General features: G+C 35.7%; 1 protein-coding gene and 3 long non-coding RNA genes across 11 annotated transcripts; 2 read left to right on the forward strand and 2 right to left on the reverse strand.

Annotated features, from left to right (window-relative positions):
* Positions 1–252: 252 nt before the first annotated feature.
* LOC122674609 lies at positions 253–47,726 on the reverse strand. Of its 2 annotated transcripts, none has more exons than XR_006335007.1 (3): positions 47,197–47,726; positions 10,817–10,955; positions 253–312 (listed from the first exon to the last, which is right to left on the reverse strand). It is a non-coding gene; the product is annotated as an uncharacterized LOC122674609 (long non-coding RNA). The 2 variants fall into 2 exon arrangements; XR_006335008.1 differs by lacking the exon at positions 47,197–47,726 and adding an exon at positions 12,020–12,076.
* Positions 47,727–256,757: 209,031 nt separating this feature from the next.
* On the forward strand, positions 256,758–758,217 carry SEMA3A (semaphorin 3A). 7 transcript variants are annotated; one of them, XM_043871699.1, is made up of 21 exons: positions 256,758–257,230; positions 395,333–395,389; positions 417,925–418,004; positions 490,799–490,910; positions 537,832–538,024; positions 603,075–603,232; positions 610,969–611,031; positions 627,959–628,078; positions 663,842–663,935; positions 672,170–672,289; positions 706,969–707,111; positions 708,848–708,962; positions 709,061–709,130; positions 710,427–710,571; positions 713,703–713,922; positions 718,012–718,103; positions 727,202–727,243; positions 732,446–732,603; positions 735,163–735,230; positions 755,137–755,279; positions 756,661–758,217. In XM_043871699.1, exons 5-21 carry the CDS (start codon positions 537,913–537,915, stop codon positions 757,114–757,116), a joined length of 2,319 nt encoding a protein of 772 aa, XP_043727634.1. In that variant the 5' UTR covers positions 256,758–257,230; positions 395,333–395,389; positions 417,925–418,004; positions 490,799–490,910; positions 537,832–537,912; the 3' UTR covers positions 757,117–758,217. The 7 variants fall into 7 exon arrangements, with proteins under 7 accessions (XP_043727634.1, XP_043727632.1, XP_043727633.1 ...); XM_043871697.1 differs by lacking the exon at positions 490,799–490,910; XM_043871698.1 differs by lacking the exons at positions 395,333–395,389; positions 490,799–490,910 and adding an exon at positions 423,183–423,265.
* Positions 758,218–761,671: 3,454 nt separating this feature from the next.
* LOC122673816 lies at positions 761,672–814,019 on the forward strand. Its single transcript, XR_006334837.1, has 5 exons — positions 761,672–768,713; positions 770,842–771,018; positions 794,482–794,568; positions 804,803–804,962; positions 813,588–814,019. It is a non-coding gene; the product is annotated as an uncharacterized LOC122673816 (long non-coding RNA).
* A 210,071-nt stretch (positions 814,020–1,024,090) lies between these two features.
* LOC122674482 lies at positions 1,024,091–1,026,408 on the reverse strand. The gene is made up of 3 exons (XR_006334975.1): positions 1,026,396–1,026,408; positions 1,024,266–1,024,303; positions 1,024,091–1,024,190 (listed from the first exon to the last, which is right to left on the reverse strand). It is a non-coding gene; the product is annotated as an uncharacterized LOC122674482 (long non-coding RNA).
* Positions 1,026,409–1,087,628: the final 61,220 nt, after the last annotated feature.

Consider the following 1,087,628-nt stretch of genomic DNA (forward strand, 5'->3'; position numbering starts at 1 on the left):
CTTGGCTACTATCCACTAGATATGAATTGGACTGAAAATAATTCAGTCCAAATAATTGGACTGAAAATAATAACTGGGCTGAAAATAATGTTGGAGATACCATCCAAACATCTCATCCTCTGTCATCCTCTTCTCCTGCCTTCAATCTTCCCCAGCATCAGGGTCTTTTCCAATGAGTCAGTTCTTTGCATCAGATGATCAAAGTATTGGAGCTTCAGCTTCAGCATCAGTCCTTCCAATGAATTTTCAGGACTGATTTCCTTTAGGATGGACTGGATGGATCTCCTTGCATTCCAAGGGACTCTCAAACATCTGCAACACCACAGTTCAAAACATTAGCATTTATAATACATTTTGTAATAATACATAAAATTATAGATACCATTATGCCTGAATATTACTGAAAATACAGTCTCATATTTTACAATCTAAAGTCTTATAGTTTATTCTTTCTCTTTAATCCTTTACTTATCCTCTTCCTTAGAGATGAACCATGATATCGCCCCCAGACTTCCTACTGATACAAATAGTAACTCAGCAACCATTTCTATACTTCTCACTTTATGGATTTTTCTGGGATATGATACCCATATTTAATTTCATCTAGATTTATGGAAATACACCACTTTCTAGATGGACTCTAAGGTTTAGAGTCCCAGCCATAGTACACTACAGTTCCCATCTCGTTTTGTTCTTTCTAATATTACCCACCTTTTTCATTTTTGTCTTTTTAACAGGTATAAATTTTTGTCTCTTTTTTTTTTTTGAAGTAGAATTTGTTTGAAGAGATACATAATTTTTTATTATGGAGAAGTTTTATTACATCAAGCTATTTCATTTATTTGCTACTGCTAGACCACAAACCTTCATTACTTTTCTTTAATTTTTGTTGCTTGAATTAAAAATGTGAAATAAATGCATTAGTTATGAAGGCACCACAGTAGAACTCATACTGATATGAATGTCTCATATCAGTAAAGCCAAACAACATTAATTGAGCTAAGAGAAAGAGGCAATTTGATATATCACTTTTGTGTAAACAGTGACATGCAGAGCTGCTATTAGAATTCCTTAATATGTGGATAAGTTAAAACTCATCTTCCACTGCAGATTTAATGGATTACAATAGAATTACAGCAAATGAACCTTGCAGGTCCTTTAAACTTGATCAATCACAACATAATTGTCAAGGCAGAAAAACAATTGATTTTCATTAAGCTAGAAGGTAATTTATACTTGTTGTTAGGGAAAATTGCTATCAAGTTGTGATTTAAGAGTTTTTTTTTAAAACAATTAAAAACCTTGCTTAATTCACTGGTTTCATACAGGCAAGGAAGCTATTATAAAGTTATCAGTCTTACTCCATGTAAAATTGATATTATGACATACAACTATGAAAGTAAAAAATAGCTCTGTGTGTATTGTGTGTTAATGGGTAGCTGAAATATAGCCTGTAAAAAATATTTTATGGTAAAAGCAGGCTGAGTTGATACAATGTTGTTAGATTGGCTTCATATTTTTATGTATTTTAGGTTATCATATTTTTAAGTATTTTACCACTTTCATAAAACTTTATTTTCACTTTAAAAATATATTAGTGCATCTCTAGACTTCTTACAAATAGAAGAATTAGAAATAAAACCTTACCCTAACTTTAAGAATTGGCTTAAACATTCAGGTACTTGGTATTGTCACTGAGCGCTTGCTGTGTTTAGTTGCTCAGTCATGTCTGACTCTTTGTGACCCCAAGGACTGAAGTCCACCAGGCTCCTCTGTCCATGGGAATTCTCCAAGCAAGAATACTAGAGTGGGCTGCCATGCCCTCCTCCAGGAAATCTTCCCAACTGAGGGACTTAACCCAGGTCTCCCACATTGCAAGTGGATTCTTCACCATCTGAGCCCTGATATCAGAGAAGCCCTGATGTTGTCACTAACACATCTGTTTAATTAGAACAACAAAATATATATACTATCTTGAAATCTATTTCTTCCTTCCCTAAATTAGAGTATCATGAGTATAAAATATAGAAAAAAACTTTAAAAAAATTAAAAAATAAAAATAAATAAAATATAGAAAAAAACTTAACATGAAGTTTACTGGGATTCAGCCCTAAGATAATTGTTTAGCAAGTGTGATTTAGTGTTCAGGCCTAAAGTTTAAATCAGAATGGCACATGATTCTATGAATGTTTCCGAAGGCCTCACTACCTTGGGTTTATTCATATATGCTCTTTATGTAAATAAATATGTAATAAGCAGTTTTGTAATCTGCTTCTATCATTTTATTATGCATTGCGGTATTTTCAATGTCAATTATTGTATTTATTTAACATAATGCCATTTGGTGGTGTTGGTGATTTAATCGCTAAGTTGTGTCTGACTCTTATGACCCAATGGACTGTCGTCTGCAAGTCTCCTTTGTCCATGGGATTTTTCAGGCAAGAATGCTGGAGTGGGTTGCCATTTCCTTCACCAGGATATCTTCCCAACCCAGGGATCAAACCTGGGTCTTCTGCACTGCAAGCGGTCTCTTGCATTGCAGGTAGATTCTTTAACAGCCGAAACACCAGGGAAGCCTAATGCCAATTCGTATGCTCATATATAACATGGTCCTTAATTGCAATATAGATTTCCAGTGTATATGTAATACTTTATTTAATTTGTTTTCTATTGTTGATAAATTAATCTGTAGGCCTTAGGATCACCACATAACCATACTTTCTCTCCTGAAGCTACAGGAATCCTAGAGAAATGAAATAGCCTTCATAGTCAACAAAACCATCTGAGACACAGTTCTTGGGTACAAGTCAAAAATGACACAATGATCTTGGTTTGTTTCCAAGGTAAGCTGTTCATCACAGTAATGCAAGTCTATGCCCTTACCACTGATGCTGAAGAAGCTGAAATTGATCAGTTCTATGAAGACCTAGAAGAATTAACATCAAAGAAAGATGTTCTATTCATCAATGGGGATTAGAATGCGAAAGTAGGAAGTCAAGAGATACCTGGAGTAACAGCTAAGTTTGGGCCTTGGAGTACAAAATGAAGCAGGGCAAAGGCTAACTGAATTCTGCCAAGAAAATGCACTGGTCACAGGAAACACCCTTTTCAACAACCCAAGGGACAACTTTACATATGGACATCACCAAATGGTCAATATCAAAATCAAATTGATTACATTCTTTGTAGCCAAAAATGGAGACAATGTATATACGTCAGCAAAAATAAAGATCTGGAGCTGACTGTGGCTCAGATCATCAGCTTCTCATATCAAAATTCAGGTTTAAACTAAAGTGAGGAAAACCACCAGACCAGCCAGTTACGACTTAATTCAAATCCCCTATGAATATGCAGTAGCGGTAACAAAGAGATTCAAGGAATTAGATCTAGTTAATAGTGTGGTGGCTCAGAGTTTAAAGCGTCTGCCTCCAATGTGGGAGACCCGGGTTTGATCCCTGGGTCCGGAAGATCCCCTGGAGAAGGAAATGGCAACCCACTCCAGTATTCTTGCCTGGAGAATCCCATGGACGGAGGAACCTGGTAGGCTACAATCCATGGGGTCACAAAGAGTCGGACATGACTGAGTGACTTCACTTCACTTCACTTCACTTCTTCACTTCAATAGTGTGCTAGAAGAACTATGCACAGAGGTCAATAATATTGTAAAGGAGGCAGTGAACAAAATCATCACAAAGAAAAAGAAAATCAAGAAGGCATAGTGGTTATCTGAGGAGGCCTTACAAATAGCTGCAGAAAGATAAGAAACAAAAACAAGAGAGAAAGGGAAAGGTAGACCCAACTAAACGCAAAGTTCCAGGGAATAGTCAAGAGAGACAAGAAGGCCTTCTTCAATGAATGATGTAAAGAAATAGAGGAAAACAATAGAAGGGGAAAGACTAGAGATCTCTTCAGGAAAATTGGAAATATCAAGGGGAAATTTTGCCCAAATGGGCACAATAAAGAACAGAAATGATAAAGACCTAGTAGAAGCTGAAGAGGTCAAGAAGAGATAGAAAGAATACATGGAAGAACTGTACAAAAATGATCTTAATGAACCAGATAACTACAATGGTGTGGTCAGTCACCCAGAGCCAGACATTCTGGAGTGTGAAATCAGGTGGACCTTAGGAAGCACTGCTGTCAATAAAGATAGTGGATGCAATGGAATTCCAGTAGAGCTATTCAAACACTAAAAGATAATGCTATCAAAGTATTGCACTCAATGTGTCAGCAAATCTGGAAGATTGAACAGTGGCCACAGGACTGGAAAAGATCAATTCTCATCTCAATTCCCAAGAAGGGCAGTACTGAAGATTGTTCAAATCATCAGACAATTGCACTCATCTCCCATGCTAGTAGCATCATGCTTAAAAACTTGCATGCTAGGCTTCAGCATTGCATGAATCAAGAACTTCCAGATGTCCAATCTGGGTTTAGAAAAGGCAGAGAAATCAGAGATCAAATTGCTAACATTCACTGGATCATAGAGAAAGCAAGGGAGTTCCAGAAATACATCTGTGTCTATTTCATTGACTATGCTAAAGCCTTTGACTGTGTGCATCATAAGAAACTGTGGAAAGCTCTTAAGGAGATGGGAATAGCTGACCATCTTACCTGTCTCTTGAGAAACCTGTATGTGGGTCAAGAAGCAAAAGTTAGAACCATGTATGGGACAACTGATTGATTCAGGATTGAGAAAGGAGTACATCAAGGTTGTCTGTTTTTACCATGCTTCTCTGGTGGCACAGATGGTAAAGACTCTGTCTACATACGGGGAACTCAGGTTCGATCTCTGGGTTAGGAAGATCTCCTAGAAGAGGGCATGAAAACCCACTCCAGTACTTTTGTCTGGAGAATTCCATGGACAGAGAAACCAGGCAGGCTACAGTCTGTGGGTTGCAAAGAGTCAGACACAACTGAGCAGCTAACACTTGAGCACGTCATTAGAAATGCTGGGCTGGATGAGTTAAAAGCTGGAATCAAGATAGGCATGAGAAACACCAACAACCTCAGACATGCAGATGATACCACTCTAATGGCAGAAAGTGAAGATGAACTAAAGAGCCTGTTGATGAGGGTGAAGGAGGGGAATGAAAATGCCAGCTTAAAACTAAATATTAAAAAAAAAAAACAAAAAACAAAACTAAGATCATGGCATCCAACCCCATTACTTCATGGCAAGTAGAAGAGAAAAGGTGGAAGCAGTGACAGATTTCCTCTCCTTCGGCTCTAAAATCACTGTGGATGATGACAGCAGCCATGAAATCAGAAGACATTTGCTTCTTGACAGGAAAGTTATGATAAACCTAGATAGTGTGTTGAGAAGCAGAGACATCACTCTGCCGACAGAGGTCTGTAGAGTCAAGGCTTTGGTCTTCCTGGTGGTCATGTATGGTTGTGAGATCTGGAATATAAAGAAGGCAGAGCACCAAAGAATTGATGCCTTTGAACTGTGGTGCTAGAGAAGACTTCTGAGAATCCCTTGGGCAGTGGGGAGATCAAAGCAGTCAATCTTAAAGGAAACCAACCCTGAATACTCATTGGAAGGATTGATGCTGAAGCTGGAGTTCCAGTATTTTGGTCACCTGATGAGAACAGAGGACTCGTTGGAAAAGACCCTGATGCTGGGAAATACTGAGGGCAAAAGGAAAAGAGGGTGTCAGAGGATGAGATGGCTGGATAACATCACTGATGCAACGGACATGAAATTGGGCAAACTCCGGGAGATGGTAAGGGACAGGGAGGCCAGGAGTGCTGCAGTCCATGGGACTGCAAAAAGCTGGATAAGATTGGGCAACTGAACAACAACAATCATATAATAGAATGAATCAATGCAATTATAAATTATCCGTTTTCTTTGAAGCTCATGCAGTTTTCTGTCTTCAGAACTTGAAAGTATTTTAATTTTTTTTAGATAAAATAGATAAAATAGATAAAATAAACCAAATATTCTTTTTGTGATTTTTAAATGTTAAAATGTGTTTTTTATATGTTAAAATGAAAAAGAAATGCATTATTAAATAAATCCCAAACCTTTAAATATACCTTGATTCTTCATTACTTTTTATTTAAGGGAACTGTAAAGTGCTTCTTTCTTATTCTGTTAGGAGGGGCTAGTGGGGCGACAGTATTTTTCACTCACAAAGAAAAAAGTTTGAAAATTGGGAGCAAAAGTAATTTTTTTTCCACCACTTTTCTTTTCCAATGTTATGCTTACCTTTCTTATTATAACTTTATATTTATTAATATAATATCTACATAATTCCCACTTAAAAATGAATAAACAGAATATCTACCTATCAAATAGATATTTGATAACTGACAAAGGTAAAAAATGTCATGAATCAAATTTTACTTCTGCACAACAAACTATCCATAAAACAAAAAGACAACTTATGTAATGAGAGAAAATATTTGCAAGCTACAGATATGATAAGGGGTTAATATCCAAAACATACAAGAAACTCATATGTCTCACTAACAAAAAACCAAATAACTCAATTAAAAAATGGGCAAAGACCCTGAAGATTTTTTTTTTTCAAGACATACAAATGGCCACTAGGTACATGGAAATACACTCAACATCACTACTCATTAGGCAAATGAAAATCAAAAGCGCAATGAGATATTAATTTTTCAGACAACCTGCTAGGATGTCTTTTATCAAAAAGATGAGAGATAAACAAATGTCAGAGTGGTTGTAGAGAAAAGGGACCCTTGCACAGTTGGTGAGAATGTAAATTAGTGCAGAATCTAGGAAAAACAATTTGGAGGTTCCTCAAAAACTAAAAATAGAGCCATTTATGACCCCAGCAGTCCCACTTCTGGATATATATCCAGAGGAAATGAAATCAGTTTCTCAAAGAGATGCTTTCTTTTCCATGTTGAAGGTGATGTTCTTCATAATATTCAAGATATGTAAACAATGAAAGTGTCCAATGACAGTTGAATGGCTAGAGAAGATGTGAAGAGAAGTTATATGTGTGAGAAGTTTTATATACATATACATATATATATGTATATAAATAATACAGAACCTTAACAAAGAAATTCTGAATTCTGATATTTGTGACAATGTGGATAAACCTAGAGAGCATTATGCTAAATGAAATAAGCAAGACAGAAAGAAAAATACTACCTGATATCACTTTTATGTGGGACCTAAAAATAAGAGTTCAAACACATAGAAACAGTAGAATGGTGGTTTCCAGGGCCTGGGGATAGGGGAAATAGGGAGAGGATGGTGAACCAATACTTTCAGTTATAAGATGCATGAAGTCTGAAGATCTAATGTATAATATGGTGACTACCACTATCAGTATTAAAAGGTTAAATTTTTCTAAATAGGCAGAACTTAAGTTCTGTCTCAAAAAAAAAAAAAAATAGGTGAAGTAAGTGTTCAAGTTGGTTCCAGTGTGTGTGTTTTTTTTTTTTTTTACACTTTTCCTGGATGCCTGTTGATTACATAAAATTTGGAAACAAGTATAATGATTACAATGATTCAGAAATCTGAAACTATAATAATAAGATATTTGTGATATCTCAGACATCTAACTATGAAGTTAGTTTACAAAGTACTTTTTATTGGAAAATTTCCTAAATGAATAAAAGTTATGAAACAAGGTTGAGACGTACCACTTTAAATTAATATTGAATAATGAGTTTGATTAATTTTAAAGTGAGTTATCAAAAATTTGCTATATTTAATCAATTATACAAATTGTATGTCATTTATATGTATATATAAACCCATTTTTATGTTATTTATATATACATAAACAATTTATATTTTGTTTGTTTATATTTGTATATAAAATATTTGTTTATATTTATATACAAGCAATTTATATATATATATAAAACCCATTTTTCACCTTGCATTTATGTTAAAATGGGCTTCCCCAGTCGTTCAGTGGTAAAGAATCTGTCTGCCTGCAGGAATCATAGGAGACTCATGTTCTGTCCCTGGGTCAGGAAGATCCCCTGGAGGAGGGCATGGCAACCCACTCCAGTATTCTTGCCTGGAGAATCCCATAGACAGAGAGTGTGGCAGGTTACAGTAAATGGGGTCACAAACAGTCAGACACAACTAAATGACAGAACATGCAAGCGAATAGTATTCCAGTAACAATATCATAAGTTCATAAAAATCAAAGTCCAAACTGAAAATGTTATGGACCTAACAGAAGCAGAAGCTATTAAGAAGAGGTGCAAGAATACACAGAACTATACAAAAAAGACCTTCATTACCCAGATAACCAAGATGGTGTGATCATTCACCTTGAGTCAGACATCCCAGAATGTGAAGTCAAATGAGCCTTAGGAAGCATCACTACGATAAAGTTAAAGAAGGTGATGGACTTCCAGTTGAGCTATTTCAAATCCTAAAAGATGATGCTGTGAAATTGCTGCACTCAATATGCCAGCAAATTTAAAAAACTCAGTAGTGGCCACAGGACTGGAAAAGGTCAATTTTCATTCCAATTCCAAAGAAAGGCACTGCCAAAAATGTTCAAACTACTGCACAATTGCACTCAACTCACACCCTAGCAGTGAAAGTCACTCAGTAATGTCTGACTCTTTGCGACCTCATGCACTATGCAGTCCATGGAATTCTCCAGGCAGGAATCCTGAAGTGGGTAGCCTTTTCCTTCTCCAGGGGATCTTCCCAACCCAAGATCAAACCCATGTCTCCTGCATTGCAGGCAGATTGTTTACCAGTTGAGGCACAAGTAATGCTCAAAATTCTGCAAGCCAGGCTTCAATAGTACGTGAACTGTGAACTTCCAGATGTTCAAGCTGGACTTAGAAAAGGCAAAGGAACCAGATATCAAATTGCCAAAATCCATTGGATCATCAAAAAATCAGGAGAGTTCCAGGAAAACATCTACTTCTGCTTTATTGACTATGCCAAAGACTTTGACTTTGTGGATCACAACAAACTATGAAAAATTCTTTAAGAGTTGGGAATACCAGACCATCTTACCTGTTTCCTGAGAAATCTGTATGCAGATCAAGAAGCAACACTTAAAACTAGCCGTGGAAAAACAGACTGGTTCCAAATTGGGAAAGGGGTACGTCAAGGCTGTATACTGTCACCCTGCTTATTTAACTTATATACAGAGTGCATCATGAGAAATGCTGGGCTGGATGAAGCACAAGCTGGAATCAAGACTGCTAGGAGAAATATCAATAACCTCAGATACACAGATGACAACACCCTTATGGCAGAAAGCAAAGAAGAACTAAAGAGCCTCTTGATGAAAGTGAAAGAGGAGAGTGAAAAAGTTGGCCTAAAACTCCACCTTCAAAAAACTAAAATCATGGCATCTGGTCCCATCACTTCATGGCAAATAGATCAGAAACAATGGAAACAGTGACAGACTTTTTTTTTGCTCCAAAATCACTGCAGATGGTGACTGCAGCCAGGAAATTAAAAGACACTTGCTCCTTGGAAGAAAAGCTATGACCAACCTAGACAGCATATTAAAAAGCAGAGACATTACTCTGCCAATAAAGTCTGTCTTGCCAAAGCTATGACTTTTCCAGTAGTCATGCATGGATACCATAAAGAGAGTTGGACCATAAAGAAAGCTGAATGCTGAAGAATAAATGCTTCTGAGCTGTGGTGTTGAAGAAGACTCTTGAGAGTCCCTTGGACTGCAAGAAGATACAACCAGTCCATCCCAAAGGAAATCAGTCTTGAATATTCATTGGAAGGACTGATGCTGAAGTTGAAACTGCAATTCTTTGGCCACCTGATGCAAAGAACTGACTCACTGGAAAGGACCCCGATGCTGTGAAAGATTGAAGGGAGGAGGAGAAGGGGATGACAGATGGTGAGACGGTTGGATGGCATCACTGACTCAAGGGACATGAGTTTGAGCAAGCGCCGGGAATTGGTGGACAGGGAAGCCTGGCATGCAGCAATCCATGGGGCCGCAAAGAGTCGAGCCACGACCGAGTGAATGAACTGAACTGAAAATACTAAAATAGATCATGCAATAAGTCAATTCACCTGGTAACAAGGGGTGTATTTCAGAGACCTCATTCTGAGAGTCCTGTCAGGAAGAATGTAGCTCAACTAAATCCACAGAAACTCAAAATGTTTTCTCACAGATAAATGGTACAAGAGAGGAATCTTTCTTGCATTTTTCAATATAAAACTTATGATATAGTTTCTATTTATGTTGTATCTTTTGTTCTGGCATCTGAGACCTATATCCTTTGGTGTCCCCAAATGATAGGCTTAAGGTTCTTCAAATTCCTCATAGTCTCCAACAGAAGCAATGTCTGACAGTTGCCTCTGACTTATTGGCATACATCTCCTGCTCCATCTCCATGCAATTCTCCTTGAGGTTCACTGAGTTGTGAACTACACAGTCCTCAAATTGACCTTGAATACACTCCACATTTTTGCCCACTCCCCAGGGTTGAGTTTCTGCTTACATTTTCTCTCTATAGTATTACACTTGTACTCCTTTTCTTGTAGACCTATAATTCTGCCCTGACAACCAACCAGTGTTTGAATCTTTGGTGCCCTTCTTGAGTTTGGTCAGTTCCTTTCTCAGGAAATAGAAATGCCTCTAAGCATCTTGCCAGCTTTCTGCATATTTATTTTGATCCACCTCCCAATAGAAAAAAGTCTAAGTTCTGAAACACCATCTTAATTTGACAGTAATTACTTCTACATTGCCCATTTTGTTGAACCCCACAGCCATAGGCAAAATTCCTTTATTGCTAGAGGTAAATTTGAAATCCTGATACAAATTTTGATTCTACTCAAAAACTGTCATAATCATTTTGGGTTCTTTACCTTTCTTTATCAACACTTGGCTTTGTTTTCCTCTTCTCATGTCTAAGACATGTGGATTATCTCCAAGCATTACAGACAATAATATTCACTTCATGTTTTCATCACCAACTATAACCTTGTACATCTTGCTGTCAGGACTCTGTTAAAACACCAATTTAAAGAATTTATATCAAAAAGAATATTAGCTAAGAACGTTCTATTATATCACCTGTCTAGGTATTCTGAATTCTATTTCACAAGCAAGTTATGTGACCAAAAACTATGCACTTGGAAGTCATTAACTCCTCTTGCAACTTAAAACATCTTCAACAATCCATATTTTAATGTTGTATATTCAGGTTTAATTGTAAGTCAATATAGAAAATAGTCACACAAAAAATATTTTGTATCTTCTTTAAAAACATTCTAAGATTCATTTGAACTAAACATTACTGGAAGTCTAGCAAGAAAAAAATAATAGGCACCAATGATACAAAGTAGATTAAACTTAATTCATTATCTTCAAGGTATTTATAGCCAAAGAATTTGGGAAGGGGAGGAAGGAGAGGAGACAAGGTATGTAAACAAACACTTATGTCACACATTGTCCCTTTGATGACATTCTATATCCTAAATGAATTTTATTGAATTAATAATTTAATACATTAAGTAAATGTATTACTCCCTTCAACCTTTCATTTAGTAATGAGAAACATATTCTCTGCCATTGATGACTTATCAGAAAGTAGAATTTAATTGTAAACTCAAGGTAGGCTATTTATTGGTCACAGTGATAGAAGGGGTTGATTTCTTCTTTATATATATTTTGCTATTACTACACATAGTCTTGGGCTTTCCTAGTGGCTCAGTCGGTAAAGAATCTGCTTGCAATGTAGGAGACCTGGGTTCAGTCCCTGGAAGATCCCCGAAGGAGGGGATGGCAACCCACTCCAGTATTCTTGCCTGGAGAATCCCCATGAGCAGAAGAGCCTGGTAGGGCTGCAGTCCATGTGGTCACAAAGAGTCAGACACGACTGAACAACTAAGCACATCACAGCACACATAGTCTTATTATATACAGGGTAAAACATCATTTTTAAATCATAAAGAGTAAAGCTAAATGGGTTTCTAAAATATGTACTCATAAATTTTCTGAATTTGCCCTACCTACCAGGGTAAAACCCAGTTTTTCCCACTACCAGTCCCTCCTACATGGAAACTTACACAAGCCTCTTAACTTCATCCATCAGAGGGCAGACCGAAGAAGCAAGAAGAACCACAGTCCCAGAGTGGCTAAAACAAAAATCATTTTACAGAAAGTTAATCATGATGAAAAAGCAGAAAGTTATGTTGCAGATGAAGGGACAAGATAAAACCCCAGTTCAGTTCAGTACAGTCGCTCAGTCGTGTCCAATTCTTTGAGACACGTGGACTGCAGAACGCCAGGCCTCCCTGTCTATCACCAATTCCTGGAGCTTGCTCAAACTCATGTCCATCGAGTCAGTGATGCCATCCAATGATCTCATCCTTTGTCGTCCCCTTCTTCCCCTGCCTTCAATCTTTCCCAGCATCAGGGTCTTTTCAAATGAGTCAGTTCTTCGCATTTGGTGGCCAAAGTATTGGCGCTTCAACTTCAGCATCAGTCCTTCCAATGAATATTCAGGACTGATTTCCTTTAGGATGGACTGGTTCAGTCTCCTTGCAGTCTAAGGGCAGTCCAGGAGTCATCTCCAACACCACAATTCAAAAGCATCAATTCTTCAGCGCTCAGTTTTCTTTATGCTCCAACTCTCACATCCACACATGTTCCAAACCATAGCTTTGGCAAGATGGACCTTTGTTGGCAGAGTAACATCTCTACTTTTTAATATGCTGTCTTGGTTTGTCATAGCCTTTCTTCCAAGGAGCAAGCATCTTTTGATTTCATGGCTGCAATCACCACCTGCAGTGATTTTGGAACCCCCCAAAATATAATCTCTCACTGTTTCCATTGTTTCCTATCTATTTGCCATGAAATGTTGCGACTGGGTGCCATGATTTTAGCTTTTAAAGTGTTGAGTTGTAAGCCAGCCTTTTCACTCTCCTCTTTCACTTTCATCGAAGCTCTTCAGTTTCTCTTCACTTTCTGCCATAATGGTGATGTCATCTGCATATATCAGGTTACTGATAGTTCTCCTGACAATCTTGATTCCAGCTTAACAACTAAATGCAGAGGAAATAAGCAACCTTCCAGCAATGGAATTCAGAATAATGAAAGTGAAGGTGATTCAAGATCTCAGGAAAACAATGGAGAAAATGCAAGAAATATTTACCAAAGACCTTACAAAAACCAAAGAACAAACAGAGATGACTAATACAGTAGAAGGAATCAATAGCAGAATAACTGTGGCAGAAGAACAGATAAATGACCTGGAGGACAGAATGGTGGAAATCACTGTGGCTGAACAAAATATAGAAACAAGAATGAAAAGAAATGAAGACAGCCTGAGAGACCTCTGGGACAACATTAAATGTACCAGCATTCACATTTAGGGGTCACAGGAGGAGAAGAGAGAGAGAAAGGACCTGAGAAAATGTTTGAAGAGTTAATAGCTGAAATCTCCCCTAATATGGGAAAGGAAACAGTCAACGAAGTGTGCACAAGGGATGCACAGACAGTCTCAAGCAGGATAAACCCAAGGAGGAATATACCAAGGCACATAGTAATCAAACTGACAAAAGTTAAAGACAAAATATTAAAGCAACAAGGGAAACATGATAAATAACATACAAGGAGACTCCCATCAGCTGTCAGTGGATTTCTCAACAGAAACTGTACAAGCCAGAAGGGAATGGTAGGATATATTTAAAATGATGAAAGAAAGAACCTACAACCAAGAATACTCTACCCAGCAAGACTCTCATTCAAATTTGATGGAGAAATCAAAAGCTTTCCAGACAAGCAAAAGTTAAGAGCATTCAGCACCACCAAACCAGCTTTACAACAAATGCTGAAGGAACTTCTCTAGGCAGGAAACACAAGAGAAGGAAAAGACCTGCAGAAAAGAAACCTGAACCAAAATTACCTTAAATGTAAATGGATTAAATTTACCTATGAAAAGACATAGACTGGCTGGGCAGATGAAAACATATGCATGTATGCACTTCCACTTAGCACATCACTCTGCTTGACCTCCCCCCCCAAATTGTATGTAGTTATTTTATATTGTTAAGTTTACTCAGGTTCACTTTATGGCTTGCAATTATAATTACCTTTTGGGTTTTTTTTTTTTTTTGGTCTGGCTATTGATTGTGGAAACTGATAAACATGTTTCACTATTATGATTATGTAGCTATTACTCACTTGGGCTTCCTTGGTGGCTCAGACAGTAAAGAATCCACCTGCAACGTGGGCGACCTGGGTTAAACCCCAGGGTAGGGAGGATCCCCTGGAAGAGGGCATGGCAACCCACTCCAGTAACCTTGCCTGGAGAATCCCCGTGGACAGAGGAACCTGGCAGGCTGCAGTTGACAGGGTGACAAAGAGTCAGACATGACTAAGTGACTAAGCACACACAGCGCACTCACTTAATACCATTATATCATGATTGGTCAAAAGAAAAATAATAGAACTCTATATCATGATTTAATAGAAAAACCTGTAATCACTTTTAAAATGCAGATGCATATCAGAATTATCTTGAAAGTCTTTGAAAAATACAAATGCCCAGGTACTGCTTTTATATCTCCAGAGACCCAGATATGTTTCTAATGAGCAGTCATGGTTAAAAACATCTGGACTATATGATGATCTTTTTACTTTTATCTAGTTTGTTTTACTTTTTCATATTCAGTGCTTCCATTTCATTTAGTTGATGGTTTACAATTTCTTAATCTCTCTTTTTTTTTTTGATGTTCTTTCTTAAACCTTTATCACATGTAGTAGAAAAGTTTTTGTATATGTATATGTATGTATATATATAGACATAAGTGTCTCTTTCTATATGTATATAGACATAAATATGTATAATATATACATTTTGGAAAATATATGAATTTTGCCTAAAAAAATTTATGACATTTTGATTCCACTTGTTTGACTTAGTATGAATAGAATGCTAGATTTCTAATAAAAAAAAATAGACATGTAGCAAGCAACAAAGGTTTACTGTTTAGCACAGAGAAATATAGCCAATATCTTGTAATAACCTATATTGGGAAATAATTTCAAAAATGATATACATGTATATGAATAACTGAATCACCTCGCTGTGTACCTGCATCATTGTAAGTCAACGATACCTCCATAAAACATATATGTTAAGAAATAAATCAGTTCTGGCTTCAGCTTCAAAATGTAGAAGGCTTGGAATGGTCATCCTTAGAACAAGAAAATTCTCAACAAATTGAAATTCAGTGACTTTTCTGGAACCTGTCAGGGAACTACATTGGCTTGGCAAATTGCCACAGTAAAATCTGAAGAGACATTTGAATACAGAGTGTCACAACTGGGATCTGCTTACTTGGAGCAGAAGCTTCTGGAAATACCAACTGATAGGAATATTTAAATTTTAATTTTTCTGATTTCTTAAAAGCTGAGAGATTTAAAAAATGCCAGGACTGGGAAATGTCCTGTAGTCTGAGTTTGTGGTGATGGTGAGCACACTTTTATGCATTTGTCTCCAGGAATCCCACTAGCTTCTCAGAGTAGAGAGTCAAGAAACATTCTCCTCTCTTGGCTCTGTCAAGAGAAGGGGAAGAATAATTGTTGTGAAATATACCCAGAATATGTTCTCTCTATTAAAAACAAAAATAAAAACTGTACTCTGCAGATGACTTTGCCAGTGCTTTATCCTTTACTGCCGATGGAAGAACATTTCCCTAATTTCACACCCTTATAACCTTCCTGCCCCAACTACAGGGAAGGAGAAAGTTTGGAAACTCTTTGACTGTCATAATACAGGGACACAAGTCCACTAAATGACTGAGATTTAAACATAAGATTATAGAACACTTACCTCCTCCATGCCTAACACCAATGTGACTCTAGTATAACACTCAGTTCAGTTCAGTTCAGTCGCTCAGTCGTGTCCGACTCTTTGCGACCCCATGAATCGCAGCACGCCAGGCCTCCCTGTCCATCACAAACTCCCGGAGTTTACTCAAACTCATTCCCATCGAGTCAGTGATGCCATCCAGCCATCTCATCCTCTGTTGTCCCCTTCTCCTCCTGCCCCCAATCCCTCCAGGCATCAGGGTCTTTTCCAATGAGTCAAGTCTTTGCATGAGATGGCCAAAGTATTGGAGTTTCAGCTTCAGCATCAGTCCTTCCAATGAACACCCAGGACTGATCTCCTTCAGGATAGACTGGTTGGATCTCCTTGCAGTCCAAGGGACTCTCAAGAGTCTTCTCCAACACCACAGTTCAAAAGCATCAATTCTTCAGTGCTCAGCTTTCTTCACAGTCCAACTCTCACATCCATACATGACCACTGGAAAAACCATAGCCTTGACTATCTAGACCTTTGCTGGCAAAGTAGTACCTCTGCTTTTTAATATGCTATCTGGATTTATCATAACTTTCCTCCCAAGGAGCAAGCGTCTTTTAATTTTATGGCTGCAATCACCATCTGCAGTGATTTTGGAGCCCAAAAAATAAAGTCTGACACTGCTTCCACTGTTTCCCCATCTATTTGCCATGAAGTGATGGGACCAGATGCCATGATCTTCATTTTCTGAATGTTGAGCTTTAAGCCAACTTTTTCACTCTCCTCTTTCACTTTCATCAGGAGGCTTTTTAGTTCCTCTTCACTTTCTGCCCTAAGGGTGGTGTCATCTACATTTCTGAGGTTATTGATATTTCTCCTGGCAATCTTGATTCCAGCTTGTACTTCTTCCAGCCCAGCGTTTCTCATGATGTACTCTGCATATAAGTTAAATAAGCAGAGTGACAATATACAGCCTTGATGTACTCCTCTTCCTATTTGGAACCAGTCTGTTGTTCCATGTCCAGTTCTAACTGTTGCTTCCTGACCTGCATATAGGTTTCTCAAGAGGTGGGTCAAGTGGTCTGGTATTCCCATCTCTTTCAGAATTTTCCAGTTTATTGTGATCCACACAGGCAAAGTCTTTGGCATAGTCAATAAATCAGAAATAGATGTGTTTCTGGAACTCTCTTGCTTTTTTTAATATATCCCCTTAAATAGAAACTTTTTCAGACAAAAACTGAGGGAATATATCCCTAGCAGACCTCCCATCAGAGAAACATGAAAAGAAGTTCTTCAGGGAGAGGGAAACTTTTATTGGTCAGATCTACCATGAAAGGGAGAATGTCAAAGAAGGACTAAATTAAGTTAAAACGTAAGACCTTTTATTTTTACCATTAATCTATAATTATAAAAATTAATATAGAATGTTTTTATAAAGCATGGATGTTAGAATAATGCCATTGTTATAGATGTTCTGCTAAAAGAACAAGTGAAATGCAGCCAAGTAAATTAGTCAATTAAAACCAAAGACCTGGAAAAGTAAGCAAACAAGAAAACAAGAGAAAAAAAAAAAAGTAGAAGTAGCTGCAAACATGGTAAGTTCTAATTCATCTATATCAATAATACTTTATTTTTCTTCCAATTTTATTGAGATATAATTGACATGTAGGATGTATAAGTTGAAGGTGCACAGCATAATAATTTGACTTTACACACATCATGAAATGATCACCATGGTAAGTTTAATGAGCTCCATTGTCTGCTATAAATACAAAACAAATGAAAAAGAAAAAGAAAAATTTTTTTTCTTGTGATGAAAACTCTTAGAACTTACTTATTAACAATTTTTCATATATTTTAGAACTTTCATTTTGTGAAAAATGTCATTGGTATTTTAATAGAGATTGCATTATCTATAAATTGCATTTAGTAGTATGGTCATTTTAACTATATTTTCTTCTTCCAGTCCATAAGTATGGTATATGTTCCCATTTGTTTATAGTTGTTTTTTTTTTTTAACTGAGCTTCTTTTTCAAGTGGCAATGGTACAAGTGGGTGTTCTTTTAAATGTGAATTGTCTTAATGCATCAATTAATTGAAATATACATATATCCTTTCTCTACAAATTCCTGTGTTAGACACAGGTAGCCCTAGGAAATATAGTTAAGGGATTCTGTTGTACTTTGATACCATTAGCTTTGTATGTTTGCCTTATGCCATGCTTTTAGATAAATCACAACAGCAGATTTTATATCAGTTCATACATTTTGACTCTAAATGTTTGTGGTTTCTAAATAAAAGTTAAAGGATAAAAGTTGACAGTTTCATGCTAAGTATTATATGGTATCCATTATTTGTATGGCAGTATATCATTGTAATCAAAAGGAGCTGTGGAAGCTGGTATGCATATGGTTTTGACCAAAAAATACTTTCTATTAAAATAAATTATTTTCATTTTTGCAAGATGACCTACTGCCATAACTCATATTCTGCACAATAAAAGAGCAGCATAAGGCTACAGTGTTTATTTTCTAACTGAAATATTTGCTATGCAATTCTCTTATGTTTTTTCCATGAATTTCACATATTTGATTTCTAGTTAATTTGTCACATATAACTTTATCTGCACAACTTAAATCATGTCAGACATTATAAATCTTTTTAAGGACAACTTTCTTTTCTTACAACTCCTTTATGTGGGTGCAAGGCATTTTTCCTATAGAAAACCTAAGTTATTTTCATTCTTTTGGGTCTCCAAATTGGTAGTTTTCTTTGGGAAACTACCCGCTCTACCAATGATGTCATAGTAATATTTGGCAATCAATAGTTTTAATATTGTAAAGCAGTATGCAATGCAACTAATTTACATAATATATAATATGTTGCCTTAGAGACCTATATCATTATGTTTTGGCTTAATTAACATTTTCTTCCAATTACCATTAGCCCTCAGCATCCACAGGGCCCACATCTGTGGATTCAACCAACCATAGATTGCATACTAAAATCATTCCCTGCAAATACATAGGGACAACTCTAATCCATTCTCTGCAACTTTATTTTTACCATATATAGTAAAATGCCTTAATTCATATTATTTAAAATGTGATTCAAAGCTCTTATTTATTAGTGTATGTCATGGACCAGCAAATCTTTTTGTAAAGAACCAGATAGTAAATATTTCAGATTTTGCATGTCATACAGTCTTTGTTGCTGACACGGACAATGAACAAATATATGTCGCTGTGTTCTAATCAAACGTTATTTATGGACCCTGAAATTTAAGTTTCATATGTCATGAAATATTATTTTTAATTTTTTTCAGTCATTCAGTCATTTTAATATAGCTCATAGCCTGTGCAAAAACAAAGACTGGATTTTCCATAAACTGTAATTTGTCCATTCTTATACATTAATAATAATTAAATCTAGAACTAGACTTTTACAGAAAAAAATCAGATTTTTGACTCAGTATTTAAAGACTTTTATGTTACTAAATTTTCATTATACATTAGTTTTTAAAATTTGCAGTAGTTTCTGCCAGACAGAACATTATTACAGACTCTTCTTAAGAAATTTGTGAGAATGAAGATTGCAGTGGAAAAAACTAATTTATTAGAACAAATCAGGTTTGGTTTAAATTTGACCTGGTTTCTTACTAGTTTTAAAAGTTATGCTGCCTTTCTAATCCTCTGTTTCCTTACCTAAACTCTGAAGAAAACATTTTAAAAATTTAAGATAATTGTGAGGATTGAACATAATATATGTAAAGTCATTCAGTAGTTCATAGCTATCATAATAATTATCTTAGGATTATTTTATTGTAAAATTCTGTTCAAAGGAAAATATTTTATAGCATCTGTTATGGACTATCACTGATTCATTGTTAGCTGAGGATTTAAGTTTTATTCATCTGCTTTTATTTCATTTTTTTGGGTGTTCTTACTTTATAGCTAAAAACAACCTAGAGGAATACAACGTTTAAAAACCCGAATAAAAAAAATTTTAAAATCCACTAGCAATATGCCTGTATATGGTAGTCATCTCAATATGACAAATTTTTTTCAACATACATAACATAATTGATATAAAAATTGATTCAATTTAAAACTAGAAGTTTATAGTTATATACTCATAGGCTTATTTAATTATGATTAATATTAAAAATTATTAGAACAACTCATTGTAATTTAAGTCTTCTATGAAATATTATAGCAATGACAAGGTGAAAACCTACAAAGTTAATGAGGCCTCTTTGGTTAGATATATCAAACTTCAGAAATGTATTAAAATCATCATTAATTCTGGATGTGTAACTTAATATCCAGTTTTTATTTTCTTTCAAAATTTTTAATATACATTTGTAATTCAGTAACATTTATTGTTCCAAGTTATAAGTTATTCAAAGGAGTTAAATAAAGTCATTGTGGAATACTCTACCCACTAAAAAACCTGAGCTCAGTCACCAGTACAAAATAGTGCAAGTTTGGACTATAAATTACTATAATTTCATTCTAAATCTCTGTAGAATCTAGTACAACCAGTGTTTGTATTATACGTTTTAGCAGTGTGTTTATCTGACCCAAGGCCTTCATAATGCTGTATTTTAATTGAGCTACAATTTCGGCATGGAATTATTATATCAAAGCTATATAGGACAACATCTTCACATTTTTCTAGAGAACCATATGTATTTGTAAATATTTTAGTGATTGTTTGGCTTAGAAATGACCATGTGGATGTTTGAGTATAAAACACTGAGTCTTAGAACAACAGGATAGAATTAGACATCAATTGTCCACTTTGAATTTTGTTTACTTTGGATAACATGTCCTGTTTTTAAAATAAAATGATGAAAACAATTTACTGGGCAATCAAGTATTTTTTTCCCCCAAACAACTTTTTGATGAGTTAAGTGTAAATGAATCAGAACCATATGGAGAGAGTTTGTGTTACAACACGCACTGCTTTAATGGGAAAAGTGTTTATGAGAATGCATTTTGCTTTTTAAAATTTTGAAAAATATTTTGAGAAATAGTTTAACAATTCCAAATGTGTGGTTTGTTCATCTGTTCTTGGGATAATACACATCAAAAGAAAGTCTTGGAAACAAAAACAACTCTAGGGCATGGTTAATCAGGGTGATATCCCTAAATCTGCAGTTTATCACAGCCTCTTCAAATAGAACACGGCATTGTCTCAGGGAAGTGAGCAAGGTAGTGAAAGAATAGGTTCTGTAAATTTGAAAAAAAATAAAAGAATTTGTGATCATCACACGAACTTTCATTATCATCAAGGCAAACTTTTAGAACCCTTGTAGGGGCGAGTACAAAGCACCTCTCTTCCTCACCTAATTTCTGAAACAATTGAAAAAATAACAAAAGAATCAAGAAGTGAAGAACTATAATAACACTAATATTGCTGGGAAAATACGTCTGAAATTAGAGGAAAATAGGCCTGCTTCCAGAGGACACAAAACAACGATTATGGGAACTTTGAGTTTTCAGTTTTCTGCCTCTGACTGGTCAAGTGGAAGGGAAAGTCAAAAGAGACCAATTATACTTTGTACAGAATTTTCGATATATTGTTTTCCATTAAAAGGAAAGTAGATGAATGCCTATATATCAGTTTGCTAAGCGTACCATAAAAAGCTACCACAGACTGGCTGACTAAAGCCGCAGAATTTTTTTTTTTTTTTTTGCAAATCTGGAGGCTAGAAGTTCGAGATCAGAGTGTTAGCAGAATTGGTTCCTTCTAAGGGCCATGAAAAAAGAATCTATTTCAGGCTTCTCCACTTGGCTTGTAGATGGTGATTTTCTCCTGTGTCTTCAAGTCATCTTCCCTCAATACACGTTCAGTTCAGTTCAGTTCTGTCACTCAGTCGTGTCCGACTCTTTGCGACCCCATGAATCATAGCATGCCAGGCTTCCCTGCCCATCACCAATTGCGGAGTTTACCCAAATTCATGTCCATCAAGTCAGTGATGCCGTCCAGCTATCTCATCCTCTGACGTCCCCTTCTCCTCCTGCCCCCAATCCCTCCCAGCATCAGGGTCTTTTCCAATGAGTCAACTCTTCGCATGAGGTGGCCCAAGTATTGGAGTTTGAGCTTCAGCATCAGTCCTTCCAATGAACACCCAGGACTGATCTCCTTTAGGATGGACTGGTTGGATGTCCTTGCAGTCCAAGGGACTCTCAAGAGTCTTCTCCAACACCACAGTTAAAAAGCATCAATCTTTCGGTGCTCAGCTTTCTTCACAGTCCAACTCTCACATCCATACATGACCACTGGAAAAACCATACTTTTGACCAGACGGACTTTTGTTGGCAAAGTAATGTCTCTGCTTTCTAATACGCTATCTAGGTTGGTCATAACTTTCCTTCCAAGGAGTAAGCGTCTTTTAATTTCATGGCTGCAATCACCATCTGCAGTCATTTTAGAGCCCTCCCCAAAAATCTGACACTGTTTCCATTGTTTCGCCATCTATTTGCCATGAAGTGATGGGACCAGATGCCATGATCATTGTTTTCTGAATGTTGAGCTTCAAGCCAGCTTTTTCACTCTCTTCTTTCACTTTCATCAGGAGGCTTTTTAGTTCCTCTTCACTTTCTGCCATAATGGTGATGTCTTCTACATATCTGAGGTTATTGATATTTCTCCTGGCAATCTTAATTCCAGTTTGTACTTCTTCCAGCCCAGCGTTTCTCATGATGTACTCTGCATATAAGTTAAACAAGCAGAGTGACAATATACAGCCTTGAGGTACTCCTTTTCCTATTTGGAACCAGTCTGTTGTTCCATGTCCAGTTCTAACTGTTGCTTCCTGACCTGCATATAGGTTTCTCAAGAGGCAGGTCAGGTGGTCTGGTATTCCCATCTCTTTCAGAATTTTCCACAGTTTATTGTCAATATATGTATGTGTCCAAATTTCCTCTTATAAGGACATCAGTTATATTGATTTAATCCCACCTTGATGATTGAATTTTAACTTACCCACCCTTATGAAAAGAACTTGTGTGGTCTTTTTCTGTGGTACTAGGGTTGGGATTTCAATGCACGAATTGGAGTCAGGGAAGGCACAATTTGGTCAATGAAAAGTGGAAGTATTAGTCCTCTGTCCATGGAATTCTCCAGGCAAGAATACTAGCCATTCCCTTCTCCAGGGGATCTTCCTGACCCACGGATCAAACCCAGGGCTCCCGCAATGCAGGTGGATTCTTTACCATTATAGCCACCAGGGAGCCCTAAACAACTGTAATTCACTAATCAGGGTCTCAATTCACCTGTACTGGAAATCCTTTAGCAGCAGCCTGGGCTGTCTCTAATTCAAATATAGCTTCTTCAAATATTCAGAAGTTATGTTTGTTCAATTCTAAGTCTCTTTTGAGCTTTATTTTGAAAGAGTCACATATTTGATAGGAAATAGGAGGAAATGGCCACCCACTCCAGTATTCTTGCCTGTAGAATCCCATGGACAGAAGAGCCTGGAGGGCTACAGTCCATGGAGTCGCAAGAGTCGGACACGACTTAGCGACTAAACCACCACCACCACCACGTGGGTAACACAGCACTGGCCCAACCACTACCAAATTTAGAACACAAGCTAATCTTGCTCTGAGTAGCAGTTGTACCTAGCACAATCAGGTTCTGTTCCCATTACAGTTAACAAAGACCATAGTAAGAGTTACATGCTCTCTGATTGGAGAAATGCAGATACAAAATATATTCTTGTGTTTAGTCTCACCAGGATGCTTGGTTGTTTTTGACAGTTGCCCAGAATCCACTAACTGAGAACCAAGGTTGAGTTGAGAAAAAGTTGGCACTATTCATTTACCGTGTCTGGGGAAAATAGCCATTTATGTGTACATAAAGCCTCAGCTCTCAGAGAATAGCATTTGTTGTTTTCTTGGGCAGTTTTGCAATTTACTTTAGTGGCAGCCACAGTCAGAGGGTCCTATTTGTAATTTCTCTGTCTACCTCCAAAATTTTCTGAACTGCCTTAATTACCATTTCCCCTTTGTCATGAAGAATCTAAATAAAGACCCTCCTTAATGCTCTGAATGGATACTGAACTCAATTATTTGCAAATTTAAAAGCAACAAATAATGCTTTGCTTGCTAACACCTAAAAGGCCTTTACAGATCGATCCTTTTTTTCCCTTTAATTGAATCCCTGACTTGGCTGCATCTGCTTGTGGTCTCTAAGGGTGTGAGGCAGCCTATTGCTGGCACACACATGCTAAGTTTTGTTCAAGGTCAAGGTCTGGTATTCTGTGCTCTCAACTTGCCTGCACCTGCTAAAATCATGTGTCAGGGTTAAACAAAATGATGTCTTTGATTTCTTCATGCCCTATATCCCTTTAGGAGTTGTTTTACTTTGAAAATAAGTAATAAAACCTTCCCTTGTACTCAAAAAAATCCAACTTTCTTCAGTTGTTAGTATTTTCCATTTAGAAAATTTAAATTGCTTTGTAATAACTGCTTTAAGCTCATTGGATAGCCTGATGTCTAACTAAAAAATCAGGAAATCTATTTCAAAAATTCTTTTATGAGGATGACTTGTAGCCTGCAATTTATTTGTAGTAAGTCAGTAAGCATTATGGACCACAAAACTAGATTTATTATACATTAGTTTTGTTAGAAAAATTGTGCTAAAATTAATGAAAGATGGAAAGATGTCTTTTGGAATAGCTGTTGCTTTTCTTTTACCCCAAACTCCAATCTATCCGCTTCTTTAGAAACAAGCTGTTCCTGGGGCTATCAGGCAATTGAGTGGGAATGGAGCCTTTGGATTCCTGGTTTTACTGGTAGGCTGGTCAGGCGTTTTGTCACCATACTGTAAGCCCTGAAATGAGTGTGACAGGTTCATGGATGCTCATGGGAAAGGTCCACTCTCTGTGACAAAGAGGGGCCTCTGGTACCAAGAAAGATAAAGAGGATCTTACTGGTGGGTAGACTATCCTCTACTCCTGAGAACTAGAAAAGGATAATGATAGAAGGGGCCCAAAGGCTTCTTAACACTTCTGCAGTAGACTGGTAGGCAGCCTGTTGCCACACCTTTGGAACAAAAACTACTTTATCTTTGAACATTTGAGATAATGGAACTCTAAAACAAGAATAAGACAATAAGGAAAGAAAGAAATTGCTAAGGGAGCTCAGTAGCCATAAGAAGCGGCAATCAACAAGATAACACAGATCATGTTGCTCAATCATTAAATCAAAGCCTTAAACCTGTAGACACTTCAGACCAATTTCTTGCTCTTCTCATGCTCATCTCTGTTTCTGGGACTGATCTTTACAGGTTTCAGTAAAGATCACTCTACATTCTAGTACTTACATTGCCATTTTCAGGTCAAACAATTGTTGAAGTACTTATAACTGTGTATTACTCTCTAGGAAAATGTGAATATATAGTTTTTGTCCCATATAACTTTAATATAATAACCCTATGCTGAAAATACAGCTCAGTTAAAAGCAGCATATGAAGATTACTAAAACCAGACCTTGGATCAGATAAATACATTACTAAAACATGTGTTTCAATGAATATTGGAATAAAAACATCAGTACGATTCGATTTCATAGAGATTTCGTGATAGACATAGTGATTTAATTCAAAAGACTAAGTTCAGTTTTACTAGTGAAAGGAGTATGTCCTTAAGGACTTTATGTAGCTCCCTTGAGTAACTCATAACTTAGGTATATAAATATTATTGAGTAAAAAATTTAGGTCTTTAGGGTGACATATTTGTTATATTGTATACTGGCTCACATTTTTAGAAATTATTCCCTAAAGTTATTTTGCGACAACAACACTGAATAATTAACAGACTCAATAAAATAAAAATATACAAAAAGATAAATTTGTATCCTTCAATATAAACTATGTGTATATAGCAAATAATAATGTATCTGATTATAAATAAAACTTTAATTTTTCAAAATGTTGATTAAACTTTAAAAATTAGAGGGCACATTCGTTAATGAAACTTAAATCTTAGAAATAACTGACCACAGCTTTTAATTATGTGGAAATTATATATGAGTTACTAGATGACTGTTGAATTTAAGAGAAAAATTTAACAAAATAGGTTAAGGGTGATTAGTGGTGCTCAGTCCGTTCCATTTCTTCATTTTCTTATAACAAGGTGTTTATAAGCAACAGTAAATTTATTTTATATCCTTGATGGTCTTGTGTTGGTTTGTAGATTTCTTTCTTTCTTTCTTTTTAAGATGAACTTTAATGTGTCCCAGTGAGAGTGAGTAATTTCCTATATGTGGGAGAGTAGAAATGGAGGATAAAAGGGAGCTAGATGAGACAGGGCAGAATAAGGATATCATGCTTTTTATGAAAATATTAGTTTGAATTTTTGTCCACTTCCTTAGTCAGTCCATCAAATAGGAAGTTGATTTTTCAAATGAAACATTGATTACTGCCAGACAGGATAAGTTAATTCTTCCAAACCCACACAGAATCTATTTTGTACTTATTCTGCTTTTGTCTGAGTGTTCATGTACATTTTGTGAGTCACCTTCCTTGAAATGGGATGGATTTCACCCTGACCTAGCTCCTTTTTGTTGAGCTCCTTTATTGATAGATAAGATGATATGTAATGATTTCTACATAGTAAGAACTGCTAAAAGTAAAAGGCTTGGTCTTTAAGAACATTTTAGTTTTACCTTAACCTGCAGAGTTCTACTTGAAAATAATTTTGACAATTTAAATTTCTTGATTATATAGGGACATTTCACATTAAAGGAAAATATGTAGTTCATTTCTCCTAAAGCTAAAAGTAGTAACAATTTGATTCACCCTGTTTTAATTGATTTAACTTGCTTAAAAGATTGTTTTCTGAGTAGATATGCCAGATAATTTTTCTGCTATTTTTAAAAGCAGACATTTTACAGCTATTAAGATATTACAACCTTACTGAAAATTCTAAATCTAGAAAAATTACTCATTATTTGAACAGACATCTTATTCTTTATTGTCATCATTACTTGACAAACTGATAAGATATTTTTTACTTCCAATAGTCAAAAAAATGAAAAAGGATAGCCAGTTGTATGTCTTCTTATTTGTGTTCATGTTTGTTCTCTAGAAAAGACTCACCAGTGTTTATATTGATTTTATTTTTCACAGAGTTTCAATACTTTAAAATATAAAGACTTCATATTCTCATCACATAGTACTTAATCTATAACCATTTCATATCTACTTTATTATTTTATGGTGTTGTAAATAATTGAAAATAAGTTAAATACCTCAATATTTCTAAAGGGCTTCCATAGCTTAAGGATTTAGCTAAGGTGTAAAATGATTATGCTGAGCTCAGGGAGAACTTTCAGTTTTGTTTGCATGGTTCTTTGCAGTTAATTTACATTTAAAAATCTCAACTCTAAATTTCTAAGAATATGCATGTCCACAATGTATATTGCTCTCAGTCATAGGTGTTGAATACAATTGAATTATTTGGGATGTTCATTTTTCCTGCTAGGAATTTCTATTTAACTTGGAATGGTGTAAGTTAGACATCAGTATATTTTTATTTAGAGTTAACATAAGCTCTTAAGGCTGTAATTGGAGCAAGAAAGTGTATTTATTTTCTTTGGGCATAATTTTGTTAAGATTTTTTAATGAGTCTGGAAATCCATTAAAAGCTAAACTAAAACTGATGGAGACATGTACTGTGGTATAGTTCAGATGAATTCTACAGCCTTACTAAATATATATGGATAAAACATGAAGATGCTGAAAAGCATTCTTGTAATAATGAAATTGAAATCATTGAGACATTGCTGGAAGGCATTTTTCATTATTAAACACCTAAGCATTTCATAATACATTACATAGGTGTATTTACTAAGTGAAGACCAAAAATAAATACATAGTACAAAAATGCATTTGCATAATCTTGTGACATGTTTTAGGATAAAAGTGAAATTCTGAAACATAGGATTTTTAGTGTGTATCTCACGGCTACTTAGCATGCTTTGATGACAGTTAATAAGAGGTAAATATCATACTTTCAGAGTACAAGGTATCTCAGTGTCTACGTTACACTAGGATTAAATATGCTAGTATTTTTGACACATTAATTATGACCTGTTTTCATGTAGTGTTACCTCTGTTTAGCAGTGTGCCACCAATTAGGAATGCCTTGTCTCCCATTTCTAATCTGGGTTTGTGAGGCTGTCACTTTTAAAGCAAATAGGTTTTTAGTGCAGCTCCATCCTACCTTCTCCCCAGGGACTTGGCAGTCAAAAAGTATTTAGAATTCAGAAAGAACTCAACTACAGCCACGTTGTTCCAGCAATGAAACATGAAAAGATTTCATAGGTGGGGCTTTTTTAAGAAATAATGTACAAGTCATGCAAAAACGCTCTTGGGGTTTGTACTTCTCTGCATAACATTATTATTTCCTCCCATTTTCACTCCCTATCTTGTGTATAAGGCTTAAATCATGAAGTATAGTAAGTAGTAAAAGTAAACTGGAAGTAAAAAGCATCTCTATTTCTTCAAAATCTAATATATATATAAAAAAAAAACTGTACATAAAAGTACAAGTCTTTGACTCTTAACTTACTGCCCACATCCATGTAGCCAGAAACCAAATGAAGAAACAGGATAGTATCAGTTGTTCATAAGTCTTTTTGTAAACTCTTCCACTGATTATCTACCCAAAAGTAAACATAATCTTGACATTTAACAACAGAGGTTTGTGTCATTTGTCTTTGTACTTCATATAAATTAAATCATGCTCTTAGTCTTGCTTTGTCTGCCTTCTTTTATTCAAAATGCATTTGTGAGACTCATCTAAGAGTCACATGTACATGTAGAAAAGTACTCCTGTTGCTATAATGTGCTGTTCTTTATGTCATTTATCAAAGTCATAGATTCAATATTAATATACATAATAGACAATGAATAGACAATAAAATTCACAATGACATGAAAAACAGTTCATTGTAGGAATACCTAACAAAGTGTGTAAAAAACCTCTACACTAGAAACTAGGAATCGTTGAGAGAATTTCAAGGAAGCTTAAAGAAAAGGTGAAAATCCATGCAAATATTGGAAAACTCAATATTGCACCATATCAATTATCTTCCAAATTAATCTATAGATATAATGCAGCTCTATTAAAAAGCCCAGAAGGGTATTCTACATAAATTAACAAGCCGATTCTACAGTAAGTATAGACATTTAAAAGGCGGTCATTTACAAAGGAGTTTTTAAAGAAGAAATGTTGGCAAGAAAATACTTGTAATAATGTAAGAAAGAGATGAAGGTCTAAATTTAAGATTGCGGTCTAAATTTAAGATTGCGGCCTAAAAGGGAGAAGAGGGACAGATGGCAAAGACAAGGAGGAATTGACCAGACTTGGCAAATTACTGGATATAAGAAACGAGGGAAAGTTATTATGAATGACTGCAATAGTTCTGACTAAGAAAGCTGAGTAGATTGAAGATGCCTTCAGTCAAATTAAGAAATATCCTCAAAGCATGTGGGGATGAAGGAATGACTTATTTAGGAGTGGGCACTGTTAGTGAATGTAAGGAAGAAAAGCAAATTTAGAGGGGATAATGAAAAAGTTTTATTGAGTTTGATATGCCTTTAGGATTATGAGTTGGAAATTTTATTTGATAACTAAACACAGATGCTTGAGGTCTGGAGTGAGGCCTTAGCTAATGATTTGGATTTCATCATCTTCAGGGTCTCTTACTCCGTCACTGTTCTATCCGTACTATTCCTACACTCGTTCAAACTCACCCAGATTCCACTTCCACTCTCTAACTGCTCTAAATTCCAGTTCACCCTTTGTGCTGCCATCAGATGTGTCTTTTGTTCTTTCAGAACAAATTGTGCCACTACTTCAAATATCATTTTCCTGTTATCTATTATATTTAAAATGGCATTCACACCACTACACCTTTCATCTTCTGTCATTTAGACCCTACCCTATTTTTCACCCGGATTTCCCCACTAATCCTGTATCCATGATCCACATTCTGTAGACAAATACGATCCCTCCAAATCTGTCAAACACAACCTGAATTTAACAATCTTTATGCCTTTCCCATGCTGTTTCTTTCTTTGGAAATGCCTTTTTTATTTTCTGGAGGTGCAGTTCATCTAACCTCCTGTATCGCTTCCTTAGCAAACTGGTAAACATCTGTGAAGAGAGAATATATTCCTGATTTTAAGAAATGAATACAGTCCTTTTGTCCATTTTTTGAAACCCTATCAACTTGCATTTCTGCAGAATTTTGCAATTTATGTTGGGCTATATAAAAAGTATGCCCTTGATTTCTCATAAAAAGTCCCATTTTACAAGACAACTCAGTAAACTGAAATTCAAAGACTCTTAATGATTGCATGATCACAAAGCTAGTGATTGTTGGGACTTGGACTTCACATTGGTCTGGCTCCAAATCCTGAGATTTTCCTTTAAGTTCTTCTCTGATTATACCTACATTCATTCTTGTGACTGAGGTTTTTGCATTATCGAATTCCATTAGTCTCAATCTCCTTGTGAGTAACAGTGTTGCCCCAGTTATCTCTATGTTCCTGGCAGTGCTTAATATGACATTCAATATATATGTATATATATATGATTCAGTATATTTTTTGTTGAGAGATTTTGCAAATAAAAACCAATAGTTTTAGGAGAGCCAGTTTTAAATTTGCCAATAAAAATTACACTGCTACAACAGGAAAAAAATAAGCTTTCATATATTTTCTATTATGCTTCAGCTGTACAATATTATAACTCAGCATCTCTATATACTACAGAGTGATTACTACCACAAGCCTAGTTGTCATCCTTCACTGTATATTTAACCCTCTTCACCCATTTTGCTACCAAGCCTCCTCCCCTCTGATAACCGCTGATTTGCTCTCTGTATCTATAGATTTGATTTTGTTTTATTTTGTTTGTTTGTTTTAGATTCCACATATAAGTGAAATCATATAGTATTTGGTCTTTTCTATCTGGCTTATTTCACTTAGCATAATAGCCTGGTCCATCCAGGTTGTTGTAAATGGCAAGATTTCATTCTTTTGTATGGCTGAGTAGTATTCCGTGTGTGTGTGTGCATGTGTGTGTGTGTGTGTGTGTCTTCCTTATCCATTCATCCATCGATGGATCCTTAAGTTGTTTCACATTTTGGCTATTGTAAATAATGCTGCAATGAACACTAATTTACGTTTACAACAACGAGTGTCCCTTTTTCTTTATTTCGTCTCCAACATTTCACTTTTCATGTGCTGATTAATGAGAAGAAAAACTAATCAGTTTCTTCTCTAATAAAACAGTTAAAGTGACTTTTTCTAGTGTTGAACTAATATTAATGTTATTCTTTTGATAGAATAATAATGGTAGCAAGGATATTAGAATAATTACTTATATGATTCTGAAAAATGATTAAACTGAAATTCATTCACCTGGGAAGGTATAGCTGTTGCTAAAATTAAAACTGTGATATAGAATAGAATATATGTGTTTTTAGTGGGTCAATTAGACTATAAACCTCAGACTGAATTAAAAAATCTGTTTCTTTCTGTCTATACAGACTATGGTCTATTCTAGATATATGAAGTTTTTACTCACCAGTATCTGCTTTATTTCTCTTTTAATTAATATTATCCTGAAGGATAAAGTTTAACCTTAATATAGATGCCTAGCAGGGAACTTCATTGTACTTCTGAGATGTAAATTGACATATTAATTTGGTTTCACAGGCACTCTTTAAACAAAGGAAAATTTGTGTTATCTGTATATAGTACATATACGTATTATAATATAGGTGATATAGTTTTGTCTGTATGATTCTTGTCACATGTTGGATAATGTGGATCAGAACATGACCGTCACTAACGGCTCTAACGGCTGGTAATCTGGTGCTTCAGTGGCCCTGTTCAAAGAACAAAAACATTTTGGTGAACTAGTATATCACTGCAGTCAGTGATTAGGCTGTGGTTTTTCATGTGGAGGAAAGAATATATAATGCTAATATGTCATTCATCTGTTGACCTAAAAAATGAACAACATGAGAGTTGCAAGTTAAGTTTTATTTGGGGCAAAATGAGGACTGCAGCCTGGGAGACAGCGCCTCAGATAGCTGTGAGAAACTTCTCCAAAGAAGCAGAGGGTAAAGGTCAGTATATATGTGATCTTGTTGGAGGAAGACATACAATCAAGCATATATTTTTTCAGGTTTCTGCTAGTCTCTTGAACCTTTTCCCAGTCACAAGTAACAGTCGTCACTGTGAAGGATTTTAGTGTTTTTCTAGAAATGGGGAGATGTAAGAATTGGGCTCATAAAATCGGCTCCTGAAAATATCTAACTATCTGAAGATCTTTCCCGCCACTTTTCCCTGAGCATAGAGTACCTCATTTCTCCTCTCCACCCTTAACTCCTCCAGTAGCACATGATTTAATCCTTTTAGAGGTAGATGACAAATGTCAACTTATAGTTGACACATCAATGCCCTAGATTTCCAATTTCCAAGCAACTTTAGTAAGGGAAGACTTTTTAGTTTACCATGCACACTCCATTTTCTCCAAAGTATTCCATCTTCTGCATGTACCTCCACTTACACTAGTATCTCTCTTCCCAACTTGTCTGGGCAAATCTTGATTATTTTCCAGTTTCAGATTTCAGCTGTCCCAGATTTAGCCACCTCTTCCTTTTTCTTGGGTCAACTCTATGAGCAGAGGAAGTTCCTCTTTTCTCATGTCCAAGAATTGCAATATTTCCTGTTCTTTATATGTCATCATTCCCCTCCCCTCTCACCCTAGAAGAGAACACACCTTTAAAATTATCATTAATACTATTTAAATTTCTAAAGAAATTACTCTGTAGCTCTGATCTTTGGTTTCTTCATATGGACAAAGGACCACTATAAAAATTTAAATAATCTCATAGATGCTAAGATTAAATAATAAGATTAACAGAAAAGGTCCAAATAAAATATATGTTTTTGAGTTATTCTGGAATGCTTCCCCACTCAACAGTAACAAAATTAGGGCTGGAGAAGAAAATGATATGTCACTTAGAAGGTTTTCTACTTCAGGGCAAATCACACATTACATCAACTCTAGGCAGTAGTATGTTGGTGTACCACTTGCAGTTCTATGTGAAAGAGGGATTTTATTATAATAAATGAAAAAGAGGTTAGGAAAGAACTGAGATGAGGATAGGAAACAGGTTGCCAGTGGAGAAGACTTTGTTGAAAAAGATAAGTTCATCTTTGTTTATTATTCTTTCCCTGCCTTCTTGCTGTGTTCAAGAATAAAGAGAATGTTTTCAAAGTAATACAGTTTCTCTGTAGAATTGATAATCATTGTGCAGTTGGTGGTAATTAATCTTTTTAAAAATACATATATGAAAATGGCAACTTTAAGTTGTTTATAACATACCCTAAAATGATTTGCAATTCCTTAATGGTTGCCTGATTATTGAAATTTCAAAGTATTTTCAATTTAGAATCATCACTCAGGCAGCATTCAAAAAAATTAATTTTTGCTTCCCCTCACATGAATCAGGAAGTTCCATTAAGTAGTTTCATTGCCATGATGATAAGAAACTAAGACAAATATTATGATTAAAGATTAAAATGGTCATAAGAGCATGTTAATTTGCATAGATATATACATATATATGCATATGTAAATATTACACACATATATATGTATATATGTCAAAAGGTCACAGAAGCTATCTAAAAGAATTTTAAATGGCTAAAGCTGGAAGATTAAGCAACAAAATAAAGTTGTACCAGATTATAATCCAAAATACAGAATTAACATACATAAATTCATACAGTATAAATGAATGATTGAATAAATAAATTAGAGAGTATAAAATATTTCATGAAGAAAAATTTCAAAAAATTTATGTAGATACTCTGATCTCAGGGAGATGGAGCACAACTTCCTACTCCTTAGGTGTGGACTGTATGTAGTGAATAGTGACTTTCTCTAAATAGTACAATGTGGAAAGGGAAAAAAAAATAAATAAATAAATAAATAGTACAATGTGGAAAGGGGAAAAAGAGTAACTTTACACAACAGAAACTTAACAAAAACTCCTTCTCTCAGGTGATCAAAGTCAAAGCCAGTGACAAATCATGTTGATAGTATATACCCTTAATATGATTTGTTGAGAATAGTGACCCCTCTGATCTTCAATCCCAAATCCCACCTGAGGTATATTCCACAAAACATCTAAGCCCTACTACTCGAAAATATCAGAGTTTGAGAAAAGGTTACAGCCAAAAAAGCCTAAACAGATGTAATAACTAAACCCAATATGATATTATAGAGAAGATCCTGAAATAGAAAACAAGCATTTAGGTTTTAAAAAAAACTGAGATATCTGGATAGAGTATGAACTTTAGCTAATAATAGTGTATCAGTATTGAGTCATTAATTGTAACAAATATTCTATGCCAATTTAAGATGTAACTGGATAAAATACCTGTGGAATATATAAGAATTCTATCATCTTTGTTAATTTTTCTGTAGATCTAAATATATTCTAAAATAAAATATTTATTAAAAATAAAAGAAACAAAATATCCAGTACATTAAATTAAATTCCATGTATATACACTTGATTATGTTTGTGACTGCTTCTCTGAGATTAAGTGTTTGAACCTCTTTACCCATTGCAGGGAGTGGAAAGGAAAGGGTTTCTTTTTTTAGTAGCTTATTTTGTTTGAAGTCAATTCTTATACAGTTGATTTGCAAGGAATCAGTGACCTTTATTTCCCCACTATAGATAGTGAAGGACAAGGGATGTTGGTGCATTTAAACCTCAATTCAATGTGCTTTGCTGCATAGAGAGTGGAAGGAAAGTCTGATTAGGATGGGGCAGGTATGCTCCCCAGATGCTGAGTTTCATTTTCACCTTGCATTAAAAAAACAATCACTGTATGGTACAAGTAGTGGAAAGGCTAACTACATAGGTCAGAGTGTTATTATTACTTTACCGAGAGGTAATCTTTAGTGATTAGTGCCTCATGGATTTTACTATGTAATGAAAGCAGCTGTTGAACACTAAAGTCATGAAGAAGTATATGCAGTTTCAAGAGACTTGCACAGTTTATGTACTTTGTATTTATTTAGCATTTATACACATATATGTACAATGTATATATACATACATACACACATGCATGTATATGCTTACTTATGCTGTATGTACACAGAGTGGATTTGTATGTGTCCATTAATTTAACTTTACTTTCTGTAACATTTTATAAACATGGTTATGAAGAATTGCACTGTCTTTTAATGATTGAAAAAAATGGCATTGTTTTAAGCCTTTTTTAAGAAACTTCATTTGAGCCAGCCATTTGTCAATTACTTTTCCATTTAAAGAAATCATGATGTTAAAACAGAAGGCTCCCTTAAATCAATTCCTCTAGTAGCCCCAAGCCCAGTGAAAACATCAAAGTACCTAAATGAGGCGAGAGGCCTGGATTTTCAGTGATGTGAAGGTAGAAAATAGCCTTTCCACCTTTGAGCATAACATATGCTGTAACTTGAAGGAAAAAGGTCTCAAGTGGTATTCCAATACAGTGTCTTGTAATTAAACTCAGATGTAGGTTTGACCCTTGCACTCCTAACTTCCCTCCAGATACTTGAAAGGAGAGTGAATTGAAGACATTTAGAAGTTTAACCTGTGTTGGTTGCTTTAGAGGATGAGCTTTGTTTTTAACCCAGAGGTGCCTGTATTAGTCATTTCAAAGAAGTTGTTCTCTTAGACAGTTGAGGTCAGTGGTAGTATTCCAAGTGTTGGTAACTTCTTTTATGACTATGTAAAAATGACAAAACTTATGCTAACAGGAAAATGATGAACAGAAATGCAAAAAAGAAATTGGTTTAAATAGTATGAGCAATTTAGATCAAATCTATATGTTCTAATTACTCATTTATTTTAAACCCTCAGTATTTTTGTTAGGTCTACATAATAAAGTGAAAGTAAAAGTTAACAGAAAGTTTTAAATACCTGGGTTCAACAGCTAATCAAGATCCTTCATTCACCTAGGTGAGCACTTGGTATTGAAATTATGTAATTGGTTCTCTCTTCTGCCCAAGGTCTGAATTTCCGCTTGTAGTGCATGTATGCCTGAGTATATGGGCATATGCAAACACTTTTAAGGGTTTTTTTTTTTTAACTTTTAAGGTTTTGAATCAAAAGAAGTTGATACTTTTTATACAAAGTCCTGATTTTTGCATATAGATCACTAAGATTGACCCTAACAGGAGTCACGTGTCTAATTCTTTGCATCAGTGTGAGTGAAAAATATATTCAACAATAGTAAATTATCTTAACCTTTCTTATGAAATACGAATGACTTCACAGTGAGAAAGTGGTTGCGTGAGTCAAAGGCATAAAAATGCCAGCCATAAATAAAGGTGAAAAGCCTTCATCCCCACTGGGATAAAATAACATTACATTCCTGAAATACTGACTGGAGACAGACAATTTCTTTGGAGATTTGCTTGGTCCAGGAGTAGAGAGAAAATAACTTCAAATAATTTATTATCACATATCCCCAAATCATAACCTTGAGTGTAAAAGAAGAAAATCTACTTTCAAATCAATTTTGCATTGACACTTAGGGAACTAAAACTTTGGTGGGAAAAGTTTTCTGTGGTAAGATTTATATCTCTGAAGACAAATGCATTTATATTGTAGAGGTAGTATTTTTATCATACATGTATATGATTTTCTCATAATTTTAGAGTTAACAAAAGAAATCTGAAATCTTTTGGAAAGATTGTCTTCAACCCATTACAAATGACAAACAGCATAAAATGGTAGATCTCATTTTATTTATTCAGGTACTATTTCAGTGGTATTTAAGGAATTATTATGCTTGATCATTGATAAGGATTTACACAGATTTAAACAGAGGCAATAGTACTTTCCCCTCAATAATTGAAACAGTGAAATTTTAAAACTTCATTTTACAATTAGTCATATATTTGAGGTAAAGATGATTAACATAAGATTTGCTCTTAACACTATTTGGCTCTAGAAATGAAGAGTAATTGAAAATGAAGTGAGTAATGACAGGTCCATTGTTTGGTTGTTTTTCATCATCAGAAAATAACAGTTCTAGCACTCAAAGAAACTCCAGACTGCCACTGGCTTGGAAAAGACTACTTTCATGTTATTGCTGTTTTCTTATCTGTCACATGCATTTAATCACACTCACCTTGTTCTACTGTATGTTGTTTGGCTTAACAAATTAATGGCTGTGAAGTGCTTTGAAAATATAAATCTCTATATTAATAATAAAACATTATTACAGCCTTGAGATAAGTCAGAGGAGACAGGGGTTAAAGAGTGATGACTTGTCCTTTAGGATTGTAAAGATTTCAAAGAGTGGAGTTTTTTAACTGACTGTTTCTTACAATTATATAAAATCTTCTCAGGACAGCCTAAAAACAGTTATTGGATAATTTAAGACTGTATAAATAATTGTAATTGAACCATGATGTTAAAAGACTGTCCATGTTAGCCTATAGTACCGTTATAATTAAAATAATAGGACACCCTCCCTTGCCTTTTTAATTAATTATATACTCCTTCAGGTATTATTTTGCATGTGTGCATGTTCTCAGACTACGACATGCTTGATGATGTGGAGATTACAAACAGCTAAACAAGATGATGTCTGGTCTCAGAGTCTTTCAATCTTATAAGGGAACTAAATGTATACAAATTTCCTTAGTATATATTTGGATGTGCTTACTACTCTAAGAACTACAAAAAAAAGAGTTAGTTTAAGAATTGCAGACGGAAGTGAGCTAATTGGACACTGATGTGGCAAGGCAAGACGGGGATATAGGAAAGACAAGGGTATGAATGTTTCTATTAATGAACCAGTACTGGATTTGAGCCTTGGAGTAGGATAGTCTTTGGAAATACAAAGACAACTTGGAAGGCATTCAAAGCAGAATGAAGAGCTTAAGCAAAGATAGATAAGCAGAAAAATACAAAATATATTTAGGAAAAGAAATAGCTAGCAGTTTGGGATGTGTCAAACTAGGTCAGAGGAGATAAAGCCCTAAAGATTAGGTTAAAAAAAAAAAAAGATTAGATTGGCGCCAGGTTGTGTTGTCTCTTGAGTGATAGGTTAAAATGTATGAGCTTTATTTAGTGGGAGATTGTAAACTACCTCTTAAAGTCAAATAAACAGTTTTGTAAGAATTGTTTTAAATAGTCATAAAAAAGACTTTTTATTTAAGATGAGGTTGTATATAATTCATTTAGAAATATCCTTCCTGCCTGTGGTTAGAAAAATAAATGACAGTCATTTTGACAATAGATTTCGGACAACACAGCGATGATGATATTTAGAATAAGGCTGTATTAATATGAAAAGGCAAATGACTAAACTATTCTCAGAGTTTAATGGGGAATTATTTTTAATAGAATAGCAACTCTTTACTTATTAGTGTATTTGAAAGATAATTTGATTTGTGCAGATTTGAGTCTAAATTATAACATCACAAGGGTCTCTATGGATCTTAAATTTTAGAACATTTCCTTTAGATAATTTCAGAACTTGAGAAATGTTTAACATTTATTTTCATTCAAAAGGTGATAAAATTCAAAAAGCAAGGATCTCAGTTTCATGATTAATTGCATGGGTGTGCACAATTGCTCAGTCGTGTCCAACCCTTTGCAACCCATGGACTGTAGCCTGCCAGGTTGCTTTGTCCATGGGATTCTTCGAGCAAGAATACTGGAGTGGGTTGTCGTTTCCTTCTCCCAGGGATCTCTCTGACTTGAGGATCAAACCCACATGTTCAGTGGCTTCTGCATTGGCAGGCAGATTCTTTACCACAGAGCCACAGAAATTTTGGAGAAGGAAACGGTAACGCATTCCAGTGTTCTTGCCTGGGAAATCCCATGGACAGAGGAGACTGCCAGGCTACATTTCATGGGGTCACAAAGAATCTGACAGGACTTAGCAATTTAACAACATGGAAATTTATTAATGTTATTAATAAATTAATATTTAATCATAAACCAACTGGTAGCAACAACTTCCTCTCTGGAAAATTCCTTCAGAAGCAACATTGAAATGAGTTGGGAGGCACCCACCTCGGAAATGATTTGATCCTGGCTTCTTGATTGGAAGAAAACAGATCAAGAACCAGAAATATAAAGTAACTTGCCCAGAGCCACACAGGAAAAAAAACCTGTCAAACTCAGATCTATTTTTTACCTTAAGTGAATGATTTTTCAGTTATAGCATGTTTTCAAAGGCAACTTTGACATATCAGCTTTGTATGAGGCTAAGCCACATCCATGGGCTCGCAAAGGGCTGGACCCAACTGGGCCACTGAACAACAGCAAGCCAAATACAATATTTTCCTTTAATTATTATTTGATTTAAAAACTGGCTTATAAGTAATATCAGTGAAGCTAATTACAAATATCAGTGGCCTGTAATTTTGTGGTTTCTATTGCACACCTTCTTCTCTTAAAATAAAGCAGCGATTACATGACCTCTGAGAAGTTATTCTAAATGAATGCTTTCTTTATTGACTTAAATTTACAATTAAACAAGTAACAAATATAATAAATGTCACTTAATGGATACATACATGATTTTTGAATATGTACACACATATTCAACTTTTGTAGAACTTTTTCTTGACTAGTTGACTTATTAAAGTCATTGCTGACTTTAATGGAATGGAATGGAATATTAATTCCATCTGAATTATGGATTCCACCAAAAGACTAATGAGATTTAGTCTTTGCTAATAGAAAGGATCAACATGGCTTAGGATTTTAGAAATCAATAATGTTTTATGAAATAACAGGGTGGAGTTAGCTATGAAAGTTTTTGATGATGATATTGGTTTTGTAATGTATAGTTATAGAGATATCAAGTTTAATTTTTTTCTACTGATTTTATATAATTGTATTGATTCATTTTTATAGATTTTTTATTTAATTCAAATTTTCTAATTGTTTTCCTAGGATGGCAATTTGTAACCGTAAGTGTATAATTCTACTTGCTACCCAATAGTTCTCAAGGTTTTTTTTGGAGCTTTTTGACTGTCCCACATAATTCTGTAGTCTAATAAACACATATTTTGGTATTGAAGGGGGAGAATATTAAATACACTTCACTTTCTTAACTCCAGTAAATAGAAAGTAACCATGATTCATGACTTATATAAACTCTGATATAAAGATTTGGAAGAGAAGGGAGGATTACATATGCAGAAAAATTAGGAGAGATATAGCATAGCTTTACTTTTCTTCTTCACCCCGATGCCTCAGTCACCTCTTCCTACCCTCCTCTTCTTTCTCCTCCTCCTCATTATATTTATTTGTTGTCACTCTTATCTTTCTGAATGAATAGAGTGTTAAAATAACTCTAAGTGATGGATGAAACTGGAGCCCATTATACAGAGTGAAGTAAGCCAGAAAGATAAACACGAATACAGTATACTAACGCATATATATGGAATTTAGAAAGATGGTAACGATAACCCTATATGCAAGACAGAAAAAGAGACACAAATGTATAGAACAGACTTTTGGACTCTACGGGAGAAGGCGAGGGTGGGATGATCTGAGAGAACAGCATTGAAACATGTATGTTATCAAGTGTGAAACAGATCGCCAGTCCAGGTGGGATGCATGAGACAAGTGCTTGGGGCTGGTGCACTGGGATGACCCAGAGGGATGGGATGGGGAGGGAGGTGGGAGGGGGGTTCATGATGGGGAACACATGTAAATCCATGGCTGATTCATGTCAATGTATGGCAAAAACCACTACAATATTATAAAGTAATTAGCCTCCAACTAATAAAAATAAATGAAAAAAAAAAAGACAAAAAAAAATAACTCTAAGCAATAAGACTACATAATATAATTTGTAGGGCTCAGTGCAAAATGAAAATTTTATTAAAAATTTGTTAAACATTTTGAGATGTGACAGCAGAGTATTAAAACAAGCATGGGGCCCTTCTAAGCATGGGGTCTTATATGACGCTGCAGGTCACATGCTTATGAAGCCATATCCTGCTGCAGCTTTCAAAAGGAGGTGCACAAATTTCTGGCTTTATCTTTTTCTTCTAAATTTCTGACAATTTCTACATGGGCAAATCTCTTCACAGGAACAGAACTGTAGGTTGCTTTGTTTATACACTTTCCTAACTTGCAGGAGCTAATGATTGGAAGAAAATCATTAATTAGTGTTTGTACTAGTTTCTTATTGGTTCTGTAATAAATGACCTCAAACAGTGACTTAAGACAACATGAATTTGTTATCTTACTATTCTAGAGATCACAAATATGAAACAGGTTTAACTGGAAATCAAGGTGTCAATATGTCAATAGAGCTCTAGGGAAGAACCTCTTTATTTGCCTTTTCTAGCTCCCAGAAGCTGCCTCATGAGTCCTTTCTCCATCTTCAAAGCCAATAGCCCTCAAATCTATATCACACTACTCTGGCAGTCTGTTTTCATCATCACATATCCTACTCTAACTCTTTTAAGAACTTTGTAGTTTACACTGGGCCACCTGGATAATACAGGCTACTTTACCCATCTTAAGGTCATATGTGCAAAGTCCCCCTTTAATATAAACTAACGTATGTACAGGTTCATAAGACTAGGTTATAGACATCTTCAGAGTGCTGTCTGCCTAATACAGTAGTTCTTCTTGTACAAATACTTTTTACTGATTATTCTAATTCTATGGGCAATATCATATACTCATCAAAATTTTCTGACTTAAAATTTATCTAAACATAATTTTCCCTAGACTTCCAGTTAACTGGATGCCAAATTTAGTGTAAGATAAGAATGATATCTATTTGTTTTCTCTAGGCAGGAGTTTTCATTTTATCATCAAATATCATCTGTTACATATAAACTTTGCCTTTTATCTAAGAAACACCTAAAAACTAATATTTATGAGGCATATATGTTCTTTCTATACAATATGAATGATAACTCTTTTTTTAGATACACATGTACAAACATACATTTATAAATTCATATTTTGTTACACTCTCAGTTAATAAATTTTCACTAGCAACTTCATTTATCCATAATTGCTTTTTAAAATAGATTCAAATTTTCTAATCATTTAGTGAATTGTAAAACTAGTTATTTCTCACAAACAAAAATTTATTAACTATTTAAAAGACTTGGGTTCATGTATGTGTTCAGTGTTTATTGTATGTATACTCCAATAATTTCAAAGGAATTACTTGGAATATAGAGCATAAATTAAATTTCTAGGGAAAATTATGCAGATATCAAGCAATAGGCGTAAATTCAATAAAACAAGATATACATCAACTCATGAGCAAGGTGGTCCAGAGGTTTGGTATTCATCTAGAACGTATCCGTGGAAAATATTTGCTTTGGAGAAAGAAAGTATTGATGGAATAAGAGGATTTGGCTGAGTGAATAAAAGAAGGTAGTCCTCATGGTAACCGAATAGTGTAGCAGAAACTTCAGGACTGCAAACAGAGGACTAATGAAGGGAAAACAAACATGCATACTCACTGTAATTGGGGGAAAAAAAAACAGCTAGTGTAGCTGCAGAAGAGATTCCTTGTTAAGGATAACCACAACAAGGATCCATGTGTGTGTTTAAGCAGTTGGATTTAATCTTCAAGGTAACACAGTTATCTATTATCAATGTAGTAGTAGTTTTTTTATGTTCAAAGTATGAATCAACTGTGAAGATTTGAAAAAGAAATTATGGAACTTGATAGGTAATTTGGCTGAAAGATTAAAAACAAGCTTGGAGTGAAAACGAAGAGTCTAGGAAATTAAACTGTTAGAATATTTCCAGCACAGCCTAGCCAGAGCTTGGATTTAATGGTTGTAGGTAAGAGAAAGATAGGTAGAAACAGTGAATATTACACACACACACACACACATACACACACACACACACACACACACACACAAACAGGCACAGGAGCTGCTTAAGATGGATTTCATGTTTAGTGATGCATTGAAAGTCACATCAAATGTCTAAACATAAGTGGTGATAGTAATAATGGTAGTTAGCATCAAATATATGTTGAAGATATTTGTAAATGCCAAACACTGACTTTGGGATTTTCCAATAATTCAATCCTGACAATAATTTTGCATAATCCTTTTTAGAGATGAGGAAGATGTAATGGCATTTAAGTGATTTGCTAAAATAACCAGTAAATAGATAACTAGACTTTAAGTCCTGGCTTTTGAACTTTAAAACTTGTACTCTTTCTAGTTTTTCAAACCAAAGGCAGTGGCGTTTGGCTTAAGATGCATTCCTTTGGTATGACCAAACCTCATTTGATGCTAAAATCATTAAATCAAAGTGTCAAAAAGCTCATACATCTCATTTAATCCAAAATTGCATTCTATGTGGGAATCACTACTGCAACCACTATAAGAAATGTTCACTGCTCCTTGAACATTTCCGGGAAAGGAGACTTTATCAACTCTAATTTAAATTTTTGTATGTTCCGGTGGCTAGGAAATGTGTTATTTTGAATTGAAATCTGCTGCCCTGTAACCTTCTCTCTCTAGCTAAGACACTGCCCTCTGGAATTACACAGGAAAAAATGTATCTCTGTTCCACAGACTGCTCTTCAAAGATTAAAGTGACCCTCAAAGGTCTATTCCACATGAAGCGTCTTCAGTTGTCTAAGTCACTGAACAAAGTGTTCATATCCCTCACCATTCTTTACACTGCTCATCATGCTACAGCACGATATAGGTAAATCAGTGCTATTAATCTGTAAGAAAATATGCCTTTTTCTTTACATTTCACCTGGGTCCAGAAGATGATCTATAAAATATTTTGATCAATGTATTAGCTTTCTCTACATGAGCACCAGTCAGCGAAAGCAGTGTACTTCAATCAATACCTTCTCCTTTCCACAATTAAAATAGACACCTAACTTTTGATAAAAATAAGACCTTATTTCCAGCTGCAATATGAACACCTGTGAGGCTAGAACTCTGGAAACCTGAGAATTGTGCAGGCACTTAATCATCGTTTACACTTCGTATCTTTAGTGCTCAGCTGTGAAGTCACAGCCAGTGACCTGCTGACGGCTTTTCCAGTAAAACAGAGGAGACATAAACCAGGGCAAATCAGGTATGCTTAACTAGAGCCTTCTTGCCAGCTGTCAGTGAGCCACGCAGCACTGAGGATACCCAGTCGGAGGCTCTCCTATAGCTGACTTGTGAATAGTTAAAGAGTGTTTGGTTAAACATTTCGAAAAGCGATAGGTGAGTGGGGTCTTGAGTTGAAGTTATGGGTCAAATTCCAGGCTTGCAGTAGCACATAACAGACAGAGAAAAATAAATTACTGGACTTTCAAGTACACATAGACATTAAATACTTCATGGTGTGATTGAAAGCTATGCTCTATTTTATAAGTTAACATAAGTAAGAAATATTGTTAAAGGGAAGTTAAAACTCCTAAAATTTCTTGTCAATAAAATAATCACAAAAGAAAATAAAAGAGAGGTGGATATCAAAGGTACATGAAAGATAAAGCAGGATGTGGACCAAAGAGTGAGGGAAACACATCCCCCTCTTACTTTATCTTAATATCCTGGAGGATATTAATTTAATCTTATCATCCTGTCTTCTCATTCATGATATGTTCAAGTTATTCAAAAGAAAATTAAACATTTAAGATAAATGTATTAAGAGGAAATACATTATTTGACACTCACTTTTAGGATGAAATTTTATAGGGAAGATCTGTTTATCATCTACATAAATTTCTTATAAAAATGGATTTTTTATCATATAGATGTGACCTCTTGATCCTACTTGGGTCTCTTAATTAAAAGTGAACATGTATACATGGAGATGTGTTTATTTGTAGATATGAAAATGTGAATCTATATATACATATACATGAATGGGATAATATTTATTATGTATTAATAATGTGTATTAATGTCATGTATGTTAACTGCACATTTAAATCTATCAATCACCTAAATTAGATATTGTATCACTTTATTGCATGATATTTATTAGAATTAATAATGATAATATGATTATTAGTGTTATGTATTATTAACATATTTATGATATACTGAGGTATTATTGAATCACAAGATACCACTGTTAACTAGAAATCTATATTTTCTCAGAAAGCTGAAAATGCTATTTAACATTTCTGGGTAAATAATTTATAATTAAATATATCTATTAATAAAAATGTCTAATATTAATGCAATTTAGATATGTAAATATTTTTCACAAACATCATCTCATTTGATTCTCTCAATAATGTTTAACCTTCACTTTGCTTATGGTCATCATATTCCCTACTTCAGAGTGGATGATGATGAATTTTTTGGTTATTCAAATGATTAATAAAAGGTAGAGAAAGTATCCAAATTCAGTTTTTCTGACTGTTTAACCTAATCTTTTCACCTTTATAATGAGAACTTATGTGTCCAAAAAAGTAGCTTTTACATGTTCAATCATATAGATAATGCATTCTTAGATTTGCTGTCAGTAAGAATTGATCAATAGAACTGTAATATCTCAAGAATCAACAAAGCTTTCTAGATATCTAAGAATCAATACCTTAGCATGTTTTCTCTGACATTTTTATCCAAACATATTTTATGTAATTTTATGAGGAACAGCAAGAGAAAGAGAGCAAGAGCTCGTCCTGAAGAGTTCTATATTTTGAAACAAAAGCACTTATTTTTGTATTTTAACGAAAACAGTCTTTTCTTTCTAGATTATGTACAGACTAGTCAGAAAAATAGCCCTGGTTGATTTTTCTCCCCTTTGGCTAATGTTATGACTCAGGTGAAAACATTCAGAAACACAGTCCATATGGTTGGCTTTTTGAAGTGCGCTTAGTACTCCATTTGGGAGTCTCAGTTTATACCTCTCAATCTGATTTGGATAACATGCAGGTTCCCTTCCGTGAACAGACCCGGTGCAAACAAGGAGTGGATTAATTCCATAATAAATTATGGGGGCAATAAAGCTTTCTAGATGAGTTTGCCTCTTAAGTAACATCTTTTATGTTGCCTTATAAAATTAGACTTATATTTTATTTGTAAGTCATTCTGGCATAATAAAATGTTTGAATTTGGGGCACTTAGTTTTGGGTCTGAGCATATTCTTTCTTGGTGCATTGTTTTATTATGGTTCTGCAGCCTCTTATTTGCCAAAGCACCTGAAAGTTCCTGGAGGATACTAAGATCTAGTCAAAAGAACATCACACCTAAAGGTGCATGGAAGTATAGACTCCATGTAATGCTGAACTCCAGCTGTTTCTCATCTATTTCCACTTCTATTTACTTTATGTCTAGAGAAAGCCTACCATTTGCCATGCACTGCTGTAATAAGACCTCTGTGCTTTAGTTTTGTGTGAAATTATATTGCACAGAATATGCACTTTAGGCCCTTTATACAATTGCTGTTAGGATAGGAAAGCTCCCTCAGGCAAATAAACAAAATATGGGTTATTTGATTGTATCCTGATGAATACTAGATCGTAGAGATGCCTAGAATAATAATTATTGCCCTTATTGAATAAATTCTTTATTGTACTTAAAAATATCCCTTTTTGTTACCTAAACAACACTGCATGGGATTGTCTTAAACATTTAAGGAAACTTTATTTTGCTTAGTTTTGAAATTCCTTAGGTCTCAAGACCAGAGTTAGTAATCCCTGTTCTAGAACTTTATAAAAGTAAACCAAAGTCAAAATCTAGTCTTTTATAAATAAAGGAGAGTTGGAGATATTGTGCTTGAAAAGCATTCTTGATTTATTAAAATTAGTGGACCTTTCACTTTATATTTCATCAATAAATTTAAAAGAAGTTTTGGAAACAACTGAGGAAGAAGCTAAGCTGTTTTTGATACCCATGAATTCATAGCAGAAATGGCCTAATTCTAATGAGAGATTACCACCTTTACTCCCAAATGCAGTCCAGGAAGACAAAAATAAACAAAAAATAAAATAGAGTCAGATAAACAGAGTCCAAATTTCATGTCTACCATTATATACTTAGCTTCTCAAAACCTAGTTCTCTATTTCAGAAATGGAGATTCATTCAAAGCAGAAGAAAACATTTTCTTAGTACTTTTAATGTCTTTCACTGAAAACAGAGAAATATAAAGCCCTGCCTTTAAGGAATAAACATTTATTATTTTTTCAATGAGTTCTGTCTAGTCTGCTTTATATGGTTCTTGTGAGGATCAAATGAACATGTACATTAAAATGCTTCCAAATCTGTGAAGCACTATACAAATGGAAATAATAAGACATTAAAGTAGTATCAAATTCAGTTAATTTAATTAAGATTTTTAATATTCACTGAATTTATTACATTGATGACCATGAGTAGAAATAAGGTCATGCTTTACCCACCTTATATCATTTCTAAGGGCAGAAGAGCTTCTAGGGCTGGTAAAGAAAATACTTCAGTTAAGGATGTTCCATGGGGGCAAACCTTGTGTCTTTCAAAGTTGATTCTCAATGAATCAGTCTTTATAAACTGTCAGAGTTCTCTATTAGTTTCATAGGGCTGCCATTATAAATTACCACAAATCCATTGCTTACAGGACCAGACATTTATTCTCTCATAGTCCTGGAAGGTAGAAATTGAAAACCAAGAAGGCTCTAAGGAAGAATCCTTCCATGTTACTTCTAGATTCTGTTGATGGCCAGCAAGCCTTGAAATTCCTTGGCTGGTGGCAGAAAATCCACATCTCCGCCTTTGTTTTCACACAGCCATCTTCACTCTGTGTTTCTGCTTGAAACACATCTGTTTGTGTCCAGAGTACCCTCCTTTTATAAGGATATCAAGCATAGAGTTGAGGTAAGGCCTACTTCAACTGACAAAGACCTCAGCTTAACTTGATTATATCTGCACAGAACGTTATTTCCAAATAAGATCATATTCACAAGTACTGGAGTTGAAGACTTCAACATTTCTTTGGGGGGAGACTCATTCAACCAACAGATGAGTCATAGGATTAAAAATTTGAATATGTTTTTAGGTGGAAGCAGCAACGTAGGCAATTTGAAAACTCTGATCCTCAACCACATATGGTTAGTGGTTGCCATGCTGGACATTGCAGGTCTCTCAACTTTGCATGAAGTTACAGGGACATTACTGTGAAATACTGTACTTTTAGGTTTTTTTTTGAAGAGTTCATTGCAGTAATGTTAACAAACTGAAAAAAAAATAGAAAAACAATTTATCTTTTTTCACATCAGTGTTAAATTGTGTGGGATAAGAGGAGAAATGATGAATAATTTTGCTATATCAAAAGTCATTAAAGAATAAAACTTGTTCTGGCACAATTGCTATGTACTTTACAGCTCATTTAACTAACTGTTCATTATCCCATGAAATAGAAAAGCATCTTGGTGCTCAATTCCATCTGGATAACTAGAGGTCACTGAAGACTACTAGAAAGTCAAGTGAAACTGATTATTTCCTACCAGATAAATGCTTACACCTAAACTTCTATTCATATATAAAATACCAATTGGCATCATTTTTTGGAAAGTTCAGCAGAGAAATATTGAAATTAAAATTAATTCTTTGAGAGAAAATTATTCATTTTAGCCACAAGGGAGTTATTTTCCTATAACTATTTTTATTATATACTCAAAAGTATTAAAAAATTGGATTTTTTGTTTTTATCCCTGCCAGCCCATGTTTTCCTTACAAACAAGAATAGTATAATATGCATTTTTTAGTAAATATATGTTTTAATTTAATTGGCATTTTAAAGTGTGCATTTAAAGAACACATGAAAAAATGAATTAGGGTTTATGATTGTCATTTTTTAAAAATGTCACATATCACAATACAGTAATAACTAGACTACTTTGTCCACATATATGAGACTTTTAAATGCTTATCTCTACAGAGTTTTCCAATTTATAATTCACTCTTTATAATTACTTAATTCAAGTGTTTACAGGGTGAGTATAACCTGTAGATATTTTTAAGCTGTATTTGCTACTTAGAGTTCCTTCTTTAACCTCTTTTTACAGAATAGTCTTCATAATTCCTCTCCTTTGGCATCAGAAGATATAGGATGAAAAGGCCAGATAAGTTATGATGTAAGGACTGTGAATCTGATTACTTATTCACATTGATAAAACACACTTTCTATGTAGATAAAAATAAATTATTTTAATTTGGAAGAAAAGTAGTATTCTCTCATTTTGCTCATAAAATTTAATACTTTCATTTTAAAATTTCTACCTGCTTTAGATAGTCTGAAATCCTTCCAGATATATGGTTGTTTATGGAGCAGCAGCACAAGCTCAATCTTCAGAGGGAACTAAGTAGGTTGGCTTTCAGGAACAGAAGAAAAAGCAAACTAATTATTGGGACTTCCAAGGATAGAAAATGTCTTATATAAAGTCTAAAATATTTACGTTTTTCTTAAATTAATTTATAGCTGAGAGAATACAGATAGACGGATTCCTAGTTCTCAAAAATAAACTAAAAGACTTAAAAGGCCTACTTGAATTTGTATGTTTCTTTAAAACAACGCAATTCAAGTGTAAATGAGTCAGAAACATAAGGATTAAATTTCCTCATACTATTTATAACCATAAACAGAGGAAGAAACCAAACAGTTGGCCAAACATACATGTGGGCTTGCCACACAACAATCAATTGACAATTACTTGAGTTATCTACCGTCAATGAAGAGGGTTGGCTTATCTCTCCACGATTACTTTGAATGTGGTGAAAATATCTGTGGAATTTAGTGAACCCCATTAAGGAAATTCTTAGTTCTTTTTTCCTATAAAGCTAAAGTTTCAAATGGTCACCAATATTTAATCATAAATGTGTATAACAACCATTGGGAAAGAAGTTATATTACTTTCTCTTGATTATTTGAAATACTTGCCTTACTAATCAATGAATTTTATATAAAAATGCTATTACATTTGGAATACAGAAAATATCAATAAGACTGAAGGTAAACATTGCTATTTCAATAGTAAAGAATAAATGAATAATGATAATTTGGAAATAATGAATACGCATGACTTTCTGCTATTAAGCAGAGGGTTGAGGGAGAAAGTGAAGACTAAAAAGAGAACAGAGAAATTTTAGGACACTAAAAATTCTATGTACAAATTATAATGATAGATATATGTCTTTATGTGTTTATCCATATTCCTGGACTGTGCAACATCGAGAGTGAACTTTAACATAATCTATGGACTTTGGGTGATTTGCTATGTCAGTTTAGGTTCATCCTTGGTGAAAAGTGTACTATTTTGTTGAGTAAGGTTGATGATGGGGCAGGAGATGCACATGTAGGAGAAGGAAATAGAAGAGTATCCTCTGTACCCTCCCCTCAAATTTGCTGTGAACCTAAAGCTGCTCTTAAAAAATGAAGCCTTATTAATGTATCTAATTTAATCAATAATTTAAAAAATATCAAGTGTTATGTTGCACTAATTAGAAGTTAACTAATGAATAAGTCCTGAATATTCATTGGAAGGACTGATGCTGAAGCTGAAACTCCAATCCTTTGGCCACCTGATGCAAAGAATTGACTCATTGGAAAAGACCCTGATGCTGGGAAAGACTGAAGGTGGAAGGAGAAGGGGACGACAGAAGATGAGATGGTTGGACGGCATCACCTACTCAATGGACATGAGTTTGAGTAAACTCTGGGAGATGGATAGGGAGGCCTGGCGTGCTGCAGTCCATGGGGCCACAAAGAGTCAGACATGACTGAGCGACTGAACTGAACTGAACTGAATTGAATGAAAATGAAATTCAAAATCTTCGTATCTTTTCTGTTCCATTGATTTTAAGAATGTCAGACTTAATGACTGTAATATAAGTTACTGTGTTGGGCCAGTTTAGGGAAGATTAGTTGAAATTACATCTTCTTTTCCTCTTTAATGAATTGAATCTTTAAAATAAGAAGAATTTTAGCATATCTCTTAGAACATTGTCATATATGTGATGGTGTTCATTAAGGTAATAGCTAAGACTTTATGGAGGTGGCAGCCTCAGAAGGAGATGAACCAAATGATACAATACCAGAAATCATGATTTGGATTGCTTCTGTTCTTTTACCTAAACATAAAAAATAAACAATTATTCAATAAATAAATATATTCATATATAAATGAAAACTATTGATAGCTATACAAAATAGTCATTTTATTTAATCAGTTCATATTAATAATTACAACAATAATTTTTCATTCACCCAACAATTTTCAGAGCTAACCATTTTATTCTTATATACAATCCCTGATCTCTGTTGTTATTCTAATAAAAATGTCTTATTGCATCATTCTTATAATTCCTCATCAGACCATATTGAAAAATTACCAGTAGTAAATTACAATAGCCATTATCTTTTTGTCATCTACAGACAGTAGAGACTGTAGAATTAGTTTTCTTCTCATACTTATCTGAAAGCTCCGTCATGTGCTACATATGCAACATGACAGAATTTCTGTCTTCCACAGAAAAAAAGGTAGTCTCTGAGCCTTGTGGAAAAGGACTGTGAAAGGAGCTCTAAATGATTAACACTTTTTTTTTCCCATTTATTTTTATTAGTTGGAAGCTAATTACTTTACAATATTGTAGTGTTTTTGCCATACATTGACATGAATCAGCCATGGATTTACATGTGTTCCCCATCCCGATCCCCCATCCCGCCTCCCTCCCCATCCCATCCCTCTGGGTCTTCCCAGTGCACCAGCCCTCAGCACTTGTCTCATGCATCCAACCTGGGCTGGTGATCTGTTTCACCCTTGATAGTATACATGTTTCGAAGCTGTTCTCTCTGAACATCCCACCCTCGCCTTCTCCCACAGTGTCTAAAAGGCTGTTCTGTATATCTGTGTCTCTTTTTCTGTTTTGCATATAGGGTTATAGTTACCATCTTTTGCAATTCCATATATATGCATTAGTATACTGTATTGGTCTTTATCTTTCTGGTTTACTTCACTCTGTATAATGGGCTCCAGTTTCATCCATCTCATTAGAACTGATTCAAATGAATTCTTTTTAATGGCTGAGTAATATTCCATGGTGTATATGTACCACAGCTTCCTTATCCATTCGTCTGCTGATGGACATCTAGGTTGCTTCCATGTCCTGGCTATTGTAAACAGTGCTGCGATGAACATTGGGGTACACGTGTCTCTTTCAGATCTGGTTTCCTCAGTGTGTATGCCCAGCAGTGGGATTGCTGGGTCATATGGCAGTTGTATTTCCAATAAGCAAGGTGAAAAGACAGCCTTCAGAATGGGAGAAAATAATAGCAAATGAAGAAACAGACAAAGGATTAATCTCAAAAATATACAAGCAACTCCTGTAGCTCAATTCCAGAAAAATAAATGACCCAATCAAAAAATGGGCCAAAGAACTAAACAGACATTTCTCCAAAGAAGACATACAGATGGCTAACAAACACATGAAAAGATGCTCAACATCACTCATTATCAGAGAAATGCAAATCAAAACCTCAATGACTGATACACACCAGTCAGAATGGCTGCTATGCAAAAGTCTACAAGCAATAAATGCTGGAGAGGGTGTGGAGAAAAGGGAACCCTCTTACACTGTTGGTGGGAATGCAAACTAATACAGCCACTATGGAAAACAGTGTGGAGATTCCTTAAAAAACTGGAAATGATTAACACTTCAAAGAACAGACTCTTGGATACAGGCTTCCATGAGACTCCATGGGTATAGGTTTCTGAACATGCATCTCTTAAACAGCTTTCAGACTTCTACCAGTCGATTGAGGTAGGATTTCCAGGACCATTTTTATCTAGAAACAGATAGCTTCACAAAAAAATACTGTTGAACCAAAATGCACAGGAATTAATTATATGATAGTTAATTGATAGAGACATTTATTGATTTTTTTTGGAATAGTTTTGACATTGTCTTAATGTTATATCTTCTGGTTATATGAAAAAATTACTAAATCATAAGCTCAGCTTTTGTGAAATAAAACAAAACATTTTAAACTATCAGATACTCACTGATTCCCTCAGAGTTCAAAAACTCTTACTAAGTCACTTTCAGGGCAAAATAATTATTTACATAGGTTAATAAGAATCTGTCTTCCTTTTAACCAGGATGTTTTCGAGGAAATTTGTGGGAGTGTCCCATTTGAGAACAATGCTCATTTAAAAAGGTTTGACAAACCACTTTTTATGGAACAAAGGTGGTTTTAGTTATGAAGTCAATGCTTACAAAGTCCTCCCAGGAAATCTGGTCTGTTATCAGACTTTACTGGGTCTCATCTTTATAGGTAGTAACAAAGGTCACTGGCTGGTATTCGAGGAACCTACTAAATTTGGGGAACCTTGTGAAGAGAAGAATTTGCCTTAATATATGAGTATAACAGGTGAAAGCAAGTTGGAGAAAATTTGTGGGTTTTGTTTTCCTAGACTTTACATAGTAATTTAGAGACTTTTAAAAGTCTAATCTGAATTTTTTATTATGAATTGTCAAGACAGCATTCATCCTGTGACCTCAGAAATTGTAAGTATTGTATAACTCTAGATTTGCAAAGTAAACTGCAGAACTGTATAGTACATTAATGTTCTTGCTGAAAGTTAAAGTATTAGTCTCTCAGTCGTGTCCAACTCTTTGTGACTCCATGGGCTGTAGCTCGCCAGGCTCCTCTGTCCATGGAATTCTCCAGGCAAGAACACTGGAGTGGGTTGCCGTTCCCTTCTCCAAGGGATCGTCTCAACCCAGCAATGAAACCCAGGTCTCCTGCATTGCAGGAGATTCCTTACCATCTGAGCTGCTAGGGAAGCAATGTTCTTGCTGCCTGCACATACATAATCAGGCCAAAAGTAGTGATCAGACCAAACATATTATGTAATCAAGAATAATCTACATGTAAATCTCATTCACTACCAAATATTATGTAATCAGGAATAATTTATATGTAAATCTTATTCACTACCACGCTAAAAATGTCAGCATTACAAAAATTATATTTAAGATGAAGATCTACTAGAGTTTGATGTTGATTCTATTGCATTTTCCTTTCTTTCCCTTTCTTGGGGTTTTGGATACTGAAAAGCAAAGCATTGAGCTACTGAGAATAAAAACAGTTGTCTTTTTGCTTATAATGACTCTTAAATTTATGTACAAGAATGTTCATCACAGCATTACTTAGAATTTCAAAAATCAGGAAAACCACAAAGGGGAAATGGTTAAATATATCAACATGGTAGATACTTCAGCCATTAAAATATGATCAAAGAATTTTTAGTGACAAGATCCAAGCCATATATTAAGCTGTATCCCAATTATGTAAATGTATGTGTACATATAAACACACTCTCTGACCATAAGCTGCAGCTTCCTTGATCATCTTTCACTGTTAATAATATTCCATCTCCAAAGGATATTTATGATCCCTTGACCTGTTCAGTTTCTCCCTATCCATTGTGCTCTTGCTACATCCTCTTTGATTTCAAGCTGGGATTCATTGTGTACAAATAACCTAACCTAGCATGATTAAATCCTAATTCATAAAATTTTAAATCAAAACATTTCCTATCTACATGCCATCAGAACACATAATTGTAACAAGTTCCTTGTCACTTAGAAGACATCTTAATTAATATTTTTCTAGCTACTTCTATCTTCCAATTTCTAAGGTGACCCATCTTCCTCTCTCATTCTCAGCTGCTAATATTAAATCATAGAGGAAATATTGCTCCTTTTGTCATAGGCCATTTCTCCAGGTCCCCTTGGGAACACATCCCTTCCCCGTTTCCTTTCTGTTAAGTATCTTCTACTTTTCCTTCCACTAAAACCTTTCCTGTAGCAGCAGATTTACTCTCCTCCTCTCACCTCCTGTACACTTCTCAACCCTTTTTCCAACTACCTTCTGTCCCAATCCCCAAACTTTTCCATAAAACTGATTTTGATATGTTTACCAATAATTTCCAAGAGGAACTTACCCATTACCTTACTTGCCTCTCAACTGCCTCCAATACACTTGACTATTTCTTCCATCTTGAAATATTCTTCTCCTTGACTTCTCAGATACTAAAATACTAACCCAAGATGCTTCTCAGATAATTTCAATGCAAGTATGTAGCAAAACAATATAATTTGGTAAGCCTCAAAATTTTAACATTACCACCCCATTTAGTGAGAAACAATAGTGTCATTTTATCATGTCAAAGTCATTTGACAAATGGATTGAAATTTAACATTAAATATGTGCAAAATTTATCATACAAAATAACTGTTTATTTATTGAAATGGTGAAAATTTTCTATTGGAGGTCTTTTAAAATAGGACAGATAGACATGTATTGTTTAGAGGAAGTTCTGCTTTAAGGTAGAAAAGTGAAATAAATTACCTTCCAGCCTTTTTTGCAAGTCTATAATTCTTTCAGATTTCAAAAATCTCTTAATGGACATTTCTTTTTGTAAACTCCAACTTTGAAGAACTTTCTCTCTGGTAATATTTTTAAGTGCTTTCTACTAACATAAGATTTTGATGAGTCTTCTCCCCAGTTGTTGTTTTGTCTGTCCTTTGTTTATTTGTTTTAAACTATGTGACTTGGTTTAAGAGAGATCATCAACATCATTCAGGTTTCCAAAATGTGCATTGGAATGAAGTTCCAGAGTTAGGACATTGAAGAAAAAAGAAAGGGTTGAAGTTACATGATAAAAAGCAGAATTAGTTCCTGTTTAAAGAACACAATTTCTTATTATCCCTAAAATACATTAGATTGTTGATTATGTATATAATTATTTTTTTCTGAAAAGTTGTGTTTTGGATCACATCCAATTTTAATGGTCTCAGGGCTCTAAATTCTGCTAAGTGTAAGTATAGCTCAAAAACCTACTTGAAGCACTTTCTGATAAATATTTAATAGCTGTCATTTACTGTGTCCTTAATAGGTGACTGGTATTATACTAAATATCTTACAAACCAATTTTTTCCTTTAATCTCATTTTTAATCATGAGAACCTTGCAAGATTGATATTGAGAACATGAATTTCATAAATTTATCAAGAGTTTACAGCTAAATAGTGGCAAAGCAGTACTTGAAACATGTGCTTCTGACTTCCAAATGTGATTAAAATTGTATGTAAGTCCCTAGATATTAATTTTCAATGTCTTGCTTTCATGTATACTTTTCCCCTTTATTTTTGCCTAGATCTACTTTTTTCAAAAAATAAAGTTCACATGTGTAAGGAAGGGTGCAATATAGGTTTATTTTATCATAATAATGTTGAATAATTCTCAAGCAATCAATTGCCTTAAGATTTTGAAGCTCAACATAAACTTAAATTTCCATTTTTTACATCCTCTAATCTTATTACAGTGAACCATCAAGCTATAGAACAAACCACCCATCATTTTATAAAAGACTTTTCTGCTTCAGTTTGGCCTTGGGCAAATTGTTGTGTCATCACTACACTAGAAATTAAGCTGTGTCTGTGATGACAATTACTTGTGCAATTTCCTGAAATCCCAGACTAGAGCCGAGACCAGATCCATGATTAAAGACAGCACAATGGAAACATATTCATGAAATATGGAATATATCTGTTGCAAAAATGATAGGACTTTTTCCTTAGAACAACAGAATAAAGAATTCTTAGAGGTGAACTATTAAATTTAAGAATGCCTGCCTACTGCCTAGAGATTAAATATCTTACTTGTTCATAGTTTTTCATGTTCTTCTTTCATGCAAAACTTTAGTTTTAGTCCAAGACCTGCTCCAAATAAAATATTATACCTTTAACCATGTTTCAGTTCTGTGTATCTTGATTAGATTTTCTTTTTGATCAAAGTCCTGATTTTCACATTTGAAATATTAAAGCACTTTCACACTTGCTTCTCATTCTCAATTCAAAGAGGTGAAGAGAAAAAAATTAAAAAAACTTTACAAGCTTTTCCCAGACTCTGGAGGGGCTGATTTGCAAGATCTCGAATTTCTGGAATAACAGTTTAGTTTAACTATAAAAAGAAAATGAATCTTAGATGTTTTCTGATAACCTGTAAATCATCACCCTGATAAGTACATCTTTTTTTTTGTGGAAAGACCAAATGCTTCTGAATTATGCAGGCAGGGAGATAATTAACCTGATTTTCAGTTTTTCAAGCAATAGGTATAGAATCTTAAGCATCAAAGCTTTCAGATCTCTTGTGCAAATTACAGTGGCAGTAATGTAGTCATTTCAATAAGCAATTTTTTTTTTCTGTTTCAAATCCAAATGCTACCATACAGGCTGTAAAATGATCCTAATCTATTTCATTTGAGTTATCTGTTTGAAGGCAGTCAGAATACAAAGTCCCATACGGAAACAATCTTTATTTTCCATTGGCTGCATATGTTGCATGTCTAATGAAATGCATTTCACATATTTATTTTAAGTATGTGATAGAATTACAACACTGACAACTTTCATGATCTTCAAAAAATGAGAAGCATTTTAAACATATGGCGATGCTTCTCTTTGTGATAGAAATGCTTAAATCTAATGTATTTAATTTTGTAAATATGAACATGTAATTACATAGATTTTATTTGTATATCTATGCATTTATATAAATATCAAATGTATTTGATATTGAACAAGTATAGTTTTGAGATACTTGGATTTTTCTTTCATCTTGTTCATAGCAATTTTGTGAATATGACAGTGAAATGTCACTGAAATTCTGCAGGTGGGATCACAGTTGATTGTCAATTTGGATTTGTCTATGACAGACAGATTGGTTGAAAAAGCTTTCTCTAAATCAAGAACACAATAATTTCCACCTATATTTTGCTACAATGTTTTCTCCAGTTTTTCGTAAAACTGAAAAGTCTACCTTCATTTTTCTCCAAGTCTCCAATTTAATGTCATTTATTGAATTTATAAATGCCCATCTTTTAAATACTTTAATGCAGTATGTGGTGTCTCAAAGATTATAGCAATGATAATAGTGTTACTACACCACAGTGTCAGAAATTTCTCTATTGATGACTAATAGACTTCTAAGTTCCAATTTTGAGATTAGCAAAACTCCTAAACTGCACAGGACAATTAGAATTGAAATTTTCTCTTCTTTGATACAGAGGTGCTAAAAATAGTTATACTTAAAATACTCAGTATGGAAGATAATGTTTACAGAGATTTCTACACACACTCATTGTTTTTCATGTGGTTTCTAAGTATATTCAACATTTTTCTGTGAAGACCTTGATATAATACTAGGCAGTGTGAATAATTTCTCTTTCAGGTAAAGTTTATATGCACATCATGTAAAATAAATCCAAGTACTTCAAATATTTTTCAAGGAGAAGGAGAAAGATGTTACTAATAATTTTTTTAAAATTCTCCTTTGAAATGAAAATTGCTCCTAAAACTATTGTGTTTTAGGTCAATCGCTATTTTATGGTTTCATTCACATCCTACATCACCTACTTTGTGAAAGCGGATTCAAAATTAAATAAATGTGAAACATATCTTAGTCTTTTACTACTTTGAGGAGAAAATTGTATATTTGGACAGGTGTTCTTAATTTGGGCTCCATTGACACCTAGGAGTTCCAGGGAAGGGATTCAGGAGGTTCATGAACTCCCTGAAATTTTATGCAAAGTATCATGTGTTTGTGCATAAATGAATTTTTATAGGAAGAAGATCATGGCCATTTACATCTGCAGAAAGTTAAGAGTCACTTGCACTATAACAAGATCTTCAACATTTCTATCTGCAAGTCCTTGAGTTTAGTCTACAAGATATTCATCCCTCAGTACACAATCTTAAGGCTACAAGTGGAGGAAGCTAACTTGTAGCTTTATCAGGCAGTTACCGCTGAGAAAAATCAGTAGCCAAACTTTCTCTTCCTTTTGTTGAGTATTCTAAAATGAGTCAGAGTTCAAGGAAATAGTCCAGTTCTTCTAACCTTGGTCAGCAAAGGCACAGCATGTTGCCTGAAATCCAATGATTTCACAAAATTAGAGTGAGACAATTTCCCCAAAGAGTATTGAGGGGGTGGTCTTAAAAGGAAAAGGAATATGACATCCAAACTAATCTGTACCACATGATATTAAGTGGAACCTAGATAGAACCCACTGTTAGAAGTAGTCCTTTCAAACCCAAATTTAGTCAGAAGTTCTAACTTTCCTTTGTGCCTACGTACAGTTTGTTTGCAAACTCACAGAACTTATAAGTGCCATTAACCATCCAGGATACCTACTTTGCCTGAAACATTGAAATTACCTCTCCACATGTCTCCCTGCATCTTTGTTTTGTTTCTTCTATTTTTTTCCCCTCAGCGGACAGAACAATCTTAAAGTGCAAATCAAATCATGTCACTCCTCTTGGACATTTTTCAAAGACTATGTATTATTTTTAGAACACAATCCAAAGTGCTTAACTTGATGTACATTTTTCTTCCTCATCTGGCTCTTGCTGCATCTCTGTCTCAAGCCACACCCCCTCTATAATCCAGTGACTCCAGAAATGCCAGTGCTTTCTTTGAAGCACAATGCATTTTCTCTCAGTACAACTTTTATTTGAGTTGTCTGTATTGTTCTAGAACTGTGTTGCCATTGCCTTCACTTACCTAATGCCTATTTATCTTTTTCACATTACCCAGTATAAATGTCATTTCCCAATGAATTCTTTCCTAGATTCTAATACCAAATCCCTACTTTTAAACACTGGGTTTATGTTTGAATTTCCTATCATAGTTCTATAATTTCATGTTTGATACCTCTCCAGTAGGGGGAAAAAAAAACCAGTTTCTCTTATCCAGCACCATATTCCCAGCAAAGAGCACAAAATAAAATGATAAATTAATGATCAGTGATATTGAATCTTCTGCAAGAAATCCGATTAGACATCGATCCTAGCTTGCTTTCCCCTAGCATATAACACAGAGCCTGACAAATAATAGTTGCAGAAGGGCTATTTGTTGAATGAATTAAATAATACCACCTTGCATTAACAAAACACCTGCTATATACCAGAAAAACGTTAGGCACAGCACATTTATTCTCATAATTCTCACAACTATGGATGCCCTTATCAACTTCATTTTACAGTTTCAAGAAAGAGTGGCATAATTTCAACTTTGACTATGATCTATTAGATTCCAAAGCTGCAGCATGTTATATGATGCTGACTCAAACAATTATTGAAGTTCAGTTGTGTCCAGCTCTGTGTGACACCATGGACTGTAGCCCACCATGCTCCTCTGTCCATGGGATTCTCCAGGCAAGAATACTGGAGTAGGTTGCCATTTCCTTCTCCAGGGGATCTTCCTGACCCAGGGATCAAACTGGGTCTTCTGCATTGTAGATAGATGCGTTACCATCTGAGCCACTTGGGAAACCAAACAATTACTATTAGGATTTAAATGCTGACTTTCTTCCAACTACTCAGTACCCACTACAAAAAATTGTCTATAGTATTTTAAACATAGATTTTTACTTTATTTTCTGGGACTTTAGAAAGTATGTATATGATAGGGTTAGGTATATTTTAAGTTTAATTTCTGAAAGGTAGAAACCAAATTAAGGCAGATACTTAATTTGCTTTGTATCTGTATGTTTTACACGCTTTCCACGTGCCATAGTCAGTAACTGAATGTTTAGTAAGTAATGTTGGTAATGATACAGGTTTTACGTTTTTCTGAAAGGTGGCGCTCCAGAGAAAAAGCACTTGGATGACAGAGAATAACTCATGAAAACCCAAATCTAGTGTTGTGTGGTTTAGAATTGGTCTATTTGTTAGGTAAATCCTACTGAAGAAGCTGGCTGTCTTGAAATAGGGGTGGTAAAGTACCTGCTAGGTTTTAGAAGCCTTACTTTCAGGCTTATCTCTCTGACTTATTAACCATAATGTTTTGATGAAACTATCAAATCCTCCTTCAGTTAACAGAGTAAGAGATTAGTAATCAAAAGCTCTCTGATTTTGCTTTAAAACTCTGCATGGCTTAGGAATTGAAAACAGAGGTTTTTTGAAGATGGATTGCCATAAATCTCAGTAAGGCAGATTGGTTGAAAATGTTTATAATGAGGATTTAGATGGATACTCAAATCTCATCTGCTACCTTGGTCAGCTTAACAACTGTCTGGTCAACAAGCCCTATTCAGGCAAATAAATTTGGTCAACTCCATTTGTGCTGCCTCACTAAAGACAACGGTGGGTCACAGGAAATATTACAGATGCAGTTAAGGTGAGCAGCTAAGGTGAAAATCTAAGGTCAACCGAGAACTTATAGATGTTCAAGCTGGATTTAGAAAAGGCAGAGGAACCAGAGATCAAATTGGCAACATCAGTTGGATCACAGGAAAAGCAAGAGAATTCCAGAAAATACCTACTTTTTCTTCATTGATTGTGCTAAAGCCTTTGACTGTGCGGGTCACAACAAAATGCGGAAAATTCTTAAAGAGATGGGAATACCATACCACCTTACCTGTCCCCTGAGAAATCTGTAAGGAAGTCAAGAAGCAACAGTTACAACCGGACGTGGAACAATGGATTGGTTCCAAATTAAAAAAGGAGTACATCAAGGCTGTATATTGTCATCCTGCTTATTCAACTAATATGCAGAGTACGTCATGCAAAATGCAAAACTGGATTAAACAGAAGCTGGAATCAGGATTTCTGGGAGAAATATCAATAACCTCAGATATGCAAATGACACCATCCTAATAGCAGAAATCGAAGAGGAACCAAAGAGCCTCTTGATGAAAGTGAAAGAGGAGAGTGAAAAAGTTGGCTTAAAATTCAACCTTCAGAAAGCTAAGATCATGGCATCTGGTCCCATCACTTCATGGCAAATAGAAGGGAAAACAATGGGAACAGTGACAGACTTTATTTTGGGGGGCTCCAAATCACTGCAGATGGTGATTGCAGCCATGAAATTAAAAGACACTTGCTCCTTGGAAGAAAAGCTATGACCAATCTAGACAGCATATTAAAAAGAAGAGACATTACTTTGTTAACAAAGGTCCATCTAGTCAAAGCTATGGTTTTTCCAGTAGTCATGTATGGATGTGAGAGTTGGACAGCAAGGAAGGCTGAGCACCAAAGAATTGATGCTTTTGAACTGTGGTATTGGAGAAGACTCTTGAGAGTCCCTTGGACTGCAATAAGCTCAAACCCGTCAATCCCAAAGGAAATCAGTCTCGAATATTCATTGGAATGACTGATACTGAAGTTGAAGCTCCAATTCTTTGGCCACCTGATGCAAAGAACTAACTCAATGGAAAAGACCCTGATGCTGGGAAAGATTGAAGGCAGGAGAAGGGACAACAGAGGATAAGATGCTTAGAAGGCATCACCGACTTGATGGACATGAGTTTGAGCAAGCTCTTGGTGTTGGTGATGGACAGGGAAGCCTGGTGTGCTGCAGTCTATGGGGCCAAAGAGTCAACACAATTGAGAGACTGAACTGAACTGAAGGTGAAAATAAGAGATACAGTATAATAAACTAAAAGGGAAACAAGGAAACTGTAGCAAACAAAAAAAAGTTTGCAGAGAAGGAATACCCTCAGAAAGACATGAAGCAAGGACAGAATAGTAAGATAGTGGATTATCCAGAGAACAAAAGTGAGTCTTTGGAAATTTAAAAATTGCAATGAAGAAAGAGAGAAAAAAAAAATCAGTAAGAAAATTTTACAGATATCATTTAAAAAATGATAAAGAGAAGTGTTTGGTTATTCTAGTAATGTGACATTATAAAGAGAAGAGAGAGGCTGGAGGGAAAGTTAAGGGAAAAGTTCCTACTGCTGAATGCCATGAGTTAAATTGAAGAGTCTCACTGAATATTTAACACAATTAATGAAAAGAAGAGGCAATTTCAATCTATAAGGTCATTCATTAATTGAATGTGAAGGTTTCATTGACACATTCACATTTTCTAAGGAAAATTCTACACCTGAATTAATAAGTTTAATACAAACATTCATTATGACCTTGATCAAATTACTTAAACTCTGGGTCTATTCCTCCACCTGTAAAATAAAGGAAACAAAAATGTGGATCTCTACCTTAGGGAAATAATTAAAGGTATCACAGAATAATTAAGTAATACTTATATAAGTTCAAGTGTTACGGACACAGGCTCTTATAATTTTTACTTTATTCAGATTGAAACTTTTCATACAGTACAACTATCTGCCTCTCTCTCAAATCAATAATCCATATTTCTGAGTTTGGATAAATAGTTCTCCCTATTCTATCACCATTTCCACTTACACTGAGAGTTTGACATGAAGACAGTTAAGAATAATGATTCTCTTCCAATCCACATGTAAGAGAATCACATGAAGGGAAAGCTTTCTTAGCTAGACCAAATGAATCCCCTAAAAGTATTCCAACCTCAAACACCAAATCAAATTAATTTTTAAGCCTATACAGCCAGTTTGAACAGGGTTTATTTCCTAAACTGTTTTTCATCTAGCTTTAATGATGACAAAATATTATAGGAGGAAATTTGACAGGAGCTATTATAGAATTAATAATCCTGCCCTGGCTTTCTAATTACACCATATTTAAAATTGAGGTGACTGAATTAAAAAAATATGTTAATAGCTTTTATTGAACTAAATCATATAGGATTGTGTGGTTATTTCCCTTTAGAAGAAAAATGAGTTAAAAGTGTCAATTTTTGAGGAATTTTGCACAAACCTGTTCACAGTTTAGATATATCAGTTATACAAACAAAAAAATGAAGGCACATATACATCAATTTGTCTTCTTACCTACCTGATGTCTTCCCCTTCCAAATAGGCTTGGAGTTTCTTAAAGTCAAGCGCTCTTTCTTATTTGTCTTAGTCTTTTCTACTCTGAGAAACATACTTTGATTTGTAGGTACTAAATGAGCAACTGTGGAATGAGTGAATAAAATGTAAGAATATACTGTTATTTTTATTCCTCAGCTAATACTTCATTTCCTTCTCTTTTTTTCATTTCCTTCTTATAATTTTAAACAAGTTTTGAATTTTTGTAGCAAAATTGACCATAACAATCTCAATTGATTTAGACTACAGAGAAAGCACTTGGACTGACCCTGCCACAGATTCTATCAGAATGTAATTCTAATCATTTTAGGTCTTACAAATGATGTAATTGGCATTCCAAAAATGAATATTTCAGATTATGATGATAGTATCAGTCTCTGAATGAAAATTGCAATGATCACTTCTATTAACTAAGACCATGTTAATGTATGAATTCTGATCATCTGTTTTGGTAAAATAACATCATCACATTATTTGTTCTTCCTTTGAATCTTCAATATTTTATTCTTTGTAAGCTCATCTTTATTGCTGCATTGAAAATCTCTTTGATTCTACTGGTAACTGTGGAATGAAGTTCATTAGAGAAGCTTTCCAGAAAAGGGAATATGCAAGCTGAAACCAGAAAGAGAATGGTTAAAATGAGTAGGAGTTAGTCATATGAGAAATGACTGCGAGAGAAGAGGTCAGTGACAATGGAAAAAAAAAAATCTAGGATAAGAAACAATGTGCAAAGGTGAACAAAAACCTAGTCTCTGGATTAAGGTTAGTTATTTAATATGTGTAAAACTTAAAGTAGGAGGTTGTTTTGCAGGATAATGAAGAAGATGGAGCTGGAGAAATCATGGGAGCCAGACCATCCAGTGTTGGCTACAACCTATTATTAAATAATTTGGATTTTATGTTTTGAATAATTGGAGGCCAATGGAGTATCCAATGAAGAAGAAAGGTATAATTAAATTTGAGTTTGTGAAAAATAATTCCTATTGTTGTGTACAAAACACTGTGACAAAAAAAATTAAAAACTGAGGAATTTAGAAATAATCTTGGTGTGAGAATACATGAAATAGGTTACTGGCATTGAGGGTGGAGCTAAGGAGTGAAGAGACTAGTAGAAGATATACATGTATTTACTGATTCATAAAGGATGAAGAGCTTGGCTTAACAATTGGATAGCTGGAGAGAATCATAGAGTAATCAAATAAAAGGAAGGGTAGTTTTCTGACTGAGGACAATGTGTTCATATTTGGAGATACTGACTTATAGAATATCTAAGAGTATTTTGGATTTGGGGACATACTGGGCTTTTAACATTGTTTTGAATATAGGTGAAAATTGTAGTCATACAATGCATGAGACCGTTCAGTGAACACAGTACAAGAAAGCACACTGATGTGTACCAACCTTCAAAAGAAAGACAGGTGAGAAAGAAGCTTGAATAACTAAAGGACAATCAGTAGTGGGCTATGACAGAAGTCAAGGAAGAGTGTTAGGAGATGATCGAACATGTCAAGTGATGTTGTGTGCTCAAGTAAAATCAGAATGTTGTTAGAAGTTCAATTGGTATAGCAATATCAATCTTGTTAAAAAAACCATTGACTCAAGTGATGGGGCCAGGGAAAATTTTTGTTTTGAAGATAACAAGTGAGTGGAAGGCAAGACAATAAAGACAAAAGCTGGTTGTGAGAAGGAGGCAAGAAATAAGACAATGACTGAGGGAGAATGTGAAGCTGGACAAGTTTTGTTTTTTATTTTAAACTTTTAATTTGTTTGTCAGTTTTTAATCTGGGTAGACTAATGAAACAGAAATACGGCAAGTCAGCATTGAGGACCCAATTGAGACTCCCTACTTCATTGCCACTTCTGAAGTTTGCTATAGGAAATATTATTCAAACTTATTTCACTGCATATTAAAACATAAGAAGATGCTCTGCTATTCAGAGTTTTTTTTTTATATTATACAAATTTATTTATATACAAATAAACACAAAACTTTGGATCCTTTCTTGATTCTGTCACTTTGGTCAGATCACTTAAATATTCTGAATCACATATAAAGTCTGTTCTAAGTAATGTATGCAGAAGGTAATATGTGATAATTATATATATAATAAGTAATTATATATACATTCAAGACCAATATAATCCTCTAAGCTCAGATGAAAAATATAATAAGTAATACAACCACTTACTGATATATAAAATATTCCTAGAGGAAATTTTTTTAGTATAGAGGAGATCTAAGATTAACATTTTACCTTTTCACTTTCTTGAGAAGCCTGCTTCTTCTGAAACTAATTATGATGTTATTTAGAATTATTAGGAAAAAATGGCTACAGTAAACTCCCTATTTCATAGGAACATATATCTTGAGGTATTTAGAAAGAAAGCATTTTTTTAATGAAGTCTCAATATTTGTATATTTATAAAAAATATAAAGCAATAGTACTTTTTTCTAATCAATTTCCAGATATGAGGCTTACTTTTTCTTCCATGTGGAACTTTATCACCAGAACACATCTAGTTCTTTGGCACTGAGATCTGATAAAGAGGAAGGATTTGCAGATTCATTTTCCATTCCTTTAAATGGGAGTTTTAACTGTTCATCAAGAGAGCAAATGTCTCTGTAATATTTATTCATGATTTGGTACAGATGCAGTTATAAAAAAGTATTCCAAACTTGAGTGGGTCATGGCAAAAGATTCTACTTATATTTAATCAGGACTAAATATTCACTGGCAACTTAATCATCTAATTTCTTTGTATTATTTCTCTGTTTTCACAGAATTAGTAGATATAAAATATTTAAAATTTGATCCCTTTGTAATAATTGTGTAAAGAAGGAATATGACTCTGGAGATGTGCAAGTAGGAGTAGTTAGAGAAACTATGAACACACCTTTGTTTTTCATTATAATGCTGCTGCTGCTAAGTCGCTTCAGTCGTGTCTGACTCTGTGCGACCCCATAGACGGCAGCCCACCAGGCTCCCCCGTCCCTGAGATTCTCCAGGCAAGGACACTGGAGTGGGTTGCCATTTCCTTCTCCAATGCGTGAAAGTGAAAGTGAAGTCGCTCAGTCGTGTCCGACTCTTCGCAGCCCCATGGACTGCAGCCTACCAGGCTCCTCCGTCCTTGGGAGCTTCCAGGCAAGAGTACTGGAGTGGGTTGCCGTTGCCTTCTCCAAGTGTACTTAATTCTTACAAGCAATAATAATTGGGGCATTTTGAAATGTTAATGCTAGTTTTGTGTCGTAAGTTCATGAAATTCATGAGTAATGAAATTAGTGTGCTTAGATCTATAGACTGTAAGGTATATTTCTTTTTATAATGTGAGCCTATTACTTGTTTTGTGTGGTTTTTTTTTTAATTTATTTTTTAATTGGAGGAAATTGCTTTACAATGTTATGTTGGTTTCAGCTGTTTGGCAATGCAAATCAGCCATAACTATACATTTCTCACCTCCTTCGTGAGCCTCCCATGTACCCCATTCCAGGCCTCCAGGACATTACAGAGCACAAAGGCTGGACTTCTTTATACAACAACGTCTCACCAGCTGTCTGTTAATATAGCATGATGCTACTTTCTCAGTTTGCCCCACTCTTTCCTTCCCCCACTGTGTCCATAGATTCATTCTCTAAATCTGTGATTCCAATGGTACCGATTAACTTGGTTCTGGTTTGAGGTCTTATAGAAATATGGCCACAAAAAGCATGGCAAGATAATCATTGTCAAAGTTTTATTATTATACAGAATGTTATTGTAATGGATGCTAACTACCCACAGTAATCATTGTCATGGTTATTAGTGCTTACTGAGTGCTTATTCTGTATTTATTTTTTTTTATTCTTATAAGATCTCTGTGAATTCAGTACTACTTTCCCATTAACATTTAAGAGAGCTAACATATGAGAACTCACAGTCCCATAACTAACATGTGGCAAAGACATGAATTAAGTCTAGAGATCATGAATATAACTACCATGCAATCCTCTCTCTCACTATTTGTAAGATAAAACAATGGAGAGCCTCAGAATTGTGCCTTTTTAAGGCACACACTTGTTCCCTTTTACCATCTCTCATTACTTTTGCAAACTCCTACCTTCCTTACAGGTTTCAGTATTACCAACTTGTCTTTTCAATATAGATTTTTAACATTCCTCATACATTGCTTAATCCAGATCTTAAATGAATAGATTTAATATACATTGCTTCTAATTGTTTTCTAATATGAAATTCTTATGGACACTCCACAATGGTAAGGAAACGTTCAAGTTACTTTGATTAAAATCGAATAATAATATCTCAGGAAAACTATCCTCAAAAGTAGGCTTATTAAGTAGAATTTAGGCACCTAACTTAAGGTGTTTCTGGTGTAGTGTGAAATACTGTTTCAAGGTAAGATGGTACCTAACATAGGTATCCACCCCAAATCCAAATCTCTGGATTATTTTTCTTACTATCTAGTAGTTATCATTAACTAAGTCACTTATTTTAAAGTACTTTTTAAAATCCCATGCATCTACTTTTCTTCCATATTGCTGTTTGCCCTGTAGAAATTAGACCAGCTTTGCAGAGTGGTTATCAAGAGGCCAAATACACAAAGCCAAGTTCAGGCACATTTTGAGGTGGGCTGTGTACTAACTGGTTGACTTAGCTGAGGGATTGAGGTTGGCAAGGCCAGATTATATCGTAACTGATACTTTCTGGGAGCCTAAAATCAAACCAGAGATCACTGAACACGTGCCTGTGTCCGAGTCTCTGTAACCCTAGTGACTGAAGGCTGCCAAGCTCCTCTGTCCATGGGATTCTCCAGGCAAGAACACTGGAGTGGATTGCCATGCCCTCCTCCAGGGGATCTTCCCAACCCAGGGATCAAACTTGTGTCTCTTACATCTACCTGCATTCCAAGTGGATTCTTTACCACAAGTGCCACCTGAGAAGCCCTCACTGAACCTAGCATGATTCAAAACTAGCAGTAGTACAGTATTGGTCAGAGATGAGATCAAGGACCCAGAGCTATAGGTTGCTGAGTTGGGTACTTGTAAATATGTAGAAACTCTGATTTGAGTTGGAACAAACCAAAAATTACATAAACACCGAGAGGTAAGGTGACTTATAAAGAAACTAAGTAATTTATAAAAGAATTATTACAAGTGATCCATTTGATTGTTTGCTTTAGTAAATAAGGCATATGGGTGTGTCAGACTGTCTCAGTTTGGAATAGATTAAAAATACTTTTATCTCTAGTCAGTGTACCATTCACTTACTTCCATCATATTGAAATAAAAGCAAGTCTTCACTTTTTAATAATAGGAAATTCTGTCACTTTGTCCTCTATTCTGACAGTTGTATACACAATGACAGGACTGATTTTTAAGCTTAATTGAATGTAGCATAGCTTAAATGATGAAGTATTTTCTTTTCTTGCAATTTTTTTTTTTTGTTCAACCAATAGCAACTAATTAGTGGCATTATTTTCCAACTTGTCCTAATATTTGTTACAATGTCACAGTTTTGTAAATAAAGCCAACACATGATTATTTATCTCTCCCTAGACATCTTTATTATTCCTTAGTATAAATCTCAATGTTAAAATTTACTTGCTGTAGGTTTTCCTTAAAAGAATAAAACTAATGATTCCTGAATATGGCTACCAAAGTACATGAGAACAGTTTTTTTATGAATTAAATAAATGTTTATAAATCATTGGTGACACTATTAGAATCTAAAGTTCACAAAAAGTCTTAGGATGTGGTTGCTATGCATGTACTACATTTTTTAAAAGAGGCACAAAAAGAAAAAAAAAATCAATATCCAGCAGTTCTTAATGTTGAAGAACTTAGCAATGTGTTTTTCTTTATTCTTTGACTATAAAACCTTTGTTATACACTAAAAACATATTGTTAAGATCACTGGAGAGAGTGTAAAAAAAAAAAGAGAAACATTGAGAGTATGATTAGTAAAATTAGGTATCAGAGAACCTGGTCCAAATCCCAATTCTGCAATTCATGTAAATAATCTATTTTTTAATTATAAAATGTAGGCTTGGGTCAAATAATCCCTAATAATCCTTTGAGATCCGCAGTAGTACTCAGAGCTAAAATTCTTTAAATTGACAAGTTTTATAATTTTTATTAGTTATGGAGAGAATAAGCAAAGGCAGAAGATATAATTTACATAAAATTTTGCCTGGGAGACAAAATAAATTGGCATTTAAAAAAATGTTTCATTCAACTATGAAAGACTGTACACCACAGAGAAATTCCGTGACAGGTCATCACACAACACTGCTGCTCCCTAACCCCATGCTGGGTAACTGGTCCAGAGCTGACTCAGGGGAAAGATCACCACCTACTGTATCACCCACATCACTTCCTGTAGCACCTGGGTTTTTCTTGGAATGTTTCCATCCAAATGTAGATCATATCTGTCCTTGATCTATTTGCAAGGGCTGATAAGATCAAGCCTGGGGTGTAGTGGCTCTGGTCCATGAATATATAAAAGCATGTTGTTTTTTTTTTCCTAATAGTTATGTAAAGGATGATTTAATCACTGGGCTGGTCACTAACATATGACCAATTGGGATAACTTGAAACAGAATTTCCTTAATGGTTTCCTGGTTGTAAATGAACTCACCAATTTCCCATTAGGATTGATTTTCGTCACAAGCGTTAACACTCAAGATCCTCAAAATTTTTTTTTTTTTTTTATTGTGCTGTAGAAGAGTGGAAACTTACAAACTGACCAAATTCTGGTAAAGGAAAAAAAAATGATGTTCTGGTCATAGGACATACATTAAACAGAATTTGGTAAGCTGTGCTATTTCTGTAATGTTGCTGATACTTTGAGAGAAAGAAGCACAGATTTTTCTTTTCTTTTCAGAGAAAAGAAAAATCTTTTCTTTGCAGAGAAATCTGTAGTTCTGTGGGAGGTACTTTAGCATCATTGTTTATCCATTTAGTAACATTTTCATTAGCCTTGAAAAGATGCAGAGAACTAGTATGCATTCTCTTAAGTAAAAGTAACCATTTTATAAAGTGGAACTAACCAACATTTGCCACAACCTTTTTTAAAATGATATATTTAAATAGATTTAATACTTGAAATGTATTCAAAAGTCTTCACTGATTGTGTAAAACATACAGATTGGGTGTAGTCTTCAAATAGCCAGCTCCTTTTTATGAAAAAGAAAATTAAAAAAAAAAACTAAGAGAAAAAAAACACCCTGATTTTCCAGTTTATTTCCTTATATAGAGACACTTCCCTTTTTTCTTTTGGCTCTGTGAGAGAAATCATGCAGGACAGGATAAGGTCAACACCCTTCAGAGAAAAACTACCGGGAATACATCTTTATAACTAAACACATTGAGTTTAAAATAGCCGAGGGACCATCATGGAACAAGGCCCATACACATTACAGAAGATAATCTGCTTACCCAAAGTCTACCTGTTAAATGTCAGTAATATTTTAAATACCTTCAGAGTAATATATGTAGATGGTACGTGGCCAAACAATTGGACACCAAGCCAAGTTAACAAGTTAACGTTACCTATCACAATGGGTAATCATGTAGTGTCACAATAAGAGAGTATTAGAAAGAATCTACTACAGAAATTGGAGGGCTTTTGTGGATGATTTGGGGGAAGCCTTAAGGAGGCCACAGTGGTCAGCCTGGTGCTGTAAATTGGATGCTCAGAGAAAGTAAGACAATTTTCTGATTGGCAAATTTCAATACATCTTATTTGTAGGAAGAAGAGACTAGGATGAGGATAAAGCTATGATTGATAAAGAGTGGAAAGTTACTCATTTTAGCCAAAAGAGGCAAGGGGAATATCTGTTATTTTGTGGTGACTTGTTTTAGCCTGGACTTTGGTGCAGTAAGTGGACTGGTCTTGTTTTGTTTCACTTTGTCATGGACTCATGCTGATATTCTGTGAGATTGTTTTTGGTAAATGGGAGAACTACATGGCTTAGTGGTAAGTATTAGGCCAGGTTCTGAAGGTAAAATGGCTGATTTTTTTTTTTTTTTTCTTATTCTCTTTTCTTAACAGTAGTTTGACATTTTTTTTGCACTTTTCTTCAAATTACTGGTAGTAGTTGGTTTCTGTTTTGTCTTGCTACACTCTCAAAACTGACATTTAAAAGTAGGTGTACTTTATTTGTTACATGGAACCTGATATAAGAGAGAAATATTTTAGTTTATATCTTCACCTTCACTCAGCTTTTCTCAGTCATTTTGCATTCCTTTCAGTACTATTGCACATTAGTCCATAGCCACAGGACTTGACTTAATAGATGCAATATTTTTTAGTTGTAGGTGGATTATCTGTTGCTAATTCAGCTTTACTAACAGCCCTTACAAGTTTTGCTTTGCACTCAGACAAGAATCCCTTCTGTCTGTGGTTCTCTGTGGTTGGCCAGTAAAAGGAACACAGTGCAATTTGAAAGGCAGAATAGAAGAAATATAGTGGACAGCTGTATTTTGGAAGTGACTGCATATCCACAGAAGGTTCTCAGGCTATATTTGAGAATCACCCACCCCACTATGGCACAAGAGAGAATTCATAGGTGCTTTACAGGTTTTCTTGAGAATTGCAGTAGTTATTCTTTATATTTTTAAGAGCAACCCAGACTAACATGACAATAAAGATCTAGATTCACAAGAATAGAATGAATATGAGAGAAAAAATGAGAATCTGACATAACAGATTCAAAAAATCTGAAACTTAAAGCATCAGCGAGAAAGAGGAGGCCAAACCCAGTTTGTACTACACATCCCCCGGATTTCAGGAATTAGTGTCCTTAGGTCACTTCTCAGTTGACTAGAGAGAAAAGTCTTTCTTCTGTTAACAGAAGAAAGATTGGTTAAAAGCCTGTTTATAAAGCATGTAATTATTCCAATTTTTTACCCTACTATAAGTAGCCAATTTATGGTCCCATGCTGACAGGAGATTGGAGGCTTGTTTTCTGGAGAGAATAAAGCAGATCTGTGAACTGTTGCATACTCTGTACAATTAAGTGTGAAGCATTAACTACAAGTATGTATATTTACAGGAAGGGCTGAGACATCCCTTCTGCCCAGCCATCTTTCTCTTAGCTCTCAAAGCATTGGTTCCAGGCAGAAGACTGAAGAGTCTGCAGAATCTAACCACACCAAAAGACAAAACATTAAGATCCTGACATAGGGATTTTCCAATGAAAATGGCCCGGTCAGATCATTTTTCAATGAAACCCACAGTTGACCACCCACACCCACATGCTCAGAACTTCCAAACAGCATTTTAATCCCTTACTCTTGAATATAAGTAGAAAACTAATGATGAATAGATATCCGAGAAAATTCTTCAATATGGGATTTAGTGAATGATCTAACAGAGGGAAAAAAGTATATAGGGAAAAGCAAACTTCATAAAGTAAATCATTGGTATCCTTAGAAAGACTTTGTAAGCTCATTTAGTAGTGAGTGTCCAAAGTGTGCCTTCCAGTTTAAAAGGGAGATAAGCGCCACAGAGAGGAGAGACTGGAGCATGATTTGAGATCGCTGAGAACAGATGGCATGCACACTAGGCTTGAGCGGAACAGGGAAAGTGCACAGGCTCCAGCTTCTTGCTGTGGCCCTCAGATCTACTCTTCAGCCCGCGTGGTTGTAGAGGGTAAACAATCTTTGTGCTGTAGTAGAAGGACTTCATTCTCTCCTCTGTAAGTCAGAAACACAGAAAGCTGGGAGTCTTCCTGAGGGCTGCTGATTCATGTACTTAACCAGAAAAAGAGGGGTAATACCTTAAATCTGAAACAGTTAATGATATTCACACATGCAGTAAGCTCAGCTAGACTGGGAAGATCTTTTATCAATATCACTTGGTAAGGAAGGGTTCCAGGCCCAAAGTCCATTCTTATGTGGCCAAATGGAGGTCAAAAAACTGAGTGCTCAAGATTACCTTTCCCAACAGATATACAGGACTATGAATTAAATATAGTTTGCTATTTAAAAGAAATGTTCAGATTAAAAAAAAAAAGAGAACAAGAGGAGCATTCAAAAGGGTGCAGCATCCAAATAGTAATAGTTCCATAAGAAAAGAACAGATAAAAACAGAGGAAAAGAAATGATCAAATGATCTCTGTGTTTAAGAGTTATAGTTAATAAACCAAATGCCCAGAGCAAACCATAAAACAATCACTGCAAATATCAAGTAAAATATATTTCCTGCCCTGGGTTGTTATTTTTTATTTTAACACAGACTGTGTGAATTATAATATTGGAAATTCCATGTATTTTTGGTCAGAAGATCTCCTTCCAGGTGAATCTAAACTTTGAGTAGGGAGGTTTTTTGGCAGAAAACATGTAACAGCTTTTCTTCCCCCTTTCTTTTGTGCTGAGTAAGTGCTCTCTAAAAATACATGAAACCCAAATACCAACTTACACTGTTTAGTATACCACAAGTGACACTTATAAATCCAAGTAATAATAACAATAATAAAATGTAAAAGAGGAAAGGAAATCCTGGCATGAACAGCGGAGCCTTGTTAAGGCACTGATGGTGTGGGGGATGCATGTGAGCAAGGAGTGTGAAGGGTAAAGGAAGTCTATGTTCCCTGCATTATTAACTCTTTAAGCGTGGATGTAGCAATTGAGATAACAAGACTGGCCTTGGGCAACCACTGAAGAAGCCCAGATTTTTTTTCCCCTGCAACCTGCCCACTTTCTCTTCCACGTACTGTTTCTCTCCCATTCCCATTCTCCTCACAAACCATACCTCCACAGGTGCTTTCAGACTTCTTAGGGACCTTCTGATTCTGAATCTTGACCTTTATAATCCTTCCCAGTCTACCACACAAAGAAACATTTTTGACCCTGCCACGGAGATCCTCTGTGGTTCCCATGCAAATTTATCTCTAACCATCTCTGGTTCTTTTTTTTTTTTTTTTGCAAACATGTACAGATTTAATCAAATCTTTTCTGTTTTATTTTCTAGGAAACATTTGATTCCAAAGAGCAACAACCAAAACCCAAAGGAATGTATCATCTTTTGTCTTATACTAGAGTAATGCCACCTCACGGACAGCTTTCTGATGTGAGATTATACCATATTTATCTTTGTATACTCTTCATTATTTCTAAAAGTATTTTGGGAATAGTAGGCAGTCAAATATGGATATGTGGAACTAATAGAATTGGACTTCCCAGATGGCACAGTGGTAAATAATCCACATGCCAATGCAGGAGATGCAAGAGATACAGGTTCAACCCCTGAGTCGAGATGATCTCCTGGAGAAGGAAATGGCAACCCACTCCAGTATTCTTGCCTGGAGAATCCCATGGACAGAGGAGCCTGACAGGCTACAGTCCATGGGGTCGCAAAGAGTCAGACACGACTGAGCATGTGCGCGCACACACACACACACACCCCTAAAATAATGAAACAATATTCCCATAGAGATTTTCAGGGAAATGGATGATCTTTAGGCATCTGTCATTTAGATACATTTTGATAATTTTCAAAATATTCTTTGGCTGCTTCACTGGTCAGTAAAGACTACCAGAACAGACGACTGTAGTATCTGATCTGCTTTGGTGATTGTCTCATGCTGTTGGTGGTTTAGTCACTAAGTTGTGTCTGACTCTTGCGACCCTGTAGACTGTAGCCTGCCAGATACCTCTGTCCATGGGATTCTCCAGGCAAGAATACCGGAGTGCATTGCTATTTCCTTCACCAGGGATCTTCCCAACCCAGAAATTGAACCTGGGTCTCCTGCATTGGAAGTAGATTCTTTACTGACTGAGCTACAAGACTGACTCATAGACACTTCCAAAAGCCCATGAGTCTCTCTGTGTCGTTTTGCCCCTCTGTGCCATTAAGTCCTGTTTATCTCCTTGAACTCATCCTGCTTCCTTCTTTTCTAAGAAGTACATGAACTATCTTCTCTACTCATTCTTTGTGGTGTTCATTTGCTTCTGGGAAATTTTGTGATCATTTGGCATCAGCAAAAAAAAAAAAAAGAAACATGAGACAGACCACATGATAGATAGTTCTGCAGTTAATGACATGTCTTATGTGAAGCATTGGACATTATATTATGTTGTTTGTAAGGGCACAATCTCAAGGGAAATTGCTATTCTGTTTGAAGGGCTGTTAATAAATATGGGTATAGTGTCGTCTTTCCCCACAAAACTGCCGTCCCTTCAGGGTATCTGTTAACAAATTCAATATTGGAGGACGCTGAGAGAAGCACTGTGAAGGGAACATTTGCTTATGTGAGTTTTGTCCATGTTTTCTTTGGGAAAGAAGGATTTCCAGGAAGTTTGATAAGATGGCCATTTCCTATTGCACTGTCATGACGAACTTAGAAAGATACCATCCAGGATGCAGGTGTCCAGGTCAAAGGAAATAAAAGGGAAGTTCAAAAGCACTCCTCCCATAGTTGCTGATTTTATATCTCTATTAGTATGTCATGGGAAGTTTCTATGTGAGCATATTGCTGGAAATTAGGCAAAACTTAAATTGCATGTCACGCAAATGAAGCAGGTTAAAAATATCTCTTAAAGATTCATTTATACTTAACAATATTATAATGTTCATTTAAATATTTGTTAAGTGGATATATTTCATACTAAGTATTATTTTTACACACACACATATATACAAAATTGGGGCATGAGGAAACTTTTGGAAGTGAAGATATATTTACTGCCTTGATTGTGATAGTAGTTTCATGGGTATATGTAATATGTCCAAATGGAATTGGACATATCCACCAAATGGAATACAATAAATATGTGCAGCTTTTTTCTATATCAATTCTACTTCTATAAAGTTAATTTTTAAAAAGCATTTAGAAAGAAGTATAAAAATATTTTTTATCTTCAAAATATTGATTTTATTTTCAAATAAATTCATACTTCCTGAAAAGTAGCAAGAAGAATGCAAACAACTGCATACCATTTACTCACAGAACCTTTTAAAGTTTTAGTTGTGTCCCTTATATTGAAAGCATCCAATCCAGGATCATACATATACCCAGTTGCCATATCTTTCTAATCTGCTTCATCCAGGATCCTTCCTCAATGGTCCTTTGATTTCATAGCCTTCATGTTTTTCAAGATTTCGGGCTATCATTTTGTGAAATATTCTTACTTTAGGTTGGCCTGATGTTTTCTCATAAAGAGAGTCAGATTATACATTTTTTTAGAGACGTATCAGGCAAATAATACTATACTTTCGTTTTTATGCATCTTATCATGTAGCACATGGTTGTTTTTGTCTTAATCTTTGTCTTGTGTTAACTTTGTTCACATAATTAAGATGGTATTAGTTTTCTCCACTCTTTTTGCTTTATAATTAAGAATTTTGTGTGGAAGTAATTTGAAACTATATAGATATCCAGTTCCTCATCCCACTGTCATCTATTTTTAGCAGTCATTGATGTTTCTTGCTTGAATGAATTGTGGCTAGGATAGTGTCAAATCATGGTTTGTCATTACTTCTAGTTGTACTATTTCCCATTTATTTATAGATTTGCTTATTTATATCAGTGTGTATTCATTGATTTCTTTTTTATTGTCTGTTAGTATCATTATAGAAACCATTATAGAAATGGTTAGATTGGCCTTTCTTTGGCCAATGTGAACCCTTTAAAACTGACTTATGAATCCTTTTATTATACTCCCATTTTTCTTTGAGTTGTTCCTTACTGTCCCAACAAGATATTTCTGGCAGTACTAAAATCACCTGTTTCTCTAGTAGTCTATGATGCTTTTTAGTGGAGAGTTGGCATTTAGAAGTTGATAAGCTCATTATTAATGTGGTGTTCTAATGTCAAAAATCTTCTAATATTTGTGTCTTCATTCTCTATCATTGAGAAACTTAGTTTCCAATATCCTGAATATATTTAGTCTTTTGATAACTTCCCTGTGTGTGACTAATCTCCCAAAACTTGAAGGCTGCCCTTACTACTTCACTCTGACACACAATCTCTGCATGGGCTGTCATTACTGGCCACATCTGCCCACACTAACAAACTCATTCCACATAAACCCTGTGCCTGCCATCATTACTACCCCAGCCTAATGTCTTTTGGAGACAAAAGAGGAGAAAGGAGAAGGGTTAAGGTGAAGAGAGGATTAAAGGCAGGAGAAGAGTGAAGCAGAGAAAGAATGTATGTTAAACTTCACTTATATTGTAGAATAGATTGAAATATTCCAAGCTGTGTGGGGTTTAGGTAACAAAAACAGATATACATATTTAATAATTATTATGTTCTTCATATTGATAATTGAGATGTTGCTAAAATAAAACTTTCTAAAACATAAAAATAATTTTCTAAAGTAGATTTATTTGTTGAAAAACTGTGAGGGGAAAAAAAAATTATATGTCTTATATTCCAGACTGAATTTCTTAGGTATGGCATTTTCTGCTTATAGCATTTTCTACACATGTTAAAAAAAATTGTAAAAAAATGTCTTGGACTTTTTCTTGTTCAAGAAACACATATTATCAAAATCCCAGCATTTCTCTGTAAACACAGCTTTCCATGATTCCATTATCTACCACTGGCAAGGTCTTAGAAATAATGACACATCCACTAGTATTTAACAGACACATGATGAGCATAAGCTCCAGTCTGATCAGTCAGTGAACTAAATATAAAAGGAATGCTTTATAAAGTGCCATTTAGATTCCAGTGTAATAGAGATGTAATGCATATGTCAAGTTATTGAGTTGTCAACTTAAATAGAAGCCAGTATGTCATCCAGTAATTATTGCTATTTAGGCCTAAGGCATTAGTGCTAATATTAGCATGTGAGTGTTAAGTATGCAGAGTGCAAAAGGGAAAAGATGAGATTATATGAAGCAAATCCTAAAGAACTCATTCTGTTACTAAAGGAGCACAATCTATCCTTTAGATATGTACAGGCATTTTCAAATCAGGAAACATTTTGTAAGAATATATGATCCTTTTGGGGGGGAAAAAGACAACCAGGTGCAAACATTTACCTGTCATTTTTGGAAAATGTTAGTATATTATTGCTACTCTACATAGTTAAGTTGTTTGTGAAGTCATCAGAAATCTATATGAAATTAAATTTGGTGGTTCAGTTTCTGGCAACAATTTATTGCCTGATATTTGCAACTGCACAGTTTTTTTTTGAAAAATCCCTGAAATACAACTTCATATTTGACTAATATTTAAAACCTAACCTTTAGTCCTTATAGAACTCTTCTGCAGCATTCCACCTGCAGGAGCTTGGAGATTACACACACACACACACACACACACACATAAATACTAGATCCCTCTTACAAGCAGAGCATCTAATTTAAAAGCACAGTCACTCTTTCAAAGAGATAGATTGAAACCTGCTGTTTGTAAGTGTATTGTATATATGAGCAGTCCAATAAAAGAAAAGAAAGGAAAAAACACATTCTGGTATCCTTTTCTGGCCCATTCCTAAAGAACATTAAGTAATAAAAGACTCCATGTGAAGATTAAGATAAAATCTAGCAGGACCAACACTGTCTTTCCTAATTCACTATGCAGACAACAGAGTCAGCAAAAAAGATTGGACTATTTCCAAGTCCTTTTAAAAGCACATACTCTCTAAAGCAGAAGGCATCTTTACGTGAACAGACACCGCCATGCACACACTATCCCCATCCTGCCCTGAATTGTATTCTAATGGATTAAAACCACAAGATGTGGGACCACATTCTTCTAAAGGAAGGTTTCTATGTATTTAACTGGAGTCAACACAAGGCAAAGAAGAAAAATGCAGAGTCTGTCTGTAAATAGTTAAATGTCTTTTCACTTCCACTTTGGACTTTGTACTTGTTGCAATGCATGCTTTCCAGAGGCTCCAGTCCTCTCCTTCCTTCAAGGTTCAACTCTACCATCTTCTCTAGGAAACCTTTCCTTTCTGGAAGCACCTCCCAAGGTGGCACTAAGCACCTTTCTTTTGTCTTCTCATTGCACGTTTGAGTATACACTTCTGTGGAAACACCTACCACTTCTGTATACCTCCTTCATGAAACTGTGAATTCCAGCACTACAGAGCCAGTATGTGGCTTGTCTTCCCCATGCCTATTTTACACGGAAAATGGTTACACTGAAGATCAGTGTTAAGGCTGTAGTTTTTCTCAGTCTTTACTGAGAAAGAGCCTCTGCATTCCAAAACAGGTTTAGCTAGTTTTTTTCTCTTTAAAGAAGTAGGGGGAGATTATAATCAATTTTCATTTTCATTGCCTTCCCCACTATTCGTCTATACACAAAACACTAAACCACATAAAAAGGGCTAAAGAAGTTGTAACTACAAGTTTGATCTTAATTATGCCATGTAATTTGGAGGTTTTTTTTTTTTTAAGAAAAAAATGTGAGGAGCTTCCCACAGACAATCTCTCCCTACTCATTTCCTGGTATTTGAACATGTTTCTATAGCAGTAAATATAGTTGTTCATTCTACCCCATTAAAGAGATGTTCAAGATACAAAAGATGAAAATGCAAATATCTTTGTTCAAATGCCAGTTATTAGTTACTACACATATAGTCAGTGAATAACAGATTGGTAGTGTTATATGTTCAAAGGTTGACAGGAAAGGTTAGGTTAAAGAAGATTGTAAGTGTTCAAATGAAGAAAGTATTTCCACATAGAAGCAGCCAGGGTGGTTCAGGGTTTCTTTGCCTAACATGTTTGTTCTTAGCTGAGTAAGGACAAATCTCACTATGGTGAGAGATACCTCTTATGTTTTTGTAGTTTTTAGTACCATAGTTCCTGAGATCTAGAGAAAGATATCTAAGATGGATATCTAAGAAAGATATCTAAGATATCTAAGTGGCATTGTTAGAATGCCACTGATATTTTTCTCATTTTTATAAAATTATTTTATCCCATAGTTAGAGTTCATTTCCTTTAATTGGAAACCCTGAAGTACAAATTAATGCACATTTAACACACTCTGTTGTACCCTCCAAGAGTGCACAACAGAACCCTGTGCACCAGGACCCAGGAGGAAGGAACAGTGACCCCACAGGAGACTGTCCGGGACTTGCCTGTAGCTGTCCGGGAGTTTCCAGCGAAGACGTGGCTCTGTGGTGGCCTGCTGCAGGGTTAGACTGTAGCAGTGCGTGCATGGGATCTTTTGAGGGAGGTCACCATTATCTTCAATACTTCCACCATAATTTGGACCCAGGTAAATAGCAGGGAGGGAACACAGCTCCACCCATCAACAGAAAATTGGATTAATGATTTACTGAGCATGATACCATCAGAACAAGACCCATTTCCCCCCTCATTCAGGCTAGCTCATCAGGGAACTTTCTTAATCTTCTTATCCTTCTCCAGCAGAGGGCAGAGAGTCTGAAATCCACAATGACAGAAACCTTACCAAACTGATTACATGGACCACAGCCTTGTCTAACTCAATGAAACTATGAGCCATGCCATGTAGGGCCACCCAAGATGGATGGATCATGATGGACAGTTTTGATACAATGTGGTCCACTGGAGAAGGAAATGGCAAGCCACTTCAGTATTCCTGCCTTGAGAACCCCATGAACAGTATGAAAAGGCAAAAAGATAGGACACCGAAAGATGGACTCGCCAGGTTGGTAGGTGCTCAATATGCTACTGGAGATCAGTGGAGAAATAACTCCAGAAAGAATGAAGAGACAGAGCCAAAGCAAAAACAAAACCCAGTTGTGGATGTGACACGTGACGGAATGAAGATCCAATGCTGTAAAGAGCAATATTGCATAGGAACCTGAAATATTAGGTCCATGAATCAAGGCAAATTAGAAGTGATCAAACAGGAGATAGCAAGATTTTAGGAATCAGCGAGCTAATATGGACTGGAATGCATGAATTTAACTCAGATGACCATTATATCTACTACTGCAGGCAAGAATCCCTTAGAAGAAATGGAGTAACCATCATAGTCAACAAGACAGTTCAAAGTGCAGTACTTGGATGCAGTCTCGTAAAATGACAGAATGATCTCAGTCCATTTCCAAGGCAAACCATTCAATATCATGGTTATCCAAGTCTATGCCCCAACCAGTAATGTTGAAAAAGCTGAAGTTGAACGGTTCTATGAAGACCTACAAGGCCTTCTAGAATTAACACCCCAAAAAGATGTCCTTTTCATTTTATGGGACTGGAATCCAAAAGTAGGAAGTCAAGAAATACCTGGAATATCAGGGAAATTTGGCCTTGGAGTACAGAATGAAGCAGGGCAAAGGCTGATACAGTTTTGCCAAGAGAACACACTGGTCATAGCAAACACCCTCATCTAACAACACAAGAGAAGACTCTACACATGGACATCACCAGATGGTCAACACCGAAATCAGATTGATTATATTCTTTGAAGCCAAAGATGGAGAAGCTCTATACAGTCAGCAAAAACAAAACTGGGAGCTGACTGTGGCTCAGATCATGAACTCCTTATTGCCAAGTTCAGACTTAAATTGAAGAAACTAGGGAAACCCGCTAGACCATTCAGATATGACCTAAATCAAATCCCTAATGATTATACAGTGGAAGTGGGAAATAGATTTAAGGGACTAGATCTCATAGATAGAGCCTGATGAACTATGGACGGAGGTTCGTGACATTGTACAGGAGACAGGGAGCAAGACCATCCCCAAGAAAAAGAAATGCAAAAAAGCAAAATAGCTGTTTGAGGAGGCCTTACAAACAGCTGTGAAAAGATGAGAAGCAAAAAGCAAAGGAGAAAAGGAAAGATAATCCATCTGAATGCAGAGTTCCAAAGAATAGCAAGGAGGGATAAGAAAGCCTTCCTCAGTGATCAGTGCAAAGAAATAGAGGAAAACAATAAATTGGAAATATGAGAGATCTCTTCAAGAAAATTAGAGATACCAGGGGAACATTTCATGCAAAGATGAGCTCAATAAAGGACAGAAATGGTATGGACCATAACAGACGCAGAAGATATTAAGAAGAGGTGGCAAGAATACACAGAAGAGCTATACAAAAAAGATCTTCATGACCCAGATAATCATGATGCTGTGATCATTCACCTATGGCCAGACATCCTGGGATGTGAAGTCAAGTGGGCCTTAGGAAGCATCATTACGAACAAAGCTAGTGGACGTGATGGAATTCCAGTTGAACTATTTCAAATCCTAAAAGATGATGATGCTGTGAAAGTGTTGCACTCAATATGCCAGCAAATTTGGAAAACTCAGCAGTGGCCCAGGACTGGAAAAGGTCAGTTTTCATTCCAATCACTAAGAAAGGTAATGCCAAAGAATGCTCAAACTACTGCACAACAGCACTCATCTCACACGCTAGTAAAGTAATGCTCAACATTCTCCAAGCCAGGCTTCAACAATACATGAACCGTGAACTTCCAGCTGTTCAAGTTCGATTTAGAAAAAGCAGAAGAACCAGAGATCAAATTGCCAATATCCGCTGGATCATCCAAAAAGCAAGAGAGCTGCAGAAAAACATCTACTTCTGTTTTATTGACTATGCCAAAGCCTTTGACTGTGTGGATCACAATAAACTGTGGAGAGTTCTGAAAGAGATGGGAATACCAGACCACATGACCTGCCTCTTGAGAAACCTGTATGCAGGTCAGCAAACAACAGTTGGAACTGGACATGGAACAACAGACTGGTTCCAAATAGGAAAAGGAGTACGTCAAGGCTATATATTGTCACCCTGCTTATTTAGCTTATATGCAGTGTACATCATGAGAAATGCTGGGCTGGATGAAGCACAGGCTAGAATCAAGATTGCCAGCAGAAATATCAATAACCTCAGATATGCAGATGACACCACCCTTATGGCAGAAAGCAAAGAAGAACTAAAGAGCCTCTTGATGAAAGTGAAAGAGGAGAGTGAAAAAGTTGGCTTAAAACTCCACATTCAAAAAACTAAAATCATGGCATCTGGTCCCATCACTTCATTACAAATAGATCAGAAACAATGGAAACAGTGACAGACTTTTGTTTTTTGTTTTTTTGATCCAAAATCACTGCAGATGGTGACTGCAGCCATGAAATTAAAAGACACTTGCTCCTTGGAAGAAAAGCTATGACCAAACTAGACAGCATATTAAAAAAGCAGAGACATTACTCTGCCAACAAAGGTCCACCTAGTCAAGGCTATGGTCTTTCCAGTAGTCATATATGGATGTGAGTGTTGGACTATAAAGAATGCTGAGTGCTAAAATTTGATGCTTTTGAACTCTGGTGTTGATGAAGACTCTTGTGAGTCTGTTGGACTGCAAGGAGGTCCAACCAATCCATCCTAAAGGAAATCAGTCATGAATGTTCATTGGAAGGATTGATGTTGAATCTGAAACTCCAATACTTTGGCCACCTGAGTAGAGGAGCTGATCATTTGAAAATACCCTGATTCTAGGAAAGATTGAGGGCAGGAGGAGAAGGGGACGACTGAAGTTGAGATGGTTGGATGGCATCACCGACTCAACGGACATGGGTTTGGGTAAATTCCGGGAGTTGGTGATGGACAGAGAGGCCTGATGTGCTGCAGTCCTTGTGGTCGCAAGGAGTCAGAGACAACTGAGTGACTGAAATGAACTGAACTGATACATACCCTGTCTTTTGAAGGGCTTATCCCAGGATGGATTAGATTATGTCTTTTCTGTCTTTACATAATGCGTCTTTTGATGTGGAGTTTTGTTGCTTCACAACCTTAAACTTGGTTAACAAGTGTCACAGAATTTTATATACATAATCATTAGGGAGATTGTTCTGTAAATGCCTTTTGGGTTTTTTGTTATAAAAGCCATGCTCATGTTATAAAATAAAATGAGGAACTTTTTGTACACCTGGGAAAACTTCAGCAACATGGGAATTATCTGTTTTTTGAAGATTAACTGACTCTTTTTGATGATAGTGCTTTGAGTTATACCTCATTTCTTCTTTTGTACTTGTTATATTGAAGTTTTTTATTTCTTCTTGGGAAAATTTTGGACTATTTCTACTTTGTACAAGTCATATGTTTTCCCTGTATTTTATATTCGTTACTTAGTAACATGTAATGATCTCAATTTTTTAAAAAGTCACTTCTTTATGTTTAGGTTTTTTTTTAAAAAATTGTATATATTTTCTCTCTCTTTTACCTTTATTAGAACTTGAAAAGTATGACCTGTATTTGTCTTACTGGTATTTTTAAAAAATAAGTTTTTAAACTTTATTATTCTATTTTGATTTCATTAATTTTAAAGTTCAACTTTTTAAATTCCATTTCCTAGTTTTAAATAATGAAACTTGAATGTATTTTATTACAGTTAAGAGACAAAGCAACTATTATTTTTTATATGGAATATGATATCTAATATTCAAAGGTTTAAGCCTTGTGTCTAAGATATTTCAAATCATCTTTTATTTAATTTATGGAGTTAATAATGTGTATCTCAAATATTCTGTAACTCATTACAGAGTTACAGATGTGTCAAACAAGCGTAAACCTTTATGTCAGTAACATTTGAAAAATATTGATCAATATGCCATAACAACAGTTTTGGTTCTTTTTTTTTTTTTTTTAATGCTGATACACATCTGCTCACATAACTTTCTCATCTTGATTGATGTATTTGTCAGGAATAAGTTCCTATGCCAATGCAAAGGTTAACCTGTTGGGCCTCTCTGTTTAAAAATATAAAGTGACATCCCTTGACCTGCTCTTGGCTTCTTGTATAACAAGAATGTGTGAAAGATAGCAACAGAAAAAGGAGGTCAGCTGGAAGAGGGGAAGGATGAAAAAGCATTCTGTAATTCACCACAATCTCAGTGGTATCTTCTGAAACTATTCCTTTGTGCTGTCCCCCATAGAAAAACCATGTCCCTGCCCCTCCTCCCCAAAGCCATAAATTATCTACTTTGGAATAAATGTTATTCTTATTTGCATAATGTTCTTTTTTAGGTTATTGTAATTAAAGATTATGTGGCTCTTTTACAACTTCATTGAGGTATAATTTGTGTATTATAAAATCTATCCATTATAACTTTACAATTCAATAATTTTCAAATAATAAATAGAATTGTGAATCACAACAAGCAATTTTAAATCATTTTATCACTCAAAAGATTCCTTTAAGCCTTTTTGCTAATAATCCTTTTCCCTATATCCAACCTCCAGGTACATCACATTTTTCTTGGTACATTCCTAGGAGTGGAGCTGCTGGATCATATATAAATTTATATTTAACTTTTAAAGAAACTACCAAACAGTTCTTCCATGTTAGTTCTACCATTTCACCATTTCCTCACTCACACTTGACATTGTTGGCCTTTAATTATAGCCACGCAAATTGGTATGTAGTGGTTTTAACTTTCATTTTACTAATGACTAAAGAAGATCAGTCCTGGGTGTTCATTGGAAGGACTGATGTTGAAGCTGAAACTCCAAAATTTTGGCCACCTCATGCGAAGAGTTGACTCTTTGGAAAAGACCCTAATGCTGGGAAGGATTGGGGGCAGGAGGAGAAGGGGTCGACAGAGGATGAGATCGCTGGATGGCATCACCAACTCGATGGACATGGGTTTGGGTAGACTCTGGGAGTTGGTGATGGACAGGGGGCCTGGCGTGCTGCAATTCATGGGGTCACAAAGAGTCGGACACGACTGAGAGACTGAACTGAACTGAACTGAATGATGTTATACATCTTTTCATGTGCTTATTAGCCATTCATAGATCTTCTTTGGTGGAATGTCTGTTCAAGTCCTTTACTACTTTTAAAGATTTAGTTATTTGTCTTCTTATCAATTAGCTGTAAGAGGCTTTTCATTTTGTTTTGTTTTGAATACATCCTGTTTACAAGTGTTTAATCATATATGTAATTTGAAAATATTTTCTCTTTGTGATTAGTCTATTTTTAATGGGGTCCTTTACACATAAAGTTTTTATTTTTGATGAAATCTTACTATTTTCTTCTATAGGTTGTGCCTTTATTGTTGTATCTAAGAACTATTTGCCTTACCCAGACAGTCATGAAAATTTTTCATATGTTTTTCTTCTAGAAGTTTTATAGTTTTAGCTCTTAAATTTAGGTCTATGATCCATTTTAACTTCATTTTGAAAAGCGTTGCTCATTGTTTTGTTTCATTGCTGTTCAAAGATCTAAATTCATTTTTTGTATGCAGATATCCAACTGTCCAAACACCATTTGGTATGAGACAACCTTTTCCCCCACTGTGTATCCTTGACAACTTTGTCAGAAGTAAATAACCAAAAATGTAAGGATTTATTTTTAAACTCCCAATTCTGTTTCATTGGTTCAAATACCTACCCTGTGGCCAATACCCCCATTACCTTTTTTTTTTTTTAAGTGCAAACTAATTTAAAGAAAACAAGATGTTTTCTGGACTTTTAGAGAGAAAGTGATTGTATATTCTCTTATTACAGTTTAAGAGAAATATTAGCCAATTACATAGATTTCCTGTAGAGAATTTCATTTACAGTTTAGTAATCAAGAACAAGCAGATCATGTTTGGATTTAGTCACAAAGCATTTAATCAATGACATTCATTTGTTTTTATTTATGTACACATTTGACAAAAATCTGTGGGATGTCTATTATGCACAGAGCACTAAGATCTCAGTACCATGTTGTCTTGATTTTTGTAGTTTTATACTAAGTTTTAAAATCAGATAGTATAAGTCCTCCAACTGTTTTTTTTTTTTTTTTTTTTTTTCATTTTTAATGTGACTTTGGCTATTCTAGGCCCTGTGAATTTCTATATAAATTTTAGGATCAGTATATACCCAGAAGGAAAGTCTGCTGGGATTTTGATATATAAATAGGTATTAAACAGACTTATAGCATATTCTAGGGGATATAAACTTTTGTTTATACTTTGTTTTTATTTCGAATATGCATTTACTTTTAATTGCTCCTTACATTAGTCTGACAACGAATTAATTGAAATCTAAAACCTAATTTAGTGGCATGCCATAGCATTTGCACTCTAACAATAAGAATGTGACTTAATAATTCTTATAATATCTACATGCATAAAGCACTATTGTGTTATACAATGCATAGAGCAAGAGACCAGGTGCCGGAGACTTTGGTTCAACTCATATATTTGCCACTTACTAGATGTGTGACCTTAGATAAGTGAGTTAGAATCTTGGAAACTTGACTTCCTCATTTGTAAAATTTGATATTGCCATTCCAGCTCCATATATGCAATAAAATTGCTATAAGAATAATATCAGATACCATGGGAAAGCAATTTCAAAACTTGTAAGAACACTCTGCCACTTATTCAAATGACTTTGTACAGGTTACTGAATAAATTCATGCCTCTGTTAACTAATCTGATCATGAGAGTAACAGTAGGTATTATTTCAGAGTTTGATCCATATAAAGAACTGAGCATATTGGGAGCCTGGAATATTGCTAATACTCAGTAAGCATTAGCTACTTCTACTAAAAATAATGATAATAGAAATAAAAAGTATAATAAAATAATTGACTGGGAATAATACTGGCCTACATGCAAGAAAGGCTGAATATTATGTAAGTCTTTTAAAATTAGTTGATGAATTGAAAGCAAATAGTTTAACCTTTCCAGGACTGAGCATAATCCTAAAATGAGGGTAATAAAAAACAGGATCTCAAATACTGTCCTTGCTCTGAAATTCAGATAATATGTTATCATTATAGGGACTTAGTAAATGAATGTTAAGTGCATCTTAATAAGTATTATGTATTAACCCTCTCTCAGCCTTTATATCATTGCCAATTTCATTTATATATAATATATACAGTATTATTCTCTGCTTCAAAAGAAAAGATTAATCTAGGGAATTAAAGCCATTTCTTTGCTTTAGATTAATTTTCCTTTCTATTGAAATTTTCTTGGAAGAATAAATTAATAGCCTCCTTATAACTATATAATAATGTCGCCTTGATGTTTTTGTAACATGATTAATTCAGTTAGAAAAATTCCTGAATTCTCTGTTCTTAAAGGTGTTATTTCAGTTGTAACAGTAAGACATTTCTCTAATAAAACTTCAAGGCTGAGCAAAACTCTCATTCTCGCAGATGAATAAATTTATATAGAAAGGTATTTATTGCCTTCACAAATTTTTTCCCTTATCTTGTAAGATGAAGAAAGTGAAATAAAAATTATTGATTATTTAAATGCCCTAGTTTGTGAATTGGAAAGGCTGCAGAAGAGATCTATGTAACAATGGAACATGCCCAATATGACAGATTCAATGAATCAAATATTTAAAATATCACTGTGTTGTATACTGAGGTAAACTACGTGAACTGTCATGTACAGATCTACAGTAAACATGAGGTTTGTAATATTTATTATTTTATTTCTTAAAAAAATAAAGACAGGTGTCTTTGGCAGCTTGAACCAACATTCATGTCTGTGCAACTGCATTCTAATCACATTTAACAGATGACAAAAGCAGTCATTACCTGGAATTTTTCACTTGATGGCTCTGTACCTTCTGGGGACAGGAGATAAATGAAGGAAAGCCGACACCTTCAGATGTTGTCTTGATTAGTGTTGACATTTTTCCTTGGGGGTTGACAGCTGCTAATTAATTTAATTTAGACATGAAACAGAGGATAAGAAAATATCTTTTTAAAAAAGTTTTCCTAAAAGAAATATTGAGGCACCTCTATCACAAGTAGTAAGAGCAAGTCTAATTTGCAAGATTGCTGCTATGACACACTCATGTAACTGTATTCTTTCATTCTTAAGTATAACTGCTCAAATGTAGAGAATATAGAAAGTATATGAAGTTAAATCAAAATATTTGCTCTACAGATATGCCATTCAAATGGGCTTTCTATTTAACATTTCTGAATGAAAATCTAAAGGTGTGAAGTATGGCACAAAATAATTTTTATGCAAATTGTCTTTATTCTTAAATTATCTTTAAAAATGATGCTTTAATAAGATATTTAAAAAAAAACAGTTTATAGGCAGACTACTTAAATTTTTTACTCTTTCAACTCAAATTATCTTGTGTTCTAAAGAACATGTGATCATACTTTGTTTTCTGATACAGAAATATCTAAATTTCTAGTTTTCTTTAAAGAATGAAAATAAAATTGAAATGTATGAACGTGTTATCATAATTAAGGGAGAATGTTCATAAAAATGACAAGAAGTATGTGTGTAAACCACATTGTAGCTTGAAAAACACATTTCTAATCTAGGTAAGATCTACATGGACAAGTTGAAATAGTCTCAGAAAAATACAGGACAGGGTCATCTGCTGTGAGGATGAGGATAAGGACATAGAAAGCCGGCATTTTAAAAAGGAAGTTCCAAAGTGGCTTGAGGTGGGGGAGTGAATCAGTAAAGGTTACATTAAGAGACTGATGAGCAGAAGTGCTGCTCTATTTGGAGTAAAGTTCAAATTTGTGGTGAGCCAACAAGTGTTGGAGATTATGAGGACATGACAGGAAGCAGGGGAAAGGAGGGAGTTTCATATTACCCAAAGTATGCATTTATCTCTTGCTTTCCTTGGAGTGCAGAAACCAATGGAATTTAGGATATGAGTAACTGAAGGGGGTGGAGAAACACCCTATTTTTCTCAAACTGTGGCACTTCCAAAGTGAATCACTGTTGTTTTTGCTTGTCAAGAATGAATTTATGTGCTAAAACATGAAATTTCAGAGATCCTTTTGCACCCGATTCATACTCTACTACCACACAACAAGACTTTAAAAAAAATATATTGGAATATAGTTGATTTACAATGCTGTGTTAATTTCTGCTGTAGAGCAAAACGATTCAGTTATACATACACATATATCCTCTTTTCTTTAGATTATTTTCCCAAATAGATAATTACAGAGTACTGAATAGAGTGCCCTGTGCTATACAGTAGATCCTTATTAGTTATCTGTTTTATATATAATAGTGTGTATACGTTAATCCCAACCTCCCAGTTCATCCTTACCCCCATTTCTGCCACCCTCCCCCTCCCGCAACCTGGTAACCATAAGTTTGCTTTCTATATCTGTGAGTCCATTTCTCTTTTGTACATAATGTACAAATGATACATTTGTATCATTTCTTTTAGACTCCACACATAAGTGATATCATATGGTTTTTGTCTTCCTCTGTCTGACTTACTTCACTTACTATGATAATTTCATTGTATATAGTACCACATCTTCTTTATCCATTCATCTGTTGATGGGCATTTAGGTTACTTCTATGTCTTGGCTATTGTAAATAGTGCTGCTGCTGTGAACATAGGGATGCATGTATCTTTTCAAATTATAGCTTTGTCCAGTTATATGCCCAGGAGTGGGATTGTAGGATTATACGGTATTCTACTTTTTAGTTTTTAATCATCTTCTATTTCTTTCATCATTGTCTTAAAGTTTTCAGAGTAGAGGTCTTTTGTCTCCTTAGATACATTTACTCCTAGGTATTTTATTCTTTTTGATGCCATGGTGAACAGGATGGTTTCCTTGATTCCGCTTTCTGATCTTTTGTCCACAAACCTTTCTTTGTGATAACTTATTTTCTAGATGTGGGGTTAGACTGGTAATAATGTAAGCAGAGAAGACAAATTTGAGAAGAGCTGGGATAGCTTATGAAATTCAAACTATTAACTAGTCAGTCTAGACAATAAGCAGAGTGGGATAGATACATTCTGAGAAGATATAGAGTCTACAAGGAAACAAATGTCCAGATGGATCAATTCTAGGGTGCTAAATTTGCAAGTGAGACTGGGGAAACTTTCTTTATTCAAAAAGGGAAAAGGGCTGTTGAGGAAAGCCATGCCTTTTAGCATCAAGACTTTGGTTCCTAAAGGGGGCTTTTCAAGAGAATCTGCGCATAAGATTTTGTTTTCTCTAGCTTTTCACCAACCTTGAACACTCCCCACTTTGCTTCTTTTTGGAGACTAAACGAAATATTCAACAAGGTGTACCTGCAGGTAAGAAAATATATGGTCTGAAGAGGTAACATCATATTCCAAAGTTAAGTTATTCTTGTTGCTCTTATTATTATCACTACAATTTTATATTGTGCCATGTACTGTACTAAACACTTTATGTGGCTTAGTTTATTTAATCCTCATCACAGCTCTACGAGGAGGGTACTGGTATTGTTATAATCTTTAACCACAGGGAGGTTTGAGCAGCTTTTCCTAGATCAGATAACTAATAATTAATAGAATTTAAAATCTGTAACTGGCCCTAGCTGATGAAATATGACTAAAAATTATATGTATCACTTTCAGGTGAACCTTTAAGAACTCATTTTACCACACTCTATTTCTTCCATTATTTCCGAGAGTGACTTTTTCTTGCTTAGGGTGATGGTGATAGTGGGGTAGCAGGAGGGAGACATAGGGTGTGCCAGAAATCTATGTTTGTTGTTTTAAACCTTTGAAATGTAAGAACTATTTGTTATTGTAGCATAGCTTAGAATATTCTGACTGGTATGATGTATTTATTATATAGGTATATCCTAGATCATTTCAGATTATTGTATGAAGGACTGATTATAGGGCTTCTCAATTTCTTTCTGCAGTGTTCAGAGTTTCAATGTGAAAGTACTTTGTTAATTATATCTTTCTTCCTGTTCATTAGCTCATAAGTCCTTATGGTAAAATAAACAAAGGACACTCACTCTTGCATTTCAAACTGTGTAAAACTGAGTAGCAAATTATTTGGGAAAGCCAGTCCTGCCTTTTGTAGTGTGAGAAAGTTAAAGTAGATTTCAAATGCTACCCTTGTTGTTTAAAAAGATTTTAATATTTTTTTCTATGGCAGTAAACTGGTCAGTACAGCATAGATGTCTTATATTAATAGTGTACCCCACACTAAAGAGTTTCATGAACATATAAATTTGGATAAGCAAATTAGAACATGTTTTAAATATGTAAAGCTAAGCATTTGATACAGACTTCATTTTTTTGGGCTCCAAAATCACTGAAGATGGTGACTGCAGCCATGAAATTAAAAGACGCTTGCTCCTTGGAAGAAAAGTTATGACCAATCAAGGCAGCATTTTAAAAAGCAGAGACATTACTTTGCCAACAAAGTTTCATCTAGTCAAAATTATAGTTTTTCCAGTAGTCATGTATGGATGTGAGAGTTGGACCATAAAGAAAGCTGAGCACTGAAGAATTGATGCTTTTGAGCTATGGTTTGGAGAAGACTCTTGAGAGTCCCTTGGACAGCAAGGAAATCCAACCAGTCCATTTCAAAGGAAATCAGTCCTGAATATTCATTGGAAGGACTGATGCTGAAGCTGAAACTCTAATACTTTGGCCTCCTGATGCAAAGAACTGACTCATTTGAAAAGACCCTGATGCTGGGAAAGATTGAAGGCGAGAGAAGAAGGGGATGACAGAGGATGAGATGGTTGGATGGCATCATGGACTCAATGGACATGTGTTTGAGCAAACTCCGGGAGTTGTTGATGGACGGTGAGGCCTGGCGTGTTGCAGTCCGTGGGGTCGCAACTGAGCATCCGAGCAATTCCAACATGACTGAGCGACTGAAATGAACTGAACTGAACTGAAGCATTTGATTGTGTGAAATCTGTATCTCCAAAAGGGTCAAGTGAAAACTATATCTCTTCTCCTCCCCTCCCCAATCCCCAACTTAACTTCTCTCTTCTCTCCTCCCTTCTCTCCCAAAATCTATAGACTTTAATAAACAATTATTCCATATCTTCATGTAACACTATCAGCTATTCTCTCTGGCTGTGATGCTTGAGAGTATGTTTGTTGTTGTTATTATTTTAATCGTTTCATTAACACTTGTAAGTAGGCTACATTATGACTGCAACTGAAGTTTCCATTTTCGTAGATGTTGTGTTCTTGCAACACCCAATTCCTTATTTTGCGTGCCATAGGCATTAGTATATATTAGTTGAAATTTTTCCAATTCTATTATTTGTTAATTAGCACTTTGAGAGAAGTTAAATCGTTCCTGCTTTTCAGGCTCTTAAAATTGAATCTTGCATTTTTAGATCAAGTAATATGGGATTAAGGTAATTTGAGGCTTTGCAGTATAAATATATGGAATAATTGTAATATTTTTGTCTGATAGCTGTTTAACAGATGGACCTCCAAATCCAGTGACTTAATCCAATAAACATTGTTTTCTCAAGCGTCACTTGGTACTGGTCTTCCTGTTTGGCTGGGGAAACAATGTTGTACTTCATGCTGACATGCTGAGTCCCGGTTTACCAGTCTTCCACACATGACTTCCAAGCTTGCTTGGGTAGCCACATCCTATAGTCAGGAGAGTGGAAAACATGAATGATTTCACAGCAAGGTTTTTGAAGCTAGGCCCTGAAATACATTGTCACTGCGGCTTGCTGTTAAGACTCAGTCACATGACTATAAGTAATTACAAGGAAGACAAGAAAATGTAACCCAGGAAGAAGCAGTCTCTTCCATAGTATTTTATTATTACTGTATTTCATCAAGTCCAGAATTTACATTTTTTTCCTTTTTTTTAACCTACTTTGGAATCAAGATGCATCTTAACATTTAAAATATTACAGATTTTTAATATGATTTAATTGGCAATATCTTTTTCTTCTTAGTAGTACATCAAAAATAATAAACTTGACAATTAATAATGTCATATTTTTCAATTAAGTGTAGTAATATCTCAACAATTTCCCAAGTGCTAAGATGTATGAAATCTGACAATTTAAACATATTATCATGCTAAGTAATACAAATGGATTGTTTATACCTTCTTACACTTTCTTGGAAGATATAATCATTGACAATTAGTACCAAAAAGCAATGAGTTTATCCAGTGAAATTTGATTAGGAAAATAAAATACTGAGCAATTCTAAAGAGTAAGGCAGTAATTTATATCCATAAAAGTGCCACACTTTTAAAAATATATTTGATTGATATACATTTCTTGAAAAGTAATTTTGCAATCTATTAAAAGTCAAGCAAGTACAATGGGAAGAGGGATAATTAACTAATATTTCTTTCTAGATATCTTGTAATAAAATGAGTCATATGAAGATACTTACAACCTATCCATATAAGTTATATAGCTTGGAAAACTCCAAAACAGTGAAGAATCAAGGTATTACATGTCCAAAAAATAATGCCTTTTAGCCCATTTCCATTTTGAGTTTATGCTATTTGTGTTAACAGTTATTTAAGTATTTTTGAGAATAATTCTAAAAAATCTAAATACAGAAGTAGAAATGTATGTTGACACTAAATATCCCTAATTATTATGATAAGGAAAGGGATACATTTAGTGGAGTGAAGAGTTAATATTCTGGCTCATTTATTGAAAAGCCTTGTCTCAACTTCAAACATTATATTTTCATAAATTTCATAACTTTAAGAAATTTATTTTCATAAATTTATTTTCATAAATTGAAGAAAAATTTCATATTTTCTTAAAAAAATCCTCCAAAATTTTCATTCTTAAATATTTACTCAAAGAAATACATTTCTTTTTTTTAATCTGATGTTTAGGTTTTTTCTCTCCAGTGTTCTTCATAAAATAATTTTGTGTCTTAACTTGCATTTGATATAATCTATTCTCACTGCAGTTCAGTTCAATCGCTCAGTCATGTCTGACTCTTTGCAACCCCATGGACTGCAGCACCCTAGGCTTCCCTGTCCATCACCAACTCCTGAATCTTGCTCAAACTCATGTCCATCGGGTCAGTAATGCCATCCACCCATCTCATCCTCTGTCATCCCCTTCTCCTCCTGCCTTCAATTTTTCCTAGATCAAAGTCTTTTCTAATGTGTCGGCTGTTCATATTAGGTGGTCATAGTATTGGACCTTCAGCTTCAGCATCAGTCCTTCCAATGAATATTCAGGGCTGATTTCCTTTAGAATTGACTGGTTCTATTCTACTTAATGTATAGATGATTAAAAAAATCCAAGCAATGTTGTGTAAACTATCATCTTTCCAAATTTAAAAAAGAGTGTTAAGTTTGGATATCAATGAAGATATACAGTATTTATATTATCTTATGCTTTCTTACCCATTAATACACCATCAGAATTTTTAATTGAAATAAAGATGACTGATTAAAGCTATAGGAAAAATATTCCTATTCCCATACTCTTTTCTTCTATTGTATGTAAACATTGCTCATTTTTTACTTTCAATTCAATCTTTTATAAGCACTTATCACAAAATGTATTAACTTTAATACATTTATATACAAAAGTGAAAACAGTCACAAAATTAGACGAGAACACAGTTCATATGTTTAGAAAATTGTCACCTTTGTGTAAAGAAAATTCAAAGATTTTTTGACATTTTCTTAATCTTAATCTTGGAAATGAATAAGTGCATATAGCCCATAAATTATCTTACTTTGTTTTACTGGTAGTCCAGATTCCAGAGTGTGCTGATTTAGAAAGGAATTTACCCTCTACATAAGCCACAGGCAAATTGTCCATCTTCTGAGTATTAACCTACAGCTAGCTACCAAATGCAAACGTCTAATTTAGCACATCTCAGTATAGAAAATTTCTATTTTGTTGTCAGTCTCCCTCACTAGACTCTAAGTCCATTGAAAGTGTTTCTGATGCCTGGCATAAAATAGTCACTCAAATGTTTATTGAACTGAATATAAGCTAAGTGAGTAGAATTGTAATTAGAATGTTGAATGAGCTGTTTGGGGGACACATCACATGCTTTTGTTTATGGATGACAACTTTTGTTTTAGAAACTGAGTGAAAATCTGGTGTGTTGAGTATGCTGTACATGGACTGATTTCACTTAACACATAATCTTTCATGTTGCAGGAAACAGAAACTATTTTACACTTCAAAATATTTCGCACTGAGCAGGTTCTCATTTTCTTCATTTGTCTATTAACATTGGAGGGCTTCAGGGCTCAAACCAGATTTGAAAAATGTTTAAGTTCCACTATCAAAGGATAGCTAAAGGATTAAGTTTGTTTTCAGCCATACCAGGCAAAATTGAATCAGTGATCTAATTTTCATACACAGTTTGATATCACAGAAATCGTGATTCTGGGTAATTTGGGGTAAGTCACGTAAACTTTTCCTTTCCTTATTTTCTTGACTATAAAATGAAAGAAATATAATCTTCTCTACCTCTGTCTCTCTCTAAATGCTGTGGGAATGGAATAAGAGAGTAAATTTAAGACATAAATTTTAAAAATGCACAAAAATTGCTAAAATATTTTAAGCATCAGTAAATAACAGTAATAACTTTAGCTCATATTTACCAACTATAAACTTGTTTCCTCAATAAGTTATTTATAAAACCTTCTGTAACACACAACTTTCACATTTCTAAGCTACTTACTGTAAATAACTATTGGAGTAGTTGATGAGAGTAAAAATACATCTAGACTATCCAAGTTTAGAGTTTTTAAGAGAAATAGGATGTGAAATTGCTAGACTTCAGAATAACTGTATTCAAATTTACCTTCTTTAAATTTCCTCTATCTTAAAGAAGTTTCCTTAAAGTCTTACTTATTTTTAAAATAGAAAGGCACACGTATTTTCATGTCTTTCTTGAAAATATCAACCAAGAAAATAATTACTGCCCAATAGAGTACAGAGGAAGAAAATAATCTCACTGATACTGAAGTTTCATTAAAGACAACACTACTAATACTTTCTGGCAACAATAAAATGTTTAACATATGTGTCTTCAGTGTATTTAGTGGAAGCTATCAGATGAAGGCAGAAGTAGTGTTAATAAACAGAATAATCCTCCATGACTTAAGTGTTATTAGTGGGATTTGGAGAGCTTGTAGAGCAAGTATAATCCCATATATGGGGACTGTTCGTTTCAGCTACTCTGGTTGGATTCCCCATGTGTGCTTTGGCACTCTGTGCCGGAAGACGTGTCGCAGACTTCAGTTCCAGCTCATCTCCACTTTTTATCACTAGACTTGTCAACTGGATGAAATGACCACTTCATGCATACCATGTAACATAAGAGAGGAATGTATTGGAGAGGTTCAAAAATTTCCACCCCAAAGAGCTTGTTTCAATTTCTATTTTCTTCTTTTCTGTCACATGCCTACATTAAACCTTCTCTGAGGCTACTGCCTTAACATACTCTGTATGTATATGGTCCATTTCTAACTCTTATGGATCATTTGGAGGGATGTGTTCTATTGTGGAATATGTCCTGTGTTCTTTGGTTGACTAGCTATTAGCAGTTCACTCCTTTTTCTGCTGTATTACATGCAGTAGAAAGCAGGTGGAGCTTTAAAATTGAATTAAATGCATAGGATAGTTAATGCAGTTCTCTATCACCCTCATAGTTCTCTTCTTTTGCTCAATATTTACATTTTACTCTCAGCTAAAGAAAGTACAAGTTAAATGCCATATTCCCTATGTCATTATTATTCTCATTTTCCCTTGTCTTAGGGAGAAGAAACTTTTCTTTGTTAAAACAAAGAAACGTCAAGATTTAAAAGAGAGAAAAGCTTCCAGATTTGGCGAGGCAGCTGATCAGATAGCTGAACACGTTGAAGCTGCTTGATCTGTTGCCTCACCAAATCTGGGGGTACCTTTTCTTCTTCTGAATCTTCAAGGTCTTTATTTTGTTTTAATGAAAATGGCTTTTGTTATCGATTCACAAGCAAATTCTACAGGACTCACCTTTTCAATATACCTACTAGAGATAAGCTAGATATAGTACCTGACATGCAGTAGGCAGTCAATAAATATCTGTAGACAGGTTGAATGACTGAACATACTAAATCCAACTCTAGTCATCTCCTCCATTGTTATGCTTTTGGTCAGGATAGTGTATTGGTCTCCTACCTGCCTTACTGCTTTTGCATATTCCCACTATATTCTGTCCAGAAAACAGTGGCCATGGTGATCCTTTGTAAGTGTTTTTGGATCCTGTCATTCTTCTGTCTAAAGCCTCCAGTAACTTTTCCTCTTGGGGTAAGTGCCAAGCTCTGCAAAATCAGCAAAATGTGAGATACAGTCTAGTTTTTTTGTTACCTTTCTCACCCCTTCTCTTGTATTCTGCTTCTCAATCACCCTGTTTTAGTTTTTGACTCTTCAGATGTTGTGCTCCAATTCTTTTTTTTTTTTTTAATTTATTTATTTTTTCAGTGTGTTTTGTCATACATTGACATGAATCAGCAATAGATTTACACGTATTCCCCATCCCGATCCCCCTCCCACCTCCCTCTCCACCCGACTCCTCTGGGTCTTCCCAGTGCACCAGGCTCGAGCACTTGTCTCATGCATTCCACCTGGGCTGGTGACCTGTTTCACCATAGATAATATACATGCTGTTCTTTCGCATCATCCCACCCTCACCTTCTCCCACAGAGTTCAAAAGTCTGTTCTGTACTTCTGTGTCTCTTTTTCTGTTTTTCATATAGGGTTGTCGTTACCATCTTTCTAAATTCCATATATATGTGTTAGTATGCCGTAATGTTCTTTATCTTTCTGGTTTACTTCACTCTGTATAATGGGCTCCAGTTTCATCCATCTCATTAGAACTGGTTCAAATGAATTCTTTTCAATGGCTGAGTAATATTCCATGGTGTATATGTACCACAGCTTCCTTATCCATTCATCTGCTGATGGGCATCTAGGTTGCTTCCATGTCCTGGCTATTATAAACAGTGCTGCGATGAACATTGGGGTGCACGTGTCTCTTTCAGATCTGGTTTCCTCAGTGTGTATGCCCAGAAGTGGGATTGCTGGGTCATATGGCAGTTCTATTTCCAGTTTTTTAAGAAATCTCCACACTGTTTTCCATAGTGGCTGTACTAGTTTGCATTCCCACCAACAGTGTAAGAGGGTTCCCTTTTCTCCACAGCCTCTCCAGCATTTATTGCTTGTAGACTTTTGGATAGCAGCCATCCTGACTGGCGTGTAATGGTACCTCATTGTGGTTTTGATTTGCATTTCTCTGATAATGAGTGATGTTGAGCATCTTTTCATGTGCTTGTTAGCCATCTGTATGTCTTCTTTGGAGAAATGTCTGTTTAGTTCTCTGGCCCATTTTTTGATTGGGTCATTTATTTTTCTGGAATTGAGCTTCAGGAGTTGCTTGTATATTTTTGAGATTAATCCTTTGTCTGTTTCTTCATTTGCTATTATTTTCTCCCAATCTGAGGGCTGTCTTTTCACCTTGCTTATAGTTTCCTTTGTTGTGCAAAAGCTTTTAAGTTTCATTAGGTCCCATTTGTTTAGTTTTGCTTTTATTTCCAATATTCTGGGAGGTGGGTCATAGAGGATCTTGCTGTGGTTTATGTCGGAGAGTGTTTTGCCTATGTTCTCCTCTAGGAGTTTTATAGTTTCTGGTCTTACATTTAGATCTTTAATCCATTTTGAGTTTATTTTTGTGTATGGTGTTAGAAAGTGTTCTAGTTTCATTCTTTTACAAGTGGTTGACCAGTTTTCCCAGCACCACTTGTTAAAGAGGTTGTCTTTTTTCCATTGTATATCCTTGCCTCCTTTGTCAAAGATAAGGTGTCCATAAGTTCGTGGATTTATCTCTGGGCTTTCTATTCTGTTCCATTGATCTATATTTCTGTCTTTGTGCCAGTACCATACTGTCTTGATGACTGTGGCTTTGTAGTAGAGTCTGAAGTCAGGCAGGTTGATTCCTCCAGTTCCATTCTTCTTTCTCAAGATTACTTTGGCTATTCGAGGTTTTTTGTATTTCCATACAAATTGTGAAATTCTTTGGTCTAGTTCTGTGAAAAATACCGTTGGTATCTTGATAGGGATTGCATTGAATCTATAGATTGCTTTGGGTAGAATAGCCATTTTGACAATATTGATTCTTCCAATCCATGAGCATGGTATGTTTCTCCATCTGTTTGTGTCCTCTTTGATTTCTTTCATCAGTGTTTTATAGTTTTCTATGTATAGGTCTTTTGTTTCTTTAGGTAGATATACTCCTAAGTATTTTATTCTTTTTGTTGCAATGGTGAATGGTGTTGTTTCCTTAATTTCTCTTTCTGTTTTTTCATTGTTAGTATATAGGAATGCAAGGGATTTTTGTGTGTTAATTTTATATCCTGCAACTTTACTATATTCATTGATTAGCTCTAGTAATTTTCTGGAAGAGTCTTTAGGGTTTTCTATGTAGAGGATCATGTCATCTGCAAACAGCGAGAGTTTCACTTCTTCTTTTCCTATCTGGATTCCTTTTACTTCTTTTTCTGCTCTGATTGCTGTGGCCAAAACTTCCAACACTATGTTGAATAGTAGTGGTGAGAGTGGGCACCCTTGTCTTGTTCCTGATTTCAGAAAAAATGCTTTCAATTTTTCACCATTGAGGGTGATACTTGCTGTGGGTTTGTCGTATATAGCTTTTATTATGTTGAGGTATGTTCCTTCTATTCCTGCTTTCTGGAGAGTTTTAATCATGAATGGGTGTTGAATTTTGTCAAAGGCTTTCTCTGCATCTATTGAGATAATCATATGGTTTTTATCTTTCAATTTGTTAATGTGGTGTATTACATTGATTGATTTGTGGATATTAAAGAATCCTTGCATTCCTGGGATAAAGCCCACTTGGTCGTGGTGTATGATTTTTTTAATATGTTGTTGGATTCTGTTTGCTAGAATTTTGTTAAGGATTTTTGCATCTATGTTCATCAGTGATATTGGCCTGTAGTTTTCTTTTTTTGTGGCATCTTTGTCTGGTTTTGGAATTAGGGTGATGGTGGCCTCATAGAATGAGTTTGGAAGCTTACCTTCCTCTGCAATTTTCTGGAAGAGTTTGAGTAAGATAGGTGTTAGCTCTTCTCTAAATTTTTGGTAGAATTCAGCTGTGAAGCCATCTGGTCCTGGGCTTTTGTTTGCTGGAAGATTTTTGATTACAGTTTCGATTTCCTTGCTTGTGATGGGTCTGTTGAGATCTTCTATTTCTTCCTGGTTCAGTTTTGGAAAGTTATACTTTTCTAAGAATTTGTCCATTTCATCCAAGTTGTCCATTTTATTGGCATAGAGCTGCTGGTAGTAGTCTCTTATGATCCTTTGTATTTCAGTGTTGTCTGTTGTAATCTCTCCATTTTCATTTCTAATTTTGTTAATTTGGTTCTTCTCTCTTTGTTTCTTAATGAGTCTTGCTAATGGTTTGTCAATTTTGTTTATTTTTTCAAAAAACCAGCTTTTAGCTTTGTTGATTACTTCTTTATGTTTGTGTATTGTTACTACTGACAGAAAATGTTCTCCCCCCACCCCAATAAGCATAGCTTGTTTTCTTAGTTCCATCAAGTCTTTGTTTAAATTAGGTATTTTCAGGGAGATTTTCTGTGATAGATTATAGATTAGAAATATTTGCTTCTCCCCATCTCATCTCCACAAGAGATATATATTTCCTGCCCCTCCTCCTTGACTTTTGGCCTTTGCTGTATAAATTGACAATGGAATATTACAAGACTGTTCCTGCTTGAAAAACACTTGCAATGACAGATCTTTCCTTTATTACTCCTGCTGTGCAGATGAAAAGGATATGTCCAGGCTGGCCCATTGGCCCCTGGAGGAGAATGACAAACACATGGAGTGAAGCCAAATTATCCCACCTAGCCCAGCCTAGAGCATCATCCTAGCTGGCCACCAGATTGTGAGCCAAAAAATGTTTATGTTTGTACATCAGTGAGGTTTTTTGTGATTGTTTTTTTTAGTACCCTTGTGGCAATAGCTAACTGATTCACCTAATGTGATCAGCCTGTTTAAAACTGAATATGTACAAGATATAAAACCCAGAATGAACAGATGTTTTTGCATCATGCCATCTATAAAATTCTCTTTAATTTATTGACCGTTTAAAAATTTAGTGCACTACTTTTGGGGGGACAAAAATGCACCCTACTTACATGATTTTCCATGAGAATTGAGAGTACTTGCAAGACTTGCTCATGCCTTTATGACCAATCAGAGCGACACAAAGAACAGATGCTTTAGATATAATTTCCCATTCATCTTAGCTTTCTCATCACAATGCTTGATTCTTGCAGTTCCCGGAACAATTCCAGAGTCAGATTCATTATATAAGCTTTGTCAGAAATTTTAGCATTTTAGAATAAACAAATGCACACAGGCTGCTACTGCAGAACAGGCTTGGGGTCCAGAAATTAGAGGACTCTAGCCATTCTCTTGCCATCTTTAGTAATTTCAGAGTTTAATAAAATAAGCTCTTTCCAGCATTCCATACATTTCTTCATCCTTAGTTCACCACTCCTTATCCACAGTTCTCTTGGGTATTCTTTTTAGAACTTAATATTTAAACATGGATATAAAAAGAATTGCCAACATGAGATTTAGCTGTGTATGCAGCATTTTATTTATTTTTTGCATATGGTTAAGAGAAGTCATTGCTTTTTATTGATAGCCTGTTATTGCCCTAAGTGAATCATTCTAGAAGTTCAAATATTGTGTTTCACTCATATGGTTTTCTTAATTTTTACTTCTTGTATTCTGAATCATTTAGAGTAAGAAGCTTTGTATTGTTGCTTAATGGCCTGCTATACTTTTATTAATTAAAAGGTCTTCATTATAAGAAAGATTCTATTAATACAGTCACATATTTCTTTGATTAAGAAGGAAATGTCTTTAAAGTATTTAAGACTTTTAAAATTCATGACTACCAAACCTAGCATGGTTCTATTTTTCTTTTTATTATATTGTCTTATTCTAAGAAAATTAAAGTGAAATACACACACACACACACACAGGTATACAGACAAGTTCCCAACTGGATGCATCGCATAGACAATATTGTACAATCTACTATGCACTATCATTTGGCCAATAGTTAAGTATATTTTAGTTGAAAATAAAAAGGCAGAGAAAAATTATGAAATCGTTCAAACAAAAAGCTTATTACAACCTGTTTCAAATTGCTAACAATATCAAGTGTTAAATTCAAATATGCATCCTTATTCAATGGACAACCTAAAATAAAGTTTTATTTTACTGTCTATGAAAAACTTTGAAAACTTTTTTCAGCTATTTTCTTTGGACGATACTACAAATTTTTTGTATGATTGTTATTCGCAAATATATTAATTTTTTTACATGTCATACATGAAGAAAATAGTCAATGTTTTGTTCTGCTTGTTTTCAGCTACTTCTTTTCAACTCTTGATAAGTTTAATTTTCTTTTAAGGAGCATGACAACAGACAAGTGTGCTTTATGCTGATTTCCAGCTGGAAAAAAATGCATAAAAGCTCCTTTTTAAATTACCCGCCCTTTGAACCCATAGGTATTGTCTTCAGTGAATGGCGTCGTGCTATTTAATAAATCATCATATCAGCAGCTTGGCTGCAATGCACAGATTGGGAGACAGCGCGTAGCTGACATTTCTCTTCTACAAACTCTTGAGCTTACGGACTAGGTTGTGCTGTCAAACTCAGTTTTGGAGCCCTGTCAAGACACACTCAGAAGCACTAAGCGCATTGCTGTCTCTCCTACACTTTTACATCCTTGTGGTACCTCTGTATGAGTTGAAATGTAATAAACTTATTCAAATAAAATTAATCAAATTTAAACATTAAAAATTTAGCAGATTTTGAGATGTTTGATATTTTTAATTGAAATATAGTTGATATGCAATATTATGTTAGTTTCAGGAGTACAGCATAGTGATTCAATGTTTAAATGTATTATGGAATGATCACCACATTAAGTCAGTAATTGTCTGTCCCCATATTCTCTATGATGTACCATGAGATGTTTGATATTTTAATTGCCAATTGATAAGATAACGGACTAACTCAAATATTAAAATACAGTAGATTTGTGATCAGTTAATGATTATACTGAGATATCAACCAGAATGAGCTGAACAAATGTTTTTGATAATGCAGAATTGCTAAGTGGCAGCTGCTCAGTCATCTTTTATTTGTTTACCCAGGGGTACATTTTGAACTTTGTATATCTCAATTTCTTCCCTGCACAAACTTGTAGAGCTGTAGTGATGATTAACTAGATTAATGCATAAAAACAGTAAGTGTAATGCAATGAATATCATGTGCTGAATGAATGGGAACTGAACTCGATAATTGTTTTAACTCTTAGATAAACAAGAACTAGGGACAAGGCTGCTGCTGCTGCTGCTAAGTCACTTCAGTTGTGTCTGACTCTGTGCGACCCCATAGACGGCAGCCCACCAGGCTCCCCCGTCCCTGGGATTCTCCAGGCAAGAACACTGGAGTGGGTTGTCATTTCCTTCTCCAATGCATGAAAGTGAAAAGTGAAAGTGAAGTGCTCAGTCATGTCTGACTCTTCACGACCCCGTGGACTGCAGCCTACCAGGCTCCTCCATCCATAGGATTTTCCAGGCAAGAGTACTGGAGTGGGGTGCCATTGCCTTCTCCAGGGACAAGGCTAGAAATGTCCATTTGTTGAGAATCTTTCTAGAGACTAAGATTTCATCTTTCTTTATATCAACAGTAACACATCCCTCAAAATACTTGAGTATTACATATAGGAATGTAAATTTCCACTATATGAGATTTCACAATATTTGCAATTATGGCTTGGGGTGTTCAGTGAGACAAAGCAGTACTTAAATTATTTATGGACTCCCGGTACTTCAGAATAATGATAATAAGGAAGCTAAGAATTGATACAATGATAAAACACTGAATATTTACAGTTTGAAAAATATATCTTGACTTATAAAATATTATTTCTCGAAAGTGTACAGTTAGTTGTCATGTAACCCAAAATGGGCTAGGTTATATGACAGTTACAAGTAACCCCAAATATTAAGGTTTTAATTCAAATTGCTTGCCCATGTAATATGACCAAGGAGTGACGGCAGGTAGAGACGGTGGTATAGAGGCTCACTGTAATCATTAAGGAACTCACAGTGATGAATGCTCCATTTTGACACGTGCATATCGGATTAGGTAAAGGGAAGGTAGCAATTCACGTACATGTTCTGAAAACTTCTGCCTAGAAGTAAAATGTTGCTTATACTTGTTTTTTAATTGGATAAAGTAAATCACATTGTCAGGCTTAATTTCAAAAGGAATGGAGAAGCATCCTACTAGATGTTAAGAAGGAAGATAAAACATTTCTTAGTAGCCCTGATAACTACCAGGTTACTAATTAGTGTTTAAATTCTTAATTAATTTAATTAATTAGTTAATTAAATTAATTCAATTAATTAATCCTCTCCATTAGACAAAGACTTTGTTTTTAGAACTGTAATATAGATAATGATCTAATCAATTTTTATCAGTTAACAATTTTTTCTTTAACCATAATTCAGTTTTAATTCCACTCATAATTTTTTGAGTTTATATCTAGTCATCTGGAATTAACATTGACGTAATTTTTCTATCACATGTGCCTTGTGTTGTTTTAAACATACATATACTAATATTACTGCTACCGTAATACCTACTGTTTACTAGGTACCTGTTATGTATCATAACCTTTACATATTTTGTACCATCAAATTCTCCCAACAACTCAGTGATATTGTCATTATTATTTTTATTATTGGGAAAAAGAAATTAAGAATTAGAAATATTGATTTTTCCCCTTACTCACATAATGAGAATTCGATAAAGCAGCAGCAATTTAAGTAAAAATCTATATGGTGCCAAATCATACACATTCCAGTATATTTCTCACTTATTCCACACTCAGTTCCATTTTAATTATTCTAAATTTCATTAAGGGGTTACCTAAACTTATATTATTGTTAAAACCCACATACTTCTTTTGCCCTTCACAATGAACAATCAAAAAGACAGATGGCTGAGACAAAAATATGATAGTCTATTTTAAAGAAAAGCTAAAAGTTAGTTAGAATGTCTATAGTTGATCCCTCATTCCTTTATTTTTGTATTATAGAATAAATTTTCTTCCTTTGAGCATTTTCTGTTGTTTGAAGGTTTCCATATTCTCAAGCATAAATTTTGATATTCAGTGAGTACCTCAGGTACACATGGATCAAGGTTTCTTCACTGATTAAAATCTAACTGTGGTCATCATCTCTAAATTCTAAAACAAAATTTAAAATCCCATTGAACTGTGGTGTTGGAGAAGACTCTTGAGAATCCCTTGGACTGCAAGGAGATACAACCAGTCCATCCTAAAGGAGATCAGTCCTGGGTGTTAAATGGAAGGACTGATGCTGAAGCTGAAACTCCAATACTTTGGCCACCTCATGCGAAGAGTTGACTCATTGGAAAAGACCCTGATGCTGGGAGGGATTGGGGGCAGGAAGAGAAGGGGATGACAGAGGCTGAGATGGCTGGATGGCATCACCGACTCGACGGACATGAGTTTGAGTAGACTCCGGGAGTTGGTGATGGACAGGGAGGCCTGGCGTGTTGCGATTCAGGGGGTTGCAAAGAGTCGGACATGACTGAGCGACTGAATTGAACTGAACTGAAAGCTACTCGATGAAGTAGTTGTCCTATCTACCACAAAACTGAAGAAGTAAAGGCATTGCCTTCATCTTTCACTTCCAACCTAGTTCAGAAAAGCCACAACTTAATCAGGGAATAAAGAATATATGAAATCAAATCATTAGCATGCTGTAAAGGATGGATGATGGCCAAACAGGAAAGGAGAAAAAAAAAAAAAACAACTTTCTCAAAAGTTCTGAAGTTCTCATGTTCTAAACAAAATTATTGTCTTTCAATCGATTAGTAAATTAGCATTTGCTAACAGTTTCTGTGTTGTTAAGAAACATATGTTCCACTCTTTAAAACTGCATCCTCATAATCGTTCTAACATCAAGCATAATTAGCTATTTAGTGAAAGGTGGATGGACTCAGACTCCAGCAAACAGTTCACTAAATTTTTTGGGCTTCCCTGGTGGCTCAGATGGTAAAGAATCTGCCTGCAACGCTGGAGACCTGGGTTCAATCCCGGAAGATCCCCTGGAGGAGGGCATGGCAACCCACTCCAGTGTTCTTGCCTGGAGAATCCCTATGGACAAAGGAACCTGGCAGGCTACAGACCATGGGGTCGCAAAGAGTCAGACACGACTGAGTGACTAAGCATACACACATACATAGTTTTTTTTTTTTTTTTTTTAATGTGGCAGTACATGCCTCCCCAAGGCAAGTACAGGAAATAATTCTGTCTGACTTAATGTATACATTCAAACATGCTCAGCATCAAAGTTTGTACAGAGGCAGGGAAAGAGTAAATGTGGTAAAGAATTGCTCTGGAGAAGATGCAATTTGATAGGCAATTTCAAATATATGTGGTCTGTATACCCTTAATAACAAAAATTCTGGGAAATGGTTAGTGCACATTCCAAGAAATTGCAAATTTTTAAAAGCCATTGAAATGACCAAGATTGAGTTAGAATTCAACCCTGAATCTCCAAAGGATAATTTCTTTTTCCAGCTGGCGTTCTCTATCCAAACTGTAACCACAGCAAACTGACAAAACCCACATATTCTGTCCAGTCACCACTGTTTTATGAACATACAGTGCACACAGAAATGGGAAAAAAAATCTGATAGAATAATTATAAATGTATATTCCTTAAAAATATAAGCTCTTCATAATTCTAAAATTAATGTGGAATATATCATTAATTATGAAAGTTATCTTTTATAGTTTTGAAGAACTAATATGTATTGACCCTTACTAGCTGTTTTTTTCAGAACTCTATCCATAAAACTGCTAATATTCTTATGTTTACTATATTTGTGTATGGTAATTGCTGATAAATAAAAAAAGAAAATCAAAGAATAGTTCACTTTGCATTACCTTGGGCCACTTTTCATTGTATGGCCTTATTCCTGTTTAATGTTAATAACAGATGTGGCTTTCACCTCTCCCATCATAGCGGGAATTTCCTTTCATGTGTCATGTCGTTGTCAAGTTTTCATCACCATTATCTTCTTCCATATTCCCCATAGATGGATAGTATTCTAATCCTTGAAAACCATCCAATCTGGTTGTTTAGATATGGACAATGTTTTAACATTTTAATTTCAAAGTGAATTATGTTGCCAGATTTGCAGTATGCCTGCTGGGTGAGTTAGGGTGTGTCACAAAACTTTGCGTTTAAGGATCCAGTGTTGTAACATAGTTATTTGTATTGATTTGTTCTCTGGAAAATGTAATACATCTGTGTAAAATATTATTCAATTGATTTGTTACATGTAAAGGTACCTCTCTCCATAAAAAGCGCTTCCTCAGGGAAATGAAGACTTCCATGGTTGTGAAATATTTTCTTAGCCCTGCATTAAGCACAGCATTCAAATATTTATCCTCTTGTTCCCTTTATGTTCAATGTGTGCTTCTAAATATTTTGGCCACTAGAATATTTACTGTTTTGTTCACTAGGAGGAAGACATGAAAATAAATAAAATAAATAAATAAAGTAAGACATGGTTCTAAGTTTCAGGACAATCGCAACAGAGGGGATTACAAAATGTAACGTAGATAAGAAATGATAAGAAATTAGTGCAAACTATTGTATTGGTTTCATTGATGATAGTATAATATTTAGTCTGACTCCCTAGAATAGATGTAAGTGATTATTGCAAATATACAGTGATACCTGTGAAATAGCCAAAGTTTAGTTGTGGAAAATAAGGGCATAATAATACATTGAAGCCAGGAATAGAGTGGTAAATATGATGAGTCATAAATTTGGTATGGAGTTTCCCAGGAGATAAAACCAAGAAGGGAGTATCATGTCATTAAAGTAAATTTTAAGAGGTAAATGGTAATATAATGTCAATATAAAATGAACATGTGTTAAACATTTTATCCAGCTCACTATATGAGCTGATTTTATTTTATTAAGAGCCAAAGTACATTTGAAACCTGTGCATGATATAATTTTACATGTTTTATACTATAAATTATACAATTCATATAATTACACAAAAATTAAATGTTAGACTTCTGGGTTGGAAGCAAAACTGGTTAATGTCTTATACTGCAATAAACTATAACCTTTGGACCTACCTGGGACATTTGACAGAAAAAATTTGTATCAGTACTGGACAAAAATTAAAACTCAATCTTTAATCAATTTCAAGCCAAGATTTTAACTAAGAATATTTCCCTAGGACAATTTTGGGTGACATCAATACCATTTAGCATTGAAAGAACATATAAGAACATATAAGTCATGTTTTGGCTTTATTTCAGCTTTGTTAATTTTTTTTGTGATGTTAGTTATCAGAATAATAGCTAACATTTATTAAGCCCTATGTGTCCCGTGTCCACTCATTTTCATGTATTAATTTACTTCTTAAAAATACTATATAATGTAAACCATTGTTATTGGCTGAAACCTTATTATTCAAGTTTTATTGAAGTATAATTGACAAGTAAAAATTGTATATATTTAAGGTGTAGACCATTCAGGTATGACCTAAATGAAATCCCTTATGATCATACAGTGGAATATTTAAGGGATTAGATATAATAGAAAGAGTGCTTGAAGAACTATGGATGGAAGTGGTGGCATTGTACAGGAGGCAGTGATCAAGACCATCCTCAAGAAAAAGAAATGCAAAAAGGCAAAACGGTTGTCTGACGAGGCCTTACAAATATCTGTGAAAAGAAGAGAAGTGAAAGACAAAGGAGAAAAGGAAAGATATACCCATTTGAATGGAGAGTTGCAAAGAATAGCAAGGAGAGTTAGAAAGCCTTCCTCAATGATCAATGCAAAGAAATAGAGGAAAACAATAGAATGAGAAAGACTAAAGATCTCTTCAATAAAATTAGAGATACCAAGGGAACATTTCAAAAGATGGGTGAAATAGAGGACAGAAAATGTATGGACCTAACAGAAACAGAAGATATTAAGCAGAGGTGGCAAGAATACACAGAAGAACTATATGAAAAAGATCTCCACAACCCAGATAATTATGATGAGCCAGACATTCAGGTAGTGTGAAGTCAAGTGGGCTTTAGGAAGCATGACTATGAAGAAAGATAGTGGCAGTGATGGATTTTCAGTTGATCTAAGTCAAATCCTAAAAGATGATGCTGTGAAAATGTTGCATGCAATATGCCAGCAAATTTGGAAACTCAGCAGTGAAAAAGATCAGTTTTCATTCCAATCCCAAAGAAAGGCAGTGCCAAAAATTCTCAAACTACTGCACAATTGCACTCATCTCACATGCTAGCAAAGTATTGCTCAAAATTCTCCAAGACAGGCTTCAACAGTACATAAACCATGAACTTCCAGATGTTCAAGCTGGATTTAGAAAAGGCAGAGGAACCAAAGATCAAATTGCTAACATGTGTTGGATTATCAAAAAGGTGAGAGAGTCCCAGAAAAACATCTACTTCTGCTTTATTGACTACGCCAAAGCCTTTGACTGTGTAGATCACAACACACTGTAGAAAATTCTTCAAGATATGGGAATACCAGACCATCTTACCTGCCTCCTGAAAAATCTGGATGCAGGTCAAGAAGCAACAGTAAGAACTAGACATGGAACAACAGACTGGTTCCAGAATATGTGAGGATTACGTAAGGATACGTAAGAAAGGAATACGTAAAGGCTATATATCGTCATCCTGCTTCTTTAACTTATATGCAGAGTACATCACGAGAAATGCTGGACTGGATGAAGCACAAGCTGGAATAAAGATTGCCGGGTGAAATATCAATAACCTCAGATATGCAGATGCATGTCTCCTTATGGCAGAAAGCAAAGAAGAACTAAAGAGCCTCTTGCTAAAAGTGAAAAAGGAGAGTGAAAATGTAGGCTTAAAACTCAACATTCAGAAAACTGAGATCATGACATCCAGTCCCATCACTTCATGGCAAATAGATGGGGAAATAGTGGAAAAAGTGACAGACTTCATTTTTTGGGGCTTCAAAACCACTGCAGATGGTGACTGCAGCCATGAAATTAAAAGATACTCGATTTTTGGAAGAAACATATGACCAACCTAGACAACTTATTATAAAGCAGAGACATTACTTTGCCAACAAAGTCTGTCTATTCAAAGCTCTGGTTTTTCCAATAGTCATGTATGGATGTGAGAGTTGGACTATAAAGAAAGCTGAGTGCTGAAAAACTGATGCTTTTGAACTGTGGTGTTGGAGAAGACTCTTGAGAGTCCCTTAGACAGCTAGGAGACCCAACCAGTCCATCCTAAATGAAATCAGTCCTGAATATTCATTGGAAGGACTGATGCTGAAGCTGAAGCTCCAATACTTTGGCCAGCTAATGTGAATAACTGACTCACTGGAGAAGACCCTGATGCTGGGAAAAACTGAAGGCCAGAGGTGAAGGGGATGACAGAGGATAAAATGGTTGGATGGTATCACTGACTTGATGGACATGAGTTTGAGTAAACTCTGGGAGTTGGTGGTGGACAGGGAGGCCTGGCATGCTGCAGTCCTAGGGTCACAAAGAGTTGGACATGACTGAGTGACCAAACTGAACTGAATGGAAGGTATATAATGTGATTTGTGAAGTGAAGTGAAAGTTGTTTGGTCATGTCCAATTCTTTGCAACCCTATGGACTATACAGCCCATGGAATTCTCTGGGCCAGAATATTGGAGTGGGTAGCCTTTCCCTTCTCCAGGGGACCTTCCCAACCCAGGGATCAAACCCAGGTCTCTCACGATGCAGGCGGATTCTTTACCAGCTGAGCCACAAGGGAAGCCCATAATCTGATGGGTTTATACATATATACATGGTGAAGTGATTACCACAGTCAAGCTTATTAACACAAACATCATCTCACACCATTCTGTTTTGTTTTTTGTTTGTTTGTTTTTTTTACTTTGGGGAGTTTGTTAAGAACATTTAAGATATACTCTATTAGCTCACTTCAAGTATCAACAGAGTGTTATTAATGATGGGTGAATGAAGTCACTTAGTCGTGTCGGACTCTTTGTGACCCCATGGACTGCATGCAGCCGTCCAGGCTCCTCCATCCACGGGATTTTCCAAGCAATAGTACTGGAATGGGTGCCATTTCCTTCTCCGGTCATTAACCAGTCACCATGCTATCCATTAAATCTCCAGAAGTTACTTCTAACAGATTGTAACCACTGTCCAACCTCTCTCCATTTCTGACCCCCCAGCCCCCGGTAACTGCTGTTCTACTCTCTGATTCTATGAGTTAAACTTTTTTGGTTTCCATATATAAGTGAGATCATGGAATATTTGTTTTTTCTGTCTACTTCATTCCTCTTAGCATAATATACTCCAGATTCATTCATATTGTCCCAAATGGCAGGATTTCCATTTTTATAACTGAATTTTATTTGTCTTTGTGATATATATATGTATGTATATGTTGTTCTTTAGTCGCTAAGTAGTTCCAACTCTTTTGCGAGCCCATGGACTGTAGCCCATCAGGCTCCTCTGTCCATGGGATTTCCCAGGGAGGAATACTGGAGTGGATTGCCATTTCCTTCTCCAGGGGATCTTCCTGACCCAGAGATTGAGCCCCCATCTACATTGCAGGCAGATTCCTTACCACTGAGACATCAGGGAAGACCATACATGTATGTTTGTGTGTGTGTTGGTGTTTTTGTTTTTGGTATTGTATGAGTTCTTTATATGTTTTGGATATTAGCCCCTTATCAGAAATATGATTTTCAAATATTTTATCCCAACCTACAGTTTTCATATTATTTTTGTTAATTGTTTCCTTTGCTTTGCAAAAGTTTTTAAGTTTGATACCATCCCACCTGTGTATTTTTGCTTTTGTTTTGTATTTTGTTTCCTGTACTTTTGGTGTCATATGTAAAGAAATTATTGATAAGACTGATGTCAAGAAAATTTTTTCCTCTTTTCTTCTAGGAGTTTTATCCCTTCTGTACTAATTTTGTAAGAGTTTGAGGAGGATTGACATTAATCTTTCTTTAGATCTTTGATAAAATTCACCAGTTAATAAAGGCATCTGATCCTGGATTTTTCTTTGTTGGGAGGTTTTTGATTAATGATTAAATTTCACTACTAGTTTTCATTGCCATTGGTTTCTTCAGATTTTTGTTTCTTTGTGACTCAGTCTTGAGTGAGTCACAGGTGTTTCTAGGAATATATCCATTATTCACAGGTTATCTAATTTTTTTAGTTCTTTTAAAATATTTTAATTTATTTTTTAATTAGCAGAAAATTGCTTTACAACTTTGTGTTGGTTTCTACCGTACAACAACAGGAATCAGTTATAATTATATATACATCTCTTCCCTCCCTCAACTCCCTTCCTTCCCCCCATCCTACCCCTGTAGGTCATCACAGAGTGCAGGCTGGCTTCCCTGTGTTATTTAGCAGCTTCCCACTGTTTTATACATGATAGCGTATATATATATCAGTGCTATTTTTTCAATTCATCCCACCCTTACCTTCCTCCACTGTGTCCACAAGTCCCTTTTTTACTAGGTTCATCAGTCCCCTTTTTTTTTTCTAGATTCCATATTGTTGTTGTTCAGTCACTCAGTTGTGTCTGACTCTGCAATCCCATGGACTGCGCACACCTCAAACCCATGTCTTCTGAGTCGGTGATGCCATCCAACCATCTCATCCTCTGTCATCTCCTTCTCCTCCTGCCTTCTACCATTCTCAACATCAGGGTCTTTTCCAATGAGTCAGTTTTTTGCATCAGGTGGCCAAGGTATTGAAGCTTCATCTTCAGCATCAGTCCTTCCAATGAATATTTAGATTCCATATATATGTGTGTTAATATATAAATTGGTGGCTCCTGCACTGTTAGTGGAAATGTAAACTGATACAGCCGTTATGGAAAACAGCATGGAGGGTCCTTAAAAAGACTAGGAATAAATTTACCATATGACCTAGCAATCCCACTACTAGAAATATACCCTGAGAAAAACCACAATTTTAAAAGACACATGTACACCAATGTTCACTGCAGCAATATTAACAATAGCAATATTAACAATAGGACATGGAAGCAACCTAGATGTCTATTGACAGATGAATCGATAAAGGAGCCATGGTACATTTTACATTGGAATATTACTCATCCATAAAAAGGAATGGCTTTGGGTGAGGTGTAGTGAAATGAATGAACCTAGAATCTCTTATACAGAGTGAAGTTAAGTCAGAAAGAGAGAAACAAGTATGTTATCTAATTTGATTTTATATAATTGTTTTTAGTAGTCTTGTACGATCCTCCACATAGATATTTCTGTGGTGTCAGTTGTAACATCTATATTTTCATTTATAATTCTGTTTATTTGACTCCTCTGTATATTTTTGATTGATCTTCCTAAAAATTTGTTAATTTTGTTTATCTTGAGTTTTTAAATTGTATCTCTAGGCTCTATTTGTTTATTTTGGCTCTAAACTTATTTTCTTTGTTTGTTAAACTTCAGCTGAGAATATTTTCTTAGTTCCTTGAAATATACAGTTAGGTTGTTTATTTGAAATCTTTGTTTTTTCTTATTGTAAACATTTATTGCTCTGAATTTTCCTCTTAAAACTGCTTTCGCTTCATTCCACAAGTTTAGGTATGTTTCCATTTTTTTTTACCATAATTATTTTTCATTTCCCTTTTGATTTCCTTATTAACCCTTTGGCTGGCCAGGAGTTTGTTGTTCAATTTCTGTTTATTTGTGAATTTTTCAACTTTCCTTCTCTTACTGATTTCTAGTTTCAGACCATTGTGGTTGGAAAAGATACCTTATATAATTTCAGTATTCTTAAATTTGTTAAAACCTGATTTATGGTACAACATGTGATCTATCTTGGAAGCTGCTTCATGTGTGCTTGAAGAGAATATGTGTTCTAGTGCTAGTTGATAAAATGTTCTATATATGACTGTTAGGTTCATTTGATCTACTGCCTAATTTAAGTTGATGTTTCCTTATTGATTTTTCTCTCTGGGTGATTTACTCAATGTTGGAAATGAAGTCTCCTATCATTTTTATATTGCTATCTACTTCTTCTTTTAGTTCTGACCATTTTTGCTTTACATACTTTGGTGTGCCAGTGTTGAACACATATATTTTTTCTACTATTATGTTCTCTTGATGAATTCATTCATTTAGCACTATTATACTAGCGACTTTTTTGTCTCTTGTAACTGATTTTGAATGAAGATATATTTTATCTGATGTAAGTAGAGATATCCTCTTCTCTTTTTTTTATCATTTACATGGAATATAATTTTTCCATCCTTTCTATTTCACCTTATGTGTGTCCTTAAAGCTAAAGTGAGTCTTCTATAGTTACAAAATCAAATTGTTGAATCCTGGGAGAATGTTTGTTTAAGACTTTATATTTTTAAAAGAGTTTTAGCTTACAACAAAACAGAGAGAGAGGAACAAAGGTTTTCCATATATACCCCGCCCCGGCAAATGCGTAGCCTCTCCCAATGTCAACATCATTCACCAGAACTGTACTTCTTTCTTTTCAATCAATAATAAATTACAATGACACATGATAATAATTCCAAGTCTGTATTCTTCTGAGGATCACCTTTGGTGTTGAACAGTCATTGGGTTTGGACAAATGTGTAATGACATATACCCATCATTATAATGTATAGAGTATTCTTAGTGCTCTAAAAATCCTCTGTGCTCTGACTCTTTCCCCATTTCTATTGCCCAAAACCACTCTTGATTATTGTACTTTAAAATCTTTAAGTTGTGTATCTTCAGTCCTCCACATTCGATCTTCTTCAATATTATTTTGTCTATTCTGTGTCTCTTGCCTCTCTATATAAACTTTACTCAATATATGTGTTGCTGTGTGTAGATGTGCATACCAGGTATCCAGATTTTATTTTTTCAGAGATGCTTTGAACTTTAGTTTGAAATACCTTAATTTTAAATATAGCATATAATTTATAAATTTTAATATATAAATATATTTGTACATAGTTAGATATAAATGAATATAATATACATACACATGTGTGTATATGCACACACAGAGAAATATAGTTGATATTGCTAGGTTATATTTAAAAGAAAATTTTTCCTACATTTATGAATAGGTTCCATAGTCTGCATTAATGCCAGTTGCTCCAAATATGCTTTTGGTAATGGTTTGGTATCAAAAAGTTTAAGGTTATATTTGTTAGTGAAAACCTAGAGAGTAAATATTATATGTTGCAAATCTAGGGCATATTCTTGATTTGCTGGTAAGGTTGACATATCGCCTTAAGAAAATTATGGTGTCAAAGCAACTCAGGCCAGAAAAGAAAAGGCAGGGCTTTTCTTGAAGTAGGGCTTTATAAGTTATTGCCAAAGTCTTTCTCCACAAAGAGTTCAAGGATAACATTGAAGATGAACAAATGAATAATAGTAGTCTTGAAATTTTCTCACAGTGTTTGGCTGAATTAACACTATACTGGAACATCCTCAGAGCATTTATTACTAATATCTAAATATGCATAAAAATGCATTGTATACATAAAAAAAAATGTCTACTCAGGTTTCCTGCATTGCAGGTGGATTCGTTACCACCTGAGCCACCATTTACTATATTTCAAGAGATACCACCAGACAAAAAAATCAGAAACAAAGCAGCAACTTTTCCTTGCTATGTTGGCTGTTTGATATAAACACTATTGAAGACTTATACCAAGGATTGTTAGTTGTATTGAAGTTTTTTCTTTTGACAATATATGTAATATATACAAATATAACAATAGTCTGTAAGGAAATTTATTTATAAAACAAGAATGAAAAATTTAATATTTTCATAAATATTTAATACTTAATTAAATATTTGATATAAAATATTTAATATTCATTGAGTTTGTGGGAATGCATTATATACAATAACTGACACTTGGTACACACTGAATTAATTCATTTTCTTGACTACTCCCTAGAGACCATTAAGAATGTCTCATTCGATGTGGGATAAGAAATCAAATATCTTTTACACAGGGCTGTGTCTCGTGTTTTGTTCTGAGTTCTTATGTAGTCTCTGCCCCACTGGCTTACACTTCAATCTGGCTGCTTTGTATGTGATGATATATATATACCTTTGTTCTTAGAATATGGATTTCCTTAATCTTCACTGTTCTTATTTTTATCTTGAATCTAATTTCTCAGTACAGACCTTTATATATGAGTTAAGCATACAACATCAATAAGTTAACCATGAATAATATTTTAAGATGTATCAGTACACTAAGCACATGTCTTGATGACACATGAAAGAAGATTGAGTCACATATGTAGCACTCATTGTTTCAAGAACTAGAATGTTATGCTATGAAACTGTTTGTGGACATGTTTTAGGTAAAACTTTAGGTGAAACACTTTAATGAACAAAGATAAATGGATAGATAAACAGACATCAAACAAATAGATGTTGGTAAAGACCACTTATCATGACATACTAAATAGCATTGCATATACTATGATGCAATAGGAGTTCAGAGGAGGAAAGACTAACCAAGAAGAGAGTAAAATAAAGGTATTTGTGCATGTATGTTTGACTTGTAGCATGTAAATAAGATGTTGATTATGAATAAAAGGTAAAATTCCACAGGGGAAGCAACCTAAATAGCAAATCAAAGCAAAGCAAAGCAAAGAATAACTTTGGTAAATATGTGAAAAGTGGCTAATAATTTTGTTTTAATCATTCTTTGATTCATTCAGTCAATCCACAAATATTTGTTGAGTGACTACAATACCAGATACTGTTCTAAGGACTAGTCACTCAGCAGGTAAAACAAACTCCCATTGTAGTATAAATGAGGAGTGAAGAGAAAATGGCAGCTAGTGAGAAATAGTGCTGGATATAAAGGGCTGTAAAATAAAGCTAATGAGCCTGTTTTTGTTTTGTTTGTTTGTTGTTTACAACTTCTTGCTTAAGCTGTTTTCTTTGCTTAGACTCCTTGCCTCTTTATCATCACTGGCTAGCTTACTTATTAATTGCTACTGATTATTAAAATACTGCTTAGGGAAGCCCTTTTTAATATCCAAAAATACACTCAGGTTCTCCTTGTCTTACACCACTATATGACTATTTTCCTTAAGACTTATCACATTTCTTATTTTACGCATTTTATCTGAATATTTTCTGTATGTTTTCCTTATAACTGTGAGTTTCATGAGGATAAAGACAATCTGATTTTGCTTCTTAAATCCTAATGTAAGAAATCATTCAGTTAAACTTTATAAAGTAGGAAAAAAACCTCATAATCTGTAGAACAGGCAGAAAAAGCTATCACAGTCCTTTAATTAAAAATATTCAAGTCTTGTAGGTCCAGAAAAAATATATCATAGGCCAAAATTAATTATGGTTATATAATATCACTCCTGTTTTTTTTTTTTCCTCAGAATTTAAGATAAATGGAAAATAAACAGAAGTAGTAAATTACCTCAGGTTTCAAACTGAAAACATAAGTAAAATTCAAAAATGCCTAAGCTATCTTAGAATTCTTTATTAGGTTCTTAAGCATGTGGTTTATGTGGTCTCAAGAATGTTGAGTATGCTAGAAGCCAGCATGAATTCACTAGGAACAAGCCTTGTCAAACAAGCCTCATTTCCTTTTTTGACTGTATTACTAGAGTGCTAGATCAAAAGATTGCTCAATACATAGGCAACAGTAGTTGTCAAAAAAATCTCTTATGACATCCTTATGGATAAGGGAGATTAATGTGTCTGGATTTTGGAAGAGGTAACGATTGAATAACAGGAAGAATGTATATGCTTGGATTCCAAACTGGATGATGTTTTTTAATGAAGCTGATGTGTTTAGATTTGAGTATGATTTAACATTTTTACCAATAAGAAAAATAAGAAAATAGCATTTCAATTTGCATTTGCAAATGAAAAACAATGATCGTGACAGTTTGGGTTGTAAATCAGTGACAGTCTGGTAGTAAATGGGTAGTAAAATCAAGATGGGTAAAGTGTACAGTCAGCAGCAGGGAATGCAAAGGACCATACTGAAATTGAATTACATATATATTCTATTGTATACAATACAAGTTGAAAATTTGATTTGTGTTGACTTCACATGAAAAAGACTTGAGATTTCACTTTGTCATATACTCTTGGTGCACCTACAGGGAAATCACATGGCAGCAAAAGCAGCAAAGAGAGGGTTAACAGGCTAGGTTCCAGAAAAAACTGAGTAAGGTGTCAAACTTTCACTTCTAGGCATGATAGAGTAATAAGGCATAGATTTAACCCCTTGCTATAAGCAACTAGAACATGTGAGAAGCTATATAAGACAACTCTGTTAAGACTTTGGACAAAAGACAGCAAAAATCTGATCTTCGTGAGAAAGAAAACAAAATAAATGAGCCCTACAATCTCCCTGACTCTCCTCCTAGGACCAACTCCTGAATTATAGGTGCAGAATGGAGGAATTTAAACAGTGCAGAAGGTAAAGATTAGAGTTTGGTGACTCTTATCTGACTGTAAATTGCAAAGTAGATTTTCAGAAAGAATGGAGGTATTCATAAAGAAGGGCTTTTGAAATCTACTCTTGTATCCCTTTGAGTTTTTGCTATTAACCTCCTCATTTAAGCACTGAAATTCCATAAGGCCAGACAAAATACGACAGGAGATTTGTACCAGAAAAATGTTCAGTGCTGACAAAAATTGGGAAGATGTTTGATTCCTCCTGAGATACTTGAGAACCCTCAGAGACTACTCAGTACTCAGTGAAGACCCTGAAAAATCACAGCTTAATAGTTGAGATGTGTTATCTCTAAAATCAATGTTACACTAAACTTTTTCTAAAAAAGCTTAAAAACAGGTCCTCAAAGGATTGAGTAGAAAATAACTTAGATATCTGCCAGAACAAAGTACGTACATTTCTCTTAAAAAGGATGATAAAATCCAGACAATTGACATTATAAAATAATGCCTAACACACTACACAAAGTTACTAGAATTTTGAAAAGACAAGAGAAAGTGATTTATATGAAACAGGCCAAAAGGTAATGATAGAATAATTTTTAAAATGGTAGTCATTTTAAATGTATACAGGTATTTAAAGGACAACATGAACAAAATGAGAATGAAAGATGTACCAATGATCACTAGGGAAATGAGAGTTAAAGCCATTTGTAGTGTCTTATAAAGTTAAAAATAATTATTACATGACAAAAAATTCTACTGAGTATTTACTAAGAAAAATTTATATGCATATATATATACAGACAGTGTTGGCATTAACATTCATAACAACTTTATTAATAATAGCCGAAACCTGGAAATAACCCAAGTTTTGTCAATAGTTGAATGACTAAGCAAATTTTGATATATAGTTTCAATGAGAACTACTCAGTAATAAAAATAAGTCATACTGTTTTATTAAACAGCTTATGTAGATGATACACTGACATACATAACAGTGTAGGTGAATAGTAAAAATATTATGCTGAAAGATGGACAAGACACAGAAAAGTTTATAATGTGGGATTCTATTTGTATTAAGGGCTTCCCAGGTAGCTCCATAATAAATTCTCTGCTTTCAAATGCAGGTGCAAGGGCTCTATTCCTGGGTTGGGGAGATTCCCCTGGAGAAGGAAATGGCAACCCACTCCAGTATCCTTGCCTGGGGAACCATGGAGAGAGGAACCTGATGGGCTACCTACAGTCCATGGGGTCACAAAAGAGTCAAACACAACTTAGCATCTAAACAACAACAGTATTTATATTAAATCATAATATATAAAGGGGCTTCCTGGTAGCTCAGATGGTAAGAATTTACCTGCAAAGCAAGAGATCTGGGTTTGATCCCTAGGTTGGGAAGATTCCCCTGGAGAAGGAAATGGCTGCCCATGCCAGTGTTCTTGCCTGGAGAATCTCATAAACAGAGAAGCCTGACGGGCTACAGTCCATGGAGTCGCAAAAGTCAGTCATGACTGAGTGACTAAGCACACATAACACTTAAAACTATAGTGACGGGAAGGTCAGTGTTTCTTTGGGGCTAAGCACGAGGAGACAATTGAAAAATTGTACTAGACAGTTTCATGAAATGATGGAAATATTTTGGATCTTGATTTATTATAGTGGTTATATAGGTATATGCACTTATCAAAACACATCAAAATGTACTGTTTTGATTGTTGACTTTATTCAGATACTTCCCTGGTGGCTCAGACGGTAAAGCGTCTGCCTACAATGCAGGAGGCCTGGGTTCAATCCCTGGGTCAGGAAGATCTCCTGGAGAAGGAAATGGCGACCCACTCCAGTATTCTTGCCTGGAAAATCCCATGGGTGGAGGAGCCTGGTAGGCTACAGTCCATGGGGTCCCAAAGAGTCGGACATGACTGAGCGACTTCATTTTCTTTGAATCTCAGCTTCACCTTTCAAGACAGATGTAATTATTCTCTCTGAACTTCAGTTTTTTCATATGCAAGGCAGAGATGATCATGAGCTGTAACTCTTAGGATAATGGGTGGAATTGACTGCATGTAATGGTTGGATAAAATGGGTACTCTAGAACTTAATTTGTGTGCATTTTGAGATATTTAATATTATTCAAGGGAAGTATCTGTGACATCCTAGGGACCCCTCTCAGCAGATCCACAGAGCTGCAAATTACTTTCATGCACCGATAGAATTATGGTGCTGTGATGAGACAAGAAAAGGGTTCCCAATTGTAGCACAGTGAGCTCCAAAGGCTAATAACATTATCTGCTAGGAAGCTATAGCTTTATGGTACAGAAAAATTATAGTAAGTGCAATCAAAGAGCCCACTCAGAAAAATCAAGGACCTATATAATATTTGGGTGGCTACTATGAATTCAAAATTTTAGAATGGGCAGATAAGGTCTTTCTGACCTGGAATAAACTAAAAACGACACAGCCTCTACCGTACCTACTATGCATTCAGAAAAATTTGTGCACTGAAATGTCGAAGTTACTATGACCCATTTTACTACTTTTCTACATGTTCAGTTTTTTCCTCTGACATTTATAAATACTAACCTTATGAAGAGAGAAAGGCACTAGATAGATAATTCTGTGATGACACTGCTTAAGTCTTGATGCTTAAGGTTTGAATGGCTTTTTATTTATGTATATTTGTTGTCAGTATTTATTAAATTTTGTGGTTGAGGAGCAGTTGTTTTCCTTACACTTTAGTGCTATTTTGGTGTTATTGATTATTAAATCTAATTTTATCATTACTTAGAGTGGTGGTCATATATATATTTTAAAATATATTTATAAATATAAATATAAATAAATTAGAACATATTTTGCTAAGATAAAATTTTATAGCTTTATGTTTTCAAAGGAAAATCAGAAGGATTTTTTTTGATGGAAGGAAAATGATTATTTTAATTCTGAGGCATTTTTGATTTCTTATGTTAAGTCCATCATGATGGAACAGATATCTTTGGAGCCACATTATGTGAAAAGGATATATTCTGTTTATTCAATGTAATTAAACGATTTAGGATTCTCTATGTTACAGCCAATATGTGCTAACATCTCCTGAAAAATATAGGTTTATAGAGAGATGAGTATATATTGTAAGATTTATTTTTTAACTTAATACAACATGAGAATTGAGTCAATCAGTAATAATCAGCTGCTGAGGAAAAACCACTAAAAAATTGTGTATATAATGAATATAATATATAGTGTATAATGTGTATATAATGAGTAATGAATATAATGAAAAGTACATTGGGAATTAACTTCCTAAATATTTCATTTATTTGATTGCTTTAAAATTTCTTTTAATGTATTATTTATTTCTTGTAAACATTGTTTTAAAATAGTGCTAGTAATACAATCCTACCTAAACACAAAATAAGAATAAAATATTTTTATTTCTTTTAAAGTTGTAACACAATTGATTAACATTATTTAAGGGGTTACTTACAAAACAGAATATGTCTTTGAAAATCATACTTATGTGCACAAAAATTAGTAAAATGTAATAAGGTGTTAGAAAATAAAAGAACTGTCATAATTAAAATGAGAGTCAGAGATCAAGGAATCTGGGAAAAGTAAAGACATGCTAGAATGAATCTGTCTAATACCTAAGAATTTTATTGTTGTTTAGTCATGAAGTCATGTCTCACTTATTAGACTCTATTTTATGACCTTCTTTAGGTTTAATATAAGATTTTTGGCTCACTAGTTTTGTTTCTTGGGACTCTAACATCACATATACAGTTTATTATTCAGCTGATATCTCTGATCCTCCTGTGAACTATAGACACCTATGTCTCTTAAATTTAACAGATAATTTTATGCCACCTACCAAAAAAAAAAAAAAATCCTCTTCTCTAGTGGCTTTTTCCTCTGACCTAGAATCTCTATGGTGCTGTTTTTCTTTAGATTCAAATATAGCAAGGTGTTTGAAGTGAACCTAATTATGCCATTACAGAAGAGTTTGAACCTTTAAAAGATTGACATAGCTGGGTTTGAAGATAGTAATCATTTATTCATTCATCAAATACTTAGAGAGACACAAATGTGTTACGGGTCCTGTGTTAGGCACTGAGAATATCATGTTAAGAAGCTAAAGAATAACTTATGTGATAGATTATTTGGAAGGCTATCAGAATTTTTAAAAAATATGTTAGAGGGAAATCATTCTCTGAAACTTTCTACATAATAGCTATTTATGAGTTATAAACACACAAAGATTTGATTTGATCTGGATCAAGTAGTTAATCAAAATGTTAAAATGTTATGACCACAAAGGGAAATAATTTTACAAAAATTTTAAAAAACATTATTCTAATTTCACAATAATAAAAAATATCAAATAGTGTAAAAATGTGCAGTTATAGACAATGTATAAAAGCTTCAGTTTTTATTCCATGATGATTAGAGTTATTTTAGATGCTTTTTAATTTCTAATAATAAGGAAAATATAATAATGACAAAATACAGGAAGCATCAGATTTTAGATCATTTTCATGAAAGTTGGCATTTTACATAGAACATTGTATGTTACTTTTTTCTCTGTTATGTTGATATTTTTCCTGAGAAATCTTGGATGCTTTCAACACAATTCTTGGTCTTGCAACCCTTTTCAGACATATAAAATAAGAGAACACACTTGGGGAATGAAGGAATTTCTGAAAACCCCTGTTTCACATATTGGGTTACAGAGTATGTATATGTACGCTTTCACTTCCTTTCTGGGAAACAGGGTATAAACTAAGTAGGATGATTTTACTCTGAATTTATGTTACAAGTGTCTAATCATCATGGTAGATTGTTAATGACTAATACTTTTTAATCTGCCTTATGTCTATACAGACACAGAATCAGGTTAAGTCCCCTGAAAATTTCATGGTTTTAGCATTTAATATTAAAGTTGGCAGTGAAATATGAATATTTTGAATGCCACTTTTGGACTGAAGAAAGCACACATCATAAGAAAACTTCTGTCTTTAATTTCTAATTCATTCCACATCACCAGAACATACTCATTTTTAATGTTTTTCAAATATTTTCTGTTCAGAGAAGAAACATTGGGGTTAAAATTAATGTTAAAATCTCATGAAATAGTGTGCTTGAAGGAAATCACTAGAGGTTAGCTGGATGATTCTGACTCACGACAAGGGGTGATCTTGACAGGAATATGATGACCTACCCTCCCAAAACATCTTTAATAAGAAAAATGTGTGCTTGATATCTAGGGAGAGAAAAGAGCATTAGAACAGGAGTTGTAAAGTCAGCAAATCTGCTTATTCTTTTCCTTCTTGGGACCAACTAAGACATCTTAACTACCATAATTTCTGGAGCACCCAGAAACAAACAGTAGATACACATGTATTGAAACTGGCAGGAGCTTTAAATATAGTATTTCACTCTACAATGATTCTAACAATGAATTTCAGTTTAAATTTTCATTCCTTGATATCTGTAAAATTCTCTTCCTAGCGTTTCTATGTCTACTACTTGGACTCAGCGAGACTGACCCATGAAGAGAAGGATTTCAGAGGATTGAATATCTATTCAGGGAGAGTAGCCTGGCTCAGTAAACTAAGAACCAAAAGTAGGAGTGACTACCAATCCCACAGTGATTCAAAAGTAGGCGTGACTACCAGTCCCATAGTGATTTGATTCATATTAGAGTTAACCGCAAAGAAGAGAGTATGCATTCCTTCTGAATTCTTAGAAGACAGGTTAGTCTAGCACAGAGTTTCCCAAAAAGTTAATTGTCCATGAAATGTAGGAAATTCTGTAGTTTTATTATCTTTATAATGCTGGGAAATTTCAAATAATTATTCGAGCATTCAATTAACACAGACTTTCTTATCTTTGTGAGTCAACATTTTTCTTTTCTTTTTTCTTTTTTTTAAAGATTCTTGGGATTTCCCTAGCAGTCCGGTGGTTAAGACTGCACTTCCAATACAGAGGGCTGGTTTCCATCCATGGTCTAGAAACTTGGTTCCCACATGCCCTGTGGCCAAAAAATCAAAACATAAGACAGAAGCAATATTGTAACAGATTCAATAAAGACTTTAAAAATGGTCCACATCAAAAAATCTTTAAAAAAAAAAAAAAAAGGAAAAGGGAAGAAAGATTCCTGGAGACATGTCATTTGTTTAAATCTAATATATCCCTTGCTGGTTAAACATTGTCACAATTTACTTGTTCATATATTTAAATAATGTTCAGACAGATTCCTTTGTGTGCTCTCTAATTTTGCTTGAATACTGTATCCCATTACAGGACATCTGGCTAAATACACAGAGATACAGTGAGTTGAATGTGGTGGTCCAGTTTGCGCATTGACTACAAAGACGCAGTTGCTTTGAATCAGATGATTTTTACAAGTTGCAAGTGTTTCTGTTGTCTCTGTGACTCACTAAAGCTTTTGTGAATCCAGCCAAATATTTCTTACCCAAAGGGACAGTCAGTGGTTATAGAAAGATAAAAAAAGGCAAATGGGTAAAGAGATAGCCTTTGGAGAACTCTGAAGAAATTTCTTAATCTTTCAGCAAAAGTCCCTATGAGTTTTCACCCACTTTTTGTAAAAGCCAACACTCGTTCTTCAACACACACACACACACTCACAATTTTACATAGGAATGAGATGACAATGTATCCTTTTTTTAATATCAAATCATATTTGTGAGTATACTTTTTAAAAATTAATTTATTTTAATTGAAGGATAATTGCTTCATAATATTGTGATGGTTTTTGCTATACATCAGTATGAATCAGCCACAGGGATCCAAGTGTCACCTCCATCCTGTCATCTCCCTCCCACCTTCCTCCCCACCCCATCCCTTCTGATTGTCACAGAGCACTGACTTTGGGTGCCCTGCATCTCACATCAAATTTCCCAATGGCTATCTATTTTACGTACGGTAATGTATATGTTTCAGTGCTATTCACCCAAATCATCCCTCGCTCTCCTTTTCTCACTGAGTCCAACAGTCTGTTCTTTACATCTGTGTCTCCTACCCTCACATAGGGTCGTTGATACCATCTTTCTAGATTCCATGTGTATGCATTAATATACAATATTCATTTTTCTCTTTCTGACTTCACTCTATAATAGGCTCTAGGTTCATCCACCTCATTAGAACTGACTCACCTGTGTTCCTTTTTACAGTTGAGTAATATTCCTTTGTGTATATGTACTACAACTTCCTTATCCACTCACTTACCAATGGAATCTAGGTTGCTTCCATGTCCTAGCTATTGTAAGTAGTGCTTCGATGAACACTGAAGTACATCTGTCTTTTGGTTTCCTTAGGGTATATGTCCAGAAGTGGTATTACTCAGTCATGGTAGTTTTTTTTCCCTAGTTTTTTCTTTTTTTTTAAGGATCTCCATACTGTTCTACATACTGGTTGTACCAGTTTGCATTCTCACCAACAGTAACAGGGTTCCCTTTTCTCCACACCCTCTCCAGCATTTATTATTTGTAGACTTTCTGATGATGGCCTTTCTGACCAGAGGGTAATGATACCTCATTGTGATTTTGATTTGCATTTCTGTAATAATGAGTAATGTTGAGCATCTTTTCATGTGTTTATTAGCCATTTGTATGTCATCTTTGGAAAAATTTCTGTTTACCACTTTTTGATTTGGTTGTTTGTTTTTCTGGTATTGAGCTGCTTGAGCTGCTTGTATATTTTGGAGATTAATTCTTTGCTGTTTTGTGTCACATCACTTCATGGCAAATAGATGGGGAAATAGTGCGAACAGTGGCTGACTTAATTTTTCTGGGCTCCAAAATCACTGCAGATGGTGATTGCAGCCGTGAACTTAAAAGACGCTTACTCCTTGGAAGGAAAGTTATGACCAACCTAGACAGCATATTAAAAAGCAGAGACATTACTTTGCCAACAAAGGTCCGTTTAGTTGAGGCTACGGTTTTTCAAATAGTCATGTATGAATGTGAGAGTTGGACTGTGAAGAAAGCTGAGCAGCAAAGAATTGATACTTTTGAACTGTTATTTTGGAGAAGACTCTTGAGAGTCCCTTGGACTGCAAGGAGATCCAACCAGTCCACCCTAAAGGAGATCAGTCCTGGGTGTTCATTGGAAGGACTGATATTGAAGCTGAAACTCCAATACTTTGGCGACCTGATGCAAAGAGCTGACTCATTGGGAAAGCCCCTGATGCTGGGAAAGATTGAAGGCAGGAGGAGAAGGGGACGACAGAGGATAAGACTCAATGGACATGGGTTTGGGTGAATGGGTTTGGGTGGACTCTGGGAGTTGGTGATGGACAGGGAGGCTTGGCATGCTGTGGTTCGTGGGGTTGCAAAGAGTCGGACATGATTGAGAGACAGAACTGAACTGAAATGAACTGAATTTTCTCCTATTTTGAGGGTTATCTTTTCACCTTGCTTATAGTTTCTTTCATTGTGTGAAAAACTTTAAGTTTAATTAGGGCCCATTTGTTTATTTTTGTTTTTATTTCCATTACTCTAGGAGGTGTGTCATAGAGGATCTTGCTGTGATGTTTGTCAGAGAATGTTCTGCCTATGTTTTCCTCTAAGAGTTTTACAGTTTCTGGTCTTACATTTAGGTCTTTAGTTCATTTTAAGAGTACAATTTTTTAAAGATATTAAAGTCAGCAGGATTTCATTCTCTAGCCATGAAAGTAAATTGTAAACTTTGGCAAGTCTACTTCTTTATCAAACAGTTGCATAGAGAATTTCTCAAAACAATGAAAATTACATAACAGGATTTTTTGGCAATTATACAAAAAATAAAACACTTTTAGTCTCTCATATTTTTGGAGACTATATAGTAAATCTTGAGAGACTGCATGTAATTAATGCTGCGATTGTTTTAATCACTGTTTGTCTCTACTGGAGCAATAAAACAGCAGTCATAAGTACAATAAATGGAGTTGTTAATTATGGAACTAATTATGGAACTAATCATAAGCATACTTTCATAATATAGAAATTATATGATATTAAGTGATTAAGTTAAAAATGGAAAGCCTTAGAGGATTTTATTAGTTTTGTACACTAAACAGTCACAGGCAATGCTCTCCCCCAGAAAGACATAAATATATCTCAACATGTTATACAAAATCTTTCCATACTACACAATGCAAACTTAGTAGTACAGAGAGCTTAGTTTGAAAAAATAAATATATATCATAATCTAGAAAAAAAAATCTAAACAAAATAAAGTTTGCCATTGTTCCTATGTGACATTGAGGTTCTTGACCCATGACCATGAGGACATGCTCTAAATTGTTTTTCTAATACAAGCAATGAATCCCTTTGCAAAAGAAACATATTTTCCTGGCCAGAATAAAACATCCTTGGACCAGAAATAACAGCCATGTTTTTAACAACTGAGTTAATTGAATAGCAGAAACACGGTGTAAAATTTGGGCATTTAGTAGTCTTCTTATTTTAAAATTAAAACTTCACTAGAACTAATGGACTGAGGACTTGTTGCAATCAAGATTTTAATTTAGATGTCTTAACCAACAAGAAAGTTATTATTACTTTTTCCTGAAATTTCCAGCTCCTTTCTTTAACAAGTTATGATGTTTTCAGTAATGCCACGTATCAGAAAATGTTCAAAACCAACAATAATTAACAAAGAGGATTTAAAATTTCACATGCTTAATGAGTATCAGGTAGAGAAATTAAAATTAAAGCAATCAAAAATATGGAAGCAAGGAGTCACAGTAGAAATCACTTGTCTTAATCACTTAGAGTATTAGTTATGTTTCCACAGCCAAGGAGATTAAAATCCAACTGGGGAAAAAAGAAACACACACAAAAACACTTTATAAATGATGGCACATCTCTTGATTTATATCTCTTTGGATATGTTATGAGGAGAAATGGAAGAGAGCTAACATATTAGAGATACTTTAAAACAAAGGACTCAGGCATTCCTTTACTTCATTTATAACTAACCACATTAGTATGTCATTTATTTTTTAAAAATTCATTAATTCATTAAACATTTACTGAGTTCTGGATTTGTGCCAGGTTTTCCAGGTGGCTCAGTGGTAAAAGAATCTACTTGCCAAGGCAGGAGATGAGGATTGGATCCCTGGGTCAGGAAGATCCTCTGGAGGAGGGAATGGCAACCCAGTCCAGTATTCTTGCCAGGAAATACTCATGGACAGAGGACCCTGGCAGGCTTCAGTCCATGGAGTAGTAGAGAGTCGGACTTGACTGAGTGACTAAGCATGAATAAGCATAGCATCTGATTACTTAGGATACTTAGATCAATAAGACATACTCTCTGACCACAAGAAGTGCGTAGGCAGGAAATAGAGAGATACAAGCAAATTTCTAAACTTATATTGGAGAGAGATTGTCTATCCAAAGTGGGAAACATACACAAAGCAGAGACATAGCAAAGAAGAAGCATCTATTAGCTCTCGTGGCTAGATCAGGAAAGGATGTGTAAGACTCTAAATTGCTAGAACAAATGTCTAAATAAGGGACGTTATGTTTAAAATTTAAAAAGACTTACTGATTACTCAGAAAAAGAGCTCTTAAAATTGCTTTGATTAAGTAAAAGAAGAGTTTCACAGAAAAAGTATCTGTTGGCTTTAAAATTGGATAAAGGTGTCAATAAAAGCCATTATGATGAGTCAGATGAATAACTTGATTGTTAATATATCAGTTATCTATTGCATAAGAAACTACCCCAACTCTTAGTGACTTAAAACAACTATAGACTCATCTTTACTGAAAATGTTGTGAATTGGCATTCTGGGTATTTCTTCTGCTGATGTCACTAAGGATCAGTCATGCAGCTCTTTTTATCTGTAACTGTGATTATGTTGGAGAGTTTAACCTGGCCTCAATGCTAGCTGTTTTATGTTCCATGTTCAACTGGGTTGCCCCAGTTCTCATTCATATCTTTGTATCCTCCAGCAATCTGCACTTTTTAACAGCATGGTAAACTCAGGATCCCAAAATAGCAAGAGTGGAATCCATAACATCTCTTAAGTTCTAGGATCTAAAATTAGAACAGTGTTAATTCTATCATATCCTATGGGAAAAAGCAAATCACAAATCCAGCTTCAATTCAAGAGGGAAGAAAATTAGACAAATAAGAAATGAGATTTTGCAATGATTCCAGTCAACTTTATGTGAGACTTTTTTGAATAAGTTAGAATTTTAAATATTAAAAAGGATGATCCAGAGGGTCTAAAATAATTAAAATCCAGAGAAAGAATAAGCTAATCTTAGAAATAGGTTCAGGGATATTGACACAGGCAAGCAGAAAAGCCACAATATAGCCAGAAGGTGTTTGAAGGAATTAATGAGACAGGAGATGACAAAAAAAGTGAAAGATTTAGTTGATCAAAGATGAGATTTAGTATACCTGAAGAACTGGAGAGAGTTCACAAGTAAGGAGTAGGGACTTGAGACTGTGTTAGAGAGAAAGAAAATTAATGTTCTTTTTTTTGGCTAGCTCACTGATGGCAGTAGTCTTGAACTAATACAGACTATAGTATGAGATGCCCCAGAGGTATTTAAATTCATGTTGGAAGGCAAAATGGTTGTCTGAGAAGGCCTTAAAAATAGCTGAGAAAAGAAGAGATGTGAAAGTCAAAAGAGAAAAGGAAAGATATACCCAACTAAATGCAGAGTTCCAAAGAATAGCAAGGAGAGATAAGAAAGTCTTCTTCAGTGATTAGTGCAAAGAAATAGAGGAAAACAATAGAATGGGAAAGACTAGAGATCTCTTCAAGAAAATTAGAGATACCAAGGGAACATTTCATGCAGAGATGGCCACAATTAAGGACAGAAATGGTGTAGACCTAACAGAAGCAGGAGATGTGAAGAAGAGGTGGCAAGAATACACAGAACTATACAAAAGAGATCTTAATGACCCAGATAACCATGATGGTGTGCTCACTCACCTAGAGCCAGACATCTTGGGGTGCAAAGTCAAGTGGGCCTTAGGAAGCGTGACTATGAAGAAAGGTAGTGGAGGCGATGGAATTCCAGCTGAACTATTTCAAATCCTAAGAGATGATGCTATGAAAGTGCTGCACTCAATACACTAGCAAATTTGGAAAACTCGGCACTGGCCACGGGACTGGACAAGGTCAGTTTTTATTCCAATCCCAAAGAAGGGGAATGCCAACGAATGTTTAAACTAACGCACAATTGACCATCTGGTGATGTCCGTGTGAAGAGTCTTCTCTTGTGTTGTTGGAAGAAGGTGTTGGATATGACCAGTGTGTTCTCTTGGCACAATTCTGTTAGCCTTTGCCTGCTTAATTTTGTACTCCAAGACGAAATTTGCTTTGGTATCTCTTGACTTCCAATTTTTGCACTCCAATCCCCTATAATGAAAAGGACATCTTTTTGCAGTGTTAGTTCTAGAAGGTCTTATATGTCTTCATAGAACCGTTCAACTTCAGCTTCTTCAGCATAACTGATTGGGGCATAGACTTGGAATACTGTAATAGTAAACGGTTTGCCTTGGAAACAAGCAAAGATCATTCTGTCATTTTTGAGGTTGCACCCAAGTACTGCATTTCAAACTCTTTTGTTGACTAGGAGGGCTACTCCATTTCTTCTAAGGGCTTCTTGCCCACAGTAGTAGGTATAATGGTCATCTGAATTAAATTTGCCCATTCCAGTCCATTTTAGTTCACTGATTCCTAAAATGTTGATGTTCATTCTTGCATCTCCTGTTTGACCACTTCTAAATCACTTTGATTCATGGACCTAATATTCCAGGTTCCTATACAATATTGTTCTTTACAGCATTGGAATATACTTCCATCACCAGTCACACCCACAACTGGGTGTGACTTTTTGCTTTGGCTCCATGTCCATTCTTTCTGGAGTTATTTCTCCACTCTTCTCCAGTAGCATATTAGGCACCTACAGACCTAGGGAGTATATCTTTCAGTTTCATATCTTGTTGCCTTTTCATATTGTTCATGGGGTTCTCAAGGCAAGAATGATGAAGTGGTTTGCCATTACCTTCTCCAGTAGACTACGTTTTGTCAGAACTCTCCACCATGACCCATCCATCTTGGGTGGCCCTACATGGCATGTCTCCTAGTTTCATTGAGTTAGACAAGGCTGTGGTCCATGTGATCAGTTTGATTAGTCTTCTGTGACTGTGGTTTTCATTCTGTCTGCCCTCTGAAGGATAAGGGTTAGAGGTTTATGGAAGCTTCCTGATGGGAGAGACAGACTGAGGGACAAACTGGGTCTTGTTCTGATGGGCAGGGCCATGCTCAGTAACTCTTTAATCCAATTTTCTGTAGATGAGTGGGTCTGTGTTCTCCCTGTTTTTTGACCTGAGACCAAACTCTAGCGGAGTAATGAAGACATGGCGACCTCCTTCAGAAGGCCCTGTGCCGGCACCATTGCACTCAGTGCCCCTGACCCTGCAGCAGGCCGCCGCCGACCCACGCCTCTGCCAGGGACTCCTGGACACCTACAGGCAAGTCTGGGTCCGTCTCTTGTGGGGTCACTGCTCCTGTCTCCTGGGTCCTGGTGCACAGAAGGTTCTGTTTCTGCCCTCCAAGAGTCCGTTTCCCCAGTCCTGTGTAAGTTCTGTAATCAAATTCCACTGGCCTCCACAGGTCAGAAAAAGGTCAGTTTCCTTTCCTAACCGAAAGAAAGGTAATGCCAAAGGGTGTTCAAACTACTGCCCAATTGCACTCATCTAAACACACCAGCAAAGTGATGCTCAAAATTCTCCAAGCCAGGCTTCACAGTACGTGAACCGTGAATGTCCAGATGTTCAACTTGGTTTTAGAAAAGGCAGAGGAACCAGAGATCAAATTGCCAACATCCATTGGATCATTGAAAAAAGAAGAGTCCCAGAAAAGCATTTACTTCTGCTTCATTGACTATGCCAAAGCCTTTGACTGTGTGGATCACAATAAACTGTGGAAAATTTTGAAAGAGATGGGAAATACTAAAATAAATAATTTTTTTTTAAAAAGAAAGAGATGTGAATATCAGACCACCTGACCTGCCTCCTTAGAAATCTGTATACAGGTCAAGAAGCAACAGTTAGAACTAGACATGAAACAACAGACTGGTTCCAAATCAGGAAAGGAGTACATCAAAGCTGTATATTGTCACCCTGTTTATTTAACTTATATGCAGAGTACATCATGCAAAATGCCAAGCTGGATGAAGCACAAGCTGGAATCAAAATTGCCAGGAGAAATATCAATAAGCTCAGATATGCAGATGACACCACCCTTATGGCAGACAGAGAAGGAGTAAAGATCCTCCTGATGAAAGTGAAAGAGGAGAGTGGAAAAGTAGGCTTAAAATTCAATATTCAGAAAGCTAAGATCATGACATCTGGTCCCATCACTTCATGGCAAATAGATGGGGAAACAATGGAAACTGACAGACTTTATTTTCTTTGGCTCCAAAATCACTGCAGATGGTGACCGCAGCCATGAAATTAAAATGCCCACTTGACTTTGCATTCAAGGTTTCTGGCTTTAGGTGAATGATCATACCATAGTGATTATCTGGGTCATGAAGTTGTTTTTTTTTGTATAGTTCTCTTGTGTATTCTTGCCACCTCTTCTTAATATCTTCATTTTCTGTTAGGTCCATACCATTTCTGTCTTTTATTGTGCCCATCTTTGCATGAAATGTTCCCTTGGTATCTCTAATTTTCTTGAGATGTCTAGGTCTTTCCCATTCTTTTGTTTTCCTCTATTTCTTTGCATTGATCCCTGAGGAAGGCTTTCGTATCTCTCCTTGCTATTTTTTGGAATTCTGCATTCAAATGGGTATATATATCTCTCCTTTTCTCCTTTGTCTTTCACTTCTCTTCTATTCACAGCTATTTGTAAGGCCTCCTCAAACAACCATTTTGCCTTTTTGCATTTCTTTTCCTTGGTGAGTAAGTTAGAGTAGATGATTCCTAAAATCTCTAATTAGCTGTTAGATTCCATAAATCTATTCATTTCTTACAAATTATAGGAAGTATCCATGAAATCATTGATGGGGTGTTAAATTCTAAAGTAATATTTACCACATAATTGTTTTTCTCTCTTTAGCAGTACTGTGATTTTAAAATATACTTGGATATACAACTTCTAATTCATTGGATCAGTGACATCTTATTAACTCCTGTATATATATGTTATGGATGCTATCTAAAAAACTAAATATGTAATCCCAACTCAAAAATTATTTTATTCTCAAAATAGGTAGACATCAGGAATGGGATGATACAACTTGCAGAAGGGTATAAAAAGCAATGATTCATGTAAGAGGTACAAATAAAATAGTAGGTTTCAGGGCCAGAAGAGATTGCTTATGACTGAAGTCTAAGAAAAACATTTATGAAGGAAATACCATTTGAGTTGAACCTTAAAGTTTAATTAGGACTCGAATATGTGAAAAGGAATAAATTGTATCCAATGGGGGAAAAGTACATGAGTAAAGATAGAATAGTTGAGAGTATATATTAGTTTCTCTGTACAGGAATGAAAAAGTGAAATGAAAAGATACAAAGTTGTATAAGTAAGTTTGAGCCATATTGTGGAAGATTTTGAATGTCATGATCTTCATTAATTGTTGGTGGGTAATTCTTACCAATTTTTTTTTAAATGACTATTTTTTTAGATTAATTTAAGATTCACAGCAAAATTGAGAGGAAAGTACTGACATTTTCCATATACTTCCTCCCCCTGCACATTAATAGCCTTCCTCATTGTCAATATCACTCACCAGAATGGTACTATTTTTTAAACCAAGGATGAATCTATATTGATATATTGTAATCACTCAAAGACAATAGTTTACATTAAGTTCACTCTTGGTGTTGTACATTCTATGGACTTTGACAAATGTATTCATCCTTATGGTATTGTGCAGAATACAGAATAGTTTCACTGTCCCCCAAATCCTTTGTGCTCCACCAATTCATTTCTGCTCCCATTCAACCTTTGGCAACCACTGATTTTTTACCTTAGTTTTGTCTTTTTTCAACGCATCATATATTTGAAACCATATACTATGTAGTCTTTTCAGATTGGCTTCTTTCACCTAATATTATGCATTTATGGTTTCTCCAAGTCTTTTTATGGCTTGGTATCTCATTTCAGTTTAGTTCTGAATAATAGTCCGTTGTCTGGATGTGCCATAGTTTATATACCCATTCACCCACTGAAGAGCACCTTAGTTTCTCCCAAGTTTTGGCAAGTAAAGATTTGGCTATAAACATTTGGTTGTAAACATTCATGTACAGGTTTATGGGTGGATGTAAGTTTCCACCTCTTTTGGGTAAATACTAAGAAGTGCAATGCTGGATCATATGTTAAGGATATGTTTAATTTTATAAAAGACCACCAAACTGTCTTCCAGAGTGGCTGTACCATTTTGCTTTCCCACCAGCAATGACAATTCCTATTGCTCCACATTCTTACCAGCATTTGGTCTTATCAGTGTTACAGATTTTGGCCCTTCTAATAGGTGTGCAATGATTATTATTTTAATTTGCATTTCCTGATGACACGTGGCACACCTTTTTGTGTACTTGTTCATCATCTGTACCTTCTTTGGGTAAGATGTTTATTAAGGTCTTTGGATCCTTTTTTTAATTGGGTTGTTTAGTTATTGTAGAGTTTTAAGAGTTCTTTATATGTTTTTGGATAGCTGTTAACAGGTATGTCCCTTACAAATATTTTCTCCCAGCTTGTTGCCCATCTTCTGATTCTCTTGACTCTGACTTTTGGGGAGCAGAAGTTATTAATTTTAGTAAATTCTTACTTAGCCCTTCCTTTTTTCATGTATTGTGCCTCTGAGATTTTATGTAAAAAGGCATCACCATGCTCAAGGTCATCTATATTTTCTCCTATAGTATCTTCTGATCTTATACTTTTATGTTTTAGGTATAGGCATGTGATTAATTTTGATTTAATTTTGGGAAAGGTGTAAGGTCTTAGCTAGATTCTCTCCTCTTTTTTCTGCATGTGAATATTCCGCTGTTCCAGCACCATTTGTAGAGGAAACTATCTTTGCTCCATTGTGCTGTCTTAGTTTCTTTGCAAAGATCAGTTGGCTGTTTATATGGGATTATATTTCTGTCTGTCTGTTCTGTTCCATTGATCTACTTGCTATTTTTTCACCAATGCCACACTTGCAGTGAGCTGTGGCAGCCTTCAACTTTTTTCTTTAGCTTCAATATGATGTTGGCTATTATGAGTCTTTTGTCTCTCCATATAAACTTTAGAATTAGTTCATTGATATACATAAAATTAGATTGAAATTGCATTAAATCTGCATATCAAGTTGATAAGAACTGACCTCTTGACACAATTGAATTTTTTCCCATAAACATGAAGCATGTGTGTATTTAGTTATGTTCAAAATTTTTTTCATCAGAATTTTGTAGTCTTCCTCATTTAGGTCTTGTACACAAAATATGTGTGATGCAGTCTGGTTCAAATACTACGTCTGGGAGTAGTTTGTAGGAACTTGCTATGAGCTTCTTAAGGAGGGTTCAGACTCAGTAGGAACATGCCCTAAACTATATTTTTCTATTTCCTTTTTATATTTTTCCATTTATTTTTATTAGTTGGAGGCTAATTACTTTACAATATTGTAGTGGTTTTTGCCATACATTGACATGAATCAGCCATGGATTTACATGTGTTCCCCATCCCGATCCCCCCTCCCGCCTCCCTCCCCATCCCATCCCTCTGGGTCTTCCCAGTGCACCAGCCCTGAGCACTTGTCTCATGCATCCAACCTGGACTGGTGATCTGTTTCACCCTTGATAGTATACTTGTTTCAATGCTGTTCTCTCAGAACATCCCACCCTCACCTTCTCCCACAGAGTCTAAAAGCCTGTTCTATACATCTGTGTCTCTTTTTCTGTATTGCATATAGGGTTATCATTACCATCTTTTTAAATTCCATATATATTCATTAGTATACTGTATTGGTCTTTATCTTTCTGGCTTACTTCACTCTGTATAACGGGTTCCAGTTTCCTCCATCTCATTAGAAAGATTCAAATGAATTCTTTTTAATGGCTCAGTAATATTCCATGGTGTATATGATGTATATGTACCACAGCTTCCTTATCCATTCATCTGCTGATGGGCTTCTAGGTTGCTTCCATGTCCTGGCTATTATAAACAGTGCTGCGATGAACATTGGGGTACACATGTCTCTTTCAGATCTGGTTTCCTCGGTGTGTATGCCCAGCAGTGGGATTGCTGGGTCATATGGCAGTTCTATTTCCAGTTTTTTAAGGAGTCTCCACACTGTTCTCCATAGTGGCTGTACTAGTTTGCATTCCCACCAACAGTGTAAGAGGGTTCCCTTTTCTCCACACCCTCTCCAGCATTTATTGCTTGTAGACTTTTGAATAGCAGCCATTCTGATTGGTGTGTAATGGTACCTCATTGAGATTTTGATTTGCATTTCTCTGATAATGCGTGATGTATTTCCTTTTTATTTCTATACAAAACTCAGATATGTTGGCTGGGGACTGAGTAAACACCTTATTTTATTTACTTTGAAAATTAATTTTGGAATTTAATACACCTATTTTCATTGCACATTCTAATTCAATTGAATAACTCCAGAATTCGTAGTTCTCTTAGACTACAATCATCTCTTTCCTGTTGGATACAGCAGGATTAAACATGAAGTATATCCCATATATCCCATGTGACAGAATAAGATGAACACTTGGATGGATTTTTAAATACCTTTCATTAAAAAGCTAGAATGACAACAATAAGGATCTTGCTGCTAATCTTGAGATATTCTTTTGCATAGAAAATATGCATCTGCTTTAGTTGCTTTGTAAGGATATTTTGGTTCATAATGAAAGTCTACAGAGATGAGGATAAATAATGATAATAATATTAGTAATACTAATAATAGCAACATAAGTCACCACCACCAATAACAGTAACAACTATAGTTTACTGTGTGCCTGATATATGTGAATGTTAGGGTGAACACATCTAAGCTCATCATATCATTTAATTCTTACACCAACTGCTATAAAGTAGTCATCTTTATTTTTATACTTAATTGAAAAGAAGAGACACAAATCTGCTAAACCATCAAAGATTATACAACTAGGAAATGGTAAAGCCAGAATTTAGTCAAAATTCTTTCTGACTTCAAAATTTGCTAAAGGTATGAATCTCTATGCTTTTCTCCTACTTTGTTTCCATTTCCTTTGATAAGAGAATATTCTGCCATTCATCAAAAATAATGTCAAATTTTCTGTATGTAGTCTAAAACAGAGTTTAGCAAAAGAATCTTAACTTTCACTCATTCCTATAGCATTTTACCAGTAGTTACTAGGTCTAGGTCTAAGTGAGGGCCATAGATCAGAGGGAAGACTTTTGGTTCCTCCTCTCAATATGAATGTGCTCAGTAATAATATTTATTGCCTCAAGTAGAGGGGACTGTGTACAATGTGAATTCAACATATGTAAAATAAAATTCTCATGCAATATTTCACTTAAACTGTAGTATTTTAATATCTGAAATTTACCAAGTCACTGGTTGTTCATCCTGTTATCACCTCATCTTCTTATAGACTTTCTGATCAATAGTTAAAGAGAATTGACCCTAGATTGGTAGTAAATACTCTACATTCCCTCAATAGACATGCATTCTTTATAAATTAAATAATTAATGTAATAATAAGGACGAGTATGCATAGTTTATTCAGGAATAGCTATATGATTATCTTTCTAATTGGAGTCTGATTTTCATTAGTTCCAACTTGATTTATTATGAGACATTAGGCATACTATGACTTATTTCCCTGAACTTCAGAGAAAACTGAGAGTTCTGGTGTAATCAATAATAGTGAAATTAAGTTTCTTAAACATACAGTGTGATTACCAAAAACATGCATAATCACAGCTGCTGTAATAAAGAATCAAAATCATGAAACTCTGAACTGTTTTCTCTATAATTTTATCACTTTGTTTTCTACCTAAATTCGAACAATAACAAGTTGCTTTTCATAAATGGTGCTTTTGCAGAATTTCATGGTCAGCAGTCTAGTGTTCCACATCTGTGTAGAAAAGCCTACCCAGGGAGTTGCTTTAGCTCTAGACTCATGATTAGGCACTGATAGACACATGGCATTTAGTAATACCATTAAAATATTCCACACTGCACAATGGCAACAGATGTCTTAAGTCCTAACAACTAATCAAAGAGCATATCAACCAACATAAAAAACACATCTGGAATCCTAGAAATGGAAGAATTTAGTCATATATTATTCAATATTCTATCAAATTTGTGTTAATTTGTGAAAAAGTGCGCTGGATGTTTTTATGTAAATGAGGCCAAATATACATTTCACTCTGTAATCTTCAAAACCATTTACTATAAAAAGCACTTTGTCAGGTTTTGAAGTGCTTCTTCCCAGGCCTGAGATAACTCAAGCTTTCTGAAATAATTCTCTTATTAAAGCAATATGTTCAAAGTGAGCCATGCAAGTCCACAGGGAACGCTGCTGAGAAAGTAATGGTCTGCTGGTGAGTTGATGGACTGCATTAATGGTCCCAGCCAATCCGGAAACAGGACTGACAGCAGCTCAATTTTTAATATATTTCATATGTAGAACATGTTCAGAGAAGAGTCCTAAATATTAGAACTGTGCATTGGCTAATTAAACTCTTTGCCAATCACAGCATTGTAACCATGAATTACACTCAGGGCATCAGTCTTTAATCATTAGGAACATTACTATCTATGTATTAATAGGAATCATAAAGGCAGATAGATTTACATGGAATATATTCTTACTTTACTTTTACTTACAGTATTAATTTAGGGCTCCAGAAATCCATTTCCTGGGGAAGGGGCAGTATTCTTTTAAGCAATTTTTTTCAATACCAAAAAAAACCCAAAAATGTGTTAAGTATTTGAAAAATTTTCAAGTGATTCTAAATGTTCTGAAAAAATTTTTACAATGCCATGAAGTAAAATACTATATTTTAATGCAAATTGCTGCTAACTCATTCCCACTCAAGAGTTTCAGTTTCACAAAAGAGACTTGGTAAGATTGCAATCCTAATGAATTCCAGTATTTAAAATGATTTATTATTTCTCCATTTTTTAGGCAACTCCACCGGAAAATGTTGCTCAGGCTTATATTGTTTATCCATTAAGTATGTGTAAATAAAGATTATTGTTATCCCTGTTTTAAAATTTTTTTTTGTAAATGACAATGAATATTTAACTATTTAAAATTACTTCTTTGGTGGCCAAATTCTATAATACAGCAAATGTAACAAGAAAGCTGTAGTTATTAGCACACAATTTGGAAGTTACTTTTCATCTTGGGTGATCTTAGGGTATATTTTAAACTATGAACTCAAATTTAACACTGAATTATTGTAGTGATTTTTATCTTTTTAATTTAAGTGTGAGCAAAAAAGAAGAAAAAATTTAAAACACTGGAATTTTCAAGTTGTCTTTAGCAAAACATAGAAATGAATTATTATGCTTCTGTATTGTCAGAATTTCCCTTCTCAATGTTATTTAGCTTTTATCTAGGTAAGTGAGGAACACTTTCTCCCTTCCATGCCATTTTCAGCACCCATGGGACTGCAGCCTGCCAGGCTCCTCTGTCCGTGGCATTCTCCAGGCAAGAATACTGGAGTTGGTTACCATTCCCTTCTCCAGCAGATCTTCCCAACCCAGGAATCTAACTTGGGTCCCCTGCATTACAGGCAGACTCTTTACTGTCTCAGCCACCGGGGAAGACCTTTAGGTAGATGAGGAACACTTCCTCCTTAGCATGCCATTTTCAGCTCTACTATTTTACTCTGCTCCTCTTTCTGGAGCATCTAACCATGAAAATTTCCCAGATACGCCAAGAAATGCTAGTAGTATACATTTTAAAAAGCACAAAAACACAAGTCTTAAACTGACCTCGTCTAGAACATGAAACATACCTCAGAAAACCAATGTCCATGAAATGTTTCCATTGGATGACAGTTTATTTTTGCTAAAAAATAGTAAATGATTAAATTTTGTCTCCAAATAATGACAGTTCACATAAGAAAAACGATGCTTCTTCAATGGGAATACATAGAAGTAATGTCCTAAATGGCCATCTTTTTTGGCATAATTTTAGGAGACAAAAAAAGAGCAAGAAACTGAGAAAAATCTCAGACTGTTAGTCATGGGAACTTCATAGTCTTTGCACAATCATAGAAGCCTTAACGATCCCTTAATACTATTAATTCCTCTAATAATTTTAAAAACTTGTCAAGTCTTACACTTTACCTCTCTACAGCAATGACGCTCAGTCCAAATGAGGCTCAGATTTTTATCTCATACCCTTAATAAAAAACTATGTCACAAGGGTACTTAATAAAAATGAATGTGAGATTTTACTAGAGATAGGAGACACGCCAGATCAAAGTACATCCATTTATGAACATTATAAATGTTTGATAAAATGAATTGTCATGTGATGGCATGTTTATTTCAGAAGTAGGGATGAAAAAATGAAACGTAATTAAAAATAATAAAAACTTCTGCCAGCAGGTGGTCAATAGTGGTAGGGGCATATGGTTAACAGCTGGACTTTATTAAATATCTATTAACTTGAGCACCTCACTGGTGATTCTTTAATAAAGCTACCTTTTTTTCTTTTATTACTAGTGTGGAAGGGTCACACGTTTGCACTCACATGGACAGAAAGGATGTATTTTTAAACATCGCTTTCTATATTATGATCTTTCTCACAAACCATCCACTTTTTGGTTAATGAACGTCTGTAAACTTGATAAGAATAACTCAGTCATTCTCAGTTAAGCTGTCAGGAAATGTAAAGTTCCAGTTCCTGAGGGGTTGTTTCTCCCCTTCCCTGCTTGGCTGTATGGAGGTTTCCACTCCTTATAGTTCCAAGGAAAGGAAGCTCTCTGGCTGATTCTGTGCTCATCTCTGCTGACTGGTCTGATTCCGAATGTCAAAGCCGGCTGCAGACTTCTTTATTCTCTTTCTATTCCTGTTGCAATAGCAACGGTGTTCTCCAAAGTAAATTATGCAACTAAAATGATATTATTCCCATCATACTTGATGATTCAAAGCTTTGTGTAATTGTTGCCAACTAAGTTTTTCATTTTTATTTCCAAAACGTGCTAGAAAAATGTGGTCATCATTTGAAACAGTACAGTGGAGTTTCCAAATACCAAAAGTCGAAAAGACTTAAACAAACCAAAAGATGAATTTATTGGGTCAAATGGGCAAACTCTGAGTGGAGCAGAGGCCTCATTAATGATTGGCTTCAAGGATTTGAACATCTGAAGGACCCCCTTCATCTCCTTTTCCAACTCAGCTGCACTTAGTGTATCAATTTCATCCTTCTGAAAAGCTTCTCCATGAGGTGAGCAATCTCTCAATGGTTAGCTATAAAGGTGTGGTATGCTTGCAAACTTGTGTACAGACTCAGTTGAAAAATAATCAGGAAAGCACTTCAGTTTATTTATCTTAGACCATGAACCTGTCTTTTGGCAGGTAGGCAGTTTACAATATAAGCCACATAAGAATCACATTCTTTGAAGAAACATTTCACAGGGGAAAAGTAGGAAAGGGTGTTAAAATAGACAGCACAATAATGCATACCCTAAGTGCAAGTAATTAATCACTTCATTGTCTATACTTTCAATAAAATTTATTCATTTTCCCCAATTTCTTTCAGAATCTTTAAATTTTAATAGACTTATATCTTAGTATAAGTACCCCTTTCTTGGTTTTTAATGAAATGTCAAAAGATTGACTCTTCAGTCTTAAACAAGAGTTGGCCTTGCTAACTCCTCCAACATTATCGCTACAGCTACGTGAATTGTTTTTCATGTTTCTGAAAACATGCCAACTTCTTTCTTGTCTGAAGTCTTTCAGCCATGCCATTTACTCCTCCTGGCATATATTTCCTCCGTGGTTAGCTCCTTCTTATCTTTCATTTCTAAGCTAAAATACTACACGAAAGAGACCAACTCCTACCACCTTAATTATCATCTTTGTCTGTTGATTTCTTCATTATTCTTCTCTTCCATTGGACAACAAAATCCACAAACACAAGGAACATGCTTCTGATCTACCACTCTGTCCCAAGAGGCTTGTATCAATCCAGGCACATGGCAAGTTCTCAAAAGCCATTTGTCAACCCAATAGTTAATTGTTAAATAATAAAAATAGTTAATAATAATATATTAATAATAGTTAATAGTTCAATTTAACACTTTTCATCTTTTAATTTGTTACAACCCTTCCTCTTTATCAGCCCTTTCCTTCTTAGGTTTCTCCAGCAGTTCTCTCTCTCTGGCTTTGTATTATTATTCTGGCTCTAATCCTTTAGTTTTCCCTCTCTTTCACAAAACATTAGCTTTCTGGCAATCCCTGTTTTCTTCTCCAACTATGCACTCTGACAATTGTGATTCTTGCTTATGATTTTAACTACTGCTCATGTGCTTATGGCTCTCAGATACCTGTTTTTAGCTCTTCTGTCATCAGAATCATTCTCTGTTGCCTATTGACTACCTTGTTTGAATATTTTTTAAATGGATTTCAGCATTCCCCTACCCTCAACAAACTCATTTTGCCTTCCATCTTACTTAACTAGAATACCAAGAGGCCAGTCACCCAAGCCAGAAGCCTAGGAGCTTCATCCAGTAGTCTCACTCCATTCTGTCATTTGCCAGTTATGCCTGAAGTCATATACTCTGTACCAATATTCATTAAGTTGTATTAATTTTAATTAATCATTCCATATAATAATGTAATTTTTAATTATTAATTCTAAAGTGTATCCTTTCTTCTATTACAGTCCCTAATTTGTCTCCTTTTCTCATAGTATTGCCCATGATGATCAATACTGTGTACTGCCACCAGAGTGTATTTCCAATCATGAATTTGCTTTTCATAGGATTTTAATAGTTCAGTTGTTTCCTCTTGTAGAATAGCCCTCATTTAAGCTAATAAAATAATTTCCAACCTAATTTCCAGATATTCACAAAGAAACCTGCTGTTAAACCTACATCCCTAATCACTAGAAATCTCTCAAATATTTTACATTCTTTTACATTTGTGTGGCTTTAAACAGGTTTTTTTTTTTTTTTTGCCAGTTAATTGGCCAATCTAAAAGTTACCCAGTCTGACATAGTGGGTCACCTTTCCATAAAAGCACTTCCTGACTGTCACTCATCAGAAGGACTTAGTTGTATCTCCTCTTTACCATCATAGTGTTGTATGTATAGGCCAGTTATTGCATTTTTCATATTATGTCATAATCCTTAATCTGAGTTAATGGATCCTTTGCACTAATGTTTAGAGCTTCCCCTGGTGGCTCAGACAGTAAAGAATCTGCCTGCAATGAAGTAGACCTGGTTCAATCTCCGTGTTGGGAAGACACCCTGGAGAAGGAAGCGGCTACCCACTCCAGTAGTCTTGCCTGGAGAACTCCAGGGACAGAAGAGCCTGGAGGGCTACAGTCCATGGGGTCGCAAAGAATTGAACACAACTAAGTGACTAATGCACTCAACTTAACTCTGCACTAACGATTATCTGCTTAAAATCAGAACTAACATCTGTTACAGTTCTAGATGATTGGTCATATTGTCCAATGAAGTGTGCTTGTCTGGTGCAAAAGAATAGAACTCATTCAAGCAGGAAAAAAACAAAAGCTTTATATTAATGAAACATGGATTAAAAAGTCAGGAATCTTACATCTTCAAATCTAAGAAAATTTACATCAATCTTTTCACTTTCAAGGCAAGAAGAAGTCCAAGCTCCTCCAAGGTTTCAAAAGATTCCTTTGAGTGGGGAGATGGAGAAGAGACTGAATAGCAATAGGAGGTTAGCACAGAGGTGAAAGCTTGAAATCTTATCTCTTCTCTGTTGCCCTCTTTCCAGACTCTCTCTCTCTCTCTCTTTCACATATACACACAAAGAGATACGTGATTTGTCTTACACAAAACTTCAAGAGTCTGATAGATAGTATGGAAGTGGCAGGGGATAGTTTATATTGCACAACAAGACAAATTTGAAATTTCTGTTTAAAATTTCTATTATTGAAAATCTCTTTAAACTTCTCTTCCACCAGGAATATCTTTTCTTGACCCTTTTTGCTTTGCTATGGATTTTCACTTCTCACTTGCTTCTTTCTTTACTACTTCTTGCTCATTAGGTTCTCCCAGGAGCTCCAAATTCCTCCTCTTCTATTAACCAGAACAAATGAATTCATTCCAGCTTGCAGTTTTAAACTTGCCCTCCAAGCCCATGAAGCTGTTTTATTGATATGTATTTTGCCAGAGATCAGTTCAAAAGTCTTCCATGTTATAGAGAATAACCTTGGGCAAGTTACTTAAGTTCTCTGTACCTTAGTTTCCTCATCTGTATAAAAAGGATAATAGTAATTACCTTGCTTGTTTATACTGATGATTAAATTACTTAACACATGTGAATTTGAATAAACCCTGGCAGAGGCTTCCCAGGTTGTGCTAGCGGTAAAGAATCCACCTGCCAGTGCCGGGGATGCAAGAGATGTGGGTTCTATCCCTGGGTGGGGATCCCTTGGAGTAGGAAGTGGCAATCCACTTCAATATTCTTGCCTGGGAAATCCCATGGACAGAGGAGCCTGGTGGGCTACAGTCCAAAGAGTTAGACACAACTGAGTGAGTGACACACTTCTTCTGGCAGAGTTAGGGACTTAATAAATGTCAACTGTTATGATTGTTATTTTTGTGGTTGTTTACCCTTCTTGTAAAGCTCTTTGTTTATACAGACATTTTTCTCGTTATTGTTTTCTCCTCATCCTCCTCTTTCTTCTCCCTGTCACTTTCTCCCTGTTAAATAGAGCTAGAATGGAATCTCACAAAACTCAATTATAGCTAGAATTACCTGGGTCATATACGAAGAACAGAAAATGGAAAGCAATGTGTTTTTTCTTTCTTTCTTCTCTTAGTGACTTTGACTTCCACTTTTCTTTTAATATGTGCTTTATTAATTTTTTGCACATGACACATGACATATACATAATAATCACTCAAATGGTTGTCAAGGCTCCCAATTCAATATATTCTATCCACTCATTTCAAGCTTCTAGGAAAGTCTTCTTGGTTCATCTTATGTCAAAAGTCTACCCCTACTCCAATTATCTGTGTTTGAGATTAGCAATCACTCTGAATAAAGACAAAATGATTGGCCTTTTTTTTCCCCAAAACACTCCTTGTATATACCTGTGCATGTGACCTTAAGGAAATGCCTCTTGTTTATCTTTTATCCCTAGAATTAAGCACAGTCTTGGTCTATAGAATATATTTAGTAAATGTTTATTGAGAGAATCAGATGTTGATTTTGTTTTGTACTGAATTTCACTCACTAGCAAATTTTGTTAAAGTAACATTCTAAGGTTTTATGTTATTAATAAATTAAACTATCATTGTATATTTAAATTTTCTGATGATTTAATACAAAATAGATGAAGCTTATTGAGAAGATTGAAAAAGTAATCAAAGATGAAGCTGTTAGTTAATAGGGCTAGACAATAAGAGGAAAATTAAAAATAGAATATGCCAATAGCAATATATAGAAAACCAGTAGCACTTTCATTAGTTGTTCTCAGTTATCTAAAGAATAATGAGAATGAGAATTATAAACATTTCTTTTTTTACATATAAATAATCTCGGAAGTAATTTTTTGATAGTCCACTTTTTAGATAGTCTACATAAGTGTCTACTTCTTCCACTTAGCCATATATAAAATTTTTGTAGAAGAGTGTTTCACTTTACCTATTTTTCTAAATATTTTTAGATATATTATTTTCCTAAGATTCTATAAATTTTATTTAATCTGAAACAATTAATTTATTTATTAATAAATAAATTATTTGTTTAATCTATACAATGTGACCAGTATTAATTTGGGAAATTTTGTTTAATAGGCAGCTTTCATAATAAAACATTTTGCTGCAATTCAAGGTATTTAACTTTACATTTGCCTGAACAGTAAGTAGAATAATAACCAGAAGAGACAGGCAGGAGAGAATCTTTAAATATACACATAAATAGTTTTTAGTCCTGATTCTCAGTCACGCTTCTTACCAACCAGAAGTCAAGCCAGCTCTTATTAGAGTGTGATGGTAAGGAAAACATTAAGCCAGCAGCAGTGGAATGGGAATAAAGTGATTGGCAGCCTCCAGGAGAATAAAGCCTTCACTACGGGAAATGAATGCCATTCCATTTTGATTTTGCAAACAGCTTAATTGAAAAGATTCTTAGTGTGTTGGAAAAACTAATCTCCCACTACATAGTTCTCATTCCATAAACCGTTCCTAAAGAAAGAATTAGTGATCAAAACCTAGTTAGAAATCCTGAAATTCATCTGCCTAGAGACATATTTACAGATTTTCAGAGAAGTGGCCCAAGTATTAGTTTTTAAGTACACCTATATACATATACATTTGTTATATATATTATATAACCTTTTTGTTAAATTAAAATCCATTGTTATTCTTTATTAATTAAATATATATGTGGTTTATATATATATGTGTATATACATACATGCATTATATTTATAAATGAAAATGCCTTTCTAAATGTTGTTGGAAACACTTCCCTATTGCTTTTCATAACTTAGAAACCTGTGCCTACCTAACTGATAAAAGTGAAAAATAAACAAGTAATTTACTTTTCCACATTTTTCTTTTGTAAAATGACTCAAAATTGCCCAGGGGAATTGTCAAATGTTATGTTGAAAACTGTGTGAAAACCAAAGAACTAGTTAACTTTTGTTTAATAAATTTTAGTTGTGATGTGTATTATATTAACACATAAATTATTTGGCATAACACTAAAACTGTCCATAGACAAGCATTGTGAGAAGATAAGCAAGTTTGCAAAATACCTGCATTTGAGTTGTAACAATCTAAATAGCCACTGTTCATTCTTACTTCCCTCCATTGTCAGCATCCAAAATTTCCTAGAGTACAAATAAAGGACTTTCTGTAACTGTCCCATACATGACACCTCATTCATAACATACTTTTTTCATCAAAATACATTTTATCAATCCTTGTTTCTTGATGCCAGCTCTCTGCACTCTTTCTTCCTGTGAACATTTAGTTTCTACACTTGAGACAAAAAAGAGATAAAAAATGGCCTAATCATAAAGTGATAGACATTCCAGAATCACCGCTCTTTGGCCAAAAAGAAATACAAAGCAATTTCATCCTTTGTGTAGAACACTTGAAAAACCTGTGGCAAATCAGCATCATTTACAGCAATGTTTGTTAACATCTTACTTTTTTCTCTTGTTCTTTCTCTTCTTCCATCCCCAATAGGTGAAACTTTCTTCTTTGACCTCACCCCTTCCACATATGTCTTGTTATCACTTCCCTCACTTTAGTTCAATTCAGTTCAGTTCAATCGCTCAGTCGTGTCTGACTCTGCGACCGCAGCACGCCAGACCACCCTGTCTATCACAAACTGCCGGAGTTTACTCAAACTCATGCCCATTGAGTCAGTGATGCCATCCAGCCATCTCATCCTCTGTCGTCCCCTTCTCCTCCTGCCCCCAATCCCTCCCAGCATCAGGGTCTTTTCCAATGAGTCTTTGCATGAGGTGGCCAAAGTATTGGAGTTTCAGATTCAGCATCAGTCCTTCCAATGAACACCCAGGGCTGGTCTCCTTTAGAATAAACTGGCTGGGTCTCTGTGCAGTCCATGGGACTCTCAAGAGTCTTCTCCAACACCACAGTTCAAAGGTATCAATTTTTCAGTGCTCAGCTTTCTTCACAGTCCAACTCTCACATCCATACATGACCACTGGAAAAACCATAGCCTTGACCAGATGGACCTTTGTTGGCAAAGTAATGTCTCTGCTTTTTAATATGCCATCTAGGTTGGTCATAACTTTCCTTCCAAAGAGTAAGCGTCTTTTAATTTCATGGCTGCAGTCACCATCTGCAGTGATTTTTGAGCCTCCAAAAATAAAGTCTGACACTGTTTCCACTGTCTCCCCATCTATTTCCCATGAGGTGATGGGACCAGATGCCACTTAGCCTTTAATTGGTGATTCTGTTTTATTGTTCTGTTTTATCTCTTTCTCCCTCAGGATGCTTTTTCATAAGAGATTATTCTTTATCTCTTTCTTGCTACAATTGAAATCTCTCCTCAGTGACCACATCATCATCCTCTCTGGTCTGGTGTTTGATGCTAAATTCTACTTTTTAAATTTTAAGTGCTTGCTTGACACTTTCACCCATTATGGGTCTCTAGTAATCCATAATGCCACCCCCAGCATTTATCAGTTTTAATTATCATTTCCCAGACCCTAACACTTAGAATTTTCCTTTAGCTTTACCTCCTAATAATCAGTTGCTAAATTCCATACTTGTAATCTACTAAAGTCTGCATTTGCTCTGTCTCCTCCATTGATACATATAACTATTTTGGTTTTTTGGCCATACCACACATAGTGTGGGCTTCCCTTGTGGCTTAGCTGGTAAAGAATCAGCCTGCAGTGCAGGAGACCTGGATTCAATCCCTGGGTTGGGAAGATCCCCTGGAGAAGAGAAGGGCTACCCACTCAGTATTCTGGCCTGGAGAATTCCATGGATCGTATAGTACAGGGAGTCATAAAGAGTCAGACATGACTGAGTGACTTTCACGTTCCCATATCATGTGGGGTCTGTTCCTAGATGACCAGGGATTGGAGCAGCACCCCTGCAGTGTAAGTGCATCTCCTTAACCACTGGACTGCCAGGGAAGTTCAATGGATAACAATTTATTAAAGTTATAGTTGATGCCATCTATAATTTTACACTTTCATTCTAACCCCTCAGATGACTTTATAACATTATAGACTCATCTCTTAGAGTAAGATTCATCAGGCCTCAAGTTTATATTATTAAGCACACTGTTAAAACAGACTTTTAAAGGGGAGTTAGTTATGAAACTGGCTCAGTTATGTCTGACTCTTTGCAACCCCATGGACTGTAGCCCTCCAGGCTCCTCTGCCCATGGAATTTTCCAGGCAAGAATACTGCAGTAGGTTGCCATGCCTGGGGAACTTAATTGCACATGTTAGCCTGCTAAATTTGCATAATACCCAAATCTTCAGTATATCATTCACTGTTCCCACACCAATAACTTCTCATCTGTCAAGCTAGCCTATTTATCATCTCAAGAAATACATTCTGAAAGTTTTCTTTGCTTGTAATATTTATATCATCTAGAATGTGCTCTCTATCTCTGCCCTTTTAAGTTCTTATTTATTATTTTTAAAATTATTTGAATTGGAACTCATATTATGAAGTTTTTCTTTTTAAATTTATTTTTAATTGAGGGATAATTGCTTTACAATATTTATGGGTTTTGCCATATAACAATATGAATCAGCCATAGGTATACACGTATCTCCTCCTCTTGAGCCTCCCTACCACCTTCCACCCCATCCCACCTCTCAACGTTGTCATAGAGCACCAGATTGGAGTTCCCTGCATCACACGGCAAATTTCCACTTGCTATCCATTTTAAATATGGTAAAGTGTGTTTCAAAGCTGCTCTCCCAATTCATTCCACCCTCTTCTTTCCCAGCTGTGTCCACAAGTCTGTTCTCTGTGTCTCTATTGCTGCTCTGCTAATAGGCTCATCAGAACCACCCTTCTAGATTCCATATATAGACACTGATAATGATATTTGTTTTTCTCTTTCTGACTTGCTTCACTCTGTTTAATAGGCTCTTGGTTCATCCGCTTCACTACAGCTAACTCAAACGTGTTCCTTTTTATGGCTGAGTAATAATCCATTGTATATGTGTACCACAACCTCTATCCACTCATCAGTCCATGGACATCTAGGTGCTTCCATGTCCTAGCTATTGTAAATAGTGCTGCAATGAACATCTGGGTACATGTGTCTTTTTCAGTTGTGGCTTCCTCAGGGTGTATGCCCAGTAATGGGATTGTTGGTTCACATGGTATTTTTATTCCATGTTTTTTAAGGAATCTCTATACCGTTGCCATAAGGGCTGTATCAATTTACATTTCCACCAACAGTGCAAGAGGGTTCCTTTTTCTCCACAACCTCTGCAGCATTTACTGTTTGTATATTTTTTGATGACGGCCATTCTGACTGGTGTGAAGTGATACCTCATTGTAATTTTGATTTGCATTTCTCTAATAATGAGCAATGTTAAGAAACTTTTCATGTGTTTATTAGTCATCTGTATGTAGCTTTTTTTGTTTTTAACTACACATATTTAGATATAAGTTCACTCTCCCTCTCTCTTGAATTTCAAGAAAACTTAGCGCCACAATAATTTTTCAAGATTTTTTTTACTTTGTTATGCATATATGTGTATATGCATATGTGTAGTGCATGCTGAACTTTGTTCTAAGACTACCCATGCAATTATTAAAATAAATAATTCTAGTATCAATATATAACTTCATTTGGCTTAGTAAATGTTTCCTAGATAATAAGTCTCTAAAGATGTGAGAGGGAGAGGCATGTGAGTATTAAACTGATGGGAAGTATCTGATAACCATATTCCAGTTTCCCCAAATTTCAAAATTCTACATAACACAATGTTAACATAGCTTGCTTAAAATACAGTACCCAAAAACCTTAATTATTCTATGCTAATGTAATGAAACTAAGTATTTAGCTTATGACCTCAGAAATTTTTTTTCATTTTTCAATATTATACATTATAAATTTAATTGGAAACAGTACATGAGACCTACAAAGTATTGGGTTGGCAAAAAAGTTAGTTAGGGTTTCACCATTAGATGTTACAGAAACGGGCTTCTCTGGTAGTTCAGCTGGTAAAGCGTCTGCCTGCAATGCAATATCCTTGCCTGCAGAATCCTCATGGACAGAAGACCCTGGCGGGTTGCAGTCCATGGAGTCACAAAGAGTTGGATACTACTGAGGGACTAAGCAAAGCACAGTTACAGAAAAACCCAAAGGAATATTTTGGCCAACCCAATATTTTCCTAGCTGATATTTATCTGAAAACGTTGTTTCTTGGCATTGTGCTTGTGGTTTCCAAGAAACTATAGCTGTAGAATGAAAAAGGAATAATGTTTCTTACATTGCTTGATAGGATCAATGTACTATATGGTGAGTTTACATGCATTAATTCATTGATTTTGCACAGTGTTGGAATGTAGTTATTTTCCTCATTTTTACATCAAAAGAACCTAAGTGTGAGAGAGATTAACATCCAATATCACACAACTTCTAAAAGCCTTGAGTGACATCTCCAAGTCTGTAATTTTCACTATACTATTGTCTTATCTAGAGAAGCATACTACTCATTTTGAAGATGAACACCTAGTAACAGGATGCAAAGACTTTTGTTGATTTGATTGTTATTTCTACTCTTTTACATAGTATTTATATAAAATAATTATGTATTCAAATATTTAAAATATCAAACAAGATTTCCATTGATTTATGTAATACTTTTTGGATATTTACATATCAGTGGAAATAAACTGTTATTTTTTTCCCCTTTAATTCTGCTGTGTTCAGAAAATACACTGTGATTTTAGTCCTTTAGACTGTACATGAAATAGGTTTTATAGTCCAGCATATGGTCTATATTGACATACATTTTGTGGGTAATTGAAAATAATGGGTATTCTGCTGTTTGCAGGTGAATTGTTCTGTGAAAGTTGATTAGATCCTGTTGATAAATGGTATTGTTGAGTTTTTAATATCCTTGCTGATCTGGTTAGCTATTTCATCAACTACTGAGAAAAAGGTGTTGAAGTCTCCAACTGTATTTGTTGATTTGTCAATTTCTCTTCACACTTCTGTCTGTTTGTTTCATCTAGTTTGCACCTTTGTTGTTTGATACATACATCTTTAGAACCATTATGACTTTTAATGGATTGGTCCTTTTATCATTATGCAGTATCCCTTATAATCTCTGGCAATTTTCCTTACTCCTAAGCATGCTTTATCAGATAGTAATATGCTGCTTTTGCTTTTCTTAAAATTATACAATACAGTATACTAACGCATATATATGGAATTTAGAAAGATGGTAACGATAACCCTATATGCAAAACAGAAAGAGACACAGATGTGCAGAACAGACTTTTAGACTCTGTGGAAGAAGGCAAGGGTGGGATGTTTTGAGAGAACAGCATAGAAACATGTATACTATGAAGGGTGAAACAGATCACCAGCCCAGGTTAGATGCATGAGACAAGGGCTCGGGCCTAGTGCACTGGGAAGACCCAGAGGGATGGGATGGGGAGGGAGGCAGGAGGGGGGATCGGGATGGGGAATACATGTAAATCCTTGGCTGATTTGTGTCAATGTACGACAAAAACCACTACAATATTGTAGAGTAATTGGCCTCCAACTAATAAAAATAAATGGAAAGAAAAATAAAATTATACAGTAGAATAGTTTTTCTCCTAGTCACAGAGTATGTAACGGTCACCACGCTGCACTGTGCTGTGCTGCGCTTGGTCACTCAGTCGTATCCAGTGCTTTGCAACCCCGTGGACTGCAGCCCACTGGCTCCTCTGTCTGTGAGGATTCTCCAGGCAAGAATATTGGAGTGGGTTTGCTATGCCCTCCTCCAGGGAATCTTTCCAACCCAGGGATTGTACCCAGGTCTCCAGATTGCAGGTGGATTCTTTACCATTTGAGCCATGAGGGAAGCCCAAGAATACTGGAGTGGGTAGCCTGTCCCTTCTCCAGAGGATCTTCCTGACCCAGTAATCAAACCAGGATCTCCTGCATTGCAGGCAGATTCTTTACCAGTGAGCTACCAGGGAAGCCCAACCATCATCATACTTGTAATCAATTAATAATAATAATATCATTATATAATAACAGATTATTGTGCTATAATAATTATAATGTGTGTGTGTGTGTGCTCAGCCACACAGTTTTGTATAACTCTTTATTATTCCATGAACTGTAGCCTCCCAGGCTCCTCTGTCCATGGAATTTTCCAGGCAAGAATACTGGAACAGGTTGCCATTTCCTACTCCTGGGCATCTTCCAGACCCAGGGATTGAACCCTCATCTCTTGCATCTCCTGCATTGGCATGCAGATTCTTTACCAGTGCATCACTTGGGAAACATTAATTATAATAGTAAAATAATTATTACAATGGCACTCCTATCTTGATGCCAGTATTACTTGGTGAGGATAGCTGACCCATTAGTACTTGCTGTCACATACCTTGTTGCTGACACTGGAATACTTTACATTCCCTAGATCGTCAAGAGTAACATGGATTACACTCATGAAGACCAGTGATCCAATGTTTAATTCAAATGAGTAAGGGAATGAATACCTTACCCATGGGCCTCCCAAACATCAGCCAAGAGACCCAGTTACTCAAACAAAGGGGCTAACAGGTCCAAAAACAGGCTGCTGTGTCTCTTAAATGCAAACCTGGATGCCTCCAAGATGGACTGGGAACACCTGGGAGGAGCGATGGCTGACAGGCCACTGAGACTCCCCTCCCTGTTTCATTGTAGCCACCTGAATGGCAGTTGTGTGAGTTATAGGAAGGAGAAGAAAGGTAAGAATTGTAGCTGAAATCACCCCAAAAAAGACTGAGCTTGTTTCTCTGTGTGTTGGGATTGGGGGGGGGGGGTGGGATATGTTAGGAAGAGTTTGGTAGAGTTGACGGGAAAAGGCAATGTCATAGCAGAGGGAAATTCAGAGCTCTTTCAGATGGTGGTTTCTATCCGGCCAGCTCTGAGTTGTGGGCCCAGTGCAATGCTGCTGCACTATACTGGTGCTCATGGCTCTGAGCAGCAAAAAGCACAATCTTCAGGGCTATAAGGGAAGATACCCATGGTACCCCTGTGGCCCAGAAAAAGAGGTAATTCAAACCCAATTTAAGTCATAACTAGAGTCCTTCAAACAGTGACCATTGCCATAGATGAGGTTCTTAACCCTGATAAGGTTGGAAGACATTTATAAATATAATCAATGTAAAAAGAACTGCCCCTGAATATATCCAGTTCCTCCCCCCAAAAAGGAATTATATAAATGTACATGCATACATATATACGTACATTATATATAATATATACATTATTTAAGTCCTAGCTTTACTCTAGAACCATATCACTCCAAATGTGTATCTACTCGGGAAGGATCCTCTAGTTCTGCAGTTTAGATAACATCTCTCTGGCCAGGAACTCACTTCAGATGACTTCACCACAGACGCTGAGACCAATGCCTCAGTGATGCTCACAAACTGCTTTTCCTAAGACACTAAAATATTGAACATGGAGCATGTATTGCTTTTCTTCCTTTGTTATTAGAGATTTTACTATATTTCCTGAACTCAGTTTCCATAACCCATGTTATCTGCTTTGTCAAAACATACTGCTCTACACTCCCATGCCTAAAAGGAAGTCTTCTAAAGGTCACTATTATCTATGCCATTTTAAAAATTAATGGAAATTACTGATTTTCCCAGAAACCAATATGGGTCATATGGGTTCGCCCCTTGACCCCATGAGAATGCCTCACTTCCCAGAGCCTTCTCTCATTCCCCCATTCCAGCTTTCCACCACAGCTTCTTGAGCTGTGTCTCTGACCATGACCACCACAACTCTTTCTACTAGGTTGCACCTAACAGGCATGTACCTTATGAACTATCAGTTCATACTCTTCAACAACATAACTGCTGAGCCTGCTGCCCATGCTCAAGGAATATGCCAGGATATTATTCTCATGAAAATATAACATACTTCAAAAAAAGATTCAACTTTACTGAGACTTTATTAGGAACCTCAGACGTTCAGATCTATTTTCTTGGTTAATGCCATATAAATGACATACAAATAGGAAACTTGGTTAAGGCCAGTCTACACTTGTTTCCTTCCTTTTTCCTCTCAATAAAATAGTTGCTAAAGAATATAGGGCAACTTAGGCTACTGTCTGGAAGTCTCCTCTACTATTTGAGCTAAATAACCCAAATAATTGAGTACTGATGTCAAGATATCATGAGCCAATTGGAACATCATTTTAGTTTATCTTGTTTTTGAAACCTTGGCTAGAGACTGGGTCAATTCCTCTTCTTGAGAAGCTGATTAAGTCCACATCCCACACACTTCCCTTAGTGGGCTATCATTCTTTTGGGCCACTACACACCCACCCTCATAGCCCAGTATCCAGGTACCAGGTTGCCAGAAAGAGATCCTATTCCCCAGAGCTTGTGAAACTGTCAACTTAGCCAATCCATAGAGAACTCACAAAACGTGGGTAACATAATCCTTCACCTGCCACATGTGAGCTGCCTCTAGAGCGCCTAGGTGCTGCTACGCTAGCTCCAGGTACAGCCTACTTTGTGGCCCTACGTGCAGACTTCTCTGGTTTGAAGCTGTCAGTGAACAAAGAGCTCTGCCTTTCATCTTTCTGAGCATCACTGTATTGTGCTCTGCCATCAAAAGAGTCCTTAAATCTTGTAAAATAATTATATGCAGTTTAAGCCTTCTGATACACTATCAAGTTAAACAATCTTTTATTAAAATAGTAAAAGCAAGTTAATAAAAGATAACTTCTGTGAGCATTGGGAAGTTCATATTCTTGTTATAAAATTTATACTTTTAGATTTGTTCAGTTAGACTAAATCACATATTTTCATGTTTATTGCATACAGATGATCGATGGTATCTGGGTTAATATAAATATTAGAACATGGACAGGGAAATTATGTTTCAGAAATCATTCTCTAATGAGTATATTTTATTTATAATGAGTATATTTATAATGAGCATAAAAATGAGTATATTTTTCTGTAGCTTTTCACTTTAGCTATTAAACTATAACATGTAACCTAGAAAAAATTATCTAAGTAAAACTGTCACTAGTAATATGACTTCAATTATGAAAGCTTATAGGATTTCATAGATCAAATGTTAACTCACAAAATTAATAAAGGAACTCAAATTTGGCATTGAATTTTTCTTATTTATTTGAATAATAAACATAATAGTTAACAAAAATGCTATATATGTTACTATATAGTTGCCCATGAGAACAAAGTAGAATGAGCTATACAGAGATAATATATCAAACTAGAAAAAGTGAAACCATAGAATTATATCATTATCCATTTCACTGTCTTAAAAATTCAGAAACATGAAAGTGAAAAAAGATGTAAGTTAGCACTTCAAATAGGGTTTGCCTCTATTTTTAGAGATGCAGAGAGATGAGAGAAAACACAGCTAACCCAGGGAGAAAGTCTCACCCTGTAAACACACACCACAAAGCCACAGCAAAGCCCTGAAAATTATAGGGCTTTGGAGGGGCCCAGTGTTCTGTGTAGTGGAGTTTTAATAGACACCAATGAAACATTCTGGCAGAATGACAATTCCATTAAAATAGTGGCTAAGGAGCCCTTTACTTATAGTAACATTTTATTCTTAAACTCCTGTCTTTCAGAGTTAGGCAGATGCTTCTTTGTTTAAATTTGACAATAATAAGGCAATACTGAAATACAAAGATGTTGATTTTAATACATACTATGTTGCTTTGTTATAGGCAACTAAAAAAAATATATCTGATCACCACAGAATGCATTTCAAATAGAGTTGGATACTTTATAAGGAAGGTTTAATAGAAGTAAACACAAAGAAAGCATGGCTTGTTGCAGCTGCATATTGATTTCAATGCTCTAGGTTATGTGCAAAACAGTTACCTTTGTGTCAATACAGTTTATTCTATTACATCAGTAATGATTAATCTTTTTCTTGGAAAAGTCTTTTTCTCTCTTGCTGCATATGCCAAACATTTGTCAGTATTGCTTGCCTTTGAGTAAATGGATCTTATTTACAGAAAAATGATCCAGATGAGAAGTAAGCAGACTACAGCCCTCACGTCATCCCAAATATTGCCCTGCTGACTGTTTTTGTAGATAAAGTTTTTTGGAACACAATCACACCCACAGTCTTGCCCATTCACTTATGAATTGTCTTTAACTGCTTTCACACTACAACAGAGTTGAGCAGATGCTACAGGAACTATACAGTCTGCAGTGACTAAAATATTTAATCTCTGGTCTATTAAGAAAAAGTTTGCCAATTCCTGATCTAGACTAAGGCTGTCCACTGGAGTGTACTTTGGTGATGCACATGTTGTATCTGTGCTGTTCAGAAAGGTAACTACAAGTTACAAGTAATTATTTGGCTATAGATATTTAGGAGCTTTTTTTTTTTTTTTTTTTTTACTAACTTTGGATAACTACATTTTATTTTGGCTAATCACTCCTAGTAATTCTGAAAAAGTTTCATATCTGTCCATGTACATTTGTAAGTATAAGTCACTTTCAATTATATCACTTATTTGTGCCAAAATGATGAAAGCATGTAATGATTATAACTGATTGTTAGTACTGTTTCTCTAATGAATTTCATTTCCTTTTCTGAAGACTACTATACACCTTTCCTCTTTTTCAAAGCTCCAAATTTCTCTTCCTTCCTCCAACCTATTTCATCTTCTGATTTCACCTGTTAATTCATTAAGGAAAGAAAATAAAAGGACCATCATGTTCCCATGATCAAATCTACAAACCAAATTTCCTCCTGCACTCAAATTATTATCTTCCCTCTTGTTATAATCCCTGTTGTCCATATAGCTGTTCATTTACTTTAATCTCTAATTTAGGGCAGCATCACAATATATCTATTTTCCCACTAATATACATTTGATTTTTTAAATTTATTTATTTATTTATTTTTGATATTTAGCTGTGAACATTTAGGGGCTTCCTAGGTGGCACTAGTGGTAAAGAACCTGCCTACCTGTGCAGGAGACCTATGAGACTTGGATTTGATCCCTGGGTTGAGAAGATCTCCTGGAATAGGACACGGCAACCCATTCCAATATTCTTGTCTGGAGAACCCCATGGACAGAGGAGCCTGGTGGACTACAACTGATGGAGTCGCAAAGAGTCAGATCCGACTGCAGAGACTTATCACACACACACGCACGTGAACATGTAGTGAAGCTGACAAGAGTTTTTCTAAGGTACATTCCTAGAATTGATATTTCTGTATTATAGGTTTTGGACACTTTCAATTTTACTTTATATTGCCAAAATGGTCTCCAAAGTGATTGTGCTCACTTATGTTTCTACTAGTAAAGAAGGAGAGATTTCCCAAATCCTTACAGAAGTTAATACTGTGGCAGTTTTATTTTTAATAAATTTTCAAGGTATGAAACAGGATCTTCTTATTGTTTAATTTGCATTTCCTCATTTATAAGTAAGATAAAATGTCTTTCCATCTTTGTAGTTCTAGTTCTTTCATTTCAGCATATTACTTTGCTACATCAAAGAAAAAAAACTGTATACTTATTGACAACATTTATTCTTTTTCCAGTGTTGCATTATTACAAACACTGCTCTGGTGAAAAATATGGAGATGAGTTATTAACTGTACTTTCACTATACAAATATTTGCTATGACTAGCAGAACTTTCTACGCCAACTTTGCTACTGAATCAAGAACATGCACCCCAGTCTAGGTCATAGTCTGCATTGCAGCCATATCTCAGTTGTTTATTCAATAGCATCAGGATCATGCCTTAAGGTTGTTGTTTGAACGTATTGTGAATTAACTTACTGATCTTCTTTGCACAGACTTTGAACCTCTTTCTTTCTTCCTGGTCCCCAGCATACTGTGTCAGTCTCCTGAATTTCTTCACACTTTCTCTTCCTTTGAATTGACAAAAACTTTCTCCTTCCTTATAATATTACTGACGAAGAAGAAGAAAATCTTTAAAACCACTTGTGTCTACAGTTACATGTCAGGTTTTTCTTCCTGCTCCTAGGTATGAAATATAGGAAGACTAATCCCTACCATGCTTTGCTAGATATCCTCACTTTCCCAAGGCTTCATTTTCTAAAGTCTCCATTTTATTCCTCATAATCAAACTTTCACTTTTTCCTGGTTTATTCCCCTCAGCGTACAACTATAATTTATAAAGCTCCCCCTTGGAACCTACATTCTCTAGATACTAACTTTTTATTCTACTCCTCTTTATAGCAACACTCTTTGAAGCAATGATCAGTTCTCTTTTTGTCTATATCCTCAGCTTTCATTCTTTCTTTTTCTTAATAGTTGCACAGAAGTTTACCTGACTGTGGCTACTAATAGTTATCAAATCATCATTTTCTCTCAGTCTTCATCTTATATGACTTCTCAGCAACAATTAATTTACTTGCATCTACCTTGAAATTTTTTCACCTTTTGACCCTAAATTATGTTTCTACCTCATAGCTTATGTTTTCATCACTTCTGTAACCTTTTCTTCTTCTCTTCCATATCTCTAAAATATCAGGTGCCTCTAGGCTCATTCTTGGCCATTTCTTCTTTCTATCTCCATGTACTCCCTACAGAACCTCATCCAGTTTCATTACTTAGGAACCATCTATCTTTGACTCCCTAATGTGCTTCTCCAGCCTTAACTTCTTTCTTGACCTCAAGTCTCTGAATGCAATTGACTGCGTGATGTTTCCATTTGGCTATGTAACACGCATGCCACATTGTCCAAAGTAGAGCTCCCCACCCCCCACATAGCACCTCAGTCTGCTTTTCTTCCCTATCTCAGTGAATGGCACCAGCATTCACTCAGGGTGTTTGGTTAAAAGCCTAGAAGTCATTATCACACTCTCTTTTCTTCATATACTATTGGCCCAAACCACTATCTGCTTAACTCTTTATTTTGCAGTCAATCAGATAAATACTTTGTCTATCTCTACATGTATGAGCCCAGTACCAAACTCAAGTTCAGCTGCTTGCCACTTGAAAGGCCAATAATCCAGACACAAATATTGGTGGAAAAAGAAAAGTTCTTTTATTTGGGATATCAGTAATCTGGGAAGATGGTAAACTAATATCTTAATAGAGTCTTCTAGTTGTTGCCAGTTAGGAAACAAAGGGCTTTTTGTTGTTCTTTGTTTTTAAAATGTTTTTATTTATTTGTTTTTGGCTGCCTTAGGCCTTAGGTGCAGTACACAGGATCTTGCGATCTTTGTTGTGGCATGCAGGATCTTTCATTGCAGTGTGTGGGCTTTTCTCTAGTTGTAGCATTCAGGCTTAGTTGCCCCATGGCATGTGGGATCTTGGTTCCCTGACCAAGGGTTGAACCTGAGTCCACAGCATTGGAAAGCAGATTCTTAACCAATGGCCCACCAAGGAAGTCCCAAAACAATGGTTTTGAAAGCAGTGTGAGGGAATGGGCTGCAGGGTGTATTATCAGCTATTGTACAATTCTCAGATTCTTTGGCATCAAGGTGAAGTTTCAAGCATCACCAATCTTGTGGTTTTAACTAGTCTAAGTTCTATGAGCTTATGGTCAGCAGCCTTCATCTGGTGGGAGCCTGCTTCTTCCTTCCTGTAAAAATGATAGGAATTTATGCCAGACCTTCTTGGGAATTCAATGACTCTGCTATATGGCTGGTTTATAGTCTAGATCATTACAAGTTTCCTGATCCAACAGCTATTCTTTGTTTCTGCATCTTCAAATTTTCTAATCATTACCTTTTGAGTCAGCCTTTTGAGGCACAGGGGAGGTCTGGGAGACCAAAGCAAAAGCCTTTTACTTCGAAGGACAGGGGCACAGAGGCTTGTATGCAGTCTCAATTGCCCCTTTTCTTTGATATTCCTCAATCTTCAGAGGAACAGATGTTGGACAAGAAAGGGAATAACATTTTGGATAAAAAGGTTGATCATAAACTCAGCAGAAGAACTCAGTTTTAGAGGAACTTGGTTTCATATCTTCAAAATGAAGTATAATATTAATAGCTGGCACACATAGGTACTCATCAGATATCTATTGAATGTTGAGTGAATGCAGCAGTAAAATTGCTTTTATGTGAAATATGCAAATCTTTTCTCAAACCAGAGGTAGCTTTCAGAGAAAAGAAAGATTTAGCATTGCTTTCATATACTTAAGTTTAAATGCTTTGAAATAGTCAATGAGGGCTATAATTACCTATGTTTTAAATTGACATTCCACTGGCATACCAGCATAGTGGTTATATTCTTTACTTTTACAGGTGTGTTATTTCTGGCTTTTCTTCCTAGGTGAATTTCCTGATATTTTATGCCATTTCCACATCTTTCCATCTAAATGTATAATTTAAGAAAAATTAGCCATTTGTAAAGAAAATACACTCCCTAGAGACTTTCAAGGGTATCTAGCAAAAGAAAAAGGCACACACAATTATCCAAGATGGATTTATAGTACTTCTGACAGCACAGGTTAAACAAATAGTTAACAAATTCAAAACAGAGCAATTCCAATCCTTCATTAGAACTTTTCAGTTCTATGTATGTCTGGTGATGAGGCATATAGTAGTAGTTAATTATTTTGATTTGAACTATGAACTATTTTAAGCAATAGTAAGGACTAAGAGTACACCGTACTTTATTATGTAAAAAAGCATAGTTTGATGGGTGACAAAATGCTTCAAATATTGACGTTTGAGCATTTTGCCTGGAATATGGTACCACGGTGTAGTGGATATCTGTTATTTTTATCTTCCTGGCATTCTTCTCTTTGCATCCTTTTCTCTAAGAGGAGCAACCCCTTCTCCTACCTGGTGGAGCCTATAATCACCTGGCTTACCTTCCTCAATTTCATGGTGCATATGAAATTAAAGATCCAATTCCCTTTTAATTTATTGATATGAATCTTGGGAAGGGATACTATGCACTTTCCTCTGGCATTGCTAGGTATAGGTATAATCCAGACTCTATCTGCTGATGACAAGGAGGCAAACTTCTCGAGTATGAACTCATCATAGAATAAAATTGAGCAGAGAGGGCATATTTGATTATATTTGATTATACTGTATTCTTAGATTCAGCTATGCCTAAAAGATCCCTGGATTTTTATGTGTCTGGAACAATATTCTAGTATTTATTGACTTTTTGTCTCATAACCAGAACTACCCTTGCAAACACAAGTACTGATACGGTTTCTAAGTAAATATTTATATAATTGTTTTGTTTAATAATTTGTTTTTAAAACATATTAAAATAATTTTCATGGTAGTCAAGTATTACTAGAAACAGAAAATATTACCATTCAGAGCATTTGGATTATACTTGAAATGACAAATATGTCAAAAAATTTTAACTAATTGTACCTGACTTAAATTTGATTCTGATATTGCTGATGCTGACTTGCTACCTAGGAACTGTAGAATTATATAATTGATTGGATTATTGAATGCATATGATTTTATTTACCTTCATGTCCCTGTTGCTTTTAGTCTTCTTTGTGGCTAATTTTCTCTAAGATAATTGCTTTTCTTACTCTTTATACTCTCTTTAGGTTATATCATCCACATATATGATTTCACCCGTGGTGAATATGGTGATGACTCCCAAATTTGTATCTCTCTCTGATTTTCAGGTTTCTGTATTCAAATGCTGCAAACTAGGTATATTTTGTTACAAAATAATGTATAATTTTATTCCATTATTTCTTATTCTCATGTGAAATCATAATTAATATCTGGGTAAACATCAAGAGAGAGGAAATATGGGGAAGTAGCAGCTTTAAAACATATTAGTGTGCAAAACAATGCAGCTAAATGCAACTCAGAAGAGGTTGGTCATGTAAATTAACTCCTTCTCCCCTGGGTCCCTTGCTGATCTGCTTAATGCAGAATAATTAAATCTAACATTAAATGAACAGACCTCGGATGGTATGCCCAACTTATTTCCCACCTTCTTTTTCAATGTTCTTCTAGTCCTGAAGAGGCCATCTATATTAATGGCCACTGTACTCAAATTCTGCTAATCATCATAGATTTGTCCCTTTCTCCAAGGCCTGACAGATGATAAAAATTACCCTTCCTAACATAGGCAAAACACTCTCCGACATAAATCACAGCAAGATCCTCTATGACCCACCTCCCAGAATATTGGAAATAAAAGCAAAACTAAACAAATGGGACCTAATGAAACTTAAAAGCTTTTGCACTACAAAGGAAACTATAAGCAAGGTGAAAAGACAGCCCTCAGATTGGGAGAAAATAATAGCAAATGAAGAAACAGACAAAGGATTAATCTCAAAAATATACAAGCAACTCCTGAAGCTCAATTCCAGAAAAATAAATGACCCAATCAAAAAATGGGCCAAAGAACTAAACAGACATTTCTCCAAAGAAGACATACAGATGGCTAACAAACACATGAAAAGATGCTCAACATCACTCATTATTAGAGAAATGCAAATCAAAACCACAATGAGGTACCATTCCATGCCAGTCAGGATGGCTGCTATCCAAAAGTCTACAAGCAATAAATGCTGGAGAGGGTGTGGAGAAAAGGGAACCCTCTTACACTGTTAGTGGGAATGCAAGCTAGTACAGCCGCTATGGAAAACAGTGTGGAGATTTCTTAAAAAACTGGAAATAGAACTGCCATATGACCCAGCAATCCCACTTCTGGGCATACACACTGAGGAAACCAGATCTGAAAGAGACACGTGCACCCCAATGTTCATCGCAGCACTGTTTATAATAGCCAGGACATGGAAGCAACCTAGATGCCCATCAGCAGATGAATGGATAAGGAAGCTGTGGTACATTTACACCATGGAATATTACTCAGCCATTAAAAAGAATTCATTTGAACCAGTCCTAATGAGATGGATGAAGCTGGAGCCCATTATACAGAGTGAAGTAAGCCAGAAAGATAAAGAACATTACAGCATACTAACACATGTATATGGACTTTAGAAAGGTGATAACGATAACCCTATATGCAAAACAGAAAAAGAGACACAGAAATACAGAACAGACTCTTGAACTTTGTGGGAGAATGTGAGGGTGGGATATTTCAAAAGAACAGCATGTATACTATCTATGGTGAAACAGATCACCAGCCCAGGTGGGATGCATGAGACAAGTGCTCCGGCCTGGTGCACTGGGAAGACCCAGAGGAATCGGGTAGAGAGGGAGGTGGGAGGGGGGATTGGGATTGGGAATACATGTAAATCCATGGCTGATTCATATCAATGTATGACAAAACCCACTGGGAAAAAAAAAAAATTACCCTTCCTATATTTTGCCTGAAAATTGTAGCAAACCTTTATTGGTCAAATAGTACTTTCCTACTGATGTCTTTTATAGAACTCTTCTTGAAATAGTTTATAGAACCCCTATTGTGTGCTTCCCCATCTATGTATTTGGTATCATTGCATTTGTTGTTGTCAGTCCCTCAGTTGTGTCCAACCCTTTGTGACCCCATGGACTGCAGCATGCCAGGATTCCATGTCCTTCACCATCTCTCAGAGCTTGCTCAAACTCATTTCCATTGAGTTGGTGATGTAACCCACCCATCTCATCCACTGTGGTCCCCTTCTCTTCTTGCCTTCAATCTTTCCCAGCATTAGGGTCTTTCCTAATGAGTCAGTTCTTCACATCAGGTGGCCAAAGTATTGGAACTTCATCTTCAGCCTCAGTCCTTCCAATGAATATTCAGGATTTATTTCCCTTAGGATAGACTGATTTGATCTCCTTGCAGTCCAAGGGACTCTCAAGAGTCTTCTCCAACACCACAGTTCAAAAGCATCAATTCTTTGGTGTTCAGCCTTCTTTATGATCCAACTCTTCCATCCATACATGACTCCTGGAAAAACCATAACTTTGACTAGGCAGAACTTTGTGAACAATGTCTCTGCTTTTTAATACACTGTCTAGGTTTGTGATAGATTTTCTTTCAAGGAGCAAGCATCTTTTAATTTCATGGCTGCAGTCACCATCTGCAGTGATTTTGGAGCCCAAGAAAATAAAGTCTGTCACTGTTTCCATTGTTTCTCTATCAATTTGCCATGAAGTGATGGAAGTGGATGCCATGCTCTTCGTTTTTTGAATGTTAAGTTTTAAGTGAGTTTTTCACTCTTCTCTTCATCAAGAGGCTCTTTAGTTCTTGTTTGCTTTCTGTCATAGGGAGGTGTCATCTACATATCTGAGGTTATGATATTTCTCCCAAAAATCTTGATTCCAACTTGTGCTTCATCCAGCCTGGCATTTCACATGATGGTAAATAAGAAGTTAAATAAGAAGGGTGATAATATACAGCCTTGACAAACTCCTTTCCCAATTTGGAACCTGTCCATTTCGCCATGTTCAGTTCTAACTAATGGTTCTTCACCTGCATACAGGTTTCTCAGGAGGCAGGTAAGGTGGTCTGGTATTCCCACCTCTTGAAGAATTTTCCAGTTTGTGATCCACACAGTCAAAGACTTTAGTATAGCCAATGAAGCAGAATTAGATGTCTTTTTTTTTCTGGAATTCTCTTGCTTTTTCTATGATCCAGCGGATGTTGGCAATTTGATCTCTGGTTCCTCTGCCTTTTCTAAATCCAGATTGAACATTTGAGAGTTCTCAGTTCACATACTGTTGAAGTTTCACTTGGAGAATTTTGAGCATTACTTTGCTGGCTTGTGAGATGAGTGCAATTGTGCAGTGGTTTAAACAATCCTTGGCATTGCCTTCCTTTGGGATTGAAATGAAAATTGACATTTTCCAGTCCTGTGGCCACAGCTGAGTTTTCCAAATTTGCTGACATATTGCATGCAACACTTTCACAGCTTCATCCTCTAGGATTTGACATAGCTCAGCTGGAATTCCATCACTTCCACTAGTTTTCTTCATAGTCATGATACGAAGTCAGGTAGTCATGTCCTAAGGCCCACTTGACTTAGCACTCCAGGATGTCTGGCTCTAGGTGAATGATCACACCAACATGATTATCTGGGTCATAGAGATCTCTTTTGCATTGTTCTTCTGTATATTCTTGCCACCTCTTCTTAATATCTTCAGCTTCTGTTAAGTCCATACTTTTTCTGTCCTTTATGTGCCCATCTGTGCATGAAATGTTCCCTTGGAATCTCTAATTTTCTTGAAGAGACCTCTAATCTTTTCCATTCTATTGTTTTCCTCTTTTCTTTGTATTATTCACTTAGGAAGGCTTTCTTATCTCTCCTTGCTATTGTTTGGAACTCTGCATTCGGATGGGTACATCTTTCCATGTTTCCCTTTGTCTTTCACTTCTCTTCTTTTCTCAGACATTCATAAAGCTTCCTCAGACAACCATCTTGCCTTTTTGCATTTCTTTTTCTTGGGAATGGTTTTGATCACTGCCTCCAGTAGTGTTACGAACCTCTGTCCATAGTTCTTCAGGCACTCTGTCTATCAGATCTAATCCCTTGCATCTATTTATTACTTCCACTATATAATTGTAAGGGATTTGATTTAGGTCATACCAGAATGGCCTATTGGTTTTCTTTACTTTCTTAAATTGAAGTCTGAATTTTGCAATAGGGAGTTCATGATTCTGAGCCACAGCCATCATTCATTTAGCAAATATTAAAGTACTTTTGTTTGTCTATTCTTCTAGCCAAGGCTCAATTTACTTTATTATTATTACAGTATGGAAGAGGTAGGCAGATCTTGAGTCTTTTTAAAATATGTAGAATAGCATTTGCCAGGTTTTATTTCAATTTTTATTTAAAGATATGGCTATCTGTCATCTGACCAAAGAAAAATCTAGAAAAGTGAAAGGAAAAGCCACTCAATTGTATGTGACTCTTTGGGACCCCATGGACTATAGATTCCATCAAATTCTCCAGGCCAGAATACTGGAGTGGGTAGCCTTTCCCCTCTCCAGGGGATCTTCCCAACCCAGGCATAGAACCCACATCTCCTGCATTGCAAGCGGATTCTTTACCATCTGAGCACAAGGGAAGCCTGAAAAATCTAGAGGACTTATCTAAATTATCAATATCTCTTTGAATTCCAGCATTATACCAAGGGTTAAAGAGTTTGCTTCTTTATTGCCAGCCATTTTAAATATATTCTTCACCCAGTGGCTATGTGACTTTGTCCTCTGATTCTGTGCCTTTGTAATGTTAATGTTTAATCCTCTAAATTATGATATCTGTAATAAACCTCTATAATGGTTTATTTTGAGTATTGTTGAATTTCACAGTTCAGAATCTGAGTACAAATTGAGACATTCCTTTGATGGAAATTTCCTCCCCAAGATCGTCTCCTTGTCATCATTTTACTCTCTTGTAAAAGGTCACATCTTCTGAAGACCTTTTTAGACTATAATAACAAAATAGCTGCCAACACTCTGTCTTAAAATCCTCAGCACGTCACTTTGTGTCTTCTTACCCTATTTGTTTCCCTCTAAGTACTAATCATTAACTTAAATTTTATTTTCTATTTGTGTATTTATTTCCTCACTTACTACTAAAATATGATCTCCTATAATCAGACTTTGTTTTATGTGCCATGACATTTTATTCCTGGAATCAAGAACACACTGTGGAAGATAATTAGGACTACCACAGTTTTCTTTTTTTTTTTCCCAAAGAAATACTAAAGCATAAAATTATTAGTTTTTCTCTCTGTAGTTCACTAAGATGTTATATTTTTCATTATTAATCATTAGAGTTACCTGTGTCTTCCCCAATTTCAACTATATTATTGAGGTCATTCTTTTCCTATTTAATATGAACATGATACAAACATAATAATTTGCCTTATCATTTTCTTTTCCTTGAGACTATCTGGAAATTTCATTGAGTTAGACGAGCTTGTGATCCATGTGATCAGTTTGATTAGTTTTATGTGACTGTGGTTTTCATTCTGTCTGCCCTCTGAAGGATAAGGATAAGAGGCTTATGGAAGCTTCCTGATGGGAGAGACTGACTGGGGGAAACTGGGTCTTGTTCTGATGGGTGGAACTATACTCCATAAATATTTAATACAATTTTCTGTTGATGGACGGGGCTGTGTTCCCTCCCTGGACCTGAGACTAAACTATGGTGGAGGTAATGGAGATAAAGGCGACCTCCATCAAAAGGTCCCATGCCCTCACCATTGTGCTCAGTGTCCCCAACCCTGCCGCAGGCCACCAACAACCTACACCTCCACCGAAGACTCCTGGACACTCACAAGCAAGTCTAGTGGACGTGACTGAATTCCAGTTGAGCTATTTCAAATCCTAAAAGATGCATCTGTGAAAGTGCTGCACACAATATGCCAGCAAATTTGGAAATCTTAGCAGTGGCCACAGGACTGGGAAAGGTCAGTTTTCATTCCAATCACAGAGAAAGGCAATGACAAAGAATGTTCAAACTACCACACAATTGCACTCATTTCACACGCTAGTAAAGTAATGCTCAAAATTCTCCAAGCCAGGCTTCAGCAATACGTGAATGGTGAACTTCCAGATGTTCAAGCTGGTTTTAGAAAAGGCAGAGGAACCAGAGGTCAAATTGCCGACATCCACTGGATCATTGAAAAAGCAAGAGAGTTCCAGAAAAACATCTATTTATGCTTCATTGACTATGCCAAAGCCTTTGACTGTGTGGATTACAACAAACTGTGGAGAATGTTTAAAGAGATGGAAATACCAGACCACGTTACCTGCCTCCTGAGAAATCTGTATGCAGGTCAAGAAGCAACAGTTAGAACTGTATGTGGAACCACAGACTGGTCCCAAATTGGGAAAGGAGTACTTCAAGGTTGTATATTGTCACCCTACTTATTTAACTTATATGCAGAGTACATCATGCAAAATGCTGGGCTGGATGAAACACAAGCTGGAATCAAGATTGCCGGGAGAAATATCAATAACCTCAGATACACAGATGACACAACCCTTACGGCAGAAAGCAAAGAACTGAAGAGCCTCTTGATGAAACTGAAAGAGGAGAGTGAAAAAGTAGGCTTAAAACTCAACATTCAGGAAACTAGGATCATGGCAGCTGCTCCCATCACTTCATGAAAAGAGATGGGGAAACAATGAGAGACTATTTTGGGGGGTCCAAGATCACTGCAGATGGTGACTGCAGCCATGAAATTAAAAGATGCTTGCTCCTTGGAAGAAAAGCTATGACCAACCTAGACAGTGTATTAAAATGCAGAGACATTACTTTGCCAACAAAGGTCTGTCTTGTCTACTACTGGTTTTTCCAGTAGTCATGTATGGATGTGCAAGTTAGACTATAAAGAAAGCTGAATGCCAAGGAATTATGCTTTTGAACTGTGGTGTTGGAGAAGATTCTTGAGAGGCCCTTGGACTGCAAAGAGGTCCAACCAGTTCATCCTAAAGGAAATCAGTCTTGAACATTCATTGGAAGGACTGATGCTGAAGCTGAAACTGCAGCACTTTGGCCACTGATGTGAAGAACTCACTCATTGCAAAAGACCGTGATGCTGGGAAAGATTGAAGGCAGGAGGAGAAGGGAAGGACAGAGGATGAGATGGTTGGATGGCATCACCGACTTGATGGACTTGAGTTTGAGCAAGCTCCGGTGATGGACAGGGAAGGCTGGCATGCTGCAATCCATGGGGTCGCAAAGAGTCATACACAACTGAGCAACTGAACTGAACTGATCTGAAACTTTCAGTATCTTTAGGTTTCCCTTTTCCCCAGTTTGTTAACTAATTATTCTTCCTCTATTACTCATCTTATCTTTGATTCATCTAATTTTTATACTTCCTTCTTTAAAATCTAGTTTCTTATTTTATTTTTTAGCTAGATTTCAGAGAATGTGAAGAAATCACTTCATCATTAGAGGTTAGGCTGCAGAGAATGTGAAGTAATTGCTTCCTCATTAGTTGTAAGATTACATTTGCATTGAGAATTCTGTTCTCTGTTAGATTCAGCCCTTAAGTTTAGTCTTATGGAGGGAAAGAAAAAAGAAGAAGCATCAACATCACTTCTTAAATTACACTGATGAAGGATGACGATTAAAAATACAGCAAAGGATTGTATAATGACTGTGGAATGACATCCATAGTCCATTCATTTCCCAATGAAAGGCAATTCTGTATAGAGACTGGAAATGACCAAGGTACTTTCAAATTACTGGTTATCCACTTTAAAGGTGAAGAACTGAGAAAAGGTAGTCACAACTACACTAGTTTATACTCCATGGACATTCCATTCATCTGTCACTACGACTGTCACCATGCTTCCATATCTCAAACCTCAGGGGAACTTGAGGTATAGATGTTGGAAAATCAACAAGCGCATCAGGAAGCATATTCTGCTCAAGTTCTTGGTACTTGTCAAACTTGAGTGCTTTGATTACTGTCAAGATTCACGAGTTGGTCTTAAAATCGACTGGCTATTAAATCTGTCTTACCTTGTGATTTTTTGGTTGTCTTTGGGTTCATTTATTTTCTAACTGGTATAAAAAATATATAGATGTGTGCATTTCAGCATTTGAGGAGAAAAGAATGAAGGTGCTGGTGGTATTTGAAATGAACTTTTTTCATATTGGAATGTCCCTCTATCACTAATATATTTAATGTTTTCTTGGTATTTATCAAGAATCAAGGTTTAAAAAAATGATGTTTTGAAAATATATATGCATATACTAAGCTTTATTTTATATATGTACATGTGTATATAATTTGCAATGAAGCTTTCTTGAAAAAGAAGTACTTTTGAGTCTATTCAGGTGGTTAAGGGCATAAATTCCAGAATTATATTGCCTGTTTAAAAATTCTTTGCTCTAAAGCTTACTGGTTACATGACTATCAGCAGGTCTCATTCTTTTCAACTGTAAAGTGATCATAATATTGGTACTTAAATAATAGTGTTCTTGAAGTACTAAAACATGTTACAAGCTGAGAATAGAGGATTACATATTAGATACAATGAAAACTTTGGTGTCATAATTATTTTTCAGCTTTGAATTAGAGGAAAGTAATGTGGTTATTATTTAAGAAAAAATAAAAGCAAATCAAAACATGAATAAGAGAAAATTAAATCACCAACTTAATATGAAAAATAGATGGATGGTTTACTAAGTTTTATTTATTATTCAAATTAGAAGACAAAATGAGTAAAGGACACTAAAACTACTTGTGGAGTAAGCATCTTTAATACAATTGAAATCATTAAAAAAATATTCCATTCTATTTAAAATAATTATTCCACAGAGAATAACTTAATATCTACACATTCCCATATTTCTTTGCAGTTTGGAAGTTTCTCTAAAGTAACAGTGAATACACCAATTTTAAAAAATTGATCAAGTAGGATAAAGTATGCCAGTTGACTTTAACTCTCTGATGTAGTGCCTGGGGCTTCCGTAGTGGCTTAGTGATAAAGCAGCCACCCCCCGTGCCTCCACACCCCACCCACAATGCAGGAGACACAGGAGACATGGGGATTCGGTCCCTGGGTCAGGAAGATCCCCTGGAGCAGGTCATGACAACCAACTCCAGTATTCTTGCTTAGAGAATCTCATGGACAGAGGAGTCTGGCAGGCTATAGTCCATGGGGTCACAAAGAATTGTAAACAACTGAGGTGACTGAGCAGCATACAATGATTTAACTAGAACATCTACAAAGATACGAGGTCAGAGTAGAAAGCTGAATCTCAAGGGAAATCTGGCTTAGAGACAGAGTGGAAGATATTTATGCCTGTAGAAATACTAGCACATCTGAGTGGATTTTAAATATTTTCTTCAATAGTTTTACTTACTTTGAACAAGGGAGGGGACCCTAGTTTTGTGAAGCCTAAAAAATCTTGAGATTCTCTTTTAAGTAAAAAAATGAAATAAAAAGATAAAATTGTAAATACAACATTGAGTTTTAAAGAATATTTTGAATAACACAACAAAAATAGAACAAAGCCTAAATATTTAAAAGCTTCAAATTTATAAAGATCACCTTCACATTACTAAAAAAGAATGATTACAATTGATCATGGTTGATTATAGTTTTTATTATTAAATTAGGAATGTTTATTCAGTTCACAATAGAATTTATTCAATGAAAAGACAGTCATGAATGTCCTTGTTTAGAGATGGTTTATTAATATCTTCACCAGTATACTTTGTATCTAATTGCCAATAAAAATAGTTTTCAGATATGTTCATATATTTCACTCTTATTCATTAATTAGATTATTAAAATCAAATACTCTATTTATTTCTTCCTTTTGAAATAATGCTTTCTTAATAAATCATTATATCAGACATCTGGAAAAGAAATATTAAAAGTATGTTATCTTTCATCCTTTTCACTCTTATTTCATATTTCATAATATTTCATCAATTTTTTTTAGTTGCTAAATAAATAAATTTTAAAATGACAAAAGAAGGCAACCTATAAAAAAAGTGACATGAAAATTGACTACAGCATAAAGTTAAACTGGAGTATTAAGCATTAACCAAAATGCTAATAATATGTGAATATAAAACAAATAGTAGTCATAAATTGATCTTCACTTTGTAGAATCTAAATTCAAAAGGTTACTCATTTAGGAAGGTTTAAAATAAAGAACTATTCACTTTTGATTCACTGTGTATTTTTTGGATTAGAAGATTAAAACTTGATGTAATCAATTATATAATGTTAAAAGTTCCTTTCATTTTATAAATATTACTGAAATAAAAATTAATAAAGCTTAGATAAAAAAATAATGCTACAATGAAATATTTAACCAGTGAGCAAATTTCATGTAGAAAATCTAAGAAAATACAAGAATGTGTGCTTTTTTTAACCCTGAAAAAGCAAGTATTGAAAATACCACCCTCATTAAATCCTGAAATGTACCTTCATTTCTAATCAAATAATAAAATACATTATGCAGAACACTTAGTCCTCTTTTGACATCTTTATAAACAAGGTAAACATTAAAAGATTGATTCTAATATGAACAGGGGAAGTGTTATTTTGAAATGAAGCTGAACATGTTGATAATTCCATTAAGCTCAAATGATATAATTAAATTCAGAAAATTATGAAGGTTGGATGGCTCAGGAGAGTTGTTTTTTTAAATCAGACCTTTCACCTTTAGGTTGCCATTTTGAATCCAAACCAAATAAAAAGAGACTGAAAATTGTTAACACATGAGGTTGCTTGATGGCTTCTAGGAAACTGGTTGGTGGTCTCCACTTAATCCCATGGACGGGCATTCTGTCATTAAAAAGGCCATCAGAGTTTGCAGCAATTTATCTCTTTTCATCCAGGCTTAAAAGAAACAAAGAAATTACTTGTAAAAAATCTCTCAAGGGCAAGAAGGGAATTGATTTGGATAGATTCAGAAAAAAAAAATCAAAACTTTTTTAATAAATGATATCTGAACCATAGAAACTCTAAGATTAATAATTCATTTTTTGGTGAATAACCTATCAATTTCCAAGAAGAAAATGATCCTTTGAATTTGTCAGTATTTGAGGACAACAAGAGAAAACAAGAACAATAGATGTTTGGGCAAAATTATCACAGAATCTGTTGTATGTATGCATGACTATCTATGAATGAATTCCCACAATGTGTATCTAAATTTTCTGAAAACAATTAGCATAGAATTAAACATACACATTTATCTCTAAATATAATAATTTCAAGTCCAAGAGAACTATTTTATAATGTAGACCTGTGTGATTAAAAAAAGATAGCATTTGGTAAACTAAACTTTGGTTCTATAAATGAAAATGTTCCTGAAATTTAGGCATAAAGTATACTTGAACAAGAATTTAAGTCAATTCAGTTAAGCTCAAACCACAGAATTTGAAAATCTCGGACTGGAAACATCCCTCACTACTTCTTTATGCAACTTCATTTATTTCCGACCTAATATTTAAATACCTTGAATTTGTGGTCCTTTTTTCCTCTCCTTCAATACATTTAGAAATGGAGCAATAATTTTTCATAGGACATTAAGTGCCATTTTGAGGTTGCCCGAATGAAGAGTGTTCAGTGTATTGGATTAAAGTATGTATATCCCAATCATATCTCTCGGTAGGTCCTAATTTTGCCTTCTGTGGTGACATCTAAAAAGTAAGTAGTCTTTTCCTCAGTGGTGTTTCAAACAGACCCTACCTTTCAAGCTTATTCAGTTACTGCCTAAGACTAAGTAGCTAACATTTAATAGAGCTGTAATAGAAGCCCTGGCTTGCCACATTCCCCAAGTCTTAATGCTTTTAACCATGATGATACATATGCTGTCTTCACATTGCTGAAAAGAACAGTGATTTTATGAAGAAAAAGAAGTAATGAAACACATGTTGTAGAAATACCACTCTGAAGTCAATGTAATAGCATGTTAAGCAAGAAGACCTGGACATGTGGCTATTTAGAGACTGCAGGTTGGGCAGGACTGCGTATGAGTAATTTACAAATCACATGACTGGTTGGATGTCTCAGTGTCACAGAGGGAGAAGAAGCTAAACTAAGTCTTTGACGCTAGTTTAACCTACTGAGAGGATATCATACAATAAGCTAAGATAGGGTCTCTGGAGGAAGTGGAGATTGTCCATCTTGGTAGAGGTTAGTTTTTCTTTCAGAATTTTATTTATGCTGGAGGTAAGGCAACTTTTTTTCAGCTTTATTGAGGTATAATTGAATGATAAATTGGTAACATATTTAGAGTACAATGTGATCACTTGATATAATATACATTGCTCCTCCCAGTGGCTTCATTAGCATATCCATTAACTCAAATGCTTCTCTCTCTCTCTTTTTATTTTTTTTGGTGGGAACATTTATGTTTTATTCTCTTTCCATTATGCAATCAGTGTTATCAACTTAGTCATCATGTTATACATTAGATCCTTAGACATTATTCATCTTATAACTGAAAGTTTACACTATTCTACCAAACTCTGCCTATTTACCCCAGCCTTTGCCCCTAGCAACTCCTTTTCTACCTTTAAATATTAATATTTATATTGATTTCATATTTCTTTTACTTTTGGATTCACACATAAGTGACGTCTCAGACAGCTGTATTGCATTTTAATAAATTTAAAACTTTAGATAATTGTGATATGAATTCTGAGGCCCAGGTTTGATCCCTGGATCAGGAATATCCTCTACAGTAGGAAATAGCAACCCACTCCAGTATTCCTACCTGAAAAATCCCATGGACAGAGGAGCCTGGCTGGCCAACGTTCAAAGATCGAAAGGGTTAGACATGACTGAGTGACTGAGCATGCGATAAGGATTCTAAGGTAAAATTCCAAGTCAAATTGAACATATTTCTGATGAATGTGTAATTATTTTAAAACATAAGTATTCTACCTACAAACCAATAATATATTCAATCTTTTTCAATTATTTTACAAAATGGTTCTACTGTCAATGTTTGGGTTGTGGCCAAGAATTTCTAATGTGCTAATTATGAAGACTGAAGTTTTCTGAAGGCCTCAGTGGGTCTTTAGAGATCATATGTTAAACTTTAAGAGTCAACTTGTGACAAATTAACAAATTGAAGTGCACAGATAGAGATTTGTCCTCACATACACAGCTAGTAAATGAAAAAAACTAAAAATCAAACCCAGAAAGGTAAAGTAGATAAGATCTGAGACATTTTATACCAACAGTTTTATGCCAAGTAAGCCACCGAGACGCTTGAAGTTTTTACGCAAAGCCTTATGTCTGTCAAAAGACTCTCATCCTACTTTCTTTTGTAATAAAGACACTTACAAGATCAAAGCATTTTTGAAATAATGTAATTGATGGTTTTCTTTATTGAACAAAAAGCCTGCATCCATAGGGTCAAGGTTCTGCACTTTACGAAAGCATACATCCTGGGACGTATGTAACCACTGAGTAGGTCAGGCCCACGGAAGTTGTGCTTGACAATAAGCACAATTCTGTCATTGATTCTATTTAAGTAGAATGAAGGATTTAGGACATAAAATCATTTGCATGATGCATCAAAATATGTCATGCTTATTACAGGTTAACTCATGAAAGAGCAAGTAGCTATCTCTGATAAGTGAAACGAGCTTGGTAGGATAATAGGGAGTAGTGAGGAATGTAGCAAACCAAAGAAACCATACCAGGGCTCAATTTCTTTGAGAATATAAACATAATGTGGCCAGGATCTTTGTTTTTTTTTTTTTCAAGGTCTGTTGGAAATTCTTGGTATTTTAGTTTGTTTTTATTTTATTGGGGATTTGGGGGTAGAAAACACTGACTTTACATCTTAACAAGAAATATACTTTAAAAACCTTCTATTTTGTTGAACTTTTTCAGTTCAACAAGATAGAACCCTAAATTTCACTTAAGCTGGAGTCCAATTTTCCATCTCCATTGTAACTATATAAAATATTTTGGGGGTGATGGAGATAATGAGAGTGAGAGCAAAATATGCAGATTTTTCTAAATAAATCCTATGGAAAACTGTTGAAAATCACTAAGAATCTACAAAAATAATTTCTCTACAAAGAAGAAATTTCTATACTTATTCAGCTCTACTTTAAGAATATATCCAATTATGTTATAAACTAATGAGATTGAGAAATGCTATGTTTATAAATGCTTAATTTCTTTTCACTTGATATACAGTAACTTGCCAATAGTAGTTCATGTTAATAGAACAGTTACCTGGGGGAAAACATCTTCCTGGAAGAAAAGCAGAGCCTGGGGATAGAAATCAGGAATTTGTGTTTCCACACTGACAGTAAACTGCTGTGTCTTAGATAATTAGAGGTAGATTAAGATCCAGAGTCAGAAAAATAAAACTGAATTATCTATCAGGAACAGGAGTCAAGTTACTAGACTGTGCTTGGAAACACAGAAATCAGGGTTATATTGAAAAACAAATGCAGCAAAAAGCAAGTGCGCCTGAACCATAGGAGCTTGTGTCAGATTGCACAATGCAGATGAGACACATTGGAGGTTAGAGGGAGGAGGAGGAGAAGGAGAAACTGGGACTCCATCTCAGAGACCGAAAAAATTTATAGGCAGATCATCAAAAGACAGCAGTGTATCTGGAAGGCTTGCATACCTGGCAGGATACAGTGGTGAATCCCCCACCAAGTCTGGTTCACATTAATATGTGTGTTTCAGCTTGCACACTTCCATCCTTAGCCAGACAGGACAATCTGGGCCTGGAACAGAGGTTACCACATGGCTATATTTTTATACTTCTCTTAATACTAGGTTCTGAGAAACAGACAAAAATCTACAAATAGAAATCTAGTTCAGAGGCCAGAGACTGTTTTCTGTCTCTCCCCTCTTTTTTGTCCGGTTTATCATCCATATATTTGGTCTCCAAGGACTCTTTAAAGAAGACAGTGCATCTCCTCTTTAGTTATGGTGTTGAGAAAAGATATGGTCAGATTCCAGTCTGTTGACCTGTTTCATGTGTCTTGGTTGAGGACCAATAACTGTTTTGAGTGAAAGCTTTGATGGAACAATCTGGTCAAAATTCTAAAGTGCTGTGGCAAGTCTAGTTTCACCAATCTTTGAAGACATTTTCTAAACATGCACTATGTGTCATATATCATTATTGGATTCTGGGATAAAGAATAAAAACATGGTCCTCACTGCCTCAGATCTCAGTTTCAAGAGACAGATCTGTGGACAAATGATTGTAAATGTGTGATGAAGCATTATTAACATAACTATGTGACAAATGCTAGGGAAATACTGAAGAACAAGCTGATATTTACCTTAAAATTAGGGAAAACTTCACACTCCAATATAAAAATAATAAACCTTCAAAATCTTCTATACATTTCTCTTTTACTTGCCCACCAACCACATTTATCTAATTATTATTTGATAGTAATGAATGAAACTGAATTTTGTTACCTTAATTTGCTGGGAAGGCCATAACACAGTATCATAAGCTTAGTGGCTTAAAGAACACAGAAATTTATTTTTATTGTCTCATAGATCTGGAGGCTAGAAATCTGAGATCAAGTTGTCAGCAAGGCCATGTTTCACCTGAAAGCACTAGAGAAAGATCTGTTCCAGACCCCATCCCAGCTTTTAGTAGTTCCTTGGCTTGTGACAGCGTAACTCCAGGCTTCACCCGACACTCTCTCTGTATGCATGACTCTGTCCAAATTTTCCCTCTTACGTCAGTCTTATTGCAGGACTTCCCAAGTGACGCAGTGTAAAGAATCTGCCTGCCAATGCAAGAGATGCAAGAGATGGGGGTTTGATCCAAGGGTCTGGAAGATCCTCTGGAGAAGGAAATGGCAACCCACTCTGGTATCCTTGCCTGGAAAAATCCATGGACAGAGGAGCCTGGCGGGCTACACTCCATAGCGTCACGGAGTGGTACACAAGTGAGTGACCGAGGACCCAGTTTTATTTAGGGGTCCACCGTACTTTAGTACGACCTCATCTCAATTAATTATATCTGCAACAATTCTATTTCCAAATAAAGCTATATTTTGAGGGAGTAGGCATTAGGCCTTCTACTTATATATTTGGAAGGGGGGTGTTGAAATTCAATCTACAACATTTTTTAAAGTCTTGTTTATTTGATAAGAGGCCTAAGTTCCCTCCAGAGCTGGGATACACAGAATCTGAATTTAGTTGCTCATTTTATCAGATGAATACAGATGGAGGTATGCATTCTGTCTACTGAGGGTGCTTGAGAAATTTTGATAATAAGGTCTACAATGGATCTGAAAATTTGAATCGCTTGTGTAAGAAAAATAAATGATTATAGGTGTTTTGAGATCCATATTTAGAGAAAATTTCCCTAGTAATGGTAACGTATGTATTGGATTTATAATTTATTTTTACAAAGTTCCTTTTAGGTTTTGCTGAAAGATTTGTTGAGCTTTTCAGTTATACTAGGAATCCAGCATTTCTTCCACGGTTTCTTGCAAAAGAGAATCTGTGGTAATACAAAGCCAGATAGATGCATTCAATCTGAAAGGAATACAAATATTTTCACCACAACTCAGTATGGTTTGTCTGCCACTAGGTGTTATATTGAAATGGTTAGAAAAGTGAGAGAGACACACTGTTTTATTTATATAAAGAAGGATAAACTATATACATAAGTGTTGGTAGATTACCAAAGAGTGATTGGCATATGTTAATAAGAAACCTATGTTGCATTGAGATTGATTTATCCTATTGAAATATAGAACATAAGCTTTGTATTACAGCAGAGGCCTTTCGCACAGAACATGGGTGGGGGAGCAGGGTTGATAGACTTGTTAGACAGAGAAACTTGTTATGCTTGCTACTCTGACACAAGTGGCAAGTTTTAAGAGGTGACATAACCAATACTGAGATTTGCACATTGTTAAAAATTTGAATCATGACACTTGTGTCACTATTGGATAGAAAAGTTTTTTGTTTTTTGTTTTTTTTTAATAAGAGCAATATTTGGATACTTAGAGAACTCTGTCACTTCTGAGTCATTGGCCTGAGAGCAAAAGACTAGAAATTAGCAGTAGCAATGACATAATCAAATTTGACATTTTCATAGAAAACATTATATCTTTTCAAAGAAAAGTTTAAGAGAAAAAAGAGATTAGTCAGAAGGATCCAAAGGAAAAAGGTGGACAATTAAAATCCATAGGAATAGGATAGAAACTGCTTAAAGATACACTATTAGAGATTCATGAACTCTGATAAAAACAAAAAATAAGGAAAGATATGGGGGGGTTGGTAAGGATGAAAGATAGATGATAAAATCCTACAATACTGACTTTAAAGGATAACGTCAAAACCAAAAAAAAAACAAAACAAAACAAAACAAAAAACAAAGTCATTCCCAAATACAAAAGAAAAAAATCCCCTTGAGGTAAGTATACCAGAAATGTAAAATCCACTGGAGATTGACTTGGTCTATTACACTACTGTGTTGGGAATGAAGCGTTCCGAAGAGACTGCAAATAATGCAAAGGAATCGAATGGTCACTTTGTGCCCGGCCTTCTCTCCAGATTGAAGAAGTGTCTATCCTGGAGTTACTTTGTACAGAGAAGGAAGGTAAAGAGCTGTCAGAGAAATCAAAACAAAGACCTGATTGAAAAAATATGAGAAACTAAGTGGCAATAAATCACTAAGTTCAAATAGTGTTCACTAAAACTTCTGAAGCCTTTAAAGAAGGATGTAGCTAAGCTACCACCAAAAATGTATCAACACCTTCCATCAAAGAGGAGGGTGATGAATGCCCATCCATCCCTAAGAATAGTCCAATGTTATTTCTAAGGTGAGGTTTTAATAAAAAACATGGTGTTGTCTAGAATTATTCATGCCTTTAAAAAAGAGTGTAAGTATTTTTCCCCTTGTGGAAAATCTGTACTTTCACAATTGATTTTATTTTTTTTCCTGGTGTATTTCTTCACACAGAGGCTTTCTTCCCTGTTTTTGTTTTGTTTTGTGTTTGGTGGTTGTTGATTTCTGAGTGTATTTCTTCATGAGTTTGCTATCCTGAACATTATTGAACACAATTTACCAGATACACACTAATGAGTTACCAGTGAGAGAATTGTAATCCATCTGAAATAACTCAGGGCAGTATTTGTTGGTTGTCAACTTTGGTCAGTAAGCAATAACTTTATTATTACAACATGTGGTAGGGCTTTAGATACTAAGCACCATGCTGAGAAGAACACAATAAAACCTGCTTCATAAACTTGATTACCAAAAGCAATGCATGCATCCAGTTGTCTGAGAATTTTCTCACATTTAGTGAGGGTTGTTATTTTTAAATTAGAGTGATTCCATGATGCTCAGATTAACACAAATTAATAAAAGGCTTTTGAGCATATCATTTGCTGGAGATGAATTCAGAGCCTCCCGTTAAAGACCAGGCACTGATTGCACAAGAGACTACAGCTATACTGTTTTATTCTTAGCAGGTGGGCACAACCCAGGCCTTCCCTTCTTGCATTGGCAGTGATCCTTGAACGTGACCTCTCCAAGGGAAGGAGGGGAATTCATTGGCCGTGTTTACTTTATACTGAAACTCTTTTTAGCTGAAGGCTCCTAACTGTGCTGAATTGTTCTTAGTTTAAGAGTGTGAGATGTATGGTGTGGCTGGTGTTTTTGATAATCTCAGGAACAATTATTTCATTCGTAAATTTTAGCCAGCACCAAAGTCATCACTGTACCCAGAGAGGAAGTTCATGGTGGAATTGGATGAACTTCTTAATGGATTTTCATTCAAGTGTGATATTTAACTTCGTTTTGTTAAAAGTTAAGGGGCTTCCCTCGTGGCTCAGACAACAAAGAATCCGCCTGCAATGCTGCAGACCTGGGTTTGATCCCTGGGATGGGAAGATCCCCTGGAGAAGGGAACAGTTACCCAGGCCAGTATTCTTGCCTGGAGAATTCCATGGACAGAGGAGCCTAGCGGGCTACAGTGCATGGGGTCACAAAGAGTCAGACACGACTGACGACTTCCACTTTCACTTTCAAGGAGGGAAGCGATTCAAGGTATCCTCCTACGACTGGCCCATTCTTGGAAATAATAAGCCCAGGACTGCATGGTGTCTTCATAGCTACTGCCTTCTCATCTCAGCAGCTTTATCCAAGCCATCCTAAAACATCTGGTTTGTTTTTTTTTTTAACTTAATGAGTTGGACAATTGTCCCAGGGTAATTGTGAGTATTCTTATTTGCCTTCTCTTGAATCATGTCCCTCTTTCCAAATTATAACATGATTTCTTAAAATACGTATCTATCCTCCAGAAGAAAAAAACTCTCTGAGGGCAGAAGACTGTGTTAGGTGTTCAGAAGGAGCAGCGCTTCAGAGAATAGTCAGGATGTTTGAAAAGCGCATCGTGTGTCAGTCTTTTAGATCACTGGCCAGTTTGAAAATCCAACTATGGACTCATTTATCAGAAAATGAACATGTAAACATTTAGCAAAGCAATTCCAGGTGGTTCATAAACTTGAAATATCCATCTCCAGATTAAGGATGCTGGACTGGGTAACAAATTCATTGCAATAGACTGTGAGTTGGAACCCTCCTTCAGCACAGTGACTCTTTGCCCTCTGCTGAGCTTCAGGAATGTTACCAAGCCACACTTAAACATGCTGTATACTTTCCTATCAAGTGGAAATAGAAGATGCTCTTCATGAATGAGATGGTTGGAACTACTACTACATTGATCATTAAGAAAACTAACCCCAATTCTAACTGTAATTAACTTACTTTCTCTGAGCAATAATTTATCAATAGACTAAATAGCTTAGATGAGGTTCAATCTCAGAAAATTATATGACTACTTAACTTTTTTTAAGAAAAAGTTGCTATACTTTTTAGGTGCTGACTCAATAATAAGAGAAGTCTCAGGTCAGTTGAGAGTAGAACTGTATAAAATTGAACAACTGGCTATTTAAAAAATCTTTAAAATTATCATTTAATTTATATTTTCATGTTTATTTCTATTTATGTCTGCAGCTAGAATTCTTCTATTTATATTTTTATTTCACATACATAATTACTATATATATTCATATGCCTTTTTTAGTTTTTGAGATATATTACTTTTTGCAAGTTTAGTGACAAATATAGAAAATGTATCTTTGAAACAGTAAATTATTCAATTTTATAATTTGAGTTTTATGCTTTTTAGGGAAAAAGAATGTCTTTCTTCTAAATCTATATCTAATTAAGGAGGTAGAACCAAGGGTAAAGGGGTCTCTATATGGTCAGGACCTGGGCTCCTGTTTTTCTTTGCTATTCTCAGCTTGCAGTTTTCATTGTGATGTCCAAGAAGGTTGCTTCAGCTCTGGCCATCATGTCTGTATTCCTGTCACCTGGAATAAGGAAGGGGTGGAGAAGGACATCTTCCTGCTTTTATTTATGATCCATGACTCAATCACAGGCCAGTCTTGGCTGCAAACTTTATGTTAGGTGCTTGTGCCTATCTAAAAATAGGAGTTCCATTACTACAGAAAAAGACAGGGTACATTTAGAGACAATTAGCACTCTTGCCACTAAAAACTGAATTTACTTTTCAAGTAATCAAGATGAATTAATTTCGTGTAAAGTAAAATGCAGTTACTTTATGATTTAGTGATAAATAAGACCAGTTCTCAGTTTCTCCAACAGTCATTAATCCCTCTAATAACAATAACTTTGTGAATTTTTGTAATGTGCCTTTCTTATTATTTCCTTCATTTATTTTGTATAACTGAAATATTTCATCTCTTCAGGAAAATTTCCTTTAACCTCTCATCTTATTCAGATACTTCTTTGTAATTGGATATCTTTGGTATCATACTACAATCTTGGCACTTACAACACTATAATCATTAGTAACATGCCTATATCATTTATAAGAGTATTCCTTGAGGGAAAATGCTACATCTGACATATTTTTGTAACCTCAGCCCCCTAACACATTCCTGGAACATAGTGCATTCAGTCACTGCCTGTTGAAAAGAAAATGCATAGACTATGTGAGGTAATTTATGTGTAGTAGCAATAGAACACTAGAAATTGCTTGATGCATGTAAATTAGAAATCAACTATCAGGTAAACCACACGTATGTGTTTAAGCTATCCTAGTAATATGACAGGCCTTTGAATTATTGCTCTAATTTAATGTAACCCAAAGAATAAGTAGATTAAAAATACCTTTTCCCTCCTTCCTCTGCTTCTCCTGGGTCAGGAAGTGAAGAAAATGATAATCCTGAGCCATGATTTCAGTTTATCCTCTATAGAGAATCATATCAGAATTCTGGCCCATCTTTTTTGTAGCTGAAAGAGTAGATAAACAACCTCTCAGTTTTCAATTCCTTTCATATTCAGACAGGCCTGAAATATTCACTCTGAACTCACTGATAAAGAAAAAGAACTGACACTCTTCTGACCTAACTGCCAAAATGAAGCATTGCTCCAGAGAGAAGAGCCTTGCACATTGTCAGACCATTAAGAAAATATTTTAAAAAAAAGAAAAGAAAATACTTTTCATATTCTTTCTGGATTCAAATCATAATATCTCTGAGAATGGATGCTTATCTTTGGGTGGAGTGTGAATATAAGTATGTTTGTGTGCATGTGTTTGTGTGTGTGTGTATCTTGGTTCTACCATTACTCCTTAGTTAAGTCTCTCCCTGAGTACATGAAATGTATTACCTAAGGTGTACAAAAGTTCTTAGGTGTGACAGGGACTGCAGGTCTAGGCACATTCATGGTACACTGAACTGATGATATTGACCACAGAGTCTCGAGAAAAAACATGCATAGAATGGTCTGATGGAAACTCTGCAACAAACACTTTTCTCTGCCATTTACCCCTTTCTTTCTGCTCATATGGAGATCTTGAGCTCACATTATTAGACTGTTCCTCAAACCTATCCCCAGTTCCTAACTCTGGATTAACCCTTAGCAATCCTCACTTAATACTTCCTACACTCCTCTACAGATGTCAATGACCTCCCTGTACTGCCTTTGAATCCCTTCCCTAAACTGCAGCAACGTTTAGAAAGCCCCAGTCCTGTGACTTTCCTGACTGCCATACACTCTTAACCTGTATGTGTCTTCTTCCTTCTAGAGCTTTTTCTTTGTTTAAACCTCATGAATCCTGTGTTGTAGCCCTCCCTCACCACAATACCTCACCCTCATATTTTTTGTTCAGTCATTAATGATCTAACTCTAATTTTTCATCCTTCTGTACCCCAAAGTGTAGTCCCGTCTCCCACCCAGTGATGGAGTCCTTTTTTACAGGCAGGATGACAGATATCCAGATCCCTCCACTGTTCTTGTCAGACTCCTGCAACCTGGGGTACCAGACCCAGACATGCTAAAAACATCAAGTCTTCACCAGCTACTAATGGTTCTGATATTTTTATCTTGGAGTTTTGTTTTCTTAGTTTGTGTCCCTCAATCACTAGATTTATTTTAAAAGCAGCCCACTTTGTGCAGAATACTCAGTTCTATCACTGCCCTTCTAAGCTCTTCTCTGTACTACAGAGGAGGAAATCTGGGTAACCACATTTCCCTGACTCCCTTGCCTACAGGTTTATGGTTCAGATCCAACCACAGGAAAAACTCATGCAAAATTTCAAAGGCAAAGAAGGAAAAAACAGTGACCTCTGACAGCATCTGTAGGCCAAGCCATAGGAATAAGTTTATAGCAGCCTGAGAATTTGTCAAGGTTTTCTGAGAATCCCTAGCTGTGGGTAGATCAGTCATTGGTTCTAACTTCCTCAGACTCTTTACTCCCAAATTTCTTGAAAGGCACCTTCCTGACTTTTATTCCTCCTGTCCTTTTCACTGGACTCCAGTCTCAATTTTGGCTCCTTAAGACTTCTTCCTCTCAAAATGCTAGAAATGACTTTGATTATCCTGAAAATACCCTGACTACTCATTGCTTAAGTAAAAAGAAATCTATGAATGCTACATGGATGTATCAAAAATGAAAATGGTACATGTTTTACTAACATTCACGACATTTTTGAAATAAGGAAAATAAACAAATTTACTACTTTGCTGGCGGGTAGATTTCAATGTGTATTGTACATGAAGAATCCATCAAAGTCATGGGTTAGCTGGGATCTTGATTAACCATCTAATGGCACCTGGAACATTTCTCTAACTAAAGGTCTAACTAAAGGACAAAAATTCAAATGCTTTTAGGGGGGCTTCAGGTGGCAAAAATAAATAAAACAGGTAGAATATAGCAAATAGAAAATATCAGTTCCATGGCAACCCAAAGACTGTGCTTTTTATCTGAGGAGTATAGCCACTTCACAATATCTGCTAGTTGTTTCTATGCTGCAATAGGAAGATTGGGTTTCTAAATTTTTCAATTTATCAGAAGTAGTCAAGAATCTCACCTTTTATATGATGTCTCCAAAATTTACTTATTTGGAAATGAATTAAAAAACATTTTTGACCCTTGTATTTGCCCCCAAAACTTAGTTACAAGTTGTTTCTAGTCCATACACTGGAATTTTCTGACCTCTGGTCTAAACTTAATAATTCAAATAAGGGGATATGCACTAGTGGAAGCAGCAGAAAGATCACAAGTTGAAATCAATTTCTATTAAAAAGGATTGAAATGATTAAATAGTGGGTAGAAATTTGAAACATGGAAGTATTAAGGAGGAGGCGTCTTTCATGGTGGAATGCACAAACAAGATCAGGGCAGGGGAAGCTACATTAGAACATGTTATGTAATCGTAAGAGACCAGGTTTCTCTCTGTGGCTTTAATTACTAGGTGTATTTCCACTTGAGCTATAGGAACAAATATTTCACATCAGCTGTACATTTTCCCTTCTTAAGTTATTATTCCCTTGAGTTACCTAAAGTCTGAGCTACTCCTACAGACCTGAGAGGTGGTGTGGAGAGTAAATGGGAAAGTAATAAGTGTGTTCTGACCCATCATGTACCAAAAACTCATGACATGAGTCTAGAAGAGCCATGAAGGGACTGCAACAGAAACCAGCAGCAAGACAAGCCACGAGGGGTCCTGCCAGAACCAGAGGCAAGCACACATAAAAGCTTTCAGGAGACCAGACAAGAAGGAAATGAAGTAACTGGAAGAAACTGATCCTTGGAAAGGAGACGGTCGTAAATGCCTGATATGAAATTAGCAAATTTTCAATTTTAAATGCATCTGAAAATGGTTAACTTTTCTTATTTTGATCATAATGCTCTTATTTTACCATAGTTTTGATTAATTTCTCAGAAGAATAAAGCATTTCCTTTAATGTGGTTTTCAACATACAGAGAAAGGTGGTTTAGCCTACCAGTTTGTAAAACTTAATAAATATCCACTAGCTCAAATGAAAGCATTTTGGGTAAAATAGTAAGTTTCAGAGCCTGCTTAGATAAATTCCCAAAATTTACTTTGTATTATAACGTGAAAAGTAAAGTGTTAGTCACTCAGTCATGTCCAACTCTTTGCAACCCAATATACTGTAGCCTACAATGCTCCTCCATCCAAAGGGTTTTCCAGGCAAGAATACTGGAGTGGGTTGCCATTTCCTTCTCCAGGGGATCTTCCTGACTCAAGGATGGAACCCTAGTCTCCCACATTGCAGGCAGACTCTTTACCATAACGTGCCACATGTTAAAAAAAGATAATCTATGTGAAGCAGTATAGTAGTTTTTGAATTTTCTCCACATCTGTGTGAGAGAAAATACTATATTTCTATGGCTCACTCTTATCACCAGCATCTGTCACAACATATGTCACAGAGCAGGGAAGAAGTCAACAACTGGTTGTTGAATGAATGAACAAACAAGTGAATCATGGGAACACTGTCTTGATTTTTCCTAAGTAGGAAACATTCAGTATACAAAGAATCTGCCTTTCAGATTTTTTACTCTTGGTAACCAGAAGCATGACTTTGGAAGGCGAATGTAGATTCAACAGTGCTCTGCACTAAAGTTGGGTGATTGTGAACAGATCACTTAGACCCTTAGTTTCCTTTTAGTCATCTGTATACTTAGAATGACACTGATGTCAAAAAGTTGCTTTGGTATTTAAATAATTATTTGTAGCCTAAAAGATGACTGGGCACATAACAGGCCAGAGTGCTAGAATTATTTAATGTCCACCAATGAATCATGACTACAGGGGTTTCTTAAGACTGCTTAACTAAAAAGCCTAGTTCCTGATGTCCAATGATGATGTCCTTTAATAGTTATCTACTGTTTCTTTTTTCTTTATTTATCTCATTACTTAATTTTCACATTCATTTTACTGCATGCTACTGAAATACAGACACTTTGTATGTTCAGAAAAGCATGGCTATATATTTGAGGTATTGCTCTTGGTTTTACTCAATTTCAATAAAACTCTGTGATGAACTTACCTAAATGGAATAACTTTCAAATAATGCTAAGTTGCATTACTTTCTTATGTTTCATTTGCTGAAGCCTCAGCAAGCTTTACACTATTATTGTCAAATTATTCCTAGGTCAGCTGGTAGTGAATTAAATAATTCATGTTATAGGTTCCCCCACTATCTGAAAGCAGAGCATTCCTTTGTAAGCTGAAATGGTGGAAAGTAAGGAAGCAATTATCTTAGGACACATCTTCTTAATGGATGCATAAAATAAGTCAAGATAAAACACAGGTGTTTATAGACACAGTTCAAAGCAATGGTGGTTTGATGCTGAGATGCTGAATGTAGTTTTGTGGAAGGAGCTTGGGATACCATTCTCACTGCTCAGGGTACATGATGCCTATATACTGGCTCACTGCAGAACCAACACTGAAAGCTATTGTCACATTTTGTTTTTATTGATAAAATGACCAAAGAAGATAAGGCCACCACCTTCACTGAGTTTATAGTTTAGTCAAAGTGAAATACTTGAAAGAAAAATAAAATGCAACTTTGGGAAAAATGATATTGCAAATATATACTTTCAGACTCACCCTGCCCCACATCAAACACACAACCATGATGAATAAAATATAAAAAAGCAAATGTTAAAGAAAGCCACTCCTGAATAATGATGAAAAAGAGATAAATATCTCTATGATCAAGAATTTGAAAAGAAGCAGTGTGAAATAAATTTGAGTCTGATGGCCTGTTAAATTCTAGATCTGGAAGCAGTTGGAAGTTGATAGGAGTTCAACTTCTGTAGAGTAGAAGAGGCTAAGTGTGTTCTGGGTGAATACTGGGAAAAGAGCCAAACTCACTGCTGGAAACCAGTGGCTGGAATGGACTTTCTACCCTGCACATAAAAGAGGGAAAATACTGCTTGTATGGGGCCTCTGCCTAGTATGAAGCAATTTGCTTGGGGAAGCAGGAGGAAACAGGGCCAATCTCCTGAGCAGAAACTGAGACAAATTTTCCATGGTTGGATTCCTGGATCTTTGAACTATTCCCATGGTGTAAATTCCTTAAACTTCCAAAATAATACTTGATTATGGGCTGGGATCCCAGGGACTGGGTAGATGTAACCCCACTAGAGAATAAGAGGTAGAGAAACAGAGAGCATTGAGCATGTGTCTGGAACTCAAAATACTAGACACATGAATAAATCTTATACTGCTAAAAAAAAATTCTAAGAAAAGCAACAATCACAAGATTGTAAAGCAACTATACTCCAGTAAAAGTTAAAAAAAACAAAACAGGATAATCTAAACTTATATAACATCACTGTTCTTGGAATCCTCAAAAATATAACTGAGGGAAAACTGTCAGTTTAAAAAATACATGTGAAACAAAATGAAGAAAAATTAAATATAAATAAGTAAAAATAACTTAGAAATTTTGGAAATAAATATATTAGATTTTGGAAGGCAAATATCATAATATATATAGTAAATCTAGATTGACTAAAAGTGGTAAACTGTAAATAAACCTGCTGAGGAATTAGCACAAAATGAAATATAAAAACACAGGGGTAAGAATATATTAAAAAGCCATAGAAACAAAGATATATTATGATGACTCAACATAAATTTAAGAGCAGTTTAAGAAGACTGAATGTGAAAAATGATACAGAACAAATATTTAATGAGTTAATGACTGGAAAGTTTCCAAAACTGAAGATAACACAAGTTCATCTGATTAAAAATGGACACCAAGTATTGATCAAAATAAATAAAAACAAATCAAATCATTAGAAAAGCTAAACAACATCAATGGTAAAGGATATGAAATCTTAAGTTGTGACATGAATAAAAAACAAATTTTCTTCAATGGTCTTATAACAGACTTTTTCTCAACAATAGATGCCTGACACAATGGGGGTATAAAGTTAAAATCCTAAGAGAAAGATAACTGTAAAAGAAAAATTTTATATCCAGCTGAACAATTGTCCAAATACAAGGCATAAAAAAGGCATTTTTAGACAAGTAAGGAGTAAAAGACTGTACTGTTTGCAGAACATAGGATATAATTCAAGAAGAAATGTGACATTATCAATGGAATGAAAAATTAGTGGTAAGTCCCAAATATTTTAATATGTATTTATCTACTTCATTAACTATTTCTATAAACAAAATAAACAATAACTTTTGATTTTAAGAATGTAATACTAAATTCTAGAGAATAATATAAGAGAGGGTGAAAGAAAGAAAGTTTGTTGGACCTTTAAGATTACTTCGCTGAACCTGCCGTGTGTAGATAATCCACGTCCAAGGTCAGAGAAACCCCAGTAAGATGTTAGGGGCTGGAGTGGCTGTGAGGAGATGCCACACGTCCAAGGGCAAAGGAGAAGCCACACCAAGATGGTAAAAGGGGCGAATTCCCATTTAGAATCAAACCCCATTCATGCCAGAGATGCTGAGAGGGCTCAGACACAAACCTTGTGCAGACAAGGACCCAGGGAATCCACAGAGGCTGAGACAGAACTGGGTTTGAGTGTCTCTTGCGGAGGTATGGGTCGGTGGTGGAGTGCCGCAGGGACAGGGGCTTTGGGTAAAGCAGACTCGGGTATGGCATAAACCCTCTTGGAGGAGGTCACCATTACGCCAACATTCAGTTCGGTGCAGTCGATCAATCATGTTCAACTCTTTGCAATCCCAGAGACTGCAGCCCGCCAGACCTCCCTGTCCATCACCAACTCCCAGAGTTTACTCAAACTCATGTCCATTGAGTCGGTGATGCCATCCAACCGTCTCATCCTCTGTCATCCCCTTTTCCTCCCGCCTTCAATCTTTCCCAGCATCAGGGTCTTTTCAAATGAGTCAGTTCTTCACATCAGGTGGCCAAAGTATTAGAGTTTCAGCTTCAACATCATTCCTTCCAATGAATATTTAGGGCTGATTTCCTTTAGGATGGACTGGTTTGATCTCCTTGCAGTCCAAGGGACTCTCAAGAGACTTCTCCAACACCACAGTTCAAAAGCATCAATTTTCCAGCACTCAGCTTTCTTTATAGTCCAACTCTCACATCCATACGTGACTACTGGAAAAACCATAGCCTTGACTAGATGGATCTTTGTTGACAAAGTAATGTCTCTGTTTTTTAATATGCTGTCTAGGTTGGTCATAACTTTTCTTCCAAGGAGCAAGCATCTTTCTATTTCATGGCTGCAGTCACCATCTGCAGTGATTTTGGAGCCCCCCAAAATAAAGTCTGCCACTGTTTCCACTGTATCTCCATCTATTTGCCATGAAGTGATGGGACCAGATGCCATGATTTTTGTTTTCTGAATGCGGAGCTTTAAGCCAACTTTTTCACTCTCATCTTTCACTTTCATCAATAGGCTCTTTAGTTCTTCACCTTCTGCCATAAGGGTGGTGTCATCTGCACATCTGAGGTTATTGATATTTCTCCCAGCAATCTTGATTCCAGCTTGTGCTTCACCCAGCCAAGCATTTCTCCTGTAGGCTGTTGGATATACTCTGCATATAGGTTAAATAAGCAGGGTGAAATATACAGCCTTGACATACTCTTTTCCCTATTTGGAACCAGTCTGTTGTTCCATGTCCAGTTGTAGCTGTTGCTTCCTCACCTGCCTACAGATTTCTCAAGAGGCAGGTCAGGTTGTCTGGTATTCCCATCTCTTTCAGAACTTTCCACAGTTTATTTTGATCCACACAGTCAAAGGCTTTGGCATAGTCAATAAAGCAGAAGTAGATGTTTCTCTGGAATCTCTTGCTTTTTCAATGATCCAGCAGATGTTGGCAATTTGATCTCTGGCTCCTCTGCCTTTTCTAAAACCAGCTTCAACTTTTGGAGTTCACGGTTCACATATTGCTGAAGACTTGCTTGGAGAATTTTGAGCATTATTTTACTGGTGTGTGAGATGAGAGCAATTGTGCAGTAGTTTGAACATTCTTTGGCATTGCCTTTCTCTGGGATTGGAATAAAAACTGACCTTTTCCAGTCCTGTGGCCACAGCTGAGGTTTCCAAATTTGCTGACATATTGAGTGCAGCACTTTCACAGCATCATCTTTTAGGATTTGAAAAAATAGTTCATCTGGATTCCATCACCTCCACTATCTTTGTTCGTAGTGATGCTTCCTAAGGCCCATTTGACTTCACATTCCAAGATGACTGTCTCTAGGTGAGTGATCACACCATCATGATTATCTGGGTCCTGAAGATCTTTTTTGTACAGTTCTGTGTATTCTTGCCACCTCTTCTTAATATGTTCTGCTTCTGTTAGACCCATACCATTTCTGTCCTTTATTGTGCACATCTTTCCATGAAATGTTCCCTTGGTATCTCTAATTTTCTTGAAGAGATCTCTAGTCTTTCCCATTCTATTGTTTTCCTCTATTTCTTTGCACTGATCACTGAGGAAGGCTTTCATATCTCTCCTTGCTATTCTTTGGAACTCTTCCTTGAAACAGGTATATCTTCCCTTTTCTCCTTTGCTTTTTGCTTCTCTTCTTTTTACAGCTATTTGTAAGGCCTCTTCAGACAACCACTTTGCTATTGCACTTCTTTTTCTTGGGGATGGTCTTGCTCCCTGTCTCCTGTACAATATCACAAACCTCTGTCTATAGTTCATCAGGCAGTCTGTCTATCAGCTCAAGTCCCTTAAGTCTATTTGTCATTTTTACTGTATAATCGTTAGGGGTTTGATTTAGGACATACCTCAATGGTCTAGTGGTTTTCCCTACTTTCTTCAATTTAAGTCTGAATTTGGCAATAAGGAGTTCATGATCTGAGCCACAGTCAGCTCCCAGTCTTGTTTTGCTGACTGTATAGAGCTTCTCCATCTTTGGATGCAAAGAATATAACCAATCTGATTTTGGTGTTCACCATCTAGTGATGTCCATGTGGAGAGTTTTCTCTTGTGTTGTTGGAAGAGGGTACTCGCTATGATTAGCGTGCTCTCTTGGCAAAACTCTACTAGCCTTTGCTCTGCTTCATTCCGTACTCCAAGGCCAAATTTGCCTGTTACTCCAGGTGTTTCTTGACTTCCTACTTTTGCATTCCAGTCCCCTATAATGAAAATGACATCTTTTTTGAGTGTTAATTCTAGAAGGTCTTGTAGGTCTTCCTAGAACTGTTCAACTTCAGCTTCTTCAGCATTACTGGTTGGGGCATAGACTTGTATTACTGTGATATTGAATGGTTTGCCTTGGAACCAGAGATCATTCTGTCGTTTTTGAGACTGCATTTAAGTACTGCATTTAGGAACCTTTTGTTGACTATGATGGCTACTCCATTTCTTCTAAGGGATTCTTGCCCACAGTAGTAGATATAAAGGTCATCTGAGTTAAATTCACCCATTCCAGTCCATTTTAGTTCTCTGATTTCTAAAATGTTGATGTTCACTCTTGCCATCTACTGTTTGACCACTTCCTATTTGTGTTGATTCATGGACCTAACATTCTAGGTTCCTATGCAATATTGCTCTTTACAGCATCAGACCTTGCTTTCATCACCAGTCACATCCACAACTGAGTGTTGTTTTTGCTTTGGCTCCATCTCTTCATTCTTTCTGGAGTTATTTCTCCACTGATCTCCAGTAGCATATTGGACACCTACTGATCTGGGGAGTTCATCTTTCAGTGTCCTATATTTTTGCCTTTTCATACTGTTTATGGGGTTCTCAAGTCAAGAATACTGAAGTGTTTTGCCGTTCTCTTCTCCAGTCAACCACATTTTGTCAGAGCTCTCCACCATGACCCGTCCGTCTTGAGTGGCCCTACACGGCAATGCTCATAGCTTCATTGAGTTAGACAGGCTGTGGCCCATGTGATCAGATTGGTTAGTTTTCTGTGGTGGTGTTTTCAGTCTGTCTGCCCTCTGATGGAGAAGGATAAGAGGCTTATGAAAGTTTCTTGATGGGAGAGACTCACTAAGGGGTAAACTGGGTCCTGTTCTGAGGGTCAGGGCCATGCTCAGTAAATCTTTAATCCAAAAGAGTCCAGAGAAACATCTACTTCTGCTTTATTGACTATGCCAAAGCCTTTGACTGTGTGGATCAAAATAAACTGTGGAAAGTTCTGAAAGAGATGGGAATACCAGACAACCTGACCTGCCTCTTGAGAAATCTGTAGGCAGGTGAGGAAGCAACAGCTACAACTGGACATGGAACAACAGACTGGTTCCAAATAGGGAAAAGAGTATGTCAAGGCTGTATATTTCACCCTGCTTATTTAACCTATATGCAGAGTATATCCAACAGCCTACAGGAGAAATGCTTGGCTGGATGAAGCACAAGCTGGAATCAAGATTGCTGGGAGAAATATCAATAACCTCAGATATGCAGGTGACACCACCCTTATGGCAGAAGGTGAAGAACTAAAGAGCCTATTGATGAAAGTGAAAGATGAGAGTGAAAAAGTTGGCTTAAAGCTCCGCATTCAAAAAACAAAAATCATGGCATCTGGTTCCATCACTTCATGGCAAATAGATGGAGATACAGTGGAAACAGTGGCAGACTTTATTTTGGGGGGCTCCAAAATCACTGCAGATGGTGACTGCAGCCATGAAATAGAAAGATGCTTGCTCCTCGGAAGAAAAGTTATGACCAACCTAGACAGCATATTAAAAAACAGAGACATTACTTTGTCAACAAAGATCCATCTAGTCAAGGCTACGGTTTTTCCAGTAGTCACGTATGGATGTGAGAGTTGGACTATAAAGAAAGTTGAGTGCCAAAGAATTGATGCTTTTGAACTGTGGTGTTGGAGAAGACTCTTGAGAGTCCCTTGGACTGCAAGGACATCCAACCAGCCCAGATCCTAAGGGAAATCAGTATTGAATATTCATTGGAAGGACTAATGTTGAAGCTGAAACTCTAATACTTTGGCCACCTGATGTGAAGAACTGACTCATTTGAAAAGACCCTGATGCTGGGAAAGATTGAAGGCGGGAGGAAAAGGGGACGACAGAGGATGAGACGGTTGGATGGCATCACCGACTCAATGGACATGAGTTTGAGTAAACTCTGGGAGTTGGTGATGGACAGGGAGGTCTGGCGTGCTGCAGTCTCTGGGATTGCAAAGAGTCAAACCCAACTGAGCGTCTGAACTGAAGTGAACCAAAGGTTTATTTTGTATGAAAAGCTTGATAAAGATACTAAATAGTTTAAGAGTTGTAAGAAGAATTTATAGTGAGATAGTGAATATATAAACACACAATGACATTTTATCGGAATGATAAAAGAATTTAGACCCACAACCTCAGCAGCAACCAGCCTGAGAAGCCAATGCACAATCCTTGCAGCAACTGTCCCAGAATGGCCCTCACTTCAGCGACTCTCAGTTTCCTTTATTTTCCCTGTTAACTCACTATCTACCAACATAAGTCAAATGTGCTTCTCAAACCACTCACATAGGATGTCTTACATCTAGTTATAGTTATCTCTAGCTTCATGGGCTAACAACATCCAATCACAGCACACCTGAAACCCTCCCTGCTTTCATTAAATACCTTTTTCTCTCCCCTGCTTGATTTTAAATCTCTGCTAAAATCAAGTGACGATGTCCAATAACAAGCTCTGAATAAATAGCCTCACTAGTTCTCATTTGGGTTGGCTTTATTTCCCCCCCAAAAAATATGCATGACTAAAACCACCAGAGATATTAGTTGAAATAACAGATACACAATTTATAGCTGTAAATCAACAGCCACAAAGAGGATGAGAGGGAGCATTGATATCTTTATTATTTTAACAAATGTCAAGAAAGGGAAGATTAGGTAGAAACAAAAAATATTAGAGAACATAAAATAACATCTAACAACTCTAAACGTGTCAATAATAAAAGGATTAAAATCATGAATTAAATGATAGAACATCAGATTGTGTAATATTTTATGCAATGTAAAATCTATAACCAGTGTAAATAGACATGCATAGCCATCTATAAAGATTGAAGTTAATTTTCATATAAAGTGAAATATAAAGTTTCATTAAAGTTAATTCCCATATTTCATATAGGAAACAAATACATAAAAACAGCTTCTATATTATATCTTATACAGATTTTAAAAAGTCAAAAACATCAGTTGGAATAGAGCTTAGAATTGCATAATAATTATAGCAAAACATAGTATAAATATGTTTCATGACTGTCCATGTTTTAAATAAAATGATCTTGGAATACACAATGAACATTTGACAGTAATCTAAAGAGAATTTTTAAAAGTCATAATCACAGTTGGAGATATAAATTATAGAAGGGTAACAGATTGTATGAAATAGGAACTAATGTATAAAACACAAAAGAATCATCAGGGAATTATAGGGTTTGAATAAAATAGCTGAATGGTTTGATGCAAGGACAACAGAACCTAGTAAAATATAATACAAATATTATGTATAATATATTATGTACTAACACAATATAAAATACAGTGAACAAATCCAATACATTGAAAAATTTGTACCAGTGTTCTAAAATATATGTTTACTAGCAAAATTGTCTCAAGGTGAAAACAAAACTTGTGTAGTTTAGTGAGCATTTAAAAATTTAAAAATTTGTACCAGTGTTCTAAAATATATATTTACTAGCAAAATTGTCTCAAGGTGAAAACAACACTTGTGTAGTCTAGTGAGCATTTAAAAAATGGAATAAGTAAGTAAATGTCTGCTGCTGCTGCTGCTATGTGTATTCTGTTGTGTCCGACTCGTTGCGACCCCATGAGCTGTAGCCCCAGGCTCCTCTGTCCATGCAATTTTCCAGGCAAGAATACTGGAGCAGGTACCAGCAGTACCCACCTCCAGGGGATCTTCCCAACCCAGGGATTGAACCATGTCTCCTGCATTGGTGGGCAGAATCTTGACCACTACCACCCAGGAAGTTCTAAGTAAATGTCTAAGAATATCTTAGGCACTGTTGATTTTAAAGGGTATTTTAAAAATCAAATCTTCAAGAAATAATGATTTTTACAAACAGTTCCAAACAATAAGAGAATGAAATATATCCTAAAAATTTTGTTTAAATAAAATCATATAACATGTGATTGTTTTTGCCTGACTTCTTTCACATAGCATAATGTCTTGAGGGTTCATTCACGTAGCATTTATCAAAATTTCATTTCTTTTCATGGTTGAATGAAATTTAATTGTATGGATATACTACATTTTGTTTATCTTTTCAACAATTTATGGACATTTAGATTTTTTCACATTTTTATATGAAATACATGAAAAGACATTCTATAAGGCAGAAGGCTGTATAAGGAAGGAAGGGTCAATATGTGAGGTGAGAGAATGAGGAGCTTACCTCCCCCACCAAACACATCAAAAATAAAACCACATGTGGAACAATCCTCACTGAAAACTAACTGGCAACCGGCAGAAGGACTCCTGTACAACCAAGGTTGCATAAAGATACATACCTAATGGAGCAGGAAGGGAAGAGTAGTGATCAGGTTCAGACCTGTGTCCTTGGGAGTGTTCTCAGAGGAAGGGGGAAAGTACCCAGCCTCCGTGGGGAGCGAGCATGATCTGAGCCAGAGATTGGGCTCCCTGGTCCTGGGCTCCTGTGTGGGGGACACAAGCCCCCTTGGTTTGTTGGAGGGCCTCTGGGACAAATAGAAGGGCTGAGGGGGCCTGGATACAGCTCACGAGGAAGGCACACACTAAATAACCTCAGAAGCAGGACAGAGGGAAGTCTGCTCTCAAGGATGCTGTGTTCCTAACGCCTCCTCCCCACCTGCCCCGGTCCGAGGTCTGTGAATGCTGCAGTCCCACTCACTCCAGGCTACAGTGTGGCGCTGGATCTGGGTCACCCATGACTGGGAAAAAGGCTCATCCCAAGGACACCGAGGTGACCCAGTCCTGGGGCAGAGCCTGGACAGGGGTGGCGGTGACCACTACTGGAGCTTACTCAAGTGGTGCCTCAGAAGCTCACCTCCAGTAGACATCAAGAATCTATGCAGAATCCCACCAACTTTGTGGCGTGCTTCCACAAGTAAAATAGCGGTGGCAGAGGCTGGGGCCAATGAGCAGCTGTGAGAAACAGGGGGACTGCACCCAAGGCTTTGTCTGAGTGGAGCCTTAGGTACCTACCTACACGGACAATGAACTGGACCTCTGACTGCACACAGGGTCCACTTTCATCAGCACCTCCCTCCTACAGGGCAACGGTCCTGGTGTGGGAAGAGGGGAAACCACACCCTTAAATCAAGTGGAGAGGGAGGTGGGAGGGGGGATCGGGATGGGGAATACGTGTAACTCTATGGCTGATTCATATCAATGTATGACAAAACCCACTGAAATGTTGTGAAGTAATTAGCCTCCAACTAATAAAAAAAAAAAAAAAATTTAAAAAAAAAAAAAGGAAATAGAACCAACTCAGGCCTGACACTGGGTGCTTTTGCTCCAGGAACTTGAGATCAGGCCCCACCCATAATGGGGTGGTGAGAGTCAGTCACTGATCAGAGAGGAAATTCTTCCTCATACCAGGCACTGTGATAACCCCTCCATTTCGAGTTCCACCTACTACCAAGGTGATACCTGCCAACACATCCTGAGAAAACAGTGACCGGTGTCCATGCCAAATCTAGCTCTCCAAAAGAAAATGAATGTCATGATGGCAAGTCACAAAAGAGCCTCTTTTGGGGTGGTAAAAATGGGAAAAATTTCCCTAAGAAATTGGCAGTGAGAAGCAGATTACCAGTAGGAGACAATTTTTCACTCAATGGACTGCCCAGTATTAGCAAGGATTAGGAGGATGGTATAGCCCTATAAATTGCTAGAGGGGATGAAAACAAGTATGCTACAGGGAATGCTGATTTGGTAATTCCCTTTTTTCCTATTATATCATATTTGAGAAAATTGGGAAGAATATGCAAGACATAATATCAGTTATTGGTACAATATTGTGTCCTTAATTATTCCCCTATTATTCTGTTTGTTTGACCAATTTCACTGTAAAATGAATAAGACAAGAAAAACAAAGTAACTAAGTGGTAAGAAAAAATAATAAATTGAATCTACAAAACTGAATAACAGAAGGGATATAACTTATGTTGTTTGGCTAGGACAATCCTCTCTAAGGCCCTAACTTTTAAGCTGAGACTTTAATTATTTAAATAGAAATTTCCAGAGGCACAGTTGGCAAAAGAGTTTTTCAGACCAAACAAAAGGCGGATACTAAAGCTCTGAGAAAAGAAATAGTTGGGACATTTCTAAGGATAGAAAGGAGGCCAGCTTGGCTTGAGTGGAATGAAACATGAAAGGGATCTGAGTGAAGATGACTATGGCAAGGGCATTTATTTTATTTAAGAGAAATAGGAAACTGAATGATTTAAGCAGCGACACATTGAAATCAGGTTTGTGTTTTATAATTTTGTTCTCTTATGAGACTAGATTAAAAAGGTCAAGAAGAGACCAGGAGACAGTAAATTGAAGGTAGTTACCTTTGTCAAGACAAGAGATGATGATGATGTAGACAGAGAGAAATTAACCAATATAAGAAAAGTATGAAGCAGAATCATCAGGACATTATGATAGATAGCATGTAGAAAGTGAAGGAGAGGAAGTTTTTGAAGTATGGCTCTCAGATTGGCTAGAGATCAAGACTTTTGACACCAAAGTAAAGAAAGGTTTTTAAATTCCCAAATAAATATAAAACCAAGTAACGACCAACATAAGATGTATTGCTTATTTCTTTCAGCATTCTTTAAAATGGGGATGTTCACTTCTTACTTTTCAAAATAAATCTTATAATATTTGAGTTCTTTTATGTATTGACTTTTACATAGTTTTGCTGAGTCTTTAGTTGTAATTTTTAAAATCCACTTGACAAATTTCTAACAATATTCTTGTTACTGATTGGATACACTGTAAGTGATTGTGAATTTTATAGTTTCTTTTGGAGAGTATTAATAATTCACTGTTTATGATAAATATATCTTATTAAGCCTTTGACATTTTAAAGATGTTTTTATTTAGAGAAAAGACAAAGAGTTACAAGTAGATACCTGGCAGCCAAGAAGAAAAAATCATGATGTTTAAAGACATTTAATCACATATTTTTCATAAGATTCCATTGAAGATTAATTGATTTTAAATTCAATAATTTGCTTTTTGAATACTATAAGAACTCTGAACCCTAAAAATATATTAAAAAACAATAGCAATCATAAAATTAGCTAACATTTCTTGAGGACATACCATCTGCCTAACATTGTATAAAGCAATTTATAATTATCCTGATAATCCATATGTTAAGTATTATTATTCTCTTTTAGCAGATGGGAAAATAGAAGCAAAGTAGAAAAGATACTGAAAAAAATCTAAAACTAAATATTTCTGTTAGAATGAAATCATCTGCTTATAGTTCTATGTACTGAACAGCCAGACCTTTCACAAACCTCAAATTTGGTGGAAGGGTGTCAGCTGATACTAGCTTCCAGACTTGAATAAAGAAGTGATTACTATCTGGCTCCATATTGTTACAAAGAAAATTGCATTCTCTCAATTTTGAGATTATTGAATAGTGTCCTTAGATCCAGGGATGAAAGTATATTTTAGGTGTCATCATGACAATTGTAACACAATTGTATATTTATTTTCAAAACCAGACTATTGGTTTTACCTAAAGAGGGTAGGAAACACAGTAAAAGCCTAATGTTGTTTCAGAAATCTTACATGAGAAATATGTGTGTGGGGGGGAATATTTAACATGTGTTTGTCTAAAAGAAAGTAGATGTGTATTTATAGGAGATGCACACTTTTGAAAGCAGTATATGATTATATACTTATACTTTTTAGCTAATCAGTCAGTTCAGTCACTCAGTCGTGTCTGACTCTTTGCAACCCTGTGGACTGCAGCATGCCAGGCTTCCCTGTCCATCGCCAACTCCCAGAGCTTGATCAAACTAATGTCCATCGAGTTGGTGATGCCATCCAACCATCTCATCCTCTGTCATCTCCTTCTTCCTCCCGCCTTGAATCTTTCCCAGCATCAGGGTCTTTTCCAATGAGCCAGTTCTTTGCATCAGGTGGCCAAAGTATATATTCTGTTTAATAAATTGGTGTCTACTCTATCCATATTAGATGGATATTGACAAAAATATCCAAAGGAAAAAATGGTGACTCTAATATTCATATAGTTAAAAACAAAATTTTAATAAATGATGTATCAGTATTCTGACAAATTACCAACTCTACTTCCAGGTACTTTTATTGATGAATACTGCACCACTTAACCCAGTAAAGGAATGTAAGATTTTGGTTTGGGATATCAAAACCTTTGTATTTCAAAGTTTAACCAAAGTTTAAAACTATTTACTGTCAATTCATGGAAATTTAGGTATGCAGGGCAGTAATACAGGTCAGTACTTTTATCTTTCCTATATAAAATTCACTTGAGAATTTAAATACAAGGAAGGTCTGTTTATCTGCATAGGCTTTTAAGTTTGCTTTAAAAAAAATGATTACAGGAACTATGGAAACTTAAATTTACCATAGTCTGTCTCTTTTTTTAGTCCAAGCCATGTTTTCAAACTAACAAACTGCTGATTTAGCTTATGTTCAGCAAAAAAATATTTCTTGTTATTTTGTTCTTTGACAGCTTTCATTGACCCAGAAGTTTTGCCAGTTTAAATGTATCATTGCATTTGTAGATATAAGATATAACTGCTGTCCTAAAATGACATTTTTAGGAACAAAATCAAGGTATTTCCAAATACAGAAACTAGTTTTGAACCTCTCTCCAACAGCATCAGTTGAAAAATATTTGCCATCTTCAAATTATTTCTTTGAATTATTTTTTAGTGGCATGAAATTTCCACTGTATTTCTTCCAGGTCTCTTTCAAGGCTCATTTTACCTATCTAATCTTGAAAAGTTTGGGATTTTTTTTCTTTGTTTTTCTTTTGTTATTTTTTACATCTAAATAATTTTTCATTTATACAAGAAGGGTCTGGCGACCACACAGAGCTAGCATATTTTTCTGCATTAGTTTTCCTTTTCATCTTTACCTTGTAGCTCATATCAAAGCTGTAATTGTTTGCTAGCCAGCAAAATCTAATGGCTCCCTCCGGTCAAAAGCTGTCAACAGCAATCTATCCAGCAGTGGGGGCATTGCCTGAAATAGAAAAGCATCGCATATGGTCGTATTCCTTGGTGAGCTACAAAAAGGGCAGGGCTTAACATTTTCAAATACAAAACCATTACTAACCCCACACAATAAGGCTGGGGCACTAACATATCCTTATTAGAGTCTGGTGTATCATTACTAGAGAACATCACTTCTTGCTTCATTACTGTCTATAGGTGAAAGACAAACCAACCATTTATACTGCTTTCTTCTTTCCTTGATTTAGCAATGTGGCAATAAGTCTGTTTCTTAGATGTTAAATCATGATTTATTAGGTGTCCAAAAGTAAACCCATACTCCACAATGGATAAGGAAAACAGGCCTCAAATGATCAGTCCAGATTTCCTGCTAAGTATAAAGACTGCTAAATTCATTAGGGAATCCAACAAAGACAAACACTATGATATTGGGAATAGAAAAAAAAAAAATCTCTCCAAAAGCTGTAAAGCACTGTTTAGGAAATTCTGAGATGGGTGATTTGTTTAACATTTGTGTTATCACAATAGTGTTGGTGATCCTACTGACACAGTCCAGTATAATGACTCTAAATGTCAAAACAACTATTTAGTCTCACGCTGAGTTTCCCATCCAGGCTAATTAGAATCCTTGTCTTCTTAAAACATTTGCACTCATGGAATCCCAATGGCTTTTCCACTTGTGACCTAGCCTTTTTGATATTTCTAAATCAGAATGCACTGACTTCTACTACCTTTATACCACTTTTTTACTTTGTCCTCTTATCTGCATGCCAAATTCTTTTACTAATTCCCCAGAATGAACCCCAAGAAAGAGTTCCTATTATCTTTGAGTCTCAAATTTAAGCAGACAAAAAACAAAGTTTTCATCAAGTAGTTTTCATACATTCTACATTTTGTACATTTATACAAAATTCACTTCTCTCCTAACTGTTCTCAAGTTAGAAGTAAAATTTCTCATACAATAAGCTATACTGGGCTTGGTGTACAGGATAAAATATATGTCTAATCTTAATTCATTGAGAAGACAGATTATCAAAGGTATAGGTTTTAGGGAATAAATTGAAGGAGAAAGCAAAGATAGTGTTAGGTCAGATAGAGGGCTTCCCTGGTGGATTAGACAGTAAAGATTCTGCCTGCAACACAGGAGATCTGCATTTGATCCTTGGGTGGGGAGGATCCGCTGGAGAAGGGAATTGCTATCAGCTCCAGTACTCTTGCCTGGAGAGTTCCATGGACAGAGGAGTTTTGTGGGCCTCTGGTTCATGGGGTCACAAAGAGCCAGACACATCTGAACAAATAACACTATTACTATTACTGCTAATTCAGGTAGAAGACTAACTGTTGCTCATTTGTTCATGTTTAGCATCATGAATAGCAGAGAACTACGTGAAAGTAGGGTGGTGTTGTGGCCTCCTATAAAGGACATAAAGCTTTGAAAGTTTCTGCAAATAAAGCATGTGATGTGTTTTTACTAATTTCTTTTTAATTCAAAAATTTCCATGAATCACTTGTAGGAAATTCATCCCCCAATATAAAATTTAGACAACTCATTAAGTGCTGTCATGTCCTTTAATGGAAATCTTCCAAAAAAAAATGCATACACAATTCTATTTAAGAGGTGAAGCTATTGATAACAATCCTATTGGACCAGCCATTTGCTTAGTCACAGTAATGCATCTCATAGGTGAACTTAACATGGGAGAAGTCTAAATTCAAATACATGAGATTGGCTTTGGTTTAGTGAAAGGGTAGAAATATATTTGGTATTTTGTCTACTTTGCTGACATATAACTCTAAGGTTCAAGAAATTGGTGGTATATTTTGTTCATTATAACATCATCAACACTTCTAAGACATCTGGAGTTTTGGAGACTCTAACATTATCTTGCCAAGCACATTTTCCATTAACATTTGCACCCATATGTAATTTCAAGGAGACAATCTTAATGTTTCTGATTGTGCAGAGCTATTAAATGTGAGAATGGTCCCTTGAATATACTATGATGAGTCACAACTTACTTTTAGGAGATAAATGAAAAGTCATAAAGAATTCAGATTTGCCAATGAACCTCAAATTGAAAATATTTGAATTTTTTTTCTAACCTTAAATCAAAATATTTTTAAATCCTGGGGTTGAGTAAACTACATTCTTGTCATACATACCATCCACATAGTTTCTATTCATTTTGCCATCTCTGTCTAATTTATCAAATCTCATCTAACACCATGACATTTTAAGTACTTTGACAGTATGTCATTTATTACAGTGCTTTTCTGATTGCCTTTTAAGTTGTCTGAGTTGGAAGTAATAGAAACTGTTCAAAGAGAAGGTCACAGTTCAGCCTGCCATAAAAACCCCCAAAACAAAAAATTAGGTAGAATTGTATACGGTGTCCCTTAGGCACTAACGTATATTATGTCAAGTAATTTATTAAATATGTATAGTAAAGTATAGGGCTTCCCTGGTGGCTCAGTGGTAAAGAAGATGTGGTAAAGAACCCACATGCAGGAGATGTGGGTTCAATCCCTGGGCCAGGAAGATCCCCTGAAGAAGGAAATGGCAACTCACTTCAGTATTCTTGCCTGGGAAATCCCATGGACAGAGGAGCCTGGTGGGCTACAGTCCATGGGGGTCACAAAAGAGTCAGACACAAGTTTTAGTGACTAAACAGGAATAGCAAATAGTAATGAGCAAGTATACATAAACATACTGTGGTATTTAAAGCACTGTATTAAGGCATTCCTTGCTAAGTCGCTTCAGTCATGTCTGACTCTTTGAGACCTCGTGGCCTGTGGCCCTCCAGGCTCCTCTGTCCATGGAATTCTCCAAGCAAGAATACAAGAGTGGTTGCCATGCCATCCTCTAGGGGATCTTCCTGACCCAGGGGTGGAACTCAAGTCTCTTGTGTCTCCTGCATTGGCAGGAGGATTCTTTACCACTATCACCACCTGGGAAGCCAGTATTGAGGAGTTAATACTTAGTATATAAAGACACTAATTAGTTCAGTTCAGTCACACAGTTGTGTCTGACTTTTTGTGACCCCCATGACCTGCAGCACGCCAGGCCTCCCTGTCCATCACCAACTCTCTGAGTTCACCCAAACTCATGTCCATCGAGTCGGTGATGCCATCAACCATCGTTATCCTCTGTCATCCCCTTCTCCTAATGCCCTCAATCTTTCCCAGCATCAGGGTCTTTTCAAATGAGTCAGCTCTTCACATCAGGTGGCCTAAGTATTGGAGTTTCAGCTTCAACATCAGTCCTTCCAATGAACACCCAGAGATGATCTCCTTTAGGATGGACTGGTTGGATCTCCTTGCAATCCAAGGGTCTCTCAGGAGTCTTCTCCAATACCACAGTTAGAAAGCATCAATTCTTTGGCACTCAGCTTTGTTTATAGTCCAACTCTCACATCCATACATGATTACTGGAAAAACCATAGCTTTGACTAAATGGACCTTTGTTGACAAACTAATGTCTCTGTTTTTAACATGCTGTCTAGCTTGGTCATAACTTTTCTTCCAAGGAGCAAGCATCTTTCTATTTCATGGCTGCAATCACCATCTGCAGTGATTTTGGAGCCCTTTGTTGCCCTAAAAAAAATAAAGTCAGCCACTGTTTCCACTGTTTCCCCATCTATTTGCCATGAAGTAATGGGACCAGATGCCATGATATTAGTTTTCTGAATGTGGAGCTTTAAGCCAACTTTTTCACTCTCCTCTTTCACTTCCATCAAGAGGCTCTTTAGTTCTTCACTTTCTGCCATAAGGGTGATGTCATCTGCACATCTGAGGTTTTTGATATTTCTCCAGACAATCTTGATCCCAGCTTGTGCTTCAACCAGCCGAGTGTTTCTCATGATGTACTCTGCATATAAGTTAAATAAGCAGGGTGACAATATACAGCCTTGACATACTCCTATTTGGAACCAGTCTTTGTTCCATGTCCAGTTGTAACTGTTGCTTCCTCACCTGCATATAGGTTTCTCAAGAGGCAGGTCAGGTTGTCTAGTATTCCCATCTCTTTCAGAATTTTCCACAGTTTATTGTGATCCACACAGTCAAAGGCCTTGGCATAGTCAATAAAGCAGAAGTAGATGTTTTTCTGGAACTCTCTTGCTTTTTTGATGATCCAGCAAATGTTGGCAATTTGATCTCTGATTCCTCTGCCTTTTCTAAAACCAGCTTGAACATCTGGAAGTTCATGGTTCACATATTGCTGAAGACTTGCTTGGAGAATTTTGAGCATTACTTTACTAGTGTGTGAGATGAGTGCAATTGTGCAGTAGTTTGAGCATTCTTTGGCATTGCCTTTCTTTGAGATTGGAATGAAAACTGACCTTTTCCAGTGCTGTGGCCACGGCTAAGCTTTCCAAATTTGCTGGCATATTGAATGCAGCACTTGCACAGCATCATCTTTTAGGATTTGAAATAGCTCAACTGGAATTCCATCACCTCCACTAGCTTTGTTCATAGTGATGCTTCTTCCTAAGGTCCACCTGACTTCACATTCCAGGATGTCTGGCTCTAGGTGAGTGATCACAGCATTGTGATTATCTGGGTCATGAAGATCCTTTTTGTACAGTTCTATGTATTCTTGCCACCTCTTCTTAATATTGTCTGCTTCTGTTAGGTCCATACCATTTCTTTTCTTTATTGAGCCCATCTTTGCATGAAATGTTCCCTTGGTATCTCTAATTTTCTTGAAGATATCTCTAGCCTTCCCATTCTATTGTTTTCCTCTATTTCTTTGCACTATTACCTATTATAGTAATACTGAAGACAATATTTATCAAAATTAATTTCTTTCTCTTGTGTTTGTGAGATCTAATTGTTATAACTGTAATAAGCTAATGATCAAGTGTTAGTGAAGACACTGAACCTTAACTTTGAAAATCTGTTCATGTGCAAGGCCCGCTATGTGAATCAAACTATGTTCATCTAAGGAACAATAGGTTCCAACCAACTAATTTTAGAGTCTTTTTAGGAAAGAAGGCTTAAAATCTTCCAGAAGATTCAGAAGAATAGTGATATACCAGTTAAAGTGTTAGCCACTAAGTTAATTTCTTAAAACTTTTCAGCATCTCTTCTGTCAATATTTTCTTTAAACTTTGAGAGACACAGTACATGACTTCTCTATGATCTATGGGAGTGCTTTTCAAACTGAGACATATTTTCCCTAGAAAAACAGTTTCCAAGGGAGAGACAGGCATGGATGGTGTTAAGGAAACCACTTTCCAGCTCCAGTTCTCATCTTTATAAATACTCTTTGCTAAAATTTATTTACCTGAGGGCACACTTGCAGTCAAGATGTTGTGTCAGTTCCCTTTTCTTATCAGCTCTCCCACACCATCTCCTACTTACTTTCTCACATCTTGAATCTTTGTATGGCATAGTTGAACCCATGTGTAAAAAAGTCCATGTGAACCAAACAAAGACACCAAAACAGACCATTGCCTGAGAAATCTTCTTTATTATCAAACTCTTGTACAAAAACTATGAAACTCAATAGATCTTAGGAAAACAAAAGTTGAAAATATGCATGACTTTCATAATGAAGTGAAAGTTGCTCAGTCGTGTCTGATTCTTTGTGACCCCGTGGACTATACAGTCCATGGAATTCTCCAGGCCAGAATACTGGAGTAGGTAGCCTTTCCCTTCTCCAGGGGATCTTCTCAGCCCAGGGATAGAAGCCAGGTCTCCTGCATTGCAGGTGGATTCTTTACCAGTTGAGCCCCAAGGAAAGCCCATGACTTTCATAACTGGGTAACAAATGCTTTTATAATTCAAGCAGTTTCCAATGTTTGCTTTTAACAAAATTGAAGAAGGACTTAATTGAGATGTCAGCTAATAAATCATTAAGAGTAATTTTGGTAAAAGAAATAATTCTGGCATACAAAACAGGAGTTTAAATAATTGAGAGATCTCTCTATACAATAACAATGTTAATGCCCATTTAGTTATTTTTGAAATATGAAATATGCTGCTTACTGCAAACATCTTTAAAAATAAAAAAGAGGAGCAAGATTGAGGCTGTCCTGGGTGATTATAAAAACAAATTATGCTAATAAATGTCTGCTTAGAATAATTAGATGAAAAACACATGCATGTCACTAAAAATTATAAAAATCTTATTTTATAATTATTTATCAAAACTTGATTATTGTACAACATGGGAAATATAGGCAATGCTTTATGATATTAATTATAAATGAGGTATATATAACCTTTAAAAATTGTGAATCAGTATATTGTACATATTTCAATAAAAGAAAATTTTAATTAAAAATAAAAACCTTATCATTATACTCTTAAACCATTGTTTGATTAAAAAGTTAAAAACTTAGTTATATTAATTAATTAATTGTATACTAATAATAATATTAATACAACTGAATATAGAAAATCTTTTTAAATCAGAGCTCAAAATCAAAGTTTTTTCAGATTACATACGCATTTTTATTGAATATAGTTCTAGTTCCGTTTTCTTTGCTTCTCTGTAATAAGGGAACAAGTATAAAGGGTAGAGCAATACATGTGTCCTTAAAATGTCTGATCATATGGTTTTGCATAATTTAGATTGGATAGGTTAGACCCTACTTTAACAGTGATGTAAGTAAGTTTTAAAAAAATAAAATTAGATGAAAACACAAAATTAAAGATGATTTTTAGAAGAAAATACCTGCAATTTTAGCTACCTTGACACATACTTTTTCTATTGTTTCAATTCTCTAGTCAATGTATTATCTTTTATAAAATATATCAAACTATTATAAAAAAATTTGTCGCTAAATTTTGTTATATAAAAAATCTCAAGGGAAAAATGCATGACACAGAGAGAGATTGTCTATGCTAATAAATGTAGTAGGTGATTTTAGCATCATTAAGACTAGGTAACCCAGATACTGCATAACTTCTGCTGTAATCTAACATGAAATATATGATTTTGCCAATGATAATTCTGGTCAAAAAATGTCCCATTTGATGCATCAAGCTTTAGCATTTAAAATAGAATAAACTAAAGGACATGAAAGGGAAGCACGCAGGCAAAATCAGAAGGCAGAATATCCTTTTGGACAGCTGGCCTATTTCACATCAACAAGTCAGCGTCAATTAAAAACATACCTCATAAAGACTCTGGAAATGGTCCAAATTGAGAATACGATATTGATATAAGATAAAAATGGTGTCTCAAATCAGTGAGGAAAAGATACAGCTTTTTAATAAGTGAGAATTTGTAATAAGAGCAATGTAGAAAAATACTAGATTTGGATCCAGTCCTCACATCATGTGCTGGGGTAACTTCTAAATGGGTTAGAGTTTTAAATTTTTTTAAAAATTGTATATACCAGTGCTAGAAGAAAACCTAGGTGAATTTTGCGTCAAATCTAAAGTGGAGAAAACTGTCCAAACTTAGATTTGATTTATGGACAGAATAATGGAAAACATGGATAAATTCATAGATTTGTCTACATAAAAATGCAAAGAAAAGTGAACAAAAATCCAAAAAACAAAAGGCCAACACTTCCAGCATTACAAAAGACAAATGAGAAACTTAAATGAATGCAATATATACTATAAAGGGTAGTATAATAAATATATTAAGATCTAAAAATAACAAAAGCCTCAGCACTATAGAAAAATGGACAAAATATACAGACAGCACAAAGAGAATAGAAATATACATGCCCTTAAATTATAAAAAGATGTTCTGCTTTGCTCATAATAAAAAACTGCAAATTAAAACTACCCTGAGATCCCATTTCTCACATATTGAATTGGCTAAAATCCAAAAATTTGGCAATATCCTCTGTGGGTAAAGATGAATAAAACATTCTCCTATGTTGGTAATGGAAATGCAAAATGTTAAAACCACTTTGGAAAGAAATTTAACAATGTCCATCAATATCTATACATTTCTCCTGTGACCCCATAATCCTACCTCTAGGAATGTTCTCAAAGATACACTGATAAAATATGAAAAATAAAATGTTTTCTACAAGGCTATGTATGGCAGCAATATCTAAATAATAAAGTCTAGGAAAAAAACAAATATGCATCAATATGGGACATTAATTTTTGAATACACACAATAAAGCACCACAATAGAGTTATAGGCAATACACAAATAGGAGTTATAGGCAATAGACAAAAGGAGTATGTTTATAAACAATTATGGATTTTTTTCCAGTCTTTATTGTTAAATAAGACTAGGTGAAGAAAAGTGGGTATATCGTGCTATTGTTTACCTAAGAAGGGGAGAGTATAATGCAAAATGTTAAGTATAAAAATAGAAATATGTTAAAATATAATCAACATATATTGGCTGCTAACATATACATATGTATATAACTTAGGTTACAAGTTGGAAAAATAATTTTAAAGCTAAAAGACATGGATACTTAGAGGAATAAGAGAGAGGATAATGGAAAGGATAGAACTGAAATCTCTGAATATGCTTTGTTTTCTATGTTTTTTCCTAGAACCATGTAAATATTCTGAATAATTGTACATCAAAAGTTAGTCAAAGTTGGAAAAATAACAATTCCTAAAAACTGAAAGCAAATTGAAAGAAACAAAACTATGTACTAAATTGATGGTATGGAGATAAAGGGTGGAATTATTCCAAGTGCCCTCTCAATTAAAAATTTTTTTTTGTTCTAGTTCTATGAAAAAAACCATTGATAATTGGATAGGGATTGCATTGAATCTATAGACTGCCTTGGGTAGTATCATCATTTTTACAGTATTGATTCTTCCAAACCAAGAACACAGTATATCTTTCCATTTGTTTGTATGATCTTCTGTTTTTCATCAGCATCTTACAGTTTTTTGGAGTACAGGTCTTTTGCCTCATTTGGTAGGCTTATTCCTAGATGTTTTATTTTTTTTTATATGATGGTGAATGGGTTTGTTTTCCTTAATTTTTCTTTCTGATGTTTCATTGTTAGTATATAGAAATGCAACAGATTTCTGCACATTAATTTTGCATCTTGTAACTTTACCTAATTTATTGATGAGCTTTAGCAGTTTTCCAGTAGTGTCCCTAGGATTTCTTATATATAACATCATGTCATCTGTAAGCAGTGATAGTTTTACTTCTTATTTTCCGATTTGGATTCCTTTTATTTCTTTCTCTGATTGCTATGTCTAGGACTTCAAAAAATATTGTTGGAAGCATTTCTGTGGATGAAATTATATAACAGAAATAATTCAGTTCTGTTTGGGCAGAGCAAGTATGTCTTTTTGGGCTTCCCTTGTGGCTCAGATGGTCAAGAATGTCTACAATGCCAGAGATCCGGGTTCTGTCCTTGGGTCGGGAAGATCCCCTGAATAAGGGAATGGCTATCCGCTCTAGTAAATTCTTCCCTGGAGGATTCCATGGATAGAGGAGTCTAGTGGTTATAGTCCATGGGGTTGCAAAAGATTCAGACACCACTGAGCAACTAAGCACACAGTATGTCTTTGGGGATACAGATGCAACAGAATTGGCCTGAGTTAATTGTTGAAGTTAGCTGGTGAGTACATGGAGATTTACCCTATCTTCCTATTTTATAAATGCTAGAAATTTTCAGTTATACAAAAGTTTTAAAAAGTGGAGAGGTAGGCAAACCTGATAGATTAAAAGAAGTTTACGAAAACATCAAATAAAAATGAAAGGCAATGTTAGAAACAACAAAACCAGAAACAGTGCTTTATCTGGAATTAGGTACTGATTTAAATAATTGAGATAACTTAAATATAATCTGTATACTAAAGAGATAGAAAGTACCACAGAAATGGGAAAACATGGAGATAAATGTGTAGTACAGGAATGAAGAAATGGAGATAAATGATGATAAAAAAGAAACCACAAAGGAGGATGTATAGTATGATCTCAAGATCTGGAAATCAGTAGTCTACTGTGCTTTGGGTTGGGACAATATTAATTTCGTTGTTGCATTTATTTTCTAATTTTCTAAAATGAATATTTACAGGCTCAACATAAGAGTTGTTTTAGAAATATAGCACAGATTGTTTTTAACCCTAAGGCCAGTGATATTTCTCTTACATCTTGATGTAAAATGTAGTCATAATCTTTAAAATCATTCCCTATTTCTCTTGTTATATTTGAGAATGTTAATAATCTATTTTTTAAAAAAGGTCATTTGAAAGCAACAATATAAATCTAATTGCACTGAAATTAAAGCCTTTACCCCTTATTCTTTTATAATTTTAAATGTCTAAAATTTTTCAAATCATTATTTAAAGACTAGTTTTCCTGAATTTAGTTTATTTCTACTACTTATCATTTAAAATCTTTTAGTGTTGTAATTGTTGCTATGGTACAAATCTAGTGATAAAAATGGGACTTTATTTCTACCTGTACTTTTCTTCACAAAAGATAAAAATGCATTTTTACCTTTTTATGTAAGTGGTGAAAAAAATCACCATCACTGCTAATTGATTTTTAAAATATATTAAACTAGTTATTATTATGAAGACATATTCAGTGATACAGACCACACATTAACTTTTTAGGGCAGTATAGTATGTTACCATAATATATGCTGTATCTGCTCTGCCTAGTCACTCAGTCATGTCCAGCTTTTTGCGACACCATGGACTGAAGCTCACCAGGCACCTCTATTCATGGGGATTCTCCAGCAAGAATACTGGAGTGGTTTGCCATTTCCTTCTCCAAGTAATGAAGTCTCAGGCTGTTGAAATCAGATATTATCCCTGGCCAACAGTGTATGCTAAATGACAAAGTTTGAAACTTGTTGATGAGAATTTTTCACAGTCCAGTGACATAAGTACCCCCCCCACCAAATTTTTTTTTTTTTGGAGGAAAGAAAGGTATGAATCCCTTCTCTGCAATTCCTTTTTTCAATAACTCTCCTTTATTAATATCATTATTTACTATAGATGTTTCCAGACTTAACGATGGTTTGACTTTATTTTTCCACTTTGATGTTGCAAGAGTGCTGTGCATTCAGTACACAGCATACTTTGAATTTTTATCTTTTCCCATGGTTGTGGTATATAGTAGAAGTGAGCTGCTCCGAGTCAGCCATGTGATAAACAACTGATACACTTACAGCCATTCTGTACTGGTGCATCTTTTCTGTTTTTCACTGTCAGTACAGTATTCAATCAATTACATTATATCTATATTCAACACTTGATTGTAAAATAGGCCTTGCGGCAGATCATTTTGCCCAACTGTAGACTAATATATGTATTCTGAACACATTTAAGATAGGCTAGACTAAGCTATGATGTTTGGCAGGTTAGGTGAATTAAACAAATTTTCAACTTAAGACTATTTTCAACTTATAGTGGGTTTATTGGGGTGTAATTGCATCATAAGTCAAGGAAAATTTTAATTTGCTTTGTACCTATTGTATTTATTTTTTACATCTCTGTTTCGTAGCCTTTTTCTCAAGTCTTTCCTTCATATTATAGTCAAAATTGGAAAAAAAAGATGTATTTATTATAAGTGATAATACTAAAATTCCCAGAAGCACAGTGTAAAACAAATTTTAAGTACCAGTCCTTTAGCAGACTGACAAGATATTGGAAGTTAAAAAGAGTAATGTATCATCCTCATCCCATTTCTCACTCTGGTAAGCAATAGCTCTTGGTTTTTTTAGGACTGGCAACATTCATTGTCAGTAGTTGTAACTTCAGCATATGTTATTGGAATTTCTTTCTGCTTAGGGCTTGCTTCTGCAGGGTTGGACAACTTTTTGGTTTGGGTATTGTGATTAAGATGAATGTCATTTTGGCCATAAATCTTTTATAGAGACTTTGAGAGCCCAGGTTTACTACTTACTAAACTGTTCTAAAATAAAGTGTGTATCCTTTATAAAAATCACATCTTAGAAGAAAGTGTGATTCTTATAAAAATGATGCAAGTGATTTTAATAAAGGAGCTACAAAAAAGGGAAGCTATAATCTGCTCCCCCTTTTTACGGTGACCCCATCTGTTGTAAATGAATAAAAGCATAAATTGGGTTTTATGCTGAACACTTTAAAGTCAGTAGTAGTTTCAGGTTATAAGAAAATGAAAACCAGAAGGAGACTTGCAAGTTATGCAGACCTATGTGCTTGAAGATTTAAATTTTTACCAGGTAACTATAGTGAGAAAACTGGTGAGAATAAAGCTGGCAAGTTAAAGAAAGCCTACTTCAGTATTACCAAGCACTCTGTATTTTGGAGTCAGTCTGTGAAGAAATCTTGTTGGGTCTGGACCAAATGAAAGTTAAAGATGATATAAGAAAATTTATAAAGCTAAATTTATTTTAATGACATTTTTATTCTTTGCTTCAGGAGACTTTCTACATTTTTTGTTATTAAAATGCCCGGTCCTTTGGGAAATGATTATGCTTAGAGTTCGTATTGCTGTTTTTTTAATTCTTATTTGTAACTTTTTATTTATCCAGAATACAACAGTCAGTAACTGTGTCTAGATTAACAGTTATTTTTGAAATTATACTGACAAGTGAAATGGCAATTTACTCATATAGAAGGGCTTTAACCAACATGACACTCATGTTCTGGCATATCTAACATACCTGTTTGAGGTTGGTAGACTAAATGTGAAATACAGAGTGTGAAACATTGAATAGCTCAGCCCTGAGAAACTCAGGAATAGTAAAGGAAATGCATTTAAGGGCACTATTGCCTCAGCCTGGAAAGCTCCTCAATAAATCCTCACTCTTTGAAAGGTTCTCTCATTTGATGTTTGGGTTCTTTAAGTCTTCTCAGCTACTGCCCTTTAGGGTAAGATCTACTCCATAATGCCACCAGAATATCTTCGTAGAGAGTTCAAGTTCTTTAAAAACAGTTTAGCTCAATACGGACATTTATCAGTTCAAGTGTTGGCTGAGTCAGACTGAGTTTCTCTAACTCATTCTGCCTAATTTGGCTCTTGATTACAATTACTGTAGGTTTTTCCTATATGTCTCATCTCATTTGGGAAAGAAGAAACTGGCCCCTTGTAGTAACTCTGGGCTCTCTTCGTTTGACTTGCTTTCTGCCAAGATAGAAGCAAGGCCTCTAAGTTCAAAAGGTGAACCAGGATATGGTTACTAAATTCTGACCTAATGCTTTTTTCCTACTGACTTAGGAGAATTAAAAAAAAAAAAAAGACTGACTTTATTTTATGAAGATTCATGTATCATCATAGCTTTTAAAAGAGCTTCTCTCAAATCTAGTAAATAATTTCAAAAATTTAAAAGAGAGTAATAGGACAGAAAAAATATTATTTTAAGAGTTTATTGAAGGGTTTCTCTGAAAAGGTTACTTACTTGTTTGCAAATTACCCAGAGGGGCTGTTTAATATGTGAAAAGACAGCATTCATATATTTGCCTAAACTACAGAGACTGGCCAAAAGTGAAAAAGAGAAAAGAAAGAGATAGTAAATTTTCTGCTAAGAAATATTCAGGTGTCTGGAATATTATGAATTCAAAGAGATGGCTCTGAAGCTGCCAAATCTTTGTTTTGGGGATTAAAGTAACAGATGTTAAGCTCTAAATGAGACCTTTCACTGGTCCTCTTAGATTTTTGCTATCTTCTTGCTACCTAGCTCCAGGCTCAAATCCTCCCCAGTGAACAAATCCTTCTTTCGACTTCCTTGGGTGCTTTTTCTTTTTTAAAAATTTGTGCCTAAGTCCTAGAACACTTGTAATGTACAGAGGCTGAAAGCAACACAGTGGTTTCTTCTTTCTTTGAAAATGATCTTATCTGTGATAGGCCAGCTCTGAAATGACAAGGCCTTCTTATATTTTAAGAGGTTTCTCTATTAGCTCAGATGGTAAAGAATCCACCTACAATGCAGGAGACCTGGGTTCGATTCTTGGGTTGGGATGATGCCCTGGAAAAGGAATGGCAACCCACTCCAGTATTCTTGCCTGGAGAATCCCATGGACAGAGGAGCCGGAGGGCTATAGTATGTGGGGTTGCAAAGAGTTGGACACAACTGAATGACAAATACTTTCACACTTCTTACGTTTTACTATTCACTTAGAGAGAATTTCATAAAGGAATCTTGTTCATAGATGAATTGAGCAAAGAATAAGCTAAATATATCAAGAAAGAGGTTTGCCAAGAAGAATGAGAATCTATGTGGTAAATTAGGGGACATTGATAAAACAAGAGACAGTTCAGGGTTTTGAAGTCAGGTAAACATTGGCAAGTGTCTTCTGTATCGGGGATGGAGAGCAATGTGCAAATACAGTAGTCTGTGCTGTTCTTCTCAATATTCTTTAAATACTAGGGTGCATAGAAAATGATGTTTGTTGTTTGTATTGCAGTGGAATAAACAGAATAATTCTGTCATGACTGTAGGCATCCTTCTTAGATATCTTAGGCACTACTCAACAGTTCCTGGACCTAAAGGATGAATGTGTATATGTGTGTGTCTGTGTGTATGTCTCTCTGTGTTTCTGCATATGGGTACCAGTGTACCATTTTTGGTGTGCTAGTTGAAAAAGAGGATAGGCTTCCTGGAGCAGTTTCATTAGACTCTCAACGTGGACACATTTTAGGATTCCATATCCTAGAGAAACCTATCCACCTATAGGGTGGCCTTTGATACCTCTGTTTGTGCCTTTACCCAGCCGCAGAGACACATTGATGAGATGCTGCTTAAAACTAAGAAATGAGGCCCTTTTAAAAAGCTAAGTTATAGATTTTTTAGTTAAATTATTAATGTATTAATATAAGTTAAATTGTCATCAATTCTGTGAATAAAAGCAGCAGTTGCTTTTGTGGTACTGACAGTCTATAATCAAGTGAATAAATAAAATAATTTCTGAGAATGAAAAGCCCTTGGAGTAAAATCAAGCAGAGGCATTCAGAGGAGATGGAGGTTGGGAGGCTGCTTCCGACTGAACCATTGCAACAAGCTTGCCTTAAGGTCAGTTGAGCCCTGCACGCTACAGAGAATCTATGCTTCTATCTGGTGAATTGGATTCCAGCTCAGGGCACAGCAAACTCTAGGTGGGGGGTAAGCTCCACATATTTGATGAACAGAAAGAAGGTTAATGTGGCCAGCAGGTAATGAGATGGAGAATGGGAGGAATGAGAGGTGAGAAAAATAGCTGGGGGCACATCCCCTAGAGTCAAGGTAAAATTTGAGTTGTAGCCAAAAATTAGAGAATTTGAAATTATAAATCAGTGTGATATGATTTACATGTTTAAATGATCATTGTGTGAAAAGTATATTGCAGAGGAACATGGGTAGAATCCAAGACTAGATAAAAGGCTGACATAGCAAATTGGACAAAAAAAAAGGACAGTCTGAACCAACGTGGTAGTACATGAAATGAAGAAAATTAAATTCTAGCTATATTTTGGAGAAAGCATCTTTCCAGAACCAAAAATTCAAAATTGTTAACATCCAAAGTTGATTATATCTGCTTACTTACATCACCAGAGACTGATATATAAAATTAGAATGCTACATTTTTAAGAAGGAAGATAGCTGTCAAAATAGTCTGTCTTTGAATGAAAACAAAAACTAAAAAACTTGGAAGCAAATGATAATTGGGTTGAATGGAAGGTAGACCAGTACTTGTATAGACTCTGACATTGTTGTCCTTTATACCTTTTCTTAAATGGTTTAAAAATTGACAATTCCAATTTGGTGGATTTAAAATATACAGTCTGGTCACAATAGTCATCTCTTTATTTGAGAACTGTTCTTTCTCTTTAAAGAGAACTTGTTTCTCTTTTCTAACCTGCTTATGATATGATCCATTATGACTCAAAGTCCAGTTCTGAGAATACACCATTCTCATTATGGACATATTCTTGGTGAACATAGCCTAGTAGAATGTTCTTGATATTTTAGCTGAAAATAATATTAGGAAAAAATAAATTTCATCTCCTCAATAAAATAAAACATAGTAAACAACCAAAAATATATTCAAAAAAGCCTAGTGTTACACCCCAAATATGGTGGGTAGAGCTCAGAATCTCATGTAGATATCTTGAAGGATGCCCTGAGAATCAGTAAAGGAAATGCTGCTGGAACCAAAAATGTGCATGTTATGAAGTATAGCAACTATTTTTATAACTATCTTATTCATTGTTTAGTGATTAGAAAATAATGTTTTATGTACTTTAGATGCACATTGGTAGTATATTTCTTACACAAACATGCTTTACTGTGTTGTAGTTAACAAATATTGGATGAGGATTTTGGTTTAATATGTAGCTAATTATAGTTTTTCCAACTTGATTAAAAAATGAATCCTCTAGTAGGCTGAATAACACCTTCCAAAGTATATAAGGTTCTAATAGATGGAACCTGTAAATGTTACCTTATATGTAAAAGCAGTCTTTGCAAATGTAATTACGTTAATGAAAGAAGCAAGAAGTAGATTCTTCCCTAGAGCCTCTGAAGGGAGTGTGACTCTACCAACACCTTGTTTGTGGACCAGTAATACTGATTTCAGATTTCTGGTCTCCAGAGCTGTGAGAAGATATTTCTGCTGTTTTATGCCACCCAGTTTGTGATAACTTGTCACAATGGCCACATGAAATTAATACAAGTCCACAGTTAGCATTTTCATAAAGAATCTGAATTTTCAGAAATGGATTTCTGTCAAGTAAATGATGTGATGTATGTATTTCCAAATTTCTTAGATAAAAGCCTCCTTTTGTAGCATATATATCTTTTATGTACCCTATATTGTGATTAAGTTTAGCCATAATTGCTTACTCTGCATTCAAAAATGAACCAATGAACTTTCTCCTGTTGTGACCACTTATTTAAACCTTTGACCTTGTGTTTCTCCAGGCCTCTGATTTTATTCCTAACACACTGCCACCTACCACTTAACTACCTGGCTGGAGGTAAAGGGTGTTATATATTGAAGACAGAGCTTTAGGATATATTGAAAAGAAATCTAGTCACAAATTATCTATGACTTGACAATAAGTCACCTAAAGTTTGATTATTTTGTAACAAACAAAGCATTTATGATGAAGAATAGTCCCATGTTGCTGTAATGTGTTGCCCAAGTATAATTTTCAAAATGTTAAAGACACGACTTTCATGCAAATATAAAATCAGTGCATATCAAAGATATTCCTTGAGTAATACTGTCTTCCCCAGTACCCCATGGCCAACTTGTGTCCTTCTTGGGTCACACTGGTTTGGAATATGTCTTTCAACCCTGTTTTGGCTTCTCCATATATGTAATTTCAGCTAGTGGCTCCTCTCACTCTGCTCATTCCTCACAGAACAATTGCTGCATTTGGAGTTATCTTTTCCACCTAGTGCAGGTCAATTGTATCTCAATCAAACAAAATTAATTTGCACTGCTGTAGACAGGAATTCTTTGCATTGATTAAAGGTGAGAATCATTTACAGTGTTATCAGGTTTCTACCAGTTAATCTCACCCACAGAGCTATAAAACAGCCTAGACAATAGTCACACACACCCACAGAATCAGATAATCTCTGAGAGTCAATTGGATAACACCCAACATTTCATGAAAAGGATACGCAGTAATCTCTTTGGTAAATTGTCCCACGTAGTATTGATTTACTGTGCTGTCACCTGAGTATCGCCACGCACTTTTGTCACCACTCGGTTTATTTGTTTCTGTCTCATTATGGTGGCCCACCCCCATTGTTGGAATAGATCCAGAACTCTCCACCCTCAAAGTGTCGGCCCAGTCTCATACTGCATCCAGATAGACTGTAGCCCTCCTCACCTCAAATCAGAGACCTATAGTATCCTGGACTGTAATCAACCTCTTCCCAAGATTATAAACACTAGGCAAATCCTGTTCTCACAAACTGGTGTGGCTTTCCCCGTGGCCCTGAGAAGGCAGGCAGTCACCTTAGACAGGATGCCGCTGTGGCAACAGCAGGGCGGCGCAGCAGGACGCACAGGCAGCCATTCCTCAAGCAGTCAGCGGGTGACGCACTAGCTGTGGAAAACTGTTCTACACTGCTGTTGGGAAGTGGCAACGGAAGTCAACGCTGATGTTTTGGATGACAGGAGAGCAAAGCTAAACTCCCCTCAAGTAGGAATTCTACATTGAAATACTATAGGTGAAAACGGGTGATTCTTTTTCATGACCATGGTCTAGTGAGGGTCGCAATAAATGGACCATACAGTAACAGGAATAAAAATATTAAACAGTAGTTCCACCAAAGAGGGGAATAGAGTGAATGATTTCCTAAACTAAATAATAGATTCAGTTCAGTTCAGTTCAGTCGCTCAGTCATCTCCGACTCTTCGCGACCCCATGAACCACAGCACGCCAGTCCTCCCTGTCCATCACCAACTCCCTGAGTCCACCCAAACCCATGTCCATTGAGTCAGTGATGCCATCCAACCATCTCATCTTCAGTCATTCCCTTCTCCTCCTGCCCTCAATCTTTCCCAGAATCAGGATCTTTTCCAATGAGTCAGCTCTTTGCATCAGGTGGCCAAAGTATTGGAGTTTCAGCTTCAACATCAGTCCTTTCAATGAACACCCAGGACTGATCTCCTTTAGGATGGACTGGTTGGATCTCCTTGCAGTCCAAGGGACTCTCAAGAGTCTTCTCCAACATCACAGTTCAAAAGCATCAATTTTTTGGTGCTCAGCTTTCTTTATAGTCCAACTCTCACATCCCTACCTGACCACTGGAGAAACCATAGCCTCAACTAAACAGACCTTTCTTGGCAAAGTAATGTCTCTGCTTTTTAATATGCTGTCTAGGTTGGTCATAACTTTCCTTCCAAGGAGTAAGTGTCTTTTAATTTCATGGCTGCAACCACCATCTGCAGTGATTTTGAAGCCCAGAAAAATAAAGTCAGCCACTGTTTCCACTGTTTCCCCATCTATTTGCCATGAAGTGATGGGACTGGATGCCATGATTTAGTTTTCTGAATGTTGAGATTTAAGCCAAAAAGAGTAAAAATTGGTTTGTATAGTTAAATGAGTAATGGTATTAATATCCAAACTGACTTTACCACTTACTTGCTAGGTGACACTGGGTAAATTATGTAATCTTTCTAAGCTTCAATTACTTCATCTTTAAATTTACTCATAGGATTAGATGATATCCTTGAAACATAGGATGGATTATAGAATATTGCAAACAAACACTGTTTGTTACTGCTGCTACTACTTTTTCTCATCCTCCTTCTCCTATTACTATATCAAATACTTTATATTCTCAGGGTGTTTACTATTAGATACACTTATTGAAATAATGGAATTAGGTACAAAAGGAACCTAATTAAGGCAAGCCAAGCAATCTAAAAGAATATCTGTCTTATCAGAAATAAGATGTTAGAGCTCTTTAAAAGTGCTAAGACTTAATTATACCATAAACAAACAATTTTTTTTATAAACAGACAATTTAAATGACAAAATTCTTAACCTGAAATTGAGATTGCAGTAATGGAGCCGTCAAATTTATACTTTTGAGACACTAGCGCTAGTACATAAAAACCAGTATTATTAAGGAGTCTTTTGAAAACCATTCTTCATATTCTTCTACCATAAATACCTAAAAAAGAAGCATTTCTCCTCCCTGAGTCATATTAAATTCTTGATAGTTGTAACATGAGTTATCTAAACTCCTAGATTACCATGGAAGCAATGATTACAAAAGAAAGAAAAGGATCATTTCATCTGCTTTTGTCAAAAAAAAAAAATTCTTTAATCTTGTTCCAAGTACTGTCATTCAGAGCAAGAAAATGTATCAAGGGAGAAAATAGATGCAAAAACATATTAAAGTAATTAGACCATTTGATGGCTTCAATTAATAATTATGCAGTATATGGGAGTATCCATCATCTGGTTTCTAACCCATTAGTAATGACCTAGTTTTGATACTCCCTTTTGCCCTTCTGTTTCCTTCACTTTTTCTCACATGGGTTTATGCTTATAGCACTAGCAAGGTACCTTCTTTACACGGTTTTTGTACCAGCTATGTGGAAAATATTTCTGAACTTGAATACCTACTATGATACCTACTATGTTCTAACATTCAGTACAAAGTCACAGTATTTAATTTTTTGAAGATATCCTATTTTTTTGCTGAACTTTAAAAACTTTTCCAAACGCCCTCAACTGCTTCTGACTTAAACATGTAAATTCATCCTTGATTCCCTCATACTAGATTCAGTATTTAACTTTTACTTAAGTCATTAAATAGGAAAAAAAAAAGTGAATACACAAAGGTGATTTGATTTTTTTAATCAATGTAAGCTTTAAGATTCATTTGAATTTCAGTTTTGCTGGCTACTCTGCCACTTGAAGTGATCCAGACTTGTGGTTTTTTTAACCATTTTCCCAATGGTAAGAAATACTAAATGAGATCACAAAAAAATTCTACCCACTTAAGAGTCTGGAGAAGACAGATAATGATTGCTTCTAGATTAGATTTTCTGAGAGCCTACACAATGGAGGAGGGATCTAATATACATTACTTTTTTCATTTTAAAATAATTCTCTAAATTATACAGTTACAATTATTTTAGAAATGAGCATTCCAATTCTATTGCTAAATCTAAATCAGAGTCTATTTTGGTTTTATTCCTCCAAACTATCCCCTATCGTGGAGGCAGGAGTAAAGAAGTGTAAATAGAACAAATAAATCATGTGTCAAAAGCCACAAAAAAGAAGGAATATATGGGTACAATGGAGAAGGCAATGGCACCCCACTCCAGTACTCTTGCCTGGAAAAGCCCATGGACAGAGGAGCCTGGTAGGATACAGCCCATGGGGTTGCGAAGATTTGGACAGACTGAGCGACTTCACTTTTGCTTTTCACTTTCGTGCATTGGAGAAGGAAATGGCAGCCCACTCCAGTATTCTTGCCTGGAGAATCCCAGGGACAGAGGAGCCTGGTGGGCTGCCGTCTATGGGGTCGCACAGAGTCAGACACGACTGACACGACTTAGCAGCAGCAGCAGTATATGGGTACAACAAGAAAATGAAATGGATAATGACTACTATTACCCATTGAGAAGTAGTGACTCAGAACTTTGAAAAAATGTAAACTTACCTGGAAGGCTACTTCCCTTATGGCAGAAAGTGAATAAGAACTAAAGAGCCTCTTGATGAAAGTGAAAGATGAGAGTGAAAAAGTTGGCTTAAAGCTCAACATTCAGAATGCCAAGCTCATGGCATGCAGTCCCATCACTTCATGGCAAATAGATGGGGAAACAATGGAAACAGTGGCTGACTTTATTTTTGGGGGCTCCAAAATCACTGCAAATGGTGATTGCAGCCATGAAATTAAAAGACACTTGCTCCTTGAAAGGAAAGTTATGACCAATTAGACAGCATATTAAAAAGCAGAGACATTACTTTGCCAACAAAGGTCTGTCTAGGCAAGGCTATGGTTTCTCCAGTGGTCATGTATGGATGTGAGAATTGGATTATAAAGAAAGCTGAGCACCGAAGAATTGATGCTTTTGAACTGTGGTGTTGGAAAAGACTCTTGAGAGTCCCTTGGACAGCATGGAGATCCAACCAGCCCATCCTAAAGGAAATCAGTCCTGAATGTTCATTGGAAGGACTGATGTTGAAGCTGAAACTCCAATACTTTGGCCACCTGATGCAAAGAGCTGACTCATTTTCAAAGACCCTGATGCTGGGAAAGATTGAAGGCAGGAGGAGAAGGGGATGACAGAGGATGAGATGATTAGATGACATCACCAATTCGATATGAGTTTGAGTAAACTCTGGGAGTTGGTGATGGACAGGGAGGCCTGGTGAGCTGCAGTCCATGGGGTCGCAAAGAGTCGGACACGACTGAGTGACTGAACTGAACTGAACTGAATCTGGAAGGCTGTGCTGTGCTTCGTCATTCAGTCATGTCCAACTCTTTGAGACCCCATGGACTGCAGCCTGCCAGGCTCCTCTGTTCATGGAATTCTCCAGGCAAGAATACTGGAGTGAGTTGCCATGCCCTCCTACAGGGGATCTTCCCAACCCAGGGATCAAACCCAGATTTCCAGCATTGCAGGCAGATTCTTTATACTTCGTGGGAGAGGCTATCTTTTATTTTTGCCAGAGGAGCCTGGCAGGCTGCAGTCCATAGGGTCACAAAAGAGTCCAATATGACTTATCAATTAAATAACAACAGCAACAAAATATATGTGTTGTTTGTAATTGTGGTGGCACCTCATAAATATACCCTCACAGATTTAAAATATCCTTTAAGATCATATATATTTACTTTTGTTGTATGTTAAAGCCATATTTTAATAATTATTTGATTTTCAATAAATGTTTTATTAATATTAAAATAATATCTTAGCAAATAAGGTGAAACTGTTCTGAAAAGATATTACTTCATCTTTCATGGGTTTTGCTCTACTATAAGCTGTTCTCTGAACTATCAATACAATTATTCCTTATTCCAAATAGGATTTAATATTAGTGACATTTTGTGTCCACTTGTGTAATAAGCATTTGAACACTTAAAAAATAAATCTTTCATACTGTTGTCACTGATGTTTGATTTCATGGAACATTCAGAGGTTTCTGTGTACAGATGTGATAAACTATAGTTTGGTTGGACTGATCTCAACTGTTCTGTGTACTTGAACTGTTTAATCATTTTTTTAAATTGTATTATTTATGGCAACCCAAACTCAAATTATATGTTAGGTCTTTCTTGATAAACTTGGTCTTGTGTAAAAATAAATCATTAACTAAGTATGTTTAAGAATATGATAGGAAAATTAGAAATCTTGAATGACCAATTTGCCACCAGATTCTCACTTTAGTTAATTTTAAAAGTACTTTTTTTGAATGAATCAGACTTGCATGCATTTGGTTGTCATGAGACAATAAAACTACCTAGTGATTTGAAAACTTAGCTTCTGACCTTAGTGAAAAGACGTTGAACTCAGTATAGTTGAAATACACTGAGGCTCCTTGACCATAGGTCCCAACAGATAGGTAGCTGCTAAAAAATTCCTCCATTTTTCTGAAGACTCCTTATAAACATTTGTATAGCAATCATTCTGGATTTTAAATGATAAATAGATAAATAGAATTTCATTTTGCCTTTGAATATTGTACCATTTTCAACTGTTTTTCTTTTCCCATTTGTTTGGCGCCTTCCATAACCTCATTTATTCCCTCATTATATATATATATATATATATATATATATATCTATTATGCCTTTATGAGATGAAAGCCATTTACTGTTCTCACGTTCTAGGTGCTGGGCAAAGTGTTGGTTTAAATATAAAATCTGTTTCTCTTATTTTCACAAGCAATGAATTTCTTTAAAAGATTTTCACTGTGTATGTAAAATCATCTTACTCAAAAGAATAGGGCTTGAGTCAATATCTTAACTGCAGTTACATTGGAAGAAAGCAGCCAGACAACAGGCTTTGGATTGTATCATTAAATTATGTCTTATTATGCAGTGGTGAATATAAAATATACAGTAGTAATCACAATCCAAGCAGGCATCATTTTAAGGCAGAAATATGGCAGATCTAGGAAGTGCATAAGGGTAAGAGCAGTACAGTAGCCTTTACCAGTTTACATCAAGACATGGAAACGTTTATGTGCAGGTTTGTGTGTGTGTGTGTGTGTGTGTGTGAATTTGCATATTTTCCTGAGGGAAATCTGTAAAGAGATTCCATGAGCAAGGTTTCTTCAATGATGTCTGTGAAGGCATCCTCTAAATTTTCAAGAAAATGATTTAAATAATTTGCTCAAATTGCAAGAAAGTTACAGCATCTGGTTTAAACTCATCTATCATGCACAGTAACATGAATAAATGGAGACATTCATCACTAGGCACACAACAGAAATTGTGTTCTCCTATTGATATAATTAAATACTCATAGAAGCCCAAATGCATAATAGCTTCCAGACCCTTTGTTTAATGCCAAAAATCAATGGCTCCGCTTCCAATGAACTTGATAGGCATATGTTCCTAGTCAGAACCATTGTGAACCCTCTCCAGTTTCTAAACATTTATTGCTGGTACCGTAATAATAAACATCTTGCATTTATAAAATGTAATGTTGCTGAGAATTTTTCATTTTTCAAGAATGCAGAGCACACTATCTAATGGCTCTCATATGTCCACTGTGCCCACGAACAATTTGTCTTCCGAGTGGAGTGTTAATCTGACACCTCAAGGACAGACCTGTTTTCAGAGAGACTGAAAGAAAAGCTAGAAACATTCATAGGCTTCAATAACTACTGAAAATCCTAGTGAACTGTGGCTGGGATTACTCAGAGTTCTGGATCACATTACTTCTTCATGCCATATTTTGCTTAAATAAGAGTTATTAAAGATGCTATGAGATTATTTTTTGACTTACTGCCAAATATGTACACTAAACACACATTTAATTTATGTGCATATATATAAAATCAAGCTAATGATGACATTTATGGTCCAATTGTTTTGTTTCTCATCTGGACTCAGAGATGGGTGTGTAGTAGTAATGTACTTTCCATTTGCTTAAGCCAGTTGCATGTGATAACCCCACAGCAGTGATGGAGGAAACAAATATATTCTTTGGTCATAAACACTGCAGGGCAGAGCAAAATCCCTCCATTAAAGACAAATCCAAGATTTTGATCTCAGGTCAAGAGTAGCACATTAAACATAAGGCTTTTCTATTTTTGTAAATTAATACATCCCCCCCCCCAAAAAAAAACCCACAAAAATTGGAATTTTCTTAATGGCAGTATTCTGCTTGGAGTAAAATCTTATAAACTCATCTCATCAATGTAATAAATGTTGCTCTCCTAAGAAAAATTTAATTGACAGAAAGAAGAAAAATACTGAACTAAAGCTAGAAACAAGGCAAACATATTCACACCTGGATCCATACTATTTGCTTCTCTTATTTGACATGCATTATTAATCTTAACATTCCCTGTTGGCTTGAGTAAGACTTGAATATTCACACCAATATCTTTAACTACAGCAATGTTTTATACAGGTGTGAGGATAAAATAAAAATTATATCCATCAGGCTCACATACACATTTTGCTCATTACTTTGTCAGGCTTTATATTTAAGAATAAGGTGTTTGGTCACCAAAATTGCCTTCTCAGCAATTTTTAACACTCTTTCCATATTTCTTACTCCAAGGAAGTACTTAATTCTATGCTTTGAAATAATGACAGCTTCTCAAATGGAAAAAGCAACCATGCTTCTCATATGTGTTTATCACAATTATTGTTTTCTGTACTGATTTCCTAGGTTATTCACTTCCTACCTACAAGCATGTAGGCAACAGTTATGATGTGCGATATACAAAATGCCAAAAAAATGTTTAAACTGAAAAACATCTTTAAAATGAGTTTAATATTTTAGACCATGTTACTTTTTTACTTAGATTTCAGCTAAAAATGTTTTCATGCAGGCTAAAATGATTCACCAAACTTCCAAAGTTCATCTTTGTGTTCAGGCTCTAATAGTTGAGAATTCAGGGTTAATACACAGTAAGCTGGAAATATCTCTGGAATAAATACGTGGAATGTCTATAAGTTCTGTTGTCCCATCATGAGAACAACAATCTTGTCTCCTGCCTCCTTTTTTTTTTTTTAATTACTGGCGTATAACATTATGTGTATTAAGGTATGCAACATTATAATTCAATATCTGTACATACTGTGAAATTATTACAGCAATAATTCTAGCTAACATTCATCACCACACATAGACTTTTGTTATTTTTCTTGTGATGAGAACTTTTAAGATTTATTCTGTTAGCAACTTTAAAATGTACAATACAGTATTATTAACTGTCACCAGACTGTATGTTACATCCTATGACATTTGTTTTATAACTGGAGGTTTATATCTTTTGATCACTCTCACCCATTTCACACTATCCCCAACCCCCTGCCTCTGGCAATCACTAACATGTTCTCTGTATCTTTGAGGTTGTTTTTGTTGTTGTTGTTTTGCTTTGATTCATTTTGTCTTTAAGATTCCACACGTAAGTAAGATCGTATGGTATTTGCCTTTTTCTAACTTATTTCCCTCAGCATAATGCTCCCACAGGCCATCCATGTCGTCACAAATGGCAAGATTACCTTCTTTTCCTTCTTATTCTCTTTTCATAGTCTATACATTTAATTATTTAACATGTATAACATTATCTTGTGGGTTTCCCTGATAGTTCAGTTGATAAAGAATCTGCCTACAATGCAGGTGACCTGTGTTCAACACCTGGGTTGGGAAGATCCCCTGGAGAAGGGAAAGGCTACCCACTCCAGTTTTCTGGCCTAGAGAATTCCATGGTCTGTACAGTCTGTGGGGTCACAAAGAGTCAGACATGACTGACAAGACTGACTGACATGATAACATTTATAACACTATCTTGTGTCTTTTAAGTAGAGCAAACAAAGTTGAGCCTGTTTAACTTAACCAAAAAAAAAGAAAAAAAAATCACTGTCTGCCAACCCAGTATTATACAAAATCAGCCAGCTGCCTGACACTATGGTGGGAAGAAGCAAGAAGACCGGGTACCCCTGGGCAGGGGACTCAGTGCCAGGAGGGGCTGAGAAAGAGAAGGAAAAGGAGCATCTTGGATGGGAAGGGAATATCTGTCTTAAAGAGAGGGGTGAAAAGAGGGGCTTGAGAAATACGACAGTTCAGCGCTTTCTCCAGGATGGCGTAGTGTGGGGGGCTGAGTGTCGCTGCCTTTCCTAGGGCCTGCCTGGCCCACCTGCCTCCTCAGAACTTGGGGCCCAACTACTACTGACTCCAACAAAAAAGAAGAATCTTCAAGCATTCATGTCCAATTTTTAATATCTTTCAAGACCCTTTTCCTCCAAAACCCAAGTTGATTGGCATGACAAAATTTAAAGCAACTCCAAAAACAACTTCCTATGTCTAATAAGGAAATGATGGTTAATGAGGCAAAACTGAGAAAGAGGTATTTTTTGAGCTAAAGATAGCTTCAACATTCTTTTCAAAGTTTTTTCTTTTTTTTTAATAAATCTTGGCAAAAAGTTTTCTGATCAAATGAACAAATCCAGAACATAGTAAAACGGCCCATATAAGTAGATGTTTATTCTGAAGAAGTTTTCAGTGCTGTGGATGACCTCTTTGTTGAGTTTCTGATTTTATTTGTTACTCTTTACATGCCAAGAACTGGTTAGTTAAAGCCACGTTTATCTGCAATCTTTCTACTGGCGTCATGAAATCTTTTCCATTAGTAAAGTGATAAAGGTTATGGCTCATGAACATGTATAAATATTTTGTTAATTCAACCTTAACACTCCATAGAAATTAAAGCACTTTGCATTTAACTACCAAGTATTTCTCCTCCAAAATAGAATGTGTAAAAAGGGTATACAATACAATGCAAGTATACAATATCTGACAATCAAGTTCTATCAGAGTTGTTATCACTAGTGTTAGACATCTGATTATTGCTTTTAATTTAAAATTTTTTATGTTTTTCTAGAAATATTTGAATTTATGTATATTCCATTAAAAGTAAGTTTATACTTCACATACTATTTTATAATGTTTTATTTGGTTGATATTATAAGAATGGTGGCTCAGTATTAAAGAATCACTTGCCAATGCAGGAGACGTGGGTTCAACCCCTGGGTCAGGAAGATCCCCTGGAGGAGAAAATGGCAACCCACTCCAGTATTCTTGCCTGGAAAATCTCACGGACAAAGGAGCTTGGCGCGCTACAGTCCATGTAGTCACAAAGAGTCAGACACGACTTAGTGACTGAATAACAACAACAAATTATAAGAACGCCTTTCTATGTAAAGAAATATGTACAACATCCTTGTCGGGATCAATTAATGCTTTCTTAATTATTTATCCATTATTCCACAGTTCGGAGAAGGCAATGGCACCCCACTCCAGTATTCTTGCCTGGAAAATCCCATGGATGGAGGAGCCTGGTAGGCTGTAGTCCAGGGGGTCGCTAGAAGTCAGACACCACTAAGTGACTACACTTTCACTTTTCACTTTCATGCATTGGAGAAGGAAATGGCAACCCACTCCCATATTCTTGACTGGAGAATCCCAGGGACGGGGGAGCCTGGTGGGCTGCCGTCTATGTGGTCGCACAGAGTTGGACACGACTGAAGCGACTTAGCAGCAGCAGCATTCCACAGTTAGGCTGTTGGCAGCTTTTTCCTATCATAAATAGTAACATGATAGAATCTTTATAGATATTACTTTGAATCTACAGTGCTTACTTCACTCAATTCCTTTGTATTCATTCTTAGGTGTGAATATAGTGGGGTCAAAAGGAAATATATATTTTGTCAATGTCCTTTATAACTAGTTTACCAAGTTACTTGTGTATAAACAGTTTGACTCAATTTGGTGGGCGATGTTCATAAATGTTGGAAAACATTAGAAGACCATTTAAAATATGCAAATGATAAATTTAAAAAAAATCTGCTCATTTTAAATTAAGTCTACAATTACTTTTTATATAATAAAGATATTTAGTATATCTTTCTGTCTAGATTTCCCTTCTCAATTTTGCTCAGGCAAGATTATAAGCTTTCATTTAGATGATAATAAAATAAATTTGTGGAATTGAAACATATTAAATATGGAAGACATACAGTCCTTTGAAGAGAAGTCACCTGCTGTCTTTTTATAGCCCTCTGTATGAAAGTCACCTCAAGGACTTTATCACTCAGAGTGAATTTCCACATCTTAATCTCCACAAAGTCTGTAAAGTCTACCCTAATTGTAGATCCTTCAAAAAATTGTGATGCTTCTTTAACAGGGTTAAAACATAGCATTTATGATTAATTCCTGGGAACTTAACAGTTCTAATATAAGGCAATACCTCAAAAGTGGTGCAAAGGAATTCTGACCAGTTTTTACAGTAAACTGCTGGCCGCTGCTGCTGCTGCTGCTAAGTCGCCTCAGTCATGTCCGACTCTGTGCGACCCCATAGACGGCAGCCCACCAGGCTCCCCCATCCCTGGGATTCTCCATGCAAGAACACTGGAGTGGGTTGCCATTTCCTTCTCCAATGCATGAAAGTGAAAAGTGAAAATGAAATCGCTCAGTCGTGTCCGACTCGTCGTGACCCCAGAGACTGCAGCCTACCAGACTCCTCCATCCGTGAGACTTCCCAGGCAAGAGTACTGGAGTGGGTTGCCATTTCCCTCTCCATTACAGTAAACTATTTTGTAGGGAAAAAAAAGGGGGGGAGAGATTAACATGGCATCAACATTTTTCGTTTGCTCCCATTGTATGTTAAAATAATTTTTGAGCAAATAAATTAAGGTGGAAATGTTATCTTCCCCACTCACACACTCAGAAATCATACCAGCAAGTTGTGCTGGAGTAAACATAAGGGCAATGTATACTGCCCTTAATTGGTGAATACTCCTTCTCTATGAATAAGAAAGATTCTGTGCAGTGAGTGTCTTAAACATTGGACAGTGATGCCAAAGCCAACTATTCTACTATGAAGTTTTCCTATGGCCATAGAAACTGAATAGTAACAGAACATAAATAGCACTGAGACCATATACATGGCATATTACTTAAATTCCACAATATTATTCATGACTTAGAGAGGGAAATAGGACATGGATGCTATGTAAGTAAGATAAATGACAAGAATCCCATAGTTCCTAGTTCTTTGGTAATATAGGCATCGCTTTGCATCCTCTACATGTAAATGAGGAATTATCATCTCAAATTCCACACAAACAACACAAAAGAGAACGCAGTTCATCCATCTCTGTAGTCTTATTGGCCTTAATTGTCATAGAGACAGATCCAAGGACAGAATAAGATTGTCCTAGGGAAACCAACAGATTTTCCATTAACTTTAGCAAGAATTGCTAGCATAACTTCAGGTGTTGAAAAGTCTTAAAAAAAAAAACTCATGTCAGTCTTTCTGGATACTTTTTTTTCTAGCAAAGGAGGGAGATTGATTGCTGGAAAGAATTCTTTGGCAAGCTGTCTAGTTCTTTCTTGTTTATTTCTTTGTTTTTTTAATTTTGTTGATAAGTTTTAAGACATGACTGTCCATGTTCTGCCATTGGAATAAAAAATGCCAAAAGCTACATTAAAATGACTCAGCAAAATGCAAGTTTGCTCTAAATTATTATGCTCTTATAAGCCATTCATATCATTAGTTACTTCAAATGAAGTGCATGAAGACATAGGCAAAGAACTCAGAAGAATTATTATTTATTTATTTATAGCCATACAGTACTCTAGGCAGTGTTTGATTAGCAACAAGTATGTTGCTAATTGTAGCCTTAAAACAAGTAAAAAACAGAAAAAGATATAAACCACTAATGAAAGTACTATTTTGGGGACAAACACACATTTTTCAGTTTATTTTTCAAAATGTGCTTATTCCATGAGTGGTTTAGCCACATAAAAATTAACAGCAAGCTGTTCCTGTTCTGGCTGGGTAATAATTACTGATACCTATGAAAAAGTACATTTTAAAATATATAATAAAAAGGAAACTAAGAACATTGTTGATTTTTTTTTTCACTGCACCCGCTATGGTTCATGAAATATTATTTTAAATGATGTTGTTAGGCAGGGTTATTTACAAATATATTTTCATTATATATCATATATGCACTGAAAGTCTGTGTTTGTTTATAGTATATTTAAGTTTAGAATGAAAACTGTTGCCCAAATAGAAATTACTTGGTTTCTATTTATTTGTAACTGATATTCTGAAGGTAACTTAAAGTATTGTGTTGAGAAAATAAGAATTTGGTAATTTATTGTACTGATATAATAGTCTTCACAATTAATTTTGTTTCAATTTTGTGATGATGAACCATTATAAAGTAATTTAAAATAACATAATATGTGATGATGATTGGAAATCACACTTGGTAACTTTAACTACCAAACAAAAAAAGAAAAAAAAAATATCTCAAAGTGACTCCAAGATAAATTAGTGTCATGATGAGTTCTTTTAAAAATTAATAGTCTCTTCATTTCCAAGGTAAAAAAGGAAAAACATGAAAATTATACACTTTGATGCCTGAAATGAATGTGATTTTTTTTCATATATTATCAATTTATGGGCAAAGAGCAATAATTACACTGTGAAGGCATTATGGTAGAAAAGACAAGTTCTCAATTCCACCTAACAGACATCTGTTATGAACTTATAATATGTCGAGAGGATGTCAGGTGAATGGACCAATATACAACATATATGATATGCCCTTGTTTTTATAGTTTTATAGTTTCTGTGTAAGGAAGAACTTCACACAAGCCAAGTATAAAGTAAAATAAAAAGTAATGACAAAATTTAGCAATCATACCATATGTTAAAGATTCTCAGGGAAGAAATACAAACAAAATTATAAAAACAATTAGCATATTTGGAGGTTAGACACAAGTTGAAAATTCTGCATTTCTGACTTTTTACATGACTGAATATAATTCTGACTTTCTCAATGGAAAAGTCAAACATTTACAAGCTGAAATTTCTGCACAAAAATGTCAATATATTAACTTGCTTTTATAATAGTTAGGGTAGGCTAAACTGCCATAACAATGAAGCAGTTTATTTCCTGTTCACATAATGATGTAAAGTTGACATTCCTCGTTGGAAGGCAGCTCTCTTTCATGTGATGCAACAACCCTCAGGATCTGCCTTTTCCTAAGACCATTTCACCTGCCACCTCCAGTCAGCAGAAAGGGTAAGTCAGGGTGAAGGAGACACATAAACACTTATTTTTTTCTTTTCTTTTTTTTTTTTTTTTTATTAGTTGGAGGCTAATTACTTCACAACATTTCAGTGGGTTTTGTCATATATTGATATGAATCAGCCATAGAGTTACATGTGTTCCCCATCCCGATCCCCCCTCCCACCTCCCTCTCCACCCGATTCCTCTGGGTCTTCCCAGTGCACCAGGCCCGAGCACTTGTCTCATGCATCCCACCTGGGCTGGTGATCTGTTTCACCATAGATAATATACATGCTGTTCTTTCGAAACATCCCACCCTCACCTTCTCCCACAGAGTTCGAAAGTCTGTTCTGTACTTCTGTGTCTCTTTTTCTGTTTTGCATATAGGGTTATCGTTACCATCTTTCTAAATTCCATATATATGTGTTAGTATGCTGTAATGTTCTTTATCTTTCTGGCTTACTTCACTCTGTAATATGGGCTCCAGTTTCATCCATCTCATTAGAACTGATTCAAATGAATTCTTTTTAACAGCTGAGTAATATTCCATGGTGTATATGTACCACAGCTTCCTTATCCATTCATCTGCTGATGGGCATCTAGGTTGCTTCCATGTCCTGGCTATTATAAACAGTGCTGAGATGAACATTGGGGTGCACGTGTCTCTTTCAGATCTGGTTTCCTCAGTGTGTATGCCCAGAAGTGGGATAGCTGGGTCATATGGCAGTTCTATTTCCAGTTTTTTAAGAAATCTCCACACTGTTTTCCATAGTGGCTGTACTAGTTTGCATTCCCACCAACAGTGTAAGAGGGTTCCCTTTTCTCCACACCCTCTCCAGCATTTATTGCTTGTAGACTTTTGGATAGCAGAACACTTTCTAACACCATACACAAAAATAAACTCAAAATGGATTAAAGATCTAAATGTAAGACCAGAAACTATAAAACTCCTAGAGGAGAACATAGGCAAAACACTCTCCGACATAAACCACAGCAAGATCCTCTATGACCCACCTCCCAGAATATTGGAAATAAAAGCAAAACTAAACAAATGGGACCTAATGAAACTTAAAAGCTTTTGCACTACAAAGGAAACTATAAGTAAGGTGAAAAGACAGCCCTCAGATTGGGAGAAAATAATAGCAAATGAAGAAACAGACAAAGGATTAATCTCAAAAATATACAAGCAACTCCTGCAACTCAATTCCAGAAAAATAAATGACCCAATCAAAAAATGGGCCAAAGAACTAAACAGACATTTCTCCAAAGAAGACATACAGATGGCTAACAAACACATGAAAAGATGCTCATCATCACTCATTATCAGAGAAATGCAAATCAAAACCACAATGAGGTACCATTACACGCTATCCACATATACACTTTTATAAGCCCAGACTTTGTGCTATTAAAGGAACTTAGTAATTAGGTCAATTCACCTTCAAGGAGATTGGGGATGGTAGTTGAGTCCTGTGCTATCTGTTACCCTGGAAGGGAAAAATGCAATTTGGTGGAAAGATGGTGGTATTTGCCACAGCTTTTATTAAAATACTTGATTGATAAAAACATGAGATTACTCTGATTTCTTGACTTTCAGTTTCAGATATCACTAACACAATTAGGTATATTTCAGCATATGCTGTTCATTCTGTCTATAACCAAACTACATCTCTCATATTAAGATCATTTTGGTGAGTGTAGCAAGTGCTATTTATTTTAATAAGTGAATAAAGACTTATATTTGTAACTTATCTGAATTAATTTTTCATAAACACTTTTTTAATTAAAACTCTATATGGTCATATACTATAAATCCTGTCTTCAGTAAACTTCCTTGGTAGAACACTACCCAGTTTCTAATACCAAAATTCCTTAAAACATAAATATATCTTTGATGTAGCTCTCTACTGATACTTGTTGAGGAAAAAATTGTATCTATCTTCAAATGTAAACATTTTACAAAATTATAGGGAGGGGAAGTTTCATGTTACATTCCAAATAGAACCGTAGATTAGCAAAATCACAGGTAGATGTTTTAAAAAGTATTCTGAGTGCGGATGTAGGGGATGTGACCACCAAATGTTGCTACCACTAGAAGGGTCATCATGGAATTACACTTAGTGTCATTATTTTCTCTCCTTGTACAGATATCCTGAACTAGTTTTATTAATGCCTACTTTTACTTAGCCCATGTTTTTGGCTCATGTTATAAATTGTCTTCAAAAGTTTGAGAGAGCTTTGAAGAAAAGTGTGGGGGACTAAGTAAAGTATGTGAGAAGAGTGCCTACAATAGAAGGAAAATGGATATAATATTGCTTGACAATGTAGAGCCACCAAAGACTTCAAGTACATGGTTACTATTTCAGTTACCACCTTATGTACTCTAATAACAAGGAGTGAAAAAAAAAAATAAGCAAAAGGTCATAAAGCATTTGGGGAGTAAAATGTGTACTGGGACAGAAATACACCATTTTATGTTAGAAAAGATTTGGGTTAACCTAAAAAAGGGAATGTTAAGCCCCAGTGATCAAGACCTGATTCTGTACTATGTTGATCAAGAAGTGAATAATGTATTTGAAAAGCTAAAGGTGGTCTAGGATAAACTATTTAAGGAGAAAGTCCTTAATTTTGCTACCTTTTCAAGCCATATTCCTTATTTTTAAAATGGTTGAGAAAGCAGCTGCCCTTAACAGTGAGGTGGATGCCATATTCCTGTTTCATTTATAATAAAAGAAAAATTATTGATGAAGAAGGCTCTATACCACTGAGTAATTATTCTGTGTTCAAAAAAAAAAACAACAACACTTTTGTTTTGGAGTGTATGCGTTTCTCAGCATTTATCTTACAGCAAGAGAAGAAAATATCTGATCACAAAGCCTCTAGGTGAGAGTGACTTAATGGCTGGGGGTTAAGTTCAAACCCTTTCTAGTGATCATTCTGTAAGACTCTCTTCCCTCAAGAAATGCTCAGAACAACACCAGCTGTCTAGAACATCAACATCAATGTTTGTTGATGAGAAGGTTTTTGTGACTTGTATTCAATGCTAATTGGTGCACACCAAGGAGAATATACACACAAAAAATCTCACAAAGAAGGCTTTTCACAATAGCAACAATGTTCCTGGATATTCATGCAGTGTTGTAAAATGGTCACAACATTCAAGCGGCTTTCTTCCTTTCACAGCCCACTTTTTCATCCCATGGAATAGATGAGTATTACATCCCTTAAGACCTATTATATTCATTTTCTTGTGCAATATGTAGTCTAAGTAGGGTATGGATGCCGACTAAGAAAGTTCACCAAAAGACCTTTGGGAAAAAAACCTTTTACAATAAAAAGAAAGTATTAGAGGTCGCTGAGGAGTCATAGCAGAGAGTTTTCAACAAATGATGAACGTTTACATGGACCAACTGAATTCCTTCATTTGTGGCCAATTTAAAAAGCTTTGAAAATGTGGTTGATGCCAATGGGGAAATTGTTGCATTTGCAACCATAACTAACTTGGAGGTGATCAAAGAAAATGATAAGAGCATTTAGATTTCATCCAGAAAAATGGGAATAGTAGTCAGAAGAAGACCACAATGGTAAAATCTTGGAAGAACAGTAAATGAAAACACTGGAAATCAATTTAAAGAAGTATGGATTACGTGACAAAAAGCATCATCTTTGATTGTACCAGGATAGCCTTTCTTTGAAAATGGTCAGATGTCTCATAATACCATTCAAAGATGATGTAATACCATTATTAGAGAACAATAAAACAAAAACAAAAATGGGAGTGTAAGCAAAGCTCCATTTTGTATTAATTTTAAAATTAAAAAGACTTTCTTAAATCCCTTAAATATTTTAAACCTTGTTCAATAAAGCTAACAAAAACATGAAAATAATGGAAAAATCTCAGTTAGATCTTCCGAGTCTAATAGTTTACCTAAAATTGTTTACCTCAAATATCCCTCTTTCACCCAACTCATTGTCTTTCACATCAAGTCACAATTTCTGCTGCCATCCTTTCCCACCTTATTTCTGAACTTTTTCCCAAGTTTCAAGGCCCCACCTCAGCTAGCAAGTTTATTTCTGGAAATTTATGCATAAGACAGAAGACTTTTGTCTGATTATAAATATGTTTAGATAGTAGATATAATCCCTGTTACAATTACCTAATGCTGTCCAACTCAGGTGGCATGGTTGATATTATCTGGGAGCTTGTAGTTTGCCAAATTTCATGATAGATAATGTTCAAATATGGTCAGAGTCAGTGACTTCACTTCCTGCATGTGAATACTGCCCCTGATACCAAGAGGAAACATCTACTCCCCCTCTCCTTTATTTTGAGCTGGCTTTGGTGATTCACGTATAACTAAGAGAATACAACAGAAATAACGCTTTGAGGTTTCTCAGGGCTAAATTACAGATTCTGCCAGAACCTCCTGCAGTGGTTGTTCTTACAGTTTCCTATCTGAAGTTAGCCAGTATGTTGTGAGAAGTCCATGGAGAGACCAGGTGTAAGTGCTCCAGGAAACAGTTCCATTCAGCTCCTGGGCAATAGCCAGATCAACCGCCAGCTATGCGCATGAACAATCTTGGAATCTTTCAATAACTACAATGAAGCTGCCATCTAACTGCAATCACATGGGAAACCCTAAGCTATAATGCTCAGCTGAGCACAATCAACTAACTACTGGGATTGTAAAAGATAGTAATATGGTTTTAAGCCACTTTTTAGGCCAAAGAGATAGCCAGAACTATCATGTAGTATCTTTTAATCAATAGTTGTACATCATTGTCTGCATTTTTTTCTAAAATATGCTCATTACATTGTATTTGACATGTTGTATCATAAATGAATGTTTGTTTTAGGTTGCTTGCAAGCAGTGCAGCATACTACACTTAGTTCTTATTTTTAAACAAGCCATAACATTCTTTTGTTGATAAGAAACTAAGAGGAATCAGGTGGAGAGGGAGGTTCGAGGGGGGATCGGGATGGGGAATACATGTAAACCCATGGCTGATTCATGTCAATGTATGACAAAAACCACTACAATATTGTAAAGTAATTAGCCTCCAACTAATAAAAATAAATGAAGGGAAAAAAAAAGAAACTAATGTTTCAAAACATATTACACCCTATCATGGTAGTTTGTCATTTATATTCTACAGTCATTTTAGAAAATTGGTTGAAGTTTTGAGATTGATGAGTGATATAATTTCTCCCACTGAAACAGTTTGGAATGGGCTTTCAGGAATCATTTTCACACAGAACTTCTGATTTTCAGAAATGAATTGCTGACACTGGTGGAGAGTGCCTAGGTAACCTATTTTAGGCTATAATCATTAGTGAGACAAAGAATATTAAATTTTCCATTATTCAGTCTGCAGACATGGCTCTGTTTAAATACCATATTATTTTATCCATGTGAATAGTTGAGTGAATGAATTCTGGTAAGCTTGTAATCAAATTGCATCCACACTATTTGAATTTTAAAGACACTGGTACTAGTAGATTTAAACTGAGAAGCTATGTGAGTTACAAGAAAAATTTCTGTGTCTAGTTTCTTTAGGTTTTTAATAAGAAGTGACAAGTCTGGGAAATGATTATTTACATGCCCAAAAGTCATTTTTCATTGTTTTCCTGCCACTTCCTTTTGAGTAGAGGGCTGTGAAAGAGAAAGAAAACAAAAACAAAAAGTGTGTACACTGTTTGGCTTTTAATGGGAAGTACATTGACCTAGGCCACTCTTCTGTTTACACTCATTCAAGATAAAAAGAGAAAGGCAAATATGTGATTCACTTATAGTAATATGTAACACTCTGATCGAGAAAAACACAAAATAAAACCATGGTATAGACCCTCCAGCCTCAAGTGAAATGAAGATTTAGTGAAAACACTTGCTCTTCCCCTGAGCATTACTTTGACCTAAATATTTAAAAAATGTCTTTATTCCATTGTAGAGATCTGCAAAAAAACATATGTCAGGCTTGGCTTGTAAAATCAGCGGACACCTCTCTAAGCTTGGGCCAAAACCCCCTGAAACAGATTCAGAGAAAGCAATAGTTCTGATGGGAGATTGCAATATGTTTGAACATTTCATATTTCACCGAGAATAAGAAGCATTCAACTTACCAAAAAAAACTGTGTACCTATGCTTGGAAAAGTTTAAACACCTAAATAGAAGAACAGATGTCATGTATATCTGGATGCACTGTAAACAAAGGAAAAATATCCCAACCTAATAAAAACATAATTTAATACTATTGCTAAAAAGTAAATAGTTACTTATCAGAGTTAAGACTTAATCATAAAATAGTCACAAATTCTATGACATATATTTAAATTGGCATGTGTGTAAAATATGAAGAAAAAGTATGCCACCTATAAGTTAAAAACTTATCCTCAGACTCTATTATCACTGAACTCTGAGAAGTATATTTTGGCAACATTATTGGATCGATGTCCCAAGGGTTGAATTAAAACAATACTTGCACCATATGTAGTCATACAAAATCTTGCTTGTGGGATACCACCATAAATAATATACCACATCCATTTCAACCTCTTGCTTCTTTCTCTGGGGCTCCCAATGGTAGGACAAGTATTTTTCATAAAACAGAATTTCTTCCTAAGTTGCAAGACATAGCAGAGAAATAAATAGAACTGTGACACAAGCAGATACCAGATCCTGGATATCAGAAACCATAAAAATGCTGGTGTGCCCATAGCACTGAGGCAGTATTTAACTGGGAGAAACTCTATAGGCAACAGGGAAAGGCTCCTCAAGGCTACAGCTACGTCTCAAGGAATTTCTTGAAGCAATGTGCTTCTAGGTGAATTTCCACTTCATATTTCATTTGTTTTATTTTTTGATAGGGAAAATAGATAAACTCCCAAATTCTAAATGACTACCTCATAAACTTTAAATACATTTGGAAGTATGTTCACAGAAAATATAAATTTAATTTACAGTACAATTAGCTATTTGGATGTATCATCATTTAATGAAAAACATCTGGATTAGTTTACTTATTAATACATCTGATGACTGAATTGCCAGAATTGATTAGCTGTTGTGTTATCAAGATTCAGTGTGCTGTAAGGAGAAAATTATGTCTGCTAGAAAGGAATTTATATAACCTGGGTTTTATTTACAGTTTCTAATATATTCTTCAGCAGGAAACAGAAAAGACTTTGAAAATAGTCCTTTAACACTGAACATTATTCCGCCAAAACTTGTGTCTGACTACTGCCTAACATGACCTAAGTGAGGGGAAGTGAAGTACAAATCGCTCAGTTGTGTCTGACTCTTTGAGACCCCATGGACTATAGAGTCCATGGAATTCTCCAAGACAGAATGCTGGAGTGAGTAGCCTTTGCCTTTTCCAGGGGATCTTCCCAACCCAGGGATCGAATCCAGGTCTGCCACATTGCAGGCGGATTCTTTAGCAGCTGAGCCACAAGGGAAGCCTGAAGGGAAAGGAAGGGTGCTAAAAACTGCACCATGTCACTGGTCATGAGACAGAATGCTTCACACAGGCTGAGGTTTTAGTGGAAGGTCAACTTATATTTGTGGTAGTGTTTTTGAAACTCTAAATAAGAAAGCTTTAATGTTTCTAGAAAGTGTTTTTCCCCATTCTTGTTGACTATTTTTTTTTTAGAAGCATATATATTAAATGTAGAAACACATGAATATTCTAGATAAGCTATATAATTTTTGTGAGTTTCCAGATTCCGATTATTCCCTAGGATTCCTGGCATTCCTCTCCAACTTTTCATTTAACAACAGCTTAACTGATATTTTGCTTATTTTAGATAGATAAGGTTTGATATTTTAAATTAAATTTTAAAAATCTCTCAGATTAATGTATCACCACTTGCAATAAATTTCCTTTTAAAATAAAAGAACTCAAATCTGGGTTATGATTTTGAGACTCACTGGAAATATATATTATTTTTTTTTTCTTTTAATGGGACAGATACAGCGATGATGTAGTTGAAGTTCACTTCAACTTTCAAACAGCTTGTATACACTTACATGTGGAAAGCTATAGCAACAGGGCAGTAAAATGTTATTGCAGTTCACTTGAGATTTAGCTAGAGCCTTTTACAATATTAGGCAACCTCCTGGAAATGTGATTCTATTCTACCTTTGCTGATTCTAAGATGTACTAAAAAGATTCAAGTCCCTGGAGAACTTCATGCTGCCATAAACAAAATTCACCATTGTTTTTTGAAACTTATCTCATCATTCTTGAAAGATGAGGAAAGATTGCTTTTCTTTCCCATATTCCATCATTATATAAATAATGGAATTTGTAGTAGAGTAACAGTGCTATTTGAATAATATTGGTAAACACAGTGCTGAAGTGCTACATGCAATGTAAATCTTACCAGTTAAAATGAAAACTCAAAAGGAGTTGCTTGAATTTGAATGTGTTTTGTGACAATTTATAATTCAATTATTGATTCATTTTTTTAGAGTAATGTATATAAAAATGGTAACAGAATACTACGTTGATTAAAAGCATTTGGTTTTGGAATCAGAAGAAAACCTCAGTTCCAGAAAGGGCAATCGGACAGATAATTCTAAGCTTAAGTTCTGAAAACTAGGTTCCTGAAATAATGAAGGTCATGAAGGAAAAGTAAGGGGCAGCAGGAAATGGAGATAAAGAGTGAAACCAACATTAGATTCACTTAGTTCTTACATTCATTCACTTACATTCACTGAGTTCTCTTCTGTTTCCATTGTATCTCCATGGTCTTTCCTTTTTATTTTTACATTTTTGAAAAATGTACTTTTTTAAACATTTTGTGAGTTGCTAACTTTCTCTAAACCTGTCTTCACACAGTCTTCTCATTATCTCCTTTTTCCCACAGAGCCACAATAAATGGAGGTGTTATTTTCCATCACTACAAATACCCTAATCTATAAGCTTTAACAGTTTCTAGCTCTCCCTGACTTTTAGTTCCAACATCTCTTTGATCCTTATTTCAACCAACTACTTGGTTCCTGCTTAGAACACACTAGCCTGGAACATTGCCCAGTTCCTGGCCTTTCACCTAACTCTGCTCCCAAGGCTAAGTGGTGACTGCTTCACCGCTAAATCCATATCCTATATTCACAAAATATTCTCTGGGCAGCATGAGCATATTATTTATTGAGCCACCTGGGGTGACCAACAGAAGAGGACTCTGTCTGGAGCAACAAACAGAATCAGAGACAGTTCTGGTCACACCTACATTTAGGGAATATATCCTGTTTAACATGTTTTAGTGTTGTCTCCTTAGTCCCTTGAGAGTATCGTCTCAGGGTTTAAATAGGATGTTTTCACTCAGGGCATTTGGAACTGCAGCAGCAAGAGTAGCAGCAGCAGCCAACACTTAGTGAAGCAAGGAGTATCAGTCGCACACTGCTAAGCATTTAGCTTTACTCTCAGATATGCACATAATTGTATCCATTGGTTTCAAGGGCAGGTAGAAAAGGGCAACTGAAACTTCACTTTACATTTATCTAATGACAAATAAAATAAAATAACTGCTATATATAATCTGAGGGCAAATTCCTCAATTTCCAGTTGAATTGTTTTATATATATATATATAATTTGAAAAAGGAATTACCTTTTTCCTTTTGTCAGAGTTCTGTCAATGTTTTATACAACTACAGGAAAAGCTTCCTTATAATAAATGCAACTGTCTCATAATATAATTCAGCTTAGCCTTTTCTCAGACCTACAGTCAGTCCTTGTTATTCATGATAGTTATTTTCTGTAAAGTCATTGCAAATATTGAATTAATGAATACTGAACCACTGTTCCTAGGGGAAATACAGGCTTAGGTTCCTGTGAACTTCTGGTCACAAAATTGTCATCACATGAACAATAAATAATCTTGTCTTTGGTGTATTTCTCTTAAAGACATGTTATATAATATGAATTGTGGAGTCGTTAACATTGAACTCACAGTCAACATTATTACTCATGATGAACAGAGCTTATCTAACACATATATTTTCCCCTTAAGGCACATCTCAACCTTTTGGAGCTCGGAAACACTAGCCAGCACTTTGGCACTATGCTTGGGGTCCGTTTTAAACAGCAAAATCAGCAACACAAAGCTTGAAAATGTGGAAAGTGTGGCACTGAATGGACCACAAGAAGGGCACACTTATTTACAGCACAAGATCTGAAATAAGTAGACAAACCATCGTCTTCAACAGCAGAGCAAGTGCACCTCTGGAGGCTAAAATTTTCAGTTTTGTGCTCATCTGCAAATGACCAGGAAAGGCCCACAACAATGACTTGGGAGTTACACATAGATTTTAGTGAGTAGAAAAGACGGAACCATGAACAATGAGGGTCCACAAATAATAAGGCTCAGCTGAAATTTGAATTTTGGCACTTTCCCTTGCTTAAAAATCATGTGTGTGTGTGTGTGTAAGGAAATTTGCATTAGAAAGTAGAATAAAATGACTCAGGCCCTGAGTGTTGGGGCTGGGGGGTGGGAGGGGGACAGGGGACAGTATCCTGCAATTGCTTTATAATATATTTGCAGCAATACAGCCCATTTAACGTGGCCGGCAAGACCATGCATCATTATATACTCTATCTACTTTTCAAAATTTCCACTATATCCAAGCACAGTGATTTTCTATGATTCCCTCCCAAATCTCTCTTTCCTACCCTCTTACTAAACTCTAGGCCACAGTCTAACATATTCAACTCCATACTGGAAATCCTGGTTCAGATGCCTGAGAAGCAACTCACACTTGAAGCAAACAGAGCTCGCTCATAACATTTCTTCCCAGCTCTGCTCCTTCCTTACTCTTGCTTTTCACAGTAAATGTCACAGCATCCATGAGGCACTCAGACCACTCCAGCCATTTTCTGACTCTACATCCTGCCAGTCTTATTCCAACTCTGAGACTTGGCATTTGCTCTTTCCTCAGATTGAAATTCTCTTCTGATATTTTCAAGACTATCTTTATTACATTTAGATCAAATGCCACACAATCACTGACTCCTTCCATGACTCCATTCCCTCCAAGTCATACTATCGTATCAGTGTGTTTTATTTTCTTCATAGCATTTCTTACTATCTGAAATCTTTGTGTCACTATATGCTTATAATATTTTTAACTGTGTCATTCCACTGGAGTGTATTTATTACCCTGGAGTAGTGACTTTTTCACTTTTAGGAAAACAAACAGACCCACCCAGTACACAGTAGGTTCTCTGATATCTATTGTTACCTGGCCTTTTCTATTCTATCTAGTATAATACTAACTATTGATGAAGTGCTAAATAGAAAAGTTTTGTGCAACTATTTTGGACCCCTAGATTCAAGAGATGTGTTTGTTTCTCCTGTGTCCTGCTGGCATACAGGTATCATTCCCCACTCCTTTTGCTAAAGGGTTACTATAGAGAGTGTTTTCAGTATTAATTCAAATCACCTTTCCTCTCATTTTTATAAATATATCACCGTTGTGAATCCTTTTAAGTTAGCTCTCTGTCTTGCATTGCACTACCTTGAATTTGACCCATCTGAACTTCATTCAGTTCATTTCTCACTGCTTTTCTAATTTGCTAAGTTCATTTTGAACACCAAATCCGTCTTTCATGAGCAGCCCTGTCTTTATTCTCTTCAGAAGATTGAACTCATCTACAAATTTGATGAGCCTTTTCACTATTTCATTTTCCAGGTCATTGAAGAAACACTTAAAGCAGTTCTGGAACCCAAGGTGACCTCTTCATGTTTCCCCAGGCTGACACTTACTCATCAGTAATCTCTCTCTGGGTATAGACAGCCATTCAGTCCACTGACTATTGCTTGCTCAAAGTAACAGAGCAGAAAAAAACAGTGTTTAGGAAAAGTGTTTTACCTTCTGCTTCCATAAAATACTGTGGAAATATGGATGACTGTTTAGAAATTGAATCTCTTTTGTCTACACAGAATTATATTTTTTGTGCAACTCTGCAGTGTGGCCTTTCATAAACACTGTAATTAGACTGGTCACTCTTGTTATCTCAAGAACAGGCTCATATATTTTCAAGTCATTTTTGTATCTGTATCCTCTGTCTCCTGTATTTGAATAATTACCAAGTCTTGTTCATCATGTTAATCATACACTTCTTGAAATTTTCCTTTGTTCCGTTGTTATAGCCTCAGGTCAAGCCATCACCACCTCTAGCTAACTTCCTGGAAAAAAATTAACTAATGATAATCTACCTCTAAATTCTTGTAATGCTGTCATAGGGAAGTATCTGCCAAATATTATATTGTTTCATGATCCCAGTCTAAGGAACCATAAGTGTTTTCCAATTGCCACTCAAACTAAGATAAACTTCCTAAAGTGGCATTCAGATCCTTTTCCTTGTTGATTTTTACTTTGCAGTATTTAAAACTCACTTCATGCTTAGTATCCAGATAAGCAAGCATGATTACCAATGCAGTGCTTCCATAATCACCAACATTATTTTATAATACTTGTCAGAACTTAGAATATGCTTTTATTATGCATTATCTCACAAGCCTGTTCATCTTTACCAAAGTAATAGTCTCAATTCACTTCAAGTATTCCAATGAAGAACAATCTTGTTGGCACCTGTAACTTGCTGTATACATTCTCTATAGTATTATAATCATCTCTTGATCTTTGAATTGTACGTTTGTCTATGAGTTCTTAATAACCTCTTTGGATCCTTTGGGATAACTCATTAAACTGAAAACAGCCTTGAACACATGTAAAATTATAAGTGTGCTTTACCAGCTAAAATTAAAAAAGAAATATTACTATTACCATCACTGATAATCAACAGCACTGAAAAGAAAAAAGAGACACTTAAAAATATTTATGTGTTTAAAAATTCAGAAACTCAAGATGAAAAAGGAAATTTTTTTAAAAATACTAATAATTTAAGTGCAATTTAATTTTTATGAATAAAATTAGTAATGTTAATTTTAAATGCTACTAACTTTAAGTGTTTACTAATGTTAAACATTACTAATGTTTCAACTTACGTTCACCACACTGTCCTTAATAGATTGCATATAGTAGATTCTCAGTCAAAAAGATGTGGTGGAGAATTATTTGACAGTATAAGTATATAAAGGTCTACATTTCTAACTCCATGTTCCTATATTAGAAATATATTTGGGGAGCTGAGAGAGGATAGAGAACAAGGGAAACTTACAGAAATGTTGTTTACATAGCACCCATTAAACACTGTACTTTGACAATGTAATGGTCATTTTGAGATTCACTAATAAGGGAAAGTAGAAGGATATGTAAAATTATGCATAATGACTTCTAAATTTAAAGAACCACTTTGGTGGAAAAAGTTACTTTCATTTCCTAAGCAACAAAAGAGTACAAGATAAAATTTACATGGACATTGATGCTAAAATAGCACATACTAAATATTCAGTGTTTAAAAGTGCTAAACATTGTAAGAATTTGATTTATCAAGAAAGACTTTCTGCAAAAGACACTGAAAAATAAGATAGAGAAAAAGGCTCATATTTATGGGTAATCTAAGATATTGACAATTCACTTTTTATGAACAAAATAAAGATTGGAGGAAACTTGGATGCATTTCCTACAAAGTTATTAGAAAAAGTTTATAATTGGATAAGAATATATATATTATAATAAAGATTTAGTCCTTTATTACTGCTCTATGAAAATCTGGATTTACTAAATAGGTTGTACTGCCTTGTACTTTTCCATCACATAAATATAATGACACATGTAACATGTCACTGTGAAATGTTAAAGTATTGTACAATGATTATTTGAACAATGAAAACCAGCTTTCACTCCTCTGATACTTCCTGTCTAAAATACTTTCAGCATTTGCTTTAGTGTTTTTCAGATTCCTTCAGTCCCCTTTAAAAAGCAGTGTCTAAATAAGCATAATCAAAATGTGCTGTAGTAAACTTTTACAAGTCATGCAATGAGCTTTACATCTTGATAGAAAAACAGTTTTTTATATAAGCTTAAGGAAGTATTCTTAAAGTATGGGAATACAGTTAACAATAATTTTCTAATATGTATAAGGCATGAGGTAGAGATTTAGCAATCATTCTTGGTTGAGAATGAGAAAACTGTATGCAGGTGAAAAAGCAACAGTTAGAACAAGACATGGAATTACCAACTGGTTCCAAATAGGAAAAGGAATACATCAAGACTGTATATTGTCACCCTGCTTATTTAACTTATATGCAGAGTACATCATGAGAAATGCTGTCCTGGATGAAGCACAAGCTGGAATCAAGATTGCTGGGAGAAATATCAATAACCTCAGGTATGCAGATGACACCACCCTTATGGCAGAAAGCAAAGAAGAACTAAAGAACCTCTTGATCAAAATGAAAGAGGAGAGTGAAAATGTTGGCTTAAAACTCAACATTCAGAAAACCAGGATCATGGCATCTGGTCCCATCACTTCATGGCAAATAGATAGGGAAACAGTGGAAACAGTGACAGACTTTACTTTCTTGGACTCCAAAACCACTGCAGATGGTGACTGAAGCCATGAAGTTAAAAGACGATTGCTGGCTTGAAAGGAAAGTTATGACCAACCTAGACAGCATATTAAAAAGCAGAGACATTGCTTTGCCAACAAAGGTCCGTTTAGTCAAAGCTCTGGTTTTTCCAGTAGTCATGTATGGATGTGAGAGTTGTACTATAAAGAAAGCTGAGCACCGAAGAATTGATGCTTTTGAACGGTGGTGTTGGAGAAGACTTCGGAGAGTCCCTTGGACTGCAAGGAGATCAAACCAGTCCATCCTAAAGAAAATCAGTCCTGAATATGCATTGGAAGGATTGATGCTGAAGCTGAAACTGCAATACTTTGGCCACCTGATGCAAAGAGCTGACTCATTTTCAAAGACCCTGATGTTGGGAAAGATTGAAGGCAGGAGGAGAAGGGGACAACAGAAGATGAGATGGTTAGATGGCATCACAAACTCAATGGACATGAGTTTGAGTAAACTTCGGGAGTTGGTGATGGACAGGGAGGCCTGGCGTGCTGCAGTCCCTGGGGCCGCAAAGAGTAGTAGGACATGGCTGAGTGACTGAACTGAATGAACTGAATTCTCAAAGCAATTGACAGAGCTCAAGTAGTCTCTGTCAAGATTCCAATGATGTTTTTTGCATTAATAGAAACATCAATCCATAAATTCTTGTGAATTTCAAGGGACTTTAGATAACCAAAACAATTGTTCAAAAGAACAGTGTTCGTGGTCTCACATTTCCTATTTTTAAAATCTTTTACACAGTTACAATAGTCAAAACAAGTGTATACTGGTTTAAAAATGGACATAGACCAATGGTGAGCACAGAAATAAATCCTCACATATATCATCAAATAAGTTTCAAGAAGAGTGTCAAGATCATTCAGTGGGGAAAGGATAGAGTCTTTTCAATAAACGGTGTTAGGGAAACTGCTATGGGCCCTTTTTTTCCCCTTCCAACCTTCCTTCAGGTCACCACAAAAAACAATGACCAGAATTCCAGCAGCTACTTTGGGACTTTGAAAATGACATCTATTAGCCAAGAATAACAGAGCAAAAAAGAAAGATTGTTGGTTGTCTAATTGCTTGAAAAATGATGCTATATAACTTGGAATGCTATTTCTGGATTTCTCTTATTTTTGTGCAAAGAAGAAATACTGAATAAATATTGATTTAGTTAAACCCACTATGATTTTCTGTTACTTGTAGAGTTAATTTTCACTAAATATCTTCCTTCAGTTAAGAAGTTTCATTGCTTCTAGCTTTGAAATTTCTTTTGAAGTCTACTGTTTTTTGTTCTTCTTAGTATTTAACACTATTATCACTAGCAAGTACATTTACTGGTCCTAAAAAATAGGGTTTGTGTGTGTGTGTGTGTTTCTGAGAAATACTTTGAGAAATACAAAGTTTGATAAAATATTTGTGACATTGTCACAATTTCATTGAGACAAGGAAGCCCTCCTAAGTGATCAACACAAGGAAAGAGATGAAAACAAAAAATGTGAAAGCCTAGAGATCTCAAGAAAATTAGAGATACCAAGGGAACACTTCATGCAAAGATGGGCATAATTAAGGACAGAAATGGTATGGACATAACAGAAGCAGAAAATATTAAGAAGAGGTGGCAAGACTATATATTAAAAAAAAACTATACAAAAAGATCTTAATGACCCAGATAACCAGAATGGCATGAGCACTCACCTAGAGCCAGACTTCCTGTAGTGCAAAAGCAAGTGGGACTTAGGAAGCATCACTATGAACAGAGCTGGTGGAAGTGATGGAATTCCAGCTGAGCTAATTCAAATCCTAAAAGATGATGCTGTGAAAGTACTACAGTGAATATTCTAGCAAATTTGGAAAACTCAGCAGTGGCCACAGAACTGGAAAAGGTCAGTTTTCATGCCAATCCCAAAGAAAGGCAGTGCCAAAGAATGCTCAAACTACCGCACAATTGCACTCATCTGACTCTAGCAAAGTAATGCTCAAAATTCCAAGGTAGGCTTCAATGGTACATGAACCAAAAACTTCCAGATGTTCAAGTTGAATTTAGAAAAAGCAGGGGAACCAGAGATCAAATTGCCAACAGCCGTTGGATCATAGAAAAAGCAAGAGAATTCCAGAAAAAACATCTACGTTTGCTTCATTGATTATGCCAAAGCTGTTGACTGTGTGGATCACAACAAACTGTGGACAATTCTTAAAGAGATGGGAATACCAGACGACCTTCCCTGTCTCCTGAGAAACCTGTATGCAGGTCAAGAAGCAACAGTTAGAAGCGGACAGGGAACAATGGACTGGTTCCAAATTAGAAAAGGAGTAAGTCAAAGCTGTATATTGTCACGTCACCTTGCTTATTTAACTTATATGCAGAGTACATTATACAAAATTCCCAGCTAGATGAAGCATAAACTGGAATTAAGATTGCTGGGAGAAATATCAATAGCAACAGATATGCAGATGACACCATCTTTATGGCAGAAAATGAATGGGAACTAAAGAGCCTCTTGATGAAAGTGAAAGAAGAGAGTGAAGAACTGGCAAAAACTCCACATTCAAAAAATTAGATCATGGCATCATTTCCAATCACTTAATGGAAAATAGACTGGGAAACAATGGATATAGTGACATACTTTATTTTCTTGGGTGCCAAAATCACTGCAGATGTTGACTGCAGCCATGAAATTAAAAGATCCTTGCTCCTTGAAAGAATAGCTATGACCAACCTAGATAGCCTATTAAAAAACAGAGGCATTACTTTGCCAACAAAGGTCCATCTAGTCAAGGTTATGGTTTTTCCAGTAGTCATGTACGGATATGAGAGTTGGACCATAAAGAAAGCTAAGCACTGAATAATTGATGCTTTTGAACTGTGGTGTTGGAGAAGACTCTTGAGAGTCCCTTGGACTTCAAGGAGATCAAACCAGTCAATCCTAAAGGAAATCAGTCCTGAATATTCATTGGAAGGACTGATGCTGAAGCTGAAGCTCCAGTACTTTGGCCACTGATGCAAATAACCGACTCATTGGAAAAGACCATGATGTTGGGAAAGATTGAAGGCATGAGAAGAAGTGGAGGACAGAAGATGAGATGGTTGGATGGCATCACCAACTCAAAGAACATGAGTTTGAGCAAGCTCTGGGAGATGGTGATGGACAGGAAAGCCTGATGTGCTGCAGTCCATTGGGTTGCAAAGAGTCAAACACGACTGAGCGACTGAACTGAACTGAAGTTTGATAAAATATTTATGACATTGTAGTAAACTGAGTTAATAGATCAGAAATTGAAGATACAGAGAAAGGCATTGATTATCTACCTTAAGCTTATATTCATCCCTTCTATTAAGCTCTAATTAGTGATCTCATCACACTTAAATTTTACAAACAGGGATTGGAAACCCATGTTTTAAAAATGATTTTTGGGGCAGTTAATTTGCTATTAAGTAATGGAATAGTTATTTACATTGAAAAGCTTTTAAAATTCAGCAGTTTCCACTGAACCACAAGCACATGGCATGAACATAGGAATAGAAATGGGAGTGGAATATAAGGAGGACTAGAGTATTTCAGTCTGCAGGGATAGTCCTACTCAGAGGGAAAAGTGATGATCTGGTGAGAAATATAGGTCAGTGCCTGAGTTATTGCAGCAGACTCCAAGGCTGCCTTGCCTCTTTCTAATCCCTTCCAATTAATCTTTCCAAAACATATTTATCATGCCAGGCACTTACCAGAAAACTTCCAACAATGTTTCTTTGTTCTACACAATCTTACCCCTCCCAGACATTCTCCTTGACTCTCCAATTCAAACCCTCTATTTGACTGTTTTTGTCATCATTTCTAAACCACACAGTATCCTTGCCTACCTCAGAATTCATGCAGCCTACAACTGATCTCTCATTTTTCTGACCTTTCATTAAATTTATTGTCTTTATCATCCTTTTTGATCATAAACCCTCATTTAATTTATTGTGTATATATATTTTCAACTCAAGTAGTTTGTAAAATATCTTGAGGTCAGTTGTTGGGTCTTGCTTTGCTTCTCTATGAAGTCTACATCAGTGATAGCTTGTAAGAAGTATATATTATTTGTTTAGCTAAAATAAAAACTGCCTGACAAATCTTGAAGAATGATAGACCTAATCATTTTTATTCTAGATTTTTAGTGTTTGGATTAATCAACTCAAAAATATTTTGCAATAAACTTGCACATTTTCTAGTATTAGCCTAAGTAAATTTATAGGGTTAGTAGAACTACAATTTTAGATCTCTTTCCTTTAATGTGAATTTCCCCACCCCTCTGTTCCTTACTTCCAAACTTAGACTAACTTTGCTATTACCCATATGTGTATTTTTTTCCAAAATAACTTTCCTTGATTTCACCTCCTTAGGGGGATTTATAGCCAATCTGGAGCCTTTTTGATGACTCCTGTGCCTTTTTTAACACAACAGACTATTTATATTCCCCAAGAAAACTCTTCTGTCCTTTGAAGGATGTACTATATACCAGGCTGATGGGGTCAACTAGCTAACATTCTAAAGTAATCCAGAAGATAGAGAACAAATCAAGAAAATGCTCTAGGTAGTAATTTTTACCCTCCCCCTAAATCACCCAGCACGGCTTCCCTGGTGGCTCAGCAGTAAGGAATCTGCCTGCAACGCAGGAGACCTGGGTTCCATCCCTGGATTGGGAAGATCCCCTGGAGGAGGACATGGCAACCCACTCCCATATTTTTGCCTGGAGAATCCCATGGACAGAGGAGCCTGACTGGCTGCAGTCCATAGGGTCGCACAGAGTTGGACATGACTAAAGTGACTTAGCAGCAGCAGCAGTAAATCACCAGCATTTTTATGAAAATAAAATTTTTGGTGAGAATGTTTTTGACCTTGATCAGAAGCATCTTTTAAGGAAGATATTTTAAGATCTAAGACGAAGAAGATGAACAGTGTTGGAAATTGTGTCCCATGCCTCATCTCATAAAAGGAATTCCCCCTAATTATTTGTTAAGTTCTTGATTACACACCCAGGTTACAAGCCTCTGTATATTTGTTCAAATCTGCTCATAGAAATATTTCCTTTGCTCTAATTTTGTGTCCTAGTCTAGTGATACTTTTTCTATACCATTTTAATAATATTATAAAGTCAGTAATAGAATACTTACAGTTTGAGACATACATTTCTTTTCCTGCCTAATAGATGATATTGTTGATGAATCAACAAAAATAAAAAAGAGAGAGAGAGAGAGAAAGCCACCTTTCTCATCTCCTAGAGCTGATTTATTAGCAAAAACATAAAACTTTCTGTCCCATCTTTACCTCACATATAATTGCACCCACCTAAACCGCATAATTTAATGAGCTCCTTGTGTTTTATCTTCTTAGGTTAATAAGGCCCAATATTGAAATCATGGGGTAGAAAACAAAAGTATATGAAATATTTTAAAAGATATTCATATAAAGTGTATTTACATTTAAACATTGATATAGTTTTATAGAAATTCTGACTAGCTGCTAGGGATCAGTACAAGGGATTATTATTATTATTAACTTAAACTCAGAAATAAATAGCTTGAAACTCAAATTATTTACCATTTGGGATTTATTTGACCTGGCTGAGACACATGTTTAAAAACAGAATTAAATTTTGAATCAGATAATTTAAAATGTCATGAATTGGTTTCAATGACAGTTCAGTTCAAATATTTTAAATAGTTGAATATATCAGATAAGAAAATTTGTACACAATTTTTAACAAAATATTTTGTTACCTAGTTGGAAATGGAAGATCACTTTTGGAATTTATTATTAATCTTATATAATTAATATAACAATCTTATTAATAACAAATTCACAGATAATGTAACCATAATAACTATCAGAGAGGTAACTGAAGTGAGGATTGTGTGTAGAAGGGATGGTGGCAAACCCAGTAGAAGTGGGGGGGATAAGCAATGAGAGAGTTTGGTGATAGGAAAATTCTGGTTTCTTACCTTCTTAAAAAAAAAAGAAAACAGCAAGCATTGGATCATTTGTTCATAAATTAGATAACATTTGGTATAAAGGCCTCTCTTGAGAATAGGCATATGTGATGGGTTGTTTAAATTTTAAAAAAGCTGGAAATAAAGTCTGTATGCTTCTCCAAATCAAACTCAAACTTTGTTGGATAAGTTGGACTGGAAACTCTTAAGAACATTGTTTCTTGGGACATTTCCAGTATATCCCATTTTTAGTCAAGATAGAAAAAAAAAATCACTGTGAAACTATTCATAGCATTTTATGTGAAACCATGAAAATATAAAATTTTGTTTTTCCAAAGAAAAATTCTGAAATCTTAAAATCTTAATTTTTGGCTGAACTTCATGAAAGAAACTTCAGGTAGTCACAGATAAACTTTAATCTGGCTTACTGAAGTCCAGTTTGTTTGTTTGTTTTTAAATAATATCAATTGCTCTCCTATGCACTATTTCTGTAGGTGTTTCTTTATCGGTAGTATATTTTTTTATCTGTAGTATATTCATGTATGCTTGCAATGTCTTTAAGATATCAAAACCCTCACACATACATACAGACACTCAGTTTCATTACTTACACACTTTTGATGCTCAGAGAGAGGTGACATAGACAGCTCTAAAGTTTCCATGGGTTAAATTGCTTGAGATAATATGTGGTATGAGACACACCTGCAAGAGGATATTTTCCTAACAATTGGCTTCAGTTATATCTTTAAAAAATGCCCAATTGCAGAATGTCAATCTGTCTGACAGTGTAAATCTCCTTAAAGCAATTTAATTCAGATTTTAAAAGATAACCATGGCTTATACAGCAGAATGAGGGATCTGTTTCAAATCCATCACATTAACATTATCAGTAACCCACTATGACCCATGATTGAGTAGTTTTAATTAAGTTCAGTTAGAGTGTGTGGGGGAGGGGTGCTTCATTTAATCCTTCATTAATAGTTAAAGTGAACATTATAAATATCTCTATAACTTTCGTTGCTCGAACATCTTTCTTTTTTATTGGATTTATTGTTTTCCATGCTACAGAGCAATGCCATTTGGGGATCTCCAGTTCCCAGGAGCTTTAAGGCTATCCCACTTCCAGCACTATAAAACAGAGGCCTGCTGTTTTAATCACGCCTCTCTCTCCTCCAATGTTGTTTGCGCCCTGGTACAACCCATCTGCCTTGAATCTAGTGCTCCGCTGGGGCTGCACACATCTGCCAGCCAGCCTACCTTCGTACACAATTACTCAATCCACCGTAAGGCTCTTTAATAGGAAACAAGTGTGACAACGGCAAGCCTCTTTTTTTTATCCTCCTTCTGCCTCTTAAACCACAGAGTCAAATAGCTCTAATAGAGATGAAGCTTGATAGATCCGCCCAGGTGTAGGTGAAATGGTAGAGCCTCAGGAGTAACAGATTCTGTGCTCTCAGGCTGAAGTTTAGCACTCTGTCCTGACCGGCTCTCAGGCGGCAGCGCGATGGGCTGCTCCTTGAATGGTTACAAAGTCAACATGCTTCTTGCCGCTCACGTTTATGCCTAATCCGGAGGGCAACCTGGAGCTAGGTGAAGACCGGCAGAACCACCCTTTCATTTCAGCGTGTGGACAAAGGACAGCAAATGCAGTAAGTGGAAAATTTATCTTTCCTTCTTTTATTTGGGAATTAATTAAGGATGTTTACTCTCAGGGAATCCTCTGAAGACTGTGCAAAAGTGAACTAGCAAAAAAAAACCTGTGTTGATAACCCTGTGGATTTCCTCCGGTTTCATTTTGCAACAGTGCCTTGGCACTGTCACTGAAGCTTAGGCTCCGCAAGTAACTTCCTCATTCAGGAGGTCTTGGATCTGAAATGTGGTGCTAATCATATTGCTAATTCAATCCTGTAGCCTAGCATACTATCCTCTCTTTCTGGATGAAATGTCCTTTATTGCTGTCAAATGATGATGGGCAACTTTTTTGTCATAGTTCTGAGAATAGGAAAATAATTATTTAAGAAGGCACAAACTCTTCTTGAAAATGGATTTCAACTTTTACACATAGCTATTCTGTTACATCACTAATCAGACATTAATGGGAGAAATATGCTTGTAATTTTTCTTAAATCCATTTTATAGCTCGGTCCCTTACCAAAGAAGTGACCTTAAAAATTCTAAAAACAATATTAAGTGTAGCAGCCATGACAATGATAATGAATTTTTAAAACAAAACAAAAGGTCATTTGTCTAATAGTATAAGAAAAGATATTAAAACCAGATGTGGGAAATCTCAACTTTGACTTTTTCGTCTTTCATGCTTGATTTCAAGCAGCCTTCACATTGCGTTTACTTTGCATTTACAACTTTAGATTCACCATTAAACTATGTTTGAACTTGAAATTCAGATTTGATCTAAGTACAGCCCTGTTCCTTGAGTCCCCTACTCCAAGTTTTACTTGGCTATGGGGAGTCTTTTTACTACTATACCATATATCCTGAATTGTGTTAACAAGCTAACTGTGGTGGACCTTTTCAGGTGGAATGTCAACCAATGTGAAAGAATGTGTTTGCTGTTCAAATGTGTGATGTTCCACGTAGCAAATAAACACAGGGGACATGTGCCCTGACAAAGATTCCAGTTATGATTCCCAAATTCAGTCCATCAAATATTGCACAAAGATGATCATGTTAAAAGAGGATACAATAAAAACTGTCAGCACGTCGTATCTGTTTGTAGTCTTTTGAGGTTTTATCTTTTTTTTTTCTTAATTTAGGCATTTTTTATTTAAAAAATTAGTCTGAAATGCATTGTCATTCCAAAAGACATTTCACATGTATAAGTTACATAGACAAGTGGAATTAGATAAAACATTGTTGCATTGTTTAAATAATTCCCCCCTGGCCGATGTTTTGTTTTTGTTTTCTAACTATTATAGATGGACATCATAAAATTGATGGTTTAAAAGCCATGACGGTAGAATCCTGATGACTCCTTTGTGTATTTTCAGAAATGATTTAGCTTGGATAAAGTTGCTGCTATGAGAGGTTTAATTAATTACCACTAGTTAAATATATTTCTTTAAGAATTGCATTTGACATTACTGATGGCGGAGTAAATGCAGTTTAAAAGTCATTCTTCATGAAATACTTTAACCGACGATTGTTGGCATTGAATAGCGGTCAATGTCTACCCCCTACAGGGAGAGAATCTAATTTCACTGTGCCTTTGCCAGAACATGAATACCACAGAGTACAGTTCACACATGTGAATGCTGTAACCGTGTCAATGACTCCAACAAGTGCCCCTTAATGAAAGGTCAGCTGTGTGATTAATAGGAAGCCAGTTTGAAAGGCTGGACCTCACTTCAGCACTGCATTCAGATTTGTTTCTTCTTGATTTACTTCATTTGCCTTTCAAAGTGTAATAAAAATCAAGTGGAACTATACCACACTTTTTAAAAACTTCATGTTTGATATTACATGATAGAAACACATTGGTTAATATCTTTAGTTCATATAAAAAATAATAATTAACTGAAAAAGTCAGTCAAACCAAACATTGAGGGCATAGGATGATGAATGAGAATATTATTCATTAGATAGTTAGAATATATAACCTTGCTTCAATTTCAGTTAATTTAATAAACTTTAAGAGGCACTCTGGGGGTGAAGATGGAGTGACAGAGAAAGAGTTTGATATTTTTACCTAAGATTTATTATGTTTCAATGCTAACTATATGTTAGAAAGTGAATATAAATGGGTCACTTCCGCTGATAATCTTATGTCACCAATGGTGAAATTTATTGAAGAATATAGCTAAATGGAATTGAAGACAGTATAAACCTAGTGACGTCCTCAGAGAAGTAATTTAGTCATCTAAAACTTATAATCGTGGCTTAGTTATAACTATTCCAATTAAAATTTGTGCTAGAAAGCATTATGGTTAAGTCCAACTTAAAAAAAAATGCTTTTAAATGGAACTGTGTTTTGCTAATAAATACCATGTTAAAATTTGTGAATTCACAAATTAGATGGTCCTTAAATAAGGACCATTTATTTTCATTTAACTATGTGTTTTGTATCCCTGTGGCTTTATCTGTGCATGTTTTCAAGTAAGATTGTAATGAGTAATTAATACAAATAATGTAAGTATATAGAGATATATATTAGATGTGAAAATTCCATATGCTTGGAGGAAATTTTTTAGCATCACAGGAATATATCAACTTATTCTCAGGGATATTCTCTTTTAAATAACTTATTTTTTTAACCTTAAATCAGCAATTACAGGATTTAATAATTCCATTTTCACTTGCATTAAAGGAACTATATTACATATCAAGACAGAAATTATAGGAAAAAGTATAATCCAATTTCAATGATCAATCAAGGAGGAAACAGTGTAGTTGACTTTATAATGGACACAGTACATCCTAGATGTGCTCCTATCTTATCAATGACCACAGCTCTGTCTTCCAGATACTATTCTGTTCAGGATTCTATTTTTCGCTCTGAATTAGAGGCCACCTACTTCCAGATAGGGTACTAATGAATAACATTAGTTGGGAATTCCTCAAGGAACCAGACAGTGTTCTGAGCATTTTGTGCACATTATTTATTTAGTTCTTACAGCCTACCAAAGTAGGTACTGTTTCTATTCATGTTTATAAATATAAAATAGAGTGGTTGAAGGACTTGGCCAGTGTCACACAGCTAGCAGGTAGTGGAACTTGGGCTCAAATTAACTTCCTCCAAGGACAAATATCTCCTCCAACCACTGGACTTGACTTCTTCTCTAACAAGTGACTTCATTATCAGTACAGCTAACTTCATCTCTGATCACTTTAAAAGGACTGCTCAATGAAAGGGATTTATAAATGGAAATAACATCCGATCAAACAAAATTTAAAAAGTTAAACGCCAATAAGCATGACCTCACTTCAAGTTACATCAATCATTCAGCACTTATAGATGCTACTACTTGTCATAGTTTTTTACTATAGCTAAAGAAGGAGTTGCATTTACACCCTAGACATTTGGGGAAGAACTGATCCATTCACTCTTACTCAGTTGCTAAATTTCCATTCCTATTAATACTGAGTCTCTGAGAAGAGTTTGTTTCCTGAGAGTATTTCCAACCAAGCCACTGTTGACTTTCAGAGGTGACTCTAATCACAGGGGCCTCCCAAAAAGAGTAACCAAAACACATTCCCACCTCCAAGGCACTGAAAAATACCAGCTCTCACTTACTTACCCTCAGGGATTTTAGGCCTTAGTTATTCAATAGGACCACCCGGATATTTATTTTTCTTTTTAAAGATAGACTGTTAGTTGGATTTCTCCTTATCTGTGGAGATATATATATATATGTATATATATATGTAAATGTATATATCTTTTTTGTCATGAGAACACAGCCTGGAAAGCACATATCTGAAAATTTTCACTTCATATACAGATTTTCCAAGGACCTGCATTTGTGGTTTCTCTATCAGCTGAAACACTTTCTCCCTAAGACAGACATTCATCAATATGATTGAGAATATTTCTTTGTAGAGAGATCAAAACCAAAATATTTTTGATAAAAAGTGCTCTATTTCATAACAAAACTTGTATCGTTACAGGCTTATGTATTCACTCCCTGATAAAAACAGAATATTCAGTTTAAAAAGATTTTTTCAAGTCCATATTTTTAATTTTTAAGCCAAGACATCAGTTACTTTTATAAACACAAGTATATTTAGGCAAGGCAAATGAAATGAACATGAGGAAATGCCTTTAAAATGTTAGCAACCTCTGCCCATTTTTTTCTGAAAAAGTAGGTAGATAACGTTACTATAATTCTCACATATCCTCTTGGTTTTGATGAAAGGTATTTGAAAAAGATTCTTAAATATGATTGGCATATATAAAACCAGAGACTATTATACAAAAGAAAAAGAAAAACAAGTCGTTTTTTTCAGATCTTAAGATCTTAGAAAAATTAATCTATGGTGACAAGATCTAAAAGTTCTAAATACCTTGAGGATTAATGATTACTTAAAAAACAGTAGTCAAAGACTTCTTCTGTCACTATCATTACTCAAAGAAATCAACAGACTAGCTCCTTGAAGTTAATCTGATCCTCATAAATCCTTTTTGAATTAACCAGAAGCTGCTTTTGTTTATTTGTAGACCCATCTTGAGTGGGAGAGCCTTCCTACCCCGACCCCAACTCTTTACTTGACCCATTCCAAACCTTCCTCCAGGGCACCAGTTCACAATTAATTCTGATGCTAAGTATTATTGGTTCATGTTCTGGGAAATATTAGAAATACTGTAGGTAATACTTTGTGCTGGTGGACAGTTCCACCTATATCTGATGGCTGGTTGTTGTTCAGTTACTCAGTCATGTCCAATACTTTGTGACCCTATGGACTGCAGCATGCTAGGCTTCCCTGTCCTTCACCATCTCCTGGAGTTTGCTCAAACTCACGTCCATTGAGCTGGTGATGCTGTCAAACCATCTCATGCTCTTTCGTCCCCTTCTCCTTCTTCCTTCAATCTTTCCCAGCATCAGGGTCTTTTCCAGTGAGTTGGCTCTTCGCATCAGGTGGCCAAAGTTTTGGAACTTCAGTCTCAGAATCAGTCCCTCCAATGAATGTTTCAGGATTGATTTCCTTTAGGTGGTGGTTGGCTATCTCAACTTACTTCCCCAGCTTCATACATCCTGAATCCCAAGACAGCAATCAAACACAACTCAACTCATGGTCCTTCCTTTTGTATGAAGGGTTCTCATTCCCAGTTTTCCTACACCTACCAGACTTCTGGCCACCTTGTTTCTATTTCTGAAGCCAATATCTAAGAGTTCTTGGTATCTATTCCTACTTAGCAATAAATATTCTCATTTTAGGCCCCTTGAAACCTGTTTTGAGCAGGACATGAATTTTTCATTTTGTTATAAAGTACCATTTATCATAGTTCTATGTTTAAAGTATGTAATGTTAAAATATTTAAAGTATGGTAAAGCTCTATGTTTAGGCTTCCTGATAGACTCATGTTTAAAGTAAAAGTTGCAGGTGTGACTAACTCAAGAATACAGACATCTAATTAGCAGGCAATTTCATTTTGTTTTATTCCTTAATATTGTACATTGAAATTTGGATGAATAGCAGAAAGAGATGATTAGTTTTCTATTGATATTACCATTAGAAGTTTAAGGTTTTTGACTCTGTTTCTGGCCACATGTGCTGATATGCTTAAATTTTACATGCTAGATAGTCATTTTCCCAATAAATAGTATTTTCAGTCATTCAAGAATTTATTCTCCCTAGATTAAACCTACGCTATTAATTGTGTGTATACACTTTAGCTTTTTAATTACACTTGACTCAATTATAAATCTAAAATTCTGCATAAGTGGGTCACTGAATGTGAAGTAAGAACACTGGGGTTGAGATACTGTTTTTGACAACTTGTAACTCATTTTCCAAATGTGGAGAATGTGCATGATGTGACATTTTGGTGATTTACATGTGGAAGAATTTTGCAAAGTTCTTTGTAAAGTTTCCAGGAAGAATTTTGAAATTTTATCATATGACAAAAACATATGAAAAGGCACAAGTCATATACATGAGGATTCACACAAGACTAGCAGGCTTTTAAAAGGATTTTGCATGTAGTGCAGGACTGTATGTTTGATGTAATTTTTATATCACAGAAAGCTTAATATTTATCTTCTCCCTTAGATTAAAATATATTTCAGTGATGTTTAATCAGAAAACTTGTATCTGAATCTGAGTTACACTTAACAATGAGTTTGAATAAATAATTATTTCCTGGACCAAACAACAAGCACTTCTCAAACCTTTTCCCTAATTGTAAATTTAATGAAGAATCCATATTTGATTGTTGTCATTTCTTAATGGGTCTCTTCCTTGTCCAATTTTGAATAATTTAAGTAATGAGAGAAAGTAGATAATTGAAAAAAAGCATTTACCATTTGAAGATGAATCTACAATAATGAATCCTTGAATTAAGTTTAATTTAGCCATTTAGTCACAGCCAACATTGGTTTGACACATAGTGAAGGTGTCTTAAAATTCACATAAAACATTGACGTATATTGTCATCTGCTCCCAGCTAGTCCACAAGATAGGGCAATAACTTAAATTTTTTTTCACTTCAATATTAGATGTATATATTACCACAACAAATGTGACCACATATTTAATTTATACAAAATGAATATTTGAGTAAGATTAGCTTGTGTGCAAACATTTCCCCTTTTTTTAGTGTATAAAAGTATATGTGGGTGAATATAGAGAAGAAACATTAATTCAGTGGCTATGCCCTGTGGTTTACATTATTATATTTAATCTTCATATTGATAGGCAAAAATAGATTTCTAATTTCCATTTTACAAATGAGCTGTGTGTTTTATTTTCTCATTTTTATGAATAACATAACACTAATAAAAATGTTTTTAAGTGAGTAGTATAACACTGAAAGCAATAAAGATGTACAAACATGCCAAGATGCTCACAAAAAGTGTAGGTTGAAACAGAAACTTTTTTTTTACATTTCCAATCCAATGAACTGGAAATTAGAGACTCAAACTATTTCAACATATTATGAGCCTTAAGGATAGCTCATACCTTATGTACATATGGTAAGAGTCATCCTGACAGAAGCATCAATTATCACCATTATATTTTGATTAAAGAAAATACAAGAAATGAAAAAAATATATAAGAAATGAATGTGATATCAAGTAACATCATTTCTTTTGGGATGGCATTTTACTATGGTCCTTTTATAAGAATGAAAATGCTATAGATGGTTTTATCATGTGGAAAATAATATATATTCTATGTCAAACCATCTCTAAATCATATATTTAAATATATTCATTAATTTGTGTTATAATAATGTGTAAATAACTTGCTCTGTGTGTGTATGTAGTTTGTGTGTGAAAGTGAATATGTGGGTATGTGCTAAAATCCCAGTCCCAAATCAGTGAAGTAGTCAAGGCTCATTTTTACCATGGGTAAATTTTTTTAGTGATTCTAATTTTTATCAGAAGAATAGAGCTAAACAGTTCATAAAAGATCAAATTTTCATGAAAAAGGAAAAAGCATGTTGTTAGTCCTTTATCCACAGGTAGATAACATGAAGTTTGAGATTAATTTAAGGATCATATGTGTGCTCAGTTGCACAGTTATATCCAACTCTTTGTGACCCCATGAATTGTAACGCACCATACTCCTCTGTTCATGGAATTTTCCAGGTGAGAATACTGGAGCTGTTTGACATTTCCCACTCTAAGGTATCTTCCCAAAAAGGGATAGAACCTGAGTCTCTTGTATCTTCCTGCATTGGCAGGTAGATTCTTTATCACTTTGCCACCTGGGAAGTCCCCAATTTAAGGAGTAGTATTGCATATGTCCATTCTGTCTACAAAAGCATACCTCACTTTATAGTTTCAGTTAATGCAGAGACCTGCTGTCATTTGTTGTTTTGGTTTTGTTTCTAAAACATTTTAAGCATTTCTGCCTTCTCTATAAACTTTAAAAACTATACACACGTACACACCAACCAATTTTGAAGGGTTGAAAAAGGTCTAGATTCATTAATTAAAATTTCTGAGGAATTTTTGTGTCTTTTATATTTGACTAAATTAGAAAGGTAAAGACTACACTTTAATGGACTAAAACTCAGAGTCAATTATATAGCTGCTTAATATAAGCAAGGCTTTGTATAAGATAGGCATAGAATTGCTTCCAAAGCTCAGTATACCATGATAGTTCTGGAGAAACACTTTTGACATGGGAAGAGGCTAACAGGGCCCATCGTGGCACATCAGCTGTGGCCACACAGGAGGTAAGCATGCCTTTGGGGAAGGATGTGAAGTGGTGAGAAGGAAGCAGTGGACCGAGCAGATGATATCTTTTGAGTTCCTACAACATAATCATTAGCATTTAAGAATTAACTCCAGCTATTTTTGTCTGAAAGGACTATGGGATGGGCAGTTTTAGAGCATCTTGAGTACTTTTATTACTGTGCTTGTCACTGCTAATTACTGGATTTTAAAAGTACTAAGAATTTTAAATAGTGATACTTAAGTAAATGAATGCTAAGAGACTATATGCAATTCAGGTTGACTCCATTAGTTTACTGTTTAGGAACTGATATTAGCTATACAGTTATTATAAAATGTGTGTACATTGTCTTATAATGTATAGAGAATTTACCAAAAGTTCATAGGTTTTACTTGCCAGAAGTTTAAAATTATCAGTATGACCATGGTCATGTCATTTAATTATACTACCTCAATATTTTCAACTATAAAATAAAAAGTTTGAAATAGATGATGTATATAGTTTCTTTTATGCCTAATTTTTAAAAATGTTCATATATATTACTTTGTTTATGATATTTAACATTAATCAATAGTAGTACATAAAACATAATTTAACAATAAACTTTGTTAAAAAAATTACTCTTACAAAGATATATGTTGATTTTTAAAATTTATTTTTATGATACATTTTAAATGACTTAGTCAATCTTGACTGAATTAATAAACTCTTGAGTAATTAAATATCCTCAAGTTACTTGAATGTTAAAAAATGAGGGCATTGATTCAGTTAATTTTGCTAGCTTCTGTTAAGTGCTTATCATGAATTAAGGAATTCAAATGCATTTCTTAGACTTTAAATAGATGATAATTTGGCTTTTTTCTATTAAAGATAATTTTTTATTCTGTCAAGCCATAGACATCATAATCAAATGGAGGTGGTACAATGTAATTAGCTGAAAATAGTGAACTTAATTTATCTTAAATTATGTATAATAAGAAAAAAACCATGCAACCATATTAAGGATGCTATTTGTTAAAGAAATATGAAAATGTATTATAATTATTTCGTATTCCTTTTTGAAATCAAAACTATGAATCTTTAGAAAATTTCTCAGATGTGTACAAAATTTCTGTTACATATTTTTTCTATTCATTGCATTTTTTTATCTGAAATATTAAGTTTTAATATCAGCTCTCTTAATTTGGATGGATAGTATATTTAACACATTTTTTGGACATATTTCAATAAGGCACCTCAAAGTTAACTTAAAAGACCTTTGAAATAATGTTAATTTTTAATTAGATTTGATCCCAACCTGTGCACAGCAAGCCATTAATAATTGAGTCATATACAAAGGAAGATAGTGGTAATGACTATTCCAAAGATCTGCAGATCACTGCAATTTACATTTGACCCAGTATCTTTTCATTGGTCAAACCCACATTCAGAGTGAATCTTTCTGTAAGTAGAAGCATGGAAAACTAGGAAATATGAAGAAGAGGACTGAACTTTGCAAATTTTGAGTGTTATGAACTTTAACTTTGACACTTCCATTCCCTTCACAACTTTCCTAATTCAAGGACAGTTTCTCTTCTCAACAACTGAGTCACCCTCATGTTCAAAATCCAGATTTCCAGTTTCTGCAGAACCTGAACTTGTGCCCAAACACAGTTTTCAGTTCAACAATCTCTATACTCCAAAATAGCCTTTATTCTTTGGCTAGCTGTCATTATTCATTGTTCTCCTCCTCCTGGTAACTTCTAAACCAAAGCACTCATTCCATTGGTGTAGTAATGACAGCCAGCCAATTTACACAGACACAGGAGATTGAAAATACAGTTTGGATACCTTTAATTAATAAAATTTCACCCTTTCTGAGGTTTTTACATTTTAGTAAGAGCTTGACCCTAATTCAGAAAGGGTCTCTAATTTTTTAGCTTCAGAAAAATTCACAAATTCTTGAATTTCAGGACAAGGGCTGAGCACCCTTCCATTCCACCTCTGAGTGACCTTCTGCCTCAGGCAGGCCCTGACCCAGGAAGCTGTTTCCTGACCAACACTCCCACTATCAGGAGATCAAGATCTACTGTAATTCAGTGTCAGTTTTTGGTTCCCCTTTATTTTGTCTGATTTAAGTTCACGCCCTAAAAATTTGGGGGGTTCCCTGGTAGCTGAGACAATAGAGAATCTGCCTGCAATGCAGGAGACCCAGGTTCAATCTCTGGATTGGGAAAATCCCCTGGAGAAGAGAATGGCTACCCACTCCAGTATTCTTGCCTGGAGAATTCCGTGGACAGAGAAGTTGGCGGGCTATAATCCATGGGGTCGCAAAGAGCTGGACACAACAGAGTGACTAAAACTTTCTAAAATTTTGAAATTAACCAAGGGTGAAGAAACTTATTGAATGAAAATAACCTTTAAGAGAAACCTTCAAATTTACTTTTAATGACTATGTGTTATATAAGAGTCTATTTTTCACCTTCTCTACCATTCCAAGGGTTCCTCCGTAGCCCCTAACCCCCACATTCTCCAACCGTAGCATATATTCCAAAATCAGTCAGAAATACAGGGGGAGTGAAAAAAAAATTAAAGAAATACAATATACTCTGACTGAATGTTGCTAATTGAGTGGAAGTGAGGCTGCTCAATGTTGCCAGTGGCTACTGCAGAGATGAACATTAATCTTGTTTTAGTGAACTTCATTTGTGTAATTAATCATGTTGTCATTGAGAGGTTAGTGATGGAGCTTGCTTGGATAACTGCCGGATACTTCAGAGCCTTACACTAGCCTAAACTTTTCAGAGGTGCTTCATCTAAGTAAGTTTATATAGAAATCGAAGTTCGTGTGCTGATGTTACTGTCTCTAGTCATTTTTGTTGTTACTGCTATCTTGCTTTAAACCAATCTTGAGAGTTTCCATGTGAAAAGAACTGCAAAGCTTTGCCAAATACAAGTCTGTGTGCCTGATGCACAGTGAAGTGAAATAAACCAAAAGTTGAAGTTAGGAGCCAAGGTTTATTGTAGGGCCAAGCAAGGGGATTGGGTAGCTCGAGCTCAAAAGACACAAAATCCCTGATGGTTTTCAGGGAAGCATTTTTTAACATACAAAATTTGGGCTGAGGGCTGCAGAGTCTGTGACATTCTTCTGATTGGTTGGTGGTAAGGGTAATAGGGCCATGTTTCAGGAAACATGAGCTGAGTCTGAAGTTACCATCCCCACCTGGGTAGGGACCTTTGTTGTTATTCAGCCATTCAGTCATGTCTAATTCTTTGCAACCCCATGGACTGCAGCATACCAGGCTTCCCAGTCCTTCATTATCTCCTGGAATTTGCTCAAGTTCCTGTCCTTAGAGTTGGTGTTGCCATCCAACCATCTCTGTCATCCCCTTCTCCTCCTGCCTTCAGTTTTCCCAGATCAGAGTCTTTTCTACTGACTCAACTCTTCACATCAGGTGGCCAAAGTATTGGAACTTCAGCTTCAGCATCAGTCCTTTTTTTGAGGATTGATCTTTAGGATTGACTGATTTGACTTTTTTCTGTCCAAGGGACTTTCAAGGGTTTTCTCGGAGACCACAGTTCAAAAGCATCAGCTCTTCCATGCTCAGCCTTCTTCCAACTCTCACATAAACACATGACAACTGAAAAAACCATAACTTTGACTATATGGACTTTTGTCAGCAAAACAGTGTCTCTGCTTTTTAATATGATGTCTAGGTTTATCATAGCTTTTCTTCCAAGGAGTAAGCGTCTTTTAATTCCATGGCTATAGTCATCATCCACAGTGATTTTGGAGCCTAAGATAATAAAGTCTGTCATTATCTCCATTGTTTCCCCCCAAATTTTCTGTGAATGATGGGACCAGATGCCAACATCTTTGTTCTTTGAATGTTGAGTTTAAGCCAGCTTTCTTACTCTCCTCTTTCACCTTCAAGAGGTTTTCTGGTCCTCTTTACTTACTGCCATTAGGGTGGTATCATCTGTATATCTGAGGTTATTGATATTTCTCCCAGCAATCCTGATTCCAGCTTGTGCTTCATCCAGCCCAAAATTTGCATGATGTACTCTGCATGTAAGTTAAATAAGCAGGATGACAATATACAGCCTTGATGTACTCCTTTCCTAATTTTGAACCAGTCCATTGCTTCGTGTCCAGTTCTAACTGTTGCTTCTAGACCTGCACACAGATTTCTCAGGAGGCAGGTCAGATGGTCTGGTACTCCTATCTCTTGAAAAAATTTCCACAGTTTGTTGTGATCCACACAGTCAAAGTCTTTAGCATAGTCAATGAAGCAGAAGTAGATGCTTTTCTGGAACTCTCTTGCTTTTTCTATGATCCAAAGGATGTTGGCAATTTGATCTCTGGTTCCTCTGCCATTTCCAAATCCACCTTGAATATCTGGAAGTTCTCAGTTCATACACTATTTGAGTATAGCTTGAAGAATTTTGAGCATTACCTTGCTACCGTGTGAAATGAGTACAATTGTGCAATAGCTGGAGCATTCTTAGGCGTTGCTCATCTTTGACATTGGAATGAAAATTGACCTTTTCCAGTCCTATGGCCACTGCTGAGTTTTCCAATTTTGCTAGCACATGTAGTACAACACTTTAACAACATATTTTAGGATTTGAAATCGTTCAGCTGGAATTCCATCACCTCCACTAGCTTTGTTTGTCCTGATGCTTCCTAAGTACCACTTGAATTTGCACTCCAGGATATCTGGCCCTAGGGGAGTGATCACACCATTGTGGTTATCTGGGTTATTAATCTTTGTTGTATAGTTCTGTGTATCTTGCCACGTCTTCTTGTCACTTCCACTATATAATCATAAGGGATTTGACTTAGATCATATTGAATGACCTAGTGGTTTTCCTTACTTTCGTCAGTTTAAGTTTGAATTTTGCAATGAGGGGTTCATGATCTGAGCTACAGTCAACCCTCAGTCTTATTTTTGCTGCCTGTATAGAGCTTCTCTGTCTTTGGCTGCAAAGAATATAATCAATTTGTTTTCAATATTGACCATCTGATGATGTCCATGTGTAGAGTTGTCTCCTGTGTAGTTTGAAGAGGTGGGGGCCTCACTTCCCCAGTAAAACTCATTGTTATGTATATTCCTTGAGGAGGAACCAGGATCCTGTTTTTCATCTTTGCAGTTTCTTGATTGCTTCTCTTTGGTTTTGCCTTCCCTTACTTCTTGCTTAGAAACTGTTTGAATCGGTCCTTTGGTGAAACTCAAGGATGGTCTAGGGGGTGGAAACCTTTTTCCTACAAATAAGAAACAGTGGACAAGGAAAGGCGTTTGTACTCAGGAGGGCCCCCCCAGGGTCCTGATCAGTTTCAAAAGGAGTATTTTTTATCTATTGAACTTCTTACTTATTCATATTAGTAATAAATTATTCCTGTACTCTTTATCTTCTGCTCAGTAGTATATCTTCCTACTTTAGATTTTATAGTATGTATCTTTTTTGTTGTTGTTGTTGTTTAGTTGATAATTCACGTCTGATTCTTCTGCAGTCCCATGGACTGTAGCCCACCAGGCTCCTCTGTCCATGGCATTTTTCAGGCAAGAATATTGGAGTGAGTTGTCATTTCCTTCTCCTGGGGATCTTCCCAACCCAGGGATTGAACCTGCATCTCCTACATTGGCAGATGGGTTTTTTACCACTATGCCACCAGGGAAGGCCATAACATATATTAGCTGTGTCATTTACTTGATAGCTCTTTGTACTGAGATTTTCATATTTCCATATCTAGTTCCGTTCCCTGCTAGAGGCTAAACTTCGTGGACACAGGCCATGGCTTCTGCCTCCATGTGTGCGACACTGTCATGGCAAAGTAGGTGTTCACTAAATTCTTGATAGAGAATTGGCAATTCTGTCCTGTAAATGTAGATTGAAGGGTCTTTACCTTCATTCTCTATGCCTCATTTTCTGTTTAATTGGCTATTAGCTGGAACTGATTGATAGACATGAAGACTTTTTTTAAGAGAATTGGCAGCTATGTAAATATAGCACTTAACCTTAAGCACTCAGCCATTAACCTTAATCACTGTCCATTAACCTTAAAGCACCCCAGGTTTCTCCCTTTACAATCCCCCAAAGCAGACCCCCTGAATGCATTTTTTTAGCATTGAAAAGAATCTTAGTAGAATGCTTTTATTGTTCTGTGAGTGGCTATAAAAACATTTGAAAGAGAACATTTGACTCCATTTCTTTGCATAGGTACTAATTCATTTTCCAGGTGTTCAAAGAAAGATTCAAAATGAGAAAATTATTTTGAGGAGATTGTTAGTATATATTTGAGAAAAAGACAAAACAATGCTTTTTTTAATTGAACCGTTTATAAGATTTATAATCATTGCAGTGTCATATCGCTTTCTAAAAACCTATAAATTTATGAAAAATAAATAAACTTTTCCTATAGTTGTTGCTGAAATCTTGTTTAGTATTAACTCCAGACATGGAAAAATAACCAGTTATTTTAAGAATAATGACTGCCTGAAATATTTTCTATCCAATTTCAAATAATAACCGAGAGAAGGCTAAATGGAATTTTTTCTTTAAAAACAATGCTTTAAATTTGTTCTTGTAAGTATTCTTGTTTGTAGATATAGCCAATTTTATTGAAATAATAGCACCCATTTTCACAATCCTTTGTAGTCTGCAAAATTTATATTTTCTCTTTTGGATGTCTCAGGAGAAGTATGTATAATAGCAATAATTGTTATTGGAAAGAAAATGTGTTAATTAATGTATTCCAATTTATTGTGTTTGTTTTATATCATGGTTTTATTTTTGCCAAGATATACATTCACATCCCCTATAAATGTAGTAAAATAATGTTACAAATTTGCACAAAGTTTTGTGTGTAATTTTATATGCAGTTTTGTTTTACAGCTTCAGTCTTAAAAGGAAAACAATAAGTCAGAGAAGTTCTCATTGTATTCTGAACATAATACATCTTAGGATGGTGGCTGGGGCTGAAGCAGTCACAAAGAGCACCTTGCTATATTCAGGAAAGCAACTTGATACTAATGGACTGATTATTTTTAGATTTGCAAAAGTGCTCAGTTTTGCTGCAAGTCCCAGAGGGAACTGAAACTAGGATGTGTGAGCAACTGAGGGCAGAGTAGGGTCTCCTTTACAACTGCATTTCAAGGTGCATTTTATGAACGTGAAGTCTCATCGGAAAAACAAGCCAGTGTAACACTATGACTTCAACTCTAGAAGGATGTTACCTCAACATCAACTGGTTAGCAGTTCCCTTGGAATTTACAGTTACCTGGGAAAGAAGGTGATAATGAGAGGGAGACTTGGCAGGAGAGTCCAAAGGAGCTCCACAAAGGCAAACCAAATCCAATACTGACCATGCATTTTGAGAATTAATCAATAGCTTTCACAGAAAGTACTCTCCATAGGTTTACTTCATTCTGAGCAATTTTGTCATTTGTTCATTCATGACCCAGAGGATGCTCTTACAGGTATAAAGATCCTATGGCTGTAGCGATGAGCTGCTTTTTTTAAATTTAATAGCTTTCATATTCCCATGTCACTATGTATAGCTTAGACATATCTGTATACATTACCATTCTTTTGACACAAAGTGATGAAAAATATATGCAGATTTAGCTCTGACCTTGAGCAAATAACTGGAAGTAAATTTCTGACCGTCTTTGTAAACCTTTCCAATGTATACATTTATTCTTTTAATAATATTACTTGAGGAACCTTGTTACTTCAAACGCATTTTTTTTTGTCATTTCTGTCATTGAATCAGTATTGTAAACATATTTGGGATGTATTTTTTAGGTATTTTATTTTTACAAACATGTTGCAGTTACTGTTTTATAATGCTTTTTACTTGCAGAGGAACAACTAGGAATAATACAAGTTTCTTTAAGATGAATTGAATATTAAATGCTATAATAGAGGCTGGATACTGGAAAACTGATTAAAATGTTATTAATTTTTCTTCCTATAGAAATTGGTTAGGAATAAGAAGTAACGGTAGCCATGTCCCTAAGTTATAAGAAATAGTTAGTTTAATTTGCACTTAGTAGTGTTATAAACTTATCTGGACATCAAGCAAGTTATTGTCTTACACTGGGTTCTCAGGGGCAGTTTAAAGTCTGGATTATAGAAAATGTAAATTATTTTCTATGCTTTTTCTCTGCTTTTAATGTATCACTCTGGAGTATTTGTTGTTTGCAGGAGAAACACAAGATTGTAATAATTTAATAGATGAATATTTAAATAGAAAATCAGTTTACACAGTATTAATAAAAGACATAATTTTTATATTTGCTTATTATGTTTGTCTTTTAACTTGGGCCCCTCAATGCCTTGCATATATTAGACATTCTTATTATTTGTTGAATAAATTTTTTAATTATTCTGATTAAGCACTGTCTGACTAACTTAATAAAGCTTAACTTCAAAGTTTATCACTCTACTGATTATTAGTTCTAAATGTTAGCTCTACATTTGGATAGCTGCAACATATTTAAAACATTATTTTATAGCTCCCTTTTCTTTCTTTTTTTCTTATTTTTAAAAAGATTCTTAAATTTTCTGTGAGGTTGACTTTATTTTCATGCTCTTCCAAAATGAATTTTAACCTAGATTTGTATTAAAACTGGAGATATTCTTATCAGGTGAGCAAAGCAGCCAATAAGATTAATGCTGAAACATTTTAGAGAAAACTACAAGGGTAGAGGCTATTCTATAAGGAGGAATAGAGAGAAGAGCTGTTCTGCTTTGACCCTTGTGTTTCATGTGAGAACAGGAATGAGTGCCCAGGTAATCAGGATTTGTGTAAGTAAATCCATATTTCTGTGCGTATCACCCATCTGCTAACAAAATATTTGCTCAACTCTAATTACTTATCAAATGTTGAGGAAAAGAAAATAAATAGGGATCTTTCCTACTTCCCAACTAAACCACCAGTTTGCATGTCATGTGAATTTTCTTCCTTAAAAACTGTACCTTAAATTCATCTTGATTTTATTTTATCTGTAAAAGTGTTAGGTCAGGGTGTCCTGCGCAGCCCAATGAAGTCTGTTTCAACATCTATGTGACTGCATTTTCTCACTTGATCTTTTTTCAAACATTAAGTAGGAAGGAACTTAAGAAAATGGTATCTGTTTCATATGGGTTTTTCAACCTTAAGACAACAAGTCAACACACCACCATCACCGTAAAACCAATGACAAGACAGTATAACAACTCATCACATGCACAGACACCCTTGCACCAGATGAACAAGCAAACACACAAGCAGATATAAAAAGCAAACCAACTGCAAAAACAGTTTCTGCCTCTCTAACAATTCATCATTGCAAAAAAAAACCTCAGATTGAATGTGTATTGTCAAAATACACTTTCACCAGGGAGTGTGAAAGGGGCTATATCCACCCCCCCCCCCCCCCCCAGGCTCCAGCACTCCTGGGATGCAGGACTCCTGGGGGTGGGGGTGAGAACTCTGGCGCCTTGAGCCCATCTGAGGCCTTCTGAAAGAAAAATGATGTCACAGATGTTTCACTGTTTTTTCCTCATCCTATTTCATTCTCTTGTACTGCTAAAGATTTTGCCTCTCTTTTCAGTCCCTTTTCATTTTTTTTTAAACTTCTCACATTTCTCCAATGCTCTCTGATTCCTTTAAACAGAGGGACAGTTCTTCTGACCCAGTATAAACATTCATTCCCACTGGTCCTTTGTACTTTTTTCTCAGTTTTTGCCAAGGATGGGGCTTTTCCCCCCAGGGTAAATGTGCAGGTGTAGGGATCATCACCTGCTCTTGCCCTACCTAGGGATTTGCTGAAAAACACTGGCTATTAATTAGCATTTTATGATGTACTTTGCACTCTTCAGAGGAAACTATGTAAGTGCCAAATAGTAATAATTCAGTTTTCTCTCATTTGGGTTCTGTATGTACCAGTTCTCACCCTCCTGAGGAGGAAAAAGGTCCTATTCCTTATTATACCTGCCTAGAAGATAAAAATATCAAGGGTAAAAGCCGCTACAAAGAGGAATAGTTGTACTCATTTCAAAATGATTTTAAATACTTCTCTCGAAAAAAAGAGCAGTGAGCATAACTGTAAGAGGAGGAAAATACACCACCCACACCCCAACCAGGCCCAGAATTCTATGCAGTATGAAGGGAGCAGAATTTCTCACCTGTGCTTCCTGTAGTTCTTTCACAATCTGGGAAATCATTTCTATCCTTTATTGTGCTCATCTTTGCTTGAAATGTTCCCTTGGTGTCTCTAATTTTCTTGATGAGATCTCGTCTTTCCCATTCTATTGTTTTCCTCTATTTCTTTGCACTGATCACTGAGAAAGGTTTTCTTATCTCTCCTTGCTATTCTTTGAAACTCTGTGTTCAAATGGGTATATCTTTCCCTTTCTCCTTTGCCTTTAGCTTCTCTTCTTTTCTCAGCTGTTAGTAAGACCTGGTGAGACAACCATTTTGCCTTTTTGCATTTCTTTTTCTTGGGGATGGTCTTGATCACTGCTTCCTGTACAATGTCCTGAACTTCCATCTATAGTTCTTCAGGTACTCTGTCTATCAGATCTAATCCCTTGAATCTATTTGTCACTTCCACTGTATAATCATAAGGGATTTGATTTAGGTCATACCTGAATGGTCTAGTGGTTTTCCCTAGTTTCTTCAATTTAAATCTGAATTTGGCAATAAGGAGTTCATGATCTGAGCCACAGTCAGCTCCCGGTCTTGTTTTTGCTGACTGTATACAGCTTCTCCATCTTTGGCTCAAAGGAATATAATCAATCTGATTTCGGTATTGACCATCTGGTAATGTCCATGTGTAGAGTCTTCTCTTGTGTTGTTGAAAGAGGGTGTTTGCTATGACCAGTGCGTTCTCTTGGCAAAACTATGCTAACCTTTGACCTGCTTTATTTTGTACTCCAAAGCCAAATTTGCCTGTTACTCCAGGTAGCTCTTGACTTCCTAATTTTGCATTCCAGTCCTCTATAATGAAGAGGACATCTTTTTTGGGTATTAGTTCTAGAAGGTCTTGTAGGTCTTCTTAGATCCATTCAACTTCAGCTTCTTCAGCATGCTGGGGCATAGACTTGGATTACAGTGATATTGAATGGTTTGCCTTGGAAAGGAATAGAGATCATTCTCTTATTTTTGAGATTGCATCCAAGTACTGCATTTTGAACTCTTTTGTTGACTATGACGGCTACTCCATGTCTTCTAAGGGATTCTTGCCCACAGTAATAGATATAATGGTCATCTGAGTTAAATTCACACATTCTAGTCCATTTTAGTTCACTGATTCCTAAAATGCCATCTCCTGTTTGACTACTTCCAATTTGCCTTGATTGATGAACCTAACATTCCAGGTTCCTATGCAATATTGCTCTTTACAGCATCAGACCTTACTTTCATCACCCATCACATCCACAACTGGGTGTTTTTTTTTCCCTTTGGTTCCGTTTCTTCATTCTTTCTGGAGTTATTTCTCCACTCTTCTCCAGTAGCATATTGAGCGCCTACCAACCTGAGGAGTTCATCTTTCAGTGTCATTCCCTTCTCCAGTGGACCACGTTTTGTCAGAAATCTAAGATCAACATTCAGAAAACTAAATCATAGCATCCGGTCCCATCACTTCATGGCAAATAGATGGGGAAACAGTGAAACAGTGGCAGACTTTATTTGTTTGGCTCCAAAATCATTGCAGATGGTGACTGCAGCCATGAAATTAAAAGATGCTTGCCCCTTGGAAGAAAAACTATGACCAACTTAGCACATTAGAAAGCAGAGACTTTACTTCACCAACATAGGTCCATCTAGTCAAAAGTATGGTTTTTCCAGTAGTAATGTATGGATATGAGAGTTGGACTGTAAAGAAAGCTGAGCACTGAAGAACTGATGCTTTTGAACTGGGGTGTTGGAGAAGACTTTTGAGAGTCCTTGACTATAGGAGATCTAACCAGTCCATCCTAAAGGAAATCAGTCCTGAATATTCACTGGAAGGACTGACGCTGAAGCTGAAACTGCAATACATTGGTCACCTGATTTGAAGAACCAACTCATTGGAAAAGACCCTGACACTGGGAAAGATTGAAGGTGGGCAGAGAAGGGGATGACAGAGGAAGAGATGGTTGGATGGTATCACTGATGCGATGGACATGAATTTTAGTAGGCTCCAGGAGTTGGTGATCGACAGGGAAGCCTGGTGTTCCGTAGTCCATGCGGTCGCAGAGAGTATGACACGACTGAGCAACTGAAACAGCTTTAGGTTCACTTGTCTCAATGACCGCCTTCACCATACAGAAAGGCCCTGTTCTAGGTGCAGTTTCTGCATGGTTCTATTTTTGGCATACGCACAATTTGTATCTTTCATCTATTTTTTCATTTAAAATATGGGAAGGCTGTTTCTCCTAGCAAGGAAAGTTCAGGTTTAGCTCATTTGTTTTTTTTTCTGATTATATCATCTTTAATATTACATTATGGTCAGAGAAATCTAAGAGAGACATTTTTCCCAAGGCCAAGAGGTAGAGAAAGAGAAAGAGTAGGACTTTTCCACTTGCTAACTGATGGGACTGAGTGCCATTGTTGCAATGATGTAACATACACCACTTTGTCGGGTGTTGAGCTGTACCGGTTCTTCAGTAAGATCAGGAACTGTGTGTCTCAGGCCTCTGGATTCTTCCTTCAACATAGACATGGAAAATAGAAGTATGATTCATTCCTGCCTTAGCATAGTGTTTTTATTTATATTTTCTTTTTAACTTTTTTTAATTTAAAAATTTATTTATTAATTTAAATGCTTTCCTTAGTGTCTTCACTGACTGAATGATTGGATATTTTTATCCATCCATTTTCATGGTAATTACAACATGTATTATATTTGACAAATATATAATACTAAGATTTATTCATGGATGGCATTTTAATGTTTTCCATTTCTCTTGTTCCGATAATCTTATTCCTTTGTAACTTAAAATTATGGAAAATAAAGTGATTATACATAGAAATATTAAAACTTTCAAAAGGAGTAAGAGGGAGGAAGCATATTTAATAAGTAGGTATTGGGTACTCTGCTTAACTCTGTGTATCGTTTGTTAATGTAATCTTTGTGTATGTGTGTGTGTCTGCATAGTTTCATTTTTTTTCTTTTTTTTTTTTTCTTTTTTTCTTTTGGTTTTAAACCCAGGCAATGTCTTCATGAAGAAAACATATATGATGATTCAAAGAGACTAAGTAAATTATTTAGGTTCGTGTCTAGAGTTAGTGGTAGAGCTGAGATTCAAACCCAGACCTGCCTAACTCCAAAGGCCAGTTTGTAGCACTGATATCCCATGTACAATATCCTTCTTATTGCCACTCTCACCGTCATTGGATGTGTTACCAAGGATATGTGTGTCACTCTGAACTTACAGCAATTCAAAATCTGTTGCTATTTATATTATCTGCCATTTGGGGTTGAAGTACTACTTTACTTTATGAATGTCCATGTTTTACTGTGTTTGAGATTTCCCTTTTCTTTAAACCTACTGATATGATTTTATCTGTAGCCTTGGTTTAGTGCACTGATATTCCCCTGAAATAATGTGGTGAAGTGCATTGTGGTAAAAATTTAAGAGCAGAATACTGATTTACCCCTGACTATATTATGTGATCCATTTTGGCACATGGATTTGTTTTTGAAAGAAGATTTTTGTTTAGCTCTAAAGTATTTAAAGTTATTTTGTTTGACAAACATTGAATGTCTTATCTGGTGAAATGGAGGGGCAGTTTTATCTGAAAAAGATGAGAATATAATAGGATAAAAGACAAGCAAAGTATGGATTAAAAGACAGAACAAACATCAGTGGTTAATGACCAGTAAAAATGCAATGAGTTTGAACCTATTTCTCAAATAATTAAGATGTGTCCTGAGATTTCCTCACCTTTAGTGTCTAGATGTTTACTTTAACTCCTCCTTATCCTAGATTCAAATCACATCTAAGTCCAAAGCCTTCCTCAAATTTCTGCCTGTTCCTGAAACATGTTGGTGTAGGGTAATAGGACAGTACAACTTGTGTTTTTCTTTGTACCTGACTTTTTGACTCTCAGCTACTGTTTCTTCAATTTTGAAATATGTTCCATTTCTCTTGATTTCACTTCCATGGATATATAAGCACACATATATATTCACATATGCTTTTTTTCTAGTATAGCCATAAATATTAATATTTTTTTTAATAGACTGGGCACTCAATTTGAAGTGAAGTAATCCCCAGAGCCATCTACTACTGTTCATTGAGTTAGTCTCTTAAAACTCTATTAAATTTAGTTAGCAATCAGTGTCAAGTCAGTGCAATTAATAATGATCCTGGGCATTAACCTAAGCTACTGAGGGAACAAAAATTATGTCAGATGATTTGAAGGACCAGTATTCCTAATGTGTTGTTCACAATTAGAAGCAGCACATTTTTTATTGGAACCGGAGATCTAAAAAAAGGATTTCCCAAGTCAGCTGTAGGTATAAAGCATGTTTCCCTAGAAACCAGGGTGGAAAAAAAAATGCTTAGAAATATGGATGGTTTAGACTATCTCTTTTTGGCTGGGGGAATTGGGGATTTTGTTGCACTCTAGCAATTCCAGGTCTAGGTTTCATAACACTTTCATTCTCTCTCTCACCCATGAGGATATAAAGCCTTTGGGATAGGTTGCTAACACAATCTATTTTTATCCCTCAAAAGACTGGAATTATTGTCCTACAAATCTAAGCTTTGCTTTTTTAACATTACTGTAGATGTCAAGGTCTTTTGATTCTTCTTGCATCTGTTTATTCCTTTGTGCTATGGAAAAATGAGATATATTGAGCAACTATTCCAACATTTTATTAAAAATCTTATATTGAAAAAGACACCTAAAGATACTCCTTTGGGGATTTCCTTGCACTCCTTTAAAACTTTATATATCTGTTTAATAACGGAGATATAAATATGTTGAGTCAGAAAAATGTTATTCTTTTAAAATGATATTGTGTCAAGAAGTCACTCTGATTGCTAAAAAGAAATACTTCTGGGAAAAAACACAGACCCATACAGTTTAATATCATTTTGCTTGCAAGGCCACTCACAAGTGTTAACATTTTATGGCTCGGGACAGAAAAGAAAGATCCCAAAAGACAGGGAAAATTGTTTCATCCCAGTATCTATTGAGCTTAAGGAAACTTTTTCGTGTGTGTATTGCTGGTTTTGAACTTCAGAGTTTTTGCTGGAAAACATGACTAACATAATTCCCCATTTTAGTGTCTCTACTTATTTGTTGGAAGGCCTGTTAAACAAGAGATTTCTCTCTTCTTTTTTTTCTTCCTCCGTCTGCTCTCAGTGTTCCTGTCTTTACTGTTTGCTAGCCAGTAGAGAATCATAATCTATTTTTCCCACTGACCCAGATAAATTTATATATGAAATCCAATTATTTAAAAAAGATATAAAGTACAGTCTTGAAAGAGAAATAATTCAAATCTCACTCAGGCAGCCAAATGGGTGAATGGGGGCAAGACTGGGACAGGCCTACTTTTATCCCTATAGCACTCTTTGTAGAGTTTCTGCTAAGGAATATTGCCAAGTAAGAAGCATCAAAAAATTAAAAGATAATTGGAGGAGGAGTTCTGGGATTTGTGTATAAACTTTACTCTATATTATACATAAGTAACTGTTAGCTCTTAGCTGTATGTAAGCCTCAAGTTTTTAGCAATAACTGACAGTTTCATTTCTAAATTCATTGTGCTTTTCCCTTAAGTTAAGTCACTGAGGCCTAGTATGTATTCTTCCATGTTCTCACCTTCTGTAGTGTGGTTTTTTTTTAAATTTTTATTATTATTTCATTTTCTAGCAATATTTCACAATTCTTACTATCACCTATTGACTACAAGATCATTTATTTCTCCTCAAATTCTTTATCACATAACCTAGCTATAATATAGAATAAAATGTAGCTTTGATTAGGAACTCAAGTTTGGCAAATTAAAGAAAAATAAAAATGAGGATTATTAAGGACTTTGTTTATAAGAAAAGCCCTTCTCCTTAGTTAATTTTGACCTTGAAAATTCTGATAACAGAAACAATAGAGGATTTATGAACTCTTTATGAATTATAACCATACAGGAATCCGAAGAACTTAAGGAATCTCTGAACGACTTTTTTCTCTTCTTCCCATTCTTCATTAGATTATCTAGCAGTAAATTTAGTAATTGGTGAATATTTGGTCATTGTGCTAGTCTAAAACATAATGAAATATTTTATGCTTTAATTTTTGTTTAACTATTAAATGTTTTTGTTTCATTTTACTCTTTATTTCATTAACAATTTTTTGAAAAGATTAATAGCACAGATAGCTGTTATTTCCAATTATTTTTAAGTTAATATTTTTCTTTAGTCTATATTCTTCATGAATAGAACACATATCAGCATGGTTGGGAAATAAAATTAGTTACTGTGATTATATGAAGAAATTGCCTCTTGGTAATAACAACAGATTTATCACTAAGACATCTCATTTTACATAAGTAGTTAAACTACCATATAAAAGCAATGTGGGAAGTCATACAAATTGAACCAAGTTACAGCCATATTTATTAGAAGAATGCTTTTACATCTTTCAAAAGCACTTTTCACACATAGCCCATTTAGCACATGTGGGCAATCATTTAGATTAACAACAACAAAAAACTTCTAATAATCACCAGTTACCATGTAAAAGCACAAAACCCTTCCTTATGTCTGGGGACACAAAAGAAGGAAGTAAGGTAACCTGTACTTTATTATTTTGTATCAGATGGGAAGCTTTTTCTAAACTTTAAATCCAACTGAAAGCAGCTGCTGGAAAAATATCATTACCCTGTACCTTAAGCTACAAAAACCAATTTAATGGTGACATTTTATTTTGTTCAGATGGTCTACTCTTTTCTTCTGTTTAAACCAGTAAATCCTATGGAAACTGTATCTGGATGAAATCACTGGAAGGTGAAGGCCCATGACCAAAAACATTCTTTAAAGATTACAGGGATGTAGTAGAATGGGATAGCAGCACTAACCAAGAGCAAAGGTCTCCCAAAGACAGGAAGTAATATTACATCATTCAGATACACAACCACATTTTCCTTTTCCTAGAGGGGATAGAAAGTTTATTATTCAAAATATCAATACATAAACCATGTAATTACTTTTAAAACACATGTGCTGTGCTTTTCAGCTTCAGCCTGTTTGTATTTGAAATTTTATAATAATTACTTCTAACCTGTCCAGGTTAAAGCTTTTTCATAAATATTTCTTCAATTTTGACCATTTTATTTGGTTTTACTGAATTAAAATGGAAAAAAAAAAGAAAATCACCACTCTCTCTCTTTGCACACGCACACATGCACATATATATAGAAAGTCACAATCAAAATTTGAAAAGCAAGCAAAATGTAACACTAAGACTGACCTAGCTTTTTCAAAAATAAATGTATTTTACTACAGAGAGACAGCTTTAGTAAAAAGAAAACAAAAACAACTCAATATGAATCTAATAGTCACCTTTTAAAAAAATTTTTTAGTTGGAGGAAAATTGCTTAAAAATGTTGTGTTGATTTCTAATGTACAACAGTGTGAATCAATGATAATTACGCATATATTTCCTCCCTCTTGAGCCTGCCTTTCCCTCCCTCATCCGAGCCCTCTAGGTCATCACAGAACTCCAGGATGGGCTCCCTGTCATAAATCTTTATTAGAAAAACCTCAGAACCAGATTGTTTAATCTAGCACTAACTTTCATTGAAAATGATAGTGAGCAGTGTCTCTACTTCTTTCACTAATTTTTGTTTATAATTCATTCTTAACTGGTAGCATGTGTTTGTTCATTCATTTACTCGTTCATAATTTATAGCTTATCCCTGGAAAGGACTTAAAATAAAAGTTATAGATAACAAAAGGCCTTTGACTTAAATAGTTGATAAAAAACAAAGAGAGGGAGCAATTCTGGTCAACACTGTTGCATTGATATGAGCATGCAATAAAGATCCAAGTTTCATTGCATGCAAGAATCTAGCAAAGTGCTTTTGTAATGACCCTAAATGCAGTACACTGAGCACCTGCTGTGGATTGTAGTTATAACCTTTACGTAAGTGAGATAGCTTTGCCCCTTCGGAATGACTCCCAGGTGGTCCTGGCACAGCCTGGTCACATCTGCTAGGTCTTAAAAAGATGAGGTTGAGGGTTCTACATGCTGGCTTTGTGCCATATGACCTTGCTAAAAATTTTGTGCAAGAAAAGAAAGCAAAAGTTCCCATTATATGGAAGAAGAGAGTTCCAAATTAAAAATGCTGTATTGGGTGCCTCCAACGGGTAACTTTTCCTTTGTGGCCCTAAATTTTTTCTAACTCTTAAGTGAGTTTGGAGTGACACATCATTTCCAAGGATTTGTTCTTCTCTCAGAGTTCTTAGCAAGAATTTCATCTCACTAGTGGTGGCTTGGAGCTTCCCAGGTAGCACAGTGGTAAAGAATCTGCTTGCCAATGCCCAAGAGTCAAGAGACTCAGGTTCAATTCCTAGGTTGGAAAGATCCCTTGGAGTAGGAAAAAGCAACTCACTCCAGTATTCTTGCTGGTAAAATTCTGTGGACAGATGGAGATGGAGCTTGACGGGCTACAGTCCATGCGGACACAATGAGCTGGACATGACTGAGCATGCATGTAGTCATAGTCATAATGGTGGCTTACATTGAGTCTGTCATTTGTTCATTCAACAAACATTTCATATAGGGCTCGATTAATTATGGTTTCTATCTCCTTCGGGCTTAGATTTTTAGCAGGAGAAACAGAAGTGTAAACAGATTATTAAAGAATAGAAAATGGTACTATAATATTGTTACTTGAAGTTATGTTGAGGGAAGCATGTAATTCGTCTGGTGAGCTCAAGAAAGCAGCTGTCTTGAATAAGAGTGCAGTATGTAATCACTATCAAGGAAAGAGGGAATGCCATTTCTGGAAGAGAAATGGTCTATGTAAAAGGCAGATGGTGAGGAAAGGTTGAGAAATGAAAAAAGAATTCTTAGAAGGTCAGTGTTGTTGGAATGCACTGGAAATGTGAAAGTGGCTTTAAAAATAGATAGAGGCCAGATCATAAAAGGAATGTCATGAAAATTTTGTGTAGTTCAGTGCTTAGGGTCATAGACCCAGAGTCCAATGCCTGGAATGGATTTCTGACTTAGTCATTACATGGTCTGCATCTTACAAAAATGTATCTAACACCTATTAACCTCAGTTTCCACATGTGCACATGTGATTAGATTTCTCTCTTATAGAATTATGCTAAGGAATAAATTAACTCATACTTAAACTGAAACTTGAAATACACAAGAAAAACTGAAAAATGCAAAATTGCTCATTGAGACACCAAATCACCAAGTGTAGATTTTTAAAGGGAATTCTTGAGCACTGATAATATTTTGAAATACCTTTCACTTTCAAACTGTTTATTGGCTGAATACAAAGAAAGAGGAGAAGGATTCATGAAGAAATTATGATCACAACAAACAAGACCAGAAACTATAAAACTCCTAGAGGAGAACATAGGCAAAACACTCTCCGACATAAATCACAGCAAGATCCTCTATGACCCACCTCCCAGAATATTGGAAATAAAAGCAAAACTAAGCAAATGGGACCTAATGAAACTTAAAAGCTTTTGCACTACAAAGGAAACTATAAGTAAGGTGAAAAGACAGCCCTCAGATTGGGAGAAAATAATAGCAAATGAAGAAACAGACAAAGGATTAATCTCAAAAATATACAAGCAACTCCTGAAGCTGAATTCCAGAAAAATAAATGACCCAATCAAAAAATGGGCCAAAGAACTAAACAGACATTTCTCCAAAGAAGACATACAGATGGCTAACAAACACATGAAAAGATGCTCAACATCACTCATTATCAGAGAAATGCAAATCAAAACCACAATGAGGTACCATTACACGCCAGTCAGGATGGCTGCTATCCAAAAGTCTACAAGCAATAAATGCTGGAGAGGGTGTGGAGAAAAGGGAACCCTCTTACACTGTTGGTGGGAATGCAAACTAGTACAGCCGCTATGGAGAACAGTGTGGAGATTTCTTAAAAAACTGGAAATAGACCTGCCATATGACCCAGCAATCCCACTTCTGGGCATACACACTGAGGAAACCAGATCTGAAAGAGACACATGCACCCCAATGTTCATCGCAGCACTGTTTATAATAGCCAGGACATGGAAGCAACCTAGATGCCCATCAGCAGATGAATGGATAAGGAAGCTGTGGTACATATACACCATGGAATATTAGTCAGCCATTAAAAAGAATTCATTTGAATCAGTCCTAATGAGATGGATGAAACTGGAGCCCATTATACAGAGTGAAGTAAGCCAGAAAGATAAAGAACATTACAGTACAACAAACTGGAAAATTCTTAAAGAGATGAGAATACCAGACCACCTGACCTGCCTCCTGAGAAACCTGTGTGCAGGTCAAGAAGTAACAGTTAGAACTCGACATGAAACAACAGACTGGTTCCAAATTGGGAAAGGAGTACATCAAGGCTGTATTGTCACCCTGCTTATTTAATATGCAGAGTACATCATGTGAAGTGCTGGGCCGGATGAAGCACAAGCTGGAATCAAGATTGCCAGGAGAAATATCAATAACCTCAGATATGCAGATGATACCACCCTTATGGCAGAAAGTGAAGAACTAAAGAACCTCTTGATGAATGTGAAAGAGGAGAGTGAAAAAGTTGGTTTAAAACTCAACATTCAGAAAACTAAGATCATAGCATCCAGTCCCATTGCTTCATGATGAATAGGTTGGGAAACAATGGAAACCATGACAAACTGTTTTTGGGGGGCTCCAAAATCACTGCAGATGGTGACTGCAGTCATGAAATTAAAAGATGCTTGCTCCTTGGAAGAAAAGTTATGACCAACCTAGATAGCATATTAAAAAGCAGAGACATTACTTTGCCAACTAAGGTCCATCTAGTCAAAGCTATGTTTTTTTTTCCAGTTAGCCATGCATTGATGTGAGAGTTGGACTGTAAAGAAAGCTGAGTGCCAAAGAATTGATGCTTTTAAACTGTGGTGTTGGAGGACTCTTGAGAGTCCCTTGGACTGCAAGGAGATCCAACCAGTCCATCCTAAAGGAAATCAGTCATGAATATTCATTGGAAGGGCTGCAATAGCTGCAAAAGCTGAAACTGCAATATTTTGGCCACTTGATGTGAAGAGCTGACTCATTGGAAAATACCCTGATGCTGGGAAAAATTGAAGGCAGGAGTAGAAGGGGACGACAGAAGATGAAATGGGTGGGTGGCATCACCGACTCAATGGACATGAGTTTGAGCAAAGCTCCAGGAGTTGGTGATGGACAGGGAAGTCTGGGTGTGCTTCAACGGGGTCACAAAGAGTCGACACGACTGAGTGTCTGAACAGAACTGAACTGAACCTGTGGGCATCCATTCTCATGGAATAAGGGGTGATGTGGTACCACCTGCATCACTTCAGACCTAGAGAAGGGAGCTGCAGGTGGGAGGGTCCCAGCTGCGAACATCTGAATCACTCCCAAAGATGCTTCGGTAAAGGTGGTCACCTTCTACCACTTTACAGATCCAAAGTACCACCAGCCCTCCAGCCTGAGGCTGACTTGAGCAGGCAGTTGGAAGATCTATTGCTGAGTCAGTTTCATCTTAGTTGGATATGCATATTCTAATACTAAAAGGAGGCTGACTTAAGGTAATCAAATAGTTATCTTTTAAGGGCAGAGAATTCATGAGCTTGTCAGAGTTTTCTTTCATGGTTTATTTTCGCAGGAAAATAAAACCTTCCTTAACAGTGTTTTTGAAAGGGAGTCAAAAATGAAGTTTCATTTTGATATCATAAATGAACTTGTTTTACTTACCGGTTTAACATTAAGGCACCAAAATGAGTGATTGGTACATAGTGATTAAGTTTTGTGGTGTCATCAGCTATGCCAAGCTATGAAGTATGTCCTGGATAAACTGGAAAGCCATTATAAGGGGAGAAATATGATCAGAAAGTTTTGAGATAGTTTTGAGCTGAGGTTTGAACAAGTGTGTTGGGGAGGAGGAAGGAATTAGAGGAGGTCATTTAAGAAACTAATATCTTCCAAAAAAAAGGTTAATGCTTACAATGAAAGCAGTAGCCAAATTGGATGGAGTAGATTTGGCAGATTTTAAGAGGTAGGATGTAGGACTCAAGAACATATGATGGAATGTGAAAAATGAGGAATCACTGACTTTTCTGGTTTTCTGACTTGAGTGATAAGACATAAATGAAGAGGAATTGGTATTTCATTTTTAGTTTCTTAAGTTTGGCATCTTTCTGAGAGTTTCAGATAAACATATAGTTGGAAATCATCCATGACCATGAGTCAAGGCTGCATTAGAAATAAAAAATGAAAATTATAATTATCTATATAGCAATAGCATGCATGAGAACACCTATGAATAATATCTATCAAAGGAGAAAAGAAAGTCAGTGGTAGATCATATAATACTGTATCTGAAAGAAGCCTCAGGGATAAGTTAACAATGATTTTCAATATGCTTTAGCTTTATTCAAGTGAAACAGTACAAATCTAACATATAAAACCAAAAATATGGAGCCAGTTAATTGAGGAGGGAGACATGGGGAGGTCCTTACCTGTACAGTCAACCTTCACCCATTTAGAAAACCCCTCCATTCTTTCAGGGTCAGTCAGGGCTAACAGGAACAACTTGAAAATCACTGGTCTCCAATAATCTTCCCATATTTTTGTGCTATAATTGATATTAACCCCCCCAAAAAAAAGACACGTTTAATGTGTACAATATGATGAGTTTGTAATATGTGTACAACGCCTATTAAACCATTACAACAATCAAGGTAAGAAAAATATTTACCAATTTCAAAAGTTTTCTTCTGCCTTCTTGGTTCTTTTTGTTTGTTTTTTATATGTTTATTTTATGGTAAGAGCACTTAACATGAGATCTAGCCTCTTAACAAATATTTATGTCAATAGTACTGAATTGTTAACTATAGACACTATGTTGCACAGTAGATTTCTTGAACTTATTCATCTTTCACAACCCAAACATTACACCCATTGAATACAAGCTCTGCATTTCCCCTTCCCTTGCCTCATCATCTTTCCATGTAATATGCAAGGAACTGATCATAAAATAAACTAGGTGATTTAAAGTTGGATACAATCCAGATGCATTTGTGTGTGTCATAGAATTCAATAATGGTAGGGTCAAAACTTAAGTCTCTATCTCTCAGAACCATACAGTAGGTGACTTTCATAAGACACTCTGTGGGTCTCTATGTTTACTCCTCAAATAGCTCAGGTCCATGTTAAAATGTAAGGGAAAATGTCTGTATAATCAGGTGGCTTTGAAACAGCACTTCCTACTTCAATCCTCTCTTTTTTTGCTAATAGTAATGTATGCTCCTTCTTCAAAAATTTTAATGGATTTTTATTGGAGTATAGTTGATTTGCAATGTATTAGTTTCTGCTGTACAGCAAACTGAATCAGATATACATATATTCACTCTTTTTAAGGTTCTTTTCTCATATAGATCATTATAGATTATTGAGTAGATTTTCCTATGTTTTATACCAAGTTCTTACATATGTGTGTGTGTGTTCAGTCGCTCAGTCATATCTGACTCTTTGCGACCCCATGGACTGTAGCCTGCCAGGCTCCTCTGTTCGTGGAATTTTCCAGGCAAGAATCCTGGGTTGAGTTATCATTGCCTACTCCAGGTGATTTTCCTGACCCAGGGATTGAACTCACATCTCTTGAGTCTCCCGCATTGGCAGGTGAATTCTTTAACACTGGGCCACCTGGGAATATATTTATAGTAGTGTGTACATGTCAATCCCAATCTTCTAATTTATTCCTCCTCTTCCTTCCCCCTTGGTAACTGTACATTTGTTTTCTACATATGTGGCTCTATTTTTGTTTTGTAAATAAGTTCATTTGTACCTTTTTAAGATTCTACATATAAGTGATATATTTGTCTTTCTCTGACTTCAGAATTTAAAAATATATAGGTGTATATAATAAGTCTTCCCCTACCTCTGTGCATCAAAGGCAACTAAATGAGATTCTTCAGTATCATACTTTTGTAACTTTCCCCATTTTTGCTATCTTTTTTATAGTCTAATCTTTATGCATCAATTACAGTGACTTTTTTTTTAATGAAAGATCATATGATCACTCCATACCACTACTTCATTATAATGATTCCTATTACAATAAGGCAGAAGCAAATTTTTGCCCTGACTCTTAAGGCCCTAGATGGCTTATATCTGTCTATTTCTTTGTCATTATCTCACTTTATGAAACCCTGCATTTACTACTTTTATTCTTAAACCTATCAAAAATGCTGTTTTGGCTTAAGACATTGTAGTGGAACTACCTTCTTTCTAAATGTTCTTCCCCCTATCTGAGAAGATAAAATCCTTCAGAAATCAGCTTAAATGTTCACTGTTCAGAGCACTGTTTGTTGTTGTTGTTGTTGTTGTTGTTGTTTTTCTGTCTTCCCTCCATTGTAACTTGAGTACACAGCTTTGGAGAGAGAGATTTGAGTTCTGCTCTGAACTCTTGCACCACTCATTTGCCTCAGGCCCATGACTTTTCTGGTCCTTTTTAAAGATAAAAATAGGGATATCATTGGTATTATTTTCAGAATCATTGTGAGGTTAAGAATTCAATAAGTTGAAACTGTTATTTATGTTAATCTCTATCTCTTTTAACTAAAAAAGAATTTCAGTTGAGTTTCTTTTATTAGAGTTTAAAATAAGAAAAACTATGAATATGAATATCTCAATGGAAAATGATATTAAAGGGAGATTCAACTTTTTAGCTCACCAGCTATGCCCAGGACCTGGCATTAATTAATTAATTATCCATTAATATTTACTACATATCAGGTACTGACTTTAGTCCCTGTAAAACAGGAGCACACATACTCTGAAAAGGAAGTATGTATGCAGTTATTTTGTAATATATTGATACAGTAGTACAGACAAGTGCAATATTTAATCAAAACATAGAGTAAGGAAGAGAAGGATTTATATAAAGGTTCAGTTTGATTTGATTCTCAGATGTTGAACGAGTGTTCTGAACAGAGGAAACATCATTCCAAGCAGAAAATCATGGGTAGAATCTTAGCCAGTTCTAACACTGAGGAGAATGTAGTGAGAAGGTTCAGAAGGAATTTTTTTTTAGGAATAATTTTAAGGAAAAGTTTTAAGGAATAGGAGTCAATGAAGTCTAACGAAGTCTAATGCTTTTGAGGCTAAACAGTTTAAAATTTTTGAAGTGGTTATAAAATTTGAATTTGTGGAGATAACTGGTAAATTTTTCAAGAATGATTGTCTTACACTAGTGCAGACAAAATGCAGAGTCTGTGTGTTGAGGAATGAATGAAGTTTAAAATGGAAAACAAAGGGTTAAACTACTGTTTCAGAAAGGTTGATATCTATCCAAAGGAGAGATTGAGTGACAGTTGTAGGAATTGGAATATTGATGGAAAATGTGTTAAAATGGAGGAAGTTCAAACTATCAGGGAAGAAGAAAAGTTAGTTTAGAGAGTACATTTGAAAATAAAAGCAACACAATTAATAAGCTAGGTAGACGAGCTCAGAGACACTTCTTTTGTCTCTGGAAAGAAAGGAAGATGCCAATTTTAACTTGGGAGGTTATGAACTGAATAGCTTGTATGGAAACATACAAGGAAGACGGTCACTTGTGTTTTCTCTAGACCCCTCCTTGGGTCCACTCCGATTATGTTCTATAAACATAAACTCTTCTACTAAAGCGGAGTAGGTGTCTACACATGGTAACTTGCTTCTGCATTAGAAGAGGGCATTATTATTACAAACCCATTCAAAATAAAGATCTGAGAAATATGAAAAATCAAGAATGCCAGACTGTGAGGACGAATAAATGTGACTTAAAGAAGCCAGCCAGACAAAAAAACAGACCATAGCTATTCTAACTTCAACAATAAGAGTCTTTAATGATCCTATGGAGCTAGTGTCAGTATCAATGATCATGGAAAATTAGTTCCTCACATTCTTTCAGGGATACTTTGGCTTCTTTACATAAAATTCCTTGGGAAGACTCCAGAAGTCACAGTTGCTATATGTAAAATTTTGTCATTTCCTCTTGCCTGATTAATATGAACCCCTGAATTATATGTTGCACTATAAAATATTATAGCAGTGGTATCCTGAAAATGTAACACAAGCCAAAAATCAGGCCATACATCTTTTGTTAATTCCTCAGAATGCTTCAGTAATAAGGTATATTTTTGTGAGAAAAAAAAATCATTCAGTATGTAACATGTCAATACTTAATTCTGCATGGGAAAACAGCTTATTAGTTCTAAGGTGCTAGTCATCATATAAGAGGCATTATATATTAATGGAGAGATAGGCATAATTAAGATATATTTACTATCACCAGTACTTTAAAAAATTAAAAGCTTACTTGGAAAACAACTCAGCATCAAAAGAAATCCAAATGACTGAACATCACAAAATTTTAACAGTATTGCTAAGGTAATAGAATGTTCAAACCTCTAAATCCTGCCATTGAAGCAATGGTCTCTGTGAGACTGTAAATATATACATTATGAAAGAATTGAACAACACAGAATTAAATGAGAAATTAGAATAAGAAAAGTGAAATTAATCATAAATTTGTTTTTTATAAACATGAAAAAAGTTCATTTAATCTATGTGGTTTAGTTTTCTTCCATTTAAATTGACTCTACCCTAAAGGTAGTCAAATTAGCTAAGCATTAACAGTTAGGTATTCTAAACTGGATTTAACCCTTCTCAGAATGTCTGTTTGCTTTGGTCCCAAAAGGTCTACACAAAATATAAGGGAAGATAGAGAAGATACATATCTCCACTATTTGTCCATGGCCTATGCTTGATTGTAATACACAAAATGTTATCTCTTCATGCACAAGTGCCCTAAATTATGCATCCAAAGTTTGCCTTATTTAAAAGACGTGAAGACAGCTGTAAAAAAGAGTTTTCCAAGTATTTGTGCATCAAAAATACATATTCATGATGGAAAATTATCCCCTGAAATATGTTCTTTGCAAGGGAAAATATAATTTAGCAAAAGTTAAATTATGTCCTCTTTATAACTCTTTAATTGTGTCATTCCTAGTGTGACACAGCAGGGCATTCAGTGGAGATCCTTGAAATTTTGCTCTGTTTGAATGTTTAAACATATTGAACTTAAGAACCAAATTCTAAGGCTATAAATGACTGAAACATAAGGTAGCTGCAGACTGCTCACTAAGAACTTTATCAACATGTTTAATCTGCAATTCATTTCACATCCTATGTATAGAACATCATGTCTATTACATGGCATTTAGAATGGAATATACTTAAAACACATTATGCTTTCTTAAATTAAAAAAAAATGACATATACCCTGTGAATTTTAAGGTTCTATTTAGAATGTGAAAATAATCTTACAAGAAGAAAGTTATTTTGAAAGTATGGGAATAAATAAGTATGCTTCTCAATTGCTGTCTTGGGAATTCTCTTAGTCTGAAATGTAAGGCAATTTGAATGTGTTCATGAAGGCCCTGCAATGCAGCTGATGTGACTCAGTTTTGTACTTTGGTATATTTGGGTTTCAGTTGCAGAGTCACAAATAACTCCTGATACCAGGAGTCTAAAGCCCTGGCTTCTCCACTTCCTACATGTACTTCCGTTTTGCTTTCTTATTCTTGAATGGGAAAATTGATCCATATATAGTCACAGAGTTTAGTGTGTCTTAAATTAGCATACAATAAAGCTTTGGGTAAACTGTAAAACACTGATCAAATGGGACAGCATATTATAATTCAAATTGCTGGTATTCAAAACAATAAATAAACTGGGAAAAGTGCAAAGGCTATGAGACCTTTAGAAAGTGAAAGTGAAAGTTGCTCAGTCATGTCTGACTCTGCAACCCATAGAATTCTCCATGCCAGAATACTGGAGTGGGTAGCCTTTCCCTTCTCTGGGGGTCTTCCCAACCCAGGGATCGAACCCAGATCTCCCACATTGCAGGGGATTCTTTACCAGCTGAGCCACAAGGGAAGCCCAAGAATACTGGAGTGGGTAGCCTATCCCTTCTCCAGAGGATCTTCCCGACCCAGGAATCAAACCAGGGTCTCCTGCATTGCAGGCAGATTCTTTATCAACTGAGCTATGAGACCTTTAGATGGCAAATAAATATTTGCCTCAATTTTACCGAATGGCTAGATTTGAGGGTGGTGGTGGTTTAGTCACTCAGTCTTGTTGGACTCTTGCGACTCCATGGACTGTAGTCCACCAGGCTCCTCTATCCATTGGATTTTCCAGACAAGAATACTGGAGTGGGTTGCCATTTCCTTCTCCAAGATTTGAGGGTAAATGCATTTATATTCTTTGCTTCATAGCTAGATGAAAGACAAATAGAGGCTGGAAGTTTTTTGTTGGTTTTTTTTTAATGCAACTTTTGCAAGTTGCATAGAGTTCGTCCCAAATGATTATTACTGTTGTTATTCATCCTCCTCATGTTTATTTTTTCTGATAATTGTTTAAAAATTACAGCTTCCTGTGCTTCAACATATTTTTGAAACAATTTCCCAAAACTCAAGTTTTGACACAAAGATAGCACTGTATTACTAACTTCTGTATCTGCTGAGTTAAGGAAACAAAGTCAACCTTCTATTCCATTACTTTATTGCCTTGTAATCTGCATTTGTGATTATCATACATTTCTTTAAATTAATTTTAGAATCTCTAATGCCAAGAATTCTTTACATTTTGAAAATGATAATTGCTAGCATTGCTGAGTTGATGAAAACCCTCTCTGAGGGTTTACATGTAACATGTAACCCTCTCTGAAAAGTTACATGTAACAATGAATTAAATTTTATTAAATAAATTAATTTGGAGAAATTTTTTTTCATTAAGATTTATTGGAGTTATACGAGGAAATTAGAAACCTCATATTTAATGCAAAGATTGTTTTTCAGAGTGTCAAGAGAATCTTTAGAAATTTCTTAATTCGGACCCTAGCTTTCTTTGTATTCCTCTGCTGGCATTGTCATGAATATCCTCACACCATTGTCTTGAATTATATCTACTTTCATCTTGTCTAAAATTGATAATATTTACTGTCCACCTGCTACAAGGTTACTGAAGTTATTTTTGTTTGTTTAAAAAACTACTTGAATTTTTAGAAAGAGTTTTAAGACATTGCAACTCATCATTACTATGCTTGTTTTATCATAAAGAAATAAAGCACAAATGAAGTGTAATGATCAGCATTCTGTGGAGAATTTCTTTTGTATTAAGATCCAGTGTGAAATCTTGGTCTTATGGATACTTGACAGAGGGTGTTTAGAAATATGGATATGTATTTTTAACTGCAACTAATTTTACATCTTACATGACCTTTTCTTCCCTGAAACCACAGCTTTCTACAACATGACAGTGAGTCACATGTTAGAAATGTAATGGCTCTTTAGAGGATTTTTATAGAGAGCAAAGACGAAATTGTATATATATGTATGTGTAAAATAAAAAAGTAGGTGCTGGGAGGATGATGGTGTTAGTGCTACACACTCCAAAGAATTTTTTTAAGAGCTAGGAGATGTCAAGTGAAAATGTGAGATCTGAGGGACAGCCAGCAGAGAGGTGGGAGGACTCCTGTAACCACAAAGCCCACAGGATAGGCTCTTTCCTCAAGAAAATTCTAGGCAAAAAGCAAAAATTCTGTGCTCTCATATGGGCAATCGCAGTTCACAAATAGAAAAAATGAATAATTTTGTTAGAATATTTTAGAGAATGCAATCAAAATTAACAAGTAAAATGTTCACCCAATTTATTTGTTTTCATGATTTGCATAGCAACAAACTGACTAATAACTATTTTCTCTGAAATAATGGCATCAATATGTTAAATAGTAATTAAGTAAAATTTTTTTTAAACATTCATTTCTTCTTCTTGAAAAATGAAAGTGGAAGTCGCTCAGTCGTGTCTGACTCTTTGCGACCCCTTTGGACTCCATGGAATCCTCCAGGCCAGAATACTGGAGTGGGTAGCCTTTCTTTTCTCCAGGGGATCTTCCCAACCCAGGGATCAAACCCAGGTCTCCTGCAGTTCAGTTGGATTTTTTACCAGCTGAGCCACAAGGGAAACCCAAGAATGCAAAATAAAAACCACTTCATATGTTAAATGAACAAGTAAGACAAGTTTCTTTTACCAAAAAAGCTATAGAGAAAAAATCACTCTCTTGGTATAAATGCAAGTTACCTGCTTTCTCATTCCACAGACTCAGAAGCTTCCTGGGTGTGTAATGCTTCTATGTTGAGAAGATGAATAGTTATTTATATAATTTAAATTGTCATCTTTCAACATTAGTTAATGGAAGAATTAGGACTAAATGTCAAGTGCCTTTAGGACCACACCACTCACCAAGATGATTCCCCTCATTGCATTTACATTCCTTTGTATGTATGTATCTATTTATTTCCTACCAATATAGAACATAAGTGGATTATTGACTCAATAATTGTGTTTTCCCCCAATGACTGATTCACTAATATATTTGAGAAGAAATTGAAAACTAGCTGGAAACATGTTTTTTCATATTTATAATCAAATATCTTGGTGTTCTCAAGTTGGAACACCTGAAATGGACCTTCAACAATTTATGATGTTAACTAACATTTATATCAATCAGTCATTCAAATAGGAACACTTGAGATTATTGCTTTATTTAGAAGTGACTCATTTAAGCAAACTATATTCTACCTTTATGTTTAAAGATTATTGCAAAAACATTCAATTAGAATTTTTTTAGTAACTATGAAAAATCAAAAGTAGTGTTTACCTACAAAATGTCAAGTTATTTGAATATGTGTGTGTGTGTACACCCACATGTGCATATTTAAATTACTTGAAATTTTGTAAACACTACTTTTGATTTTTCATAGTTACTAAAACAAATATCCGTCTCTAAATGTTAAGTCTTTCATGATCTCTGAGGTCCATTAACTAATTATCAGCATGTGCCCTAGACTTTGCCCTATTCTCAAATTTTGATCACCCATGATAGAACAGAAAAGCTGCAGACCTGAAATTAACAAATTGCCATACATTCTTACATAGATATGGAATATATTTGTATGTAATGGAGAAAGAGTATTATTCTGTACTTAAAGGGTAAATGACTCAAGAAAAGATGGAAAATTGCCACTTTTCTATTCTCCATCCTTTCTGATATTTCGTTCCACAGTGGAGATGTCATTTGTTCATCATATTTTTTAATGATATTAGGTGTTCCTTTGTGAAACTGAAATTAGAGCCCACTTATTTTTATACCAAAATTCATGCCTACTTACATAAGATGCACAGATCAGTATAACTGGTATCTGGAGACCTGAGTTTTGATTGTCCCAGTTTTACTCCTTAGAGCTGGCATTAGACAAGTCACTTATGCCCATTAGCCTCAGGTTTTTATCATCATAGTAGGTAGGAATAAGTCTTTCTAACATATTGTATAAGTGGGGATCTATTTGTTTGTATACCTCTACAAAACACTGAAGTGACAATATAGATATCAAATGTAAGTAAACCAAATACATCATGGTTATTTGTATAAGTTATATGAAAAAAACAAATTTTTTGTTTTTAACTGAATTTTTTTCCATGAAGTGATTTTTAAAAGCTTTACTGTAAAAACACAACTATGCATATATATACATGAATATATTAGTGTTTATTAAACACTAAGTCTTGGAAAATTTAAATCTTTCTACTTGATTGACAATAGGTTCTTAGTTTTCCATGGTACAATTTTTATTATTTTTATATCTAGCCAAATCAAAGTTAGCCATCATAGTAAACAAAGGTGTCTGAAATGCAGTACTTGGATGCAATCTCAAAAATGACAGAATGATCTCTGTTCATTTCCAAGGCAAATCATTCAATATCACAGTAATACAAGTCTATGCCCTACCAGTAATGCTGAAGAAGCTGAAGTTGAATGGTTCTATGAAGACCTATAAGACCTTCTGGAATTAACACCCAAAAAAAGAATGTCCTTTTCTTTATAGGGGACTGGAATGCAAAAGTAGAAAGTCAAGAAACACCTGCAGTAACAGGCACATTTGGCCTTGGAGTACAGAATGAAGCAGAGCAAAGGCTAACAGAGTTTTGCCAAGAGAATGCACTGGTCATAGCAAACACCCACTTCCACCGACACAAGAGAAGACTCTACACATGGACATCACCAGATGGTCAACACTGAAATCAGATTGATTATATTCTTTGCAGCCAAAGATGGAGAAGCTCTATACAGTCAGCAAAAATAAGACTGGGAGCTGACTGTGGCTCAGATCATGAACTCCTTATTGCCAAATTCAGATTTAAATTGAAGAAAGTAGGGAAAACCACTAGACCATTCAGGTGTTACTTAAACAAAATCCCTAACAAGTATACAGTGGAAGTGAGAAATAGATTTAAGGGACTAGATCTGATAGACAGAGTGCCTGATGAACTATGGATGGAGGTTTGTGACATTGTACAGGAGATAGGGATCAAGACCATCCCCAGGGAAAAGAAATGCAAAAAATAAAATGGCTGTCTGAGGAGACCTTACAAATAGTTGTGAAAAGAAGAGAAGTAAAAAGCAAAGGAGAAAAGGAAAGATATTCCCATTTGAATTCAGAGGTCCATAGAATAGCAAGGAGAGATAAGAAGGCCTTTCTTAGTGATCAGTGCCAATAAATATAGGAAAACAATAGAATGGGAAAGACTAGAGATCTCTTCAAGAAAATTAGAGATATTAAGGGGACATTTCATGCGAAGATGGGCACAATAAAGCCCAGAAAAGGTATGGACCTAACAGAAGCAGAAGATATTAAGAAGAAGTGGCAAGAATACACAGAAGAACTGTACAAAAAAAAATCTTCATGACCCAGATAATCAAGATGGTGTGATCACTCACCTAGAACCAGATATCCTGGTATGTGAAGTGAAGTGGACTTTAGGAAGCATCACCAGGAGCAAAGCTAGTGGAGGTGATGGAATTCCAGTTGAGGTATTTCAAATCCTAAAAGATGATGCTGTGAAAGTGTTGCACTCAATATGCTAGCAAATTTAGAAAACTCAGCAGTGGTGACAGAACTGGAAAAGCTCAGTTTTCATTCAAATCACAGAGAAAGGCAATGCCAAAGATTGCTGAAACTACCGCATAATTGCACTCATCTCACAGGCTTGCAAAGTGATGCTCAAAATTCTTCAAGCCAGGCTTCAACAGTATGTGAACCATGAACTTCCAGCTGTTCATGCTGGCTTTAGAAAAGGCAGAGGAACCAGAGATCAAATTGCCAACATCCATTGAATCATCAAAAAAGCAAGAGTTCCAGAAAAACATATATTTCTGCATTATTTACTATGCCAAAACTTTTTACTGTATGTATCACCACAAACTGTGGAAAATTCTGAAAGAGATGGGAATACCAGACCACCTGACCTGCCTCTTGAGAAACCTGTATGCAGGTCAGGAAGCAATAGTTAGAGCTGGACATGGAACAACAGACTGGTTCCAAATCGGGAAAGGAGTACATCATGGCTGTATATTGTCACCCTGCTTCTTTAACCTATATGCAGAGTACATCATGAGAAACGCTGAGCTGGATGAAGCAAAACTGGAAATCAAGATTTCTGGGAGAAATATCAATAACCTCAGATATGCAGATGACACCCCCTTATGGCAGAAAGTGAAGAAGAACTACAGAGCCTCTTGATGAAAGTGAAAGGGGAGAGTGAAAAATTTGGCTTAAAGCTCAACATTCAGAAAACTAAGGTCGTGGCATCTGGTCCCATTACTTCATGCCAAATAGATGGGGACGCAATGGAAACAGTGACAGACTTTATTTTGGGGGGCTCCAAAATCACTGCAGATGGTGACTGAAGCCATGAAATTAAAAGTCTCTTGCTCCTTGGAGGGAAAGTTATGACCAACCTAGACAGCATATTAAAAAGCAGAGACATTACTTTGCCAACAAATATCCATCTAGTCAAAGCTATGGTTTTTCCAGTAGTCATGTATGGATGTGGGAATTGGACTATAAAGAAAGCTGAGCACCGAAGAATTGATGCTTTTGAACTGTGATGTTAGAGAATACTCTTGAGAGTCCCTTGGACTGCAAGGAGATCCAACCAATCCATCCTAAAGAAAATCAGTCCTGAATATTCATTGGAAGGACTAATGCTGAAGCTGAAACTTCAATACTTTGGCCACCTGATGTGAAGAACTGACTCATTTGAAAAGATCCTGATGCTGGAAAAGATGAAGGCAGGAGGACAAGGGAACGTTAGAGGATGAGATGGTTGGATGGTATCACCAACTCAATGGACATGAGTTTGAGTAAACTCCAGGAGATGGTGATGGACAGGGAGGCCTGGCGTGCTGCAGTCCATGGGGTCACAAAAAGTCAGACATGTCTGAGTATCTGATTTGAACTGAAATCAAAGTTAAATGATTAAGAGTTGATTGTTATTCCTTAGTCATTTATTTAGCCACAGTGTATGGCACATAAGTACTCAAAAAAGTTGATGAATGCCTCCTGTATTAATGTAGAACATCTCTTTTTGCCTTCAACATGGTGTAATATGATAGATATGTACCATATTGAGAGTTTATCCACGTTCGCATTCCCAAGTTGACTTGACTCAAAAATCCTAGATGTCTGAGTGTCTAATTTACTTTCATAGCCATATATTTATAAGCATAAGTAAGTAAATGAAGTTGCTCAGTCGTGTCTGACTCTTTGCAATCCCATGGACTGTACCCTACCAGTTTCCTCTATCTATGGAATTTTCCAGGCAAGAGTACTGAAGTGGGTTGCCATTTCCTTCTCCAGGGGATCTTCCCAACCCAGGGATTGAACCCAGGTCTCCCACATTGCAGGCAGACGCTTTACCGTCTGAGCCAACAGGGAACCTTTTATAAGCATAGGGGATTAAAAATAAGAAAGGGGGATATTTTCTCCTTTTTTAAGTAGTTTTCCCCCCATAGGAGAACTTAACAAGTTGTGAGGTACATGAAATAATTTTAGAATATCATCTCAAACATCCTTACATTTAAGCATCTCATTCACAAGTGTTAAATCTACTTTAAGACCTGAATTGTCAAGGATCACATAAATTGGGTGGCTGCCAAATTTCCACTTCAGTTTATGCTGTATAGACAGAACATGTATCCAAATGATCTGCATGAATCAGCATTCAGCTGTCTCACAATCTATTTCAGCCATGGCCAATTAGGTAAGAAAGAATACTCATTAGAATGAAAGGTGGAGTATATTTTGTTTATAACATTGGTGCAAATCTTTTTCTAATCCTTCCTTCTTCTACATACAAAAGAGGAGGTTTGGTCTTGGAATTCATAAAAGTACAACATAACATTTTAAAGTTGTTTATAGTTATTTTTAAAGCAAATTCTCAAATATAGTTCTAAACGCTAAGTAGTAAACTTAAGATTGTTCCTTTAAATTATATACAAATATACTGATAAGAAGCCTCAGACCAATTTGTAAAGAAAAATGCTCACCATGAAAGTTTAGAAATTATATCTTCCAAAAAAAAAAAAAAACACAACTATCCTCCTGTGGGGAAACTGTCCTCGAATGGGGAACTGATTTTCTGTTGCTATCATTAACTCAGATTGCCTGACTGAACTCAACATTTAGCATATGACACCATCTCTTATACCTTTAAGTTTCTGTAAAGAGGTTATAAGAATCTGTTATTTCAAATATATTTGTTCAATAAGATGTAAAGTATTAAATGAAATGGTTATTTTAAGATACATTTGTACTCTCCTTTGAAAGGATTGCATTCAAAGTAATTATCGTAGCCAGTGTTTATACAAAATTATGTTTATTTTTATCTTGAACTTCCTGTTGGAATTTTTAAATATCTTCAAGAGAAGGTATTTGTCCCAACCCACCATATACATTTAAGAAATTAAGAATGAAAGTTCTTTTATTTCTAGCATACTCTTACTTTAAACATCTCTTTCATTTTTTAATCAAATTTAGTCCAAATTTAAATCAAAAGTAATTAATATAGTATCATACTGTCCACTAAATTTGTAGTGAATATTCAGTGTGATAAAATGAAAAGTATCAACATATGAATATGATGCCAGCTAAATTGTTAATTTTTGAGAAAGTCTTATTAACTGTATTGTAATAGTTTCAAAGATCATGTGCTATTTGTTAATATAATTAAAATCACTTTTTATTTGGTTTATACATATAATTACTCAGTATTGCATCCATTACTGGGATCATATAAAATTAATTTGAGCATACTCTGACAGTGATAGAAGATTTAAAGTAAGAGTTCATTGTTTATATGGTTGAATATATATTATCTGAGTTTTGATCTTGCCACCAGATGGCAGGAAAAATCAGAGTCAAATAATTCTGTTACAGTGTGAGTAAAGGATTTTTTTTTTCATTGTGGATGTTTTCTATTGATGTTTTGTACAAAACCTAAGACATCTTAAGTACAATGTGAATAAATATGATACCTGACAACTACTGTGAAAAGTTTTCTGTTTTTTCAATGCAAACATGCTATAAATAATTTTTAATATAATCATAATATAATTGATATGAATTTAAAAATTACAATTAATGTTATTTTAGGAACATTCAGCTTGCTGTAATAGCTGAAGCTGTCAGGCCCTAGAATCCCCAAAGTAAAACAACTTGCTCTTAATTCCTTTATGCATACATCTTTACTTAAAAGAATGATATGACAATGACGCTTATAATTAATGAATACTCAACAAACAGATGATGATAAAGAAAGCTAAACTCTCACCTGAAAGTTAGTATCTGTCAGGTCAAAGCCAAATAGCAACTTATCTATGGCTGATATATGTTTGACTATTTCACAGAGTAAACACTTTCAAGTCTTAGTGTAATGGCACTTGACATCTTCTGTAAATAAAACCTAACTTAATTATAACACAGAATAAAGGCAGAAAGAGAATGTGTTGCCCAAACTGCAGTAAGTCTCCACAGTTCCCTTTATGCTTTTTTCAAGTATGCTTTTCTGTGCTTTTATTTTTTCAAGATCATCTTCACCTTAAATATATGTGGAGAATTGAAGTAAACTTTAGAAAGAATTAAGTCAAATAATTGGTGCGCATGTATTGTGGATACATCTTTCGTTGCTCTAATGATCCTAACAATTGCTTCAATACATCTGCTTCACTTTTGTTATGGTGGTTTTCTTTACCTTGCCTTACAGTGTCACTATAATATCAAGAAGGACAAGTATTGTTTTCTCCTTCTTCTTCTTTTTTTTTATGATTTCATTTGATTATTTATTTTTGACTGTACTGGGTCTTTGCTGCTGCACAGACTTTCCCTAGTTGTGGCGAGCAGGAGCTACTCTCTAGCTGCAATGCCCGGGCCTCTCATGGCGGTGGCTTCTCTTGGTGCAGAGCTCAGGGTCTAGGGTGGGCAGGCTTCAGTAGTTGCAGCATACAGGCTCAGTAGTTGCGGCTCCTAGGCTCTAGATCACAGGCTCAGTAGTTGCGGCTCCTAGGCTCTAGATCACAGGCTCAGTAGTTGTGGCCCATGGGCTTAGTTGCTCTGCGGTGTGTGGGATCTTCCTGGATCAGGTATCGAACCCATGTTTCCTGCAGTGGCAGGCGGATTCTTTACCACTGCGTCACCAGGGCAGTCCTCCCTCTTCTAAAAGAAAAATTGTAACTGGAATTGAGTCCTCTAATCAGGTCAAGTTTGATTCATTGATGTGATCCTTTCTTTGGCGTATTAGCAAATCCACTATTACACTTTTTTTTCCTTTGCAAAGAAAGGCAAACAGCCATTCTTGATAAATTCTAGGTTACTCCTTACTGTGATAATGTTAACAATGGAAGACTATTCAATACAGAGTGTAGCCTTAAGGGAAAGATGAATGTTTCTTTCAGGTGGCTCCATTGTATGCCATTTCCTGACCTCAGCACAGAAGATTGTAGCATTGCACTGTGGATTAGAATGAGGTCCACCTGTCATTCAAACCAAAACAGTCTCACCAACCCTAATATCCTCTGAAACCAGACCTCGAGGCTCTCTTTTTTCCAGGCTTCTCACTGTTTAATTTGCATAACAGCAGGTATTCAGGGTGTATAAAGGTACATTTTTAATTTTCTCCCCAGATTTTTTTTGTCTTTTATAAAGATAAGGCAAAAATTGGGGAGTTTTGGAGAAGGTTAACATAAAGATTTTAAGCTATCACTCATAAAACGATCTGCTACAAATCTAGAAGGATGTTACCATGCAAACTTCCAAAATTAACAAGAGATTGTTAAGAGATTGAAGTGATTTCAACAGTTTATGTAGATTTACTTCTGAAGAAATGACCCCTGTTTACTTGTACAAATGGTCACAGAGTGACAAGTGACCTAGTATACCTAGTTCAGGCAGGTTGCAAATGAAAAAGAAAAATGACACCTGTGTCAGTGACAGATGAACTTTGCATCCATCATGCTGCTGTAGGGAAAACAGGTAGGTGAATTGCTGTTGTCTGCAAGTCTTTCATCAGCAGCACTCCATGAAGCAGTGCCAGGGGCAAAATGCATACTTGCCCTGTGAGTGTCCTACTATGAACTTCGGCTTTTAAAGATAAACTAATTCTCAACGAATAGTTACTTAGCATTATTTATGTTTCATGCTGAGGGTCAATTACTGAGTTGACCAAAGGGTTCTTTGGGGTTTTTCTACACAATGTCATATGGAAAAACCTGAATAAACTTTTTGGCCAACCCAATAAAAAGGAAGCACTAAGTTTAGAGAAAAGTAATGGGATAGAGATTATCATGAAATTTACCTGGGCCAGGAGAACACCAGATTAATATTATTAAATATGCTACCACAAACTACCTTATGAATGCTTCTGGGAATAACACACAAATACTTTCAGAGGGCCACAATTTATTCACAAGATGTTTGACACCTGTCTGCATTGTAGACATCATCAACTCTCAAACAATAGAATTCACTTCTCTATAGTGATTCTCATGAATTTCTCTTTCATTGTTTTACAAAATAAGTATGACAGATCACTAACAGAGTAACATACATCCTAGTGAATTTGTGTTAGTTGTGTTAATTGTTTCAGTTACTATCTATTTCTTAAAATCTGGCCTTAAAATAACAATCTTATGTTGACTTAGTAAGTCCTTGTTCTGCTTTGCCAAACGTTGAACTTGTAAGCTTTACAAAGGGAAGGAACGTAAGTGTGGTCCTAATATGAATCTTTTTATTCAGACTCAAGCCAGACAGTCCAAAAAAAAAAAAAAAAAGGAAAAAAGTAGGCTTAAAACTGTAAAGATAAAAGTAGAAAATTTTAGATAATTTGCAAATGTCAGGTGAAACAAATACTACTAAATTTATTTAGAAATTAGGAATATTAAGAAGAGGAACAGAAATTACAAATTTCTCTCATGTAACTGCTTGTTTATTTTAGAAAAATGTAATGATACTGAATACAGTTGTAGTGGTGGTTGTTTAGTCACTAAGTTGTGTCCAACTCTTGTGACCCCATGGACTATAGTCTCCCAGGCTCCTCTGTCTATGAGATTTCCCAGGTAAGAATACTGGAGTAGGTTGCCATTTCCTTCTCCAAGGATCTTTCCAACCCAGGGTCTGAACCCATGTCTCCTGCATTGCAGGCAGATTCATTACCACTGAGTCGCCAGGGAAGCCCACTGAATATAGTCATGTAAACCAAAAAGGAGGCGGAAAGCCCCAAGATTTCCAAATTCTTAATATTGCCTAACTTGGAAGAGAGGAACTTAGAGGGACAGTACACATTAAAAATATATACTTGTTTCTATTTCCAATGAGCTATTTATTGAAATATGAACTCAGCATACAACTGGATCATCAATGATTTTCAAACATGAATTTTGCCAAGGCGAATGTGCTCTGATGAATTTGCTTTAAATTTTCAAACCATGTCACTTTTAAAGCAGTACTGAATTTCAGGGACTGTAGGACTTAAACAGAAGATCTTAGCTACTTCTGCATTAAATAATTATATATAAAGCATATTTTTATCTATTTTATAATGTATATATGCTATAAAAATCACTACTGCTATTGAAAAGTAGTTTGAAGATCAGGTTAATGATTTAGTTTCATCTATTCAACAATAATTTATGGCTCTAAACATCTGTAGTCAATTTAAGAGTTATTTGTGATAGCTGGGCAAATTTGTTCCAGAATGATTCAGAATTGATGACAGGGGCTTTTCTTCGTGACTTTGATTACCCATGGACTGATTTTAAATATCACCCAAAGGATATATTTGGCTTTGAGAGGAAAGCAAAATAGTTTCTGCATTGGTTTAGGAGAAATGCTATTTGTGTTGTACATATTTTTAACCCAGTAATTTTGTTTCTGATCATTTAAGTGTATACTCTAATCAGTTAGCAAAAATATATGTACCAGGGTATTCATGTTTAAGGGGCTTCCCTGATGGCTCAGTGGTAAAGAATCTACCTGCCAATGCTGGAGATGGAACGTGGGTTCAATCCCTGGGTCCCTTCCTCTGGAGGAAATGGCAACCCACTCCAGTATTCTTGCCTGGGAAATCCCATGGATAAAAGAGCCCAGCTGGCTACAGTCCATGGGGTCACAAAAGAGTCAGACATGACTTTGCAACTGAACAACACTCATGTTTAAAACAGATTTTCCACCTACTCCACCCTTGAACCCCCTCAGCTTAATAGAAGTAGAGAAGGCTGCATTCATGCTGACTGGTCTCTCTTTATTTTTATGTTTTTTAATTTTTATTGAAATATAGTTGATTTGCAATGTTACATTAGTTTCAGGTACAGCAAAACTGAATCTGTTACACATATACATATACCCACTCTTATTTATTTTTTTTTAGTCTTTTCCTATATAGCTCATTATAGAGTGTAGTTATAGTACCCTGTGCTATGCTTTGCAGTAGGTTCTTATTAGTTATTTTATATATTGTAGTATGTATATGTCAATTCCAATCCCCCAATTAATCCCTCTCTCCCTTATCCCCTAGTAACATAAGTTTGCTTCTATATCCTCATTCTACTTCTATTTTGTAAATAAGTCCATTTGAACTCTTCTCCTTAGATTCCACATAGAAGTGACATCATATGATATTTGACTTTCAATGTTTGACTTCACTCAGTATGACAGCCTCTAGGCCCATCCATGTTGCTGCAAACGGCATTATTTTGTTCTTTTTTGTGGCTGAATATTATTCCGCTGTATACGTGTACTACATCTTTATTCTTCTGTGGATGGACATTGAGATTGCTTCCACGTTAGTCATGTTCAGCATTTTTTCATGTGCTTTTAGGCCATCGATATGTCTTCTTTAAGAGATGCTTATTTAGATCTTCCATCCATTTTGACTAGGTCTTTTTGGGGGGACATAGAGCTGTATGAGATGTTTATATATTTTGGAGATTAATCCCTTTTCAATGACTTCATTTGCAAATATTCTTTTTGTTTATGGTTTCCTTTCTGTGCCAAAGCTTTTAAGCTTAATTAGATCTCATTTGTTTATTTTTGTTTTTATTTTCATTACTCGAGGAGGTGTATCAAGAAACACCTTGCTACTATTTATGTCAAACAATGTTCTACCTATGTTTTCCTCTGAGTTTTATAGCATCTGGCCTTATATTTAGGTCTTTAATCTGTTTTGAGTTTATTTTTGTATATGGTGTCAGGGAATTTTCTAATTTCATTCTTTTACATGTAGCTGTCCAGTTTTCCCAGTGCTGCTTATTGAAGAGGCTGTCTTTCCTCCATTGTATATTCTTGCCTGCTTTGTCATAGATTGGGTAACTATAGGCATATGGATCTCTCTCTAGGCTTTCTATCCTATTCCATTGATTTATATTTCTGTTTTTGTGCCAGTACCACACTGTTTTGATTACTGTAGCTTTGTGGTATAGTCTGAAATCAGGAAATCTGAGCCTTCCAGCTTTTCTTCTTTCTCAAGTTTGCTTTGCCCATTTGGGGTCTTTTTACAATTTGTATGGAAATGCAAATTTTTTTTGTTCTAATTCTGTGAAAAGTGCCATTGGTAATTTGATATTCATTGAGATTAATTTGATATTCATTTGAGATTCATTGAGTCTGTAGATTGCTTCAGGTAGTGTAGTCATTTTGACAATATTGATTCTTCCAATTCAAGAATATGGTATGCCTCTCTACCTGTTTGTGTTATCTTTGAATTCTTTCATCAGTATCTTCTAGTTTTCTGAGTACAGGTCTTTTGCCTCCTTAGATAGATTTATCCCCAGGTATTTTATTCATCTTGGTGCAATGGTAAATGGATTGTTTCCTTAATTTCTCTTTCTGAATCTTTTGTTGCTAGTGTATAGGAATGCAAGAGAGTTTTACGTATTAGTTTTGTACCCTGAAACTTTACCAAATCTATTAATGAGCTCTAATAGTTTTCTGGTAGCATCTTTAGTATTTTCTGTGTATAGTATCTGCAAACAGTGACAGTTTTACTTCTTTTTCAATTTGGATTCCTTTTATTTCTTTTTCTCCCCTGATTGCTATGGTTAGGACTTGCAAAACTATGTTGAATAATAGTAGTGAAAGTGGACATCCTTCTCATTTTCCTGATCTTAAAGGAAATGCTTTCAGTTTTTCACCACTGAGGATATTTGCTGTGGATTTGTCATATATGACCTTTATTATGTTGAGGTAGTTTCCTCTATGCCCACTTTCTGGAGGTTTTTTTTTTATTATTATTATCATAAATAGATGTTAAATTTTGTCAAGTTTTTTCTGCATCTATGGAGATAATCATATGGTTTTTACTCTTTAATTTGTTGATATGGTGTACCACATTGATTTTGCATATACCAAAGGATCATTGCATTCCTGGGATAAATCCCACTTTGTCATAGTTTATGATCCTTTTAATGCATTGTTAGATTCTGTTTGCTAATATTTAGTTGAGAATGTTTGCATCTATATTTTATATCATCAGTCTTTTTAAAATTAGCCTTTTTGATGGATGTATAGCAGTATCTCACTGTGTTTTTAATTTGCATTTTCTTGATGATTTATGATGTAAAACATCACTTCAAACCTGCATTGGTTAACCTTATATTTTGTTTAACTAAGTGGAACTTCAAGTCATTTTCTCATTTTTATTACATTGTCTTCAGTTTATTCCTTGGAATATGCTATGTATCAGTTCAGTTCAGTCACTCAGTCGTGTCCGACTCTTTGCGACCCCATGAATCGCAGCATGCCAGGCCTCCCTGTCTATCACCAACTCCCAGAGTTTACTCAAACTCATGTCCAACAAGGCAGTGATGCCATCCAGCCATCTCATCCTCTGTCATCACCTTCTCCTCCTGCCCCCAATCCCTCCCAGCATCAGGGTCTTTTCCAATGAGTCAACTCTTTGCATGAGGTGGCCAAAGTATTGGAGTTTCAGCTTCAGCATCGGTCCTTCCAGTGAACACCCAGGACTGATCTCCTTTAGGATGAACTGGTTGGATTTCCTTGCAGTCCAAGGGACTGTCAAGAGTCTTCTCCAACACCACACTTCAAAAGCATCAATTTTTCGGCGCTCAGCTTTCTTCACAGTCCAACTCTCACATCCATACATGACCAATGGGAAAACCATAGCCTTGACTAGATGGACCTTTGTTGGCAAGGTTATGTCTCTGCTTTATATATGCTGTCTAAGTTGGTCATAACTTTCCTTCGAAGGAGTAAGCGTCTTTTAATTTCATGGCTGCAATCACCATCTGCAGTGATTTTGGAGCTCCAAAAAATAAAGTCTGACAGTGTTTCCACTGCTTCCCCATCTATTTCCTATGAAGTGATAGGACCAGATGCCATGATCTTAGTTTTCTGAATGTTGAGCTTTAAGCCAACTTTTTCACTCTCTTTCACTTTTATCAAGAGGCTTTTTAGATATGTAAATATACATATATATATTGGATAAGACTATTTTGTCAGATGTTTGTAAATATTTTCCTTCCAGTGTTTGGCTTGCTTAGTCCTTATTTCTAAGTGGTGTATTTTGGATGAACAGAAATTTCTAATTTTGATCAAGTGCAGGTAATTAATGTTTTTAAGATTCATTCATTTTTTATCTAAAAATATTTGTGTCTCAAATTTGCAAATATCTTCCTATATTTTCATATTGGATTTTCATTTCTAGCTTTCATATTTAGTTGCATCTTACATCTCAAATTATTTATTTTGTATATTCTGAGGTAAGGGTCATGGTTCATTTTTTTAATATAAACTTACCTGTTTTAACACAGTATATTAAATAGACTTTGATTTTCACATTGAACTCTCCTGATGCCTTAGTGGACATTTGAACATACACATGTGAGCCTTAGCTGGAACTCTTTTCTCTTTTCTCTCACAAATAATCTTCCACCCTCACCACACTGCACTGATGAGCACAACTTTACATGAGCCTTTTAATCAGGTACTCTAGGTACTTCAAAGTGTTCTTCTCTTTTATAGTCTCATTTTGTTTCTTTTATTTCTGTATAAATGCCTATTTCTTCAAAAAAGCTTGCTAAGATTTTGATTTGGAGGACAGGGAAGCCTGACATGCTGCAGTCCATGGGGTCGCAAAGAGTTGGATATGACTGACTGAACAGCAACAACAGTTAATCTGCAGGTCAGTTTGATGAGACTGGATGTTTTAACAATGCTGAATTTCAGTTCATTTAGATCTTAAATATTTTTTTCAGCAATCCTTGGTAGTTTTCAGTGAAGAGGACTTGACAGTTAATTAAGTGCTAAAGATTTTTATATGATTAATGTTGTGGTAATTTTAAAAATATATTTTTAAATTAGTTTTTGCTAGTGTGTAGAGTTTAGTTGTGGAGAAGGAAATGGCAACCCACTCCAGTGTTCTTGCCTGGAGAATCCCAGGGACGGGGGAGCCTGGTGGGCTGCCGTCTATTGGGTCGCGCAGAGTCGGACACGACTGAAGCGACTCAGCAGCAGCAGCAGCAGCAGCAGAGTTTAGTTGATATATATATATATATATATATATATATATATGTATATATTGAACTTGAATCCTGCCATTTATGCTAAGTTTATGTGGTAGTCTAGTTGTCCTCTTTTAAAGCTTTCATAAAGCTTTCTAACTACACAAACCCATTTCTTGCAATTAAAAATGGTATTACTAGTGTTTTCCATTTTTTACTGTTATTTATACTATTTTTTCTTTGGCTTAAAATTTCAATGTAATGTTCTTGGTGAATGGTTGATGATGATAATGATCATGATCATGATGAATGTATTTGGAAAGAGTGGACATCTTTTTATTGTTCCTAATCACAGAGGATAAATATTCAATACTTCACTGGTATTTTGATGCTGATTATAGGATTTTCACAAGTGGTCTTTATAATATTAACAAACATTGCTTCTCACCATAATTTGAGAGTTTTGATCAATGAGAGTATTGCATTTTATCAAAAGCTTTTTAAGTCTCTATAGATATGATCATAAAATTTTCTTCTATTATTATACTGATTGGTGAATTGCATTAATTGATTTTTGAATGTTGTACAGTTTTGCATAATAGAGTTTGTTGGATTGCATATACTATTTTACGTGTTGTTACCTTAGATTTGTTAATGCCTTTCTTGGGTGTTTTCTATGTTCATGACATCAGTCTATAGGCAATATTTTTCTTTCTGTCCTTGTCAGGTTTTAATATTTGGTATGTTGGCCTCATAAAATAAATGTGATTGTGATCTGTTTCCTATTTTATGGATAGATATCTATGGATAGATATCATTTCTTCCTTGGTTTGAAAATACTGACTGGTGTGTCCGTCTGGGCCTGGAGTTTTCTTTGTGTGAAGGCTTTTATAATGAAGTCCATTACTTTAGTTGAATTGGGCTATTCAGCTTTCTTCTTTTCTTAGTTTTGGTAAATTATGCTTTACACAAATTCACCTATTTCTTCTAAGTTGTAAATGTGTTAGTATAACCCTCTTCACTAAATCTTCTTACAGTCCCCCTTTTTTTAATGTATGATCCATAGCAATGTCTCTTCTTTCAGTCCTGTTGTTTATGAATTTGTGACTTTTTCTGATCAGTCTAGCTTAGAAGTTTAACAACTTTAGTAACTATTTGTTAATTTATTAATTAACTTTAGACTTCTTGATTTGTCAGATTTTGCTTCACTGAACTTTTTCCTCTTCTTTCTTCTACTTATTTTAATGTAATTTACTCTTCTTTCTATAGCCTTCTAAGATGACAGCTTAGGTAAATTGATTTCACCTAAGAACGTGATTTCATACCTTTCTTCTTATCTATAAAGTTCATTCAAAGTCCTGCTTGAGCTCTATTTCATACATCTTGGTATATTGTCTTGATTCCCTGATTGAGGAATTTGGGGAATGCTTGGCTGGACACTTCTGGATGAGATCTTTTATGCAGTTAGAAGGTAGCAGAAGCTAGGATAGTGAAATGCTAAAGCTGACCCTCTCCCTCTTCTCTCTCTGCAGTCTGAGTCTCTTCATGTGGTTTCGCCACCACAGTTTCAAATTGCTCATAGTGTGACGAATTTAAGAGATGCATTCTGTTTATGTAATAGCTCAGAACACCAAAGGCAAGTGTCCTAAGGCACCAGGTGGAAGCCTTACCACTTAGCCTTAATGACCTCGCCTTGGATATCACATAGTGTTACTTCAGCTGTAGTTACAAGCCTGCTGAAATTCATCGAATAGGAGACTAGACTTCACGTTTTGAGGACAGAAACAGTGGCAAGATCATATTTTAGGAAGAGAATGCCAGGTGAGATATTGTAGCAGGTTTGGAAAATACAACCTGTTACATCAGCATTTTCATGTCTGCTCCAAATGTTAACTTCCTTATCCCCTTACTAAGCACATGGTAGGTGCTCCTAAATATTTGCATATATACATTTTTTAAAATTTTGTCTCATATATTACAGATTTCCTAATTTGCATTTTCTACTAGCAAATACTTACCTGCAATTTTTCAACTTTTAAATATTTACATGCATTGCCATCTCAACCCTCTTTGTATTGACAGATTTAATTCCTTTTACACTTTGTAACAGTTGGTAATTCCACAAGCAAGCTTTTTATAGTCTTAATCTAAATCTTCTTTGTAGATGGCTAACCTTTGGCAATCACTGTTTGAAAAGTTTCATCAGAAATATCTATTTTCATGGTTCTGTTTTAATACAGACAAAATCCAGAAATTTTCATCTTTGTTGTATTTGCTGTCAAAATAAAGTAATTAAGACCACTGTCTTGTGTATGCTCAAGAGAAACACTAAATAAAAACCAGCACAGCAGTCAGAAATCTAAATTAACAAAAGAGTTTTGCTTCTTGAAATACAATCGAAAGTTAAGAGAGGCATGAAAATAAGACAGATTTCATCCAAGTTGCCACATGAATTTTCCCTTGTCCAAAACCTTTCCTGGTTGTGTGTGTGTGTGTGTGCTTCCTGTATCTTCTTCACTGATATGTAGTATTCTTGGTTTTAGAAGGAAAGAGGGGAATGGAAAAGGAGAATTTATGTAAGTATTATATTCCATCTCTAATTTCTGACTGTTTAAGGACAAGCAGGAAGAAGAAAAGTCATTTGTAATTTTCCTTGAAGTCTTTAAATCACAACAACTAAGATACAGGTAGTTAATGTTCATTATTCCAAGTCCATCCTAGAGTCAGCAGGTAAGTTATTAAATGTAGAAGCTTAAGTTTTTGATGCTAAGTATTTTGTTTCCTCACCCTTATTAAAAGTAAGCATTTTTCTTACCATTGTGTTTCTGAAGCTTTTTAGAAGGGACCTATAGAAGGAAAATTACCAATGATAAGAGGGACCTGAACAAGCGTGTTCCCATCCTATCTTCCTAGTTTTCACCTTATCATTGAAGTCTTTCAACTTGGTCACCAGAACACCATCCTGTTTTTGTCCTTCTGATACAACAGTCTCTGGAGAAAACTCCCTTTCCTTTAGTTTCCTTTGCACAATTGAGGTATATTGATACTTACAAAGTGTTGCTTTATTGCATGTTTAAAAAGCATAAATGATAGTAAGGAAGAAACTTCAATGACAATGTTACAATCTGAATTTTAATAAACTAAACTTTAGGGGCTTCCCTGGTGGTTCAGTGGTAAAGAATAACCCTGCCAATGCAGGAGACACAGATTTGATATCTGATCCAGAAATACCACACATGCCGGGGAGCAACTAAGCCCACAGACCAAAACTATTGAGCCTGTGCTCTAGAGGGGCATGACTATGGAGCCCACGTGCCACATCTGCTAGAGCCCGCATACCCTAGAGCCTGTTCTCCACAACAAGAAAAGCCACCACAATGAGAAGGCCCCAATCACCACAATTAGAGAAGATTCTGTGAAGCAATGAAGACCTAACACAGCCAAAAATAAAATAAATAAAATTATAAAAATATAAACTTTCACCCAAGTTAAATTTTAACCAAATTTAACAATATACAGATTACAGGCCTTCAAGGACCATGAAATCCCAAGGTATAGGTCATTACCTTGATGACAATCTTTGGTTTCTCAGACTTTTGACTGTCTCTGATGGGTGCCATCTTATTAAACAGAGACAATAAAGAGTTTCATTAAAGGACCAGGTGCCAGGATGTGATGGTTGGATAACGTCACTGACTCAGTTTTAGCAAACTTCAGGAGATAGTGAAGGACAGGGAAGCCTAGCATGCTGTGGTCTATGAGGTCACAAAGAGCTGGACATGTCTTAATGACTGAACAACAACAACAATCTTATTACTTGCTGTACAGAAGCAGTATTCAGGAATATGTTCTTTGTCCTTACTCAAACTTGGTAAAATGTTCTTGTTACTCAGTTTTTAGTGTGAAAGGCATTCTTTCCCATGGTTTGCTGGCAATCTTGATGATACACATAATGAAATAGCCCGTGCTTCAAGCTGGCCACAGAATTCTGTCTATGGAAAATTTATTTGACCCATTTTCTGGTCCATGACCCAGTTTCATGGACCGATGAAATTTTGACTATGTGATAGCCATATTTACCATGGCTGACCTAACTATAATTATAGGCTTAATCTTTTATAGATTCCATTGTGTCAGTAACACATTAGTCTGATGCCTTAAAGTTGGAAAAACTAATTGACTTGGTCAGCCTAACATACAATGCATATTATTCTGACTATTTTTATCCTGTTTCACACCACACACACATAATCCCAGAGTCATCTCTAACATACTGTAAGCTTTTTGAGTGCAGTATTTGTATCCCCTTCATTTTGGTCATCCTATTTTATGTCCACAATAGATAGATGGCCAATACATATTTGTTGACTTCTGTAAGAGTAGCACTTAACTTCCTTTTGATCAACAAAGCAGCTGCCATAGTCTGTGGTTTCTAGAAGTTCCTGAAAATGTGAAGCATTTACACAGACTGCTTGGTTCCCAAAGATTTTCTTCCATTATTCACCTGTTAAAAGTCAGCTTTCATTTTCTATATATATATTTTTTAAAATCAGCTGAGTTTAGTAGGGAAGCTGTTAATGTCACATTGGCCTATGGAAATACCAATACTGGACTGGTATATAATTAGAGAAATTATTGAAAAATAGCATCTTGAGATTTACTGATTATGCCAAGTATTTTGGTAGATTCACACCTTATACTCTTTTGATGTTCTATTTGCTTTTATTCTGCCAATCTGATTACTGCATATTTTAAGATACTTTCTTATTGGCATTTTCTGCTTAAAAATTTTGACTATCTGACATACTCTGTTTTCATGTATCATAATGTAATATCCAGTTTAAAAAATTATTTTCTTCAACTCTTTTTAAGCAACTCTCCTATTTATTAAAAGAAGGCTGAGCTAGAAATAGAGAATTAATGCTATAAAATCATCAGTTAATTCTGAAGTTAAATTTATAAATTAAAATAATTGAATATGCTCTACTAAAAGAAAAGTGAAAATTGTATCCAATCCTACAAACATACTGTATAAAACTATCTTAATAGCAGTACTAATTTAAGTAGTCTATGTTTAAGCTAGACTTTTACTGAAAGAAAGATGTCAGGAAGAATGGCCACAGTATGGAGTTACTTTGAATACCACCTTCCATTTCTATTTCAGTTCATCTTATTTTTGTTGGAGCTGGTCTTCCAGGGAAAATTAGCCACTGAAGCTTGCTTGTATTTGGTTTCAGTTCAGTTCAGTTGCTCAGTCATGCCCGACTCTTTGCGACCCCATGAATCGCAGCACACCAGGCCTCCCTGTCCATCACCAACTCCCAGAGTTTACTCAAACTCATGTCCATCGAGTCAGTGATGCCATCCAGCCATCTCCTCCTCTGTCATCCCCTTCTCCTCCTGCCCACAATCCCTCCCAGCATTAGGGTCTTTTCCAATGAGTCAACTCTTCGCATGAGGTGGCCAAAATATTGGAGTTTCAGCTTCAACATCAGTCCTTCCAATGAACACCCAGGACTGATCTCCTTTAGGATGAACTGGTTGGATTTCCTTGCAGTCCAAGGGACTCTCAAGAGTCTTCTCCAACACCACACTTCAAAAACATCAATTTTTTGTTGCTCAGCTCTCCTAACAGCCCAACTCTCACATCCATACATGACCAATGGAAAAACCATAGCCTTGACTAGATGGACCTTTGTTGGCAAAGTAATGTCTCTGCCTTTTAATATGCTCTCTAGGTTGGTCATAACTTTCCTTCCAAGGAGTAAGCGTCTTTCAATTTCATGGCTGCAGTCATCATCTGCAGTGATTTTGGAGCCCCCAAATATAAAGTCTGACAGTGTTTCCACTGCTTCCCCATCTATTTCCTATGAAGTGATAGGACCAGATGCCATGATCTTGGTTTTCTGAATGTTGACGTACCATATAATATTCTTCATTTGACCCCTTTGGGAATCATCTCAACTTTCCAGAGAATCTGTTGTAAAACTCCTTGTGATCTTTTATTCTGAAGAATAATTCATAACAGTATATCGAGCTGAGAAGGAGTTTTAGATGACAGTCCCTGGGATTCTGCTTTGTTTATGTTCCTATCCTGGAATTGAATTATTGGAACTTAACATAAAGGCAGTTTAAAATTATTTGGGAAAGCTGAATCACTATTGAACAAACAATATCAGTTTCAGAAAAAGTAACATTTTCTTTGTTTCCACAAACAATTTCATATTTATCTCTGCAGAGAAATGGAATAAGTAGATGAAGGAAACTGTGACTTAAATTCAGTCACAATAAATTGTAAATGTATTAATATTTTCCCAATTTGCATAAGAGAAGCATTCAGAAATAATTTACCTTCTGATTGACTAAAACGAGTATTTTGTTCTGTGGCTTTGTGTTAAGACATTCATTGGCTCCCAATATTATTAAGCTGTATCCAGACTTACGTGACATCTAGGGATCTGGCTTCTGTTTCCTCTCTACTAAAATCTGCCACTAATATATAGACTATATTTTTTTCATCTATTAATAGCATTCTCCCTCACCACTGACAGCACCTGCTGATGGCATTTTTTTGTGTGTAATTAATCCATAGTCTTCCTTTTCCTACTTGGAAACCTCTATCCACTGTTTAATATATAGTTATAACTACACATTGTCTTTATAATCTGCCGACTCTAAGAGAGGCAGTCACTTTCTCCTGTGTTGCTCTCTGCATGTAGTTCAGTCAGTTTACCTAAAGTGTATCTTGCATTTATGCATGCTAAGTTGTTTCAGTCATGTCTGACTCTCTGTGACCCTATGGACTGTAGCCTGCCAGACCCCTCTGTCCATGAGATTCTTCAGGCAAGAATACTGGAGTGGATTGCCATGCCCTTCTCCAGGGGATCTTCCCAACCCAGGGATCCAAACTGGGTCTCATGCCTCCTGTATTTGCAAGTAAGTTCTTTTCCACTGGTGCCACCTGGAAAGCCTAAGTATTTGCTTATGTATATTGCTCTGCTACTCAACTGCAAGCGCTTTGAAGGTAGGATACACATAAATCTTTGAATCTTTGTAATGTAAATATCAATGAATTCTTGTTTAATTAATGGAATTTACCTCCTTCCCTTCTGCTAATAATTCCTGAAGTTGGCTTCATGTATTATTCTGTACTGTTTAGATTAAATTTGTAGAAAAATAATAAACCCAATCTTATCAAGAAATTTAGGTAGCATTGCTATTCAAACTGATTTTTAGCTTTTTGTAAATTTGTTGGAATACATTCCATATTTTCTATGCACTAGACTAAGTAAATGATAACAAAATACTTTCATTGAATTCAACTCAAATTCAGTGAATTCTGATTGGCAAATGAGTGTAAGCTTTTTGGGAACTAGTTAGATTTTAAGCTTGGCAAAATATGTTCTTGGTTCAGAAAAGAAAAACTTTAAACGGTGAATAGACTCCTAAGACTTAGTGAACATTAAATGGCACATAAAACATTATCTGACTGAACTGAACTGAACTGATTTCATCCTCATCAAGAGACTCTTTAGTTCCTCTTCAATTTTTACCATTAGAGTGGGATCATATGCATATCTGAGGTTGTTGATATTTCTCCCAGCAATCTTTATTCCAGTTTGTGATTCATCTTGGAATTTCACATGATGTACTCTGCTTATAAGTTAAATAAGCAGTGTGACAAGGAGGTCTGACATATTCCTTTCCCAGTTTTGAACCAGTCAGTTGTTCCATGTAAAGTTCTAATTGCTGCTCTGACCTGCATACAGGTTTCTCAGGAGACAGGTGAGGTGGTCTGGTACTCCCATGTCTTAAACATTTTCCACAGTGTTGTGATTCACACAGTCAAAATTTTTAGCATAATCAATGGAGCAGAAGTAGCTGTTTTTCCAGAATTTTCTTGCTTTCTCCATGATTCACTAAACCCAGGTTATACAACTGCAAGTTCTGGATTCACATACTGCTAAAGCCTAGCGTGAAGGGTTTGAGCATAATCTTGATAGTGTGTGAAATGAGCATTAATTGTTCAGTAATATAAACATTCTTTTTCATTGCCCCTCTTTGGGATCCAAAAATCACTGCTGACAGTGACTCCAGCCTTGAAATTAAAAAACACAGACTTTTTTCAAGCCTGTGCCCACTGCTGAGTTTTCTAAATTTGCTGGTATATTGAGTACAGCAATTTAATTGAGTTCAGTTCAGTTCAGTTGCTCAATCATGCCTGACTCTTTGAGACCCCATGGAGGCAGCACACCAGGCCTCCCTGTTCATCACCAACCCACAGAGTTTACTCAACTCATGTCCATTGAGTCGGTGATGCCATCCTACCATCTCATCCTCTGTCGTCCCCTTCTCCTCCTGCCCCCAATACCTCTCAGCATCAGGGGCTTTTCCAATGAGTCACCTCTTCGCATAAGATGGCCAAAGTATTGGAGTTTCAGCTTCAGCATCAGTCCTTCCAATGAATATTCAGGACTCAATTCTTTTAAGATGGACTGGTTGTATCTTCTTGCAGTCCAAGGGACTCTCAAGAGTCTTCTCCAACACCACAGTTCAAAAGCATCAATCCTTCGGTGCTCAGCTTTCTTTACAGTCCAGCTCTCACATCCATACATGACTGGTTTCATGTCCTAATTCCTTTAATATGGAAGAATAGTCCTTCCATTTCATCCTGCTGATTTTGTTTCTCATGATATTGACCTTTTTTTTTTTAAAGAATGCTGCCTATTTTATAGGCTATTCCACCATCTGGGTTTGTCTGTTTAGCCATTATAAAATTAAGTCTAACCAACTTTGACAATACCACAAGTGATATTGTGTACTTACTATAATGTCAGATTCACTTAATGATAGTTTGTCTCTTTTTTTTCAAGATGCTAAGTTTGTTCACATGGTGGTTAAGGTGATTTCTGTTGAAATTTCTGCATTATAATATTCCATTTTATTCCATGCATTTATCAAACTATCTGAGGTATTACTCTGAGACTGTAAAGATCAAATTTTCCAAAAACATTGTAACCAGTGACTTAGCTTGTTGTGATGATTCTTGCTTGGGCCAATATTACACTGATATTTGCCAAACTAATTATTTAATTTTAAAATGTCAGTATTTTTTAAAAATTTATTTATTTTTGGCTGTGCTGGGCCTTCATTGCTTTGAGGGCTTTTCTCTAGCTGTGGTGAGCAGGGGCTGCTCTCTAGTTGTGGTGCTCAGTCTTCTCGTTGTAGTGGCTTCTCTTGTTGCTGAACACAGGCTCTAGGGGGCATGGACTGCAACAGTTGTGGCACAAAGGCACGGTAGTTGCAGCGCCCAGGATCTAGAACTCAGGCTCAGTAGTTATGGCACATGGGCTTGGTTGCTCTGCAGCATGTGGATCAGGGATCAAACCCGTGTCTCTTACATTAGCAGGTGGATTCTTTATCATTGAACCACCAAGGAAACCATAAAATGTCAATATTTTAATGAGCGCTAGAATGGTTAAAGGAGCTCAAGACTGTAATCATAGATATATATACACATGTGCATTGCTTCCAGATTTCAAAAGTGGTAAGTATAAAATATTTTTTAAAGTATAAAACAAGTAAACAAGTATCCATTTTACTTACTTTATAAAATGGTGTCAAAGAAGTTACTCAGGTTAACAATGCGGGGGTTAAGCCATAAATACCATTTTAAGACTCAATAAATAGCAGTCAGGGATCAGTCATTCCTACTGAAGCAGTATGAGCCTAGTTTGCTTATCTGCTAAGTTTGGAATAATAATATCTACTTCATAGGGTTGTATTGAGAATTAATTGTGATACTAGATGTAAAACACAGATCATATATTTTAGAATGTGATCATGGTTTTTAAATCTTACTTATTTCTTCTGTATTACATTGTCCTACCCTTCATGTGACTCAGGATTTTTAATTTTTGAACATTCCTGTAAGATACAAATGAATAGAGGGAATAAAATCTAGGCTGCTTCAGATTTTTTCTCTCTTCATATGCAGTTTCATTTGATGAATTTGTTTTCTACTGTATGCTCTGTTTTTTGCCTTAAATCCTTTGATCATTGTTTTGAAAAGGCCCACATAAAATCCTTGAAAAATGTGACATTCATTCTTAAAGACATTTAGGTAGGAGGTGGCAATAATAACATTATTGTACACATGTGGTAATACATTCTGTGATGTCATAAAAGTATTAGTTACAAACAGTAAGTTCCTATATGGAAGTCTGCTGTAGAAAGAAAGGAATATAAAAATAAGTAGTGGTTCAGGATCATGTTTGGCAAATTAATTAAATGAAAACCATTAAAATATTTAATCTATTTGTAAAAAGTGGTATTTCTTTCCAAAGATAGAAAAGTAACATTTGACAATTAGAAATGGAAGTTTGCTTTCTGCATTAGAAATACAGGTGCACTTGCATGTATGTATGTGAGTGCATGTGTGTGTGTGTTGGGTGCAAGCTGTGCGCTATCCTTATGCAGGACAGTTTTTTTAATTCAGACAGGCTTTCTAAACTTTGAATCATTCCTATCCGGAGTATGATTGACTAGGAAAGTGTCAACCATAGTGTTTGCTTTTGTTTATATTTTTAGTTAAAGTGGAAGAAGTCGTGGTGCTCGTTTAGAAACTTTCAAAATTCCTCATAGACAAATAAATGGGCTTGCTTTTAAAATAACCCATTCAGCCTAATCTTTACACCACTTAGAGCACAACTACAAAGATTGCTCATCAGGAAAGGATAAAAGGAATCTAGTGATGTTTCTTTGTAAATGATCTAGCTCTTTATTTTATTTGCCTCTTACTTTGAACCATTTCTATATCAAAGTCATGTCTAGTAATGAAAGAGCTTTGGGGGGATTTCTGACTGACAGGTACCATTACTAATAAATTGCCTCAGAATGTAAAAATGTGACCCCTCAGGTGGTTCAAATACATTGTTTGCAAACTGTGACTAAGTATCAAATTCCAGCTTTTTTGCTAAGCACTCACCATGGAACAATAAGTTACACTCTTCAATGCTTTGGCGCTGATTGTGTAGGTCATAATTAGAGATTCAGCTGGGGTTGACTGGAGAAGAATACAGCCATGCAATTGACTGTAGCCAATTCTGACCCTGCTTGATCCTCACTCCTTAAAAACCTGTGACCTCCTGTAGCCTCTTGCATGATCCATGTATGTGGTTAGCACTGCCCCCCTAACAGCCCTTTCATCAGTAGGCTGTGCTAGCCATTACTTTGCTTTGTAGCCTTATCAAGGCATTCATTTTGAGCTGTCGTAAACAGCATCTAGTCCTTCAAAGTATGCTCAGCACAGTAAGAAAAGTCACAATGGGTTTCTTAGGAAAGAAAGTGAAAAATGTTGTAGAATTCATGTATATTAAATAAACGCACATTGGAATTAGGGAGCAATTACAAAAGAACGGAATAATGGGGAGAGAGATACATGGTGCCTACTTTATAGAATCCAATCTGTTACCAGGATTCAATTTCACAAGTTTTATTTAATCCATCAAGTTTACAGGTGGTCCATGACCTCTTGATTAAGGAAAGGAGAAAGAAAATAAGCCTGAATCTAAAATAATGTCTTTCTTAATCCAGCTGTTCTTGACAGGACAGAAAAAAAATATGAGGAAAATGATCAACATTTTAGGGAAAATTATGATTTTCAATGGAATTTTTACATATTGTTAATTTTTAAAACTTTAATAAATTTGAGCCCATCCCACTGTATAACATCATATCTAAATATCAAAATTTTAAGACATGGATGTACATATGTTAGTAGTCTATTATTTCAAGTTGGTTTAATATAAAAGATTGATTTGATGGGTTTTTTGGAAACACCATAATGGAAGTCACAGTACATTCATCATAACAAGGAAACAAGCAAGGATAGCATTCTAATGTCTCTCCAAGATCAGTTATTCCTGACAATAAAATGTCTTAATATGTCCCACTCAAGCTTCTCCTCCAGTGACTATGCTTTCTACTTTGTCTCTTAAATATGTTTAGTTGTTAAAATAGAAATTCATAGTCACAATTTCTTACAACATTATAAAACAGACTCCAAGTAATCTGCTACTATCTTTCTCCTCTTCCAGAAATCAAGTATAGCTTAGGGAAGAAGGCTGTCTCTCCATCTTTGTTGATGGTTCTGAAATACAGTTAGCTTTTTCTCCTAAACACACACCCACACACAGGCACACAAATGCACATGCATTCAAACATTTTGAATACACTGACTTACTGCAATCCATATTCTTCTTAAACCTTAATTAAGATTTGGGGACAATGAAAAGTTACATCCCCTCAAGAAAAACTGGAAGAAGTTGTAGCTAATAGGTGCCACTATGTCAATATAAAGCTCGTCTTGTAGATGCAGATATCCTGGGAAAATAGTCAAATGGCTTTTAAGAGCCCAAGTGTGGAGAAATATAAATATTTTGAATGCTTTAAAGGCACAGGGTTAAATGCTCCCCCAAGCAATTTGCTACTTCCGTGTTAATTCAGTGTGTAGAAACATATAATTAGAATCTCTAATACCTGCATTTTTCTTTTCTTTATGAGAAAAACATGTGGTGTACAGAGAGCAATGGATACACTGGGACAGAAACCCTTTGTGGGGTGGTTTTATATCTCCTGCTGAAAGGCCACAACTGAAAACAAAGCAAAATAACACTTTTTTCTTTATTGGAAGCTAGCACCTTTCCTTAAAACTAAAATGAATGCTTTCATGTAGCATTAGTAATTTTCTTCTTTACAGGTGTTGAACAAAGTAGCCTGGGGAGTGTTTAATCTGGGCTGGGAATTAAATCCAGGTTGTTTGCTTAATAATATAATACATAACCATATAGGCACGGGCTGACATTAAAAGAATGCCTTTTATCTTAAAATTATAGAGAAAAAGATGCCCTCTGATGAATAACCACAATCACTACTTACTTGTAAAAGAAAAAATATGTTGTGTATGGTTTATATGCACATACATATATGTGTACATATATATATATATGAATTATATGTGTGTATATTGGTATATAAAAACACAGTGATTCATGTGAATTTATGTTTTCCCGTAAATAGTGAATAATTGATCATACAGTACAAGAAGATAACATTTATTTACTCTTATTTATTCTTATACAGGACTACAGAAATACTTAGCATCTTGTGGTAGTCATTTACTTTGTCTTCCCCAGTAGAAAAATTGTCTTTAAGATCAGTTATCATATGACAACTGCTACTTCATAATGTGATCTATATTAATCATTCTTTCCAAGCAGAGAGAAATGGATAAGTATTAATATTTATATTTCTTTAAGGTATTAACACTCTTGGATTTTACACCTCATAAAAGAAGAAAACTTGGAAATCACTGCACAATTCCTGAGAAATGAAGTTAAGACATAATTTTTAGAGATTCTATCTAAACTAATTTATTTTAAATGATACTTGTTTTCACAAATCATATGCTATCATAGCACAGTTTTTCTCACCTAACTTACTTGGTCCAAAAACGTCAGTGATTTGGAAAACACATTAGCTTTCTCTTTCTAATTTGGGAACAATTAAATCAATCACAAATAAATTATATTTTGTCTTTTAACTCGAGAATAATTTAAAAGTAAGTTTTTTTCTATGCATGAATAAGTAAATGAATTTCAATAAAGTGAACAATCTCCAGCTGTGACTCTTTAGTAAATGCTAAGAAAGAAAGTGAAGTCGCTCAGCCTTGTCTGACTCTTTGTGACCCCATGGACACTAGCCTACCAGGCTCCTCCATCCATGGGATTTTCCAGGTAAGACTACTGGAGTGGGATGCCATTTCTTTCTCCAAGTAAATGCTAAGTTAAAAGCTAATAATATTAAAGTTACTACCCTCGAGTTTTGATCTGAAGGCTTTGGGCAATGTAAAATACTAAGGAAGTAACACAAAATTGACTGACGGGAAAGGCAGCACTGGGATTAGTACAGTGGGGCTGACCTAGGGTGACCATTTAGAGGGCCTTCCTGGGGTGGCTTAAACAGTAAAGAATCTGCCTGCAATGCAGGAGACCCAGGTTTAATCCCTGGGTTGGGAAGATCCCCTAGAGAAGGCAATGACAACTCACTCCAGTATTCTTTTTTTTTTTTTCCCCTGGTGGCCGTGACTTTATTTATTTATTTATTTTTTAATTAATTAATTTATTTTTTTCTTATTAGTTGGAGGCTAATTACTTCACAACATTTCAGTGGGTTTTGTCATACATTGATATGAATCAGCCATAGATTTACACGTATTCCCCATCCCGATCCCCCCTCCCACCTCCCTCTCTGCCCAATTCCTCTGGGTCTTCCCAGTGCACCAGGCCCGAGCACTTGTCTCATGCATCCCACCTGGGCTGGTGATCTGTTTCACCATAGATAATATACATGCTGTTCTTTCGAAACATCCCACCCTCACCTTCTCCCACAGAGTTCGAAAGTCTGTTCTGTACTTCTGTGTCTCTTTTTCTGTTTTGCATATAGGGTTATCGTTACCATCTTTCTAAATTCCATATATATGTGTTAGTATGCTGTAATGTTCTTTATCCACTTCTGGGCATACACACTGAGGAAACCAGATCTGAAAGAGACACGTGCACCCCAATGTTCATCGCAGCACTGTTTATAATAGCCAGGACATGGAAGCAACCTAGATGCCCATCAGCAGATGAATGGATAAGGAAGCTGTGGTACATATACACCATGGAATATTACTCAGCCGTTAAAAAGAATTCATTTGAATCAGTTCTAATGAGATGGATGAAACTGGAGCCCATTATACAGAGTGAAGTAAGTCACTCCAGTATTCCATGACATAGGAGCCGGACAGGCTACATTCTATGGGGTTGCAAACAGACATGACTGAACGACCGACATACACACAGAAGCACAATAGATCATCGAACTCCCCTGTAACTGTGATTTCAAAGGCTGCAACAAGGAACTAACCGAGGAGGTTAGTGATGTGCTTGAAATGTTTGATACTTCTGAAATCGAGAGAAAATACTCTTCTAACAAGTAAATGATCAGAAATGTCACATGCCACAGTAATATTAATCAGGACAAAAGTGAGAAAAAGGCACCAGACTCCTTTATGTTCAATGAAAGAGCATAAAGTTCCTGTTATAGGTAGGTTCTGGGAAATTGCAGGCACACAATAAATGGTAGCTATTATAACTTTCAATAAGAAGAGGTGAAATAAAAGTCAGGTTCAGAGTCTTAAAAGACCAGTTGGAGAGAAAAGTGAGGAAGCAACTGGATTACCTACAAGCTTGGAAGTTGAGAGACAGGAATCAAACATGGAGCATCAGTCAACATGTCTTCTGGTTGTTTTCTTAGTTGGCTTATTTTTACTCTTCAAAATAACTGCCTCAGTCACTTGAAAAAATACATTGACTAAGACATTGATCACCCAGCACAATGCCTTGCATGCAAGTGCAAAGGGAAAATAAAATTTTTGTTTCCCATGCACCATGCCCATTTTTATCAGCTTGCATCATTTATCTCATTTAATTATCATGAAACCCCATGGACTGGGTGCCACTCTGCCAGAAATGACATCTCATTCTGTCAATTTACATTTCAGAAAACAAAGATCCATGAAGGTTAACTAAACTTTAAAACTACTCACCTATAGAGATTTGTCTGACTTTCCACAATGCCACATTACACATTAAAATCTCCCCATGCTGACATGTGTGTAAAATATAAGGGGAAGAAATTCATGAAGAGTGCCATGGCAGAGATTATAGATTATTTTCATGGAAATGCTGGAAGTGTCAACATAAAATAAACTCTTTATAAATGTTTATTGAGCAGATGAGTGATATTTTCTATACTTTTCATATTTACCTTTTCTATATATCACAATTTAATTAGAGCTGGACAAGTGCAGTAACAATAGGGTGAAGTAGAATATTATTTGATATTATGAGCAAAGCTGTAGCTTCGTGCAGTTTTGAATTTCTGACCTGCTTTTTTGGTATGCCTCTAACAAACTTTTGTTATAAATTTGGAAATAAATCAAGATTTTGAAAATCTAAAACAATAAACATGTTTTTGTGTTTTCTTTGCAAAAGAATGTATATGTCATGTTGCCATTTATACAACTCTTTGGATGCAGAACAAAAAATAAAACATACACCTTTTGTTAACTTATATTAAACAATGATACAAAGATGTCATCAAAGTTAATACATACTTACTGACTGTTGGTTATCCTGCTACCAATTTTTCCTTATTTCACACCTAATGAGATATATACTGTCTTGATAAGGAAATCAGGGACTGAAGTGTGGGTTCTAGATAATTTCTCTAAGGCAAGAAAGTAAAATAAAGAGTATAATGTTAGAAGAGAAAGAAAGAAAGCTTTTATTATTATTCTCAGGATTTCTTTCTACCTGTCAAATCAACCAGAAATGCTTCCCAGCTACATATATTTCAGCCTTTGGAATTTAGCTTAATGAGAGTCAGTTGGCAGGTAACTCCCTTTTGGTTTTCCTGAAAACAAATATTTTATTACACCTTGGTACCTGGAAAGATAGTATTGCTAGATATAGAATTATGAATCATAATGCTTATTTTCTGTCAACACATTGAAGGTATTACACTACCTCTAACTTTCATGGTTATTACATCAGTCTAGGAAAGGGCTTATCTTTTTTGTCATTTCTAAAATTTTGTCTTTATCCCTGAGGTTCTATTACTATTTTGTAGTACAACAATTACTATCAGAGTACTACTATATATTTTATTGTTATAGCTTTTTTCATTTACCCTGTTAGTAATTTCTAGCTCTTCTAGGATAAAACATTAGGTTTAATTTATTCTGTAAATTTATATTCATAATTTCATAATTTTTTCTCAAAATTCATGACTTTAAAATTTTCTCTAAATATTGCCTTTTACCTCTTCCATTCTTTCTGTTCTGGAATTTCAGTTAGACTTATATTGTTGTTGTTCAGTCATCCAGTTGTGTCTGGCTCTTACAACCCCATGGACTGCATCACACCAGGCCTTCCTATCTCTCACCATCTCCCAGAGTTTGCCCAAGTTTATGTCCAGTGCACTGGTAATGCCATCCAGCCATCTCATCCTCTGATGCCATCTTGTCCTTCTATCCTCAATCCTTCCCATCATCAGGGTCTTTTCCAATGAGTTGGGTGTTCGCATCAGGTACCAAAATATTGGAGCTTCAGCATCAGTCATTCCAGTGAATATTCAGGGTTGATTTCCTTTAAGAGTGACTGGTTTGATTTCCTTGTTATCCAAGGAGCTCTTCAAGAGTCTTCTCCAGCACCACAGTTCAAAGAGATCAATTCTTTGGTACTCTACCTTCTTTATGGTCCAGCACTCACAACCATAGGTGACTACTGGAAAAACCATAGCTGTGACTACACAGACCTTTGCTGGCAAAGAAATGTCTTTGATTTTCAACACACTGGTTAGGTTTGTCATAGCTTTCCTGCTATGAAGCAATCATCTTCTAATTTCCTGGACACAGTCACCATCTGCAGAGATTTTAAGGCCCAAGAAGAGGAAATCTGTCACTGTCTCCACCTTTTCTCCTTCTGTTTGCCATGAAGTGATGGGGCTGGATTCCATGAAGAGGAGACTTATATTAGCCTACCTAATTTACTTTCTGTATCTTATAACCACTGTTTGATATTTCAACTTCTGTTTGTGGATTGCCTCGTGAATATTTTCTTTAGTTTATCTTCCAGCTCTTGCTTCTACCTTGATGCACTGAAGTTTTTACTTTACTTTCTCCATTTCTAAAACTTTAAGATTCCTTTTTAAGTCTCTACAAAAACTTTAGAGTCCCTTGATGTACACTCAGATTTTCATGCTTGCTTCTACTTTTTGAAATAAGTGAAACATGAATATTTAAATTATGGTCTTATGCATCTAATACCTGATATCTCTGCACATGTACTTCTGCTAGTTTTCACTAATGATATTTTTCCCACCGTGTATTTCTTGGGTTTTGTCTGTGTATGAGAGTATGAAAGTGAAGGTAAGATTTACTAGTGTAGATTCTACATTTTCTTGTTTTGGTTGCCTGGGGGTGCCCCCCACCAACTAACTTTTATAAAGTTGAGGAAATAATCTGCATGAAGACCAAGTTATGGTTATGAATTCTAAAAGGATATTATTTTTCCCTCACACAATACCAGTGACATAAGGAAGTTTATTTATTGTCCCTTCTGCTGTGGGTTTACTGCAGGTGTAATCCTTTGGGAATTCAGCTTTATAGAGCAATCTCCTGTCATATTCTCTACTTTAGTCATACCTGGGACTTTATCTTTTGTCTTGCATACCAAAAACAGCCATAAAAATAGAAAATTAAAGTCCCATGGGTTTGGTTCATCAATGTAAAGTAAAAACTAGCTTTTAAGCACACCTAATTCCTAGGCTTTCATTCTCACTGTTTTTAGCCTCTATGGATTTTTAAATTTATTATTATTACAGGAAGGCATCAAAAAGATGCTTGCTGCATTTTATTTGTAAAATGCAAAATCAAATAAAAAGAAACATATTCTCTTACATGTTTTTATTGGGATGTCTGTTAAGTTTTGTCTACCTGTTTCATTGAAAATCCTATTTTCAAAACTTGAATTATATATGCCTTTTCTTGTTATTATATGTTAAAGTTGTATATTTTAGTTTTTAGAATTTTTGTTTGTTATTTCAATCAGCTGTCAACTATGAATCTTACTAATACTGGGTTCTTTGTTAGAAGTGATACAAAAGACAGATGAATGTTGATATAACATATGTGTGAAATCAGCCTCTAGAGAATGAGAATTCTATGAATGATACCTCAGAAATAACATCCCAGTTTTACCTTAACTATTCTTCAAAGATTAGCAAACAATATACAGAATGCCATTACCTATTGATTTTATATGAAAATCTTTCTTAAAATGACAGTTTATAAATTCTTGATTTTTTAAAATCACATGGTACACACTGGGATGAAGTTGATTTAATGATCTGTCAGTATTTATCATTTAAACTGTGAGTAACAAAATACCTGACCAACAGTAACCTCACAATATAATATCTTTTATTGTTTATTTAGAAACTGTCTAGAGGTAGATTGTTTCATAAATGATTCAGTGATTAAAGAACAGTAACACCTGACCTATTTTCTTTATTTCTTAGCATGCTGATTATTTGTCCTAATCGTTCTTGCATCTTGGCTATAAAGATGGTTTCCATAGCTCTAATAATCACATTAGCAAGGCAGAAACAAAGAGGATGGAGGGATACCAGCAGGCTTTTTTCTTTCATTTCTTTGCATCAAATTATCTTTTGAACATGACCGCAGTAAAATACTTCTTAGGTTACTGTAATTATAACTGGGCCTCATGACTGGTTTTTGCTTCAAGAATGACTAGAGAAATGAGGATCTGTGGCAAATCCATAGGGGGAGGAAGTTGGGAATGGATTGCTGGAGGCAAACTAATGGCATCTGTGATTATTCCCCCCCTGCTATTCAGCATCCATACTCATTTTTTCATGAAAGATCCTCCTCTTCCACAAGAGAGACCACCCCAAAGGTTGATCCAATTACTATTTATTGCATATGGCTCCTTTCCTAAAATATATTGGTGATATGCCTAATCTCTGACAGCATAGATGCTACTACTCATGATCCAGAAACTGAGTTAAAACAGAACATAATTACCTTTAACATGCACAACAAGACGAATAAATGCTATAACTTCAGTTCAGTTCAGTCACTCAGTGATGTCCGACTCTTTGTGACCCCATGGACTGCAGCACACCAGGTCTCCCTGTCCCTCATCAACTCCCGGAGTTTACTCAAACTCATGTCCATTGAGTCGGTGAAGCATCCAACCATCTCATCCTCTGTTGTCCCCTTCTTCTCCCGCCTTCAATCTTTCCCATCATCAGGACCTTTTCCAATGAGTTAGCTCTTCGCATCAGGTGGCCAAAGTATTGCAGTTTCAGCTTCAACATCAGTCCTTCCAATGAATATTCAGGACTGATTTCCTTTAGGATGGACTGGTTGGAAATCCTTGCAGTCCAAGGGACTCTCAAGAGTCTTCTCCAACACCACAGTTCAAAAGCATCAGTTCTTTGGTGCTCAGCTTTCTTTATAGTCCAACTCTCACATCCATACATGACCACTGGAAAAACTATCGCCTTGACTAGATGGACCTTTGTTGGCAAATAATGTCTCTGCTTTTCAATATGCTGTCTAGGTTGGTCATAATTTTCCTTCCAAGGAGTAAGTGTCTTTTAATTTTATGGCTGCAGTCACCATCTGCAGTGATTTTGGAGCCCCAAAAAATAAAGTATGACACTGTTTCCACTGTTTCCCCATCTATTTGCCATGAAACGATGGGATGGATGCCATGATCTTAATTTTCTGAATGTTGAGCTCTACGCCAACTTTTTACACTCTCCTCTTTCACTTTCATCAAGAGGCTCTTTAAGTTCTTCACTATACTTAGATTTTCATTTTAACTGTGAACAATTTGAAGCACAATAATTGTTATAGAGAGCATATATCTTACCCTGCTATTTAGTAATGGCAGGAAATCCTATCCTGGCAATGAAGTAATTTTCCTAATTTCCACTCTATTCTGTCTCCAATTCTGTTCTAAAATCTTTAGTTCTATCACCAGGAGAGAACAACTTTCCTTTTTGTCTTCCTTCCCATTCACATCTGAATTGGCTGCTCCTTCCGGAGGATCCACTGCTTTTAGCATCTCTCTTTGATGCCACCTCAGAGGCCCAGGGATTTTCACAGATGTTTCCTAGCCAGATTTCCTATTTTATTGCTAGTATATTTCCCTCAAATTTTAGTAGGTTCAAATTTATTTGCTTTTAATCAATTCCATGCTCCTATGTCTATGGTCAAAATAGCTTAAACAAAGTATTGAATCTAGACTAGGTAGACCATAACTTGCAGTTGGGTCAAGAGGGTGTGACCCCTTGATGAAAGTTGTTGGGGAGAATATGAGGCACCTTCATATCAAACCTCCTAATGAGACTGATGTTTCAATGCTGGCACTTAGACTAGCTTCAAGCTGGCAAACAGAAGTTGCTTTTTCTAATAGTTGGAAACACTGAATTATGAGATGAACTCTCAGTCAGCCTGGATTACAAGCCATAGACAGAGAGTGTCCGGCCTCAAGGAATAACTAAACACAGGCCACCATTCTGAGTTTGAACTCTTCATTCACCAGCAATTTAACTTCTGCTACTTTGTTGTCTAGTTCCCAAAGTAGTTATGTAACAGTTTGAGGAAATGTTTCATCACATCTTAACAAATGTCCCTAAAAAGCAGAAAGTGTTGATTTCTGGCTCTTGTTCATCCTATTATCAAGCAATAGCACGTTTAGAGGCAGTTCTAAACAGTCTAAGCTGTCAACCCAGTTCTACTCTGCTGAGGATATGTACGGGCACTCACTGAAGCCCTGGGAAACTTACTGATGATTTGATGCATCTGCATTAGAATGTTTATAGTTAAGTGTAACTCTAATTGCGTAGTGTGCTGAACAAGGTAGCAATTTAGGGAGAAATGATTCAGAAAACAGCAGGAAAACTGGATAGTGTGCTCACAGACTGTATTTGTGACAAAAGGATGATTTCTTATTGCTAGTATTAGAAGAGTTAATACTCTCAACATCATTAACATTGACCTAGCAATTGGATCCCAGCTGTTAAAATGATAATAATTCTTGGATATCTCCAACGTTTTTGTTTTTTTCAGTTAGCTCAATTTATTTACTACTAACAAAGCTAGTGGAGCTGATGGAATTCCAGCTGAGCTATTTCAAATCCTAAAAAATAATGCTGTGAAAGTGCTGCATTCAATATGCCAGCAATTTTGGAAAACTTATCAGTAGCCACAGGACTAGTAAAAGTCAGTTTTCAATCCAATCCCAAAGAAGGGCAGTGCCAAAGAAAGATCAAACTACTGCATAGTTGCACTCATTTCACATGCTAAAAAAGTAACTCTCAAAATTCTCCAAGCTAGACTTCAACAATACATGAAACAACAACTTCCAGATGTTCAAGCTGGATTCAGAAAAGGCAGAGATAGCAGAACTCAAATTGCCAACATGCATTGGCATAGAAAAAGCAAGAGAATTCCAGAAAAGCATCCATTTCTGATTCATTGACTACACGAAAGCTTTTGACTGTGTGGATCACAACAAACTGTGGAACATTCTTCAAGAGACAGGAATACCAGACCACATTACCTGCCTCCTGAGAAATCTGTGTGCAGGTCAAGAAGCAACAGTTAGAACTGGGCATGGAACAATGGACTGGTTGAAAATTGGGAAAGGGGTACATCAAGGCTGTATATCGTCACCCTGCTTATTTAACTTATTTGCAGAGTACATCATGCAAAACACTGGGTTGGATGAAGCACAAGCTGGAATCAGGATTGCTGGGAGAAATATCAATAACCTCAGATATGCAGATGACACCACCCTTATGGCAGAAACCGAAGAGGATCTAAAGAGCCTCTTGATGAAGGTGAAAGAAGAGAGTGAAAAAGCTGACTTAAAACCCAACATTCAAAAAGCACAGACCGTGGCATCAACTTCCATCACTTCATGGCAAATATATGGGGCAACAATGAAAACAGTGACAGGCTTTATTTTCCTGGGCTCTGAAATCACTGCAGATGGTGACTGCAGCCATGAAATTAAAAGATGCTTACTCCTTGGAAGAAAAGTTATGACAATCCTAGACAGCATATTAAAAAGCAGAGACATCGCTTCACCAACAAAAGTTTGTATAGTCATATCTGTGGTCCTTCCAGTAGTCTTTTATGGATGTGAGAGTTGGACCATGAAGGTTGAACACTGAAGAATTGATGCTTTTGAACTGTGGTGCTGGAGAAGACTCTTGAGAGACCCTTGGACTTCATGGGTATCAAGCCAGTCAATCCTAAAGGAAATCAATTCTGAATATTCATTGGAGGGACTGATGCTAAAGCTGAAGCTCCAGTACTTTGGCGACCTGATGGGAACAACTGACTCATTGTAAAAAATCCTGATGCTGGGAAAGATTGAAGGCAGGAGGAGAAGGGGATGACAGAGAATGAGATTGTTGGATTGCATCACCAACTCAATGGACATGAGTCTGAGCAAGCTCTGGGAGATGGTGAAGGACAAGGAAAGCCTGGTGGACTGCAGTCCATGGGATCCCAAATAGTCAGACACGGCTGAGCAACTGAACAACAACAACAAAATTAGAAGTAGAAATTAAAAAAAAACTTGTGCTGCCAGATATGCAGGTTGTTTCTTACCCCACTGGCAATGGGATTGGAAGGAACTTTACAAATCTTAAGAGAGCTTAAAAACAGCCAGTGGCTGTACTTGCATTATAAACACAAAAGTGTCTCAGAAATGCAATCATCTATTTTATTGTTATGTTTATTTATTTTTTATTTTAGGCAGAGGATACCTGTGGCTTTTACTTTGACACAAAATAATCATGCCAAACTGAGTTTAATATGTCAACACATAGGACAAGATGGGCAAAAGGATTAGGAAATTACCTAATTCTTTTTATCTCAACTTGCATAGGCAATGTTCAATTATATAAGTTTTTGAGTGCCCTTGAATGTATTCTACATGTTTTACAATCTATAATTTCTCTTTCTCTTCTCTCTCTTTTGTTTTATATGTCTGCAATTTTATCTGTTCTGTTTCATGTTTAAATATTCATTTATCCTCATTCTGTGTAAGTTTACTCATAAGTTTTAGAAGGTAACTGCCAGTATATGATGGCAAAAAAAATAGGTGCAATACATTTTCATTCAAGTGTGCAATTTCTTTCTTTACCATGATGACTACTTTAATGTTTCTAAATAGAATTCCTTAGCTAAACAATGGATCTTATGTTATGCAAAGGAAGGATATCTCTTGTCAGTATTCAGCAGATTATGTTTAAGATCTCTGTACAGTTTTACTAAATTTGACATATTAATGTTACCAGGACTTTAGAGATTTGTGAATTGTTTTCTTACCAGCCTCAGCTAGACTACTCAGAAGCCAGGTGTGTACCGTTGAGTTACACAGTTACATACTTGAAAATCAAAAGGGGGAAATGAAACCATAAAAGCTGAGTATACAGGAAAGCCAAATGCACACTCAGGGTGCATCATTACATACTTCAGACTCAGAAAGCAGGACTTCCTCCTACAAATAGTGGATAGGGGAATCAGAGAGTGCATCCTATTAACAGGAGGGAAGAGATACAGGGAGATTAGATTCACTCTAGCAATTTTCTACCTAAGAGGAGCAATTCCAATATACCTGGAATGTCAAAGCCAAAACAACTCTGATTCTATTTTGTCTAATCAAGAAAATATCTACTATTCATTTTTCTTCACTTGATTGGTACCTGACGAAAGAAGATGTCTCTGCAGAGAACTTTACTACCAACATTTCTAATCCTCATGATGTGAGACATAGAAAAGTGTCCTTGATCTTTTTCCTTCCTCCTCATAAGATTTCCCTTTCATAAATTGTTCCTTGAAATTTGTTCCTTTGTAATTACAAAAAGCAATTTTGACCCCCTAGATTGCTACCTATTATCATAACAGTAAGTGAATACTCCAACTAACTTTCATACTTTTATTTTCCTAGTCATATTAATGAAATTTGTTACTACACAGCCCTTGGGGAAAGCTACACAATCAGGAAATTTTCCTTTAATCATACAACAGAACTTCAGGGAAAGTGCTTCTGAGACTGTTATCAGAAACTAAAAGCTCCTCACATACAGTATCACTCTGATAACTTACTAGCTACTATACAACATATTTATTTTTCTAGAATTTGTGCCTTCATTCTAGGTCTTAGTAAAGTTTTAGACCCACAGAAATTCTTTAATAAAGAGTATTCAGTTTCCCTTTGTATTTCACATTGTTATATAAAGTTGTACAAAGAATTACTAACAATCCTGGTGATACATAGTCCAGTCATCTGGGAATATAGAGAGGTGGATACAATTGACATTGAAAATTAAAAAAATTCTGGGATCCATTCTATAATGGTTTAACAGTACTCTGAATCACTGTTCCCCCACCCCAAATTGAGAAAAAAAAAATGTGCTTTAAAAGAATATGAATTCAAGAGGAAATATCCTGTAATTCTTTCAGTCTTCAAAAAGCACACAATTTTCACCCCTTGTAGAGATAAATATAGAAGCAATGAAGTTATAGTTATTTAACTACCAACTTCCCCAAAACCATTTATATACAAGATGGCTTCAAGTAAATGTTATAGAAAAGCTTTTTAAACTCAGGTTTCTTATATGAACTTAAGAACCTACCTGTCAACTAACAGACTTTTCCAGAGACACTGAAACTCAAGTTTTGAGATTAGAAAAAAAAATCTGTTCCTTTTTTGGTTTGTTTTTCCAGTTTAGAGTAAAGATGTCCTCTACCACAAAATATCCTTTCTTTTCAGGGTCATATTTTAAAGTAAGAAATAAATTGAGTTCTATCTTCTATCTGTATTTTTCATGTTTCCTTTAAATAGGTCATTTCCATTGCACACAGGTAGTAAATTTATCTCACATGGTTTTTATACAACAGCCTAGAATAGCAAGCTCCAAAGAGCAACATCTAATGGTATCATTAAAATGATTGTAAACATGCCTGTTGTGGCAGATGTAAGCATTCTTTCTGTTGAAATACATTCAAATTGTTTGGTAAGATCAAACAAAGTAGAGTTTTAATATGTCAAACATGTCTACATTCTAACAGGTTCTGTTTTTAAAGAGATCTGTTTCTTTAGAAGTCAGGACAGCTATAAAAGAGCCAGACTACAGATCAGATTCAAAGTCGAAACTTATTTTCTCTGATTAGGGCAGAATTCTCTGTATCTGTATCATTTAGCCCACAGTTTTCAAAGAAAAGAGATCAAACAGAATAATATTGCAGGTATTAAATTAAGATGGTAGAGGCATGTGTGCCTATTAATTAACCTTAATTTGTGTTAGGTTTTGCCCAAAACAAAATTAAATATTTTTAGTTATTAAGTCTAATCTGTCCTTTTCCTAATCCTTTCACGTCTCTGCCATCATCCTCTTCCTCTAATTTATAAATTAACTTAGAATAGTGTCACACTACGTGTTCTAATTTTCAGACTATTTAAAATTAATTCCAGGAAAGTCAGTTAAATTTTATGTTCTCAAGCGACAACTTGGCTTTATTTTTTCCAATAACAACATAATTAGATTTCTCTGGCAGGTTCATTAATATGATATCTTAAAATTTAGCAGGAAATTGTGAATTAAATATCTATATTATTAGTATGAGAGAATATACATAGAATGAAGTCTCCAGTTAAAGGTAATAACAATAATATACTTCATAGGTCTCTGGTGTTTTATATAAATTATTTCACTTAACGTCACTGGATCCAAATTACAGAGCTAATAAACCAGGATTATGTAAAAAACCAAAAAAAAAAAAAAAAAACAAAAGAAACTACCCTCTTAACCATTAAAATATACTACCTGTTTAAGTTTTCACTTGAGATAGTGTTAGTTACAGAAGCTTTTTTAAAATAGGGCAACATATGACAGTTTTATCTCTACAAAAATATAGGAGATTTTCTCTCTTGTGGCTGACAGTAAGAATCACCAAATATTCAATTTTCTTCCTTAAATTCCTATGCTCTATTACAATGATTTTAAACCACAAGAATATTTTCAGAGAATAGAGGGAGAAAAAGTGTCATGTGACATTTCTAGGCTGAGACAGCGGATATCTCAGCCTCCATTCTTCATTTTCCCTTTTGCTCTGCTATGTACCTAAGGCCTTGTGTTGTGAACCCAAAACAAAAACAGAAGGGATCACTGAGTTACCGCAAGGTGAACAGTGCTCAAAGAATTGCTCAAATGCACGTTGAATTCAGAATGAACCAGAAGTAAGCCTTTGTTGTACTGAGCATTGTGATGTGGTCATTGTTTCTTTCTATCTAATCTATCCTACCTAGTTCGTCTGTCTTAGCTAGCCTATCCTGGTTGTTGTAGAAGTTAGCAATAGAAGTGAGAGGATGTCTTTAAAAACCTAATCCATTTGGCACTGACCTAGTGATCCAGTAGTGAATGAGCAGAGTGAGAACTGATATGAGAAGCTTTCAAAAGATGGAGATTTATTTTATACAGTAGAAAAGCATTAGAATAATGTGCGCAGCAGATCATGTGCCTAACAAAGTTGGGATCCTGGTTGAAGCAGGATGTTAATAATGTGTGTGACTTGCTATTAACTCTATTCAGTGAGGTATATTAAGTAATAAATGAGCTCAGAATAGAATTGGCTACTTTGTAAGCAAAGGTGAAATGAGTAGAGAAAGTCAATACAAAGTCTTTCAGTGTTGGTAAAACAATCACTTCATAACCCTAATAAATGATAAGGGTACAAAAGCCTTTACAGATAAATGTCTGGTGATATATTTCCAACTGATTAAATTGCCTCAAAGCAAAGAACAGGTTAAGAATGTGGCACTCAATAATTTGGTAAAATGATTCAGGGCAAAGATCAGATTAACAATGTGGCTTTGACCGGAAATTCAAACAGCTTCTATGTAACCCTGTTATATAGAGAGAATTAATAATGGAATGAAAGAGTAGATAGGTACAAAATAGAAAAGAACAGGGCATTTTCTGTGTGCTTGGATAAAATTGGAATGAAAGCTTACTGGATTTTTTTAAGTTCTTCTGGTAAAGAAACTGTGTTTGGACCCACCCCCACCACCACTCCCCCCCCCCCCCAAAAAAAAAAAACTTTACAGGCTTTAAATAATTCTAAATTACCAAACGTTCTGTGAGCAGAAAGCTGGCTGAGCAAACTCCTCAGATTGCAAATAGGGTGTGTTCCCCCAAACCCACATCGAATCAGAACAAGGCTAATGGGAAAGAAAAAGCATCCTTAAAGATGCAACCATGAGCTCCAGAGAACAATGGACTTTGTAGAGGTTCCCAAAAGAGTCTAGACCTTGGGGGAACATTCTCCAACCCCACTTTGGGACCTCTCACCAATGCCTGCTTCCCAGGTGGCACAGTGGTAAAGAATCCACCGGCCGATGAAAGAGACACAAGTTTGATCCCTGGGTCTGGAAGATTCCCTGGAGGAAGAATGGCAACCCCCTCCAGTATTCTTGCCAACAAAATCCCATGGGCAGAGAAGCCTGGTAGGCTATATAGTTCATAGGGTCGGAAAGTGTGGTCATTTAGTCACTTAGTCGTCATTTAGTCACGTAGTCCATCGTCACTTTTCCTATGGAAAAGTCCTTCCATAGGAAATGACTGTGTGACTGAGCAGACACCAGTGCTTGCTCATGGGAAGTGAAATATCTATGTGTCAGTGACTGATGTGTGTCTGTCTTTTCCTTTCTTTTCTTTTTATTGGAATATAATTGCTTACCAATGCTGTTAGTTTCTGCTGGACAGCATCACGAGCCCACTGGATGTATTACATATATCCGCTCCCTTCGAGCCTCCCTCCTGCCCTCCCATCCCACCCCTCTGGATCATCACAGGGCACCAAGCTGAGCTTCCTGTCCTATACGGCAACTGCCTTCTATCTATTTTACCCACAGTAGGATTTGCCTAGAGCCTGTCATACAGACTGAAGTAAGTCAGAAGAGAAAAACAGATATTGTGTATTAGCACATGTATGTGGAATCTAGAAAGATGGTATTGAAAAACCTATTCCTGCTCTATTTTCAGGGCAGGAATAGAGGCAAAGACATAGAGAATAGACTTGTGAACACAGGAGAGAGAAGGAGTGAGGGGGATGAATTGAGTCTTCTTGCTAAGTAGTATCTGTTCTATTTCTGTTCCACCATTATTAGTAGTGTGTTTTATTATCATTTATTATTGACTGTTCATGTATGTGTATGGGGAGGCTCCCTTAACTTGTCTTTTTAGTTCATGTGTATCACTTGAAAGTACTGACATCTGAACCTGATGGAGAGACTTGCATGTCAGTCAGAGTGTTCCACAAGCAGAAACTGGATTGGACCTTTGAGTTATCTCACTTGGAGAGTAATGTTTCTTTGCACATTAATGGGGGGGGAAAAGGATATTGGGTGATAGAAACAGTCCTCAAATAATAATCCCCACATATTCCATTAGTTTTCTATATCCCCTTGCTCCAGAGGTTAGGTGGAGCCAAGAATTATGAAAGCTGATATGGTCAATGAAAGGTGAATAGAATTGACATGTAAAAATTCAGTCCAAGAGAGTTTGTCTCATATTTCATTTTCCAGTCTCTCTCTCTTGCTAGGCAACAGTAAATACTTGTGTTGAGATAATGGTCATGTGGTTGAAGCAGCCTGGATCACTGAGTTGCTTGCTATAGAGAGAATATGGTCTTGGGATGTTATGCATTCCCATAGTGCATTTGTGGGAAAGAGAAATAAACTTTTGCTGTGTTAGGTCTCTGAGGTATTTTGAACTTCTACGTAACCTCACCTTTCTTATCTAAATACTGCTACCACTACATTTAATGTAAATTTTGGAGAGACATACTGCTTTCTGGTTTCAGACTGAAATAATGTTTGAGTAACATTCTTAACAGATGAACATATCATAATGATTATGAAATCAATCTCTCTTCTGAAGTCAAAATGTTGGAATTATTTTGCATTTTTAGAGTTCTATAATACATGGGCCTAAAATAAAGCTTAACACATAATAAAAAAATCAAAAATAGCATGAAACCTACAGATGATAATTATTTTCAATCTCTCAATGTCATAGTAAAGTGATCTCTGCCCTAACATCTTAGTGAAAATAAATGGAACAAGGAACCAATGAGTTATTTAAAGGACTCATTAACTTTCACATGACCCTATTTGTAATTGAGACAGTTATGTCCTAGAAGTACCCTCCAAGAAATGATTAATGAGGTTTTCAAACATTGTAAATTGACTGACATAGAAGGGAGTGATCTCCTTCTTAACCAAATCTCTGTGAGATCCAGGTAAAAGGGAAGACTTATCTCAAATAATTCATGATAGTGCCTCATATTAAACATTCAAACATGTAATTATTTTTCCTAAAGTTTAAAGAGCTCCATAAACTAGGTCAGTAAGGAGGTACATTTATCAAAGTTTTTCTCTAACTTGATCACAGGTAAAGTAGGTTTAAGTCTACAAATCTTTTAACTTCACTCATATTAGTAACAAGCTTTCCACGAATGCATTGAATTGTACATAATAATTTACTAGAATTTTTTTCTGCCCTTTTGTTTTTTGAACGAGTTAGGATTCCATCTATACCACAGCAGTTTGAATGGCAATTTGATATGTTTGATCATAGCATATGGCTCAATTGAATAAATTATAATTAGACCCCAACTTGTATTAAACAGTAGGAGCTAAGGACTGGAATTACACGCATCAGTGGCTCAGCTCTCCAGTTCCCTAGTGTAAGGCGGCTGTAGATGTTAAGAGTGACGTTAACTGTTAAGGGTGACTGTAAGAAAATGTTAATATAGCAGTGTATTGTTACAACTGAACCAAGAAATTCTTTTCCAAATTAACTAAACTTTGGAAGTTTCTTTCTGGTTAAAAATGAGTTAACAGTTCTTACATTTTATCTGTATAACCTGTACTCCTTTTTTAATTTTCCACCTAGTAAATTATAAAAATTAGTCATTGTGTAGTGGGAATATTCAATTGTATCTTATAGCATTTATTTAATATTCTCTAACAGAGAAGTAAATTGGCCTAATATACTTCTATTTTTGTTAAATATATATTATAAATGTAACTTGAATTTTTCCAGTTTATTATTCAAATTAACAGCTCTCTGTAGAACAAGGATTTTTAAACTATTGTTGTTCATGTATTCTTACACTAAAAATTTAGAGAGAATTCTTTTCTAAAAGTATATAATGACAGAAGTGTTTAATATAGATATTGTAAGAAATTATTCTGGTTCACTTTATATGCATTTCCTCAATTATAAGGAAAATGATTTCACTGTAATCAAGAATGAATTTTCTTAAAAGAGTTAAATTTTATAATGTAGGATATTTGTGCACAATTAAACTGTGACTAACTGTAATACCAAACAATATCTAAAATGGTAAAATTGAAAAGAGAAATACTACCTTGAATTTTTTGTAAATTTCTGAATCAAGCCAGTGTTTCTTTCAATTTATACAATTTTGATTTCCTCAACTAATTAATCGCACACCTGGTCTCTAATCCGCATCTCCCCACTGCTTGTTTTTGCTTTGCTTTCAGCAGATGTATATAAACACTCTTCCTAAAATATCTTTTAAATCACTGAAACTTCCTTATTCATGTTGGACTATCAAGACAAAACTCTCTCCAACATATATGACCCTTCATCACATAACTTCAAAATAATCAATTGTATTTCCTATTAAGAGTCATGTTTAACTTCTGTTGTTAGGGATATCTTCTTACTTTTTTCTGTTAGAATTCTAGCTTGGACAAGAAAAGACGGGCCATTCTGAGCAGGGCAGGTATTACAGATCACAGCATTTAGGAGTATGAAGCCAAGTACCCAAATGTAGGTTAGCAAATAAAAGATCAAATTGGGGAATTTTGCAAAACAGTTGGGGCCAGGAGAATAGGAGACAGTGCTAGGCAGAAATCTAATGCTTTTAGCAATTTATTGAGCATTTAAGTCTCTGTGTGTTTGAGGTCTGAATGAGTGCCAGAAGGAGCTATCTGAATTTGACTTTTTTGCAAAAGATATCCACACCTGTTTTTGAGGGAATCTTGATAACCGAGATGACACAAGAGCAGTCCACCTCTTGTCCTATCTGTAAACAACTATCACCAAGGTCATTGTATACTGTACTATTATGTAGATGAAGTGGGGGCTCCTAGATGGAATAATTTTATAATAATGGGCTTAAGTTCTCTAGATGCACATCATGACTAACATGAAGCAAATTACAAAAATGATTAAAATTGAGGTCCTTTTTTTCCCCTCTGCACCTTAGCTATGTCCCCAACCTCCATACTCAAACTAGAATCAGCCTATGTTTATTGGGTGAAGCTTAGTCTAATATAAAGTTTGATAAACAACACACTAAAAGTTAGAAAACTTTAAGAAAAAGGGAGATTATCCCGCCTCATGCCTGTGGTGTGCTAGGAAAATAATGATTTTCAAAGATGTCCACAATCTAATCTTCAGTTCCAGTGAGTATCTTACCTTACTTGTCAAGAAGACTTTGCTGATTTGACTAAAATTAAGTTCTTCTCTGCTGGCTCAGACAGTAAAGAATCTGCCTGCAATGCAGGAGACCTGGGTTCAATCCCTGGGTCAGGAAGATACCTGCAAGATAGCAAAAAGAATGGCTACCCACTCCAGTATTCTTGTCTGGAGAATTTCATGGACAGAGTTGCCTGGCAGGCTATAGTCCATGAGGTAGCAAAGAGTCAGATACCGATTGCAAGGACTTTGTAATAAGGAGATTATCCTGAATCTAATCTAATCTAATCATCTGTGTTCTTAAAGCAGACACCTTTCCTATCTGTGGTCAGAGAGAGATGGCCATATGAGAAGGATTAAGTTCCTGCTGCTCATTCTGAAATGTAGTGGTCTTTAAGCAAAAACCAGAGAGAGACTTTTAGAAGTTGGAAAAATTAAGAGAAAGAATTCTTCCCTGGGGCATCCAGTAAGGAATTTAGCCAGGCAAACACCTAGATTTTAGTGCACACTACGAAATATCTGACCTGTAAAACTATAGAAGATAGTAAATGTGTGCTGTTTTCAGCTACAACTTTTTAAAATTAATTTTCCTCAGCAGCAAAACTAGAAAACTAAGCCCATCCCAAATCCATTTCATTTTTTTGAATTTGTTCATGACCTCTGTCATAGCAGCTACATGCCTTCATTACCTATCCAAAGTGCAGACATGTTCAAAGTTTGGCCTCTATTACTTCACTCACTCTCATTTCCACTCTTGAGCAGTGGTGTCTGTAGCCCATATCATCCGATAGAACCCTGAACTGCCATCTGACGATTTTGTCCATTTTGCTTTTACTGCCAACTAGACTCTAAACATATCACAGATATAATTTAACTTTTTGTTTTGTGTCTTCCAGTGCACCTGGAACAATATGCATTTTTATTGCTCAAAATCATTAATAGTAATAAAATTAATCATTTAATCTTTTTTTTAATCCAGGGATATATGCTTTTATTTTCATCTACTGTCCTATCTTTTATGGTATTGTGTGATAAAGTAAATATTTGAAATAAATTTCATAAGATCAGTCTCATTTCTTTTGATAATACATGCTACACTCAATATTCTGAATCCATCCAAAACTTGCCATGGAATTTCTCATACTGCCTAATAATTCATTGAAACAGTTTTTCCAAAGTCTAGTATACCAAACTCTGCCTCATTCTGAAGTCATAATTTTCATTTACATTTTTTTAGCATTTGACAAATTAGTTACCAAGCAAATCTAATTTATGTTTTTAGCAATTGTGTATGAGTCATGTTGCCAGTGTTTTTGTCTTGTTACAAATTGTCCCTAATTGGAAAGTACTGAGCAGTAAAATATGGAAAGAAAAGCCATCAGTACTTTGAAGTTTATTGGTGACAAAAATGGGATGTGTCTTCCCATAATCATTTTGATGAGCATGGAGCTTACTTTATTGCTTTTCCTGCTTCAGAGTTGTCAGCTCATTTTAGTTGTGGGATAAGCTGGTATTATGGAATTTGCAGGATATTTTTCAAGACCAAACTATTTCCTCAAATAGAAGCTTTGTTCTTATAAATAGATATAATTATGTTCATATGTTCGTAGACAAATTCAATAGTATGAGTTGTTGAACAGAATTTCTCATGAGCAGTTTCCTCAATTCTTTGGAATTTCACTCTTGAATGTGATCAGTAGAGGCAATTCAATCTGAAAAACAATTTTTCATGAAAACTATTTTTTTTTCCATGAACACATACTTCATCTTCTATGTATATACTTAATTGTTTTATACAAGCTCTGTGGACATTAACCATCGAGTTATAAGTTACCTGCATGAATTAAATGAATTCTTAATTATTACAAACCTTAGTGTTTCTTCCAATTTATTAAAACTTGGTACAAATGCATGAAAATATGGTAATCTGTTTTCATTTTTACATTCATAAGAACAAATAAATATTCACCCATTTATAATATTTCCAATTTTTAGTTTTTAAATAAGTATACTGTAAATTCCCTGGTGATTCAGATGGTAAAGAATCTGCCTGCGATGCAGGAGACCTGGGTTTGATCCCTGGATCAGGAAGATCCCCTGGAGAAGGAATGACTACCCACTCTAGTATTCTTGCCTGGAGAATTCCATGGACTGAAGAGCCTGGCAGGCTACAGTCCATGGGGTCACAAAGAGTTGGACACAACTGAGTGACTAACACTTTCACTTTTCACTGTAAATTATATAAAAGTATTTTGTATTTAAATTGATTGCATATGCATTGTTTAGTTTCTTTGTAAAAAGAAGAAACTTCAGGTTGCTATGAATGTTGAAAAAATAGACTGAGGGGAATTGATATTATGGACAACTCCATTTACCCAGAAAATATTGGAAAATGAGATTTTATTTTTGCCTATGATGAAGTGTTGTATCATCTTCTCTTGCCATTGTGTGATAATGAAATTGTCATTCATGGGATGTTCCTAAGGGGAACCTTCTGGACCATGGGGAAGGGCTTTGGGGTATATGGTCAGATGAGCCTTGAGGGGATTTATATAAATTCTATTCCTTAAGAAATTAGCACCTATAACTGGAAACATGGCTATGTTCAGGTAAATGCCTTTTGATCAGTGATAGCTGATAGTTGGAAGAGATTCACCATTAAGAATATGAGTCTCTGCCATCCTAGAGGAGGTCATTTGGTGAATCACAGCTGGAGTTTAATTAGGGCCCTATTTTGGATGGGAACCTCTTCCTATTGCCCTGAGATGTCTTTACATGTCTGAAAGTTCTGAGTTTGGGTAGTGGAGACCTGGGATAAGAATATCTACCACACTGCGTTGGAATGTGGATTATGTGAAGTAACACGCCACAGCACTCTATACAGCTCTGACAAGGAAGAAATTTTCAATCAATGGAAATACATGCGTGCATGCTAAGTCGCTTCCGTCATGTCCGACTCTTTGCGATCCCATGGACTGTGGCTCACCAGGCTCCTCCGTCCATGGGATTCTCCAGGCAAGAACACTGGGTGGGCTGCCATGCCCTCCTCCACACGATCTTTCCCACCCAGGGATGAAACCCACGTCTCCTGCACCTCCTGCATGGAAGCTGTCATCATATAGGTTTATTAGAAGGATGAGCAATTTATCATAAGTACACAATAGAACTTGGTACTTGTCACACTTAATGTCCTCAAAAGTATTACTTTCCCCTTGAAACTACCTCTTTTAAAGTGCTAGGCCATGTTTCAAGCATCCACATCTGTCCTTGAGATTGTAGACAAAGCCATAACACAATTCTGTCACATATAGATGATATGATGGAATGGTTGGTCCAATGCATCCATCTCATCAACATAAGTAAGGCTCTCTGATTCAAATATATCAAGTACTGCATGGCTAGATAAATACCTGTTACCAGTTCATTAGGCCAATTGGGTGCTTGGTTTTTCAACATTTAATTCTAATCCTATAAAATATATTTTAAATTGTTTATCATGATTTTTTTCTGGTAATAATTCTGGAAGATTATTTTGGCCTAATTGTAAACAGAGATAAATGTAAAAATGATAAAATAACCTGAATGCTTATAAGCCAGAGATGTTTTTAAACCGATTAATTGTCCTTTTAAACTTTAAACATTGTTCAGATGAACATACACACATACACACACTCTGTGCATACCATGTTCCACAACTGAGGCCATATTACATAAAACATAAAAAACATATACTGTCTTTTAATTTTTCCTTAACAACATATTATGTGAAATGTACATGTTGTTATTGAATATATGTATAATATGTATATATATAATGTGTGCATATGTACACTAATAATACACATATATACACATACATTCATTAATTATGTATGTAGTTAATATGTATGCATCCTTATAGATGCATAGTGTTCATATTCTGCAACTTACTTAAATATTATTTTTTTGATAAAGGTGTGTGTTTTCCATTTCCACTATTATTAGTGCCGAAGTACACATCCTTATGTAACTGTCTCTATATACCTATTTATTGCTATTCTTTGGCTGAATTCTTTACAATGAAATTGTTGGACAACAGTTATGCACATTAACATTTTTGGGGCACATTGCCTTTGGCAAATCTGTTACTGATTTTTTGTCACCATTGCCAAGGTAGTATCTTAAAGTTTGTATGGCTTTCATTCTCTGCCCCCACTGTTTTTCTCCTTCAGGCTACTGCCCATGAGACGCTGCCTGAGATCCATTACTCTCTTCCTGGTCTCCTGCCAGGTCTTCCTGAGTGATGCTTTCTCAGTAACTCTTTTAGCTGGGTCCTTTCTTCAACACTGAGGACTGTCTTGCGGACCTTCTCCACCTCTTAAGCCAACCTCACCTCAAGGCATATTTTTGACGACTACTTTTTAAAATATATACAAGAAAATAAGGATAAATATTTGGGCTTCCCCGATGACTCAGCGGGTAAATAGTCTGTCCACAATACAGGTGACAGAGGAAACTCAGGTTTGATCCCTGGGGTCAGGAAGATTCCCCGGAGGAGGAAATGTCACCCACTCCAGTATTTTTACCTGAAAAATCCCATAGACAGAGGAGCCTGGTGAGCTACAGTCCAAAGGGTCGCAAAGACTTTGACATGACTGGGTATGCATACACAAAATTAATGAACACAATTTAAACTTTCTTTGAAAATAATAATGCTCATTTTAATTTGCCAATAGTAAGCTAAATGCTGTATATGCATTATATAAAGCATTAATATTTATATATTATTATATATAATATATATATTTTATATATAATATAATTATATAATATTATTATATAAATCAATAATCACTATTATTTATGTTTTCCTTTGCAATAAAAAACTGAAGATTGGAAAATCTTTATTACTTTCCAGGGACAAATAACCAATGAATAGCACACGTATTCTCATATCCATAATTGTATGATTTCAGTTCTACTCTCTCTCTCTTTTTTAATTGAGCCTCCCTGGCGGCTCACTGGTAAAGAATACACCTGCAGTGGAGGAGATGTGGGTTCCATCCCTGGGTTCCCTGGAGAAAGAAAGGGCAACCCACTCCAGTATTCTTGCCTGGGAAATCCCATGGACAGAGGAGCTTGGTGGGCTACAATCTATGGGGTCACAAAAGAACACAACTTGACAACTAAACAACTAAACAATAAAAGAGAACTTAACCTGAGATCTATCCTCTCAGCACAGCTGAAATGTACATTAATGTTAACTATAGGTTCAGTGTTAAAAAACAAATCTGTAGAGCTTATTTATCTTACCTTAACAGAAACTTTATGCCTGTTGATTAATAAGTCCATGTTTCCCTCTCCCCTCAGTCCCTGGAAACCAGCATTCCAGTATTTGACTTTATGACCAATTCTATTCTTAACTACCATGATATATTGCCAGTATTTGGTGATGCAGAAACAAATTAGGGCTTTGCAAGATCTTCAAAGGCAAGATTCTAGAAACTAATTTGACTTATAAATTAGTATGTGATGCAAAATGTAAATTTAGATCAGGATAAATCTAGGCTGATATTATTTTTTGAGAAAATGTGCACATATCCGGAATTGGATTATATTATAAAAGATTATTGCTTATATATTTTATTATAATTGCATATATTTTCTAAGAGATACCTAATTAAAATAAATTCATATAATTATGATGAACTTAGGAATTTAGGTGAGCTTGTAAGTAACTCTGTACTTATCTGACAGACTATTCAGTTTGTACTGAATAACTATTATGGTGTAACAAGTACTGTAAATTCAGTGCCTTAAACAACCATCTGTTCAGACAGCTGGAGTTTATCTAAGTTCCTGCTAGTTTCTTCAGGTTTGCTCAGGTCATTGATCTAGTCTGGGCTCTGTTGGGGCAACCTATCAGGACAGCTCTGTTCCACATTTCTTATTACCCTTCTGGGACCAGTTAGTTAGCCCAGGTATACCCTTCTTATACCAGTGACAAGAACAAGAGAGTAGGTGGAAGCACGTAATGTTTCCTAGGCTTAGAACTGGCACACTCTTGCCTTCACTCTGTTCTATTGGCCAAAGCAAGTCTTATAACCAAACTCATAGCCAAGGGATAGAAATACAATCATCCCACTTTGTGGAGGAAAAAACTGCAAAGTCATGTGGAAAAGAGCATGATGATAAGAAGCGAGGGAGCCCTGGGGACACTAATGCAACCTACCATCAAAACAATTGCATATTATTTAAAAATGTGTTGTAGTTTCCAACTAAACTAATTTTTAACTTATATTCTTAACCACTTGATCATGGGATACAACAAAGCTTTCTGATTTCCTGAGGAAAAGAGGAGATGGTGAAGACGTCTTGGGTTTTGGTCAGGTGTTTTCTTTTTACGAAATGATATTGCTCATGTTCTTTAAGAACCTCTTGCGCATGGCTCCGGGTTCAGTTTTCAGCGCTAAAACCCCTCAGTGCATGACTCATTAAACTAGTCACCACTATATCCACCCCCTCAACCTCATGCTGCGGCCTCCAAATCTGTGGCTGCTCTGTCACATAGCATGAAAACTGTAGAATCTGGAATTCAACTGGTGCCAAAAAATAAAGTCTGAAAATTTGCAAGGAGCATTTGAGGGTAGTTGTCTGTAAGAAAAATAGCTCGATTGCTGGGGAACCTGATCCTAAGGTGACTATTACTCACTCCCAGTGAGTTAAGAGGAAATTGGAGGAGGGAATCATAACCCAGGAGTATCAGTGAAGATAGAGAGCCGGAAATGTCTAAAGCAGCTGAAGGGGTGAACACATTTTGTCTAAAAAGATAAGGCAGCTGAAGAAAGAGTGAAAAGCCAGGAGCCAAATTTACACACACAAACAGTGGAAATAATCTTGCCGCATCCAGTTTGGGAAGAAGTGAGGAAGATAACAGTGCTCTGAGTGGCTAGTGATGAGAGAACAAAGAGGTTAGTGATGCCGGAGAGAGATCAGTAAGGATTCCAAGGTGTACAGTAGTTCACTGGCAGTAGGAAAGAAGTATTCTGTTTTGTCTTTTCCTTTTTTTTAAACCAGTTCACTAAGAAAGTTCAAGCTTTGGTAGAAGTTCAAATATGAAAGACTTTTGCTTGCTTGCCTGCTTGGGTTTTCAGAATATTTTGAAATACATCAATGGAACAATCTTTGAGGTAACAAAGAAAAGTATTCATCAAGAAGAAGCATGTTAGCAGGCACTTTCTAAGAGCTCTAAGACTCTGTTTTTGACTCTAGGTGGACCCTAAAACAGCCTTTAGGAAATTATTAGTATCTTTATATTCTCACAGCCAAAGTCTTCAATTGATCTAAAAGCAAAGTGAAAAATCCAATTAAGTGTCTTCTCATTTTTCCAAATTCAAATTTACAGAGTATCAGTTTTCAATTTCTGAGAGTGAGAGGGCCTGTCTTGATATAAATAAATAAACATATCTAATTAACATGTTTTAATATGTTCATACATAGTTTGACACTATGATCTCAACAGTGAAGACTTAAATAACTTATCCAAAGTCACATGAAAATTTAAGCCTTTATGTCAATAGGATAATGTTTTTAAAAAAATCTACAATATTCTGTTTTGCTAGAAATTATAACTTACCTATAATTTCCATATAGTCCATATTTTATTTAAGAAGGTATCTGTTAAACTATAATATATAATTATGGAGAGAACCTATACATTGATAATATAAAGTATTGGCTAATGTACACATTCCTTATTTCCTAATGAGGCTCTGGAGCTATGGAGCATGAATACCACAGCGTAGAGATGAAGAATATGAACTGTAGTTTGTGTGTGTTATCACATTAAATCTTCTAATGGTTTTAAACACATCTTTCATTATTTCATGCTTATACTCAAAACCTGCAATGCCTTCCGTTACCTGCAAAGTAAGTTACTAACTTGTTGTTAAATTTCCATTCCACTAAGAATCTGGCTACAATCTATCTTTCTGAGGTGTTAACCTCTACTTCTGTCGATAAGATTCTCTACTTTAGTCAGATAAGCCTTTTCATGCCACCCGCAGGCAGACAGCGTCCTCATCTTTATTTTCTTTTTTTTTTTCTTTTTTCATTTATTTTTATTAGTTGGAGGCTAATTACTTTACAATATTGTAGTGGTTTTTGTCATACATTGACATGCTTTCATTCTCATCCGGGATGCTACACGTCTTGACCAAAGGCTATTCATCATACATCTATTGACTGACAAGTCTAACCTCTACCTAGTGGCATTTCTGCACTGTCCTAGCCGATGACTATCACACTGTCATCTGAAAAAGTAATATCTATATTACTAATTGTCATTAGTAGAAGATTAAGAGTTTACTAATTAGTAATAAAATACGATGTGTTTTCTGCTAATATAGAGTTCATTGACTAATATAATGAGTGTTATAAAAAGGATTGCTAGTCTATACATTGCAAATTTTTATAAAGTAATAATGTATTCTGTGGGTTATACTGTTATTCTTTTTCCACACATGTATATCTTCCCAACTGATGGGAAATGAAAAGCAGTGTCAGATGAATAGCAAAATACTATTTATTACTTGAGAGAAGGAAGTATTATCATTTCTTATAACCACAAGTGCCATATCATATCCCCTGAACAGCAGAAACTCAGGAAATAGCTATTTGCTCTTGAAATGCTAATAGTTGAAAATGCCTTTTAACTGTATAGCTTTTCTATACAAATTAAATGTCCCGTTTCTCAACACTTCTCCCATTTTTCTGTGCAGAAGCCGTCACCTCTCACCCAACGTGGACTCCCGGCCTTTGCTTTTGCCTCTACACGGCAGTCTCCCCACAGCAGCTAGAATTAGTGTTTTAAATGTCAATATGAAAATGTCGTTGTCAATCCAGGCTTGTACTTCATGACTTTCATGCTTTGACTCAGACTCCCCCTCACCCTGTCTCCTGCTTTTCTTTCCACTTGAACAAGGCTGGCCCCCTTGCTGCCCCTTGACCATGACAAAGCAGTGTTCCATCACAGACGTGAGCACTGCGCATCCCTCAACTTTCATCACACATTAGAGAGGGCTTCCCCGTCCAGTCTCAAAATATATATCCCTGTCATTGAGTATCCAGTCACACTGTTTTGCTTGTAATTATGACACTTATTACTCCCTGACATTATATTTTATATTACTCAGTCATTTGTTTATCGTCTGTCACCACATTAAAAAAATGAAACATCTGTGCATGTCAAGTCTTTGTCACTTTAGTCACAACACCCTGGTTACCTTTGGCATATACTATATCTTCAATTAATTTATTTTGAATAAATGAATATTTTCAAATACTAGAGACATCCATTTGTCCTTTCTAGTTTGCAAAATTAGGGTTTAATAGAATTTTTTAATCATAATAAGATATCATTTAATGTGATATTTCTTGAAAAGATTTCCTGGTCTAAGCATCCAAAGACGAAGCTTTTCTTTTTTCCCAGGTCTGCAGCTTATTGTATGTAACGTAAACACTCAGTTTCTCTTCATGAAACAATGATGAATATTACTTTCCTTCTTGGTATCATGAAATGGATGAATAAAGTATTTTAAAAACCAAAAGACATTTTCAACAGAACATTATTATTAATTCCTGCACATGACTGGATATAATTCTTCTATTTGATTCCCAAAAAAATGATAATGTACATTTGGTAAAAATCCCCTAGAACTAAGTCCATATAGATACAGGATATTAAAATACATTTTTTAAAAAAGAACTTTCCAGACATATTAAATTGTAAAATGTCTGGCTCCAAGCTGGTTTGAGGTTTTGCTTGGCCTCCAGATATGTTTGTGTGTTTTATATGTTCATCTCTATAATTATTGATTTCTGTTGGGATGCAATTTTGGCAAAGTGGGCTTATTGTTTTCAGGCAGAACAACAATAATATAATTCTAAATGAGATGGATTAATATTGTACTCTAGTGACAACTTCAATTTCAAGGCAGGATGTACATTTGAAAGAGTATCTTAACTAAAGATACATCATCAAGATAAAATCTAGTCACTTAGTAGACACAAATACCAAGAGAGACTAAGAGATAAAGTGTGTGTGTGTGTGTGTATAATATCATATACATATGATATAATAAACAAGGTAAAAGCAATATGTTGTTGATTTGCTCAGTCATATCTGATCTTTTGCAACTCATGGCTGCAACATGCCACACTTCCCTGTCCTTTACCATCTCCTGGAGCTGGCTCAAAATCATGTATATTGGGTCAGTGATGCCATCCAACTATCTCATTTTTTGTCATCCCTTTCCCCTCATCCCTTCAATCTTTCCCAGCATCAGTGTATTTTCTAATGAGTCCGCTCTTCTCATGAGGTGGCCAAAGTATTGGAGCTTCAGCTTCAGCATCAATCCTTCCAATGAATATTCAGGATTGATTTCCTTTAGGATTGACTTATTTGATCTCCTTGCAGTCCAAGGGACTCTCAAGAGTCTTCTCCAACACCACAGTTCAAAAGCATCAATTTTTGGTGCTCAGCTTTCTTTATGGTACAACACTCACATTTGTACATGACTACTGGTAAACCCATAGTTTTGACTAGATGGACCTTTAAAACTGTCTAGGTTTGTCATAACTTTTCTTCCAAGGAGCATGCATCTTTTAGTTTCATAGCTGTGGTCACCACTGCAGTGATTTTGGAGCCCCAAAAAATAAAGTCTATCACTGTTTCCACTGTTTCCCCATCTATTTGCCATGAAGTGATGGGACCAGATGCCATGATTTTAGTTTTTGAATGTTGAATTGTAAGACAGCTTTTTCACTCTCCTCTTTCACTTTCATCATGAGGCTCTTAGTTCTTCTTCACTTTCTGCCATAAGGGTGGTGTCATCTGCATATCTGAGGTTACTGGTATTTTTCCAGTAACTTACTTTCTCCAGTATTACTTACTTACTTGATTCCATATTGTCCTTCCTCTAGCCTGGAATTTTTCATGAGGCACTCTGCATGTAAGTTAAATAAGCAGTGTGACAATATACAGCCTGAACGTATTCCTTTCCAGTTTTTGAATGAGTCTGTTGTTCCTTTCTCATTCTAAATATTGCTTCTTGACCTTCATACAGGTTTTGCTGAATAGAAATTGATATTCCCATCTCTTGAAGAATTTTCCATAGTTTGTTGTGATCACACAGTCAAAGGGTTTAGCATAATCAATAAAGCAGTAGTAGATGTTTTTCTGGAACTCTCTTGCCTTTTCTATGATCCAACGGACACTGGCAATTTGATCTCTGGTTCCTCTGCCTTTTCTAAGTCCAGCTTGAATATCTGGAAGTTCTTGGTTCACATACTGTTGAAATCTAGCTTGGAGAATTATGAGAATTACTTTGCTAGCATGTGAAATGAGTGCAATTGTGTGGTAGTTTGAATATTTTTCGTCATTGACCTTTTTTGGGATTGGAATGAATACTGACCTTTTCCCATCCTGTGGCCAATGCTGAGTTTTCTAAATTTGCTGGCATATTGAGTGCAGCACTGCCACAGCATCATCTTTTAGGATTTGAAATAGCTCAGCTGGAATTCCATCATCTCCACTGGCTTTTTTGTAGTGATGCTTCCTAAGGCCCACTTGACTTCACATTCCAGGATGTCTGCCTCTAGGTGAGTGATCACACCATGATAACACCATCATGGTTATCCAGGTCATTAAGATCTTTCTTATACAATTCTGTGTATTCTTGCCACCTCTTCTTAATGTCTTCTGCTTATATTAGGTCCATACCATTTCTGTCCTTTAGCGTGTATTTCTGTGTATGAAATTTTCCCTTGGTATCTCTAATTTTCTTGCACAGATCTGTAGTCTTTTCCATTCTATTGTTTGTTTTCCTCAATATTTTCATATTGTTCCCTTAGGAAGGCTTTCTTATCTCTCCTTGCTATTCTTTAGAACTTTGCATTCAGATGGATATATCTTTCTTCTTTGCCTTTCACTTCTCTTCATTTCTCAGCTATTTGTAAGGACTCCTCAGACAACCATTTTGTCTTTTTGCATTTCTTTTTCTTGGGAATGGTTTTAATCACTGTGTGCACTGCGTGCAATTTCATGAACCTCCATCCATAGTTTCTCAGGCACTCTGTCTATCAGATCTAGTCCCTTGAATCTATTTGTCACTTCCACTGTATAATCATAAGGGATTTGATTTAGGTCATACCTGAATGGGCTAGTGGTTTTCCCTACTTTCTTCAATTTAAGTCTGAGTTTGGCAATAACAAGCCATAGATCATATCAAGGAGTCATGATCTGAGTCACAGTCAGCTCCTACTCTTGTTTTTGCTGGCTGTATAGAGTTTCTCCATCTTTGGCTGCAAAGAATATAATCAATCTGATTTCAGTATTGACCATCTGATGATGTCCATGTGTAGAGTCGTCTCTTGTGTTGTTGGAAGTGCATGTTTGCTATGACCTGTGCATTTTCTTGGCAAAACTCTGGACATCTTTTTTGGTTGTTAGTTCTAAAAAGTCTTATATATCTTCACAGAACTGTTCCACTCAGCTTCTTCAGCTTTAGTAGTTGGGGCATAGACTTGGGTTACTGTGATACCAAATGGTTTACCCTGGAAACAAACCAACATCATTCTTTCTTTTTTGAGATTACAGTCAAGTACTGTATTTAAAATTTTTTTGTTGACTGTGAGGGCTACTCCATTTCTTCTAAGGGATTCTTGCCCACAGTAATAGATATAATGGTCATCTGAATTAAAGTCACCCATTCTGGTCTATTTTAATTCACCCATTCCGGTCTATTTTAATTCACCAATTCCTAAAATGTCAGTGTTCATTCTTGACATCTCCTGCTTGACCACTTCCAGTTTACCTTGGTTCATGAACCTAATATTCCAGGTTCCTATGCAATACTGTTTTTTACAGCTTCAGAGTTTACTTTCACCACCAGACACATGCATAACTAAGCGTTGTTTCCATTTTGGCTCTGCCTCTTCATTCCTTCTGGAGCTATTTCTCCACTCTTCTCCAGTAGCATATTGGGCACCTGCCAACCTGGGGAGTTCATCTCTCAATGTCATATCTTTTTGCCTTTGCATATTGTTCTTGGGTTCTCGAAGCAACCATGCTGCAGTGGTTTGCAATTCCCTTCTCCAGTGGACCACATTTTGTCATAACTCTCCACCATGACCCATCCGTCTTGGTGGCCCTACCTGGCATGGCTCATAGTTTAATTGAATTAGGCATACCCAGTTTTACTCACTGCTAGTCTCTCCCACCAGGAAGTTTCCACCTGCCTCGTATATTCATCCATCAGAGGGCAGACAGAAAGATCAATATAAAGGAAAGTAAAAGTAAACTTGAACAAAAATAAATGCCTTACCTAAATTTTTAGCATAATAGTCTCAAAAATATTTTAATTAGCACATTTTTCACTAATAAATATTTTCTGTTATCATTTGGCTACGCATCTCTGAGATAAAATTGGATTCAGTGTTTTGAGGGATAAAACCTTCAAATATAAAATATCTGGATTTTCATTTTGTAACAAAATTGTGAAAGTATGATGTGATTTTGACCAAATCAGCAAAATATGAAACTAATAAATCAAAATTCTGGCAGAGCAATGTAATATGTAAATAATGTACAAAATAACTGCATTGGTTTTAAAATGATCTTTATCCCTTTAACCCATATCACAAAGATAAGTAACTTGCTTTTAATTACAATTCAACTAGAAAAAACAATGGTTTAATTCCAGAAGTGAGTTTGATGTACAAGTCACCTCTTTTCGATTGCAAAAAAAAGGATTATATACAATGAGAAATTACTGGCTCCTAGTTAGAAACTCCAATCTATTTTGGTGAGCAAGATTCACTAAAAGTACTTTAAATTAATTTTCATTCTCTTCTTGTAACAAAAAAACAGACTTTTTGAAGTTCTTGTTATATTTTTAAAATAGTATATTGTATTATTTATAAGCTTAAATACCTTGTGCATTACATTTCTCAGAGCACCTAGGCACTGCATCATGATTCCATGTTTGCTCAACAAAACCATAATATCCTTGGGAGCCTTTACTCTGCCTTAGTCATGTTTTTACTTGTAGTACTTTCTATAGAGTATGTGTAAAATTACTATGCATTTGTTGTCATGTTACTAAGAAGGTCTAATATTTTATAAACCTAAGACTTCTTATAGACCGCTTAAAAAAAAACAAGATCGTAGATTTGGCTAAGGAAAATCATATGGCTCTCAAAGAATCAAGACCAATCTCTTTAAACTAACCTTTGTATTTCATACTTGGATTTCAGCCTGCTTTTCCAGCCTGATCTCTCTCTACCTGTATGTGTATAGGTCTACTCATCATTCCAAATGTATCCCTTTCCTTCTTATCTATATGAAAAAAGCACTCCATTTTTCCTGTCTAGGAGAGATGATAGTAGGATTAGTAGGTTCACAGATGTATTTCAAAACTCCAGGAGGTAGTGAAGGACAGGAAAGCCTGGCAAGTTGTAGTCCATGAGGTCACAAAGAGTTGGATACAACTTAGTGACTGAACAGCAACAAACAACATTGTCAAGTAACAAGTTACTTAAATTCTCAGGACTTCATTTTGTATGAAAACTAAACTTGGGATGAGATGAGCCTCCCTTGTAATTTTTGTTTTGTGTTGTCTTTTGTCAATTGAATGAGCTATATGTAAATTATTTTGAACACTGACCTGCTTAACAAACCTTTAGTAAGTTTCTGCCATCATTAAATGAGACCACAATGAGGAATCCTATATAACCAAGAAAATAAATTTTAATCACCTTTTTAATATGGTTAGTTTTGGGAAAATACCTGCCAGTATGCCTGTCATCTTACAAAACCTAGAAAATGACATCTGGATTTTGATTGAACATAAAAGTCTTTTCAGCTGTTGTTTATGACAAACCAAGTAAATCTCGTGAGGGAGCCTGAAGTCATTCTGCCTTGGAATACTCATCTATTAAGGCAGAAAAAAACGTGTGTTCCATGTTCTTGCTTGATTGGGCATGAAGTACAGTTGTGACCTACAAAGTCATACAAGCCCGAGTAAGAATTGGACAGCAAAGATACATTTTCTACTATGGTGGTTTGCTCAGAAGTATAATTGGTTATATTTTTAAATGAATATTTTACTGTATTACAAAATGAATATTGAGCATGTCATCATAGTTGATGTGTTAGTAACACATTTTCGTACACTTTCTTTCACTAGTAATTGTTTAATGCCTCTATTTCTCCACTGCTGCTGCTGCTAAGTCACTTCAGTCGTGTCCGACTCTGAGCGACCCCACAGACAGCAGCCCCCCAGGCTCCCCAGTCCCTGGGATTCTCCAGGCAAGAACACTGGAGTGGGTTGCCATTTCCTTCTCCAATGCATAAAAGTGAAAATTGAAAGTGAAGTCACTCAGTCATGTCCGACTACTAGCGACCCCATGGACTGCAGACCACCAGGCTGCTCCGTCTATGGGACTTTTCAGGCAAGAACACTGGAGTGGGGTGCCATTGCCTTCTCCTTTCTCCACTAGACTGTCAAATTTATAAGAGGATAAAAGAATTTTGCTTTACTCAAAAATAAATATGGGTCTACATATGGGTTTGTGGCGCCTACTCATTTCTTAATAAATATATGATGATGCAAATTTCATTCTTGTGGCTCTATAATATATTCCTCTGGCTAATTGATCAAATTAGATAATCAGCTACAGTAAAATCAATAATTAAAAAAAAAAAAAAGAAAATCTTTGGCTTCCTTCTCCATCTGGACATGGGGGCATGAGGGATATTATAAACCAAGGACCAGAATATCTCTCTTCTGTTTTCTCAACCACATCATGAAAAAAATAATTATTTCTTTGTTTTTTTGAACAAGTTTGTGGTAGCTTCAATGTGAGCTTTCAAAAGCAGTGGAGAGCCTTCATTTTTCCTCATAAATATAATATTCAGATTATTTAGATGAACAGTAATGGATCCAATTCTGTTAGTTTAAATTTTCTAATCATAATTACTCAACTATAATTCTAATATTATATTTGATCTATTTCAAGATAAAATATTTCAAATATGAACTAAAATTCATATTTCTGATCACAGGTATATTATCTATTCACAATCTCTTAGAATTACTTATTAAACTCTTAGAGAAATATTATCTTATAATGCTTGCATGGATCTTAGTATCATAGAGTAGTTCTGGTTCTGCTTATAGAAGTAAATATGTTAAATGTATAATTCATTTAGGAATATCTTATAGTTATTCTGAAGTTGTTTCCTGTTTCCAAAAATAAGGACATAACAAAATGTGAATTTGGTGAGTGATAAGGGGTAACTAGAAGTCACCACAATAAAAGCGTGGTTACCAAAATAAATGAGCATATCAATGGAAAAAATGACAATAATAAGAGTATTAGATACAATTGAACGTAGTTTGGGAAGAAAGAGTCTTCCAAAAGTGAAGGACTAATTTGGGAAATAATTCTTGAGACTAAGGGATAAGAACTTGAAGCATAGATTCACCCCAAAAGAGCTGTGTGCCTTGGAGCAAGTTACTCTTGTCTCTTTTTCAAGTATAAAATGGGCATACCTATAATGAGTGCAAAGAACACAAAATAAATGCTCTCTTCTAACGATAAAGACACCAAAAGATCTTTAATCTTTAATCGTTCTTTAGTTCCAAACTCTAAATATGTGGGGGTTCCCTTCCAATCACGAATATTTCAGTAGCCTGGGTAAGACAGTGTTCTCTCTAGCATGCAGGCTAAGGGGAATGTGAGTATAATTCCTCCTTGTCATATCATTTATTTTCCTGTGGCACAAACTTCACCCAAGCATCCCTCAGCTCTCTCTGCAGGGTTGAACTGACTCTCACCTCCATTTCTAATCCTAAATTACTATTATAATATAATTGTCATGTGTTTTTATTCTCTTTGTAGTGTCATAGTCAGAAAGTAATGGTGAGGCAGCATCCCACTGCTAACTTACTTACTGCGCAGCTCAGCTTTGATCAAGGATTGTAACTCTCCTTGGCAGAAGGCTTCTGTGTTTGTAACTGCCCTCATTCTTGCGGTTAAAAGAATGCAAACAATTCTACAGTTCCACCTCTTTTTTCCCCCTCTTGTCCTGTTGTTTTTTTTTCCTCTCCCTTTTCAAGTCTCTGTCCTCAGGGCCTGCCTGACCGGAAAGGTCTATTTAGAATTCACTAACTTCTTTTGCCCACAGAAATTACTCTTGGTTCTTCCTTTTCTCCTTCTTAGAGAAAGAATTTTACCTCTCATCTGTAATGATTAATTAAAAAAACAGCAACAAAACCCAACAGCACAGTAATGTTAATAGAATATTGGTTTTTCCTGTTTAGAATATGTAAATATTTAGCTTCTTGTATCAAACAATGAAATACATCTTGGGTTATAAAATACTTTGTTTCTTATTCCATAAAACAATGTTCTTCTTTTGTGCCTAAAATAAACACAAAAATTCAAACAATTAGAATGTTAGAAAAATAAATGAACATAGCTTAAATCCAAAAAGATCATGGATTTCTAATCCTAAATGATAAAAATAAATTGTAAGGAAATGAATAAACATTTGATAACACAAAATTAAACTTTCATTTGAAAAAAATTGTATTTATGTGTCTATATTTTCCAATATTCATATTCCAATTTCCAATATTTTCCATTATTCAATATTTACTTAACCAATATTCATGTGCAAACTAAAAATTAAGACAAAAAGTTTTTAAGTACTATGACAAAGGATTATGTTACCATATTAAAGTACTGGTTTCAGGACCTATATATATATATATATATACAATTATTGAAGATCCTAAGAGGTTTTGTTTATATCTATAAATATGTGCTATAATTAAAATATGTGCTAGAAATTAAAAGAGACATTTAAAAATACATATCTATTACTTTATTTAAAATTGTAAGAAACTCATCACTTGTTAACACAAATACCTATTTGAATGAAAATGAATCTCCAAAATCAACTAATGAGAATGTAGCATTGTTTTACATTCTTACACATTTCCTAAACATCTGGCTTAATAGGTTGGTTTTCATATGAGCATCTGTATTCAGTTTGTGGTGACAGCCCTATCTATAACCTCTGGAAAACTGTACTGTACGCTTACCAGAAAATGAGAGCAAAAGAGGCAGATTAGATCTTCACATTATTTTGAAAGTAATTATGAATTTGCAAAGCCCCTGAAAACTTATTGAGGAAACTTGGGATTCTCTAGCTCACATTCTGAGAACCATTGTCCTAAATCAATCAGATCCATACAAGGAGGGATGAATAACTGTCACAAAAGCAGCATTGTTACTACATAATTAAACAGGACTATAAGAGGTGTGAAAGTAAGTCACCAAGTTCTCTAAACTGCACGATTTATTATTTTGTAACCATTCAAACTAGGTTAATCACATTGATTAAATGGAAACATTTATATTATAAAGTTGAAAGCAAAAGGATGTGAAATTAAATGTTTAAAGTGGCCAATTAAAATATCCACAGATATTCCCATTTTTAAAATGACTGGAAGTTAGATCTAAATAAAACTATTTTTTAAAAAAACATTTTTTAATGGAGTGGGGAGAAAAAAACAGAAGCAAATACTCTGTTAGTGATGCCTTTGAGACATAGATGTGTATTTCCCAATGGCCAATGGTGAAAAGAGTGAGAATCTAGTCTCCATCTCCTGGGCTATCATGGAATTTTAGGCCACTGAACTGTTTTCTTCTAGGATTCCTATTTCTCTCACCTAATGAATCAGTTCTTTATTGGTTAGAATTAGACCCAAAGTAGTCATTTTCCAAATAATTCCTTTCCGTTATCTTTGATGGATGGAATTTTCAATAAGATGTGTCAGGAACTTGTCAGATGATGTAACTTTGCTGAAAGGGAATTTCAGCAGATGTCTATAGACTGGCTCTCCCATGGCTGCTGTGTTTGGCCTGTGAGGCAGCTTGGTGATCTGTGTCAGAACACGTCATCCATTTCCTTCCTCCAGCTGTTGCTCCCTGGTACCCTCCCACACTGCTATTTAATTTGCAATTTTCCCATCTTTTCCTCATCCATTTGATCTGCAGCATGTTTCCCTACCTAGATTAATGAATGGATTTCTCTTTCATGCGGGCACATGTGTGTGTCTCTATCTGCTCATTCCCTGGAATAGCTCAAAGTTTTCAGAGTGCTCCTCCAACACTTGGTTACCATTGCAGAGTCTGTAGACAGATTGATTGCTTCTGAGAAAACACATGTGAAGCAAATTTGTGAACGTATAATATACAAAAAGAATGTAGAAATTTAATTTTTCACAGAACTCTCATAATAGTCTTAGTTGTTACATTCTTAAAATATGTTCAGATATTGAACATATTGAATTGGTTACTTTGTCTCAGCTAACATTCATTTATGGTATAGTTTATTTCATTAACCCATTTTCATGTACATGAGCAATTACTTTATGTTTGTTGTTTGAATTATGTTTTCATCATTATTGTGTCACTATGTGATGTGCAACATTAATGTAAAAAAATAGATAAATATACCAAAGCTGGTTGATGGAAATGTAAAATTACCAGGGAAAATTTTACAGTTCTATGTAAGTATATAAATACTAATAGTTAACATAATTCTATTAAAAATGTAGTGTAGAAAGAGATTCCATATGTGTTTGTCCATGTGAAACTTCAAGGCTGTAAATTTTCATAAAAAGCCATGACTGAAAGATAAGATTAGAAAGTATGATAAGGATGAACTCTCAGTGATATATTTGCCCTTGGCCACCATCATATTCATTGTTAAACAATTCTAATCAAATAGTTCCTGGATCTTTCTGATATTTTCAGAATAGTTGCTCAAATATGACTTTTAACATTATAGACGGACCTATAAAAACCTAGAATAATCATAATAAAATTAATCTTTTAAAGCATTTGTTGTGTGGTAGGAATTGAGAATTCTCTGCTTGGATTCTCTCATCATCATTGTGAAAAGAAAAAATCTGAAAGTGTTAATCATTCAGTCATGTCCAAATCTTGCCACCCCATGAACTGTAACTCACCAGGCTCCTCTGTCCATGGAATTTTCCAGGCAAGAATACTGAAGTGGGTAGCTATTCCCTTTTCTAGGGGACCTTCCCAACACAGGAATCAAACCTGGGTCTCCTGCATTGCAGGCAGATTCGTTACTGTCTGAGCCAGCAGGGAAGTCTACTATTTTTATTGCCATATTATAAATATGGTAACTGAGATTGGGAAAATTAAGTAACTTATTCAATGTCATCCAGGTATTTAATGATGAAGGAAACATATTTATCTCAAAGATGTCTTCAGGCCTCCAATTCTTAACCAGTGAATAAGCCATCCAAGGCTACATGAGCATCATTAAAAACAACAAACTATTTTCAAGAACTTATAAAACTATCATAAGGGTGGAGGAAGGGAGAGCCTAGAATCACATTCACCTTCAAATTCACTTGTAGGAACGAAGGAATGAAAATGCAGTATGTTCTCCCAAGTCTTCAATTAACCTCCCAGACCTAACCCTAAAGATTCTTCTCTGGCTCCCAAGATCATGCCATTTGTACCCACATGATTTAGCAATAGGAAGTTTTCTGGGAATTTTCCATGCTGTTCAGTGCATGTCATGAGATTCATCAATATCAGGGCATCATAAGTAGTCAGAAGTTTTTCCTCAACTCTTCTACTTTACCTTATTCCTTTCTCCCAATGATGTCTACTTACCATCTTTGAATATTGACAATTTCTTCACATATAGAAGAGCTAACTCCCATGCTTAGTAAAAATAAATGCATTTATTTGAATATATGCATAAATCCACTGCTCTAGTGGCACAGTCTCCTCTATTATGTGATATCTCTCAATTTTTATTTTTCTATTTTCTTATTTTCATCTGTTCCTGTCTACCATTTAGGAATATTATAATCACTAATTTTAATTATGTATAATTTCTGCGATTCATTATAAATATTCTTTCTTTCAAATCATAAAAGTTTCTCAAGTCCACCTAGCTATACTCCTTCAAAACAAACTCTCACAGCACTTCACAAGGCGTGCTCCTAATTTAGTAATCTCACTATGGGATCATAAGCTCTCGTAGAACTATGAGCCACTATGGTTCTCCTTGGTGATTGCTTCAAATATTAAAAAAAAATGGTTTACTTTTCTCCCCAAGATCTAGTCATTCCATGTTCCAAGAACTCCTGTTTATTTTTTAGTTTTTGTTTTGTTTTGTTTTGTTTTTAACTAGTTTCTGAGATCCACCAGGAACCAATTAACAGTAATTAACACCAGCCTTTCAAAGTCAATTAGTTGTAAACCACCCAAAAATCAGAGCACAAGATCTTTAAAAATTATACAAAATTAATTAAACCCACTTTCTATGGAAAAAAATAATAATCTTGGTTCCTACCAAATCTAAGTTTTCTGTAGGACATTTGAGATCTTGTATTTTCTTTCTGCCTTTGTGGCTTGGCCACCCTGCCAAGAAAGGAAATTACATTTAATTTTCTCCTTTTAAAACTACCCATGCTCTCTGAGATGATTAAATAAATTCTTCCTAATTAACTTCCTGGTTAATTTCTTATACTGCTTGTGAAAAAGTTTCCTGTTTCCTAAAGTTACATGTCTTTCCTATTACCTTTGTATGTGGCTAATAGCATATTCACTGAAATAGTATCACAAAAATCTTTTTTACCCTTCTTGACATTGTTATGTATAGTTACAACTCTTCTGTTGATTTCCCTCTTCATCCTTCTTTTCTTTCTTTCTTTGGTAGACTGCACATTTTTTTACCATGTGTCCTCATGTCTCAAAATTTATTGTCAATTACATTTGATGTGGGAAAGAATGAAGACAACCCAGTTCTAATTTTGTTTTGAACAATTTAATTTCATTGCATTACTACTGAGTAGATGACAAGCAATCTAGAATACCCTGTTTTGCTTCATTCCTATATTGTTTCCCTTCTGACTTGTCATAGTTTTATAGCAAAAGTTAAGTATACTTATATGGGTTAATAAGTCCTGCTGAAAACATCTCTCACAATAAAATTTGTAATAAGCATATGAAGTTATAAGACATTTTCAAAAATTCAAGTGAAACAAAACATAGAAAAACGAATAATAAGCTTTTAATTCCTGATAATAAAAAAGTAATGATATTACAGCTGTACATTCTTAAAATTCAAGTTAGGTTTTAGTTCTTGGTAGCAGAATTTTTAGAGTTACTTAAACTTGTAGTTTTTTTTTTTTTTAAGGGCTGTAGATAAGAGTTGCTGATTCAAAAGTGTGATTTCTCTATTCCTCTTTGAATTCTATGCACATTAGCAAAACCTGACTAGCAAACTATATGTTCTGGATTCCATTCTGATAAGCAAATTTAGGCAAGTGAAATATATGCTAATACCTTTGCAATTAAAATGTATTTCAATGTAACACCTTCAAATATATCAGAGCAAAGATTCTGAGGTCGTTAGTCTGTTTAGGAATTAATTTGTCAACATGAAATAGAGAAAAAGGTGTCATAATGTTCTTCTGTGGTTTTCAGATAGACTTAATCAAAACTAAGCTTCTTTGCGATCATTAAAGTTTGCATAGTAACTTTTTTCTTAACCTGGAGCACAGCATCCATACCTGGAATTTTAGAATCTATCGTTTTCCAACATCATTCAAAACTTAAATATCAATGTGCAGAATTATCACAACTAAATTTTTAATTGTATTAAAATTGTGTTTCATAATAAAATAACTCTATTTGTATTTACTTAAATTGAGGACATTTCAAAAACTAAAACATATATAGAAGTTAGATGAAATGACCCAAGTGAAATCTTTTTATACTTAGACTTTCTTGCAGGTGCAAAAAGTACTTTATATGAAAAAAAATGGAGACTTTCCAAACTGCATATTTTTCTCATTAAAATGCATGTTGTAAAGGTTCTGATTTCATAGTGATTTAGTTTTACTTTATACAATTCAATTTACATTCATTTAATAGGTTTCTAGTAAATCACTGGTTATAATTAAAAAACACATTTCTGAAACTGTTATGTTTAAAGATATATTTAAGATTAACCTAAGGTCCAGGCTATTTTCTTATAATATGGAATACGTTGAGAATAGAGTGCTGTTTATACTTTTAGAATTAGAGTAAATTCAAGTGAATTAGATCTGATTTTGAATTTGATCATAAGAATATATTAGAAGTAAAGTTAATTAGCATTGAGGTATGATAAATAAATGGCTATCTTACCTCTAAATTATCTTTTTAAAAGGACAAATTAAACTTATTACATTGCATACACTATAACATCAGTAGGATCCAAATCCTTATGTACTTTTAAAAGATTAGTTTAAAGAAGAAATATATAATATTTTTAATATCCATAGATACATCATTTAATGTGCACAGTAATCAAATAAGGTCTTTAAAACAAGAAATCAGAAATGTAGCAAAAATTTGTATGGCATTACCATTTCTTGTTAAAAACCATTTTTGGAGACTTTTTCTTAACTATTTCATTTCTTCCTAGAATATTTCCATTTATACCATTATAAAGCACCATGTCACTTGAGACAAAACAGGGTTTTCATTCACATTTTATTGATCAGGGAATACACATTAAGAAATTACATTCTCAAGAGGTTACCAATTTGTCCTTTATTCCTGGTTTTTTGCCTTAAGACGCTTCAACTTGAGCTCATGTATTTTTCAGCTTTCTTTAAAAATTTCCTTAGCTTTGATTATCTGGATTCAACAGGCAAATTTTTCAAGTAGAAACAATATGATCATACCCTTGATCAAAGAAAACATACCAAAAAACAAATCATAATGAGAAATTATTTGAAAGTTAGTTGTTGACTTAGTAAATTCATGCTTTTTAGAAAGCGTTTATGTGGATTCAGATTATCCAGTTATTACAGAATCAACTTATATAAGTGTGGTGTATATCTATACTTGAATATAGGTTAAATTTTAGTTTATTGAAGGAATGAAATTTTTATTTCCTATAAAACAACTGAGAAATTTAGCAGAGCCAAGGACTTCAAAAGCAGCCTTGTTTTTGTTATACTGAACTTGTGAAACACTGGAGCCTTTGTTTCTGGTCAAAACAACTGTTTCTGCCTTCATAATGTGCACATTCTAATTTAGGGAATTCCACTCTGTATACTTAATTTCCCTGAGAATCTTAACTGGAAATGATCTGTTATCCTCAGTTGGTCATGAAGTTCTGGTGTCCAGATGCTATATTTCATTCTCATGAAGTTATGGTAGTAGATTAATTGATTTTGTGATTTGGTTGGAAGACTAAAATTTCCTATGATATAAAGAAGAATGCCATATTTTCACCATTTTTGGAGGAATGGCTTGAATTTAGTGATTCTAAATTATTTATACCTTCTGCATTTTCCTACCAAATACTAACTATATCTATTTGTTTCTCGTGGTGGTACATACACAGCACACGAACTCAGAAAATATGACATATGTAAAGAATCATTTCTTAAAGGACTAGCACCAAATTCTTTTTTTAGAGAAACATTTTTTTTTAAAGTGATATAAGTGAAAGAGTAGTTCCTCCCATCTTACCCTGACCCAAAAGCAGAAAAATTACAGCAGTAGTGCTTTGTCTCTATCTATGTTTGGCGAGATAACACCTGTTGTGCATATGATTCAACATTCATTTGCTGTTGGAAATGCATATATTGTATTTGAAAAATCTCTTAAGAGAAACTATTCAAAATGCTGGCATCTTAATGGGAGATGAAGGGAAAGAAATATGAATAGGAAGAAAGTGGAAACTGAATGGGTAAGATAATGGTACAGATACGTACCTTCATATAGTTAATAATAAAATCTATTTTTAAATGCTATATTTCTCTTGTATTAAAAAAAGAAATGAAAAATGGTTAGTTTATTAAGGGAGTGGGTTCTGAGCCATCATACCACTTAAGGAACTAGCATCAGTTGCAATGAACACAAATCTTTGGTTGAAGTTTTCTTAGCTGTGTAGATCAAGTAAAGATTAAGCAATGACTTCACATGGAGGGAGATACATTGCCAATGCTCTTTAATATATCTCTTTATGTCCGAGAACTCTATGAATGCGTTATTACATCATTATAGTCTTTGCTTTAAATTTTAAATGTTCATAGTGTCATTTTGATGAAATTTTATTTTCATCTAGAACATGGTGACATTTTTATTTCTCTGTTTTTTTCAGAGCATTAAGCTTATAATAAATGACTTGGGAGTAAGCATTAGTGTGTCGAGATAACATATGTTCTTAATAGGTAACTGACACATAAAAGAAGAAAAATGTGATTTAATGAAGCAATTTCAGTATTTGTAACTTAACATATGGTTTGAAAAGAGGATAAAATCAATAAACAATGTGGACTTAAAAGCTCACAGACAAAACTACTTCTTCGGTTAGATTCCATGTTTTATGACACTTTAATGTTGTGCTCATCGAGACTTATGCTTTCTGAAAAATACACAATGGAAGAAAAAAGTGACAGTTGAAAATTTTATTTCAATTCTATAAATAGCATAGCATGTCAGTTTCTACTCTAATATGACAAAGAAAATGAAACACTTTTCTTCCATATTTCATATTAATTCACTCATCTATGTTGAATTACGCTTTACCCATCTGTATCTTTATATCCACTATATATGTTATGTAGGATCATGAAAATATATTAGGCATCTGGAAGATATACAAAGAAATAATTTATCTCATAGGAAAGAGTCTCTTGTGTTGAAACTTCTTATTTTTGCATAACTTTTCTTTTTTTGTTTCAAGATATTCTGAGAACTGATACAGTTGATGAACATGTTTTCAAGTGCTTCTATTTTATTCTAGAAAGGAGGCTATATGTTTATGTATTTTATGTGCATTTACGTATTTATATAAAATATGTTGTGTGTATAATGTAACTGTTCCCAGCATCAGGGTCTTTTCCAATGAGTTGCCTCTTCCCATTTGGTGGCCAGAGTATTGGAGCTTCAGCTTCAGCATCAGTCCTTTCAATGAATATTCAGGGTGATTTCCTTTAGAGTTGACAGATTTGATTTCCTTACTGTCCAAGAGACTCTAAACAGTTTTCTCCAGCACCACAGTTTGAAAGCATCAATTCTTTGGTTATAATGAATCTAAAAGAATGTAGCAGTATGACTCTGATCTGCTTACTTTCTAATAGTTTCAAATGTGTTTCAGGATGCAATAGCATATTGTTACAGGAATCCAAAATCAATGCAGACAGTGACTGCAGCCACAAAATTAAAAGATACTTGTTCCTTGGAAGAATAGCTATGACAAACCTAGACAGTGTATTAAAAAGCAGAGCCATTACTTTGCCAACAAAGGTCCATATAGTCAAAGCTATGGTTTTTCTAGTAGTCTTGTATGGATGTGAGAGTTGGATGATAAAGGAGGCTGAATGCCAAAGAATTTATGCTTTTAAACTGTGGTGCTGAAGAAGACTCTTGAGAGTCCCTTAGACAGCGAGGAAATCAAACCAGTCAGTCCTACAGGAAATCAACCCTGAATATTCACTGGAAGAACTGATGCTGAAGCTGAAGCTCCAGTACTTTGACCACCTGATGGGAAGAGCCAACTCATCGGAAAAGACCCTGATGTTGGGAAAGATTAAGGGCAGGGGGAGAAGGGGGTGAAAGAGGATGAGAAGATAGGGAGGTGTCACCGACTCAATGGACATGAGTTTGAGCAAACTCTGGGAGATAGTGAAGGACAGGGAAGCCTAGCGTGCTGCAGTTGATGGGGTCACTAGAGTCAGACATGACTTAGCAACAGAACAATAACACCAACAGAAATGCATCCTCCTTTTTCTCCAAACCTCTAGCCATGTTACCTAGACATGTTCCTGAGACATTCCACAATCCATGCTCAGTCTTGGCCCTTAATATACTGTCAACATGACCAGACAGTTGCCTTACTATAGGAAGGGATGAACTTAAAAAATCTACTTGAATTTTTGAAGTTCTGTTTGTATCTTCTGAACTAGAGAGGTGAAAGTTATCATGCTGGGTTCTCCTAAAGATCAGAAAACTCTTAATTCCTAATTAAGCACTTGGAAAAATGAATTGTGAATTTGGGGAGCTATCTTTCAAAGGCTTATCCAAGATATGATACCACTGGAGGAAAGCAAGCAGGATCAGTCCATGTGTAAATAAGGATATGGGTCTTATGTATGAGAAGGGTGCGAAAGAATTTTGAAGGCCATCTAAATCATTAAGAATGTTGACATTGTCTTTAATAAAGTACTGTGAATAAATATTTACCCTCTGCAAACTTCCAATACCTGACTATCCAAAAATGCTTTCTAATGCACTACTTTAAAGCATAACTTTGTGTGTGTGCACATGCTTGCACACATGCTTTTATACAACTTTGTATTTATAGTGGAAAATTTTGGCCTGGTTTCCAAGAAGGATCACGGATATGCACACCTCATCTTATCCTCACTCTGTTCAATCACTACTAATTCTCAAAGAATGCCAAGTGTCATGACAGATCAAGATGGCTACATTTCAAAGGTTGCTTGAATTTTTTTTGGAAACATAATTGACAGGTAAGAGCAGTTAGGAAATAGAAGTGATGAAAATAAAATAACAACCATGGTAATTAAGGGGCTTCCCTAGTAGCTCAGCTGGTAAAGAATCCGCCTTCAGTGCAGGAGACCCTGGTTCAATTCCTGGGTTGGGAAGGTCCCCTGGAGAAGGGATAGGCCACTCACTCCAGTATTCTTGGGCTTTCCTGGTGGCTCAAATGGTAAAGAATATGCCTGCAATGTGGAGGCTTGGGTTCAATCCCTGGGTTGAGAAGATCCCCTGGAGAAGGGAATGGCTACCCACTCCAGTATTCTGACCTGGAGAATTCAATGGACAGAGGAGCCTGGCAGGCTACAGTCCATGGGGAAGCAAAGGGTTGGAGAGGACTGAGTGACTTAGACTTTCACTTTGGGCTTCCCTGGTGGCTCAGATGGTAAAGAATCTGCCTGCAATGCAGGAGACCTGGATTAGAACCCTGGGTTGGGAAGATCCCCTGGAAAAGGGGGCAGCTACCCACTCCAGTATTCTGGTGTGGAGAATTCCATGGACAGAGGAGCCTGGCAGGCTACAGACCATGGGATTTTCAAAGAGTCAGACACAAGTGAGCAACTTTCAGTTTCATAGTAATTGAGGATTTATGTATTTTTGGCATGATTATGCCCTGCATCATTCTTTGGTTACAAAGTAGCCTTATTAACAGTGCTTTCTAAGAATTCTAAATTTAGATTTAATAATGGTATAGAATACACTGTATTTTTAAACAAGATGAATGGAAAATAAAAGTGAGTATATCCGTTGTTACTAGTAAACATGTTCAATACGGGGGAAACATAGAATATAAGTAACCCGGTAGCAATGTAAGTGTAATTTGGACCACTGATATATTACTCTCATGGGATACATGTTTAATTACAAAGAAAATTTTTTCCAGCTTTAAAAAAGCGTATTGTGTTAAAACATAAAACATACCTGTTAATACACAAAACTCTATTGTGTTAAAAATATGTGTATTAATTGTTTTCAGTGAAAATCTACTGCTTCATGTATGATTAAAAAGAAATACTATATCACCCCCCACCCCCTCACCCCATTCCCTGCTTCACAAAGCACTTGATCAGGTTCTGTAATGAGTGATGAGAAGCTATAGACAAGTATGTCAGAGCTCAGTGAAGGTGATGATGTGATATGAACAAAGATTAGGAAAATGAAAAAAGAAATTTAGATTGATCTGAGGGACATTCCAGTGATCAGTGCAATAGAGATTGACCTAGATTAACTGAAAGATCATAGAAGTATATTAATGTGGAACATAAGGAAGAAACAAATATTAATGTTAAATTCTAAGTGTCCAGCTTTTCTGAAAGAGCAGATACAACACTGAAATAGGGAACATTAGTAGTCAGGTCAATTTGGGGTGACTCTGGGAAGCAAGAATGTTATTTCCAATTAGGAGATATTGATATATGGTGGAGATATCAAGAAGGCAGACAGAGATATATACCTGGAGCTTAGGAGCAGCCTGGCCTAGAGATCATGTTGTTAAAAATTCTTTAAAGTTTCTCATTGAAATCATAGATGCATGTGAGAATATCTGGAGATTATAGTAGAAAAAGAAAGGACAACTTGTAAAAAAAATTCTAGGAGAAAATATCAATAAAGTCTAATGCTGTTAAGATATTAGATAAATTGAGGCTTGAAAATATACTGTTGAGATTATTAACATAAAGGCCATGGGTGAAAAAGGACACTCAGTTCTGGTGGATCCAGACTGAAGTGGAGGGAAGCTCATTTCTTCATATTGATGATTTTCCTCCAGCCACAGTGTCTGTCCAGATATTGTGTATTATGCAGCCAATATCTTCCTCCCCTCTTCATCTTCCTACACTCACTTTTTCACTAAAACCTTTCTGACCTTACAGCCTAGTCCAAAGCTCTTAATTATATGCTTTTCAGAGCTATTTACCATTCTCCCACTTATCTGAGTGTTTTTTTAAAACTGATATTAGTCTCCTTTCTTAGAATTTAATCTTCAAGAGAGTAAAGTGAAGTTGCTCAGTCCTGTCCGACTCTTTGCAACCCCATGGATTGTAGCCCACCAGGCTCCTCCGTCCATGGAGTTTTCTAGGCAAGAGTACTGGAGTGGGTTGCCATTTCCTTCTCCAGGGGATCTTCCCGACCCAGGGATCCAACCTGAGTTTCCCGCATTTCAGGGAGACACTTTACCGTCTGAGCCACCAGGGAATCCCCTGAGAGGACCATGTCTATTTTTCAGTTTAGTTCAGTCATTCAGTCGTGTCAGACTCTTTGCGACCCCATGGACTGCGGCACACCAGGCTTCCCTGTCCATCACCAAATCCCGGACCTTACTCAAACTCATGTCCATTGAGTTGGTAATGCCATCCAACCATCTCATCATTTGTCATCCCCTTGTCCTCCTGCCTTCAATCTTTCCCAGCATCAGGGTCTTTTCAAATGAGTCAGTTCTTCACATCAGGTGGCCAAAGTATTGGAGTTTCAGCTTCAGCATCAGTCCTTCCAATGAATATTTAGGACTGATTTCCTTTAGGATGGACTGGTTGGACCTCCTTGCTGTCTAAAGGACTCTCAAGAGTCTTCTCTAACACCACAGTTCAAAAACATCAATTCCTCATCGCTCAGCTTTGTTTATAGTCCAACTCTCACATCTATCATGACTACGGGAAAAATCATAGCTTTGACTAGACAGACCTTTGTTGGTAAAGTAATATCTTTGCTTTTTGATATGCTGTCTAGGTTGGTTTTTCTTCAAAGGAGCAAGCTTCTTTTAATTTCATGGCCGCAATCACCATCTGCAGTGATTTTGTAGCCCCCGAAAATAAAGTCTGTCACTGTTTCCATTGTTTCCCCCTCTACTAGACATGAACTGATGAGACCGGTTGCTATGATCTTAGTTTTCTAAATGTTGATCTTAGATTTCTGACAAAACATGGTCCACTGGAGAAGGGAATGGCAAACCACTTCAGTATTCTATTTTTACAGTTCATTTATTCCCCAAGCACCTAGCCCATTTGGGGACATTGTAAGTATTTTAAAATATTTGTTGGGAAAAAAGAGGAGATACAGGAATGAAAAATGAAGGTGCCAAAGGAAGGGAAAAGAAAAGGCAGAGTTAAAGCTATAAAGATTTATTCACTAGGGAAGGGAATAAATGAAGAACAAGAAGCTGGGGAGAATTTATAGACTTCCAGAAAAATAATGAGTAGATTATATAACTTCAAAACAGGAAAAAACTATCTCAGATTGTAAGTATAAACTACATGGATCAAGCGAACAGTTCAGTTACACAATTTGATAAATTATATAAGTTGATATACACAAACTCATGTGACTACTACTGAGATAAATTTATGGAATTCTTTCATGTCAGTTTCCAGAAAACATCCCCTCAATTAAAGCAAGCATTCTGACTTTGATTACTATATATTAGTTTTTCCTTTAATTGAAATTTATATAGATGGGAACATACATATTTACATGTGGAGTCTGGCTTTTACTCAACATTATGAGATTCATTTTGATGTTTGGATAATTATTTTTCTGTAGAAAGTAATCCACTAAAATCTCAAATCATGACTTCAGAAATTTTAAATTATATTTTTACAGATATAATTTCTTTAGGCAAAGAAGATAACAGAAAACTCAGATAATTTTGAGTGAATTTACATTTTGTAATCTATGTAAAAAACCTAATTTTTTTGCTGAATATATATTCAAAACTATTTAGTATCTTCTCTCATATATAATAGTCCTACAAAAGCAATAATCTTAATAATAATGTAAATTTTATCTACTTCTCTTATATGAGTTAAGCCACATTAATTTTTTATGATGAAATTTACCTTTCATCAATATTTGTTGTTGACATTGTAAAAATAGATTTTAGTTTTATAGAGAAATTTTAGGGTCACAGAATAATTAACTGAAATGTACAGAATTCCCATATTTGTGCTTTCCCTCACATGTTGAGCCACCCCTGCTGGCAACATTTACATTTAATTTTAAAATCAGTTTCACTGGATTTTAATGTACATATAATAAAATTTACTAGTTTTAAGTGTAAATTTGATAAGTTTTGACAAATGTATACAATCACCTAGCCACTATCACAGTCATGGGGGGAACATTGCAATCATGTCAAAGTTCCTTATGCCCTTGGGCAGTCAATTATCTCATTTCACCTCTGGCCATTGGCAGTCACTTATGAGTAAGATTTTATGAATCTGAAGATGAATATTTTCTAGGATTCAAAATAGTATCATCGTAGTGGATATATACTATTGTGGCTCATTTTCTCTACTTACGAATTTTTTTAAGAATTTTTGTTGAGCATCTTTTCATGTGTTTGTTAGCCATTTGTATGTCTTCTTTGGAGAAATGTCTGTTGAGTTCTTTGGCCCATTTTTTGATTGGGTCATTTATTTTTCTGGAATTGAGCTGCAGGAGTTGCTTGTATATTTTTGAGATTGATCCTTTGTCTGTTTCTTCATTTGCTATTATTTTCTCCCAATCTGACGGCTGTCTTTTCACCTTACTTATAGTTTCCTTTGTAGTGCAAAAGCTTTTAAGTTTCATTAGGTCCCATTTGTTTAGTTTTGCTTTTGTTTCCAATATTCTGGGAGGTGGGTCATAGAGGATCCTGCTGTGATTTATGTCGGAGAGTGTTTTGCCTATGTTCTCCTCTAGGAGTTTTATAGTTTCTGGTCTGACATTTAGATCTTTAATCCATTTTGAGTTTATTTTTGTGTATGGTGTTAGAAAGTGTTCTAGTTTCATTCTTTTACAAGTGGTTGACCAGTTTTCCCAGCACCACTTGTTAAAGAGGTTGTCTTTTTTCCATTGTATATCCTTGCCTCCTTTGTCAAAGATAAGGTGTCCATAGGTTCGTGGATTTATCTCTGGGCTTTCTATTCTGTTCCATTGATCTATATTTCTGTCTTTGTGCCAGTACCATACTGTCTTGATGACTGTGGCTTTGTAGTAGAGTCTGAAGTCAGGCAGGTTGATTCCTCCAGTTCCATTCTTCTTTCTCAAGTAATTAGCCTCCAACTAATAAAAAAATTAAAAAAAAATAAAAATATAAAAAAAAATTAAAGAAATAAAGAAAAAAAATAAAAAATAAAAAATAAATTAAAAAAAAAAAAGAATTTTTGTTGCATGTAGTCTGCTCCATTTGATTCTTAAGTAGTTTTTCATTGTATGGATATACTATTATTTATCTAGTCACTAGTTGATGGAAATTTTTGTTTTTTAGTTTTAATATAATAATGTTATTAATAATAAAGCTACAATGAGTTTTGAATGCACATCTTTGAGTAAGTATGTTTTCATTTCTTTGGAAAAATTACCCAGCACTTAGACTGCTGGATTATATGGTATGCGATGTGTATAAATTTATAAGAAACTGATCATATTTCTTTGCTAAGTAGCTATACGATGTTGCATTCTCACAATTAACATATGCAAATTCCACATCCTTATCCTTTCTTGGTGTTATCAGCATTTTTAGTGATAGCCAAAAAATAGTGTGTAGAGGTAGCCCATTGTGTTGATATTTTGTTTTTTCGTAATGACTTCATGGGAAATAGATGGGGAAACAGTGGAAAGAAACAGTGTCAGACTTAATTTTTGGGGGCTCCAAAATCACTGCAGATGGTGATTGCAGCCATGAAATTAAAAGACGCTTACTCCTTGGAAGGAAAGTTATGACCAACCTAGATAGCATATTAAAAGGCACAGACATTACTTTGCCAACAAAGGTCCGTCTGGTCAAGGCCATGGTTTTTCCAGTGGTCATGTATGGATGTGAGAGTTGGACTGTGAAGAAAGCTGAGCGCCGAAAAATTGATGCTTTTGAAGTGTGGTGTTGGAGAAGACTCTTGAGAGTCCCCTGGACTGCAAGAAGATCCATCCAGTCCATCCTAAAGGAGATCAGTCCTGGGTGTTCATTGGAAGGACTGATGCTGAAGCTGAAACTCCAATACTTTGGCCACCTCATGGGAAGAGTTGACTCATTGGAAAAGCCCCTGATGCTGGGAGGGATTGGGGGCAGGAGGAGAAGGGGATGACAGAGGATGAGATGGCTGGATGGCATCACTGACTCGATGGACATGAGTTTGAATAAACTCTGGGATTTGGTGATGGACAGGGAGGCCTGGTGTGCTGCGATTCATGAGGTTGCAAAGAGTCGGACAGGACTGAGCGACTGAACTGAACTGAATGGTGAAAGTGAAAGTTGCTCAGTCCTGTCCGACTCTTTGAGACCAACTCTATATGGGATTCTCCAGGCCAGAATACTGGAGTGGGTAGCCTTTCCCTTTTCCAGGGGATCTTCCCTACCCAGGGATTGAACCCAGGTCTCCTACATTGCAAGTGGATTCTTTACCAGCTGAGCTACCAGAGAAGCCCCATGTGCTAAGCCTCTTCTTGTGCTTATTTGCTATTTCGATTTATTCTTTGGTAAAATGATCTGTGCACATATTGTGAATATTGTTAAACAGAGTTATATTAATATTATTGAATTGGAGAAATTCTTTTTACATTCAGGATGCAAGTTGTTTTTCAGACACATGTTTTGAAAATACTTTCTCCCACTGTTTTAGATTAGTTTTGCCTTTCAATTTTGAGTAAGTCTAAGAACTGACGGTTTATATCCTGCTAGGTCTTTCTATGATGGAGAATAAAAGCATGAACTATGATCCTTTAGCTCCAGATTATTTTTCTGTCTACTCTTTATAAAATGATTCTTGCTCCTTCCTTGAGCTGTCTACTCTCACACACGAAAAGATCAGCAGTTCTCCAAATACTGAAGAGACTCCTCTGCAGATACACAGAGGTCTATCTCTTCTACTGTGGAGAATTTTCTTTTCCAGAACTCTGGTCCACAAAGTCTAACTTTCTCAGTTTTTCAGAACTTGGTTCTCTGTATCCTCAACTCAACAAGAACTTTGTTTTATTCTTGAGTCTTCTAAGCCTTTCTGCACTGAAGTCAGTGTTCTCTGTATTTTGTGTTTTCTTTATCTAGTTGTTTAAGGCAGAAGGGTCAGTCTGGCCCCTGTTATTACACATTGGCCAGAAATTTTAGTCTTTATCTTCCATAATGTTGGTAATATTATAAAAAGTCCATATTGAGTAGATTGACAAACATTTCCATTTGAAAAAAATTTTATTGTAAGGAATGTCCATATTCAAATAGATTTTAATAACTTCTTTGCAAAAGTATAATGCAAAAGTATTAAGAATCATATAGCCAGATTGTTTCTTTAAATAATTTGTATGTTTAGACTTATAATTGTCTGTATTTTGAGTGACTCTTCCTTTCCTGATGAATATTGTTAACTTTTTTTGACATCTCCACTTGGCTGTTCCATAAGCACATCAGCTACCTCTCAATACTAGATTATCCTCAATGGACAAGCGTTTCCTTAGAGAATTGGTATTTGGCAGAGGATGAGGTAGGACTCAATAATCACTCTAGAGGATTTAGTTTGCATAAGACTGAATCAAATTACTTTTAAGTATCCTAGCCTAGCTCAGTTATAGGCAATTTAACGCAGTCATAGGCAATTGAATCAATCCACCTTCATTAATTTTCCATATGTTCCACCATAGAAATCTTTCTACAAATTACCTTGAATCCTGTAATCCCCTCCTTACAGACCTTCCAGTGTTTTCCATTGCCTGAAGGACAAAGCTGAAACTCTTAAACATGGTATCCAACCTTCTTCTCAAATGTGACTCAAGTTTTCAGCTTCATCTCTCTCTACCTCACTCTCCTCCAGAATAGTATAATCTGGTGGTTAAATCTGTGGGCTCCAGAGTTCATGTTTTAATTCCTTACCATACATTCATGCAAAATTTACCAAAATGCTCTAATTCTAAATTTAGAGTACTGATTGTCAGTGAATTGAGGTAGTATCAGTAGTTCCTCCTTCACATGCTTGAGAAGGAGAATATACTTCTCAAAATATATAATGTGATATCTGGCATTTGGGAAATTCTCACCACATACATTCTATTTGTATTATTCATTCCCAATTATAAGAATTATATCAGTAACTATTTATAACCATTTTTACCAATTTTACCAGACTGTGTGTTTATTCAACTGATGTGTAAAATTTTAAATTGAAGTAATTCTACTGACAAATATTGTGACCCCATGCACTGTAGCCCACCAGGCTCTTCTGTCCATGGAGTTCTCCAGGCAAGAATACTGGAGAATACCTGCCATTCTCCAGGGGATCTTTCTGACCCAGGAATCAAACTCAGGTCTCCTGCATGGCAGGCAGATTCTTTACCATCTAAGCCACCAGATACATCATGCATGTACATATGTGTGTTTAAAAGTCTCTTTTTCCCTGAGTTTAAAGCTCTCTTATTTTCCCTAAATGTTTATTTAGTTTAAAAATGGAATTTGAAGGCCTAAACTCTTTATAAATTTTAATTTTTTTTCTTAATTTTCTGTACTTATTCAGAGATACAATATTCTTGTGCTCATAGCAATCACACTGTGGATATTAAATAAGTTATCACAAAAATGCATTTACGACCTTTGATAAGAATTCCAAAGGGAAGTAAAAAATATTTCTATGGCAGCAAAGAACAAATGACTTGAGAGTTTAGGCAAGATTTTTTTGAGATGGTGAATCATAAGATGACATGTAAAGAATGAATAAAAGTTCATTTGTTTGGGAGTGGGAAAGTAGGAAATGTATAGTAGACAGAGATTCTAAGGTGTGAGGGAGCATAAACTTCCAAAATGGCAATAGAAATTTTTCATTAAAAGAATGGTTTCTAGAGTTATACTGCTATTTTCAAATCCTTGAAGGGAAGAGGAGCTGGATTGTGTAGGTAGTGTGTCCAGAATAAAAATTTAAAAAATCAGTTTTGTGGAAAGCACTGTAGAGCCTACATTGCAGAGCAGATAGAGTGAATGGGAGAATAAGGAGGCTGTTTCAGTCATTCAGGTTTGAGATGATCAGGGCTTGGATGAAAGCTATCAGTGAAGATGGAGAAACTTAGAGATAATAAAGACATTTTCAGAAGGTATTATCTGCAGGATCTGTTGATGGGATGAATGTGGGGTGAGAAAGAATAAAGAATGACTTCTAGGTTTCAAGCACCTACATTCATGAACTAATGTGAGAATTATAAGTTTGTAAGCAACTTTTTCATGTTTTATCCTTTTAATTCCAAAGAAATTATCTTGGATGATTTGGAATTTAAATGGTGTTTTCTAAAAAAGTAGGAGATATAATCTTACCTTGAAATAGTATTTGAAGATCGATAAAACATACAGGCCACTATTTGAAAGCAATAATTAAATCTTTATAACACACATTTAGAAATTACTTAATAAATGGGTATTAGCTGAATATATCATAGTGGACGCATGATCATATTAACTGCTGGGAGAGCAGAGAGTATGTGTTTATCATATGATTGATATTGTGGTAATTCATGTCTATACAAAGTTGAATGGAGACTTTACTGATCAGATTATTCTAATAGGTTCATATTTTTTCAAGTGACCCTTATATTCGTTTGAAATTGCCTCATTTCTCTATTTTACTTTGTACATGGAGATATAACCACTGTAAAAGTTAAGAAGCTTTGACTCTTAGAATTCTAATTTCCCTATTATAACTTCAATTTTTTATGGAAAATATTTTTAAAACAATTTTACTGTTTTGTTTTTATACATTCAAATGTGAATTAAAAATTTGATATTTTCTCCCAAAAGACTACACATTTTCACTAGAAATGCCAAAGCAGTTATAAATGTGTTAGTATTATAGTTGACCTGACACAAATATTTCTGATGCATAGCTATCCTTTTAAGTACATCTGCATAAACCTATCTTGAACTTAGTATAATCCTACGACTGAATGTCCTAACTAGGATATAAAATCACTTGTTGTTGTTCAGTCACTAAGTCATATCTGACTCTTTGCCACTCCATGGGCTATAGCACGCCAAGCTTCCCTGTCCTTCACTCTATCCCAGAGTTTGCCCAGACTCATGTCCATTGAGTTGGTGATGCCATCCAACCATCTCATCCTTTGTCGCCCCCTTCTCCTGCCCTCAATAAAATTGCTAGACCTAAAAAATATTCTTTAATCACAAGTGTTATTATAAATCAAGGAATAGAATTTGATTGAATTATTAATTAATTTTAATATATTATTTTAAATTTACCTAAAAAATACCACTTTTTCAAATTGCCTCTTAAGAGCATTGAGAATTCATAGCTTATAATTGCATTCATATAAATATTCAATTAAATAGACATCTAGATAATTTAATAATCTCCTGTATAGGAATTATAGAAGTATATTAAATATTTATTTATTTCTATAAGATTTAAATAATCCAAAAATAAATTTTATTATATCAGATCATGGTTGTTTTTGAAAATGTGTTTCTGATACAGAGTTAAAATCACTGAATTTAAAAATTCCTTCTTGCTTTTTTTTTCTCTTTAAAATGTTGAATAATTATCTTAAGTGATGATTTGAGTATTAGAATTATTCTTTCCCAAAAACTAATTCTTATCAGTAAAATACTTTGTCTATGAATGTTGAAGCTTTTTTCAGGAATATCACCATCAATACATTCTTTAAAGATGCTATTAGTGTAAATTATCATGTAAAGGTTTTGAAAACTGTTGTTGAAATTGAGAAAAGGAAACATTCTTCGGGTTTAACATCACATTTTCTCTTGGCTCTATTTATCAAAGAAAAAACAAAATTTAAGCAGCATCTCAGAATATTTTGCCCTCATGGTATGAATGGGACCCAAATGCCCCAATCAAAATAACCACCATTATATTCTTTGACTCCATACCTCATGTGCTCAGACCACAACTATGGGGAAAAGTTTTACAAACATTTTTAAGTCACCATACCCTTTCCACAGTTCTTGCCAACTTCTACACAGTAGGAACTATGAAAACGAGTGCCAAAACCTCACGTTCCTCATATAGCTTCTAACAGCTGCAAACCCTTAAGCTTCAAGTGCAGCTGCCTTGAGTAGAGCTATTGAAAGAACCCACAAAGGCAGATACACAGATTACATATGTTCAATAATTTTAAAGCAATAATAAGAATATGTGGTTATATTAAGGCCATTAGGCAAGAGGGAAATTACACAAGCAGGCTCTAATTGACCTTGCAGGAAGAGTCTAATCTCCTTTTACTGTGCCTTCATTAGTCCCCAAATCATCTACTTTTGTTAGGATTATATATCTTTTCAACACACAAACCCACACCAAATACAGTGTAATTACATTGGTTCAGTTAGTGCACGATCTCTGATTTGTAATTTTCCAAGGGAACACCATTTGGACAGTTAATTCTTGAAAAGTATAAAGCAATCCCTCGTACCAAATTATTACCAGAACTCATACATGTGATATACATATATATATGCACATACTACACATACATAGACACATACACACACACATACACACATGCCAACATGGAGAATGGAACCTACCACAGACATCTGAGCTATACCATATAAAAACAGAGAGAACATTCAAGTAAAACCCCACATCTGATGGAAATAACTTAAAAACGTGTTTTTCTTCCAAACTTTAAAAAAATAGATTTGCCTTGCATTTCTCTTGTTTCCAACAAAGATTAAAGTAAGTTCAGTTAATACTTTAAATACTTTTTCCCTTTGCTTTTTAATGATGATAGAAAACTGAACACTTGTGAATTACTCTTCTTTCAGCTTCTAACTGCCTTTATTCAGTTGAATGAACACTATTAAGTAGGTCCATGTGAAGACAGAAACTGGCATTTAGAGATTTTTTTTCTTGTGGACATGGGCAAGCTGAATCCCCATAGCTGCCATTTTAAGCCTATTATATTAATTTATGTCCAATCTCTGTATTTAAACTTCCCATTTCTTCAAATATTCATCATTAGAGGCAAAGGTATATTTCTGAAATTAGAAACTGAGTGAAGTCTAAGAATAATTTACATGTGAGCTCAGGCTAATGTTTGTTTAAACTCTTAGGCATCATGAGCTTCAACTTATAAAATACAAAAGACATCAACATTGTAATGGTCAACTCTTTCTGCCTATTCTAATGCAAGGCACAGGCACAACGTTAAAATTTGGGAGGGGGGAATAATTCTAAACAGTTACTTAATTTAGGGTTTAACTTCCTTCTCCACTTAAATTTTGCCTGCATGCTTAACCTGTTCAACTCTTTGAGACCCCATGGACTGTAGTGTTCCTGGCTCCTCTATCCATGGGATTTCCCAGACAAGAATACTGGAGTGAGTTGCCATTTCCTTCTCCAGGAGAACTTCCTGACCCGGGGGTCAGTCCTGGGTTTCCTGCAGCTCCTGCATTGGCAGGTGGATTCTTTACCCCTGAGCCACCTGAAAGGCCCTAGGTGAACTTTAGTCAGAGTCTAAATGAATAGATTGGTGTTACTATAGCTTTTTTAATGGCTATCTTTTATTCTGTTCTATTTTGTAAGTATTTACTTTTCATTTATATATATATGTATTTACTTTTCATTTATATATGTATTACATATATATGTATATATATACATATATGTGTATATATGTATATATGTGTATACACATATATGCATATATAATAATATATATATATATATATGGATAAGGAAATGGCAACCCACTCCAGTATTCTTGCCTGGAGAATCCCATGGACAGAGGAGCCTCTCAGGCTAGGTCCATCGTGTTGTAAAAAGGCAGACACAACTCAATCAATTTACCACGTGTGTGTGTGTGTGCACATGCACATGCATGCTAAGTCACTTAAGTTGTGCCTGACTCTTTGGGACCCCATGGACTGTAGCCTGCCAGGCTCCTCTCTCCATGGGGTTCTCCAGGAAAGAACATGGAGTGGGTGGCCATGCCCTCCTCCTGGGATTCTTCCTGACCCAGGGATTAAACCCAAATCTCTTAGGTCTCCTGCATTGACAGGTGAGTTCTTTACCACTAGCGCCACCTGGGAAGCTCATATGTGTATATACGTTTATATATATTATACACTTGTACTCAGTCGCATCTGACTCTTTGCAGCCCTATGGACTGTAACCCGTGGAATTGCTCTGTCCATAGAATTTTCCAGGCAAGAATACCGGAGTGGGTTGCCATTTCCTATACATATATACATAACATTGTGATGAAGATCTTTGTAAATAAAGTTTTAGTTAGGTACAGTGTTTCTGGAACAATGAAATTCTTCTTCAACTTCTGCTTGAAATGTTCTTCCAAAGATCTCACTGCTTCCTGAAATTCATCATTGGAAAATTTGCTATGTTTTTTAAAAAAAATTCTTTCTCTCTTTGTGACTGCTTTGGGTGCTACATGTAGATCAAAAGGAACATGTGCCAGGCCCTCTTTCCCCACACTAAATGCAGTGAGAAGTATGACATCAAACTCCAGCTGCACAAGGCATTTAAAGATCTAGGGAGATTCTTTATCAAGGAGTTTCCGATGATTAAGAATGCAAGCTTTCTTCATTCAGATCTCCACACAATTTCTCTTTCTGAATCTTTTTTATATTAAATAGAATTTGAATCCATTCCTCAGTAAACTTTCATCTTGAGCTAATCATGACTCAATGCTCCTCAGCCTCAATAGTCTTCTGTGGTGTGGGATATGCTTTTAATGCAGTGCTCCTGAATGCAGCGAAATGCTTCACACATGGAGTACTGGCCCAGTGGTATCTGAGGAAATAAGATGAGTGCTCCCTGTCCTTCTTTGAGTACGTCTTTTTTTTTCTCTTTAAAATGCATGTTTAAGAGATGAAATACATAGATATAGAAGCAGTCAGAGGTCTGTGTATGTTTTGTGTTTGTGAACACATGTATCAACAAAAATGTGCTCGGCGATAAAACAGTTTCATTATGTTTCTTGACTGCTATTTTGGAATTAAATCAGATATTGCATAAAAATAGTTCATTGAATTGAGTAACAACAGTGTAAGTAAAATGTATCCACCCTAACTACGTGCCAATCATCTTTAATTTCCTAACCCACAGAGCAATCTAGAAAGTGTCACGGTCTTATCCCCTCTCGAAAATGAGTGAACTGAAGTTTAAGAAGTGTGAGTTACTTTTCCCAAGTCACCTGATGAGCCAGAATTCAGACACAGGTTGTCTGCATAACACATCTTTGTCCTAACCACAACACTGACCCGCTTCTATCACAAAGATACTTTAAGTCTAGAGAAGGTGTTGGCATAATAGAGATAATGACCATGCTATTCTTAGAAAAATTGTGTTTAGGCTGGGTTCCTAAGACAAGTTGAGGTTGTAAATAGTTGCTTTTTTTTTTTTTTCCCATAATTTAACTTGGGCAGGCTATTTTAAATGACTGTAAGACACTACTTTGTGTGTGTCTGTGTCTGTGTGTGCACATATATAATGGTAACATTTGTCATCCGTAGATAGACCTGCTTGGAGAGGTTTCTCCCTAGTGGGTTGTCCTGACGGAACCCAGTTTGTGTGCGGTGTAGATGGCAAGGCCTGCTTGCCGGCCGGTCCCTCCTCCTTAGATGCTTTTCTCCCACAGGCACATAGAACACTGTCCTACTGTATGGAGGTAAAATGGAGGTTGTGAAATGCAGTTCATGTTTTCATTCTTGCTTTGACTGAACATCTGCTCACCCAAGACCAGCTTTTTTTAGTTTCATCTACTCATTACTATGGATACCATGGTATATACTCTATTTTAAGCCTGTATCTGTTGGCGTGTGGCCATTCTCTCTGGGAGGAAAAAAGAGAAAGTTTTCCAGAGCCTAACCGGCCTTCTATTCAGTAAATATGGTAATTTTGCCTATGTTAAGTTTGCTCCCCTCCCCTTTCCTTTTATGTTTGGTGTTCTTCTGTTTGGAAAGGGATCTTTCCATCCAACTTTTTTGTGTGGATTTAGCTACACATTTTCTACTTAATTACTCCCTCTGTTTTGAAAAGTTTCCCCTTAATTGCACTCATATAGGGTTTGTTTCTATAGTCACTGTGATATTTAAATGTGACAGTTGCTTGCTTATATTCTTCTAACTATGGTATCTAGGAGGAAAAAGTTCTGATATTTCTTGAAGACCATTCTGTTAGTTTGTTAGTAGATTTAACCACACTGTAGACCCATATTGCTCAACAGGATGGATAGCCAGGAGTCTTGTTTGATAACTGAGTCTTGATAACCGAGTTCTTCAGTCGTGCTAGTCTGAGTTGAGTTTTGCAGATTTTGAAGCCCTAATAGGAAAGAAAGAATATAAAATAGCTCAATAATCTTATATTGATTGCATGTTGATTGCACAAAATAATATTTTAGTTATAATAGATAATAAAGTATATTATTAAATTAATTTCACTTATTTTTTCTTTTTTTTACATTTTTAGTGATTGCTAGGAGGTTTAAAATTAAATAATGACTCAGAGTGTAAATACTTCTATTAGACTTTGCTGCTTCAACCACTTCTGAGAGTTGAGATGTAAGTAAGCAAACAAACAGATAACAATAATTAGTATATTCATTATTTGGGCTCATGTTGAATTTTTACTGTGGTCTGAAGTAATTTCTTTCTTAAATGCATGTCTCTATAATTCATAAATGTCTGTCATTTAAAGATAATATGTTTGAATATCCTAAGACAATGTGAATCCCATGTAATAAACAGCATGTGTGTATATATGACTTTATAATTGATAGATAATATTATAGATAGATATACACTTTCTCAATTAAACTATTAAATTATTATCTTCCACAACCATATCTTATATATGCCAATGTAAAAATATCTTCTAGCAGGAGTAAACCATCATAGTCAAAATATACATGCAAAAGTCCTGAGGAATAAGACATAAAATTCTTGTATTTTATTATGAAAAGGGAGTGAGTCATCATATCAAAAAAATTAAATGTGTATAAAAATATAAGTATGTACATTTTACAAGCCTATTATTTTAGGTTCTACATGCAACCAACATTAATGATAAGTTTATAATAGGGAGAAAAGAACTACTAGGAAACCATAGGAATTTAGAGAATTTATCCTCCCTCTCTCATAGAATAGACCGAGATTATTTCAAATACTGTAATTTGAAGTTTATACAGGTGAATCTGAGTCAGTAAGGACATTCCAAATTACTTAAAATAGGAATTATATACCCAACACTGGAAATTGGCAATACATTTTAAAAATAATTTAACCCCAAAAAAGACAAAATAAAATAAATTTAATGTTATTTTAAACCATTTATTTAAATGTTTCTTATTTAGTTTTATTTCTTATTTTATTATACATTATAAATAAGCTTTCATTTTCTGGAAATTTTTTTCACCCACAAAGCATGTTCTCAGGTTTTAAAAGGTTAAATTTTCTCTAGAGTTATTTGTAAAATACTTCTGACATTACTTTGAAATCTATTTCATATATATAAATAAATTTATAAAAATAAACTTTATACATAAATGTAAAAATGGCAAACAAAATTGCAATTCCAAAATATTTACTTCTAGAAAAGACCAATCCATACATTTGCAATCATGTAGACAGAATTTAAAATAGTAAATTTAGTCTTCGACTGTGCATGTTTTGCTTTTTCAAAAGCAAAGAAAAGGCAGAGAAACCAGAGATCAAATTGCCAACATCCGCTGGATCATCGAAAAAGCAAGAGAGTTCCAGAAAAACATCTATTTCTGCTCTGTTGACTATGCCAAAGCCTTTGACTGTGTGAATCACAGTAAATTGTGGAAAATTCTGAAAGAGATGGGAATACCAGACCACCTGACCTGCCTCTTGAGAAACATGCAGGTCAGGAAGCAACAGTTAGAACTGGACGTGGAACAACAGGCTGGTTCCAAATAGGAAAAGGAATATGTCAAGGCTGTATATTGTCACCCTGCTTATTTAACTTATATGCAGAATACATCATGAGAAACGCTGGGCTGGAGGAAACACAAGCTGGAATCAAGATTGCAGGGAGAAATATCAATAACCTCAGATATGCAGATGACATCACCCTTATGGCAGAAAGTGACGAACTAAAGAGCCTCTTGATGAAAGTGAAAGAGGAGAGTGAAAAAGTTGGTCTAATGCTCAACATTCAGAAAACTAAGATCATGGCATCCGGTCCCATCACTTCATGGCAAATAGATGGGGAAACAGTGGAAACAGTGGCTGACTTTATTTTTCTGGGCTCCAAAATCACTGCAGACGGTGATTGCAGCCATGAAATTAAAAGACGCTTACTCCTTGGAAGGAAAGTTATGACCAACCTAGACAGCATATTTAAAAGCAGAGACATTACTTTGCCAACAAAGATCCATCTAGTCAAGGCCATAGTTTTTCCAGTGGTCATGTATGGATGTGAGAGTTGGACTATAAAGAAAGCTGAGCGCCAAAGAATTGATGCTTTTGAACTGTGGTGTTGGAGAAGACTCTTGAGCATCCCTTGGACTGCAAGGAGATCCAACCTGTCCATCCTAAAGGAGAGCAGTCCTGGATGTTCACTGGAAGGACTGATGCTGAAGCTGAAACTACAGTACTTTGGCCACCTAATGCAAAAAGCTGACTCATTTGAAAAGACCCTGATGCTGGGAAAGATTGAGGGCAGGAGGAGAAGGGGATGACAGAGGATGAGATGGTTGGATGGCATCACCGACGCAATGGACATGGGTTTGGGGACTCCGGGAGTTGGTGATGGACAGGGAGGCCTGGCGTGCTGCAGTTCATGGGCTCAGAAAGAGTCGGACACGACTGAGCGACTGAACTGAACTGTGCGTGTTTAGTTACTTCAGTAGTGTCTGACTCTTTGTGACCCCATGGACTATAACCCACCATGTTCCTCTGTCCACAGGGATTCTCCAGGCCTGAATACTGGGGTGAGTTGCCATGCCCTCCTCCAGAGGCTCTTTCTGACCCAGGAATTGAACCACCGTCTCCTGTGTCTCCTGCATTGCAGGCAGATTCTTTACTGCTGAGAAACTGGGGAAGTCTTTGATTACCTGCTACCTGTTAGTTAATTAACTTTTAAGAACTAAATATTGTTTTTTGGCATTTAGTCAATTGTAAAAAAAGGCAGGCATGGTTAGTTACTCTTTTTGTCTGTTATACTTGGTGGGCTCTAGGTGTATACTAAAATCTGTTAAATACAGGCCAGTACACAGTCTAGAATCCGAAAATTGTCTAAAAGCTATACCACCTTGAACGTGCCTGAGCTCATCAGCATCTGAAAATTACTTCTCCTCAATACATAGTTTAAATTTCTGGCAGTGGTACACAATGTAAATGGGAAATTTTAAAGTTGTTTCCCTTTAAGTTTTAAAAATAACTTCCTTCATGCCCCAAGGCTTAGAATTCATTTAAATTCTAACAGATACTTAGTCTCTGTATGTATAGCATATGTCTTGGATAAAAGTTTCAAACTGAAAACAAAAGAGAAAAATGTCACTGTTCATAGGCATTATGCCTTTGAAAATTTCCTTTCTCTAAAACATTTCAAATTAATACATGTAAAAGGTGAAAGATTTATACAATCTGAAGAGAAACCAGAGTATTCATGTCAATGTATGACAAAACCACTACAATATTGTAAAGTAATTAGCCTCCAACTAATAAAAATAAATGAAAAAAAAAGAAACATAAAAAAAATTAATACATGTAACAAACTGTATCTTCTGACTTTCTAGCCTTGGAGCTATATTTTTTCATCTGAATTTTTTGTTTCTTGTTTGAAGTGTAGGTTTTTCATGGCAAGCAGAAAGAGTGTGAAATTTGAAATAATAGAATATTTTGGTTTCTTTCTATTAATTAGAAGCAACTACTTTCCTTAGGTTTTGTTTGTTTGTTTTTAGTTTTTTTGAGAGGAGGGATTTATTTGTTAATTTATTCTACAAGTTCTGAGGATTTTGATAAAAGCCAAATGAGTATAAGAGTACACAAGAGTATAAATGAATATGAGAGTATAGAATTCTGAAGCATCATCGTTTTAAGTTGCAGTGTTTTGAGGGTTACAGAGAGCCAGTAGAGAGTCATTTTCTTGTCTTGCATTTCTACAATCTGGTGGAAGTATGAACACTAAAGTATGGGCAATGAAGGGAGACTCTAAATGTATTTGGGATGAGGTCCTTGATTATAGCTTCAGCTGAGGATTTTGGAAGATTGTGATTTGACCCAGTATGTACACTCACATACAGTATGTAGGTACTATTGTCATTTTCCATTTTCCATAAGAAACCATCAAAACTGGATTTTTGTCTCAAAAATAGTATTAATGAAGGTAACTAAAGAGCTAATTAATGGACCCCCCCAAGCAAGCCTGAAACAGTCTTCAAGGCAGTAGTCTTAGATTGAATCATGACTTTTAAAAAAAGGCATTATTTCTCTTACTTAATACAATGTTTCATAACCCTATGATGTTTAATTGTATCGATAACATGCTTGCTATGAGTAGAGACTTGAAAATAATCTTTTTGGGTGCAACAAACTTACTAAACTTATTCCATCTTTAAATATACTCAAGAAATATGAATATTTATTCTAGAGTAAAAACTAGTGTGCAGTGATAATTTTAAATGTTTTTTTTTCTTCATATAATTTTTTTCTATGACAAAGATCTCTCTAGCCACCTGTCTGTCCATCCATCTATCTGTATCTCAAGGCATATTAACACCTATTTCATTAGTTGGCCATATGAAAATAGATAAATATTCCAGTTTATCAGTGCCTTAGATTATATGGTAAGCCATGTGTTAAGTTTATATTCTTTTGACTATACTGAATCATCATAAAAAAAACAAAAGATTGATTTCTTCTTATGAAGAAAATTTCAGGTAATCTTGTCTTAATTTTAGCACTTACTTTGAATGCTGACTCCAGGTTTGGTGCAGGACCTAATATACTGGAATTCATTCATAGACCTTTACTTAGACATTTAAATTTCTACAGGTCACTGTCCAAGAGAGACTAGACTAGAATTAAGTACATCTCTTCATTGGCAGTGCATCTAAGGTAGGTGACTGCTTAGCCGCTCAGTCGTGTCCAACCCTTTCTGACCCCACACACTGTGGCCCACCAGGTTCCTCTCTCCATGGGTTTCCTAGGCAAGAATACTGGAGTGGGTTACCATTTCCTCCTCCACAGAATGTTTCTGACCCAGGGATCGAACCCAAGTCTCCTGTGTTTTTTTCTCCCATGGTCTACATTGCAGGTAGATTCTTTACCTACTGAGCCACTAATATGGGTTCTGTGAAAAAAATAAGAAGAGGCAGTTGTGTTTCCCTGAATAGGCATTTGTAATTATTTACAACCATGTTGATCACATTTTAATGTGCACTGAATATAATGTTGTTGGGTTTTTTTTTTTTTTTTTTTGGTAGGGGGAAATGAGTCATTAGAATTTAGAGTGTTGGGCTTGTTTGTAATATCCTGATAAAACCATCTGGAATGAGCCACTTGTAAAACTCATAATGCCACACCAGTACTTATATTAACATGTTGCGTGATTCAGTAACCTATGTAATCTTTGGATCCTTTGTTAGAACTCCCTCTGAATGAGTACCAGTTAAGGAGTAATGAGTAATGGTAAAAACCAGTTACTGAGTGAAAAAAGGAAGGCAACTGAATCCTGCTTATGACAGTTTTGTGAATGAGCTGTAAAGGTACTAGCAGGAGTCAGAGATTTTATTTTTGGTTCTATACTTCACTCAGGAAAATTGTATTCTTCCTAATGTGCCAAAACATTTTGTTAATAACAGGGAAATACCTCATTGCCAGCGGGTTTGAATAGGCTCTTTTCCACATTCCTATTTTATTTCAGCAGATTGGACTGCCCTTCTTTCCATTTCTCCTCGTTCTGCCACTAAAGGAGCATGCATGCACGCACACAGACTTCATTCTCTCTTATTACTTGCCAGCTGTAAGACTGAAATGCCAAACTCTAAAATGTGTTTTTTCAAACAGCAGCAGCAGCAACATCTGGATCTATGCAGCTTTCATCTTGGCTGCTTTCCTTCTTTTCCTTTTTGGCCTTCCAGGCACCTGTGGACGTCCTGTACATGCACAATGACATCAAACCATAGTTGGAAATCCAATTCTCTTGGTATAATGAACAATGATTAGTTAGAAGCATATAAAACCACAAACTGCTAGTAATAAAGAACATGTTCAATGCATTGTAGATGCGGGGTAATGAAAACTCCACTTAAAGTTAAGTGAATTTAAAACAGTTAATGAAAGCTAGAGTCACCTGAATCATTTATTTTCAAACTTTACTATGAAATTGTTAGCTTGGATTAAAAACAAAAATGCACCTTTTGTTTAAGGGAGAAGACTCGCATAAAATATCAAACTTTGATTTGAAACTAAAAGAACTTGGGAAGGAAGCCAAAAAATTCTTCCAAATACCTCTGGCAGATTTCTTGATCATCTTGATACTTGTGCTTTTTTGATACCCGAAGGCTCCTAATGTCTGTCTTTGTCAACTCCAAGCTAAATGACTGCAAAGTAGGATTTGGAGGTTATTCAGAAAAGAAATCAATAGTTACAAACAGAAAATCGGGTCAGTAGTAGGTATTGACTGCTTGAAACTCCATTTACGTGTAAAAACCTGAGATAGAGACTTTGTTGTGTAAAACCTAGCAGTATGTGAGGCTGGCCTCTCTTTCCACGGTAGGGATTCAGTTTATATTTTCAGTGCTTTGGTTAACTACCTTCAGATATGAATGTCAAAGAGATAGATAGAAGACAAAGTCCATTCCTATACTTACTGATTCTCTGATTTAATAAAATCCAAACCATTCTTACTTCGGAGTACAAAAACAGAATCATTGTTGTTGTTAGCATGAGCTCATGGAAGAGTTGGATGAAAAGCTGTGCTTATAAAATTCTAAAATACCTAATCATTTAAGTGTGCAATGAATAAATTGAATTTCCCCTACCATGCTCCATGTACCATAGGGGGGGAAAAGCTGTGGAAAATAAGTGGTACAATCAATGACAGATGACTATTTTGGGTGGTAAAGTAAAAATAAATTTTGTAATATCCTTTCAGTGGTAAAACATATGTAAAAGGACTTAATTTTCTCCTTTTATCTCCTTACAAACTTTGACACTGTCTTTAAAATGTCTACTTATGGTACTTACCTAAACAGATGATATTCATTGGAAACACTTAAAAATAAGTAGATCTTATTATTTAATGTTTTGTTATATATTGTCTTCATTTTTTTAATTATTTCAAAATTGTGAGTCAGGTTCCCCCATTGTTCAGTAGACACACTTAAAATGTCATTTATCTCACCCATTTTCTTTATTGTTGAGATAGAGATTATTGTCATCCTTATTTCATGGATTATGCTATAAAATATTTAAGAAATTACCTAAATCATATCATAGAGGTGTTTTTCAGACTCATTTTGAATTCCCAGTTTACACAAAATTGGACTATGGAACATATATCCAAGGCATAAAATATTTATTTCTGCTTATTAGTAGCTAATGATGCCATAAAATTGAATATAACTGACCCAATGTTTCTTTTACTTGACTTACTTCTTATGAGACTCTTTTTTCACCCACATATCATACCTTTGTTCATTGTTCAGCCACCGAATGTGACCCCATGGACTGCAGCATGCCAGGCCTCCCTGTCCTTCACCATCTCCTGGAGTTTACTCAAACTCATGTCCATTGAGTCAGTGATGCTATCAAAGCATCTCATCCTCTGTCGCCCCCTTCTCCTCCTATTCTCAGTATTTCCCAGTATCAGGGTCTTCTTTTCCAATGAGTTGACTCTTTATATCAAGTGACCAAAGTATTGGAGCTTAACCATCAGTTCTCCCAATGAGTACTCAGGGTTGATTTCCTTTAGGATTGACTGGTTTGATCTCCTTGTTGTCCAAGGGATTCTCAAGAGTCTTCTTCAGCACCACAATTCAAAGGCATCTATTCTTCAGTACTTAGCCTTCTTTATGGTCCAGCTCTGACACCCATACACAACTACTGGAAAAGCCATAGCTTTGACTATAAGGACCTTGGCAGTGTGATGTCCTTGCTTTTTAACATACTGTCTAGGTTTGTCCTAGCTTTTCTTCCAAGGAGAAAGCATCTTTTAATTTCATACATTTCTTAATCATTATGATTGGTTCAAAATCTCTATAATTGAATAAGTCATATTTGGGGTTCCATCAATTAAATAAGTACAAGCCCTAAATTTGCCAGAACAATAATACCATAAAATCATTTTAGTATAGGACAGTAATTCATTTAAGGGTCACAAAGGACTCATGTGAAGACATAAACAGAGAAATACAAATACATGACTTAACATAACTTTTGGAATTGTAAACTGTATTCTCTTATTTTTCACTAAAGCATATTATGTATCATTGACAGTAATGATTGTTTTTAGATAAATATAGGGTGATAGTATATTTTATAGGGGTTTGGTAAACAAAATCATGGTCCCATGTTATTTCAGATTTTCATTATTGTTCACTTGAACTATTACAATAGTTGCCTGACCTGATGGCAGCTTCTTTCCTTGGTTTCTCAGAAAATATGCTTCCTAAAATTCTGCTACATATAGCTTTCTCAACTCTTTGCCATGGAAACCCCTCAAAATTAATATTTTGCCTACTTATTTCATTAAAATGTTTTCTGAAGAACAAAGCTAGATGTAATTCCTTGAACATTTCATCTTTTACTGCCTCCATGTCTGTATACTTATTATAACCTCGCCTGGAATGTCCTCCTTGAGTCTGACCCTGCGTAGCTACATCCCCCTGTGCCTGGCACAGTCTGATTGAAAAATCCCAGGTTAAAATTACTTCCTCCAAGTAATCTGTGAGCCTGAGTTGGAATTATTCACCCTATACTACCTCTGTATCTTTCCTTTAGTCTTGTTTTTTCTACTCTTCTCTCTAATGAATTTACATTTTCCCTCCTATGGGATTTTGAGTTTCTTTAGGGTGGAAATCACATGCTATATACTCGGGTATCCTGTGTCTAGTAGAGTGCCTACATGCTTAGTAAATTTCATTGGATGAACAAAAAAAGTGAATGGGTTAAAATGAAGAAAAGTCTGTTCAATAAAGGGTGTTTTTGCTGTTTATAAACTTGCCATAGATTGTTGAAATAGATCAGCTATAATCAATTGATTCAGTGTGGATGAAGATATATCTCATTAGAGAAAAAAAACACCTTCAAAGATTTTATGTAGAGCAAGTAATGTTTCATCTTTTACAAAGACAGAAACTTTCCATGTATAAAAGCTTCTTATTCTGAAAATTACCATCCATTTCCTCTCTCTCTCCTTCTTCCCCACTATGATTTCTCCTTTCTCTCTCTTTTTCCAAGAGCTAAACATTTATTATAGACCAGAAACGTCTCTAGAACATGGTGTTAAAGGGGTCATTAATGTTTATTTATGGTTACCCAACTCTCTTGTGACAGTGTAAATGAGTTTTTGAAGTGTAAAGATGGGGACACTAAAATATTTTCCACATAGACTGCCATAAAAAATAACTGGCTTCTATTATTTCCAGTCCTTATGCGTTTGACTCTTTTCTGATTCTCTGAGTAATTTTCCTAAAGATTATATTGGCCCTTTTATTTCTTTATAATTAAAAAAAACACTTATTTGTACAAAGGGAATTATATGGAATCCAAAAAAGCAGACTATTTAAACATAAATAGAACCCCCCATAAATTAAAGATTTAATTCATAAAAGTCAAAACTTTAATCTGCCAACCATCATCCCAACAAATTAGAAAATACTATAAATAACCTTTATGCTTTATTTATTTTGTAGCAAATGCATACAAATATTATGTGGTTGCCATTAATCCAATATTGAATTTTATCACAGGCTAAAGGACCTTGCAAAAAGGAAAACAGCCCTGAGTGCTATCCATTCATCAAAAAGGTCTTGTACCATAGCTGCTTTTCTGTATTGGAGTTTGCAGTATGTGCATGCTTTTAGGCTTGAAATTTGTGATTAAATGCTACATTCTTACATTAGCTAGCAGAGTGAAAGTTACGAAACTGGGACTAGTTGGAAACAATGCTGCTTTGAAAAGATAAACATATCTATAAAATGATAGTTCGAAGGTACAAATAGTAATTTCATAGATTTTTAAAAGGTCTCTTTATAGAATTATTCTAAACTTAACAGGATTCAAGAATATTTTTACATAATCTTATGCTATCACTGTTAGGAATTATACATGTTCTTTGATACTACACTGAATATATGTGAACAATCCTAGTATGAGTCTTGGCATATTTGAGAGTTCAGTATTTCCCAGCTCCTTTTGCCTGCCTGCATTTCTTTCTCCCTTCTCTTTCTCTCTCCTTTTCTCCCCCTACTCATCACAACCACCACCTTCAAAGGAAGTCTTCCCCGATTGTTCCAGTTAAAACTGACCACTTGCTTCCTAACTGCCATTGAACATACCTACCAGATTAGAATTAAGTTATGTTATGAATTTTATCTTGAAAGATCTTTGCTAATTCTCTTATATATAAATTTTCACCTCCCTGGAAATAATGTAAATTGATCAGGGATCATTTCGTTGGCAGATCTTGCACATTTCAGATTATCGTACTTAAGTGAGCCTATCACAGCCTCCAAAAGTATTTTAAGAACAAACATAAAACATTTAACAGACACATATCACCGATAAATCCTGTTTTTTCACAATTTTTACACAGTAAAAATTAATTACTTCATATTTATAGCAACCATAGTGTGACCATCGGTTTTACCTATATATCTCAACCTGAAATAAGTCCAAAGTAAAATAATTAAAAACATTTTATTTCTTTATAGTTTTAAAACACTTTAAATTAACTTATAATATATAATTTTTAATTATAAATTGGCCAATTTTGAATTTAGCCATAAAGTTTTGTTTAGCCATTACCTCTATGAATGCTCTTACATAGGTAATAAACATCTCTCCTCTGAACTAATGAAAAGCCATTTAAATGATCTCCATGCTTGCATAGGAGCTCCAACCTCCTCTACTCTGCTAAGGTGCCAGAGTCCTCTTAAGACATGCCAGATCATATCACTCCTTTGCTCAAAATCTTCCAATTACTGGCAAAGCTCCCATGGCCTGTTGAGTCCTTCAAAGTTAACAAGGCTCTTTATGTTCAAGCTCGCTCATACCTTTCTGATTTCACGCTCCACCATGTCCCTCTCAGGCCACTGCAACCACACAGGTCTCCCTGCTGTTTCTAAATGCTTTGCCTATACCCTTTGAATCTCGATACCTTAGATTCTTCTTTTAGATATCCTTGGCTGACTTTCTCCCTTAATTCAGATCTCTATGCAAATGTGACCTCATTAGAGAAATTTTCCACCTAAAATAACACCTCTTACCACCCTTTCTCTCTTTTACTCTACTTTGGCAGTTTGTTGTTTTTAAATATTACTTAATTTACTTATTCATTTATTTATTATCCCTCTCCTTTCCCTAGAATTCATGTTTCATTAGGGCAAGGACTTTCCTTGTCCATTGCCTTGACTCCAAATTCTAGTACTGTGCCTGCCCCATAGTTGACATAAACTATTTGTTTTAAAATATGTATATAATATATGCATACTATATGATATGTATATGTGTATACACTTGTATATTCTTCTTTGTTGTAGCTGTGTATGACTATTATGAAAATAAAGAGAAATATAAATGATTGCATATAAACCATTTATTATATTAGCTATGATACCCCTTTCATTTTCTGTATTATGCAGTGAATATCTTTTTCCTTTCCACTCAAATATAAACTCTTTCAATGAAGAGTTATATTGACTTACTGTTAGTGTTACCTACAAAACTCAGTACATGCCTTACACATTTTATCAAAAAATATTGTCTATTTAATGTTGAAACCATTATTTTAAAATTATTTTTGTGGTTGAGAATTGTTTACTTTATTGAAGTAGAGTTGATTCTTAGTGCTGTGTTTATTTCTACTGTACAACAGAGTGATCAGTTATGCTATATATATATATATATCTCCTTTTTCATATTCTTTTCAATTTTGGTTTATCACAGGATATTGGATATAGCTCCTTGTGCTGTACAGTAGGATCTTATTGTTTATCCATTCTATATTTAACAGTTTACATCTGCTGATCCCAAACTCCCCATTCCTCCCTCTCTCATATTCCCTTACCCTTGGCAACCTCAAGTTTGTTCTCTATGTCTGTGAGTCTGTTTCTGTTTTGTAGATAAGCTCATTTGTGTCATATTTAGATGTGTGGTTTATGATTATAATGTACTCAGGGATTTTGTGACTCTTCTTACCATTTTCACTGGTGTTGCAGTCTATTTAGCTAGACATGATTTTGATGTGTAGAGTTGTCCCCCGTTCTCCATGATTTCCCTATCCAGGTTTTCAACTGCAGTCAACTGCTGCCCAAAAAATATTAAATGAAATATATCAGAAGTAGACAATTCATTAAACTACCTGCCATTCTGAGAAGCATGATGAAATCTTGTGCTGTCCTGCTGCATCCCTGTGTTCATCATATCCTATCCCTTGGTCACTTAGTAGCCCCCTCCATTCACTGCTGCGATATGACGGTGCTTGTGTTCAAGTAACCCTTATTTTACTTAATAATGTCCCCCAAAGCACAAGGATAGTGATGCTGGCAATTCAGATATGCCAAAGGGAAGCTTTCAAGTGTTTCCTTTTTATGAAAAGGTGAAAACTCAGCTTTAGTTGAAAGAAATGAAATCATATGCCAAAGTTGATAAGATCTACAGTGAGTTTTCTGTATATGAAATTGTGAAGAAGGAAAAAAAAATTGTGCTAATTTTTCTGTCCCACCTCAAACTGCAAAAATAATGTCCACAGTCATGATAACTGCTTAAGTTAGATGAAAAAGGAATTAAATTGTACAAGAAAGTTCAAGAGAGAGAAAGAACACATTCAAATAACTTTTATTTCAGTTTATTGCTGTGATTGTTCTATTTTATTATAATCTTAATACCTCACTGTACCTCATTTATAAATTAAAGCTTATCATATACATGTATAGGAAAATATATAGGATATATAAGTTTTGCTACTATCCACTGCTTCAAGCATCCCCTGGGGGTCTTGGAGTATATCCCCTGAAAATAAAGGGGAACTACTGCATTTCATTTTTTTTAAGAATAGAGGATGTTTTTAAAACAAACACTTCATAATAAATTTCAGTCACTTTGAAAAAATGAATTCAGAAACTATTTTGAAATTTTTGTTAAAGATTTTTAAAAATTACATATTTTGTTATTTAAAATTCATATTTGGTAAAGTATCAATATGATGACAGTATATATATAATCATCATTTTGCTATTTATCTATCAGCCAAAAACAGCATTTGCTTTGTTTCAACCATATGTTCTTTTCTTTTTGCTGTACAACAATCTTGTTTTTGTTCATTCATTGGAGCTGGCAGATAGCTATAAGGGTTTGAATTCCAAAGTCAATTCAGCATTAACTTTATATCCGTGACCAATGTCAAATCTGAACTCTATCTAATAGAAATATTGAGTAATCTCATGTTAATCTTCTCTGGGTACCAGCTCTGACTAGCACTAATGAACAAAGTTTGATTGGAAACTCTAGTAGATTACTATCAGCCTATAGTGTTTACTTTTTAAGAAACCACCCTATGGATTTATCCCACCCACCTAAGTCTGGCTGCTGCATTCAACAGTATTCAAAAAGTTCTTCATACACCCTCTAATTAAAGAAATCCTTGACTCATGGTGCCAGGAATATAAGTGGGTTCAACTCCCCCACTGGTAAATACCAGTTCTTCAGATAATTTTTTATTTATTTACACATTTTGACATTGTTTTATCTGTTTTCACAACAGTTAGAAAAGGTAATTCATAATTTAAGACTTTAAAACAATTTACTTTTAACTGCATTTTTAACAGCTAAAATGTATTTACTCTCTGGAAAGGGAATAAACAGACTTATGCATGATTTTAAAGTCACATTTAAAATAAAAATATTTGACATAAAAATTTTTATTGTGCAGATGTTGTGTTATAGCAAAGAAAAATGCATAGGATATTGCTTTTTTGTCTGTAATAATACCAAAGAAATTAAATGTTGAATTAAAGAATGAAATTCTTAGCCTGTGTTGCATAAACCTTGAATGATGGTAATCAACCATGATGCGTGACTAAGGCACACATCTGTCTATATGATTTATGACAGAATATAATCAGAAAATAAGCTCTCCACTTTTTAAGGGACTATAGTTCATTGTTAGAAAGGATCATGTTTAGCATGGAAGTATTTTTCATTTATATTCTTTCTTTAAGGTTCTTTCCATATTTTTCCTTTAAATTTACTCTTTTTTCATTCATTGCAGACTGCAAGTACCCCATTGTGAACTTCCACTCAGGAAATGACATAATTTCTTCTCATCAGAGAATTGTTTTCTTTTTAAGAAGTGAATAGTACTTATGTTCTGCTTTAGCAGGAGGTGGTCTGTCTGTCATACTTGGCATGTTTGATTATGTAGTGATTAGTGCCAGAAGAGCATATAGATTAAGAGCCTCACTAAAATGAATCTTAGCAAACTTTCCAACCATACCACAGTGAACTGTATCTTCTGAAGAGGAAATCATCCTCCCTTCAAAATTCATGCCTTTGATTGACATAAATATTACAGTACAGAGAAAAATGCACAGTTAATTTAATGTCACTCTATTAGTAGCTGATCTTCAGAAACTATGAAGAGTCTTAGCCTTGTTGTTAATACTTATTATTTCTCATGCATTTAATTATATTCAATATTTGATGATATTTGTTTAAAGATTCATTTAATCTTTATTACAGCCCAATAGGAAGTGTACTACCGTTTCCTTCACATTATGGATTAGGAAAACGAGACTAGAGTTGTCGTCACTTGCCTAAGGTTATGCAGTGAGTAAAGTGCTGGTTTCAAGTTTCCACACCAGTGTGACTCTGTGGACTCAGCCTGAGTGTCAGGGATGAAGCCCCTCTTCTCAAATGTAATCTTAAGGAAGCCTCTACTGGGGTAAAACGTGACTTATATGCTTTTTCACTTTTTAAAACCCCCAAATACTTTTGTGGTATCTTTCTCAAAATGTGTATATTTTTCTTGAATATAATTGAAATACAAATGATAATGACAGTGGTTTATTTCTGATGGTCATTTGCTTTACAAATGCTAACTCATTTATCATCACAACACTACTAGGTAGATAGTATTACTGTTCACATTTTACATAGGAACAAACTAAGGTCACACATTTAGTTACTTACAGAGCAATAATTTGAACACAGGCAGTCTGATTCCCAGAACATGTATCTTAAAAGTGATAATGTTATTATTGCTGGATTGTATTGTGAAGAAAGACAGTGCTTTACTTAGATCTGGAACGCTTTTATAAAGTAGTATCCTGATATTTTAATTTCAGTGATAACTATATCCCATCTTGTTTCAAAAATCATGTAAATGTAACTCAGGAAAAATAATTAGCAAGAAGATAAAATAAAGAGCACATTTACTAATCAGTGAATAGATATTTATTGAATTAAATATGTAATGATATGATTAAGATAACCATGACATAAAAATAAAGATTATGAGATGAAACTAGTTTTATTAATTAGAATCAGCTTTAAAAACTGTTTTCCTCCATTAATTATAACCAAACCACTTGGTTTTATCTAAATAAACTGGAATTTAGGAAAATGATAGTAATCACAATTGTTATTGCACTAAGAGTCCTATTTTCTAAAGTCAACAATGAAGAATAAAATTTAGCTAAATACATATTTGACTAATATTAGGTAACTCACCAGTATTAGTGGCCACTATGTATTTAGCACGCTTGTAGTGCTGATACTTTCATATAAGTCTTATCTTTTAATGTTCACAATAATCTTGAATGACAATCATAGCCATACTCATTTTGTGGAAGAAGAAAATAGAGGCATAAATAAACAAGTAAACTGCACTAGGGGAGCACAGCAAGTAAACTAGAGAAGTCTATCTCATTTCAAATCTCCTACTTTATTATTACATGGTTTCATCCTTTATAATAACACTCACAGTTAAGCAGTTATACATGGTTTAGCTTTTTACTATGAAATATAATGGTTTTGTGCTCAGGTCTTAGTTTATAAAAGTAACTCAGTGACAACAAGGAGCAGTCAATGCCACTGAATGAAAAGTTTAATGGTACCCAGGTTCTCGAGAATGAGAGGCGTGCCACACCACACAGGGCCAGAGGAAGAACACCACGTTTTGGTCATGAGGTAGAAACAGGAGAGAGGGAGGCAGCCTTTAATGGAGTTTTTACAGGAAAGGCAATATTTAAGAGTAAGCCCTTTAGAATTGGCTAATTTGCATAAATTTTAATGACTTTGAGCTTTAGGGAGAGTTCCAAGTTGTCTGGTATCTGGCTGGCTTTGGGTTCATTTGAGTGAAAGTCACTCAGTCGTGTCCAATTCTTTGAAACCCCGTGGACTATAGAGACCATGGAATTCCCTAGGCCAGAATACTGGAAAGAGTAACCATTCATTGCCTTCTCCAAGGGATCGAGCCCAGGTCTCCCACATTGCAAGCAGATTCTGTACCAGCTGACCCACAGGGGAAGCCCTGGGTTCATTTAGAGCAAGGAAACACTGGCTTGATTTCTGAGAGTTAAGAAGGTAAGTGGGAGTGTGGTCTTGGATCTGCTGGTCTGCCATGAAAAGTGTGTTCCAGGCTTCTGTCCACCATTCCCAGGAATTAGCTAGTTCTGGGAGATCAGTCTCTCTTTGGGTCTGTAAGACTCTCAAGAGATGTCAAAACATCTTAAGTTAACAGAAAAAAGATAAATAAAGTGTTGCTCTTTAGTTGCTAAGTCTTGTCCAACTCTTTTGAGACCCCATGGACTGTAGCCTGCCAGGCTCCTCTGTCCATGGGATTTCCCAGGCAAGAATACTGGAGTGGGTTGCCATTTTCTCTTTCAGGGGATCTTCCCAACCCAGAGATCGAACCCACAACTCCTGCTTACATTGGTAGTGGGTTCTTTACCACTGAGCCACATACCCAAAAAAAAAAGAAATCATATCCAATTTACTATTATGAGCTTTCCTTTTATGAAGAAAGTGACTTAATAAAGTCCCTAAGCTGATTATTGCTGCAAATAAAACATATTTCCTTTAAATTTTTTATAAATAATTTGGTATATCCAACTACATGCATTTAATAATATAAGTAACTGATGCTAGCAATATGAAATTTGTAATTGTGCTATCAATAGGAAATACCTTTGATTGGTTTAATATAACTACAGCAATTCTTCTTGGAAGAAATTCCTACTAAAACTTAGGAACTTTTTTTTAGTATACTGAAAGGAGAATATTATTTTTACTATACACAGACAAACTACAAACTCTATAGATAGCAGACAAAGCAGTAATACATCATAATTCTTAGAGACAATGAATCATTTTCTGATAGGAGCAAGAGAATTTAATTGTATGTCTCCTATTAAATATCGTTAGGACTAATGGTATAATAACCACTACCAAGTGGTCTTGATATGGGGTTGGAGTATTAGTGATTCTATCATCAATATAATAGTATGAGTCCAGGAAAGAAGAAAGAGAATAGAAATGGGAATGATGTCAGACATAGTAACAAGTTGTTTAGTTGAGATCTTTGCTACCACCTGGGCTCTTAATTTGGGTTCACGTGCAAGAGATTTACTATTTTCATTTCTCTGGCAGCCTCTTGGACTCTGTGAACTGCTTCAAGTAATGATGTTTTTAGTTCAGAAAATAAAGTATATAGCATTACAAGGAAAAACAATTATATGGAGAAACTTATAAGAATATTGAAAAGAACAATTTTTTATTTAGTTCATTTCAGTTCAGTCACTCAGTTGTATCCAACTCTTTGCAACCCCATGAACCAAAGCACACCAGGCCTTCCTGTCCATCACTAACTCCCAGAGTTTACTCAAACTCATATCCATTTAGTTGGTGATACCATCCAAGCATCTCATCCTCTGTTGTCCCCTTCTCCTGCCTTCAATCTTTCCCAGATTCAGGGTCTTTTCAAATGAACCAGTTGTTCGCATCAGGTGGCCAAAGTATTGGAGTTTCAGCTTCAGCATCAGTCCTTCCAATGAGTATTCAGGACTGATTTCCTTTAGGATTGACTGGTTGGATCTCCTTGCAGGGACACTCAAGAGGCTTCTCCAACACCACAGTTCAAAAATATTAGTTTTTTGGTGCTCAGCTTTCTTTACAGTCCAACTCTCACATCTATGCTGGATCACTACGGGAAAAACCATAGCCTTGACTAGACGGACATTTGTTGACAAAGTGATGTCTCTGCTTTCTAATGTGCTGTCTAGGTTGGGTCATAACTTTACTTCCAAGGAGTAAGTGTCTTTTAATATCATGGCTTCAGTCACCATCTACAGTGATTTTGGAACCCAAAAAATAAAATCTGTCACTGTTTCCACTGTTTCCCTATTTGTTTGCCATGAGGTGATGAGACCAGGTGCCATGATCTTAGTTTTCTGAATGTTGAGCTTTAGGCCAACTTTTTCACCCTCCTCTTTCACTTTCATCAAGAGGCTCTTTAGTTCTTCTTCACTTTCTGCCATAAGGGTGGTGTCATTGCATATCTGAGGTTGCTGATATTTCTCCTGGCAATCTTGATTCCAGTTTGTGTTTCATCCAGTCCAGCAGTTCTCATGATGTACTCTGCATATAAGTTAAATAAGCAGGGTGACAATACACAGCCTTGACGTACTCCTTTCCTGATTTGGAAACAGTCTGTTGTTCCATGTCCAGTTTTAACTTCTGCTTCCTAACCTGCATACAGATTTCTCAAGAGGCAGGTCAGGTGGTCTGGTTTTCCCGTTTCTTTAAGAATTCTCCACAGTTTTGGTGATCCACACAGTCAAAGTCTTTGGCATAGTCAATAAAGCAGAAATAGATGTTTTCTGGAACTTGCTTGCCTTTTCGATAATCCAACTGATGTTGGCAATTTGATCTCTGGTTCCTCTGCTTTTTCTAAATCCAGCTTGAACATCTGGAAGTTCACAGTTCACGTACTGTTGAAGACTGGCTTGGAGAATTTTGAGCATTACCTTGCTAGCATGTGAGATGAGTGCAACTGTGCAGTAGTTTGAGCATTCTTTAGCATTACCTTTTTTTGGAATTGGAATGAAAATTGACCTTTATCAGTTCTGTGGCCACTGCTGAGGTTTCCAAATTTGCTGGCATATTGAGTGCAACACTTTCATAACATCATCTTTTAGGATTTGAGATAGCTCAATTGGAATTCCATCACGTCCACTAGCTTTGTTCTAGAGATGCTTCCTAAGACCCACTTGACTTCACATTCCAGGATGTCTGGCTCTAGGCTGATGATCATACCATTGTGATTATCTGGGTCATGAAGATCTTTTTTGTATAGTTCTTCTGTGTATTCTTGCCACCTCTTCTTAATATCTTCTGCTTCTGTTAGGTCCATGCCATTTCTGTCCTTTATTATGCCCATCTTTGCATGAAAATTTCCCTTAGTAGGTCTGATTTTCTTCAAGAGATCTGTAGTCTTTCCCATTCTATTGTTTTCCTCTATTTCTTTGCACTGATCACTGAGGAAGGCTTTCTTATCTCTCCTTGCTATTGTTTGGAACTCTAATTTAGTAATGCTTGCCATTTTAAATTTAAGCATTTTAAATTTATCCTCTTCTTTAGAAGAGGATATAGTGGAATTTTGGAACACCACCAAAATTAGAAAGAGATGATCAGTATAAGTGACACTGTAAGATTTCTGGAAGAAATGTGATTTGAAAATATCTGATCCATTTTGGTGGTGTAGTTACAGCTCCCCAGGCGGCTCAGACAGTAAAGTATCTGCCTGAATTGCGGGCGACCTGGGTTTGATTCCTGGGTCAGGAAGATTCCCTGGAGAAGAAAATGACAACCCACTCCAGTATTCTTACCTGGAGAATCCCATGGACAGAGGAGCCTGGCAGGCTACAATCCATGGGATCACAAAGAGTAGGATATGGCTGAGACAAACACTTTCACTTTACTTATAATCAGTAAGACCACTGTGCTTTATTATGTACCTTCATAAAAAATGAACAAGAAGCTAAATATCAGTTAAAAATTAGTAAATCATTTTTTTCCCAATCCAAGTTCATTAATCACCTGAATTTTATACTAGGTTCTAGGTGGTCTTTGAGTCCTTGGTTAAGAAAAGTTGGGGTTCTTAGTAATTTCTTTTCATGAGGTTAAAGAAATGGTTATATCAATGAAGTATGTCTTTGACACCATCTGCTTCTTTATTTGCTGTCCCCTTCTAGCTCATTGTGCCCCACTTATCCTCAGAAAAACTATTAGGTGCGTTTTGTTTTTGTTTTACAAAAATTGCCAGACAAGTCACCAGGATCTAACATCACATGAGCTGAACTATGTGCATTTTTCTATCCTTTCATCTCCCCCTTTCCCACAAAATACCCCAGCTGAAATATTGATGCTAAAATCCACAAGGCCAAAGAACTGAGTCTTTGTACTCAGTTTTATAGTCTAATATCAGTTATGTCACTGATTATCCATGTTCATCGAGCTTTCTGTCTTTCAAGTTTTGTTCCTATAAGGTGAATTTAAAATATCTGACCCTAGTGTTCACAGAATTAAAATAGCTAGCTAATTGTCCCAAAGTCCTTGAACAGAATTTGTTTTATACTAAATGCCCAGTAACAGGAGCTACTGTTATCCTGATCTCTGATGTGTAATAAATTGCAATACTAATCAGAATCTATGTGGTAGATGAGGAGAATTGAAATCCCTTCAAATTAGGGTTAATGTTTTACTCAACCTTGTTTATTTGCATTATCTGATGAGTGTGTAACATCTGTAATAATCTTTTACATAATATATTTAAAGAAATGCATTCCCAAGACCATGCCTAAAAGTATAGTAACTTCTGAGTGGCTACATTTCAAGCAAGTTTGGTGGAAATATATCCTGTCATTCACACATAGGTAGGATAAAGTAGCTATATAAAATATGTTATTGAATAATGCAATGGTACATAGAAATTATGTTATGCCAGCTGACCAACTTCTTCTCTTTTATGTATCTTATTGGATACAAAAATAAACAAATCATTTATTCACACAATAAATGCTAAGGACAGAACTTTGAACAATTTCCTTATTTAAACTATGTTTCCAAATTGTGATGTCATTTTTTTCTTAACCATAAGTTGTTATCATTTTGGTTTAACTGTCTAATAGCTAAAGAAAGAATAGGACTAAATATTTTTAAAACCCATAGTTCTATTTTTAAAGCTGTCAATGCTGAAAAACATATCAATTTCATACTAAATGCCCAAAAATTACCTATCTATTCTAATGAATGGGAAAAGAAAGCTCATATGTGACCTAAAAGTCATTTGATGAATGACTTATTTTGCATATTTTGTCATTCATGCTTTGCATATTTTACTGCATAAAAATGTAGTGAATATCTCTAGATCAATAAATTTCAAGAAACAAATATATCCTTTTAAATGATATTTGTTTTGAAGCTTATTTAGCAAGTAGGCATTTCTAATACAATTCTATAGTTTCAGGACTTCCTGAAGTAGTTGCATTTCCATGAAGTTTGTCCCAAGAAATTCTGTCCACCAGAGTAAAGATATTTCAGTTAAATAATTTATTGGCAACTCAGCGACCATAATAACTGATGAAATATGTTGAGACAAGGAGTAGTCAAGTATAGTGAATGTGAAATGTACTGTGAATTTTAGAATAGGAAGAGCATATGCCAAGAAAAATGAAGAATAATACCTATAAAATAGTAAGGTTATATTTGCCTTTATATATTTAAACTGAAGAAATAGTGATATTTAGATAAAGACAAATTTTATTAAAATAGAAGTTAAAACTAAAAGAGCAAAAATAAGCTCTATTACCAAAAAAAAAAAAAAAAAACAGTGTCGGTCTATTACCTTTAACATCGAGATGGGGTGAGAAGCAAAAATAAATGAATTGTGATAACAGTATGTGTCAGTGAATATATAATACTATGGCTAACTATCATGTAGCCCATATTTAATTTTCTATACACAGCAATCTTATCTCTAGAAAATCATGATAAAACTAAGGAAATTAAATGAAGAGAAAGAAGCAATAGTGCATTCTTAAGTTTACTGTTTTAACAATCACCATTGGTGACCCAGTTTTGTTTTGTCTTTTTCCCTTCCAGGGAAAGTATCTATACATTACTTCCACAAGTTTTGTATAAAAGTCCCTCAAGGCTACATGTGACTAATGCTTCTTTGGGACAAATGTAGCCCGAGGGATGGAAAGAGTTTTTAAGGTCCAGAAGCTGACTCTCACATTAATATGGAGAAGTGTCTTATTAGGATGATGGGTTCCTACTAATAGTAGAACTTCCTAATGTGTGAAAAAAATTTTTTTTTTTGCTGGTATCATGAGCTTTGTGCTGGGTGTACTGGTTTATTTGGAGCCCGTTACTTGTGAAAGCTTCACCTTTTCCATTTTTAGAAAATGTGAGGCAGCAAAATGGTTTTTGACAAACTGCAGATCCTGCAGAGTTTAATCAGCTTGATTGTAGGCACCGTATGCCTCTCCTTGTCCCTTCTTTTATTTGACTACTGGCAGTTTGAGAAATTTTTCCTTCTACTGGATTATAGTTTTAAAAGAAAGTAAAAGAATGTGATTCCTGAAAACAAAGCAAAACAAAAAATTGCTTTATCGAAAATCATCAGCAAACAATAGGAAAAGATTCACAGGAGCTCCGAAATGGTAACTTATTTTCTCTCTGTCTCTCAATGTTTCCAAGTATAGTTTTTAATTTATGGACTTAGAACAGCTCTTTTATCTTTTTAAGGACCGAGATGATACAGTTGTAATATACTCTGTGTGATGCAAAAACAAAGGGGTTTTTGTATGTAAGGTAGTTGGTAGATTTTTTAGTTTGTGTACCTGTATTCTTTATGTTACTAAATAAGTCTTTTTCCATGTTTGGCTTAAATTATTATAATTTGAAATTATTGACTGACTTGCTTCCTACAAGTTTCTTTGCATCAGTGGTTAATTTTGGTTTTAATTTCATTACAGTGATACTGAAAGTTAAGAATAGTACATAGAACTTAAGGGACTGTGGTCTTTTTAGTTCAAATAATTTTATCTTAGTTAATTCCTTTCAAATGGAAGTGAAAACTATGCAAGAAAATGGCTTAAAAATGATTTGTATGAAAACAGGGAACACTTTTAAAACAAATAACAAAAGAAAATATATAAAGTTAAAGGAAAAGGACCTCCAATTACAAAAATGAAAATAAAAAAATTAGTAACACAAAAATAGCTGAAATAGAATAACCCCAACAGTTTTAACCAATAAATCTATTTAAACTTGAATAATCAGAATATTGAGTAAATTCATATTCAAAAATCACTAGCTTCAAAATGGCTCGATGTCATAAGATATAGGTATCAAAGTAAGCTATTTGAATATAATTAAAGTAAGTTTTTATATAAAATTTTTGAAAGAATTCTTAACCCTAAACCTGAAATATTAGTTAAATATATTATTGTTGACAATAATATGTTGTTGTTTTTTTTTCATTGTTGTTTGGTTGTTTTAAGTATTATTGGTTTATATTAAAGACGAAATTTGAGAAAAACTTTATAGTCACCAAAGATTGCTTACTTAATTGTTTAAGGAGATAAACTATGACAAGACTGGTTTTAACAGAGGCAGTTTAGTTGAATTCTTACTGTTTATTTCCATCTATGATTTGATGACAATAATCATAACTGGTATTTTAAAAACAGAAGTCAAAATTGTATCTATTATTATTGTGTCAATCATTGAACGAGAGTAGAAAGTATCTAGACTTTCATTTCTTGAGGTCTTTCTTTACTGGGCAATGTCTTCAGTGTGGCATCATTAATATATCAAGTTCTTCAAAAGTTAAAAATATCCAGTGGAGAATACTTCATGCTCTTTTCAGCCTAATAGGCTACATTTGCATATTTTACCAGTTTACTGAGCTGACAAATTGACTGATTAAAGTGATATATTTTAAAATTTCAACTTGATACAAAACTTTGAAGTCTTCTGCAGTTTTATTTTGGTAAAGTTGATTCCCCATTTGGAAATGCATGACTTACCAATCCAATACCACCAGCTAGAGCAATTACTAGAAAATTATTAACAACAAACCAAAACTTCTCCAGATAATGTTATTTTCAGTTAGTTTACTATTTGCTTATTGTCCATAATTCTACAGCACTGTGAAAGATTTATTATGAGATTGAAACAAATCAAACTGCTTTCTCTTCTACTGTTAGAACATTCATTTCTTCTTTTTATACTCAGGGAAAATCAGCTTTTACTCTGAATAATGGCTCTCTGACAAAGTCTTATCTTCCAGTCCGCTGGAATTCCTGCTGTCCTAAGGCAGACAGGGCATAAAGTGAATTCTTTCTGAAGCAGGCATTGCGTGGCTGAGCAAAACTGACTATTGTCTCTGACATGTTTTCTCTACACCTTTTGATTCTGGGCACTTTCTGTTGTATTGTTCAGTCAGTGAGGCAACCCTGAATTGTGCTCTGGTAACAGATGGTCTCAACATCTAGGTGGCTATATAATTTTTTTAAAAAAATTAGTTTGTGCATTACTACCTGTCATACGCCCATCATGGGACAGTTTAGGCTCGGCTTCATTATTCTAAAATAAGGAAGCAGGCCCTGTCTGAGACATACTCATCTCATAGCAGAAGGAAAAGGACAATGGCAGAACCATGAGCTGTGTTTTAAAGCTCTTGCACAAGTGTGGCACATAGTAGTTATAGTCACATGTCGTTGTACAAAGCAAGTTATTTGACTACATATAAAGTCAGTGGTCCTTGAAGTCTAATCCTCCTACAGGGACTGGCGCAGCTGAGAGCAGCAGCTCATAGAGGGACAGGAACACAACCTACCAAAGTCTGGGCACATATATTCATGTTCCTCTCTTACATGCACAAAAGGCCTCTCTAATCCCAGTGTCAAAGTCGGGAACCACATGATGGCACAGATGAGGATCTTAATCTGGAGAATCCTAATTCTGAAATTCTAACTAAAAAGGATCGTTTATATAGTCTTTCCCTCCCCCTTCACCCAGGAGCACACACATACATTTCTAATACACTGCGGTGGAACAGCAGAACACTTAAACAGAAAAGGGGAGAAGTCAGACACGGAGCAGTCACAGGGAGATGAGGCGAGCCTGAATGACAGTGGGCATGCCCCTCTCCTGGTGACGGGAGTGCTCCCTGAGAGCCTCCTGGTTTGATGCCTCCTTGAGGTTGTCCACCCTGTCATCTCCGCAGCTCTTAGCTCTGCCTCTGGCAGATCTTTTCCATTACTCTGCCGGCTCGGCATTATCTGAGGAGGGATTGTGGAATACCCACCTTGCAGGCCAAGCTCCTTTCTTGGCCTGGTTTTTCTGCCAGTAGAAATTTGGTAGGCCTAAAGTTTCTTTTAAATCTTGAATACTCACAGTCTCTTTTATTCCAGGCTGATGGTTCTTTTGGCAGTATAACTTTCTCAAAACATAGCAGGCTTTTTACTTACATAATTTAATTTTATTCACTATCATGTATGAATAGCTACAACCATGATATTCCATCTAAACTCTGGTACCTTGAACTTATTGGGCTTATAGAAGACTTGTATCCTTTTTTATTCTGTTTTCTCTGAGTCATTCTATCCTGCGGAAAGTATTAATGGCTGTTATGATAAATAACAATACCTGTCTTGATTAGAGGCCATGACCAGTTGTAGTTACTTCAAAAAAAAGTTTGTACCCGTAATTTTTGTAGCTATGTTTAAGAAATAATAGAAAGATTAAAAGTTTTCTACGGAATCATATATATTCAGGATAAATAATTTTATATTTAGACTAGGTGATCACATACAGTCAGATGGAGATAGGAATTCCAAAAATTTTGGTGGTACTAAGCACTTGGATTATTTAAAGTTTAATTAAAACATTTCAAAATATGTACAAATCAGCTAAGGGTTCTCCATGGAAAGTGTGTGTATGTATGTGAGTAAATGCACATGCTTGCCTATGCACATGTGTTTTGCATGCTAAGTTGCTCCAGTCGCATCCAACTCTTTGCAACCCTATGGACCACAACCCACCAGGCTCCTCTGACCATGAGATTTTCCAGGCAAGAATACTGGAGTGGGTTACTGTGCTCTCCTCCAAGAAATCTTCCCAACCCAGGGATTGAAACAACATCTCTTATGTCTCCTGCATTGGCAGGTAGCTTTCTTTACCACTAGCACCATTTAGGAAGCCCATGTGTTGGACATATGTGTTATATATAATAATGTTTATTTTATAAAGTATATATTAATGTAAATAATATATATATATTAGGAGATATATATATATGAATAAAAGTTTACAAGATAGAATTAATAACATGAGTAAACCAAGGCATTTAAGCTGCAGGCGATTAGTTTTATAATAGTTCATAGAATTTCTGTTTACTTTATTAGGGCAAAATTGTTTCCAGTGTAATTTTTTAAACACCTTTAAGAATTATCTATTTCCCCTGGGGCTCTCTTCATGACCTTTTAATGACCTAAAACTGCCCCAAGAAATTTGTCCAGGCTGATTTAAAGTCTCCTGAAAAGACAAAAAGAAGTTTATTTAAAGAAACAATTATTCTGAAGGATATTAAGCCAAGGATAGGGACAAATGCTCTAATTTTCTATACTTTGTAATCTCATTGAAAAAAATGTTAAAAATGGTAAAATTTTAAGCTTCAGGTTTTAATTCTAAATGTGAGATCATCAATGACACTTTGGGGTTTAGAAATTGCTTAGTTAGAGGATACATGGCATGTAATTGTTTTGATCAAATTACATATATATATATTCAGCTAGTGTAAGCCTAGATAATACGGGCCTATTTTAGGTCCACTGAAGCCCTACATGTCATTTCTTTGGTTTGGTTACTTCACTCCATAGAATTTCAAATATATTAATTCTACCTTTGTTCCACATTCAGCATCTGGTTTTTAATTTAAAAAATTAAGGAGTCTTTATAAATGTGTCCTTTCATTTCATTATCATTTTCTGTGGTTTTTTCCCAACAATTATTATGCATATTTAGAGGTACTAGCAGAGTAAAAGAATCTTAACTATTTTAAAAGTTTTCAATTTAACAATTAATAAGGCTTTAAGAATTGATGCTTTTGATCTGTGGTGTTGAAGACTCTTAAGAGTCCCTTGGACTGCAAGGAGATCCAACCAGTCCATCCTAAAGGAGATCAGTCCTGGGTGTTCATTGGAAAGAATGATGCTGAAGCTGAAACTACAATACTTTGGCCACCTGATACAAAGAGCTGACTCATTTGGAAAGACTCTGATGCTGGGAAAGTTTGAGGGCAGGAGGAGAAGGAGATGACAGGGAATGAGATGGTTGGATGGCATCACTGACTCAATGAACATGGGTTTGGGTAGACTCCAGGAGTTGGAGATGGACAGGGAGGCCTGGTGTGCTGCTGTTCATGGGGTCACAAAGAATAGGACATGACTGAGTGACTGAACTGGACTGAACTGAAGGTTAAATTTAACAGAAATCTACTTAAATATTTTTAATTTCTGATTTGCATCTTTTTTCATGTTATAAAAGCCATTATATTTTTACAACTTAGTCTGGGAACTTGAAAAATGTATGTGTCTTCCCTGAACAGTTTGCATATTTTCTAATGATATAACAACCCCAGATGTGCAAATTCTAAATCTTGACTATATGTTTTTAATCCTCTGTTCATAGGCTTGGAGCTCTGAACACTCACGTAGTCTGACTTAGATTCTTACCTCTGTGTTTCCTAAACACATGTGACCATCATTATATTTTTTATACTGGACTACATCATTAACTTAGTTGTCTGAATTTTTTAGTAAAATAAAAGAAGGGAGATAGGAACACATAGTCTTTCGTTGACTCAAACATATACATTCATTCAAATATTTACATTCACTTAAAATACATATTTACTTTATATATTTGTATATATATATACAAATATATATATTTGAATGCTCCTCTCTACCAGATATTGTTCTTTTCACTGAGGATTTAGTGGCAAATAAAAAGCAAGTCCTTCCCCAGAAGTTACATTTTAGCTTGCATGCCTAACTTAATTTTACACCTAAAACATTGTCTGACAAATTGCATATGTTTAATGAGTATTTAAAATGTATTAACAAATAAATAAAATGTGGAAACTGCATAATTAAACATGATAATCTTTGAAGTTACTTAAATGTACACATTTTAGACCAATTTAAGTATTTAGAACAAACACATGTCTTTAAGTTATTTAAAATATATCTACCAATTCTAATCAGAATCACTTTGAATTCTGTATCATAAATGAAATTAAACCTCAAGTGATTAGTTTTCAATGTTTTCATATCTGTTTCTCAAATTACCTGATCATTTCATCCACCCGAGAGAGAGAAGGAGAATTGGAGGGAGGAAAGGAGAAAAAATAAAAGAGAGATCAAATTTGGAATGAACTTTTCTAGAAATATTAAAGATAATTTTAAGTCTTTGCAATAAACTTGCTATGTTATTTTTAAAGAAAATGACCAATGCATGTTTCAGTTCACCGGACTCCTACTAAATCATTGGCTCAATGAAAACAAGTACAGCAGAAAGTAGAATGTTGTAGCTGCTCTTAGTACATCCCTGTAGAAACTAGCAGACATCAGATTTATCACTGTCACAATTTCTTTAAGAGTTTCCAGGAGAACACCAGGATCAAAGCAGAGAAGTAGATAAGATAAAGAGTAACAATATCTCTGCAATAGGAGTTTCCCATTTAAGTTTTACTTATTACTATCATTTTAGAGCAAGTTGAAAGTATGCTGGCTCGGAATCTTTACCTAACACTAATGGAAACTCTTCTGACAGATATTTTGTTGAAAAATTACATGATATGAGTGAAAAAAATAAAAATAAAAGAACTGTCAGGTTGGATCAGATATTCTTTATCTGCAGGTACCTACTTGGCTCGTATAATCTTCCCAAAGAGAGTTGGAAAGACTCAATATGCTGGAAGATTTTCTGCCTTATCAGAGAAGAGGCATATTTTCATTCTGTCAAGCAAGTGTATTTTAATCATACTTTAAAATATATTAATTATGTTTAAACAACATAGTTTAAACAAAGTATTAGAGTAAATTTTTTCAGCCAACATGATGGTTCCATTGTAGTCAATTTGATAAAGAGATAAATGAGGTACTAAAACTTCCATTGTATAAATAAGAAACTTTAATTATAGTATCCATAGATGGGGGTTGTTTTTTCTTTGGTTGCTTGTTTTGTTTTACAATATTTTGATTTGAGCAATGTATTGTTATTATCTAGAAAATTGTGTTCATGACATAGATTTCACCATTTTTTTTTTTACCAGTTTAAACTTATACTTTGCCTCTCCACATCTAAGTCATTCCTCTGTCACTCTTAACTCTGACTTTTTTGCCTTTTCTGGGCAATCAGTGTACAATATTGCCTCGGGACCTTGCTATTTATTTCTTCTTTGATTGTAAATACTCTTTCCCAAGATAGGCACATGGTTTCTTCCTTCAGACCTAAGGTAAAACATCACCAACTCAGAGAAGACTTCCCTGACCATCTGAAGCAAATTAATACCCACCTACCCTCTATGTTCTTGCTTTATAACACATAATATTGCCTGACATTGTATTATAAGTTCATATGTTATTTTTTTTATTATTTGTATAAGGCAAGGCACTTTAATTATTTATCACTACTGTCTAAAATAGTAACTGACATATAGTAAATAGGCTTCCCAAGTGGTGCAGTAGTAAAGAATCTGCCTGCCAATGCAGGAGATCAAGAGATGTGGGTTCAATCCCTGAGTCAGAAAGATCCCCTGCTATAGGAAATGGCAACCCGCCCCAGGATTCTTGCATGAAAAAGTCCATGGACAGAGGAGCCTGGCAGGCTACAGTCTATGGGATCACAAAATATCAGACACGACTGAGCATGCACACAAATGCATAGTAAATACTCAATAAATGTTTATTGAATTAATAATATCTACAAGGGTTATGAACAAACAGTCCAGTTATGGTTTATGTCTGTAGTATATGTGGCTGCTCATGAAATTGTTAAAACATTCATAACATCAGGACAAGAGAAAATTCAAAAATAGAAAAAGCGAAAGCCTTTATATTTGGAACAAAACTTTTGGCTTCCTCTAGTAAAATTCTGAAATCAGAATGCTGAAATATTCTGACCCGCCCTTCAGCAGGCCTTTAGTCTTCATATGCAGAAGATTCAACTATATGGTAGGTATGATCACCACAAGCAGGGCTCAAGAGATTGGCAATGCCCTCAAAGTAAGCTGATCTCTAGACTGGCCATTGGGATTTCTTTTGCACAAATCAAAAGGAAACCTACATGTGGTATACATTCCTCACCTACAGGCCATTGCTGATAGAGGTTAAGGAAGAAAGACAGCCCCCATATTAGTCTAACAGTGTCTATCTGAAATCACGAGAAATTCACACATCATTTGCTGGATCAGAGAGCACTGTTATCAAGAGTCAAGTGGACACCCTAAAGCCTTGAACACTCCTGACAAGACCTCACAACAATTCTTCTGCCCTCATCTCTGTGGCCTATCTTGGGGAAATGAGAATTTGACTTATCATGCTTATTTTTTTCCTTTTATGTAGTGGCCAGAACTTCCACATCATTCCTGATTCTCAAGACTCTAATCCTCAACCTCAAATTCTGTTTGTGTTCTTTCTCTATGCTCTCTGTAACTCACCAATCATGTCTCTTTATTTTCAACTGCTTGAGGCTTAGTTCTTCCCTTATAACCCTGCTTCTCATACCAGCTTCCGAGAGATGACTATATTCCTGTCACACCACTTAAATTACTAGGATTGAGGTGGGGTATGTTCTGTTGCTTCTTACTGTCACTTCTAGAGCAGTCTCATTCCTCTTTCCTAAATTCCCTAGCTGTGATCTCATGACACTGCTAGATACCACCTGCTACTCCTCTTTACAGAAGTCTTCCACCAACCTCTGGTCACTTTCTCTCTTCTTTCAAAATTTTAGATTTACCTTACTGTCACTCTTTCCAACTCCATTCTTGACATATAGTATGGTAATTTCAACATCCATAGCAATGTCTTCAAAAACTCTATTTGCTTAGTTACTTGACTCCTCTCCTGCAAAGATCTCATTTTCCACCATGAAATAATTTCATCATCTTGTGATGTATGTGAACTGGAAATATTTAATATGGTATTGACATTTGAGTTTTGATGTCTGTATATATCTTTAGGTTAATAAGTTTTCTGTTTTCTATATATACACCTAATATAAATTCTTTGCTCACATCAACTTTTTAAGTTATCTCTAATCTTATCACCTTGGTAAAGCATCCAAAGAAGCATGTAGGATAATATATTCTGTATTTCTCAAATATATATTAATATAGAAATAAATCTATATTTCTCAAAAATGTATAGTAAAAGAAACAGGATTAGAAATAACTGTGAAAGAAATGTTACTTCTGTATTACTATAGTTTTTATTAACAAATAATATTTAATAAGACATACCCGGCTAATGAATATTTATAAACTCTTTGTTGCTTTGACAAAATGAGACTCTGTATAATTCAGTTTAGGGCCCAGGTCTGAATTGTCTTTATTTTCTTTTCTACATCTTTGTTTTATTTATTCAAATATGAAATAGTGTGTGATTAATGTTGCAAAGCATCTATTCTAGTAAAGTAAAACTATTCAAAGTATATTTTAAATTTCATTCTTAAAATATTCAGTTATTTAAAAATTTTATTTACTTTATATATATAGTATATTTTCTTTGTTCAGGGGGGAAGAAAAGCTTTTGTTAAAATATAATCCAGTTACTTGCTGGCAGAGCCGTGAAATTACTTCTTAGCTATGTTGTCAGTTTGAGCCTTTCATCATCAATTGTGAAAAAAGTTAATGACATCATAGCATTATGAACAAATCAATAGAGTGTGTTAGAGTTTCAACTAATTCTCAAATAAATCAGTTATTCTTTAGCAGAGTCAGAGACTAAATAATGAATTATTTCAAAGTACCTCAAATCCAATTATAATTACAAATTGTAATTTGTTTAGAGGAACCAGAGTGAAATGGCTGTCAGATTCAGTGTCTGCCTCTCATAATACCTTTTTCCTTCTTAAATTGCATTTTGCAATGCAAGGAATTAAGACTGTTTGAAGAAATTTATACTGACTTTTAAGCACCTATTAATTAATAGCTAATTATTTGATTTAAATTGAATACTAAGAATGAGCTTATTTATTTTTATAGGATACTTAATGTCTCCAGATACTTAAACAGTTGGATTGAACAAATGTACCTCAGGAATTAAGAATTCTTCCTGGAAAGAGGTAAGAAAATATGCATGTTTGTACGTTAATAAGTTTTGGTGAAAAATTTAGATTTACTAGTACATTTCTTTGGCATATAATTTAGAAGGTAATTTTTAAAAACTAAAGGCACTTTCTATTTTCATTTATATAATTTCTTCTGTGGAATGATTTGGTTATATGAGAGGGCTCCAACATGTCAGACAAAACAAAAAGAAAACCAGTTTTTAGGGAAGCCTGCCCTGACCTGCTTACTCCCTCAGTCATGGCCCACCACATGCCCTGTGGCCCGCCAGGCTCCTCTGTCCATGGGATTTCCAGGCAGGAATCCTGGAGTGGGCTGCCATTTCCTCCTCCACTTAGGGAAGCACATTGCCACTCTAAAATGTCAAGATCTGGATTGCTAAACTTTTACTTTTCTTTCTTTCTTTTATTTTTAAATTGTTATACTTAGGATTAGACTGGGTTTGCCATGTTCCTCTGGAGCCACAGAGCAGAGATAGTTGGTATTATGGACAGATTGCCATCCAGAAAGATCCTTTGGCTAGCCTGGCCCTTTACATTTCCTCGACCACATATGGTTACTATCAACTAGAATCCATTCTCAGGTTTAAGAGCCAAAACCGGAGGGAGGAGTCAGTTTTTAATGTGTTACGCTATCTTAATTTTGACCTAAAATATGAGATTAAAATATTACCTTTAAAATAAATATGGTTAGGAAATCGGAATGTATTTTTATTGACTTTTTTAACCCTCTTTAACTCTAATTGTTGCTCAAACTCATTTCATTGTATCAAGTAAGAAGAAAATTTATCAACATTAGACTTATCATTCCCACTGTGTTACATATAATGCTATTAGAGGGAATGAACAAAGGAGTGAAAACATATACTTAAAGGTCTATTAGTAGTAGTATGAGATTAGTAGGAAAAAAATTGAATGATTTAAAAAATTATAATAATAATTACATAATAATGTATATTATATATTATAAATAATTATATAATACTTTTAATAAATTAATAAAAATTTGATTTTTTTTCCTTATAGTTCTTTGAGTAGAATAAAATGTGACTCATCAATTTTAGTTTGACTTTTAGTAAAACTAAAGATTTTCCAATTTTATTGGATCCCTTTAAATTTAACTAGATGATTACTTCTACTTAATATGAACAACTGCTTTCTTCCAAATTTTTCATATTTAGTATCAAGAAAAATAAGATTCTTATGAAAACTATATTATAATTGAAGTTTCCCTTATACATGAAAAGCATTTACCATGTAAGGTAAAAATTCACTGACTTGAGATAATACATTGGAATTGTTAAAGTTAATATCAAGTCAGTATGTTTTTTTTTTATACAGGACAAATCTCATATTTCTAGTATTGGCAGGGCAATAAACACTTTGCCAGTTCTCTAGTACATACATATACGTATATACATGCATATCAGCATCTGTATACATATGTGTATATATTCATTTGGGGCTAGGTTAATTCTTAGCCTTTCACAGAACTAATTTCCTGGATTATATTTTTCATTAGTGCATCATATACACAGACAGTAAACATTTGCTGTCTTTTTCAACAAACAAGAACACTGATTTTCCCATTGCAGTCATCTCATAAGGCACCAATAAAGGAGGCATGGTTTGCAAAGTGAATTTTCTGGGTGCTAATTGAAATCTGTTCCAAATTTATGAAGGTCAAAGTCATGCATGGTGGTGGCTGTTTAGTCGGTAAGTCGTGTCTTATTCTTGTGGCCCCTTGGAGTGTAGACTGCCTGGCTCCTCTGTCCATGGGATTCTCCAGGCAAGAATACTGGAATGGGTTGCCATTTCCCTCTCCAGGGGATCTTCCCGATCCATGAATCATACATAGACTTGATTTCAATGTCATTGCCATCATTGTCTTAAATGTATACTTGAAAGTCAAGTCAGTTTTCCAAATTTAATTTATAAAAGCATCAGCAGCCCATGCAGAAGAGTCTTAAATCACTGGAAACAATTAACAATGCACACATTGGACTGAAGTGAGAAAAGAACGGGAAGTCAATTCATGTAGAACTTATAAAAGTCAGAATAGTACATTCAGCTAACACCTGATCAAATTTACTTCCAAGTAGTAGATCTAACAGAACTATTTGCAGAATTGAACTTAAGATTCTAGGCTTTGAGTGATACATATACAAACTGGGGTAGATAAATATCAGTTTATTTGAAAATGCTATCTGGCAGTTTCAAAGTGGGAGCCCCAAGACCTGTTTTTTTATCAATGTCCATTTTAGTGATGGTGCTACTTTGTCCTTTATTTACTCCTTTTTTCTTTCTTTTTTAACAGAAGCAACCTGAAGGAGAATTTTTGCTTGTAAATGTATGAAAATATTTAATATAATTATTTTAAAGAGTAGACAATCAAAATTTTGCTTGTCCTGCTAAATCTATTATTTAATGACTTATTTGCATGGGGAGTTCCAAGATCCATAACACTTTTTCCTCTCCTGAATCTGAGAACAGTTCTGCAAATATTGACTGTTTCCTAGACATGGCTTCATATAAGCTTGATTCTAAACAAATTCTAGGTTGAATATATATGAATACTTTACTAGGAAACTCATGACATAAATTTTAAGCATTCATAAAAAAGTAGAAGACAATTAAAAGAGATTTTAGTTAGGAAAATGATGTACTGATTTTGGAAGAGAGGAAAATGAGATAAAATTTCACATTAACTAAAGTTAAACATGTGTGGGTAAGACAGGAGATACAATCAGAATGCTAAAAAAAATTAAGAGTGGTATATACAATTCATTATTTCATTTGAAGTTCATTCTCTTATGACTGTTGAATAACTTTGGCCTGTTTTGTAAGTTAGAATGAAATTATATTGCAGACTCATATAGTCTGGATTTTTAGGGTGAATTATTGTGTGACCTTGAGAAAATTATTTAACTTTTATCAAATTTTCTCCTTTATGTATTGGACCTAATGATATTTTTTAAAATTTTGTTTGCTTATTTTTTTACATATTTTGAAATACTTCATGACTTACTTTAAAACTTGAATTTTATAACATACAGTATAGAATTCCCTTTCTGTGACTACTTTATAAATTACTTTTTTACTTACCTTATCTTTCAAAAGAGTTTTACTTTTTTCATGGGTGTTTAAGTATGTCATTTTTTTTTTTACTCTAGATTGTAATCTTTTTAAGGTGAAAAATATTCTTTATTCTATATATATATATGTATAAATATAAAAGTTGCTGGTGAATTGAGTTAAAACAGAACCATGTATAGCATTGAAATTCTTTAAAGGATGTCAGTATTTAATAAAGACTTAAAAAAAATTGATGAATCCTTTTGACTCAAAAGAGTCACCTATTAATTTAGCTGTTATTTAATTTTGATTTTTTAATAAATTCTCTTCAGCTTTTAGCATATTAATGTTTCAATATTTAATAGCCACTTCTAAGATTTTTTCCAGGAGTTAGAATATCTTTTCCTTATCTGAGAATCCAAAGACTTTTTTTTTTTTTTTTTTTTTTCAGAAAGGGAGAAGTTGAGCTAAGACATTAATGCTGAACTGAGCTCCTACTTAGCTATAGTTACAAGAACCTTGGTGAGCTGGGCAACTAGGCAAGCACTCAACTTATCATCCTGACCACATATTAGTGTCCACAGGATCAGAAGGAATGCTTAGAGCATAGCTTTTCTCCTGAGACATTCCAGTACATGCCTACCTTCCTCTGTATTGAGGGTGGGATTGGAATGGCCATGAGTAGAAGAAGAATGTTTCCTACCTCTTAGAAAAACTTCTTTGTCTGCAATGTTTGCACGGACTCTACTTCAAATTCAGACTGAGTTATTAATTTTTCTGGGCTAATAATTCCTTCTTTTCCTAAACTGTGATTTTTTTCTTCTATCCTTGTTAATCTATGCTAAATGATTTTAGGTCCACAGAATTTCTGAGCCAGCAGGGATTTAAGAGATCATTTCATTGTTTACATAAGGAAACTAAGGCCAAGAAAAATGTAATATAAGTCACAGACAGTAAGAACCTAAATTCCAAACTTTCATTCTCCAGTTCTTTCCTTTGTATCATCATATCTTGCTTTCAAAATACTACTTTGCTGAATTTTCTTCCTCTTTCATTTTAGGAGTATCTGTTCCATTATTTATCGGTATTGTCTTCAACTATGCTTTATGTCTGTGTGAGCAAAATAAAGAGATGACATTCTCATCTTTCACAGAGAAAAGTCTGTCAGTGGATAGAAATAATTGAACAGAAATGGTTGGATAATAAGATAAGCACATACGTACTGTGCTTCCTCAAGGAACAAACCTTTTTGGTGACTGGCGTTTTATGGCTGGCTAAATATTTGTTTTATATACATATATATCAGTATACAGATATATATATGGAATGTGTGTGGGGGCAACTCCCTCAGTCATGTCCGACTCTTTGGGACCCCACGTACTACAGTCCAGCAGGCTCCTCTGTCTGTGGAATTCTCCAGGCAAGAATACTGCAGTGGGTTGTCTTACCCTTCCTTCTCTAGGGGATCTTACTGACTCAGGAATCGAACCTGGGTTTCCTGCATTGCAGGCAGATTCTTTACCATTTGAGCTATCCAGGAAGCCCACATATATATATGCACATACATGCATATAAATGTAAACAACCATAAATGTTGTATATACATATATATATATATGGCAAAATGTTGCATAGAACTTTGCCTTTGTTAAACTCTCTGATATGTGTACAACTTCTTTGGGTGAAGGCTTTCTATTTATTTTCCCTTAATAACATTGAGGGGATAATTTAGGTAATCGAAATTGCTTCTTTGTAGAGGTCCAATGCTATGAGTTTTGACAGTACTGTACATACACGAAACCACCCCTACAAGCAAGATGCAGAGCATTTCTTTCCCCTGATAAGATTCCTTGTGACTTTTTACTCTTTTTGTACTATGCATCAGTTTGCATTTTATACAAATGAAATAAGTATACATTTGTGTGTGTGTGTGTTTTACTTAGCATAATGATTTAACAATTTACTGGTTTGTATCAGGAGTTCATTCATTTTTTTATTTCTAAACAGTATTCCATTGAATAGATATGCATTTGTTTATCATTCACTGGATGATGGATGTATCATCTCTATCTTTTGAATTTTCTGAATTAATTTTCTCAGCATTTGTGTGCAAGCCTTTGTGTGGACATATGTTTTCATTTCTCCTGGAAAAATACAGAAGATTGGAATATTAGAGTTGGTTGGTAGGTGTATATTTATTTATTTTTTTGAAATGACAGTTTTCCAAAACGGTTGTACCAGTTGTCATTAGCCTGAGCAGTGTATGAGAATTTCTGTGTCCAGCGTCTGTAAACTATCACCATTGAGCCAAATTCATCTGTACTTATAAATAAAGTTGTATTGGAACATAGGCACACTTATTAGTTTATGAATGAGTGCTTTCATGATATGAATGCAGAATTAACTAATTGTGACAAAAACCATATGGCCGACAAGATTAAAATATTTACTATCTGGTCCTTTAAACAAAAAGTTTGCTGATCCCTGCTCTGTATCCTTGCAAACCTTCATGTTTTCAGTCTTTTTAATTTTAGCCATTTTCATGTGAATAGGGTGATATTTCAGTGGGGCTTTAATTTTCATTTCCCTGATAAATAATGACATTACATGTCTTTTAAATTTATTTGCCATTTGTATGCCTTTTTTTTCTAATGTTGGTGTTCAGTCACAAAGTTGTGTCTAACTTCATGGACTGTAGCACACCAGGCTCCTCAGTCCTCCACTATCTCCCAGAGTTTGCTCAAACTCATGTCCACTGGGTCAGTGATGGTATGTAATCATCTCATGCTCTGCCACCCTCTACTCTTTTGCCTTCAATCTTTCCAAGTATCAAGGTCTTCTCCAATGAGCCAGCTCTTTGCATCAGGTAGAAATATTTTCTAAAATTTTAATTTGTTGTAAGTCTTATTAATTCTGATTTTTAAGAGCATTTTTATTGTCTAGATACAAGTCTTTTTGTAGATAAATGTTTTGTGAATATTTTCCTCCACTTAATAAATTTCATTTTTTTAAGTTTCTTTTGTATAGCAAAAAATTTAATGGGGATTAAGTGCAATATATCTTTTTTTTTCTTCTTTTATGATTATTGGATACTAAGAAATTGTGTTTATCCCAAGGTTACATTTTTTTCTCCAATATTTCTTCTAAGTTTTATTGTTTTAGTTTTGAAGGACTATGACATATTTTGAGTTGATTTTTACATGTAATGTAAGTAAGTGTCAAGATTAATCATTTATTCCATGTCAATGTCTAGTTGTTTTAGCATCATTTATTGAAGACATGTTTTTCTCCATTGACTTACCTTAAGAACTTCGTGAAAAATCAATAGCTATTTCTCGATTATCTAATTTTCTCCATTGAACTATGTATCTACCCTTTTGCCAATAACACAGTGACTTTATTTTTATAGCCTTGAAATTAAATTGTATAAGGTGATGAACTCAGCTACATTTTAAATTTTAAAATTTCTTTGGTTCTTATAGATTGTTTGCTTTCCCATAAAACTTCCCTCCCCCTCAAAGAAAGTCCTCATGAAATTTTAATTATGATTTTGTTGAATTTATAAATCAACTTGTGTTTCTTTAGACATTTCATTACTTATGTATAATTCCTTTGTCACCAGAGAACACACTGATATCAATCATTTAAAATCTACTGAGAGTTTTTTTAAGTCCCGCCATAGGTACTGCACTTTATATGCACTATGTGTTTACTGATTTATTTCTGTCTAGTTATTCTAATAAAATCTCTTACTGTGATTAGGCAATTTTAATTTTCTTACTTTAGTTCTGTCAATTATTCTTTCTCATACTTTGTGGACGCTTTTAAGTTCATACATGTTTATGCTCAGTATATCTTCCTGCTGAATTGATCCTTTAATCATTATGTACTGTTTCTTCTTATCTTTGGTAATGCTTATGCCTTGATGTCTATTTTAGATGATATTAACATAATCAGCACAGCATTCTTGTGGTTAATACTTGCATCTGTTTATTTTTAAGTCATCAATTTAATGGTGAAGTTGAACATTTAATGCATTCTGATTTCTGTTATTTTATCACATATATCCCTCCATTTTCTTACCCCCCCCAAAAAAAATGGGAAGGCTTTTAGGATCTTATATATGTCCCTGATAATCTGGCATGTAGTTATGTTATGCTTTTCAGGATTTGTTTTATTTTGTGATCTTCGCACTTAGTAGTAAGCAGACCCTTTTAATATGAAGATCCATGTCCTTCAGTTATGGGAAATATATATAAAGATCTTTATACCTTAATATGGGAATTCCCAGGTGGTGCTAGTGGTAAACAACCCATCTGCCAATGCAGGAGACATGGAAGACATGGGTTTGATCCCTGGGTTGGGAAGATCTGCTAGAGGAGGGCATGGCAATCCACTCTAGTATTCAAACCTGGAGAATCCCATGAACAGAGGAGCCTGACGGACTACAGTCCATAGAATCACAAAGAGTCAGAGATGCCTGAAGTGACTTAGCACACATACGTTTATATCTCTCTCTACATATAGAGAGATATTAATAGATGGAGATTGATATATATATATAATCATCAAGCTATATATATAGACAGATTTGTAAAATATATATAAGAAATTATATATTGTATGTATTGCAAATATGTATGTTTCTTCCCTAAGTTTTCTGTCTTTCCATTCTATTAGTCCTAAAAATCTGGTATTTGACTGCTTTAATTTATCCATTCATTTTCTTTTACTTCTCTTCTTCAATTTCTTTTTCCAGTTGTCATAATTTTAAGTGCTAAGAGCTCTTTTTGGTTCTCAATTCCTTTTTTTTCTTAGAGTCTTGTTTGCTTATTTATTTTGACTAGGTTAAGTATATTTTCTTATTTCTGGAGAAGGTTCATTATAGTTTTGATATGTTCATGTCTTTCATTGTCTTTGTTTTTTTCAAATTCCTTCAGTTGCTATTTTGGAAGTTTTTGTTCTCCACTCATGTTGTCAGTTTTCTCTTGAGCCAGATAATTCTGAATTGTCCATCAGTAAGATGTCAAACCATTTTTAAAAGCATTGTATGGGTGGAATTTGGGTGGGAGAGATTAGAGAGTATTTTGTGTGTCATTAGATTTCACTTTGTATTGGCCAGTAAGCAAATCAGTCTTTTCACAGTGACCACCAAATGGGATACTTTCTCTAGTGTGGCTTAGCAAGAAAAATTACTGAGGTATGCCAGTAAGCATTGATCATCTTCCCTTTTCCTTAGAGTAAGTAGATTTGCTTTTCTTCAGAGGTCTTCTAGCTCCCCTTTGTCAAGTTTATGTGAATTCCTTATTCCCAAATTTCCGTAAAGTCTTATATTGCTATGATCACTTTTATCATTCTTTTTATCCTAGTGGTTGAATATATTTCTTTTTGTTTGTTAATTCTCTTATACCTCTACTCAGGCTAAGGAAGAATGAAGAGGTGGATTTGTATGTTTAATCCTCTTAACAAATAATCATATTTCTTTAAATAGATTTATTTAACTTCCATATAATTATGAATGATGGCTATGTTTTTCCAGAGGTTTGATAGGCAGAAGAAAGTATTTCCTAAGTTTCTCAAGAACAAATATCCACACCAATGATTAATTATGCTTTCCTCCCTTGAGGCCATATCTTGAGAATCACTTTATAACTTATTGTCACCTTTTAGTATATGAAGAGAGAGAAAAAAAAAATACTTCACATCTGTCCATTCTATGACATACTAAGAGGTTTTACTAAGAGATTTGATAGATGAGGAATTCAAAATTATTGACTAAAGTGATGCTTTGAGATTATTTGCAGATTTCATTATTCATGTTATTTCTGTTCTCCTATTACCATAGATAATTGACTATAGCTTAAGTGTGAATATAGACTAAAATACAGTTATAGCTCATCTGAGTTTCATCAAAACTGTATGCCTGTTGGGACACAAGTGGACTTTAAAACAACTGATGTCTGGAAATGCTACCCATAGTCATCAGAGATTTGCCTGGGGTCTGAGACAGTTGCTGTGGAAACTATCACACTCCACTCTTTTTAGTGAAACCTTAACCAATAGCTGTTAGCCAAAACTGAAAATAAGAAGTGAAGAAGAAACCAGAATGAAGTGGGTATTAACATTAGTTGAATTTGTAGACTATTGTACATAGATCAATATAGATTAGTTCTTAAGAATGGAGTTTCTGGGAAAATTACTTTTAATCTACACCACAAATATTAAGATCAGATTTTCAAGTTTTTGAGGAATTTAGGTCCATATCATTCCAAATATGTGGTCACAAATTCCTCTGAACTTTCTTTGTTAAGGACAGTTATGTTTTGTTTCTAAAAGTGTAGCTAAAAAATTCAGACTGAAACATAGAATTAATTTTTAATCAAAAAAGTACAGCAGTTCAGATGAAATTATTTAATAGTTTGTATTTTAAGTACTGTTTTCCTCAATATTATTAAAAATCTCCAAAAAAAATGTATCAAGTGTTATTCAGAAAGTCAACTTACTGAATAATGTGACAAAAATGACATGATTTGAAGTGGTGTTAAAGCTGTAAATACATTATCAAATTGCCAAGTTGTGGATCTTTTATGAGGAGGAGTACTTGGGAGTTTTGTAGTGAAAATATATTTTTTTAAATGATGGCATTTAAAGATTTTTAACCTAACAATACTCACAAGGCTAAATTCTCCTTGTATAGTGATTAAAAGCTATAAAAGGAGTTCAGTTCAGTCCCACAGTCGTGTCCAACTTCGCAGCCCCATGGACTGCAGCACGCCAGGCCTCCCTGTTCATCGCCAACTTCCAGAGTTTATTCAAACTCATGTCCCTTGAGTCGGTGATGCCATCCAACTATCTCATCCTCTGTCATCCCCTTCTCCTCCTGCCTTCAATCTTACCCAGCATCAGGGTCTTTTCCAATGAGTCAACTCTTCACATTAGGTGGCCAAAGTATTGGAGTTTCAGTTTCAGCATCAGTCCTTCCAATGAATATTCAGGACTGATTTCCTTTAGGATGGACTGGTTGCATCTCTTTGCAGTGCAAGAGACTCTCAAGAGTCTTCTCCAACACCACAGTTCAAAAGCATCAGTTCTTTGGTGCTTAGCTTTCTTTATAGTACAGTTCTCACATCCATACTTGACTACTGGAAAACCATAGCTTTGACTAGACAGACCTTTGTTGGCAAAGCAATGTCTCTGCTTTTTAATATGCTGTCTAGGATGGTCATAACTTTTCTTCCAAGGAGCCTTTTCTTCCAAGGAGTCTTTTAATTTCATGGCTGCAGTCACCATCTGCATTGATTTTGGGGCCCCCAAAATAAAGTCTGCCACTGTTTCCACTGCTTCCCCATCTATTTCCCATGAAGTGATGGGACCAGATCCCATGATATTATTTTCTGAATGTTGAATTTTAAGCCAACTTTTTCACTCTTCTCTTTCACTTTCATCAAGAGGCTCTTTAGTTCTTCACTTTCTGCCGTTAAGGGTGGTGACATCTGCATATCTGAGGTTATTGATATTTCTCTTGGCAATCTTGATTCCAGCTTGTGCTTACCCAGCCCAGGGTTTCTCATGATGTACTCTGCATGTAATTTAAATAAACAGGGTGACAATATACAGCTTTGATGTACTCCTTTCCCAATTTGGAACCAATCTGTTGTTTCATGTCCAGTTCTAACTGTTGCTTCCTGATCTGCATATAGATTTCTCAAGAGGCAGATCAGGTGGACAGTTGTTCCCATCTCTTGAAGAATTTTTCAGTTTGTTGTGATCCACACTGTCAAAGGCTTTGGCATAGTCAATAAAGCAGAAACAGATGTTTTCTGGAACTTGCTTGCCTTTTGATTATCCAGCTGATGCTGTCAATTTGATCTCTGGTTCCTCTGCATTTTCTAAATCCAGCTTGAACATCTGGAATTTCACAGTTCACATACTGTTGAAGCCTGGCTTGGAGAATTTTAAGCATAATTTTGCTAGCATGTGAGATGAATGCAATTGTGTGGTAGTTTGAGCATTCTTTAGCATTACCTTTCTTTGGGATTGGAATGAAAACTGACCTTTCCAGTCCTGTGGCCACTACTGAGGTTTCCAAATTTGCTGGCATATTGAATGCAGCACTGTAATAGCATCATCCTTTATGATTTGAAATAGCTCAACTGGAATTTCATCACCTCCACTAGCTTTGTTCATAGTGATGCTTCCTAAGACCAACTTGACTTCACATTCCAGGATGTCTGGCTCTAGGTGAGTGATCACACCATCGTGATTATCTGGGTCGTGAAGATCATTTTTGTAGGATTCTTCTGTGTATTCTTGCCACCTCTTCTTAATATCTTCTGCTTCTGTTAGATCCATACCATTTCTGCCCTACACTGTGCCCATCTTTGCATGAAAAATTCCCTTGGTAGCTCTAATTTTCTTGAAGAAATCTCTAGTCTTTCCTATTCTAGTGTTTTCCTCTATTTCGTTGCTCTGATCACTGAGGAAGGCTTTCTTATCTCTCCTTGCTCTTTGGAACTCTGCCTTAAATGGGTATATCTTTCCTTTTCTCCTTTGCCTTTCACTTTTCTTTTCACAGCTATTTGTAAGGCCTCCTCAGACAACCATTTTGCCCTTTTGTCTTTTGCTTATTTCTTTTCCTTGGGGGTGGTCTTGATCCCTGCCTCCTGTACAATGTCACAAACCTCTGTCCATAGGATTGATGGAGGTTCTTCAGTTCTTCAACCATAAAAGAAGTATGGAGATACAAAATGAAAAAATAAAGGCATGTTTAATCACAGAGTATTTCCAGGAAGTATAAGATCAGTCACATCAATAGAAAAATCAGTTGCAGTTCTATAATTATTTAAGAAGAGCAGTCAAGAAGTCACTCTGCACAGTGACAACTATAGCTGGTATGTTGACTGCCGTACTGCCATAGGTTCAGTTGGTAAGGAAATGATGGATCAAATGGATTGAAACACATTGTTATTACCAGATAGTATGCAAAACATATCCATCCTTTACCATGGATCTCATCCAATTTTTATACTAGTTGAAGAATATGATGCTCAAATTCATAATTAAAAAGAAGATACACATATTAAAGTGGCTATTTTGAAGAAACTACATGAAATGTTTTTATCAATTGCTCTGCCAAAATGCTTAATTTCAATCTCATCCCTTTATCTAGATAATTCCATATAACCTTTCATGTCTCAGCTCAGTATTACTTCCCCAGAAAACCTTCATGTTTTACAGTATCATCACACTTACAACTTCTTATTCAATGGCTACTTCTGTACATTATATTTTCAAGTAAGTTGGAGATTGTGATTCTTTATTTACTCTTTTATTCACAAGAAGTTGCTCAATTAATATGTTTATCATTTGATTAGTTGAGCTTATATTTAAATATTATATATTTTGTTTAAATACTATCATGATTTCTTGCTGCTTTCAGTAAAATATGAGAATACCTATGAAAGTGGCTTGTGCATTTATAATCATGTTTGAATTATCAAATCCAACCTTGATAATGACTATTATATCACAAGCTTTTACAAAACTATCCTTAATGTATTGTTGACTTATTTTCAAAATCATAATAAAAATCCTTGATTATAATTAAGAGTTAAGTGTAGCCAAAGAGGAGTAAGGAGTATACTATATAGTAAAAAAGTAAATAATATATAATACTTTGAGTATCAGACAGTGTAGTTACCTTTTTTACTTCCTAGTTGCTTTGTTTTACCAAAGAAAGCAAAGTTAGAACAGGAAAGTTTTTTAAAAATTATTCTGCACAAATTTTTTAGGTATAAGAATGAAAAAAATGAGAGAAAAGCAAAATGATTTGTCCCACATAAGGACAGTCAATAGAAAGCATAGATATAGAAGTCAAAATTTTGGAAGCTATAAAGATATTTTTTCTACTGCAAACATGTGGACTTCATTTCAGTTATTTCCCTTCTTAGAAACTGTATTCTTTAGAAAAGTTTTGCCTCAAGCAAAAAATGAATGATAGCATTCATGTTTTGTGAATGAAGTAAAATCCTTACCTCTACAGCCTAGTCACTTAATGTAAGAATATCCAACAAAAATAACAAACTTAATGCCACTCATCTAACAAAATGGTACTGTCAGCATTTTGACTAAATGATACTGTGTGTCATCTATTTTGAATCAAGAGACCATTGTCTTATAGATAAATTCTAGAGCAGTTGCCAATCTAGACTCTGAAGTTGGATGGTGGTGCCTTCTAAATTAAATCCTTTCATATCCCACAGGCTGAGATCATGCACATCTGAGATGTGTTAGTTGAAATTCCACACAATCCTCAGTTGCTAAGATTGCATGGAATGAACATAATACTAAAAGTAAGGTTTGTGTTTCCTTGTTAATTTTCTGTTTAGTTGATCTATCCATAGTTGTGAGTGGGGTATTAAAGTCTCCCACTAAAAGTAAGGAAACTAAAAAAAATTAACATTAAAAATGAATATTATACAAAGGTCCTACATACTGCAGTGAGAAGAGAAGGGCCCCTAGCATTCTCCATTCACAGATTTAAAGTTGAACTGTTTTTAATTCCAAGAGGGAATTATGAAGGTGGGGGGAAAAGTTGCAAGATTGAGCACCCAAAAGTGAAATAAGTCAGACGGGAAAGACAAATGCTGTGTGATCTCACTTATATGTGGAAAGCTGAAACAAAGTAGATTGGTAGTTGCTAGGGATTGGGAGTAGGGGAAATAGAAGAGTTTGGTTAAAGGATACAGACTTCCAGTTACAAGATGAATAAGTTCTAAAGACCTAATGTGCAGTGTGGTTAATAATACTGTACTGTGTACCTGAAAGTTGTAAAGACAGCAAATCTTAAATGTTCTCACCATACAGACATGCACACTCACACACACAATAATCAGAGGTTCAGTTCAATCGCTCAGTTGCGTCCGACTCTGCGACCCCAGGGACTGCAGCAGCGCTCCGGGTTTCCCTGTCCATCACCACCTCCTGGAGCTTGCTCAAACTCATGTCCATTGAGTCAGTGATGCTATGTAAGGTTAGAGCTGTGCTAGCTTGTTTTATTGTGATAATCATTTCAGAATACACATGTGTATCAAATCGTCATGTGGCAAACCTTAAACATACACAATGCTATATGGCAGTTATATCAAATAAAACTGGAAAAGAAAGACTGAATTACCAGTTGATTCATAGGTATAATTTGAACAGCTTTCTGCTAGGGATATATAAATACAAGATGTGATTCTTTCCCTTAACTATCTGGCAATTTAATTGAAGATGTACTTTTCTCACCATTTTACCAGTTCAACATTCATTTATGGAATATTTAGAGTATTCCAGATATTATAATAAATTATTGGTACAAGAGAAATAAAAATAAGTGCCTACAATCAGAGCAATTTCATCATGGAGCAATATAGTAAAACTTTCAATAAAATATGGTAAGTGCTAAGATGGCACGGTGCCCACTTCTCCGTCTTCACTTAGCCTTCGTATAACTCCCATGAGAAGAATATAGGGATCTAATTTATTTAATTATGGTGATAAATATAGGCAAATAACCTAATATAAAGCTGGCCAAAACATATAAATAGGAAATTAGAGTTCTCCAGGCTATAATATGCAGCAGACATAGAAAAGGATGCTAAAGCTTACTAGTAGCACCTGCCAACTGTATAGGAGAAATGAGATGCCATTTTTCTTCCACCAGGTTGATGAAAATTAAAAAGAGGAAATCTAGTCAATGATTCTAGGGTGCCAGGAAGTGGGTCTACTCATTGCTGGAGGGAATCCAAATGGACATGAATTCATGAAAACTGATCAAGAAATAGCTACTAAAGTGGAAATGCATATATTTTAATAAAATAACAGCTAACAAATAGGGCAAATCAACAGGGACAACAGGTAAAAACTTGTCCAAGAGTATCCAAATGTTTACTACTGGGGACTAGTTAGGTCATGTGGCTTTAATCTGCACTATTGAATACAACACACTGATTAACAGCACGGTTCAGATCCATGCATTTGACTGGAGGCCTATTCATGATTTATGCTTCATGAAAAAACAATTTTGCTAAACAGTGTTTACGTTATGATGCTGTTTTTGTTAAACTGATTACATAAAACTCAATCTATATGATATATAGGCATATATGTGTTCATCAGTGAAAAGAAAAATGTGGAAGAGGCTGCTGCTGCTCTTGGCAACCTGAAGCAAGAGGAAGGAGGTGATATAGGAATTTAATTTAAACTTTTCCTCTTACATAACTTCTTACATTTCCACTAGATGAGGTGAATACATGTTGATTTTGTTGGAAAATATTTATTATATACAAAACATAGATATTCTGGAAAACAATCAGATAAATGCACTTGAAAAGTTTTTGGATTCCTAATTGTAGTTTATAGACGTGTGGTTTTTTTTTTCCCATCCATTTGTACAGGCAATCAAGAATTTGATAATATTACTCCTAAAATTAAGATATTGTAAACCAAAATAGAATTGTTAAGGGGTTTGCATTAATTTGTGAAATAGTTTTCTTTCATCCCACCTACTGTGTGTATTTTGAAGTAGGTAGTATTATAACACTTTACAAATGACTTTCTCTAGTCTACACTCCAAATGTAAGAAACACCATTGAGTAATGTTCATAAAGAGGCCCTGACAAATCTACGTAAATCAGTATGCAATTGTGAGAAAGCAACTCCAGCTCCCTTGAGAAGATATTCTTTCAGTGCCTGACTCGGGAACTGTGGGTAAAACCGTGACGATGATGCTTCACAGCAGGGATTGGTCCAGATGTTTGAATTTTGATTATGTTTAAGATGGAAACATTAAAAATATGTGCTTTAATTATAGGCATGGAAATAATTATTTCTCTGCCTCATCCATCACCCTGCCAAGGCTGAGATTTTTGTAACTACTGCTTTGTCCAATGCATTTGTAAATAGACATTCCACAATTCTGCTAGAACTGTTTTTAAATTGCTACTTGTAGATTATTTGCCTCAAGAAATATGTAAATAAATACTCCCATACATACATTAATATATTCACTGATTATTTCTGTACCAGTTGGTCCGTGTGAAAAGCTTTCAAAGAACCAGAGAAGATATTTTTCATACTAAAATAACCAACAAAACACACTCTAAGCTTTGACTTTTAATATACATCCAAATGTCTTTGACTGTTAATGGCTAATTCCAATTTTCTAATAGAGATACGCATTCCTATCATGTATACATTCTTTTTAAAAATTTATTTATTTATTGATGTATAGATACACATAAGTTTCAGGTATACAACATAATGATTCACCATTTTTAAAGGTAATACTCCATTTATAGTTATTGTGAAGTATTGGCTATTCTCCCTATGCTATACAATATATCTGTGTCAGTTCAGTTCAGTGGCTCAGTCATGTCCAACTCTGCGACCCCATGGACTGCAGCATGCCAGGCCTCCCTGTCCATCGCCAATTCCCGGAGTTTACTCAAACTATATATCTGTGTAGCTTTCTTGTCTTAAGCATAGTAGTTTGTACCTCTTAATACCCTACCTCCGTCTTGTGACTTTTATGCATTCTTTATATATTTTGCAACTACCAACTTTGGGGATCATAAAGTGACTAATGCTCCCTACTGTGATAAAATCTGATGAGAAGAAATTAGGAATACTTTTAACTTGTGTGGTTTCTGCTTCCTACACAGTTTTATATGATATTGCCTTCAACTAAATAAATTTTGTGCATTGGCTTCATTTTCAGAATAAAGGATACCAAATATTTCAAGTTTATCTACTCAGGTGATTATACTGAACCCATGGTTTTCATTTTAAAAAAATGCTGCATATCATAGTTATAGACTTTTTTTAAATCAAGCATCAATATATGACAATCTAAATTAATTATTTAAATACACTCATGAAATTAGCTATAATTTATGTCAGCAATTTCTATATCAAATCTTAGTTAAACCATATATCATAATATGCACATATTCTACTTTCCCATTTTACCTTCCAAATTAGCACTGACTATTAGGCAGCATTTAACATTTGTCATGCTTATCTTCACAGCTGCAGTGGCTCTAAAGGTGACTAAGAATGGCTAGAAGAGTTTTTTGTAAAGAGTATAAAATAAAGGAAAATAAGGATTGATTCTCCTTTGCTTGTTGAGTGGTTGGAGGTAGATAAGCGGATTTGTAGTGAGGTCATCAGTCACAATTGGATGGTAATTTGAAAATGGATTAGTTTAGAAGTAGCAATTTCTGCTCCATGGGTTTCAGTGAAAAAGTCTGCCTAATTCTGTAAGAGACCTCATAAACTGGCAGAGATCAATGCCTACCTAATGTGCCATTATGCGCTGGGCACACTTCAGTGATTACAGCGCAGCTGTGGCTGGGTTTTGCTTGATATTCTTTAGCACTTGCACCACAGGTGCTCCACACGATTATTTTGCCCAAAGGAATAAACTCTTTAGGGAATTAAAGTGGACAAGAGGGGCTTTTCTTCCTAAGAAGCTTTTCACTTTTAAACTGAAGAATGAACAGTGTCAGATGTCAGTAATGTCAGCACAGTATCAAATAATGACTAAACAACTTATGAGAAGGGAATCGTCCTCTATTATATGTGTGCATGACACTTTCTTATGTTTAAAATTTTATTGCATAAGACTACCTGACAGTGTGGCTTGAAACAACTTGGTAATACAAATTCCAAGTTGGAAATGTTTACTGTTATAAAGATTATAGTTGTATAAATAGATGGACATTTTGAGTTATTTTACCTGCCTTTAATATTTTATCCATTGTTCCTACTCATAATATTTGCAAGCAGCAATAAAGAAATCTATGGAGCGTAAGAATCTAAGGATTATTAGCAAAAGATCTCATATTCAAATTTTGTTTAGCTTTTCTTACAGGCCATGTAAACTAGCTGGCAATGAAGAATGAAAAGGAATTCAGTCAAATGAATTTATAACAAAATTTGATTTCTTCATTATAACTGCAGAAGAATAACAATAACATTGTTATTTTTTTTGTTTGGTTTGATTAACCAAACAATAACCATTAAGATTTTAGGGGCAAACAAAAGGGTTTCTCATCCAAATTATTACTCAGTCTACTCATGGAAAATCCTTTCAGAAAGGAACATTCATCTAATCTACAGTTAAACATTAATCTCTAAATTAAGTATTCCTCAAAGAGGTAACATGCTACCTTGAAATAGTTTAGCTCATATAGAGGGAAGGTGGCAGTCTATTTAATACTTTCAAAGAATTATGTTCAAACTTTAAGTAGATAATTAATTTTTAGAAAGGACTTAACTCAGAAGAGAACTATTGCTGTGGTTAGGGGACTCACCATGCCATTTGGGGAAAAAAAAAAAAAAAAAGCTCATTGGGAAAATTGGTATAAAGAGGCAGTTTGAAGGCTATCACATGAAAGGAAGATGAAGCTTCAGCTGTGTGAATCCACCAGTGAGTACTTGGAATACTCCACAGCTCTTTAGACATAAAAGAGAAATAGAAAGAAGAATACGTAAGCTTATAGAACAATCTGAAAGCTATAATGAGTGGAATGAGCTATATTGAAATTATTTACAAAAGATAATATCCTTCACCAAGGGTATTGAGTTCAGAGACAAGTGCTTTGTGTTCTAATTTAGCTATGAATACAAGCATATTCTTTAGTATTTTATGATATTACTGTTTAATTCATAAAATAAATGGGTTAACCCTATCTTAAAATACTAGAGGTTATCTCATAGGTGCCACTTATTTGGTTGACCTAAATTTAGGATTAATATATACACACTACTATATATAAAATGGGCTTTCAAGGTGGGTCTCATGGTAAAGAACCCACCTGCTAATGCAGGAAATGCAGGAGACGTGGGTTCGAGCCCTCAGTTGGGAAGATCCTCTGGAGGAAGGCATGGCAACCCTCCATGGCAACTCCAGTACTCTTGCCTGGAGAATCCAATGGACAGAGGAGCCTGGTGGGCTACAGTGTATAGGGTTGCAAAGAGTCGGACACTACTGAGTGACTTAGCACTCACATATATAAAATCAGTAACAAGGGCATCCTCTATAGCAGAGGGAACTATACTCAATATTTTGTAATGAACTTTAAAGAAGAGAATCTAAAAAAGAATACTTATATAATCTGTTCACCTTGCTATACTCCTGGAGCTCACACAACATTGCAAATCAACTATACTTCAAAAATTAATGATTTTTGAGTAAAGTTTATCTGAAATTAATCTAAAGTTCACCAATGACTAGATAGATAAATAAATACTTTGTGTATTACATTTTTGAAATGATCAAGATGGAAGCACCCATTGCCTGAAGCACAGGAAAATGAGACTCCACATTGTGTTTATCTGTGGAGGGAGTGATGATTCTCAAAGACAAATACTGGAATATAGAAGGTACATTTTTCTTTCCTTCCCATTTTTCTAAAACCAGCATTGATTCTTATTATTGTTTTTGTATGTTATGAGTTTAATAAAATTAATCTAAATTTGTTAAATACTCACCCTCACCATCCTATCATAACTTTTTATGCAAGGCAGACTGCAGAGGTACATGCTGAGCTGCAGACATTATGGCAAACCTGTTGCAATAAAGAACATTTGAAGTGTCTTGGTGTAACTGGTTTACACAATGGCACACTGGACCAAATATGGAAGTACAAGTTTTTCCAAACTTGCCTCCATTTAATATACATACTGATAAACATGAAAAACACTGGTTTGGCATACTTTTCAACATAAAGAAATACATTGACAAGGTTTAAAATAAACACATTGAAGAAATTGTTGTAGAAATTTAGCAAAGAAGTTAAAGGTTTGCATTATTTGAGACTACAGTTAAGTAGGAGCCTCTGTCAGAATGGTAACTGGAACTGACAGTTCCTCACAGTTCCTTCTTAGCAAACCAATCCATTTAGACTTCTCAACAACATTTTCTAATTATTGAAAACTGGGAAAGAAATGCTTCACATTTGAATCAAGTGGAATACCACCTTAAAAGAAAGCAAATGCTATTATTACTAATAACAACAACAGATATAGCAGGCTATGGGTTTTCAGAAACCAAATAGACTGGGGGAGTACAGTGAGGAACAGGAAGGAATCAGACTTGGTAGAAGAGGAAATCTTCCCATGATATTTTTGGCAGAATGAATCTAAAAATGCATCTTCTGAGTGAAGTTTGGATTAAGAGAATGGTAAAAGAAAAAGAGAGATGATGATACATTGGAAAACCAAAATAGATGATCCTTTTCAGCTTTCAAATTCTAGGCTTTAGACAGTTTGGCAAGAAAAATTAAGAGAACATAGCAAGTTTATTCATAACAAAGTAAGATAAAGCAAACTTTATTGAGGCTCTCTATTCATTGAGAGATGAAAATAACTTAACTCTGGTATAACATAGATGGAGCAAAGCTAGGATGGTGCCTGATATGTAGTCGGGGTAAGTCATGTTTTAATTGAATTATCCCACTAATTTCAATAGGTCCTAAATTAAACACTTAGGAAACTTCTTTGCTCTGTCTTTGTGTGTCTTAGAGAAAATACACATGTTTTCTAAAAATTGTTTAAGTATAGATACAATATGTAAATCATTTACTTTAAATATTAAATATGAATTATTGATAATATGAATTGCATCAAATATTAGGATCCTTGGAAACACATTATTATCACCTTCTTAAGTGGTGCAAATGTAAATCCTTGTATTTAGAAAGCTGAAACATGTAAAACATAGTCAAGATCCTAAAACAGCAGATTATAGCATTAACAAATCAGTCTTTGGCACAGAGAGAGGGTAGAGGTAGGGTTCAAAATTTGCCTACTTTTTGGTGCTGGGCTGTTTCTTTGAATTCTGTCTGTGATTTTTATTAACTTTTCTTCAAATTCTCTAAGACTTGTTTGTATAGAATGGGAAGAAACCGTAATTCCTGCATCATAGAACTTTTCTGAGGAAATGAAGTAGTAAGAGAGTTTTGTTTTGTTTTGTTTTCCCAAGGAATGTTAGCTATCATTATCTAATAATATAAGAATCATGTTAAACTAAAGGTAGTAAATGGAGAGCTTTAAATGCTGTTTTCTTTTTTCTTTACTAGGCAGTCGTATTTGTTATTAATTCTTTGGTTAACCAGAATCTGTTATTTTAGTTAAAACTCTTTCAGTAGTCCTTGAGTAATTTTTTAAAAGAAAGGTAATAACATACATACATACATCAGAATGAAATTCTAAACCCACTCCTTCCCTTGTTGCTTTATTTTCTACCTGTTCTACATTCCATCACTGTCACTGAATTCAATGAGTCTTCAAGATGTGAATGAAAGAGTTTGATTTGGATTAGTGTCAAACTAAAGCTACCACTGCTGCATTGAGGTTCCTCATATTTATTTCCTTTTTCTTCCCTTAAAGTAAAAACTCCACTACCTGGGGGAGGAGGTGAACTAAAATGTTTTTAACAAAACTTAACATGTCAAGACTTCAACAGAATTTGAATCCTAATAATTTATGCATATTTACTGAGGGCTATTTTTTTGGCGAATATAAACAACTACTTTCTTTTCTTTCCCAATAAGTTGTCTGTTACCAAAGAAAACATCGCTTTATGTACAGTTTCTTTTCTGAGGACCATCTTCCTAGTTAAAGGCAAAATGAACAAAATATTCAATGAAATTCTCAGAAAATAAAAATAAGTTAGTTTTTTATGCAGGCCTTTATATTAGCTGGTTAAAAATCTGGCATCACCAGCCTTTATGTCTTAATATTTAGTTGAAAAGAAATATAAATTTACTGTTAAATGATTTGGGTTTATTACTTCCTCTTGCCATAATCACATATTTTAGGAATTTCATCACGTGTGTGGATGTTTGTGTGCACACATATGAACATACACATTTTTTTTCTTAGATACCTTTGTTATATCCATCTTGCTTTCATTTCCTGGAAAGACCTTTAGTAGAGCATGATGTCAAAATTCTTTGGATTTCCCTTTTGCTTATCGTCTTCACTGAGCTTGTCAGGCACCTGCTACATTGTCTTCTGTATTTAAACTGTAAAGGAAGTAGACTCACTATAGAAGGGAGTTTGATTTTCTTCCCTGAAAACACCTGGTGAGCATCAGTAAACAGTACATGTAAGGTGGGAGAAGCTTTTTAGGATCACCACAATTACAACACAAATAATAAAATAAAATGAAACTGTGGTTATATTGTCAAACATAAAAGAGTACAAGAGAAGAAATAGCAGAATGTGCCCCACCAACCACACATTGAGACCTGCTGTTTTCCCTGGGGGTACCCACATGGCTTTGATTTTCATCTAATTGCAAGAAAACAAACATTGGCAATAGCTTTACTGGATGTTTGGTGACCCCACTGTGTTAAATAGGACTTGAATTTGAGTGCCTAAAGAAAATCTGTGTATGATATGTTTGTTAGGCTTTTATTCCCAGAAACTCAACAGGCCCATCAGTCAAAAGAGAAACATCATCAATAAAACAGGAAGTGTTTTGATAGTGAGATTAAAAAATAAGCACATTCTCTTTCCTCATAATGTTTGCTATTAATAACTATGAAAAGTCATTCCAGTCATAGCGCACAATTACTAAAGGGGTCCAACCTTCTGTTTGAGTTGCTCAATACTCTTTATAGGATAGGATACTCAAGTTGAAGGTCAAAAGTTGTTTTTGTTTTTTGGTAAGTGTGAGGAAATGAAGCAGATTTTTGCATCCTACAGTTGACCATCTACCTAGCCTCGTCTCTCTCCCTCTGAAATTATGTAAGTAAAGTCTAATGATCTTGAAAGTGAAGTGAAGTGAAGTCACTCAGTCATGTCTGACTCTTTGTGACCCCGTGGACTGTAGCCTACCAAGCTCCTCCATCCATGGGATTCTCCAGGCAAGAATACTGGAGTGGGTTGCCATTTCCTTCTCCAAGGGATCTTCCCGACCCAGGGATTGAACCCGGGTTTCCACATTGGAGGCAGACGCTTTAACCTCTGAGCCATCAGGGAAGCTCATGATCTTAGGTGGTGATAAACTGTCAGCTAGGATAGATTTAGGACTGCATCTGCTGTTTTATATTTCAGTTTCTCAGAGTGTCATTTTCAGTTACTTCCTGAGTCATAATACTTGAAGGAAAGGAGAATACAAAACTTAGAGAATGATAAGAGAAGCTAGACTTTGACAACAGGAGAGCCAGGCTAAATATTTCCTTAATTTCCAAAAGAGTCCTTTTGCTCTTCCTGCTAGTCAATGTCAGCTGGCTCTTAGAGAAAACATCTCAGAGACAGGTACACACAGCATTTACTTTAGAAGAGAGTGTAGGTACTCAATTTCTCTTCAATTTAGATTTTATTATAAAATAGCAATCTGATTTCCTTATATAATGCAACTATCTAAATTTTTAAAAAGAAAATAAGGCTCATTTTTGCAAGTGGTATTAATCATAACACTCTCAATTAAATATTTTGTATGTACTTCAGCATTAATTTCCTCTCCTGATCTATAATAGTGATTTTTTTTTATCATATTCAGTCAGTTGTCAAATTTTATATATTCTTCTCTAAAATATTATATTTTTCTATTGTTTTATTTTCACTGATATTACCTTTCTTTGGACCCTTTTGACCTTTCAGTTAGTAAAGTAGAGCACTAGGAAGGAATTACAGATTATTTTGAGTATTTTCTGGAATTTTAAGCCAGAGAATATGACATTTAAAGTAATAGTTAAAATAGAAAAGTGTAAGAGAAAGATGAGCTTAGTTTTGACCAGATTCAGTTTGATACAATCAGAATTACCAAAAAACACTTTAATGCTTGCACACATCTGTATTTGCATGTATCATGGAAAAAGTCTGCATGTGTGTTTTGAAATACTGATTCTAGAATGATAAAAGATGGGTGTTCTGAGAACAAGAATTTAAGGTTTGAAATACTAAATAGGTTTGCAAGTCAATACCCATTATAACCCTTGATACTTACACACACAAACATACACACACAGATTTTGAAGATTAACATCCAAGTTAACCTATTAAATAATTTTTAAATTTAAATTTAAATTTAAATAAAAAATATTAAATAACCTATTAAATAAAAAATTACATAATTTTAGTTATTTATAAAATTTTACTTCCATTTCCAAAATGTATTTCATTGGGATATTAATAGTTTCTTTTTCATTTTTTAAGAGAGAGAACACAACTGTTACTATATAGAAATATAAACATTTTCCCCTTAGAGAACTCTGATTTACATTATTTAACGAGTAGAGAAATCTGCAAAAAGGAATGAGAGAAAAGGTGTCTAAACTTTAAAAACAGCAACAACAGAAAAAAGCAAAAAAAAAAAAAGTTCAGTGGGAAATTGAGGATAAATAAAAGTATTGTAAAGCAGCTTTCAGAGTCCAGCAGTAGTTAAAAAATGTGAAATTCCATGGAGCTAATTTAAAGTGGTAGATTTATTCCAGTTGAGGGTGATGAGTTGGTATAGTTATGAACAGCTATCTCGTTTGGCAATGCAAGTTTGGTGCTTCAAGGTCTCAGATGATTTTGAATGTTATGGAAGAAATCATTTAAAATGGATAATCAAGAAATTCCATCTCATCATAACTTCTGGATAGCAGACAAATGGCTACCTTCTTTGTGCTCTTAAATATACATAAAGATATGAAAGATGAAGGAAATACCTCAGCACTATCAAAAAGCATTGTAATAAGAACTGAATATTTATTGAATTCTTACTGTTTCAACCCAGCATAGTCATATATATTAGTTCAGTTTATCTTGGCAAATAGGTTTGCATAGCTAGTGGACAAGAGTCAGATTTGAACCTAGCAAATGTGGCTACAAAGTCTATTCTTTTATACATAACTTTATATTGTTTAATTTCAAAACCTGTAAAAAAAAATGATAATGATTTTAAGTTGGAACAAGGTGAGAATAATGTTTGAATGAGAGAAACCCGATCTTTTGTTGATGACCTAAATTGTTTCCCCATTTTACTTGGAGAAAGAAGTAGGTCTTCCCTGTCTAATCTGATCTAAGTATAGTTTAATTATACAGCGAAATAATTATATAGTGAAAGTGAAAATTATATTAAATATAAACATATTAATATATTATATACATGTAATATAACATAATTATATACAATATATTATTACTATATAAAATATATAGAAATTATTACATAGTGAAAGTGGAAATCAGTCATGTCCAACTCTTTGCGGCCCCATGAACTATACAGTCCATGATATTCTCCAGGCCAGAATACTGGAGTGGGTAGCTGTTCCCTGCTCCAGGGGATCTTCCCAACCCAGGGATCGAACCCAGGTCTCCCACGTTGCAGGTGGATTCTTTATCGTCTGAGCCACCAGGAAAGCCCATAGTTTAATTATCAATGCACTAACCTCAGATATGGTCTAACTGCCACACAACTGCCATGTGAATCCCTGAGACTCACGCTGGATCATGTTCAGCAGTCTGCCCTGGTGCCCTTTGTTCAAGTGGTCACCCTCGGAGCACCGCAGACTTCTTCTGTGGATTATTGCTATACCAATCTTACCCTCCCCAGTCCAACTCTTACAGTAGTGGAGAAGTAAGGAGGCAAAGGGAATATAATCCTTATATCAAAATTGAGTTTTCCAAGAAAGAAAGTTTTGATCTCAACAATTAGAGAAAATGCTAGTGGCGTCTAAAATGCTTTTAAAAAACTTAAGAGCAATCATTGGGAAATTTTAAGCATGGTATACATCCTCTTTCATAGCAGTGAATTTAAAATCAAATTGCATGTGGTCCATGTAGCCAAAACGCAAGAGATGTCAAGGATACATGAGATTAAAAAAAAAAAAAAGCAAAGAAGAAGTACATTAGTTATAGTAGTAAATTAGGAAAATTCTGTCTTAAAAGATACATTCTCTCATTTAAGGGAAAAACCAACATTCAATGATGTACTATTTGAAAGATTGAATGCCTAAAATTTGGTATCATGAAGATTTCTTAAATTTTAACAGAAAAATGAAAATCCAAACACTGGGTGAAAGTTTATCAGGTCATTAAACTTAAAGAAAAGTGGCAGTGCAGTTTTAATATTCTATATAGGCATTTCAACAAAAAAGATTAAATGGGACAAAGAGTTACATTGATTAGAAAATACATAATTCATAAAATGGGTAATGTACCTTTAGCTCTGCCAGGCATTGCAGTGATATAGTCAGTTCAGGAGCTCAATCATTTCCTACTCTTTGTGAGTCCATGGACTGCAGCATGCCAGGCTTTCCTGTCCATCACCAACTCCGAAAGCTTGCTCAAACTCATGTCCATCAAGTCAGTGATGCCATCAAACCATCTCCTTCTCTGCCATCCCCTTCTCCTGACTTCAATCTTGCCCGGAATCAGGGTCTTTTCCAGTAATTCTGTTCTTCACTTCAGATGGCCAAAGTATTGGAGTTTCAGCTTCAGCATCAGTCCTTCCAATAAATATTCAGGACTGATTTCCTTTGGGATGGACTGGTTGGATCTCCTTGCTATCCAAGGGACTCTCAGGAGTCTTCTCCAACACCACAGTTCAAAAGCATCAATTCTTCAGTGCTCAGTTTCTTTATAGTTCAACTCTTACATCCATACAGGACTACTGGAAAAACAATAGCTTTGACTAGACGGACATTTGTTGGCAGAATAATGTGTCTGCTTTTTAATATGCTGTCTAGATTGGTCATAGCTTTTCTTCTAAGGAGCCAGTGTCTTTTAATTTCATGGCTGCAGTCATGATCTGCAGTGATTTTGGAGCCCCCCAAAATAAAGTCTCTCACTGTTTCCATTGTTTACATATCTATTTTCCATGAAGTGATGGGACCGGATGCCATGACCTTAGTTTTCTGAATGTTGAGCTTTAAGCCAACTTTTTCACTCTCCTCTTTCACTTTCATCAAGAGGCTCTTTAGTTCTTCTTCACTTACTGCCATAAGAGTGGTGTCATCTGCATATCTGAGGTTATTGATATTTCTCCTGGCAATCTTGATTCCAGTTTGTGCTTCATCCAGCGTGGCATTTCCCATATACTCTGCATATAAGTTAAATAAGCAGGGTGAAATATACAGCTTTGAAGTACTCCTTTCCCAATTTGGAACCTGTCTGTTGTTTCATGTTCAGGTCTAACTGCTGTTCTTGATCTGCATACCAATTTCTCAGGAGGCAGGTAATGTGGAGCAGAGGTGATGTTTTTCTGGAACTCTCTGCTTTTTCTATGATCCAAATTTTAAAGACCTTAGTTTTAGAGAATTTTAGATTCAAAAAAATTTACAGTAAGGTATAGAGATGTCCCATGTACCCCTATGCTTATATATGCTTATCCTTTCTTATTATCAACATTCCCCAACAGAATGGAACATTTGTTATAATTGATGAGCCTGTATTGACACATCATAATCACCCAGAGTCCATAATTTACTCATAAGGTTCTTGACCTTAGTGTTTTATCTAACAGGTTATTACCATAATCAAGAAAATCATCCTGATTCTCTCCTATGTTAGTTTTTAAGGAGTTTCACATTGCATCTCTAATCCATTTTGAGTTAATTTTTGTGAAGAGTACAATATTTATGTCTGGATTCAGTTTTTCTTTGTATGGGGATGTTCAGTTCAATTGTTCTAGCACCATTTCTTTAAAAAACTATCTTTTCTCCATTTCATTGCTTTTCACCATTTATCAAAAATCAGTTGACTATATCTGTGAGGTGGGATTCTATTTCTGGGCTTTTTTTTCTGTCCATTGTTCCATTTGTCTTTTTTCCATCAATAGCACTCTGTTCTGATTACTGTGTCTTTGAGATTATAATCCTGAAGTCAGGTGGTGTCAGACCTCCTTGTTACTACCCTTCAATAGTATATTGGCTGGGCTTCCCTGCTGGCTCAATCATTAACAATCCACCTGGCAATGTAGGAAACATGGGTTCAGTCCTTGGATCGGGAAGACATCCTGGAGAAGGAAACGGCAACCATCTCCAGTATTTTTGTCTGGAGAATCCAATGGACAGAGGAGCCTGGCTGGCTATAGTCCATGGGATGGCAAAGAATCAGACATAACTTAGTGACTAAACAATTATAACAACATTGTATTGGCTATTGTGAATCTCTATGTAAACTGTAGAACCAGTTTGTCACTATCAGTAAAATAACTTGCTGGGACTTTGACTGGGACTGCACTGACTCTACAGATCAGCTGATATCTTGACAATATTGAGTCTGTGCTGTGTTAGCTCAGATACTCATTCATGTTTCACTCTCTGCAAGCCCATGTACTGTAGCCCACCAGGTTCCTCTGTCCATGCGATTCTCCAAGCAAGAATACTGGAGTGGGTGGTCATTTCCTACTCCAGGGGATCTTTCCCGATCCAGGGATCAAACCTGAACTTCTTGTCTCCTGCATTGGCAGGTGGATTCTTTATCACTAGCACCACCTGTAAAGCCCCAAATTGGAGTCTGCCTAGCTATAAACACAGACTGTTTCTCCATTTATGTATTTTTTTTTAATTTTGTTCACCAGAGTTTTGTAGCTTTCCTCATATAGCTCTTATGCATATTTTGTTACTTATATCTAAGTACTTTATTTTCGTGATGCTAATATGAATGACATTGTGTTTAATTTCAAATTTCACATGATCGTTGCTATCAAAGAAAGCAATTGACTTTTGTATTTTCATGTTGTATTCTGCAACATTGCTGCAATCACTTCATTCCAGGAGGCCTTTTTTTTTTTTTCTGTTTTTCCTTTTGATTTTTTTTATATGTGCTCAGTTGTTCGGTTGTGTCTGACTCTTTGCAGCCCCATGGACTGTAGCCCACTGGGTTCCTCTGTCCAGGGGATTCTCCAGGCAACTGGAGTGGGTTGCCATCCACTCCTCCATGGGATCTTCCCATCCTGGAATCAAACCTGCATCTCATGTCTTCCTGCATTGGCAGGCAGATTCTTTCTCACTAGCACAACCTAGGAAACCCAAATTTTTTGCATAGACAAGGTTTTGAGTTTTTCACTATTAACCATAAAGTTATATTTTATTGGATATATTCTTTATCAAGTTGAAGAAGATCTTATTTATTCCTAATTTACTGAGTGTTTCTTATCATGGACGAGTGTTGGATTTTTGTCAGATGTTTTTTCTGCTTATTTGACATGATTATGTTATTTTTTATTCTTTAGCCTGTTGCTATGATTGATTACATTACTTGATTTTCAAACATTGATGCAGCCTTTCATACCTGGGATAAATCCCACTTGACTGTGGTATATAATTCAGTTTATACATTATTGCATTTGGTTTTCTAATACTTTGTTCAGGAATTTCACATCTGCTTTTATGAGAGCTATTGGTCTGTAGTTTTTATTTCTTCCAATGTCTTTGGTTGCATTATTAGGGAAATGTTGACCTCATAGAATGACTAAGGAAATAGTCCCCTTGCTTTTATCCTTTGAAAGAGATTATAGAGAATCAGCATAATTCTCTTCTAACTGTTTGGGAGAATTCATAATTGAATCCATCTTGGTCTGATGCTTTCTGTTTTGGAAGATTTAAATTTCTTTAATATGAACCTATTCATATTGTCTGTTTCTTCTCATCTACATTACAAAATTTGTGGGCACAGAGTTTTTCAAATAGTATTCTTTTTATTATTCTTTTTAGTATCCATAGGATCTACAAAATGGATTGAAATTTAACTTATTAGTCATGACTGTGCAATGACTTTTAGACAGAAATCAGATTGAGGAAAGCAAAAAAAAACAAGAATTAAAAAGGCTTTGTTTTTGCTTATTGATTTTTTAAGTCTTCATTGTCATTTCCTAACAGTCATTGATTTTGGAACAATAGAAGGATTTTTTTTTTTTTTGTCTCATCCCCTCATTTTATACTAAAAAGATTGAGAGGGAAAGGGGACTCCTTGCTAAAGCAGTACATTTAGATAAACGTAAAGTTACACATTTCACTCAGAACATGTAAGTGGTTTAATGTCTTACCCACCAAGTGTTATTTTACATTTTGTTACTGAAAATAAAATAAGATGACTAGGACTTAGGTAGTTAGATTTCATATTTATTGAGGGACTGCTATAAACCAGGTACTGTTTAATAAATTTAATCTTTCAATCTTTTCAACAAAAACATGCAATAGTAATTAAAAATCCACTTTACTAATGAGGAGACTCATTTAGGATGACTTAATGAATTGCTTAAAGTCACATAAGATCATCAAGTATGGCTCAAATTTTGCTGAATTGATTCTAAATCTGCTGAGCTTGATAGTACATTACTGAATAAGATGTTTGTAAAAACAGAAAGAGGGCTATAGTGAACCATGCCAAATGGCAATCAAATTAAAATAATCATTGATTTTAAATGAAATTCAATTGTGGAAGTGATTGATGTTTATTTTTACCATCTTATTTGTGAAATAATTAGTCTACTCAAAAACTGCTTTAGATAGCACCTACTATGTGCTGGAAATTGTACTTTTAGTGCACAATTAAATAGTGATTAAATCATTCCATCAAAGTCTTGACAACACATGTGTGGAAATATGAGTCAAATCTATATTAAGCACATATAAAGAAATGCTTTTTTGTGAAATATATTTTAAAAATGCTATAGAAGTACAGATTAAGGAGATAGTGAGTATTTTTTTGAAAAGAGGGGGGTGTAAGGAATAATATAAATTTTTCTTTTTATGAAATGAGAAGAGCTAATCAGAAATAATATGTCTAGTGAAACTGGACCCCATCTATCTTTTTTAACACCCCCATACCTACTAATGTTATGTGGTTCAGTGTAGACACTCAATAAATACTTATTGAATAAAGAAATAAAGAATAAATTTTGAGTGAATATCAAATAGCATTATATAGCTGAAACTTATGGGGCTAGCAGAAGGCAAATTTGGAAATATTAATTGAGGCATGTAGTGAATGTTTTCACTGCCACTTTTCATAATCAGGATGTTTATTGTTCTGTGATCTCAAGCAGCAGCATCCAAAGTAAATATAATGTGAGCCACAACAATAGTTCTAAATTTTTTGGGAGTCACATTAAAAGTTATTATTGCATTCATATTCTGTGTTAACTGAAATTTATATATCATAAGGATCCAAATTATTCTGACATATAATCAGTATTAAAATTATTAATGAACTATTTTATATTCTTTTTTTGTATTTTTTTGAAATTTGATGAGTATTTTACATTTACAGTAAGTCTCAACTTAGATTAACCACATGTTAACTGCTCAATAGCCACATGTGGCAGTGGTTAGTGTACTAAGCAGAACAGGTCTAGGGTTTTTCTTACTTAAAGTATGGTCCTTAGATGAGCAACACTTGAAAAGCTGATAGAAATGCAGATTCCTGGGCTGCTCTATAGACCAGCTAAATCAGAATCTGCATTTTTCTCAAGAACTTCAGAGAGTTTTATGTGTATCACAGTTGGAAAAACACTAGATTACTAGCTCTAAAGTTAAGTGTGTACATCCCAAGGAGTATAGAAGATACGTGCTATTGGAGTTTAGAAAGTTTAGATCTAGTAGATTTATTATTTACATTAATGTTGTTTTAAAAGTCCAAAGTAAATTAAGCTTCATATATATATAATATTGTATTCACACTGGTACCTTTATTTTATCCAAATGTCAGATGACATTGTTTTTTGTCATTAATGTCTGGTAAACTGAGCTAAGAGTTGAAGTTAAACTGAGGAAACAGCTATTATGTCTGTTATCTTTGCTTTTAAATGGATTTATAAATTTTATTATTTATTATGTTTCTAGATATTAATTAAACTAATGAAGTGGAAACTGTAAAATATTTTTGTAAATACATTTTTTGCAAATATAAGGAAACAAAGCAGAAAAGTGGCAATGCTAACTGTTCTAATTCTCATAGAAAGTCTTCTTTAGTCTCAACTATAAGTAGAAAAAAAAATTAGGATGATATAAACAGACTCATTAAGCAGTGAGATGAAACCTCTAAAGTTATCAAAATATCTACTTGAAATATAGATTAAAACCCCTACAGTTAATGGTGAACTTAGCCTCCAGTGTATATTGTACTTTTTGATATTGCCTGGTGATAGTAAGAAGCCATTATAATCAGTAAGACATTTGAAAAAGGCCTTTAATTTAATCTTTGTTAGGCATTTTCTGTATACAACTTTGCCTAAGAGGATTCCAATTCACAACAGTTGTCTCAATATAATTATAAGTAGTGCTACCTTTTGATCTCAAAAGAGGTCCTGTTTGGAAACAAAGGCATTTGGTCACCCTATTTATTGCACGCACTTAAAATTTGTCTTTGAGTGTCTTATAAAGTATGCAATGTGTAAATATAGTACATAATACATGTACACATTTTTAAGATGATTGATCATATATCCTGGTAGAAATCTGTTTATCTGTTTATTTTTGTTACATTGACAATCACAGAGTGAAGGCCTGACTTGCAAGAAGCTGGACTGTTTCCCAGGTTCACTTCTAACCCCACGCTTAATTGTTCTCGGCAGCCCTTTCAGGCCAGATATATGTGTTCCCGCTCAGACTGATGCAAAGTGACAGTTTAAGCAGAACTGTGCATTTTTCTCTCCTCTCTTTCTTCTAGTTCCTCCCTAATTGTAGAAAGAGAGAGAAATAATTATTAGGAATTTCAGAGGTCTTTCCTGCATAGCCAGTTGTTTAATGACCCAAGGAAAGGCAGAGTCAACAGAAGGCAGCAGCTTAACCAAGTTGGGTGATGCCCTGTGAAGCTTTGAAGACACATTTGCAGACTGTAAAGGGAATCCATCATCCACACGTAGTTCACATGGAATAAGTTAAAAAACTGGGATAAGATTTAAAAACATAACTTGGAAAATTTTATATTTAAGCAGAAAAAGTAAAAGATAAAATTTAAATAGTTAAAAATGGATCGTATCTACATAAATGGATGCGTCTATAATCTCTGGGCTTCCCAGTTGGCTCAGTGGTAAAGAATTTGTCTGCCAATGCAGGAACTGCAAGAGACATGGTTCAATCCCTGGGCTGGGAAGATCTCCTAGAGGAGGAAATGGCAACCCATTCCAGTATTCTTGGTTGTGAATTTCTATGGACAGAGGAGCCTTGTGGGCTCCACGGGGTCCCAAGTTGGCCACCACTGAGCATGCAAGCCACTATATAATCTCTGAAAATCTTTTTGTGCTCTATGAGTACATATTAAGAAAACAAGACTTACGTATCTGTAGTGTTCCATTACATGTTAAAATATTATTGTTTTTTATATAAGCTAAAGTGAATGAGATGATTTTGGAAAATGAGAGATACTATTTGAATGGCCCATATAATGAAAGCAGCAAGGCATTTGGGGAGGGGTCAACTGAACCAGCAATTAATTGGGTGAAATGTTCACAAATTGTGGAAATCAAAGAAACATAAAGTTCCTTCTTAAACATGACTCTTCATAATGAAGAAATTGGAGCAGGACACAAAGCCTAACAAAGCACAGTAGAAATTTGGCAGGGAATGCCATCAAACCCTTAAATTATAGGTAAGTGTGTTCTGCTACAGCAGGCCCACACTCTTCCCAGGTGGCGTTAGTGGTAAAGAACCCGCCTGCCAATGCAGAAGGTATAAGGGACATGGGCTTGATCCCTGGGCTGGGAAGATCCCCTGGAGGAGGGCATGGCAACCCACTCCAGTATTCTTGCTTAGAGAAGCCCATGGACAGAAGAGCCTGGCAGACTACAGTCCATCGGATTGCAGAGAGTCAGACATGACTCAAGCAACTTAGCACGTATTCTGCTTGGAGAATATCCAATCACATGCAACTGCTTTCTAGCATCTCTGGCACTACAACAGATTTTTGTATTTTTCACATAATGAAGGTTTAGATGGGGCAACTTTTCTCAAGTGTGTTCCTTGGAGCACTAGTTTTTCGAAAGTGCCCTAAGGAAATGGTACAATATTTAAGTAAATGTAGGAAAACTTTCACACTCTATTACTGTCACATTGCACATTCACGTACTTAATAGTGTTAGAGTTAATAGTCTTAATGGTCTTGCAGGGGCTAAATTAGTTGTTCAACTTTGTTCATTCCACATTACCTATGCATCTTAAATTTCAGAAACTAGTGTTCTACAGAAAACATTTTTCGAATTTCTGGGCTGGAGGAATGTTGCTGGTGTACTACTATTACTAGCATGCTGTTGACCTTGATATGGATATCTAAGTTTTAAAAGAATCAAAGATAATATTAGAAAAGCATTTCAAAATATTTTAGTTGAATTTACATTTCTATTGCTCAGTTATTTGAGATTTCTTGTGTGTCTGAAATTGCAGTGTTATTTCACTCCTTCATTAATGTATCAATAAAGACCCAGTTAATAGGGAACCTGACAAATTATATTAAACTATTCTCAAATGTGAAATGTGATTTTATAAATGGTAGGGTTTGTGTGTGTGTGTGTATATATATATATTATATATATATGAATCTAGTGAAAATATATGTATGCATTCATATGTGTATCTAATTATTTGTTTTAACCAAACTGCATATTTCTGAAATGAGGTAGACATACCCCCAGAGGTACAATGTAGAAAATCATCATTGTTGCTGTTTGGATGATATAACATACTATTAGAAAATAATTGTATTTAAACTTCAGCTCATGTTATATATTTCTTAGGTGAAAAAGTACCTGAGCTAGAAAAAACAGAAAATTCCCTAAAGAATTTATTGTTGGTACCTAGGGACCAAATAGTATAAGTTTTCCAGATGCCCAAGAGATAATGGTGTAACCTGACCAGCCTGTACAATGGTTACCTTGATGGAAGTGTGGGGAAATATCTTTCAGCACTGGGCTTTGTAATCTAATCTCATTTATTTAATATACATGATTCAGCTTGAAGAATAATGCCAATATTATTAATGAAAAACGTGATATTTTAAAATGTCCCAAGATGTCAGTACCAATATAAACTTATTTTTGTTGCCTAGTTCATCAGACCCAAGTTCTTTTAGCCAAAAGTATTTAATATATTTGAACTGAGAAACAAGTATATTTATTTCATAACTGCTATTTTTCAGCTGTATCTAGTATTAATCAATGGTTATAATAAATATAAATGGTCCATTACCTAATAATAAACAGTTAAAAATAATTGAATTAACAAACCTAGTGAGGCAAGCTCCTAGAAGCATAATGCTCTTAACTGTTACCAAAAAAAATTCCAAATTTTATAAAAATCTGCAACAAGTGCATGTGATATCACTTCACATTTTCATTCTTTTCAGTTTCTATATTTTCTATGATTTTAAGCCTTGTTCTATAATTAATTGTAATGGCCCTATTGATATAAATTATCCTATTACTTTTACCAATCTAACAGAGTGTTTTGTTTTAGTTTTCTTGTTCATTCATTCCATCAAGTATTCAAACATGACAGCCAAGGTGTTAGACACTCTGGATGTATCTACAGCAGGACAGGCATGGTATATATCTTAAATAAGCTTATAAACTGGTGAGAAAGGCAATGACAAATAAACAGACTAAGTAATTGCATTTGGTAATTGAAAGGAGTGCAGCGAGGTATGACATGTTATCTTGCATCAAGGACAAAGGTTGAATTATGAGGAGCATGTTATTATAATTATATTTGCATTTTGATAGCATGTGTTTCTGAATTTCTGAGGATGATTTTCTGACTGAATTTCAGTGGGAAGCGGCCTTTGAAGAGTGTTGACAGATTTGTGCCCACTCTGCCAGGCCATCCTGTATCTTTCTTGGTTAAGGTTAAAGGTGCAGGTCTTGGTTATAAAATAAAGGACAATTATAGCTTGTTAAGTTTGCTTGTGATTGTTAGTTTCCATTCCATTTTGAAGTTTGTTAGTATCCATTCAAGAATCCATCAGGCTTCCCTGATAGCTAAGTTGGTAAAGGATCCACCTACGATGCAGGAGACCCCGGTTTGATTCCTGAGTCGGGAAGATCTGCTGGAGAAGGGAAAGGCTACTCACTCGAGTATTCTGGCCTGGAGAATTCTATGGACTGTGTAGTCCATAGGTTTGCAAAGAGTCGGACACAACTGAGAGACTTTCACTTCACTTCACTTTTCATTCAAGTATCAGAAATACTTGGCCACAAGGAGTTTATAATAGTACTCAGAACTAGATAAAATGTTTTTATAAGGCTAATCATCTTGTTTTTCCTTTATTCACATTTATGTTTCTATAAACAATTTGGTGAATATGATTTCCTGAAGTTGCAATTCTGAGTCAAGAGAAGCAGTTTCTGACTAAAGTTAAAAACTGATGAGCCACCTTTATTTTGTGAGTCCATTATCTTAGTAGTTTATATGGGTGTATATTGTGTCTTTGAAATTATTATATTTCATAGGAGGTAACTAAAACTAGAGAGAGAAAGAGAAAGAGGAGAAAGAAACTCAGAATTAGGTTAGGAAAAAGATGATATTATTTGCAATATATGTTTCCTACAAAAAGTTAGTGATCCTTAAATTTGTCCAGTAGGAAACTGCTTCAGAAAGATGAATGAAATTGGGTAATACTTGACATATCCTAACATAGTCACCAGGTAATCTAGACAGCCCCTGGGATTTAGAGAAATAATTTACCTGAAAATTTCCATTTTCTAGAGACTGTCCTATTTGTAGGACTCATGAAACAGAATTTCTGTCTACAAACTGTGTTTCTGTTAATTTTTTAAAAGTTTCCTATTAGAGACTATATTCAGTTCAGTTCAGTTCAGTTCAGTTGCTCAGTCGTGTCCGACTCTTTGCGACCCCATGAATCGCAGCACGCCAGGCCTCCCTGTCCATCACCAACTCCCAGCGTTTACTCAAACTCATGTCCATGGAGTTGGTGATGCCATCCAGCCATCTCATCCTCCGTCATCCCCTTCTCCTCCTTCCTCCGATCCCTCCCATCATCAGGGTCTTTTCCAATGAGTCAACTCTTCACATGAGGTGGCCAAAGTATTGGAGTTTGAGCTTCAGCATCAGTCCTTCCAATGAACACCCAGGACTGATCTCCTTTAGGATGGACTGGTTGGATCTCCTTGCAGTCCAAGGGATTCTCAAGAGTCTTCTCCCACATCGTAGTTCAAAAGCATCAAATTTAATATTTGAAACTATTTATTATTCCTCTAAAAACTAACACAATCCTAATGTATTCCTGAGAGTTACCAAACAAGAAAGCAAGACAAACCAGTAAAAGATGCATGTGTATAAGAATAGAAAAAAAGAAAGTCTTTGGCCCAATGCCAATAAACATCAAACTAGATCCTAAAGAAGAGTCAGAGCTATTCAGTTTTTCTGGGAGTAAAAACAGGGGAAGGGGATTTATTTCTCAATTTTATCATCTTCCCTTGGCTCATCCCCTTCACTTGTAGCCTTTCTCATAGCAGGTCAAATAAAAAATGCTGCAGAAGGCTTCCCAGGTAGCACAGTGGTAAAGAAGTCACTTGTCAATGCAGGAGATGCAGAATTGATCCCTGGATCGGGAAGTTCCCCTGAAGTAAGAAATGGTAATCCACTCCAGTGTTTTTGCCAGAAAAAGCCCATGGACAGAAGAGCCTGGTGGGCTGTAGTCCATAGGGCTGCAAAGAGTCAGACACGACTGAGCACACATACACACAAGTACTGCAGAGATTCTGCAAAGCACATAGGTATTTGCATTGGGCACAAAGACATTTAAGTCTTTATTTTCCACCATGCCAAGAGCAAATTTTTAAAAGAAATAATTTACAAAGTTTCTCTACCTGGTTCCCAGAGTTAAGCCCACCCAAGCTGACGAGTAAAACAAGAGTTGGTGCCAACTCAACTCTCATGGTCAGTCAGACAAGCAGGTAAATCACTTGAGAAGATTTCAAGCTTAATCCTTTGAAAACTGATCCCACCTCAAGAGGATACCGAATCATATTCTCCATCTAAATGTTCCTGCTGTAAACCACACTTGCTCAACAGGTTTTGTAAGGGAGAAAAATGTTTTTGTTTTTGAACAATATGAATCATTATAAAGAAAATGCTCTATTCTTTTTTCAGAAATTAAAGTATGCATTTTAAGCTCATTTTTATTATAAAATGATTACTACAATGTGTTTATATACTCATAAAGAAAAGCATGCATATTTCTGAAAAACCAAAGTAAATATCTTAGCCAAAGTTAATTTCAGCCATGGAGCTGAAGAGCAATGAAATAGTAGAGACCAAGTGTTTCTTAAGAAAGTAAAATGCTACATGAATAGTTGCTTGTGCAAACCTCAATTAATAATAACAATATAATGCTTATCTCCTTAACATTATTTTAGACTAACATAGAACATATTACAGAGGAAAAATGCCTGACTTGTGAGATAGGTGACCCCGATTTTAATCTGTGCTCTGCCATCAATTAGCTGTTTTATTTTATGTAATTCCCTTAACCTCTCTTGGTTAAATTCAATTATCCTTAAAATTGGAGAATCTACCTGTATTATTTCCTAAGTCCCTGGAAGCTCTAAAATCTCTGTGATGCTAAAAGGCCAATATAATATAATTTCCACCTCCATCAGTTTAGATGCATCTATCTGGCCCAGTTTTGATCAGGGTTTGTAAGAACTAATGACATGCATATAGTGTCCAAGGATAAACTACTTCAAAGTTATGTTACAGTTGTTAGGGTTTCTTAAAATATGTTTTAAAATATATATACCAAATAATTAACATTTTGATTCCAACAATTAAGTCAAATCATATATATTAGAAACCATCTTCTGTAGGATTATAAGGGCTGCTAAATAATCCTGTGAGTGTGTGTGCGTGTGTGCTTTTTTAAGGCATTTGATAATTTAAGGCTATTAATTTATCTAGAATGCCAGAGAAAGAAGAAAAATTGTCAAAGGAGTTAGCATAAGGAAGGACAGGAGGGAGGGAGGAAAGAAGAATGGAAGGAAGGACAGAAGCAGTAATAAGGACAAGAAAGTCTTCTATTAGTGGTACAGGAAGGTGTATTTTGTTAGCAAAAGGAGTCACTGTGAGGATGCTCATTGATCAGCCATGTGTGTTAGTAGCAAATTAGAACCATTTGTTTTCCTTGAGTTGGAGTTGCAATTCTCAAGAGTCGTATGGATACAGTGATGGGTCATGATTAGCTGGAAGTGAATTTCAAGTAATTTGATATTTGTTAAAGGAGCAAACTTTGCAAATGATTTTCTTTAGAGTAAATCGGAACACATTTAGGTTAAGCCTATAATAATAACCCCTTTGCTTCTATTCTGACATCCTATCTAGAAAAGAGTGAAAGGATAGAGTAATAGAGGGCTGTAAATTGTTTGTAACTCTGATAGTGAGTGCCTCTCTAGCTGAGAGAGTCAAGGAAACTTTTTGGATGAAAGTTACACAGACTGAATTTGACTTAGCCTAAAAATAGAGGTAAAATATTGGAAAGGACAGAGTTAGAGGTTTGCCTCGGATTTAACGAAGCAGGCAGTCAGATACGGAGCTTTTCTTTCTCATTTTCACCTAGGCCCATCTTGGTTTCACTTCTTTGTTAAAGATCATGTATTCCACCAAGTTGGAGGTGTGAGGGCAGACCTTGCAATCAGCCTCATCCTAGCTTAGATTCCAAAGGGAAAGCAGAGTTTTGTGTCTAAGCATACATACTGAGCATGAATACATACTGAGCACTTAATAGACAGATGGACAAATAAGGTAGAGAGGGATGCATATATCTCAGGGGAAAAAAATCTGTTTCACTCAGTTGGGTAATTTACCAATACTTCTGCCATATAGACAAATCACCATGTCTGTAAAGGAAAGGCCCTGTATCCAGAGGACCACATTACAGTGATACACAGCCTCCCCACTAAAAAATAAACAGAGGGGGAGAACAAGATGGTGGAGGAGTAGGTGCATGTGGAGTACATCTCTCTTCATGGATACATCAGGAACACATCTTCAGACACAGAAGTACATGTAGAAAACCAGCTGAGCATGAGCAGGAGCACCTGACCAGAGGAAAAGAATATACAGAAGCATGCAAAACTTGGTAGGATGAAGCAACGAGGGGAAAAAACAGGAGTGTTAGTAGGACTGAACCTGCTGTCAGCAGCTGGGGGAACTGAAGCAGGGGTCTGATGCCCACATCGCGGCAATTTGTCTGAGTCAGAGGCGAAACGTTTAAGGCTGAGAGTGAAATAGCTAGTCTGTGGTAGCCTAAATAGAATGAGAATCAGATAGTTCTTGCCACAGCCATACATGCCCTGGACAGGGATGCAGATCCCCTGGAAGGCGAAGTGGCAGCAAGCTGGAGTTTAGGGACTGTGGTGCAATCCCATGGCGAGGGCTGCTGTTGACTGTGGAGAGATGGATCAAGGGGATGTGAGGGAGAAGACTGTGGTGCGAAATGCCTGTGGAGGAAAGCCAGGCAGCCATGGAAGCAAGGCGATACTGCTGAGTCACGCCTAGGGGGTGGCGCCATTACCATAGGCTCTCTCTTCCCACATGCCAGCATCGGCAGCAGCTGAACAATAGAGAGGCTGGCCCAGCAAATGCCTGCTGAACTGAACCACGGAGCAGGACCCCACCCAGGGTGTTCCTTTAAGTGACAGACACACAGATCGAGAGCAGGATCCCAGCCGGGGGGCCCTCTATGTGCCTGATGTACTGAACACAGAGAAGGACCCCAGGCAAGGGAGCCCTCGAAGTGCCTGAGGAGACAGAACTGTGGAGACAGACTGGCCAAAGAGGCCTTCTGATCGCCAGCTCCAAGAGGCTAGAAGAAAGCTGCTCATGGGGTCATAACTGCTGCGGTGGGGGCAGTCCTTGTCCCTGCACACTTGGTGCACCAGGGTCCCCACGAGCCACGCAGGGGTGGCATCATCGCTCAAATCTCACTGGGGCAGAGCTGCCAGAGGCCAAACAAGTCTTGCATCTGTGCACGCAGGGTCACTGCAGTAGTGTCCAACTCTTTGCAGCCCTGTAGACTGTGGCCTGTCAAGCTTCTCTGTCAGGGAGGGGGGTTCTCCAGGCAAGAATACTGGAGCATACTGGCCAACACTGGTTGCCATACCCTTCTAGAGCACTATACTTCTTGCTGCCCTAGCTGCCAACTCCCCTGAGCACCTGGTGCTGCCAGAACTCCTGCAACCCAAGCATCTCACCACCTCCACACCTGGCCCTCACAGGGGCAAACACAAGTCCTCCAAGGCAGCCTTGGGAGCAAACCCCAGTGGATGATTCACATGCAGAGGTGGACATAAAACCAAAATTGAAACCCAGGATCAGTGTGGCTAAGGAGGAAGACCTAAAACCTTCCCGCCAGCTGTACAAGCTGCCGATTAAATTCCACATGATCACCAAGCCAGATTCTGTGTCTCTGGGATATATAAAAGGTCACTGAGAGCTCCCACAAAAGAAAATGCACTAGTTCTGATAGCTGTGGACGTTGGAGGAAAGAACACACAGGAGTAGGACCAGATTAGAATCTGAGCTGCCCACACAGCAGGTCCAGAGATCAGCGCAGTGTTGGAGGGCATCCTAGGGAGGTGAGGTGGATTGTGACTCCCAGAGAGGGAAAGGACTCTGACAGCAGTCACTCAAGAAAAACATTTATTATTCTTATGTTCTGACTTGTTCTATAGATTCATTTGGATTTTTTTCTTTTTTTCCCTCCTCTGTTGTAGTTGTCTATTTTATAGGCACTATGAAATCTAACCTTTTGAGCTTTTTTTTTTTTCTTTCCTCAGTCACATTTTTTACTGTTGCTATAAACCTCTGCCTCTACATTGGGATTATGCAGTTCTGTGGAGTTTTCCTTTTTTTTTTCCCCCTCTTTTTTAAATTTTATTTTTTTAAACCTATTATTACTTTTCTACATTTGTTCCTTTGTTTGTGCTTCCTACTGTTATTTTCCCCTTGCAGTTAATCTTTAACACATAAATCTTCTTCATCTATCTCTATTTAATGTTGCATATGTATTCTTTCTTTCTTTTCTCTTTCCTTTCTTCTCAACATTTTGTTAGTTTTATTTTCATTGATTTTTTCCCAGTTGGCACCTTGTTTTAGTTTTATTTTCCAGTTTGTGCTTAGTTAGTTTTGTTCTGATAGATATAATTTTTGGTTTCCTTTGTTCACTGGGTCAATCTATTGTACTTTATCTTTGTTGGACTGTTTTGACTTTGCTCATGGGTGCATATGTATATATTCCATTATTTTAATTATTAATTGCCTGATTTTGTAATTGCCATTTGTCTGGGGTTCATCTTTGGTTTTTCATTTTTGAATATTTGAATCTCACTTAATATCATAACAAACCACTTGTGGAATCTTCGTTCCTGACCAGAGATCAAGCCCTGAGCCTTTGGAGTGGGAGCACTGACTCCAAGACCCTAGACTACCGGAGAACTAACCCTAAGGAGAATTAAATAGTGAGAACTCACACAAGGGAAACCACATTATACAAGACCTGGCATCACCCAACCACCAGTAGCACCCTGTGCAGGATGCCTCATCCAAACAACAAACAAAACAAAAATACAAACCCAATCATCAGCAGACAGGATTACCACCTCACTCAGCCTTGCCCATCAGAAGAAAAACAAACAAATGAACAAAAACTGAGCACAAATCTCACCCTACACAAACCACTGGACCAAACTTAGGAGGACAGAAACCAAAAGGAAGAAAGAATTCAACCTTGAAGCCTGGCAAAAGGAAACCTCAAACACAATAAGTTAAAAAAAAAATAATGAAAAGACAGAGAAATACTGCACAGATGAGGGAACAAACTAGAGACACAGCAGTCCAAGTAAATGAAGAGGAAACAGGCAAACTACCTGAAAAAGAATTCAGTATAATGATAGTAAAGATGATCAAAAGTCTTGCAAACAAAATGGAGAAAATGCAAGAATCAATTTACAAAGACCTAGTAGAATAAAAGAATAAACATACAGAGACAAACAACACAATTATTGAAATTAAAAATACTCTAGAAGGAATCGATAGCAGAATATCTGAAGCAAAGGAATGAATCAGTGAGCTGGAAGATAAAATGGTGGAAATAACTTCTGAAGAGCAGAATAAAGTAAAAAAAAAAATGAAAAGAACTGAGGATAGTCTCAGAGACCTCTAGGACAATATCAAATGCACCAGCATTCGAATTATAGGGGTCCCAGAAGAAGAAAAGAAAAAGAAAGGGTATGAGAAACTTTTTAAGAGATTATAGTTGAAAATTTCCTCAACATGGAAAAGGAAATAGTCAATCAAGTCCACAAGGCACAGAGTCCCATGCAGGATAAACCCAAGGAGAAACACACCAAGACACATACTATCAAACTAACAGTCTAAACACAAAGAAAGAATATTAAAAGCAGCAAGGGAAAAGCAACAACTAACGTACAAGGGAAACCCCGTACACTTAACAGTTATCTTTCAGCAGAAACTCTGCAGGCTAGAATGGAATGGCAGGATATATTTAAAGTACTGAATGGGAAAAATCTACAACCAAGATTTCTGTACCCAGCAAGGATCTCATTCAAAATTAATGGAGAGATAACAAGCTTTTCAGAAAGGCAAAAGTTAAGAGAATTCAGTACCACCAAACCAGCTTTACAACTGTTAAAGGGACGTATATAGTCAAGAAATACAAGAGAAGAAAAAAAGATCTACAAAATCAACCCCAAACAATTATGAAAATGGCAAAAGGAACATATATATCAATAATTAGTTGAAATGTAAATGGATTAGATGCTCCAACCAAAAGACACAGACTGGCTGAATGGATACAAAAGTAAGATACATATATATGCTGTCTACGAGAAACCCACTTCAGACCTCAAGACACATATAGACTGAAAGTGAGAGGATTGAAGAATATATTCCACACAAATGGGAAGCAAAAGAAAGCTGGAGTAGCAATCTTCATATCAGACAAAATAGACCTTAAAATAAAAATTATAAGAGATAAGGAAGAACACCACATAGTGATCAAGGGATCAATCCAAGAGGAAGACATAATAGTTGTAAATATCTATGCAGCCAACATAGGGGCACCTCAATACATAAGACAAACACACACAGACATAAAAGAGAAATTGACAGTAGCACAATAACAACAGGAGATTTAACACCCCACTCACACCAATGGACAGATCATCAAAACAGAAGATCAATAAAGAAACACAAGTCTTAAATGAAACATTAGATAAGATGAATCTCTTTGATATCTTCAGGACTTTCCATCCAAATGCAGAAAAATACACCTTTGTCTCAAGTGCACATGGAACATTCTCCAGGATAGACCACATCTTGGGTCACAAACCAAACCTCAGTAAATTAACAAAAAATGGAAATTATATCAAGTATCTTTTCTGACCACAACACTCTGAGACTAGATATCAATTATAAGGGAAAAAAAAGTGTAAGAAACACAAACAAACACATGGAGATTCAACAATGCATTTCGAAAAAACCAACAGGTTACTGAAGTAATCAAAATGTAAATCAAAAAATTTCTAAAAACAAAATAACAATGAAAACATGACAACTCAAAACCTACGGGATACAGCAAAAACAGTTCTAAGAGGGAAGTTTATAACAATACAATCCTACCTCAAGAAACAAGAAAAACATCAAATAGACAACATAACTTTACACCTAAAACAACTGGAAAAAGAAGAACAAAAACCCCAAAATTAGTAGAAGGAAAGAAATCATAATGATCTGAGCAGAAATAAATGACAAAGAAATGGAAGAAACAATAGTAAAGATTAAAAAAACTAAAAGCTGGTTCTTTGAGAAGATAAACAAAATTGGCAAGCCTTTAGCCAGATTCATCAATGAAAAAAGGGAGAAGAATCAAGTCAACAAAATTAGAAATGAAAAAGGAGAGGTTACAACAGACAATGCAGAAATACAAAGGATTATAAGAGACTATTACGAACAATTCTGTGGCAATAAAATGGGTAATTTGAAAGTAATGGACAGAATCTTAGAAAAGTTCAATCTTCCAAGACTGAACCAGAAAGAAATAGAAATTCTGAACTCCCAATTACAAGGACTGAAATTTAAGCTGTGATTAAAAATCTCCCAAAATACAAAAGCCCAGTACCAGATGGCTTCACAAGAGAATTCTATCAAACATTTAGAGGCGAGCTAATACCTATCCTTCTAAAACTCTTTCAAAATATTGTAGAGGAAGGAACACTTCCAAACTCATTCTATGAGGCCACCATCACCCTGATACCAAAGCCAGACAAAGACAACACAAAAAAAGAAAACTACAGGCCAATATCACTGATGAACATAGATGCAAAAGTCCTCAACAAAATTTTAGCAAACAGAATTCAGCAACACATCAAAAAGCTCATATACTGTGATCAAGTTGGGTTTATTCCAGGGATGCAAAGATTCTTCAATATATGGAAATCAATTAATGTGATATACCATATTAACAAATGGAAAGATAAAAACCACATGATAATTTCAATAGATGCATAAAAAGCCTTTGACAAAATTCAGCACCCATTTATGATTAGAACTCTTCAAAAAATGGGCATAGAATGAACCTACCTCAACATAGTAAAGGCCATACATGATAAGCCTACAGCAAACATTATTCTCAATGGTAAAAAATGAAAGCATTCCCCCTAAGATCTGGAGCAAGATAAGGGTGCCCACTTTCCCCACTATTATTCAACATAGTTCTGAAAGCCCTAGCTACAGCAATAAGAGAAGAAAAAGAAATAAAAGTAATCCAGATCAGAAAAGAAGTAATGCTCTATTTGCAGGTGACATGATACTGTACATAGAAAACCCTAAAGATAGTATCAGAAAATTACTAGAGCTAATCAGTGAATTTAGCAAAGTTTCAGGATACAAAATCAATATACAGAAATCACTTGCATTTCTATATACTAACAATAAAAAATCAGAAAGAGAACGTAAGGAAACAATCCCATTAACCATTGAAACAAAAATAATTAAATATCTAGGAATAAACTTACTGAAGGAGACAAAAGGACTGTACACAGAAAATTATAAGACTCTAATGAAAGAAATCAAAGATGACATAAACAGATGGAGAGATATTCCATGTTCCTAGGTAGGAAGAATCAATATTGTGAAAATGACTATACTACCAAATGCAGTCTACAGATTCAATGTGATCCCTATCAAATTACCAATGGCATTTTTCAGAGAACTAGAACAAACAAATTTCACAATTCGTATGGTAACACAAAAGACCCTGAATAGCCAAAGCATTATTTTAAAATAATGCTGCAGGAATCAACTTTCCTGAGTTCAGATTATACTACAAATCTACAGTCACAAGACACTAATGTACTGGCACAAAAACAGAAATATAGACCAATGGAACAAGATAGAAAGCCCATAAATAAACACATCCACCTTTGGGTACCTTATTTTTGACAAAAGAGGCAAGAATATACAATGGGGCAAATATACAAATGCCCCAATATACAATGGGGCACTTATCAAAGCACTCTTTGATAAGTGGTGCTAGGAAAATTGGACAGCTACATATAAAAGAATGAAATTAGAACACTTCCTAACACCATACACAAAGATAAAATCAAAATGGATTAAAGACCTAAATGTAAGACCAGAAACTATAAAACTCTTAGAGGAAAACATAAGCAGAACACTCAATGACATAAATCAAAGCAAGATCCTCTATGACCCACATCTTGGAGTAACAGAAATAAAAACCAAAGTAAACAAGTGGGACCTAACTAAACTCAAGAGCTTTTGCACAGCAAAGGAAACTATAAGCAAGGTGAACAGACAACACTCAAAATGGGAGGAAAAAAAGCAAGTGAAACAACTGACAAAGGATTAACTTCCAAAATATACAAGCAGCTTGTACAACTCAATGCCAGGAAAAAAAAAAAAACAATCAAAAAGTGGGAAAAAGACCCAAATAGACATTTCTCCAAAGAAGACATACCGATGGCTAACAAACACATGAAAAGATGCTCAACCTCGCTCATTATCAGAGAAATGCAAATCAAAACTACAATGAGATATCACCTCACACCAGTCAGAATGGCCATCATCAAAAAGTCTACAAACAATAAATGCTAACGAAGATGTGGAGAAAAGGGAACACTTCTGCACTCTTGGTGGGAATGGAAATTGATACAGCCACTATGGAAGACAGTATAGGGATTTCTTAAAAAACTAGGAATAAAACTAGCAATACCACTCCTAGGCATATACCCTGAGGAAAGCAAAACTGAAAAAGACACATGTATCCCATTGTTCACTGCAGCACTATTTACCATAGCTAGAATGTAGAAGCAACCTAGATGTCCATCAACAGATGAATGGATAAAGAAGTTATGGTACTTATACACAATGGAGTATTACTGGAGAAATATCAATAACTTCAGATATTCAGATGACACCACCCTTATGGCAGAAAGTGAAGAGGAACTAAAGAGCCTCTTGATGAAAGTGAAAGAAGAGAGTGAAAAAGTTGACTTAAAGCTCAACGTTCAGAAAACTAAAATCGTGGCATCTGGTCCCATCACTTCATGGCAACTAGATGGGGAAACAGTGGAAACACTGACAGATTTTATTTGGGGGGGGGCTGCAAAATCACTGCAGATGGTGATGGAAGCCATGAAATTAAAAGATGCTTACTCCTTGGAAGAAAAGTTATGACCAACCTAGACAGCATATTAAAAAGCACAGACATAATTTTACCAACAAAGGTCTGTCTAGTCAAAGCTATGGTTTCTCCAGTGGTCATGTATGGATGTGAAAGTTGGACTAGAAAGAAAGCTGAGTGCCAAAGAATGGATGCTTTTGAGCTGTGGTGTTGGAGAAGACTCCTGAGAGTCCCTTGGATAGCAAGGAGATCCAACCAGTCCATCCCAAAGGAAATCAGTCCTGAATATTCATTGGAAGGACTGATGCTGAAGCTGAAATTCCAATACTTTGGCCACCTGATGTGAAGAGCTGACTCATTGGAGAATACCCTGATGCTGGGAAAGATTGAAGGCGGGAGAAGAAGGGGACGACAGAGGATGAGATGGTTGGATGGCATCACCAACTCATTGGACATGAATCTGAGCAAGCTCAGGGAGTTGGTGATGGACAGGGAAGCCTGGCGTGCTGCAGTCCATGGGGTCACAAAGAGTTGGACACAACTGAGCAACTGAACTGAACCTATATAGCACAGGAATTACAAGCTATGATGGAGTACAGTCTGCAAAGATATGGCATGACTCTGTTATATACCTGTAAATTATCTATACTTCAATAAAAAATAAAGATCATCTTGGTAACTGGAACATTATAATGTCTTCATGTTTTATTAAGGACTTACAAGTAAAAGTATAGGTCTTTCTACATGGAGATACTTAGAGGAAAAAGTTTCATTTTTAAAGACCCAAGAACTATTGCCTATAAACAGTATTTATGCTTTTTTTGGACAAGGTAAGGGATGTAGTTTAGGGTTTCCCAGGTGACACTAGTGGTAGTGAACCTGCCTGCCAATGCAGGAGATAAAGAGACTTGCATTTGATGCCTGAGTCTGGAAGATCCCCTGGAGGAGGGCATGGCAGCCCATTCCTGTATGCTTGCCTGAAAAATCCCATGGGCAGAGGAGCCTGGTGGGCTATAGTCCAGACTGTCCTACGAGTCTGACGTGACTGAAGCGACTTAGCACACATGCAAAGGATGTAGTTTATTACTACTTTCTGACAAATGTACCCAGTGCTAGGCAAAACAATTAGGTTCTTAGAATTAAAAATTAAAATTAATGATTCCTACCATTGAGAAGTTGATAATTGTACATTTTGTGTGTGCCTGCACATTTGTAGGGTAGTTACATAGAGACAAGAGAGTCTCAAGAACATATATTTAAACAATATACTTACATGTATAGTTATTTTAAAAGATGTCATATCTTCTCTAAAATTGATGAAATTCACATGACAGGTATTCTTACCCAATATACTGAAAATTAAGTAATATGAAAATGAAATGACATTCATAAATTTGTCTATATTTTATTTCTAAACTCTATTATATCAGTGTGTATGGTAAACAAACTGTGATTTGATAGATGTTCAATGATTAGGTAATGCTTATATATAAGGTTGTAAATATTCTTAATAAGCTCTTGCATATAATATTCACAACATTCTTGAAATGTTCTAGCAAGTCCTGTGGTGACCAAACCTCAGCTAATTCATCATCCGTATTTTCTCACTCACCAACTTGAGCAATTTCCTCCCATTTGTGTGCCAGTTGGCACTTTGAGTTTCTTTTCAATTATGTTTTTAATTTTTTTGAGTCGTATTTGGCCTCCACTTTTATTGCAATTTTAAGTAGTACACTTTTCTCACTAGATGACTCATAAGTCATCTTTTGTTTTTAATTCTTAAAAATGTAAGTTCCCTAAATTTGCCAAAGGATAATAAATTCATATTCTAGAGTTATAGACTCACACCAAAGCTGTTTAATTTTCAAAGTCACTTTCTTGTATCCATTCCCACTTACACTGTCTAATGTTGAAGTGGCCACTTGTCTTTTCTGCTACTTTGATGCTGTTAGAAAAAGTTTTCTAAAACACCACTTTGACCAATCCAAAAATGAGCCGACCCTCATTTCATACTAAAGTATGTCCAAATTCTTAGTCTAGCAATGAAGAGAAATCATTCAGACTGTGATCCTAATAATTGTATACCAGTGTTTTTACTGTTTATTTTATGTAGCCCATATATCAATTATATCACATGTGCTCCAAAACATATTGTAGGCTTCCTCTAAGCAAGATGCCTGTTTACAGGAGGCAAAATGTTGAGAGTCTGGGGGAGGTGGCCAGAATGGGATCTGTTACCCTTTATTTCTACGAGGCTGAACTGAGTAGAGCGGACAGAGGTATGTAAAGGGAGATTTTTCAAATAGACAGGCATGATGGACATAGCAGAACATAAATATTTAGTTCTGGTTCATTCAAATTATTTCTTAACTGAGTAGTCTAGCCCTCTGAATACCCAAAGAGAAGAGTGGAACACAGTTGCAATGGATTCATGCTAAGTACTGCTTCTTTGGTGAGGCATTAGACAGTGTCTAAAAGGCCACTCCTTGCAAGTTTCCATTCTGGAATTAGGTTCAGAGGACTATTTCCTTGTATTTACAGAAAAAGATACACAAACTCAAGCAAAAGCAATAGCTTAGAGAATATGCTCATGAGCTTTGGAATCAAAAGAATATGTGACTATAGAATCAGCCTTACCATTTTTAGCCCTCATTCCTGAGGTAGTTCACTAACTTTCTAAGCCCTAGTTACAGTTTTGAAAACTTCAAAACAAAACTCAAGTAGAAGTCTTTTTTTTGTACTTCAGTGTCCTTTTACTTTCTTTAAGAAGGCTTAAACTATGACATAGGCTACTGTTTGATTGGAAATGGGTGCAGAACCTTAGGTTGCTAGGGACAGGGGCACATAAGATGACCACCGGGATAGAAACTCAAAATAGAACCATGCAGACACCTGGTTCAGAAAATTGGGCGAGAAGTTTGGAAAACTTCAATTCTTACAAGAACCTGAAAAAGAGCTAGTCAATATTGAGATACTGTAACCCAGGACAACTTACCAGAGACAATGACTTGGCCTCTTAATTTTTACTGCAGTGCCAAGGAAAGATCTAGAAGAAGGAGTGTGCCCTAGCTCAAGTCAGCTTTAAACAAACTGAAAAAGAGCTCCCAAACTCTCCTCACTCCAAATTAAAAGCTGAAGTTTGTTTTTTTTAGGCATGGATGTGGCTCATTCTCAGGATGAATAATACTCCAATGTGCTAGAGATCAGTTTGGTTATGACAAGTATCTCAGATCTGTATATATTAATGTGGTTTATCTGAACCACATGGATATACAGTTGGGTTAGAAATCTAATGAAAATATGTTATCTTAATATATCTGGTATCTCTGAATTTATTGCTGTTACAGAAGCCAAAAAAGAAAAAACAGAGGAAAAATTTTTCTTATTGAATTTTGGCTCTTCTACTGCCATGCTTAGCCAGAAGCAAAAATGCATAAATATTCTGGAAAAGTAAAAAGAACCAGGGGAAAGAGTTACCCACATTATTATAGGCCCCCCAAGTAGTCTGCTTCAGGTTACTATTTATTTTCCTCAAATATTTACGTTCTCTCCTAACATATTCTGGAATCATCACATTGAATTGTCTAAAATATTCCATTTTGTGAAGAGCTGAGAACATATCTGTAAACTTGTATTAGCAGGAAGACAGACTGATGAACATGTGAAATATTCATTATCTGATTAAACAAAAAATAAAGACTAAATTAATACAAGAAAAAGGAAAAATAACAATATCATAAACAGTAATCATATACCTCTCTTTGATGGAAGCAGTGGCAATGCTAACTCGTTCACAATTTATTTGCAAATTTCATTTAAAAAGAAATTAGTTTATGTTATGTTGTACAGTTAACAGTTTCAGATATGCCAGAATACATTTTTCCCCATTATTTAACTGTCAATTCTAATACTCTAAATAAAAGTTTCACTAATCATTAGTACAGTTTGTATTGAAATATATTGAAATATGTTATTTCCATTTGGGACCAAAAGTCATGAGGATGATTGTCATATATATTTAATTTGTTGTTGTTCCTCTGCTAGGTCGTGTCCAATGCTTTGTGACCCCATGAACTGCAGCTTGCCTGGCTTCCCTGACCTTCACTATCTCCCAGAATTTGTTCAAACTCAAGTCCATTGAGCTGTGATGCCATCCAACCATCTCATCCTCTGCCACTCTCTTCTCCTCCTGCACTCAATCTTTCCTAACATCAGGGTCTTTCTGATGAGCCATCTCTTCCCATCAGGTGGCCAAAGTATTGTGCTTCAGTTTCAGCATCAGTCCTTCCAGTGGACATTCGGGGTTGATTTCCTTTAGGAATGACAGTTTTGACCTCCTTGCTATCCAAGGACTCTGATGAGTCTTCTCCAGCATCACAGTTTGGAAGCATCAATTCTTCTGTGCTCAGTTTTCTTTACGGTCCAACTCTCACTCCATACAAGACTACTGAAAAAACCATAGTTTTGACTATATGGACCTTTGTCAGTAAAGTGGTATCTCTGCTTTTTAATATGCTGTCTAGGTTTGTCACAGCTTTTCTTCTAAGGAACAAGTGTCTTTTAATTCTGTGGCTTCAGTCACTTTCCACAGCCCAAGAAAATAAAATCTTCCACTGTTTCAACTTCTTCCCCATTTATTTGCCATGGATGGTAGGACCATATGCCATGATATTAGGATTTTTCAAATTTATTTTTAATTGAAGGATACTTGCTTACAATATTGTGTTGGTTTCTGCCATATATTAGCATGAATCAGCCATAGGTATACACATGTGCCCTCTCACTTGAAACTCCCTGCTACGTCCCACACTCTAGGTTATTGCAAAGCCCAAGTTTGAGTTCCCTGAGTGATATGGCAAATTACCATTGGCTGTCTCTGTTATATATGGTAACGTATGTTTCCAAGTTACTCTCTCCATACATCCCACCCTCTCTTTCCTCCCCTGTCCCCATGTCCATAAGTCTGTTCTCTATGTCTGTACCTCCATTGCTGCCCTGCAAATAATTTCATCAGTACCATCTTTCTAGATTCCATGTATATGTGATAATATATGATGTTTGTTTTTCTCTTTCTGATTTACTAATAGGCTCTAGGTTCATCTACCTCATTAGAACTGATTCAAATGTGTTCCTTTGTATGGCTGAGTAATATTCCACTATATAAATGTGCCAAAAATGCTTTTTCCATTCATCTATTGATCAACATCTAGGTTGCTTCTATGTCCTCGCTATTGTAAATAATGTTGCAGTGAACATTAGGTGCGTGTGTCTTTTTCAATTTTGGTTTCCTTAAGGTATATGCCTAGAAATGGTATTGCTGGGTCCTATGGTGGTTTTATTCCTAGATTTTTAAAGGAATCTCCATACTGTCTTCCATAATGGCTGTATCAATTTACATTCCCACTAACAATTACATTCCCACTAACAGTGTAAGAGGATACCCTTTTCTCCACATCCTTGCCAACACTTATTATCTGTAGATTTTTTGCTGATAGCCATTCTGACTGGTGTGAGGTGATATCTCATTGAAGTTTTGATTTGTGTTTCTCTAATAATGAGCGATGTTGAGCATCTTTTCCTATGTTTGTTAGCCATCTGTATGTCCTCTTTGGAGAAAGTCTGTTTAGGTCTTTTTCCCACATTTTGACTGGGTTGTTTGTTTTTTGTGGATTTTTTTGTTTTGGTTTTTGGTATTGACCTGTGCGAGCTGTTTATATATTTTGGAAGTTAATCCTTTGTCATTGTTTCATTTGCTATTATTTTCTCCCATTTTGAGGATTACCTTTTCACCGTGTTTATAGTTTTCTTTGCTGTGCAAAAGCTTTTAAGTTTAATTAGGTCCCACTTTTTTATTTTTGTTTTTATTTCCATTACTCTAGGAGGTGGGTCATAGAGATCTTGCTGTGATTTATGTCAAAGAGTGTTCTGTCTATGTTTTCCCTTAAGAGTTTTATACTTTCTGGTCTTACACTTGGTCTTTGAGTTTATCTTTGTGTATGGTGTTAGGAAGTGTTCTAATTTCATTCTTTTATACGTGGTGGTCCAGTATTCCCAGCAGCACTTATTGAAGAGACTTTCTTAGTACCATTGTACATTCTTGCCTGCTTTGTCAAAAATAAGATATGCATAGGTGTGTGGGTTTATTTCTGGGCTTTCTATCTTGCTCCCTTGGTCCACATTTCTGTTTCTGTGCCAGCACTGTACTGTCTTAATGACTCTTGGTTTGCATCATAGTCTGAAGTCAGGAAGATTGATTCCTCTAGCTCCATTCTTCCTTCTCAAGATTGCTTTGGCTATTCAGGGTCTTTTTGTGTTTACATATGAATTGTGGTATTTTTTCTTGTAGTTAGGTGAAAAATGCCATTGGTAATTTGGTTTGGATCATGTTGTATCTGCAGATTCCATTTGGTAGTATAGTCATTTTCATAACATTGATTCTTCCAACCCAGGAACATGGAATTCTCTCCATCTGTATGTGTCATCTATCATTTCTTTCATCAGTGTCTTACAGTTTTCTTATAAAACTCTTTTGTCTCCTTACATAGGTTTGTTTCTAGATATTTTATTGTTTGTGTTGCAATGGTGAATGGGATTGATTCCAAATTTTTCATTTTGATTTTTTATTTTTAGTATGTAAGAATACATATACTTATGTGTATGTGACTTTGTGTATTGATTTTGTGTCCTGCAACTTTGCTAAATTCACTGATTAGCTCTATTAATATTCTGATAGCATCTTTAGAGTTTACTATGTATAGTATGTATTCTATGTATAGATTCTTGGAAGATGGAGAGCTCTATAATCAGCAAAAACAAGACTGGGAGCTGACTGTGGCTCAGATCATGAACTCCTAATTATAAAATTCAGACATAAATTGAAGAAAGTAGGGGAAAACATTAGGCCATTCAGGTATGACCTAAGTCAAATCCCTTACAATAGTACAATGCAAGTGACAAATACATTCAAGGAATTAGATCTGATAGAATGCCTGAAGAACCATTCATGGAAGTTCATAACACTGTACAGGAGGCAGTGACCAAAACCATCCACAAGAAAAAGAAATGCAAAAAGGCAAAATGGTTGTCTGAGGAGGATTTACAAATAGCTGAGAAAGAAGAAAAGCAAAAGGCAAAGGAGAAAAGGAAAGATATACCCATCTAAATGCAGAGTTCTTTGGAAGGAGAGATAAGAAAGCCTTCCTCAGTGATCAGTGCAAAGAAATAGAGGAAAACAATAGAATGGGAAAAACTAGAGATATCTTCAAGAAAATTAAAGATGCAAAGGGATGAGACAGTTGGACTATAAAGAAAGCTGAGCACAGAAGAACTGATGCTTTTGAACTGTGGTGTTGGAGAAGACTCTTGAGAGTCCCTTGGACTGCAAGGAGATCCAGCCAGTCCATCCTAAAGGAGATCAGTCCTGGGTGTTCATTGGAAGGACTGATGTTGAAGCTGAAACTCCAATACTTTGGCCATCTGATGTGAAGAGCTGACTCATTTGAAAAGACCCTGATGCTGGGAAAGATTGAGGGCAAGAGGAGAAGGGGACAATGGATGATAAGATGGTTGGATGACATCACTGATTCGATGGACATGAGTTTGGGTAAAGTCCAGGAGTTGGTGATGGGCAGGGAGGTCTGGCATGCTGCAGTTCATGGGGTTGCAAAGAGCCAGACATGGTTGAGCGACTGAACTGAACTGAACTGAAGGGAACATTCATGCAAAGATGGGCATGATAAAGGATAGAAATGGTATAGACCTAACAGAAGCAGAAAATATTAAGAAGAGGTGACAGGAATACACAGGAGAACTGTACAAAAGAATCTTAACGACCCAGATAACCATGATGGTGTGATCACTCACCTAGAACTAGACATCTTGGAGTGCAAAGTCAAGTGAGCCTTAGGAAGCATCACTAGGAGTAAAGCTAGTGGAGGTGATGGAATTCCAGCTGAACTATTATAGATCTAAAAAGAAGATTCTGTGAAAGTGCTGCACTAAATATGCCAGCAAATTTGGAAAACTCAGCAGTGGCCACAAGACTGGAAAGGTCAGTTTTCATTCCAATCCCAAAGAATGTTGGGCAATGCCAAAGAATGCTCAAACTACCAGGCAATTGCACTCATCTCACATGCTAGCAAAGTAATGCTCAAAATTCCCCAAGCTAGACTTCAACAGTGTATGAACCGAAAAGGCAGAGGAACCAGGGATCAAATTGTCAACATCCATTGGATCACAGAAAAAGCTAGAGAATTCCAGAAAAACTTCTGCTTCATTGACTACGCTAAAGCCTTTGACTGGGTGGATCACAACAAATTGGCAAAATTCTTAAAGTGATGGCAATGCCTGAGCACTTTACCTGCCTCCTGAGAAACCTTCTGTATCCAGATCAAGAAGCAGCAGTTAGAACCAGATATGGAACAATGGACTGTTTCCAAATTGGAAAAGGAGTACATCAAGGCCATTTATTGTCAACCTGCTTATTTAACTGCTATGCAGTGTACATCATGTGAAATGCCAGGCTGGATGAAGCACAAGCTGGAATTAAGATTGCTGGGAGAAATATCAGTAATCTCAGATATGCAGATGGCATCACCCTTATGGCAGAAAGCAAAGAGGAACTAAAGAGCCTCTTAATAAAGGTGAAAGAGAATATTGAAAAAACTGGCTTAAAACTCAACATTCAAAAAATGAAGATGATGACATCCAGTCTCATCACTTCATGCAAATACTTGGGGAAACAATGGAAACAGTGGCAGACTTTACTTTGGGGGGCTCCAAAATCACTGCAGATGGAGACTGCAGCCATGAAAGTAAAAGACATTTGCTCCTTGGAAGAGAAGCTATGACCAACCTAGACAACATATTAGAAAGCAGGGACATTACTTTGCCAACAGTGGTCTGTATAGTGAAAGCTATGGTTTTTCCAGTTGGCATATATGGATATAAGAGTTGGACCATAAAGAAGGCTGAAGACCGAAGCATTGATGCTTTTAAACTGTGGTATTGAAGAAGACTCTTGAGAACCCCTTGGACTGCAAGGAGATAAAACCAGTCAATCCTAAAGGAAATCAGCCCTGAAAATTCATTGGAAGGACTGATGCTGAAGCTGAAATTCCAATACTTTGGCCACCTGATGTGAAGAACAGAGTCATTGGTAAAGACCCTGATGCTGGGAAAGACTGAAGGCAGGAGAAGGGGATGGCAGAGGACAAGATGATTGGATGGCATCACCAACTCAAAGGACATGAGTTTGAGCAAGCTCCAGGAGATGGTGCAGGACAGGGAAGCCTGGTATGCTGCAGTCCATGGGATCACAAAGACTCAGACATGACTGAGTGACTTAACAACCACAAATGTATGGTAACCAATCTGGATTACTTTTATTTCTTTTTCTTCTCTGATTGCTATAGCTAGGACTTTCAAATTTATATTGAATTATAGTGGTGAGAGTGGGCACACTTCTCTTGTTCCTATCTTGGAATGCTTTCAGTTTTTCACCAATGAGAATATTTGCTGTGGTATTATCATATAGTCCCTTTATTATGTTGAGTAGTTTCCTTCTGTGCCCATTTTTTGAAGTTTTTATCATAAATGTATGCTGAATTTTGTCAAAGGCTTTTTCTCCGTTTATTGAGATTAGCATATCAGTTTTTTTTGTTTGTTTGTTTGAATTTGTTAATATGGTGTATCACATTGATTCATTTGCTTACATTGAAAAATATATGCATCCTTGAGATAAACCTGACTTGATCATGGTGTATGATCTTCTTAATGTGGTGTTTAATTCTGTTTGCTAGAATTTTGTTAAGGATTTTTATATCTATGTTTATTTAGTGATATTGACCTTAATTTTCCTCTTTTGTATTGTCTTTGTCTGGTTTTGGTATCAGGGTGATGATGGCAGCCTCATATAATGAGTTTTCAAGTGTTCCTTCCTTGGAATTTTTGCAGAAGTTTTAGAAGGGCCTGCCTGACACTTGCTCATTGTGTCAGGCACTATGTGGGCACTCTCTCTGGACTCTTTCTCTATTGTTCAGGTGCTGTGTGGGGAAAGAGAGAGGCTACAGTGATGATCCCACCCCTGTGCTAGACTGAGCAGTATTGCCTTGCCTCCACGGCTGCCTAGTTTTCCTCCACAGGCATTTCCTTCCACAGTCTCCTCCCTCACGTCCCCTTGGTCATCTCCCTGCAGTCAACAGCAGACCTCACCCCGGGATTGTTCTCCATCCCTAAGTTCCAGCTCCCAGCCACTGTGCTTTCTAGAGGACTTACGTCCTTGTCCATGGTACATATGGCTATGGCAATGATTGTGTGATTCTCACTCCAGTCAAAGTGTTACAGATCAGCTGCTTCACTCTCCAACAGCCTCAAATGCTTCCCTGTCCCAAACAGCTGCCCCAATGTGGGGATCTGACCCCTGCTTCAGTTTCCTCATCCTCCAGATGCAAGTCCAGTCCTGCTCACTGTCCTCTTTCCCCACCTACTTCCTTTGTCCTGCCAAGTTTTGCATGGTTCTATATATTCTTTTCTGGTGGTCAGGTACTCCTGCCCACTCTCAGCTGGTGTTCTGCAATATTTTCTGTGTCTGAAAGTATATTCCTGATGCATCTGTGGAGAGAGATGTACTCCATGCCCACCTACTCCTCTGCAATCATATTCTCTGATCTTAGTTTTCTGAATGTTGAGTTTTAAGCCAGCTTTTTCCCTCTCCTCTTTCACATTCATCAAGAAGCTCTTTAGTTCCTCTTCGCTTTCTGCCTTTAGGGTGGTATCATCTACATATCTGAAGCTGTTGATATATCTAAAATGCACTTTCTTCTTAATGAAAACTGGAGAGGTGTAAGATTAATCTACCGCGTTCAAATGCTGTACACACTTGATGCAGGAAATAATGAGTATGGAACATCATTTCCAGAGATAACTATTAAAGACATTGTGTACAGGTGTGTCTGTATGAGAGTGAGAAAGAGAGAATGATAACAACAAACACATATATCAGTAGCATTGACTGTGTGCTAGACATGCTACAAGTGCTTCATGTATGAATATATATATTATTTAATAGTAATTTAATTCTATAACAAACTACATGTTACATACTTCTATTAAACCCAAGGAAATAGCAACCCACTCCAGTACTCTTGCCTGGAAAATCCCATGGACAGAGGATCCTGGTAGGATGCAGTCCATGGGGCCACAAAGAGTTGGACATGACTGAGCGACTTCACTTATAGACACAGAGGGACAGACATTCAGTATGACATATCCCAATGAGGAAGCCAGAAAGGCACGTAAAGACAAGATAAGAAAAAGATACCATATGTCCTGTTGCCAACATTAAAATTATTTTAAAAATTATAAAAGTTCTAGAAGATGGGGATTTTCTAGTTCTGAGGCAAGCATCCCTGACCGTGTGCTCTGCATTGCCTACAGTATTTTCCAAGTGAGAGTGACTAGGACTTCCAGATCTTGAGTGTTTCTGCCTGCACATGCCTAGTTTGGTCTGCAAAATTAGACAGGAGCACAAATGCCATCACAGAACTATGTAAAGAAATATGTTTTAGAATTTGAAGATTTATAAAAATTGAATCAACAGGAAAATATATTGCACAAATGCTAAGAAAAAGGAAAGACACCATACATAACTGAAAACTTTCCATTTGTTAAAGTGTGTGATTGACATCATTTATTTTTAATTATGCCAAATTTTAAAAGACCTATAAATTTATAATTTATACCCAACATTGTAGCTTCTTAAAGAAAACCCCTTCAACTTCCTCCACAAATAAAACGCATGTTTTCTTTTTCCCATGGATCATCCTTGAGATATCTACTCTCTCTGTAATCTTGTGCTTGACACTCTGAATAAACCCTGGCAGAGTTTTCACAAGCTTTTAGTCTACACTTCGTGAAGTACTTATCTGACCTGTAAGGCTGACAGAACATAAACAGGAAAAATAAGCACTAAATGTTTGTTATACATTGGGCTAGTACTAGTGAATTAAAATTTTGTTTAAATGTAAATGTTTCTTTTGCTTACATTCATTAAAAAGTCATTTTACCACCCATATACTTATAGATAAATTTATAGACTTAGCTATAGCCATGAGTATGGATATAGATTTCCTTAATTCTTCCTCTCATGGGAACTAATTTAATGCAGAAGAGTTACCATCTTTTAAAAAAGTTGACTGTATTTTATTGAATACGTACATTAGTATGATTATGTATTGAACATTATAGCAATCCTGAGAGGTGAGATGGCAATTATGTAAAAGGTATAATTGCTGTGGTTTCTTGATTGATATAAAGCAGCAGTGTGCTCAAAGTAGCATTAAAGCTAGAGATGTTAGTGTGCGAAGTCCTCACAGACAAGGCCAAAAACATATAACCTTGCTTCTATAGACATTGTTAGTTCAAAGGACTCTGGATATCTGTGAAAAGAGGAGCTTTCCTGTTAAAAAAAGATCACAATATTCAGTTTAAGGAATGACTGTGAGAGTAATAAGCAGTGTCAGTGCTATATCACTGTGCCCATTACAGTGTCTAGTGCATGCATGCCTGCTCAGTCACTAAGTCATGTTCGAGTCGTTGCAACCCTGTGGACGGTAGCCCTCCAGACTCCTCTGTCCATGGGATTCTCCAGGCACAAATGCTGGAGTGGGTTGCCATGCCCTCCTCCATGGGATCGTCCCAATCCAGGGGCTGAAACTGTGTCTCTTATGTCTCCTGCATTGACAAGCAGGATCTTTACTACTAACCGCTTGGGAAACCCACAGTGCCTAGTACAGATTATTTATTAAGCAAACGTGAGTATTATTATGGTGGAGAGAGTTATATTTTATTTATATTGTTCTCCCATAAAGCTCTCAAAGGTTTATAAGTTTCAGTCATTCTCATATCATCTTATTCATTCATTCAAGTTTATTCATAAACTTGTTAACTCAACATGTATTTATTGACTAACAACTAAATATTAGGCCCCATCCTACTTGTAAATATGATGAGATATAGAATGTCTTTGAACAAAATTCAGGCAGATGATGACATAGATCATCAAGCACTCTTGCTGTTACTGGTATCCTCAGTGGCCCCTGCCTTAGATCACTGCCTTTCCACCAGAAAGAGCAGGAGGCCTTGCCCTAGATTTATGGCACAGTATACTTCTAACTGTTCTGCTTCCTATTTTACTGGGCTAATCTCCCAGTTCTTTGGCTTACATCTTTTTTTAATGTCTTCTCCTAACTAAACTAACTAATTTATAGCATCTGCATCTCTCCTGAGTAACATTTGATCTTAGCAAGGAAAGATTCTACTTCTTTCTCAGTACCATAAATATTCCTGTTTTCTTTTCTAAAATAAGTACCTAGGATTTATCGTAGGATAATTAAATAATAGTCTATTTCCATTCTCTTTTTTCTCAACAGCATATTCAGGTCACACTTTCCCCAGACCTTTCACCAGATGCTTCCCCACCCCTCCCAACAACATACATACACAGATATATATATATATAACTTAAATATGTTTCACCTGAGACAACAGTCTTGAAAGGCTTTAGAGAAGCAATTTCTGTTCTCAGAATAAATGAGGTAGTGTAGAAAATTTACTCATCTCCTTGGTGGTAATTTATCCTGGTGTTGGTAGCCACATGAAGGAGATAAGAAATAAGCTGATTCAAAAAATTATACAAGTTACATAGAATTAATTGGAATATAGCATTCTGTATAACCTATCTTCTGTGGTACAAACTGAGTACAAAAAGTTGTTGATAATCATCACTGATTAGTTAAAAATACAATGTAGATTTTTAAGTGTTCAAATGCTTTATTTTAATCTTCTTAGAGAAACTAATTTATATGAAATGTGTAGAATTCTAATATCATGATATTGAAGTTATTTAAACATACTGGTCTCTAAAATGTCAGATCATCATAAGATACCCTATTTCTTTGCCAGAACTTTATTTTCTGGTCATAAAAACCAATTTTGTGCAACGAGGGAAATATAACAGATGGCAAAGCCACAGCTCAGAAAAGAAAAAAAAAATCATCCCTTCTAGGTTAGATAATACCCAGAGTTTTGCCTTTGGAGTAAGTCTAGTTTCCTATAGCAATACCTTAAAGAGAAGAATGAGGTTTTGTGGTTGGAATTTATGACTGGAAGTGAGGAATCCTAGTTTGTAATTTTGGTTGCACCATTTATTCATTGTCTCTTGGAATAGTAAAGTAGCACTGATTAATAAATAATATTGACAGACTGTTTCTAGGGCTCTGTGAAACCACACAAGGCAAGTGTTCATTGTCACCAGAAGTATTTAAAATATTACTATTCAAATATCAGGTGGTAAGAAAAATGAAACAGAAGAGATTATTTTTACCAGCCTCAAAATATGTAAAATCCTACAGAAACTGAGTAGATTGTTGTTTTGGGTTTTTGGTTTTTGTTTTTTTTTTTAAGAATTATATTGAAAAGGGTAGAATTATCTTCTCAAAATACAGAATATTTTTAGATTTCAATGTCACATTTTCTCTTTCCTCTGAACTCTTACACTATGAAAAAGAGTTCCTCAAGAGTTCAGTGGAGATCTCACATCCATCTGTGAATATACATTGTACATAGGAAGTGAAGTGAATTTGATAAACGAGTCCCAGCTAAGCAAGGGCAACATCTGAGCTTTGGAAATAGGAGCTTATAACTAGACTACTAGTTCTTAAGTAAACCTGAAGTTCTTATCCATCCACTGATCCCCAAGGAAGGAACAAACTAAGTAAATGAAGTGCTGGATACAAGTCTACATGATGAAGGAGGTGGAACCCACCATACTCTGATGCTACAGAAGAAAGTGCTGTCAGATGAAAGGCAGAGGATGAGGCTTTGAACACAAAGAGTTGATTTCAGCACTTCAAAGTAAGATGTGGTTCTCTCTTATAGTAGATAAAGTATGAGCCTTTGCAATAGGTTTTTAATTATCACAGGAAAGGTATGAACGTAAGACGTGAAATACCATTCTATTTAATACGTCTAAAACAGGACAAGAAATTTTCATCATCTTTTTTTCTGATTTTGGTCCACATGCTTTTCTTTCACTGGTTTATTAAGTTGTTTGAATCATGACATTTATTCTATCCAAACCATACTCCTTACATTTATGAATGTAAACACACCAATTTTGCCATAATTAAGCACTGGCAAAAATTAGGGTCTTTATAAAATTTTGTTTCAAGTCTTTTTTGCTTTTCATTTTCATTTATGGAGAGCCAGTGCATACACTGCTGATGAATCAGATCAGGGAAAATCACAGCAGGCCCTATCTAATTTCTGTTGGGAGGCCCTAGCCAGTCCCTGTGAGGATTTCTGTTTCAGAATAGGCACACATTCTTGCCCTAAAACAAATGACTTGAGTGTTATGCCAGTGCCCACATGTGTATATATCTTAATACTTTAAATGTTACCTGATTATACTGCATAAAAGTCTAAACATATACTGAGGAAAATTAAAGAGAATTGAAGTCTATATTTCAGAATATATTATAGCAGGGCCCATTTTCCTAATGTCCTGGGGGTAAGGACGTTAAGTTTTAAAACAGGTAGCATGGCAAACCTGTTTACAGTAGATTTGAACTGCAGATGGGTTACTTGTTACAACTTCAAAGAACTCCAGTAGAGGCTAAAATAAAATTTTAGAAAATTAAAGTGCCCAGTCTGCTTTTGATGAGTGTTTGACATTTATTACTTCCTTTGGCTTTTTTTCCTTAAAAAATCTTGTGTGATTTAGGAGGACCAATCCTCTAGCTGCCATAGAGTCAGAAATTGTTAGTCAGAAAAGGATATTCCCTTGTTATCATGTGACTCATGGAAAACTGTGGAGACACTCTCTTCTCCCAAATGATTTTTGACAGTTTTTTAAATATCCCTTTCATCTATCTTAGTGCTCTATGTCTAGACTACCTATGCCATGGGAAAGCTCTGAGAAAAATACAGGAGAACAGGAATATAAATATATCACCTGTTTCAATTTCAATTTCTCCAGCATCTATTCCTGCTTCCCCAGTGAAGAGAAAAGTTGTCAGCTAGGCAAACTGGGTGGTACGGCCTTGCCAATCACAACTCAAGGAGTTTCCATTCAGGGAGAAAAGTCATTATAGGGTTCAGAATATTTTTATTTATGTCTCATAAACAAGTTTAAAAATATCACCAAAAAAGGATGTTAACCATATGCTGTTTCACAGTTTGTGACTAAAGGGGATAAAGTTACCAAACTTTCCTCCAGCCCTTTGAACTTGAGAGCCAGAGTGCATTTTCCATTCCATTGTACAATGTGCTAAACAGTAACCCCTTCAGTGCTGCTCTCCAATGTTTGGTAAGCTCCCTTTGTTCAGCAAACCCAGTACCTCTTCTCATCATTTTTATTATTGTAGTTAACTAGAGGACTTCCAAACAGATGCTTACATTCACTAGGCTTTTGTTTTCCTTATTTGCCTTAAAAAATACTTTTAGACAAAATCATGATGGAAGATCATAGGTTAAAAAAATATCCAAAGAATCCCTAGGCCTCAGAGCAGTGACCCCTTATAATGAATTTTAACAGGATTTTAAGAATATATTTCATCATTCAATACTAAAAGAGTTAAAGATAAATAATCACTTTCAGATACTGATAATAACTTTTTGTATTGTTTAATATGACCTATAGTGTAGCCACATGAAATAACTTCATTTCACAAATCCATATAGTATTCTCATGCATGTGTGAGTACTAAGATGCTTCAGCTGTGTCTGACTCTTTGCAACCCTATAGACTATAACCTGTCAGGCTCCTCTGTTCCAGGGATTCTCCAGGCAAGAAAACTGGAGTGGGTTGCCGTTTATTAAGTCCTAAATATGACAAAGCAGTATGCTTCAAGTTAACCTTAACGTCACTTCTTGTAAAAGAAAGTCATTTTGAAAAAAAAAAAGAAAGTCATCTTGTCGCTTTTTCTCTACATTGTGTATATGTGTACATGTGCTGCACTTAGTCGCTCAGTCGTGTCTGACTCTTTGTGACCCCATGGACTGTAGTCTGTCAGGTTCCTTTGCCCACAAGGTTCTCCAAGCAAGAACACTGGAGTGGGTCGCCATGCCCTCCTCCAGGGGATCTTCCCAACCTAGGACTCAAACCCAGGTCTCCCGCATTGCAGGCAGATTCTTTCCCAGCTGAGCCACCAGGGAAACCCAAGAATGCTGGGGTGGTGGCCTATCCCTTCTTTAGGGGATCTTCCCTACCCAGGAATCAAACTGGGGTCTCCTGTACTGCAGGCTGAGTCTTTACTGGTTGAGCTACCAGGGAAACCCATATATGTACATGTATTTATACAAATAAAGGGACTGCCCGTGCACAAAAGCAACTATACAAAGACTCAAGTCTGGATGTGATGTTGCCTTCATCATGTCATCTTTCTCACCCCCATCACCCATAATATGTTCTAAAAACTCTAAATGCTAATTGCATGGTGAATTTTATTCTTTTGCTTTGGGAAAATATTATAAATCTCTAGATACTCAATAAAGTTGAATAAAAAGTGACAGAAACAGAATGGGTTCATCTGTCATCACAATGAAAGAAGACATTACAATTTGAAGTCTTGCCCAGATGGCGATTGTCCAAAGGATCAGAAAACATCAGTACAGTGTTGCAGAATTTTTCTGTTCTTATTTTTGGAAGTGATTTTGGTTTAGCTGCTGACCTCTATGCCATCTTTATTTTTCTCATTATCAGTAACAGTTCTAATGAGACTGATGATGAATGTGATCTCAGAATAAAATCATAGAAGTTTGGTAAACAATAGAAATAATACAAGGACACAGGAGAGATAAACCTCTGAAGTCCTCTAGGTTAGACCAAAGAGAAGGGAGAATGTAGACTCCAGAGTTATTCACCAAAGACTACAAATTTGAATATTTCTTCAGGTTTCAAGTTTCAGCAGAGTTTCTGTGGTGTAGCAGATGTGTCCCCATGTATTTCTAGATGGAATTCTAGAATCTTGATAAGAGGGTCAAGGCTCAGTGTGGAAAGAGCCTGGCCTTGAGAGTATGTTGCCTTTGACTGCAGATAGCCTGAATGGAAAACCTAGGTGGAGCCAGGAACAAATTTATCAAAATCTCACTTCTTTACACCTCAGTGTAGTCACCTGTAACCATCAGGTAAGAATAGCAACCATATGGAATGTTTGTGACAAGATAATGTTTCTGCAGCTATTAAAAGAATATCTTTATTATGATCACTGTTCAAAAGTATTCATTGTTATTTCTATTTGTTATATTGTTTTTCAACTTTGAGCCAAGACCTGCTCAGGCAGGATTCTTAATGTTCCCGGGTTCTTCACTCCATTATGGTTATCTATTTTCAAGTTAAAATTTTGAAATCTCATCTTAATTCTGTCTTTCACTCAGACTTTGTCTCCAGCAGTCAAAAATGGAATTTGACAAGACACACAAGCTTCTAGGACTCACCAACTTTTACTCCACTAAAATTTGAAGAAGGTGATTAGGAATAGTGCTATCATGAACCTCATAAATGTCCTTGGTATACATATGTAGGCCCACAGATATACCAAACTGTTGATAGTAACAGGCAAAACAGATAAAACTGGTCCATAATGATAAAAGCCTAATTAAGTAATTGCATGTTGAGATGTGTGGGTAGTGATGGGGAGGGAGCAGAAGGTGAACTTCTGGGATATTGGTGATCATGTGGTGATGGTTACATGGTATGTAGAGGCTAGTCACCTGGCACTTAAAATGTGTGCACTTTACAATTGTCAAAGTAAAATAAAAATGACAGCTACATGCAAAAGAATGAAATTAGAAAACTACCTAATGCCATATGCAAAGAGAAAATCAAAATGTATTAAAGACCTAAATGTAAGACCAGAAACTGTTAAATTCTTAGAGGAAAACATAGGCAGAACACTTGATGACATAAATCAAAGCAAGATCGTCTATGATCCACCTCCTAGAGTAATGGAAATAACAAAAATAAACAAGTGGACCTAATTAAACTTAAAAGCTTTTGCACAGAAAAGGAACTACAAACAAGGTGAAAAGACAACCCTCAGAATGTGAGAAAATGATAGCAAATGAAATGACTGACAAAGGATTAATTTCCAAAATACCCAAGCAGCTCATACAACTTAATACCATAAAAGCAAACAACCCAATCAAAAAGTGTGAAGGGGACCTGAAGAGGCATTTCTCCAAAGAAGACATGCAGATGGCTAACAAGCACATGAAAAGATGCTCAACATTGCTCATCATTAGAGAAATGCAAATCAAAACTACAATGAGATACCACCTCACACCAGTCAGAATGGCCATCATCAAAAAGTCTACAAACAATAAATGTTGAATAGGGTGTGGAAAGAAGGGGAAACGCTTACATTTCTAGTAGGCATGTAAACTGACACAGCCACTATGGAAGACGGTAAGGAGATTCCTTAAAAAACTAGGAATAAAACCACCATATGACCCAGCAATACCACTCCTAGGCATATGCCCTGGGGAAAGCAAAATTGAAAAAGACAAATGTACCCCAATGTTCACTGCAGCACTATTTACTATAGCTAAAACAGAAAAAACCTAGATGCCCATCAATAGATGAATGGATAAAGAAGCTGTGGTACATATATACAATGGGATACTACTCAGCCATAAAAAAGGAATGCTTTTGAATCCTCTCTAATAAGATGGATGAACCTAGAGCCTATTATACAGAGTGAAGTAAGTCAGAAAGAGAAAGATAAATATCATACATACTGACACACGTATATGCAATCTAAAGAGGGCACTGATGAATTTATTTTCACAGCAGCAAAGGAGAAACAGGCATAGAGAACAGACCTGTGGACACAAGGGGAGGAGGGGAGGGAGAAGGGGAGATGTAAAGAGAGAGGAATACAGAAATTTACAATATCGTGTGCAAAACAGAGAGCCAATGGGAATTTGCTAGATGACTCGGGGAACTCAAACAGGGGCTCTGTGACAGGCTGAAGGGTGGGATGGGAAGGGAAATGGGACAGAGGTCTGGGAGGGAGGGAACATGGGTGTACCTGTGGCTGATTCATGTTGATGTATGACAGAAAACCACAAAATTCTGTAAAGCAATTATCCTTCAATTTAAAAATATTTTTTTAAAAGAGGAAATGGGGGGGGGGAATGTCTGAAGAAAAGATACCTAGAAGTAACGATTTTCATGAATTTCATGTTATTTAAAATTTATGTTGGAGTGTTATGGTTCATTGTCCTCTGACTTCAATTCTCAAAGAAATATTTAAACCATAGCACCTCAACTCTTAGGTAAAAGCCCTTCTAATTTTAGACTATGTATTCAACTCTATCTCCCTTCATTTTTCTTCCTACTTAGTTTCACTGACCTCCAAATCATTGCTTGTTTTTTGCTGAACTTCAGCACCTGACTCAAGTGATTTTTCCTTACCCATGTATTATTGCTTCCTTACGCAGAGTTAGACATGATTGAGCGACCTTCACTTTCACTTTCTAGGCAAATTCAGTGTCTTCAGTTTTTGCTGAGCTGACAATTTGCCATTTCATTTCCTTGGTCTCGTCTCTGTTTAACTCAACTTCAGTGACTAAATTTGATAGTCACATCTGCACCTTGTCATCACATTGAGGGGTTTGGAATTAAAAGATTGAGACAACTCAATCTGTCACAGCCTCCTTCCTTTGGCACTCTCTTTCCTGGTAAAGGAGATTAGTTCTTCATCTCATCCAAACATCCAATAGCCTGATGTTTCTATTTCCTCAACTGGTACTATTTTTCATTTCTTTATAATCTTACAAGTTTAGTTTATATTTCACTATCAGGATAATATCTCACTTCTCCAGGCCAGTTGAACTTCTTAGCACCTTTCTGCTAAACCCCAGTGTTAGATCATTTGAATAACCTGTCATCTTCATACTTCCACCAGAACTGCTAGAGAAAAATAACAAAACAGTGAAATTTAGTAACAGCACACATTCATGATGACAAGCATCAATCAGGCCCTGATATTGCCCAGTGTTTCTTAGTTTTCCTCATCAACTCTCCACAGTTTTCCACAGCAATCATGTCAAGATTTATTTATCTTCCTCACATACAGCCTTTCCCTTCCTCCATCCCATCCTCTGAGAGATAACTTAGCCACCAAAACAGTAATGGAGAAGATAACCATCAAATGAGAACTATCCCAACTTTTGCTAGCTGATAAATGTAGCTGTCTCACTGCTTATAATTTTATTATGCCCTCTCAATACAGTGGATGTTTTCTTCGTTCTATTCAATGTGTGTTCTGGACCTCATTCTCTATTTCCTTCTTGGAGCTTTCACTCTATCTTATATTGCTTCAATCCAGTAACTTCAACTCTTGCTTCTTTACTAGACAATTCTTACTTCTTTACTGGATAATTCTTATCATGATTTTATAATAAGATGTCTTTCACCTACAGCTTGTCTCTTCCCACACCCCTCTCTAGCTGCTACTCTCTTTTTTCTTTCCTTCCTTTCACAGATAAATATCCAAATCTATGTAGATATATACATGTATTAATATGTAAAACACATATAATACATACATGTATAACAATACATTACATACCTATATGTAACCATAGTGTATAATATACACACATGCATATATAACACATAAATTGCATGTATATATCTATTCTACATATTTAATCACTACCAAGCTGATCTCATTAAAGTTGAAAATAAGTGATGACTTATCAAACAGACAGTGCAAATATTATCATAGATTTTGTCTTTTGGACTTTCTTTCCACTGGATTAGAAACTCTGGGGGTGTGCTGGGGCTAAATCTGACTTGCTCCAATTTTAGCAAGTTCTCCACACACCCTCCAGGAAATATTTGTTGTGTGACTTAATTCATATTATCAAAAGTCATATAATATTTTTTATCAGAACTTGCATTCAGCAAAACATTGACCTCTGTAGAAAGAATGATTTTGTTACTTAAGCACAAAGGAAATGCTTTCTAAAGCTTTCAGAGTTGGGCTCTCTTATTCAACTTTAAGTTTACGCTTTTAACATTTTAAATTGATGAGTTTATAGAATGCAATTTCTGTTCATGAATAGGAGAGTAAAATAATGTATTTTATATTATATCATTCAATGTATCTTGATTCTTCACTGTAGAACAGACACTCAATTTTTGTATGTAATCCTGAATTACCCTATAAGTGAGAACTTGTTTTTCTAATGTATATGTACAGGGAAGTTTGATTTTCATAGATGATAACTATTCTTTGAGGATTACAGAAACATCTTAGTAAGCAATAATAGTTCTGACAGGTTTGTAACTTATGAAGGAGACTTTCAACAACAGATCTTACATGTATAGTCCATTTTGTTGTATATGCTGCAGCAGATTCAATATCACATCTGGAAAGAAAATCTCATTCTTCCTGTGTTATTTTGTGGTTTGCCTTTTTAGGAAATTAGTATTCTTCTATTTGAGTATGAATGGCTTTTCCATCTTTAATCTTTCATAAATGATTATCAACCCTATTCTTCATGGCTATTAAATTATGTGATACTACATTTTAACAGCATCTCGGAATCACTGCCTACCTGGTAACAGTCAAGTGGTCTAAGACTGATCTTGTTCTTGATCAACACCTACCAACATCTCTCCAGAGAAAAATAACATTCAGGGAAGAGGACTGTTTTGAGCATTTGCTTTCCATTCACTCTAGCACATACTCAAGAAAAGTATTTTTTTATTGATCTGCATATTCAAAAATTTGTATATCATTTTGTCTCTGATTCATTTTTCTTGAATTGTAGAATATTATTTTTAAAAACCATATTATTCTTATAGTTCTTTTATTGTAAGAATGTGTGATATCAAATTTCTCAGGACCCTAAAAGTAAATTTCTCTAGTCTTCCATACCAGGAATAGGTATATGAAATGTTCTCTGCAACTGGTTTGTTTGGTTTTTGTGCACCTGGAATTACATGCTTGATTTTACTAAGCCTCTTATCAAAGTAGAGCAGCTGCTTAGAGTGGGAGAAAAAAGGTCTGTGTTCTCTTGTTGTTCTAGGTTAGTCTGAAGAGACCTCCTAATAATCATGAGAATCCTGTAGATTTCAGGTCAGTTCAGTTCAGTTGCTCAGTCGTGTCCGACTCTTTACAACCCCATGAATCATAGCACTCCAGGCCTCCCTGTCCATCACCAACTCCTGGAGTCTACCCAAACCCATGTCCATCAAGTTGGTGATGCCATCCAGTGATCTCATTCTCTGTCGTCCCCTTCTCCTCCTGCCCCCAATCCTTCCCAGCATCAGGGTCTTTTCAAATGAGTCAACTCTTCACATGAGGTGGCCAAAGTATTGGAGTTTCAGTTTCAGCATCAGTCGTTCCAATGAACACCCAGGACTGATATCCTTTAGGATGGACTGGTTGGATCTCCTTGCAGTCCAAGGGACTCTCAAGAGTCTTCTCCAACACCACAGGTCAAAAGCATCAATTTTTCGGTGCTCAGCTTTCTTCATAGTCCAACTCTCACATCCATACATGACCACTGGAAAAACCATAGCCTTGACTAGACAGACCTTTGTTGGCAAAGTAATGTCTCTGCTTTTAAATATGCTGTCTAGGTAGGTCATAACATTTCTTCCAAGGAGTAACTGTCTTTTAATTTCATGGCTGCGATCACCATCTGCAGTGATTTTGGAACCCAAAAAATTAAGTCAGCCACTGTTTCCACTGTTTCCCCATCTATTTCCCATGAAGTGATGGGACCAGATGCCATGATCTTAGTTTTCTGAATGTTGAGCTTTAAGCTTGTAGATTTAGTGACCAGGAAATCCTAACAGTTGATCTGAAGATGAAACAACTTTTGTTGCTCAGGGGAAGCCCAGTGTGTGGTGAAGCTAGATGAGTCATGTAATAATACGTTCTGTGTAAAGAGTACTGGGTCAGTCACTAGACATGGAGCATAGTTTCTGCAGGACCTCTGCTCCATGGGTAGCCTTTCAAGCTGTAAAGACATATAGTTCACTTGAGTCAGCCCTCTTGCTCAAAAATAGTCTGCCTGTCTTCACTTAAGCATAGATGTCATCACTACAGGATAAATGAGAATACAGTGCTTATCCTGGAGGCAGTTCTTCTGACCATGTGCACCGGCTTCAAGTCTTCCTGTCCACTTGGAAGCAGACTCTTCGCTCCCAATCATGTAAATCAGTCCTCCTGGCTTCTAACCTGCTGTTTCTCAGTCAGAAAGTCCACCGCAGATGGTCTCCTGATCATTTACCAAAGCATAGCACCTCAGATTAGCAAATGATACTTTTCATTTTAACCAATGTTCCTGAAAACCCAAAGCACTGCAACACCAATAGAATTAAGGGCAGCCAATTGCACAGAATTAAGAAACTAAGAGTGTTATTAAGGCTATACTTTGCTGAGTTTTGAAAAACACTGTTCTCGTTGCATAAATTATTTAAAAGGCATGGGTTATATTTAAACCTGAAATTTTTATGGTAAGAAAAGTCTTATAGGAAGAGTAAATTTTATGAATTTTATCACTACTGTCTCATCTCCATTTAATCCAAAATAATTAACTCTTCAGGAGGTTATGTACTTGCTGGACATGGACGTTTTTGCCAAACTGAACAGAAAGCAAAAGTAAAAATTAAATATTCCATAACTGACAAGAGTTGATTCTTAATAGGTTTTGTAGGGAATGATGAAATCAGAATAAAATACTGTAAGTCTGGAATTTTTCCTTCATCGTTTATTTTTTTAGATAACATATTGATAAAGGCAGCCACCTGAAGAAAGTTTCCACTGCTTAGGAAATAGTGGACTGTCAAGTTACATTGAATTGTGAAAACAGATTAAAATGAAAATGTAAAGTGCCAAGCTTGTTTTAGAGTTAAGAAAAAAAAACACACTGGCATATGGCCAAAATATTTGCCTCCCAAATGTCATCTTTAGAACGATTTTTTAAACCCACTGTGATTGCTTCTCCCTCCTCTCAACTCCCAGCAGGCTAAAGCAGACCTCATGTAAGTCCCACACAGATGTAGACAGAGAAACTGCTCATTATCAATCAACGAACACAAACAAGTTGAAGACTGCTCAGTTTCCCCTGTAAAAGGTAAAGAGTCTTAAAGCCCCCAAAGAGTTTATTATTCTGGTGCTAGGATCGTCAAAGTCATTTGACTTTGACTTGCACGGTAGCCACAGAGGTTAAATTGAGGTTAAGTTTCCCAAACAAAATGGAAGCAATTAAACAGTTAAATAATGTTGCTTTATTCTGTTTGTTTGTTTTTAACCCAGAGACCCCAAAATGTATAAAAATGTAAATTTTTGTATATTTTTAAGTAACAAAAATTATATATAAGAGATTGCCTTTTATGCTTTATTATATGCTTTCACATGTTATTTTTCCTCTAAAAACATCACACCAGAATAGTATTATAATTCCAACCAGTAACTGATTATAAGATATCTCTATTTGCAAGAGGATGTATAAGGACTTTTAAAGTTTATAAATTTTGATTAGGCAGGAAAAAAAATCAAGCTTCTTGAAATGGGATAATATTTTTGTTTGAGTATGGTCAGTTAGAAAGAAAACCGGTCACAGAGTTTAAAGACCTGGATGTGGCTGTTTTTCTTCCCTGAGAGCATTATGCAAGCATAACTTACTTTATCTTTTACAAAACATTTATATGTTTTTTATCTCACTTGAATTCTAAAATAACTTTATAAAGTAGAAGGACATTTGACAAATTATTAAAAATCAGTAAAAATAAAACTCATTATGTATGTGACTTGCCTAAGACCATATTTAGTAAGAGTTGGAGCTAGACACTAATTCACCACTAATTCCATATGTTGCATTACATCCATCCTGGAATCATGTCTCTTTAAGTATAGTGGAGTATTTTGTTTATCTCTAATTAAAAAAAAATATTTTGGTGGTATTCTTAAAGAATAACTTTTTAGCTCTGTAAATAATAGTTGACATACTATTTACTGAATCTGTATGTCTGAAAAAATATCTTAACCCACCACCATGGGGAATAGGAGACCTGAATGTGTTGACTGTATCTGCATATGTCAGCAAAAAGAAGTTAAAAACAATTTGGACTGTGACCAACACTTGTCCTTTTCTTACTAAAATCTTTTCCAGCTTGGTCTTAATTGCTATGCTGAGAACGAACACTCCCCTGCCATAATTTAGTCAAAAAGAGTTTCAGTAGTGGGGTTAATAAAAGAGGAAGGGTGGATTTGAAGAATGGCCCTTTCAGAGATTCTCTCGATCCTGGGCAATCTTTAGGTGCAGAAGCTGTAAGGTTGGGGCAGAACATGATCCCCTTGAGGAACCAGAGGCCTGGTATCCAACAAGGTATAGAGAAGCACTTTATTCCTCAGAAACAGGGAAGGGAAGAAATTGAGCTGCATGAAATATTGCACCGCTTTGCCAAGTGTAGACACACCCAGGTTTCCTGTTCCACATGAGGATAGAGCTTGGATCACAGATGTCCAGCCAAATGTGGCCTTGCTCTGACCCAGATCATGCCACCAGAGAAGGACCAGTCACTCTAAGGAGCAGTTCTTTCTTTGTTCCTTGAAGCCCTACACTCCCTTGTAGTGGGAACCTTGAGCTATTAAAAGGCTTTACAAAAATGTTTTGTTGTGTCTCCTAGATGGAATCCCTCCCAACACACAGAGTGTAATTAAAAAAAAAAAAAAGTGTAACTTTTTTAGGTGCTATGCGTAGAGAAAACCTTTTAGCACTAAAAACAATCATTGACATGCTGTTTATTGAATCATGTTTCTGAAAAAATATGTTAACTCTTAATAGATAACTGGGTGAAAGAATGCAGTTTTTACCTTTGGGCAGAATAAGTAGAGACAAATTTTAGAGGAATCTCAGTGTATATCTGCTGACTCCCAAGAAGGACAAGTATTTAGTTTATAGTAAAATATTTTCTTAACCACATGCTACAACTTCCCAGCAAAAAGCTATACTGTTCATAGTTCCCTTTTGTTGTCATGGAGTGTTTACTTGCTAGAGCATGCCACACGCATGCATGAATGATACACAAAGCATCGTGATTATGTGTCAGGATAGTGTCATCAAGAATTTGAAGTACTTTTAAATTTTCTTTTGGTAATTTTCTCTCCGGTAAAATATTAGCAGCCTTTTTAAGGGACAAGTTAGTATTTGAAGAGAAAGCGGAGGATTGGTGAGGGGGAAGAAAATGTATGTGAAAAGAAAACTAAGATTTACTGTATATCTTAAGTGTTAGTTTCGTCTGTCATTACCAGAAAAGAAACCACAAATTCCAGTTTCTATCTTGAAGTGATAAAGGCAGGTTGTATGTATGGTTATTTATCTGTCTATCAGCTATGGGATGCTGGGTGACAGAAGAATGACTGCTTTATTCTGCCTAACACAAAGCAGAAAGTAGTTCAGTGTATTATTTTTTTTTCAACTATAAAAGAGCCTAGTCAGTTTGTCCTAAAGTAATCCAGAACATAAATCTCACCTAAAAGCTTTTGAAGAAATAATTTAAGCTCAACATGTATTTTACCTTCTAAGCACTGCATGGATCAATAGCTGTGGTTCTTAAGGTCTTCTAAGCCTCACGCTGTCTGAGCAGCAGCACTCTCTTCTGAACGGCTAGCTGGTGGGAGTAGTTCTGGGGGTGGTGGTTGACGTGATCAAGAGTGTGGTTGCTCCTTGAATTTATTCAGTTTTTGGAGGCAGAATAGCTGATATCTTGCAGATATTTCCCTTCTATTCTTCCTCTTTTTATGGGCCAGTCAAAATGTTCTGTTGTATATTGGAAATTTTATCACTCTTTATTGACTTACCTCTTCTTAACTGAAGGGTTTTGTTATTGAAATTTATTTCAGTTAAAAATTGGATGACTTTTTCCAAATGCAGATGTTGGAAAAAACACCAACTTTTGGGTATCAGTTAACTCTAAAAACAGAAGGAGAGAGAGAGAGTTTAGTATTTTTTTATATTACTGCTTTTTCCATTTCCTAAAATATAAAATACAGTGGAGAGATACGGAGCAAATATGAATGTTGGTTTAACAGTGATGGTGGATATCAGAGTGAACACTATATGACATTTTTCTGAAAAGTTAAAATACTTATATTTAAAAATTTTTAAAGCTTCCCAAAACCTCAATGTGGAACCACTAGAGATTAAAACTAAGACAGTTAATTCATTTCTATATCTACGTTCAGAATTAATTATTTCAAAACTTGAGAATAAGTCTTTTTAGGTTTACTTTTTAAATAAATGTTCTCATTCTATTTTCTTGGTTTGTTTTACTTTCTGTAAATTTTTTTCATACATTTTACAGCTTGATATTTTAGTTTTTCTCTTCAGCATTCATAAATCACTAATTATTACCACTAAAAGCATTTCCAATATCAATAATTATACTTAAGAATCATGGTATACAATCATCATATTGTACTATATCATTTTACAGTAATGTCTTCTCCAATTATTAAGCATTTTTATTGTTTTCAACTATTTCTGCTGAAAAATAGCACTTTTGTAAGTAACTCATTTTAATAACTTCCTTACAACTAATTTTTAGTACTTAAATTACAGTGTCAAATACAGTACATAGAGTTCTTATACATATATACACATCAAGCCTTTTTCTAGGATGGTATTGTTTCTTTTGTAGGAAGAGTATGCTAGTGCTTACTTTAACCTGAAAAATATATACAGAATTTTGGATTTTTGTCAATTTAAGGGAAAATATATTAGCTCACTTTGATTGCTTTTCAATTTGCATATTAAATATCTATGTACATAATGTAGTCCTTTGAATTTCTCATTTTAGAGATAGCGTTTCTATAACTTAGGATGTTAGTAATGTATTAGTTATTTTATATATATATATATATATATATAACTAATCCTATGTTATATCTGTGAACAATAGTAAATTTGTATTTTGTTTTGGCATAAATAGTTTAAAATTTTATATCATCAAGTCACTGGGCTGAAATCAAGGTCAACAGTCCCATGCTTCTTCTAGAGGCTCTAGGAGAGAATCCATTCCTTGCCTTTTTCCATTTCTGGAGTTGTCTGCCTTGGCTCGTGGCCCTTTGTCCCATCTGTCTCTATCTCTCTCTTAAAAGGACACTTGTGATGGAATTTAGACCCTGCCTGGGGTAACACAGGAAATTTCATTTTAAGGGCCTTAGCTTAATCACACCTGCAAAACTTTTATACTTAAGGTAACAGATATGGGTTCCATAGACTGGGACCTATCATGTTTTGGTGGCCATTATTTGCTCTACTGCAATCCTATTTAAAAACATTTATAGTCTGATGCTAGGAGGGATTGGGGGCAGGAGGAGAAGCGGACGACAGAGGATGAGATGGCTGGATGGCATTACCGACTCGAAGGACATGAGTTTGAGTAAACTCCGGGAGTTGATGATGGACGGGGAGGCCTGGTGTGCTGCAATTCATGGGGTCGCAAAGAGTCGGACACGATTGAGCAACTGAACTGAACTGAACTGAACATGTTCACGTCTACCTTTTTTCAGTCCTCTTATAACTCTCTGTCTCTTGCTCCACATTTAGATCTGTTATGTCTAGACTAGCCTTGGTGTTTTTCTGATGATATTTGCAACAAATAATACTCTTTATTTTAGGACGCTGAATATCTAGTTCATTTAGGTGGAAAATGGTGATTTAAAGCACTTGAGACTATATATGTATGATATTTTAAAATTGTAGTCCATACTTACTGATTTTGATTAAAGCACTCATTATTTAGATGGATGATGCTGGAAGAAAATGTGGGTTCTCCTTATAAAATTATAGAAAAAATAACTATCCTACTACACTATATCATATATTAATATTTAGTTGGAGATGGTAGCTTTTTATTGGTGATGGAAACTCCAGTATTCTTGCTTGGGAAATCCCATTATCAGAGGAACCTGCTGGGCTACAGTCCATGGGGTCTCAAAAGAGTCAGATATGACTTAGGAACTAAACAACATTTTTTTAATGACTGCCATTTTTTTTAAAACACAATAGTTTTTACCTAAACGCAGTGATTGTGTGTAAAACTCTGTCTTTTATGAAAGCAACTTCATCCAAAGATGGCCTCCAAAAATAATTAAACTCAGTAATGTGATTTTGATTTTAAGTTGAACTCTTCAGATTTAGTGCCTCAGATCTCATTATGTTTCTCAAAATATGCAAAAAATATTCTAACCACAGTTGTTTTCCTTTTATGATCCAATTTTTAGACTGTAAAAAGAAATTGCTACCTATAAAATATAATTGGCATTGCATTTTTAGTCAGAAAGATAACCAGATGCTTTAAAAAAATGAAGTCATTATACAAGGTTCTCAAAACTTATTCTGTGAGTAATTGTTTCATCAAATAACAGTTCAGATATTTTTCTAAAATATTACTTGTTTTATATCTTCAATTTTTCTTCGATATTTGAGTATAAAATGAATATGCCACACGGCTACATAAAGAGGATTACTTATAAAGTGTTTAGTGGGTGCAATTGCCTATAGACAAACAAGTTAGTTTATCCACAAAGCAATTTTGCTCAAATATTTTAGATAAAATGTCTATTATTTCAAAAATTGAAAAATAATTTCTAGGCTAATTAAAATTTTGATTAAATAGATCCCTAATAAACTGTTAATATATTTTTTGTTTTCTCTACAGCACTCATGCTTAGCTTCACAGTTCTTGGAATCTTGCAAACTATTCTAAAATCTTTCGTTAAAATTGAAAAAAAATCATATTTTAGTATTACCATTATAGTACACTTTTCTTATAGTCTTAGAAAACATTCTTAATGTTTTTGACTGTGAAACATGACTTTAAATCATTCTTAGACTACATTCCTAGTGTTTTTGAATTTGAAACATGGCTTTAAATCATTGTAGTTTTCATAGATACAGTCAAACTAGGAAATGACAATATGTGCACTTTCGTAAATTAGTTTATATATGGAATGAAACACTTAAATTTTTCTAGGAAAAAGTAACATAGAAAAACTTTGCAATTCTATTTTACTTGTAAAAAATTATGCTTTTAATATTATGAGTGGTTATGAGTAACCTATTCATAAGCTACCACTCCCCCTTTCCCCAAATGAAGGGAGTTGAGGCCCCTGACTGAGATACATAGATATAAATTAAATGGAGGACAGAGTTCAAAGTGTTTAAGTTTGAAGTGTTTACTTATATGTATTTGATGCTACAGTTACTTGCTTTGAATAGTACACTGATGATGACAGTTTATCAGCAATGAGATATGGAGGTATTATTACAAAGTCAACCAGTTTAAAAATCACAAGATGCTAAGGTTGACTGCTATATTAACTACTGATATACTTACACAGATTGGCAAATAGATAAATGATCCATGGAAATAAAAAGATCTATATATCTAAAAATAGGTATATTGATATATATCAATAACTACTATAGTATAAGCCAAAATGATATGTATGTTACTGCTGTTGTCCAATCTGATAGCGTATTTTTAACCAAGCACAATTTATAGAGTTGTTAATTTTACTCCGTGTAATGTGACTAGTTGATTTTTACAAATTTTTCCTACAGAAGTAGTTATTGCATTTCAAATGCTCTTTTAAAATATACTTTAAAGCATTTATAGTGTTCAGATTTCTAATAATAATTTTAAATATATTAGAATGTTACACATTGGAACATTTTCCCTTATCAGGATACTATTAATATAAAGTAAAGATATAAGGTTTATTTTCTGTTTTATTTATTTTTATTGACATATAGTTGATGTTTAGAATATAGTTCATATTTATTGTAAAATATTGGCTCTATTCCCCATACTGTGCAATATGTCCTTGTAGCATATTTGTTTAATAGACAATAGTTTGTACCTCTTAAGCTTTTACTGCTATCTTGCCCCTCCTACCTTCCCTTTCCTCACCAGTATGTTCTTTATATCTATAAGTCTATGTCTTTTTGGTTATATTCAGTAGTTTGTTTTGTTAGATGCCACATATAAATGATAGCATACAGTATTTGTCTTTCTCTGTATGACTTACTCTCCATGTCCATCACGTTGTTACAAATGGTAAAATACCAATCCTTATTATGGCTGAGTAGTTTTCTGTTATATAAATATATCACATCTTCTTTATCCATTTGTTTATTGATGGAGACTCAGGTTTCTTCCATATCTTGACAATTGTAAACAATGTTGCTTATGAGCATTGAAATGTATGTATCTTTTTGAACTGGTGTTTCTGTTTTCTTCAGATATATACCCATACATACATACATATCCAGGAGTGAAATTACAAAATCTTAAGACAGTTTTATTTTTTAGTTTTTTTGAAACATCTGTACTAATTTCCACAGTGGTTGGACCAATATTCATTCCCACAAACAGTATACAAGGGTTCCATTTTATATACATCCTAGACAATATTTGTTAATTGTGTTCCTTTCTTTCTCTTGAAACATAGTTGAGTTACAACATTGTGTTAGTTTAGCTATACAGCAGAGAGATTCAGTTATACACACACACACACACACACATACACACATAGTGTGTGTGTACATATAATCTTAGATGGGCTTCCCAGATGGATCGGGGTTAAGAATCACCTCCAGTGCAGGAGATGTGGGTTCCATCCCTGGGTCAGAAAGATCCCCTGGGGAAGGAAATGGCAACCCACTCTAGTATTCTTGCCTGGAAAATCCCACGGAATATATTAGATCATTTGCCATTATATGTTTTTATAAGATATTGAATATAGTGTTGTATAATAAATCCTTATTGCTTATCTGTTTTATGCATAGTAGTTTTTATTTGATTTGAACTTCTCTAATAATTATCAATGTTGATCATCTTTTCCTGTGCCTGTTGGCCATCTGTATGTCTTTTTTGGAGAAAGAAAGAACTTCTACCTTTTGTCCTGGAGCGTGGGAAGTTTTGTGTGTGTTTTATGAGTGGAGTCTCTATTTCCCATAGCCCTCCTGAAAGTAAGACTTACAGGCCTTCAAAGCCAAATATTCAAAGGTTTTGTTTTCCCAGAGGAAGACCCCCAGGCTGGGAAGCCTTATGTGAGGCTTACACCCCTTACTCCTTGGGGAGAAAACTCCAGTTGTAATTATTTTGTGGATCACCTGTTTGTGGATCACCTACCTGGGAAATATGGGTCCTTTGTTTATATCTTTAGTTGTATAAGATCTTCTCTGATAAGCTTCAGTCTTTTTCATCCAAAGATGTTCTATAAATAGTTGTAATTTGAGTCTCCCTCCAAGAAAGAAGATGAACTCAGGCTCTTTCTACTCTGCCATCTTGGCTGATCTCTCTATTAGGTTTATTTTCAACTCAGTTATTGCTCCACTAAAAAATTTACTACACTGAACATCATTCCCTCTTACTTCTAACAAGTTCTTACTATTGAAGTAGTACATTGTTCCAGTATTTCATATTTTTCCAATATGAGTCACATTATTTTGGATGTCTTATTTTTCCATCAAAGAGGAAAATGATGCTTGCTTATTCTTCTCCAGAGTAGAGTTTAACAGGCTACACCTGTTAAACTAATGAAACCTTCCCCCACCAAATAAAAAGATGATAATTGACTCATCTTTTATCACATAGCAAGTTAAGAGTTATGAAAAGCTGGAGCCCTGATCTCTTGTCTTTTAGATCACACATACAGTAAGTAGTGGGCCAGTTTTAAACTCTTGTTACTTGATTGAAATCCATACTACTCAGTCTCTGATATAGCCTTGTTACTAGAATTTGTTGAAATTCTGATTGCCAGAAAGCATCGAACTTTAAGATCTTTCAATTCTGGAGGAATTGTACTAACATTCTTTGAACCATATTTGAATATGCAATTTGAAGATATAAGATCCTCAACTTGGGCTGTGCTTACTTTTAGCCATTATTTAATTTTCCTTAATCACAATGCAGATATATAAATAACATAAAAATTGAGATTTTAATAATATGGACATGGACTCTGGTAAAGAATCTGCCTGCCAAGCAGGACACACAACTTCAATCCCTGAGTCAGGAAGATCCTCTGGAGAAGGAAATGGCAACCCACTCTAGTATTCTTGCCTGGGAAATCCTACGGATAGAGGAGCCTGGCGGGCTACAGTCCATGGTCATGAAAGAATCAGACACAACTGAACACACACAGTGTATATACTTTAAATTATAATGTAGTTGTCTGTAAAATGTTTGTTCCTTTTCTCAGTAATCAGCTTTCAGAGAAACAAGCTCACTGATATCTGGCAAATCATTTCCTTCTTACTTCTAGAATTCTTGTTCCTGCTCTTACCTGTCTTCTTTGGTATAGATGTTTACTGTGACTACTACTGACTTGTAGTCAGGTTCACCTGAAAATGCAATCAACATCCCTCTGAGGCATTCTTCATCTACTATTCCCCCCAAAATAACCAATATGTCACCAAATCTGGCTCCCTCAGTATTGTCCATATAGCCTTGCTATTAGTCCCTCAAGTAGCCGGTGATACTACTGTCTTTTTTTTTAATGGATGAGTTTTCTGATAGCACTTCAATCAGCAATAATTCCCTCTCTCATCTCCATGGTCATAGAGTTGTTTTTTTTTAATTCTCTGAAACATGTTTCTATGAATTGATTATATGTGCATTTCATTGCCATTATTTTAATTACACTACCCATATTGACTAAAGGCACAGACTTTGGAACATTATAATCAAGAGAATCATGAAAAAAATAATAGTCAGCTATATTCCAGGTGAATGCCAAACTCCTTTTCTCAATCAAATTAATGTTATAGATGGAGAAATTCAGGTATTTTAGAAGAATGTGGCTATTCATTTTTAGGTAGTAGAGTATAATTTGTGATTGCAAAAGGAGCTATCAGAATTGCAGCAGCTTGCTGTTAATGACTATGTGACTGAAGGACACAAAAGTTAGATAGCGCCTCATCCAAAACTTTATTTCTTTTGCCCACTGACAAATATATAGTAAGCACATAATCAATACAGATACAGTGAATAGCTACAAGGGAGAGAAAGTTTAGGAAGTCTGGAGTTTTAAGTCCAAGCAAAGGAAAGAATAGTGGTGCATTTAAAATTGAAGGCAGAAGAGCATGAAAATTTAGAAGAAAGTTAATAAATTCTCATTTACTCAAATGAAGTTCAAGGTAACTTCAGGCTTGTTTTGTGTAATAAACAGAAGGCTGTTAGATGTGTGGCTTTAATGTTTAGATAATTTGAGAATCATCCTGTAACAGTGATATTTGAAGCTGTGGGAGAGAAGTCAATTAGTGAAGAATATGTATAGTGAAAAGGAATGCACTTTGAACTTGGGATCTAGAAAATGCATTTAGAGGACTTTGAATAAGCTGATAAAAGATCTTAAGATGAGGTAGTATAAAATATGATTTAAAGTAGTCATGCTGTTAATAAAGATAGCATACTCAACTATGTCATATGCCTCAGATTGTTGTTCAAGAATAAGGATCAGTAGATTTAATGATTAGTTCATTGTCGGCTAATCTTTGTAAGAATCATTTTAGTAAAATAGTTGGGGTCAAGAAGCTGGATACCATTTTGTTTAGAAACAAAAGGGAGGTGCAGAATTAAACAATTATATCTAACTACTCTTCTCCTCAAATTAACATAGCTTAATTGTGTTATTTGTCTTACTACAGTAACATAGATTCATGTAGGAATTTCAAGTAATAATGAAAAGCTTGAAGAAGGAAATAAAGAAAAAGGTGTCAAAGTCATGAAAAATTTCAAAAAATCAATCATTGATAATTTAGCAAACATTTATTCAAACTTGTGTGTAGTTACATACAAGACACACATATGTGATTGCATGTAATATTAGATATATACTCATATATATATGATTGAATGTAATATCCCAGTTTATAATATTTCATTCCATTCCATAATAGAGTAAAAATTTTGCCATATTGGGCATCACCTGGTAGCTAAGGTGGTAAAGAAGCTGTCTGCAATGTGGGAGACCTAGGTTCAATCCCTGAGTCAGGAAGATCCATGGGAGAAGGGAATGGCAACCCACTACAGTGTTCTTGCCTGGAGAATTCCATGGACAGAGGAACCTGCTGTGTTATGGTCCATGGAGTCACAAAGAATCAGACACGAATGAGTGACTAACACCCTTATACATTGCCATATTAATATAAAATACATTTAATGGATGTATGCTAGTCCACTATACTTGTATAAAATAAGTTACTTAACCAACTCATTATATACAGACAATAACATATATTTTTTTGCTCTTATCTAGTAACCACCTTAGAATAAATGGTAATAATGGCATTCCTGTTTTAAAGATTATACAATTTTAAATCACCTTCATATAGATTATTAAATGCTTCTCCAGAATGTTTTCATCATATTCCATTCTCAGCAAGTTGAAGTATTAATAGTTTTTCCATGTACCATATGTAGACAAAAATGATGGCAAAGCAGAGATGTTAACCGATATTAACTAGCATTTGTCTGTAATATAAAACAATTACTTTTGTTACTTGACCTTTTTTGTTTTTCCTTATTTATTTATTTATTTATTTTTCCTTATTTATTTATTTATTTATTTTTTCAGTGGGTTTTGTCATACATTGACATGAATCAGCAATAGATTTACACATATTCCCCATCCCAATCCCCCCTCCCACCTTTAAGCATCACTTAAAACTCGGGAACAAAAATGAAAAGATTATCCTAGATCTGAAAATTGAAATTGCACACAGGGAAGGCAGAAAGTCAGAATGAGTAAGGTGCAAATCCACAGATATGTGAAAGTAATGATGGGGCTGCTAGCAGTTATGTCTGAAGTGGGTAAGGATACAGTGAGGGCTGGGGGTGAAGTGGAAGGGATAAAGTTCACAAGAAGACATGTTTGGATAAAGAAATGCATGTGTCTAATGAAAACAGAGATTGTTTGGAGTTGAAGAGATCTAGGATTATGAGAGTATAGTTAAAAGGCTCATTAACTTGAATATTAAGAACCAGACCAGAGAAGAGTAGTCAAACAACGTAATGAACAAAGTAAGTTTGTTGGTGGTGAAAAGAGAAGAGCCTGATGATGTTTGAGGTATATATCACAAGTGAGTGGCACAGGCATCAAAAGCAGAGCAGTTACTGAATCATGATGATGGGGCGATAATATCAATACAGCAGTGAGGAGTAAGGAGAACACTGGCCCCTCCTTGGTCATCGTGGGTGTGAGCTGGGGAGGTTTTCCGGGTAGGTAGTGTTATCAGGGTTAGGTTGAGTTTTAGTTCAGGTGAGGAAATGGACACACTGTTCTAGAAAACATTTAGATGTTAGGGTTTTGTCTTTTTGTTTTTGTTTTTTAATTTTCTAAAAGATCTAGAAAGAAAATCCAGTTTACTAGTGTCCAGAGAACAGAAACAATATGATTTATCACCATAGCCTTCCCCAAATCAGTGTAGTTGCTTTTTGTTCAGCTTTTTATTAATTTCTTATGTAGCAGTATAGCACTAAGGTCATCACTAAAATAAATGAACAAGCAAGACCAAAGATTATGGTTCTATAATGTTTTAAATGTTTTATAAAAACAAGACTTTTAATACAGAGCACTTGATACCACAATATTTCATATTTATTATTTAAATATCTCATGCATATGAACACAATGTTAAGTTCCTACCAGGGCCAAGCTTCACTACATGTGCTGTTGTGCCCCTGCATGGCAGAATTTCCCAGACAGACCATCAGGTGACTTAGAAAGTGCAGCAAAATATATGATTTTTTAAAAATTATTTTACTTCTTTATTTAGTGTAATGGAAGTAAATCTAAGAGAAAATAGAAAAATCTATTCTGCTTACTACAATTATTCAGGGACTAAGACAGCATTATGATATTATTGAATACATCATTCTCTGATTGAAATATTTCTCAAGGCTTTTAGATGTTCTTGGCTTACTTTTAAATGATCATTTATGTGAAAACTCCCTCATTAATTTAAATCATATTCATTGACAAAAAGGTAATTTTCATTTTTTGTCATGTGCAAAAAATTCACACTAATGAGTTTGTCTGTGAATTTTTATCACACAGAATATGCCACCCTATGAAGCAAATATTATTTTCCTTCTGTTTCTTAAATGAGAAAATGAATACAGAGAGGTTAAATAAGAAGCAAAAATCAAACACACAAAATCAGGTTGGTTTGGGGTTTAAAACATGTTTAAGAGCATTTCTGCTTTGCAAGAGTATTCACCAGAAATGACTTTTACACAGAGAATAAATGTATGTAAGAAGCATTTGTTCTTGACCAATGAATGTATCAATAATAAAAAAGAATCAATTAATTAAAATCAAATTGTATATGATTGAGAAATTCCATGTTGCCCCAACTATTATCTTTGATCAGACCAAATCTTTAGGTCAGCAAATGAGATACATAAAGTCTACAAAGTTACTGAGATAACCTGAAAAAAAAAAAAAAAATAGAACAACTCCAAAAGAAATTCCACCTTAATCACCTATCATTTTCCTAAATCTAAAATAATATTCTTCATTAAATTAATTATTTGTTGCTCAGTGCGTACTAGGAAGGAACTTGACAATACTGAAAGCGTCATGGCTGTCCTAAGGAAAAGCCTGACCCTTGGCCCAGACTCCTGGAAAGAATGTGGGGTGGCACTAGGAAAGGAAAGCACCTAGATCAGAAAAGATGACTAAATGTTTGTGAAATATGAATCTGTGTTTGTATAAAGCATTCTTTTGCATTCAAAGAGAACTTGGAGGCATTTCAAGGCAATGGATGAAAATACAAACATCAACTGAGTTTTGAAAGAAGGGAAAGGTTGGAAGGGAAATTTGTCTGTTAGTCAGTTCTGTTCTATGGAATGTAGTTTTCCTAGGTTCTGGGGTCGAAAAGAAGAGAACATGTCAAAAGAAGGGCAGTTAAGAAAGAAGGTGTGGCATTGCTCTTAATATGCAATATCCCTTTGGATAATTGGCCTGCACAAGTTTATTAATTTTGTTGTTCAAATCTGTGTCTTTACTGATTCATGTGTTTGTGTGTGTGTGCATGTGTCTGAATGAAAAATATATCACTGAGTGATATGTTCAAATCTGCTATTCTGGCTACAAATTTCTACATTTGTTTGGAAAACTGGATAATTTTGCTTTCTGTATTTTGAAAACTGTGCTTTGAGTTGTGGGCAGCTTTAAAAATATTATATTTATTGAACTATTTTCTCATATTCATTGAACCTCTTTTTTTAAGTAGTGATTTTTATTACTATGTTTTGTGAGATATTAACAAAGCTATACCAGCTTTCTTTTAATCAGCATTTAATGATATCTTTAAATATAAATATAAATATATATATGGTAAGAACCAAGGCTACAAATTCCACTGTACCATTGTATCTCCTAGAGGGGTGGTACTTTTCTGTTTTCCAAAGTGATGGGGTCACTTTTTAGACTCTGAGAAGACTTCCTACCCAATTTGGCTTTGGCTTTGTCTCTGGGCCCCCACACTGCCCCATTAAAATGCATGCTCCTGCTTAGTAAGGATAGGCTGATGTCTTCAGGATGCTAACTTACCTAATAGGATTCAGATTTTCCAGTCCTTTCTGGACTCAGATGTTTTCTCATTCTTCCCAGGACATTTTTTTTTTATAATTATGTAATACTGGAAACTTTCCTATAGATATCTGATATGCCATGCCAACTAGCATTTAAATAGTGTATTAGGGCTCTTTTTAAAAACTAATTGGGGAAAATGCAATCTCATCCTAACTTAGAGTTTTAAGATGCTGGAATCATCTTCTTTATGATCTCCATTCCCAGAAAAATGATTATATAAAAGTTTGTCCTCCTTTTGATTGTCTTCTTTTTGATGGTAACTCATGGTCTTTTGTACAGAATGTTACTCCTGGTCTACAATATATACCATTAGGACATTATAATGTATCTCCTTTCTTCTATACTCATGCCCTATGGATGGACACATATTTATTGGCTACTTACTATTATCTAGATCCTGTGATTACACCTGAGATAGTAAGACAACTAAGATATATTTCCTGTAGTCACAAAGGCCAAATAATAATGAACCATTTCAGTAGAATGAGATATGTACAAATAAACATGTGCAGTATGCACCAGGCTTGGTGTGATTCAGTGTCTGTAGGATTCAGGAATGGCCTCAGAGAAGAAGAACTGGGTAAATGATTTTTAAAGCATAATTAGGACTCCTCAGTCAGAAAAAAAAGCAGCAAGGCAATCCTGTCAATGATTAGATTGCACATATGTATACTTCACTGTGATACTCTGTGATTTTGGGTAATTTGTAAATACATCAAAATAACTGGAACAGATGACTAACAGAGAGATGATAGAAGATAACATTAGAAATACTGACAAGGAGCTAGATTATTAAAAGTCTTTTTTAGAATGCTAAGGAAAGAGAAGGCATTGAAAGATCTTGTATAAGAGCATAATACTAAGAGTTTACTTTTTTAATTAGATAACTATATAATTAAGGCTATAACTTTTGAAATTATAAAAGTATTATCAAAAGGTATTTAGGCATCAAACCAGGCAATGATAGCAGGTATAAGAGCAGAACCAGATGAGGTAATGTTGAACAGTGAAATTAGAAGAATATGGTGATTAATTAGATGCAAAATGTTGGAAGATGCAAGAGCTAAGGTAACTGAAAAGACCTGGTTGACTTTGAGATTATTATAGGCATTATTTGTTGTTCTTTAGTCATTAAGTCATGTCTGACTCTTTGTGATCCCATGGACTGCACCATGAGTGGTCCATGGGATCCATAGGGTCACAAAGAGGAGTGATTTTTAACTTTGTTCCTTCTGAAGTTGAGTTCAACAGAGTATATCCATGTGGCTATGTCTCCAAATCAGACAGAAATTTGAGTTTTGGGGTTTGAAAAGAGTCTTAGGTCAGAGACATTGATTTGGAAAATATCAAAATATACATAATTGCTGAAGCTATGATAATTATAGCTTCTCATTAATGCAGTAACGAAGTAAAATATCATTTAAAAAGTGGTTAGGCTAAAAAGATAAGAGAGACAGGGATAAAACTCTGAGAAAGAATGAGAATATGAGGAGGTGACTGAGTCCATGAAGATGATGGGATGGGGGTGAGGGGTGGGTAATAGACCTATGAATTAGGAGAGTTCAAAGGGCTCTGTGATGAAAAACAAAGGAGGTGTCTCAAACAAATTTCAATTGATCAAGAGTATTAAATGCTAGAGATTTGAAATAAGATGATAACTGGATAATTAGGAGACTGTTAGTGACCTACTTAGAGAATTCTGTTCACTGTGGAGAGCTGAGTAATGAGTGAGGATGAGACTGGAGACAGCCCCAGTTGACTTCTCTTGTTAGCAGAGAAGGGAAATGGAAATTGCTTCATAGCAAAAGGGGGATGTTTTAGATTGGGGAAGTTGTTCTTTATGGCCTTTATTTATTTATTTATTTATTCTTCCCATAATATGAGGAAATTGAGCATGTTTCTTGACTGAAAATAAAAGAAATAACAGAAAGAAGTTCTTATGACTTTATTCTAAATGTATGCTTTAAGGACTAGAGACTAGTAATGTTACACTGCAAAATTCAAGGTAAAAATGTATTATTTTGTCTCCATGTTACAAGTAACCTTCAGTTAAGCCCTAACATTGATATAATCCTAGAAATATAGGACTTGAAGATATCAAAAAATTATAATTGCCACAAAACTTGGTTATATATTGGTTATATTGAATTAACCAGAAAGAAAGAAATATTTTTTAAGGCCTTATCTGGGAAACCATATTCTACTGAATAACATGTTGTATTTACTCAGCAATCCAAAATTAAGTTGGATTGATGGCAAAACTAGAAAGAAAAAGAGTATATGTGTGGTACTCTAGTAACTTGTTTCAGTAATTAATACATAATTCAGTAATTATGTATAAAAGAAAATTACTCATAGAGAGTATTTTTGTGAATTACATTTGTGATTTTAGTAGTATTAAAATGTTTTGCAGTTGTCTATGACCATTAAATATCTGAATTATTTGGGCTTATTATTAAGTGAAACTGCTTCTCACTTTAGAAAAATACAATACCCTTTTTTGGTCAAATTTAATCCACAATTTTAAAGTAACTTTGTAACTTGGTAAACATGGGTTGGACCAGCCATCTTTAGGGTTATCCCTATCCTGTTACAAATGACAAAAACCAAAATGTGATATGAAAGACAATTCCAAAAATGTCAGAAGTTACATACAACACGTCTACTATATTAAGAGTCAGGGTCCTAGAAGAAACAACTGGCGCAGAGTGTAGGGAAACTATAAAGGATAATGCGGGTATTCCAGGCCTTTAGTCGGAGATTCCATTACCAACAAAAGGACTAAAAGGAGGGAGGAAAGTTGGAAAAAGAGACAGGAAGTATGCAGTCACCATGGGAAATCCTTCAGGGAGAAAGTCAGGGAACTAAACATGGGACTTTTGTTTCCTTAATCCCTTTTCTCACCCATTCTGTCCTCATGCTGGTAATTCCTATTTGCAAACCAAAGTAGAAGCCAGAGGACACAAGAGTCATTTGATTGACTTTATGCCTCTACTGCTTAAGCTCCTTGGACACAAAGAAGAGAGGATAAATGGAAAGAAGATTTGGAGGAGCGTATAGATATCTAGCACACCTTTATAATTTATATTTAATATGAGTAATGATGTAGGATTTTATTAAAGAAAGTCAGTTTCTTATCAATCCCAATCAATAAATGCTAAATAAATACAGTTTATCAGGTCCATGGAGTATGATACTTATAGACTGCTTATGGTCTCCAAATCTTGGTCCAGTATCAGTTAAAATAATTTCCATTTTCTCAGTAGGGAGATGTTTCACATTACGGTTCACAACCTACCCATCACTTGGGCCTCTCTTTATTCCCGGCTGTGCAGCCCAGGGGGTCACAAAGAGTCAGACACCGCTGAGCGACTGAACTGAACTGAACAGCCAGGTCAGTGTACTCAGAAGCTAGCCCATTGTACTCTGGTGTCTTCATCACCCTGTTCTAGAACACATCTATGCTGCCATCTCTCTGCATCCCAACAACCTCAGCTGTATCTTGTCCTCCACATAGGTAGAGCAGAAGGTCTTCTCAAAGTATTAAAGTGACATTTAATTGATTTTTTTCTCTGTGTCTCATTATCTGTTCTCTTTTCGTACAAATTCCAGATGAGCTTTCAACTGCCATCCCTCCTAAACATCACCTACTAGCCCCCAGTAGCTAAGGAATAGGAAATTACTCAGTGATGAGAATTTCAAGCCGAAAAGAAGGGCAAATTTCTTTTGCAGTCTGGTGATAGAATTACTTTGCAGAATCAGGGTCTTTCCATTCCATTCAAATTATACCACACAGGTGGTCCTACTCATTAAAGAAATAACCCACTCCCCTAGGTACTACGGCTTTAAATACCTTTAAATAGAATGCATGTGAGTATGCTTACTCAGAGTTATTGGAAAAACACTTATGACTATAGGAGTCCTGTTTTCAATATAAAATTAATTTAATAATGAAATGGCTTTGATTTAACAGAGTTTAATTGAAGAAATTGAGGGGATAGATACAATGACTTTTCCATTCAGCTGTTTCATTAAAATGAATTTTGTTTTTTCAACCACCAAAGAGATACATTTATTAAAAGCAAAAATATATTTTTAGTTTTGCTGTTGTTTCAGTAAGAAGGTAGCAAATAAATGATGGAATGTCCAAGTTAGAATCACAAAATTTGCTTGCTTGGAGATCAAAAATACCTTGAATGAACTCTTTAATGTCTCTTGAGAAAAACTTTGCCCAGCAATCATTTGTATTTTCTTCTGTACTATTGAATCTTCTCTTTAAAGAAATAAAATAAAACCCCAGCTGAACAGAGAAAACTGGTTTTCTGCCAAGTCCTGTCTAAATTGTAACCTATGTAGTTCATTTTAAAGCATTCATTTATCATTCACAAATTAACCTTGTACAGGATAGCTGCTCTCACTTCCATTGCCTTTCTGTCCTAGGAAGTATAAACCTCAGGCATTAAACAAATAATGAGTTGAATCTGTAAGGCATATTTAATGCAGGGAGGGTTTTTAATAACGTCTCTATAATTATAGGCATTGATAACTGACAATAAATCTTCATTTCCCAAATGCCACAGTCATTACAGATAGAATGATATGTAATTTGTACTAGATGCTTTTAAGAACCTTATGCCAAAATCACCTTGCTTTTTTTTAGCTTCAAATTTTGGTTACTGTGGAGAGAGTATCAGATATTTATTACAGAACATAGTTATAAATATACTATGCAGAATGATTCTGAGGGTATGAGTCTTTGCTTTTTAATTGGAAAATGATATCACCACCATGATATTGACTGTAAATCTTAGCTCAACTCTTGGGTGGCACTTTAAAAGTCACACTTATTTTAAATAATAATCTTGGTTACTTTAATGGGCAACAAGCTACAATGAAACATTTCTTGATGTGCTATTTACTGTATGAAGTTTTATTCTTGTGAGCTATGCCTTAGAACTTTATTATAGACAAATTTTTTTAAGTGCTTCAAAAATTATATGGAATATTTTCAAGTCTGAGTTCTCCCAGCCCCTGTTTTCTGTAAAGCTTTATGAGCTCAGCTTGTCCATTTAAAGACATTTTCCTTAAAGACTTTCTTATAGGGGAGTCCATGGCAAAATGTGTGATTTCTGACACCTTTCCTGTTCCCAACAGCACCATTCTGAATTTATGTTCCCTGTCCTGAATCCTGTTCTCTAGGGATAGAGACAACAGAATGTATCATTCAAGAGTTAATTTCTAATTTGCTACCCCTGGGATGCTGAACATTCTTAAATATTTGGAAAGACATCATTTCACCCTTAGACTTACTTCAAGGTGATTTACTATCTCTCTAAATGCTCTTGTGCAATTAAAATCTACCTTATATACAATATGTATATTGGAGTTGAATAAGAAGATACATTTTTATATGGCTTTCAGTTGTGCTCTCAGGGGAAATTTACCACATAGCCAACTAATAAATAATATTGTTTAAACTTGGCATCCATGACTGTTTAAGTGCTTCTCAGAAATTAGCCCATTAATCTTCATGTGGCTGCTTGTAAAAGAGACAGCAAGTTATCTTATTCTTCACACTTTCCTCTGTTATCCCACTCCAGCTGCCTAGATATCTACACTGTTGTGCCCACGTCATTAGAGGCAGTTTCCTCTAGTGTTTCTCTGCAGACCAGAGCACTCATGGTGTGAGAATGTCTGTCCTCCCTTCCGTGAGATGATCCAGGAAGTTCACACCAGGCCCGTAGGGTTCTATTTAGACGGTAAGGCACATGATTGGTACAGGCAAACACACAGAATAAATTGCATGATCTACGTGTCACTGAAAATCATCTCTCTAGTTTGTAAATAGGGCCCTGTTTCTCTTAAGCGAAGCCCTGACACCTCTTCTGTATTCATTCTTTGCTTGTTGTGAAAGGGTTGTTTCATTAAAAGTAGAACGGCAGTCCTTAAAGAACTGCCTCATTGCTTTCTTACTGGTCGTTCAAAAGTAAACTTGTTCTTTCCAAATAGATAAGGTTGTTCGGAGATTTTTAATTTTTTACTACCACTCTCAATGTATTCTTGTTTTTTCCAGAAGAAAAGCCTGCGGCATATCGAGATCAAGTACAGAGTTAAATATGAAAAGTGTTAAATTATTTAATTATGTGTTATACATATCGTACAGAACTATGAACACAAACCCAGATCTCATGGCTTATCTCTCCTTACAGAGAGAAGATGCTTTTCACAAGTTATATTAAATCTGAATCTGAGAATGATAAAGTATAAAATTAGTAGTTCAATAAGTGACTATAAATCAGAAAAAATAATTGGAACTTTTCCATTAAGCACAATAAATACTATTTTTAAATATTACCTTTTAGGCCCACAAGACACTCATTCTCATTCTAAACTTCCTGATCATTTTCTTTCCAAAATTTCTTCCTTCTAATGACTGATAGTTCCATTTCATATACCTGAATAGAATATAAAGCAAGCTCATCTCATTTTCATTATAGGAATTGGACTCTTACCTTATGCAGTATTGATGGCTCACAATCCCCAAATATTTACACATTCAAAGAGAAACCAATGACTCAATTAACTTCTAGTTGAGTAGTTACCAATTGTTGGGAAAAGGTCTGTGTGCTAAGAAAGGCATCATTCAATTGGAGAGTGACAAATGAATAATCATGAAGTCACATCCACCACCCTGTGAATGATGTGACAACAAATATTATTTATTTCATTAGTTGTACTTGAAAGGGGACTCAAGGTATCCTAAATCTCTTTTTCTCAATACTTGCAGCTGCCTAAGAAGGGACTAGAATGGAATGGACTTGGTCTTATTTAATGGATTGTGTATAGTTCATAGTGTATGTTTTCACGGGAATGTTTTAGCTCTGTGTCAATGCTCATTCATCATGATTGTACTTGTTTTATAAAACCTAAATAGACCAAAAGATTAAGTGACCTTTTGCTCTTTGGTATATTTATCAGACAATTTTTTTTTATAAATAATTAAACCTGGAGAATTTGAGGGGGTTGTAAAAATCAGCTAAAATTCCTTTCAGTCATAAAGAGAATATAGTTAGTACTACAATACTGAAATTTTAAAAATTTTTACAATTTGCGAGGTAGCACAGTATCAGTATGCAGAACTCATGTATTTCGAGTTAAACCTTCAGGTAGAAAAAACAACAATAATTGATTCAGAGGTATTACTTCTTACATAGGTCACTTTCGTGTTCTCCTCTATCCTTTGGTATTAGTCATCTTTAATTTAATGTTAAATAGAACATGAAAAACAGAAGGTAAATGTTATCTTCAAATGAGTGATTGTGTTAAAAATGGGGAGAAGTACAGAAGAAAATTAGAATCCATTTTGTTTATGATTAACATCTGAACATATGTATAGTTGTGCTAAACTTTTCTATTGTTAGCATATATGCATTTACTTTTTATATATTTCTATTTAAACCATTTAAGATATTTCTTTGCTGTGTACTTTTATTCACATTTTGATCCTTATTTTGACAAGAAATTTCATTCTTACAATTAGCTTTATATATACCTGGCCATTTATTGCAACAGAAGAATGCAATGCAAGTCTCAAAATTTTCTACTGGTGAATTGTACTACCGGGTCCAGTTAAGATAAGATTTTTACTTTAATTCTAAACTATGATATCAACTTATCTTCCCTAAAGTTCAGAATGACTGAAATTCTCTAGATGTTAATTTATTATCTTTTCCCCCCTATTGGTTTCTTATAGCAAAGCCTTAACTTTTCTCATAAAGTGTTCCCCTTCAGAGCCTGGGCTATGTGGTTTTTAAAATCCAGATTCTAATTGGCTAACTCTTACATATTTAAACACACTGTTGAATAACACATATTTAAACACACTGTTGAGTTGAATTTTGAAACCTAAATAACTAAAATTTTTGGTTTTGTTATAGAGTTATATGTAATCCCATCAAATGAGTTTATTTTTCTTGAAAATATGAAGATACTTTGATATTTGGAAACAGATTAGTAGTAACATATGAACTCAGTGCATTAACCTCTATATCAGTCAATAAAGGAAACAGTTTACAGATCAGTGTTAACTGGACAAGTGTGGACACACACAGACACACACATTTCCCTACGTATATAAAAATGACAAACCAGTTTTCTTTAATGGTTTTTCTTCCTACCCTAGTTCCGAAAACATTGTTTGCTATCAGTTCAGTTCAGTCGTTCAATCCCGTTCGACTCTTTGTGACCCCATGAATCATAGCACGCCAGGCCTCCCTGTCCATCACCAACTCCCGGAGTCCACCCAAACCCATGTCCATTGAGTCGGTGATGCCATCCAACCATCTCATCCTCTGTCGCCCCCTTCTCCTCCTGCCCCCAATCCTTCCCAGCATCAGGATCTTTTCAAGTGAGTCAGCTTTTCACACCAGGTGGCCAAAGTATTGGAGTTTCAGCTTCAACATCAGTCCTTCCAATGAACACGCAGGACTGATATCCTTTAGGATGGACTGGTTGGATCTCCTTGCAGTCCAAGGGACTCTCAAGAGTCTTCTCCAACACCACACTTCAAAAGCATCAATTCTTCTGTGCTCAGCTTTCTTTGTAGTCCAAGTCTCACATCCATACATGACCACTGGAAAAACCATAACCTTGACTAGACAGACCTTTGTTGGTAAAGTAATGTCTCTGCTTTTCAATATGCTGTTTAGGTTGGTCATAACTTTCCTTCCAAGGAGTAAGCATCTTTTAATTTCATGGCTGCAGTCACCATTTGCAGTGATTTTTGAGCCCAGAAAAATAAAATCTGACACTGTTTCTACTGTTTCCCCACCTATTTGCCATGAAGTGATGGGACGAGATGCCATGATCTTAGTTTTCTGAATGCTGAGCTTTAAGTTAACTTTTTCACTCTCCTCTTTCACTTTCATCAAAAGGCCCTTTAGTTCTTCTTCACTTTCTGCCATAAGGGTGGTGTCATCTGCTTATCTGAGTTTATTGATATTTCTCCTGGCATTCTTGATTCCAGCTTGTGCTTCCTCCAGCCCAGCGTTTCTCATGATGTACTCTGCATATAAGTTAAAGAAGCAGGGTGACAAAATACAGCCTTGACGTACTCCTTTCCCTATTTGCTATGAGTATGACAGTTTTCTTATTGTTAGCATTCCATTTTCCCTCCCCTGTCTTTACATCTCCACCTTAATGAAGGTGCAAATCTCTTACCACAATACATCTGCTTCCTAGATGGCCCTGGTGAGTCTGCTCTGAAATATTTATTTCATAGTGTGTAAAGATTTTGTTATGATGGTATCTTATTTTCAGAAACATTTTCAATTCATTTTATTGTCTATTTCTGGCATAAGAATCATCTGAAAACTGTGTTGAAAGCACAGAGGATTATGCTCCACTCCTTTGAATCCTGAATCAGAAAGTTTGGAGTAACTTCTACATATTTATATGTTGAACAATTCACTCCGCTGATGCCAGTACACAGCCAATTTGAGAATCATGACCCTAGCACAGGTGTCACAAATGGTAGGTATTATGTAGTTAAAGAAGGATTTAATGGATAAATGAATAAGGCTGAAAATATTAATTTAGAGCCAATAAACCTCTCTATACTGAATGTAATGCAATGTATCAAAAATGGCTGTTATATAAAAATTTTACATTGTTCTTTGGAAAAATCTATCCTGTGCTCACAGTTCATATTAAATTTTGAAATAAAAGTAAAACTAATTACTTCTATGTTGCTTTGTCAGCAATTGTCATTTACAACCCTTTCAGTTATTCCAAATTGCCAAAGGCAATATGAGACTAATTTTTTTCCTGACATCCTATCCTGTCCAGTTATTATAACTGAATCATTGTCCTACTTGTATCTATTCTTATATGTGTAGACATCCATATTTTATTTCAATGTGTATAAGAGAAGTCTTGGTAACCTAATTTGCATTGTAGTATTTATTATTGGTGATATGTCCTTCTACTTGATCTATAAGTGTAAGAATGCATGGAAATATGATGTGATAGTCATAGTTTAGAGGTTATATCCAGTGTCACAGGTATAAGACTTGAAGTCTAACTCCCTTTACATATCTCAGTTTAATTTTTTTGATCTCTTTATCATTGAATTATATAGAACTTAAGTATCAGAACCAATAGCCTACAGTTCTTTTTCTTGGCATATATTTTGTTATCTTGAGAAGACTCTCAGTAATATAAAAATGAATTTTGACAGAAATGACTAGATTGTATTAGTAAGTAACATTGAAGAAAATCATGTCATCATGGCAAAGTTTTGTACTGTGTACATGCATGATGAAGGAAGCTCTGTGACTGGTTCTTTGTGTGTTTCTGTGTGAACTATGGTTATTGTGCTTTGATCTGTCATAGTATCTCTATACATACTCAACATATATTCACAAAATTCACACTCTTTAAACCACACTGATGACTTGTTTTAGGGACCTTCAACAGACATCAGAAAAGACTTATCTCTTTCCAGGCCCTACATATTAATTCATTTTATTAGGAAGTAGATGAGAATATAGGATTCTTAGAGGCAACAAAGATGTTTATCTTTAGCAAAGGTTCTTCTAGTTTCCACTGAAGATAATCAAATATCACCCTCAGTGGCTTGGCAGTTTTCGGTTATTAGTGTGAGCCACTAGTAGAACCCAAAGGGAACTGATTATGTAGAGTCAGTCTTTTTGAGTGGAGCACTGAGTGCTTTGTAGGCCCTCTATATCACCATTTAAAAAAAAATAGTTCTTTTGTAAATAAAAGTTCAAAATCTGTGTCTTATTTTGATTAGGACATTAATTGTTAGAATCCTAGGAAAAGGAGGCATGACAAAATTGAAAATAGGTGGGTGAAGAGCAAATATAAAATGTAGTATTTTTTCATCTTTTAAAGTTGGTTCTTCTAAGTTATGAAAAATTAAAGGACTAAATTACAGGAAATTGAGATCATACTAAATGTGGCAATTATATTACTATATACTATATTCTATATTATATTACTATATGCTATTTGAATCTCTAAACACACCAATGCTTCATTTATTTTTAATTTTATCTTATTTCTTTTTAAGAAATTAAATTAAATTCATCTCCATGATTTAATGAAGGCCAACTGATTAGTTTTGGGCTTTCTTGGTGGCTCAGATGGTAAAGAATATGCCTGCAATGCCGGAGACCTGGGTTCAGTCCCTGGGTTGGAAAGCTTGCCTGGAGAAAGGAACAGCTACACACTCCAATGTTCTTGCCAGAAGAATTCCATGGACAGAGGAGCTTGGCAGGCTACAGTCCATGGGGTCCCAAAGAGTTGGACTTGACTGAATCACTTTCACTTTCACTTTCAAGTGATGACTGTAAATTCAAATTGAATGATTTCATTAAGGCCACAAAATAATTAGTAGATTTGAAGTTTTCAATATCAATTGGATATTTCTAAAAATATCTACAAATTATATAGTCTGAAGTTTATAAAATGTTAAATGACTTCCTCTCCTTAAAGTTAAGCAATTTTTCCTAGACTATTTTATCTCTGGTATGCATCAGTTTGGATTGGGAAGCAAGAGAACTATTGATTATTAATAATAATCCTTAACTCATTTGAATGCAGAAGGCATGATCATATAATCCCATACACATGTTTAACAGGTCTAAGAATACTAATTCTCTTTATTTAGCATTCTAGATTGAAGTAGTAGATATAACTTACTTGTTGGCACAACTCTTCTTCTATGATAAAGCAACTTTAATTTTCTACTCAATATTAGAAAATCTTCTCAGTGATGAGCAAAGATCTTAAATCTGCAGATCAGGGAATCATACCACGAATGTTTCAAATTATGGGGATTTTGAATGGAAATAACTTAAGAGTAGGCCTTAAGAACGACAAGATGGTCCTCAGGGTAGGATGGCAAGCAACAGTATGTCGGTCATCTTAGGCTTAAGAATGCTTCCGTAGACACAGCACCAAATCTCAAGATATATTGCTTGCTCACATTATACCTTTTTGCAAGTTTCCTCTGTCTCTGATCTAAGTCTTCACTTGGGCTACAAATTGAAGGAGTACCTTCCTCTGAAACATAATAGAGAGAAAGAAGCCTGGGAGAACTATAAGATGGTTCTAAAAGTTCTGTTCAGAGGTTACAGCAGCATTGTTCATTTTTCACTGTCAAAACAAATCATATGACTAAGCTTAAGGTCGATTGTAATCCTCCCAAAGGAAGAGGCAGCTAATAATTAGAAACCATATTTCAGTTTTATTTTTGAAAATATTTTTCCTGTTGGTATTCCAAAATACACAGTTTATCTATGTCTCTATTTTAAAAATACATTTCAGAAAAAAAATTAAAAATTATATATTAAATGACAACTGGATATTTTGATATAAATATTAAATGCAGTAAATTAACATCGCATGAGAAAAATGCTTTTTCCTAACCTGATATAGAAAAAAATATCTGTATTATATTTTGCAAATTCGTAAATAAATGTACAAGTATCTGAGCTTATTTAATGAATTACCATTATCTCAATGTATTCACATTGGGATGAAGTGGAGATATAATGCTCTTCTGAAAGGTACAATTATTACTATAGCATGGCACAAACATCCTTAATAATAATTGTATGAATAAGTGGAGACAACTTTAATAAAAATATATCAATATTTTATATATTTAAATCTCAGATTTGGTATTAGGGTAAATTTGCCTGTGTCATTTTTTTATTTTAGAGATAAAAACATAATCTTATCATATTAGTTTATAGAAAATAATATTTTTCATTATTAACATTTCTCTAAGATTAAGTTTAAATTCGATTTGAGATCTATCAAGAAAATTTACTGTACAATAATCCCTCTTTCTTCATTTTCCATCATAAATAAATACTAATCGCCAATCAAATATTTCTTCATTATTAACCAGAATGGGGCTATAAAATCTTCAGCACATTTCAAAAGTTCTTTATAAAAATAATTTTTAAATAGTTTAGTATTTTAATGTTAAGCTATTTGCATAGCCCATATGAATGGGAAATATGTTATTTCTATTAAATAATAGTAACTGATGATGAGTAGGTATGGAAATTAGACGCTTTATTCAAAATAGTACAATTAGGTGTGAATTTATTCATAAATCTATTCTTACTGGCTGAAGAATGAGTGCTTGAAAAAGTTAAAGGGAGATCTAAGCCTCCAGAGGAAGATATTTAAAAGGAAAGATTTTAACCCTTGCCTTGTTGGATTTCTGCATTCTTCCCTCTCTCCTTCCCCTCTCCTTCCCTCCTTGGCTCCCCCTCGTTCTCTCCCTGATCTTTTAAAAAAGGATTGTATTTAAACACTGTAGAACATGGTAGAGCTAGCAAGCACTATTATTATAACACAAACTTTTAAATGGAAGCTATATTTCTTACATACTTAAATTTTTTATGTGTGTTTATTATCATAAAAATATGCCTGCAATTTAGAAATAACTTTGTTCGCTTTTAATGATAGGAGACAAAGCACATCTCAACACATGATCAACATATATTTGAGTGTTTTTTTGTATTGCTAACTTCTCCTTATCTGGACATATTTTGGTGTTTTTAAGTTATTAGAGAGGAGAGAATTATAGTACAAATAATTAATTTTTGCTTGAAGTACTTATGAATGAAATCTAAATTCTCCTCTGAGTCTATCAAAGAGCAGCATTCGTTTCACTACATTGAATATTGGTTTCAGGAGGATAGAGAATACACATTGAAAACACGTTACAGCTGTGCCAATCTTTTTGCAATTATTTTGAATAGTTGGCTATTTGCCCCATTTGACAGTTTGTGAACATGGTGAATAATTTAGTATTCATGCTGCTGCTGTTTTGGCACAATTAACATGAATCACATATCCGCTGCTATTCAAACTGATTGCAATATGGGGGGAAGCCTTAATGTTCAGTTCTTTGTACTCTATTTTTCCAAATAAAACACAGTGAAGACCACTTTGTGTGATGACCTAAAAGCCTCTGAGGACCTCCCTTTTTATTAAATTCCTAATACCAATTTAGATCCGGTATCTAATTTTAGAATTTTCTTGGAGAGTCTGTCAACTGGACGTCCATGTATTCCAAGCATGTGCAAAATATTTATGGGCCTCTGTGCAAAGCCAAAGACTGCCATGTCATTATGTGTATTATCGTCCATTTGTCATTCTGCCTAACATGACTCAGAGGCAATGGCTATTACACAATTTCTTTCTTATTCTCAGTGGCATAACTTGAATTTAGTCTTCTGTTGTGATATTTTCTTCTCACAAAAAATTGCCCATATAATATATTTCCATAGATTCTTAAATTCTTAATAGAGAGAGCTACTTTTCCAACTGCTCTTATATCTATTAGAAAATCTGAAGGTAAATTATATTTTACTACCTGCATCATTTTTAAACAAAGGGGAAAAAGGATCATCATCAGTAAGTATTTGCCCAATGAATATTAGTGTTTAATAGTTCATCTGTAGGTATAAAGTAGTAGTAATAATAATATACTTAAAAGAACTGACACCACGATCTTGTCAGCCCTATTAAAAAACATTGAATGTTTTCTGTATGGTGCTGAAAAAAATATATTTGTTTCTGAGCATTAGTTTTTCATAGCTATACTTCCGGGTGTGTTATAAATTCATTCACTTAATAAACAATTAATAACACTTACCATGTACCAGGTACTATTCCTGGTGTTAGAAATAGAGAGTAAAGCATACTAGACCTGGAGATTATCTTCTAAAAGGAGGAAGACAATCAAAATCCTTGTAATTAAAATGTATACTATGTCAGGTGGTGATAAGGGCATCTGGCTTATTGTGTACAATCAAAAAACAAATGCATGTTATTACTGTGTAATCAATCATAATATTTATTGTCAAGTTACAAAAAGAAACTTAAGTCTCACAGCACCCATAATGCTCATATTATCTTGCCAATCACATTCTCTCCTTATAAGCATGTTGCTTGAAACCAGAGAAAGGAAAGACAGTTTGTTGTTGAAGCACATCGTGTTGGGGGCGTAGGTGGATGCATTTGTTTTCGTGATAGTGTTGGTACGATCTCCCCTTTTCAAATAATGGAAGTCCAGTGTGCAGTCTGAGAGCTGAACACTGCCACGAGCTGGCTTGGAGTCTTTTTCCTCTGTGCCTTCACGGCCATTCTGCTTCCTTGTGAGGTGTGCCTTTCTATGCTCACTCTGTTCATACTGTCGGGCAGGTTCAATTCAAGCTTTTTGGTTCTGAGAGTCAGGTGCTGTCTTAGCAGTCATTTTGCATCGCGACTCCAGGTCACTGTGTTGATTTAACTTCGACTTCAAAAGAGACAGTTTTACTTTCCAACATTTTCAAATTCTTACTAGGACTCTTATTCTTGCTACCTCATGTCATCAGTAGAAATGTTGTCACCAATTCTATATCATCTTGACTATCTAGAGAGTGACATTTAAATTCTAGAGCAATGCCTCATTATTCTCCAGTTTTCTGCCTCCTTCCCTCCATCCTTCGTTCATATATTTTAGGTTTCAAAACCAGGCTTTCCTAAGTGCCCTTTACTCATTGCTTAGGGTATAAAGCAAAGAAGGTATAATTCCTCTCTGTGAAGAGAGGAAGGAAGCTGAACTTTAAACAAATCATTACAGTGTATTTTGAGATTCCATTATAATTGTTAAGAATGGAATGTCAGGAATCCAAAAATGGGCACTGATAACGGTGTAGAATTTTAAGGAAGGGCTAAGAGATAAAGTGACATTTGAGATGGGTCATGAGGATGGGAAGGGATTTATCTTATAAAGAATATTTGGAGACTTCTTATAAAAAAAAGCAGATTTTGCTAATTTTAATATCAAATCTACTTCTACAATTCTCCTGCCTACACTCAAACTGTAAAAGTCCATAGCTGGTATTCCTTATTTAATAATTTATATTCATTATTTGCACCTACCAGTCTTCACACTGTTCTTAGAAAATGCTGTTTAGGGACAATGAAGCATAAGGGCTACATACTGAAAGTATTCTATTAAAAGAGAATACTATTTTGAAAATCAGTTCAAGATAGATTACAATCTCAAGTAGTCCTAAATGCAGTTAAATGTCTTGTAAGAAAAATCACCACTGATATTTGTTCTAGGCTAAGAATTATATAATTAAAAATCATAAGCATAGTAAATTAATAGGCAATGCTCCTCAAGCTAGAATTGAGTTCTGTTGTATTGCTTTCCTTGAAATTAAGTATATGAAAAAAGAAGAAAATGGTTGACTTAAATGCTCAAGAAATTTAGCTTTAATAAAATAATACCCAAAATATACTTTTCTTCTAACATGGGCTTATGTGGGAGGGAAAAGGAATTTCAAAAGGAAAGAATAGAAAATGAAATAAATGTTAACCAAATTCTTTATTACCATTATTTTATTGTTGTTGCTAATTAATTTTTTAATCACATTTGAAGAGGACTTCAGTAAATAGACATATATATATGTATATATGACTAAAACAGTACAGAATAAGAAAACTCAAAAAGAAAAGGTGCTCTCCAGGAATTAACCGGAAAACTAGAAAAACTTCATTTTTACCTGTGAGCATTAAATTTCATTTTGAAATTCCCATCAACCAAAGTTAAAAAGAAATAAGTTCTCATTGACTGATCAAAAAGTAATGTATCAGTGCTTCATCAGAGAAAAGCTTCCCGGCATTAAATTCTTGGAGGAATTTATCATGTGTATCATTATTTGAGATGTTGACTAGTATAATGAATAGTGGTTTTGCAGACATTGGAAGAGTATTCCTCCTGAGATCATTTGTTATATCATCCTACCATAAAAACTAAGGGCATAATATTACACTGTAATCAGTGAATCAACTTCTATGAGGAGCCTGTAATAACACTTGGAGGAAAATTTTTTTAAAAAAGATAAATTAAATCAAGTCATTTGGAAAAAAGAAAATCAAATTCCCCAGGGCAGTGATGATAAATGAAAACTGTTATGTGTTTTAAATTGTTTCCACTTTCAGAGTAGATGTTTCAAATCTCATTGTGAATTCAAGATACTAGGAAGGTAAAGAATTTTTATGCGCCATTTCATATTTGAGAAAGGCAGAAAGCTGATTAACCAAAATCAGATAACTATTAATTCTCTCGTAGTTAATTTTCACAAAACCCACTGCAATCCAGCTTCTGTTCCCACCTCTGACTCAGTTCTTGTAGGGACTAAGAATGATTTTCAAACCACCTCTTCAAATAGAATTTGCATAGGACAGCTTCCACATCCCTCTCCCACATTTGGCTGACTTACTTAAGTTTCTGTCTAGATGTCCATGATGCTGCTTTTCCTATCCTTCCATGCTTAGCCGTCATATCCCCTGTTCGGGGCTCCCCTCTTATGCCTGTTCCTTAAGGTCATCCAGAAGTCTGCCCTTGGCCCACTTTTTCTCTCTGTATTGACCCTAATCCCTAGATAGACTCCAATCTTTTATATTTGAGCTTTCAACTAATTTACTAAACTGCTTATATGAACCTAAAATATATACTTTGTAATCTTCTTAAAACCAGTAAGTTCACAATTGAACTCTGTTCTCTTTGCTCAAGCATATCTGCTCACCTTTCCTTGTTGATTTCAATTAATAACTCTATTCATCCTTGCCAATAGCATGAGAATTACTGTAAATAATTGCATGGTGTACAATGCAACATTTACAATATTGTAATAATAGCACAAGAAATTTAAAATTCTATTTTGCCATCCTCTCTGTCAAATATTTCATCAGGACTAGCATGCCTCCTTCATATTTCTATTTGATTTCCCTCTCCTTTGCATAATCTACTGCCATGATTAGCTGCCTTGTCCCCTCTGCCCTAGATTGATCAAGAGAAATCTACTTGGCCTTCTTACCTTCAGGCTTGTTGCTAGTCATTACACTAGTCACACTGCAACAAGGCTCATTTATCTAAAAAGAAAATATTTTCTCAATGGCTTTCTCCTCTTGGATGTCTTCTGTGTCTTTTCAACACCTATATTAGAGTTACAAGCAAGGCTATATAGACATTTCTTTGGTTGGCCCCTGCTGATTTCTCCTTTCTCTTCTCTTTGCAATTTATACCCTGTTAATGGCAAAATTGCTCCCATTTCCTGCACTCACACATGTTCTCCTATTTTGTGGCTTTGTACTTTGCTTGAAGTCCTAGCAGGACCACCTCATCTTTCTTCACCTGCTCTTACTCATCATTTAAGACCTGGCTAAGGCACCATCTCCCACAGGAAGCCTCTATAAAATCCCAGCTGGGCTAAATGCCTGTCATCTGCTCCATCTGAACAATTCGCATTTTGTGTTTGTATCTTCTTTTGTTGCAACTATCCCTACTAGACTGGGACCTCCTCAAGGGCAGGAATCACATCTAATTCATTTCCTTTCTTCCCCATAGCAACTATTTCCGTATCTATAAATGATTGATAGATAGCCATTAAAATAAGTAGAATTAAAATTATTATCATTATTTGTGTTTTCCCTTCTATGAAATGCATATCTTAATATAAACCAATGAGAGGAATATAAATTGAACTTGTGCACTACCATCTCTTTTAACCCTCTCTGAAGAAGATATTTAACTTTTCCTCCCCAAATGATAGAAACAGTAAACACTCTCCAGAAACCTTAACCTCAGCTAAATTGTTCTGCATCATGCCAACTACATTTAACGTCAGACCCACACAAATGACTTTCATCCCAAATACCTACTTCAGAAACTAGTATAGGAGATATTTTATAACTAGGTTTTATTTAATAAAGCAATAATTTGACATTGGAACTATCATAAATATTTTCATGACACAATATAATATATTAGATTTCCTATTCCCCAACTGATATTACAGTTATGCATGGAATAGTATGAATTATCAAATTTTTATTCTTAACTAAAATAATCAAATATTGCTAAAATGTTGAGTGATAGACTTCAGACTATGGCTTGGAAATACACTACAGAATACAGTATTTTCAGCACTAGCTGGAACCAAAAGTGCAATACATCTCATTTGGTTAACTCATTTATAGAGGAAGCATTGAGGCCCCAAGAAGTTCGTTATCTAATAACACATAACTCATTAGTGCCCAAGCTGATAATGGGACTCAGGCCAGGTTTCTCTCATCACACTGTACTGCCTCCTTACTTGCTATTTAAAAAAATTATCCAGGTACTTGGGTCAAACTTGAGCTTACACACACACACACACACACCAAACTTGAGCTTACACACACACACACACACACACCAAACTTGAGCTTACACACACACACACACACACACACACACACACACACACACCCCATTACATGAAGTGGCTAAATAATGGAGTCTTTTGTTATCATTTCTACGTGAACCACTGAGCAATGTGCAAGACTCATTTCAAAAATTAACAGGATCAATGAGAAGGTGTTACAGAATTCATCTCTGGTTTTCAGTTCATTCTAGATGCTTTCCAGGTATATATAACAAAATGTAAGTCTGAAAAGTGGTTTTTCATCTCCAGTAAATACTAAATAAAACAGAAGAAAAACAAAAACAATTTTAAAATGCAATTATTAGTCACCAAGAAAATAAATTTTTATATTTAAAATTGAATGAAGTTGTATAGGCCACTATCCCATTAGTTTTATCAAGCATACTGTTTAGAACTTGAACATTATTTTTAGAACATTAAATATACATAGTATCCAATTCTTATAATGAGACTCAGGTGATGGTATTTACCTTTAGACCCATTTAAAATGCACTAATCAGAAACCTGCAAGTTTCTAGATCCTGAGTCTGATTTCTGAAAATGCCCATTATCGCTTTTCCCAAGACTAAAATCTGAGAGCAGTAATTTTTCAGGATAAGGATATAGGTCAAAGATAACTGTTTTACTTGTACTTAAAATGCAGAAATCACACATGAATTTGTATCATTCAAGAAAAAAGAAAAATATTTTATTACACATTATTGAAAAAATACCTCAGTACCTAAAAACAACTAAATACTCTTTTAAATGTACCTAAGCACTTTTTTAAGAATACCTAAGTACTTTTTAAAAATGAGATTAATTATCTTTTGTATATAGTTTAACATTTATAATTGAATGGCATCTAGGAGATTGTTGGTATGTATTTCTAAGCGCCTAGTTTTACATTGCCTCTCCAACTCAATTGTGAATCCATCATGGTAGGGTTGTATTCATTTGTCTTTGAATTTTTACAGTTTTAGCACAGAATGACTGACACAGAAATTCAATCAATTTTTGTTGAATTATATTTGGCATGTATATGTGTATATATGTGTATATATATGTGTGTGTGTAAATATATAGATATATATATATAATCATGTATAAACACATATAGACACAGGTTTACATATATACTTGCATACATGCATATATAAAAATCATTAGGCTAAAATGCTTTAAAATCTTGGTGGAAAACGTGTTCACTTAACTTCAAACTCCTCACTGTCTCACTGTTTTATGACCCTCCTTAGATATATAGCCTTATTCTTTGATAGTGGTACTTCTTAGTATAGAACAATTGAAAGGAAACCTGCGTCCCCCACCAACAGCCCCACAGATCTCCCAGGAAAAGGGTGACACATTTTCCCCACATCTACTTGCACCATAAGAATACTTACTTCTTAAATGTTATAACACATGACATTTAGTGTATGGGGAGAGCTGGGCAAGACGAAAGCCATTTGTGTCAAACCCATACCTAATGAAATTCTATTATTTAAGGTATTTCATCACTCAACTACAAAATACATTTCTGCATATCCCACACTAGGACATAGTAAATCCCTTCAGTTAAATGTAATTTTAAACCATCATATTTTTTACCTTTTTTTTTTCTTTATTACTAAAGTAAATTAGTCATTGACTAGTTTCTTGAAATCTGGGATTTGTTTTTCAAACCAGTCTTCCTGAGTTCAGGATACACACAGTTCTTTCAATCAGTTTTTGACAGAATAGGCAGAGTGCTTCTGAAAACTTTAATATCTCTTTCAACATTTTGCTGTTCATCTGAATATAACAGTTTTGACAGCCAGCTTTGTCTCTTGCTGCCAACCCCATCCTGCATCTCCCAGGATCCATAACAATAGTCAGGAAGTCATTCACTTACATTTATTGAGGACCCATTGTGGGAAAGAAATTGCCCTAGGAACTTCACAGAAAGTAATCCATATGACCATCACCATTGAAGATGTCCTATAATTAAAGTGCTATTGAAGACAAATATATTCATGATATGTGCACTATACTGACAGAATGAATACATAAAAACATGCCCAAACACAATGCATATGTATAGAGATTTAGCTCATAATGCATAATGAGTGTTGGAATGACTAGAGTTAATTTATTTTGCAAGATTTTCTAGAGAATGGAATTTAAAGAGGAGAATAACCAAATTAGAGATAGAATGAACTAGGGAAGGGGACACTTACTATAATGATAATGTATATAGAAAAAAGATACCTTACCCATATTTTTTTATAGTACCCAGTCACTCAATATTTACAGCTGACAGAAAGGGCTATGGAAAGTAACCCAAAATGCATTTAATGAAAACACACACCAAAAAAAAAAAAAGAAAAGAAAAGTAAGAGCAATTTGGGAAAACCTTCAGAGTAAATGAAAGGTCATCTTAATTTGTACAATAAAATTCACCAAAGTGAAACTGCTGTCTTATTTCACTTTCTTTTCTGGTATTTTTAAAGGATTCCAATGCATTATGAAGATATTAACGTTTAAGTACATAGGAATGGGAAGAAAGCTATAGTGTCAGTCATGTAATTTTTATGAAATTATTCTGAAATCGTTTGAGGCAAAGGAAACCTGATCTAGCTGCTGGGGTGGCACACAGCCGGCCAGTGTTAGATCCCTCAAGTGCCACATCCTGCATCTTGTTAAATGTAACTCAATAGTCTCTATTTCGGCCGAAGGGTCTTTATTTTCATCCTGGCACTCCAGTCTTAAAGTAGACTGAAGCTTAAGTTTGTTTAAAGCTACAATATGATTATTCTTATAAAACAATTAGTGATATTTGAACCACTTTCTGATAGACTCAATTTAGCAGGAGTCTAAGTGGCTTTCCACGTTTATTGAATTCACATTTGAAAATGCTGCTAAATACATTTGAAACACAGCATTTTTTGAGGGAATACAACTGGACAGATTTTTTAAATTCCATAGAGGTTTATAAAACATGAGTCTTTCTTTAAAATCTGCTTAACATATCCCACTATTTATGGCCAATAAATCTAGAAAGCTTTGCAATGGACTGATACTTATACAAAAATAAAAATTGTAATTCTATTCAGATTTTGATAATTGTATTTTCATACTTCTTAATGTTTTAATGTCTGGCAATTAGAGTGAAAAATAAATATAAGATGGACTTATTTTGTAATTTAATATATCCATAACAATTTATTTTGTGAATCTAAATGATATATTGTGGGTATCCATTTGTTAATTCGAGAAACTGTTCAAAGATAGTTGTATAATATCAATCATTGTCCTGTTTTTGCCATTGTGTTTTAACAGTAATGATAAAGGTAAAAGGGAAAATGTTCCTGTTGAAACTATTATAGTAAAACATTCCACTAGAATGGAAAATTAACTTATTTCCCAGCCAATCAAGATTCCCTAGAGTTCTGAAAACAGCATGAAACAAAATTTGAACAGTTAAAATACTAAAGAGTGCTGATGACCTATAAGATGTAATGTCTTAAAATATAAATAGTAGCAGGAAATATTCCCATAATAGTTGTACAGGTGTTTCACCTGTTGACCTAAACTTCTCTGCTTCCTAAAGTTAAGCATGACACTTTTCTGGGAAAATAATTTGCTCTGAAATGTAAATATGGATTCATGAAGTTTGCAACTTAGATTATTAAAAAAAAAAAAAAAAAACTTGCATATTGAGGATTTAGTGCTCGTAATGGGTCTTTTACTAATTTAAAGCTTGAGTTACCATAAAAGATACAATTCTTTCTGTACTGTATAAGCTGTGAAAGGTGGAGGATCTCAAACCCACATCTGGCCAAGTGAGTCACCAGTGATTTATTAAGATGTCAAATGCTGCTCTCCTTCAATTTGCAGCTGCCTGTGGGTGCAAGGCTGATTAGCAAAGGCAACCACATGCTTGTTAATCTAAGGCAGGTTCTCTACTTGCTGCTGCCTTTTCTAGTCTTCATATTTCAATTAAGCTATCTTATTCTTTGTGGTCAAACCTGCTGCACTTGATATGTAAATTTGGTGCATTTAAAATCTAGCGTGTAATACTGAATGTATAATGTTTGAACACCCCAAAGTAGTAACAGTCTATACGCTCCTTTCTTCTTTTTCCATCTAGCTTTTGCAATGATTCTCAAAGGGTTGTCTTTTCTTTCTCCAAAGGGCATTTTAGAATCACTATATTTTACCAACAATATTTACTTGTCACCCTGGCCGTCCGTATTCAGTTCTCATGCCCAAAGGTTTTGGTCAGACTCTGTGATTGCAGTCTGACAACACGCTCTGTGATGGTGGGAACTCTACCTTGAATGCTGACTCCCTGGACATCCTTGTACTGTCAAATATGATAACTGATTTGATTGTAACAGCCATTAGGTAGCAGGTGCTGACCAATATCTTTTCTAGCCAAAGAAACTAAAATTTCAATCATATTGCTACAAATTGTGATCTTGTGATTTAAATCCAGATGTCCTATGTCATATGCATTGTGGTGGCTTTCACAATTTTGGTGACTTTCATTCTGGGAGTTTTATAAACATCTCTAAATTTTTAAAATAAAAAAAAGGTGAGAACTTACTTCCATTTGAAAACACTATATATTTGCCAACACTGTAGAATTTTTATTTTGATTAATGTCCATATTAGCAACATACTTTAATAGTTTTAGGCTATAGGGAATCTGAAGAGAGGTCTTAATTATGAGAAGAAATATATATTGAATAAAAATAATAATAAAAAATAGCAAAATTTTCCATGCTTTGAAGAAAAGATCAAAAGATATTTTATGGACTATAATATGGTTTCTTCAGCAGCATTTTAAGTGAGCAATTTAGAAATCTCTCAGTGTTACTGTCTGCACCAATCCATGTTTAATATAGAAACATGGAAAACTAGTATAATTGTATCTGCAAAGAAACCATTTCTACCAAACCATTTATAAAAATTGTGAGATTCCTGGGCCTATCTAGCATATATTTCCCCTGACTCTTTAATTAATTAATTAATCTGTTAATTAATAGGTTAAACTTTACTCTGTGCCAGAAGTTATGCTGAGCAATGAAAATAAAATAATGAGAAAAAGTTTCTGTTCTCTTTGCGATTAGAGTCTGTTGAGGAAATTTATTATAATACAAAGTAATAAGAACTAAAATAGATGTATGCACCTAGCACCATAGAATCATAGGGGAGAAAGCTTCCAGAACAGTCACAAAGCATTGTGAAAATTTATGCAAGTCTTTTTTTCTTAAAGCAATCTTATACCCTGAGTTCCTACTGTGAAATCCTAATATAAGCATATTAATTTTAGGAGACTACAATAGCCTATGATCAGAAGTAATCCAGCAAAATGCGTAGACAATTCTGCCATCAGGTAGTGTCTTCCACGATAATAGAAAAATTATTTCTAGAAGGAATGAAAACGGACACAGGATTTGATGAAAAGAAAATAGCAGTAGAAAAGTATTATAAGTGAATAAATAAATCTCTTTCCAGCCCAAAAGAAGTATAGAAGACTTTGTAGATTTTTTTATATTTATGGTAGAGAAGTTTTTTACAAAGATTAACAAGCATCAGTTATCAGGAATACATATCACTGATTCTCAAAAAATATGTAATTTGTTTTACAAGACAAAATGATTGACACCTAGGCAATTCTCAAAATCTTGTTGAATAAATGGGTAAATATAAAAGAAACAATGCAAGAAATATGAGACCTGAAATTGTTTCAAAAGTGATTGGATTTGAGAGTAAAGAAAAAAAAATATATCTGTATCTAAAATTGTGTCTCTAAAATCAAATTAGCTGTGCTGGGTTACACACAGTGGCAAACACCTACAAACTCATGTTGACAGTCTAAGAAATAGATGACCACATTTAGCTTGATTCACTCAAATTTAGTTTTATTATTTCTCTTAAGTGTGTTTATTTTCGCTTAAGGAAATTTAAATAGGTTTCACAGCATTATTAAATTGGCAGTAACTATTTAATATGTCAAAGCAAGACTACCTAACTATGTGATTATATCAAAAACCATCAGATGCTATTTCTACAAAGTTATACAATGAGAATTACACTTGTTTAAATATTTAAGTTAAAAACTAACTAGTGTGGTTTTTTCATATGAATCATCAGCAAACTATTACTGCTAATTTCTAAACTTTGAGATAATAAAGTTAAAATTGTGTGAGAATATGGCTTGTTGTAGTGAACATTATTTTTATGCTGTAAAGAGTGCTTTATAATATTCTATTAGATATTTGAGGTATTTGAGGGACATTAGGTGCTTTAAGTTACTAAAGTTATACATCACCTTTGAAAAAACAAGCAAGAGACTAATTACATTTGCCATTTAAGTCCTCTAGTCAAACCATTTTCAACTTGGATCTGTAATTTAAGAAGATTCAAGGCTGGACAATTTGATGTTATTTTCCCTTCTCATTGCTGTGGTAGAAATGAGAAAATGAATTTTTGTTAATTGATTTTCAAGGAGACTTATTCTTTGAATACTTCCAGAGGAAAATGGGGAAGACTTAAATTTTCTACATAAATCACTTGTAAATAAAAATAATAATGGGTAACTAATAAACAAGGCATTTTCTAATCTCTCCCATAAGGTGACAGCTGCTTCTGCAGCCAAGACAGTGAAATGAAACCTGGCATATAATTCTAACACCACCCCCACATCACAAAAGAAGAAAATGGAGGGCATAGACTAGACCAAATGATACTTAACACTTGAAACAATACAGAATAGGGGAGAAAACAATTGAAGTCTTTCCTAACTCTTGCAATTTGGAGAAATCTGTGCCCCTGAAAAGCAGAATGCTCTGTAGTTTTTGAGTCACCATCCTCCAAACACTTGGTTTTGCCATTATAATAAACCTTTTTAAGGAGCTTTAATTCTAGGCTTCAGCATTTCTGTTCCCTATCCTTATCAGTTTCAAACTCTTTAAAAACATTTTTAAAAAAAGAAAAGAAAGAAAGAAAAAAAGTCCCCTTCCTAGAACATACAGATTTTAGTAAAATTAATCTGAGGTGCAACATTCTTTTCAGTGGTAACAAAGGGAAACTATGCATCTACTATGCCTGAGTCAGATGTAAAATAATCTTTAAACAATACTGCGTAGTTTCTTCACTTTGTTTGCTTAGTACAGGTCTGCTTATTTATTTATTCAGTGAGAAGCTGTGTGCTATGCCTTTGCTGAAAGCAAATAACTAATAACTTCATATCCTGCAACACTCAACAGCCAACCTGCTCATTTCATTTGTATTCCATGGACGCCTCATTTTTTCCTCCTCACTGCCTACCCTGTACTGATCAGTATTAACAATGGGATTTTTGTCTCACTTGAAAACTTTCTTGTTCCATTTGAGTTGAGGTGGAGACACTCTCACTTAAAAACAAAACAAAAAAACAACCACAATAGCAAAAACCTACACAGGTATTTCAGTGTTTTATTATTTCAATATATTAATATTCAGGAAAACTGCACTCACTTATCAGATAATCGAATAAAGAAGCTGTAGTGATTCTACTCCTTAACTAGGTGAAAAAGGAAAAATCCCATGTGCAAAACATTTTGAAATGTTGAAAAATATGATTGATTTTAGAAGGTGAAAGAAAAGAGAGACTGTAGAAATGATAAATCCCATTCCTGTGACTAGATTTTAGCCACTTTGGCTGCATAGACACTAAACATAAACAAAATTTTATGCATCTCTTTTTTTTTTTTTGGTCACTCTCTTCTGTTCCCCACACAAGTGAAATAAAACTTGCCTGCTAGCCCTTTGAATCAAATCCTCAAGGAAAGAGAAGCTATCATTTTACCTGAACACTAAAGAGCCTTCTCCTGCAATTTTTGATACCCCTTAATTGTTTAAACATTTTTTAAACCTAGAGTCACAAATAACGTGACTGAACTCCTGAGTTAATTTAACATCTATCATGTAAATTCATTTGAAAAACAAAAGGGCCTTTACCTCAAGTCCCTATTTACCTTAAATATAATGAACACTGGTGTCATAAGAAAAAACATGAAACTGTTTTTTGCTTACACTGTTCAAATTCAGTTTGGAGGAACTACTGGATTCTTTTACTGAGATCTCTGTTCATGGGTGTGTAGGAAAGGAAGGGAGGAGTTAATGCTTCCCTAGAGATTGAATTCCCTTTGCTTCTTACCAGTCTCTCCTCTCAACTCATGCTTTCACATGTGGCTTATACTAAAAGCATTCATAAGGGTCAGATTATAAAAAGCTTAATTTAATTTCTTAAATATTGCTTTTAACCTGCCACCCCCACTTCTCAGCGACTACCACAGTAATTATTAAATAACTATCATTTTTGGGGGGCTAGAATGAATAATACATCAACTATTTAGTTTTCCCAATTAATAAGATGTCTTCTGATCTTCTAAAGAATATTTTCACCCACACATTTTCTTTTTTAGAAAAAAAAAAAAGATTCAAATTCCCTTACCAGAAAAACCCTCATTAAAAATGAATTTCCAGCATGAGATGTCAGAGCAAGGGCAAATGTTCTACTCTGACATTTGCTATAATTCTGTTGATCATAGGCCTTTCTCATATACTAATGAAGCATTCCTTTGAAGGGAAAAAAAAAAGGAAATAGCAGATGTTGAATAGAAAGCAATACAGTTGTTTTTTTTTTCTTGACTCAATTGAATAACACCTTGGGAAGAATATGGAAATTTTTATTTGGTTTTAGTATTTGTTTTCCTTCTTGGTGTTGTTTCATAGGAGAGCTGGTTATCCAACTCATTTTGAAATTCTTAACTCAGTAGTTTCTCTTAAAGAGGGCTCTAGTTCTGTGGGTGGCACACATTTTGAGGGTGTTTCTATATCTAACCAGGGTGGAGTGGGATTGCAGGGAGAGACAGGAGTGTTTAATGATGTACACTGTAACTTCAAGTACCTTTACTCCACTCAATCTTTTAATTATATCTGAGCAATGTTTCTCCTTATATACTTTTATGTACAAATATAGCAAGTATTTTTGCCTACCACTCACAGAAAATGTCAGGGTGTCTACACACTGGAGAAGCCCTTGAAATACCATCTCACAAATTAGAACAATTTCTACTATTAAATCACAATGTTTATTGCCATCTCAGTGTGTTTCATAATAAATAATAAACTATATGAAGTAGACATTTAAGATATACACATTGCTTTTAGCTAATAGACAAAAAGATCAAAAATACATTTCCTATGGAAAATTGTTTTAACATGTATTTTCTACGACTATACCAGTCTTAATTGAGAAAGAAGAGTTAACCAAACTGCAGTGAAGTTGGAAGAGTTGCTTCTCTAGAAAATCAAGCATACCACCCAGAAAACTGCCTGTCAGAGTTTTATACTTGGAAGTCTTGTAATCTATCTCAATATGGAGTGAGGCGAAATTAAAAACTACAGATTTATTTGACAGAAATGTATACAACAGCATGATCACCATATTAAACACCTGCTCAGATTTGACTCTGTAGCAGAACTTAGTCACATCTGAAAACTTGAAATTTAAGAAGATATTAGGAGCTCAGTTGCAAGTAGAGTTAATTATAGCACATGATGTAGATTGTGGGTTAGAAAATAATTGAAAATAGAGATATTACTTTAAGAGAAACAAAATAAGATTTTTCACTGTGCCTTAAAAAATACAATGTTAAAAGGTCAATATTATTATTTCTGACTTTTAAAAATGTAAGTAATACAGTAAGATCAATGGTTAATGTGGCAAATACAGCAGGCTTGACTGTGTCAGGGCTGAGTTCACATATTCTGAGTAGGGAGTGATGTTTCTTAGGAGGTGAACTAAAGTCCACATTTCAAGCAGGCAGATGTTGATAGATTCTGATAAACACCCACCCAAGTCCATCTCAACTTTGCATCTACTTCATCTGAGAAATAGGTGGCACAGTGGTAAAGAATACATCTGCCAACGCAGGAGATGAGGGTTCGATCCCTAGATCAGGAAGATCCCCTGGAGACGAAAATAGCAACCTTCTCCAGTATTCTTGTCTGGAGAATCCCATGGACAGAGTAACTTGGTGGGCTACAGTCCATGGGGTGACAGAGAGTCAGACACGACTGAGCAATTACACACCCTGTGTACAACTGGGAAATAGGTTTAACCTTGATTATCCCTCACACGTTTGGGTGTATAAGGAAAACATGGAAAACGACTTTATTTATCCCCAACATCAATTCAGAAATCAGTAGAAATATAACATAACAAATACTTTGGTAAATATTTTTCAGGCCTGTATTACATTCCTTCCTTCCTCTCTGCCCTCCTTTTCTTTCTCTCTTTCTTTCTACACTAAAAAAAGTCTATCTGTGGTCACACTTTTCTATTATTACAATGTAATCAGTCTAGAACAGTTATACTTACATAAAGAACTTCCTATTCTACATTTTTTTAATTAAAAAATCTACAGAGAACTAAATGTGAATTCATTAAACTTTCAAATATTTGAAAAGACCTAAAGATCATAAAAATTTCAGAGAGTAAGAAAAATATCAAATGTAAATAAATACATCAGAGTTTTTAAAAAAAGAAACCTGTGTTTGGATATAAACATGGGGGTGTCTATGTTACCCAATTCTGATTTCAATTTTAAATTATTTCTTTTAGAAAATGAAATAATTCTGTCCTGATTTTGTGGTCCAAAATATAGATTGAGTGTCTTTCTTCTCCATGGAGTCAATTCTCACCCTCTTTTATCTGAGTTTTACCTACAATCTTTTATTTTTCCTGGAACACATCAAAATGTTTCAGGATTAGACATTACACAAGTGAAATGGATACATTTCTAAATTTGCTTATCCTGTTTAGTTTTGACAAATATAAACTTGCTCTCCTACTTGAAGTAACAAGAGCAGAAGAAAAATAAATATTTAAAATATATATTAGTGAAAATGGTACGACTATTTAAAGTATTTAAAATAATCATATGTGATATTTCAATAGAATAATCCATTAGTCCAATCTCCTAAATAATCCCAAAGTGACATGAATTCCTCCACAGAATGAATGTCTATAGAGAGTAATCCATGGAAGACAGACAAGCCTCTTGTCATTTGTAGCCTTAATCCATTGCCCAGAGCATGAAAAGTGCTCAGGATAACAAGTGTGGGAATCAGTAAAATCAACATTATTTTTGGATTTTATTTTCTTAACAATACTGACTGATCAATAGGCTTGTGGGAAGTGACAAATACAATACGGTCTATTTGATGAATCAATCTAATGGAGTAGACACAGAATTCCTCCTCCCCTTCACCCATTCTCCCCCCTTTAAATCCTTTTCATTCTCTTCTTCCTCCTCCTCCGCCTACTCTCAGGCAAACACAGACACACAGACACACACACACACTTGCGCACAGAGAAAGAGCTGCTCTTTTTCTATTGGTCTGTAGACATTAAGTAATGAAAGCTGCAGTGACAATGCTCAGGTCATTTTTTTTTTAATACATGAATACTAAACCACTTTCAATGAGTGTTCATGTTTTTAATTGCAAACTCTCCTTCTCCTTTCAGTCAAGTAAATTCTGTATTATTGTAACAGGCTTCTCCTCTGTATTTCTAACCTGTGTGTTGTACCTGGGTGGAGGGAGGGTGCAAAGTAGAGAGAGTTAGGGAATATAAAGGGAAAGTTCCTTGATTTTCATGCACCCTTCCCCACCCCCCCAACACACAATCCTGTATGGATATCAGCTCTGAGAAAAACTAAAAGAAAAATAGAAAAGAAAATTTAAACACCTCAGACATGCCTATTTAGGAAAGAATTAGTGGTATTTGTATGACTGCATAAATACATGCGTGTCCACAGAAAATTTAGTAACCCTTCACCAGCTCATGAAGACACAGAGATACTCTCTTTATGTTGGTCCTTCACACTCAGCAGGGACTTTTGTGAACTTTGTCATCTTCCTCTGCTCTTTAAACCAAAACTAGGGAAGTGGCTTTAATTAATGAGATGTGATGCATTAAAGACTTTAGCCAGAGCATTCCAGAAGCTGAAAAACCGTAGATGTTTTTAAATTCTGAGTATCCTTTTGAGAATCCCCTGTTATAATTTATAATTCTCAGTGGACCTATATTTGTCTCGAACTGATTGTTGAAATGGGCTTTACTAGGAATTTCTTCCCTGAAATCGCAGTGGGGCGGGGGAGGGGGTGGTTGAGCCAAGGGGGTTTGTTGGAAGGAGGGAACAATCGCTAACAAGGCTTTAAAACCTTCAGTGGTTAAAGTTATACTGATGAAAAGGACAGACATATATATGCATATCTACATATGTATGCAGGCACAAACATACATATACACATACACCACACAAGTTCAAGCAGAATTCTATAATGAGCGTGAGTTGTAAATGATGTAGGTAGCAGAATTCAGATTGTTTTCTCCAAATTGCACCTAAAAATGGCTATAAAACAACGCTTGCCTTGGGAAGTAAATTTATAGCTACATGCCTTTCAGAGGCACGCTGGAGGGTTCTGCTCCCGGCTCTAATCTCTGCGAGATGTTTTTTGCATGTGTTGTGTGACTCGAGCGAAGGGGAGTGGGTTGAGCTTGCCTGATCTCCCATTGTCAGCCAGTCTAGTGAGTGTTGGGAAAACCTGTCTGTGGGATCTTGTGTCATCGCTCCCTACATGTGTCCTGGAAAAGTCCGCGCTGCTCACGGTTCCCCCCGCTTGCTCTCTCTTTCTCTCTCTCTCTCTCTCTCTCTCTGTTTCCCTTTCATTCTGCTTCCCCGGAGCCGGAGCCGAATGAAGCAGGGAGCAGGATTAGAGTCCGCCAGCTATCAGAAGAACCTAGATAAAAGGAACTGCTTCTTAAGCACCACTGCAGCAGCCCTTGTTTTTTCTTTTCTTTTTTTTTCCACACAACAGTTGTGCCTCATTATCCGGTGCCTGGCTCGATTTTTTTTTTTTTTTTGGAGGGTTTGAAGTTTCTGTGCTTCAGTGACTGTTACAGAAGAAGAGGTGTTAGTGTTGCCTGGAGGTCTTGATTGTCTGCATTTATGAATGAAACTGACCTAAATCACCTGTTACCTCCAGTTTCCAGATTGTTTGAACTTCTCTGGCCGCACAATACAGGACGGGAGACTGAAGCAGCATAGGACCCACAGCGTCTGCAGCATGGGCTGGTTCGCTAGGATTGTCTGTCTTTTCTGGGGAGTATTACTTACAGCAAGAGCGAACTATCAAAATGGGAAAAACAATGTGCCAAGACTGAAATTATCCTACAAAGGTAAGTTTTTCTTTTCCTTTTATTTGGCCAGCTTTCTAATGCCCCGCTGCCCCCTGCCTTTTTATTCCTTGAACTCCCTCCCAACCTAAACCTTAAAACCTTGAGTTTAACCTGAGAAACCTTTGTGATTGTGTGGGTCTTTTGGAGATGATTGAAACACTTTTTTTTTCTTTATAAAATCATGCCTTCTGTTGGATATATGACAATTTAAATGCAAACAAAGAGCATTTAATCACATTTGCAGAAAAGAGCTTGAATGCCTGGTAAATACAGATCGGTATATGTGATCGTATATCCTTTTAATTTTTCTCACTCTACTCCTGTTAAAAGATTTTTTAAAACCACTCTTGCAACAATGGTCTCTTTGTAGATATGAATGCCTCACATATAATAATTGTTATGATAAATTACATTTTCTTAGTTTTAGACAGTAAATGGTTAATTGTCGTCATGAATATTCAGTTTGTTCAAATCTGACAATCTGATGCTTAACATAAGCAGTAGATCATGGTTTGCCAAGAGAATATAAACTGGAAAGAACAGACTAGTTTTTCTACAGTGTTATGGTTGTACAAAAGACTGTGTATTTGGCTAATTGGTGTAAAGCTAAAACCTTTGAAATATAATGTTATTTGACTCTTATGTACTTCAGTGAGAACTGAAGAGATACTACTTTCTTGTTGTACAGTTAGTTGTGTGAACTTCTTTTCAAAACAAAGTATAAATTTAAGAGGGGGGGAAAAAAACCCTTATCACATGGTTGGTCTGCTTACAGTTTAATGTATATGCTTGTTTTTTAATAAGGATTTTAAAGAAAATATTTGTTCTACAGTTGTTTAGATGGATTTTATAGACAGATGTGTAAAATCATGCTAATGTAAATTCTAATATGATGTATATAAATTTAATGAAAGAAAATATTTATATAGTGAGATATTATTAAAATGGAACTGAAGATTAAACTGTTTTAACACAAGTAGTTTTACTCCCTAAGGTGTTGCTTTCTTATGATTCTCAAATTTCTATAGTTGGGGGTGGGGCAGTGAGAAGCTTCAATTATACTCTGTCTTTAGTCTGTAATATGAAAGAAAATTATTGAATCTCTCTGTAGACATGTCTGTCTACTGTACATTACCCTGATGCCAGAAAACATATTCTTTAATTTTCACATGATGGGGAACATCTCTTTCTGAATACTCTAGGGTGAATGAAGACCACAAATAAGAAAGACAAATGTAATTTTCACACTTTTGGATTAGAAAATTAAACACCTATTAATGTGTTTATTTAGATTTATTACGTAGATAAAATATATTGAATTGGAGACTATATTTTGATTTAATTTTTGGCTGTTAAAATGAGAATGAATTTTAAACATTAGCAAGCAGAATTGCAATTGTACTTATATAAGATTTTTAAAAATAATCAAATAGTAAGCATTAAGTATTTAATTAAATCCCAGGTATATCTTTATATAGTAGCTGTCTTTAAATTATTTACCTAGTATATGATATTATGTTATCTCTGTTTTTGTCAGTTTTTGCTTTCTATTTTTATTCTCTGAGAGTAGTTCATCCAGTAATTCTTAGGTTGATGGTCCTTCTCCAAGTTTATATTTCTTATGAGTGAGTTTTACATACAAGTTTAGTTCCTGAAGATGTAAATAACTATATGCTATAATTTTGGAATAGGTTTTAGACATGACATGCCTTTTTAAAATCTACTGTATTTTAAGATCCTTATCTAAGTGCTAAATAAATTATAAAATTGAGAATTGTGTTTATCTATTTCACAATAATTTTATTTCCTTGTTAATGGATTACTCTCCATTAATAGAAGAGGCACCAGTTTTTCCACATATTAGAAGATGGTATTTCATTAGAATAGTCTTTTGTTATATACAAATGCTTTAAACTTGTCTAAATGAAGTGAGCTGTATATATTGACAAGATGTGTACATTTGACACTGTGTTTATGAGCTCTTCTTAGTAATGGTATCCATTAGACTTATTCTGCTTTCCTTTAAACCAAAAGCTGCCTTACAACTACATAACAGTTCTATTGATGTACCTAGAGCTTGACAATTTGATAAAACAAGCTGTAAAATGAGCAGCAAAAAGAATAAAAGGGATTGCCCAAGCAATTTTATTCTATGATTTTATTGATACATCATTACCTTTCTTTTCTATATGTAGACTTGTTTTGGCAAAGCATCTGCCTGGTAACCAATTGTCAGTACTTTGTTTCTAAAGTATAATAGAATTTTTTTTTTTAGCTCCTTCTTTTTCCTCCTTAATTAGATGTCAAACATGGTTAAAACATTCACTGTTTTGCCCTTAAAAATATTCTAGCATGATTCTTGAAGAGTTAAATCCCTGCCAACTCTAATTTCCCATGGTCACTTGTTTTCAAAGATCCACCATTAAGTTAACTCTCTCATTGCTCAGGTTGCCAAGACAAAGTTTCAGGCAATCACTGTGCTTACTTTCTACTTGTCATCTTGTCTGATAGGAGATAAAAGAGATTTGATATGTTAAGTGAGAGAGAAAAAGAAGTAAAACACAAGAAGTCAGACTTTGTAGTAGATGTATATACATATTTAATAAGGTACCTCTTTATTTTCTAGGAAAAATTAATAGAATAGATGTTTTCAGGACCATGTGGAGAAGTGATAATATTAGAAAAATGGGGTATGCTCACTTTTCCTCTGAACCAATCTGATTTAGAATCCTTGTGGGGGAAGCAAATGTGAGAACTCTGTAAATCTCAGCAGTCACATACAAATTATCCTCAAAAAAACACTCACTTAGAGATAGTTTTCCCTTCCTTAAATTTATATAACATAGCTAAATGTTATAATTCTTATTTTTAAAATCAATGCGTAAATGTTTATTTCCCCTACAAAACTAGTGAAATTTCACTTTTCCCATGAAATACCAGAATATCATAAAATTTTCCTTTTGGAGTTGTGGTACAATGAGGACTTCAGAAAAACCTATGGAAATCATAAGCAAATAAATTAGGTTTGGGGTTTTAAACAAATGACAAATGTTCCATCACTCAATGCCATGAGCTTTTCCAGGACATTGTGTGCTTGAGTTTTAGTAGAAATCAAAGACACATGCAATTCTGAATATGATGGTGATCATGTGAATCCAAAGAATAAATCAGTTTCTTTAACTTTACCTTCAATAGAAGACTTAGTAAATAGTACTTAAATAAATAGTAGATTTTTCAGAGGCTTTCTTCTCATATTTTGTAAAGGTTTATTTTCACAGTCAAATTGTATAATTACTGTAAGAAAGGGGTTATTAGATAAGTCAAAATTCTCAAACATACATTTCAGATAGATGATGATGTTAAACTAAACATTATGAATCAGAATTTGCAAAACATTTTTTATTTGCCATTATTCAATACATTATGACCACTTCAAAATTTAGTTAGTATGAATAATGATTTACTAATTAAACTTGTTGACTTTTCAGAGATTTTCATTACTACTAACAAAGCACAAAAATATATGCCCATATACATATATGCACATATATGTATATGTGAATAGATAAATATATATTCAGGATAAAATTTATATTAATATTTTAGTGTTAATAAAAGCAATCTTGGTAAGTTGTAATAAAATGCTTTATAAATAAAATATATATTGGTTTAAAAGACAGTCACACATTAAAGTAAATGTATATGTATTTTAGTGGGCATGAACTTTTTGAGTCTCAGGAAAACCTTTCAGAAATATCTCAAGTATTCAAATATTGGTATAAGATGGAATTTGCCTTATATTGGAAATCTCAGAGATAAAATGGAATGTGTCTATGAAAAGTAAGGGTAATATATAAATATTTTCACAGAGCAAAGATGTTACAAATTCTTTGTAATACCTTTTCTCCAATAGTCACTGCGTATTTGGCATCAGGTTTCTTTTTTGCTGATTCTCATTTAGCATGGTCTTTTCTTCCCAAATTCTATTAACTGTAACAATCATCTTTTGATTCTGAAATCTTCAATTTAAGCACATGGAAAAATTGAGCTTTTTATTTATCTACTCAACAAGTATACCCATGCAGAATAATAAAAAAAATAAATAAATAAAATGCTAAGTCTCATATCTTGTGATTCAGTGTTGATCAGGTCATATGAGAGTTAGTGAAAGTCTCCAAGTTGAGGCTTCCCTGTTTATAGCACCAACCAGATTCAGTGTAACTTTAGCAAGTAAGAAAATGACTGAGACCACAAGTCCATCCCATGTAAGATTAACCCACCAACTTATGATAATGAGAGGCAGTCTTTAATAGTTTAAGGAAACCTGAATACTGAAGAGATGAATTTTTCCAATTCTAATTTTTTTAGGTTGTTTCTTTTTATATAAATTTTATTTTCTAAATTCAATTACTGTCAGTGATATGAAGTACCTAAATATTTAGGTAACTAGATAGAAGTATAGATATAGCTATAACTGAGTTTTCTTTTTCTTATTTTTAATTAACATATTTCAGTCAAACATGATTTAAAAATATGTTGTGATTTTCAGTCAATTATGTTTAAATTCTGTATTTAAGAATGAATGCTACTGACGGATTTGTCAGGAATAAATTTAATCTGAATCAATTCATACAATTGCATATGTTCCCAGTAATAAAATAAAAGTTAAACTGTTGGTTACAGAGCATAATCCATTTATGTTTAGTATGAGTATATAATTGTATTTCAGATGTGAGCTTTGATAACTTATAAAGTTATCAAGAATTTAAAGTCAGCTGTAAAAAATTTTGTGGCTTAATTTCTTATCCTAATTTTTCTCATTTAAACTTCAGCGACACACCTATGTATCACAGTTCCCAAGATCATAATATTATACACACCTTTACATCTTTTTGGTAAATTATAAAATCTAAAATCAGGCTATTTTAAATGTAATTTATATTTGAGCATGTTCCAATCTTCCAGTGCTGAAGTAAATTTTTAATTAATATTTATCTAGCAATGTTCATTTACAAAGTCATGATATTATAGAGACATCTATTAATTGATGAAGACATTATACTTCATCATTTAAAAAAAAAAAAACTATGATAAAATGATCTGTTAATGCAAAGATGTAAGTAAAATCTCCAAAATATATGACATATCTAAGTTTAGTTCGTGCAACGAAAGCTTATTTTAAAAAGGCTAGCAGTTGTAAACATAAAATAGAATCAGTGAATCTTGGGATGAATTTTACCCATCAAGACTTCTAAGGTGCTGTTTAAAGGAATTACCATGATTTGCAGTTCTATGCTTCCGCTAATAGGTGGCACTAGCAATTTGTGACAGTTCTTTCATTTAGTTTGGAAAATGGGCAGGCTACTAAGACAAGACTCTCCCCATGCAGAGTAATGTGGGGAGGCCAAACTTGGAAAAACTGGAGTAAGGGGCAAGCATGCACAAAGTAGAGCATTAGTTAAAATAGGATTTGCTACAGAGTTTGGTGTGCTGTTTGCATTTGTTGGTACATGAGTGAGTGAGTAACTGAAAGTCACTCAGTTGTGTTCGACTCTTTGCGACCCCATGGACTATACAGTCCATGGAATTCTCCAGGCCAGAATACTGGAGTGGGTAGCCTTTCCCTTCTCCAGGGAATCTTCCCAACCCAGGGATCGAACCCAGGTCTCCCACATTGCAGGCAGATTCTTTACCAGCTGAACCATTCTAACCCTCAAAAAGTAAATTGTTATAACCAATAAATAAACAAATAATGTAATTTAACTTAAATGAGAATTTACATGTGAAATTGATCTGTAAAGTGTAAACAATAATGAGTGAAGTAGTGGTATAAACAATCAGAATGATGAAAGGACAGTGTCCTGTGGATATACATAATATATATATATGTGTGTGTGTATGTGTGTATACATATATATAATTATTTTAAGCCTGAATTATAAAATGGACTTAACAGGAATGAGCCTGCCTGCCTGTGGCCATTATTGCCATCGTTTACAATTGGAGAGTAGCTAGTTGAGAAAGTAAAATAATGTTTAGAAAATTATAATCAGTATATTTTAAAAGAATGACTCCTTTAGATTTGTAGGTTGTTTTAAATTATTATCATAATTAAGCATACCAAAGAATCAATAAATTCTATCTGACCCAAATAAGTCTAAATGTCTCCAGTTACTATCTCTTCTATTGCCAAGACATAAACATCAGTATAAATAGAGAAATTGCCCACTATTTCCAAACAGTAACAAAGCTGGACTCTGTCAAACTGAGGATAAGAGGATATACAATTTATACTTGAATTAGGGAATGAAGATAAGCAAAAATAAAATTCTGTTGATAAATATGAAGAATGAATTGGTCTTAGTATTTAATACAAGCTTACAGTAAAACTGAAAGGAACCACAAATTGAGGGAGTTTTGTCATCTCCTGAATGAGTCATTAAACCTGTATTTCCAGGTTTCCTTTGCTTGAAGAGATATGGCATGACAAACAAAGTTGACCAAACCTTACAGTAACTTAAATTGTCACCACAATCATAAACATGTCTTTGGATAAAATATAACATCACCCCCTTGAGTCTTCATCAGCAAGCTAAATGAAGCTTAGTTCTATTGAATATGTCCAATGAGTTCTTTAGTCCGTAAAATTATTTATGTGGATCATCTTTGTCGTGTCAGATTGAGAGTTTCTCACGGCCAGATTTGTATCATTTTTCATCATTATAGTCTCAAAAGCTAGCACAGTCACTCATTGAATGAACTTGTTCTTCATCATGTGTACCTTGTTTCTAAAGACAAAATATACTTGTTTATAAATGAGTACAAAATTTAAAGATTGAAAAGTTTTAATAATCAATTCATTATAAGTGAAGTGTACATTGCAACATGGTAGAGAAAGTAAATTCATGCCAGATACTAGAATAGGAGGATATCAGAGGAGGCATTCAGATGTGCACAAAGAACAGCTGCTGCTGCGGCTGCTAAGTCGCTTCAGTCGTGTCTGACTCTGTGCGACCCCATAGACGGCAGCCCACCAGGCTCCCCTGTCCCTGGGATTCTCCAGGCAAGAACACTGGAGTGGGTTACCATTTCCTTCTCCAGTGCATGAAAGTGAAAAATGAAAGTGAAGTCACTCAGTCATGTCCGACTCTTTGCGAACCTATGGACTGCAGCCTACCAGGCTTCTCTGTCCATGGAATTTCCCAGGCAAGAGTACTAGAGTGGGTTGCCATTGCCTTCTCCGACAAAGAGCAGTGGTATCTCCATAAACAACGTCTCCCCTGAGCCAAGCATCTGGAAGACCACTGGAGAAGTGCATGGGAACCCCTTTCAGTATTCTTGCCTGGAGAATCCTATAGCCAGAGGAGCCTGGCAGGCTACAGTCCATAAAGTCATAGAGTCAGACACAATGGAAGTGACTGAGCACAATGAGCAAGCTTATTTCAGCACTTATTTCAGACACAGAAAGTGTCTAGGGCAATCTTTGTTTGCCTGCAAGTAGGAGATGGAGAGTATTTAATAATACATGCATCTTTGACCATTCTAGGAGGAAAATTATTTCATTTCTTTCAATAAATACCCGATTTTCCTTATTATTGTTTCTCAGTATACACAGCCAGTAAACAAAATGAGTGAGATGATTCTAAAACCAAAAGTGGTCAAAGACAAAATGTCTCATTATCACTCTCACTGTATCTGAAACTTTGTGTAGAACAAACCAGTCCTACCAAACTAAGTTGAAAATATAATCATTTAAAAGTTTAAATTGACTATATTTCACCATCCATACTTTTGGGACAATCCTGGCTTTGCTCTTGACAGTTTGCTAAGATTAGTGTTGCAGAGTCTTCCTTATAAGTTTCCACTTATCCTTGATTCCACTCACCCAGAGCTGCAGTTACTCATTGCCCCTTGCTTTTCATCTCCAACTCAGCCTCTGGCTTTGTGTTCTGTAGCCTGAGACCACTGCCTACTTCCCCCAGCCCTTGCTCCCAAGCCCCTCCTGCCCAGAAGAGTAGACATGAAAGGAAAGAGCCACAGAAATCTTTGTTGAAGTGTGAATGTACAAAATGGATGTTGAGTCAATTGTCCTAGATCCCAATCTTATATAATTGAGAGTATGAGAGAGAATAGTAGGCTACTCCCCTTAGTCCACTTGAAGGTCTATAGTTGAGACCTAGAGTATAAATTAATGTACAGTGCTTGACTTATAAATATATGTTAGTCTTGTGACAAGGTAGACATATCAATAGGAAAGGAAATAATATGACTACCCAGAGTGGCTGTTATATACAATCATAGTTATTTGTGTTTAAAAATGATTGAGTCCTAGTCCAGATCCTTCAGGACTATATTTGGGGAAAGCCAAAATGAAGTTCTTTATGCCTGAGGTCAAATCAAAACTTTATAAGCAATTATCAGTCTTCATAATTGCAGAAATTGAAATTTCTATCTTCAAATTTGAAATGTCAAGAGAATGAACTCTGTTCTGTTGTAGTCATCCTTTAAGAATCAGTTTAAATGAACGTAGGTTTTCATGGCGACTCACTCCAGTACTCTAGCCTGGAAAATCCCATGGGCAGAGGAGCCTGGTAGGCTGCAGTCCATGGGGTCACAAAGAGTGGGACACGACTGAGCGAATTCACTTTCACTTTTCACTTTCATGCGTTGGAGAAGGAAATGGCAACCCACTCCAGTGTTCTTGCCTGGAGAATCCCCGGGACAGGGGAGCCTGGTGGGCTGCTGTCTATGGGGTCACACAGAGTCGGACACGACTGAAGCGACTTAGCAGCAGCAGCAGCAAAAGTATTTGGGGCTGTTGTTTTTTAGGAAAGCAATTTATTTTATATAGAATGTAATAATACAGTTTTATTCATATAAATTCAAATGTGATATGGAAACAAGTTTGTCCTTTAACAAGGGGAACTTAAAGCTGCAGCATGTTAAGCCAGGAATGTCAAGGAGTTAACAGGTGTTCGCCAATGTTTGACTGAAAATGATAGCAAGATGGACAAGTGCACATCCTTGAAAGACTTTTCCATGGTGGTCACAGTGGTCATTTGGGCATATCCATCTCTCCTTTGAGATTTGTCCATAAAGTATATGAGACAAACTTGTTTTTAGCCTGTCGGAAAAAAGAAAGGAAAGTTGTGTTTGAAAACACATTATAGAAAACACCATGACTATAGTTTCTTGAAATTATAAAATATACTGGGTTAGAATGCAGGTTTCTTCTTGTTCTCCTAGTTAATTCCTATTTTTTTTTCTGTTTTGCTCTATTATTTGTATAATCAATCCACCAACAAGTTTTGAAAAGAACATACGTGCTAAATCACTTCAATCACATTTTTGTTCAGTTGTTGTGTCCAACTCTTTGAGACCCTATGGACTATAGCCTGCCAGGCTCCTCTGTCCATGGGATTCTCCAGGCAAGAATACGGAAGTGAATACCATGCCCTCCTCCAGGTGATCTTCCTAACGTAGGGATGGAACCCATATCTTTTTTCTCCTGTATTGGCAGGCAGATTCTTTACCACTAGTACCACCTGGGAAGCCCTTGAAAAGAGCAATTGCTATCCTATAAATCACATTTGTTTTTAATATCAAGACATCCATATCATCCATATGATGAACATCAGGTATTAAATTGTTCCCTTGACTGTGTATTCCTGTTATGTGCCACATACCTTTAAATATGAAGTCATATACTGCACACATTTTAATTTGCTTAGTACTTTTATTGTTCAGGATGTTTCTCTGACTCATTAAAGAAAAAAACTTAGTTTCAAAACAAAGAGGCTAGTAAAATCTTGGAGCCATCCATAATATATTAGAAAAAAAGTTGTAGATTTGTGGTATTTTGCAACACAAAACGTAGAAAGTGTTATCTGGAATTTTGGTCATAATAGGATAATCCCTTGTACTTGTGGAATTATGTATTGATGAAGTGCTACACAAATCACTGTTTATATACAGTCCATATGTATGTGTATCCATAACAAATACAAGAAAAGTTAAACCAAATGATTATTTTTCTAAATCACATCGTGGTTGAGAATTATGAAAAGTGAAATGCCAATCGCTAGAATACAGATTGAGACAAAAGGCACGGGAGACCCTCTCCCCTTGCTCAGTGGCTGGTCTGGAGAGGTTCAGAATTGGCCATGGTCTTCTTTTTTTTCTTTAACTTTTTATTTTATTTCGGAGCAGAGTTCATTAACAATGTTGTGATAGTTCCAGGTGGACACCAAAGTGATTCAGTTGTATGTATACCTGTATCTGTTCTTCAAATTTCTTTTCCCATTAGGTTGTTAAATAACATTGAACAGAGTTCTCTGTGCTGTAGAGTAGGTCCTTGTTGGTTATTTATTTTAAATACAACAGTGTGTGCATGCCAATCCCAAACTCCCTCACCATCTCTTGCCTCCACCTGGCCGTGATCTGTCCTTTAATAGTTGACCTTACCTGAGCGTCTTCTGCTGTGCCAAGCTGCTGTTCTCTGTTCTCTCAGGCACCAGTACGTTGGGAAGTGGCCAAGGTGCCTCTTTCAATAGTCCTTCCATCGAGGCTTCTCAGCATCTTGGCTCCAGGTCACATGGTATCTTTGCTCTGACAGCAGGACGGAGTGTTTTCACACTCAGGTCCTTCTGCCTCCAGAGTGCAATGTGAGCAGGACACAGACCCTGCTAGTAAAATAGTCTTTCATCTTTCCAGATCTGAAGTCATCTTTTAAACTCATTCTGGCCACCTTCCGCTACCCCTTTTTCTCTGGAAGTACAAAGTCTTCAGAACTTTTTTATCCTATCTAAGTAAATCTCATCTAAGTCTATCATTTTGAAAACAAAAATCTGTTAATTTTCCCCTGGGAGTATAGAGAAAGCTTTTAGGCCTCAAAAATTAAAAATCTTTATATCTCTCTTGGGAAGACGGTAGGAATTTTTCATTTTAGCAGGCTAATCTACAGAAATTAAATGACAATTTCTTAATTAACTAATCTCGCCACTTTAATGTTTCACTCCTGTACACATTGTTGTTGGTCCGTTGTTAAGTCGTGTCCAACTTTCTGCGACCCTATGGGATATAGCCTGCCAGGCTACTCTGTGCATTGGATTTCTCAGGCAAGAATACTGGAGTGGGTGGCCATTTCCTTCTCCAGGGGATTTTCCTAACCCAGGGATCACACCCATGTCTCCTGCAATAGTAGGCAGGTTCTTTACCACTGAGCCACCTGGAAGCCCTCTCCTATACAGACACATACACCTAAATCTAGACATTGTGCCTAAACAGAGAGTGTGGTTCTCATATATTTTAGTCAAAATGTCTCAAATTTCCATCAATAAAATATGCTGATTTAAGGACAAATTAATTTTTTTGACCCTTGAGATGCACAAGTGTCTCCCAAATGATGAGTGGGAGGGGAAGCCCAGCAGAAAGCTGTCAGATGGAGAACGGGAGCCAGTGTTGCACAGCGAGCTCTTCCCAAGGCTGCCCAAGCCCCTGCCTGGGAAAATTACTTTTGCAGATGCTGTGAGTTCTGGGAAGCAGTTGCTGAGCCAGCTTGGGGCTTTTGCATGTACCCCTTCCACATAGCAAAGGCCATAGAATATCTGCACTTGGACCTCTCACAGGGAACTCCAACTCAACTGGTTTGTTCAAAATGTACTCACTGTCCTCCCTGCAAAGTTACTTGTTCTCTGTTTCATGGAATGTTGTCATTTTGTCCTGGTTATCTGTACCGTTAGCATCTTCTCTTTTCCCTTGCTGACTCTCCTCATATCTACCAGCTTCAGTGTTTTATGGAGTCTCCCTCTTTAGTTCATCCCTACAATCTTTGCTATTCTCTCCTTCAGGTTAGTTCAGGCTCTTATTGCTTGCCCTATTTTGGCAACAGCCACCTATAATTATCTCTTCTTTCTTTTGTTACTGAGTACAATTATTTCTGAAATTCGGATCTAATTACCCCATTCCATTTTTAAAAGTTCCTTCTGATTAAAGCCTATACTTCCTAGTTTGACCTACAAGAATGATTAACCTAAAGTAGTCTAGGGCATAGAGGGAGCTATTTGGAGGTCCTGCAATGATTCACACATGAAGAAACAAATTAATGCCATAATAACAATCATGATAATGAAAATGAAAAAGAAAGGCTGGAGATGAGACACACCGAACACATAGAAAAATTGGGTTTGGTGATTGGTTGTGTGTAGGAGAATCTGGAGAATTTGAGAATAGTACATTTTAAATTTCAGCAGCTAGCAGCGTGATACAACAATTGATAGTTTCTGGAAAGTGAAACTGTCTTCACCTTGCAGCCCAATGATGCCCCAGTACACTACTCACTCCTCCACGTCACACCTGTGACCTTTCTGGTAGACATCCTCCCACCCTCTAAATTGTTTACTGACCCTGCCCTCTCAAACAAACATTACCTTTGTCAAGGCTTTTGAAGAGGCAGAGAAGTAGGAGACACAATATAGCCCCTGTCCTGAAGAAACTTCCCTTTCAGAAGGGGAAAGGACACAGACTTCCAGCTTTGTAGGATCTCACCTGCTATCTATCCATCTTATACTGCCAATCAACTACAGAGTCTTGTACATGACTGCTCCTCATTAAATACTCCTTGAATGAAGTGGTTGAAGGAATACATGAGGAGGTGGTTGGTGATCATTCCAGGTGAGAGAGCTAAGGAGCAGAGGTGAGATCATACAAACAGTGGATTTGAGAACAAAATGTAACCCAGTTTGAGTTAAAGGGCTGTAAAATTGAGTAGTAAAATACCTGATTGGAAGAAAAAGCATTTAAGGCTGAAGAATCAGTTCAAATACTGATAAACAGTAGGGAATTTTGAAACAGAGTTTACAGAATTTAAACTTTAGATTTGTATAACAAGTGATGAAGTTATTTAGAGTTTATAAATGAATGGCATGTGCAAGGCATCACTTTATCTTTCCTGAAACCTGAGAGTTGGCCTTCAGTTCATAACTATGGAGTCATCATCTGAGAAGTGGAAATAAGATTCTGTAATGTGACTATAGCTCAGACTGGGCTTCACATCCTTGTTTTCCTGATGAATACTTCATATGTGGGGATGTAGCTCAACTCATCTACATAGAGCAATATAGTTTCACATGTCCAGTATAAATGCAAGTTGTATTTAAGAGAAATGCAGATATTTATGATTTCATGTAAATTTTTAATTACATTAAAAATATTTGATGTTACATACTAATTCCTTCAAACTTTCTTAGATTTTTGGCAGACTGTACATTTAGAACTTCTGACGATGAATGGTACATATGTTTTACTCTGTCATGATGTCACTGTTTAGGCAAAGCAAGATATCAAAGGTGATTTTTTTATGCCAGATCACTATATTATGTGAGTTTATCATTCTTTTGATCACTTTTTCTCTTTTCTCCTGGGCTGGCAAGCAGAGGTTCACCATCTTTGCATTTGATTCTATCGAGATAAAATTAGAAGCTGTGCTGTAACAGAACAACTACTCCTGAGACTCAAATTCCCCGTTAGGCTCTCACACACTGACCTGGAGCCATGGGGTTTGCTTACCTTCACTCTATGTTCCCCATGGTCAATAGAGTCTCAGCCTTCTTTTTCTTCCTGAGGCACCTATTCAGAACAGAATTAAGGTTCCCTTTGCTCACTCTAACAGAACAGATGTTCTCTTTCTACTATTCAACCTTATAATCCAGACAGCTTCTTGAGAAAGATTTCTAGCATAATAACAAATGAGACCCAGTGACTCAGAAAAATAGTTTCTTTCTGTTGCACATGAAATCTCTTTGCAAGACAGAGTCAATGTCGCTTGTGCCCACTGTTTCATCAAAAATGAGATTACTACTTATCTGATTGGCTTTGTTCTTTAGCTGTCAAACTGGAGAAAACTTTCTACCCTGTGACAGTACCTCTGCTCACATCTATATAAACATTGCACACTAATTATGAAAGAATCTGTTTAGTCTGTTCTAAGCAGATGCCATATAAGGGAATGAAATGAGTGATGGCATGGTACTTTGCTACTTTATTACAGGTCTCAGTCTATAATATTGAAATGTACCATAAGTAACACATACTAAGGGTCATAGTCTCCTGAATGGATTCTCCACTGTACATATTACATCATCTTTTTCTCACAATTTAGTTTTCTTTATAGAACTAATAGCAGATTTATTGCTTTTTCGTATTTCCTAAAGAATAAAATTTCACATTCTTGGAATATACAAAATGACAGCACATATTCAATTAAAAATTCTATACATTTGATCATATGTGTTGTCATTATTTAGTATTACTGAATAGCAAGTCATGCTATGTTTACAGAGTTCAGGCAACTATTTGTTGGCCTTTTGAAAATTAATGGTCTTTTCAGATTTAGCTGCTAGAATAAAAATTTCACTAGTACGAGAAGAATCAGAGCATAGCAAAGAAAGTAGTGAATTGACTCTGGCATTTTCTAGATGGGAGGACTCTGGCGTGCTTTTTAGCCTCAGCTTGCTCTTTTCTAGCTTGGAGAGAATAGCTACTTTACAGTAGCTGTTACTGGGATATTGACAACATATGTGTAAGGTGTTCAGTCAGTGCTAGGTACGTAGAAGATATTCATTACCAACTAATTCCTTGAGGCAGGTTAATAATTGCATAGGTTCTAGATTACAGTGTTTTGCTCCTTCAGAGTAGGTCTGCTGCTGCTGCTGCTGCTAAGTCGCTTCAGTCGTGTCTGACTCTGTGCAACCCCAAGACGGCAGCCCACCAGGCTCCGCCGTCCCTGAGATTCTCCAGGCAAGAACACTGGAGTGGGTTGCCATTTCCTTCTCCAGTGCATGAAAGTGAAAAGTGAAAGTCAAGTTGCTCAGTCGTGTCTGACTCTTCATGACCCCATGGACTGCAGCCCACCAGGCTCCTCTGCCCATGGGATTTTCCAGGCTACAGTACTGGAGTGGGGTGCCATTGCCTTCTCCCAGAGTAGGTATACATGCATGTATTCTCTAGCTATTATAGTTTGTGAGAAAAATTTGTGTATGATAATGACACAAAGAAAATCACAATTTTATTTGTAAATGCATCTTTCAAAGACATGTAGCATTAACGGTGTGAATCTTGAAAACGTGAAGTTTCTCAGCGTCAACTGGCTGGTCAGTGTAGGGGAAGGTTGTGTGAAAAGCTACTGTTGCAAGTAAACAATTGTAAAAAAAAAATTGTGAAAAGTGATGTTTAACGTTAGACCTTTCAGTCTTATATAAGTGACACTAAATCTATTGGTGTTGCCCTGTTGCCCGTCACAGTTTTATGTGGACTCTTTCTGAGGTTATATGTAACACTAATGATGGGGTGAAGGTAGATATGATTTTTAGGTCTTCTGGCTCTGAGTATGTAAGTGAGCCATGCTGAGCAAGGAAGCACCTGTTTCTAAAGGAAGGAGTTGTCTGCATCTCACAGACTATAAGTTCCAATTTGTGTTTTCAACATGAACCAACGTGAACCAACATGAACCAATATTAAATCATTCATTTAATATTCAGTAAAATAACCAGGAAATGACTAGTTTTATTAGCTCTTGTACTTACAGCATATCCTCTCAAATGGCGTAATGCTTGTCTTGAATATTATTTTGTTATGACTTAGACCATGAAGACACAACATCTTTCATGACAACTTAAAAAGTGTTGAATCCACATAGGAATTAACACAATATTTCCATTTAATATGTCCCTGAGTCTGAATGAAACATTGTAGATATAAAGTCTGAGTCTTTTGGACCAATTCTGTGAACCACCTGTGATGGCAAATAACCCATTTGTAGGAAAGAGGATATGCAGTCACTCAGGAAAATAAACTTGCAGTCTGAAGCTAGTAAACAGAATGAAGAACATGTAGAGAGTAACTTAAAGGGGCTTTTGTCTAACAGAAGACACTGGGAAGCCAGACTGGGAAATATAGACGTTATTAGAAGGGGAGGTGACACTAACCACAGTTGGCTTTTAAAGGATTTTTCTGGAAGGCAGAATTCCTTTGGAAAACATTTTATATACCAACGTGAATAAATTTCTGAGTTACTCTAGACAAAGATGAATTTTATTTCTTTGTGGCTTTAGCCATATTACAATGCTCATAAACTATTTTACTTCATGCCAGACATGTGGAAGCAATCAGTATATGTAAATGATATGTGAAGGTGAGGTACAGTTTTAGCTTAAAAACTTAGACTGTCTGTGGTCATAAATTATAATCACATCACAAGGAGCTACTTACCTTTTAATGGTAACTTAAATGTAAGAATAATCAGTGATAAATTCTTAAAACTGCTTGTGTTTTCTTAGTTAAGTACAATAAATGTAAAATACAGTGCTACTTTGTGCTGTTATATTATTTTAGGACACAACATTTAAAGGCAAATATTTTTTACCTTAAGTAATTGTTAAAATGTAAGTAGCTGTAATTAGACATAATTGCATTTATCCATGAAAAACTACTTTTTACTAAGGATTGCATTTAGATTAACTGCAGTTGTCCTTTATTAATATTAATCCCCCCTTTTTCTGTTAACATGATATCAATTTGTTTTTTGGCCTATAATATACTTTATATATATATATATATTCATATGCTTCATAACATTTCATAAATTTTGAACATATAAACCTGAATCAAATCTCATTGCAAAGGAAATAGATATCATAAAAATAAATGTTTCCCTTTCTTTAAATTCAAAACAATGAAACTCTTAGTTTCAATATGATGGTACTGTATTTAAAAATATTTTTACCATCTGCTCTATATAAAGCTGGATATTAAAATAACAGGAATTCAAAGTAGTGTTACTAGATGCACATATACAACTAGTAGAGGGAAATAAAATAAAGAAAAATAAAATAAATCAAAGATCAGTATTAAACATTATCACTTTTTCAATGAAAAAAAAACACAAGATCATATTTTGTTAGACTGAAATCAGGTCAATATGCTCTTAATTTACTCATAGTAAAGCAAACAAAACTCATCCTAACATAGTTCCTTGAGTGAACCAAGAAACAGTCATTATACTAAGTATTTAAATATAGTTCACTGATGTAAGCAAGAAACAGTCTACAAACCTTGACTTTATATGTCATCCTTCATTCAGCAGGCATGCATGTTCTGAACCAGGGTCTCTGACAAACTAGGAAAGAGATAAAAAACACACTTCCATACAGAAGTATCCCACCCTCCTGTATCAACACAGATTACTTAGAGTTTACTATATCATTGATATAACTTTTTTAAAAAGGTGGAAACTTTACAAAATAGAATTAATTCCACAGATTACATGGCAAATGCCAGTTGCTAGTTGAAGTTTATTTCCTAGTGCAATAGTAATATGAGGAGAGGAGGAATGACTAGGAATAGAGAAGCATTGACTAAGATGCTGGATGTGAACAATTCTAAAAAAAAAGACAAATTCCTCAACTCAGATACATGTGCACACGTGCTGTTGTTCTTGCAGTTTGGTCTAGGGTTTTACTGTAACTCAGTATTATGTATTTACTCAGTACATATTTCCATGTTTTATGCTCCTGTTTCTTTAAATAGTATTCTTTTTCTCATCTAAAGAATGTTCTTTCAAAGCAAACTCATTTCAAATGATCAAGAATTTACTAAGTGTAACTAGGCACCAGTCACTATAATGACTACTATGTAAAGAAAAACATAAAGTTAACCCCTATTCTCAAGAACCTGACAACATAGTGCTCACTAGTGTACCAACCAATGATCAGGCAACTGGTCCATCATTTAAATATAAGTCAAATGCTATGAAGTTTAGGGGTGACAGTGGTGTGTTGATTATCTATGGTATACTATTGATTAGGGTTTCCCAGCTGATACAGTGGTAAAGAATCTGCCCGCCAATGCAGGAGATACAAGAAATGCAGTTTCGATCCATGGGTTGGAAAGATTCCCTGGAGTAGGAAATGGCAATCTACTCCAATGTTCTTCCCTGGAAAACTCCATGGACTGCAGGCTACAGTCCCTGGGGGGTCACAAAGAGTTTGACATGACTGAGTGACCGAGCACACATACATACCCACCCCCACCTCCACCCCCCACACACATGCTATTGAACATGAAGAAAATATTATTTCACAAGGAGTTAAAATTAAGCTAGACTTGTAAGGATGAAGAAAAATTTTGTAAGAAAGAATGAGGAAGGCCTTTCTGTTAGAAGTGCAATTCGGAGACATAAGGCATTAATGTGTATAGTTTATCTAAGAAGCCACAAAATAAATTCAAAATTAATTTAATCTTTATGGAAAGGAGTAGTAGGTAGTGAGGCAATGAAGTATAATTCTGAATTTCTGATGATATAAGGTATCAATGATGCTGTATAACCTTTGATCATTTATCAAATAAGTACTAATATGGTATGCAATGAATCATACTCTGAGCATGCACAAAGATGGCGTGCGTTCTGCCTAAGGAGTCTCATTTAGTGGAGAAGGTAGGCGACTTTGTCAAAACACACATTATGAGGCAAATATGCAAAAAGTAATATATCCCAGCAAAGAACTGTGAGAATTCAGAAATTTAAGGTATCAAAGAGGCAAAGCATCTGGAAAGTCCTCATGTGAGAACAAGCATTTGAGGTGGACCTCAAAGAACCTCTTACAGAAAATATTCTAAGCGATGGACGTCAATAAATAATGAGTAGGAGAGAAAGTGTTTGGGGTAGGTCATGATATGTATATTATTTTAGTTTGCTTAAGCATATATTTTGGGCTTCCCTGGTGGCTTGGTGGTAAAGAATCCATCTGCACTCAGTTCGATCCCTGGGTCGAGAATTTACCCTGAAAGAGGAAATGGCAACCCACTGCAGTATTCTTGTGTGAGAAATTCCTAGGGTTGAGGAGCCTGGTGGGCTACAGTCCACAGGGTCACAGAGAGTTGGACACAACTGAGAATACACCCTAAGTATAATTTTAAAAAATCATTTGAGGTATGTTTAGGTTGTTGCTCAGTCACTCAGTTGTGTCCGACTGTGACTCCATGGACTGCAGAACGCCAGGCTTCCCTGCCCGTCACCATCTCCCAGAGCTTGCTCAGACATCATCATTGAATCGGGGATGCCATCCAACCATCTCATCCTCTGTCATCCCCTTCTCCTCTTGCCTTCAATCTTTCCCAGCATCAAGGTCTTTTCTAACCTTTTCTAGGTTCCAGGTGCTAATTGAATAATCATGGGCCGCTAACTTGATTTCTCTGATCATACAACACATGACACCAAAGAATTATTCAATAACTGTTCCATCTTTTATCCTTCAATTTGCAATGGAAATGTTTAAATATCCAGTATAAATTACCATCATTATTTTTAATTCATATGTTAGTACATTATAGGTGCATGGCACCAAGCCCAGAACCATAATCTAGTTAGATTTGGTAGAACACAGTAGTTAAGAATGTGGTATTAGTAATCAGGAAATTGGGGCTCACAGCTGATACATTGAACACTAGCAAAGTGATTGGCATGGTGAGTGCCCAGTGGTTTTGCATTTTAATAGAAAATACAGGAATGGCTCACAAAAGGAGTTATCAGGTCAAGTGATAAAAGTATATAAAAGGTAAGTGTGATGGAGAAGCAGAGGAGACATTGTTTACAAAGAAGTGAGATGAGGACTGAGGAGTCAAGGAAAGGTATAAGTAAGATAAGTGAGGAGCTGAGATAGTGCTATGAGCAATTAGGTAAATACATAAGCTGTATTTGGGGAAAGAAAGGCAATCTGTTTGACTTTTCCCTCTATTGTATTAAACATTGATTTAAATAAGCTGTTTCAATCAATGTAGCTACACTTCGTGATGTAGATGCTAATTATTGTGATTGATTTTCTGTTATTATCCCTGTCTTCTGAAAAGATTGATAAGCAATGACTCAATCAAGATGTATAAAATAGAAAAGAATTGAAAGAGAAAGATGACTAAACATCTCAGTATTTGTAGCTCGGAAGAGTTGTTTGACACAATGATCTAGCCAAAAGTTTATCAAGACAGTTAAAGGATTAGACATAAATAAAATAAGAAGAGTGGAATCCAAAAGAGGAAATAGATTCTGTGAGGTGAATTTGGGTAAGAGGAAACTTACTTAAAGTTATATTAGTTGATGCTTTATTTTTTCTTACATCTCTCATTCGAGACAGGAAACAACTATAACTAACAAAAGTATTCAAACTATTATAAACAATATTGAATTGTTTAACCATAATGACTACATAGAGACTTCTGAAGGTAACTTATAAAAAATGAACATAATATATATCATACATGAAACAAAATTTATAAAATTTGTTGTTACTAAACAATAGCTTATTTCTATAATCTCATTAAATTTACCTTGTTATTAAACTTGTGTTTAACAGTCTGTGATTCCTTTTAGTTCAGGGAAATAACAGAAAGTTTTACCTTATGTGACAATAATGGGCAGGTGCCATGGCTAAATAACTGAGACATTATATCATAATCATTTAAAAGAATAAAATGTGTGGCCTATCAAGGGGAACTAAAGACAGGTAACCTACAAGGAGATTGTTTATTATATATATAATGTGTCTTCCAGTAGGGTACAGATCAAAATATGCTTTATAAAGCATGACAGTTACACACAGTAAAGAGTATGTTGTATGCCCTTTAGTTCTGCTACAACAATTCTAAAGGCATTCCACCAGATTACAGCTCTATTCTTTTAACTATTTTCTCTTAAATATCTCTTACAGAAGAATGAGTTTTATTTGAATGAACATGTTTCATCATGCTCTTTTAACTTTTTGAAGCAGCATTTTCTTAACTTTTCTTCTGTGTGTTCCTAATAATAGAAACACAATTCCAAAAATATCTTCAAGAAACTTGATCGTACTACTGAAGTTGTTTCAGTATTATGACTCAAGGCTAGACATTATTATGCAACAATGAAGAAGGCTTAGGTGGTGCCATTTTTTCCAATTTCCAGAGTCAGTTATCTTCACTATTGAAACTGAATGTTGCACACTCTAAACTTAATGCCTGCTGCTAGGAAATATGACTCCAGATTGAATCATCTGAATAATTTGCTAAGGTAAATCTAAATCATTGCTTTCATTTCATAAACATTGTTAGAGAGACTAGGAAATGTGAGTAAATAGGAGATACTATTATTGCTCTCTGTCAGGTTGGAAATGTCTTTTAAATGCTTAAAGAAATACTTAAGCATTCTTAAACAAGCATTCTTAAACGGGGCTCTTCAGTCTAGATTAAGCAATAGGAAGACCAGCTGTTTACTTGGTCTACAAATAATGATTTTTCTATTATTGCCTTTGGAGTAAAAGAGTTCATTTTAAGCCACTGTTCCAGAACCTTTTGGACAGTAATCTGGCACCCTAGTGGTTTTCCATGCCACCTTTCATAAATAAATAAGCTCATACATCTTAGAAGATAATAGATGACTTTTTATTTTTAAAAGGTATACATCAAACTCATGGTATGTTTTCTATTAAACACAGGAAGTGAGAACCATTTGTGGTAAAAATTCCAATAGGAAACATATTTACACCCCTCTGATCTTTATTCCAGTCTGGATAATAATTTTTTGATTTGTCTGCTCCTTTTTTTTCAAAGTTCTTATTATTCATACTAATTGGGACCTTTATTTAAATGGCTTCAGCAGTCTGCAGCACACCACAGAATAACCTCTTAATGTGCATTTAGTAACAAGATTTGTATCTACTGAAATATAAGAACTGCATTGTAAATGATTTATAAATTCAATGAAGTAAGATATTGTATGTATTAAAAAGGGAGCAACAAAATAGAATCATTCTTATTCTTAGAAAAAAAATCAACTTTTAATTCATAATTTCATTTTAGACTGTCACAGATTTACCATTTCCCATACCAAATAAAGTGATAGGAGTGTTGTGAAAATGTAATGCTTGTTAGTGTTGGTGAATCACTGTGACCGTAAATAAAAACTGCTATAAAACTTCAGAGCATTCTTTTGTGGGGCAGGCAAGGTTCATGTAGAGTCTGCTCCTAGACCTATTTCCAAACATTTAGGATTCACATATCAAGCTTCTAATAGTATGTGCATCTACTTGATGGAATGTTTATCAGATTGTTTTATTTGAAACATGCATGTAATAACAGGGAAAAAGTAAAAAAGACTGATGTAGGTTTGTAACCAAAATATTTGTTAACTATCATTTAGATAACCAAAACCATTTTTTATCTATTTCATGCTTTGCCCTTAAGTCATCTAGATGACTCTGAAACAGGGACTGGAATTTCCTCTCAAGAAAATTGTAAAGTAAAATAATAAATTAATTAATTTAAAAAAATAAACAAACGACAAAAAACCAAAGAACATTCTGATTTACAACCCTAGCAGCATTGTCCCAAATAATACATAATGTGGATTACCAGGCTTGCCTGGTACCTCCAAGTGATGAACCCTCATAATTCTAAACCAAGGAGAAGCTGACACATGGGAGACTCAGTTGGCATAGTTGACATAATCCAGTGAGGTGTTGGTTTGATATCAGCCTTTCTCTTTCTTTTTACTGAGGATGATAGGCATTCCCCAACATTGATATATCCTGATGTTTGAAATAAGAATAGCTATGAAACAGTTGTTTTTTAAAGTTACTTAAAAGATAGCAGGGGAAGGAGTGGGACAAACTGAGAATGCAGTATTGACATATAACTCCCCGGTGGCTCAGTGATAAAGAATCTGCCTGCAATGCAGGAGGCGCATGAGGGAGACATGGACTTGATCCCTGCGTCAGGAGGATCCCCTGGAGGAGGGAATGGCAACCCATTCCAGTATTCTTGCCTGTAAAATTCCATGAATGGAGGAGCCTGGCAAGCTACAGTACATAGGGGTCACAAAGAGTCAGACAAGACTGAGCCACTGAACACAGAAGCATAAAATAGATAGCTTAGAGGGAAGCTGCTATATGGCACAGGAAGCCCTGCCTGACACTCCGTGGCAACCTAGAGCTGTGGGATGGAGGCTCTGGAGGGAGAGATATATATATATATATGCACATATGTAGTTATGGCTGATTTCAGTTGTATGGCAGAAACCAACACAACAATAAAGCAGTTATCCCCCAATTAAAAAAGTAACAATTAAAAAAAAATTACTTGAAAGACCCTTTCTGTTAGAAGTAACTAATGCTGTGGTGATGATAAAATATCAAAAAGCACTACTGAGTGAATATTTATTATTGGCTAGAAACAGTGCTAAGATTTTTGTGTAAATCATATTGTGTAATCATTACAGCCATTCTAGTCAGTGGACATTTTACATCCTTTAAGGGATGAGGAAACCAAGGCCCAAAGTACAAGTAGTAGGGTCAAAAGAATTTTGATGTCTGTCTGATACCAAAGCCTTTACATTTAAAAAAATTTTTTCTAAATATTTGGTATTTTTATTTTGTTTTATATTTACTTTTTATTTCTAACATGAAAGCTGCCCTCTTAATAAATTTTAAGTATATAGTACATTTTTGTTAATTACAGGTATAATGTTGTGCTGCAGATCTCTAGAGCACATCCATCTTGCTTAATTGAAACTTTATGCCAGTTGATTTGTTACCTTTCATTTCTCCCACTCCCTGACTCTGGTAACCACCTCTCCACTTTTTGATTTTATGAATTTGACTGTTTTAGATATCTCATATAAATGGAATAATTATTTTTAATCATTGGCTCTCCATCAAAGAAGATCTGATTCTAGGTGATTGGAAAAAAAACACTGTTCAGAGGCTACAAGTGTGAAATTTTACATGATCATTATGGTCCAGAAAGTGACTTGAAAATAATGTCAAAATCACAGAGTTTTAAAATTCGTGATATAAATTGTTGCTTCTAGGTTTGAGGGCAAAACATTTCAGAGACTATTCCATTTCCTAGAAGTTAACCAGTGATTGTTTATCTTTTTCTAACTAAAAATACATAATACCTAAAATCTTTGGGAAAAAAATGAAATCTTTTTCTCTAGGCATATGGGCTGTTTATAAAGCTGAACCCTTCATTCTACAAGAAGAATTATTCTAATCTTAGATATTCATTCATTCTACATCTTTATTTAGAAAATGATACAGATTTCCATAAAATCTTTCATTTTTTAGAAGTGAATCATAACGTATAGTTTTCCAGTAATGTATAGTTAATCATATACCATTATGTAATTAAGTTTACTGAAATAAAAAAAAAGATTATATATAAAGTAGCTTTTGGAATAGCAAACAGTTCTAGCCTCTTTCGTTGATGCTTAAGATGTTTCAGCATACAAACCATTATTACAGATTTCAAGAAAATTTTAAGCAAAACTCAAGTGAAACTTCTATAACATGCCTGGTTGAGGCTGAAATAATGCAAAACTGCGTTCCATAGGATTTACTTTCTAAACCATAAATCCCATTCTAACATCCAGATATTACCCTAGTATTGCTGGCATGTTGAACCTGGTTCATATAAAGGTTCTTAAGTTTTGCCAAACTTTTTGACAAATGAATGAAATCAGAGACTGAAGTCAATTGTCACGTTCTATTGTGGATGCTTTATTGGAAGCATTATTTCTCAGAATTAATGAAGCGGGCAGATTTATGAAATGTTAAGAAGGTCATTAGTCTTTTAAGAAGAAAGAGAAAGGCTGATTCATGTCAATGTATGGCAAAAATCACTCCAATATTGTAAAGTAATTAGCCTCCAACTAATAAAAATAAATGAAAAAAAAAAGAAGAAAGAGAAAAACAGTGTTTAGATAATGTGGCTGCTTTAGTTTTATAGTAAGTAATGAGTTCTTCTGTTTAGAGGTAATAACAACAGTGACAACTATGAACACCACGGGTTGTTTTTCTTGGTTTAATTTTTTTTTAAATTTTATTTCTAATTGGAAGGTAACTGCTTTACAGTGTTGTGGTGGTTCCTGCCGTACAACAACATGAATCAGTTATTCTTTCCCTGTTGAGCCTCCCTTCCCCCTGCCAATTCATCCCTCTCAGTTCAGTTCAGTTCAGTTCACTCACTCAGTCGTGTCTGACTCTTTGCAACCCCATGGATTGCAGCATGCCAGGCTTCCCTGCCCATCACCAACTCCCAGAGCCTACTCAAACTCATGTCCATTCAGCTGGTGATGCCATCCAAGCATCTCATCCTCTGTTGTCCCCTTTTCCTCCTGCCTTCAATCTTTTCCAGCATCAGGGTCTTTTCAAATGAGTCAGTTCTTTGCGTCACATGGCCAAAGTATTGGAGTTTCAGCATCAGTCCTACCATTGAACACCCAGGACTGATCTCCTTTAGGATGGACAGGTTGCATCTCCTTGCAGTCTACAGGACTCTCAAGAGTCTTCTCCAACACCACAGTTCAAAAGCATCAATTCTTTGGCTCTCATCCCTCTAGGTCATCACAGAGCACCAGGCTGAGCTCCCTGTGTAATACAGCAACTTCTCACTCTTTAACACATGGTAATGTATCATTGAAATATATGTTTTTATTTTTAATTTATCTCTTTCACTTAAAAATGTTGCCAGTGTTTTTCAGGTGAACAATTGGAATGCTTAGTTATAAACATTAAAGCACTTGTCTTGACTGTCATGAACCTGGAAATTTATAAAGGATTAGTAAAGGGACCAATTATGCATTATCTCAGGATTTCTGCACCTTGGAGTTTGATTTCTTGTTCATATTTGTGCTTGTGAATTTCAAATCCAACTATCTCTGGACCTTGGGTCTGTCCTTCTGGGATGTCCCAATCTAACTTCATGTCAACTTGTGTTCATTGGGTCCTCTTCTTCTCAGACTCCTCCTCTCATCCTCCACTCTCAGTGTATGGCACCATTATCTGTTCAGCTGAGTTGAAAACTTGGATTATTCTAGGTTTCTTGATGATAGGAAATGGATTTTATTACATATTTCCAATAAGTAAATAGCAATTTTGCAAGAGTTTTAAAAGATGGATCAGATGGTTCAATAGAAGTTTCTCCCCCTTTTTTTTTGATTGGTAGTGATACCTTGAAAGATGGTATGACAAAAATTTGCCAGATATCCTATCAAAATGGAGATGTCCAAAGTGAATATATTGATTGTTAAACCCCCAAAATATAGATAAATTCTGATTCAAAACTTTATAAAATGTGTTTGAGATTTGAAAAAAAGTGCAGTGAAATCTTGATTTTGATTATTTTCATTCCTCTAACACTGAACATGTTACTTAATATCTACTTTTTAATTTTTTATTCTTGTTTGAAGCAGCTTTATGGCTTATATTATTATCCTCATGGTGCAACAAACGCAGAAAAGTAAAAACAATCATGTTTCCATATAAGTGAGATAAATATATTATTTGGTTAAAACATTTAAAATGTTTAGTATTAAACTAATTTGGTTCTCTCTTATAATAATTTTTCTTATCAAAATGAAGTATAATAATTACATTTTTATTAGTATTTTTACTTACTTTTGTTTCATTTTGTTTTCTACAAACCTTACATGTTGCCACTGTTTAATTATTTGAGATATTATTTATATAGATTTATATGATAAAAAATAGAGAACAATTGAAGGGTATACCAATGTCAACATTAAATTAATTAGCCATTAAGGATAATTAATGATCTGTTGATATTTTTATATTATTATTTTGAAAAGAATGAATTTTCTTGTGATTTTGTGTAAAGTTAGAATGGTTTCTAATCTTTAGCAAATATATTAATTTACATTTTACATGCAATTTTCATATGTAAAAAAGCTGCACCTATTTGAAATTAGTATAAATCCCTCAGATCTGCACACTCAAATTGTCAATGAATTAAGTGCAAATGTCTTCCCACTCTCCAGCCGAAACAAGAAAATGTAATTTATCTGTTTCATTAAACCAACTGCAGAAGAAAACTCTCCTTCTTGTGATGTCATATTTTCACACTGCATCATCATAATTGAAACTGAACTCTATGTTCACTTTTGTTGAAAATTTTTTCTTGCTTCAGAAATAAGCAATATGTGTTGATTTTGTACTTTAATTGAAATAAGTATTCAGGAGATTGAAGCACCATTCTTTATAATTCAGTGTGAGAGTGTATTCCATCACCCGGCAGCTCAATTTCTTTCTTTCACCATCTGTTCTTTCTTTCTATTCTCTCTGCCAAAAATCGATAGAACTCAATGAGCAAAATTGAGCTGTTCCATAACCCAACCATATTGGGATTATTTTGTTCACAATACATTGACCTAGTTCTTACACTGGTCCAGTTTAATTAGGTAAGCCCTCTGTTTATAAAAATGCATATTTACTAAACTGTAAACATTAAATGAGTGTTATAAAAGCAGCCAAAACGTTATTGTTTCAACAGTCAAGATTTTAAGTTGGCAACACTTGGCAAACATAAAGCCACACACTGTCTGTTTTCAGCTTGGAAATCCATGCAGCAAAAGCTTTTCATGAGGATCAAATGTACACATTCAAAGAGATTAGATAATGAAATTTTTAAATGCAAAGAACCATGAAACTATTATCAGAGATTTTAACATATATATGAGTATGTTGCCAAAGATATCTATCATAATACTCAAAATCTTAGAATAATTTCCGGCTGTTCTATTCCATTTGAAAATACCATATAAAGTTTTATGCATACGTATCAAATTCATCTCATATAATTATCACAAATATAAATAGAGCAAAGAGGAAAAACATCTGATGACATTTTCTAATAATCCAAAATTGTCACAGCATTTGCTGTTGTGCAGCTTATTAGCATAAAAAACATCACAGCAAAAGACTCATAAATTCCATTTAGAAGCCACTGCAATGCTAAGCACCTTGAGAAATTGTAAAAAGTTGCACTCTTTATAGACTTTAATTGTGTGTGCTTTATATATTACCAAAAAAGTCATTTTAATTTTTAAATGAAATGCTTTTATAAGTAGGAAGACGGGAAAGATGTCAAACAATGCATATATAAAAACGTTTTTCTCATTTGTAAGGCAGTGACTCATAGTAACTGAGAGTACCGAGATGTGTCCGCCTTCCGTGACTTCTGTCAGGGTTGTGCTAACAAAGCTGTTTTCCTTTGATATCTCATTCATCTTTGCAACCTGGAAACTGAAATTGCCGTGTGCTCGGTGACATTTGTCATTGTCTTTCTTTTCATTTTGCTCTTTAACTTTTTGTTTTTTGGCTCTTCTTGCTGGAACTTTCGTTAGTTACAGGTACTTACAAAGCAGCCTGCAAGAAAAACAGAGCTTTAGGTCTTAATAACTGTTAAATATGAAGCTATTTAATGAGATGAATGATATCTTCTTTACAGAAAACTTTTTAATATTCATACAGAGGAATTTTTAATAGGTAATGTCTTAATTTTAAAATTAATTTCATCTTTATTATGTGTTTTATTAATAACATTGTACTTTGTGTTGGCATTATTTAATGTTACCTCTTAAGAAAGTGTCATTCTTTTTGCAAAAGATGACTTTTTTTTAAAGCAAAGAAGAAAATTCTGGAACATATCTTCTTTCTTAATATTTATGAATCTTAGTTCCAATATCTGAAGAATAGAAATTACAATAATTTCTATTAAAGAACAATAAACTGGTTATAATTAACTTAGAAATTCTTCACAATCGTTTATATTTTGCTGCAGTAAACAAAGATTGCAGTCAAGAGCATTTAATAGATATATCAACAATAGTGACTATCTGCAATGCCCAAACTTTATAATAGTAATCCAATGATACCAGATATCTTGTAGGCCAACTTGTTAATTTTATTAATTATACAATTGAATCCTAAGATAATTTGTTGGATTATGCTATTGAAGATTTGTGGCAGAAAGAGGACTAGGGCCCATGGCTTGTAACTACATAAAGTTTTTTGAACATTTTATGATAGTTCATTAGTTTCACAGATAATGTAATTAGCTGGAGAACTTAATACTCGCATATTTATAGAAATGTTTTTATTTAATAGAAATGCAATTTATAATTTACCATAGTTGTTAATTTTATCACAATACTTAAAGTATTTGAGGGCAGTTTGGCTTTCAAAGTGCTGATTACACATTAGAATCACCTGGTGAAATTTATTAAAAATAAATTAATGACATCTGACCTCAATACAGGATCAATAATAACTGCCTCAATATTTTTTAAGCAGTTCAGGTGAAATTAATGCATGGTCAGGTTTGAGATCACTGGTTTAGCTGAATATAGTTCAATATAAACTTGACCTTCAAGAAATTAAAGTTATGTATTAAAGCCAACCAAAGAACTGGACATGACTGAGCAACTGAGCATACACACACACATTAAGCCAAGTAGAAAAGAAGTTTAAACCATTCTCTGACAAGTTTAGATACTGAAGATAATCTTTAAAATGTGTATTAAAAGAGTAACTCATGGTAGAAAGGCTCATATATGTTGTGGACGAGTAGATATTATGTTAGATATCCTAATTGGCTCTCTTTATATTCTGAAATATAATCCATTTTTTAAATCATCTAATTTGCTTATGAAATGATATAAATTCATTTAATAAAGGATATGATTTGCATAACCAGATAGCCATAATTTATTTCCCTCTATATTTACCACAATGTGATACTCTTATTTGCTTCAGCATATATTTATTTCTTCTGTCAGTTGTTTGTAGAACATCACTTCTTTCCTTTCAAACTGCACATATATTTGTAATAGTGTTATCTTTATATGTTATCTTATGACACTATAGAAACTTAACTGTTTTGTGTTACAAACGAAGACAATAGAATATAGATTGTTCTATCAGCATGTGAGCTGCAAACAGAACAAAAGAGTTTGTAATATAGTGTAAATACACTACACACTGAGTGAAAGGAGTGAATATACACATTAACTTAGTTTGATTTTTGTAGAAGTCACTTGAATGGAGGGAAAAACAACCCAGGATATTTTGTCTTACTATATCTTGATTTATTCTTCATTGTCCTTTTTCAAAAGCAGTGTTTTCTGAGTATCAGTCGGGAACATGGAATTCCCAAATTTTATCGCACTTACATGTGAGTTATCCTTGACCTTAAACCATGGTGATTTTATTTATTATTAAGTAATAACTTACTTATTGAGTGAGATATGATTGTATAATCTGTGGGAATAAAAATAGTGTTGTGCTGTGCTTTGCTTAATTGCTCAGTCATGTCCAACTCTTTGCCACCCCACGGACTATAGCCCGCCAGGATCCTCTGTTCATGAGGATTCTGCAGGCAAGAAAACTGGAGTGAGTTCCCTTGCCCTCTTCAATGAAAATAGTAAATGTAGTCAAACAAATACAACTGAGTTCCGTGACCTATTTCCTCTAATAACTCAGAGCCACTAGTTGCTGATTTACCCTATGACCTACTTTTCTATTTCATTCAGCTTCAAATATTGCAGTCATCATTGTAATGCAAAATTAAGGCATTTCAGCAAATAATCTCAATTTGTATAGTTCTCTTTCAAGGACTGTGTTTTCATTTGTTTCTTCCACTTGTATTTGAGAAAGGATATTATGGTATTTGAGAAGGGATATTATGATAACTTTTATTTTTACCATCTTGGGTGATGTTAAACTTGAACTAAGAAATGAAGACATTGGAAATTCTCAAACTATATTTCTAAATAACAGAAAAATTTGTACCAGATGATTGTCATTCTCTGTTTTGTTCTATTAACACCACCTACAAATTCTTCTCTACTCTACTTTCCACCTTATAGTTTTGCTGTTCCATGTCTTTTATTGTTATGAGTTCTTCTTACAATCTTTTCTCTATGTGTCTGAGTATTTGCCATACTCAGTTCTGCATGTCTCTAATATTCAAACTTCCAAAGTAAGTACATTTAATCTTTTTGGTTAGGATTCCATAACAAAATGTTCCTACTGGAACATTTATTACTGGAAAGAGTTATTGTACCAGGCATATCAGAAACACCCTCTGATATTCACTCTTTTGATACAGGCAGAGATCTTTAATCCATTAAATTGTGGTTGCATGATATAAATCATGACAGCAAACTACTGTTCCTGTTTTTCAAAGGAAGGCTTTGGGTGTGGTGGACACTGTTTTAATTACTTCAGTCCATATTCACGTGCTATCTGGACACCCAAGCACATGTTCCATAGGTAGCTTGAGGACCAAATTTGCCACCTATGTCCTTTCCACAGTTCAATCCTGATTGGATCATTCTCCTTCTGTTTCCTCTTTGATGATTCCCTTTCATCATCCAGATAAATTCTTTATTTCTTACCATGTCTTACAAAATGTGTTATGTTTTCATATCTGCCTGTTTTTTCATGATCAAAATCAACCCCATGATCCAGAAAATCTAATTTGCTTTTGCAGTGTTTGTTCACTCAGCAAAATTTATGGGGCATCTACTGTGTGACAGGACTGTTCACAGTAATAAACAAACTAGACCAAAAATGTTCACAGAATACATCGTCTGTTCATTAACTCAATACTGCTACTTATCTTTCTTGTCCTAACACTTTTTGTTTTCCATATTTTATATAACCACATATCACACATACTCATGTTTACTAGAAGCATAGACTAACCTGGAGGGTCTTGATATGAATGTGTATTTAAAATATTAACAAAATGAAAATTCTATGCCACCTGGGCTTAAAACCATGGGAAAAAGGAATGTCTTCAGAATTAAGAACTTTGTTTTTTGATTTATTGTTTCAAGGCATGAAGACAGTGCAGGATAATGAACAAGTGCAAAGATTGTTAAGCCAAGCTGTCCATATTCTGTTTTCAAGTTATTTACTATAGATAAGTTATTTATGAGTTTTCTCAAGATAAATTAGGAATAATAATAGAATCTGCCTCTTTGGGTCACTGCTAGGTAGGACTGAATGTACTAATATGAGAGTACTTGGTCTATATAAAAATGATACAAATTGAAGCAGCTGTAGTTATCAGGTGTTGTCAGCAAATATACAAGATTAACCTTTCTTCAATATAGGTAGAAGCCCAAAGCACCAAAGAGAAATATTTACTTAGCCATTGAATACAATACAGTATTCTAAATACAATTCTAAATTTCACGATTGTGTGAGATTTTTTAAGATAAAAATATCAAATATATTCTAGGAATTTTATTGTAAAATCTTTCTATTTTAATGGCAATTCAGATTAAATGATGGCAATGGATTTACCAATGAATTAGGATATAAGCAGAATTACTAGACGTAGTTCCCAAGCTTCACTCAAATATCTTTTGTACGTATTTACTCTTGCTTTTCTGATTTAAGATTCTGTTAAAGTAGCATTATATAAAATTGCCATTTTTCTATATAAAATAATTTTTTTCAAAAGCATAAATATAGGCTATTGGGAAAGGTGATTCAATTAGAAGGTGATCAAACAGTTAAATTTTATGATAAAGTTTCTGTCAAATACTGGTCAAGAGGAATTTTAAAAATTTAAGGATTTAGAAATATATTTATGCTATTGATTTTATTAATTGTGTCATTTATTTAAAATTACCTATAGAAATATATTGAGGGATTATGCTGTTTTTCAATATCACTTTATGAAAATATTTGGGTTGAAGTATTTTCATGTATTTTTGGTATCAGAATGCTCAATATTATTTAAGCTGAATTTGAAGTCACCAAGTTCATCGTTCCCTGAAAATTATAAGGTCAATCAAAAAATGCTCATATAAAATGAGAACAGTTAATATTTTTGACCTTTTGGTATATATGTTCTTTCACCATGTACTCACTATATTGCTTCTTTAAGTATGCTTTAAAAGGTATATGTATATAACATAAATACATATATATGAACATATATATATGCACAGTACATGTGTGTGTGTGTATATATATATATATATATATATATATATATAAAGCCATAAGTTTATATCTCCAAGTATAATTTATAGGATTTAATAGAATTCTATACAAAAGAGCCTGGATTTTGGAATCAATAACTTTAGGTAAAAACACAGCTCGAACAACTTGTGTGGTTTTTGCCAAGTTACTTTATCATTAATAACCTCTCTTTGCTTGCCGATTTAGTAAAGTTTAATGGTCATTATCTTGCCAAGTACTCAGAACCTGAGTTTCTTTACATTAATTAATCACTTGTAGTTCTTTGACTTAGTGTATAATTTCTAATTCAAGATCTCAGCCACCGTGTAGCCACTCTCTCCCTAAGTATTATCAGGAGTTCTCAGAGGCTGTCACATTGCATTTCAGTAACAAATCTAACCCAGCTAGCTTGAACTATCAACCAAGAAATGCTATTACTTAGCTCTGCAGCTCTGTTCTCCTTGGTCCTTGTGGCTCTTGGTAGACATAGCTACAACTTTGCTAAACTACTGACTACTGAGACCATTTTTTAAAAACTCCTTGGTGGTGGTGGTTCAGTCACTCAGTCGTGTCTGACTCTTGTGACCCCATGGACTGTAGCCCGCCTGGTTCCTCTGTTCTTGGGATTCTCTAGGCAAGAATACTGGAGTGGGTTGCCATTTCCTTCTCCATTTAAACCCCTTAGCAAGGTTTTATCTCTAAGACCTTGAGGTGCCCAGGCTCTTTGGTGGTTGTAGGTACACTGAATGTGATGGTCCCCCTCTACTTCTAACATTCTGCTATAGAAGAAGCTAAGCTTATACCTGGATTTTGAAAAGCATTTTAAATTAAACACATCTCTCAAACTTTCCTTAAAACTCTCTTTTTGTAAGAAAAAACAAAACAATTCCAGGCCAGAAGGATATGGGTCAAAAGACAAATTGAACACCATTTACCATACTTAGAATCATATTGAATTTTATCCATGAGATTTGCTGTGAAGTTTCTTTCTGTCTCCTTTTTCCCAGGTCCTAAAGCACATGAGGGGTCCCCAATTCCAGTCCCTGATATTTAGCCAAGTTTGGATTTCATGTTTGGCTCCAGTGGGGTGCTCTGCTTTACCCCACATGCCTTCCCACCCACCTCAAATCTACATTTATGAAATCCTACTAGAATATACATATAGCTTTAACTCTACTAGCCACTCACAGGTAGTAATGGCATCTAACTGTTCCTATAGTGACTCTTATTAGGGAAAAATGAACTGAAGAAATGACATTTTGGAGTAAATTCCATGTATGCAGGAGCTTGTGCACACTACTACAGAATCAGTTATTAAACTATTATCTGTTTAGTGTCCGGTATGCATTATATGAAGCTGAATATTCTTGTTCTGTCAGTAACATGAAACCCAAAATATAAACATTTTATTCTGAGTAAATCCAATAAGACCATATGTTAAATGTTGTATACTTAAGCAGGCTAAAGTCTTAGGACCAGAATTAGGGTCAGGATTAAAATGAGTACTGAGCCAAGCAGTTTTGGGAGTATATTGTTACCATTTTTAATGATAAGGTTATATAAATGTGTTAGAGAAATGAAGCATTAGTTGCATTAAATGAATTTAAATATTAATTCTTCTATAGTATTTAAAAATAGAATATGCTATTCATATTCTCTTTATTGACAGTTGGCTTGTCAACATGTTAAATATCTATTTGTTTTTGATCTTAAGTCAATATGCAAAAGTATTTCATGTGTGAATGAGCCTGCCTGTCCTGCATCTGCTCTGTACCAGTTCCAAAATTAGACCATAGAGATCTAGCCGTTCTCTCCATAAATCAAGGTATTTCTACAACCTCCAAAGCAGGGAAAGTTATACACTATACAGTGAAATCATTTCACACATCACTTCAAACCACCTATTTCATGAGCTTGCCAACTACTTTTTATAGTTTCGTGGAGTAAAAACCTTCAATGATTGGTTTTCCCTGTGTATTGGACCTGGGACTCTCAGAGTCCCATGAGTGTGCTTGGTATGATTTGTTCTGTACGCCGTGTTTGTAGTTCAAAGAGAGTGTGTTCCACATTTTAATTTCTGGATTGAATTAAAAAATACTTTAAGAAAAGCTTTTTCTTATTCTACTCATACCAAAGAACAACCTTTTGTCCTAATTCTGGTAGGTAATTCTGTTGCATTAAGCAGAAAGAACAGTCATGATAAGGGGCCTGTGTGGATTTTAAATTCAGATAGCCTTGGCAGTTGCTAGCTCCAAGGTCTCAGCTGCTTTTCTTTACTTCTTTGAACAGTAGTGTTCTCATCTGTAAAACTGAAGTAACACTGCCTACCTCATGAATTTATTAAAAGATTAATATATGTAAATGTGTGAAAGAGTAACTAACACAGGCTATAATTAAATAAATATTAACCTTTTTACTCCACAAAATGGTCAGTGCTTAAAAATACTTCAGTACCAATATTGTGTGCAATTTTGTTAATGAGAATAAATAGGATCACTATTCCTTAATATTGTATTTTTAATCTAAGTTTACAGTACCTCAGATCTTATTAAGACCCCTCATAGCTGTCTCCTGAGGTTTTAAAAAGTCATAAATTATTTCAAAATAAAATTGCATCATGAATCAATATATTTTAAGGATCAGCAATAATTTCATGCTTAGTTTTATTCTTTCATGTGTGAAAATTGATGGTCTCTATTGTGGGACTCTTGTTTTTGTGGTTTCAATGTTTCTTTTCTGGCTTTCAAACAGCAAAATGCCCAAATTATGGAACTCCCAATATTAAACCCATTAGGAACAATTGCCCACACCCAGCTTGCATGTTAAGTCATTATCTACAGCTAATGGTAAAATTGGGCCTTTCCAGCCCTCAAATTACTAGAAGCATTAATGCTTAGATTACATCAAGAGTTAAAATAGCCTAACCATATTTTTGACAGTTTATTCTGTGATTGAATTACAATATCGCTAAGTAACACACTTTTCAAGCTGCAAATTGCGTTAATGTTGGAATGCTTTTCTCTAACTGCTGTGAAGAGGTGGTGTTCTAATTTTATTTCCCCCACAATTACTATGTCAACTCCCTGGGAAATATACCAAAGGTAGACTGATAAAGCTTTGTGTAGGAGTTTTGCATCTAGTGTTTTACTATTTAACAGAATCTAAATAGTGTAATATTTGCTAGAGAAAAAAAAAAATGTGTAAAGACAAGTGCTTGCTAAAAACTTTACCCTATTTCTTTTAAATTAGTGTAAAGGTACTGCAAGACATTTTTATTTTTAAATTTGCTCCTAGTGTAAGATGTAGAAACAGTGAATGGTTGACTACATTTGTGGGTATAGAAACATTCCTTTAATATTACCATAACTGTATCAAGCAATAAAATATAAATTAGAATTTTATGAATATTGTACTCTTAAAACTTTGGTAAATAACTTGAAGTGTCTGTTTACTATGCTCAGTGACATACTAATGGGTTTCTATAAAAGGGGAAGGCAAGCAAAAGATATAGTCTCTTTCTTTGGAAAGAAAAACTGAAAAAGTAAGACATTTTAAGTTATTCATATGAAGAGTCATTGCTTATTAGGTCCAAGTCAAATGAAGATTGTTTTTAAAATGGCAAACTCTTACAGAATTGTTGCTTTTTTTAATTTTTAAAAATTACTAAATTTTAAAGCTTGCTTTAAAAATTAGTCCATAAAATTTAGTTTAAGATTGAACTGTTACATCTTATATATATGGGAAGATGCCCTGGAGGAGGGCATGACAACCCACTCCACTATTCTTGCCTGTAGAATCCCATGGACAAAGGAGCCTCGTGGGCTGTAGTCCATGAGGTTGCAAAGAGTCAGACATGACTGAAGCGACTTAGCACGCAACCTCTTATATAGATTTTGGAATCACTTGTCATCTATAGAAATGAGTAAGTATGATTTTCTACTTTACTGTTACCTTATAGAATTACTATATTCTGTAGAGACCATAATATTAAAAACTCTAGAAAAAGCAAATAAAATTCAGGACATCACAACAATATGCAAATAATCAATGGAGGAAATACTATCAAGGGAATTGTATATAATTTTTATTCATAATTTATTCAGTCAATGATTTTGAGTACCTACTCTGTAATGCACATTTTGTATTATGTTTGTTTAGTCACTAAGTCATGTCTGACTTTTTTTCAACCCCATGGATTACAACCCACCAGGCTCCTCTGTCCATGGGATTTCTCAGGCAAGAATACTGGAGTGGGTTGCCATTTCCATCTACAGGGGATCTCCCTGACCCAGGTATCAAGCCCGCATCTCCTGCATTGGCAGGCAGAGTTTCTACTGCTGAGCCACCAGGGAAGCCTATTGTGTTTTGCAGAGAGGTTACAAAGAAGTACAAACATATGGTGCTACCCCAAATGGCACTGTCTAGTTGGGGAGGTATAGTAAACTACAGTATGGTGAAAGTAAATGTATGTAGTTTTATCCTATGACAAATGCCATGAAGCAAACAGAATATTATGAACAATTTAATAGTGAGATCTATTATAGGTTTTCACATCAAGAAAGACATTTAAATCATAGATTCTCACATTAAAGAAGACATTTAAGTTGAAATATAAGATTCAGGTTTTTACCAAGTGGAAGGGGAAGGAGGGACTAGATAATTCCAAACCAAAGTGATAATATCTGCTGAAGACCTCAGACAAAAGAGCGCTATACTACTCGGTGTGGTAAGGGAGGAGTAAGGTATTGAGCCTTTTGTGGCAGGGGCTTGAGCAAAGGTGTTGAATGATACAGTCCTCTATTTTCAGAAGATTCTCCTGATTATTCTGTGTCCAATGCATTGAATAGTAGAGACAAACTTTTTTAGAATTCTGTTGCATTTGTCCAGAGAGAAGAATATGTTCAACTAGATTCGTAGTGGTGGCCACTGAAAGGTATGTGGCTGTTTGAGATGTATTTAAGGGCAGACTTGACTGTGACTTTCTCAGTTTGGGTAATTGCAACAACTATGTATTTTTCTATCAATTTCCCTAGTAGTTAAAATTGCGAATATATCTTAGTCACAAAATTAAACTGCTTGAACAGACTATAAGCTACAGTTCAGTTCAGTTCAGTTCATTTGCTCAGTCATGTCAGACTCTTTGTGACCCCATGAATCACAGCACGCCAGGCCTCCCTGTCCATCACCAACTCCCAGAGTTTACTCAAACTCATGCCCATCAAGTCGGTGATGCCATCCAGCCATCTCATCCTCTGTCATCCCCTTCTCCTCCTGCCCCCAATCCTTCCCAGAATTAGGGTCTTTTCCAATGAGTCAACTCTTCACATGAGGTGACCAAAGTATTGGAGTTTCAGCGTCAACATCAGTCCTTCCAATGAACACCCAGGACTGATTTCCTTTAGGATGGACTGGTTGGATCTCCTTGTAGTCCAAGGGACTCTCAAGAGTCTTCTCCAACACCACAGTTCTAAAAGCATCAATTCTCTGGCACTCAGCTTTCTTCATAGTCCGACTCTCACATCCATACATGACTACTGGAAAAACCATAGCCTTGACTAGACAGACCTTTGTTGGCAAAATAACATCTCTGCTTTTAAATATGCTATCCAGGTTGGTCATAACTTTCCTTCCAAGGAGTAAGCGTCTTTTAATTTCATGACTGCAATTACCACCTGCAGTGATTTTGGAGCCCCCAAAAATAAAGTCTGTCACTGTTTCCACTGTTTCCCCATCTATTTGCCATGAAGTGATGGGACCGGATGCTATGATTTTAGTTTTCCGAATGTTGAGCTTTAAGCCAACTTTTTTCACCCTCCTCCTTCACTTTCATCAAGAGGCTTTTTAGTTCCTCTTCACTTTCTGCCATAAGGGTGGTGTTATCTGCATTCTGAGGTTATTGATATTTCTCAATCTTGATTCCAGCTTATGCTTCTTCCAGCCTAGCGTTTCTCATGATGTACTCTGCATATAAGTTAAATAAGCAGGGTGACAATATACAGCCTTGATGTACTCCTTTTCCTATTTGGAACCAGTCTGTTGTTCCATGTCCAGGTCTAACTGTTGCTTCCTGACCTGCAGCCACAGATTCTCAGAAAGGACTGTTAGTGCTATTTTCTCTCTTTCTCTCACACACACTTGATTAAAGTATGCAAGAATGCACAATCCACCTTTTAACTTTTTCCTAGCAGATCTGCCTCTAAAATCTCCTTCACCTTGTTAGATATCAGTCAGTGTGTGGTTATCAGCAAAGTATTATATGTTAATTCTCAGATTATCATGAAAAGTGAAAGTGTTAGTCACTCAGTCATGTCCCACTCTTTGTGACTCCATGGACTGTAGCCTGCTAGGCTCCACTGTCCATGGGATTTTTCCAGGCAAAAATTTTGGAGTGGGCTGCCATTTCCTTCTCCAGGGATCTTCCTGACCCAGGAATGGAACCCTGGCCTCCCACATTACAGGCAGATTCTTTACTGTCTGAGCCACCAGTGAAGCCCCAAATTATCATCCAAAATCTTAAACACAAGACTTTTGATATCCCCTCAGATGTTGTTCATCTTTTAGTAATGAAGTATGTTATTTTAATCATTGTAGATATTTAGCAGTATGGAAAACAATTAACAACTAGTAGTTATTCCTGCATTTTTGTAAGTAAACATATATAATGTAAAATATTACAGGAATTTTGGAGAATTAGAGGTACCAGTGTGAAGGAAAAATAGAGAATTTTAATATTTAAATGAATCTTAAAGATCAACTTCCCTTCTAATACCATTCAAAAGAGTAAACTTTTGTCCATTCATGTGTTCTAGGTAATGATGAAATTGATAGAGCCTCCAATCACTTGCTCAAAATGTACTAATCTTGAAAATTACAATGTTGATTGGAAGTTATTCAGGAATTTAAAGAAAACTAAAAGCATTCTTTACAATTATTTAAAATAACTGCAGGCATTCCTAATAGACATCTCAAGTCCACCTGTCCACATTTTGGTGGAAAGTTTAGTTAAAGATTTGGGCTTGATAATGTTATATAGAGTTCTTTTAACAAAAGAAATAGAGACATTCTTCAAAGGATTAATATTTTATGAGCCAGGATGGAGGACTATGACTTTCATTCAAATAAATATATAGGGGGAAAATCATATGGATGGAAAACACAGCTGGTGAAAAACATAATATTCCCACATACATTTCATCTCTTTTTGACATGTGTATCTTCACTGTATACAGACTTATATACATACAAACTTTCCCACAGAAACTTGCCACATACATAGAACTGGAATGTGTATTTTACAAATAATTCCTCCACAGACAATCCAAGCAATAAATACTAAGTGATAAAACTATCATTTCCTGTGGCTCACTCAATTATGCAACATTAATCTAAATCTTTTCTTATTAGATTATTTTGAAGGTGCTTTCAAGTCATAGAATGACCCAAGAATGAATGCTTTATAGTTCTCCCAATAGCATTTTATTTTGTCACATTTTCAGGGGTTTATGATTACTTGTCATGAAGCAAGTTTTGAAAAGACTACTTTTCTGCTGTCAGGTGGAGACTTCAAACATGGACTAAATATAAATAACTAAGTAGTTATAGCATGAGCAAAAATGGCTTATTTACCCTTGGAAGTCAGAAAGTATAAATTTCACCATTTCTTTTTTCTTCCTGGTGCATCATATAAATATTAGTAGCCTTTGATTCCAAAGGATGATAAAAAACAATAAGATAAAACAATAAAAATTTTACGTATAATTTACAAAATTCCAATTGGGAAGAATTATATTTAAAAATATCTTTAAAAACTGGAATCACTATAACGTCTTCAGAAAGAGAAAATGTTAAAGATATTCAGACATTACATCATTCTTTTACTTTCTGTGTTTTCCTGATAAATATTTAGGGACAGGTACTTTACATGTGATCTAACAGAGGCAAAGAATCTTTCCAAGAGTTCCATCATAAATCAGATGTAGCATTAAGTACAGTATTCCAAAGAAACCCTCAGATTTCTGGATCCTCCTTAACTGTACAGTTAATTTAGATATATTTGAAAGTAAGTATAAAATTATGTTGCTTAAAGATAAGAACAATGTTATTAATATAACTTTACCTAAATCTCAAGAGATCTCATCATAGAATACATACTTTAAAAACTGTTTCATTGGATAAGTAGTAGTAGAAATAGAAATATTTAAAACATTTTGATTTTGACTTTCCTTCCTCATTCTCCCTTACATAATTAAAATAAGCTAATGAGTGTAAAGAAGAAGCAAGCATTGAAGCCAAGAAGACTGCACTTGGCTACCCCTCTAGGCAGTATCTGATACAAGTTGACACAATTTTCAATCCCCTATCTCAGAGAAATTCCCCAAATGGAAAAAATGGCCTACTTGAGGCCCAGTGTTTTTTTCAAATTGTTTAGGAAGAACGAGGCACACCTGCCCAAAGTATATAAACTTCTTAAAAGCTAAGGAGCTCTGTACTGCAAAGGCACAGAGCTGAGGAAAGCTAAAATATTTCCAAATTCTCCCCTCCCAGAAATGCTGGAGTGACTTAAAACACAGACACACACACACACACACACACACACACACAGACCAGCTATGAAAATCTAATGGGAATTGAGCACATTTGAGTCTAATTAAAAGAGACACTATTTTATGTAGTCTTGGATATGTTGATCCAATCATAGGAAAAATCCTGCATAACGAAAATCTTGCATGGGAAGAGTGTTGATAGATAGGTCTTGAGTTGGAAGTATGAGGTCACTGGTTTATATCCTGAGGAGAAAACCTGGACATAGTCCATGAAAAACAGCTGCTTTTGTAAAATGTAATGTCTTGCACACAAGTGGAATTAAACTAGCTACTGTCATTTTAAGGATTCCACAGCTCTCTGAGAGAGGTGGACATTTGGACTCAAGCCTTTCAGATTTGCTGCTTCAGCATGAAAGTATAATTTTCCTTGCAATAAATCAATAACAGAAAAAAATACATTTCAGTCAGAGTGTATACTTTATGACTTGAATTATTTACATTTACTGAGACATGCTTTATGGCCCAGAATATGGGTTATCTTGAGTTTACTTGAAAAGAATGTATATTGTATTCTTGTTTGGTGGAGGGTTCTGCAAATGTCAACTAGGTCAAAATGGTTGATAATGTTGCCTAAATTTTCTGCATCATATATATGTGTGTGTGTGTGTGTGTGTGTGTGTGTGTGTGTATACGTTCCATCAATTATTTGAAAAGGATTGTTGACATCTCTGAATACAAAAATGTTTCTTTGTAGTTCTGTCAATATTTGCTTTGGGTTGTTGAATCCTTCTTATTAGGTAATTAAACATTACTATTATTATATCCATTTATTTTTTCAAAACGTAGATTTTTTTACCCCTGCCAAGAGAACTCCCAAGAGCTTCAAAGATCAGATCTAGCTTCCTCTGGGAAGTGTGGTCCTGATTGCAAGGCAGTTGGGCTTGATTCTGCTGTTCTCTGAACCTCAGCACACCCAACCCCGGCTCACCCTGCCCCTCCTTTTTTTTTTTTTTTTACAAATACCAATCTGTGTTATTGTTTTAACATTTTTACAAGGATTATCATTTTATCAAAAAGTAATATTTAAAAATGAAAACATTATTCTTTCCCCCAATTTTAGATCCTTAAAAGTTGTGTTCCTATAGCCAAGATTGTTACTGACTGCTGGGCTGCTGCATCCCACAGGCCTGTAATTGCCCAGCCTCCAGATCAAAGAAGGATCCTAGAGACACTGACAGAGACAGCAATGGTTGATTAGGGGGGGAATTTTAAGCAAAAAAGTCCTAGAAGATCACGCCACCATTTATAGCAGACGGCAGGAAGAACATGTGAACAATCTTCTCTGACGGGGCGGGGGGGGGGGGGGGAGAAGGACGCTACCATTTACAGGGAGAATTGACGTCAGGTTGGCTCATCAGTTACCAGGGAAACCAGGAGCTGGGGCATGTCAGGCACAGCCCTTCAGGTTAATGACCATCATGAGGGCAGATGTTTTCCTTCAACAAACTAGCGGGTGGAGCCATTCTGGCCTAAAGGGCACTGGCAGGCACATTCATAGGAGTGGGATGTCTAGGGACCACAAAGAAGGGATGTACAAAGAGGCAGAGAACAGTCATCTTGGGACTTCCCCTGGTGACCCAGTGGTTAAGACTCCATGCTTCCAATGCAGAGGGTTCAGGTTCAATTCCTGGTCAGGGCATTAGATAATACATGCTGCAACTAAGAGTTCTCATGACTTAAATAAGGAGTCTGCCTGCAGCAACTGAAAAAGACATTCCACATGCAGCAAAGATCAAAGATCCCACATGCTGCAACATGCCACAGCTAAGACCTGGTGCAGCCAAATAAATATAATAAATATTAAAAAGGGAGAGAGCGAGATAGAAGAGCTTTCTTGCGTGGTTGACCATACACCAACCCCCTGGAACTGCGTGGACACCAGCTGGCTCCTTTCCTTGCCTGGTGCCACTAATGCCTATTGAAGGAGACCGGTTTGGCAAGCAGAGCAGTAACTTGGTTGATCAAGGCATGGGGAGGAAAAGCTAGTGCTGGAAGGACTCCCTTCTATCCAGGGGATAGAGGTGAGAATCATTTAAGGGGTGGATGCGGTATCAGAGGGCTTCCCAGGTGGCCCTAGAGGTAAAGAACCCGCAAGCAATTGCAGGAGACATAAGAGAGGTGGGTTCCATCCCTGGGTCGGGAAGATCTCCTGGCGGAGGGCATGGCAACTTACTCCAGTATTCTTGCCTGAAAAACTCCATGGACAGAGAGGAGCCTGGACGGCTGCGGTCCACAGGGCCACAAAGAGTCGGACAGGACTGAAGCAACTTAGCACGTTCCATCAAAATTGGGGAAAGGGGATAGCGATTTCCAGAAACAGCTGGAGAAGGTGCAGTCTTTGGCTCAGCAGGCACTAATTGTGCCTAGCCACCTGCAGGTCCCTCTTTTGGGCAGGGATCTCAGCCTGAGAAGGAGGCAAATGAAACTGGCAAATCTCTTGGGTCTTGTCTGTGCAGGCGCTGCCTTCTCGGTCTGGCTGGAACCGGTTCAGACACGTTGACTGTCGCCATCTTGGCCCTTTCTGGCTGCTGTTGGTTCTGCAGTTTCGGTTCTGGCATGGGCAGCTTCTGTTAAACCGGCACAGCCTCAGGAATAGACTATCCGGTGGCGGCCTGAGGGAAAGAAGGTAGATTAGTCTCGGTACAGGGATGGGTCTTTATCTCGGAAGAGAGGACACACTCCGGGAGCCGCGGACAATTTTCTGGTGGCTAAGTCAGCCTCCCCTGCTGGACGCATGCGGCCGTGCACTGTCTCCACCCACGGCTCCAGGGCCTGGCCTGGAGGGGACCCCTGACTCCCAGGATTGGCAAAACCACCGCACAGGCCGCATGGAAGTGAAACAGATAAGTTGCCCTGAAGGTAGGCTGTGGTGATGCCAGCTTGGGCATACCGAAGGTGCTCACACTGTGCCTAGGGCCTTGGGAGCTTCGCCCCAAGCAAGCCTTCCTGGAAGTTGTGTACAGTAAATCCTTTTCATGCCAGGGGCTGCTGCTGCGAAGTCGCTTCAGTCGTGTCTGACTCTCTGCGACCCCATAGACGGCAGCCCACCAGGCTCCGCCATCCCTGGGATTCTCCAGGCAAGAACACTGGAGTGGGTTGCCATTCCTTCTCCAATACATGAAAGTGAAAAGTGAAAGTCAAGTTGCTCAGTCATGTCGACTCTTCGCCACCCCAGGGACTGCAGCCTACCAGGCTCCTCCGGCCATGGGATTTTCCAGGCAAGAGTACTGGAGTGGGTTGCCATTGCCTTCTCTGATGCCAGGGGCAACACTATTTAAATAAAGAGTATATGGTGGGAGCCAGCTAGCTTCCCTATAGTTAAGACTAGGGGTCCCGGACTTGGTCTTGGGTTTCAAGGGGCTGAAAGCAGAAGCTGGGCAGGAAGCAGCACCCAATCTGAGTTCTAGGGCTTCCTGGACAACTGCCTGCCTTTGCAACCCAGGCACAGCCCTCTTAGCTTGGGGTGGGGGAGTGGGGAGGGGGCCGGCTGGCTATCAGTCCGTGCTACCCACGGCTCGTTTCCCCACCTGGCTGGCCGGTCTGATGATAATCCTTCAGAAAGGCCTGCCTGACAGGAGTATTCTGAATGCTGTGATAAATTAGCCCCATTGTCCATGGGTGCAAGAGTGTGGAAGGGTTGCATGTGTGCTAGTAATTTATCATCACTCATCTAAGTACCTGGTCAAGGTCCCCAGAGATTCTGCCCACCCAAGAAAGCTTCATAGGACAGAGGTGCCTTGAAGACCCAGCTGGCCTCAGTGCACAAGAGCAGGTATTTTCATCCACTGGGCCACCTCTAGAAAGTCTCACACCCCCACCAGGATAGATGGACACCATCCCTGCCCTAAGGCCTGCACATGAGTGCTGACACATATATATGTGTATATCTGATATATGTTACAATATCAGTTCAGTTGCTCAGTCTGTCCAGCTCTTTGCGACCCCGTGGACTGCAGCATCACCAGGTTTCCCTGTCCTTTTCCCTGGCCCTGTCCCCCCGGAGTTTGCTCAAACTCATGCCTGTTGAGTTGGTGATGCCATGCAACCATCTCTTCCTCTGTGGTCTTCTCCTCCTGCCCTCAATCTTTCCCAGAACCAGTTTTTTCTTATGAGTTGCTTCACATCAGGTGGCCAGAGTAGTAGAGTTTCAGCTTCAGCATTAGTCCTTTCAGTGAATATTCAGGATTGATTTCCTTTAAGATTGACTGATTTGATCTAATGATTATACAAAACACTCAATTTTATTTAAAAAAAAAAAAGGTTGGCCAATATGTTCAGATATATATTTTAAAACAAAAGCAAAAAATTATCACTTGTAACTTACAGAAAACATACAGTGACTCTTATGTCTTAATTCTAGACATATGACTGAAATTCTAGGAAATCACTGAAATGTTTTATTTGGACAATGGATGCTTATCAGTTCTACCTGAATTTGACATTAAATATTTTTATACCAATTTTATAACCTTTTTAAGGATTCTTATATTTATATATATTCTATAAATATATTATTGTGTATATAGAAGAATATGATTTTTATAATTCTTTCCAAGGATTTCTAAGGTTTACCTTAAATAGATCATTTTTCTTTAATTTGGAGAGGCATTTTCTCTTTCTTAAAAAAGTTAAATTCTCTTAGGGGATCTACCAAAAACATTTGCATTGTTATCATAATACTGTTACCCACCAATAATTAAATTGAAGACAAGACTACTCACAAAGAAAGAAATCTATCTGTATTCAGTTTTCAGAAATTTATCTGTTTTCAGTTTTTCAGAATAATTCACTTAGATGGATAATGTCTGATTTCAAAATAACTGCCACCAAATTTTTTGCAAATATTTTAATATCCTATTGTTTACTTATAAACTATATTTTAACAATCAAGGTCTTCCATTAATATTAGCATCTCCCAGAATATTTTTGAAAATGAGTTCTTTTGTATTAAAAAGAAAAGAAAAAGAAGATTCGATGTCATACAAGGGTGATAAACATTGGGTTTAATAGATTCTCCTTAAGCAAATTTCCTTACTTTGAAAAGTCTCTGATGTTTTAATTTGAAGTATAATATAGTAATATGTTGGAGAAGGAAATGGCAACCCACTCCTGTATTCTTGCCTGGGGAGTCCCATGGACGGAAGAGTCCGGTGGGCTGCTGTTCGTGGGGTCGCATAGAGTCGGGCATGACTGGAGAGACTTAGCATGCATGCTTGCATTGGAGAAAAAAATGGCCACCCACTCCAGTATTCTTGCCTGGAGAATCCCAGGGACAGAGGAACCTGGTGGGTTGCCATCTGTGGGGTTGCACAGAGTCGGACATGACTAAAGCAACTTAGCAGCAGCAGCTGTAGCATAATGATATGTGTAGTATTCTGTCAGTCTCGTTTTTTCATGGAGTCCTTCACCCCATGAAACATCAAAATAAACTGATATATTCTGTATACTTTATAGAATGTATCAGTATAGTATTGTTCATTCATCAGTATGTATGTTTTATTAGGCAAAGAGACAGGCTCAGCAGTTTTTAAAAAATATTTATTTTAATTTATTTATTTGGCTGTGCTAGGTCTTAGTTATGGCACAGGGGATCTTTGTTAAGGCATGTGAAACCTTCTGTTTGTACCATGTGAACACTTAGTTGTGGTATGTGGGAATCTAGTTCCCTAAGCAGGAATCGAACCTGGGTCCCTTGTGTTGGGAGCATGGAATCTTAGCCACTGGACCATCAGGGAAGTCCCTCAACAGCTTTTAATATGTAGATAATGTTACAGAAATGTCAGAGAAAGCTTTCTAACTTTCGTTTGGAATATTTAAGATTTTACACCCGCATGTTTTTCCTGTTTAGTTTTCTCTTTACTAGCCATAAAAAATATAGTCACAGGTAGAAAGAAACTGAGACTTTATGATTAAAGTTAAATATCACAAAAATGATGTATTTAACCTTAACTGGAGTATTTAAAGGGAAAGTTTGTGATAAAATTATTTAACGAAAAAAATACATATAAGAAAAGATTGGCTGCAAAAACAGGATAAGGCCAAATATAAGAATCCTATTAAGCAGAGATTAAAGCATGCACAATTTTATTTTATTTTGTTTAGTCCTTTATTTAGCTTTAGCTTTTTTTATCCACATTTTTCCCTCAAGTGAATAGAAGGTAAGAGTTCTAAGGTTGATGATAACTCTGCTGCAGTGTATATTAAATCAATGTGTGTACTTCTTCTGAATGTTACAAGTTAACTACTGATAGTTCAAATGCTCTCTCTTTCTTTGATGTCAACAAAAATGATAACCAACTGTATAGATATAGATGATGTGCTTTTCCTGATAGGCCCTCTTTTAACTTAAAGTCTGTTGATAATTGCTGCTTTTGCAATAAGAGCATTTTCAACTACCTGAATCAAGACTTTCATAGCAATATCACTTACTGGTGCTTGACAGCTAATGAAGTGGCAAAGCAGGGCTGATAAACTCCAGAGCCTATCAAGAGGGCTGAGTGTAGCATTTTTTTAGATTCTGATTTTCTAAATGAGGTGGAAGTCATTATGTTCATCAAACAAACTCAACTATGAACTTTTAAACTGATTTCTTGATTTTTTTTTTTTAGTGATTTCTTGATTTTTTTAAAGAAGTAATTTCTTCTCGCTGAGTGCTTAGAAATGATAAAGCAACAGCTATATTTGGGAAAAGCTAGAAAATCTCTCTCAATTTTGTAATTATACTGGTTTGTATTACTTTTTGAGTTTTATCAGTAGTGGCATTTAGCCTAATAAGAAACAAGTGCCTATTTTACATAAGGTCATTACAAGATTAATATAAAATTAAATTTAAAAAATCTTGGACGCCTTGTTGAAAATACATTGCTGCTTAGAGACACAACAAAATACAAAACCCTTTAAAGCAAGATTTGTGAGGTGTAAGTACATAAGTTGTTATTTTCACAACAATTTATTAGTTTGATTAGAAAATTAAAATGTGTCTTTTAAGGAATAAACATGCTCCATTTATAGTTTATAAAATTGTTTTTTATCATTTAATCAAAAATTCAGTAATAACAGTATTGTTATAAAGACATGGGCTTCCCTGCTAGCTCAGTTGGTAAAGAATCCGCCTGCAATGCAATAGACCCTGGGTCAATTCCTGGGTTGGGAAGATCTGCTGGAGATGGGATAGGCTACCCACTCCAGTGTTCTTGGGCTTCCCTTGTGGCTCAGCTGGTAAAGAATCTGCCTGCAATGCGGGAGACCTGGGTTTGATCCCTGGGTTGGGAAGAGCGCCTGGAGAAGGGAAAGGCTACCTACTCCAGTGTTCTGGCCTAGGGAATTCCATGGACTGTAGTCACTGAGTCACAAAGAGTTGGACATGACTTTTATTACTAAAAGTTTTGTAATAACAGTATTGTTATAAAGATATGATCGACAGGGAAAATCTTCTATTAACTGTTTACATGCAAAATCAACAAGTATCAGGAAAATGAAAGAATCAGGGTATCAACGATCTTTTCATTGCTCACATTGAACTACCACTAGGGTTATATTAGTACTGAATGGCACTAACACACACTTTGTCTCACTGTGGGTCTAAAGGCAAATTTTACTCCTGCTATTCTCTGCATCCAGACTCATTTTGAGTTTCATTTTGCATGAGTGTTGTGGTCAGCATGGATTAAAGGGATATTGAGTTTCACTCTAAACACTGTTTATAACTTATCATTGTAACATTGATATTAGTGCCTTGTTTTGTTCTTTCTTTTGTTATTTTTTAAAGAGGAAAACAGCTGCAGTTTTTGAGGAAGTATAGAAGGAAGTTTAAAGAGGACATAAGCTATTTTTTTTTCTTTTTTGCCTACTCTTAAAAAAGAGGCAAATCTGGTTCTCAATTAGGTTTTGTCTTTCTGGTGATAAATGTCTGTGTGTCCTGTGTTGGTCTAGAGAATCTTTAGTGTGTGCTGTCCTGTCCAGGCCAGAGATGATCTTGATTTAATGGGCCCTGGGACAGCAAGAATTTTCCATAAACAAGCTGGAGTTTTAGCTTCATCCTAGGGAACCACTTAGTTGTCCTTTGAGCTCTTAAACCAAACCTGGCTCACATTATATTTAATTTTAATCCTAGACTAGTTATAACCATGACCCAATCTTAGAGTATATTCACAGCAGGGTGTGTTTGGAAAAAAGAATAGACTAATTTAAACTGATTTCAATTTCTGTATAAGGTAAAATACTTATTTTATTTTCATACAAAATTGATTTTAGAAATAGTATTATCACATAGCCTTACAGAAAGCTATTTGGGCAGAGTTGAATATAAGAGAACTTAATTTTCCCCAAATTGTCTACATGATAATCCTATTATCTCCTTTTTATTTGTGTATGTAGAGAGATTATAAAATGTCAATGAATTATTATGAACCAACTTGATTAGGGCATCTGACTCCCATTGCTTAATTAGTTCTGAAGTATGTTAACTCCAAAACTAAATACATCATTAGGGGAAAAATACTTGTGGCATTCCATCATAAATAGTATGTTATTGTCACTATGATAAGGAAGTCCCAAGAATGCATCGTGTAGCTTCATCTAGAGACTCTTTGAGTTCATTGGTTTTCAACACAATCCTCTCCCTATCTCCCTCCTACCCTTCTGCAGGGAAATGTGATTTAAACAAAATCCTGTTTTAAGGAATCCACAAGCCTTCATAATCAGAATCTATTTTTATTCTTGTTATAGAAGTGGGATATTTCATTAGAGGGCTTCTGAGGAGACCCAATTGTGAACAATCCACCTGCCAATACAGGAGACACAGGTTCCTTCCCTGGGTCAGGGAGATCTCCTTGAGAAGGAAGCAGCAACCCACTGCAGCATTCTTGCCTGGGAAATCCCATGAATAGAGGAGCCTGGCAGGCTCTAGTCCATGGAGCCACACAGAGTTGTACATGACCTAACGACTGAACAACAGCAGCAAAATGTCATATGGACACCTTCCTTCCTCTCCCATCCCACCCCCCCCCCCCGCCAAAAAAAACAATTAAGAAAATATCTCAGGTGAACAATTTCTACTTTTCAGCTGACAAACTTACTTTGCATTTGTTTGTGATACTCAGGTACCATGTAGTTTAGCGATAGAAAACTAGAAGTAGTAAGGACAACAGGATAAATTATGAGTTATTTAACTCACATGCACTATTACACATGATGAACATACCTATTTTATCCACCTAATCAGAAATCCATCATTCATTTGATAAGCATAACAAACACTTCTGTTAGCCACATCTAGGGTTTAGGTAATTCTTGCTTACAGCTACACACAACTGCTCTGATTTGTTCGTTTGATTGACCCTTGATAATATTCACATCATCTCCTGGTCTTCCTTATGACTTTCTCTTTTCCTCCAAACTTCAAGAATTAAATAAAGTTTTGTCTCAATTACAAAGGGTCACCCACAAACATTGAATTATGTATATTCTCTAGTAAGTTCACACTTAGCCATACCAGTTTTTGTCAGTGAGTAAGGAAAAATTTTTTGCTCTCATAAATGTGTCTTGGGATGGAAATAATGGAAAATACTAAATACTCAAATTTATTTCTTAAAAACTCATTTGCTCTGTGTTAAAGTAATTCAAATCATTCTTAAACAGTTTTTAAAAAAATTCTTAGAGTGGGCATACACATCAAATAATAGGTGGCTAAGCGATTTATAGCTCAACATTCAGAAAACTAAGGTCATGGCATCTAGTCCCATCATTTCATGGGAAATAGATGGGGAAACAGTGGAAACAGTGACAGACTTTATTTTTTGGGGCTCCATAATCACCGCAGATGGTGATTGCAGCCATGAAATTAAAAGATGCTTACTCCTTGGAAGGAAAGTTATGACCAACCTAGTAGCATATAAAAAAGCAGAGAGATTATTTTGCCAACAAAGGTCCGTCTAGTCAAGGCTATGGTTCTTCCAGTGGTCATGTATGGATGTGAGAGTTGGGACTGTGAAGAAAGCTGAGTGCCAGAGAATTGATGCTTTTGAACTGTGGTGTCGGAGAAGACTCTTGAGAGTCCCTTGGACTGCAAGGAGATCCAACCAGGCCATTCTAAAGGAAATCAGTCCTGGGTGTTCATTGGAAGGACTGATGTTGAAGCTGAAACTCCAATACTTTGGCCACCTCATGTGAAGAGTTGACTCATTGGAAAAGACCCTGATGCTGGGAGGGATTGGGGGCAGGAGGAGAAGGGGACGACAGAGGATGAGATGGCTGGATGGCATCACTGACTCGATGGACGTGAGTTTGAGTAAACTCTGGGAGTTGGTGATGGACAGGGAGGCCTGGCGTGTTGCAATTCATGGGGTCGCAAAGAGTTTGACAAGACTGGGCGACTGAACTGAACTGAAGCAATTTATAAGTATTTAATCCTCCATGTGTGACTATATTACACAATTTTCTTACAGGAAAATGAAATATTTAATGTTTAAGTGTCAGAGTAAATTTGCTTTCGTATAGTCATGTAAGAAAATGCTAGTTACTTGGAGAACACACTGAAACATGTTGTGGTATATGTAAATAAGACAGCCCGAAGAACCAAACTTTAGATGATATTTATCAAATTAAACCTCTTGTTTTTTAACTTTGCTAATGTTGCATTGCTTACTCAGAGGCATTTAAGGAACACTTTCTGGTGAGCTGATTAATAATGGAAACCTGCCTGTAGCAGAGCCTTACAAATAAGACAAAAGACAGATTAGAGAACAAAAATTAAACCCCTCAATTACTAGCCCATCACTCAGAGCACCAAGTTACACTGATGTGAGTTGTAAAAGAAGTATCTGCATTTCAGCTCTAAATCTTTTCTAATGATCTTGCACAGAAATGAGTGATCAATTATAATATATCTTTGTATTAACAATTTTTGTCCACATTGAAACATTTAGTTAGTTTATGTAATAATAGCATTTAAACTTTCATTTTCATTTTTCCAAAGAGAAGTAAAAGTTAAAATATGTATCAGTTATTTTGTAAATTACTTGCAACATTTTTTAAGCATATCCCTGTGCCCCAACTTTACTGACATCAGGGATCAGGCAGCAAAAATAAAGCAAAAAAAATTAAGTCACAGTTTTTCTAGAAATTTATTTGAAAAGAGCATTGAACTGAGAGCTTAGAGACCTGAATTTAAACTTGGCTTCTGTAACTGTTAATGGTAAAATCACTCATGACTTTTTGTAAATGGAGGCAATCAGACTATAATCTGAAGATCCTTCTAAATATCTAACTCAGTAACTATTCAGATAATTAGACACATATGCCACCATGCTAACTTGATATCTAAAAAAACTAAAAACATATTCTACTCCCCATCCATACAAGTGGCACACAATAAATGCATTAGCATGTATTATGTTTAAAATGTATGGAACATCAGAGGAGGGAGTAATACCTGCTAAGTCTCAAGGCTTTTATGGGAGAGATGGCTACTAACTGTACCTTGAAGCATGAGAACCTGAAAAGTAAACTAGAAAAAGGAGAGGGCAGGCTAGATTTAGAGAAGAGTGAATTGGCCATTTCTGATGGGAACTTAGAGAAATAGACTTAAAACAAGACTGCAAAGGAACATTAGGAACTGTGACTTTTATTAGGGAGACTGAGCAAAGGTAATGGGTGTAGGTACTTTAAAAAAAAAGAAATACTACATTTTTGAAATTGGCTCTGGTCAATTTTATAATGATGTCTTGAAGAATATATTAAAATGAGTTTAAGATACAGATTCAGTTAAACTATTGGCAAAAACTGTAGCATTAAATTATTGCTATTGTAATAGTTACTGTGTTTAATATTATTGATTAAATGAAACTCTGAATTCAAACTGTAGTCATGATTTTTATATGTCAAATGACCATAACAGTGCCTGACACATAGAATTTTTTAAAGTAGCCATTTTATAGCCAAGTTACAAATAATTCAGGGTTTAGATGGCATGATTTTATTGGTTATTTGAATGTAATTAGAAAAGCTACTGTATAGTCTGACATAAAATACATCATGCTTATTCCTAGAAGTTTGTTATTACATTTACTTTTTCTGTGTTTTTTGCTACATTTTGTAAAAGCTGTTGCAAATACTATTTATTTAGACACATATTTCTATGTGCCAACACTAGGTATATACCATGGAAAGGTTTGAGGACTAGGAACACAAAGATAAGAAAAAGCAGAATGTTTTAACTCTAGAGATGGAGCTAAAGAGATAAAGCAGTGATTAACCTGCATTATTACATGATACTCTTTCACAAAGGAAGGCATGATGTACTGTCCCATAGAAGGTTGGAGAATTCACAGGAGAGAATTAACCTAGATCCTGGAATCTGAGTAGATTCACAAGGTAAGTTCGGGTGGAAGATGGCAACCATTGGGAGATAGAAGACATTCTAAGCAGTGGTGACTATAGATAGTAGGCCACTGAGGTGACTGGTAACAATTCTGTTAATACATATGTGTGTGTGTGTAAATATGTGTATTTACATGTCATTATATATAGGATGCATACACTTACCCACAATCTATTGGTAAATGAGCCCCCAAATGTGTGGAAAATGCTAAGGGCTCAAATCTTGTGTTGGAAATTTCTAAGCAGGTTTTAAATAGATAAATGATGTAATATCTGTGCTTTTAAATGTGGTTCATTCCTTGTTTGAATGAATATATTACTAAGAAATTGTTATTGATATAGTCTCTTGAGTGAGTGGGTGGTCTGTCTCCTCAAATCTTGCATGTTTGAGAATGTCTGATACTGTCTTTCTTGCTGGGTATAAACTTATTGAGTCACATATGTTTTCAATTGGATATTTGCACAAATTCCTTCTTTGATTTCTGGCAAACAGTGTTGTTTTGAATAAGGATACAGCCTACTTGATAACTTCAATAGATGACTGAATTTTATTCATGGATTCCAAATATATTCTTCCTTTGTTTAGTAAGTTCCATAATTGATCCTCTGAGAGATTAGATTTTCCTAGAAGATGGTAACATTTCAGTCTGCAGATATGTTTATTTTTAGGATTTTGAGGTTTTATTTCCTATCATCCATTCTTATTATCTTCTCATTAATCAATTTTACCTCTTTTAATGAAAATTTGATTTTGTTATTAATGTGAAGCTTTGGCAACAAAATTTAATCTGACTCTCTTTTCCATGTCAATTCCTCTTTCCTATGCTTTTTGGTTGCATTATGGTCAGCTTTCTATCTCTATAACAGTGAGAGTGAGCTCGAGGAGTTCACAGTACGCAATTGTTATTTTTACTTGAAAACAAGCTTCAAATTTTAAAATACATTTTCTTCTAGGGAAATATATTCTTTATTCTTTCATATTTTGCAATTGGTGTGTGTCTTATGAAACCCCATCAAAGACACTGTGGAGTAGTCTAGTATTCACACTTTTCCACTCCTACCTTCATAGTAGTTTATCCACAGTGATTTCCTTTAGTGGGAGGGTAATACACACACAGTAAATATTATGTACAAGTGTGTTATTAGAACAGTACGTGGCAGATAAATGTTAGTTATGATGATGTTTTGTGTGTTAGCTGTACTTCCAATTTTTATGGATATTTTCCAATAATTTTATACCTATATAGACCCCTACAACTTGTTTATATAATAAAGCATTTATGGATTGAAGGTTTGTGATTTGTTAATACTTTGGTCACTAATTATATCCCACATAGATATAGGATATAATTACATAGTTTTTGCTGTAGTTCAGCATTTTCTCTCAAAATATTTCATGCTTCACTATTTTGGATGTGTTCTCTTAACTACTCATGGTTTGATATTCTGTGAGTATATTTTCTCTGAATATTTTTCCCTCTATTTTCTTCTTTTTTAAAAATGAGATTCAGGGGAAGGGAATAAAGTTAAGAGTGCCTTTTTCTCAACTTTACCAGGAGAGTGTTATATTTATTTTGTGTAAAGATTTTTCTAGAGGCAATGCATAACATGAATGTTGTAACCTTACGAAGGAAGTTCTGTTAGAAGATAATTAGTGTAATCGAAAGATGAAATTATAAGGAATTAAACTGTGACAGTGAGGATATAAGCAGAAGAAAATAGAGGAGAAATTATAGCATTGAACAAAACTGAAGTGATGGAAATAGTCTGTGGATGATGAAGAGGCTCTGGTTTGTATGATTCTTTGGATGAGTGACACTTGTATCCAGTTTTAAAATGAACCAAAAGGTGGTGATATCAATGGAAAAAAGAAAAAGGAGTGAGTTCTAACCAAGTCATGCAAACTCTTGAGATATTTGTGCAATAACTAAATAGAGGTTACTAGTAAGCCTTTGTTTGGCTTTTGGGGGGAAATCTGTCTTGGAAGATATACATATGAGACATGTCAAAATACTGCTTGTGATGAAAGCCATAGTTGTAGATAAGATTATAAACAGAGTTATTATTGTATAAAAAGACCAAGTACAGAGTAAATAAAATAATGTAAATATTTAAGAAACTATTAACTAAGGTGAATTATGTGATAGTGAGTGGTAACCAAACTTCTCAACAATCAGTTCTAAGTATTTTCCAAAGTGTATTCTTATCTTTATCTTTTCTTCATAATGATCAGTTCTTAGTATTTTCGAAAATTCCTCCTTCTTAGAGGTGGTGCAGAGTAAGACAGTCTGGCCTCTGGTTTTGGGAACTGAAATCTTGACTCCATCTCATGAACTCTATGACCTAAGATATTCCCAATATCTATCTGAGTCAATTTCTTCATGAGAAAAAAAGGAAATAAAAGTTTCCACCTCAAGATGTTGCAGGACTTGAATGAGTATACTAATAAATCATTCAACAGTATTTTGGCACATAGTAGACACTGAAAATTTATTTCTTTTGTATTTTCTGTTCTTTCTCCTGGCTTTTACTCATGTCCTCTGAATGAAATGTTCCATTGCACCCCTTTCTGCTGCCCTGTACGTTTTTTAAGGCCAGGCTTAATTCCCAAACTTTGTCTAAGGATTACCCACTTCTGGTAGCATTAATTTATCCTTCCTATAAACTTCCTCAGCTTTTATTATTCAGACTGTGATTGTTGTTCATTTAGTTTTTGCTTCCCTGAGGGCATTTGTCTACTTTCAATCAAAGTTTTATTAATCTTTATGCCCCATATACTTCTTAGTCAATGTCTATGTGTTTCGCATAATAAGAACTAGATGGATGCTTGTTGAATTAGTAGTTGAATGATTCAAATAAAAAATCTGAATCATCAGATTAGATTGTGAAAACTTACTTTCCACAAATATTTCTCACATGAGAAAGAGTGGAAGTAGATTACTATCACAGAGGGGCCTGCTCTGAATATTTTATATTGTATCGAAGGGAAAATCTGTTGTTCCTTCCTGACAATGTGGTGCAGGGCACTTGTGTATTATGAGTCTAGAAGCATGGAAGCAGGGCTTGGACTAATCATGGACCTTTACTTGTCCAAAGCTTGTGTGGGTACCCAGAACCTTGATTAGGGAGTCTATCCAAAAGAAGCTGATGTATTCAATTCAACTATAACTAAGAAACATCTGGCAGAAGACAGTCCTGGCATCATGTCAGTGTAATGGAGACTAATATCAAAGATCAGACTGCTGGCAAATACAAAGAAATACATTGAAAGGAGAACTTGAAGAAATATTCTAGGCAAAGGTCGTGATGTTGTGTTTTATAAAGTGTTGTGGCCTCTGGCACAAGCTAGAGAAAGTAGCAAATTTGTTAGGGTAAAAGTGACATTCAGACCAGGATGTTTAAACTGGATGCACATTTTTAGTTTACCTGTTATCTAAGATAGATTTTTTTTCCTAAGTATATTCAAAAAATACATTGGACCAAACTTTGTAAATTGAGAGAATATTCTCAGCACCATCAAATAAATAATAGCATGTAGAGCTCACTAACATTGGGTTTGTTGGTTCAGTGACAAGATGCAGTGGCCAGAAATGCTTGGAGTCGAGTTCATTCTCTGCAGTTTATGTTAGAGCAGTACTTCCCAAATAGAAGTCTGCAGAAAGCTACCACCCTTCTCCACATTAAGTTCTAAAAACTAGTCCTCGATGAAACAAAATAAAGTAAAAAAAAATAAGATGAATTTTTCTATAATATAACTTTATTAATCTCTAAAATTTATTCTTTGTGTATTTTTGGTCCTTCCTAAACTTTTTGTTAGTTAAATAAAATTCCTTCTCTTCTTTGTATAAATGAAAAAATAGTAAATAGCACTTATTCTATTGTTCTGTTTTTATAGTACAACGAAAAGTTGCCACCTTTCATTTCAGCCCTCATTTCTCTCTTGGAAATTTAAATACTCTAGGAAGCCCTGAAATATAGACTCTTAAATTTGGGACCTCAATGAACTTTCCCATATTTACAAATATCTGAATGTGATCACCATTTAGTCAAAATATTTTGGCATTGTACAGACCCAAATTTTGACTGCTTTAAATAGGATCTTTGTTCTGTGCAAAGGATAAAGTTCAAGCCATGGAAAAAGGACATAAGCCTAAAGCCATGAGTGAATACAGGCAATTCATTAGAGAACAGCAACTGGTGGGGTCCCATTACCTTTCATGCTATAAAATTAAGAGAAGGGTGGGTTTTGGAAGGAAGGAAGAAAGGAAGGAGGAGAGAAATAGAAACAGAAATGTCATAGAAGTCAAAAGTATAAAGAACAGGATGACTATTGTTTCAATCTGAAGGTCAAGTGTACAGCAGTTCTCTTTCCAGTTGTAAAAACTCTAGTTCTGGATAGTCTTGCATTCAGGAAATCAGTATTCATTTCACTGTATTTTTGAAATTTGATCTGGTCATTGTAATGCAGTCATCTATGTCCTAAAGATAATCAGGACAGCACAAGAACTATACAACTTTATTATGTAGAGATGAATCAACAGATGTGATTTTGGTGTAAATTTTCTCACCTTTTTTCTTTTCCTATGTTACACATACAAGAAGAACACTAACTTATATTTTAAACAATGTACTGGTAGTGACATCTAACTTTGTTTTTTCCTTTATTCAGAGTTGCATTAGAGATCCTGATGGATTCAAGGGGAAAAGGCAAATCTAAAAATTTATAAATAAGTTGAACGAAAATTAGAATTGACTCATTAGGAAAAAAATCATGGGTCTTCACCCATGATTATTTTGATAGGATATTCTGACTGAAGGACAGATCAAGTAAAATTTCTTCTCTCCTTTTGCTGCATAATATTAGATATTTAAAAATCTTATCACGTGGACTTCATTTGTATCTTGAATTTCAGAAGATTCATAAGATTTTTAGTAATACATGACAAGAGAATGCAGTCTATTTATAATTGAAAATCATGCTGCTTGAAGTTATATGAATCAGTTCTCCTTCCAGAACATGTGTAAACTTATGCTTATTGTCTATATTGTCTTATATATAGCATGTCTTAATAATAATGGTGGTAATAGGTGACAATTATTGAACACAAACTATTTGCTTGGCTTTATGACCGGTTTACCTTTCATTTGTCATTAAACAAAATATATACACACTAAATCATTTGTTGAATCTGGAATAAACAGAATGTTTTCTTAATTATCTTACAAATATAAGAATACGTAGTTTATTAAGAGTACTTGTCTGAAATAGCACTTTTGATTACAGTCCTACACTTACTTTCCTTTATGGTGGACATGGCCTCTAGAAGTTGAAGTCATGTTTCAATGAGGGAGAAACTGAATTGTACCCAAGGGAATTAGTGCCTTTATTTGCTTTGTCTACTAGGACTCACCAAAGTCAAGTTGATTCTGTAGAAATTTATGTTTTTCTATAATGAATAGCTGTTGTTGACTAAATGTGAACATAGGCAAGATGTAAGAACATAGTAGGATATTAAATGTCTCGTATTACTGAATATTAATTTCAAAGCCAGTTTATGTAATGGCAAAATTTACATTAAAGTGGCTGAAAAGAAACATCTAAAATTTTTTGATTCTAAAGGAGTAAAGTCAAAATTGCGAAGTTAATATCAACTGTAACGTAATATGTCAACATATAGGAAAAATAAAATCATAAGCTTATAATTTAAAAACCATAAATGAAAACAGACTATTTAAAAATGTGAAACCTAGACTTAGGGAAAGAGTCTCTACTTTTAACCTATATTTTTTTCACCCTGAGAAGAAGTGAGATAATCTAAGCAATCCAGAATTTGCCCTGGCTCAATGCCAAGAAGGTCTCAGAAAGATTCTTCTCTGTTATGAAGTGATGGATAAAATCCCTGATACAGAGGAACATGTAAGGAATTAGCAGCAAAAGAAATGATGAGGCAAAATTAAGTACCTTCAAAGAATGTAAAACAGCTGCCAACCTGTACTCCAGGAGAATATTGTCTTTTTGTTTAATGAAATGATCCAGCAGAAACATTTTTATAATGTAGTTTGTTTACAGAGTGATTTCACACATAAATGACTAAACTCTTTTCTCTTAAGTTGTCAGTGCATAGAAACCACTAATTCTCCCTAAGCTTAATTTATAAAATTCAACATGTAACCTATTTTTCATTTGCATGAATATTTTCATTATTTGGAATTATGGTATTGCAAAATTCAGACTTAAATTGAGGAAAGTCGGGAAAACCACTAGGCCGTTCAGGTATGACCTAAATCAAATTCCTTACAGTTATACAGTGAAAGTGACAAATAGATTCGAGGGATTAGATCTGATAGACAAGAGTGCCCGGAGAACTGTGAATGGAGTTGGTAACACTGTACAGGAGGCAGTAATCAAAACCACCCCCAAGGAAGAGAAATGCAAAAAGGCAAAATGGCTGTCGGAGGAGGCCTTAAAAACAGCTGAGAAAAGAAGCAAAGCTAAAGGTAAAGGAGAAAAGGAAAGATACACCCATCTGAATGCAGAGTTCCAAAGAATAGCAAGGAGAGATAAGAAAGCCTTCCTAAGTGAACAATGCAAAGAAAGAGAGGAAAACAACAGAATGTGAATGACTAGAGATTTCTTCAAGAAAATTAGAAATACCAAGGGAACATTTCATACAAAGACGGGAAAAATAAAGGACAGAAACTGTATGAACCTAACAGAAGCAGAAGATATTAAGAAGAGGTGGCAATAATACACAGAACTATACCAAAAAAAAAAAAAACAAACCTAAATGACCCAGATAACTATGATGGTGTGATCACTCACCTAGAGCCAGCATCCTGGAATGTGAAGTCAAGTGGGCCTTAAGAAGCATCACTCTGAGCAAAGCTAGTGGAGATGATGGGATTCCAGCTGAACTATTTCAAATCCTAAAAGATGATGCTGTGAAAGTGCTGCACTCAATGTGCCAGCAAATATGGAAAACTAGCAGTGGCCTGAGGACTGGAAAAGGTCCGTTTTCATTCCAATCTCAAAGAAAGGCAATGCCAAAGGATGTTTAAACTACTGCACAATTGCACGCATTTCATACATTAGCAAAGTGATGCTCAAAATTCTCCAATCAGGCTTCAACAGTACATGAACTGAGAAGTCCCAGATGTTCAAGTTGGATTTAAAAAAGACCTAGAGGGATCGGGTAGAGAGGGAGGTGGGAGGGGGGATCGGGATGGGGAATAGATATAAATCCATGGCTGATTCATGTCAATGTATGGCAAAAACCACTACAATATTGTAAAGTAATTAGCCTCCAACTAATAAAAATAAATGGAAAAAAAAATAAAAATAAAAAGGCAGAGGAACCAGAGATCAAATAGCCAACATCCATTGGATTATAGAAAAAGCAAGAGATTTCCAGAAAAACATCTGCAACATGGACTATACAAACCCTTTAACTGTGGATCACAAAATGAACTGTGTAAAATTCTTAAAGAGATGGGAATACCAGACCACCTTAGCCACCTCCAGAGAAACCTGTATGCAGGTCAAGAAGCAACACTTAGAACCAGTCATGGAACAATCAACTGGTTCAAACATGGGAAAGGAGTACGTCAAGGCTGTATATTGTCACCCTGCTTATTTAACTTATATGCAGAGTACATCATGTGAAATGCTGGGCTGCATGAAGCACAAGCTGGAATCAAGATTGCTGGGAGAAATATCAATAACCTCAGAAATGCAAATGACACCGCCCTTATGGCAGAAAGCAAAGAGGAATTAAAGAGCCTATTGAAGAAAGTTACAGAGAGTGAAAAAGTTTTAAAACTCAACATTCAAAAAAACTAAGATCATGGCATCTGGTCCCTCATTTCATCTCAAATAGATGGGGAAACAAGGGAAAGAGTGAGAGATTTTATTTTCCTGGGCTCCAAAATCACTGCAGATGGTGACTACAGTCATGAAATTAAAAGATGCTTGCTCCTTGGAAGAAAAGCTAGACAGCATATTAACAAGCAGAGACATTACTTTGCCAGCAAAAGTCCGTCTAGTCAAAGCTATGTTTTTTCCAGTAGTAATGTATGGATGTGAGAATTGGACCATAAAGAAGGCTGAGCGCTGGAGAATTGATGCTTTTGAACTGTGGTGTTGGTGAAGACTCTTGAGAGTCCCTTGGACTGCAAGGCGATCAAACTAGTCAATCCTAAAGGAAATCAGTCCTGAATATTCATTGGAATGACTGATGCTGAAGTTGAAGATCTAGTACTCCAGTACTTTCTAGTCAGCTGGTATGAGGAGCTGACTCATTAGAAAAGACCCTGATGCTGGGAAATATTGAAGGCAGGAGGAGAAGGGGATGACAGAGAATGAGATGATTGGATGGCATCACCGCCTCAATAGACTTGGGTTTGAGCGGCTCTGGGAGCCTGTGAAGGACAGGGAAGCCTGCCATGTGGGAGCCCATGGGGTCACAAAGTGTCGGACATGACAGAGCGGCTGAACAACAACAATAAATGATAAAGTCATTATTTTTATTATTTAAAGTGCAGCCAACATACAGAAATTGGCAAACAAAAACCAATGTAAACCAAGGAGTTAACGCTGTTCTTATTTATCCCTTAACCATACACAATTACTGACGCTAACAAGTTGGTACACTTGATAAGATAGTGGAAAAGTATTTCTTTCAGTCAGCTCCATCTTCCCTGACTTCCTACTTGTAGTCAAGAAGATCAAACTATGAATATTTAACCTCTCCTTCTACAAACAGGTATTCTTTAACTGAGTGTTTTCTATGCAAACTAGTAATTTTTATGAATTATTTAATTTCACCTTCATAATAACTCTTGGGAGATTCATTATTAACCCTTTTTTATAAAACCTGAGGCCTGACTAATGTAAGGAACTCATCTGAGTTTACTCACCCTGTAAGTACTATGGTAGTGCTTGTGTTTTCACCTGTAGCTACGACTCCATATTCTGTAGCTATAGTAGTTGTCTTCCTGCTACTTTTCCACTTCACGTTTAAAGGCCTCTCACATGGTTTCTGTGCATGTCCAGTTAAAAATCAATCAGTCTCTTAAATGACCCTCTTGATGATTAATATCTATGTAATTGTCTTGATTTAGACTCAGCGGGTTTTTACAATTTTTTTTTAGTTTGCCTAGCTACCTATAGTTTGGTCTCTCTGGTGCTTGGGTAGAATTAGAGTTTAGAATTGGAAAGAAGAGTGAAGGTCATCTACTCTGATAACCAGAGCTCCATGTGTAGTCAGTCAGTGCCCGAGCACGTCCAGTGATACAGCCCAGTCTCTGGTATAGGCCTTTCCATCCTCACACAGCTCCGAGTGCCTGAAATTTCAGTCTTATATTGACTCTGTAGCATTGATCCTTTACAATCATTGGTGAGAGGAATGGCATTTACATTCATATACCGTATGGTGGATTCTCTGTTCTTTCTCTTTGGAGACTAATAGCACTCATTTATTTCAGGTATGCTTTACATGAATGAAACTCTTTCCCTTGATCTGTGTCTTTTTGTCCTCCTGCCTTCTATTCTTCTTTCCTTCCTTTTTTCTTTTTGGTCATAAGTTGAGGGTGAAATAAGATAAATCCAGTAGTGTACTGTTTCTCATGAAGAAATTTGAAAAGCATCTTTTAGCAATTTATTAACAATTACTACAGTTTTGCGTGTAAGATGGGTAGTTAGGTAGGTAGATATAGATAGACAGACAGACATTCCATTTAATATGTATTGACCCAGTAATATATTAAAAAAAACATGTGATTTGTGGATGATAAGCTATTATCAATATGTTTTCTTATTCTGTATGTAATTCATTTATATGAATGATGGTAATAATTGACAGTGTGATGTAGGCTATAAGTAATTAAAGGAAAATATTACAAATAAATTAATTCTGTGTGAATCTGTTAGGGGTTTCATTTGAACTAGCTTGGAAGAGTGATGCTGTTTTCCCTAGGTAGCATATAGCTGTAGGTGTCAGGAAAGGCTAATAAGTGGATGACTATGGAGTGTGTTTTCCTGCCCTGTAGTGGACATGAGGAGTACTGAGGTTGGGTTTAAACTCAAATGGTGTTTATCTGAACTTTAATGCTAAGTTAAGAAGTTTGAACTTTGTTCTCTTATTAAAATATTATTTTGATGAGATGGAAAAGGAAGTAAAAGAATAAAATAAGGCAACTTATTGAATGACTAATGTCCTGGGATAGGTCTGGGACAGAGGAAGGGTCTTCATTTCTGCTTTCATTCCTTGGAAGGCACGTTCTACATTGTATGGGTGCCTATGAAAATTTCTACTATGCATGCATGGTAAAAATCTGAATCACTGATTCAGAACACATTTCTGAAGAGTTCCCAACATCTGTATTTTGGAATTGTGGTGGTGGCGGCGGCAGCGGCGGCGGTGGTGGGTGTGTTTATATAAAGACTACAGATATAATTTCAGTTGAAGCAGATAAAAGAAACCTCTTCGGTAATGGTCAGCAATTAGCTTTCTAGTGCAAAGACAATTTACTGTTCTTTCTATTTGAAAATACTTTTCTTACTTAAGGTATCTGAAGGTTCAGTATTTGCCTGTTCACAGCAAAAGTAAATTGGAAATCGATAAACTAAAAAACTGGGATCACATAACAAATTAATTTAATTCAATGTTTTCATAAAAAACTAACTCATCCACATGCCAGTTACAAAATATTACAAAGTTAGTGATTTAATTATCAAAAAGACATACTAAAATTCTTTATTAAAGAGAGACCTTAAACAACCTAGGAGTTTGTTTTCCCCACACTACCTCTGCTCTGTTGGTCCTTAAGCTTATCCTTCTAGCAATGGCTTGGAGCAGGTGAAAACCACTTAAACAAGTTTTAATAGAGTTAAAGATGTTTTATATACAAGCTGACCATTCTAGTTCATTGCCACATGCAAAGAGTTTCCATCAGACCAGTCATTTGGACAAAGTGTTTCTCTCCTTTGTTCTGTAGGAGTATGTCATCTTGAACATGAAATCAGCACACTAATGGGAGCATAACTTCCATTTCATGGAAATGTAAAGAGTCCTGTGAAGTTTTAATATCACAAAGAATAACCACTGATTGGTAACACACCAGGCAGTAGCCAGATTACCATGTGCCAGTCATCTCTACTCATACCAAACCTCACATTAACACTCAATGTCTTGCTTTGTTACCTTGCAGAAATGCTGGAATCCAACAATGTGATCACTTTCAATGGCTTGGCCAACAGCTCCAGTTATCATACCTTCCTTTTGGATGAGGAACGGAGTAGACTGTATGTTGGAGCAAAGGATCATATATTTTCATTCAACCTGGTCAACATCAAGGATTTTCAAAAGGTACCTTTATTCTGATACATGGACTATAATTTTTTTGAAACAATTTAAGTTATATAGAATTTTATAGCTATTTAATTATGTGACAACTGAAAAACTTGTTCAAATTAATATTTTATCTTTCAGACACATAAAATTAAAGCACTGATTTGACTTTCACAAATCAATATATATAGTAAACCATTAAAATCATCAAGAAGGAAACTGTAGTATTTTTGGTGATCATTATAAGAAATGCTAACTTTAGCTTATTTTTCTATAGTTGTATCATTTTTCCTGAATACAATTAAATACCTAAACCATTATAAAAATGTATAATAATTGATTTCATATACTAGGTATATGTGTACATATATTTATATATAATTTATGCATCTATCTATATTGCCTAAAAATGCAGAATTCATCAGTCATTATATACATACCTCATCTGATGTGTCACTCATGTTTGTAAAGTTTATTATTAATGGGATACAGTTACTCTCAATTCATTTACATATTGTCTGTGTCTGCTTTTATTCTACAATGTCAGAGCTGAGTAGCTGTGAAATAAATCATCTGGATTACTATCTGGCCCTTTAAACAAAAAGTTTGCCAAACCCTGATCTGGAAGATTCGTTTTCAGTGTTCAGTTTTTGCAAATGTGGTCATTTAGACACTAGTCTTTTATCAGTTTTTAATATACTTTATAAAAAGTATTAGTAATACTTATAGTATTTATTACTTATTTAATTAATACACTGTATAGGTTGGAAAATAAACATGGGATGACAAAGTAGTGGAAATTGTGCTACTGAGTCTATATGCTGTATTCTAAGTCAAACATTTATTTTTTCAGTTAGTATTTCCAGTCTAAATTTTCTGAGAAACAAAGATCTTTATGCAAGCTTTCCCAAGAGTGCGAATGTAACATGGTTTTTAGGATGCATGCGTACATGCATGCTCAGTCGCTCAGTCACGTCTGACTCTTTGCGACCCCATGGACTGCAGCCCCCTAGGCTCCTCTGTTCATGGAATTTTCCAGGCAAGAATACTAGAGTGAGTTGTCATTTTCTACTCCAGGGCATCTTCCTGACCTGACCCAGCAATCAACCTCTTATCTCCTGAGTCTCCTGCATTGGCAGGTGGAGTCTTCGCCACTAACCCACCTAGAAAGCCCTTTTAGGGTGCATTGCTGTTTAGTGGCTAAGTCCTATCATACTCTTTTGCGACCCCATGGACTATAGCCCACCAGGTTGCTCTGTTCATGGGATTTTTCCAGACAAGAATATTAGAGTGGGTTGTCATCTCCTTCTGAGTCAGGATATCTTCCTGACCCAGGGATCCAACCCACATCTCCTGCATTGGCAGGTGGGTTCTTCACTGGTGAGCCACCAGCGAAGCCCCTTTAGGGTACATACACTTCAGTATTTATACATGTGTTTATACAATTCAGTATCATATATAGTTTTACTTCTTAACACTGAGGGTTTCAAAGTGGTGTGTCTCAACGTCTTATAAACTGTAGTGAACTGGGCAATAATTTTTTAAAAATAACAGAATTGTAAAAAGCTTTTGGAGTGGTTGAAGAGTGTTGCCTAGGATACAATAAAGATTTCATTTCAGGGCTGATTTATTTCTAATAGAGTATACCACTAAACCTAACACTTTTATTTTGTTTCCCAAACCCTAAAATTCTGACTGTGAATTATGAAATCTGATTTTTGACATACAGTCATAAAATGGCAGTGCCCGTACTGATATATTTTGAAATTAAAATATGGCATTTAATAATCACCTTGATTTCTTCAGGCTGTTTCTTTCTTTTTTTTTTTTTTAATATTTCAGTCTATTTGATTTTGAAGCCTCCTCAGATGATAGCAATATCTCTAAAGTTATCTATTATCTAAGGAAATGGGTTATCCATTTGTTTTTCTGAAATGATAAAAATATTTTACATCTTTTGAAAAGGTCACAAAATAAGCAGGTTTTTGTTGCTTTAGTGAAAGAAAACCACCCTTTATAAAATGAAGGAAAATCTAAGATTAGGAAGACTACATATTTTAGTAATAGAGACTATATCAGTTCACATTTTAAATGTTTATAGAATTTTCATCATTCTATTAAATCCATATATATCAATATGAATATATGTGATATATATATATCTACATAGACAACATATGAGCAGATGTCACTTCAAAATATGTTTAATGTATTGATTGTGTTTCTTCTGAATGGATATTCTTAATTTGATATATATATACATTCAGTTCTAAAATTGAAAAGAACTAAATTGTCATGTAAAACAATTCACTATTCTACACCTGAGAAAAATTCTGGAGACATTTTTATGCCTGGGATATATCATTTGCAGCAAATACTTAGAAAATCAATTCAGTAAAAGTTCGGTGACTTGCCCAATATCATAGTGTTCTTACTATAGCTCCTACTCTTGATTCAAATCATTATTCTAGTAATATGTGACATATTTCTAATTTTAAACATCAGTTTCAAAAATATTTAGTTTTAATTGTCACACTGTTTATAAGATAAATGCAGTTTTCTTAAGGATTTTCTTCTGCTTGTTTATGTTTGTCTATTAATGTTCTTTTAGCCTATGTATAATGTTATTCAATAACTTTTTCCTAAACCTCTACTTAGGAATAAAATCTGTATAAAATAAACTCAGTATAAAATCTGTAGGGGGTACAAATAATTCTTGAGGCACTTACAAGATAATATTAAAGTTGAGATGTATGAATTTAAAGCTAAATATTAGGCCAACCCTTGTTAGAAAAACACAGTCTCTGGTTTAGGTGGACCATAAAAAACATATTTGGCCTTGATAAAGGGTTACATCTCTTTAAGGTGAAAATGCTTATTCAATAATGAGTAAGAGGAGCTACCGTGGATAAATGTATAGAGCATAAAGAAGGGAAAGTCTAATATGATCATTAAGCACTTTGAATATGAGGGTAAGAAATGTAAGTACTGTTAATGAGATTAATTAATGGGCTTCCCTGGTGGCTCAGTGGGAAAGAAACCACCTGCCAACACAGGAGACACAGGTTTGATCCCTGAGTTGGGAACACCCCCTGGAGAAGGAAATGTCAACTCTATAATTCTTGCCTAGGATATCCCAAGGACAGAGGAGCCTTGTGGGATACTATCCATGAGGTCACAAAAAGACCTGGACAGGACTTAGAGACTTAGAGACTAAACAACAACAATTAAATTAATGAGAAATTTTAGAGCAAGGAAAAGAAAATAGCAACAGGTTAATATATCTAACCAAAACTTAGGAACTATCCTTCATGGAAATAAATGCTATTAGAAAGACAATTTATATATTTGTTCTATTGACTTACAGTTATTCTCATTAAATTGCTTTCCAAAAGAGCACTTTCTACACCAGAATTTATTTATTTTTCATGTTAGATATTTAAGCCATTTTTGTTCAGCCTGGTCTATAATAAATTGAGACTACACACCCCTTTGGAATGCAAAAGTAGAAAGTCAAGAGATACCTGGAGTAACAGGCAAATTGGTGTTGGAGTACAAAATGAGGCAGGGAAAAGGTTAATAGTTTTGCCAAGAGAACGAACTGGTCATAGCAGACACCCTCTTCCAACAACACAAGGGACGTCTCTACACATGAACATCACCAGATGGTCAATACCAAAATCAGATTATATTTTTTGCAGCCAAATATAGAGAAGCTCAATACAGTCAGCAAAAATGAGACCAGGAGCTGACTGTGGCTCAGACCATGAACTCCTTATTGCAAAACCCAAGCTTATATCGAAGTAATAGGGAGAACCACAGGAAAAGCAAATGTTTCATTTGACCTAAATCAAGTCTCTTGTGACTATACAGTGGAAGTAACAAATAGATTCAAGGGATTAGGTCTGATAGACAGAGTGCCTGAAGAACAATGAACAGAGGTTCATGACATTGTACAGGAAGAAGTGACCAAGACCATCCCAAGAAAAAGAAATGCAAAAAGGCAAAATGGCTGTCTGAGGAGACCTTAAAATAACTGAGAAAAGAAGAGAAGCTAAAGGCAAAGGAGAAAAGGGAAGATACACCCATCTGAATGCAGAGTTCCAAAGAATAGCAAGGAGAGATGAGAGAGCCTTCCTCAGTGATCAAAGGAAAGAAATATAGGAAAGCTATAGAATGGGAAAGACTAGAGATCCCTTCAAAAACATTAGAGATACCAAGGGAACGTTTCATGCAAAGATGGGCACAATAAAGTACAGAAACAGTATGCACCTAACAGAAACAGAAGAGATTAAGAGGAGGAGGCAAGGATACCCAGAAGAAATAGGCAAAAAAGATCTTAATGACCCAGATAACCATGATGGTGTGATCACTCACCTAGAGCCAGACATCCTGGAATGCGAAGTCAAGTGGTCCTTAGGAAGCATCACTACGAACAAAGCTAGTGGAGGGAATGGAATTCCAGTTGAGCTATTTCAAATCCTAAAAGATACTGCTGCGAAAGTGCTGCACTCAATATGCCAGCAAATTTGGAAACCTCAGCAGTGGCCACAGGACTGGAAAGGTCAGTTTTCATTCCAGTCCCAAAGAAAGGCAATGGCAAAGAATGCTCAAACTACCACACAATTGCACTCATCTCACATGCTAGCAAAGTATTGCTCAAGATTCTCCAAACCAGGCTTGAACAGTATGTGAACTGTGAAATTCTAGATGTTGAAGCTGGATTTAGAAAAGGCAGAGGAACCAGAGATCAAATTGCCAACATCTATCTGTTGGATCATAGAAAAAGCACAAGAGTTCCAGAAGAACATCTACTAGTTTACTGACTATCCTGAAGCCTTTGACTGTGTGGATCACAAAAACTGTGAAAAAATTCTTCAAGAGATGGGAATACCAGACCACCTGACCTGCCTCCTGAGAAATCTGTATGCAAGTGAAGAAGCAACAGTTAGAACCGGACATGGAACAACAAACTGGTTCCAAGTTGGGAGAGGAGTATGTAAAGTCTGCATCATATTGTCACCCTGCTTATTTAACCTATATGCGGAGTATATCATGTGAAATGCCAGGCTGTATGCAGCACAAGCTGGAATCAAGATTGCTGGGAGAAATATCAATAACCTCTGAAATGCTGATGACGCCACCCTTATGCAGAAAGGCATGAAGAACTAAAGAGCCTCTTGATGAAAGTGAAAGAGGAGAGTAAAAAAGCTGGCTTAAAACTCAACATTCAAAAAACTAAGATTATGGCAACTGGTACATCACTTCATGGCAAATAGATGGGAAAACAGTGGGAAAAGTGAGAGACTTTATTTTCTTGGGTTCCAAAATCACTGCAGATGGTGACTGCAGCCATGACATTAAAAGACACTTGCTCCTTGGAAGAAAAGCTATGACCAACCTAGACAGCATATTAAAAAGCAGAGACCTTACTTTGCCAACAAATGTATGTCTAGTCAAAGCTATGGATTTTCCAATAGTCATGTATGGATGTGAGAATTGAGCCATAAAGAAATCTGAGTGTGGAAGAATTGATGCTTTTGAAATGTGGTGTTGGAAAAGACTCTTGAGAGTCCCTTGGACTGTAAGGAGATCCAACCAGTCAGTCCTAAAGGAAATCAATCCTGACTATTCATTGGAAGGACTGATGGTGAAGCTGAAGCTCCAATCCTTTGGCCACCTGATGTGAAGCACTGACTCATTGGAAAAGACCCTGATGCTGGGAGGGATTGAAGGCAGGAGGAGAAGGGGACGACAGAGATTGAGCTGGCTGGATGGCATCATCGACTCAATGGGCATGAGTTTGAGCAAGCTGCAGGAGTTGGTGATGGACAGGGAAGCCTGGCGTGCTGCAGTCCACGGGGTCTCAAAGAGTCGGACACGACTTAGTGACTGAACTGAACTGAATACACCCCTCTAAATTATAAGAAAATATAGCATGAATGTTAGCAAGATTACTTTTTTGTTAATAATGACATGAGAGAAATCTGAAAATGAGTCCCATGTTGTGTCAGTGCCATCTATGAAAAACTAGGAAACTGCAAGAAAACAACTTGCCTTTTTGAACTGAAAAAGGTATCTATTTTAATAATACATGATTTTTGCACAATCTGTCTGAAAAGCGGAATATGAAAGTCAAATCTTAGCTCTGCTATTTATTATCTCTGTGTTACAGAGAAAATTTATATTTGATCTTCCTCCATTGTTAACTTTTAAGGAAGAATAGCTCACTTGGCTTTTCCATATTCAGTGAGAAGACAGGGCTGTGGATTGGAGGTGCCAGCCCTTATTCAGGAATCAGGGTAATGTTAATTGTAAGAATGTAAGGCTTGTTAATTAAAATCATGGTAACTATATTCTTCCTTTGTAAAAAAAATTATGAAACTCCTTTGTGAAAAATAAAACTTATGGCGCAAGTTATAGTACTTTACGAATACAGACATACATGAAAAGTATATGAAAATGAAGGGATTACATAAATTAAGTGCTTAAAATGGTAAAAAAAATTAAATGCATAAAAAAATCTTTAGAGTTTTTCATTGTGACATGTACCTGAAATCTACTTGCCATGTCATCATAATTTATTTCAATAAGTCCTAAATTCTTATTTATAAATGCATTGCATTTTGCCTTTATTCCCTAGATTATCACAGCCTTTGCTCAAGTTTATGACCATTTATACTGAATTATCTAGAAGTTCCCAAATGAATGATAATCATTCATTTTGAGACTAAAAGCTTTCTAGCAGACATGAATGACTAACTGCCATTATCTCTGAATTTTTCTTTTATATATGACTGTTTTCCCCCTGAAATTAACTGTTGTTACCAGACAAGAAAGAGAAGTTAAAAAAAATTAAAATTGATGTGCCCAAAAAGATAGGAGTCATTGAAATTGCTCAGGGGAACTGAAAAGTTTATGTTAAACTTTAGATGAGGATATTTTAATTAATATTATTGAGGGAAATGCATCTATAATCCTTTAAGCCAAGAGTCATGAATTGATTTACCTACCAGTGTCCCTGAATTCAAATCATACAGGAAACTTGGGAAAGATGACAAACAAATATTAGGGATGAAAATGCAAAGTTATTACCCAGTTAGTCTGAGTTTTACCCACAGTGAGGAGGGTGTTTTTTTTTTTTTTTTAGAGTATCTGTTTCCTCATTTCCTCCTTTATCTCCTGAACGTATGCAGTGCTACTCTTCACCTATTTTCTTTTCAAAAAAGAAAGATTCCTTTCTAAAGTGGATTTCTCTAACCCTATCAGTTGCTCATTCATGAATGTCATGCTGAGATCTGACTTATGGAAATGGATCCAGAGCACCTGATGTTTAAAAATCAAAATCACTATTTTATGAAAAAACTGATTCACTGAAAAGAATGCAAGCTGCATTCTATGCCTATTTCTGTCTCTCTCCACTGGATTCTCATGTGGTCTCAAGATCTTCCACTCCTAAACTGCCTTACAGTTCTTTCCATCACACACTGTTTAGATCTATTGACCACATAAATTTTTATGTTCCTCAAATTTCATTTATACAGCAAAACCACTCAGGTGGACAGAGAGTATATGATTTAAGTTCATGCTAATTATCTGATGCCACTTTAAAGTCTGCACTCAAAGTTTCTCGCCACATAATGCTTTCTGGAACTTTCTTTGTCTCAGTTGACCTACTTGATCTAACAGACCGTAATGTTGGATCTCTTAGAAAACTTAATTGGCAGAAAATAATGTTTCTTCTCTGCCCTTAGATTGTGTGGCCAGTATCTTACACCAGAAGAGATGAATGCAAGTGGGCTGGAAAAGATATTCTGGTAAGTATCAATCTAGTAAGTTATTTTAGGAATTTATTATTCTAGTGTCATTTTTGCTCATTGTTATATGAAACATCATGCTTTGTGGACCTAATCACTCTTTCAAAACAAATTAATGATACATAATGTTTGAATATTTTGACATTTTTATGTAAAACATTGAAAGTTTAATGCAAAGCAAGTGGGTAAAATTGACAATATATCTAAATAAAGCAAAAATCTGTTCCTTTTGATGATTTATATATGCAAAAGGTAATTAACAAAATGCATTTTTAGCATAGATACTTATACCCAATGAATCAACTTATTTGTACAGATTGGTTTTCATATGTTACTGCTTCTTAATTCCTTTTGAATGAATTGAAATTTTTCTTCTTCTGCATCACCGTGATTAAATTACACCTTCTTTCCATTTCTTTCTATTTCTTTTCTTTCTTTTCCTCTCCCCTGCTTTCTTTTCTTCCTATGTTTCTCTTCTCCTTTCTCCCTTAGAACTTTCATCTTTCCTTTCCTTCTTACTTCCTACATTTCATTTACTCATTCCTGAAGTAAATATGAATTGAGAAATGACCATGTAATATACATTGTCTTTGGTACTCCAGACAAAAAAATGAGTGAATGGTAAGCAATCCTTACAATGATTTTACCACTCTTAATAGGTAGAGGCCATTTTTCTTGAGGTAAACTTTGTCACTGAGCCACAGGTTTGAAGCATAGCCATGTATCTGCACAGATCATGAAAGGCAGTTATAATCATTTAAATCAATGCATTAAAATGAATTCAGAATTTTAAATATGATTTTTTTTAATGTTTTATCAGATACTTTTGGATCCAAAACAAATGTTTTGTCTCTGGATTAGCATTTAGAAGAAATTTATCCTAAGAGCATTAAGTCATAAATCAACTTGTATGTGTGTATATATATATATATGTATATAGATAGATAAATAGGTAGATAGATATTTCCAAGGGACAATCTGATGGATTGGTAGCAGCTGCCTAAGATGTATGTATTTAGAATGATTTGAAATGAAATCTGACTTCATGGGAAAGGGTGGCAGCAGTGTTGGCTACCAGTGAAAGCAGATGAAGGCGCACAGAGCACAGGTGTCTTCCACCCGTGATTAAGACATATGAGCAAACGTGGGAAATTTATCCTTAAAAATTTAAGTTTAGGGACACATAGTTTTTGAGACAGGAGCTCACTGTGTCCTTCTTTGCCTGGCAAAGCAATAAAGCTATCCTTTTCTACTTTACCCCCTCCAAAAAAAAATCCATTTTAAATATAGAGATTGTAACCCACATTACACCTTCATAAACATAAACATTTTTCAGATTATGTGAAAGTAGACAAAAAATTCTGTTCTATCAAACTTTATACTATCCTAAATTAATACATAGGTTAGGGTGATTGAAAAGGAGTAAATTGAAAAATTAAATAAGACTTCAAAAAAGCCAAGAATTTTATGTTGATTCCCACTGACTCATTAATTTTACTTGAGCAAGAACCTTAACTGGTGGAGTGGCTTTATAGTATCTTATCCATTAAATGGGACAGTACCTATTTTGCAATTATGAGTTTAATGGTTTTTGTGAAAATTATTTATAAGATAATACTGCATAAGTGTGGACAAAATATGTGACTGAATAAGTAAATATTTATTAATATTGAAATGCTATATTTATCACTAACAAACTTGAAGGATTGCAATGTGATAATAACTAAGAATGGAGAGAAATGGAGGTTTTACCTGTATACAGTTGTCACTTTTAAAAACACGTTTTTTTCTCTATTAAAATATAACAGGCAAAGACATAGGCACTTAAAATTATTGAGAATACCTCCCATGCCAAGTACTATGATAATTTAAATAGTATTTTATGTGTAGTTTTTTAATAAAAATTTACCAAATGGGTATCATTACCACCATTTTCTTAATCAGGAAATATAATGATTCAGAATATTCATTCAAAATGTTCTCATTCAAAAATTTTGAAACATTTTGAGTGCAATACTCAAAGCTGAGGTAAAAAATGTTGTGTCTCTGCTTATGTTTTTGGTACTGTGTGGCATGTATGGATTTGAATTTGTGCATTAACACACAGATGATGAACAATAGAGACTGACAAATGTCTTAGATGCTCCAGTCTTTTAAGAGTGTCGGTGTGTGTGCTCAGGCACTCAGTCACGGCCAGTTTTGTGACCCCACCGACTGTAGCGGCCTGCCCAGCTACTCTGTCCATGGGATTTTTCCGGCAAAGAATACTGGAGTGGGTTGCCGTTTTCTCCTCTAGGGGATCTTGTTGTGGACATAATAATAACCTTCTCATAACATTTTTGTAAGACTCAATCACAAATGAAATTATTACCTAGACTGTAGTGCATGATACAAATATTAACTGTTATTAGTGTATGTAATAGATTTGCTTGAACAATTTCTAAGTGAAAACATTGTTAAAAGAAATATGTTTTGGTCCTCGCTAATGATCACAATCACTGTAGTGTGGCACTGTTCTGAATTCAGTAACATTTGAAACTTGAAGATAATAACCATACTTAACTGACAGATTATCTGGATTTTATAAAAAGCACTGAGCCAAGTACTGACCGTTTCTGATCCAATGATTAAATTAGCTCATTCAGTTGCTAAGATAGCAGATATTCTTTTTTGTCTGTGGTTTCCAAAATTCATCTCAGTCCATTTCCCTTATCTTTCATGCCTCTGGCCTTGCCTCATCTCCCCTGCCCTAACTTCTCATCTCCTTCCCTCCTCTCCCACTCCTACTCCTCAGTCAGTACCAAACACTGAGGGATTCTGGTGTTAGCCCAGACACAGTTAGATCAGCAGTTGCAGTAAAGTCAGGATCCCCACAATTCCAAGAAATAACCTTAATCATGACCTCAGTGGTTTCCTCTCCAAGACAAGCAACTTTATTGTATTTTCCAGGCTTGCTGAATATGCTTATGGTCTTGATAGAAGTAAATTAAAAGGAGCTAAAACATATGGTGTCTGTGAAGTCTGATACAGGGTATTAATGGCACCTGATTATTTCATAACACTTTGTAATAAGGATTCCAAAAACTTATAAATTATGTCTCATACGTTATGGTAGAGATAGGTAATTAGGTATTCATTGAGAGATATAAACTTTTTAAAGTTTATTGGTATGGCAGTATTAGTCATACAAATCTTAAGTCAGATAATTGATATAACCTGATAAAATGCACATGCTTTTGTTTTTCCTCTACATTCTGCATCAAATCAGCTCAGGCATTGTAGATTTTTCTTTTTCTTTTTTAACAATTGAAGGAGAACAAAGCAATTTTCATGTATTTTAGTTCAAGGAAAAATGTATTTTTTCCTTTCACTCTTAACCAAACACTACAGTATATTTAAATAATGAAATATATTTCATACTATTTTTCTCGTAACCCATCTCATTCCTTTAGTATTGTTTTTAATTGACCTATTATTAAAAATACAAATGTATTTTAAAAAATACAAATTGTATTCCAAATGGGCATTTGGAATGAATTTTATTAAAATTTAATTTTACTTTGCAGGTGACCTCATTTATGTACTCAGTTACATAAATATTTAAATAGGATACATGGCATTTATTATTTTGAGACTTTAATATACAGGTGCATTTTTTTCATTTCTGTCTTAAATATTGTTTTAGAAAATAGCAAATAGTTGACTTATTGGGATTGTAGCATTTCTTCCTTGATAAGCATAAAAAATAGCATCGGTATCTTTACCAAAATTTTCTTAGCCATTTATATTGTTTTTTTTTAAAAATTTTCATTCACTGCCATACCTGTGCAGTGATACACAGACAGTTTGAAGGGAATTCTAGGCTCTATCTTGAGTAAATAATAGTCAGCTGTGACTGATGGACAATAATTCCTTTTAAAGACCTCTTGTAATTCTGAAAACCACATGAAGGAGGCTTGAGGGATTTTTGCAGCCATTAGGACTCCAAGATACAATTGTAACCAAAATAGGAATTGACCTGAACATTTATAGAAAGATAAAGTAATCACCTTCTTGAGTGTTCTCCATGGTTTCTAGAACCTGAGTTTACCCTTTTCCCACTGGTTTTACTGTTTTCTCTAAGTCCTCTGGAAATAAAGCTTCTTTAAACAAACCATCCTGGAGGAAATGCTATCTTCTTGGTATTAGATTCAGATGCAAGACTACAATAGGAAAAGCAAGACAAAGACACTGGTTAATTTTATGTATTTTGAAAGGAGGTCATTCTTAAGTCTGTTTAAGGTGGTTTACATGGCACAACCACCTGGGAAATCAGGATATGCCACTAGATTAAACCTCCATAGTTCCTGTGTCAGTGAGTGTAGCATCTTATAGAAAGTTGAAACCTTTCTCCATTCTCCTGGGAAGTTGGAAAGATACAAACCATTGTTTCTCACGACTCAATTTTGCAATGGAATGTATATATTAAGTCAGTAGTTGGGATTTGAGCAGCTAATCACAAAAAATGAACTTTGTTCTAAGAGGGAATCTCTAGCCTAAGACAGTTACCATCTCTCTCTTTCTCCATGTATACATAGATAGACAGAGAAGGAGGAAATATAAACGTGCCGTAGGCTGCTGCTAATTGCATTTCTAACAATAACATTAATTTAAATATATTTTTTCCAGAAGTGAATATGCAGGATATATTTACTACTATGCCTTCTTTTCTTGGTGTTGTCAGTTCTAAATATTTACACTGTTATTGTATATCTGTATTAGAGGAGTGAAATGTTCATGAACCTTTTCTATTATTGTCACTTGAGAGTTGTAATTTGAAAAAAAAATACATATATGTAATATTATTGTACAGATACCCTCTATAAGGACGTAATGCAATCCAGATATCTCTGTTCTCACTTCTATTAACCGCCTTTACTATTATTTCAGATATTTTCCTGGTGCTTAAAATCCACTTTGTATTCACAATAACATTTCTATTGAGGGATTAACTTCCTTGACCCTGTTTTGCAAATGAAAAAGGAATACATGCTAAGCTGGAAAAAGAATCTGTTTCAAATCAATAGCTCTCTGAATCTTCTTTGTTTATCCTACTAAACCATCTCTCTTTGTACTAAGCTTCAGTAAAACCAAATGGCAACCTTATGACTATTAGAAATATTTTGAACATCGTTGGAAACCAGAATTTCAGCCATCTGAGATGAACAAAGAAATAACAGATTCTCCTAACGTCACTGTTGTTGGATACATTTCAAAGTTCAGTATCATGCACCTGAATTTGGGGACATTTTTGCAACTCTTGAGAGACTTATTTTTATATTCTTGTCCTTGGTGGTTATTCATTTTTAACATATGATATATTATAGCTTGTCTATCAAATTTATCATGACTCAAATTGCAGGACCTCAATAGCACTAAGTTTTGCCAAGTGCATGCAACTGAGAATTTGAAGCTACACATTCATCTTAAGTTTTGTACAATCTAAATGCAAGTTAGTCCTTGAATTTCACTTACTTTTTCCAAGGTCAAAGTTGACATCAACTTCATTTTTTTTAAATTTTATTTTAGGGACTTCAAGGTATGTTAAAACTTTAAATGGATAGTTAGAATTACCTTCTAATTCTGTAAAAATCATAATGTTTCACTAAGTCTCAAAACCCTGATGTGTAATTGCTTGGAGATCATTTTTCGTGGATCTCTCTCACTTCTGAACATTGGAAGAATGGAAGAATTTTTAAGCAAAAGGCTAGTTTTCAAATAACCTTAAAGTAGAGATAGTGCATCCCTTAGAGCAAAGGGCAGTTATGCTTATCTGCAAGTACAGTGAACATAACCTCTTTCTCAAAATGTAATGACCAGCATGCTTATGCCTGCTATAAAACGTTGAGGGAGGTGGGAGGGGGGATCGGGATGGGGAATAGATATAAATCCATGGCTGATTCATGTCAATGTATGGCAAAAACCACTACAATATTGTAAAGTAATTAGCCTCCAACTAATAAAAATAAATGGGAAAAAAAATGTTGAGGTTACCTCAACCAGGAGTCCCTCTGCTGTAATGGACCTCACTGCATGTGCAGGTGTCGCTTGGCCCTCTTCTCACTGCACGGTGGGAACTGGAGCTTGGGGAACTGACATGAGAAATGCTGGCTCTGACTACTGCCATTCCTGTGAATAATAAAGTTTTTCATCTCTGATTCAGAAGCTGTGTAACTTTTGTCAGCATCTGTAGAACTTCCATGGTAGCTTGTTATCTTTTCAGTAGAGTGGAATCATAGACCCTTTACTGTTCCTGATATTATTGATTATAAATTTTTGTGGGCACCCTAGATGACCTCACATGAAAGACTTTGATCAGTTTATTAGTTGTAGATATGATTCCATAATGAAATTTGATGACAGATGAGATATACAGACAACTGAATGCTTATGAAAGCAAATGAAAAACTTTGTATTAAATGTCACAGAAATAAGCATAGATTTTCATATGCATGCATGTGTGTACATTTATTTCTGTTTGGAGGTAAATATCAGGTAAACTGATAGTTCAAATTCTGTATTCAAAGAATACTGGTAATAATGATAGCTAATATCAATTGTAGCTTACTATATATACTAGGTATTGTTCTATATACATTTATTTTATTAGCTCATTTATGTAACTCATATTTGGTTATAAGATAAGCATTTCCTTTCAAAAAATGTAGTTCCGGCTTACCTAAGTAGACACAGCACAATTCTGCCACAACTATTCATAAATAATTTCTATATTTGCTGTTTCACTGTGACACTGGTTCATACCATCTACCTCTTTGATAAAATGTTTATAAATTTATAATTTATCATCCTTATTCTTGGAGAACTAGAATTTCATGAAAATTCGAATGAACAACATTACATCATCTTTTTAACAGGACTGGACTCAGATTAATATTCAAAACAAATTTTATTAAGTCCACCTTACATTTGTACCAACTATGGTCTTAATCATTTTTAACTCTACTTTTAAGAAGTGAACAATTCATTATAGCCTTCTTGCCTGCATCATGTCCCCATGTGTAGAATGTTCTGAGAGTTTTAAGCAGACATGAAAATAATTAAAACTAATAAATAAATGGTTGATTATTTAAAGAATAAGATGAGTTTCCCTTCAGTTAATAAGTGCCAGGTAAGAATGCACAAAAGAACTATACAAAAAAATGTAAAGACCTAGATATAACCATGATGGTATGGTCACTCACCCAGAGCCAGAAATGCTGGAGTGTAAAATCAAGTGGGCCTTAGGAAGCATTGATGCAAATAAAGCTAGAGGAGGTAATGGAATTTCAGCTGAGCTGTTTCAAATCCTAAAAGATGATGCTGTTAAAGTGCTGCACTCAGTGCATCAGCAAATTTGGAAAAGTCAGCAGTGGCCACAGGATTGGAAAATATCAGTTTTCATTTCAGTCCTAAAAAAGGGCAATGCCACAGAATGCTCAAACTCCTACACAGTTGTGTACATTTCACATGCTAGCAAGGTAATGCTCAAAATCCTTCAAGCTAAGCTTCAGTAATATGTGAACTAAGAACTTCCAGATGTACAAGCTGGACTTAGAAAAGGCAGAGGACCAGAGATCAAATTACCCTCATTCATTGGATCATAGAAAAAGCAAGGGGATTCCAGAAAAACATCTACTTCTGCTTTGTTGACTACGCTAAAGCCTTTGACTTTGTGGATTACAGCAAAATGTGGAAAATTCTTAAAGAGATGGGATTACTAGACCACCTTAACTGTCTGTTGAGAAATCTGTACACCAGTCAAGAAACAACAATTAGAACTGGACATGGAACAATTGACTAGTTCCAAATTGGAAAGGGGTACTACAAAGCTATATATTGTCACCCTGCTTATTTAACTCATATGCAGTGTACATCCTGCAAAATGTCAGGCTAGATGATTCACAAGCTGGAATCCACATTGTCAGGAGAAATATCAACAATCTCAGATATGCAAGCAGTTCAGTTCAGATCAGTTGCTCAGTCGTATCTGACTCTTTGCGACCCCATGGACTACAGCACGCCAGGCTTCCCTGTCCTTCACCAACTCCCAGAGCTTGCTCAAACTCATGTCCATTGAGTCAGTGATGCCATCCAACCACCTCATCTTCTGTCATCCCCTTCTGCCTTAAATCTTTCCCAGGATCAGGGTCTTTTTCAACACTTTGCATCAGGTGGCCAAACTATTGGAGTTTCAGCTTCAGCATCAGTCCTTCCAATGAATATTCAGGACTGATTTCATTTAGGATGGACTGGTTGGATCTCCTTGCAGTGCAAGAGACGCTCAAGAGTCTTCTCCAACACCACACTTCAAAAACATGAATTCTTCAGTGCTCAGCTTTCTTTATAGTCCAACTCTCACATCTTTACCTGACTACTGGAAAAACCATAGCTTTGACTAGCCAGACCTTTGTCAGCAAAGTAATGTCTCTGGTTTTTAATATGCTATCTAGGTTGGTCATAGCTTTTGTTTCAAGGAGCAAGTATCTTTTAATTTCATGGCTCCAGTGATACCACACTAATGGCAGAAAGTGAAGAGGAACTTAAGAGCCTCTTGATGAAAGTGAAAGTGGAGAAAGCTGGCTGAAAGTGAAAAAGCTAGCTTATAATTCCACATTCGAAAAACTATGATCATAGCTCCAGTCCCATCACTTCATGGCGAGTAGAAGGGGAAAAAGTGGAATCAATGACAGATTTTATTTTCTTGGGCTCCAAAATCAGTGCAGATGATTAGTGCAGCCATGAAATTAAAAGACACTTGCTCTTTCAAGGAAAGCTATGACAAATGTAGGCAGTGTACTCAAAAGCAGAGACATCAGTTTGCCGACAAAGGTCAGTATAGTTAAATCTATGTTTTTTCCGGTAGTCATGTGCAAATGTGAGTTGGACCATAAAGAAGGCTGAGCACTGAAGAAGTGATGCTTTCAAACTGTGGTGCTGGAGAATACTTTTGAGATTCTCTTGGACTGTGAGAAGATCAAACCAGTCAATCCTAAAGAAAAACAACTCTGAATTTTCATTGGACGGAGTGATGCTAATGTTGAAGCTGAAGCTCCAGTACTTTGGTCACCTGATACGAAGATTCAGCTTATTGGAAATGTCCCTGATGCTGGGAACAATTGAGAGCAGGAGGAGACGGAGATGACAGAGGATGAGATGGCTGGATGGCATCACTGACTCAATGGACATAAGTTAGAGTCAACTCCGGGAGATAGTGGAGGATACTGTGCAGCCTGGCTTGCTACAATCCCTGGGATTTCAAAGAGTTGGACATGACTTAGCCACTGAACTACGATGACAACAGACATCATACTATGTACTTTGCACAGATATGTTATTAATACTGTTTTGACTTGGGGAAACTGAAGCTCAGAAATCCTGAATAACTTTCTTACAATCACACAGGGAATATGATGCTTTATTAATTCTAACCCATGTCTGATAAAGCATCAGATGAGTATAGGTAGCTACTTTTGTGGTGTTTCTATTTTATCATTTTGATGTTAATTAGTTTTATTCTATATGTTTTTCTTAAATTCTTCAAGAATACCTTCAAATGTAAATACATGCTCAAGAATAAATAACCATTTTCATTAAATAATAAATATAAGCAGATTTTAAATTCTAAAGCTTAAAATATTTAATTGTATTCAGAAATAATTTCTGAAATTAACAGGTATATACATAATATATATGCCTATGTATGTCCATTTATTATAAACATGGATATGTTATACATGGATAAAGCGTTATAAGTGGTTAAAGAGGTTCCATTTGTTAGAATATAAATTAAGATAATATTTTATATTATTAGTTATATAATAGCATTTAATATTCTGCATATTAAAGACTCCAACTGGATTTTTTTACTTTTGATATTAGATAAGGCAGAGGGTAGAAAAGAGGTATATATATGAATTATAAAAAAGCACTCCTTTATAATCTGAACTTCATTTTTGTATCTCCTTCCTTAAAGTTACATCTCATCTGTATTAAAGAAGCAATTAATCTCCCTTATTTGAGTGTTAAATTCATGATAAATGCGTCTGTGTTAGAATTAATATGCCAACTAATTGTATCTACAGTAAATCCCTTTGGATTATAACTCTTCCTGCTTGGTGTAAATCATTTACATAATCCCTTTAAGGCATGAGTACTAAGTATTCAAGAACCTTACATAAAATTGGGAAAAAACAGAATATCATTATTGAAATCAGAGTAAGGTTTTTGACTAAATATTTCTCCTGGTTTGGCAGGAAAACATAGTCAGGTCAGTTTCACATTCATTGTGTGAATTCATTTGGATATGAGATGGCAAATGGTTATGCTAAATACATATTATACAGACCACGCATAATCCTATCTCCAATGAGTGGTACAAATGTAAATAATTAGATCGGCATTAAAATGTAAAATGCGATGTAAGCCAGAAGTATGTATTAATCAGCTTCTCTGGTCCGCATGACATTTCAAAGTGAAATTGCTCAAAACTCCTTTAAATAGAAGAGAATCACATTGGCTGACCTTTGTTCCTGCCTTTATCTGTAATGACTATATGTATACTTTTGACCAATTTTGAAGGTTTTGAGTAATTTGAAATAAAAATGTTGATGGAATCTTAGATCAGTATTTCTAGAACTTCAAAACAAATAGTCAATGCAGAGGTAAAAAAAAAAACAGTCAAATGGGATACTTAATTGAAATGAGCGTCTAGGTAAAATGTTCTGATGTCCTTGGTTAGGAGTCTTCATTTAGTCTATTACGTCATTCAAACCAAGTTAAAATTTCTGTCATAGATTTGAAGATGATATAGTTAAATTAATATGAATAGACTAACGTAGTTTAATAACTAGCCATGAAATAATGTCACCTTCGTTGTGCTAGTTGAATCTGTATTTAAAAAAAATAAAGAAAACAGCAAAATTCTGTAAAGTGATTATCCTTCAATAAAAAATAATTAAAAAAATTTTTTTCTGAAACAAAGCATTAAAATGGAAAGGTCCATTGGTTTTATTATACATGATGCTTCTTAGTTAGCGAAAGTAAAAATGTCTCCCAAAATGGACAGAACAGGCTACTCACCATTTTATCGGGTGGATGTTAAAAAATTCCAAGTCACAAATTCAGCATTCAATGGCTAATATTATAAATAGAACACAGTTAAGTCTTAGTTCTATTTGATATACCAGAGGTTTCTAGCATCCTTTAATGAATGCTGAGGTATTAAGAAGGCATGCTTATGGATGATCTGATCACAGCTGTAATAGAATTTAAAAAAAAAAGACAAAACATTATTGCTAGGTAAGTATGGAACAGCTTAAATAGAGAGAGGGATGAGTGAGTGACAGGAACAATCTCATGGATTACTGCTTTGGCATGAAGATTCTAGTATTTAGCCAGCTTGCCAAATAAATTGACCAGAGAAAAAGAAAGTCAACAGATTAACTTCAGGAATTAAGCTTATTAATGGATTTTCATGCAGAGATGTATCCACCCACCATGATAGGAAAGGGCTTCCTTTGCTTTCCCAGCTGCTATGTTATACATTAAAATACTTCAACATAAATTTTTGATGGGATAGAGACTTTTTTTTGCTTTTTAAATGAATGTTCACTGACCTGAGCCAATGTTGTACTATATTCATTCATGTTGAGCTGATTTATATTGGAACCTGAATAAGTTGTTTGATTTAATCATGAACTAAATATATTTAAATGTAGATTGTTCATGTTCACAGCCTTCTCTTTTATTTAGAGTTAAATTTCACTGCTCAATCCATAATTTAAGAACATGCAAGGAGGTAATTGGGATTGGTGGTAAATTACATTCTTTTGTAGATAGTGTAATTATCAGAAGTTAGTTAAAAACACCTTTATTCTGTTTTAATTTTCATGCATGGAGCAGTTGTTTTGACAGATGGATGGACTTTATTTTTGTAACCGTCCGGGAAAAGTCTGCTTAACACAGTCTAATCAGTGCTACATATTTGTAATGTTTGTTTTTGAATCACTGTGCATTTGGCTTCTATATCTTTTTCTGAGGGTAGACATTTTCTTTGTAATTTATTTTTCCAGGCTAATATCTCTGTGTGTAATTCCTCTCTACATTTGACCTTAAGACACTAGAAACTCTTAAAAAAATAAGTGTAAATGGTTTGTCACTAAGGATGATGAATCATTGCTCATCAGGTGTGGCCTTGAGCTTTACTGGTTTATGACTGCCTTTACTTTTACCATGAGGCTAAGTTAACAATTTATAATGTTGTTGTCCTGGAGTACATTTCAGTGAAATAAGAGGTCAGTATGGTTGCCTGACTCTCGGGAAGCCGGCTTGTTGCTAACTTGTCTGTGTGTATCAGCTTAAATTCCAAAAAGATCCAGGTTTGAAAAATGAATTCATTTTGAACTGATTACATTCTCTTTATTACGTTGTAAATCCACCAGTGCTGAGCAAAGCAGCACAGTAGTTGAATGCCAAAAAGTACATTACATTCTGAGTTTTAAGAATCGTCATGGTTCAAGAAAAGGTCAGAAACACTCTTCTTCTGTCTCCCTAGAGCAGAAATGTGTGAAGTGTGTTTCCTTTTTCTGCCACGCTTCCTTCTTTTTTAGAGGAATGTCCAGGCTGCTTCCAAATAAAATGAATATCCTGTTTTGGAACACTCAAAAGCCTTGGCAACAACAAGCAGGAGAATGAAGACAAATGAATGACAGGATTGATACTGTTTTGTGTTGGTTTTCTGTTTAAAGAAAAATCCTTACTTCACTATGTCTCTTTCAAGTTTTGGTTTCTTCTCTCTCCAGTTCTTTTAATTCACTGTTTCCTTATATATTGTTATTGATGAGTTTTCTTGCAGCTAATTTAAACCAATTTTGAAAGTATTTCATTCAATTTCTTTGTTTCAGTTCAAGTGTCTGAACACACTATATAAACCCAAGAAATTTTTCTTCATTCTATTTAAATCAACCTTCACATCAAAATAGGGATTCCCTGGTGGCTCAGGCGGTAAAGCGTCTGCCCACAATGCAGGAGACCCAAGTTCGATCCTTGGGTTGGGAAGATCCCCTGGAGACGGAAATGGCAACCCACTCCAGTACTCTTACCTAGAAAATTCCATGATTGGAGGAGCCTGGTGGGCTCCATGGGGTCGCAAAGAGTCGGACAGGACTGAGGGACTTCACTTCACACCAAAATAATACTGAGTTAGCCCCTAGGTATGGTACAGTACAGCCTGCTGCCAACTGGGAGAGTTCACTGGGTAAATCATTCAGGCCTCAGGCCAATAGGGTGGGTTTAGCTGCTTTGTAATGCAGGTAAAATCCACCATCAGCATCCTTCGTAGAAGCCTTGGCCAGGTTTCACGGGTTCAGTCCTGTGATTTTTTTTCTAGCAGCTCTGTAGAACAGTAGTTGTCATATTATAGTGGTGCTTCTTTGACAGTTAATAGAGAACAACAACCAGAACAACAACAACAATAACAATAACAAAATTGGAGGAGGAAATGGCAGCCCGCTCCAGCATTCTTGCCTGGAGAATCCCATGGAGAGCGGAACCTGTCAAGCTCAGTCCATAGGATTGCGCAGAGTCAGACAGGAGTGAAGCAACTTATCACAGTACTACACAGCACACAGAGAACAAAAGAAAATTAGGATTTTAAGGGTAGCTCTTACATAGTTCTCAAGAACCTTGAGAATTTTTCAGTCAATATTTATTGCTAGTCAGTTATCCAACTGATTAAGAGATAAGAGCCCGCAGATTCTGTGATCTTAGAATTCATAACAGTTGCAAAAGTGACATAGCCTTCACTTGTATGCACAGGTATCTATGCTTGTAAAATTTTCCTTTCTTTCTTTATTGTGGCGATCTAGGGTCTCCTCTCAAATTTCTATAATGCCCTTATGTATTACTACTGAGATTAAAGAATTTGGATTTGTATTTAAAATTGCATATGTATCTTTATAGGCCTGGTGGGCAAAGTAAAACCCTGTTCTTTTCTAGAATGAATAAGTCATCCATCTGGATCTGCCACTGCTATTTATTAGAATATTTGTTTGCTTACCAATATGTGTGTACACAGCCAGATTCTTAATTTCAACATATGGTGCTGGAAATGGTTGTTTATAATCTTGAATGCTGTAATATTGAGTCCACAATCAGGGTTGGCTGTCTTTATGTAAAAGCAGAGTATGGGGCCACCTACGTGTTTCATAAAACATTTTCCTGAAAATAATTCATTTTCAAATAACTGCATTTTCTTAAGAGTACAAGTAAATCCTTTGTGTAAGACTCATGAATGTCTTATTTGTGAATGAGTTTATCAGATGTTTCCCTGTCCACAGCCTCTTTCCTCTGACCAAGAATTCATGCCCTATCCTCTTTCTCAAAGAGGAGAAACTGTTACAGAATGGGGATTTTGTGGCTAAGAGACTTGAGAGTTGGATTATGTATAAGCTTACCTAAGGTTTTGTCTAAGATGTGTCATGTTCAAAGTGGCACATGGGTAAGATGCTCTTGAAAGCTAGGAAGATTTTTCTTTATAGAAATTTGCAAAATTAGTTTCAAAGTTGGTTGATTTCAGTGCTTAATTTTCTTTGTTATAATGCCTTTCCAGACAAAGGAAAGACTCAGGATGTAAGTAACAAAACAGTGAGACAAATCAGATGTGTATTTTAGCTACTCCCGAAACTGCTCAGCATTTGATAAGAAAGAGTGAAGAGTCCTAACAGTCAAGTTTCATATTTTCCCTTATAGAGGTATAACTTAACTTTTGGGATGATATGTTTATAGGACATCCTCGGATTTCATCCTGGATAAATCAGTGATGATGGAAAGAGCAAGTATTTGAATTTAAATAACAATTATTCTGCTCAGGTTTGGTCTGCTGTTTATTTTATGGAGGCATTAAAGTTAAAACCAAAATCATCCGTTATAAACACAGAATACAAATGTCACTTGGGAATGTACTTAAATTATTGTAACATCTCAGTTATAAATTCCAACTAACTACATAAGTCCAAATACATTCTGAACTTGCACTTGAAGAGTCACACGTTATAGAGAATGACTTAGGGGAGTGTTACAGACTGAAAGGCGTCGGGACCGACCCAGGTCTGTTAGGTTTGCCAGAACTGCTTGCGCTATGGTCTGCATTTGATCTTTATCTGCACTTTTAGTTATATATTTGGTTTTTATTTCCACATTTATGGGCAAAAACACAAAACTATGTGTATAAAAAGTCTATGGTCAATAACATAAAATTTCAGTGCAGTTATTAATCAGTTGAATATTTAAGAATAGATAATGTATGTCCCATGACAAATTCATATTTTCTACTTACATGTATTTAATTTTAAGATTTTTATATGGTTAATAGACCATAGCATTTATTTGAAGATTTTTAAAAATAAATTTATTTATTTTTAGTTGGAGGATAATTACTTTACAATATTGTGCTATTTCTGCCATACCTCATCATGAATCAGCCATAGGTATACTTATGTCCCCTCCCTCTTGAATTTACCTCCCACCTCCCACCCCATCCCACCCCTCTAGATTGTCACAGAGCACCAAATTTGAATTTCTCTTTTCATTGTTTTCTTTTTACAGTATTGCTAGCAACTCATTTATTTAAAGATATTTTGCAAAAATTATGTCTTTTCTACTCAGGGTTAATTTGGCAATAAAATTATCTAGTTTATACTTCATCTGATTTTTTTCACCTGAATCTTCCCTTAACAGGAACAGAAGGCTAAGATTCCTATTCGTTTGTAGAAACACATTTTCTTTCATAGGGTCTACAGATAGAATATATAGGAAAATATAAATAGCTCTATCATATTTCTTAGGTGATATTTGTGTAATGAAATAGAAGGAATGTCTAAACTTCTATACATAATAAGATATGACTATAATCCCCTCTTATAAAGTAGATGTTCTTTACCTGGAGGATCCATGACTCATTGGTAAGGGTATCCATGCATTGGTTTACAATGTACATGTACTGCATGAAGATATTTATTAACTATAGCCACTCTTAATAAAAGACCCTCAGTCTATAGACTTTCTAAACTCTAATATCTTCTCTGTCTCATCTTATACACAAACCATCTTTGAGGTTTTAGTGAGTGTTTTCAAGAGGAGGTGGTTTTATCTTCTTAAGTCTGTAAAGCTCACTAGTAAGCATCAATGTGTGTGTGTGTGCGCATGTTAGTCACTCAGTCATGTTCGACTCTTTGTCTGTGGAACTCTCCAGGCAAGAATACTGGAGTGGGTAGCCATTCCCTTCTCCAGGGGATCTTCCCAGCCCAGGGATCAAACTCTGGTCTCCTGCACTGCAGGTGGATCCTATACCATCTGAGCCTCCAGGGCAGCCCAGTAAGTAGCACTGCTAAAGTCCAAAGTTAGTTGCCAATCAGTATGAGTTACTGATGATGTTTCACGTTTATGTTTAGTAGAGGCTTTTATTACGTTTATTTTTGATTCACTTTTCCAAAATTAAAGCTGACTTTTGCAAATAAATTTTCATCATTATTATAATTTAACTAATTGGCTAAATAATTTGCTGCTTCCCTCATTTCTAGAAAAGTCACTTATGATAATTGGTTATCTATAACTTTATTCCACTTTTTAATAAATTATAGTTTTAATAAAAACATTAAAGGGAATATTACATTTTACCCCCCAAAAATGAGAACTTCTTTGTTTCATGTAACAGTGAGAGCAAACACCTTCTGTGTCTCGTGTAATAATGTGAACAAACAATAGAATAATAAGCTATAAAAACTAACGTGAAAGGACACAAAAGAAATCTGTTCAGACATGCCTAGCACACTAAAGGATGCCCCAGCCATGCTCACTGCTAGAACTCACTGGTTTTCCTTTTGTTTTACAGAAAGAATGTGCTAATTTCATCAAGGTGCTTAAGGCTTATAATCAGACTCATTTGTATGCCTGTGGAACGGGGGCTTTTCATCCAGTTTGCACCTACATTGAAATTGGACATCATCCTGAGGTAAAGCTGGCTTTTTAAAAACGGTGTTTGTCCGCGACCCCTTCCTTTTCAAATACTTTATTACTAATTTCTTCACTTCATTGAAGAAATAGTTCCTACTTGGAATTCAGATGTTATTATTAATTTTAATCTGTGAATACAAAAAGAATTGAGACCATCACTCAACAATAACTGGAACAGGGAGAAGGAAGGAAGAAAGCGTTTGCTTTTCCTCTCTGTTACAGAGTCCAATCCATTTTGCATGTGCAGCAGATGTCAGCAGGCTGAATGTGTCCTGTTTTCTCCTTCATTTGTATATTGCCAGCTTTCCCCACCGTTTCCCTCCTCAGCCAGAAGTGTCTGCCACCACAGTTGTTTTCTTCTGCCCAGAGATTAAGAAAGGATGCCATACATGTGCTCAATGCTCTGATCACATGTTTGACCTAAATTGCTCACAGTTGTGTTCTTGCTTGGCTAGGCTTTATATTTATATTTTGGACTATAATTTTGTCAGTATAAAAAAGATAAAAAATGTTAATTTGTCTCTTGCTCCTAAAAGATGTTTTAGTGAAAAAATTAAGTTGGGTAAATTTAAGCAAAACTTGAAATTAGGGATGAATTTAAAGGAAAAGTTTCTAGTTTGAAAGCAATTCCATGGGTTGGATTTATCAGTAGCCTTTAATTATAAAGCCCTTTATAATTTTTGGCACAAAATCCTATGAAAAACAAAAGTGTTCATGTGGTGAAAAAATCTTTTGTGACAGAATTTTCTTCCAGTTGGAATCCAGAATTACTCATCAGATAAAAGGTTTGTTCCCAGAATATTTCTGGAATCCTAAAGTTGAAATGTAATTTACATGTTAACCACTTCTTTATAACTTTAAATCCTTTCTATTTTTCTTATGGCATCCAAAAATGATACAAATATGTTCTTACAACCCAAACACTGAATAATCAAAACATTTTTGTGTTGTACCTTCTTTGTAAAAGAAGACACCTTTGAGGCTATGTGGTTTCTAGACTAAACATGGTTATTATGACTTTCCTGATGATCCTGGGAAGATTAAAACCATTTCCCAAGTTCTCACTAGTTTAGACATTGCCCTCATAAACCTCTTCCCCCCTCATGCATCCTTCTTTTTTTAACAAGCTCGCATTCTGTACCTGATGACATACCCAGGAGTTTTAAGTAAATTAAACTTTAAGGAAAGGCAGTTCTACTTAAGTTACTTGTTTCGTATTGACGAAATTAGGAATAATTTCTTGCATACAGTCCTGCAGATTTTGCATGATTAACTTTTTAGCAACTTCTGGATAAATCTTTCCTTCTTCACTTGCTTCTAGGCTATTTTCAATAGTTAGGCACCCTAAAATTTGGGTCCCACTTTTCTGTTTATTGGCGATATCTCTGGAGAACATTATGCATGTTATCTTGCACTTTTCACATATGCCTGCTATATGGGACAGTGGGACCCAGAGAGCTGAGCTCCAAACACAGGGTTAGTGGAAAATAGGTGGGTTTTAGGGTCATTTCTAGCTTCTCATCATGTTCTACAACTTACTATCTGTGGAGTCCAGGAAAATTGCTTAACCCCTCTGAGATTCTGTCTCATAATATGTAAAAACAAAGCAAACCTCTATGATCCTCAGTGTCCTTTAATTTAAGTGAGAAATCAATTTACTACCTCCAACTGCCTCCCAACCCTCCAACCACTGCATGGCCCACTGACATTTTTTGCTATAGAAACTCAAGGAATTGTAATCCCTTCATTATTAAACTCATGTCCTCTAGCCTTTCACTGGAGAGCTTTTGTCCAATTAGTTCAATACTTGATACTTAATCTGGAGTAAGCTACTAATTTCCTTTGTGTCTTTGTTTCTAGAAAGTGGTAATGAGAATGGTCTATACCTTGTGCAGTTATAAGAGTTTGATATTACTTAATAGGTAGTAGGTCCTTAAAAAAAATGCAGATTGTCATTTTTAAAATATGAATGTGTATCGCAGGATGAAAGCCATTGCAGCTTTTATGGTAATAACTGTCACTTTGCTATTAAATGTACCTCATTCATCAGAGTTTATAAGTTACTGCACTAGGCTCTCATTCTTGCCAGGTCATTTTGTATTTAGCTTAATTCCTCTACTTTTAATTTTGAAGCTTAGATGATCTTGATGGCCATTTAAATTAAAATATCACATATAGTTTCTGTATTTTTACAGTTTTACCCAAATATAGATTTCTCTTTTTCTTTCTGAAGTTGCTCTTTAGCAGAGTTCCCTCTTTCTCAACTCATCAACTACTCGTTGCTGGTTTATGAGTGGGTGGGAGGATGCAGAGGTACAGAAGCCAGGCCATTTACCCAGCAAGATGGAGGCGGCCTTTTCCTCCACTGAAATAAATAAATAAAGCTTCCCATCCAATCACCTTATGGTAGGATATTGATGAACAAGTGTTTCATTGAAATTCTAAAACTCAGAACCTTTGAGAAAAGTCCTCCCTCAGAAGCTCAGTGGTCTTGAATTGCATGGCAACTGTGTTATGGGGAGATGCTGTTCCAGACTATTTTAGGGGTCAGAGGGAAGATGATTATGCAATCATCTGGGGGAATTGGGAGCAGTCTAGACAGTCGATCTAGGAAATTCTGGAAAAGATATTATCAAGATGGCTTGTCTAGACAACATAAAATTCAATTTTCAATGCTAAGCTGCCTTAAAAGAGAATCTGCTTTAAATTGATCTCTATTGGTACTTAAAATACTACACTTATATTTAAACAGTTATACTGTTTTTGAAGTTGAGACAACGAGACAATATGTGTTTCATGCAGTTAGGAAAGTCATGATGGTAATGGAAGGATTGGCAGAATAAGAAAGAAAATAGCAAGCAGGACTGAGGCCAGGCTTGTTGGATTAGAGTTCATAAGATCTCCTGAAGTTTGAATTTAGTAACTTTTATTTACAGGGATGGGCTTTTAGAACTAAGACAAACCTTTTCCTATATTCTGGTTGAAAAAGTAGCATGTATACTCTGCTGTTTCCTGTCCTCATTACATAAAATAATAAAATAGTTTCTTTTTTAAACTACTGTCCAGACTTTATATATTATAAATAATTTTATGGCACAAAAAAGACATTTTGCTTTTATCATGACTTCATGGACTTTTTAACATCCAGTTTTTTCTTTTCAGTGTTCTTTAAAATAACTGTCTTATATTGAGTCCCCATGATTATTGAAATCCATTTTTTAGAAATTATGGATTTAACCCTTTCAAGATGGCTGGATGCCACAGAAATGAAGATATCACTTTTGAAACAAAGCAAAACTTCCTTCATCATTTAATAGCTTCAGATCTAATATGAAGAAATTAAAAATTCCTTTTAAATAACAATCAGCAGTTTGCAAAGAAATCCTTATTTAGTCTTCTGATTGTGAATGATCTTACTTTACTCTTCTAGCATTTTAATAGCAATATTTAAACTCCTGAATACTGTATTCTGAAATCTCCTCTTGCTGTATAGTGAATGCCTTATGACCGTACAGAGTATGTCATTGATTGCTGTATTAAGCAGATTTTGTGTTTCCTGTAGTGCACTTGGGAATTGGTAGACCTATTAATTAACTCCAGTTCTGTAAGATATGTGTCAGTCAATTCTTGGTTATTCTCCAATAGTACTTGACCCTGCAGATAACTGCCTATGAAGTCACATGCTTCATACACATGTGCGTGTTTATTATAAAAATTCATGCAGAGTTCACAGGAGGAATGATTCAGAGCTAGAGTACAGATGATTTTTGAGTTTAAGCTCTCAGTATCCATGCCATTCAAGTGAAAAGTGTAAGCCATCCTTACGCAACAGAATATTCCCCAAAGACTTTTATTATATGGTATTTCCCTCTCAAATTTACATTTGTTAATAAAAAATGTATGAATTTAGGAGGGGTATAGCCGAAAAAGTCTCTGGTTGTTTTCTCAAATTCCAAAACGGCCTCCTCTGTGTACTGGGAGGAAATCTAAAGAAAGATGAACCCAGATGAGGGCTGGAAAATATTAACTCTATAAATACTCTCGTAATGCCATGATCTCAATTTATGATAGAACCAAAGGGACATTAAGAAATGCAGTGAAGCTTAATGGCTATCTCTAAGGTCATTTCTACAATGACAACTAATATATCAAGATATAAAATAAAATGTTTTGTCTGTTTTTTCTCTTCCACCAAGAATAAGTGTTTGCTTCTATGTAAAACTTTGAATCAAATGCTCTTTGTAACAGTCTCCGGAGCCAAAATTCTACTTAAGTGGTAGCTGGAGCTCAGTTGGCTAATTTATACATCTAAGTAACTTTTTCTAATTGAGTTAGCTCTCTCAAATTATTTTGTCATTGAGTCCAACAGATGAAAGTTTATTTCTTGTACTGTAGAAAGAGTACAAGCAGAGATGCCCAAGCTAAGAAATTTAGATATCTTGGTAAAACAATGAGGCATTCTTTTAGGGTGGTTGTATCTTTCCATCTTTCTTAGATCACGTGTTGGAGTCTGACTTTTCCCACTTACGTTAGCAGGATAACATAAATTAGTAGGTTAGTAGGCTAACAGAACTCAGGATTCTTGGTGACTTCTTGGCTTCATTATTTCTACCAGAGGCAGTGCATCCCGCATTTGCACTGTGAACCTGGGCCAAATGTGGTTTGAGCAAGACCATTATGGTTTCTAGGGTATTTTCCCCCCTAATCTTTCAGTACTTGAATGGTATTGGACAGGAAACCATGCAAATTACAATGCTGAATAAACAATACCACCATTTATATTGCAAATTAAATTTTAAAATGCTCTGCTGTTTGTATTTGAGAAAAAAAAATCACAGTTCATAAATTGTGTGACTTTAGCAACTCACCAGTGTATTTTCTATGAGCTATTAACATTCTAAACTCTAGATAATATCAAGAAGTCTGTTTCTCAAAATTAAAAGAACAAGTGGCCAAGTGAGGTGGTAGGGGGACCTATTTATTAGAAACAAGTTTAGGGGGAAAAAAACAAACAAACAAAAAAAATGGTGAAAGAGAGAAAGAGAAGTGAAAATCCAAAGCAACATCCCTTTTACCGTATTTAAAATGTTTCAAATGACCATTTAATAGTTTGACTTGTTTGCTCTAAATATTTGATATGAAAACACCATAGTTAATGAGATGAATACACTTTTACTCTCTATACTTATTTGGTTCAGTGGTGAAGTGTTTGGGTTTCTTTTTTTTCCCCCTACACAATATTTTGTCACCTTTTATTCCTAAAAACAATGACAGAAAAAATAGAAATGTTAACATTCAGTTCTTAACTTGCTGGGTATTTCATTCCATGTTTTGTCAGATCTAGTTCACATAGTTCCAGAAAAGAATTTGGACAAAATTAAAGAGTTTTCTTAAGGCCATATTGGTGCATGATGTCAGTATCAACCTAACCCTAACCCTAACCCTAACCCTAACCCTAATTTTTTTTCTGGCGGTAGGCCGAGAAAGTCTTATTAAAAGACTTTATTACCTGTAGTACTCAATTCCTGAATGCATCTTTATTCACAGTCAACCCAGACATGAGGACTAAAAGATAAACAGTACTTTAACCAATGTATTTTTTCTTTTCCTCATGAACTACTAATGCTGGTTTGGAACAAAGACCTTTGATTTCCTGGAGGTAATTTGTCACTGCTAATGTGAACTCCAGCTTAATTCTCATCTCCTGTGCCCTCTTGACTGGCTGCTTTGCACTCATTCCATATATAATCTATTTTGAGAGGAAATTTCTGTTCGTAAAAACTCTTGTTATCAATATTATAGTTTTTCCAAAACAAACAAACAAAAAAATAGAGTAGTGCTAAACCCCAGCACCTGCTCGCCCGTTTAGGCTGCTCTCATCTCCTTCCTCTTCAGGACCCTTTCTGTATCCTTGGACTCACATTCTGTTCTTCCTCCTTTATCTGTCTCTTTGTCTTCTTGCCTAAATTACTTCATTTGGAACCAAAGGTTAAGGTTGTGAAAATACAGCTTGGATATATGTGTGAGAAGGAAGGTGTTAGTTTCATATATTTGAAACTTTGGAAAAACAGCAAAAGAAATTTACTGAATTTCCACAAATCAGAATACATTCACCTCCTCTTGGTGTGTGTTCCAAATAGCCCTCAGCAAGTTATCTTGTAGATTTGTTTTAAATCATAATGGTTCACTTTGATGATAACCTGAGGAAAATTATCTAAGTCCATTCTAAACTAGTTGGATAACTACCTCATAATCATGTAAAATCTTAGGGTTTTAGTGCCCTTGTTCCCTTAAGGCTTATAAACATGTGAGTGCCAAGGATGTACCTGTAATATCTTGGGCTAATGAGAAGGAAACAAGAGTTGACTTGATAGGCAAACACTGTCTTCCTGCCAAGTGAAGGCCAAGGTGAGGTCAGAATGGACCATATGAAAGATCTTGCTGTGCTTCAGAGGAAAGTACCTTACCCCAGAGCACAAAGGAGAGTCAGAACTGCTAGTCCCAAAGACTGTAACTTTTGGTCACTAGAATCACCTTCATATTGTAAGAAGGTATTTACTTTTCAAGATTTACAAAGATTTTGTTGTCATATTGTTTGCTAACGCTGATTTCAATTGTATTTGTTCTCTAGTCAGTACTAACCCTAACCCTAACCCTAACCCTACATTTAACCATGAAGAACCTATACTTAGCTTTATAATCTTTAAAATTTAGTTGCTATTCAAAAATATACAATGTAAGGTAACTGGACGCACACTAAGGAGCTAACTTTGAAGCAGACAGTGTCCCCTGTTCGTGTGTTCACCTCTGAGGACACTCCCCTTGCTCTGGTGTCTTGACTTCTGCTCTGGGCTCCTCATGGTTCTCAGTCACTCCAGTCTTACTGCATGTGGTCAGTTTGGAAGTTGGAGGATCTGGGGAAATGGAAATAGCAAAGACTGATGCTGAGAATCAGTGTGAGGTAAGATGAATAGCATTGAGGTGAAAAGGAAAGGTATAATGAGAAAACCAGAAGTTTTGGTATAAAAGTTACTAGAAGATAATAGAGGCTTAGCATTTATAATCTAGGGTTCTTCAGGTTTGTAGCTACAATTCTGTTCTGCTGCTACCATCAATGCCTTTGTGATATTGGAAGCGATTTGTATTCCACAGCAATTTATAGTCATTAAGATAAAATTGACATTAATGAAAACATAGGAAACATTTTTCCTAAGTAAGGTTCTAATAATAATGGTGAGGAATATAAAGACGAATGTCTGCCCCCAAAGATTGAACACATACATAGATATATGACTTCAACACTGGTTAAAACATGAGTAATGATAATGATAATCCCAAAAACTAGTAATTACTAGCGATAATTATGCTTTGTAATGGCAGCATTGAGTATGTTACCTTTGTCTTCACAAAATCTGATGAAGTATGTACTCTTCACATCCTCATTTTATTGATGCAAAAATTAAGGTTTCCATGGGTATTTTGTAATGGGCCTGAGCAAACATGCTATTCAGTGCTTTATATCTGAGTGGAGAATCTGCTCCTTTAAAAGAAAGTACCAGTTGGTGCAGGGGGGGAGGAGGATTAAAATCATTAATACTTATTTAGATTATTAAAGATTTTGTCATGCATTTATATTTTATATTTCAGAACTTCTTAATGTATGCCTAGTTTGAACAAAGTGATAACTGTAATTAAAGGATAGCATGATGAAGTGAACAGAGGTCATCACATTTAAGCTGGGCTTTGAAAACTGGATCAAATACTGATGGATGTGGAGGGTCCTTTAGTAAGACTTGAAGGATAGAATAGAAGGACAGAGACATGAAAGGCGTTGGGAAGTGGCAAATAATCTCAGCGTGCATAGAGTACAGTGATTTTCAAAAGGAGCTGGAAAATTAGGATCAAACTGAGTTTGGGGAATCTAGTCAAGAGCTATACAAAGCCTTAGAAGGTTACTACTGGTATTGCTATGATTGGTTCTGAAACATATTTTTAGTATCAGTGTGTGCGTGGTGGGGGATGGGCATATAGGAATACCCATTTTGAGACTATGGCAAAAGTTCAGATATGTCACATAATGAGAACTTGGACTGATATTGAGGGAAAAGATACTGAGTAATGTTTAAAATTCTCACAACAAACAGTAATAGCATCTAAATATCATAAATCATGATGTATATTGACATGATGATACTCTTTAAACTCCCCAATGAAAAAATGATTTCCCAGTTCTTTTGTGAAAATTAGATAAAACATGCTCTATAGCATATTGTGGCTTACGTACACTCAATTTTCACTTCTGAGTCTACAAATAAGCTGAATTTATGTTGTGCATAAAACATTAAGCTACCATATGCAAAGTTATGTGAATTTCTCACCCATGGTGTATAACAAAAACATGGTTTCTCCACACTTGTAAATCCAGAGAATGCTATTTTGTGTAATGCATCTGTGAAAGTAATTCAGACACACTTTGTTTAAAAAAAATAACAAAAAGAAACAAGCTACATTGCACTTAGAAATAGCTATTTTTAAATAAAAACCATGCTTTAAATTTAATTTCATTATTATATTATAGCTTATACTGATTTTGTTAGATTTTTGTGAGACTAGTATATCCAGTTTATCCCTTGTTATTCTGTCCAGTTTTCCTCCTGCTATAACTACTCTCTGTGGTTTTTAAATTAATTTTATTACTATTAATGACTGTCTTTGCTGGCATATTTGATGGTTTTATGAATATTATAGCATTTTATATTCATTACCCTGTGACTGAAATGTTATCTCCACTTTTCACTTTAGGAAACTTTAAGTCTCAGAAAAATTCGACAGCCTCCCTATCATCATACAACTAGTCAGTTTGTTGTCATGACTTTTCTAGTGACATCAATATTATGTCTCACACTGTACTGATGTTGTACCATCCCCATTGGTGGGATGCTATCCTATGTGTTTTTTTTTTAATTATATATTTTTTTAATGTAGTAAGAATGCTTAATATAAATCTGCTCTCTTAACAACTTTCTAAGTGCACGATTCACTATTGTTAACTACGGGCACAATGCTGTGTGGCTGATCTCCAGGACTTACTCATCTTGTGTAACCGAATCTTTATACCCATTGAGCAGCAATTCCCATTTTTCTGCCTCCAGCCCCTGACAACCACTGCTCTGTTCTCTCATTCTAGTCTCTCAATCTGTGAGTTTAACTGTTTTAGATTTCTCACATAACTAAAATCATGCAGCATTTGCCCTTCTGTGCCTGGCTTATTTTACCTAGCTTAATATCCTTTAGATACCGCACAAAAGAAGTCACTTTCTTTTCTGCTAATTCCCTCTCTATGTAATAAAGGTGTTGAGCAAAAATAAAACTTGCTTGTGGTACTTCCACTTAGACACACAAAAGAATGCTAATATGTTTTACACTCAGTCATGTCTGACTCTTTGCAACCCCATGGATTGTAGCCCAACAGGTTCCTCTGTCCATGGGATTCTCCAGGCAAGAATATTGGAGTAGGTTCCCATTTCCTTCTCCAGGGGGTCTTCCAGACCCAGGGTTTGACTATAATCAGAGAGAGTTGTAACTTTTTTTTAATCCAAAAGGGAAAATCAGATTCTATAGCATTAATAGAAATATATTTGAGATAGATTTCTTAAAATATTTTAAAAATTAATGAGTTTCACACTTCTTATTCAAAGTAAGTTTAGCAATGAAATGTATCTTACTATTTCTTGGTATTTTGATGATGTCATAATTCAAGAACAAAAAAGTCTGGTTATTATTTTATGTAGAATTTTAGATTCTCTAATAAACAGAAAATATTTAATTTTATATGGCACATAGATTATCAAATAACAGAAAATTAACATTGTCTTTATTTCATTTTCCTTAACGTAAATGGGCCTTATCAGGCTACCTCTGCTGATGAAAATATTAGTATATTTGAAAGCAGTTATAGTTTTACTCAAAATTAATATTGTACTTACGAATCTTTAGAATTTCCAGTTAGAACAAATGTATCTTGATAAATATATATTCATGTGAATAGACATTTTTTAATCATTGCCTCAGAAATTTAATTGCATAGGCTTTCATATTTCACTTAACACTGTTATTTCTATTTTTGCCTATTTTACTCATATACTTTAGTAATTTAAATCCATTTCTATATAAATGATAGAAATTTGATATTAATGCCTGAATACAGCTTGAGATTTGTATATTTATATGTCAGAAAAATACTGTTTCAAATTTTTAGGAATCAAACCGCATAGAACAACTACTTTCCATTTTATTTTATTTTTATTTTCCAGTCTGCTGTTTTAATTTGATTGTGCATCTCTGGCCACTGAAAGCAATCTCAGGAATTGCTGAGCGGTTAAAAAGGGAGTCTAATGGGATCTAAAATCAATTCACAGGTCTGTCACTGATTCATTGTGTGACTTTTGCTGCCACTGAAATGACATTAAACTGGTCTCCTCAACAATTTTATACCTCAGGATTTCTCTTACAATAAACAAATAGCTATCTAATATGCCTTATGGATATATACTTTAAAAAGTAGCTTGATGATTAAGAACTTCAAGACCAGCTTCTATTTGAACAAGTTACCTCACTTGAGATTATCACAAAGCTTTATACAGAGGCTGAAAGTCTGGATATTTCTAGTGTTGCAAATGGGGTTTTGTATACACGCCAGGGTTGAAGCTTCTTTTAAGTGCTTTTATCCTGGCAAACTTTTCTTCTTTTGATTTATGTTTTGTTGGCATTTAATAGCTGTCTTACCTCATGTTTAAATTACTCACCTGGAAAGGATGGATGTTTAGTGTCCCACATCGACTTGCCCTTTGCTGGCCTAAATCTTGGACGCAAATGGAAGATTTGTAGGAAGGGAAACCTATTCTTTGTACTATGTCATTCTAGAGAGCAGACCTAGGTACTACCTTGACACTGTGTCAGATTTTTGCAAATTTTTCCTAACAGTGTAGAATTTTCAAAAGTTCATGGATATGATTGCACAATCTCTTAGACACATATAATTTTTTTCTAGAATAAAATGTAATGACTTATCTGAGAGAGGAATAGGAAAATATCATGCCATTGATAAGCAAAATATTTCCATTTTAACAATGTAAATATCCATAAGGATAGAAGTGAACTGACATCCCTTTGTTCATAAAGTGCATAAGGCAGTCAGTTGTTTTCAGTGTCTTGATTAAAATCAACTTCAGGTGAAATGATATGACAAAACCGAATGATGTGTTTGCCACAGGGATGACAAAAAATTTAATCCATTCACTTTTAAACCTTATACTAATAAAAGTCTGAAAAATGTAATAAGCTTCTAAGAAAGAAATGAAAAGTATTTTTCAACTATGCTCCTAAGAAAAATACTTTGACTTGAAATTTTTAGTATAAAAAATTCAGTTGCAAAATTTGATATATACAAGACTACTGAAGCCTAGTAACATCCTAAGCACAAAGCTTAGCAATATCTGATATCTTACTTTTTAAAAACTGATGTGTCCAGAGTTAAACTGGGACCACAATTTCCATAAATTTTTGCACAAAATGCATGTTTATAATATTATAGCTTATAGTTACTGCATAACACCTCTAATCCCTATCCTCCATTTCATAATAAAGAAAATTTAAACTCAAATTGCTTAAATAGTATCTTCAAATCCCATGGCTACTTTATGGTTAAAAGTTGAACTTAAACTCAGCTCTCCTGACAGCTAATTCAGAGTTCTTTCCATTACACTGCATGGCCTTCATTCTCACTATCACACGTGGGAAAGGACGTGAAAGGCACGATTTTTCATTTTTATCAAGTTGTTTATATAAGTTTTAAAAAATAAAATGTATAAGTAAGTGATATTAAATAATTACTTTTGAAAAGTACTTTTCTTGTACTTCCTCCATGCATTCATGGTCTGATTATAAACTATGTTGTCAGGGAAAAATTGTGTGGTTACTTTTACAAAAGTACTATTTCCTTTTTCAAAATAAGTCAATCATCTCTTCAAAATAGATAAAATTTGAATATTGTTTAAGTACTTCACACTATTTTCCTTTATTCTCATGAAACCAGCTAGATTAAAGATAATTTCTATTAATTGTAGCAGTCAGCACATATCAGATATTATCAACGAAAATAACTGGAACATTAGGAAGGCAACCTGAACACTGAACAGCAGAATCATACAGAATTTCACCCACACACCTCTGCATACAATGGACAAGAATGACTAAACTCTTTGATCTCTCTTGGGTAACATGAAAGAGTGAAAGAGAAAAAAAGCAACATCTGTTAGAAAAAGGGTTTAATGAACAGGGTGGGGACCCAGCTGAGCATTAACAGAGCATGAGAAAAGAAAAAGAATGCAGGACAAATTTATTTATAGTCATAGACCTCAACATGTCCTAAGAAAGTCTGATTTATAAAAAGGATATTAAAATTATTACAGTTTGATTTACATTTAAAGTATTTATAATTCCTGTAGTGAGTTCTCTACAAATGTTTTCAATAGGAAAAAATATATATGTGTATATGCAGTATATATCTATGTAACATTTTGCATATTATATATATGTATGTGTTTATGTCCATAGTGAAAGCAACATCTTAGACAAAATAGTGAAGGTGTAATACAAGGAACATAAGTCAGTTTAGATTGCCTGAATATATATTTGTAAATATAGATTTTAATCTATTTTCCATGTATCTTAGAGAAGCTGTGGGAAAAGTGATTGTTTTGAAATGGATCAGTTCTATATAGAGGTAGATATTGCCTGGGCATTGTCCATCATTCAGCTATTGCAAATATCCAAAGCAAAAATATTTTATCTGTACTTTATAGATTTGGATAACTTTCAGGTTTTTGAGTTTTTGTATCCCAAAGGGTGGTGATGGTGATTTTTCTTTTTTATTATTTATATCATATCTATTATAAGTATAGATTCTGCTCTCATGTGATTTAGTCTTTTCTAGGACTCTGACTGTTAACAATAGCTCTTCCCAACTTTATGTCTGGTAGATGACATGTACATATGTGACATTCTCTCCTAGGCACACCCATTATATATACATAAGAATATTTGAAATATGAGTGGGTAAAAGAATGACATTAGAGCCTGAAATTTGAAAAAATAATGGCATAAGAGCATTAACCTTGAATTTTCCCTAGTTTCTTAAAAATAAGTTAAATATATACATATATAAGTTCAAGGAAGCAAACCATGTTTGAGGTCAGAAAAAGTGAATCCTGGTCAAAAATGGCAAGAAGCCATGATTTTAGATTAGTGAGAAAGTATTTAGGAAATACAAAAGGAAAGATACTTGCCTCTAAGGTCATTCCTATATGTAATAGACTAAGTAGACTTTTCTGCTGGATGCCAGACAAGCTGTGTAAAGGTCACCCGTAACCTCTGGTTCCATTTAATGGAATAATACTAACTCAGATCCTGCTCCCTCCCTACTGCTGACCAGCATCACTTGGCCTGACTGGTCAGGTTATCACACTGAAGCCAGAGCAGTCTTCTCTGAGAGCAAACAGTAGCCTGTCACTTCTGTTTAACGATATTGCTTTGCTTCCTTTTAACCTTAGCAACTAGGGAAGTCTACTTTTTGATCTCAGTCCTTCCTATCTTAGCATCCTTTTTGGGGCCACACTCCCCTTACCTTGTCCTAGCACCCTGTAGTTCCTTTTCTTCATTTCCTTTACGTTCCCCATCTCTCTTCTTTTAGGCCTTCCATTTTTCTTTTCAGCCTCTGCCTGTTTCTTGGATGGATCTTCCTTTGGATATTTTTCTTTTAATTTATTTATTTTAATTGGAGGCTAATTACTTTACAATGTTGTAGTGGTTTTTGCCATACATTGATATGAATCAGCCATGGGTGTACATGTGTTCCCCATCCTAAACCCTCCTCCCACCTCCCTCCCCATTCATCTCATCCCTCTGATCTCAATTCAGTCATTACTTCTTAGAGCAAGTTTCCTTCTCTCCTCTTGTATTGTAGATTAATACTACTTTTGTATGTACACTCAAAGCAACATAGGTGAAAAGACAGACAAATAAATAAATGCATATATTTTGATAAGTCTTATGATAGGGATTAGAGAAATTTATCTGAAATAGGATATATATTTGCAAGAAGAATTCACATTATAAACCCTGAGCTGTTAAACATCATTTCTTCATATCTCAAGGGTTAATTATTCTTGTGTTTCTTCTGTGTAAAAAGCCACAGCATGCAAATCAGAATGGGGACTTGAAATAAAGATTCCTTGAATAACACCAAGTATTCTCTTTTAGTGGATACTCCATATTTTAATAGAATCCATTTTATAAATTTGATTTATATCACCATTTTCATGTCAGGAATAACCCATATTGATTAACATAAAACTCTGCTGAAATTTTAGCACTTCTGATTTTTTTTTGATGTTATTGTTGGTATAATTGTTATATCCTTCATATGCATATGGCCCTAAATAGAGAACAGTAAATTTTTCATTATAACATTTGATCTGCAATTGAAAGTTATTCTGTTCTCAGGGCCCTTATGTAGCAAGTCAGAAAAGCAGTTGAAGAATATACATGACTAAACCTAAAGGAAGGAAGGGAGGGGGGCTAAGAGAAGAAGGGAAGGAAGTCATATGCCTCAAATCCATTTAAAATGGAAACTACAATAATAATGTATCTATTAATTTTTCTTTGTAGCCCTTTATTTAAAGTTGAACAGTAATTCTTTGCAGACTAAATCCAGTATGACACTTAAGATTCTATGAGTGCTGTCAACTCATAACATAACATTGATGTTGACATATACATTTCTCTTAACAGAAGACTAACACATAGGAAGCAATAAATATAATTAGTAATGTAATGTTCAGCAGCAGCTTTTGCTGATGGTGTAGGTTAGTGGGAACTTTAAAGAGAGAGGATCCAGGAGACAAGGGGAGGGCAAAGGCAGAAATATGTCACACTAACATTAAAAAGGTAAAAATACTGGAGGCAGTATTACCAGAAAACTATACTCTATTGTTTGAATTTCGAATTAAAGCTCACTGAGGATAAAGGCAAATTCTGTTTTGGTTAAGGAATTGCCTTTCATCTTCCCCTGTTAGGATGTCATTGGCAAGAGATGACACAACTTGCTTAACAATTGGGTATTTCAGAGGTTTGCAGTTTGACAGGGAGCAAGATTCCCTTGACTTTCCTTAAATGCTTTTTTCCCTCTTTGTGAACAGCATGTATTTAGCATGTGTAAAACATTATTTCACTAATATTCTTAGAGAGTAGACCATGGGTTGACTAGAATTCCAACCTTAGAATTAAGCAGACTTTACAAAGTTGTGAAATATGCAGCCTGCATGTCTCTCTATTGGGAAAAATGAGACATTGTGATATTATGGCATTTAATTGTTTTCATAATGTACTTATTTAAATTCTAGAGAAATCATCTCAGAATTCAACAGTGCTTGGCAGGTTAGAAAAAAGAGCATTATAATAAAAATCCCTGCCTACTTTTGACAAACCAAAAATGACTTAATTAAACTCTTTTCTTATGAGTTATTAACAGATCAATAAATTTCTGGATATTCATTGTGAGGAAAGTATAAAGATAATGCCCAAAATATGGAGTCAAATTAAAAAAAAAAAAGTTTTCCCTAATCCTGTTTGAGTTTTTAGAAACCACTTTGGATTAATAACAGTGTTACCTAGATTAAGGCTTGATTTTTATCATTATACCTCAAAGGGGTATTGTGATCAAATTCTGTTTAAAAGATTCTGAATTGTAACACTAAATACAGCTTACTCTAATTCTCCTCCCATTTCCCTGAACACGCATTTGAATGATAAGGTTGTGCTTTCAGTTTGGAGTTTTTTAATCCAGATTAGTCTTGCAATATAAAGTATATTATATGAAAGCATACTCTTTTTTTTCATTCTACACAGTTTCCTTTAGCACATGCTGTGACCCATTTTAGACAGTTGATAATATTTGTTAAGTAAATGAATAACCACTAGTAGCATAATTATTATGATTTTTAAAGTATTAAGTTTAAAGATTCTTATTTTTATACTTAATAGAAATATTTAATAGTTTCCTATTTTTATAGGAAAGTAATTAATATCATACATTCATTCCCACTTTGACTTACTTTCTTGGCTTCTAGGTAAGCTTAAATTCCGTTTTGCATTTATTTGTTCAACTCCATGCTGTATGTTTACTTTTCTTTGCACTTGAGTTATATCTTTCCTCCTTGCAGAGAAAACACATTATTGCCATGCTGTAGGCTTTATCTGCACAAATTAAGGCAAACCATCTGCAGCCATCATGTCCCCTGTCCATTGTTTAAAGAGCAAGTAATAAAGAATACATGTTTCAGAAGTGGAGTGGAGGGTAGCTCATGATTTAGCAGCCATCAGTACTCTGATTGTCCTAAATTTTTACTAAACAAATATGTCGATTTTTTCCTATGAGATTACTTATTCCCTGAACTTCCATGGATTTACTTATAAGGTTCTTCTTACCAAGTTCTTTCCAAATCAGACTTTAAGAATTGTATGTACTCACATCTCTACTGTAATCTAAAAAGTAAAAACATTCTTTTACAATATTTGTATTGTTTTATTACTCAGAGAATGTATGGGATCAAACTTCAAAAATCTTACAGATATTCACAAACCTAATTCTCTACTAGTTTATTTCTTACAATAGGACAGGTCTAACTTCAAAGCCTTCTTAAAGCTAATGAGTTTTACAGATAAATTGTCCTAAGAATGAATGTTTTAAATGTCTTATTTATTTAGTCTCATGTGTCTGTTAAAATTTCTAGTTTATACAGCAGTTTTGCATCATCAATAAGGTTCATAATCTTTAAACTTAGTTTGATAGCACAGGTTTCCTTTCTAGTTCATAAATCTAGTATTTAAAGTAATAATCAGTATAATTAAACTATAAGTTTTTTGTATATAATAGTTTTATGTATATATAAATGTATATATCACTCTTTAGAAGCTGCATAATTATTTTTTTAAAAAAGCATTCATTTGTAAAATGAGCCCTGTAGTGAATTTACCATAAGAAATGTTAATAACTACTCTGAAGGAATGACTATGTTTCATGTGATTTCTAGCTAATTTGAAATTATAACTTTATGCGATTTAGATATGAATTATTTCTGTCAAGTGATTGCAGGTTTGTTGTTGGTGTTTAGTCGCTAAGTTGTGTCTTGACTCTTTGCGATCCCATGGACAGTAACTCACCAGGCCCTTCTATTCATGGGATTTTCCAGGCAAGAATACTGTAGTGGGTTGCCATTTTACTTCTCCAGGGGATCTTCCCAACTCAGGGATCAAACTCATGTCTCCTACTTGGTAGGCGGATTCTTTACCACTAAACTACCTGGGAGCCCCAGTTAAAGGTTACAGACTGTTAAGTGTTTATATTCAAAACTACAATTGCACTGAACCAATAATTTTAACCTTCTCTATTTTTATCTGTGAAATAATATTTGCAGTCTGATATATGTCAAATATTAATAATCACTGTTTACAGATTTTATCTATAAAGTTAAAAATATTCTTGTTGAAGAACTTGTAATCAATAAGGACTTCATTTATTTTTAAAATGGCAAAATTTATATCAGTTACATTAATATCTACATGTGTAGCATATATTCTTCTGCCAGTGGAGAACCAAACTGATAGCTGAACTGAGATCTTGACATTTTTGTTCCTATATAAGGGGAAGTATTTTACACTACTCAGAAGACATGCTACAACGTGGTACTTGAGATGAGTGTTTACGTATAAATTTTCACCAAATGGCACTTTCTTCCTTTAGCAGTTCTAAATTGACTCATCATCGTGTCTTAGGAGAATTATTATTTCAGTTTCTTTTTTTACTCTTTGTCTAAGCTCAAATAACTTAAGCAAATAACTTTAAATAACTTTCAATACAACCTTTCTTTTGTTTCAAATCCTGAAAAAAAATAACTTTACAGTAGCATGAAAGGTTTCTCAACTAAAACAAGAATAATTTTATTTATTTTTCATCTCAAGCTAATATTTTATATTCCAGTGGTTTTCATCTTGTTGGACTGGAAGTTCAGAAAAATGAATAGGATAATGCATTTTATGTCATTTTCCTAAGTATATCAAATTTTATAGTCAAAGAATAATAAAATATTCTATTTTCTTTAAATAGATATGAAAAATGTCTTCATAATCAGTCAGCATAAAGCTCACATAGAATACCATTTGTGCCATATTATGATAGTGGTAAATAAAATTGAAATAAGACAGGAATCCTGCCTTAAGTAACTTAGAATTTACTTAGAGACATGACATAAAACTGTCAAAGTCACAACATATTTTTAACAAACAATTTTTGGTGCTCTTTTTATGATAATGCTAACTTTATGGATTTATAGTTGAAAGATATATTTAATATGTTTTCTGCCCAAAAGACTGCATGGGCATTTGAGAAAGAAATGAAAAAAAAAAATAGAAATCATTTATAACATAAAGCAGTGGACAGTTATAATATGGTTATGTAGACAATGCCAGAGAATCCCTGATTTTGGAGTATCCAGTTTTGCCCAAGAGTATTTAAGCTGGTTCCAAGCAGGTCAAAACAGAATAGGGTCATTCCAGAAAATGGGGAGGAATTGCAAGGCACAGAGGAACAAGAGTAAAACAAAATACAAAAGCATAGAGGAAGACTGATGCTGATCAAGGAATGTAACACAATGCGGTAGATTCTCAGAGAATGCACCTCAGTGAGAACGAAGTATTCATGGCAAGAGGATAATAATAACAGCAATAATAATAAAACAATAATAATAAACTGCTATTTTTGAGATACTTCTAAACACTTTTCGGTATGACTTCTGTTTATCTGTCATATTTCCACTGAGATGCCCTTCTCTAAGGAAAGCCTTTGCTGACTATTTCATTCCTAGTTCCCACCTAAGGCAAGTCACCATTGTATTTTCAATATGATATTGTCCTTTAGGAACATACATTAAAATTGCATATATATTGTATGTGTGTGTGTTAGCCTCTCAGTCATGTCAAATTCTCTGCAACCCTGTGGATTATAGCGTGTCAGGCACCTCTGTCCATGGAATTCTCCAGGCAAGAATACTGGAGCAAGTAGCCATTCCTTTCTCCAGGGGATGTTCCCAACCCAGGGATCAAACTCAGGTCTCCTGCATTGCAGGTGGATTCCTTACCATCTGAGCTTTAGAGAAGCCCTTGTATATATCTATATATGTATGTGTATCCCCTATATATGTAGATAGACACTTATTTGTTGAAAGTCTGTATTCTCTATAACACTGTAAATGCCCAAATACCGATAGTGTCTTTGTCTTATCTAGCTTTGCAATCCCACCCCTGGCATGAGGTGACATCATTAAAGATTAATGATTGCATATCTAAACACTATGCCAAATAGTTATCTTGGTTCATCACTTCACCAGTTTAAATAGGCCAGTAGAATTTTTTTACATTTTATAATGAGAAAAATGAGAATTAGAGTGGTTCATTGATTAGGGAGTTCTAGAGTCACATTTTGAACCAAGGTCTTTATTACTACTAACCTTTTAGTACAGTAACTAGGTTAAGTCAATTGAAAGTGAATTCTGATAATGGCCTGTTTAAGAGGTGGGATAAATGTATCGAGCAGGGTAAATCAAGGTAGAGCATCAAAGAGATCTAGGAAGCTAAGTAGAAATCTAGTCTTGATATGACCAAAATTTCCCTCATGGCTCAGGTGGTAAAGAATCTGCCTGCAATGTGGGAGATCTGAGTTCTATCCCTGAGTTGGGGACATCCCCTGGGGAAGAGAATGACAACGCACTCCAGTATTCTGACCTAGGGAATGCCATGGAAAGAGGAGCTTTGTGGGCTACTGTGCGTGGGGTTGCACAGAGTCGGGCATGACTGAGTGACTAGCACACACACACCCACTCCAGTGTTCTTGCCTGAAGAATTCCATGGACAGAGAAATCTGGCAGGTCTCCGGTCCATGGGGTTGCAAAGGGTCGTACAGGACTGAGCAGCTAACACTTGACTGGTAAAGGCAGAAGAAAAAAACATAGAACTTTTTTGGTTAAAAGATTAAAAAAATCAGTAATTGATAGTTCATAAATCATAAATGAAACTGATAAACCAAAGGGATGTTCTGAGCTCTGAACATGGACCATAATGATGATTTATTTCATTGTAAGATTTGGAGCATCATCAAGAGAATTGACTTGATTATAGGATCCTGGTGTTCAGAGGACTGGTCTCAACTCTACTGAGGTTATGATTGGGATGACATATCCAAGCAGTGTATCACTTAGGCAAATGGTAAGCTGAAGGGAAAAAAAAAGGGGTGGAAATGTAGATGAGGGAGTCTTGACTGTGAAGTTCTGAGTGATAATTAAGGGAAAATGAAAAAAAAAAAAAAAGACTAATAAACCTGAGCAGAAATACTTCTGGTGGAGCTAGGTAAGAAATGATGAAGAAAGAGGAATTAGACAGGGGTAGAACAAACAACGGAGAAGGCAATGGCACCCCACTCCAGTACTCTTGCCTGGAAAATCCCATGGACGGAGGAGCCTGGTAGGCTGCAGTCCATGGGTTTGCTAGGAGTCAGACACAGCTGAGCGACTTCACTTCCACTCTTCACTTTCTTGCATCGGAGAAGGAAATAGCACCCCACTCGTGTTCTTGCCCGGAGAATTCCAGGGGTGGGGGAGCCTGGTGGGCTGCCGTCTGTGGGGTCGCACAGAGTCGGACATGGCTGAAGCGACTTAGCAGCAGCAGTAGCAGAACAAACAAGGGCTTCCCAGGTGGCTCAGTGGGTAAAAAAAATCTGCCTGCTATGCAGGAGATGTGGGGTCGATCCCCAGGTCTGAAAGAGCCTCTGGAGGAGGGCATGGCAACCCTTTCTAGTATTCTTACCTGGAGAATCCCATGGACAGAGGAGCCTAGTGGGCTAAATCCATGGGGTTGCAAAGATGACTGAAGTGACTGAGTACACAGAACAAACTAAGAATAGAGTTAAAACAGAAAATCTTGCCTTGTGTTAATAATAGGCACTCAGAATTTCCATAGTCAGCGAAAATGCCAAGGAATACCAACACCAAGTTTTACCTTGGGAAAACTCCAGTGGAGATAGAACAAGAAAGTTATTGGTGTTTATGGCCCTGTAATTAGAAGGGTGGGAATGAAATTCAGAAAAAGATGTTAATGTGGAAGGGACCATTGAGGACAAGAAAAAGGAATAAAACAATTTATATGTGAGATTTGGAATAATCTGAAAGGAATCAAATTTAAGGAGTGTCAGTCAATAAGAAAAACTGTGCAGGTAGCCACATTTATCTTTATGTGTCTAAAATATATTTTCCAATTAATCTTTGGGGAAAAAAACACAACTTATCTCAGTTCTCAGGTCTGTCATGTGTTACACAGACCTCTTGTTATCATTTTGAGCATGTGAAGAAACAAGACAACTTGCGGTAAAACAAGATTAGAAATAATAGTTCCTTGTCCCCAGAAACTTGTATTAGTACACAAACCACAAATTTTCGGGTATGAATTTTTACATCACACGTTTTATGTAGTAAAACCTGAAGCATACTATCTTCTATTATAATACCTTGGCCATGTACAAGAATTATTGTGAATTCCAGCTCTGTTAATTATTAGTTGTACCCCTTGGAGCATAGACAGTCTCCTTAACTGCCAAATGAATAAAATAATATCTACCTCCTAGCACATTTGTGGGGAATATATTATAAATATGATTTGACAGTACGTCAACCGTGAACTTGCAGATGTTCAGGCTGGATTTATTTATTTTTATTTTTTCCCCTTTATTTATTTATTTATTTTTTCAGTGGGTTTTGTCATACATTGATATGAATCAGCCATAGATTTACACGTATTCCTCATCCCGATCCCCCCTCCCACCTCCCTCTCCACCCGATTCCTCTGGGTCTTCCCAGTGCACCAGGCCCGAGCACTTGTGTTCAGGCTGGATTTAGAAAAGACAGAAACCAGAGATGAAAGTGCCAGCATCCACAGGATCATTGAAAAAGCAAGAGAGTTCCAGAAAAACATCTACTTTGGCTTTATTGACTATGCCAAAGCCTTTGACTGTGTGAATAACAACAAACTGTGGAAAATTCTTACAGAGATGGGAATACCAGACCACCTGATCTCCTCCAGAGAAATCTGTATGCAGGTCAAGAAGCAACAGTTAGAACTGGACATGGAACAATAGATTAGTTCCAAATCGGGAAAGGAGTGCATCAAGGCTGTATGTTGTCTCTCTGCTTATTTAACTTATATGTAGAGTACATCATGCAAAATGCTGGGCTGAATGAAGCACAAGCTGGAATCAAGATTGCTGGGTGAAATATCAATAACCTCAGATATGCAGATGACATCATCCTTATGGCAGAAAGTGAAGAACCAAAGAGCATCTTGAAAGTGAAAGAGGAGAGTGAAAAAGTTGGCCTAAAAACTCAACATTCAGAAAATGAAGATCATGCCATCTGATCCCGTCTCTTCATGGCAAATAGATGCGGAAACAATGGAAATCGAGACTTTATTTTTGGGGCTCCAAAATCACTGCAGGTGGTGAATGCAGCCATGAAATTAAAAGACACTTGTTCCTTGGAAGAAAAGTTATGACCAACCTAGACAGCATATATAAAGCAGAGACATTACCTTGCCAACAAAGATCTGTCTGGTCAAAGCTGTTGTTTTTCCAGTAGTCATGTATGGATGTGAGAGTTGGACTATAAAGAAAGCTGAGCACCGAAGAATTGATGCTTTTCAACTGTGATGTTGGAGAAAACTCTTAAGAGTCCCTTGGACTGTGTGGATCAATTAGTCCATCTTAAAGGAAATCAGTCCTGAATATTCAGTGGAAGGACTGATGCTGAAACTGAAACTCCAATACTTTGGGCACCTGATGCAAAGAACCGACTCACTGGAAAAGACCCTGATGCTGGGAAAGATAGAAGGCAGGAGGAGAAGGGGACAACAAAGGATAAGATGGTTGGATGGCATCATCAACATGATGGACATGAGTTTGAGTAGGCTCTGGGAGTTGGTGATGGACAGGGAGGCCTGGCATGCTGCAGTTCATGGGGTCGCAAAGATTTGGACATGACTGAGTGACTGAACTGAACTGAACTGAACTGAAAATAGCAATAATAGAACCATTTGCAAAGAGTTTATATGTTTTGGTCACAAGGAGAAAAAAGCCTGAGGTGAAAGTCAGAGTCACACAACTACAAAGCACCAGAACCTGAGCTCAAACTCTGGTGCTCTTACTCCAGAGATTGTGAAAGTGGCCAACATCAGACTAATATCTGTGTTCTCAACTTGTGCTTGTGTAATTTAATGCTGGTTTCAGAGAGAGGGTGGGCATAGTGGACAGTGGTAATAGTGATTGTAGTACCCACATCAGTAGCAGCAAGCTTTATGTCTTGTGGTTCTGCAAAGTGATCACACAAAGTACCTACCATTTATACAGCTTTAGGGGTAGGAAAACAGGAAAAAAAATGCTGCATTGGCCTCTCCTGATTCTGTGTCAGCCTATGTTTGGACATTGAAGCAATTATAAAGTACCAAACAATGACAAGACGAGAAAAATAAAACCAAAAAATTAGTGGAAGGTGAGCAGTCTGGTTTGATTATACTTTTAAGGTTCAATGATCCCTGGGTCAGGAAGATCCCCTGGAGGAGGAAATGGCAACCCACTCCAGTATTCTTGCCTGGAGAATCCTATGGGCAGAGGAGCCTGGCAAGTTATGGTCCTTGAGGTTGCAACTGAAGTGACAACACATTGTACTTCCCCTCTTCTATATTTGTCAAAGCTTCTGACTCAAACAGCCATGTTTATTTCTTTCCATGTATCTTGAATAGTTGTTGTGTTACCATATATTGCTTCCACAATGACTTAACAGAGTTATTAATTCTAGGTATTACAACAAATTTAATATAAATATTTGTTTTAATATTTACTACACTCTTACTGGCATTTATATGTTTTTCAGTCTTCTCAATACCATGTTGAAACTCTTCTTGCTTAAATTTTTAATGTTTTTCTCACTTGTATATTTTTTGAAAAGTAAAATAATGAAGTTAATGTATATGGACATTTTAAAAGAGCTTTCTAATTGCCAAACCATTCTCTAAAATTTATAATCTCCCCAAGAATTGACAGGCTTATCTTCTTCCTGAAATACTTTTGCCAAAAATATATACTGTTTTTGTAAACTTTGCTAATTGGCTAAAAGAAAATCATTTATTTATGTCATATGATTATAACAACACTTGAATGATAAGGCTTTGCTAAAACAAAACTTGGTATAAATAAAATGTTATTTCTTTTGGCATTGGTACTTCCCAGATGGTATCTATGAAAAATTCTTGAAATGTAAAGAAATCATATGAATAGATTCCAATACTTCTTACAGTACATATGCTGCTTTCTATTGACATATTTACATTTAGGTTGATAAAATTCCCCTCTGGTATCTAATCATGGATGTGACAAACACGTTTACAAAAAAGAGTGGTGAAAAATAATAGCTGTACTTTCACAGTTTAGGATAAAAACACTGATGGTTTGTGAAATTATAAGATGGCAAATGCAAAATAGCTGTATTTTGGACATAGAACTTAAAATGCACTTGGAAAGATCAAGTGAATTGTTCCATTATTTCATATTTTTGTGAACTATTGATTTGCTCTTTGACTGAGCTCTCTTTACCGGGTCTCACTGGGGCAAAGCATTTTAGAGTAAATTGTTCATGTTCTGGAATTTCTCATTCTAGCCAAGGTAAAATTTACCCTTTCATTGTTATATACCTTGGGAGTTAACAGGCATTCATAGCTGAATAATTATACCATGACAGGTATGAAATATCTGCGTAAACTCAAATTAAGCTCCTATTAAAAACATAATCTGCATGAAGTATGAATGCATATGCTTTCTGTTTTCTTTGGTTAATACCATTAATTTTAAAGATGACAAAAAGCAGATGAATTATGTCATTGATGCTTGTGTGAGGAACCCAGACAAATTCATATCCCTTAAATTTAAAGGGCAAATCCTATTTAATCCAGCTGTAATAAGTATATGTTGTTACTGGGCAGACAATGAATAAAGTAATGCTAATTTTTCACAAATGTAGAAACAAAGTAATTTCATATATTTATCTGCAAAGTTAGAATTATGTTAGTTTTCTCTACTTGTCTTTACTGTTTTAATGTGGGGACTATATTAAATATAGTGTTATATGTCATGGTCAATTCATTTAAGATTAATTCAGGACCTAACATGCTTGAATTACAAGGACTACACAGTTGAATTAAGGGATATTATTATAACAGAACTTTATGTATGATATGTATTCATAAAGTAACATGGTGTGCAAATCAAATACAAAAAAAGATTTTTATAATCTCTCCATTTATTGCTGGTTAGGAAATTGTTTAGCTGGCTCTGCTGTATACTATGTGACCTAAGACAAGTCTTTTTTTTTCTCTTTGTTATTTCATTTATAGAATTAGTGTTATTACACTGTGTACTTCAAGGGATACTGTAATGTTAAAAAAGTAAATACCTACAAAGCACTGGGAGAGTGCGCTTGGCTAATATTTGCTTAATACATTTTAGCTATTACATTATCACAGATAGTGAGTTACCAACATGCTGTCATAGTAAAGATGTACCACTAATAGTGAATTTAGAATAATTAAAATTATAATGAACTAAATTTCTATATGGTTTAAGTATGCTTCTCTGTGTAAAATACACATTATATCTCATTAAATCCTTGAGGCAATTATGTGGAGTATTTCCATTTCACAGAAAAATGTTGACACATCAAAAGAGATTTAAAAAACTTATTTTTAAGCCTACAATCAGCATTTAGCACAATGGATTAGAGAATCTAGATTTTTACCGCATACACCTTCAAAGTCAAATTGCAGAATAAAATGTGGGTCACAGAAAGACCATATAATCTCTGGAGACTAATTTTAGAGGTAAAATTTCCACTTTACTAAAGCATGGCTTGAACAGAGTGTAGAAATAGAAATCAATGATTTTAAAACATTCCTACTCATATTCAGTCTAGAGATGAACTTAGTAGTATGTACCCTGATGATACTATCCTTCCTTCTGTTTGGATCCTAAGAATTCCTCAGGAACAGAAATTAAATTCAGTAAAAAGTCTGCATAGGTATAACTAGAATATCATGAATATTAAACTGAACTATATTTATATTTATATAACTGGAATATTTTTATCATTTAATTTGATAAATAGAATACTTTTTGTCAAAACAATATTCATACAACTGGCTCTATGGCTATATTTGCTAAGAAAAACTTCACTTTCCAAGATGTATATTTGAAAAAGTATTGGCAATTATTCAATAATTACAGTTATTGACTCTAACTATTTTAGCATCAAATGACTGAATTTTGGATTCAGAACCAAATCTTGTAGATATTATACATCTAAAACTACTCAAAGAATTAATATTAAAAAGTATTAGTATACTCATTTCTAAAAATCCTTACAGATATAAAGCTTTTCCTTAAACTTTTACTGAGCTTCATTTTTTGATTAATAGTCATTTACTTGCAACAATGTTTTGTTTAATTGTAGAGAAAAATAAAATTCTAACATATATAGCTGAAATCATAGTGAAATCAAAGGCAGAACTAGTACAATCAGGGCAGAAAATTATACTTGCCTTATTCACATAGCATTACTTTTAAAATTTCCCAGCACTCAGTGACAGATACCAGTGTTACATTTCTTTTGTATCTTCCCACAATGTATATTGTTAAATAACTCTTTCTGACAGGCTAATTTCTATGAAGTTTATTATTCATAATTGCTCTTATATTCTTTTGAAGAGTCAAGGACTCTTAATAGCTCTCAATTTTGAAATAACCATGGAAAATAGGAAATTTCATACAGGCCAGGAAACCAAGTTTGAATGATTAGAATAGCAGAGGGATTGGGGCTGAAGTTCAATAGCTGAATTTATAAAAATAAATGAATACAAAGTAACAGTATATAGAAAATGAAAAAGAAAATGAGTTTTTAAAAGTCTGGATAATCCCTATATTATGTTCAAGGACAGGGCCAAAAAACAACAGAAGCAGATGTCCAAGGTCAGAGGGATAGGATGAAAGAATCACACCAAGTTAGAAACAGAAAGGTCTTTGAAGAATAGCTGATTTGGAAGCTCTTACCATGACTACATAAGGTCAGCAAACCCTAAAGATTGCTTACAAAATATATGTATGCTTAGCTTCAGTTTTCTGGAGCAAAGAATCCATAACTTTGCTAGAATATCAAAGGGAATTCTGATGCAACATAACTTAAGAAACATGAGCTACGTAGGTGACTTGACATAACAACACACAAAATTAAAAAAAAATTCCTTTAAACTGCTGTGATGTGTAAGAAGACTTAATTTTCCCCTCCCCAGGTTAAGAGGATAGGTTCTTTTTCTATCCCCAGGCTCATATATCTTAAATCATCTTACACATCACTGTCAGATTCATTATAATACTGCACCACTTTGATGCTATTGTTCTCCAACTAAGATTATCACTTTGTAACTTGATATAGAGCAAATTGCTTATTCTGGCACAGAAAACTTTCCACAGTTTGATTCCAAGTTTATTTATCTATTTTATCTTTTAATATATGTATAAAGTCTTCATTATATAAACTCAACTTTATGTTACTTATCATATAAATTTTGTCTACTTTGAGGGAATTTTGTTCATGCTGTTACCTGTAGATGGACTAATTTGCACCTGTACTTTACTCTGCCCTCTCTCTATAAGCTCCTTTTGCCCTCTGCGCTCATATCCAATAAACATACAAACACAAAAATGCATACTCTCAAACGCATTCACCTCTCACCAAAATACATTTCTAAAGAACCTAATTACAATTTTTCTTTCAATACTGGAACATAAAATTACCTGTCCCATTTTGAACTCCTGTGGTTTCCAGTTTCTACTGTCTTAGGGTATGTCTCACATATTTTTTTGCATAATATTTTCCTTAAGCCCAATTTTTAATATAGTGGTTAAAAGCAAGGACTTAGAAAGAGACAGTTCTTGTATCAAATTTTAATCCATCTCTATAACTTTGAGTATTATAGGAAAACACCCTGTTTCTCATCTGTAAAACTGGCACAATAATAGTAGAGTTGTTTGAAGATTAAGTGAAAAAATATAGATGAAATTTAGGATATTATGAACACTTAGTATGTTTCCATGTTAAGTGAAGTAACTACCAAATACTTATAAACATTGTAATATCATATGTATGTCATTTTTATTGTAATTTCTTGTATGCTAATTGAGTTAAATAATTAGACCTTTCACCTTCATATTTCAAACATAATTCTTACATAGTCACAATTCAGTATATATTTTTTGCACATATTAATGTTTTGTGTTTTAGGAAGCATATAAATTATAAAGTTTTAAAAATAAATATAAAAGTGTAAATCCTAAGAAGAAATTATTTATTTTTATAAATATACAATTATATTTAGCAAAAGCCCAAACAGCTTCTCTTGTTTGATGTTCTACTTGCGTGCATCTCAGAGATACTTGGAGTAATTTCTGTTAATTAGAAAAAAAATAAGATAAAGCAGTTATCCTGAAATTATGGAGGTATTACATTAATAAGAACGATTTTTGAAGTTCTGCAGAGAAATATTTGATGACTTTTCACTGGAAGCTGGTTCTACTGAGAGGAGTGACTATTTATTAACAAGATTAATATTAATAATAACTGAAGAATCACAAAGTTCAATGAAAATGAAACAGAAACAGATTTAGAAGCAAAAGGACTGTAAGGTTATACTTTGTCATTAAATTTTATTTTTACTCTTTTGCAGTAAGAATAAACTCATTTGAAGTATGTAACAAATATCAATACTCTGTTAATAGTGATTTATACAACACAAAGCAGTTAAAGACTATTACCTTTCTTAAAACTCACTTTAAAACTCAGCTTAATATTTGAATCCTGTAGTCTGGTCTCTGCTGCACAGCTGTTTTCATATCTGTGTTATATCCTTAGAAATTAGCTCTTAGAGGTCAGGGCTATGTTCTTGGTATTCCTTGGATGTAGTTTTTCTGTAGCACCTCTTCTACTCAGTCACATGGTCACTTATTTATTCATTATTTCATTGAGCTTTAACTCGGTGAAAAGTTCTATCTTAGTATTTGGGAGAAACATAGTAAGATTTTTCCTTCACCTCAAAAGTATTAAGAAGAAAAGAATCAAATGCATTATTGAACAGCACGCATGAAGGTAACAAATGGCACAAACGGACTATGAATAGATTCTTATACAAGCTCCAGGGAGAAAATATTTTTTTCTGCTGGGTAAAATTAATGAAAATTTAGTGAACTGGTATTATGACTTAAACTTTAGATAATGAGTAAGTTTTGTTACTGGATCACAATAAACTGTGGAAAATTCTGAAAGAGATGGGAATACCAGAACACCTGACCTGCCTCTTGAGAAACCTGTGTGCAGGTCAGGAAGCAACAGTTAGAACTGGACATAGAACAACAGACTGGTTCCAAATAGGAAAAGGAATATGTCAAGGCTGTATATTGTCACCCTGCTCATTTAACTTATATGCAGAGTACATCATGAGAAACACTGGGCTGGAGGAAGCACAAGCTGGAATCAAGATTGCCGGGAGAAATATCAATAACCTCAGATATGCAGATGACACCACCCTTATGGCAGAAAGTGAAGAACTAAAAAGCCTCTTGATGAAAGTGAAAGAGGAGAGTGAAAAAGTTGGCTTAAAGCACAACATTCAGAAAACTCAGATCATGGCATTTGGTGCCATCACTTCATGGCAAATAGATGGAGAAACAGTGGAAACAGTGGCTGACTTTATTTTTGGCGGCTCCAGATCACTGCAGATGGTGACTGCAGTCATGAAATTAAAAGACGCTTACTCCTTGGAAGGAAAGTTATGACCAACCTAGATAGCATATTAAAAAGGAGAGACATTACTTTGTCAACAAAGGTCTGTCTAGTCAAGGCTATGATTTTTCCAGTAGTCATGTATGGATGTGAGAGTTGGACTGTGAAGAAAGCTGAGTGCCGAAAAATTGATACTTTTGAACTGTGGTGTTGGAGAAGACTCTTGAGAGTCCCTTGGAATGCAAGGAGATCCAACCAGTCCGTCCTAAAGGAGATAGTCCTGGGTGTTCATTGGAAGGACTGATGTTGAAGCTGAAACTCCAATATTTTGGCCACCTGATGTGAAAAGCTGACTCATTTGAAGAGACTCTGATGTTGGGAAAGATTGAAGGCAGGAGGAGAAGGGGACGACAGAGGATGAGATGGTTAGATGGCATCCCCGACTCAGTGGACATGAGTTTGGGTGAACTCTGGGAGTTGCTGATGGACAGGGAGGCCTGGCATGCTGCAGTTCATGGTGTTGCAGTGAGTCAGACACGACTGAGCGACTGAACTGAACTGAGCTGAATTTAGAAGAAAGATGGCCTATGAAAAAAAAAACAGGGCATGTATTTGTTCATCTGCTCTACTGCTTAATGTTACTTAGGGCAACCCCTTGCTAACAAAAATCAAAATTAATGTTTTTAGTATAATCTTTCCTTGTAGATTTCATGGACTTTTTCAACTACAATGGTGATTTGGAGACAAATTTTCTTTCTCTGGAGACCCTCTAATTTTCAGTTCTACTCTTTGCTGCTAATAGGATGTTGTCCAATAGAACTTCTATGACAGTGGAAATATTTGGATCTGCAGTATTGTATTCACAAGTCTCATATGACTGTTGAACACTTAAAGTGTAGCTAGTGCAACTGAGGAATAGGATTATTAATTTTCATTAAATTGCTACGTGTAGAGTTCATGGCTATTAGAATTGCACAACAAAGACCTAGACTCACCTTTTAAAGAGAAGTAAATTCCAAATGAATTTTAGCCACAAATGGATCTCCTTGGGTAAAATATAGTATGACACAATGGTTCTTGTGAAATCCTATAATGTCCCTTCATTGCTGAAGCTGGTAGTTTTACCCAGCATTGCTATTGCTGTGTACTATTGTTAATTAGGATATGCACAAAGGAAACTAACAGATTACATCTCCAGGAAGCTCTGAAGACTTCTCCCAGAAAGTAACTTTTGAATTTAGCCTTAAAGGAAAGGAAGTTCAGGCTGGTTTTGAGGAAAGGTGACCTAGGGATAGTTTAGACAGAAATGAGAAAAAACTGTTGCAACCAGGGAATGCCTGATAATTCATTATAATTGGCAAACAAAGTATCTTTGTAAAAAGCAGGAAAGGAGATTGAGCATTTTGAAAAAATAGAATAGTGGATGTTTTAAAATAATTTTAAAATGTATGCCCAAATTGTGGGTTTAAATTTATATAGCTTCATACCCCAAATGGTTATTCTATCATATATACTATTATTTTCTTTTCATTTATTTTCCTTTTTACAAGCATCATTTATGTTTTAATCATTAACTAAAGCAACTAAAATTGCAGCTTTGTTACTTAAATTTATTACTTGGACAAGATTGAGATTTAGGAAATTTATTGCCATGATGTCACCAATGGTTTATAATTTATAAAACTTTGGATTAGACATTAGCACAGTTATTATTTCCTCTAATGCCTTACCTCACCACAGTCTTAATAACATTCAGGAAATCCAAAAGACAAAGGGAAAAGAGTGGACTTGAAAGCTAAAAATAGTTGCTGAAAACTGATGCAATCATGTAATAAAATATGGTACAATAACATATGATATATTCATAGTATCTGCTAAAGCAATTAGAATCCATGCAGCTCGATTTCTGTTCGTGTATTACTAAAAATGAAAACTATTTCAGCCCAAGTAAGACATATAAGCTATTCAGTTTTAATTGTATACATTGGTCTTAAAATTTCTGGTCTTATTACTTGCATATGTAATCTATTTAACACTATTTAAAACAGAGAATCATTGAATAGCAATCAGGTTTCAAAAAGCCTGCCAAGTACAGCCAGACAGTTGTCTGTGTGTTTTGCTAGATATGACAACATAGAATGTACAGTTATATTAACAAGGGCTTCTTTTGGGTGTCAATATTTTCATACATATACTACGTCTTGCTCATAAGATAACAGAAACAGCAGTATTGGTGTCTCTCAATATTAATCACATTAAGTTTATCAGATATATTAAACGACTAGTCTTTTTTTAATTGAGAAATTTTATACATATTACATTTAATGCTTTTTTTGGTCAAAAAGCTTTTGAATGGACTCTGGTCTAGCTATAGGAAAAAATAATCTTCAGTGCATTTTGGGAGTCCAAAGTATTAACATATTTTTAGACACAGGTCTTAATTTCCACTGATGAAAATATAGGCAGACATTTCCACTGTAGCATGAAAGATATTAATCACTATAGGAAAGAATGATTTTATTTTGGTAACTACAAACAATGAAAAAAATAAATTAATAAATTTTTTTCGGGCATTCTAAGTGTTTTATATGCATTGTTACAATAAATATTCATAATCAACCCTATGAGATTTTACTATTCTCCTTATAAAAGGAATCTGAATTTCAGAATGGGTTAGGGGTTGCCTGAGGCCCAGATAATAAAAGGCATGGCCAGGGATAATACCTGATTTCAATAGCCTTAGACTTCATTACTTGGAAAAGGAAATGGCAACCCACTCCAGTATTCTTGCCTGGAGAATCCCCATGAACAGAGGTGGCTGGCAAGCTACAGTCTATGGTGTCGCAAAGAGTCGCACATGACTGAGTGACTACACAGACTTCATTATTATGTGTAACAGGTATGGATTTTACACTACAAATATTTGTATGTAAGAAATATATTTTACTTTCCTACTCAGAAATCAAATTATAATTATTCCAAGCCTCCATATCACTAGGCTGGAAAAGAAATTCAGTGTTACCCTTCAGTAGAATCATATAAGAATATAGAATAATTACATGGGAGAAACACAGAAATTTGAGGAAGAGTTCCATTTAAAGGAAGAAAGAAGGAAAGGAAAAGGGAGCTGGCTTTGAACACATTACCTGATACCATGGCAAAGTATAGTTTTTCCTCTCTTAAACCATAACTGACATGCTTAACCTTTCTTCCTATGAAGTCTAATCCTTTACCTTGTAAATCAAATGTTAAACACGAGGCTGCAAGTACTTCTGTATACCTTGGCACTGTCCTATTATTATGGACACATGATCCCAGTCATCAAGTGTCTCATATTTTGAGGGATAGCACCTCTATCTTAGTTAGTATAATAAATTGTCTTATGAGGACAAGAAATTTATATGTATATTTATAACAATATTTTTAGTCACATGGTCACTTCTACCTGCTGCTTCTTCTAACCTGTGAGGATTAGTAACACAGATTTTAATATTTTCTATCACTGTGGCAGTAGAGTATATATTAGTTACTGATTATATTTCTTTTGTATTGTTTCCTAATTTTTATCAAAATGTATCTAAATATTTGGTAAACTTCTATGCTTTTTCTTAGTATATTGTAAGATATTTCATACCATAATTTTAATATTCAAGTGCCTGTGACAGATGTGTTTTTGTAAATGATTTTATAATTTGGTGACTTACGTAACATTTTAAATAATATTTCTTTCAAGTTCTGCTAAGAAAGTTTGCCCACAATGGTAATAACTTGTGTTAAATTTTCATATTTTTGTTGTTTTAATATGAGCAATATTAATAGAATAAGAATACATTGTGCCTTTTATTTTGCTGCTTTAAAAATATTTTATTCCAGTTTTTTACTCATCACAATAAGCATTTAAGATTAAATATTCTTATCAACATTAACTTTTAGAAACCTAAGGTTCAGAGATATTGGTTGCCCATCAAAGAGCAAGAGCTCACCTCACTGACCCAACTGGACCTGACCCCTAACTCACTGCCATTCCTACTGTGTGTACGCATGCATACTCAGTTGCTCAGTTGTATCTGACTCTTTGTGACCCCATGGACTGTATGTAGCCTGCCAGGCTCCTCTGTCTGTGGGATTTCTCAGGCAAGAATACTGGAGTGGGTTGCCATTTCCTTCTACAGCTTAATGCAGTTCTGAGAAACCCCATAAGATGTTCACGTTGTAAATTTTAGAACTCAGCTAAAGAACCAACCAGTGGGCTTCCCTGGTGGCTCAGTGGTGAAGAATCCACCTGCCAATACAGGGGACGAGTTCAATCAGGAAGATCCCCTGGAAAAGAAAACGGCAACCCATTCTTGGCTGGGAGAACCCACGTACAGAGGAAACTGGCAGACTGCAGTCCATGGGGCTGCAAAAGAGTCAGGTGTGACTTAGTGACTAAACAACAAGGAACAGTCGTTGCTAGGAGATAGCTATTTATCAAGCACAGACCAATGTAAGGAATGCGTAGATATGGTCATTCTCACACTTGAAGTAATAAAAATGGAGAATACTTTTGGCTTACTTCCTTTTTCACTCTTCTTCCCTAATTCAAATGAGTTTTAAGAGTCATAATTTGAAACTCTGCCATTAGCTCCATCAGAAATATTAAATGTTAAATAAAGTGGTGTGTATTGGCCATAAAATGAACACCATTTATTATTCTAAGAATATAGAAAATGCTTTTGTGTGAACAGTAGAGAAATTGCCAAAAAAGCTATCTTATTTCAGTCTGTAGACAAGTTAATGTGCTACTGGAAAATGCATACATAATTCTGACCTAATTACTTTCCAGAGCATTTATTTGCTTCTGAAAAGAGTGCTCAGAAAACCCCCCACTTTATTCCACTGTCTTACCGAAGTCTCGCGTTCTGAGGACAGGGTCTTGGGCCTGAGTGAGTTTGTTGCCTCCTTATTAAGGCCTTTGTTGCAGCGCTTTCCGGCATACTTCCTACCACTGTCAGATGTTCACTTCAGTTTCTGGGTGCTTGAGCCTCAACTGAGCAGACTTCCTTGTGATAAAATGTGTCACCTTTGTGCTTATTGTCCTAAGGACACTATCTCCAGGCACACCTGCCTTAATAAATAATTTGATATTTCCGATTTAGAGAAATTGATAAGGATAGTTTCAGGTACCTTCTACCTTCCAAGGTGACTAATTTAAAAATGCTTGAGAAACTTGTAAGCATCAAAGTTTTAGGAATGACAGAGTGGAGGATGTGGCTGCTATGACTACTTCCTTCTGGAAAGTACATACAGAAATGTGAGATAGTGTATCTTCTTACAGACATCTAATATGGTGAGTTGCTGTTTTTCCTCTATGTGAAGGAAGTAAAGAAGTCATTTTATTTAAATTAAACATTCTTTCAAGAGCCATTAGGGTAGCTCTTGGCATATTTACGTCATAAATGAGTGATAAAATGATCACTCTACTCTTACCACATCATGCTTTGTCCTTTAGGATTCATTTATACACTTACTTGCAACATGGTAAATGCCACTGAAAACCACCAAGCTAAACAGACATTTGTCTAGTGATATCTAGTTTTTACCCCACTTAAGTTATTTTCCATCTCTAAAGATTACACAAATAATAATATACCTTGATAGTGCAGAAGAATGCTCAACCTCTCTATGATTAACTGGCATATTAGAATACCTTTATTATAAATAAATTGAATTCTTTTTCTTTTCTACAGGACAACATTTTTAAGCTTCAAGACTCACATTTTGAAAATGGCCGTGGGAAGAGCCCATATGACCCTAAACTGCTGACGGCATCTCTTTTAATAGGTACTTAATCAGCAATCAATTAAATAGTAAATTTTCTGTAGAAAATGGCCAGATTTCATGTTCCTTCTTATATAGCAACATTTTCCTTTATTAATTGTAAAATATTCATAGTATGTCAGTTGAGATATTTTCATGTATTTTGAAAATGAATAAGAAGTACTAGATGCTGCTTTGATTTTTGAACTATCTAGTCTATGATTCTTTTTAATCAAAATGACTTAATAGTATCTTTAAAATTTCGTGCCCAAATCATGTATATCCCCACTGTTGTTGTTGTTTAGTTACTAAGTCATGTTTGACTCTTTGTGACCCTTTGGACTGTAGCCCAGCAGGCTCCTCTGTCCATGGGATTTCCCTGGCAAGAATACTACAGTGGTTGCCATTTCTTTCTCCAGAGGATCTTCCCGATCCAGGGACTGAACCTGCGTCTCCTGCATTGGCAGGCCGATTCTTTACTGCTGAGCCACCAGGGAAGCCCCACATTTCCACTAGATATTGACAGTTTTTGTGTTGTAAAAATGTGGTTTTGATTTTCTTTGTTTGAAAGAGGTGTTTCAAAGGGGGAATTTTGACAAGTCAGAAAGAAAGATTGAGATTCATTCTCCATTGTTAATTGTAGTCCCAAGATTTGTAACACTTTCAACACTTGGACAACTTAATCAGCACAATACAACTAAATGGTAATACAATTGATAGATTCCCCCTAGTGTTACTTTGATTTGACAAAGTTCTTGTGTGTTCATCTTTTTTGACTTTAGGGCTTTTCTCTTTTCCTTTTTTTTTTTTAAATCAAACATTCTGTGTATTTCCTGTATATTTTCCTTTGACCTCTTCCTTTCGAATTTTATTCTTTCCTTTTTTCCTTAAATATTGCATATAGGTGGTGAATGTTTAGCCATAGTTCAAAAGGATAGAAATAGAAAGACAGAAGTAGAAGAAGGAAAAAGTTTGAGTTTGTATTGAAAGAGAATTTTTCCACATTCTTTTAACCACTCTGTACTGGGATTAAGTAATACACAAAAAGTGTGTCATCATTAAACAAGTTTTTCTTTTTTTTTCCCTTTTAATTGTTGAGTATGCCAGCAACCTGAAACACAGAAGATTCTGTTTTTAAATAATCATGTAGAAATTATAAATTATGTAACTTTTTGTTTCCTTTTCCTTTTTTTATGAAATAGAGAAATTATTTGATAACACAACAATAATAGTGAAACTTTTCAGGTATAAACTTTCTTTTGAATTTTGAATAACATATCTAAATTTTTAAAAGGTAAATTTAGGATATTATTTGTTGTATAGTAAGTCCATAAAATTTTCCCTCTTTTTCTTTTAAAAGATAACTTTTTTCCTCTGTTCAACAAAGACAGACTCTGGTCATACTACCTACAGCATTAACTATGAAAATATATTTTTCCAGTATTCTCTAGTGTTTATCATCCTTTCACTGATCCCTTTTCTATTAAGAATAAAACCATTATAGCATGAGTTATCTCATATGCTGCTTTCGAAATGCAGACAATTTCAAACCATTTGATCCATTTATGGAGCACTTTAACAGAAGTTTAAGACCTGAAGGAATGCAGCAGATGTAACACGCTTATAATTTCCTATTCACAGATGGCCTAGTGATTACGTGTGAATAACTTCCTTAAGTACACACACAGAAATTTGAAAAGTGTCTTAAACAAAGGAGAGGAGTCCTATTTTGTTTGAAATTGCAGCCTCTACTTGTTTAGATTGCACACTGAAAGCAAAAAGAGAGATTTCTCAGAAGGCAGTATATAAAACTGTACCTAGAACAGCTTTAGTTTGTGGCGTGTTTCTCATAGGGATCTGCTTGATTATTTATTTTAATATTCCACTGAGAAAGGATGATGACAAGTAAGTATTACATAGTTCATATGGTATGCAACCACACAATGTCCACGAAGAGTATGAAATGCCACAGTTTTGATGTTATATTAGAACTTCTTTGAAAAAGTCGAATGGGTTTGTGAAAAAGAAAAGAGAGTGAGGGAAGTTGCATGAATCATGGAGGAGGAGGTATGGCAGCTTAAAAAAGAAGCAGCTTTTAAATGGAAGCCCAGATCTCACCTAGCCAGTGCTGTACAGTGATTGAATAATTTTCAGAGATATTTGCTGCTTATTGACAAAGAAGATGATTCAAGCCAATGTAAGATCATTTCTGAATCAGTTGAATAGCAGGATGCAGAAAAATGAGCAGGCCATACTATACATAGTAAAATCCCACAAAATATTTGCAGCACCATGTTAATTCAAAAGCTGTGATTTGCTTTATTGAGGTTATTTGCTTCTTTTAAAACTATGCTATAAATTCTTCCTCTCACAGTATATTTAATTCCCCTTGTTGGGTTCCTCTTGACATTTTTTATTTTGCTGCTTTAAAAATATTGTTTAGTAATTTAATGGAGTTCTTTTAACATAAATATTTTCTACACTTCCCAAACTTTTACTAAAAGTCACTGAAATATACAGATTGTACACGATATATTTAAAAAATGGTTTTGGGGAAAGCTTTCCAGCCAAAATATTTTAAATATGCTCTCCTCATTTTTGCACATAGAAGAAATTTTCAAGATGGTTCCAGGATGCCTCTTTCCCCAATACTGGGAAGAAGAATTGTACTTTTAGCTCAAAATACTTGTAAACTGGCTAGATGGATCTTAACAGCAGATATTTTTATATCCCCAATCCTTCTGCTAGGCACTTTTAACCTGTAGTAAGCTTTAGAACCAGATGACCACTTAAAAACTTTGGTTTATGAAATCTGTAAGAGTTTAATATAACCTCTTCCCAAACTGCCTTGCGTTTTAGGCTGATAACTGTAGAAAATATGAACCTTTCCTGAGCAATGCGTAGTTACCCAGTTCAGTCCCCCAGGTCTATAATACGTCCCAAAGTTTTCAAATCACCTTAGTATTAAATTAAATTTTTCAAATCTACTTTAATAAAGGGCTTCCCAGGTGACTCAGTGGAAATGAATCCTCCTTCCAATGCAGGAGACAAGGGTTCGATCCCTGGGTTGGTAAAATCTCCTGGAAAAGGGAATGGCTACGCACTCGATTATTCTTGCCTTGAGAGTTCCAGGACAGAGGAGCCTGGTGGGCTACAATCCATGGGGTCTGAAAGAGCGGAACATGACTGAGCAGCTAAAACACATACATGCACGCACACACAGACGCACGCACGCGCGCACACACACTTTCATGGTATGAAAGGAGCAGTCAACTTGAAAGCAGTTGTATCTTTCTGAAGTCATCAGTCATTCCATCATTAACATATTATAAGGACCTGCTTCAAGAGTTTGGGACTTTACGAATGGTTTATTTCCCTAAGCTAGCATTCTGTCATGCCTCAGGAAAGAACATAATTTGATATTAGAATATTCTCTCACTTGGTATTAGAGTAAATGAGGTACTCCCCAAATTAATTAACTAAAATTGAGAAAATTATTTGAAGTCTCTGTTTCTTCGTATAAAATGGCATGGCCATGCAAGTTCCACTAGTTTGTTGTAAGATTTAAATAAGATGATGTAATAGCATACTACATTTATGTATGTGCATATTTCTTTCTGGCATATATATGTAAAATAGAAACTAAAAAAAACGGAACTAGTAATAATGGTTGCCTGTTGGGATAAATTTTATATTTTTGTTTATCATTTATATTTATAACTATTTAAAGAATGATGTTAATTTTAAAGGGACAATATGAGTAACAAAGCCAGTATATTCATTGGTATAGAAAAGGTGCTCAATAAATGTGAAAATGTAAAAGTATTCCCATACCCTTTCACTTTCACGAAGTAGATTTCATTCATGCCATGTGGTGTGGGTGTGTATGTGTGTGAGTGAGTGTGTGTGTGTGTGTGTAAGAAGAGAGAGAGACATTTTTTCCTGCCTCTGTTTCTAATTACTCTGCTATTCTGTAAGTAAAATTTGCTTAAGGTGTTAACAACATAATGGCTTGGTCTTTAGGTTTGTTTGATTTTTGCTCACATCCATGTCATACTTTACACCTGTGTTAGTAATGCTGTTATTTCATCAGGAAATCTTTTTTTTCCACCTTCTGTTTCTTCTCACCACACCCTTCTTAGGAATTGTAATCCAATACATTAACTGATCTAAGCCACATTTTTACTTCATTTTGAGCTGTGAACACAGAATACAGAGTACACATGAACTTTTGTTTTTTAACACTGCTTCTCAGGTAACACTGCCATGGTGGGAATACAGTCCACTAAACTTTTTGTTCATCTCAGGAAAGAATGCTTTCTTTAGAGATAGGTAAGAAAGCTTACAGTTCAGAAAGAATGGCATATACTCAAATAGCAACTTTCATATTTGACAATTTCTAGCATGTTATTTATATCCATAAGCACTAATTTATCTTAGTCTGATATATTTTTTTGAGACATCTAATTGTCTGTATGGTATTTTTGTAGAAAAACTTAGGATAGCATATCTGCAACCACTTTTTAAATGTGTATCACAATTCCTTGCATGTATTATTCTATCACCAATTTAATAAAATTGGACAAATATATTTTCTTTCAGTAGTAATTTAGTATATTTGGAAAACCCAAAAGTATGTATCTTAGCCATAATGCAATTTGAACCATTGTAGGCTAACCTATATTTAAGATCATAAAATTGAAGAATTATACATATAATTTGATAACTTAATAGATGACATCAAACATACAAAAAAAGCTTGGCAAATGGGCTTTTTAATTTTTTTTTAAAAAAGCAACAAACATATTGTTTTCCAAATATAAGCCAGCTAAGGTATAGTAGATTTATTCAACTCAAATATTTTGTTAGATCATTTCAGATAGCTGGAGAGTATAATAAGTCTTTAATATAAGGTGGTAATACACAGTTATATTAAATGCAATATACTCTGAGCTGATATATATCTTCTTAAAGAGAATGCAAGAGTAAGATATGCTACCACCTATACAATAGGGCCAAATAACAAAGGGGGGTTTGTTCCCCAAGGATGAGGAATCAGCATTGATAAGAATCCTATAGACCTCTGAGCAGAAAATCTGATCTAAGGCCTGGTGTTAAGGAATAGTTACTGACACTAAGCATTGACAGTATTAGACTGTGCCCTCGCAGCCACCTAATCATCTGATGACCTCCAGCTCTTACATGTTATGTTGACTCTGGCTAAAAATAGTGTTTGAGTAGGAGGTAACTTCCTATGACTGGAGGCAACTGGTGCTTTAACTGCAACCTTTCTTTGGTTTCTAAGTCAACTCTTCATAAATTATATTTTTGATAATAAATTGAGCTCTTCTACTGATGAACTCTCTACATTCTCTTGTCCCCCCTACTTATCTCTTGTCGAAAGAGAAATAAAATAAGTCTTTCTGCCTTTGCATTCATTTATTTTGATTTTTTGCCCTCCTTATGTGGGAATAGATTAAAAGATAATCATGAGTTTTAACAAAGCTAAAGAAATGAATATGAGAAACAAATACCTTTCATATTCAAATAATATTTATTTGGTTGTAGTTTTTGTTATTTCATCCTTTGGAATAGAGTTTACATATAATAGCAATCATAATTATGAATTTTACTCACATTGAAAAAGCTAAATGAAAAAAAAAAGATTAACTCATGATGTTCTTTACTCTTCCATTTTTGATTACACCTCTTATTAGGCATGGTCTGACAACTCTCTGATATATAATCACTCAGTTTTCACCTTTTGGTTGTTCTATTTTTCACCTTTCCTTATTTTCATTACCTCACATATGGTTGAGAGGGCAGTGAGGTTCAACAAACGATTTAATGCTTTTGATTTTTTAAGGTAAAGAGGACACAGATCTTCATGTGAAAGGTGTTCCAACATGAAAATGTTTGAAATTGACTTGAACATTTCAGGTTGCTTTCACGATACATTTTAAACTAACATTCTTTTATTCATATAGATAAAAAATCACCTGAAGTTTAAAAATTCATCACATCTGTCAGTCAGTGATTTGTAAAAAGATTAAGTGTCAACCTTAACTAAAGTGTTAAGCTTATTGAATATAAGTTATATTTAAGTAGACCATCTACATTAAGATATTGCATAGTACCTTTGAAACTTGTAAATAGCTTGTTAATAGTGTTTTTGTACTTTTCAAAAATTATTATTTCTTTACATTATGGGCAGATAAAACATTATTGCAGTATATTATTGTAAGAGCAAGTCAGGTTTGAACTTTAATTAAGTAAAGAGAAGACAAAATGTTTTTGAATCCCAAAGATACCACAATATGCAATACATCAATTTATGATGTCCCATGAGTACCGTTCATAGAGCTGGTGAATTTTACTTAATATATTGTCAGACCATCACTTTTGACTTAATTCACAACAGTTCAGAATAAGTGATCAAGTTTTAAAAACTCAGTCTCTAAGAGAAGCTATCTTTTTGTTAATATTTAAAGTCATAACTTAGAGTTACTCAGTGATTCTGTCTGTGTAGCTGTCCTGTACTGCTTTGGATGTTTTCCAAAGCCTGGTGCATTCAAACACATCAAAGAAACAGAGGTTCTACCAGAGGAATTAATTTAGTTTAAGCTTAGTCATGTCCAACTCTTTGTGACCCCATGGACTATAACCCACTGGGGTCCTCTGTCCATGAAATTCTCCAGGCAAGAATACTGGAGTGGGTTGCCATTCCCTTCTCCAGGTGATCTTCCCAACCAGGGATAGAACCCGGGCCTTCTGAATTGCTGGCAGATTCTTCACTGTCTGAGGCACCAGGGAAGCCAAATTTAGTTTGGATTCCTGAAAATGTCCATTTTCATTTCAAAGACCTTTCTTTTCAAGTGAGAATTGGAGGTGTGAACCAAGGATATCACATAAAAGATCAGATTAATACGACTTTGCAAAAAGTATTGATAACAGAGGATGTACAGAAAGTTTCTGATGGATACATATAAAAGTCCTGTGGAAATTACAGTGGTATACTAATGTTTAACTTACAATTTGTGTATGCCTACTTTGTTTTCTGAGTATTTCTCAAGTCAGTGATTTAGAAACATTAACCTGTCCAAATAATCAACAAGATAATATTAATTTTTACTGTCATTATGGTAGCTTATTTGGAGAAAATATTTATTGTTTTTCTGTTGATAATTTACATAAGCAAGCAGGCAGTAATGCATTTTCTGGGTGGAATAATATGAGGCATTTTTTATTTAAAGGAAAGAAAATGCCAATTTTACATACTTCAATTTATGAAAAGGCGATATGATATATATTTGTATAAGAAACTTGGGGTTAAATAGACTTGAGTTTAAACTTTTACCTTGTCTTGCTAGTCATTCAGCTGAGGAAACTTGGGTTTCTTGAACTGTAAAATAATGATAACATGTACATCATGGGGTTGTTGACAGAGTAAATGAGATCATTTGGAAGTGTCAAGCCAGAACCTGACTGCCCCACAAGCCCAAATGGTATGCAGTAAATATTAAGTTCTCTTTTTCCTTGTTTCTTTTTCCTTTATGTTCCAACCTGCTGATTATGATTCTTCCACTATTAAATTCTGTCCTAGAGTTAATTCAATTTAAGTAGAAATGAATCAAAGCACAACAGAATCTTGCGCTATAGTGATTATGGCCTGTGTTTATCAAAATCCCCCCCTCTTCAAATACATTTCTGTTATATTTGAGACTCTGTGGTGGACTTGTTTTATGATTGTATGACAGCTTATACCAAATTAGAATACTTTTCCCACTTGATATATTAAAAAATGGAAGGCAAGAAAAGTTTTAGCAAGAAAAGTATTAGTCTTCTGTAAATTATAGCCAAATTTCATTAATTAAGTCCCAATAAAAAGGAAATATATTAGAAATTTAATTTTTTGATTAAAGCCAAAAGTGTAAGTAATATTTTACAATGAGACTTTAAAAAATAAAGGTATTAGAATCATAGTAGCTTTAAACATATAAAGGCAGACAATGTGGTACATATAATTTTTGTTCCCATTAGTAATGTCCACTGAATCATATTTTACTCAATTTTTCAAAGTTAGTGCTAAATGAGTACTGAGATATTCCCTTCTACAAAGATACAAGATAAATATTCGTAGTTTTGCATAATGATGCAGAGGGTGTTATGATGGTCTTAACATGAAACTTGTACTTACTTTTGGTTTATGTTGCCTTAATTAAAGTATGTGTATGTGGATTTATTTTATCACAACACAGACGGAGAATTATACTCTGGAACAGCAGCTGATTTTATGGGGCGAGACTTTGCTATCTTCCGAACTCTTGGGCACCATCATCCAATCAGGACGGAGCAGCACGATTCCAGGTGGCTCAACGGTAGGTCTACTGCTTGCAAGAGCGCAAGCACACGTCATGGGGGCCTTGCCGGTCAGTGGAGAGCTCCTCTCCTGTTGTGCAGACAGTATGAGTTGAGACTCAGTGTGCAGTTAAATTCATGGTGATGACTTCATGGCTGTGGGTGTGAGAAAGCGGGGCAAAAAGAGAAAAGAGATTAAAAATTCTGGAAAATATTTGCTTTGTGCCAAAAGTAAAGTTTCTCAGTAGTTAACGATGGAAAAAATTAGATCTGGGCTGGAGCTACGGAAGGGAGACAGTGGAAAAAGATAAGATGCCTTACCAATCTTGTCTTCCAGGGACACCACCACAAATCTCATGTTGTATTTTTTTCCTCCATACCTCTCATGTTGCCTTTAGAGCATCATATAAATTATTAAATGTTTTAAAAATTGTGCTAGACACATTACACTGAAAATATTTTTGAAACATTTGTATCATATCATTTGATTCTCCTTTAATCTTCCTAAAATTCTTTTTTCCACTTTACAGGTTGGGAAATTAAGACTAATATGTTAATCTAAGATTGCATCTACGCAATAGTAGATTTGGAAAAGAACCTAGTTTTTTGAACTTCAGGCACTGGCGTCACTCCTTGATCAAGCACATACATTTTAAAAAATTTTATTTTTTGAAGTGTAGTCGACTTACAGTGTTGTGGCCATTTCTGCTGTACACCAAAGTGATTTGGTTATACATACAGAAATATATTCTTTTTCATATTATTATTTTCCATTATGGTTTATCACAAAATATTGAATGTACTTCTGTGTTCTATATGGTAGTTCTTTGTTGTTTATCCATTCAATATATGCTAGTTTGCAAGGCAGATACTTTTAAAATTCTTTTTTTAATATGTAAATAAATTTACAATTGAAAATGATAAAATTTATATGCCTAAAATAAGTAAACACTACTTTTACTCAAATTTTAAACCAAATAATCCTTATTTAAGACTTCTATGTAGAGTTTTTTTTTTTTTTTAATTTCCTTATGCATTCATCAGCGATTTTTATATAGGTCACTCAAACATGTTCATAGATGTTTTTATTATTAAATAAGGCTCTCCATTTATATCTGCCCTCAATCCTATAAAATAAAGTTTCCCAGTCCCTAATCTCATTTTCATGAATTCTCCTTTTCACATACCTCATTAATAAGGATGAAGTTCATAGCTTACAATCCATCTATGTACTCAGTAAGGTACTTGATTATCTCAGTATTTGAACTTCTGCCACACTTGTTTTTCCTGCTCTTCTAGGGTTACATCAAATTAATTTCATCTCTGTCTTGTTTGTTAGAGAAAAATAAAAATCTGCTTCTGAACCTCGGAAATTCCAGGAGACTGTGAGTTGTGGGTGTTTGTTCTCTGTGCACCTGCTCAGTCGCGTCCAACTCTTTGTGACCCCGTGCACTGTAGCCCACCAGGCTCCTCTGTCCATGGGATTTTCCACACAAGAATACTGGAGTGGGTTGCTGTTTCCTTCTCCATTGTTCTCTGTATCCCAACTCTAAACTGACTATTTAAACCATAAAATATACCTCAAATTACCTCAGTCATCATTCATTTCTCCTATAGCAACATTTCTGATTGTCCTGTTATTTTTCATGTATTAATGAAAATGATGCGCCTCTTACCTTCCACCTTTGACACTACTGCCCTTGCATTGATTTTTTTTCATCAATTTACCCAATTTACTTTTTTTTGCTGACTTTATCGGTTCTTCACCTCTGATTTCTTCCCTGACCTGAGAACGTGCTCATGTACCCTACCTAAATTCTCCGTTTAATGATGGTGAACCACAGGGTCCCTAGATGTCTTAAGTCTATAGTCTGGTTAAGGAACCTGTTTACTCAACATTTTCACTACATTTAGCTGTTTTCATCATGACTTTGATCTCATGAAACTGCTCCTCCACTAATGATTTTCTGTGATTTTTTTTCCTAAAATCAATCTCCATTTAGACTATCTCTCCCACGGTATTTGTCACTAGCCTTTTCTCTTTAAAAGAGTCTCTATGTTTCCTGTATTTCCTGCTCTCCCAAGTTTACAATTAATTTGACATTATTTACCAGTTGCTGTCCTTTAAATGAAGATGATACCTAGCTAAGATCATTCATGATTCAGTACAAACACAGTGGTAATCAAAAGGGACTGGGCATATAGTCAGATACCCCCCATCTGGGAATAGAGGAGATAGAATGGTACCAGGTGATCATCTGAGAAATTAGAAGCCTCACCAAGGAACAGAAAAGATGCTGAGATGGTATTAAGACTCTCTGTGTAAAGTCATAAGAGACCCAAAGTCTAAAATCCCAGAGGACAGTTTTGGAATATCCACTGTCAATTATTTTGCCTGTGCTCTGTAGGAACTCAAAATTAGTAGGAACATGTTAATGTATGACAAAAACACTACAATATTGTAAAGTAATTCGCCTCCAACTAATAAAAACAAATGAAAAAAAAAATTAGTAGGACCAACTTCTTTAACCATGGCTATCTGGTCAGTTCTCAAACTGAAATATTTATGTAGTACGAGAATTTTTTTTCAATTTGCAAGGAGACTTTGATCTACTAAGAACTGTAAAGGGCATACAGGCTTTCACTGTCCATGAGAAAGAAAATCTCATTAGAAGATGGAATAACATAAGGGAGAGTATAGTATACATTTCATTTTTATGGCCTTGGTGGAAAAAAGTCATCAAGTTAAAACTGCTTTTGTGCTACAAATTCACATGTTGACAGCTGAGTCTGAAGAATTTAAACTGTGGGAAAACAGTCCACAGTTCTGTACTTTATCTCTGCAAATGTGCAGTTCATTTGAGAATTCAGTTATCCGTCTCTCAGCACTAAATGTGAGAACTGATTTTGCCAAATTAGCACAAAGGTTACATTTGACAGGGTGCAAAAACCAGAACTGCTGCAAGATGGAGGATGCAGACCTATCTGACATGGAACCAAGGGGCTGTGTGATCACAAGCCTCATGAAATTAAATACCACTGAAGGACAAAATTAGAAACATAATGTTTATACATACATGCATAAAATAAATGAGTTTTGAGGCTTCGGCATAGACTACACAATCAGTTGTGCTGCCAGAAGTAATAAATTACCTTGCAAGGTACTTTTTGAATGGTCTTCCAGGCTATTAAAATTAATTTTGAAACAGGAATTACTTTACTTTTATCAAATAAGTTCAAACCAATTCAATTATTTTGGAAGAATTAGTTGGCCTACTTTAGATGACTTTTAATTTGTGTTTTTTGCTAAACTGAAATTAGAAAAAGAAAAACTGTTGTCTAGAATTAGATCTTGAAATGTCTCAATTTTTATGGAATTTCACTATTTTCATAATTAAAACTCACTAAAGTTTCCATTTTTGTAATAGAAGAAATAAAGGCTTAAATTCAGTTTCACTTTGCCAGGAAATAAATCACTTTGATGGCAAAACATGAGAGAGATGGAATCTATTGATTTTTCACATAACTTAAAAAAAATCATTTATGCTAGCCTCTAGTTTAAGATTGCTAGATATTAGGACAACATTTGATTTCAGAAAATGTACTGGTATGAGTTTGACCTGATGTGCCAAAATTCACTTTTTTTTTTGCTTTATAAATTCTATTTTAATTCTAGCTTTAAACTTCAATTCTAATTTTGATTTACTAAAAGTGTGAAAATTAGGTAAAATTGCACTCTTCATAGTAAAAAGAAAAAAAGCTTTAACAGTAAAAAGAAGAAAAGTTTACCATGCTGTAGTAGTAATTATTTTTAATATTTATTATGTAAATATTATCACCTAGTATTCTTGTTCTTATTAGCCATGCACAAGAATATGGAGCAGATGGATGGCTTAACCCACGTTTATTTTTCTATTTGATGAGCTAATATTTGACTGCTAATATTACTATGTCTTTAACTAAGGTTGGAATGCTATATGATAGAAGAAAAGACTATTATCTATTCACCTCGACCTGGGACCTATTAATATAGTACTACCTACTTTTATAGTTAAAAAAAAAAAAAAGAGAAAGGACTACATGATAATATGTATAAAGTACTAAGCAAGTGATTGGCATGCAGTAAGCACCTAATAAATGTAAGTTTTTTCTCTATGCTTTATCCCAAATCCATTGGGTAGAGCATGCTTAGTAAGCATTTTTAGACTCATTCTCTGAGTGTAACATTTGAGTCAGGACAGTCAGAGTTGGGTTTAATATGTGAAACCACATAGATCCTTGAGAGAGTCAGTGCCTAGTACACCCAAACAGACCTAAATGCGGTGCCCAGAGTGTGAGGCTTTCCCACTTACTTCAGGAAGACCTGTTTTCTTTTAGTGGAATTTCCTAAAAGGATTGTGCCTGTGGATAAAGCAACTCATTTGCTTTTTTTTTTCCCTTCTCTGTAATTGAAATGGTATGTGAGTCATCATTCTACTTCCTCTCACTTCTAACATAGTCAGACCAAGATAGCCTGCACTTATTTGAATCAGCATGGTTTCCTCTGTGGTCATGCAGTAGGATATTTCATGTTCTCTTATGATTCAAATTTCTCTACTGGATATATTTTTTTTTTAAATGGAACCAAGAAATATAACCGCAAATATCTGAGGGCACAAATTAATACTGCATGGTACCAGATACCTAATCTCAGATCACTTGTACAGCTCTTTTGATATACTATTCTAATTCTACCGTCTTTAAAGGCATGAACTGTAACAGAGTTATCCAACTGGATTTTTTAATAAATAAAATTAATCACCTAGTTTGGCATAATGTCAGACTTATTAATGATGGCATTTTGAACTGTTTCTTTGATGAAAGTTAATAATATTTTGACTTGGGAGGAAGTAGTCCACTGGAAGCCTTATTTTATGGTTATATGAGCGCAAGGTATTATAGATGTGGACTGACCATTCAATTAAAGCAATAAGAACAACAACTAAACATCCCCTATGAAAGAAGCAACAAAGATAGAGTCTTTTAACTTTTTAATTATATATTCTATGAATTATATTCTGTATTCATTAGTTAACAATTAAGAAGTATCAATGCGTAGAATCACAAAAGTGTTAATTTTGGTGAAATTATGCTGAAACATGGATATGTAATAGTTTAAAATAAGTATTCATATCTAGATCTAAACACAGTCTGGTAGCTGTGTTTTTTTCTTCATGAATCTGTTACCAGGAAAATAATTTCATCCTAATAAGGGATGTACACCTGCCAGAAATGCAATTTTTCCAAAAAATAAATATATAAAACATTTCTGAAATTATTCTTTTCTCTAAATGATGATAAATTTAATATACTCACTTTTAATATACTCCATTTTCAGAAAGAGAAAAAGTTAGTAAAATATATCTTTACTTGATTTTCTTTCCTGAGGACCGATTTTTTATGTCACATTTTATCTAAGGACCATAATCACCTTTAATTTTTTTTTTAATTACCTATCCTAATGAAAAAAATTCAATAAAACTTTGGAAGAAAAATTAACTCAGAAGTAATGTTTGGAAGGTCATTTTTTTTCAGGTCTCTGAGAAAATGTAGCTGAAGAAAAATGTTAGAATTTTCTATTTTACCATTTTTAAATAATGAACTAAAAAAGTACAACCCTCAAGTATGGCACATTAATCACAAAGTTTGAACCACTTATTTCAGTAGTTGAATGGTGAGAGTAGAAAATAACATTTTGCTGTATGATTACATTAACTGAAAAAAAATTCTACTTTTTAAAAATTAAAATGAAAGAAAATGTATAAGAGTGAAACAAAACCTGAGAAAATTCTATAAATTAAAGGCAGTTCCCTTTTTTCTCTTGGTTCTTAACGTTATTTTTCTCTCATCTCACCATCCACTTAATGAATACAGCGCCTGTCTATGCCAGTTTCCTCTTCCAGAGTCATTACGCTCAGAGCTTGGTGGGCCTCAATAGGGATTTACTGCTGACTGAGTAATCTGGGTTCATGTGTGCGGTGACATCTAGCAAGAGACTTACCCTGAGAAGTGGATACCATGACAATGCGTGTAACCATGGTGTGACTGGCCTCTCTGACATGGCTCTCAAAAGCTTTCCCTCTGTGAAAACAGAAGCCTGTTTGCAAATTAATTAGTTTCTGGCGGCAGCTTGATTGTTGACCCAGAGTTTGTAGAGTGGAAAAACAATCAGATTAGTGTGCTCAGTGTAAAAGACCAGTGTGCAGTTGCGTGTGGCTTGCTCAACTATTGAAACCATGAATGGACTGAAACAAATTCTTTTCTGAGAAGCCTAGGCAGAGGTTAAGTGTGATGAGTCTAGAGCTCCCAACAGCAGGAGTGGGGAAATTAAAGGATTTTAGCCAGATAAAGCTGAATGATGGCAAGCAATGCCATTGAATTTTAATAGCATGGACAGTTTTGATGGGAAGGTGGGGACCTGTTAGGTTCTAATGACTGAGTAGAATAACTTTACAATATTATTAAATGTAGGTTTGAAACAAATACTTTTATAGTAGAAATTTTCAGAAACTCTCAGATGGGGAAGTTTTCATTAAATTTGTCTCAAATGTTGATACGACGATATCTAAATGAAAAACTGTTATGAAGTACCCTGCCTTTTTATATTGATAAAATTTTGTTGGTGTATTTATCTCAACTATTTTCTAAGATGTAGTCCTCATGTGCCAAATGTAATTAATCATGAGTCAAAGAGAGATTTTGACTCCTGAGAATGAATATTTTGCTATCTATTTTTGCAAGTATCAAATTAAGTTAACTGTGCCAGAGAATGGTGTGCCAGAAGCTTAGGACAAAAAAAATTCTTCATACAGTTTTTGATGATTAAAATTAGTCAATAGATTATTGTTTATGCTTACTTTTTAAAGATTACCTGACACAATAAGCCATATATACTCTTCCTTCTTAGATACCACTGGCAGATGTCTCCTTAAATATAGCTCTGAGGGCTATCATGATACTTTCCCATTCAAAAATCATTTATATCTCTCAATTTACAAGTGAATTGAATCCAGATTTTGCTGCCTGTTAAGTTCTTTGTCATCCTAACCTAAATGACCTCTCCAATATTAAGCACTAACAAACTCAAATTAAATTGTGTCCAAAAATTTACTATGATTTTCATTTAACCATAGCATTCTCTCAAAGGATTTTAATCTTTCCCACCTTGGAATCCAGACCACATAAATGCATGTTTGGATTTAGCACAGAGCCTACCACTTTGCCTTCCAGTTTAGGATATACCAAATAAAAAACAATTCAATGAATCTACTTTGCAGGCTCTGTAGTCAGATTGTCTGAGTTTGTATCCCAGGTCCTCTATCCCTTGTGACTTTGGTGTTAATTTACCTTACTTATTTTCATCATCCAATTATGATTTGTAAAATATAATTAATACTAATACATTATTTTTCTGAAGATGCATGAGACAGGCTTTATAAGGTAGTAAGAACAGTGTCTAATAATATTGTCAATGCTCATTTTCACTGTGGTTGCTGCTGCTGTTATTTGCATACCAGCTCTGTATCTAGAATATAGCGCACGTTTTGCAAATTAATTGAGCCAGTCTGCAGATTTTTTGCCTTTGTTAATCTGTTCTCAGGTTACTTTTTCTTAATTTAATTGAATGTTGTCAATATATGTATGGGCAGTAAATATATCGAAAACATATGAAATATTTGTCTTTAGTATTAAAATAATATATAAACTTTATAATAAAATTGGGCTTAACAAAACTAGCAGATGAAACAAATGATGAACCAAGGGAAAATGTCAATAAAATGTATTTTTCTAAGTATTGATTTAGCTCTATTAAGTGCAATACTTACCACTGAAATATTAGGTTAATTATTTTAGTTTTTCCAATATACTTTTTTAAAAAACACTGACTGAATTGAATCTAGGGTATTTCCTTATCTTGCCATATCACAGCTTAACTTTTAATTTTATTTTTATTGTGAAGACATCATCTATAACATTTGGGGTGAGAGTTAAAAGCATGGAGTCTATGGAGCTTGACTGCTTGACTTGTACATTAGCTGAGCAGCTGTAGACAGCTAACGTGAGCTCTCTGTACTCATCCCTTTTTTCAAGAGGAAGTAGTAATAGTTCCTTCCTTGTTGGATTGTTAGGAGGCTCATGCATAAGTAAATTTCTATAAAGCCCTTGGAAAATAGACTACTTTTACCAAAAACAAACCTAACAAGCAAACAGAACAACTGTTGATGTTAACTGGTTCCACAGCATTATGTAAGAATTTTAAATAATAGAAAAATAAAAATACCTAACTATGTCAGATCACTAAAGAGGTAGTAGAATACACAGTCTTACTAAACTGAACAACCATGCATTTCTGAGAAAGCAATGAAAATGACTTAAGGAAAACCAAGCAAGATGAATAGTGATCTATGCCCTTTCCTTAGGTTAAGTCTATGCATAGAGAATTTATTGTGATGTCAGTACATTTTGATAAAAATAGATCTGCTATTCTTTTGCTTTAATAAAGAGGAGGAGTTTTTTTCTAAGCTTAGTTATATACTTAGTTATATACTTATTACTAAGTTATTTACATATAACATTGGTGGTGGTGGTGGTGGTTTAGTTGCTAAGCTGTATCCAACTCAGTGATTCTGTCTGTGTAGCAATTTGGCACTGCCTTGAAAGTTTCCCAGAGCCTGGCACATTCAAACATATCAGAGAACCAGAGGTTCTGCCAGAGGAATTAATTTATTATAAGCTCATTTGTGTCCAACTCTTTGTGACCCCATGGACTGGAGCCCACCAGGCTCCTCTGTCCACGAAATTCTCCAACAAGAATACTGTAGTGGTTTGCCATTTCCTTCTCCAGCGGTCCTTCCCAAACCAGAGATCAAATCTGTGTCTCCTGCAATACAGGGGAATTCTTTACTGATGATCACCAGGGAAACCCCAAAAATGACACTGAAATATAAGTAAGCTTCATGTAGTCAACCAAACATAAATCACAAAACATTATGTAAGAGAAGAGTATTTAAAATGTTTTCCTGGTAATGTTAGTAAGGAAGATTTAAGTGTGTTTACATGCCCTTAAAAGGAATATTTTCAACAGAAATGTTTCTGTCACTATATGATTTAGGTGAACTAGACAAGAGAAAATCATATCCCTTCATTCCCACCCCAGCCTCCCACAACTTCCTTCAGCAATCTGTCAATTTCCTGTGGTAATTTTGGATCAACACATAAATTCTCTATGACATTTTACATATGGTACTATTATTATGTTAAAATATGTTGATTCAAAAATAAAGATATGCATTTGAAAACTATAATTTATTAGTAATTTTCATAAATTAAGCATATATTTTCATTATAGAAGTATAATTTTTATTATTTTGTGATGATTTACTAAATCATAACTATTTTGGCATTTAATGTAGGCTGTTAGCATAAGAGATTCATCAAAAATATATCTTTTCAGTATATTTATGGATCTCTCTTCTTCTTGTTATTCAGTCGCTCAGTTGTGTCAGACTCTGTGACCCCATAGACTGCAGCACGTAGGGATTCCCTGTTCTTCACCGTCTCCTGGAGTTTGCTCAACCTCATGTCGATTGAGTCGATAATGCCACCCAGCCATCTCATCTTCTGTTGTCCCCCTCTCCCCCTGCCTTCAATCTTTCCCAGCATCAGGGTCTTTCTAATGAGTCTGCTCTTCGCATCAGGTGGCCAAACTATCGGAGCCTCAGTTGTAGCATCAGTTCTTTCAATGAATATTCAGGATTGTTTTCTTTTAGAATTGAGTGGTTTGATCTCCTTGCAGTACAAGAGACTCTCAAGAGTCTTCTCAAACACCACAGTTGAAAAGCATCAATTCTTCAGCACTCAGCCTTCTTTATGGTCCAACTCTTACCTCCATACACAACTACTGGAAAACTCATAGCTTTGACTGTATGGAAACTTGTCTGCAAAGTAATGTCTCTGATTTTAATACGCTGTCTAGGTTTGTCAGAGCATTTCTTCCAAGGAGTAGGTGTCTTTTAATTTCATGACTGTAGTAGCCATCCTCAGTGATATTAGAGCACAAGAAAATAAAGTCTGTCACTGCTTCCATTGTTTCTCCATCTATTTGCCATGAAGTGATGGGACCAGATGCCGTGATCTTCACTTTTTTGAGTGTTGAGTTTTAAGCCAGCTTTTCCCCTCTCCTCTTTCACCTTCATCAAGAGGCTCTTTAGTTCCTCCTCACTTTCTGCCATAAGGGTGGTGTCATCTGCATATCTGAGGTTATTGATATTTCTCCTGGCACTTTTGATTCTAGCTTGTGTGTCATTCAGTCAAGCATATCTCGTGATGTTCTCTGCATATAAGTTAAATGAGCAGGGTGACATTATACCACCTTGACATGCTTTCCCAGTCTGGAACCAGTCCATTGTTCCCTGTCCAGTTCTAACTGTTACTTCTTAACCTGCATACAGGTTTCTCAGGAAACAGGGAAGGTGGTCTGGTATTCCCACCTCTTTAAGAATTGCCCACAGTTTGTTGTGACCCACACAGACAACAGCTTTAGCGTAATCAATGAAGCAGAAGTAGATGTTTTTCTGGAATTCTCTTACTTTGACCAGTGATCCAATGGATGTTGGCAATTTGATCTCTGTTTCCTCTGCCTTTTCTAAATCCAGCTTGAACGTCTGGAACTTCTCGAATCACATACTGTTAAAGCCTAACGTGGAGAATTTTGAGCATTACCTCACTAGCATGTGAAATAACTGCAATTGTGTGGTGGTTTTAATTTTCTTTGGCATTGCCCTTCTTTGGGATTGGAATGAAAATTGGCCTTTTCCAGTCCTGAGGCCACTGCTGAGTTTTCCAAATTTGTTGACATATTGAGTGCAGCACTTTCACAGCATCATCTTTTAGTATTGAAATAGCTCAACTGGGATTCCATCATCTACACTAGCTTTGTTCATAGTGATGCTTTCTAAGGCCCACTTGACATCACATTCCAAGATGTCTGGCTCTAGGTGAGTGATCACACCATCGTGGTTATATGGGTATTAAGATCTTTTTGTACAGTTCTTCTGTGTATTCTTGTCACCTCTTCTTTATATCTTCTGCTTCTGTTAGGTCCATACTGTTTCTGTACTTCATTGTGCCCATCTTTGCGTGGAATGTTCCCTTGGTATCTCTAATTTTCCTGAAGAAATCTGTCAGTTCAGTTCATTTTCTCAGTTGTGTCTGACTCTTTGCAACCCCATGGACTGCAGCATGCCAGGCTTCCTTGTCTATCACCAACTCCTGGAGTCTACTCAAACTCATGTCCATTGTGTTAGTGATGCCATCCAACCATCTCATCCTCTGTTGTTCCCTTCTCCTCCTGCCTTAAATCTTTCCCAGCATCAGGGTCTGTAGCCTTTCCCATTCTATTGTTTTCTTGTATTTCTTTGCATTTCTATAACTACAAATAATCTCTTCCATTCACTTAATACAGAGTTTAAAAAATGTCAGGGTTTCAATATCAGAGAGAATCATCCCATTTATACATTTATAAAATCCTATGTGAAGTTGGTAGATTTAATTTTCCTTTGAAACCTCCGTTGCCTTTTTCTGTTTGGCATACATACAGCAGGATTTAAGTGACAGTACAGAGTTGTATTGCGGGGCGTGTATGTTGTATTTTGACCCATTTATAATTAGTAAGCTTGAATCTCAGTGATCCTGAAAATCAGTGATGCCAAGATTGATATCAAATGATGATTGCCACTAACTACCTTACACCTATAGAGTTTATCAACACATATAAGAATAAATAAACACATTATACCTATGTTTTGCAGGACTAGAAGACAATCCTCTAAGTCAAACAAAATTGACACTATTCTGAAAAGAGAAAACAAAACACAGAAATTACCACTAAGCCTTACTCATTTTTGGATGAATTAAAGAGACGTCTAGTCATATTAATAATTAGATTATAAAATCTTGGCTTATAATACTAGGGTGAACTGGCAAGTTATAAAATATCTTTGATCAGAGGTTTTCTTGTATATGCAGTAATCATATTAAATATTTTGAAGAGAAATTATTGAAGTTGTGGGATATTGCTATTCCCCATAAGAAAGCTAATGACTATTGTACTTCTGATGATTTCTTTTCAATAAATTGAAGGGGAAAAATCACATTCTTTATAAATATTAAAGTAATATAGTCAACTCTGATCAAGCAATTAGTGCCCTAATGGAGAAAAGTATACTGTAATTGGATTTGAGAGACCTTAAGATATTGTATGTTAATGAATCTTAAAATGTAAACTGGTTTTACACTTTTTTTTTCCTTAGCTGGAACTACGTCTACTTCCTTTCTTGTCCATTTCAAATTCCAGAGTAAGAGCACCTTGCAGAACAGAGTTGAAAAGACTGGCTGGAGATAGGGATATGGCAGCAGGAAAGAACAGGGATGGTAGAGAGTCAGAGGGTCCAGTTTTAATGTCCTACAGTGTTGAAATCGTTTGGTAGTGATAGAGCTGAGGCAGCGACAAAAAAGAGGGTAGCCATGTCATAAAGATATGCCAAATCTCTACTCAGTTTAATAGTTTTAATAGTTTAATAGTTTTGATTTTGTGTAAATGTGCTGCAATTCCATTTATCAATTCTCTCTGTAAGCTACTCATGAATTTCCAAACTTTTCATCTTTGAAAGGATCATACTTTGTTAGTAGATTATGTCACAAATATTTAGTACAGAATATTTTGATAATAGTAGCAAAATGATGCTTCCTTTAATATGCTGCAGTGCAACTAAGGAAGCTAAATATGTCATTGCTATTAAGATGGATTACTTGGAACTACAACATATTTTCTAGGATGAGAAAACGTAGGAGATTAAAATCATTAAGGGGGAGAAAAGTTTTCAGAAAACTTAACCTATCCACTGTTTGGATGTAGTCTGAAAAGAAAGATGAAAATTATAGAGAAATAAAGAACAGATTAATTCCTAATGGTTAATAGTAGCTTCCTAAATAGATTGTCATTATCACTTAACCACAGTAATACTGTCTGTCACTATAATAAAATTTATGATATCACATGTTTAAATTAAGATTCTTAAACTATGCTATTGAGTCTCCTATCTAGAAGTCTAACCCTGAAGTTTATCATGTAAATTAGAAGTGATACATATTAAATAATTTTTCAGTCTTGGAACAGTGCAAAATATTATTGGAACGTATGTTAATTCATGAGCCATTTTATATCTTATCATGCAAAACAAGTACTATATAATATGACATGATAGAGGTAAAGTAGATGTTATTAATGAGACATTAAGAATAAATCAGTTTTAGGTGAACTAAACTGTCATATTTAATTACTATATACAGTGTGCTTTTATTCTGCTTTTTAATGAATGTCTTTACTTTCCCCAAGTCTAGTCCTTTCTCATTTCATTCAACACAGTCTCTCTTTGTATAGAACTTAGGTTTATCAGTCGACACAATCACTAAAGTAGAATTCTACTCTTTCCTCTGTACCCAGCACTTCTATTCAGCGTGCTTCTAGATCACTGATAATAGTACAGTGAACACCTAGCTACATTTGCTAGCTATGGCATATTATTCTGGCCAACTTCTATTTTTTGGGTGCACATTAAGCACTCTCTTGGTACCAAGAACTATTGTAAGAAACAGCTGAGTAAGAGAGATCTCTGCCCTCCAGGATAATGCTAATAGAATTCTTTATCAAATGGGAAACTCTGGAGGTTTTAGCGTGTCTATGGGATTACATGCATATACGTCCAAGGAATCTTAATATCTTAAATCCATTGTTTAACCCATAAAGTAAAAGAACAAGTATATCCATTTTTCTTTCAGTGAAACATGAGCTTTTTGATTCAGTTGATTTCCAGGCTTTATTTAACTCAGTATCAGAACCACCTAGTGACTGAGCCTTTTACTACAAAATGATACCAAGATTTGACAACTTATGAGGGAGGCTGTTTTTTGTCCTTACATCTACAGTTGTCTCGTAGAAAATATGTGTTTAAGAGAGTTCAAAATCCAAGAAATTGGAAACCCCCTTTTTTAAGTTTTGTGGAAAAAAGACGGGAATCAGTTGGAATAAAAATTTAAAAAACTGTATATAATATGACTGTCAATTTTTAGGAGATACTATTTTAATGGAATATGTCCCTAATTATACATAAATTTTTAAGGAAAGTCATCCCCAAAATAATGAGACAAAAAGAGATAATGGTTAGAGAGAATTAATTAAGGAGTAGGGAGAAACCAGAAACAATATTATTTTATGTAAAGTATTTCAGTAGAAATTCTAAATGCTTTTAGATAGATGTTCTAGAAGTTCTGGGCTGCTTTCCAAAAAGTAAGTAAATAAGGTCACTTCAACTAGTCTCTGAGATTTAAAAGAAATATGTAAAAATAATGAATTCATCATTAATAATAAGCATGATTCTTGACCCATTCTCTAAGAGTAAAAACATTTCATTTGGTTAAAATTTTTAATTTCTCATTTGATTATTTAAAGCAGTGGTTAAATAATCTCCCTGTTTCTTTGGATTTTATTTTATTAATCTATAAATTATATTGTTGCCATATTTTAGCAGTTTTTATTTTACAGCTTCTCTATAAACATTTGAGGGGGGCACAGTAACAAATTGAAGGATAATATTTTAAAAGATGAGTAAATCTACTTTTACTCAGTGTTTTAAGCTAATTAATATACATAAGCATGTCTTTTTATATGGTCTAAGAAATTTATTCCAACATGTAATTATTAAGGGCTCAGAGCATTGCCCAGACAATGGTTGTATGTATAATTCTTATTCCATGGAAAAATATAGAAATCATAGGTCCACTAGAAAATAAAACAAATTTAATCTATATTAAAGTTAGAAAATATTTCTTTGTGTTACTAAAATAAAGAGAAACAAGCCCTGTACTTACTAAAAGCAAAGTTGAAAGTATCAAATTGTTTTAGAAAATACCTTTATTAGTCCTGACTAGGTGTCTGAAAGGTGGAATATAGGTGGAAGCTATTCCATATTAGTACTCAAGATCTTATAGAATCAATATTAAAGCAGAAGCAATGGGGAAGAGTTGCAAGGGAAAAAATAGGAAATGGAATGCTTGCACTGAACAAAAACACAAATTGACTTAAACAGCACTGATTCTAAATTGCACCCACTGTACTGCAAATGCATGATGTTTAGTGTTATTACCCCGAATATTTGAAAGTTTTAATCATTAAGGTATTAATTTGTAAAATTGATGTTTTTACATAAAGACATAATTGAAATAATTATCAACAACTGAAATCCTGTGATCATATAGTGTTTTATATTATTCAAAGTGCTTCCTATAAAATCACTTCATCTTCCCAAAATCCTTGTGAAATAGAAAACTTTATAAGTAATAAAATTTAAGTAACCTACAAGAGGTCAATAGTAACGTATCAACTGAAAACAAGATGAAATATACCTTCTGAACTCTGTTGTCTTTCTAACATGTTCATTTTATTATTATAGTTGTATACTTTTTAAAAAAAGCCAAGATTTGCCACACTTAAAGGATTCTGTCCACCAGTAGTTCACATAATTATGTCATTTATACATAGCTCAAATCATTGAAAACTTAGCTGATATAAACCCTTTTTCCAGTAATTTGGCCCTGGGAGTAGTAGCATAGGCATCTTGTGGGAATTTGTTAGAAATCAAAAATCTCAGAGCCCACTCACAGCTACTTAAGCAGAATCTTCACTCTGTCAAAATCCTACATTAGACCTAAGGACTAAACTATCAAAATATACCACACCTTTGATTGTTAAAGAAGAAACAGAAACAGAACAGTTTTGTTACATTCTATGAGTGAGCAATCCTATACCTCAACTAAATTGACATTGGCATACAGAAATGTTTGTGTGGTGTGTGTATGTGTTTGGTCTTTAGACTCTATTGTGATGTGGTCTAATATAAACTTTGTCATTATTCTAGTATTGGCTTTAAAAAAATAACTATATTTATTCTGTGCTGCTTGGACTTTTCTTTAGTTGTGACTACTGGGGCCTCCAGTTGCAGTGTGTGGTCTTCTCATTGCAGTGGCTTCTTATTGTGGACCGCAGAATCTAGGGTGCTTAGGCACAGAAGTTTCCGTTTCTGGCCTCTGGAGCACAGGCTTAATAATTGTGGCACACTGGCTTAGGTGCTCCATGGCCTGTGGGATCTTCCAGGATCAGGGATCAAACCCGTGTCTCCTGCAATAGCAGGTAGATTCTTTGCCACTGAGCCATGAGAGAAGCCTTAGCCTTATTAAATTAGTAAATTTTGGTTCCATTTCAGTTGGAGAATTATAAATAGCTAGTAAGTGTATCCTTTGAATGGGTTGATTGGAATTTTAAGCAACAATCACTGGTAAGACCTTTGTGTAAGTCTAGTAAGACCCAACCTAGACAGCACGTTAAAAAGCAGAGACATTACTTTGCCAACAATGGTCCATCTAGTCAAAGCTATGGTTTTTCCAGTAGTCATGTATGGATGTGAGATTTTGACATTAAAGAAAGCTGAGCACTGAAGAATTGATGCTTTTGAACTGTGGTATTGGAGAAGACTCTTGAGAGTCCTTTGGACAGTGAGGAGATCGAACCAGTCCATCCTAAAGAAAATTAGTCCTGAAAATTCATTGGAAGGACTGATGCTGAAGCTGAAACTCCAATATTTTGGCCACTTGATGCAAAGAACTGACTCATTTGAAAAGACTCTGATGCTGGGAAAGATTGAAGGCAGAAGGAGAAGGGGACGACAGAGGATGAGGTGGTTGGATGGTGTCACCGACTCGATGGACGTGCGTTTGAGTAAACTCTGGGAGTTGGTGATAGACAGGGAGGCCCAGTGTGCTGCAGTCCATGGGGTCACAAACAGTCGGATGTGACTGAGTGACTGAACTGAACTGAATAAGACCCACCCTACCCTGCTTGAATCATCTACCAAGACAGTGTTGGGTTAATACAACTGTATCCATGGGCCGGGAAGATTCCCTGGAGAAGGAAATGGCAGCCCACTCCAATATTCTTGCCTGGAGAATCCCATGGACAGAGAAGCCTCATGGGCTACAGTCTGTGGGGTCACTAAAGTGTCAGACATGACTTAGGGACTAAACAATAACAACAAAGCACCTTTATGATAACTCATTAAATCTCCCACAGCTACATGTCCTGCTGAATGTTAGGAATTTTTTTAAAGTAGTAGTGGAGATGGTGACTTCTAGGTTCAGAAAAGCCTCAGATAGTTTTTAAAAAGTTGTTTTTAGTATAGGTTTATATGAGTTAACTTCTTTACACTTGAACTAAACTAGGACTAATAATGTTTTATTTTAAATAATAAACTGAATGATAAAACAGCAACATAGTATTTAAAATATGTGATAACTAATTATTTCCCTGTAAACTTCCCTGATGGCTCAGTCAGTTAAGATTCTACCTGCAAGGCAAGGCACCTAGGTTCGATCCCTGGGTCAGGAAAATCCCCTGGAGAAGGGAATGGCAACCCACTCTAGTATTCTTGCCTGGAGAATTCCATGGACAGAGAGGACTCTGGCGGGCTGCAATCCTTGAGATCGCAAAATTGGACACAACTGAGTGACTAATCCAAAAACCCTTTTGTCAAAAGCATCCGGTTAAAAAAAAAATAGAAAGATTTTTAGTGCAAATATACAGATAAAATTCAAACATAAAACCAAAAATTACACATTTTATGTTACAACTTTGAAATTTGTATTGCAACATTAAATTTTAATTATTAGGGATGTGATATAATTTATATGTATAATACAGCATGTCAGATATTAAAAATCTCTAGTATCCAGTGTACATAGATGTAATCCTTAGATGTAAATCCATAGATGTAAAAAAAAAAATCTCAAATTAAGTGCAAGTTGTTTTGTTAAAGTAACAGTAATTGTTTGTTTTCAATATATTGAGATTAAACGAAAGTACAAAAAAGGTGGCTAGTGTTAAATTTGAATTATTAGTTCTTAAGGGATAATAAAATCTTGAAGATTAAACAGTATATAGTAAGAATTATTTTATGCAAATTCTAATCACTTTGAAAACTATGCTGTAAATTATCTTCTTTAGGGCTTTGAATTTCCTTCTCCACATAATTAGACATTTTCAAGAGTCAAAACTATTATTGTCTCTAAAGAACAAAAGCTATGGAAACTGCTAATTATATCACAGTTGAGCATGTTTTTCTTCTTTGAAGAGGTCCTGAATTTTCAGATTTTTGAGAACACATTCTGATCAGAATGTGATAGAGTTAATTCTAAAACTTTTCTGGTTTTCAGTCAAGATAATTAGTTTCTTCCTATAAACTCTAATGTTATTAAAAAGTTTCCAAGGTCTGTGTCTAATAAAAATTGACCTAAATCCTCCCTGGTTCCTAAATCATTATTTTAAGAATCAGTCCACAATGTGGAAATAGATAATTCCTTTCCCTGGAATTCAGGGGCCTTAATCAGAGGGAACTCAGAGGAAAGCCCCAATGGATGCAGTCCTTGGAAAAGGGCTTGAGCTTTTACCAAGTCCTAGGAAATGGGCAGATTAGGGAGAAGAAACTTTTTCCATTTCCCTTACAAAATTAACTTTTTATTTCACAGAGTAAAATTTTTTTGTTTGATTACATATTCGGAAATGTTTTGGCAAAGTAAATTTTAGTGATTAGATAGAACTGACTTGTTTTTTAATACAACTATTACTAAAATTCACAAATACCAGTTGCTATATGTAGATTCTGAGCTACTTTTCAGAGAGAAAAAAAAAGTAAGCAGAAATTGTGTATACACCTGGATTTTAAGAACATTCCAAAGAAATAAATTGGCAGTACATGTTTGCTTTTATTTTTGTGTCACTTAAGTGGTTCTGTTCTTTTCTTGACAAAGTTTTGATGTATCAATTTAACTTCAAATCATATAAAATATGTGGATGAGATAATTGTATGAAATCTCTAAGAAATGTCTGAGAGAATATCAGGAATAAATAGGCTTTTGGGCCATTCAAGTCAACTAGAGCTATAGTATCACCAGGATCAATATCAGACAAAAGGTGAACTAGAAACATGTATTTTTGAGTATCCAGATATTCTAAATAAATGCATGAAGTCAATTCTGCTGTTACAGGAATGATTCAGTAAGTAGAAACCTCTCACTTAATTACCTTCATATTTTAAAAATAAAATCTGTTACCTTTTTAATGTTGAAAAATTAATCAGATTTTCTGATTAATTAAAATTTGTTAGCTAAGAGTAGAAGAACATGTCCTTAATGTGATAAGAAAGAATTGAAGTACAATTAAAGTTCTTACTGCCCAAAAGAATACCAATAATGTATATGTTATTATAATTATTTTAAAATAATAGACATGGTATTTTAGAGCACTTTTAGTAAATTTACAGTAAAATTGAATGAAAGGGACAGAGATTTTCCATAGAATTCTACCCCCCATATGCTTAGCCTCCCCATTATCAACATCCCCCACCAGAGTGTACATCTGTTACAGTTCATTAATACCTATTAATACCTATACTACCTATACTACACACACATTATCACCCAAGGTCTTCTATTTATATTAGGGTTCCCTCTTGGCATTTGAACCAATGTATAATGATGTATATCTGCTATTACAGTAATTGTACAAAGTATGTCAGTCTAGCACTGTGAAACCACTGACCCAAAAACCCTCTGTGTTCAACCTCTTCATTCTTTCTTTTCTCTTAATCCCAGCAACCCCTGATCTTTTTACTGTCTCTATATTTTTACCTTTTCCAGAATGACATGTTATGAAATCATACCATATGGTGTAACCTTTTTCAGATTGGCTTCCTTCACTTACTAATATATATTTGTTTTCCCTCTGTCTTTTCCTGGCTTGACAGTCCATTTCTTTTTAGCTCCAAATAATATTCCATTGTCTAGATTCACCTACTGAAGCATGTCTTGGTTACTTGCAAGTTTTGGCAATTTTAAATAAAGCTTCTATAAACATAATGTGAAGGTTTTTGTGTGGATATAACTTTTTAACTCCTTTGAGTGTATAGCAGGGAGCATGATTTTTGGGCCATGTGGTATGGGTATGTTTAGTTTTGTAAAAACCACCAACTATCTTCTACGGTGGCTGTGTCATTTGAACTTGCCTGCAATAAATGAGAGTTCCCATTGCTCCGAATCTTTGCCAGCCTTAGTGTTCTGGATTTTGGCCATTCTAATAGATGTGTCATGGTATCTCATTGTTTTAATTTGCATTTTCCTAAAGATATGGAACATCTTTTTCTGTGCTTATTTGCCCTCTTCGTATCTTCTTTAGTGAGATGTCAAAGTTTTTGGCCCATTTTTTAATCCAATTGTTTATTTTCTGATTGAGTGTTAAGAGTTCCTTGTATATTTTGTATAACAGTTTTTTATTAGATGTGTCTTTTGCAGATAGTTTCTCATAGTCTGAGAATTGTGTTCTAATTCTCTTTATATAATTGTTTTTCAAAAGATGTTTTTATTTCTATGAAGTGTATCTTAAACTTACATCTTTCCTTTTATTTTAAATGTTACCAAGTGAATGAGATCTGACTATAGGTTGGAGAAAGAGTTGAAAAGAGTTACTGCTATGTTTTTCTTCCTTCTCCGAGAGATTTAAATCACTCCTGTACTATATCTCTTTGGTGTGTTTTCTTTTTTTAGCTCTTTGCTTAAACACTGAAACTTTTAAAAAATAAATCACGTTCACTGAAATGTACTTTTTCATCGTGTTTAATAAAGCAGAGTAAGCACATTGTATAAAAAATTTGATGAACTTTCTGGCAAAGGGAAGGAAAACGTGCTCTAATTTAAAATGAAGTAAGTTAGGAAATAACATGATTCTTGAACCCCTACCAATTTTCTCTCTAAGGGAAAGTTTTAGTGTGAAGTCATCAATTAAGTAAGAGCATATAAATTATTTGTTATCATGGAGCAGTGGCTTTTCTAAACAAAACAAGTTCTATTTTCTTTGGATGTAGACAATGAAAGTTTGCTGCCTTGGCCCTTCATCCAAGCTCAAAATTTATTTTTAATTTATATTTTATGCAAAATATTTTAATTACTTTAGGAACATGGAATCCATTGATAGCTTTTGTTTTTAGAGAGCAGGGTTTGCATTACACATATTCCATTTAATGTTAACATCTGTAATGACAAAATAATTTTAAAAATTGCCTTTTTCCCAAATCTTTTCAATTTTATAGAAACCCATTGGGGGAAAAGTCTATATTAAGTCCTTGAGGTTTAAATATAATCAAAATCAATATCCAACTTATTTTTATCTCAAGAATATGTCCATTATATATGTATGTGTATCCATTTGTAACCATTATTAGATAATGAAAATTCAACCATGAAATTTCTCTGATCTTCTCAAGTAACAAATCATCTAATCTAAACTTGTGCTCAGCTGTGGCCAACTCTTTTTGTGCTCAGTTGTATCTGACTCCTTGTGATCCTATAGACTCTAGCCCACTGGCTCCTCTGTCCTTGGAGTTTTCCACCCAAGAATACTGGAACAAGTTTTTGTTTCCTGCTCCAGGGGGTCTTTATGACCCAGGGATTGAACCCAAGTCTCTTACATGTCATGCATTGGCAGGCAGGTTCTTTACCACTAGTGCCACCTGGGACATAATTCAAAAACATAATGTAAATGATAAAAGGATACTTTATGATGATGCATAGATATGAATTTATTTATTTAGGACCTAATCCAAGAAATAATTTATAAATATTACAACTTTCTGCATTTAAGAAGGAATAAGCAGTCAAAAATTATAGACATGCCTAAAAATATTATAGTTGAGGTAACTGTATTAAATCTAAAGACATGAACTATTTCTAATCCATATCTATCATGATATAAAACAGACCTACAGGTCATTATTCATAATGTGCCTATAAATAAAAAGAATATCATTATGCAACTCCTAAATTCTGCAATGGAAAAAAATCACTCAACTTATAAAGAATAAGATATATAATTATATCATTCCCATATTTAAATCTTGAAGAATTGCTTCTTTTACAACAATCAATAAAAAAGGCAACATGTTTACAAGGTAAAAGAGTGAAAGCAGACCACATTTATTAGATAAGTATCAGATCATAAGAAGTGATAAGGAGTCCTATGAACTGATAGTTCCATTTAATTTAAGTTATATATATATTCCAGTCACTCTTCTTAAACCTGCTTTGTGCTCAATACTGTATATCTGTAATTTGAGAAATTCAATAAAATAGAGAAATAATTGTATAATATACATGATAAAAATAAATCAACCAGCAGGACAGAAAGATTAAAAAATGCAGCAACATGTTATTTCTTAAAAAAAGAAAAAAAACAGAAACTAAACATTTATTACCAATTTACTTTTCAAACATTTCCGCAGCATGTAGGCAATTACAATATGAAAATATTCCTATTTGAATGTAAGATGTTAAAAACCACAATATTTAAGTAAAATTAACATACATCTTATCTAGATATAGAAAATCAACCATACACTGAAGATTTTATCAAACAAATTTACATCTCTGTAAAAATCTAAGTGATGTTTTCAGTGCAGGCTCAGTTATACGGCTTGAATTTCTTGATTTTTCTGCAGTTTGAATTTATGACTAAGTTATAAAGATAAGTATCAGTAAAGAAAAGAAAGTGATTTTCTTACCACCCATAATGATAATTATTTACAGGCTATGTTTTTTTAATTTATCTTAGTCCTTATATGTGTCTTAGCACACCTTAACAGAAAGTAAAGAAAAGCATATTATGTTTAGTTTCAGAGACGGAGAAGTAGTTTTAAATTATTTTTCTAAGAAAAATGTTCATATACAGGAAATTTGAAAGAATTTGGTAGTGATGCACATTTGTTCTCAATCTGTATTCTACAGATTTACAGTTTTATATAATTTATCACATATCTATCCATCCATTTTTCTTCATCAACCATTTTTTTTTGTCATTTCAAAATAGATTTCAGACATCAGCACACATTCTCAAATGATTAACAGTGATCCGAGTTCAGTATTGTTCATTTTTTTCTATTGAGGTGAAATGTATATACAATGAAATGCACTAATAACAAGTATAGTACAAATTGAGTTGTGACACATGAAATACTTCTGTACCCTAAATGCCAATCAAGGTTTGAAACACCCCAGAAAGTTTTCTCTTGCCCTTTCCTAATCAATCCCCATACCTTTATCCCCAGAGGAATCCACTATTCTGAATTTTTTACAATAATTATTCCTGCCTAGTTGAGAAGCTCATAAATGGAATTATGCAATACATGGTCCTTTGCTTTAATATTTTTTATATTCATCCATATAATTACACATATCAGTATTTTGTTTCTTATTATTTCTGGGAAATTCAGTTCAGTTCAGTCGCTCAGCCGCGTCCAGCTCTTTGCGACCCCGTGGACTGCAGCACACCAGGCCTCCCTGTCCATCACCAACTTCTGGGGTTTACTCAGACTCATGTCCATTGAGTTGGTGATGCCATCCAGCTACCTCATCCTCTGTCATCCCCTTCTCCTCCTGCCTTCAATCTTTCCCAGCATCAGGGTCTTTTCAAATGATTCTGGGAAATGTTTACCTGTTTGGGCTACACCACATCCTGTTATCTGTTCTACTGATAGATAGACCCCTCAACTTAATAATGCTGCCATAACCATTCTTGTTCAAGTCTAGTTGTGGACATATAAGTTTTCATTTCTGTCAGTTAAAAAGCAAGGAATTGAATGACTGGATCATGGGGTAGGTAGCCTGTGTGCTCAGTTGCTCAGTCATGTCTGAATCTTTGCGACCCCCTGGACTGTAGCCCGCCAAGCTCCTCTGTCCATGAAATTTTCCAGGCAAGAATACTGGTGTGGGTTGCCATTTCCTCCTCCAAGGGATCTTCCTGACCCAGAGATTGAACCCACATCTCCTGTGTCTCCTGCTTTGGCAGGTGGATTCTTTACCACTGAGCCACCTGGGAAGTCATAGGGTCGGTATATGTGTGGCTTTATAAAAAATGGCCAGAACAATTTATATTCCAACCAAAACTGTATCAAGGAGAATGTCAAACAATGGATTGACAAAAACAAACTGAATGTTGATGAAGCCGCTTGGTGTTGTATAGAAGAAAAAATGTAGCAAGGTAAGACTGATAACAAGAAACTCAGAAAGCTATTAAAGGGTGGGAAATCTTTAAGGACCTAAACTAAGGCATGAAGAATAAAGATAGATATAAAAATATTTAGGAGAAGGATAGAAATAAAAGTTGATGACTGATTAAATATTGATGAAGAGTGCGGAGACAGAAATGGGGTGGCATTGAGAAAGATGAGCTTCCAGTTGGAACAAGTGTGGACATGATGGAGATAGTTATTCTGAGAAGCTGAATGTGCAATACTAATAAATATGGTCAAAAGTCAACCTAGATGTGCTACTCAGGCCCAAAAGAATATTCCCTTATAATTGGGGAATCAAACTGATTAAGATGGATATAAATATATTTATATGAATGAAAGTGAGAGGCAGCAACTATGGGAGTGATACGTTTCTGAATATTTCCTTAACTCTACTTAAAAAAATTCTTTTAGCAGTCAAAATAGTTTGAATTACTTCATAATGATTATACACACCTGTAATCTTACCAATATATAATGTGATTAAAAATGATAATCATTCAGTAATTGCAAAGGTGATGAGTACACGCATGGTATAAATTTGTTAGCAGAAGGTACAAGGGAGAACCTAAAAATGTTGCAGCACATCCAGTTTTGCTTGATGGGGAATAGAGCTGTTTAAGTCCCAACATTGAGAATCAAACTTCCTTTTGAATTTTTTGAATTCATGTGTCTTTGTCTAAGTTTGTATGGAAAAAAATGTGGCTGCTGATATTTTAGTGTCTGACTCATTTTGTCTCTTTCATTATGACCAAGTGATGTGGGGAAAAAAAAAAGAGCTGTGGATTTGCCCTTTGTTTGTGCCCTTTATCTTCCACTTTTGTATTTTTTAAAGATGCTCTTTACTTTTTTACTTCAATGGTGCTCTTCTTAAATGATTTCTGGAGAACAGCACATGGCTAAACTTTGAAGCAGGGGTAACCAATGCTTGGAAAACAATGGCACCTCTTATTTCACATGGCATGTTGTTCTGTGTCCATGTGTTTTAATGCCATTAGGTCATTTGAGCTTTATAGCCTCACCATATTCGCACCTTATGATGAGAACTTGAAACAGATATGTTAAATAATTTGCTAAGGGTCACACTGTTAGTCAGTGGTAAAGCTTAGTCAGATGTTGTTACAGCCTCTTACTGTATCCTTTGTGCAGTTATTCTGCTATCACCTGTGTGAAGGCAGTTTACAAACTGTAAAACAATTATAAAAATGGCATAGTGTTCAGTTGAGTTCAAATTAGCAAGAATTTAAATGATAATATATACTATCTTAAGAATTAGGATTTGAAGTTGAATGACAGAGCCCTGCCTCAAAAAAACTTTATGAAGAAATTGTAAAGAATATCTAGGGCAGGTGAGACGGTATAACAACCCTAAATGAAATCTAAGCAAAATATTGTGAAAACCCAGAAGACAAATTTCCACTTGAAGAATTTAAAGAAAGTACTTTTGGAAAATATTAGGAAAGGATTTTGAAAAATTGGTCTGATTCTTCACATAGAATTTGCATAAATACAGTCATTTAAGAGTGAAAATTTCAAGAATGCAGAATGATAACAGAAGGATACAGATGAAAATGCAATGTGAGGTGAGCCTTGAATTATATAGCAGGTGGATAGTGAAGACCTTGAATGCCTTTATGGAGTCTGAAGTAGTAGAAAGCATCAAGCTTTTACACTAGTTTTTAGTGTTAACAAAGCTGATCTCTTTATTAAAATAGTAAACAGTAACCAAATCATGTATGTGCATATGCAACTTAGATACATATTAAAAAATTACAAAATACATTGGTATAAATATTTGATGCTGCTTGGTACAGTAAAAACTCAGGTCTTGTTCACATCCTAGCTTTGCCAGTTTCTAGTTTGCATTTTGAACATTTGTTGGATCTTAATGTCAGATTTCTTTCTGGGATGAGTGTGGCTTAGAACAATGTATAAAAAGGACAAGGAAGGGTCAAAGTAAATAGTACCTTTTGTTTTCACTTACTGTTTGTGCTCATCTTCCATCCTAATCAGCTCTTCTCTGTTTCCTGGCATGACTCCTTTTGAACCTTTGTTTGGGTTAAACTATCCCAAGGAGGCTGTTCATAATTTCCCAGCCAACTAAGCATCAAAAGTTTTTCCAGGCCTATTTCTTGGCAGCCAGAGGTTTTTCTATTCCATAGCCAAAAATGATATATCCATTCTGCTTAGGCTGTTAGCTAAGAATGTGAGATGACCTTATGCTGCATTCCCTGCATTCTCAATATGCTAGAAGTTCCCATTCAGTCTTCTGATTCTTTGGGGGCCTCCCCCCTGCCCCATGCTGCATCAGAGCTGAGAGGGAAAGAAACCAGTCACTTTGGGTGCCATCCTGGTGTGCTGGCCTTCATCTGGTGAGAGTTTTTCCTCTATCAGCAACTTTCTGTTAGTTAGCTTGTAAGTATTTTGAAGTCTAAGACTGTGACATTGGAAATATTTTTTCTTAATTTTAAAAATGAAGTTTTAAAATTTACATGATTTACAGCTGCTCTTTGTTCCTCTCAGTTGTCTATAACAGGTTTATAGCTTCCTTGTCATCCAGCTTCTGTTTCTGTTCGCTTTTATTAGCAATCTAAGTTTTTGTTACCATTAACTTTTAAACATATATCTACACAGTATGTTTCTAAACTTTTATGTTCTATAATTATACAAGCTAGCAGTTTTTGAAGGCCTGTGACAGGAATATAAATAGGTAGGTAGGTAGATAGATACACACACACACACACACACACACACACATATATGTAGATGTATATATATATATTTTTTTCTAATGTAATTCTTCCATCACCCCTCAGAGGTGGGTTGAGGGGTTGAGATAAGGAAGTGAAGGCTAGTTGACAGATAAGGAAGTTGAGGCTAGTTGACATTGATTAATTTTTTGATGTTACAAGTCCAGTGAGTGGGAAAAGCCTCATTTTACCCAGTTTTTATTTGATTCCTTACAGTGAGGTAAGAATTTATTTTTATGTTGTTAGTTCAAGGTGTATATTTAGTAAGGATTTTCCTTCATAAATCATAACGTCAGTGAAATCACATTTTAAATGTGAAGAAAACAAGAGTCTATATGTTTATTTGTGAACTAGGTGAATTTTCACGCCTTCCTGTCCTGTTATAAATGGTGTCAGGACTGATTCAGAGTTAGGTAATCAGCACTGTTTTTCTACAGTGGGCTTTTATTCCTTCTGTTCTGCTCTAGAACCCCCTAACATACTTTACAAGAGGATCGTCTGTTTTGTGGTGTGAAACTATTCCTCTTAAAGTTGCATAACAGAGTTTATAATCATTAATTCCATCCTCTATCCAAATGAACTGTGTGTAATTTATGTCCTAGAAAACCAATGTATGTTATACCATTTGGAATATAGATACTCCAAAACCTTAATCATCCAGTAGGTTTGATTCATTTTCAGAAAAAATATTTCTATGGTTTTGCTTGAATGTTCTTGTTCTTTGGGGACTCGTGGGTACAAGGGAGAAGTCCAGCCAAATTCTGGTCAACATGTGGCCATTCTAGCAAATCAGACTGATCCTAATCCTGAGTGCAGCAAAATGTGTTCATAATTTAAATAAACTCAAGATGCCAAATGAATCATAAAGGGAGCCGCCTGTCCTGTGCCAAGCTGTCGTTTTCATTAAGTGTGAGGTTGCACCTGAAGGACAGTTTAATTTGCAGCTGCTAAAAATATTTCAACAGAGTGGTACTGTTATAAGTGGCAGGTGGTGCCCAAACGTGAATTTTGCAAGAAATGCCATGTGTGGGATGAGGTGTGGAAGAATGTCAAGGGGTGCTAAAGGAGATAAAGGCGAAAAGAGAAGAGAAGTGCAATTTACTCAGCATTTATTGCTATTATCATGATTAAAGACCCCATGCTTCACATGATAGCATTGGCCCAAGATTATTAAATGTGATTATTTGCTCAGCTTCTACCCCAAGCTCAGGGGCATAGCAAAGGTAGCACAGTACCTGTAAAGACGAAGTTTCTTCCCCAAAGGCATACCATTTGTAAGCTATTCAGATGAGAGAATCTTTCCAACTCTATTTACCCTTCATAGTGTTTACATTGCAGTTGTATGCTGGCAAGATTAATGCACTTTGATCTTGCTTAAATGGATTTTGCCCCTTTCTTTTGATGTTCAGCTTTTACTATATAGCCACATGAACTTCCTGCTTCACATGGCAAGAAATATTTTCAAATTGTACAAGCTCAAAGGTTTTGTTAAATCATTCTCACTTGGGATTTTGTGAACTTTACAGAGTAGAGAAATTTACAGAGTTGCAATGTGGAAAAGTATCTAGGGGCATTGTAACTGTTTACATTATTAAAAATCCTGTATGTGCATGTCTGTTATTTTCAGTGGACTTGGCCATATTAAAATCAGGAATTTGTATCTGGAAATAGGCAGTCACTGATTTACTGGGTTACAGAACACAAATTTAAGAAGAAAAAGTAACTAGTGGGTTTGGGTTTTTCATTTCTGCTTGCCGCTTACTGGGAGTAACTGGAAGTAGAGTAACTTCCTCTGTAAATGCCAGGAATTTTCTTAGATTCCTAAAGAGAACTAATAAAATAGGTCCATCTAAATGAATTTTGGTAAAACTTTTCCATGCAGTGTTTTTTGATGACAGGGCAAGTTATTGAATACTCCAAGTTTCACAGGACAGTGGTAATCTCTGACTTCTAATATATGCATTATTCTTAGCTTCATAAAATGAAAAGGCACGCTTTCTGATATTTTAATCCTGCTAATGAAATCTAATTTTGAACAATTGGAAACAGATAATCTATTTTACTACATTAGTTACCTAACACAGAGGGATGCAATCAAAAACAAAAAGCTTCTTCTCAGTTAAAAGAATATTTATAACATTTCAGAAGAACCTTTTGAAAACCCACTGTGGTATAATAACTTAGAAATAGTTGTCGTTTAAATAAGCACATCTAAAAATTTCTTTAACCATGAACTTAAACATTGTCAAAGCTATGATGAGTTCTGTTCATTCCCAAGCTTCAACAAACTACATCAAAAAGCAGTAAAATATGATATATCTTTAAAAAAAAAAAAAAACTGCACATTTTAGTTCAGCAAATTCATTCATCTGTTTCTTCATTTATTCTTTCAGGAGTAATGTTCTGTTTGAGAAATTATCCTTAGACTGGAAGAAATAGGAAAAAAATAGGAAGATCAGCTTACAGGAATAGAGAGGAAAAAAATACATTATTAAATAGAGTTTTGTGGATTCTGATTGAGGAATATGCACCAGGTGCCAGGAAAGAGTTTATATGTTAAAAGGAGGTAGAATGTACAAGGTGGTTTGAAGAAGGTAAGGCCACAGGCAGGGAAAACATAAATGTGGGTGCCAGGGAAGAAGAGATAAGGGCATGCATTTAGGTAGCTGCAGTGAGATAGATTCACAATATGCTTAGAGGAATTTTTGGTCTATTTAGAAGCTGAAGGTAAGAGAGGGAGAAACCACGGACAAATGCCTGTCATAAAAAAATGACGGTGAGCATCATTTAAAAAAAAAAAAGAAATGATTTAGAAGAGATAGAAGCAAATTTTCCTCCATGTTATGTGAACTAAATGACTGAGAAGATGGTAGGTGTGGTATTTTTTGGAACAAACAGATGGGTTTGCTAAGGAGTTAATAAAGGGAAACTGTGGCTGGTTCTACTGAAAGATAAGTCAAGGTTTTAGTCCGTGGATGGTGTGGCTTGTCTTTAGTTTATTGTCTATATTAGAGACTGTGAATAATGCAACTGACAAGGTTTCCCACTTCCTCTTGTTGCTAGAAAGCTCTGAGCCAAAATCATGATCCATCTTGAACATATGTATTGATAAATGTAGTATCTACTTTTAGCCCTGTTACTGACCTGGAATAGTATCAGCCCTATAGCCCTTTCTGGTTGCCACATCTTGATTTATGGTGGTCATATCCTATGACATTTGAAATCTGTTATGGGACAGTACATGGTATAAATGCTTTTGTACTTATTTCTGTAGCACTGTATGGATAGATGCCTTAGAAGAAGTAGATAATACATGTATAAGTTAGATTATTCCAAAAATATAACTGTGAAGTGAAAAGACTGAGTTTTGCTGGCAAAGTTAATGCTATAAAATCAGGGAAAAGAAATGAAAATTATAGCAGGAATAAGTTTGAAAATAAATTTAGAGTACAAAACAGAAGTCCTGCAGGAGATGGAGGCAATTTAAGGTAAACTAGCATTTATATCTAGGTACTGATCTTCACATTAACCAAAATGGAAAAGTATGAGCAGAAACAGTTTTTAAAGAAAAGTTGATGAGTTCTTTGCTGGGCATAATGAATTTAAGTTGCAATGAGATATCTAAGTAGAATATTGTAGCCAAAATTTTGAAATGCAGAATTGAATATAGGAAGAGAAGAAAGGCTGATGTAGTCTGGTGATACTTCAAGCTACAAAAGTGAATAAATTCCCAAAGGAAAAAACTTTAAAAATATAATAAAATTAAGAATATTAAAATAGTGGAAGAAATACTAGGAGATGGCTTTATTTATAGGAATAGAAGGAAATAAGAGGTATCTGAAAAGAAATTTAAGGAACATATATATTTAGGATTTTAGGAAAAATAGTCCCAAAGGAAATTGTGAAGATTAGATTATTAACAGTTGAGGTTCAGAGTCCAGAAAAAAAAAAAGGCACAAGCTAGAGAAGCAATAAAAATTTTTGGAAAGATGTGACTGCTTTATTGTGCCAATGGCTGATGATAACCAAAGGAGGATGAGTAATCAATTGGCTGATGAGGTGGTTCTGTTGATTAACGCTAAGAACACTACTAATGGGGAAAGAACTCTTGTATCTCCTGGTCTAAGGGATAACTTCAAAAGCATCTCCCGCCAAAGATGCACTACACTGGGACAGGCTTCCTTCTCCACTCTCAAATCAATCTTCCTCAGTTGTTATATCTCAGTAAATGATCCTTATCCAACGAGATGTTTCAATCAGCTGTTTCTTTAATTTGTCCATGATTTTTATTACTACTTCTCATATCCATTGTCTTATCAGTGAACGTAACCCATTTTTTCTACTTTCACAAAGTCTCTGCATTTGTTTGCTTCTCTGTGATACAGGTCCACATCACCATAATTTCTCACCAGCCTTCAGAATAGTTTCCTTGCCTTTGTTCTTGCCTCAGTACATATGTATTTTTTCCTACAACAGCCAGTGATTTTCTTAAAATAGAAACCTGATAATGTCATTACCAGGTTTAAACTACTTTACTGGTTCCCCTTTTAGCCATTAGGAAAATAAACTACTGAACAATAAACTTCCTTCTTACTGTGGCCTTGGCTTAACTTTCTGTCATCATCTCTGACCACCTCCCTCCTCTGTTGCGTAAAATTCTCTATGGTTTCTGTAACCTCACACCTGTGTTCCCTTCTACCTGGGAAACTCCTAGATATTCTTCAGGTCTTGAATTGTATGTCATTTCTTCTGAGAAAAACTTTCCCTAATTCCATCAAAGCAAGATCAGTTTTCCCTTCATTTTTCATTACAGTCACTTCAAACTCTCTATTTTTGCAAATTATGTGCAATTTAATAATTTCTGTGTTTAATTGTTGTTATTCTCTCACAGACAGTAAGCACCATGTAGGCAGAAAACATTTCCCCTGATCCTCCACAATTCAGAGCACAGACCAAGTGCTTAGGAAATATTTGATAAATGAAAATACAAATGGTGAGAGGTTGTATGAAGAAGGGAGGTTGTTTATTGGAGCAACCAAAAGTCTGTAGATTACTGGATTGAGAGAAAATAGAGAGAAGCCTTAGACATATAAAGGAAGAGAAATCATGCTTCCACAGAATGGAAGAAAAGAAAGATTGGGTGGGGAAGGAAGCAAGAGAAGGGAGTTCTTACCAAACAGCTTTGGTCTCAGCGGTACAGCAGATAAATAATCCATCTTTGGAGGATAAATTGAGAGATGATCCATTAGTTATTTTGAAGACAGTGTGAATGATTTTAAACAGTGGCAGGTAATAAATCTAAAGTGAGTCACTAAAAGTAAATAAAATAATTCCTTAGCAACATTAGAATTTAGGATAAATAGTTTGAATGTATGTACATCCATTTACTAAGACTATATGATTTTCTTCATCCTTGCTCAGGTATGAAGACGGAGAAAGGAAAGTTCTGGGGTTGTATAGGCAGGTAACTGGAGGTTTAGGAGGCCAAGAAGTTCTAGGATGATAGGGACGGCCATTAGCATGATTGTATTAGATGAAGAGGAGGATTTACCAAAGAGGAGAGAAATAGACTGAGAATAACAGAGAGGGGCAAGGAAGAGAAAGGCAAATTTTGGGCTTCTGAGAAATAGAAAATGAATAGTGAGCAAAGGTTTGGGCCAAAAAATAAATATATATAAGATTTTCTAAATTCAATATATTAAAAGAATGGCTTCTTTTAAGTTTTTGGAAAACATCAACTGAAGACCTGATTTATTTTGAAATTAGAGTGAATATTTTATTCAAGATAATGATCTAAATTTCTTATAGACAAGTCACATTAAATTGATGGTTTTTTTTTTCAATTATCTTTTTCTATTTTAATATGTTTATTATTTTCTGTGCATAATGGTACTTTTTGTCATATCTGAAGTTATGTCAGATTTAATTTGGCTACCAAATCCTCTGTGCCTATAGTGTCAGGTACTAAAGAGATACTAGAATTGAAGGCTTTTTAACAATGAATGTACATGATAACTTGCTTGAATTCCCACTAGATTCCACTTGTGTAAGATGATAATTATATTCACATATTTTAGAGACAAACCATGATGCTTGATAGAGTCTTCCTTTTTTGTTTACTCTTCTTTATTTTGAGCTGGAGGATAATTGCTTTATACTGTTATATTGGTTTCTGCCATACATCAACATGATTCAGCATGGAGCCTCCTTCCCACCCCCCACCCCATCCCAGCCTTCTAAGTTGTCACGGAGCACCAGGTTGAGTACTCTGAGATGCTTGATAACGCCTTCTTATATGCCCAAATACCAACTTAAGAGAATATCTATAAGTATAAAATACTGTTTGCTTTGCTTTTATTTATTCTTCTATCATCACTTTTGTTTGATTATAACTTTCTGGAAGAAAATCTGTGACCAACCTAGACAGCATATTAAAAAACAGAAACATTACTTTGCTGACAAAGGTCCATATAGTCAAAGCTGTGGTTTTTCCAGTAGTCATGTATGGATGTGAGATTTTGACATTAAAGAAAGCTGAGCACCAAAGAATTGATGCTTTTGAACTGTGGTGCTGAAGACTGTTGAGAGTCCCTTGGACTGCAAGGAGATCAAACCAGTCAATCCTAAAGGAAATCAGTCCTGAATATTCATTGGAAGGACTGATGCTGAAACTGAAGCTCCAATACTTTGGCCACCTGATGCAAAGAACTGACTTGTTGGAAAAGATCCTGATGCTAGGAAAGTTTGAAGGCAGGAGGAGAAGGGGACAACAGAGGATGAGATGATTGGATGGCATCACCGACTTGATGGACATGAGCTTGAGCAAGCTCCAGGAGTTGGTGATGGACAGGGAAGCCTGGCATACTGAAGTCCATGGGGTTGCAAAGAGTCGGACACGACTGAGCGACTGAACTGAACTGAACCTATTTGAGAACCAGGAAGGGATTGGTATGCTTGGCTAGGAGTAAGGTATGGAAGGAAGGGTAGGTAGAAGAGAAGGCATGCAGAGTAGCAGGGACCAGGCATAGATGGCTTTGTTACTATAAGGAGTTTGTGTTTTACTGCCAATGATTCAAAAAGATGCAGGAGGGTTTAGAGAAGCAGTGACGTATCAGAGGTGCACACTGACCTATTCTGTGGAGAAACAGAGAGCTCAAGGGTGACGCCAGGGTTTGGAGCTTGAGTATCTAGTAAATGGCATTCCCATTTAATGAGATGGGGTACAACTTCAAAGAACTTATTTTGCTTGGTTTTATAGGAATCTCATCTCTCCCTTCTCACCCAGTTTTTACTGGAAAGTGGAATAGACCTACTGGTTGTGTGATTTAAACTATTTTATGCTTTAAAAAAAATAACAATGATGATGGCAATAAGTAATGCTTGATAGCTCTTACAGTTTACAAAATATTTTAATATCCAATAATGCGTTTGCATTATCTGGTCACACTGAGGGTTTCTGTACCTATTCCTGATTTTTATTGGAAAAAAATTTTTAGAAACATAAGCAATTTGTAGCATACTTTAAAATGCATAAAGAACAGTTTGCATCTGCTGAAAAAGAGTGAACCAAGGAAAATTAGCTCTTGAAATGTGTCAAATACGAGTTAAAAGAAAATTGAAAATAGACTATAATGAATGATCTTATTTACCCAATTTGAATTAATATATATGCTATAATTTGTCTCTCAGATCCAAGGTTCATTAGTGCCCACCTCATCCCAGAGAGTGACAACCCTGAAGATGACAAAGTGTACTTTTTCTTCCGTGAAAATGCAATAGATGGAGAACACACTGGAAAAGCCACTCACGCTAGAATAGGTCAGATATGCAAGGTGAGGTAAAGAAAAAATGAGAGTATCTTTGTCTAATCACAGTTTTTTCTCCTTTTCCCATCTTTGTACAAATATAATAAAAATATGGCTAAAAAACCTGCCTGATCATTATAAATATTTAAAAGGCAAAAACTATTGAAAACATATTACAGTTGCTTATGTATAACCTCGTAGTCAAACATGCAGGTGGAGGTTGTCACATACTGTTTCACAAGTACATTAAATAATACTAGTTTGTAATTCTAGGGAAATATTTTTTTGTATTACCTTGGAAAATAGTTTCTGTATTCTCAGACCTAGTAAAGTTTTCTACAGTGTGTAAGTTTTCAGTGAATATATTTTGTTGGAAATAACTGAAGTATGAATATAAAAGAAAAAACATTATAGCTTATTTTTATAAATTTATTGCATCCAATGTGCACATACAGAGCACACATAAATAATTTTGAAACTGTGAGCTTTCATATACTGTGTGGCACAAAATTGGATGTGAGATGCATTATAATGTTAGAATAAAAAATTGGTCAGTAAATACTTATGGGTTAAATAGTGTGAACATATGGTAACAGTACTGTTCCTACCCTCTATACTGTAAAATATGGTGTATATGCAATATGAATAAAGCCAACTGTTATTATATTATTAAAGCACCTGTCATCTCAAGAAAATCATAAGGACAAAGTCAATTATTGTCTTCAAATGAAATTATTTTTAAAAAAATAATGAAATTTTACAAATCCCTATCTTAGAAGAGGGGTGTAACCTCTTTTCTTCTCCAATCATGATTTAATTATTTATCTGTAGTATGTTAAACTACTGGAAAATTATAAGTTTTAATGATGTGGAAACATACAAATGATATATGAATATGTAAGAATCTCTCTCCACAAAATATAGAGCATCATTAAAAGCACTACTTACAAGGGTTAAAAAAAAAACTTTATACTAAATAAAATCATATAAACAAAATACAAATCAATGTTATAATTTTTAGGAAAAGTTATATTTCTTCAAAAATATGCACATAAATACTATTCTAAAAGACTAGAAGTTACCAGTAAAAGCATATCATCATAATAGAATTTATTGCTACGTTGGGTTACAGTTAATTTTCATTTTCAGTGAGCAGTTACTTTTTCAATATGTTGCTGTGGAATGAGTTCTTTACTAAAATTTTTCTGATATTATTTTCAACATGCTATTTGTAAAGTCAGAATTGTTTCAACTGTTTGAACTTATAAAAGTATTTAATGCTTAGCCTGCTTTTGTGTTGTGTTTTGAGTATGGGTTATGAGGCATGCAGTTATTCTTTCATTCAATAAATACCTGTTAAGTACTACTATGTGCAAATGTGCTTATTTCCATGAACCACCTACTTAGATGAATAAAATCTCCCTACGTAAGAGAGAGACTTAAAGCAGACCAAAACAGACACAAGAGTAATACTGTCCATTGCAAAGTGGTAACAGAATGGAAAAAGTACAGTGACTGTTTAATGCTAAGGGATATTTATTATAAGTCACTCCTTGAATCAGGTTTGGATGAATAGATTGTACCAACAGTAGGATAAGAATGCAATTACTTACATCTAGTCATTTAAAATTCATTTATCAACTTGAAAAATGAGGAAATGCATTTTGTGTATGTTTCATATACAAAAGATGAGAGGATAAAACTGATATTTGAAATTATCATTTGCATGTACAGTTTTTAAAACCATTATTCCCTCCATTCAGAATGACTTTGGGGGCCACAGAAGTCTGGTGAATAAATGGACAACATTTCTCAAAGCTCGTCTCATTTGCTCAGTGCCAGGCCCAAATGGCATCGACACTCATTTTGATGAATTGCGTAAGTAGCTAATGATGTTGATGTTGCATAGAGTATACTTGTGCAGGCTTTGCCATGACCTTCAGAAATGCAAATTTCCTAATTTTATTTTTAAACAGAGGATGTATTCCTGATGAATTCTAAAGATCCTAAAAATCCAGTTGTATATGGAGTGTTTACAACTTCCAGGTAAATAGCATTTTAATATTTTATTATCATAGAAAATCCATGTACTTTAGACACTGTTTTAAGTGTCCATATTTGTGAAAATATATTTTTGAAAGAACAGTGTTGGCTTAACCTTTGAGCTCTTGTGCATTCTTGGGTGCTTGAAATAAGTCATGATGTAAATCATTTTATACATAAATTTTAGCAAAGAAGTTCATTACTATAAATTTAACAATGAAATGTATGCCATGCCCTATGTATAGCTTTGACTTGAAAATTTTGAATGAAATATAAAATACTGTAAGCATAGAAATCTGAGTTTTGTCAACAGTTTATAGTGATATAAACTAAGGGTGAAAAATCTTTTTTTCCTCTTCTCCTCCTTTCTCTTCTCTCTTGGGCTTACCCTTCTTCTCCCTCACCTCCTCCATCTCCCTCCTCCTTCTCCACCTCCCCCTCTCCTCTCCTTCTCCTTTCCTCATTTTCATCTCCCTCAAAGCTCTTGCTGTCAATCAAACAGTGCTTATTTTCTGACAGTTCTATTCAGCATAAAGTTTATTTTACCTGGAGTTGCCAAGAGAAATATATATTTATATGCATATAAATAGTGTTATTTGGATATGTATAAATGTTTAAAAGGGAAATAATTTAAAATCAAAAGTCAGGAAAAGTGCTGCAAAGGACTGTGATAGAATAAAGAAAGATTAAACTACAATGTCCAACACTGATTTATTCTGTAAGTATTAAAGCCATTAAAATTTGATTGGACATATTCACTTAATTTTTTGAAGTAACATGATATGAATTTATATATTTGTACCATATATTGTCTATTTATGATATGAGTACATGTATTCTATGAGTACTTAGGATCTTCCCAGGTGGCGCTGGTGGTAAAGAACCTGCCTGCAAATGCAGGAGAGGTGAGAGATGCGGGTTGGATCCTTGTGTCGGGAAGATCCCCTAGAGGGAGACATGGCGCCCCACCCCAGTATTCTGGCCTGGAGCATCCCATGGACAGCGGGGCCTGGAGGGCTACGTCCACAGTGGCACACAGAGTCAGACAGGACTGAAGCAACTTGGCATGCACACATGAGCACTAAAGATGGTTTCATCCATGCCTTCTAATTTTGAGCAACCATAATTTGTTCTCTTACATCTTATTAAAATATATATACATGCAGCTTTAAAAATACTAAACACTATTTGAGAATTTGTGTTCAGGTATTGATAATTGCTATCTGAAATTTAAGAAATCAGCATATATAGCTCTGTCACTGTATAAAAATGAAATTCTGTTTTTGTTCTCTTTTTTAGTAACATCTTCAAGGGGTCAGCCGTGTGCATGTATAGCATGAGTGATGTGAGAAGGGTATTCCTTGGACCATATGCTCACAGGGATGGTCCCAACTACCAGTGGGTGCCTTATCAAGGAAGAGTCCCCTACCCACGACCAGGAACTGTAAGTGACCTAGGTGTTCAAGATGGGAAATGAATACATTTATGCTGAAGACTTAACAAAAAAGCAGCTATAACACATATTTAATGTAGATTATATAAAAGAATGATTCCAAGACTATAAATGAAAGCAAGATGAGGATTTTGTCTGATACCTTGAAATTCCACATTTAACGATATCTTCTTCAGAGGCATCAGTGTTTAATTTCAGTGCCTACCAGTAGTTATTACCCATAATTTCTGAGAAATAGAAACTGAACAGATAGATTTATTTATTTTCTTTTCTGAAAGGGATATAGTAAAAATGGCTTTCATGGAGAGCTGAGACAGTTAAGATACACCTGGGTTTGTTCTCTTTGATCGTGGTGAAAGCTCAAGAATTGCCCATTAAATAGGAGGAAAACGTTTTTAACCAGTATTTTCTTCCTGTGAAAATCCCTCAAATAGGTAAAGAAGATATGCAAGAAATAAAAATACCTTGTGGAACAGGGCCCCCATATTTTAACAGATGCTGTCTACTCTCACTGACCTCTCTCCTCCAGCAATCCTAGGCACACTCCAGCTCAAAAAAATTGGACAGAGCTCAAAATAAAACTAGATTTAAGCCTGCAGTTTAAAGTAGGGAGAAAAAAAAAGAAAAGATCAATATGGTCAAAAGTAAGCAAAGTCATCAATGTGATGTCAGAAATTCTAAAATATGTGGATGGATCCATCCAGTGCAACATTTTCTAGCCCTAAAAATCTTTAAGGAAATAATTTCATATGAATGAAAAACCTTGTTCTTTAAATTTTATTGTTTGTTTAATTTCACGTGAGTTTTATTGTTTAATTCAAGTAAATGCTGTTTTTATATGATTTTATTGGACATAGAATGCTTTTAATCTTAATTGTTTTCTGTATTACTAAACTTACTAGCATTTCATAAAGATTACTTCTAGTTGGTGGATCTTGTAAATAAAAAATTGATGGATTTTGTAAATAAAAAATTAAATAGATTTTCAGAAGAATAAATGAACAAGATAGAATATCCATTGATTGTAAGAAGCCAAAAATGGTTTTATAAAAATGTATATGATATTTACTCCATTTCTTAATGATAAACTATTTTACTTTGTTGATGGACAGTTTTGTAACTTACAGCTATTTTTATCTCTGTGACTAATTAATGTCAGTATATTCTAATTATACACTTGCTCTGGGCTTACTTCAACAAACTTGGTGAAAGTCTTTCATTAGATACTGTGCTGTTATTTGGAGCTACCGAGTATTTGATGTGAAGATGTCTACAGTGTATTTAGAATTAATAGCAATTAAAATTATATTTTGTGTCAGGCCTATTTATATATGTATTTGTATTATATTCAGTAGCCCAATTATTGTCCCCATCTTACAGATCAAGACTCTGAGGCAAAGAAAGGAGCCAGGACTATTCAGGCAGTTTGGTTCTAGAGCCTGAATTCTCACCCATTATTCACAGATAGTTGTTATAACATGGGAAATCATGGCAGCAATTTGCACCAAGTGCTGGAGGCAGAAGGCAGAAAGCCTTAATTCCTTCTCTGAGCCAGGAGTTAGAGAAGGGCTTCCAAGAGGAGATAGCACCTTGCTCTGTGAATAAAATTCACTTAGATGAATCCATTAATTTCAAAAGTGGGCTTCTGAGAATATGTCATTCCATCAAAACTGCTGGAGAAAAACACAGTAAGTGGCCTTCAAACACTGTGTCAATAGAATGGCATTTCCTTTATTTTTAAACAAAAACCTACAGCTTAAGTAGTACTAAATACAGTGATAAAAGTAAGGCAAGAGAATGAGACAAATTTTAAGATAAAAATCTAAAATAAATAAATCTCTTAATGTGCAATCTTACATTTCTAAGTTTTTGCAGATTATTTATAAATGGTGGTAGAAAAGCAAAAAAAATTAATGTCATAAAATATGTTTTATTGTTTCTTTGAGGAGTTTATACAGCTATACAGCTACTTGATATTTCATTAAATAAATATTTTTTTAAATTTACTAAAACAGAAATAATTCCCTAAATCCCCTAACTGATATATTAATGTGTTATTCTGTGTGTATCTGGTTACTATATACATATATGTTCATAGATAGATAGACACTTTCCCATTTCAAAACAAATTTTATTTATTTCATTTCTCATGAATTATTAATGATCTGTATCAAGGTAATGGCAAAGACAATTGATTTCTCCTTCTAAGCCTCTTGCAAGATCAGGAACCACTTAATTACATTTCAGCTTTCAAACTCTTAAACTAAATGGCAGAAATTACCTAAGTGTAAGGCAAAAAAGCAAGAAACGGTGATATTGTACTCTAAAAGCTTTTGCCATATAATTAAATGCAATGAAAAGAGACAGACTAAAGTCGGAATTTTCTTGTTTTTGTTTTATTGCCTTAAATGGAGCGTTTAAATCAGAGGTGATGTTATGGCAGTATGCAACACTGCATTCTGTCTGGCTTTCTATGGCTGTCATCTTTTCTGCTTGGTCCAGCGTGTTTGGTCAGTTTCTGTGCCATACAAGTTGGTAAACACTTTGAATAACACATCTTCTGTTCCTGAAAGTTACTGTAATTATTAATGAAATAATATTTTTGGTACTTTTGTACTATTTTTTCCGGGTTATATTAAAATAAAGCAACAAAGAATAGTTTATATTCTCTTAATTTAAAAAGAACATATTTATGTTTAGCATGATATCATAGGGAAATATGAATGTATCCAAGAAAATGATTGACTTTTTCTAATGATTAATTGCATTGTCATAACATATTTCATTCACTATTTCAAATTCTTCATTGATAACGTAAAGTAGATGGTATTGTCACTAATAAAAAGCATCAGACTTCTGTACCCTGAGTTCATTAGATACATTTATAGTTCTTGGTGAGAAATGATGACATCCCATTGAGACTTAAGATATCTTTAGAAAATATATACTACATATTATATCTACTAATTTAAGTAACATTATTTTATTTTTGAGTTTAACAGTTACTTAAATTTAAAAAATTGCAGATTTAAATTCTAGACAATTGAGGCCATGTAATATATAAATTATAATCCTATTCATTATATTGTAATCAAAAGATATTATTCTCTTTATTTTAATAGTGTCCCAGTAAAACATTTGGTGGATTTGACTCTACCAAAGACCTTCCTGATGACGTTATAACATTTGCAAGAAGTCATCCAGCCATGTACAATCCAGTATTTCCTATCAATAACCGGCCGATAATGATCAAAACAGATGTAAATTATCAGTTTACACAAATTGTGGTAGATCGAGTGGATGCAGAAGATGGCCAGTATGATGTCATGTTTATTGGAACAGGTAAATGTTTTAACTTCAGCTCTAAATGTTCTTCCAGAACATTGCATTTAACTAAGTATACTAAAAACTGAAGGAATGTTTTATAGTCACTCTCAAGGTATACTATGCTGTGCTTAGTCACTCACTCATGTCTGATTCTTCACGACCCCATGGACTGTAGTCTGTCAGGCTCCTCTGTCCATAGGGATTCTTTCAGCAAGAATACTGGAGTGGGTTGCCATGCCCTCTTCCATGGGATCTTGCCAAACAGGGATCCAACCCAGATCTCCCACATTGCAGGCGGATTCTTTGCCATCTGAGCCACTAGGGAAGCCCAGAATACTGGATTGGGTAGTCTATCCTTTCTCCAGGGGATCTTCCCAACCCAGGATTTGAACTGGGGCTCAAGGTATGCTGCTGCTGCTGCTGAGTCGCTTCAGTCGTGTGTGACTATGTGCAACCCCATAGACGGCAGCCCACCAGGCTCCCCAGTCCCTGGGGTTCTCCAGGAGAGAACACTGGAGTGGGTTGCCATTTCCTTCTCCAGGCTCAAGGTATAGTTGACCTCTAATAAGTGACTAAAAAAAAACCCTGAACATTGTCCCATTCTAATGTGTCATGTTTTTAGACAAGTTGACATTGTTAACTTAAATTTCCTTTTCAGTCAAAAGTTGGTCAATTTAATCAGGTGAAGATAATGATTAGGTGAAGAGTCAGCATCTATAACTGAGTCATAACTCTTTTTTGACCAGAGGTTTTTCAGGACAAAGATATTGCTCAAACCATGCATAAAATTCCCAAGACAATCATTAAATGTTCTAGAATATATTGATGCAAAACTATCTGAACTTTAAAATTATCATAGAGTGCAAAAAATCTTCCAGAAAATAAATTTTGGCAACACAATTTGTTTAGTGGGTTTACTATACGATGAGAAAGCAAACCAACTTCATCAGAAAAGCAACAAAGTGGACATAAGGAATCAGCATATACATTTTAGGTTCATTGCTGTATAAATTTAACAGTATATCTTACCAGTTCTGTGACTGGAAACAAGTATTTTGTAGGTAGGTATATTTTCAGAATGAATTCCATTACTATTATAACATATTACTCTATTTCCCCCCTACTCTCTTTAATAATACTATTTTGAAAGCACCAGTTACAAATCTGAAACTTGCTACTTAGGGTCAGATTCCAAGGTAATAAATTCCTGGTCTCCATTAACGTTAACTGACATAAATCAGTGGGAAACAGAGTGAGTGCTCCACTGAAACCTTGTGTAATAACATTTATTTTCCCTTGGTGAAAAACAGAGAAAAAAAATTGCATTAACTGTAGGGGAATGGCACCTGTGCAGTAAGTGCTTTGAAGACTTAAAGTTTTATAACAAAATTGTGAAATACTTATGTTATCAGGTGTAACAGTGTCAGATTCTGAGCAATACATTATGGTTTCCTTTTATGGGGGAGAAAGTTTCTCTATCAAATTAAAGAATCCCAGTGAGACTTGGAGTTCAGTAAAAGTCAATGAATTGCAAGTATGAACTTCTGGTTATAAATATCTTGAGAAAATATAAGATGATTGGATTTCTCTTCAATAAATATTAGTTTGTCATTTAATGTCAAATTATAATTAGATCTCTCTTCAGAGTAGTTAAGCTTGTTCGATAAAGTCACACTTGCTTTTTTCTTCACCTCTGGCCTTTAATGTTGAAAAGTCCCCCACTCATTGTCAGTGCAACAAAAGCTTGCTTCTGGCAGTTTGACCAAAGAAATCCAAGCATGAGTTTTCAATTCTTCTTGGGACACGAGCTGTCTTTAATGGAACCAATTTTATGAGCATGTTGAACATCTGATGTTGTGGATGGCTATTGGTCAGCACAGAGCAGGGTCATCTGTCAGCAAAGTAAATTGATTACAGTAATTTTACCTTTTAACTAAGTTGCACATTGATCCTGGTTGAGTAATCTGATTCAATTTGTGTGAAATTGTTTGAAATACTACTCAGTAAAACTTGATCTGGAACACAGATAAGGTTATGTTTGGATACTGGAGACCGATCAGAGGCACAGAGTAGATTAACCTAATTTACCTTTAATCTTTGGTGTTATGAGTAGTCCAAGGTCCTGTAAACATAGAAAGACCCTCTTAAAAGAGGGCTTTTAAAACAACTTTACAAGGGATACACTAGCAGCCTTTCTTGAGCTCACATACCACATCATATTGATCCCCTGAAAACAGTTATCTGTGGTATGAATACTTTGAATTATTTTTATGATGTAACATTTTTTACAGACAAGATTTTTCTTCTCAAATAATTTGTCTGTTAAATTTGATTAAAATGAGCCATCCATATCTAAAAATATTTGATCATCTGATGAAATGGAATGTCAAAGAGTCAAATTTTTGAATTTAATAAATCCCTGTTCTTTCTTCTATCAAAATAGGAATGCATCTCTAAATACTGGAAAATTAGTAGGCTTCCCAGGTGGTGTAGTTGGTAAGGTTGGTAAAGAATATGCGTGCCAATGCAGGAGATGCAAGAGATGTGGGTTAGATCCCTGGGTTGGGAAGAGACCCTGGAGTTGGAAATGGTAACCCAGTCCAGTATTCATGCCTGGAAACTTCCATGGGCAGAAATGCTGGTGGGGGTTGCAAGAGTCAGACACAAGTGAGCATGTACACAAAGTAGCTTCTTAACCCAACTTAGAGTAAAAGTGGCAACTCTTATCATTAAAACACTTTGTATCTTTTAGTAATGAATAAACAGTACTTGAAATCTCTATTAAAATGTATTCTATTTAACAGTTTTTATTATTTATAGTGATGAATTTGAATTTTTTTAGCACTCTAATATGTTAATATGTTAATTAAACCAAAGCCAAATTGATTAGGCCAATTATTGAAAAACCACTCTAATAAGTAATCCAGTATTTATTATGAGAAGTCAGATTATTATCATTGAGCACTAAATGGTCATTGAGCTGTCTTTTTAGGCACCTAAGTACTAAAGGCTTCCTCATGGGAAGATGATGAGCAGTCAGGCTCTGAAGTTCAGCTACTTTTGTTGCTTGGCAACATTGCTTCCATTTTGCTTGAATATTAAATATTGATAGTAGTTCCTGATTTCATGACAAGAAGGAGAAAAACTTGTCATGTCAAAGTGTAGTTTTTCTTCTTTTTTATTTCTTATTGGATGAAAGATTCTTCAGTTTCTATAGTGCTTGAAAATTTTCAAGAGTTTCACACAGATGATTTACACATAACCCCATAATAATCCTTTTTTGCTCCTACCCCATCTGTCCCTCCCCCATTCTCTCTTCCCGCTGTTAACCACTCATTTTGTCCTCTATATCTGTGAGTCTGCTTATTCTTTTGTTATATTCTAGTTTGTTGTATTTTTTAGATTCCACATATAAGATAGATAGTGTTTGTCTGACTCATTTTACTTAGCATAATGCCCTCCAAGTCCATCAATATTGCTATAAATGGCAAAATTTCTTTCTTTTTATGGCTGAGTAGTATTCCATTGTATATACATGTACCACATCTTCTTTATCCATTCATCTGTTGACAGACACCTGGGTTATGTTCATACCTTGGTGTAGTTGTAAATAATACTATTGTGAACATGGGAGTGCATGTATCCTTTTAAGTTAGTGTTCTTGGTTCTTTTCTGATATGTACCCAGGAGTATGGTTGTTCTGATTTTAGTTTTTGAGAAGACCCCATACTGTCAAATTGATACTATTTTTAATTTAGCTTTTTTTTTGAGACACCTGATAATTGAGATTAAAAATAAAAATAATCCAACCTAATGCTTATTTTATATATATATATTCATTACACAGGTTTAGAATAAAGCCACCTTCAAAGCTTCATATATTTCTAAAAAATTCAATTAGTTTTATTCCATAACTAATTTATATTTTATCTAGTTTCATGAAATGCATTTGAATATATATTACTAATGCTATAACAATAAAATAAATGTTAAAATGCTGACATCAAAATGTCATTCTTTCTTTTCAATTATTGATATAATTTATTAACACTAAACTCTCTTCAGATCTGTTTAAATTGTGGTGTTCTCTACTTTCTTTCAAAGATGTTGGAACTGTTCTTAAAGTAGTTTCAATTCCTAAGGAGACCTGGCATGACTTAGAAGAAGTTCTGCTTGAAGAAATGACAGTTTTTCGGGTGAGTGCTGTTTAATTTCAAGTGTCGACAAGTTCACTTGTATGTCCTTCCCCCAGGACAGCTGCACACTGATCTTGGTATGGACAAGTAGTCTAGCATACCCTTCTAATTAGCTTGTCAATTAAAAAGCCAGACACTAGTCAAAATAAACCTTGAACTTTCAATTCTAGTTAAATCTAAAAATGTAAAGAAATATATCCTTGGCTCATATTTTGTTTTCTCAGTGATAAATTATATGATTTACATTTCATACTATTAATGTAACTTACCTCACTGAACAAACTCTGTGTGCCTCCCACCTCCCAAAGCCCTTCTTTCACACTTTATGGTATAAGTGGGGTGACAGATAACTTCCATGAATGTATTAAAGAAATATATTCAAAATGAAGGAATGAAGACATTTGAGTAATTTTTAAAATCTTATTTGTGAGTTGTTTTACCACATTTTTCTAAAGAAATCATTTGTTAGCAAAAGAAAATGTTCACGGTTTTTATATCACTGGTGGAAAATTTGTTACAAATTCTTAGTCTTCACAAGTAAGAAAGGTACTTGTAGTTGTCCCTTTGTCGTGAATCACTTATGGCTCAGGTAAGTTTATACAAGAGATTGGGGATAGAGGCAGCAGTTTATGTGTTGCGGTGAGAGAAGAACACTAAAGTAATTTAACATATAACACAGTCTGTTGTTCCTTTTAGAAAATCAGCTAGGAGGAAGTTTGAATTGAAGCACACCTTGACATGAATTATTTATGAAACAAACAGAAATGATGCCTATCAAAGGTGTTATTTCAGTTTTTGATAGAAGAAGGTAAAAACAATCAGACATTTATAACTAAAAATAAATTGAATTATTTAGTGGACAGAAAATGAGAAATGTCAGATCTAGTCTCACAACTTAAAATTACCTCATTTAGTCTCCAAGAATCTAAGACACTTTATCTATAAAGTGAAGCGCCTGTATTGAAGTTTTCAGTTGATTAAACATTTTGATTGTAAGAAAAATCTTTCAAGACTTCTTTTAACCCTGTACTTATTAACTCAATAGAGCTCTTGCTCCCTATTTCAGTAATTGTTTGAAGAAAAAATAAAGTAAAATATGGCAAGTTCTGAATTGATATTGATTCAAGTAAAATTGTAATTAGCTTTGAAACATGTAACTGGTAAATCATGACACAGACACCTAGTAGTGACTAAGCAATGTTCTACTGGGAAGGTCTTAGGTTCTTGAGTCATACCTATATAATAGTTCTGTTTGGACTACAAACAGTACATCTGAGCTTTCCCATCAGTATAGACAGGGAAGATAATACCTGTCTCACAGGGAAGCTAGAAGAATTAGAGACACTATCTGTGGAATATCCAGGACAGTGCTAGTTACTGTGCTCAGAATCTTATCGTCAATATAATTTTATTTGTTTTAGTTTGTCTACAGTGAATATAAGCTGCATTTACAGTAGCTTTCTCTGCTAATCCTTGGTTTAAGTCTTAAAATCACACAATCATTATAATTCTACTATGATTTTTTAAAATTAAGACTTGGACCTTATTTTGTCTGTTATAGAATGATTACTAATCCCTGTCTTTCACTGCCTCCCATTTCAGAATTTACACATTGATACTTTAGCCTACAAATTCAAAAATACAGTTATCCAAATAGACTGTGTCATCATATAGAATTCATTTAGATTTAGCAAACAAATTAGCAAGCACTAAGAGGCAGATATATAAATTTCTGTCTTATATCCATTATTGGGTCTCCAGAGTCTAAAATATGTTTTCAACCAGCATTTGTTAAATGAATAGAGAAATCAGTATTTATGCAAAAAATTAAATATGAAAAATTAAGGAGTTTAAAGTCTTCTCTAGGGAGACCCTCCTTAAAGTGAGGTGCCAGAGTATGAGGAAGATAAGCGAAGAACAGCAACAAGTTATCCTGCTTGATTATATCCCACATTATTTTCTAGTAGAAAAAATTTTTACCAGTTATTTGTTTTTAGAAATCTATATTGCCACCACCATGCAAATGAAGTTATAGGAGATACTAAAATATTATGTTAACTTTAGAATTTCTTAATTATTTCCAGAATCTTTTACTTTTGGATTTGTCATGGTTCCTCTGCATATTCCCCTTCGGTTATTGTATATGATTTTAACAAGTTTCATTTATTAGTTCAACTCTAAACAAATATGTCCAGCTTTGTCCTGGCACAGTGCTGAGTTCTGGTGAATCAGGGGTGAACACTGTGAACATGGTCTCTGGCCTCACCCAGCTCAGAGACTTTCTGACACGTCATCCCTCGTCGTCCAAGTGCTGGTTTATTATCAGTGCAGTTAAGTTTTATCTTGTAGAACTGCATTGCCGTGTCATGCCATTGAAATGATGAGGTTCTTTTTTCTATCATTTAATCATTTTCTGGGATTTTATAAATCATAATTTATATAATTTTGTAGTAATGCTGTATTCTAGCTATTTTTCATTCCTTGTACCTCTGAGATTTTAAGTTTATATTGCACATCTTATCTAGATTTGTTTTAGTAAGTCAAAACAAGTTTTAGTTTAAAAATGCTACTTCAAACTGTTAAATGACTTTCAGCAAAATCTTCAGAGATGGGGAGCCAACAACCTTGCAAGCACAAATATTTAATGTCTACTAGATTTTATTAGTGTTTTGCAGTTTCCAAAGGATTACACAATCTAATTATACCTGTGATAATTTACTGAATGATTTCTGCATGGTTTAAGATGCCATGAGAGAGGTTTTTTATCAGTTTTTAACAATTAGGTATAAATAAGTGTCAGGCGAGTGTATGCTCCTTGGTTTTTGTCTTGTCACAACAAAGATTTGGAGTGACGAACATTAAAGCCGCCCTCGGCGTGTCACAGCTCTTGGGTCTTGGACAGACCGTTTTATAGCTCTCAGGTCTCGAACAGACCATGTTGTAGCTCTTAGACAAGTCAGTGTTACAGCTCAGTGTTACGGCTCTATTTTATTTAGATAATAACAGGAAAATCCACCTTTGAGGCGTGAGGGCATGTCAACCCAAAGACGCAAAGAGAAGAGCGCCCCAGCGCACAGGAGAGAGAGAAAGAGAAAGAGCGCATGCATGCGGGGGACAGAGAGAGCCCTTTGGCTCCTCTTTTTATATGTTTTTTTCTTCCCCCTGGGCCTGTCCTATGCAAATTGGGCTTGGTCAGGAGTGTTGTTCTACCTGAAGTCCTCACTCCGGCCCTCCGACCTTCCTTTGACCTTCTTTTGTTCTATTTTCTCGGGCTTTTCCCTTCCTTGTCTTTTAGCCACCGCTATTTTTTGGACTCCTGGTTTCTATTCTAACTGCCTAACATAAGTAATAATATGCTTTCATGGAAATGATTGTTTATGAGTTTATGAAAAGATTATTTGCAACATAGGGACGCATCTTCCTCAGATAAATATTCCATTTCTCTCCCATGTTCTCTGTCATGCATTGCTGTCATTGTTATTTCTCTGACACACAAGTAGACAAAATGTATTTGGGCAGAGTTTAAAGAAATATTTACTTTCAACATTCTATTCTATCAAGCAAAGTTCATACATATATTGTGGTCTAGCAATTGGAATATTTCACTGTCAAACTTTGTTTAGTTTTGCAGAAGGAGGGCAAAAAACACAACACATTAAAGCAATTTCTATATACACTGAAACTATCAGAGAAATGTTAGAGTTTCCTTATTTTTATTTGAGCCTTGCAAGTTACTCCATTTAATATAAAATTTAAAAGGGTTAACTGAAGCACTGTGTTGATTTGACAAGGTAAATAGACAAGGAACAGATTTAGGATCCTGGTGGTATCTGATACTCTTGGATTTTAAAAAGAAAGACATTGATGTCAACCAGACAGTTAATTTTACCATAATATCATCTCCAGGAGACCATATTCATTATGTATCTTTGCTAGACTGAATAACCAACCTCACATAAAATTCTAATTAAAGCCAGTACTGTGTCCATTGCCATTTTGAGGTTGGTTTTAGGAAAACACCCTGGCTAATCACAGGACATTCCAGTGGTTCTAGTTACATCTAAGACACTTTTATTCTGGGTAAAATCAAATCCCAATCAGAGTATAGTATGAAGTATATTCCTCAGTGATAAAATTTCCATTTTAGAGTAAAATTTTAGTGGGAAATAAGAGATGAAATAAATTGGCTTCCCAGGAAGCTCAGACTGTAAGGAATCTTACTGGAGAAGAGAGTGGCTACCCACTTCAGTATTCTTGCCTGGAGAATTTCATGGACAGAGAGTCAGACACAATTGAGCAGTTAACACTTTCATTTTCATAGGACTCTAGAAATTACTTTAAATAGCTATCATATATCCAAAATGGTATTAAGGTACTAAGACACAAACCTATTTCAAATATTACTTGTAACATAAACTTGTGTTTAAATCTCAATTACTGTGATATTCCAAACAAATTGGTTAAAGTCAGTTGAGCCTCAACTTCTTCATTTCATCAGTTTTTTTGTTTTTCTAATTAAGGTTACTAGTCAATTGTAGCTGTTATTAACTAGTTATATAAATGACAATCTCATTTAAAATAATTGCTTGAAAATTCTAAATCTATGCCTTGTTAAAAACATTCAAAAGCTACGAAAACTAGAAGTATGCTGATTTTTACTTTATGCACTTGAGATTTTTTTTTTTCCAGTCCAAGGAGGGTTTTACTTTTGATACAGTGGCTGGTTACATCAAGTTGCAATGCATTTAGTACAGCAGATTTTATTTATACTGCTATTGACTGCAAAGGATTGCAAGGCATTTACATAGATAATGCATTCATTTTAAACCCAATTTATGCAGTATTCCATGAACAGCTGAGCAAACAAATGAAAGAGTTTAATTTTCATTCAAATGTAAAACATAATTGATGCTTTCCAAAACCTAGTCTGTTAACTCATTCTAAGGGAGCTTCAGCATGCTTAGCATCCAGGGAGCGCTGTTTGATTCTCCTGGGATCAGCAGGTTGAAAAGCTCTGCAAGTGTGAAAGTTTAATAAGGACTAGATTTAAAATATCTGAAAAAATATATATATAGCAAATTAGAGTCATAGAAAATCTTGAAAAGATGCTAAGTTTTTAATTTCATTTTTACTTGAACTCCAGTTAAATTTGCAATTAAAACCAGTTTCATGAAAAAATGCTTATAAAGCTACATCTGTTTTAAATGGAAGTCATATTCACTTCCAACTAGGGCTCAGGAAAAAAAATAGCTTGTTTAAATGGATGTCATCTTAATATATTGTCTGTTAAAATTCAACCACAGACAGCATATAGCACATCCTATTCCAAACTGTTTCATGGCCTAAAATATAAGTAAGCTGCTTTTAATAAAGAGATTCTAGGATCTTAATTTAAGAACGTTGAAATCATTATATGGCACAGTGGAGTTTCTTATGTATTGAGGTTTGTTTTCTTTTACAATTTATGTATAAAGTGATCATTTCAGTCTCCCTTACAGACATTTTAATTTTGTATTGTCAATGTATGTGAAATGTGTGAAAATTCACCAGCTTCACTTATAGATAGTTTCACTGAAGTTGTTTGAAAAGAACCTAGACGTAGCTAACTTTTATTTTAATCATACTACCTGTTAATTCTCTAAGAAGTACTTTCCTTGCACCTTGGCTATAGAATTTATTTTGCAAAAGTCTCCATGATGCTAGCTGCTTACATACATGACAACATAACCATTTTCCCTGTGAAGCTGTTGGAATGGAAGAAGCTGCTGTGGAATATTTTTCTGCTTTAAATTCTTAGTTTGGATTCACTGATTCCAATATTATGTAAACTTAAATACAACAATCAGTTTTGTCTTTTAAAACTAAAAATCTGTGATGATTTGGCCCCTTAATTTTTGTGATTTGATGGAATAAATTCCTAAAATCTTATTTCTATATAGAGAAAATTGGTAGATATTCCTTTCATCATAGTTGTCTTTCTGATTGATAGTTCCTATAGGAAATTGTTACCTTTAATATCATTAAGCTATGAAAATGGGTAACTATGGGACAATTCTAAATTATCCTATCAAATTAATTTACATCCTAAATCATTTGTCTCACTTATGTCTCAGGCAGGTAGTCTTAAATCTGTTAAGAAAATTTTATGCTCAGCTTAGATATCAGAGTTCAAAGTGGAAATCTGCAATTCCGTAGCACATAGGAGGTAATTAAAACCACAAGAGGGGATAAGCCATCAGAAAAAGAATGTAGCATCCAAGGAGGAGTGGATAGGAGTCAGTAAGGGAAGGCAAACATATGAAGAATGACTAGAGATAGAAAAAACTCTGAAAAAATCAAGAATAGTTAATAAAGAGTTCCAAAGCATAATGAAATCTAAATAGAGGAAGCAGTCAAGAACTGAGTGGTCACTAGTGCTATATCAAACAGGAAGTTCAGTAATAACAATAGACTGAAAGCTTCCATTCAGCACCACAGGTTGTCAGTGATCCCTCCTCCTGAAAATCGTAGGCCTTCTCTCTAGAGTAAGGCCTAGACTCAGCGGGCAGAGGGGTGAATGGCACTGAGTGAGACATGAACCAGTAAAGGTGGAGAGTATAGAATAATCAGGTTATTTTCAAATAAAATACAGATAAGCTTGACGCGTTGAGGAAAACCTTTTTTTAAAAGATGGCTCCCTGTATCTCATACAAATTCAGTGGGAGGAACAGAGTATAATGGAGAGAGTAAAAGAGATGAGAGAAAGAGGGAAATTTGTAGGGAATTCATTTGTTCATTCCATTATTTAATAAATAATTATCAAAAACTTGTAATTATAGTTGACCTTTGAACAACTTTGGGGGTTAGAGGCACCAACCCTCTGTTCAGGGGAAAATCTGAGTATAATTTTGCAGTTGGCCCCCCATATCTTTGGTTTTGCATGCGTGGATTCATCCAACTGTTGATGGTGTAACACTGCAGTATTAACTGTTGAAAAAAAAAATACATGTCTTTGTGGACCCGCAAAGTTCAAACCTCTTTTGTTCAGGGGACAACTGTAGGATAAGCAATCCCAGGTATATGGCAGTGAACTAAACAGCCAAAAATCCCTGTGCTAAATTAGCGCTGGGTTGTAGGCGATTGGGGAAGGCTTGGGGCAAGGAAGATCGTTAAGAAAACATGACATGCTTCTTCCACTGTCCTCACATCCTATCAGCCTAACCTATAATTCCCACTGTGTATCTTTCACTTCTTTTCCCCATACTTCTCTGACAGGCAAAAGGGCAAGCAATAGTCACAACTAGGGGTCTGGGAGATTTAACAGCCCTGTGATGATGCAATGAGTAACTTTTCTTGGTACTAACCTCAGTGGATAGCTTTGAGAGAGTCATTGTCTACTATCCTCAGATTTTCTCTCAGTGGTGACTTAATGTGACCAGCCTTTTTATTGGCTTTTCCTCCTTCCTCTCAGTCCTCCTCCCTACCTTTAGATAAGAACTTTGAGGCTTAGGAAGAAATGCATAAGACACAAGATAAAATCACCTATAAATCATATACTTTAAAAAAGTCATATATATGTATTTCTAGATAGTGATAAGCACTGAAGAGAAAACCTGAAGCAAAGGAAGGATATGGGAATGTGTGTGTGTGTGTGGAGTATATGTATGTGCATGTGAGAGATAGGAGAGATTTGAATAAACACTATGTGACAAACATGTTTGTGAAGTATTTTACATTTATTAATTGATGTAATCATTATAGCAGTCCTATGCAGCAGATACCATTGTATTTATTTTTCAGATGAGAAAATTAAATTAGAAATAGTTTCTATACCACACCTAATAACCTTCTGACAAGATTTGTGTTGCTACCATTTGAATTCACACAGTTTGAGGCCTGAGTCCAACTCTTTACAATTTCTTCAGGACATGACTTCAGGCACTTACAGAGAGAGAACGTCTAGGATGTTGTTCATCCCGTCTAAGCCTCCTTCTCATTACCTTTCTCTAAAACCGCCCAAGCCATCTCTTGTTAGTGTTGTGTTTGCCACCGGTGAAACAGGATGGATCGGAGTTCCGTGAAAATGAATCTAAGAGAACATACTCAAACGTGTTTAGGTAAATAGTATTTTGGTGGCCTGATTTCATCAAAGAGCAGCATTTATTTATGCAGCCTACATATGCTCATAATAGGCTTTAACAGAATACTTTAATAAGTGTCCTGGAGATTATTTCTTCTCTAGTCATGACTTCTCTAAATTAGTCTGTTGGTAGAAATTAAAGAGATTATGTTCTTCAGCAGAGACCTGAATGTAGACCTTTGCACCTTAAATAGTCATTTTAATAATAATGAAGCAATATCATCTCAACCAAGCTCGCACAGTTCTTGCCAGCTGGAAACCGGATCTATACCCTCAGCTCATCCCTGGTGCTATTAGGAGCTGGTCTGACATTCTCACCTCAGCCAGTGTTCTCCAGTTGAACATACAAATTTTCACAGAACCCCAACATCAGACGGGGCTATTCTCAGACCATGATGAACCAAAACAGTAACAAGTCCATTCTGTAATCATGTCTGAACACAGAAAAGAACATAAACATTGTCCAAACTATAAAAATGAACAATCTCCCTATCTGCCCTAGTGGGTGATTGCTACTTTCCCAACAACTGCTCTAGTTTCACTCTGTTTTTTCCTTCTTCTAAATAAAGTTTATGAAGATACCTAATCATAGAATTACCTTTGCTTTGTGACAGCATCCAATTTAAAGCAATACCCTACTTCCTGGAACCCTCCCTCAGATCACCTCACACAAGTCCAAAACATATGAAGTCCTCTCCATCTCTCTCTTACTGAGTCTCCCCACAGTCTCCTTTATCATAGTGAGCAGTCCACCCAACTTGATCCACAGGTATGTTCTTGATGTTCTTTAACTGGAGGATGCACATATTGTCTGCTCCACACATAGAACACTTGTCTATGCAATTTCTTTCATACGTTTTATTTTTCCCAATTATATTGTTTATTGTAGGCACTAAAGTTATCTTTCTGAAAGTTTATGTTGGCATTCTGTAACTTTTCTAATTGACTGAACATTTCACATTTTCTTTTTCTTCTTTAGGAACCAACTACTATTTCAGCAATGGAGCTTTCCACTAAGCAGGTAATAACATTATACATTACAATTGGTAATCTATACTTTGTTAACTTTGTTTCAAATAGATAAATGTATTTATGTTCCATCAAAATTTATAGGTTTATTAACAGCTGTTCAAAAAGCAAGAGGAAAAAAAAACATTCTTACTATAAATAGCAGAATGAAAGTGAAAGTGAAGTGGCTAAGTTGTGTCCAACTCTTTGTGACCCCATGGACTGTAGCCTATCAGACTTCTCCGTCCATGGGATTTTCCAGGCAAGAATACTGGAGTGGGTTGCCATTTCCTTCTCCAAGAGATCTTCCCAACCCAGGGATTGAACCCTGGTCTCCCGCATTGTAGGCAGACGCTTTACCATCTGAGCCACCAGGGAAGTCTAGCAGAACGAAAACTAAAGATAATTTCATTGCCCTCATTCTTTTGACCAGTCTCATATATGTCCTATGGGTTTCCCAGGTGGTGCTAGTGGTAAAGAACCCGCCTACCAATGCAGGAGCCATAAGAGAGGCAGGGTGGATCCTTAGGTCAGGAAGACCCCCTGGAGGAGGACAGGGCAACCCACTCCAATATCCTTGCCTAGAGAATTCATGGACTGAGGAGATTGGCAGGCTGTGGTCCATAGGGTCGCAGAGAGTTGGGCAGGACTGAAGCGATGAGCACCCTTGCACACACGTATGTCCTGGAAGAATGTTTATTAGATCATACGCATGCAGTGTCGCTTCAGTCGTCTCCGGCCCTCTGTGACCCTGTGTACTAGCGCCCGCCAGACTCCTCTGTCCGTGGGGTTTTCCAGGCAAGAATACTAGGGTGGGTTGCCATGTCCTCCTCCAGGGAATATTCACAACCCAGGGATTGAACCTGGATCTCCTGAGACTCCTGCATTGCAGGTGGAGTCTTTAGTGCTGAGCCACCAGGGAAGCCCTCTTAAATCACTATTTATTGTAAATTTTCATTTATAGTATTTCTTTCTTGGCCATTGTAACATAATTTCCTCAGTAATAACTGATATTTTCATCTGTATATCCTTTGAAATAACATAGGTGAGTGTTTCAGAATACAAATAAATGTATAATTTAATTTACATGTATAAACAAACTATTATACAGGCTAATAAAATCATGCACTGGACAGTGTATTTTTGGAGAATTTTGACTTAGTTAATTTTACATTTTCAGTAGTATGAGCTAGAGAAAACATTTAGTTTGGCTAAACAAAAAGGGAAACAGCAAAACAGTCACTGCCAAATGATAAATTATTAAACTCCTTGAATTCAAAGCTTGAGGACAGCATGTTAATAGTCTTCTCATTCCTGTTGAATGAATGCTTTGGCAGGACTCTTAAGAAATGCAAGTGAATTCTAAATGCTGAATGATAATGGCAAAGCAAATATGATTTTAACTTTAATGAATTATCTTTTCTGCAAAAATGTTACCTAGCCTTTCTATGAGTATATCAAAGTTAACTTTAAAAAAGTGACTTGGATCCTGAATTGAAATTAATTATTAAATAACCTAGGAGAAATAGTCAAAAAGTAGTTGGGAGCTTCTCACTCACTGAAGTGAAAACTTACATACAAAGTTGTTTAATATGAGCCTGATTTGGCAGATCTTATTTCTGATGGCAAATCTTACTTACATGTTTTATCTCTAACCATGTTATTTTTTGTCATACAAGATGCTAAAATACTGTGCTGGTAAAACTTAGTAGATACCTTTTCAACACATTTGTATCAAACTACATTGATAATCTCCAAGATATTTAGAGAAATCCAGAGTGCAGATATTATTGACCTGATACTGTTATCTTATACTTCATAAGTATGTGTTCACCTGTTCTTGTAATCTAAAAATTGTCAAATGTTGGCAAGGAAATCCGGGGAGTTCCAGGATGGGAGCTAGACTGGGATATTCTTTCCTATAATGATTTTTAAAACTATTTACTTATTCTCTGCTGGACTTCGTCAGTCTTAATTACATTGCATTCAGTTTTGTAAACCATCTGTTTCTGTTTTAACATTTTTTAACCTACCTTAAGAATGGCCCATTAAATGCAACACATTTTACCAAAAAACAAAAACAATTTATCAACCTAAAATACTAGGTTAGAAGAAAGTAACTCTAGCCTTCATTTTCCATTACTGGAGTTTGATTTCATTCAGATGTGACTCAATTTCCTTTATGCTTATGGAAATTTTAAAAGTGAGGCAGTAGTATCAAGAGGGACAAACGTGTTGCAACTAATTTTATGGATAAATGGACTCATATCCTGCTTATGACCTGCAACTTGTTAAGAAGGATAGTGAGAAAGCCTGTGGTGATGTTAAATTGGGCAGAAAAAGCACATCAGGTTATTTGCTGGTGACTGGATTATGCTCAGTGGTGCCTGCAAGCCTCCCATACATTTCATTTAGATGGCATAATTTATTTTCAAATCATTAATAGTACAGCAGAATAATTGTAAAATGAAAACTACATTGATTGTATTAAGTTTTTGCCATTTTATCGCACTTTAGGTTTTCATTACAATGATTTCAGTTGCCATATTTTTTATTTCATATTTTTCTCAGGTATTATTTCTCCCATTTTCTGCTAAAGGGATCTGACAGATGTAGAATTTATTATTTGGATAACAACTCCTTTATTATTCAATGCCATGCTCTTAGAAATCTATAAGTATGAAGTTTTTTCATGCTTCTTAAAAGCTATTGGTCAAACATAGAAATATTTTTCTTATGTATGACCAGCTTGTTCAATTGCTTTTTAGTTATGTCCACAGTATATGGTTTGGCATATCTAATATTCACCAATGCCAGACATGCTTCTAGATACTGCTACCTCATTTTAACTAATTTATCACTTAAATATTATGGTGGTTTCTTTTTTTTTATCACATTGAGATTTCTTGCCTTCTTTTTTTTGCCACTTAATTTTTTTTAACTTTTTTTAATTTAAAAAAAATTTTTAATTTTTTTTTTATTTTTACAGAGTTTTGTGGTTTTCTGTCAAACATCAACAAGAATCAGCCATAGGTACACCATGTCCACTCCCTCTGGAACCTCCCTCCATCTCCCTCCCCATCCCACCCTTTTAGATTGTCCCAGAGCCCCTGTTTGAGTTCCCTGAGGCATTTAGCAGGTTCCCAGTGGCTCTCTATTTTACATATGATATTGTAAGTTTCCATGTTACTCTCTCCATAAATCTACTCCCCGCTCCTCCCCCTACAATCTAAGGCCATTTTTTTAAAGGTGCTTTTGGAAGAGAGAAATAATAGGAGGGAAAAAAGTTCTTTCCATTAGTTAAGTTCTCTGTTAACAGTTGATCATAATTTGAGAAATATTATCACATCCAGGTTCTGTAGATGCTGTAAGAGGGGTACAAATCAGTCTCATTTTCTCTCAACAAAAAGACTTAATAATATTTCATCTTTTACTCCCAGAGACTTTAGCTGTCATTTCTTAACTTGCTGTGGTTTGTAGCATCTTACAATATAAAAATACAAGGTGAATATACTGAGAAGTTGAACGTCTATAATGTATACCATATTCCATACTGGAATATTATTTAAAATAAATATTCTTCACTTTACTGGAATATTATTCATACTGGAATATTATTTAAAATAAATATTCTTCACTTTACTGAAATGGTTAAGTAATATTTATCAGGATTACTACCTCCATAATAGTTCAGTTTTTATTGTATTATTTCTTCCCCCTTTCCCCTGTTTTGTGTTAATATATAAGTAAGTTGGTTAGCTTTAAGCCTATAATTATTTTCTATAAAATGCTCCTTACCCTCAATAATTTCTTAGATTCTAGTAGATACTTTATCTTCATTCAAACATTATCTGCCATATGTAGTCCATCTTTGAAAGCCAACTAGAAATGTGATTTGAATTACATCCATTGCTTACTGATAGGCAACTTGTAATACTAAAAGAGCATGCCATGGTTCCAAGATGGGCTTTTCTGTAACTATTCTTTTCTATAGTGGAGAAATTAAAATACACTTTTGGGGTCTTTTTTATATGTACTATCGTGTTTCAGTACATAAAATTTTTCACCTTTAATTAATATTTATTATAATTATTCAATCATCTAGTACAAGAAAAGGGAGCTAGTATAGTATATAGTTTACTATATAGTGATAGTAAAATGTAGAACAATCACAAAACAGTTTTATTTGTATTCCATTTTGTGTTGACATAAATTTGCAACTCTTATGCTACATTGGGCAACTTTGTTAAAAGTATTTTTTAACTTGTATCGAAAACCTAAATTAATCGCTGCTAGAAAACTTTTTTCCCTCCAATTCTAGCTCCTTTGATAACTTCAAATTCATTGAGAATAACGCCAGCATAGATGTTTTATTTGGATGCATACTTTGAAGCTCTAGTTAAACATGCTTATTGTATGAATAAGGAAGTTAAGTGTTAGGAAAATTATGTGAACATCCCAAGATCAACAGAGAGTTAATGTCAGGCAAGACCTAGAAACCAGATATGTTGATGCTCAGTATCCCACTTTTTTGACAAGCTTTTTGTTCAAGTCCATGGCACCAACCAGTGTGTACTTGATTGCCATATATGATGATCTTTGAGTGAGAAGTTAATTGAGTACTTTTGTTTAAAGTAGCCTTCTGGAGGTAGTGCAAAGGCAAGATGATTAAAATTGAGCAAAGCTCCTTACCAATACAAGCACCAAAACTTCACCCTTCCCCTTCTTATAGGAGGGCAAACTGAAAGTGAAAGTACCTAAGAGTCGAAAGCAAAAGATCCCTGCCCCAAAACCAATCAGAATACATGGCAGGGTAGGTAATCTGGTTAGTCAGAATTATAAACAGCAGAAGTTTAAAAAGCAAGCTAAGAGCAAACTGAAGGTTTGAACTTTACATTGCTCAGTAATGTCGTTTAAAAATTTTTTATTTTCATGAGATTTAATTGACATGTAACTACTCCTGTCTTCCTTTATCTTCCCTTATAAAATATACCTGTTTCAGTCAAATATATGGATTTCGACCTTGCTGTATTTTAGATGGTCACATTTTCTGCCAGGCCTTTGAAAAAATTACCAGAAATGAAATATTTTAAACCCTCAAAGATAAATGTATGCTTGCTAAAGTATAACATTTTCTTTCTTTCTTTTTTTTTTAAGGAAAAAGATATTTAAAAAACAAGGTAATTTTTGTCCTAACAGTAAACTCTTTCCACAGCAACAGCTCTATGTTGGCTCCACCACAGGGGTCACACAGCTGCCCTTACACAGATGTGATATTTACGGGAAAGCCTGTGCAGAGTGCTGCCTCGCCCGAGACCCTTACTGTGCCTGGGACGGCGCCTCCTGCTCTCGCTATTTTCCTACTGCAAAGAGGTAGGGGGACTGTTAGAGATAAATACACTGTTCGACATTTGTCTTATCTGATTTCATTTTTGGAACAACTTCTTCATATAAGTACATCATCTCTTTTTTTCTGTGTATAAATCAAGGTGTTACAGTTCAGGGAACTCTTAGACATATCCTAAACTTCTACACAAACTGGGTTTACTTTTGTTGTAGAAAACAAAAACACCATCTTAATTTGGCAAAATAAGCATTTCACTGTATTCTTTACTACTCACTCAAGGCTACCTGTTCTCCTTGATATTCACCAGTATTTAAGAAACAAGCAATGACAGATGAAAGTAATATACAACATTACTAACACAAATCTAAAGATTAACGGTATGCACATCAACCTATTGAAACATTTAATAGAAATTAGTATTATTACAGTGATGCATTACAAGGGCAGTAAAATTGGCTTTGTTTTTTATTGTAACTAATGTTTTACAAGAAGCTGTGAACATGACATTTTTCATTGCTAATGAGATGTGTTCTACAACATTTGGATCATTTTAAATGTTTTAGAAAATATTAGGAAAAAGAAATAACCCAAATATCTAATTAAATATTTTGATAAGACATTAGATATTATTGACTGTAGTGTTAAATTATCTACAACTTAAAACTTTCATATATTCTGTCCATATACGTTAAAACACAGTTACCTTGTTAATATTAAACATAAATGTATTAACCAGTCCATTTACTAAATACTCAATTTTCTTAAGCCTTCAGTATTCAGAATTGAGAAAATGTATTTGTATTACTTTCATGTACCTATCGACTTTGTTGGAAGTTTAAATTTAAAACAAAAACTTAGTATGGAGATAATGTGTTACTGATCAAAGAAACCTTAAATATATTAATAAATAGCAATATGATCTTTTCACAGCAATAAAATTAAATTAATTAAGAATAAGGCTTTATGCTTCTTAAGTCATTTAACTCTAGAGGACTTTAATTGTTGCTTAAAAGTGGAATTCATGTTTGAACTAAAAATGTGTATTAATTTCATTCCATGTGAAATGTATAACTGCCTAATTTAGTAATAATTCATTTGAATTTTAAGCTTTTCTTAATGAAAAATAATATAAAAAGAACATCATAACTAAATCTGTAATAAGTTAAAACCTGGATATTATTATATATTTGAAATGTTTACCGCATACCTAGAATCCAAGATTGAAGGAATTACAATTAACACATTTTTGATGTGCCTTGCAGATTTTACCTAATCCAATTTCATGTGTCTTTGAAAAGGGTGTTTAGAGGCCTTACAATTTATATATTCTTTGTGATGGCATTTTTCAAAAGCTTAAATGGCAATTCCGTCCCAAATGCTTTGTGGTTCGTGTTTCACAAGTTCTTTTGTTGGCTCAATTTTGAAATGTGCACCATCTGTTTGATAGTGTCACCAATACTACAAATAGAAATTTATAAATACTTGGGACTTCTAAATTTATGAATACAGTAACAAATTCCATGTTTGCAGTTCTCAGTGGCCTTTGTGAGAACTTTTTTCAGGGTTGGTAACTAACTTTGCAGCAAGACAATACGCATTAAAACAGATGCAGTGTACAGTTGGGCAAGTGTCCCCAGTCTTTTCCAGTCACTTACCCATAAGCAGTCTCCATTTTTAGCCTTTTACTTGAACTACACACCATGTTTGCACCACAATGGCTGGAGACAACCTCCTTATTCCCAGTTAACCGTTAGCAAATTGTAGAGAGAAGGTGCCCAGAATGTACTATAACAAACATTATCTGAGCAGTAGAATGCAGGAGAATTTAATTTCAGGTTTTATAGCAAATTTGCTTTTCTTTTAGAGGTAAGTTCGTCTTCTCTCTCACCTTTCTCATAAAAGGAGACTTGCTCCTTAATATTTGTTGCTGTTTTGTCCTTTTAGTCACTTCATAAATAAATTGGTTTGTAATCATAACTATGTAATCATAAAAGAAGTATTTTATTTAAAAAAAGGTTGATATAGCAACCAGAAGAAAAATTACAGACTAAATTACAATATAATTCTTTATCTTAATACTAAAGTTTAACAAAAATTAATTTAAGGAATTATGTACAAATATTAAGACAAAAATTCATATTTTTAATTTTCAATCTTACTCCTTCATTAGTGATTAGGGAAAAAAATTAATTCTATTCATTGAATAAATGGGTTGCTTTTCTATATTTTGTGTTTTTTCCTCAGAATTTAAGGTATTAAGAATTTTGAATTTTTTAGATGTTAGGTTCTTATTGATTGACATTCAGTAGCAAAAGAACCCATGAATTTCCTGTTATCAATACCTTGAGACTTTTAATTCACTGTTATTTATTTAGTGCATTTATATACTATTTTCCATTTTGATCATCTTGGAGACTACTCTTACAGGTATAATGAACTGCTTTAAAAACTCTTTTAATCATATATATATTCATCTCTTCTAATAAACTCCTGGGATCATTGATTTTGATTCTTCTCAATTCTTATGACAAATCCCCAAGAAGGAACAGAGATACAGTAATACCTTTTAAATATAATTATTTTAGACGCACAAGACGACAAGATATAAGAAATGGAGATCCATTGACCCACTGTTCAGACTTACAACACCATGGTAAGTTACAACATTTTTAATCTTTCAAACTGCTAGCACTAGGATAAAACCAAAAGCAGCAATATATATGATACAAGTTATACACCTCTGCCAGAATACTTAGAGAAGTGCAACTGAAGAGAAAGCACATCTTGTGGAAGAAAATTATAATGAACACAAAGCACTGAATTATATTTTATTATTGCAGGTGGATAAGTTCAAGATATTAGACCCTTATGAGACTTGATGCTCAATTTTCAAATTAACCAAAAGAAGTCAGGTTTAAGTATACACTTTTATATATAGTTGCAACCTGAGGAGTAGGCAACAAATATATTCATTTAAATATATCCAAGAAGAAAGTGCAGTCTTAAACTAAGTCATGCAAATTTTTCATTTATATGCTGATAGTATAGACCCAGTACATTCTCACTGAGTATCCTACTCAAGTAAAAGATAGTTTGGATGGCTTCACACTGATTTACCAGTAGGATATTCCCCTGAACTGGGGGATTTTGGATCAGGTTAATTTTCTGCTTTCTAAAAGATGTCAGGTTGCTTATTTAATGATGAAATATCAACCAATCTTTATTTAAAATGAAGTAAAATTGTAGTATATCCCATTCCTCACACTTCAACCCTTTACAGAAAACAAAATTAATTAGGCTATGCTTCCCTCTGCTGGGAAAACTGAGCAATGACATCACTGCTTATGAAGAGCTGTTAAAAATGGCTAACATATCAAATGTAAACATATTATATGTAATTTGACATAATTATCCTATTAACTAATTATCCTATTAATATCCTATTATCCATAATTATCCTATTGACTTTTTTGGTGCCTTTTACATTCATCTTAAAAGAAGGTATACTGTTTTTATCAATTACTTGAACTTGATCTACTAATTCTGTGTAAAGAATATTCATGGGTCATTCAGTTCAGTTCAGTTCAGTCGCTCAGTCATGTACGACTCATTGTGACCCCATGGACTGCAGCATGCCAGGCCTCCCTGTCCATCACCAACTCCCAGAGTTTACTCAAACTCATGTCCATTGAGACGGTGGTGCCATCCAACCATCTCATCCATTGTCGTCCCCTGCTCCTCCTGCCTTCAGTCTTGTCCAGCATCAGGGTCTTTTCAAATGAATCACTTCTTTGCATATGGTGGCAAAAGTATTGGAGTTTCAGTTTCAACATCAGTCCTTCCAATGAATATTCAGGACTGATTTCCCTTAGGATGGATTGGTTGGATCTCCTTAGAGTCTTTTCCAACACCACAGTTCAAAAGCATCAATTCTTTGGCCCTCAGCTTTCGTTATAGTCCAACTATCACATTCATGTAACTATTGGAAAAACCATAGCTTTGACTAGGCAGACCTTTGTTGGCAGAGTAATGTCTCTGCTTTTTAATATGCTGTCTAGGTTAGTCATAACTTCTCTTCCAAGGAGCAAGCGTCTTTTAATTTTATGGCTGCAGTCATCATCTGCAGTGATTTTGGAGCCCAAAAAATAAAGTCTGTCACTGTTTCCACTGATTCCCCATCTATTTGCCGTGAAGTGATGGGACCAGATGCCATAATCTTAGTTTTCTGAATGTTGAGTTTTAAGCCAACTTTTTCACTCTCCTCTTTCATTTTGATCAAGAGGTTCTTTAGTTCTTTTTCGCTTTCTGCCATAAGGGTGGTGTCATCTGCATTTCTGAGGTTATTGATATTTCTCCCAGCAATCTTGATTCCAGCTTGTGCTTCATCCAGCCCAGCATTTCTCATGTATTCTGTTGGCTATACTCTGCATATAAGTTAAATAAGCAGGGTGACAATAACCAGCCTTGACATACTCCTTTCCCTATTTGGAACCAGTCTATTGTTCCATGTCCAGTTCTAACTGGTGCTTCCTAACCTGCATACAGATTTCTCAAGAGGCAGGTCACGTGGTCTGGTATTCCCATCTCTTTAAGAATTTTCCACAGTTTATTGTGATCCACATAGTCAATAAAGCAGAAATAGATGTTTTTCTGGAACTCTCTCACTTTTTCAATGATCCAGCGGATATTGGCAATTTGATCTCTGGTTCCTCTACCTTTTCTAAATCCAGCTTGAACATCTGGAAGTTCACAGTTCACGTACTCTTGAGGCCTGCCTTGGAGAATTTTGAGGATTACTTTGCTAGCATGTGAGATGAGTGCAATTGTGCAGTAGTTTGAGCATTCTTTGGGATTGCCTTTCTTCGGATTGGAATGAAAACTGACCTTTTCCAGTCCTGTGGCCACTGCTGAGTTTTCCAAACTTGCTGGCATATTGAGTGTAGCACTTTAACAGCATATCTTTTAGGATTTGAAGTAGCTCAACTGAAATTCCATCACTTCCACTAGCTTCCTAAGTAGTGATGCTTCCTAAGGCCCACTTGACTTCACATTTCAGGATGTCTGGCTCTAGGTGAGTGATCATACCATTGTGATTATCTGGGTCATGAAGATCTTTTTGTATAGTCTTCTGTGTATTCTTGCCACCTCTTCTCTTAGGTCCATACCATTTCTGTCCTTTATTGAGCCCATCTTTGCATGAAATATTCCCTTGGTATCTCTAATTTCCTTTAAAAGATCTCTAGTCTCTCCCATTCTATTGTTTTCCTCTTATTTCTTTGCACTGATCACTAAGGAAGGCTTTCTTATCTCTCCTTGCTATTCTTTGGAACTCTGCATTCAAATGGGTATATCTTTCCTTTTCTCCTTTGCTTTTTGCTTCTCTTCTTTTCACAGCTATTTGTAAGGCCTCCTCAGACAGCCATTTTGCCTTTTTGCATTTCTTTTTCTTGGGGGTGGTCTTGATCCCTGTCTCCTGTACGATGTCACAAACCTCCGCCCATAGTTCTTCAGGCACTTTGTCTATCAGATCTAATCCTTTGAATCTATTTCTCACTTCTACTGTATAATCGTAAGGTATTTGATTTAGGACATACCTGAATGGTGTAGTGGTTTTCCTTAGTTTATTCAATTTAAGTCTGAATTTGACAGTAAGGTGTTCATGATCCAAGCCACAGTCAACACCCAGTCTTGTTTTTCCTGACTGTATAGAGCTTCCCCATTTTTGGATGCAAAGAATATAATTAATCTGCTTTCGGTATTGACCATCTGGTAATGTCTATGGTTAGAGTCTTCTCTTGTGTTGTTGGAAGAGGGTGTTTGCTATGACCAGTGCATTCTCTTGGCAAAACTCTGTTAGCCTTTGCCCTGCTTCATTCTTTACTCTAAGGCCTAATTTGCCTGTTACTCCAAGTGTTTCTTGACTTCCTACTTTTGCATTCCAGTCACCTATAATGGAAAAGACATCTTTTTTAGGGGTTAGTTCTAGAAATTCTTGTATGTCTTCATAGAACTGTTCAACTTCAACTTCTTCAGCATTACTGGTAGAGGCATAGACTTGGAATTACTGTGATATTGAATGGTGTGCCTTGGAAACAAACAGGTATCTTTCTGTCGTTTTTGAGACCACATCCAAGTACTGCATTTAGGACTCTTTTGTTGACCATGATGGATACTCCATGTCTTCTAAGGGATTCTTGCCCACAGTAGTAGATATAATGGTCACCTGAGTTAAATTCATCCATTCCAGTTCATTTTAGTTTGTTGATTCCTAAAATGTCGATGTTCACTCTTGCCATCTCCTGTTTGACCACTTCCAGTTTGCCTTGATTCATGGACCTAACATTTCAGGTTCCTATGCAATATTGCTCTTTACAGCATCAGACTTTGCTTCCATCACCAGTCACATCCACAACTGGGTGTTGTTTTTTATTTGACTCCATCTCTTCATTCTTTCTGGAGTTATTTCTTCACTGATCTCCAGTAGCATATTGGGCACCTACCGACCTGGGGAGTTCATCTTTAAGTGTCCTATCTTTTTGCCTTTTCATGGGGTTCTCAAGGCAAGAAGACTGAAGTGCTTTGCCATTCCCTTCTCCAGTGGACCATGTTTTGTCAGAACTCTCCACCATGACCCATTCCTTTTGGGTGGCCCTACACTGCCTGGCTCATAATTTCATTGAGTTAGACAAGGCTGTGGTCCATGTGATCAGATTGGTTAGTTTTCTGTGATTGTGGTTTTCAGGCTGTCTGCCCTCTGATGGAGAAGGATAAGAGGCTTATAGAAGCTTTCTGATTGGAGATACTGAGGGGAAAACTGGGTCTTGTTCTGATGGGCAGGACCATGTTTAGTAAATGTTTAATCCAATTTTCTGTTGATGAGTGGAGTTGTGTTCCCTCCCTGCTCTTTACCTGGGCCCAATCTATGGTGGGAGGTAATGAAGATAATGGCGGCCTCCTTCAAAAGGTCCCATGTATGCACTGCTCCCCTCAGTGCCCCCAACCCTGTGGCAGGCCACCACCAACCCACGCCTCCGCTGGAGACCCCTGGACACTCCTGGGCAGGTCTGGGTCAGTCTCTTGTGGGTCACTGCCCCTTTCTCCTGGGTCCTGGTGCATACGAGGTTCTGTTTGTGCCCTCCAAGAGTCTAATTCCCAGTCCTGTGTAAGTTCTGGCAGCTCTACGGTGGGGTTAATGGCGACCTCCTCCAAGAGGGCTTATGCCATACCCAGGTCTGCCGCGCCCACAGCCCCTACCCCTGCGGCAGGCCACTGCTGACCCGTCCTCCACAGGAGGTGCTCAAACACAGTTCTTTCACAGTCTCTGTGGGATCTCTGGGTCTATTCATGGCTCATAATTGTTAAGAAAGAAAACACGGTGTACAAAGAGCACCCAGCAACATTCAGAAACCTCGTTGCCTTTCTGAAGGTCCTTGTTGTGTATTCTACATGTGTTGCTGTGTAATTTCTGAATGCCTACAATGTCGCTTGGGAGATGCCAATAATAGGAGATAAGTGGCCTCATATTGAACCTATATTTTGAATCCATTTTCCTTATAAAATTTTCTTCTTTGTTTATTTGCTTTCCTACCTGTTACTGTTCTCATTATGAAGAAAAAAATGCCACTGGATAAGAGCAAGAATTTTTGTGTTTATACAGATTTAGTACATTATTGATGTACACTCTGATTAAATTTTTCAGAATGTCAGGTCAGTTTATTTCTCTTCCTTGGTTCTTAATTCATCACAACAAAAATTTTGAGCATTGGACTAAAGGGTTAAAAACAACTGACAAGTTACAGCTCAGTCAACTCAAGCAGACAGATACTTTATTAGACAGACACTCCTAAGACATGTGAGCAGGCTTACCCCAAAAGGAGCTCTCTTCATCCTTCCTGTCCATCCCTCTTGGTTTCCCCCTTTTGTACTTCCAGTCTGCTCCTTTTGGTTATGCCCAGTGCAAAGTAGGGCTTATAGTCACCACCAATCAATGAAAGGGAATGCAGAGGGCATATGCTCAAGGCCAATTGACAATTCCAAGTTACAACACAGTAGGCTTTGTTGTTTATGCCTTCCCATATGTCTTCCCATAATTCAGTCTGTTATAATTAGATGTAAAATATTCACAAGCCCATTATGGGCTCCAAACTGCCTTCTATAAGGTTATTTAAGCTCCTTTGAGTATTTTGTATCCACTGTGTGCCTAAGGCACCTGTGCAGAAGTTGAAAAGTCTCTGTGATTATCTTGTAGGCTCTCTGTGAGCTCTCCTGGGTGTGCCTGGGATGGAGTTTAGAGGTCAGTTTTCAGTCAGGCCTCCCCTTGTTGCTTATCCTACCTAACAAGTTTTTGTCCTTATATGGATTTAGCACATTGTTGACACACCCTCATTAAATTTTTCAGATGGCATATTTCAGTTGGACAACAAAATATTCCCTCATCTTCCATTTATCTGTTTCACATAGAAATATTGAATCATGATAATCAGCTTTTCTGCAATGCAGTATTATGAAATATTAGTTCCTTATATTAAAGAATTTATTTGCTTAGATATGGGCTTCCCTCATTATTCATACAGTAAAGAACCTACCTGCAATGTAGGACACCCAGGTTCGATCCCTGAGTTGGGAAGATCCCCTGGAGAAAGCTAATGGCAACCCACTCCAGTATTCATGCCTAGAGAATCCCGTGGACAAAGGGGCCTTGTGTGCCACAGTCCCAGGGGGTTGCAAAGAGTTGGACACTACTGAATGACTAAGGGACCAACACTTTCACTTTTTCACTTTTCTTAAATATGGAAAGACTAATGATACTGACTAGAAGTAAACAAAACAAGATGATATAACTAGAGCTCATTTCCTATCAAATTTAGTCTCCATGGCAATATAAACTTGCTATTTTGCTCAGTTTTTTATCTCTAGCTGTAACAGATGCTTATCATGACTGTTGTAGATATTCATTGAACAAATATTTGTTGAATGAATGATCTAAACAATTCAAGCTGTAGAATAGTATTATTTTTGTTTATCAGTAGAGATTTGATCTAAACAGCATTTGTTATTCTTTGTGAAAATGATTTGTAATACATTGTTAGTAACAGCATTGTATTCAGAAGTAGAATCTTTCTTAAGAAATACCATAAACCAAACAATTAACTAATAAGTTATAATTACAAACCACTTTGCATAGGATACCATGCTATGTTTGAAGATTTTTAAAGAAATACATACACACACGCACACACATGCACATATATCTTACCAATATATTCATTTGTTTAGCAATTCAGTCCCTTCATAGACTCAGTTAAGTGTCTTTTCAAAATGATATGTATTCTGGAATTATGAATGTTCATATATACAAGGAAAAGCTGACCAAAGTCATATTTATTTAAGTGAGGCAATGGATAAATAAATATTGTTGACTGCTGAGTGTATGGACTTTGGAAAGTCTTCAGATTTTAAGATTATGTTTTGATGAAATTAGAGTGGCAGCATATAAACTTTGGGAATATGAAATTGCTTAGCTATAGAAAGTTAAAATGAATGTGAATAATTTTTTCTCCTGATTCTTCAATTGGAATGCATACTATAGGGAGAGAAAAATAATTGCTGAGTTTCAGTGTTACCTGGTGTGTGTGTGTGTGTGTGTGTGTGTGTGTGTGTGTGTGTGTGTGTGTGTGTGTGTGTGTGTGTATAAAAACAACCCCAAGTAGATGCTTATAATATATGGGAGGAAATGGTAAAATAGTTTAAGAAGCTCTGCAGCAGTAAAAACATTCCTTTTATGAAGGCCTCTTTATTCCTTGTCTGCTTGTCTTGCTGATTTACCAAACATAAAAAATACACACCATAGATTACAGTGAATTTCAAATGTTTGGAAACTTAAGTCAGACATTCCCATATGGTCAGATTGGGTCTTACCATTAGGAATCAGTGAATTATCTTAGAATAGGTGATGTCAATCTTTGAAAGTAAAATGGGCAGAAATCCAGAGCTCAGCCCTGTTAAATCACGTATGTTGTCTTGCTAATGTCACATCTCACATTGAGTAAAATATATGTGGTCATGTGCAAACATATAAAGATATGATATATCTTTTCACAGAAAACTGCTAAGCGACCTGAAGCCAAATTATACACTTCAGGACGATTAGTTCCAGCTGTAATGGTAAACATATTCTGTAACACTCCATATTTTACATATCCTGGAGATTTTAATAGAGAGGCTCTATAGAACAAGTCAGAATTAAGGTAAAGAAATTTCACTCTTGATGAAACCTTTGACACTCACTCAGTGCTCTGCTCCCTCTCTGGTAAAGAAGCACTAATGATGAGCTGGCTTGGATGACAAAGTAATCCAGCTCCACGTCCCGTTGGTCCAGCACACTCTCCCCCATCACCGGTGGCCTTTCGCCTAGGGAAATTTCAGTACAAAACCCTAAATATAGCTGTGCTGGCAGAGTTTCTTGTCTTCCCACTCACACCTCATACACAATGCTGACGAGAAATCTCCAACATGTTCCCTTCCCTAAAATAACTATTGTGCACAAAACTGGAGTTTGATTTTGCATTCAAGAACATGAGTGGTTGAGTCAATTTACTTTTAAGGTACCTCTCATTCTTCCTTCTTTATTAAACAAGCTATACTATGATCTACATGTCCAGAAAGGAAAAAGTTATACCAGAAGTAACAATTTTAAAAATTAACATCATCTTAAATTTTTGAATCTTTGATATACTTTATGTTCTAACTTCTATGTAATGCCATCATTGAATTAGTTCTCTTGACTGTTCTACGAACATGCATTTCCATTCCAGTAACCCACAGAAGAATGTTCTCTGAGTCCAGTCTTCATTATTTCTACAGCTACTTCATATCAATTTACGTCTTAGTTGGCATCAAAATGGTTCTAAAATTTCATATAATATCTTTGGCAGTGTTATCTTTATGGTCTGTAAAGCTGTAAATTTAGTATTTTGTAGCACTGCTAATCTGGTCTGTGCTTTAGCTTCTTTTAAACATAGAAATATCCGACTATGAATCTGAACATTTGGCCCAAAGAGAAGCCTTAAGATTTGATAAACGAGCTGATGTCAGTCCCTAACTTTAATAAATTATCAAATTGTGTCAAGTCTAAGATGTCACAGAATATAGAAGGCACCATTTTGTTATGTACTGCTTAGAAAAACTGCCCCAAATGAACAATATAATATATGGTCCCAGCATCAAACCAGAACTTTTCAGTGTGGGCACAAAGGAGAAATAAATTCCAAACCAGAAAATAGCAAATAAATTTCCCTGTTTTACTCCTTGAACCATAAAGTTGATCCTCCTTAAGTTTTACTTTTTGAATTCACAGCAACAAGGTGGACCAAAACTTCAGACAAAACTTTAGGGAGGTATCAGCTTAGTAGGGTCTCATGTATCTGGCAGAAGTTAAGAACAAATTCTTTCTGAAAGAAAGCAATGTCGACTCAGATTCTGATGTCATAGACTTTAAAATATAAAGAAGTATGCATCTTAGAATAAAATTATTATAGTGTCACCTTCTATAACTTTGTAAACCCTTTTTGAAACTTTTCACTGGAAAAAACCATGAACACAGCTGATATTATGTATCAGTATTATATAATGTATTCTGATATTACATTAGGCAAATAATCCAACTATTCATAGTATATGTATACAAGGCCTACACACACAAGCTGAATAAGAAGAGGTTTGAAATATTTTGTGCTATCAATATTCCTTATTGAAGTCTTTAAATATGTCATCACATCATCCAGTTGTTTGAGTTCAGTTCAGTCACGTCCAACTCTTTGCGACCCCATGAACTGCAGCACGCCAGACCTCCCTGTCCCTCACCAACTCCTGGAGTTTACTCAAACTCATGTCCATTGATTCAGTAATGCCATCCAACCATCTCATCCTCTGTTGTCCCCTTCTCCTCCTGCCCCCAATCCCTCCCAGCATCAGGGTCTTTTCCAATGAGTCAACTCTTCGCATGAGGTGGCCAAAGTATTAAAGTTTCAGCTTCAACATCAGTCCTTCCAATGAACACCCAGGACTGATCTCTTTTAGGATCGACTGGTTGGATCTCCTTGCAGTCCAAGGGACTCTCAAGAGTCTTCTCCAACACCATGGTTCAAAAGCATCAATTCTTTGGCGCTCGGCTTTCTTTATGGTCCAACTCTCACATCCATACATGACCATTGGAAAAACCATAGCCTTGACCAGACAGACCTTTGTTGGCAAAGTAATGTCTCTGCTTTTTAATATGCTGTCTAGGTTAGTCATAACTTTTCTTCCAAGGAGTAAGCGTCTTTTAATTTCATGGCTGCAGTCACCATCTGCAGTGATTTTGGAGCACAAAAAAATAAAGTCTGACAGTTTCCACTCTTCCCCTGTGTATTTGCCATGAAGTGATGAGACCAGATGCCATGATCTTAGTTTTCTGAATGTTGAGCTTTAAGCCAAATTTTTAACTCTCCTCTTTCACTTTCAAGAGGTTCTTCAGTTCTTCTTCACTTTCTGCCATAAGAGTGGTGTCATCTGCATATCTGTGGTTATTGATATTTCTTCCAGCAATCTTGATTCCAGCCTGTGCTTCATCCAGCCCAGTGTTTCTCATGATGTACTCTGCATATAAGTTAAATAAGCAGGGTGACAATAACCAGCCTTGATGTACTCCTTTTCCTATTTGGAACCAGTCTGTTGTTCCATGTCCAGTTCTAACTGTTGCTTCCTGACCTGCAAACAGATTTCTCAAGAGGCAGGTCAGGTGGTCTGGTATTCCCATCTCTTTAAGAATTTTCCACAGTTAATTGTGATCCACACAGTGAAACACTTTGGCATAGTCAATAAAGCAGAAATAGATGTTTTCTGGAACTCTTTCACTTTTTCAATGATCCAGCGGATGTTGGCAATTTGATCTCTGGCTCCTCTTCCCTTTCTAAATCCAGCTTGAACATCTGGAAGTTCACAGTTCACGTATTGTTGAAGGCTCCAAGTTGAGCATTACTTTACTAGCGATTGTTTACACACCTGTAATTTAAATTTTGTTGTTGTTGTTCAGTCGCTCAGTCATGACTGAATGAACTGCAGCAAGCCAGACTTCCCTATCCTTCACCATCTCCTGGAGTTTGCTAAGACTCAAGTCCATTGAATTAATGATGCCACCCAACCATCTCATCCTTGTCCTCCTGTGCTCAATCTTTCCCAGCATCAGGGTCTTTTCCAGTGAGTTGGCATTTCACATCAGGTGGCCAAAGTTTTGAAGCTTCAGCTTCAGCATCAGTCCTTTCAATGAATATTCAGGGTTGATTCCCATAGGATTGACTGGTTTATCTCTTTGCTGTCCAAGGGACTCTCAAGAGCTTTTCCAGCACCACAGTTCAAAAGCATCAGTTCCTCAGTACTCAGCCTTCTTTATGGTCCAACTCTCACATCCATACATGACTATTGGAAAAACCATAACTTTGACTAGACAGACCTTTTCTGGCAATGTGACATCTCTGCTTTTAAATACACTGTCTAGGTTTGTCATAGCTTTTCTTCCGAGGAGCAAGCATCTCTTAATTCATGGCTGCAGCCACTGTCCTCAGTGATTTTGGTGCCCAAGGAATAGTCTGTCACTTTACATTGTTTCCCCATCTATTTGCCATGAACTGATGGAACTGTATACCATGATCTTAGTTTTTTGAATGTTGAATTTTAAGTCAGCTTTTTCAGTCTCCTCTTTCACCCTCATCAAGAGGCTTTGTAGTTCCTCTTCACTTTCTCCCATTAGGGTGGTGTCATCTGCATATTTGAGGTTATTGAGATTTCTCCCAGCAGAATTGATTTCAGCTTGTGCTTCATCCAGCCTGGCATTTTGCATGATGCATTCTGCATATTAGTTAATTAATTAGGGTGACAGTATATACAGCCTTGTCATACTCCTTTTCAAATTTTGAACCAGTCTGTTGTTCCATGTATGGTTCCAACTGTTGCTTCTGGAACTGCAAACATGTTTCTCAGGAAGCAGGTATAGTGGCTTGGTATCCCCATCTCTTGAAGAATTTTCCACAGTTTGTTGTGATCCACAAAGTCAAAGGCTTTAGCAGAGTCAATGAGGTACAAGTAGATGTTTTGCTGGAATTCCCTTGCTTTATCTCTGATTCAGCAGATGTTAGCAGTTTGATCTCTGGTTCCTCTGCCTTTCCTAAATCCAGCTGTACGTCTGAAAATTCTTGGTTCACGAACTGTTGAAGCCTCACTTGAAGGATTTTGAGCATTACCTTGCTAGCATGTGAATTGAGAGCAATTGTGCTACAGTTTGGACATTCTTTGCCATTGCCCTTCTTTGGGATTAGAAAGAAAAAGGACCTTTTCCAGTCCTGTGGCCACTGCCAAATTTTTCATATTTGCTGGCATATTGAGTGCAGCACTTTAACAGCATCGTCCTTTAAGATTTGAAATAGCTCAGCTGGAATTCTATCACCTCGACTAGCTTTTTTCATAATAATGCTTCCTAAGGAGCACTTGACTTCACCCTCCAGGATGTCTGGCTCTAGGTGAGTGATCACATCATTGTGGTTATCCAGATCATTAAGATGTTTTTTGTACAACTCTCTATATTCTTGCCACCTCTTCTTAAAATCTTCTGCTTCTGTTAGGTCCATACTGCTTCTCTCCTTTATTGTGCCCATCTTTGCATGAACTATTCCGTTGGTATCTCTAGTTTTCTAGAGTGGAGCTCTAGTCTTCCCGTTCTATTGTTTTCCTCTATTTCTTTGCATTATTCACTTAAAAAGGCTTTCTTATCTCTCCTTGCTATTCTTTGGAATTCTGCATTTAGATTGTAAACAAAAAGTTGTTAAACAGGCTGTATTTTTTAAATTCCAAAAGTTATAAGCAAAAAATATTAAATAAAATACAGAGTAGTATTCTCATTATTATTTGTGGAAGGTTTCTGCTTCAGCAGATGGATTTTTCATCATCTTCTATCGTATCTCTTTGAAAACGGTAAATTAAACATTTAAAATTCAGGTCTCCGGATTTTTAAATATATAAATTCCTATCATAATTTTACTATGGCATATAAATTACATGTGCTTTCTTGGTAAAGATTTGCTATATAATCATGAAAAATAAAACATAATCAGAAATTCAATATAGACTAAATATCCTAGTAGATCACTTCATATTGGTGATGCTTTTTAAATAATTGAGTTTCAGCCCTCCTTATACTAAGAAGCATTGAATTCTCTGATGTCACAAGATTATTAAGCACATTATTAAAATGACTTCATAGTTAACTTCAGAGCATTTCAATTTCACTTTTATATTTTAAAGTAATAAATATGTTAAAAATGAGACACTGGCAACTCTTTAATACAATAATTATCTATGAATAATTAAAATACCCTAGTCATGTCTCTGTTTATCTATCTACCTATCTATACACTCAGAAGAGCATTCAAACACAAATCCACAGGTATCTGTGAATTCAGAGAAAACTGTAAAACTCCTTGAACTGTAAAGTTTTTAGTGTTGTATTCTGGTAGATAATTATTTTCCAGCATCAGGGACAGATAGTAATGAGGGCATAAAACAGTTTACCATTTAAATTTATTTTAGCAATTTTATAAATTATAAGTTTAAATTTTCTCCAGGGTTCCATTAATTAAATCTTTTTTGTACTTAAGAAATACATATATTAAGCACATGAACTTTAATACATATGCACACACTTCTAGGTGCATGTTTGCATGCTACTAACATGCAACAAACATTTACTGAGAAACTAGTTTCTCATCATACGAAAGAGTGGAGAAACATTATACTAAGCATTCTCTTTATAAACAAATGAATAGTACCCTTGTTACCTAGCTTATATATGCTATAAATTTGTGTTAAGAGCACTGCAGTACATGAGATTATTGAATCAGTTGTTAACCATCTTAATATTGTGAGGTCCAAAATATACACAAATGTTAAGGATGAATAAATTTTTGTCTTTTATTTTAAAATATTTAATGACTTTCCAAGAGTTACTGATTCATCCATGAAATGCCTTTTCTGCTACTGCTACTTTAAGAAGATATTATTCATCCACTTGAAGTCAAATTAATAGTCTTTTCTGTTGATAAAGTGCTGGTTGTATTTTATGGAGAAAATAATCTAAAATCCAGTAAGAAAAATCTAAGTAATGCTGTTTTTACATAAGAAGTGCATATCTGTGTCACCAAGAGTTGATGGACAACACTTCTTTTTCTGCTTTGCTTGACCTTTACATTGAATATGTTTAGTTGCTCACTTGTGCCTGACTCTTTGCAACCCTGTGGACTGTAGGCCATTAGGTTCCTCTGTCAGTGGGTTTTCTCCAGGCAAGAATACACAAGTGGGTTGCCATGCCCTCCTCTAGGGTATCTTCCCAACCCAGGGATCGAACCCAGGTCTCCCACATTTCAGGTGAATTTTTTACCATCTGAACTACGAGGAAAGCCCTTACATTGAATAATATTGTGGAAAAATTGACAGTGTAAAATATTAAAATTACAGTGTGATGAATGTGAGTACAGTTATATTTCTCTTTCATAGTTTGGCAACTAACTGAATTTGCTAAGTATTTAAAATAGCTTGCAACCAATTTCCCTCTGGCAAATTATTTTATTTTTATACTCCTTATTTATGAAATTCAACTTTTTTACAATCTAAAAGGGAGAACATAAAAAATGACAGCAGAGAGAAAATTGTTGAATACATATATAGTTCACTACCTAACCTATATCTGTCTTTTCTACATGAAGTCAAATTTCCTAAGATTCTCATATTATTAACATTTCAATCGTGGGAGACATTTATGGGGTTAAAATGGAAAGTGAAATAAATGGAAAGCTGAAATGTGAAGCCTTCTGTTTCTGCAATATTGGAAGAGAATCAAATACTAAATAAGGCCTTTAGCAACATCGTGTTTCTGGACAAATGATGGATATCATGACTTTTTGTTGTTACAAAAGGAAGCAATTTATTTAACTTCTTTCTTTCCTCCCATTCTTTCTGGTTTATTAGCCTCATTTCATTTCCATAAATTATCCAACTAAAAGAGGAAATGATTAATTGAAGATTGCTTCCTTAAAAACATTATTTCTTGTGATTAGTAGCTGCAGCATATTGTAATATGTGCTATTCAAACACACTGATGCATTTAAAATAAATTTAATGTTTGTTGCTCTCAATTATTTTGCTCTATTAAGTTCATCCCACAAGAATTTTTGTGCCAATTTAACAACTACACCCTTCTTATCTATTGCTAATATTCATGACAAAAGTTTGTATTCAAAAGAGTTGCTCAGTGTGAAAAGTTTTTTAAAATGGATTAAAATGAGATTGCTTTCTTTCTGGAAAGATTACTCATTGGCATGGACATCCTTTAGAGATAGAAGTGACCCTAGAGATGTGAGGATTTATGCATATAATTTCTGAAATCTCTGTTATTATCCCATATTTGGATTTTTGATTTTGGAATACACTTGACTAATCATCATCTTCTGCTCAGTTCAGTTCAGTTCAGTCGCTCAGTTGTGTCCGACTCTTTGCGACCCCATGAATCGCAGCACGCCAGGCCTCCCTGTCCATCACCAATTCCCAGAGTTTACTTAAACTCATGTCCATCGAGTCAGTGATGCCATCCAGCCATCTCATCCTCTGTCATCCCCTTGTCCTCCTGCCCCCAATCCCTCCCAGCATCAGGGTCTTTTCCAATGAGTTAGCTCTTCGCATCAGGTGGCCAAAGTATTGGAGTTTCAGCTTCAACATCAGTCCTTCCAATGAACACCCGGGACTGATCTCCTTTAGTATGGACTGGTTGGATCTCCTTGCAGTCCAAGGGACTCTCAAGAGTCTCCTCCAACACCACAGTTCACAATCATCAATTCTCTGGCACTCAGCTTTCTTCACAGTCCAACTCTCACATCCATACATGACCACTGGGAAAACCATAGCCTTGACTACACAGACCTTTGTTCTACCACATCTCAAATCAACTCATGTAACATTATAAAACTTAACAAATTTAGAAAACTTGGAATGTTTACAGTTTAATCATTTATTCTGTCATATTGAGGGTATACATCCTATGCCATTTTAGTTGATTGAACTCTTAGTGATTTATGTAATTAGGATAACTCTGTGTCTTGAGGATGTCAAAGTTACATGAGATTTCAGCTTTTAAATGCAGAGTAAATCATTACCTCAATTTGCCATTTAGCAAACATCATTTAAGGGTTTATGACACCCTTGTGCCAGAATTGTGGAAAACAAAAAATGGAAGGCGATAACTAGATTGATAAATAACTATAGCAATTAAGACTACATGTGCTCTAAAAGTACTTGTAAAAAGAGGATTTTTGAAAGCATAAAAGAGGAAATACCTTCTCTAATGGGGATGAGAGAGAAGGATTGATGTTGGGAGGGAGTTCTTAATTTGTCTTATTATAGATTCTCAATAAAGTATTTTAAGTTCTGGCATCTAAAATATTGAACACTTAGTAAGCTTAGAAGTCAAGAATCAAAATGTTCTTCCTGTTTGTAATTAGTCTTGGAGAGAAGGAGAGGGAAAGAGAGACAGCAATAAGGGTAAAGGGGCAGGGGGAGGAAAGGAAAAAAAATGAGAGAGAGAAAAATGTATAGTTATTAGACCCCTGATGTTTCCTGTGTTATAAAAAATTTACTCAAGTAGTTGGGGTAGAAGAGTCAGAATAGGGAGTGGATATTTACTGAGTGCCTTCCAGTAGTCTATTTGGTATGAGTTCAGCCACAAGGATATATTGAACAACGCGGGGAATATACCAATGTTTGATATAATTGTTAATGGAGTGTAACTTGTAAAATTATATAAAAATAAATTAAAACTTTAAATGTATTTATTGCGTATCTCTTTATAAGGTGTCAGGTGTGGTGAGATTAACAGAAAAAAATGTTTATGGGTTGTGACATGTAAGTACCCAAATACAAGAATACTTATCTGAGGCTACTTTAAATGAAAGTTGTGATCCACAATTAAAAGTTGCTGGTGATAGAAACATTCTACTGCAGAGGAATTAACAGAAAGAGATGTATTCAGAGGAAATTTTGTCTGTTTAGTGTTTGGTGATTGGCAACAGAACTTAGAAAACATAGAACAGGAGGTACTCCTGTCATCTGCATACTCATTAGTACCTCTGAATATGACTGTGACTGATAGTTAATATGACAGGACTTTTAGCTTTACTGCTTACTAACTAGATTTTCTTTTGCTTTTAATTTTGACAGAGGAGAGAAAGAAAGAGCCAACTTAGAGGGAAATGAAACCTTAAGGTATTGGCAAGAGTAGTTATTAAAGGCCTCAAGCCAATGAACCAGTTTCACCAGTTGTGGTTCTTAGCTTGAATAAATGGGAAAGTGCCTGAAGGTCATTATATTTTTTGAAGAAACCCATGGTCTATTGCTATATTAAACCATAAATCACTTGGTATAAATCCTTGGCTAAATGAAATAACATATTAGATTCTACTACAGACAAGTAACAGACTTCCCTTGTGGCTCAGATGGTAAAGAATCTGCCTGCCATGAGGAAGACCTGGGTTTGATCCCTGAGTCAGGAAGATCCCCTGGAGAACGGAATGGCAATCCACTCCAGTACTCTTGCCTAGAGAATTCCAGCAACAAAGGAGCCTGGAGGGCTACAGTCCATGGGGTTACAAAGAGTCGGACAGGACTGAGTGACTACACTTTCACTTTCTTTTCATAGACAAGTAACAGGTGAATTTAAAAAAAAAAAAAATCAGGAAACTTTTAAGAGAATTCTTTTCTTTACTGTCCATTGGGAAATATTTGCTGTCACCAGAAGAGATTTTGGAGAGAACATAAAGACTAAGTAGGTCTGCTAGGACTAAGTAAAATTAGCAGAACAGTATGGATCAGTAAGAATGGTTAAATTAATTGAGAAGACAAACTGACTTTTTGAAAATGTGCCTAATAGATGTTTTATTTATATTAAGCTCTATGATTTCTTATTGTACAAGTTACATTGATTTTCTTAGCTGAATGTCCACTAATGTACTGAAGGATTTAAACAGATTCCTATGTTTGAGAGCAATAATTTATTTACACCTTAGATTTCTATAGTTGTCTACCTTAATTTAGACAGATTAGATGAGAGACAAGTCAAGTATTATAAATTTCTTCAAGAAGAAGACCCAATAAGCATGGCTGGTAAAAGAGAAGATACTGGTGGATAACCATATTGTCTGTTTTTAAATCCAGCTGATTTTTTTTTTCTGTTTTATCATGCTGTTGTATATCTTATGATTCATTACTATTAAGATATTGAATGAAAAGCGTCTTCCTAAAAGTAAAAGGATTTCTTTTTTTAATTAAAAAATTCTTTTTGATTTTTTTTTAGTTTCACTGGAGTAAGAACACTAAACATGAGATCCACTGTCTTAAACAATTTGAAGTGTATGATACAGTGTTGTTCCGCATAGGCATAATGTTATGTAGCAGATCTCATTTATCTTGCATAACTAACATTTTATACCCGTTGTCTAGCAATTCCTCATTTCCCTTCCCCCCAACCTCTGGCAACCATCATTCTACTATTGCTTCTAGGATTTTTTTACTACTTTAGATACCTCATCTAAGTGAGATGATGCAGTTTCTGTTTTTTTGTGACTGACTTATTTCATTTAGCATGTTCTCATGTTTCATCCCTGTTGTTGCATGTTGCAGATATCTACCTTTGTTATAATATTATAAGTAATTTATAAATAAGCATAATATAAGCAAAATAATTTAAATATAAAAAAAGTTTAAACTGTACAACAGTTAGCAGGGAAAAAATGCATTCTATGTAAACGCTCATGACTTCTGTGACAAGGCATTCTAACTATTGATGGTAGCTCCTGAATCACAGATCATCCAGCTCATGGTGGACAAGAGATTCAATTTATCTCTATCCAGAGAAGTAGATGTCTTGCAAACTAGCACAGCAACACGTACCATATTTTTTCAATAAAAATATACTAATAATTTCAGGGGGGGAAGAACAACACTGCTGTCAAAGTATACATTGATACACAGATACACATATCTCCAACATGAAATGAAATGTGACTTGAAATCAGTTAAATATTATTTCTTTACATTTCAGTCATTTAATGTTTTTTTTTAAATTATTATTTCCAGGGACTTGATCTTTTAAATAAGAAGGGACAGATACTTCCCAATATTAGAAGAGTTTTGTTTCATACCTAAAACAATAAAGAAAAGGACACTGGGATAGACATCCCTGGAGACAGCAAATGCAGACAGAAGGTCCACCATAGGCAGGGTGAGAACAGGAGATGATGGCCTTAGGCTGTGTACAGGCATTGGGCGGAAGCAGGATTTTGGAAAGCTTTAAACTTAGAGCAGATCGTACTGTCCATGACAGACAAAAGTACTCAGATAGTTATATGAGAGTAAAACTGTCAAAGTAATGCAAAAAAGGGGCAAACATTTTTTTAATTAAAAATCTAGCTAAGTTTGAAAGAGTAAGCAAAATTTTTTCATGTCTACACTCTCAGTCCTCTGTGCATGTGAAAATATATTTATTATTTTCTAAATGAATTTAATGAGTTCCAGATTGTACAGGATGTCATAATAGAAACAGGATTATACAAGATAATAAGGAGTTTTTTTCTCTAAATGAGTTTTACCTAGACTCCCTGTGTCGTAGTTTTGATCTTAACTGTGTTTCATGTACCACATTGAAGGAGGTTACATAAAGGGTAAGATAATAGAAACTTAATCAGGAAACAGGCTTTCTTATTGCTGTATTTTATTATATACTCTTGCCATATTCTTTAGCCTAATTCTTGAAAATAATAAAAGATGTGTCATTTTAAAATAAGGACAATTGAAACCACATTGCACTATAATTGTGCATCTTTCTTCTGAGCCATCCCAAACATTTCACATCAATTGATCTTCAGAACAAACTTGTGGATTATATAAGGGTTATTGGTAGGCAATATAAACTTCCTGAACTCGTAACTTCTGTAAAATACTAGACAAATATTATTGGTTAGTGAATTTAATTTTAAAGATGAAAAACAAAGAGGCAAAATTAAGTTATGAGAGAAAAACTTGTGTTTTCAAAAACACAATCGAATTACTTTTTATGCTGGAAAATAATACAATATAAACTGGCACAATTAGATCACAGTTTTACAATGAAAAAAATGTCTTGGAAAGTACTATCATGGCATATAAAGATGTATAGTTACACTGCACGAATGACTGATTTTGTTAATGTAATGCTATTTTCTGGTGGACAAATCTCTGTATATGCCTTATATAACCCACAACAAAATGACTAGTCTGTTTAGGTAGACATTTGAGTTCTGAAACCTTGACATTTCTGCCATCCTTGATAAAATTGGAAAAGATTTCCAACTTGGCAACAAGTCCATCTCCTGAATTTCCAAATAAATACTCCGGAAAGTTGAGTTTACTACTCTAACATTTTCTCATTTCATTTTCTCATCACCTGTCAGATAATCACCATGGCCACGGCTTTGAAGAAAGAATCATATATGGAGTAGAAAATAGTAGCACGTTCCTGGAATGCAGTCCGAAATCACAGCGAGCTCTGGTCTATTGGCAATTCCAGAGGCGAAATGAAGAGCGAAAAGAAGAGGTATAGGAAAGAAACTGGATTTACTCTAACATATTTGTTAAGTGACCCCAGTGTGGTTGACTTGAGTGGGGGAAAAAGAAGTACTGTGAATATTTATTCTTTTCTTAACCTATCAGGACCTATTCATTAAATAAGTATTAATTGAAGATGATTTTATGGCAGGCTTTGTGCTAGGAGTTAAAGGAACAAAGTTGAACTATAAGAATTTTGTCCTAGAAGCTGTTTGCGGCTGTGGGTTGGGGGGGGGGGGGGGCGGCGACCTTACATTTTAGAGTTTTTCTTTTTTTTTCTGCCTGGAGTTATCTATTATGTTATATTCATTTGTATACAGAAAAAAGAAAAATCCTCCTAACTAATTTTAACTCTTGTTCAATTGATTCTGCTATCCAGACATGTTTCCCTTTCTTCATTAACTTCTTCCTCAAATGGGAAGAGGCAGTTAAGAGAAAGGAGTAGTAGATTCAGGAGGAAAGATCTTAAGTCCCAGTATTGAACTCTGATGTGAATTATGCACGTAGTTTCATACAAATCTTCCTCCTCAATGAATCCATTAATTCCTCTGTAAAATTAAAAAATTATACATAGAAAATCTCAGTGAATACTCTGAGACTTTTAAACTTTTTTTAAAGCCTTAAATAAGGGTAACCATACAATGTACATGATTTATGAATGTACATTTTGCAGACAATTTTACATAATCCGAATGTAGAAGTGAAAGTATCCCATTATCTCTTTTGACAGTTGAAGTAGTCTTTAAACATGTAATCATGTCTTATAAATGTTAAGGTTGATTTTATATGTTACCAGCTTAGGCTTTCAGAGATCTCTTTTGTAAACTTCATTCAGAGTAAAAGTGCAGTTAGACATATTAAACAACATGTCTTCATGTCTCGTCTAAGATAGGAAATTAAATAAATAAGTAAGCATGTGATCCCATAATTTTTCTGCTTGCTCAACTACTGAATTTATTTCATTTTTTCAAACCTTATTATAAGTTCATTCTAATGCTGCACTGTTTTCTAGTATTATGTTTCTGTATTTCCAATTCCAACACTCACTTTCTCCTATATTTATACACTTTATTTCAAAGTTTTAAAATAGAATATATCTTTGTCCTTTCATCCTCTTAATTATTTTAAATTATTATGAGAAATTTTATTAAGACAATAGACAACCAGTATTTTGCAATACATCTTAAAGACAGGAGAAACTCCTTATAACTCTTTTCTCTGATGGGGAAATGATATCATTTCTCTTAAACTAGAACTTTTACTGTTAAAATGTGCCTCAGTATACAATACAGATTTTTACTGAGACAGAGTTTTGGAGCTTATATTTCTTGTAAATATATATGATTTCACTAATTATTTTCTTTTGCTAGATCAGAGTGGATGATCATATCATCAGAACAGAACAAGGCCTTCTACTGCGTAGTCTACAGCGGAAGGATTCAGGCAATTACCTCTGTCATGCGGTGGAACACGGATTCATGCAAACTCTTCTTAAAGTGACCCTAGAAGTCATTGACACAGAACATTTGGAAGAACTTCTTCATAAAGATGATGATGGAGATGGGTCTAAGACCAAAGAAACGTCCAACAGCATGACGCCTAGTCAGAAGGTCTGGTACAGAGACTTCATGCAGCTCATCAATCATCCCAACCTGAACACAATGGATGAGTTCTGTGAACAAGTTTGGAAAAGGGACCGAAAACAGCGTAGGCAAAGGCCAGGACATACCCAAGGGAACAGTAACAAATGGAAGCACTTACAGGAAAATAAGAAAGGCAGAAACAGGAGGACCCACGAATTTGAGAGGGCACCCAGGAGTGTCTGAGCTGCATTACCTCTAGAAACCTCAAACAAGTAGAAACTTGCCTAGACAATAACTGGAAAAAATGCAATATACATGAACTTTTTCATGGCATTATGTGGATGTTTACAATGGTGGGAAATGCAACTGAGTTCCACCAATTATAAATTAAGTCCATGAGTAATGTTACTAACAGGCATTCTTCCGAATACCAACACCTATTAATAGAGGTCAGATGAACACAGATGTTCACAGTAGTGACTTAATGTTTCCTGTGAGATTTCACTATACAGGTTTCACTTTCTTCTTTGCCTGAGAAATAAAAATGTCATTTGCCATAGTGCCATCTAAAGAATAAAAATGGCATCAGCAAAGCCATTTTATTGAACTAGAAGTTTAAGATAAACTGCATGGATTTACTGAGCTGATGAATATTCCAAAACATTGTTGGATTCAAGGATATGTTTTGGCTACCAACACTCATGTTTATGTGTACTGGAGGAGTAAAATGATACTGAATGAAATGGTCTGTGGAAATTAAAAAAAAAAAAAAAAAACATAAACCATTCATCATCCAGAAGAAAAATGGAATACACTGATCTACTACTGATGTCTTTCTTCCAGCTTTGATCTAAAGATGTATTTTATTAAAACTATAATTTAAATGTACCATGACAAATATGCAGAAAAAATTAGCTCTTTTCTAAGCTAGAGTAAGTTTTTGTCTTACAGTTATTGTGGTATATAGTTTTTGTTTTTAAAAAACTCCAGTTGTGTGCTGCTTTTTAAAAATGTTTTCAGTTTTGCAAGAATAACCAATATTGTCCTAAATCATATATACATCATTAGCAACTAATTCCTAAAATCTGGATATAAAGTATGCTTTATTTCTCTGAGGAATTAAGAAAATAACACCTCCCTTTCTTCAAATATTACCTAAATTAATTAGAAACTGCATAAATATTCCTAGAAAAACAGCATTTATCTGGAAAGAAAAAAAAACATCAATTTGCAAGTGCGTTTTGTTGTACCTAATGAATCAACAAAGAGAAAAAGGATTGTATATTTCATAAAAATAGTAAGCATTGGTTTAATTTAATGTTAATAGAAAATGTCTTAACTCTTCACTTGAATCCTGTCTGATATTTGAGATATAAAAACTCTCTCTTGGCTGCATTAGGATTTTTATCTGTGTGACTTAATTTTTTTGAGAAGAGGGAGATCAAGGATATTCAGAACAGCATCCTAAACACAAATTTCCCAGCTCTGTTCACATTTTTATCAGCTGTTTCTTATCTCACCTTAAGACAGTTATTTGTCTAAAGAACTCATGATTCCTTTCAAGTCAGTGGGAGTGACTTTTATACAAACTATTTTCCAGGACACAACCCACATTTTAAAACATGTAAAGCTCTTTGTCTTCTGCAACAACTTATAAAATAATTATTAATTAAGGGCTTGCCTGCTTCATTGTCCTAAGATGATTCCTTAAGAATAATTGACTTCAAGATGTAAAAAAACTTCAGCATTGCAATGCAGTTTCTTTTGTGCTGCACTCATCTTTCCAAGAATTCCTCTCTGGGTCCTTCATCATGCACAGAAATGCAAAGGAAACATATTATTGCTAAGTAATGAAAGCAGCATTGAAATTCTAATATAGCTATCTTGGGATTCTAAATAACTCAGAATTAATTTCTCACCTCAGACTACAGTGACTTTTCAAAAAATCCTCTTATCAGCTGAAATATTTCACAGATGAAAGCTCATGTTTCAGTTTTAATGATTACTTTGAATAAATAATTTTTGACGTTTGTTTCAAATGGGAGCCTAGAAGTACCCTATATTCAATTTTAGGCTCCATTGATTAATACAGTGTTACTTTTAGAAGTACATACTCAAATGGTAGCTGAATTTTAAATTATTTGAAGAACAGACTCCTATAGAGAAAAAAAAAAAAGTGTTTGAGATATAAATCAGAGAACAAAGAGTGCTCCAAAAATAGGTCATTTTAAAATGTGTCTTAACTGTACTGCAATTCAGTATTGCATTTTATTCTAAATTTGCAGCTGAAACACATTTATTGGTAATAACTAAAGTATCTTATTTCTTATTAGTCCTCAAAAATAAAGGATTTGAAAGAATAGAGATTATGTAACTTTAGGGATGCCTTCCAATATCTGACTGCATTTTGTTCAGCACTATGAAATACCCATAGAAAGAAAGTCTAGATTTCAGTTAAAAGAAACAAACAAATCCACCAGCATGTCTTAATAAATCATCAGGTCTACATTTTTGAAGAAAATTATAAAGGTAACTTACAGATAAATAACTCTTATTCCAGTCTTAATCTTCTGTCAGTGTGAGCGGGGCAATTTGCACAAAAAATAATTAATATCCCATTTATTCAGTTTTAATAGACTTTGCCCATGCTTCTGTCATCAGAGTTGAAAGCTTTTGAAGAGACTCATGTGACCTTGAACAGATTATGACAACAATCTTAAAATAGGAAAAAGTACATAACAGAAGAGAAATTATGGCCCACTTGAAATCAAATGTAAAATGTAAATGCATGTAAATGCACACTTAATGCTACTTTTTATGTATTATTTAGTGATTTTCAATGGTATGTGTTTAATATTTTTGCTACCTACACATTAGGGAAAAGAGATGTAAATGATTTTGAAAAGAAGAGGAAGGACAGTGTAAAATGCAGCTTTTTGTAGGTACCCCATTTCAGTGTGTTCAACATCATCTTAAAATGCAAGATTTTCCCACATAGGTGACAAAGTGGCTCATGTGCTATTTAAGGGAAGAAGCTGTGTGCCCATTCAATAAGCATGTTTTTTGCCAGGTAGTAAATATGTTCCATATCTGTATTTATCATTGGATTTCAGATGGGAACTAGAAAACTGGAGAGAAAAATGTAATGAAACTGCTGCTGTAAATTACTCCTGTTAGCATGTATTCAGTTGCTAAATACACATTTCTTCAAAATATTTGAATTCAGATGTCTTTACTATTCCGTGTAGCATATAGTGTCAAGGAACATAAGAGTAGAAAAGGTTGAGAACCAGAGTCAAGTTGCTGGCATATTTCTTCATTGTAGTCATCTGTAAGCTGAGCTCTATACTTCTGGTGATAAGTGTGAATGTTACGCCTTTAAATTAAATACTGTTATTTTATGCCATACTTACAAAGCAAATATGGGGAGGAAATTCTTTAGTGTGTCATTATCATAGTCCGTTTCATTCAGGATCTACAAAGGTGCCTGAAAATTGTTATCGAGATTGCCTATCCTGAAGGTCATAAGCAAGTGTTTTATTAATTTATTAATATGGAGTGATTAGTATAACATTTTGAAATCTTTGTTTTAAGAATTCATTTTTAAACACAATTTTCTTTCACTTTAATGGAAATCTGTCCAGTTTCATGGTTTCAAATACACACTTAAGATTCAACAGTAATGTTGTAGTGTATTAGAGATAAATGAGCCTAATGCCAAAGACATTCATGCTTTATATTTTAACTTTGTAATAATTATAAAGTCAATGTTAATGTTTGCAAAATACATAATCCCATCAATAAGAAAGCATTTTTCAGAAATCTGCAGAACCTCTAAGTTTGACTTCTAACAGTTTATATACTAATTAATTAAACATACTTTTTAAAATTAAAATACTAAGAGGACCTATACATGAAAGAGAGAATGAACCCATGGAAATGTTGCCTCGTATAGTATGGTCATTTTCACAGTCAACCTGGCGAAAGAAGACAGTTTGGTTTTCATTTCAAACATGCAAACACACACAGACAGAGGCAGAGGTACCAAATCAAATTAAACCAATAATAATAATAATTTTGAATATAAACAAATTAGGCTTTTAGACATTTTGTTCTTTAGAACCAGATTCCTACCCATTGTATTAAATTCTACTTATAAGTCTTATTACCTGCAATGTGCTAGGCACTGGTAGATAATGAGGATACTAACATGAATGAGGCATAGACTCAAGAGCTCACAATGAAATAAAGAAAATAGATTGAATATGACTTGCCATCATCTTATCTGGCCAATTTTTCCTGATCCCCCCACCCCTAGACTGAACTAACCATCTTCTCTGCACTACAATCTGTGCCTTGTATGTAGTTTTCACTATCACACTTATCACAAAAGTGTAATTTCTTTGTTTACAGCCCAGTCTCCTTTTCTAGACTGTGAGTGAGCTCTTCAAGGGCAAGGTTTGTTTCTAATTTATTTCTGTCCCCAGTGCCTAGCATGATAACTGGCACAAGAAAGGAGCTCTTTAAATTGTTGCAGGAAAGAACCAGATTACACTGTGATGAGTGCCAAGAGCAAACTCAGAATAAAAGTGCTATGAGGATGTCCAGGCTGTCCAGTTTTCCCAGCACAACTTGCTGAAGAGGCTTTTCTTCTCCTTTGTATATTCTTGCCTCCTTTGTCAAAGATTACTTGACCATAGGTGTATAGGTTTATTACTGGACTTTCTATTCTGTTCCATTGACACATTATCAGTTATAATGACATTATCATTATAATGACATATTATAATTGACATTATCAGTTTTCATGCCAATATCATGCTGTTTTGATTACTATAGCTTTGTAGTATTGTCTGAAGTCTGGGACAGTTATGCCTCCAGCTTTTTTTTTTTTTTTTTTTTTAATCTCCCTCGGGAATGCTTTTACAATTCTAGGTCTTTTATGGTTCTATATAAGTCTTAGGATTATTTGTTGTAGTTCTCTAAAATATATCATGGATAATTTGATAGGGATTGCATTAAATCTGTAGATTGCTTTGGTTAGTATGCTCATTTTAACAATATGAATTCTTCCAAGAGCATGGGATATCTTTCCATTAGTTTGAATCACCATTTGTTTGATTCAGTTTCTTTTAAGAGTGTTTTTAGAGTTCTCAACATATGGGTCTTTCACCTCCTTGGTTTAGGTTTATTCCTAGGTATTTTATTTATTTATTTTTGACCTGAATTTTAAATGGGATTGTTTTACTTTTTCTTTCTGATATTTAATTGTAAGTGTAAAAAGATGCAGCAGATTTCTGTATATTAATCTTGTATCCTACCACCTTGCTAAATTCATTTATTATTTCTAAGTTTTTGCATAGTCTTTAGGATTTACTATATAGTGTGCTATTCAACTGCATATAATGAAAGCTTGAACCTCTTCTTTTCCAATTTGGATGCATTTTATTTGTTTTTCTAAAACACTCCCTCATAACATATCCAAAAATAAACTCCGAATGTGAAGGCCTAAATATAAGACCAAAAAACTACAGAAGAGAACAAAGGCAGAACATTTTGTGACATATAAACTAGCAATATTTGCTTAGTTCAATGCAAAAGAATTAAAAGCAAAAATAAACAAATGGGACCTAATCAAATTTAATAGCTTTTGCACAGCAAAGAAGACCATCAGCAAAATGAAAAAAAAAGTGCAAAATGGAAGAAAATGTTTGCAAACAGTATAACTAAGAAGGGATCGATAGCCAAAATATGAATATAGCTCATATGACTCAATATTTAAAAAACAAAACAACCCAGTCAATAGGCAGAAGTTCTAAATAGACATTTCCTGAAAGAAGGATACAATAGCCAACAGGTACATGAAAAGATGTTCAACATCACTAATTATTAGAGAAATACAAATCAAAACCACAATGAGGTATCACCTCATACTGATCTGAATGGTTATCATCAAAAAGTCTACAAATAATAAATACTAGAGAGCGTGTGGGGGAAAGAGAACCCTCCTACACTATTGGTGCAAATGAAAATTGCTACAGCCACTGTGGAGAACGTATGGAAATTCCTTAAGAAAACTAAAAATAGCATTACCATATGATGCAGCAATCCGACTCCTTGTCATATATCCAAAAAAGATGAAAACTCTAATTCAAAAAGATCTGTGCTACTCAGTGTTCATAACAGCACTATCTGCAATAGCAAGGACATGGAACCAGCCCAAGTGCCTATCAACAGATGATTGGTTTAAGCATATATATACATAATGCAATATTACTCAGCCATAAAAAGAGAGAAATTAATGCCATTTACAGTAACATGGCTGGACCTAGAGATTATCATACTAATTAAAGTAAATCAGAGAACAAATGTTGTATCACTTATATGTGGAATCTCGTAATACAAATGAATTTATTTACAAACCAGAAACAGACTACAGACATAGAAAGCAAACTTATGGTTACTAGAGGGTAAAGGGAGAAAGACAGATAAATTTGGAGTATGGGATGAACAGATATACACTATACAAAAATAGAAAAACAACAAGGATTTACTGTACAGCACTGAAACAATAATGTATAATGGAAGAGAATCTGAAATATATAAAATCACTTTACTGTGTATCTGAAAACTAAGACAATATTGTAAATCAACTATACTTCAATTTTTTTTAAAAAATGCTGTGAAATCAAAGAGGAATCAAGGATTTTGTGGGAGATATCATAGAAAGCTTTAGGAAAGAAGTGACCCATGCACTATGTAATGAAATTTGACAGATTTGTCCAAATGAAGTAAAAGAAGGCATTCTGGGAAGACAGAATAAGGGGAAAGAAAGAAAGGTATGAAAATACTTTTGAGAACAAGCATCCCAAATGAGAAAAGCATGGACTTCATAAAGAAAAGTTAAATGTCTCCTCTCTTATGAGTCAAAATGGTGCATTTGTTTGGCATTTACTAAATTTTGATTTATTGCACTCTATTTGCAGCCCATGTTCTCATCACTGGTACATAATGTCGTTCACTCTGCTTCTTTATACCTTCTGCACTCTTTGCTCTCCCTGTCTTTCCTCTAAATGTTAACCTCTTTGATATTTACTCAGCTGGAATCACAGCACTGGGCTGTATTCCCACAATCACTTTCAAATTAATCTTTATGCCATAATCTCTTTCCTAGTTCAAGTGACCACAGGTCAGCTGGAATTTGGAATTCCAAATTTGAATAGCTGAGAGAAGATGGCTTCTTCAGGTTAGCCCCACTCCTCTTGTATTTTACCTACCTTCAGCATTATCTCACCCATCTAGTACTAGACAGCCAGGTCAGGGTTCCAACATTGCCTAGCAAGGTGACTCACAAACAAGACTTCACCAAAGATAGCACTGAAATAAGCAGCATATGTTTGTTCAGTGGATGCCCTAGATGGAGTCCTTCACAGCTAAACAATAACATAAGTGAAGTTAGCACACACAGTTGACAGGCAAAGACTCCTATTTTCTGTTCTTAAATGAAAAACTTCTTTAAAAACAGTGAGAGCCACATCTTGAGTCTGTCAACTCCCTATCACCATTATAATGTCAAATTTTCTCTCCTATAACAAAAATATATATTTTATTTCTCTTAACCTAAACATTATACTTGTATCTGCAGTATTTACTTATACAGTACCTAAGCAAAAGGTTTCATAAATGTGTTCAAATCATCACAGTTTGGGTGATTTTGAAGTTTTAACTTCCATTTTCTCTGTAAACCTCACTGAAACATTAGCTCTCAAGTAAATATGTTTTTTAAAAAAATCCATGTTATTTGTGTAGTCCAGTTCTTAAAGTTTTGATTGTTTGGTTGATAACTAGTCCAGAGAGGCTAAAACTTTTTCAGCAAAGTTTTGTGTCTGAAAATCAGATAGCTTTTCCACTTTACAATTTATTTACTACACTTCATTTTTAGTGGGTTTGCACCTTTGAATTTCAAAATCAAGAATGAATTTTGTTAGTCCTCAAATCTTATTTGAATTAAATCGCTGGTAAATATCAAGAAATTAATACATATCTCCATGTACCATTTAATAAATTCTACTTGAATTTAGATACTGACTAAAAATGGTTCATCTATACTGTATTGTTGGCATGTACCAATTTCAGAAAAAAAATGTTCACTTTCTTCTTTGTATTACTTTTGATTCTAAGTATATATTTGTTGAAATTAACTTTCGCTATATTTGGTTCGAGAAGCAGTTTAAATTTATTACCTAGTGAATAGTATACAACATGATAAATAAAATCTGGCATCCACATGAAAAAGTGTACTGTTAAAAAGTATATTGAATTCTTAACATTATAAAGTCTGTTCATTCAAAAAGCATAAGTAAATTCTCCTCCCAAGATTATTATATTTTGACCTAATCTATAGTCTAGTTACTAACTTTAGAAACATACCATTATTAAGACTTCTCCTTTATTTTCTTCATAAGTTTAAAATTAGAAAAAAACAAACACATACTCTAGATTACAAAATTCATAATCCATTCATAAAAATAAGATATCCTATTCCCTTTGGAAATTGGAATGTAGCTTGCAATTATTCCTATACTGGTCTCTTTTAAGCTCCTCTTAGACATTAGACAGTGTTTATTAAAATTGTGTAATATCAGATGGCTCTGTATTCACTATTGAGAAGTAATATTCTTGAACTTCTTTAAAGGAAATGCTTATTTATTTTTATAAAATTATCTGACTGATAGCAGTCCATACTAAACCTAAGAAGAAATTTTATGATACATTGCATTACGTTGTATTTAATATTATTAAATAAAATCAATATAAGCAAAGTATAAAAGCAATAATAAAGCCTTACTAAATCTACTTCTTGACAATAGCAATATTACATTTTTTATATCACTTTATAATGATCCAGGTATTTTTGTGATCTCATTTGACCCTCTTTATGTGAAGTAGGACAATTTTATTATCGTAACTTTGTAGGAAAGAAAAGTAATAAGTGATTTGTCTTAGATCTTACATTTAGAATTATTAATGAATAATTTAGGTCTGATGTTGAAACATTAACCTTTTAAACCCCAGATTACAATCTTTTATTTTATCTAATTAGAACAGAAACTTTTATCATCACATTTCACCATATGGTAAAAGAAAAAAAAAGTCTATTAAACTTTTAATTAATTACCACTACAAAAGTTATTTTGTTTCAGTCATCTAAAAATAATGTACATTCTAGGAAACAATTTATTGACTTGGGTACTTGATAAGATATTAACATGAAAGATGAAGGGTCCAATGAAAATTTCATCAGTCTTCAGTTATAAAATACTTAATGTCTATACTTTCTCAAAGAAAAAAATTTGAAGAAAAAATATTGGTTACTTCATGACATGTTCTTAAGCAGTTGAAGCAAAAAAAAAACTTTTATACTAAATGAGTTTTTTCACATATTTAACTATGTGACAGAAATAATAAAAATATTTTGGAATAATAAATGCATTCTTAAAGTCTGTGTTTATAAAAGAAAATTATTTTGTTAGAAAATACCTTAATTTTTAATAACAATTTGAAGTGTATACTTTTGTGTGAAATTATATCCTTACACAATTAAACATATCAAGGACACCATTCCATGAGCAAACTTTAAAAAATACAGTATTTTCATAAAAATACTTAGCGAGAAAACTTTATACTTCTTATTGAATTGCTACTTTCAAATATGTCATAATTATCAGTGCCTTATGTCAATAAATGCCAGAAGAAATTCTATACAGACTCCCATTCTTCAACAATAGTAATTATAAACATTCTATGTATATACATTCAACTTATGTATAGTTTTGAAAATAAATTATGTTTATACTTGATATATATGCCTAGATAATATAAATTTAAAACATTAAAGAAGTATGATAGAAAATTGCAAGAATCCTAAATTGTATGAATGATAAATTTTGTTGAAATCCTAAATTCTTCAATATGTCACTTGGTTTTAAAATTCTCCAGTCCCACCCATTAAATGAGTGTCTCAATGGAAATGAACTCTAGCAGACACCAACTTCCTTAGGAAATATACATCAAGATATGTCAACTTCCAATTATATACGGTACCCCAGAATGTCAGATTTGTTTTTAGTATTCACTAGGTTGTCTGAACCATTATTTCAAAATCCAAGATTCAATATTAAATGTAGATTAAATTTGTCAATTCCATGTGGATGTCTTTCATCTCCACTTGCATTATTGTGTCACTTCTGTTGTACCATATGGTATCTCACAGTTGTGTGTTTTGAAAACTGGGTCAATATAGTAATGTTTTAAAACAGTATTTCTATATTATTATGAGCCTGTGTTCTCAGGAAAAATTACCCTTCAGTGAATAAAAGCATTCTTATTGCCTTATACACTTCAAAAATTTATGCTGAAATCAAAACTTCAAAACAAAGCAAAACCTCATTGTGTTTTGAAGATCTTGCCATCTTCTCATTGTTTGTTTAACCCTTTAAAAATTAAATACCAATTTCCCTGATTCTCTCCCATCTTCTTCAGTTTCTGGCGCATCTTTCCTACCAGTTAGCAATCCATCTTTAAAAATTCAGTATCTTCTAAAGAAGATGTGGTACATATGAACAATGGAATATTACTCAGCCATAAAAAGGGATAAAGCTGGGTCATTTGTAGAGACATGGATGGGCCTAGAGACTGTCACACAGAGTGAAATAAGTCAGAGGAAAACATATTACCACATATAACTGGAACCAGGAAAACTGGTGCAGATGAACCTCTTTACAAGGCAGAAATAGAGACACAGATGTAGAGAAGAAATATGTGGACACCAAATAGGGGAAGGGGGTGTGATGAATTGGGAGACTGTGATTCACATATATACACTAACGTGTGAATAGATAACAAATGAGAACCTGCTCTAGAGCACAGAGAACTCTACTTAATGCTCTGCAGCGACCTAAGTGGGAAGGAAATCTAAAAAAAGGAGAGATGTATCTATACATGCAGCTGTTTCCCTTTTCTCTGCAGCAGAAATGAATACAACATTGTAAAGCAACTATACCCCAATTGAAAATTAAAAAAAAAAGTCAGTACCCTCACTGATGATCCATCTAACATCTGATTGCACAGTTAATTGACCTATTTCTCCAATCCACCTTCAGTCATCAACCAGAGACCAGGAAAACTTCAATGGCATGTAAAACAAAAATGAGAATAAGGGCATGAGCTGTGGTTAGAGCAAGGCAAGTAGAGCGCAGTTTCCAGAAGAGGACGATCGAGGCCTCAGACCATTTTATTGTTTTGCACGTGTTGAGTGCGTCCTAAGCATACGGGCACAGTAAGCATACTGCGGTAAACATACGTGGGTGTCAAGGAAGAGGAAAAATGTGTCTCCTATTTTGAGAAACTCACAAAATCAAATGCCAAACACCAGAAGACAACATGTCAAATACCATAGACGGGATATACTAGTATTAAATCATCACAGTTATAGTAGTACTGGCAGTAGTGATACTGTTTATAACATACTGGTTTGTTTTTTTTTTTTAATGAAGTGCTTTATTTGTATTGCTTTATTTAATTAATACAACAGCTCCATGAGCCTTGTTATTTAATACCTATTTAATCAATAAAGAAACTGGCACAGAGTGGTTAAATAACTAATTAAATCTAATTCCTGATTATGTTTCCAGAAAAATAAGTAGTTATTGTAAATATTACTTAAAAGAATGCTGTACAGAAAAGAAAGAAAAAGTATGTCAAGAAATTTTAGAAAATGAAAGAGAGGACAGGATCTGGATCGACTAAGGAAGCAGAGAACACCTTTTTCATAAAGCAAGGTAAAAAATCAAAGGGCTTTTTTCTCTACTTTTTCTGATAATGATGAAAAAATGTTTTTCCTTTTTAAAAAATGAATAAACAAAAGGTTCTTGATTATGTCTATTGCCACCCTCTTTAGTCATTCATCCCTCCATGCCTTCTCAGTCTCTTGTATCTACAATTCCTCTCTGTACCATTCTAAAGCAATAAGTATAACAAAAATAATTTCCCTCCTTTATACTATTCACCTGAGTACTCTACTTGCCTTTTCCCATAAAAATTCTCAAAAGAAATTATAAATATTCCCAACTAAAGATAAATAACTTATGTGTTTGACGTTTATCCTCTTGTAAAACCTCATTAAATGAAGATACCAGCAGATGTTTCTTAATTTCCATCTAGGTCAATTTGTAATTTTTAGGGCTACTGTCTGTCTGCCATCATCCCAAAGGATGTGTCTCTAAAAGTGACTCACCCAGTTGTTCTGTACTAAGTAATCACTTGCATGTGTGTAGTTTCCAGAGTTAACATTTCCAAGCCTAGAAAGAAATTCCTCTATACATTATTTCTATCTTCCAGAAAACAAAATAATCCTTTTTTATACAGTCTTAAATAAATCACATTGCATTGTGTGCTTTTGGATATGAAATCTTGAGAAACAGTCTGAACAATTGCAAGTTCTGGTAAAGAACTTTCAAAAATAGAATCAGAGTTGAAAAATATTAAAAATTATATTTCTTGTAGTAAGATATAATTTACAGGAATAAAATATAAGAACAGGCATTTACTCATAGTCTCTAAAGAACACATGAAAAAGACCATTACCATAATCACACCTAGAAAGATAATAATTTATGCAAAATCACTCCCTTTAAAAAGTAGAGATGAAAAGAGACATGACACCTCAAAACCCTGCCAAAATAAGGATAAACACAAGAAATAAACCATATGTGTTGTGGGAGGCAAATCACAAAGAAGCTGTTAGGCAAAAGTAAGATCAAACTATGACATGATCCAGATGTTCACTAGTATGAAGATCTCAGCGAAATCTGATGGACATCAAGGTCTGGTTGGAAGGGATAAAAATTTCAAAAGTGTGAATAATGATAGGCTTCAATTACTTGGTAATTCTTTTTTAAATAATTGCGTTTTGTTTGAAGTATTATCATCTTTCAGCTGTATCTTGGAAACTGATAAAAAGAAGCATAAAGAGATCAAATAATGATTGCAGGCTTCAAGTAGAATTATTCTATTCATACGAACTTCACGATACCATTTGAGCTGGTGTCTAGAAAAGACTGCTGTATGTATTAGACAAGCTAGAAGGGGAAAAAGAATAAGGACTGTACAAAAAGTATTTTATACTGTCCCTAAGTAAAAAGAGCATTAAGTTCAAAACTCAATGGGCAGTATATATATGTTCATGGTAATACTGAAGATGATTTTCAGAGAAAACTGAAATAGAATTTCTTCATACCTTGAGTCTAGGTCTGCTCTCCGGATACATCTCCAAGCTCTGTGTTCCTCAGTGTTTCTGATCAGTCTTGCTGTGTTTAAATGTCTTTTACTGAATACAACACAACTCACCTTTTATGTTCAGCTTTCTTTTATTGACCAGATGATATAACATATTTAACATAACATTAAGGGATGGGAAGATACTGCTCAAAAAGAAGTTTTAAGAGCATAAAAGCAGGAAAAAACAGACATTGTGAGAGCATGATGAAAGAATGGAAGCTGGGAAGGCAAGGGAAGAAAGTGCATTGATCTTTAAAGGAAGTAAAAGCCTAAAGGAACACAGCTAGCATCTCTTTTATTACAAGCACAGTGTAAGTGCTTGGGTTCCCATGTACTCACTTCCTCTTTATCCTTATGGAGATCCCTATCTTACATAATATTGATCTATCTTTAGCTTGTCTACTTTGGTCAACCATTTAATTTACTAAGTCCAGTTACTCAGAACATGTAGTCAACTGTGGACTATCAGTATTGGTATCACCTGGGAGTTTATGAGAACTACAGCTACCCAAGACCCTCCCTAGACCTACTAAATCAGAACTAAAAAGCATTTTAGCTCAATCCCCTGATAATGTTTGAGTAGCAGTTCTCTGACTCGTTCCTATAGATTTGAATCTCATTCTCTTTCAGGCACACACATTTAGCCAGCCCTTCCTGCTTGATTTCTCAAGATTCCATTGGCCTCCTATGGCTCCACACAGGCTGTTGCCTGTCTGTCCTATGAAGGCTAATCTGCTTCCAGGGTCTACAGGCACTTGAAGGAGGACTGAGACCAGTCACTAAGATGTCTGGTTCCTTGGATGTCAGGTAAAAATTACTTATCCCTTTAGTTTAGAGAAACTGTTGTATATTTCAAGAATGATTATGATGTAAATTGACAGAAAGTTGTGTTTCAAGTAATATTTGCTCATCAATGATAACAGGCTAAACTGAAGGTGGGAGACTCTTTGAAGATAATTCTACTATTCAGGTGTTTTATTTATTTATTTTTTTTCTCATTTATTTTTATTAGTTGGAGGCTAATTACTTTACAATATTGTAGTGGTTTTTGTCATGCATTGACATGAATCAGCCATGGATTTACATGTATTCAGGTGTTTTAAAGTTTTGTTTCCTGTGTTTAGTTTTGGGGTTTTTCTGTATTAAAAAATACAGAAAAGTTCAGCTGTATAAGTAGGTTTATCTAGTTTTTGAATAAGGGAGCATAGCACGATAGAATATATTTTATCGATAATATTGTCATCTCATTTCCTTAGATTTCTTGGGATAATGAAATTACAGATTTTCCTGGAGGATCTCAACATTAGGCTTCCTAAAATTCAGCAGCAGTATGACTGCATTTTTCAACCATTTTTTTTTCTGGTAGTTTTATAACATTTACATTCTATGAAGAAAATATAGTAATTGAAATACTTCCTATAAATAGAATTACTTGAATTTTAACCAGAAAGTCTTTTGAAAATTAAATATGCAATTTAGCAAAACAGTAATCAAAGGCTATTTCCTTAGAATATTTTGGTGCCATTAAATCCCAATAATGTGGAGAGCTAATACTTAAAAGCATGAGCAGCTTTAACAGTGTATGCATGTGTACATGCCATATATTTCTAAGATTTATTTTTCATTTCTTCCTGGGTGGTCTCTACTACTGCCTTTTACACTACAACCAACTGATCCCAAAGTTCAGGGTTATTGAAAAGCATCATAAATAAAATCCATGTGTGTGTTAAGTACCAGATGATATTTACAAAGGTTTCAGCAACTTTGTCATTTCACTGCCAGCAAAAATTACCAATGTCTGCCATTAGCTGTATAATCACAAATGTTTTTGTAAGGTTGAATTTACCCTGATAATCTTTCCTGGAAAATTCTAGTAGAACTGTAAAGGAATGATATTGTTTATGTTGCATTCACTGTTGCTTGTCAAAGCAACAGATACTGTCTGTTTAAAGCAGCCCTTGAACTTCTTGTTAGACTCCCCATAGTCACAGATCTATACCTTCTTGAAGAAAGAATGTCCGTCCTTAAGAGAAAGTCTCTATGCTATTTTTTTCTATGAAAATCATTTTCTCATTAGCAGAAACATGTGAGTCTATTAAAAATCACTTCCAAAAAACACCAGTTAGTACTGAAGTATTGGATGTTTTATGTCAATGAGATTTCAGGAAGTGGGAACTTTAAATTAAAGCTCAAGAGGGTTTCCAGTCATGGAGTTTAAAAAGTGCAGTTTTCTTTTAATCTCTCTGTAAATCATCTTAAAATACTGCTGATTTGCTAATGTGTAACACAGACCTCTATATTTTTTGTTGAGGAAAAAGGATAAATTGGGATCAATGGGAATGGGAGCCTGGGGGCAATTGAGGTACAGGAAATTTCCAAAGCAGTTTTTGAATAGTTGTAAGGACAAAATGAGGTTTCATTAGCGGCTCAGATGGTAAAGAATCTGCCTGCCATGCAGGAGACCAGGATCCGATCCCTGGGTCGGGAAGGGAAACCCACTCCAATGTTCTTGCCTAGAGAATTCCATGGACAGAGGAGCCTGGCGGGCTACAGTCCATGGGGTTCTGAAAAGTAGAATATGATGGAGCTACTAACAATTCACTTCAAGGACAACATGAAATCACTACCAAAGAGGTTCTGGTTTCCTGTCCCACAGTCATGAAATATAAGCTTTTCATGTTGTTCCACTGAGTATTAGCTTTTAGATATGACTTAAAGCAGGTTGTATTTTATATTTTTAGCATAAAAGCGTAACCTTAGATACACTCTCATGTAGCATCAAGAGCTATGTCATTAGTCAAAACCCAATCCTAAAGAATTTAAAACCCCAAATCTACATTTATAACAAATAACCCACTCCAGTCTTAGGTCACTTTGGCAAATTGTGACAGTTTCTTTGAGCACTTAGAAGTTGTTTCCATGGCCAAGTACAGTAAACAATCCATGTTTTTTTACTGGTCAGTTCCTGTACTGATCACCATAGAATAGTGGGCAGTAGCTTATGACATATAAATGTTTTATAGAGTGATCAAGGTTTTAATCAATCAGGAGTGTTTGCAAACTAGAACTCTACTTTAGAGGAGCCCTGTTATCCTTTACACCTTGAGGCTGGATAGAGGACCACGTAGGACAAGGGTACAGGACTCTGACCACTTTCAGAGAAAAAGGATATCTTCTGAAACCAAAGCAAAAGAACTACCTGTGGGTGAGAGGTCACAGGAGATACTAGAAAGTGGAAGTAGAAAAAGAAGTGAGTAAAAGGTAACAGGGAACTATAACTTAACCTTCCTTCCTTTAGAAAACATGACTTTTCAAAAGGAAAGAAAAATAAGGAAGATAATTTTAGAATTTGGGTTCATCTGTAAAAGGACATGATTAAAAAGATTGATTCTGGGAGTTGCTTATTTAGCTGGAAATACTCAAGTCTTTAGATGGGTTGTTTCATCTAAGTTATAAAGAGCTGTGTATATGTGCTTATGTTTCTGTGTTTGATTGTGTGTGTGTCAGTTCAAGCATATATAAACTAATAACCCTCTTTGTATTCAAATTTTAAAGCTGGTAACTTGTAGAACCCTTATTTTCAAGGCTAAAATTGCTTGTTGGGAATCTACAGTGTTTAGGTCTCAAGCACCTATTCACTTTCCCCACATTTGCTTTCTAAACACCATAGTAGAATAGATTATAGCTTCTCTTTCTCTAGAGATGTACATTTCAATGAGGAGAAATTCAGTGGCCCCACCTTATCTCCAAATTCACAGGCAACTCATTTGGAAAATAAAATGAGATTCAGCAAATCACAGTTGTGGGTTCCTCCTATAAAACTTTCTCTACAGACTCTTGTCTGTTGCCCCTGCTGCAACCACCTTCAGTGCCCACCTCTTGTACATCCACCCCAACCCTATGCCTCTAGTCTACACGTCTGCACTCAGCCCAAGCCGACGGTGACCCTATTGTCTGACCTCCTTTGAGCACATCCCTGTGGATACTCACACATCCAGCACAGACGCTCAGAAACCACAGCAGCCCCTGTGCCAGGTACTGATGCCATCCCAAATCCTTTACTACCCCAGTCTTGCTACCCCTGACATAAACTGGTTCCTGTTATATTCCATAGAATTGAGCAATAGAAGTACATCTACACAGATTTTTTTAATTTCCTCAATAATCTCTTTTAAAACGGTGTTAAGATGATGGCAAGATGAAGGCTTATGACTAAGACTTTCTTCTATCTCACATGAGAATACTCAAATGTAACTATTCTTCACTTCTAGAAGTGTAGTTTTTAGAGGAGAAAGTAAAAGGAGGCCTCCAAGTCTTTCGTCAAGCTTCCTTCATTGATTACAGTGGAAAGAAGGTAAACCTTCTTTAAGTCCCTTAGGATATGCTACAAATATTGTAAGACTGTTCCAGAAAGATTTGAAAATATGACTCTATCAACCTCCCAGATCGTACTTAGTAACATAATAAAACTGCTATAAGTGAGGGAAGTTCAACAATCTAAGTGACAGTATTAAATATTGAAAGGGAAGCATTTGGGGTCCAACAAGGCTCTGCCCTGAATCTCATCCAAATTATTCCTCTTCTGCCTGTCTTGCTGCAAAGTTCACTTCCAGTTACTCTTTCCATGAGAGACATCTTCAATTTTGCTCATAATTGTGGATACTGAGGTTCTTGTAATATGGTTATAATCTGAGCCTACTTTAAAAAAATCATCCCATTTTCTATAATATATTATTCTATGACCATACTCTGATTATGTTAACCTTGAGTTCTATTAATCAGAAACAAATGCATATGACAGACATCTATCACAAGCTTAGAACACATAAAAATTCATACTAAAATTACGTTATAAAAGAGTCAACACTGGGCTCAGGAAGACCAGAAAAGATTGATATATCTTACTTATTCCCTTATAAATATTTATCAGGTTTTTACTATGTGATGGACACAAGAGATATAAATCTGACTTCTGTGAGGTTACAACCTATAAATTGAGTGTTAACACTGAAATATATAGTAGAAAGCAACAAACATATTAAGGAAAATAAGAGATTTACATACTATTGCAATTCATAGATTATTATATTAAAAAAAAGAATCTCAGATGTATTTCTGGAACAACTTCCCTCTCTCAGGGAGATTCAGCATTCTTAACCCCATTATACAGAGAGATGGACAAATAGTGGAAGGCTTTGATGCTAAAGTTCATGTCTCTTTATATATTGCTTTCATACTGATTATCACTGTCTTCTATGATATACAAAGTTGATATAAACATTTATCTGTGGTAACTTAAATATTTATGCAAATTCATGCATATAAAATGTTTTGTATAAATATTTTTGAAATCTGAGGAATAAATATTTCAGTTTGGTCACTTTCTACTTTATCAATTTGCCTACTGGTAGCCTCTATGACTTCATACCTAGTAATCTCTCCTTAATAAATAGTTTTGTTTTTAATTAAGAAAGATCCTAGGGGTTTAGATTACTCATTTCACATAACTCTGATTTATGCACAATTTATATATATGTGTATATATATATATATGTATATCTATGTGTGTTCACTTTTAAAAACGTGTTGAAAGAGTTCAGTCTTCAGAATGGGTTTAGCTAAGGGAAAGCACCATCAGGCTGTCAGCTTTTCAAGCAAAGACCAGTCAGAACATGAGTATCTAGGGATTTTACAAAGGCTGTTTTCACATCATAACGTGTCTCAGTCTAAATTTCTTGGCAACATTTGTTTTTGACATTTTATTTTTCAATTCAAACACATTTCAATGTGTCATTATCTTGAACAATGTAATATGACCTGTTTCCATATAAGTATAGAAACTTAACAAAAGTTCCATGATTTTAGCCAACCTGCACCTGCCACCTTCCCTGGAGACCCAGTTCTGGGTGGTTTCCTTACATGAAGTAAAAGCTTTTAACAGATCATACTTCAGTAATTCACAAATGCTGTGGAGTTGTAAAGTCCTCTCATTATGTGATTTTTGCCTTCCATCTATAGCATTTTGGAAAAATTTGAAGGAATATCAAGTTAATCTAATTTTTCTGAAAGCCAAAATGATAAAATTACATAATGAGATGGAGAGGAGATTATAAAGTAATTATTATTTCTACTTTTTGGATTGGACTGGCATTCCCGGGTAAGGAATTGCTTCAACACATGATTTTAGATGTGTTTCTTTCTATACCCCTGATTCATTTATAACCATTCCAAGAGAACACTTTTCTGCTTTTTATTCATTCATTCATTCTTTCATTCATTCTGTAACTATTCGATGAGCGCTAATGAGTACCAGGCATTGTTCTTGTTGTTGTTCAGTAACTAATAATCATGTCCAATTCTTTGAGACCCTGTGGACTGCAGCACACAAGGCTTCTCTGTCCGTCACTGCTTTCTGGAGTTTGCTCAAATTCATGCCCATTGAATTGGTGATGCTACCCAACCATCTTATCCTCTGCTGCCCCCTTCTAATCCTGCCTCAATTTCCCCCAGCGTCAGGGTCTTTTCCAGTGAGTCTGCTCTTCACATCAGATGGTAAGGTATTTGAGCTTCAGCTGTAGCATCAGTCCTTCCGATGACTCTTCAGGGTTGATTAGGATTGACTGGATTGACAGGATTGATTAGGATTCAGAGTCCTTTATGATTGACTGGTTTGATCTCCTTGCTGCCAAGGGATTCTCAAGAGTCTTCAGCACCAAGTTTAAAAGCATCAAGGGGCTCAGCCTTCTTTATGGTCCAAATTTCACATCTATACAGGACTACTGGGAAAACCATAGCTTTGAATATATGGATTTTTGTTGGCAAAGTGATGTCTCTGCTTTTTAATACACTGTCTAGGTTTGGCATAGCTTTGCTTCCAAGAAGCAAGCATCTTTAATTTTATGGCTGCAGTCACTGTCCACAGTGATTTTGGAGCCCAAGAAAATAAAATCTGTCAAGCTTCCACTTTTCCCCCTTCTATTTGCCATGAAGTGATGGGACTGGATGCCATGATTGTCTTTTTTTGAATGTTGAGTTTTAAAGCCAGCTTTTTCACTATCCTCTTTCATCTTCATCAAATGGCTCTTTAGTTCCCTTTCACTTTCTGCCATTGGAGTGGTATCATCTGCATATCTGAGGGTATTGATATTTCTCCTGGCAGTTTTCATTCCAGTTTGTGCTTCATCCAGTCCAGCATTTCTCATGATGTACTCTGCATATAAGTTAAATAAGCAGGGTGACAATATATAGCCTTGTTGCATCCTTTCCCAATCATGAACCAGTCTTTTGTTCCATATCCTATTCTAACTGTTGCTTCTTGACCCGCACACAGATTTCTTAGAAGATAGGTAAGATGGTTTGGTATTCCCATCTCTTTAAGAATTTTCCACAGTTTGTTGTGATACACACAGTCAAAGGCTGTAGAGTAGTCAATGAAGCAGAAGTAGATGTTTTTCTGGAATTCCCTTGCTTTCTCTATGATCCATTGGATGTTGGCAATTTGATCTCTGATTCCACTGCCTTTTCTAAATCCAGCTTATACATCTGGAAGTTCTCAGTTCATGTACTTCTAAGTCTAACTTGAAGTATTTTGACCTTCAAGCACGTGAAATGAGAGCAATTGCATGGTAGTTTGAACATTCTTTGGTATTTGCCTTTCTTTAAGATTGGAATGAAAACTGACCTTTTCCAGTCCTGTGGCCACTGCTGAGTTGGGTACAGCACTTTTAAAGCATAATCTTTCAGAATTTGAAATAGCTCAGCTGGAATTCCATCACCTCCATTAGTTTTGTTCATAGAAATGCTTCCTAAGGCCTACTTGACTTCATATTGCAGGATATCTGGCTCTAGGCGAGTGACCACACCATTGTGGCTATTTATGTCATTAAGATCTTTTTTTGTATAGTTCTCCTGTGTATTCTTCCCACCTCTTCTTGATCTCTTCTGCTTCTCCTAGGTCCTTACCATTTCTGTCCTTTATCGTGCCCATCCTTGCACGAAATGTTCTCTGACATATCCAATTTTCTTGAAGAGATCTGTAGTCTTTCCCTTTCTATTGCTTTCCTCTATTTCTTTGCAATGTTCAGTTTGTATTGTTCACTTAAGACATGGTCCTATGCACTGAATATTTAGTGGTAAAAAAAGACAAAATTCCTATACTAAAGGCTCTTAACATTTCAGTCTGTGAAACAATAAAACATTAAACAAGTAGAACTTTAGTATGTGGTAGCAAACAATTTTTTAGCAACAAGCAAAGTATTTTGTATCAAATAAGTATTTAGTAAGTATTTCCAAAGTGAAAGATATTACCTGGCTTTGTTACTTACTGGCAAGCTACTTATCCTTGCTAAATGAGAACAGGTATCTTCTGGGTTTCTGTAAAGATTAAATAATATAATATTTAATATGTGGGTCATGGTGCCTTGCATATAGCAAATGGTGGAAAGTATCAGTTCACAAAATTATGCACAATATATTAGAAACATTATGAAATTTGAAGACAAGGAGTTAGTGATATTCTGGTAGGTAGTTAGATAAGTGAGGTTGCTGGATGTGAATATATCATAAAGAATGGAAATAAAGACATGTTATCATGCTATTCCTTCTTCCCTTCAAGAATGGCACCTGATGTTTTAGAACTGAAAAAAAAAGATATAAAGGAATAAAAGATATTTCAATTAATAATTTATATCAGCGTGACTAGTGATGGCAATAGCATTGTTAAATGAGAAATAGGTCGGTATTTATGTGAATACCATAATTGTTAACCAGAGTTCCACAGCTGTGGCTGAAAATTAGTCTTTTCCATGTGACTTTACAGGTTATCTACTTAGGGGCTTCCCTGGTGGCTCAGTTGGTAAAGAACCTGCCTGAAATTCAGGAGACCGACTTTCAATCCCTGGGTTAGGACGATCCCCTGGAGAAGAGCATGGCAACCCATTGCAGTATTCTTGCCTCGAGAATTCCATGGAAAAAGGAGTCTGGTTGGCTACAGTCCAAGAGGTCGCAAAGAGTCAGACATGACTGAATAACTAACATAGATAATTATGTGGCTTGTATTATACAAACTGAAGTGGCCAAAGTACCCAGAATGGCAGATGTACCAACTGGGAGAATAAAATGTATTACAAGTGCTGAAAAGTGTTAATTATAATATTTAATAGTGTACTGTTTACATGATGTCCCTTCCCCTTTATCATTATTAATAATTTAAATTATCATTATTAATAACTAACTTAAAATCCTCCCATTTAAATTCATTCCTATTGTCCAACCATATAAGAACTTTCACTTGCAAATTTTGTGCCATGAACATGAAACCCAGTGGGAATCACTTAAAGGAGGACCAGCACTGCTCAGTTTGAATCTCAACATCTGTCCTTCAAATTAAAAAAACTCTGGAGTTAGGAGGGATGACACATTATAAATCTATGATAGTTTCAATCAATACCAGTTAATAGAATGCAATTAATACTATTTGAAGTTCCAATTGCATGAATGGAGTCAAAGTGTTTGACACGTGTAGATTGCAAACACGAACTTAGTTCGTGCAGTAAATTCATCCATTTTTATTAAAAGGTAAGAAAGTGCCATAAATCACAAAATTATAATCCTTCACTGATGGAGAACCAAAATAAACAAGTGAATATTTGCAAACAGTGAATAAATAAACCTGCACGCCAGAATTATCTCTTTAGCCTCCAAGTCTTTCTTGTTAGAAACCATACCATGAGATAGTATGCTTTTCTGTCTGAACTTTCTCATTAGCTATAGAGAATAAAACCTTATTGGAAGGGGGAAAGAAGTAATGTAAAATCCAATGAATACGTGGAATAGATTAACATGGAGAAATGTGGACAGTCTTTTTATTCAGGAATATTTTCTTAACAGCTCTTTTCTGCCACTATCTCTTAACTCTGAAATCCCAATGGATTTAAATATTACATTTGCTTATTTGGATTGATTCTCCAAATTCTTTTTAATTGAGAAAGCTGATATTGTATGAATTCTCCAAATGACTGTGGTTTCAAATGAAAAGTACATTTATAAAAGAACTTTTAATTCCTATATTTTTAAAATGAGAAGACTCTTAATCTTAATTACATATTACTGTAGCACCTAGGATTTTATAACTGGGGAGTAACTTTAAAAGAGTAAAATTAAACTTGTTAAAAAAGACCTTCCCATTTGAATGCAACAAAATTATGTTTTAAATATAGCAAATTTTTCTCCAACATCTTTCAGACTTGTTTTATTTAAAAGACATTGACTTCATATTCATTGCTAAGTAATTCAGCTCTGAAAGCTACCCAGTTATACATCTGGAGTCAGCTACATAATAAAAATGTTGACTATCTGAAACACTTGGGCAAAAGCTGAACCTGGAGTTAAACTATGTGGATAAATTTCAATTCATAGTACCTCAGTCATCTCTCAGTTTTATCAGTACTTTCTACTTAATTCAATATTTTTTATTACTTTGATCATATTTGTAGCATATTGAATGCAAATATGAAATAACAGGAAAATGGAGGAATATTAAAATATTTGTGCAAGACTATGTAGAAAATAATCTCAGAAGTATTATAGATTAGCAAATATAATTTTTAGAAAGATGTAAAATGTCAAAAAACATATTAATCTACAGTGATGTTATGTAGAACAATTTCCATTTTTCTAAAAGTTACTAGCTAATGAATACCCTAAATTATCCAATAGATATAAAAGGAAACTTCAACTTACTGCTTTATATAATTAAATTGTATGAATCTTTTAAAATGTATTTTTCTTCTCTCAAAAAAAACAGAAGCATGATAAATCTATGCCACATATGAGAAAACACAAACAATTGTCTTCAATAAGATCTGACTGAGGAAAACCCATTTTAGCTCTATCTAATTAGGATTCTTTGCTTAGGCTATTTTGGGCCAAGTGTTTGTGAAGAATACCAGTAACAGGATGGTTTCTAAAATCAAATATAGTGAACCCAGGCAGAAAAGAATATAATAAAGTTGTTGCAGAAATGCACCTGCCACATACATTTGTCTCCAGCAAAATAAAGGCAACAGACAGGGTAGTCTGACACTGAACTAAGAGTGATATTTTTTAAGCAAGACTTCACACAGATCACAAGACAAAGAGATGAAGTCAATAGCAGTTGTACAAAGAATGAAAAAACAGCATAGAGGCCTTGTATGCTCAGATAACCATAACTATAGGAAGCCAGGAGACTCAGACATGAAGCCTTAACCAAAGCAACACTGTCCTCCCAGTAAGAGTCCTTGAACTGAGATAAAGAACAGACAATGAACAAAAGGCAAAAAAAAAAGCAGAGGCAGCTACTGAATCTTGATTCTTCAAAGGCATAGGTCATATTACTTATTTTTAATCTTTTTGAATCCTCAAAGAAACTTCCTGATGTGCTTTTATTCTAGCACTCATTATATTATATATCTATATAGAGATACACTCTATATTTTTATCTGAATGACATCTTAGCCAGATGTTGAGATTTTTGAAAGGAAAAAAATCATGTCCTATGTATCTTTATATCCACAGTTTCTAGCTTAGTTCCAAACATATAATAGTAAGCACTCAATAGATGTTTAATTGATTGATTTGTAGTCAATGTACTATTAGAAGGAGATCAAACCAGTTAATCCTAAAGGAAATCAACCCTGAATGTTTATTGGAAGGCCTGTTGCTGAAGCTCCAACACTTTGGTCACCCAATGCAAAGAGCCGACTTACAGGAAAAGCCCCTGATGCTGGGAAAGATGGAATGCAAAAGGAGAAGGGGACAGAAAATGAGATGGTTAGATAGTATCACCAACTCAGTGGCCATGAATTTGAGCAAACTTGGGGAGATAGTGGAGGACAGAGGAGTCTGGTGTGCTGTAGTCCATGGGGTTGCAAAGAGTCAGACATGACTTAGCAACTGAGCATTAAAGCAGTGCCATCTTTGAATTTGAATGAGAAACACAGTATGTGTTTGTATAGATACAGTATCAAGTGTATGTAACAATATACCATAGCATTGGATAGAAAGGCATACTGAATACACATTATAGTCTTTTTACCTCACAGTGCACCCTAGCACTGCTTTTATGTATGTGTGTGTGTGTATATATATATTTTTTTAATTGCACAAATGTAGAGAATGGCACCCCACTCCAGTACTCTTGCCTGGAAACTCCCATGGACAGAGGAGCCTGGTAGGCTGCAGTCTATGGGGTCGCTAACTGTTGGACACACGACTGAGCGACTTCACTTTCACTTTTCCTTTCATGCATTGGAGAAGGAAATGGCACCCCACTCCAGTATTCTTGCCTGGAGAATCCCAGGGAAGGGGGAGCCTGGTGGGCTGCTGTCTGTGGGGTCACACAGAGTTGGACACGACTGAAGCGACTTAGCAGCAGCAGCAGCAGCAGCAGAGCTATACTCAGAAATAAGGAAAGTTTCAGAAGATCAAAACTGAGTTATCCCTGAGAGACTGAAATAACACAAATTTTAAACAGATAAATGTGAGCTCAATAAACTTTGAGAGTATGGTTTTTCAAACTTGATAGGAGCAAAGCCACAGAAATTCCATGGTGGATGCCTGGAGCAGGAGGGAGCTGAAACAACTGTAGTAGAGAAATTAGGTAGCCCCGAGGTAATAGTTGTCTGCCAGCTCTAACACATTTCCTGCCGTTGCCATTGCACACAGCCTGCTCCTCTCCACCAAGATAACCTGTGGCATTAGTGTTCATCTCAAAGTAGACTTGCAGGTTGGGTACAAAGGACAATGCTCAAGGTCGCTGGCAATGCTAGAGAAAAATTGGGGAAAAAAGCACCAAACTAAAGGACAGGAAAACCTCTAAGGCTAATCTTCCCCTTGTGCCAGTCACTGAGAACGGAGTAATAAAGGAGCCAGCTGTAGCTTCAGTGGTCTCCCCTCGGACAGACTTCATAAAGCTGAGAGAGTCAAGCATCTGAAAGGGAAACTGAACTACAGATAAGAACATTTTCAGAGATCACAAGACACCTTGGAAGAACCAGCCCCAGGAAAGAGAAACAACAATTAGGAGAACTTAAACTGGACGGAAGGGAATCAGAGCAGAGATTTTCAACCACTGCTGCACTGGAATCTCTTTAAAAAGTGTTGAGACCTAAATATCTGATGGTCAGATATTATGGTGTGCTTGATCCAGAGTGCTACCTAAGGGTTAGGTTTTTTAAAAAGTTCCCCAAGTGATATCAGTGTGCAGCCAAGGATGAAGTCGTTTGTCATGGGGCATCAAATACAGGAATTTAAAACACATATGTGCCCTCATAGAGTTAAAGGAGAAATTGCATTTATGATGTCTATTATATTTAAAGATCCTTTTAGGATTTACAATATTATCTTTAACCTCTGCTTGTTTTCCTCTGTTACCACTGAATACTATTGGGGGAGAGAGAGAGTTGAATAAAGAGATGCCGTGTTGAGTTAGGGCATCTCCAAGGGATTTCCTAGAGATTAACCAAACAAAGGCCACATAAAGTAGAATTTACCTGCTTGTATTCAATAGGATCCGGTCCTTCCGTGCTTAGAAACCTGATCTGCCCGGTTTCAAGACCCGGCATGTTCAGGGCTGTTGACTCCAGACTACAAAATATAACTCAGAAAGAAAATGGACAATCTACAATTTACAACAAGAAATATAATTAATATAATTAATAGCTGTGAATGAGATAGAAAAGCATACAGAGGAACGTTTTTATTTAGCATGGTTTCAGAAAAGGAATTAGTCATATGTCTAAAATGTTTGAGGGTCTCAGCTATAATTATTGAAAGCACTTCCTCATGTGATAGAAAGTCAGTGAATGACACTGATTCTGTGATTTAAGTGAGAATAAAGAACTAGCCACCAACAAATGGCAGTAATAGTGCTCAAGGTAGAAGAAGCGGCTACAGCAAATATTCTAAGGCTGTAAAAAGCATGCTACATTCCAGAAACCAAAATCAGGCCAGTGCAGCTAGAGTTGAATGGGCTGAGGGCAGAAAAGTAGGAGACTAGGTTAGAGAGGAATTCCAAAAACATGTAACATAAAGATTTATATAGATCTTAACTTTGAGTGCAATTTGAAAATGTTGGAAAATCTTAAAATAAGCAGAAAATGGACTCAATATGATTGAGGGTTTTAAAACATCCTTCTGGTTGCTTTGGAGAGAATGTGTTTTGTTCAGTTAACCCTTCAACAACAAGCATGTGGTCCTAGCAAGGGACACCTTGGGATATGGACAACGTATCATTTCTAGATCTAGCTCTTTCCAGTCACTGGTAGATGTTTTAGTACCGACAAAATGGCAGTAGGAAAGCTGAAGAATATTAAAGGAGAAAGATCACAACACTGAATAATTATCAGGAGTAGCAGGCCTCTTCTGCCTTTGCTTTTCATTAACTCTCATTAGAATACATGTATATGTTAGGGATTCTAATATTTATAAATAATTCTGGAAGTTTCCAGTGTATAGTTTTGGTATTTATACAGTCACTAAAATGTAAATGAATAGCAGGTAAGTACTTTGTTCTACTAATAAGAAGCAGGGTAGAAATTCAGACAGATAATATGGTGTGCCCCAGTGAATTTCCCAGTACATAAAGTTTAGAATAACAGCTAGCGATGGCATGTTTCTTCGGTCATCTACTTCAGAACAACAAAAAAGAACAAAAAAAAAACACAAAAAATCTGGGGAACTTGTGCTCACCTGGAGAACTTGCTCTCATCAGCTAATTTTGAGAACAGGAAAAAGGAAATTGCATCCCAGGCAGCCTGACATGAGACAACGGGGCAGTCTCCTTATTGCTTAAACACACAGCATTCTGCAGAGCCGTTCTGCACGTTCCTCCTCACAGAAAGCAAAATCGGCCTCAAAGACCAGGGAAGATATTGCAAAAGGGGATTTATTGAGCTTCATTACATCTTGAAAGGATTAGTTGCACCTGCGCGTAAAGAATCTCAGTCAGTTCAGATAAACAGGCAGGAGGCGCCTGCTTTATTACACTGCTTTCTGGGGCAAATCTGTGACGGGCTCCTGAAGCCGCGGAAGCCTCTCAGCTCACTGCCGAGGAGCAAGAGAGCCATCTTCTGGTACGAGATAGAGAACACAGGGAAGGTTTTCCTGTGGCTTGTTATGAAAGAAAGTTGTTAAACAAAGAATTTTCATTTCTTTGAAGCTGAATTACAGAAGTGTTGAACATACCATTTCCTCCTCAAGATTTTATTCCACTCTCAGTTGCATAAAAGTAAGTAAAAATATACTGTAAAAAGTAAAGTGGGAAGGAGGAGGAAAAAATTAAAAGGCTATCTTTTGTCAGAGGACCTTAAGAGGCAAGTTCTAGGTTTAGGGTTGAGAGTCATTCTCCTCCCCCTAAGAAGTTATTTATTTATTTTCTTATAAATGCATTCAGGTAAATTAGATATTGTATAATTTGGAAATTCTTGAGAGTTAAACATAATTATTTCTGCTCAAGACAGTAATATCAACATTTAGAATTAGAACAAGCACGTATCAAATAATAACAAAGCATAATAACTTTATTAATGTTAAATTATTACAATAGTTTCTATGTTTCAGTTAAAACCTCCCACACTTATGTGAGGTAAATTAATGCTTTTCTCTTAATTTCTGACCTATATTTTAAACTATATGCTCTAAACATCCATATATTAATCTTTATTTGAACCATTACATGAAACAATTCTATTTGGTCTGTAAAATGTACTTTGTTACTACATTTAACAGTTCTAGAGTCCTTACTTAACTAGCAGTTTACATGAATTTTCCTTAAATTTAAGCTGTGATGGACATTCCCAGGTAGTCTCAATGGTTAAACAAAACAAAACAAAAACAAACAAAAAACCCAGCCTGCAAATTCAGAAGACACAAGAGATTCCAGTTCAGTCCTTGGGTCAGGAAAAATCCCCTGGAGAAGAAATGGCAACCCACTTCAGTATTCTTGCCTGGAAAATCCTATAGCCAGAGGAGCCTTTTGGGCTACAGTCCATGGGGTCATAAAGAGTCAGACATGACTGATCACACGCACACTAGACATAACCAAGCACCTCCAGATCGCATTTCAAAGAGGGTGTGTTATCCCAGATTTTAGCTTCCAGCCTCTTTAGAGCTTCCTCAGTTGCACCTACTTACTCTCCTGATGGTTCCAGGTCCCTGGTGGCCAGCATCCAATGACAGGTGAATACGAGAGTATCAAGGCCTGCCATTTTGGCCTAAGTTTGGATCATTCTATGGACCACCTTGGGCCCAGAGCAACTTGTAATGTTGACATCTATCAAACCTCCAGCATGAATTCAGAGTTCAGCCTCTTCCCAGCCCTGCTTCCTTAACCTGCCTTTCACAAGTGCTCATCCCAGCGGCGTTCCCTAATGAGCAGTTTCTCTGCAGGCTCACTCCATCTCAGTGTCTGCTTCGGGGAGAATTCAGCCACTCAAGCTGAAAGACTGCCTCGTTGTAACCTGGTGCTTTGTTTTGCCCTGTCTAGGGGGTACAGTGGTAAAGAACATGCTTATAAATACAGGAGATATAGGAGATGTGGGTTTGGTCCCTGAGTGGGGAAGATCCCCTGGAGGAGGAAATGGCAATCCACTCCAGTATTCTTGCCTGGAGAATCCCACGGGCAGAGGAGCCTGGCGGGCTACAGTCCATAGGATCACAAAGAGTCAGACATGACTGAGTACACATACACAGGTCACATGGAGAAAGATGTTATTTTTACCTTTTTTTTTTTAATAAAATGTTATCAAATACTTGAGATGCATGAGTTTTGGCCATTTTATCTATTTTATATAACTAAAATACTTTACATAATCCTATGTATGTATTGTGTATGTATATGTGTGTATTTGTAATATTGACCTAAATTTAAGATCCTGAGCAGTTTATTGGATTAATGTTTTAAATTCTAGCTAATTTAACTCTAGATCGTGGATGCTTCAAAATGTATTTTAATATAATATGTGCCATAAAGACTTTGTAATTTGAGATGATAGATTGACCTGAAATATTTTATCATTACAAGTTAATAAAGCATACTGAGTACCTTAGATTAAAAAAAAAAAAATCAAGGACTAGAATAAGTATTTTAAAGTGGAAGGAAAATAAATAAATAAATAAAATGGAAGGAAAATGCCCTCTAGTGGTAACTACTAATAAACTTTCTCCTTAAAGCATTAAGCTCAGTGCCTTGTTTATCCCACAGCTAAGTACTCTCACCTGGAAATTCCCAAGGACGGAGGGGCTTGATGGAGGGGCTTGGTAGGCTGCAGTCCATGGAGTCACTAAGAGTCGGACACGACTGAGCGACTTCACTTTCACTTTTCCTTTCATGCATTGGAGAAGGAAATGGCAACCCACTCCAGTGTTCTTGCCTGGAGAATCCCAGGGACGGGGGAGCCTGGTGGGCTGCCATCTATGGGGTCGCACAGAGTCGGACACGACTGAAGCGACTTAGCAGCAGCAGCAACAAGGGTCTACTCTGAGCTAAGCCCAGGATATAACTATGAATAAAGTAGAAAGAGTACAAAACCTCTTCTAATGTACATTCTAGTAAGAAATACAAATTTTAAAACATAAAATAAAATAGTTTCATATTTAGTGAACATGATATAGGGAACATAGGATTTTGAGATAGAGAACAGTTAAGGGGAAAATTTGCTTTGCTGTCAAATACTACTTCTTCATTTCTAGGAAGCTACAATCCTCTCATTTATATTTTGTGGAGTAAGGATGGTTGTCTTTGTTGTTGTCGCTTTGTTTTATATATTGAAGGTGTAAGAGTTTTTGAAGCTAGAATTTCAAATTGGAAAGCGAACCCAGAGCTAAATTGGTTGTCTAGAGACACCCTGAACTACTAATTCATATATACAACATCTAAAATGTTATGTAGCAACTTTAGCTGGTTTGCAGAATAACAATGATGAGGAAACCCATTTTATTTCCCGTAGAAGGGTTTCACAAATATATAATAATTGAGAACCTTCTTCTCACTACGAGTATATAGTCTCATTGATATAAAGAAATAACTTAAGGAAATCATCATAATTATATCAGTTATATGAGCACTGAGAAAAAGAAAAATGAACTTCTTGAAATCCTACAAGATCCCACTGCCTTTATTATTGATGTTCCCTTGTCTCTTTCAAAGTTTGTTTTAGAATTAGACCCAACATGATGTTCATGAATTGCTCCCTGACAGTTTCGGTCTCCCCAGCCACACTTCCACTGTGATGTGTGCTATTAGCTTCTGCATTACTAGCAAGTACCTAGCTGATGCTCGCGTTCCTGGTCCAGAGAACACACTTTAAGTAACAGAAAGAACATGCCTACCTACATGTACTTTAAAAAAAACAAAAACAAAAACTGGAGAGGCAAGAATCAGTATTCACAGGATGTCAGTTCTTCAATTTAATCTGTAGATTCCAATAGATCTGTGAAAAAAAGCCATCGACTTGTGAAAGAAGCCAATCTGAAAAAGCTACATACTGTGTAATTCCAAATATATGACATTCTAGAAAGGGCAAAACTATTGTGATGGTAAAAAAGAACATTAGTTTCCAGGGATTGAGGGGTGGAGAGGAGAGATGCAAAATGGAGCATACAGTATTTTTAGGGCAGTGAAACTATGCTATGTGATTACTGTGAATTTATGAAATTATACATTTCTCCAAAGCTATAGAAGATCCTCCGGAGGAGGGCATGGCAACCCACTCTAGCATTCTTGCCTGGAGAATCCCCGTGGACAAAGGAGCCTGGCAGGATACAGTCCACAGGGTTGCAAAGAGTCAGATATGACTGAGCAACTAAGCATAGCACATAGAATGCATAGCCCCATGAGTGAATTCTAGTGTAAACTATGGACTGCAGGTGATAATGATGTATTAGTATACGTATATCAATTACAATAAATGTACCACTATGGTGGAGGATGTAAAAATGGTGGAGGCTCCATGTGTTTTGGGCCAGGGATGTATGGGATGTATACATCTATTTTTCTCTCAATATTGCTGTTAAACTAAAACTAACCTGAAAAAGTAAAATGTTTTTAAAAACTAATAAAAACAAAATAATCTGTTTTAGAATGTCTTTAGGTTTACATTGAATACTAACCTTCTTTCATCAAGTTTCGGTTAGCACAACCTAATTGTATGTCTTCTCACAAATGTAATCTCAGTGCTATGCTCAGTGCCTGATCCAGGGCTGAAAGCCATTAATAAATAAGCAAATGACTGATGAATCAGTGAAAATGAATGGAGGAAGGAGTTTCTTGTAGCACTGAAAGAATAATCAATATCCTTTATTTTTAGAACACATTTTGTCCAAACTCATGTGCTGTATCTGTGCGCATTTCTTCATAAGAGCTGCTCTTTTTCCATCTGCTCTCAGTGAGAGCATCAGCTTGTTTTTTTTTTTTAATTATTTAGAAAAGACGCCAGGCAACTTCAAATTTTCCAGTGTATAAAGCATTCAATAAAACAGAGAATTCTGGTGTTAGCTCAGGTAAATAAATAATTCACAACACAGTTTTTTATAGCTGAAGATAGAAGAAATTGTGAAGTACAAGGCATGGCAAAGTAATATGAGCACAAAAACATTGGAATAAAATGCACATGGGAATCACATTTTTTTACAGCAAATATTTCATTTATTTAATAAAACGAACATATTTCTGTACAAATGTATAGGGAAGCACTTTTTTAAATAAGTTTTTTCCTCTTAGAATTTAGGGTAATCATATGCAGGAACTAAATACTCGAATTGGACAACTGGATTCTCACTGACAGAGCTTAGGGCAGAGACCATTTTGTTAGTGATCATGAAGAAAATTAGTTAACATACACAGTCACTGAAATATCATGTCTAGTCACCCAGTATCTTTCCTTTGTTTATTCAGAGAAAAAAGGAAATGACCCTAATTTTTTAAAACAAAATTGATGAAAACTTTTTAAAAGTAGAAGGTAGATGGCAGCTTGAACCAGTCATTAATGGGAACCTGACTCCTGTTATTATGCATTTGGTGAGAAACAAATTTTTAAACAAGCTTGAGAACCGAAAACATTAGTATCTCCAGACTACAGGTTAGAAACCTAAACAATAAATTGCTAAAAAACAAGGGAATGAAACCTTGATGCATTTCCTCACACAACTACTTGTTAAGAAATTAGAATCTGTTAAACTTACTCTATAGTAAATTAACATGCTTGAGTTTATTATTCTTTCCTCCCGTGCCCAGAACTGGGAAGGATAGCTTAACATTGAGAATGATGGCCTCCATAAAGTAATAATCTGGCTGCTTATTGCAAATGAACACTATCACTCTCTTCCTTACTTATCACTCTGTTACATAATCTTTTTGGTTGTTCCACTAGAACAGTGGTTCCCAAAGTGTTTACTGTGAACTCCCAGGGAACCCGAGCCCCATTCAAGAGATCCACAAGATGAAAATAATGATGTTATTTGCCTCTCTCTCTCGGTACTTCATAAGTGTATAGTGGATTTTTTTTAGAGGCAGATAGGAGAATCTAGCCATTTTCTACTATCAGACATTTTAGAAATTTGATAAAATCTAAAGCAACACAAACATTAGCAAATCTGCAAACCTGAATAAGGTTGCATGTGAACTCATTGCTTGACCCTCCATGAAGGAAAACAGTCTTGCTGACACTTGATGTTGTCCTTGTGAAGCCCAGGATGAAGAAGCAACTGAGCTATATGGTGCCTGGGCTTCCAACACACTGAAATTGAGAGATATTATATGGGTTTTATTTTAAGCCACTAACTTTTGGTAATTTGCTGCAGTGACAATAAGAAACTACTACAGGAGATAAGTAGTCCCATATTTTTATTTATAAAAAATAAATATTCCACAAATATTTACAGGAGTAGTAGTGAGACATTTGAGTAAGAATTTTATATTATTCTAGGTAAAGAAAGCATATGCTCTTTGGTAAAATATGTGCAGTTATATAAATTGATATTTTATAAATAAACATTTTTGGCATAGGAAATAGAAAGATGATGGTCATTTACAGGCTTAGATTTTGATTTGATTATGTAAGTCATCACAGAATTAGGACTATCACTGAGGCGATTAAGGCATCACCTCAGTCTGGCAGTCTTCTTGTTTAGTTAATTTAACAATTCCCCCCATTTGTTCATCCTTTCATACATGAAAGTGTGAAAGTGACAGTTAATCTCCCAGTCTTTTCTGGTTCTTTATAATCCTATGGACTGTAGCCTGCCTAGTTCGTCTGTCCCTGAAATTCTCCAGGCAAGAAAACTGGAGTATCCATTCCCTTCTCCAGGATCTTCCCAACCCAGGAACTGAACCCAGGTCACGTGCATTGCAGGCAGATTCTTTACCTTTTGAGCATACATGAGAGATTAACCAAAATATTTGGTCTCAACCCCGCTCTCCACGAGTTAAATTGTTCTTGTCTCAGTGTAGAACTCTCAGATTATGAGGTCAGATTACTGGAGGCATTATTTTTGCTGTCTGTATTTCATCTTACTTCCTTATCTCTAAGAACAGTGAGACCATCTGAAGTACTGTTGATTTCTATTGGTGGCTATTTCTATTTCTACCGATGGCTATGAACAGGCACTTGAGACCTTTGCGCAAACATAGCACAAGGAGACTGCAATGATGACCATTAGGAGGATATCACCAAGAGATTGAAGTAAGCCCCCATAAACCAAATCAGTCAGTATCAAAGAATTCAAAGCAAGGGGGATTAAACTGTTTGGCCAAGGGCCTTTTGTTTGTTAACTTCTTGTATTTTCTACAATCCCTGAGCCAGGTACAGCAAGATTTGTACTATGGAGACATTCCTTATTGGTCAGTCAATAAGTTACCTAAAGCAATGATGTTGTTGAAATACACCTTAGCAAAAAAATCAAGAAAGTTTTGTTGTACAGGTGCTAATGGTCTGACATACATCTAATAATACCTTTTTCTTATAGTTTTGGTTGCATATATTTTGATTGACTCTTAAATTAGCAATAATATCTATAGCTGCTGCTGCTAAGTTGCTTCAGTTGTGTCTGACCCTGTGCGACCCCACAGACAGCAGCCCACCAGGCTTCTCTGTCCCTGAGATTCTCCAGGCAAGAATACTGGAGTGGGTTGCCATTTCCTTCTCCAATGCATGCATGCATGCATGCATGCTAGGTTGCTTAAGTCATGTCTGACTCTGTGAGACCCTATGGACAGCAGCCTACCAGGCTCCTCTGTCCACAGGATTCTCTAAGCAAGAATACTGGAGTGGGTTGCCGTGTCCTTCTCCAATAATATCTACTATAATTTACTATAAAGATAATAGAAAATACACTTTTGTTGGAAGTATTTCAGCCTCATAATTGTTATCACTTAATATCATGTATGTTTTTAGAATTGTTGTCAAATTGGGGAAAATGGTATCAAGTCTCTTCCCACATAAGCCATAATATTGTAGGAGTCTGTTATCATACTAGTGTATTATAGGTTTTATATTAGTTTCATGAAAGGTATTTTCAGTTGTATTCATACGATTCATTTCTTTTCAATAACTTGATCATCGTATAATCAAAGACCCTATTCATTATTTACATTGTTTCTCTTAAATGACTGATTTTACTATTGATCTAAAAATTTTTGTTACAGTTCACTTCTAAATACCAGAATGATTTATGCTGATGTTGTACATTTCTAAAATTTTATTTTATATTTCATTTTTTTTGCATTCATTTGTGTTTGGATTTCACTTTCAAATATTCAAAACTACATTTATAACTTTATAATAAGGAGCAGACTTTCTCTTTAGAGAAAAATCCAAGTTGTCAAATGTGTTTAGGATAAACTAAAGAGAAAACTTGTAATTATGGAAAAATACCAAAGCAGTAGTTTTGGTACCATGGCAATAGCTTTTTTGTTTAATGACATCAAGGTTAGGAGCTGTTCATGGCACTTTTTCTATGTACTTAGTGATGTTTTTATGGAATGCTTACAGCTCTTAAAAGTAATGTTGTCAAATAACAGACTATGATTATTATTCAAAAGTAGGTTACAATCATGCTGGTTTTCTGGTGATAAAATGGTTTAAAAAATCATGCAAAGGATTTTCTCTTGAGGCAGTAGGACTCAATAATTGTTAATGATTAGTATTTATTACATGATGCAAACTCTACATCTATGAGTGATAATTGTTTTGGGGTTGTTTATTTAGGCCATCATTATATATACTCTTTCTCATGATTTCTGTTTTTTTAAATGTTTTCCAAGTACTCATACAAAAATGAATCATATTCAACACTAATTCAATATTAGTTTTTAATTCACTAATTCATATAAAGTTTTCTTTTTCTGTAAAACACCACTTTTCATCTTGATTACTAAAGGCAAATACATAAAAAATATGTAACCGAAACTCTTTTTTTACCCATTAAAAAAAAAAAAAATCAAAGGTTTCTTGTTCTGAATATAAGGAACTTGAAAGTCACCACTTTATCCTGACAAGTAAAAAGCTGAACAGACTGAAAGAGAAGGGGGACACAGGGTAAACTGTGGCCTCCAAGACTGGAGAGGCAGGCAAATAGAGAGTCACTGCTCATTACTAGAGCAGAGACTCAAAGTGGGAACTGCAGCAGAAACCAGTGCCAGGGTACAGAACCTGAACTCTAATTGATGAATTGCTGAAGGCTTATGTAGACACATCTGAGAGTTAGAAATTTTGGGGGACCTAACCATAAAGGACCCCCCATAATATTGAGGTTTACTTCTAGGTAAATCTCAAAGCCAAGCAATCCTGTTTCTTGATATTTACCCAAAGGTGCTGAGAACTATATTCACATAAAAAGTCTGCTCATGACTGTTTTAGCCACTCGATTCATAATTGCCAGAACTTTGAAGCAATCAGGATGCCTTTCAGTAGGTGATGGATAAATCAACTGTGGTGCATCCAGACAAAGGACTATTATTCAGGATAAAAAGAAATGAGCTAATGAGCTATCAAGCCATGAAAAGACATGGTAAAATGTTAAATGCATATTACTAAGTGAAAGAAGCCAATTTGAAAAGACTATATACTGTGTGGTTTCAACTGTATGACATTCTGGAAAAAACAACAAAACTACAGAGACATTACAGCTAGTATTTTTAACTATCTTCTTCTATTCTGTGTTCTTTTTATCCCAAGCAAATACCTAAACTGGTTGTTGTTGTTTTTTTTTTCTTTTTTTTTTTTTTTGGTCTAGTGTGATGACCCAAACCTTTATTCCTGGTGGCTCTAGAATCTTAGCAGTCTGTCATGAATTGCAGTGGCTATAGTCAGATTGGCCTTGGTGAGTACAAGTGCTTTTGACCCATGCATAACCTCTGTCCTTGCCACCATCACCACTTTGTTCATGAGCCCATTGGGGAATGACAAGAGTGACTTAGGAAGGAGGCTGATTAATATTCATAAAATGGATCATCCTATCCTCTTGATCATTAAACTCTTCCTTACCTGGGACTCAAATGTCTTCATTTTGTCTGTCCTTTCAGAAAGATCTGTCCCCAGACCTTTTCCTCAGACTTCTTCATCACTGGTTTTCTAGTCATACTACCCTCAAGTCCCTGACCATTTAGCCAGCTCCCTGGCCACAGTCAAGAATTATTATACTGTCAAACATCTGGCCATTTCTCCTTCCAGACAAAATAAGGAAGCAAGAGCACTGCTTAAAGTTCTGCTCACTGTGTGAATTTCCCTTACCATTGCCCTTCAGGGATGACCCACGAGGGACTCTAGTGCTAAAGATGTCCGCTTTGAGGTGGTGTCTGCATATCTCTCAGTACAAGATGCAAACCAAGTCTGAGGTTTCTCTTCCCCAGTCCAGTGATTGTAGGGGACTCCCTATGATGACATAGTTGCAGACTGGAAGAGAAAAAGTCATGTATGATAAGAGTGGGGACCATTGGCAACTGGGCCTCTTTCTTATGTAACCAAGTTGTGCCTTCACAATCCAATCTGAAGCATTTCCATTTGATGATGGAAAGTTGCTGTTGTGCACACCCACCCTTATAGCTTGATGAGTCAGCCATGCCCTGTTCATGATGGGCAACTCAGGTCACATAGTAACTTGATCTTTTCTAAGGCCTAATGGCCTGCCAGAAGGCGTTTCTGAAAGGAGAATAGTTATCTACAAGACTGTCAGGGCATTGCTCCAGAATCTTCAGAGTCTTTGATGTGATCACCTACAGAGCCCTATTAAAGATTCCAGACAGCATCCCGGTCTACCTCTGACACTTCAGGCATCGCTGGATCTGGTCCAAAGAGCAGAACAGCTGTGTAACAGCCTGGACTTGTTACAGAGCTTCTCTCTTATACTGGACTCTACTCAAAACTAGCAGCTTTGGTGTTACTCAGTGGGTTGGAGCAGCACATGTAAATGAGGAACATATTGCTTCCAAATCTAGAGAGACCCACTGGGCATTATGCCTCTTAGTTGGTTACAGGATGATCCAAATGCCGTGATTTATCCTTTAACTCAGAGGGGATGTCTTGACATGCCTGAACCCCCAGAAATTTTGCTGGGGTAGAAGCCACTGATTTTTTTTGTTTAATTTATTTTTCACCCTTTGACACATAAATGTCTTACCAATGAGCCTAAAGCAGTTGCTATTTCTTGCTCACTATGTCCAATCCACATAATATCATCAGCGTAATTATTGTGGTCTCTTGGGAGGCCTGGCGTGCTGCAGTTCTTGGGGTCACAAAGAGTTGGACGTGACTGAGCGACTGAACTGACTGAACTGACTGACTATGGAAGGGAAGGCAATCAAGATCCCCAGTGTGAGCTAAATTGTAACACAGACCTGGAGAGTTGGGATACTCCTGACATAAGAGTGTGAGGGTGTTTCTCTGGCCTTGCCAGCTGAAAGCAAATGGTTCTGGTTACCTGTACTAGTAGACATAGAGAAAACAGTGTGTGCTCAGTCAACACCTGCATACCACCTGATGAAACTTAGAATACTCCACTGTTCTCCAAGATACATTTTCTGCAAAAGCCAAATAGATGAGTTGAATGAGGGTGTGGTAGGAATCATCACCCATGCTTCCATCAAGTCCCTGGTAATGGCAGTATTCTCTGCAGTCCCTCTGTGAATGTGGTATAACTTTTGGCTTCTTAGTGCAGTTCAAGTGGCTTCCACCTGGCCTCCGCTACCATAATAGTCCTTATTCCACAGACCAGGGAACCAGTGTGGGGATTCTGTTAGTTTCTATGTATGTCTTTTCCAGAACTGGAGAAATGACAAGACAGTGGATTTGCAGACCCAATGCAAAGTGGTTCCATTATAGAATTATTTATATTTTAAAATTTATAACATTATTACTTTATTTAATTTTGGCCATGATCATTTCAGGGCTTCCCTGGTAGCTCAGCTGGTAAAGAAATTGCTCTAATGCAGGAGACCTAGATTCGGTCCCTGGGTTGGGAGGATCCCCTGGACAAGGGACTGGCTACCCACTCCAGTATTCTTGCCTGGAGAATTCCATGGACAGAGGAACTTGGCAGGGTACAGTCCATGGTCGCAAAGAGAAGGACACGACTGAGCTACTAACACTTTCACTTTCACATGATCATTTCAAGGAAAAAAAACTGTAAACCTTTTTAGTTGCCAATATAGACATAAAAATTTAGTAGGAAGAAAAAAATCCAGAGTCATATCCATGAAATCTTTGAGAAATCAACTTGAGTCTCAACATGATAAAGAATATAATGTGTGAAGAAACAAACACAAGAGCTAAGCATGCACATAGCATGTTTTGTTCTTTTCTCATAGAAGTTCAGAATGATATATTAATAATTAAAAGAAACATTTAAGAGGAAAATTCCTTATACTTTACTGTCCATGATGGCTAGCATATTAAACAAAAACTGGTCAAATTATTACTATTAAACAAAAACTGGTCAAATTATACAAATTATTACTACCCAACTATTTTCGGCATTTCAAGTACATATTCTTGAGATTTTCTCAAGTCTGACTCCTTGGTTTAAGATTCCTCTGGAAAACATGCTACTGAAAAACATTCTCCTAAATTACATTCTACAGTGTAAAAACATCTTAGTGGTATTATTAGATGTACTGTTTGAAAGTGATTGCCTGTTTAACATTTTCGTATTAGCACATGACTCAGGCATTTTATAGGAGTTAAAATTTTTGCAAAACTTTATGTTCCTGAAGTATAGTAGAAAACTTTATAAAATATGTTCCTATATATTTAATAATAAAATTTAATAAGTATTATATTCCTTTACATAAAAAGCAGAATTTCTTTTTATGTAGCAGAAACTCATTTTGTAAGTCAAATTTTTTTATTCCCACTTTCAGTCAAATGTGATTTTAAGTAACAATCATTTAACATTGAGTAATCTGTGTGTGTTTGTGCCCTTCAGAGTATCTTTCAATTTACAAAAGTGTCATATAAACCAGAATATGCTGTTTATTGCATGTGGCCAGAACTTAAACAGGAAATCCAAGAACAAGAGTGTAGTACTTTCCATGTTATCAGAATTGGCAGTTTATTGGATTTATGACCAGTTTTGAACTGCTGAAAAGTAATTAACAGCTTCAGACATGGAAAGTTACTCAAATAAAAAAGCATACTGATACTTTGAGTTAATATGTAGGAATCACACATGTGCATATTAAAGGACATTATGAAAAAAAAATTACTGGGGCTTAACTACAACAAAGAGACTTTGAATAGTCATATGGAAAAACGTCTTGAATTATCATACCTTAAAACCTTCACCAAAGAAGATGGTAGAACCTCCTTTTTGGAGATCCAAATGAAAAGGTTGACTGGATTTTTATCTTTCAGACTTAAAACCCATGTAATGTCAGGAACCCAAACAGACAAACTTCTTTTTTCTATGATTACATTATTTGAAAGGCTTGAAAAATCTCAGCCCTTCAGTTGCTTTCTGGGGCTTGTCTCCTACTGAGTCCCACAAAGGAATCAGAGATCAAATTGCCAACATCTGCTAGATCATTGAAAAACTGAGACAGTTCCAGAAAAACATCTACTTCTGCTTAATTGACTATGCCAAACCGTTTGACTGTGTGGATCACAACAAACTGGAAAATTCCTACGGAGATGTGCATACCAGACCACCTGACCTGCCTCCTGAGAAATCTGTATGCAGGTCAGGAAGCAACAGTTGGAACGGGACATGGAACAACAGACTATTTCCAAATTGTGAAAGGAGTGCATCAAGGCTGTATATTGCCACCCTGCTTATTTAACTTATATGCAGAGTACATCATGAGAAATGCTGGACTGGATGAAGCACAAGCTAGAATTAAGATTGCTGGGAGAAATATCAATAACCTCAGATGTGCAGATGATACTACCCTTATGGCAGAAAGCAAAGAAGAACTAAAGAACCTCTTGATGAAAGTGAAAGAGGAAAGAGAAAAGGTTGGCTCAAAACTCAACATTCAGAAAACTAAGATCATGGCATCCGGTCCCATCACTTCATGCAAATAGATGGGGAAACAATGGAAACAGTGACAGACTTTATTTTGGGGGGCTCCAAAATCACTGCAGATGGTGACTGCAGACATGAAATTAAAAAACACTTGCTCCTTGGAAGAAAAGCTATGTCCAACCTAGACAGCATATTAAAAAGCAGAGGCATTACTTTGCCAACAATGGTCCATCGAGTCAAAGCTTTGGTTTTTCCAGTAGTCATGTATGGATGTGAGAATTGGACTATAAAGAAAGCTGAGTGCTGAAGAATTGATGCTTTTGAACTGTGGTGTTGGAGAAGACTCTTGAGAGTCCCTTGGACTGCAAGGATTTCCAACCAGTCCATCCTAAAGGAAATCAGTCCTGAATATTCATTGGAAGGACTGATGCTAAAGCTGAAACTCCAATACTTTGGCCACCTGATGCGAAGAACTGACTCATTTGAAAAGACGCTGATGCTGGGAAAGATTGAAGGTGGGCAAAGAAGGGGACAACAGAGGATGAGATGGTTGGATGGCATCACCAACTCAATGGACATGAGTTTGAATAAGCTCTGGGAGTTGGTGATGGACAAGGAGGCCTGGTGTGCTGCAGTCCATGGGGTTGCAAAGAGTCAGACATGACTGAGCGACTGAACTGAATGGATATATTTTCTTCCCAGGCACCAACCCACGTAAAGCACAGCAGTCACTGGAGTTGCCAACTCATCAAAAGCAGGGTCTAGCCCAGCATTAACCTAATTCTATGCTGCAGCCACTTTCTTGTGCATTTGGGAGTAACTCTCTGGCTTCCGGCCAGCATCTCTGGGCTCTGATTTTCAAGTGACATAATCAGTTACTTTAAAATGTTTACCTCCTGCATGCTGCAGATGGAATGCCATCATTACAAAGGAGCAAATTTACAATCAGATCGAAAGCCTCTGATCATGGCTTTGCCAGTGGATTTGAGCCCTGGTTTCGGCTTTCTCTAGACTCATATTTCCTCAATAATGATGCAGTACCTTGGTCATTATGATTCACTCTGAGATGATGAAGTCATTATGTGCCTTGCTTTTTCCTTTGCAGAGCATTGGTAAGCACTTTAGGGAAAATTTTATACAAATCTTTGAAATTTCTGGCAAGGAAAATAGGCAGACATCTGGAAAAGAAGCAGCATCACGTATCGCCATCCAAAATGTATTTTTACTTCATGTCTATACTTTTTCCAAAAGCTTATAATACAAGTTCCTCTCAGCCATGAGCCTTCCTTGAACACAAGTACCTGAATAATATATGAGTTATCTTCCATAATTTAGAGAAAAAAGTCTATGTTTCTATCTCATCCCTGTATTTCAGAGGGCTGCAGTGTGGTGTAGAGCTGTCACATGCATTAAATCAATAGCATTTACTGTTGGCAGGAAAATATAATCGGCACCCAATAAGTAGAAACATAAATACAGCCTTGCAAGGAAGTTAGTCAATAAGTGCATTTCTTCTCCATCTGCTGCTGCTGAATTTGGCTACAGTTTTCCTTTCTGGTGGTTTGTAGTCTCTGTCTTCTGATATGTTCTCCTTGGTAGAGGCTTTATGAGGTGATTTCCTGAGCTGTTATAAGATTCTTTTCCACACTCATTGAGTGGCTGCTTTGATTGAACTTAACAGTACCTTCAGAAATTCTGGTGGAAATCTTTTCTTAGTTGAGGTTTTTAGATACTGGCTATATAACCAAATAAGGAGTTCCATATTTCAAAGTAGTGTGTTTGGAAGGGTGCCCAGAGCAAAGAAAACATTAATAGGCATAAAAAGCTAGCATATGGATGCTATAAGAAGTATAATGGAAAATGTCCAAATAGAATAGTGGAACCTTCCAATCAAAGGGTGTGAGGGGCAGTGAGGAAAATATGTTCTCTCTTATGTTTCTGCCAAAATGTAAGGACAATACAACCTATACAGTAAATCCAGAAGATGCTGGAAACTGCAAAAAAACAGAACATTAGTTGCAGCCAGCTTAGTTTAAAATAATGTACTATTTATGTCTGAATTTGATTGCAGTTATATTCCATATTACTTGACCTACTTTATTTATTTTATTGTCTATTAAGACCACCTTAAATTAATGTAATTAGATTGTCCTTTATTGTTCACATAGAAAAAATAAAAGATGAAGAGTTATTTCCTTGGAAAGGCCAATCCAAAAAAGAAGAACTCAATCTGTTGGTAATTGTCTTTGCATTCCTATTATGCATCTAGGTATGTGTAAGGTGTATAAGCAGGGAATAAGGCAAAACTGCTTCTTTTCATGGGTTTAAAAGCTAGCAAAAATGATAGTTGTCAACCTTTTCTTTGTCCATGTTAGGGCAGTAATTTCAAGGTTTTTGATTATAATTTTTTTTGTTCTCAAATTTTAATGAACACTTCTCATCTGGAGTCCTGAATATAACTGTTAATTGAATTGTTTTTATGTTGATGAACATTGCTTTTAGGTAAGGGTTTTCATGTCCTTTATAAGACTTAAAAATTCTTCTAATGGTAGGGTATCACAACACACTACACTTGGATAGATGAAAGGCAGAATTTTTTGTTGTTTATAGCTACAAACTAGAAAAGGATGTCGGGCAAGGCCAAGGAGGTTGCACCCAGGGGCAGAGTTAAAGCAAACTGTAGTGATAAGAGGCAGCTTAGGTATGGCAAGCAGGGTGGGGTTCCCTGAAGCCTAGGATCCTACAAAATCATTCAGTCTAGCTGATCTTTAGCCTGAGGCTGTCTCTAGTCTCTTCCCTGACCTTGGGGTAATTAGGGCTGATACATTGTTGCTTGGAATGAGAGCCCAGTAAGGGAAGTCATCTATTGGATAGATTAATTAGCTACTCAATTAGCTTAATTAGCTACTCAAGAAAAAAAACTGATCAACCTCAAGTCAGGACTTCAAAACTGTGTTAAGATAGCACAATTATGTATATATTTATACACACACACATATAAAGTGATACAAACTCAAAATATTATTTATAATTTTTTCAGGCATTCACTCATTCATTCATACTTGCAATAAGTATTTGATGAATGCACAGTAGAAGCTGACACCATGTGAGCACAGAGAAAGATGAATCAGAGGCTTTCAGTTCATCAAGAGACAAAACAATGACAATACAGTAGACGTTGTAAGAGATTGTTAAGAGACAGGTGATATCGGAACACCAATGTGATTGTCAGTTGACAGTCCAAAGCACCCAGGAAAGCTTCCAGACATAGAATGCATCATGAAGAAAGATACAGAGTCTAGGTAAAATTTAATAAGCAGAAATCTTAGAAAAAGCCAAGAATAAATGAACTTTATAAGTAAAAAAAAAAAAAGAGAGAGACTCAGAAAGATAAACTTGGTTCATGTCACAGATGTGGAAAACACCCATTATTTATCTGTATGTTCCCTTGCATGATCAACATCAACTTTTCTTAATCACACATTAAATGTATTTGACCATCTAGGCATGATATATGAGCATTGTAATAATCTGGCCGGAAGGACCTAGCATAGTAAAGAATAGACTTAGAATTTCATTCTTCCAAAATAGATTCACAATCTCCTCCACGAGACCAATACACATCTGGGTCCTCGTCTGATCCAGAAATCTTAGACCAGAGCTTTATGGTGGCTATAACTGGGGTTGAGTTTTGCATGAGGCAAAAGCAAAGAGTAAAATAAAGGTGGAGTCTCATGCAGAGACATAAATGAGTTCTCAAAATGTTAAATGTTAAACCCAAAAGAAAAGGCAGGAAGTAAATTTAAGGTTTAGTGATAGATAGGAGGAGTGTGCTGAATCCTGGAATCCAGCCTAGAAATACACTCAGAACAAGGGATGGGAAGAAAGTTGTAATGAAGGTTGGTGACTTAACCTGTAGGTAAGGAGGGAGCCCTTAGGGACACAGTGTGTTGATGGTGGAGTTTTATAAAATCAAGGCTTTCTGTTTGTATTTTATGACATCAAAACAACTCTATACTGGAGGAAATATATTGGGACGGTTGATTTTTCAGTTCAGTCGCTCAGTCGTGTCCGACTCTTTGTGACTCCGTGAACCACAGCACGCCAGGCCGCCCTGTCCATCACCAGCTCCTGGAGTCCACCCAAACTCATGTCCATTGAGTCAGTGATGCCATCCAACCATCTCATCCTCTGTTGTCCCCTTCTCCTCCTGCCCCCAGTCCTTTCTAGCATCAGGGTCTTTTCAAATGAGTCAGCTTTTCACGTCAGGTGGCCAAAGTATTGGAGTTTCAGCTTCAATATCAGTCCTTCCAATGAACACCTGGGACTGATCTCCTTTAGGATGGACTGGTTGGATCTCCTTGCAGTCCAAGGGACTCTCAAGAGTCTTCTCCAACACCACAGTTCAAAAGCATCAATTCTTTTGCACTCAGCTTTCTTTATAGTCCAACTCTCACATCCATACATGACTACTGGAAAAACCACAGCCTTGACTACATGGACCTTTCTTGGCAAAGTAATGTCTCTGCTTTGATTTTTAACTGGAGTTAACTGGAGTTAACTGGAGTCTGACATGACTGAAGTGACTTAGCATGCACACAAATGGAAGCCAGCATGCAAATTAGATTATACTTTTTAATTTTAATAATAAAGAAATTTACTATATTATATTGATTCAGAGCCCATATACAATTAAACCTTGATTTTTAAAAAGAATTATTGATCATCAGAATCTGATAAAATTTATTAGGTGTGGCTCTAGAGCTCCCTCTGTGGGAGGGCTCATAATGTAGAAAAATATATAATCTACTTATTTTCTCATTGAGAAATGATAAATAGGGTCAAAGAAGCATAAAATGTGTCAATTGTACATACCAGTTATATGAAAGAGTTAACCTCTTGGGTTATGATCCCTTTGCCTCTCATTGAAGATGCAGATTGTAACTTGTACCCCAAATGAATAAACTCCATTTCTGAGTCATCCCCCAAATCTTCTGAAAACTCAAGTTTCAAATTTTAACTTGTCAAATTCAAACTGACTTCACTCTTATTCTCCTGTTCAAATTTCCCCTTATTGCTGAAGATATGTCTCTTTACAGTTGGGGCATCTAAGTCATGATTGAAACAAAATAGTTACTGAGTTTAGTCCTATATCTTGGAGGATACACATAAATAGATTTTATTCACACTCTGATATTTTCCACTCCAACTTCATTATTATTTTCAGCATTGGCTTGTGGACAGTTAGTTGTCCTTGGAATGTCCAATACTCTGACATTGACTACTTACTTCATAGTTTTGTCATTGAATATGCTTCTGTATCTCCAATACTATTCTTATACAGGTGTTATACACATAGATGGGTTTTATCATTTTTCTGTCTGATAGCTTCTATTTTTCAAGCTTAGTCTGCTGTATCTACTGTGATTACTGTACATTATGGACTCATTTCTGCCATTTTTATTTTATTTCTATCACCATTATTTACCATTCTTAATGTGTCATTTTTATGTTCCCATTTTTCTTATATTTTACTTTTTTGGCATATTGATTGTTTCTTCCTTTTAGAACTGGAAATACTTTGAAATTTTTCACATATATATTTAATTTAACAGTATTCTGTTCAGTATCTCAAGCCCCTACCAAATAATATAATGTACTTAGAGCACTTTAATTCTGAGATCTCCTTTCCTGATTTATAGGTTATTGTTACACATTGAATAGAATATTATTTGTATTTATTGTTAAATATATAATTAGAGTCCACTATTGTTGTTTAGACAATATCTATTTCAGCTTACTTATGCATTTACTTGTTTCTTTACCCATTATTCCTACATCTCAGTTCCTTTTTCCTCTTCCTTAAGTGTATCTGATAGAAATTCCTTTTGTCCAGGTCTGTGAATGTACATTTTTTAATTTGAAATTTATTCAGTTTGGTTTCTATTTTCTTTTTATTTTCTTTTCATTGTTTTTGTTTCTGTTGATTGTTTTGTTTTATTTGTCCCTAAAAATTTCTTGAGTTTTCTTATGAGCCCAGTAACGAATTAGAAGTATGTGTTTTCACTGATTTAAAGTCTTCTTGTTTTGTTTCCAGAGGCCTATTCAGATATTCATACCATGTGCTTCAGAGGAAGAAGATCACGGAATGTTTTGATTTGGATGACTGGTAGGAGAAATGGGAGAAGACTGTTTATAGACCTGAAATGAGACCTAGAAGGGGAAATCCCCACAGGAGACTGAGAGCAAGACAAGGAGTAAGTGCCTCAAAAGGGGATGGGGAAGTGCGAGGAAGATCTTGTGAAACTTTTTATGCTATAGTAAGGAATTTGATTCAAGGTCACTGATACTGACACATCAAGACTAACTGTCATTATGACTTGATGAATAATCAAGCTAGTATGTTACAATTTTTTCAAAATAAATGGACTTCTATAACTTTTGTTAATATAAGTCTACAACTAGTAGCCCTTTGAAACTAACCCTTTTAACTGTTAAAGATTTTACTTGGAAAGTAGACACAACAGTCATAGCTTAGTAAAGACACACCAGAATTCTAGCCTTTCTAAAACACAGAGAGTGAAAGTGTGTTTGTGTGTATATGTTTAAAAATCCCTTTCCATCTGACTTAACCACCTTGTTTTTGGATCTGTTAAATCTGGTCATCTACTTTGACCCAGGGATAGAATTTAAAAGTCACTGCTCGATCTGGGAGTCTTTCTTGCCCTGCTTTTGACATGAGGTTTCAGGGAAGCTCATACTATAGCAACAGTGTGATACTCTGAGGCTGCCTGTTTCAGAGTAGCCCGTTACTCACAATGTTTCTCACAACCCATCTCTGTCCAGGCCTTTATACTAATCATGCAAATAAGTGTTCTCTCCTCTGTAATTCAAACGACTTAAAGGGAGGCGTACCTTTTACTTGCTGTTTTCACTCCCTCTATATCAGATAAGACTTAACATGGTGTTTTGCAAAGACATTAAATGAATAAATCAGTAAGTTGATAACTTGATTCCTATTTTCTGAAAAAGTCCCTGATGCTGGGAGAGATTGGGGGCAGGAGGAGAAAAGGACGACAGAGGATGAGATGGCTGGATGGCATCACTGACTCGATGGACATGAGTTTGAGTAAACTCCGGGAGTTGGTGATGGACAGGGAGGCCTGGTGTGCTGCGATTCATGGGGTCGCAAAGAGTCGGTCACAACTGAGCGACTGAACTGAACTGAACCCCTTATAAGCCTTTCTCTTAGCCATAATTTCTTGTCCTCTGAGCCTCAAATTAAAAGCCAACTCCTAACCAATATTATAGGCTCTGGTAGTTATCATCTGAAAAATGTGTCTGAAATATGCTTTCTGCCAGGTGTGGCAAGACAAATGCAAATATGATATTCTCCTTTTTTGGTAAACAAGTTGAGTGCCATGTAAGTGGCATTCATTACATTCTATTTAATTCTACTTTTATTAAGCTCCCATTTTTCTTTAAATAACTATGAAGAGCACACTCTGTCAGAAGTATCAAATTTATAATGAGCATGAGGTATCAAGACAATCAATTGCTTAGTTTTGAAAATCACTCACTTGCAAAAACTGAAATTATTTCCAGTGTGAAAACATAAACAATAGCAAAATCACAGTTGGATTTGGGGATGGCTCTTTTTTTTTTTTTTTGGTCAAAAACACTTAATTCATGATATAAGCCTCATTGACCAGAGAAGCAAAAAGAGAGATAAAAATAATTTATCTGGAATAAAAGAAAAAAGTTATTCATTTTCAATTATTTGAAATATCCAAATATTTTTAATTGGTGAATTTTATTTTACTGATCTCAAGCAATGTATAGTAGTTTCAGTTACATAACTTAAGCTTTCATAAAGGTGAAACAAACGTCTAATCTCTACCATCTCCACATGAATTACTAACATCACATATAAATATGTACAGGGTTTCCTGTACATCTGTTTCATAATTCTCCTCCCAGGATGACTAGCTAGAGAATTTAAATGCCGTGATGGCTCTACACCAGCTGCCATGCTCAAAGAGCCCTTCCTGGAAAAAGTCTAGTGAATAGGCATAAAGAATGCCATTCTTGGAAGTAAGACTGGAGGCACCAGAAAATGTTCTTTTGTAGCAACTGAATTGTCATGTATCCTCAAATTTAACTCTAATCTAAAAAAAAGATCTTCCCCTTGATTTGCACTTGTGATATAAACATTTACATAAAACCAAGAATTAGGCAAATCAAAGGTTGCCACAATTTGAATTATCTCAGTTGAAAAGATTACATTTATGATTTATGTGTATGGTTGATTCATGTTTTTCTCATGTCTACTGTTATAATGAAATAGACCACTCAGGTTTTAAGAGAAATTAATGTGTGTTTTCTTTTAAACATTGTCAGTATCCACCCTTCATTTGTACTTTCTTTCTGCTAGAATATAAATAGTGCAGTCAGAATTGTAGAACCTGTAATACACATGGACCTAGGATAGCAGAATTCATGTTGAAAGTTTACCCACCCAAAAAGCTTCATTTCCTAGACTACAGTAAAATATTTAATCAATAAAAGCACACAATTTTCACTGAAGTTGGATGTTATATATTCAATTGCTTTATGTTCTTCTTATGTAAGATAGTTGAAAAAAGTATAGTTTAAGTAAAAATGAAAGTTGTAAAAAAGTAAAAGCTAGATAATTTAATCCCCTCCCTTAAATATCTAGATGTATTCTAAAATGTCAATCAAGATTAGAATGAAGCATTAGAAGGGAATATTTAGAGGGTAAATTCAAGCATATAGCTCCCAAAATGACAAACTTAATGTGATGAACAGAACAAAAACTTTTGAGCACATTTCAGTTTAACAGAATTTTCCCAGTGGACAAGTATTCAGTAAACATAAAATTAACAGAAAGTTATTGACAAGATTTAGTTACAATTTTATATGTTCTTCTTTGGAGAGAAGTCTCAAAAGTATGATTGACTATGTTTGTTTAGTTTGAAAAATCTAAGGAACTAATAAACTTTAAAGATAATTTACTTCCAGAAATAGTAGCAGTGTTATTAGCAGCTGCGGTAGGAATGAGTACTGGTACTAATAGTAGTACTCAGAGTTGGTGTTTGTTAAGCACCAGTGTGTGTTTAGTTGCTCAGTCGTGTCTGACTCTTTCGGCCCTGTGAGCTGGAGCCCACCAGATTCTTCTGTCCATGGGCTTCTCCAATCAAGAATACTGGAGTAGGTTGCCATTTCCTCCTCCAGAAGGTCTTTCTGACCCAGGGATCGAACCCGTATCTTCTGTGTCTCCTGTATTGGCAGGTGGATTCTTTACCACTGAGTCACCTGGGGAGCCCTATTAAGCACCTACTATGTGCCTAATAGAAGCAAGTTCCGATGCTGTAAAGAGCAATATTGTATGGGAACCTGGAAGTTAGGTCCATGTACCAAGGCAAATTGGCAAGTGGTCAAACAGGAGATGGCAAGAGTGAATGTCGACATTCTAGGAATCAGCGAACTAAAATGGACTGGAATGGGTGAATTTAACTCAGATGACCATTGTATCTACTACTGTGGGCATGAATCCCTTAGAAGAAATGGAGTAGCCATCATGGTCAACAAAAGAGTCTGAAATGCAGTACTTGGATGCAATTTCAAAAATGACAGAATGATCTCTCTTCATTTTCAAGGCAAACCATTCAATATCATGGTAATCCAAGCCTATGCCCCCACCAGTAACCCTGAAGAAGCTGAAGTTGAACAGTTCTAGAAGACCTACAAGACCTTTTAGAACTAACACCCAAAAAAGACGTCCTTTTTATCATAGGGGACTGGAATGCAAAAGTAGGAAGTCAAGAAACACCTGGAGTAACAGGCAAATTTGGCCTTGGAGTATGGAATGAAGCAGGGCAAAGGCTAATAGAGTTTTGCCAAGAGAACGCACTGGTTGTAGCAAACACCTTCTTCCAACAACACAAGAGAAGACTCTACACATGGACATCACCAGATGGTCAACACCAAAATCAGAATGATTATATTCTTTGCAGCCAAAGATGGAGAAGCTCTATACAGTCAACAAAAACATACTGGGAGCTGACTGTGACTCAGATCACGAACTCCTTATTGCCAAATTCAGACTTAAATTGAAGAAAGTAGGGAAAAACCACTGGACCATTCAGGTGTGACCTAAATCAAATCCCTTATGACTATACAGTGGAAGTGAGAAATAGATATAAGAGACTAGATCTGATAGACAGAGTGCCTGATGAACTACGGACGGAGGTTCGTGACATTGTACAGGAGACAGGGATCAAGACCATCCCCATGGAAAAGAAATGCAAAAAGGCAAAATGGTTGTCTGAGGAGGGCTTACAAATAGCTGTGAAAAGAGGAGAAGTGAAACACAAAGGAGAAAAGGAAAGATATTCCCATGTGAATGCAGAGTTCCAAAGAATCGCAGGAGAGATGATAAAGCTTTCCTCAGCGGTCAATGCAAAGAAATAGAGGAAAACAACAGAATGGGAAAGACTAGAGATCTCTTCAAGAAAATTAGAGATACCAATGGAACATTTCATGCAAAGATGGGTTCGATAAAGGACAGAAAAGGTATGGACCTAACAGAAGCAGAAGATATTAAGAAAAGGTAGCAAGACTACACAGAAGGACTGGACAAAAAAGATCTTCATGACCCAGATAATCACGATGGTGTGATCACTCACCTAGAACCAGACATCCTGGAATGTGAAGTCAAGTGGGCCTTAGGAAGCATCACTATGAACAAAGCTAGTGGAGGTGATGGAATTCCAGTTGAGCTATTTCAAATCCTGAAAGATGATGCTGTGAAAGTGCTGCACTCAATATGCCAGAAAATTTGGAAAACTCAGCAGTGGCCACAGGACTGGAAAAGGTCAGTTTTCATTCCAATCCCAAGAAATGCAATGCCAAAGAATGCTCAAACTACCACATAATTGCACTCATCTCACACACTAGTAAAGTAATACTCAAAATTCTCCAAGCTAGTCTTCAGCAATACGTGAACTGTGAACTTCCAGATGTTCAAGCTGGTTGTAGAAAGGGCAGAGGAACCAGAGATCAAATTGCCAACATCCACTGGATCATCGAAAAACTGAGACAGTTCCAGAAAAACATCTATTTCTGCTTTATTGACTATGCCAAAGCCTTTGACTGTGTGGATCACAATAAACTGTGGAAAATTCTGAAAGAGATGGGAATACCAGACCACCTGACCTGCCTTTTGAGAAATCTGTATGCACGTCAGGAAGCACCAGTTAGAACTGGACATGGAACAACAGACTGGTTCCAAATAGGAAAAGGAGTGTGTCAAGGCTGTATATTGTCACCCTGCTTATTTAACTTATAGGCAGAGTACATCATGAGAAATGCTGGGCTAGAGGAAGCACAAGCTGGAATCAAGATTGCTGGAAGAAATATCAATAACCTCAGATATGCAGATGACACCACCTTTATGGCAGAAAGTGAAGAGGAACTAAAAAGCCTCTTGATGAAAGTGAAAGAGGAGAGTGAAAAAGTTGGCTTAAAGCTCAACATTCAGAAAACTAAGATCATGGCATCTGGTCCCATGACTTCATGGCACATAGATGGGGAAACAGTGGAAACAGTGACTGATTTTATTTTGGGGGGCTCCAAAATCACTGCAGATGGTGACTGCAGCCATGGAATTAAAAGATGCTTACTCCTTGGAAGAAAAGTTATGACCAACCTAGACAGCATATTTAAAAGGAGAGACATTACTTTGTCAACAAAGGTCTGTCTAGTCAAGGCTATGGTTTTTCCAGTAGCCATGTATGGATGTGAGAGTTGGACTATAAAAAAAGCTGAGCACCAAAGAATTGATGCTTTTGAACTGTGGTGTTGGAGAAGACTCTTGAAAGTCCCTTGGATTACAAGGAGATCCAATCAGTCCATCCTAAAAGAGATCAGTCCTGGGTGTTCATTGGAGGGACTGATGTTGAAGCTGAAACTCCAGTACTTTGGCCACCCGATGCAAAGAGCTGACTCATTTGAAAAGACCCTGATGCTGGAAAAAGTGAGGAGAAGGGGACGATAGAGGATGAGATAGTTGGATGGCATCACCAACTCAATGGACATGGGTTTGGGTGGACTGCGGAAGTTGGTGATGGACAGGGAGGCCTGGCATGCTGCGGTTCATGGGGTCGTAAAGAGGGGGACACGACTGAACAATTGAACTGACTTACTGACTGATGTTACAAACAATAATATTTTTGTCATTGATTTCCACAAAGAAATTTTATTACCTATTTTTACTTTTACAATTAATATTTATTAAATTTCTAACTTGCTTGGTGCCAGAATTTCAATGCAAAATAAGCTATATCCTCAGTGTAAAAGTAGCTTACAGTTTAGTGGGGAGAATACTGATTCTGAAGTATGAAAAAGATATTAAACTTTTAAATGATGTTTTAAAACTTGATAATAACTATCAATATTTTCTAAGGATTAGGTTAAGAGTTTTAAGCAAAATGAAAAATGTTATCTCCTCAACTAAAATGAATCTATTTTTATTAAAAATTTCTTTGTGAAATATACTATTCAAGGAACATTATGTTAAAAAACAAACCTTCCTAATGATTTAATCAGGGGCTTAATGAAATCTGATTATGTCATAAAAATTCTGTCTGACAAAAGTAAGGTTTAGCACATTATTCTCCAATTGCCTCTTATAGATTTACTTGTAAAATGCAAACCTTAGTATTCTTTACTTAAAACTAATTAAATTGTATGCCAGACTATGTTGCATAAAAGTAAACACCTAGCATTATTTTAGCACAGATGAGTAATCAGACATTTACCAATCCTCACTGCATTCCTAAACTCAGCAAGTTATATATAATATGTGCTTAATAAAAAAAAAGTTGAATAAGTGAATAAGACAAGAGAACATTTTAATTTATTTTCTATGCTAAATAATATATAAAGTGAAAAATGAAACTTTCTTAAGGTTAATTACATATTTGGAAAAGGTATACCAACATAAATATTTTTTTTTGTTTTCTACTTTCTTACCTTGCTTTAGGAAAGTAATAGTTAATATATCACCAACTACAAGGAAGCTACGTAATTTAATATAAATATATAATTTTGTGCTGTGGCATATGAAACTGTTTCATGGATGACGCTGGTAAAACTTTTAGACTCAGTAAATAAAAATAAATATGCCTTTCTCTCTCAAGCCAATTCAAATTAGAAAGACATGAGTTTTTTGCAAAGGAAAATCAAGCAAACTTACGTAGATGTACTTAATAACAAATAAGTAGTTTAAGTTATTTCAAAAGGGGAATCCTTAATTTTCAGACCTGGAGGAGACAATCAAGGGATGTAATTAAAGCTAACTGTAAAGAAATTCATTACACTTTCTGAAATATACAGGTGGTTTATGTGTGTGAGCAGAGAGAGAGGAAAGTATATAAATAATGGATAGTATTTCACACAGGTGAATTTAATTCACTACACTTAAATATAAAAATAAACTGACAAAGTCTACTGATAATTTCCTCAAAATTTGTAAAGTTCATTGCTATTTCTTAACATTTTCTGTGTCTTAATAAAATGTACTGTTTTGAAAATCATAAATATAATTCATGTTCACTGTGAATAGAACATAAATATCCCCATATCATACTTCCATATTTTCTAACATCAGTAACTTGAACTTGTATATGAAGTGATACACTTCTCACATGCCCTTCACATTGTTAACTTCAGTTGGGTTTGAGGATAAAATATAAAACTTGTGATCTAGAAAATAATTTAAATGCAATTGAAATCATAATTTGAAACCTTCCAAGAAAGGGAACTTCAGGCCCAGATGTCTTCACTACTAAACTTTTAAGAACATTGAAGGAATAAGTGATACAATTTTTATACCAACTATTCTAGAGAATAGAAAAGGAGGAACTACTTCCAGTTAAGTTTTTGAAACCAGCATAATCACTATACCAATGTGTGGTGTGACCATTGCAAGAATGGAAAATTGTAACATTTCTCATGTGTAAAACCACACACAAAATATTTACAATCCTATTCATACACACACATATAGATAGATAGATGGACAGATACCTATATATATGAACAGCACCATGTTTTAGGTAGCAATTATTTTGTGAATTTGAAATTATGTCCAAGCAATTCATATAATTTATTATATTAATAATATATGACCATCTCCAGAAAAAGCATTTAAAATATTCAGTAACCATTCAATAATGCATTTAAATAAGCATTTAAAATAATCAATTCATTTAAAAATTCAATGTTTATTAATAATAAACATTCTTGAAGGGACCTTTGTTAATCTCATAAAGGATACCTACCAAGAAATTTATAGCTATCGTTCTAAAAAGTAGATTATAATGCTTTCTCATTTAAATGGAAAAAGGATAAGGATGTTCAATCTCCCTACTTTTCAATTTTGTACTGAAAGTACTTGCCAAGGAGAAGAGAAGATAATTAAACTTATAAATATTAGAGAAAAAGAGATACAATTATTTTTTCACAGATGGCAGAAGAAATTCAAAAGAATCTATAAAATATAAATACTAATAAACAAATTTAGAAAGCATGCAATACATGATCAATATGTTTCTATATACTAGGAACAAACAACTGGAAAAATTATTAAATATCATTTACAATATTATTAAAACCAAATGTGATAGGGCTTTTTAAAAAAAAATGTATTAGGTCTTTGCTGAGAGAATTTTTAAAAGGTCTAAATAAATAATGAGCTTTTCTTGCTCATGGACTGGAAACTCAATATTGTTCTCACAGTTTGATCTCCAGCTTTAATGAAATAACAATCCAAATCTCTGAATGCTTTATTTTTGCAGTAATAGCGAAACTTCTAAAAACCATATGGAAATACAAAGGATTTATATTGGCACAATACAAGCTTAAAAAAAAAATTGGAGGACGTATACAGCCAGATTTCATACTTACATGAAAGCTGCAGTAATGAAGACAGTTGAATGTTCGTGCGAGGATAGGCTCTGGATTTATGACATCGGCACTCTTCAATTTAGGGGAAAAGGTGAGCTTTTCAATATCATGCCAGAACAATTTCTTATTCATTTAAAAAAATAAGAAAAAAACTTGACTTTTTCTGCATACCATGTTTAGGATGTGTTTAAAAAGTAAATATATCTTCTTGAGGAAAACATCTTCATGGCCTTGTGGTAGGTAGAACATCTCTTATATGGGATGCCAAAACCAAAAACTACACTTGGGAAGCCAATAACATGCAAAACAAGGAAACAGGTAAAACAAGGGAGAAGAAAGAAACTCGTGTCCTTATTTTTCAAATTATTCTATCCAGTGTCCTTATATATCAAATAATTCTACAGTCCAGCTGTAAGTATCTACATTTGAATTGTTTACCAGGAATAATGAGTCTTTTTCTTAAATTTGAATAGCTTAAACCCTACAGTTCAGAAGAACACATTTCACATTTCATTGTTGATATAAAAACTGCACATTTAAAAAAATGCAGTTAACACCATAATATAGAGAACGTGGGGAATGTAGAAAGTACGGAGTTTTGGTTTTGTCGTTCACGTGCTAAGTTGCATCTGACTCTTTGTGACCCCATGGACTCAGCACACCAGGCTTCCCTTTCCTTCACTATCGCCTGGAGTTTCCTCAGGTTCATGCCCACTGAGTCGGTGATGCTGTCTGACTTCTCACCCTCTGCCACCCCTTCTCCTCTTGCCCTCAATCTTTCCCAGCGTCAGGGTCTTTTCTAGTGAGTCAGCTCTTTGCTGACAAAGTATTAGAGCTTCAGCTTCAGTCTCAGTCGTTCCAATGAATATTCAGGGTTGTTTCCTTGAAGTTCACAGGACTCACAAAAGTCTTCTCCAGCACCATAGTGCAAAAGCACCAATTTTTTGGCACTCAGCCTTCAACATGTACTAAGTGGTAGCCCTTAAATATCCTGATAGCCTGCTATAAACACTGATTGCATTTGTATGCCTAACCTTGGTGCACACACACACACACTCACACTAATTCTATATATATGACAAAATTTTTTTTGACTCATGCTACATATATAATTTAAATAGAAGAGGTGAGTTAAAAATTGAATGAAATAATATAAAATTTTCAATTAAAAATGTATACATTTTCACCCTAAATCTCAGATGATTTGATCCCCAATATTACTTCTGGCAAAAATTGATCCAAATATTATTTTATTTTTTAAATTTGCTTTATATTGGAGTATAGTTGCTTTACAATATTGTGTTAGTTTCAGGTGTAAGCAAAGTGATTTAGTTGTCATATACATATAGCCATTCTTTTCCCATATAGGTTATTTGATTAATCTCTTTATTATTATATATATTTATTGGTTGATCCGGGTCTTTGTTGTTGCACAGGCTTTTTCTGTAGTTGCAGCGGGTGGGGGCTGGTCTCTAGCGCCCGGTCTTCTCATTGCTGTGGCTCCTCCTGTCGCAGAGCGTGGGCTCTAGGGCGCACAGGCTTCAGTAGTTGTGGCCCCAGGGCTTGATAGTTCTGACCCATGGGCTTAGTTGCTCCACGGCATATGGGATCTTCCCAGATCAGGGATTGAGTCTGTGTCTCCTGCATTGGCAAACAGATTCTTTACCACTGAGCTGCCAGGGCAGCCTTCCCATTTAAGTTATTATAAACTATTCAGTAGAGTTCCCCTAGTTGTTTATCTGGGCTTCCCTGTGGCTCAACTGGTACAGAATCTGCCCACAATGTGGAGATCTGGGTTCCATCCCCGAGTTGGGAAGATCCCCTGGAGAAGGGAAAAGCTACTTCATCCAGTATTTTTGCTATTCTATATATAGTAGTGTGTATATGTTAATTCCAACCTCCTAATCTATCCCTCTCCACCACCTTTCCCCTTTGGTAAATGTAAATTTGTTCACTGAGTCTGAGTCTGTTTCTGTTTTGTAAATAAGTTCATTTGCATCATTTCTTAGGTTCCACATGTAAATATTATCATATGATCTTTGTCTTTATCTGTCTGACTTCCTTTTTTTTTCTTTTTAGTGAAACCAAAGTCACAGTTCAGTTTATTTTGTGATGATGTAAACTTCACAATTCTTCCTGCCAGATAAAAAATATATAAATCTACTGTTCTATCTGAGAAATCTGTAAACCTCAAACATTGTAGTCCCACCCTGCCTAAAGTCTAGGAGATAGAGACAGTGCCACTAGGGTCTTTGTGACTGTCTGTCTCCCTGGGGTTGGGCTCTACCGTCCCTGAACACAAGGAGAGGGTGCTCAGGGAAGCACAGCTCACCGGTGAGAGGCGGAGAGCTTCGTGGGAGAGGAGGAATATGATGTGAGCCCAGGGATACAGACAGGATTGGACGACATGAAGATGTAGTTAGTGATCTCCCTTGGTGTTGGGCCAATGAGAACTAGGGATAGTTGTTGGATTCTGTCCTGTCCTAGCCTAGCCTGGCTTTTTAAATTATTTATTTATTTATTTATTTTAATTGGAGGCTAATTACTTTACAATATTGTAGTGGTTTTTGCCATACATTGACATGAATCAGCCATGGGTGTACATCTGTTCCCCACCCTGAACACCCCTTCCACCTCCCTCCCCTTCTCATCCCTCTGGGTCATCGCAGTGCACCAGCCCTGAGTACCCTGTCTCATGCATCAAACCTGGACTGGTGATCTGTTACATATATGATAATATACATGTTTCAATGCTATTCTCTCAAATCATCCCACCCTCGCCTTCTCCCACAGAGTTCAAAAGACTGTACATCTGTGTCTCTTTTGCCGTCTCGCAAATAGGGTTATTGTTACCATCTTTCTAAATTCCATATGTATGCCTTATTATACTGTATTGGTGTTTTTCTTTCTGACTTACTTTGCTCTGTATAGTAGGCTCTGGTTTCATCCACCTCATTAGAACTGGTGCAAAGGTATTCTTTTTAATGGCTGAGTAATATTCCTTCACTACGAACAAAGCTAGTGGATGTGATGGAATTCCAGTTGAGCTATTTCAAATCCTGAAAGATGATGCTGTGAAAGTGCTGCACTCAATATGCCAGAAAATTTGGAAAACTCATCAATGGCCACAGGACTGGAAAAGGTCAGTTTTCATTCCAATCTTAAAGAAAGGCAATCCCAAAGAATGCTCAAACTACTGCATAATTGCACTCATCTCACACACTAGTAAAGTAAAGCTCAAAATTCTCCAAGCCAGGCTTCAGCAGTACGTGAACCGAGAACTTCCAGTAGTTCAAGCTGGTTTTAGAAAAGGCAGAGGAACCAGAGATCAAATTGCCAACATTCGCTGGATCATCAAAAAAGCAAGAGAATTCCAGAAAAACATCTATTTCTGCTTTACTGACTATACCAAAGCCTTTGACTGTGTGGTTCACAATAAACTGTGGAAAATTCTGAAGGAGATGGGAATACCAGACCACCTGACCTGCCTCTTGAGAAACCTGCATGCAGGTCAGGAAGCACCAGTTAGAACTGGACATGGAACAACAGACTGATTGCAAATAGGAAAAGGAGTGTGTCAAGGCTGTATATTGTCACCCTGCTTATTTAACTTATATGCAGAGTACATCATGAGGAAACGCTGGGCTGGAAGAAGCACAAGCTGAAATTAAGATTGCCGGGAGAAATATCAATAACCTCAGATATGCAGATGACACCACCCTTATGGCAGAAAGTGAAGAGGAACTAAAAAGCCTCTTGATGAAAGTGAAAGGGGAGAGTGAAAAAGTTGGCTTAAAGCTCAACATTCAGAAAATTAAGATCATGGCATCTGGTCCCATCTCCTCATGGGAAATAGATGGGGAGACAGTGGAAACAGTGTCAGACTTTATATTTTTGGGCTCCAAAATCACTGCAGATGGTGACTGCAGTCATGAAATTAAAAGATGCTTACTCCTTGGAAGAAAAGTTATGACCAACCTAGACAGCATATTAAAAAGCAGAGACATCACTTTGCCAACAAAGGTCCGTCTGGTCAAGGCTATGGTTTTTCCAATGGTCATGTATGGATGTGAGAGTTGGACTGTGAAGAAAGCTGAGTGCCAAAAAATTGATGCTTTTGAACTGTGGTGTTGGAGAAGACTCTTGAGAGTCCCTTGGACTGCAAGGAGATCCAACCAGTCCATCCTGAAGGAGATCAGTCCTGGGTGTTCATTGGAAGGACTGATGCTGAAGCTGAAACTCCAATACTTTGGCCACCTCATGCGAAGAGCTGACTCATTGGAAAAGACCCTGATACTTGGAGGGATTGAGGGCAGGAGGAGATGGGGACGACAGAGGATGAGATGGCTGGATAGCATCACCGACTCGATGGGCATGAGTTTGGATAAACTCCAGGAGTTTGTGATGGACAGGGAGGCCTGGCGTGCTACGATTCATGGGGTCGCAAAGAGTCGGACATGACTGAGCAACTGAACTGAACTGAATATTCCATTGTGTATATGTACCACCGCTTTCTTATCCATTCATCTGCTGCTGTACATCCAGGTTGCTTCCATGTCCTGGCTATTATAAACAGTGCTGCGATGAACATTGGGGTTCACGTGTCTCTTTCAATTCTGGTTTCCTCGGTGTGTATGCCCAGGAGTGGGATTGCTGGGTCATATGGCAGTTCTATTTCCAGTTTTTTAAGGAATCTCCACACTGTTCTCCATAGTGGCTGTACTAGTTTGCATTCTCACCCACAGTGTAAGAGGGTTCCCTTTTCCCCACACCCTCTCCAGCGTTTATTGCTTGTAGACTTTTGGATAACAGCCATTCTGACTGGCGTGAGATGGTACCTCATTGTGGTTTTGATTTACATTTCTCTGATAATTAGTGATGTTGAGCATATTTCATGTGTTTGTTAGCCATCTATATGTCTTCTTTGGAGAAATGTCTGTTTAGTTCTTTGGCCCACTTTTTATTGGGTTGTTTGTTTTTCTAGAATTGAGCTGCATGACCTACTTGTATATTTTTGAGATTAATTCTTTGTCAGTTGTTTCGTTTGCTACTATTTTCTCCCATCCTTATATTCCTAAGTATTTTATTCTTTTCATTGCAATGGTGAATGGAATTGTTTCCTTAGTGCATAGGAATGCAAGGGATTTCTGTGTGTTAATTTGATATCCTGCAACGTTACTTTATTCATTGATTAGCTCTAGTAATTTTCTGGTGTAGTCTTTAAGGTTTTCTATGTAAAGGATCATGTCATCTGCAAACAGTGAGAGTTTTACTTCTTTTCCAATCTGGATCCCTTTTATTTCTTTTTCTGCTCTAATTGCTGTGGCTAAAAATTCCAAAACTATGTTGAATAGTAGTGGTGATAGTGGGCACCTTTGTCTTGTTCCTAACTTTAGGGGAAATGCTTTCAATTTTTCACCATTGAGGGTAATGCTTGCTGTGGGTTTGTCATATACAGCTTTTATTATGTTGAGGTATGTTCCTTCTATTCCTGCTTTCTGAATGGTTTTTATCTGACTTACTTCTTTTAATATGATAATCTCTGGATCCATTCATGTTGCTGCAAATGGCAATATTTTATTCTTTTTCTGGCTGAGTGATGTATCTTTGTGTGTGTGTTCCTGCATGCTCAGTTGCTAAGTTGTCTTGGACGCTTTGCGACCCCATGAACTGTAGCCTGCCAGGGTCCTCTGTCCATGGAATTTCCCAAGCAATAATATTGGAGCAGGTTGCAATTTCCTACTCCATGGGATCTTCCTGACCCAGGGATCAAAGCTGTGTCTTCTGCATCTCCTGCATTGGCGGGTGGATTCTTAACAACTGAGCCACCTGGGAAGCCCTTATATTTATTGTAGCACTATTTACAATAACCAAGACATGGAAATAACTTAAGTGTCCGTCAACAGATGAATAGATAGAGAAGTTGTGGTATATTTTCTTTATCCACTCATCTGTTGATGGACACACTTAAGTTACTTCCATGCCTTGGCTTTTGTAAATAGTGCTGCAATGAATATTGAGGTGCATATATATTTTTAAAGTGTGGTTTTCCCTGAATATATGTCCAGGAGTGAGATTGCTGGATCATATGGTAGTTCTTCATTTATTTTTTTAAGGAACTTTCATCCTGTTGCCCATGGTGGCTATAGCAGTTTACATTATCACCAAGTATGTAGGAGGGTTCCCTTTTCTCCACTTCCTTCCCAGCATTTATTGTTTGTAGATTTATATATATAAAATGGCCGTTCTGACCAGTGTGAGGTGATAACCACATTGTCGTTTTGATTTGTATTACTCTACTAGTTAGTGATGCTGAGTAAATATGCTGAGGCCATATTTCAGGTATTTGAAATATTTTTCTATTTGCTCTATCTCAAAATGGTACTTTTCCCACATTTGTTTTTAACAGAAATAGTATTTGAATTTACTTAGCAACAATCTCAGGCATTAATATTTGATCCGTTTAATTACGTGCCAGTGGTTATTAGAAATTTTGTGAGTCTGTTTTTACACCTGCATACTTGTTTCTTCAAAGTGAAAAGTGAAAAAGGCAGAGAATAATGGAACATATAGGGAATTAATTGATATTGTTTCACTCAGATTTGATGACTGTGGAGGACTGAATTTTTTTAAACGACAAGGTGATAGTGAGAATGGTAGATATCAGGAGGGCAGAGGTCACACAAGTAAACTAAAATGTTATTTATGTATATAAAATGTTATGTGCTCTGTGCTTAGTCACTTTAGTTGTGTCTGACTCTTTGCGACCCCATGGACTATAGCCCAGCGGGGTCCTCTGACGGTGGGGATTCTCCAGGCAAGAATACTAGAGTGGGTTGCCATGCCCTCCTCCAGGGGATCTTCCCAACCCAGGGATTGAACCCATGTCTGTTGCATTGCCAGTGGATCCTTTACCATCTGAGCCACCAGGGAAGCCCATAAAATGTAATATATTATATCAAATCCATCAGTTACATTACATCAACGAACACAGTAAATTATTGACCTTGGCCCACTTATTTCTGGGAACTCTTTTGATATTTATTATCACAAGATATGTGAATCAATATTTAGAGGTGACTTTACCTGTTTTGTATGAATTGATTTTATTTTCAAAATTTTATTCTCTTTCAGAAGTAAATTTTATAAATAGATCGAATAGATCCCATATCTTTATTTTATGGGCCACAAAAAATTGATGTGTGATTACAAAACATGATATAAACTACAACTTCTAAATTTTCTAGTCATTCAATTTTTTAAAGAAGTAAACTTCATTTTCCTAACCCCTAGCATTCTACTCTCCACATGTTGTTTAAAACCCTTCTATCTGAAGGAATGTCTTGCGCTATGCCTATCCTTTTGTACTTCATTTTGTCAGCAGTGCATTTCCTCATTTCTGAGACAGTCCTTTAAAAGTAACACCAGAGCTGGTTTGCAGAAAAACACGCAAAATAATGTTAGAAACATGGAATGTCAAAGTGTAGGGCATGTGGCTGCTGTTAGTTTCCCCAAGAAGTCCAGTAAGGGCATATAGCTCTTGATCGAAGGAGGTTTATTTAAATATTTTCCTTTCAATGGGAGGTGTAAGCACATCTGTTTATTATTCTGACTATCCAGAGCCTAGTTTTTGGAACAAACACACACATGCAATACACAAATGCATATACATCTTTTCCAAGAGAAAAAAAAATACTACTTTTTAGGTATAATATAATTTTAATACATGAGAAGGAAGAAAATAGGTTTCCTAACAGTTTCATTATTTACCCTCTACTTCTTTACCAATAAAGTTAGTAATTTATTTTTCAGAACTGAGCTTACTGTGCTTTCTCAGACTCAAGAGAACAAGATAGTAGACGATTGTGGAAGTAAGCTTTTCTTAGTGATGTCTGCTGAGTATAGAGAAGAAGACTTTGAGAAAGTCATCCTAATAATTATGACTAAACTGTAGTCTTAACTGAGTCTTCATTTTTAAAAATTTCTATCCTAGAAAAGTCAAAGGAATAGTTTTATTCTCCCAGTTAAATATATCAAGATTGATATAATTCTTAGTTGATTTTAGCAATGTTAGAAAAATGTTACTACTAGTTGTTTTGAAAATTATAAGTAAAAGATATACTCATTCAGTATCTGTTGATAATAATTCTTAATGAGCATTTGAAATTTACAATTCTTGGGAGTAATTTTTCTATGGTACATGCTATTCATATTGTTTTATTTGTAAAATATTTATTGAACAAGTATAATGTTGGGAGATGTTGATTCAAATTAAATCACAATATTTTACTCAAAACTGTTCACAATAAAATTGAAGGGATTCTCTGTACATAATTTTTAAAATATAATACAAAATGTTTCTTAAACTATAATGTACATATAAATCTGGAAATCTTGTCCAATGTGATTTTAACTTAGTATTTCTGAATCATTTATATTCTTTTTTTTCACTTACAAAAGTATTTTAATAACAATAAGAAAAAAGAAGATGCATTTAAAATATTTCTAATCATTCCATGTAGAGGTACTGATTATTAACAGTTCAATATAAATCCTTCTAGATTTTTGAAATGTGTGTGGGATTATATTACATATGCCTAACATAGAATTATACTACATAATATTTGTCTTTCATCATTTTAATTTCCACTTTGGATTCCACCAATCTTGATTTGTTTATCAAAAAGAAGAAGAAAGAAGGATTTTCACATAAATATGAAGTCAAGCACGGCAGTATTTATGTTACTTGAATTCTCGGCTAACGCTTCTGTCAGCAAGTCTGTCCTCAGGTAGAGAGAGGAAGGTGTATGTGTGTTTGGGTGTGTGTGTGACCCCAACACCCGACCCCCCTCATGTGTGGGTCCCACTGCAAATACTATTTCTTTTCTTTTTTTTTTTTCATTTATTTTTATTAGTTGGAGGCTAATTACTTTACAATTTTGTAGTGATTTTTGCCATACATTGACATGAATCGGCCATGGATTTACATGTGTTCCCCATCCCGATCTCCCCTTCTGCCTCCCTCCCCATCCCATCCCTCTGGGTCTTCCCAGTGCACCAGCCCTGAGCACTTGTCTCATGCATCCAACCTGGACTGGTGATCTGTTTCACCCTTGATAGTATACTTGTTTCAATGCTGTTCTCTCAGAACATCCCACCCTCACCTTCTCCCACAGAGTCCAAAAGTCTGTTCTGTACATCTGTGTCTCTTTTTCTGTTTTGCATATAGAGTTAGCGTTACCATCTTTCTAAATTCCATATATATGTGTTAGTATACTGTATTGGTCTTTGTCTTTCTGGCTTACTTCACTCTGTATAAGGGGCTCCAGTTTCATCCATCTCATTAGGACTGATTCAAATGAATTCTTTTTAACGGCTGAGTAATATTCCATTGTGTATATGAACCATAGCTTCCTTTTCCATTCGTCTGCTGATGGGCATCTAGGTTGCTTCCATATCCTGGCTATTATAAACAGTGCTGCCATGAACATTGGGGTGCACGTGTCTCTTTCAGATCTGGTTTCCTTGGTGTGTATGCCCAGAAGTGGGATTGCTGGGTCATATGACAGGTCTATTTCCAGTTTTTCAAGGAATCTCCACACTGTTCTCCATAGTGGCTGTACTAGTTTGCATTCCCACCAACAGTGTAAGAGGGTTCCCTTTTCTCCACACCCTCTCTAGCGTTTATTGTTTGTAGACTTTTGGATAGCAGCCATCCTGACTGGCATGTAATGGTACCTCATTGTGGTTTTGATTTGCATTTCTCTGATAATGAGTGATGCTGAGCATATTTCATGTGTTTGTTAGCCATCTGTATGTCTTCTTTGGAGAAATGTCTGTTTAGTTCTTTGGCCCATTTTTTGATTGGGTCATTTATTTTTCTGGAATTGAGCTGCAGGAGTTGCTTGTATATTTTTGAGATTAATCCTTTGTCTGTTGCTTCGTTTCCTATTATTTTCTGCCATTCTGAAGGCTGTCTTTTCACCGTGCTTATAGTTTCCTTTGTTGTGCAAAAGCTTTTAAGTTTCATTAGGTCCCATTTGTTTATTTTTGCTTTTATTTCCAATATTCTGGGAGGTGGGTCATAGAGGATCCTGCTGTGTGAATCATTTATATTCTAGCAAGTTCACAGGTGATGCAGCTCCATCTGGTATGGGGAGCAGTTACATGCGTATGCTTTACGGCATCCAATAGGAGTGGCACAACTCCCAAACCTGAGCTGTGATTCAAGGGATTGGTAAGAACTTACCACACAGAGAACATAGAGAAAGGAGTTTTTACATGGGAAAAGGAAAAACACAGTAAGAGCCTTAGAAACTCCAAAAGCCAAGGCGTTCCTAGAGCAAATATTCTAAGTGTGCCTCAACTTTATTACACAAGGCAGAGTGTGGGGCAGCTGCCTTAAACTAGGGTGCCTCATTGTCAGCTATCCCGAGGCAAACTTGAGAAATGGAAGAATTGTTCCAGCATTTTAACATTACTTTCTTTCTTCCTTTTCTATATCCTCTACCTGACCTTTATCCCCACTCTTATTCTGTGCCCTGTCTTTCTTATGAACAGTTGCTGTCATCCTATCAGCAGAACTTAGGTACTTCATTAAGTTTTAAATTTTCCCATCACCCAGGATTTTGATAGAGGACCTTCTAGAGACTGACACGCTAGCTGCAATGGAAAGGAAACAGCTACTCTGAAAGAATGATACGTGAGAAGTATAGAGCACAGAAAAAACCTCGGAGATTTTCTGTATTTAAAAGTGAATGTACCAGTACTCTTTCTGTTAAACCTTGCTTTATTTTCCAGGAAAATAAATGACTACACAGTTTGTGGCAGACTATGTATTCTGAGGTAAAAACTGGGGAAAGGATAGGGAATAGACAAGAATCTGCATTGTTTTAAAGGTATGATCCAGACTGGAGAGAAAAAAGTCTAGGAGAATATTTCATGATGCTGAGGGGTGGGATGGGGAGGGAGGTTGGAGTGGGGTTCAGGATGGGGAACACATGTACACCCATGGCTGATTCATGTCAAATATGGCAAAAACCACTACAATATTGTAAAGTAATTAGCCTCCAATTAAAACAAATAAATTTTAAAGTAAATAAATAAAAAGATATTATTGTGAATGAAAACTAGGTTCAGTTCAAGACTTATGGACAAGGGTGTGGGAGAAGAGGGAGAGGGTGAGATGAATAGAGAGAGTGGCATGGACGCATACACACTAACATATGTAAACAGAGAGCCAATGGGAGACCCACTGAACTCAAACTGGGGCCCTGGGGTGGGAATGGGCAGGAGGTGGGAGGGAAATTCAAGAAAGAGGGATGATATGTACACCTATGGTTAATTCATGTTGATGTATGATGGAAATCAAACCAATATTGTAAACCAATCATCAATCAATTAAAAATAAATATTTTTTTAAAAACTAGGTTCAGTTCAAAATTAGACTCAAATAATAGTACTTTTATCCCTGTGAGCAATTGTTTGATATCCCAATATATATTTTTCTCTTCCTTTTTGTAACAAAAAGCTTGATTTCAGTTCACAGCTTTCCTTGAAGCTTGGTGTGACTATGGGACTAATTCTAGCCAACAAATTAGACCCTACGGATGGTGGAGGATTGAGTCAAAGAGACCTTGTTGAAGCTGTCCTTCTAGTCCAGCATATTCCTTTCTGATAGATACTTTTTCAGTACAAATATTTGATTCTTTACTGTGTGTTAAGACCTGTCCTTTTGTTTTATGTTTATTATCCAGTTTAAGTCTATTATTCTTTGAGATGAGTGGTACAATAAACTCCATTTTAACAGTGAACTGTTATCAATTTTTGAGGAGGATAGCAAGTAATGAGTAGACTTGAATTTAGGCTAAGAGTGTTAATGTAATTACATTTAATATGTTTTTAATATTCTATAATATTTTATCTGTTACATATACTAATGACATCATCACTAGATATTTGTATATTTATTTGAGTTTTTTCAATCTGCTTACATGAAGTTTTCAGTAATGTGTCTGCTTCCTTAATGTTTAGTTGCCTCTATAGCTTTCTTCCTAAGATCAAATGTTCTTTTGGTTCACTTTATTCCTACTGTTTTTGCTTTTCATATGGTATGTGTCTGGATGATCACTTGAACAGATAATGCCTCATCAGTGGACAAGGTTTTGAGGTGATACCACAAAGGCATGTGTGTGATGCAAGATGGGGAGAATGGAAGAGGGAGAACAGGGCTTAACACATATAAAATCATGGCTACAGGTAATTGCCAATGCCTTTATTGTTAAAAACAGCTAAAGCCTTCCATTCCTTACCTGAAAAAAGAAATACATGTATCCTTTGATAACATTCAATCCCATCTAGTAAATGTAATAGGTGAAATTATTTGAACTCTGAGACTGGATTTCTGGTTCATGAGCCTGTTGTCTCCCTGTTCATGGCAGCACCCGTTCTGTACACCCGATGGCAGGGTTGCTTGGCTCTAGCTACAGGAGCCTGAATCATCAGAACTAATATTCATGAAGAAAATGGCATTCGTTATTAATTTATCACGTCCAAATCACATTATTTGCATGGGAAGTTACCATGAATGTAACATTTTCTTTTGCCATAAACATTTAGTTAATAGAATATATGTGTGCTTGCGTATGCCAAATTGAAATATGTTTAGGCATACATCTTGGTTGCATAAGGCCCATCAAACATTTAGCACTGGAATTATCGTATTAAATGCTTTTCAACCTTGTCGAGAAGCAACAATAAGGAAACTACAGACATTTTACCAGACGAGTGGCTGAATGATGCAGGTGCATTGTAAAGAGACAGTTGGCTACTATGAATAAGGTATGTTTGACAACACCAAAATGCAATGTTACTCTACCTCTGGAATTCACCAGAATGCGTAGGTGCTTCTGGTGTCTTCTTGGGTAAATATTATTTATTCTTTAAGAGCATAACAAGTTTCATCCAGATCATAACTTCAACATTTAGTCCATGTGTGTCACATGAAGTAAGCTATTTATCCCTGTTTTCTTGTCTGGAAAATGGGGTTAATAACAATTGTACCTCCTTGATAGAACTGTCCTAAGAAATCAGTGACCTAGCACATACAAGTTTTAGAATATAAAAAATTCAATAAATATTAGCTAGTAGTATAGCAGCAGTAGTAATAGCCATAGTATTAGCCATAGCCATAGCAGCAACAGTGGTACGGTTTCTTAGGATAATAAATTTTTAACAAGAAGTTTTAGGAAACTAAATATTCAACTGATTCTCTATTGGTACATGGTGATTTCCACTTCTGCCTTCACTTTCTCTCTCTCTCTGATATACATGCAAACACACACACACACACACACACACCCTTTCACATGATATCATCTGTTCATTAGTTTGGCTTGTTAATTCTTTCCCCACAACATTATATTTCCCGTTTCACTAAAGTCTTACTATACACTTTCCAACAGACTGAGTCAGCAGCCATTGCTGTACCTCTGCAAGATATTTCTTTCCTGCACCTTGTATTTGTGAGGATTCTTTCAGATGCAAAATAGAGAAATCAAATCAACCTGACCCAAGCAAGAAAAAAGAGATTTATTGGTGCTTTTTATCAAAGACTCTTAAATTTTAATGGTGTTCTCAGGTCCCCAATCATCTGTCTCCTGGACTTCTCCCTGTAAGTTGCCTTCATTCCTCCTGCTTCTGCAGAAAGACTTACTTCATACCCTGGGAGTTCATGGCCTCCAACAGATCCAGGTTTGCATCAGTTCAGATAGTCATCCTGGAGGAAAGAATGATTGTCTCTTTCAAAATATTTTGTGTTAAAAACTGAAGATTTTATCAAGTCCTTGTGCCAATAACTGTGGCTTGAAGAATAAGGTAATTTTATTGGCCGAGCTTGCGTTAAATTCTCACTTTAAAATTTAAAACAGAATTCAGCACTTTGGATTCCATTACAGCCACATGGATGGATGGAGGAGGCCAATTCTCTTATTTTGAGTCTGGGTGTTATTTCCAGAGGAATGATGAAGGGGAAGTATAGCAAAATAAAAATAGGAGATGTTATACACAGCTATAGGAGTGAATGTATTTAAAATTTTCAGTCTCTAGTTAATAAGTTTTTTTATTTTGTGCAAATGTGGCTATTTTAATGGAGTAAGTTTGCATTTTATGGAGTAGAAAGCTAGAATAATAATAAAGACAATAATTTTGCTTCATCTGAGCATTTATTCTTTTTTGGCTATTCTAGGAGATTTGACAAATTTGTATACAATCATAATAACTCTAGAATAACAAAGCAAATCTCACTTTTGTTGTGCACTTTAATAAACTTTGAGTTAACTAGGCTGAAGTTCTAAATAGTAATATTATCACAAAAACTGGTTAAAATAACATTGCCACAAGGCAACACACAATAAAAAGTCAAAATCTAGAGCAGTTTGTATAAAATATACTATGGCAAAATATATTGTTCCTTTCTACATAAAGACATTTGCAAATGATATCCAATTTTACCACAAGTTCCTGTGCATCTGGAAGAAAATTCAACTTCCTACAAGCTAATTTTGAATAGTTATTTTGCAAAGGGATACTATTCCAACATGACTGAAAGTGAATCTTGGCTTTTAGAATATTTTAGATATATGCTGGTATAAATTTAATTTTTCTATGGAACTTAGACCTGACTCTAAAATAAAACAGATTTAAAAGCATAAATCATAGTTTTAGTTTTACCTCTGCTTAGAATTGTAAAATCTCATTCACCATAGCCTAGATTTTACATAATACATTCTAACTTTTACATAATGGAAACCAGGATGCATGAAAGCAAAAATGTAAACTAATTTTTAAAGTAACTACAATAACAACTTTTCTTCTTTTAAAATGTGTTTTATTATTTTACAGACTTTCAGTTTGTTCACTACAAAAGTGGGATCATTGTTTCACCTGGTATCTATAATAACACTAAATGAAAGATTAGGTTATGATGATGGTAAGGAGGTGACCTAATTAAATCTAATTATCTGATTCCATTATTTTTAAAGCTCATCCATCTCGCCTTTTCTCTTGCAATTTCCTCAGGGATTTCACCCTGGAATCCAAAAGAATTTGAAGAAGCTAAACCCCTCCTTCTTCTTTGATGCTCATAAAAAATCTTGTTTTTTAAAACAGTCAAGGAAATAAAAACTTCTGCCTGCTCTCCAAACATTCTTCCTTTAGGCAAGACTTAATGAAACCCAGCCTGCATTGAAAGCCACAGTAGCAAGATATTTAATTTTAAAAGAAAGTTATATTAGTATACATTTAAATACAATTATGTGGCTAAGACATGAGGACAAGAGGCATGAGAGTTGTCTTTAATATTAAAGTGCTACCACATGGGAAAAAGGATTGAAACAGTCTTGAGCTGCTTCTCAGAGTATAAATTAAACCAGGGGGTGAGATGGACATAGCCTATACAATGAAGATGTTCTCTAGCAATTAGAGTTATTCTTGACCCAAGCTGTTTTCTAGAGGGATGAACAGGAAAAAACTTAAACTGGATGATCTCTAAGCTCACTTTAGATCTGAGATACTGGTGATTAAGCCTTTAGTAGCGTTAGTTGCTCAGTTTTGTCCAACTCTTTGCGACCCCGTGGACTGTGGCCTGCCAGGCCCCTCTGTCCATGGGATTCTCCAGGCAAGATTACTGGAGTGAATTGCCATTCCCTTCTCCAAAGCCTTTAGTGAGCTTAAAAAAAAAAAAAAAGAGAGAGAGAGTCTTACATTTCTTCTGAAAACCATATTATGTAGCACAGGACCCAGTACTTTATTAGTATTTACCATTTGATGATGTTGAGTGTTAAGCCAAAACTCTGAGGCTATTGACACCAGAAAAAAAACATATTATCCTCTAATAACATTGACTTTTGATATAGCTATTCTTAGTTTTAGCTTATGTTGCTGACTTCTTTCATTCTGTTTTCTTCTGAAAAAAGTAAAAAGACATCACCAAGTGTGCAATCAGAAAAGCCCTCATAGGAGAGGAGAGATATTTTATGTTTTGGCAATAAATTATAAACACCTCCCTAGGATACACAAAAAAGAAAACCTACTTAATAAGCATATAGCATTTATACTATTCAACAACTAAAAAATTTAGTAGAAAGATGAAAGTATGGACAAAGACCATAGTTTTATAACTTCTTAGATCCAATGTCACAGATATAAAAGCACCAAAGTTCACCTTTTTAACTTAATTTTATCTCTTGAATTTGCTTTGTGGAAAGTTCAGCATACTGTGTACTTACTTAAGTGATAGGAAAAAGAAAATTCTGTATTTTCATAAAGTTGTGATTTCAGTATTTCAGAAGCAGGGCTTGAAAAGTAACATGGGTTAATGGGCTCTTTATGAGTTATTTTTATGACTCTCTTCTTGTTAACAGATAACAAGAAATCTCATCAACAGAAGTATTTTCAAGTATGTGAAAATGAGCGCATCCAAAGAAGTGAGCAATGTCCTTTGATATTCTTTCAATTAGACATTGATTCACTATTCAGACCAAGTCAGACAATTTAATCCCAACAATGACTTTATTTTTCATTTACAAGCAACAGAATTTCATTTAAAAAAGAAAAGCCAAAACTCAAATAAACCATCCTTATTTATTGACCTCAAGGTCTTTTTGGCTGAGAATTTTATTAACAATTTTAAAATTTGTAAAGAAGGAAATGAAAGATTAAAATAGGGTGCAAGTCAAATTGTGATTTCTCTTCATCCTGTCATTATCTGAAGGCTTTTGTGGTAAAAGTAACAGAAACATAATTTGCTGTTTTGTAGAACTGAATTCTGTAAATACAAGAAGGTATGGTGCAAATAATTCTAGGTAGAAAATAGATATTTTGGTTTTAGTCTTGGTTGTAAAACAGCTAACTATATGACTTTGGAATGCTATTCATTTAGTTATTAACTTTAATAATCTATAAAATGAGGTAGTTACTAGATATATTATTTGCAAACAGTTTTTGCACGTGAAATTCTCTGGCAGCCATGAAGATGCACCACCCAGATCTTCAGATGAACTTTCTCGAGTGTAATTAGCTGACAAGCCCCAACTGCCGTGTGTTTAAAATCTGGGGCACTGTTTATGCCAAGGCCACTTTCTTCCTGGGCTTCCAGTGACTGAGAAGGATATGACTTAAGAACTGTGTCATTTGTGCCTTTAGGAAGGTAATTTCTTCTAAATTAAAGTCTTTACTCAGAGTCTATCCATCAGGCTGGTGGGAGCTTCTGAGTTGTGCTGTCGTTCGAGGCTCTTAACCACTCAATCCTATCACCTTCCTTCTCTTTCTTCACAAGTATCAAGTCAACACTTGGTCTGGTGGTCTGGAGCTCTCCCGTGTGGCAGCTGTGAGAATGAACTTCACACACCTCCAACTGCGGGGAGAATAACGGACCAAGGGCGCCATCTGCTGTGCTCTGACATCCATTGCCACGTTTGAAGGAGACTACACTTTTCTGTGGGATGTGTCCTGCCAATGACTGACAGGTGTTAAGGCAGTTACGGAAGCCACGGGATGTCTCTGAAGGCCAACCTTAGCCTGCAGACTCCATGAAGACCTTGTCAACCTTCTCTTAGTGATTGCACATCTGTCTGAGATGCCTCCATCCAACTTTCCCTCTCACTTTCCCTTGCTGTGTGTGCTGCGTTCAGTCACTTCAGTTGTGTCCGACTCTTTGTCACCCCCATGGACTATAGCCCACCAGGCTCCTCTGCCCATGGGATTCTCCAGGCTAGCATACTGCAGTGGGCAGCCTTTCCCTTCTCCAGGGGATCTTCCCAACCCAGGGATCAAACCTGCACCTCCTGCATCTCTTGCGCTGGCAGGCAGGTTCTTTACCACTAGCGCTACTTGGGAAGCGCCTCCTTCCCTTAAGATAGAACTTTCATTATGGTCTGAAGGCTCTTCCAGCCTTCTCTAGATACTTGACCATTTTCTTCCAGGCCACGGTTTCCACCGTGAAATCCTGATATTTTAAATTCAACCTTGGCATCTGCTTCTCTGAAGATTCAGAGACCTCATGCCATCTATTCCTGCTTCTTCCACATTTATCTTTTACAGGTGTTTTGCCCAATCAGTATTTTATACTCTTAGTTCCATACTGGTATATACTTTCCAGAGATCCAAAAATGACACACATTCTTTCTTTGAATGAAACTCAACAGGAAAGCTCAATGTCAGAAATCATAAAATGGGTCTTTTCTTTTGAGGCAAAAGTCGGGGTCCAGAGAGTTCCTTATGCACTGTCACTTTCACGACTCCTTTGCCTGCAGTGGAAACTCCTGAAACATCTTTGAGATAAGTTTTAGGATGTGGGAAGACAGTTTAGAAACTCCTGAATAAAATGGCCTAGCACATTAAATACTATAATTTTGTAACATCTGAATGTCTTAATTGGAGTACATATGTAAAGCCTTGCTAGTGCTCCCCTAAATCTGAAATTTTACTTACCAAAGCCAGGTCACGGTAAGGTGTCCCCTGGCAGCAGCCACAAAAATTGGGGCACCAGACAAGAGTATAAATTCCTTTCTAGGAGACACTAGCAAGCTGGAGTGAGACTGAGGGAGAGCCCAAAAATGGTGTCCATCAGCTTTGTTTCTGAAGAGCCATTCTGTAGGCCCCTATGCATATGCCAAACCAGAACCCTGCCCCTCAGGCCAAAGCCTAGTTAAGCAAATAGGCTTTTCAGAGAAAGACCGGGCTGTGTTTCAGTTGGCTACCTGAACAGTGTCCTGGAGGCGATACATAGCCTGCTAAGAGCTAATTTTCCCATTGTTATAGTTCCTTGGGACCCAGGAACACAAACTCGCTGGCCATGAGGGCCAAGCCATTGAGGAGTGTCCCCCGGGCAGCAGCTACAGAAACTAGGGACCAGACATGTATAAAACCTCCCTTCTAGGAAATACAGGACCTCTGGAGCATGGCGCAGGGACAGTGGGAGGATGGCGCTTACAGGAAGGTGGCCAGGAGAAGAAAAGACAGACCCCAAAACAAACAAACAAGAAAAACTTTTAAGATGCCCGTGACAGGGCGGGAGTAGAGGAAGATGTGTCCTTGGGGGAAAAAAAGAAAGAAAAGTACCTGCAGGTGGCGTGGAGGTGAAGGAAAAAAGAAGAAGAGAAACAGGCCTGGATTTACTTATTTGTTTGGTTGTGCAAGGTCTCTGACGTGAGATCTGGATCTTCCTTGCCCCACACAGGATCTTTAATTGCGACTTGCGAACTCTTAGTTGCCACGTGTGGGACCTAGTTCCCTGACCAGGGATCAAACAGGGCTCCCTGCATTGGGAGTTCTGAGTCTTGGCCACTGGACCACCTGGGAAGTCCCAGGCCTGGAATTTATTAAATAAATTAATCAAATTTTTTACAAATTTAAGACACCTGTGGGGAGGAGAAAAAAAAAAAAAAAAAAAAAACCAACACAACAGAGAAAAAGATGGCACCCCAGAGCAAGAGCCGGCAGAGGGAGACGCCAAAGATGGCGCCCCTGGCGTCCTCTCTGGTGGGCATCCAGAAGCTCTTGGAAGTACGCGTTAAGTTGGACACCTGCCCCTCAGGCTGCTTATATATAAGTAAATGAGCCTCTTTTCTCCTGAAGTCTGGTCGCGTGAGCATCTACAACTTGCTGGACATGAAGCCGGTGAGTCTGAGCCTGCGGGCAGTTTGCGGGTCCCTTCTCAGCCTGTTACTGCCTGGGGGATGTCTTGGACACACACCCCATCGATTTTCAAAGCTAGAAGTTTGGGGTGGGAGGGGGGGTTGTCTCTCAGGTGCCGGTCTTAAAAGCGAAGGTGCCCACTGTGGGGTTCAAATCCTTTGCTGCTTAGGGAGGAAATTCCCTGTTTGAGTACCGTCTTGAGTCGTTACACACTCCAGGAATGGGTATTTCGGGGATACTGTGTCCAAGCCTCTCCTACATGCTTGAATATAATGTTTCTTGTTTGCCCAGTTTGAACTTGTCATGCTTGCAACCTTTGGGTTTTATTTTAGAGAAATTAAACCAGAGCCGCCTCTTGTCATTAGAGAATTTTCATTTGATTTAATTTCATATTTTTTTGTTAGACTTGTCTCTAATTCTCTATGGTTTGGGATATCAGGCAGATTTGTTAAAAATTCTACACATGGCATAGGAGTAAAAGAGAAAAAAAAGTTATATGAATTTAGTGTAAAAATCATTCATTTGGAGTCAGCTGTGGGCAAATACTTTTTGAAACATTAAGGGAACTGAACAGAGATCATGTCACCTTATGACTTAGTGTCTTTTTGTTCATACTTCCATGAGAAGCATTATGCTCAATATCTGAAGTGATTCTCACTGGTTGATGGGAACCTGAGGCTTACCTTAGGCTATTAAAAGGAAATTGATATTAATTCATATTAAAAGGAAAATGACAGTATTTTATTTGTTCATCTGTTGCTGTGATGTACAATGGTGTGTGTGTATGTATGGGCATGTGTGGTTGAGACTGAACGGAGGCTGGAACAGAGAGGAAGAAAGAAAAGACATAAATTAGGTGAAAAAGACAGCGTAGTATAGAAATCACCCAGCAAATAGATTTGGGTGGAACATAAAATGAGCAGTTCCTAAGGAGAACTGTCCTGTTTATGTAATCCGTGAGATTTAATAAAAAAGATGGCAACATAATACAGCCTGAGACCAAGGAACTTTCAGATCCTTTGAATAATAAGGATCAAATTCGAAGTTTTATTGATGTCACTGATCCCTGCAGCTTTTGATTAGTTTCCTTTCTAGTTTGATCTGGGTTGCAAATTGCTCAGACCCATTCACTATTGTAAGCATTAAAAGGACTTCTTGTTCACATTATTCCAATATGTCATCACTTTTGGGGGTTCATTAGAAAGATAAACATGGTTTATACCCGTGAGTTATAGTCAACTCAGCAGGCATTTAAAACATTAAAGGTATGTGTTCCTCTTCAAAAGAAAAGCTGTGCAAGCAGTAACTTTTTATGTCTAGAATAAGTAGGAATTTATTATGCCTTTGTGGTAGTCGATTAATCACCTGGAGTTTTACATATGATCCTGACTGGGGTAGAAAGGTTTATTCATAAATATTCATTCTTTTTTCTAATTATTTCAGCCTTGTATAGTTAAAATGCTATTAATTTCTTAAGTTGGCTTTAATTTTGGATAATTGAGGAGAATGTTTCTATTTCATTTCCAATATAGACACTATCCTCCCCCCTCAATGAAGCCTTTTCTGACTGCAATCTGTCTTCTTTGATCAGAGTTTAACTTGCTTTCTCTACTATTAATTTGTCACTTTCTACCTTGCACTGTAATTTTCTCAGCCTCTGCATGTATTATCTCCCATATCTTTTTGTATTCACCAGTTCAAGAGTCTTTCATTCATTAACTCTTGGTAAAGTACTGCAGCATAAATTTCCTCAGCACATCACATGATTTTTTTTTTCTCTGTAAATATCTTGCTTTGTATTTTAACTTGTGACGTATTCTGATAATGCAAATATGATACTCAATGCAACTGAAAATTTCCCACATCTTTCATGATCTTACAAGTCAAATACCACAAACATTAGAGATGAAGGTCAATTATTTGCATATTTATATGTAATTTATCCAAATAAGGACATTACATGTACATAAAAAATTATTCATCATCTAGATGAAAAACCTACCTGGAAACCTACTTGGCATTCAGTCTGCCAGGTGTATAATATCACTGATCCAACTAATCAAATTCTTCAACTAAATGGCTAAAAGAATGTATTCAGAATACCCAGAAATATGGATTCCAGAAGCTACCAAGTTCTACAGCTTAAAAAGCCATTTCTAGAGATTTTTTTATTGCCATACTGCTTGTGCTTCTAATCAGTATTTATTGAATATATACTATAGTAATTTTATAAGCACATGGGATACCACAGTGAAAATAAAAAGTCCTTAGAGTTTACATTCCTGTGCGTGTGTGCTTGTGTGTTGGAGCACAAGTCAGTAGTGAATATGTTAGATGTCAAATTGTTACAAGTAAGAAAAGAAAAATAAATAAGGGGGTAGAGAGTATCAGATACAGGCACTAATTCACACACGTGGGCAGAAAAGGACTCTATGATGAGGTCACATTGAAGAGAGTGAAGTGAAGTAAGCTATTTGCTATTTAAGAGAACAAAGTTCTAGGAACTATAAACAGCAAGTGTAAAAACCCTGAGCATAGACCCTACTTGGGATGATTAAGGAATCATAGGTGACCTGATACAGTTAACACTAAATTATATTCTGAGTATGATGATAGGTCTTTGATATTATAAACAGACTCAGAGTCTGTTAGAGACATAATCTGACTTATGAAATGCTTATAATGTTTAAAGCAGTCTTTCAGAATTACTCACTGATAAAACATCTTTTACACTGTGAGAGTCAACTCAGTAAGTATTTAAAACATTAAATATATGTGCTTTTTTCCAAAGTAACATATGTGTATTATCACATCTAAGACCATGAATCTTAGTGATTAATTAAAAACTGCAAAGATTGTTGATTTGCTATTTTTGTCACTGTCTTCTTTTAAGTGACGGTTACACTGGAGCTGTGGAGAAGGAAATGGCAACCCACTCCAGTACTCTTGCCTGGAAAATTCCACGGATAGAGGAGCCTTGTAGGCTACAGTCCATGGGGTCGCATAGAGTCGGACACGACTGAGCGACTTCACTTCACTTCACTTCACACTGGAGCTGAGGACTGTGGAATTTCAAAAGGCTTTGGCAACCTCCAGGTCACCAAGAGGATGGTGCTAGGAGTGACTGCTGAGTGACTCTAAGTGAGTTGAGTTTGATTTTGAGTCATTTACTTGGCATAAGTCAGCTATATGACCACAGGCAATTTTTTGTCTCCTGTATGCAACCAAAAATTCTGAAAACCATGCACTGTCTTCAGTTAAGAGACATTACTGCCAAATGAAGCTTGCTCTACCAAATAATATGAACAAAAAAATTAAGAGGAATTCATTTGGCTCTGTTGGACCAGTAGTTCCCTCCTCCAGCAGTAAGTCATGAGGCAGAGTTCTGGCCCTGTGCATTTGGATCTTTTCCAACTGATGTGGGAGAAAATTATTATCAAGGCAGCCACTGCAAAAAATGTCTTCTTTAGTTACAATGACAAAGACTGAGGCACATAGCAAAAGACATGATAAGAATAAAGAGATGAAAATCTTGTAACTCTGACGACACATAAGAGATTCTTGGGACACAAGATTGGAGCCAGAGTAACCACAGTAGCTACATGCATTCATTTATCTATCCAAAATGTATGTATTAAGTGGCTAATATGTGTAGGTACCTGAAGACACTGTAGGTGCAGTGATCACCAAGACAGAGCACTGTCACTCATGCACCTACATTCCATAGTGTTTTTCATCCCCACTTTGCTCATTCAAACTGCCATCAAGACAGTCTTAGAGGAAACAATGTCTTTATGAGGGGTTAGTAGCTCTTGTTTTGGAAGGAGGGATACAAATTCTGAAAAACAGAGAAGGCCAGCTGGTGTGTTTGTTCAAAATCAAAGCATTAGGTAATCATATTAGCTCGGTAGTTGCCCATTTTTAGGTGTAGGTTTTTTGTTTTTTGTTTTTTTTTTATTTTTTTGTCATACATTGATATGAATCAGCCATAGATTTACACGTATTCCCCATCCCGATCCCCCCTCCCACCTCCCTCTCCACCCGATTCCTCTGGGTCTTCCCAGTGCACCAGGCCCGAGCACTTGTCTCATGCATCCCACCTGGGCTGGTGATCTGTTTCACCATAAAGAGTATACATGCTGTTCTTTTGAAATATCCCACCCTCACATTCTCCCACAGAGTTCAAAAGTCTGTTCTGTATTTCTGTGTCTCTTTTTCCGTTTTGCATATAGGGTTATCGTTACCATCTTTCTAAATTCCATATATATGTGTTAGTATGCTGTAATGTTCTTTATCTTTCTGGCTTACTTCACTCTGTATAATGGGCTCCAGTTTCATCCATCTCATTAGGACTGGTTCAAATGAATTCTTTTTGACGGCTGAGTAGTATTCCATTGTGTATATGTACCACAGCTTCCTTATCCATTCATCTGCTGATGGGCATCTAGGTTGCTTCCATGTCCTGGCTATTATAAACAGTGCTGCGATGAACATTGGGGTGCACGTGTCTCTTTCAGATCTGGTTTCCTTGGTGTGTATGCCCAGAAGTGGGATTGCTGGGTCATATGACAGGTCTATTTCCAGTTTTTCAAGGAATCTCCACACTGTTCTCCATAGTGGCTGTACTAGTTTGCATTCCCACCAACAGTGTAAGAGGGTTCCCTTTTCTCCACACCCTCTCCAGCATTTATTGCTTGTAGACTTTTGGATAGCAGCCATCCTGATTGGCAAGTAATGGTACCTCATTGTGGTTTTGATTTGCATTTCTCTAATAATGAGTGATGTTGAGCATCTTTTCATGTGTTTGTTAGCCATCTGTATGTCTTCTTTGGAGAAATGTCTGTTTAGTTCTTTGGCCCATTTTTTGATTGGGTCATTTATTTTTCTGGAATTGAGCTGCAGGAGTTGCTTGTATATTTTTGAGATTAATCCTTTGTCTGTTTCTTCATTTGCTATTATTTTCTCCCAATCTGAGGGCTGTCTTTTCACCTTACTTATAGTTTCCTTTTTAGTGCAAAAGCTTTTAAGTTTCATTAGGTCCCATTTGTTTATTTTTGCTTTTATTTCCAATATTCTGGGAGGTGGGTCATAGAGGATCTTGCTGTGATTTATGTCGAAGAGTGTTTTGCCTATGTTCTCCTCTAGGAGTTTTATAGTTTCTGGTCTTACATTTAGATCTTTAATCCATTTTGAGTTTATTTTTGTGTATGGTGTTAGAAAGTGTTCTAGTTTCATTCTTTTACAAGTGGTTGACCAGTTATCCCAGCACCACTTGTTAAAGAGGTTGTCTTTTTTCCATTGTATATCCTTGCCTCCTTTGTCAAAGATAAGGTGTCCATAGGTCTGTGGATTTATCTCTGGGCTTTCTATTCTGTTCCATTGATCTATATTTCTGTCTTTGTGCCAGTACCATACTGTCTTGATGACTGTGGCTTTGTAGTAGAGTCTGAAGTCAGGCAGGTTGATTCCTCCAGTTCCATTCTTCTTTCTCAAGATTACTTTGGCTATTCGAGGTTTTTTGTATTTCCATACAAATTGTGAAATTCTTTGGTCTAGTTCTGTGAAAAATACCGTTGGTAACTTGATAGGGATTGCATTGAATCTATAGATTGCTTTAGGTAGGATAGCCATTTTGACAATATTGATTCTTCCAATCCATGAACACGGTATGTTTCTCCATCTGTTTGTGTCCTCTTTGATTTCTTTCATCAGTGTTTTATAGTTTTCTATGTATAGGTCTTTTGTTTCTTTAGGTAGATATACTCCTAAGTATTTTATTCTTTTTGTTGCAATGGTGAATGGTATTGTTTCCTTAATTTCTCTTTCTGTTTTTTCATTGTTAGTATATAGGAATGCAAGGGATTTCTGTGTGTTAATTTTATATCCTGCAACTTTACTATATTCATTGATTAGCTCTAGTAATTTTCTGGTAGAGTCTTTAGGGTTTTCTATGTAGAGGATCATGTCATCTGCAAACAGCGAGAGTTTCACTTCTTCTTTTCCTATCTGGATTCCTTTTACTTCTTTTTCTGCTCTGATTGCTGTGGCCAAAACTTCCAACAATAGTAGTGGTGAGAGTGGGCACCCTTGTCTTGTTCCTGATTTCAGGGGAAATGCTTTCAATTTTTCACCATTGAGGGTGATGCTTGCTGTGGGTTTGTCATATATCGCTTTTATTATGTTGAGGTATGTTCCTTCTATTCCTGCTTTTTGAAGAGTTTTAATCATAAATGAGTGTTGAATTTTGTCAAAGGCTTTCTCTGCATCTATTGAGATAATCATATGATTTTTATCTTTCAATTTGTTAATGTGGTGTATTACATTGATTGATTTGCGGATATTAAAGAATCCTTGCATTCCTGGGATAAAGCCCACTTGGTCATGGTGTATGATTTTTTTAATATGTTGTTGGATTCTGTTTGCTAGAATTTTGTTAAGGATTTTTGCATCTATGTTCATCAGTGATATTGGCCTGTAATTTTCTTTTTTTGTGGCGTCTTTGTCTGGTTTTGGAATTAGGGTGATGGTGGCCTCATAGAATGAGTTTGGAAGCTTACCTTCATCTGCAATTTTCTGGAAGAGTTTGAGTAAGATAGGTGTTAGCTCTTCTCTAAATTTTTGGTAGAATTCAGCTGTGAAGCCATCTGGTCCTGGGCTTTTGTTTGCTGGAAGATTTTTGATTACAGTTTTGATTTCCTTGCTTGTGATGGGTCTGTTAAGATCTTCTATTTCTTCCTGGTTCAGTTTTGGAAAGTTATACTTTTCTAAGAATTTGTCCATTTCATCCAAGTTGTCCATTTTATTGGCATAGAGCTGCTGGTAGTAGTCTCTTATGATCCTTTGTATTTCAGTGTTGTCTGTTGTGATCTCTCCATTTTCATTTCTAATTTTGTTAATTTGGTTCTTCTCTCTTTGTTTCTTAATGAGTCTTGCTAATGGCTTGTCAATTTTGTTTATTTTTTCAAAAAACCAGCTTTTAGCTTTGTTGATTTTTGCTATGGTCTCTTTAGTTTCTTTTGCATTTATTTCTGCCCTGATTTTTAAGATTTCTTTCCTTCTGCTAACCCTGGGGTTCTTCATTTCTTCCTTCTCTAGTTGCTTTAGGTGTAGAGTTAGGTTATTTATTTGACTATTTTCTTGTTTCTTGAGGTAAGCCTGTAATGCTATGAACCTTCCCCTTAGCACTGCTTTTACAGTGTCCCATAGGTTTTGGGTTGTTGTGTTTTCATTTTCATTCATTTCTATACATATTTTGATTTCTTTTTTGATTTCTTCTATGATTTGTTGGTTATTCAGAAGCGTGTTATTTAGCCTCCATATGTTTGAATTTTTAACAATTTTTTTCCTGTAATTGAAATCTAATCTTACTGCACTGTGGTCAGAAAAGATGACTGGAATGATTTCAATTTTTTTGAATTTTCCAAGACCAGATTTATGGCCCAGGATGTGATCTATTCTGGAGAAGGTTCCGTGTGCACTTGAGAAAAAGGTGAAGTTGATTGTTTTGGGGTGAAATGTCCTATAGATATCAATTAGGTCTAGCTGGTCCATTGTGTCATTTAAGGTTTGTGTTTCCTTGTTAATTTTCGGTTTAGTTGATCTATCCATAGTTGTGAGTGGGGTATTAAAGTCTCCCAGTATTATTGTGTTACTATTAATTTCCTCTTTCATACTCGTTAGTGTTTGCCGTACATATTGCGGTGCTCCTATGTTGGGTGCATATATATTTATAATTGTTATATCTTCTTCTTGGATTGATCCTTTGATCATTATATAGTGTCCTTCTTTGTCTCTTTTCAGATCCTTTATTTGAAAGTCTATTTTATCTGATATGAGTATTGCGACTCCTGCTTTCTTTTGGTCTCCGTTTGCATGAAATATTTTTTTCAAGCCCTTCACTTTTAGTCTGTATGTGTCTCTTGCTTTGAGGTGGGTCTCTTGTAGACAGCATATATAGGGGTCTTGTTTTTGTATCCATTCAGCCAATCTTTGTCTTTTGGTTGGGGCATTCAACCCATTTACATTTAGGGTAATTATTGATAGGTGTGGTCCCGTTGCCATTTACTTTGTTGTTTTGGGTTCACGTTTATACAACCTTTCTGCATTTCCTGTCTAGAGAAGATCCTTTAGCATTTGCTGAAGAGCTGGTTTGGTGGTGCTGAATTCTCTCAGCTTTTGCTTATCTGTAACGCTTTTGAATTCTCCTTCATATCTGAATGAGATCCTTGCTGGATACAGTAATCTAGGTTGTAGGTTATTCTCTTTCATTACTTTCAGTACGTCCTGCCATTCCCTTTTGGCCTGGAGGGTTTGTATTGATAGATCAGCTGTTATCCTTATGGGAATCCCTTTGTGTGTTATTTGTTGTTTCTCCCTTGTTGCTTTTAATATTTGTTCTTTGTGTTTGATCTTTGTTAATTTGATTAATATTTGTCTTGGGGTGTTTCGCCTTGGGTTTATCCTGTTTGGGACTCTCTGGGCTTCTTGGACTTGGGTGGCTATTTCCTTCCCCATTTTAGGGAAGTTTTCAGCTATTAGCTCCTCGAGTATTTTCTCATGGCCTTTCTTTTTGTCTTCTTCTTCTGGAACTCCTATGATTCGAATGTTGGGGCGTTTCACATTGTCACAGAGGTCTCTGAGGTTGTCCTCATTTCTTTTGATCCTTTTTTCTTTTTTCCTCTCTGCTTCATTTATTTCAACCATTTTATCTTCTATCTCACTTATCCTGTCTTCTGCTTCCGTTAGTCTACTCTTGGTTCCCTCCAAAGTGTTTTTGATCTCATTCATTGCATTATTCATTTTTAATTGACTCTTTTTTATTTCTTCTAGGTCTTTATTAAACATTTCTTGTATCTTTTCAATCTTTGTCTCCAGGCTATTTATCTGTAACTCCATTTTGTTTTCAAGATTTTGGATCATTTTTATTATCATTATTCTAAATTCTTTTTCAGGTAGATTCCCTATCTCCTCCTCTTTTGTTTGACTTGGTGGGCATTTTTCATGTTCCTTTACCTGTTGGGTATTTCTTTGTCTTTTCATCTTGTTTAGATTGCTGTGTCTGGAGTGGGCTTTCTGTATTCTGGAGGTCTGTGGTTCCTTTTTATTGTGGAGGATTTACCCCGTGGGTGGGGTTAGACGATTGGCTTGTCAAGGTTTCCTGGTTAGGGAAGATTGCGTCAGTGTACTGATACATGCAATTTGATTTCTTCTCTTTGGAGAGCAATGGAGTGCCCAGTAATGAGTTTTGAGATGGGTCTATGTGTTAGGTGTGTCCTTGGGCAGCCTGTATGTTGACGTTCACGGCTATGTTCCTGTGTTGCTGGAGAATTTGCGTGATATGTCTTGCTCTAAAACTTATTGGCTCTTGGGTGGTGGTTGGTTTCAGTGTAGGTATGGAGGCTTTTGGACAGTCACTTATTACTAAAAGTTCCATGTAGTCAGGAGTTTTCTGGTGTTCTCAGGTTTTGGGCTTAAGTCTCCTGCCTCTGGATTTCAGTTTTATTCTTCCTGTAGTCTCAGGACTTCTCCTACTATACAGCACTGATAAGAAAACTTCTAGGTTAATGGCGAAAAGATTCTCCCCCGTTAGTGACACCCAGAGAGGTTCACAGAGTTACATGAAGAAGAGGAGAGGGAGGAGGGAGATAGAGATGAGCAGGAGGAGAAAAAGGGGGACTCAAGAGGAGAGAGACAGATCTACGCAGCTGTCTGTTCCCAGAGTGTTCTCCGTAGCCCAGTCACCTACAAAGATTCACAGAATTGGATTGGGAAGAGAAGGGGAAAGGAGGAAATAGAGGTGTTCTGAGGTAGAAAACAGAGAGTCAAGACTGGGAGAGAATAATCTTCGGTGTAAAAATAGGGCTTCTCTTCTTTTTTTTTTTTTTGTAAGGTTATAGTGTATTGAAAATGAAAATTAAGGAGTAGTAGAGGAGTACTAGAGGACTTTAAAAGAAATTAGAGAAAAAGAAAAATAGAAAATAGAAGAGAAAAAGGAAAGAAAAAAGAAGAAGAAAAAAAAAAAGAAAAAAAAAAGAGAAGAAAAGAAAGAAAAAAAAAAATTTTTTTTCCCTAATTAAAAAAATCGTAAAAATCTATGGAAATGAAAGTTAAGGAGTAATGGGGGAGTAATAGGGGATTTTAAAGGAAAATAAAAGAGAAAAAATAAAAAAGAAAAAATAAAAAAAGAAAAAATAATAAAAAAGAAAAAAAAGAGTAAAAAGTAAAAATATATCTAGGAGTTTCTCTGGAGCTGTTGCGGTCAGTGTGGGTTCGGCTCAGTTTCAGATAGCTCCTCGTTCCAGCTTACACTTCTCGATATCTACAGGGCCCTTCCGGTGAAGTCGGTGTTTTCTGCAGGGATTTTAATCTGTTGCACCAGTCCCTTCTGAGGCGGTTCCCTTTGTTTATTTGGCTTCTGTTTGCCGGTCTCTTCAGAGTCTCATTTCCGCCCTGACACAGGCGGGTGGAGGTGGACTCTTATTCAGGTAGCTAGTTCCCTCGCTCTGCGGGGCAGGGAGGGGCTGACGCTGCGGGGAGGGGCTGGCCCTGCGGGGGCGGGCTGGCGCTGCCGGGAGGGGCTGACGCTGCTTTCTCCGTCTGCGCTGCTCAGGCTCCCAGCTGTTCTATATGGAGCGCGCCCCGCGCTGCGCGCGGTTCCAGCCCTCGGGTGTTCCACAAAAGCGCGGAAGGAAAAGCTGTGCCTGCTCTCTGTGCCTTCCCCGTCAGAGCGGTCCAGGCAGCCAGGGGCTTGGTGGGCGCACTCTACCCAGGTGTGGCGCACTCACTCCCTTCCGCGGACCCAGTCTCAGTTTCCGCTGGCGCCAGTCGGGTGCGCGCGCCTTCCGCCCTCCGCGTCCCCAGCCCCAGTCCCCGCCCGCGCCGGTCGGGTGCCTGCGCCCTGTGTCTCGCGGCGACCTTCCCCTCCCCCCTGCCTCCTGCCTCCGGCGGGGCTGGGCCGGTCCACAGCCTGCGAGCTCTTCTCTGGATTTTCTCGGTCTCTTTGTTCTGTGAACGGCCGGCTGTGAGTTCGGGCCGGTTAATTTACTCTCTCCTTTGGTCTCCCACAGTTCAAGTTGGCACCTCACAGAAGCTCCCTCCGATTGTCCTCAGGGCACTCAGGCCCGGACCCTACTCCAAGCAATGCCGCCTAAGATTCCCTTCCCGGGACGGATCTCCGTCCTTAGCTCTTTTGTCTCACTTTTAATCTTTTATATTTTGTCCTACCTCCTTTAGAAGACAATGGGCTGCTTTTCTGGGCGCCTGATGACCTCAGCTAGCGATCAGAAGTTGTTTTGTGAAGTTTGCTCTGCATTCAGTTATTCTTTTGATGAATTTGTAGGAGAGAAAGTGGTCTCCCCGTCCTACTCCTCCGCCATCTTGGCTCCTCTAGGTGTAGGTTTGAATCACCTGTGAAACTGAAAAAAATCTCAGTGCTGACTCCAAATTAGTGAAATCAAGGTACCTAGGATGGGTGAGGCACAAGCATTGATCATTTTAAGGGTAATCCAGGTGATCTGAATGTGCATCCAAGACTGAAAACCACTGCAGTAGCTTCAACTCTGTCTTGTGTTGTCCTAGGTATTTTCCTGGGCAAGTATATACTCCAGAACATATGTCTACATACATGTATATTTGTATGCACCACAGAGATATGTATGTATGTGTATCTGCGTGTAAATGATGCAGTTATTTGAAGGCAACAGGGATTATCTGGAAATATATTTTGTAGGGTTTTCCTTTACTAAATACATCCAAGCTCTTTTGTAAGATGTGATAATTTGGTATAATTAACATCATATTTGATGTTACTTCAGAGAAGAATCTACCTGAAGCTAGATAAACTCTACAGTAATTTTTAAAAAATGCCAGCATTAGTTTATAACTGCATGTGCACTCAATCATTCATGTCCAACTCTTTGTGACCCCATGGACTGTAGCCCAGCAGGCTCCTCTGTTCATAGGATTTTCCAGGCAAGAGTACTAGAGTGGGTTGTCATTTCCTTCTGTAGGAGATCTTCCTGACCTAGGGATTGAGCCCTCCTCTATTGCATCTCCTGCATTGGGAGGCAGATTCGTTACTACTGTGTCACCTAGGAAGGCCTAGTTTCTGACTAGAAGTTATTATCTCTGCATTAAATCCATGATCAGATGATTTATTTTCCTATTAACAAAATAGCATCACTTCTCAAAAGTCAGACTTAATCTTCAAATAACATGAAATTGTTTTTGTTATTATAACTGTTTGCCATTCAATTATTAGATGTTGATGTTACCATTTCTTATCAAGCAAACACTATTTGCTATAGTACTTATTATCTATTGAAAGCCTCTTTCTTGCCTGTGATTAACAGATGTGTAAAAATAGTGTACACAAGTATTACTAACACCATCCATTAACCAGCATTGCTGTGTATTTGTCTCTTTTTCTAGAGTATACGGTCTTCCCTGGTGGCTCAGATAGTAAAGAATCCGCCTGCAGTGCGGGATACTTGGGTTCCATCCCTGGGTCAGGAAGATCCCCTGGAGAGGGAAATTGCAACCCACTCCAGTATTCTTACCTGAAGAATCCCCATGGACAGAGGAGCCTGGCGGGCTACAGTCCATGGGATTCCAAAGAGTCGGACATGATTTAGCGACTAAGCACCTTAGAGTTCAGAGAGACTTCGCAAAAAATAGTTTCTACGTTTCTCTGTCTTCAGCCAAAGTGCTGGCATGATGACCCCTTCAGTCTCTCCCAGCTCTCACAGTAATGGCTACGAGCCCAGCCAAACAGCAGGAAGCAGCTTCTTCAGGAGCTTGAAAGAAATCAGGTCTCATTAAACAATAAGGGAATGGGCCACACAGCTCACTTATATCCTCTGCTCTTGGAAAAATGTAGATTGCTTGGTGTGAAGTAGAGAAGCAAATCAAAACTAAATTACCTCTGTGTAAATAAACCATGTGACACCAATAATTAGGAAGCTTGAATGTAAGAACATGGCCTGATATATGAAAAGACCAAGATTTACTTCCAGATCAGCTGACATACATCTTTAAACTCTTTGATGATACAAACAAAACCTTTAAGCAGTTTGATCCTAAGCCTTCTCTTCATCCTTCCACCAGGATTCCAGCTGTGGTTTGTCAGATTTTATGGTGTTATTATCAGATCTGGACTGATGGTGCTAATTATTCCCCTAAAAGATGCCAGGATTTAATCATGCAGAAACAATATTTTACTTCTATTAAAAGGATTTTTAGAAATTTGTTTCATCATACTGTCTCTATAACTTATTAATTTTTTTATTTATTGTATTAGAAAATGCAGCTAATTGTGTTGGTACTATTTTGGGATTCATGACAAACATGTATTTAAATGGGGTGGTATGTATAAGCATGAATAGACCATACATGGGTTGTTGCTGAAAAAAGTCTGTTGCTTTTTGCTTCTTTCTTTATTTAATTTTTCACATTTGTAGGGTATAAAGAACCTCCAACCAGCTTGATTTTGTTGCTGCTACTACTGCCAGATATAGCAGAGCTGACATGTTGCTTTGAGTTATGTCTTAGCAATTTTTGTTCATGTTGTAACTTGCTTCACCACATTAGTTCAGTCAAGCAGTTCTGTGGCTCTCTTGATGTGTTCCATATTTACACAGTTGTAAACATTCTGTAAAGAATTGTGTACAATAGTTATTGCTTCTGGGGTTATGACATAGGTTCATTCTAGGGCTATGACTTTTGTTTTTTTTTTGGTAGGTAAACAGTTCCCAAACTTAATTATGCATGGTTATCTTGATAAAACAATTTATAAACCAAAAATGTTTAAGGCACATGAACCAAATCAAAGCAAAAATTGATGTCAAGCCTTCCCTGAAATTTCCATCAATAGGTTAACAAAGTTGGGTATTTACTAGACAATTAGACCAGTTTGTCTGAATTATAATGTGTCCATAAAATACCTGGGGATATTACTAAAATGCAGATTCTGATTCAGAAGGTTTAGAGTGGGGACTGAGATGCTGAGCATGTTTTAGAGCTCCCCAGTGATACTCACGCTACTTGTCTAAGAACCACACTTTGAATAGAATGGAACTAGGGAACTGACTTCACACCCAGATTTTTAGGCTCTGTACCTTACTTTGTAAATCAGAATTTCCACAGAGATCTGATTCTTCTTTAATTCCTCTATTAACTCTGATGAGTCCCTATGTTATAAACTACAAACCATGAGACCCAATGCAAATAATTCAATGGGAAAAGTCAAGGTGTAATTCCTAATTAATTTCTCTAATATCTAACTTCCTCTTAAACCTTGGAGGAAGCTCATCAAATTAAGCACACCTGAGAATTAGGCTTTTAAAATCAAAGGCTGCTTAGGAATGCAGTGCTCAGTCAGGAAACACCTTAATTTCTAAACTGTACCCCAGATCCAAGGTAGAAAACTGCTCAGAACAAGGCTGTAGAAGCACATGGATACTGTGATGCCAGAAGACTGTCTGAAAACGCTCTTCCTGACTCCTATCCATTTTTCTTCTCACGGGAGTTCAGAGCAGGCTTGGGTCTGAGGCTGAATTCCCAGGGCAAATAACTCCATCATGTACCATGTTTCTTAATGTAAGATATTAATCTATGTTCAAAGTACTATTTGAATTCGAAAAATCCTACAGTTTCAACATTATGCCATATCATTTTACTCAAAAACAGTGTGAAGAGAGAAATAAAGACATAATCCTATGGCCCAAATAAATACTTTTCTAGGTATTCTTTTATTACTTATATGTAGCTATATCTTAAAATAAAATTTTGACAGTATCTTAAGTAATTATTTTAAAATTTTAGATCTGACAATAGTATTTAGTTCAGTTCAGTCGCTCAGTTGTGTCCGACTCTTTGTGACCCCATGGACTGCAGCATGCCAGGCCTTCTTGTCCATTGCCAACTCCCGGAGTTTACTCAAACTCATGTCCATAGAGTTGGTGATGCCATCCAACCATCTCATCCTCTGTCATCCCCTTCTGCCCTCAATCTTTCCCAGCATCAGGGTCTTTTCAAATGATTCAGTTCCTCACATCAGGGGGCCAAAGTATTGGAGTTTCAGCTTCAGCATCAGTCCTTCCAATGAGTATTCAGGGCTGATTTCCTTTAGGATTGACTGGTTTGATTTCCTTGCAGTCCAAGGGACTCCCAAGAGTCTTCTCCAACACCACAGTTCAAAAGTATTAATTCTTTGGTGCTCAGCTTTCTTTATAGTCCAACTCTCACATCCATACATGACTGCTGGAAAAACCATGAGTTTAGCTAGACAGACCTTTGTTGGCAAAGTAATGTCTCTGCTTTTTAATATGCTGTCTAGGTTGGTCATAACTTCCAAGGAACAAACATCAATAGTAATATGGTTATGTTTTTAATAGATTCCTTTCCTTTTATTTTAGAAATACATACTGAAATATAAGTGGAATGATATCTGAAACTTATCTAAAAATATGGGAAATTGAGCAGTAGGAATAGAAATGAAAGAAGATTGGCCATGAATGAATAACTATTGAAGATGAATAAAGGACATGTGAGGTGTCATTATTTCTTCTATCTACCTTTGTACATGTTTAAATTTTTCTTCAATCAAATGTAAAAAATACTTAGACCACACTATACCTATACAGCCAGAGAAATCTTTCTGAAGGAAGATCCAGTCATATTTATTCCTTTCTCATAGACTTTTGTAGTTCCATTTCTCTCAAACTTTAAACAAGTTAATTAAGCTCATATGCCTTGAAGATTCTTGCCCTTGTTCAGTTCTTCAGCTTTGTGTTATACCATGTCTCCCTTCATTCTCTGAGCTTTTCTAGGTTGATTTATTTGCACATCCTGTGACATGTTTTTTGGCTCTGAAGCCACATTTTAGTTTTTGTCTGATAAACCTTTCTTTAAACTCTAATCCCAGTTTTTTTTTATATTTATTTTTCTTAATTTATGGTTTCCCTTTGATTACTTTTTTTTTTTTGGTAACTTGGGTGACTGTATTTGGTTGACACATTTTTAATCTTCTCTCATATAACTTTTTAATCTCCCTTTTTCTACCCTTGTTTTCTTCCAAAACTTTTTGATATTATGACTATCACCAATTAAGCATAAAGCAGTTGAAGTTTGCTTTCAGTATATTAATGGTATTGTTAATTCTGCTATTACTGTTTAGTAGTAGCATTACTATTACTGCATGCATTCATTAATGCATGACTGCATTTTTTTCTTATGTCAGTCATCCCTTTGTTCAGCTTATTGTGACATTTGGTATCGAGTCTATTTTTTTTTTTATTTTACTGACAATGAAAATGAGATTTTAAAATTTTTGTTTTAAAATTTGCACTATTTGTTTTGCACTATTTTTACATGTTCCTCTTAAATGTGCATTTTCAGGGCAATTCTTTTCTCATCTAATTTGCAGAATCTTTTCATTGATTCTGACCTGGATTGGGTTCCTTAAAATGGAGTCTGAGATGGGACTTTTCATTGAGTTTCATTGAAGAGCACTCTTAGGAGCACCACTTCTGAGATGTGAAGAAAGCAGAATTGGGCAGAGGGAGAAAATGTTGCAGTGTAGTTGCAAAAGTGACTTCAACTGTGCCACAGTTTTCCTTGAGAGTATTCTGGTGTGGAGGCAAGGGTGCCAGGTCTTGTATACCCACCCCTGCACTAGTAAGAAGGAACTATTCGGGGAGTGGATGCAGCTTTGAGACCTCAGCAGCTGAAGACCTATCAGGTGGGAGATTAAGTATCTTATACCTTAAGGATAGTGCATCCAAATATCTCTACTGTCCACTCGGATCCAGTTGCTTCTTTTGGTAATTTCAGCCTTCCTGGGACAACTTTCTGAGGATTCTGGTTTGTCTCATTTTCTGGGGAAACTTAAAAGTTGAAGATTAGTAGAAAGGATGACAATCTTTATTGCTGCAACTGACCTGAAACCTCATCATCCCCTTCCTTTAGATTCCCCATTCTTGTGGACAGCACCTGTGCTGCTCTCAGAGGCATATCTGGTAAAGTGACCCAGACCTAACCCCCAGTCACCATGTCCCTACCAGGCCACGGCTACTGTATATTTTTTCATTTGTCACCTTACTTGGTCAGCAGAAAGCCAAACGTGCTGAGTGCCTCCCTGTCCTGAGATACAGCAGCAGCCTCTTCCTGACCCAGTCGCCTGTTCTGGCCAGAGTGCTCTTTCTTTGTACACTTTACTTTCAACAAGGGATCCTGAGGAGGTTGGATGGCACCCACAGCTTAATGTTCAAGAGAACTCTTCCTCTGTCCCATGCTGGGAGCATTTTCTTCTCTGGGAGCCAGGACATGTGGATCAGCATTCCTCAACCCTGATACTATTCACATTTGGGCCAGATACTGTGTTCTGGGGGACTTTCTGGTACAATGTAGGAGATTAAGCAGCATCCCTGTTCTCTAACCTCTAGTCACCAGTAGCGTTTTCCAGTCATGACAACTGAAAATATTTGTAGACATTGCCGAATGCACCCCACCCCCACACTGGCCCATCCCAGCAGAGGGACCAAAATCATCTCCAATCGGTCTAGGCCCTCAGAGCCTAAATTTGAGGGAATGAGGAACACAGATCGCTCAGCTGCCTTATTGGGAGTGACAACACTTGGTTGTAAGTTGCTTCCAGTAGCCACACACCCTACCATTTGAGTATAAAATAATATTCATTAATTTAAGGTGTAATCTGTGTCCTCATAGAGAGTGGCACAGCGTAACGTCTCTAAACTGGCCTTGCAGCTGAACCTTCAGAAGACCACCCTTCACTCTATTTCTGAATACAGAGCCTCAGCGCAGTGCAGGGACCAGCGGGAGAATTCACATGGTGGTTCTAGGGACCTTGTATCCACACTGTGAGCGAGACCTTGGCACAGACTTCATTTAATACCAAGTCCTGATACACCTGTCTAATAGTGACACCATGATGACATTTTGGGACCTGAGTTATCAGGATCAATTCCCACCCTGTGTCCTAGGTCTAAAATCCCTACTCCTCTCTCCCAGTTCATAGTTTCCAAGTAGATGGTCATGAGTTTCTCTAGAAAAGCACTGGAGATGCCATTGCCGTACAAACTTGGCAACTTCTTTATGGTGGGCATGTGGTGCCTCTCCCTCTCTCCCAGTTGTAGAGCTGGTTCATGTCTAGAAATGGGACCTGCGAATGTGACATTTTATTTGGGGGAGGGGGGCTGTCCTTAGATTCCTCACCATCCATCTTCATTTTTTTTTTTTTGATTGTGTAGTTTAAGCAATATGCTTGTTGGCTTACCTGTCATCCTGTGCCTCAGAACATTGTGTTCTATTTTTTCAATAGCTCTCTAGCTAGCTCTCTAGCCGGATCATAGCTGCCACTCAGACCTTGCTACTCATCATGGTAATTGCTCCCACCTGAATTCCTAAATGCTGATAGTTAAGTGCTACCAGATGGACTCTATTATTTCAGGATACTTATTACTTTCAGGGAACCTCTGTTCTGAATCAGCATTTTCTACATGAGCCAAGCCTATCGAGGACAAACACCAGGGAGCTTCTCAATGTTTCTGACTCAGTAATAAATTCCTATCCACTTTGACAGAGTTATTTTTTGGCACTCCCATTCAACATACTTGCTGGTGTGTTTTTCAGCCTTACCTATTTTAGCCATTGCATTGTACACTCCTGTTTGAGCGTTTGGAGACTGATATGGACAAATTGTTTGTGTCCTCTCAAAATTTATATGTTCAAGACTTAAATTCTCAATGTGATATTATGTGGAGGCGGGGCCTCTAGGAGGTGATTAGGTTTAGGTGACGGTAAGAAGGCGGAGTCCTCAAAATGGGAATAGTGTCCTTACAAGAAGAGGAAGAGATGTCACAGCTTCCTCCCTTTGCCCTGTGAGGATATGGCAAGAAGGCTGTCATCTGCAAGCCGGCAAAAATCAATTGCCTTCACCCTGGTACTGGATTTTCCACCTTCCAAAACGGTGAGAAATGTTTGTTGGTTCAGTCACTCAGCCTGTGATGTTTTCTAATAGCAGCCCTAGCAAACGAAACCCTTTCGCTAGCATGTAGTGCAGATCACCACTTTCTCCAAACTTCCAAGGCTATCCTAATAGTCTGTTAGAACTGTCACATGGGGTCCCTGTCAAAATACTAAACGCCACATGCTTGGAGAACATTATCCAGCTTTATGCCTCTCTCATCGATCCTGCAGCCACAGATGTTCTCCTATCTTTCTCTGGTCTGTATGTCACTTAGATTCTAGATCTTCGGAGGGTGTTCCTTTTTCTCCCTTAGCAGGTGAATTCGGATAGAATTTTTTATGCCAGGAGAGAAAATCAGACATTGCTAAGCATTGCTAAAGATATACCACTTACATTATATAAGGTTGTGATACCAGACACTAATTTGAGGAAATCAGCCAGGTGGGTGAGCTGTCCTCTGAAGCACAAGTGTAGGCGTCTTATCAGAAATCCCCTGGGGTTGTTTTCAGTGTCCTTTCCCTCATCCTTCCAGGCTCTCTGGTAAGCTGCTTTAGCTCCTTGCTGGACTCGCCCAAGGTTTTCTTTTATGATTTATTTACCGATCCAAAGGCAGCTCTCTCTTAATGGAATCACATTGAGAAAGGGGGGAAATGTCTATAGTATGGAGGACCATTGCAAATAATTTGAAAATAAGCCTACATACAGACTTTCCCTAGTGAATTGCACCATCATTCTATACAAAACAAGTATTGCTCCATACTTGATGTACTACATCTGCACTAATTTTGGCAATAGACTATAAAAATATACTGCTTAAAAATGATGGAAGCATTCATCACAAAAATCTTGATTATTTAGACATGAGCTCTAAACACCTTAGAGATTATGATGCATATTGGGTTGAATCAAAGTCTAAAGATAAACACTCTGGAACAAAATTTCCCCTCAAATCCCATCAGGTATTTTATGTATATGATTATTTTTCCAAAGGTGTTGAAATTGGGATAAGCTCAAGACTTTTATAAAATGACAATTACTAGATTTTCCATTTTAAACAATGCCGTCTGACTCTATGTAGCTATAGTTTGGGGGAAAAAATGATACACTTACTTATCTATAATCTCAAATTCAATAAGTAACAATGAGCAGTTCAGACTGATTCTAGGAAAGATGTTTGAGGAAATTCATCAGAGGTCTGTTAATATTTACAAAATTAAGCATTTCTATATCATGTTTACTTTTTTAAACTTCTTACACAAGCAGGAAGACTAGTGCTAGGCCCTCTAAGGAAGAGGGAAAGTCAATTCAGAATTAAAAACGAAAGTTCTGTTTGAATGCCCCGTTTCTTTACTAAGATATAAATTTTACCCTCTCCCCTAGCATACATTAGTGAAGTCTATACATAGAAAAAATTTTTTCTTTTGCTCTATATTAAGGTTTATTTAATGAAACACTGTTATAACTGAGATTTTTAGTTGATACATATTGTCATTTTCTTTCACAAACACATACACTACTAATTACGATATAATCAAGGTACTGTTCTAAGTGCTTTTCTAATATTATGTCATTTAATCCTCAGTACACTGAAATAGATGCATCCCTGGTAGCTCAGCTGGTAAAGAATCCCCCTATAATGCAGGAGACCCTGGTTCGATTCCTGGGTTGGGAAGATCCCCTGGACAAGGGATAGGCCTCCCACTCCAGTTTTCTTGGCCTTCAGTGGTGGCTCAGATGGTAAAGAATCATCTGCAATGTGGGAGACCTGGGTTTGATCCCTGGGTTGGGAAGATGCCCTGGAGGAGAGCATGGCAACTCACTCCAGTATGCTTGCCTAGAGAATCCCCATGGACAGAGGAGCCTGGTGGGCCAGTCCATGGGGTCCCAGAGAGTCGGCCACGACTGAGCGACTCAGCACGGCACAGCACACTAAAATAGACACTATGTGACACCGTAAATTACAGGGACGGAAAAGGGCACAGAGCGGTTAAATAATTTTCTGCCAGTCACACAGCTAGTAATTGGCAAAACTAGAATTTAATCCAGGAATTCTCTCTCTGGAGTCCATATTCCTAACCATTGCACATGCTAATGGAAGGATAAATTATAAAGCTAGAAATTCTTAAATTTTATTTTTCAAATTTATAGCAAAAATAAAAATCAATTTAAAGAAACCATACCTGGTTCATTGTTGCTCTCTCTCCACTTGTTCTATAGTTACTCGAAATGGCTCCAGTGTGTACACGCTGAACCCATATAATGCTGCATCCTGATGCCCAGTATGTTAACCTTCTGTTTATCACGCAGTAAAGCTGAGGTTTTTCAAGGAAGGAGAGTCTGGGAGCTGTGCTTTTTGAGTTCACATCCTGGTTTTGCTGTTTACAAACCTTGTAACTTTATGTAATCTTTTTCCCAGTATTTTAATCAGCACTGCAGATTAGTTCTATTTCAGTCTAAATTTGAATTATACTATATCACATACAGAGTAAATTTCTTCATGTTAAGGCATTTGCTGTCCTGTGTACTTTGGCCCTCACTTCCTTCTGCCTCTCATCCCTGCTCTTTCTCATGTACACACACACACAGGTCCTGTCACACCAGCGAAGTTATTTATCCAAAGACATTCTGATACCTCTGTGCTGGTAATCATGCCTTTCTTGGTGCTTGGATGCCCTCTTGAGTAATTACTTTTGGCCTAGGCCCCATTTAAAACTTCTCTGTGAAGCCTGTTCAGTTCTCTGGAGACAATTTATTATTCCTTCATCTGTGTTTCAAAGGCCACCACTTACAATCTTCCCATAGTTCTAATTACCCTTCATTGTGTTTGATAATTAGTTGTATACCTGTTTGTGTCACTGTGTAGGAAGTGAAGGCCTTGTACTCTCCTCTATACCAAGAACAATGCCTTGTGTGTTAAGAAGTTCTCAATAAATATCACATGCATAAAATATGAATTGAACACGTAATGACTCCTCAAGGACAATTTGAAAAAGGTAGCTGTGTCAGAAATACAGAAGGGAAACAAAAACTTAATATTTACATTGGAAAATTGGTTGGCATTCAACTTCTAAAAACAAATCTGGAAAAAAAATAATACGAAGCAGATACTCAGTTAATAGGAGCAAGATGGGAAATGCTATTGCCAAGTCCTATTTAAGAGTAATCAAGCTCTTTAATTTGAGCAGAAGTCTGAAGCATGATCAAGTTAACAAAAAAGAAAAGACCAGTGTTATTTTGACTGAATTGAAAACAGAGTGTGGGGAAATTTGTGTTTTTCCCTTGGAGAACTAGCTGCCTTTATTCCCTCCATTAAGCCAATTTTGTGCCAAAACTTAGCTGATGTTTCAGATCTTTATCAGTACCTCGGTCCCCGTTCAGTTTATCTATCCCTGGCACCATTACTGTCTTGCTCTATTCTTTGCAAAGTAGTTGCTTACTCACCTCAAATTTTGTGTTGATAAATGTTAGTATAATATTTTCCCTTATATTAAATGCATGTTGCATAGAGCTTTCTGGATTTAGAGACTCAATTCAAGATAAACTAAGGGTTGGATTTCTCTTAGATTGACCATATAAGATGGTAAGTCATTAGATTCAGTGTCTTCTCTATGTCAGCCACGATAGGGTACAGCAGTGTCAAAATAAAGCCCTAATCACCATCCACCTATAATTCACAATGAAGTAAGGAAGGCAAATGTGAGTGTAGATGAGATACAAGTTATAGAATCATGCATTGTGTTTGCAACAGAGTTTACAGCCTAGCTGTAGAAATAGTTTTAAAAGGGATGTTTAAGTATAGTCTTAAAACACAAATTAGAATTAGCTTAAGAATAATACTAGTGGAGGGAGTTATTTTTGGATGACAGAGTGGTTGAGGTAGAAGGAATAACAGCCTATCTGTAAACTTTAGAAGCCTACACTTCTGTCTGAGGGACTATAGAAGAAATTAAAAGAAGTCTGCACTTTTGCAGGGGAGACACTGAGAGAAAGAATAAGATAATAAAGCTAGTGATAATGGCAAAATAATTTGAGGTCTTCTAATTGACTTCAGGATTTTGACTTGATCCTGAGAGCTCTACTTTCTTCCCTCCTACAAAGGCTGGATTCTCCCTGCAGTTATCAAAAACCATCTCATCTGACATTTCAGAAGACTTTGTTCCTGCAGTCAACACTCTCTCTCCTGAATCTATATTTTTTGTTTTCCCTACTGAGTCATGGGCTTCCCTGGTGACTTAGTGGCCAAGAATCCACCTGCCAGTGCAGGAAATGTGGGTTCAACCCCTGGTTTAGGAAGATCCCTTGGAGAAGGAAATGGCAACCCACTCCAGTAGTCTTGTCTGGGCAATCCCATGGACAGAGGAGCCTGATGGGCTTCAGTCCATGGGGTCACAAAAGAGTTGGTCACAACTTAGCAACTAAACAACAACTGGATCATTTCTGCAAAAATGTGAATATAACATGAGAGATCACATATTAAAAAATAAAAATTTCCTCCCCCACCACCATTTTCTCTGCACCCCTTGTGGACATTTGTCTATACTCACTGTCTACATATTCTCACCAATCCGTACCACTTCAGCATAATTTTATCCGGATTTTGTCCCCATACTACACTAAAACCACTTTGAAAAAGCAATCAGTGACCTTCATCACATACATGCCTCCTAATCCAGTAGCACTTAATCAGCCTGCAACTCTGCATCATTTGTACATTTCTGTTGGATGCCAGACATTGGTCCAGCACCATGTTCCTAACTTGACTGAGTCCATACCTGACTCTGCAAGCAGTTTCATTTGGCCACTGTCACTAGTCTTTGTGAGGTGAAGAGACGGATGGGGTTCATAGCACACCCACAGCTTTCTTTAAAAATTCTTTTCTGTAGGGGGTACGTTGAATTGGAATTTTGGGATTGGCATATACACACCATCAGTATTATGTACAAATAGATAACTAATGAGAACATATTGTATAGCACAGGGAACTCTACTCGATGCTTTTGACTTTGGGAAAGAAATCCAAAAGAGAGGGGATTTATTTATACATACAGCTGATTCATTTTACTTAACAGTAGAAAGCAACACAACATTGTAGAGAACTATACTCCAATAAAAATTAATTAAAAAATTTTTTCAATACTCTACCTGATCTTCCACTCCTAATGTTTGATACACTCAAAATAAGTTTGAGTTGTTAAGCAAGTTTTCACCCATGTATATTTGATGCTTTGGTATCATTTTCTCACATTGGGATGTACAATCTCTAGTCTGAATGCCTCACGTAAACTGAGATGAGAAGATTTCATTTTAATAATTGTTAGACATTTTTATTTTGAGATGGATCACAAATATTTATTTAAAACAAAGAATCAGTCTACTTTGGCACCTTCAGTTCAAAACTCCTTAGGAACTCTTTCCTCTCTAGTCATAAAGTTGCTGGGTAGTTAGTAGTTGAGAAAATGCCAACATGTCCTAGTGTCTCAGTGAGGACACTTACTAACAGGTGAGTTCCAAATATAGGCTGACAGAGAGCAGCATGCTTGCCCTACTCCAAATCTCTTTGTATAAATAGAGTAGAAACATATGGATGAAAAAATAGGGGAAAATATGGCTGTTCTGCTAGTGCACATGAGAGAACCATTTCAGCCACATGGTTGAGCCCATAGTGGACTGAACTTCCTAAGTACAGACAAATCTGCTTTCTGTCAGAGTCAGGCCGTGGTGTGTCATCTTGGGGGGGTGGGGGGAAATGACACCCTGCAGAGTAAATTTTAAAAACTTAAAATATTGGGACTGATGTTGTAGCTGACATTTTAATACTTTGGCCACCTGATGCGAAGAACTGACTCATTTGTAAAGACCCTGATGCTGGGAAAGATTGAAGGCAGGAGGAGAAGGGGATGACAGAGGAAGAGATGGTTGGATGGCATCACCGACTCAATGGACATGAATTTGAGTAAACTCCGGGAGTTGGTGATGGACAGGGAGGCCTGGCGTGCTGCAGTCCATCGGGTTGCAAAGAGTTGGACATGACTGAGCGACTGAACTGAACTGAAAATATTTGGAAGGAAAATAAATAAGGGAAAGGAAGAAAGATGGCTCAACTGAGTGATTTTCAATTGTTTTTCTTAATAGCAAAACCCAATGTAAACTGCAATATGATTTACCATTTCTGATAGAACATATATGTGAATTTATATAGTAAGATATATATTTTACATGAAAAGCATAATTACTTTATATGTTAGAAGATAAACTCTATTTTAAAAAGGACATCATTTTTGGCACAGCTATAAGGGAGGGAATAACTAGAAACAGCACTGTTATTAATACCACTCCAAACAGTTACAGACCTTGAAAGTTTGCATATCTTTTGAAATGGACTATGTCAAAATCACTTAAGAAAAATGTAGATTATAAAATGTCACATAAGAGTTCTTTAATATTCACTTATGATATTTCTCACTTATATTCATAGTTGGGCTTCCTGGTTAGCTCAGCTGGTAAAGAATCCTCCTGCAAAGTAGGAGACTCTGGTTTGATTCCTGGGTTGGGAAGTTCCCCTGGAGAAGGGATATGCTACCCACTCCAGTATTATTGGGCTTCACTGGTGGCTCAGATGGTAAAGAATCTGCCTGCAATGCCAGAGACCTGGGTTCGATCTCTGGGTTGGGAAAATCCCTGGAGGAGGGCATGGCAACCCATTCCCGTATTGTAGCCTGGAGAATCCGCATGGACAGAGGATCCTGAAGGACTAGCTACAGTCAGTCCATGGAGTCCCAAAGAGTTGGACACAAGTGAGAGATTAAGCGCATGCATATTCATAGTTAAATATAGCCAAATTTCATTGTAAGCCTCAGAAATACTGCATTAATAAGGATAAAAACATTACTGAATAAATTTTGAATATGAAACATAGAGGGGTTTGATTGATACTCTCCATCCATTACATAATTAGATGCCCATTATTTAATGTTGCAAACCTACCATTACTTAAATAAAAAGTAATGAGTTTTCCTATTAATATTTCATCCTATTTTTTTAATCAGATGCACTTACCTTGAGTGTATTTTACAACTTAATTGTTTGCAATGACCACAGACATAAACAAAACAATGCAATTTAACTAGATACTTTTATTTATATCCCAACCTCATACCCATTTAGTCAAAGTGGCTGTCACACTATTGACATTTTGACATGTTGCAGGTATGCCTATACACCAGTGCATCTAACAATATTGCACCTCTCTATTAATCAAGAGCAATATCCATGCAAGCTCTGTTCCTGCAATTACCCTTTCTTGGACTAATTTATAGAGAAAAATAATGAAAAACTTGGTGAGCTACAGGGATGGAATATGAATAATGGATTAAACACAAGCAAAGAAAAAGTGAATGCATATATTGTATCTTGCAGTACATCTTGACTTATGCTTTGTAATTAATTAGTCAAGGATCTATGATTGTAACATGTCCTAATCTAATGGCACAGCCTACTTCACCTCTGTTAGATCTTTACTGCTTGCTTTTGTTGACTGTTTCCCTGCTAAACTGTATTTCCCTCTTTATACTTGGCATTAGGTACTATGGGAATAGAACACAGGATAAAAATAATGGCTTTGAACTGTATTAAAATAAAATTATAGCATTAAATATTCTTTTCAATTAAGATAGTATCCAAAATAAATCTTTTTAGTCCAGTACTATAAAGCATTATTGCCTATAAAATACCACTGATAGATAAGTGAATACTGTCTTTAGCTGTCGATGAATAGAGTCAAGGAAAAAGGACAGTTTCCCCATTCCAATTGCTCCTTGTCCAATTGCTCATTTTTCCAGTTGGTACTGGAGAAAATATATTTTGTTTTAAATTTTTAGGAACACATGGGGGGAAATACGAGAACTTGAAATTTCTAACTGGAAACCTAACCATTAGGTGTTTGTTTATTCGTGACAAAATGCAATCCTAGTTGAGCAGTAAAAAGAGTTCACTGTGCTATTAAAAATCTCCTTGAACTTCAAAGAGCTCTTAAATGAACATTTTCACAATTTATATATGAATTAATGAAACCATGTGGGTTACTTTTCTTTAAATTATACATAAATTTATAAATTAAGGGAAAACATGCACAAAAAATATTATAGATTTCATCATAATTTATTTTGAGTAGTCAATAATGCCATAATGTGTCTATAACTAGTTTAAATATATCTGAAGCAGAAAGACATTTATTTGTTAGATTAGAGTAAAAAAAAAACTTTACCATAAAACAAATCCTCAGGGTAACAAAAACTGGTTACTGACAGTGCATGACACTGTACCATAAAATGCTACCCAGATCCAATTTCTCCTTTCTGGGAGTTGATAAAAATTCATAGACATTATGAATTCATTCATTCTTCCTAAAAAAGAATGTAGATCGATAGTATTTACAGCTTGTACAATGTACCACAAAATGTGTTATTTCTTTTCAAGACTGCATACAAGCCTGGGGAAGAGTCCTAGACACACCAAGTTAAAATCCGTACTGAGAGAGAGGTCCTGTCACATCTGAAAGAGAAATCTGTGAAAGTTATTTTTAAATGATGACATGATAGTGGCTTGTTAAGCTAGAGTTTGGAGGGACGTTCTAAGTACATGGTGCCACTAATCAAATCAATTCAGTGCATTTCATTGAGTCCTGGCTATTTTCTGGTGCTACAAGCAAATAGGCCCTACAAAGGAATGACTGGGGACTCTCTTTTTAAGAGTGTCATCTAATGAAGCCCTGAATCTTGAAAAGAAACAGAATCAGTTATATTTTTTTGCACCCAAGCCATTTTACGTTCTTCAAATTGAGATAGGAGATAAAATACAATGTGAAGAAGTTTCTAAATAGCAGGAACCGTGTCCTAGATAAACTCAGAGAAATGAGGCCACCACAGACATGTGGCCAACTATAATTATTATATACATTTTATTTGCACTTCCTTCCCAGCCAGGGTTTTCTTCTGGGTTATTGGTGAAAGTTATTGATACGGGTCTCCAGGATTGTTTTGTGGACTCTGCTTTTTCTCTCATCTGGAATCATATTCACAAGCCATTTTTTTATACCCATTACCTTAATTCTTTTTTGAACACACTGCTTGGCCCTTAATGCATGCTTATACATGCTTAGTTACTCAGGTGTGTCTGACTCTTTGTGACCCTGTGGGCTGTAGCCTGCCAGTCTCCTCTGTCCACGGGATTCTCCAGGCAAGAATATTGAAATGAGTACCCTATCCCTTCTACAAGGGATCTTCCCAACTCAGAGATCAAATTTGGGTCTCCTGCATTACAGGCAGATTCTTTACCATCTGAGCCATCAGGGAAGCCTTGGTACCTCAATTCAAAATTCAATACCTCAGTTTTTACAGACATCATAAATATATTTTTGTTATAACTAAGTATAAATCAATTAAATTGAGAAAGCATATTTGGTTTTGACATTTCAATTTCAATACAACCAGTTTCCTATTTCTCCTATATTTGTCTAAGTGGGATACACTTCCCAAGACTAAGTGTTCTAAATATGAGTTTATAGTCATAGTTTTTGATACATGGGTTCCCCGGACAGGGGAACAGTTCTGTCTTTTAGGAACTGAGAGTCAATTCGCGACCATCAACTTTGTCGTCTTTTCAGAAAAGCACAGGCAAACAATGATAGTTCTTTCTTCAAGCACATCAAATAAACTTGTTACCAGGGCCAAACCTAACTGATCTCTAAGGCTTGAAACTTGACCCAGATTCTGATCTCACTGGGAAGGATTGACATATCCAATTTAGACCCAAGCACAAAGCCTCTATTCTAAGCACAAATGGCAGTATTCTTGTGTCAATTGAGGCCCTATGGGTCTCACAATTCTCAACAATGAAAAAACATGTTTTGAAAAAAGAAGCTTCATTCTATGTATATTGTTTCCCAGAAGGCATCACTCATAGTTGACTGATGCTGGTATTTGGAAGTGAAAGAGGTATTCATGACCTCTAGTTCTGAGTCAAACAGTCTCTTCCCACAGGAAGCCTTTCAACTCAGTATGAGTACCTGTTTATTGCACTGAGTTTTAAAGAAAGCAGAATAAATGAGACAAGCAGACCTTGGTACTTAGTCTTTTTTGCCATCATTATCAAAGTTATGTTTGATAGCAAATAACTGAAACCTGCTGGAGCAGCTCTCAACAGGATTTTCTGCAAGCTCATGTTGGGTATCTCATGAGACCCAAAAGAAAGAAGCACAGCTGGGCTGTCTTAGGATAAGAAATGTTTGCTGGAAAGTCAACAGGGATCGAGGAAGTTACTCTTGAGTTAGTATGGGATTTTATAGTGGTTAAGAGCATAGAGTCTGGAACCAGTCCTCTTGAGTTCCAGTCTCAGTTCCTCCATTTGCTTGCAATAAATATTTGAAACATATAATCTCTCTGTCTCTAATTTCTTCAGCTATGAAGATTGTTGTAGGATTTAAGAAATACAAAAGGTTTATAGTGCCTGGTACATATAATTGCATTCAATAAAGAGGTACTGCTAGTAATAACTTATTTATTGACAATGAAACATTTATTTTATTACCCATGGGCAGTTATCCCTTCAATAATTTCTTTTAGAAAAAGCTATCCCTTAACATGGGAAAGATCCCCTGAAGGAGAACACAGCAAACCACTCCAGGATTCTTGCCTGGAGAATCCCCACAGACAGAGGAGCCTGGCAGAATGCAGTCCATAAGGTCGCACAGGGTCAGACATTACTGAAGTGACTTAGCATGTTAGCATGCACATCCCTTAATATAAAATATTAATAAACTGACTCAGTCAAAAAAGATCTGGGGCAGTGAGTGGCTAAGTAAATTAAAAGAGTAACATTGAAAAAAAGGTGTGTGGTACAGAATACCCATTAAATAACATTTGTATAAGATCAAATACATTCATATTCGTGGCTTATTTTATGTGACACAAGAATTCTACATGAAGTTTTCATTTCTGTGACTTTAATATGTGTCAGCTACAACTCAGCAATGTATTCTTTATCCTTTGTCCTTTTAAAAAGTTTAAAAATGTTTATATTAAATAAAAGCCTGTTATATATAAAAATAAGTAAAATAGTAAAAAAAAAATCCTAATATAGGGAAATCCATTGACTTTATGTATATATGTATGTATGAAAAGAAGAGACGCAAAAAGCAAAGAAGAAAAGGAAAGATATACCCATTTGAATGCTGAGTTCCAAAAAATAGCAAGGAGATATCAGAAAGCCTGCCTCAGTGATCAGTGCAAAGAAATAGAAGATAACAATAGAATGGGAAAGACTAGAGATCTCTTCAAGAAAATTAGAGATACCAAAGGAATAGTACATGCAAAGATGGGCTCAATAAAGGACACAAATGGCGTGGACCTAACAGAAACAGAAGATATTAAGAAGTGGCAAGAATACACAGAAGAGCTATACAAAAAAGATCTTCATGACCCAGACAATCATGATGAGTGATCACTTACCTAGAGCCAGACATCTGGAGTGTGAAGTCAAGTGGGCCTTAGAAAGCATCACTATGAGCAAAGCTAGTGGAGGTGATGGAATTCTAGTTGAGCTATTTCAAATCCTGAAAGATGATGCTGTGAAAGTGCTGCACTCAATATGCCAGCAAACTTGGAAAACTCAGCAGTGGCCACAGAACTGGAAAAGGTCAGTTTTCATTCCAATTACAAAGAAAGGCAATGCAAAGAATGCTCAAACTACCGCACAATTGCACTCATCTCACACACTAGCAAAGTAATTGTCAAAATTCTCCAAGCCCAGGCTTCAACAGTACGTGAACCATGGACTTCCCGATGTTCAAGCTAGTTTTAGAAAAGGCAGAGGAACCAGAGATCAAATTGCCAACATCCGCTGGATCATCGAAAAAGCAAGAGAGTTCCAGATAAACATCTATTTCTGCTTTATTACTATGCCAAAGCCATTGACTGTGTGGATGACAACAAACTGTGGAAAATTCTGAAAGAGATGGGAACACCAGACCACCTGACCTGCCTCTTGAGAAATCTGAATGCAGGTCAGGAAGCAACAGTTAGAACTGGACATGGAACAACAGACTGGTTCCAAATAGGAAAAGGAGTACGTCAAGGCTGTATACTGTCACTCTGCTTATTTAACTTTTATGCAAAGTACATCATGAGAAACGCTGGACTGGATGAAGCACAAGCTGGAATCAAGATTGCCGGGAGAAATATCAATAACCTCAGATATGCAGATGACACCACCCTTATGGCAGAAAGTGAAGAAGAACTAAAGAGCCTCTTGAAAGTGAAAGAGAAGAGTGAAAAAGTTGGCTTAAAGCTCAACATTCAGAAAACTAAGATCATGGCATCCAGTCCATCACTTCATGGCAAATAGATGGGGAAACGGTGGAAACAGTGGCTGACTTTATCTTTTTGAGATCTAAAATCACTGCAGATGGTGACTGCAGCCATGAAATTAAAAGATGCTTGCTCTTGGAAGAAAAGTTATGACTAACCTAGACAGCATATTAAAAAGCAGAGACATTACTTTGCCAACAAAGGTCTGTCTAGTCAAGGCTATGGTTTTTCCAGCGGTCATGTATGGATGTGAGAGTTGGACCATAAAGAAAGCTGAGCACTGAAGAATTGATGCTTTTGAACTGTGGTGTTGGAGAAGACTCTTGAGAGTCCCTTGGACTGCAAGGAGATCCAACCAGTCCATCCTAAAGGAGATCAGTCCTGAACATTCATTGGAAGGACTGATGTTGAAGCTGAAACTCCAGTACTTTGGCCACCTGATGTGAAGAACAGACTCATTTGAAAAGACTCTGATGCTGGGAAAGATTGAAGGTGGGAGGAAAAGGGGACAACAGAGGATGAGATGGTTGCATGGCATCACTGACTCTATAGGCATGAGTTTGAGTAAACTGTGGGAGTTGGTGATGGACAGGGAGGCTTGGTGTGCTGCAGTTCATGGGTTCACAAAGAGTCGGACACCACTGAGTGACTGAACTGAACTGAATTAATGTATACATAAGAATCAAATATATGCCCACAAAGATGTGGCAGTATATTAGCCCTCGAACTTAAGCCTAAAAGTAGGAACTTGAGGGAGAATAAATTGCCTGAATTAACTGAGGTATCCTGACTTGACTGAGTTAGCCTGCAGTGACTGAATTTTCTCTGTGATGCAGAATGTAGACTTGGGAACAAGTTCAGTTTTTATCTTTTTTTTTTTTTTTTTGCATAAACTTCTTCATAGCAAAGAATGCAATAAAGACAAAAGGCCATAAATGCTTATTTAATTTGACTATATATATTTATTACTTCTGTAATTATACCATTAACAAAGGAAAAGTAGAAACGACACTTTTTTGGAAAAAGAAAAGGTTTTGCAATGTGTTTTTCAGAAAAAATTAATCTCCTTAATATATAAGAACTCAAAAAATCAGAAAGAATAAAGATATACAAATCAAAGGAATGTGATTCAAGATTATTTACAGAAAAGAACTTTGGAAAATTTACAAGCCTTATTATATAAATTTTATTCTAATGTCAAAGTCATCTAACTGCATGCTATGTTTACGAGTCTATGGAGAATCACAGACAATCATAATTTATGGGTGGAAGTGTAGGTTTTTGTTTTTTTTAACAAACTCCATGGAAAATTAAGCAATGCTTCTCAAAAATACAAATGTATACAAATTTGATCCTGCACTTCATTCAGATTGATTTACATGTATGCGAAATGAATGTGTTTTCTTATTATAGTACCTCATTTTTTATAATAAGAAATTATTGGAAAGAATTCAAAATCTATCAACAAAGGACTAGTTAAATAAAAAGAAAGAAAATATTGTATATATTTGTTTTATATGAAACTATGTAGAACAATGTACAAATATATATGAAAAGATCTCTTTCAGTGAAAAATATTTTCTACATACCTTTTTATACATTTTGAATTTTCAGCCATGTTAATTCATCACCTATAAGGAAATTTATGTTTTAAATATCAGAGAAATTACGATAGTACTCACATATAATGAAATCCAATCAAATAGTTTTCCCATTATTGCAGGAGCATTGAAGTAATATGTTTGTTCAACCTTTTGCTATAAGAAAGCTTAAGTTAAAATGATACCGTTTTTCATTTATCAGTCAAGGAAAATTTAAGCAATTCATAGTATTGATGAGGCTCTCTGGAAATAGACACCTTTATGTGTAGCTGGCAGAAGTATGAGTTATCTGCCAAAGATATAGAGCATCATCCTCCCCTACTTCCTTTTTTCCCAGCAGAGTCTGTCTTCCACTGTAATAGCTGAATATTGGCTACTTGCTTTCCCAGCAACGTGTAGTTAAAGCATGAACGTGCAAGTTGGTAGGGACAAAGAGAACCTGAGAGAATGTCTGGGATTTGTTTTTGCTTAGTTTTGTTTTTTCCTTTTTGAAAGAATGAAGTGCACAGATGGTAAATATTCTCCTCTCCAAATGACACCTTTGATTGTGGTAACCATCTTGGACCACAGGGAAGAAGCCAAAAATGCCTTGCTCTCAGATTTTGTGTTTTAAGTAAGGGATATCTCTATCTTCTAGCCACTTTAAATTGGGTCTTCTTATTTATGGCTGTAAGCATTCTGATACCTGAAGTTTCTCAGAAAACAGATCAAATGCTAATCAATAGAGCAACTTTAAATTATATTTGTAATTATTCTCCACAAGTCAAAAGTGGAAATATAGAAGAAAGGGAGGAGAAAGGATCAGAAGGAGCAAATAGTGCAATGTCTATAGATAGGCATTGCTTTGCTTTAGCGGCAACGTTCCTTACTTGTGTGATTTAAAAACATATGGTTTTAATCTCACCATCAAATATAGTTTGTGAGCATAACAAATGCTAATATAATTTACCAAATGAATGTGAAATTCAAGAAAATAGCTTTTCAGTGAACAATGATAACAGAGTTTTACATCTTTGTTGATTTTATCTATTTCAGATGTCAGCACCTTTTTATCATTTAGACCCCTAAAAATAGTGATTAGTCAAAACCAAATCACTTTAGTGGTCTCTCCTAAGCTTCTCCATAGCTAGCAATTAACTTATTAAAATTCATCTGTGATCCTATGAAACACTTGAAAAATTACTGCTGCCTTACAGACTCAATAGATTTAAACGCTAACCAAATTTTTTAGGCTTTCAATTCTATAGAAAAAAAAAATCCCAACAATTTTGTTCTTCTCTAAATCAAGTGATATTACCAACTGACAGATTGTTTAAGTATTGTATGTAGCAGACAAATTAACTGTAGAATACAAAGAGAAACTTAAGTAAAGATTTCTGTTTTAGGAATGTCTGAACCAACTGTAATCAACAGACAACTGATTAAAATGATTAATTTGCTAGATTATGAATTACTTCTCTAGCTCTAATTTTCTGTACTAAAAATACTCATTTGCAATGAAATCAGTAATATAAGCCTGAAACTGGAAAATTCTGCAACCTATATCCAAATATATATGTGTGTGTGTGTACAGATACATATTAAAATTGTGAGTGCTAAGGACTTATTTATTCCTTCATACGGCCACTTCATATAGAGTCAATCATACTTCTCATATAAATTTATTTTCATACAACTAAAGTTTGAGAGAATTTTTCTAAAACCTTGTGAAGTATAAATCAAATTTGAAACTATTATATTGGCAATGGAAATGGCATCTAAGAAATTTTGAAATTTCACAAATATTGAGGGTCTCATTTTCCAGAATTACATGAAATATTTGAAGTAGAATTTAATTAAACAATTAGATTATTTGATAAATATTAAATTCTATATTGGTCATTCAAAATATGTCACTGTTGATTATAATGATATATATATGTATCTTTTTATACATAGATGATTTAATCTCTGTGAAATCCATATTACATCTTTAGGAGAAACAGAAGTATATAAAATTATGTAGCTAATTTAGTTGATTTCCTCTGCCTTAAGGAAACAAATTGTTCATTGTTTCAAGGAGGCAATTTAAGATGTAAGACGTGCTGTGAGGCGAGGAGGAAGAATGAGGTATAGTAAGAGCCAGTTGTGATCTTTTAAGCAACCTATGGTTGTATCTGAGAAAAAGAAAATCACACATTCAGCACCCAAACCATTAAAGGGTATGGTTGATTTCTCTGAATGAGTCATGGAGGTATGCAGGTTTGTCATCACATATCACAAACGAAACTTCTCCCAAACCCTCCTTGGGCATCCCCTGCTTCTTACAAGTTCTTGTCCCTAAGGCAGATGTTACCTATCTTGTTCTCCTTCTTAGGCCCCTCCCAGGAAAATTCCCTTTCTGTCCCCACTCAGTTTCTTATTTTTCTGCTATCCTATCCTACCAAGCAAAAAATGGTCCAGTTTAGAAAATGGTTTTCCTCTAACATGGCTCTTGAGGCACTGAGTGGTTTTGGGGTTGTGGAGTCTCAGTTCTTCTGCTGCATATAATGTGTAACATTTGTCTAAGAACATATTTCTTACATCTATCCAGTGTGCCTAGAACTGTGCTCAACAACGGTGATTCACAGATAGATCTATAGATATCTATATTAACATAAGGGCCTCCCTGATGGCTCAGACGGTAAAGAATCTGCTTGCAGTGAGGGAGAACTGGATTCAATCCCTGGTTTGGGAAGATCCCCTGGAGGAGAGCATGGCAACCTGCTTTAGTATTCTCATTTGGAGAATCCCCATGGACAGAGGAGCCTGGCGGGCTATAGTCCATGGGGTCCCAAAGAGTCAGACATGACTGAGCAACTAAATGCAGCACAGTATATAAGCATAAAATAGGTATATATATACATATATATATACACATTCATACATACATCTACATATAAATACACACATATACATATATATATAAACACACACATATGTGTATATATTACATAATTTTCCTATTTTGTTTCATATAGAACTTTTTTTACAATTAAAGCTTACACTCAAACACAGACTATATGCTTTCCTAAATTATTTCCCTTCCTTTCGATAATGCTTTGATATGACAATATTTTTAAAGTAATTTTATTAGTTTCACAACTTACAGACTCATCATTATTCTCTTGCTTTCTCTGGTTTCATCTTGTTTCATCTTCTTGGACCCCCACAGTGGTTCACCCTGGAATGAGCTTCACAAAATGAATTTTGTGCAAAGGTGTGGAATTCCAGAAGGAATGTATTAAAAATCATATTCAAAACAAGCTTCCAGCTTCAACCCAAATATTCTCATTTTATTGAACTCTTTGCTAATGTTTCATGATAAGCGTAATGTCTCTTCTGCTATGACAAGAGTCCCAGACTACACAACTTTATCATCATTTCATTCCAGTTGCCCAACCAGTTCAACTTTCTGCACATATAAACGAATACTGGTTTTACAAACCAAATGGAGGAAAACAGTTAAACTTAGTTTTCTCAGACTTTCCCCATGTTTTACTTGTATCTTTACTATTCAGTTCAGTTCAGTCGCTCAGTCATTTCCGTCTCTTCGTGACCCCTTGAACCACAGAACACTAGGCCTCCCTGTCCATCACCAACTCCTAGAGGATACTCAAACTCATCTCCATTGAGTCAGTGATGCCATCCAACCATCTCATCCTCTGTCGTCCCCTTCTCCTCCTGCCTTCAACCTTTCCCAGCATCAGGGTCTTTTTGAATGAGTCAGCTCTTCGCATGAGGTGGCAAAGTATTGGAATTTCAGCTTCAACATCAGTCCTTCCAATGGTATTCAGGACTGATTTCATTTAGGATGAATTGGTTGGATCTCCTTGAAGTCCAAGGGACTCTCAAGAGTCTTCTCCAACACCACAATTCAAAAGCATAAATTCTTCGGTGCTCAGCTTTCTTTGCGGTTCAACTCTCACATCCATACATGACTACTGGAAAAATCATAGCCTTGAGTAGATGGACCTTTGTTGGCAAAGTAATGTCTCTGCTTTTTAATATGCTGTCCAGATTGGTCATAACTTTTCTTCCAAGCAGTAAGCATCTTTTAATTTCATGGCTGCAGTCACCATCTGCAGTGATTTTGGAGCCCCCAAAAATAAAGTCTGCCACAGTTTCCCCATCTAATTGCCATGAAGTGATGGAACCAGATGCCATGATCTTAGTTTTCTGAATGTTGAGCTTTAAGCCAACTTTTTCACACTCCTCTTTCACTTTCATCAAGAGGCTCTTTAGTTCTTCTTCACTTTCTGCCATAAGGGTGGTGTCATCTGCATATCTGAGGTTATTGATATTTCTCCTGGCAATCTTAATTCCAGCTTGTGCTTTATCCAGCCCAGCATTTCTCAGGATAACACAACTCATTTTTTCTTGTCGTATTCTTAATAAGAATAAAGAATAATTGGTCATATTTCAATCACCTCCCTTTTATTTGAAGGCTATTATATAGTCATATTTTCCATCCTATTTACTTGTATCCCAAACACTTTATCATTATTAAGAGCATACCAAAGCTAAGAAACACAGGCTATTATTCAGTATGTTATTACATTATGATTTATTGCCTTTTCTTTCAATTTTGTCTATATTTTAAAGATACACTTTTGAAAATATATCCAATTTTAAATGATTATCAGTATTCATGGGCATTTAACCAATGTCTTCACACAATCTGAAATACCCTCAAATACCTCTAAAGAGTGTGTCTTCATGGAATGTTTTTCACTTCCATGTACAAAGCAGCAGTGTGAGTATGATTGGCAGAGAACCTTAACAGAACAAAGCTTTGCTTCATTTAACCAATAAGAACAATAGGCTTTCTCAATTTTTTTTTTAAATATCACTCATCCACTTCAATTAGATACATTAGGAAAATACTGTATTCATTCTCTTTGGGCTCTACAGTTCTAAATAAGTCTTTAAGCTTGCATTAATCAGTGGAATAACCAGAAAGAAATGTATTTCCTTTACACATCAGTGAAAATATTTGTCTGAAAAATTTTAAGTGAATTTGTGTAGAGCTACATCTAATTATGGTATTTGTGTTGCAAGGAATGGGTAATACCACTAACAACTACTATTACGTGTAGGGCATTTACATCATTAGCCCTATTGCACTTGAATGGTACATGCATCTTAGTGCATGAGTGCATGCTAGGTAAGAAATTCAAATGAGCATCATTTTAAAATAAAATTGCTTAGGGTAAGTGAGTTTCCTTTACCAAATAACTTTATTTCAGTACTAAGGAAGAAGGAACCCATTAGAAGTCATGGAACATTCACTGTCAAGCCATTTCTATTTCAGGAAGGTAGAAAAAGGTCATTAAAAAAACATTATGGGTAATGGTAGACAAGCAACAAGAGGATGTTGTCTCACAGCCCATGAGAGCATGGGCGGAAAGGAGCACCAAAATAATCAGAAGTTGCTTAAAGCAGCTTTCTTGTGACAAAAGAGAAAAAGAAGGAACAAAGGAAAGAAAAGGGAAGGAAGAATAGCCTACAGCATCTTATGAGATATGCCTTTACCTCTCTGGTACTTACATTACCCTGCTCCTACTACACACTCACCCTTCATTATATAGATCTATCCTAGTTGAAGGTTGCAAATAATTCTTGTCATGTGTTTCTTTCCTTTACTTTTCCATGGAAAGGCTTCTTATTCACAAATTTAAAAAAAATTAAAAAAAATGTTTTTGAATGCTATTGTGACACTGGACTTAGAAAATGAAAGTCTTTTATTCTTTCATTCATTCCCCTCCTTTCTTCCATCTCTCCCTTCTTTCCTTCCTGTCAACCATCTATTGATCTATAACATAAATTCTTCCATTTCATTATATTATAATATGTGATTCAATTCAGTTACATAAACATTTACTGAGTATATTATGTAAAAGACATTTACCACTCTTAAGATAAAATCTTAGAATTTTGAAGGCCAAAGATGAAAGAATCCACAGTCAAGCGTAAAAGACAGCCAAAGCACATTACCTATCTGTGAAGCAGAAGTTTGTATGAGTCCTTGTAAGCACACACTCTCATTTTTCCATGATTTTCACATGATTTAACACTTAGGGCCCTTATTTTGAATATCTCTGTGACTGTGATTATGTGTCCAAATTGTACTTATATTGATTGCTTGATTCCCCTACTGACCCAGTTAGGACAGTGCATTTATTCTTTCTACCTCCATTAAAGTTTATTAAAGCCCTTCTATTTCAAGTGATAGGATTTAAAATACTCATTAAACTTGGATTATATTATTGCTATCCAAAAGCATTATAGTAGAGTCTTGAATTATTGAATACAATAACCCATTCCAGGTAGATTAAAGCCTTAAATGTGAAAGGCAAAAACAGAAAAACTTTGGTAAGAATATGTAGAAAGATACTTTCATGGCCTTGGGATAAAATAAGATTTTTCATACAAACAGAAAAATGATAACCATAAAACAAAAGATTAATAAGCTACAAAATTAAATTAAGAACTTCCATTCTTCAAAAGACACCATAAAACAGTGAAAAGACAAGCCAGACACTCTGAAATATATGACTGTTCAGAAAGAACCCATACCAATCAGTAGACATGTGCACTGAATTCATGAAGATGAGGGTGTTGATAGTGGGGGAGTCTGTCCATTTGTGCACAGACTATATGAGAAATCTTTGTACCTTCTGAGTTTTGCTGTGAACCTGAAGAGGCTCTAAAAAATAATCTGTTTTAAAAAATCATGAGCAAGCATTTCACTGAGAAGGAACCATTAAAGATCTTAACTATAGGAAAATTGATAATGATAAGGAATGTTCATAATCATTTATGTACATTTATTTCTCAAAATTAGAAAAAATTAAGATATTTGATGATGCTGAGGGCTGTTATGCATGGTAATCAATGGGACTTTTTTGTACAGTTGGAGGTATATTTGTTGCACAACCACTTTGAAGGATAGTTTAGTGCTGCCCTGTGGAGATAAACATATGCATTTTCCACAACCCTGTGTTCTACTCTTGCAAGATGTGCCAGGATACAGGTACTTAGATACTGCAATAGATAAAACTGGAAACAACTCACATGTCCTTGGATAAAATAATATAGAAGCAGATTATAGTATATAAAAAAATGAAGCATTATATAGCCATTATTGAAATGATTAATGAAAAAATGAAATATATATGCAGCAATAGAATAACATGAGAGATAAATATTTGAGGAAAGATATTAATTACAGTGGTAAGATAACATTTTTATTGAACTCAAAAGCAAACAAAATCTAACAATATGTAAGTTGTCTATACACATATAACGGCTCCTGGGATGGTGCTAGTAGTAAAGAACCCTCTGCCAATGCAAGAGATGAAGAGGCACAGTTTTGATCCCTGGGTTAGGAAGCTCCCTTGGAGAAGGGAATAGCTACCCAGTCCAGCATTCTTGCCTGGAGAGTCCCATGGACTGAGGAGCCTGGCAGGCAACAGTCATAGGGTTGCAAAGAGTCAGACATGACTGAAGTGAGTTAGCACTTACGCACATACATCCATAAAGTGATAAGAAAATTTAAACAGAATAAAAGAAAAATAAATGATCAGCCCAAACTTCAAAATCAGGATGGAGTCTGCAGGTGAAACTATGAGATGGGTTGAGAAGCATACACAGGTAGACTTGAGGGACTGTCAGTAATCTAGATCCAAAGCTGGGTAGTGACAATAAAAGATATGCACTTTGTTATTCCGTTTCCTAACTTCTGTGAATACTACATTTTTTTTCTTGAGGAATTACATTTAGTGTGGATACATTTTCACAATTTCCATTTATTTCAGTGATTAATTATCAATAAAACATGGCAAGTATTTATAAAATTTAAGGGAATTTCAGTTTCAAAGAACACATTAGTCACCTTGTAGTTTTACCTCTTCTAAAGATGACAAAGACAATTGTAGCCAAGCAAAGAAATAATTTATTTTTCAAAAGATTAAGTCACAGTGAACAAAATTCAACTCTAAAGCTTATTCTATCAAAATATAGAAATAAAAATCAGGATTGATTCTCAACTTTAAACTTTATAGAAAAATACATAATAGTTATCAGCAGAAGCTTCTGTTCAAACATACAACAAAGCAGTGGGATCTCATCTTTAGGCCTTTATGCAAACTTTGATCCATTTCATTCCAGTGATGTGAGTCAATGCATGTGATTCTAGTTGATTTTATCATAGACTTGTATCTACTCTGTCATGGGTAGATGACTTGTGCTGTCTCGGAGTCTTCTGCTTTTCTGGTCCTGTTATGATAAAAGCTGGAAGATCCAACTACATTTTACTGATTTATGAGAAAAATTGACTTTGGAAGACAGTCATCACTGTCATGCCAGCCCTGCTCTGGCTAGGTCTTCCCAGAGAATACTGTAAATTATAAAATTGCTATTTTGGAAGCCCCCTCATTGTGCTAGGAATTGAAACCAAGACAGATTGGTCTAAGTCAACTGAGGTGTGGGTTTAACATATAACTACTCTATATGTGTATTTCTATACTATACCATTTTTCCAAGACACAGGAATACTTTTTATCATTTATTAAAAATAAATTAAATGATTCAAAACTAAGCTAGTTTTCACTGGTGGCTCAGTGTAAAGAATACAGCTGCTAATTCAGGAGACACAGGAGATGTGGGTTCAATCTTTGGGTCAGGAAGATACTCTGGAGATGGAAATGGCAACCCACTCCAGTATTCTTGACTGGATAATCCCATGGACAGAGGAGCCTCACAAACTTCAGTTCTTGAGTTTGAATCAGACATGACTGAGCACACACATACACACCGCACATTTGTAAAATATGTTTTTACAAAGCCAGCAGGAAAAAAATAAAAAATAAATCCATTTTGAGTTAGCTTTAAATAATGAGTCAGCATTTCCTTTGAATTATAGAAAATGTAATCCTTACTTACAGAGAGAAAAAAGTGTCTTTATGACTGTAGCTTAAATTACTCCTTTTATAATATTTCATTTCAGGGGAAGTTCCTGCTATTTAGAGTGGGTAAACAATCTTGCAACTCCATAGGAGGAATTGTTAGTTATAAAAGTAAATGTTTTCTACAAAAGCCACCTAACCAAAAGTGTAGAGAATATCAAAGCAGTAGGTTGAACCACCCTCATCTGTGGGCATGTGAACATACAGTGTTCAAGTTATAGACAAGAAAATTGGTCTGTAACCAGGTGTGGAGCTACAATGTTTACATATTCAGATAATTCTCCCTTTCAACAGAGCCCAGTGATAGATATATAATAAAGTATTACTAGTACAGCAAGTACAATAGATTACTTAAGTAAAATAAGAACTCATTGAGTGTAATTTTGTTAATCTAGAATATACCACATCATAGACATTATATATAAAATCAGGCAAACTCAACTTGCCCTGTTGCAGTTATAAATGAAAATATCTGAAAAATCGGTTAAGCACTAACAACTATAAAAAAGCAAAATAAAACAACCCAAAAAAGCAGTAGTTTTGTCCAAACTATAAATTCTTATAAAAAAGCAAAATTCTTTAATATTTTATAATTCCAAAATATTTTTAAAGAGAAAATACTTGATTTTTACGTGTCTTAATTTTTCCTCATAGCTAATAGATTCATGCCTGAATCTAATAGAAACATGAATCCCATTTGCTTTCTCTATGATTGAGGTTAATGGTCATTTAATATTTCAACGTTACAACTAAGGCCACACTGACTCCTAAAGCAGCTCAGACTCCAGACTCTTTTCACTGCCCTTTTGTTCTTTTGTCCTTGCCAAATTTCATTCCAAAAACACATTACAGCCGTCTTGCCTTAGAAACACCGGATAGCACTTTCAAACTATGCTTGGGGACCATTTTATAAATAAATAAATTTATTTATTTAAATTTTTATTTTACGTTGCAGCATGGTTGATTAACAATGTTGTGTTAGTGTAAGGTGCACAGCAAAGTGATTCAGTTGTTTATCAGTTTATCTATTGTTTATCAAGTTCCTTTTCCACTTAGATTATTACAGAATATTGAGTAGAGTTTTCTTGTTGTAAAACAAGTCTTTGTGCACATGTCAATCCCAAACTCCCAATGTATTCCTCCCCATTCCTTTCCCCAGATTGCCTTGAGTTCCTTCTCTTAAGTCTGTGAGTCTGTTTCTGTTTTGTAAAGAAGTTAATTTGTATCATTGTTTTTAGATTCTGCATATAAGCAATTTTATATGATATTTGTCTTTCTCTGTCTCAATTACTTCACTTAGTGTGATAATCTCCAGGCCAATCCATGTTGCTGCAAATTTTAAACAGCAAAGCTGCAAAAAAAAAAAAAAATAAGCACAAAAATGTGGGTGAGGGAGGGAGAGGAGGTAGTAACTAGACAGTGTAAAGGACATTTTTTGATAGTATAAAAGCTGGAACAAGGCAGAGCTTAGCCTTGTTTAGCCTCTGTGGAGAATATGCAGAATGGGTGACACGTATGTTGCCACTCAGAACATGTCTGCATGTAACTAAGAGGCTCACCCCAGTATTAATTTTGAGTTTATAAATAAATTTTAGTGAGTGGGCAAATTAGTAAATACCAAGCTCTAAAACCCTGAGGATTGACAGAATTTATCCTAATTCCACCTCTCAAACAGAACAAGCCTATCACTTCTTGTATTAGCCCTTCTCAGCTTTGAGGATAAAGTAACAGTTACGCAGTCTCTGATGGATGTCAGGCTCTTTCACAGGACTTAACTTGTGTTTACTCCTTCTGTTCTCACAACAGTTTTATGAAGTAGAAATGTCATTATCCCCCAAGGAGTACAGGGGGCTTTGACTGTTCAAGTTATACAGGCAATAAGTAGCACAGGTAGAATTAAATGCAAGCAGCCTGGCCCCAGGCACAAATACTGGGGGAAACAGATAAACAAACACCCACACAACTTCCTCCACTCTCCTTCCCCACCACCAAAATGTCCTCAACATGCCCAGTGTCTTGGTCTGAAGTCATCCATATTTTGATAGTTAGGTTTTATCTCTGAATCAAATTAATGTGCAGAAAAGATTCTGTGTGTATGTAACATGGTCTTGGCTCCTTGAAGGAATGCTCTCCACAGTATTCCGTCCTGGGCTTATACTATGGGATACCGTAAGTGCCATATGGAACCTGTTACTTAATTTATTGGAGAAATGTTGTTGAGGACATTGCCTTTGACATTACTCAGTGTTCCCAATATAAAGAACCACATGAGTCATTTTTCTCAGGCCTAGTGCCAGGAAGAACCTGAGTAATATACATGCATTTTTTCCCCTTTTGAAATAATGTGAGTCAATTTAAAAACCATATTTCTTAAGTGAATTTTAGGAAACTCTAGAACTCTAAAGGAGGCCATGTGTCCACAACATCCTACATGGCTATTAAAACTTACGTTACTATGTAATCATTGCATGTTTTAATTTTGCTCTTGCTCTTGATAATTCATTCTTTTTGAATTTCTACCTACATATATCTACCTCAAAACAATTGTGGAATAAAACAAGGGCGTGTGTGCTTAGTCACTCTGTCGTGTCCAGCTCTTTGTGACCACATGGACTGTAGGCTGCCAGGGATTATCCCAGCAAGAACACTGGAGTGAGTTGCCATTTTCTTCTCCAGGGGATCTTCCTGACCCAGAGACTGGACTTTAGTCTCGTGTGTCTCCTGCATTGCAGGCAGATTCTTTATCTACCCAGCCATTGGGGAGGCCAACAGCAAGGGGAAAGTATATAAAGAAATTAGTATATAAATTCATTTGATTTGGAGTCCTCATTTTTCCTGTCACTGTCTTCTAATGTTTTCTAGCTTATAAACACAGCTTTAAAAGGAGCATCAAACACTGAATGTGAAGTTCTAGATGTACTCTAACCAACACTAGTTTTATTTCCATCTGCCTTGATCAGCTTTGGTTAAAAGATAGCATGTACTTTGTGTCTAAGTTTCCTTAATTCACTATGTTACAGATTTTTAATAGCTTAGATAATTTAGATAATCTGTAAGGTTCTTTCTGGTAAATTCCTCTTTAGATTTGCAGGCAAATGTTTTTAAATAAAAACCTTATGATTTTTTTCTACAAACATTTAAGTTATATTGAAGCACTGCAATTTATTTTTAAAACTTCTGCAGATAAATATAAACTAAGCCAGAGTGACTACATTTCTTACAAGTGAGTAGATGAACATGTGTGGGTGTGAGCACAGTTACACCTGCAAAGATGATGCACCAAAGCAAGGAAGGACTCCTAGTTTTGTAAATGTTGTGTCAGCCAAGCAACATGATCACATCAACTTTAATTCTAGGAATACAACCACTGGTCACAGTTAAGGTGTGATCATACTCTTAGGTTGTGATCAATTTTTTCTAGAAAAGTAATGAAGTTATTTACTGTGGGTTACAGACTGACAGCAAATTTGTCTTTAACTAATGTGATGAGATTGGAAAGGTGAAAATATCCTATTAGCCTGTATATATTAGAACAATAAACTTTAAAGTTTATTGTTTTTAAACTTTAAAAACAATCTTTAAAGAGTCATAAAGAAGCAAGACTAAAGAGGAGACTGCTATCTCATAGGAGGGTTAAGTTTAGCATGTTATAAAGTAAAACATGGTTCGGTCTTAATGCAGTTAACTCTGTTTTATTAGGGATAATTTACACCAGAAGATAATTTATAATGGAAGATATAGTCCATGCAGAAATTTTAGGAAGCTTAAAATTTTATGTTTAGGATGCTTTTATTTTATGTTAAGAGAAGTGGTTTCTGTTTATTTTCCAAGAGAGAATAATCCACATTTTGCTTCCATCTGATATGATATTGAATATAGTTAAACAGTACATTCTGTATTGATTTTTTTTTTTTTGCTTTAGAAAGTAGCAGATATAAGTAGATATAAATACATACACTCAGTCACACACACACACACACACACACACACACACACACATACACATATTCAGTTCAGTCCAGTCACTCTGTCATGTCCAACTCTTTGCGACCCCATGAATCACAGCACGCCAGGCCTCCCTGTCATCACCAACTCCTGGAGTTTACCCAAACTCATGCCCATCGAGTCGGTGATGCCATCCAGCCATCTCATCCTCTGTCATCCCCTTCTCCTCCTGCCCCCAATCCCTCCCAGCATCAGGGTCTTTTCCAACGAGTCAGCTCTTCGCATGAGGTGGCCAAAGTATTGGAGTTTCAGCTTCAGCATCAGTCCTTCCAATGAACACCCAGGACTGATCTCCTTCAGGATGGACTGGTTGGATCTCCTTGCAGTCCAAGGGACTCTCAAGGGTCTTCTCCAACACCACAGTTCAAAAGCATCAATTTTTTGGTGCTCAGCTTTCTTCGCAGTCCAACTCTCACATCCATACATGACCACTGGAAAAACCATAGCCTTGACTAGGTGGACCTTTGTTGGCAAAGTAATGTCTCTGCTTTTTAATATGCTGTCTAGGTTGGTCATAACTTTCCTTCCAAGGAGTAAGCGTCTTCTAATTTCATGGCTACAATCACCATCTGCAGTGATTTTGGAGCCCCAAAAAATAAATTCTGACACACATTAGGTAGATGTGATTAATAGAGCAATAATGTAAAAAGAAGAATCCTCACTTTCCCAGAGAATCAAAAGGGCAGGCTTGCCTAAAAGTAAAATAAAAAAATATAGACTATTTTCTCCAAAATTTATTGAATTTTAAACATTTATTTTAAGCTTTTTTTCCCATACAATTCTGAATTTTAAACATCCAAATTTAAGCAGAGATGTATAGGAGGCAACTAAACTTGATAAAAATCAATAAAGAAGAAAAAATACACTGTTGACATCTAATATGCATTATTCTAGAGCATAGATCATTACAGACCATTATTGAAATGTTCTTATTTTGGTAAAAGGTACAGATTTTGTCACCTAATAGTTCTGAGATTTGTAAGTGTATCCCTATAAAGCAGTTCTTAATACTATCACACAGAGAAGAGTGTTTCCATGAACTAATTATATTAGTGAATGAAATAACAGAATCTTCCTTAGGTATTTACTATTTGCTTTCCTTTTAGGCAGTCAACAAGCAAAGTTTTAAAGACAATACAGGTACTTTCTTATATACGGCTTTTATTCTGGCAGAAATCCCTTAAAGTAAAATGCACCATACTTAACCAACAGAAAACTTTAGGAAACTTAGATCCTTCTAAGTACTAGACATTAACGTATTGGCATAGCCACAGGAAGTAATAAGTTCCATTGACAGCAATATTTTTGTTAGAGAAAATGCATTTAATCTGTAATATATCCAGAGACTTAAGATCATCTAAATAATATATAAAGAAACTTGGTCCCTCTCCAGTGATTGAGAACACATTCTCTGTCTGATTGTGGATAATTGCAATCCCAAAAGTCAGCAGAGCAGCAGATAACTTTATCATATAAACCACATCTTACTTCATAGGCAAAGGATTGCATGTTAAGAAAATGATAAGGGACATAAAACCACCTAAAACATTTTTGCGAATAATGATAAAGAATGATGGTATTTTTCTAAGTTGTGACATAAAACATTAATTCTTTGGATTTGAAAATAGTAGAAACAAAAGAGAAACCATGCACACAAAAAATACAAAAAACATACACAATCTTAACCTATCTTATGGTCTACTAATTGAAGGCATAACATATAAAACCATTAATGGCAACATTCACTCAGTATACTTAGTACTTATTCTGTGCCAAGCACGTGCAACATATACATGAGCCTAGCACTCAAGGATCCTTTTGCATTCTCTTCGCCTTGACAGGTTTATATTCTTTCTTCTTTCCTGTCTTACTTTCTTTTATATAAATTTGCTATTATTATTAGTTATTTTTCCCCAATGCTTAGACAATGTTTATAATTTTAGTAGTTAGTCTAGATCTGTATTAATATGGCAGTTACCAGTCATAGATGACTATTAATTTAATTTAATTAAAATTAAGTAACATTTAAAGCTCAGTTTCTTAGCCACACTAAGTTTCTCAGTCATTAGTGTTCAGTTTCTTAGCCACATTTTAGCAGAGGTAACAGGCAGGGTTTGATGATGGACTGAATGAGGGGTGAAGAGAAAAAGCCATTGATGAGGGTCCTGTTGTTGCCCTGAGCACTGCTAAGGAAAAATTTGCTAACTACCAAGAGGAGAAAGTCTGTAGATAGAGATCATAATTGAAATTAATGTAAATTATCTATCTGACCTCTAAGTGGAGATGTGAAGAGAGTGTGTGTTTGACTATACAAATCTAGAGTTCAACAGAGAGATTTGGCTTAAAGATTTTAATTTGGAAATTAACAGCATAGAGGTGATGTTAAAATCTGCATAAGCTCACCAAAATAGCAAGTATAGATAGAGAAGAGAAGATGAAGGACTATGGGATTTACATACTCCAAAATTAAGAGATCAGGTAGAAGCTGAGGAAACAGCATAGGAAAGCAGTGTCCTGGAAGCCAAGAAAATGTATGCATCTGTTAGGCAGTTAGAACAGGAAAAAGGATTCCAGAATGGCGGTGGCTAAAAGACAAGGAAAGGAAAAGCCCGTGAAAATAGAACAAAGGAAGTTCCAAGGACCAGAGAGAGGACCTCAGGTGGAACAAACAGCACTCCTGGCTGGCCCAGTTTACATAGGACTGGCCCAGGGGGAGGAGAAAAAACATAAAACAAGGAGCCAAAGGGCCAGGGGTCTCTCTCTCTTCTCTTCACGTCTTTTGGGTCATCAGGCCCTCACACCTCGAGGATGTATTTTCCTTTATTTTCTAAATAAAACTGAGCTGTAACACGAAGCTGTAATACTGATCCATCTGAGAGCTGTGACACTGGTCTGTCCATGAGCTATAACGCTGATCTGTCGCTTCAAATTTATGTTGTGATGAGACAAAACCAAGGAAATTACACGCTCCTTTGACACATCCAAAGGGAAAAGGTAATCGATTGTGTCAAATACTTTGATAAATCAACCGTAGGGAGAACTGGAAACTAACTATTGGTTTTGGCAACTGACAGATGCAGTTTCTGAGGTGATAGGGGGAAAAGCTTGATTAGAGTATGTTTAAGAATGAATTGAAAAGTGAATTTGGGAAAAGGGCTTATATGTGACTTTTTGAACATTTTTACTACATAAGTAGCTACATGTAAATGGGATCAACAGAAAGAACTTAGCAGCTTGTGTTGACGGTGATGAGAATGATCCAATAAAGAAGGATATTAATGATGTCAAAGGGAAAGGGAAGAATTATTGGTGTAGAGGAGAGAGGACAGTATCTGTGCTCCCGCGGAACCAATGACTTTAGACAGTCTTGTGGAGTGCTCTTTCATAGTCTTCGATGGCAGCAGAGATCACATATGAATGGATAAATGCTGAAGGAGGTACAGTAGCTGGTGTGAAGTTCCCTGAATGCCTGCCTTCCTCAATGAGGTTGGAGGTTGTTGATTGAGAGTGCACATAGGGAAGAAATTTGGGGAGTTAAGGGTTAAATTGTGGTGTTGGAGAAGACTCTTGAGAGTCTCTTGGACTGCAAGGAGATCCAACCAGTCTATCCTAAAGGAAATCAGTCCTGAATATTCATTGGAAGGACTGATGCTGAAGCTGAAACTCCAATACCTTGGCCACACGATGTGAAAAACAGACTCATTGGAAAAGACCCTGATGTTGGGAAAGATTGAAGGCAGGAGAAGAAGGGGATGACAGAGGATGAGATGATTGGATGGCATCACCGACTTGATGGACATGAGTTTGAGTAAACTCTGGGAGTTGGTGATGGACAGGGAAGCCTGGCCTGCTGCATTCCATGGGTTTGCAAAGAGTTGGACACGACAGCAACTGAACTGAACTGAAAGGTTAAAGGAGAAACTAGCAAATAGACATTTAAGAGTTTGTGATGCATAGTATTAGTATCTGGCAATACTGAGAGTCCTTTTGAGGTTAAAGGGCATGAAATGAGATCAGTCTACATGATCGAGTGTCTTTTCCTCAGCTTTAATCTTCACAGACGCAGCTGTGGAATAGGGCAGAAAAATATTTAACCACAGTTGTGGCTAAAACTAGTGTGATAAAGAAATCTAGGTAATAAAATTAATTTTGTATACAAAGGAGTATTAAGTTGGGTAAAAGGGGCTAGAGAACCTCATGCAGTAAGGAACAAGGAAAAGCTGGTAGCATCGCAAATGGTAGTTCTCAGTGTGTGGTTTGGACACTCTGGAGTTACTCCAAGATCTTTTCAAGGAATCGCAACTGTTTCCATTATACTACTAACATGTTACTTGTCTTTTCACTCATGTTCTCATAAATCTACAGTGGAATTTTATAGAAGTTCCTGATGTATATGTCAAAACCTAATGACAGAAACATAGAAGAATCCATCTGCATTCTTTTAAAGAAAATTTCAAGATATAAAACTGTGTTACTTTTCTCTTAAAGTTTATTTTTTGCTTGGGAAATACAACAGTTTTCCCAATTGATGTTAAAAGTTATATTTGTATTGTTAACATACATTTAATTTATTTTAATTTTTTACTTATGCTACAACAAAAAGCAGCAGACAGCCACATAAATAAAAGCTTTCTGGCATCCTCAGAAATTTTTTAATGTGTAAAGTGCTCCTGAGATTTGAAACTTTGGGAATTGATGAATTAGAGTAACTGATAGAATCAAAATATTTTTGAAGTCATAATAAAACAAAGAGTGAGCCAAAAATATAGGAGGTGTTGATAAAAGTACAAGTGCATGCAGTTGAGCATGGGGTGAGATTATAGTTATTGAATGCAATGTCTATAGCAGTGCTAGCTAGTGAAATTTTCTGTGATGATAGAAATGTTCTATATATGAACTGTACAATGTGATGGCCATTAGGCACACATAGATATTGAACCCTTGAAATGTGTTTAGTGCAACTGAGGAATGAAATTTTAATTGTGCATTGTATTCAATTTTAATTAAATATGAATATCCACGTCTACCATGTCGAACACTGCAGTATCACTGTGATACTGTACAGCTGAAACAGGTTGGAAGATAAGATTACTGCAGAAAAAGAGTTCAGCAAACTGAGGCACCAAAGTGTGGGAGAAATTATCTTCTTGAAGTGCATTATGCACATTGAGCCCAGCTCCAGAGTCCACTCCGTGCATTATACGGCTCTTATTTGAAGTTGCTAATCTTTTACAGTTTTCTCTAAATATTGCAGGTGTGGATTTTAAACCAGGTAGTCCATGCTAATTACTAAGACAGAAATCCTACTCAAAAGGTTTGTGATACAACTCATTAAAACTTAAGGACATAAAATATATAGATAATTGACAAATGTGGCCTGACAAATGTTCAATACATTTTTGAGCCTCACCCTTTGTAGTGTAATGATGGCTAAAATTTAGTTTACAAAGGAGCTTATCAGTCTTTCTGAATTTACATTTTCCAAATAAGCTAATTAGCCCTCTTGGCTATTTCCATAATGCTGATAACTATAAATGCTGAAGTAGTTATTTGTGATGATAACATGGAGACACTGAAGAGAATTTTTATTCAGGGTACATTTAAATATCTCTAGGGCAGGAGTGACATTTCTTTGTCAAGACAAGAGGTAATGTTACATTAACTTTACCAAATCCTTTTCAATACCAATGATAATCGATTTAGAAGACAGCATTTTGCTTATAAACATAGTTGAATTAATAATTAATTATAGATAATCTTTAGACAACTCTAGCAACAGAATAAAATAACAGTTTATAAAAGACTTAAACTCTCCTTTATTAAAGTGTTACTTAAGCTAAGGAAAAGTTAGATATATTAATTACTTTGAAGGTAATATTTTATTTACTTTTACTCCTATCTTTTCTAAAGCATTTAATAGCTAAAGCTTATTTAATCAGAGAGGGAGAAATGCCAAGCACAAAACATGGCAGTCCTCTAAACAAAATGATGTAGATAGGTATTATTGCTATAAAAAAGTGCTAATATTAAAAAGTAGTGTCCTTGAAAGTTAAAGTCAGTGGCAGAGGACAATATGCATGAATGCATAACTATTGGTCAAGTGGCCACAGTGTCCTGGCTTCAGTCCTAACAGATGGGCATCCAGTGGTGAACAACAGACATTGTCTCTGCTTCTAAGCCCCAACATATAGCTTTAGAAAAGTGAAGGAGCCTGAAATATTCAAACCTCTATGAAAACCAAAATATTTGATCCTCAAGAACAGTTATGAAAATAAATACAAATATCATGATTCAGTTCAGTTCAGTCGCTCAGTCGTGTCCGACTGTGACCCCATGAATCGCAGCATGCCAGGCCTCCCTGTCCATCACCAATTCCCGGTGATCACCACTATACAATATCATGAATACCCAACTTTTAAAAAAAAAAATACTTCATTTTGGGAGAGTTCTTCCTTTTCTATTTTTTAAATTATGAAAGTATGATAACACATTTACAGGGGACTTAGAAAATACAGAACAAAGATAAATATAGTTCTAATATATATTGCAATTATTTTTAAGTAGATAAATTAAGATTTTTAGTTGGAGTTTCAATATCAAGCTCTCAAAAATTAATGGAATGATTAGACAGAAAGGTAGGATGTAGTAGACCTGAAAAGCACTATGAACCAATTCAACATAATTGAGATTTGTACTGTTTCACACAACAGTGGGATACAAATTCTATTCAAGTTCCCATAGACTATAAACCAGGAAACATAACTTTTTAAAAATTAGAGTAGTCTTGGAGAATTTAGTCAAAAAAACTGTGAGGTCTGTATGTAAACAGTCTGTAATGCACTAATAAGGTGACCTATATTTTCAGTGTCTCTAGAGTGACATCAGGAATGACTGTATCTCTGAGTCTTTTATTTTTCCATCTGTCAAATTTTCATGATTCATATCAGTTAACAATTCTCAAAGAGTGTAATGAGCCATGCATACTTTCAAAAGAGCTTTGAAAAACATTTTTTTACCATTAAAATTTGATGCTGCCACATATTTGGAAAACTTTATTGCTACAATGTATTTATTATAAATCACAACATATAGAACAAGGATTATTATCTATGATTTAAATAGATGTTTCCTGCTATAACATTTATTTAGAAGTAAGAAATCTAACCTGTTGCTATATAAATATGACTTTTTTTAAGCTGTCTGTTTACATGACACTCTTCTGGTTACTGAAACAAATGATGCACCATATTTGTGCAATATACTTGTTTTATTTCCTATGCAATATATAGCCTGATGAAATATTATGTATATATTTCATTCAATAAATATGTATTTGATACTAGATGTACAGCTGATGTTTAGCTCATGTGAATAATACAAAAGAATACACAAAGGATTCCTGTGATCCAGCAATTAAAATTTTAACTGAAGAAGCAAGACAAATGAGATAAAAGGTATAATACAGTATAGTGTAATAAATATATATAGTAAAATTAACATCACAATGTTAGAAAATAAGACATTTAAGTATTGTTTTTCATAAGTAGAAGACTGGTTGTTTGCTATAATTTTTAGATCTATCAATTATGTTCTAGTTCTGTTCATTTTGTTGTGACTATGTCCTGAAATATACTTAGCCCATAATTGATTAGTTCTTCATTGTTTTAGAATTTCATGATAAAAATGATATTTTGCTCTAAAAGTAGAATGTTTTCCTTTGGTCATCTAGATTTTGCCTTCTTATTTGAAAGTTTCCTAATAGTGTATGTGTGTGTGTGTGTGTGTGTGTGTGTTCATGTATGTGTACTTTATTTATTGAGTATTTAGAGCTCGTGGCAATCAAATCCTGAAAGGGTTTTATTATGATGATATTTATTTACATTGCCAATCAGCCTAAAATCTTTGTTTGATCAGCTGATTTCCTAGCAATAGGAATGCGTACATGGGATAGTAACATATTATTTTGTGATAGTAGGGTCTTAAGCGTAATGTTTCCAAGTCATGATGCCGTTCACCCTTCTCCATGTAGGCACACATCTTCCTAACATCATAATATCAGTGTTGGCATTTCCCAGAGTCACATCACAATCAAGGAAAGAAAGAGAACATTCTAACTAACCTTTGCCTGTGACCTAAAATCTATAAGGTTCTCATTTTTTGTATTTTAATGAATGTTAAATAATAAAGGTTACAGTATATTTTGCCTTAGTTTTATTTTATGACAAATTCATCTTATAAAAGATTGTCATCAATAAGCAATCTCTTTAAAATTACAAGTGGATGATTTATTTTTGGAAAAGAAAACTATAAATCTATTTTTTGTGTATTAAACTTCTTGTATCTTTTCTCTGTTTTAGAGTTTATTTAGTTCTTTATCTCTAGAGTTAAAAAAAGTATCCTAATATCGAAGCATTTCTTTTTAATAGTCAGATAGCTTACTTTTTACATATTTATTATGTTGTAGTATGAAATACACATTATTATTAATAAATTTTAAAGGAATATTGTGACATCCATTATAAAATAAAAATATTAACTAATATGTACTCTATTATTTTGTTATGTAATTGTCTTAATTATAGCTAATCATGAGGGCATTATTTATTTAAATTACTTTTAATATAATCACATTAATATTATTGCATTAAAAACCCTACTGAGTACTTGTTATTCGCTAGCCTTTGGCTTAAGCACTGTCGTTGTTGTTCAGTTGCCCACTCCTGTCCAGCTCTTTGTGACCCCATGGACTGCAGCACGCCAGGCCTCCCTGTCCTTCACCGTCTCCTGGAGTTAGCCCAAGTTCATGTTCTTTGCGTCAGTGAAGCCATCCAGCCATCTCATCCTCTGATGCTGTCTTCTCCTTCTGACCTCAATCTTTCCCAGCATCAGGGACTTTTCCCATGAGTCATCTATTCGCATCAGAGGACAAAAATACTGAAGCTTTAGCTTTAGCTTCAGTCCTTCCAGTGAATAATCAGGGTTGATCTCCTTTAAGAGTGACTAGTTTGATCTCCTTGCCATCCAAGGGACTTGCAGGAGTCCTCTCCAGGACCACAGTTTCAAAGACATCAGTTCTTTGGCATTGTGCCAACTCTCTGATGTTCCACTGGAGTAGGGAATGGTAAAGTACCCCAGTATACTTGCCATGAGAATCTCATCAACTGTATAAAAGGGTTAAGCACTACACAGCATCTAATTGAATCCTCAAAACAACCTCTGATTTATCATTCCCATTTTACAAAGAAGGAAAATGAAACATTAATTTGCTTGCCTGGGGAGTGGAGGAACTGGAATCTAAAACTGAAGTTTGCTAATGCTAAAATGATCTCATCTACCCAAACATTGCATCCTTCTTAGAAATAACAAGCACTGTACAAATCAAATTTTAAAAGATTATATTTAGACTTCCACATGAATCCACTCAGGATGTCACCTAACACATCAAAGTTCCTATCTTCCAGCATCACCAATATAATTATTTCAGATGACACATGCATACTTTCCATGCAAAAAAAGTTATGCTGTGTTTATAATAATGAAACTGCTTCCAAAAGCTCAGTTCACCGAGGAGAAAAACAGACGGATGCTAACATGGCTCATTATTATTTCTCTTAAATTCCAAATTTCACTTGATATTAGAATAGGGAAAGCAAACTAATTAAAGTAAAAAATCAGTTGATTATTTTAATGCCCAAATGACAGCACTGGCGGCTTGTTACCAACTGTCACTCTAACACATGGGAGTTTCTAAAACTATTATTTTTAATGTTAGAGGATGTGAGAATGTGTAACAGGTGTTGCCAACTCTGTCCAATCTTAATGCTCATCTTTGCACTCAGATGTTTGAGCATTGAGGAATCAAAGAATATGAAGGCCTGGATCTTTCCTTCTGTTGAAAATGGAGCCCATAACTAAAGGCTGAAGGTGCATAAGTTAGCTCCATGGGAATACATAGTTTTGAACACCTTGTATCTGGCCTTCTGTCAATCAGTATGTCACCAATATTAGCTAGCTGTAATTAGTGAGTAGATTATGTCCCAACTTTTTTCAATGCTTTTCAAAGGGATGGGAATTTTATTTTTCTCTTGCCACAGTATTCTGAATGCACTGCAAATTCTCTTTTTTATTCTTTTCTGTTTCTGTGTTTTAAGAGCCTCACTTTTTTGGCAGAAGCAGGGAAAGATTGCTTTCTAAGTTTGTATTTATTTTTCCTAGATAGGGATCTGATTTCCTAAATCCTTTTGTTCATCCGTGACTGTAAACACTTGCCAGATTCTGCTCTATCTGAAGGAGGCATTAAATTTTACACTTATTTCCTATTTTCTGAATCCTCAAAATAATTTCCACCAAATATCTATTTGGGTGCCAGGAAACCAAAAGTATAAATATCTAATTCATGTAATTAACTCACTGGCAGTATTCTTTCAAGAAATGACATGTAAGTTCTTTATAAAAAAGATTTAAGTAATTTAAATGTAAAAATCCCTAATATAGGTGATTAAGATTTTTAACTTTTAAAGGTTTTTTAAAATTAAGTGTTTAATTTAAACTGAGATATGAAGATGAAAATTCCCATTAAGGAAAGATAAGAATCATATCCACAAGGACACTAAAGAAAGACCAGCTTAAAGGAGGCTTCATTTAACTTCTGTTTTTCAGTGAGTGTTGATAATCTAATGACATCCCAGAAAATAACAGAAAAACAACCTCAAGATGTCAGACGTATTTCTTTACATTCTGGAAAAATCATCGGTGAACATCCTTCTATAACAAGTTGTTACTATAAGAGAATAGACGCATTGTAGCTCAAAATTTCTAGAGAATAAAAAAGCCCTTCACATAGATTAATACAAATTTAGAAAACTTATAAGAATGAAGCACTTTCCAACGATGGGGAATAAGTGTAAATCTATGGCTGATTCATATCAATGTATGACAAAACCCACTGAAATGTTGTGAAGTAATTAGCCTCCAACTAATAAAAAAATTAAAAAAAAAATTTTAAATTGGTATAAAAAGTGTTCAGTTCTGATTCTGATTTAGTAAGATTACCATCCTGAGGTGGTGTCAAATGTCAGTGGGTAAAGATAATAATGTATAAAATGATCAATAAGATAAATGATCACTCTATACATAGGTAGTTGGTGGGACAACATATAGGTATGATTTTAGTTCTTTTTTATCTGGAATCTAAATATTTGCAGTGGAGCTGAGTCTGTGTTCCCTTTTTAAGATGAAGAAGTTCAATGACTTTGACCAAATGGAGCTGGTCACACCAGTGTAACTCCAAAGGAATAGAACCCGGAGGCCTCCAGGGGATGGGGCAACTATTTTTGATCTGCATATAGACCCACTAGTCCTTAAATCTGCAAGGATAGTGGCTAAGGAATAAATAAACTTATAAATCAACACTTTACAGTTATGCTTTATAAAGCTAATTGGCAATGAATAAAAAAATAGATTTTGCTAGATTGATTTTGCTAGATTAATAAATATAAAGATTTTTGCTATGGAATTTCTTTTCTGCTTCATTAAATTTAAAAAATAAGTTGATGTCATCAGTTAATGAGGAATGTGTATTGAGATACATGTGACACTATTAATAACAAGATTTTCCTTTATGCTTTGATATAGCTATTTTATGAGTAAAGGATGGCAAACCTTTAAGGAAAGTAAAATAGAATGTGCAGCAATTTAATTCTTCCATCTGAATACATATGCCTGCCAAGTTTTAAAGTGCCTATATACACATTCACAAAATCTAACAAAATGTAAAATAAGGGATAAATGAGACTAAAAAAACTTTAAGTAGGCAAATCCAAGAACTCATAAATAGAATAAGAGCTCCAAAATGGAAAATAATCCCAATACATTTCAAGATATCAAATCAACATATTTGATATTTCAATATGTCTTTTGCTGTTTGATGTTATAAAATAAATAAAACTTCACAGTAAATAATACTCCATGAAGGACAGGGAAACCTGGGGTTGCAAAGAGTCAGATGCAACTTAGCGATTGATCACACATACACAAGTTTGATTATGAGAAAGTGTATAAATTTCAAATTATGACTCCACTTTACCATCCTCTAATACATATACAAAACATAGCCTATAAGGTTCTTCAATTCTACAGCAGTACTGAGGCAGAAAGTCAAGGATTTTATCATAAGAAAATGGAGCAAATCTTTTGTTTTACCACTGTCATAGACTTCACTAAGGAGTGAAACTAAGTTAAAATAGCAAGTAGCTCAAATTTTGTTAAAAAGAGTAAAATGAGTAGCTAGAGTTCATAAAAAATTGAAAGCAAAATTTACTAAATGAGGCTTGACTTTAAAATGCATATAAATGGTTTTATATAAGTATTTTTTAAATGCTATATAATATAAACAATGTTTTCTGTAGTGGTAGTTAAGATAGTAATTTCTACTTTTGCCATGAATTTTATTTTGAAGCCACTAGATGGCTAACAAGCATAGTTGTATAGATTTGTATATGTGTGTTTGCTTTCTTGCATATGCATATATTTTCCAAACTATGTGCTATAGAAAATTTGTATGAAAAATTGCAAATAGGATGGATAAGTTAAAGCATTTTAAACTTTAGGCTATGTGCCTTGATCTGAAAAAATATAAAAGTCGAAAAGATGGTCTGCTATTTTTTTTTGTTGCCAATGAGATTATTTTGCAAAACATCTTTTCCAGAAGTATTTGAGCTGAAAATGGAAGAGGTCTAATCAAGGAGCTCAACACAAAGGAAGTAAATTAAGTATTCTTGATCCCACCTGTGATCTTAATTTTTATCATAATTTTGCTTAAATTAAATATATCTTTCTGTAATTCAATTTCTTTAGCTTTGAAAAGGTCATACTAATTTTACCAGTTGCCACTTAAAAGGATCATTTTGTCACATCAAGTCAAAAGTGTTTTGATATAAATCTTGAAAGTTCAATATAAAGCTTAATAGTATTACTGCCTGTATCCATTTCATATTTTATATAGAAATTTTAGTCTAGAATTAAATTGTATTTAATAACAATAACTATATGTCCATATAAGTTTTCAAAAACTTTAGGTGTTTTTTGGAATTCAGGACATGGAAATTTTAAAAAGTTAAATGGCACATATACTGTATCTTGTGCCATGTATCCTCTAGACTCTGGGGCTACAATATACAATTAAACTCTTCAAAATGCCTACAATGAAAAATAAATTATTCATTCTGTAAGCAGCCTTATATCAAATCAGATTAAATATCGTTGTCAAATGAATTCCAAAAGTCTACAAAAACTTTGAAAGTTTTCAAAGTATTTTTGATTTTGGAATTGTGAACCTGTGATATTTACCATCTTTGCGTATTGTGTGTGTGTATATGCTTAGTAGCTCAGTCATTTCTGACTCCTTGCAATGCTATGGACTCTAGCCCACCAGACTTCTCTGTCCATGGGATTTTTCCAACAAAGAATACTGGAGTGGGTTGCCCATTCTTCCTCCTGGGGATCTTTCTGACCCAGGGATTGAACTCATGTCCCCTTCATTGGCAGGCGGATTCTTTACCGCTGAGCCACCTGGGAAGCCTCTTTTTATATACTGCCATTTGTCTAATCCGCAGTGAGTATTCAATACAATCCTTAATGCTTGGATTACTCACCCCACTCTGTAGACAGTGAAATTAAGATACAGAGAGAATGACCACATTTGACTGACTCCAACCATGTGATGTTTCTGAAGACATATTGCCTCCTAAAAGGAAGTGAGGTGATAACGTGGATGTGAGAGGAGAGATTTTTGCAACTTTTCAACCTGAGGGAAGAGACTCCCCAAGCCTCTCCCCATATTTAGACATTTTTAGGAAGAAAAGAAGCTAAATTTGTATACAATAATGAAACTGTGATAAAAGTACAAAATGTTTCTTGATCTTAGGCAACTGGGAGTTCAATCACTGAAAAATCTAACATCAGTTTTTCCAGTTAGGCATCTAGTCTCCTACTGTTGATGGTATATATTCTGTTCTTTTTAAACCAAATCTTGCATTTTCTATCTCAACTTTCTTAATAAAATACTTGAAATCTTGGTAATAAAATGTATAACAAGGAAAGTTGTAATGAAAATTTGGCAATATATCCTGAATTGTAGGATGGAGGATGGAGATAGAGTAAAAAAGATGGAGTAAAAGATGGAATAAAAGATAATTTTTCCTTAAGGGTATGAATTATATCTTTTCATTTTATTTTTTCTTAAAAAGCACAGAACTGTGTTAATACATACCTCAGAGTCTCTCAAAAGTTTTCAGTCTCTCCAAAGCACTAAGGACATAAATGCTAACTAATCATGGTAGATCTGAGCTCTACTCCCATGTAATATATTGTAGAAATTCTAGAGAATAGATCATCCTAGGTAATTCATGACTGAATAAGAGCACCATGTCCAAGTTGTGTGGTTTCTAGAAAGAGTGAACTGTAGATGCAAACTCTATAATGAGACTTGCTACCTGTAGCCTGTTCAGTTGTTAAGTCATGCCCGACTCTTTGTGACCTCATGAACTGTAGCACACCAGGCTTCCCTATCCTTCACAATCTCCCAGAGTTTGCTCAAACTCATGTCCATTGAGTCAATGATGTTATCTAACCATCTCATCCTCTGCCACCATCTTCTCCTTGCCTTCAATCTTTCCCAGCATCAGGGTCTTTTCCAATGAGTCCACTCTGGCCAAAGTATTAGGACTTCAGCTTCAGCATCAGTCCTTCCAATGATTATTCAAGATGGATCTTCCTTAGGACTGACTGGTTTGATCTCCTTACTGTCCAAGGGACTCTCAAGAGTCTTTCCCAGCACCACTTTTTGAAAGCATTAGTTCTTTGGTGCTTAGCCTTCTTTATGGTCCGACTCTCACATCCATACATGACTACTAGAAAAACCACAGCTTTGACTATACAGAACTTTGTCAGCAAAATGATATATTTGCTTTCAATATGTTTTCTAGATTTGTCATAACTTTCCTTCTGAGAAGCAAGTATCTTTTAATTTCATGGCTGCAATCACAGTCCTCTGTTATTTTGGAGACCAAGAAAATAAAATCTGTCACTGCTTCCACTTTTCCCCCTTCTATTTGCCATTAAGTGATAGAACTTAATTCCATGATCTTAATTATTTGAATGTTGCATTTTAAGCATGTTTTTTCACTCTCCTCTTTCACTGAGAAAAGAGAAAAAGCCACATCAAGAGGCTTTTTAGTTCCTCTTCACTTTCTGCCAGTAGAGTGGTATCATCTGCTTATCTGAGGTTGTTGAGATTTCTTGATTCCAGCTTGTGCTTCATCCAGCCCAGCATTTTGCATCATGCATTCTTCATATAAGTTAAATCAGCAGGCTGACAATATACAGCCTTGTCATACTCCTTTCCCAATTCTGAACCAGTCAGTTGTTCCATATAATGTTCTCACTGCTGTTTCTTGACCTGGATACAGGTTTCTCAGGAAACAGTTAAGGTAGTATGGTATTCTCATCTCTTTAAGAATTTTCCACAGTTTTTTTATAATCCACACAGTCAAAGGTTTTCACCAAGTCAATGAAGCAGAAGTGTACTAGATGATTTTCTGAAATTCCTTTGCATTCTCTATGACCCAATGAAAGTTGGCAATTTGATCTTTCCTCTGCCTTTTCTAAATCCAGCTTGTACATCTGGAAGTTTTCAGTCCACATACTGCTGAAGACTAGCTTGAAGGATTTTTAGGACAACCTTGCTAACATGTGAAATGAGTGCAATTGTATGGTAGTTTGAACATTTTTTGTCACTGCCTTTCTTTGGGATTGGAATGAAAACTGACCTTTTCCAGTCCTGTGTCCACTGCTGAGTTTTCCAAATTTGCTGACATATTGAGGCAGCAGTTTAACAACATCTTGTAGAATTTGAAATAGATCAGCTGGAATTCCATCACCTTCACTAGCTACTAGCTTTGTTTGCAGTAATGCTTTCTAAGGCCCACCTGACTTCATTCTCCCAGACTTTTGACTCTAGGTGAGTGACCACACCATTGTGGTTATCTAGGTCATTAAGACTTTTTTGTATATTCTTCTGTGGATTCTTGCAACCTCTTCTTAATCTCTTCTGCTTCTGTTAGGTCCTTACTGTTTCTGTCCTTTATTCTGCTCATCCTTGATTTCTCTTGATTTCTCCAATTTTCTTGAAAAGATCTCTAGCTTTCCCATTCTATTGTTTTCCTCTACTTTTTTGTATTGTTCATTGACAAAGGCCTTCTTATCTCTCTTTGCTCTTCTCTGGAACTCTGCATTCAGTTGGGTATTTCTCCTTGCCTTTTGCTTCTCTTCTTTTCTCAGTTATTTGTAAGGCCTCCTCAGACAATCACTTTGCCTTCTTGCATTTCTTTTTCATGGAATTGCTTTGGTCATTGCCTCCTGTACAATGCTACAAACCTCTGTCCATAGTTCTTCAGGCACTCTCTCTATCAGACCAAATCCCTTAAACCTATTCATCACCTCCACTTTATAATCATAAGGCATATGGTCAGGTCATACCTGAATGGCCTAGTTGTTTCCCCTACTTTCTTCAATTTAAGTCTCAATTTCACAATAAACAGAGGATAATCCCATGGACAGAGGAATCTGTCAGGATATGGTTCATTGCAAAGAGTCAGGTCCAACTGAAGTAACTTAGCATGATCTGAGCCACAGTCAGCAGCAGGTCTTGTTGATGCTATAGAGCTTTTTCATCTTTGGCTGCAAAGAATATAATCAAAATGATTTTGATGTTTACCATCTTGTGATGTCCATGTATAGAGTTTTCTTTTGTGTTGCTGGAAAAATGGTGTTTGCCATGACCAGTGTGTTCTCTTGACAAAACTCTGTTAGCCTTTTCCCTGCTTGACTTTGTACTCCAAGGCCTAATTTGCCTATTATTCAAGGTATCTCTTGACTTCCTACTTTTGCACTCCAATCTGCTATGATGAAAAGGACTTTTTTTTTTTTAGTGTTAGGTCTAGAAGATCTTGTCAGTCTTCATGGAACCATTTGACTTCAGCTTCTTCGGCGTCTGTAATTGAGACATGGACTTGGATTACTGTGATGTGAGTGGTTTGCCTTGAAAATGAACCAAGATCATTCTGTCATTTTTGAGATTGCACCCAAGTGCTGCATTTCAGGCTCTTTTGTTGACTATGATGGCTACTCCATTTCTTCTAAGGGATTTGTTCCCACAGTAATAGATATAATGGTCATCTGAATTAAATTCGCCCATTCCTGTCCATTTTATGTCACTGATTCCTAAGATGTCTATGTTCACTCTTGCCATCTCCTGTTTGACCACATCTAATCTACCCTGATTCACGGTCCTAACATTCCAAGTTCCTATGCAGTATTGTTCTCTACAGCATTGGACTTTACTTTCACCACCAGACACATCCACAGCTAAGCGTGGTTTCTGCTTTGGTCCAGCTGATTTATTCTTTCTGGAGCTATCAGTAATTGTCTTCTGTTCATCCCCAGTAGCTTATGGGACATCTCCCAATCTGGCAGGCTCATCTTCTGGTATCATATCTTTTTGCCTCTTCATACAATTCTCACGGCAAGATTACTGGAGTGGTTTACCATTCCCCACTCCAGCAAAATAATTAGCTTAAGTACTTGTTTGAATTGGTTTTGAACAAGTGCATTGTTTAAAGTGAGTGCAATTTTCTTGTTCCCAGTAGGGAACACAATTAAAATTTGACAGCACAGGGGGAAAAATGCCCAATTCTGAGTAATGCTGAATGATACAATAAAATTATTTATACTCAGAGGCTTGTTTTCCTACTGCCCCCCCCCTTTTTTTTGCATGCTAGTCAAATTATAGGGAGAAGAAATTTACTATGTTAGTTGACTATGTTGGGCTTTGGACATGATCCCTTATTTAATTGCAAAAACATTATGATGAGTTATGCCTATGACTACTTTATGACTAAGGAAGATTAGTCTCTAAGATATTAGGAAATTTGCCTGAGATTACATAGTAATTGAAGGAAGCCAGGTTACTCTGACTTCAAACTCCATGTTTTGAATTCATATACATGTCTATATTCCTGGCTATTTGAAATTTGTTGATTATCAAAATAAATTTTGCTTGAATCCAACTCACTGTCTGATTATCATTAAGAAAATGAATTTGAAACATGTCATTGTAGTATATTCTATAAAACATTGCAAAAGAATTATATATTTTTAAAGTAATAATATTTACTCATCATGTTTATATTCCTGTAGAAAAATGTAGTATTTAACTAGCTGAAAGATTTTTTTTCAAAGTTCACAGATTTTTCATAGCACAGGAATTCATAACTCATAAACTTGGCAATTTTCCACACTAAAAATTTATATGCAGAAGTGAATTGATTTTATTCTTCAAGGGAATAAAAATGATTGATCAACCAAATGATCTTTCTTCTAGTAAAACATCTGGAATAGTATAAATATAATAAACATTACAAGCAGCTTGGCTGCTGTTAGCTTTGATAAATGATTCTGAGATACTTCTCTATTCTATATATGAAATTTAACAAAATATTTATCTTACCGAATGGTTCTGGATTAACATTACTATGGATACTGCTCATTGATCTTGTTCCCAAGTGAGAAATATTCTTTACCAAATTGTAGACTCTACTCTCCTGTGGTACATATAATTAACCTGTTGAAATTTGGATACTATAAAGAACATGGAACTGTTTCTTATGAAAGACCAAAATGATAACCATGTAATAGAATAATGCATCTAGTAAATTTGGAGTTGGCAAATTTTATGAGATCAGAATTGGCTGCTGGATAAAATAGTCTGGGATAATTCAGAGATCAGATTTATATCACCATTTACTAACAACTTTTATCAGCATAAGTTAAATAACTATATTATATAACATTAAAATATATTTTAATTTCTTATAATTAAAAATTGAAATAAAGTTTGATCACAAATTAAGCTTCATTTATTTTAAATACTGAGTAATTTAAAAACTATATAATTGAATGACACACTCTTTTAACAACCAAACTTTCAAAAACATAGTGTAATTTTCTTAAACTTACAAATATTATTTCACAAAGTTTAAATTATAGAATAAGTTATAATTTACTTTGTCAAATTCACCATTTCTCACATTATTAAGTTTTCACACCATTGTCAAATTTTTAAAATGTTTTGCACCAAGTAACAAAATTAAAAACATAAAGGCATTTTTAGATGCTAAATAAGTGTTCCAAACTTACTAAGTTAATTTTGCCCATTTTTAGAGTAACCCTTTTTCTTAGCCAAAAACATTACCTGATGTTAAGTTTACTTTTGATATCACTGAATGAATACAGCTGAAGAAAATATTGTCATTTTTATTGTCATCATTTCTTTCAAAATTGTTCTTTAGTACTCTTTTGTAACTGTGTAACTATGTATATATTATACACTCAAATGAACTCCACATGAGAAAAAAGGTACAATGTCATCTTTTGGAAATTCAAAGGCTGTCCTCAAAAAACTACTTAAAACGTCATACTCATTAAGTATAACAATAACCAGAAGTCAAAAACATATTTTCTGATTATTAAGTCATCATAGTGAAGTAAAATCACCTAGTATTTTGCTGGAGGATTTTACTAGAAGTAGAATGTAGCTATTTACTATGTATTTTCATCTTTCAAGGTTTATTGTTGATAGTAAGAGTTTTAGAAGTGAGTTAAAATCATTTTAAAAACAATTTCAAGGGGAAAGTTTTCAATTTGTTTAACTAAATATGCTGTAAGGAAAGAACCTGAGGAAAACAAATATTAGACTACGACATAGAAATGAAAATTGTTTGTAAGAATGAATAAATTGCATTCTTATAGGTCCATTCTTTAAGACATTATTTCTGGTAAGAGCAAATTTAAATTGGTTAAAGTATAATTTTAAAAAATTTAAATAATCTATGAAAACAAATCATTTTTCATATTCTCAAAAAACAGTGCTCAGAATTTATTGAATGCTTACTTGTGAGCTCCTTCCTTCATTACTTCATTACCTTTTGTAGTCTTCTCAACAGCATGAAGTAGAGGCTTTTATTATCTGTATTTTAGAGATGAGGAAACTGAGACCTAGAGAAATTATGAAAATTGCCCAGTCTATTCAGACCAGGCAACTAAGTGTCAGAGACAGAACTGAAATGCTTTTCTTATTCAAGAGCCCCCTTCCTTTCATTCTATGCTAGGTTGCCACTTGAACACAATTGGTAAAATTATCTTCTAATTCAGTTGAAAATTACACACTAAAAATGTCTACTTCTTAGGATACAGAAATAGAATACTGCTGATAGAAGAAAAGAGAATGAGATCAGAGTAGTGAGAGAAACAGCACTGTTCTGTGAAGCTAGATGTAAGCCCAGAATAAAGGCAGAGAAAGAATGATCACTAAAAGAACCTAGGTGGAAGCTGATGGAAGTCTAAATAAGTTGTAATAATAGAGAAAAGGATGAGGGAAAATATTAAAAAAATATTTATGGGATAAAATTGGTGGAACTTTTTTGTTCATAAATTTGAATATTAGAAGAGGCAATAGTTGACAGTAATTCCCAGATTGTTTTGAGTTATTGAATAGATGATTTATTATTGATTGTATCTGAGTGTTTTGCTTAAATATGAATTACCTTATCCATATACACAAATTGAAATAGAATTTTCATGTAAATCCTAAACAAAAGTTAATGGACTTACAGAAACTTTTAATGTTTTCTTAAATAAAGCTTCTCATCTCATTGTTTAGTCTATGTTTTGGACTGAACATTTGTGTCTGCTAAAATTTATCTCCCCTCAGTGTGATATATTAGGAGGTGAGGTCTTTGTGAGGGAATTAGGATTATATGAGATAATAAGTGTGAAGCCCTTATAAATGGAATTAGTGCCCTTATTATACTCACCAGGCAGCTTGCTTTCTCTCTGCTCTTCCCATCATGTGAGAATAAAAAGAGATTTAGCCAGTTTGTAACCCAGAAAGGTTTGTCACCAGAATTTGACAATGCTGGCTGGTAGCTTGATTTTGGACTTCCTAGCCCCCCAAACTGTGAGAAGTAAGTGTTGATTGTTTAAGCCACCTAGTCTGTGGTATTTTGTTATAGCAGCCCAAGCTGACTGTGACAGTCTATCTTCTTTACATTGCTGGATTACAAGTCAATGTGAATGTAAAAAGTATTCCTTTTGAACATTCTAAGTTTAATTATCGTATCTCCAGTTCAAAAGCTGTATTTAAAGACTAATCTGTATTGCTTCTTGCACTGTATACAATTTTTTTCATAGCTTTGCCTTATAGTAGAATATTTACATATTCACTGTTAGAGTTAAGTAAGGTTTGTGCTAAAAATGGACATTGAGTAACTACATAGTTTGCTGCCTATGTCACGGATTTTTATTTTGTTTGTTTTTGGATCCTCATTATCTGTATTAGAAATCTCCAGAGGAATATAATCACTAAGAAGTATACATAGAGAGGGAAAGAAAGATTTATTTGGGGGAATTGGCCCTCACAGCGAGAGCTGGCAAAATCAAAGTTCCAAAGAAGAGTTGAAGTTGCATTCTTGAGACTAAGGGCAGAATTACTTCCTTCTCAGGACTTCAGTCTCTTATCTTAAAGTCTTCAACTGATCGGACGAGGGTTATACTCACACTTTAGGGAGTATAATCTGCTTTACTCAAGGTCTACTGATTTTTTAAAAACTGCTTTTTGAAAATGAGTGAAACATTCTTTTTTTGTTCTGAAGTAGAGTTGATTAACAATGTATTAGTTTCAGGTATACAGAAAAATGATTCAGTTATATATACACATGTATCTAGTTTTTCAAATTCTTTTCCCATTTAGGTTATCACAGTGTATTGAGCAAGATTCCCTGTACTATACAGTAGGTCCTTGTTAGTTATCTATTTTAAACATAGCCAAGTGTACATATGAATCCCAAATGCCCAACACCCTTTAGATACTCTTCCCCCTTTACATACCTTTCCTCCACCACCCAGTAACAATAAGCTCATTCTCTCCAAGTCTGTGAGTCTATTTCTGTTTTGTAAATACATTTATTTGCATACTGATTTAAGTATTAATTACATCTAAAAAATACCCTCACAGCAACATCTAGACTGATATATGACTAAACAAGTGGGCATCATGCCCTCGTCAAGTAGATACATAAAATTAACTATTACATATCATCTTTCTTAACTCTGCCATTAGTTTACTGACATTGTTTTGCCTTTCACTCTAACAGCAAATGATTAGTTGCTTAATTGCTCTGATTCATATGCCCTTTTAACAAACCAGTACCAAAGTAATAACTTAGTACACTGCATTCTTTCTGATCAGAGACCAATGCATCAAGTCAAACCTGTTAGAACAAATTCATAATTAGTATTTTCTATTTGAATAGATGTTATGCCAATGTTTCCCTGAGATTCAAGAGAATCCTATTTTAAGCTAAATATTTACATGAGAATCATGAATTATATAAAACACGTTGGTCAAGATATTGTAATTTTAGGAATGTATACAAATAGTAGTTATCTGGGATAGAGAACCTAAAAATAACAGGGTTTTTAAAATAGGAAATAGTTATTTTTCTTACATAGTAATTCTTGGGCAAGAAAATATGATTACTTTTATTATATCTAAGAACTCAAATCAATTTTATTAACAAATAAAGACTGAGATGCTTATCAAATGTAACTAACACTGAAATTATATAATCAGATTCTAGTCTTCATAGAATTCTGTCACATCTGTGATAGCGTTAACATCTGATGATTTTTCAATTGTTTAAAGCAAGGAAAGTATAATTTCATTAAAAATCCTTGAAGAAACAGTTTAAAAATTAATATACACATTTTCCCAGGATTAATTGTTTATTGTGAAAATTTATAAGCATTTATATAAGTAAAAATTATTGTTAGAGTTGCTGTTGCTCAGTCATGTCTGACTCTTTGCAACCCCATGGAAGCAGCACACCAGGCTTCCTAGTCCTTCACTGTCTCCCAGAGTTTGCTCAAACTCATGTCCATTGACTTGATGATGCCATCCAGGCATCTCATCATCTGTGGCCCCTTCTTTCTCTTACCTTCAATCTTTCCCTGCATCAGGGTCTTTTCCAATGAATCAGCTCTTCACATCAGGTGGCCAAAGTATTGGAGCTTCAGCATCAGTCCTTCCGATGAACTGTCAGGGCTGATCTCCCTTAGGACTGACTGCGTTGACCTCCTTGCTGTCCAAGGGGCTCTCAAGGGTCTTCTCCAACACCGCAGTTCAAAAGCATCAGTTCTTTGGCACTCAGCCTTCTTTATAGTCCAATTTTCACATCTATACATGATTGCTGGAGAAATCATAACTTTGACTATATGGACCTTTGTCAGCAAAGTGATGTCTCTGCTTTTTAATACACTGTCTTTGTTTGTAATAGCCTGCCTTCCAAGGATCAAGTGTCTAATTTCATGGCTGTAGTCACTGTCTGCAGTGATTTAGGAGCCCAAGAAAAATAAGCCTATCATTGTTTCCATTTTTTCCCCATCTATTTGCCATGACATGTTGGAACCAGGTGCCATGATCTTAGTTTTCTGAATGTTGAGTTTTAAGCAAGCTTATATTTTATATCACTTAAGTTTAAATAACTCAACTGTTGTAAATAATAATTTTTTTATTTCTTAATAAGATTGGTTAAGGGTAACATAATAACAATATATAAACACATTATTTGTTTCTTCATTCTTTTAATATCTTCTTTAGTAACATTTTCAAGCCACACTTCACCAAAAAATAAATTTTATGACCATCATAGCAGTTTATGCTCTTTTGTCTAAGGCCTCTATCACTCAGATTTCTTGGGAAATTTTTGTGCATGTATTTGTGGATGTACATATTTTCTGCTGGGTTTTGGCATTTGGTAAGTATATTTTCATTTTTCCCAATATACACATTATAAAAATACTATGCATTAACTTACCTAGTAAATTTGAACATCTACAGTAGATAAATAGGGGTTTTACTTTTTAAATATATTCAATGGTTATGTATTTGGGCGTTTGCCTTTAGTTGGAAAAAAAATCTCTGATAACCAGAATGCCCATTCAGTTTGATAAAGTTAAGCACAAACTGCTATTAGAGCCAAAAATATATAATTAACCTAAAGAATCATAGCTGATTACCTCTGTTGTAAAGTGTAAATAATGAATTGTTCTATTTCTTAATAAGATTGATTAAGGGTAACTTAATAAGAAAAATATATAAACACATTATTTGTTTCTTCATTAGTTTTAATAATTTCTTTAGTAATCTTTTCAAGACACACTTCACCAAAAACTAAAGTTTAAGAACATCATTATTTTTAGGTAAATTTTTAAAGGATTTAAAAAAAGCAGTTTTAAATCGTACATCATTTGCATTTTTTTATAAAATGAATAATTAGTTTTCCTTCCACAGGGTAAATACCTGACTCTAGTACATTTTAATCAGAGCCAAGAAATATTTTCAGAAAAGATTATATTTAAAATGATGACTAAGAAATTAATTTCCATGGTAGTCAATCTGTTACAAAATAACAGCAGTTGCTATGATAAGGGCATATCACAGCCTCATCACATTGAGAGAGATTAGGACAATATTTATTTACAACCACAAAATAAGTAATAAGGTTCTATTTAAAGATATAGCAGTTTTATGTTTGTAAAACTAATGTATGTTTGAGACAATTATGTTTAATTTTATACCAAGTGGTAAAGGCAAAAATGGTTTGACATGTGATTTCAAGAAATCAAAACATGTACAGGACTGCAAATCACAGGCTGACAGAACTGTCAAGCTGGAAACAGCATGTAACAGATTGCACACATCTTTCACTTTTCTCTAAGAATTGCTAATAATTTCAGGCACAGAGAACAAGTATGTGACAAAAACAAACATCAGAAAGCTTTCTTAAAGAAAATACATATGTTGCTTAAAATGTAAAGAAAATACAAATGTTGCATAAAGTGTAAATAGCATTCACATATTGAAACATTAACTATAGGAGTGAAACACCCAACAAATATTTGCTCAAAAATTAAAGAATCTTTATATAATTTTAAAATCTCTTAGTCACTATACCTAGGTTTGATCAATGCAATTCTTATGCCCTATGTACAATCTACAAAATACTATTCATTAATTCTTTTATTTATAAATAATTAGCATCTACTCTACATAAGGGATCACATTGGACACCTGAAATATAATGACAAACATACAGAACTTGCATTTATCAGGGGGTAACTGATAATAAAACATTTATGAGTAAATTATATAGCATATTAAAAAGTGGTGAGGAATGTCGGGAGGGGTGTTGAGGGATCACATGCAATATTTTTAAATTAATTTATTTGTTTTAATTGGAGGCTAATTACTTTACAATATTGTAGTTTTTTTTTAAGGGGTTGTTGAGAGGATATCAATGGAGCCACAAGAACTCATTCAGTAAACCTTTCTCTTGTTGAGAGAGCAAGCCAAAAAGATATCTAGAAGATATTGTAGACATTGGAGCCAAGATGCTAAGGCAAGGAAATCATGGCAGCTGGGGTGATCTGAGTGGGCAAAAGAAAGGTAAGAAGCACAGTCGAAGCGTGAAGGAAGCCTGGATGTATGTTGTATAGTAAGTCATGTTAAGGATTTTGGCTTTGACTTTGAATGAAATGGGAGACAGTTGGCACAGATCAGTGAGAATTGGAGAAGAATTGAATGGTGGCTGTTTAAGAGAAAGAAAGGAGTCAGAGGTGCCTCCAAGGCGGTTTCTCTGTTGGTTTGTGTGCCTGTGTCTTTTAACCTGAGTATTGACGAACGGATTTCTTGGGTGGCTCTACATTCCAGATTCTTCCATCTCCATTTGTGCCTGTAATCCAATATAGTACAGCTTTTACTTTGAAAGTACTTAGTTTGAATGATAAATTATATGGTTTTCCTCTGGTCACTGAAATACTGACAAGAAGCAGAATTTTGAGGAAAGGTCAGTAGTTAAGTTTTGAAAATATTCAGTTTGATTTGTCTACAGGAGATGTGGATAGAAGGTTGAGTAGGCAATTAGATACAAGTCTTTCCTTTCTGCTAGCTGTATTGAGATATAATATAATTGATATACAGAACTATATAATTTTAAGGCCTAGAGCATAATGTTGTGGCTTATGTATATTGTGAAATGATGACTATAATAAGTTTGGTTACATCCGTGTAGCTCTCATATAGCTGCAAAAAGAAAAACTTTTCTATTTTCCTTTGTGATGAAAACTCTTAGGATGTACTCTCTTAACAGCTTTCAGATATACCATACAACTGTGTAAATTACAGTCATGTGGTACGTCACATCCCGTTTTTGTTTATCTTATCCCTGGAAGTCTGTACGTATTGAAAAGCTGGTCTTTAAAATATTCTTGTGAAAAATGCTGCACATCTTTCCTCTCAGTCTAATTCAATAGTTCTTTGCTTTTTGACTCTGTGGTAGTGTTTGTACACTTCAAGGGATTTTTGTTTAAAAATAACTCAGATGATGGAAAAAGGACTTTGAAATTTTGTAGCATGTGCTGTGAGACTGCCTCATATTTAGCATAATTTTAAGTGATATTTTTACACGCAAATCTAGAAAACTTGAGAGTTAAGGTCATTAGCATCGCTGGTGGAACATAAGACAAACTGTCAAAATATTTTGTCAAAACCTCCCAGTAACTTTCCAGTTAGAATAATATCTATGTTCCTTCCACTGCCCTATGGGGCCCTCCAAGCTGTGACACCAGTTACCTCTCTGACCAAAGCCCTGCAGCTCTACTCCTCACTCACTCCTGTCCAGCTTCCACAACCTCTCACTGCTCCTTAAACACAGAGTCTTGAATCTTTGCACTTGATTTTTTGTTTAGTCTTAAATACTATTCTTCCGTGTGGTGCAATGGTAAAGAATCTGCCTACCAGTGCAGGAGACACAAGAGACGTAGGTTGGATCCCTGCATCAGGAAGATACTCTGGAGTAGGAAATGGCAACCCACTCCAGTGTTCCTGCCTGGGAAACCCCATGGACAGAGAAGTCTGGTGGACTGCAGTCCATGAGGTTGCAAAGAAGTCAGACATGACTGAGTGACTAACATTTTCACTTTCAGAGAGACTAAATGTTAATTGTGGCTGCCAGACAAATAATATGAAGATTGTTCCTTTATAAGAGAAGTTTCAGTGTCATGATGATGATGAAAACTTGATTAGAGTAGGTTTAAAACAGAATAGGAAAGCAGATGTTATACACATGTTCCCTCTTGATCTAGGGTGATAAACTTGAGCGATTCTAATAGCAATATTGCAACTTAAATCACTCTGAATATTTTCCTAATGCAAGAAAGTTAACTCTCTTAGATTAATAACTACTGATCTGGAGCCTCCCCTCCCCATAATTCCCTTTAAGTATTTTTTTTTAATTCTTTTTTACCTGCCTTGTTGAAGTGGCAATGTTTAAACTATCCTATAAAAACTAGGTAATAAGAAATTTTCTCATAAGTTAACCATAGACTTTGTGTGGTTCTTCACATCCTCAGCATCCTCTACCTAAAACCAGACTTTAGGGAGTAAAAATGTAAAAGCATAAACCATTGTTTTCTAGCCTTAAAAAAACACAGATATTTTATATTTTGTTTTATTATTATTTATCTTAATTTTGTCATTTTAAAATATAGATTTTGATAATTAATTTACAGTTTTGGAATAAGTTCATTTTTTGAAGAAATTTAGAGGAAAAAATGGGAACTGGGAAAGAATAGCAGTGAGTAGTGAGTAATGAGTAAGCCATTTTGTAAAAGACAAAAAGTTTGTATGATCTGAAGAGAAATGTGATTAGTAATTAAACCTCTTGGAATAAAAACACATGATTTCACAACCATGGTGTTATAAATCTAAGATTCCTTTTGAATATTTTTGAGTATTTCAGTTTGTTTAAACATTGTTGTTCAGTCAAATGCTTCAATAAGAAACAAATGGGTCACATATTGTTCATCTAATATTGTTTCAACTTTTGTACGATAAATGTTTAATACTAGTATGAATATTTAATAAGTTAAATTTCCAATGACAACATTGCTAGTCTAATAGATTTTAATTGAAAAGGCATTTTAATTGTTTGGGTTATTTCTTATAAATATTTAAACATATAAACTAATTTTGATACAGTGTAAAATCTGAATGATACATGATAACTAAATAAGGTATTTCCAAGGGCCAAAGAAATATGTTCCATAAATTTCAGGCACTGTAGTTAATTTAGATGATGAAGAATGGAAAGATAACTGTTAATTGTAGGTACACATTTTCCCTGATTAGTATTTTCTTTAGCTCTTTATTTTTGTTACCTTTACTTAAATTATTTATGTCTTTAAACAATCACCACAAGAATTGGTGCTGCTGCACAATTCAGTTACCACTAAATAAGTAGTGAAATATCATAAGAGAGCCCAAAAAAATCATTTACTTGATTTAAAAATAATTTTATAAATGCATGTTTTATAATTGAAGATTTTTATAGAAATATGTGTGCTTAAAAAATTATCTGAGAGCTACACAAAGCTGGTAAACAAGCACAAATAACTTCCAATAATTGCTATGCTCATTAACCTAAATAAAATAATTAGACTATAGAATAACATACAGAATTCATGTTCAAAAGATTTATAAATTGATGCTAATATTTACTTGCAGACTGACATTGACAAAAATGTTGAAACAAACCAAGCTTATTCATGTCTGCTTTAGCTATTCCTTTTGTCGTCTTTACTCCTTATCAACCCTTTTCCTACTACCAACCCTTCTGGCTACCACAAAACACTTTTGCCTTTTGCATTCCTTTCAGTTCATCTGTTCTTAATATTCCCCTAAATCTGTAGAACCTCCCTTCACGTAAAATGTCTAATAGTCTGTTTGATTTTTCACATATCTTTTACATACCTTTTACACATCTTTTACATATCTTACACATCTTTTACACATATCTTCACATACCTTTTAGTTGGTAATCAAATTGAAAAGGGATAGGTAATCTTATTTACACCAAAATGTTGGTTGCTTGGTGAATATTTATAGCTTAATAGCTACCATCAGTATTAACAACTCTATATTGTAGCTTAAAAATGATGATGCTGTAGAACATGAGAAGCAAATATTTGTTTCTTTTGTTTTGTGTATACCTTATTATTAGTGTCCAGGGAACAGAGAGATGTCCATGGAAAAGCTACTGTTTTCAGGGAAAGAGAAATCTTTATAGTCAAAGCAGACTGTTTTAGTCAGGGTTCTCTGGAGAATCAAACCAAAATTTTATACACATACACACACACACACATACATACACAATGTGTATATGGGCTTCCTAAGTGGCATTAGTGGTGAAGAACCTGTCTGCCAATGCAGGAGACAGACACAGGTTTGATCCCTGGGTCAAGAAGACCCCCTGGTGGAGGGCACAGCAAACCACTCCAGTATTCTTTCCTGGAGAATCCCATGGACAGAGGAGTTTGGTGGGCTATGGCCAAACAGTCACAAAGAGTCAGACACAACTGAAGCGACGAGGAGATTTATTGTGGAAATTGGCACATAGATTTGAAAGTCCTTGAGGTCTGACAATACACTTTCTGCAAGCTGGAGAACCAGGAAAGCTGGTGGTGTAACAGAGTCCAGGTTCAGAGGCTCGGAACTCTAATGTCAAAGGACAGAAGATGATAGGCAACCCAGTTTAAGAAGAGGTATTACATGCATGCTTCCTACATCCTTTTGCTCTATTTGGGCCTTCAACAGATTATATGATGCCTGCCCACACTGGTAAGGGTAGATCTTCACTCTATTGATTCAAGTGCTGATCTTTTCCAGAAATACCCTCACAGATACACCCAGAAATAATGTTTTACCAGTTATCTGAACTCTCCTAGGTCCAATCAAGTTGACACATAAAATAGCCATCGTGCACACATATGTTTTCAAAACTAATATCATTTGTAGTCATGAGTATTCCCGTATCAGCAAGTCACATGTACTATTATTTAGTTACCTTTTAAATTTTAAGCCAACTCATTATTTGACTTTAATAAATTTATTTAGTATAGGAAACATATATCACAGTGGTAAATGAAAATCAGTCACTTGCCAAGTAGTAGATAAAGATGAAAATCCATTAAAATAAGGTAGTAAATATGAAAATTGAAAATATTATCCATGCACTACCTAAAATATGACAAACACAGAAAAAATGAAATAAGAATTCATCTACCCTCTCTCATTTATAATATAAACAGTCTTATGACAGTCTAAAATAGCAAATTAAAAGATCCTTTGATATGAATGCTTTTTTAAAACTTGTCTTATATCTCTGTCTGTAAATCTTACAGAAAAAAATGATAGTAAATTAAAAATTAACCAGAAGAGTAATTGGAGAGAGGGATAATGACAGATACCAATGAAGTTTGTAATATTAAAACAAATCATTGAGTGAAAACCCCTATACTCTACTAAAGAAAGAACTCAAATATGAACAAAAGTCTACAAAGAAGCAAATGGTTTGTATTGACTTGTACTTTAGAAATTTCAGGAGTTGAAAGCCGTGAATGAATTATTCTTGCTTCTGTCTAAAGCTAGTCCTTCCCACATGGATTAGGTGTTATCACTTTTCTGCTCAAGAATAGCAATCCAGGATTTTTCTCCTCAATCATCAATGCCTTATAATCTACTGAACCCTTTTCATCAACATTCCAATATACTGTGATCACTACTATCTGAAAATACAATAAAACAAAATTTAAAATCTTCTCTTGTTCTAATTCTTTATTACCATCTATCATTCAATTTCTTTGCTTTTAGAAGAGTTGTCCAATCTTCCCATTCTCTTAAACTCACTTCAGTGAGAGTTTTGTTCTCCTTGGTCCATAGAAACTAGTTAAAATCACCAATGACTTCCATTCTGCAAAGTCCAATAGCCAATTGTCAGTACTTACCACACTGAACACAAAACCTTGTGCAGACCAGGACCCTGGAGAAAGGAGCAGTGACCCCACAAGAGACTGACCCAGACTTGCCTGTGAGTTTCCAGGAGTCTCCGGCAGAGGCGAGGGTCGGCAGTGGCCTGCTGCAGGGTCAGCATCAATGGATGCAACAGTGTGTGCACAGGACCTTTAGAATGAGGTCATCATTATCTTCACCTCCATGATCAAACCACAGTTTCTTCTCAGGTCAAACAACAGGGAGGGAATACAGCCCTGCCCATTGACAGATAACTGGATAAAGATTTACTGAGCATGGCCACACCCATCAGAACAAGACTCAGTTTTCCCCTCAGTCAGTCTCTCCCATCAGGAAGCTTCCATTAGCCTCTTCTCCTTATACCTCAGAGGGCAGACAATGAAAAACACAATCACAGAAAACTAACCAAACTGATCACAGGAACCACAGCCTTGTCTAACTCAATGAAACTATGAGCCATGCCATGTAGGGCCACCCAAGATGGATGGGTCATGGTGGACAGTTCTGACAAAATGTGGTGCACTGGAGAAGGGAATGGCCAACCACTTCAGTATTCTTGCCTTGAGAACCCATGAACAGTATGAAAAGGTAAAAATATCTGACACTGAAAGATGAACTCCCCAGGTCTGTAGGTGCCCAATATGCTCCTGGAGAAGGGTGGAGAAATAACTCCAGAAAGAACAAAGAAATAGTGCCAAAGCAAAAACAGCGCCCACTTGTGGATGTGACTGGAGGTGGACGTAAAGTCCAATGCAGTAAAGAGCAATAGTGCATAGGAACCTGGAATGTTAGGTCCATGAATCAAGTTAAATGGAAAGTGGTCAAACAGGAGATGGCAAGAGCGAACATCAACATTTTAGGAATCACTGAACTAAAATGGATTGGAATGGGTGAATTCAACTCAGATGACCATTATGTCTACTACTGTGGGCAAGAATTCCTTAGAAAAAATGGAGTAGCCCTCATGGTCAACCAGAGAGTCTGAAATTCAGTACTTGGGTGCAATCTCAAAAACAAAGAAATGATCTCTGTTTGTTTCCAAGGAAAACCATTCAATATCACAGTAATCCAAGTCTATGTCCCAACCAGTAATGCTGAAGAAGCTGAAGTTGAACCGTTCTATGAAGACATACAAGATCTTCTAGAACCAACACTTTAAAAAGATGTCCTTTTCATTACAGGGGACTAGAATGCAAAAGTAAGAAGTCAAGAGATACCTGGAGTAACAGAAAAATTTGGCCTTGGAGTACAGCATGAAGCAGGGCAAAGGCTAACAAGAGTTTTGCCAAGAGAACACACTGGTCATAGCAAACACCCTCTTCCAACAACACAAGAGAAGACTCTACACATGGACATCACCAGATGGTCAATATCAAAATCAGACTGATTATATTCTTTGCAGCCAAAGATGGAGAAGCTCTTTAGAGTCAGCAAAAACAAGACCAGGAGCTGACTGTGGCTCAGATTATGAGCTCCTTATTGTCAAATTCAGACTTAAATTGAAGAAAGTAGGGAAAACCACTAGACCATTCAGGTGTGACCTAAATCAAATCCCTTATGATTATACAGTGGACGTGACAAATAGATTCAAGGGATTAGGTCTGATAGACAGAGTGCCTGAAGAACTATGGACAGAGGTTCGTGACATTGTACAGGAAGCAGGGATCAAGACCATCCCCAGGAAAAAGAAATGCAAAAAGGCAAAATGGCTGTCTGAGGAGGCCTTACAAATAGCTGAGAAAAGAAGAGAAGCAAAAGGCAAAGGAGAAAAGGAAAGATATACCCATTTGAAAGCAGAGTTCCAGAGAATAGCAAGGAGAGATAATAAAGCCTTTCTCAGTGATCAATGCAAAGAAATAGAGGAAAACAATAGAATAGGAAAAACTAGAGATCTTTTCCAGAAAATTAGTGATACTAAGGGAACATTTCATGCAAAGATGGGCACAATAAAGGAAAGAAATGGTATGGACCTAGCAGAAGCAGAATATATTAAGAAGAGGTTGCAAAATACACAGAAGAACTATACAAAAAAAGATCTTCATGACCCAGATAACCATGATAGTGTGATCACTCACCTACAGCCAGACATCCTGGAATGTGAAGTCAAGGATATGATGCTGTTAAAGTGCTGCACTCAATATGCCAGCAAATTTGGAAAACTCAGCAGTGGCCACAGGACTGGAAAAGGTCAGTTTTCATTCCAATCCCAAAGAAAGGCAATGCCAAAGATGTTCAAACTACCACACAACTGAACTCATCTCACACGCTAGTAAAGTAATGCTCAAAATTCTCCAAGCCAGGCTTCAACCATATGTGAACTATGAACTTCCCAATGTTCAAGCGGCTTTATTCCTTTAGTGATACTATCAAATCTCCTGGTTTAAATACCATGTTTACTCTAGGAATTTTCTAATTTGTACCCCTACCCATATCTGTTTTTCTCCCTCTCTCAAACTCCAAATTCATATATTCAAATGCTTATTTGACATCTCTATTTGGATGTCTAATTGCAGCATCTCAAACATCCTGTCCAAAACTAAATACATTATCTTCCCCCAAGTTTCATACTTCTGGTTACTAAAAATTATAGGATATTCTTGATTTGCTTTTTCTCAGATTCTACAAATAATTAGTTAGGAACTCTTTCAAAATATACCTTATTTCTAAAAAAAGCTGAGTTCCAGATTACCATTGTCTCTTTCCAGGATTACTACAATCTCCTCTTTGGTAGTTTTCTTACTGGTCAACCTATGTTGATTCAGTTCTCTTTTTAAAAGGAAAAAAAAAAAAAAACCACATTAATTTCACAAAAATAGAGCTTTGCTTTCAATTCATGTGCCTCATTTAATCTGACTCTGTGAAGTACTCAAGAGTTTCAAGGTCAACATAGTATTAGCCTATTCTAATTTAGGTGGAATGAGACCAGTCTTCTTGCTATTTTTGAGTATCCCTTTGTCCTCAGTTTGGGAAATGTTAAAAATGTATTTCTAAACAATACATTTATAGTGATTTTCCATAAGACATGCTTATCTAAAGAAAACTATTTGTCCTGTATAGTTCATACCTTCTTGTGTATCTAAGAACCTTAAGGTATAGGTCATGTTGCAACAAGATGTAAGTTTAATATTTTAGAATATAAGCTAACCTGTGAAAGATATATGTAGCATTTGGTGACCTATGGGACAAATTGGGAGGCCCTATTGTTCTAGCACTATTAATAATATACAAATGCAATATAAATAAGCTCTTTAATTATTTACCACTTAATCTCTCCAGACTTATTTTTTTGTCTCCTCCACTCAGGTCTGGGAAAATTGAAGAAAATGTTTAGACCTGTTTCTTGGTTTCTGAACGTAGTTGGCCAAAGCACATAAAATATTCAAAATACAGCTTTATTTAAAAGTAAGGATGTAATAGGGATGTGCTTTTTAATTTTATTTCTCTCACCAAATGTTTCACATCAAATTACAGTTCTTTTACAAAGAGTCTCAATTCAGTTCTTTCCTTCCTTCCTCCTTCTTTTGAACAGAGTACTATAACTTCAAGTCCTTCCATAGCCTCCAAAATGGAAAGAAAAAAATTACATTGTGGATATAAAAATACTTTACGATCAAGTGTGAGACATTTTGGCCAATTTAATATTGTGTAGTTTTCCAGAAAGCAATTGTTGATGAGGAAGCATAGCAAAGTGGTTGAGAACTTGGGCTCTGAACCCTGTCCTCATGCAGAACCGTCACATCTGCTCTGTGCTCCACTCAAGGTCAGTCCACTTTAGTCTCTCCACAGAATAAGGTAAATATTACCTTATAGCAAACTAATTATGGCTTTAACATTTAACTTTAGGTGAACAGAGATAAAAGAAATAAAAATGTACATTTTAGAAATCTCACTATGGTGGCTTAGATGATAAAAAATCTGCCCGTAATGAAGGAGACATGGGTTCAATACCTGGGTCAGGAAGATTCCTCTGGAGAAGAGAATGGCAACTCATTCCAGTATTCTTGCCTGGAGAATTCCACAGACAGAGGAGCCTGGTGGACTGTGGTCCATGGGGTCGCATAAAGTCGGACAGGACTGAGTGACTAACACTGTGAATACACCAAAAGTCTGAAAGAAATGCAAAGTGCTGTTTTTTTCTTTTGCCTTTCAGTAATTTTACAGTCCAGTCCTTGAAGAGATTTTCTTTTGCATGATTCCTATCCTATTATTTCTCCACTTGTGTTTATTTCCATCATTTTTATTTCTCAGTCCTCCCAACTATATGCAGATTCTCTATCATTTGCTTCCATGCAGTTTTCTGTGAACATAGAGAGGGGGATTGCAGATCATTTCAGACTGAGAACAAGATCTCTGACATCCTCCTATCTGGGTAGAGCTAGTGGTTTGCTGGGTTAATTAACATATTTTAGGTGTGGAATTTTAAAACAAACATACAAAAAATATATACATCTTATTTATACGTGTTCATTTACCAATTTTGTGATGTATAACCAGATCTATTTTTTGAAAATGTGTTCATTAAGTGAAGTTTTCATAGTATTTAATATAAAGTACACCTATAATCATCTAGGATTTTCACTTCAAAATTTGTTAAAGAGACTAAGAACTCAAAAATACTTACATAGCTGTTTGAATGAATAGTATTTCTATATTTTGAAACTTTTTCCTCTCAATTTTTTTTTTCCTCTCAATTTTTAATAGTCATTTCAACCATACTAAATTTGACAGCAATTTTTTGATTGGCTTATCTTTATCAAGATTTTCCAAAGCGTTCCATTAGTGGAAACTATATCTTTAATTTCTATTCTATTTGCATTCATATTTCATTGCTCTGCATATTAATTGAATTATGTTATTATGTTAACAAGTAAAATTGGCATAAACAACCTTGAGAAGTTAACACCTGACTTTCAGTATGAATATAGCTCTACAAGTGAGAAGAAATGGTCAGATTCTTTAATGAACAGCCTAATACCCTAGACCATTCAGCATATTGTATACCTCAGTGAAAAAATAGACCCTGCAGACTGTCAGTCAATTTCATGAGATGATTAAGGTGAGGTAAATTACAGTAGCTTTTGTTGGAATTTAACTGGATCATGATGTCACTAGTCTCCTTCTCCATCCTCATCTTACCTAAAGACCCCTTCTTCCAGTAAATTGTTGGAACAAAAAGAAGAGACCGTGTGAAGAAACTCCATCCTACAAAGTTCATTTGTACACCTAAAGTTAGACATGAGTCTTTTGTTTCAGCTAGTTTTATTGAGATTTAATTGACATACAGTGATATTTCTGTAAACCTCCAGTGAGACAAATGTTATTCTCTGTTCTGTAAATTTTTATCTCTATATTAATAGACTCTTAAAAGTCAGAGTCCTGAGAAAAGCTATTCTGTATCTCTCAGGCTGCAAGCAACTTCTTTTACAAAACATGATTGAGCACAGGCAGCAGAACAGATATAATATGGAGTCAGATCTGTTCTTCCCATTGTGTAGGAAGAAGGAATTCTTACCACAGCATTGATCCTTATTCATCATGTCATTAATTTATGTTTTTGCAAATTATTGGTAAATATCCGCTTGAATTGTTTAAGTTGTACTTGTCGTCTTCTTAGCACTATAACTCATACTTTCTCTGCTCTAAACTTACTGATTTACTCTGTACTATGTGTTTCTATTGGTTTTAACTGCATTATAGAAAAATGGGATTAAAGGATGCTCATTTATATTAGTATGCTAGGGCTGCTATAGCAAAGTACCACAAATTGCATGACTTAAACATCAGAACCATATTGTCTTGCAGTTCTGGAGGCTAAGATCAAGATGTTAACAGGCCTGGTTCCTTCAGAGGGCTATGAAAAGGAGTAAGTTCCATGCTTCTTCACCCAGCTTTTGGTGGTTTGATGAAAATTGTTATGGCTCCTGGCTTGTAGAAGCATCATCCAAATCTCTGCCTTCATCTGCCTGTGTGTATATCTGTCTCTTCACATGGCATTCTTTTATAAGGATACCAGTCACACTGGATTCGGGGCATATCCTGCTTGAATATGACCTCATCCTAGTTTAACTGATTATATCTATAAAAACCTATTTCTAAATAAGGTCACATTCAGCAGTACTTCTGAGGATTTCAGTATCTAAATTTTTGCAGTACATAGCTCAACCCATATTTTTATTATCTTTGCATACAAGACTATGTAGAGAAATTAAATAAATTAAATGTATAATTTAAACTAGGAGAAATTGTCATACATTTATCTAACACCTTCACTGTATATCCCATAAATGAGGTTAGGGCTTACATTGCTAGGACACAAGAATGAAATTCAAAACAACATCATGACCTAACAGATTTATACTTGGCTAAAAGAAGCAGATTTTTAAAAAGAATCTAAATTCCTCACTTACAGGAATAACTGCAAGTCTTCCTTCTGGTTTGTTTCATTTAGAAATATATTCCAGAGTTATAAACTTGAATGAAAATATACTATTATCAGTACCTTTAAATTACACATTCATAATATGAATTATCCATTTTTCATAGTTTATACTTTCATCCTGTGTGGATCTACATAAATAATTATAAAATTCTTTTCTAAAGTTCAATTTTATATATATATAAAATTTTCTTTCCCTTCTTCAACAATGTTTGTATAAAACTGACATTATCCTTTTAAAGCACAAAGTACTTTAGTGATCATTTTGGTTGTTTCTATTTACCATGCTAGAATTTTTATGTTTCTTTTTCATGTCTCAGCTTATTTTTCATATTTGCTTGCTTCCTCTTCTATTTGCAGTTGAAACTTTGTTTTTTAAGAGCTTTATATGTCAGTTACTCATTTTCATTATTTCAATAGGTTTCCTTATTATTCCTTTTATAGTGTGTTATCGAACTACATTTTCCCAGATTATGGTACATACAATTTTTATCTCTTGAAGTTATGATACACTGTATTTTTTAGACTTCTTACATAAATTTTAAAAGTAAAGAGACAATGATGAAAAGTAATGTAGAAACAAACATTGTATCAAATAATATAGTGTGGACTCCTTTGAAAATCAATTACAATTTTTTCAAATCACATAAACATAAATCACAACTTTATTATTTTAAATGTCTCATTTTAGTATTAACAGAATTACAGCTAATAAAATAGAGTCCCAGTGAGCACTGATTTGCATCTTAACCCCCTTTAAAGATCAGCTCTTGTCATTATAAGTCAATCAAAAATCAAGTTAAGCCTCTTGACATAATTGGAAGTTTCTAAGTGATCTGAAGAACACAATTTTCTGTTACATATGTCAGAGCTGGATGGAAAAAATGCCATGGGAACAGAAAGGTCAAGGGCTAATCCACTCCAAAGTCATTAGAGATCGTATTTAAATTGCTTCGGAAGCTTCAAGGTTTTTTGAGCCAAATTCCCTACCAGGACAAGGTGCCTCTGACATGACAGCTGCTCTGTACAGGAAAGGAGGCAAGTTCCTTTCTCTGTCAAGATGAAATGGATCTTTTGGCTTTCCAAGTTTATTTTGTTATGCATATTTGTGTATCACACAACTTTAGTTAAATTTTAAAGCAGAAATGTATTCTGTGTTATAAGAGGAATTTTTTAGCTAAATGAGCCTACTTTAAATTGCATTTGACAAAACTGTATTTGAAAAATTAATTGTGGCATTGTGGCAGTTTACACCGTGCCATCATATTAAATATTGAAGGAAAGGTGTTCCCCATTTATCCTGAGTATACCACCAGCTTTTGAAGACCTAGGACTGCAAAGACATTACCTAGAGAATTCAGGCTACAATAAGAACATTTTTTTCATAAATCATCCAGATAAGATAATTATTTCATTTTCACTTAATTTTGGCAATGGAAACCTATTTTATTATAAGCATTGAATCATAATCATTTAAACTTGCTACATGACTACTATAATCAAAACCACATTGAACAAACATGTATACATATCCACAATACCCCTCATAAATTGGTGGAAAATTCACAATGTATACAGAAGTTCAATCACTATAGTATACACCTAAAATTTATATATTGCATATCAGTTATACCTCAATTTAAGTAATGAATTGGATATTCTTTTTATATGTATAATATGTCTCAAATATATTTTTAACTAAAAATTTGCAAAGTGAAAAAAATAAATGAAACTATTGATGATATCAAGTGTTGATTAAGCATAAGAAACTGAGAATCTTAAAAGCCAGTGGTGTAAATATGTATAAAGTTGCTAATATATATTTCTATAAAGATATTTGGTAGCTCTGGTAAAATGTGAAATATGCACACATTTGACAAAGCAATCCTACTTGTAAGATTTTCCCCTTCTGAAACAAATGCAATAGTAAATAAGAATATATTATAATAGTATTTATTACATCATTATTTAGAGTGAAACAGTAATGACCATTATTATAAAAACTGAATAAATTATTTAATATCCATATTATGGAGCTATTGCATTTTTAAAAACATGAGTTAAATCTGTAGATACTGACCTGAAAAGCAAGTAATTACAAGATGTTTAGAGGAGAAAAATGCAAATTGTGTTTTCATGTGTCCAGTGAGATGCCATTTTCTAAGAACAAAGTGGAGTTGCGGCAAGCAGTGGCAATATGTAATGGTGTGTATAGCTACAACTTAAGGACAAATTTATGCTATCTAAGTTTTAAGTCAAATCACATATAAAAATACCTGAACATCTGGCTTGGTTTAACACTCTATATTGCTGTCACGCAGACATTTTGTTTAAGTATTTAATGTTTCAGACAGAAGAAACATGGGAGTCACTTACTCACTTTGAGTTTACTGATTTTAAAAAGGAAAGTTCAAGTTCTAAAATAAGTAATAGGTGACTAGAAGTACTTCCTAAATTTCAACTCCCCTGCTAATATCCAGAAAAATTAATATACTTCCCTTCGTTAATATCTCTGATCAGGAAGCAGTGGAATAAGAGAGAATTTGATACACAGTCCAGATACAAATTGATAGTATGATTCCTGTATGTGAAGTTATCATTTTATCATTTCTAGAGTCATTAAATGGGATATATTTATAAGCAAATTCATGGTAACTAGATATGCTGTTTTTCAAATAAATAAAATGGACTGAATGTTCCCCTCAAAATCCATGTATTGAAGGCCTAAGCCCCTAATATGACTGTATATGGAGATAGAACCTTTAAGGAAGTAATTAAGGTTAAATGAGGTCATAAGCTTAGGCTGAAATCCAGTATAACTGACAACTTTATAAGAAGAGAAAGAAAGAGACAGCAGGGATGTACATACACAGAACAAAGGCCATATGAGGACAAAAGGAGAAGCCAAGGAGAGAGACCTCCAGAGAAATTAAACCTTCCAACCCCTGGATCTTGGACTTTTAGCCTTTAAAACAGTGAGAAAATTAGTATCTGTTATTTAAGCCACCCACTCTGTGGGATTCTGTTATGGCAGCCCTAACAGACATGTATACATACATAATATACTATATAATAAAACCTGTTATATATGTTATCATACAATAAACAATTGTTATACACACACACATACATATACACCTGCTGCTCCTGCTAAGTCGCTTCAGTCGGGTCTGACTCTGTGCGACCCTATAGACAGCAGACTACCAGGTTCCTCCATCCCTGGGATTCTCCAGGCAAGAATGCTGGAGTGGGTTGCTATTTCCTTCTCCAATACACCTGCTAGGGTAGACTTAATGAAATACCAAGGTAGCCTAAAGAAATTTATTTTGTCACCATTCTGGAGTCAGTAGAGTAGAAGATCAAGCTAATAAGTTTTATATTTATATAAAAACTCAGAAATGTGTAAGGTTACATAAAACCATCTAACCATATTTGTTAAAAGATACAGTGTGATATTCATGTGGAAATCTGTACCCTAACCCATAACATCAAGGGAATGTTAAGATACATTGTACATAGAATTTGGACTTTCAAGCTATGAAAGAGGCCAACATTATACAATTATTTTCCTTATCTTCCTTCATCCACATCATGTTCTTCCAGCCACATCTGTTGTGAATGGAGAGAACGTTTGCTACAAATGATCACAGATTTATGGTCCTAGAAAAATTGAGAGGTCTACCAGGAGGCCAAGTCGTTTAACCAGCTGTTCCTGGATCATGTTTTATTACTTAGGATTAGACCATGATGATACAAAGCCATTTAACAAGTCACTGGCTCCTCAAGGAAAGTGGAAACTTGCTTAAATGATCATGAATCAACCACTCTAATAAGGAATTAAATTGCTTTGGAAAATCTACTGGGAAATCCTCACTGGGGATAGTTATAAGGAAAAAAAACACATGGCAGAATGACATTTTTGACAAGGACACATGACAAATCATTTTTCCTGAAGAAATATTTTATAAAGCAGTAAGTTTACCTAGAGCAAGGAAACATGGTTATAGTAAAAAGAACACTAGACAGAGAAATTCAGCATCTGAAAACTTGTATCTCCAGATCATGCAAGCTCCATAAGGGTGATATCACCCCTAGGGTAGGAGCGGGAGCAGTTGATTCTTGGGGAAAGTGAAAAAAATTTAGAAACTGTAGTGGTTTGTGGCCCTCCAAAGGACCATAATATATGAACAGTATATCTGTAGTATTACAATTTCATGGTGGTGGGGACGGGGGTGCAATTAGGAAAAAGTAGGCTACAAATGTTCCTTAGAGAAGTGACTGTTAAAAAAAAAAAATCAGTTAAGAAATGTTGCTCTAAGTAAATTGTACCATGTATGTGTGAAGATAAAGACCGAAAGAGCTGGACCTATCAGCTCCGAGCCTCTTGAAAAGGAAACTTGACTACCCTGAACTCACAGCTCATCAAATTCCCAACCTGCTATCTCCAAACACTCCCGAAGCTTTCAGAGTTACAGAAGGCATATATTCTCTTGGTTTCCTCTACCTCCTTAGCCCTTGCTTCTCTTTAGTCACTGTTCACTCCTATATCAACCAAAATGCAGTTAGAGCTGCCTCACAAGATTCTACAAAATAGTATGAGCATATTTTTAATGTGCACAAGCATTTGTGAGTCTGGTAGATTTTAGTCCAAAGCTGGTCATAATAGATAAGATCACAGAGTTTAGTGGACAGCAAACCACACTAACATGTATATCCTATTAGTTTGTTTCTTTGGAGAACTCTAATACATCATCGCTTATTCCAAAATGACTTCTGTAACATTTCTAGGTGACTTCAATATCCATATAGGTTATGCTTTTATTTCTCCAGATTTTGAGTCCCTTCATCTTTTTCTCTCCAGTTTATCTTCCTCATGCAACTTCAGTCACTTACTTCAACAGTCATAAACTAGGCTTGTAATTACCAGTAGCTGATCCTTTCTGTAGTTTTAATTCCAAGTATTTTCAGTTTCTGACCATCTCCTCTTTCCATTTCTCTTCTAATATCCTGACTGCAAAAATACTGAGATCTCCATCTCACTGATACTCTTACCATTTCACTTTCCTTGACCCCTCTTCATGCCTTCATGCCTTCTTCTAATCCAATTTATATTCCATGGCAATCATTGTCATATTTTCCCAGCAAAAAAATTTTAACTCCTTCTCATCTCATGTTTGTAAAAGAAGAAACAGAAACCTCCTTAAAATAGAGTTGGGAGACCAGAAGGGGGAGCTCTCACGCCCTGTGAGATAGCAGAGCCCGACAGGAAGGGGAAAGTTCTTTAGTAGCTTGAACTCAGTCAGTGGAAAACCAAAAACTCTGCTTAGCCTTCCCAACTTCTTTTTCTTGTTTATAAAAGTATTCTCCTTCCCTTGCTGTGGGCGGACTTACTGTGGCTCACCGTGGCTGCAGACCCTGTATTGCAATTTCCTATTGATTCTAAAAAATTATCTTCACTGGAAAAATAACTGGAAGTCTGTTGTTGTTTTTTTTTCTTTCCAGATCAATAGGTCCTACTATCCCTATTAACAAAGAAAAGTACAAGCCTGGTTAAATATAACTTTCTTCTTTCTCTATGCTTGTACCAGCACAGCTAAATGTGACTGTTTAAAAAAACCACAACTAATGATAAATCATCTCATTTTAAATTAATGACCATTATCCTGGAGAAGGCCTTTTCCCTGCCTGTTAATCCTACTTTTTTTTTTTCATTTTGTTATATCATCTGTTCTGTTACAACTTACACTTCCTTTCCATTTACCATCCTCTGATGATGAGCTTGCTTCTCTACTGAGAATGTTGAAATTCAAGAGGGAAATTTCATTGTTTTTTTAACTCCCATATCTAGCCCTTTTCTACATGTGTATCCTTATATTTTGCCTTTCTTCGATTACCGTGGATAGTTTATCTTCATCTTTGAGGATGAATTTTCTTCATTTCTATACTCTTACTGCTTTCCATCCACAAAGGATGTGACCCAAAAAGAAGGACTGTAATTGTCATGAGTATTTCTTTTTTTATGAATATATTAGTGTGTAAATATATATACAAATATTAAGCAAATATCTTTGTTTTCTTCCTCTTTTACTCCTAAATCATGTATACTGACTTTATAAGTTATACTAACTTTATAACTTTATAGCATTTTTAAGTATTTTTAATCTTACATCAGACTTAAAATTATGCAACATCAAGATATGAGTAAACATTATTCAAGGACTTTATGTCCCCTTCTAGGGAAGGGATTAGTGCATTTTCAGTTGTAAGCAGGATAGTTGTATCATGTTAGATGGAATTATGACTTTGTTAATGTCTTTGTTTCAGGACTATGTATGGTTTAAGGAGATGCACATAGGCAAACTGTTGACAGGGTTAGACTCGTGATTTTATGTGTTGACCGAGGGATGATCAGGTGGCCCATAAAATATTATTTATCTGTGTGTCTGTATTTCTGAAAGAGATAGTATTTGAATCAGTGAACAAAGTAAAGGAGATCCCCTCACTGACGTGGGCAGGCATTTTTCAATCCACTGAAGGCCTAATAGAAAAAGAAAGGCGGAGGAAGGGTAAATTATCCTTCTTGAGCTGTGATGTCCATTTTCTTCTGCCCTTGGATATCAGAGCTCCTGTATATACTTTATATACTGTAAATATACTATACTATATATAAATATTTTATATTTTATATAAATATTTTACATTTATATTGTTGTTGTTACATATACATTGTTGTTGTTGTTCAATTGCCCAGTTTTGTCCGACTGTTTGCAACCCCGTAGACTGCAGCATGCCAGGCCTCCCTGTCCCTCACCATCTCCAGAGTTTGCTCAGGTTCATGTTCGTTGCATCAGTGATGACATCCATCCTCTGATGCCCTCTTCTCTTCTGCCCTCAATCTTTCCCAAGATCAGGGACTTTTCCAATGAGTCGTCTCTTCACATTAGATGACCTAAATATTGGAGCTTCAGCATCAGTCCTTCCAGTGAAATATTCAGGGCTGATCTCCTTAAGATTGAGTGGTTTGATCTCTTTGCCATCCAAGGTACTTGCAGGAGTCTTCTCCAGCACCACAGTTCAAAGGCATCAATTCTTTGGTGTTCTGCCTTCTTTACGGTCCAGCTCTCACAACCTTCCATGACACCTGGGAAGACCATAGCCTGGACTATATGGACCTTTGTTGGCAGAGTAATGTCACTGCTTTTCAACACACTGCCTAGGTTCGTCATTGCTTTCCTCCCAAGAAGCAATCATCTTCTGATTTCATGGCTGCTGTCACCGTCTGCAGTGATTTTGGAGCCCAAGAAGAGGAAATCTGTCACTACTTCCACCTTTCCCCCTTCTATTTGCCATACAGTAATGGGGCCTGATGCCAGGATCTTAGTTTTTTAAATATTTAGTCTTAAGCTGGTTTTTTCACTCCCCTCCTTCACCCTCATCAAGAGGCTCTTTGGTTCCTCTTCGCTTTCTGTCATTAGAGTGGTATCATTTGCATATCTGAGGTTGTTGATGTTTCTCCTGCCTATCATGAGTCCGGCTTGTAACTCACCCAGGCCTGCATTTCTCATGACGTGCTCAGCATATAGGCTAAACATACCGGTGACAGAAGGCAACCTTGTCATACTCCTTTCTCAAATCTTGAACGAATCCGTTGTTCCATAGAGGGTTCATGGATATCCTTTTGGCCCTGTTTCTCTTGAGAATCCTGACTAATACATATAACTAGATTAAAAAAAAATTATCCCCAAGCTTATTATTGTAAAATAACTGTTTATTACACCTAATGACTCTATGGATTAGAAATTTAGACAATGCACAGTAAAGATAACTTGTCTGTACTCCAAAATGTCTGAGGCTTCAAATGGAAGTCCTAAAGGTTATATACTAGAAATATCTACAAATTCGTTGATGCTAATCAACAAATGGGGAGACTTAGGTCCTCAATATATGGCTCTCTTCTTGTGGTTTTCCCAGAAAAGATAGGTTGAGCTTCTTCACAGTGAAGTGGCTGGCTAACCCCGATGATGTATGTCAAAAAAGAGCAAGGAAGGTAGAATCCATATCCTTTTTATGACCTAACCTCAAAACTCACACCATGTCACTTCCACTAACTCTCTTGGTTGGACAGTTTTCAAACTCCCACCATGCTTAAAAGGAGGGAATGCAAACACACTTCTTCATGGAAGAAGTATCAAAGTTACATTGTAAAAAAAGCAGATGAGATGAAAATCACAGTTGCATCAGTTAGAAAGTACAGTCAACCAGTCAACACATTTTGCCTGTGTGGGTATTATCAAGAATTTCCTTGTTTTCTGCCTGTATACTGATGAATCCAGCTTGGTGTTCTTTTTTCTGTAGTTCAAGGTGAGATCCAGTCACATGCATAATATTAGGCATTTGGTTAGACCCGTTCTAACAACTACAACATATCTACTTGTTTAACAATGTGTATGTGTGTGTGTGTGTGCACTCAGTCACATAGTCATGTCCAACTCTTTGTGACAGTTGGATTATAGCCCACCAGGCTTCTCTATCCATGGAATTTTTCCTAGCAAGGATACTGGAGTGGGTTGCCATTTCTTCCTCCAGGGGATCTTCCCAGCCCAAGGATCAAACCCGTGTCTCCTGCATTGCAGGCAGAGTCTTCACTGCTGAACCATCCGAAAGCCCATGTTTTTATCAGTTCAGTTCAGTTCAGTTCAGTCGCTCAGCCATGTCCGAATATTTGTGACCCCATGAATCACAGCACACCAGGCCTCCCTGTCCATCACCAACTCCGGAGTTTACTCAAACTCATGTCCATCGAGTTGGTGATGTTGGTGATGCCATCCAGCCATCTCATCCTCTGTTGTCCCCTTCTCCTCCTGCCCCCAATCCCTCCCAGCATCAGAGTCTTTTCCAATGAGTCAGTGCTTCACATCAGGTGGCCAAAGGATTTGAGCTTCAGCTTCAGCATCAGTTCTTCCAATGAACACCCAGGACTGATCTCCTTTAGGATGGACTGGTTGGATCTCCTTGCAGTCCAAGGGACTCTCAAGAGTCTTCTCCAACACCACAGTTCAAAAGCATCAATTTTTCGGTGCTCAGCTTTCTTTACAGTCCAACTTTCACATCCATACGTGACCACAGGAAAAACCATAGCCTTGACTAGACAGACCTTTGTTGGCAAAGTAATGTCTCTGCTTTTTAATATGCTATTTAGGTTGGTCATAAATTTTCTTCCAAGGAGTAAACGTCTTTTAATTTCATAGCTGCAATCACCATCTGCAGTGATTTTGGAGCCCCAAAAAATAAAGTCTGACACTATTTCCACTGTTTCCCCATCTGTTTGCCATGAAGTGATGGGACCAAATGCCATGATCTTAGTTTTCTGAATGTTGAGCTTTAAGCCAACTTTTTCACTCTCCTCTTTCACTTTCATCAAAAGGCTTTTTAGTTCCTCTTCACTTCCTGTCATAAGGGTGGTGTCACGTGCATATCTGAGGTTATTGATATTTCTCCTGGTATTCTTGATTCCAGCTTGTGCTTCTTCCAGCCCAGCATTTCTCATAATGTATTCTGCATATAAGTTAAATAAGCAGGGTGACAATATACAGCCTTGATGTACTCCTTTTCCTATCTGGAACCAGTCTGTTGTTCCATGTCCAGTTTTAACTGTTGCTTCCTGACCTGCATATAAGTTTCTCAAGAGGCAGGTCAGGTGGTCTGGTATTCCCATCTCTTTCAGAATTTTCCACAGTTTATTGTGATCCACACAGTCGAAGGCTTTGGCATAGTCAATAAAGCAGAAATAGATGTTTTTCTGGAACTCTCTGGCTTTTCTGATGATCCAGCAGATGTTGGCAATTTGATCTCTGGTTCCTCTGCCTTTTCTAAAACCAGCTTGAACATCTGGAAGTTCACGGTTCACGTATTACTGAACTCTGGCTTGGAGAATTTATAGATATGGCATATATATATATATATATACACACACACACACATAGTCTGTATCTCCAGTTCCTGACACAGAACTTCTAGTCCCATGGAGTTTCCTGAGTGAGAAGAGTGTCTTTTGTTCTAACGAGGAGACTCTTAACGGGCTTCTAAACAGACAGCTTCAAGATGAGGGCTGGTCACTAGAAAGATCAAACCTTGGTTAGAAGTCTAGAAGTTTCAGCCCCATCTTCCCAAGAGGGCAAAAAATTGAGTTAATAATTAATCATGCCTGCATAATGAAACCTCTGTAAGATAAAAAACAAAAACCTAAACAAGGGAGTTTGGAGACCCTCTGGGTTGGTGAACTTGCTGAGATGCTGAGAGAGTAGAATGCTAGGAAGAGCATGAAGAACCACACCCCTTACCCATACCTTGCTCTGTGAATCTCTTCATTCACTGATCCTGAGTTGTATCCTTTATAATAAACCAATAATAATATCTAAAGTGACTTCCTAAGCTCTGTGAGCAATTCTAGAAAATTTTTGCACCTGAGAAGGGGTCATGGAATTATCCATTTGTAGCCAGTTGATTAGAAGTACAGAAGTTCCAGATCTTATGACTGGTGGCTGAAGTCGGTGGCAGCCTTGTGGGACTGAGCTCTTAATTATGTGGTCTGTACAAACTCTGGGTAGTTGGTGTCAGAATTGAATCAATTTGTTGGATACTCAGTTCTTGTGTGGAGAATTGGAGAATTGGTTGTTGATGTTGAAAAACACTGCAGAGTGTGTGTGTGTCTACATGTGTATACATATATACATACATATATATACACATATAAAATCGTACTTGAAAAATATTTAGGAATCATTTTTGAACATCCTTTTTCTACAGTATCAACGATAGATAAATTTCCCTGACTCAAATGGTAAAGAATCTGCCTGCAGTGTGAGAGATCCCTGGGTTAGGAAGATCCCCTGGAGGAGGGCATGGCAACCACTCCAGTATTCTTGCCTGGAGAATCCCATGGACAGAGGAGCCTGGCGGGCTATGATCCATGGAGTCACAAAGAGTTGGACACGATTGAGTGACTAAGCACATAAGCACAGAGCTTTATTTGGAGATTTCTCAATTATTATAAAGGTATTTCTCAACATGAATGACTTCTTTACTAGAGATAGGCATTCCAAACTAGCTTCCAAAATGGAAACTAGCCAAGTGACAGCTACCATATCCTTTTACTCAATTTATTTTAACAAGATTAACATTTCCAGTTCTCTAATCTATAGGTCTTCTGCTATGGTTACCCTCTTCAAATGCCCCCTCTGGACCTATCTAGATATACCCAGATTTAACCCCAAACTTACCACGATGGTACAGACACGGTTTGACTGAGCCTGTCATGTGACTGAACCTCAGTAAATGGGTTGAATGACTGCTATCTGATTTAATACTTGGAGCAATTTTTGAGGTATGTTTTATTATCTTGATTTTATAGATAAAAAGGAGCACATATTTAATCTTATTATACTTTAGTTAGTGAGAGCCAAACTAGACCCCAGTACTCTCTTAATTTTCTATAAAACCATGATGCCTCTCCCTCAGGCTAATTCTGCAGCTGTCCTCCACTCCTATGACTGAGGGGCATCTCGTCACTGATCTGTGAAGCATCCAGATTCTGTTGCCTTCTTGAGTCTGTGGTATTTTCCTTGCTTTGTCCAATGACATATAACCATGGTTATCAAAAAACTTAAAAGTGTGGGTAATCAATAGCCAAATCCATTTCACCTGCCTTTACTAATCAAGATTGTTTTCTTTGCTGCTGCAGAAGACTTGCATATCCTCCAAGCAGCGTATTGTTATTGTTACAATAAGACAAGACATTTGCCAAGTTGTTTTCCAGGAGTTGGAGTCAGTTGTACGTAGTTTAAACTGAGTTAAGACAGTACAAGACCAGTTACCTACCCAATGGGGGTGTGCAGGTGTTCACTCAGTGACCTTTTAACATCAGAGGACCAATAACTCCATGCTCAGGTGCTGCTAAATGTCTCCAGGTTTTAATGTGCAGAGACCTGTAGCTTAATAATGCCTGCAATCACTGTACCTTTGTCCAAACAGTTTCCCCCACATTCCTCATGCCTCAGACCACCCTGATCCTTTATTCTTTATCCCATAAATGCCCTGAACCCCTTGTCTTTAGAATGGCTGACCTGAGCCTTATCTTCCCATCTCCTTTTCACCTAAAATTTTGGCATCTCAAGAGTTTTGGCTTGCTGTTTATCAAGCAAAAAAAAAAAAAACCTGTTTGGATAACAAACTATTGGGATGAACATTAGAACAACCTACAGCAGGAACAGAATGATAGATCACCACCACGTTTGGTAATAGAAAGTCGTAGTTGGTATGTAAACTTTGGGGTGCACTTGGATCAAGGTGCTTAACAATGTATTGGGTTTAAAATTAATAGAGAATTAGATTATTTTATGGCACAAGAAAAGAAACTATCCATTTAGAACCTAAAAAAGAAAAAAAAAAAAGGAGGAGAGGGGTGAATTACCAAGACTGAAATTTCCCAAATTAGGCTCATCACCAGAGCAAGAGTTAATTGAAAGTGACAGACATTTAGTTCATACTGTGGGATAGTTATAGAGAGGGAAAGGTGTTGTGTTCCTTCTATGATCATAATACTTAATGATGAAATAAGTAAAAATATAGCTATAACTGAAGGCAAAATAAGGTAAGTGCTGTAATAGAGGCATATGTAAAGTGCTGTGGGGAGTTGAAAGAAAGGTCAATGCCAAACAAATCACCAGAATAGAAACGAGATTGACAAAATAATATAGCAAATTTTGTTAACCAAAGAGCAGACATTTCTTCCTGACTCTAGAGGAACTGTTCATTTGTAGGGCAGCCCTCAAGAGCAGCTTAACGTTAAACAGAAGCAAGGCCAATATTAAATGAATTTGAGGGATGAAACAGTTTTCTGCTCCCAGGCTTATAATTTGAAGTCATTATCAGGCCTTTGAGGCTAATCCCACTAGAACAAGTTCAGGAGCTATGAGCAGAAGACACATGGAGAAGGGGTATAGTAGCAGCAGCAATTTCTGGTAAACAAATTCTGAAACTTAGTATTTGGGTAATGTCTTGGGACCAAATTCCAACCATCAGAGGTATTTTATGACTGTAATATATTAAATTTACTTACATGAGTAGCAGCACAGGTGTGTCTTGAACTATAAAAAAAGAAAACAACCTCCTAATAGTCATAAGGGGGTAGAAGAAGGCGTTTTTGGGTTTTGTTTTTTTTTTTGTCTCAAATAATGGAAATGTGCCTAAGGCCTGGAAACCCTTAGAATAGGAATGAGGTAGCAAAATTGACAAACTGGACTGTGTTATTTATTTGCTAAGTAGAGCTTAAGTTTTATGGGTGTATGTTGTTTTCTCCTATATTACATGTATTTAGTTTGAGCAACTAATCTGGTGTTTTAAGATATTTCATTCTGTAAATCTTAGTTATTTAAATATTATGTTGAATAAGAGATAGATATGTAACAAGTTTTTATGGTACATAGGATCTTTTAATCATAAAGCTTTAATAAGGGCAGCCTCCATTGATTTTCCAAGTTAAGAAATAAAGTAGCCCCTTCAACCTATTAATCATTTTAAGGTTGATTCCTGTTTTGTTTTTCTAGGAAAAGATGAAAGCCTGGTCACTCCAGGCATGTGACATTGTCGACAAGACTTTTCAGCACTCCTCTTAATTTATGGCTATTCAGTGGGAACTGAGAAATACTCAGGTGGCTGATGGTAGACTGCCCAGTGATTTACTCACAGCATCTGCCATCTGCTCACATAGGCTCCATTCAGCAGTCAGCATCTCATAAACGATGTCCTCTGGATTTCCTTCTCTTGGGCAAGTCAGTATTAACTGACACTGCCCGTCAGATAAGTACTGAAAGAGTCTGTCTCCCAAGATAATTATAATGGATAAATTCACTTTTCTGAATCATATTCAGCCAGGTAGCTAATAGAAAAGGGAGTAACATAGGGGTAAGGGAGTGATAAAAGAGAAAAAAAAGAAAAACTCTACTGCAGAATCTTAACATTTTGAATTTCATATCCACTTGTGAAATCCAATAGTGTTCTTTTTTTTTTTTTTTTTAAGAGGGCAATCTTCCAGCAAAGTATCTGTGAGCATGAATTTGAAGTTCTGATATTTATTTGTAAGAGAAGATTTCAGGGAACTGAATGTAATTTCTTTCATTGTATTACCTCTAGAGAAAGTAAGAAAGTGTGAGCACATGCAAATTTGTGTGCCAGACTCAATGAGTTAATTATGGTTTCATAAAAGAAAAGAAATAAGCTCAGATTTTCATCTATTGTAAGGATTCAAAATCAGCAAAGCCACAGTTTATAAAAAAGATTGTAGCAACTGGCCTGCACTAAATACAATTAGTTCCCAATTCATTTATAACCAACTATAAGCTTATTTAATAATACAATGAAAAGTAATAAGAATGATCAGTTTCCAACTTTACATTAAGCTAGCAGTCTTAAAAGTTGTGTCTGCTCAGATACATGCATATTTTAGATACCCTATGAGTTTTTCAAAGGCATACCATAATGAATCCAAAAGCAAGTTTATAGCTGTTTAGAACAAACAATGCTTTGATTGTTTTTGAGGTTATAGCAAACCTTTTGGCACAGAATTAACCTTCTTAAACAAGTGAAACACAAAGAACTCATCTATAAATCTTTCCTTTATATTATTATACTTAATTATACTTAACCCCAAGATATTCTTGGGATGGGAGACCGGCCTCTAATTCTATCTTGTGCCAACCTTGTAGCAGCATGATTTTCCTCTTTCTCCAGAGGAAAATGCAATACAGCATCGAGGTCAGAAGCACTAATTTCAGAACCTGGGTTGGGATCCTAGCTTTGCAATTTACTTGCTGAATGACATCAGGAAAATCATTTAACCACTTGATCCGCAGTTTCCTCACCTGTAGAACAGAAATAATTTACTGATTTCATAGGTTTATTGTGAAAAATAACTAAATAGATGTGAAGTCTCTGGACAGAGCTTGGCACATAATTACTGCCGCACAAGCTATTATTACCCTTATGTCTGACATGAGGGAAAACTCACATCACACAATCCTTTGCATCATGTACACACATTGTACACACATCTCCTTCAAACACTTCTCTTACTTCTTTTTAGGGTTCTTCTCTTGCAGCTTCTTCTGAGTGTTCCTAAAACCATTTACCTCAGATGGGGACTCTAACCCATGGGGCTGGGACGCAAACCCAGACAAAACACATGGTCTTCCAACTGAGATCTCAAACCTGGTTTCAGGACCTAATGAACCTCAGAATCTTGACGTTTCATTGCAGAAAGAATTCAGTGAGAGATAAAGTGATAGGTAAGAAGTGGATTTATTTACATAGAAACACACTCCACAGACAGAGTATGGGCCATTGCAGAGGGTGAGTGCGGCAGTCACGAAATGTGGCGTGGTTAGTTTTTATGGGCTGGGTAATTTCATAGACCTAATGTGTGGGAGGATTATTCCAACTATATTGATAAAAGGGTGGAGCCACCACCCACTTTTGGTCTTTTGACGGTGCCTTGGAACTGTCATGGCACCTCTGGGTGCTTCATTTAGCTTGCTGATTGAGGATCAAGGTCTAATGGAAGTGAACTTGTCTGCCATCTTGGACCCATTTGATTCTAATCAGTTCATGTTGTATCCTTGGGCTATGTCTTCTTTCATAAGTTGTTCCCTGCCCCCTTCCTTCCTGTTTCACCCCACTGTTTAGTCCTGTTTGGTCCTTACTAGGCTCACTTGCGTTAGCCCCCTTTGTCCAAAATTGCATCCCACACCAATGACCTCTTTCCATCACTCCACTTCTCACACAGAACTTAGCTTTGTCTCAGCTTCTCCAAGCTTGGATCCTCTCACTTTTACTTAATGTTGTACCTGAAAGTATGTTTACTCTAAACACCAAATTTGCTTCCTCTCTTTAAATAAAAGACCTTCTATAAATCAGTATCCAGTATTCCAGAAATGTGAGTTAGGAATTATAAATAAGATTTTTTTTGGATAATTCAGGCAATATGAACTACCATTAATGTGATATAGAATTTATTTTCATGAATATATTTCACCACCCAGTAATTTGATACCACTGAAAAGACATTAAATATATGAATACATTAGCAAGTGTGTGTTCAGTATACAGTATAGCAACTTAGCGTAGAACACTGAAAGTGCTCTTATATGCCTGTTCAGGCTGCTTAGTGCATAAAAGTCATGACTATCATCTGCAGTTAACTTCAGTATTTGGGTATAATAGATAAAAATACTTGAACAGATTTTCTTTAATGAAAACTTTACAAAAACAAAAACAAGATTACATGTATATGTATATTTGTACAAATTTATTCAGACAATTGTATTTGGTGGGGTTTTCATGTAGATAGAGATACAGATAATGTGTTTGTGTTCTCAGTCACTTCAGTCACATCTGACTCTTGGTGACTATATGAACTGTAGCCTCGCAGGCCCCTCTGTCCATGGGATCCTCCAGGCAAGAACATTGCAGTGAGTAGCCATACCTCCTTCAGGGGATCTTCCCAGCCCAGGGATTAAACCTGCGTCTCCTGCATTGCAGGTGGATTCCTTACCCACTGAGCCATCCAGGAAGCCCATAGATAAGATAAACTAGAAAAAAATAATAAAGTCATTCTCACATAAGTTTTCAATGCTTCCCAATTCAAGAAATAGTGAAAATTCAGAATACTTAGCTAGGTGAATATAAAGAAAATAGCTATCTTTTTTTCATTTTCTTTTTTTTTTTTTGGTCTGAATGAAATGGTAAGCTGTTTATTACTGAAACATTTAAAACCAGCTGTAAAAAAAATCCTCAGTCATTCTCTACACACACCACTCCATACCCCCACACCCTCCCACCCAGCCACAAACATAATCAGTTCAGATTTAATTTGTAAGTTTCCATCACCTGGATTTTTATTATTCTAGTAATCTTTGCATTTGCTTACACAGATCTGAGGTTATCTGTTTCCAATATAGTCTGAAAAATGTCAATGCTAGTAACCAGTTTCTAAAACCAAACTCTCTCTGTGTAGAGCTAAATGAAGCTGTCTTGCATTTTTCTCTTTTCTGAAGGCTTGTTCTACTGCTGCCGCTAAATCGCTTCAGTCATGTCTGACTCTGTGCGACCCCACAGACGGCAGCCCACCAGGCTCCCCTGTCCCTGGGATTCTCCAGGCAAGAACACTGGAGTGGGTTGCCATTTCCTTCTCCATCTACTACTTGTGTACTTACTGAAATATCATGAACCAGAGGTAGGAAGAGGATATCATTTTACAAGGAGAGGGTAGTTGGCAAAATTGAGACAAATTCTCATTAAATCTATGATTATTTACATCATATTCAGACATCCTGGTCCTTCAGCTACAGAGGTTTAATTATTTAATTTGTAGTAGGAGTCCAGACTTGAAAGACAAAACTAAAGCATCACAGGTGCCAGAGATCACAGTGTGCCTCAAGAGGATTATCTTGAAGTCTGCTAGAATTCAGTTGGCATGAAGGAATGTGGGACTTCCTATGAAGCAGAGGAGGGAAGATTCCTATCCTCAGTAAAGAGTCATGGACATGGGGCTGGTGTGGGGGAGAGAATTATGTCTGTTGCTCAAAATTTCTTCTTGTCTCATCTTCATGGTATATTCCTGAAGGATGGCTAAACATGGGTAAGATAACAGAACAGAGAAAAACAACTGGCAGCATTTTCGTACTTTATTCTCTGAGTGAATCTCCTGGGATGAGGTGGTGGTATACATTTCTGATGGTTTCAGGGCTGGTGGAATGTGGCATTGACAGTCTGAGGTGTGTCCCTGCAGTCCAAGTACGATCGGTGGGGACAACTGCAGTCTCTGAGGACAGTGTCACCACAGGAAGCCAGACAGGTGGAGTGGAAACTGTCATACGCTGCATTGCTCATGAGTATGAAAGAAAAGACTGGTGGAGGGAGCGAGGAAGGAAAGGAAGAAGAAGAAGAAAGAAAATACAGACCCAACAGAAAATGCTATACAAAAATCAATATTGCTACTTGCAGAAAGATATAATACTATTGCTTTTTAAAGGGTTTTAGTAGTAATTTACCGTTACTACTTTCCCTTCTGTGCAAGATTTTGCCCTAAAAGTTAAATTTGAAGGTCACCAAATAAGGAAAAAGAATGCAAATTAGAAACTTGAAAATTACTTCAGCTTATGCCCCCCCTTTTTTTTCCTTCTAAAAATTAACTCATTTTCTTGAACTCACTCACTCTTTTATAGCTATGTCTTAAAAAGGGATGAAAAGCTATGAAAAAGACAGGGAAAAAATGTCTTTTTCTTTTTTTTTCCCTCTTCATTTTCACTCTTTCCAGAAGGGAATCACTATTTTCAGGAACATTTTCCTGTGAGAGTCATGAATCATTCTGGCCTACTTTAGAAAGTGTTCTATGATATTCTTTATGCCCTAGCAATGATATTATAAATATTTGTTGCATATTTTATAACACATACAAATATTTATAACAAACATTTGATATTATAAACATGCAACTAATTTAGTATCCTAAAATCTTCCAGTTTAATCCATCCATACCTTGATGTATTTCATGGCCTTATTTGAATATAATTTAAGTATATCATATTTGCTAAAAATTGAAGTTAAAAAGAGTAGCAAAAATAATTGTATGTTTTAAAATGTACTAGATTTAAAATTAAAACACCAAAAGTATCAGTTTCCTCTAGTGATAACAATGTAAGTTTTAATATTTTTTTAAAAATCCAAGTTTTATGACATGTTAAAAAATATTACTATAACAAATTTAAAATATTTATAAAATTGACAAAGTAGGCATTTAGCAAATAATGAAAGCTCTTGAAATATAAACTGTAGTCTTTATCAAAACTCTATTTTTCTATTCATATCAAATAAATTATATAATAAAATTTCAAGTCTGACTAAACTGTCACTTCAATTTAAAAATGACACAGTTCATAATGTATTTTATTATTAATCACCCAAAGAAAACAGTGTTGTACTTTTTATATTATCTAGAAAGAACACAACCAAGTAGCCTTCTACTTATGTTCCTTTGTTAAATATAAGGTAAAATCCCCCCAGGTATTTGGTTCCCACTTTTAAGTTAAACCAGCACTCTTTGGAGTTGGTTCTTTTTTTACCAGCAGGCATTATTCCTCCATTAAAAAGGATGAATCGGGGCGGGTCCCATTCTATTTCTCTCACAATATGAGAAACAGAGAATTGTGAATCTCACAATTTCAAGTTTGTAAAGGTCATAAACCAAGTTCAGTAAAAATACTTATTGAGAAGCATCTGTCTGCTGAGGACAGTGGTACATAACACAAATGCCTAAGAATAAACACAACAGATCCCCAACTTCTAAAGAAGAATCAGACAAATACCAAATTAACTATAATAGAAAAAATAACCATTCAAGAGTTGTAATAGAATTACTAAAGCCAGGTCACGGGCTCTGAGTATGAATACAGTTGCATCAATTTTTAATCTGACTCAGTAGATTTTTTTCCTTTTTCCCTCCATTCTTCCATTTTGTTCTCATCCTCTTTTTTTCAAAGAAACTAAAAACGTGTTATCCAGTTTTCATTTCAACTGATGAAAGTTGGGGCAAGGTCTTTAAAGGGAATATAAGGAAAACTGAAAACTTGGGTTTATTATTGTGGTATGTATAATATACTGTGTTCTTTATTTTCTTAATAATGTGATACTGACAAATTAAAAAGACAATGCTTTTTGTTTTACATGTTCAGCTTCTAAGTGGAAATGGCTCTACATATAGCAATAATCTTAAAGCCTAATTTTTTTTGCCCAAGTGCTTTAAAACGTGCACACTATACTAACAGTGATTATTCAGCATGGAATGCACTTACCTACTCCATGAATTTTTAAAATGCCCCTTTCAGAATGCACTTATGCACATGAAACACAGTTTGTAGAGACTTATGGATCTCAAGGGATAAACACTACATGCTCAAGAAAAGAGTTTTGATGGCTGTGGCATAGAATCCCTGGTCATTTGTTTTCAGTTACTCAAAGAGAAAAGATAATTTTAGCAATTCTTGATGGAAAAAACAGATGATCTTAGTTAAATTTATTTTACAATATGTGGAAAAAATACATGTGTCACCCCAGATTTCCAAAAAGCACAAAGTTCTTTGAAAAGTGAATATGTTCTTCACTCAATTGTGTCTGACTGTTTGTGACCTCATGGGCTCGAGCCCACCAGTCTCCTTTGTCCAAGGTACACTTCAGGCAAGAAACTCCCAAACAAATTCAGTTTAGGAATGTTACAAGATAAAGAATTATTATCTACTTCATAAGCAGGAGAGCCTTGGTATAGTGTGTTTGTGTATGTGTGAGGGTTTATTATGCTCAAAGACTTTCTTCCCTATGTCTAAGTTAGAAAATCCAAATATCCTTTTCAACGTCCATGTGTGGTCTGGAAAATTATATAGACTGGATTGTGCAAATATTGCTATAGCTATCAAGTTCTTGCCCTATTTACCCCATCTGATTTTTAGGAAGACCTAATTTTTGAAAGAATGTGAAAATTGAAAAAAACCATATAGTTTAAATTATAAAGCTTAAACTTTTGATGAATAGCAATTTAAAAATCTTTATTAAGTATCATTATATAGCAACACCTCTAGAATTAAGAAAGCAAGAATACTGGAGTGGGTTGTCATTTCCTACTCCAGGGGATCTTCCTGACTCAGGGGTCGAACACTTGTCTCTTGCAGCTCCGGCATTAGCAGGCAGGTTCTTTAGTGCTGTGCCACCTGGGAAGCCAGAATTAAGAAAACAATACATTTAAAAAGTTAACAAAGGGAGAACTGAATTTTTTAAAAAAAAACTCTGGTTTTCAATGTGAATACATATTCCATCCAATTGTATTTAATGTGGATAATGAATAATAGTATACACATCATAACCTAAAACTGGCATCTTTACCTCAGAAAAATTTCTTTTTTTCCAATAAATGCTGTAAAGTAAACATGTAAACCAAAGACAGAGAACATCTTAACTCAGTGGTCTTACACAACTGAAGGGAGGGGAGAAGAGGTGAAAGGGAAACCTAACAAAAGATATGGAAAAACAGAGACACATGATAAAAGGGGTATTTTGCATCCTTTTCTCCTGAAAAATTCATGTGCCTGAGGAAATTATCCCAAAGAGAAAAGAAATTGAGATTGCAGAATAAGTATGAGTTAAAAATAGTTCGACTGAGCAGAAAGAGAAGTGGGTTCCGATGTGACTCCGCCTTTACCCCCAGGACACTCACTTCCTAATGGTTCTTTGCTTTTGTCATCAGGTATTTCACTCTGGTCTTTTCCCTGAACTCCTAAATCTGTAACATTGGTCATTTCATTTTGCTTCTATATAGAGCACATCACAGCCTTTCAATTATAGCTCACTAGGATGAGATGTAGAGAAGGCAATGGCACCCAACTCCAGTGCTCTTCCCTGGAAAATCCCATGGACGGAGGAGCCTGGTAGGCTGCAGTCCATGGGGTCGCTAAGAGTCGGACAGGACTGAGCGACTTCACTTTTACTTTTCACTTTCATGCATTGGAGAAGGAAATGGCAACCCACTCCAGTGTTCTTGCCTGGAGAATCCCACGGATGGGGGAGCCTGGTGGGCTGCCATCTATGGGGTCGCACAGAGTCAGACACGACTGAAGTGACTTAGCAGCGGCAGCAGCGGGATTGAGATGGCTGGATAGCATCACCGACTCGATAGACCTGAGTTTGAATAAACTCTGGGAGTTGGTGATGGACAGGGAGGCCTGGCCTGCTGCGATTCATGAGGTCTCATAGAGTCGTACAGGACTGAGCGACTGAACTGACTGACTGACTGACTGAATTAATAAATACTAAAAACTTACTTTGGGCAAGCCATCAAAACATAAAAGAGACATAGTCTCTGCACTGTGATTTGTGATTTTACAACTTGTGAGGGGGAGCCCTAAAATAAATAATATCAAAGATAACAAATAAATAATATCAAAGATAATAGATGGCCTCACAAAGGTAGCACAGTTTTGGTAGGCTTCACAGAGCAGCCTGACTTAGTCTGATGCATCAAAATAGGACTTCTCTAAATATTGATAGTTAATCTGCATCCTAAATGGGAAGTGCCTGTTAATTGAGTTATTCATCACAGGGAAGAAGAGAGGAGATTGTATCCAAAGGTTTGGAAGGGGAGAAAACAGTATGTTCAACAAATTAAACAAAACTGTAAGAAAGAGAATAAGCAAGTAGATAGCTTGAAATAAGTAAGGGGAGAGAAGGAGTCAGGAAATGGAGGACCTTGTAAGTTTTGCCAAGAATCCAGATGAAAAGCATCAGCAAGCAATCATCCTGGTGTTTTAAGATGGGGAACAATATAATCAGATGTGCATATTTAACAAAAAATTCTGGAAACATTGTGAGAACCAAGTGGAGGTAGATTCAGAGAAACCAGTTAGGTGACTAATATAGTCGTTTATGAAGATGTTAGAGCTTTCAACAAGGATTGTGGTAGTAAGGATGCAAACCAGAGAAGAGATAAGAGATATATTTAGGATCTGATTAGATGAGATCAGAAGAGGGAAGTCCAGGGTTATTTAGAGACAGGGATATTCAATTTGACATGCCTGTGAAATGTCTAACTGAATATGTTCAATGGGCAGTGGATTGATGGGCTGAAGCTCAGGGGAGAGATATGGGTCAGAGAGATATTCCTTTGAGAGAAACATTACAGTGACAGTAATTGAAGCCACCAGAATGAATAAGATTTTCGAAGGAAAGCATGTGGAAGAAGAGAAAAGAGGATAAGATAAGAGTCATGGTGAGCTCTTCTATACAAGGATTACATGCAAGAGGAAAAGCCAGGAAATGAGAATTTTATTTTGCAATGGTCAAAAACTTTTGCAGCTGCGTAGTATATGAGAAGAGTATTTGACGAAGTGGTTATTTGGGTTTATAAAGATCAGTAGGGAAATGAGAATTTTTAAAATTCGAACAAATGCTGCAGTTGCAGTGTCATGAAAGTCCAAGAAAGAGGCAGTTTAGAGGAAAAAAATGACAGAAAAAACATAATAATATTTATAATCAATAACTAACATTTTAAAATGCTGCCCACTCTAATCAGGACTACCCCAAATTTTCTTGTCAAGGCACGCACTGCAAATGATATCGGTGTGGCACACTTTGATAAGGAAGCTGGACTGGGAGCAAGGAGATTTGAGAGAGAGGAGCAGAAGTGTTTTGTTCCTTGCATGCCACCCAGAAATTTAGCCTAAATAAAAAATATTAGTTTCTCTAATTTTAGCATGCTCTGCCACCAAGTTCACTCTGATGTACTTTTGTTACCTGAAAAACTAGATTTGCCTCTTGGTAAGTGTAGAGCAAAAAGACACAAACAAACCAAAGAAAGGGAGAAGGGAGGATTTATTACTTGCAGCAAGTAAGAACACCAAGGATCCTCCCAAAAGCTATGTCTCCCCCACCAGCGCAATTAGGGAGGTTTTTAACTAAGGGTATGTGCATATTCATAAAGTGGCTTGAGTGGTATATGCATATTCATGAAGGGGTTTGAGTAGAGGAGAAATCAGCATAGAATTGGGGCAAAGGTCTACAGAGTCCAAGCTGTGATTGATTGAAGTCACAAGGGTCAGAAAGAATCAACATCATTATCCCTTAGGTTCCAGTTGAATTAGTGGTTGAGTGCTTCAGGCTAATCTTTACCCTTGAAACGAAACTGGGAGTCTTTACAACTGATCTACTTTTCTTTGCTATTGTTACTTCTTTTGACTGATAAAAGTCCTTTATCCATGTGTTTTTTCATTCCCCAAGATCATTAACTATGGAGACTTGTTCAAAGACAAGCATGGCTTAGGCCAAAAATGACTTCTCATATGTCAATAAAGTCAGGCCTGCTTCTCTGGGGACCCTATTTGCTTACACTTTTGTTCATTCTTTGTACAGGGATGACTGTCCAAAGCCCTGAATGGAAAAAGAGCAGAAACTTGTATTCTTGTGGAATCCCCAGGCATATTTAAAATACTTCCCTATTTTAATTGTCTCCTCTTCATCCTGTTGGTAAGGAAGGGATTCTCTTCCTTGGGCCATGGGGATTACTGAACGCATGACACCCACCACTGGGCAGATGAGATGGGCAACAGTTGATTACTCCCATGTACTCATAGCCTGGGACAGACAGTGTCCCACCACCCAGGGCCAAGTGGGTTTGTACCCTGTACCGTGGGAGGTGGGTTTATTAACAGTATTAGGATCAGTTCAGTTCAGCCGCTCAGTCATGCCCAACTGTTTGCGACCCCATGGACTGCAGCCAAACAGGCCTCCCTGTCCTTCACCAACTCCCTGAGCCTGCTCAGACTCATGTCCATCAAGCTGGTGATGCCATCCAACCATCTCTGCCTCCTTTTGTCCCCTTCTCCTCTTGCCTACAATCTTTCCCAGCATCAAGGTTTTTTCCAAGGAGTCAGCTCTTCACATCAGGTGGCTAAATTATTGGAATTTCAGCTTCAGCATCAGTCCTTCCAATGAACACCCAGGACTGATCTCCTTTAGGATGGACTGGTTGGATCTCCTTGCAGTCCAAGGGACTCTCAAGAGTCTTCTCCAACACCACAGTTCAGAAGCATCAATTCTTCAGTGCTCAGCTTTCTTTATAGTCCAACTCTCGCATCCATACATGACTACTGGAAAAACGATAGCTTTGACTAGATGGACCTTTGTTGGCAAAGTAATATCTCTGCTTTTTAAAATACTATCTAGGTTGGTCAGCTTTTCTTCTGTCGGGGAAGTTTGTAATTTCCTCGGTTCTGTCTGGCCGCAGCAGTGTTATAGCTCAGTTTTATTGGCAAGCAAAGGAAAATATATTCTCAAGGTGTGAGGGCAGGCTGACCCAAAAGACACAAAGAGAAGAGAAGCCCCAATCCTTCTAGGCTTCCTCCTTTTATACATTTGTCTCCTCCCCTCTGAGCCTGTCCTATGTAAATTGGGCTAACCAGGAGGGCTGTTTGTTTTACCTGAGGTCCTCACGCCAGTCCTTGGACCTTCCTTTGTTCTATTTTTGTGGGCTTTTCCCTTCTTTGTCTTTTAGCCACCACCATTTTTGACTCCTTTTTCCTATTCTAACTCCTTTTTCCTATTCTAACACTTCCAAGGAGCAAGCGGCTTTTAATTTCATGGCTGCAGTTACCATCTGCAGTGACCAAATAAAGCCTGTCACTGTTTCTGTTGTTTCCCCATCTATTTGCCATGAAGTAATTGGACCAGATGCCCTGAATAGGATATGGTACCCCATTCCCCACAGAAGAATGGTTGGTTTGTTTGAATAATTCCAGCAGTTTACAAGGAATTGAAGCCCACTACTCAGAAGTAAGTATAAACTTGATCTGGTCACTCTGATAAGGAGGTTGTTTGGCTAGTGGATCTTATTTACAGGAGCAGAGTGGGGAGGGGAACTTGTGGTTAGGCCATTGAAGTCCCTCAGTTTTCCCCAGATGTCAAGGCAAACATAATAATGTGCCTAAATTTTAGGCTTTATGCCACATTCTCCTGAAAGTCCAGAGAATAAAATTTGGCTACATGGATTTGAACACTGAATATCTCTGAGTATTCTGAACTCTGAACACTGAGTAGGGAACTTCCTATTTCTCTCTCAGTCCTATTTTCCTCCCCAGTCTCCAGGACTATTTTTCAGCATAGAACAGAACTCCTTAGACTCAATTGTTTCTTTTCCATAATGCGAAAGACTGTTTTGAGCTGAACCCTCCAGGCGTAGTTCTGGAAATGCTAAAAGAGAAGAAGGATTTAGAAAATTCTCTCTGAAGATAGAAGCTTTGCTTAAAGGCCTTTTGTTGAGTCCAAAAGGTCAAGTGCCCATCAGACCCTGCCCTGTGAAGGCAAATGTTAGAGTATTTACTGGAGTGAGGATTTGCAAAAACAGGTTTTTGGTGGGAATTAAAATGTATTTGCTTGATATTTGTCAACTTTAGAACTATTTGCCACTTAGAATTACTATCTTAGTAAAGAATCTACCTGCCAGTACAAGAGACAAAGTTTCAATCCCTTGTTTGGGAAGAGCCCCTGGAGAAGGAAATGGCCAGCCACTCCAGTATTCTTGCCTGAAGAATGTCATAGTGAGAGGAACCTGGCAGGCTAGAGTCCATTGGGTTGCAAAGAGGCAGACACAGCTTAGCAACTAAAAAACAACAACAGCAATAATTTTTTATATGTTTAGAATATCTGCTGTATCCATAAGTTTTAAACACTTTACATATAAATATAATACATCTCTATTATCCATACCAATAATCACGGTTTTTGTTTTTGTTTTTTTGTCTATAGCCTTGGACCTTTTCCCCCACTGAGTGAGTTCCAGGTCTTAAGTGACTGTGTAGATAGCTCTGCTGCCCTCAGGGCTGGAGCTAAGAGGAGGAGCAGGAATGTGAATGGTGTGAAGTATTAGGTTTGGTGAGAAGCAGAGGTGGGCATAAAGAATTCAGTGTGGGGCATATTAATGTTGAAGTGTGATGAGACAAGAAAGAAAGGGCCTCGCTTAAAGTTCAAGAAATGGTCAATCTTGAAAGAAAGGATCAAAAGTCATCAGTTTGCAAAGACTCATGAAAACCACAAATGAATCTTAGTTCTCACCAGAATTCATACAAAAGAGAAGGATGCTGCTGCCCTTGGAACATGGGAGGTAGAGTGTCTGGGTCTGTATTACTGAGAGAAAATACACTGATCACTTCGCACACTTTGCAGAATAATCCTGAGTGAATACCACTCAGAAATCAAGTTGCTTATATTCATTTGCCCTTGCTACTTTGATGTTATATTTTGGTCACCATCTGTCTGGAGTTTACCAAAGGAAATTATTTTTCTGTATGTGCCTCTGAGCAAGTGTTAGAAAATGATCACAAACTCTTATAGTGTTCTATTCTTCAATCACAACCCAAAGCTCCCAGCCTCTCACCCAACTCATATCTCTGCTTCGATATTAGATAATCAGTGATAGTTATATTCTCACAATATTCATTACAAAAACAATTCATACTCAGTATGATACACAATCATTCATTCCAATCCCAAACAAAGGCAATGCCAAAGAATGTTCAAACTACCACACAACTGTACTCATCTCACATGCTAGCAGAGTAATGCTCAAAATTCTCCAAGCCAGGCTTCAACAGTATGTGAACTGTGAACTTCCAGATGTTCAAGCTGTATTTAGAAAAGGCAGAGGAACCAGAGATCAAATTGCCAGCATTTGTTGAATCATTGAAATAGCAAGAAAATGAAAGTGAAGTCGCTTAGTTGTGTCCGACTTTGCAACACCATGGACTGTAACCTACCAGGCTCCTCCATCCATGGGATTTTACAGGCAAGAATACTGGAGTGGGTTACCATTTCCTTCTCCAGGAGATCTTCCCAAGCCAGGGATTGAAGCCAGTTCTCCCACATTGTAGGCAGACACTTTACTGTCTAAGCCACCAGGGAAGTCAGAGAGGTCTAGAAGAATATCTATTTCTGCTTTAATGACTATGCCAAAGCCTTTGACTATGTGGATCACAATAAACTGTGGAAAATTCTTAAAGAGATGGGAATACCAGATCACCTGACCTGCCTCCTGAGAAATCTGTATGCAGGTCAGGAAGCAACAGTTAGAACTGGACATGGAACAACAGACTGGATCCAAATTGGGAAAGGAGTACATCGAGGCTGTATATTGTCACCCTGCTTATTTAACTTATAGGCAGAGTACATCATGAAAAATACTGGGCAGGATGAAACACAAGCTGGAATCAAGTTTGCTGGGAGAAATATCAATAACCTCAGATATGCAGATGACACCACCCTTATGGCAGAAAGTGAAGAACTAAAGAGCCTCGTGAAAGTGAAAGTGAAAGAGAAGAGTGAAAAAGTTGGCTTAAAGCTCAACATTCAGAAAACTAAGATCATGGCATCTGGTCCCATCACTTCATGGTCAATAGATGGAGAAACAGTGGAAACTGGCAGGTTTTATTTTTGCGGGCTCCAACATCACTGCAGCCATGAAATTAAAAGATGCTTGCTCCTTGGAAGAAATGTTCTGACCAACCTAGACGGCATACTAAAAAGCAGACATTACTTTGCCAACAAAGGTCCATCTAGTCAAAGCTATCATTTTTCCAGTAATCATGTTTGGATGTGAGAGTTGAACTATAAAGAAAGCTGAGCACTGAAGAATCGATGCTTTTGAATTGTGGTGCTGAAGAACACTCTTGAAGGTCTCTTGGACTGCAAGGAGATCCAACCAGTCAGTCCTAAAGGAAATCAGTACTGAATATTCATTGGAAGGATTGATGCTGAAGCTGAAACTACAATACTTTGGCCACCTGATGCAAAGGACTGACTCATTGGAAAAGACCCCGATGCTGGGAAAGATTGAAGGCAGGAGAGAAGGTGACGACTGAAGATGAGATGGTTTGACTGCATTACTGACTCAACGGACATGAGTTTGAGTAAGTTGTGGGGTGGTGATGGACAGGAAAGCCTGGTGTCCTGCAATCCATGGGGGTGCAAAGAGTCAGACATGACTAAGCAACTGAACTGAACTGATAGCAAGAATCTTCATATAATGCCAATTTATGAATTAGGATAGACTAAGTTATGCCATGGTTAGAAATAAAGCATGAAATCTTAGGATTTTAGTAATAGCAAAGCTTTATGCTTTTGTCACAGTCTGTTGTGTATTGGGATTGACTCTCTTTGGTAGTTTGCTTTTAAGCAAGTACCTAGGGATTCAGTCTTTTCATCTTTAAGGCTAATAATTTAAACTCATGCCCCTAAGGAGCATTAAAAAGAGGTGCTGGAGATAAGTCAGGAAATATACACATCAATTTCACTTTCTTCCTTCACCTTGCTTCTTGCCAGAAGCAAGAAATCTGGAATCAATCCAGCTCTAAGAATATGAAGTCATCTGTGCTTCCAGGAAGAATTTGATAAGATCTAGTTAGTATATGCAATGTATCTCCTACTGTTTTTTTTTTTTTTTTTTCAATCATAGGAAGAAGAATCTCAATATGTAGTATGGAAATTACTTATTAAGGATTACTTCATTAGTTTGAAAGCCCAGCCCTCTTTTGCCCTCATACATTCTCATTAAAATAATGTCACTCACTTCCAGTTTCCTAAAAATAAAACTTTCCCCCTGTTTTTAACAGTAACATCAGTTTTCATTTCAACTTCTCTCTTTCAGCATATAATTTGAGCATTTATTTGGTCTTATAGTTCAATTTATTCCCTTACATTTGAGGACAGAAGACTCTATTAGTCTCCCTTCTTTGGAATTTCACAGTTTGCAAGTGGGAACTTTCCTATGGAGACTTGCCAAAGAGTTGATTCCTTAGGCCCTTGGTCATTTTTCTTCATTAAAAAGAATAAATCATTTCATGGTAGCAGTAATCCCTGTCCCAGTTTGACAAAACCAAAGCAAGTGCTGGATCACATTCACTCCCCACGGTGTTGAGGAAAAGAGAAAGACACTTGGAAGATGGTGTTGGAGTTTGTCTCATTCCCACTAGACTCTGCTATCTGGGAAATGTCAGAAAATGAGCTACCAAATCAATTGTAGTATGAATTTGAGATCTGAATTCCTGTCAGTTCCATAAGATGGCAAGAGTCACCTGTACAGAGTGTGATTTCTCATAACTGAAAGTCTGTAAATTTTGAGTAAGGCCGTGGAGATGTTTGCAGAAGTATGAGCATTATTCTGACTTCAAAAATAAGTAAACTTTCTTGGTGCTGCTGCATATCCTAGCCACTCTTCAAAGTTGCAAATTTTGACTCCTGGAGTGGTGTTTTCAAGAATTTCTCAATTTTATGTTAGCAATTATTCTGCACCTGCAGTTGCAAATCCTGTTTACTTGCAAGATTCCAGGCACAGTCCCTGACCCAGGGATTTGATTTCTTCTGCTGGCACAGTGCAGAGATTTGAACCTGCCCAAATATAGTTGCCCTTAAAGTCTTCCCCTAGGCCCCACCCCAAAGGACTTGATTTTGTAAGAAACTGAATTTCTGGAGATGTGTACAAACTAATTCAAAGTTTGGTTTTACAAAGGTGTTTTTAGAAAACTTTGAACTAATGGACCCTTAGTTTTGAAATGCTTTGATATATAAACTGTTCTCAAACATTCCATTTTTACCAGGTTAGAAACTTCAATTTAGGTGTCATCCACACAGTCTCTTTGGATTTCTAGTGCTAGTCTAAGAGTTGTGCTAATTTATTATTATTTGTTAATGAGTCATATATTTTTTTCCAAAAGATTCCCTACCTCCCCAAAAGATTAGAAACTGTAATAAAAGTATACTCTCAGTTTAATTCTAAAATTATGATTTTAATCCTGGGCCCTAAATTCTAAATGGTAACTCCCAAAATATAAATTATAAACCAAAGATCTCTGATATCAAATTCTTCAATATGACAAAGAAATATTCTAACAAATAAGTAATTTGAAACAGTAAATTCTTTACTAATTTTTTTTTTTTGTTTTTAAATAAATAAAAGAAAAGGTCATACTACCTGGGTCTAAGAGAATACATTGAATATTTGGGTATATGTTTAGGTATTCATCAAAAATGAAAAGTAATAAAGTTTTTATTTTTTAATTTTAAAGTAGAGGGTTTTGATTTTCTTTTATGTTTTCACTTCTGACTTTTACAACTCAACTCATGTGACATACACATTTCATTACATCATTTTACACTATAAGTAACTGACAAGTGTATTCTGAGACCATGAAAACTTTTAAACCAAGTTTTATTAGAGATCACAATATCCTTGGAGGTCTCAAATCTTACATAAGAAAGAAGAATCCATAATCTTATATAATAGCAAAATACACAGTGACTTTTTCTAATTCCACCACGTGTATTAATGTGTCTGTTAAAGCTGGAGTGAAAAACATAGTGAGAAAACTCCTCTTGTTAATATCCACTTTGCTAGATTAAAACCAACAGTGCTGAAATAGCACATTAGACATTAAATTCTGAGGCTTTCTGCATCTATGAGTTGAGTGGCCATAATCAACGACATGGCATTAAACAAGACTTCCTTCCATAGCAATGAACTTAATTCTGAATGCTTTATATTACTACAGAGAAAAGTAAATTCAAATTATTTAAATTGAAAAGTAAATGAAAAGATACTGAAAATTATTTTCAATGGTCACATGGCTGTACATTTAGAAGAATATTGATGTTGAAAGCAACTTCTTTCTTAGAGAAATACCTTTCACTGGGCAAGTGTAGGCATGGCCTAAGAGTCAATGATAATATTATTCTTTCAAGTGTTTTTAACGTATATAAACATGACCTTTTATTGACTCATTTAAGACTCTTAGTGTAAATCTTATAGTTCATGTTACAATAACTGATCTTTAGGGATTCAAGTGGGCAATTACTCAACTAAATAAAGGGAATGCTTTTCTAATCTGCTCTTGTAATGTTTAGTTAACATGTTCAAAACAAAGCACACCGTGACACTGTTTCTTGTTTCCTTTTTCTTATGAGTCATGTGGGATTATCAATGAACTCCATTATAAACTAGATTCTAGAAGCACATTATGCTAAAAGTTCTGTACAAATGTCACAAATGTGAAGCAGACAAGAGAATGTGGAAAACGTTATTTTACAATTCCAATTGGCAGAACAAATTTTTCAAGACTCTGAGAGGGAACATATTATATTTCCCCTGTGACTTTAAGCTTATAATTAAAAGCCATGCTTCCACTTTTTTTTTTTTCTTTTTTTTGCTTCCACTTTTAATCCAAAAAAGCATAAAATGCTCAATTTGAGAACAAAAGCACCTTAGATGTTCTTCATGTGTATCTGAGAGATACATTCTGGGCACTTTGTGTATCATAAGTTGAGTTCAGGCGCTCAGTCGTGTCTGACTCTTTGCGACCCCATGGACTGTAATTCCTGATTTGGAACCAGATTCCTGCCATAATAAAGATCTAAAATATTTGTTAAAATATTTAGAGATCAGGGAAAATGACATTGAATTTAGACAGATGATGATCCCTGTTATGTAGAGGCAAACCTTCGGTAAAAACTGTTGTGTGCAATAACTTGAAAGGCAGACTAGACTATATGCCTATTCAGTCAGAAACTCTGGAGTATGTGATTAGAGAGGAAAAAAAAATCACAGAAACTAGTATATTTTGAAGATAATTGACTACTTTCAATAAGATATTAACAATAAAGAGAGGAACTCAGAATTATATTGACTATTTTGCAGGCAGAAATAAAAGTGAATATAGAGTCCTGAGATTCTGTGCCTAGCTACTTATAGACTGTGATCAGTTGATGATGGTGTTTTTAAAGGATTGAACAAAAAATATCCAGTAAAATGTGTCAAACAAATAAAATAAACCAAGGTTAAAATCAATAAAGTGTATGTATAGGCTTCCCACTCTAAATAGGTGGTCCCAATTAAGAGAAACAAGTTGGTAAAAAGCAATAAAATAAAGATATTTGAGAACTACATCTGGAAACAAACTTTGGGTATGTGATATATGTAAAACTATAAAAAAAAAACCCAACACATCAGCAGCCTATTGGTTTGAGAGAATTTCATTGCCAAAAATCACAAATTTGAACTAAGGAAGCCGTTGACTGTTTCCAATTTAAACAATTAAGTAACAATAATAAAACCTTGAACTCCCAGTTTTCCACCAGAATGAGGCAAACTTTGAAGGCTGTATAGCCCCAAAGGTATTCTATCACTCACTTCCAACGTAGTCATGGAGAGTAATGAGTTGAGAGGAGTTTCCAAATGGGAGGACCAAGGGGCCATGGGGAAAATAGATAAAATAATTCCTTCTAGAGAGATTAATTAGAACTTAATCCAGGTATTCCTTCAACCTCAGGGGCTTCCCTGATGTCTCAGTTGGTAAAGAATCCACCTGCAGTGCAGGAGACCTTCATTTGATTCCTGGGTCAGGAAGATCCACTGGAGAAGGGATAGGCTACCCACTCCAACATTCTTGGGCTTCCCCTGTGGCTCAGCTGGTCAAGAATCTTCCTGCAATGTGGGAGACTTTGGTCTGATCCCTGGGTTGGAAAGATCCCCTGGAGAAAGAAAAAGCTACCCACTCCAGTATTCTGGCCTGGAGAATTCCATGGACTGTATAGTCCATGGGGTCACAGAGTTGGACATGACTGAGCGACTTTCACTTTTACATTCTTTCCTCAACCTCATGCTCAAGTAGGGACCTTCACAAAGTATTCCCAGCAAGATTTCAGAATGGCAATGGGCAAGCCCACTGTCTTCTATCCTTCCCCTTTCTAACTAAGAAATTCCATTCTATGTTCCACCATTGTGTATAGTGAGTGTGTGTGTGAGAGAGAGAGAGAAAGAAAGACAGGCAGACAGAAGGAGAGAGAAAAAAGGGAGCTAAGGAACTTTTCTTTGATTCCTAGGTTCTAATAGAAAACAAGCATTCTGTGAACTACTGGAGAGGACTACATCTCACTCAAAGGAACATCACTTTCAGTTTAATGCAGCCCCTGGAAAGAACTTGATTTTTCCCCTAAGGGGAGAATTTCATGTGAAAAGAGAAAAGTATATTTGGTATTCAATGATCAAAAGACTAGGCTGTGTTAGAAAATGGTTAGATATTCATCAAACCTGTTTTATCTTCCTTGGCACAGAGGACAGTTGTATCCACAAGCCTTTGCAATTAACTTAAACGTGAACAGCTTTGTTAAGTGGAAAGTGGGAGAAAGTGAGAAAATGACGAACACTTGACTGTTAATATTTCTTCTGAGAGTGTCATGTAGATCCCCTTTGTCTTTTGGCTATGATCTGTGATGATGTTTTCAAAATTCAGTTCAGTTCAGTTCAGTCGTTCAGTAATATTAGTCCAACTCTTTGTGACCCCATGGACTGCAGCACACCAGGCCTCGCTGTCCATCACTAACTCCCAGACTGTACTCAAACTCATGTCCATAAAGTCAGTGATGCCATCCAACCATCTCATCCTCTGTCATCCCCTTCTCCTCCTGCCTTCAATCTTTCCCAGCATTGGGGTCTTTTCCAGTGAGTCAGTTCTTCACATCAGGTGGCCAAAGTGTTGGAGTTTCAGTTTCAACATCAGTCTTTTCAATGAATATTCAGGACTGATTTCCTTTAGGATAGACTGGTTGGATCTCCTTGCAGTCCAAGAGACCCTCAAGAGTGTTCTTCAGCACCATGGTTCAAAAGCATCAATTCTTCAGTGCGCAGCTTTCTTTATGGTCCAACTCTCATATCCATACATGACCACTGGAAAAACCATAGCCTTGACTAGGAAGACCTTTGTTGGCAAAGTAATGTCTCTGCTTTTTAATAAGCTGTCTAAGTAGGTCATAACTATTCTTCCAAGGAGCAAGCATCTTTTAATTTCATGGCTGCAGTCACCATCTGCAGTGATTTTGAAGACCAAAATAATGAAGTGTGCCACAGTTTCCACTGTTTCCCCATCTATTTGCCATGAAGTGATGGGACCAGATGCCATGATCTTAGTTTTCTGAATGTTGAGCTTTAAGCCAACTTTTTCACTCTCCTCTTTCACTTTCATCAAAAGGCTTTTTAGTTCCTCTTCAATTTCTGCCATAAGGGTGGTGTCATCTGCATATCTGAGGTTATTGATATTTCTCCTGGTGATCTTGATTCCAGCTTGTGCTTCATCGAGTCCAGCATTTCTCATGATGTACTCTGCCTATAAGTTAAATAAGCAAGGTGACAGTATACAGCCTTGATGTATTCCTTCTCCTATTTGGAACCAGTCTGTTGTTCCATGTCCAGTTCTAACTGTTGCTTCCTGACCTGCATACAGATTTCTCAGGAGGCAGGTCAGGTGATCTGGTATTCCCATCTCTTTCAGAATTTTCCACAGTTTGTTGTGATCCACACAGTCAAAGGCTTTGGCATAGTCAATAAAGCAGAAATAGATGTTTTTCTGGAACTCTCTTGCTTTTTCAGTGATCTAACAGATGTTGGCAATTTGATCTCTGGTTCCTCTGCCTTTTCTAAAACCACCTTGAACACATGGAAGTTCACAGCTTATGCACCGTTAAAGGCTGGCTTGGAGAATTTTGAGCATTACTTTATCAGCGTGTGAGATAAGTGCAATTGCATTGTAGTTTGAACATTCTTTGGCATTGCTTTTCTTTGGCATTGGAATGAAAACTGACCTTTTCCAGTCCTGTGGCCACTGCTGAGTTTTCCAAATTTTCTGACATATTGTGTGCAGCACTTTCACAGCAACATCTTTTAGGATTTGAAATAGCTCAACTGGAATTCCATCACCTCCACTAGTTTTGTTTGTAGTGATGCTTCCTAAGGCCCACTTGACTTCACATTCCAGGATGTCTGGCTCTAGGTGAGTGATCACACCATGGTGATTATGTGTCGTGAAGATCTTTTTTTTTTTTGTATAGTTCTTCTGTGTATTCTTGCCACCTCTTCTTAATATCTTCTGCTTCTGTTAAGTCCATATCATTTCTGTCCTTTATAGAGCCTCTTCTTTCTTTCAAACATTTCTTTGCATGAAATGTTCCCTTGGTATCTCTAATTTTCTTGAAGAGATCTCTAGTCTTTCCCATTCTATTGTTTTCCTCTATTTCTTTGCACTGATCACTGAGGAAGGCTTTATTATCTCTCCTTGCTATTCTTTGGAACTCCGCATTCAAATGGGTATATCTTTCCTTTTCTCCTTTGCTTTTTGCTTCTCTTCTTTTCGCAGCTATTTGTAAGACCTCTTCAGACAATCATTTTGCTTTTTTGCATTTCATTTTCTTGGGGATGGTCTTCATCCCTGTCTCCTGTTCAATGTTACAAACTCCATCCATAGTTTATCAGGTGCTCTATAAGATCTAGTCCCTTAAATCTATTTCTCATTTCCACTGTATAATCATAAGGAATTTGATTTAGGTCATATCTGAATGGTCTAGTGGTTTTCCTTATTTTCTTCAACATAAGTCTGAATTTGGCAATAAGGAGTTCATGATTTGAGCCACAGTCAGCTCCTGATCTTGTTTTTGCTGACTATATAGAGCTTCTCCATCTTTGGCTACAAGAATATAATCAATCTGATTACATTCAAGATAGAGGTAGCAAAAATGGAAGTATCTCCAAATCTCCTCTTATAGGGAAGCCACAAGAGGAAGCCATGAGAAATCAAGTGTCATTGAATTTATGGGTCATAGTACCTAGCATTCTATGAAATATACCACTGATCCAAATTTCCTCTGTCATTACTATTTCCATTCAGTCCACATAATCCCTTCATTCTAAAACACTATGCACACAAATCACAGAGTAATATTATAGGTATATTTGGATTCCTTTGTTTATAAATATTCTATAAATTTTCACTGACTGTTGCATCATCTTCAAATTAGTTGTATAGAATATAAGGATTCAAACTGCTTTTTATTGACTCATATTTTTTTAATGTCTCTGAATACTTGCCAGTTTCATCTTTGTGGAAATTTTCTATTCATCTCTCAAGTCTTCTCATAAGTGAAGATCTGCCAGTCATGTCAGGATTTGGTTGTTTCTTCTGTCCTGCCTCCATGCCTCAGTGCATGTTACATATCACTTTTATTTTCTCATAAATATTTGCTATGTCTGTCTTTAATTGTGGGTATCTCCTGAAAAAAAAGTCAATTTGCCTCCATATTACCCTTTTGCAGTATAATTCATAGCATAAGTCTTACTTAAATAATAAAGATAATACATGTAAAAGTACCAATAGAAATGTTATTCATGCAGGCCAGTTTATTCAGCCAATTCACTGACAAAGGTAGATTTTAGTTGAAGAACATACTTAGGGAATTTCTTCTATCATGCATTTTCCTATCTTATATTTTCCTAACCTTGTATTCATTATTGTTGCACTTCCCACCTAAAACCTATTCAGCACAAAACTTCTGTACTCTATTTTATTACACTTTCTTCATGGTAGTTTTCTTAATTGTATTTAAAACAGTCTGAGAAGCTATCAGTCTGAAAGAGAAAAATGCCAGTTATCTCATCCTTCTCCCCCAGACAAAACTAGAATGAGTCTTTAATGTAGACTATTAATACAAAGCTAAATTGGTAGTCTAAACTGTGCTCAACATCAATCAAATCACATAATTAATTTTATAGAAGACATTGGGCTTAGAATTATAAGCCTATATCTATTTTTCCTTTTTCTTACTGAAATTTGACTTCTGATTACTTTATTAAATGCCTTGAATTACACTATAAAAATTAAGGCATTTACACTTTATAATTATTCTATAAAAATTAATTTGATAAAAATTAACTTCCAACTCATTGTCATTATGCAATGAGATGAGATTAAATCATTTATAAACTACTACTTTGCCAGCAAGTGATATCTCTTAGACCCTTATCAAGAAAAAAATTTAAAACAAGCTCACTTTCTTAGAACTCAATTTTTTTTAACCCACTCCATCCTCATTCTAGTACACTCAGAACTGAATTTTATAAGGTATCATTCTTCAGAAACCACAAAAATTTTATGCTAACACTATATTTATTTCCTTGTCAGTGTCAGAGATTTACCTTGAACATTTTTGTGTATGACTCAGTATTCATAGCAGTGACAGTTGAAGTCAAAGTTTTCATTCACATTTCCTCTTTTTATTTATGGTCCAATATATTTTGCCACCAAACACATTTAAAGCTTCCTGGAATAAGTCAGCAAATGAAAGCTGTGGACCTATAATATAAGGTACTATGCTTAAAGCTCACAGAAGGCAAAGAGCTACAATGAAGCACAATTCACAAACCAACTACAGTCCTAGGACTTTTATGTTTAGTTAGAGCAAAAGCAACAAAATAAGCCAAAATAAGCATTCGAGGTGACAAATGAATAATAAAACCAAAAAAATTTGTTTCTATAATTATTTAAAGTATCTTTTTAAAAATTGAGTTATAGTTGATTGACCGTGTTGCATTAGTTTCTGGGTATACAGCAAAGGGATTCAGTTATACGTATATATACATATTACTTCTCATATTATTTTCCATTATGGTTTATTACAGGATATTGGTCATAGTTTCCTGTGCTATACAGTGAGGACCTATTGTTTATCTAGTTTATTTATAGTAGTTTGTATCTGCTAATTCAAAACTCCTTATTTATCCCCCTCCACTCATAATTTCTTTTCTATGTCTGAGTCTGTTTCTGTTTCATAAATAAATTTTACTGTATAATCACATATAAATGATACCATATGGTATGTGTCTTTCTCTTTCTGATTTACTTCACTTATTACAGTAAAGTATGTATTTTTATATGTATTATATCAATCGGTTGTCATTGAATCTATACAAGGTAGAACATAGGAACATAGATTAGAAATATACCTTTCTCTTTTTACTGATCCAGTACTATTTGAGTTCAATACAGGAGTGCCTCTCCATTTTCTTGGTTCAGGGAGAAATATTGAACAGATTTCTCTAGTATTACTTGAGTGGGAAAGTTGGCAATAGGCTTTTCTTTCCATCTACTTAGGGGTCCAGGGTCTACTTTCAGATTCTCCAGGGCCTATGAATATATTGCAATGATAGAAGTATTATCCATAAGAGACTAAATCTTGTGAGAACTGAGCAAAATCTTGGGAAATGTACCAGGCAACCCTTATTAACTTTGTTAAGACTCAGTTTTCTAGAAAAACTGATTTTATTTGTTGTTCAGTCACCAAGTCGTGTCCAACTCTTTGTGGCCCCCATGGACTGCAGCACTCCAGGTTTTCCTGTCCCCTACCATTTCCTGGAGTTTGCCCAAGTCTATGTCCATTGCGCCAGTGATGCCATCCAACCATCTCATCCTCTGTTGCTCACTTCTCCTTCTGCCTTCACTCTTTCCCAGCATCAAGGTCTTTTTCAGTGAATCAGCTGTTCACAACTGGAGGCCAACATAATGGAGCTTCAATTTCAGTCTCAGTCCCTCCAATGAATATTCAGGGTTGACTTCATTTAGGAATAACTGGTTTGATCCCCTTGCTGTCCAAGGGGCTCTCAAAAGTCTTCTTCAGCACCGCAATTCAAAAGCATCAATTCTTTGGCACTCTGTCTTCTTTATGGTCCAACTCTCACAACCATATGTGACTACTATAAACATTATAGCCTTGACTATACTGATCTTTGTTGGCAAAATGATGTCTTTGCTTTTTAGCACACTGTCTATGTTTGTTACAGCTTTCCTGCCAAGAAGCAATCATTTTCTAATTTCATGGCGGCAGTCACCATCCACAGTGATTTTAGAGCCCAAGAAGAGGAAATCTGTCACTTCTTCCACCTTTTCCCCTTCCATTTACCATGAAGTAATGGGACCAGATGCCATGATTTGAGTTTTTTGTTTTTTCTTAATATTGAGTTTTAAGCCAACTTTTTCACTCTTCTCCTTCACCCATATCAAGAGGTTCTTTAGTTCCTCTTCACTTTCTGCTGTTAGAGTGGTATCATCTGTACATCTGATAAATTAAAAAGCTGATTTTATTTTAATATCTAAATTCAGAGATTATTTTGTGTGTGTTGTGCTTTTTAAAGACACAATCTTTACAAAGCACTTAACAAAATACCAGAGAAAGATAAGTATTCAATGATACAATGATAAATGTTACAATTGTTAGATGGTTTGTGCCTCTTTCAAATGGGAAAATTGGTAGAAAAGCAGATATGCTCTATTTCATTCCTCCAGTAATCCTGACAATTCTGAAATGCCCTTGTCACAATGGCATGGTTGCCTTGGTAAGCATGGATGTCTATCACATATGGAGGGAGCATTGAAGTGATAATGTTACCTGGTCCAAACTCATTCTCACCACAGGACGGGCCAGTGAATTGGGAGATGCTTTGTCAGGGCAAGGAATGATGACTTTATTCCAAAAGTCACCAGACCCAGAAAAATGCAGACAAATGTCCTAGAGAACCATCTTACCTGATTTAGAATTCAGGCTTCTTTCACACTAAAAGCTGAGGGACTGGACTGTGGTTGGTTGTTGCAAATTTATTGTTGTCAGAATTTTTATTCTTGCATCTGCCCACATAGGTTAGGTCATGATGTTTCAGTAAACCTCCAATAAGACAAATGTGATTCTTCGTTCTGCAACTTTTTAACTCTATATGTATTAAAGAGTGCTATATATATAAAGGTCAGAGTTCTGAGAATGGGTTGTCCCATCTATTTCAGATTATAGGCAACATTCTTTTACAAAAAGTACAGAGCCAGCATGACTAAACACAGGTGGCACAGCACAAAGGTTAAAGTAAAAGAACCAGATCCAACCTGGGGGTCAGATTTATGCTTCATTATTACACTAACAGTGGTTGAGAACCACAGTTCTAGATGTAAGGTATCTTGAAGTCAAGAACACTGTTTTAATTATTTTCAGTCTTCATAAGTGTGGATAATTTTTTGTGTAAAACAGATGTCTCAAATTTTTTTGTGGACCTAAACTGAAATTTGAATAAAATCGTTCACCTCAAACTTGCAAATTTTCCATTTTAAATATCTGCTAGAAGAGTACTTTATGACTATTAATTTTTCAGTCTTTTGTCTCAGTTAATTGATTACCCTGTGATTAAACTGTCATCGTATTTAATCATCATTTTTTTTTATGTGAAACAAACTGTTAGGTTAGTATTTACATAATTTTATGGGTTCATGAGTTAGTATTTCCATAATAGCTATTACTGTAATTTATATTTGCCTTTTAATATATTGAAAAAAATATTGGTGACTTGGGCTTACTATGCAGTGACCAAATGATATATATTGGACTACATTACATAATATATGTGTTTCATTAAAATACATGTGATTTCAGTATTTTGTGGGCCAGAACATGAATTATATTTTCAATATCACCTCATAAATTTATAAACAAGAGCATAGTGTATGCCCAGATGCTCTCTTTTTCAGAATGTAGAAATTCACTAACAATACACTTCTTTTAGTATATATATATATTTAAAATTTTGACAGTGTAGTGGTCCTCAAAGTACATTGAGGATAATTGATTAATGATGTGCATATTTTTTAGTTTAACAAAATTAAGGCCCTTTTAGAATACATTTTTGGGAAAATCCATGTATGATTATGGATAAAAATCCTCTAAAATGAACTCTAAATATCCATGATCAAAATTTGAAATACTCAGATTCAATATTAATAAAAGAATAGCATCTCTGCCAAGGAAATATAATGTAGCTCAATCAAGTGTTTATTATATTTATATTTAATTTTCCTATTAATTATTGATATAATACATGCATGCATATGTATTAGTTGCTCAGTCATGTCTGACTGCGACCACATGGACTATATCTCTCTGGGCTTCTCTGTCCATGGAATTCTCCAGGCAAGGATACTGGAGTGGGTTGCCATTCCCTTTTCTGGGGGATCTTCCTGACCCACGGATCAAACCCAGGGTTCCCACATTGCAGGCAGATTCTTTACTGTCTGTGCCACCAGGGTATATATTTATATTTAAAGCATATGTATGTTCATATCTGTATATATTTCTTTAACTCTTTCTGAAAGTAAAGAATAGTGAAATAAGTATTAATATTTTAAGAAAAAACTTTCTTTCAAATGTTGAAAAACTGATGCCAGATTGCCTATTAGAAATATTACTAACTTAAAATATATTGAGCAGTGTATTAAAGTGCCTATTTCTTCATGTTCTCTTCCAATTATAGTAGTATAGATTTTTTCTAAATCATTGCTGGTAGTTCCCTGGTATTCTAGTGGTTAGGATTCTGGGCTATCACCGCCATGGCCTAGGTTCAGTCCCTGGCCGGGAACTGAGATCCTGCAAGCAGAGTGGTGCAGCAAATAAATAAGTAAAAACAAACAAACCAAAAAATATATTGCTGCTTTGGTAGATAGAGGACACCTTCAATACTTCTTTAGTTTATAATGACTTCATTACTAGTGCATATTATTGGTTTTTATCTATTTATGGTTATTTTTCTCTTTTTCTTTTGTGACTTCTCTCTTTGAATGTATATTAAATGATATGCATCTAAGGCCCAACATCCTGTCCACCTTTAGAGTAAACCAAGGACAATAGCCCTAGAACACAGACTAGTCAACCTAGAGCAGCAGTAATTCCCTCACACAGTAGTAGGTAAACCTGAGTGTTGACGTGTCTCCTGCACCGGGATAATAATATAATTTTGGCAATGCACTTGAAACTCACAGTCACTCTGGCAGGTTGCCACACTTGTAGCATTATATACAGGCATGCCTTCAGTCACGCCTGTGCAAGGAACTCAGGAGGCATTAGGGAGTTTCTTTCATCCTTTGAGAATTTTTATCCTAGTTCTGTTATAAATCAAAGTGAAGAAAATTTCAACTCAGTTGTCATTCTTGTCCATATTTGAACTTGAATCAGTTCTTTGTAGGCTGGCCTACCCATCACTTTTCAGGACCAAAACTTATTTTCTATGAGAAATTATCTCCCTGCTATATTCTACTTAGCTTAGGTGAGCTGATCCCATATAAAACAATTTATGTGACCAAAGCTGACCAATCACAGAACTTATCTCTGACTTCCCGATTGGTCCAGAATGAGGACGTGTCCCAGTAAGAGCAAATTTGAGCTTATCTTAGATTCTGCTGGAGGGAGGCCTTTCTTGTTTGGGGTAGCTGAGAAAGTAGGATGTAACCTTGAAATTGCTCAGGGTCTCCTTGCCATCAGAAGAAAAACGGCTTATGTGAAGCTGAAGCCAACACGTAGAACAAAACTCAGTTGGGGAAAGTTCAGATGTCATAGCTTAAACAGTTGAATCTAGCTTTACATACGTTTTCCAGCTAAGTGAACAGATATACATGCTTTTCTCTTCAAGCCGTGTTGGGCTTTTAAAATCAATACTGAAAGATTCTTGACTGATACAAATTCATGTTATTTGTCCCTTTTTCTTTTGGAGAATACTTTTTTAAATTGATTTGTAAGAATTCTCTTTAAATTATGTTTATGGTGCTTTTTGACAGAGTTTTGATATCTTACTTTCTTACATTTTTACTCAGTTAAGTTTAACCTTTACTTTCTTCCGGCATGACTGCACGTTTATAAAATCATAATACATCTACTTATTTCACCTATTTTTAAAATTTTAATTCTCACCTGCAATACACAGTGAATTCCCATATTTTTGCTGGTCTATCTTTGTTTCATTGCTTTCCTTATCTTTTAAGATAGTACCATACTCATATTGATCATATTATCTTTCAACACATCTTAAACTTTTTGTCCCTCAATAATTTTTCATACTGTTATTATAGTGTCTGAATAAAATTTAAGAATCATTTTACCATGTTCCTTATATTAATATTTGTATTTGATTTAAGTTGTATTAAATATGCAAATTAATTGATAGTAATTTCCATTTTTATAACATTAAACTTTTCTACTTAAGAGTATAGCATATCTCAGGTGTTATTTAAATTTCCTCAGTTATATTTTGCAGCATTTCCCAAAGAGACATATTTTCTTTTAATTTTTCCCCAAGAAACTCTATAGTGTTTAATCTTATAAATTAATTTTTTCCTTTATAATGTATTACTATGTATTGTGAATATATTAGAAAACTATGGGTTCTGGCATATCTTTTTATAAGGAATGCTAATAATCTCATATTAGTCTTTGAAGTGAAGTGAAGTCGCTCAGTCGTGTCTGACTCTTTTCAAGCCCATGGACTACAGCCTCCCAGGCTCCTCTGTCCATGGGATTTTCCAGGCAAGAGTGCTGGAGTGGGTTGCCATTTCCTTCTCCAGGGGATCTTCCCGACTCAGGGATTGAACCTGGGTCTCCTGCATTGCAGGCGGATGCTTTACCTTCTAAGCCACCAGGGAAGCCCTATAATTAACTAAATTGTTTGGGATAAATTGGTTAGTGAGTTGTACTTCTGTAAGTCTTAATGATTTGCCTCATCTTTTCCAGTATAGACAACTTTTTTCTCTTAGTGAATTGGCTAATATTTCTGATAAGATGCTATGTATTGCTGGTAATTAATATACCTGTTTTACTTCTGAAATTAATGGAAATACTTCAAGACTCTCCAATAATGTGATGACTGTAGGTGTATATGTACACATATGATTTATATATTGTTAAAAGTTAAACCAATGCATATTACAGTTTTTAAAAGTTTATATGAAAAAACATTAATTCCATTCAGGCAATGCCAAAGAGAAAGTGGTTAGGAATATTCCAGTGACAAGAACTAGGATCAAGGTGTTTATAGGGAAGACATGAAAGCAAAGCAATTAGTTGATTGGCTGTAGCTTATCCCCTGGAGAAGGAAATGGCAACCCACTCCAGTATCCTTGCCTGGAAAATCTCGTGGACAGAGGAGCCTGGTGGGCTGCAGTCCATGGGGTCGCAAAGAGTCAGGCACGACTGAGCGAATAACACTTACTAAGCAACTGCATTATTTGAGAAAGCCTAATTGGGTGTTAGCTCTTCCTGACCTTGAGGCATTTGCAGCAATTGACTTTGGCTTAGGTTTCAGTTTGCTTGCATGGGCTACCAAGATATTAGAGTAACTTCAGTCTAATGGCCTCCTTGTTTGATTACTTTAACAATATATGCATCCATTTTAAATTCACATCATATGCAGCATGGTTGGATTGACAGGAAAAGTTTTACTTAAGTCAGAGCAGCAAACATGATTTTCTACAGGGGACAGATATCTAACCAAAAGTTATGTGGGCACTTAAGTAAACTGGATCATGCCCTGTTTACCTAAAGAAGCCACAGCTATTCAGTATTGAAATTGTCAGATATTCTGGCTAAATCAGGAATCCCAGTTTTTGTGTATAAAAGTTGGCAAATGTTTAAGAATAGGCAAGATTATGTTGTGGTAATGAACAACTGAAAATTCTAATGACTTAAAACCACAAAGTTTATTTCCTGTGCATCCAGCATGACATCACAGGGTCCCTGCAGCTGTGCGACACGTCTGCCACAGCTCATACTCACCTGAGGCTGATTGAGTTGCAGCAGAGATCAAGAGCACGGCAAAGTATCTAGTAGTCCTAGAAGCCAAAATCAGTAATGCTTCACATACTATGGTACAGTCACACAACCAAGACTAGTATCTCTGAAGGTAGGAATTATAATTCTTCCCACAAATAATTCGGTCTACAGTAACTACTTCATAAAGTATCTGAACACAAGTGGTATAAACAAAACTTGTCAGCAAATGACATTTGACTTTGTGGCCATCTAGTAAACTTTATTTCACACTCCTCAGTTTTAAATTTTGGTTCTAAATTTGTGTGACTGATTGTCTTCAATTCCCTGATCCCCAAAATACAATTGATTCAGTGAATTAGAGCTATAAGCCTTCCAATATTTACTGAAAAACTGAAGAAGCAGAACTCCACAACAGCTTTTGGTGGTCTTGTGTAAGAATCATTGAACCATAAATCTTGAGTAATCATTTAACAAAAACTAGAATTAAAATTCTTTTCTGAATGTCAAGACAAACACACAGTCTCATGTTTTATCCTACAAACTCTTAAACTTGCCTAAAAATCTAAAGTTAGGTTTCTAAGGTATATTTATATCTAGCTGTTATATAAGCTAGATACATAAACTTAAAAATCCATTTCTTTAATCAAACAATAACCTGAAAAAATAGCAAACACATTTCAAAAAAATTCCATTAATTTCATCACTAGTCAGTGTCTCTCATTAAATGTTCAATAAGGTATTCCTATTTGTCTGAAAATGTTTCTTGAACTAATATAGTTTTTCCAAAAAATTATTTAAACAACCATAATGGACAAAGAAATCCTCTCTCTATATGAAAGTGAAAGTTTCTCAGTCATGTCTGACTCTTTGCAACACCATGGACTCTAGAGTCCATAGGATTCTCCAGGCCAGAATACTGGAGTGGGTAGCCTTTCACTTCTCCAGGAGATGTTCCCAAGTATTGAACCCAGGTCTACCGCATTGCAGGTGGATTCTTTACCAGCTTCCCTACAAGGGAAGCTCAAGAACACTGGAATGGGTAGCCTATCCCTTCTCTAGCGGATCTTCCCAACCCAGGAATTGAACTGGGGTCTCCTGCATTGCAGGTGGATTCTTTACCAATTGAGCTATGAGGGAAGCCCGCTCTATCTATATATGCCTTTTCAAAGAAAGACTTCTCAGAGCTGCAGGAATGCTGTCAGTGGGCTGCATTCAGCTGCAAGCTTCTTCAGGGTTGCTTCAACTGCAATCGACCACTTACCCAAGGTTATGTTTCTTCCACAGCTATCTATCTCCAATGACTGATTGATTTGGGAATATGTCAGTCAGCCTGGGTTCAGAAGATAGAAGAAACTCACATCTTGGCCCAACTCAGTACAATTCTAGTGTGTTAGTTCCAGAGTTCCCTCTGGGATTAGCTAAGACATGTTAGTGGATGCACAGCCTCTGCTTTTGTCAGATTCAACTGGTGTCCCTCCCTTCTTCCCTTTCTTTCTTTTTTTTCCCTTCTTCCCTTTCAAAACTCTAAATACAGAAAGAATTCCCTAGTAAGCCTCCCATAGGCTAAAATCTGCTTCAGAGTTTGCCATCAAGACAACCCAACCAAAGATTGTCTTTGAATATCCTTTCATTGCATGTTGCTATAGTACAGAAAACAGGAGAAAAAGTCAGAAATTTTAAATATCTAGACTGTAATATTCACAGAATAAAAACTCTAATGAAATTTTAAAATTAAAATACAATTTTTCTAGAGAATGAAAGAAAAACAATCTTAAGGTACTATGATAGTATTAGTAAATATTTTAATCACATGTGTCTATTATATTAACTTTATTTTTATATATTTTATTTTTAAATATTACTTAAAATGCAATTATTATTTTGTGATTAAGTCTGGCATTAATGAATAATTACTATATTGTTCCATGAGCGAATATTCTCTGTAATATTGGCCACGTCTCCCAAATATATGCCATTGATCATTAGAATATATAGTCAAGTGATTGTATTTGAGGAGAGGAATGAGCAGGCTGAATTAGAATACAGACAGGGCAGGGCCATTTTGTTCTAAAATTGTTGTAAATCTTTCAATTTTTAAAAAAATCATTGCATTAAATATTTGGATAAAAACAAACAAAAAAACCAGACAATGGAAATAACAGGGGTGTTTTCTGTTTACTAAGACTTTTTTAATGTCGTAGGCATTTGATTGTATATCTGTCTCATCTAGTTCTCCCTGCATGCATGCATGCATGCTATGCATGCTAAGTCTCATCAATCATGTCCAACTCTGTGCGACCTCATGGCCTATAGCCCTCCAGGTTCTCTGTCCAAGGGATTCTTCAGGCAAGAATACTGGAGTGGACTTCCATACCCTTCTCCAGGGCATCATCCAGACCTGGGAATCGAACTCACATCTGCCTGCATCTCCTGCGCTGCAGGCAGATTCTTTACCCACTGAGCCATCTGGGAAGCATTTCAGTCATTTGTTCCAGGTATCTTATTTAGCAAAATAAAACTCAATTTTGAACCGAAGCAGTCCAAAGAGTGAACAAAGAGTGAACAAAGCCATGGAGATGAACTAATACAAGGCAAACATTTTCCCTTAAATTATTGATTTGTTTTGATATGCATCGTTAATTTATTAAAAACATAGAATTCACTCTGGAAAATGCATGAACAAAACTATCAATAGTAAGATACCACAGATTTGACGTATCAAAAACAAAATATACTTGCCTTGTAGAGCTCAAAGCTTCATAGGGAAACTCATGGTTCCCTGGCAACCCTCTTGTCACTGAGAGTGTCATACACTGATTCATCTAACCATTGATTTTTTATGTCAGTTTCAGTTCAGTTTCATTGCGACCCCATGGACTGCAGCACGCCAGTCTTCCCTGTCCTTCACCTACTCCCCGAGCTTGCTAAGACTCATGTTCATCGAGTTGGTGATGTCATCCAACCATCTCAACCTCTGTTGTCTGCTTCTCCTCCTGCCCTCAATCTTTCCCAGCATCAGGGTAATCTCCAAAGAGTCAGCTCTTTGCCTCAGGTGGCCAAAGTATTGGAATGTCAGCTTCAACATCAGTCCTTCCGGTGAATATTCAGGACTGATTTCCTTTGGGATGCACTGGTTGGATCTCCTTGCTGTCCAAGGGACTCTCAAGAGTCTTCTCCAACACCACAGTTCAAAAGCATCAATTCTTTGGTGCTCAGCTTTCTTTATAGTCCAACTCTCACATACATACATGACCACTGGAAAAACCATAGCTTTGACTAGATGGACCTTTGTTGACAAAGTAATGTCTCTGCTTTTAGGTTGGTCGTAACTTTTCTTCCAAGGAACAAGTGTCTTTTAATTTCATGGCTGCAGTCACCATCTGCAGTGATTTTGGAGCCCCCTGAAATAAAGTCTGTCACTGTTTCCACTGTTTCCCCATCTATTTGCCATGAAGTGATGGGACCAGATGCCATGATCTTAGTTTTCTGAATGTTGAGTTTTAAGTCAATTTTTTCACTCTCCTCTTCCACTTTCAGCAGGAGGCTCTTTAGTTCTTCTTCACTTTCTGCCATAAGGGTGGTGTCATCTGCTTATCTGAGGTTATTGATATTTCTCCCAGCAATCTTGATTCCAGCTTGTGCTTCATTCAGCCTGGCATTTCTCCTGAGGTACTCTGAATATAAGTTAAATAAGCAGGGTGACAGTATACAGCCTTGACGAACTCCTTTTACAATTTAGAACCAGTCTGTTGTTCCATGTCTGGTTCTAACTGTTGCTTCTCGACCTGCATATAGATTTCTCAGGAAATCTATAGGTCAGGTGATCTGGTATTCCCCTCTCTTGAAGAATTTTCCACAGTTTGTTGTGATTCACACAGTCAAAGGCTTTGGCGTAGTCAATAAAGCACAAGTAGATGTTTTTCTGGAATTCTCTTGACTTCTCGATGATCCAATGGATGTTGGCAATTTGATCTCTGGTTCCTCTGCCTTTTCTAAATTCAACTTGAATATCTGGAGGTTCATGGTTCATGTACTGTTGAAGGCTGGCTTGGAGAATTTTGAGCATCACGTTGCTAGCCTGTGAGATGAGTGCAATGTGCGGTAGTTTGAGCATTCTTTGGCATTGGAACGAAAACTGACATTTTCCAGTCCTGTGGCCACTGCTGAGTTTTCCAAATTTGCTGACATACTGAGTGCAGCACTTTCACAGCATCATCTTTCAGGATTTGAAATAGCTCAACTGGAATTCCATCACCTCCACTAGCTTTGTTCATAGTGATGCTTCCTAAGGCCCACTTGACTTTGCATTCCAGGATGTCTACCTCTAGATGGGTGATCAGACCATCATGGTTATCTGGGTCATGAAGATCTTTTTTGTATAGTTCTGTGTATTCTTGCCACCCCTTCTTAATATCTTCTGCTTCTGTTAGGTCCATGCCATTCCTGTCCTTTTTTGTGCCTATCTTTGCATGAAATGTTTCCTTGGTATCTCTAATTTTCTTGAAGAGATCGCTAGTCTTTCCATTCTATTGTTTTCATTTCTTTGCATTGATCACTGATTTTTCTATTTAGGTAATTGTAAATATACTTGGATTAAGCTTACATAAGGACACACATTTATAAATTTGAAGACCCTGATGCTGGGAAAAATTGAAGGCACAAGGAGAAGGGGAAAACAGGTTGAGATCGTCGGATGGCATCACTGACTCAATAGACATGAGTCAGGGAGACATGTGATGGACAGGGAGACAGATGGACTCAGGGAGACAGTGATGGACAGAGAAGCCTGGCGTGCTGCTGTTCATGGGGTCGCAAAGGTTCAAACATCACTAGCAACTGAACAGCAACATTAGTTGGAATGACATCTGTTCCCTTAACTAATCATTGCTAATCATGCTCAATAACAGGGGAAAAAAGTAAAAGCTGTTACTTCGTCATTGATAAGCATTCCCTTTCTCAAAGGGAAAAAAAGAATAAAAACCTTCACTGCAAAACAACCCTATGTGGCAGGTGTCAAGTCAAATGCCAAGTATTCTCTGACATATTCCTGAATTATTGATCTAATTCTTCTTTGTTTATGCTATCCTTAGTGAGCAGAAATGTTTGGATACCACTCCTATATGTTTTCAACCTGTGTGATCATGTGCCCATGATCAGGCAAAGACTGTCTCCCTTTCCCCACCTAAACAATGTCTCCACTGCATAACCAATACAAATGATCACAAACAGGTGCTTAGTAAGTATTCACTGAATTAATAAATGGTTATTTGATGTCATACCTAGCAATTTTTTCTCCATTACATATTTGCTGATAGACCTTATTGGGGGATCTTGCTAATATAGTTTAGAAGCAGTTTCAGAGATGGCAAATGAGAGTTAAAATGGCATATGCCAATGAAGAATTGTAATCATGTCAGAACCTTCTTTGTGAACAAACTATTGTGTATATAGAAATTTATCCTGAAAATTTTAAGTGATTTTATTATTTCTATGAATGACCTTGGTTTTTAATATTATTGACTGTAATATTATTTGCATTTCATTTGAATTTCAAACAATTTATAATACATTTCATTTTTTTGTTTGGAATATAATATAAACTTGTACTCTTTTATAAATGTTCAGTTTAAAGTAGAAACTATAAATATGCTGTCCTATTTTGGTTTTTTCCAACTTCTAAAACTTATTTTTATTTATTCCTTTTTATAAGTGATTGGCATGATTCTTTAGGAATTTTTCAACCAAATTAGAGGCTATTTTTTTCAAGTTAATTGCGTGGTTTCTATTAATATACCATTCTCCACAAAATGTATAAAATGGCTTTAAAGCCAAGAATGCAAAGATAGAATGATATGCTTTTTGCTAAAAGTGCCAGTTGGATATAAAATACATGGTAAAACAAAAACTTGTCAGATTGATTTTAAGACCAGGACTTTTTGTTTAAAAAATTATGAGTTACAGAGATTAGAAGAAAATACTGCTGAATATTTTTTTAATTGCCAGTGTCCTCTGATAAAAATCTCATTATAAAAGTTCTGATTTTAGCCTCCCATGATTTCCATTTAGTTTCTAAAATAGTCAGTCTGGAAATATCAGTGAGTACTTACTTCCAAATGTAAGTTTTGGAGAATTAAACTATAGAAATTGGCCCAATAGCATATTTATTTTTGTACTGATGTAAAATTAAATGGTTACTTTAAAGCTTTATAATTTATGCCTTCATATCTCCATGCCTGGGAAATTTTTATATATATGTTATGCACTGTAATACATTCAAATGATATATATATTTATTTTCCAAACCCATTTAGTTCTACTGATTTTGTATTTCTCTACTATCTATAAGCTATTCACCATTCTTTCCTGCATATGTACCTTGGTATTAGTGAAGTTGCTCAGTCGTGTCCGACTCTTTGCAACCGCATGGACTGTAGCCTACCAGGTTCCTCCATCCATGGGATTTTCCAGGCAAGAACACTGGAGTGGGTTGCCATTTCCTTCTCCAGGGGATCTTCCCAACCCAGGGATTGAACCCAGGTCTCCCGCATTGTAGGCAGACGCTTTACCGTCTGAGCCACCAGGAAGACGTAATACCTTGGTATTACATCCACAGTATTTTTATTAAAAAAAGAAAAAGAAAAAGCCACTTACTGACCAAACATACTTGAAGAATATGACTAAACTTTAATAAATTGGGAGAAATGAAATCTATCCCTTTAATTATTCCACAGCACATTACTCTTAGAAGTTTGGAAGTTAATTCATCTGGAATATACACACTAATTATGAGAAAGGAGTTGAAATCTATTATCCCTAGAAGGTGGATGGCAACATACATGACAAACAGAATGAGTTTTAAATTAGCCACAGCTATGGAACTTTGCACAACTTCCTAGCACTTAAGTGTAATTCTTTTATCAAGAAAATGGGCTCTAATGATGAAACCTACCAGAATGGGCTACTATTAAGTTTAAACTTACTAGCACATATACCTGGGCATATTAGCCCAGCAAAATTGTTGGTTTATATGCTTTTCATTTCTTTCCCTTCCTCTCTTTTCCTTGGTAATATGTTGGTACTTAAGAATGTGATCTCTGTTTAGAATATATACAGATAAATGTAGCTCTGTCACTTAATAGCTCTAATAACTGAGAAAAGATATTCAACTCCTCTTTTTAAAACTTTTCTCATTTGTAAATTGGGGATAACATATCAGTACTTACTTCATAGGGCTTTCCTGCATATTAAAGGAGTTAAAACATGAATGAGTAATGTCGCTCATAGTAAAGTTTCTGTAGTTATAAATATTCTTTACTGTGAATCAGATCATGTACTCCTTAATGCCAAATTCAGACTTAAATTGAAGAAAGTAGGGAAAACCACTAGACCACTCAGGTATGGCCTAAATCAAATCCCTTATGATTATACAGTGGAAGTGAGAAATAGATTCAGGGGATTAGATCTGATAGGCAGAGTGCCTGAAGAACTATAGATGGAGGTTCGTGACATTTTAAAGGAGGCAGGAGTCAAGACATCCCCAAGAAAAAGAAATGGCAAAAAGGCAAAATGGTTGTCTGAGGAGGTTTTACAAATAGCTGTGAAAAGAAGGAAAGTGAAAAGCAAAGGAGAAAGGGAAAATATACCCATTTGAATGCAGAGTTTCAAGGGATAGCAAGGAGAGATAAGAAAGCCTTTCTCAGTGATCAATGCAAAGAAATAGAGGAAAACAATAGAATGGGAAAGACTAGAGATCTCTTCAAGAAAATTAGATACCAAGGGAACATTTCATGCAAAGATGGGCACAATAAAGGACAGAAATGGTAGGAACCTAACAGAAGCAGAAGATTTTAAGAAGAGGTGGCAAAAATACACAGAAGAGCTGTACAAAAAAGATCTTTATGACCCAGATAATCACAATGGCATGATTACTCACCTAGAGCCAGATATCCTGGAATGCAAAGTCAAGTGGGCCTTAGGAAGTATCACTGTGAACAAAACTAGTGGAGGTGACGGAATTCCAGTTGAGCTATTTCAAATCCTGAAAGACAGTGCTGTGAAATTGCTGTACTCAATATGCCAGCAAATTTGGAAAACTCAGCAGTGACCACAGGACTGGAGAAGGTCAGTTTTCATTCCAATGCCAAAGAATGCTCAAACTACTGCACATTGCACTCATCTCACAGGCTAGCAAGGTGATGCTCAAAATTCTTCAAGCCAACCTTCAACAATGCATGAACCATGAACCTCCAGATGTTCAAGTTGAATTTAGAAAAGGCAGAGGAACCAGAGATCAAATTGCCAACATCCGTTGGATCATTGAGAAATCAAGAGAATTCCAGAAAAACATCTACTTGTGCTTTATTGACTACGCCAAAGCCTTTGACTGTGTGGATCACAACAAACTGTGGAAAATTCTTCAAGAGATGGGGATACCAGACCACCTGACCTGCCTCTTGAGAAATCTATATGCAGGTCGAGAAGCAACAGTTAGAACCAGACATGGAACAACAGACTGGTTCTAAATTGTAAAAGGAGTTCGTCAAGGCTGTATACTGTCACCCTGCTTATTTAACTTATATGCAGAGTACCTCATGAGAAATGCCAGGCTGAATGAAGCACAAGCTGGAATCAAGATTGCTGGGAGAAATATCAATAACCTCAGATAAGCAGATGACACCACCCTTATGGCAGAAAGTGAAGAAGAACTAAAGAGCCTCTTGCTGAAAGTGGAAGAGGAGAGTGAAAAAATTGACTTAAAACTCAACATTCAGAAAACTAAGATCATGGCATCTGGTCCCATCACTTCATGGCAAATAGATGGGGAAACAGTGGAAACAGTGACAGACTTTATTTCAGGGGGCTCCAAAATCACTGCAGATGGTGACTGCAGCCATGAAATTAAAAGACACTTGTTCCTTGGAAGAAAAGTTACGACCAACCTAAACAGCATATTAAAAAGCAGAGACATTACTTTGTCAACAAAGGTCCATCTAGTCAAAGCTATGGTTTTTCCAGTGGTCATGTATGGATGTGAGAGTTGGACTATAAAGAAAGCTGAGCACCAAAGAATTGATGCTTTTGAACTGTGGTGTTGGAGAAGACTCTTGAGAGTCCCTTGGACAGCAAGGAGATCCAACCAGTGCATCCCAAAGGAAATCAGTCCTGAATATTCTTTGGACGGACTGATGCTGAAGCTAAACTCCAATACTTTGGCCACCTGATGTGAAGAACTGACTCATTGGAAAAGACCCTGATACTGGGAATGATAGACTGTGGGAAGAGAAGGGGACGACAGAGGATAAGATGGTTGGATGGCATCACTGACTTTATGGACATGAGTTTGAGTAAACTCTGGGAGTTGGTGATGAACAGGGAGGCCTGGTGTGCTGCAGTCCATGGGTTCACAAAGAGTTGGACACGACTGAGTGATTGAACTGAACTTAACTGAATACCTAGAAATAGAAGATATGATTTTCAATAATATTTACCAATGGCCTCATTTTTTTCATACCTGTAGTGGGTTAAAGAGTGTGATCCAAAAAAAAAATTTGTGTCAAATTAGAACCTCATAATGTGATCTTATTTGGAAAGAGGGTCTTTACTAATGTAACTACGTTAATGTTCAAGATGAGATCACACTGGATTAGGATGTGCCCAAAATCCAAGGAGAATGTTCTTAAAGGAGACAAGAAGGATACACATGAACAGAGTGAAGAAGGTGATACTAGCAGAGAAACAGGGATTGGAGTGGTGTGTGTACAAGTCAAGGAATGCTAAAGATCACTGGCAACTTCCAGAAACTAGAAGAGAGACATTGAATAGTTTCTGCATGTCAGTAATGAGGAATATAAAGTATACCATGTGAGAAGTTCAAATACTTGTCACCGTCATGCCCTTGTTGTTTTTGTTTAGTTGATAAATCATGTCTGACTCTTTTGCAACCCTATGGTCTGTAGCCTGCCAGGCTCCTCTGTCTATGGGATTCTCCAGGCAAGAATACTGGAGTGGGTTGCCATTTCCTTCTCCAGGGTATCTCCCTGACCCAGGGATAGGACCCATGGTTCTTGCTGCATCTCCTGCATTGCAGGCAGATTCTTTACCACTGGGTCCACTAGGGAAGCACTTTTATGTCCTTTGACTAAGCCCTGTAAGCTTTGGAGAGTAGTGTAGAATCAACTTCAAAGCATTAATCATCTCACTTGGAATACTCAGATTATCATTTATGGACAAGTGTGAATATTGCTGCTGGATTCATTGAGTCAAGATGACTGACTACTCTATTTAGAAGATTATATTTCCTACATCTGGAAATGTGTCTATCTAGAAGAATTTGAATAAATCTAATCTGAATCCCACTGATTTTTGTCACATTATTAGGAATAAGTGGAAACAACACTCAGTTGTGGATGTGTCTGGTGGTGAAAGTAAAATCCGATGCTGTTAAGGAATATTACTGCATAGGAGCCTGGAATGTTAGGTCCATGAATCAATGTAAATTGGATGTGGTCAAGCAGGAAATGGCAAGAGATGACAAGTTGATTCCATTGACCTCTTAGGAATCAGTGAACTAAAATGGACAGGAATGGGTGAATTTAATTTAGGTCACCATTATATCTACTACTGTGGGCAAGAACCTCTTAGAAGAAATGGAATATCCCTCATAATCAACAAAACAGTCTGAAATGCAGTACTTGGGTACAACCTCAAAAATGACAGAATGATCTTGATTTGTTTCCAAGGCAAACCATTCAACATCACAGTAATTAAAGTCTGTACCCAAACCACTGATGCCAAAAAAGCTGAAGTTGATCAGTTCTGTGAAGACCTACAAAACCTATAAGACCTACTAGATCTAACACCAAAAAAGATATCCTATTCATCATAGGGGATTGAAATGTAAAAGTAGTAAGTCAAGAGATACCTTGAGTAAGAGGCAAGTTTGGCTCTGGAGTACAAAATAAAGCAGTCTTACTATATAAGGTTGCAAGAAAAAAAGCTCTGAAACTTCATCATAAAGTGGGTGGAGACTAGAGTTAGTATCAATTTCAAAGCAGTTGGCTAGATTTCTCAGTGGTTATTACATTTAGTGGGAAATTAGTGTTGTAGGATTGGAATTTGTGAAAATTATGTCAATTAGTTTTCATCTCAATTATAGCATGGCTAGGAAAAGAAATTCAGAAATCATTTGATGACAGCTGTATCTTTATAATAGAGATTTGGATTTATTTTAGAGGTCATTTGATGCCTTTGTTTCTGTTACATCTGCTCAATTGCATTTGGTTGCTTATTTGAAAAATCAACAAATTGCTTGCATGACTGTAGTATTGTTCAAAACAATGTGAAAAATACATCACCAAATTGTAGCACTAATAACTGTCAGCAATAACTGGCATAAACCCGTTAGTCATCATGACTATTTCAAAACATTTGTTTATTTACAAATCAGTTCAAAATATAGGTGATTAACAGTGAAATGAACTATGTGAGGAATAGTCTTCTGCTCATTAAACAAAGTAAATTGTGTCATAAATAAACCTTAAAATATGAAATATACCATATCAAAACTTTAAAGGAAATGAAAGTTTTAAATGGTTTAAATAAATTGTGATCTCCTTATCATCTAATTCTAGATTGAATTGGCTACATGCATGAATCTTCCTAATGTGCAAAATTCTAATTAAACAGATAATTTGGAAATCACAGGTCATTTATGAAAGGAATACAACCAAAAAAGAGGTTGTATTATTAGTAAATATCTATGGGAATAAGATTCCAGTTGTCTTGGGTAATTCTGGTGGTATACACACAAAATCAGACTTTGTGAAAGAAATACAAACTTTGTGAAAGAGCTATTATATTCTCCATGCGATAGTGAAAAACCACAACTCCAAAACACTATTCTGAATGATATCATAGCATCAATGAATTGTGGATCCAGACTAAGGAATTCTGCAAAAGCTGGAGTTTATGTCTGACCTGTTTAACATTAATTTTTATCATAGGGACACAATAAATACATTTTTAACTTAAGAGTCCATATGTTGAACTTAACTACAGTAGCTAGTTGAAGTGTAATTTTGCCTGTGATAGCTGCAAATAATTAACTTATCCACAGTTCAAGATTAATACATTATGAAAAAGGAAATATGTATATTAGTATCTGTTTCTGAGATGTATCTAATGACTTTAATTTGAACATGCACATATATTCTTCACAATCTTAATTTATTTTAGTGTGCTATACCAAAAAAATAAAGAATCATGCAATACATTTCTTTGCATTAAATATAACAATCTGATTGTTAATGTCTCCCAGAGAAGTGAGTTGCTTTATCATTTTAAACTTTAGTATATTTTAATCTACTGTTCTAAAAATTAGATGAAATAGTTAAAATTATCTGCTATTTATGTGAAGATGGTATTGAACAACTTGTATGACATCTGGACACTTAGCTGGCAGGAAAATCACAGATTACAGGCCAGTATTTGCACTCACATGACAGAACAGCTGGCTGAGACTTGTCAGCAACCCTGAGGTCAGTCATCTGATCTAGGACAGCTCCTGGGCTCTAGACCCTGGCACCATATATGGCACTACTCTCAGAAAAAGACAAAAATCCATGAACAGAGGAGCTTGGCTGGCTACAGTCCATGGAGTCGCAAAAAGTCAGACATGACTGAGCAAGATGACGACAACGAACTCTTCATATTCTCTAGATCTCATGTCCTTTTTTTTTTCCTCACCTCAACCCATTGTCTGTTCTGAAAATGAAACAACTTTCATTTTACAAAAAAATTTTAGTATCACCCTCATTAAATTCTAGAACCGAACACCTATGCTAATGTTTGATATAATATTAGAATTTCTCATTAATATTATAAGACAACAAAATGGTGGGTTTATGAATTGGAAGAGAGAGATGATACTGCCATTATTTCATATAGCCACCTACACAAAAACACCCCCTCATAAATAGTTAATAAGAGTATCCAAAAATGACAATCAGTACCAGACCAACTTACAAAAATTAATAACTCTCCTCTAGATTAGCAACAACATATGTGAGATTATAAAATAGAAAAGTTCACAGTGGCAGTGGAAAACTTTTAAGTATTTAGGAATCAACCTAACAAAATGCAGAAAATCATTATACTCTATACATGAAAAAATGGAAAAAATTAGAAAAAGGTTAATATCAAGTGTTAGCAAGGATTTATGGAATATAGTTATCAGTGTTTAGCAAAATTATGAGTGCAATTACCCAGTGATTCTGTGATCTTATTTAGGTATATATGGTTTTATCAGTTTTAGGTTAGGTAATCCTCTGGTAAAAAAATACTTTCAAAATATCAAACCAACACTGCTTTGTTCTTATATTATTTATCCATTATGGATCTTGTGGAGGGTTTTCTAGATATTACCCTCATGTCTGGATATAGACTGACCAAGAAATAAAATCTGCAATATTACTGGTTGATGTAGCAGATGAAAAAGTGTCTTGGAGGGATTCAATGTTTGGGCCAGAACTGACATGTCACTCTGTCACATTATCCCACTCCATTATTTGCCCCAAGGGCAGAGAGCCAGAAATATTTCATGAGAAGTATTATGGTAACCACAATTTGCCCTTCTGGTCATTTGGCCCACTCTCCTTCTTACTGGCAAGCTACACTCAGTGCAAATTTGCATCTACTCATGGGCATCAAGCTCAAAGTCCAGAATCTCTGGGTGATGTGTGATCAAGCCCATACATGTCTCTTCTCAACTGGGAGACATAAAAATATTTTCTGCCTCCCGCGCTGCCAATATAGTCAGGTAGAACAAATAGTCACATGAAATGCTCTTATTCACAAAGGGTGGGGGGTGGGGAGGGCAGGGAATGAAACAGATGTAGCAGCTGTTCTTGGTCCATTGCAGTTCTGAAATATATAAGGTGAGCAAGTTAAAGACGAATGAGCTCTTACCAAAATGGTAGTAAAATTCTCACATGGTATCACATGGGCGCTTTGTTCAGTAAGCTTATCGTGGCATTGTTTGTGGTTGTGGCAGTTGGAATAACCTAGAAGAAATCGCTGGGGAAATGGAAAAGTATCATAATGATTGATGTTCACTAGAGAATGCAACACTAGTAGAAGTAAGAAATTAAATACTGGACAATAGCACAGACATAGCTCAAAAAGTGGTGCATGAATAAAGTAGATAAATACTTATGTGAATTTTCAAGAACCAGAAATTTTAAAATTATTTTCCAATAATTTGTTAATTTTAGGGACGTATAGCAAACATATCAAAGAAAATGCCTAAGTAGAAAGTAGAACAAGAGTGGGGATCAGAGAAAAAGAGAAAAATGAAATGAGATCAAATGAAACCAGAGCAGCCTTGCTCTGATTGCTAATAACAGTGGTCAGTGTCTGTCAAACTGGCTCACCTCTAATCTGAGCAACAAAAGGTAGAATTAACAAAGAATACGAGAACAACGCAGTTGTACATAATAGGAGATTGCAGTTCACTCATAGCAAAGAGCAAAACAATTTAATAGATATAATGGATTGCATATACCTACTACACAACTACACAACCACACCTCCTACACTAACTGGAAACGTTATACAGAAAAATTTCTTTAATTTTGTGGAAATTTGATGCAAGAGTACAGAATTTTTTTGTCAAATAGTTTTCATATTCAATATTGAGTGATAATATCTAGGATTTCCTTTCCTGAAACTGAGTCCTATAGTTCAACACACTAATTGCTTTAAGACCACAGCCTATATTGGGTTGTTCGTATTTATCAGTTTAGGGCTTTGTTTTGTTTTCCTCAAAAAAGCAGCGAAGCCTCAATGGCTTGGCCAGGCTGCTGGATGGTTTTGGAAATAGGCTTGCTTCTGTAATGAAAGTCTAACTTTACTGACCAGGTCTAGTCCCACAACACATGAGGCATTTATTTAAAGAAGACAGAACATAATTATACACAGGAGAACTTGGGTTTCGGTGCTATGGTTAGAAATGTCTGCTGGAAAATTTGACGCTAATGTGAGAGTAGAAAGCATACAAAGATCAGGAAATTGTATAAAAATTATGATTATTTATATTTATGGTTTTTCTGCCTCCCTCCCCCTCCCCCTCTCCCTCTCCACTCTCTCCACTCTTCTTTTTACTTGCAATTATGTGATAATGTTCTGTAGAAGTCAGTAGTCTAAGGAGCACTCAGTTGTTTAGCTATATACCTATGAGTAGAATTACTGAATCAAATGGCAAATTTCGTGCTTAAATTTTGAGACTAATGATTTTTTAGCACTCTGACCTCATAGCCACTCTGTGTGTGAGGGGGGGTGGCGGGGATAGAGATGTAACAAAAGGTAGCATTTAAGAAACTATCTGATCATTTAGAGCAAATAATCTTTACCTTTTCTCTATTACTCAAAAACTCTTTTGGTATATTTAAAAGTGGAGTGTGGGGGAAAAAAGTGGTTTTAAATCCTAATTTATTTTTCATTAAGCAGATTTAAAATGGTTTCTATTTTCCAATTTGAAAATTTTGAGATCTAATTTTTACTTTTAGCTTCATTTGATATTCTGAAATGTATCTTTATGCAGTTAATGATAGGTTTATTTACTCTTTTAGAAAGGTTTTAAAGCATTTTATAAAATAATAGGTTTATTCAAGCTTAAACAGCAAAACTTTAGAGGTATATTCTTTAGGAATAAACATATAACCACTTCCTTATATTCTGCTCCTTTTCATTAAAGATTGTAAAAATGCACATGGTAAAAATAAAACCAACATATTAGGCATTAGTTCAAAATAATGAATTACTTAAATAATGATTATCCTTTAGTGAGTTTTATTAGGAAGAACTTGATTCCCTTTATTTTTAGTTCTGGTTGTTCAGAGATTCCTATTCTGCATGATATATCTATGAAAAGCCTTCCCATTCTTTTACTTTATATGATAATTACCTTAAAAATAGAGAATATTAACTATTTTAAAACCAAGTTTATGATACAATTAAATTGCTTCAAAACACAATTTTATTATTAATTAGCATTATTATTAATTTATGATTAAATTTTTATGATAGCACTACAGAGTAGAGAAAAATCTATGTTTATATTACACTTTGCTAAATCTAAAGATAACAGACAATTTTATTTGCCTGGGGGTTATAATTTAAGTATCACATCTATATGGCCCAGAATCTACCCTAATTTCTCTCTAGTCACAGTGCTACTTTTTGTATTTTAAGAGCTTGTTTTAAGGTCCACAAGTAAGGTACAGCATAATGACTATAGTTAATAATACTATAATATTAATATGGTTTCCATATTTGAAATTTGCTAAGAGAGTAGATCTTAAAAGTCCTCATCACAAGAAAAAAACATTCTGTAACAATGTGGTGTCTATATGTGTGCTCAGTTGTGTCCAGCTCTTTGTGACTATATGGACTATAACTGCCAGGCTCCTCTGTCCATGGAAATTTCCAGGCAAGAATACTGGAGTGGGTTGCCATTTCCTCCTCCAGGGTATCTTCCCAACTCAGGGATTAAATCCATGTCTCCTATATTGGCAGGCAGATTCTTTACTACTGAGTCACCTGAGAAGCCCCATATGTGGTGACAGATCTTAACATTATGGTGATCATCTTACAATATATACAAATACTGAAGCATTATTCTGTATACCTGAAACTAATATAGTGCTATATTGAAATTATACCCCAATTTTTTAAAAAGTTCCCTAAATAGACTGATGATAAAAATCTTCAATATATTCAAGGAAAAATTCATGCCTAAAATAGTATGTATACTAAACTTTCTGTAAAAATGGGACAAATAATATATGTGCATAAAGAAACAGGAAGGATATACATATGAATTATACAGAAGTTACTAGGAGCAGTTATGTGTAGGAGTTGGGTAGACAGTATTTATATGGAGGGAGGACACGAATGAATGAAAAAGTTTTCATTTCATCTTTTTATAGTTTATTGGTTTTGAACCCTGTGAATATATTGCCTAGTCAAAATTATCTTTCATTTGTTGTAAGCTGTTCAAAAAGCCCACATTTTCAAAGTCAAACTTTATTCCAGATAATGCAATTATGAAAAGGTCATTCTTAAAGAGAATATCTATTAGAAAATATATAGGAATTATATAGGAAAACTTGTCATAAACCTTACATGTTCATTGGTTTTCTTCTCCCCCAAATTCCCTAAGATAAGCTCATTTTATTCACTTCATGATTAATGTGTCTTGTGTAATTTTAGCATAAGATGGGTTTTCCATATGACATTAACATAAACTTTTAGGTTGACCAGGAAACCCAAATGCAGATCTGAATTACAAACCTCAGTCATTTTCTAAGCAGGAAAGACAAGGTGTGCCACATTCTAGAAACAGAAAGGCTGAGTTTACTATAAATGAAATGACTCATTCTTCCCTGTTGCTTTTGTCCTTTTGAGTAATTTGGATGACTCACTAAAAGGAGATCAAAGTTGGATTTTGTAGGCTTACCACACAGTATTGTCACTTGACTATACTGGGACAGTGGCTATCAATAAGTAAGCAGGGGAACTCCCTTTCTGCCATACACATGCACACACATATACACACACAGAACAGCATTCAGACTTTCTTCCTTTCAGCATACTTTGCTTCATTGCACTTCACAAATACTAAGTATTTTACAAATTGAAGGTTTGTAGCAACCCTGTGCAGAGCAAGTCTATTGGGGCCATTTTTTCCAACTGCATCTGCCCCTTTGGTGTCTCTATTTCACATTCTGGTAATTCTCATCATATTTCAAGCTTTAAAAAAAAATATTCATTCATTTTTGGCTGTGCTGGGTCTTCACTGCTGTGTGGACTATTCTCTAGTTGCAGCGAGCAGGGGCTACTGTTCGTTGCAGTACCCGGGCTCCTCACTGCAGTGGCTTCTCTTGTGCCCCACAGGCTCTAGGGGACACGGGCTGTAGTAGTTGTAGTACATGAGCTCGGTAGATGCACTTCCTGGGTCCAGAGCTCAGGCTCAGTACTGCGGTGCACGGACTTAGTTATTCCGTGGCATGTGGGATCTTCCCAGACCAGGAGTAAAACCCATGTCCTCTGCATTGGCAGGCGGATTCTTTACCACTGAGTCTAGGGAAGCCCTCAGACTCTTTTTCATTATTATTATGTTTGTTATGGTGATCGGTAACCAGTGATCTTTGATGTTGCAGTTGCAAAAAGATTACCAGTTGAAGGCTCAAATGATGGTTAAAACACTTTTAAGATATGTATACTTTTTTTCTTCGGACATAATGCTATCACACACTTACTGAAAGTGAAAGTGAAGTCGCTCAGTTGTGTTCGACTCTTTGCGACCCCATGGACTGTAGCCTACCAGGCTCCTCCGTCCATGGGATTTTCCAGGCAAGAGTACTGGAGTGGGTTGCCATTTCCTTCTCCAGGGGATCTTCCCGACCCAGGGATCAAACCCGGGTGTCCTGAGTTGTAGGCAGACACTTTTTACCATCTGAGTCATCAGGGAAATCGCTAGTGGTTATCACACACTTACTAGACTATGGCATAAGGTAACCATAATTTATATGTACTGAGAAATGTAAAAATTCATGTGTGATTCACTTTACTACAGTGGTCTGGAAACAAACTTGTAACAGCTCCCAGGTCTGCCTTATGCACTTACTTTGAATTGCATAGGAAGGAACCAGTTTTTTTTCTTGAAATTGATGCCAAAAGCTCAGTTTCTGTAGACAGGATGCCAGATCAAATCTCAGAGATAGAGTTTTGGGTGAATATGTTGTTGTTCAATTGCTAAGTCATGTCTGACTCTTTGTGACCCCATGGACTGCAGTGCTTAAGACTTCCCTGTCCTTCACTGTCAACCAGAATTTGTCCAAATTTACATCCATTGAGTTAGTGATGCCATCCAAATCTCATTATCTGCCATCCCCTTCTCCTGCTCTCAATCTTTCCCAGCATCAGGGTCTTTTTCTAGTGAGTCAGCTCTTCATATCAGGTGGTCAAAGTATTGGAGCTTCAGCTTCAGCATCAGTCCTTCCAATGAATATTCAGTGTTGATTTCCTTTAGGATTGACTGGTTTGATATCCTTGCTGTTCAAGGGACTCTCAAGAGTCTTCTCCAACACCACAATTCAAAAACATCAGTTCTTCAGCGCTCATCCTTTCTTATAGTCCAACACTTACATCTGTACATGACTCCTGGAAAAACCATAGCTTTGATTATGCAGACATTTGCTGGCAAAGTGATGTCTCTGTCTTTTAATACGATGTCTAGATTTGCCATAGCTTTCCTCCCAAGGAACAAGCATCTTTTCATTTCATGGCTGCAGTTACAGTCTACAGTGATTTGGGAGACCAAGAAAAAATATCTGCCACTGTTTCCATTTTTTCCTCATTTATTTGCATGAAGTGATGGGACTAGATTCCATGATCTGGCTTTTTGAATGTTGAGTTTTAAGCCAGCTTTTTTACTCTCCTTTTTAACGTTCATCAAGAGGCTCTTTAATTCCTCTTCTCTTTCTGCCATGAGGGTAGTATCATCTGCACATTTGAGGTTATTGATATTTTTCTCAGCAATCTTGATTCTATCTAGTGCTTCACCCAGTCTGGCATTTTGGATGATGTACTCTGCATATAAGTTAAATAAGCAGGGTGACAATATATAGCCTTTACATACTCCTTTCCCAATTTGGAACTAGTCTGTTGTTCCATGTCCAGTTCCAACTGTTGCTTCTTGACTTGCATGTAGATTTCTCAGGAGACAGGTAAGGTGGTCTGCTATTCTCATCTCTTGAAGAATTTTCCAGTTTGTTGTGATCCATGCACAGTCTTCACTATAGTCAACAAAGCAGAGGTAGATGTTTTTCTGGGATTCTCTTGCTTTTTCTATGATCCAATGGATGTTGGCAATTTGATTTCTTGTTCCTCTGCCTTTCCTAAATCCGACTTGCACATCTGGAAGTTCTCAGTTCATATACTGTTGAAGCCTAATTTGAAGAATTTTGAGCATTACCTTGCTAGCATGTGAAATGAGTACTGTTGTATTGTAGTTTGTACATTCTTTGGCATTGCCCTTCTTTGTGATTGGAATGAAAAGAACTTTTCCAGTCCTGTGGCTACTGCTGAGTTTTCCAGATTTGCTGGCATATTAAGTGTAGCATTTTTACAGCATCATCTTTTAGGATTTGAAAAAGTTCAGCTAGAGTTCCATCACCTTGCCTAGCTTTATTTGTAGTAATGCTTCTTAAGGCCCTCTTGACTTCACACTCTAGGATGTTTGGCTCTCAGTGAGTGACCACACCATCATGGTTATCCAGGTCATTAAGACCTTTCCTGTACACTTTTTTTTTTTGGTGTGTTCTTGCTACCTCTTCTCAATCTTTTCTGCTTCTGTTAGATCCTTTCTGGTTCTGTCCTTTATTGTGCCCATCTTTGCATGAAATGTTTCCTTGGCATCTCCAATTTTTTTGAAGAGATCTCCATTCTTTTCTAGTCTATTGTTTTCCTCTGTTTCTTTTCATTGTTCAGTTAAGAAGGCTTTCTTACCTCTCTTTGTTATTCGTTGGAACTCTGCTTTCAGCTGGGTATATCTTTGCCTTCCTCCTTTACCTTTTGCTTTCTTATTTTCTCAGCTATTTGTAAGGCCTCCTTAGACAACCATTTTATCTTCTTGCATTTCTTTCTCTTTGGAATGGTTTTGGTCACTGCCTTCTGTACAGTGCCATGAAACTCCATCCATAGTTCTTCAGGCATCCTATTAACTCTAATCCCTTGAATCTATTCATCACCTATACTGTATAATCATAAGATTTAGGTCATACCTGAATGGCCTAGTGGTTTTCCCTACTTTTTTCAATTTAAATCTGTATTTTGCAATACAGAGCTCATGATCTAAACCGAAGTTAGCTCCAAGCCTTGTTTTTGTTGGTAGTACAGGGCTTCTCCTTCTTCGACTGCAAAGAATATAATCAATCTGATGTCAATATAGACCATCTGGTGATGTCCATGTGTAGAGTCATTTCTTGTGTTGTGGGAAAAGAGTGTTTGCTATGACCAGTGTGTTTTCTTGGCAAAACTCTGTTAGCCTTTGCCTTGCTTCATTTTGTACTCTAAGGCCGGACTTGCCTGTTACTCCTGGTATCTCTTGACTTCCTACTTTTGCATTCCAATCCCCTATGATGAAAAGGACATTTTTTTGTGGTGTTAGTCTAGAACATCTTCTAGGTCTTCATAGAATCATTCAACTTCTTTGACATCAGTGTTTGGGTCATAAACTAGGATTGCTGTGATGCTGGATGACTCACTTAGGAAGCAAACTGAGATCATTCTATTGCTTTTGAGATTGCACCCAAGTACTGCATTTTTGACTCTCTTTTTTGAATGCAAGGGCTACTCCATTTCTTCTAAGGGTTTCTTGCCCACAATAGTAGATTTAATGGTCATGTGAATTAAGTTCACCCATTCCTGTCCATTTGAGTTCACTGAATGCTAAAATGTTGATGCTCACTCCTGCCATCTCCTGATTGACCATGTCCAATTTACCTTGATTCATGGACCTAACATTCCAGGTTCCTACACGATATTGTTCTTTAGAGTATTGGACTTGATTGCTTTGCCAGGCAAAGGGAAATAGAGTGGACTTCTGCCAAAAAAAAATTGTGTCCCAACTGTGGAGGAATTGATGAGGGTTTTTCATAGTGTCTCTGACAAGATTAGAATGTGTACAGGCCTTGCACTCCCTTAATCTCATCTCCTAATCTTCATGAGATTCTCCAGCCCCTCTAATCTTGCCTCAAGTGATTTCCTGGGTGTTCCTCCCTTGACTAGGATCTGTTCAAATCTTCCCTTTGAAACTCAGGAAAGGTCATGGAGACTGAAATGTCACCTACAAAAAATGGGTGACAAAAGTGTCTCCCTCCCCACAGGACCCCACTTGGTTTCAGAATTAAATAAATTATGTATAATTATTGCTACAATAGAGCACAAACATCTATACCAAACTACTTTCATGTGGAGATCCCAGTACAATGAGTTTAGGTTACCTAACTGTGAATTGTGGTTTCCAAAACAAAAATGGAGTTTAAGCACTTCCAGATGTCAGTCATGAAACTCAGAAAACTAAAGCAATCAATAATTTTCTTTGTCTAGTTTTAGTTATAGATACAATTATGAAACATATTGAAAATCTGAGGGTTAATCTGATTCTGTATTTTAGCGACAAAATTTTAAATGTTATGTGACTTAAACTGTTCACCAAATTTGAAGATTAATGTGTCTCTACTGTAAAATCCAAATACAAAATTGTAAATAGTAACTTAAATATTTACCCCTAGCTCTTCAATATTGTGAGTTGCTTTACTGTAAAATTAATATGGAATATTTTATTACTTACACAAATGCTTTACTGGTGACCTTTTATATAATCTGGACATAAATTGTAAGACAGAAAATGTTGCTAAGGATTGTGTCTTTGCTGCAGTAAAGAAGAGTATCCTATCTAGTTTTAAGCAAGCATTGCAGCAACTATAGAAAACTAATGAAATCAATGAAACTTCAAGTTTAAAACATTACTTCTAAATAGAATATGTTTTATAATAAAATAGTATGTATCTATATACCATTCAAAAGAAGTAGAGTTCATATTTTAACTAAAACACTCAATTATTAACAATAAACCTGGAAAAGGGTTTATTAAAACTTTGCTCTTTAATTACAGAGATTGAATTTTGCTTAAGTATATGCAAAAATAGAATGATCCTGAGACAATTACCATTAACAGATGTTGTGCGAGCAATTTGTTTTTAACAGGCATCAGCAGGAAGGAGAAACTATTAACTCTACCAAAGCTAACATTTACTTCACTCCAGAACACACACAACTGGATTTTTAAGCCTCGTCTATGTACAGAATATCAAACACCTGCTAATTATCCTAAATAGGAAAAAAAAAAAAAAAAATCAGATTTTTTTTCTGGAAAAATGTTAAAAAAAAAAGATTCATAAAGAAAAAAAAGTGAATTAACTATGTTGAAAATAATATAGTATAAAGTTTATTTGCTAACAGCCATCATTCCCCAATCCTTTTCTTTCTCTTTTTCCCTATTCAAACTACTGAACTTGAAAATTAAGATCTTCTTAATTGTTTTTTTGCTACAATCCTACAGAACCCCAGTCTTGTTTGTGGCGGCAGTGGACCCTGACAAAAATGATCAATTTCCCAAACACTCTTGTATCTAACAGTCTACATAGTTCTGGTCAATGAAATATAAGAAGTCTATTGAATGGCAACTCTGAGAGAAGTATCTTGTGTAAGTTTGTGATGAAAGGATTAAAAACTTGTTTCTTTTTTTCTCTGAATGAAATGTTAGAGTCCAGTAGTTCTTTTAAAGCAAACTTTAGGTTGATAAAGCAGTGAGTTGAAAAGAGATAGGCAGTCATCCTATTAACCCTGTACTTCCTAGCTCTAGCCTTCTCTGATCTCATGTAATATTGTATTGTTTTCTGTTGGATGTGGCTAAATCTGACATTAATACGGGGTTCCTGTACTTATCCATAATGCCTGTACCTTTATTGTCAGGGAACATTTAACAGGAAGATTCCTGCATGCTGTTTTCTATTTCTCATAAATCCTCTGTTCCTTATCAGTTCCTGGCAACAAGAACGAGTGAAACAGCACGCAGTTCTCAGGACTGAGATCATGGGAAAGGGTATCTGCTTGGATTCCTTTCAGTAACTCCCTTCAGTGACTCTTTTCTGCGTCAGCGACCTTGTATATATTAGACTATCCATATTGTGACTATTGATAAAATTTCATCCTGTGTAATAGCCGAGTAATCATCTTACTAAAGATACATAAGCCTGCATTTCTGCTAATAAAGCACCCTTGCTCCATCAGAGCTTGGGTCCCCATGTCTTTCTTTCTTTCTTTCTCCCTCTCCCCCGCCTCCCTCTGGCTCTCTCTTTCACTTTCTTATCATCGACTCTGGACCACCAGGTTCCGGTTCATTAAAGGACCACAACACTTGATCGTGGCACATTTTTCAGTGTTATAATTACCAATTCCTTCCACTATACCAGATTTTTAATTTCATGGTGCAGCTTTTTTTCTATAATAAATCAGGCAATAAAAATATTCTAACATCAGGTTTACTCCTAAGCATCATTTCATGAATGAAATATATGCTATTTTAACACCCAAAAGGTAGAAATGCCTACATGTATAAACATACACATAAATATGTGCATATATATATATGTATGTATATATTTAGCCCTAAAAAACACTCTTACCTTATTCTTCCCAGACTGCTTAAAATATTTTCATAAAAAGCATGCACCTGTCCACATAACATCCTGGGGGACATCACTGTACTAAGCTATGCATTTCTTAGTGAAGGCCCACTGTATCCTTGTCTTTAACAAAATATCTTGCTTAAATTTATTTGCTGAATGATTGAATCACCCAAACAAAAATCCACACCCAAAGAGAAAAAAAAAGATAAAGAAAATGTCATCTCTTTTCCTTTACTGGGCCCATGTGAAAATAATTTAAAATGTTCTCTGCTGATTAGTGCAACAATGAAAATGCTAATTTTTCTGTTGGATTGTTTGTAAAATCTTGTCACTCTGAGAAGGAAAGCCCTTTGTCTGTTGGTAATCCTTTCCCAAATCTATCCTCCTTCACTGCAGAAGGCTGAGTCCTTGAAGACCACAGGTTTTAGCCTGCTGCTGACAATATAACTTTACACATTGAGCCTCCCTCTGTGGGCTTTAGTTTCCTCCTCTCTGAAAGAGAGAGGGCTCACCAGATGATTTGATAGTTTTTTTCGCTCTGGCCTGCTATGATTATATATCCAACTTAATCCTCCTAGGCTGTGGTTTAAGTCTCCTCTTTCCTTTTCTAACCTCCGAGGAGATGGAGATCACAGTCTCTGTGTGCTTGAAAATCATTGCTAAATTTATCCTTCAATATTCCTAGGCAACCTGAATTACCTCATTTCCTCTATTTTTTTTTTTTCTCATGTTCCCTTAATTTTAAAACTAAGTTGAATATAGTGACTTAAGAGTTTATGAATAACGTAATGGAAGGTGGGTAAGGATGACTCCTATTTTTTACATGTCCTGGTGCTATGATTATGGATAATATGAATAGCAAAGACAGTTAGTATTCACTACTAAGAAAAAAAATTGGTCCTGCATATGAAAGAAAAATGCTGAAAAAATGGTTCTTAAGAAGAGTCTTAACTATTTACTTTTCTGCTCTCCATTAAACTTTGAAATACTGCATTAGAATATGGATTTGTATATTTCTCTCACTTATTTTGAAAAGAGAGTGAGAAATGCCACTTAAGGATGACTGCAATGTTGTTCTCTATCTGCTTTAGAAAAATAGTGTATTCTAAAATTATTAGGCAATAATATTTGTGGAAGTTTGTAATAACATATAAAGATAGAGAGAGAGAACAAGAAAAGCTCAAGAACAAAGTTTATCTTACTGTTCCCTTAGACTATTTCCCATCTCTACTGCACAATTGAAGAAACTTTATTTCTAAGCTTTTGGACAAAGGCCCTCAGTATTTAACAATAGAGCTCTCAAAGTATGAAGATAATTAGTCCAACTAAAACTAATTTAGAAATATCAGCAACATCAGAGAACAATAGCAAATTAATTGGAGTGAAGAGAGGCTTTGCAGATGAAGGGCTCTGGGCTTTGTCATATCTCAAATCTGTGGAGGCAGAGCAAACATTCATATTAATGAATCCAAAATAGATTATATATGCCTTAGAATACATATTTCTCTGGGGCTGTTTTTCTTGGGTGATTATGTGTCTTTCTCCTGTGTGTTTATACAAACACACACTGAAGGTGCTAAGTTCCACCCTGTGCCTCTTTTCCCTCAGGCTCCTTCCCTAGATCAAAGGACAACTTTGTAGTTAAAGGGAACTAAATTATTTTCAAGGCAGAGGAAAAGGCAGCGCTGGTGTGCACCTGTGAAACTGTTGCCCAACAGTCCATGGCACTCCTTCACTCCTAACAGAGTTGGAGAGTCTCCCAACAGACATTGTGACTTCAGATTGCCAGCATCTAGCCTGATGCCAGGACCAATATAGTTCTATTACTTTATTTACATTGTGATCTCCAGTATTTCTATTCATGTAAATCAGAGCAGGTCAGAAATAGAAGGGATTTGAAAGCCATTAATATAAAGTTCCCTTTCCATATGTACAAAATGGGAATAATATTTTAGATAAAAAAATATATATATATAAAAAAAATATTTTAGATAGCTGCTGAGAAAAACACCTGAGCCTACATAAAGCAGAAAAGTACCTATTCCATAGTTCAAAGGAATTAATGGCATTCTATTTGTAAAAGGTGTTTTAAAATGACCTTCTATTTCTAAATAAAATAAAACATTAGTCAGCACTCAACAAATATTGCCCAATATTTTCATGATGATGCTACCACTGATGTTTTTCCTAATGTTGATGACAGCCTGTACTTTTAAGTCATGTTTGTCCAGCACAGACTACACACACACCCAGATTATTTTAAAATAATGACGTAATTTGAGGACTTGAGATATGCATGGAGCATTAGGAATCCCAACACAGGTACACTCATACTTTTGGCTTGCTCTGGGCTATTTTAAAAAGAGAAGTCAGTTAAGAGTCAAACTGTTGGATCATGTAATCATTGTCTTCTTGCATGTTTCTTCATCTTTTTGTCTTGAAAAGAAAAAACTGGTAAAGTAACTAGAGTTTATGAGAGGAGCACAGCATTAGCTGTGTTGCTACTAAATATGAAGAGGCAGTGGAAATAATGAAACTGTCAAGAGATTATAGGCATGAGAAACACAAGGCTTGGTAACAAAAATTCGTGCAGGTGTATTGCCTTAGGCAAAGGGAGAAGGCATATTTAGCCCCTCATCCTAAAGGAGAAACATAGGTGTAACATAGAGAAACAAGATTAGTGTTTAAGAAGACAGGTGGTACTGGCCTTGATATTACACACTTTCAAGCCAGACTTACTTCTTAGAAGTTGTTCTTGTTCAGCAATAGCCAGGAGTTTGTTGGGTCCCAAGTCAGCAAAAGTGAAGCTTTCACATGGCCTCAGAAATTGGAAAATAGTACTGTGAGTCCTTGGTGTCAGTCAGGGCCTCCTTGAAACATTTGTCATTTTTTCAAAGGTTCATCATGTTCCCTAAGTTTTCTACATAAGAAAAGATCAATTTCAAGTGAAAACATGAAACTTTGGAATGAAAATCACACTGCTGGGTCCTTCCTTAGACATAGGGATTAGAATTGTTAAGAATTAGAGATGTGATAGATAAATTTATATTTTTAACAAGTTCTCCCAAGAAATCTTGATACTTTGCCAAATATAGCCATGGTTGCAAATTCATACTATGTAGTTACTGCCTCTCTGATGCATTAAAAAGACATAAATTGGAAGGACAGTCAGAAAGTGACAACAACTTATCTACCTAAATTTTTAGAGAAAAAAAATGTTGATTAAATTTAAAAATCACTTTGAAACCACAATTAAAACTCTTCCAACTAAAAAGAAATCAGTAGATATACAAATTCTATTCAACTTCATTATAAAAAGCTTTAGGTATGACAATAATATCAAGAAAGATCCACATAAGTGAGTTCTTTGTAGAAAATTAACCTTAGTTGTGGAGTGTCCATTTAATACTGTAAGCACATTAAGCAAAGTCAAATGTAAGATAATCTCTTCGGGCCTAATTTCCCTTAATGGATTTTGATGAAAAGCCTTAGAGTAATTCTGATTCATATTTAATTCTCAAAGGATACAGATAGCCCAGAGAGTTATCAAGTTAAATGCAAGTAATCCTAAAATACTTTTAGTATTGGAAACTGATGTGATATTGAAATTGATATTTAAATTTGGATCTCAATTTAAAGGACTTGTTTAAATTTCTTATCAAATATCCATTTACTATTAATTTCCTAAATGTCAAATACCACTTTAATTTTGAAGGCTAATATATTTTTATAAATATATGTGTGTATGTGTAAGTATAAATGTATGTATATATGTATGTTACCTTGTATTTTAGAATGCTTTTTGAAACTATAATGACATTAACTTCATAAAATCCTGTTGGTGATGTTTCATATCAAGAGTTAAGTAATTGGTTTAATTTTCAGTATCAACACTGTTCAACATACTAAGTGAATTCTGATTCTAATATTCAAAATACACAGTATTTAAGGCAAAAACCACATGGTTTTCTACCCTCATTTAGGTTGGTTTTTGACAATGGTACCATAAAAAATAATATCTTCATTACTGCTTCATTTTAGAAAGCAGTAATATATTCTCATAGAGTCCACTCATATATTCCACTCACTCTTGCAAAGGATTTTAATAATGTCAACTTTAACCTACACCAATGATTCTCAAAGCATGGTTCCCAGACTAGCAATATCAATATCATCAAAGACCTGGTTGGAAATGTACATTCTTGAAATCCTCTAAGAATTAATTAGAAAGTCTGGGTTCTAGCAGTCCACATTTTATTTTTTTTCAGTCCACGTTTTAGTATCATCTAATGTAGATACAAAATTAAAGAAATAGAAGAATTTTTCCTTGTAATAAGAATTTAAAATTTGCTATCTTAACAACTTTCATATATGACATACAGCAGTGTTAATTCCATTTATCAAGCTATGCATCACATCCCTAGTAGTTAATATCTTATAACTGGAAGTTTGTACCTTTAATTGCCTTCATTCAGCTTCCCCTCCCAATTCCTGCCTCTGATAACCACAAACCAGATTTTCTGAGTATTTTTTGAAGTGTAACTGACCTGTGTTTTCCTTTTTTGTACATTCAACTTTCACACGCACTTCAAAGAACACAGTTGATGCAAAAGTAGGATAGTGCTTATATATGTAGCCCTGAAAAACTGGCTTAACATAAAACGAACACATTAAACTGTTTTTCTAGTGATGGAACTTAGAACTCATTCTGAAAAAAATAAGAGGAAACAATTGGAAATCAGTAAAGATGTTGACAAATAGCTTATCACTACTAGAGCAGCAAACTTCCCTACTTTTTATGACCAACCAATAGGCAAAATTTAGCTTTTTTGTGAGGGGAGGGAGGGGGCAAACTGCAGCAAGTTCCCCAACCAGGGATTGAATCTGTGTCCCCTGCAGTGGAAGCATGGAGTCTTCTGGATGAACCAGTAAGTCCCAAGCCAAAATTTTACTTTAGGGCAGTTCCATATTAGTTGATTAGGTGATACGATGTCTGTGCTTGTTCCAAAACACTGGGTGGAATGGGCAGATGACATGAGTAAATCAGACAAGACTGGTTCTGAATTGATAATTGAAGTTGAATGAGAGGAGGTACACTCATCCTTCTACTTTGATATAGATTTTAAATGTTCCATTATAGAAAATTTAAATAGCAAAATGATGATAAGAAAAAGAAAAAAAAGATCTCTCTGCCTGCTGTCTGGAGAGCACCAGCAGAAAAGGGAATGAATTTGGAGACTGTTGCAGTGACTCAGTCATGAAAGAGTTGGAAACAAAAGGACTCACAAGTAGACTGGACGGGGTGCAGTGAGGGTAGAGGAAAGAGAATCATCAGAGATGACTAAGGGCTACCCTTGCAGGAAGAAGTATCACTTTTTTCTGTGTTAAGTATTTTAAATAATCCATAAAAATTATAAACATAAAATCTGTTTGAAATATACATGCAGTGCTTCCACAAATGCAACTCTAGAGGTCACAAATTTATAATTCCTGTATATAAACATCACCCCCTAGAGCCGTGGACTCCACATCCTAGCCAGCTGTGGCAACCTCACTAGACATTGCTAAGTGCTCATATTAAACTTGTTATCTAAAATAGTGTCCTTCACCATTCTGCTTTTCATTAAAAGTATTTTAGCTAATTTTGGACCTTTCATATTCCATACAAATATTCCAGACTTAAAAATGACTTGACTTTTGATTAGAATTTTTATAGATTTTTGTATTATTATAGAATCTATAAATTATTATTATATATATAATCTATAAATTATTATTATTCATATAATCTATAAGTTATTATTCTATTATTATTATAGAATCTATAAATTTTTATAGATTTTGTATAGATCAATATGGGGAGTATTGCTATGTTTATTATACTGCATATCCCTACATTTCTTCATCTGTTTAGGTCTTTGCACTTTCCAATAAAGTTTCCCCCCATCAGCCTGCATGGTATTAATTGGATGTCATTGTAGTATGGTTTCTGAGTTGGCTTACCTGTGTATTATGAAGATGTGTAGTTGACTGAATCCTAGAGGTAGCTTTTTGCAAAACTGAGGTATAAGGTGAGAAAGCCAGGCAAATCACAAGTCCTTTCAGCCTTTTTGTTTATTTATTTATCTTGGTCTTTAGTATCTTTCAACACCAGGATGCTCTGACATAACCAGGGATATTATAAAGAAATTTTATCAGGACCCACCTAAGCATGAATAGTCTTTGCTTCAGATGCATGCACACACATACCCACACACACACACCCACACATATATATACATTTTTTTTTTAAACCACAAATCACCTCATTGTCTTACCATCAAGGTGAACTTTCTCTCCGTGACTTACTTTTGTAGGAAAAGTTGAATTGAAAACTGGGCTGAATTTGGAGAAAGTTTAGCTATGCGGTGATATTGCCGTGTAGATCACCACTTTCTATTACCTACAGAATAAGAGATTTTGAATTTAGACCTAAAAGAAACCATATGCTATGTCTACACCTTCTGCAGATTAGAAGCAAGGCAAAGAAAGAAATGAACCCCCCTCCCAACCCCTAGGGCTTCCCCAGTGGCTCAGTGGTAAAGACTCCACCTGCAATGCAGGAGCCGCAGGAGACGTGGGTTCGATCCCTGGGTCAGGATGATCCTCTGGAGGAGGGCATGGCAACCCACTCCAGTATGCCTGCCTGGAGAATCCCATGGACAGAGGAGCCTGGGATATTGGGCTACAGTTCATAGGGTCCCAAAGAGTTGATCAAGACTGAAGCAATTGAGCCTGCATGCACGCCCCTGACCCCTAGTGATACATACCATAATACTTATAAAGGACACGAATTGGTAACAAAGAAGCCCTCTGCAAAAACTCAAAGAGGCTGGGAGACTGATGGGCATGGAATAGTTTGGTTTTAGTTTTCTATTTTTACCCAGCAGATCCTGGCTTTGAAGCTAGTTATATCAATAATATTGTCTTAGGAAGCTTAAGGTAGAGTAAAATCAAGGTCTAGTGCTTTTCTGTTTATGAGACTTCACTCACAAGTAGGGCAAAACTGCTTCTTCCTAAGAGCCCTAAAATACTGCATTTGTACAAAGTACTTTTCTCAGTGCTTTTCAAAGTACTTTTCTTTAAGTTTACAGGATTTTTTTTTTCTCATTAAAAATACGTGACTTACATATTGGTGATTAACTGCTCATATAATTCTAGTCTGGATGGGGAAAGTATAAAAATTCTCCTCATTCTTTTTTTTTCCCTCACACTCTGGTTGTTAATATGAATGCAGATATTAAATTCAGGAAAGATAGGATAACTATTTGTTTGACAATTTACTCAAAAATGCTCATATTCTAAAATATTTACTTGATTGGAGTCTTTAAAATTTTAGTTATATTAGCAACTACATGAATGCAATGAAATAGAGGAAAGATGTATTCCTATTTCCCCAATATGGTCTCTTGGAGACTGATTCAAGTATAAACGTAAGATGAAATTGAAAACAATTCCCTCTTTAAGTAACATTTTATTCTACTTATCAATTCTTTATTACATGAATAATTAATAATTTATTTAATTTAAAATAAAGGAAAAATTGTCCATGGAAGATGTTAGAAGTGGGATACAGCAAAACAATATTTCAAAAAGCTTTGAAATCACTGATCTAAAAGTTTTGAAATTACTGACCTCATTAGTCATAATAATCACATGCTTAAGGAAATAGCTATATTTTCATTTTCACTCCAGACAAGCTTTATTCAACACAAAGGTAAGGATTTTGTCCTCTAAATGGAACATATTACATCCTATTCTCTTCACTGGAACAGAATATGTTAATTTTCTCTTGCCTGTTTTTGTCAGCACTATATTTATATAAACAAATTCCAACTTAATATTTTTCCAAGTAGTCTTCCTTAGATTTCAGACAATATTTGGAAAGTAAAAGTAGAAATTTACTTTTACAAATGTTGCTGAAAACAAAGACATACATACAAAAGGAGCTATTCCCACAAAAGTATGTTAAGCAATTATTTTAAATAGTCACAGAAGAACAAAAGCAAAAAGTTTTGTATACAATTAAAGCAGTAAGTTTAATTGAACCCATGACCTTTGATACAACCCAGAGTTTATCTGTGGTGTGCATACTGAAGATGGGAGAGGACAAAAAGGAAAGGTATATAAACTAAAGAAACACAAAAATAAATATATAGTGGTTAAAAATCTGTCCCCAAATTCTTTGACATTCCTTCCATCGAGAAACGGGGCTTATGTTCCCTCCGCTTGAAACTTTTAACAAATAGAACATAACACACGTGATGTGGCAGTGCTGTGGCTCCTGAGGCTTGGTTAGAAAAGGCCATGTGGCTGCAGCCGGCATCTCTGGAGCCACATGCTCTGAGAACCTTCACTGAACATGTGGAAAGACCGTGTTCAAAGTCCATCATGGGAGAGGGATGCCCACAAAACTTTTTGAATCTTTGCAGCTCAGGTACCAGACACTTGAAGAACACAAAGATGACCCCACCACTATCTGACTGCAAGTCAGTGAGAGACCCTGAGCAAACTACCTACCTGAGCCAAAACCCTAGATTTGCAAATCAAATGAATGGTGGTTATTCTCATATGCCACTGTTTAGGATGGCTTGTTACATGGCAATATAACGATGAATGGAGTATAGCCATACTCCAATACTCCAATACTTTGGCCACTTGATGCAAAGAACTGACTCATTGGAAAAGACCCTGATGCTGGGAAATATTGAGGGCGGGAGGAGAAGGGGGCGACAGAGGATGAGATGGTTGGATGGCATCACCGACTCAAGGGACATGAGTTTGAGTAAACTCCGGGAGTTGGTGATGGACAGGGAAGCCTGGCGTGCTGCAATCCATGGGGTTGCAAAGAACTGATGTATAGCCATTGTGTGGGCAAACTGAGTTGCTTCAGTCGTGTCCGACTCTTTGTGACCCCGTGGATTGTAGCCCACCAGGCTCCTCTGTCTATGGGATTCTCCAGGCAAGAATACTGGAGTCGCTGCTATGCCCTCCTCCAGGGAATCTTCCCGACCCAGGGATCAAACCCACATTCTCTTCCGTCTCCTGCATTGGGAGATGGATTCTTTACCACTAGTGCCACCTGGGAAGACCATAACCATTGCAGGTAAATGTAAAATAATGACTTTTTCACACTCCTAAGCAGAATTACCATATAACATCATATAAATTAGATGTCAACCTAACAATAAAAACATTCAAGGTAGATGCTGACATAATTTATTTTCCAACAGTGGAAAAATTATCAATTGTTTCCTTATGTTATTAATATGACTAATCGCTACGATTTCAAGGTTACTATTTCTCTATTTTTATGCCATTTTTTTTAATGCACTACTTGAGATCAGAATGTAAGAATGATTTATTCTATATTTTTCTTGCTGAAAATAAGTAGCTCTTCATTAATCTGTCAAAGTTTTTCCCTAAGAAAATCGTGTTTGTTTCCTTATTATAATTTCCATTAACTTATTCTATGTAATGTTCTTTCTTGATTGAATTATTGGTACAAAAAATGCCACCATCTTCTTTTAATAACTTCTGCCTTCCATGGTCATAATTCTGTTTTTCTAAATCAGGTGCAATGTAAAACTAGGACTTGACTTTGTAATATTTCAGTACAGATTCCCTGTCATCCTCCTTTAGTTTTTTATGTGTGTGATAGTCAACCCTTACTTTTAGTTCCAGTAAAATGCAAAATTAAAAATCCAGATGCTCTCATTATTCTTTTGCTTAAATTACACTTGTTCTGTCATTTATTTATTTTTAAAACTTTTCTTGGGTTTATAATTGATATACAATGTTGTATTAGTTTTAGGTGAACACTAGTAAATCAGTTATACATATACATATTATTGTTGTTCAGTTGCTCAGTCGTGTTTGACTCTTTGCCACCCCATGGCCTACAGCATTTCAGCCTTCCTTGTCCTTCACTATCTTCTGAAGTTTTCTCAAACTCATTTCCATTGAGTTGATGACGCCATCCAACCATCTCATCTTCTGTTGCCCACTTCTCCTGCCCTCACGCTTTTCCAGCATTCAGGGTCTTTTCCAATAAGTGGGCTCTTTGCAACAGGTGGTTAAAGTATTGGAGCTTTAGCATCAGTCCTTCCAATGAATATTCAGAGTTGATTTACTTTAGGACTGATTGGTTTGATCTCCTTGCTGTCCAAGGGACTCTCAAGAGTCTTCTCTTAGAAAAGATCAATTCTTTGGCTCTCAGCCTTCTTTATGGTCCAACTCTCACACCCATACATGACTACTGGAAAAACTGGCTTTGACTATACAGACCTTTGTCAGCAAAGTGATGTCTCTGCTTTTTAACATGCTAAGTTTGTCATAGCTTTCCTTTCAAGGAGAAAGCATCTTTTAATTTCATAGTCTGCAGTGATTTTGGAACCCAAGAAAATAAAATCAGTCACTGTTTCCACTTTTTCCCCATAAATTTGCTGTGATAGCACCAGATGCTGTAATCTTAGTTGTTTGAATGTTGAGCTTTAAGCCAACGTTTTCACTCTCATCTTTCACCTTCATCAAGAGGTTCTTTAGTTCCTCTTCACTTTCTGCCCTTAGAGTGGTATCATCTGCATATCTAAGACTGTTTATATTTCTCCTGGCAATCTTGATTCTGTCTTGTTATTCATCCAGCCTGGCCTTTTGCATAAGGTACTCTGCATATAAGTTAAATAAGCTGGTTGACAATATACAGCCTTGGCATACTCCTTTCCCTATTTTGAACCATTCGTTTGTTCCATGACTGGTTCTAATTGCTGCTTCTTGACCTGTATACAGGTTTCTCAGGAGACAAGTAAGGTGGTATGGTATACCCTTCTCTTTAAGAATTTTCCAGCTTGCTGTGATTCACACAGTCAAGGCTTTAGTGTAGTCAGTGAGGCAGAAGTAGATGTCTTCCTGGAATTCACATTATCCACTATCTTTTATGTTTTTTTCTCATATAGGTCATTACAGAGTATTGAGTATAGTTCCCTGGGCTATACAGTAGGTCTGGATTATCTGTTTTATATATAATAGTATGTATATATGTCAATCCTAAATTCCCCATTTATCCCCCCTCCTTCCTCTCCCCTTGGTAACCACATTTGTTTTCTACATCTGTGGCTCTATTTCTGTTTTGTAAATAAGATCATTTGTACCATGTTTTAAAGATTCCACATTTGTCTTTCTCTATATGACTTCCTTCACTCAGTATGACAATTTTTAGATCCACCCATGTTGCTGCAAATGGCCTTATTTCATTCTTTTTAATGGCTGGGTGATATTCCATTGTGTATATATACCACACCTTTATCCACTCCTTTGTCAATGGACATTAGGGTTGCTTCTGTGTCCTGGCTATTGTAAATAATGATGCAGTGAATGTTGGAATGCATGTATCTTTTTGAATTACAGTTTTCTCTGGATACATGCCCAGGAATGGGATTCCTAGATCATATGGTTGCTCTATTTTTAGTTTTTTAGGGAACCTCCATACTATTCTCCAAAGTGTCTCTTCCAATTTACATTCCCACCAACAGGGTAGAAGGGTTCCTTTTTCTCCACACACTCTTCACCATCATTCTAACCAGTGTGAGGTGATACCTCATTATAGTTTCATATGGATTTCTCTAATAATTAGTGCTGTTAAGCATCTTTTCATGTTTTTTTTTTTTTTTTGACCATCTGTATGTCCTCTTTGGAGAAATGTCTGTTTAGAATTTCCACTCATATTTTGTGGATTGATTTTTTGATATTGAGCTGCATGAGTTGTTTGTATATTTTATATACAAATTAATATAAATGTCACCCTTGTTGATTGCTTTGTTTGCAAATATTTTCTCCCTCTCTGTGGGTTGTGTTTTAATTTTGCTTATGGTTTCCTTCGTTGTGCAAAAGCTTTTAAGTTTATTTCGGTCTCATTTATTTAGTTTTGCCTTTATTTCCATTAATCTAGGAGGTGGAACCAAAAAGCTATTGCTGCAATTTATGTCAGTGTTATGCCTATGTTTTCCTATAGTTTTATATTATCCTGCCTTACATTTATGTCTTTAGTCCATTTCAGTTCATTTGTGTATGGTGTTAGAGTGTTCAAATGCCATTCTTTTACGTGTAGCTGTCCAGTACCACTTACTGAAGGCATTGTCTTTTCTCCATCGTGTCACTGTATTCTTGCCTCCTTTGTCATACATTAGTTGACCATGGGTGTGTGGGTTTATCTCTGGATTTCTATCCTGTACCATTGACCTATATTTCTGTTTTTGTGCCACTATCAAACTATTTTGGTTACTGTATCTTTGTAGTATAGTCTGAGGTCAGGGAGTCTGATTCCTCCAGCTTTCTTTTTCTTCCTCAAGATTGCTTTGGCTATTTAGAGTCTTTTGTGTTCCAAGCTAATTGTAAAAGTTTTTGTTCTAATTATGTGAAAAATGCTTTTGGTAATTTGATAGGTATTACACTGAATCTATACATCACTTTGGGTAGTATAGTCATTTTCACAATATTGAATTTTCCAGTTCAAGAACATGGTATATCTCCCCATCTGTTTATGTCATCTTTGAGTTCTTTCATCAACACCTCATAGTTTTCTGAATACTGGTCTTTTGCCTCCTTATGTAGGTTTATTCCTAGATATTTTATTCTTTTTGATGCAATGATAAATAGGATTTTTTTGTGTGTGTGCTTAATCTCCCTTTCTGATCTTTTGTTGTTAGTGCATAGAAATGCAAGGGGTTTCTGTGTACTAATTTTACATCCTGCCACTTTACTGAATTAATGGATGAGCTTCAGTAGTTTTCTGGTAGTATCTTTATGATTTTCTGTGATTAGTATCATGTCATCTGCAAACAGTGACAATTTTATTTCTTCTTTTCCAATTTGGATTCCTTTTATATCTCTTTCTTCTCTAATTGCCATGGCTAGAACTTCCAAAATTATGTTGAGTAAAAGGACTGGAAGTGGACATCCTTGTCTTGTTTCTGATTTTAGAGGAAATGCCTTTATTTTGTCACCATTGAGAATGATAGCTATGGGTTTGTCATATATGGTGTTAAACACCATATATGTTGAACACAATACCTATACTGTGTTGAGGTAGGTTTCCTCTATGCCCACTTTCTGGAGAATTTTTATTATGATAGGTATTATTTATTTCTTACTTGTATAAGTTAAAATATTGTAAGGATTTCACTTGCTTCCAGGCATTTGAGCAGATCAGACATTTAATTGACTCTCTGGGTCTGAAATCAGCCAAGTTAAGTTTAAGTCTTGTAGTAGTTAGCTTCTACAGAGTAACTAACCATTTCACAAATCAGGGACTTAAAACAACTATCGTTTATTTAGCTCCTGACTGTGTGGTTGGGTAATTTGCCTGAGCCGGAGAGTTTTTTGGTCTGGGCTGATTTTTCAGACAAGCAAACTAGTAGAATTACATGTTTTATATAAAATTGGTGTTTTACCAAACACCTAATTCCTTTCATTTTCGCTTTTGATTTCTACTTATTTGCAAAGACAAGGAAAAGAAATTTTCACAATTATTATAAATGTGAATTGATAACTTGAGACAGTTATCTGAGCAAACATGATATTCCTTCAAAAAACACCATAGCTGTTAATGAAGGAGAAATGTTCATTGAAAAACCATCCCTAGTCTGGTTAAAAAAAAAATTAAACAGACACAAGAAAAATGAATTACTGCCTTAAGATTCATTAAATTCTTAAGAGTTTCTTCTTCTAGAAGCTTCTTTCTATCTTCTAAATCTTTTTCATAGGATGTTTTCTTCTTTGGTGCTTAATTACCAACTTATGCTGTACAGAAAGATTCTACTACGATTTGGCCATAGAGAGAGAACTTTCTATTAGTCAGAATAAATTCTGCACTAAAGAATTTGCTTTCATTCTGTGTTGTGAATTTCTGAGACAGCAAAACTCATTGGAAAAAAGATCTGTGTAAAAATTAAATAAGCTAGAATGATGTTCCTCCATAGAAAATAAAAAATTCTTTTGCTCCAATCATTCACTGCTTTGAAGAGAAAAATAATATATTTCTATCTCACATGCAGATTATAATTAACAGAAGAGAACTATCATGCTGAATTTCACTTATTCATATGTTAACTTATAAGAAGATCAACTGTATTAACACAATATTTTTCTATAGAACGATTCACTTCTTAAAATCAATTCTACATTAATCTCATCCTAAATAATAATGTCTATAAAATTACAAATGAACTGCATTAGTCATTATTTTCTAATGTACATGACCTTTAAGACATGATAGCTAATAGAAAATCCTCTAAGATCACATTACATAACACCCTTAGGATATTATATCTTGGAAAAAACTAATCAAAATGTTTACAACTGAGATTCAAGAGCAAGATTTTCCTTTACCTGGTGCTATATTCAGTAAGAAAAGTTGTGGTAATGACAGTGAATATTGATGGCAAATTCATAGTATTGAAATTGATGTGGAATAATTAGTTCAGTTCTCAGAATTATATTTTTAAAGCATTATGAATAAACTACACATATTTTTAATAAAAATGTTAAAAATTAGACCAGGTTAGGAGCCACAAATTTTCCTGCAATTAAAAGTATTCAAGCAAAGGTAGAATGAGTAATTGCCAAAGAAGTGTGCATGGACTACAAGCATTAGTACACAAACTCTAGGACTCCTTGTAAGATTCATATTCTGTCATTTTCTCATTGATTTGAGCCACTGAAAAATACCTTTGATTTTTAGTATAGGTATTAAAATTCATTTTTATGTATTTCATAGGAAAGAAAATTTCAGAAATCTATTGTGGCTCTTTCTTAGAATGTTTAATAATAATATAGCAATTTCCTAAATACAGACTTACAATGATACAAATATTTGTTTTTCATACTGTAAATATAAATTTTTGAGTTAAGTACATTACATCCACACAATTATTTGCAGAATATATCTTTTTTTTTTTTTTTTGGTTAATCCATTTTAGCTGACAAGCCAGATGCTAGAAAACAGATGGATTATAAAACCATTTTGACATTACAGTAGTAGTTGAAATTTTATGAATCACTTGATGATTCACTGATAATCTATGCAAGCAATATAGCCATATCTGTATTTCAACAAAATTTGATTCAAATGAAGAATGATACATTTTATGAGAATGAAACACTCAAAGAGAATCTCAGATCTCAAAAATTTGTTTTCAAATTCACATTATTTATTATTCCAATTTTAGCTAAAGTACAATTCAGTTTCTCTCTTCCTCCAAACTTGAATCCTGTACTTCAATTCTCAACAAAAGGGAGGGGTGTGGGGTAATATTTATATTGATATGTTAAGTTTGATGTGACCTAGGTATAATTTCCCAAATTTGTATTGGACTATAGAAATAAAAAGTGAAGATGAACTAAAAAGACTCTTGATGAAAGTGAAAGAGGAGAGTGAAAAAGTTGGTTTAAAGCTTAACATTCAGAAAACTAAGAACATGGCATCTGGTCCCATCACCTCATGGGAAATAGATGGGGAAACAGTGGAAACAGTGTCAGACTTTATTTTTCTGGGCTCCAAAATCACTGCAGATGGTGATTGCAGCCATGAAATTAAAAGACACTCCTTGGAAGGAAAGTTATGACCAACCTAGATAGCATATTAAAAAGCAAAGACATTACTTTGCCAACAAAGGTCTGTCTGGTCAAGGCTATGGTTTTTCCAGTGGTCATGTATGGATGTGAGAGTTGGACGGTGAAGAAAGCTGAGTGCCGAAGAATTGATGCTTTTGAACTGTGGTGTTGGAGAAGACTCTTGAGAGTCCCTTGGACAGCAAGGAGATCCAACCAGTCCATCCCAAAGGCGATCAGTCCTGGGTGTTCTTTGGAAGGACTGATGCTGAAGCTGAAACTCCAGTACTTTGGGCACCTCATGCGAAGAGTTGACTCATTGGAAAAGACTCTGATGATGGGAGGGATTGGGGGCAGGAGGAGAAGGGGACGACAGAGGATGAGATTGTTGGATGGCATCACCGATTGGATGGACATGGGTTTGGGTAGACTCCGGGAGTTGGTGATGGGCAGGGAAGCCTGGCATGCTGCGATTCATGGGATCGCAAAGAGTCGGACATGACTGAGCGACTGAACTGAACTGAACTGATAGAAGTAAAATATATCTATACTGGGATTATAGCACTTACTTTTTACATCAGATCATGAGAACACTGGTTAAAAAAAAAAAAGTAAATTGATTGAATATTGTATGTGTTTGTGTGAAATCTGTGCTCCAAATCAGTAGAAAATAAATTTGGCTCTTATATAACAAACATAGAAACATCTAATTTAAGTCAGAATAACATACAAAAGAAAATTTCTTTGAATTTTGAATGTTAACATAGTCTAATAAAATATTTTAATTAACTAGTAAATAACTGATCATTAAGTTAGGTACACTTTTGGCTTTAAAGTGAATTTGATATTATGTTGTAATAAATATCTCATTTTTCTTCTAAAAATGAATTCATTAAATATAGGCCTGTAAAAATTTACTGTTTTAATTATTGTTACCTCACTTTATTCCATTTTTATCAGAAGTGACATTGAATGTTACTAATGCTTGAAAACTCTTCTTTTTAAGTCAATCTATCTAGTCAGTATTAATCCAAAGGAGAATAAATTTCATGTATCACTTATAGTTGTTTTTGAAACATGCCAAGTAGTTCAAAATAATGATTTTAGGCAGCCAGCCCAAACTGTAATTTAAGTGTTTGTTCTAAACTGCAAATTATTTAAATTTCAAATAATTATAATATATGTTGTAATGTCTTTCAGTAAGTATATCTTTCAGTGTTTTAAAATTAGAATAAGACAATGGTTGTATAATGCTATACATACACTAAAAAAAATCCAATTTTACACTTTAGATGGGTAAATTGTAAGGTATATGAATTATGTCTCAGTAAAGTTGTTTACTTTGAAAAAGACCCCGATGCTGGGAAATATTGAGGGCGGGAGGAGAAGGGTGCGACAGCAGATGAGGTGGTTGGATGGCATCCCCGACTCAATGGAGATGAGTCTGAGTAAACTCCGGGAGTTGGTGTTGAACAGGGAGGCCTGGCGTGCTGCAGTCCATGGGGTCGCAAAGAGTCAGACACGACTGAGAGACTGAACTGAACTGAAAGCTGTTTATACATTTTCTTCTTGCATCTGATGTATGATACCAAACTGTATGGTTTATCATACAGTTCTCTATATTCCCTTGCTATTTCTCATGGTTATGATTTTATTCTCTCCCACTCAGGCACTGTGCTTTGTACATATCTTTATTATGAGTAGATTTAGATAAATCTAATAGATAATCTAAATAGATAAATAGATAAATCTATTTAGATAAATATAGATAAAAATCTATATTATAAATTTTTGACTTCTTTATTTTTAATTGAGGATAATTGCTTTCCAATATTGTGTTGGCTTCTGCCATACAACAAGATGAATCAGCCATAGGTGTACACATGTGCCCTCCCTCCTAAACCTCCTCCCACCCTATCCCACCCCTTTAGGTTGTCACAGAGCCCTGGTTTGAGTTCTCTGATGATTCAGCAAATTCCCACTGGCTATCTCTTTTATTTATGATAGTGTATATTTTCATGCTACTCTCTCCATTCGTCCCACCCTCACCTTCTCTTCCTTGTATCCTCAGGTCTTTTCTCTTTGTCTGCATCTCCATTGCTACCCTGCAAATAAGTTCATCAGTACCATCTTTCTAGATAGATTTTTAATATCTATTTTCTTTACTGAAGTGCATGTGATCATTTGACAATAGAACTTATGGTTTCTTTTCATATAATTAATGCTTAACATGGTAAATAATACATGCTAATTAATGTTTGTTATAAAAATTAATTAGCTCATACTAAGGAGTTAATTGAGCTTCCTCCCTGGCACTAGTAGTAACAAATCCACCTGTCAGTGCAGGAGACACAAGAGATGTGAATTTGATCCCTGGGTCAGGAATAGCCCCTGGAGGAGGAAATGGCAACTCATTCCATTTTTCTTGCTGGGAGAATCTCATGGACAGAGAAGCCTGGCATGCTACACTCCATTGGGGTTGCAAACAGCTGTACATGGCCGCAATATGGGCAATAGCAAGGAGTTAATTATTATTAATAGCCTTAGTATTTAACAACACTAAAAGTGAAAATAGTCAGTTTTTACATATACTATGAGAAAAACAGAAGCCAAATGTTGAATATATGGATAGATTTCAAGTTACATGAATATAAACATACACATTCCACACTAAAATGATTCAAAGTTTCAACATCCTCTCTGTACCAAGCTTACTCCAAAATATGCCTGATCAATCTCCTGGAAAGCTTGCTCCTGTTGCAATGAAAACCTGTTAAAAAAAATTACAGCAATCAAAATTACATTTGGAGCCCTGCCAGCTTGCTTTTGGTTTCTACCATGAGAAACTCTTCATGAGTATATTTGATAATTTCTCTATATCACCACCCAAAGTCTGGCAGACTTCCTAGACAGGCAGTAACATACCTGAACATCCAAATCAAAGGAAAAGAATTAGTGAAGCTATAAAGCAAATAAATGGGATAATATTCTGTTAATCGGTTAACAGTTGAACAAAACTTCCCTTTTTCTTTATAATATGACCTAAATATTTAACATACAGTATGGATTATGAGGGGTTTCCCTGGTGGCTCAGACAGTAAAGAATCTGCCTGCAATGCAGCACACAGTGGTTCTATCCTTGTGTCGAGAAGATCCCCTGGAGAAGGGAATGCCCACTGCAGTTTTCTTGCCTGGAGAATCTCATGGACAGAGGAGCCTGGTGGGCTACAACCCATGGGGTTGCAAAGAGTTGGATATGACTAAGCAACTAACATTTTCACTTTCACATGGATTATGAGATATTTGATGTGCTGTTGTTATATTCATGAAAATGTTTTACTGAAATGCACCAGTGTAATTGACAAACTTAATAATTTTTTGAAAGAAAATATATTTAATTTTAAAGTTAGTTATTTTAAAGAAAGCATTACTTTGGACTACTGCAGTTTCAGAAATCTCCAACTTTGTTGATTCCATCTGGTAGATTTATATATCTCTTTTTAAAAAAATCACCTAAATGTCACTCTCTTTCATTTGAAATCCAGCCATCTCCCAAGCAAGAAATGGAAATTGAAACCTAGTGCAAAGTGGCTATAAAACAGTGGAACCCAGTTATATAAGTAGTTATTAAACAAATTTTATTATTCCATAATTTAAAATGTAAAAACATGATTATGTGCATTAAAATCAACTCATATAATTATGATTCATGATTTTCTGTTGTATAGCATAGCTATTCTATATCTATGGAATTATACATATTGCCTACTCTAATTATGATCATGATGAATTCAGTCCTCCCAAAGAAAAAAGACTCAACCAAATAAAAGAAAAATTTTATTTTGCTTGAGAGCAAGTGTAAAGTTTTTAAGGCTCAGATAAAAGAAAATCTCATTGCAGGGCTTTCTTAGAGGCTCAGTGGTGAAAAATCCTCCTGTCAATGTGAGTGGGTTCGACCTCTGGTCTAGGAAGATCCCACATGCTTCAGGGCAACTAAGCCCCTGTGCCACAAATACTGAGCCTGTGCTCTCGAGTCTGGGAACCACAACTATCGAGCCCATGTGCCATAATTACTGAAGCCCGAAGGATCTAGAGTCTGTGTTCCAGAACAAGAGAAGCCACTGCAATGAGAAGCCTGTACACAGCAGCTACAGAGTAGCACGTGCTTGCTTGCCACAATTTTAAAAAGTCTTGTGCAGCCATGAAGACTCAAAACAGAGAAAGAAAGAAAAGGAAATCTCAGTGTAGACACTTGGAATATTAATTGCTTGACATTGAATTGATAATTGAAGTGAAAGTCACAGTCCTGTCTGACTCTTTGCGATCCCATGGACTGTAGCCTGCCAGGCTCCTCTGTCCATGGAATTCTTCGGGCGAGAATACGTGAGTGGGTAGCTGTTCTCTTCTCCAGGGGATCTTCCCAACTCAGGGATCGAACCCAGGTCTCCTGCATTGCAGGCAGCCCAAATGAAATGATAATTAGGTAAAACTAAAACATTTTTACTGATATCATCATAGAAACCAATGCATTCATAAATACTTTTGTGAAAAAAAATCACATGTTCCTAAAATATCTGCTTACATTCTAGTTCATCAATGTTTTTTAAAATTAATGAAAAAAAAAAACAAGAGAATTCATTTCTTTTTAAACAGTTTGTAGTCCATATTAAATCCTATTACTTAAAATGTCACACTGGATCTGTTTCAATAAACACGCTATACAAAATTTGTGTAACCTTTTCCATTTTATCAGCAAGAAAGAAATTCTCAGCAAACACTTTGCTTAGGGTGGCAGGGAGATTGTGACTCTGAATCACTGGCAAGTGCTAATTAGCAAAAGAGAAGGCCGTTTGCAGTAAACACCTTTTTCCATAGAGAAAGTGTTGGGCAGCAAAACCCAAGTTCTTTGAACTTTATTGGCTGTTCAACAAATAGTCTTTTCATGGTAACACATACTTGGCTTTACATTAGCATTAAACAAAATTATTTGTAACTCTGAGTACGTGATAAGTTTCACAGGCTTAGTTTCACAAGTAGTCTTACTGCTTATACAAAAAATAATCTAAACAATTCCATAGTTTAAGCTGTTAAAGTTTTTTTTGATTGGGACAATTATTCCTCTCACTGAAGTGCAGAAAGATCCAAGTTACTGGTATGATTTTATATTTATATTTATTATACAGTGGAAAAAAAATGCACCCTGTGTAGAATTACAAGGTTCTAATTTCATTGAAAGTTTCTGTGATGTCATAAACCAAAAGACTGGAAAACAAAACCTTTAAAATTCTAATATGAAAAGTTAAGAACATGTGTTCCCTCAATATGCTCTGTAACATTATATATCACTTGTTTTTTAATGACCCTTTTCTACTTGCATATCAAAATTTGTAAATTATAAAATATTCAGAAAACGTTTAGTTTTCTTAACAATCAGTAATAACAATTTGAAAACATTCCAGTAGGAAATTATTTTATTGCCCTAGAAATAGGCAAAATCATATTAGAATTTATGACATCAGTGAAAGCATCTATTAAAATGCATGTATAGTTTAGAACCGGAGAAGGCAATGGCGACCCACTCCAGTACTCTTGCCTGGAAACTCCCATGGACGGAGGAGCCTGGTGGGCTGCAGTCCATGGGGTCGTGAAGAGTCGGACAGGACTGAACGACTTCACTTTCACTTTTCACTTTCACGCAATGGAGAAGGAAATGGCAGCCCACTCCAGTGTTCTTGCCTGGAGAATCCCAGGGACGGGGGAGCCTGGTGGGATGCCGTCTATGGGGTCACATTGAGTTGGACATGACTGAAGTGACTTAGCAGCAGCAGCAGTTTAGAACAATTTAATCAGGACCTACCTTTTGCAAAATGTTAGGCAATCATGATGGCAATAAATCCCAAAGTTACCCCAAAGTAATAATAATATAGCTCTGTTTAGAGCTATAAACCCTGGGTAGTTTAATATATTTTATAGGGAACAGCCACTTATAAAGAAATGTTACTACCATTCCCTATTAGTTGGGGTGAAGCTTGTGCTTAACTGTATAAGTTGTCTCAGTGAATTTCATTTTCCCCAGATAGAGAGAACCTCTGGCTCCAGGAGACTTGATCAATGGAGTACAGTATCCTAGGAAGCAGTCATAACTCTGAATATAAGGCACTGATATTTGCAGCAGTTTGTATCCTATTCCAAGCCTCCCATAGATTTGCATGTTGTATTTTAAAGTCAGATGAGCTATAAATAAAAAGATTCAAGAATTATTTTCAAACAAAACTCAGTGTGAGTTATCTGGAAACTTCACAGAAGGCCCTGAGAGTTGTAGCCTCCTGTGATGAATAATGCAGTGTGTCTTTTACACATGGGTACCACAGCACAGCGTTATTACAGCACACACTCCAGAATATTCCCCAGCCTGTGGTGGGTAACCTCAGTCTCTTCTTTGGCACCCAGTCTGAAGCAGTAGCACAGCAGTGGCACTTAGGCAACTGCATCTAAAGCAGTGGGAGACGGGCACTGCGGTGGTGACCACAAGCACACACGTCAGTCCTTACCCACAGCGAGTGAAGGCTGGGAGCACAGCTGATGGAGAACAATTTTAAATGTGCATGCATGAAATGCCCCACAAGGACGGTTAGAAGAGAGCTGAAGAGATCTTAAGGGGCCAGAGATTCCTTAGAAATAGAAGAGAAGAGGAAATGTGCTTATTACTTATAATATGCAACCCCATAATGTAAGCAGTGGACTTTGGTGCTTATGATGAGTCAGTGTAAGTTCATCTGTTGCAACACATGTACTGCTCTGATGGGGGATGTTGATAATTGAGGAGGCTATGCATGTGTGGGGCAGAGGGTATGGGAAATCTCTATACCTTTCCCTCAATTTTGCTATGAACCTAAAATTGCTCTAAAAAATAAAGTCTTAATTTAAAAAAAAAAAATGAAAAAAAAAATACAACCACACTTTTTAAAAGCATAGATTCGTTACATGTTTCTTTAAAGTACATATATTGATATTACCCGGGGGAAAATTGAGGGAAAAGAAAATGAAAATATACTTCCAAAACTAACCTAACAGTCCAGTAGTTAAGATTCTGTGCTTCCACCGCAGAGGGGCATGGGTTTGATCCCTGGTCAGGGAATTAAGATCCTGAATGTTGTGAGGTGTGGCCAGAAAAAGAAAATATACTTCCACCTTTGAAATTAATTACTCTCATTATCCCTAAACATTTAGGAGACATCTGTTGTTTGCTCTTGAAAGTGATATTTCTGTTTATTGAATAAAATAGCCTAGGTAAAACTCGCTTTAGTTTCTTGTTGACAACAGGCAGAACTCATTGGCACAAATCAAAGAGTAAATATTCTGACTGTGTGAGTCTTGGAAAACTGTTTTACATGGTATTATGCACCAAAAAGATACTTTCAGCTGCAGTAATGAAATAATTTTTCTGTAATTGTTTTCAATTAGTTAAAATCAGCTATATTAAAGAATCATATAAGATAGTCTTGTCCTGGGTAATATAAACCATTAAGTTCATGGGAACTTCATAGCTTTTTTCCAAAGTACTAATGCAGATACATGTATATATGTAATATAATTTTACAGAAACGTGATCATAGCATGCTAACTCTTTTATGGTATTGTAGTCTTCTATTTTTCTTTTACTTGACTCTGTTCTTTCCTTTCACTATCCCTCTCAGATAACCTGTCTCCTCTGTTCAATGGTAACACACCATAAGAATATCATGTGCCTATGTTTTTGAATAACAATACTTTCATTTTTGCAGAAGACATGCCTAAAACTTAGATAATATATAAGATGTCTAGATTAAAAGTTTAAATATAGATGCTTAGATCGATAGATAATTGATACATTTTGAATATATTAGTTTGATAGATATTGCCAGATAATTCTTTTTAGAGTATAATTTACATCTTTTTCTTCATCTTCCTCTTTCAAATCATCCTGACTCATTTAAATACGTGCAAGTCTTATGAGCAGTTTGATTATTATCAGTGAGTTTGAGATTTATTTTCATGTTTATCAGTCCTTCAGGTTTACATTTCTTTCTCCTTGTATTCCTATTTTATAGCCTTTGCCTATTCTCTTTTTGAGTTGCACTCATCTTTGTATAATATAGATGATATTCATGTGGAATTGTAGGAATATCCATGACATATTATTAAAAATGAAAATAAATTAAAATTAAGAAAGTGCAGAGTAAGATATATAGTATAATTATTCATTTTAAAAGTCAGATAAACATCTCTCCGTATATGCATATATGCCTATAAACACTGAGTGAACAAAGAGAAAGGTGTTGAAGAGGGTCACAGCAGGCTTCTTACATTGGTTATGTGGGGGGAGTGTGGAATTTCCTTGGTTCTGTCCGTCGGAACAAAACTTTGACACAATGGACGGATTTACAGCTCAGTTTTATTTGGCAAGCAAAAGAAAATATATCCTTGAGGCATGAGGGTGGGCCAACCCAAAAGAAGTGAAGAGAAGCGAATAGACAGGCTCAATTTTGGGTCCTCTTTTTATATGTTTTTTTCTCCACCCCTATATAAATTGGACTAGCCAGTAAAGCTGTTTGCTTCACCTGAAGTTCTCACTCAGGTCCTCTGACCTTCCTTTGTTCTATTTTCGTGGGCTTTTCCCTTCTTTGTCTTTTAGCCTCCGCTATTCTGGACTCCTTTTTCCTATTCTAACTACCTCGCAGTTGTACCTGGGGTGTGAAGCTGGAGGTGTGTGGGAGATGATCATCTTGCATATTTACACTTTTTACATTGTACTGATTCACTTATGTCACAAAGCACATTCCTAAGAAATTTTTAAAATAATGAAAGTTATCTAATTTCAGTGATAAATGTTTCTCAGAAGATAAAAAGCATGTAATCTATTTCTCATAAAAAATAATCAATGTAATCATTCTAAACACAAATTTAGGAGAGAGACCAAGAGAGAGATTAATCTCCCACATTGCTCTTAGATTTGTATATTAATATCTTTATAACATTTTGAAATTGTCCTTTTAGTACCAAAACACTTACGGGCATGTGTTTATATTTTGGGCAATGAATTTAATGGGAAAATATCATACTGTGGAAAAAGTCTTCCAGGTATAAATTAAATAATTTTCTCATGTGTTTGAGTTCTCATAAAAAATGGATTTTTAGCTATGAATCACTGTACTGAGATTAAAGAAAATAAGAAAATCAAGCCACAAATTATAAATATCAAGTTATAACATCTTGGTATTAGCAAAGACCTTGATTCAATATACATTTATTGAGAAATCTCTCCATTGTGAAGACAACAAAAGATTATATGATTTTTTAAATTCAGTTATACACATACACATATATTATTTTTGAGATTATTTTCCACTATAGCTTTTTACAAGATATTGACTATAGTTCCCTGTGATAAGAGTATATGAAATTTGAACAGACTATGGTGAATTGTAAGGAAGGTTCAAGAAGGAGGGGACATATGTATACCTATGGCTGATTCATTTGATATATGGCAGAAACCAACACAATATTGTAAAACAATTATGCTCCAATTAAAAATAATTATTTTTATATAAAAAAATTTAAAATATAGGGAAATAACTCATCATTTATTTGGTCCAATTTGAGAGAGGTCACGATATGCCCTCCTGACAAAGGAACTGCTCAGGGGTATGAATTCCGACTTTCTCCTCCTTAGAGAGCGTGTAGTCATTACAGTAAAAGTATTACCTGTTTTATCTTTAACCCAGTAGTTCCAACTTTTTGAAAAGAGTGATTAATCAGTCAACCAGCAGTGTGATTGGGTTGATTTATATCACTTACTTGCTCATGCTCAGTCACTTCAGTCACATCCAACTCTTTGCAACCCTTTTAACTGTAACCCCCTAGGCTTCTCTGTCCATGGAATTTTCCAGGCAAGAATACTGGAGTGGGTTGCCATGCCCTCTTCCTGGGGATCTTCCCGACCCAGGAATAGAACCTGCATCTCCTGCATCTCTGACGTTGCAGGTGGATTTTTACCTACTGAGCCACCTGGGAAGTCCCCTTACATCACGCGGGGGCTGGAAAGACTGTGCAGAAAGATGTATGACCTGAGGGATTAGGCATGCTTGAGGCAATGTGGCCATTTACCGAGGTGAAAACGCAGTGACTTCCAGTGACCTAGAGACTGGGCTAGGGTGGAACTAAGTGAAACTCTCCTCTCTGGCTTGCTGGGCTTTTCAGTTTCTTATGCTTGTCCCCATAAACAAAATCATTCAGTGTCATTGCTCCCTAGGGTTTTACCCGCCACGTTCTCCTGTTTTGTCTTCTAAGTTATCTCTTTGAGTTATGTCCACAATGTTCTGTTTTTGATGGATGACTGATGGTTTGTGTGTGTTGAATTAATGTAAGAATATAAAAACAAGCAAGATGTAGGTAGGTATAGCCTAAATTTTAAAGGTCCAAGGCTCCTCCAAACTGTGTTTGAACTTATTATTTTTAGAAACTTTTAAAAGATTTTATATATATCTACATAGATATGTAAATTATTTCCTACATATTCTGTATTTTTGAGAGATAAAAATTATTTTCTTCTCCTATTGTAAAGGATATGTCAGTATATTCCCATTGAGGAAAAAAAGTAGAAAATTAGGCAATAAATAGTTTAATAAAGAAAAATGCAGGATAAAAATACAAAGGGATTAGATATTGATAGATCTGAATGGAAGATGAATATATAAAAACTACTGAAAAATATTTGCAGACCATCTGGACCAAAGAAACAGACTCATGGTATTATACTGAAATTCCAGTGAACCTATTTCATGACACAACCTTGAATGAGAATATATTACAACCATTATAAAGAACAAGGTAGAAATAAAGAATAATTCTAGATAAGTTAATGGAAAAAGCAAAACACAGCACAAATGTTTTGCTCATTTCTGGAAAGTCTGCAACTTTCCCCGTGTCATTTACAATGTTAAAAATAGTCAAATCTGCTACCCTATTTGCAATTACCTTTATGGTGTCTAATAGCAAATCTTGTGCTCTCCATGTTTGAAAATAAATATTTTGTGTATGTGTGTTAAAAAAAATCCTTGGCTCAGTATAGACTGAATAGTATGCTACCATTGATATCAAGTGTTTTTAAGGAGTTAACTTGTGCTTAGAGCCTTATGAGACTGAAACGTTTTGGAAAGCAAGAAATTAGAAGAGAATTTTTACATGGAGGACAATTGAGGGGTTGGTGGTCAGGAATATAAAGAGAATTATTTGGACTCTAGAATGCATGCTTTTTTTAAACCAAATACAGGTATTTCTTCAAAATCAATTTTAGTTTAAAAAAATTATTTTACTGTGTTCTTTATATTTCTTTACCATTTTATCAGCGTATACTCTTAACAGGTACTACTCTTTTAAAATTAATATCAAAAGTTTAGAAATCATAATAAATAAGACAGTAAAATGGAGAACTGATCATTGATTCAGTTCATTAATATTATCATGGGTAGCACAAAAGGTGGAGTACAATGCAAGAGTGAGTGTTTATAAAAGTAAAGAGAGGCTTTTAATTTCTTGACATCCTTGCCAACCCTTATAATATTGCCTTTTTAATTATGACCATCTTAGTTTATGTGAAGTGGCATTTTATTTTGGTTTTAATTTCCATTGCTTTAGTGAATTATGATGTTGAATCGTTTTCATGTGCTCATTGGCAATTTGTACTTCTTCCTTTGATAAATGTCTCTCCAGACCCTTTCATACAATGGTGTAGCTCTTTGGCAAACAGTCTTGCATTCTTCAAAAAGTTAAATATAGAGTTTTCACAGAAACCAGCAATTCACCGCTAGTCTCCCAAGAAACATAAAATCACTTGAATATTCATAGCATCATCATTCATAATAGCCAAAGGTAGAGACAATCCAAATGTCCATCAAATGATCAATGAATAAATAAAATATGGTATATCCTTATAATAGAAAAAGACTTAGCCGTAAAAAGAATGATTACTAATGCATGCTATAAACATGAATAAACATTGGAAATATTATGTCATGTGGAAGTAACCAGTCACAAAATATCAAGTATTTTATTATTCCTCTTATATGAAAAGTTCCAAAATTGCTAAGTTCATAGAGACTGAAGGAACACTGATGGTTTTCTAGGTCTGTGAGAATGAAGAGAAATGAGAAGTGATTGCTAAAAAGAACAGGGTTTCTTTAGGAGATGATGAAAATGTTATAAAATTGTGGTGATGGTAGTACAACTCTAACAAAAATCATTGAATTATAACCTTTAAAGGGCTTCTCTGGTGGCTCATCACATGGTAACACATCTACCTGCAATGCAGGAGACCCGGGTTTGATCCTCGGGTCGGGAAGATCCCCTGGAGAAGGGAATGGCAACCCACTCCAGTATTCTTGCCTGGGAAATCCCATAAACAGAGGCGTCTGGAGGGCTACAGCCTATGGGGTGACAAAGAGTTGGACACAACTGAATGGCTAACATTTTCACTTCAATGTTCATACCCTTTAAAAGGGTAAATATTGTTATATACAAATTGTGTCTCAATTGTTGTTGTTCAGTCGCTCAATTGTGTCTGACTCTTTGCGACCCCTTGGACTGCAGCCCGTCAGGCCTCCCTGTCCTTCACCATCTCCTGGCGCTTGCTCAAACTCATGTCCATTGAGTGGATGATGCCTTCTAACCATCTCATCTTCAGTAATCCCCTTATCCTCCTGCCTTCAATCTTTCCTAGGTCTTTTCTAATGAGTCATCCGGGTCTTTTTTAATGAGTCAGCATCTCGCACCAGGTGGCTGAAGTACTAGAGCTTCAGCTTCAGCATCAGTCCTTGCAATTAATATTCAGCATGGATTTCCTTTAGGATGGACTGGTTTGACCTCCTTGCAGTCCAAGGGACTTTCAAGAGTCCTCTCCAACACCACAGTTCAAAAGCATCAATTCTTCAGTGCTCAGCCTTGTTTACGGTCCAACCCTCAAATCCATGCATGACTACTGTATCTCAATAAAGTTGTCTGTGGAAACAAGAGAGAGGATAGAGTCCAGTGTCTTTAAAAACCTTAGACACTATATATTTCCAAATCATTTATGTTTCTTATGAGACTGCTGTGGGTTCTGGGAATGCAAGCTAATAGCTGTGGTCCAATATGAATCTTTATTTGATATATTCATATGTATATATATATTTATATATATAAAGATATTTATATATCTTTGCATGATATATTTATTCAACAGACAATTCAAGGTGTTTACCATGGAACAATTAATACAATGCAGGATTAGAGATATGAAGTTTAAAAACAACGTTCTGTACAGTGGGTGAGACAGACAAGACGACAACTGCATAGGTATTAATAGCACTAAATACTACGAATGCATTTCCCCATGTGGCGGCAGTAAGCAGGGAGGGGTAGAAGAATTTTACCAGAAAAGAGACACAAAAATTAGGCCTTGATGGTTGTGTAAAAAGTTAGCCAAGTAAAAGTTACCATATATTCTGAGAACTACCCTCCCCTTCCCCACACCCTCCACCAGGGATTTGCCCTTGATTGTCATATTGTTGTTATTAGGTCCTCTCTGTAGGTCACAATTGACTAGACCATAAACAACCCCCTGACCCAAACTGTTCCAGATCTTCTCTCCTAGGAATTAGGAATTTGGACTTAATCAGTGTAGATAGGTATAACTCGAACTGAAGGATATAATTCAGGAATTATGAGCCTGCCATTCTCTGTTATCTATAGGGAGGGAATGAGAAAGCCAGACTGGGAAGATGGATAAAAAGAAAACGATACCCAGAGAGAAGCAGAGATAAGAAATGAGAAGCATATGCTCCTGGATTACTGATGACTTTTTCATTCCTGCCACCAGGCCTAGCAGTCCTGCACTTTGTAAGATACTCTAGTATCCTTCCAATAAAATTTCCTTTTTTACTTTAGTGAAAACAAACAAACAAAAGGGATAGAGGGATGTAAGAGATGTGGGAATGGATAATCCAGTCAGGAGCTGCCATGTGCAAGAGTATAGAAGTTTGAGATTTAGGTAATGCTTTATTTATTTGACTATAAATTGATGATTTTTATATTATATTGTTTATTTACTATAGTATTGGAGTCATGTGGATTCATTATCAAGTGCATATTGGACTCATTATCAAGTGTATATTCTCTTCAGATAAATCTGATGAAATCACTTGAAATGTAGTAACAATACAGCAACCTCCAAGCATCAATAGGTAAAATGAGAAATCAGTGGGAAGAAGTGAGAGGTCCCACTGGTAATTCATTTTCCTTTCTCTTTGCTAAAATTTCAAGCTTTCATGGAATACTGGCTACTTTCCAATTTGTTGCTGTAATAGCTTTGACATAGGAGATAACATTTGTAATTAGAAGATAATCAATAGCAGAACTTAATCCATTGAACTACAAATGTGAACCAAAAACACATTTAAAATTGAAATTCAAAATTTTTTTCCAAAGTCCAGAGCAAAGAACACACTAAATATTTAACTCATATACATATATTAAAAATTTTAATTAAAAAAATTCAAAGTGAGAACTGATAAACCGTTCAAGTGAAACACTGAACTAAAACAATAGTTAAAAATTTATTTTACATGGAGGTATAAAAAAGTTATAAAGATTTTCATATTTTGAATTGCATTATGTAAATGAAAAGAAACAGAAAATCACTAACTTCCTTACAATTTGTTTACCTTTCGCTATAGACTTTTAGCCAAGGATGAAAATCTCTCAGTTTATTTTGTTCATCTGACACTTTTCTAACATTTCTTTGCCTGGATTGATCCATATGCATTTCAATATTCAGCAGTATTCTCCTATTATCATGATAAAAGAATTTAGTAAATGACATTACTGTTTTCATTGTCACATCCAGATATGGTTCCCTCAAATCCTTATTATAAGGCAGCCTCACTTCAGCATACACAATGCCTTTAGAGCTAGTGTAGTTCCCAGAGCTCGCATATTGCAGTTAAAAAAAAAAATAAGGATGGCATTTTAAATTCTTAAGCCAAGTCATTTACACTTTACATATATAATTCACACATAATTTTGAGTAATGTGTTAGAAGAAGGATTAAATGTGTCAACCTAGTTATGTTTCCAAATAGGATCATTTCATTATCTTGGGCTAGGCTGGTAGATGCTGAAGGTTTAGTGCCTCAATTTCTGCTTCAGATAGCTGCTTTATATCATTATAATTCTAAATGAAATAGTGTTTAATATCAGTTCATTCTTCTATAAGTACCTCTATTGAAAATAATTTCTATATTTTGTATATCAATGTGATTCCATATATCAGACGCTGTTGTGTTAGAGATACAGTTATGGAGTTCTTCACCATAAACATATTATGTCAAACTGGATATCATTTAAGAAAGCATATGTAAGTGTTAATGGGAAACTTTGAATAAAACATTGTCACATAGAGTAAACCAATTTTATCTAATTATATTCCTACTGCATACCCTATATCCTCTAAACATTTCCTCATTCTACTGGCAATTTAGTTAGATTCTATGTCCTGCTCATTGTTTGGTCTCCAGAATCTGGCACAGGGCCCATATAGAATAGACATTCATGGATGTTTATTCACTTCATCCAGTTCCTGAGTTCCATTCATTGCCTGGCCCTGCTCTAGGTAATGTGTTATAACAATGTATAAAAATAAAAAAAATCTTTAGCCTCATGCCATTTACATTCTAGAATGGGGAAACTTACAATAAAAATTAAAACAGATGATATAGTACCCTAGATGTTAGTAAATTCTATGGGAAAAAATAGATCTGTGAACAGGAATAGTAAATGATGCGATAGAGACAGCTACAGTTTCAAAAAGGGTAGTCACATATGTTCCCACTGAGGTTCTATCTGAGTGAAGTCCTGAAGGAGTGAGAGGACAGCTGTGTGGAAATAGGGAGGAGGAGCATTTCAAGAGAGGGTGGAGCACAGACAAAGATCTTGAAGCTAAAGACTAAGTATTCAAAAACCCAGGATTCCAGTGCAGTTGCTGTATGAGGGCAAAGGGGAGTCCAACAGGAGATGAAATCAGAAAGGTAACAGGGAGCCATATCCTGTGCGTGTAACATCTAGGTCACGGTCAAGACTTGAACCTTTAGAGTAATCAACTTGGGAAACACTGAAAGATTAAAGCAGAGCATGACATAATTTAATTTGTATATTTTACAAAATCGCTCTGGTCTTTGTGTTGAGGCTAAAAAGAGAAAGCCCAAAGCAGGGACACATGGCCATGAAAAAGCAAGCAGAGGTACCTGCACCAACAGATACAGGTTATTTTTTTTTTAAGATGCAAACATAAACTAGATCAGGGAGAGAGAACTCCCTGCAAAAAAAATGGTGACTACAACTTGCTGGGCTCTCAGTTATATCACAGAGAGGAGAGTGGATTTGTCTGGCTTCCCACAGGTATGTGATTAGAAAGGGAGAAGTTACTTTTTGAGATAACTACTAGCAGATAGGTGCTTCTTTGTCACTACACCAGAGGTCAATTAACTCGTCTTTTTAACATTAGTTGCATTAAGGAACCTGAAGCCGTATCAACCAACATTTTATGCTCTGTTATGTTGTCCATTGGTTGACCTTGCACTTTGATTGGATGTTTTATTCATGAATGATCTTATAATATCATGTTTTGGTCATTTGGAAAATACCAGTTCATTGTGTTATGCAAATATTCCAAATGTTGATATATTTTAAAATAGCAATTTCATTTGTATCATGTTCATTTTATTTAAAAAAAAAACCAAAACACCACCTTAAGTATCAGGAAGCACAAGATGATGAATACAAATCCTTCATAACCATAATTTTCCCTTGAAAGCTCAAAATTTATCACTGGCAACAAATTGTCTTGTTTTTCTTGAAATGACTCACTTTCTTCATTTGGGAGAAAATGTCTGCCAGACACTCAGTTAAGGATCACAACAATTTGTCTGTCAGTTGTTCTTTCAAATAAAAAGTGTATTCCATGAAAAAGTATAAATGCTTTTCCTGGGGACAGCTATCATATTTTAGTATGCAATAGTAATCCTTTGTGTCACACAGAATATTAAAAAAGACACACAAGAGTTGAGATTTAATATTAATTATATTAATATTACATATAATTATATTTTTACTGTTTCCTCTAGGACATTCTTAAATGTCATTTAAGAAACTGACTTTTTCTTTTAACTGAAAGTGCTTGTTGATGATTTCTACAATAGTTTGGTGCCAGTACCTTAGCTATGCTAAGACACCAACAATTTTACCCTCTATTGCTTTTGTATCTTTGGAGCTAATGTCAAGAACATGGTAAAACAGACAAACAACATGTCCATATTTTTATGAGAATAGTTTTGATTTCTCAACCCCCCTGAAAAGGTCGTGGAGGTGTCACGCGAGTGTATGCTCCTCAGTCCTTTGTCTCATCACAACAAAAATTTGGAGTGACAGCTCTTGGAGGACAGACCGTGTTATAGCTCTTAAATAAATCAGTGTTACAGCTCAGTGTTACAGCTCTATTTATTTAGATGACAGCAGGAAAATCCATCTTCGAGGCATGAGGGCCCGTCGATCCAAAGATGCGAAGAGAAGATCGCCCCATTGTGCGGGAGAGAGAGAGAGAGAGAGAGAGAGAAGAGGGCTTTGGCTCCTCTTTTTATATGTTTTTCTGTCCCTGGGTCTGTCTTATGTAAATTGGGCCAGCCAGGAGCGTTGTTTGTTTTACCTGAGGTTCTCACTCCGGTCCTCGGACCTTCCTTTGTTCTATTTTCGCGGGCTTTTCCCTTCCTTGTCTTTTAGCCACCACCATTTTGGACTCCTTTTCCCTATTCTAACTACCTAACAGAGGCTTCTAGGAGACTGTGGACCAAACTTTGTAAACCACTGAATCAGGAGACTGGTAGAGTGAATGTGCTGGGGAAGTAAAACATGATCATCAGGTAGCTTCCATGTTCTTGGCATGAGCTTCAAGTGAAAACTGAAAGTCTGATTGTGTGTTCTTCCCTAGCCTTGTACAACAGTGTGCATGTTGGCTAAGCTTAGACAAATGGTGGAATTAACGATTATTGTAGTTTGGTTGAGCAAACACTTGGAAGGGAAAAGTTCAAGAGAGTTGTGTGTGCATACCAAACAGTGATAAGGATGAAGTCTAAAATTTAAGCTGTAATAGGAGGAAAGTAAAGAAATAATGGAAGAAGAAATTTAAAATGTGGCAGGATTAATAAAAGCTATGTCTGAGGAGGGCCTAACGATTGTTTAATTTGGATCTAATTTGGAGCTAGAAAGTTGGGAGGAATCAGTTGGACATGAAATATTTGCAAATGAGGTTGAAGATATTTAAACTTATAAAGGATTTTTAAAGGTATGACCAGAAGAGTGGTCCTCTATATAAATCCAGTGAACTGTGAATTCCTATCACTGTTGAAATTAATGATTGTATAATTATGCCATTCAGGATGATTGTTCTCTTGCTTTCTGTTCTGTCCTGCTCAACCAGTCACTCACATGACTATTCAGTCCTCTATGTTATAGGGCTTAATCCGTAACTGTCTCCATGCTCGCCCCTGCCCAGCCACTGATTTCACTGGCAACTGATGAGCCAACCTGATGTCAATTCTCCCTGTAAACGGTAGCCTCCCTCTCCCATGAGTAGTAACTTTGTAGTAACTACAAACTACAAAGTTTGTAGTAGTAATGGCTTTCATGTCCTGCCTTTTATATCACTCCAGGACCTTTTGCTTCAGACATGTAAGGTCCCCTATCCTATAAACCATTGGTGTCTCTGTCACTGTATTTGGGCTCTTTCTTCAGTCTCCTGGTTGGACAACTACAAGGCTTGCAGGCCTACAGGAGCAGCCCAACAAGGACTAAAAAAGAGTTACTACCATGATGCTGCTCCCTGATCAGGGCTGAACAGTGGAGCTAAGACCTGCTTTCCTGGTAGTCTGAGCAGTGATAATAGATGCTTCAATAATAGTTCTATAATCAAGGTCCTGGGCACTGGAGTTAAATATATTCTGCATTATGTTCAAGAGAACTCTCTTCCTGCCTGTCCCCATCCCTCCCTAAGAAAGTCAAGAGCTAAAGTGGGAGGCTCTTCCCACTCATTTAGTTACAATGTGATGAAGAGTGTAACAGGCAGGCTTCTCTTAGCAATTGTGCTCTCATCTTCTGGCACTTTATAAATAATTAGTGTAGGCCAAATCCAGTGTTTATCCTTAGATAGCTGAAAGCTCTGAGTGGGCTTAGCATTTCCTTACTTGTGACCTCAAGGAATGTCTTATGTTAATTTCACTTTATGAGGAAAAGAATTCAGAGTACACATTTATTTTTTTCATTCTGCTAAGAAGACAAGCATTGAAGGAAAAAGAAAATGATATTTGAACTCTAACATTAGTATTAGTCGCTCAGTCATATACAACTCTTTGCAATCCCATGGATGGTACTCAGCCGGGATCCTCTATCCATGGGACTCTCCAGGGAAGAATACTGGAGGGGGTTGCCATTCCCTTCTCCAGGGTATCTTCCTGACGCATGAATTGAACTCAGGTCTCCTGCATTGCAGGCAGATTCTTTACTGTCTGAACTGCAAAGGAAGCTACTGAACTCTAACACTGAGGCATTTATTTTCCAGGAAGCCCGTGAATGGGAAGAAAAATAACTTTAACTCTATACTTCTAGTTTCTTGACTAAGACCCACCTGTAGTAAAAGAGAGATTGACAAGAAAAAGTGAACTAGTTTAATGATGTGTATACCTCTTGTATACATGGAGAGACCAGAAAAACTGAGTAACTCTGAATGGTCCAAGACACCACCTTAAACAACATCTTCAGCTAAAAACAAAAGAAAGATGTTAGAGGGAGGAAAAGCCAGTTGTGGGAGGTTACCAGGAAAAGCCTAGTAAACAAGTGTATAATTGTCATGCAGATTTAAGTCCAAGTCTTCTTCATTGATAAGTTTCTAGAGATTTGATCTTCCTCTTCCTAGTATAGAGGGGGAGACATTCTCACAAAGGAAGATTTATCTTACAAATGTAAATAGGTCTTACAAAGAAAAATTTTCTCAGTTTTAACCCAATTTTCAGCACTTCTCCTGTATCTGCAGTTTCTTAAAAATAACTAGTCTAAAATAAACCTTATGCTGAATAGACATAATCTGGGGGTAGCAAATTCTGTTCCCCTTGCCCCCACATTCTCTCCAATTAGATTTGTAAGCAGGAAATTTTTAGACCAAATAAGAACCTCCAGAGGCATCACATTAAACACGAAAAAATAGAATGAGATTAGACCATAAATAGAGTATCTAAACAGAGTAATTAAAATTGGAGCCCTCTGAAGGAGGTTCATGAGATGGGAGAATCTGTAACTGAAATAGAATCTAACATGTACATAAGACCTGTATTTCACTTACTTCCATACTAACATGACTAATTTCTGCTTATCATGATTCTGCTATGATTCTTCTGTCTTCAATGGCTTTGCCAACCAATTCCAGGATTTTTTGTAATTCAGAATGTGGAGAGTAGTTGAGATAGTCTACTCAACTAGTTCAGAGAAAGTAGGGAAGGATTTAGCATAAAGATTAAAGGGAAGAAAGCTGGGATCATTGTGGGGGCAAAGGGTGGGGAGAAGTTTCAGAGAAGTACTGCTGTAGGTAATGAATTGAATCTCTTGTTCTTTCTTTAGAAGATGGAATTAAATACAGTAATGCACCCTTATCTGAGGGAAATACATTGCAAAACCCCCAGTGGATGCCTCAAATTGAGGATAGTACTGAGTTCTATATATATTAATAGGTAGGCACATAAACAGTGTGGATACGATGGAGAAAGATGATTCATGTCCTGAGTAGGATGAGCAGAATGGGGAGATATTTCATTCACCCAACTCAGAATGGTGCACAATTTAGAATTTATGAGTTATTTATTTCTAACACATCTCATTTAATATTTTTGGACAATGGTTGACCATGTAGAACTAAAACCATAGCAAGTGAAACCTAGGATAAAGGAGGATAATGTATTGAACATTTTTTAATTCTAATTTTTAGATTTGTTTACATGGTAGTCCATAAATAGACTGGACCACATAGCCCTGCTTTTATTAAGATTTCACAGTCTTTACGTACAGTTCACACTGTAAAAATCTCTTCTGCCATTTCCTGCATACACTATAACCAAATACACTATAACCATGGTTCCTAAACATTTAACCAAGGTACCATGGAGAACTGGAGTAAATTCTCAGAGACACTGTAAGCTCTTTTACATATCCAACAGAAATACAATGATATTTGTTGCATAATGTATGAACTACTACTGTAATTTGTTTGGACTTAAACTACCTAATTTCTTAAACTACAGTAATCCAAGTCTATGCCCCAACCACTGATGCTGATGAAGCTGAAGTTGAATGGTTTTTTGAAGATCTACAAGATCTTCTAGAACTAACACCAAAAAAAGATGACCTTTTTATCATAGGGGATTGGAACGTGAAAGTAGTAAGTCAAGAGATGCCTAGAGTAACAGGCAAATTTGGACTTGGAGTACAAAATGAAGCAGGGAAAGGCTAACAGGGTTTTGTCAAGAGAATACACTGGTCATAGCTGAAAGGTCGGGGCATGCCCCGGGAAAGTGCCACAAGGCAAATTCCAGAAGCTGGCTAAACTTCCGGGGACCGACCCCCTGCAGCCTGGTCCAATCAGGTACCAACCCGGAGCCCTCGGACACTGACCGCCGCTGTAGCCCGCGCTTTCTTCCTTATATGAAAAGACCTGGCTTGGACGCCGGCCCTGGCTATAAAACCCCTCCCCACCCCTCATACCTCGCAGACTCCCTTTGTCTCCTCACTCACCCGCCCCCGGGAGTTCTGCCCAAGAGCGACGCTCAATAAAAGGCCTTTACTACCGGTCATTAGAGGCGGCTTTTTTTTTTTCTCCTCCCGCGGTGTTTTCTAACATCTGGCGCCCCAACGTGGGGCTCGAGCTGAGAGGGGCCCCCGGCACTCGCCGTTGAGGCCCCCCTCGAGCTCCACCGCCACGGTAGCCGCGGACCCAGGCGGCTGACCAACCCCCCGGACGGCAGGATACGGGGTAAGTCCCTTCGGCTTTGGGGCCTGACCTCCCTGGTGATCACCTCCTAGGGCCCCGTAACCAGTGCGCACTTACTGGGCCCTCTCGGTCACCAGCTGGTGGGGAGATGTCCCCAGCGGCTGAGTGGACCTCCGGCTTCGGCCTCCGGCTTCGGCCTTCCCGGTCACCAGCTGGTGGGGAGACGTCCCCAGCGGCTGAGTAGACCTCCGGCTTCGGCCTCCGGCTTCGGCCTTCCCGGTCACCAGCTGGTGGGGAGACATCCCCAGTGGCTGAGTAGACCTCCGGCTTCGGCCTCCGGCTTCGGCCTTTCCGGGTCCCTGTGGTCGTGAGGAAGACGTTCCCCGCGACTACACGGACCTCCGGCTCCCCTTGACTCGTCCGAAGACGTTCGGACAGCAGGGGTTGCCTCCACGCCCCGTGGTCATCATGGGATCGACAGCCTCCAAACCCGATCCCCAATACTCCACCCCCTTAGAGTGCCTGCTGGCTAACCTGCAGACTCTAAGACTAAAGGGAGATATCCGCCCCAAGCAGCTCACTTTTCTGTGCTCACAGGCCTGGCCTCAGTATTCCCTAGATAATGGCTCACAGTGGCCAGCCACAGGGACACTAGACTTTGACGTCCTCCGTGATTTGGATAATTACTGCCGGAGATCAGGAAAATGGTCTGAGGTCCCCTATGTTCAGGCCTTCTGGGTGTTGCGCTCTCGCCCCACCCTGTGCACTACGTGCGCTTCTAGCCAAATCCTACTCACCATGGCCCCCCCGACTCCACCCTCCCGAGCTAAGCCGACTCCTCCCGCTTTCTCTGTTCCCCCAGAAGATCTGGTGGCCCCCCCTCCCTATGCCTCTCCCACGGCCCTCACCCCTTCCTCTCCGGTTCCTACTCCCTCCCCTTCCACTCCGGCCCCTCCTAACCCCTCCCCCTCCTCTCCGGCCCCTCCTAACCCCTCCCTCTCTAACCCTACTCCGGCCTCTTTTGTTCCTGTTCCCGCCCCTGAGGCTTCACCGCCGACCCATATCCTCCGGCCCTTAACCCTATCTTGTATCCTCCTCTTCCCCCCGTCACTCCCTTCTCGTCTCCGGTTAGCTCCCGCACTCGCTCCCATAGCAACCCTCCAGTGCCAACCCCTCCCCTGAGCGCCCCCTGGGAGCTCAGGCAGTTCCTGACACCGACCCTGATTGGAACTACCAGGAAGGGGGGCGGCGGCCAGCTGTGGGTACGCTATGTGATAGAGTGTATCCTCAATGGGATGGAAACGTCCTCCCATAAGGTTGTGAACCTCCTCAAACTAGATGAGGTGACTCAGGGGCCCGACGAAAACCCAGCCATGTTTCTTAATCGGCTGACTGAGGCCCTTGTTCAATACACCAGACTGTCCCCTGAGTCCCCCATTGGGGCAGCTACCTTGGCCAATCATTTTATCTCCCAATCTGCACCTGACATCTGAAAAAAGCTGGCCAAGGCCGAGGACAGCCCTCAGACCCCTATTCAAGACCTGGTAAAAATGGCCTTTAAGGTTTACAACGCCCGTGAAGAAACTGCTGAGGCCAGCCGAAAGGCAAGGCTCAAACAAAAGACCGAATTTCAGGCAAGCCTCCTAAACCAGCAAACCCAGGCCTTGGTAGTGGCCCTACGGCCGGCGGCAGGCTCGGGGTTCCAAAACCCCCCTCCGGGGGCCTGCTTCAAGTGCGGCCAAGAAGGACACTGGGCCAAGATGTGCCCCAATCCGCGGCCTCCTTCCAAGCCGTGCCCGTTGTGCAGACAGCGAGGACACTGGGCTAGTGACTGTCCCCAGGCCTCTCGGGCCCCGACCTCTAGGGGCTGGAGACCAGAGCGCCCCAGGGAGACCTCCTGCCCTCCTCCGGCCTCGGAACTGCTGAGCTTCAATGATGACTGATGCCGCCCAGACTCGGGGACCCCAATAACCCAAGCCAAGCCCAGGGTAACGCTCCAGGTAACGGGTAAGTCTGGTTAATGCGGGGGCTACCTATTCGGTCCTTCCCTCTTTCGGAGACACTTTACGTCCTTCCCAGGTTTCGGTTATGGGCATTGACGGCCAACCCTCATGTCTGCTCCAAACCCAACCACCACCCTGTCAATTAGATTCCTGCCTATTTGCCCACTCCTTTCTGGTCATCCCCTCCTGCCCTACTCCTCTCTTAAAAAAAAAAAGAAATATACTCTCACAGATCTCCCAGCAGGTGGCTACGGCCCTGGACATCGACTGGCATCTCCACATCCCCTATTGGCCCCAACCGTCAGGCCTGGAACAAAGGCGCAGACAGCTCCAAGAAAGCCCCCTCCGGACCGGACTCAGTGGGTCCAAGAAATAGCGCAGGCTGCGACCGAAAGGGCCAGGCTCCTAACAGCTTACACTCGACTCAATCAAGAAGACATAGACCCACCTCACAATCCTGCATAAGCTGACCTTTCGTCCCGGCTGGCCCCTACCCCTCGTCGCCCCCGTTCAGCAGGAAATAGCCAGAGAGAACTGGCGCCCCTTGTCCTATAACAAAAAGGCCGGGATGAAAGGTCGGGGCATGCCCCGGGAAAGTGCCGCAAGGCAAATTCCAGAGGCTGGCTAAACTTCTGGGGACCGACCCCCTGCAGCCTGGTCCAATCAGGTACCAACCCGGAGCCCTCAGACACTAACTGCCGCTGTAGCCCGTGCTTTCTTCCTTATATGAAAAGACCTGGCTTGGACGCCGGCCCTGGCTATAAAACCCCTCCCCACCCCCTCATACCTCGCAGACTCCCTTTGTCTCCTCACTCACCCGCCCCCGGGAGTTCTGCCCGAGAGCGACCGCTCAATAAAGGCCTTTACCACCGGTCCTTAGAGGCGACTTTTTTCCTCCCGCGGCGTTTTCTAACAATAGCAAACACCCTTTTCCAAAACACAACAGATGATTCTACACATGGACATCACCAAAATGGTCAATATCGAAATCAGACTGATTATACTTTCTGCAGCTGAAGATGGAGAAACTCTATACAGTCAGCAAAAACAAGACCTGGAGTTGACTATGCCCAAGATCAGCTCCTTATTGCAAGATTCAGGCTTAAATTGAAGATAGTAAGGAAAAAAATTAGGCCATTGAGGTATGACCTAAATCAAGTCCTTTATGATAATACAGTGGAGGTGATAAATAGATTCAAGGGATTTGATCTGGTAGACAGAGTGCCTGAAGAACTATGGACAGAGGTTTGTAACATTGTACAGGAGGCAGTGACCAAAACTATCCCTAAGAAAAAGAAATGCAAAAGGCAAAGTGGTTGTCTAAGGAGGATTTACAGATAGCTGAGGAAACAAGAGAAGCAAAAAGCAAGGAAGAAAGGTAAAGATATACCCAACTGAATGCAGAGTTCTAGAGAATAGCAAGGAGAGATAAGAAGGCCTTCTTAAAGGAACAGTGCAAAGTAGAGGGAAACAACAGAATGGGAAAGACTAGAGATCTTTTCAAGAAAATTGGAGATATCAAGGGAACATTTCATACAAGGGTGGGCATGATAAAGGACAGAAATGGTAAGGACCTAAGAGAAGTTGAAGAGATTTTAAGATACACAGAAGAACTATACAAAATACACAGAATGCACGGAAGAACTATACAAAAAATCTTAATGACCCAGATAACCATGATGGTGTGTTCAGTCACCTAGAGCCTGACATCCTGGAGTCTGAAGTCATGTGGACCTTAGGAAGCATTACCACACACAAGGCTAGTGGAAGTGATGGAATTCCAGTGGAGCTATTTCAAATCCTAAAAGACGATGCTGTTAAAGTGCTTCACTCAATATGTTCAGCAAATTTGGAAAACTCAGCAGACCACAGGACTGGAAAAAGTCAGTTTTCATTCCAATCACAAAGCAGGGCAGTGCAAAGAATGTACAAATTATTCTACAAATGTGCTTACTTCTCACACTCATAAAGTAATGCTCAACATTCTTCAACCTAGGCTTGAACAGTAGGTGAACTGAGAAATTCCAGATGTACAAGCTGGGTTTAGAAGTCTGAGGAACCAGAGATCAAATTGCCAACATTTGTTGCATCAGGGAGAAAGCAAGGGTATTTAAAAAAAAATCTCCGTCTGCTCATTGACTATACTAAAGCCTTTGACTGCGTGGGTCACAACAAACTGTTGAAGATTCTTAAAAATATGAGAATACCAGAGCACATTAACCGTCTCCTGAGAAAATGCTATGTGGGTCAAGAAGCAACAGTTAGAACCTTACATGGAACAAATGACTGGTTCAAAGTTGGGAAGAACAAGGCTGTATATTGTCACCTTGCTTATTTAACTTAGTACATCATGTGAAATGCCAGGCTGGATGAATCACAAGCTGGAATCAAGATTGCTGAGAGAAATATCAATAACTCAGATATGCAGATGACACCACTCAATGGCAGAAGTTAAAGATGGACTAAAGAGCATCTTGAGGGTAAAAGAGGAGAGTGAGAAAGCTGGCTAAAAACTCAGTATTAAAAAAAAACAAAGATCATGGCATCTAGTCCCATCACTTTGTGGCAAATAGATGGGGAAACAGTGGAAACAGTGACAGATTTTATTTTCTTGGGCTCTAAAATCACTGCAGATGGTGACTGAAGCCATGAAATGAAAAGACACTTGCTCCTTGGAAGAAATGCTCTGACCAAACTACACAACGTATTAAAAAAACTAAGACACTACTCTACTGACAAAGATCAGTATAGTCAAAGCTATGATTTTTCCAGTAGTCATGTGTGGATGTGAGAATTGGATCATAAGAAGGCTGAGCACTGAAGAATTAATCCCTTCAGACTGCGGTGCTGAAGAAAACTCTTGAGAATCCCTTGGACAGCAAGGAGATCAAACCAGTCAATCCTAAAGAAAATAAACCCTGAATATTTATTGGATGGACTGATGCTAAAGTTGAAGGTCCAATACTTTAGTCACTTGATATATAAGCTGACTCATTAGAAAAGACCCTTATGCTGGGAAAAATTGAGGGCAAAACGAGAAGGCAACAGAGGATGAGATGGTTAGATAGCATCACCAACTTTATAGACATGAATCTGAACAAACTCTGGGAGATAGTGAAGGACAGGAAAGCCTGGTAGGCTGCAATCCTGGAGTTGCAAAGAGTAGGACATGACTTAATAACGGAAAAACAACAACAACAAACTGGGTAACAAATGGATCCATCATATCTTTTGACCTGCAGTTTATATGAAAAAAATTACTGAGACACTAAGGGTCATGAAACCAAAAGTTGTAAAAGCTTTCCAAATTTTATTCCTTCTTCCATTGCTTTCAGTTCACCTAAAATAATTTATTCCTGCATTTTTATTTAAAATATTATTTCCTATTACTTTTCAGATTCAGTTTCATATGCTTCCTCCTCCAGTTGGACTTCCCTTTTACCTACTGACCTCCTGCCTTCACTCTTTGAGCTTTTGGGCTGACATAAAGGGGAGCAGAATTTGCCACCCCAAAATATACTTTTTTGGCATAGGACTTACTTTAGGTTATTTTTAAGAAACAGCAGACACAGGACAAGCCCTGAAAACTGAGTAGGTTACTATTCTGTAAGAGACATTTACATTTTTAAAGGAAATCTCCATTTATGAGGGTCACTAAAGGATTTCTTTGTATTAGGAAAAGGAGAATGACTAACTCTCTAGAAACTTATTGATGAAGAAGGCCTGGACTTAAATCTATGTGACAGTTATACCCTTGTTTACTGTATTTTGCCCACTGAACTCCCATAACTGGCTCTCCCTACACCCAGCTTTTTTTGTTTTTAGTTGGAAATGACATTTAAAGTGGTAGTTGAGGCCATTCAGGGAGTAATTCAGTCTTCCTAGGTCTCTCCTGGTCTTCCAAGGTGAGACCTGGGAAAGTGGTGAAGAATCCACCTGCCAGTGCAGAAGGCCTGGATTTGATCCTGGGTCAGGAAGATCCCCTGGAGAAGGAAATGGCAACCGCTCCAGTATTCTTTCCTGGAAAATCCCATGGACAGAGCAGCCTGGAGGGCTATAGTCCATGCGGTTGCGAAGAGTCATACATTACTTAACAACTAAAGAGACAGCAGGTCTGTCCTATGTATACAGGAGTTATGTATGTTATTAATCTTGTTTGTTTTTCTCCCATTAACCTCTTTTTTATTATGGGGTGTCGTGTCTTAATCAAGAACCTGGAAGGATAAAGGGGAAAGATTTTTCTTCCCCCTATGATTAGAACTCTAGACACATTCTCTACCACTCTGTTTTCTCCTACAATACTATAAACTCCTTAAAAGTAGAAATCACATCTCATTTGTAGACTGAGATTTTTAGAGGTAGCTGGAACTTGAGAAATTACTTACTCCAATCTATCTTTTACACAAATGAAAGCATTGAAGTAGAGAAAGAGTAGTTGATTGATAGAGGTTGCATAATAACTAAGTGGCAGAACTAAGGCTGAAACCCATACCTTCTGACTCTTTGTAACATTCATTTGTACAGAGAGCTTCAAGTAATAGATGTCTAAAAATATTTAATGAATATATTATTAAACTAATGATGGAATTAAATTATCTTTTATAATCAGGATAATTGAAATTTTCAAGATATAGTCTCCTAAGAAAAAATTAGGTCTAAAGTACCATTTATATTACATTGAGATTAGCATTAAGATAATTGAGTAATTTCTATTCACATCTATTTGCTGAGTAAAAATCTGGCCATTAAGAATTCTCCATATATTTCTACCTTAATAGTGTCAGAAGTATGGCAATAAATAGTCAATTCATTGTAGTCACTTAAATATATATATGTTCCATATGTATATATGGAACATGTGATGGTGTGAAATTTTGTAGCCATATGGGAATTGGTAATTTTATGCTGTAGTTAGAAATCATCATTTCATTACTAGATATGTTATTTTTGCTGTTTATGATTTTAACTTACAATCAATGAGTTCTAGGATTTTTATAAAGTAATAGAGTTAATATTTTTATACTAACTACTATTAATCTTTCATAGTAATCATATATATGCCTTTATTTCCTTTGGAAAAGAATATACTGAAAGTTGTTACCTTGGTAAGTGATAAAAATATAGATCAAAATTTACTTTTATCTGACATTTGTAAAGCTTAACACTGATTTCCAACTTAAAAATGTTAAGATCCAAGATTACATATTTATAATTTTTTTAATATGAATGCTGTATCCTCTGCCTAAGACTTTTTTAAAGCAGCTATTTTCTTTAGATTCAATAGACCCTAAAGTTGCCAGATCTAATCATAAGCTATGGAAGTGTTCATATGTAAACTTGATATACAAGTAAATTCTCTCTAAATATGTACACGCACATGCAAATGTATATTATATAAATTTGGATCTCTAAAATTATGGAACTATGATATTTCTTGAGAAACTCCATTTTATAAAACTTACTTTTAACATGTTCTTTTTTGTTTCCAGAATTTCATAGTGATCACTGCTATGAAATGAGGGTCAAGAAAGTATGACTTTTAGGACAAGTTGCTCTGAAATGAATTAATGCTTAAGATGATTATATCAACCTTTGTACTAATGTGTATATATATTTTTTCTTTGTATGTATACATATGTACATATATATGTACATATATAGAGATCTTTTTTAAAAAACATTATTTAAATTAATTTGGTTCTTGATCTCGAGTATCTTAATGTATGACATATTTTTCTTTCTTTACTCAAAAGACTTTTCAAATATTAAGGTGTCACATTAAAAGATCAGGTTTTCTCATTTGTTTGTTTTTTGGCCATGCAACCACCTGGCATATGGGATCTTAGTTTCCCAACCAAGGATCAGAAATTGAACCTGAGCCCCCTACAGTGGAAGCACAGAGTCTTAACCACTGAACTGCCAGACAAATCCCAGGGATCAGGTTTTAATGGAAGAATCAGTTACATGTGTTAATTTCTCAGAATGAGATTGATTTCTCCTCTATATTAATAAATTTCATAAAACTTTCAGTAAGAATTTTTTAATATTATATTAACTTGTAAATATTTCAACTTATGACCCGATTTTATTTTATTTTTGTATTTTATTTATTTTGTATTTGATTTTGTTTTACAATTTACCTGCCAGCTAACACTCTAGCACCAAAAGGTATGGGAATTCAAGTAACAAATACCACACATAGCTCAGCTCTTGAATTTCTGTTTGGATGATATGTGTGTCTTAGACTTTCAGGCAACCAAATTATTTGCTTTAATGAAGAGGAATTGAGACTATTTTTACAATAGTAGCAAAGATTTCACCCTGTGAGCCACAGTTATGCTTAACAAAAAACACACCACTCATCATCTCTCCAACTCCTAATGTTTCTTCAAAATGTTTACTTTAGGTAAAGAAAGCTTCTTAAATATTTCTGGCACTAACCATTTAAACAAAGAGTATACACAGTACACTGTGGAATGAATATTACAGACACAGAATCATCATTTCAACAAGCAGACCAGCACAAAGTAAGGCTAACCAACTTTTTCAACCCTACACTAAAACTGAGATGTAAACTATCAGGAGATAAAGAACAATCAAGATAAAAAGATCACAGTGGCTTACTCAAGTAGATTTCTCAAAGTCTTTCTCTGTTACACTTTCTTTACTGTACTTGCTCCATAACATTGAACAGGACTAAATAGATGTAATCCCTTGTGTGAATCTTATTTACCTAAAAACTCAAAATGCTTTTAGATATCTACCTGCCCTTGTTTGAAAATAAAACAGCCTCATTGGTTGTTTAGCATATTTTATGTAGTTTTAATCTCTTCTGCTGGTTCTTTTAAAGCTTCTTCAGCTTCATTTTTTAAAAAGTACTCCCTCGTTTTAATTGAAGCTGATTTGAACAAAACTCTGCAATTTTGCAGCTGGTATTCTAAATAACCTTGGGGCAGTCATATAATATACTTCTGTGATTCCATTTCTCTTAACTACTTAAAGAGGGAAAATTAATCCATGTGTCATAGAGAGGTTATACAGGCTCCATAAATACTAAGATTTACATGATGGAAGACATTTTTTATATGTGCATATTTTATAAAACAAAAGTAAAATCTTATTTAGTAGTTCCTCAAATCTCCGATCAGCTTTGAGAAAAATGTTACTGATCATTAACAATGTTGAGATATACTTTGTGTTCTTAGGATAAAGGGCTTATTAGTTACATAATGAGTAAAAAAAAAAAAGTTTTATAAATTTTTAATTTATAAAATAAAATAGTAAATAAAATAAAATAATTTAATTTATAAAATAAAATAGCAAATAAAATAGTAAAAAAAACAAAAAAATTCCCCCCACAAAAAAATCCTCCCAAAACTCAGACATAACTGAATAAGAGTGAGATAGGTAATGTTACTTTATTTGAGAAAGCAAACTGGGGAAGGGGAAAAATAGCAAGTTAGAGCAACTTATCATCCTTAGTTTGGTAGAAGAAAGGGTAGGAAACAGAATTTACACCAAAACTTGTTTTTTAGGATGGGCAAGTAGGAGACAGAAACAAACATGTGAAGTGCAAGAATGTAACTATTTTCACTCCTGTTGTAAAATGATGAACTTCAGAGTTTGTGTTGAGATGAATTTATGATGCTCAGTAAATCTGCTAAAAATAAAACATGATCTAAGAAAAATAATGGGATAAAGAATGGAAGTGCTTCAAACCTAGTTTCAGTTCTCTATTTACTACTTTTTGACCTGGGAATGTTAACGATCCTATGCCAAAGAATTGATGCTTTTGAACTGTGGTGTTGGAGAAGACTCTTGAGAGTCCCTTGGACTGCAAGGAGATCCAACCAGTCCATCCTAAAGGAGATCAGCTCTGGGTGTTCATTGGAAGGACTGATATTGAAGCTTAAACTCTAATACTTTGGCCACCTCATGTGAAGATCTGACTCATATGAAAAGACCCTGATGCTGGGAAAGATTGAGGGCAGGAGGAGAAGGGGACGACAGAGGATGAGATGGTTGGATGGCATCACCGACTCAATGGACATGAGTTTGTGTAAACTCCACGTGTTGGTGATGGACAGGGAGGCCTGGCGTGCTGAGGGGTCGAAAGGAGTCGGACACGACTGAGTGACTGAACTGAACTGAACTGATGCTTTAATTGCCTCACCTTTCCACAGGCCTGATAGACCTAAATTGCAGCACTCATTTTTTCTTCCTGTGGATTAATGAAAATGCATTTAAGGTACAGAGCATTATGTCTCAAAAAAGATTGTTTAAAAATAGTACTTTTGACTCATTTGTAGCTAAGTAGACATTTCTAGGTTGGTACAAATCAAAATTATAAAATAATTAGATGGATTCTACAACTTTAGGCTATTAAAGTGGTCTAGCATCACTTACACCTTGTGAAAAGAGAGAGAAGCAAATTCACATGGGCTCAGAGGGGCAGCAGGGGCTTCTCTGATACAGGAGCCCAGGTTTGATCCCTGGGTCAGGAAGATCCCTTGGAGAAGGGAATGGCAACTCCAGTATTCTTGCCTGGAGAATTCCATGGGCAGAGGAGTCTGGCTGTCTACAGTCCATGGAGTCACAAAGAGTTAAACACAACTGAGCAACTAACACACACACACACACACATAAACACACTCACACACACACACACACACAGGCAGCAACTCAGAGCTCTTCATGGCCAACTGCAGCTAGTGTCCAGAATGAAGGGCCTGCTCAATGCATGTCTCTCTGCTAATTGCCCTGTAAGAAGCCCAGGGCCAGAGAATTTATAGCTTGGGTTTTAGTACTTATTCCATTCTCCAAACCTCTGTAGAGGTGAAAACACACTGTTACTTTCAGAACGTATTCTTGCCAAGTATTTAAATTCAGCCATATTATAAAATATTTTCATAGAAAAATCACTTAATGAAAGTTCAAAAAAACATTAACCAAAATTATGACTAATTATGATTTTTATATATTGTACAAAATTTTTTCAAAGAAGTCTTTAAAAAATAACTATCAAATTATAGCACATTTTATAGCACAAATTATAGCACACTCTCATTGATAGAACAGTTCTACTTGGAATTTATCATAGGGAAATATTCAAAGTGTATATATACCTACTGATACATTAAAAAATAAATAGCAGAAAGAAGCAATTGTTCATCAATAGATGATGTTGACTACTATCAGTATATAATGATTGGCATTAAGATGATTTCTTAAATGAATGATAGTACATATATATAAAATGTACACACAATAAAATATACAACTATTAAAAATAAAGAGAACTAATATAGTCATCGAAAACATACACAACATATTTTAAGACAAAAAGGAATAGTAAAAAAAAGCACATTTTGTGTGCTGTACAATCCAAATTTATTATAATTTTATATATATCTTTTATAAGTAGTTTGTACTTAGAAACACAAAAACATGTATTTTAGATTTCTCAGGGTGATGAGTTTACAGGTTTTCTTAATTTTTAAATAGCTCTCTGATTTTTGTTTTTCATTAAGCACAAATGATTTTCTACTTGGAAAAAATTAAAATTAAAATGACAATTTATGAATCATGCAATATTTAAAACAGACAAATTTTTAAAATTTTAAAATCAAGAACTTGAGAAAATAGGATTTTAGATATCTAGTCAAAAGTCTTTATTTTCAGATAAACTGAACCCTAAAGAGGTAAAATCATCTCTAGGTAGCTCATTAAGTACCCAATGCATGCCAATCCTGTGATTCTATAATGCTTTTAAGTCTGTTTTCTTTATTCCAAATAATTAGGTAGATGTACACATGCTTATATTATTTAAATGCTGAAAGATTACACCACAATTTTGTGCAACTCCATAATCTGATTCAAAGACCTGGCTATGCCAAGTCTGTAATAAGGGGTTTTAGATAATGTACTCTTTTACCTCCTCTCCATTTCTCAACTTGTTTGTTTGCTTTCATTTAAAAATATATATTGAAATAATGCCAGGATTATGTGATCACTGAGGTTATGAAAGTGCAGTCTTCACTATGATTTGTAGGGGAATCCTGGACCCTCTCCCCATGAGTCCTGAATACCTTCAGCAGACTGAGGTCTTCAAAATGGTAAAGAGCTCCCTGCAGCTTCACAGCCCAAGGTTAAGTGGGGGAATCCACATTCCATCCATTCCGCCCAAGGAGGAAGCCTGTCAGGCCTGTAGTACAGAGCACAGAGGCGATTCCCGCAGCCCTAGACCTTATCAGTCCAGGAGCTGTGCCCCAGGATCCCACCCAGGATCTCACCTCTGCACCTGCTCCTTTTCCGCCACCCTTCTTCCTGTGAATCAGATAAAAACTCTTAGTGAGCACATTTCTCACAGCCATTGAAGCAAATGAATGTTCCTCACCCCATTTCTTATTTCAGGTGTGTTATATGTCCCCAGATTTGAAATCGAGTAGTGGTAAAGTCAGAATACTAGCATAAGGTCTAATTTCCTATTTTCTTAAAGAAGTCCTTGAGATTTTTTTTATAAAGATAGGCACTAATTCACACCATGGCTAAAAATTAGAATTTTAAATAATTCAACAGCTAAAGCCAATTTAACTTTTCTTTGAGAAAATATACAAACAGGCACTTATTCCCAACAAATCTATTTAAAATGCAAAGATGAGAGTATCCTAACACTCTATTGACTGAAAAAATAGAAAACTTCTTGAAATATAATTCTTTAGTTCAGTGACATGTTGTTGCAATATTACATAACCTTGTAATGTCAATAGGTACTCTACTGTTCTTAATGATGATCTTCAAAATGTTTGTAAAAGTATAAAACAGTGATACAATTATTTATAGTTTCTAAATATTTTCATCAAATAGGAAATTCTAGCTAAAATAACCACTTCGGTTTTATATTTTTCCTGTTTTCTTGAAGATGTATGTACTTGCATTGAGTTTACTAATTATTAAAAATGATGGCAAGGGACTAAACATTCTTCAGGGCCTTCTTGAAAAAGGAAATTGATGTTATATAACACAGAGCTCTTACTAGGTAGGATATTCTAATGACTTTGTACCTCTGGACTTTCAGTCTCCATGGCTAGTTTAAAGACCCAAGAAGACTGAATTTTGAGCTGGAAGTTTTCCTAATAGAAACCATAAAAATCATCCTTGAAAGATTTTGATTTCTCCTTTAGATATTCATAATGCTTATCAGAGTATGCAAATAATCACATTCTCAGATTATAAAATAAAGATGGACAGTTATTGAATGAAATAATGACAATTGCACAGATTTGGTTTTCTAAGACAATAAAAATTGTAGAGCCTGGCATAATCACCTCCTTTAAATTGTAAAGGAGTAAAAAATTATAAGCCTGCCTTTTTTAAATAGTAGAAAGTATTTTATAATATCTTTATATATTATATATTAATAAACAACCCAACAATTAAGTATAGGGTCTAACATTTTTTTCTCCTAGTGGTAGAAATTATAGAGCAAGATTCTATGCACAATTTTGTATTAAAGGATAACTATTTCTAAGAATATCATAATTTACTACCAACTGATAAATTACCACATTACATTTATAACATAATGTGTTCCCTGTGCTGTGCTGTGCTTAGTCACTCAGTCATGTCTAACTCTTTGCAACCTCAGGGACTGTAGCCGACCAGGTTCCTCTGTCCAAGGGGATTCTCCAGGCAGGAATACTGGAGTGGGTTGCCATGTCCTCCTCTATCTTCCCAACCCAGGGATCAGGGATCGAATCCAGGTCTCCCACATTGCAGGTGGATTCTTTACCATCTGAGCCACCAGGAAAGGCCTAAGTTCTAAAGCTTTGGTTGTGAAACTGCCACGAGTAATGATACAAATCATGAGCCTCCCTTCCACCACTGAAACTGGAGACAGTCACCTACCTGGTAGGATCAAGGTGAGAATCATCGAGAGAAATGTGGAATTCTGAAATGTGGGATTCTTGGGATCCTAAGTTTTCCATCCCCTCTTTAGGCAGCTATGATCTGGCCTCTGTGTCTACAGAGAGTAATTGCATCAGGAAGCAAACCATTGACCAGACTCAACAGTCCCATTGTTGAAGCCAGTTTCTTGTTTTACATAGAGTTTGTATTTCAAGTAAGTTTCCCCTTCCTTATTAAAATTCTTCCCTTGGATCTTCTACACCTTACCATTGGTTTATAGTTTATTTCCCCTGGACTTTTCTTTCTCTTTCTGAAAGTTAAATGTTACTGTTCTCTTGAGTTATTCCTAAGCCAACTTCTGTTTTGAATTATCTCTTGCTGAGTATTCTCATCCATTCTCATAACTCTGAAATTCTAATCTGCTGTTCTACCTGGAATCCGTAGACTGTTTACAGCCAAACAAGTCTTTTCAGCCCATCCTTCCTGGCCTATTCCAACACATCCTATTTTCTGCCTCGTATCTTCACCGTATGTCCCACAGGAACCTCAAATTCAACTTGCCTAGAATTCATTGCATCATTTTGCACTTCCTGTTGTGTTTTCTATCTTATTTTTGATGCCAATGTGCACCCACAATCCAGGTAAGAAAACCTGGAGATGATTCCTCCTTTACTCTTCTCCAAATAATAACAAAGACTTACTGTTTTCACCTTTTACATGTTTGTATTTATGTCTGCTTTTCCCAAAAACCACTTAAATCATATATTCTTTTTCCTAGATCATTGTAGCAATCTTCTAATACCAATTCTCCCCTTCTCAAATACATTCTCCTCTAAGCTGCCAAAGTGATTTATATAAAACTTGAAACCAAACATATTGTGCCTCTGCTTCAAATCAAGAAAAGCCTCCTATTATATAGAGGATAAAGATAAAGCTTTTTGGCAGACTATCCAAGGCCTCCCTAATCTTAGCCTTTCCTGGATCTCCACCCTCATCCTTCCCTTCTTCCCCTTCCACCCTAAACCCGTCTGCTCATCCCACTCCCTTGGCCTAGACTGGCCCCAGCCTCCAGCCTTTCATCTTTTAGAAAAGCTCCTACTTGCCTTTTAAGTTCAAAAAGGTCTTATTTCCACTTGAAAACCTCTGATCCATCCCCCACTTCCTTTCCAGGCTGGGATTGATATCCTTAGCAATCAATAAATTTTATTATTACCTGTCACTTTACTAAAATAAATGTTTTCACTTTCTTACTTCATTCCCTAACCCATCCAAATCTGGCTTTTACTACTTCATCCCACTGAAGCTAATAGGAAAAGCCAACTGACAATTTTTAGACTTGTTAAAAATGGACTATCTGAGGCATCTGACCATGTTGGCACCTTCACAATATGTTCCTATTACATGTGAATGCCAGCTGAGTTTCTTGCTTATTGTACAATTTTCAGCAAGATATTTGACAGTTTTCTCATATTCCTCATCTATAAATTGTATAATAATGGAATCCATGTGAAAGTTTGTATAGTGTATTAATACATGGAAACTGCTTATAACAGTTTCTGGCCCATTATTATTATTACTAAAAGTTGATATACATAGTAAATGTGTCTGTACAGGTTTATAAGTTTATTTTTTCAAAATAAACATGCTATCTTGAAGAATTGGCCCTGATGGGGATACAAAGCCAGATATACATTTGTCATTTATTAAGCCAGGATGCCTAAAGAATGACAATATAATAATAATTTTGAAACTTGATACAATATTAGAGATAAACATATATGTCCCTAGTTTCTTCTCTAGGCACAAGGAAATTCTTCCATTTAAAATATATATTTTCTTGCCTGTCTTAAATCATTTTATAGACAGATAACACAATAATAACTATGAAATAACATTTTTACACATAATAGCAAGTTTTCTTGGCTTTTACACTGCATTCCCAATTCATAAGATTAATTTGCATGTTGTCCTCCCTAAAAATGTATTTTTTTACTTTATAAAAGAAAAATCACTTACATTGTCACAGAAATAGAAATCACTGAACCTCTACCTATACATATTGTTGTAGGTATTATATAATTACCTTTCATTAGATAAAAAACAAAAGCTCTTAATCATATAATGAAAAGGCTATCTGCTGTGTTTTAATCAAAAGCAATACTCCAGGATCAGAGTTTGGTTAATTAAAATTTTTTTAGTCTTTATGTTGTTGCTGTTTTGTACTTAATTGTTGAAGTGTAAAAGTTGTCTTCCTTTCCTTCTTATAAATGAGTACTTCAGCTGATAAGATGCAAAGCACCAGCCTATCATCCCTTTGTCATCTCACCTGGACCTGTGTCCCTTAGGTCCAACCCCTTCCTCAAGGTCGTTTCCTTTCCATATTGTCCATGAAAGCATACCTGATCATTGTTTGTTCTCACCATGACTTTCTGCTTTTATGATTGAATATTGACAAGGTAAAGTAACTTCTGAGCCAGTACCTTAAACCTCAAAAGTAATGTATATTGTTAAGGTGGGGATCTTCAGACACACAATAGAAATGGACATAATGGCAAGTCTTTCAATGGGTAGCAAAGGTCATATTTTGGAAATGTAAGCTATGTGGTATCTCAGATTTGAACATGTATAGAGGTAGACAAATCAATTTCTCTGTCTCCCCAACATGATAATAATTTTGTTAATACAAAATGTTCTGTTGTCTTTCATAATAGCGGGGAAAAGATTAAAATTCTTTCACATTTGACTGAAAAATCATAAACAGTATAGTTTTTACGAGTAACTGCTACCTTTATGGAGAGATATTTCTAGAAACTATGTAATGGGATAGATGTTCACAACATAGAGAACACGTTCTGCTATTCAAACATGCTCCATCATCAGTATGCTGGTAGGGTGGTAAAAGTGAGATCATTTTGATAGTAAGGGAATAATAAGAGTAAAATATTAGCCAATAATAAATAGCAATAATTGTCCTAAAAATTCTTACTGGCTATACAAATTCTATTTGATGATTAATTAGCACTGTAAAAAGTGTTTTGGGGTGCACTCACTCTTTTTTGCAATGAAGACCTATTTATATTATAAGTAGGTCTTATAAGACCTACTCAGAAGTGCGGGAATGAAGCATGCAAATGTTTACAGAAAATAAAATCACCTCCCTGAAGAATGCACTACCAGGTATTTTCCAAACTCCACAAATTGAAAAATCTCAAACATGGGAATCTATCATGTAGAATTTTTATTTAAACAGGGAATGTCACATTTACTTATAAGACATCAAGGAATGAAATAGTTTGTATGACAAAAATTGCAGCTAGTAACATTCTTCTACTTTTAAAAAATCTTCTAAGAAAATATAATTTTATTATAGTCTATATTTTAAGGATTAAATATTATTTATAAAATGGCTGCATAAAATTTTGCCAGTCATTTGATTAATATAAAAGCTTTAAATATTGAAAATCAGTTCAATTCATTTTAAATGAATGGGATTCATACTGAAACTTTAAATCTCTATACTAATATATTTTATTTAATTCTTTTTATTATGCAATGACTTATGGCCCAGATGTGTTTTGACTGCTAATGAAGAACAATCTCTTTTATTCCAGGAATTTTTGAATATATCCTAAACAGCCAAATCTTATAAGTACTCAAATACTGAGTGTTGAGAGAACTTGATTTATAGATAACTGGAAAATTATTCAGTTCTTCAATGTTTTAAAGAATCTAGGTTTTCTGAAGTTAATATGGAAATGGAATATAGAAGAGTCCCAGGAACTGGCCTCCACTAGGGACTCTGGCTGGGCCTCCCTAGTTGCTCAGCTGGTAAAGAATCTGCCTGCAATGCAAGACACCCTGGTTCAATTCCTGGGTCAGGGAGATCCCCTGGAGAAGGGATAAGCTACCCAGTCCAGTATTCACGGGCTTCCCTGGTGGCTCAGGGAAGAATCCACTTGCAATGTGGGAGACCTAGGTTCAATTCCTGGGTTGGGAAGATCCTCTGGAGGAGGGCATGGCAAAGCACTCCAGTATTCTTGTCTGGAGAAATCACGTGGACAGAGGAGCCTGTTGGGCTACAGTCCATGGGATCGCAAAGAATCAGACACAATTAAGCACTCTGGCTAGAGCACAGTCTAATAAATTTTTGATTTGAGGGAACCATGATTAATGCTGATTAATCACCTGTCCAGTTATAGACTCCAACAATTCTACAGCTTCACTAGAGTCTACAGTCCTTGATCTTACCATTTCTACAATGTCCTTCCTAACCCACCATATTTTATCATTCTTCCCTGTCCTAATTACAGCCTGTGGTTAGTTGTTATGCTCATTCTGCATACTGTTTCAGCTCCCTTGTCTCTTCCTCTCTTCACTGTATTTGCCTCAGGGCCTTTGAACTTGTCTCCAAGGATGGAAAAGGGCTTGTTTCCTCACCTCCTTCAAGTTTTAACTATATTTTAACTATATTTAACTATAGAGCTGCTAGAACTCACACTGGGACTGGGGAAATAGACTCTTGGAGGGCACAAAAAGCCCTGTGCACACCAGGACCCAGGAGATAGGAGCAGTGACCCCACAAGAGACTGACCCAGACTTGCCCGTGAGTGTCCAGGAGTCTCCAGCAGAAGTGTGGGTTGGCGGCGGCCTCCTGTCACCTCAGGAGATCATCACTGAGCACAGGATTTAAATTTTAATGTCACCATAATCCATTTTTCTTTCCTGGTTTTTTTTTTTTTCTTTATTGCATTTATTATCCACCACAATACAATCTGCTTGTTTATTTAGGTCATTTGTCTTTTATTCACAGTTTATTTTTTTAGTAACTGGAATAGTGCTTGCATATTTTTTTTCTTAATATATGCTTGTTATCTAGATTATGACTCTATCATAGCGATTATACTTCTTTCTTAAAATTTCAATTATTTATCCAGAAAAGAAAGTATAATTGGTTTTTAACTCTCATAATTAATAAGAGCTTATGCTCTAGGATCAAAGATCTTGTGTTCACTTTTGGCCCCACAATTACCCAATGTGTCATTAATAATGTTACTGAGTCCAAGCTTGCTCTCCTCCCTGCATGACAGGCCAATGAATCCTAGAGACAAGGGGTTGAGGCAAGGAAGAGTCTGTATTCAGGGAGCCAGCTGACTGAGAAGATGGCAGGCCAGTGCCTGAAAATAATCATCTAATTGAGATCTCAATGTTGAGTTCTTTTATAGATCAGAGGTGAGGGGAGGTGAGGAAGCAAAGAAAAAAGGCCATTAGTTTTGCCAACATCTCCTAGAACGGCTAGCCTCAGAAAGGGGGTATCTTAATTTCTTCCTTTCTGCCATCCACAGGTGGACAGAGTTCTCAACAGAGGCACTTCAGTTTAACAGTCATGCAGAGGGGCAGAATCCTCTGAGGCAAGCCATTCTGTATGATTATAATAACAAAATCAACAAAAAGCAAGTCAAAGAAACAGTTCCAACATGGAGTCAGAATTGACCTCTTCTCTGCAACAATTTCCAGCTGTCAAAGTCCATTCCATAATTTTCTGGAAAAAAAGGGTGTGGCAATCTCAGAGTTTTGTCAGGGTTCACCATAGGGAGTGGCTGGAATGGTTGCAGTCTGATGACTGCTAGGTAGCAGGTATTTCCCTTCTTTGGGTCTCACGTTGAAGGGTTGTAGTCACTGATTCTATTTCTAGGACTTTTCCCTCTTGGTCATGAATTTGACCATTATCTGGGAAACATTTCATGATTAACTTTTATCCCATGGTGCTGGGAGGTGGATCCCAGCCTGGTCAAAAATTCCTGGTATGCCACTCCAGTTGTTGAGTTTTGGACCACGCCCCATTAATAATTAAAAATTCTCCGGATTCTGTCTAACTATAATCCAGGAGGCATTTTCCCTTGTTGGTTTTTCCCATACCTGCAACTGTGAGGAGATATCCCACGTCCACGAGCAGAGAAGGCCCAAGAAGAGGATAGGTGCTGGCGTGGTGGCTGCATAGCGCTGAAGCGACTTTGAAGAGATACCCCAACCCCAACGTCAAAGGAGAAGCCCCAGCAAGATGGCAGGAGGGGCAAAAACATGTTTAGAATCAAACCCCACACCCGCCAGAGATTCTCAGAGGGCGCAAACAAACCTTATGTGCACTAGGACCCAGAGACCCCCCTAAGTCTGAGACAGAACTGTGTGTGAGTGCCTCCTGCGGAGGACGGGTCAGCAGTGGACTGCCACAGGGTCAGGGGCTCTGGGTGCAGCAGACTTGCGTATGGCATAAGCCTCTTGGAGAACGTCGCCATTAACCCCACCATAGAGCTGCTAGAACTCACACTGGGACTGGGGAAATAGACTCTTGGAGGGCACAAAAAGCCCTGTGCACACCAGGACCCAGGAGATAGGAGCAGTGACCCCACAAGAGACTGACCCAGACTTGCCCGTGAGTGTCCAGGAGTCTCCAGCAGAAGTGTGGGTTGGCGGCGGCCTGCTGCAGGGTTGGGGGCATTGAGTGTGGCAGTGCCTGCACGGGACCTTCTGAAGGAGTTCGCCATTATCTTCATCACCTCCACCGTAGTTTGGTCGCAGGTAAATAACAGGGAGGGAACACAGCCCCACCCATCAACAGAAAACTAGATTCAAGATTTACTGAGCATGGCCCTGCCCATCAGAACAAGACCCAGTTTTCCCCTCAGTCAGTCTCTCCCATCAGGAGCTCCCATAAGCCTTTTATCCTTCTCCATCAGAGGACAGACTGATTAAAACCACAATCACAGAAAACTAACCATGATCACGTGGACCACAGCCCTGTCTAACTCGATGAAACTATGAGCCATGCTGTGTAGGGCCAACCAAGACTGATGGGTCATGGTGGACAGTTCTGACAAAACGTGGTCCCCTGGAGAAGGGAATGGCAAACTACTTCAGTATTCTTGCCTTGAGAACATGAACAGTATGAAAAGGCAAAAAGATAGGACAATGAAAGATGAACTCCCCAGGTCAGTAGGTGCCAAATATGTTACTGGAGATCAGTGGAGATATAACTCCAGAGAGAATGAAGAGTCAGAGCCAAAGCAAAAATAGCACCCAGTTGTGGATGTGACTGGTAATAGAAGTAAAGTCCAATGCTGTAAAAAGCAATATTGCATAGGAAGCTGGAATGTTAGGTCCATGAATCAAGACAAATTGGAAGTGGTCAAACAGGAGATGGCAAGAGTGAACATCAACACTTTAGGAATCAGCAAACTAAAATGGACTGGAATGGGTGAATTTAACTCAGCTGACCATTATATCTACTACTGTGGGCAAGAATCCCTTAGAAGAAATGGAGTACCCATCATAGTCAACAAAAGAGCTGAAATGCAGTACTTGGATGCAGTCTCAAAAATGACAGAATGATCTCTTTTCATTTCCAAGGCAAGCCATTCAATATCACAGTAATCCAAGTCTATGCCCCAACCAGTAATGCTGAAGAAGCTGAAGTTGAATGATTCTATGAAGATCTACAAGACCTTCCAGAACTAACACCCAAAAAAGATGTCCTTTTCATTATAGGGGACTGGAATGCAAAAGTAGGAAGTCAAGAAATACCTGGAGTAACAGGCAAATTTGGCCTTGGTGTACAGAAGGAAGCAGGGGAAAGGCTAATAGAGATTTTCCTAGAGAATGCACTGGTCATAGCAAAAACCCTCTTTCAACAACACAAGAGAAGATTCTACACATGGACATCACCAGATGGTCAATACTGAAATCAGATTGATTATATTCCTTGCAGACAAGGATGGAGAAACTCTACACGGTCAGCAAAAACAAGACTGGGAGCTGACTGTGGCTCAGATCATGAACTCCTTATTGCCAAATTCAGACTGAAATTGAAGAAAGTAGAGAAAACCACTGCACCATTCAGATATGACCTAAATCAAATCCCTTACAATTATACAGTGGAAGTGAGAAATAGATTCAAGGGATTAGATCTGATAAACAGACTGCCTGAAGAACTATGGATGGAGGTTCATGACATTGTACAGGAGGCAGGGAAAAAGACCATCCCCAAGAAAAAGAAAGGCAAAATGATTGTCTGAGGAGACGTTACAAATAGCTGTGAAAAGAAGAGAGGTGAAATGCAAAGGAGAAAAGGAAAGATATACCCATTTGTATACAGAGTTTCAAAGTAAGGAGAGATAAGAAAGCCTTCCTAAGTGATCAATGCAAAGAAATAGAGGATAACAATAGAATAGGAAAGACTAGAGATCTCTTCAAGAAAATTAGAGATACCAAGGGAACGTTTCATGCAAAGATGGGCACAATAAAGAACAGAAATGATGTGGACCTAACAGAAGCAGAAGATATTAAGAAGAGTTGGCAAGAATACACAGAAGAACTATACAAAAAAGATCTTCAGGACCCAGATAATCACAATGGCATGATCACTCCCCTAGAGCCAGACATCCTGGAGTGTGAAGCCGAGTGGGTCTTAGGAAGCATCCCTATGAAAAAAGTTAGTGGAGGTGATGGAATTCCAGTTGACCTATTTCAAATCCTAAATGATGATGCTGTGAAAGTGCTACACTCAATATGCCAGCTGCTGCTAAGTCGCTTCAGTCGTGTCCAACTCTGTGTGACTGCATAGACGGCAGCCCATCTGGCTCCCCGTCCGTGGGATTCTCCAGGCAAGAACACTGGAGTGGGTTGCCATTTCCTTCTCCAATGCATGAAACTGAAAAGTGAAAGTGAAGTCTCTCAGTCGTGTCCAACTCTTAGTGACCCCATGGACTACAGCCTACCAGGCTCCTCCATCCATGGGATTTTCCAGGCAAGAGTACTAGAGTGCTGTGCTGTTGGCTTCTCCACAATATACCAGTATATTTGGAAAACTCAGCAGTGGCCACAGGCACAGAAAAGGTCAGTTTTCATTCCAATGCCAAAGAAAGGCAACCAAAGAATGTTCTAACTACCATACAATTGCACTCATCTCACTCACTAGTAAAGTAATGCTCAAAATTCTCCAAGCCAGGATTCAACAATATGTGAACCATGAACCTCCAGATGTTCAAGCTGTATTTAGAAAAGGTAGGGGAACCAGAGATCAAATTGCCAACATCCGTTGGTTCATAGAAAATGCAAGAAAGTTCCAGAAAAACATCTACTTCTGCTTTATTGACTATGCCAAAGCCTTTGATTGTGTGGATCACAACAGACTGTGGAAAATTCTTAAAGAGATGGGAATACCAGAACGCCTTAACTGCTTCTTGAGAAATTTGTATGCAGTTCAGGAAGCAACAATTAGAACTGGGCGTGGAACAGACTGGTTTCTAATAGGGAAAGGAGTATGTCAAGGTTGTATATTGTCACCCTGCTTATTTAACTTACATGCAGAGTGCATCAAAAGAAACGCTGGGCTGAATGAAGCACAAGCTGGAATCAAGATTGTAGGAAGAAATATCAATAACATCAGATATGCAGATGACACTTCACTTATGGAAGAAAGTGAAGAGGAACTAAAGAGCCTCTTGATGAAAGTGAAAGAGAGTGAAAAATTTTGCTTAAAACTCAACATTCAGAAAACTAAGATCATGGCATCTGGTCCCATCATTCATGGCAAATAGATGGGGAAACAGTGGAAACAGGAAAAGACTATTTGGGGCGGGGGGCTCCAAAATCACTGCAGATGCTGGCTGCAGCCATGAAATTAAAGGCTGCCTGCTCCTTGGAAGGAAAGTTATGACCAACCTAGATAGCATATTAAAAAACAGAGACATTACTTTGCTGATAAATGTCCATCTAGTCAAAGCTATGGTTTTTCCAGTAGGCATGTATGGACTATAAAGAAAGCTGAGCACCGAAGAACTGTTGCTTTTGAACTGTGGTGTTGGAGAAGACTCTTGAGAGTCCCTTGGACTGCAAGGACATCCAACCAGTCCATCTTAAAGGAGATCAGTTCTGAATATTCATTGGAAGGACTGATGCTGAACTGAAACTCCAGTACTTTGGCCACCTGATGCAAAGAACTGACTCATTTGAAAAGTCCCTGATGCTGGGAAAGGTTGAAGGCAAGAGGAGAAGGGGACGACGGAGGATGAGATGGTTGGATGGCACCACCGACTCAAGGGACATGATTTTGAGTAAATCCGGGAGTTGGTGATGGACAGGAAAGCCTGGCGTCCTGCAGTCCATGGGGTCACAAAGAGCTGGACACAACTGAGTGACTGAACTGAACTGAACTGAGAATCACACTATTACAATTGTTTTATTTTGTAAATGTGATTTTCTCAAGATATTTAGCTACAGAATCTTTGTTGGAGGCCTGATTACACATTGGTTACTGCAAGAGACAACAATTTTATAAATTAAATGATATAAGTAATGCAGACAATAATATAGTACAGCAGGGAGACACAAAACACAATTTGAAAACAAAGAACAAATTTAAACTATGATTAGTGTAACTAGTTGTAATCCAGTTGTAATAATCAAATGACCAAAGGAGCCATAACTGATTTAATGAGCTATCTACATTTCATTGCACTGGCCATCCAAACTTATGCATGGTCTAATCTTGAGACCAGTATATATAACTGGCAGTTCAACCAGGTAGAGAGAAAAAGATTTATGTTCCAAAAGGCATAATCTATCAAACTATTGGAAGTCATAATTAATTGAAGAAGCTTTCTTACAACTGGAAAACAAAGATTTAGACCAGTAATCTTTTTAGGTAGAAACTATAAAAGTTACAACCATATTTACCAGTTTAGTTTTATGTTAATAATCCTTTTTGTTAACAGCTTTATTAAGTTATCGAGTTTCTCATTAGAAGTTTTTGATTTTTCACTCAGTTTAGTATTATGTTCTGAAAGTCAGAAACTTTTAGTTATCTGAAAGTCCTTTTTATAATTCTTAAACACGAGGCATTTTTATAAAGGTATCAGAGTGAAACCATAAAAAGACTTAAAGACGGCAAATTTAAATTTGATTACAGCTGTGACATATAACACCTTCAGATAATTAAAATTATGACATAATATTTTACCAAGACAGATTTACCAAGACAGATTTTTAGGAACTCCATATAATTTCTAGAGTATCTGTACCATTTACCAAATAATTAACTTAAAATGCATTACTCATTTGATAACACCTCCCTTATAGTTTAACATGCTAAATGAACCTGATTAGTTTAATATCTCCCTTTGGGGTAGCTCAGGGGCTCTTTGAAGCATCCCAAAGTTAGCTAGACGTCAGTGGAACTTTATTATACTTTAATTTTGGGAAGCCCTGTTTAAAGAAATATCCACCCAATTTTTTTTTTTTTTTTTAATATAACAAGACCACTATGAAACCTAGCCAAAGTGACAAAAGATTTCGAAGGCAAATACAGATCATTTCAAAGGTAAATAAACTTGAAGTCTATTATCAAAGGCAGTGTAGCTTCTTCAGAAAATTTGTCTGTTTTAACAGAGAGAAAAACCAAATTTACGTTTTGCAAGAGCTTATTTAAAGAGTTCATTTACTCAATTAAACTTATTTTTGACTTAGTTTATGCTGACTGATCATTTACAAAACCCTTTTCAGTATTTTTTCCTGATATCTTATACTGAGAAAACATATCCTAGTTTCCTTAAAGTTTTTTCCACATTGAGATACATCTTTTTTTTTTTTTTGGCTGACAAATTTATAATAAATGTAATACTATATTTATGTTAAACCTAGGCACAAAGAAAGTATTATACTTAATATTATATTTAATATGTTGATGACTCAGACATGTCTATATTATTATTAGATCAACAATCTTAAACATTAACATCAGGTACTAATTTAATATCACATGTTTCCCAGTTCATGCGAACCTGAAACTCATTTAACTTGATTTCTCTTGTATTTAGAATTTTTTTGTTTATTATTGCTTATTACTGTTACTTAAGTCAATTAAATAGAGCTCTTTTTACGAATCAACCAAGGCAACGTTATTCAAATGTATATACATCAGTTCAGTGGAGTTCATTCCCTCAGTCGTGTCCGACTCTTTGCGACCCCATGAATCGCAGCACGCCAGGCCTCCCTGTCCACCACCAACTCCCGGAGTTTATTCAAATTCATGTCCATCGAGTCGGTGATACCATCCAGCCATCTCATCCTCTGTCGTCCCCTTCTCCTCCTGCCCACAATTCCTTCCAGCATCAGGGTCTTTTCCAGTGAGTCAGCTCTTCACATCAGGTGGCTAAAGTATTGGAGTTTCAGGTTCAGCATCAGTTCTTCCAATGAACACGCAGGACTGATCTCCTTTAGGATGGACTGGTTGGATCTCCTTGCAGTCCAAGGGACTCTCAAGAGTCTTCTCCAACATCACAGTTCAGAAGCATCAATTTTTCAGCAATCAGCTTTCTTCACCATCCAACTCTCACATCCATACATGACTGCTGGAAAAACCATAGCCTTGACTAGATGGACCTTTGTTGGCAAAGTAATGTCTCTGCTTTTTAATATGCTATTTAGGTTGGTCATAACTTTCCTTCCAAGGAGTAAGCATCTTTTAATTTCATGGCTGCAATCACCATCTGCAGTGATTTTGGAGCCCAAAAAATAAAGTTTGACACTGTTTCCACTGTTTCCCCATCTGTTTTTCATGAAGTGATGGGACCAGATGCCATGATCTTAGTTTTCTGAATGTTGAGCTTTAAACCAACTTTTTCAGTCTCCTCTTTCACTTTCATCAAGAGGCTTTTTAGTTCCTCTTCACTTTCTGCCATAAGGGTGGTGTCACGTGCATATCTGAGGTTATTGATATTTCTCCCAGCAATTTTGATTCCAGCTTGTGCTTCTTTCAGCCCAGCATTTCTCACCCAGATAATCACAGTGGTGTGATCACTCACCTAGAGCCAGACATCCTGGAATGTGAAGTCAAGTGGGCCTTAGGAAGCATCACTATGAACAAAGCTAGTGGAGGTGATGGAATTCCAGTTGAGCTATTTCAAATCCTGCAAGATGATGCTGTGAAAGTGCTGCACTCAATATGCCAGCAAATTTGGAAAACTCAGCAGTGGCCACAGGACTGGAGAAGGTTAGTTTTCATTCTAATCCCAAAGAAAGGCAATCCCAAAGAATGCTCAAACTACCACACAATTGCACTTATCTTACATGCTAGCAAATTAATGCTCAAACTTCTCCAAGCCAGGCTTCAGCAATATGTGAACCGTGAACTTCCAGATGTTCAAACTGGTTTTAGAAAAGGCAGAGAAACCAGAGATCAAATTGCCAACATCTGCTGGATTATTGAAAAAACAAGAGTTCCAGAAAAACATCTATTTCTGCTTTATTGATTATGCCAAAGCCTTTGGCTGTGTGTATCACAATGAACTGTGGAAAATTCTTAAAGAGATAGGAATACCAGACCACCTGACCTGAGTCTTGAGAAACCTGTATGCAGGTCAGGAAGCAACAGTTAGAACTGGACATGGAACAACAGACTGGTTCCAAATAGGAAAAGGAGTATGTCACGGCTGTATATACATATACATATACATATATATATATATATATATATATATATATATATATAAAATAAGTCACTCAGTCATGTCTGACTCTTTGCGACCCCACGGACTGTATGGATTGAAACCAGGTCTCCTGCACTGCAGGCAAATTCTTTACCAGCTGAGCCACCAGGGAATCCCAAGAATACTGGAGTGGGGAGCCTATCCCTTCTCCAGCGAATCTTCCCAACCCAGGAATCCAACTGGGATCTCCTGCATTGCAGAGAGATTCTTTACCAACTGAGCTACCAGGGAAGGCCCATATGTGTATATATGTGTACATATAACATGGTTATGTGTGTGTGTGTGTGTGTGTGTGTATACACACACAAAAGAGTTCTTACTTCAAGATTTCAGTGTTGAGTCAGGTACAGGACTGTAAAGCCCAGAATGTAAATATTAGGAATGTAAAGCCCAGCAGTTTGCAAAAGAAGTTGGGATTAAAATTGGGATTCTCACAAATGAACTGTCATGCTCCCTTGGCTACATGGCTAAATATTAATATTTGAAGAAAAAGCAACTTTTAATCACCTTGAACAAGCCAACTCAAAATTGTTGTACACTTTCAAACCAGTGAAGTTGCTCAGTCGTGTCTATTTCACACTTTCTAAAATTTACACTAAAAAAACAGCAGTGATAAGAGTTTTCTGAGAAGAACAGAGAGGACATCTGCGTCTCAAAGATGCAGACAAGTTATTTCTAGGATGACTTGTTTAATATTTACAACTTCATAATATGAACAGGGAAGGTTTGGGGAGTGCTGAAAGGATTTTTGGAACCACCCTTCTGACCTGTGAACCAGTGAAGTTGCTCAGTTGTGTCCGACTCTTTGCAACTCCCTAGACTGTAGCCTACCAGGCTCCTTCATCCATAGAATTTTCTAGGCAAGAGCACTGGAGTGGGTTGCCATTTCCTTCTCCAGGGGATCTTCCCGACCCAGGGATCAAAGCCAGGTCTCCCTCATTACCATCTGAGTCACCAGGGAAGCCCGACCTATAAAGGCTACATTTGTAAACCAAGGACAGTTTTGTTTTTCCCTCCTTTCCCAAAAGACTTGAGTGGCCCTCCCAACAATGACTGACACATCTATCCACCCATATTGGAAAGTTTCCCTTTTTTTTCCTCTAGCCTAAGAGAGAAGGCTAATAAGAAAGGCCCAGAGGCAACAGCCAGGTTCCCTCCAAAGGGAAAAGAGGCAAAGGCAACAAGGAAGAGGAATCCGCCCTTTAATCCCATAGGTTTGGTCCTCATCTTAAGGGAGGAAGAAGAAAGGAGAGGCTTCATGCACTTGGGTGGAAGCTACTGGGGCACAGTGGGCTGTGGGCTTTTGGAACACGCCAGAGGGTAACCTTGGAGTAAGTTCCTCAATTGTTTCCACAGCCACTTGCCTGTGAGCAGAGGGTTCAGGAGAAAGAAATGAGAAAACTGTAGAAGAAGACTTAGAGGAAGCAGTTAGTACCAGCTGTCTTCACACTGGAAAGTCAATATACATTCAAGGTGAATATAAAACATACAGTCAACAAAAACAAGACCAGTAGCTGACTGTGGCTAAGATCATGAACTCCTTACTGCAAAATTCAGACTTAATTTGAAGAAAGTAGGGGAAACCACTAGACCATTCAGGTATGACCTAACTCAAATCCCTTATGATTATACAGTAAAAGGGACAAATAGATTCACGGGATTAGATTTGATAGACAGATGGATGGAGGTTTGTGACATCATATCGGAGGCAGTGATCAAGATCATCCCCAAGAAAAAGAAATGTAAAAAGGCAAAATGGTTGTCTGAAGAGACCTTACACACAGCTGAGAAAAGAGAAGCTAAAGGCAAGAGGAAAGGAAAGATATACCCATTTGAATGCAGAGTTCCAAAGAATAGCAAGGAGAGATAAGAAAACCCTCCTAAGTGTTCCTGCAAAGAAAGAGAGGAAACCAATAGAATGGGAAAGACTAGAGATCTCCAAGAAAATTAAAGATACCAAGGGAACATTTCATGCAAAGATGGGCACAATAAAGGACAGAAATGGTATGGATATAACAGAAGCAGATGATATTAAGAAGAGGTGACAAGAATACACAGAAAAACTATAAAAAAGATCTTCATAACCCAGATAATCACGATGGTGTGATCACTCACCTAGAGCCAAACACCTGGTGTGAGAAGTCAAGTGGGCCTTAGGAAGCATCACTATGAACAAAGCTAGTGGAGGTGATGGAATTCCAGTTGAACTATTTCAAATCCTAAAAAATGATGCTGTGAAAGTGCTGCACTCAATATGCCAGAAAATTTGGAAAACTCAGCAATGGCCACAGGACTGGAAAAGGTCAGTTTTCATTCCAATCCCAAAGAAAGGCAATGCTGAAGAGTGTTCAAACTATTGCACAGTTGCACTTATCTTACATGCTAGCAAATTAATGCTCAAAATTCTCCAAGCAAGGCTCTCGGTTCAACAGTATGTGAACTGAGAAATTCCAGATGTACAAGCTGGATTTAGAAAAGGCAGAGAAACCAGATATCAAATTGCCAACATCTGTTGGATCATAGAAAATGGAAAAGAATTCCAGAAAAACATCTACTTCTGCTTTATTGACTACACCAAAGCCGCTGACTGTGTGAATCGCAACAAACTGTGGAAAATTCTTAAAGAGATGAAAATACCAGACCATCTTACTTGCCTCCTGAGAAATCTGTATGCGGGTCAAGAAGCAATAGTTAGAACCGGACATGGAACAATGGACTGGTTCCAAATAGGAAACGGAGTATATCGAGGTTGTATACTGTCACCCTGCTTATTGAACTGCTATGCAGAATACATCTTGCAAAATACTGGGCTGGATGAAGCACAAGCTGGAATCAAGACTGCAGGGAGAATATCAATAACCTCAGATATGCAGATGACACCACCCTTATGGCAAAAAGTGAAGAGGAACTAAAGAGCCTCTTGATGAAAGTGCAAGAGGAGAGTGAAAAAGTTGGCTTAAAGCTCAGCATTCAGAAAACTAAGATCATGGCATCAGGTCCCATCACTTCATGGTAAATAGATGGGGAAAAAATGGGAACAGTGTCAGACTTTGTATTCTTGGGCTCCAAAATCACTGCAGATGGTGACTGCAAACATGAAATGAAAAGACTTTTGTTCCTTGGAAGAAAAGCTATGGCCAATCTAGACAGCATATTAAAAGCAGAGAGATCCTGACTTCAGACTCTACTACAAAGCCACAGTCATCAAGACAGTATGGTACTGGCACAAAGACAGAAATATAGATCAATGGAACAGAATAGAAAGCCCAGAGATAAATCCACGAACCTATGGACACCTTATCTTTGACAAAGGAGGCAAGGATATACAATGGAAAAAAGACAACCTCTTTAACAAGTGGTGCTGGGAAAACTGGTCAACCACTTGTAAAAGAATGAAACTAGAACACTTTCTAACACCATACACAAAAATAAACTCAAAATGGATTAAAGATCTAAATGTAAGACCAGAAACTATAAAACTCCTAGAGGAGAACATAGGCAAAACACTCTCTGACATAAATCACAGCAAGATCCTCTATGACCCACCTCCCAGAATATTGGAAATAAAAGCAAAACTAAACAAATGGGATCTAATGAAACTTAAAAGCTTTTGCACTACAAAGGAAACTATAAGTAAGGTGAAAAGACAGCCGTCAGATTGGGAGAAAATAATAGCAAATGAAGAAACAGACAAAGGATTAATCTCAAAAATATACAAGCAACTCCTGAAGCTCAATTCCAGAAAAATAAATGACCCAATCAAAAAATGGGCCAAAGAACTAAACAGACATTTCTCCAAAGAAGACATACAGATGGCTAACAAACACATGAAAAGGTGCTCAACATCACTCATTATTAGAGAAATGCAAATCAAAACCACAATGAGGTACCATTACACGCCAGTCAGGATGGCTGCTATCCAAAAGACTACAAGCAATAAATGCTGGAGAGGGTGTGGAGAAAAGGGAACCCTCTTACACTGTTGGTGGGAATGCAAACTAGTACAGCCACTATGGAAAACAGTGTGGAGATTCCTTAAAAAACTGGAAATAGAACTGCCATATGACCCAGCAATCCCACTGCTGGGCATACACACTGAGGAAACCAGATCTGAAAGAGACACGTGCACCCCCAATGTTCATCGTTGCACTGTTTATAATAGCCAGGACATGGAAGCAACCTAGATGCCCATCAGCAGACGAATGGATAAGGAAGCTGTGGTACATATACACCATGGAATATTACTCAGCTGTCAAAAAGAATTCATTTGAATCAGTCCTAATGAGATGGATGAAACTGGAGCCCATTATACAGAGTGAAGTAAGCCAGAAAGATAAAGAACATTACAGCATACTAACACATATATATGGAATTTAGAAAGATGGTAATGATAACCCTATATGCAAAACAGAAAAAGAGACACAGAAATACAGAACAGACTTTTGAACTCTGTGGGAGAATGTGAGGGTGGGATGTTTCAAAAGAACAGCATGTATACTATCTATGGTGAAACAGATCACCAGCCCAGGTGGGATGCATGAGACAAGTGCTCGGGCCTGGTGCACTGGGAAGACCCAGAGGAGTCGGGTGAAGAGGGAGGTGGGAGGGGGGATCGGGATGGGGAATAAGTGTAAATCTATGGCTGATTCATATCAATGTATGACAAAACCCACTGAAATGTTGTGAAGTAATTAGCCTCCAACTAATAAAAAAATTAAAAAAAATAAAAAAAATCAAAAAAAAAAAAAATCAAAAAAAAAAAAATAAATAAAATAAAAGCAGAGAGATTACTTTGCTGACAAAGGTCCATCTGGTCAAAGCTATGGTTTTTCCAGTAGTCAGGTATGGATGTGAGAGTTGGATCATAAAGAAAGCTGACCACTGAAGAACTGATGCTTTTGAACTGTGCTGTTGGAGAAGACACTTGAGAGCCCCTTGGACAGCAAGGAGATCCAACCAGTCCATCCTAAAGGAGATCAGTCCTGAATATTCATTGGAATGACTGATGCTGAAGCTGAAACTCCAATACTTTGGCCACCTGATACGCAGAACTGTCTCATTGAAAACGATCCTGATGCTCGGAAAGGTTGAAGGCAGGAGGAGAAGGGGACAACAGAGAGTGAGATGGTTGGATGGCATCACTAACTCAATGGAGATGAGTTTGAATAAGCTCCAGGAGTTGGTGATGGACAGGGAAGCCTGGCGTGCTGCAGTCCATGGGGTCACAAAGAGCTGGACACCACTGAGTGACTTAACTGATACTGATACTGTCTTCACATTACCAAAAAAAGGTGAAAGTGAAAGTCGCTCAGTTCAGTTCAGTCGTTCAGTCGTGTCCAACTCTTTGTGATCCCATGAATCGCAGCACGCCAGGCCTCCCTGTCCACCATCAACTCCTGGAGTTTACTCAAACTCATGTCCATCAAGTCGGTGATGCCATCCAGCCATCTCACCCTCCTTCGTCCCCTTCTCCTCCTGCTCCTAATCTCTCCCAGCATCAGGGAATTTTCCAATGAGTCAACTCTTCGAATGAGGTGGCCAAAGTACTGGAGTTGCAGCTTCAGCATCAGTCCTTCCAATCAATACCCAGGACTGATCTCCTTTAGGAAATTAGTCCTTTAGGAAATTTAGGGAATTAGGTAAATAAATTAGGTAAATAAATGTTTCCTACAAAACAAATGAACTAATTCCAACTAGGATACCCATTCTCCCAAGAACTACCTCCCCAATGGAATGGTTCCAACTGAACCAAATTCCAAATAAATTTACCCTACAAAATAAATGAGCTAATTCCAAGTGGGGTGGGCTTACCCCACAAGAACTAGTTCCCCAATGAACAGGTTCAGGGTAGAGTCCAACAATTTCCTTCTCCAACAGGGTACCCCAAACAAATTGGCTTTTCCCATAAAGTGAAAGTCACTCGGTCGTGTCTGACTCTTTGTGACCCCATTGACTGTACAGTCCATGGAATTCTCCAGGCCAGAATACTGGAGTGGGTAGCCTTTCCCTTCTCCAGGTGTGCCATAAAGGAAAAGCCCAAATTGAGGGGAAAAAATTGTTGCTGATGTGCACACCTGAGCAACTTACCCTCCAAAATCAAACCCACTGGCTCGTAACGCAAAAGGGCATACAAAACAAGCAAACCCACTGAACCAGCTATTGAATTGGGTACACTCACCCTACAAATGAAATTGCGTCTGTGGCCTCATAGAAGTTTGTTGGTTCCTTGTCTCAACTGCCAAGTACTAGGGGCAGCCAGTGCTGCTTCAGGGAATCTTGAAGGAAAGAACCTCAGGACAGGTTGTCCCAGCAGCTGCTAAGGTCTTGCCCCAATATTCTCTGATCAGGGTCGGTTAGCCATGAGCAGCAAGGCTCCTGGCTGGCAAGCCATATTGTTACTGAGTACAAGCTCACTCTGCTCTCTGCAAAGCAGGCCAATGTATCTGAGAGATGAGGGGTTGAGGCAAGGAAGAGACGTTATTTGCAGAGCTGGCTGATCAAGAAGATTGCAGGCTAACACCTCAAAATAACCATTTTATTGAGACCTTGCTGCTGAGTTCTTCTATAGATCAGAGATGGGGGGAGGTGAGGAAGCAGCAGTGTAAAAAGGACATTAATTTTGCAAATATCTCCTAGAATGGCAAGCCTTAGGCAAGGGATGTCTTAATTTCTTCCTTCCTGCCATATACAGGTGGACAGAGTTCTGAAGAAAGGCCCTTTAGTTTAACAATCAGGCATAGGGGCAGAATTCTCTGAGGCAGGCCATTGCCTCAGAGAAAAGATTATAACGACAAAAGAAATGAAAAGCCAGTCAAAGAAACAGTTCCAACATGGAGTCAGAATTGGCTTCTTCTCTGCAACAGTCACAATGTCTACTTTAGAGAGTAGTTGTGATCTGTTATTGGAGTTCAAGTGTGTAGAGTGTTTTGTAGAGTTTCTGGCCAGATTAAATACTGGTAATTTTTAGTTATTATTTTAATTAGAATGGGAGAGGAGGGCAGGGAGATAGTACTATAGGTCCTGTATGCTCTATCTCATTAAATCTGCTTGCCCAAATGTTAGCCATGAAGTGCTAATGCCTCTGGAGCTCTAGAAATCTGGGCTCCTTTGGCCTATAGGAGGGTGTGGGCAGGCTGATGCCTGGACTGTGTCTTGTCAACTGTGAACTTAGTGCATCTTAATTTATTCTGCAATTGCTCACACTCAACAGTACTTATTGAAAGTGAAAGTCTCAGTTGTGTCTGACTCTTTGTGACCCCATGGACTATACAGTCCATGGAGTTCTGCAGGCCAGAATACTGGAGTGGGTAGCCTTTCCCTTCTCCAGGGGATCTACCCCACCCAGGAATAGAACCAGGGTCTCCTGCATTGCTGGCGGATTCTTTACTGACTGAGCTGTCAGGGAAGCCTTTTACTTATTAGAAATGTAAATAGAGAATCTTATAAATTATAATGAATAGGATGGGGGACCATACAAAAATTAAAGGAGTTAGAAATACTCTCTGAAATCTGGGCCAATCCAGACACAATGATAGGTCTCAGAGGGGATCCCCTAAAACCTTGAGGGTTTGCCTTTTCCAGCTGGGTGTGGGTTTGTGACTCAGGCTGATTCATCACCATGTAAGCAGTCCAGCTGTTTCCATTTCCAGATCTGTGAGTACTTCCTTGGCCTCCAGGTTGTCACAGGTAGTCATTTACAGTGCTTTTGAAATTGTTGAAGTGACTTCTGCCTAAGAAAAGCAAAAAATAAGTTCTGCCCTGTTTTTAGACTTATGAATCAACCTGGAAGCCCATTCCTAAATTACAAAAAGGAAATAAATTACTCTGACTCTCCATTTAGAAACCACTCTAGGACTGGAACTCTTTTGATTTAATAGCACATTTTACCTGGAGTGAAAAGAAAAGAGGAAAATCATTAAACTCAGTAAAAATGGTAATTTCTCATAAAAACCTTTGGTCCCAATTTAGGTCTTGAAAAAAAGGAATTAAAATTCTTCTTATTCTAATAGTCCTATAAGGTTGTTAGTAAGTGCATATAAATGGTAATCAATTTATTTTGGAAGAATATATTTTATAACTGTTTGTAGAAGATTTTGCAAGGCAATACATGGTGAAGTATTCAAAGCTAAAAGTGCTAGAGATGAATTAGATCAGACTCTGGCTTATTTCCCAGAAAATATAATATTCTATAAAGGAAAGCATTATAATCGGTTTCTTATGCTACTCATTCAGGTGTCTTGTGTTTAGCAGAAATTTAAACCAGATCTCCAAAGAGAAATTGACTTAAAGTGTAAAGGCATAAGACCAGATACCAATAGTAGGTGAAGGGATTTCCTGTGTAGATGAATTTTAGATGCATAAAATTTATAATTTTCATAGATTCAGTGGAAACAAACTATAAAATGATATCTATACATTTATAGAATTTGAACATAGTAAGGAATAAAAGGGCTCAATTTCACCCTTACAGATAATTTAATCAGAGATCCTGTTCTGATTTAAAGGCTAAACCAGAGTAAGAAAATATTAATCACTGTGATGAGCATGGGCATGTGCTTGGTAGATGTGAATAAATGAAGGAAACTAGCTGTTAACCAAACTCATAATGAGATAGGCAAAGAAAATTGAGAAGCTTACCAAAATGCCTGAAATGAATTTAATAGGTTAGGTAAACTGATATTAATAATATGCAAATGATATATAATGATTTTTTTTTTATGTGCAAGCTCAGTTTCTTTTTCTTTTTCTCTCTTGCAACTACAGTGTAGATGAATGTACAGTTTTTTGTGTTTATTTATTTGCTTTTATTAGCAGGGCTCTAACCCTAAAATACTCTGGGAATATCACTATTTCTCTAGTTTAAGGTCTAGACTAGAATTAGGCTCAATGGACTTTTTCCTTATCTTGTTCTTCAGAGCATCAGAGAATCTCAACCCAATTAAAAGAATATTTCTCCTTCAGGTTTAGAGAAAAGCTGCCATAAATTGGCCACCCCAGGTGTCCTTTCCCTGTTTTTGCTACATCTTTCAAGGACAAAGGGACCTCCCAAGAAGAGATAATCACAATCTCATCTTTGCCACACCAGCCTAGGGGAAAGGAAGCAATTTAGAAAGAAGGGAGAATCCAAACAGAGACCACTCCACACAACAGAGCTTGTAACCCTTAGCTCCTCGCTGGGAAAGCTCTTCCAACACAATGGCCTACTTTATCCCTGCTGAGAAAGACAGGCTTAGGGCCATTTCTGTGGTGTGGAGCCTATCCTTAAAATAATTTACCAGAGCTACTTTCTTTGAGATAATTTTCTCAAGGGGAAATAACTAAGAAATTATAAGCTAAAATTATTATAATCTTTATATGTGCATTTATTGCTAGTATATTAGAATTGAACATTTTGATATCTCTGTAGGAATGTAGCATGTTTAATTCTTCTTTTATTAGATGAATTACTATATTAGAAAATATAATCTACTGGTATATGTCAGTGTATTGAATTCTTCATATATGCTGGAACATTTAAATTTTTTTTCACTAAAAGTTTACTGTATATCAATATTCTGCAACTATTTGATTAGTTTTTTTCTCTATCCTTACTTATCAACTGTCCACATCCATTTTCATTGGTTTTCAGTAGAAGGATGAGCTAAGGTCCCACATACATGTACAATGGAAATGCCCTGGAAATAATGTGTATTTTTCCTGTTTTATTTTAATATACTAGTACATTTCACGTATTACATTGTAGTGGCAATCCAGAACTTACTTACTCAGAGTATTGTTCATGGACCAACAACATTAACATCACTTGGAACTTATTTAAAATGCAGAGTTCCAGGTTCCAGAATAAAAGTCTGTACTAAAAGAAGGTCTTCTTTGTGATTTGTATACATATAAGATTTGAGAGGTCAAAATCTTGATCAAGGGTTAGCAGATTTTCTGTAAATGGTATTTTAGGCTTTGTGGGCCATTTAGTTTCTGTTGTAATTGCTCAGTGTAAGAGCAGTCATATACAGACACATGTGAATGGCTATGTTCCAATAGTACTATATTTATGAACCATACTATATTATGAACTATACTATACTATTTATGAACTAGTACTATATTTAATTGAGTTTTCAGATGTCAAAAAAATATTATTCTTGTTTTGATTATACCCCTTCCATTTAAAATCATGTATAGCTCACTTTGGGCTCCCTTTACCCATGGGCTATATTTCCGTGACCCCTGTTCTACAACAGGGGCTCCACAGATGGTGCCTTGGTAAAGAATTCTCCTGCCTATGCCCTAGTGGAGAAAGTGGCAACCCACTCCAGTATTCTTCCCTAGAGAATCTCATGAACAGCAGAGCTACACTCCACAGGGTTGTAAACAGTTGACCAGGACTGAAGGGACTGAACACGCATGCTTGCCAATGCAGGAGATGCAGGGGATGAGCTCGATCCCTGGGTCGGCAAGGTCCCCTGGAGTAGGAGATGGCAATCCACTCCAGTATTCTTGCCTGGAAAACTCCATGGACAAAGGAGTCTGATGGGCTACAATCCATGGGGTTGGTCACAAAGATTCATTCATGACTGAGAGAGTGAGCACTGAGCATGATTCTACAGCACAGTAGTCTTCCATAAGGTGACTTTTGATGCCAAAGTAATAGGATATATGAAACCAAAGTGTAGAATTGCAGATAGGACAGGTCTAGTCGCAAACACCTGCAAATCATATTAAAGATAATTTAAAAAGTAATAAAATAAGACAGTCATGAAAAGAAAATGCCCTTTGTTATGTATATAGTATATGCTTATAGACTATATTGAAAATTATAAAGGAGACATTTAAATCATGGAAACTATTTCTGTCAGGAACAGTCACTGTTAAACTCTCAGTTTAGCAAGATATTTTTGTATACATACAAACATTTTGTGCCATTTTATATTCCAATTTTCCCATCTAATGCTAAATTCGTAAGCCTCTTATGTGTTATTAAATAGGCTTCTGAAACACATACTTTTAAATAGCAGTCTAATATTCTAGCATGAGACTGTCTCATTTCATAAGGCCTTGGTATCTTAAGAGACTAGTGGAAAACATAATAGGGATGAGAATGAGTACTCATTGGAGAATGAGTAATGATTACTCAGCTTAACAACCTAAACCTAAAATAAGAAGGGCTGCAGGCATAGCAAATTATAGATTTCAGAAGATGAATAAGCACCTCAATTGAGGAATCACCTCAAGGAAGTGTGTGTGCTTGGATATATGAAATGAAGTCACTGGGGGATATTTTTCCAGTGTCAAGGTAATGTGTATTTAGAAAAACATCTGAGTAACTATGTTTTATGAGACTGCACTGCCCATATTGTTGGGTCTCTTTCTCCCTTGCTCACTTTAAGGAAGCTACTGAGTGTTGGGGATCCCACATGACTAGAACCTGGACTGAGGGCAGCCCTCAGGAACAGACTGTGAGAAACTGAACCTTGTGATCCTACAGTCACAGGAAACTGAATTCTACCAACAGCCTGAATGAATTTGGAAGTGGATCCTTCCCTAGTGAAATCTGAGATGAGACCTCAGCCCTGGCAGAAACTATGATTGTAGCCTTTTGAGACCCTAAGCAGAGGACCCATACCAGGATCTTCCCACAGAAACTGTGAGATAATCAATGTGTTGTTTTAAACACTTGACTTTGTAATATTGTTCCTCAGCGGTAGATAATGTACCATGGTGTGCGTCTCTATTTCTAAGGATGGTGTGAAAGGAATACTGATGATGATTTTTTAAAATGCATGCTCAGGACATTTTCTTTTTTTTTTTTTTTTGCATTTTATTCTCATATATTCTTTTTTTTTAATTTTTATTTTTTTTATTAGTTGGAGACTAATTACTTCACAACATTTCAGTGGGTTTTGTCATACATTGACATGAATCAGCCATGGAGTTACACGTATTCCCCATCCTGATCCCCCCTCCCACCTCCCTCTCCACCCAGTTCCTCTGGGTCTTCCCAGTGCACCAGGCCCGAGCACTTGTCTCATGCATCCCACCTGGGCTGGTGATCTGTTTCACCATAGATAAAATACATGCTGTTCTTTCGAAACATCCCACCCTCACCTTCTCCCACAGAGTTCAAAAGTCTGTTCTGTACATCTGTGTCTCTTTTTCTGTTTTGCATATAGGGTTATCGTTATCACCTTTCTAAATTCCATATATATGTGTTAGTATGCTGTAATGTTCTTTATCTTTCTGGCTTACTTCACTCTGTATAATGGGCTCCAGTTTCATCCATCTCATTAGAACTGATTCAAATGAATTCTTTTTAACAGCTGAGTAATATTCCATGGTGTATATGTACCACAGCTTCCTTATCCATTCATCTGCTGATGGGCATCTAGGTTGCTCCCATGTCCTGCTTAGGACATTTTCTATTGAAAATAAATGTTTATAAAATAGATGATTGAGAAAGTAGGTCTTTAAATAGAACGAGAAAATGGTTAGAAATGATTTACTGTGGTAAATCTTGATATGAGTTATATGACCATTGTTTCTTAGTTTTCTTTGCTGTTTTTTTTTTTTTAATTTGCTTAATTTTTTAAAATAAGAGTTGGAAAATGAGCAGTGATTTAGTGACGTAGAGAACATCACACTGCTTTGGTAATGGGGAGGGTGGTCTGACTACAGATAACAATTGAAAAAAAAAGATGAATGGAAAAAAGGAGTAAAGGAGACAAAGTGATTGCTGCATCAAGAAAGAGAAGGATGAAGAAATAATAGAGGAAATAAAGTTTGTTTTTTGGTTTTTTTTCCCATTTATTTTTACTAGTTGAAGGCTATTTACTTTACAATATTGTAATGGTTTTTGCCATACATTGACATGAATCAACCATGGATTTACTTGTGTTCCCCATCCTGAACCCCCCCTCCCAGAAATGAGGTTTTTGAAGGAAGACTGATTTGTCTGTGTGTGTGTTTAAGGTGGAGAGACTTGTGCGTGCCTGCATGATCAGTCACTTCAGTTGTGTCTGACTCTGCAACGTGATGAACTGTAGCCCGCCAGGCCCCTCTGCCCATGGGATTTTCCAGGCAAAAATACTGGAGTGGGTTGCTGTGCCCTCTACAGGGGATCTTCCTCAACCAGGGATCCAACCCACATCTCCTGCATTGCAGGCACATTCTTTACCACTGAGGCACCAGGGAAGCCCAGGGTGGAAATATTTAAACATTTACTTTAAGAACAATTGAAAGGGAGTGAAAGAAAGAACAACTGATTATGTAAAATTCAAAAGGAGTGAAAGAGTCCAGTGTACAGATGGATATCTGAAGGCAGATGAAGGAAGGACACCACATCTAATTTAACCAAACAGAAAAAGGAAACTGTATGTGCAGTAAGGTTCTAGCTTTTTCTGTGAATTAAGCATCCCGATAATCTGCTATGACTAAGGAGAAATTTGAAGGAAAGGTTGATTACCTTTGAGAAGAAAATCTTTGGAAGAAAGTACTGAGAAGAATAGGACTGTGAGTTTAACAGTAAAACTTCCTAAGACTGCCACGGAGTATAGCAAGCCCAACTGAGTTAGCTTTTTTATCTTTTAAGGAACATCTTTCCTCCTTTCCCTGATTTTCTGTAGCAGTGTCCTGCAACCTTGGCTTTAGTCATTAAGAAAACAGATAATCAAGCTATTCCAAGGCAAGAGTTTTGCCAGATGGTTGAATAATAAGAGAGGAACTAAGGTATTAGCTTATTGGCAATAGTATTAAAATAGCGCAATCTTAGAATAAAATCAGGATAAAGAGGGAAATAAAGACATTAGAGAGCTGACGAATTGGAGGAAAGTCAAAAGGTGAGTAATCTAAAGGTCCTGATGAGATGTAGCCAAATCTGAACCTGTTTTTGTACAACCTATAGTAAAAAAGAAAAAAGGTTTTCACATTGTAAAATGATTGAGAAATTATCAAAGGTGGATATTTTGAGGCATGTAAAAAAATGTAGTAAGAAACTCAAGTGTGAGGCCAAAAACATCAGGAATTGAGAAATCAAACTTGGGGTAGAGGAATTTTTATTCAAAAGATGATTACTGAATTGATACATTTGAAAATAGAGATGTTTGGTAGTGAAAATACCCAGGTTGAAACCATGAGAGTTTTGCTTAGGGAGAAGCAAATCACTGGTGATTAGAGGGTCAAAGAGTTGAAAGAGTTGCTAGATAAGTCATTCATTCATATTGTAGAGGCCTTTGAGTGCCAGGAGCTAGTGCTCTAGTCTCTGATGAAAGATTGGAGGCATGATGAGGTTGTAGTGGCATTCGTAGGGAGAAAATGGTTAGCTCAAAGGTACAGGTGCTAAAATAGTGGAGCTTTCTAAAAGAGCAACAAGCAATTGCCTTTTGGGAGGATAGAAACTGAACAGGATCACTCTGTGCTGCTGTCTCAGCTTCTAGACCAGAGTGGTGGGAAACCCAAACTATCCTGTTGGGAGAGGAAGAGAGGAGCTTTGACACTTTATTCTCATCAAATCAAAGCCTTGGTCACAGCCAGAAGAAGCCAAAGAATATTTTTTAGACAAACTCTATCATGTGAGGAGTTTGTGTTTGTGCCAAATAGAGTTTTAAATGATCATCTTAACTTATATTTAGAACAGAAAATGATGAGTTAAGATGTTTTTCAAAAAATCTCTATACTAGACTAATCTTGAATGACTATATTCTAAAAAAATTTATAAGTTCAAAAATTTATACCTAATATTTTAATTGTTAATTTTTAAACTTCTTTATTGAGGTAAACTGACATATAAGAAAATATTTAAGATGTATGATTCAGTAAGTTTTGAAACATGTATATGCTCATGAAACTATCACTATAATCAAGATACTGAATGTATTCATCACCCCCAAAAGTTTGTTTTTAATTATTACTATATTATTCTAATATAATGTCTTATATTATAAAGTTAATTTAACTTGAAGTATTTGATACATTTTATTTCATTCATTTGTTCTTTCATTCTTCAGTAACGAATAAATGAGTACCCTGAGATAAATATTGAGGTGAGTACATGCTCAGGCTTTTAAGGATAATGTCATCTAAGCAAGGAGTATAAATTTGGTTAGAATAAATATCTAATATATAAGTAATGAATATTTCTTTTTAAATCTGTGGATAAGAGATTTTTACAAAGAAAAATTTATTTTTACAAAGAAAGACATCCCTAAAATAAATTACTCTAAGATATAGATTTTATAAAATATTTTGCTCTGCAGATTCAACTATTCAGCATAGTTTTAAAAGCATTTTATACTCTGTTAAATTCTGACCTTATTGAAATGTATTAAAGACACATATATATTCCTACATTGATTGTAGGATATTAGCTCTCTTTTATTCTGAGGTGAGATTGTCTTTCTGCAAAGTCATCCGTTTCACCAGCGAGAATGGATAGGTATTGGATTGCCTAGTACCCATATCTCTTGGAGTATGCAGGAGACAGTGCTATATCTATAGCACTGCCTCTGAATTCATGGAACATTAGAAATGATACAAGAGTTCAGTTCAGTTCAGTCGCTCAGTCGTGTCCGACTCTTTGCGACCCCATGAATTGCAGCAGGCCAGGCCTCCCTGTCCATCACCAACTGCCGGAGTTTACTCAGACTCATGCCTATCGAGTCAGTGATGCCATTCAGCCATCTCATCCTCTGTCATCCCCTTGTCCTTCTGCCCCCAATCCCTCCCAGCATCAGGGTCTTTTCCAATGAGTCAACTCTTCGCATGAGGTGGCCAGAGTATTGGAGTTGCAGCTTCAGCATCAGTCCTTCCAGGACTGATCTCCTTTAGGATGGACTGGTTGTATCTCCTTGCAGTCCAAGGGACTCTCAAGAGTCTTCTTCAACACCACAGTTCAAAAGTATCAATTTTTCAGCACTCAGCTTTCTTCACAGTCCAACTCTCACATTCATACATGACCACTGGAAAAACCATAGCCTTGACTAGATGGACCTTTGTTGGCAAAGTAATGTCTCTCCTTTTCAATATGCTATCTAGGTTGGTCATAACTTTCCTTCCAAGGAGTGAGCATCTTTTAATTTCAAGGCTGCAGTCACCATCTGTAGTGATTTTGGAGCCCCCAAAAATAAAGTCAGATACAAGAGTTAAGTTATTTGAATCCTGAAAAATCAGGGATTCATTTGTAATGCTACTTCTAGAAGTACCTGATAACAGATAGTTCTTAAAAAGAAAAAAATAAAAAAATTAACCCATTATTCAAATATTAGGAGGAAAAAAGCTGACATATTTATAGACCTTGATGCAGATCTTTTCATGCTTTCAAAATTGAAATAGAATGTAAATAATTTATTTTACAGTGTTAATATAAAACAATATAGAGAAATACAGAAATGTTTATATATTAAGGCTTTGAATATGATCATATCAGCTTCAAAATACTTATTCCACTTAAGCTTCAGTTCAGTTCAGTTGCTCAGTCATTGTCTGACTCTTTGTGACCCCATGGACTGCAGCAGGCCAGGCCTCCCTGTCCATTACCAACTCCCGGAACTTGCTCAAACTCATGTCTGTCAAGTCAGTGACGCCATCCAACCATCGCATCCTCTGTCGCCCCCTTCTCCTGCCTTCAATCTTTCCCAGCATCAGGGTCTTTTCCAATCAGTCAGTTCTTCACATCTGGTGGCCAAAGTATTAGAACTTCAGCTTCAGCATCAGTCCTTTCAATGAATATTCAGGATTTATATCCTTCAGGATTGACTGGTTTGATCTCCTTGCAGTCCAAGGGACTCTCAAAAGTCTTCCGCAATACCACAGTTCAAAAGCACCAATTCTTAAGTGCTCAGCTTTCTTTATGGTCCAAATCTCACATCCATACATGACTACTGGAAAAACCATAGGTTTGACTATACGGACCTTTGTTGGTAAAGTAATATCTGTGATTTTTAATGTGTAATCTAGGTTTGTCCAGGCTTCCCTGGTGGCTCAGACAGTAAAGAAGCATCCTGCAACGTGGGAGACCCAGGTTCGATCCCTGGGTTGGGAAGATCCCTGGAGGAAGGAATGGCAACCTACTCCAGTATTCCTATCTGGAGAATTCCATGAACAGAGGAGCCTGGTGAGCTATAATCCATGGGATCGCAAACAGTCAGAGACGGACTGAGCAACTAACACACAGGTTTGTCATAGCTTTTCTTCCAAGGAACAAGTGTCTTTTAATTTCATGGTTGCAGTCACCATCTGCAGTGATTTTGGAGCCCAAGAAAATTAAGTTTGTCACTGTTTACATTGTTTCCCCATCTATTTCCCATGAAGTGATGGGACCAGATGCCATGATCTTAGTTTTCTGAATGTTGAGCTTTAAGCCAACATTTTCACTCTCCTCTTTCACTTTGATTAAAAGGCTCTTTAGTTCCTCTTTGCTTTCTGCCATAGGGTGTTGTCATCTGCATATCTGAGGTTGTTGATATTTCTCCTGACAGTCTTGATTCCAGCTTGTTTCATCCAGCCCAACATTTTGCATGATATATTCTGCATGTAAGTTAAATAATCAAGGTGACAATATACAGCCTTAATGTACTCCTTTCCCAATTTGGAACCAGTCCGTTGTTCCATGTCTGGTTCTAACTATTGCTTCTTGACCTGCATACAGATTTCTCAGGAGGCAAGTAAGGTGGTTTGGTATTCCCATCTCTGGAAGAATTTACCAGTCTGTTTTGAGCCATACAAAGACCTTAGTGTAATCAATGAAGCAGAGGTAGATGTTTTTCTGAAATTCTCTTGCTTTTTCTATGATCTAACAGATGTTGGCAACTTGATCTCTCATAATTTCTCCATTATAGATGCTGGAAAATGATGCTCAGAAAAAATATTTAGGTTAAGGGCACCCAGTTCCATAGTATTAAAGCAGGATTTAAAACATGCCTTTTTACTCTAAATATAGATCTGAAAAAAATTTCTTTCACTTACAAATATGATAGATATTTGTAGATAGTTGAAATATCAGAAATTGGTGTTTAATATTTTACATTATAATTTGTGTTCAGCATTTATTTTCTTAGTAATTACATCTTCTTAGGTTTGATTTGTTAGAAAAATTTAGAGTGATTATAATGTAAGACATGGATTTCTGAAGTGAAAGCTGTATAGGCAGAGGAAATAGCAACTGCAGAGGCTCTGAAGTGGGAGTGTGCTTAGCCAGGTTGGAAGCTGTCCATGAATTCGGTGTGGTTCCAGTGGCCTGAGAGAGGACTGGTATGTAGAGTGAATGACACCGCAGGGGCCAGACCAGAAAGGACCTCAGAGACCACAATAAAGATCTGACTTTTATTCTAATTGACACAGAGCAGAAGAGCATTGATGGGGGGGGACCTAGACATTTCCATTTACTGGGATGAGGGAAGCAGGTTTGCAAACTGACGATATAAAAGGCAAGTAGAAACCAACAGTTCTATTTTAACAAGTTAAAGGTTAAAATATTTATTAGACACACAAGTGGAAATCTCTGGAAGACAATCAAATATACAAATCTGTTTGAGTTTCATGGAGGGAATGAGGAGCTGGATTTGAAATATTCAGTGTATAGATGTTCTGAAAAATCATGGTCTTGGACGAGAGGACTAGGGAATGTACCAGTGGAAGGAGAAGAACCTCTAGAGCATACTGATAGATTTGTTACAGAAGTTTAACCTTATGCATTTGTGGAACTGCTTAGTAAGTCTCCTTAAAGTTGTTGCACTCATGTCTGATGCTGGACTTTGAAGTCCACAGGGCAGGCAGTAAGAAGAGAAGAAGGATGTAAAATGGGAGAGGAATTACTAGCTGGAACCTACAAGTATGAACTGGAACCCAAAGAGGGAAGACTGAAACCCCTGATAGCACTTGTTGCCTCTGACCTTGTTGCTGTGGGTGTATAGCAAAAGCCAGGGCCCTTAGTCATGGAGTTAAACACATACATCTGACCCAGGAGACAGATAGGCTGAAGGAGGTTCTTGGGAAGGTGGAGCAGTTGCAGAGACAAATATAAGAAAATATGTATGTTACAAAATGATTGTTGTTTCCCTTCTACCCTCCAAATCTCCCAAGAATTTCCTCTTTGGCTCAACCTAAATGGAAACAGGGAAGAAAGGGAGTCCTGGGAAAGTTAGCCAAGTTGACCTGCTGCAAATCTACAAGAAGGGAGGGGTGGCTGTAGGTGGAAAAGAGATGAGGTTGTAGGTTTGAATCATGTGGCACTCAAAGTAGAGATCAGGAATATGAAGGTTTTGTTTTGTTTTGTTTTGTTTTAAGCAAAATTCCTTAAATGCAGAGGGCACATCCTTCTTCATTAATTCTTAAATGTCTTTGGCTACAAAGAGGATGTGATGGCTGGAGCTTGGACTGTGAGATGGAGGCCACCTATTGTGAATGGATAAGCAACAAGACAGGACTTCCCATGTGGTGCCAGTGGTAAAGAACCCACCTGCCAATGCAGGAGACATAAGAGATGTGGGTTCAATCCCTGGGTCAGGAAGATCCCCTGGAGAAGGGCATGGCAACCTACTTCAATATTCTTGCCTGGAGAATCCCATGGGCAGAGGAGATTGGTGGGCTACAGTCCATGGGTTGCAAAGGGTTGGACACAACTGAAGCGACTTTGCACGCATGCACTAGTAACAAGACAGAAAATGCTCCTGTTAGTTATGCCTTAGTTAGCTCCCTATTTTGTGACAGCAGCCCTGGTCTCACCTCCAAACCATGTTAACAAAAGGGAAAAGTAAAATTTGTCACATTTAAACCACTATTGATTGGTGTTTTCTGCCACTTGCAGTCAAATCTAATTCAAACTTACAGAGTGGATTCAATAGAAAATAAGAGGTCAACACATGAAGATAGATTATAGCCAATATTTTGAAGGATATTTTCTATAAATTGGTCCCTTGTTGGAGGATTAGTGAAAATAGGGAGAGATTTTTTTTTTTTTTATGATGGAAAATGTTACTACATTTTTCTGTAAGATTCAGGATTATCTAATAGAGAGTTATTATTTATCTTATGGGGCTTCCCAGGTAGCTCAAAGAGTAAAGAATCTGCCATCAATGTGGGAGACCTGGATTCAATCTCTGGGTTGGGAAGATCCCTTGGAGGAGGGCATGGCAACCCATTTCAGTATTCCTGCCAGGAGAATTCCATGGACAGAGAAGCCTGGCGGGGCTATAGTCCAGGGGTCTCAAAGAGTCGGACACAACAGAGCAACTAACACTTTCACATTTATCCTATAGAAAAGGATTAAATTGATGCAAGGAATTGTGAGCTGAAAAATAGGAATAATAGAATTCTTGGAGAAATATTTATTTGCTTACTCAGGATGGGAGAAATTGTATTTGAATTATCCTCTTATATAGATATTAATATTATAGTTGAAAACTATAAAACCAGTATTCTTGGGATTCAAGCAACTTTGCATAATTTTCAACCAGACTTTCAGGAAAAAATGTACCATATTTTTAATATTGTAAAGCTTGGCATATTGAAAATAACTGTTAAAGTAGACTTCTCATTTTAAAACATACATCAATCAGGAAATGTTTCATTCTCACCTTTATTTGCAACACACATTGTCTCTTATATTTTAGTTCTGGATAAAGCTTATCAAGTTTATTGTGAGAATATGATGTACCAATTAGCTTTTCATGCTTAGCTATTAAAATTTCATTCAAAGTGTACAGATTTTATTGAAATTCAACTTTTATACCTTTCTTGCAATAAGTGATCCACCTTCAGGTCATTAAGCAATTTGTTTAAATTCAATTAATTTTAGGCAGAGCGCTATGCACATATACTAATTTATTCTTGAAAACATGCTAATGTATTAGTAAAATCTAATACAAAGTGAATTCCTAGATTGAAATATTCTTTCTGTTTAGATCTCTGGGGAAAGACATTATTTTATGTGGTTATATTTTTTGGCAAGCAAATAGAGTGAGGTTGGGATTTACTTGATATTTTGTTCATATTTTTTCCTTATTTATTACCTAGTATAAACATGGGATTATATAAAGACATATTTACATGCAATTATATCATTGTGTAATGGTCATATTAGACGTATTTCAAGTATAAGACGCATTTTCAAGTATAAAGCACATTTTCACAAGAGATATTTTCCTATTTAATACATTTATTTCTGACATATTTATGGTCATCTCTTCAACATTCTAAACCTCTTGTTAAGAAATAGTTTCTGAACAGAAATCTTGGTGTTTTTTCAATTTAAGATTCTATAAAGTACATTTAAATTATTTTTCCTTAACTAGCAAGACCCATCTACCAGCCACATAAAGTGGTCATGCTCAGAATACAAAGGGTTACATTATCATTGGATAAAGCACGTTCTTTATTTTGTAGTAGGAAACAAATTGTGAGTACAAATAGACATGCAATGTGGTTTCATTTACAATTGAAAGCTTGTAGTACCAGTGTTGGCCTCCATATGGTGCTAGTGTTATGTACTGGGACATCACAAGCCAGAACTACCTGGTCACGCAAAATAACCACTCACACAGTCCATCAAATATAATTCCAGTAATGAAACAACAGATTCCAATGAAAAGACACTACATCTGAAATCCTGCCTTCTTTAAAACCTGGCTCATGAGCAATAACAATTTTGCCAAATCATCTGTGGAAATTATAGCAATGCTAAACAAAAGGTGAAATGAAATAACGAGTTTAGATTTCTTCTTTCATCTTTGGGATCTCACCAGTGGGTTCAACATCATGTTCTTTTCTCTATGGATTGTTTTCGCTCTTCCATAGATGGTTATTTGGAATGGTGTTAAAGAAAGGAAATCCTTGGGGGGAAAGAGTCTTCACAGGACTTCTGCCAGGTTTTTTCTTTGGTGGTTGTGATTCCTTTGAAGTCTAAGATTCACTCTCATAGCCAAAATGTGATTTATTTTGAATATTCTGATTTTCTGTCAGATTCTTCACAACTTTAAAGTTAGTGTTTGTTTCCATTTATTTTAATGTGAAACAGGTACATTCATTGAGTTGATGGCAGCTTTAAGTGATATATAAAAGTTTATATCCATCTGCCAACTGTATGACAGTTGAAGATACTATAAAATATTACAAAATGTTTGGCCTTTTTCCTTAGTTTCTTGCCAACTGACTAATGGATAATTGCATTGGCTTTATGTAATTCCTTTTCTTCTTTCATAATGGAGTATAATTGTTTTCTTCATGTTATGTTTATGTATTGGCCATTGTCCTCTGTAGAGTCAAAGTGAACATCTGAAAAAATGATCCAAATAATTAACAGAAAGAAATTAATCTCTGATTTCCATATAGTTTAAGCTATATGAGTGCATTGCTTCTATCACACAAATATTTATTGAATAAACTACCCTATACCAGCTGGTTTGGGTCTGGTTTTACTAGTGATAGTTAGACAACAGTGGAGATCATAGAGAAAATGAAAGAGGTTTCAAGACTTGAAATAAAAGAAAGCTGAAAAAAATATTACCTTGAATTATCACTTACTTTCTTCCCTTCTTCCTTCTCTCTCTTCTTCCTTTCTTCCTTTTTTTAAAGTAAATAATCCATAAACTGACCTTGAAAAAATTATATCACTTCTTACCAGAAAGACAAAAACAATACAGGTGGTCTTAAATTCTAGAATGAAATTAAAGAAGCCCATGGATGGATAACTTCTTTATTGCAGTTTATGGCATTTATTGTTGGCCTCATACTGAGTCCCTCTCTTAAGTGGACTGACTATAAATTGTTTTATTTCCTTTAGGTATATTAGTGGTAACATTTTTTTGAAAATGTTGGAATCTTTTGGACAAAATAATATAAACATCAGTAACTGTTGGTAAGTGATTTATTAGCCTTAAATCCTTTCTTGGAAACTTCTTTCTTCCCCTGCAACCATAACTAGAGATGTGTTTGTGTGTGTATGTATGCCTATATGTGTGTGTGTATATATATATATATATATATATATATGTATATATATTTCCAAAAATAGTCACTATTATTATCTGACAGATTCTTTTTTAATACTTATTTGTTGCACAATTACTGCATGTTGCAATACGGGATAACAATTATTAATAGAAAAAAGACCTGTTTCTTTGGTACCTTTGATATTGCATCTTTAGTAATTTTGCCTACTGTATTTAGTTCCAGTGTTGTGCCTGACTACCAAGCTCCAAAGACCCTAGTCAAACCTAACAGCTTATGGGATGATATGGACAGAGTGTTCACTGCCATCTGACATGACCTTGGATGGAGGCTTTTATGTGGTGGGTGTAATCTCAGTCATTGGAGCTGGTTGTTGATTAAAGTACAAACTGCCTTGAAAGGTTTTTATTGTAAAACTATATTACTTCCTGTTGGAGAAGGAAATGGCAAGTCACTCCAGTATTCTTGCCTGGAGAATCCCATGGACAGAGGAGCCTGTCAAGCTACAGTCCATGGGGTGGCAAGAGTCAGACACGACTTAGCAACTAAACCATGGTACATCCTTATTAATATTTAATAAAGATAAGTTCCAGATAGTGTAATAATTTGGAAGTCAATATAAAGTCTTTAAATAGCATTCTCCAAGAAGGTAAGTGTAATGATTGGAACACAGGCCCTGGAGTTTGGGTATGAGAGTACAGATCTGTTGCTTTATCAGTACTTCACAGGTGATAAAAAATCTGCCTGCAATGCAGGAGACCCTGTTCAATCCCTGGGTCAGGAAGATCCCCTGGAGAAGGGTATGGCAACATACTCTAGTATTCTTGCCTGGAGAATCCCATGGACAGAGGAGCCTGGGGGCTTACTGTCCAAGGGGTCACAAAGAATTGGACACAACTGAGCAACTAACACTTCCAACTTCACCCCAGGCAAGTAGTTACTTAACATCTGTGTCCCAGATTCTTCTTCTGTGTAAATGGCAGTAAAAATGGTTTCTATTGAATATGGCTGTTGTCTGGATTAAACTGGATTATATGTGAATGTGCCCTGTATGGTGTCCAGCATGTAGAAAACAAGTGAACATTTGTGTTATTATTATAGCAGTCATTTTTATTCTACTGAAATGGAATCAATTTGAAGTTCAGTGCTAGGTGCTGAAGACACTAACCATGGATCAAGAATAAGTCACCATTAGTGCCACCAGTAGCTCAAAAGTATGTGTTAAAACAGGCATAAAAACCAGTAAGTTACAATGTATTATTATGGAAGTTTCTGTTACATTTTTTTTTCATTTATTTTTATTAGTTGGAGGCTAATTACTTTACAATATTGTAGTGGGTTTTGTCATACATTGACATGAATCAGCCATGGATTTACATGTATTCCCCATCCTGATCCCCCCTTCCACCTCCCTCTCTACCCAATCCCTCTGGGTCTTCCCAGTGCACCAGGCCCGAGCACTTGTCTCATGCATCCAACCTGGGCTGGTGATCTGTTTCACTATAGATAATATACATGTTTCAATGCTGTTCTCTCGAAACATCCCACCCTCGCCTTCTCCCACGGAGTCCAAAAGTCTGTTCTGTACATCTGTGTCTCTTTTTCTGTTTTGCATTTGGGTTATCATGACCATCTTTCTAAATTCCATATATATGTGTTAGTATGCTGTAATGTTCTTTATCTTTCTGGCTTACTTCACTCTGTATAATGGGCTCCAGCTTCATCCATCTCATTAGGACTGGTTCAAATGAATTCTTTTTAATGGCTGAGTAATATTCCATGGTGTATATGTACCACAGCTTCCTTATCCATTCGTCTGCTGATGGGCATCTAGGTTGCTTCCATGTCCTGGCTAGTATAAACAGTGCTGTGATGAACATTGGGGTGCACGTGTCTCTTTCAGATCTGGTTTCCTCGGTGTGTATGCCCAGAAGAGATATTGCTGGGTCATATGGCTCTTCTATTTCCAGTTTTTTAAGAAATCTCCACACTGTTTTCCATAGCGGCTGTACTAGTTTGCATTTCCACCAACAGTGTAAGAGGGTTCCCTTTTCTCCACACCCTCTCCAGCATTTATTGCTTGTAGACTTTTGAAGAGCAGCCATCCTGACTGGCGTGTAATGGTACTTCATTGTGGTTTTGATTTGCATTTCTCTGATGATGAGTGATGTTGAGCATCTTTTCATGTGTTTGTTAGCCATCTGTATGTCTTCTTTGGAGAAATGTCTGTTTAGTTCTTTGGCCCATTTTTTGATTGGGTCATTTATTTTTCTGGAATTGAGCTTCAGGAGTTGCTTGTATATTTTTGAAATTAATCCTTTGTCTGTTGCTTCATTTGCTATTATTTTCTCCCAATCTGAGGGCTGTTTTTTTCACTTTGCTTATAGCTTCCTTTGTTGTGCAAAAGCTTTTAAGTTTCATTAGGTCCCATTTGTTTAGTTTTGCTTTTATTTCCAATATTCTGGGAGGTGGGTCATAGAGGATCCTGCTGTGATTAATGTCGGAGAGTGTTTGGCCTATGTTCTCCTCTAGGAGTTTTATAGTTTCTGGTCTGACATTTAGATCTTTAATCCATTTTGAGTTTATTTTTGTGTATGGTGTTAGAAAGTGTTCTAGTTTCATTCTTTTACAAGTGGTTGACCAGTTTTCCCAGCACCACTTGTTAAAGAGGTTGTCTTTTTTCCATTGTATATCCTTGCCTCCTTTGTCAAAGATAAGGTGCCCATAGGTTCGTGAATTTATCTCTGGGCTTTCTATTCTGTTCCATTGATCTATATTTCTGTCTTTGTGCCAGTACCATACTGTCTTGATGACTGTGGCTTTGTAGTAGAGTCTGAAGTCAGGCAAGTTGATTCCTCCAGTTCCATTCTTCTTTCTCAAGATTACTTTGTCTATTCAAGGTTTTTTGTATTTCCATACAAATTGAGAAATTATTTGTTCTAGTTCTGTGAAAAATACCGTTGGTAGCTTAATAGGGATTGCATTGAATCTATAGATTGCTTTGGGGGTAGAATAGCCATTTTGACAATATTGATTCTTCCAATCCATGAACACGGTATGTTTCTCCATCTGTTTGTGTCCTCTTTGATTTCTTTCATCAGTGTTTTATAGTTTTCTATGTATAGGTCTTTTGTTTCTTTAGGTAGATATATTCCTAAGTGTTTTATTCTTTTTGTTGCAATGGTGAATGGTATTGCTTCCTTAATTTCTCTTTCTGTTTTCTCATTGTTAGTGTATAGGAATGCAAGGGATTTCTGTGTGTTAATTTTATATCCTGCAACTTTATTATATTCGTTGATTAGCTCTAGTAATTTTCTGGTAGAGTCTTTAGGGTTTTCTATGTAGAGGATCATGTCATCTGCACACAGCGAGAGTTTCACTTCTTCTTTTCCTATCTGGATTCCTTTTACTTCTTTTTCTGCTCTGATTGCTGTGGCCAAAACTTCCAAAACTATGTTGAATTGTAGTGGTGAGAGTGGGCACCCTTGTCTTATTCCTGATTTTAGGGGAAATGCTTTCATTTTTTCACCATTGAGGGTAATGCTTGCTGTGGGTTTGTCATATATAGCTTTTATTATGTTGAGGTATGTTCCTTCTATTCCTGCTTTCTGGAGAGTTTTAATCATAAATGGGTGTTGAATTTTGTCAAAGGCTTTCTCTGCATCTATTGAGATAATCATATGGTTTTTATCTTTCAATTTGTTAATGTGGTGTATTACATTGATTGATTTGAGGATATTAAAGAATCCTTGCATTCCTGGGATAAACCCCACTTGGTCATGGTGTATGATTTTTTTAATATGTTGCTGGATTCTGTTTGCTAGAATTTTGTTAAGGATTTTTGCATCTATGTTCATCAGTGATACTGGCCTGTAGTTTTCTCTTTTTGTGGCATCTTTGTCTGGTTTTGGAATTAGGGTGATGGTGGCCTCATAGAATGAGTTTGGAAGTTGACCTTCTTCTGCAATTTTCTGGAAGAGTTTGAGTAAGATAGGTGTTAGCTCTTCTCTAAATTTTTGGTAGAATTCAGCTGTGAAGCCATCTGGTCCTGGGCTTTTGTTTGCTGGAAGATTTTTGATTACAGTTTTGATTTCCTTGCTTGTGATGGGTCTGTTAAGATCTTCTATTTCTTCCTGGTTCAGTTTTGGAAAGTTATACTTTTCTAAGAATTTGTCCATATCTTCCAAGTTGTCCATTTTATTGGCATAGAGCTGCTGGTGGTAGTCTCTTATGATCCTTTGTATTTCAGTGTTGTCTGTTGTGATCTCTCCATTTTCATTTCTAATTTTGTTAATTTGGTTCTTCTCCCTTTGTTTCTTAGTGAGTCTTGCTAATGGTTTGTCAATTTTGTTTATTTTTTCAAAAAACCAGCTTCTAGTTTTGTTGATTTTTGCTATGGTCTCTTTAGTTTCTATTGCATTTATTTCTGCCCTAATTTTTAATATTTCTTTCCTTCTACTAACCCTGGGGTTCTTCATTTCTTCCTTCTCTAGTTGCTTTAGGTGTAGAGTTAGGTTATTTATTTGACTATTTTCTTGTTTCTTGAGGTAAGCCTGTAATGCTATGAACCTTCCCCTTAGTACTGCTTTTACAGTGTCCCATAGGTTTTGGGTTGTTGTGTTTTCATTTTCATTCATTTCTATGCATATTTTGATTTCTTTTTTGATTTCTTCTATGATTTGTTCGTTACTCAGAAGCGTGTTATTTAGCCTCCATATGTTTGAATTTTTAACAATGTTTTTTTCCTGTAATTGAGATCTAATCTTACTGCACTGTGGTCAGAAAAGATGACTGGAATGATTTCAATTTTTTTTAATTTACCAAGACTAGATTTATGGCCCAGGATGTGATCTATTCTGGAGAAGGTTCCATGTGCACTTGAGAAAAAGGTGAGGTGGATTGTTTTGGGGTGAAATGTCCTATAGATATCAATTAGGTCTACCTGGTCCATTGTGTCATTTAAGGTTTGTGTTTCCTTGTTAATTTTCTGTTTAGTTGATCTATCCATAGTTGTGAGTGGGGTATTAAAGTCTCCCACTGTTATTGTGTTACTATTAATTTCCTCTTTCATACTAGTTAGTGTTTGCCTTACATATTGTGGTGCTCCTATGTTGGGTGCATATATATTTATAATTGTTATATCTTCTTCTTGGATTGATCCTTTGATCATTATGTAGTGTCCTTCTTTGTCTCTTTTCACAGCCTTTATTTGAAAGTCTATTTTATCTGATATGAGGATTGCGACTCCTGCTTTCTTTTGGTCTCTGTTTGCGTGAAATATTTTTTTCCAGCCCTTCACTTTTAGTCTGTATGTGTCTCTTGTTTTGAGATGGGTCTCGTGTAGACAGCATATATTGGGGTCTTGTTTTTGTATCTGTTCAGCCAGTCTTTGTCTTTTGGTTGGGGCATTCAACCCATTTACATTTAAGGTAATTATTGATAGGTATGGTGTCGTTGCAATTTACTTTGTTGTTTTGGGTTCACGTTTATACAAGCTTTCTGTGTTTCCTGTCTAGAGAAGATCCTTTAGCATTTGTTGAAGAGCTGGTTTGGTGGTGCTGAATTCTCTCAGCTTCTGCTTGTCTGTAAAGCTTTTGAATTCTCCTTCATATCTGAATGAGATCCTTGCTGGGAACAGTAATCTAGGTTGTAGGTTATTCTCTTTCATTACTTGAAGTATGTTCTGCCATTCCCTTCTAGCCTGGAGGGTTTCTATTGATAGATCAGCTGTTATCCTTATGGGAATCCCTTTGTGTGTTACTTGTTGTTTCTTCCTTGCTGCTCTTAATATTTGTTCTTTGTGTTTGAGCTTTGTTAATTTGATTAATATGTGTCTTGGGGTGTTTTGCCTTGGGTTTATCCTGTTTGGGACTCTCTGGGTTTCTTGGGCTTGGGTGGCTATTTCCTTCCCCATTTTAGGGAAGTTTTCAGCTATTATCTCCTCGAGTATTTTCTCATGGCCTTTCTTTTTGTCTTCTTCTTCTGGGACTCCTATGATTCGAATGTTGGGGCGTTTCACATTGTCCCAGAGGTCCCTGAGGTTGTCCTCATTTCTTTTGAGTCTTTTTTCTTTTTTCCTCTCTGCTTCATTTATTTCTACTGTTTTGTCTTCTACCTCACTTATCCTATCTTCTGTCTTCGTTATTCTACTGTTGGTTCCCTCCAGAGTGCTTTTGATCTCATTTATTGCATTATTCATTTTTAATTGACTCTTTTTTATTTCTTCTAGGTCTTTATTAAACATTTCTTGCATCTTCTCAATCCTTGTCTCCAGGCTATTTATCTGTAACTCCATTTTGTTTTCAAGATTTTGGATCATTTTTTATTATCATTATTCTAAATTCTTTTTCAGGTAGATTCCCTATCTCCTCCTCTTTTGTTTGACTTGGTGGGCATTTTTCATGTTCCTTTACCTGTTGGGTATTTCTCTGCCTTTTCATCTTGTTTAGATTGCTGTGTCTGGAGTGGGCTTTCTGTATTCTGGAGGTCTGTGGTTCCTTTTTATTGTGGAGGTTTCACCCAGTGGGTGGGATTGGATGATTGGCTTGTCAAGGTTTCCTCATTAGGGAAGCTTGTGTCGGTGTTCTGGTGCGTGGAACTGGATTTCGTCTCTCTGGAGTGCAATGGAGTGCCCAGTAATGAGTTTTGAGATGGGTCTATGTGTTAGGTGTGACTTTGGGCAGCCTGTAAGTTGACGCTCAGGGCTATGTCCCTCCGTCCTGGAGAATTTGCGTGGTATGTCTTGCTCTGAAACTTACTGGCTCTTGGGTGGTGGTTGGTTTCAGTGTAGGTATGGAGGCTTTTGGATGGTCTCTCATTACTTAATGTTCCGTGTAGTCAGGAGTTTTCTGGTGTTCTCAGGTTTTGGGCTTAAGTCTCCTGCCTCTGGATTTCAGTTTCATTCTTCCAGTAGTCTCAAGACTTCTCCAACTATACAGCACTGATAATAAAACTTCTAGGTTAATGGTGAAAAGATTCTCTGCCATGAGGGACACCCAGAGAGGTTCACAGAGTTACATTGAAAAGAGGAGAGGGAGGAGGGAGATAGAGATGAGCAGGAGGAGAAAAAGGGGGACTCAAGAGGAGAGAGACAGATCTACGCAGCTGTCTGTTCCCAGAGTGTTCTCCGTAGCCCAGATACCCACACAGATTCACAGAATTGGATTGGGAATGAAGGGGAAAGGAGGAAATAGAGGCGTTCTGAGGTAGAAAATGGGGAGTGTCAAAAGTGGGAGAGAGTAATCAACACACTCCTGAGTAAAAATCGGAACTGAATATTGGATTCTTAAATGTCCAAAATTTATATCACATACTGAAAAACAAAGATTAAAAATCTAGAGTAGAGGTTAGACTCTTAAAAATACATTAAAAACAAAAACACAAAAAATTTTAGAAATATGTATGAAGTTCGATTTAAAAATAGGGCTTCTATCTTTTTTGTTGCAAGGTTATAGTGAAATGAGAATGAATATTAAGGAGTAGTAGAGGAGTAATAGAGGACTTTAAAAGAAAATAAGAGAAAAAGAAAAAAAAACAAGAAAAAAATTTTTTTTCCTAATTAAAAAAATCGTAAAAATATATGAAAATGAAAGTTAAGGAGTAATGGGGGAGTAATAGGGAATTTTAAAGAAAATAAAAGAGAAAAAAAAAGGAAAAGAAAAGAAAATAAAATTTTTTTAATTAAAAAAAAAAAAGGTAACAATATATCTAGGAATTTCTCTGGAGCTGTTGCAGTCAGCGTGGGTTCGGTTCAGTTTCAGATAGCTCCTCGTTCCAGCTTACACTTCTGGATATCTATAGGCCCCTTCCGGTGTAGTCAGTGTTACCTACAGGCATTTTAATCTGTTGCACCGGTCCGTTCTGAAGTGGTTCCCTTTGTTTATTTGGCTTCTGTTTGCCGGTCTCTTCCGTGTCTAATTTCCACCCTGAAACAGGCAGGTGGAGGTGGTCTCTTGTTCAGGTTCGCTAGTTCCATAGCGCTGTGGGGAGCGGGGCGTGCTGCTTTCCCCGTCTACGCTGCTCAGGCGCCCGGCTGCTCTATACGGAGCGGGCCCTGCGTTGCGTGCGGTTCCAGGTTTCGGGTTCTCCACAAAAGCGGAGTCTGCTGCGCCTGCGTTTTGTGCCTTCCCCGCCCGAGCAGCTCAGGCAGCCAGGAGCTTGAAGGGCACACTCTCCCCGGGTGCAGCGCGCCCTCTCCCCTCCGCGGCCCCAGCCTCAGTTTCCGCCGGCGCCGGTCGGGTGCGTGCACCTTGTGTTTAGCTGCGACCCTCCCGGCGGATGTCAACCATCCAGAATCTCAGTAAGTCTTTGGTTAGAAACTGGAGGCCTGTTTGCAGTTTGATGGGGGTGCCGCCTCTGGGGCCGAGTTTGCCCCTTTCCCCTCCCCCCTGCCTCCTGCCACCGGCGGGGCTGGGCTGGTCCGCAGCCGGCTAGCTCCTCTGGACTTGCTCAGACCCTTTGTTCTGCGAACGGCCGGCAGTGTGTTCGGGCCGGTTAATTTTCTCTCTCTCTTTTGCTATCCCACAGTTTAAGTTGCTATTTCACAAAAGCTCCCTCCGATTGCCCTCAGGGCACTCAGGCCCAGTCCTTACCCTAAGCAATGCTGCCCACCTCTCTCCATTCTGCCCCCACTTGCTGGTGGCGGATGGGGGCATCTGGGGTACTTTTCTGCTGGGAGTTGCTTTTAGGCACATAATCTGTGGGTTTTATTTATTTTTCCTCCCAGTTAGGTTGCCCTCCGAGATTCGAAAACTTCCCCAGACCCGCCAGTGCGAGGGTTTCCTGGTGTTTGGAAACTTCCTCTATTAAGACTCCCTTCCCAGGATGGGTCTCCATCCCTAGCTCTTTTGTCTCTCTTTTTATCTTTTATATTTTGTCCTACCTCCTTTCGAAGACAATGGGCTGCTTTTCTGGGCGCCTGATGTCCTCAGCTAGCAATCAGAAGTTGTTTTGTGAAGTTTGCTCTGCGTTGAATTGTTCTTTTGATGAATTTGTAGGGGAGAAAGTGGTCTCCCCGTCCTATTCCTCTGCCATCTTGGCTCCTCTCCCTCTGTTACATTTTTAAAGGTAGCTAATTGGATCTCTGGCTTTATAAGGAATTCTCTATCACCTATAAGGTAGGGAAACCTCTCAGGATCTATAAATTAAAGATTTCTAGAGTTAATGGCACACACTATTTCATTTTGCCATAAAAAGGGCATAAAAGGTCACTGCTCTTTGATTAAAATCAATTAAAGATGATACATATCTCAAAATGCTTATGCTTTTCTTTATTCTCAAGGACATAAAAGAAAATTAGAATAAACCTAGTATGAGTCAGAAACAAAGAACTCAAGATTTTACCAAATGTAAATTTTGCTCAAATTTTCTTTTTTTAATAATATATGATCAAAATGGAAAAATAAAAGTTCAGTGTTTTAAAATAATTAACTATGTCAATGACATCAGAATGACATCAGCCAAATCTCTTTCATGCAAGCAACTAGATTGGGTCCCGGCTGGTAGTGAACTACTCTCAATAGCATAAAAATCAGGAATAACTTAGTTTTCCCTTTTCCATCATCCTCTTGAATTGTTGAATGTGGGAAAAGTGAATCTAGACTTCTGGAATCCTGACCAATAAATACATCAACAGTCTTAGTTATAAAACCCATCAGCCTTGATGCTGCAGTGGTGGCAGTAGCTAGCCATATTGGTGAGTGATTTGAAATGCTCCAGAATGTAGGGCTAGCAAGAGTGGAAGAAGGTTTAGTGATCCTGAAAGGCCATGACCACTGAAGAGAAAGTTTATCTTTAGTTCACAAAGGATCATCATCATTGCTATCATGACATGTGGTTACTAATGGTTTAATCATGATGTTCTTGAGATGCAGTACTATTTGTTCACCTATAAATACTGTTCATGACATTTTTGTGTGCAGTGCTCAACTGGAAAGTCACTCAACCCTCAACTATCCACATCTCTCTCTAGCGGTATTACTACAATAACTTCTACTGAAATAAGTTTTAATAGTAGATAGGAAGAAATACAGTATTAGTGACTTATTTATGTTATATGTTTGTCCATGAGCCTGTTTCCCAAAGCACAGTAAGTAAAGTGGGTGCATTTAGTTAGGAGAGACTATGCATGCTAATGGTAACAAGTAAACCAAAAGGCTTAACATAGCATATGTTTAGTTCTTGCTTATATAAAGTTTTCTGTGGGCTGGATAACTTTCCAGGGCAACTGTCCCTACTATGATGATTCAGTAATCCAAGATGCCTCAATCTTGTACCTTCACATTTCGACGTATGGCCTCCTCCTTTTCTTCAACCTTTGTTGCAGAAAGTATTTGAGAGAGAAAGAATTGCTTAGTAGTATTTCACTGCCTCAGCCTCAATGTGATACATGTCACTTCTGCTCATTTATTTGGTCAGAAATTTTCACATGTGGTGACATATATACAAAGGAATACTACTCAGCCATAAAAAGGAACACATTTGAGTCAGTTCTAATGAGGTGGATGAACCTAGAGCCTATTATACAGGGTGAAGTAAGTCAGAAAGAGAAAAACAAATATTGTATGTTAATGCATATATATGGAATCTAGAAGCATGGTACTGATGAATCTGTTCACAGAGCAGCAATAGAGACACAGACATAGAGGACAGACTTATGGACAAGGGTGGGGGAGAAGAGGGAGAGGGTGAGATAAATGGACAGAGTAGCATGGGTGCATATATACTAGCATATGTAAATAGAGAGCCAATGGGAATCTGCCGTACAACTCGGGGAACTCAGGCTGGGGCCCTGTAATAATCTAGAGGGATGAGAATGGGTGGGAGGCGGGAGGGAAATTCAAGAGGTAGGGGACCCATGTACACCTATGGTTGATTCATGTTGATATATGACAGAAATCAAACCAATATTGTAAACCAATCATCAATCAATTACAAATAAATAAATATTTTAAAAAAAGAAATTGCCACATGGCTTAGCATAATTGCCAAGGGGTTGAGAAATGTAGGCTCCCGTATTTATATCCTATTTTCTTGGGGAGGAAGAAAAGAAAGAATGGATATTTTCAAGGGTATTAATAAGTAGAGAGTCCTATTCCACAATATGTGAAATAATTTTAAGTGATGCAGAGAAGCTTTTTACAATTTTTGCTTGTTTTCAACATGTTTTTGAAAAATGTAAGTGCACACTGTAGTTTGGCTTCATTTTATATAAATTTAAACTTCAATTGCAGATACTATATTCTTATGATAAAAGTGGTAGAAAGCAGCAAACAGATATCTAATATTTTAATAACACTGACCTAAAAGAACCACCATGCAACTGAAATATTAATATGTAAAACTTTAAGTAAACTGGGAGTACAAGGTGGGGCATTAGAATCTGCTCTTAGCCGATACCCTATGTGCTTCAGCAGCAGACTGTCTTGGACCACGTGCTGGGAGAATTGTTTCAGAGGCCAGTTGCTCTTCTGCTGTTAAAATTGGGGAACCAGGGACAGGGGAGCCCGGACTGCTGATAAGTTCTCAGTTCTGGCCTTTTTTCTCACTGCCTTGTTGCAACAGTTGGCAACAAAGGGTTGGGACAGAAACATTTGACCTGGTAGGGAATACCTTCAGGACTACCATTTTCCTTCTTACTTGGTTTTTATTTTTGTCTGAGATTGTTCAAACTGGCAGTCTCACTCCTCTCAGATCAAATATAACAATATCGACAGATATTACTGCTAGTTCCAAAAGCCTTTCCATTTACTTAAGCTCTTCATTCACTGTTGGTGCCGTCAGCTTTATTATTATTATTCCTATTTACATGTTTTCTAAGGATGCCTAGAAATCTCTCCCAAAGAAGGTGGCTTCGACATCCTAATTTGTGTATAACATTCTTTCTCTGTGATGATTAATAGAAAACTCTTTTACTTTTTAAAAAAATGTTTGGTTTGGATGATAAATTGTATGATGACCCTGCTCCTGAGAATTCTTTTATTTTATGATGTGAATGACTGATTTGGTCCTAATGACTCTTCATTCCTTTGCTTGTGGCTAGAGCCACACAGGGGTAGCCGAGGCTGTGGTTAGTATTTTTAATAGTCATTTTGGGGGGACATCATCCGTATGCTCTGTATAGACTAGAAAAAAGGATAAAAGGACATAGAGAGAAGTTAAAGGGAGTAAGCAATGACATTGATGACTGAAGGATAAACCAAAGCACATTTTTGAGGCACCCAAAGGAGTTCATGAATCTGGCGCAGACTTCAAAATGCTCTAACCTTATCTAAAGGAGGACATATAAACACTGAAGATGAATCTGGGTTGTAGTGGTATGTATGTAACTAGCATCCATAACATTTACCCCTGCATCAGTAGTTAATGGTATGAATTCTGTATCCGAATGAAATGGTTGTGAAATGTTACATTGCTGTAGTTTCATAATAGGGTTAGGACAGGCTCTCTACAAGCTTAAATGGAATTTCATTTGCATGAGTGTAGGCATGCATTTGTAATAAAAGTTATATCCATTATATTTACTTTTTCTGGAATCCTACTGTTAGATAACACATCTAAAAGCTGCTATTTAATTTCTAGTTATTTCAATTCTGGAAGAAAGTAAAAGAGGATTCCAAAGGTATGTTATAGCACACTTAGAACAACCTTTAGGTCTATAGCTCATTAGACTGGCTCTTAAAATATGCAAGTGCCTACAAAGACCACCCCAGCTTAAAAGTATCTAAATACTTCATGTTATTTTACTGTTAAATAATGTTTAGAGTTTGTTATCTTTTGTAGACCTTGGAAATCTAATTATTTATAATATCCAGTGACATTTATATTTTGCTGAATATACTTTGCTTGTAGTAGAACATATCATGCTTAGGAAAATGGACAAAGAATGCTTGGTTCTACATTTGTTTATATGTAATGCAAAATAACTGCTATCTTTTTGTTATAAATGCATTATTTTAAAACCATAATTCTCAAGAAGTGTTCTTAATCATTACCTTTTAAAATGCAGAATGAGAAAAAGAGTTGAAATCATTTGTTGATCATTAACTTTAAGCTATCAAGTCTAATATCCATTCAAGTTTATTGGTATCTTAAAATAATACCATTCATTTCCATGCCAACAGCTATGGAGTGTTTGGTTTAGTTATTGAGATTGATTGAAAGTAGATTGTAAAGTTGACCTGTTGTGTTAAGCTTATTTACACAAACATAGTGTCTTGGAAAATAAATTCTAAAAGTGCATAGCAGTTGAACCCCAAGGTATTTTACATCCCAACTTTTCTAGTATCTACTGAGATCTGTCC

This window comes from Cervus elaphus, chromosome 18, assembly GCF_910594005.1.
Source record: "Cervus elaphus chromosome 18, mCerEla1.1, whole genome shotgun sequence".
Lineage (NCBI taxonomy): Eukaryota > Metazoa > Chordata > Mammalia > Artiodactyla > Cervidae > Cervus > Cervus elaphus.

What these genes read in the sequence shown, in the direction of transcription:
- SEMA3A (XM_043871692.1), top strand. An exon ending in CGATTCCAGGTGGCTCAACG is followed by an intron (nt 672,290 to 706,968) that starts GTAGGTCTACTG and finishes TTTGTCTCTCAG; the next exon opens with ATCCAAGGTTCATTAGTGCC. An exon ending in GGAGTGTTTACAACTTCCAG is followed by an intron (nt 709,131 to 710,426) that starts GTAAATAGCATT and finishes TCTCTTTTTTAG; the next exon opens with TAACATCTTCAAGGGGTCAG.